Genomic DNA, 1153433 nt, shown 5'->3' on the forward strand with positions numbered 1-1153433 from the left:
TGCATAAAAATATCAAACAGGCAAACCTTATGTTAAGTAGAGTTTTGCTATCAACCTGAGTCCATGGACCAACAGCAATGGCATCACCTTGGAGACTGGTAGAGATGCAGAATCTCAGGTCCCACCCAGACCTACTAAATGGGAATCTGCAGTTTCAATAAGATCCCCAGGTGATTACATTACACAGAAAGTTTGAGAAGCACTGATTTAGGATACTTTGTTGATTGATCTAATTTTCTATAAATTAACCATATCTAAACAAGGAGTATACAAGTATTCCACATGTATTCTTTATTTCAGCAATAATCAAGATTAGTGTGTAACAAAATCACCAAGGGAACTTATTAAAAAGTGCAGATTTTCAAGTTTTTCCTCAAAGTTTAGAATGCAGTAGGTCTAGGATCTGGCCTGGTTTCCCCAAACCACTACTCCTTTGAACAGAACTAAAGTTAATGATAATATCAATTCTTGTTAACAGTTCCAAACCATAGCAAAATACCTAACACATAAATAAGACAGTCAGAAGTCACAGTCATGCAAACTGTTTTCGTTAAATTTTGAAACATTTCAAACTTTTTCTGAAACTGTTAAATGTAGAATCAAAAGTTTGGCCTTAAATGGGCCTGATTACATCCATGAAACATAATGAAATCATTCTTCCTTTTTTCCTCCCCCCTCCAAAAGGAATACCATTATTTCAGCCAAAGGATAGCAAGGTAATTTACTGGAGACCTTAAAAAGTTGATCCTGCCCCCATTGGAATCGACTACTTCTTGTGCTAGAAAATAAGAATAATGTATTCTGCAAAGTACTTATTCTGCAAAGTATTCTCCAGAGGTTTCAAATGCAAATGCATCCAGAAGTCATCGGGCATCCAACGGGAGAAACAAGGAAGGTGATACCCCAATTACACACATTTGAGTTCAAAACGTAAAACCCCCCACACAGAACAAACAAGAACACCTCTGTGGGCAGCATTCAGTCCGTGATCTGCCAGTTTCCAATATCTGTATTAGTGTGGTTTTTCTAGTTAATTCTCTGGTGACATACCAAAGGGTATATTTTCATTATTAATTTGCTCATATGGCTTATTTTGGGACTTTTGGGAACTTTGCTGTAGTCTGGATTTTACTTGCAGCAGCAAAACACGGTGATATTCCAGGCTTGCAATCTACATCAAGTTTATGAAGACAAGTGGATTTTTAAAGACACAGTAAACAATTTATTATAGCTATAATCTATGGGTTTGCATAGCCCTATCTTCTTTCTAACAAGTTTTGTCATGGAGCCATACATAAGATGTTCAGTCTGTATTCTTTTTTCTACACTATTCGTCATTTTTAGAGAAATAACAATTATAATTTTTGCGGAATACACAAAATTCTTCACCTCACTTGAGATTTGTCTTCTTCTCGCTTGCTGTTGCTTGTTATATATGTGTATAATGCTAATTCACTTTGGTGTTTTGATTCTGCATGATTATGAAAGATTTGAGATGCTTAGAAACATCACTGTTTCCAAATTTTACCTGGAGATATCTTATACTACAACTTCTAAAATGAAAAACAGAGGTGTTTACATGTTCCATATGTATTTTTATTTTAAATACCAGCACAACAAACACAACGACGTGACAAGACTATTACCTCAATAAATACTGATAACATTCCTTGACAAGTTGGCTTATAATTAACGTACACTGTTTTTATCTGGAGCTATTTTAAATACTATCTTAAGATATACTGTAAAACACAAATCTTAAATATATACCAGTTGCAAACATAATGTGCTTAGTTACTATTTTCCTTGTTGTTCAAATGAAATGACTTAAAGTTCCTCAAAATCATGTCCACTTGTGTTCATTGTTTCAGGATGCATGACTCGTCCCATGAACAGGATTGTACCTACATTGGGTTGGAAGTGAACAAAAGAAGAGGTGAACAAAAGAACAGGATATTTATTTTCCTTCTTGCTTACAATTAGCAATGTTCTAAAAATGAAGATACAAATAAATTATTTTCATTTAAAAATCAATCGAACATTAGAAATTATCTGATAAATAATGTGGAAACAAACGTTCTCAACTTTAAAAAATTGTTGCTTTTTGGCCTATTAAATAAAAGATTCTGTTCTCATAACAGACTTACCTATTCTCCTGTTCCTGATAAGAAAGAAAAATGGATGGTCCACAATAACTTGAGGATACAGCACAGCCATCCTACTAATTGCAATCATTCCTACAGTGCAGAGAGAAAGTAATTACATGTCTGTGAATGTTCAGGGACTAATGAGCAATTTCTCCAAAGCATCTATGCTTAACGCAAAGGCAACGGTTTACAGGAAACGAGATTTTAAAGACTTAAAGAGAGAAAAACCCTAAAGGTGTTAACATTTCTACTTGATCTTTAGAAAAACAAGCATGCGCGCACACACACACAATCACACACACACACACACACACACACAAACACACAGCTTCCTCCCTCCACCCCAACAAAGGGAACAGGACAATTTATTCTGCCTGTTACAAAATTTTTATTCCCAGTCTCAGATCAATACTTATGGCTTTAGTAAAACGACCTTTGAGTTAAGTGAAGGGGGAGGAGAAAAAAATCCCATATGAAAAACTAAGAGAGTTTCTTTATATTCTCAAATCATTATTTCTCTTGTCTGAAATGAGGATTTTTACATAGCAAGTCACCAGGCTCCTAGTAAGTGGTCAGAACAGCAGTGAATAAAGGGCAGACACAGCAGTGAGAGCTGCAATGGTGTTTCCCACTGCTGGGAAACTGAGATTCTCATTAAGGGATCATGGTTTCATACTTGCTGCAGGGTGATTCATTGTCAGGAAAAGGTCAAGATTAAATTAAGTAAGATTTTAAGCTTCCTCGATGCCTGAGACCACTGCGTTTTCTATTTCCTCCTGAAAACAGTTTTAACTGTTGATATGTTTTTAATGGACAAATGTTTGCATAAGTTAAAAATAATGTGTGCAAATATGATATGTTACATTTTACCAGAGGAGCGAAAAAATCCAACTAAAATTTGATGATAGCTGTTGAACATGACATGGGAACAAATCAATGGAAAAAAAGGCAATGGGAAAATTATTCTCACTTAAGGAGGGAAGTCAGAAAGTTCAAAATAATCAAGGACATTTACCATTTTGCTTTGGACACGTGATTTAAGTCAAAATTTTAAAATTATTTATTTAAAATTTTTATTTTATTAATATTATTATGTAGCCAAAATTGTTTATTACCTGCTATCATATACTCTTGTTTATGTATGTGCTTTTAAAAAATCAAAACTTTTCACTGACAAAATTAAGAACTAACTTAGACAATTAATTAGGTAGGAAGAAAAATGTTTAAACGGGCAGCAGGGAAATATTTAAAATATTTAAACAGGCAGCACAGCAGGAAAATCTATTCCACAGAGCTGTCAACGTCCTCCTGCCTCTCATTAGAGATGGGAGTTACTCTGCATAGGTGCACTGGAGCGAGCGGATACTTCATGTCCTATTTAGAAAATTCTAGCTGGTTCAGGATTAGCTTGACTTCTAAGTTAGAGCAGAGGCAGTCTTTTTGGCTTGGTTCTAAAAATGACCCTCACCCCTCACCCAAGATTGCTTCAAAAATACAAATCTAGAAAAGGTTAGAATATTCTAGAAAACAATAACTTGGCACCTGAGGTGGCAGCAGCTTCTGAGCCTTCTTCATTAACCTCTATGAAGGACTTGTGAATTGCTTTGGAAAGGAAAATCTCTTTGTTATCTGCAAAAAAGAGATAACAGAAGCATTTTTTCAGTATTAGAGATACGGAAGCATTTTACCCTTTAAACAGATTTGAGAAATATAAGTGACATAAGATACTGATATCAAAGGAAGAGAGAACACATTGTAAGATTACATTTATGATTTGAGAGAACTGTTGAAGATGTGCTTTCTGATTCTCTTATTTTATATTCTCTTGTTAATTTTGCTTTTCATTTTTATTGGTAATTTTCCCATTGTTTATTTCTTATATTGTCAGAAAAAAAGCAGAAACATGGCTCTGTTTTTAATAGCAACTTCAAATTAGTTCATAACTCAAGACAAAAACATCTTACATGTTGTGCTCTAATTTGAAATTTAAAAACACAAAATGAAAACAAGTAGAAATTCAGATATAACTAGAGTAAGAAATTTTTAGAAATCTAATCTCTAATTACCGTGATAATATAAATATCCTTGGCAAAGAAAAACAAAATTGACTTCTAGGTTGTATAAATGTGAATATATATAAAAAAGTTACTTCTCATTCTAGTTAACTGGTTTTTCTGAGGATTCACAAACATGGTTTACCCTAAGGTCAGAAGAAATCACACATTTTCAGTACAGGAGGACTGTTTCCCTTTGAATTGTCTTTCTATTTCTGCTTACTTTTAAATTAATGTGTGCTACGGGCTGAACTGTGTTCTCTCAAATGTCATATGTTCAAGTCTTAACCCCCAAGACCTCAGAATGTGACTGTATTTGGCCCTGATCCATTATGCTTGGTGTCCTTATAAGAGGAAATTTGCACACAAACAGGTATGGAGGGAAGACCACACATGATGGTTAATTTTATGTGTCAATTTGGCTGGGCCATGGTGCCGAGATATTTGATCAAACATCATTCTGGATATTTCTGCAAAGATGATCTTTGGATGAGATTAACATTGAGATTTATGGACTTCGAGTAAGGCAGATCACCCTCATGGTGTGAGTGGGCCTCAGCCAATCAGCTGAAGGCCTTAATAGAACAAAGACTGACCTCCGAGAGAGAAGGAATTCCGCCAGGAGACTGCCTTTGGACTCTTCCCTGAGTCTCCAGCCTGCGCCTACCCAGCAGATTCTAGATTTCCAAAGTCTCCATAAATGTGCAAGCCAATTCCTTAAAATAAATCTCTCAATCTCTCTCTCAGTGGTTCAGTTTATCTGGAGAACCCTGACTAATACAACACAGGAAGACAAAGGGAGAAGATGACCATCTATAAGGCAGAGAGAGAGGCCTCGGAAGAAATAACCATGAAGGCATCTTGCTCTTGGACTTCCAGCCTCCAGAACTGAGAAAATAAACGCCTGTTGTTTAAGTCACTCAGTGTGTGGGACTTTGTTATGGCAGTTTTGGCAAACTATACAATAGCTTTCAGTCTTGGGTTTCTAAATTTTCCCCAAGATTAAAACAAAACACACCTCAAACACACAAAAAAGAAAAATAGCACAAAGAAGCAAGATAAAGGATTACTCAAGTTTGCACCTTTTTTTCTTTTTCAATTCCAGGGGGTCTAATTCAAATTTAAGATAAATAATTGTTGCTGATGCCCTGCACTGTCCAGTAAAAACACAACTGATTTCCCATCAGGCTATTTAGTAAGACTGTAAGTAACCAAGTCCTACCCGCAAGGTAAGTTTTCCTCTCAAGTTTTCAAAAACACAGAACTATCTTATACGGATACAGAATGATATTCGACGACACTTTCGGTACAGCTGTCGCACGGCACCTGATTATTTTGAATAAGCCCCTAGACAACTGAGTAGCATCTCTGAATATACTTTTAATAGGGATATTACTTCCTCAGCTCATATTTAGTATTAAGATATAAGCACTGCATTATAAAATAGTCCATTTCAGATATTATATTTTCTTCTAGAATGCACTTGATGACTAGAAGAAAAATCAAAAGCAATAAAGTTTTTACATTAAACAATTATGTATAATTAGCTCCCTCAGATCCAGAAAACTACTTTTTTTAACAAATAAAAAGAAAAATTAAAATTGCATTAAGTAACTAGTCAAATATATTTAGTTGGCAAAACAAATATATGAATTCCAAGATAGTAAAATATATGAACTATTTTAGTAGTTAACGGAAACTATATTATTTTCAGATTCTGCTGTCCATTTTCATCAGTCTGCCAGTTCGGCAAGGGTCATGAATCAAGAGCCAATATATGACCCTGAATACAAAAGTGACAGAACCTAGTTCCTAAAGGGTGGTGAGTGTCCACATTGGCAGCTAAGCCCTCTTCACATTCTCTGAGGGGAGTTCTCAAAGACACCAAATGATATTTCGGCCACATCAATTCACACAGAGGAAACTGCCTCCACAGCCCCTGAGGCTGATCTGCTGGCACCTTCAAAGAAGAAATCTCATCCTGTCAACTCTGACTTCTGCCCCCGGTGTCCCCTCCTCTGGTCACCTAACCTCTCAGATGCTCTCACTTACCCACACAAAACGGCGGGGTATATGTGGGGTGACACTGCACAGCCCTGTGGCAGAACAATCAAGAAAGCAAGGATGCTGAGGGTTCTTCCCAGAGAGCTCATTATTTAAAAGATAAGGAAATGGACAAACTTTTAACAAGATTCATGAAGAAGAAAGAGAGATTACCCAAATAAACAATATTAAAGACAAAAAAGGGAGAAAATATCTAAAGATACAGCAGAGAATTTTTAAAGATCACAAAAAAACACCATGTATAATTTTCTGCAGATAAATGTTAATCAACTTTATGAGGTATAATTTATTTACTATGAACTGTGTTGGTTTACAATACACAATCTGGTAAATTTTGAGGCATGTGTAATCTGTCTATCCCCCTCTACAAATAAGATACAGAATATTTCTATCTCCCCCAAAAGATTCTTGCTCTTCTTTATGCAGGCAACTTTGAATATGAACAAGGTTGCTATTAACTGGACAATTTTACAAAAATGCATAAATTATAAAATTATATCAAGGAAAAGATAGAATACTGGAATAATCCAGTATCCATTAAAGTAGTAGAATTAGTAGACAAAAACTTTCCCCATCCTCAAAATTAAAGACTCTGAGCCTCGATGGTTTTCTAAGTGAGTTTAACCAAACCTTCAAGGAACAGACAGAATTTTCTGCTACACAACCGTCCTAGACTCTAGAAAGAGAATAAAATCAATCTAAGTCATCGACAGGTAGTCTTACCTTGCTATTAAAACTGAACAAGAGCAATCTAAGAAAAGAAAATCATAGACCAAACTCAGCTATTAACATGGACGTAAAAGTTCTTTTAAAACCAGGAAATTAAACCCAGCAACATATGCAAATTATCTTTTAAAATGAGTTTCAAGGGATGTCACAATGTGTTATGACACAGCAGATGACAGCTGCTCTAATGGCCTCCAGTTCACAGAAACGCTTCCTGTGGGATGATCTGATCAAATACAAATCAATTTATGCCAACACCCTACTTAAAACCCTTCACCCTCTTTCCTGCTTGCTCGGCTTCCCGCCTTGCCTTCAGTATATCAGATACCTGCATAGCTGCTCAGGATGCAATATGAGGACCTCCATGAGGCTGCCTCCGCTTCAATCATTGAGCATCCTTCACTCCATACACTGTGCTCCAGATTATTTGAACTGCAATAGCCTGAACATACCACACTTTATCACTTCTGTGTCTCTGCTTCCCCAGAAACTCCCTTAACCCTTGGACAGTCAGACACCTAATCTACTTTTCAGGCTCAGCTTTGAGCCCTATCAGGCCTTTTCTGCTCTCCTTTGATTCCTACCCCTCACTAAAATAGAACTGACCATTCTTTCTCATTGAATTCAGGATCTGCATCTATTAAAGCCTTTATAATATATCATACTTGCATTGAGATATCTCCCTTCCTGGACTGTGAACTTCCTTAAGGCAAGGATTGTGTCCTTCCCCTTAGCATCCCTGGCTTCTGGCATTTAGTAGGCCTAATGAATGAACTCACCTAAGTAGAGGGAGTTTCCTGGTAATGTGTAATTTTCCAGTATTTAACCCAGAATAAACAGGAATTCAGTAATTTTTGAATGAAAAGGGATAGCTGCTTCATATTGCAAGACTTTGGGTACTGTTAATCTATGGACACCATGACCACAATTCTGTTCACAATTATGGCTATAAAGTTTATTCTTGTAATAAATAAAACATGTGACACTAATCCAGAGTAGATGCTCTAGGAAAATTGATGGAGAATAGCATGAGAGAGGGAAAGAATACAGAAGACCACACACACTAAAAAACTTAAAAAATCTAATCAAGCAGAAAAGCAAAGGGAGTGGAATAAGACAGACCAGTGTCATCACTTATATTTCAAAGATAGCAAAATAAAGATCGAATCCAGTGTTCCGACTCCCAGGGGTGGTTAACTGCTACACGATGGAGAGTGAATGTGTGCAGATGTGAACAAGACCTCAGGATAGTGAACATTCAGAAAAACACCATCCCTTTGGATATACAAGTAGGAGAAAATGTAACAAATAAGAAATTGCATCACAGATACCGAGGGGAAAAAAGAAAATGAAACTTTTTTCTCTTGGGACAAACTTCAAGCAGTCACCTTAAAATAAAATGAAAGCTGAGAGTGGTTTAAGCAAGAACGTGTCTGCGGACACCAAAACTGAGAAGGAGAGCAGGTCATTCAGGAATGCAGGCAAGTTCATAGCTTCCTACACTTGCCCTCCAACATTGCTCATCCCTGTGTATCTATGTGGCAATCAAGGCCATCTTTCCTGCTAGGCCATACACTTACTCCTCGAGGGCCTGGATCTTGCCTGTCCTATTCATCTCTTTCACGCAATTCCTTGCACACAGCCAGGCACCAAGTACGCATTAGGATAGCTGATGAATCAGAGTGTGAGGGGAATTAAGGAAATTTACACTGATGAGCTCCTCTTACTGGCTAGAGAAAAGTTAACTAATTTCTGAAAAAGAAAATAAATAAATCAAAGGCAAACAGAGCTACAAAAAAAAAAAAAAAAATCTATACTCTGGCGCCAACTACCCTTCTCCTTCTGGCTACAGCAGACATTGCTGCCAAATGACTGGTCCTACTTTCCTCCGGGCAGCGTGAAGCCAGGCTTTTCACAATGGATAGGATGGGAACAGGGCCAACAAACCCTAGGGTCCCCAGAGAAGAGCTGGGCAAGAATTCAAGCTCTTCTGAAGAAAGCAGGGAAAAATACTAAGGCATTCATTCAGTCACTGAGCAAATATTTATGAAGGAACCTGTTCATACGAGCTATTGTGCAGAGCACCAAAGGCTCTAAGTATCTGTGATTAACACAGTGCTGGCAGGATGGCCTTCACGCAAGTAGATGCTATTACTTCCTTTGTGGCACTGTTCCTAAACACAGCCAATTTAAATAGATTTCTGCGTCACCAAAGACATGTTTAAAATAACTAAATGAAGAGAGTTCCATAACAGGCCTCTAGAATACCAGAAGCATCTCTGTATGTTAGTTGCTAAAATATTTTCAGCTTCAGCCCCACCTATGAACTTTAGAAAGGTTTTTTGAATCTGAATGCCTTCAAGGTAGGAATAGTGTTTGTTTATTTGTTTTTCTGGATAGATTTTGTTATAGATCAGGAAATATTCATTCATTCATTCATTCATTCATTCATTCATGTACTAAGCACTTCCTATGTGCCAGACATTGCTGATGCACTGGGTATACTGTGGTGAACTGAACAGTTCCTTCCTAAGAGGGAGAAAGTAGACATTAAATAACAAGGACAATAAAAAAGGAAATCAATACATGACCACAATTTCAGGGTGTGGTAAGTGTAACTAAGACATAAGATAAGGTGACGTGTTGGTGGGTGACACGAGCAGGGGAGAGGAGGAGCTGCTTGGCACAGGGCATTAGGAAAGGCATGTCTGAGAAGGTCAACTTGAGCTGAGACCTAAAGAACACCAAGGAGCCAGCCACGGAAGACCTGAAGGTAGAGTTTTGGGTGGAGGGAAAAGCTAGTGCAGAGGCAGGAAGCCAGGTGTGTTCAAGGACCCAAAAGAAGGCCTGTGTGGCGGAAGCATGGCCGGCGAGGAGGGCCAGAGGTCTGAGAGAAGCCCCCATGCTTGAATCGAGGTGGGGCCCAGCACCATTTCCTCAAGGCATACACCCACCCAGCATCCATCCCATTCCCCACACCATGCTTGGCTCTGAGGACAGACAGACGGCTATGACACAGTCTCTGCTTCTCCGGAGCTCCATGCTCAGAGACAGGTATGTGAACACACAATCTAAGGGAAAGATAAGGTGAGACAGCACTGTGCACTATGAGAGTCCAGATGAGGACTCTCATGTTTACCATGGTTATTTTTCATCTCAGTTTGACGTCCATTGCTTTTGATGCTAAATTTGAGGAAGGGAGAGATATCAGGGGAAGCTGCTCAGAGGCAGTGACATCAGGGCTGGTTCTTGAAGAATAAACAGAAGAGTGAAAGTCAGAAAAGGGGGCAAGGGCATTCCAAGCAGAGGATTTTATTTGCAAAGTGAGAGAAGCAGCGGCGATGACCTGAAGGTCCATTTGGAGCCTGGGCTTCAAGGAGGTGGAGAGTGGCAGGGGATGCGCCTGATTTTAAGAACCTGGACCAGGATTCTAGAGAGCCTGAGCTTTGTCCAGAGATAACGAGGGCATGGCTGCTTTGATTTTAGAAGATACCTGTGGCAGCAACTGCAAAAGGTGAATCGGATGAACAACCAGCTAGGGGCAGGAAGATCAAATTTGCTAGCTGTTAGAATAGTCCAGGCAAGAACGAAGGCGGAGAACTGGAATTAAGGCTCTGGAAGAGAAATACAGCCCTTTGGCTTACAGGTGCAAGGAGAAAGAGAACAAACAAGAGCAGGATGTAAGAGTCAGTCCAGCGGAAATCTAAGCACTTGAGTCTGACCTGAATATGGCTTTTGCTGTATCGTCTTAATTCCTTTATTTTATTGGCTCCTTTATTAAAGCTCAGACTTTGTGCTGAAGGATTTAGTACTCTCTTTCTCCTTCCCCTTCCACTTTCCAAGAGGATTATCTATTAATCCGAATGGGGACGGTCATTCATTTCCATTACAAAAATAGCCTTACTCTATAACAGGATCCTCATTGCAGCTAGATGAGCATTTTAAAGCGAGCCTGAGAAGAGAATGATTCTCAGCACTCTCTAGATTCCATGTTTATCGTAAGAGTTTATGTTAATGGAATTTAGCATCAAAAGCAATGGACATCAAATTGAGATGAAAAATAATCATGATAAACACAGAGCATCTCATCTTATTCATTCCTTCATCTGGTGAGTACTAAGCAGACAGCACAATTCTGGGTGCTTCCTAAATACACATAAGGATCAATCTTTGGGAGGTTTAAATCCTGGCAGGGGATACCCAATGCATAAATAATGACAATATGAGATCAAACGTGATGTGTGGCATAAGGAAAAGTACAGAATATTGTATAATTTGAGGAGGAGTGATCACTTCTGGTTGGTGTAATCTGGTTGGTGGCTTGATGAAGTTGGGGATATCTGAGCTGAGGCTCAGTCAAGAGGTATTTTGGGTGGGAGAGATTTCACAAAGATGGGGAGCTGGGGGGATGTGAGATGCAGAGCGAGTGTTCAGTTTGGCTGGAGCACAAGCTGTGTGTGAGGAATCAGGAAGAGTTAAGGCTGGACGGAGCTGAGGTCTCAATGCCCTGCCGAGCAGTAGATGGTGCACAGCAGACTGTAGGGGGCTTTGAACAGGAACTGGAATGACCGAGAGTGAGTTTTAAGGCAATTAATCTTGGCAGTGGTAGATAAGACAGATTCGATGGAAGAGATATTGGAAACCGCTTAGGAGGCTGTTGAAATAGTCTAGGACAGCAGTAATGAGAGTCTGAAATGAAGGTGGATGCCATGGAATAGACAACGAAAGAGTGGATTCAAGAGATCTTAGCAAAGGACTCTCAATGCACTCAGTTTTTCTAGAAGCGAGAGAACATGAAGCAGAGTTTTTTGTACACTGTTAAATCATATTTGCCAGTTTTGAAGAAAGATAAAAATTTGATTACATAATTTAATAAAGCAGGAGTGCCGCAATAGTACTGAATTATTTCTGGGAGCTTTTGAATTTGTGAATTCTAATAATGTTATTTTTAGCAGTTTTTCCCAGTTTATTTTTTCTGTGAAGAAGATTGGCCCTGAACTAACATCTGTTTTCAATCTTCCCTTTTTTTTTTTCTTGAGGAAGATTGTCCCTGAGCTGACATCTGTGCCAACCTTCCTCTATTTTTTGTATGTGGGACGCCACCACAGCATGGCTTGATAGGCAGTGTGTAGGTCCACACCTGGGATCCAAACCTGCGAACCCCAGGCTGCCAAAGCAGAACACGTGAACTTTAGCCACTACACTACCAGGCCAGCCCTGAAAGTTTCTCCCAGTTTTTAAGTAAGAATTTTAATTGGAGAAGTAATACATACAGAAGGTAAAATTCCAAACAGTACACAGTGGTATATGAAACACAAACTCCTCTCTTATCTAAGAGCCTCTGTCCCATATTCCAGAGGCAACTGCTGCTATCATTTTCAAAGATGTTATTCAAAACATTCTATGCATTTAAAAGCTTAAATACGTACCTATCTTCTCCTCCATCTTTTGACCCAATATGCTCCCAATCTGCCCATTGACATTTTTCCCCTCTCTGCTTCCATGATGCTTTCTCTAGTATAGGGTTTCTCAACTCATCACTGTTGACATTCTGGACTGGATAATTCTTTGTTGCAGGGGGGCTGTCCTGTGCAGTGTAGCTCACAGGGATGTAGGAGCATCCTGACCTCTACCCACTAGATGCCAGTGGCATTCCCCAGTTGGGACAGTCAAAAAGGTCTCCAGCTGTGGCCAAATGTCCCCTGGAGGGCAAAATTGTCCTCGTTGAGAACCACTGCTCCAATCAAACATTTCTATCACTCTTCCTTTTATTAAATCCAGCTGTTTATGTCTTTCTCTCTACAAGTTTGTACGCTTCGTTAGAGCAGGTATGATATCTTAATCATTTCTTCGTTTTTATGACAGTACTTTGCTCACACTATCTGCCTCACAAAGAGTTGTTAAATAAAAGGAACAGATACGATACCGAATATAATTAATGTTGCATATCTTAAACATCATGAACGTCTCATTAAAGTAGGACGTAATAACCAAATGCATGCTAATAATTTTCCTGGGTACTTGCGGGAGTTACTAAGTGTTACGGACACTTCAATCATCAAGGTTTCCACGTATTTGGACAGGCAAAAATCTAGACATGAGAAAAGGATCCCAACCACACAAGGCAGAGCATATGGTGCCCAAATAAATGACGCAGGGAATAAATGCTATGAAATTTAGAGGAAGCAGGGAGGCAAGTTTCATACTCTTGTCGCTAGATAGTTTTGGAATAAATGATTCATATATTAATGTGTATGCTTTGTGTGTGAGAGAGAGAGAGAACGAAGGATGTATTTGCTGGGGTGGCTGGCATGCTGGGGCCACCAAGACTGGCAACACTAGGAATTTAAGAATCAATCACTGAAAGCTTGAGAAGTTAGATCTTTCTAATCTCTTTCTTTTGGCCTTAGATCCTTTATCAATTTATCCCAAAGACTTGAGTTGGGTGCTGTTTGAGGATGGCCAAGCCTGGATTTCTTACTGATGTTTTAAGAAGTTAAATGTTTCAAGAAATGTAATATATAAGGTGACCTTGAGGAAACCTCTTCTCTACCTTCCCTCTCTTGTTTTATTCTTTAGTGACATCTATTGTATGCCAACTACGTGTCAGCCCTGTGCCAGACACTGCGAATGCAGCTGTGAGCAGGATGCTGAGGATTCGCTTCTGATGGAGGTTTGATCAAATGCACTGAGATTTCGCATATAGACTATGTGAACTCCGAAAGAACCTAGTGTTATTTCAAGTATTCAAACCATCTGCATTCATTATGTATATTTATGCTCTATTGTCTCTGTACATAGTAAAGGCAATTAAATATTACCTTATAAACCTTCCAGATATGTCAAAAATTTGAAGCTACACTGACCACAATAATTGATTTGCCACTGCAGTGCTGCTCCCGCAGGACTAAAAAGCAGCCAACGCTGTGTGTGTGACATAACTGCCTAGATGTTTGGGTGAGACAGGGGGGAATCGCAAATCAAACTGAAAATAGAGCCATGGTAAGAAAGCAGAATGTAATTATCCAGTTGGAATTTGGCCAGTGTGGGAGAGAGATTCGCTCAATTCCTAAGGAAAGGAGTATAAGAACTTTAAATTACCTTATGCATGAACCACGAATATATTTCTGACTCAAGTACAAAGGTCCCCATTACCTTTTGAATCTCCACCAGTCCTACCTTCTTGACAATCCCACTGAAGAGTTCAGAGCCCTAGGAGCTTGGATGCGAGCCAAGAAAACCCTCACTCGGGGAAATTCATTTCTCTTGCTTGGACAGGAACATTTATACAGTAGATGTTTAGAAAAGCTCTATTAGTGTTTTTGGATGTAAGCTCTCTAAATGAGGGATAGAGGTCGTGGTAGCAAATACATTAGTATCATCTCATTGCTAGAAGCTGAGTGCTGCTTAGAAAACAGCCTGCCCACTCCTAAATCCGAGAGAGCAAGGCCTCTTTTGATTATAGACTCCTTGAGAACCTCCTGAAATCTATGAACCTGCTATTCCACCCCGTCTCTCTCTCTCTCTTTCTCCTGTGCATGAGAGTGCACACGCAAGCACACACACACACACACACACTCACATCGCTCTATGCAATTTCGGGAATGGAGGCATCCACCTCTCTGAATTCAGCCCATGGGCCCTTACACTCCAGGTTCAGAAGCTATTATTCAGTCAGCTTGATTTTCCATAAGCTGCTACATCGGGAGAGGGAAACTAAATTCTCTCCTGTGACACATGACCTGCTAAGGAAACTTCTATCACCTCTTCTCGCTAGCTGGAGTACTGGGTTCAATAATTGCATAGAAAGAGGCCTTACACATGGAGTTTCTTTTATGTTGATATATATTTGTATGTATCTTATCAGAAAATGAATTGTTTTATTTTTTTGTGTTCTATAGAAATAATAGAAAATAATGATTATATAAGCTGTCTTAAACTCACAGGTACTTTATTTCAATGATAAATGTCTTGGGATTAGCTGCTAAAAAATATTTCCAAAAGGTTTTACAAGTCCTAAGTACTTTAATGTTACTGATATGTTATGATGTTTACCCTGAACAAATTAGGGCATCTGAATCAAATAATTCAACTGTATTTCTTTTCTTGGGTTATTTAAAACAAATTACTCAACACTCAACATGCCAGGTATATTTTAAAGCTACTTCCTCAAAACCAATTTTTCTTATTGGACACTTAGGATAATATTTACCTCGTCTCTCTAGGTATCCTCTGAAAAAGTGTCTAGTTCTCACAGCAGGCACTCATTTATCCTCTCGTCCTTCTCTGTTTCCTATATGACATTATAACTGGACATATTGAGATATTCAATCAACACATTTATTGATGATCTACTCTACAAGGCACTGTGTCAGATGAGATGGGGAATTCAAAGATGCATAAGACATTCTTCAGGGGAATATAATGTACTATCAAAGATAAGACATGGACCAGAATAACATAAACTTAATGTTATTATTGTACTTATAGTTTTGCTTGTAGAAGTTAAATATATTTGTTATATTTATCTGGCAAGTGCTATAACTATATTTTACCTCAGAACTCCATGGCAAATAAAGGATTCAACATCATCATTTTAAAAAACTTTTATGGAATAACATTTTTTAAATTGGTGTTTATTTCCTACCAGACAAGGCTGTTAAATTTGCATTTTTGACGAAAACTTCAGTTATTCCAAGAGCCTTCAAAACATCTTTTAAATCAATTTCCTGTTCCACTGTGAACCTAGAGAGCACAGAGCGGGAAAAGTATTTAGTTACAGCATCTTGTTACCCAGGACAAGAATAAAATGTTAGATATGTTGATTTTAAAAGTCTGTTTTATAGAGGGTAAATTACACTAAAACTGGCTTTTAACAGCAAGTAGTATTTGGTTGCGCTTGTAAAAAGAAGGAGCATCAAAGAGAATAACATATCAGAATAGTATTAAATTATTAAGTAGGAAAAATGTACGTTATGGACACAAAACTGTAATATATGGTGGAATAAATGAGTTTTGAGATCAAGAATCATTACCGTCGATTACATAAAACTTGTAAATGAGAAGCTTACAAAATCATTTGAACTAGTAGGTAATACTTTGATTTTTTAAGCTGATAATGACATATCATATATTTATCCAATGTATTTTATTCTCTTCTTAGTATCCTGGTCAACTTCCCAGCATGTGGAAATGGTTACATAAGAGCCAAGTTTTTCTGTATAACACTTCAACTCCATACAACTCAGAGAAAGAAAATATAAAAGTTATCACATTATAAAATATATATCTTCATGGTTATATTAATCTCTAGGACAAAAGCCCGTTTGCATGGTAGCATCACAGAAAAAGTGTTAATCAGTGAAAGGGAGTTAAATATTACATCTTAAAAATTATGCACTTTTAAAATTATAGTACAGATTTTTTAAACAAAGAATAATAAATCTTTATTTTTTGTCCTAATATGAAATTTATCCCAAACAAATGAATTGCATCACCCATCTTTCTAGTGAAAGATATGGACCAAACATGGCTGCACTAACAAACAAATGCATTTTTTTTTAAGGCAAAGGCTTTCATTACTTTTTTATACAAAGTGCAAATGATTGGTTAGAACTAAATGTTTCCTTTTTTCCCAAGATTTTGCCTCCTGATCAATACAGATCATAAATATAAGTTTTTAGGCAATGGGCTGTGTCCTTAAAAGAGGTGTCTGTGATAGTCACTACATGTTAATTAGCATCCTTTCTGGTGTCTGGTTTTAGAAAGAATGATAAGGGAGTGATTACTATCAACAAGACTCAAAACCAAGAGAAATGATGAGAGGAAAATAGTTTTAGCAGGTCCGTGTTTATGGAAAAATATGACCAATAGATGGGTACATGTATGGCAAACATATTAAACTGAGTACTGAATTTTATCTACATCCAACACTTGAACTGGGACTCACAATTGTTTATTTTGTTTTCTACAAAAAACAGATATTGATTATGAAAGTAGAAAAGGGAGATGAATAGGAAAATATGGAATGTCTTGGAGAATACATTCGATGGCTAGATTAAGGTGTTTTGTGTGTGTTCTTTATTATTATTATTTGCTTTTTGATCACTTATCTGGAGCTTACTGTAGACCAGGAACTGTTCCAAGAGTATAAAGAAAACAGATTAATTTAAATATCACCACTGCCCTTTGAGGTAGGTATTATTATTATCCCCAGTTCATAAGAGAAGAAACTAGGGGCAGAAAGACGAAATAACTTGACCCAGGTCACACAGCTAAGTGGCAGAGCAGGGATGCGGATCCAGGCGGTACTGTGTATGTCCCGATCCACCTAACACAGGAGAGTGAAGGACGACAGCAGTAGGGGATTCTTTTTGCTTCTTAAGAGCAGCTTGGTTTGTTTCCCGGTTCTGAGGCTGACTGTTCAAGTGAAGATGGTAATTCAGCCAGTTTGAACTGGGGCAAGTTGCTTAATTTCTGAGCCTCAGTTCTGGGATGTGAAAAATGGCAATAATAATATTTACTTCATAGTATTGTTGAAGGGATTTAATAAGTTTTCTAAAAGTCTTAGATGGTGCTGGCATGTAGGAGGAATGCAAGAAAAGGGCAGATCCCGATAATAGCACTTATTATATTGCAGTTATGTATAACATTCACATTATTATAGACGGTAAGGCACTGGATATTTGCATTTTAGTAGTGGTGGAGTAATTTGATTAAATAGTTGTATTAATCTCTGCTACTTTAACTGTAAATTAGTCAAATCTAGTGTCTCTTTCATTTTAATATTAGTAGTATCTGGCATAGGACAAAATACATAAGATGAAGGCAAATAACATCCAGCTGTCAGTGACTGTTCAAAGTTGAAGACAGGATGTAAACAGTTTCCACTTATCCATTTCTTACCTTTTTTCTATATCAAATTATTGAAAAATAGCTATTATCCACTTACTATCTCTTTCCTCTTAATACAGGCTAATACTAATATAAATATTTATTACTATCTCCCATATACTGAGTGCCTACTATGTCCCAGGCACTATGCAAATCCTTTTATGTATAGTATCTCATTTAATCATCCCTCCAATAATCTCATATGATCCCCTGAGGTAAGTGTTGTTATCTCTATTCCACAGAAGAACAAACTGAAGTTCAAAAAAGCTCAGCAACTTGCCCTAATCACACAGCTAGTGAAGTGAGGGTATGAACTAAGTTCTTTTTGACTGCAAACCCTCCCACCACTAATCACTTTAATTCCTGCAATGGCATATTTAAAAAAGAAACTACAGGCAGACTTTACATTTCACCTGCTGAATTTAAAAATAAAAAGCCACAACGTTGCTTTTTTAAAACCTAAGGCATGCCTGTTTTAATAAAGGCATACAACGTAATTGCGCATTTGCAGTTTTCTATCTGAATAAGGTGAAGAGGGATGGAGAGGGCGGAAGCATTGGGGACTGAGCAGCTGGGCCGAGCGAGTGTTAGAAAAGGACAAATAGATGTTTCATATAAGGAGGTTCATAAAATTTATAAGCAATTAAACGAATCAAACCCTCGGTAGAAAAACCTAATAAAAAGCACTCATATTAAAGAACAAAATCAGATGGCTTCTGTGTTGGTTTTCTTTTACGACATGAAAGTGAAGTGCTTTATTAGGAGACAATCATTTTTAAATAATAGGATGGCTTCTGGTTACAAAATAGAGAATCACTTTATATCCTTTGATTTCTAGCACTCTGATCACAAATGACAAATCTGAGACTACAAAAGTCAGAGTGGCAAGGTACTACCATCAGGTACATCTGCATTCCAAGTATTAAGAAATTTGATTTTGATTTTAGAAAAATCTTTTTATACCTAAGCTATATCAGTAAAGATTGAAAATCAAGGCTATACAATGAACAGGGTAATGCTCATTAGAACCAAGTTTAATAAAAAATCCTACTTACAGAAAACTACATAGAAAGCTATCCATACATTGACATAAGATAAATACTGGGACTCAAAAGGTACACTGAAAATTAAACAATAACAGTAATAATAAATAAAAAATAATCATATGATGCTTACTCTCTGCCAGGCATTATTCTAAAGTGCTTTTAATATATATATTTTATATATTAGCCAAGCTACTTTTGCTGCCATGGATAAGCTGGAAGAACATCTGGCAACCTCACGTAAATCTTAGAGATGTAAGGCTGTGCATAAACCTTGTGGTATTTCACTGGATTTGGTGATAACACACAGGTACAGCAATCTTACCATCTCCTGAACAGATTCTTGTATTTTGGATAAAAATACAATTTTAAATTCATGGGATTTATTGTTCAGGGGAGAAAATAACAAAAATACAAAGGTAATTGTCCTTTCTCCCTATCCAAAATACCCTATACCTCTTAAGGAAGCATTTTAAAGCTATTTGTATAAAATCTAGTATAATAGAAAGTAAAAGTACCTGCCAAGCAGGACAAGAATGGGGTCAAATTACAGAAATGCAAAGTTGCATCTTCAGAGTAATATCTCCATATGAATAAAACTACACAAACCATTGAAGATAGACACTTGAGTAAACCTAGAACACACCTATTAGAAAACTTTCCCTTTGCTAAAATTGGGTCACATAAATCATTACCCTCATTGAGCACTTATTGGGTCCTAATGCTGTAAAATGAGGGGAGTGGATACTTATCCACTGATTACTACCGACACATAAGTATTTGAAAAGAGTCAATCTCTTAAAAAGGGAAACTCAATTTTTCTTATCTAGCTATTACTCTCCCTCTCTAAGCACTAGCCATGGAGAGGGAGCATTCATAGAACTATGAGAAATGGATACATGGTAATTAACTGTGCCTAGTTTAGTAACAGGCATTAATATGAGCAAGCAAGCTAAACTATTTCATAATTGAAGAGTATCTCTTAGGAAATGAAAATTTAATTTTCTTCTGCTGCCACATTCAACTTCTCAGTGGACAGGACCTGGAGGCCACATTTTCCAGTTAATCAGAATATGTGATGCTTATTAAGAATTCATTTACAATTCTGTTAAAATACTCCTAAATAACTTTGCATCCTCACAGAATTGAAGCAGTTGGAGATGCTGAGCTTAATTCATGAAATTTTAATAAGGGAAGCTTTAATGCTGTACTCAATTTCTCATATGATCAAAAGGAATTCCTTATAAAATGCAAAAAAAATACAAAATCAATGATAAAAGGTCACTAGACGAGATTTTAGATCTGATTTAGATAGTTATTTAAACTTAATTATTAATGCTTAAAAGTAAATTGTTCTTTTAGAGTTAAGATACATTGTTTATAAATTAAGTATGTAGATGGCAACTATCATATACAAAAAGACTTTCGCTTTATTTGTCAGACATTCATCAGCTACCTCTCCTTGAGAAAAGACAATCTTTCTACATAAATGTATTGTCATGGGAAATTATGCAAGCTAAATATCTTAGCCAAAAAGAATAAAAGTAAACCATTTGGGTTATGGCTACCTTAATTTTTACATGTAGACTAAGAAATGTATGGCTATATATTATGTATGGTTCCATATTATGAATATATAACACTAACATAATGTGTATATAGACTTCTAGCCAAATGTCTACAGTTCCAAATAGATCTCCTTCATTAACATAACTAAACATCAGCTAAGTTTTTGGAAAAATGACAATTTATGTAAGATGTAACTTTTAAATGACAATTCCTAAAATTAGAATGAATATGAATGAGTTAATGAGTTTTTAGTAATTCAGTTTTAATACTAACATCTTATCACCTTTCAATGTTCATATTAATTAATCATATTTGTATAATTTTCCTAATACGGAATTAGTGTTAGAAGTATACATCCACATACACACATATATGTGTCTATCTGTTGTTTATTTGCGTCTTCTTTTCTAGCCTAGAATTTACACATTATGTTTATAAACTTGTTGTTTGTGTTTACTGGCCTAACTCCCCTACTAAATTTTAAGGTACTGAGCGACACAATAAACACCTTCAGTTCGGTTTGGTTTTGCACTTATTGTGTCTCTGTTATGGAGGAGAGAACTGACTCTACCTTAGAAGAAGGTACAGAAGGAAAGCAAGACCTCCAAGAAGGTAATTTCCTTGTGGGGTGGTAACATAAATGTACTGTCATAGTGGGGAGGTGCACAAGTGAGCTGAAAGTGAGGGTCACGTGCTCCATCAGGTGGTTCATGGAAGGCTTCCTAGGAGGTCTGGCGCCAGAGCTGTACCCTGCAGGCTAAGTCAACAATATCTGGCAAAGAAATGTGAGGAGGGCATTTAGGCGAATGCAAAAACATACACAGAGACCTGGAGGCATGAAAAATGCATGTCTGTGGCATAACCACAAGCACATGGGGAGTACATGTTACAAAATGTTTCATGTGGTGAGTGGCAGAGGTAGGGTTGAGGAAGTGGATGGAAGTCAGAACATCAAGAACCCACATGGATTTTATTCTTTCAGCCACAGGGTGAATTTTAAGCTTCTTCCTGCTTATTTATGATTGCATCTTGGCACCTAGCACAGTGACTTGCTTGCATTCTTCCAATAATGTTGAAGATTATTTTCTCTCCAGCTATAATCAACTTTAAATATTGTTGAAATACAGAAGACTGTCAATGCAAATGATATTCAGAGACAATCTACAAAAAATCTTCTAAAATGAAGCTAAGAATATTGACTGATATCTGAAACTAGGTCCTGGTACACAGTACTGAATGAAACAAAAAGTGAGGCTGTGTCTCTGGACAGGACTGCATTAGCATGGAAGAATACTTTTAAAAAAAGAAGGAGAGAAGGAGAGGAGGAGGAGAGTAGCGCAAGACTTAAAATTCAAAAGCAGTGACAAGAGTTTTCCTGAGTCAGGACCTTCATTGACATCCCTCCCTCTGTGCTATCAGAGGGAGTCACACAGCAGCCTCTCACCTGGGCAGGTACACTTCCACTTTTTGCTTTTTCACGGAGTTTGCCCATTCTTCAATCAGCTGTGCTTTGACCAATGGCTCCAGAGTGGCCAGTGGAACTTCCTGTCTGGACAATACCAGCATCATACTTATCTCATCTCCCTCATATGGTATTTCTAGGACTTGGTAGATACCACCAGCTTCATTGGAGCCATCACTAAATTCTCCTAAAAAAACAAAAGAAGGGTGATAAAAGGCCTAGCCCAAAGCTTAAATAAAAGGGTATAAATTTGTTATAATTTTCTTCCAAAATAATGTATAGAATATAAGAAATTCAGGCATCTGAGAAAAAGACGGTTTATTTAAAAATAGGCCCTGAAATTGAAGTAAATCCTCAGCCCTGCAAAATTTGTTTTATTTTAGAATCCCCAGAATTATTTCACACTTGTCATAACACGTTCTCTAGACTTACTTTTTATTTTTAAATGAGATACTTCAAATGAATATATATTTAAAGGATATCTATAAAAACAATGAAAAGTACTGGCTGGAAAAATACAGCCCTGGATCCAAGTTGGATGTAAGTCACATTTACCAATATGCACCTGATTTCTATGAAGGGACAAGTTGACCCATAACACCTGGTACTCCATTATTACCACAGTGAAAAGTTTTGAGGCCAAGGCAGCAGAGCCAAAAGGAAATCTATTGCATTCTACAATACTTACCTAGTGTATTTGTGGTGATTAAGACCTCCAAATTAGGTAACTAGGTAAATTAGGTAATTGGCTTTGTGTTCTATGAACTTAGCCAAATTGACTAGGCTTTCTTAAAAAAATAAGGAAGTCTTTAAAACAAATGGTCCTGCCACTACTTTAAAATTTTCCCCATTTTCAAAAAAAAGGTAATGCTTGTGTTACGAAACTTTTCCTGTAACTGATATAGGTCCCTTAGACATCACATTAAAGATTTTGGTTTTGAAATAAATGCATATTTTTCCTTTCTTATTTTGACTGTTAATTTGATTAACTGTGATTATAATATTTTAATTTTACAGTGTACTTTTAAATAGAATAAACTATTAGTTCTAACATATACTTACAATTACATTTCTGCTTACAACAACAAATTATCGTAGTTTGATGTAGTGTATAGGAAGGAGTAACACCCTAAATTTCTAAAAAGTCCGACAAAACATCTTTGAAAATAATGCCAAGGATATTGAGTTCTATCACAAATTATAGGCTCTCAGTAAATGAATTTATGAATGAGTAATTATGTCTGATCATACACACACAAGTCTGAAAGCAAAATTTTAAAGGAAAGCTTGTAATTCAAAAAGTGGTGAGGAGTCCAAATCAAGAGCTGAGTGGAATATATGGTTCACTAAAAACTACCCCAAAGCCAGTGACTTTTGGAGTAACTCAGAATGTTCTTGAATAAGGTCAGATATTTTCATGTGAATAAAGCTACTCTGAAGGTGTGGTCAATTTTATAAATTAAATAAACATACTGGAAAACTGTCAAGGCATATAATATTCACTCAAGATCCAGGAGCCAAGGAAATTGAATTATAGCCCAAACTAGATCAACAAGAAATTTGAGTAATGAATATTTTATGTTCCTTCTTAGAAATTTGTTGATATACTGCAAGAAGAAAGAAATAAAAGCCAAAATGTGTTACCATAATAAAATTCTCCTTGTTGATACATCATTGGAATCTGGACTTCACTTTCATCATCTTTAGTGAAGGAAAAGGTTCTAGTATTTTCGGGTCTAAACTGTGACTTCCAGTTCCCTTTGAAATAGACAGCATTGATGAGGGCCAGATGAGTGAGAGCATCAAAATCCCTTGGGGATACCAAATCTTTCAACAGACCTAATCATGAAAAAATGAACAGATGAAAATTCACATTAAATTGGAAGGTGAAAGGGGACCAACAGATTATCAAGTGTACCATCTGATAGAATGATCCAGAAAAACTATATACATTATTAAATTTACAATAAAAATTAAAAGCATTTTACTTTCAAAGGAAAAATGTTACATACACACATACATTTGTAGATTAAGGGCATGTAAAACACCCACACTCTCTAAAATAACACCAGGAGCAACTTACACTTGTACAAACTACAGAATCATGTACAAAAGAATCTCAGGCTTCACCACTTTCCAGTTGCAATGATGCATGTAAAACTCTTAACACAGAGCAAGCACCCAATAAATGTTTCTAAGTTTATCCTTGAACAATGTACATGATTAAAATGTCATCCAGTTGAAATTTTCCTGTGTCTATTAGATATCTTTCTACCAAGTATAAAAATTGCTTTTGACTAGGGGAAAACAGATGAATGAAAGTCAATTACACTCATGATGTCTTATTTTCCATCATTTGAAATGTTCCTTTCTAAATCCGTTTTGAAAGACCTTGGCTCTTTGTTGACTGCTAAAAGTGTTTAAAAAGAGTTTGGAAACAAACAGCTTTTAAAAATTAAATCTATTCCAGGTGGACTATTATTCTTTGAATATTAAAAAAAACAAACATAGGTTTCTTTTATTCTGCATTTTAATCTCATAGTTGAAAAAGATAGGACCAAAATTTGCTCTGTATTCTCTTGTTTTACTAATCATAGTACCCCTTTAGGTGCATAAGAAGGTGCTTCAGCATTTTTGGGATTATAGGATATGTGATCAAGATTTTTGTTGTTGTTCCAAAATAAAATTTATTAGATTAACATTATTTTGCAAGTTTTGACAATACAAATTAATTTAATGAACAGCTGTAGTAATCTTTCAATTTTGTGTCATTTTTTAGATTCTAATTTCAATTATTTTGACAGTAAAATTGGAGAATAAAATGGTAAAATATAAAACATTTGGACAGCTTAAATACATTTTAAAAACTATAAATTAGAAATAAAATTTAAAATAAATGCATCTCTTTCTAAATCCTCTCCATTTATTTGGGCTTTAAAGAATCCTATGCAAATTTTTTGATTACTAATCAAGTTCCATGGTTTAAAAGCCAACAAACATCTTTAAACTCTAATTTTTAAGTGTCTCTTATTCTATTTTAATTATATTGCTAAGAGAGCCACCAATTGCCATTCTAGGTAGCATCTAAATTATTAAATGGTCAGCTCAAGCAAAATTCCATGCAATAGTCAAGATTACGATACAGAGGAAACCCATCAATCGGAGAGCACAGATTTCAGATTAATTTATCAGTGCCAAAATTCTATACACGCCAAAAGATTTAACTTCTTTCTTAAACATGTATTCATAAACAAAGCTTCTAAAAAGACTGTAATCTATATGAAATAATTATTAGATACTCAACTAAATGCTATCTATCATTCAAAATGCAAAAGGAATGAGAGGACAATTTCAGCAGTAAAGGAGAGTTAAAGCTAAACTGTCAAAAGGAAAGAAAGGAACCAAATGACATACTATTTGTGTTATTCTCCACCCACTTATTGATATAGTTGGCCACAGCTACATTTTGACTGAAGTCCACACGATTTACTTCTGCATTAAAGTATTTTTTCATCATTTTCAGAAACTCATCATTGATATGAAGTTCATTTTGCACAAAGAGGGAATTGGCAATTTTCATCACATACTGGCTCTCTTCAGCAGTTGCCATGTTAGAAAAATCCTTCAAGAAAGAAAATTCTTCACCTGCAAAATGACAAAGGATAAGTTTATTAGTGGAACAAAGACAGTGAAAGATCAAGGAGAGTGAGGAACACCCAACACGGTGAGGGCTTGAAGAAAGAGCACTGGTTTGTTCCCTATGTTGACATGGTAAGGAGGGTCCACATTTGTGCTATTGCTAGATGGTCAAATTAACTTTTTGCAGCTTAGTATTATCAACGGATATTATTTTTTGTTTTAATTGATATATCAGTAGAATTTATAAAATCAAGATTTTCTTTTGCTTGTTTTCTTTCAAAGTACCTAAGTTGCTTTCAGTAAATTAGTCTTATAATTATCAAGAATAAGAATTAAGTTTAATTATCTAATCAAAAAATCAAAATATTCCTTTAAATTTTACTTTCACTGAACTTTTTCTAAACTTATAACCAGAAAAATTCATTAGAAATTGTTGAGTTCTTAACTTTTCAGTGAGTTAATTCACATGTATATTAGAAACATTAAAAAAGAAATCATACATCATGTCAAAGTGATTACAAAATGCCTTTTGGCTAGAAATTTTCTCCAGTACATATAATTTTCATAATAATACATTTCAAAAAAATTCTTGGATGCTATTTAAACAATGAAGATACAGTTGATTTTAAGCAAAAATTTCTGATAGTCTTAGCAAATCACATTGTTTTTCATTATTGTACTCATCACAGTTGCAATTTTTAATTCATTTATGTGATAATGGGTTAATATGTGTCTTTCTCTCTGGACTGGAAACTCTATCAGAGCAAGAACCAGGTTTGCTTTTGTTTATCACACTGAGGTTTATTTAAGTAACAATAATAATAAAAGATATAATTTCCTTAGATTAATTTAGCCAGGGATGGAGCCAGAAATTCACACCTTTCTTGGGTTTCCTAACGCTTCTCCTAGCCATACCACCTCAATGAGATCACTTTCTTCCCTTGTGTAAATACTGCCGCCTGTGGCACAAGAAAACAGAACTGAGTTGAAAGTTAAAGACAAACTCTTGAGAAATCAAACCTAAGCCCGCTTACCATTTTTCAGGCTGTCATATCCCATTGCATGACGGATTTCTTTCAGTGTAGACCCTTGGGCCCCAAGTTCCATCATTCCCATTGCAAGGGTAACACTCAATGGAGAGAAAAGAATATTTTCATCTTCCCCAGTGGCTCGAAGATGGTTGTACATATTCACTGACAACTCAGCAATGGTTGCATCAGGGAACGTGGCCCCTAAAGCCAAACTTTGTAGAACAACCAAAGAGAAGAGCCCAAGGAAAGTCATGTTGGAATAGTTTCAAGCCTGGAAAACAATAATTTACATATTAATTATTAATTATCTCAGAGAAATGGAGTGAAAGGTAGAAAAGAATAATAAGAATTCTTTCTTGGCAAGAAAGTAAACCAAAAGTTGTTAAACACATCCAGTGTTAATGTCTCTATAACAAAAGCCCCATTAAAGGATATCTTGGAAGCTCCTAGTTTTAAAAAGTCAATTAATAGTCAAATGAACAAATAGCATTGTTAAACTCTGAGGATACTCCCAGGAACAAGATATCCCTGGTCCCCGCCTTCATCGTGTTAAGAGGATGTATATAGGTACATACAGAAGTAATTATGGGACATGTTTGTTGAGGCTAATTTATCAATTTTTCATAGCCTCACCATATATATTTTGGTCATGATTTTGAAACAATTTACTCTAGCTTACACTAAACTACTTAGGTCCAGGACAATCATAAGGAAAATCAAAAGATATTTATAGGGTTTTAAGATGAACTAGTGAAGTTAGGCATTTGAAAATGCTGCCTTACCCACTTACTACAATTTATAAAATTAATGCACCATGCAGCTCGGTTACCAAATGGTGGGAGGAGATCAGAAACACACCTGCCACCAGCCCCAGTTTTTCCAGCCCCGGCTGCAGAACCCACAGGAAGTGGTAACCCAGAGAAAAAGCAGATTCAGCACATCCTTGCGTGGTTTTCCCTTACACATTGCTTCCCTGTGAGGTGGCTGTTCCAGTGACAATTTCTGGGCAGGGAGGAGCATCCCACGACACCATCATTTTATGCTCAGGCTTAGGTTACCATTTCAGATTATACCAACAAACTGGTGACTCTACTTAAATGAATATTTCTCCAAATCGGGCCCATCTGGTTCTGAACAAGTTTTCTTGTGAAAATAAAGCAGTGTCAGTGCCCAGACATCTCTGAATAATGTTTCCGCCTGTCGGCACACCCGTGTGCCAGAAGCCCTGTCTCCCCACAGACAGCACACACTGGGCACAGGATTCCCTTTCCTTGTATTCTCATACCTTGTCTGTCACAGCAGCCATCTGAAAGCTAAACTGTCTAAGTAGCTTACTACTTCTTGATCTTTTTAAAAAAATCATTAAAACAACATGTAAAGTGATATTGAGCAAACACAGTTGGAAAGTTGCATTTTAATTAGTGTAGAGCATTAACAGTCCCCATTGCTCAGTTTACAGAGTGCGTACACATTTAATGTAAGAGCAGTGTGTTTCTGACAGGCTGTTGAGTCAGACAGTGCTAATCAGTCCTTTAATATTTCTAATCCCAATTTCAGAGAACTGCCTGGTCACTCTGTAAGTCCTTCACATTTTAGCGTTCAGTCTGAAGTATCAATTTTTCGTCTGAGAAGTCCCAAGCTCTCCCCACCTCCTGCTTTTGTATTAATGGTTAAAAACTTCCCCCTTGTCTAAGAAGGGATGTTCTCAGCCAGTATGTAAATTTGGTTTCTCACATCTCGTGCTGTGAGGGGCAAAGGACAGCTGCTGGTGGGGACCAAGTGCACTGCTGCAGAACAGCGTCCGTCATGCATGCAGCTTCGAGACAGAAGCCAGGTGCCCAGGCCACAGCGGCCCTCCCAGGTTGCTGTCTTCAGCCATCGATGGAGGCTGCCACGGCATTCTCTCTTCCTTTTCACTCTAGAGAACTCCAGGAAAGGTGGAAGCAGAACAGATGAGATTTCTCTCTCTCTAGATGCAGACGGAAATTTAGCAGGTTCTCTTATAAGTTGAAAGAGAACTTAAGACATAGCCGACATTTAATGTTTAAGATGTAATACTATTTGGTAGAACTTTGAAATTTAAGTCAGATTCAAAAGCCCATACTCTTAATCATAACACTATTCTGCTGTCTGACATGCCATCTTAACTTTTACCGTGCAAAGACCCAAACCTGGGCCTTCTTACTTTCATTTAATGTTATCTAGTATAATACCAAGAAATTAAAGTCACTGTATGATTGTAGTAGCTGTCATTCAACAACACAACTATGTGAAAACCATTGCATTTAACGTATCAAATTTTAGGTTAATAAAAAGATTTCATTCATATAAAACAAAAACCAACCTATTGCCAACCAATAAGCATTCCAGAAAACAAGGCCAAGTCTATTATGTCCAAGAGGCATTTTTATTTACAAATGAATGTACTCTGAGATAATAATAGCTAACATACGATGTATGACCTTTGGTAAGTCACATGCATTCTCTCTGTCTTTGCCTCTTCATTCATGAAATGAAGATACTAATCCCTACTCTGCACAATTATTAAAGAAACAAATGAGATAGCATAGGTGTTTGAAGCACTCATTTTAAGCTACAAGTTATGCTAATAAAAGACATTATCATTAGAAAATGTGTTTCCTAGGTTTGTGTATTTGCTAAGTCAAGCAAGAGGCTATAGAGCCCAAATGAGCGGTTTACCATTTCAGTTGGCCCATCTAATGTAGCACCATTAGCTATTCATTCAGCCAAGATTGATAGAGGTACCATGAAGATACCAAAATGTATAAGGACAGGTTCTTGTCCTCAAGGAACTCACATCATTGTGCAAGAGTGCTCTATTACAGTGGTTCTTATCTTTTTAAGAAAAGAGATTCTTTTTAAGAATCAGGAGAAGGACAAATCATCTCTTCAGAAATGCATGCATATGGATAACGGAACATTACATTCGCTGGCCAGGATATTTAGCAGCCTCAGGTTAGGAACCCCTGGTCTACAGCAGATGGTCCAGATGCAGAAAGAAGCGGTGTTTGATGGGCTCGGAGCTCTGCAGCACTCTCTTACTAGAGGAAAGAGATGTCAAAACCACTAATGTACCTTCAGGCTTCTAGAGGACTCCTGGAAAGAATACCCGTATATTTGTAAGAGAGGGCTCTTCCTAGGGAAGTGAGCAGCAGGCCGCTGATTTACATATTCTGCTAGGAAATTAGGAGCTGTACTGTGGCGGTGAATGGTGGGAGCTGGTCATATCAGGAAACTCTTCAGTAAAGATTTAAAGAACTCTGCCCTGGAAACACATTTTTATCCATAATTAAGTGATCTTTCCGGCTTTCCAGTGTGCAAGCCAAATGACCTCTGCTAGACTGGTCCAGGCTTTCTGATCTCATGGACCCGACCCCTTACCTCTGCTGCTTCTGACTACTCCTTCTGAGGGTTTCTTGGGTCGGTGGGGGGGAGAGGAGATGATTTCCTTCTCCCCTTCTCCCTTCTCAGTGTAGGTGTTCTCCATAGACCTGTTCCTGGCCCTCTTCTCTTCTGCATAATGCTCTTCTCACTCCTGCTGGTGAACTTCTCTTAAAACAAAGATCCTTCAACTTTTATCCTTATTCATATTATTCCCAAATAAGTAAAATTCTAGTTCTGGCTTTATTTTTATCTTAATTTCTGATGTGCATTGTAAATTGTTCTTGGGATGTCTAGTCCTTGACTCTTGCCAGTACTTCAAATTCAACGTGGCTCAGACAGGACTCTGTCTTATCAATCAAATCTACTTTTTTTTTTCTTAAAACATCAAAGTCTTCGACTCTTCTCCATCTCTTTTTCCCTTATGTTGAGTGAACTGTCAACACGTATTCCATACTGCATCCCTGACACTTCTGTCCATCACGCCATGGCCATTTCCATGGCCCTAATGGCAGTTCTTCCTCTTAATGCATTCTCAAGGACGCCACCAATGGCTTTCAGCTATTCTCTGAACCACAGGTTACTGCCCTCTTCAATCCAACATTTGCATAGCCTCCAGATGAATTGTCTTGATGTATTGTTATGAACAGATATCCCTGTATTTACAAAACCTCAGGATTTCTCTCATGACTGTAGACTAAAGCTGAAAATCCTTAGTCTTGACCATAACCCACTGCACTGTGATCCAGCATAACTTTCTACCTACTACTCTCCTTCATGAACCCTGCAATTCTAGTCAGACTCCCTTTTGCAATACATATCCCAGAATTTCCCTTTCCTGTTGCTGGCTTGTGTAGTTCTTTTTCTGGAACTACTTCAACCTGGTTCCATATGTTCAAATCCTAACCATTCCTCAAGGTTCTGCTCCACTTTCATTTCCTTTATGAATATCCTCCTGTTTCTTCAGTTAAAACAGCAATTTGCCCCTCCTCTGAAATCCTGGCACATTTTATCTCTACCTGTCCAATAGTACATACCAGTGCTTCCTTCTATTACAGATAATTCCCTACATACATCATCTCGTTTCCCAGGCCTTTTGAAGCCACAAATGGAAGTGCATTCATCTTTGTATATCTTAGGATAATCAGAATAAGCATCTAATGCATTACACATAGTAGGTGCCAAATATGCGTTGAATTAATACAGCATGAGATGTAAAGGCCCACAATGCTTCATTAGAAAGAACAGCAAGAGTAGCTACTGCTTCCAAATTCTTGAGGCTAATTTAATCTAAACCCACAGGTAGTAGCTCATTTCCATTTTTTATTCTCTTTGATAAAGTGTTTCCTTATTGAGTCTGAAACCATCTTTCCAGGCTGACAAAGTGGCACTGTCACCAATGCTGGCATAATGCAATGGCTGGACATGGGATGCATTAACAAACAAGTACACCACCTCGAAAAATCACAAAAGGTGCTACCCAATGTTACTGTATTAACATTAGTCTACAGTATGCCAGGGCCCCACCATTAATCATCATAATCAATACATTCCAAAATGAGTTACTCTCACATGGAGCATTACTTTGTAGATTCATTATTTTCAAGTTCTTGAATAAAATATCTTTTCATGAAAACAAGGGGCTGCTGTACCAGAATAGTAGTTGATAGTGCTGTTATGCTAGAAAAGACAGAAGCATTTGAGCTCTGAATAAACTACCAGTAACTTCTGCATTTCTCCTCCTTGTTGCCAGAGGTAGGGAAGGTTGTGGGTGTGTGTATGTGTGTAGATTGCTTTAGGAAGCACTTCATCAAAACAGGTCAGGAACTAAAATCTTCTCATAATTGAGCAATGAGGGATCACAGAACTAAAAGCCAGCACAATAAAAAAGAGTTTTTTTTTAACTTCATTAGTAGTTAATCTTATTTATAGAAAGATTGATTATTCATAAATGCAATTTGTTGCTTTTTTTGATAACCTAATTATTTGAAATTAAATAAAAAATGGTTCCATAATTGTGAGTTGAGAAAACAAGGAAGGTACTCTTTAGAAGGTAAGAAAAATGGCTGAAGAAGATCCTTACTCCAGCAAAAAAGAGCCATAGGAAATTACTAAGGAGAAACGTCTAATCGAAAGAAAACTGTCTTGAAGTCTTCTGGCCTTTTAGTTCTCAGATTCTTGCACGTAAAGGACTAGTAATTTTTTTAATTGAGGGAACCAATATAGAGTTGTTAAATTTTTATTTTACCAAGTAAATACATTGGGATAAGGGCAAAAAAAAAAAAAAATTAACAAAATAATGCCTCTTACAATCACATAAAAGAATGAACACATCGACCACATAAAAGAATGAACATTTCAACATGGAAATAAGACAGTCCTTTAAAATATATATTTGAATTCAGGAAGTCTCACTCCTCATTTTTTTTCATGGGTTAGCACTGCATGTTTGGAAACCATTGCTCTAACTTTGGTTAGTACTAGCTCACTTGGTGAAATTTGGAACAGGTGGAAGTCTCCAGGCTTTTGTTTCCTGCTTTACTAAGAGAAAGGGTTAACCTAGATCAGCAGCAATGAAGCTGGGAAAATTGTCAAAGAATCTGTTGCACACAAAAAAAGAGTCATTATCTTGTGAAACAATCTGTATTTTAACAATCTGTAATTTAGCAACTTTCCTCAATTGTAACATGCGTGGTGTCCCTCCCTGCCGCTAACTTTAACTTTTCTGAAATTGGAATAAATCTTATAATCAATGTCCAAAGAAAGCAACTAGTCCTCAGAGAGGCAAGTTGTTACCCTGTTGTCATTTCTAGTGTAAGGTGTCATAGCCTGGACAAGTGTGAACTTTCAGCTACTTCTTTATCCTAGCTGCCTCAGTTGACTTATTTCCATTGATGCTGCTTCCCAGAGTTGAGTTTTTTGCTTAAACTTGGATCCAGAATTGTCCTCAATAGGACTGTACTATGATGGCAGCACTGAAAAGAACGAAGACCATGTATGCAGAAGAGAAGAGAAAAGAGGACGTAAATTTACTGTGAGTGATGCAAGAATTCATCACTGGAAAAATGAACTGATTTTCTTGTACAAAAAACAACCAAATGTTTTACAAAGGATCTGAGACTAGAAGATACATGCAAGTAGATAAATTTGTGCAAGTAGGTAAATCTCTTGTCCTTGGGATATGTAGATAAGAACTGCCTGTTGGATGCCAATTAGCACAATTAAAAGCAGAAGAATTTGCCAAATCTCTCAAAATAAGTCACGGTGTTCTCAAAGTGAGGAGAGGTGAATGACCCGGCTTTGTGAAGGACTACCACTCAGGTGCTAAGTTTCAAAAGCTTCCTGATAACTTCCGAAATTAGCTGTATAAATGTGTGGAGAGTAGAGTGTGGAGGTAGATTAGTCAAATAATCAAATGGAAGTGTAGAGAATACACTAGTATTCTTTGAAATGCCTTAAGATTTTCATTCACAAAGGTGTCAAAAAGTTTCAATTGGAAAATGCATTATGAAAAGTATCATGTCATATGCAGGATAAATGATGGCCAAAAGTGACTCAGAAGAATGACAAGAAGGCTTAGAGTTAAACTTTGGCTATTAAGGGCATAAAAATGCTGGGGACTGAGTAAATATACTCCATTGTGCTATTTTTTAAAAGAACTGTACACTTTTTCCTTTTAAAATTTTCTTTCTCCCCAAAAAGGTGTTATTAAATTGAGATGTGTCTTAAAACCAAGGGGTCAGAACCAAGGAAATAAGGGAACATAGAAGGTTTAATTCTGTAATTGCAACAACTATGAAATTATGATATAAATGGTTTAATCCTTTCATCTCTTTCTCTTTTTTTGCTTCGCCTCCCAGCTATCTAGCCCACTGTGATCTTTTCCATTCTCTCTTACACTTTGGAATAAGATACATCTTTATCTTCTTTTTCCTGTTATATTGAATCAAGACAAAAGGAAACCTCATCAGGTTTCTCTCAAACAAGGAGAAAATGGCCAGGTATTTCAAAGGGCAGAACTATAAAGAGAGTTACCTTTAAATTAAATATTTAATTTACCAGAAAAAATTATGAAAGACTTGCAAATGGACCAAGATGATTACTGAATGTCTTCGATGAAAAACTATACATTATCTAGAACATACCTTTCCAGGTTACCTGACTCTATGGGTTTTGGGCCCTTCATTGTCTTGGAACAATTTTACAACTCTCTAAATTGCAGATGATTGATAGTGACGCAAATGATTTTTGTCCGTGGAAATGCATAGTATAATGTATGGTTGGATGCAATTGATTTTTGCCCTGTGGATGTTGACCAGTTTTGCATCTATTAAGCACATGTATTTCAGTGTTCCTGATGGGTTTTTATATTCATCTGCTTTTTGGATTCTCTCATGAATTGGTTTTAACATCTTACTGTTCTTTCATTAACTAATGAGCTAAATAAAATCTTTGACATCCATTCATTTTATTTTGCAAGAGAGTCAAGATTATGACCTTTTAAATAACAATTATCCTTTAACTAATTTTTTAAATTCTTAAAGTTAGAAATTTTTCTTTCAAAAAATATTTATCTTCATGGGATATGCCAATAATCAGAGTAAGAAGGAATTGAAATATTATTCTTTTCTTAATTACTGAATATTCCTTAATTATTGGTTAAATTAGTACTGTACCAGTGGTACCCAAAAATGATTTAGTTTGGAATTACTGATCACATAGCAGCTAGCACTCAGCTGGCTGTGCCACAGGTCTAAAGTTCTTGGGTATTTTGCATGCATCCAAGAGAGGAAGGTTAGGCCTGGAAGAGTCTATGGTGGCCTGCTCATTTAGGGACTAACCAGTCCTGGAAATGCTGAGAAAAGAACAAGAAAAGATATGGCACTAAGACTCCTCAGAATTTCTAAAATGTTTTAGTATGTATGAATATATTAAGTGTGAATTCCCCAGCATCAAGACAAGGCTAACTGGAATGAAGATGAACTGTGACTTACAAGATTCCCTTTCTTTGGCAGTACCCAAGGCTTCTAAGGAGCTTTTGAGTATTCCTAGTAACCCCCCGGGGCCACAACATCCTCTGTCTATTGGAGGTAGAGGCTATAAACCATCAAGAACATTTCACAATGAAGATAACCTCTTAGGAATTATTTGGACTCAATAAATAGATGCTGAATAAATCAATGTCTGGTCATACCCTTTCCCATCTTAGGCCTTAAAGACTTTCTAAAATTAAAAGCCAAAATACTCGATTACTCTATGTCTTTCAAAAAGTTAGAAAAATGTGGTCCAACAGAACTCTGGTGAGAGAAATATTACATATGTGTGCTTGCCCAACCAGGCAGCCATTTGCCACTGGTGGCTATTGGGTACTTGTAATCTGGCTAGTGCAACTGAGGAACAAGAATTTTAATTTTAAATAATTTTAATTAATTTAAATAGCCACATGTGGCTCGTAGCTACCATATTGAAAAGTGCAGAGCTAGAAGCAGGGTAAACAGATGTACTCTTCATAACATTGGTTCTTAACCAAATAGCCCATAATACATGTGTAAAACAAAAACAGAAAAATTAGTACAATGAACTCCGCAAAACATGTCTCCTTGCGTAAGATGTTTTATTTAAAAACATACTCCCTTTCTTCAGGAGATCTCAACTGGTAACGAGGCAGCATTTAGAGTTCCAAAGGCTTTTGGTTAAAGCAGATGACTACTGGGGAAAATAAAGTCAATGCCAACAAGAACCAGCAAGCTGGCAGTCCCCAGCCCTCCTGAAAATGTGATTTGGGCTTTCCATAAAATGGTAATGAATAATTTTGTTTGGCACAGCTGGGGAGACTTTGTACTTGCCAATGAATAACTTCCCGTGGAATACTGTCAGGATTGCCAAACAAGTGACACACAAGCCCTAAGGCAAAATGCAGTGAGTAGTTTCAGAGAGGTGGTTAAAAAGTCATTATCAATCAAGGTCATGTGTGGCCCAAGGCCATTTTGGAACTAAGCCAGGCATTAATGGTCTTAGTTTACCCATTAATGTTTTAAGAAATCCCTACGGATTGCTCTCTTCCCCAGCCTGTGGTTTTAGCTGTTTACAAGACTGTAGAATGTTCTGGATGGAAACACCTTGGCCAGCCCTTCATTTTATAGGTGAGGAAACTGAGTCATTTGTACTGAACAACTGCTTATACACAAACGATGTTTAATGAGTTACTACAGAGGCTAAAAAAATAAACTTTAAATGTGAATGCAATACCTAGAATTTCATTCAGTCACTCACCCATTCATTCATTCGATAAAGGCTTGTCCTTGACAACTACATGCCAGGCCCTGTGCTAGGTGCTAAGAATACAGAGGGAACAATATGACACAAGGGATACACGTTTGTGGGGTTTTCCTTTCATGTATTAGGTCTACGTTGTTCAAAGAAGTATCCAGTTTTTTATTTAGAACTTAAAAATATTGGATTTTCTATTTTTTCAATATTAAAATGTTGCTTGTGGAATAAAGTTTTTAAAAGTTGGCTGTGTCCCTGAAAATTGTAAAAATACCCCGAGGTAAGGGTGCTTCTCAATTATTTGACTGATGGAGGGAGCAGTAGCCCCACTCACCCGCCAGTCACTCACTAACTCTTGAGTATTTCCCGAAGGGCTGGGAAATGAGGTAAAATCTTCAGTGAAGTTATTTAGGGCACAAACCTAAAGAAAAAATTCTCACAGGAAGACTCTCAGAGCACTCACAGCCAGTTTGAAACTTGTCCTGATAAGCACAGTGAGACCTGTAAATACACTACTGTAATGTGATGATGTCCTACTAGAGTTCAGTCGGTGGTAGGGCTGTTGGCCATACCCACCAAGCTATCCCAGACGCCTGGATTTACAGTAAGTTCTAATCGGGTCATATTTGCAGGGTTTCTGTCTTGTCTTTCTTTCTTCTTTGGATTCTCTGTCTCTCCCACGCCACTGCAGCCCTCACAGCTGCTGTTATTTTTCTCCTTTGGCTTGACCCTCTTGCCTTATTCTGTAAGATCATGTGTGAGGACCTGAGGACTCCCTGAAGTCTCCTGAGCGACGCGCACAGGTTCACTCGGCCGCAGTGTCTGTGGAGCCCACACAAAGCTATTTCCTTATCTTGGCTAATAACCATAATAGTCCTGAGATCCGAGTGCTCTTTTAGTGAGATGGCTTAGGTCCATGAGATTCTGACACCAAGGTGAATAAGGAAGGATATTAATATTAGATTGAATCTTGTGAAACTGTCATTTCTGTAAGTCAAGTGGTCAAATAGTGGCAACTTTGTATGCTTCGACCTACCACTCACTGAGCATTTACTGGGTGCCAGGCTGGAGATTAGAACTTTCATATGCTGTTTTGCTACTTTATATTTAATGTACTTGTTTCAATGTTTTGAAAAGTCATAATATATCATATTTTAAAAATGCATAGTAGTTTATAAATCTGGAAAAGAATTCCTCTTAGAATTCTTTCTCTCTTCACCTTGTGCTAGAAATGCTAGAAACTAACAAAAGGAACTTTCTAATTGACAGAAAACACCAATCTAAATTAGGTGGCTCTTTCTTTAAAATAAAAAACATGAAATCCTCATGGCTCACACATACTGTACCCTGGGGAAACTGTTATATACAGTAATTTTTAAAGAGCCTTTTGCAGGACCACAGACTGTGGGGAAAGTGAAAGTGAGAAGGAAGGCATCAAAAAATAATTTTACTGCTTTGTTTTTTAACACTCCCATAAACTTAAATACACTATTTCCCCGATATTGACTAACGTTATATTAACACCATCTGAAAATACCCATCTGTGAACTCTGTTTATACACCTGCCACACATATTGTAATGGGGGATTTCTAGAAGAAACTTTGAGTTCCTCTTCCTGTTCATCATTGTGATTGACTGAAAAGGCAACTTGTAATTTTTATTGCAGAGTGTGGGCAAACAAGTAAAACATACGTAGATATAAAAAGGCTCTGGGAAAGTATTCTGGCTACATTTCCCTGTAATTTTCAGAACCACATTTACAATATAGTAACCACTTTAGAAAGTATATAGAAAGATGAGTCAAGGAAATCAGTCAATGTTCACGTTGGAGAGGGGAAAAAAGTTAGGGGAGACAGTGTACTTCTTCCCCACAAGGCAGAGTTAAACCAACCAAATAGTAATCAACCACTCTTATTTTCAGAGATCTGGAGAGAAATGAAGTTAATTATTTTCTCCTGAAACTCCTCTGAGTTTAACAGTCCTCAGTGACAGGAAATTGTCCCTTATCAAGCTCCTTGCATAGCACCACAAGGCTGTTTTCACTGCTGGACAGGTCAAACGGGAGGGATACTTTATAGATCTTGTATCGTGAACACCAGTCTCACTGTCCCGCACACCATCGCTCTCCCTCCTGCTTAGTTACCCACTGCAGAGGCTCAGAGGAGCCCTGGTGAAACGCAGGCAAAGATGTCGGCTGCTCCTTCTGTTAACTTGTGGGCTGCTGCTTCTTCCACGTCTCAAGCATTATCGAAAGTTGAAGCTAGCTGGGTCAGAGAAATTTCAGAGAATATTCTTACGACTCCAAGACGTGTCCGAGCCTATCATGCAGATGAGACTCGTCTAAAAGCAAATTAGAATAAAACGAAACAGTGCTCTCAACTTGACTTTTGAAAAAATACAGATAATGGGCCCTGCAAAGAATGCCTCAATGATGGGCAACAGCTAGCCCTGAGCCTCACAGATTTTACACTGTAGCAGATCTATAGATCTACATTTTAAACATACAGTTTCATGGTCCCAATAAGAAAAACAATGAGAGTCAGAGCTCAACTGGAGACAAGTGCAAGAGAGGCTCCCAAACAGGCTGGGCTATGCTGCCGTGTTTTCTCATTGCTAGTGTTGTTTGAAGTTTACCTGTGAGTGGCTGGGACTTGAAGACCAGGGAATTGTTAATAAAATTCAAGAATATGATACGAATATCTAAGTCTCAAAATGAAAAGAGAAATTCGTCCCACACTGTACATCCTTTGACCTCAATTTTCTCCCCAAGGACTAATTAATTCATGGACTTCTAGAGCTGAAATAATAATATAATAGACCAGACGTCTCGATATAATTCAAATTATTGCTAATCCTCATAATGAGTCAGAAGGTTTGTAAAGGTAACCCCGTTTTGTAGATTAAGGAACTGAAACTTAATAGGTTTAAGATCTTTTTATTATGTTCAGTTTACTAAGGAGTGGAAAGGGGATCTGAACTTTGGTCTGAAGGCTTCAAATCCCATACTATTTTTACTATGTCATGTCGCCTCCCGTTGGATGTGACTCAGAGGTCACATGGTCCAATTCTCACATTGATTGCAGGAATTGCCTCTACAAGACTGACTCTGCTTAAATTTGTGTGTGTGTGTGTGTGTGTGTGTGTTTGAATAGGTGAAATGCTCAGAGTACAAAATTCAAAAGGTATGAAAACGTATATAGTGAAGATTCTCTATATTTTATTCCCTAGTCAGTCAAGTTTTTCTTGGTGGAACCAACCAATGATATCTTCTAGAGATATCTTATGTATACACAATATCTGCATTACCCCTTTTCTTACAGAAATAATAACATAATATACATCTTATACACTGTTTTGCAACCTCAATTTTTCAGTTAGCAATATATCTTGGAAACTATTTCCTATCATTATGTAAAGAGCTTCTTCATTTCTTTTTTTTTTAATCAGCTTCACAGCATTTCACTCTATGGATATACTATAATTTACCTAATTAGTCTCCTACCAATGGGAATTTAGATTATTGCAATCTTTTGCTATTACAAATAATGAGGCAATGGATAATTTCAGAAATACATTATTTCACAGGTGTGCAATTATCTCTGCAGGATAAATTCCTAGAAGTTAAATTGTTAGGTCAAAAGACACTTGTAATTTTGATAAATGTTGCCAAACTGCCCTCCACAGAGGTTATATCATTATAAACCCTAGTGTTACTGCCCAAGGCGGGTCCTCTGCTTGCCGCAAGACGTGCCAATAGTCAGGAGGCAAGGTGGAGGAGAGAAAGGGTTTCTTCATTACAGCTTGCTAGCAAGAGGGGAGATGGCCGACTAATGTCCAAAAGAACCATCTTACAGAACAAAGACTACAGGTCAGTTATATACGGGGCTGGTCTCCAGGTCGGGGAGGTGGCTGGTCTCTGGGTGGGGCAGACATCTGGTCCCAGTTCCTGATAGTCCTTTGTTTTACTGGACATGCATCAGAGAATGGAGCAATGCCCTATACCATGATCTTTCAGTTGTCATTGATGATGGCTGTCAGCACAGGCTCTCTGCCCAGTGGGCCTTAACATTCCTAGAGAACTCAAAAGAACAAAGTTATCATCTTATTGCAGCTGGGAGGGGCTGTAATATGTACAGAGCTTGTCTAGGCTAGTTAATCAGAGGACATTTAAAGTTACAATATGGTCTCTTTTCTATAATATGGCTTCCCTTACGTCAACCTTGTCTTGAGCCAGTATCACTAGGAATACGCTTAGAAAGAAATAAGAAAGATCTACGTGAAAGAAACATTGAAGTGCTGCTGAGGAATAGACACCAAAAAGACTAGACTACTTCATCTCCTAGGTAGTAAGTAGTCTTCTTAAAATAAGGACAGATGAACATGTTAAACAACACCATGGGGGTACAATCAGCAAGATCCAGATGGTGGGGAACTCCACAGGGCAACTAATTCAGTTATAACAAGTAAATTGCAGGAATAAAGGGCAGTGAGAGTCAGGGAGCAGGGAGACAGATGGTTTAAAAGAGCTATGAGAGACATATCAACAAATTGCAATGTCTGGACTTTATTTGGATGCTGGTTGAAAGAAACAAACTAAAAATCCCTGATCGTATTATGAGACAACTGGGGAAAAAGACTAGGATAATGGAAATTGATACTTTATTCTTAGGAATATTCAATATCACAAAGATGTCAGTTTTTCCTATATTACTCTACATATTTAATGCAATTTCAATAAAAATAGCAACCTTTAAATATTAAACAAGCTAATTCTAAAGTTCATGTAAAAAAATTAAGCAAAAATAGCAAGGAAAATTCTGAGGAAAAAAGAACAGTCATGAGATATTAAAATGCATTAAAAAGCTATAATAATTAGATTAGGGTGATGTGAAATTAATTTAATTATTTGATAAAATTTGGCACGTCAAATCAGTGGGGTAAGAGAGATTATTAAGTAAGTCAAAACTGGCATTGGGAGAACAGAATACCCATGTATTAAGAAATAAAGAAGATGGATACTTTGTACTTTAAATCAAAATAAATTCCAGATGAAGCAAACTTTTAAAGTGAAAAATGAAACTTTAAAATTCCAGGGAGAAATCACGGGAATTTAAAAACATATTCATATGTAAATATACATATATACATATTTCCATATATTTTTCATACATACAAACATATATGTGGTGTATATATGTATACACATATGTACATATACACCACATATATGTACACGTAGTATATATATATTTTTATACGTGTTATTTTTATATATACACAAACACACATGCACATATAGCGTTGAATTGGAGAAGGCCTAAGTATGACAAAGACCCAAAAGCCATTAAAGAATAGATTAATAAATGTGACCACACAAAACATAAAACATCTACACAGCAAAAACCTTATAAGTAAAGTCAAAGACAAGCGACAAGCTGAAAAATCTTAAATTACAGATAAAAGGATAATTTCCCTACTCTACACAGGACCTCTATAAAGCAATAAAACCAACAAAATCCTATTGGAAAATAGGCAGAGGATATGAATAGACTTTTCACCAAAAAGGAATTAAAATAGCTCTTAAACACATAAAAATATGGTCAAATTTTTTGATAATTATTAATAAAAATAAACCTGCTCTGAGGTACTATTAGTCACTTATCAGATGATGAAAGTAATATTAAGGCCTTAACTCTTATTATTAGAGAATGACCCTAAGGCCCTTTGACTTGTGGAAAAAAATGGATGAGGGCAAAAAGCAGTAACCTCTTAGAAGTTAGAGAGGACACCTTTAATCTCTGGGACAGGTGCTATGCTTCTGTCTCGCTTACGCAAAGCTCACAATATAAGATGATTCTCTTACTCAGAATGCAAGTGAAAAACCAGAACAAGCAAAATCTTTCAGGTTTTTAAATAGTCAAAAATAAAAATCCATAAGGATATGCATTTTATATTGAAGCTTGTATCCTTAACTCAGAGGGCCTCCTTGGTCCCCACTCCAGAGTGTTCACCTTTATTTTAGGTATGATCCTAGCATAGATGCTTGTTCCATTTTGGTTTCCCATCTTTAGCATTTAAAGGCAACAACAACAAAAAAATTAGGGAAAGGGGTTCCTGGAGATGACCACACTGACTTTAGGAAGATGCCACAAAAAAACGTTGGTTTACAGCAAATGGAAAACTGTGCAGATCTGACATACGGCCTTAAAGTCTAGGACCATTACCAGGGGCACATTTCCCGTGAGGATCAGAGGATCACTGCAGCGCCCAGTGTTGGATATTCATGATGATGCCCTTGAGCCACTTAAAAAATATTACTTTACTCTGCTCAGTAGATTCGGGAGCGATGCATGTAATATATGTTAGATAAACTACCATAAGCCATCTGAAACAAAACACTGGGATATCTACCACAATACATTTCAATCGTCTAGAAAACTCAAACCTACAGAAAAACAAATTGCTCCTTGGACACAGCTAACTATCACATCACTGTAGTTTAAAAGACAAAGAATAAATTGTGATTGGTGTACTTTTATTTTCAACCCATGTCAGATTTTCAGCCTTCATTAATTCTGAATTGAAGTAATATCTAACTTACCTTATGATCACTTACTAAGGAACAGTTTTGTGGGTTTATGACCTTATTGCAGAACATGGCCACATGTCATAATTTAAAATGACTTGCCTTAGTGTAGTTATGTAAACGGAGTGAAATTAGTTCACATTTGAAAGTGCGTGGCTTAATAATGGCAGCGGTCAGCACCATCTGTTGATGGCTCTCCCCAGTGCCTGCGGCAGGACGGCTCTCTGTGGTCAATTTTCTCTTTGGTTGTGGCTCGCTTTGCTGTTCCTCACTTTTTAGCCTTGGAAGTGGATGGCGTTTTAAAACTCTTCAAATGTTTTTTTGCAATAAAGCTACTAGGCAACAAAAGGTGTCCTCAGGGGGGTGAGTTATTTTAAGACTGAGATTCTAGTATGATTAGATAGTGCTTCTGTAGCCTCTAAGGATCATTAATACCATTGATATGAGGCAAAAGTCCTAGCTAAATGGCTTCTGGGAGAGCATAATTTATTCAGAATGACGTGATGTTTAAAATGTTTTCATAATCTATTAATAAAAAGGGAGACAATAAAACTATTTCTCTAAATCAGCACTTCTCAGTGTGTGGTCTGGAGACTTCTGCATCAGAACTTTCTAGGAGGTGGTGAAAATGTTGGGGGCGGGGAGGGCCATAACACCAACCACTTGAATCAGAAATTCTAGACATGGGCCTCAGCTGCCTGTATTTTTAAGGGATATTTCAGGTAATGGTCAGATGCAATCAAGTGTGAAAACCAAGTTAGTACAATACCAACTAGGATACGCCTGTCAGTAAAAGGAAGGTGAAAACAAGGCAGTGGTGGTGTGAGAGGAAATGGGGAGGGAGTGCTGATTTCCAACAAGGCACTTTACAAGCTCATTTATTCCTTTACAATATGTGGCTGTGATGTTTATATTTGTTTCTAGGACTATTGTTGGATAGCTTCCTCCTCCCTAGACTACAAGCTCCATGAGGGCAGAAATCACATGAGTCTCACTAAGGCCCATCTGGGCCTTGCCCACTGGCCCTAAGACTGCCCTCATATCGGCTGAGTGAATGATTTAGGGACATTATCTCCACTTACAGAGGAGCAGACTGAGACTGGGAGAGGGTGGACAGCCTAAGACCACACAGTGTGTATAGTGAGCAGACAGTCAGATTTGGCTCCAAAGCCCAGGTCGCTTCCTCCACAGCCCCACCCTATCATGGGCCATTGAATTTGTTTGTGGAGGAGACTATACCAACCCTGCCTGTAAAACACTCAAATCCTCAAAAAACCCTGTGATGGAGTTCATTTAGAAAATAAAATACATTACACAGTATTTTAGAATGTGATAAATACCCTGGAAAAAAAAAACCTCAGCGAAAGGGGGTAAGAGAGTGAAGGGGTGAGAGGAGGATTGCAATTTTGAATAAAATGATTAGGAGGCCTTTACTGAATAGATGATTTTCGAACAAAGGCTTCAAGGAAGAAGCCAGCCACTGAGAACTGGGGTCAGAGGCCAGGGATCAGCTGGAGCAAACACCTGAGGAAGGAGTGTTTCTGTTTGGTCCAAAGATCAGCAAGAAGCCCCTGCAAACAGAATGGAGAGGGTGAGGAGGAGAGTGGGGGAGCCTGATCAGAGTAAGTTAGGGAAGAATGGGAAGAGGGGATTTAGAGACCGAGCAAAGACAGTTCTTTGGAAGAAGAGAAATCGAGCAGTAGCTGGATGGAGAAGCGGGCAGTTAAGAGTGTTTTCTTTGTTTGCTTGTTCGTTTAAGGTAGGAGAAAAAACAGGATGTTTGTTTCCTAGCAATGATGTGCCAGCAGAGTGGGGGAACTGAGGATTCAGGAGTGGTGTTGTGAGGAGGGTAGATGAGAACCTATGCATGGGTCGGAGGTGGCCTAAGATAGAATCACAGACAATTCATCCACAGAAACAGGAGAAACAGCAAAGTATATGGGGACAGATGATCTTAGGTGGGGACCTGTGGAATGGAAGGCTGTGGAAGTTTTTTGATGGATTCCCTTTTCTCCATGAAATAGGATGCAAGGTCACTAGCTGAGAACAAGGCTGGGAGCAGGTACTAGAGAACCTGCCTTAAGAACATTTTTCACTGCATTCTACTTGCATACAAGCACTCTACTTGGTATTGCTGCTTAAACATATGGGAATATCTCATGCACATATTCTTGCCAAAGCAGTGTTACTCATCTTTGGTTAGAATTAGCTTGGAAAGTAAACTGTACAAATAATGAATTTTGAAAACTAAATTAATAACGATTGAAGACTTTCTCCTCTGCTCCCATTTGTATTGCAAATTTATTCTCTCAAAATTATTTCAGGATCTGAATGTCACTGAGAAATTTAGGAGATTGCTGAGCTGCACCCCAGAAATGGGTTTCCAAGTGTAATTTAATTGGAAGGGTCGTAACTAAGTTTCACCATATGGGGCTGCCAGATGTAATCAATGCAATATAAGTTGGAAGAAGACATTATTGAGTGCGTTGAAGCACATTTTATAAGCAATGAGAGCTATCATCTATGCAACAGAAATCACTCTAATGTCTTATGAAATTAGGACATCAGTAGAATATACAAGTGTTAGAGGGTTAATGTTGAATGAGTAATTTTGGTTGAAAGACCGCACAATTTTTTAAAATTATTATTATTAGTTTTTTTGAAGAAGATTCGCTCTGAGCTAATATCCACCACCCATCCTCCTCTGTTTGCTGAGGAAGATTGGCCCTGAGGTAATATCTGTGCCCATCTTCCTCTATTTTATGTGTGGGACGCCTGCCCCAGATCCAAGCTGGTGAACCCCAGGTCGCTGAAGCCGAACGCATGAACTTAAGCACTGGGCCGCCACGCCAGCCCCCACTAGCACACTATTTAAAGACATAACATAAGTCAGATAACAAAGCTATTGCTCACCACTCCTCCATCCTACCACATCAATCAAGTCTGTAAGGCTAACATGGCTTAAAGTTTTTACACTAATACAATAGATGATACAATTGGAAACTAATACTATTGGGAATGTCATTTTATTAATGAGAGAATCTGTGCAAATTCCTCATCCACAAAGTAGAGGCCCATGAAGATTTTAACCTGGGGCCAATGAATGGGTTAACAAACTAAAATTGCCGTCACTGAACTTTTAGCTTGTCATTTGGACTCTCCAGGTCTCAAAGCTGTTGCAACTCAGTGGCTAGTCTTGCAATGGATAAACTTGTAACAAAACCTATGATCCCAAAAGTCTGTTATTTGAGTGTCTGAAGGCAGGCTCAGAACATAAGATCACACTGAGTAAACTATATAAAAGACATTATTTTCTGCCCCTCCAGGTCAGGTTGAAGAGGGCTCTTGTACAAGCAAAGAGTTCATTTGCCCTAATTGTGCATCAGGAGCAGCTTAGTACTAGTATTAAATCTTGCTCAAATATGGATTTATATATTCCATTTGCCACCAAAACAATGGTACTCCGAAGCGAAAGATCCAAGACTACTCACCCTGCAAAGAATGATCATCTGGTCGTACTCTCCCTGAGCTTGGCTACACTGTTATTTGCAGAGTTAGGATGAATGAATCTTAAACGTTAATGCCTTCAATCCCCTAATGTTGAGTTTATCCCCCTCACAGGCTAACCTGAACATATGCGTGAAACCAGTGAAGGAAAGGCAAACTCAGATAATTTGACCCATGTAATCTTTGGCCACATTCGATAAACTCAGAAGAGATGTTTCATTTAAATAATCCATAGGGTTTAAGCAGGTTAAGGGTTGTAAAGCAGTCAAGACCATACATACACACATGCGTGCATGTGATTTGGAGCCAGGCTACCAGCTCATGAATTTAAGCTGAGGCAGTATGTTCAACCCAGGGACATAGTGTGAGAATATTGGAGGCCACACTTATTCTCTGGTCTGTTGCCTTCTGCCACCCTGTTGCCAGAACTGTGTGTGATGCTCAGAGTTCCAAAGCCAAGCAGGCACATGTTCTCGTGACATTAGTTATCCAGCTGACAGCTGATCCTTCTCCTACCAGAACCATTTTAACTTTGGTAAGATCTGATGGACGGCACCACACACAGGAATTGATTAGGCCAGGCAGCTGGACCAGAGATACAAGGGCAACAAGACTAATTTAAGTTTCCCAGTGAAGCAGAATGTAAGTAGATTCTAAAACAATCCCCAAAGCAAAGTTAATGTGAAGAAAATAAAGTTTACTTTTAAACAGTTTGTAGGTCGCCTTTCACTGAAGATGATACTAAATGTTTACAGAAAAGTAATAAAAGGGATGGGGAGGATGCTGGGCTTCAAAGCCAATTCTGATGTACTCTTGCTGCCATGCACAGAGGCTGAGCTACCACCATCCCTGCTTAGAATGATATTCCTCGCCCTTTTCACCTGGCTAACTTCTATTTCTCTTTCAAAACTTACGTGTTGAAAGTCCCCAAAAAAGTCATTTTCATTTTTGTATGCATAGTGCTCAACACAGTGTCTTGACCAGAAGATTCTAAACAAATCATGATCAAATGAAAAGGAGAAATAGCTACACTTATGGAATGTGAATGAAAAGGAAACTGGATGAAGAGTGAGAAGACTTGAACTTGAGTTCTAACTCCCCTACTCACTAAATGGCACATCTTTTACTCTTGGTGGAATTCTGTGTCCAAGTCTATAAAATGGGAATAGTTAATGCTTCTCCATCTTCTTTGTAAGATAGTTATGAGAATGAAGAGACTGTAGTGAGGAAATGGGATCTAACAGAACACATGGCTCCATAAAGGTGGTCTTGGGCAAATCACTGAAATGCCTGGCATCTATTTCCTGTGCCAAGCGTGCATCCCAAAAACTTCCCTATCTCTTAGGCTTCTTTTATAAAGGGCCATTCAAATATCAGAAAGGGTTATGGGCTTTTTATTTACTTTAAAAATATTTTAATTTTTTAAATTTTAATTTTGAAATAATTTTAGATTTACAAAGAAGTTGAAAGAAGTACAGACTTCCCATATATCCTTCACGGAGCTTCCCCAAAGGTTGACATCTTACTTATACTGATGCACAATTATCAAAAGCAGGAAACTAACATTAATATAATACTATTAACTGATCTGTAGAAAAGAATCAATGGATGTTAAAATTAGTGACCAAAAGTATGATGAGAAATAGGATATTTGCATCATCTTAATGTATCCACCACAAGATACTTTTGTAAAGATTGGAGGAGACTAAGGAAATGACAACTAAATGCAATGTGGGACACTGGATAGAATCCAGTACCAGAAAAAGGACATTAGTGGAATAATTAGAAAATTTTGAATGAATTTTCTCTTGGGTTGTGGCTCGCTTTGCTGTTCCTCACTTTTTAGCCTTGGAAGTGGATGGCGTTTCAAAACTCTTCAAATGTCTTTTTGCAACAAAGCTACTAGGCAACAAAAAGCCCCCCTGGTACATAGTTGTATATCTTTTAGTTGTGGGTCCCTCTAGTTGTGGCATGAGGGACGCCGCCCCAGCATGGCCTGATGAGCCGTGCCATGTCTGCGCCCAGGATCCAAACCGGTGAAACCCTGGGCCGCCGAAGCAGAGTGCAGGAACTTAACCACTCAACACGGGGCTGGCCCCAACATCCATTGATTATACTTATTTGCAGCAATTAACGTGGTGTTTGCCAAATGATTTTTCTACTGCCACCATTTTTTCTACATCCATCAATTGGAATTCTACTGTAAGGAAGAGTTATCCTTTCTTCTCATTTATGTATTGAAATTACTTATTTGTATGAGTATGGCCTCATAGGTATTTATTTTATTCTATGGGTTATAGTCCATTGCTATCATTATTTTATTTCTCAAATTGTCCTCGATTTGCTAGGCCTTTTTAGATGGTTCAACTCACACAGATCAATGCCTTGCTAAAAATCAATCCACCCCAAGAAAGGCCTGTTTGGAGATGTGGCATATGAGAAAAAATTAAAATGTATAGCTAGAGAAGAAAAAATGTCTGGGGTATCAAGGACACAGGGTACTAGATCCAGACACTGGGAGCTCCAAGAATGTAGACAAAAGATCTATAAGGATGCAGAAGCTCAGGGTACTGAATATGCCAGACATTTGTACTGTGGCTGCAGATTTGGCCATCTGGCAATCGGCAAGAAGGGTGTTCAGGGACACTGACATCCCCGGCTCATCTAAATATACAGAGGCTGGTAAGAAGTATAATTAAAAGTTCAATGACTATATCTCAAGGTGTGTGTGTGTGTGTGTGTGTGTGTGTGTGTCTGTTAGGGAGAGAGAGATTAAGACATCACCAGCTTAGGCTATTTTAATGAGAGAGAACTTTTTGAAAAGAGATAAAATAAACCTTGCATATGATTTGTATAACACAAATCCCTGTGCAACAGACAGGTGATCATGTTTGTTCATAAAATCACTTATTAATTCATCACACAGCCTCATACTTTGAATGTTTAATATGTCCCCAGCACTGTGCAAACACCATGGATATAAGCAACAAGTAAACACTGTCTTCAGTGACCTTGCAGTTCAGTGGAACTGAGGGCCTTTCAAAAAGCTGGGATGTTCCAGGTGGCCTAGAAAAAGCTCTGGGCTTCATCAGTAAAATGGGAGGGTTGGTCTTTGATCTTTATATTCTTTCCAGCACTAAAGTCATTTGATACTGTGATTCACTAATGTGATTATTTAAAAATTGCTGTTTAATGTGCCTTTCTTTCAAAATATCCTACTCAGTAAGAGAAGCATTTTTCTCTTTAATAAATCCTTCATAGCTGTTTAAATACTCACTGAATCTCGGAGAGTTGATTCCCTCCGGGTGGAGAACTTCATTTACATATAGTCACCAACTCTATTTTTCACACAGCAGCTTAGACTTGTGACATAATGAAGAGTCAGCTGAGACTCAGAATACATTATTTTTAAAGTCAAAGGCAGATAGTTGGTTGCATATTGTAGTTGCTTAATTTCTTGTCTTCTTTTGATTAATGGAAATCAAATAATCTAAATAATTGTAGAGGTGGACTAGAAATTGCTTTCAGGCCTATGACTGCCATATTAATTACAAGGGTCATATGCTTATCTACGTCTTCCAAAATAAGAAAGATGTCTTATCTTATGACCGATGGCCAGATACACTTACTTGAAAGTTTAAGAAAAAATTTTAGAAAATGAGCAACACTTACTTGTTTTAATAGCTAATAATACAGGCTTTAGGTTTATTAACCAAACCTAGACTATTTCATTAGCAGTAAAATCTCAGAGATGACAGAGGAAAATAGTGAAAAACAAATGAAAACTAATATATTTTAAAAAGACTATTTATGCCATAATATTAAAGTCACATTTTACATTTACGGCAATTTTAAGTATGAACAGTCAGTGATATTGGTCTGCATTGGACAAGGTTCCAGTACTAACCACAGGCTTCTTATCATTCTCTCTCTCCCAACCTCTCAACATAAAATAGATCTTTTCAGAAAGCATAGCTATACCGCAATGGGTTCTTTTGAAGGAGTCTAAGACTGTTATTTAGGTTTTTTTTTTTTAGGAAGATTAGCCCTGAGCTAACATCTGCTGCCAATCCTCCTCTTTTCGCTGAGGAAGACTGGCCCTGAGCTAACATCCGTGCCCATCTTCCTCTACTTTATATGTGGGCTGCCTACCATAGCATGGCTTGCAAAGTGGTGTCATGTCCGCAACCAGGATCCGAACCAGCAAACCCGGGACCACCAAGCGGAATGTGCAAACTTTGCTGTGCAACCGGGCCGGCCCCTGTCATTTAGTTTTTTTAACACAAGAATTGATTTTCACTTGTAAATTGATTTTAATATTGAATCTACCAGTATGCTTGGTTACTTGCCTACTCCAAATCAAAGGTGAGGGTGTGCTGCAGGTAAAAAAATCTGAACTTACTCTAAAAGGTCAGGTCAGAGTCATCACAATACCATCCATTTTCTCTCAGTTTCTTAATTAGGCAGTGCTTCCAAACTATCATCTTCCAATATATCATGGATTAAAGTGTATCATTTTTCCCCCCTACAGACAAACTTATGAAATGTAGAGGTGGAGTTATATGTGTAATGCTTATAGTGACAGATATGACCCAGTAACCTGCTAGGAGAGTTGAAAGACTAAAGTAAAAGTGAAGAAGGAATTGAATTTGTTGAAGGAATGCTTTAGAAATATCAGTTCAGACCACAGAATGGCTCATTGAGCTGCCTGAGGCTGCATGAAAGAGTTATCGAAGATGTTTGTGAACAGCAGGAAGGAGAAGTAACTCAGAAAGGGCAACTAGGTGGTCAGTAATAGGGAAAGAAAAGTGCAGGTGGGAATCCAGGAAGCAAGCAGCTACTGTGGCTGTGGAGGACATGGACAAGGCCATTTAGTCCTGAACGCCATGGGGGGCAAGCAGACCAGCAATGAAAGACTGAGGAATCCTGAGGTAGAAGGAAACTAAAGGATTTAGCTGATCAAATCTGGGAACACTAGAGAACAGCAGCTTGAATGTGAGTTATGCTGTAACTAAACAAATAATGAGGGTGTGTTCAATTAACTTCCCTTCTTGAATACAGCTCTACCAGTAGTTTCGCTTCCGAGGGGTCACTCTGATTCGTGACTCTACCAGTGTGTCCCAGACATGTAAATTCAGATTTTGCACTGTGGATTTCCTTCTAGCCAGGTCATAAACCTTAATGTTATTCTATGTTGACATTTATATTCAAATTTGAACAGCCTCCATACACTATAGAAAGCACAGCTTCAGGCTAGAAACCGCAACTTTTGAAAATAAATGCTCCATAGAAGCAGGGCATTTAGAATTGCTTAAATATTTCAATTGTATTAAGATTCCAAATGCTTGTAAACGTTTTACGATTATGGACCAGTAGAGGGCTTTAAGAGGCACGTTCATGTATTCCAACTGCTTAAGCTGCATCTTCATAGCCCCGGTGTGGCTGGAATGTGTGGTTCTATTGGTTGATGAATTCTCACTTCTCCCCTTTCTGCGACTTGTGGACATCCTGTGGTGATGCTAACCCTCATCCCTTTCTCCCGCCTGGATTTCATGCCTAATTAACTGCTATAAAAATGACTGCAGAGCTCACAAAGTCTTAACCTGAGATAAAACGAAGGTAAATGTGGCATAACTGAGTCTCTTCCAACCACAGTCATTGGGAGTATAAATATTTCACTTGAAAAAGGAGCCTGAAGTAAGGTTAATACATGATGTTAGAGAGTAAGGAAGCTATTCTCCTCCTCACCTTTATAAAGAAAAATTATGGGCTAGCAACCGTCTTTAGAATTAAATCCAAAGTAGTATACCCAGAGGAACACTCTTTCAAGCATACGTTCTGATATTGCTTACCAACAGAAAGACAGTAGCATCACTATATAATCATTGCAGTGTCATTTCTTATATACATATTTTTGCCTAACAACCTTAGTAGGCTTCTGATATACAGCCCTAATTTATCAGCTCTTATTCCAATGACATTGGGTCTAGGTAGGTTTTTCTGAACCTTTGCTTCAGGTGCATTCAAAAACAGTCACTGCGTAGCAGGCCGTGGAGGTGAGGGTATAAGTTCAGGTAGTTTGAAAAAAGCCATAGAGGTTATTCTAATGCACCCACCTCACCACTCCCCATTTCCAGTCCTCATGGGGATCCAGGGCTTTTGAGAATGACTGGTGTAAAAAAACAAAAAACACAAAACTACATTTTGAAAAAGGCGTTATGGTTTCCAGCATTATTGAATACCTGCTGTGTACTAGGCACTTTCTATCGTTTCTTTTATAAAACCCTTCACAGTGTCATGAGAAAGGAACTTTACAAAGGAGGAAACAAAATTTATCAACAAATATTTATTAAGCATCTCTTATTTACCAGGTACTTTCTAGGCTTTGGGGATACAATGGTGAACAAAAGAGAACAAGTATCTGCTTTCAGAAGCTTACAATCTCAGGGCTCAGAAAAGCTAACTCACCCATAATGAAGATGGGATTTCAGACCAGCGTGTTACATGTACTATATAACACTCTTCCACAGGCCCCTCATGATTACCTCCTCTTCTGAACAATCTGGTTTTCTTTTTTCTTTCTTTTTTTCCGGTAACTATTCTCTCTGACTTCCTTATTAGGTTTTTATCAATATTTATATACTTGTAAGACATATTCAATGGAAAAAGTTTTAAAAATACAAAAAAATCAAGAGAAAAAAATTTAAGATCTCATTACTCAGATGTACTTAAATGACATTTTCTATACCTACATCAGCACAGGCATGAATACATACAGACACATACAAAAGGCAAAATTAGGATCATAAAATAATACTACATTTTTATGCAACTTGATTTGTAAATTATTAATACATATTCATTTTTAAATTATTTTATTACTGTTTTTTATTGCGGTAACATTGGTTTATAACGTGATATACATTTCAGGTGCATATCATTATATATCAATTTCTGTGTACATTACATCATGTTCACCACCCAAAAACTAATTACAGTCCATCACCATACACATATGTCTAATCACCCCTTTCCTGCTCCTCCCTCCCCCCCTTCACCTCTGGTAACCATCAATCCAATCTCTGCCTCTGTGATTGTTGTTGCTGTTTTTACCTTCTAAGTGAGATCATATGGTATTTGACTTTCTCCCTCTGACATCTTTTGCTTAGCATAATACCCTCGAGATCCATCCATCACAAATGGCCAGACTTCATTGTTTTTTATGGCTGAGTAGTATTCCATTGTGTATATACACCACATCTTCTTTATCCATTCGTCCCTTGATAGGCACCTAGGTTCCTACCAAGTCTTGGCTGTTGTGAATAATGCTGCAGTGAACATAGTGGTGCATGTATCTTTACGCATTTGCATTTTCATGTTCTTTGGATAATTACCCAGCAGTGGAATAGCTGGATCATATGGTAGTTCTATTCTTAACATTTGAGGAATCTCCATACTGTTTTCCATAGTGGCTGCATTAGTTTGCATTCCCACCAGCAGTGTATGAGTTTCCTTTTCTCCACATCTTTTCCAACACTTGTTATTTCCTGGCTTGTTAATTATAGCCATTCTGATGGAGTGAGGTGATACCTCATTGTAGTTTTTATTTATATTTCCCTGACAGTTAGTGATGTCGAACATCTTTTCATGTGCCTATTGGCCATCTGTATATCTTCTTTGGAGAAATCTCTATTCAGATCTTTTGCCCATTTTTTAACTGAGTTGTTAATTTTTTTTGTTGTTGAGATGTATGAGTTCTTTATATATTTTGGATATTAACCCCTTATCAGATATATGGTTTGCAAATATCTGCTTCCAGTTGTTAGGCTTTTTTGTTCTGTTGATGGTTTCCTTTACTGTGCAGAAGCTTTTTAGTTTGATGTAGTCCCATTTGTTCACTTTTTCTATTGCTTCCCTTGCCCAGACAGAAATGGTACTTGAAAATATGCTGCTAAGACTGACATCAAACAGTGTACTGCCTACGTTTTCTTCTAGAATTTTTATGGCTTCAGGTCTTACATTCAAGTCTTTAATCCATTTTGAGTTAATTTTTGTGTACAGTGTAAGATAATGATCTACTTTCATTCTTTTGCATGCGGCTGTCCAGTTTTCCCCACACCAGTTATTGAAGTGACTTTCCTTTCTCCATTGTATATTCTTGGCTCCTTTGTCCAAAATTAGCTGTCCATTGATGTATGGCTTTATTTCTGGGTTCTTGATTCTGTTCCATTGATCTGTGTGTCTGTTTTTGTGCCAGTTCCATGCTGTTTTGGTTACTATAGCTTTGTAGTATATTTTGAAATAAGGGAGTGTGATACCTCAAGCTTTGTTCTTTTTACTCAGGATTCCTTTAGCTTTCAGTGTCTTTTGTTATTACATATAAATTTTAGGATTTTTTGTCCTATTTCTGTGAAAAATGTCATTGGAACTTTGATAGAGATTGCATTGAATCTGTAGATTGCTTTAGGAAGTATGGACATTTAAACTATGTTAATTCTTCCAATCCAAGAGCATAGAATATCTTTCCATTTCTTTGTATCTTCTTCAATTTCTGTCAACAATGTTTTATAGTTTTCAGTTTACAGATCTTTCAGCTCTTTGGTTAAGTTTATTCCTAGATATTTTATTCTTTTTTTCATAATTGTAAAAGGGATTGTATTCTTAATTTCTCTTTCTGCTACTTCGTTGTTAATGTATAGAAACACAACTGATTATTTTAAGTTGATTTTGCATCCTGCAACTTTACCATGTTCATTTATTGCTTCTAAAAGATTTTTTGTGGATTCTTTAGGGTTTTCTATATAGAAAATCATGTCATCCGTGAATAGTGACAGTTTCACTTCTTCCAATTTGGATCCCGTTTATTTCTTTTTGTTGCTAGGACTTCCAATACTATGCTAAATAAGAGTTGTGAAAGTGGGCATCCTTGTCTGGTTCCTGTTCTTAGAGGGATAGCTTTCAGTTTTTCTCCATTGAAAATGATATTAGCTGTGGGTTTGTCGTATACGGCCTTTATTATGTTGTGGTACCTTCCTTCTATACCCATTATATTCAGAGGTTTTATCATAAATGGATGCTGTATCTTGTCAAATGGTTTCTCTGCATCTGTTGAGATGATCGTGTGATTTTTATTCTTCATTTTGTTAATGTGGTGTATCATGTTGATTGACTTGTGGATGTTGAACCATCCCTGAATCCCTGGCATAAATCCTGTTTGATCGTAGTGTATGATCTTTTTAATGTATTGTTGTATTCAATTTTCTAGTATTTTGTTGAGGATTTTTGCATCAATGTTTATCAGCGATATTGCCCTGTAATCGTCTTTTCTGTGTTACCCTTGTCTGGTTTTGGTGTCAGGGTAATGTTGGCTTTGTAGAATGAGTTAGGAAGCTTCTCCACCTCTTCAATTTTTTGGAAGAGTTTGAGAAGGACAGGTATTAAGTCTTCTTTGAATGTTTTGTAGAATTCACTAGGGAAGCTGTCTGGTCCTGCAGTTTTAATTTTGGGGTTTTTTGATTACAGTTTTGATCTCTTTAATGTTGACTGGTTTATTCAAATATTCTATTTCTTCTTGATTCAGTTTTGGAAGGTTGTACGACTCTAAGAATTTATCCATTTCTTCTAGATTATCCAATTTGTTGGCATATAGCTTTTTGTATTACTCTCTTATAATATTTTATATCTCTGAGGTGTCCACTGTAATTTCTCTTCTTTCCTTTCTGATTTTATTTATTTGAGCCTTCTCTCTTTTTCTTGATAAGGTTACCTAAAGGTTTATCAATTTTGTTTATCTTTTCTGGTTTCTCTGATTTTTCCTATTTTTTTTTTTTTAGTCTCTATTTCATTTATTTCTGTTCTGATTTTTATTACTTCCTTCCTTCTACTGATTTTGAGCTTTGTTTGTTCTTCTGTTTCCAGTTCCTTTAGGTGCACTGTTAGGTTGTTTAGTTGAGATTTTTCTTGTTTGTTGAGGTAGGCCTGTATTGCTATAAACATCCCTCTTAGAACTGCTTTTTGCTGTAGCCTGTAAATTTTGTCATATCGTATTTTCATTTTTCTCCAGGCATTTCTTGAATTCTCCTTTGATTTCTTCATTGACTCAATCATTGTTCAGTAGCATTTTCTTTAATCTTCACATATTGTGGTTTTTCTGATTTTCTTTCTGCAGTTGATATCTAGTTTCATGCTGTTATGGTCAGAAAAAATGTTTGGTATTATTTTGATCTTCTTAAATTTATTGAGACCGTTTTGTCGCCTAATATGTGATCTAGACTAGACAATGTTCCATGTGCATTTGAAAAGAACATGTATTCTGTGGTTTTTGGATGGAATGTTCTGCTTATATGTACTAAGTCCTTCTGGTCTAATGTGTCATTTAAAGCCCAAGTTTCCTTGTTGATCTTCTGTTGGGATGATCTATCCATTACTATAAGTGGAGGGTTAAAGTCCCCTACTATTATTGTGTTACTGTCTAGTTCTCCTTTTATGTCAGTTAATAATTGCTTCATATATTCAGGTCCTCCTATATTGGGTGCATAGATACTTACAAGTGTTATATCCTCTTGTTGGATTATTCTCTCTATCATTAAGTAGTGCCCTTCTTTGTGCCTTGTTACAGTTTTTATTCTAAAGTCTATTTTGTCTGATATAAGTATTGCTACTGCAGCTATCTTTTCATTGCCATTTGTATGGAGTATCTTTCTCCATCCCTTCATTTTCAGTTTATGAGTGTCTTTAGGTTTGAAGTGTGTCTCTTGTATGCAGCATATATATGAGTCTTGTTTTGTTATCCAATCTAACACCCTATGCTTTTTTTTTTTTGAGGAAGATTAGCCCTGAGCTACCATCCACCACCAATCCTCCTCTTTTTTGCTGAGGAAGACTGGCCCTGAGCTAACATCTCTGTCCATCTTCCTCTATTTTATGTGGGACACCTGCCACAGCGTGGCATGATGAGTGGTGCACAGTTTTGCACTTGGGATTCAAACTGGCGAACCCTGGGCCACCAAAGTGGAAGGTGCAAACTTAAGTGCTGCACCACTAGGCCAGCCACAGTCCTCATTCTTTTAAATGTTTTCTTTTATCTGTTCTGCCTGGGTGATTTCCTCTAGTCTTTCATCCAGTCTTTGATCCATTCTTCTGTATCACTTACTCTGCTATTGATTCCCTCTAGTCATTTTTTTATATCCAGTATTGCATTCTTCATTTCTGACTCATTCTTTTTTACATTTTCCAATGCTTTGTTGAAGTTCTGAGTTCATCCATTCTTCTCCCAAGATCAGTGAGCATCATTATTACTTTTTGTTTGAACTCTGTCATGTAGATTGCTTATTTCTGTTTTGTTTAGTTCTTCTTCTGGGATTTTCTCCTGGTCCCTTGCTTGGAATGTATTCCTTTGCCTCCTCAGTTTTCCCCTTTCTCTGTGCTTATATCTATGTATTAGGTAGGTCAGCTACATCTCCCAATCTTGAAGAGGTGGCCTTATGTAAGAGATGGCTTATGAGGCCCAGCAGTGTGCTCCCCTCTTGTCACCAGTTCCAAATGTTCTAGGAGTGTCCCCTGTGTGGGCTACATATGTCCTTCTGTTATGACAGGGTTGCTCTTGCTGCAGTGCTCAGGGAGAATAGGCTGTCCCCCAGGCCTGCTGGGTGTAATGCTCAGCTGTGTGTGGCTGCTATGGACCCTTCAGTCACTTTATTGGGTGTGGGGAGCCCCAGCATAGGTGCCTCCAAGGTCCTATAGCACATTCCTGCTGCAGCTTTTCTGTTAAGTGAGTAGGCCCCCAGCATCACTGGTTGCTAAGCTCAGGGGCTCACAATTTCTGTAGGCCTCTGGCCTGCAAGGCTGTTGTCAGCTCTCTCAGGATTGCAAAAGAATGAGGCTGGCCCTGGCATGGGAGCACCTAATTGTTTCAAGCTTTGGAAGGTGGGGCTGAATCCCTATGTGGCTCTTTGAGAAGACAAGTCTGCTGCAGCTGACAAGCCCCACTGCCCACAGGGCCACACACCACATCAACACAGTCCTGCCCTATGCACATGCCCCAACCCACTGAAGTGGACGCAGTCACCCCACTGCAGATGCCCCACAGACTCCACCAATGCCCGACACTCCACCTGTTCCTTGTGCACTCTCTGCCCTGCAGAGGTGGACCCATTTGTCCAGCTGCAGAGGTTCCAGGCACCCTGCCTATGCAGGCCCACAAGTTGCGTCAGGGCTTGCGCTTGGATGGGTCCAGTCCCCAGGGTGGGCTACCTTCCCTGGCTGAGCTGGATTAAGTTGGTGCTTTAGTGGCTGGGGCAGACCCCTGGGCTAACAGGCCAGGATAAGAACCCCAAAGGCCTCTGTCATTGTATGTGTTAGCACACCAGTACTAGGTCACAATAATGGCTGCTGGCAATGTCTCAGTCCCTGGAGAGGTCTCACCTTTCACTGAGATGTGCCCAGAGCCTATTAGGTGAGTGTCTTTTCACCAAAGGACATGAACCGTTCTGGTGACTTTAAGAGGCTTTCCAAAGTGGGCGAATTTGTGCATAGGCCCTTTATGAGCGGGCTTGTTTTCCCTTATGTTTGATAGCTTTTCTGGGGGCACTCCTCATTGTAGTTAATACCCAGTAAAGCCAGGTGTTACAACATTTGTCACAGTTGTGCTGAGTCCACAAGCTACTTATAGTGGTAATGCTCCCCGAGTCAGCTCTTCTGCTACTCCAGGGAAGGTTGCATGCCTTAGGATTGCTCCCAGCCAGCTGTCAAGCACTGTGGCTCGTGAAGATGGCTTTTTTCTCTCCAAAAAGGAATTTCTGCCTCTTCCACCTCAGTCAGCACTGTTCCTTGTTGCACAGGTTCTTTTTCTCAAGTTTTCAGTTCTCTCTCAGGGGTAATTGATCTGAGAGCAGTTGTAAATTTGTTGTGTCCATGGAAGGAGGTGAGTTCAGAGTCTGCCTAGGCCACCATCTTGACCAACCTCCCTAATCTGGCTTTCTTCAAGCACGAACATCCAAGATATCCAGTTTTTCACTTTAAGCAAATATCATTTACTATGTCCTGAGCCCTGGACACAGTAGTGAGCACAGCAGACAAGAACCTTGCCTCATGGAGACATCAACCAAATAAACGCATATACGAATATATCTAATTGCAAACTGTGTTAAGTGCAATGAAGAAAAAAAATAATATGCTCTATGAAAGAATCACTCGGGCCTATTTCAGACTGGGCAGGGGATCAGGGAAGGCTCCCCTGAGCAAGTGTCATTTAAGCTGAAGTTGAAGGATAAATGAGAGTTCAGGAAGGAAGACAGAGGGAATAATGTGAAGGCCTGAAGACAGAAGGGACCATGAGGAACTCAAAGAAGTCAGTGATGGAAAGGGGAAAGAGAAGCCTGGCTGAAGAAGTTTGGGGCAAGATCATAGTGTGCCTTGTAGGCAGCAAGGATGTTACTTCTTCTCCTAACTGTGGAACAATGTAAGAAGCTCTTATATACAGAATAGACTGTAGGGAGTCTAGAAGTAGAAGCCTAAGGATAAATTAAGTGAGTATTGCAACCATCTAGGTGAAAGGACATAGTGGCTGGATTAAGGTGGCTGCAATAGAGATAGAGAAGGAGTAGACAGATTCTGGATGTTCTTCTTTAAGAGCCAGACTGGATAGGACATAGGTAATGGAAAGGAAAGGTGAGTCAGGATGATTCCCAGGTTTCTCCTGGACCAACTTGTGGGGTCGAGGTGCCCTTCACTGAGATGGAAAAGGTTAGGCTAAGAATGGAAAGGGTTGAGAGAAGGGACTCAGAAACTTTGTTTTGGATAGGTAGGTCTGAGATGCCTACAAGAAATCTACTTGGAAAGTTAAATCAGTAGCAATTCAATAAACAAGGTTAGAGTTCAGAGTATAGGTCTGGGATATAGCACATTTAAGATTATCAGGATGGATGAGACTTCCTGGAGAGTGTGGATAAGAGATGTGGCGACCTCTTGGGAAATTGAAATACATGCAAGACGTAGGAGGATGAAGACAGAAAATGATCGTCGAGGTGGACAGAAGGCCTGGCAGAAAGCAGGGACACAAGGCATGTTTAGACTAACCTAGAAATGAAACCGCATTTTAGTGTCTGTGGAAAAACACTTTCCTAGTTTGGAACAATACTATCTGAGTTGGAATAGCTGACGTATTAGGTTGAACCATGTGAACTGAGTTTTTTTGAGAGCAAAAAGAGTTAAATTTTGGCAATTTCATAAAGTTCAACCTAATACTAACACAATTTGGAACAAAATCCATTTATGTCATGGGACAGCACACAGTTCTAAAATGTTGCCCTTTTGCACATGAAGAGTAATCTTTTGCTAACATTAAAGGTTTCTTTATTACCTCAGACATTGAAAAAGATACTAAAAGGTAATACTGCATACTACTTACCAATTAGTTTTACCCTGGTGATCAAGCTGACTGCCTGAAAACGACATTGACAACCTATCACCACATTCTGACTGTTGATAACCCTAATAATATTCCATGGTAAATCTATGCAGTCATAAGCACTTGCAATTTCACACATCTCAAATTTTCTGTCTGGCTTAAGAAAAATCTCCAATTTCCTACTCCTTCTGCGGGGAGAAAAACGTTTAAAGGAAATTAATAGACATGGTTGACCATAATCTTAGCTTATAGAAATAAAGCTTTGAAAAACTATTCTGATATAATTTGAGTTCTTTCGTATAGTCACAGATATCCTCATTTTGTGAAAAAGACTATTTGAAAAAATCATGTTAATAATTCAATAGTGGATTTTAAATTTATCAAGGGCTCATGATTTAAAGCTGGGATTACAAACTCAGATGTCAGAATTGGGCCAGTGTAATAGACGGTTAGATCTGTGGCAACTGAAGAGTGTATCCCTCACATAAAAGATTTCCTTCTAAACCATGAATTCTGCAAAACAATTCTGTTCAGATGAAGTGAGGTGGGAGGATTTCAGCCTGCCAAGCTGATAGTTTGAGACACCTGATTTAAAGTGAACTTGCAGGGCCCGGCCCCATGGCCAAGTGATTAAGTTCCCACACTCAGCTTCGGCAGCCTGGGGTTTCACCAGTTCAGATCCTGGGCACGGACATGGCACGGCTCCTCAGGCCATGCTGAGGCAGCGTCCCACACAGCACAACTAGAAGGACCACAACTACAGTATACAACTATTTATTGGGGGACTTTGAGGAGAAAAAGAAGAAAAAAAAGATTGGCAACAGACATTAGTTCAGGTGACAATCTTAAAAAAATAAATAAAGTAAACTTGAAGTGGATGTTTTTATATTATCACTGGACATAATCTAGTTGTGTCTGAAGTTGGAATTTTTATATACTGATATTATTATTATTATTATTATTATTTTTAAAGCTTTCTTTTTTTTTTAAAGATTTTATTTTTTTCCTTTCTCTCCCCAAAGCCCCCCGGTACATAATTGTATATTCTTCGTTGTGGATCCCTCTAGCTGTGGCACATGGGACGCTGCTTCACCGTGGTTTGATGAGCAGTGCCATGTCCGCACCCAGGATCCGAACCAATGAAACACTGGGCCGCCTGTAGCGGAGCGCGTGAACTTAACCACTCGGCCACGGGGCCAGCCTCTGATGTTATTATTTTTAAAGTAGTCAGACCTGTAATTGTAAACATCCTAACTTTTTAAATGCAAGAGACTTCATAGTTGCAGAATGCAAGGTACAATACGCAAAGGCTGTGTAGTAACTATGGACCACTCCATAGAAATATAGAGGATTTTGTTCACTTCTGAAGTTATAAACACAAGCCAAGTTTAGGAGAGAAATACAAGCACATTTGATACCACATACTGATACCTGAGGGAACGTACATAACTTTCTATGCTTCACCTTCCCCATCTATGAAATGGGGATTAAAACAGTACTTTTCTCATAGAACTATAAAAATTAAGGGGGATAATGTATGTATATGAAGATGCTAGCACAGTGCTTAGGTCATCTAAGTCCAGTGTCAAAAAACAGTGAACTCCTCTGGATTCCCCTCTGCACAGCACCCTCTGCCTCCTTAAAACCTTTCACTTTCTCTTCACATACTAAAGATAGTCTCCACATGGCATGCAAACAAGAATCAGGAACACATGATTGTAAACCCATTGGTCAATGTTGTCTTTTCGATTTCATTAATTTCTCTGTGCAGTCATCTTGTTATTTTCCCACGCTAAACTGTGCTGCTGAAATAACACTTCTCAGTGCTTTCTAAATTCAACCAGAAATGAGAAAGGCTACATAATGTACATTTCTAAAATAAACAGACCAACATTAACAACCATTACTTTAGATATTTGGATAAATACATGTATGTCATTAAGCACAAAAAAAAGCAAAACTTTGGTTTTCTCAATTTCTCTGAAAATAAGTCATCCTGATTGGGTGTTTTGCCAATAGCTGTAAATTTACTACCTAAGCATCAAAATTTCTTTTACCATTGGCAGGAAGCTTTAAGAAAATGTGTAATCTACTTTTCTTTTTAGAAAGCTGGAAATGTAACTATCGTCTTTGTCATATCTAAGAATCATCATTCTGACTTATTGTTCTTCATTCACCCAACTAATAGCTACTGCGCGCCTCCCATTGTCCTGGGGCACACATGTCACCGGACTCCACTGAGGTGTCAGACACACACCCTTCAGGCAACTATGCTTTTTTAGTTTCATACTTTTTTCCCCTCTCATTTATATTGAGTGTTTATATCACTGAATCATTGTTAATTTGTCTAAACATACCAATTAAAGTGTTAATCAATAAATTAAACAGTTTATAAAAAGTACACAGATTCTGAATAAAGGCTTAAGCTGCTAACATAAAGTGAATTTTGCAGCAAGAAATCTGGCTACATCGGGACACTTACTTCCTGGGTTCTAAGGTGTGTTTTGGTGGGAATTGTGGATCGATTTGATAAATGAGATCTTCCTGTTAAAGGTTTTCATTTACATTTAATTTATTCTAAAGGGGAAAAAGAAGAAAACATTTCTTAAAATATCAGCTGGCACACTGTTATATTTAAAATGAAACTGCGTTTATGGTTTTAAGTTGTCAGCCTTATAATCAAGCGATTGTCTTTACTTCTATAAAGATAGTATAAGCACACTTTGGAGATATTGCATGTTCTCTTCCAGACCACTGCAATAAAGCAGGCCACGCAAATTTTTTGCTCTCCCAGGGCATATAAAATTTATGTTTACGGTACACTGTAGTCCATTAAGTGTGCAATAGCATTATGTCTAAGAAAATGTACACACCTTAATTAAAAAATACTTTACTGCTAAAAAATGCTAACATCATCTGAGGCTTCAGTGAGTTGTAATCTTTTTGCTGGTGGAGGGTCTTGTAAATGAGGCAATATTTGTCAAGCGAAGGGCAATAAAACGAAATATGCCTGTAATTACTATAGTTTTTCATATATTGTCAATGATTCCCAGTGATGGATTATTCATAGTAGTTAGCTAGCTTAACATTATGTTTCTACAAGAGTAAAAAGCATAATTAATATGTCTTGTGGCAGTTAAAAAGCAGGTGCCAAAACGAAAACTAAAATTTTCCAATTAGGGTAATATAAAAGGAAGGTGCTATGAGAGTAAACTAGAGCAACAACAAAAATTTTTTTGAGACTGAAGGGAGAGGAAATGAGACAATATTTTAATTAAGCTTGACTTCCATATCCCAAATCTTCCTTGAATCTATATCATCAGCTACCACCTCTGGGCCACTGGCATCACCTCTGCTTCTTCCCAAGTCCATTTGTGTCCTTCCTTCATTCTTCACTTTGTATGGCTATTTACTTGTTTCCTTTGAATCCAGATCTGACACCAAGGGCCATGCTTTCTCTTCCAGATTGTTTTACATATTTTAATTCTATATGACCAGTAGAAATAGGGTCATGGCTAATAAATTTTCACTGGGGATTACATCTTTACTAATATAAATTACCCTTTTTGACCAAATTGAAGATTTTTGCCTTGAATTCTATCTTGTGTTACAAATACGGCCACCCTATATTTTTAAATTTATTTTTGTCTATTATTGCTTTGCCATCCTTTTACTTTAAATTGATATTATTTTGCTTAGCTTTGTCTCTTTTAAAAACTAAATACAGTCACGTGTCACTTAAAGACAAGGATACATTCTGAGAAATGCGTTGTTAGGCAATTTCGTCATTGTGTGAACATCACAGAGTGCACTTACACAAACCTAGATGGCATAGCCTACTACACACCTGGGCTCTATGATGTAGCCCATTGCTCCTAGGTCATGAACCTGTACAGCATGTACTGTCCTGAATACTGTAGGCAATTAGAAGACAACAGCAATTATTTGTGTATCTAAACATAGAAAAGGGACGGCAAAAATATAGTATGAAAGAGAAAAAATGACACATCTGTATAGGGCACTTACCTTTGAATGGAACTTGCAGGCCTGGAAGTTGCTCTGGGTGAGTCAGTGAGTGAGTGGTGAGTGAATGCAAAGGCCTAGGACGCTACTGTACACTATGTAAACTTTATAAACACTGGTCACTTAGGCTACACTAAATTTATAAGAAGATATTTTTCTTTCTTTAATAATAAATTAACTTTAACTTACTGTAACATTTTAACTTTACAAACTTTTAAATTTTGTTCAACTATTCGACTCTTTTGTAATAACACTTCACTTAAAACACTCACTGTACAGCCATACAAAAATATTTTCTTTCTTTATATCCTTACTCTATAAGCTTTTTTGTATCTTTAAAATTTTTAATTCTTTTTACTTTTTAAACTATTTTGTTAAAAACTAAGACAAACACATTAGCCTAGGTTTACATAGGGTCAGGTTCATCAATATCATTGCCTTCCAGCTCCACGTCTTGTCCTACTGGAAGGTCTTCAGGGGCAATGAGACGCATGGTGCTGTCATCTCCTATAACAATGCTTTCTGGAATACCCCCTGAAGGACCTACCTGAGGCTCTTCCTCAGAGGAAGTGTCACTCTTTTCAGAAATATGTCCATGGTGGTTTGCTTGGTTTGTTTCTTTCTTTCATCATAGATTTGCCTGTAAGCAGATAATGCACCATGAACATTCCTCTATTAATGAAAATCTTTCAGTTGGGGTTCATGTTTTCAAACTTTTTAAGGAGCTTGTTGAGGTGTGCAGAAGCTTCTGCTAAACCTTTCACTGGATTTTCTTGAGAGTTCTTCTTTTTCTCCTCCTGTAGTTTCCTTTTCTCTTGACTCTTCTTCAGCTAAGCATTCCTGTTCCAGTTCCAACAATTTCTCATTAGTCAGTTCCTCAGGAACCACCTCTGGGAACTCCCCAATGTCATCCTCATCCACACCCAGATTAAAGTTGCCATCTCAAACAGCCTTGTTGGCTTTTGCAACCTCCTCCTCCTTGGCAAATCATCATCCTTTGAAGTCATGGATGAACTTCTTGAGAGTCTTCTTCCAGAGCCATTTATACACTTTTTGGTGACATCACCCCAAGTCAAAGAAAGGTCTTGATGTAGTCATAGATGTCATAACCATTCCAGAATTGCATCAGTGTCTTCTTCACTTGCAGCAATAGCCTGGGCAAAGGTCCTCCTCAGGTAGTAGGCTTTAAAAGCTGCTGTAACTCCTTGATTCATTGGTTGGATCAAAGAGGTGGTGTTTGGAGGAAGAACACCGCTTAGATTTTGGGATAAAGATGAACAAAAGGAGGATGTCCAGGAGCATCACCAACAATAAGCAAAAATCTTGAAAGATCTGTCATTCTCCAAACTGTACTTCTCCATTTTGCTGGCATAGCAATTCAGGAGGCTATCTTGGAAGAGGAGCTGGGTCGTCCATGACTTCTTATTGCTCTTGCAGTACACTGACAGTGTGGGCTTATTGATATGCTAAAAGGCCCTGAGATTTTCACTGCACCAGATCACAAATGGTTTCAATTTGTAGCCTGCAACATTGCCCCCAAGCAAGACTATTATCCTATCCTTAAAACCCTTGAAACCTGGTATTGAGTTCATCTCTGGATGGATGAACATCCTTTCAGGCATTTGTTTCCAGGACAGGGAGGTTTCATCCATATTGAATATTTGTTCTAGCAAGTAATTTTCCCCAAGGATCACCTTATCCAGAATTTCCAAAACTTCTTCAGCTGCCTTCACATCAGCACTTGCAGGCTCACTGCTCACTCTCATATTACATAACGATTAATGAATTTTTTAATCATTTAAACCACCCACAGCTAGCAGTAAATTCAACATTGTAGTCAAGTCCAGGTTTTCTTTCAAAATCACAAACGAACTTTTTACGTTGGCCACAATCGTCCTGGTGCTGAGAGCGATACACTTCTAGGTTTGGTTTTCAATCCCGGTCATCAGAAGTTTTTCCATGTCTGATATAAGCCCTTCCCAACCTTCTGTTAGTCTCATTGCCTTCAATGAAGCACATCCTTTGACAGCTTCCATCACTTTGTTCTTGTTCTTCAAGATCATAGCTATGGTGGAATGGGACACGTCTGAGTGGTGAGCAATAAGCATCACTGATTTTCACCTTCATAGTCCTTCCTTAATCACTTTTAATTTTGTTTCCAGATCAGTCACTCAAAGTGGCCTTTTACTGGCAACACTAGCAGTGGATTTGGTACACTTAGGGGCTGTGATGAACAAAACAACATGAGATTAAATCAAGCACAAGAGAAAATAATGCAATCAAAAGATGAGGTAAACATGAGATGTATGAGGCTGCTGTTGGCATAACATGGCCTACTGTTACATAAGTAGAAACAGTACATTCTAAAATAATGACAAATAGTACAGTAAACACATAAACCAGTACCAGTTGTTTATTATCTAGTATTATGCACTGTACATAATTGTATGTGCTATACTTTTCTATGACTGGCAGTGTAGTACATTTCTTTATAACAGCATAATCACAAACATATGAGTAATGCATTGTTCTATGACATTATGACAGCTCCAACATCACCAGGTGAAGTTTTCAGCTCTATTACAATATTATGGTTCCACCATCATATATGCAGTCCTCCGTTGACAGAAACGTCATTATGTGACCCATGAGTGTAGTTTGATTTTGCTTTTCACCCAGAATGGCAGTTTCTACCTTTCATTAAGAGGCTAAATCTATTATTAATTGTAATGCATTTGTTTAGCATTTTGTCATGCTTCTTGTTTATTCTTTTCCTCTTTGCTTTGATCATATTTCTTTTGTTATGTATTATATTTTCTATGAATGTGAAGAATAAAATGACACCTAGTGACTTCACCATTTGTAAAATAAGGCATTTAACATGATTTTTATACATCCTCTTCTGTATTTTTCAAATGATCTGCGTATTTGATGCAGAACATTTTTATTAATTTTTTCTAACATAAGGCATCTTATTTTATAACATTTTTAATATCTGAATTGTTTTAAAATAGCAGCAACTATTTAAATGTCACTTTAATCTTCTTAATCTTGGGTCCTCGATTCTCAGGATTCGGTCAGCAAAGTATGCAGTTGTTGTTTTCGGTGGTGGTGGTGGCGGCGGTGTGTGTGTTTGCCGTTTGATAACTGAGAAGATTGTTCTTTTGTTCTTATGCACAAGGAGTCACAGCTCAGCTGGGTAAGAAGTTTTTAATTTTAAACTTATTCCATTCTGTACACATTGTTTCAGCGCCTTCTATCATTAAGTGCTAAAGGAGAGAAGCCCAATGACAAGGTGATTTTTCTACTCCCTTTGTTTTCATCTGTTCTTTAGTGTTCTCCCCCCCGTTTCATTTTAAGATTCTAAAAATAACCTTAACAAAGTGTGGCCAGATTTGGATCTCACTTCACCAATTTTGCCTAATGTGCTGAAGCCAAATGCTATAAAATGAGAATATTTCCTTCTACTTTACTTTTATCTGCTAGTCTTGGTCCCTTATAATTCAATCTTCTATAAATCTTCCCAATTTTTAAAAATCAGTTTATATTATATTTATTTACACTTTTACCACGTACACGTTTAAAATGTATAACAGTGGTTTTTTACTATGTTCATAAAGCTGTGCAACCATCACAACTATCTAATTTTAGAACATTTCATCACCCTATGAAGAAACCTCATAACTATTAGCAGTCATCCCCCATTCCCCTCGTCCCTTAGTACTAATCTACTTTCTGTCACTAAGGATTTGCCTATTCTGCATATTTTATATAAAATGTGGCGTGTTGTGTCTGGCTTTTTTTGTTTAGCATGTTTTCCACGGTCATCCATGTTGTAGCATCTATCAATATTTCATTCCTTTTATGGTCATAATACTCTATTGCATAGCTATACAACATTTTGTTTATCCATTCGTCCACTGAGAGACACTGGGCTGTTTCCACATTTTGACTATTATTCATAATGCTGCCATGAACATTCATGTACAAATTTTTGTGTGGACATATTTTCTCAATTCTTTTAGGCATACATCTAGAGTGGAACTGCTAGGTCATATGCTAACTCTTTGGTTAATTTTTTGAGGAATAGCCAAACCGGTTTTCAGTGTGGCTGCACCATTTTGCAATCCTACAAATAACTTACGAGGATTCAATTTTCTCCACATCCTCATTGATACTTGTTATTATCTTTTTTAATTTCAGCCATCTAGTGGGAGTGAGGTATTTCATTGTAGTTTTGATTTGCATTTCCCTAGTGACTAATGATGCTGTGTATTTTTTCATGTGCTTATCAGGCATTTGTATATCTTGTTTGGAGAGAGAAATATCTATTCAAGTCCTTTGCCTATTTTTAATTGTGTTGTCTTCTTATTTTTGAGTTCTAAGAGTTCTATATGTACTTTGGACAGAAGTCTCTTCGCAAATATTTGCTTTGCAAATATTTTCTGCCATGTTGTGGTCTTTTCACTTTCTTGATTACGTCCTTTGAAACATGAAAGTTCTAAATTTGATGAAGCTAGATTTATTTTTCTTTTGTCCCTTGTGATTTTGGTGTCATATCTAAGAAACCATTGACTAATACAAGGTGGTGAAAATTTACTCTCATGCTTTCTTATGAGAGTTTTACAGTTTCAGCTCTTACATTTAGGCCTGTTATCCATTTTGAGTTATGTTTTTATATATGGTGTGATGTAGGGTTCAATTTCATTCTTTACAAAACGTGGCTATCCAGTTGTCTCAGTATCTTTTGTTGAAGACTTATCCTGTCTCTTGTTGAAAATCAATTGACTATAAATATAAGGGTTTGTTTCTGGACTCTCAATTGTATTCCACAGATACATGTCTCTGGGTTCTTTGCATTTTCACCTATGTTTTAAGATCAGCTTGTCAATTGTTGCAAAAAAGGCAGCTGCTATTTTGATGCATTGACTTTGTAGATTCATTGGGAGAATACTGGCATCTTTATAATACTAAGTCTTCCAATCAATGAACATGAGAGAGTTTTCAAATTATTTAGGTTTTCTTTAATCTCCTTAACTGTTGTTTTCTACATCATTTGCTGGTTTTGGTGTACAAGTCTTGTATTTCTTTTGTTAAATTTATTCCTAGCTATTTAATTTTTTTATGCTATTGCAAATGGATTATTTTTAATTTCATTTTTTGACACTCACTGCTTGTGTATAAAAATGCAATTGATTTCTTTATACTGATCTTATATTCTGCAACTTTGCAGAACTTGTTTATTAGTTCTAATAATTTTTTTGTGGATTCCTTAGGATTTTCTAAATACAAGATCATTTCATTAGTGAATAGAGATAGATTGCCTTCTTCCTTTCCAATCTGAATGCTTTTTATTATTTTTTTCTTGCTTAATGGCCCAGGCTAGAATCTCCAGTAAAATGTGAACAGAAGGTGAGAGCAGACATCCTTCTTTTATTCCTGATCTTAAGGGAAAATATTCAGTCTTTTACCATTATGAATGAGCTAGCTGTGGTTTTTTGTAGATGCCCTTTATCAGGTTGAGGAAGCTCCTTTCTGTTCCTGGTTTGTTGAGTGTTTTCATCATGAAAATATGTTGGATTTTGTCAAATGTTTTTCTGCATCTATTGCAATGATCATGTCTTTTATTATATTGATATGATGTATTACACTGATTGACTTTCATATCAAACCAACCTTGCATTCCTAGAATAAATCCCACTTGATCATGGTATATAATATTTTATTTGTTGCCAGATTTGGTTTGCTAGTATTTTGTTGAGGATTTTTGAGTCTATATTCAGATTTTCTATTCTTGTTTTCGTAGTTTGTATCTTTTTAGCAATGTGCCCATTTTATCTAGGTTATCTAATTTGTTGCCATGTAATTGTTCATAGTATTCCCTAATAATCTTTCCTATTTCTGTAAGATTGGTAGTGATGTCCCCTCTTTATTATATTCACTTTTAAATATCATTTGCCTCTAAGCTTCAATAAAGTATCTTAACTTCTTTTTTAATTGACTACCATAGCTTTCTACAATATTTAATATGCTATTCAGTCTCAATTAACTGTATTTTAAAGTATGGGCTTTATTTTTCTATACCCTTAGGTTGTTTGGCTCTTACACCAATCTCATCGTCCCTATACAATATTTAGTGCAACTCTTGAAAATTTCTAATAATTAGATGATACCCATCCCAGTTTCCTGAACATCTATTTTAGAGATAGGGAGTACTTAAACTTAGAGTTTTAAATCCCCATTTGAATTAAAAGTTATAGTTCACTTAAAGCAATCATAATAAAATATAACACTTAATAAAATAACCTTTAATGAACATCTACTACATGCCAGGTATTATACAATGCACCTTATGTGAAATCCCATTATATCAACATAAACAGCCTTTGAGTCAAGTTACAGATTAGAAAACCAAATTTGAACCCACTTTTGTCTGACTTTAGAGCCAATACTCTTAAACCCTGTGGTTAACAAATTTTTTTAAAAGGGCCAGACAGAAAATATTTTAGGCTTTTGGGCCATATGGTCTTTGCTGCAGTGGCTCAACTCAGCTGGTGTAGCAAGAAAGTAGTATTAACAACACAAAAATGAACGGGCATAGCTGTGTTTCAAAAAACAAAAATAATTTACAAAAAAAAGTGGTGTGCCTGTAGGCGGTAGCTTGCCATCCTCTGCTCTTAACCAACACACCACGTTGCCCTACTTCTTCAGAGCCTACCCTGATTACCACACAGATCAATTTCTTCTGCTTCTGGGCTTCTAATTCTAATATTCAATTGTTCTTTCATTTTCATTCTACCCATATTCTTCAATGCAGTCCAAATGGAGACTTTTTGATACTTTTAGGTTGAAAACAGATTTATAATAGAATCATCCTTTCAAGTGTTATTGAATATATCTGTAATGAAAAGTACAGATTAAATGCATTTTAAATACACAAGTATTAAAGATGGAATGGGCTAGATGGCCTTTTAACCAGAGATACCATCAGTCTCCGAGGAATGCCTTTGTCCAGAGACTTGAAATTTGGTAGGCACAGAAGTAAATACTTGGTATAAGAAGGTTAGAGTTTTCTAACCTGGGGAAACAAACAAATAGGAGGCACTGAGTCAGAATCAGAAAGACTACAATTTAAAGTTAATATGGTTTAATTATCAGACTTGTGTTGAAACTATGGACTGGTTAACCCCAAACCATTCTCAAACCACTCTTCCCCTGCTTCATCCACTACAAAGGCCAAAGTCCTTCATATCTCAACATCCCTTAAAGCTAGCAGCAGCCACATGCCATAGGCCAGTTAAGTCCACGGTGGACATTTGCTGGAGGTCACTGGGAAAGCTCTACTTCCTGATTAAAAGAGAAAGACTCAATAAGGCACAGCTGTTCCTCATTCTTTCTGCCCCGAGCTAGAATGTCATACCTGGACCAGCAGAAGCACCCATCTTGCAGCCAGCATGAGAAAAAGCATGAGGACAAAACCCAGACAACGTTGAGCCTCTTAAACAAAAAGTAAATAACTACTTTCCTCTAGATTTCTTGTTCTGGAAAAATAAATCCCTGTTGTTTTACATTATTGTGCATAAAACTTGCAGCTAAAAGCATTTCTAATTGATATATACTTTACAACTATTTTTTAAATTGTCAATTACTTTTGGGCCATGTAAGGTGAGTAAAAAATTGCTTTTATGATAAGCTTGTGGGGCCAGCCTTGTGGCTGAGTGGTTAAGTTCAGCTACTCCTCTTGGGCGGCCCAGGGCTTCCCCAGTTCGGATCCTGGGCAAGGACCTACACACTGGTCATCAGGCCATGCTGAGGTAGCGTCCCACACAGCACAACCAGAAGGTACTACAACTAGAATATACAACTATGTACTGGGAGGCTTTGGGGAGAAGAAGAAGAAAAAAAAAGGAAGATTGGCAACAGATGCTAGCTCAGGCGCAAATCTTTTAAAAAAAGAAAAAACAAGCTTGCATAATAAGCTTTCTTTCTCTTTCAAAATGTTTAATTTTAATTACTAATTACTAGCTAAAGCTGATGTTATATTAAAAAGACATGAATAGTTATTATTAGACCTTTATAACTGAGTTATTGACATTTTATTTTTTAAAAAATCAGAAACTTTGAAATACAGAAAAAATTACTTTTTTGACTTAGATTTGTTAATGCACCTTGTGCTCAAGAACACATATAATTTTTAAAAAGTTTGCTGATTTAGCAAAAACAAAAATTATACCATTATTATGTAGCTGTGAGAATAATGGTATTGTAGAAATTTCATTCAGTATTATATGTCAAATGACATGATATGAAATACAATTTAATCTGCTTTAGTGACTTGCTATCTACAAGCAATTTAGGATACTGTGTAGAGGTTTCTTAACTGGCAGTCTGAACATATTGAAAAAACATTAATTGCTTCGATGATTTTAAATTGCTTTGTGAAGTACACAACAATTAAATGCTCCAATAACCGAGTTAATTCAAGTGAATGGCAAAAATATACATCATCATACGGTATTTATAACGTATTAGTCAAAGATGGAAAAGTAATAAAATCAACTAACTGTTCAAGTTACACAGGGTTAAAAGACCTCAAATAAAACTAGTTTTTTTAAAACAAAATTTAGGTTATCAAGAAAACGACAGAAGAAATTCAATGTGGGTAAAACATCAAAAGTATTCCAGTTAGCTCTTCGGGTCCATTCAAAAGAAGCCAAGAGCCAGCCCTGATGGCCTAGGGCCTAGCGGTTAAATTTCAGCGCGTTCTGCTTTGGCCCCCTGGGTTTGGTTCCTGGGCACGAAACCACACCACTTGTCTGTCATGTTGTGGCGGTGGCTCACATAGTACCACAAGAACCTACAACTATACACAACTACATACTGGGGCTTTGGGGGGAAAAATCAAGGAAAAAAGGAGGAAGATTGGAAACAGATGTTAGCTTAGGGCAACCCTTCCCCTGCAAAGAAAAAAAAAGCCAAGAAATGGACTACAAGTTGACAGGTACTCACTGAATTGCTAGACTGTGCTATGAAACCACTTTGGGAAACCTGAGTTACTGTTACTGGTAATTCTAATATGAGATCTATCTGGGAAAAACAATATACTTAGGAAAATGAGGTTATTAAATCAAAGTAAATTCCATCTGACGTCCTCCCCATAAATTAGGAGCTGTGAGGAGCTCAGAAGGCTCCTTTTCTAGGCCAAACCAGAAGGGGGCCTCAAAGCAGTGGGTGGAGCTGGAGGTATGTGCACACTTCAGAAGGCCAGTACTGAGCACTCTTAATGCCAAATCTCAGAACTCATCCCTTCCTGATGCTGCCTCACAGAAGACAACCACCTGTATAATTTAGGTTTAAGAAGCCTGAAGAAGGCCTCCCAAAGCAACCATTTCACTGAAAACTGAATATTGAAGACCAAGTAAATTTTAGTTACGATAAAGTCTCATACTACACTTATTTATTTTTCTCTAAGTCTCTATTGCTATGTGTCAAGAAAAAAAAGTCACAGAATGTGTCTATATGTGTGGACAATGTTACTTAAAAGTACATCTTTAGGTCAGCCAAGTTCAAAGCAAGGACAGACCACACAAATTCCAAACGGCACCCAATTAAGAAATCTACATCTGAAGTACACATATGCAAGATTGCAGGTAATAGCAATGTTTGCTCTATTCATTCAGAAATCCAACAAAAGACAGTGATATTTATATTTAGCTCTACTATAAGCAACTCCTGTGGGCAGAGGGCTGACTTTGGTGCGAAACCAGATGTCTAAGAAAAATTCATTTTTCTAGTTGTACTTGTTTGTGAAAAACGTGAAATGATGCTTCATTATAGGTTGTCAAATATTTAAACAAATTGTTACCAAGTATAGACTATGTATAAAGCTCTCAAAACAAATACAAAGGTGAATGAAACTCAGTTTTAGTGCTAAAGATACTAAGCATCTGGTGTGGAGGACAGTTACGAACTCAGATAACTCTACACAAGGCAAAGGGCTAAGCATTGAGAGTAATGCCTAAGGAACACGAACAAGGAAGATTAATCAATCATCACTTCTAGGCCAATTTGTAATTATCAGCATAATAGTCAAAGTATGTGAAAAAGCAAACAAAAGACAGTTAAATATCTGCTACTATTAAACTTACTACTAAAGAACTATTTACAATTAACTGGAATTCTACAGGTCTTACAATAATGAAAAAAATCACATTTGAATGCTTAATTTTAACCTTAACCAGATTAATTTGTTTCTGGAAGGTCAAATGCAGAAAACAATAAATGCCCAACTCCACATGTGCTTAAAACACAATCAGTCTGACTTCTTTTCTTCTTCTTCTTCTTCTTTTTTCTTTTGGAAAGAATGATTAGAAAAATGTAAGAGCAAATTCAGTTTTTATAAAATGAAATATGCTTTTTATAGATAAGCTTCAACAAAGGTATTTTACTTGAGGTACAATGCTGGTGAGCTGCAGTCTCCCCGGCTGTAAAACGCAGACCTTGGGTGCCACAGTGGGAGAGCCCTTTCCCCCACCCACATTCCCTCTTTCTGGGATGAATTTAGAAACACTGGCCCACAAAGTTGTAGATAAGTCTTTGCAGCCCGCACAATCTGAGTCAAACTGGGCTCAATGGACACTTTTGCAAAGGCTAAGCAGAACAAAGACATTCTCAGAGGGCCTAATGTATAGTGATTATTCCACAAGGTCAACTGACTCTTGTCTATCAAAGTGCAAGATGTCTCAACGTGTACATTACAGAAGTGCTGGCCGATAGTTCTAGTTCAGTAAGTGGTTACAAGGCTACTTCTTTATGCTGAGCATGATATAAGGCGCTCAGAACGAGAAGGAGATAGGAAAGAAGTAAGGACATAATCTCCAAGAGCTAATAATCTAGTTGCTGAAAAAACACTTACCAAACTTTAAGACATAAATTCTGAAAACATTAGAGGTAAGATGGAAAACAAAATGAAAACAAATGCTTGCCTTTGTATAATAATTAATCCTGATCCCCAAAGCAGTGTTTAACCTTAGGAGTCTGCTTTAAAAGTGGGGGAAGAGGGGTCTTATTCATCTTTAGCGTCTGGTTCAAGTACCTCTGTTATTAAGGGGGGAAACATCATTTTAGGTTTTTGTTTCTTTTTAATACTATGTCCAAATAATAATGCTTCACTTAGAAGTGAATATATACATGCAGAATCTTTTCTGCTTTGCTTTAATAACCCATGATGATTAAAAAATCTAATGAATTAACGTCAGTCTGACTCCAGTTAAAATGACAATGTAGGAAAGTACTGTCTTCTACCATGGATACAGGGCTCCAGAAATTAACGATGGGGGAAAAAAAGGCCATGGAATCAGTTACAGGCATTTAACAAAAAAAGATCCAATCTCTGTTCTCTCTTGCTAAGGGTATGTTTCTCAGTTTTCCTCACATCTATCCCCCACCGCACCAAAACCATTTGATCTTGAACCTTTAAGTCCTGTTCTTTTGTGCTACATGCATCAGTGAATCCTCCTGTTCGACAGAGAAATCCATGCTACTCAATTATTTTTACTCAATAGGTTTAGAGTCAGAGTTTTAAATTTAAAAAAATCCAAAGTATATTGTAATTTGAAACTAACCAAGTCTTTTGGCTAAAGAACATTAATCCTCAGAGCATCTTCCATTCAAGAAGGTCATTCTGCACTCCATTGGTTTTTCTTTTTTATCATATATATACTCACTGATAGCCATACACAAACAGTAAAACTTAAGAGCAGAATAAATAATATGCTTTTAACCTAGGTAGTACTTTACATAAAATTATAAACTGTCATATAGTGAATCTTCTCAACACCAGTAACATACAATCAAGATGTCTTCAGATTATCTGATTTAACGTGAACACCAATTTAAAACGTGCCAAAGAGTTCAACGTAACAAATACCCAGGTACCATTACTGTCAATTATTTTCTCCCTTATCATTGGAGATGATAAAAACATGGTCTTCTTACTCCCAAATGATATAGGAACCCAATCTCTTTCACTGACACAATAAAAAGGATCCAAATGTTGGAAACAGGCGAAAAATCCAGTACTCTAATACCACAAACTCATTTATTCCTAATGAGATGCTATCATTTATGAAACCTCAGAGCAAAAGACCTATAAATACTTGGGATTCAAAGTACATGTGAATTTCAACTGTTTTGATATTTATTCTCTATCCCATTTACTTGGTTATTAACTGATAAAAATCAACCAAATCCTTTCAAAAAGATTTTTTAATAAAGGCTCTGAAAGAACTTCATTCAATATTATTATTAATTATTATTACATGGAGGAAATAGCCCAGTGACAGCAGGTATTCAATTTCACAAAATGAACCAGTAGCAGAGTCTGAGAGAGAATCTAAGACTGATTCAGGACAATCCACTTAGTCACAAACAACAAGGGCAAACACAATCTTTTCCAAGCTTCACTACACTGCAGTACCCATTTTTTTCCCCTAAAATCATTTTCACAGGGTCATATCAGCTATGTGAATTAATAGACTCTCCCATGATGTAGCAAACATAAAATCGGATCCTTACCATGGCTGCTAAGTTTAGTGGTTACTGTTGCTTTTTCTTTCTTCTAAGATCTTTGCTGCTTCTAATACTTAACCTGATCTGCTTGGGGACAATCTAATAGCAGCTGTTTTTCTAAGATTTGTCAGTCTATATATTTCTTTGGCGTGTGGGAGGGGGTGCTGGAGGGGAGGAGCGTATACATTGATAAATCACTCAGGTTTATCAGTATCAGCACGCAGTAGGACTGAACTTTAAGCTATGAAGACAATTCCTTCCAGCCATTTCTTTTCAAACAGGAATTTTGCATGCATTACAGAAATAAAATCCAAAAATCATAAATAAATCAGGAAAGCATGAGAACAAGAAAATAGAAAGTAATTCCTCCATTTTATTGACCCTAGTTCAAAAAAATCCAGATTATTCAGGTAGACTCTGAAATATACAATTGTCATAACGAAAGCATTTTAGAGCAAAATGTGCTGCAATATGCTACTATGATTAAAAGCCATATAATCTGGGGAACCTCTTAACAAAAAGAAAAGAGAAATGAACTAGGCAAATAGCTTTTTACATACTTTTCTACAACGAAAAGGCTGTAATTTTGTCACAGTTACACAAAGGTAGGTGCAACTTTCACCTTTACTTAGTATCAAAACATATTTTCATCCATACGTATTTAATCACATTCAAAGAAATCACACATGGTTTAATACCAAGAACAAACTATTATTTTATGATACTATCATGTGTTTTAAGTCTGAACCCATCATTACCCATACTAAGGGTAACCATTTAGCACATACTCCCCAAACAGAAAAGGTCCTCGCACAGCTCTTGTAGTTTTTTAAAATGTACAAATATTATCGGACACAAATGAGAGAATAAGGAGCAGCAATGAGGTACACCATACGTTCCCACTGTAGGCTGAGTCCTGGTCTTTGTTCCAATATTTTAGAGCCACTGAAAGGAAAGCTAAGTATCCATCCATTAAAACACATTTTTACATTATTTCTGACAAAAGTTATACTTCTGGTAGGTTCAGTCATCTCGATTATTCCTGCCTGCATTTGCTTCTTTAATACAGATCTCTTTCAATTCTAGGAACCTGCAGTACAACCACCTTGGAAAACAGGTCGGTAGCAGGACAATCTGATAAAACGTTAACTGGTAGGCATTGAAGAAGAATGCAAAGTTATTTTCCTAGGGAAAGAGTTCTGAAGTAATTCTGTATCAATGACAAAATTTTTGGTTTTTACCAGCTACGCATCTATCCAGATATCCACCTTGTCCTCAATCAGCAGGGTTTCCCTCAATCTTAAAATCTCCCAGAACAGTTTTAACCGTACAACTCAAACCAAAAACACTAACCACGCCCTTTAAATCCAGAGTCAAGACACCTTTTGCTTTTTCCCCCCCTTAAAGTCCAAAAATGTACACCTTTCATCTAAAAGGGCTTGCACCAGTTCCTTAACCCGAGGCAAAGACTCTTTTTAGCCATGCCTTGATATAATTCCTATTGGAAGACGCTTTCTCCAGGGCACTGTGCAGATGCCCACAGGAGGCAGCCACGCTTACCTCCCACACACCTGCAACCCCTGGCGGGATGCTGGAGCAGCTGCTCGCAGGACTGCACTCGCTCCGCTCTCGTCTCTCCCGGGAAACTACAGTCCAGGCTGCGCCTTCCGGCTGCTACAGGGACCCAAGCTCCGCCTCCCCCTCCTCTAGTTGGCGAATTCGGCAGCTGTTGCTCCTCCCCCTGCTGTTCCTGCTGCTGCCCCGGCTGGAGGCGGCGGGAAGCTGCTGCCCCGGTACCTTCCCGTGTCCTGCACTTCTGCAGCTGTTTTGTCGCTTCCCTTGCCCTGGGGATCCCTCTCCCTTCACTCCGTAACCTCACACCTGGAGCTGCCTCCCGCCCCGTCCGGGCGCCTCCACGAGGAGCCCAGGCTCAACGGATCCCTCCCCGACCCGCAGGTCTGGCCGCCCGGTGTGCCTGGGGCTCGGCGGCTTTCGGGGAAGCTACTCCTCTGTCCGGGGCGCATCCCCACACCGCGCCCTCACTCCACCCCGACGATTCCCGCGATGCTTCCTCTCCGCCGCCGCGGCGTCCACAACTCAGCCACCCCACGTTCTCCACTTTGAGTTCTCCCCCCACCCCCCTTCCTTCCTCTACTCTGCCAGCCCGCCCCCACAATGGGTGAGTCGCCCGCGGGGCCGACCCTGCACCCTGATTGGCGCAGGTGAGAGCTGACCCCTCCCTTCCTCTTCTTTCCGTGCACCCTCTGTCTTCATCTCACCTCCTCCCGCAAAGGCAGGGAACTCTCCTACTATTGGCTAGAAGTGTCCCCACCCATCGCCTTAGGCTTCACAGCACGGCCTGCTGGGAATTGTAGTCTTGCCTGTGCAGGACTTGCCGAGGACGCCGGCGAACGGGACTACGAGTCCCCATAGGTCCCTGCGCGACTCCGGCTGGGCAGGATTCCGGACAACGCCTGGTTCCTCTCGGGTCCTTCCGGCGTCGCCGGAGTGAATTGATCCGGGAGTTGAAGAGGGCTCCAAAGGTGGGAAGTGAAGTCAGTGCCTCAGTTGTTGGTAAGGTGTGGCTCTTCTGTCCCAGTCCCTGTAGCCCCGCGCGGAGCAGAAGAGGTCTGGGGTCATACAGGGGCCGTGGCTGAGGCACTCGGGCTCGGCTCCGGCAGGCGGAGCGGACGGGGCTGGGAACGGGGCCCTATGGGCGTAAGCGAGGTTACCCTACGCGAGTGGCGTAAAGCGGGTTTGTAAATGCCGCTTGCCCTGCTCAGGCCTGAACGCCTCCAGGAAGTCTCCTCTAGGTGGAGGCGGGAGGGGAAGGGCGAGGTTGGCCTCTGGGGCCACCGGAGACGGGAAAGAGCGGATGTGCCTGGGGTGGGGGCCTGTGAAGGTGTGGCTTGGGGCGGGGAGATGGGGCTGCTGTTTTCCCCCTGCTGTAGAAGTAGGATAGAGAAGGAGTGGAGGAAGGAAGGGGCGCTTGGAAGTCTGCTCTTGGGGTGACTCGGGTTATGCCCTTTGAGGAAAGAGGAGAACTGTAGAAGGAAGAGTCAATGTTGACAGAGATCTACGGATTCAGTTTCAGTTTCGTGCTATGACTCCTCCAAGTAGGTAATTTTTCCCTGAGCAGAAAAGCTTAACCATTTTAGATATGATTCCTAATCTGACTTTGCATCTTTATTGTTTTCAAAGAGCATTCACGTTGGGATGCTGATGAGGAAACTGAGGAGATAAATGACGTGCCCAAGGTCACACACGTAGGGCTAGATCTCTAATCCAGTTGTAGTCCAGCTTCTGAATCAGAGCTGCCACACCAGAAAGAAACAGTAAGGAGATTGGTTGTGTTTTTTGAAAAGAGTGAAGAAGTTGCAAAGTAATGCATTTTATTATATTTCTAAGACGCCATTTGTGAGGTGAAGAGGTGTTTTTTGACCCAGGGAGAGATTCCTCAGTAGAAGAAGGACGCACGCTAACGGAAGAGAAGAAGAAAGCTTCAGTTTCAATTTACATATTTTTCCTTGTAATAGGGCTGGATTAAGTGATGGACTGTACTACCATCTTAAAGGGTAGATAATGAGATAGGAGGACGTCAGTTAAACGATATATCCCATTCTTGCAGTTGAAAGATACTCCTTTCTCTTCCTACTTTAGGACTGTTTTTATCTTCATTTTGTAAAACTGAGAGCAGTGGGATTGGAATTATTTCCCAAGACGTATTTTATGCTTTTTTCAAATAACACGGCATCACAAGAGAGTTTAGTTTGCTCCTTACTAGAAAAGAAGATACGTTGCATTTCTTGGAGGTAACATCACATTTATGTTGACTTTTCCCTCATTTTCTTGACTCTGTGTGTGAGTGTACATAAAAACATCAGGCTCTTGCATGTTTTATTTTTTTTTAGCATCATCTGTGACTTTTAGTATCCTTATTTTACATGTAGAATGGGAAAACAGGACATTTATAATTTATGTTGAGCAGAAAGCAGTGTGGTTTTTCCAGTATTATCCTTTATACTTTGTGTTATGACCAGTTATAGCTCAGGAATATTATTAATGGATAGTTTTTTAATAGAATTTTTAGACTTGTTCATTGACATCAGGATTTCGTCATGATAAGTTTGTACGTAAGAATCAGATGTCTACTGATAGCAGGTCATCATTCGTGGTTTACTGTTGTAGAAGTTGACCACTGAAATATGCTGCATTTTGAATGAACTCTTCAGTTGTTAGTGTTATCAACAAGGTGTTTAGCTTTTGAATGCAGAAATACTTTCTAGAATTACAGGTATTACATTCCCCTGTGATTGAAGTTAGGATGGCCTGGAGATTAAAATGACCTATAAAATAGAAGAGAGGTAGGATACTGTAGAATGAAATAAAATCAGGAATAATGGAGCACCATGAGTAAAGCAGTACACAAGGAAGGAAGACCAACTAAACAAATGGAAAGTTATGTAAGGATGACTGGCTCTGTGCTGTAGTAGAAGGGTGCGGTAGTTTAAGTAGACCATAAACTGAACATAAGTGATCGTAATGTATTTTCTAGATGGCACTGTAGGCATTGGCTTTTTCTGGGGCAAAGTGTGAAATGAGTTCTGACTTTTGACACACAGCTATGAGGTGGTGGAATGAGCTTTCGAACTAAAAGGTAAATTTGGAAATAAGTCAAATTAATGTTCTGCATTTGTTCAGCATGTGTTAGTTTTTGTTCTTACTTCACTTCCCCCACGAACTTCTCTTCATCTCTGAGGTCCGTTCTAGTTTTGCTATTTCACCTATGTTGGAATGGTGGAGTGATGTTTCTACTGTATTTATCTTAAGTCACATACTGGAGTACTGTGGTCGTTTTGGATCTCTGCGTATTAATTTAGCGTTCAGAGTGATGTGTACACTTGTATTTTTATAGTAGTTTCCAATTTACCAATGTCCACAATTGTTCTTATTTTGGGTTTTGTAGGAGCCTTGTGTCGGCTTTTGGACATCATCTCTTACAGGACTTAGGATGTCTTCCATATACATCTGTCTCTTTTTCTTTAAGGATAAAAGGCCTGTAAGAACAGAACTGCGTATTAGCGTTGTATTTCCAGTAGGTAAAATCATTGAGTACCTGTTTACAAAGAGAATGATGAGATTCAGATTGGTTAAGTGTAAGGTCATGCAACTAGTAACTGGTGGGACCAAGGCATAATCCAGGTCTTCTGACTGCGCATCTTTGATATTGTGGAGTAAAGACTCAGTTCTCTTAGACTATTTTACATGAGAAAAATATTTAAAATGACTTAAATATTCAAATACTATTACCCTCTTAACTGTATTTAATGCTGACAGTTTATCTTTTGTCTGCTGTCCAGCTCTCCATCCTCATCCCCAGCCTTTGTCATTTGTTGGACCTTTCAGTTACTACATACATAAGCTCCTGCTTGACTTGGAGGCTTTTGTACAAGTTCCATCCCCTTTCCTGGACTGCTCCCCGTCCCCTTCCTAAATCTGGCCAACTCCTAGCTATTTTCAAGGCTCAGTTTATATGTGATTCCTCAGGTACACCTTCCCAGACCTTCTTTGATCCCTCCTTCCTAAAAGTAGAGTAAGTTCCTACTATATATTCACCACAATCTGTACTTCTTTTTTGTAGCATCATCCCAATAGGAACTTAATTATTTCTGTATTTATTTCATAAATGTCTGTCTCTCACACTAGACTATACGCTACCTAGGGGGGCCCTCTCCTTTGTCATGTGCTTCACCTCACTGCTTATAGGGTATCTGGTACAAAGTTAGTGCTCAGCAAATATTTGCTGAATGAATGAACAAATGATTGAATGAAGGAATGCATTTTTGCACAGTGCCTCCAGCACTCTGCTAGGGACAGAAGTACAAAAATGAAGAAAACAGACATGCTTCCCACCCTTAGATAAAAAAGAGTTATTAACAAAAGTTTAATAGAAATTGTAGAAAGACGTTTGTTCTTTCTTGGAGGACTCTAATATCAGGATAGTTTTCCATGGGGAAGAGACAAAGAAGTCATTTTCTATTTCAGCAAAATTTCTGTATGACAGAACTTTTTGGAGACCTTATCACTGTCCTGCATTGATTATAACAAAATATAGACATGAAAGAAACTAACTTTTAATGGATTCTCTTCTTCCCTAATGTTACCTTATTTTGTCCTCATTTTCCTTTTTCTCTTTGTTGTTTGTTTTTTTCCCCCTAGATTGGCAGCTGAGCTAACATCTGTTGCCAATCTTCTTTTTTTCTTTTTCTTCTACTTCTCCCCAAATCCCCCCAGTACATAGTTGTCTATTCTAGCTGTAGGTCCTTCTGCTTGTGCTATGTGAGATGCCGCCTCAGAATGACTTGATGAGTGGTACTAGGTCCACGCCCAGGATCTGAACTGGTGAAACCCTGGGCCACCGAAGCGGAGCGCACGAACTTAACCACTTGGCCACAGGGCCAGCCCCCAGTTTACAATCATGGTATCTTCCTTTAATTTTACCTTTAATATCACCTACTTTAGAAAAGGTGACTTTATGAAATTGAGTAGTGCTTATTTCAAAGGAGCTTATATTTTGGGCTTGAAAATATTTCATAATATTGGGTCTTAAGATAATCTTATTTGCTTTAAATCTAGATACTTATGAGAGTAAAAGATGATTATTTTTAAAACACACAAAACTAAGTTTCAGGGATGAATAATTGTGTTAGGTTTCTGCTCTGAAAAACAGGTTCGCTAGTCCTTCACAGTACTATAGTAATGGCATAGAATAAATTCAACAGCTCTGATTTGCTGTAGCCTTACATGCCTACATGAATTCACCACTTCACTCTCCCACAAAATATTGTCAAAAAGGGATTGCTGATATTTGGCTTTAAAATTTGATAATACTCTCAGTTTTTATTATTAAATATGTCTCTGATAAGTCCCAAAGTTATTTTTTCTTAAGTCAGTCCTGATGTTATTTGAATCTTGAATAAAATATTCACATTTACCGGGGGCTGGCCCCGTGGCCTGGCCCTGTGGCCCGGCCCTGTGGCCCAGCCCCATGGCCAAGTGGTTAAGATCGTATGCTCCACTTGGGCAGCCCAGGGTTTTGCTGGTTCAAATCCTGGGCGTAGACATGGCACCACTCATCAAGCCATGCTGGGGCACCATCCCTCATGCTACAACTGGAAGGACCCACAACTAACAGTACACAACTACGTACCAGGGGGCTTTGGGGAGAAAAAGGAAAAGTAAAATCTTAAAAAAAAAAATTCACGTTTACCTATCATAACCCATATTTAGAGGATAAAATTGAAGTACTGCTTATATGTTGTTGGATTATTAAGGTCAGTATGCTAGGTAATGTTACAAGAATTTTAAGCTAATTACACGATAAATAATTTTTTCTCCATAATATAAACTGTAGAAGTGATTTAGAAGTTAAATAGCGTGATTGATTGCGTATATTCGTGTATTTGAACTGTTATAGAAAGTTGCAGTCTTCTGTTTTAGGAATATGCGTGTGCATGTGCACACACACACACAGTGCAAAAAATGAAAGCACCTTTATTGCAACAATTAGAAATAAGGTATTTGCAGGGGCTGGCCCAGTGCTGTAGTAGTTAAGATTACATGCTCCAATTCAGCAGGCCAGGGTTCACGAGTTTGGACCTGGGCGTGGACCTACACTCCACTCATCAAGCCATGCTGTGGTGGCATCCCACATGCAAAATAGAGAAAGCTTGGCACAGATGTCAGCTCAGAGCAAATCTTCCTTGAGCACAAAAAGGAAGATTGGCAACAGATGTTAGCTCAGGGCCAGTCTTCCTCACCAAAAAAAAGAAATAAGGTATTCACAGAGAGTTAAACAGTGTAGTTTGGTGGTCCATTTTTGTGTATATGAAGATGAAAATTTCAGTTTTCTCGTTTTAGCTACAAAATTAATCGCATCTTAATGTAGTGTAATATTACAATCTTGTTTTTCAAGGTCACCCTTATATTTTTGGTTTGGGTGATCTTTTTTCCAACCACCCAAGAAGTGATTTGAATTTATTCAGTCTCAATCTCACTCTTCTACAGTTGCCCAGAATCCAGTGTTGCTATATGGTTTAAAAAAAGAGAGAGAGGATTTTACCAGCAAATTTATGAATTATAGGGTAACAGCAGTGGAACTTATTAAATGGTAGTCACTACTGTTTACTCATGCCAGTCCTTTGGAAATAAGTTTACCAGAAGTAAGTCTAGATTGTATAATAATGATATTTCAGTTCATTCATTTATCAAATATTGATTGAGCATATATTATGTATGAAATTGCCTTAAATGAGCCAGGATATAATATGATAGCCAGCATTTATTGAGCAGTAACTAAGCACAAGGCATCATGCAGGCGTTTCACACCTTCCTGTATAATCTTACAGCAACCCTGTGAGGTGGAGGCACTATTATCCCTAATTTCAACGAGGAAACTTAAGTGCAGAGATGTTAAGCAACTTGCCCAAGGTCGCACGACCAGTAATTGCTTGGAATTAGGGTTTGACTTCATGCTGGCTGACTCAAGAGATCCTATTTTTAATCATCAGTAAAAACGATGTTAGTGGTCGAGCTCTAGTGAAGAGAAGTTAGCTTTAGAGTTGCACTTGCAGAGATGTTATATCTTAGGCGCTAAGGTCAATGTGGCAGGTGAAAATTACTTATATTCAAACTTACTCTAAAAAATCCCTTGGGAAGTTACCACTTTGGAGACTAACATAACTTCAACACAGCCAGGTTTTCCTCTGGCGTTGGAATAGAATTGCTTTTCCTTTGAGTATTAGGTGAAATCTTTGACTTGTTATTCAGAGACCATGTTGGAAAAGAAATGTGTGTTATAATATAAGAATCACAGTGTGGCGAGCTGCTTATTGTGAGAGGCACTGTGGCTCTAAGTCTGGTGGAGGAGTAGCTTATCCATGTCTCTTATCTCTTTCACTCTGGGGCTTATGTGCATGAAATGGAATTATGATCACCTATGTATTTCAATAGTTATTCTTCTTTCTTTCTTTTTTTTTTTTTTTAAAGATTTTATTTTTTCCATTTTCTCCCCACAGCCCCCCGGTACATAGTTGTGTATTCTTCGTTGTGGGTTCTTCTAGTTGTGGCATGTGGGACACCGTCTCAACGTGGCCTGATGAGCAGTGCCATGTCCGCGCCCAGGATTCGAACTAACAAAACACTGGGCCGCCTGCAGTGGAGCGCGCGAACTTAACCACTCGGCCACGGGGCCAGCCCCAACTTCTTTCTTTTTTTTTGAGGAAGATTAGCCCTGATCTAACATCTGCTGCCAATCCTCCTCTTTTTGCTGAGGAAGACTGGCCCTGAGCTAACATCTGCTGCCAATCCTCCTCTTTTTGCTGAGGAAGACTGGCCCTGAGCTAACATCCGTTCCCATCTTCCTCTACTTTATATGTGGGATGCCTAGCACAGCATGGCTTGCCAAGTTATGCCGTCTCCGCACCCGGGATCCGAACCGGTGAATCCCAGGCCACCGAAGCACTTAACCGCTGCGCCACTGGACTGGCCCCAATAGTTATTTTTCTTTTAAAGAAATGTTAAGTATGTCAGTTGAACTTGCGTAGGGTAAATGTATGTATAACGTGATGCAGGTATGCTTGCTGGATTTATGCATAGTGGCAGCTTGACATGTATTTCTTTATTGTCTCTCTTCCCTGCAAGACCGAATGCCCTCAAGGGCATGGACAGTATCTGGCTTTTCATCACCACATCTCCAGCTAACACTGTCACTGACTTACTTTGACCCTACAGAGTACTGTGCTAGGGACTAGGAAATAGAGAAAGGAGTAAAACTTCTCTTTAGGGCGGATAAATTTAGTGGATAGAAAGGGATGCATTTAGCCTTTCTGATGTATTAAGTACTTTTACATACATCAATTCATTTGATAATTTTGCATCAGAGCTGATGGGAAGGGGAAAAAATTGATAGTTTCTCTAATTTACCCTCTGCTCCCTGGCACTGAACCGTGCCTTCCTGTGTTCCTCAACCATCCTGTCTTCAGGATGAACTGGAACTCCAGTGGAGATTGGAGTTAAGGAATGACCAAACCCTAAGATTTACACCCCTGCTGCCTCCTTAGACTTACGTAAGGTTGCTACAACAAAAGCCAGTTGGGAATGGTAAATGAGTCAGCCCTGGCCTCGGCTGCAACTGCTTCCTATACCAGTTCAGACTGTCGAGAGGCTTTCTTAATTTAATTCCACAGGATTTTGAATAGTGCTGTGGCCTTTTATTGAGAAATACAGATACTTTGTGAATGCCTTTATCTGTAATAAAATTGGCATTTTGGCAGTGTTGTCAAAACTTGAGCGATTTCTGAGGTGCTACCTTAATTTTGGTGCTCTTCCTGAAAAAAAGAATTACAGTTTTGCAAGTCAAGGTTACAGAGGAACTGTATATACAATATAAGCAGATGCCATTCTCTCGGCCTAATTTCTTGTGACTAACAGTATTTGTATTTAAGATTAGTTGGGAGCTAAAGATGAAGTTAAATGTCATCAAGATAGAACCTAGTCTTTATTAGTACCTACTGTTAAATGAACCAGAGTCAATTTGTTATCTGGGGCTAATAATTTTATCAATTTTTGAGTGCCTTGTCGCAGTGTTTTAGTGCAAAGAAATTTTGTAAGGTAAAGAAAATACACATTGCATACCGGAAAGGACATTTAGGCAGTTAGAAGTCATTGGGTTAAAAGGTTAAATAGCTTTCTAAGATTCTAAGTGATACAGAGGAGGTAGGCCTGACCCATGTGGGACAGTCTCCTTAATGGTAGTTTGAAGAATAGAGAACATAGAAACAGTATGAGGGCTTGAGTTTAGTTGATTTTCTAAGGGATTTTAAAGGAAAGCTTTAGTATTATATTGGAGAAATTAAAATAGGAGATGACAAATACTAACAAAAAAGAAAATAGAAAGATGTACCTCAATTAAACACTAAATGACTATTCAGTTAGGCATTATTTCATTCCTGAGCCACTAGATTGAGAACTTTATGGGCAAAAAATGAACATATTCAGGGGCCAAATTTGTTTCCTGCCCACCAACAAATGTTTTCGTTTGAATTATGTTCAGACCAGGATTCAGGCATTGGCGTAGGAAAAAAATTGAGGATTGTCACAACTAAAGAGATATATAATTTTTTCTGCTGAACAAGTTGTTCAGAAATATCTTAGAAGCCAGTTGTTGCTATTTTTGTTATTGTTGTTCCCATTTCCCATCAACTAATTCAGAGTAATGAGCCCTTTGAATCTGTGGTCAACTTTTAATAATCCTATGAAGATTATCCTGTTTTTTGAATTATCTTGAGATGGTTTTTGATCGCATCTTGATTTCACTCTGCTACCCAGTCTTCTTCTGGGCCACTGCTTTCTTTATTAAGTTGATCCATGTACATTAAGAGAATAAAAAGTAATTTTTAACATAAGCTTGGGAAATAGTTTTAAAATGCCTATAATGGCTTAATTCTGTTAAGTATTCCGAAACTATGTAATTTGCTGTGGATGATATATGTAACTTTTGTCTAGTGGCCCAGGTGATTTATTTATACCTCCATTGTGGCAAATGAGGGAGAAAGGTTTTAAAAATCTGCTATGTAAGTGGCCTTTCTGATGTTGTGCTGTCAGTATTAGGCTATCGTTGTGTGTGTTGTGTGTGCTGTTTGGGGACAGGACTAGGATGAGGCAAGCCAGGGGCCTAGGGTGCAAAATTTAAGGAGGCACTCACTCTGTGTCATGCAAGTCAGGGCTAAATTTTGTTTTCTAGCTGTCTAGATGCCTCCTCCTGGTTCCGGTCCTGATGCCATGTCAGGTTCATAGAATTTTGGATAAAATAGTTAACAGTATTAACTAATAATAACTAAAGCAATATCAAGAAATAACAGTATTAACTGTGACTAAAGCACTGTATTAAGTGCTTTGTCTATGCATTTAGTTCTCTTAATGACCCTGTGAGGATGAATGCTTCAATCACTATTCTCATTAACTTCTCACTGAGTTTAGAAAGAGAGATTAAATAACTTCTATCACCCACCTGAGTTTGAGATTTCAAACTCGGGTCTTTGTTTCAAATCTGAGTGCTTATCTACTGCTCTGTGGTGTCCATCTGTGTGTATAAAAACTTAATTACTTCATCCATTTTATGGATTTCTGTATTAGGAGACAGTACTCCCCCAGATATGCAGGGGCATAGCCTGACATGATGCAGTTAAGTTTTAAGGTGAGTGAGTCAGAGGGCTCAGCAGCAGCAAAGTGAAGATCCTCAAGCTTGTGCTGCTGAGTATCCTAGAGCGACCTTGAATCAGAGCCACATTCCGCTGACTTCAGTCTCAAAACAGTCTGCAAGGAGTCTGGGGGTCTTGACCGTAACCTGATTGAGTGGTCGTTCGGTTTGGCAGACTAACTTGGACAATAGGCTGTAGTCGTTCAGTAGCGTATTTGTTTAAAATATGTGTCACCATTCTGTTGTGTTTCTTAATGTGAATTTCTGTGGACTTTTATATCTAAATTGTGAAATTTGGAGATTGGACTAGATAATATGACTCTTTTCATTTTAAAATTTTAGGGTCTTAACACTTAAGTTTCTTAAATGTCTAAGCATGTGACAAGACTAAGGGTAAATTTACTGGTGAAAGATTGAGATCTGGAACTGTCCGAGTTATGGAAAAATCTGGGTCCAGCTGTCTTTTGCCAGCCCTTACCCTTACTTTTGGGACCACTCACCCTTGTTCTTCATAATGCTTTGTTCATAACGCTTGCATAGTGGTTGTCCTAGAGCTGTGCTTTTCAAATTCTGGAGAGAGAGGTATTTAAAGAGTTCCTGTGAGAGGGAGGGGCTGGTAAACTGTTACTTAATACATTTATTGGATGAATGAAGAGTTTAGTGTGTTTTGTCTCTCATTTATAGGGTTTGATAAAAGATTTTATTTGAAAAACGGAAGAGAATTGTGCTGTCTTAAAGAGGTGTAAAATCACGTATCTTCCTCTATTTATCCAGCTTTCAGGAGTCTGATTTCTTTGGCTGGGTGATTGTGCAGACCTGATTTCTGGAAAGAGATCTGATCTTATCATCGTAGATTAAAGTGTACTTAATCGTCATAGCTAATATTGAATAATTACTGTGTGCCATACACTGCTCTAAACGCTTTATCTGTAATAACTTGTTTAATCTTCACAACCACCTTCAGAGGTAGATACTATTGTTATTCCGAGTTAGTAGATGAGAAAACTGTGGCACAGAGAAGTTAGACAAAACTTGCCTTGGGTCCCACAGCTAGTAAGTGCTAGATCCAGCATGGAATCCAGGCAAGTCTGGTTCTAGAATCACTATGCTTGTTGCCTCTGTGGTACGAGTGCTATTAATGTTGGCTAAGTATAATTGAAACACTCCTAGTCCTGTTTTTCTTTAGGTAAATTCTGGATATTGAAGTCTTTCTTAGAACCTTAATTCTCACTTAACCCTCTGTAGGAAAATAAATTGTGTTTTAAATGGTTGATTTATAAGCATATGTTTAGAACCGAGTCTGCTTCTTACTTAGGGAACACGTATCTGTGACAGATAGACAGAAATTAACAGAATGATGAAGGGAATGGAGTGAAATGTAGCACACCGCTACATTTAGGCATTTTTCCTTCATGGGTCATTGTACTCTAATTTGCTGTAAGCTGTTTTCGAAGACATTGTAACTTTCAGATGATGTTTTAGTTAGATCCTTTGTTACTTCTTAATTAACAGCTCAACAAAAGCTTCCTTGATCAGTCATGTTTAAGAGATATTGAAAATTATATCTTTTTGATCTTGTTTTTTAAAAAACCATAGCTGTAGTCGTTCAACCAGTTAGTGGTGTCAGATACACAGAATTTGTGGTTTAGCAGAGAGTGCCCTTAAAATTTGTTTGAGTAGGTTAGACCTCCCAGTAAAGTGATAAATCATTGTGTAATGTGTACTTTCTTTGAATGGTTATTTAAAAGTGCAAAAATACAGTGCTTAGTAACTTAGTAAATTAAAATCATTTAATATAGAGGCTTTATGGTTGATTTAGAAATTACCTCATCTTTTATTCTAACTACATCTCTTTCAAGTATACAGCTCAGTTTTCGTCCATTTTAAGAAACTGAAGCACAGAGGGATGAAGTGACTTGCCCAGAGACGAGGTGCTCTATAATGGCTTTAGCAGGATTTGAGCCCATCTTTTCAGACCTTATTTCTTATGCTCTTTTCACGTATCTCTGCACAAATAGTTCATTTAATATGAAGAAGCCTAGAAAAAAAATTGACAGATATAAACAAATACAGTGGCAAAGTGTAATATTAATGTATTACACTTACCATTAAGAAGAGATTGTTCCTAGATGTCCCTAAATGCAAAACTCTGTAAGTACTAAACTGACAGCAGTGCATCCTCAGGGAGGTTGAGTTCCACATTACCTAGTTAAAATAGGAAACTGTATAATGGAAGACCTGGGATTATAGAAAATATAATTTGCAGAGGAAGGAGAGAGTTGTAGGTATGTCTTGAAGGCTTCAAGCTCCTTTTGTTCTAAGTAGGATCTCCTGCTTACCCTGTTCCTCTGCCTCCCTTTTTCCTAGCTTCCTCCTCTAAACCTTTGGTCTCTTGTTTGGAAGTGGCTACAACATTTTGACATGAGAAGGCTCTAAAAGGTAGGTTGTGATATCAAATGCCCACCTTTCCAGCTGTGTGAAATGACCAGACTGGTCTACACAGCCTTGGAATAACTCGATTTCTCTAGGAGCTTGATGGGCATGATGGGTGATTTCAGGTGCTTCAGAGAAAGCAAGGGGTTGTCAGTTATTTAAAACCCTGGATCAACTAACTATTGGGGAGGATCTCCTTACTAGAATTCGTAAATCGTTTTTATGATCTGATGAGATTTTTTCCTTTTTTTTTTTTTTTTTAACTTTCTATGAGATGGACTACTTTGGAATCTATGGTAGATATCAATAATAAAATTTTATCATCATTGAATCTTACAGTACCGAGGCCTTTAAGATAGTATAATTTTATGCACTTTCTGTTTCTGATGGGGAAATAAGGTCATGATTAAGTGAAGCTTTCGCAAAATCTGGACAAAAACCCCTGTCACAGAAGCTTAGTCAAACTTCATTTTACCTCTGTCCCTGAGACTGGCTTTAGCAGCTAGTTCCTCTGACTCTAGCCACTGTTCTTTCCGTATCAGTGATTTCCAACCTGTCTTGTTTACAAGAATCATCTGGGCCGTCTGCTAAAAATACAGCTTCATGTACCCTTTCTTGGAGATTCTGATTGAGTAATCTTGGGAATATGTGTTTTTTATGGGCACTGAAGTGACTGTGATGGCTCAGGTCATCCAACATTTGGGAACTGCAGCCCTCTGCACCCTTTCCCATAGAGAAAATTTTGCTTTCTACTAAAAGCTGCATGACTTTTTGAATCTTGCTTATATGTAAAGCAAGGTTAACGTAGGTTGGAAACTCTTGTACTTTCAAAATTTTGTGAACTGTTAAATTATACACTAGTTGTGTCCCGAGGATCTAAAAGACATCCTAGCAGCCCTAATAAAAATGAGACATTAGAATTTATAATCTTTGCTGTTTTATTTTTCTGTAGTTTTATTTGGTTTTCATGTAAATTTCTGCTGGAATTCTGATTTTATTTGCAATCATCTGATGCTCATATTCTCTTAGCTTACTATAGTAGGAAGAGCTTGAGATAGCAAAAAGAAGTAAAAACTGGTAAATGTGGCTCCAGACTTCGTTAGTAGAATTAGATTTATGTGTTTGTTTTTGTTTTGCTAGACTTGACATTTGAAAAGTATTAGTAAGACTGATTCAGCTTATATATTGCCCATCTCTTATCTCATTAATTTATCATCTGAGAAACATTTATTAAGTGCCTACTATGTACATGATATAGTGACTCCAGTGTCTCTCATGGGAAAAAGAAACTTAGTAATGTAAACACATGGATTCTACTTACTGCTAAAATGAATAAACTTCTTTTAGCTAAATGTTCATGGACAGATTGGAGATCCAACATACATACATCTATATGTATATATATCCATCCATGGAACAACAACAACAAACTAACTTCCCCTCTTTAGGGTGGGAAATTAAAGAAATTATAAGAATTTAGGATCGAGTAAGGGAGCTAAGTACTAGATTTGACTATAGAGGAAAACAAGACAAATAGACATGCCTGTGAATGTTTTAAGTATAGAATTTACTTTACACAGGAAGCTTCTTTTTCTCCCAAAAACTGCATATATCAGTTCCAAGACTTCCGTTTGTCCACTCATTTTATTTGTGAGTAAATTGCTTTGGCTCTAGAGTTATCTCGTGCCCCAGATGGAGTAGAGTGAGGCTGTTTCAGGAAATGCTGATTCTGAGCCTTGAGATATGCTGCCTGACTCTTTGAACGAACAGACTCCTGTTGGTTGGTTGTGCAGGACGGAGCAGAAACTCCTATGACAAAGAGTTGGCAGTAGAATGACCAAGAACCTATTTTTGTTGCCGCCTCTTTCTAAACAAATAATAATCGTCTTAAGCCCAGGAAGATATTTGAAGCTAATTCATCTTGTGTTAGAAATTAGCAGTGCTATTTTGAACTTTCAAGGAAATAAGGGGAAAAGTATAAATAACAAGGTTGTTTATATTCTGTTTGTTTTGGTATCCCCATATCTCAGTGGGTATTCTGAAGAAAAATTTGTTTAAATAAGAGTATACCTTTTTCTAAGTTATTAGGATCTGTAGTTCTGGTTCTTGTTTTTTTAAAATTCTGTGGATGCTAACTGCTCAAGAAACAAGGCTTACTTTGAAATGAAAACTTTTCCTCAAAGCAGCACGTTTGAAATGGGAAGCAAAGTAGTTCTTGCTATGTTACCGCCATACCCACATTAAATTTTTATTATTTATGATTAGCTAGCAGTTGTAATCATGGGCAAGTCCTTTTTAAGACTTTGGCTTCTATTGTACTAGATGGTGGATGAGGTGACTTTTTAAGGCCTTTTCAGATTTGGGATTTGGAGTCAGTAATCTTCAGTTGGCTACGCATGCATGATCAGCACTCACCCCAGAAACCAGTATTGCTTAGAGGGCTGAAACTTTGTTAATATGCTGCCTGGCTGCTCAGGGCCTGGCCACACCCATCCTGAAAGGAAGGAACCTTCTTCAAGGGGCAGGGCCTCAGCCCTTGCTCAGCTCAACTGACCCTTGCTCTTTAGGTAGCAGAGTAATTGCAGGTTGTCCTTTGACATTCATAGGCCATTTGGTAATCTACTTTTCCACTTAGAAATAAGTTGTGAATACCTTTTTATAATAAGCTTGGAACAGAGAAGAGCTGAAATGCAATGATACTAGTCAAAATAAAAATGATGGACAGTGGATGCACAGTATAGAGAGTAATAGCATTGGTATCAATGGAAAAAGCAAGTGAGAAATAGAAGAAAACGGGCCAACAGCGGAACTTAAAGACTATTTCATTGGGTGACAGAAAAAAAAATCATTTGTTTATTTCATAAATGTTTATTCATTACCTATACAGTATTAGGCCTGGTACTAAATACAGAGCAGTGAACAAGACAATCTCTGACCTCATGGAGCTGTGGAAGGAAAGGAATGAACAGTTGTGATTATCACACAAGGGAGAAGTCAGGATGCTGTACTGCTGTGGCAGAACTGGAGCAGAGAGCAAGCATCACAAAAACCAGGTGTTTCAAAGAGAGAAGGTGGTTTTAAATGCTCCCAAGCATGGACAACAACTTAAAAAAAAGCTATTTGATTTCCTGACAAGGTCAAGACTTGACGCTCAACGAGTATGCTGAAAAAGGAGCAGCAGGGCCACAATTGATATTTACCTACTTCCTCTTGCTCACTATTCAGGTCCTGTTGATCTCATATAGATATACTAGGTCTTTTAAGTTTTCTCTGCCTTTAACTTCTGTTCCTGCATTCTATCCTTAAGCTAGGACCAAAGCCATCTACTTAAATCAATGGTCTGAATGGGTAGTGGTCCTATAGGGTAAAATTGAGGAATTGGCCTTTTTGTTGTTGTTTATGAAGTCCAGGAGCAGATTGCAGCTCAGAAACGGAAAACTTTCCGTTTTTAGAACTGCCAGAAATGGGACTAAATGATTTCAGTAGGTGTTGAGTTCCCTTCACTGGTTATCATATGGAAGGGATTGTAAGCATTTCTCAAATGGGACAGGTTATTGGAGCTTTGTGAAGCTGTAAGTACTCCAGACCTTTGATTGTATCTTTCAGACTGCTTAGATCTTCCACAATTGGGCCCAGATACATTTTTTTTTCTTTTTTGAGGAAGATTAGCCCTGGGCTAACATCTGCCACCAATCCTCCCTTTTTTGCTGAGGAAGACTGGCCCTGAGCTAACATCCATTCCCATCTTCCTCTCCTTTATATGTGGGACATCTGCCATGGCATGGCATCACAAGCCATGTGTAGGTTTGTACCCGGGATCTGAACTGGTGAACCCTGGGCTGCCAAAGTGGAACATGTGAACTTAACCGCTGTGCCACCAGGCTGGCCCCAGGCCCAGATACATTTTTAATGATTAGGACTACATGTTATTCAAGCTCCACTGCATCTTGCATGTAATAAGTGCTTAGCATGCATTTATTCGGTGAAGGAATACCTTCTGGGGATTTTCTTGGGTAGATAAGCTGGGTTCTTTGCTTCTACTTCATTTGGTTTTCAATGTGTAAGTGTCATCTGGATTCAGAGGACTGGGATCAAATCTTGGGCCTCTGCACGTGTGATCTTGGGCAAGTTATTTATCATCTCCGAGCCTACATTTTCATCTGTAAAATTAAAATGACAGTCTAAATTAAGTTAATCATGAGGACTAAATGCATGTGAAAAATGTTTTATAATCTGAAAATGCTTCACAAATGGTAGAAATTATTCAAAAATTGATGGCGTTTTTACATTTATTAATACATATTGTTTAATATATAGCTATGGCACTACTGTTATTCCTTCACTTTATAATTAGGTTCATTTTTTAGCCTAGCAGAGGAAATAAATGCAGTTGATTTCTGTAAAAACCAACACATTTCCTCAACTCCTCAAGGCAAAATTTCTCTACTTAATTTTTGTGTCAGATTTGGACAAAGATTCAAAAAGTACCACTGTTAAAATTAAGTAACATAATTTTTTCCCAAGTAGACCACACTTGGTAGAATTTTCCTGGTTTTAAGATTTGTCTTAAAACTTTGGTGCTTGCTATGTTTTTGTTGTTATTTTTAGGTAACAAAAGTCAATGAACAATTAGCAAAAAGATTTTAATGAAAATGTTAAACATCTTAATTCTTTAATTTGGTTTTCTCTATACTTATTTATAATACATTTCATAGTTTTCATTTTATATTACATATAAATGCTTTAAGTATGCTTCTTGATACTTTTTCTTAGGTTGTATATGATGGAATTAGATACATCATTAATCTGTGGTGCTCCATGAGACCACTGTGTTCAGGCTGGGTGGGTTCGTGAGTCACTGCTTTGTGAAGTAGTACCTAATGAGGGAGATTAGCTGTAAGAAAGGGCAATTCTTGAGTCTGAAGAGGAAAAGAGAGATGTCTCGCTGACCAGGGTTACCTTCACAAGTAAGATATATTAACAAATTAGCTTGTTGTAAGATAGGGACCCTACTTTGGAAAAGAAAATTATTTGCATTTGTAGTTTCCCTTTAATAATGGTAAATCTCTGATTTCTTCCCCTTTAACCAGGTCAGTATATGTTTTGTGCCCTATTCTTTTATCACAAAAAAGCGAGGAAATACTGCGGTGAATGAAGATTCCTCTGCATTTTAGCACTGCTTTTTCTTCTGTAGTTGGCTTTTGAATGAGGATGACAATGGAAGAGATGAAGAATGAAGCTGAGACCACTTCCATGGTTTCTATGCCCCTCTATGCAGTCATGTATCCTGTGTTTAATGAGGTAAGTGGGTAAACATTTTCTCATGATCTCTGCAATTCTTAATGCCTGCCTCATTGATTCATGTTTGTTCCTTCATATAACAAATATTTATAAATGAACTTCATCTCGTATTAGGCATTGTGCCAGGCCTGGACATAAAACAGTGGGAAGAAAACCCAGATACATTGCTCTCCCTCTGGAGGTTTCACTATAGAGGAAGAGAGAGACATTGAACACAAGAATACAAGTAATTATATAGATGAAAAATTGTGATAAGTGCAATGAAGATAAAAAATTACTGTGTTAAATAAAATAGCAAGTGGGGCCTAGTTTATGAGTCAGGACAGCCCTTACTGAAGATAAGACATATATACTAAGATCTGAAAGAGATAAATAAAAGCTAGACAGTTGAAGAGCTGGTGATAAGCACATTTTAGGTGGCCAGAAGAATAGGATAAAAATATTGTGAGTAAGAGTCAGTAGCAACAAAACATATTTTGACTGATAAATGGAAGATAGCATTGCTTTAGTATCTGGAGAAGATATAGTTGCTTTTTAATTTGAGGAATTTTCTAGGACTTAGTTCTATCAATACATTTTTGTTTTTTCTTATAATATTAATATGCTAAGGTGTGTAGAGAATTCTAGAGCTGGGATTTCCTTAGAGATAATTTAATCACTTCCCTCCTTTTAATGGTGAATTGAGGTCCTGATACATGAAATCATTTTTCTGAAATTACTTAGGATGAAAATCTAGGACTCCAAATTCAGTGGCTTTAGCCTTTTTGTCTATTTAATTAGGTTTTTTTCTTTTTTGCCATTTTATTAATCTAACTAATTATAAAGCTATCAACACCATTAACCTTATTGTTACTGTAGCCTGAAAGCCCTCACCATTTCCAATGATTTTTTCTCCCTTTTATAAAATATTTATATTAGAGCAATATTCTGGGTTTCAAAACCATTTCGTTGTTAGGTTTAATAATATTGTATTTGATGTATTTTATGGTCCTAAGTCTTGGAGACAGTAGAGGGTGATGCATTTTCTTCAACTTGAAAACCACAGACTTAGTTGCCATTTCAAGCATGCATTTTGGAATGTCAGACACTATCAAATAGCGTTAGATTCAGTGACCATAAAAGAAAACTCAAAACAGTGACTTGGGTAAAAGTTTATTTCTCTTACATAAAAAATTCTGAAGGTAAGTGGTCCAGGGCTGGTAGTAGTATGGCTCAATATCATCAGAACTCAGGGTCCTATCTGCTGCATTATCAGGGTCACTTCATGTGGCATGGTTGCTGAAGCTCCATCCATTGTGTCCTAAATTGTTGTCTGGAAGGGACAAAAAAATGGAGCTGGGGTGGAGTGTCACTTCCAGCTGCTTCAGCTTCCTTACGTTAACCTTTTTGAAAGTCTACAGAAGACTTCCGTTTACATCTCATTGGCAAGAACGTAGAGTTATGACTGCACCTAGCTGCAGAGAAGCTTGGGAAATTTAGAATTTTTGTTACTAAAGTGGAAGCAGGTGGGTGGCATCTTTTGAAAAACCTTCCCTATTATAGTGCTACCATGCTAGCATTGGAGGCACTCTATTAGCAATGGTTATACCCATCTCTGGCAGCTGTAGCCAGCACTCCAGTAATTAATTCCACCATTTTGTTCTAATACTTTACGTAATCATTGCAAGACTACAGTTATTGTTGGAAGCAAGTGCTTCAGTTTTTTTTGGTCAATATATACAAAATGCCAGCCATTTTTTTGCTGAGTGCTCTGCTAGTGTCTGGAGATGCAGAGAAGAAACAGGCAAGATACTTCTTCTCAAGAAGCTTAGGGAACACACACGTTTAAGCAGATAAAATTATCCTTGTACCAGCTGTGAGGTAAGGAGACAGTTACTGAAAACTAGAGGAACCCATCTTGATGATTGGTGTCAGCACTTCTCAGGTCCCTCAGGAACCATGGTGACAGTTGCACCCAGAGGTGCTCCCTCTTTTCATGTCTATAGCTAACTCTCTAGGCTATTGGGCCAAGTTGTTTGGGGGCATATTCCATCTTTCTCTGGTATTTTCAGTGTTTCCCTGAAGGGAGGGCAGTTTATATTGCAGAGCTTCAGTTTGGTCCTTCAGTTAAGGAAGAGGAATGAGAGCAGCTTCTTGTCAGCAGTTTGAGTGACCTTTTTCTGTGTATGGAAAACAGATTTTATTTGAATCTTGACTTTGGAAAACAGTTATATAAGATGTGGGATTCTGATCAAGTGAACTGTGGGGATTAATACTGATAGACCTTTCCTAATTTATTCACATGTAAGAAAAATTAACCTGAAAGAAAAAGAAATGGCTGTGAACGGACTAGTAAATTTCTTCTAGAAATAAAGGCAGTGATTCTCTCCAGATGAGATCTGAAAACATAGGTAGGTTAATGAGCCCAGAATTAGAACATGTTGCCAAATGATTCATAGTTGGTTCAAGAACTAATTGTTAGAAGTGAAATTTGAAAATAAAATAGCTGGATGTGGCAGACTGAGAGGTGCTATGTCAAATTGTCAGTCTGATTCTCAAATTGAATTTACTGATCTGACATCATGGTATCAAGCTTTTGTTGAACCATTTCTGTCACGTCTTTAAAAATGAGTGTTCAAAGATAACAAGCCTTTAGGAATAGTAGTGGTAGTAGGTCTCCTCTTTGATAGAGACGAAATCTGGGAACCTGATTTAGGCATGGAGTAAAATAATTATTGTGCCTTCAAATGCGGTGTTTGGTTAAAAAGAATAACATACTAGCATTATTCTCTGACATTCCAGTGTATTAATGTAACGTCTTAAATAAGATACGTAACCAGTTAAACATTAATATTTAAGTATAGTTCAAACATGGATTCTTCTATAAATCTACTAATGGGGAAATTAGAGCTTAGTTTGGCTCTGTTTTTCTGTGCTATGCAGATTTAAAGATAAAATGGTTGTCAAATTAATCTTACAGAAAATAGCGCCACAGGATGGTTGACCATTGTACTCTGAAGCTAAATGATTTACTAAATTTTGTCCATAATATATTGTAAGAGTTAAAAAGCTTATGCATTCTCACCTTAATATTACGTCTGTAATAGTAACAGTGGTAGTCTAGAAGTCATCTAGTCGAACAGATTTTTAGGTAGTAGGACATCTTTACACCTGGGGAAATTTTAGTACTGTTACTCTAGCTCACACGGCAAAGTTATTTATGGCATTCTGGGAGCTTGATGCTTGCTAAACTTAATGAAGCTATGCCAAGACAGCTGAGAAGGAGTAGGATTCTTGTTTAATCAGCTGCGCAGAGTTCAGAGTCCAAGTATATTGCATGTGTTGTAAATGTACTGTGAAATAGGTCTCCTGGTTGCACTGTGGAATGAGTTTATAGAAACCTCATGTCAAGTCTTAGATCAGCTTCTCATGTACTGTATTATTTTTTACTGATTCTTTGTATATGGAGGAGTAGAGCCGTATGGTTCACTTCTTTATTCCAGGAAAAGATATACCATGTATCTTCTATTCCTATGACTTTTTAGAGGAGTTGTTTTAAAGTGAAATATAATTTCTAAAGAAACTTGTATTTTGAGACAGAAATAAACAGTTCTGCAACCGAGTATGAGTTTTACATCACTGGAGGTTTATATGCTTGTTTGTTAGTAAATCACACAAAAACGGTACTTCTGAAGAAGTAATTAGTATCATTCTATTCAGAAGCATCCGAAGCAGCTGTTTCTGCCAACTCTCAGCAGAATATGCAACTCTTAATTTTTCCCAGGAAGCAAATGAAACCTGGGAATACTTCTTCAACTTTACCTACCCACCTATACTTTTCAGTCCTATTGAAAAAAAAATCAAACTCCAAATTTTGAGCATAATAAACATACTTCCCACAATGAAGGCATGGGTTTCACCTGCAATCCCACCATCCAGAGGCTATCATAGTTAATATTTTGCGTTTAAATTGCTGCTCTGCCACTTACTAGGCTATGTAATCTTAGTTGCCTTATCTGTGAAATGAGGATAACAATAATATACTTAATTGTCACAACTCTGTGAAATAGAGTTAATACATTGTAGTGCTATACAATAGTATAGTAGTATATGTGTATGTATAATATATATATATAATGTCTATCTATAATACGTATAATAGTATCTGTAGTGTAGAATAGTACCAGGCATGTAGTAAGTGTTAGCTGTTATTGTTAAGGAGTCTCTCACTTAGTTTTCTGACAAAATTATAATCATATCCTAGAGTTTTGCATACTTTTAGGCAGTGTTTTAATGCAAAGTGTTTATACTAGGTAGGTGGTTCTGCTTAACCTTTTTTGCAAGGCAGCTGGCAACCCCAGGAACTGATTCTTTTAGAAACATTTATTGAACTTAATATGTACAAAACACAGATGATCGCATTTGCCTTCTCTGCAGCAGCACAAAAGCTAAGAGATGGCCTCTCGATTCCGTCTACTTCTGGCATTTTCTGTTTTTTGACCTGACTCACCTCATTCTCATTTGAATTATTAGAGGTGTATATGGAGTTTTTATTCTCGTGACTTGGCCCAATTTAATTCCTTTTAAAGAATAGTATCAGTAACTTTTGTGGGGGTGGTGAGGGATGTCAGCATGGGGACCTCGTGCCTGACTTGAGGAAGCAAGATTCGTAGACATTCAGAACCAACTAACCTAATTATTTTGACCTTAAAAAAAAAACTGTCAAAAGATTTTATGCAGGACTCTTAGCAACCAAAGGGTTAAATGGATTTCTTTTTTAGATTATTGGTTAAAGAAACTCTTGATACTAGAAAATAACGTATAGTAATGAATTGATACTTCTGGAGGGAACAGTATAAAAAGGAGCTCTCTATGGAATCAAAATTATCTGTAAGCTCTTAAAATATTTTATAAATGATTCAGAGAATTAAATTGGACACATTTGCGGTTAATAGTAAGTGCTCTCAAAAGCTATCAAGCAGTTGTAGGAAGGGTCACAAAACTGCGAGCAGGCAGAACGTGAGGCTGGGGCGAGACCTAATGTTAGGCTCACCCAGCTTATCATTTCCCGCCAAATGTGCTTCAGCCTGCACTTTTCCTTCTCTTTTAGGTGAGATGAGATGTTAGTACCCTTTCCTCTCACTCTGATCTCTTCTTTTCCCTTCTCTTACTGGTGACGTGGGAGTCCTTTACGGTGGAGGCCCAAGGAGTGCCTCTCCTTGTCCCGATATCCGTTAATGCAAAGTGTAATCTTATGTTCCCTCCTCCTTTTCTGGACTCAAAATATGGTGTCTACACTATCAAGTACTACTAAAAACTGATTGTGCTGGCTCTTTAAAGATACCATAGCCAAAGACTGTTATCACAAAAGCTAGAATAATGCCAGACTCTAAAAGTATTGGAAACAAAATAGAAATTCTTTTCTCTTCTAAAATTACATAAGATCATTATGCCCCCATGTGTTACCAACCCTAAAGAAACCCTAGGGGGGTGAACTGCCAAGGACAAGGATTTTACGAGGCCACACTCTTTAAGGACTAGTTCAAATCTCATCTTCATCGAGACTTTGCTTTCTCCCTCAGCTGACAGTAATCCCATCAGTTTCCGTTTGACTGCTTACTTAAATTGAGCCGCTGGGGTTCCAGGACTGCAGTCTATTTCTTTGTATCTCTCACACTGATTTCCTTACACGTGGTAGAAACTCAAGAATTTGTTAGTTCTTAGGTAGTTGAAGGGATTCAGTTCTGGGGTAGACTCGGATCTGGAAATGGTGAGTACAGGGAGGCAGGGTGGCGTTGGTGGCTTGGGCATGGGTGTTGGAGCCAGCAGATCTGGTATGAATACTGGGTCTGTACCTACTAACTGTTTAACCTTGGGTAAATTTATGCAAACTCAGTTTCTTCCTCTGTAAAATGGAGATGATAGCTAGTTACAGATTGATTGTGAACGTTAGAGATACTATGTAAAAATACTCTATATAATAAAAAAGAGGTGCTTACTAAATGGTATCTGTTATTAGGATATTACCAGAACCTGATTTTGTCATGAAAGGTACTAGTAAGATGAACATGATTTTATTATTAAATCATATCACAAGTGAGAGGCCTAAAATAGAAGCACTTTTTAATAGGGAAGATAAAACATGTCTTGCTACCTGAGTATTACAGGCTGAAGTTATAAATAGATTCCAGAACAATTTAGATAAATTTTTGGATGAGAGATTAAGTTCAATTCAGAAAATATGTATGTGCCTATATGCCTGGTAGTTGCTGGGCAAGGTGGATGCCTTAAGAGTACTAAAGCCCAGTGGCTTTATTGCAAGATGTGTGGGCATGTAACGTATCCCCAAATGACTCCCAGCAGAGTTCTGGTGAGGTGCTTCACACCTCAAAGTTTTGATTTATATTAACGTCTGACCTATCTTTCTAACATAGATGTTTGTAAACTTAATCTAGAATTCTAGACGTATTGGTGTCCATCTTGGCTAATTTTATTAGTTCCTCCCTGCCTTTTCTGGGCTTCTCTTACTTGCCTTGACCCTTTCGCATACCAGTCCACGGTACCGAGTGGCTTAATAATGCTGATACTCAAAGGAAGGCACACATGGGACTCAGACCTTTGACTTGTTGAAAGAGGTCGGAGTGTGGGCTACGCCCAAATAAGGAAATGGTTCCTATCAGGGTGGGAACATTGATCCTGTCTGTCTGCGTCTGCCTCCCTTGCACAGCAAGAACTTAGATCAGAAGAACTGTATTGTTATTTTAGTCTTCAGTAGTAGTCATAAAATTAAACAAATTTCCTGGAAGAAGAGAATTTTTCATTTTTGGAAACAAACCTTCATTAAGTTTATAAACTTATGTAGTTGCTTTTTTGCTGTGTTTGTCTACCTGCTCCCCTGGTGTCTCCCATTTTACCTACTAAGACAATGTTAAATTTTACAAGATTTGTAGATGCCAACTTAAATACTAAATTAAATGGTCCATTGTTTATTTTTGGAGATAAATTATTTATCTCGGCAGATTTTGTTCCTTTTGCCTTATACTTAAGGTGAATAACTCGTAGGGAGATAAAGTTCTTGACATTTCTGTCTTGTTTTGAAAATAAGTTGATTTAAAGTGTTGGAGGTTCCATAGATATGTATATGTGTATATATGTCATTTATAAAGGAGAACTTACATTTTCATTGCCTCAAGAGATTGAAAGGAATATTGATTGCATAATGTGATAGATGTTCATAAGCTTTTTGTAGAAATAGTCTACTTGCATAAAAATTAAGAATGGTTACATTGTTTGTGAGCATTTAAAGTTGTCCCAAATAAAAAATATATGCATTGAATTTTATTGAGTTAACTGGCCCAATCCTTAGGGACTAAAGATACCTAAATTTAACTGAAGCTAAGTTATTTGAAGCCTAGCAGTTAATTCTTCAATAAATAGGGTTATTTTTATGAACTTGTTTCCTTTGGCTCATTGAAAAATGAATTTTATAAAGTATCTAATAAGGACGCTTGTCTTTCAAAATTGTAAATCTGACATATTTGATATAAAAATTAAAATCATTTGGGTTGAACTTTTGATTCAGTATTCTAGGTAACCATTTTTTAATCCTGATAAAATAGAGAACAGATATAAGCATCTCTGAAAGCCAGATGACACACAGTCTTCAACTGAGTATCGAACAGATCTTTACTTAATAAGTCCTATTTGCTAATTAATAAAATAGATTAATCTCGGCTTCATCCCTGGCTGAGCGATTGAAAAAGAATTAAAAAGGAATAAGATAGTAAATACAAAGAATTTTAAATAATGAATGTTTTCTTTATGTTGGCCACTTTATATTCAATACACACACACACAATTTGCTATGTATTTGCAACAGAGCATTGAGAGTTAATCTTGAACCTTCCCTGTTTTCAATAATTCAAGTAAATATGTTTATTTTTTTCTATAGGGACTTATATTATTTTGTATTCTGTGCTTATCTTAAATCTACCTTTAAGGTAGAGTGTGTCTTATTTTTTTAAAAAATAAATAACTGATATGCTCACCTTAATTTTTCATGGTTTCTAATGAAAATTTTATATAGCTTGTCTGTTTGAAGAATTATGGTGATTTAGAATCATTAGCGAGTATTTTTGTTAATTGAGTGATGGATTGGTCAGTGTGATTACTACAGAATGGAATATCAGAAATGTGCTTTTTCCCAGAAAATTGATATTAATAATGATTTAAAATTTTTATTGCAGCTAGAACGAGTAAATCTGTCTGCAGCTCAGACGCTGAGAGCAGCTTTCATTAAGGTGAGGCACAAATAATTTATTTTGATGATTAAAATGTATGTTGTATATAAATCTAAATACCATGTGATAATTACCAGTTTATTTCCTTTTAGTGGAAACCTTTTCAGCCATCTTGTGCCTGTTTTAGCCTACTCTGTGAAGCTTACAACACTTCCAAAAAGTGAGCTGGAACAACTGCAGTTCCTTAGTATTCATCTTTTTGTCACTTTGTGCTTTTGAAACTGATTTCTTCAGCGTATTGTCTCTTTAGTTTTAAAGTATCTTTTTGCATTCTTTTTTATTTGACTTGTTAAAACTTGTGAGGTTATAGCTTGAAAAGACGCTCTTCATATTGTTTAACTGTAGAACATAAGTGTAAAACAGTGTTTTTGAGTGGGAAACTTAAGACCTCTTTACGTCAGATTAAGGCTACTTTGAGAATATACAGCGAAGTCATTTAGAATGAATTTTTTCGTTGTCTAGACCTGAGGTATTCAGTCGATAATCATTAGCCACATGTTGCTGTTGAGCACTTAAAATATGGCTAGTTTGAGTTGAGTTGTACTCCAAGTATAAAGTACACACCAAATTTGGAAGACTTAGTACAAGCAAAAGTATGCACAGTAAGTCAGTAATAGGTATTTTATATTGGTTACATGTTAAAGATAATATTTTGGATGTGCTCATAAAATAATTTGTGTTTTTTTTTTTTTTTTTTTACTTTTTGAATGTGGCTACTAGAAAATTTGAAATTACATAGGCTGATATTTTGTATAAAACTTTATCCATCCCGTGTCATCCCATCCCCTGTTCCCCCAAAATACATATCAGGATGCCTAAAACTTTAATTTTCGTTTTGTTTGTTTGCTCCCATCAATAGCTAAAACAATTTGTATTTCAGGTAAAGTATTTTAATGTTTAAATGTAGAATAAATTTATGGTTGAGTTTCATTGGAGTTGAAGCTATAAATCTATCCAGCTTGATTTCTTTTTATGGCAAAGATTAGTTTACTGATACCACTCTTAACTGGTAGCATAGATAACGTCACTAGACAGTTCTCTTATCTCACCACACGAAATTATATTCTATATGTCAGATTAGAGCTATTTTGATGTGTTTGATACTCTAAAACACAGTGCCTGTATATCCATACATGCTACCTTCATTAAAATACATCCTTCCAAATCACTGGGTTCATGAAGAGAATCAACAAAGCAACACCATAATCAGATTTTTTTTCTTTCCTTCTTTGAGCATCAGTGTGGTGTGGGGTCATGAGAGGCATGATAGGAACTATTTTAAGCATCTTTGTGGCCAAAGAAGGAAAAGTGACCTGTTGCACAATGTACTATCAGTAAGACAAAAGTCAGTTTTTTAGCTTTCCTGATACCCAGAAGAGAGAGAAATAACTTCTGGGTGTCCTCATAAAGGGGACCCTATCTGAAGCAGTAGATGGTATAGTCAGTGATATTCATAAAAGAGAGAAAATAATGAATTTTGTGAAGCTTTTTCTTGGAATATCTTCATATGTAAGCTGATGTTTTAACACTAGAGTACAATTAAAAAGAAAACTGTGTGTTTAAAGTATGTGGCCAGGAGACCTGGTTTGATATGTAGATAAATTTTATTATCCATGGCACTGATTGTTAATTGGGGATACTGAAAGTTATTTTTGAGGAAGGCATATTAGTCAATTTTGCATTGATTTATTCTTATCATATTTAATTGGTTAAATTTCAAGTGAAATTAAAGGAGGGAATGCAATAAAAAGATGAAGATTTTTGTATGGTTTAAATTTTAACATATTTGGAATAGATTGAAAAACCTCACCCAGCCATATATCCATATATATTCATACATATCCATATTTCTAGTTCTTGCTCCACAAGAACAGTGATATTTATCAAGCTTTAATATCTCTTTTGGTTATTTAGAGAAAAAGGATTAAAATACTCTTTTTCCAAGATAAAATAATACTAATGAATATTATCTTTCTGGGTATCTGGTCTGCTGTCGATTCCTTCCCCCCGGGAGGTTCTGATAGGTTGTGTTGTGGGGAGTCACTGATCCACAGACTGGATGTTACCATCCTCGGGGAGAGTTTTCTCTCACAGCTGGATTCTTCGTAAACATTGGACACCCAAAGAGTTCAAGGTTTTGTTCTAGGGAAAACCTGGAGGTACAGATAGTTAAGGCTCTGATTTAAGGGCAGATCTATTTATTTTGTCCATCAGAGTTACTGGGTAAATTTAAGGCATTTACAATAAAAAGTAGCTTAACTAGGACCTCAGCCAGAAGATACTAAGAATAGTGTTCCCAAATGTGTGCACACTGTGGCCCCACAGCAAACTCAGAGGGGTGTCATGAGATATTTTAAAATTTTGATGGAACACTCTGATACTCAACATCTGGTTGAGAACTACCAGCTTGAGGTAGTTTGCAGTTTCAACATATTAGATTGGGCTGTATTCCTCTCAATGATGTCATATTTTTGTGAAACTGAACTTTTGGCTGTCACTGTGATAAAAAGCAAGTACCACAAGAAAATCAATGTACAATAGGAAATGAGGGTGGAAGGGTCCAGTCTAATTCCAACATTTGAGAAATTGTGCAGTGTTCAACAGGTACGTACATCTCATTAATATAAGTAATCATGGCTATTTAATAATGAAATAAAATATTTTTCTTTCAATTTATGTATTTTTTAAAGACTACTAGGTTGTTCAGACATAAGTACTTATTAAGTTGTTTGAACCTAACTACTTAATACATAGCACTGTTAGGTATTTCCTTTGGCAATGAGAACACTGTGAACTGAGAAAGGTAGGGACCTCTGTGAGATGTCTGGAATGCTCCAGCTTTGACGTTTTGGGGCACCAGACCAACTTGGTATTAAAATCTTTGTTCTCAGGCTTTCAGCACTTTATTTTAACTTAATCAGAGAGATAGTATTTCTCTGCTGGCATTCTCTGGAAGCACATAGAGAATGTTCCCCTGCTTCCTAAGATGATGTGTTGTGTAGGTAGATTTAATGCTACTTAGGGAAGATAAACCACTGTTACCAAATACTGGCTTATTTAAATAGTGTATTATATGTAATTTTGTGGCAGTTCACCAAATTGATAATGTTGACAGCATCTTAAGCGGTACTTGTACAACTGTTCTTTTAAAGGGAACTCTTATTGTTGTAAAATTAGATTCTATCTTAAATATATTCATCGAAGGAAAAATCAAAACAGGTTACAAAAGAAATGGAATTCAGTAGGACACACTTTATTGTTATTAATCATCTATCAAGATGAGTTCCCTTGATAGCATTTGACAGCAGTTAAAATGATCCCAGAATTGAGATAAATGTGTATATTTTCTTTTCCCATTTCATTTGACAACCTTTGAGTTTTTGATATTTGAAATCTAATGAGAAACAAGATGTTAGAATGCAAAGAGCAATAGGAACAGAAAAGAGCTGGATCTGCAGTGATGCCAGAATGGAATTGAAAAGGCAGAGGTTAAATGTGCTTGACACAGAAGGAAGCAAAAGGATTGCCATCTGATTAAGATCATAAATTGTACTTCTGTTTGCTCTTTAATATCAGGGCAAAGAACATAGGAAATCATCAGCATAATGATTGAAATTGGCAGGCTTCCTAAAAGAAGCAAACCTAGAATGTGTTTACAAACTTTAAGAAAATAAGAAAGTGAGAAAGAATTACTGGGGAAAATCGAAACCTGAAAATTAACTTTGGTAAACTCAAAACTCGATATGTTCAGTCTTGAAATGACTAGAAGATTTTAGTGCCCTAGGGAGTGTAAGTAACAGAACCAATGGAAACTCATTAGTGAAACAAGCTCAGGAGGTAGTAAAAGGATTAATGATGTTCTGAAAACTAGTGAAGGAAATATTCTTGCTACAGAAATAAAATAGGAAATGAGAATCGTTGTGTGGGAAAATAGTTAAGAGATTATATAGCTTCATTAAAACCTGCAAAGAAATCCTGTTTTTTGGTTTTGTTTTTGTTTCTCCTGATGTTCTGTTAATATAAATGCAAAGAATCTGCAAAATACTGGTGAGATGAGTTATTGCTTGATCCTCAAATTGAAATATTAGCTAATAAAAAACAGCTAAAAATCCTCAGTGTATTTAAACTACTGAACAGCGTAATTGATGGATTACCAAAAGTACATATAATCTTTATTTCTATCTTTGTTATTAGTTTGATTGCAAGAGAGTGTAGAGGAGAATTAGGAAACGTTAAGTACTTTATATTCAAATGGAAAATGAGACCATGGCTGTAATAAGAAGTTACTGATGCACAGGCTCTAACAGAACATAAGTGAGTGCCGTCACGACACCTGTACAAAGACCTCTGCTGTTAGAAATTGAAGAGATTAAGACATTCTTAACAGGTTCTGAACAAAGAAGTTTTGGCTTTAAAATGCTGATTTAGTTTCCGTATTTCAAAACTAGCTTTCTCTTTCTTATAGGCTGAAAAAGAAAATCCAGGACTCACACAAGACATCATTATGAAAATTTTAGAGAAAAAAAGTGTAGAAGTTAACTTCACAGAGTCACTTCTTCGAATGGCAGCTGATGATGTAGAAGGTAATCAGAGAGAGTCTCATTTATTTTCTTGTTGTTGAAAAGCACTTCCTCCAAATCTTTATTGTTTGACCAAAGAGCTTTCCTCCTTCCCCTCCTTCCCTCTCCTGCTTCTCGTCCTCTCCTTCCTTCTTATTGTTATGATAGTGGGGAAGAAAATCTATATAAAATAGAAGAGTAGTTCTTGCTATTTTATGTTGACTTTATGCAAATAGCAGTTTGAAAGTAATGAGTTTTTTTTTTTAACTTTAGTATAGCATATTTTTTTTGAAGCACAGATTTGAGAGAACAATGCAATAACCATCCATTTGGCTCCTTTTCCCATTTTTTGCTTTTTTAAATAATCAGAACTGGTTCACTTAAATTTGGTGGCTACTTTCCCTCTAATCAGGAAGACATGGAAATATAATTTCCTATGTTGATTGAAGGAGAACAAAAGTAGGTCTTTTAACTGATTCCATAACTTATAAGAAAGTCTGCCTCATTATTCTAGACCTGAGCATTTGCAGCCTGTTAGGCCGCATTATATGGATGAATTGGTGGTTGTAATGTTTACAGGCCTACAGTGAATCTGGTAGGAAACTTTTTGCCTCTGCCAGGTCTGATGAACGTCCTTTTCAAAGTTGCTCTTCTGTGGTCCCCACCTTTGTGTTGGATTTATAGTGGTGTTTTTGTTTTTAAGTTAGATTTCAAGAATATGTTGAAGATTTTATTAGGTTGTTTGGGGTTTTGATGTAATGAGCCATTGTATATTCAATCCAGAGGTTTTATTAAACTCATCTTCCCCATTGGCAGCTACATCTTGCCATTGTATTTCTTACAAATGTCATTGCTTACTTTAAGGTTTCCTTGCAAAATTTAGCTTCAGAGGCCTGATAAACCTCCCTTTTTAATTTTACTTATTTATATTTTTTAAGATTTCATGGGATTTCCATTTACCGCAAATTGAAAATGTTTACTCTTTCATCTTCTAATATTTTACTTGGAGAGAGCCTTAACATTCTTACTGGACTAGGGTGAGCTCATGAATTCTGCTTTGCAACCTTGTCTTTCCTAATTATCTGGCCTGTCTCCCTACCACCCTCTTCACTAACATTGGGAATTTGTAGACCTGAATTTGGTAGGGAATTGCCTGATGCTTTTTATATGTATTTATTTTATCAGAGTATATGATTGAACGACCAGAGCCAGAATTCCAGGACCTGAACGAGAAGGCACGAGCACTTAAACAAATTCTCAGTAAGATCCCCGATGAGATCAATGACAGAGTGAGGTTTCTGCAGACAATCAAGTAAGCAACTTTGTGTCTTGGTTCTTTTCTTAAAGGTACTTCAAAGGAACCGCTCATTCTAGATGTAGTTTTTGGTATGACGTTAGTATTAAATTGAAATATTTAATACTAATTTGAAAATTTTCAATGCTACATTTTTATTATTCTAAGCTGTGGCATTTGCCTTCAGAATACAGTAACATTTTTTAGAATGTTTAGTTTAAAAATAGTGAATTAAGTGTACATAAGCTGGAATATAGTTTGAACTATATAAAAAATGGAAAAATGTAAACATCAGATTAAACTGGGTAGAGAAGTTGGATAAATTAGAGATTGATAACAAAGGCTACCAGTTTTGTTTTTATTTCAGAAATTGCATAAGTCATTAGGATAATAAGGTACTCTTGGGCATAAATAGCATTTTCCAATATTGACCATGTTGTGAGCCTCCAAATCCTTGCCTTTGGGATACAGGTTAAAAAAGACTGGGAATGTGCAGGGGCCAGGGGCCTGGCTGGTGAGCAGCATCAAGAAGGGTCATCCTAGAGCCGTTCTCAGACCAGGGGCACTCTCCTCAGGGGTGGGAGGGTGAAGGAAAGAGGGGGACACTCCAAACATAATTTCTAGATGAGTATTTTTATACTAAAGAGGCTGATAATTTTATTCAGACTCAATGGATAGAAAACCCAGAAAGCTGGGAGTAGTTGTAGTGGCACTATCAGTGTACCTTTTGGTGAAACCACAAGTAGAAATTGCTAGAAAGGAAAGATTGATTTAGCACAGGTCTTTCTGGAAGAGGCTGCATCATGCATCGTCTCTTTGAAGAACTTAAGGTGGCTCACTTGAAATAAATTTTAACATTCATCTCTCAGAAATAATATTTTTTGTAATTCACATTGCAAAATGATTTTTCAGCTAGTTGGGGCACCTATTTTGGTATAGAGGGAGGAGTATGTCCCAATTTAGAAAACAATGATTCACGATGGGTACTGAATCCAGCTATCAAGGAGTGATCCTCCTCTTTTTGGTCATCTAATTGAGGACCATAAAGTACGAAAAAGACTTTTCATTGACTATCTAAAATCCATGTCACGGGGGACCAACGCTAAGGTAAACATTTACCTTTATTGGAAAGCCTCAGCTTCCTTGAAACTATTTTTAATATGTGAAGAAGGAAGACAGTCAACTGTGGATTTTTATTTTTAGTTTGGTGTAAAGTAAACATGTTTGGCCCGTAAAAGGATAAATTGTCAGTGATCTCAAACACAGCTGTTTAAACAACTTATTTCTAAAGTTTTCAGATAATTTAATTGTTTTGATTTGTTTTAATAATCATATATTTTTTGATGATTTATGCTATATTTCTATGAAGATTTGACCTTTTAAAAATATTTTCAGCAAATTTTGCTTCTGGTCATTGAAATAGTAGAGGGTTATAGAATGTGTCACCTTAATAATAATAGCAATCACTTATATAGAACTTATGTGCTAAGCGCTTTTTAAAGCACTTTACATATATTAATTTATTACAACGCCCTGTAACAGATGAGGAAATTCAGGCATAAGAAATTAAGTAACTTTCACAAGGTCACAGAGCTAGCAAATTGGTAGAACTTGCTTTGATCCCAAGCAGACTGACTCCAGGGCCTTCTCTGCTGCTTCCCAATCATAGATTCATAGTATTGATCTAATCTAGTGCTTGAAAAAAACATTTCTGCTGTTTGGAAGAAGTGTGATAAAGGACATCTTGTATAGAATCCAGTAGGTAAGAGGGAGAACAGTGTTGTGGTTGAAGCTAGGGTAGAAATGATAGGCCCAGGGCCCTCATCTTGCTGCCCTGACACCCTCTTTTTCCCCTGGGGAGTCCCTGAGGCATCTCTGCTGAACCATTTTGGTTCTGGAGAGATAACAGTTTGAAATTATTAACAGCCACATTTTAATCATAAGGAAGTTGAGGTCAAGAGCTTGAGTCTTGTCCATAGTCATAGACAGAGGCTGATTTAGCCTCTCGTCTCTCATTTATGGTGCAGTAGTAATATTTCAGTTCTGTTTTGTGGAGTGTACTCAGCAAAACTGAACTAAGATAATTGGCCATTAAAATTTATTTCTTAACCATTTTAGGAGGGATAATTTGCCATGGAAAGTTTGTTGATAATATGTATTATTTCTGAGACTAAAATTCAACCGCGTCTGAATTAATGTAGTTGGCTAAGGTGTAATTATTTGTGTCACTGATATATATTGATACATTTCAGTACATATTGTTACCACTGTTAATTGTTTAACAAATTAGTGGATAAAATTGCACTAAAAGAAAAAATGGCTTATTCTTCAGACACAACATACAGTGCAGTTACTATTTTTCCTTAAAATTTTACTTTCTCATATTTAAGGTAGTTAAGGTATATCTCATTTAAGGTATCCTCTTCATTCATTTATTTCAGCAGTATTTTTCAGTAAGCATGTATCAGATGCCTACTACACCAAGTACTGCACCTGATGTTATAGGTTATATTAAAGTAGAACAAAGATTCCTGTAGCTAACAAATATCGAGGTATTTCTGTCTCTGTTAGCAGACCTGGGTTTGAATCTTATTCCGACGTTAGCCCTGTGATCTTGGATAAGTTGCTTAGCTGCTGTGATCTCATTTCTACCTGTGAAGATGAGGGTAATAGTTATGAGAATTGAAAGAAATGGTGCACATGAGTGTCTAGCATACACTCATAGCACATGCTAGCATTGTGAAATAAGGTTTTTTTCCTCTTCTCCATAGAGTTGATTAGGAAGAATGATCCAGCAAACAAATCTTTTAAAAGTACTTTTGATTAATGAATGTTTCTGGCTTATGCAAATACTTTCTAAAATTAATTAATAGCACTTTTCTTTTGGTCTGATACATCCCAGTTAATGGGTTTCTAGTGGAAACTCATGATTTAATAGACCAGGAAGCTATGCATTTATCTGTTTACTCTTTGTAATCTGTATTTGCATATTCATAGGCAAAAATTCACTAGGGTTTGGTTTTCATGATGGCTTCAAAACAGCTTTTCCAGAGGTGTCCAGTCTAGACCAAACTAAACATACAGCATAGGAATTTCTTTCTTTTTAGAGTGTTGGCATAAGCTCATTATATTAATTGGGGTGACACGATTAGAAGCTGTACTATTCCATGCAATTTTTTAATAAGATATATGTTTACATTTCATCTGATACCTGTTGTCCTCTCTTTCAGTGTATACATCTCCCTAAAGTTGCCCCACTATATAGCTGCAGATTTCTAAAATTTCTTCCTGCTATACCCATACTCTATGTCCCTTATCACAGAACTCATTAACACCAGACTCTGCTGCTAATTACACTATGGTTATTTTTCCCTCAAGTTCTCCCCAGTTCCTTATCTGCTTAGTTGTCTGAAATGTTTTTTAGTGCTTGTATCGTCTCTTGTAGGAAACAAACCCTCAGATAGTTACTAATAGAACGTAGCTCCTGTGGTGCAAACCTTGGTGGCATTAGTGAAAACTCTGTTCTGGGTGCATACAGGTGACATAATATTTGACATAAATTGCTGCAGGTTGTTTTAGAGGAGTCCAGGCCTAGGAATAAACAGCCTTCTTCTCTATAAAGCTGTCTGGCAAATAATGGATCAAACCTTAGCTCTAGGCTCTGGGTTTCCAAACAGTGATTTCCAAACTTGGTTCATCAGCAGAATCACCTGGAGAGTTCTTTCCTTTCCTTTTAAAGTAGAGACAGATTCCCAGTATTCATTAGCAGGCCTGGAGTCCTGTCCACTAAACCCTCCCTCTTCTCCCCTGCCCCCCCCTTTTGTTTGTGCTCCCAGGTGAGAGAGTGAGCGACCAGTTTCAGAACTGCTCTTTTGCCCTGTGGAATCCAGCCATTATCACTGCATATAGAACATATGTTCATCTTGTTCATTAGCCCTGAAAGCACATTTTTGTAATCCCCTTTTAGCAGAGTATTAAAGCATACCACTAAGTACAGTTGTATGTAAACAGCTAAGGGATCACTGTGTAATTTGCTCCATTATGTTCTGTTTTAAATAGGCTCATTGTGGATTTGAAGACTTTCATATTCAGAGATTTGACATTGTTTATTTTTTACTTGTTGAAATTGTAATTTTCCTCACATCATAGGATGGTCATAGGATCCTGTTTTATTAAGCTGTGGTGGATCTATGCCCATCATGTCAGTACAGAAGGATTTGACGTGCTGATACCATAAATGAAAGGAACAGTTATATAACTTTAAACTGCTATTCCAGAGGCCAAAAAAGTGAGGGGACAGATGTTATTTCTTTGTAAAATGGATGTCCTGTTTGAACATCTAATGTTTTAATGTTTCAGCCAATGTTTGACATACAGGAGGTAATAAGTGAATGTTTATTGAAATATTTAATTAAAATGTCATTCCTACTTCAGAATAAACTAAAATACTTTTTTATACCAAAATCCTGTATATTTGTTGTTTTTAGAATTTCTAGATGCTTATTTACTAGAAACATGCTGTGAAACAACACACAGAAATCTAGACACTGAGTTTTTTGTTTTTTTCTTTAAATAGTAAAGCTGTAATGTTTTTGGTATGAATTAACTGAAATCTGACATCTGTGGTTAAAATGTCAGTAATAAAAGATTATGTACGGGATGGTCTAGATTTATGTCTTACTAATTCATATCTTCACACTTGCCTTGCATTTGAACAGCAAAAAGTTTTTGTAGCAATTTACAGCTAAGGGAATGGATGTGAAAAAGAGAAGCTTGCCTTAGAGAATGTGAGGCTATTCGAGAATGCAGAATTACCTTAAGTTCACTTTGACAAGAAAAATTGCTATGAAGTTACACATGGAAATTGAAAAGGGCATAGATATAAAAGACAAGAGTTCAGAAAAAGTGGTGCATAGTTAGGAAGAATAGTTAAATGAGAATTATTGATTTCTTCTCTTTTTCCCTTTAGAAAGGGAAGAAGGTGTTGATGCATATATAGTCACAAGATGATTGGTGGAAAGGTTAATGTAGAGGAGGAGTATTTTTTTTTTTTTGAGAAAGATTAGCCCTGAGCTAACTACTGCCAGTCCTCCTCTTTTGCTGAGGAAGCCTGGCCCTGAGCTAACATCCGTGCCCATCTTCCTCTACTTTATATGTGGGACGCCTACCACAGCATGGTGTGCCAAGGGGTGCCATGTCTGCACCGGGGATCTGAACCAGCGAACCCTGGGCCGCCGAGAAACCGAATGTGCGCACTTAACCGCAGCGCCACCGGGCTGGCCCCCTAGAGGAGTATTCTGATACTGTCTCTCTTAGAAATTTAAAATTGTTTTCCAAAGGAAATAGTGACAACAAAGGTTTGGAAGGGGAGGATAGGTGATTGGTTAGAGAGAAAAGCTACATCCAAGGAGGAAACATTTTAAACATCAAAACCTTAGGTATTTAACTTGAAGTGTTGGCAAATACAGAAGTGAGTTAAATATGAATGGTAAAACTTCATATAATTGTTCATGAGATAAAAGTGGAGAATGTGGTAGCTTGAATTCAGCTACGTTAGCCAGAGAAAGGAAAAAATCAAAACTGGAGAAGAGAGGCAGCAAGTAGTTACTTGAGTAAGTAATACTGAATGAAATGTTACTGATTTGGGAAGGTTGATGTTAGTTGTGAAATGTTTGGTCAGCCGTGCAGGAGAAGCCGGGATCCCGGAAGGTCCTGGCTAACACCCCCACTCACGCAGCTAGTCACGTGTCTGTGCTTGACACAGTCTTCGTGTGGTAATTAACAGTGTGATCAGTAACTCCTAAAACTATGTATACAAACTTCTTTCAAGGGTAACTGATTTTAAGAAGATTCTTTTTTTCTTACCCAACAGGGATATAGCTAGTGCAATAAAAGAACTTCTTGATACAGTGAATAATGTCTTCAAGAAATATCAATACCAGAACCGCAGGGTAAGTTTAATAGAAGCCTTACAAGCTGCCGCCCTAGATACTGGTTTACACCGAGTTGTTTTATCGAATTAAATACTCGGACTGTTTCATCATTCGAAATAGTTTTATATCATTTACCACTGAGTTTGTCCTTGAATTTAAATATTCTGTTACATGTGTTTAAGTAAATACTCCTAAAAATGCTTATCTGTGATATAAACGCCATCCTATATTCTGTGTAGTCTCTTGTCTTTGGCTTTTGTGTTATTTCTCTTATCTGGCATTTTTTTCTTATTAATTTGATGTCTGTAGGCACTTGAACACCAAAAGAAAGAATTTGTAAAGTACTCCAAAAGTTTCAGTGATACTCTGAAAACCTATTTTAAAGATGGCAAGTAAGTATTGTCATTTATTATCCTTTTCTTTTCATATTAAATAAATTATGTGGTTTTGTATTATACTAAAACTGTATAAATTAAACCCTTTTACTCTATTGTTAATACTCAAACCAACTAATAACTAAGGTAAACTCTTAAAAATAGAAATTAAATGGTTGATAATTCAGCCGTAACTCTAGTCTAGAGCAGGAGTGGGCAGACTTTCTGAAACGCCAGATGGCAAGTATTTTTACTTGGTGGGCTTGTTGCAACTCCCCACGTCCCCTCTGCTAGTGTAGTGCAAAAGCAGCCAGAGGCAGTGTAGAAAAAAGTGGGTATGATGGCTGTGTTTTAATAAAACTTTATTCATAGATGCTGAAATTTGAATTTTGTATAATTTTCACCTGTCACGTAATATTATGTCTTTTTTTTATTATTATTTTTACCATTTAACGATGTAAAAGTGTTCTTAGCTTGCAGGCCATACAGAAACACACGGTGAGTGAGAGAGAGATTTGGCTTATCGGCCTGCTTTACCAACCCCTGAGGCAGTGGTTCTCAAACGTTAGTAGCATCAGTGTCACCTGGAGGGCTTGCTTTTGGGCCCCACCCCCAGAGTTTCTGATTCTGTAGGTCTGGGGTCAGCCCAAGAATTTACATTTCTGGGAAGTTTCCAGATGATACTGATGCTGCAGGTTTGTTGAAAATTGCTGCACTAAAGTTAGAGCAGTGGTTCTTGGGCCTGTTTACACATTACAATCACATGGGTTCAGGTTTTAACAATCCCATTGCCTTGGCCTCAGCTTCAGAGATTCTGATTCACTTGGCTTCGAGTGGGGCCAGGGTTTAGGTGTTTTTAAAAGTGCTCCAGGTGATTTTAAAGTGCTGCAAACGTTGTGGTCTACTGCCCTGGAAGGAGGGAGGCTGTCACAGGGTCATTCTGTAAGACAGGAAGGGTACTACAAAGGTAGATTGGACATTATTTTCATATTTACATGCAATTGACTATAGAACACTTCAGAAAACCTATAAATTTCATAGGTCTTTTTACACGTATACACGTACATATAATGTATAAGCTGATGCAGAAGCCATATCTTCTGCAGCATTGTGCCTTATAGAGAGTTTTTTGGATCTCAAGTAGAATGCTAGGAATTTTATGGACAAGACCATTTTCTAACAGTGCTTGAAGTCAAAAAAATAATCTAAATGGTGATTATTCCAGCTACAATTGCAGGGGACCTCTAACATCCTATCCTACCATTGAAGTTTTAAGATCCCTATATCCAGGGCAAACTATTACAGTGTTACTGTGATAATATTAAAAAAAAAAAGAATACATCAGAGTGGTCTGTTGATTTTCAGAATTATTTTTAACAGTTCAAACAGGTTGAACTATTTACGTTTATATTATGAATTAAAGATATTGAGCTCAATTTTATTAACGACTTATCTTGTTCTTCCATACTACTATTCGGGTTCTCTAGGGGAAATTCTCCTTGACTTAGTTTAATAAGCCAGCAGGTGTGTTCTGAAAATAAACTTAACATCTGTTTTTCCTTGGAATCCTCTGCTAAGCCCACATAACAAAAACACATTAAAATTATAATTTACATGATGGGATCATTGTTTCTGATTCTAATTAATTAAGAACTATCGTGGAATAAACACATCTAAAGGTAGAAATTCATTCACAGCCTAATTTTCATTAATCTGAAATTATTTACTCTCAATGCTATTTGCACGTTAGAATCACTGGGTTCAATTTTTAAAAGTCCCAGTGCCTTGGCCCCAAAGTTTTAACGGTTCAAAGAGGCATATGGATTATTCAGGTTAACTTCTACTACTTTTTCTCCATTCAGCAACTTCTTTAAATTATAATTATTTGTGTATGAATAATGTGCCACACGTTTTGTACCTATTTCTCAAAACTGAAAATTATTAATAAAGCCTAATCTTTGAGCCATCTTTCTTTTTTTTTTTTTTTTGAGGAAGATTAGCTCTGAGCTAACTGCTACCAATCCTCTTTTTGCTGAAGAAGGCTGGCCCGTGCCCATCTTCCTCTACTTTATATGTGGGACACCTACCACAGCATGGCTTGCCAAGTGGTGCCATGTCCACACCCAGGATCCGAACCGGCGAACCCTGGGCCGCTGAGCAGAACATGCGCACTTAACCGCTGTGCCACCTGGCCAGCTCCTGAGCCATCTTTCAATAGGGGGATGAATTTCTATTGATTCAACTAGTTCTTCCTGGTCCCTCTTTTTTGAAAAGTGTCTAGGATGAAGATACAAGCTTTAGCTATCCTGCTAAGGAACTGATAAGGCCACTCAGTGGGACTAAGGCATCCCTCCCTGCTCCCGTCACATGAAGGTGGGCTGACAGGAGAATGTGGTGCCGCACAAAGTAGCTTTTAAGAACGTATTTTTATATATTGTCAGCTCCCAAATATTGAAACCATGTGATTATGTTGTTTTAAAAGTAGATTAATTCTAAAAGTAGTTTAGAATTCTCAGATACTTTTTTGAAAGAAGGTAAGAAATTGAGATGAATCAGCTTCAAAGTAATTAGCTTTTTCTTAAGTATCTGTCATGCCCATTAACATACAGATTTTGAGACTGAGTATGATACTTTAGCAGTTTTATTTTGATAACTTGGATGAAACCACAATTGGAGACTACATTTGAATCCTCTTCCTTGGCCAGGTATTTGTCTGACCTATAAATGAACTCTGTCATTGAGGCGCCACCTGGCATTAGGAGCCCACCAACACCTTATTGCCAGCCAGAACCACTAGGGGGCAGTAATTCCTAGACAGTTTCAAATGATGCAGGACTGTTCAATTTCAAGCTGGAATAAATTATGACACTCAGTACTAACTTACCTTTTTTCCTAAATTGTTGTCCTTGCTAGTGTTAGTAGATGGCGTTAAGTATAAATGTTTTCAAAGGATGAATTTTTTAGATAAAGTTAAAGCCTGTTCTTTCTTTTTTTTTTTAACAGGGCAATAAATGTGTTCATAAGTGCCAACCGACTAATTCATCAAACCAACTTGATACTTCAGACCTTCAAAACTGTGGCCTGAAAGTTGTATATGTTAAGAAATGTACTCTCAGTGGCAGTATTGAACTGCCTTATCTGTAAATTTTAAAGTTTGACTGTATAAATTATCCGTCCCTCCTGAAGGGATCCAATCCAGGATGTTGAATGGGATTATTGCCATCTTACACCATATTTTTGTAAAATGTAGCTTAATCATAATCTCACACTGAAGATTTTGCATCACTTTTGCTATTATCATTCTTTTAAGAATTATAAGCCAAAAGAATTTACGCCTTAATGTGTCATTATATAACATTCCTTAAAAGAATTGTAAATATTGGTGTTTGTTTCTGACATTTTAACTTGAAAGCGATATGCTGCAAGATAATGTATTTAACAATATTTGGTGGCAAATATTCAATAAATAGTTTACATCTGTTAAACATTTCTTTACTTGAAAAAATGCATATATATATGTGAATATATATATATGATCAGAAGACCAAGACGACTTGGTGTAATGTCTGAAGAACTTCTAACAGGAGCTTCTTAGCAGTTATCGGATAATAAAGCAACAAGAATTCCTATTTTTTTTGTCCTTAATCACTCTGGGCAAAAAGTACTCAATGGAAATGTTTTTGTTGGTTATTATATATGAGGTACTGAATAGTTTTCCAGCCTGTTTTAAGAGACTTACAAGAAAGAAATGACAACTTACAGTGTCTTCAAACTATAATGCCACTTTTTGAACTCTATGACACTGTAAAATTAAGGCTTGCTGGTATGCTGGGCCCTAATAAGCGTTGCAACTTTTTTTTCAAAAATAGCCACAACTAATAAGAATTTGAAGCTATACCAATGCTAATTGTTTTGAGGTTGTCATGAATATTGATGATATTATATACACTCTTTAAAAATATGCACAGTTTTGTTTCACCATAGAAAAATTTTAAGGAAATTATGTGTTAAATATTTGTGTTAAGTGATTTCATTTTTCAGTTATGATAAAGGAAAAATCAGAATTTGTTTATCTTATAAAGATTTTAGATGTCAAACTAAATTTCTGTTGGCAATATAAATTTTTTTGCTATAATGCAATTTAGTTATTTTTAAGCCTTTTTCTCCATTTTTAAAAAGAGATTTTTAAAGAATTACTATCATTGGCAACTTGAAATTATCCTGGTAGATTTAAACAGAGAATATGTGCAAAGAAGCAAAAAACCAATAGAGAATTGGATGAAATCTCACAACTCATGGACATTTTACTGAGTTTTTTTTTCTTCAAAGATACATAGCTGGTAAAACAAATAGAATTGGTGATTTAATAATATTTATTTTTGACAAACTATTATTCACTCTTGGAAATAGATGGATAGTCATTTGCAAAATAGATTTGTGCTGTTATTTGCGGTTTTTTTTTTTTTTTTTAAGATTTTATTTTTCCTTTTTCTCCCCAAAGCCCCCCATACATAGTTGTATATTCTTCGTTGTGGATCCTTCTAGTTGTGGTATGTGAGACGCTGCCTCAGCGTGGTCTGATGAGCAGTGCCATGTCCGCGCCCAGGATTCGAACCAACGAAACACTGGGCCGCCTGCAGCGGAGCTCGCGAACCTAACCACTCGGCCACGGGGCCAGCCCCTTATTTGCGGTTTTTTAATAACGTAGGCTTTTTTTTTTTTTAAGATTTTATTTTTCCTTTTTCTCTCGAACCCCCCTGGTACATAGTTGTGAGTTTTTAGTTATAGGTCCTTCTAGTTGTGGCATGTGGGATGCCGCCTCAGCATGGCTTGACGAACGGTGCCATGTCTGCGCCCAGGATTCGAACTGGTGGAACCCTGGGCCGCCAAAGCCAAGCATGCTAACTTAACCACTCAGCTGCAAAGCCGGCCCCTGAACATACTGTTTTAGTGTCTTTTAAGCAGCAGACTTTTCTAACATAAACCGATACCGTCTTCCCTCCTACTGTCTTTACCTCCTTAACAGAACTCATCGGTTACTAGTGATGCTCCGACTCATCTGTCTTTATAAGCCTTCTGTCTTTTCATTTTACTGTTCAATATCCCTGGCTTCTGTTTTCAGGAAGTTTACCTCCAGAAAAGAAGTTTATTCTCAGGATAATTCCGTTTCTTACATAATCCCAGTGGGGCTGAGTTGGGTCAATGAGGAAAGGGCCAACATGGCCCCCAGTCAGATGCATCTCCAGAGAACAGTAAGGTGGCTCCCAAGGAAAGGAAAAGAAGGAGATATTTGTTGAGCGTTCTCAGTGTTCAACCAAGTTCTAGATACATAATAATTTAATTCTGTTCTGTTAACAGTCCTATGATTTAGCTATCTGCCTTGCATTTGAGGAAACTGGGTAAGAGAGCTTAGGTTGTAAAGCTGCTAACCGCTGCAGCCAGGATTTGGATTCAGCATTTGGCTCCAGATTCCATGCGTTTTCTATTGTACTATTCTTCAGCCATCGCTGAAAACACACCCTGTTTAGAATACTAATTCTCTAACTCCAAGCTGACAAAGCTCTCCCTGGTCCACAGGGAAATGAGAAAAATTAGGACAGTGTGATTTTTTTTCATAAATCTAAATTTATTCATTTTGAAGGACCCTTCTTTTATTTAGAGATCTTGCTATGTTTTGGATGTTTAAAATACCCCCTCCTAACACTTTTTTTAAAGAAAATTGTATAACAGTAGGTGATAGTTTTGTTTTTTTAATCATTGCGTTTTAATAACCTTGTTAGGCCAAACATGACGTTGGCAACCCAGTATCAGTGTCTCCTAATTGTTTAACTTTTCATATGGAAACGATTTCAAATTGACCAAAAATTGGCAAGAATCAGAATAGTACAAAGAAGGTTAATACGTCTTTTACCCACATTCACCTGCTGTTATGATCTGACAATTTTTGCTTTCTGATTTGGTTCACTTGGCCTGCCTTAAGTCTCCTACACTCCGGATCATTTCCGTGGCTGCCTTCATCTTTTGTGGCATTGACATGGCGTGGTTTTGAAGAATACAGTCTTCTGTCTCCTGTCCCCTGTGTTTTTAATAGAATGTTCCTCATTTTGGGTTTCCTCGATTAGATTACGCATCTTGGCCAGAGTAGTACATTGTTGAGACTGTACCATCAGAATATCACATCTGGAGGCACAGCGTGTCCGTCCTGCTCCTCACTGGTGATGTTAATTTTGGTCGCCTGGGCAAGGTATTGTCCAGTTAGTGCAATGTATACTTACTGTTTTTAACCTTGCATCTAATAAGCAATCTGTGGGAGACTTTAGGTCCATGCTGGCGTCGACATTTCCCCCCAGGGTTTAGCATCCCTTGATGATTCTTGCTTATTCAGTCTTTACTTTGATAGTTGCGAAATGGTGGTTTTCCAACTCTAGCATTCCTTCCTCATGTACCAGTTGGCACTCAGCATTCTACTGTAAGCAGGAACCCTCCTTTCTCTCCCATTCATCCATATCTATTGGCATGAATTTTTATATTTCCTATTGTTTTGGCTTCCTGGTTTTCTGTTTTTTCAGTAGTTTATACTTCATTACTTACTTTGTGCCTAAATTGTCTTAGCTTTGGCCCATGGGAGCTCCTTCAATCTGTGGCATCCCCTATCATTTGTTGTTTTTTTAGCAGTTATCTTAAATAAAAGATGTTCCATCATCTGGAATCAGCAATTTCTCCAAGGAACCCTGGGGAATGATATTAGATACATAAGATGTGGCTGCTGGGTATGCGCATTGCTACTGGGTGTCATCTGCTAGGCCTGTTCAGCAGACAGAACTAGGAAATGTGCCTGTAATACATATATACAAAATGTGCATGGACACCTACATTTACATGTGCTCATATATGCGTTTGATTTCAGACATGAGTTCACACTAATACATCCAATTCCAATCCATCCTCATAGAGTTCTTTCTTACCTTCCCCATTCAGTGTTTCAATGGTTCTTCTTCCTCAGAATCCTGGCTCCCCCCAAAATTAGCCATTTTATTCACTTGTTCAATCCTATAAAACATCTAGAAAAGTTTTAGAATTGCTTTTGCCCATATCACTGTAAAATCAAGACTGCAAGATTGTACTTCTTCTCCTATCTGTACCCTGCCCAGGCTAAGGATATATAATCACATTGTTTTCATAAATTACTTGGATTAATTGTTTTTCTCCTTCACTATGATTGTTATTTATTGGATATAAATTGAGTTTATTATATAGAACATCAACATGCTGCTAAAAGAACTATACCAAAAGATGTACTGAGAGAGTGTCACTCTCATATCCCTCTGCCCCATTCCCCAACCCTCCTCCTAGGTATCCAACTTCACTGTTTCTCCCCCCGTGTTTATTTATAAAGAAAAGTAATATGTGTTTTCTTATGGCCCCTTCTTTCTTACACAGAAAGTGTCCATGTAGGGAGACCAACTTCCCCCCGCCAATTTGCCTAGGCCTGAGAAGGTTCCTGGGACATAGAATTCTTAGTGCTAAAACTGGCCAGATGGGAAGGTTGGTCCCTCTATATGCATGCTCTTTTTAAAAAAAATTTTATTGGGCCTGGCCCCGTGGCGTAGTGGTTAAGTTTGGCATGCTCCGCTTTGGTGGTCTGGTTCATGGGTTCAGATCCCAGGCACAGACCTACACCACTTATCAGCCATGCTGCAGCAGCAACCCACATATAAAGTGGAGAAAGATTGGCAACAGATGTCAGCTCAGGGTAAATCTTCCTCAGCAAAAACAAGCAAAACTTTATTGATGTGTAATTTATGTAGCATAAAATTCATAGGTATGTTTTTTTTAACATTTTTGAGATATAATTTAATGCCAAAATTCACCCATTTTTTTAACGTTGGTTTATAACATTATGTAAATTTCGGGTGTACATTATGTTTTGATTTCTGTGTAGATTACATCATGTTCACCACCCAAAGACTACAATCCATCACCACGCACGTGTACCTAATCACCCTTTTTGCCCTGTTCACTCCCCACTTCCCCTATGGTAAACACTAATCCAATCTCTCTGTATGTGTTTGTTGTTTATATCTTCCGTTTATGAGTGAGATCATATGGTATTTGCCCTTCTCCCTCTGACTTATTTCACTTAGCATAATACCCTCACAGTCCATCCATGTTGCCTCAAATGGCCAGATTTCATCGTTTTTTATGGCTGAGTAGTATTCCATTGTGTATAAATACCACATCTTTATCCATTTGTCCCTTGATGGGCACCTAGGTTGCTTCCTAGTCTTGGCTGTTGTGAATGATGCTGTGATGAACATAGAGGTGCATATATCTCTATGCATTCGTGTTTTCATGTTCTTTGGATAAATACCTAGCAATGGAATAGCTGGATCATGTGGTAGCTCTATTCTTAATTTTTTGAGAAATCTCCACACTGTTTTCCTTAGTGGTTGCACCAGTTTGCACTCCCACCAGCAGTGTATGAGTTTCCTTTTCTCCACATCCTCTCCAACACTTGTTATTTCCTGTCTTGTTAATTATAGCCATTCTAATAGGCGTGAAGTAATATCTCATTGTAGTTTTTATTTGCATTTCCCTGATAGTTAATGATTTTTGAACATATTTTCATATGCCTGTTAGCCATCTGTATATCTGCTTTGAAGTAATCTCTGTTCTGATCTTTTGCCCATTTGTTAATTGGATTGTTAATTTTTTAGTTGTTGAGATGTATGAGTTCTTTATATATTTTGGATATTAAGCCCTTATCAGATATAGGGCTTGCAAATATCTTTTCTCAATTGTTAGGTTGTCTTTTCGTTTTGTTGATGATGTCCTTTGCTGTGCAGAAGCTTTTTAGTTTGATGTAGTTCCCTTTGTTCATTTTTTTCCCTTGCCTGGTCAGATAGGGTACTTGAAAATGTTCTGCTAAGACTGATGTCAAAGACCATACTGCTGATGTTTTCTTCTAGAATTTTTATGGTTTCATGTCTTACCTTCAAGTCTTTAATCCATTTTGAGTTGATTTTTGTGTATGGTGTAAGATAATGGTCTACTTTCATTCTTTTGCATGTGGCTGTCCAGTTTTCCCAACACCATTCATTGAAGAGACATTCCTTTCTTCATTGTATATTCTTGGCTCCCGTGTTGAAAATTAGCTGTCTGTAGATGTTTGACTATTTCTTGGCTCTTGATTCTGTTCCATTGATCTGTGTGTCTGTTTTTGTGCCAGTGCCATGCTGTTTTGATTACTATAGCTTTGTAGTATATTGAAATCAGAGAGTGTGATACCTCCAGCTTTACTCTTTTTTCTCAGGATTCCTTTGGCTAGTCAGGGTCTTTTGGGGTTCCTTATAAGTTTTAGGATTCTTTGTCCTATTTCTGTGGAAATGTCATTGGAACTTTGATTGGAATTGTATTGAATCTGTAGATTGCATTAGGGAGTATGGACATTTTAACTATCTTAATTCTTCCAATCCAAGATCATGGAATATCTTTCCATTACTTTGTTTCTTCTTCAACTTCTTTCAACAATGTTTTATAGCTTTCAGTGTACACGTCTTTCACCTCTTTGGTTAACTTTATTCCTAGGTATTTTATTCTTTTTGTTGCAGTTGTAAATAGGTTTGTATTCTTTATTTCTCTTTCTGGTAGTTTGTTGTTAGTGTACAGAAACACAACTGATTTTTGTATATTGATTTTTGTATCCTGCAACTTTACCATATTGATTTATTATTTCTAAAAGTTTTTTGGTAGATTCTTTAGGGTTTTCTGTATGTAAAATCATATTATCTGTGAACAGTGGCAGTTTCACTTCTTCTTTTCCAGTTTGGATCGCTTTTACTTCTTTTTCTTGCCAGATTGCTCTGGCTAGGACTTGCAGTACTATGTTAAATAAGAGTGGTGAAAGTGGGCATGCTTGTCTGGTTCCTCTTAGAGAAATAGCTTTCAGTTTTTCTTTATTGAGAATGATATTAGTTGTGGGTTTGTCATATATGGCCTTTAGTATGTTGAGGTACTTTCCTTATGTACTTGTTTTATTCAGAGTTTTTATCATAAATGCATGCTGTAGCTTGTCAAATGCTTTCTCTGCATCTATTGAGATGATCATGTGATTTTTATTCATTTTGTTATGTGGTGTATCACATTGATTGATTTGCAGATGTTGAACCATCCCTGCATCCCTGGAATAAATCCCACTTGATCATGGTGTATTGTTGTATTCGATTTGCTAGTATTTTATGGAGGATTTTTGCATCAATGTTCATCAGTGATATTGGCCTGTAATTTTCTTTTTTTGTGTTGTCCTTGTGTGGTTTTGATATCAGGGTAATGTTGGCTTCATAGAATGAGTTATGAAGTTTCCTCTCCTCTTCAATTTTTTGGAAGAGTTTGAGAAGGATAGGTATTGAGTCTTCTTTGAATGTTTGGTAGAATTCACCAGGGAAGCTGTCTGGTCCTGGCCTCATCTTTTGGTAGGTTTTTGATTACTGTTTCTATCTCTTTACTGGTGATTGGTCTATTCAAATTCTCTGTTTCTTCTTGATTCAGTTTTGGAAGGTTGTATGATTCTAAGAATTTTTCCATTTCTTACAGATTATCCAATTTGTTGGTATATAACATTTTGTAGTATTCTATTGTAATCTTTTGTATTTCTGAGGTGTCTGTTGTAGTTTCTCCTCTTTCATTTCTGATTTTATTTATTTGAACCTTCTGTCTTTTTTTCTTGGTGAGTCTAGCTAAAGATTTGTCAATTTTGTTTACCTTTTTTTTCTCCATTTGACTTATTTCTTCTCTGATTTTTATTATTTCCTTCCTTCTACTGATTTTTGGCTGTGTTTGTTCTTCTTTATCCCATTCTTTTAGGTGCACTGTTGGATTGTTTGAGATTTTTCTTGTTTGTTGAGGTAGGCCTTTATTGCTATAAATTCTCTCCTAGTACTGCTTTTTCTGTATTTCCATATGTTTTGGCATCTCATATTTTCATTTTCTTTTGTCTCCAGGTCTTCTTTGACTTCTTCATTGATTTCTTTGTTGATCAATTCGTTTTTCGTAGCATTTTGTTTAATCTCTACATATTTGTGGCTTTTCAGATTTTCTTTCAGTACTTGATTTCTAGTTTCATATAGTTGTGATCAGAAAAGATGCTTGGTATTATTTCAGTCTTCTTAAATTTATTGAGACTCGTTTTGTGGCCTACTATGTGATCTGTCCTGGAGAATGTTCCATGTGCATTTGAAAAGAATGTGTATTCTGTGGTTTTGGGGTGGAATGTTCTGTATATATCTACTAAGTCCATCTAGTCTAATGTGTCATTTAAGGCCAATGTTTCCTTATTGATCTTTTGTTGGGATGACCTATCCATTGGTGTAAGTGGGTTGGTAAAGTCCCCTACTATTATTGTGTTATTATTTCTCCTTTTATGTCTATTAATAATTGCTTTATATATTTAGGTACTTCTATGGTGGGTGCATAGTTATTTACAAGTGTTATATCCTCTTGTTGGATTGTTCCCTTATCATTATGTATTGCTTTTCTTTGTCTCTTGTTATAGTTTTTGTTTTAAAGTCTATTTTATCTAAGGATTGCTACTCCAGCTTTCTTTTCTTTGCCATTTGCATGAAGTATCTTTTTTCCATCCCTTGGCTTTCAGTTCATGAGTATCTTTAGGTCTGAAGTCTGTCTCCTGTTGCAGCATATATGTGGATCTTGTTTTTTATCCAATTGGCCACTCTTTGTCTTTTGATTGGAGCATTTAGACCATTGACATTTAGTAGCTATTGATAAGAATGTACTTATTGACATTTTATTACTTTTTTCTGGGTGTTTCAGTAGTTTTCTCTGTTCCTGTCTTCTCCTCTTGCTCTCTTCCCTTGTTGTTTGATGGCTTTCTTTAGTATTATATTTGGGTTCTGTTCTCTTATTTGTGTATTTATTAAATGTTTCTGATTTATGATTACCGTGAGTTTCATATATAATAACCAACATATATAGCAATCTATATTAAGTTGTTGGATCCTTTAGTTTGACCTCTTGCTAAAAGCTCTATTCTTTTACTCCTCCTCTCTGACATTTTATGTTTTTGATATTATATCTAACCTCTTTAGTGTGTGTGTGTGTATCCATTACCCTCTTATCATGGAAATAGATAATTTTAGTACTTTTGTCATTTGACGTTCATTTTAGTTTCATAAGTGGTTGATCTGCTACCTTCACTGTATATTTGCCTTTACCATTGATTTTATTGCTTTTTTTTTTGATAATTTTCTTATTCCTATTTGTGGTCTTCTCTTTTCCACTTAAGTCAGTCCCTTTAGCATTTCTTATGAGGTTGGTTTTTTGGTGATGAACTCCTTTAGTTTTTTTCTTGTCTGGGAAACTCTATCTCTCCTTCCATTCTGAATGATAACCTTGCTGGGTAGAGTATTCTTGGCTGTAGCTATTTTCATTTCAGCACTTTATATATATCATGCCCCCCTTTCTAGCCTGTAAGGTTTCTGCCGAGAAGGCAGCTGATAGCCTTATGGGGTTTCCTTTGTATGTAACTTGTTGCCTTTCTCTTGCAGTTTTTAAGATTCTCTCTTTATCTTTAATTCTTGGCATTTTAATTATAATGTCTCCTGGTGTGGGCCTCTTTGGGTTTTTCTTGTTCTGTGCTCTCTGTGCTTCCTTTATCTGGATGTCTGTTTCCTTCCTTAGGTTTGGAAAGTTTTCAGCCATTATTTCTTTGAATGGATTCTCTGCTCTTTGTCTCTTCTCCTTGGACACCTATAATCCAGATGTTAGTGCACTTGATGTTGTCCCAGATGTCCCTTAGACTGTCATTATTATTATTATTATTATTACTACTACTACTACTTTTTGAGGAAGATTAGCCCTGAGCTGACATCTGCCAATCCTCCTCTTTTTTACTGAGGAAGACTGGCCCTGAGCTAACATCCATACCCATCTTCCTCCACTTTATATGTGGGATGCCTGCCACACTATGGCTTGCCAAGGCTCTGCACCCGGGATCCAAACCAGTGAACCCCTGGCCGCTGAAGCAGAACGTGTGAACTTAACAGCTGCATCACCAGGCCGGCCCCTATAATTGTTTTTTAAAAGTTAACAACTCCCCCTTCAACAATTAACAACACAATCTTTTTTTCTTAAAGATTGGCACCTGAGGTAATAAACTGTTACCAATCTTCCTTTTTCTTCTTTCTGCTTTTTCTCCCCAAATTCCCCCAATACATAGTTGTATATTTTAGTTGTGGGTCCTTCTAGTTGTGGCATTTAGGATGCTGACTCAGCATGGCCTGATGAGTGGAACCATGACTGCACCCAGGATCCAAACCAGCGAAATCCTAAGCCACCAAAACGGGAGTGGGCAAACTTAACCACTCGGCCACAGGGCCAGCCCCTGTCCTTATTTTTAATTCTTTCTTATCTGTTCAGCTTGGATGATTTCCTCCAGTTTTTGATCCAACTCCCTGAGCTATTCTTCTGTATCATCTACTCTGCTTTTGAGTCCCTTTAGTGAATTTTTCATTTGTAGTATTGTATTCTTCATTTCTGATTGGTTCTTTTTTATATTTTCGAATTCTTTATTGACATTCTCACTGAGTTCATCAATTCTTCTCCCGAGATCAGTGAGAATCGCTATGACTCTTAGTTTGTACTCTTTGTCAGGTAGATTACTTATTTCTGTTTTGTTTAGATTTTTTTCTGGGGGTTTTGTCCTGTTCCCTTACTTGGAACACATTCCTTTGTCTCCTCAGTTTGCCTCTTTCTCTGTGCTTATATCCATGTATTAGGCAGGTCAGTTACATCTCCTGATCTTGGAAGGGTGGCCTTATGTATGAGATAGCTTACAAGACCCAGCAGTGTGCTTCCCTCTTGTTACAAGTTCCAAATGTTCCAGGAGTGTCCTTGGGCTATGTGTGTCCTTCTGTTATGGCAGTGTTGCTCTTGCTTTAGGTGCCTGGGAATGCTGGGCTGTTCCCCAGGCTGGCTGGTTGTAATGCTCAGCTGCATGTAATGCTTAGTGGCTGCTATGGATCCTTCAGTCACTTTGTCAGGTATGGGGAGCCCTAGCACAATTGGCTACAAAGTCTAATAACACATTCCTGTTGCCGTTTTTCTGTTAAGTGAGCAGAACCCCAGCATGGCTGGTTGCTAAGCTCAGGGGCTTACAATTGCTGTAGGCCTCTGGCCTACAAGGCTGTTGTCAGCTCTCTCAGGATTGCAGCTGAGCGGGACCTGTCCCAGTCATGAGAGCACCCAATTGTTTCTGGCTTTGGAACGTGGGACCGATCCCTTATGTGGCTGTTTGAGAAGCATGTCTGCTGCAGCTGACGAGCCCTACCAACCACAGAGCCACACACCCCATCAACACAGTCCTGCACTATGCGTGCACCATGGCCCACTGAAGCAAACCCAGTCACCCCATTGCAGAGGCCCCACACACTCCACCTACACTACCCTCACGCATGCCCCACCCCACAGAGGTGGACCCATTCACCCAGCTGCAGGGTTCCAGGCACCCCACCTATAGGGGCTCACAAGTTGCCTGAAGGCTTGCTATTGGGTGGGGCCAGCCCCTAGGGTGGGCTGCCTGTCCTGGCTGAGCTGGATTAAATTGGTGCTCTAGTGGGTGGGGCATACTCCTGGGCTAACAGACTAGGGGAAGTACTCCAGTGGTGTCTGCCAGCGTCTGTTTCAGCATGGCTGTACTAGGTCACAATAATGGCTGCCACCAATGTGTCAGTCCCTGGAAACGTCTCAACTCTCACTGAGATGCACCCAGAGCCTATCAGGTGAGTCTCTTCTCACCAAAGGACTGTGCACCTTTCTGTTGATTTTAGTTTGCTTTTGAAAACAGGTGAATTTGTGTGTGAGCCCTTTAAGAGTAGGCTGTTTTATTCCCTTATGTCCAATAGCTTCTGGGGTTATTCCCCATTGTTGTTAGTAGCTTGCCTAGCCAGATATTATGACCCTTGTCTTCATTGTGTTGAGTCCAAAAGCTGCTTATTGTGATAACACTCCCTTGCTTAGATCCCCCACTCCTCCAAGGAAGGCTGCATACCTTAAGGTTGCTCCAGGCTGGCCGTGAAGCACTGCAGCTCAAAGGTGGCTTTTTTCTCTCCAGAAAGGAATTTCTGCCTCTTTCCCCTCAGTCAGCATTCTCCCTTGTTGTGGAGGTTCTTTTTATCCAGTTTTCAGTTCTCTCTCAGGGGTAATTGTTCCAAGAGTAGTTGTAAATTTGTTGTGTCTGTGGGAGGAGGTGAATTCAGAGTCCACCTGCACTGCCATCTTGACATTTTGTCCCAAATTCACCCACTTTAAGAGTTGTGCAACCTGACCACAATCCAGTTTTAGAACATTTTCATCGTTCTGATAAAACCCCTCATGCCTGGGTACAGTTAATTCTTGTTCCTACTCCAGGCTGTCTCCTCCCCAGTTCCAGGCAACCACTAGCTACTTTCTGTCTCAAAAAGTAGATTTTCCTCTTCTGGCCATTTCATATAAATAGACTCATACAATGTTATCTTTTGAGCCTGGCTTCTTTCACTCAGCACAATTTTTTTGAGGTCCATCCGTGTCATTGCATTTATCAGCATTTCTATCAGTATTCTTATTGCTGAATAGTATTACATTGTATGAACTTCCCATATTTTATTTATCCATTTAATAGTTGATGGACATTTGAGTTGCTTTCTTTTTGACTATGATGTATAATGCTGCTATGAACATTCACCAGAAAGTCTACTTGTGGACATGGGTTTTCATGTCTTTTGGGTAGATATCTAAGAGTGGAATTGTTGGCTTGTATGATAAATTTATATTTAACTTTTTAAGAGACTGTCTTACTGTTATCCAAGTGGCTGAACCATTTTAGATTCCCACCCTCAAAGTATGAGAGTTCCTGTTGCTACACATCCTCAACAAAATTTAATGACTATTTTTTATTGTAGACATTCTTGTAGATACAAAGTGGTATCTTGTGATTTAATTATGCATTTCCGTAATGAGGAAGTTGAGCATCTTTTCATGTGCTTATTAACTATTTCACATACGTGCTCTTTTGGATTTTGCTTTTTTCACTTAACATCTCCAGAAATCACTCCATGTCAGTTCATAGAGATCTTCCTCATTCTTTTCACTTTCTTTTTGTAGCAGCCTAGCATTTTATAGTGTGTAGGTACCACAGTTTATCCAATCCATCTCCTATGCCTGGGCATTTAGGTAGTTTGAATATTTTGCAAAATTACAAATAATGTTACAATGAATGACTTTACAAGTGTATTTCTGTTTTGTTTGGGGTATACCTATGCAGATTCCTAGAAGTGGGATTACTGAGTCAAAGGGCATATGCATATGTAGTTTTATTAGATATTACCAAATTCTTTTCCATAAAGGTTTTTGCATTTCACATTCCAACAGGAATGTATGAAATTATATGTTTCCCCAAAGCTTCGCTAACAATATATTGTCAAGCTTTTGAATTTTTGCCAATCTGATGGGTGAGAAATGCTATCTCATTGTAGCTTTCATTTGTGTTTCTCCCACTGAGGGAAGTTAAACATCTTTCATGTTTAAGGACCATTTTTGTATCTTTTTTGTGATTTTGAATTTACTTATTTTTTTTTTTATCATGCAAACCCTATTTATTTTTATGTAGACAAATTTATCGATTCCTCTGTGGGGTTGGTGCTTTTTTTGTGGAGTAATTCCTTGATAACTTTATTTCTTCTGTGCAAATTGGTTTTTTAAGGCTTCTATTTCTATATCTATCCATTTTCTCTAGGTTTTCAGATTTATTTCCATTTCCAAGTGAGTGAAATCTCTTATGTTTTAAAAAACTTTTCTCTGTTTCAATAGCTATTGCTCCATTGTTATTCTGTATTTTTGCACTTTCTCCCCGCCTCCCTTTTTTATTCAACTAGCAAGTCCTTTGTCTATGTTATTTTTGTTTTTCCAGGATTTCATTCGTTAATTTGATGTACGGTTTTTCTGTTCTCTGCCTCTTTTAGCGTTAATTTTTCAGTTTTAATTTCCGCTCTTACATTATTTTCTTCTGTTTTACTTAGTTGTTCTTCTAACTCTTTCAGTTGAGAATGTCACTAATCCTCACTTTTTGTTGATATAGGTATTTAGTGCTATGAGATCTTCTCTGATCACTACTTAGAATGTATCCCGTAGATGTATTTATTATCATTATTTTTCAGAAATTCTGTAATTCTTATTCATATTTCCTATTTTGCCCAAGAGTTAAGTTTATTAGAATATCTTTAATTTCCAAATGGAAGAGCCTTTTTGATTGTATTTTTCATTTATCTTTTATTGCATTGTGATCAAATATTTTTTGTAATAACTTTATGATACTTGCTGATGTTTTCTTTGTGCCCTAATATATGATCAAAGTTTTTGCATATCCACTTGAATGTTTCATGTATACTTGAGAAGATTGCATATTCTCTGTCAGTAGGATGTAGTATTCAATATATATCCAAAAAATTTACCTTATGTCATTTCGTTCTTGTGTATCCTTGCTTTTTTTTGTTCACTTGACCTGTCCTGTACTGTGTGTTAATGTCTCCATTAGTAGTGAGTATCTCTGTTTCTCCTTTCATCTTCTGTAGTATTTGTTTTATAACAGGTGCTTGCTGTGTTATTTGTTGTATAGGTATTCATACCTCTTACATCCTAAATGTGAAATGTGGATTTCAACATCATAAAGTGCCCTTTTTTCCCTTTGTAATACTTTTTTAAATTTGTCTTTTGACTTTGAGTTAAACTCACTCATATTTATTGATCTAACTTATGTTTGAGCTAATTCTGTATTTGTTATAATTTCTGTATATAAGTACTTGGTGCCTTTTTCTATTTGGTGTATCCTCTTTGCTTTTTAAAAAATTCATTTTGGGATTTAGGAAGGTTTATATTTTTATCCTAGGTGTGATTTTGCATTAATATTTTATAGGATTTTTAATCTCCTTTTTTCTTAAACCTTTGCTATCTGGATGCTAATTTTAAATTGTTTTCTTTAACTCTTACCTATTACATCAATGAGAGTCAGCTTTCTTTTTCTACATTTCCCTTTTTTTCTTCTTTCTCTCATTTTTAATTGCATTTTTCTACTTTATCAAAACGTAGAATATTTATAAATTATTCTTTTACTCATGTTCCCACCATAGTTTCAGTCTAAATTCTACAATTAAATATATTAAATGTTCATGATTAGTCCATTTGCCTAAGTTTTCTCAATCATTGTAGCTTTTACACTATGTTTGTATAGTATGCTCAGAGTTCTTGCCATTCAACATTATTTTCCTATAGTCTTGATACTTAAAGGATATATTGGTTGTATATAACATCCTTAGTTCACATTTTCTTTCTTTAAATTTCTTGAAAATGTGGCTTCACTGTTGCCTTGCTTTGTATGTTGTTTTTGAGAAGTCTGATGTCAGTCTAATTCTCTTGTTTTACATTATCTTGTCTTTTTTCTGGAAACCCTGAGAATTTTTTATTTATTTTCATAGGCTCATGGTTTTATTGGGATATGTATCTGTTGACTATTCCAGGTCAATTTCCCCAGTACCTGATGGGCCCTTTCTGTGTGTAGATTGAGGTCTTCCTTTCTTCTGGGAAGTTTTCTTGGATTACAGTTTTAAATATTGATTCTATTCCATTGTTTTTGTCCTTCTGGGATATCAGTTAACATATATTGAACCCTCCTTGCCTGTCTTCCATTTCAACTGCTTTCTCTATGACTTTATTTTATTTCTTGCTTTATTTCATTTTTATTTTCTTGGTTTTTTTTTTTTCCTCCTTTTCTTCAAGACCCTTTATTAAATTTTTATCCAACTCTACTCTCTCAGTCACCTTGTAATTTAACCTTTATTTCTGGTATAATTTTGATTGTTCTATTTCTTTCCTGCATTCAGTCAAATCTCATTTCTCCTTATCATTGTGCATTTCTGTTCTTAGTACTTGTTCTTCTGATTTAGACTAGTTTTTCGTATACCATATGCTTGTTTGAGGATATTTTATTTATTTGGGGTGTGCTGGTCCAGTTTTCTTTAACTCCTTGGTTTTTTTTTTTCTAGAGAGGGGGATTCTCAGCAGCAGAAATGAATTGTGTTGATGTTGGGGAAAGGGAAAGTTCAGTGTGCCTTGTTTCTTTTCTGTTACCACCAGATACTTAATTTCTCCTTCTGTTCTTCTTTCCTTCTACTGCCTCATTTTTATCTGTGTGCAAAGCTTCATCAGAGCTGCCACTTCTGGTCTTGCCTCTTCCCTGTAACCAGTGCTGTGATCTCTCTGTCAAGTACCCACCTGTGTTCAGGATTTTAGCCTTTACTCTTGCACTGTCTCTTTCTAGGGATGATTTACCTTTGCCTTTTCTAGGTCCTCTGTTCCTTTCTACTCCTGTTCACAGATTCTCTGAAACTTCCCCTTACTTGCTCTCCTCACTCACAGGCTGGCCAGCAGCAGGAGAGAAGCGGGAGCTCTGTGGAATTTTTCTCCTCTGCTCACAGGTGACTTGGAGACGGCAGTGCTTGCTGTCTCCTAGTAATGCTGAAGGCACCAGTGATCTAAAGTTGAATTTACTCTCCTTACTGAATTTATCATTTTATGTAGGAGGACGTGGGTATTAAGAATCAGATAGCCACCCTTGTTCTACAAACCTGGAATTTCCAATTTTTAAAATAATTTTTCTGGTGTGTAAAGTCCAAAATTCCAGACACTTATGGATTAAAAGACTGGACCTTAGAGATGAATCCTCAGCCTGTGCTTTCCCTTGAGAGGACAGATTCAGGAGCAAGCCATTGGCTCCTCTCAGTTCTTCCTGTCCCCTTCTCCCAGAGGCAGCACTAGTAGGAAATAAACTCCATTTCTCCTTTCCCTGGTCTTGATACTCTTGCTGCTAACTTGCAGGTTAACTTGGGCTCCAATCTTCTGTTCTGAGAAAGTTCTAAATGGCACACTCATGTTGGCTAAAATGGAATACTCATGGCCTTTGAATTAAGAAATAATGTATCAATTAAGTCAAATGATTATTTACAGTTATCCAATGAACTATGCAAACCAACTGTGATAAATGATGTAAAACCTAGCATTATTAATGTTGGCTAAACCAACTTGTATTAGTCTACTCTTGCTGCCATAACAAAATATCATAGACCGCATGGCTGAAACAACAAAAATTTATTTTCTCACACATTTGGAGGCTGGAAGTTCAGGATCAGGGTGCCAGCACTGTAGGGTTCTGGTGAGGGCTCTCTTCCTGGCTTGTAGATGGCTGCCTTCTCACTGTGTCCTCCTATGGTAGAGAGAGAGGCAGCAAGCTCTCTGGTGTCTCTTCTAAGGGCACTAATCCCATCATGAAGGCCCCTCCCTCATGACCTCATGTAAACCTAGTACCTCTGAAACGTTACATCTCCAAGTACCATCATACTGGGTGTTGAGGCTTCAACGTATGTATCTGGGGGTACACAAGTCAGTCTATAGCACCATTCAAGACACTGCTTAGAGTATGGAATTCAGGATTTATGGGGTAAGTAAAATCTAGTACCAGTGGATGAAATGAATAGTGTTCTTGAAAACAGCAAAAGTAAGCTATATTGTTGATATTATCATGTGATAAAATGGATGAGTCCCACAGAGAATTGAGAAAGAGAGAACAGGAGATACCAGCCAAAAGAAATGGCGAGTGCTTATTAATGAACTGCTCAAGAGTAGGGGTAACACTACAAAAAAGACCACGTGCTAGTTGTTCCTGAGAAGGTCCCAGAAGAGAAATAGAGCACCAATTCAGATATAAGGATATAGTGAGTGGAAATTACACTGTAAACTTTATTTCCCTAAAACACATCTTTGGGTGGGATAGCTATTCCACCTCTTACTAGCTATGTGACCTTATACAAATCATAATTTCCTGAACTTCAGTTTCCTCATCTATAAAATTGTGGGGCACATAAGAGCCCCCCCCCAAATATGAATCCGCTCATCCCTTTTACTCTCTTTTAAAGAGACCACCTTCATTGTGTTTTGCCCATAGTTTCCTCTCTGCTTTCTCCCCTCTGGGAAATGACGGGGTGGAGGATGGGCAGTAGGACTTTGTATTAGCCAGGGTTCTCCAGAGAAACAGAACCATAGAGAGAGAGAGAGAGGGATATTTAATATAAGGAATTGGCTCATGTGATTGTGGAGGCTGGCAAGCCCCAAGATCTGCAAGGTGAGTTGGCAAGCTGAAGACCCAAGAGAGTCAATGGTTTAGTTCTAGTCTGAGTTGAAAGGCCTGAGAACCAGTAGAGCTGATGGTGCAGTTCCAGTCGGAGGGCAGTAAAAAACCCGATATCCAAGTTCAAAGGCCATGAAGCAGGAAAGAATTCTCTCTTATTCAGGGGAGGGTCAGCCTTTTTGTCCTAGTCAGGCCTTCAACTGATTGGATGAGGCCCACCCACACCATGAAGGCAAGCTGCTTTACCCAGTCTACTGATTTAAATGCTAACCTCGTCCAAAAATACCCACGCAGAAGCACCGAGAATAATGTTTGATCAATTATCTGGGCGCCCCTTGGCTCAGTGAAGCTAACACATAAAATTAACCATCATAGACTGCAAGGAGGGAGTCTTGGATGTGTTGATAGACAACCTGGAACTGACAAGTTAATATGTGAAATATTCCATTGTCTTTCCAATGTGCTTGTGACATCACTAATGAGGTCAGCTCTTACAGTAATCTGGGTTCTGAATATAAAACGACCTTAATTTGTGAATTTGGCAAATCAATGGTGTATTTTGGATCCCCTTCCCTCCCCCATAAAAACCAAACTCTGGAGCTTACCAACACGTAGGCCTAAAGAAAGATGAAATACAGCTCACTTTAGGTGGAAAATAAGTAGGACTAGTAAATGCTATCTGTGAAATTTTTTCTTGACATTGCAATGTTACGGAATGCCACCCTCTCTTCCTAGAACATACACAGGAATCATTCAGAGACCAAAGAGGAAAGGCAGCGTATTATCCAGCACAGGGCTTAACATGTAGTAGGCACTTCATAAACATTGAAGGAATGACCCACCAGACTTCTTTTGCTTCAATAATATCAAACGTGTACTAAGTGTTGAAAATCTGAAGAGAAGATTAAGGAATATATAATTAAAGACGTTAAATGAAGACAGAGATTTTTCTTGCAGACCAACAAGGAAAAGAATCAGGGAAGAGAATGCTAGGAAAAACTATTGAAGTTTCAGGTGTCTTAAGGAAGACCTACGATAGATGGTCTCACTCACTAAAATTAATACTAAAGAAAGGAGGGAGGAAGCCCACGAAAAAACCCCACAAGAATGTAAAAATGAATTTGTATACCGTGCCTTTCAGATACAAGACATATATATGAAAAAAACAAAAATAGAGGAAGAGGGAGAATGTCCTGGATAATTCTAAATAACGATCCCTTAAATATGTACTTATACGTTTCACTCAGCGTGAAATAATTAAGATATTTGTTATTGTTTTGTAAAGATGCTAAATAAGAGAGCAAACCGTGCTTCAGAAAAGATGTCTCTTCATGTGGGCACATTGCCTGAAAAGCTGCAAATTATCAGCGGGACATTATTCTAAATGGAATTTGAAAAGGGAAGACATTACATAGATTAAATTCCAAATGGAATTAAGATTTCTCTGGGGGTGAAATGGCCGAATGCTGTCTATTTCACCTACTTTCTTGATCAGCATTTGTATTTGGCCTCTTTATAGTGTTTCATGCTTTTCTTTTTCCTATTAAGCTTTTTCTGAAAATCATTTTAGAGAGTTTTTATGATTTTGACAGTTTGACATTTATATTCCATGCAAAAATGCTAAGCTTTTTCAAGCATGTGTTACTAAGGTCTTTGAGAAAATAAACCCAATCATTTGATGCCACTGCAAGGAAATAGCAGTCATCTTTCTAAATCAAATCAGCTATTCACAGACGTATTCAATATCTCATTTTATTCTATAATTATCCTGCAGTGTCTGGTTTTGTGAGTACGGATAGGAAGTTATTCTCTGCATACCGGTACACTCCCTAACAGATTTCTTTTTTATATTAGTATTATTTTTAAAGGTACGCTTTTTGGTGAGGAAGATTGGCCCTGGGCTAACATCTGTTGCCAATCTTCCTCTTTTTTTTTCTCCTCGAAGTCCCAGTACATAGTCAAATATGCTAGTTGTAAGTCCTTCCAATTCTGCTATAAGGGACCCTGCCACAGCAACATGATAGGCAGTGTGGAGGTCCATGCCTAGGATCCAAACCCTGGAACCCTGGGCCACCCAAGCAGAGCATGCGAATGTAACCTCTACCTGCCTGGTGGGCCCCCTAAAAGATTTCTTGTCTGTCCCTTTTTTTGATGGTATCACAAGTGCCAGATGATACACTTGGGATACCCCACATCTGAAGGACACTACCCCACTCATCTTGGCTATTTCTGTATGACCCTTCCAAGCCACACTGATTGGAACAGAGGCGGAAACCTCATCCAAGGGCAAACAGTGCTAGCGGATGGCCTTTGAGATGGCTAATCTGTAGTCTGGCTCTGCTCCACCATGATGAGCTGGGCCACTTCAGATTCTTACTCTAAATTCTAAACTTGGTACTTCCAAAAATTGGTTGGTAGTGGGAGAGAAACCTGAAAGAATGCAATGAGTCTATAAAGTGGAAGGGGCACCCAGGGGCCAATGTTAGGAGGAAGCAGAAACCATGAGTAAGGACAAGGGGAGGAAAGTTGATCAGAGGGTAAGCTAATGACCCTATCTATCAAACAAATCTCCGTTGCTTGGCTACCTGAGCAAGCTTGTTTTTTATAATCAAAATAGCCTGACCTACATTGCCCAATGGCCGTGTTTGGGTGGCTCTATTTGTGGAGTACTGATATTCAGGTACTCATATTTATTTTCTTAATGCCAAAATGCTACACTTATTCCCTTAATTTCTCCATTTCCTCCAATATATGTCCCTCCTCCTTCCTTTGTTTTCCTGATAACTTACAACTAAAATGAAGGAGAGGGGAGAAAAAGTAGGTTGTCTTGCCTGGTGTCGGGCACAGTGTTCTGTAGAAAAGGGGCATTCTGTTAGCAAGGAAGGGGTGGGGAAGAGACGTTGGGTGGGAAACCCAAACTACTTGTAAGATGGCTAGAAGGAGAATGCGACGGCTGGTTCAGTAACCTTTTTGAGCCTCAGAAATGCCTGAACATTTGACCTCTTGTAGAATCGCCCTTGCCACATTAACTCTAGGAATTGTAAAGAGTGTTTATGTATCTTGCACCAAAGGAAAATGAGAATCCGACCAAGGACTGTAGAGGTTCAAGCACCTGTACTTCACTGTCACAAATGTTTAGGGAGAAGTGAATAACAGTATTAACGAGATGCAGGCTGCATTGGAGAATGGGTACAACAGTCACGGGCACCTGGGTGGGAGGAGGCGTGCTATGTGACTCCCCAGTGTGAAAGCTGAAGTGACCCCAAAGCCAGTGGCTTCCCTGAATGAGGCTGTCCTCACACGCTCAGCTGGATCTCAGTGGGTGTTTCACCTGCTCCAGCTCAAATCTTGCACTCTTCTCTTAACTTTTAGCTTGAAAAAAATTTAAAGCTACAGAGCTGAAAGAATAGTACAATAATATATGTCTATGTACGTGTGTGTATGTGTAGTTGTTACATAATATATATGACATTATTGTTGAGCCTGTTGCTAGCACTGCAGATATCACGACCTTTACCCTAAATACTTTGCAATGTGTCCCTTAAGAACAAATACATTCTCTTACGTAACACGGGGCAGTTATCAAATTCAGAAAACTTAATGTTGGTTCAGTATTAGATAGTATTATACACAGTCATGTTCAAATTTTGCCTATCCTCCCAATGCTGTTCCCTTCCTCCCCTCAACCCCAGTTAAAGAGCTAATCTGGGATCATGAATAGTAAGTAGTTGCCATGTATCTTCAGCTTTAACTCTTCGTTTCTTTTCATGAAATTGACATTTTTTTAAGGAGGAGAGCTGGCTGTTTTGTAGAATTCCATCAATTTGTTTGTCTAATTGTATATTCATGATTGGATCAGTTGAGCACTTTGGCAGGGATATTGCAGAAGTGATGTTGGGTCTTTCTTGGTGCATCAGCTCAAGATACCCATGATGTCAGACTGTACCATTACTGGTGATGTTCACTTCAATAACTTACTCCACTGCAAAATGTCCTTTTCCTTCTGGAAATGCAAGTAATCTGTGAGGAAGATAATTTGAAATTATATAAATATTTTATTTATTTACTTTTTTGGTGAGGAAGATTGGCCCTGATCTAACATCTGTGGCAATCTTCCTCTCTTTTGTATGTGGAACGCTGCCACAGCGTGCCTTGATGAGCACTGTGTAGGTTGTGCCCAGGATCTGAACCCTGGGCTGCTGAAGTGGAGTGTGCAAGCTTAACGATTACGCCAGCGGGCCAGCCCCTGAATATTTCTTTTTCAAAACTTTCATCAATTGATGATCTTTTTCTGAATCAATTATTACTAAAGTTTGTTGTAAAACAGTGATTTTCTAACACTATCAAGATTATCTCCTTTTATTCCCTCCCTTCCCTCCTTTCTTTCCTTTCTTCCTTCCTTCCACTTTCTTCCCATATATATTTTTTTTTGTATCACTGCAGACTCGTGGGCCCTTTTTCAAAGTTCTCTGTTACCCACTCCTGTCATTATTCATTTTGATGCTCAAATTGACCCCAATTAGCAGTGGAGAGTCCCTTTATGCTTTCTCCTATTTCTTTTTGATGTCTCCCATTTTTAAAGTATTTTCTTACTAGCACAATATTTCCAGGCTTCATCTTTTACTACTCCTGCTCTAGCCCAGAAATCATCCTATTCTCCAAGGAGAATGGTACTTATTTAGAAATGAAGATCTGGGCTCTAGGTGTGCTCACTGCAAGTGAGGTGTCTCAGCAGTCAGAGCTAGGAAATAAATGTGTGCATGTGTGTCTGTGTGTCTGTGTGTCTGTGTGTGTGTGTGATAAATTTCTACTGATACCTTCTAATTCCGAGGCAACAGCACAGCATTCTTCTTTGCCTTCCCCCGTTCCATATTTATATCTCCCTTCTGCTACAATCAAAATCCTGATTCCTAACAAAATCAATGGTTCATTTATTTGTGCAATATGCACAAAATAGTTTCAAAATAACTACACTCATGCCACCACAATCAAGAAATCTGTTACAGTTGACGATTCTTTGTAGTTCTTTTTGTCCTTAAATTGAGGTTATACAGTCAAGGTATTGTGCTCCAGCGTTTCTTGGATTTGCTTTGTTTTTTTTTTTTTTTTTTTTTTTGCTTGTGTGATGTTATACATTTGGTTAGGTTCACCTGCTTCTGTTCATGTTCAATTTAATTTTTTCCTCCTCATCTTAATTGAACTACTTTTATTTTTAGTATTTAAAATATTAACATGGTTTCTGAAGTCAAAACCGTATAATAAAAGATTTCAGAGTTGTGCTGATGCTCATTCTGGGTTTTTCTCTCCTCCACACTCATCAGATACTCTCTGTGATGCCTCTGATACTTCTCTGGGGTACATATAAGCCACAATCACCTACAACTTTCTTACGTCAATTGTTTCCTTCCTGGTTCTGCCTCCTTTCCATCCAGTAGTTCTGAATCTTGGCTGCACAATGGAATCATCTGAAGAGCTTCAAAACTTCCACTTCCAGAGATTTTAAATAACTATTCTGAAGTGGGGCTGGGAATTGGATTTTTAAAACCTGCCTAGATGACTTAGAAAGCTACCTAGATGAGGACCAGTGGGCATCAGTGATATGTCTGCTTAAAAATATCCGTAGCTCCAGGGCCCTCTACATGAACAGCTGGCTCCTCAACATGACTGTCATAATCTAGGCCAGCTTACTTCTCCCACTGACTCCTACCCCTTCTCCCCAGTCCACCTTCCCTAGATTGTATGCTGCAGAATTTCTTTTTCCAGACTAAGATACTTTCATCCCCAGGAATCCACCAGGAACTTGGTCACCTCCAGACCTTTGCACATAGTGTTTCCTCTGCTTAAACCTCTTCTGCCTACTCTTTATCTGGCTAATACCTAATCGTCATTTGGGTACCATCCTAGCTCTGACTTCTTTCAATCATGTCTTCCTTTCCTGATCTTCCAGCTCTGGGTTAGGAGCCCCTGTATGTTCTTCCTTGAATCCGCCTCATCACTGCTCTTGTAGCACTGTGTGGTAATCCTCTGCTTATTTGTTTGTCTCACCCTCCATGATTGTAAACCTTATAAGAGTAGAGACCAGTCTGTCTTTATCACTTCATATCTCCAGTGCCTAACACAATGCTTGGCTCATAGTATCAATTGGTGTAGGGAGAAATGAATGACTGGGGAAGTAGACGAATACATTTAAATTGAATTCTTTTGAGAGAATCCATTTGCCATCATCAAGTACTAAAATCTCCACTGGTGATCCAGCAAGAAAGCAGGTAGTGTAGGCTCAGCATGTGGCAGGTGTACAGATGCTTGATTGACAGATCCATTAGTTGATCTATATGATGATTTCATTCATCATCATTAAAGAAACTATCTACAGCGTCCACATTCATGTTCTGGGTACTGCAAGTATGAATGCAATCATATTACCTGGGACATGACATCTTTTCTTTTTCTGCAGAACTCACAGCATTCTTATACTTTCCCCTCTCCCTTTTCTAAAATTAAGTACTGGGAGGGACTTTCAAGATCATGTGATTTAATCTTTAAATTTTACAGATGAAGATTCTGAAACCAGAGAAGTTGAGTAACTTCCCCAAGGTCATGCAGCTGGTTATTTTCATAGATTTGTATCATTTTCCCCTTAGTTGAAAATGTGACTCACTTCCCTAAATTTAGCATCCCACTTGGTAAATTTGTGAGCCAGACCATCACTACCGCTATATTTTCCCAACAGGTGGATGAGCTCTGTTTCCTGAGCTAACTGCCCACACCCCCTCATCTACAGGGGACATGAACACAATAATCAGCACTCCTACCAGATGCTCTGAACACGCATACCTCCCTAACCCATCCGAGAGTGCACTTTACAGCTTGCTTTTAGAGGACCTCATGTTTTTTCAGACATGGCAAGAATTAATCTTGAAAATTACAAAACCAAAATACGTTGAGTAAATTAAGATCCATTTTCTCTGACAGCGTTTATTTTAGGCAATGATTGCAAAGCTCCATCTGCATTTTGTAAGATGCCTTCTCTACCAGGGCACTTGCAACAACTTGATTTAGGAGCGCACTTCTGACATTAATTCCACTATGGCTGCTCCTGCCACGGAGAAAGCCAGGCCCTCAGTCTCCAGGGCTTTTCCTCAGAGCACCATGTTTGGGAGCACTGTGTTTTCTGAGAAATATTTATTGTGGCAGCGTTCTCTCCTGGGATCACAGCTTTCAATCTTTTAAAGTGCAGTGTGTCTCAGAACTTTGATTTTTACAAGCTTTGAATTCCATTTTATTGCCTTTTTTTAAAATTTCTTTGCTTTCCTAGATAGAATTTCTTAGAGTAAACAAAGGTAAAGTGGCAGCATTTTTCACTGAAGTGTGGATTTTTCTGATTTTTTTTTTTTGTGTGTGATAAGTAAAGGATTTTCAGAGGGAAAAAAGTATAAAACAGATAAAAATATATAGTCGATGCCAATTCAGTCCTCTTTCTGTGATCTTTTTATTTATTAAGACATTCACTCAATTGTTTGGTGCCTATTACATGCCAAGCACTGTGCTAGCTGTTTAATATTATAATAAGTGTATTACTGTACTATGATTTTATTTATTTATATTTTGTATTAGTTTAATAATAATAATAAACATTAATAACATACATTTCTATACATAAACAGTCTTTTTTGTACTTTCATATAACCAACTGTATCAATTTTCAAGGGCTACTTTAGCAAAGTACCACAAACTGAGTGGCTTAAACAATACACATTTCTTCTCTCACAGTTCTGGAGGCCAGAAGTCCAAGATCAAGATGGCGGCAGGCAGGTTCCCTCTGAAGATACTAAGGAAGGATCTGTTCCAGGCCTCACTCCTAGCTTCTGGTAGTTGGTTTGCTTGAGGCAGCATAACTCCAATCTTCACATGGCATTCTGTGTGTCTGTCTATTGATGTACAAATTTCCTGTTTTTATAAGGACACCTGTCACATTGGATTAGGGGCCCACCCTACTCCAGTGTGACCTTGTCTTAACTGAACTAATTATATCTTCAGTGACCCTATTCCAAATAAGTTCACATTCTGAGGTATCAACATATGAATTTCGGGGGCACGTAATTCAAGTTATAATGCCAACTCAAATGCCACCTCTTCCAAAGCCAGCTTTGCTCCATCCACCATGCCCCTCGAATATATTTAAGCAATCTCTTCCTTAACTGAACCCCCATAGTACTTCACCTATGCCACTTTTTACCTACATTCTTCCTTTTCTAGACTCTGCCTCGTACTGCTAAGACCTATGACTGATAACCATTGGGTGGTGGGTGATGCTCTACCCATGTGAAGTCACATAAAAATGTTATAAAATGAAACAATGCACCAACCAACAAATAGATATTTACCTAGCCCTTTCTGGATAGCAGATGTTTTCACATGCATGATCTCATTTGAGCCTCAAAGCAAGTATTTAAAGTGGGCATGTAGAAATTATCTCCGCTTATGACTGTGGAAACTGAAGCCCGAAGAAGATAAATGTCCAGAGTTGCATGGACGTGGTGAGACTACATTAAAATCCAAGTTTCCTGACTCTGAACTTAGAGCCCTTGTTGCATTGTATTTTATCCCTTTTGGAGATATTTTTATCTCCAAATTATACCTCTGCCACCCCAGTTAGTGATCAGTGCCCACCCAAAGCACCGTGGCTGCCTATGATTCTCCCTTGCTCATAGGCAACTTGTCTGAGAAGCTTCCAGTCTTACACATCTCCTCGTCCATATCTGTATCTATACCCATATCCATGTCTGTATCTATGATTACATTGATGACTATGTCCATATCCATATCTATATCTATGTCTATGTCATCCATCTCTGTCCCTCTCTCTGCCTTCTTCTCTGTCTCTCTCTCCCTATATGCATACAGATATCTGTATATGTATCTTCCCTTGAGGCTAAGCTATTCAGAGTCGATATTGAATTAAAATCCACTCACCTTCTAGAATAGAAAAAACTCTTTTTTAATGCTTTACTAATGCTTTATAAACAAAATTTCTGATTGTGGGATTGGGCTGTTGAACAGCCTAAGAGAGGGTCATGTTATGACAGACAGTAGTTACACTGCTTTGGTTATGGGAAAGAGTCATTTCTGTTGTTATTAAAAATAGATTCAGAGAGTACCAAACAGACCGGGTCTTCTTGGGGAAGACTTCTGTAGCTGCCATTAGCTCTGAGTAATTCTAAGGCAGAAAATTTTTTTCAAAGTGGTAAAAAAAACCACACACACACAATAATCGTTGCATTCAATAACTAACCTTGAAAATATTGATACGGCATTGCTCTCTCTGGGATGGGTTTAAACTTAAGACTTTTCTAGAAGAATGGAAATGACTATAGCACCTCAGTTTCAATATGAAATGTTGTGACGTGGATATTTTTGCTTCTTTCTCTTTTACAGTTACAATATTCTAATCCTTCTGTGAGCTCCTACCCGATCTCCGCGAGTTTGCAGGGAGTTCGCTTTCCTCTGACTATGTACTAATATTAATGCTAATTCATGTGCATAATGTTTTTGCAATTTACAGATAGCTTTCACCATATTATCTCATTTTAACATTAAAAACATCCTGTGAGATAAATGATATTACTATCTTCATTTTGAGAAATGACTCAGCTTGCCCAAAATTATAGGGTTGAAAGTGAGAGAACCAAGACTTGATTCCAGTTCTGACTCCAAATTCTAAGCTCCTTTTACCTTATTATCCAGTATATGCTTTCTGGTTTCCTCACTTTCCACACATCTCAGCTCCCAAACTGCATTAGAATTTACTATGGTGTTTGGCAGGTTCCTCTGCACAGGGTTTTATGCTGTGGAGTACATAGAAGGATCTGAGTTTTGAATTCCAGCTTTGTTACCTCTCTGCTGAGTGTCCTTAGACAAGTTATTTCAACCGTGTAAGCCTGAGTTTCTTCATCTATAAAATGGTGACCATAGTAGTATCCACATCGTAGGATTTCAAAGAGAATTAAATGAAAAAAATCAGTATAAAGCCTTAACAGAGTTATATTATATAATCTATAAGTTGTATGAAGTTGGGTAAGATACTTAATCTTATTTAGTTCCATCATCAGTAAAAACTATTGGGAAAATTTTAAGTATCTTGCAAGGATATCATGAGATTTAAATCAAATAGTATTTGTGAAAGTGCCTAACAGTGTTTGGCATACACTAGGAACTCAAGAATTGTTAATGTCCAACCTACCTACTCGCTTTCTTTCTTCAAGGAGAAAATCAATGGATGTTTACTGGATTTTCAGTGACTGCTTTTATGCAATGATTTTATGACTATTTTCTAATGGTTGTATACCTGGATGCAAATGTTCAGTATCAAGGTGACTTTGACAAACAGTGCAAAAACTCCAAGTAGGCTAAAACGCAGTGTTCTCTCAGAGAGGCAACATAAAGGAATGTGGTAGCCTGGTTCAGAGTAATTGACCAGTAAGTGGCTTCCTAGTGGGAGTCGTGGAGACAAACAATGGACCCACAATTGACTTTGAACATGGACATTGGATTTCAAAGAGAAAGATTTGTCAAAGAAGAGAGAGGCTCAAAAGTGATTAACTGCTAGGAAGACTCATCAGAATTTGCATTAAAAAATTGAACTTGAGAATATTTTAAGCACTGATGCTCAACGTTCAGTTCAGTGGATCCTGTGTCTGTTGATAAAATAAAACCACAGTGGCCTTTTTCAAATGGGTAGGAATGCTTAAGTCAATAATTAGGATTTTCTCAATTTTACATCCCACTTCCACATATTTTTAAATTTGGCTACCACTGTGTGCTTAGACTAGAACTTAATGTGTGATGATATGCAATTTATTGCAAAATTATATATTTAGTTATTTTAAGATATCATTATTTTGTGAGTTCTCAGTGTTCAAATGCATGGAAAGTTTGAGAAATTCTGTTAAAAAAATACAGTTTTGGGGCCGGCCCAATGGCACAGCGGTTAAGTGCACACGGTCTGCTTCGGTGGCCCGGGGTTCGCTGGTTCGGATCCCAGGTGCAGACATGGCACCACATGGTAAGCCATGCTGTGGTAGGTGTCCCACGTATAAAGTAGAGGAAGATGGTCATGGATGTTAGCTCAAGGCTAGTCTTCCTCAGCAAAAAGAGGAGGACTGGCAGTAGTTAGCTCAGGGCTAATCTTCCTCAGAAAAAAAAAGAAAATACAGTTTTGTTACTTTGGACATTGTTCAATAGATCAGAAAAAGGCAAACTTGTTGCCTAGGAGTTAACAGGGAACCTCCTTTCTCAAAAAATAGGATTAATTTAAAACCAGCATTTACTGTTATAGTTGTCTCCGAGCAAGAGTGGGCACAGAACTGTGTCTCATTCATCTTTGCTTTTTCGTTGCCTGGAACCTCAACACATGTTTGCATCTTACATAGGAATTGTATGTATTTAAAAAATGTTTTGTTTCACAAGTGCTTGAATAGTTTATTCTAAATGCCTTGAAGATGCAAATCTCCAATTTTGTTCCCTTCATTAATTTTTTTTTTTCCCACGAAATTCTGCCTCTGTTTCTGACTCAGCGTCACCTATTCCCAGGACCCTGGCCTGAAAATCCAAAGCTCAAGGTGAATTTCGCTTTCTGCCCATTCTATTTCACAACAGAACACATGTTATGCTACTGTTGTGTGGTTTATGCAAAGCTCTGTTTCGGGCAATGTAAGGCTATGGGTATTAGTGAGCAATCTTCCTTGTTCTCAGGGAGTTAATGCAGTGGGAGAGAGAGATACACAGGCGAGTAATTATATTGCAAGGCAGAAAGAAAAAGTGCTGTAGTTAAAGTATAAACAAAATGCTGTGGTTGCAGAATGGAAGGAGTAATTAATTCAAACTAGGAGCATCAGGAACAAGGAAGGAAAGAAACTAACATTTATTGAGGGTTTCAATGTGCCAAAGGCAGGGCTGGTGCTTTCCCTCAGGCTCTCGGAGGAGGTTGTATTTAAACTGAGCTGTGGAGTGTTTGGCCGCTGGCGCCATGTTGGGTTCAAGAAGCAAGGAGACCACGGGAAGACACCCTTCTACTGGCCCCAAGGGACTGGGACAGGGACAGGAAGGAGCTTCAACTTGAGATGGTTTGGTGGGAAATGGGGTTGGTAAGGGGAAGCTGGTTCCAGGTAAAGTGAGGAGGTAGAGGGATAATTCTAGGCAAAGATGAATAATGTTAGTAAGAACAGGCTTCAGTGTGAGCGGAGGGCAAGCAAAAGGAAGGGCCTTAGAGGAAAGGTGAGGCCTGCATTTATGATGGTGAGGATAGATTATGTGGGAGGAAGAGAGCAGGGATGTGAAGGTGGACTGGGGAGTGGTGATAAGGACACATGTGGGAGTGTCTGTGCAATGGGGAGAATGATTCCAAGATTCCAAGGGAAGTAAAGGCCAGATGGATCAGCCTGCTTGGTCCTCTTGGGTGCTCAGGGCTCCAGTATGCTAGTGAGTGTTGGCTGGTCCCTACAGGAGAAGGAACCAAGAGTTAGTTTGTTAGCCTTCTCTCCTGACGAACCCATCCACTCCCTGAGAGCCCGGACTACCTTCATCACTGCATCATTCCCTATAGAGCCTGGTCCCGGACTGGGCATGAGGTAGATTTTCACAAAATCGTCAATGATTCACGGCAAGAAAGAAGGTAAATTTCAGCAGAGTCAAGAGGCTAGTTACGGATTTTACAGTGCTGGGGAAGTTTAACCTGAAAATTAACCACACAGTTACAAAGAAGGGTAAAGCCATTTAAGACTTTACGACCAAGAATTATTTCTTATGCCATAATTTTACAGAAAGAAAACCGTGTCAATTGATTAACTTCTACAGTAATTTGTTAGCTGCTCATTATACTTTCCTGTTTTAACTAATGAAAATGTTTAGAGCTGCATCTTTATGAAAGCTAAGTAGGCCAGGCAGTTTGCCTGTCTTAGAATAATTAGAGAATTTTGCATCGTCAGCCAGTGGGATACCTGCCTCTCCTGGAGCAGCTTCACAGAAGGCTTTTTCTCTTACTTCCCTCATTAGTGTCTGTTATTGAACTATGCTTCGTTCTCCAGAATATCACTATAAAACACCTTGCAAACACTTACGGGGCTGATCTGGATGATCTAAACTATGATTAATTTACTAATTAGGATGGTAAGAAGACAAATTTTGTTACTATGTGAGATAATTTAGGGGAATTTATAATATTAAGTCCTAAAAATGTTTTCCTCACTTACATGAAGGGCTAAACCAGGAAAGTCAAATTTGTGGTAAACATTTCTCCCTCGGCCCTTCTGTGCCCATAGTACACATTTATAATCTATAATGCCACTCTTGTTTTCTCTGAGCCTAGATATGACTTCAGAATCTTTCTCGGTGCAGCGCTGCAAACAGGAAGAGGTTGGGAGTGGCATGAAAGATGAAGTAGCCAGGAAATTGCCCCTGGAAGACTGTAAAGCCCTCAGCGGTAGGCACCAGCTCCAACTCGGGGCTTGACATACAGTAGGTTCTTAATAAACGGTTTTTGGAATGGATGAGGGACAGAGAGATGGATGAATTAATAATGGATGCTTAACGGAAATTTCATTGTTTTCTGAAACTGGTACATGAATGCCCGTAGGATGCATCCTTCTCTGTGTCATGGGCAGTGCACCACGTATCACCATGTGCCTTGTGAACAACAGCTCACAGAATGATAGAGCTGGAGGAGACTTTAGAGAATATCTAGTGACAACTTTTCAGTTTTACAGAGATGAAAATAAGCTGCAGAGAAGGCACGCATCTCTGGCGCAGGCTCCAACACTCAGGAGCCACTCTGCCATATTCCACACCTTACTGACTGTGTGACCTGCGGCATTTACTTTGTCTCTTCATCTGGAAAGTGGGGGTAGTGATCTTGTCTGCCTTACGGGGCTCTTGTGAAGGTTAAACAAGATAAGGAGTGCAAAATGCTTAGTGTGCCTGGCACACGGTAAATACTAAAAAGAAATGTTAATTCTTTTCCTTGTTCCTTCCTGTTCATTAATATTAGTTCAACCAGTGGTGGTACTGTATATAGTTTTATCATAAGGTTTATCGTATTATGTTATGCTGTGTTTTTCCCCATAAATCATCCTTTTTTTTATTATCCCCATTTTATATCCATAGAAACTAAGAGGAAGAAAATATAAGGAATGGATTCTTATTAAATAAGAATAAAACATTTCCTATGTGGAAAACATAAAATTCCTACATGCCATGCTCTTTTCTTTGGCTAATCATTGTTTCATAATACATAACATGCTTCATAGAAAATATATTTATAAAAGTTGTCTTTAAATAACATAGCGATGAAGTTTAATAAAAAAAGAGTGGGCTGAATTGTCCTTTGAAAAAAACCTCAACGTTTACATTATATATTCAAACCTTCAGGTCAGTCATTAGCTGCGGGGTGGAGGGAGGAGGAAAAGGAAAAGTTTTCCTTGGCTTTTTGTTGGTTGCCAGGAAACATCAAAGGCAGCAGGAACAGATGAAAAAAACAAACAGTTCCACATTGCTGGGCTGGTGGCCTTCCGAGGCAATCACTTCCTTGGGACGGAAACCTATAGGTGTGCCATCTAATGCCTCCAGACAAGAAAATGGGGTTTAAAACCACATCTTACCAGAAGGAAGGTTAGCCAAAGAGATTTCGAGAAGTTGCATTTCTAGTGCATTTAAAATGGGGATTAGAAGCTGCATTCTGTGTCAGTTGCTATAAACATGGGGGAAACTTCATACATTTATAATCAAGCCAGGTTAAACAGACTATAAGAAGGGGGTGTTTTAAAATGATTTGACTGTGAATTTTGAAAATAAACTGTGGAATTAAGGATGTGTGGTGGTTGAGAGCCTTCGGTCCCTACCTCTCGGCCTCAACATTTTGCCTCCCAACTGTGTGCCTTGAAATGCACTTTCACTTTGGAATTCTATTGCTAAGGTGGGTTTCTTCTCAAAGGTACCTGTTGAAGGAAAAAAGAAAAAAAAAAAAACCATATAGAAATAGTTGAAGGCTGCTGAAAAGAGATGAAGCCATGATGAGTTACCAGAACGCTGCGCTTGAGTTGAACAAGGGGTCTCAGCCTGGGCCAAAGGGCCTTGAGAGGACAGAAGGAGTTACTGAAGGTGAAGATCACGGCCCAGCTCTGCTCGAAAACCAGCTCGGGGTGGATGACTTTGTCAAGATACAGAGGGCCTTTGAGGTAAGCGCTCATCATATTTACGGGAGAGTTGGAGCTGTTCATGAAGGAGACTAGGATGAAGCAGAGAGGGCCTTTCCTCTTAAAATTGTTTCTGTGTTTAATGGTTAAAACAGGGCCTTGAAAAGAATTAGGCTCGGATTTAACAACAGAGTCATTTTAGCCCTCAGTTCTTTGGGCCAAATAATATTTACTTTGAAATTGCTGCCATTGAATAATCATTACCATCAAGGAAGGGAAATTCTGGGACAAAACTTTCCTTAGAGATCAATATATTTTTGGAAACCCAAAAGTTATGGCTGTGGATCGGGACAGCCAGATCTCTAAGGTGACTCCCAGTAACAACATGGAAGTAGAATTCTGGAAAGGCAGATGCGCACCTCCAGTTTGCAAAACTTCTCACTGCCTCACCCCAAGTGACACAGCTCCATCTCAAAGCTGATTTTGGCCCTTCATTGTCCCAAGATCCCATGCGAGGGACCAGTCTCCCTCTCTTTTTATAAATATTGGAGCGATGCCAATCAAAACAAAACCTAGTTTTCACTTTAATTTTAGATATAAAATAAACCTTAGGAATTTTAACTATAAATGAAAAATTTCCTTATCTCTATCTTCATTAATTAATTTGAAATTCTGTAGCTATGCATAATGAACAGCATACATCAAAATGATTTTTAGTTTCTCATGAGACTAGGAAGAAGTGCTCTTCCGTGCTGTGGAATTTGGGTAGACGTGAGCCTTCATCCTTTCTACTTCATTATGTTTGCTAAAATATGATCTCGGGGCTTCAGAAGGTCCTCTGGGGGTGCTTGGGAGTATCTGTATTAATTTGAAACAGATGTACAATATTTTAGAATAACACCTTGAAATTAATAAAGGCTGATGAAATCTAATTGGCACAAATTTTAATCTTTAGTGATCCAAAAAAAAGAGTCAGTAACCACTGAAAAACTCTGCTATGCCTTGTTTTATATAACAAGTTAGTAGTATAACAAGTGTACGTTAGTTATATAACAAGCTAGTTGTATAATAAGTTATGAACAAGTTAGATTCTACCAGTATTCTTAAGTTAATGTCTCAATAGTATCAATTATTTTCTTTATAATAGAATCTATCATATTTAGTAACAAAGATATGCTCTGCCCTGCACTTTTCTCATTTTAATCTTCATATATTTGCTATTCATCCAACGCCATTTGTCTGAAAGATTTCATTGCTCTCATGTCCAATGCCCCAAATGAATTTGGCATATTTTGATAGACATAGCAAACATTTTGACAGCTTGAGGACGTTCAAAAAACCATAACAGCAGATTATGACAGCTTTGACTCTGGAATGAAATGAACAGGAACGTGGCAGTTTTGTTCTGGTGCTCAGAACTCAAAGAATTTGAATGGTAGGGTCTGTTAGGAGAGTCAACATTATAGAGTTGATGTGATGGAGAGTGAAACTGCTACAGAAGTTTGGGGGTGGATATTCTTTTCAAACTACTGATTAGTCTGCAGTGAACCCAAGTGAAACGGGACAATTCAACCTCAGGATTTTTGTTTTTTGACTTTAAACATTTCAAAGGCTGGATCACTTATTTTGAAATTACCGGTTGGAAAAGCAGGGACTACTGATGGACAAAGGGAAGAAGAGATTGTAATTCAGAGCTTATATGAACATAGAGAATCTAACGACAATTTTTTTAAAAAAAAATTCAGCTTTGACATATGTTTTCAAGAAAAAATGAAGTCCATCCATTTTTAACAGACACAAAATGGAACAGTCCAATGGCAAATGTGCAAGCAGGACTAAAAGTGAGGCCCTTGAGAAAACATGATTTCCAAACACAGTCTGGACACCTAGAGAAGAATGACACTAGACAATTTCGATGGAGTCCAACCCATCTGTTATGAGCATTAGGCTCGCAGGCCACAGGCCGAGATTGCTGTAAAAGGAAACATTGCATGCAGAGGCTGTCCTGCAACACAGAACTCCAATGGCAGTGATTTGTGGTCCGATCACTAAAGGCATGCTCTTGGAAATGCCAAGATTCTGGCACTAGATCCCTTTCTCCCTTATTTGTTTTTTGTACACAGATTGCTTATTTGGGGCTGAAGAGTTGTCAGATATTAGGGAAAGTCCATCTCCTTAAATAGCAATTGCAATGCTTAACTGGAAGATGAGAAGTTGGATCTTTGAATTGTGTAGCAAGTGTTTCACATATATTTCCAAATGAAGTATTCCATACCATATAAATCTTAGTAGTAACACTTAGGAATAAAGCAAGTAATACTTACATTTATTGTACGATGGTATAAATGGGTCAGAATCATTAGGGTTTAAGAACTAGGAGTTGGACTTCCTGGATTTGAATCCCAGTTTTGCCACTTACAATGTGACTTTGTGCAAATCTCTTAATCTCTGTGGGCCTCAGTTTCTTTTATTTCTCACATGAGGATAAAAGGGGGGTAGTGAAGATTAAATGAGATATTATCCGGAAAGCACTTGGAGGAGTGCTTGACACAGAGTAAGTACTCAGTTAACATTGGTGTTAAATATTTAGTGAGTAGAGATTGACCCACATGGCCTCCAACGTTCTCTTGATTCTAACTCAGTCATTTCCTGAAGAAAATTAAATTTTGAATAACACTCACAACTATGCTTCTACATTCCTTTTGGTTGTGGTGTGAAGTAGAAACAATAAGAATTTATGTAAAGACATAAATTCACAAAGAAGAGTACAAAAGTGTCATCTTTCCATTTCTTATTTTGTATTTTATTAGCATGTGAAAGATTCTAATTTATGTCTTAATCCTCTTCTTTAGAACAAAGAAATTACCTGGATAGAAGTACTAGAAAAGTAACTTGCAGATTTCATTTTCTTTCAAGTGATGGTGTCCAAAAAGCCATATATCAGCCTGAAGGGGCTGAAACTTGTATTATTCATAGAATGTAACATGGTGTTACTCACACTTTCCTGTAGCATTTGCAATGCTTAGAGAAATGACACGGACTCTGGATATTCATATTATTTTGATGTCAACCATATTTTACATTTTCTTAGATACTTCAAAAGCCAGCTATTGTGTGAGGAAGGATGGCTGTGGTTTGCTGATTTTACAGGAATGCTGAGGAGGAGAGATTAAGGTCCAAGGGAAACGGAATTTTAGAAAAACTCCCTTGAGACCCGATGTATATTGACTTTCTTTGGAGAATCTGGCTATGTAGGTGTCTGAGTATTTCTTTCCTTGAATTCTCTATTGCTGACCTCTGCATGCCAGGACATTCTGCTCCTTGATCCTGGATGCCTTGTGGCCTCTTTTGACCTGAGACTATAGTTTGCCTACACTGCTGGACTCACTGGGTTGTGTTCCGACCTGCCTCTGTCATCAACTGTGTCTGTATCACCTCCTGGCACATCTCTTCTGGCCCAGGGTGTGGGCCCAGAGCCAGGGGCAGACCCTACCCTGTCTACTCCATGCTGCCATTTGCCCAAGCCCTGCTAAACCTTTAGCTTAAATAGCTAGAAAGGAAACCTCCTAAACCACGTGTAAAAGGTAAGCTGTTTATGCTCAGAGTAGGAAGGGACAAAACAGTTCAGTGTGAGAAAGGCACAGTAAAAATCCCAGCAGGAAGTCCCCAAGACGTTCAGGGGATTCCCAGAACAGACCTGTTTTGAACAGTACCTAAATGCAATGTGCTTGTGCTAACCTGTTCCCAGGAGATCAGAGAAGTTCAGGAGGCAATTCTGCAGGACCAAAAATTGTGCTTGAGGTGCAATAAAATGATTACATCCTCAGAATTTATGATATACTCATACTTGATTGTTTTATAAAATTCCCAAGATACCTGTAGACAGATTCTCCAGCAGGGCCTGTGAACAATGCTTCTTTGCTCCAACAGGAGAATCAGGAGTATTCTGATACGCTACCAGGCAGGCTAGGCTCTGAGGAGAGCACACAAAGTCTCATTTAGTCTTTTCCTACCATTAGCTTTTGCTCATCTCTGACAAAATGTGAGATAGTCTATGAAGATCATTAAAATGTTTTTTTAGTCAAAACTGATAAAACTGTTAAAAACTCTGTATATCATGTTACCCATTGAAGTTTTAAGCTAGAAAATCTTTATTGTTTTAGGGTATACAATCTGTATAAAATATATACAGTAGCTTATACATGATAGAGGTTTATTTCTTGCTCATATGAGGTAGAAAGCAGATATTTCTCATGATCGGGCAGCTCCAGGTAGGAATTCAGGTACCCAGGCCCCTTCCCTCCATCTTCCACCTTCCATGCTTGCCAAGCATCAAGCTAGTTAGCAGGGGGAAGAGATGAAGGAGCACGTGGGAAAGGTCTGTGTAGATGAGGCTCACATCCCTACTGCAAGGGCAGCTGGAAAGTGTAGACAGTGTGTGCCCAGAAAACAAGTGTGTGCAGACAGGTGTGTGCCCGGAAAATAGTCTCACCTACGATCCTTAGAGTTTAATGGTAGGAAAATTTCTGTCTTCCCTAACAAACCAACCTGCTTTATGTCATAAATTAAGGAGAGTCATGTGCCTGATGGTGTTTGGTATTTTGCTTTCGCTGCCAGGAAGTTCAAAGCTAAATTTAGTGTTCAATGGACACAACTATTTTAACACAGATTTTTCTGGAACAATTATCTGCTATTTTGATTATGTGACTCTTGTTCTTTTATCTTTGCTTTAATGGTCCAACCGCCTATGTACCGTGTGTTGTAACTGCACTACAACTCTTTCTGGAAATCAGTGGAGGTAAAAATGATGAATAAAAAATTAATATCTGTCAAGTATGGCAAGATTTTATAAAGCCCTTCTGTAGGTGTTATGTTATTTGATCCTCTCACCAACCTGGAATATAGTCGGGGCAGACACTTTTATTTCCCATTTACGCATAAGGAGAATGAAGCTGAAAAATATTTAATTGAATTACCCCGTGGGACAGAATCAAGGCTCAGGGATAGATTGTCGACTTTCCTGCCCATTGTCTGGCATGGGCGCCACTTGCCACAAGGCAACCCCCATTTGTGCTGTTGCTCGAAGGAACAGGAATCGAATGGGGTAAAGACTTCATTGACAGAATGAACATGTTAAGTCAATAGCACACAGGTGCTGTGCCCTGTAATTTGGGATTAATGCATAAGCAGCAAATAATCAACAACTCCTACAATAAAATCAATGCAGGGAAAGAGGGAAGAAAAAAGGGAAAAGATAAGAATAAACTATTGCTTTTTTATTATTTTTTCCTTTCTAAAGGCATCTCAGTAGAGGTTTGTAAGAAGGTAAACAGGTAAAACTTAATCTCAGACTCTATTGTATAGTGCAGATTGCAGTCAATTCATCACCTGCTGAACAAAGGCAGCAGGTCAGAGCATTTCTCACCCCACCTCTCTTAGTAGAGTCAGAAAACCTATTTTTGATGGCAGTAGCAAACCAGTGCAGCTCTGCAGGGCCCCCTCCTCAGTGTGAAGGTAATAGCATGGAGACAAACCCAATCCCACTGCAGCTGGCAAGATTGGAAGTGACAGAGGAATGCTCTGGTGGTTTTGTCGGACTTGCTAGAATTCATGGGTGAGGTTAGCAAACGATGTCATCGCCAAAGCACAAGCAAGGAAGTTGTGTGTCAACACACGTGAAAAATTGGTCTTCCTGAACACTTCTGCCTTTGTGTTGAATTTTGTGACAAATTCTAACAGCTTCATACCTTTTCCAATTTCTCTGTGTCGTTTGTGACAAGTGCTTATAAAAATTGATCTGGATCAGAGGGGTGATGAAGAGTGCTTTTGGTGAACAAATGCTTCAACCTTGAGCTAGGGCCAGGACTGGGGCAGAGAGGGCAAACCAAAGGCTTGTTATACAGGAGGGAGAAAGAAGCAAAGACGCATGCCTATTGCTATTCATTTGTAGTGCATCAACTTAGCCACACCTGTGGACCAAAGCATAGCCTACTTTTTCAAATTTTCTGAGAATTAAAAGGAAAAATGAAAAAAACAGACAATGAAAGAACTGTAACTTGTGCCATTTTGACATCATGTTTGTCACGTTTTACCGAGTATGTAGCATACCCAATGATGACACAAGACCCACCAACTCAGTTGCTAAAAATAGGAAGCTTCTGAATTTAAAATAAAATAAAGATAAGAATTTAATAAAATAAAAAATTCAGTTCCTCACAAGCACCAACCACATTTCAAGTCCTCAGTAGCTCCATGTGGCTAGTAGCTGCCATACTGGACTGCACAGATTGCAGAACATTTTCATCATTGCCGAAAGTTCTATTGGACAATGCTGTTTGGGATCCTTCTCATGGCATCCTGCTAACTTGTTCCATTTCCTCTCTCTGGCCACATTTATACGGCCAAGGGGCTATTCTCAGTGGCTTAATCCCCCTAGAAGCATATCAGACCGCTCATCATACCTCACGGCCTGGAGGCCGAACTGATTCTTGGCCTCAGAGATACCAGAAAATATTGGAAAATTATTCCCTAGAAAATTTTCTCTCTAGTCTATGACCTCTGTTTCCACATTCCTTCCCTAGGACTGTAAAGAATGGGGACATCCATTCCTTTCAGGGGAATCTTTCCCTTCCCCTCCAAGCCGCTTTCCCCTCCTCACAGTTATTTCGTCTGGATTTACGGTTCCAACAAGTCAGTCACAAAATTATCTAACACTGGAACATGACCCAAATTGTTTCAGTCATGCTGGTGGTGTTTTAGTTACTTGAATGCTTTAATGGTGTTCTTGTTTCAGGGCCTATCAAATGCTGTGTCTCCTGGCACTCCTCACACCCCAATTTCCCAGCTAACTCCTACTCGTACTTCATGTTTAAATATCACTCTCTTGGGAAAGTCTTCACTCACCACCCAGACTGGATTAGCAACTTACCGGGACCCTGTTTCTCTTTTCATTGCTTCTTGTATGTTCTTTTTGTTGCTCTAATGATGGTGCTCTGATTACTACAAAGCCAGTATTTATTTAAAGCCAAGTAGAAGGGTGAGGCAGGTAGAGAGGTCAGTGTGAGATCCATAGATCCTGGAGGGCAGAGACCACGGCACAAATGAGGGATCTGGTGGGGAGAGAGAGTGTCTAAGATGAGATCTTAGGGGAAACCTCCAGGGGATAGAGAAACAGCTGGAGCAGATACAATAAATAAAGAAGCAGGTTTATTTCCTGGAATTAGACGTACGAGAAGCAAACACAGAACAGGAGGATATAGCCAGTCAGATACAATTTTGTTCATTTTTATGATTCCTGTTTACTTAACAGTCCCTTTATGATTAAAAAAAAGAAAGAATACATTTTCTCATTGTAAAAAATCAAAATTACACATGAAATTCCCCTCTTTCTACGGCCCATTCTCAGCCACTGCACCGCCCTGGGTAACTGCTCGTCATGTTGCATCTTTCCAGTGTATTTTTAATACATTTCTATCCATATATGCTCATATACATATTGCATATAGTTTTATTTTACATATAATATATTTATATATATTATTGTATTTTATGCATTCAGGGAAGAATGCCACATAAATCGATGCTAATCACATGAAAAGATACTCATCTCATTAGGAATTTGATTTGAAACTCTAACTGAAAAGAAGACATTCTTTTTCATTCATCAGTTTGCCAAATATTAAAAAGATCAATAACATTTATTGTTGGCAAATAATCAGGGAAATGGACACACTTACTAAGATTGTAAATTGTCAAAGCTTTTTTGGTAGGCAATTTTCCAGAATATATCAAATGTAAAAATGTATCAAATGTATGCTTTTTGAACCAGAAAGTCCAGTTCTACAAGCTACTCTAAATGAATTATAACATGTGCATAAAAAATATATGTGCAAGGACATTCATTGTAATGTTGTCTATAAAATGGAATATTTAAGAAACCCAAATATTCATCAATAAATGAATGGATAAATAAATTATGGTATACTCTTACTACTCAGCTATTAAAAGAATAAGAAAGGTGTATAAAATTGCCAAGATTTACTGTTCAGTGAAAATAATACAATTGCAGAAAAATGCATAATCATATTCTAAATGAAAAATGTGTGTGCATTTGTGTGTATGTAGAGGTATCGACTAGGGAAAAATAGAACTTGTTTGTAACTGGATAAGCTATAGCAAATGGTTTTGTGGGCACCTCATCTATACATAATTCAATATTAACTGTTATTAAAATGTCAGCATTTCTTAATAACCTAAAGAATCTGTGGTACTATTCTAAATGTCTGTCTAACGATGCTGAATTTAAAAGCAGTACCTTTTATAGACACTTGGTCCTCCTAGTAAGTAGCGTTTCTCCATCAGCTTCCTTTCACTGAATTTTAGCACTGAGAGGGGATGGAGAAGTGCGTCATTGCCCTCATTTTACAGGCGAGGAAACAAAACTCTAAACAAAGGGATTTGTCCAAGTCCCTTCGAGTTGTTGGCAGAGCCAGAACATCGCCCCAAGTGGGCTCATATCCATTTTTGTGTCCCTTAACAAACAACCCTAAACTTAACTCTACTCAAACTTATTTCTAATTTTCCAATGTTATTTTACACAGTGTTACTCTATAACCTGGCCATTGTTCACTCCTCTGACCCCCTCCCCAAACTAGCTATATTATTGGTAGAACGGATGAGCAGCTCTTCTACAATATGGAAGAGCATGTTAACAATATATTCGTTCATTTACTCATTCTTCCAACAGATATTTATTAAATGTCTGCCCTCTGGAATTTGGAAACCACTTAGAGCCAGACCTTCCCTCACCAAGGGGTATACCAACAAGCAAACCCACAGTAACTCGGTAATCGCTCAGTGCCCTGAGGAGAGAACAGTGTCGGGGAGCACATGGCTCACACTGGGGAGGGGACTCCAGGAAGGCTTCCTGGAGGAAGTAACATCCCAGCTGCCATCTGCTGCAAGGGCATCACACGGGCAGGTGAATGGGGGTTGGGGAAGTCGTTTTCTGGAAAAAGGATACCAAGGGCAGAGTTCTCTTGGGCAGAGCAGCGTGGTGCTTTCAGGGATCCATTTGCAGGAGTCAGATAACTCATCCATAAAGGGGAAAAGAACAGAAGATGAGGCTGGACCACCAAGCTGGAACCATCAGCAGGCCCTTAGGGAGCTGTGTTAGAAACTGACATTTATTTTAGGGGCTGTAGAGAGACACTGTTTTCATCATGGAAGTGACATGATGGGATTGGTATTTTGGAAATGATAACTAAGGCCGTGTTTTTTTGAGAATGGTTTAGGGTGGGAGCAGGACAGAGAGGAGGCAGAAAGGGCACTTAGAAGGCTGGGACAGGGGCCTGCAGGGGCAGAAGAGATGAGTGGAGAGATTCAAGTGATATTCAGGAGCTACAGTGCACAGGACTTGTTGACCAATTGAGTGTGCTGAGTAAGGTAGTAACATGTATTGAGTTAGGGAACATAGGCGGAGAAGCGAGTACTTTTTCCCCTTGAACTTTTTATTTTGAAAAATGTCAAACCTACAGAAGTGTTGAAAGTGGAAAGATGAGTACAGTGAATACTCATATACCCTCCATCAGGATTCAACACTTGTTAACATTTTTCTGTATTTGTTTTATCTTTCTCTCTCTCTGTGTATATACATACATGGTATCTTACTTCATTCAGGTTTCTGTAACAAAATACCACAGACTGGGTAGCTTATGAACAATGGAAATGTATTTCTCACAGTTCTGGAAGCTTGAAGTCAGAGATGAGGGTGCCAGCATGGTAGGGTGAGAGCCCTCTTCCAGGTTGCAGACTTCTCATTGTGTCCTCACATGGTGGAAAGGGTTAGAGAGCTCAGTGGGGTCTCTTACAAGAGCACTAATCCCGTTCATGAGGGCTCCACAACCCAATCACTTCCCAAAGGCCCCACCTCCTAAGGCCATGGCATTGAATGTTAGGATTCCAACCCGTGGATTTGGGGGAACATAAACATACAAACATAGCACATGGTTTTACCTCAATCATTTAAAAGTAAGTTCAGATATCATGAAAGTTTACTACTAATTAGTTCAAAATCTATCGCCTAGGAACAAGGGCATTCTTCCAAATAACCATAAGAAAATGATCATACCAAGGAAATGTAACTTCATACATTACCTAATAAAAATGTCTATGTTAAAATATTCTCATCTCTCCTAGTAATGTCTGTTATAGTTTTTTTCTTTTTAATTACAGATTTAATCCAGGATCACACATTTACTTTCGTTGACGTGTCTCTTTGGTTTCCTTCTAGAAGAGTTCCTCTACATTTTCTCATCTATCATGACATGGACATTTTTGAAGAGTCGTTTCAGATGTCTAAAGCATCTCACAATCTGGATTCTTTAATTTATTATTCGCTATTAGATGCAAGTTTAACATATTTGGCAAGGATATTGTATAAGAGATGTTATGTCCACCTCTTACACAACAATCGGGGACACATCATGTCAATTTGTCCTTTTATTGGTGATGCTATAAGTTGGATCCCTTGACTGAAGTGGTTCTGCTAGAGTTCTGCTTTGTAAAGGTACCTGTAGGGTGATACTTTGATACTGTGTTGTAGGATTTTTCAACAAGTTTCCATTGGTTTGAGCATTGCTTGATGGTTTTTGCTTGAAACTATGACTACATTGGTGGTTGGGAAATGGTGACAAATTCTATTGATTGTTATTTATTTTCAATACAGTGTTTCTGTGTAAGAGAGAGCCTTCTTCTTTTTCACTCCCTTCTCTTTCTCCTTCTCATTCTCTTTCTCTGTATATCTTGAGTGTTACTACAGACTCTGGATTCATTTATTCTATTCAATGCACTATCATCTATTACCATCATTATTATTTCTGATACTAAATTTGCTCCAAAGTTGGCCTTGTGAGCCCCTTCAGGTCGGCTCCTCTGTCCTTTTTAACATGTTTCCATCCATCTTTTATCACCTCCTTGCTTTCTAGCACAAGATTATGTTTCTGCCCTAGACCTGGAGTCAGCTCTTTCTCCAGGAATCCTCAGCACCTTTAATTGGAGAATGGTATTTAAAAAAGCAAGATCTGGGTAGTTCTGTGCTGATTGCTATTGGGGTGTCATTGCTTTGAGCCCTTTCCAATTGCAGAGCTAGAATATATATCTATCTGCACATATATATATATATATTTTAAATAATGAATTAATACTAATATCTCCAACTCAATTCCACCATCATAGAGTTCTTTCCCATCCTCTGCCATTCCATATTTGTATCATTTGTATTCTGTTCTCTCACATTTTGAACCTTTGTTCCAGCAGCTTCAATATATTTACTCATATGATCTACTCCATTATACATACAAGATAGTTTCAGAATTACTACATCATGTGTGATATTGAGTATCCACTGAAATTGGTTTGTTCACCATTTACATTAATGAGCATTTAAATGCAAAAGATATCATTTCAAGTGACTTAATGTGAATGAATAAAAGTCAACCGTATTGGATTAAAAAAATTTGGAGGAAGAGGAAGTCAGAGAGATTTGAAACAGAAGAATTCGATGCGTGGTTGCTGGCTTGAAGATGCAGGGGTCATGTGGGAAGCATGAGAAGGAAATTTATTCTACCAACACTCTGAATGAGCTGAGAAGCAGATTCTTCAGTAAGGAAAGCCACTCTGCCAACACCTTCACTTTTGCCTTGTGAGACCCACAGCAGAGAACCCAATTGACTCTGCTTAGGCTTCTGACCCAGGCAAACTGTGTGGTAATAAAATGGGCATTTTAACCATGGCTCCTTCCTGCAAAAAGTCAATTCTCTAAAGAAAAAAATAGTCAAATTCAGGATTTTTTGCAGTTTATTTTTTTCCTTACATTATATTTCACTATGGGTACATGGTCAGAGAACTGGGCTTAAGGGTTACTAAAATTAATTTCTCTTATCATTTGGTTATGTTATTGGTTTGTTGCACAGTTAGGTCAGTAGGTATGAAATTTCAGGTTTTAAGAAAATTCTTGTTTTAATTTCATTTTGTTGATTATGTAAAACATTTTATTAGCATAAATTTCGTCCTGTTCAAAATGTCCAAAGGACATTTGGTCCACACCACAAGGTCCTTAATATCTGGTCCTGTCAAAAGCCATTTGGTGTGGACCAAAGGATCCACTTTGCCAAATATCAGCCACATTACTTTGGGAAAGTTGGTATGAGGCATTACCACTTAAAGAGGAACCAGAGCTGCTGCGAAACACAAGACTGGAGCTGCTCCCATCATTGATGTTGTGCAATCAGACTACTATAAAGTACCGGGGAAGGGAAGCCTCCCAAAGCAACCTGTCAAGGTGAAGGCCAAATTCATCAGTGGAATACCTGAGGAGGAGATTAAGGGTGTGTGTGTATGTGGGGGCTGTGTCCTGGTGGCTTGAAGCCACATGGTGGGAAGTTCATCAAATGCTAACAAGTGTTTAAAATATACATAATTTTAGCTATATTGTTTGTGGAATTTTCTCAATGGCCCCTTATTGCCATGCCACCCTCTGCCATCTTGCTGTCTCCCATTCTATCCCCCTCCTCTTTGTGCCATTATTCTCTTCTCTCCCCATCAGTCTAATCAAACAACACAACCAAATCAATAAAAATGAATATCAAATTCTTCTCCTTTCCTTTAGAGCAGCTTGAACCTTTTTCTTTCTTGATTGATGTCTTACACATATCTCAGGTTTTGCTCTCCAACTAAACGGGAATCTCAAGAAATTTTCTTAAGCAAAGATATTTTGGCACCAAATATTAACTTGATAGATTTTTTGCCTTATAAGAACTGGAACAAATCCACTGAAAGATTTAGTTCTAGCTTTTTAGTCTTCTTGGTAAGAGCAGCTTCAGTGGAGGAGAAAGGAAAGAAGCTGGATTGCAATAGGTTGAGAAAGTTGGAGGAGAGGAAATTGAGAAAATGTGTGAACGTGATTCCTTCAAGATGGCTGTTTGAAAAGAGAAGGATAGGGTAGTAGCTAAAGGCAGATGGTAAGATATTTAACGATTTAAGTGACTTGATTACTTTTAAACGCTGATGCCACGCTCCAGAGTGCTAGTGTCTCCTGGAGGGGAGCTTTACACATGTCTAGTGCCTGGTTTTTGTGGCTGATGCCCAGGGGATGCCCCTTGATTGCCTCACTCTGATGGCTGGTGGGACTTATGTTCCTGGTCCCACAGGACTGCAGCAACTGGAGCGACAGTTCTTGGCAGGCCACCACCCCCATGGCACTGCACAGACTGCAGACTGAGGCCCACCCCCCAGTCTTTCTGTGAAGGAGGATACTTTCCTTGTCTTGGAGCTTCAGACTGAGGGGCATGCTTCAGGTTTGGCATATATTTAGTGGCCTACAGAGCTATTTTTGAGGAACGTAGGCTGGTGGACACCATCTCGGCACTCTCCTTCTGCTTTATTCTGGCTTGTTGATATCTCTCAGAAAGAAGCTTATGCACTCATTTAGAGCCTTGATTTTTACAATTGCCGCCAAGGGGACACCTCTAGATTTCTTGGCTCTGGTGGCCAGGGGGGCTTATGCTTACAGCCCCTCAAGACTGTATATATTTGCATATTTTTATAAGGTGCTGCCTGAGGGTCTGGCTTCCAGTCAGCTTGAATCTAGGTGTTGAGATCCTCCTCCTCGGGGCCTTGATAGGTCTTAGCACATCCTCAGCTACTGGTCACTATTAAAAATTTAATAGGCTACTTGGACAGGAACAGAGGCTTGAGAGATGACCAAGAGCTGGGAAAGGGTTGAACAACAAGTTTCAACTCCTACATGAGGCCACTCCTTCAAGACTGAGAGAGGTGGTTGTTTCATTTACTGTATAGAAATCAACACAGAGAGCCAAGGAAAATGAAAAAAAGGACATGTTCCAAATGAAACAACAAGATAAAACCTCAGAAGAAAACTTAATAAAATGAAGATAAGTAATTTATCTGATAAAAAGTTCAAAGTAATGGTCATAAAGATTCTCACCAAACTGGGCGAAAGAATGGGTGAACATAGTGAGAACTTCAACAAAGAAATGGAAAATATAATAAAGTACCAAATAGACGTCACAGAGCTGAAGAATACAATAACTGAACTGAAAAACACATTAGAGAGGTTCAACAGCAGATTAGATGAAGAAGAAGAAATAATCAGTCAACTCAGTGACAAGGCCGTGGAACTTACTCAATCAGAGCACCAAAAAGAGAAAAGAATGAAAAAATGGGAAGATAGCTTAAGGGACTTGTGAGACAATGTCAAATGGACTAACATTCACATTATAAGGCACCTGGAAGGAGAAGAGAGAAAGAAAGGGGCAGAAATCTTACTTGAGGAAATAACGGCTGAAAAATTCCCTACCTTGGGGAAAGAAACAGACATCCAGATCCAGGAAGTCCAGAGTGTTCCAAAGCAAATGAACCCAAAGAGACCCACACCAAGATACATTATAATTAAAATCTCAAAAGTTAAAGACAAAGAGAGAATATTAAAAGCATCAAGAATAAAACAACTTGTTACATACAAGGGAACCCCCATAAGACTTCCAGTAGATTTTTCAGCACAAACTTTGCAGGCTGGAAGGGAGTGCCATAATATATTCAGTGCTGAAAGAAAAAAACTACCAACCAAGAATTACTCTGCCCAGCAAAGTTATCATTCAGAATTGAAAAAGAGATATAAGTTTTCCAGACAAGCAAAAGCTCAAGGAGTACATCACCACTAAACCAGCCTTATAAAAAATGTTAAACAGACTTCTTTAAGCTGAAAAGAAAAGGGTGTTAATTAGTAAGAAGAACACATATGAAAGAATAAATCTCACTGGAGAAGTAAATATATAGTAAAGGTAGTGGATTAATTACTTATTAAGCTAGTATGAAGAATAAAAGACAAAGTAGTAAAAATAACTATGATTACATTAATTACTTAAGGGATACACAAGATAAAAAATGTAAAATGTGACATCTAAAACATAAAATGTTGGGGGAGGATAGTAAAAATATTGAGCTTTACACTGGGGTCAAACTTAAATTGTTATCAACTTAAAATAGACTGTTATAGATAAAGTTGTTATATGTAAACTTCATGGTAACCACAAAGCAAAAACATATAGTAAATACGCAAAAGATAAAGAGAAAGAAATATAAGCATACCACTAACAGAAGTCAAACCACAAAGGAAGAGAGCAAGAGAAGAAGAAAGGAACAGAGAGGAACTATAAAAAGAGCTAGAAAACAATTAACAAAATGGCAAGAAGTACATACCTATCAATAATTACTTTCTATGTAAATGGACTAAATACTCCACTGAAAAGACATAGAGTGACTGAATGGATAAGAAAGCAAGACCTATGTCTATGTGCTGCCTACAAGAAAAACACCTTAGATGTAAGGACACACACAGACTAAAAGTGAAGGCATGGAAAAAGGTATTCTATGAAAACCAAAAGAAAGCTGGAGTAGCTATCCTTATATCTGACAAAATAGACTTTAAAACAAAGACTTTAATAGGACACAAAGAAGGACATTAAATAACAATAAAGGGGTTAATCCAACAAGAGGATATAACATTTGTAAATATTTATGCACCCAACATAGGAGCACCTAAATATATAAAGCAAATATTAACAGACATAAAGGGAGAAATAGACAGCAATACAATAATATTAGGGGACTTTAATACCCCACTGACATCAATTGATAGATTATCCAGACAGAAAATCAATCAGGAAACATCAGCCTTAAATGACATGTTAGACGAGATGGACTTAACAATTACTTACAGAATATTCCATCCAAAAGTAACAGAATACACATTCTTCTCAAGTGCAGTGGAACATTTTCCAAGGTAGATCATATGTTAGGCTATAAAACAAATCTTCATAAAATTAAGAGGATTGGAATCATCTCAAGTGTCTTTTTACAATCACAACAGTAAAAAACTAGAAATTAATTACATGAAGAAAACTGGAAAATTTAAAAATATGTGGAGATTAAACAAGATACTGCTGAATAACCAATGAGTCACAGAAGAAATCAAAAGAGAAATAAAAAATACCTTGAGACAAATAAAAATAGAAGTGTAACATATGCCTAAATTTATGGAATGCAGCAAAAGCAGTTTTAAGAGGGAAGTTCATAACAATAAATGCCTACCTCAAGAAACATGAAAAGTCTCAAGTAAACAACCTAACTTTACACTTCAAGGAGCTATAAAAAGAACAAATGAAGCCCAACATTAGTAGAAGAAAGGAAATAGCAAAGATTAGAGCAAACTTAAATGAAATAGAGACTAAAAAGACAATAGACAAGATCAATGAAACTAAGAGCTGGTTCTTTGAAAAGACAAACAAAATTGACAAAACTTTAGCTAGACTCACCAAGAAAAAAGAGAGAGGACTCAAATAAATAAAGTCAGAAATGAAAGAGGAGATGTTACAACTGATACCACAGAAATACAAAAGGATCATAAGAGACTACTATGAACAATTATATGCCAACATATTGGAAAACGTACAAGAAATGCATAAATTCCTAGGATTCAGCCTATTCAGACTGAATCATGACGAAATATAAATTATGAACAGACCAATTACTAACGAGGAGATTGAATCAGTAATCAAAACCTCCCAAAAAACCAAAGCCCAGGACCAGATGTCTTCACTGGTGAATTCTACCAAACATTCAAAGAAAAAGCAATACCAATCCTTCTCAAACTCTTTAAAAAATAAAAGAGGGGGAAACTCTTGCAAACACGTTTTACAAGGCCAACATTATCCCGATACCAAAACCAGACAAGCCAGACAAGGATACCACAACAAAATAAAATTACAGGCTAATATCCCCGATGAACGTAGATGCAAAAATCCTCAACAAAATGCTAGTAAAGTGAATTCAACAATACATTGAGAAGATCATACACCATGATCAAGTGAGATTTATTCCAGGGATGCAAGACTGGTTCAGCATCTGCAAATCAATCAATGTGATGCACCACATTAACAAAATGAAGGATAAAAATCATATAATCATTTCAATAGATGCAGGAAAAGCATTTAACAAAATTCACCATCTATCTACGATAAAAAACTTCAACAAAGTGGGTATAGAGGGAACATACTTCAACATAATAAAGGCCATATATGGCAAGTCCACAGTTAACATCATACTCACAGGTGAAAAACTGAAAGCTTTACCTCTAAGATCAGGGACAAGAAAAGGATAACCACTCTCACCACTTTTATTCAACACAGTATTGGAAGTCCTAGCCAGAGCAATTAAGCAAGAAAAAAGAAAAGCCATCCAAATTGGAAAGGAAGAAGTAAAACTGTCACTATTTGCAAATGACATGATATTATATGGAGAAAACCCTAGAGACTCCATCAAAAAACTGTTAGAACTAATAAAAAAATTCAGTAAAGATGCAGAATACAAAATCAATACACAAAAATCTGTGGTGTTCCTTTACGCTAATAATGAACTATCAGAAAGAGAAATTAAGAAAACAATTCCATTTACAATTCCATCAAAAAAGAAAAGAATAAAATACCTAGCAATAAATTTAACCATGGAGGTAAAAGACCTGAATATTGAAAACTACAAGACATTAATGAAAGAAATTAAGGACGAAACAAATAAATGGAAAGAGATTCTGTGCTCACGGATCAGAAGAATTAATATTATTGAAATGTCCATGGTACCAAGGCAATATACAGATTCAATGCAATCCCTATCAAAATTCCAATTATATTTTTCACAGAAATAGAACAAACGATCCTAAAATTTGTATGGAACCACAAAAATCCCTAATAGACAAACCAATCTTGAGGCAGAAGAACAAAGCTGGAGGCATCATACTCCCTGATTTGAAACTATGTTACAAAACTGGGGCAATTAAAATAGTATGATATTGGCATAAAAACAGACACATAGATCAATGAAACAGAGAGCCCAGAAATAAACCCATGCATATATGCAATCTACCTAAACCACACAATTAATTTATGACAAAGAAGCCAAGAATATACATTGGGGAAAGGACAGTCTCTTCAATAAATGGTTTTGGGAAAACTGGACAGCCATATGCAAAAGAATAAAACTGGACCATTATCTTATACTATACAAAAAACTTAACGCAAAACGGATTAAAGACTTGAATGCAAGACCTGAAGCCATAAAACTCTTAGAAGAAAACATAGGCAGTAAGCTCCTTGACATAGGTCTTGGTGATCTTTTGAATCTGACACTAAAAACAAAAGCAACAGAAGCAAAAATAAACAAGTGGGACTACATCAAACTAAAAAGTTTCTCCTTAGCAAAGAAAACCACCAACAAAATGAAAAGATAGCTTACTATATGGGAGAAAATAATTGCAAATTATATATCTGGTAAGTGGCTAATATCCAAAATATACAAAGAACTCATATAACTCAAAAACAAAACAAAAAAACCCCAAAAATGTGATTAAAAATGAGAAGATCTGAACATACATTTTTTCTAAAGAAGACATACACATGGCCAACAGGGACATGAAAAGATGCTCAACATCATTAATCATCAGGCAAATTAAAATCAAAACCAAATTAAAAACAAAGGAATATCACCTCACACCTACTAGAATAGTTATTATCAAAAAGACAAGAAGTAACAAGTGTTGACAAGGATGTGGAGATAAGGGGACTCTCGTGCACTGTTGATGGGAATGTAAATTGGTGCAGCCATTATGGAAAACAGTGTGGAGTTTCCTCAAAAAATTAAAAATAGAACTACCATACAATCAAGCAATTCTGCTTCTGGATATTTATCCAAAGAAAATGAAAACACTAATTCAAAAAGATATATACACTCCCATGTTTATTGCAGCATTATTTGCAATAGCCAAGATATGGAAACAATCTACATGACCGTGAATGGGTGAATGGGTAAGGAAATTGTGGTATACCATCGGAGAATATTCAGCCATAAAAAAGACTGAAAACTTACCATTTGCCACAACATAAATGGACCTCAAGGGTGTTGTGCTAAATGAAGTAAGTCAGACAAACAAGGACAAATACCATTTGCTCTCTCTTATATGAGGAAAAAATAAAAACAAAACACCAAGCTTATAAATACGGAAAATGGATTGGCGGTTGCAAGAGATGGGGGGTGCGGGGTAGGAAAAAGGGGTGAACTGTTTTCTTTTTTTTTTTTTAAGTTTAAATAAGTTGAAGAAAAATAAATGCTGATGAAAAGGAGTCAGAGAGCAAGAGGACGATGAAAGATTCTCTGAGGTAGTGGGAGAAGGACATATCCATGAGACAGGAGAATTTCTGTTGTCATAGGAAGGAAGGCAATGACTACAGATGCAATTCAATCTCTACAAGTGTGCAGAAAATTGAGGAAGTTCCTGTATGATTAATGTTTGCTCTCCTCTTCTTCATTCTTCTTCATTTCTGTGAATTAGGAGTCAAACTTCTCCATTAGCAATGGACAGGGAGATGATGAAGCCGGAGTTTGAAGAAAGTGGAGAATAAGAGAGACCTGTTGAGGCTGGAGATCATGTATTTTATTACAGCAGCACCATTCTGCCCACTTGTGTCATCTTTGTCCATCAGCGTTCAGTAGCCTGGGTGTAGGCATGGAGGAGATGCTTTCCAGGGCTAGTGTTTTGCTATGTTCTGGGATGAAAGAATGAGAGATTAAAGCAATGAAAATAATGGCCAGAGACTGGTTGCGTTGTTAGATCTTTGGTTTGAGAAGGATGTAAGAGCAGGAAGGAACTGATAATTTATTTGAAAGGATTTCCCCCTAGAACCTGGATTGAAATCTTTCTGACATTTTAGTCATTTCATGTTTACTTTATTGATTCAGAGTTCATATGTAAACGTTAAGTATATCACCATAAAGCTTTAAAGGTTCTAAATAAATCAAAACTGCATGAATTCATTGGGGTCCACACATTTCATTTGTTGACGAACGTGTTATCCTAGAGAGAATCCGCTTTTGCTGAAGTCAACATGTTTGTAGTGTGGTGGAAGTGGTTAGGAATTGGAAATCCTCGGTTCTAGGCCTATTTCTGCCAACAGTGAGCTATGTGACTTCAAAGAAGCCCTTCCAATTCTCTGGGCCTCAATTTCTTCCTAAAATGAAGGTGTAGATTTTCTAAACTTCCTTCCATCTTTAATATGCATGAAATTCATGGATGCATGAAATTCTATGACTCAATCTTTGTTTCTAATGAGGAATAGCAATTGGTTTTAAAAATGTCTTAAAAAATTAAAATTGTCTTTAAAAACAGTATATGTTTATCCCACTGTAGTGATATTTCCAAATAAAGATCAACAAAGCTCAATTGTCTCTTGGCTCATGCCCCCAAGTTTCTAGCTTAAACAAAACAGATGGTAGGGATAAACATGATTTAGGTCTAAGGCAGAGAATTGAAAACTTCCATAGACTTAGAGAAAAATCACATGGACAGCTAAATTTCTCAGGGATTTTGATCATCTTTATTTAAAAGGAAAAGATAGATTTATTTGGTTTTTTAAATTCACAGCTGCAATTCACTTTGAATTCAACAGTTGCTTAGGAAATCTAACTTGAATTTTTGGGTCAGGAGAGTTTAGTTCCAAACCTTAAATTCAGTACAGGGATTTCAAGGCCTGTGTCTTTGATAGTCACAAAATTTTAACTCCGTTCAGATTGATGAGCTCTTGAATTATTGATATCATAGTGTAAATGAAAGTCAAAACCAACTAAAATCCATTGAAGCAAGAAAAAAAAAAACAATGTGAACCTTGGCTGGTAGGCTAGTCTCTCCTGTTCTGTTGTTTAATTTCTCATGAACGTTCATTGGTAGGTGAAAATTGCAGGGCATGACATACACTGATGTGTCTGTTTTGAAATAACCTATCTAATCTTCTGCTCCAGAGGATGTGTGCAGAGTTTGACAGCAACCCCTAATACATATGCATAACCAATATGCTTTGTAATCAAGGGACATTGAGGCAAGCGCAACAGAATGGAGCATGAGAAAGCAGCATGTTAATTTTAAATTTAATTATAGAGATAGGGGGAAAGGATGCATTTTGATAGTGTATACTCATTCAACTGTCACAGAACATTACCCAAAAATCATGCTCAATATTTGACAGAAGAAATATTATTTTTAGTGAAGTGCTTGATAAAACTAGCAGGTTCTGTGGAAAACAAGATTCTGAGATCCTATTAGAAACTATTTTTCATGTAGAGGAAAAGCAGCCTTGCAGAATTCTAATGACTGAAGTGAAAACAAAGATAAAAAGCTGTCAAACTCAAGAAGATTTCTGGTTCATACGAGATTTTTGTTTGTGGAATGTTTTTGACATGCTTAAATGCTAACGTCAGTTTAAAATTAGGTAAAAAATGATTAGTATGAGTCTTGTGATTTTGTTACTTTTGGTAACCTAAAACCCTGTGTCATTCATTGTGACCAGCACACCAAGGCTCCCCACAGAAGTGTAAGTATTTGAAGAGCATAGACCTTGTCTCTCTGGCTCAAAGCTGGTGCTGAGTGCTTAGAATAGTGTTTAGCATGGAGCAGACACTTAGTAAATGTTTGTTGAATGTTTGTTGAATAGATAAACCTACCCCATGCTACCTTGTGTGGTGTACATGCTCAATATACATTTATTAATGAATAGACCAGTGGAAGGATGGAAGGATGGAAGTATTTATCTGAGTGACTTGCAACTCACCATTTGACATTAATTTTCAGGATCTGGAGGTAAATACTCACCAAAAGATGAGGGCGTTGAACCTTGGGTCAGTACATGTGAACCCACTGCCAGCTTTGACAGAGGAGAAAATATCCAGATTTCTGACCAAATTGGGTTGTCCTCTCTCCATAGTTTCTAAGTGAGATTTGTATTCTTCTCTTGGGCAAGTCCTTTTTTAGAGAGTAGGAGAAAAGTTCTCTTTTCTCATTTCGTTATAAACTATTGCTTTAGGAAAAAGTTAAGAAAAAACAAACGTAACGTTTCTAAGAGCTGGCAGATTTTGAAAGAATTGTGTCTGCTTTGGGAATGTATTACTCTGTTTTGCCAGAAAGTATGTAAGTGTTTAGGCTTGCCAGAACTATTTTTTAGCAACCAGTGGTGAGTTTTATGAAGCGTGAGAATACTCCAGCTTGGTGAGGGTCTTGAGTATAGGCAATCTCTTACTTTGTGGATGGAAATGTAAATTTGTTTAACCTTTTGGAGGAGGATTTGGCAAGATAACCAAAAACTTTAAGAACGTGCAAATTCCTTGACTCATCGATTCCCTTTCTAGGGAATTTACTTCAGGAAATAATTGGACAACTAAGCAAAGATGTATGTGCAGGGATGTTTGTTGCCAGGTTGTTTATGTAAAACAGCAAAGCATTGGGAACAATTGAAATTTTATTAGTAGGGGGCTGTAAATTGTATGTCTTCTCCGTAGAATATTGTGCAGCCATTAAAATGATGATAAAGACCAACATATATTGTACAAGGCATAGCTTGATGGCATGATGTAAAGTGTAAAAAGCACCATAAAAGATGTATATCGTAACACCTTTTGGTAAATGATGCACAGGTATTTCTATTTCTGCCTAGAAAAAAAATCTGAAAGGCTGATGATATTATGGAGGAATTTAATTTTTGGCTTATCTATGCTTTGTATTTTCTACAGTAAAAACATGGATTATTTTGTGCAAAAAATAAATGATTTTTAAAATGTGTTTGCATACTCATACATTGCTAATTGAAAACACATGATCTTTTCTTAATGCATAAAAGGCTGTCAAGTTTCTTACAAAGGGTACATTTTTAAACGTTTTCGCTTAGGTTTAATGTTCAGTTTTCATATAGGTTACAATGAAATCTGAATCTTACAACATTCAGAGGTTGAAGGGAATTTTACAGAATTCGTGCTTTTTTTAAAGGACAGCCAGCTCACCAGAACTGACTGGAGCTGCAGAAAATGCTTTCTAGGCAAAAGGAAGTGATTCAGAACATTTTTTGAAAGGGATTCCGGAAGACAGGAAGATTTTCTAAAGGTCTAAAGCTGTACCTGGGACAATCAACCAGACTTTCTGAGAATATTAGCTTTCTTGCAAAAACAATTGGAAGCAATAACTAGTTATTTTCTTCCTCAGTAGTTAAATAGACATAGCAAAATAAGTTCACAAACGTTACCTTAAGAAGGGCTGAATGAGGCTATGTTTTCTACTGGATCATACAATTTTCACTTTTATAAGGAGTTCTAAGAGCGGCGAGGGTACTAACTTTTCCTTTGAAATGGCCAGACAGAGAATCTTGACTAATAGGAATAAAAGGGCGTACCTTAAAACACCGTTAAGTAGTTTTTATTTGGAAGGTCTACATTTAAATTGCAAGAAATTGTCTATGGGAAAAAGGTTTTATGAAAGCCATACTAATTACATTTTCAATCCAAGGGACTGACAATTAATTATTTTATCCTCTATGTTTTATAATGAAATCAATTTCCCTAGCTGTATTAAATAGATGCCTGTGAATTTAGCTCAATATGGATGTGTCTTCAACAATAATAACTACTGTCTGAATAGAAGTGTTTAATGTAAGATGGCCTTATATACATCTGGACTGTCATATACATCCTGAGAGAGGTTATGACTGGCCTATGGTCACACAAATATTATGCAGCAAATTCAGGCATAAAACCCAGATGTGAATTGTTACTAACTAACTAAATTAGTACTTTAGTACTAAAACTAGTAACTAAATCTAAACTTAGTAACTAAATTTAGTTAGTACTAGTTTAAACTTATTGGGGCCAGCCGGGTGACACAGCAGTTAAGTGTGCACTTTCTGCTTCGGCGGCCCAGGGTTCGCTGGCTGGGATGCCAGATGCAGACATGGCACCGCTTGGCAAGCCATGCTGTGGTAGGCATCCCACATATAAAGTAGAGGAAGATGGCCACAGATGTTAGCTCAGGGCCAGTCTTCCTCAGCAAAAAGAGGAGGATTGGCAGATGTCAGCTCAGGGCTAATCTTCTTCGGGAAAAAAAATTATATAAAAAATTTAAATTTATATATGCATACATATATATTTAAATATATATATACCTCCAAAGATGGCTCAAAGATAAATTATTTTGCTGCTCAGCACTGAATCTAATACAAATTGAGAGTTTGTAATACTGAAATTATAGTATATACAAGCTCATTTTTAGTTTAAGGATTGTTTTATCTTCCTTTCTGTGGAGTTACCTTCGGCCAAGTAGTCTAGGATACAGATCCCCGGCCCCCCTGAAATTCATAGAGTAGCAGTACAAGCGGCCCAAGACGAGATGGAGGCCACAGTGACTCCCAATGACACGACGTCTGTCTTGTATGTATGAAATAATCTTGGTTTCTGGGAATAGGTAAACTTTACTTTCATAGGCTCACTTAGGACAGTATCATATTGTGCCTCTGAGGAAGAGCAGCCGAAACAGTGTGTACAGTTGCTGTTTCATGTTAAACCAAAAGCTAGCATCTGCTACCGTGATGGTAATGAAACTGAGGGCTTCAGATAATCCCGTTAGTGGAGTCTCCTACGCATATTCTTGACCCGCTGAGAAGTCTCTTAGAACCATCGACTTAGCAACTATCCACCCCGGATAGATAGGATTAATTTACTAAAATTGCTAATTATGTACATCTCGAAAGCCTTACATACACTTGTATACACATACACACACATATCAACAAATGAATTTAGCTAAATCCTCAGAGAAGAGTCATTGCTGGTATGATAATACATTAAACTATCTACTAAGCCTGACAACAGCCCTAAGAGTTATCATTTTTATCCCTAGTTAGAGGTGCCATGTCCGAGGCTGAGGCTTAGAGCTCCTAATATATAACCACACAATCTCCCTGCCACAGCGTGCGGTGTGTATAATACAGTGCAATGAATGAATGAATTCTAGTCCCAGAACGTAAGTAGGAGCCACTGATAAAATGAGAATTAATTGCGTGGGACAAGTTAATGCATTTGTTCTTTTAAGCTTGTATTAAAAGATCACATACTTTAATTGCACATTCAACTAATTTATTAAAGCTGGCATATAATAGAATTAATAACATAAACCACATACTGATCGAGGCATAAGGTTTCTTGAATAATTTAGGATTTTTTCCAAAAGGCAGATTCCTAAATTTTAACCAAAGCTATAGCAAAAACATAATTTTATTTTCAAACTTAGAAAAAGCTAACACGTGAAGAATCAGTAACAGAACTGTCAGGTACATCATACAATTGCACTTTTCTGTCAAATTTCATAAATTGAGAATATTCCTCTAGTCTTCCCCCAGTGCGTATTGGCATTATCAATGTGCAGAAAATTATCAGATTGATTGTTTGTCACTTTTGGGAAGAAAATTTGTTTTCTACTTGCAATTCCATATTCCAGAATATGGAAAAGAAATTGTTCTGGTATCTGTCAAAGGGAACGGTTTCTTGTTCTTAGAAATAAAAATAAATTACTAGCTCATAGGAAGAAAATACTCTGAGATTCTGCTTTAAAATGTTTTTTATTAATGGGATAACATAGATATAAGAGGTTGGTTGATGTCATTATGTAATGGTAAAATGAAAGATCAACATTGACTTAGCTTTCAGAAACAGTTTGCAGTTTTGGCTCAGATGGAGTGTTTTTAGGATCAGATTTCTTTCTGTACACTTAAAATCTGGGTCACTGAAAAATTTCCATCTATCGAAACTTTTTAGACTAAAAATAATTTAACCAAGATACTAATGATGGACTTCTGAGTAGTTCAAAGGGCTAGATACCAATTATTTCTCAGAAATTTAATTTAGTTAATTAAAAGCCTACACTAACTTCTATTAAACCCTTCATTACTTAGTTCTTGCACACATGATATCTCAGTTAATTTTTCTTTATTAAGAGTTTACAATTTTTGAGTAGTTTTAGGTTCACCACAAAATTAAAGGGAAGGTATGGTGATTACCCATGTTTCCTACCCTGAAACATGCATAGCCTCCGTTACCAACATCCTCCACCAGAGTGGTGCATTTGTTACAACTGATGAATCTACATCATAATCACCCAAAGTCCACGGTTTACCTTAGGGTTCACTTTTGGTTTTGTACTTTCTGTGGGTTTGGACAAAGGTATAATGACATGCACCCATTACAATGGTATACAGAGTAATTTCACCACCCTGAAAATCCTCCATGCTCTGCCTGTTCATCCCTCCCTCTCCTCTAACCCCTGGCAACCACTGATCTTTTTACTGTCTCCATAGTTTTACCTTTTCCAGAATGTCATGTAGTTGGAATCATACAGTACGTAACCCTTTCAGATTGGCTTCTTTTACTTAGTAATATGCATTAAGATTCCTCCACGTCTTTTCATGGCTTGATAGCTCATTTCTTTTTAGCAATGAATAATATTTTATTCTCTGGATGCACCACAGTTTATCCATTCACCTACTGAAGGACATCTTGGTTGCTTCCAAGTATTGGCAATTATGAATATGAATTATGAATAAAGCTGCTATAAACATATGTGTGGGACATAAGTTTTCAGCTCCTTTGTGTAAATACCAAAGAGTGTGATTGCTGGATCTACATATGGTAAGAGTATGTTTAGTTTTGTAAGAAACTGCCAAACTATCTTCCAAAGTGGCTATATGATTTTACATTCCTATCAGCGATGTATGAGAGTTTCTGTTGCTCTACATCCTTGTCAGCATTTGCTGTTGTCAGTGTTCCAAATTTTGGCCATTCTAATAGGTGCGTAGGGATATCTCATTGTTGTTTTAATTTGTGTTCCCCCGATGACATATGATGTGGAGCATCTTTGCATATGCTTATTTGCCATATCTTCTTTGGTGAGGTATCTCTTAAGATCTTTGGCCCATTTTTCCATTGGATTGTTTGTTTACTTATTGTTGAATTTTAAGAATTCTTTGTAAATTTTGAATTTTTTTATCAGATGTATCTTTTGAAAATATTTTCTCCCAGTCTATGACTTATCTTCTCATTCTCTTGGTGTTGTATTTCACAGAACAGAAGTTTTTGAATCTATAAATTATCTTGGGAAGAACTGAGGTCTTGACAATATTGACTCTTCCTATCCGTGAACATGGAATATCTCTCTATTTATTCAGTTATTCTTCATTTCGTTGATTGAAGTTTTGTAGTTTTCCTCATACAGATCTTATACATATTTTGTTAGATTTATCTGTTTTTCATTTTTGTGGATGCCAATGTAAATGATATTGTAGTTTTAATTTCAAATTCCACATGTTCCTCTCTGGTGTATAGGAAAATGATTGACCTTTGTATATTAACCTTATATCTTGCAATCTTGCTGTAAACACTAGGTTCCAGGAATTTTTTTGATGATTCTTTCGGATTTTCTATGTAGAGGATCATCATCTGCTAACAAAGACAGTTTTATTTCTTTCTTCTCAATCTGTATGCCTTCTGTTTTCTTTACTTGTCTTATTGCATTGGGTAGATCTTCCAAAATGCTGTTGAAAAGCAATGGTGAGAGGGACATCCTTGCCTTGTACCTGATCTTAGTAGGAAAGCTTCAAGTTTCTCACTATTAAATACGATGTTAGCTATATGGTTTTTTGTACATATTCTTTATCAAGTTGAAGAAGTTCCCTCCTATTCTTAGCTTACTGAGAGTCTTTATCAGGAATGGGTGTTGAATTTGGTCAAATTCTTTTTCTGCATCTCTTGATATGTCAGCTAATCTTTGTAACATTTCTTGAGACTGATATTGCTATATCCACTTTACAGGTGGAGAAATTAAGGATCAGCAGTGGAGTAACTTGCCAGTAGTTCCCACAATTACTGGTGGAACCAGGATTAAACCTACAATAGTTTGACTTCTTCTACAGTATGTTGCCTCCCAGTGCTTGCTATCAATCCCAGCTCTTTGGCTCTGAGACAGTAGGAAATGTAGATTCTCTAATTTTAATCTCACCAAACTAAACAGCCTATCAATGTCATACTTATTTGAAATACAGATGATTCTCATTTTCGTGGATTCTTTATTTGTGAATTTGCTTACTTGCTAAAATTTATTTGTAGCCCCAAAATCAACATTCAAGGCACTTTCTTGGTCTTTTACGGCCATGTATAGAGTGGCCAAGAATTTCAGTCTTCAGATGTATGTATTCCAGGCTGAGGTCAAACAAGGTGACACTCTGCCTTATTCCAGCTCTCACACTGTAAAAAAGTGTCCTTTTTGTGGTCTACTTAATGCCAAGTTTTTTATGCTTTGTGGTTTTTGTTGGTGATTTCACTGTTTGAAATGGTCCCAAGTATAGTGATCAAGTTCTGTCTAGTGTCCTAAGTGCAAGAGACTGTGATGTGCCTTATGGAGAAAATATATTGTTGGATAAGCTTTGTTCAGGCATGAATTATAGGGCTGTTGGCCATGTACTTAATGTTAATGAATTAACAATATATATATTCAATAAAGTGTCTTTCAACAGAAACATACATGAAACAAAATTATGAATTCATCAGTTGATGAAAACACTGTGACCGCAGGTTCACCATAACCTAACCCTGTATTTCCTCTGGGAGCAATGGTTCAGCATCTGCTAATTTAGGATTTGCAGAGGCTTTAAAGAACATAACTACTGTGAATAACTAAATAAAGTGTATATGGTTTCACTATTTTTTATAATGATGTATTTACAGAAGTGGACTTCTTGCCCTTGGATTAAAGTTTCACTGTGGTATGATAGAATTACTGGCTGTGCTAAACTGTCTTCGAGGATTCACTTATTTTTTGTAAACCACTGTATCACTGTATTTGTGCTATAACAAATTGCCACAAACTTAGTAGCTTAAAATACACTAGCTAATTATCTTGCAGCTCTAGAGGTTAAAAGTCTAAAATGGGTTTTACAGGGCTAACAAGATATTGTCAGGATTACCCTCTTTCTGCAGGCTCCAGTGGAGAATCTGTTTCCTTGCCTTTTTTAGTTTCTAGAAGCCACCTGCCGCTCCTTTGCTAATAGCCCTGCATCATTCCAACCTCTGCTTCCATCATCATATCAAATCTCTGACTCTCCTGCCCCCCCCCTTCCAGTTATAGGGACATTGGTGGTTGAGGATGTTGGCTTGGAGTCCTGACCATTATTTGTTCCCTAGCCTAAATTCACTTAAGTATAATACTATTATAAAGTAAAAGACATTTTCTTTTCATCTTGGAATAATTGCTGATTAGATCAACCTTTTGAGGGTAGCACAATGTTCTGGTGTTTATGATGCTGTCATTGTTGTCTTGTTTTTTATTCCTGTTTCCAGCCCTCAGAGTCAAGGCAAACCACTTGTATGTCCAGAGAAGAGTTTGTGCAGAAGATGACAGAGATTGTTGGTTGGGGCACAAAGGAAGAATATGCGGCCCTCTTTGACAAAGTGGATGTGGCCCAAGATGGCTTCATTAATTGGGACAAGCTGACTTCATTTATGCTGTTAGGACTTTACGAGAAAGATGAATGAGCAAAGGCAACTGTGGTTCCCCAGTGGAAAGACCTTGAATTCCTCCCAGTGAAACACAAGGACACCATTCAAAAAGCAATTTTCTTAAAAACCTCAAGTCGTTACCTGACCATCAGTAAGGAATGTTTATTAGGAATCTGGGGAGAGAATTTAAAGCTGCAAGAAACGCTTCCCATCACTTCAGATGCCCTCAAGCTTAAACATCTGTGGGTGACTAGTCTGGTTTCTCTGGAAAATGTAAACAAGGTACAAAGTCTTTATAAATAAGTTCAATGCTTGTAAAGGGGAAAACATGGCGGGTGAGGGCTCCTGATCAATGTCAAGTATAACGCCATCAGCAACAGAGAGCTGCATCACTCTTCTGTGCCTCTCATCTGACCTGGAGGGAATGCCAGTAGAGCCAAGTGAGCTACTCGATTTCCCAAGCTGTTCCCTTGAATGCCTTTAAATGACACTGCTGATAATGACTCAGATTCTCGGCCCAGTCCCAAATGTGGTCTTTTTGCATTACTAGCTGATAAGACCTTTATGACTCTATAATTTACAGCAGGATAGTGGATCTCTATGCAGAGCTGAAAGGCTATAAGACTGCATGGCACAGCTCAGTGTGATTACAGGGGATTGCTTATCTGATTTTCACCACTGTACTAGTCAGTTTCTTAATTCTAATAGGTAGCGCCAACTCAGTCCAAATATTTTCATCTAACTATAGATATCATATAACTATATAACTATAACTCATACTTATATGAGCAAGATAATATATTGAAAGAAAAATAAGTTTGTGAGGGAAGGATGCAGCTTAAAGAATCCATGTTCTTAGTATTTCATGTTAAGCAGATAGTAAATTTTACTATGAAAAATTTTAAACACAGAGATAATCGCATTAAGAACCAACATCCACCCTTAACTATCTCCAGTACACAGCCAATCTTGTTTTTTCTATACCTCTCCTCTATTGAAATCCAAAACATCCAATTTAGTCTGTAAATACTTCAGTATTTCTAAAAAATGTCTTTTTTAGCACAATCATGATACTACTATCACATTTAATATCAATAGCAATAATCCTTAATATCATCAAATATCCAATCATGTACATATTTCCTTGTCTTATAATTTTTTAGTAGTCTGTTAATTGATTGTTTGATAGTTTGTTTGAATCAAGATGTGAATAAGGTCCAAACGTTGTGATATGTCTCTTTTGATCTATCAGTTTTCCTCCATCTCTTCTTTATTCTTGCATTTTGTTGTTGTTGTTGCTGTTGATGTCTTTGTTAAAGAGGTTAGGTGCTTTTTCTTTAGAGCTTGCCACAGTCTGGATTTTGCAGCTTGTATTTACATTGGGTTGCTTAACATGTCCACTTGTTCCCTGTATTTCCAGTAAATCAGTAATCAAGTCTAAAGCCTTGATCAGTTTCAGGACAGTTTGTTTTGGAATAGGTGTTACTCAATCAGGAGGCACCAAATGCCTGGATCTCTGTTTTTTGGGGATGTTAACCATTATAGCTGATTATTCCCAGATCCATCAATTTATTAGAGGTGGCAAGACGGTGACATCCTAATTTCATCATTTCCTCTTCCTTTATAAGCTGGAATATTTCTATAAAAAGGAATGTCTCTTGTCAATTATTTAGCTATCATGTAGTAAAAACTGTATAACAAAGGCAGGATAAATGCCCAATTCTTTACTTTTATTTCCCAGTATTCAAAATAATGAGCTGGTTTTCTAATATCCTCTAAGAATGAAAAATGAGTACTACTATCTTTATTCTTATCAATATCATTACAAACTCATGAATTTAAAAAAATTTGCTTTGTTTCAATCCACTGACTTATTATCCCATCCCAAAAGTTATACCATTTTTGGAGAGTAGAACCAATACAAGTCAGCTTCTGAGTCTTTTTTGATATAATCCTAACAGTCTTTGAGAGCTTCTTTGCTTTCTGGTATGACAAGACGTTCCAGGATCACTTCGTATATTTATTATGCCAGACCCAGAATCAACCATTTCTCCAAAGATCCAGGTTCTTTTTAGTGCAAAATAGTATGCTGTACTGCCTGGAACCATAAAGAATTATCATCATCATCACTAGCTTCCTATGTGACACTCTCTATTAATCCTCTCTAGATCACCATGAAGTGGATATCACTCCCACTTTAAGAATGAGAGACTGGTCAATGAGAGGTTGTGAAATTTGCCCCAGGTCACACAGGATGTAATCAGTGTTGCAAGAATTGTAAACCCAGGCAGCCCTGACATCAGAACCTGTGTTTCAGAGTCTTTGTTTCTTGTAGAGTGGCAGCTGACATCATATATCCAGTCTCTTCTTGCTAAGGATCTGATGTTAATGCTTAACTGGTATGGATTAAAAGGTAGTGCTAGTCCAGATTTTTTTGGTATCTGTGTGCAGCATTCCGTTATTATCTTGTAACGTTTGTGTTACTGTATTATGTAATGATTATTTTGCCCTGCTTCTTCCTTCCAGGACTGATAACTAAATCTTAGCTTTTCCTTTGTATTTCCTCAACATAGAAGCTTAAAATGTCTTTCGTTTTTCTTCTGTTTTAAAAAACAGCTTTATTGAGGTATAATTACAAAAATACACTGCACTTATTAAAAGTATCGAAGTTCATAGATTTCAATACATTTATATAGCTGTGAAAAATCAACAGTAGAAGATAATGAACATATTTACCACTCTCAAGAATTTCCTTGGACCCTTTTGGAATCGTCCCTCAACTCCTCCTACCTCTCCTTGTCAAATAACCACGCATGTGCTTTCTTCACTGTAGATTAGTCTGCATCTTCTAGACTTTTATATAATTGGCATCATACAGTGTGTACTCCTTTTTTGTCTGACTTCTTTAACTTGGCATAATTATTTTGAGATTCATCCACGTTGTTGGATATATCAGTAGTTTGTAATTTTACCCATTTTAATAGGTTTGTATTTTCTCTTGTAGTTTTAATTCACATTTCCCTAATGACTAATAATATTGAGTACATTTTCATGTCCTAATTTGCTTCCAGTATATCCTCTTTGTTAAAATATCCTAATATTTTGCATATTTTTTATTGGTTTTATTTTGTTATTATTAGGGTTTTCTTTGCTTGTTTGTTTTGTTTTTTTGAGGAAGATTAGCCCTGAGCTAACATCTGCCACGAATCTTCTTTTTTTTTTTCGCTGAGGATGATGGGCCCTGAGCTAACATCCATGCCCATCTTCCTCTATATGTGGGACGTCTGCCACAGCGTGGCTTGGTAAGTGGTGTGTAGGTCCACACCCGGGATCAGAACTGGCAAACGCTGGGCCACCAAAGCAGAGCATATGAACTTAACTGCTGCACCACTGGGCTGGCCCTCCTTGTTATTATTGAGTTTTGAAAGTTTTTTGTATATTCTGGGTACATACATTTCTCAGATGGATACTTTACAAATATTGTATCCCAGTCTGTGTTTTGCCTTGTCATTCTCCTAACACTGCCTTTGGTAATTTCACTTTCAGAATTTTAATTGCTAGTGCATAAAAATACAATAGATTTTAAAACAACAATTTTATATCCTGAAACTTTGTTGAACTTGTTTGTTAGTTTTAATCGCTTTTTTGTTGTTGATTTTTTCCCCCCAAAGATTGGCACCTGAGCTAACAACTGTTGCCAATCTTTTTTTTCTTTTCTGCTTTATCTCCCCAAACCCCCCAGCACATTGTTGTGTATCTTAGTTGCAGGTCCTTCTAGTTGTGGGATGTGGGACACCGCCTCAACGTGACCTGATGAGCGGTGCCATGTCCGCGCCCAGGATCCGAACCCTGGGCCACCGCAGTGGAGCAGGGGAACTTAACCACTCGGCCACGGAGCTGGCCCTGTTGCTGTTGATTTTTTAGCATTTCCTATGTATAAGATCATGTCATCTACTAAAAGAGATAGTTTACATTCTTCCTCTCCAATCCGAATGCTTTTATTTCTTTTTCTTGACTAATTTATCTGGCTGGAAACTTTAGTATGGTTTTGAGTAGAAGTCATGAGAGTGAACATCCTCATCTTGCTCTTGATCTTGGGGAGAATACATTCAGTTTTTCACTATTAAATATGGCATAAGCTGTGGGTTTTTTGTACATGCTCTATATCAGTTTGAAGAAGTTCCCTTCTATTCCTGGTTTGTTGAGTATTTTTATCATGAAAATGTGTTGGATTTTCTTAAATGCTTTTTTCATATCTATTGAAATGATCATATAGTTTTTGTCCTTTATGGTAGTAATATAGTGTATTACACTGATTGATATTTGTATGTTAAACTAACCTTGCCTTCTTGGTATAGATATTACTTGGTCATAGTGTGTAATCTTTTTTATATATTGCTGAATTCTCTTGGCTAGCATTTAGTTGAAGATTTTTACGGCTATATTCACTAGGAATATTGATCTGCAGTTTTCTTTTCTTGTGATGTCTTTGTGTGATTTTGATATTAGGATAGTATTGGCTTCATAAAATATTTGAGAAATGTTCCCTGTACTTATATTCTTTGGAAGAGTTTGAGAAAGATTGGTGCTAATTCTTTAAATGTTTGGTCAAATTTATTAGTGAAGTTATCAGGGCCTGGGATTTTCTTTGTGGGAAATATTTTTGATTACTAATTCAATCTTTTTACTTGTTATATGTCTGCTGATATTTGCTATTTGTTCTTTAGTTAGTTTAGGTAATTTTTGTGTTTATAGGAATTTGTTCATTTCATCTAGGTTATCTAATTTGTTGGCATACAACTCTTCATGGTATTCTCCTGTAATCCTTTCTTATTTTTATAATGTTGACTGTAATGTCTACTCTTTTGTTTGTGATTTTAGTAATGTGTATCTTCTCTGTTTTTTCTTGGGTTAGTCTAGCTAAAGTTTTGTCAATTTTATTGACAAATTTATTTACCCTGTTTAAAATAGCTTTTGGGATTTTATCTGATTTAGCAAGGCTACTTACAGAGTTTTTATCAATTGATTTCTGTGAACGCTTAACCTTACTTCATAAAGCATGGTGTATAAAGTTTCTGCTATGACTATGATGCTATAGCTCTCTGTGTCTTTGTTTTTCCTATGAGATTAGCCATCTAGTCTGGAAGAAATTGGTGAGTGTGTGACGTGGGGATAAGGAAGAAAGTATGTTCAGATACCTCAATGGGAAGTATTTTTTCTCTGCTAGAGTCCAAAGCTGGAATAAAGCACATTTGTGCCGCCATACTATATTTCTGTAATACTATTAAGGACCCTCAGGAAATGATGTCTCATTTGGTACTAAGATTTGCATGTCTGCCTTACATATTGGTTTCATTAAATTCATCAGAAATGTTTTCTGATTTTCTACTTTGCTACTTTAGATAGTAGTGGCTTTTACAACTAAAGAGATTTGTTTCTATGATCTACTGTCCAAAGACGAGTTTTCTTGTGAATACAAACTCCAAGGCCTGAAAGGAGCACCAGTTTGCATGGATTATTGGTATGACCCTCTTGATGCCAATGAATCCATTCTTTCTTTTGGGGACGTAACTGGAAAGGTAAGTGAAGAAATGAAAGCTTGAACACTATGGATTTAATCATCAATCTGTAGCTCAATATAGAAATAGAACGCAATGAGTGTGATGAGGCCACGCATGTTGGACATACAAAAGATGGATTAGGTCACAATTCCTCTTCTTGTTTATGGAAACCAATGTTCACTGTGATTTTCTTACTTATGTATAGTCTTGTTTTCCTTATTTGGAAAAAAAATTGCTAACTAACCTTTTTTGCCATAGGATGCTTAATCTATTAGATCCCAATATTAATAAACGTTAAATATTAAATGTCAAAAGTTATCTCTCATAACAATTTCAAATTAATTATTCTGCTTTTCCTCGGTAAGGTTTTGGGCTTCTCTGTACCAGCCTCTTGGAAAGTGCTTATTTCCTATATCATGTAACAAATGGACAGATGCATTAGAGAGGGCAGTACTGACACCTAGACATTGGATACAATGATTTCTGTCTTCCCATCAAGTTCCACCCGACCTCTGAAAAATTGTTACTTACTGCATGACCCTAGAATATGCCTGTGAACTCTGAAGTTGCCTAATTTGAACAATTTCCTTTCATAGTATGAAAGCTTTTCTTTCTCACTGCTTTTAATGACAAGTGGATCTTAAAAGCAAATAATGAACTGCCCTTGGTAATTGCTTTACTAACTTGTAGTTGTTTTGTCTTTAATATAACTGTCCATCTTTTAAATAATATTGAAGGTATTTCTGGTAATTCATTACCCATTCTTTATTAATCTTAAAGAACACAGAATCTTTTGAAACAATTACGCTGCCTGTGTTTGTTCTCTTTTCAACGTCTCTCTCAAGGTTCAAGCAATTGCTTTCACAACGGCCTAGATTTCCCTGTTCGAGCGTCCTGCTAGTGCTTGTGAAGATGAAGAAGCCACGGTGACCATTCACTGGGCAGAGCTGCTCTCTGGGTATCACAAATGTTGCTATACATTACAGCACAAACTTCATCATGGAGATTGGGTCAGGCAAGGTACTGAATTTGAACAGTAATGAAAGAAACTGTCACCTTCGACTTTTACATTTATATTCTTTGATGAAAATGTTTCACAAAATGTTCAAGTCTAGAAACCAATAATTGGTTCTCTGGAGGTTTTGGCCTGGTCTGTTTGCTATCCCCTGCACACCAGCAGGAATTATTCTTCCTTTTCTTTCCATCTAAAATTTATGCCTCTTACTATTAATTCAGGTGAACTGTGCACTCAAGAAATCTCAAGAGAAGGGAGAAAATTGTCACAGAATCCATTTAACTTCAACCCAACTCTGATTTTAACTAATCTCATCTAGTCACATTCAGCGCTACTTAATAAAAGAATTTAACAATTTCCCTCAAAACCACTCCTTTGTTTCCTTTATGTTCTCATGGGAAGTACATTAGTTTGACTGCTTTTGAATGGAAACTTCTTGGTTTTCTTTTCTTGTGTTTTCTCTTTTTTGGTGTACTGACTGAGTTCCTCTGATCTGGAGTACATGAGCGGCAGTTCTCTGTGTGATATGATTATGTTATAAAATTGCATAAAGCCAGAACTTTCTTAAAACCTAGTCACCAATGAGTTTATTAGTTTCACAATAGGCCTAATTTTTGCAAAATTTGCATCTGAAGGTTCAAGATCCAAAAGTGAAAAATCTGCTCTGATATCTACTTTGGTCCAGACGCTAAGAACTATGCTAATTTTCTCAGTTTAAATTTCTACATTAAATAATGCCTACTGAAAGGAATGGAAACTCCCCATCTCATTGACTGTTATAGCATAGATCTGCTCCTAATATACTTGTAAGAAGAGACAGTCAGAGTGGTTCCAACCATTGGCTTTTATGGTAGTTTTACCCTCTTTGGGTTTTAGGAGGTTGAAATTAATTCTTTAATGCATGACCCACAATAATATCCGACATAATGAACTACAGGGTCTGCATTTTTTTTTTCTTCAATATAAATTATACTATGCCTTTGGTACCTTCTAACCATCCTTTAGTTCTGGCATGATATTAATTGTGGGAGAAACAAAAGAAGATATCTTTTGGTCATCCACTAGATGTGACAGGTGCAAAATTATGTTATGTTTTTATAACATGGAAACAAGAATCACAGTCCTAGAAACTGAAGGGAGCTATTGCAACTGCTTCCAAGGAAGCATGATATTTTAATACATAATCCAAACTCTATATAGATTATAGTAATAAAGTAATAGTTTTTGAAATCTACTTCTTGTAGGTTCCGTGAAGTTTAGTGTATTATTTGAATTCTATGACCTTAAATTAATATGGATAAATACAGAGAAGTATCTAATAGAATGTTGTTTTTGAAAAGGCTAGGGATATAACAAGTAAGGTTTTAAAAGTGAGATTGATTTTCCAAATATGAGTAATGTCTGAATACTCTCTTCACTACTCAGGGAGAGAATGAAATCTTCTGACTCCAGGTCCTGTCACAATTTCATTTAAATCTTTCAAAAACCAACCCTACTCGTGAAGTAACCTGCTGATGAGCACTTGCCTTAAGTTGCAGGATAAGGATTTTCCTCTAGGCCATTGTGAATTCATTGCTCATCATATTTCCAACATACGTGTTCCCTCATCTACTGACAAAAGAGCATGGGAGCTTAGTATCTTAGTTTAATGTTAGCAGCAGAGATTCGTGTTTGTGACCTAAGGAATCCAACTTTGGAGTCTGGCCTCTAATTCACTGCAATTAGGAATTGGTCACCGAAAGGTTTTATGTATAAAAAATGTTAAGTATTTTTGCTATCTAACATGGATTATATATTGCTTAGCTCTTTGAATCAAAACTCGTTGTAATCAAGTGGATAATCTTTGGAAGAATAGTTAAAAAATATATTTACTTTAGCCAGTTTATTTAAATTGTGGACTTAATAAGTCAATCAATCAACAATTATTTATTTATCTTTTATGTTTTAAAACTGTCTTAAGCATTGGAGACTATAGAAGAAAGACTAATTATAGGCTTAACCCTCAAGAAACAATATATGAGCAAAAATTAAAGATTAATATAAAAAAAATTTATTAGAACATTGTACAGTGGTACTGAAAATTAACTACTAGACTATACAAACAAGATTTTGACTCCTATATTAATTCTTAAGCGGGAGAAGCCGTGAGAAGCTTCAAGGGTGGGTTGTCATACTTGAAGGATGGCTAGGTGGTGGGAAAAAGAGAGAGCATGGTAAACATGAGTAAAGGCAGACAAGCAGGCATAATAATGATGGAGAAAGAGATGGACATGAATAGATCAGAGACTGAGTATTGAGGAAATAAAAGTGAATAGGTCTAATAGAGACATATGTTGGAAGATCTCAGCAACGAGGCCAAGTTCACATGTGATGGGAAATGAAACAGTGAAGCATTGAAGGTTTTTGAGGACACTTGGACAGATCTGATGTAGACAGCATTTAGAAAACGTTTATTGGTAGTTCTGTCTAGCATAGGTTGGAAGACAAAAAAAGAAACTGAAACCAGACTGGCCAGTTAGAAGACTTTTGGTCACGAGAAAATGGAGATGATAAAGCAAGGAGAGAAACAAGCAACCTTCTGAGACAAGGAATCTTCAGGACTTGAGGTCTGAAATGCGGAAGGATGCGCCGTTTTAGAACGTCCCACAAAGACTTCAGTTTCCAAGTAGAGAATGTTCTATTTGCAGCTCACAGTTGCCCTCCTGGGCCCAGTGCTGAAACTCTTCCCAGCTTCTCTTTTCAATACTGACTACCTCTGAAGGATTCTTTATTCTGAGACACTCCAGAACTGCCACCAAAGGAGAGTCTTCCTTGCCAGTATTGTTCTTGAAATTTCCCTTAACTTTCCCATCCATCTAGTTCAGATGGATCTTCTTTGCATGATTTGTAAGATTCTCAATTTTGGCTTTGCTCCTGGGTTCCTCTTTAAAACCTTGATTTCAGATGCTGTTCAATCTGTGAACCAATCCTACAGATTTCTGAACCCACTTCAGAGTTTTGGTCCAGTCTGTCAGAACCCTCCCAATCTCAGAAGGAAATTTGGATGCCTCATATGCAAATCACATTTATATATAAATTGAAAATTGAAACAATCTTCTCAGGGCAGCAATATGTCCTTTAATCTCCCTAGTGTCCTCTATAATATACAGTACAATGTTTTATACGATTTTTCCTTTCTTACTGATTTTAAGCAACTTGATTGTGATGTGTCTTAGTTTTCTTGGTGTGTGTGTGAGCGTGAATTTATGCTGTTTGGAATTCATTGAGATTCGTGGATATGTGAGCTACAGTTTTCATTAAATTTGAAAATCTTTCTAATGCTATTTTTTTCCGAAGTTTTCTGTTCCCCTCTTTTTCCTTTTTTTTCTGGGATTCTCATTATGTGTATGTTAGATGCTTGATATTGTCCTACAAGTTTTTCATTTTTATTCAGCTTTTTTTTTTTTTTAAAGATTGGCACCTAAGCTAACAACTGTCGCCAATCTATTTTTTTTTTCTTTCTGCTTTTTCTCCCCAAAGCCCCCCAGTACATAGTTGTATATTTTAGTTGTGGGTCCTTCTAGTTGTGGCATGTGGGACACCGTCTCAACGTGGCCTGATGAGCAGTGCCATGTCCACACCCAGGATCTGAACCAGTGAAACCCTGGGCCGCCGAAGCCGAGCACGCAAAATTAACCACTCAGCCACGGGGCCTGCCCCTGGCCTTTTTCCTTTCAAATTACTATGTTTTAGTTTAGTTAGATTCTATTTTTATCTTCAAGTTCATAGATCTTCTGAGATATTGCAGAGGGGTTTCAAAGGGTGGGGTTGTCTCTTGTTCAGGTGGGCCAGGATGCTCTGACCTAGTGCCTTAGTGCGGGGGCCTGCAGAGACCTGTGGTGTGGGCTGCACCCAGTGGAGCCATGACATGAGCGGGGCCACTTCAGAGAGCTACAGCGTGGATGGGGCCATTGCCACAGCCTGGACAGCCCAGGGTGGTAACATTGCTATCCCAGTGGGTCTGGAAGGCAGAGCATCAAGCCAGAGAGGATTTATTCTTGAGCCTTAATGTTTAATGGAGTGTTCCTTGTTAGGTTTTACTTGGGATCTATTACCCATTTCTTCTTTCCTGTTTCTCCCTTTTGGAATGGGAATGCCTATCAAATGCCTGTTCTACCATTGAATTTTGGAAGCACATAACTTGTTTGGATTTATAAATTCACAGCTTGGAGAGGAATTTGCCTCAGGCTGAATTGTTTCCTGAGTCTTACCCATATCTGATTTAGACGATATTTTAACTTAGACTTTAAAGTTGATGCTGGAATGAGTTAAGACTTTTGGGACTGTATTTTGCATGCAAGAGGACATAATTTGTGGGGGCAGTGGCAGAATGTTATGGACTGAATTTTTCTGTCCCCCTCTAAATTTGTATGTTGAAATCCTAACCCCCCAATATGATGGTATTAGGAGGCAGTGCCTTTGGGACGTAGTAAGGTCATGAGGATGTAGCTCTCATTAATAGGATTAGTGCTCCTATATAAGATACCCCAGAGAGAGCTCTCTCACTTCTTCAGCGTGTAAGGACACAGTGATAAGAAGGTCATCCATAAACCAGGAAGTGGGCCCTGACCAGACACCGAATCTGTCATCTTGTTTATCTCATACTTCCTAGTTTCTAGACCTGTGAGAAATGAGTGTTTGTTGTTTAAGCCACTCATTCTGTGTATTTTGTTATAGTAACCCAAATGGACTAAGACATTGGGTAAATGTTATTGAAAAATATTTCAAAAGAAAGGAGAGAAACCAAAACAAATCTTGCTAAATATTTGTGGAATTCTTTTCTTTTTTTTTAACTTTTTTTTTTTTTTAAAGATTTTATTTTTTCCTTTTTCTCCCCAAAGCCCCCCGGTACATAGTTGTGTATTCTTCGTTGTGGGTTCTTCTAGTTGTGGCATGTGGGACGCTGCCTCAGCGTGGTCTGATGAGCAGTGCCATGTCCGCACCCAGGATTCGAACTAACGAAACACTGGGCCGCCTGCAGCAGAGTGCGCGAACTTAACCACTCGGCCACGGGGCCAGCCCCACTTTTTTTTCTTTTTTGAGGAAGATTAGTCCTGAGCTAACATCTGCTGCCAATCCTCCTCTTTTTGCTGAGGAAGTCTGGCCCTAAGCTAACATCCATGCCCGTCTTCCTCTACTTTATATATGGGACGCCTACCACAGCGTGGCATACTAAGTGGTGCCATGTCTGCACACGGGATCTGAAGGCTACTGAAGCGGAATGTGTGAACTTGACTGCTGTGCCACTGGGCTGGCCGCCTTTTCTTTTTTTTAAATAGGAAGTTATTTATGGTTGAAAGAAAGTGGCTGGGGTGAGAAAAATTTCTTTGTAAATAATATGCAGTTTAATACTGTATGAACGGATGTTGAGGAAAAGGCAGTAGAAGAGAAAATAACTCAAAAAAGAGAAAGTAAAGAGTATAGAAAGCTGAAGGAGCTATGTCAGATTTTCTCTTCTTTCAAGTTTTAGATTTGAAGCTCAAGTACCTCTGAAACGGGGACCTACTTCAGTCCTAACCAATGAATGAATGTCTTTTCCCAGATTTAGCAACAGAGATTACAAGCTTAAACACAATGTTTTCTTTCTTTGCTTGAAGCTCAGTTATTTCCATATGAGGAGAAGGAAGGAAGGCTGAAATGAGGAGGCAAGAGGAGGAAGGTAGGCTGGAGTCAAGGATAGGACAGTTGGCTTAGCAGCCATTACGCTCCTTGGTCTGCAAGAGGTACTCTATGGGGGGTGAGCAACCAACGGCTGCTTTCATTTGATACTCTTTTTACCCCAGCAACATGAATTGATATTCTTAGAACTCCTCAAGAAATATTTTTACTGATTTTCTTCTCAGTGTGAGGAAGGAATATACAATTGTGGAAAGGGAGAAATACATGAGCAAGTATGGTAATAATGTTTCATTGAAGACAAGGATAAAATATCTATAAAACTGAAATGTCAAAGGAAAAGCTCCATTTCAGACATAAGAATATTCGCTCATTGCTGTAAGATAAGGTTCAGACTTCTTATATAAAACTTTGAAGGAGAATATGTTTTCATCTTGTCTGAGTGGTTCTGTGCCATGTTTTAATGGAAAAATAATTACCTTCTGAAATGCTTGTAAAGTAAGTACAGAAATTTTGGGCAATAGTGGCAAGACATAAATGTCTTGAAGCTCAGCGTATTTTCCCCTTTTTTGTACCAAATAATTGCCTTTTTCATATAGATCATATCACTGGAAACCTTGGAAACTATAGGCTGGAAGTGCAGCTCATTGAAAGAATGAGCACTAAATTGCCAATAATAGAAACCATTGATTTTTTATTCCATCGAAAGGCGTTTTTCCTCCTGTTTGACAATGGCTAGCAGAAGGTACAAAACAGTTTGAACTGATAACAGAATCACTAATTGCTACGCTAATTAATAGAGCTGTGCCAGAGAATTCAGAATACAGACACCAGGCTGTTTCCTTAGGGGGCCTTCATAATTGATAGGGACTAAGTTGGGAAGAGAAGCCAGATCTAGGGTCTTGCTTCTGTCTGGTTCCACTTCCCTGCATCTAAATCCTCCAGACGGTGCACCACTGAGTTAGCTAAAAGGCGTTGCTTTCCTGCTACTTCCCTTGCTGTGTTTAAAGCAGCTGAAATCAGCTGGGAGCTGGTGGCCTGGGTTTGAAGTCAGAGATCTCTTCCTGCAGATTGTTCCATAGTATGGTGGGAGGGTGAGATCCGTTTGTGTTATGAACATAAGTGTAATCAGTATTTTGAAAAGTCATTAAATTAATTACATTATTATTTTTTAAAGCACCTAGCAGTACTGAATTCTATGTATTATGATGTTAAAAAGTGGAATAGATATAGTTAGTCTTTCTTATCTTTCCTTCTTGAAACAGTAGTTGCTCAGAATATAGGAAGCCCTGTGGTACCCTCAGAGAATGGGACTCCAACTTTGAAATAAGAAATGCAACTGAAAATAAACTCCCTCAAACAGGAGAACATCAAAGAAAGTTCGAGGTAGGGTGTTTTCCTAAGTCAGATGACTCAAAGTAAAAGCTTGAAAAATGATAATAAGAATTCCTAGTTAGAAATGGCCCAATTTTCTACCCTGCTATAGCTTCTACCGTTGGCAAATGATATACAGTGTGGCCTTGTTCTGGCTTCCTCTAAGTGCACTTAATAGCATTACTTACTTAGTTTTTAGGTATCTCTTTTCATTTTCAAATCACTTTTCCATATTAACTAGTTGCTATTACACAGGGTCATTTTGACAGCACACTCGAGGACAAGAATCGATGGCAGTTTCCCTTAATGCCTTTTTTTATGACTAAAGTGGCAAGACAGCTGAAGAGCTGAAAATTAGTATATTAATAGACAGACATGATCAAATTGTTTTTTTCCCCCTCAAAATGTTATCTAAAAGTAATTTTTAAAATAATTTCCTCTGCCAACCCCTAGACTCACTGAGAATATTAAGAACAAATTATTTATTTCATCAGCTCTTCCCATTTCCTAGCTGGATATTTTAAAAACTTATTCACCATAACCTATCATTTCCTTTCCTCTGTTCAAGAAGTGAGGAAAACATTTTTATTTACCGGTTAATTTGGTTTTAAGGAAATGGCTTTACTCTCACCTTTTCCTCAGGCATTCTCAAGAGCTCTGGCATTCTACAATCTAATCAGAAACAAGTTATATCTCGGTTTAGAAATAAAGTGTGAATTGTTGAGCCTCCAAACTGCAACACTACAGGCCCATAAATGTCACTTGGTAACCTGCAGACTCAAATCTTAGAGCAGTACTTTGAATACCAGGGCAGAATGTACTTCTTTAGGTGTCTGTCTTTATATCCTCAAAACTAAAGATGATACTCGGATAGAATACGGAAACACATGACAAAGCAATTTTCTGGGTAGAAATACTTTACTTTGATTGTTCTATAATGATATTATAGAATTTCCATGGATTTGAACATATAATTATAGTGTTATGTTGTATACTTTAGATCTTATATCACTTCATTGAGTCAAGTGATAATAATCCTTAGCATTTTCTGTGAACAAAGGGAATGTTTTCAATGAGGTTGCTTCCTGAATGAGAACATTTGCCATCAGCTTTTATACTGTTGATACTTCTAGTGAAGTCACAGTAGTGGTATGGCGAGTGATCAGGGACGTTTATGCCCCTGAAATTAATTGCTCCCCAATGAGACTGAAAGGACTTACGTTTGTAGGAGCTGATTACCTCTTGGGTCCTTCCTTCCTTTCTTTCTTCCTCTCTCTTTTTTTTTTAGAAGGAAAGGGAGTAGTTGAGAGAAAAGGATGGAGAGAGAGCAAGGGGGTCACAGCTGTACTGTTCCTAGGGAGATAAATGGCAATAAAAGAGTGAAATGATCAGGAAAAGGAAGACTCAAGATGAAGTGGGGGTTTTATCTGGGATTGAGAGTATGGGGGACAGAAATGTAGTTGGTAATAGAAAGACCCTCAGATCTGGACCTGGCATACATGTGGCAGTGTGGCTTAGTGGAGAAGAAGGATACAGGAGTATAAAAAAGAGAGCTCATAGCCAATCAAGACTGGGCTCAATTTCATCTCCATCTCCAGTTAGCCACATGCTCTTGGGCAAGTCAGCTTTTGGAGCGCCTGTTTTTTTCATCAGCAAATTTGGGATAACCTACCTACCGAAGATGATTATAGAGTGAGAGCACTGGGCACTGTGCCTGGTACATGGTAGGGATTCAACAAATTATCCTAATAGTTATTACAAGTAATCCATAGGTTGAGGAAGGTTTATGTAATGGAGGATGAGCAAGAAACATACCATCCAGGCAAACTCTAGGCAGAGTGGAGAAATAGACCATTTTGGCCTTTAGCGGTACTTCTGTATTTCACAATGAACTTCACAGAGAATTGTTCCGTATGCCTGGTGCTCTGTGATGCAGTTTGGCTTTGGTCTCCTTTTTGAAACTCTCCTTTGCTTCCCAGACCCCCCTTTTCCCTTAGACATTGTATTCTGGCATTGATCAGGAGAACTCCTGCATCAAAGGCCTGTCAAACTCATTTACGTTAAAGAAGTAGAAACTAAAAAGAGGAGCCAAAGTGGGCATTGATGAGCACAAAGGCTGACATCATTGGTAATAGAAATTTTAAGAATCCCTTGAGAAAGCAGGTGAAGGGTTTCACAACCTAAAATTACCTGTAACTGGAGGTTCGTCACCTGAGTTCGTAGATCTATCATGGTTGGGCTTCATGAGTGGAGTTGGGGAGGATCCTATAATCCTGATACTTTATACAAACTTTTGTGTGCATATACATCTTTCTGGTGGGGAAGCTCTATAGCTTTTATCAGATTCCCAAAGCAGGACTTAGTCTTCCTAATTTTAAGAACTATGGATTAATTCTCTAGAGTCTAAAATCATGGCAATACTCTGTAGAATGTGTTCTAGCACCTTGCTACCTAAAGTGTGGTGCTAAGCGAGTGTCAGCAGCAATAACTTGGGGATTGTTAGAAATGCAAAATGCTAGGTTTACTGAATGAGAAACTCCATTTTAACACTGATATCCAGATGACTCATGTGCATATTAAAATTTGAGAAGCCCTGTTCCAGTGGTCAAGGGATTGGGCCCTACATTCCAAATTTGTACTCTGGCTCTGTCTAATGCTAGTGTCCTGAGCTTGGATTTTTAATATTGCACGTTATGTAACATTAAACTATACTAAACTCAGAGTCAGAATGCCTTGACCCCAGTCCTGAGTTTGACGACAATTAGTTGCTGGCTTTGGTGAAATCATTAAACCTGCATGGGTCTCTATTTCTTCACCTGTAAGGTAAAGGAGTAGATTAGTCTTCTTACAGCTCTGAATTCTGGAGTTTACCTTTTATTTTCCACACATGAGTTTTGTCACTTCTCATCTATTGAAATGCTCTGTTTTTGTCAAAGCTCACCAAATGTCTTCTAACCCACAAAGCTCACACCAGTTTCTTTCTTATTTGAAATTCTATGTTACTTTCTGTACTTTTTATCACTTTATTGTGTGCTAAATTTTCTCTAATTGTTTGATTTACTTATCGTTGCTTCCAAGCTTGGGACCATCCAGGATTCTCTATTTCTTATCTTTATTACATTATCATAGCACAAGGCACAGAGTAAATGCCCAATAGATCTTTGAAGAACGGGTGCCATGTTTTGAATGTTTTGAGAGAGGATATCTATAGATGCCACACTAGATAGTTTCAAACTCATTAATTTAGTTTTAAATTGGTCATGTTAAGCCATATATTTCATAGTGAGATAGATATGAAATATGTTAAATTAAGGTAGTCACATAATATCAATATCAGCTATCAAGTTAATAAATCCTAGTTGCTTTTAGAAGCAATTAACCCAATAGAATAATCAACTCAATAGAATAGGTCAGAGGAAAAGGAATGTATTGAGCTATCCTTCTGCTTCTGAGAATTTCCTTGCCTTAAAAAATTATTTGGAAACTTATGTATTCATATACATGTATACACACACATATATGCATGTATACATACAGGTATACATATACACACACACATATATATAAAGCCAATTAAGTTCTTTCACCCAAACAGTAAAACTCGATGCTGTATTTAATCTTTTACTGAGGGATGTTTTTTTAAAAAGAAGTTAAAAGTACTTTGGCACAAAGGTACCTGTTAAGATCTGTGAAGAGTCTGAGATTTTATGCTATCGGCAAGTTATCTACTAATAAATTAGCTTGCCATTTCCACTGCTGACAACCAACAATAAAAATATTGTGGTACTCACTTGGAAAAAGAAATTTTTTAAAAACCTTAAAAGGACAGAGGACATAAGACCTCTGTGTCAGAGAAAAAGGCCTGTATTAGTCACAGCACAGCAAGCAGCATGAGTATCAGCATATTTGTGTCAGTTCTCCTTGCCTCCAAGTCCCACGGTGGCAACGCAGATGGTCCCAGATGAATGCCTGTATGTGCAGTGGGTTGCATTACAGAAGAGGAACCCCAAGCTTAGAGAATCTGAATCTCTTACAGTAGCCAGGATGCATGCTTGCCTTTTGCTCTAGAGGAAGACATTATCTTTTTATTCTGGGTATAAATAAAGTATGTCTGCCATTTACTCCAAAGGGAGACACTATCTCTACATTCCAAGATAGTTGGGAACACAAGGCAGTCAGTGATTAGTTTCATAAGAAGTGCAGGAGTGCTAGGAACAAGTTCAGAATCATCTTCCAAGTGTATCACTCTTGATTCTATATAATAAGCAGATCAGAAATATTTCCAAGACCCTTGCTGTTACAGCAACTTCCCTTAAGCTTTATAAAGTTACAACATCCCTCTTTGTCTGAGGCAGAAATTTGATCTTGAGGTCAAACCAGAAATCATCCAACTTTGGGGCACAAATTATTTATTTATTTATTTTTCTTATTCTCCCCAAAGCCCCCCAGTACATATTTGTATACTCTACTAGCAGCCCTTCCGGTTGTGCTCTGCAGGATGCCACCTCAGCATGGCTTGATGAGCAGTACTAGGTCCACACCCAGGATCCGAACCAGCAAAACACCGGGATCCTGAAGGGGAGTGTGTGAACTTTACCACTCGGCCAAGGGGCTGGCCCCTGGGGCACAAATTATTGTCTGAGCAAAATGCAGAAGGGAATTTCCACTTAACCACGGAAGGCATGGTGGTTGGAAATTGGTGAAAGAGCAGCCATGGCTATTTGCCTTTTGGAGCATGTCAGTCTGACAGGAATGAAAGATCTTCCTGACAAAGGCAACAGGGTCATTTTCCTTGCTTGGGGAGTGGGATTTTGCTCCACGACATCTGGTCATCGGGAATGCAGGGACAGCCAATTGTCCTGAGCCTCTAGCTGTGTTTGTGAATCTTGGCACGGCACTGAGTTCTGACCATTCCACTCTCAAACACTCTAGACCAGTCAACACCTAAACAAACCATGTTTTAGACAGGAGCTTGTTCTGGGAGAGCAGCAGATGGCTGCTAAGCTCCTGTGTGCCTGCTTCAGGCCCAGGAGGAAAAACCTAGCAATTTGGCCAATTATTCATTTTACTTCTCTGGAATCCCATATGATTATTATGATTAATATTGTTTCCTGCCATCTATTTAAAACAAATTTCAGGGTATCCTTAGAGTGGAAGAAAAGTCCAAATGCAGACTTTGCTGTAACTTCTCGCTGTAAGTTCTTTGGTGGCAGAAGGGGTTAGTGGGGTGTTTTCTAGGTATCAACTTGTGTCATCATAATCTAAGTTTAATTTTTAACTTTACATATTAAAACAGTTCTATTTTGCTAATTTCTTGTGAGAAATCAACTGATAATTTTCTTTTTTTTAATCAGTTACTTACAATGCATCTTTAGACACCTTCATTTCCAGTACAACCAGCAAGACAAACACTGTGGTGCTGGCTTGGAGAGAGAAATCAAAAAAGCAACTTAAAATGACATCCTTCAACATTGCCCAGGGCATTCACGCTTTTGATTACCACTATTGGCTCAATTTAATTGGTATGTAAAATAAATCATGGTAACTATGAGGGCCTCAGAAATAGTCTGGGCTGCATATCTGTATGCACGGAGCCTCTCCACCTTGTTGCTTTACTGCCAGAGAGACCAACTTGAACAGCTCATGTTTTATTGCCTGAGAAAGCCTGATAATGATGCATTATGATGTGCAGTGTATATGAACTACATTGGGGTGAAAAATGAGAAAGTGCCCCAATGCTTTAATTAGTGTTTTTATTAGAGTTGGTAGGAATGTAAAATGATATAGAGAAAGAAGACAGTTTGCAAAGCGGCTGCCATTCGGCCATCTCTCTAGCCACCAAGTGTTCAACCCAAACAAATACATCATTTTCCTTGCTACTACACACACATACACACACACACACACACACACACACGCAGAATAGTGAACTGTGAAATGCAGGACATTTTTCAAGCATTTTTCAGAATACAAACTCTAATGCTTTTTGAAAATTTTCAGATTCTCCTAGCTTTAGTTTACTAAAGGAGAGTTGTTATTTTTATGTAAAAGAGTATATTTTAGCTGAGGAAATAAGCTATAAATGTTTTCAGGTATTAACTATTTAAATAAAATATTTGAACATTTTAAAAGCTGATAATTTGACATATTAGTTCAAAATTGTAAAAAAGTGAAGTAGTATTGAAAAATTAACAGGGTAGTTACAGAGACCCTACAGAGGCCCATCTGTAGGGCCTATAGAATGGGTCATATTAATCCTCATTCAATAATTATCATTGACATAAAGACTATGATATCAGCCAGGGGGCTGAGTCTCTAAAATCCCTAACAATAATAGCTGACTGTCATGGTAAAAGATACCTTGAATATGAACTTGGGAATATGCCAACAGCAACTTTTCAAAGAGTATTGTAGATTTGCCAGGGAAGACTGGTGGGATTGGTGAATTGAGTTTGGAAGGACTCAAATGTCAACCATTTCATAGATTCATAGATTCATCATTTCAGCCCCCTTGTGCTAATCTCTACTTTGTACCTGGAATAATGCTGGAAAAATAAGCTCCACAGTCAGCCCTAAACCAGGGAACAAGAAAGAGTGCTTTACTGGGTCTTCACAGGCCTGAGGAAGCTCTGTGCTCCTGCTCTGGACAGGCTCCCTGAATGTAGCCAATTCGTGTTCCATTCTCTCAATAAAGCAGGTCGAAAGCACATGGATGCTGCTTCGTTGCTTGTAAATACTTGATTATTTACATGACAGTGAACATAATTTGTTTCCTTATACTTTTTCATCAATTTGGAAACCTTAAATATTATTTTAGTTCTTTCTTACTTACATTCCCAGACTGAGCTGACTGGAGAGGAGAAACATTGGGACAAGGAAGCAGAATTTTGTCCCCTCCTGGTTGGCCTGCTGGTTGCCTCCTAAATAGGACTGTCGTGTCCTTTCACCTCATGCGTACCCCTTCCTCCTACTCCCTCCTTTTCAATTATTTTGAATGATAGAACTCATGCCCTGTTAGCCTGGGCCGTTGGGCAATGACAAGATTTTCCTTCCTTCGAGATAGGGTACCTTAGCGCCCAGAAGGCATTTATCAACCTACGGATATGTGATAAACTCATTTCTACAAAAAGATGCCATGTTATTAAAAAGATCTTTTTCTTTTGAATTCTGATTAGCAACTGCTGGCACTAACAATAAAGTTGGCCTTTGGAACCCCTACGTTGTCTCTAAGCCAGTCGGTGTTCTCTGGGGCCACTCAGCCAGTGTAATAGCTGTCCAATTCTTTGCTGCAAGAAAACAACTTTTCAGCTTCTCCAAAGATAAAGTAAGTAACATTGTGCATTTAATTTATTTAGTTCTGCCTCCTCAGTTCCTACCCAAATCTATCCTGGGTTCTGAATTCCTCTGAGAGATGGTATAGATTTTTAAAATATACTGGCTAGCTACTATGTCTTTGAAAGTCTCTATTTGGAAAAGATATTGATGGTCACCTAACAATATCTCTGGGCACCTAGACAACGTATTTCATTAAAAAATTTTTTTGAGCCATGGATTCATGAATTTAATCCATGAAGAGAAGGGTGAATAATAGACATTGGTGACAGCTTCTGAGACTCTTCAGGTGAACCTGACTTTTTATTTTATTCTAAAGTGGTACATGATATGTAAAACTTATATAGAAATTCATCTTCAACTCCTTAGCCTCACCCCACCCGTAAGTCCTGCCAAACTTGCATATTTTACTGTAGACTTATCACAAAAATCTCCCTTTCTCTTAAACTTCATCAATCAACTGCCACTTCCCCTTGATTCTACCATCAAAATATGTTCATCAGCCTCACCTCTCCCTCTCAGCTGCCACTGCTCTAATTCAAAATCTCATTTTCCTTTCCCCAAAGCACTACAAATGTTTCCTAGCTTGTCTCCCTTCTCTCAGGTTGGTCTGACCTCCATCTGCCCTCTATTCTGCTAATTAAGTCGTTTGTAAGACAAGTTCTTCAATCTCCCATCCTTGCCCTCCATCTCCATATCAACTCTAAAATTCTTAACCTCTGATACAGAGGCTCCCCTGGTCTCCCAGTCCCCTTCACTTCCTGGTTTTCTCTTCCACCCGTTTAAGGCTCCAGCCATATCAAACCGTTGGCTGTGTTCACCACGTGATCTCATGACTTTGCAACACGCTCTTCCTTTTGCCTTCAGTTCTCTCTCTGCCATGATCAATTGACAAATGCCTATTTTTCCTGGTAGTTTCAGACATTCTGGAGTCTTTCTTGCAGACTTAGGTGTTTCTTTCTCTGTACTCCATTGTACCTATGTCCCCCTCATTAGAGCATGTGTCATCTTGTACTGAAATGATTAGTTTGCTTTTTTAAGCAGCAGGGTCAGTGTCTTTTCAGCTTGTATACTTGGTATCTATCACAATGCTTAGTACCTTGTAGTGTTTATTGAGTGATTATTTGTTGACCGCTTGAAGTGAAGACACCTTACTGAGAATCTAAGGTTCCAATGAAACTTAGAGAAGACTTTTTTTGATGCCCTGGTCAGATTTAGTTGTTTCAATTTTCGAGACGTTTAGCACTTTGTCTTAACCTCCATTATGGAATTTAACACAATGTGACTTGCATACTGGAGGGTTGTATATGCACATTGTATCTTTCACTAGACTTTGAATGCTTAAAGGCAAAAATTATTTGTTAAATTCATTTCTCTGTTTCCCAGGACCTATCACATATTAATGTACATTGAACACATGTTGAATATGATATGTAAAATAGTCTAACTGTCAACTAACTGACAGAATTTGTGAAGTTAGCGACTATGTCTTTTTTGGATTGTGCCATACACGTAGTAGGCCCTCAACAAATCTTAAATGAATGAATCTCTGTTAAACATAAATTGAAAGAAATACCAGGTATTTATCATTACAGAATTCTCTGGAAGGCTTTATTTAAAAGCAAGTGAAAAAATATCCTTAGAGTCAGAATTGATTGTGTACAACTACCAGCAGTGTTACGACTCCCTGACTTCCTCCCAAGCAGTTTTATCATTCTATTTTTGCTTTGACTTCTAAACCATTACATTATAATAAAGCTTGTCATGCTGTCTTTCACATTAGTCTAAATCCACTCACTTTGATAAACGCATGATAATCTGGGCCTTTGTGTCTTCACAACACACAACAGGGCTTTCTGCTACCAGGTTAAGCCTTGGCTTTATTGTCATAAAGTTATTTTGGGTATTTTATGCGACTAGAGTTAAGTCAGGGAACAGGGAAAATGAAAGAAAGCATCCTTTTTTCAAAGAGCCTTTGATTGAGCCATGTTTTGGTCAATGAGTTGCTAAATCAGAGGATTTTCAGACCAAAGCAATTTAGATCTAAATAATTTGCTCTGAAAATTATCTGAGATTCCAGTTCTTTTTTGGAAGACTGCTCAGTTGCCAATTTCTAGCGGTGATTAAACAATAAGTTTATCCCTATAGAATTTGATGTCATGCTAAATAATTGCCCAACTGCAGTTTGCTTTGGACTCCAAAACTGCCTCAGAAGATGGCAGTCACGGATGGCAAGGCCCTGCTGGAAGCCAGCAATTTGGTCATTTGGAGGACAAATCACCACGGGGACTAAAAGGACTGTCAAAGCCTAGGGGAAGTCTCTCTGTTGGGGGTTGACATTCCCACCAGTGAGCCTGATTAGGCTTTTCTATTGCTTCTAACTCTTCTCTCCTGGGCTGCTAATCCTGATTTGGCCACCAGAATCAGGTCAGTTTGTAACTTAATCCTTTGTTTGAGCTTCTGATTTTTTGCTAGAGCCTGGTTTTTGTATTGTAGACCCAAGGGTGAGAAGAAAAATGCCAAGTCAGACTTTTGTGCTGGTGACTGCATCTTATCTGGTTGTCTTGCTTTCCCTTCTGCATCCCCTTCCCCCTCAACTTCCCTCTATCCATCCACAAACAAAGGCATTTTTATTTTGTTTAAATTACACAAATGGGTTTATACCCTCCTATAAAAATTACAAATAAGGAAGCAAAAAGTGAATAGTCCTTTTGCTTACTTCCTCTTCAAATCAATTCCTCTCCCAAGAAATAGCTATTTTTAACACTTGGTGTGTATCTTTTCATATTGTTTTACTATATACCTAATGTGTTATATATTATAATATTGTGTTGCAACAATATATGGTATTTTTATACTATATTATTATATATAACATCCTATGTGTGTGTACAAATACAAGGTAGAATTTAATATTACTTTTCATGTAAATGATATCACAGGAGTCATATTTTTCTGCAACTTGCTTTTCCCTAAACAATCTCTCCTGGAGGTTTCTCTGTGTGAGTATACATAGATCTGACTTTTTACCTGCTACATAGTAACTTATAGCATGGATGGCCACAACTTAATTATTCAATCACCTGTTGATTAAAAGAGATATTGATTGTAACTTTTTATCTTTATAAACCAATGATCTCACACACACACACACACACACACACACACACACACATTATTAAGACTCGTAAGTAAATTTCTTTGCGATAAGTTCCTAGAGGTGATGCTGTTGGGTCAACAGGGATGTACTTCTCGGGGCATTTTCATAAATATTGCTGATTTCAATTCAGAAATGTGGTACTAATTGCAATACTCATCAGAGATGTGTGTGGCTATTTCCCCACTCTCTTGTCGAGAAGTGGATACCATTCATTTGTTCACTTTTTTGTGAATCTAATGGACAAAACATTAAGATGAATTTCTATTTCAAATGTTTATTGACCATTTATATTTCTTGCTTTTTGTGCATTATCTGATCATGCCCTTTATCTTATTAACTAGACTCTGTCTTTTTCTTATTGATTTGTAGTTTGAAAAATATTTTGATTATCCTTTGGTTATTACATGTGATGTAAATATCGTACCTCTTTCAAGCATGTATCTTTTAACTTAGGTTGTTTTTTTGGTCCAAAAGTTTTCCATTTTTATAAAATTGAAATTTTATAAATAAAATAAAATAAGGGGATCTCGTCAAGATGGTGGCCTGAGTAGACGTTGAACTCATCTCCTCCCATGAACACAACCAGGTTACAACTATTTTTGGAAAAATTGCCCCGGATTGAAAACTGAAAACTGGATGAAAAGAACTCCCACAAGGGACAGTTCTGACTAAGGCAGAAGGGGCAGAAATTCCTGCTGGAGAGGAAAAAATCCACCTTTGGGAGCAGCAGAGCTTCTCAGCTGGCCAGGCAGGAGCCACCCTAAGGTACGCAGCCCTCCCTGGATGAGTGAGGTCTGGAGCAAGGGCTGATACTGCTACAAGCATCCTTCAGACTCAGCCCAAATGAGATGGGGGTCTTACTGTCTGGCTTTGCTGGCTATTAACTGCAGTGAGGATACCCCCAGAAAACCTATCGGTCAAAAGCTGAAAAGACCCAGGTCTTAAAGGGCCCACACACAAACTGTCTCATTGCAGCAACCTAAAATCACCAGAGAGAAGGCTGACAGTCCTTTGGTGAAATGAGACTCACCTTGTGGGCTCTGGGGGCATCTTGGTGAGAGGAGGGACCTCTCTGGAGACTGAGACATTGGTGGGGGCCATTGTTCTGAGCTGGTCCAGGTGTGCTGACACTGACCCTGGTGGGTGCCATTGAGGTTCATCCTTTGGCCTGTTAGCCCAGGGATCTGCCGTGCCCACTAGAGCACAGATTTAATTCAGTTCAGCCAGGGCAGGCAACCCACCCTAGAGATCGACCCCACCTAACAGCAAGCCCTGAGGCTACTTTTCAGCCTGCATTGACTGGGTACCTTGATCCTCTACAGGCAAGCGAGTGTGTCTGCCTCTGTGGGGCAGGGCCTGTGTGAGGACCAGGTGAACTGTGGGGGGCACTGGTGGAGAGGTGCGGGCCTCTGCAGTGTGGTGTCAGAGTATGCTTCGGGGGGTTAAGTGTGCATGGACCAGGACTGTGTTGATGTGTCCGTCGTCCTGTGGGGGGTGAGGCTTATCAGTGGCAGAAGACCTGTGCTTCACAAATAGCCATAAAAAGGATCAGCTCCACCTTCCAAAGCCTGAAACAATTGAGTGCCACCTGCCAAGGGCCAGCCCCACTCAGCTGCACTCCTAAGAGAACTGACAACAGCCTTGCCTACCACAACTGTAAGCCCCTGAGCCCAGGAACCAGCTACACTGGGTAACAACCCAGTTAAGAGGAAAACTGCAATAGAGGTAGGCTGATGGACTTTGTAGCCAACAGTGCTGAGGCTCCCCAAGCCAGATTTACAAACAGCTGGCCAGGGAAGGAAAGACTAGACTCCTTGGGTACCTGCAGTGGGAGCAACCCTGCCACAGCAGAAGGACACAAGTAGCCCACAAAGGGGTCACTCCTGGATCATTTGGACTGGTGATGAGAGGGAAGCACACTGCTGGGCCTCATAAGGCATCTGATACATAAGGCCACTTCTCCAAGATCAGGAGACATAGCTGACTCACCTAATACATAGAAACAAGCACAGAGAAAGAGGCATAATGAGGAGACAAAGGAATACTTTCCAAGCAAGGGAACAGTACAAAATCCCAGAAAAAGGACTAAATGAAATAGAAACAAGTGACCTACTTGACAAAGAGTTCAAAAAAAAAATCATGAGGATGCTCACAGAAATGGGGAGAAGATTGAATGAACACAGTGAGCACATTAGCAAAGAACTGGAAGATATAAAAAACAAACCAATCAGAAATGAAGAACACAATACTGGAAATGAGAAATTCACTAGAGGGACTCCAGAGTAGAGGAGGCAGAAGAATGGATCAGCAAGCTAGCGGAAAGAATAGGGGAAATCACCCAAGCAGAACAGAAAAGAGGAAAAAGAATTAGACAGAATGAAAACAGTTTGAGGGAACTCTGGGACAATATCGAGTGTGCTAACATTAAGATTATAGGTGTCCCAGAAGGAGAAGAGAGAGACAAAGGGGAAGAAAATTTTTTTGTAGAAATAATGGAGGAAAATTTTCCTAACCTGAGGAATGAAACAGACATCCAAGTTCAGGAAGCACAGAGAGCTCCAAACAAGATAAGCCCAAAGAGGCCCACACCAAGACATATTCTAATTAAAATGTCCAAAATTAAAGACAAACAGAAAATCCTAAAAGCAGCAAGAGAAAGGCCACAAGTGACATATAAAGGGAAGCCCATCAGGCTATGAGCGGACTTCTCAGCCGAGACCCTACAGGTGAGAAGAGAATGGCACGACATATTTAAAGTACTAAAAGGAGAAAACCTACAACCAAGAATACTCTATCCATCAAGGTTGTCATTCAGAATGGAAAGAGAGATAAAGAGCTTCCCAGACAAGCAGAAATTAAAGGAGTTTATCACCAAGAAACAAGTTCTGCGAGAAATGTTGACGGGACTTATTTAAGTGGGAAAGTGATGGCCACAAATAGAGATTAAAAAAAAAATTGTCAAAAAAACAAAACGAGAACAACAAAATCACTTGTAAGGTAAAAATATAGTAAAGGTAGCAGATCGACTACCTGTAAAGATAATATGAAGGTTAAAAGACAAATGTACTAAAATCACCTATTTCAATGATAAGAGGGTAATGGATAGACACACACTAAAGACGAGACAATATATGATTTGAAAAACACATAATGTGGGAAGAGGGGAGTGAAAAAGTAGAGCTTTTAGAAAGAGGTCAAGCTAAAGAGTCTATCAACTCAATATAGACTTTTATATGCATAGAATATTAAATAGGATCCTCATGGTAAGCACAAATCAGAAACCTATAACAAGCAAGAAAAAAGTAATACAAAAAAAAAATCAAACATATTACTAAAGACAGCCACCAAACCACAAGGGAAGAGAGCAAGAGAAAAAGAAAGGAACAGAGAAGAACTACTAAAACACCCAGAAAAAACAAAAAGGGACAAAATGGCAATAAATGCATATTTATCAATAGCTACTTTAAATGTCAATGGACTAAATGGTCCAATCAAATGCCATAGGGTGGCCAATTGGATAAAAAAACAAGACCCATGTATATGCTGCATACAAGAGACACACTTCAGTCCTAAAGACACTCACAAACTGAAAGTGAAAGGATGGAAAAAGATTTTCCAAGCAAATGGCAAAGAAAAGAAAGTGGGGGTAGCAATACTTAGACAAAATGGACTTTAAAACAAAAACTGTAACAAGAGACAAAGATGGGCACTACATAATGATAAAGGGAACAATCCAACAAGAAAATATAACACTTGTAAATATCTATGCACCCAACATAGGAGCACCTAAATATATAAAGCAATTATTGACAGACATGAAAGAAGAAATGAAAAGTAACACAATAATAGCAGGGGACTTTAACACTCTACTTACTTCAATGGATAGATCATCCAAACAGAAGATCAGTAAGGAAACACTGGCTTAGTGTTTCCTTAGACCAGATGGACTTAGTAGATATATACAGAACATTCCATCCAAAAACCACACAGAATACACATGCTTTTCAAATGCACTTGGAACATTCTACAGGATTGATCACATATTAGGCCACAAAACAAGTCTCAATAAATTTAAGAAGATTGAAATAATACCATGCATCTTTTCTGACCACAAAGGTATGAAACTAGAAATCAATTACAGGAAGAGAACCAGAAAAGCCACAAAAATGTGGAGATTAAACAAAATGCTACTGAACAATGATTGGGTCAATGAAGAAATCAAAGAAGAAATCAAAAAATTCCTAGAGACAAATGAAAATGAAAACACGGCATGCCAAAATCTGTGGGCTACAGCAAAAGCGGTTCTAAGAGGGAAGTTTATAGCAATTCAGGCCTACCTCAACAAAGGAGAAAAATCCACACAGACAATCTAAAAGCACATCTAAAGGTGCTGGAAAAAGAACAACAAACAAAGCCCAAAATCAGCAGAAGGAAGGAAATAATAAAAATCAGAGCAGAAATAAATGAAATAGAGACTAAAAAACAATACAAAAAATTAAGGAAACCAAGAGCTGATTCTTCAAAAAGATAAACAAAATTGAGAAACCCTTAGCTAGACTCACCAAGAAAAAGAGAGAGAAGCCTCAAATAAATAAAATCGGAAAGGAAAGAGGAGAGATTATAACGGACACCTCAGAATACAAAAGATAATAAGAGAATACTATGAAAAGCTACATGCCAACAAATTGGATAATCTGGAAGAAATGGATAAATTCTTAGAGACATGCAACCTTCCAAAACTGGACCAAGAAGAAGTAGAAAATTTGAATAGACTGATCACCAGTAAGGAGATCGAAACAGCAATCAAAAACCTCCCCCAAAATAAAAGCCCAGGACCAGATGGCTTCCCTGGTCAATTCTACCAAAAGTTCAGAGAAGACTTAATACCTATCCTTGTCAAACTCTTCCACAAAATTGAAGAGGAGGGGAAGCTTCCTAGCTCATTCTACGAAGCCAACATTATCCTGATACCGAAACCAGACAAGGACAACACAAAAAAAGAAAATTACAGGCCAATATCACTGATGAACATTGATGCAAAAATCCTCATCAAAATACTAGCAAATTGAATGCAACAATACATTAAAAAGATCATACATCATGATCGAGTGGGTTTCATTCCAGGGATGCAGGGATGGTTCAACATCTGCAAATCTATCAACATGATACACCACGTTAACAAAATGAACAATAAAAATCACATGATCATCTCAATAGATGCAGAGAAAGCATTTGACAAGATACAGCATCCATTTATGAGAAAAACTCTAAATAAATTGGGTATAGAAGGAAAATACCTTAACATAATAAAGGCCATATATGACAAACTCACAGCAAATATCATTCTCAATGGAGAAAAACTGAAAGCTATCCGTTTAAGAACAGGAACCAGACAAGGATGCCCACTGTCACCACTCTTATTTAACATAGTGTTGGAAGTCCTAGCCAGAACAATCAGGCAAGAAAAAGAAATAAAAGGGATCCACATTGGAAAAGAAGAAGTGAAACTGTCACTCTTTGCAGACGACATGATTTTATATCTAGAAAACCCTAAAGAGTCCACTAAAAAACTTTTAGAAACAATAAAGGAATACAGTCAAGTTGCGGGATACAAAATCAACATACAAAAATTGATTGTGTTTCTATACACTAACAGCGAAGTAGCAGAAAGAGAAATTAAGAATACAATCCCAATTACAATTATGACAAATTCCTAGGAATAAACTTAACCAAAGAGGTGAAAGATCTGTACACTGAAAACTATAAAACATTGCTGAAAGAAATTGAAAAAGACACAAATAAATGGAAAGATATTCTGTGCTCTTGGACTGGAAGAATTAACATTGTTAAAATGTCCATATTTCCTAAAGCAATCTATAGATTCAACTCAATCCCTATCAAAGTTCCAACAACATTTTTTTACAGAAGTAGAACAAAGAATCCTAAAATTTATACGGAACAACTAAAGACCTTGGATAGCCAAAGGATTCCTCAGAAAAAAGAACAAAGCTGGAAGCATCACACTCCCTGATTTCAAAATATACTACAAAGCCATAGGAACCCAAACAGCATGGTACTGGCACAAAAACAGACACACAGATCAATGGAACAGAAGGAAGAGCCCAGAAGTAAACCCACACATTTATGGGCAGCTAATATTCGACAAGGGAGCCAAGAGCATATGATGGAGAAAGGAGAGTCTCTTCAATAAATGGTGTTGGGAAAACTGGACAGCCACATGCAAAAGAATGAAAGTAAACCATTCCCTTACACCATGCACAAAAATCAACTCAAAATGGATTAAAGACTTGAAGGTAAGACCCGAACCATGAAGCTTCTGGAAGATAACATAGGCAATACGCTCTTTGACATCGGTCTGAGCAGCATATTTTCACGTCCCATGTCTGAGCGGGCAAGGGAAACAAAAGAAAAAATGCACAAATGGGACTACATCAAACTAAAAAGCTTCTGCACAGCAAAGGAAACCATCAACAAAATGAAAAGACAACCTAACAATTGGGAGAAGATATTTGCAAACCATATATTAGATAAGGGGTTAATATCCAAAATATACAAAGAACTCATACAGCTCAACAACAAAAAACCCAAGAATCCAACTGAAAAATGGGCAAAAGATCTGAACAGAGATTTCTCCGAAGAAGATATACAGATGGCCAACAGGCATATGAAAAGATGCTCAAAATCATTAGCTATCAGGGAAATGCAAATCAAAACTACAATGAGGTATCACCTCACTCTGGTCAGAATGGCTGTAATTAACAAGACAGGAAACAGCAAATGTTGGAGAGGGTTTGGAGAGAAGGGAGCCCTTGTTCACTGCTGGTGGGAATGCAAACTGGTGCAGCCACTATGGAAAGCAGTATGGAGTATCCTCAGAAAATTAAGGATAGATCTACCATATGATCCAGCTATCCCACTGCTGGGTATTTATCCAAAGAACTTGAAAACACAAAGGCATAAAGATACTTGCACCTCTATGTGTTCATTGCAGCATTATACACAATAGCCAAGACTTGGAAGCAACCTAGGTGCCCATCAAGGGAGAAATAGATACAGAAGATGTGGTATTTATGCACGATGGACTACTACTCAGCCATAAGAAATGATGAAATCTGGCCATTTTGTGACAACATGGATGGACCTTGAGGGTGTTTTGCTGAGTGAAATAAGTCAGAAGGAGAAAGTGAAATACCATATGATCTCACTCATAACTAGAAGATAAAAACAACAACAAACACATAGTATTGGAGATTGGATTGGTGGTTACTGTAGGAGAAGGGGGGAGAGGGGAGGGCAAAAGGGGTGATTAGGCTCACATGTGAGGGGATGGACTATAATTAGTTTTTGGGTGGTGAACATGATGTAATCTACACAGAATTCGAAATATATTATGATGTACATCCAAAAATAAATAAATTAATTAATTACAAAAAAGAAACAAAAAAATTTAAAAAATAAAATTTTTATAAAATTTTATAAAATATTCTTTATTTTCTGCTAATGCTTTTTCTCTTGTTGAATTATTTTTGCATAAAGTTTTTATTTTCTACAAATGGATAGCCAAGATTATTTTTCGAACAATTTGTCTCTCTCACTGGTTTGAAATGCCATTATTTTCATCATTTGCATGACTGTCTATACTGTGTTTAGACAAATGACTTTGTTTCTGCATGCTTCATTCTTGCCATTAGTCTACTTGCCTTCTCCTAGATTAATACACCGCTACTTACCCACCATGGTTTTATTGTATATTTTGATACTTATTATGGCAATTCTTGCTTGTTTTTCTTTTTCAATTTTAACTATCCTTTGCCATTTTATCCTTCCAAGTAAATTTTAGGATCACTATTCATGTTTCATGAAAACTATATTAGTGTTTAGATTGGAGTCTAACTAAATATGATGGTATTTGACATCTTTAAAATATTGAAAAAGCGCTCCCTGTATCTCCCCATTTACCCATTCTTTTAACTGTCTTTCAGAAAAATTTTACACACAAATTTCTTTCCCATTCCTTGTTCAGGTTTTTCCTCCATGTTTCAGGAGGCACGCTTATCATATTCTTGACTTTAAAAGACGTATTTCTAATGGGGGTGTTTCCACTCTCTTTATAACCCATATGTTGAGTTTTTAATTTTAACGTAGTTTTTTTTTTTTTTTTCCAAAACATTTTTTTAACTGCCTGGTAATTTTGGATAGTCTTTTGTTGCTTGCTTATCTTGGGAACTTTGACTTTTAGCTCTTTAATTTCACATTAATCATTTTATATTCTTATCTAATAATTCCAATATATGGAGTCGTTGGTGGCCCAAAGCTGATATTTGTTATTTTGGTGATTCTCTCTCATGGTGACTTGTTTCTTATTATGTTTGGTTATCTGTTATGGTTACTTCATTTCTTGCTGTTGCTAAACTGTAGGCATTTTGAGGAACTCAGTTGAAGGTGCTTTCCTCCAGAGAAGATTTGTATTTGTTTCTGCGAGGTGGAGATGAGGAAAACTACTGTCTGGAGTCTACTGCAGTCTCCTTTTCTGTCGTTGAGTTTGATTGAACAGCCTCTGGCCAGGGCCTCCACCTTGCTGCTGGTGCAAGGTTAGGCTCCTGGCTGTAGTCTCTGCATTTATGCCTACTCTTCACTGTCTCCACCTTAAATCTGTTTCGTTTTTCCTCTTTCTTCTTTCGGACCAGTGGAGATTGTCCCCATTCTCTGAAAGCCCAGCAAGGCAACAGAAATTATGCTTTCTTCAGAGTTGTGTTTCTGTGAAGCAGGAGAACCCCCTATGCAAACCTAGCCTGCGATGATTCCCCTGGTCTAGCTGCTTTACACCTATTTCCTTCAAAGCTGTTGTTAGTTTAAATATTAAGTGAGTAAAAAAAGAAAAGAAATTTAAAGTGTTTAAGTTTACTTTAAAGTAAAAGAGGACGAGTGATCTTTGAAAGGCAAATTTAGAAAACATTTTTTTAAAGACTGGGAAAAATTCTATTATGTTTTTCAGTGTTATGTGAGTAATGATAATGGCAAAAATCAATTTAATTGAAATGTAAAAATTCCCCAAATGAGCTTTTGCTCTGAAAAAAGAAAATACCTGAAATAAAATGTTGGTATTAGTTAACTTGAACTGGGAAATCAATGAGGTTTTTGCAGAAAAATTCATAGTGTTAGAAAATGTGTTGACTTTTTCAAGGTCAATGATAGAATGCACAGAGGCACATAATAGAAATCTCTGTGTTAGAGTTGCATGTGTTCTCTCATTGTTGTTGAAAAGAATTTAAAAAGGGGCTGGCCCCATGGCCAAGTGGTGCAAGTTCCACATGCTCTGCTTCAGTGGCCTAGGTTCGCGGGTTTGGATCCCGGACGTGGACCTACTCCACTCATCAGCCATTCTGTGGAGGCATCCCACATACAAAATAGAGGAAGATTGGCAAAGATGTTAGCTCAGGGCTAATGTTCCTCAAGCAAAAAAAAAAAAAAAAAAAAGGAAAGCATGAAAAAAGAGAAGATAATGGTTATGGTAACAATTCAAAGATGAATAGCACAAGAGAAGACTTCAATTTCTGACTAATATTTTAAGTTGACTTCAGTCCTGGGAAAAAAATGGTAAAATATTCTTAAAAGAAGATCTGTTATATGACCTTAAGATAAAAACATCAGGTATTCAGTAAAATACATTTGTTAGCATATATCATGTCAAACAAAATTGCTTTCAAGCAATCACTGACAATGTTTTTGTGGATTATCCAAAGGCTTAAATTCTAAATAAATAGACTTGTTAATACATAAAGGTGTATTCAGGAGGACCAATGCCCTCAGTTCCTGTTATCCTCTTATCTGCAAATAGGCTATCCATTTTTGTGGATTACCCCTGGAGAGCGGAGATGCTGCACCGCTATCCTCAGAATCCCCTAGCAGTATGTTCTCTCTCTCTTTTTTCTTATTCTCCTTTTATATCTATCCCCTACAGAATGGCAGGAGTTAGTAGTAAATGTTTGATGAAACCAAACAAGTCTCATTTTGATAGAGTCATTTGAGTCTATTTTCTACTTTTCCCTCACTTTTGTATCATCATTAGGAAATTAAGAATCTTTTTGTTTTCTTCTAACTACTTTGAATTAAATTTGGACATGTTACCAATATGTAAATAGTGCTGTTTTGGTTTTAAAAAGGACACTGAAAACAGATCCTCTGCCCAGCCATACATCTATTCATGCACCTGCTTATCCACGAGGTTACCCATTTATAAATGTAATATGTATAGGACGAAAGAAAAGTTTTATTTGTTTATTTACTAATTAATTAACTATTAGAGTTTTATTATGCCTGTGTGAAATGATTCTGTCCATTGCTGGGAAGGAGCAGGGAGAAAGTCTTCAGTAAAATTAAACTGAAATCATAGTGATGTCCTGTATTTCTTTAGTTCAATCTTCACAATACAGCTCTTAAATTGGTTTGAATTGCTGTTATTTTGAAATCTACAGATAATAGATTGAGCCATTTCACTATATTCTAGGCAGAATTGGCAGAATTTCAGAGCTGGCAGGGGCCTCTTTGTAGGAAGGTGAAGAAATAGAGAGGTAAAACCACACACCTAAGCTACAAACTCGAGTCATCTTAAAACCCGGATCCTGGTGTCTAGAGTCTTTAATCCACTGGTTTCCAGTTCTAGTGTATATGAGTAATACAGTATTTGCTTTTGTAATCCTGCATTACTAAACAGTGAACAATTGAAACAAGATAAAGATTAAGCAGAATGTTATGTCATCTTCATAATTTGAAAAGCTAAATTTTGCCTTGAGAGAAAATCAATAGCTTAGAAACTTTTTCCTCCTGATATAAAAATGAAGATGAAATAGGAAGCCCCCATATATGCCATTTCAAGAACTTGACTCAGTAAGTGTGTTTGGACAGACACCATGAGTTCTGGTACATCATCATGTAAATAGAAAGTACAGTTTAGATGAAAATTTGTGGAAAACATAAATTAACAAGCGTTAATTATTCAATTGCAATTTTTAACCTTAGGTGTTTGTCAATTATTTATTTTTCCTACTAAGAATAAGCAAAACTCCTCTAAGATATCTGGAATGAAAATAGATATTAAATATATTCCTTTTCAGCTGTGGTATAATTCTATTCCAAAAGCCAGCTTCAACGTAAAAGAAGAGGAGAATCCAGGAATCTCAAATAAGAACTAGGTATTTAAGTAACATTTTTCGGAGGACTTAATTAATAAAACTGAAATAATGTGGGGTATTTTCCATGACTAAAAGGATATAGACTGATTAAGAGAGAAGGGGAGCACAGTTATCTGGTTTAAGGCCAAGCCACGTGAAATTACTGAGTGAAATTACTGATTAAGCTGAGAGAAGATTTTTTTTTTTCAGAAGATTTTCTTTTTTTTTAAGATTGGCACCTGAGCTAACAACTTTTGCCAATCTTTTTTGTTTCTTTTTATTGCTTTTTCTCCCCAAATCCCCCCAGTACATAGTTGTATATTTTAGTTATGGGTCCTTCTAGTTGTGGCATGTGGAACGTCGCCTCAGCATGGCCTGAATGAGCAGTGCCATGTCCGCGCCCAGTATTCGAACCGGTGAGAAACCCTGGGCCAGAGAAGCAGAGCATGCCAACGCAACCACTCGGCCACAGGCCAGCCCAGAGAGAAGATTTCTTGTTCAAGGAGATCAGCGTTGACCTTAAAACCAAGCAGAGACATTCAGGAACAGTACAAAGGAAATACTTGGTGAATTAAAAAACAATACTGTTGCCTGAGTCCCATCCTCAGAGATTCTGATTTAATTGGCCTGGGGAAAGAGCCCAAGCATAGGTGATTTCTAAAGCACCATGGATGTTTCTAATGTCAAGGTTAAGAACCACTGGTATAGAATGTGGTGGTGCAGGGAAAACTGAAAATCTTATGGAGGTCACATACTGTGACATGATTTCTAGGGGAAGGGTGGAACACCGTTGTATGCATTGATGGCTGTGTATCAATGTTGTATCAATGTGTATCTTGTTGTCGTGTGTCAATGTTGTCGCTTTGATTCTCAGCAGACAGAAAAATGAGAGAATTAAAGAGGGAAGGTGGACTTAATGGGATCATTAATTGAGAGTGTTAAGAGTTCTCCATAGGAAGAAAAGAACAATAAAAATTAATTTTAAGAAAAATTAATGAATAGCCACATTCTGATAGAATATTTCTAGTTTTAATTGCTGATAGCAAGAAGTAACCTGTCATAAACTAGAAAGGTTATCACTCGTCTATTTTTAATTTTTCATTTAATTTGTGTGACTAAATGTCAATGAAATATTAAAGCCAATATGAATTACTTGAACAACAGTAGAAAATGATTCCAGGGAAATTATGGTCCATTAATACTGTTGAATTCTTGTTAATCTGTGCTCAACTATGCCCCAGATTATTATTCTGACATGCAGTTTCTATTTTTTAGAAGGAGGTCCATACTGAACAAGACAGGATTTTGAATAATGAGGGTATGACTATCATTACTAATATGAGTGTTTGAGAATGATCTGGATGTCTCTAATCTTATGGCTTTAACATTTAAAATAACAGTTTATCAATTCTATTTTTATTTAAACTCATTGAAATACATCTGAAAGTCTTACTTCTTGTAGAATTTGTATTTTTGAGGATAAGCATTTTCTGGAAAGTTTACAGAATGCTTTAAAGAAAAATAAGTTAGTAATGATTAAGAACCAGAATGAGTTCCTTAGTAAGATAATCTTGCCAAGACAACACAATTTATTTTATAAATATATATTCTTGGTGTTAGAAGGATTGGTAATGCTGTTTATCTGGTAAGGATTGATTAGGTTATTTTAAATTTGTCGTAAGTGTTGGTAGATGGAGAGGTTACCCTATACTATGCATGAAGCATAATTATTTCAGCCGTGCCGAGGGGGAGTATTCGGTAGCATAGACTGGCATTTGGTCAGTTCTTGTTTGAGGAGGACCCCAGATCAGAGGCACCCTTGATTGTAGCTCTGACCACATCACACCCACGGTGGAGGACTGGCGGCCACTTTTCTGCTGAGCTCAAGCCTATGCAGTCCTGAATTGAATCTGTCACTGGAACATTGGGAAACTGAGGCCCCTAGAGGGGTAGGGAATGGCCCACGACAGGGTGAGTCCAATGGGTAAGTGTGTGTTCTGACCTTCTAGGGCAAGACTGGAACCCCACCCGGAGGCTTGGCTTCTGAAACTAGGAACCATGAGATCTTGAGAAGCTCTTGCCAATCCCTCCCTTTTGTGGGAGCTGTTTTCTTCTTGGCCTCCACAACCTAAGCACACAACACGCGGACGCACACAAACACACACACACACGCACACACGCGCATGCACACACACACAAACACACACACACACACACACACACACACACATTGACCTTGGATGCAAGGATGGACTCTAGGGTGGGATCCGAAGAGAAGCAGACACAGGGCAAGTGGCAAGAGGAAGAAACACGAGGTGGGAGGCATTGCCTGCAAGTGACACACGCCTCCAGTCTGAGAGGTATTGTCCTCTAAGGTAGGACACACGCCAGAGGACATGTCTAGCAAGTCCACGCTCCAGTCCTCCCCAGTGTGCAGACAGGAGGCCGACAGGCCCTGAGAGACACAACGGCTTATGCAGGATCCAGAAGAGGTAAGGAAGAGGACTTGTTTCTGCGTCAGTCTCAAAGCTGGGACCTCGGCCGCACCCAGACCCTCTAGGGAGCCTGTGAGACGGGTGTGTTGGTGTTCCTGGGTACGCGTACGACGTCGCATGGAGAAGGGGGGTGAGCAAGGCCATGGCCAGAGGACTGTTTGCATGGGTGGTATCTGAGGGGGGCACTCAGGTAAGGGCACTGCAGGAAATGAGGTCACTTCCTTGACAACAGACCCCAACAGACTTGGAACCCCCGCAACTAGGCAGCCACGTGCGCAAAGCCAGCTCACTTGGCTGGAGACTCTTGATAGAGAACCATGTTCTCCTGCTTTCTCCCGCCTGACCAGGGCTCTGGTTCCCAGAAAGCCCGGAGGGAGAACCTTTTGAGACGTTGTGGACGCTGGCTCAGCTCCCACGCCCCCCACCGCTGGACCTTTGGCAGGAGGTCCTCTCAGGTAACATGAGGAAGCCTAGAGCAGCCCAATCGAGGCCAGACCAGCTCCCCGAGCCCTCCCAGGGCAGCCCTCATCCCGTCTCCTCGTGAGTGTGGGGGCCAGAGGGACATGTGGGCAGGATCTGCCCTTGGCCGCAGAAGGTTGGTGGGCTGGCAGTAACCTGCTTTTCCCGTCACGTTCCCAAGCCAGGACAGGGCTGGCGGGACTGAAAGGGGACCCCTAAGCTGCCTCCTCATTCCAGGCCCTCAGGCTGCCGTGTGTTTCCCTCCTCGCTGGAGGTCTGTGTGGACCGTGGGGCGGGGTATGTGTGTCCAGAGTGGAGAGAGTCACAGAGGTGTGAGAGCCAGCCAAGACAGCCAGTCGGGTCTCTGAGGCTTGCCGCCTGGCTGCCGGGCACTGTCTTTCCAGAGCGTCACTCAGGAGATGGGCCAGCAGCTGAGCAACGACGCCCTCGACTCCACCACCCTGCAGGAAGGGAAGGTGCCCCACGCTGCCAAGCGAGGCCAGGGCCGGCTCAGGGTGAGTGCGGGTGCTGGGGAGACCCAAGCCCCAGGGCCCCAAGACAGCACTGAGGACCCCAGGTCTTCGAAGGCCCTGAGACAGCCCCGGGGCTCCTGCCTGGAGCCCTGCTCCCCAAGGAATCTGAATCCCCATCTCTTCCCCCGACCTTCCCCTGCGGGCCCAGCCCCCGTCTTGGCCAGAGGAGACGGCCCTGTCCACAGAGGTGCAGCAGAGCAGAGACATTTCTAGCCCATCAGCTCACGGGCGTTCAAGAGTCCTTTTGCGTTCTGTAGAGATTTTCCTGTTTGAACTCCCATCCTCACGTGTCCATGTGGCCTGGCAATCCTTCCCCACCTTCTCCCAGTCGGACGCAGCATCCTGATGGATAGGCATGCTTTTTGCCCAAAAGGACATGGGGCTCACAGTGTTCTTTCTGGTCCTCTGCCTTTGCCGTCCAGAGGAACACGTCCACGTGGCCTCTCGAGGTCAGGGCATCGGGCCTCAGCAGGCCGCCCAACTTTCCAGAAGGGAGACCCATTAGCCCAGTGACTCAGCCCTTCACTGAACCCGCACCTTCTGTTGCCATTTCCACAGCACCGCCCTGATCACCCTGCCTGTCCTCCCGTCCTCATCCCTCCCAGCCCACGAAAAGCCTCTGTGTTCTCCTGTCTAGAATGGGCAGTTGGTCAGCCACCCCAGGGTTGATGCTCTTCATCCAGGGAAGGGCTGTCACTCCTCTGCCAGCACCAAAGACCTAGGAGACCAAGAGGTTTAATCCTTCTGCACCTCACATCCTACTTGGAATCCCGAGAATTCTTCCCTGCCCTGGGCAATGATGCCCACTTCTGGCCACAAGTCACCGCGGGCTTGGGCATTCGGTCCGACCTCCAGTCCCCGGCACTCCTGGGGCCCGCGGTGCGGCCTCTGATGGCAAGCGGCCCCTCTGTCTGACCCCAGGCTGAAAATCCATCCCGAGCGAAGAGCAAAGCGTCCCGCCTGGTGTGGACCGTCCAGGCTGGAACGCGGCAGAAGCGAGTGGAGCACCTGGTGCCCGCCTTCCTGGAGGGCGACACCGCCTACGTCCACAGCTTCCTGTGCACTTATAGAGGTTTTGCCACCACACGACAGGTGCTGGAGCTGCTGTTTCAAAGGTGAGTGCCGTGCCCCTCCGCAGCACTGTGGGCATTCAGCCACCTACTAGCTGTGAGGCTGGGGATGTCACGGCACCTCCCCGAGCCTCGGTTTGCTCCTTGCAAGGCGGGCTGAAGAGAGGATCAGCCTCCAGGGGAGATTGTAGGGACTCAAGCAGGTGCTGCCTGCAAAGGCTTCTCGAGAAGCCTAACCCTCTGGGAGGGTCGACTGGAGCGGAGGGGCTGTGGTTGTGCTCATTGAGGATATTCCTCTTGCCTATGGCGAAGCCTCCGCCTCGTCCCTCAGCGTGCCCGTGGCCTTCACTGAGCTGTTGTCTTCCCTTTGGAAAAGGAGATGGGAGAGCTCTTCTAGGTCTCTGACCTGGGTGAAGCCAGAGCAGCGATCCCTGGGCTGAGCCGAGGCCCCCGACCCACTCAAGCAGGAGGGAGGGGCCGGTTGGAGCTCCTTCCTTCATCACGCACACACAGAGGGCCCCACTAGGTGCAGAAAGTTTTCTAGGCACTGACCAGAATCCCGTGCACAGAGCAGGCGACAGCCATGCCCTCCAGGGCTCCATTCTCCTTGGGAGTCAGACAGCGCCGCTAGGCTTCTCACGCAGGCCTGATCCACAGTCCAGTGCATGCGACGTCCTCCTGTGTCTTCTAGATACGGTTGTGTCCTTGCCTATGGCGATGAGGACGGCGGACCCTTAGACCAACTCAAAAAGTGAGTGGGCTTTGGAATCCCTAGGAGGGCGCCCAGCGTCCACACTTGGAGGGCAGTTGCCTGCAGCGTCCCGCTCACTCATCTGCTAGAACCTCCCCAGCGGGTGCTCAGCTCCTGCTCAGGGGGCTCAGGGAGTGCTCCGGGGCCACATAAGCCCCTCCCTGGTCGAGATACGGGGCAGGGGAGCATGACCCTCATGGGACACCTGGCGAATCAGGCAGCACGTAGGCCCAGGAGGGAAAGTTGGAGGCAAGAGGAGGGCCCTGGGAAGCATGGGCGGGAGACAATGTCCGTTGTTCCCTCACTGGTCAGATGTTCTGGGAGCACCTCCTGTGTGCCAGGGAGGGCAATGCAAAGAGGAGACTGCACCGCTCGCTGCCCTCACGCAGCTGACGTTCCAGTGGGCAGTGGGCAGAGAGATGCTCCAAGCAGTGTGTCAGGCTTCCCTGAGGCCTAGGAGAGGTGACGCCACCACGGCACAGGGCTCCCCCTTCCAAAGGCGTTTTCCTAGCCCCTCCTTGGTGCCCTGGCCTACCTCTGCCAAGACTGCCAGATTGGAGGTGGCCGCCAAGTAGGACTGGCCCCTGGACAGCCAGGAGCGGGAGGCCCAGGAGCCCAGGCCCGCACAGGGATGCCCGGGAGGCCAGCGTGCAAGGAAAGGACCCTTCTCTGACTCTGCTGCCCACCTGTCCGTCCTCAGGGCCATCTCCTTCATTCTGGGCGCCTGGCTCCGATGGTACCCTGAGGATTTTATCCAGCCCCCAGATGTTCCCAGCCTGGAACTGCTCTTGGCCTACATTGGTCTCAATATGCCCGGCTCGGAGCTGGAGCACCGCGCCCGCGTTCTTCTTTCCCAGCTGGAGCACCCTGAGCACACTGAGGCCAAGACTGAGGGTGAGGAGGACTCGGGTGTGTGACGTGGGCGTGTGCAGAGGGGATGGCGCTGCGCCCCCCGGAGCAGAGTGTCCAGAGGCTGGGGTTCGGCTGGGAGCAAGGGGCGGCGGGCTCAGATCACTCTTGCCAGGGACTCGAGTCTGGGAAGACTTTCGGGGGCGTGGTGCTTGGACTGAGACTGCTTGATTGGCGGCAGAGGGTCCCTTTCTTTGGAATGACTTGGGCGGGCAGTCATGTTGGTGGCGTTTTCTCTTCTTCCATCTCCAGCTGCAGCTCCACCGAAAGATGCGGAAGCCCCTGAAGATCCGGCACCATCTCTCCCTCTCGTGCCCAGCCCAGCTCAGAGCCGCACAGGCATCTTCCGAGCCACAGCCGGCTCAAGACCTTCAGCAAGCACTTGCAGCATCCCAGCCACTACCCTCAGCTCCTGAGCTGCAGCCCCAGAGAATCCTCGCCTTCCCCTAGCCATGGCGTGGGTTTTAAAGTTTTGTTTTCGGCTTTTCTTTACTTAACCTTTCCCTGTATTTTATCTCGTCAGTTCAATAAAGTTTAGTTCTTGGGTTCTTTTCAATTGTTCGCTGAAGTGGCGTGAAGCAGACTCACAATGTCACACCAACGTCATCCGCATCTAGTACCCGCCCATTTTTGTCCAAGAGAAACCCTGTCCCTGGGAAGCAGTCAGTCTCCCTTCCTCCCACCGCAAGTCCCCGGTAGCCACTGAGTTTCCTTCTGTCGGACTCCATGCATTTCCCTCCTCCGGAGTTTGCATGGAAGTGCCAGCCTTCCAGAGGTGGCCTCCTGTGCCTGGCTGGGTCTGGTCTGAGGTGAGCGACTCCGGATGTTTGAAATTGAGATAGCGGTTTTCATTAAGAAGAAAAATCCCCCGGAGATCAAAGATTCTGTCTCAAAGAGGATGCCCCGCTATTCCCTCTTTTCACTTCCTGGGGATGGGGACCCATTGGAGGTGTGACACCAGAGCTGGAAACAGCGAGGGAAATGTCGGGGCCAGGGAGACCCCTTTCAAATCTTTCGCTTTCCTGGATGGGCCACGGTAACGTTTTCAAAATGGGCAAATTTTAAAAATATTCTCATCGCGTATGAAACACTGGCGTTTACAAGAAGCGTATCGTGGAGTAAAATATATTCCCCAAAGTTTTAACGTTTGAGATAGATAACTAATGTTACTTTGGTAAAAGAATGACTTAAAGATGAGTCATAAGAAACGATGCCCTCGTTCTACCAAGAAACAACTGCCCAGAACAAGGGGTGGCCAGCTTTGCAGAGCTCTTCATTGAGCTCCGGTGCGGGGGCGCGGGTGTGTGTCTGTGTGTGTGTGTGAGTGTGTGTGTGTGTGTGTGTGTGTGTGTGTGTGAGGGCGGTGTGGGTGTGTGGGTGTGTGAGGGTGTGGTGCGGGAAGGAGCCTGGGGCTGTTCCTTCCTGGTACCTGATGCCCCAGAGTGGGCTGTGAGTAGTCACACCTATCCCCTTGCGCGTTCTCAGGGACCACTGACCACATCCAAATCTCAGTAGTGACACGGCATCGCTTTGCCGTCCTCTGTGGAATCGCTCAAGTCAGTCCACACTCAAGAGGAGGGGATTACAGCAGGCGGTCTAGACCAGGAAGTCCTGATCCCAGGTGGCCAGTGACGGGAGAAGGAGAAGACCCCAGCACTTCAATGCCTTGCCCAGAATCCCAGATGAGGAAGAAGGCGGCGCCAGGGAGGAAGCCAGCTCTGCGTCCTCAAGGCTGGGGCTCTGGCTGCACACAGGCATTCCCAGGGGCCTCTGGAGAAGGCTGTGTTGGTGGAAGTGCCTACAGATCTGGAGATGGCATGGGGGTGAGGGGGAGTATTCGGCAGTGTACACGGGCATTTGGTCAGTTCTTGTTTGAGGAGGAGCCCAGGTCCGGGGCACCCTTGATTGTAGCCCTGCCCACATCACACCCACGGTGGAGGCAGTGGCGGCCACTTTTCTGCTGAGCTCAGGCCTATGCAGTCCTGAATTGAATCTCTCACTGGAACATTGGGAAACTGAGGCCCCTAGAGGGGTATGGAATGGCCCTCGACAGGGTGAGTCCCGTGGGTAAGTGTGTGTTCTGACCTTCTAGGGCAAGACTGGGACCCCACGCGGAGGCTTGGCTTCTGAAACTAGGAACCATGAGATCTTGAGAAGCTCTTGCCAATCCCTCCCTTTTGTGGGAGCTGTTTTCTTCTTGGCCTCCACAACCTGAGCACACAACACGCGGACGCACACAAACACACACACACACGCACACACGCGCATGCACACACACACACACACACACACACACACACACACATTGACCTTGGATGCAAGGATGGACTCTAGGGTGGGATCCGAAGAGAAGCAGACACAGGGCAAGTGGCAAGAGGAAGAAACACGAGGTGGGAGGCATTGCCTGCAAGTGACACACGCCTCCAGTCTGAGAGGTATTGTCCTCTAAGGTAGGACACACGCCAGAGGACATGTCTAGCAAGTCCACGCTCCAGTCCTCCCCAGTGTGCAGACAGGAGGCCGACAGGCCCTGAGAGACACAACGGCTTATGCAGGATCCAGAAGAGGTAAGGAAGAGGACTTGTTTCTGCGTCAGTCTCAAAGCTGGGACCTCGGCCGCACCCAGACCCTCTAGGGAGCCTGTGAGACGGGTGTGTTGGTGTTCCTGGGTACGCGTACGACGTCGCATGGAGAAGGGGGGTGAGCAAGGCCATGGCCAGAGGACTGTTTGCATGGGTGGTATCTGAGGGGGGCACTCAGGTAAGGGCACTGCAGGAAATGAGGTCACTTCCTTGACAACAGACCCCAACAGACTTGGAACCCCCGCAACTAGGCAGCCACGTGCGCAAAGCCAGCTCACTTGGCTGGAGACTCTTGATAGAGAACCATGTTCTCCTGCTTTCTCCCGCCTGACCAGGGCTCTGGTTCCCAGAAAGCCCAGAGGGAGAACCTTTTGAGACGTTGTGGACGCTGGCTCAGCTCCCACGCCCCCCACCGCTGGACCTTTGGCAGGAGGTCCTCTCAGGTAACATGAGGAAGCCTAGAGCAGCCCAATCGAGGCCAGACCAGCTCCCCGAGCCCTCCCAGGGCAGCCCTCATCCCGTCTCCTCGTGAGTGTGGGGGCCAGAGGGACATGTGGGCAGGATCTGCCCTTGGCCGCAGAAGGTTGGTGGGCTGGCAGTAACCTGCTTTTCCCGTCACGTTCCCAAGCCAGGACAGGGCTGGCGGGACTGAAAGGGGACCCCTAAGCTGCCTCCTCATTCCAGGCCCTCAGGCTGCCGTGTGTTTCCCTCCTCGCTGGAGGTCTGTGTGGACCGTGGGGCGGGGTATGTGTGTCCAGAGTGGAGAGAGTCACAGAGGTGTGAGAGCCAGCCAAGACAGCCAGTCGGGTCTCTGAGGCTTGCCGCCTGGCTGCCGGGCACTGTCTTTCCAGAGCGTCACTCAGGAGATGGGCCAGCAGCTGAGCAACGACGCCCTCGACTCCACCACCCTGCAGGAAGGGAAGGTGCCCCACGCTGCCAAGCGAGGCCAGGGCCGGCTCAGGGTGAGTGCGGGTGCTGGGGAGACCCAAGCCCCAGGGCCCCAAGACAGCACTGAGGACCCCAGGTCTTCGAAGGCCCTGAGACAGCCCCGGGGCTCCTGCCTGGAGCCCTGCTCCCCAAGGAATCTGAATCCCCATCTCTTCCCCCGACCTTCCCCTGCGGGCCCAGCCCCCGTCTTGGCCAGAGGAGACGGCCCTGTCCACAGAGGTGCAGCAGAGCAGAGACATTTCTAGCCCATCAGCTCACGGGCGTTCAAGAGTCCTTTTGCGTTCTGTAGAGATTTTCCTGTTTGAACTCCCATCCTCACGTGTCCATGTGGCCTGGCAATCCTTCCCCACCTTCTCCCAGTCGGACGCAGCATCCTGATGGATAGGCATGCTTTTTGCCCAAAAGGACATGGGGCTCACAGTGTTCTTTCTGGTCCTCTGCCTTTGCCGTCCAGAGGAACACGTCCACGTGGCCTCTCGAGGTCAGGGCATCGGGCCTCAGCAGGCCGCCCAACTTTCCAGAAGGGAGACCCATTAGCCCAGTGACTCAGCCCTTCACTGAACCCGCACCTTCTGTTGCCATTTCCACAGCACCGCCCTGATCACCCTGCCTGTCCTCCCGTCCTCATCCCTCCCAGCCCACGAAAAGCCTCTGTGTTCTCCTGTCTAGAATGGGCAGTTGGTCAGCCACCCCAGGGTTGATGCTCTTCATCCAGGGAAGGGCTGTCACTCCTCTGCCAGCACCAAAGACCTAGGAGACCAAGAGGTTTAATCCTTCTGCACCTCACATCCTACTTGGAATCCCGAGAATTCTTCCCTGCCCTGGGCAATGATGCCCACTTCTGGCCACAAGTCACCGCGGGCTTGGGCATTCGGTCCGACCTCCAGTCCCCGGCACTCCTGGGGCCCGCGGTGCGGCCTCTGATGGCAAGCGGCCCCTCTGTCTGACCCCAGGCTGAAAATCCATCCCGAGCGAAGAGCAAAGCGTCCCGCCTGGTGTGGACCGTCCAGGCTGGAACGCGGCAGAAGCGAGTGGAGCACCTGGTGCCCGCCTTCCTGGAGGGCGACACCGCCTACGTCCACAGCTTCCTGTGCACTTATAGAGGTTTTGCCACCACACGACAGGTGCTGGAGCTGCTGTTTCAAAGGTGAGTGCCGTGCCCCTCCGCAGCACTGTGGGCATTCAGCCACCTACTAGCTGTGAGGCTGGGGATGTCACGGCATCTCCCCGAGCCTCGGTTTGCTCCTTGCAAGGCGGGCTGAAGAGAGGATCAGCCTCCAGGGGAGATTGTAGGGACTCAAGCAGGTGCTGCCTGCAAAGGCTTCTCGAGAAGCCTAACCCTCTGGGAGGGTCGACTGGAGCGGAGGGGCTGTGGTTGTGCTCATTGAGGATATTCCTCTTGCCTATGGCGAAGCCTCCGCCTCGTCCCTCAGCGTGCCCGTGGCCTTCACTGAGCTGTTGTCTTCCCTTTGGAAAAGGAGATGGGAGAGCTCTTCTAGGTCTCTGACCTGGGTGAAGCCAGAGCAGCGATCCCTGGGCTGAGCCGAGGCCCCCGACCCACTCAAGCAGGAGGGAGGGGCCGGTTGGAGCTCCTTCCTTCATCACGCACACACAGAGGGCCCCACTAGGTGCAGAAAGTTTTCTAGGCACTGACCAGAATCCCGTGCACAGAGCAGGCGACAGCCATGCCCTCCAGGGCTCCATTCTCCTTGGGAGTCAGACAGCGCCGCTAGGCTTCTCACGCAGGCCTGATCCACAGTCCAGTGCATGCCACGTCCTCCTGTGTCTTCTAGATACGGTTGTGTCCTTGCCTATGGCGATGAGGACGGCGGACCCTTAGACCAACTCAAAAAGTGAGTGGGCTTTGGAATCCCTAGGAGGGCGCCCAGCGTCCACACTTGGAGGGCAGTTGCCTGCAGCGTCCCGCTCACTCATCTGCTAGAACCTCCCCAGCGGGTGCTCAGCTCCTGCTCAGGGGGCTCAGGGAGTGCTCCGGGGCCACATAAGCCCCTCCCTGGTCGAGATACGGGGCAGGGGAGCATGACCCTCATGGGACACCTGGCGAATCAGGCAGCACGTAGGCCCAGGAGGGAAAGTTGGAGGCAAGAGGAGGGCCCTGGGAAGCATGGGCGGGAGACAATGTCCGTTGTTCCCTCACTGGTCAGATGTTCTGGGAGCACCTCCTGTGTGCCAGGGAGGGCAATGCAAAGAGGAGACTGCACCGCTCGCTGCCCTCACGCAGCTGACGTTCCAGTGGGCAGTGGGCAGAGAGATGCTCCAAGCAGTGTGTCAGGCTTCCCTGAGGCCTAGGAGAGGTGACGCCACCACGGCACAGGGCTCCCCCTTCCAAAGGCGTTTTCCTAGCCCCTCCTTGGTGCCCTGGCCTACCTCTGCCAAGACTGCCAGATTGGAGGTGGCCGCCAAGTAGGACTGGCCCCTGGACAGCCAGGAGCGGGAGGCCCAGGAGCCCAGGCCCGCACAGGGATGCCCGGGAGGCCAGCGTGCAAGGAAAGGACCCTTCTCTGACTCTGCTGCCCACCTGTCCGTCCTCAGGGCCATCTCCTTCATTCTGGGCGCCTGGCTCCGATGGTACCCTGAGGATTTTATCCAGCCCCCAGATGTTCCCAGCCTGGAACTGCTCTTGGCCTACATTGGTCTCAATATGCCCGGCTCGGAGCTGGAGCACCGCGCCCGCGTTCTTCTTTCCCAGCTGGAGCACCCTGAGCACACTGAGGCCAAGACTGAGGGTGAGGAGGACTCGGGTGTGTGACGTGGGCGTGTGCAGAGGGGATGGCGCTGCGCCCCCCGGAGCAGAGTGTCCAGAGGCTGGGGTTCGGCTGGGAGCAAGGGGCGGCGGGCTCAGATCACTCTTGCCAGGGACTCGAGTCTGGGAAGACTTTCGGGGGCGTGGTGCTTGGACTGAGACTGCTTGATTGGCGGCAGAGGGTCCCTTTCTTTGGAATGACTTGGGCGGGCAGTCATGTTGGTGGCGTTTTCTCTTCTTCCATCTCCAGCTGCAGCTCCACCGAAAGATGCGGAAGCCCCTGAAGATCCGGCACCATCTCTCCCTCTCGTGCCCAGCCCAGCTCAGAGCCGCACAGGCATCTTCCGAGCCACAGCCGGCTCAAGACCTTCAGCAAGCACTTGCAGCATCCCAGCCACTACCCTCAGCTCCTGAGCTGCAGCCCCAGAGAATCCTCGCCTTCCCCTAGCCATGGCGTGGGTTTTAAAGTTTTGTTTTCGGCTTTTCTTTACTTAACCTTTCCCTGTATTTTATCTCGTCAGTTCAATAAAGTTTAGTTCTTGGGTTCTTTTCAATTGTTCGCTGAAGTGGCGTGAAGCAGACTCACAATGTCACACCAACGTCATCCGCATCTAGTACCCGCCCATTTTTGTCCAAGAGAAACCCTGTCCCTGGGAAGCAGTCAGTCTCCCTTCCTCCCACCGCAAGTCCCCGGTAGCCACTGAGTTTCCTTCTGTCGGACTCCATGCATTTCCCTCCTCCGGAGTTTGCATGGAAGTGCCAGCCTTCCAGAGGTGGCCTCCTGTGCCTGGCTGGGTCTGGTCTGAGGTGAGCGACTCCGGATGTTTGAAATTGAGATAGCGGTTTTCATTAAGAAGAAAAATCCCCCGGAGATCAAAGATTCTGTCTCAAAGAGGATGCCCCGCTATTCCCTCTTTTCACTTCCTGGGGATGGGGACCCATTGGAGGTGTGACACCAGAGCTGGAAACAGCGAGGGAAATGTCGGGGCCAGGGAGACCCCTTTCAAATCTTTCGCTTTCCTGGATGGGCCACGGTAACGTTTTCAAAATGGGCAAATTTTAAAAATATTCTCATCGCGTATGAAACACTGGCGTTTACAAGAAGCGTATCGTGGAGTAAAATATATTCCCCAAAGTTTTAACCTTTGAGATAGATAACTAATGTTACTTTGGTAAAAGAATGACTTAAAGATGAGTCATAAGAAACGATGCCCTCGTTCTACCAAGAAACAACTGCCCAGAACAAGGGGTGGCCAGCTTTGCAGAGCTCTTCATTGAGCTCCGGTGCGGGGGCGCGGGTGTGTGTCTGTGTGTGTGTGTGTGTGTGTGTGTGTGTGTGTGTGTGTGTGTGTGTGAGGGCGGTGTGGGTGTGTGGGTGTGTGAGGGTGTGGTGCGGGAAGGAGCCTGGGGCTGTTCCTTCCTGGTACCTGATGCCCCAGAGTGGGCTGTGAGTAGTCACACCTATCCCCTTGCGCGTTCTCAGGGACCACTGACCACATCCAAATCTCAGTAGTGACACGGCATCGCTTTGCCGTCCTCTGTGGAATCGCTCAAGTCAGTCCACACTCAAGAGGAGGGGATTACAGCAGGCGGTCTAGACCAGGAAGTCCTGATCCCAGGTGGCCAGTGACGGGAGAAGGAGAAGACCCCAGCACTTCAATGCCTTGCCCAGAATCCCAGATGAGGAAGAAGGCGGCGCCAGGGAGGAAGCCAGCTCTGCGTCCTCAAGGCTGGGGCTCTGGCTGCACACAGGCATTCCCAGGGGCCTCTGGAGAAGGCTGTGTTGGTGGAAGTGCCTACAGATCTGGAGATGGCATGGGGGTGAGGGGGAGTATTCGGCAGTGTACACGGGCATTTGGTCAGTTCTTGTTTGAGGAGGAGCCCAGGTCCGGGGCACCCTTGATTGTAGCCCTGCCCACATCACACCCACGGTGGAGGCAGTGGCGGCCACTTTTCTGCTGAGCTCAGGCCTATGCAGTCCTGAATTGAATCTCTCACTGGAACATTGGGAAACTGAGGCCCCTAGAGGGGTATGGAATGGCCCTCGACAGGGTGAGTCCCGTGGGTAAGTGTGTGTTCTGACCTTCTAGGGCAAGACTGGGACCCCACGCGGAGGCTTGGCTTCTGAAACTAGGAACCATGAGATCTTGAGAAGCTCTTGCCAATCCCTCCCTTTTGTGGGAGCTGTTTTCTTCTTGGCCTCCACAACCTGAGCACACAACACGCGGACGCACACAAACACACACACACACGCACACACGCGCATGCACACACACACACACACACACACACACACACACACATTGACCTTGGATGCAAGGATGGACTCTAGGGTGGGATCCGAAGAGAAGCAGACACAGGGCAAGTGGCAAGAGGAAGAAACACGAGGTGGGAGGCATTGCCTGCAAGTGACACACGCCTCCAGTCTGAGAGGTATTGTCCTCTAAGGTAGGACACACGCCAGAGGACATGTCTAGCAAGTCCACGCTCCAGTCCTCCCCAGTGTGCAGACAGGAGGCCGACAGGCCCTGAGAGACACAACGGCTTATGCAGGATCCAGAAGAGGTAAGGAAGAGGACTTGTTTCTGCGTCAGTCTCAAAGCTGGGACCTCGGCCGCACCCAGACCCTCTAGGGAGCCTGTGAGACGGGTGTGTTGGTGTTCCTGGGTACGCGTACGACGTCGCATGGAGAAGGGGGGTGAGCAAGGCCATGGCCAGAGGACTGTTTGCATGGGTGGTATCTGAGGGGGGCACTCAGGTAAGGGCACTGCAGGAAATGAGGTCACTTCCTTGACAACAGACCCCAACAGACTTGGAACCCCCGCAACTAGGCAGCCACGTGCGCAAAGCCAGCTCACTTGGCTGGAGACTCTTGATAGAGAACCATGTTCTCCTGCTTTCTCCCGCCTGACCAGGGCTCTGGTTCCCAGAAAGCCCGGAGGGAGAACCTTTTGAGACGTTGTGGACGCTGGCTCAGCTCCCACGCCCCCCACCGCTGGACCTTTGGCAGGAGGTCCTCTCAGGTAACATGAGGAAGCCTAGAGCAGCCCAATCGAGGCCAGACCAGCTCCCCGAGCCCTCCCAGGGCAGCCCTCATCCCGTCTCCTCGTGAGTGTGGGGGCCAGAGGGACATGTGGGCAGGATCTGCCCTTGGCCGCAGAAGGTTGGTGGGCTGGCAGTAACCTGCTTTTCCCGTCACGTTCCCAAGCCAGGACAGGGCTGGCGGGACTGAAAGGGGACCCCTAAGCTGCCTCCTCATTCCAGGCCCTCAGGCTGCCGTGTGTTTCCCTCCTCGCTGGAGGTCTGTGTGGACCGTGGGGCGGGGTATGTGTGTCCAGAGTGGAGAGAGTCACAGAGGTGTGAGAGCCAGCCAAGACAGCCAGTCGGGTCTCTGAGGCTTGCCGCCTGGCTGCCGGGCACTGTCTTTCCAGAGCGTCACTCAGGAGATGGGCCAGCAGCTGAGCAACGACGCCCTCGACTCCACCACCCTGCAGGAAGGGAAGGTGCCCCACGCTGCCAAGCGAGGCCAGGGCCGGCTCAGGGTGAGTGCGGGTGCTGGGGAGACCCAAGCCCCAGGGCCCCAAGACAGCACTGAGGACCCCAGGTCTTCGAAGGCCCTGAGACAGCCCCGGGGCTCCTGCCTGGAGCCCTGCTCCCCAAGGAATCTGAATCCCCATCTCTTCCCCCGACCTTCCCCTGCGGGCCCAGCCCCCGTCTTGGCCAGAGGAGACGGCCCTGTCCACAGAGGTGCAGCAGAGCAGAGACATTTCTAGCCCATCAGCTCACGGGCGTTCAAGAGTCCTTTTGCGTTCTGTAGAGATTTTCCTGTTTGAACTCCCATCCTCACGTGTCCATGTGGCCTGGCAATCCTTCCCCACCTTCTCCCAGTCGGACGCAGCATCCTGATGGATAGGCATGCTTTTTGCCCAAAAGGACATGGGGCTCACAGTGTTCTTTCTGGTCCTCTGCCTTTGCCGTCCAGAGGAACACGTCCACGTGGCCTCTCGAGGTCAGGGCATCGGGCCTCAGCAGGCCGCCCAACTTTCCAGGAGGGAGACCCATTAGCCCAGTGACTCAGCCCTTCACTGAACCCGCACCTTCTGTTGCCATTTCCACAGCACCGCCCTGATCACCCTGCCTGTCCTCCCGTCCTCATCCCTCCCAGCCCACGAAAAGCCTCTGTGTTCTCCTGTCTAGAATGGGCAGTTGGTCAGCCACCCCAGGGTTGATGCTCTTCATCCAGGGAAGGGCTGTCACTCCTCTGCCAGCACCAAAGACCTAGGAGACCAAGAGGTTTAATCCTTCTGCACCTCACATCCTACTTGGAATCCCGAGAATTCTTCCCTGCCCTGGGCAATGATGCCCACTTCTGGCCACAAGTCACCGCGGGCTTGGGCATTCGGTCCGACCTCCAGTCCCCGGCACTCCTGGGGCCCGCGGTGCGGCCTCTGATGGCAAGCGGCCCCTCTGTCTGACCCCAGGCTGAAAATCCATCCCGAGCGAAGAGCAAAGCGTCCCGCCTGGTGTGGACCGTCCAGGCTGGAACGCGGCAGAAGCGAGTGGAGCACCTGGTGCCCGCCTTCCTGGAGGGCGACACCGCCTACGTCCACAGCTTCCTGTGCACTTATAGAGGTTTTGCCACCACACGACAGGTGCTGGAGCTGCTGTTTCAAAGGTGAGTGCCGTGCCCCTCCGCAGCACTGTGGGCATTCAGCCACCTACTAGCTGTGAGGCTGGGGATGTCACGGCACCTCCCCGAGCCTCGGTTTGCTCCTTGCAAGGCGGGCTGAAGAGAGGATCAGCCTCCAGGGGAGATTGTAGGGACTCAAGCAGGTGCTGCCTGCAAAGGCTTCTCGAGAAGCCTAACCCTCTGGGAGGGTCGACTGGAGCGGAGGGGCTGTGGTTGTGCTCATTGAGGATATTCCTCTTGCCTATGGCGAAGCCTCCGCCTCGTCCCTCAGCGTGCCCGTGGCCTTCACTGAGCTGTTGTCTTCCCTTTGGAAAAGGAGATGGGAGAGCTCTTCTAGGTCTCTGACCTGGGTGAAGCCAGAGCAGCGATCCCTGGGCTGAGCCGAGGCCCCCGACCCACTCAAGCAGGAGGGAGGGGCCGGTTGGAGCTCCTTCCTTCATCACGCACACACAGAGGGCCCCACTAGGTGCAGAAAGTTTTCTAGGCACTGACCAGAATCCCGTGCACAGAGCAGGCGACAGCCATGCCCTCCAGGGCTCCATTCTCCTTGGGAGTCAGACAGCGCCGCTAGGCTTCTCACGCAGGCCTGATCCACAGTCCAGTGCATGCGACGTCCTCCTGTGTCTTCTAGATACGGTTGTGTCCTTGCCTATGGCGATGAGGACGGCGGACCCCTAGACCAACTCAAAAAGTGAGTGGGCTTTGGAATCCCTAGGAGGGCGCCCAGCGTCCACACTTGGAGGGCAGTTGCCTGCAGCGTCCCGCTCACTCATCTGCTAGAACCTCCCCAGCGGGTGCTCAGCTCCTGCTCAGGGGGCTCAGGGAGTGCTCCGGGGCCACATAAGCCCCTCCCTGGTCGAGATACGGGGCAGGGGAGCATGACCCTCATGGGACACCTGGCGAATCAGGCAGCACGTAGGCCCAGGAGGGAAAGTTGGAGGCAAGAGGAGGGCCCTGGGAAGCATGGGCGGGAGACAATGTCCGTTGTTCCCTCACTGGTCAGATGTTCTGGGAGCACCTCCTGTGTGCCAGGGAGGGCAATGCAAAGAGGAGACTGCACCGCTCGCTGCCCTCACGCAGCTGACGTTCCAGTGGGCAGTGGGCAGAGAGATGCTCCAAGCAGTGTGTCAGGCTTCCCTGAGGCCTAGGAGAGGTGACGCCACCACGGCACAGGGCTCCCCCTTCCAAAGGCGTTTTCCTAGCCCCTCCTTGGTGCCCTGGCCTACCTCTGCCAAGACTGCCAGATTGGAGGTGGCCGCCAAGTAGGACTGGCCCCTGGACAGCCAGGAGCGGGAGGCCCAGGAGCCCAGGCCCGCACAGGGATGCCCGGGAGGCCAGCGTGCAAGGAAAGGACCCTTCTCTGACTCTGCTGCCCACCTGTCCGTCCTCAGGGCCATCTCCTTCATTCTGGGCGCCTGGCTCCGATGGTACCCTGAGGATTTTATCCAGCCCCCAGATGTTCCCAGCCTGGAACTGCTCTTGGCCTACATTGGTCTCAATATGCCCGGCTCGGAGCTGGAGCACCGCGCCCGCGTTCTTCTTTCCCAGCTGGAGCACCCTGAGCACACTGAGGCCAAGACTGAGGGTGAGGAGGACTCGGGTGTGTGACGTGGGCGTGTGCAGAGGGGATGGCGCTGCGCCCCCCGGAGCAGAGTGTCCAGAGGCTGGGGTTCGGCTGGGAGCAAGGGGCGGCGGGCTCAGATCACTCTTGCCAGGGACTCGAGTCTGGGAAGACTTTCGGGGGCGTGGTGCTTGGACTGAGACTGCTTGATTGGCGGCAGAGGGTCCCTTTCTTTGGAATGACTTGGGCGGGCAGTCATGTTGGTGGCGTTTTCTCTTCTTCCATCTCCAGCTGCAGCTCCACCGAAAGATGCGGAAGCCCCTGAAGATCCGGCACCATCTCTCCCTCTCGTGCCCAGCCCAGCTCAGAGCCGCACAGGCATCTTCCGAGCCACAGCCGGCTCAAGACCTTCAGCAAGCACTTGCAGCATCCCAGCCACTACCCTCAGCTCCTGAGCTGCAGCTCCAGAGAATCCTCGCCTTCCCCTAGCCATGGCGTGGGTTTTAAAGTTTTGTTTTCGGCTTTTCTTTACTTAACCTTTCCCTGTATTTTATCTCGTCAGTTCAATAAAGTTTAGTTCTTGGGTTCTTTTCAATTGTTCGCTGAAGTGGCGTGAAGCAGACTCACAATGTCACACCAACGTCATCCGCATCTAGTACCCGCCCATTTTTGTCCAAGAGAAACCCTGTCCCTGGGAAGCAGTCAGTCTCCCTTCCTCCCACCGCAAGTCCCCGGTAGCCACTGAGTTTCCTTCTGTCGGACTCCGTGCGTTTCCCTCCTCCGGAGTTTGCATGGAAGTGCCAGCCTTCCAGAGGTGGCCTCCTGTGCCTGGCTGGGTCTGGTCTGAGGTGAGCGACTCCGGATGTTTGAAATTGAGATAGCAGTTTTCATTAAGAAGAAAAATCCCCCGGAGATCAAAGATTCTGTCTCAAAGAGGATGCCCCGCTATTCCCTCTTTTCACTTCCTGGGGATGGGGACCCATTGGAGGTGTGACACCAGAGCTGGAAACAGCGAGGGAAATGTCGGGGCCAGGGAGACCCCTTTCAAATCTTTCGCTTTCCTGGATGGGCCACGGTAACGTTTTCAAAATGGGCAAATTTTAAAAATATTCTCATCGCGTATGAAACACTGGCGTTTACAAGAAGCGTATCGTGGAGTAAAATATATTCCCCAAAGTTTTAACGTTTGAGATAGATAACTAATGTTACTTTGGTAAAAGAATGACTTAAAGATGAGTCATAAGAAACGATGCCCTCGTTCTACCAAGAAACAACTGCCCAGAACAAGGGGTGGCCAGCTTTGCAGAGCTCTTCATTGAGCTCCAGTGCGGGGGCATGTGTGTGTGTGTGTGTGTGTGTGTGAGTGTGTGTGTGTGTGTGTGAGGGCGGTGTGGGTGTGTGGGTGTGTGAGGGTGTGGTGCGGGAAGGAGCCTGGGGCTGTTCCTTCCTGGTACCTGATGCCCCAGAGTGGGCTGTGAGTAGTCACACCTATCCCCTTGCGCGTTCTCAGGGACCACTGACCACATCCAAATCTCAGTAGTGACACGGCATCGCTTTGCCGTCCTCTGTGGAATCGCTCAAGTCAGTCCACACTCAAGAGGAGGGGATTACAGCAGGCGGTCTAGACCAGGAAGTCCTGATCCCAGGTGGCCAGTGACGGGAGAAGGAGAAGACCCCAGCACTTCAATGCCTTGCCCAGAATCCCAGATGAGGAAGAAGGCGGCGCCAGGGAGGAAGCCAGCTCTGCGTCCTCAAGGCTGGGGCTCTGGCTGCACACAGGCATTCCCAGGGGCCTCTGGAGAAGGCTGTGTTGGTGGAAGTGCCTACAGATCTGGAGATGGCATGGGGGTGAGGGGGAGTATTCGGCAGTGTACACGGGCATTTGGTCAGTTCTTGTTTGAGGAGGAGCCCAGGTCCGGGGCACCCTTGATTGTAGCCCTGCCCACATCACACCCACGGTGGAGGCAGTGGCGGCCACTTTTCTGCTGAGCTCAGGCCTATGCAGTCCTGAATTGAATCTCTCACTGGAACATTGGGAAACTGAGGCCCCTAGAGGGGTATGGAATGGCCCTCGACAGGGTGAGTCCCGTGGGTAAGTGTGTGTTCTGACCTTCTAGGGCAAGACTGGGACCCCACGCGGAGGCTTGGCTTCTGAAACTAGGAACCATGAGATCTTGAGAAGCTCTTGCCAATCCCTCCCTTTTGTGGGAGCTGTTTTCTTCTTGGCCTCCACAACCTGAGCACACAACACGCGGACGCACACAAACACACACACACACGCACACACGCGCATGCACACACACACACACACACACACACACACACACATTGACCTTGGATGCAAGGATGGACTCTAGGGTGGGATCCGAAGAGAAGCAGACACAGGGCAAGTGGCAAGAGGAAGAAACACGAGGTGGGAGGCATTGCCTGCAAGTGACACACGCCTCCAGTCTGAGAGGTATTGTCCTCTAAGGTAGGACACACGCCAGAGGACATGTCTAGCAAGTCCACGCTCCAGTCCTCCCCAGTGTGCAGACAGGAGGCCGACAGGCCCTGAGAGACACAACGGCTTATGCAGGATCCAGAAGAGGTAAGGAAGAGGACTTGTTTCTGCGTCAGTCTCAAAGCTGGGACCTCGGCCGCACCCAGACCCTCTAGGGAGCCTGTGAGACGGGTGTGTTGGTGTTCCTGGGTACGCGTACGACGTCGCATGGAGAAGGGGGGTGAGCAAGGCCATGGCCAGAGGACTGTTTGCATGGGTGGTATCTGAGGGGGGCACTCAGGTAAGGGCACTGCAGGAAATGAGGTCACTTCCTTGACAACAGACCCCAACAGACTTGGAACCCCCGCAACTAGGCAGCCACGTGCGCAAAGCCAGCTCACTTGGCTGGAGACTCTTGATAGAGAACCATGTTCTCCTGCTTTCTCCCGCCTGACCAGGGCTCTGGTTCCCAGAAAGCCCGGAGGGAGAACCTTTTGAGACGTTGTGGACGCTGGCTCAGCTCCCACGCCCCCCACCGCTGGACCTTTGGCAGGAGGTCCTCTCAGGTAACATGAGGAAGCCTAGAGCAGCCCAATCGAGGCCAGACCAGCTCCCCGAGCCCTCCCAGGGCAGCCCTCATCCCGTCTCCTCGTGAGTGTGGGGGCCAGAGGGACATGTGGGCAGGATCTGCCCTTGGCCGCAGAAGGTTGGTGGGCTGGCAGTAACCTGCTTTTCCCGTCACGTTCCCAAGCCAGGACAGGGCTGGCGGGACTGAAAGGGGACCCCTAAGCTGCCTCCTCATTCCAGGCCCTCAGGCTGCCGTGTGTTTCCCTCCTCGCTGGAGGTCTGTGTGGACCGTGGGGCGGGGTATGTGTGTCCAGAGTGGAGAGAGTCACAGAGGTGTGAGAGCCAGCCAAGACAGCCAGTCGGGTCTCTGAGGCTTGCCGCCTGGCTGCCGGGCACTGTCTTTCCAGAGCGTCACTCAGGAGATGGGCCAGCAGCTGAGCAACGACGCCCTCGACTCCACCACCCTGCAGGAAGGGAAGGTGCCCCACGCTGCCAAGCGAGGCCAGGGCCGGCTCAGGGTGAGTGCGGGTGCTGGGGAGACCCAAGCCCCAGGGCCCCAAGACAGCACTGAGGACCCCAGGTCTTCGAAGGCCCTGAGACAGCCCCGGGGCTCCTGCCTGGAGCCCTGCTCCCCAAGGAATCTGAATCCCCATCTCTTCCCCCGACCTTCCCCTGCGGGCCCAGCCCCCGTCTTGGCCAGAGGAGACGGCCCTGTCCACAGAGGTGCAGCAGAGCAGAGACATTTCTAGCCCATCAGCTCACGGGCGTTCAAGAGTCCTTTTGCGTTCTGTAGAGATTTTCCTGTTTGAACTCCCATCCTCACGTGTCCATGTGGCCTGGCAATCCTTCCCCACCTTCTCCCAGTCGGACGCAGCATCCTGATGGATAGGCATGCTTTTTGCCCAAAAGGACATGGGGCTCACAGTGTTCTTTCTGGTCCTCTGCCTTTGCCGTCCAGAGGAACACGTCCACGTGGCCTCTCGAGGTCAGGGCATCGGGCCTCAGCAGGCCGCCCAACTTTCCAGGAGGGAGACCCATTAGCCCAGTGACTCAGCCCTTCACTGAACCCGCACCTTCTGTTGCCATTTCCACAGCACCGCCCTGATCACCCTGCCTGTCCTCCCGTCCTCATCCCTCCCAGCCCACGAAAAGCCTCTGTGTTCTCCTGTCTAGAATGGGCAGTTGGTCAGCCACCCCAGGGTTGATGCTCTTCATCCAGGGAAGGGCTGTCACTCCTCTGCCAGCACCAAAGACCTAGGAGACCAAGAGGTTTAATCCTTCTGCACCTCACATCCTACTTGGAATCCCGAGAATTCTTCCCTGCCCTGGGCAATGATGCCCACTTCTGGCCACAAGTCACCGCGGGCTTGGGCATTCGGTCCGACCTCCAGTCCCCGGCACTCCTGGGGCCCGCGGTGCGGCCTCTGATGGCAAGCGGCCCCTCTGTCTGACCCCAGGCTGAAAATCCATCCCGAGCGAAGAGCAAAGCGTCCCGCCTGGTGTGGACCGTCCAGGCTGGAACGCGGCAGAAGCGAGTGGAGCACCTGGTGCCCGCCTTCCTGGAGGGCGACACCGCCTACGTCCACAGCTTCCTGTGCACTTATAGAGGTTTTGCCACCACACGACAGGTGCTGGAGCTGCTGTTTCAAAGGTGAGTGCCGTGCCCCTCCGCAGCACTGTGGGCATTCAGCCACCTACTAGCTGTGAGGCTGGGGATGTCACGGCACCTCCCCGAGCCTCGGTTTGCTCCTTGCAAGGCGGGCTGAAGAGAGGATCAGCCTCCAGGGGAGATTGTAGGCACTCAAGCAGGTGCTGCCTGCAAAGGCTTCTCGAGAAGCCTAACCCTCTGGGAGGGTCGACTGGAGCGGAGGGGCTGTGGTTGTGCTCATTGAGGATATTCCTCTTGCCTATGGCGAAGCCTCCGCCTCGTCCCTCAGCGTGCCCGTGGCCTTCACTGAGCTGTTGTCTTCCCTTTGGAAAAGGAGATGGGAGAGCTCTTCTAGGTCTCTGACCTGGGTGAAGCCAGAGCAGCGATCCCTGGGCTGAGCCGAGGCCCCCGACCCACTCAAGCAGGAGGGAGGGGCCGGTTGGAGCTCCTTCCTTCATCACGCACACACAGAGGGCCCCACTAGGTGCAGAAAGTTTTCTAGGCACTGACCAGAATCCCGTGCACAGAGCAGGCGACAGCCATGCCCTCCAGGGCTCCATTCTCCTTGGGAGTCAGACAGCGCCGCTAGGCTTCTCACGCAGGCCTGATCCACAGTCCAGTGCATGCGACGTCCTCCTGTGTCTTCTAGATACGGTTGTGTCCTTGCCTATGGCGATGAGGACGGCGGACCCCTAGACCAACTCAAAAAGTGAGTGGGCTTTGGAATCCCTAGGAGGGCGCCCAGCGTCCACACTTGGAGGGCAGTTGCCTGCAGCGTCCCGCTCACTCATCTGCTAGAACCTCCCCAGCGGGTGCTCAGCTCCTGCTCAGGGGGCTCAGGGAGTGCTCCGGGGCCACATAAGCCCCTCCCTGGTCGAGATACGGGGCAGGGGAGCATGACCCTCATGGGACACCTGGCGAATCAGGCAGCACGTAGGCCCAGGAGGGAAAGTTGGAGGCAAGAGGAGGGCCCTGGGAAGCATGGGCGGGAGACAATGTCCGTTGTTCCCTCACTGGTCAGATGTTCTGGGAGCACCTCCTGTGTGCCAGGGAGGGCAATGCAAAGAGGAGACTGCACCGCTCGCTGCCCTCACGCAGCTGACGTTCCAGTGGGCAGTGGGCAGAGAGATGCTCCAAGCAGTGTGTCAGGCTTCCCTGAGGCCTAGGAGAGGTGACGCCACCACGGCACAGGGCTCCCCCTTCCAAAGGCGTTTTCCTAGCCCCTCCTTGGTGCCCTGGCCTACCTCTGCCAAGACTGCCAGATTGGAGGTGGCCGCCAAGTAGGACTGGCCCCTGGACAGCCAGGAGCGGGAGGCCCAGGAGCCCAGGCCCGCACAGGGATGCCCGGGAGGCCAGCGTGCAAGGAAAGGACCCTTCTCTGACTCTGCTGCCCACCTGTCCGTCCTCAGGGCCATCTCCTTCATTCTGGGCGCCTGGCTCCGATGGTACCCTGAGGATTTTATCCAGCCCCCAGATGTTCCCAGCCTGGAACTGCTCTTGGCCTACATTGGTCTCAATATGCCCGGCTCGGAGCTGGAGCACCGCGCCCGCGTTCTTCTTTCCCAGCTGGAGCACCCTGAGCACACTGAGGCCAAGACTGAGGGTGAGGAGGACTCGGGTGTGTGACGTGGGCGTGTGCAGAGGGGATGGCGCTGCGCCCCCCGGAGCAGAGTGTCCAGAGGCTGGGGTTCGGCTGGGAGCAAGGGGCGGCGGGCTCAGATCACTCTTGCCAGGGACTCGAGTCTGGGAAGACTTTCGGGGGCGTGGTGCTTGGACTGAGACTGCTTGATTGGCGGCAGAGGGTCCCTTTCTTTGGAATGACTTGGGCGGGCAGTCATGTTGGTGGCGTTTTCTCTTCTTCCATCTCCAGCTGCAGCTCCACCGAAAGATGCGGAAGCCCCTGAAGATCCGGCACCATCTCTCCCTCTCGTGCCCAGCCCAGCTCAGAGCCGCACAGGCATCTTCCGAGCCACAGCCGGCTCAAGACCTTCAGCAAGCACTTGCAGCATCCCAGCCACTACCCTCAGCTCCTGAGCTGCAGCCCCAGAGAATCCTCGCCTTCCCCTAGCCATGGCGTGGGTTTTAAAGTTTTGTTTTCGGCTTTTCTTTACTTAACCTTTCCCTGTATTTTATCTCGTCAGTTCAATAAAGTTTAGTTCTTGGGTTCTTTTCAATTGTTCGCTGAAGTGGCGTGAAGCAGACTCACAATGTCACACCAACGTCATCCGCATCTAGTACCCGCCCATTTTTGTCCAAGAGAAACCCTGTCCCTGGGAAGCAGTCAGTCTCCCTTCCTCCCACCGCAAGTCCCCGGTAGCCACTGAGTTTCCTTCTGTCGGACTCCGTGCGTTTCCCTCCTCCGGAGTTTGCATGGAAGTGCCAGCCTTTCAGAGGTGGCCTCCTGTGCCTGGCTGGGTCTGGTCTGAGGTGAGCGACTCCGGATGTTTGAAATTGAGATAGCGGTTTTCATTAAGAAGAAAAATCCCCCGGAGATCAAAGATTCTGTCTCAAAGAGGATGCCCCGCTATTCCCTCTTTTCACGTCCTGGGGATGGGGACCCATTGGAGGTGTGACACCAGAGCTGGAAACAGCGAGGGAAATGTCGGGGCCAGGGAGACCCCTTTCAAATCTTTCGCTTTCCTGGATGGGCCACGGTAACGTTTTCAAAATGGGCAAATTTTAAAAATATTCTCATCGCGTATGAAACACTGGCGTTTACAAGAAGCGTATCGTGGAGTAAAATATATTCCCCAAAGTTTTAACGTTTGAGATAGATAACTAATGTTACTTTGGTAAAAGAATGACTTAAAGATGAGTCATAAGAAACGATGCCCTCGTTCTACCAAGAAACAACTGCCCAGAACAAGGGGTGGCCAGCTTTGCAGAGCTCTTCATTGAGCTCCGGTGCGGGGGTGCGGGTGTGTGTCTGTGTGTGTGTGTGAGTGTGTGTGTGTGTGTGTGTGTGTGTGTGTGAGGGCGGTGTGGGTGTGTGGGTGTGTGAGGGTGTGGTGCGGGAAGGAGCCTGGGGCTGTTCCTTCCTGGTACCTGATGCCCCAGAGTGGGCTGTGAGTAGTCACACCTATCCCCTTGCGCGTTCTCAGGGACCACTGACCACATCCAAATCTCAGTAGTGACACGGCATCGCTTTGCCGTCCTCTGTGGAATCGCTCAAGTCAGTCCACACTCAAGAGGAGGGGATTACAGCAGGCGGTCTAGACCAGGAAGTCCTGATCCCAGGTGGCCAGTGACGGGAGAAGGAGAAGACCCCAGCACTTCAATGCCTTGCCCAGAATCCCAGATGAGGAAGAAGGCGGCGCCAGGGAGGAAGCCAGCTCTGCGTCCTCAAGGCTGGGGCTCTGGCTGCACACAGGCATTCCCAGGGGCCTCTGGAGAAGGCTGTGTTGGTGGAAGTGCCTACAGATCTGGAGATGGCATGGGGGTGAGGGGGAGTATTCGGCAGTGTACACGGGCATTTGGTCAGTTCTTGTTTGAGGAGGAGCCCAGGTCCGGGGCACCCTTGATTGTAGCCCTGCCCACATCACACCCACGGTGGAGGCAGTGGCGGCCACTTTTCTGCTGAGCTCAGGCCTATGCAGTCCTGAATTGAATCTCTCACTGGAACATTGGGAAACTGAGGCCCCTAGAGGGGTATGGAATGGCCCTCGACAGGGTGAGTCCCGTGGGTAAGTGTGTGTTCTGACCTTCTAGGGCAAGACTGGGACCCCACGCGGAGGCTTGGCTTCTGAAACTAGGAACCATGAGATCTTGAGAAGCTCTTGCCAATCCCTCCCTTTTGTGGGAGCTGTTTTCTTCTTGGCCTCCACAACCTGAGCACACAACACGCGGACGCACACAAACACACACACACGCACACACGCGCATGCACACACACACACACACACACACACATTGACCTTGGATGCAAGGATGGACTCTAGGGTGGGATCCGAAGAGAAGCAGACACAGGGCAAGTGGCAAGAGGAAGAAACACGAGGTGGGAGGCATTGCCTGCAGGTGACACACGCCTCCAGTTTGAGAGGTATTGTCCTCTAAGGTAGGACACACGCCAGAGGACATGTCTAGCAAGTCCACGCTCCAGTCCTCCCCAGTGTGCAGACAGGAGGCCGACAGGCCCTGAGAGACACAACGGCTTATGCAGGATCCAGAAGAGGTAAGGAAGAGGACTTGTTTCTGCGTCAGTCTCAAAGCTGGGACCTCGGCCGCACCCAGACCCTCTAGGGAGCCTGTGAGACGGGTGTGTTGGTGTTCCTGGGTACGCGTACGACATCGCATGGAGAAGGGGGGTGAGCAAGGCCATGGCCAGAGGACTGTTTGCATGGGTGGTATCTGAGGGGGGCACTCAGGTAAGGGCACTGCAGGAAATGAGGTCACTTCCTTGACAACAGACCCCAACAGACTTGGAACCCCCGCAACTAGGCAGCCACGTGCGCAAAGCCAGCTCACTTGGCTGGAGACTCTTGATAGAGAACCATGTTCTCCTGCTTTCTCCCGCCTGACCAGGGCTCTGGTTCCCAGAAAGCCCGGAGGGAGAACCTTTTGAGACGTTGTGGACGCTGGCTCAGCTCCCACGCCCCCCACCGCTGGACCTTTGGCAGGAGGTCCTCTCAGGTAACATGAGGAAGCCTAGAGCAGCCCAATCGAGGCCAGACCAGCTCCCCGAGCCCTCCCAGGGCAGCCCTCATCCCGTCTCCTCGTGAGTGTGGGGGCCAGAGGGACATGTGGGCAGGATCTGCCCTTGGCCGCAGAAGGTTGGTGGGCTGGCAGTAACCTGCTTTTCCCATCACGTTCCCAAGCCAGGACAGGGCTGGCGGGACTGAAAGGGGACCCCTAAGCTGCCTCCTCATTCCAGGCCCTCAGGCTGCCGTGTGTTTCCCTCCTCGCTGGAGGTCTGTGTGGACCGTGGGGCGGGGTATGTGTGTCCAGAGTGGAGAGAGTCACAGAGGTGTGAGAGCCAGCCAAGACAGCCAGTCGGGTCTCTGAGGCTTGCCGCCTGGCTGCCGGGCACTGTCTTTCCAGAGCGTCACTCAGGAGATGGGCCAGCAGCTGAGCAACGACGCCCTCGACTCCACCACCCTGCAGGAAGGGAAGGTGCCCCACGCTGCCAAGCGAGGCCAGGGCCGGCTCAGGGTGAGTGCGGGTGCTGGGGAGACCCGAGCCCCAGGGCCCCAAGACAGCACTGAGGACCCCAGGTCTTCGAAGGCCCTGAGACAGCCCCGGGGCTCCTGCCTGGAGCCCTGCTCCCCAAGGAATCTGAATCCCCATCTCTTCCCCCGACCTTCCCCTGCGGGCCCAGCCCCCGTCTTGGCCAGAGGAGACGGCCCTGTCCACAGAGGTGCAGCAGAGCAGAGACATTTCTAGCCCATCAGCTCACGGGCGTTCAAGAGTCCTTTTGCGTTCTGTAGAGATTTTCCTGTTTGAACTCCCATCCTCACGTGTCCATGTGGCCTGGCAATCCTTCCCCACCTTCTCCCAGTCGGACGCAGCATCCTGATGGATAGGCATGCTTTTTGCCCAAAAGGACATGGGGCTCACAGTGTTCTTTCTGGTCCTCTGCCTTTGCCGTCCAGAGGAACACGTCCACGTGGCCTCTCGAGGTCAGGGCATCGGGCCTCAGCAGGCCGCCCAACTTTCCAGAAGGGAGACCCATTAGCCCAGTGACTCAGCCCTTCACTGAACCCGCACCTTCTGTTGCCATTTCCACAGCACCGCCCTGATCACCCTGCCTGTCCTCCCGTCCTCATCCCTCCCAGCCCACGAAAAGCCTCTGTGTTCTCCTGTCTAGAATGGGCAGTTGGTCAGCCACCCCAGGGTTGATGCTCTTCATCCAGGGAAGGGCTGTCACTCCTCTGCCAGCACCAAAGACCTAGGAGACCAAGAGGTTTAATCCTTCTGCACCTCACATCCTACTTGGAATCCCGAGAATTCTTCCCTGCCCTGGGCAATGATGCCCACTTCTGGCCACAAGTCACCGCGGGCTTGGGCATTCGGTCCGACCTCCAGTCCCCGGCACTCCTGGGGCCCGCGGTGCGGCCTCTGATGGCAAGCGGCCCCTCTGTCTGACCCCAGGCTGAAAATCCATCCCGAGCGAAGAGCAAAGCGTCCCGCCTGGTGTGGACCGTCCAGGCTGGAACGCGGCAGAAGCGAGTGGAGCACCTGGTGCCCGCCTTCCTGGAGGGCGACACCGCCTACGTCCACAGCTTCCTGTGCACTTATAGAGGTTTTGCCACCACACGACAGGTGCTGGAGCTGCTGTTTCAAAGGTGAGTGCCGTGCCCCTCCGCAGCACTGTGGGCATTCAGCCACCTACTAGCTGTGAGGCTGGGGATGTCACGGCACCTCCCCGAGCCTCGGTTTGCTCCTTGCAAGGCGGGCTGAAGAGAGGATCAGCCTCCAGGGGAGATTGTAGGGACTCAAGCAGGTGCTGCCTGCAAAGGCTTCTCGAGAAGCCTAACCCTCTGGGAGGGTCGACTGGAGCGGAGGGGCTGTGGTTGTGCTCATTGAGGATATTCCTCTTGCCTATGGCGAAGCCTCCGCCTCGTCCCTCAGCGTGCCCGTGGCCTTCACTGAGCTGTTGTCTTCCCTTTGGAAAAGGAGATGGGAGAGCTCTTCTAGGTCTCTGACCTGGGTGAAGCCAGAGCAGCGATCCCTGGGCTGAGCCGAGGCCCCCGACCCACTCAAGCAGGAGGGAGGGGCCGGTTGGAGCTCCTTCCTTCATCACGCACACACAGAGGGCCCCACTAGGTGCAGAAAGTTTTCTAGGCACTGACCAGAATCCCGTGCACAGAGCAGGCGACAGCCATGCCCTCCAGGGCTCCATTCTCCTTGGGAGTCAGACAGCGCCGCTAGGCTTCTCACGCAGGCCTGATCCACAGTCCAGTGCATGCGACGTCCTCCTGTGTCTTCTAGATACGGTTGTGTCCTTGCCTATGGCGATGAGGACGGCGGACCCCTAGACCAACTCAAAAAGTGAGTGGGCTTTGGAATCCCTAGGAGGGCGCCCAGCGTCCACACTTGGAGGGCAGTTGCCTGCAGCGTCCCGCTCACTCATCTGCTAGAACCTCCCCAGCGGGTGCTCAGCTCCTGCTCAGGGGGCTCAGGGAGTGCTCCGGGGCCACATAAGCCCCTCCCTGGTCGAGATACGGGGCAGGGGAGCATGACCCTCATGGGACACCTGGCGAATCAGGCAGCACGTAGGCCCAGGAGGGAAAGTTGGAGGCAAGAGGAGGGCCCTGGGAAGCATGGGCGGGAGACAATGTCCGTTGTTCCCTCACTGGTCAGATGTTCTGGGAGCACCTCCTGTGTGCCAGGGAGGGCAATGCAAAGAGGAGACTGCACCGCTCGCTGCCCTCACGCAGCTGACGTTCCAGTGGGCAGTGGGCAGAGAGATGCTCCAAGCAGTGTGTCAGGCTTCCCTGAGGCCTAGGAGAGGTGACGCCACCACGGCACAGGGCTCCCCCTTCCAAAGGCGTTTTCCTAGCCCCTCCTTGGTGCCCTGGCCTACCTCTGCCAAGACTGCCAGATTGGAGGTGGCCGCCAAGTAGGACTGGCCCCTGGACAGCCAGGAGCGGGAGGCCCAGGAGCCCAGGCCCGCACAGGGATGCCCGGGAGGCCAGCGTGCAAGGAAAGGACCCTTCTCTGACTCTGCTGCCCACCTGTCCGTCCTCAGGGCCATCTCCTTCATTCTGGGCGCCTGGCTCCGATGGTACCCTGAGGATTTTATCCAGCCCCCAGATGTTCCCAGCCTGGAACTGCTCTTGGCCTACATTGGTCTCAATATGCCCGGCTCGGAGCTGGAGCACCGCGCCCGCGTTCTTCTTTCCCAGCTGGAGCACCCTGAGCACACTGAGGCCAAGACTGAGGGTGAGGAGGACTCGGGTGTGTGACGTGGGCGTGTGCAGAGGGGATGGCGCTGCGCCCCCCGGAGCAGAGTGTCCAGAGGCTGGGGTTCGGCTGGGAGCAAGGGGCGGCGGGCTCAGATCACTCTTGCCAGGGACTCGAGTCTGGGAAGACTTTCGGGGGCGTGGTGCTTGGACTGAGACTGCTTGATTGGCGGCAGAGGGTCCCTTTCTTTGGAATGACTTGGGCGGGCAGTCATGTTGGTGGCGTTTTCTCTTCTTCCATCTCCAGCTGCAGCTCCACCGAAAGATGCGGAAGCCCCTGAAGATCCGGCACCATCTCTCCCTCTCGTGCCCAGCCCAGCTCAGAGCCGCACAGGCATCTTCCTAGCCACAGCCGGCTCAAGACCTTCAGCAAGCACTTGCAGCATCCCAGCCACTACCCTCAGCTCCTGAGCTGCAGCCCCAGAGAATCCTCGCCTTCCCCTAGCCATGGCGTGGGTTTTAAAGTTTTGTTTTCGGCTTTTCTTTACTTAACCTTTCCCTGTATTTTATCTCGTCAGTTCAATAAAGTTTAGTTCTTGGGTTCTTTTCAATTGTTCGCTGAAGTGGCGTGAAGCAGACTCACAATGTCACACCAACGTCATCCGCATCTAGTACCCGCCCATTTTTGTCCAAGAGAAACCCTGTCCCTGGGAAGCAGTCAGTCTCCCTTCCTCCCACCGCAAGTCCCCGGTAGCCACTGAGTTTCCTTCTGTCGGACTCCATGCATTTCCCTCCTCCGGAGTTTGCATGGAAGTGCCAGCCTTCCAGAGGTGGCCTCCTGTGCCTGGCTGGGTCTGGTCTGAGGTGAGCGACTCCGGATGTTTGAAATTGAGATAGCGGTTTTCATTAAGAAGAAAAATCCCCCGGAGATCAAAGATTCTGTCTCAAAGAGGATGCCCCGCTATTCCCTCTTTTCACTTCCTGGGGATGGGGACCCATTGGAGGTGTGACACCAGAGCTGGAAACAGCGAGGGAAATGTCGGGGCCAGGGAGACCCCTTTCAAATCTTTCGCTTTCCTGGATGGGCCACGGTAACGTTTTCAAAATGGGCAAATTTTAAAAATATTCTCATCGCGTATGAAACACTGGCGTTTACAAGAAGCGTATCGTGGAGTAAAATATATTCCCCAAAGTTTTAACCTTTGAGATAGATAACTAATGTTACTTTGGTAAAAGAATGACTTAAAGATGAGTCATAAGAAACGATGCCCTCGTTCTACCAAGAAACAACTGCCCAGAACAAGGGGTGGCCAGCTTTGCAGAGCTCTTCATTGAGCTCCGGTGCGGGGGCGCGGGTGTGTGTCTGTGTGTGTGTGTGTGTGTGTGTGTGTGTGTGTGTGTGTGTGTGTGTGAGGGCGGTGTGGGTGTGTGGGTGTGTGAGGGTGTGGTGCGGGAAGGAGCCTGGGGCTGTTCCTTCCTGGTACCTGATGCCCCAGAGTGGGCTGTGAGTAGTCACACCTATCCCCTTGCGCGTTCTCAGGGACCACTGACCACATCCAAATCTCAGTAGTGACACGGCATCGCTTTGCCGTCCTCTGTGGAATCGCTCAAGTCAGTCCACACTCAAGAGGAGGGGATTACAGCAGGCGGTCTAGACCAGGAAGTCCTGATCCCAGGTGGCCAGTGACGGGAGAAGGAGAAGACCCCAGCACTTCAATGCCTTGCCCAGAATCCCAGATGAGGAAGAAGGCGGCGCCAGGGAGGAAGCCAGCTCTGCGTCCTCAAGGCTGGGGCTCTGGCTGCACACAGGCATTCCCAGGGGCCTCTGGAGAAGGCTGTGTTGGTGGAAGTGCCTACAGATCTGGAGATGGCATGGGGGTGAGGGGGAGTATTCGGCAGTGTACACGGGCATTTGGTCAGTTCTTGTTTGAGGAGGAGCCCAGGTCCGGGGCACCCTTGATTGTAGCCCTGCCCACATCACACCCACGGTGGAGGCAGTGGCGGCCACTTTTCTGCTGAGCTCAGGCCTATGCAGTCCTGAATTGAATCTCTCACTGGAACATTGGGAAACTGAGGCCCCTAGAGGGGTATGGAATGGCCCTCGACAGGGTGAGTCCCGTGGGTAAGTGTGTGTTCTGACCTTCTAGGGCAAGACTGGGACCCCACGCGGAGGCTTGGCTTCTGAAACTAGGAACCATGAGATCTTGAGAAGCTCTTGCCAATCCCTCCCTTTTGTGGGAGCTGTTTTCTTCTTGGCCTCCACAACCTGAGCACACAACACGCGGACGCACACAAACACACACACACACGCACACACGCGCATGCACACACACACACACACACACACACACACACACATTGACCTTGGATGCAAGGATGGACTCTAGGGTGGGATCCGAAGAGAAGCAGACACAGGGCAAGTGGCAAGAGGAAGAAACACGAGGTGGGAGGCATTGCCTGCAAGTGACACACGCCTCCAGTCTGAGAGGTATTGTCCTCTAAGGTAGGACACACGCCAGAGGACATGTCTAGCAAGTCCACGCTCCAGTCCTCCCCAGTGTGCAGACAGGAGGCCGACAGGCCCTGAGAGACACAACGGCTTATGCAGGATCCAGAAGAGGTAAGGAAGAGGACTTGTTTCTGCGTCAGTCTCAAAGCTGGGACCTCGGCCGCACCCAGACCCTCTAGGGAGCCTGTGAGACGGGTGTGTTGGTGTTCCTGGGTACGCGTACGACGTCGCATGGAGAAGGGGGGTGAGCAAGGCCATGGCCAGAGGACTGTTTGCATGGGTGGTATCTGAGGGGGGCACTCAGGTAAGGGCACTGCAGGAAATGAGGTCACTTCCTTGACAACAGACCCCAACAGACTTGGAACCCCCGCAACTAGGCAGCCACGTGCGCAAAGCCAGCTCACTTGGCTGGAGACTCTTGATAGAGAACCATGTTCTCCTGCTTTCTCCCGCCTGACCAGGGCTCTGGTTCCCAGAAAGCCCGGAGGGAGAACCTTTTGAGACGTTGTGGACGCTGGCTCAGCTCCCACGCCCCCCACCGCTGGACCTTTGGCAGGAGGTCCTCTCAGGTAACATGAGGAAGCCTAGAGCAGCCCAATCGAGGCCAGACCAGCTCCCCGAGCCCTCCCAGGGCAGCCCTCATCCCGTCTCCTCGTGAGTGTGGGGGCCAGAGGGACATGTGGGCAGGATCTGCCCTTGGCCGCAGAAGGTTGGTGGGCTGGCAGTAACCTGCTTTTCCCGTCACGTTCCCAAGCCAGGACAGGGCTGGCGGGACTGAAAGGGGACCCCTAAGCTGCCTCCTCATTCCAGGCCCTCAGGCTGCCGTGTGTTTCCCTCCTCGCTGGAGGTCTGTGTGGACCGTGGGGCGGGGTATGTGTGTCCAGAGTGGAGAGAGTCACAGAGGTGTGAGAGCCAGCCAAGACAGCCAGTCGGGTCTCTGAGGCTTGCCGCCTGGCTGCCGGGCACTGTCTTTCCAGAGCGTCACTCAGGAGATGGGCCAGCAGCTGAGCAACGACGCCCTCGACTCCACCACCCTGCAGGAAGGGAAGGTGCCCCACGCTGCCAAGCGAGGCCAGGGCCGGCTCAGGGTGAGTGCGGGTGCTGGGGAGACCCAAGCCCCAGGGCCCCAAGACAGCACTGAGGACCCCAGGTCTTCGAAGGCCCTGAGACAGCCCCGGGGCTCCTGCCTGGAGCCCTGCTCCCCAAGGAATCTGAATCCCCATCTCTTCCCCCGACCTTCCCCTGCGGGCCCAGCCCCCGTCTTGGCCAGAGGAGACGGCCCTGTCCACAGAGGTGCAGCAGAGCAGAGACATTTCTAGCCCATCAGCTCACGGGCGTTCAAGAGTCCTTTTGCGTTCTGTAGAGATTTTCCTGTTTGAACTCCCATCCTCACGTGTCCATGTGGCCTGGCAATCCTTCCCCACCTTCTCCCAGTCGGACGCAGCATCCTGATGGATAGGCATGCTTTTTGCCCAAAAGGACATGGGGCTCACAGTGTTCTTTCTGGTCCTCTGCCTTTGCCGTCCAGAGGAACACGTCCACGTGGCCTCTCGAGGTCAGGGCATCGGGCCTCAGCAGGCCGCCCAACTTTCCAGGAGGGAGACCCATTAGCCCAGTGACTCAGCCCTTCACTGAACCCGCACCTTCTGTTGCCATTTCCACAGCACCGCCCTGATCACCCTGCCTGTCCTCCCGTCCTCATCCCTCCCAGCCCACGAAAAGCCTCTGTGTTCTCCTGTCTAGAATGGGCAGTTGGTCAGCCACCCCAGGGTTGATGCTCTTCATCCAGGGAAGGGCTGTCACTCCTCTGCCAGCACCAAAGACCTAGGAGACCAAGAGGTTTAATCCTTCTGCACCTCACATCCTACTTGGAATCCCGAGAATTCTTCCCTGCCCTGGGCAATGATGCCCACTTCTGGCCACAAGTCACCGCGGGCTTGGGCATTCGGTCCGACCTCCAGTCCCCGGCACTCCTGGGGCCCGCGGTGCGGCCTCTGATGGCAAGCGGCCCCTCTGTCTGACCCCAGGCTGAAAATCCATCCCGAGCGAAGAGCAAAGCGTCCCGCCTGGTGTGGACCGTCCAGGCTGGAACGCGGCAGAAGCGAGTGGAGCACCTGGTGCCCGCCTTCCTGGAGGGCGACACCGCCTACGTCCACAGCTTCCTGTGCACTTATAGAGGTTTTGCCACCACACGACAGGTGCTGGAGCTGCTGTTTCAAAGGTGAGTGCCGTGCCCCTCCGCAGCACTGTGGGCATTCAGCCACCTACTAGCTGTGAGGCTGGGGATGTCACGGCACCTCCCCGAGCCTCGGTTTGCTCCTTGCAAGGCGGGCTGAAGAGAGGATCAGCCTCCAGGGGAGATTGTAGGGACTCAAGCAGGTGCTGCCTGCAAAGGCTTCTCGAGAAGCCTAACCCTCTGGGAGGGTCGACTGGAGCGGAGGGGCTGTGGTTGTGCTCATTGAGGATATTCCTCTTGCCTATGGCGAAGCCTCCGCCTCGTCCCTCAGCGTGCCCGTGGCCTTCACTGAGCTGTTGTCTTCCCTTTGGAAAAGGAGATGGGAGAGCTCTTCTAGGTCTCTGACCTGGGTGAAGCCAGAGCAGCGATCCCTGGGCTGAGCCGAGGCCCCCGACCCACTCAAGCAGGAGGGAGGGGCCGGTTGGAGCTCCTTCCTTCATCACGCACACACAGAGGGCCCCACTAGGTGCAGAAAGTTTTCTAGGCACTGACCAGAATCCCGTGCACAGAGCAGGCGACAGCCATGCCCTCCAGGGCTCCATTCTCCTTGGGAGTCAGACAGCGCCGCTAGGCTTCTCACGCAGGCCTGATCCACAGTCCAGTGCATGCGACGTCCTCCTGTGTCTTCTAGATACGGTTGTGTCCTTGCCTATGGCGATGAGGACGGCGGACCCCTAGACCAACTCAAAAAGTGAGTGGGCTTTGGAATCCCTAGGAGGGCGCCCAGCGTCCACACTTGGAGGGCAGTTGCCTGCAGCGTCCCGCTCACTCATCTGCTAGAACCTCCCCAGCGGGTGCTCAGCTCCTGCTCAGGGGGCTCAGGGAGTGCTCCGGGGCCACATAAGCCCCTCCCTGGTCGAGATACGGGGCAGGGGAGCATGACCCTCATGGGACACCTGGCGAATCAGGCAGCACGTAGGCCCAGGAGGGAAAGTTGGAGGCAAGAGGAGGGCCCTGGGAAGCATGGGCGGGAGACAATGTCCGTTGTTCCCTCACTGGTCAGATGTTCTGGGAGCACCTCCTGTGTGCCAGGGAGGGCAATGCAAAGAGGAGACTGCACCGCTCGCTGCCCTCACGCAGCTGACGTTCCAGTGGGCAGTGGGCAGAGAGATGCTCCAAGCAGTGTGTCAGGCTTCCCTGAGGCCTAGGAGAGGTGACGCCACCACGGCACAGGGCTCCCCCTTCCAAAGGCGTTTTCCTAGCCCCTCCTTGGTGCCCTGGCCTACCTCTGCCAAGACTGCCAGATTGGAGGTGGCCGCCAAGTAGGACTGGCCCCTGGACAGCCAGGAGCGGGAGGCCCAGGAGCCCAGGCCCGCACAGGGATGCCCGGGAGGCCAGCGTGCAAGGAAAGGACCCTTCTCTGACTCTGCTGCCCACCTGTCCGTCCTCAGGGCCATCTCCTTCATTCTGGGCGCCTGGCTCCGATGGTACCCTGAGGATTTTATCCAGCCCCCAGATGTTCCCAGCCTGGAACTGCTCTTGGCCTACATTGGTCTCAATATGCCCGGCTCGGAGCTGGAGCACCGCGCCCGCGTTCTTCTTTCCCAGCTGGAGCACCCTGAGCACACTGAGGCCAAGACTGAGGGTGAGGAGGACTCGGGTGTGTGACGTGGGCGTGTGCAGAGGGGATGGCGCTGCGCCCCCCGGAGCAGAGTGTCCAGAGGCTGGGGTTCGGCTGGGAGCAAGGGGCGGCGGGCTCAGATCACTCTTGCCAGGGACTCGAGTCTGGGAAGACTTTCGGGGGCGTGGTGCTTGGACTGAGACTGCTTGATTGGCGGCAGAGGGTCCCTTTCTTTGGAATGACTTGGGCGGGCAGTCATGTTGGTGGCGTTTTCTCTTCTTCCATCTCCAGCTGCAGCTCCACCGAAAGATGCGGAAGCCCCTGAAGATCCGGCACCATCTCTCCCTCTCGTGCCCAGCCCAGCTCAGAGCCGCACAGGCATCTTCCTAGCCACAGCCGGCTCAAGACCTTCAGCAAGCACTTGCAGCATCCCAGCCACTACCCTCAGCTCCTGAGCTGCAGCCCCAGAGAATCCTCGCCTTCCCCTAGCCATGGCGTGGGTTTTAAAGTTTTGTTTTCGGCTTTTCTTTACTTAACCTTTCCCTGTATTTTATCTCGTCAGTTCAATAAAGTTTAGTTCTTGGGTTCTTTTCAATTGTTCGCTGAAGTGGCGTGAAGCAGACTCACAATGTCACACCAACGTCATCCGCATCTAGTACCCGCCCATTTTTGTCCAAGAGAAACCCTGTCCCTGGGAAGCAGTCAGTCTCCCTTCCTCCCACCGCAAGTCCCCGGTAGCCACTGAGTTTCCTTCTGTCGGACTCCATGCATTTCCCTCCTCCGGAGTTTGCATGGAAGTGCCAGCCTTCCAGAGGTGGCCTCCTGTGCCTGGCTGGGTCTGGTCTGAGGTGAGCGACTCCGGATGTTTGAAATTGAGATAGCGGTTTTCATTAAGAAGAAAAATCCCCCGGAGATCAAAGATTCTGTCTCAAAGAGGATGCCCCGCTATTCCCTCTTTTCACTTCCTGGGGATGGGGACCCATTGGAGGTGTGACACCAGAGCTGGAAACAGCGAGGGAAATGTCGGGGCCAGGGAGACCCCTTTCAAATCTTTCGCTTTCCTGGATGGGCCACGGTAACGTTTTCAAAATGGGCAAATTTTAAAAATATTCTCATCGCGTATGAAACACTGGCGTTTACAAGAAGCGTATCGTGGAGTAAAATATATTCCCCAAAGTTTTAACCTTTGAGATAGATAACTAATGTTACTTTGGTAAAAGAATGACTTAAAGATGAGTCATAAGAAACGATGCCCTCGTTCTACCAAGAAACAACTGCCCAGAACAAGGGGTGGCCAGCTTTGCAGAGCTCTTCATTGAGCTCCGGTGCGGGGGCGCGGGTGTGTGTCTGTGTGTGTGTGTGTGTGTGTGTGTGTGTGTGTGTGTGTGTGTGTGTGAGGGCGGTGTGGGTGTGTGGGTGTGTGAGGGTGTGGTGCGGGAAGGAGCCTGGGGCTGTTCCTTCCTGGTACCTGATGCCCCAGAGTGGGCTGTGAGTAGTCACACCTATCCCCTTGCGCGTTCTCAGGGACCACTGACCACATCCAAATCTCAGTAGTGACACGGCATCGCTTTGCCGTCCTCTGTGGAATCGCTCAAGTCAGTCCACACTCAAGAGGAGGGGATTACAGCAGGCGGTCTAGACCAGGAAGTCCTGATCCCAGGTGGCCAGTGACGGGAGAAGGAGAAGACCCCAGCACTTCAATGCCTTGCCCAGAATCCCAGATGAGGAAGAAGGCGGCGCCAGGGAGGAAGCCAGCTCTGCGTCCTCAAGGCTGGGGCTCTGGCTGCACACAGGCATTCCCAGGGGCCTCTGGAGAAGGCTGTGTTGGTGGAAGTGCCTACAGATCTGGAGATGGCATGGGGGTGAGGGGGAGTATTCGGCAGTGTACACGGGCATTTGGTCAGTTCTTGTTTGAGGAGGAGCCCAGGTCCGGGGCACCCTTGATTGTAGCCCTGCCCACATCACACCCACGGTGGAGGCAGTGGCGGCCACTTTTCTGCTGAGCTCAGGCCTATGCAGTCCTGAATTGAATCTCTCACTGGAACATTGGGAAACTGAGGCCCCTAGAGGGGTATGGAATGGCCCTCGACAGGGTGAGTCCCGTGGGTAAGTGTGTGTTCTGACCTTCTAGGGCAAGACTGGGACCCCACGCGGAGGCTTGGCTTCTGAAACTAGGAACCATGAGATCTTGAGAAGCTCTTGCCAATCCCTCCCTTTTGTGGGAGCTGTTTTCTTCTTGGCCTCCACAACCTGAGCACACAACACGCGGACGCACACAAACACACACACACACGCACACACGCGCATGCACACACACACACACACACACACACACACACACATTGACCTTGGATGCAAGGATGGACTCTAGGGTGGGATCCGAAGAGAAGCAGACACAGGGCAAGTGGCAAGAGGAAGAAACACGAGGTGGGAGGCATTGCCTGCAAGTGACACACGCCTCCAGTCTGAGAGGTATTGTCCTCTAAGGTAGGACACACGCCAGAGGACATGTCTAGCAAGTCCACGCTCCAGTCCTCCCCAGTGTGCAGACAGGAGGCCGACAGGCCCTGAGAGACACAACGGCTTATGCAGGATCCAGAAGAGGTAAGGAAGAGGACTTGTTTCTGCGTCAGTCTCAAAGCTGGGACCTCGGCCGCACCCAGACCCTCTAGGGAGCCTGTGAGACGGGTGTGTTGGTGTTCCTGGGTACGCGTACGACGTCGCATGGAGAAGGGGGGTGAGCAAGGCCATGGCCAGAGGACTGTTTGCATGGGTGGTATCTGAGGGGGGCACTCAGGTAAGGGCACTGCAGGAAATGAGGTCACTTCCTTGACAACAGACCCCAACAGACTTGGAACCCCCGCAACTAGGCAGCCACGTGCGCAAAGCCAGCTCACTTGGCTGGAGACTCTTGATAGAGAACCATGTTCTCCTGCTTTCTCCCGCCTGACCAGGGCTCTGGTTCCCAGAAAGCCCGGAGGGAGAACCTTTTGAGACGTTGTGGACGCTGGCTCAGCTCCCACGCCCCCCACCGCTGGACCTTTGGCAGGAGGTCCTCTCAGGTAACATGAGGAAGCCTAGAGCAGCCCAATCGAGGCCAGACCAGCTCCCCGAGCCCTCCCAGGGCAGCCCTCATCCCGTCTCCTCGTGAGTGTGGGGGCCAGAGGGACATGTGGGCAGGATCTGCCCTTGGCCGCAGAAGGTTGGTGGGCTGGCAGTAACCTGCTTTTCCCGTCACGTTCCCAAGCCAGGACAGGGCTGGCGGGACTGAAAGGGGACCCCTAAGCTGCCTCCTCATTCCAGGCCCTCAGGCTGCCGTGTGTTTCCCTCCTCGCTGGAGGTCTGTGTGGACCGTGGGGCGGGGTATGTGTGTCCAGAGTGGAGAGAGTCACAGAGGTGTGAGAGCCAGCCAAGACAGCCAGTCGGGTCTCTGAGGCTTGCCGCCTGGCTGCCGGGCACTGTCTTTCCAGAGCGTCACTCAGGAGATGGGCCAGCAGCTGAGCAACGACGCCCTCGACTCCACCACCCTGCAGGAAGGGAAGGTGCCCCACGCTGCCAAGCGAGGCCAGGGCCGGCTCAGGGTGAGTGCGGGTGCTGGGGAGACCCAAGCCCCAGGGCCCCAAGACAGCACTGAGGACCCCAGGTCTTCGAAGGCCCTGAGACAGCCCCGGGGCTCCTGCCTGGAGCCCTGCTCCCCAAGGAATCTGAATCCCCATCTCTTCCCCCGACCTTCCCCTGCGGGCCCAGCCCCCGTCTTGGCCAGAGGAGACGGCCCTGTCCACAGAGGTGCAGCAGAGCAGAGACATTTCTAGCCCATCAGCTCACGGGCGTTCAAGAGTCCTTTTGCGTTCTGTAGAGATTTTCCTGTTTGAACTCCCATCCTCACGTGTCCATGTGGCCTGGCAATCCTTCCCCACCTTCTCCCAGTCGGACGCAGCATCCTGATGGATAGGCATGCTTTTTGCCCAAAAGGACATGGGGCTCACAGTGTTCTTTCTGGTCCTCTGCCTTTGCCGTCCAGAGGAACACGTCCACGTGGCCTCTCGAGGTCAGGGCATCGGGCCTCAGCAGGCCGCCCAACTTTCCAGGAGGGAGACCCATTAGCCCAGTGACTCAGCCCTTCACTGAACCCGCACCTTCTGTTGCCATTTCCACAGCACCGCCCTGATCACCCTGCCTGTCCTCCCGTCCTCATCCCTCCCAGCCCACGAAAAGCCTCTGTGTTCTCCTGTCTAGAATGGGCAGTTGGTCAGCCACCCCAGGGTTGATGCTCTTCATCCAGGGAAGGGCTGTCACTCCTCTGCCAGCACCAAAGACCTAGGAGACCAAGAGGTTTAATCCTTCTGCACCTCACATCCTACTTGGAATCCCGAGAATTCTTCCCTGCCCTGGGCAATGATGCCCACTTCTGGCCACAAGTCACCGCGGGCTTGGGCATTCGGTCCGACCTCCAGTCCCCGGCACTCCTGGGGCCCGCGGTGCGGCCTCTGATGGCAAGCGGCCCCTCTGTCTGACCCCAGGCTGAAAATCCATCCCGAGCGAAGAGCAAAGCGTCCCGCCTGGTGTGGACCGTCCAGGCTGGAACGCGGCAGAAGCGAGTGGAGCACCTGGTGCCCGCCTTCCTGGAGGGCGACACCGCCTACGTCCACAGCTTCCTGTGCACTTATAGAGGTTTTGCCACCACACGACAGGTGCTGGAGCTGCTGTTTCAAAGGTGAGTGCCGTGCCCCTCCGCAGCACTGTGGGCATTCAGCCACCTACTAGCTGTGAGGCTGGGGATGTCACGGCACCTCCCCGAGCCTCGGTTTGCTCCTTGCAAGGCGGGCTGAAGAGAGGATCAGCCTCCAGGGGAGATTGTAGGCACTCAAGCAGGTGCTGCCTGCAAAGGCTTCTCGAGAAGCCTAACCCTCTGGGAGGGTCGACTGGAGCGGAGGGGCTGTGGTTGTGCTCATTGAGGATATTCCTCTTGCCTATGGCGAAGCCTCCGCCTCGTCCCTCAGCGTGCCCGTGGCCTTCACTGAGCTGTTGTCTTCCCTTTGGAAAAGGAGATGGGAGAGCTCTTCTAGGTCTCTGACCTGGGTGAAGCCAGAGCAGCGATCCCTGGGCTGAGCCGAGGCCCCCGACCCACTCAAGCAGGAGGGAGGGGCCGGTTGGAGCTCCTTCCTTCATCACGCACACACAGAGGGCCCCACTAGGTGCAGAAAGTTTTCTAGGCACTGACCAGAATCCCGTGCACAGAGCAGGCGACAGCCATGCCCTCCAGGGCTCCATTCTCCTTGGGAGTCAGACAGCGCCGCTAGGCTTCTCACGCAGGCCTGATCCACAGTCCAGTGCATGCGACGTCCTCCTGTGTCTTCTAGATACGGTTGTGTCCTTGCCTATGGCGATGAGGACGGCGGACCCCTAGACCAACTCAAAAAGTGAGTGGGCTTTGGAATCCCTAGGAGGGCGCCCAGCGTCCACACTTGGAGGGCAGTTGCCTGCAGCGTCCCGCTCACTCATCTGCTAGAACCTCCCCAGCGGGTGCTCAGCTCCTGCTCAGGGGGCTCAGGGAGTGCTCCGGGGCCACATAAGCCCCTCCCTGGTCGAGATACGGGGCAGGGGAGCATGACCCTCATGGGACACCTGGCGAATCAGGCAGCACGTAGGCCCAGGAGGGAAAGTTGGAGGCAAGAGGAGGGCCCTGGGAAGCATGGGCGGGAGACAATGTCCGTTGTTCCCTCACTGGTCAGATGTTCTGGGAGCACCTCCTGTGTGCCAGGGAGGGCAATGCAAAGAGGAGACTGCACCGCTCGCTGCCCTCACGCAGCTGACGTTCCAGTGGGCAGTGGGCAGAGAGATGCTCCAAGCAGTGTGTCAGGCTTCCCTGAGGCCTAGGAGAGGTGACGCCACCACGGCACAGGGCTCCCCCTTCCAAAGGCGTTTTCCTAGCCCCTCCTTGGTGCCCTGGCCTACCTCTGCCAAGACTGCCAGATTGGAGGTGGCCGCCAAGTAGGACTGGCCCCTGGACAGCCAGGAGCGGGAGGCCCAGGAGCCCAGGCCCGCACAGGGATGCCCGGGAGGCCAGCGTGCAAGGAAAGGACCCTTCTCTGACTCTGCTGCCCACCTGTCCGTCCTCAGGGCCATCTCCTTCATTCTGGGCGCCTGGCTCCGATGGTACCCTGAGGATTTTATCCAGCCCCCAGATGTTCCCAGCCTGGAACTGCTCTTGGCCTACATTGGTCTCAATATGCCCGGCTCGGAGCTGGAGCACCGCGCCCGCGTTCTTCTTTCCCAGCTGGAGCACCCTGAGCACACTGAGGCCAAGACTGAGGGTGAGGAGGACTCGGGTGTGTGACGTGGGCGTGTGCAGAGGGGATGGCGCTGCGCCCCCCGGAGCAGAGTGTCCAGAGGCTGGGGTTCGGCTGGGAGCAAGGGGCGGCGGGCTCAGATCACTCTTGCCAGGGACTCGAGTCTGGGAAGACTTTCGGGGGCGTGGTGCTTGGACTGAGACTGCTTGATTGGCGGCAGAGGGTCCCTTTCTTTGGAATGACTTGGGCGGGCAGTCATGTTGGTGGCGTTTTCTCTTCTTCCATCTCCAGCTGCAGCTCCACCGAAAGATGCGGAAGCCCCTGAAGATCCGGCACCATCTCTCCCTCTCGTGCCCAGCCCAGCTCAGAGCCGCACAGGCATCTTCCGAGCCACAGCCGGCTCAAGACCTTCAGCAAGCACTTGCAGCATCCCAGCCACTACCCTCAGCTCCTGAGCTGCAGCCCCAGAGAATCCTCGCCTTCCCCTAGCCATGGCGTGGGTTTTAAAGTTTTGTTTTCGGCTTTTCTTTACTTAACCTTTCCCTGTATTTTATCTCGTCAGTTCAATAAAGTTTAGTTCTTGGGTTCTTTTCAATTGTTCGCTGAAGTGGCGTGAAGCAGACTCACAATGTCACACCAACGTCATCCGCATCTAGTACCCGCCCATTTTTGTCCAAGAGAAACCCTGTCCCTGGGAAGCAGTCAGTCTCCCTTCCTCCCACCGCAAGTCCCCGGTAGCCACTGAGTTTCCTTCTGTCGGACTCCGTGCGTTTCCCTCCTCCGGAGTTTGCATGGAAGTGCCAGCCTTTCAGAGGTGGCCTCCTGTGCCTGGCTGGGTCTGGTCTGAGGTGAGCGACTCCGGATGTTTGAAATTGAGATAGCGGTTTTCATTAAGAAGAAAAATCCCCCGGAGATCAAAGATTCTGTCTCAAAGAGGATGCCCCGCTATTCCCTCTTTTCACGTCCTGGGGATGGGGACCCATTGGAGGTGTGACACCAGAGCTGGAAACAGCGAGGGAAATGTCGGGGCCAGGGAGACCCCTTTCAAATCTTTCGCTTTCCTGGATGGGCCACGGTAACGTTTTCAAAATGGGCAAATTTTAAAAATATTCTCATCGCGTATGAAACACTGGCGTTTACAAGAAGCGTATCGTGGAGTAAAATATATTCCCCAAAGTTTTAACGTTTGAGATAGATAACTAATGTTACTTTGGTAAAAGAATGACTTAAAGATGAGTCATAAGAAACGATGCCCTCGTTCTACCAAGAAACAACTGCCCAGAACAAGGGGTGGCCAGCTTTGCAGAGCTCTTCATTGAGCTCCGGTGCGGGGGTGCGGGTGTGTGTCTGTGTGTGTGTGTGAGTGTGTGTGTGTGTGTGTGTGTGTGTGTGAGGGCGGTGTGGGTGTGTGGGTGTGTGAGGGTGTGGTGCGGGAAGGAGCCTGGGGCTGTTCCTTCCTGGTACCTGATGCCCCAGAGTGGGCTGTGAGTAGTCACACCTATCCCCTTGCGCGTTCTCAGGGACCACTGACCACATCCAAATCTCAGTAGTGACACGGCATCGCTTTGCCGTCCTCTGTGGAATCGCTCAAGTCAGTCCACACTCAAGAGGAGGGGATTACAGCAGGCGGTCTAGACCAGGAAGTCCTGATCCCAGGTGGCCAGTGACGGGAGAAGGAGAAGACCCCAGCACTTCAATGCCTTGCCCAGAATCCCAGATGAGGAAGAAGGCGGCGCCAGGGAGGAAGCCAGCTCTGCGTCCTCAAGGCTGGGGCTCTGGCTGCACACAGGCATTCCCAGGGGCCTCTGGAGAAGGCTGTGTTGGTGGAAGTGCCTACAGATCTGGAGATGGCATGGGGGTGAGGGGGAGTATTCGGCAGTGTACACGGGCATTTGGTCAGTTCTTGTTTGAGGAGGAGCCCAGGTCCGGGGCACCCTTGATTGTAGCCCTGCCCACATCACACCCACGGTGGAGGCAGTGGCGGCCACTTTTCTGCTGAGCTCAGGCCTATGCAGTCCTGAATTGAATCTCTCACTGGAACATTGGGAAACTGAGGCCCCTAGAGGGGTATGGAATGGCCCTCGACAGGGTGAGTCCCGTGGGTAAGTGTGTGTTCTGACCTTCTAGGGCAAGACTGGGACCCCACGCGGAGGCTTGGCTTCTGAAACTAGGAACCATGAGATCTTGAGAAGCTCTTGCCAATCCCTCCCTTTTGTGGGAGCTGTTTTCTTCTTGGCCTCCACAACCTGAGCACACAACACGCGGACGCACACAAACACACACACACGCACACACGCGCATGCACACACACACACACACACACACACATTGACCTTGGATGCAAGGATGGACTCTAGGGTGGGATCCGAAGAGAAGCAGACACAGGGCAAGTGGCAAGAGGAAGAAACACGAGGTGGGAGGCATTGCCTGCAGGTGACACACGCCTCCAGTTTGAGAGGTATTGTCCTCTAAGGTAGGACACACGCCAGAGGACATGTCTAGCAAGTCCACGCTCCAGTCCTCCCCAGTGTGCAGACAGGAGGCCGACAGGCCCTGAGAGACACAACGGCTTATGCAGGATCCAGAAGAGGTAAGGAAGAGGACTTGTTTCTGCGTCAGTCTCAAAGCTGGGACCTCGGCCGCACCCAGACCCTCTAGGGAGCCTGTGAGACGGGTGTGTTGGTGTTCCTGGGTACGCGTACGACATCGCATGGAGAAGGGGGGTGAGCAAGGCCATGGCCAGAGGACTGTTTGCATGGGTGGTATCTGAGGGGGGCACTCAGGTAAGGGCACTGCAGGAAATGAGGTCACTTCCTTGACAACAGACCCCAACAGACTTGGAACCCCCGCAACTAGGCAGCCACGTGCGCAAAGCCAGCTCACTTGGCTGGAGACTCTTGATAGAGAACCATGTTCTCCTGCTTTCTCCCGCCTGACCAGGGCTCTGGTTCCCAGAAAGCCCGGAGGGAGAACCTTTTGAGACGTTGTGGACGCTGGCTCAGCTCCCACGCCCCCCACCGCTGGACCTTTGGCAGGAGGTCCTCTCAGGTAACATGAGGAAGCCTAGAGCAGCCCAATCGAGGCCAGACCAGCTCCCCGAGCCCTCCCAGGGCAGCCCTCATCCCGTCTCCTCGTGAGTGTGGGGGCCAGAGGGACATGTGGGCAGGATCTGCCCTTGGCCGCAGAAGGTTGGTGGGCTGGCAGTAACCTGCTTTTCCCATCACGTTCCCAAGCCAGGACAGGGCTGGCGGGACTGAAAGGGGACCCCTAAGCTGCCTCCTCATTCCAGGCCCTCAGGCTGCCGTGTGTTTCCCTCCTCGCTGGAGGTCTGTGTGGACCGTGGGGCGGGGTATGTGTGTCCAGAGTGGAGAGAGTCACAGAGGTGTGAGAGCCAGCCAAGACAGCCAGTCGGGTCTCTGAGGCTTGCCGCCTGGCTGCCGGGCACTGTCTTTCCAGAGCGTCACTCAGGAGATGGGCCAGCAGCTGAGCAACGACGCCCTCGACTCCACCACCCTGCAGGAAGGGAAGGTGCCCCACGCTGCCAAGCGAGGCCAGGGCCGGCTCAGGGTGAGTGCGGGTGCTGGGGAGACCCGAGCCCCAGGGCCCCAAGACAGCACTGAGGACCCCAGGTCTTCGAAGGCCCTGAGACAGCCCCGGGGCTCCTGCCTGGAGCCCTGCTCCCCAAGGAATCTGAATCCCCATCTCTTCCCCCGACCTTCCCCTGCGGGCCCAGCCCCCGTCTTGGCCAGAGGAGACGGCCCTGTCCACAGAGGTGCAGCAGAGCAGAGACATTTCTAGCCCATCAGCTCACGGGCGTTCAAGAGTCCTTTTGCGTTCTGTAGAGATTTTCCTGTTTGAACTCCCATCCTCACGTGTCCATGTGGCCTGGCAATCCTTCCCCACCTTCTCCCAGTCGGACGCAGCATCCTGATGGATAGGCATGCTTTTTGCCCAAAAGGACATGGGGCTCACAGTGTTCTTTCTGGTCCTCTGCCTTTGCCGTCCAGAGGAACACGTCCACGTGGCCTCTCGAGGTCAGGGCATCGGGCCTCAGCAGGCCGCCCAACTTTCCAGGAGGGAGACCCATTAGCCCAGTGACTCAGCCCTTCACTGAACCCGCACCTTCTGTTGCCATTTCCACAGCACCGCCCTGATCACCCTGCCTGTCCTCCCGTCCTCATCCCTCCCAGCCCACGAAAAGCCTCTGTGTTCTCCTGTCTAGAATGGGCAGTTGGTCAGCCACCCCAGGGTTGATGCTCTTCATCCAGGGAAGGGCTGTCACTCCTCTGCCAGCACCAAAGACCTAGGAGACCAAGAGGTTTAATCCTTCTGCACCTCACATCCTACTTGGAATCCCGAGAATTCTTCCCTGCCCTGGGCAATGATGCCCACTTCTGGCCACAAGTCACCGCGGGCTTGGGCATTCGGTCCGACCTCCAGTCCCCGGCACTCCTGGGGCCCGCGGTGCGGCCTCTGATGGCAAGCGGCCCCTCTGTCTGACCCCAGGCTGAAAATCCATCCCGAGCGAAGAGCAAAGCGTCCCGCCTGGTGTGGACCGTCCAGGCTGGAACGCGGCAGAAGCGAGTGGAGCACCTGGTGCCCGCCTTCCTGGAGGGCGACACCGCCTACGTCCACAGCTTCCTGTGCACTTATAGAGGTTTTGCCACCACACGACAGGTGCTGGAGCTGCTGTTTCAAAGGTGAGTGCCGTGCCCCTCCGCAGCACTGTGGGCATTCAGCCACCTACTAGCTGTGAGGCTGGGGATGTCACGGCACCTCCCCGAGCCTCGGTTTGCTCCTTGCAAGGCGGGCTGAAGAGAGGATCAGCCTCCAGGGGAGATTGTAGGGACTCAAGCAGGTGCTGCCTGCAAAGGCTTCTCGAGAAGCCTAACCCTCTGGGAGGGTCGACTGGAGCGGAGGGGCTGTGGTTGTGCTCATTGAGGATATTCCTCTTGCCTATGGCGAAGCCTCCGCCTCGTCCCTCAGCGTGCCCGTGGCCTTCACTGAGCTGTTGTCTTCCCTTTGGAAAAGGAGATGGGAGAGCTCTTCTAGGTCTCTGACCTGGGTGAAGCCAGAGCAGCGATCCCTGGGCTGAGCCGAGGCCCCCGACCCACTCAAGCAGGAGGGAGGGGCCGGTTGGAGCTCCTTCCTTCATCACGCACACACAGAGGGCCCCACTAGGTGCAGAAAGTTTTCTAGGCACTGACCAGAATCCCGTGCACAGAGCAGGCGACAGCCATGCCCTCCAGGGCTCCATTCTCCTTGGGAGTCAGACAGCGCCGCTAGGCTTCTCACGCAGGCCTGATCCACAGTCCAGTGCATGCGACGTCCTCCTGTGTCTTCTAGATACGGTTGTGTCCTTGCCTATGGCGATGAGGACGGCGGACCCCTAGACCAACTCAAAAAGTGAGTGGGCTTTGGAATCCCTAGGAGGGCGCCCAGCGTCCACACTTGGAGGGCAGTTGCCTGCAGCGTCCCGCTCACTCATCTGCTAGAACCTCCCCAGCGGGTGCTCAGCTCCTGCTCAGGGGGCTCAGGGAGTGCTCCGGGGCCACATAAGCCCCTCCCTGGTCGAGATACGGGGCAGGGGAGCATGACCCTCATGGGACACCTGGCGAATCAGGCAGCACGTAGGCCCAGGAGGGAAAGTTGGAGGCAAGAGGAGGGCCCTGGGAAGCATGGGCGGGAGACAATGTCCGTTGTTCCCTCACTGGTCAGATGTTCTGGGAGCACCTCCTGTGTGCCAGGGAGGGCAATGCAAAGAGGAGACTGCACCGCTCGCTGCCCTCACGCAGCTGACGTTCCAGTGGGCAGTGGGCAGAGAGATGCTCCAAGCAGTGTGTCAGGCTTCCCTGAGGCCTAGGAGAGGTGACGCCACCACGGCACAGGGCTCCCCCTTCCAAAGGCGTTTTCCTAGCCCCTCCTTGGTGCCCTGGCCTACCTCTGCCAAGACTGCCAGATTGGAGGTGGCCGCCAAGTAGGACTGGCCCCTGGACAGCCAGGAGCGGGAGGCCCAGGAGCCCAGGCCCGCACAGGGATGCCCGGGAGGCCAGCGTGCAAGGAAAGGACCCTTCTCTGACTCTGCTGCCCACCTGTCCGTCCTCAGGGCCATCTCCTTCATTCTGGGCGCCTGGCTCCGATGGTACCCTGAGGATTTTATCCAGCCCCCAGATGTTCCCAGCCTGGAACTGCTCTTGGCCTACATTGGTCTCAATATGCCCGGCTCGGAGCTGGAGCACCGCGCCCGCGTTCTTCTTTCCCAGCTGGAGCACCCTGAGCACACTGAGGCCAAGACTGAGGGTGAGGAGGACTCGGGTGTGTGACGTGGGCGTGTGCAGAGGGGATGGCGCTGCGCCCCCCGGAGCAGAGTGTCCAGAGGCTGGGGTTCGGCTGGGAGCAAGGGGCGGCGGGCTCAGATCACTCTTGCCAGGGACTCGAGTCTGGGAAGACTTTCGGGGGCGTGGTGCTTGGACTGAGACTGCTTGATTGGCGGCAGAGGGTCCCTTTCTTTGGAATGACTTGGGCGGGCAGTCATGTTGGTGGCGTTTTCTCTTCTTCCATCTCCAGCTGCAGCTCCACCGAAAGATGCGGAAGCCCCTGAAGATCCGGCACCATCTCTCCCTCTCGTGCCCAGCCCAGCTCAGAGCCGCACAGGCATCTTCCTAGCCACAGCCGGCTCAAGACCTTCAGCAAGCACTTGCAGCATCCCAGCCACTACCCTCAGCTCCTGAGCTGCAGCCCCAGAGAATCCTCGCCTTCCCCTAGCCATGGCGTGGGTTTTAAAGTTTTGTTTTCGGCTTTTCTTTACTTAACCTTTCCCTGTATTTTATCTCGTCAGTTCAATAAAGTTTAGTTCTTGGGTTCTTTTCAATTGTTCGCTGAAGTGGCGTGAAGCAGACTCACAATGTCACACCAACGTCATCCGCATCTAGTACCCGCCCATTTTTGTCCAAGAGAAACCCTGTCCCTGGGAAGCAGTCAGTCTCCCTTCCTCCCACCGCAAGTCCCCGGTAGCCACTGAGTTTCCTTCTGTCGGACTCCGTGCGTTTCCCTCCTCCGGAGTTTGCATGGAAGTGCCAGCCTTTCAGAGGTGGCCTCCTGTGCCTGGCTGGGTCTGGTCTGAGGTGAGCGACTCCGGATGTTTGAAATTGAGATAGCGGTTTTCATTAAGAAGAAAAATCCCCCGGAGATCAAAGATTCTGTCTCAAAGAGGATGCCCCGCTATTCCCTCTTTTCACTTCCTGGGGATGGGGACCCATTGGAGGTGTGACACCAGAGCTGGAAACAGCGAGGGAAATGTCGGGGCCAGGGAGACCCCTTTCAAATCTTTCGCTTTCCTGGATGGGCCACGGTAACGTTTTCAAAATGGGCAAATTTTAAAAATATTCTCATCGCGTATGAAACACTGGCGTTTACAAGAAGCGTATCGTGGAGTAAAATATATTCCCCAAAGTTTTAACGTTTGAGATAGATAACTAATGTTACTTTGGTAAAAGAATGACTTAAAGATGAGTCATAAGAAACGATGCCCTCGTTCTACCAAGAAACAACTGCCCAGAACAAGGGGTGGCCAGCTTTGCAGAGCTCTTCATTGAGCTCCGGTGCGGGGTCGTGTGTGTGTGTGAGTGTGTGTGTGTGAGTGTGTGTGTGTGTGTGTGAGGGCGGTGTGGGTGTGTGGGTGTGTGAGGGTGTGGTGCGGGAAGGAGCCTGGGGCTGTTCCTTCCTGGTACCTGATGCCCCAGAGTGGGCTGTGAGTAGTCACACCTATCCCCTTGCGCGTTCTCAGGGACCACTGACCACATCCAAATCTCAGTAGTGACACGGCATCGCTTTGCCGTCCTCTGTGGAATCGCTCAAGTCAGTCCACACTCAAGAGGAGGGGATTACAGCAGGCGGTCTAGACCAGGAAGTCCTGATCCCAGGTGGCCAGTGACGGGAGAAGGAGAAGACCCCAGCACTTCAATGCCTTGCCCAGAATCCCAGATGAGGAAGAAGGCGGCGCCAGGGAGGAAGCCAGCTCTGCGTCCTCAAGGCTGGGGCTCTGGCTGCACACAGGCATTCCCAGGGGCCTCTGGAGAAGGCTGTGTTGGTGGAAGTGCCTACAGATCTGGAGATGGCATGGGGGTGAGGGGGAGTATTCGGCAGTGTACACGGGCATTTGGTCAGTTCTTGTTTGAGGAGGAGCCCAGGTCCGGGGCACCCTTGATTGTAGCCCTGCCCACATCACACCCACGGTGGAGGCAGTGGCGGCCACTTTTCTGCTGAGCTCAGGCCTATGCAGTCCTGAATTGAATCTCTCACTGGAACATTGGGAAACTGAGGCCCCTAGAGGGGTATGGAATGGCCCTCGACAGGGTGAGTCCCGTGGGTAAGTGTGTGTTCTGACCTTCTAGGGCAAGACTGGGACCCCACGCGGAGGCTTGGCTTCTGAAACTAGGAACCATGAGATCTTGAGAAGCTCTTGCCAATCCCTCCCTTTTGTGGGAGCTGTTTTCTTCTTGGCCTCCACAACCTGAGCACACAACACGCGGACGCACACAAACACACACACACACGCACACACGCGCATGCACACACACACACACACACACACACACACACACACATTGACCTTGGATGCAAGGATGGACTCTAGGGTGGGATCCGAAGAGAAGCAGACACAGGGCAAGTGGCAAGAGGAAGAAACACGAGGTGGGAGGCATTGCCTGCAAGTGACACACGCCTCCAGTCTGAGAGGTATTGTCCTCTAAGGTAGGACACACGCCAGAGGACATGTCTAGCAAGTCCACGCTCCAGTCCTCCCCAGTGTGCAGACAGGAGGCCGACAGGCCCTGAGAGACACAACGGCTTATGCAGGATCCAGAAGAGGTAAGGAAGAGGACTTGTTTCTGCGTCAGTCTCAAAGCTGGGACCTCGGCCGCACCCAGACCCTCTAGGGAGCCTGTGAGACGGGTGTGTTGGTGTTCCTGGGTACGCGTACGACGTCGCATGGAGAAGGGGGGTGAGCAAGGCCATGGCCAGAGGACTGTTTGCATGGGTGGTATCTGAGGGGGGCACTCAGGTAAGGGCACTGCAGGAAATGAGGTCACTTCCTTGACAACAGACCCCAACAGACTTGGAACCCCCGCAACTAGGCAGCCACGTGCGCAAAGCCAGCTCACTTGGCTGGAGACTCTTGATAGAGAACCATGTTCTCCTGCTTTCTCCCGCCTGACCAGGGCTCTGGTTCCCAGAAAGCCCGGAGGGAGAACCTTTTGAGACGTTGTGGACGCTGGCTCAGCTCCCACGCCCCCCACCGCTGGACCTTTGGCAGGAGGTCCTCTCAGGTAACATGAGGAAGCCTAGAGCAGCCCAATCGAGGCCAGACCAGCTCCCCGAGCCCTCCCAGGGCAGCCCTCATCCCGTCTCCTCGTGAGTGTGGGGGCCAGAGGGACATGTGGGCAGGATCTGCCCTTGGCCGCAGAAGGTTGGTGGGCTGGCAGTAACCTGCTTTTCCCGTCACGTTCCCAAGCCAGGACAGGGCTGGCGGGACTGAAAGGGGACCCCTAAGCTGCCTCCTCATTCCAGGCCCTCAGGCTGCCGTGTGTTTCCCTCCTCGCTGGAGGTCTGTGTGGACCGTGGGGCGGGGTATGTGTGTCCAGAGTGGAGAGAGTCACAGAGGTGTGAGAGCCAGCCAAGACAGCCAGTCGGGTCTCTGAGGCTTGCCGCCTGGCTGCCGGGCACTGTCTTTCCAGAGCGTCACTCAGGAGATGGGCCAGCAGCTGAGCAACGACGCCCTCGACTCCACCACCCTGCAGGAAGGGAAGGTGCCCCACGCTGCCAAGCGAGGCCAGGGCCGGCTCAGGGTGAGTGCGGGTGCTGGGGAGACCCAAGCCCCAGGGCCCCAAGACAGCACTGAGGACCCCAGGTCTTCGAAGGCCCTGAGACAGCCCCGGGGCTCCTGCCTGGAGCCCTGCTCCCCAAGGAATCTGAATCCCCATCTCTTCCCCCGACCTTCCCCTGCGGGCCCAGCCCCCGTCTTGGCCAGAGGAGACGGCCCTGTCCACAGAGGTGCAGCAGAGCAGAGACATTTCTAGCCCATCAGCTCACGGGCGTTCAAGAGTCCTTTTGCGTTCTGTAGAGATTTTCCTGTTTGAACTCCCATCCTCACGTGTCCATGTGGCCTGGCAATCCTTCCCCACCTTCTCCCAGTCGGACGCAGCATCCTGATGGATAGGCATGCTTTTTGCCCAAAAGGACATGGGGCTCACAGTGTTCTTTCTGGTCCTCTGCCTTTGCCGTCCAGAGGAACACGTCCACGTGGCCTCTCGAGGTCAGGGCATCGGGCCTCAGCAGGCCGCCCAACTTTCCAGGAGGGAGACCCATTAGCCCAGTGACTCAGCCCTTCACTGAACCCGCACCTTCTGTTGCCATTTCCACAGCACCGCCCTGATCACCCTGCCTGTCCTCCCGTCCTCATCCCTCCCAGCCCACGAAAAGCCTCTGTGTTCTCCTGTCTAGAATGGGCAGTTGGTCAGCCACCCCAGGGTTGATGCTCTTCATCCAGGGAAGGGCTGTCACTCCTCTGCCAGCACCAAAGACCTAGGAGACCAAGAGGTTTAATCCTTCTGCACCTCACATCCTACTTGGAATCCCGAGAATTCTTCCCTGCCCTGGGCAATGATGCCCACTTCTGGCCACAAGTCACCGCGGGCTTGGGCATTCGGTCCGACCTCCAGTCCCCGGCACTCCTGGGGCCCGCGGTGCGGCCTCTGATGGCAAGCGGCCCCTCTGTCTGACCCCAGGCTGAAAATCCATCCCGAGCGAAGAGCAAAGCGTCCCGCCTGGTGTGGACCGTCCAGGCTGGAACGCGGCAGAAGCGAGTGGAGCACCTGGTGCCCGCCTTCCTGGAGGGCGACACCGCCTACGTCCACAGCTTCCTGTGCACTTATAGAGGTTTTGCCACCACACGACAGGTGCTGGAGCTGCTGTTTCAAAGGTGAGTGCCGTGCCCCTCCGCAGCACTGTGGGCATTCAGCCACCTACTAGCTGTGAGGCTGGGGATGTCACGGCACCTCCCCGAGCCTCGGTTTGCTCCTTGCAAGGCGGGCTGAAGAGAGGATCAGCCTCCAGGGGAGATTGTAGGGACTCAAGCAGGTGCTGCCTGCAAAGGCTTCTCGAGAAGCCTAACCCTCTGGGAGGGTCGACTGGAGCGGAGGGGCTGTGGTTGTGCTCATTGAGGATATTCCTCTTGCCTATGGCGAAGCCTCCGCCTCGTCCCTCAGCGTGCCCGTGGCCTTCACTGAGCTGTTGTCTTCCCTTTGGAAAAGGAGATGGGAGAGCTCTTCTAGGTCTCTGACCTGGGTGAAGCCAGAGCAGCGATCCCTGGGCTGAGCCGAGGCCCCCGACCCACTCAAGCAGGAGGGAGGGGCCGGTTGGAGCTCCTTCCTTCATCACGCACACACAGAGGGCCCCACTAGGTGCAGAAAGTTTTCTAGGCACTGACCAGAATCCCGTGCACAGAGCAGGCGACAGCCATGCCCTCCAGGGCTCCATTCTCCTTGGGAGTCAGACAGCGCCGCTAGGCTTCTCACGCAGGCCTGATCCACAGTCCAGTGCATGCGACGTCCTCCTGTGTCTTCTAGATACGGTTGTGTCCTTGCCTATGGCGATGAGGACGGCGGACCCCTAGACCAACTCAAAAAGTGAGTGGGCTTTGGAATCCCTAGGAGGGCGCCCAGCGTCCACACTTGGAGGGCAGTTGCCTGCAGCGTCCCGCTCACTCATCTGCTAGAACCTCCCCAGCGGGTGCTCAGCTCCTGCTCAGGGGGCTCAGGGAGTGCTCCGGGGCCACATAAGCCCCTCCCTGGTCGAGATACGGGGCAGGGGAGCATGACCCTCATGGGACACCTGGCGAATCAGGCAGCACGTAGGCCCAGGAGGGAAAGTTGGAGGCAAGAGGAGGGCCCTGGGAAGCATGGGCGGGAGACAATGTCCGTTGTTCCCTCACTGGTCAGATGTTCTGGGAGCACCTCCTGTGTGCCAGGGAGGGCAATGCAAAGAGGAGACTGCACCGCTCGCTGCCCTCACGCAGCTGACGTTCCAGTGGGCAGTGGGCAGAGAGATGCTCCAAGCAGTGTGTCAGGCTTCCCTGAGGCCTAGGAGAGGTGACGCCACCACGGCACAGGGCTCCCCCTTCCAAAGGCGTTTTCCTAGCCCCTCCTTGGTGCCCTGGCCTACCTCTGCCAAGACTGCCAGATTGGAGGTGGCCGCCAAGTAGGACTGGCCCCTGGACAGCCAGGAGCGGGAGGCCCAGGAGCCCAGGCCCGCACAGGGATGCCCGGGAGGCCAGCGTGCAAGGAAAGGACCCTTCTCTGACTCTGCTGCCCACCTGTCCGTCCTCAGGGCCATCTCCTTCATTCTGGGCGCCTGGCTCCGATGGTACCCTGAGGATTTTATCCAGCCCCCAGATGTTCCCAGCCTGGAACTGCTCTTGGCCTACATTGGTCTCAATATGCCCGGCTCGGAGCTGGAGCACCGCGCCCGCGTTCTTCTTTCCCAGCTGGAGCACCCTGAGCACACTGAGGCCAAGACTGAGGGTGAGGAGGACTCGGGTGTGTGACGTGGGCGTGTGCAGAGGGGATGGCGCTGCGCCCCCCGGAGCAGAGTGTCCAGAGGCTGGGGTTCGGCTGGGAGCAAGGGGCGGCGGGCTCAGATCACTCTTGCCAGGGACTCGAGTCTGGGAAGACTTTCGGGGGCGTGGTGCTTGGACTGAGACTGCTTGATTGGCGGCAGAGGGTCCCTTTCTTTGGAATGACTTGGGCGGGCAGTCATGTTGGTGGCGTTTTCTCTTCTTCCATCTCCAGCTGCAGCTCCACCGAAAGATGCGGAAGCCCCTGAAGATCCGGCACCATCTCTCCCTCTCGTGCCCAGCCCAGCTCAGAGCCGCACAGGCATCTTCCTAGCCACAGCCGGCTCAAGACCTTCAGCAAGCACTTGCAGCATCCCAGCCACTACCCTCAGCTCCTGAGCTGCAGCCCCAGAGAATCCTCGCCTTCCCCTAGCCATGGCGTGGGTTTTAAAGTTTTGTTTTCGGCTTTTCTTTACTTAACCTTTCCCTGTATTTTATCTCGTCAGTTCAATAAAGTTTAGTTCTTGGGTTCTTTTCAATTGTTCGCTGAAGTGGCGTGAAGCAGACTCACAATGTCACACCAACGTCATCCGCATCTAGTACCCGCCCATTTTTGTCCAAGAGAAACCCTGTCCCTGGGAAGCAGTCAGTCTCCCTTCCTCCCACCGCAAGTCCCCGGTAGCCACTGAGTTTCCTTCTGTCGGACTCCGTGCGTTTCCCTCCTCCGGAGTTTGCATGGAAGTGCCAGCCTTTCAGAGGTGGCCTCCTGTGCCTGGCTGGGTCTGGTCTGAGGTGAGCGACTCCGGATGTTTGAAATTGAGATAGCGGTTTTCATTAAGAAGAAAAATCCCCCGGAGATCAAAGATTCTGTCTCAAAGAGGATGCCCCGCTATTCCCTCTTTTCACTTCCTGGGGATGGGGACCCATTGGAGGTGTGACACCAGAGCTGGAAACAGCGAGGGAAATGTCGGGGCCAGGGAGACCCCTTTCAAATCTTTCGCTTTCCTGGATGGGCCACGGTAACGTTTTCAAAATGGGCAAATTTTAAAAATATTCTCATCGCGTATGAAACACTGGCGTTTACAAGAAGCGTATCGTGGAGTAAAATATATTCCCCAAAGTTTTAACGTTTGAGATAGATAACTAATGTTACTTTGGTAAAAGAATGACTTAAAGATGAGTCATAAGAAACGATGCCCTCGTTCTACCAAGAAACAACTGCCCAGAACAAGGGGTGGCCAGCTTTGCAGAGCTCTTCATTGAGCTCCGGTGCGGGGTCGTGTGTGTGTGTGAGTGTGTGTGTGAGTGTGTGTGTGTGTGTGTGAGGGCGGTGTGGGTGTGTGGGTGTGTGAGGGTGTGGTGCGGGAAGGAGCCTGGGGCTGTTCCTTCCTGGTACCTGATGCCCCAGAGTGGGCTGTGAGTAGTCACACCTATCCCCTTGCGCGTTCTCAGGGACCACTGACCACATCCAAATCTCAGTAGTGACACGGCATCGCTTTGCCGTCCTCTGTGGAATCGCTCAAGTCAGTCCACACTCAAGAGGAGGGGATTACAGCAGGCGGTCTAGACCAGGAAGTCCTGATCCCAGGTGGCCAGTGACGGGAGAAGGAGAAGACCCCAGCACTTCAATGCCTTGCCCAGAATCCCAGATGAGGAAGAAGGCGGCGCCAGGGAGGAAGCCAGCTCTGCGTCCTCAAGGCTGGGGCTCTGGCTGCACACAGGCATTCCCAGGGGCCTCTGGAGAAGGCTGTGTTGGTGGAAGTGCCTACAGATCTGGAGATGGCATGGGGGTGAGGGGGAGTATTCGGCAGTGTACACGGGCATTTGGTCAGTTCTTGTTTGAGGAGGAGCCCAGGTCCGGGGCACCCTTGATTGTAGCCCTGCCCACATCACACCCACGGTGGAGGCAGTGGCGGCCACTTTTCTGCTGAGCTCAGGCCTATGCAGTCCTGAATTGAATCTCTCACTGGAACATTGGGAAACTGAGGCCCCTAGAGGGGTATGGAATGGCCCTCGACAGGGTGAGTCCCGTGGGTAAGTGTGTGTTCTGACCTTCTAGGGCAAGACTGGGACCCCACGCGGAGGCTTGGCTTCTGAAACTAGGAACCATGAGATCTTGAGAAGCTCTTGCCAATCCCTCCCTTTTGTGGGAGCTGTTTTCTTCTTGGCCTCCACAACCTGAACACACAACACGCGGACGCACACAAACACACACACACACGCACACACGCGCATGCACACACACACACACACACACACACACACACACACATTGACCTTGGATGCAAGGATGGACTCTAGGGTGGGATCCGAAGAGAAGCAGACACAGGGCAAGTGGCAAGAGGAAGAAACACGAGGTGGGAGGCATTGCCTGCAAGTGACACACGCCTCCAGTCTGAGAGGTATTGTCCTCTAAGGTAGGACACACGCCAGAGGACATGTCTAGCAAGTCCACGCTCCAGTCCTCCCCAGTGTGCAGACAGGAGGCCGACAGGCCCTGAGAGACACAACGGCTTATGCAGGATCCAGAAGAGGTAAGGAAGAGGACTTGTTTCTGCGTCAGTCTCAAAGCTGGGACCTCGGCCGCACCCAGACCCTCTAGGGAGCCTGTGAGACGGGTGTGTTGGTGTTCCTGGGTACGCGTACGACGTCGCATGGAGAAGGGGGGTGAGCAAGGCCATGGCCAGAGGACTGTTTGCATGGGTGGTATCTGAGGGGGGCACTCAGGTAAGGGCACTGCAGGAAATGAGGTCACTTCCTTGACAACAGACCCCAACAGACTTGGAACCCCCGCAACTAGGCAGCCACGTGCGCAAAGCCAGCTCACTTGGCTGGAGACTCTTGATAGAGAACCATGTTCTCCTGCTTTCTCCCGCCTGACCAGGGCTCTGGTTCCCAGAAAGCCCGGAGGGAGAACCTTTTGAGACGTTGTGGACGCTGGCTCAGCTCCCACGCCCCCCACCGCTGGACCTTTGGCAGGAGGTCCTCTCAGGTAACATGAGGAAGCCTAGAGCAGCCCAATCGAGGCCAGACCAGCTCCCCGAGCCCTCCCAGGGCAGCCCTCATCCCGTCTCCTCGTGAGTGTGGGGGCCAGAGGGACATGTGGGCAGGATCTGCCCTTGGCCGCAGAAGGTTGGTGGGCTGGCAGTAACCTGCTTTTCCCGTCACGTTCCCAAGCCAGGACAGGGCTGGCGGGACTGAAAGGGGACCCCTAAGCTGCCTCCTCATTCCAGGCCCTCAGGCTGCCGTGTGTTTCCCTCCTCGCTGGAGGTCTGTGTGGACCGTGGGGCGGGGTATGTGTGTCCAGAGTGGAGAGAGTCACAGAGGTGTGAGAGCCAGCCAAGACAGCCAGTCGGGTCTCTGAGGCTTGCCGCCTGGCTGCCGGGCACTGTCTTTCCAGAGCGTCACTCAGGAGATGGGCCAGCAGCTGAGCAACGACGCCCTCGACTCCACCACCCTGCAGGAAGGGAAGGTGCCCCACGCTGCCAAGCGAGGCCAGGGCCGGCTCAGGGTGAGTGCGGGTGCTGGGGAGACCCAAGCCCCAGGGCCCCAAGACAGCACTGAGGACCCCAGGTCTTCGAAGGCCCTGAGACAGCCCCGGGGCTCCTGCCTGGAGCCCTGCTCCCCAAGGAATCTGAATCCCCATCTCTTCCCCCGACCTTCCCCTGCGGGCCCAGCCCCCGTCTTGGCCAGAGGAGACGGCCCTGTCCACAGAGGTGCAGCAGAGCAGAGACATTTCTAGCCCATCAGCTCACGGGCGTTCAAGAGTCCTTTTGCGTTCTGTAGAGATTTTCCTGTTTGAACTCCCATCCTCACGTGTCCATGTGGCCTGGCAATCCTTCCCCACCTTCTCCCAGTCGGACGCAGCATCCTGATGGATAGGCATGCTTTTTGCCCAAAAGGACATGGGGCTCACAGTGTTCTTTCTGGTCCTCTGCCTTTGCCGTCCAGAGGAACACGTCCACGTGGCCTCTCGAGGTCAGGGCATCGGGCCTCAGCAGGCCGCCCAACTTTCCAGGAGGGAGACCCATTAGCCCAGTGACTCAGCCCTTCACTGAACCCGCACCTTCTGTTGCCATTTCCACAGCACCGCCCTGATCACCCTGCCTGTCCTCCCGTCCTCATCCCTCCCAGCCCACGAAAAGCCTCTGTGTTCTCCTGTCTAGAATGGGCAGTTGGTCAGCCACCCCAGGGTTGATGCTCTTCATCCAGGGAAGGGCTGTCACTCCTCTGCCAGCACCAAAGACCTAGGAGACCAAGAGGTTTAATCCTTCTGCACCTCACATCCTACTTGGAATCCCGAGAATTCTTCCCTGCCCTGGGCAATGATGCCCACTTCTGGCCACAAGTCACCGCGGGCTTGGGCATTCGGTCCGACCTCCAGTCCCCGGCACTCCTGGGGCCCGCGGTGCGGCCTCTGATGGCAAGCGGCCCCTCTGTCTGACCCCAGGCTGAAAATCCATCCCGAGCGAAGAGCAAAGCGTCCCGCCTGGTGTGGACCGTCCAGGCTGGAACGCGGCAGAAGCGAGTGGAGCACCTGGTGCCCGCCTTCCTGGAGGGCGACACCGCCTACGTCCACAGCTTCCTGTGCACTTATAGAGGTTTTGCCACCACACGACAGGTGCTGGAGCTGCTGTTTCAAAGGTGAGTGCCGTGCCCCTCCGCAGCACTGTGGGCATTCAGCCACCTACTAGCTGTGAGGCTGGGGATGTCACGGCACCTCCCCGAGCCTCGGTTTGCTCCTTGCAAGGCGGGCTGAAGAGAGGATCAGCCTCCAGGGGAGATTGTAGGCACTCAAGCAGGTGCTGCCTGCAAAGGCTTCTCGAGAAGCCTAACCCTCTGGGAGGGTCGACTGGAGCGGAGGGGCTGTGGTTGTGCTCATTGAGGATATTCCTCTTGCCTATGGCGAAGCCTCCGCCTCGTCCCTCAGCGTGCCCGTGGCCTTCACTGAGCTGTTGTCTTCCCTTTGGAAAAGGAGATGGGAGAGCTCTTCTAGGTCTCTGACCTGGGTGAAGCCAGAGCAGCGATCCCTGGGCTGAGCCGAGGCCCCCGACCCACTCAAGCAGGAGGGAGGGGCCGGTTGGAGCTCCTTCCTTCATCACGCACACACAGAGGGCCCCACTAGGTGCAGAAAGTTTTCTAGGCACTGACCAGAATCCCGTGCACAGAGCAGGCGACAGCCATGCCCTCCAGGGCTCCATTCTCCTTGGGAGTCAGACAGCGCCGCTAGGCTTCTCACGCAGGCCTGATCCACAGTCCAGTGCATGCGACGTCCTCCTGTGTCTTCTAGATACGGTTGTGTCCTTGCCTATGGCGATGAGGACGGCGGACCCCTAGACCAACTCAAAAAGTGAGTGGGCTTTGGAATCCCTAGGAGGGCGCCCAGCGTCCACACTTGGAGGGCAGTTGCCTGCAGCGTCCCGCTCACTCATCTGCTAGAACCTCCCCAGCGGGTGCTCAGCTCCTGCTCAGGGGGCTCAGGGAGTGCTCCGGGGCCACATAAGCCCCTCCCTGGTCGAGATACGGGGCAGGGGAGCATGACCCTCATGGGACACCTGGCGAATCAGGCAGCACGTAGGCCCAGGAGGGAAAGTTGGAGGCAAGAGGAGGGCCCTGGGAAGCATGGGCGGGAGACAATGTCCGTTGTTCCCTCACTGGTCAGATGTTCTGGGAGCACCTCCTGTGTGCCAGGGAGGGCAATGCAAAGAGGAGACTGCACCGCTCGCTGCCCTCACGCAGCTGACGTTCCAGTGGGCAGTGGGCAGAGAGATGCTCCAAGCAGTGTGTCAGGCTTCCCTGAGGCCTAGGAGAGGTGACGCCACCACGGCACAGGGCTCCCCCTTCCAAAGGCGTTTTCCTAGCCCCTCCTTGGTGCCCTGGCCTACCTCTGCCAAGACTGCCAGATTGGAGGTGGCCGCCAAGTAGGACTGGCCCCTGGACAGCCAGGAGCGGGAGGCCCAGGAGCCCAGGCCCGCACAGGGATGCCCGGGAGGCCAGCGTGCAAGGAAAGGACCCTTCTCTGACTCTGCTGCCCACCTGTCCGTCCTCAGGGCCATCTCCTTCATTCTGGGCGCCTGGCTCCGATGGTACCCTGAGGATTTTATCCAGCCCCCAGATGTTCCCAGCCTGGAACTGCTCTTGGCCTACATTGGTCTCAATATGCCCGGCTCGGAGCTGGAGCACCGCGCCCGCGTTCTTCTTTCCCAGCTGGAGCACCCTGAGCACACTGAGGCCAAGACTGAGGGTGAGGAGGACTCGGGTGTGTGACGTGGGCGTGTGCAGAGGGGATGGCGCTGCGCCCCCCGGAGCAGAGTGTCCAGAGGCTGGGGTTCGGCTGGGAGCAAGGGGCGGCGGGCTCAGATCACTCTTGCCAGGGACTCGAGTCTGGGAAGACTTTCGGGGGCGTGGTGCTTGGACTGAGACTGCTTGATTGGCGGCAGAGGGTCCCTTTCTTTGGAATGACTTGGGCGGGCAGTCATGTTGGTGGCGTTTTCTCTTCTTCCATCTCCAGCTGCAGCTCCACCGAAAGATGCGGAAGCCCCTGAAGATCCGGCACCATCTCTCCCTCTCGTGCCCAGCCCAGCTCAGAGCCGCACAGGCATCTTCCTAGCCACAGCCGGCTCAAGACCTTCAGCAAGCACTTGCAGCATCCCAGCCACTACCCTCAGCTCCTGAGCTGCAGCCCCAGAGAATCCTCGCCTTCCCCTAGCCATGGCGTGGGTTTTAAAGTTTTGTTTTCGGCTTTTCTTTACTTAACCTTTCCCTGTATTTTATCTCGTCAGTTCAATAAAGTTTAGTTCTTGGGTTCTTTTCAATTGTTCGCTGAAGTGGCGTGAAGCAGACTCACAATGTCACACCAACGTCATCCGCATCTAGTACCCGCCCATTTTTGTCCAAGAGAAACCCTGTCCCTGGGAAGCAGTCAGTCTCCCTTCCTCCCACCGCAAGTCCCCGGTAGCCACTGAGTTTCCTTCTGTCGGACTCCGTGCGTTTCCCTCCTCCGGAGTTTGCATGGAAGTGCCAGCCTTTCAGAGGTGGCCTCCTGTGCCTGGCTGGGTCTGGTCTGAGGTGAGCGACTCCGGATGTTTGAAATTGAGATAGCGGTTTTCATTAAGAAGAAAAATCCCCCGGAGATCAAAGATTCTGTCTCAAAGAGGATGCCCCGCTATTCCCTCTTTTCACTTCCTGGGGATGGGGACCCATTGGAGGTGTGACACCAGAGCTGGAAACAGCGAGGGAAATGTCGGGGCCAGGGAGACCCCTTTCAAATCTTTCGCTTTCCTGGATGGGCCACGGTAACGTTTTCAAAATGGGCAAATTTTAAAAATATTCTCATCGCGTATGAAACACTGGCGTTTACAAGAAGCGTATCGTGGAGTAAAATATATTCCCCAAAGTTTTAACGTTTGAGATAGATAACTAATGTTACTTTGGTAAAAGAATGACTTAAAGATGAGTCATAAGAAACGATGCCCTCGTTCTACCAAGAAACAACTGCCCAGAACAAGGGGTGGCCAGCTTTGCAGAGCTCTTCATTGAGCTCCGGTGCGGGGTCGTGTGTGTGTGTGAGTGTGTGTGTGTGAGTGTGTGTGTGTGTGTGTGAGGGCGGTGTGGGTGTGTGGGTGTGTGAGGGTGTGGTGCGGGAAGGAGCCTGGGGCTGTTCCTTCCTGGTACCTGATGCCCCAGAGTGGGCTGTGAGTAGTCACACCTATCCCCTTGCGCGTTCTCAGGGACCACTGACCACATCCAAATCTCAGTAGTGACACGGCATCGCTTTGCCGTCCTCTGTGGAATCGCTCAAGTCAGTCCACACTCAAGAGGAGGGGATTACAGCAGGCGGTCTAGACCAGGAAGTCCTGATCCCAGGTGGCCAGTGACGGGAGAAGGAGAAGACCCCAGCACTTCAATGCCTTGCCCAGAATCCCAGATGAGGAAGAAGGCGGCGCCAGGGAGGAAGCCAGCTCTGCGTCCTCAAGGCTGGGGCTCTGGCTGCACACAGGCATTCCCAGGGGCCTCTGGAGAAGGCTGTGTTGGTGGAAGTGCCTACAGATCTGGAGATGGCATGGGGGTGAGGGGGAGTATTCGGCAGTGTACACGGGCATTTGGTCAGTTCTTGTTTGAGGAGGAGCCCAGGTCCGGGGCACCCTTGATTGTAGCCCTGCCCACATCACACCCACGGTGGAGGCAGTGGCGGCCACTTTTCTGCTGAGCTCAGGCCTATGCAGTCCTGAATTGAATCTCTCACTGGAACATTGGGAAACTGAGGCCCCTAGAGGGGTATGGAATGGCCCTCGACAGGGTGAGTCCCGTGGGTAAGTGTGTGTTCTGACCTTCTAGGGCAAGACTGGGACCCCACGCGGAGGCTTGGCTTCTGAAACTAGGAACCATGAGATCTTGAGAAGCTCTTGCCAATCCCTCCCTTTTGTGGGAGCTGTTTTCTTCTTGGCCTCCACAACCTGAACACACAACACGCGGACGCACACAAACACACACACACACACGCACACACGCGCATGCACACACACACACACACACACACATTGACCTTGGATGCAAGGATGGACTCTAGGGTGGGATCCGAAGAGAAGCAGACACAGGGCAAGTGGCAAGAGGAAGAAACACGAGGTGGGAGGCATTGCCTGCAAGTGACACACGCCTCCAGTTTGAGAGGTATTGTCGTCTAAGGTAGGACACACGCCAGAGGACATGTCTAGCAAGTCCACGCTCCAGTCCTCCCCAGTGTGCAGACAGGAGGCCGACAGGCCCTGAGAGACACAACGGCTTATGCAGGATCCAGAAGAGGTAAGGAAGAGGACTTGTTTCTGCGTCAGTCTCAAAGCTGGGACCTCGGCCGCACCCAGACCCTCTAGGGAGCCTGTGAGACGGGTGTGTTGGTGTTCCTGGGTACGCGTACGACGTCGCATGGAGAAGGGGGGTGAGCAAGGCCATGGCCAGAGGACTGTTTGCATGGGTGGTATCTGAGGGGGGCACTCAGGTAAGGGCACTGCAGGAAATGAGGTCACTTCCTTGACAACAGACCCCAACAGACTTGGAACCCCCGCAACTAGGCAGCCACGTGCGCAAAGCCAGCTCACTTGGCTGGAGACTCTTGATAGAGAACCATGTTCTCCTGCTTTCTCCCGCCTGACCAGGGCTCTGGTTCCCAGAAAGCCCGGAGGGAGAACCTTTTGAGACGTTGTGGACGCTGGCTCAGCTCCCACGCCCCCCACCGCTGGACCTTTGGCAGGAGGTCCTCTCAGGTAACATGAGGAAGCCTAGAGCAGCCCAATCGAGGCCAGACCAGCTCCCCGAGCCCTCCCAGGGCAGCCCTCATCCCGTCTCCTCGTGAGTGTGGGGGCCAGAGGGACATGTGGGCAGGATCTGCCCTTGGCCGCAGAAGGTTGGTGGGCTGGCAGTAACCTGCTTTTCCCGTCACGTTCCCAAGCCAGGACAGGGCTGGCGGGACTGAAAGGGGACCCCTAAGCTGCCTCCTCATTCCAGGCCCTCAGGCTGCCGTGTGTTTCCCTCCTCGCTGGAGGTCTGTGTGGACCGTGGGGCGGGGTATGTGTGTCCAGAGTGGAGAGAGTCACAGAGGTGTGAGAGCCAGCCAAGACAGCCAGTCGGGTCTCTGAGGCTTGCCGCCTGGCTGCCGGGCACTGTCTTTCCAGAGCGTCACTCAGGAGATGGGCCAGCAGCTGAGCAACGACGCCCTCGACTCCACCACCCTGCAGGAAGGGAAGGTGCCCCACGCTGCCAAGCGAGGCCAGGGCCGGCTCAGGGTGAGTGCGGGTGCTGGGGAGACCCAAGCCCCAGGGCCCCAAGACAGCACTGAGGACCCCAGGTCTTCGAAGGCCCTGAGACAGCCCCGGGGCTCCTGCCTGGAGCCCTGCTCCCCAAGGAATCTGAATCCCCATCTCTTCCCCCGACCTTCCCCTGCGGGCCCAGCCCCCGTCTTGGCCAGAGGAGACGGCCCTGTCCACAGAGGTGCAGCAGAGCAGAGACATTTCTAGCCCATCAGCTCACGGGCGTTCAAGAGTCCTTTTGCGTTCTGTAGAGATTTTCCTGTTTGAACTCCCATCCTCACGTGTCCATGTGGCCTGGCAATCCTTCCCCACCTTCTCCCAGTCGGACGCAGCATCCTGATGGATAGGCATGCTTTTTGCCCAAAAGGACATGGGGCTCACAGTGTTCTTTCTGGTCCTCTGCCTTTGCCGTCCAGAGGAACACGTCCACGTGGCCTCTCGAGGTCAGGGCATCGGGCCTCAGCAGGCCGCCCAACTTTCCAGAAGGGAGACCCATTAGCCCAGTGACTCAGCCCTTCACTGAACCCGCACCTTCTGTTGCCATTTCCACAGCACCGCCCTGATCACCCTGCCTGTCCTCCCGTCCTCATCCCTCCCAGCCCACGAAAAGCCTCTGTGTTCTCCTGTCTAGAATGGGCAGTTGGTCAGCCACCCCAGGGTTGATGCTCTTCATCCAGGGAAGGGCTGTCACTCCTCTGCCAGCACCAAAGACCTAGGAGACCAAGAGGTTTAATCCTTCTGCACCTCACATCCTACTTGGAATCCCGAGAATTCTTCCCTGCCCTGGGCAATGATGCCCACTTCTGGCCACAAGTCACCGCGGGCTTGGGCATTCGGTCCGACCTCCAGTCCCCGGCACTCCTGGGGCCCGCGGTGCGGCCTCTGATGGCAAGCGGCCCCTCTGTCTGACCCCAGGCTGAAAATCCATCCCGAGCGAAGAGCAAAGCGTCCCGCCTGGTGTGGACCGTCCAGGCTGGAACGCGGCAGAAGCGAGTGGAGCACCTGGTGCCCGCCTTCCTGGAGGGCGACACCGCCTACGTCCACAGCTTCCTGTGCACTTATAGAGGTTTTGCCACCACACGACAGGTGCTGGAGCTGCTGTTTCAAAGGTGAGTGCCGTGCCCCTCCGCAGCACTGTGGGCATTCAGCCACCTACTAGCTGTGAGGCTGGGGATGTCACGGCACCTCCCCGAGCCTCGGTTTGCTCCTTGCAAGGCGGGCTGAAGAGAGGATCAGCCTCCAGGGGAGATTGTAGGGACTCAAGCAGGTGCTGCCTGCAAAGGCTTCTCGAGAAGCCTAACCCTCTGGGAGGGTCGACTGGAGCGGAGGGGCTGTGGTTGTGCTCATTGAGGATATTCCTCTTGCCTATGGCGAAGCCTCCGCCTCGTCCCTCAGCGTGCCCGTGGCCTTCACTGAGCTGTTGTCTTCCCTTTGGAAAAGGAGATGGGAGAGCTCTTCTAGGTCTCTGACCTGGGTGAAGCCAGAGCAGCGATCCCTGGGCTGAGCCGAGGCCCCCGACCCACTCAAGCAGGAGGGAGGGGCCGGTTGGAGCTCCTTCCTTCATCACGCACACACAGAGGGCCCCACTAGGTGCAGAAAGTTTTCTAGGCACTGACCAGAATCCCGTGCACAGAGCAGGCGACAGCCATGCCCTCCAGGGCTCCATTCTCCTTGGGAGTCAGACAGCGCCGCTAGGCTTCTCACGCAGGCCTGATCCACAGTCCAGTGCATGCGACGTCCTCCTGTGTCTTCTAGATACGGTTGTGTCCTTGCCTATGGCGATGAGGACGGCGGACCCCTAGACCAACTCAAAAAGTGAGTGGGCTTTGGAATCCCTAGGAGGGCGCCCAGCGTCCACACTTGGAGGGCAGTTGCCTGCAGCGTCCCGCTCACTCATCTGCTAGAACCTCCCCAGCGGGTGCTCAGCTCCTGCTCAGGGGGCTCAGGGAGTGCTCCGGGGCCACATAAGCCCCTCGCTGGTCGAGATACGGGGCAGGGGAGCATGACCCTCATGGGACACCTGGCGAATCAGGCAGCACGTAGGCCCAGGAGGGAAAGTTGGAGGCAAGAGGAGGGCCCTGGGAAGCATGGGCGGGAGACAATGTCCGTTGTTCCCTCACTGGTCAGATGTTCTGGGAGCACCTCCTGTGTGCCAGGGAGGGCAATGCAAAGAGGAGACTGCACCGCTCGCTGCCCTCACGCAGCTGACGTTCCAGTGGGCAGTGGGCAGAGAGATGCTCCAAGCAGTGTGTCAGGCTTCCCTGAGGCCTAGGAGAGGTGACGCCACCACGGCACAGGGCTCCCCCTTCCAAAGGCGTTTTCCTAGCCCCTCCTTGGTGCCCTGGCCTACCTCTGCCAAGACTGCCAGATTGGAGGTGGCCGCCAAGTAGGACTGGCCCCTGGACAGCCAGGAGCGGGAGGCCCAGGAGCCCAGGCCCGCACAGGGATGCCCGGGAGGCCAGCGTGCAAGGAAAGGACCCTTCTCTGACTCTGCTGCCCACCTGTCCGTCCTCAGGGCCATCTCCTTCATTCTGGGCGCCTGGCTCCGATGGTACCCTGAGGATTTTATCCAGCCCCCAGATGTTCCCAGCCTGGAACTGCTCTTGGCCTACATTGGTCTCAATATGCCCGGCTCGGAGCTGGAGCACCGCGCCCGCGTTCTTCTTTCCCAGCTGGAGCACCCTGAGCACACTGAGGCCAAGACTGAGGGTGAGGAGGACTCGGGTGTGTGACGTGGGCGTGTGCAGAGGGGATGGCGCTGCGCCCCCCGGAGCAGAGTGTCCAGAGGCTGGGGTTCGGCTGGGAGCAAGGGGCGGCGGGCTCAGATCACTCTTGCCAGGGACTCGAGTCTGGGAAGACTTTCGGGGGCGTGGTGCTTGGACTGAGACTGCTTGATTGGCGGCAGAGGGTCCCTTTCTTTGGAATGACTTGGGCGGGCAGTCATGTTGGTGGCGTTTTCTCTTCTTCCATCTCCAGCTGCAGCTCCACCGAAAGATGCGGAAGCCCCTGAAGATCCGGCACCATCTCTCCCTCTCGTGCCCAGCCCAGCTCAGAGCCGCACAGGCATCTTCCGAGCCACAGCCGGCTCAAGACCTTCAGCAAGCACTTGCAGCATCCCAGCCACTACCCTCAGCTCCTGAGCTGCAGCCCCAGAGAATCCTCGCCTTCCCCTAGCCATGGCGTGGGTTTTAAAGTTTTGTTTTCGGCTTTTCTTTACTTAACCTTTCCCTGTATTTTATCTCGTCAGTTCAATAAAGTTTAGTTCTTGGGTTCTTTTCAATTGTTCGCTGAAGTGGCGTGAAGCAGACTCACAATGTCACACCAACGTCATCCGCATCTAGTACCCGCCCATTTTTGTCCAAGAGAAACCCTGTCCCTGGGAAGCAGTCAGTCTCCCTTCCTCCCACCGCAAGTCCCCGGTAGCCACTGAGTTTCCTTCTGTCGGACTCCGTGCGTTTCCCTCCTCCGGAGTTTGCATGGAAGTGCCAGCCTTCCAGAGGTGGCCTCCTGTGCCTGGCTGGGTCTGGTCTGAGGTGAGCGACTCCGGATGTTTGAAATTGAGATAGCGGTTTTCATTAAGAAGAAAAATCCCCCGGAGATCAAAGATTCTGTCTCAAAGAGGATGCCCCGCTATTCCCTCTTTTCACTTCCTGGGGATGGGGACCCATTGGAGGTGTGACACCAGAGCTGGAAACAGCGAGGGAAATGTTGGGGCCAGGGAGACCCCTTTCAAATCTTTCGCTTTCCTGGATGGGCCACGGTAACGTTTTCAAAATGGGCAAATTTTAAAAATATTCTCATCGCATATGAAACACTGGCGTTTACAAGAAGCGTATCGTGGAGTAAAATATATTCCCCAAAGTTTTAACGTTTGAGATAGATAACTAATGTTACTTTGGTAAAAGAATGACTTAAAGATGAGTCATAAGAAACGATGCCCTCGTTCTACCAAGAAACAACTGCCCAGAACAAGGGGTGGCCAGCTTTGCAGAGCTCTTCATTGAGCTCCGGTGCGGGGGCGCGGGTGTGTGTCTGTGTGTGTGTGTGAGTGTGTGTGTGTGTGTGTGTGTGTGTGTGTGTGTGAGGGCGGTGTGGGTGTGTGGGTGTGTGAGGGTGTGGTGCGGGAAGGAGCCTGGGGCTGTTCCTTCCTGGTACCTGATGCCCCAGAGTGGGCTGTGAGTAGTCACACCTATCCCCTTGCGCGTTCTCAGGGACCACTGACCACATCCAAATCTCAGTAGTGACACGGCATCGCTTTGCCGTCCTCTGTGGAATCGCTCAAGTCAGTCCACACTCAAGAGGAGGGGATTACAGCAGGCGGTCTAGACCAGGAAGTCCTGATCCCAGGTGGCCAGTGACGGGAGAAGGAGAAGACCCCAGCACTTCAATGCCTTGCCCAGAATCCCAGATGAGGAAGAAGGCGGCGCCAGGGAGGAAGCCAGCTCTGCGTCCTCAAGGCTGGGGCTCTGGCTGCACACAGGCATTCCCAGGGGCCTCTGGAGAAGGCTGTGTTGGTGGAAGTGCCTACAGATCTGGAGATGGCATGGGGGTGAGGGGGAGTATTCGGCAGTGTACACGGGCATTTGGTCAGTTCTTGTTTGAGGAGGAGCCCAGGTCCGGGGCACCCTTGATTGTAGCCCTGCCCACATCACACCCACGGTGGAGGCAGTGGCGGCCACTTTTCTGCTGAGCTCAGGCCTATGCAGTCCTGAATTGAATCTCTCACTGGAACATTGGGAAACTGAGGCCCCTAGAGGGGTATGGAATGGCCCTCGACAGGGTGAGTCCCGTGGGTAAGTGTGTGTTCTGACCTTCTAGGGCAAGACTGGGACCCCACGCGGAGGCTTGGCTTCTGAAACTAGGAACCATGAGATCTTGAGAAGCTCTTGCCAATCCCTCCCTTTTGTGGGAGCTGTTTTCTTCTTGGCCTCCACAACCTGAGCACACAACACGCGGACGCACACAAACACACACACACACACGCACACACGCGCAGGCACACACACACACACACACACACACATTGACCTTGGATGCAAGGATGGACTCTAGGGTGGGATCCGAAGAGAAGCAGACACAGGGCAAGTGGCACGAGGAAGAAACACGAGGTGGGAGGCATTGCCTGCAGGTGACACACGCCTCCAGTTTGAGAGGTATTGTCCTCTAAGGTAGGACACACGCCAGAGGACATGTCTAGCAAGTCCACGCTCCAGTCCTCCCCAGTGTGCAGACAGGAGGCCGACAGGCCCTGAGAGACACAACGGCTTATGCAGGATCCAGAAGAGGTAAGGAAGAGGACTTGTTTCTGCGTCAGTCTCAAAGCTGGGACCTCGGCCGCACCCAGACCCTCTAGGGAGCCTGTGAGACGGGTGTGTTGGTGTTCCTGGGTACGCGTACGACGTCGCATGGAGAAGGGGGGTGAGCAAGGCCATGGCCAGAGGACTGTTTGCATGGGTGGTATCTGAGGGGGGCACTCAGGTAAGGGCACTGCAGGAAATGAGGTCACTTCCTTGACAACAGACCCCAACAGACTTGGAACCCCCGCAACTAGGCAGCCACGTGCGCAAAGCCAGCTCACTTGGCTGGAGACTCTTGATAGAGAACCATGTTCTCCTGCTTTCTCCCGCCTGACCAGGGCTCTGGTTCCCAGAAAGCCCGGAGGGAGAACCTTTTGAGACGTTGTGGACGCTGGCTCAGCTCCCACGCCCCCCACCGCTGGACCTTTGGCAGGAGGTCCTCTCAGGTAACATGAGGAAGCCTAGAGCAGCCCAATCGAGGCCAGACCAGCTCCCCGAGCCCTCCCAGGGCAGCCCTCATCCCGTCTCCTCGTGAGTGTGGGGGCCAGAGGGACATGTGGGCAGGATCTGCCCTTGGCCGCAGAAGGTTGGTGGGCTGGCAGTAACCTGCTTTTCCCGTCACGTTCCCAAGCCAGGACAGGGCTGGCGGGACTGAAAGGGGACCCCTAAGCTGCCTCCTCATTCCAGGCCCTCAGGCTGCCGTGTGTTTCCCTCCTCGCTGGAGGTCTGTGTGGACCGTGGGGCGGGGTATGTGTGTCCAGAGTGGAGAGAGTCACAGAGGTGTGAGAGCCAGCCAAGACAGCCAGTCGGGTCTCTGAGGCTTGCCGCCTGGCTGCCGGGCACTGTCTTTCCAGAGCGTCACTCAGGAGATGGGCCAGCAGCTGAGCAACGACGCCCTCGACTCCACCACCCTGCAGGAAGGGAAGGTGCCCCACGCTGCCAAGCGAGGCCAGGGCCGGCTCAGGGTGAGTGCGGGTGCTGGGGAGACCCAAGCCCCAGGGCCCCAAGACAGCACTGAGGACCCCAGGTCTTCGAAGGCCCTGAGACAGCCCCGGGGCTCCTGCCTGGAGCCCTGCTCCCCAAGGAATCTGAATCCCCATCTCTTCCCCCGACCTTCCCCTGCGGGCCCAGCCCCCGTCTTGGCCAGAGGAGACGGCCCTGTCCACAGAGGTGCAGCAGAGCAGAGACATTTCTAGCCCATCAGCTCACGGGCGTTCAAGAGTCCTTTTGCGTTCTGTAGAGATTTTCCTGTTTGAACTCCCATCCTCACGTGTCCATGTGGCCTGGCAATCCTTCCCCACCTTCTCCCAGTCGGACGCAGCATCCTGATGGATAGGCATGCTTTTTGCCCAAAAGGACATGGGGCTCACAGTGTTCTTTCTGGTCCTCTGCCTTTGCCGTCCAGAGGAACACGTCCACGTGGCCTCTCGAGGTCAGGGCATCGGGCCTCAGCAGGCCGCCCAACTTTCCAGGAGGGAGACCCATTAGCCCAGTGACTCAGCCCTTCACTGAACCCGCACCTTCTGTTGCCATTTCCACAGCACCGCCCTGATCACCCTGCCTGTCCTCCCGTCCTCATCCCTCCCAGCCCACGAAAAGCCTCTGTGTTCTCCTGTCTAGAATGGGCAGTTGGTCAGCCACCCCAGGGTTGATGCTCTTCATCCAGGGAAGGGCTGTCACTCCTCTGCCAGCACCAAAGACCTAGGAGACCAAGAGGTTTAATCCTTCTGCACCTCACATCCTACTTGGAATCCCGAGAATTCTTCCCTGCCCTGGGCAATGATGCCCACTTCTGGCCACAAGTCACCGCGGGCTTGGGCATTCGGTCCGACCTCCAGTCCCCGGCACTCCTGGGGCCCGCGGTGCGGCCTCTGATGGCAAGCGGCCCCTCTGTCTGACCCCAGGCTGAAAATCCATCCCGAGCGAAGAGCAAAGCGTCCCGCCTGGTGTGGACCGTCCAGGCTGGAACGCGGCAGAAGCGAGTGGAGCACCTGGTGCCCGCCTTCCTGGAGGGCGACACCGCCTACGTCCACAGCTTCCTGTGCACTTATAGAGGTTTTGCCACCACACGACAGGTGCTGGAGCTGCTGTTTCAAAGGTGAGTGCCGTGCCCCTCCGCAGCACTGTGGGCATTCAGCCACCTACTAGCTGTGAGGCTGGGGATGTCACGGCACCTCCCCGAGCCTCGGTTTGCTCCTTGCAAGGCGGGCTGAAGAGAGGATCAGCCTCCAGGGGAGATTGTAGGCACTCAAGCAGGTGCTGCCTGCAAAGGCTTCTCGAGAAGCCTAACCCTCTGGGAGGGTCGACTGGAGCGGAGGGGCTGTGGTTGTGCTCATTGAGGATATTCCTCTTGCCTATGGCGAAGCCTCCGCCTCGTCCCTCAGCGTGCCCGTGGCCTTCACTGAGCTGTTGTCTTCCCTTTGGAAAAGGAGATGGGAGAGCTCTTCTAGGTCTCTGACCTGGGTGAAGCCAGAGCAGCGATCCCTGGGCTGAGCCGAGGCCCCCGACCCACTCAAGCAGGAGGGAGGGGCCGGTTGGAGCTCCTTCCTTCATCACGCACACACAGAGGGCCCCACTAGGTGCAGAAAGTTTTCTAGGCACTGACCAGAATCCCGTGCACAGAGCAGGCGACAGCCATGCCCTCCAGGGCTCCATTCTCCTTGGGAGTCAGACAGCGCCGCTAGGCTTCTCACGCAGGCCTGATCCACAGTCCAGTGCATGCGACGTCCTCCTGTGTCTTCTAGATACGGTTGTGTCCTTGCCTATGGCGATGAGGACGGCGGACCCCTAGACCAACTCAAAAAGTGAGTGGGCTTTGGAATCCCTAGGAGGGCGCCCAGCGTCCACACTTGGAGGGCAGTTGCCTGCAGCGTCCCGCTCACTCATCTGCTAGAACCTCCCCAGCGGGTGCTCAGCTCCTGCTCAGGGGGCTCAGGGAGTGCTCCGGGGCCACATAAGCCCCTCGCTGGTCGAGATACGGGGCAGGGGAGCATGACCCTCATGGGACACCTGGCGAATCAGGCAGCACGTAGGCCCAGGAGGGAAAGTTGGAGGCAAGAGGAGGGCCCTGGGAAGCATGGGCGGGAGACAATGTCCGTTGTTCCCTCACTGGTCAGATGTTCTGGGAGCACCTCCTGTGTGCCAGGGAGGGCAATGCAAAGAGGAGACTGCACCGCTCGCTGCCCTCACGCAGCTGACGTTCCAGTGGGCAGTGGGCAGAGAGATGCTCCAAGCAGTGTGTCAGGCTTCCCTGAGGCCTAGGAGAGGTGACGCCACCACGGCACAGGGCTCCCCCTTCCAAAGGCGTTTTCCTAGCCCCTCCTTGGTGCCCTGGCCTACCTCTGCCAAGACTGCCAGATTGGAGGTGGCCGCCAAGTAGGACTGGCCCCTGGACAGCCAGGAGCGGGAGGCCCAGGAGCCCAGGCCCGCACAGGGATGCCCGGGAGGCCAGCGTGCAAGGAAAGGACCCTTCTCTGACTCTGCTGCCCACCTGTCCGTCCTCAGGGCCATCTCCTTCATTCTGGGCGCCTGGCTCCGATGGTACCCTGAGGATTTTATCCAGCCCCCAGATGTTCCCAGCCTGGAACTGCTCTTGGCCTACATTGGTCTCAATATGCCCGGCTCGGAGCTGGAGCACCGCGCCCGCGTTCTTCTTTCCCAGCTGGAGCACCCTGAGCACACTGAGGCCAAGACTGAGGGTGAGGAGGACTCGGGTGTGTGACGTGGGCGTGTGCAGAGGGGATGGCGCTGCGCCCCCCGGAGCAGAGTGTCCAGAGGCTGGGGTTCGGCTGGGAGCAAGGGGCGGCGGGCTCAGATCACTCTTGCCAGGGACTCGAGTCTGGGAAGACTTTCGGGGGCGTGGTGCTTGGACTGAGACTGCTTGATTGGCGGCAGAGGGTCCCTTTCTTTGGAATGACTTGGGCGGGCAGTCATGTTGGTGGCGTTTTCTCTTCTTCCATCTCCAGCTGCAGCTCCACCGAAAGATGCGGAAGCCCCTGAAGATCCGGCACCATCTCTCCCTCTCGTGCCCAGCCCAGCTCAGAGCCGCACAGGCATCTTCCGAGCCACAGCCGGCTCAAGACCTTCAGCAAGCACTTGCAGCATCCCAGCCACTACCCTCAGCTCCTGAGCTGCAGCTCCAGAGAATCCTCGCCTTCCCCTAGCCATGGCGTGGGTTTTAAAGTTTTGTTTTCGGCTTTTCTTTACTTAACCTTTCCCTGTATTTTATCTCGTCAGTTCAATAAAGTTTAGTTCTTGGGTTCTTTTCAATTGTTCGCTGAAGTGGCGTGAAGCAGACTCACAATGTCACACCAACGTCATCCGCATCTAGTACCCGCCCATTTTTGTCCAAGAGAAACCCTGTCCCTGGGAAGCAGTCAGTCTCCCTTCCTCCCACCGCAAGTCCCCGGTAGCCACTGAGTTTCCTTCTGTCGGACTCCGTGCGTTTCCCTCCTCCGGAGTTTGCATGGAAGTGCCAGCCTTCCAGAGGTGGCCTCCTGTGCCTGGCTGGGTCTGGTCTGAGGTGAGCGACTCCGGATGTTTGAAATTGAGATAGCGGTTTTCATTAAGAAGAAAAATCCCCCGGAGATCAAAGATTCTGTCTCAAAGAGGATGCCCCGCTATTCCCTCTTTTCACTTCCTGGGGATGGGGACCCATTGGAGGTGTGACACCAGAGCTGGAAACAGCGAGGGAAATGTCGGGGCCAGGGAGACCCCTTTCAAATCTTTCGCTTTCCTGGATGGGCCACGGTAACGTTTTCAAAATGGGCAAATTTTAAAAATATTCTCATCGCATATGAAACACTGGCGTTTACAAGAAGCGTATCGTGGAGTAAAATATATTCCCCAAAGTTTTAACGTTTGAGATAGATAACTAATGTTACTTTGGTAAAAGAATGACTTAAAGATGAGTCATAAGAAACGATGCCCTCGTTCTACCAAGAAACAACTGCCCAGAACAAGGGGTGGCCAGCTTTGCAGAGCTCTTCATTGAGCTCCGGTGCGGGGGCGCGGGTGTGTGTCTGTGTGTGTGTGTGAGTGTGTGTGTGTGTGTGTGTGTGTGTGTGTGTGTGTGTGAGGGCGGTGTGGGTGTGTGGGTGTGTGAGGGTGTGGTGCGGGAAGGAGCCTGGGGCTGTTCCTTCCTGGTACCTGATGCCCCAGAGTGGGCTGTGAGTAGTCACACCTATCCCCTTGCGCGTTCTCAGGGACCACTGACCACATCCAAATCTCAGTAGTGACACGGCATCGCTTTGCCGTCCTCTGTGGAATCGCTCAAGTCAGTCCACACTCAAGAGGAGGGGATTACAGCAGGCGGTCTAGACCAGGAAGTCCTGATCCCAGGTGGCCAGTGACGGGAGAAGGAGAAGACCCCAGCACTTCAATGCCTTGCCCAGAATCCCAGATGAGGAAGAAGGCGGCGCCAGGGAGGAAGCCAGCTCTGCGTCCTCAAGGCTGGGGCTCTGGCTGCACACAGGCATTCCCAGGGGCCTCTGGAGAAGGCTGTGTTGGTGGAAGTGCCTACAGATCTGGAGATGGCATGGGGGTGAGGGGGAGTATTCGGCAGTGTACACGGGCATTTGGTCAGTTCTTGTTTGAGGAGGAGCCCAGGTCCGGGGCACCCTTGATTGTAGCCCTGCCCACATCACACCCACGGTGGAGGCAGTGGCGGCCACTTTTCTGCTGAGCTCAGGCCTATGCAGTCCTGAATTGAATCTCTCACTGGAACATTGGGAAACTGAGGCCCCTAGAGGGGTATGGAATGGCCCTCGACAGGGTGAGTCCCGTGGGTAAGTGTGTGTTCTGACCTTCTAGGGCAAGACTGGGACCCCACGCGGAGGCTTGGCTTCTGAAACTAGGAACCATGAGATCTTGAGAAGCTCTTGCCAATCCCTCCCTTTTGTGGGAGCTGTTTTCTTCTTGGCCTCCACAACCTGAACACACAACACGCGGACGCACACAAACACACACACACACACGCACACACGCGCATGCACACACACACACACACACACACACATTGACCTTGGATGCAAGGATGGACTCTAGGGTGGGATCCGAAGAGAAGCAGACACAGGGCAAGTGGCAAGAGGAAGAAACACGAGGTGGGAGGCATTGCCTGCAGGTGACACATGCCTCCAGTTTGAGAGGTATTGTCCTCTAAGGTAGGACACACGCCAGAGGACATGTCTAGCAAGTCCACGCTCCAGTCCTCCCCAGTGTGCAGACAGGAGGCCGACAGGCCCTGAGAGACACAACGGCTTATGCAGGATCCAGAAGAGGTAAGGAAGAGGACTTGTTTCTGCGTCAGTCTCAAAGCTGGGACCTCGGCCGCACCCAGACCCTCTAGGGAGCCTGTGAGACGGGTGTGTTGGTGTTCCTGGGTACGCGTACGACGTCGCATGGAGAAGGGGGGTGAGCAAGGCCATGGCCAGAGGACTGTTTGCATGGGTGGTATCTGAGGGGGGCACTCAGGTAAGGGCACTGCAGGAAATGAGGTCACTTCCTTGACAACAGACCCCAACAGACTTGGAACCCCCGCAACTAGGCAGCCACGTGCGCAAAGCCAGCTCACTTGGCTGGAGACTCTTGATAGAGAACCATGTTCTCCTGCTTTCTCCCGCCTGACCAGGGCTCTGGTTCCCAGAAAGCCCGGAGGGAGAACCTTTTGAGACGTTGTGGACGCTGGCTCAGCTCCCACGCCCCCCACCGCTGGACCTTTGGCAGGAGGTCCTCTCAGGTAACATGAGGAAGCCTAGAGCAGCCCAATCGAGGCCAGACCAGCTCCCCGAGCCCTCCCAGGGCAGCCCTCATCCCGTCTCCTCGTGAGTGTGGGGGCCAGAGGGACATGTGGGCAGGATCTGCCCTTGGCCGCAGAAGGTTGGTGGGCTGGCAGTAACCTGCTTTTCCCGTCACGTTCCCAAGCCAGGACAGGGCTGGCGGGACTGAAAGGGGACCCCTAAGCTGCCTCCTCATTCCAGGCCCTCAGGCTGCCGTGTGTTTCCCTCCTCGCTGGAGGTCTGTGTGGACCGTGGGGCGGGGTATGTGTGTCCAGAGTGGAGAGAGTCACAGAGGTGTGAGAGCCAGCCAAGACAGCCAGTCGGGTCTCTGAGGCTTGCCGCCTGGCTGCCGGGCACTGTCTTTCCAGAGCGTCACTCAGGAGATGGGCCAGCAGCTGAGCAACGACGCCCTCGACTCCACCACCCTGCAGGAAGGGAAGGTGCCCCACGCTGCCAAGCGAGGCCAGGGCCGGCTCAGGGTGAGTGCGGGTGCTGGGGAGACCCAAGCCCCAGGGCCCCAAGACAGCACTGAGGACCCCAGGTCTTCGAAGGCCCTGAGACAGCCCCGGGGCTCCTGCCTGGAGCCCTGCTCCCCAAGGAATCTGAATCCCCATCTCTTCCCCCGACCTTCCCCTGCGGGCCCAGCCCCCGTCTTGGCCAGAGGAGACGGCCCTGTCCACAGAGGTGCAGCAGAGCAGAGACATTTCTAGCCCATCAGCTCACGGGCGTTCAAGAGTCCTTTTGCGTTCTGTAGAGATTTTCCTGTTTGAACTCCCATCCTCACGTGTCCATGTGGCCTGGCAATCCTTCCCCACCTTCTCCCAGTCGGACGCAGCATCCTGATGGATAGGCATGCTTTTTGCCCAAAAGGACATGGGGCTCACAGTGTTCTTTCTGGTCCTCTGCCTTTGCCGTCCAGAGGAACACGTCCACGTGGCCTCTCGAGGTCAGGGCATCGGGCCTCAGCAGGCCGCCCAACTTTCCAGAAGGGAGACCCATTAGCCCAGTGACTCAGCCCTTCACTGAACCCGCACCTTCTGTTGCCATTTCCACAGCACCGCCCTGATCACCCTGCCTGTCCTCCCGTCCTCATCCCTCCCAGCCCACGAAAAGCCTCTGTGTTCTCCTGTCTAGAATGGGCAGTTGGTCAGCCACCCCAGGGTTGATGCTCTTCATCCAGGGAAGGGCTGTCACTCCTCTGCCAGCACCAAAGACCTAGGAGACCAAGAGGTTTAATCCTTCTGCACCTCACATCCTACTTGGAATCCCGAGAATTCTTCCCTGCCCTGGGCAATGATGCCCACTTCTGGCCACAAGTCACCGCGGGCTTGGGCATTCGGTCCGACCTCCAGTCCCCGGCACTCCTGGGGCCCGCGGTGCGGCCTCTGATGGCAAGCGGCCCCTCTGTCTGACCCCAGGCTGAAAATCCATCCCGAGCGAAGAGCAAAGCGTCCCGCCTGGTGTGGACCGTCCAGGCTGGAACGCGGCAGAAGCGAGTGGAGCACCTGGTGCCCGCCTTCCTGGAGGGCGACACCGCCTACGTCCACAGCTTCCTGTGCACTTATAGAGGTTTTGCCACCACACGACAGGTGCTGGAGCTGCTGTTTCAAAGGTGAGTGCCGTGCCCCTCCGCAGCACTGTGGGCATTCAGCCACCTACTAGCTGTGAGGCTGGGGATGTCACGGCACCTCCCCGAGCCTCGGTTTGCTCCTTGCAAGGCGGGCTGAAGAGAGGATCAGCCTCCAGGGGAGATTGTAGGCACTCAAGCAGGTGCTGCCTGCAAAGGCTTCTCGAGAAGCCTAACCCTCTGGGAGGGTCGACTGGAGCGGAGGGGCTGTGGTTGTGCTCATTGAGGATATTCCTCTTGCCTATGGCGAAGCCTCCGCCTCGTCCCTCAGCGTGCCCGTGGCCTTCACTGAGCTGTTGTCTTCCCTTTGGAAAAGGAGATGGGAGAGCTCTTCTAGGTCTCTGACCTGGGTGAAGCCAGAGCAGCGATCCCTGGGCTGAGCCGAGGCCCCCGACCCACTCAAGCAGGAGGGAGGGGCCGGTTGGAGCTCCTTCCTTCATCACGCACACACAGAGGGCCCCACTAGGTGCAGAAAGTTTTCTAGGCACTGACCAGAATCCCGTGCACAGAGCAGGCGACAGCCATGCCCTCCAGGGCTCCATTCTCCTTGGGAGTCAGACAGCGCCGCTAGGCTTCTCACGCAGGCCTGATCCACAGTCCAGTGCATGCGACGTCCTCCTGTGTCTTCTAGATACGGTTGTGTCCTTGCCTATGGCGATGAGGACGGCGGACCCTTAGACCAACTCAAAAAGTGAGTGGGCTTTGGAATCCCTAGGAGGGCGCCCAGCGTCCACACTTGGAGGGCAGTTGCCTGCAGCGTCCCGCTCACTCATCTGCTAGAACCTCCCCAGCGGGTGCTCAGCTCCTGCTCAGGGGGCTCAGGGAGTGCTCCGGGGCCACATAAGCCCCTCGCTGGTCGAGATACGGGGCAGGGGAGCATGACCCTCATGGGACACCTGGCGAATCAGGCAGCACGTAGGCCCAGGAGGGAAAGTTGGAGGCAAGAGGAGGGCCCTGGGAAGCATGGGCGGGAGACAATGTCCGTTGTTCCCTCACTGGTCAGATGTTCTGGGAGCACCTCCTGTGTGCCAGGGAGGGCAATGCAAAGAGGAGACTGCACCGCTCGCTGCCCTCACGCAGCTGACGTTCCAGTGGGCAGTGGGCAGAGAGATGCTCCAAGCAGTGTGTCAGGCTTCCCTGAGGCCTAGGAGAGGTGACGCCACCACGGCACAGGGCTCCCCCTTCCAAAGGCGTTTTCCTAGCCCCTCCTTGGTGCCCTGGCCTACCTCTGCCAAGACTGCCAGATTGGAGGTGGCCGCCAAGTAGGACTGGCCCCTGGACAGCCAGGAGCGGGAGGCCCAGGAGCCCAGGCCCGCACAGGGATGCCCGGGAGGCCAGCGTGCAAGGAAAGGACCCTTCTCTGACTCTGCTGCCCACCTGTCCGTCCTCAGGGCCATCTCCTTCATTCTGGGCGCCTGGCTCCGATGGTACCCTGAGGATTTTATCCAGCCCCCAGATGTTCCCAGCCTGGAACTGCTCTTGGCCTACATTGGTCTCAATATGCCCGGCTCGGAGCTGGAGCACCGCGCCCGCGTTCTTCTTTCCCAGCTGGAGCACCCTGAGCACACTGAGGCCAAGACTGAGGGTGAGGAGGACTCGGGTGTGTGACGTGGGCGTGTGCAGAGGGGATGGCGCTGCGCCCCCCGGAGCAGAGTGTCCAGAGGCTGGGGTTCGGCTGGGAGCAAGGGGCGGCGGGCTCAGATCACTCTTGCCAGGGACTCGAGTCTGGGAAGACTTTCGGGGGCGTGGTGCTTGGACTGAGACTGCTTGATTGGCGGCAGAGGGTCCCTTTCTTTGGAATGACTTGGGCGGGCAGTCATGTTGGTGGCGTTTTCTCTTCTTCCATCTCCAGCTGCAGCTCCACCGAAAGATGCGGAAGCCCCTGAAGATCCGGCACCATCTCTCCCTCTCGTGCCCAGCCCAGCTCAGAGCCGCACAGGCATCTTCCGAGCCACAGCCGGCTCAAGACCTTCAGCAAGCACTTGCAGCATCCCAGCCACTACCCTCAGCTCCTGAGCTGCAGCCCCAGAGAATCCTCGCCTTCCCCTAGCCATGGCGTGGGTTTTAAAGTTTTGTTTTCGGCTTTTCTTTACTTAACCTTTCCCTGTATTTTATCTCGTCAGTTCAATAAAGTTTAGTTCTTGGGTTCTTTTCAATTGTTCGCTGAAGTGGCGTGAAGCAGACTCACAATGTCACACCAACGTCATCCGCATCTAGTACCCGCCCATTTTTGTCCAAGAGAAACCCTGTCCCTGGGAAGCAGTCAGTCTCCCTTCCTCCCACCGCAAGTCCCCGGTAGCCACTGAGTTTCCTTCTGTCGGACTCCGTGCGTTTCCCTCCTCCGGAGTTTGCATGGAAGTGCCAGCCTTCCAGAGGTGGCCTCCTGTGCCTGGCTGGGTCTGGTCTGAGGTGAGCGACTCCGGATGTTTGAAATTGAGATAGCGGTTTTCATTAAGAAGAAAAATCCCCCGGAGATCAAAGATTCTGTCTCAAAGAGGATGCCCCGCTATTCCCTCTTTTCACTTCCTGGGGATGGGGACCCATTGGAGGTGTGACACCAGAGCTGGAAACAGCGAGGGAAATGTCGGGGCCAGGGAGACCCCTTTCAAATCTTTCGCTTTCCTGGATGGGCCACGGTAACGTTTTCAAAATGGGCAAATTTTAAAAATATTCTCATCGCATATGAAACACTGGCGTTTACAAGAAGCGTATCGTGGAGTAAAATATATTCCCCAAAGTTTTAACGTTTGAGATAGATAACTAATGTTACTTTGGTAAAAGAATGACTTAAAGATGAGTCATAAGAAACGATGCCCTCGTTCTACCAAGAAACAACTGCCCAGAACAAGGGGTGGTCAGCTTTGCAGAGCTCTTCATTGAGCTCCGGTGCGGGGGCGTGTGTGTGTGTGTGTGTGTGTGTGTGTGAGTGTGTGTGTGTGTGTGTGTGTGTGTGTGTGAGGGCGGTGTGGGTGTGTGGGTGTGTGAGGGTGTGGTGCGGGAAGGAGCCTGGGGCTGTTCCTTCCTGGTACCTGATGCCCCAGAGTGGGCTGTGAGTAGTCACACCTATCCCCTTGCGCGTTCTCAGGGACCACTGACCACATCCAAATCTCAGTAGTGACACGGCATCGCTTTGCCGTCCTCTGTGGAATCGCTCAAGTCAGTCCACACTCAAGAGGAGGGGATTACAGCAGGCGGTCTAGACCAGGAAGTCCTGATCCCAGGTGGCCAGTGACGGGAGAAGGAGAAGACCCCAGCACTTCAATGCCTTGCCCAGAATCCCAGATGAGGAAGAAGGCGGCGCCAGGGAGGAAGCCAGCTCTGTGTCCTCAAGGCTGGGGCTCTGGCTGCACACAGGCATTCCCAGGGGCCTCTGGAGAAGGCTGTGTTGGTGGAAGTGCCTACAGATCTGGAGATGGCATGGGGGTGAGGGGGAGTATTCGGCAGTGTACACGGGCATTTGGTCAGTTCTTGTTTGAGGAGGAGCCCAGGTCCGGGGCACCCTTGATTGTAGCCCTGCCCACATCACACCCACGGTGGAGGCAGTGGCGGCCACTTTTCTGCTGAGCTCAGGCCTATGCAGTCCTGAATTGAATCTCTCACTGGAACATTGGGAAACTGAGGCCCCTAGAGGGGTATGGAATGGCCCTCGACAGGGTGAGTCCCGTGGGTAAGTGTGTGTTCTGACCTTCTAGGGCAAGACTGGGACCCCACGCGGAGGCTTGGCTTCTGAAACTAGGAACCATGAGATCTTGAGAAGCTCTTGCCAATCCCTCCCTTTTGTGGGAGCTGTTTTCTTCTTGGCCTCCACAACCTGAACACACAACACGCGGACGCACACAAACACACACACACACGCACACACGCGCATGCACACACACACACACACACACACACATTGACCTTGGATGCAAGGATGGACTCTAGGGTGGGATCCGAAGAGAAGCAGACACAGGGCAAGTGGCAAGAGGAAGAAACACGAGGTGGGAGGCATTGCCTGCAGGTGACACATGCCTCCAGTTTGAGAGGTATTGTCCTCTAAGGTAGGACACACGCCAGAGGACATGTCTAGCAAGTCCACGCTCCAGTCCTCCCCAGTGTGCAGACAGGAGGCCGACAGGCCCTGAGAGACACAACGGCTTATGCAGGATCCAGAAGAGGTAAGGAAGAGGACTTGTTTCTGCGTCAGTCTCAAAGCTGGGACCTCGGCCGCACCCAGACCCTCTAGGGAGCCTGTGAGACGGGTGTGTTGGTGTTCCTGGGTACGCGTACGACGTCGCATGGAGAAGGGGGGTGAGCAAGGCCATGGCCAGAGGACTGTTTGCATGGGTGGTATCTGAGGGGGGCACTCAGGTAAGGGCACTGCAGGAAATGAGGTCACTTCCTTGACAACAGACCCCAACAGACTTGGAACCCCCGCAACTAGGCAGCCACGTGCGCAAAGCCAGCTCACTTGGCTGGAGACTCTTGATAGAGAACCATGTTCTCCTGCTTTCTCCCGCCTGACCAGGGCTCTGGTTCCCAGAAAGCCCGGAGGGAGAACCTTTTGAGACGTTGTGGACGCTGGCTCAGCTCCCACGCCCCCCACCGCTGGACCTTTGGCAGGAGGTCCTCTCAGGTAACATGAGGAAGCCTAGAGCAGCCCAATCGAGGCCAGACCAGCTCCCCGAGCCCTCCCAGGGCAGCCCTCATCCCGTCTCCTCGTGAGTGTGGGGGCCAGAGGGACATGTGGGCAGGATCTGCCCTTGGCCGCAGAAGGTTGGTGGGCTGGCAGTAACCTGCTTTTCCCGTCACGTTCCCAAGCCAGGACAGGGCTGGCGGGACTGAAAGGGGACCCCTAAGCTGCCTCCTCATTCCAGGCCCTCAGGCTGCCGTGTGTTTCCCTCCTCGCTGGAGGTCTGTGTGGACCGTGGGGCGGGGTATGTGTGTCCAGAGTGGAGAGAGTCACAGAGGTGTGAGAGCCAGCCAAGACAGCCAGTCGGGTCTCTGAGGCTTGCCGCCTGGCTGCCGGGCACTGTCTTTCCAGAGCGTCACTCAGGAGATGGGCCAGCAGCTGAGCAACGACGCCCTCGACTCCACCACCCTGCAGGAAGGGAAGGTGCCCCACGCTGCCAAGCGAGGCCAGGGCCGGCTCAGGGTGAGTGCGGGTGCTGGGGAGACCCAAGCCCCAGGGCCCCAAGACAGCACTGAGGACCCCAGGTCTTCGAAGGCCCTGAGACAGCCCCGGGGCTCCTGCCTGGAGCCCTGCTCCCCAAGGAATCTGAATCCCCATCTCTTCCCCCGACCTTCCCCTGCGGGCCCAGCCCCCGTCTTGGCCAGAGGAGACGGCCCTGTCCACAGAGGTGCAGCAGAGCAGAGACATTTCTAGCCCATCAGCTCACGGGCGTTCAAGAGTCCTTTTGCGTTCTGTAGAGATTTTCCTGTTTGAACTCCCATCCTCACGTGTCCATGTGGCCTGGCAATCCTTCCCCACCTTCTCCCAGTCGGACGCAGCATCCTGATGGATAGGCATGCTTTTTGCCCAAAAGGACATGGGGCTCACAGTGTTCTTTCTGGTCCTCTGCCTTTGCCGTCCAGAGGAACACGTCCACGTGGCCTCTCGAGGTCAGGGCATCGGGCCTCAGCAGGCCGCCCAACTTTCCAGAAGGGAGACCCATTAGCCCAGTGACTCAGCCCTTCACTGAACCCGCACCTTCTGTTGCCATTTCCACAGCACCGCCCTGATCACCCTGCCTGTCCTCCCGTCCTCATCCCTCCCAGCCCACGAAAAGCCTCTGTGTTCTCCTGTCTAGAATGGGCAGTTGGTCAGCCACCCCAGGGTTGATGCTCTTCATCCAGGGAAGGGCTGTCACTCCTCTGCCAGCACCAAAGACCTAGGAGACCAAGAGGTTTAATCCTTCTGCACCTCACATCCTACTTGGAATCCCGAGAATTCTTCCCTGCCCTGGGCAATGATGCCCACTTCTGGCCACAAGTCACCGCGGGCTTGGGCATTCGGTCCGACCTCCAGTCCCCGGCACTCCTGGGGCCCGCGGTGCGGCCTCTGATGGCAAGCGGCCCCTCTGTCTGACCCCAGGCTGAAAATCCATCCCGAGCGAAGAGCAAAGCGTCCCGCCTGGTGTGGACCGTCCAGGCTGGAACGCGGCAGAAGCGAGTGGAGCACCTGGTGCCCGCCTTCCTGGAGGGCGACACCGCCTACGTCCACAGCTTCCTGTGCACTTATAGAGGTTTTGCCACCACACGACAGGTGCTGGAGCTGCTGTTTCAAAGGTGAGTGCCGTGCCCCTCCGCAGCACTGTGGGCATTCAGCCACCTACTAGCTGTGAGGCTGGGGATGTCACGGCACCTCCCCGAGCCTCGGTTTGCTCCTTGCAAGGCGGGCTGAAGAGAGGATCAGCCTCCAGGGGAGATTGTAGGGACTCAAGCAGGTGCTGCCTGCAAAGGCTTCTCGAGAAGCCTAACCCTCTGGGAGGGTCGACTGGAGCGGAGGGGCTGTGGTTGTGCTCATTGAGGATATTCCTCTTGCCTATGGCGAAGCCTCCGCCTCGTCCCTCAGCGTGCCCGTGGCCTTCACTGAGCTGTTGTCTTCCCTTTGGAAAAGGAGATGGGAGAGCTCTTCTAGGTCTCTGACCTGGGTGAAGCCAGAGCAGCGATCCCTGGGCTGAGCCGAGGCCCCCGACCCACTCAAGCAGGAGGGAGGGGCCGGTTGGAGCTCCTTCCTTCATCACGCACACACAGAGGGCCCCACTAGGTGCAGAAAGTTTTCTAGGCACTGACCAGAATCCCGTGCACAGAGCAGGCGACAGCCATGCCCTCCAGGGCTCCATTCTCCTTGGGAGTCAGACAGCGCCGCTAGTCCACAGTCCAGTGCATGCGACGTCCTCCTGTGTCTTCTAGATACGGTTGTGTCCTTGCCTATGGCGATGAGGACGGCGGACCCTTAGACCAACTCAAAAAGTGAGTGGGCTTTGGAATCCCTAGGAGGGCGCCCAGCGTCCACACTTGGAGGGCAGTTGCCTGCAGCGTCCCGCTCACTCATCTGCTAGAACCTCCCCAGCGGGTGCTCAGCTCCTGCTCAGGGGGCTCAGGGAGTGCTCCGGGGCCACATAAGCCCCTCCCTGGTCGAGATACGGGGCAGGGGAGCATGACCCTCATGGGACACCTGGCGAATCAGGCAGCACGTAGGCCCAGGAGGGAAAGTTGGAGGCAAGAGGAGGGCCCTGGGAAGCATGGGCGGGAGACAATGTCCGTTGTTCCCTCACTGGTCAGATGTTCTGGGAGCACCTCCTGTGTGCCAGGGAGGGCAATGCAAAGAGGAGACTGCACCGCTCGCTGCCCTCACGCAGCTGACGTTCCAGTGGGCAGTGGGCAGAGAGATGCTCCAAGCAGTGTGTCAGGCTTCCCTGAGGCCTAGGAGAGGTGACGCCACCACGGCACAGGGCTCCCCCTTCCAAAGGCGTTTTCCTAGCCCCTCCTTGGTGCCCTGGCCTACCTCTGCCAAGACTGCCAGATTGGAGGTGGCCGCCAAGTAGGACTGGCCCCTGGACAGCCAGGAGCGGGAGGCCCAGGAGCCCAGGCCCGCACAGGGATGCCCGGGAGGCCAGCGTGCAAGGAAAGGACCCTTCTCTGACTCTGCTGCCCACCTGTCCGTCCTCAGGGCCATCTCCTTCATTCTGGGCGCCTGGCTCCGATGGTACCCTGAGGATTTTATCCAGCCCCCAGATGTTCCCAGCCTGGAACTGCTCTTGGCCTACATTGGTCTCAATATGCCCGGCTCGGAGCTGGAGCACCGCGCCCGCGTTCTTCTTTCCCAGCTGGAGCACCCTGAGCACACTGAGGCCAAGACTGAGGGTGAGGAGGACTCGGGTGTGTGACGTGGGCGTGTGCAGAGGGGATGGCGCTGCGCCCCCCGGAGCAGAGTGTCCAGAGGCTGGGGTTCGGCTGGGAGCAAGGGGCGGCGGGCTCAGATCACTCTTGCCAGGGACTCGAGTCTGGGAAGACTTTCGGGGGCGTGGTGCTTGGACTGAGACTGCTTGATTGGCGGCAGAGGGTCCCTTTCTTTGGAATGACTTGGGCGGGCAGTCATGTTGGTGGCGTTTTCTCTTCTTCCATCTCCAGCTGCAGCTCCACCGAAAGATGCGGAAGCCCCTGAAGATCCGGCACCATCTCTCCCTCTCGTGCCCAGCCCAGCTCAGAGCCGCACAGGCATCTTCCGAGCCACAGCCGGCTCAAGACCTTCAGCAAGCACTTGCAGCATCCCAGCCACTACCCTCAGCTCCTGAGCTGCAGCCCCAGAGAATCCTTGCCTTCCCCTAGCCATGGCGTGGGTTTTAAAGTTTTGTTTTCGGCTTTTCTTTACTTAACCTTTCCCTGTATTTTATCTCGTCAGTTCAATAAAGTTTAGTTCTTGGGTTCTTTTCAATTGTTCGCTGAAGTGGCGTGAAGCAGACTCACAATGTCACACCAACGTCATCCGCATCTAGTACCCGCCCATTTTTGTCCAAGAGAAACCCTGTCCCTGGGAAGCAGTCAGTCTCCCTTCCTCCCACCGCAAGTCCCCGGTAGCCACTGAGTTTCCTTCTGTCGGACTCCATGCGTTTCCCTCCTCCGGAGTTTGCATGGAAGTGCCAGCCTTCCAGAGGTGGCCTCCTGTGCCTGGCTGGGTCTGGTCTGAGGTGAGCGACTCCGGATGTTTGAAATTGAGATAGCGGTTTTCATTAAGAAGAAAAATCCCCCGGAGATCAAAGATTCTGTCTCAAAGAGGATGCCCCGCTATTCCCTCTTTTCACTTCCTGGGGATGGGGACCCATTGGAGGTGTGACACCAGAGCTGGAAACAGCGAGGGAAATGTCGGGGCCAGGGAGACCCCTTTCAAATCTTTCGCTTCCCTGGATGGGCCACGGTAATGTTTTCAAAATGGGCAAATTTTAAAAATATTCTCATCACGTATGAAACACTGGCGTTTACAAGAAGCGTATCGTGGAGTAAAATATATTCCCCAAAGTTTTAACGTTTGAGATAGATAACTAATGTTACTTTGGTAAAAGAATGACTTAAAGATGAGTCATAAGAAACGATGCCCTCGTTCTACCAAGAAACAACTGCCCAGAACAAGGGGTGGCCAGCTTTGCAGAGCTCTTCATTGAGCTCCGGTGCGGGGGCGTGTGTGTGTGTGTGTGTGTGTGTGTGAGTGTGTGTGTGTGTGTGTGTGAGGGCGGTGTGGGTGTGTGGGTGTGTGAGGGTGTGGTGCGGGAAGGAGCCTGGGGCTGTTCCTTCCTGGTACCTGATGCCCCAGAGTGGGCTGTGAGTAGTCACACCTATCCCCTTGCGCGTTCTCAGGGACCACTGACCACATCCAAATCTCAGTAGTGACACGGCATCGCTTTGCCGTCCTCTGTGGAATCGCTCAAGTCAGTCCACACTCAAGAGGAGGGGATTACAGCAGGCGGTCTAGACCAGGAAGTCCTGATCCCAGGTGGCCAGTGACGGGAGAAGGAGAAGACCCCAGCACTTCAATGCCTTGCCCAGAATCCCAGATGAGGAAGAAGGCGGCGCCAGGGAGGAAGCCAGCTCTGCGTCCTCAAGGCTGGGGCTCTGGCTGCACACAGGCATTCCCAGGGGCCTCTGGAGAAGGCTGTGTTGGTGGAAGTGCCTACAGATCTGGAGATGGCATGGGGGTGAGGGGGAGTATTCGGCAGTGTACACGGGCATTTGGTCAGTTCTTGTTTGAGGAGGAGCCCAGGTCCGGGGCACCCTTGATTGTAGCCCTGCCCACATCACACCCACGGTGGAGGCAGTGGCGGCCACTTTTCTGCTGAGCTCAGGCCTATGCAGTCCTGAATTGAATCTCTCACTGGAACATTGGGAAACTGAGGCCCCTAGAGGGGTATGGAATGGCCCTCGACAGGGTGAGTCCCGTGGGTAAGTGTGTGTTCTGACCTTCTAGGGCAAGACTGGGACCCCACGCGGAGGCTTGGCTTCTGAAACTAGGAACCATGAGATCTTGAGAAGCTCTTGCCAATCCCTCCCTTTTGTGGGAGCTGTTTTCTTCTTGGCCTCCACAACCTGAGCACACAACGCGCGGACGCACACAAACACACACACACGCACACACGCGCATGCACACACACACACACACACACACACACACACATTGACCTTGGATGCAAGGATGGACTCTAGGGTGGGATCCGAAGAGAAGCAGACACAGGGCAAGTGGCAAGAGGAAGAAACACGAGGTGGGAGGCATTGCCTGCAGGTGACACACGCCTCCAGTTTGAGAGGTATTGTCCTCTAAGGTAGGACACACGCCAGAGGACATGTCTAGCAAGTCCACGCTCCAGTCCTCCCCAGTGTGCAGACAGGAGGCCGACAGGCCCTGAGAGACACAACGGCTTATGCAGGATCCAGAAGAGGTAAGGAAGAGGACTTGTTTCTGCGTCAGTCTCAAAGCTGGGACCTCGGCCGCACCCAGACCCTCTAGGGAGCCTGTGAGACGGGTGTGTTGGTGTTCCTGGGTACGCGTACGACGTCGCATGGAGAAGGGGGGTGAGCAAGGCCATGGCCAGAGGACTGTTTGCATGGGTGGTATCTGAGGGGGGCACTCAGGTAAGGGCACTGCAGGAAATGAGGTCACTTCCTTGACAACAGACCCCAACAGACTTGGAACCCCCGCAACTAGGCAGCCACGTGCGCAAAGCCAGCTCACTTGGCTGGAGACTCTTGATAGAGAACCATGTTCTCCTGCTTTCTCCCGCCTGACCAGGGCTCTGGTTCCCAGAAAGCCCGGAGGGAGAACCTTTTGAGACGTTGTGGACGCTGGCTCAGCTCCCACGCCCCCCACCGCTGGACCTTTGGCAGGAGGTCCTCTCAGGTAACATGAGGAAGCCTAGAGCAGCCCAATCGAGGCCAGACCAGCTCCCCGAGCCCTCCCAGGGCAGCCCTCATCCCGTCTCCTCGTGAGTGTGGGGGCCAGAGGGACATGTGGGCAGGATCTGCCCTTGGCCGCAGAAGGTTGGTGGGCTGGCAGTAACCTGCTTTTCCCGTCACGTTCCCAAGCCAGGACAGGGCTGGCGGGACTGAAAGGGGACCCCTAAGCTGCCTCCTCATTCCAGGCCCTCAGGCTGCCGTGTGTTTCCCTCCTCGCTGGAGGTCTGTGTGGACCGTGGGGCGGGGTATGTGTGTCCAGAGTGGAGAGAGTCACAGAGGTGTGAGAGCCAGCCAAGACAGCCAGTCGGGTCTCTGAGGCTTGCCGCCTGGCTGCCGGGCACTGTCTTTCCAGAGCGTCACTCAGGAGATGGGCCAGCAGCTGAGCAACGACGCCCTCGACTCCACCACCCTGCAGGAAGGGAAGGTGCCCCACGCTGCCAAGCGAGGCCAGGGCCGGCTCAGGGTGAGTGCGGGTGCTGGGGAGACCCAAGCCCCAGGGCCCCAAGACAGCACTGAGGACCCCAGGTCTTCGAAGGCCCTGAGACAGCCCCGGGGCTCCTGCCTGGAGCCCTGCTCCCCAAGGAATCTGAATCCCCATCTCTTCCCCCGACCTTCCCCTGCGGGCCCAGCCCCCGTCTTGGCCAGAGGAGACGGCCCTGTCCACAGAGGTGCAGCAGAGCAGAGACATTTCTAGCCCATCAGCTCACGGGCGTTCAAGAGTCCTTTTGCGTTCTGTAGAGATTTTCCTGTTTGAACTCCCATCCTCACGTGTCCATGTGGCCTGGCAATCCTTCCCCACCTTCTCCCAGTCGGACGCAGCATCCTGATGGATAGGCATGCTTTTTGCCCAAAAGGACATGGGGCTCACAGTGTTCTTTCTGGTCCTCTGCCTTTGCCGTCCAGAGGAACACGTCCACGTGGCCTCTCGAGGTCAGGGCATCGGGCCTCAGCAGGCCGCCCAACTTTCCAGAAGGGAGACCCATTAGCCCAGTGACTCAGCCCTTCACTGAACCCGCACCTTCTGTTGCCATTTCCACAGCACCGCCCTGATCACCCTGCCTGTCCTCCCGTCCTCATCCCTCCCAGCCCACGAAAAGCCTCTGTGTTCTCCTGTCTAGAATGGGCAGTTGGTCAGCCACCCCAGGGTTGATGCTCTTCATCCAGGGAAGGGCTGTCACTCCTCTGCCAGCACCAAAGACCTAGGAGACCAAGAGGTTTAATCCTTCTGCACCTCACATCCTACTTGGAATCCCGAGAATTCTTCCCTGCCCTGGGCAATGATGCCCACTTCTGGCCACAAGTCACCGCGGGCTTGGGCATTCGGTCCGACCTCCAGTCCCCGGCACTCCTGGGGCCCGCGGTGCGGCCTCTGATGGCAAGCGGCCCCTCTGTCTGACCCCAGGCTGAAAATCCATCCCGAGCGAAGAGCAAAGCGTCCCGCCTGGTGTGGACCGTCCAGGCTGGAACGCGGCAGAAGCGAGTGGAGCACCTGGTGCCCGCCTTCCTGGAGGGCGACACCGCCTACGTCCACAGCTTCCTGTGCACTTATAGAGGTTTTGCCACCACACGACAGGTGCTGGAGCTGCTGTTTCAAAGGTGAGTGCCGTGCCCCTCCGCAGCACTGTGGGCATTCAGCCACCTACTAGCTGTGAGGCTGGGGATGTCACGGCACCTCCCCGAGCCTCGGTTTGCTCCTTGCAAGGCGGGCTGAAGAGAGGATCAGCCTCCAGGGGAGATTGTAGGCACTCAAGCAGGTGCTGCCTGCAAAGGCTTCTCGAGAAGCCTAACCCTCTGGGAGGGTCGACTGGAGCGGAGGGGCTGTGGTTGTGCTCATTGAGGATATTCCTCTTGCCTATGGCGAAGCCTCCGCCTCGTCCCTCAGCGTGCCCGTGGCCTTCACTGAGCTGTTGTCTTCCCTTTGGAAAAGGAGATGGGAGAGCTCTTCTAGGTCTCTGACCTGGGTGAAGCCAGAGCAGCGATCCCTGGGCTGAGCCGAGGCCCCCGACCCACTCAAGCAGGAGGGAGGGGCCGGTTGGAGCTCCTTCCTTCATCACGCACACACAGAGGGCCCCACTAGGTGCAGAAAGTTTTCTAGGCACTGACCAGAATCCCGTGCACAGAGCAGGCGACAGCCATGCCCTCCAGGGCTCCATTCTCCTTGGGAGTCAGACAGCGCCGCTAGTCCACAGTCCAGTGCATGCGACGTCCTCCTGTGTCTTCTAGATACGGTTGTGTCCTTGCCTATGGCGATGAGGACGGCGGACCCTTAGACCAACTCAAAAAGTGAGTGGGCTTTGGAATCCCTAGGAGGGCGCCCAGCGTCCACACTTGGAGGGCAGTTGCCTGCAGCGTCCCGCTCACTCATCTGCTAGAACCTCCCCAGCGGGTGCTCAGCTCCTGCTCAGGGGGCTCAGGGAGTGCTCCGGGGCCACATAAGCCCCTCCCTGGTCGAGATACGGGGCAGGGGAGCATGACCCTCATGGGACACCTGGCGAATCAGGCAGCACGTAGGCCCAGGAGGGAAAGTTGGAGGCAAGAGGAGGGCCCTGGGAAGCATGGGCGGGAGACAATGTCCGTTGTTCCCTCACTGGTCAGATGTTCTGGGAGCACCTCCTGTGTGCCAGGGAGGGCAATGCAAAGAGGAGACTGCACCGCTCGCTGCCCTCACGCAGCTGACGTTCCAGTGGGCAGTGGGCAGAGAGATGCTCCAAGCAGTGTGTCAGGCTTCCCTGAGGCCTAGGAGAGGTGACGCCACCACGGCACAGGGCTCCCCCTTCCAAAGGCGTTTTCCTAGCCCCTCCTTGGTGCCCTGGCCTACCTCTGCCAAGACTGCCAGATTGGAGGTGGCCGCCAAGTAGGACTGGCCCCTGGACAGCCAGGAGCGGGAGGCCCAGGAGCCCAGGCCCGCACAGGGATGCCCGGGAGGCCAGCGTGCAAGGAAAGGACCCTTCTCTGACTCTGCTGCCCACCTGTCCGTCCTCAGGGCCATCTCCTTCATTCTGGGCGCCTGGCTCCGATGGTACCCTGAGGATTTTATCCAGCCCCCAGATGTTCCCAGCCTGGAACTGCTCTTGGCCTACATTGGTCTCAATATGCCCGGCTCGGAGCTGGAGCACCGCGCCCGCGTTCTTCTTTCCCAGCTGGAGCACCCTGAGCACACTGAGGCCAAGACTGAGGGTGAGGAGGACTCGGGTGTGTGACGTGGGCGTGTGCAGAGGGGATGGCGCTGCGCCCCCCGGAGCAGAGTGTCCAGAGGCTGGGGTTCGGCTGGGAGCAAGGGGCGGCGGGCTCAGATCACTCTTGCCAGGGACTCGAGTCTGGGAAGACTTTCGGGGGCGTGGTGCTTGGACTGAGACTGCTTGATTGGCGGCAGAGGGTCCCTTTCTTTGGAATGACTTGGGCGGGCAGTCATGTTGGTGGCGTTTTCTCTTCTTCCATCTCCAGCTGCAGCTCCACCGAAAGATGCGGAAGCCCCTGAAGATCCGGCACCATCTCTCCCTCTCGTGCCCAGCCCAGCTCAGAGCCGCACAGGCATCTTCCGAGCCACAGCCGGCTCAAGACCTTCAGCAAGCACTTGCAGCATCCCAGCCACTACCCTCAGCTCCTGAGCTGCAGCCCCAGAGAATCCTTGCCTTCCCCTAGCCATGGCGTGGGTTTTAAAGTTTTGTTTTCGGCTTTTCTTTACTTAACCTTTCCCTGTATTTTATCTCGTCAGTTCAATAAAGTTTAGTTCTTGGGTTCTTTTCAATTGTTCGCTGAAGTGGCGTGAAGCAGACTCACAATGTCACACCAACGTCATCCGCATCTAGTACCCGCCCATTTTTGTCCAAGAGAAACCCTGTCCCTGGGAAGCAGTCAGTCTCCCTTCCTCCCACCGCAAGTCCCCGGTAGCCACTGAGTTTCCTTCTGTCGGACTCCATGCGTTTCCCTCCTCCGGAGTTTGCATGGAAGTGCCAGCCTTCCAGAGGTGGCCTCCTGTGCCTGGCTGGGTCTGGTCTGAGGTGAGCGACTCCGGATGTTTGAAATTGAGATAGCGGTTTTCATTAAGAAGAAAAATCCCCCGGAGATCAAAGATTCTGTCTCAAAGAGGATGCCCCGCTATTCCCTCTTTTCACTTCCTGGGGATGGGGACCCATTGGAGGTGTGACACCAGAGCTGGAAACAGCGAGGGAAATGTCGGGGCCAGGGAGACCCCTTTCAAATCTTTCGCTTCCCTGGATGGGCCACGGTAATGTTTTCAAAATGGGCAAATTTTAAAAATATTCTCATCACGTATGAAACACTGGCGTTTACAAGAAGCGTATCGTGGAGTAAAATATATTCCCCAAAGTTTTAACGTTTGAGATAGATAACTAATGTTACTTTGGTAAAAGAATGACTTAAAGATGAGTCATAAGAAACGATGCCCTCGTTCTACCAAGAAACAACTGCCCAGAACAAGGGGTGGCCAGCTTTGCAGAGCTCTTCATTGAGCTCCGGTGCGGGGGCGTGTGTGTGTGTGTGTGTGTGTGTGTGAGTGTGTGTGTGTGTGTGTGTGAGGGCGGTGTGGGTGTGTGGGTGTGTGAGGGTGTGGTGCGGGAAGGAGCCTGGGGCTGTTCCTTCCTGGTACCTGATGCCCCAGAGTGGGCTGTGAGTAGTCACACCTATCCCCTTGCGCGTTCTCAGGGACCACTGACCACATCCAAATCTCAGTAGTGACACGGCATCGCTTTGCCGTCCTCTGTGGAATCGCTCAAGTCAGTCCACACTCAAGAGGAGGGGATTACAGCAGGCGGTCTAGACCAGGAAGTCCTGATCCCAGGTGGCCAGTGACGGGAGAAGGAGAAGACCCCAGCACTTCAATGCCTTGCCCAGAATCCCAGATGAGGAAGAAGGCGGCGCCAGGGAGGAAGCCAGCTCTGCGTCCTCAAGGCTGGGGCTCTGGCTGCACACAGGCATTCCCAGGGGCCTCTGGAGAAGGCTGTGTTGGTGGAAGTGCCTACAGATCTGGAGATGGCATGGGGGTGAGGGGGAGTATTCGGCAGTGTACACGGGCATTTGGTCAGTTCTTGTTTGAGGAGGAGCCCAGGTCCGGGGCACCCTTGATTGTAGCCCTGCCCACATCACACCCACGGTGGAGGCAGTGGCGGCCACTTTTCTGCTGAGCTCAGGCCTATGCAGTCCTGAATTGAATCTCTCACTGGAACATTGGGAAACTGAGGCCCCTAGAGGGGTATGGAATGGCCCTCGACAGGGTGAGTCCCGTGGGTAAGTGTGTGTTCTGACCTTCTAGGGCAAGACTGGGACCCCACGCGGAGGCTTGGCTTCTGAAACTAGGAACCATGAGATCTTGAGAAGCTCTTGCCAATCCCTCCCTTTTGTGGGAGCTGTTTTCTTCTTGGCCTCCACAACCTGAGCACACAACGCGCGGACGCACACAAACACACACACACGCACACACGCGCATGCACACACACACACACACACACACACACACACATTGACCTTGGATGCAAGGATGGACTCTAGGGTGGGATCCGAAGAGAAGCAGACACAGGGCAAGTGGCAAGAGGAAGAAACACGAGGTGGGAGGCATTGCCTGCAGGTGACACACGCCTCCAGTTTGAGAGGTATTGTCCTCTAAGGTAGGACACACGCCAGAGGACATGTCTAGCAAGTCCACGCTCCAGTCCTCCCCAGTGTGCAGACAGGAGGCCGACAGGCCCTGAGAGACACAACGGCTTATGCAGGATCCAGAAGAGGTAAGGAAGAGGACTTGTTTCTGCGTCAGTCTCAAAGCTGGGACCTCGGCCGCACCCAGACCCTCTAGGGAGCCTGTGAGACGGGTGTGTTGGTGTTCCTGGGTACGCGTACGACGTCGCATGGAGAAGGGGGGTGAGCAAGGCCATGGCCAGAGGACTGTTTGCATGGGTGGTATCTGAGGGGGGCACTCAGGTAAGGGCACTGCAGGAAATGAGGTCACTTCCTTGACAACAGACCCCAACAGACTTGGAACCCCCGCAACTAGGCAGCCACGTGCGCAAAGCCAGCTCACTTGGCTGGAGACTCTTGATAGAGAACCATGTTCTCCTGCTTTCTCCCGCCTGACCAGGGCTCTGGTTCCCAGAAAGCCCGGAGGGAGAACCTTTTGAGACGTTGTGGACGCTGGCTCAGCTCCCACGCCCCCCACCGCTGGACCTTTGGCAGGAGGTCCTCTCAGGTAACATGAGGAAGCCTAGAGCAGCCCAATCGAGGCCAGACCAGCTCCCCGAGCCCTCCCAGGGCAGCCCTCATCCCGTCTCCTCGTGAGTGTGGGGGCCAGAGGGACATGTGGGCAGGATCTGCCCTTGGCCGCAGAAGGTTGGTGGGCTGGCAGTAACCTGCTTTTCCCGTCACGTTCCCAAGCCAGGACAGGGCTGGCGGGACTGAAAGGGGACCCCTAAGCTGCCTCCTCATTCCAGGCCCTCAGGCTGCCGTGTGTTTCCCTCCTCGCTGGAGGTCTGTGTGGACCGTGGGGCGGGGTATGTGTGTCCAGAGTGGAGAGAGTCACAGAGGTGTGAGAGCCAGCCAAGACAGCCAGTCGGGTCTCTGAGGCTTGCCGCCTGGCTGCCGGGCACTGTCTTTCCAGAGCGTCACTCAGGAGATGGGCCAGCAGCTGAGCAACGACGCCCTCGACTCCACCACCCTGCAGGAAGGGAAGGTGCCCCACGCTGCCAAGCGAGGCCAGGGCCGGCTCAGGGTGAGTGCGGGTGCTGGGGAGACCCAAGCCCCAGGGCCCCAAGACAGCACTGAGGACCCCAGGTCTTCGAAGGCCCTGAGACAGCCCCGGGGCTCCTGCCTGGAGCCCTGCTCCCCAAGGAATCTGAATCCCCATCTCTTCCCCCGACCTTCCCCTGCGGGCCCAGCCCCCGTCTTGGCCAGAGGAGACGGCCCTGTCCACAGAGGTGCAGCAGAGCAGAGACATTTCTAGCCCATCAGCTCACGGGCGTTCAAGAGTCCTTTTGCGTTCTGTAGAGATTTTCCTGTTTGAACTCCCATCCTCACGTGTCCATGTGGCCTGGCAATCCTTCCCCACCTTCTCCCAGTCGGACGCAGCATCCTGATGGATAGGCATGCTTTTTGCCCAAAAGGACATGGGGCTCACAGTGTTCTTTCTGGTCCTCTGCCTTTGCCGTCCAGAGGAACACGTCCACGTGGCCTCTCGAGGTCAGGGCATCGGGCCTCAGCAGGCCGCCCAACTTTCCAGAAGGGAGACCCATTAGCCCAGTGACTCAGCCCTTCACTGAACCCGCACCTTCTGTTGCCATTTCCACAGCACCGCCCTGATCACCCTGCCTGTCCTCCCGTCCTCATCCCTCCCAGCCCACGAAAAGCCTCTGTGTTCTCCTGTCTAGAATGGGCAGTTGGTCAGCCACCCCAGGGTTGATGCTCTTCATCCAGGGAAGGGCTGTCACTCCTCTGCCAGCACCAAAGACCTAGGAGACCAAGAGGTTTAATCCTTCTGCACCTCACATCCTACTTGGAATCCCGAGAATTCTTCCCTGCCCTGGGCAATGATGCCCACTTCTGGCCACAAGTCACCGCGGGCTTGGGCATTCGGTCCGACCTCCAGTCCCCGGCACTCCTGGGGCCCGCGGTGCGGCCTCTGATGGCAAGCGGCCCCTCTGTCTGACCCCAGGCTGAAAATCCATCCCGAGCGAAGAGCAAAGCGTCCCGCCTGGTGTGGACCGTCCAGGCTGGAACGCGGCAGAAGCGAGTGGAGCACCTGGTGCCCGCCTTCCTGGAGGGCGACACCGCCTACGTCCACAGCTTCCTGTGCACTTATAGAGGTTTTGCCACCACACGACAGGTGCTGGAGCTGCTGTTTCAAAGGTGAGTGCCGTGCCCCTCCGCAGCACTGTGGGCATTCAGCCACCTACTAGCTGTGAGGCTGGGGATGTCACGGCACCTCCCCGAGCCTCGGTTTGCTCCTTGCAAGGCGGGCTGAAGAGAGGATCAGCCTCCAGGGGAGATTGTAGGCACTCAAGCAGGTGCTGCCTGCAAAGGCTTCTCGAGAAGCCTAACCCTCTGGGAGGGTCGACTGGAGCGGAGGGGCTGTGGTTGTGCTCATTGAGGATATTCCTCTTGCCTATGGCGAAGCCTCCGCCTCGTCCCTCAGCGTGCCCGTGGCCTTCACTGAGCTGTTGTCTTCCCTTTGGAAAAGGAGATGGGAGAGCTCTTCTAGGTCTCTGACCTGGGTGAAGCCAGAGCAGCGATCCCTGGGCTGAGCCGAGGCCCCCGACCCACTCAAGCAGGAGGGAGGGGCCGGTTGGAGCTCCTTCCTTCATCACGCACACACAGAGGGCCCCACTAGGTGCAGAAAGTTTTCTAGGCACTGACCAGAATCCCGTGCACAGAGCAGGCGACAGCCATGCCCTCCAGGGCTCCATTCTCCTTGGGAGTCAGACAGCGCCGCTAGGCTTCTCACGCAGGCCTGATCCACAGTCCAGTGCATGCGACGTCCTCCTGTGTCTTCTAGATACGGTTGTGTCCTTGCCTATGGCGATGAGGACGGCGGACCCCTAGACCAACTCAAAAAGTGAGTGGGCTTTGGAATCCCTAGGAGGGCGCCCAGCGTCCACACTTGGAGGGCAGTTGCCTGCAGCGTCCCGCTCACTCATCTGCTAGAACCTCCCCAGCGGGTGCTCAGCTCCTGCTCAGGGGGCTCAGGGAGTGCTCCGGGGCCACATAAGCCCCTCCCTGGTCGAGATACGGGGCAGGGGAGCATGACCCTCATGGGACACCTGGCGAATCAGGCAGCACGTAGGCCCAGGAGGGAAAGTTGGAGGCAAGAGGAGGGCCCTGGGAAGCATGGGCGGGAGACAATGTCCGTTGTTCCCTCACTGGTCAGATGTTCTGGGAGCACCTCCTGTGTGCCAGGGAGGGCAATGCAAAGAGGAGACTGCACCGCTCGCTGCCCTCACGCAGCTGACGTTCCAGTGGGCAGTGGGCAGAGAGATGCTCCAAGCAGTGTGTCAGGCTTCCCTGAGGCCTAGGAGAGGTGACGCCACCACGGCACAGGGCTCCCCCTTCCAAAGGCGTTTTCCTAGCCCCTCCTTGGTGCCCTGGCCTACCTCTGCCAAGACTGCCAGATTGGAGGTGGCCGCCAAGTAGGACTGGCCCCTGGACAGCCAGGAGCGGGAGGCCCAGGAGCCCAGGCCCGCACAGGGATGCCCGGGAGGCCAGCGTGCAAGGAAAGGACCCTTCTCTGACTCTGCTGCCCACCTGTCCGTCCTCAGGGCCATCTCCTTCATTCTGGGCGCCTGGCTCCGATGGTACCCTGAGGATTTTATCCAGCCCCCAGATGTTCCCAGCCTGGAACTGCTCTTGGCCTACATTGGTCTCAATATGCCCGGCTCGGAGCTGGAGCACCGCGCCCGCGTTCTTCTTTCCCAGCTGGAGCACCCTGAGCACACTGAGGCCAAGACTGAGGGTGAGGAGGACTCGGGTGTGTGACGTGGGCGTGTGCAGAGGGGATGGCGCTGCGCCCCCCGGAGCAGAGTGTCCAGAGGCTGGGGTTCGGCTGGGAGCAAGGGGCGGCGGGCTCAGATCACTCTTGCCAGGGACTCGAGTCTGGGAAGACTTTCGGGGGCGTGGTGCTTGGACTGAGACTGCTTGATTGGCGGCAGAGGGTCCCTTTCTTTGGAATGACTTGGGCGGGCAGTCATGTTGGTGGCGTTTTCTCTTCTTCCATCTCCAGCTGCAGCTCCACCGAAAGATGCGGAAGCCCCTGAAGATCCGGCACCATCTCTCCCTCTCGTGCCCAGCCCAGCTCAGAGCCGCACAGGCATCTTCCGAGCCACAGCCGGCTCAAGACCTTCAGCAAGCACTTGCAGCATCCCAGCCACTACCCTCAGCTCCTGAGCTGCAGCCCCAGAGAATCCTCGCCTTCCCCTAGCCATGGCGTGGGTTTTAAAGTTTTGTTTTCGGCTTTTCTTTACTTAACCTTTCCCTGTATTTTATCTCGTCAGTTCAATAAAGTTTAGTTCTTGGGTTCTTTTCAATTGTTCGCTGAAGTGGCGTGAAGCAGACTCACAATGTCACACCAACGTCATCCGCATCTAGTACCCGCCCATTTTTGTCCAAGAGAAACCCTGTCCCTGGGAAGCAGTCAGTCTCCCTTCCTCCCACCGCAAGTCCCCGGTAGCCACTGAGTTTCCTTCTGTCGGACTCCGTGCGTTTCCCTCCTCCGGAGTTTGCATGGAAGTGCCAGCCTTCCAGAGGTGGCCTCCTGTGCCTGGCTGGGTCTGGTCTGAGGTGAGCGACTCCGGATGTTTGAAATTGAGATAGCGGTTTTCATTAAGAAGAAAAATCCCCCGGAGATCAAAGATTCTGTCTCAAAGAGGATGCCCCGCTATTCCCTCTTTTCACTTCCTGGGGATGGGGACCCATTGGAGGTGTGACACCAGAGCTGGAAACAGCGAGGGAAATGTCGGGGCCAGGGAGACCCCTTTCAAATCTTTCGCTTCCCTGGATGGGCCACGGTAATGTTTTCAAAATGGGCAAATTTTAAAAATATTCTCATCACGTATGAAACACTGGCGTTTACAAGAAGCGTATCGTGGAGTAAAATATATTCCCCAAAGTTTTAACGTTTGAGATAGATAACTAATGTTACTTTGGTAAAAGAATGACTTAAAGATGAGTCATAAGAAACGATGCCCTCGTTCTACCAAGAAACAACTGCCCAGAACAAGGGGTGGCCAGCTTTGCAGAGCTCTTCATTGAGCTCCGGTGCGGGGGCGTGTGTGTGTGTGTGTGTGTGTGTGTGAGTGTGTGTGTGTGTGTGTGTGAGGGCGGTGTGGGTGTGTGGGTGTGTGAGGGTGTGGTGCGGGAAGGAGCCTGGGGCTGTTCCTTCCTGGTACCTGATGCCCCAGAGTGGGCTGTGAGTAGTCACACCTATCCCCTTGCGCGTTCTCAGGGACCACTGACCACATCCAAATCTCAGTAGTGACACGGCATCGCTTTGCCGTCCTCTGTGGAATCGCTCAAGTCAGTCCACACTCAAGAGGAGGGGATTACAGCAGGCGGTCTAGACCAGGAAGTCCTGATCCCAGGTGGCCAGTGACGGGAGAAGGAGAAGACCCCAGCACTTCAATGCCTTGCCCAGAATCCCAGATGAGGAAGAAGGCGGCGCCAGGGAGGAAGCCAGCTCTGCGTCCTCAAGGCTGGGGCTCTGGCTGCACACAGGCATTCCCAGGGGCCTCTGGAGAAGGCTGTGTTGGTGGAAGTGCCTACAGATCTGGAGATGGCATGGGGGTGAGGGGGAGTATTCGGCAGTGTACACGGGCATTTGGTCAGTTCTTGTTTGAGGAGGAGCCCAGGTCCGGGGCACCCTTGATTGTAGCCCTGCCCACATCACACCCACGGTGGAGGCAGTGGCGGCCACTTTTCTGCTGAGCTCAGGCCTATGCAGTCCTGAATTGAATCTCTCACTGGAACATTGGGAAACTGAGGCCCCTAGAGGGGTATGGAATGGCCCTCGACAGGGTGAGTCCCGTGGGTAAGTGTGTGTTCTGACCTTCTAGGGCAAGACTGGGACCCCACGCGGAGGCTTGGCTTCTGAAACTAGGAACCATGAGATCTTGAGAAGCTCTTGCCAATCCCTCCCTTTTGTGGGAGCTGTTTTCTTCTTGGCCTCCACAACCTGAGCACACAACACGCGGACGCACACAAACACACACACACACGCACACACGCGCATGCACACACACACACACACACACACATTGACCTTGGATGCAAGGATGGACTCTAGGGTGGGATCCGAAGAGAAGCAGACACAGGGCAAGTGGCAAGAGGAAGAAACACGAGGTGGGAGGCATTGCCTGCAGGTGACACATGCCTCCAGTTTGAGAGGTATTGTCCTCTAAGGTAGGACACACGCCAGAGGACATGTCTAGCAAGTCCACGCTCCAGTCCTCCCCAGTGTGCAGACAGGAGGCCGACAGGCCCTGAGAGACACAACGGCTTATGCAGGATCCAGAAGAGGTAAGGAAGAGGACTTGTTTCTGCGTCAGTCTCAAAGCTGGGACCTCGGCCGCACCCAGACCCTCTAGGGAGCCTGTGAGACGGGTGTGTTGGTGTTCCTGGGTACGCGTACGACGTCGCATGGAGAAGGGGGGTGAGCAAGGCCATGGCCAGAGGACTGTTTGCATGGGTGGTATCTGAGGGGGGCACTCAGGTAAGGGCACTGCAGGAAATGAGGTCACTTCCTTGACAACAGACCCCAACAGACTTGGAACCCCCGCAACTAGGCAGCCACGTGCGCAAAGCCAGCTCACTTGGCTGGAGACTCTTGATAGAGAACCATGTTCTCCTGCTTTCTCCCGCCTGACCAGGGCTCTGGTTCCCAGAAAGCCCGGAGGGAGAACCTTTTGAGACGTTGTGGACGCTGGCTCAGCTCCCACGCCCCCCACCGCTGGACCTTTGGCAGGAGGTCCTCTCAGGTAACATGAGGAAGCCTAGAGCAGCCCAATCGAGGCCAGACCAGCTCCCCGAGCCCTCCCAGGGCAGCCCTCATCCCGTCTCCTCGTGAGTGTGGGGGCCAGAGGGACATGTGGGCAGGATCTGCCCTTGGCCGCAGAAGGTTGGTGGGCTGGCAGTAACCTGCTTTTCCCGTCACGTTCCCAAGCCAGGACAGGGCTGGCGGGACTGAAAGGGGACCCCTAAGCTGCCTCCTCATTCCAGGCCCTCAGGCTGCCGTGTGTTTCCCTCCTCGCTGGAGGTCTGTGTGGACCGTGGGGCGGGGTATGTGTGTCCAGAGTGGAGAGAGTCACAGAGGTGTGAGAGCCAGCCAAGACAGCCAGTCGGGTCTCTGAGGCTTGCCGCCTGGCTGCCGGGCACTGTCTTTCCAGAGCGTCACTCAGGAGATGGGCCAGCAGCTGAGCAACGACGCCCTCGACTCCACCACCCTGCAGGAAGGGAAGGTGCCCCACGCTGCCAAGCGAGGCCAGGGCCGGCTCAGGGTGAGTGCGGGTGCTGGGGAGACCCAAGCCCCAGGGCCCCAAGACAGCACTGAGGACCCCAGGTCTTCGAAGGCCCTGAGACAGCCCCGGGGCTCCTGCCTGGAGCCCTGCTCCCCAAGGAATCTGAATCCCCATCTCTTCCCCCGACCTTCCCCTGCGGGCCCAGCCCCCGTCTTGGCCAGAGGAGACGGCCCTGTCCACAGAGGTGCAGCAGAGCAGAGACATTTCTAGCCCATCAGCTCACGGGCGTTCAAGAGTCCTTTTGCGTTCTGTAGAGATTTTCCTGTTTGAACTCCCATCCTCACGTGTCCATGTGGCCTGGCAATCCTTCCCCACCTTCTCCCAGTCGGACGCAGCATCCTGATGGATAGGCATGCTTTTTGCCCAAAAGGACATGGGGCTCACAGTGTTCTTTCTGGTCCTCTGCCTTTGCCGTCCAGAGGAACACGTCCACGTGGCCTCTCGAGGTCAGGGCATCGGGCCTCAGCAGGCCGCCCAACTTTCCAGAAGGGAGACCCATTAGCCCAGTGACTCAGCCCTTCACTGAACCCGCACCTTCTGTTGCCATTTCCACAGCACCGCCCTGATCACCCTGCCTGTCCTCCCGTCCTCATCCCTCCCAGCCCACGAAAAGCCTCTGTGTTCTCCTGTCTAGAATGGGCAGTTGGTCAGCCACCCCAGGGTTGATGCTCTTCATCCAGGGAAGGGCTGTCACTCCTCTGCCAGCACCAAAGACCTAGGAGACCAAGAGGTTTAATCCTTCTGCACCTCACATCCTACTTGGAATCCCGAGAATTCTTCCCTGCCCTGGGCAATGATGCCCACTTCTGGCCACAAGTCACCGCGGGCTTGGGCATTCGGTCCGACCTCCAGTCCCCGGCACTCCTGGGGCCCGCGGTGCGGCCTCTGATGGCAAGCGGCCCCTCTGTCTGACCCCAGGCTGAAAATCCATCCCGAGCGAAGAGCAAAGCGTCCCGCCTGGTGTGGACCGTCCAGGCTGGAACGCGGCAGAAGCGAGTGGAGCACCTGGTGCCCGCCTTCCTGGAGGGCGACACCGCCTACGTCCACAGCTTCCTGTGCACTTATAGAGGTTTTGCCACCACACGACAGGTGCTGGAGCTGCTGTTTCAAAGGTGAGTGCCGTGCCCCTCCGCAGCACTGTGGGCATTCAGCCACCTACTAGCTGTGAGGCTGGGGATGTCACGGCACCTCCCCGAGCCTCGGTTTGCTCCTTGCAAGGCGGGCTGAAGAGAGGATCAGCCTCCAGGGGAGATTGTAGGCACTCAAGCAGGTGCTGCCTGCAAAGGCTTCTCGAGAAGCCTAACCCTCTGGGAGGGTCGACTGGAGCGGAGGGGCTGTGGTTGTGCTCATTGAGGATATTCCTCTTGCCTATGGCGAAGCCTCCGCCTCGTCCCTCAGCGTGCCCGTGGCCTTCACTGAGCTGTTGTCTTCCCTTTGGAAAAGGAGATGGGAGAGCTCTTCTAGGTCTCTGACCTGGGTGAAGCCAGAGCAGCGATCCCTGGGCTGAGCCGAGGCCCCCGACCCACTCAAGCAGGAGGGAGGGGCCGGTTGGAGCTCCTTCCTTCATCACGCACACACAGAGGGCCCCACTAGGTGCAGAAAGTTTTCTAGGCACTGACCAGAATCCCGTGCACAGAGCAGGCGACAGCCATGCCCTCCAGGGCTCCATTCTCCTTGGGAGTCAGCCAGCGCCGCTAGGCTTCTCACGCAGGCCTGATCCACAGTCCAGTGCATGCGACGTCCTCCTGTGTCTTCTAGATACGGTTGTGTCCTTGCCTATGGCGATGAGGACGGCGGACCCCTAGACCAACTCAAAAAGTGAGTGGGCTTTGGAATCCCTAGGAGGGCGCCCAGCGTCCACACTTGGAGGGCAGTTGCCTGCAGCGTCCCGCTCACTCATCTGCTAGAACCTCCCCAGCGGGTGCTCAGCTCCTGCTCAGGGGGCTCAGGGAGTGCTCCGGGGCCACATAAGCCCCTCGCTGGTCGAGATACGGGGCAGGGGAGCATGACCCTCATGGGACACCTGGTGAATCAGGCAGCACGTAGGCCCAGGAGGGAAAGTTGGAGGCAAGAGGAGGGCCCTGGGAAGCATGGGCGGGAGACAATGTCCGTTGTTCCCTCACTGGTCAGATGTTCTGGGAGCACCTCCTGTGTGCCAGGGAGGGCAATGCAAAGAGGAGACTGCACCGCTCGCTGCCCTCACGCAGCTGACGTTCCAGTGGGCAGTGGGCAGAGAGATGCTCCAAGCAGTGTGTCAGGCTTCCCTGAGGCCTAGGAGAGGTGACGCCACCACGGCACAGGGCTCCCCCTTCCAAAGGCGTTTTCCTAGCCCCTCCTTGGTGCCCTGGCCTACCTCTGCCAAGACTGCCAGATTGGAGGTGGCCGCCAAGTAGGACTGGCCCCTGGACAGCCAGGAGCGGGAGGCCCAGGAGCCCAGGCCCGCACAGGGATGCCCGGGAGGCCAGCGTGCAAGGAAAGGACCCTTCTCTGACTCTGCTGCCCACCTGTCCGTCCTCAGGGCCATCTCCTTCATTCTGGGCGCCTGGCTCCGATGGTACCCTGAGGATTTTATCCAGCCCCCAGATGTTCCCAGCCTGGAACTGCTCTTGGCCTACATTGGTCTCAATATGCCCGGCTCGGAGCTGGAGCACCGCGCCCGCGTTCTTCTTTCCCAGCTGGAGCACCCTGAGCACACTGAGGCCAAGACTGAGGGTGAGGAGGACTCGGGTGTGTGACGTGGGCGTGTGCAGAGGGGATGGCGCTGCGCCCCCCGGAGCAGAGTGTCCAGAGGCTGGGGTTCGGCTGGGAGCAAGGGGCGGCGGGCTCAGATCACTCTTGCCAGGGACTCGAGTCTGGGAAGACTTTCGGGGGCGTGGTGCTTGGACTGAGACTGCTTGATTGGCGGCAGAGGGTCCCTTTCTTTGGAATGACTTGGGCGGGCAGTCATGTTGGTGGCGTTTTCTCTTCTTCCATCTCCAGCTGCAGCTCCACCGAAAGATGCGGAAGCCCCTGAAGATCCGGCACCATCTCTCCCTCTCGTGCCCAGCCCAGCTCAGAGCCGCACAGGCATCTTCCGAGCCACAGCCGGCTCAAGACCTTCAGCAAGCACTTGCAGCATCCCAGCCACTACCCTCAGCTCCTGAGCTGCAGCCCCAGAGAATCCTCGCCTTCCCCTAGCCATGGCGTGGGTTTTAAAGTTTTGTTTTCGGCTTTTCTTTACTTAACCTTTCCCTGTATTTTATCTCGTCAGTTCAATAAAGTTTAGTTCTTGGGTTCTTTTCAATTGTTCGCTGAAGTGGCGTGAAGCAGACTCACAATGTCACACCAACGTCATCCGCATCTAGTACCCGCCCATTTTTGTCCAAGAGAAACCCTGTCCCTGGGAAGCAGTCAGTCTCCCTTCCTCCCACCGCAAGTCCCCGGTAGCCACTGAGTTTCCTTCTGTCGGACTCCGTGCGTTTCCCTCCTCCGGAGTTTGCATGGAAGTGCCAGCCTTCCAGAGGTGGCCTCCTGTGCCTGGCTGGGTCTGGTCTGAGGTGAGCGACTCCGGATGTTTGAAATTGAGATAGCGGTTTTCATTAAGAAGAAAAATCCCCCGGAGATCAAAGATTCTGTCTCAAAGAGGATGCCCCGCTATTCCCTCTTTTCACTTCCTGGGGATGGGGACCCATTGGAGGTGTGACACCAGAGCTGGAAACAGCGAGGGAAATGTCGGGGCCAGGGAGACCCCTTTCAAATCTTTCGCTTTCCTGGATGGGCCACGGTAACGTTTTCAAAATGGGCAAATTTTAAAAATATTCTCATCGCATATGAAACACTGGCGTTTACAAGAAGCGTATCGTGGAGTAAAATATATTCCCCAAAGTTTTAACGTTTGAGATAGATAACTAATGTTACTTTGGTAAAAGAATGACTTAAAGATGAGTCATAAGAAACGATGCCCTCGTTCTACCAAGAAACAACTGCCCAGAACAAGGGGTGGTCAGCTTTGCAGAGCTCTTCATTGAGCTCCGGTGCGGGGGCGTGTGTGTGTGTGTGTGTGTGTGTGTGTGAGTGTGTGTGTGTGTGTGTGTGTGTGTGTGTGTGAGGGCGGTGTGGGTGTGTGGGTGTTTGAGGGTGTGGTGCGGGAAGGAGCCTGGGGCTGTTCCTTCCTGGTACCTGATGCCCCAGAGTGGGCTGTGAGTAGTCACACCTATCCCCTTGCGCGTTCTCAGGGACCACTGACCACATCCAAATCTCAGTAGTGACACGGCATCGCTTTGCCGTCCTCTGTGGAATCGCTCAAGTCAGTCCACACTCAAGAGGAGGGGATTACAGCAGGCGGTCTAGACCAGGAAGTCCTGATCCCAGGTGGCCAGTGACGGGAGAAGGAGAAGACCCCAGCACTTCAATGCCTTGCCCAGAATCCCAGATGAGGAAGAAGGCGGCGCCAGGGAGGAAGCCAGCTCTGTGTCCTCAAGGCTGGGGCTCTGGCTGCACACAGGCATTCCCAGGGGCCTCTGGAGAAGGCTGTGTTGGTGGAAGTGCCTACAGATCTGGAGATGGCATGGGGGTGAGGGGGAGTATTCGGCAGTGTACACGGGCATTTGGTCAGTTCTTGTTTGAGGAGGAGCCCAGGTCCGGGGCACCCTTGATTGTAGCCCTGCCCACATCACACCCACGGTGGAGGCAGTGGCGGCCACTTTTCTGCTGAGCTCAGGCCTATGCAGTCCTGAATTGAATCTCTCACTGGAACATTGGGAAACTGAGGCCCCTAGAGGGGTATGGAATGGCCCTCGACAGGGTGAGTCCCGTGGGTAAGTGTGTGTTCTGACCTTCTAGGGCAAGACTGGGACCCCACGCGGAGGCTTGGCTTCTGAAACTAGGAACCATGAGATCTTGAGAAGCTCTTGCCAATCCCTCCCTTTTGTGGGAGCTGTTTTCTTCTTGGCCTCCACAACCTGAACACACAACACGCGGACGCACACAAACACACACACACACGCACACACGCGCATGCACACACACACACACACACACACACATTGACCTTGGATGCAAGGATGGACTCTAGGGTGGGATCCGAAGAGAAGCAGACACAGGGCAAGTGGCAAGAGGAAGAAACACGAGGTGGGAGGCATTGCCTGCAGGTGACACATGCCTCCAGTTTGAGAGGTATTGTCCTCTAAGGTAGGACACACGCCAGAGGACATGTCTAGCAAGTCCACGCTCCAGTCCTCCCCAGTGTGCAGACAGGAGGCCGACAGGCCCTGAGAGACACAACGGCTTATGCAGGATCCAGAAGAGGTAAGGAAGAGGACTTGTTTCTGCGTCAGTCTCAAAGCTGGGACCTCGGCCGCACCCAGACCCTCTAGGGAGCCTGTGAGACGGGTGTGTTGGTGTTCCTGGGTACGCGTACGACGTCGCATGGAGAAGGGGGGTGAGCAAGGCCATGGCCAGAGGACTGTTTGCATGGGTGGTATCTGAGGGGGGCACTCAGGTAAGGGCACTGCAGGAAATGAGGTCACTTCCTTGACAACAGACCCCAACAGACTTGGAACCCCCGCAACTAGGCAGCCACGTGCGCAAAGCCAGCTCACTTGGCTGGAGACTCTTGATAGAGAACCATGTTCTCCTGCTTTCTCCCGCCTGACCAGGGCTCTGGTTCCCAGAAAGCCCGGAGGGAGAACCTTTTGAGACGTTGTGGACGCTGGCTCAGCTCCCACGCCCCCCACCGCTGGACCTTTGGCAGGAGGTCCTCTCAGGTAACATGAGGAAGCCTAGAGCAGCCCAATCGAGGCCAGACCAGCTCCCCGAGCCCTCCCAGGGCAGCCCTCATCCCGTCTCCTCGTGAGTGTGGGGGCCAGAGGGACATGTGGGCAGGATCTGCCCTTGGCCGCAGAAGGTTGGTGGGCTGGCAGTAACCTGCTTTTCCCGTCACGTTCCCAAGCCAGGACAGGGCTGGCGGGACTGAAAGGGGACCCCTAAGCTGCCTCCTCATTCCAGGCCCTCAGGCTGCCGTGTGTTTCCCTCCTCGCTGGAGGTCTGTGTGGACCGTGGGGCGGGGTATGTGTGTCCAGAGTGGAGAGAGTCACAGAGGTGTGAGAGCCAGCCAAGACAGCCAGTCGGGTCTCTGAGGCTTGCCGCCTGGCTGCCGGGCACTGTCTTTCCAGAGCGTCACTCAGGAGATGGGCCAGCAGCTGAGCAACGACGCCCTCGACTCCACCACCCTGCAGGAAGGGAAGGTGCCCCACGCTGCCAAGCGAGGCCAGGGCCGGCTCAGGGTGAGTGCGGGTGCTGGGGAGACCCAAGCCCCAGGGCCCCAAGACAGCACTGAGGACCCCAGGTCTTCGAAGGCCCTGAGACAGCCCCGGGGCTCCTGCCTGGAGCCCTGCTCCCCAAGGAATCTGAATCCCCATCTCTTCCCCCGACCTTCCCCTGCGGGCCCAGCCCCCGTCTTGGCCAGAGGAGACGGCCCTGTCCACAGAGGTGCAGCAGAGCAGAGACATTTCTAGCCCATCAGCTCACGGGCGTTCAAGAGTCCTTTTGCGTTCTGTAGAGATTTTCCTGTTTGAACTCCCATCCTCACGTGTCCATGTGGCCTGGCAATCCTTCCCCACCTTCTCCCAGTCGGACGCAGCATCCTGATGGATAGGCATGCTTTTTGCCCAAAAGGACATGGGGCTCACAGTGTTCTTTCTGGTCCTCTGCCTTTGCCGTCCAGAGGAACACGTCCACGTGGCCTCTCGAGGTCAGGGCATCGGGCCTCAGCAGGCCGCCCAACTTTCCAGAAGGGAGACCCATTAGCCCAGTGACTCAGCCCTTCACTGAACCCGCACCTTCTGTTGCCATTTCCACAGCACCGCCCTGATCACCCTGCCTGTCCTCCCGTCCTCATCCCTCCCAGCCCACGAAAAGCCTCTGTGTTCTCCTGTCTAGAATGGGCAGTTGGTCAGCCACCCCAGGGTTGATGCTCTTCATCCAGGGAAGGGCTGTCACTCCTCTGCCAGCACCAAAGACCTAGGAGACCAAGAGGTTTAATCCTTCTGCACCTCACATCCTACTTGGAATCCCGAGAATTCTTCCCTGCCCTGGGCAATGATGCCCACTTCTGGCCACAAGTCACCGCGGGCTTGGGCATTCGGTCCGACCTCCAGTCCCCGGCACTCCTGGGGCCCGCGGTGCGGCCTCTGATGGCAAGCGGCCCCTCTGTCTGACCCCAGGCTGAAAATCCATCCCGAGCGAAGAGCAAAGCGTCCCGCCTGGTGTGGACCGTCCAGGCTGGAACGCGGCAGAAGCGAGTGGAGCACCTGGTGCCCGCCTTCCTGGAGGGCGACACCGCCTACGTCCACAGCTTCCTGTGCACTTATAGAGGTTTTGCCACCACACGACAGGTGCTGGAGCTGCTGTTTCAAAGGTGAGTGCCGTGCCCCTCCGCAGCACTGTGGGCATTCAGCCACCTACTAGCTGTGAGGCTGGGGATGTCACGGCACCTCCCCGAGCCTCGGTTTGCTCCTTGCAAGGCGGGCTGAAGAGAGGATCAGCCTCCAGGGGAGATTGTAGGCACTCAAGCAGGTGCTGCCTGCAAAGGCTTCTCGAGAAGCCTAACCCTCTGGGAGGGTCGACTGGAGCGGAGGGGCTGTGGTTGTGCTCATTGAGGATATTCCTCTTGCCTATGGCGAAGCCTCCGCCTCGTCCCTCAGCGTGCCCGTGGCCTTCACTGAGCTGTTGTCTTCCCTTTGGAAAAGGAGATGGGAGAGCTCTTCTAGGTCTCTGACCTGGGTGAAGCCAGAGCAGCGATCCCTGGGCTGAGCCGAGGCCCCCGACCCACTCAAGCAGGAGGGAGGGGCCGGTTGGAGCTCCTTCCTTCATCACGCACACACAGAGGGCCCCACTAGGTGCAGAAAGTTTTCTAGGCACTGACCAGAATCCCGTGCACAGAGCAGGCGACAGCCATGCCCTCCAGGGCTCCATTCTCCTTGGGAGTCAGCCAGCGCCGCTAGGCTTCTCACGCAGGCCTGATCCACAGTCCAGTGCATGCGACGTCCTCCTGTGTCTTCTAGATACGGTTGTGTCCTTGCCTATGGCGATGAGGACGGCGGACCCCTAGACCAACTCAAAAAGTGAGTGGGCTTTGGAATCCCTAGGAGGGCGCCCAGCGTCCACACTTGGAGGGCAGTTGCCTGCAGCGTCCCGCTCACTCATCTGCTAGAACCTCCCCAGCGGGTGCTCAGCTCCTGCTCAGGGGGCTCAGGGAGTGCTCCGGGGCCACATAAGCCCCTCGCTGGTCGAGATACGGGGCAGGGGAGCATGACCCTCATGGGACACCTGGTGAATCAGGCAGCACGTAGGCCCAGGAGGGAAAGTTGGAGGCAAGAGGAGGGCCCTGGGAAGCATGGGCGGGAGACAATGTCCGTTGTTCCCTCACTGGTCAGATGTTCTGGGAGCACCTCCTGTGTGCCAGGGAGGGCAATGCAAAGAGGAGACTGCACCGCTCGCTGCCCTCACGCAGCTGACGTTCCAGTGGGCAGTGGGCAGAGAGATGCTCCAAGCAGTGTGTCAGGCTTCCCTGAGGCCTAGGAGAGGTGACGCCACCACGGCACAGGGCTCCCCCTTCCAAAGGCGTTTTCCTAGCCCCTCCTTGGTGCCCTGGCCTACCTCTGCCAAGACTGCCAGATTGGAGGTGGCCGCCAAGTAGGACTGGCCCCTGGACAGCCAGGAGCGGGAGGCCCAGGAGCCCAGGCCCGCACAGGGATGCCCGGGAGGCCAGCGTGCAAGGAAAGGACCCTTCTCTGACTCTGCTGCCCACCTGTCCGTCCTCAGGGCCATCTCCTTCATTCTGGGCGCCTGGCTCCGATGGTACCCTGAGGATTTTATCCAGCCCCCAGATGTTCCCAGCCTGGAACTGCTCTTGGCCTACATTGGTCTCAATATGCCCGGCTCGGAGCTGGAGCACCGCGCCCGCGTTCTTCTTTCCCAGCTGGAGCACCCTGAGCACACTGAGGCCAAGACTGAGGGTGAGGAGGACTCGGGTGTGTGACGTGGGCGTGTGCAGAGGGGATGGCGCTGCGCCCCCCGGAGCAGAGTGTCCAGAGGCTGGGGTTCGGCTGGGAGCAAGGGGCGGCGGGCTCAGATCACTCTTGCCAGGGACTCGAGTCTGGGAAGACTTTCGGGGGCGTGGTGCTTGGACTGAGACTGCTTGATTGGCGGCAGAGGGTCCCTTTCTTTGGAATGACTTGGGCGGGCAGTCATGTTGGTGGCGTTTTCTCTTCTTCCATCTCCAGCTGCAGCTCCACCGAAAGATGCGGAAGCCCCTGAAGATCCGGCACCATCTCTCCCTCTCGTGCCCAGCCCAGCTCAGAGCCGCACAGGCATCTTCCGAGCCACAGCCGGCTCAAGACCTTCAGCAAGCACTTGCAGCATCCCAGCCACTACCCTCAGCTCCTGAGCTGCAGCCCCAGAGAATCCTCGCCTTCCCCTAGCCATGGCGTGGGTTTTAAAGTTTTGTTTTCGGCTTTTCTTTACTTAACCTTTCCCTGTATTTTATCTCGTCAGTTCAATAAAGTTTAGTTCTTGGGTTCTTTTCAATTGTTCGCTGAAGTGGCGTGAAGCAGACTCACAATGTCACACCAACGTCATCCGCATCTAGTACCCGCCCATTTTTGTCCAAGAGAAACCCTGTCCCTGGGAAGCAGTCAGTCTCCCTTCCTCCCACCGCAAGTCCCCGGTAGCCACTGAGTTTCCTTCTGTCGGACTCCATGCGTTTCCCTCCTCCGGAGTTTGCATGGAAGTGCCAGCCTTCCAGAGGTGGCCTCCTGTGCCTGGCTGGGTCTGGTCTGAGGTGAGCGACTCCGGATGTTTGAAATTGAGATAGCGGTTTTCATTAAGAAGAAAAATCCCCCGGAGATCAAAGATTCTGTCTCAAAGAGGATGCCCCGCTATTCCCTCTTTTCACTTCCTGGGGATGGGGACCCATTGGAGGTGTGACACCAGAGCTGGAAACAGCGAGGGAAATGTCGGGGCCAGGGAGACCCCTTTCAAATCTTTCGCTTTCCTGGATGGGCCACGGTAACGTTTTCAAAATGGGCAAATTTTAAAAATATTCTCATCGCATATGAAACACTGGCGTTTACAAGAAGCGTATCGTGGAGTAAAATATATTCCCCAAAGTTTTAACGTTTGAGATAGATAACTAATGTTACTTTGGTAAAAGAATGACTTAAAGATGAGTCATAAGAAACGATGCCCTCGTTCTACCAAGAAACAACTGCCCAGAACAAGGGGTGGTCAGCTTTGCAGAGCTCTTCATTGAGCTCCGGTGCGGGGGCGTGTGTGTGTGTGTGTGTGTGTGTGTGAGTGTGTGTGTGTGTGTGTGTGTGTGTGTGTGTGAGGGCGGTGTGGGTGTGTGGGTGTTTGAGGGTGTGGTGCGGGAAGGAGCCTGGGGCTGTTCCTTCCTGGTACCTGATGCCCCAGAGTGGGCTGTGAGTAGTCACACCTATCCCCTTGCGCGTTCTCAGGGACCACTGACCACATCCAAATCTCAGTAGTGACACGGCATCGCTTTGCCGTCCTCTGTGGAATCGCTCAAGTCAGTCCACACTCAAGAGGAGGGGATTACAGCAGGCGGTCTAGACCAGGAAGTCCTGATCCCAGGTGGCCAGTGACGGGAGAAGGAGAAGACCCCAGCACTTCAATGCCTTGCCCAGAATCCCAGATGAGGAAGAAGGCGGCGCCAGGGAGGAAGCCAGCTCTGCGTCCTCAAGGCTGGGGCTCTGGCTGCACACAGGCATTCCCAGGGGCCTCTGGAGAAGGCTGTGTTGGTGGAAGTGCCTACAGATCTGGAGATGGCATGGGGGTGAGGGGGAGTATTCGGCAGTGTACACGGGCATTTGGTCAGTTCTTGTTTGAGGAGGAGCCCAGGTCCGGGGCACCCTTGATTGTAGCCCTGCCCACATCACACCCACGGTGGAGGCAGTGGCGGCCACTTTTCTGCTGAGCTCAGGCCTATGCAGTCCTGAATTGAATCTCTCACTGGAACATTGGGAAACTGAGGCCCCTAGAGGGGTATGGAATGGCCCTCGACAGGGTGAGTCCCGTGGGTAAGTGTGTGTTCTGACCTTCTAGGGCAAGACTGGGACCCCACGCGGAGGCTTGGCTTCTGAAACTAGGAACCATGAGATCTTGAGAAGCTCTTGCCAATCCCTCCCTTTTGTGGGAGCTGTTTTCTTCTTGGCCTCCACAACCTGAGCACACAACACGCGGACGCACACAAACACACACACACACGCACACACGCGCATGCACACACACACACACACACACACATTGACCTTGGATGCAAGGATGGACTCTAGGGTGGGATCCGAAGAGAAGCAGACACAGGGCAAGTGGCAAGAGGAAGAAACACGAGGTGGGAGGCATTGCCTGCAGGTGACACATGCCTCCAGTTTGAGAGGTATTGTCCTCTAAGGTAGGACACACGCCAGAGGACATGTCTAGCAAGTCCACGCTCCAGTCCTCCCCAGTGTGCAGACAGGAGGCCGACAGGCCCTGAGAGACACAACGGCTTATGCAGGATCCAGAAGAGGTAAGGAAGAGGACTTGTTTCTGCGTCAGTCTCAAAGCTGGGACCTCGGCCGCACCCAGACCCTCTAGGGAGCCTGTGAGACGGGTGTGTTGGTGTTCCTGGGTATGCGTACGACGTCGCATGGAGAAGGGGGGTGAGCAAGGCCATGGCCAGAGGACTGTTTGCATGGGTGGTATCTGAGGGGGGCACTCAGGTAAGGGCACTGCAGGAAATGAGGTCACTTCCTTGACAACAGACCCCAACAGACTTGGAACCCCCGCAACTAGGCAGCCACGTGCGCAAAGCCAGCTCACTTGGCTGGAGACTCTTGATAGAGAACCATGTTCTCCTGCTTTCTCCCGCCTGACCAGGGCTCTGGTTCCCAGAAAGCCCGGAGGGAGAACCTTTTGAGACGTTGTGGACGCTGGCTCAGCTCCCACGCCCCCCACCGCTGGACCTTTGGCAGGAGGTCCTCTCAGGTAACATGAGGAAGCCTAGAGCAGCCCAATCGAGGCCAGACCAGCTCCCCGAGCCCTCCCAGGGCAGCCCTCATCCCGTCTCCTCGTGAGTGTGGGGGCCAGAGGGACATGTGGGCAGGATCTGCCCTTGGCCGCAGAAGGTTGGTGGGCTGGCAGTAACCTGCTTTTCCCGTCACGTTCCCAAGCCAGGACAGGGCTGGCGGGACTGAAAGGGGACCCCTAAGCTGCCTCCTCATTCCAGGCCCTCAGGCTGCCGTGTGTTTCCCTCCTCGCTGGAGGTCTGTGTGGACCGTGGGGCGGGGTATGTGTGTCCAGAGTGGAGAGAGTCACAGAGGTGTGAGAGCCAGCCAAGACAGCCAGTCGGGTCTCTGAGGCTTGCCGCCTGGCTGCCGGGCACTGTCTTTCCAGAGCGTCACTCAGGAGATGGGCCAGCAGCTGAGCAACGACGCCCTCGACTCCACCACCCTGCAGGAAGGGAAGGTGCCCCACGCTGCCAAGCGAGGCCAGGGCCGGCTCAGGGTGAGTGCGGGTGCTGGGGAGACCCAAGCCCCAGGGCCCCAAGACAGCACTGAGGACCCCAGGTCTTCGAAGGCCCTGAGACAGCCCCGGGGCTCCTGCCTGGAGCCCTGCTCCCCAAGGAATCTGAATCCCCATCTCTTCCCCCGACCTTCCCCTGCGGGCCCAGCCCCCGTCTTGGCCAGAGGAGACGGCCCTGTCCACAGAGGTGCAGCAGAGCAGAGACATTTCTAGCCCATCAGCTCACGGGCGTTCAAGAGTCCTTTTGCGTTCTGTAGAGATTTTCCTGTTTGAACTCCCATCCTCACGTGTCCATGTGGCCTGGCAATCCTTCCCCACCTTCTCCCAGTCGGACGCAGCATCCTGATGGATAGGCATGCTTTTTGCCCAAAAGGACATGGGGCTCACAGTGTTCTTTCTGGTCCTCTGCCTTTGCCGTCCAGAGGAACACGTCCACGTGGCCTCTCGAGGTCAGGGCATCGGGCCTCAGCAGGCCGCCCAACTTTCCAGAAGGGAGACCCATTAGCCCAGTGACTCAGCCCTTCACTGAACCCGCACCTTCTGTTGCCATTTCCACAGCACCGCCCTGATCACCCTGCCTGTCCTCCCGTCCTCATCCCTCCCAGCCCACGAAAAGCCTCTGTGTTCTCCTGTCTAGAATGGGCAGTTGGTCAGCCACCCCAGGGTTGATGCTCTTCATCCAGGGAAGGGCTGTCACTCCTCTGCCAGCACCAAAGACCTAGGAGACCAAGAGGTTTAATCCTTCTGCACCTCACATCCTACTTGGAATCCCGAGAATTCTTCCCTGCCCTGGGCAATGATGCCCACTTCTGGCCACAAGTCACCGCGGGCTTGGGCATTCGGTCCGACCTCCAGTCCCCGGCACTCCTGGGGCCCGCGGTGCGGCCTCTGATGGCAAGCGGCCCCTCTGTCTGACCCCAGGCTGAAAATCCATCCCGAGCGAAGAGCAAAGCGTCCCGCCTGGTGTGGACCGTCCAGGCTGGAACGCGGCAGAAGCGAGTGGAGCACCTGGTGCCCGCCTTCCTGGAGGGCGACACCGCCTACGTCCACAGCTTCCTGTGCACTTATAGAGGTTTTGCCACCACACGACAGGTGCTGGAGCTGCTGTTTCAAAGGTGAGTGCCGTGCCCCTCCGCAGCACTGTGGGCATTCAGCCACCTACTAGCTGTGAGGCTGGGGATGTCACGGCACCTCCCCGAGCCTCGGTTTGCTCCTTGCAAGGCGGGCTGAAGAGAGGATCAGCCTCCAGGGGAGATTGTAGGCACTCAAGCAGGTGCTGCCTGCAAAGGCTTCTCGAGAAGCCTAACCCTCTGGGAGGGTCGACTGGAGCGGAGGGGCTGTGGTTGTGCTCATTGAGGATATTCCTCTTGCCTATGGCGAAGCCTCCGCCTCGTCCCTCAGCGTGCCCGTGGCCTTCACTGAGCTGTTGTCTTCCCTTTGGAAAAGGAGATGGGAGAGCTCTTCTAGGTCTCTGACCTGGGTGAAGCCAGAGCAGCGATCCCTGGGCTGAGCCGAGGCCCCCGACCCACTCAAGCAGGAGGGAGGGGCCGGTTGGAGCTCCTTCCTTCATCACGCACACACAGAGGGCCCCACTAGGTGCAGAAAGTTTTCTAGGCACTGACCAGAATCCCGTGCACAGAGCAGGCGACAGCCATGCCCTCCAGGGCTCCATTCTCCTTGGGAGTCAGCCAGCGCCGCTAGGCTTCTCACGCAGGCCTGATCCACAGTCCAGTGCATGCGACGTCCTCCTGTGTCTTCTAGATACGGTTGTGTCCTTGCCTATGGCGATGAGGACGGCGGACCCCTAGACCAACTCAAAAAGTGAGTGGGCTTTGGAATCCCTAGGAGGGCGCCCAGCGTCCACACTTGGAGGGCAGTTGCCTGCAGCGTCCCGCTCACTCATCTGCTAGAACCTCCCCAGCGGGTGCTCAGCTCCTGCTCAGGGGGCTCAGGGAGTGCTCCGGGGCCACATAAGCCCCTCGCTGGTCGAGATACGGGGCAGGGGAGCATGACCCTCATGGGACACCTGGTGAATCAGGCAGCACGTAGGCCCAGGAGGGAAAGTTGGAGGCAAGAGGAGGGCCCTGGGAAGCATGGGCGGGAGACAATGTCCGTTGTTCCCTCACTGGTCAGATGTTCTGGGAGCACCTCCTGTGTGCCAGGGAGGGCAATGCAAAGAGGAGACTGCACCGCTCGCTGCCCTCACGCAGCTGACGTTCCAGTGGGCAGTGGGCAGAGAGATGCTCCAAGCAGTGTGTCAGGCTTCCCTGAGGCCTAGGAGAGGTGACGCCACCACGGCACAGGGCTCCCCCTTCCAAAGGCGTTTTCCTAGCCCCTCCTTGGTGCCCTGGCCTACCTCTGCCAAGACTGCCAGATTGGAGGTGGCCGCCAAGTAGGACTGGCCCCTGGACAGCCAGGAGCGGGAGGCCCAGGAGCCCAGGCCCGCACAGGGATGCCCGGGAGGCCAGCGTGCAAGGAAAGGACCCTTCTCTGACTCTGCTGCCCACCTGTCCGTCCTCAGGGCCATCTCCTTCATTCTGGGCGCCTGGCTCCGATGGTACCCTGAGGATTTTATCCAGCCCCCAGATGTTCCCAGCCTGGAACTGCTCTTGGCCTACATTGGTCTCAATATGCCCGGCTCGGAGCTGGAGCACCGCGCCCGCGTTCTTCTTTCCCAGCTGGAGCACCCTGAGCACACTGAGGCCAAGACTGAGGGTGAGGAGGACTCGGGTGTGTGACGTGGGCGTGTGCAGAGGGGATGGCGCTGCGCCCCCCGGAGCAGAGTGTCCAGAGGCTGGGGTTCGGCTGGGAGCAAGGGGCGGCGGGCTCAGATCACTCTTGCCAGGGACTCGAGTCTGGGAAGACTTTCGGGGGCGTGGTGCTTGGACTGAGACTGCTTGATTGGCGGCAGAGGGTCCCTTTCTTTGGAATGACTTGGGCGGGCAGTCATGTTGGTGGCGTTTTCTCTTCTTCCATCTCCAGCTGCAGCTCCACCGAAAGATGCGGAAGCCCCTGAAGATCCGGCACCATCTCTCCCTCTCGTGCCCAGCCCAGCTCAGAGCCGCACAGGCATCTTCCGAGCCACAGCCGGCTCAAGACCTTCAGCAAGCACTTGCAGCATCCCAGCCACTACCCTCAGCTCCTGAGCTGCAGCCCCAGAGAATCCTCGCCTTCCCCTAGCCATGGCGTGGGTTTTAAAGTTTTGTTTTCGGCTTTTCTTTACTTAACCTTTCCCTGTATTTTATCTCGTCAGTTCAATAAAGTTTAGTTCTTGGGTTCTTTTCAATTGTTCGCTGAAGTGGCGTGAAGCAGACTCACAATGTCACACCAACGTCATCCGCATCTAGTACCCGCCCATTTTTGTCCAAGAGAAACCCTGTCCCTGGGAAGCAGTCAGTCTCCCTTCCTCCCACCGCAAGTCCCCGGTAGCCACTGAGTTTCCTTCTGTCGGACTCCATGCGTTTCCCTCCTCCGGAGTTTGCATGGAAGTGCCAGCCTTCCAGAGGTGGCCTCCTGTGCCTGGCTGGGTCTGGTCTGAGGTGAGCGACTCCGGATGTTTGAAATTGAGATAGCGGTTTTCATTAAGAAGAAAAATCCCCCGGAGATCAAAGATTCTGTCTCAAAGAGGATGCCCCGCTATTCCCTCTTTTCACTTCCTGGGGATGGGGACCCATTGGAGGTGTGACACCAGAGCTGGAAACAGCGAGGGAAATGTCGGGGCCAGGGAGACCCCTTTCAAATCTTTCGCTTTCCTGGATGGGCCACGGTAACGTTTTCAAAATGGGCAAATTTTAAAAATATTCTCATCGCATATGAAACACTGGCGTTTACAAGAAGCGTATCGTGGAGTAAAATATATTCCCCAAAGTTTTAACGTTTGAGATAGATAACTAATGTTACTTTGGTAAAAGAATGACTTAAAGATGAGTCATAAGAAACGATGCCCTCGTTCTACCAAGAAACAACTGCCCAGAACAAGGGGTGGTCAGCTTTGCAGAGCTCTTCATTGAGCTCCGGTGCGGGGGCGTGTGTGTGTGTGTGTGTGTGTGTGTGAGTGTGTGTGTGTGTGTGTGTGTGTGTGTGTGTGTGAGGGCGGTGTGGGTGTGTGGGTGTTTGAGGGTGTGGTGCGGGAAGGAGCCTGGGGCTGTTCCTTCCTGGTACCTGATGCCCCAGAGTGGGCTGTGAGTAGTCACACCTATCCCCTTGCGCGTTCTCAGGGACCACTGACCACATCCAAATCTCAGTAGTGACACGGCATCGCTTTGCCGTCCTCTGTGGAATCGCTCAAGTCAGTCCACACTCAAGAGGAGGGGATTACAGCAGGCGGTCTAGACCAGGAAGTCCTGATCCCAGGTGGCCAGTGACGGGAGAAGGAGAAGACCCCAGCACTTCAATGCCTTGCCCAGAATCCCAGATGAGGAAGAAGGCGGCGCCAGGGAGGAAGCCAGCTCTGCGTCCTCAAGGCTGGGGCTCTGGCTGCACACAGGCATTCCCAGGGGCCTCTGGAGAAGGCTGTGTTGGTGGAAGTGCCTACAGATCTGGAGATGGCATGGGGGTGAGGGGGAGTATTCGGCAGTGTACACGGGCATTTGGTCAGTTCTTGTTTGAGGAGGAGCCCAGGTCCGGGGCACCCTTGATTGTAGCCCTGCCCACATCACACCCACGGTGGAGGCAGTGGCGGCCACTTTTCTGCTGAGCTCAGGCCTATGCAGTCCTGAATTGAATCTCTCACTGGAACATTGGGAAACTGAGGCCCCTAGAGGGGTATGGAATGGCCCTCGACAGGGTGAGTCCCGTGGGTAAGTGTGTGTTCTGACCTTCTAGGGCAAGACTGGGACCCCACGCGGAGGCTTGGCTTCTGAAACTAGGAACCATGAGATCTTGAGAAGCTCTTGCCAATCCCTCCCTTTTGTGGGAGCTGTTTTCTTCTTGGCCTCCACAACCTGAGCACACAACACGCGGACGCACACAAACACACACACACACGCACACACGCGCATGCACACACACACACACACACACACATTGACCTTGGATGCAAGGATGGACTCTAGGGTGGGATCCGAAGAGAAGCAGACACAGGGCAAGTGGCAAGAGGAAGAAACACGAGGTGGGAGGCATTGCCTGCAGGTGACACACGCCTCCAGTTTGAGAGGTATTGTCCTCTAAGGTAGGACACACGCCAGAGGACATGTCTAGCAAGTCCACGCTCCAGTCCTCCCCAGTGTGCAGACAGGAGGCCGACAGGCCCTGAGAGACACAACGGCTTATGCAGGATCCAGAAGAGGTAAGGAAGAGGACTTGTTTCTGCGTCAGTCTCAAAGCTGGGACCTCGGCCGCACCCAGACCCTCTAGGGAGCCTGTGAGACGGGTGTGTTGGTGTTCCTGGGTACGCGTACGACGTCGCATGGAGAAGGGGGGTGAGCAAGGCCATGGCCAGAGGACTGTTTGCATGGGTGGTATCTGAGGGGGGCACTCAGGTAAGGGCACTGCAGGAAATGAGGTCACTTCCTTGACAACAGACCCCAACAGACTTGGAACCCCCGCAACTAGGCAGCCACGTGCGCAAAGCCAGCTCACTTGGCTGGAGACTCTTGATAGAGAACCATGTTCTCCTGCTTTCTCCCGCCTGACCAGGGCTCTGGTTCCCAGAAAGCCCGGAGGGAGAACCTTTTGAGACGTTGTGGATGCTGGCTCAGCTCCCACGCCCCCCACCGCTGGACCTTTGGCAGGAGGTCCTCTCAGGTAACATGAGGAAGCCTAGAGCAGCCCAATCGAGGCCAGACCAGCTCCCCGAGCCCTCCCAGGGCAGCCCTCATCCCGTCTCCTCGTGAGTGTGGGGGCCAGAGGGACATGTGGGCAGGATCTGCCCTTGGCCGCAGAAGGTTGGTGGGCTGGCAGTAACCTGCTTTTCCCGTCACGTTCCCAAGCCAGGACAGGGCTGGCGGGACTGAAAGGGGACCCCTAAGCTGCCTCCTCATTCCAGGCCCTCAGGCTGCCGTGTGTTTCCCTCCTCGCTGGAGGTCTGTGTGGACCGTGGGGCGGGGTATGTGTGTCCAGAGTGGAGAGAGTCACAGAGGTGTGAGAGCCAGCCAAGACAGCCAGTCGGGTCTCTGAGGCTTGCCGCCTGGCTGCCGGGCACTGTCTTTCCAGAGCGTCACTCAGGAGATGGGCCAGCAGCTGAGCAACGACGCCCTCGACTCCACCACCCTGCAGGAAGGGAAGGTGCCCCACGCTGCCAAGCGAGGCCAGGGCCGGCTCAGGGTGAGTGCGGGTGCTGGGGAGACCCAAGCCCCAGGGCCCCAAGACAGCACTGAGGACCCCAGGTCTTCGAAGGCCCTGAGACAGCCCCGGGGCTCCTGCCTGGAGCCCTGCTCCCCAAGGAATCTGAATCCCCATCTCTTCCCCCGACCTTCCCCTGCGGGCCCAGCCCCCGTCTTGGCCAGAGGAGACGGCCCTGTCCACAGAGGTGCAGCAGAGCAGAGACATTTCTAGCCCATCAGCTCACGGGCGTTCAAGAGTCCTTTTGCGTTCTGTAGAGATTTTCCTGTTTGAACTCCCATCCTCACGTGTCCATGTGGCCTGGCAATCCTTCCCCACCTTCTCCCAGTCGGACGCAGCATCCTGATGGATAGGCATGCTTTTTGCCCAAAAGGACATGGGGCTCACAGTGTTCTTTCTGGTCCTCTGCCTTTGCCGTCCAGAGGAACACGTCCACGTGGCCTCTCGAGGTCAGGGCATCGGGCCTCAGCAGGCCGCCCAACTTTCCAGAAGGGAGACCCATTAGCCCAGTGACTCAGCCCTTCACTGAACCCGCACCTTCTGTTGCCATTTCCACAGCACCGCCCTGATCACCCTGCCTGTCCTCCCGTCCTCATCCCTCCCAGCCCACGAAAAGCCTCTGTGTTCTCCTGTCTAGAATGGGCAGTTGGTCAGCCACCCCAGGGTTGATGCTCTTCATCCAGGGAAGGGCTGTCACTCCTCTGCCAGCACCAAAGACCTAGGAGACCAAGAGGTTTAATCCTTCTGCACCTCACATCCTACTTGGAATCCCGAGAATTCTTCCCTGCCCTGGGCAATGATGCCCACTTCTGGCCACAAGTCACCGCGGGCTTGGGCATTCGGTCCGACCTCCAGTCCCCGGCACTCCTGGGGCCCGCGGTGCGGCCTCTGATGGCAAGCGGCCCCTCTGTCTGACCCCAGGCTGAAAATCCATCCCGAGCGAAGAGCAAAGCGTCCCGCCTGGTGTGGACCGTCCAGGCTGGAACGCGGCAGAAGCGAGTGGAGCACCTGGTGCCCGCCTTCCTGGAGGGCGACACCGCCTACGTCCACAGCTTCCTGTGCACTTATAGAGGTTTTGCCACCACACGACAGGTGCTGGAGCTGCTGTTTCAAAGGTGAGTGCCGTGCCCCTCCGCAGCACTGTGGGCATTCAGCCACCTACTAGCTGTGAGGCTGGGGATGTCACGGCACCTCCCCGAGCCTCGGTTTGCTCCTTGCAAGGCGGGCTGAAGAGAGGATCAGCCTCCAGGGGAGATTGTAGGCACTCAAGCAGGTGCTGCCTGCAAAGGCTTCTCGAGAAGCCTAACCCTCTGGGAGGGTCGACTGGAGCGGAGGGGCTGTGGTTGTGCTCATTGAGGATATTCCTCTTGCCTATGGCGAAGCCTCCGCCTCGTCCCTCAGCGTGCCCGTGGCCTTCACTGAGCTGTTGTCTTCCCTTTGGAAAAGGAGATGGGAGAGCTCTTCTAGGTCTCTGACCTGGGTGAAGCCAGAGCAGCGATCCCTGGGCTGAGCCGAGGCCCCCGACCCACTCAAGCAGGAGGGAGGGGCCGGTTGGAGCTCCTTCCTTCATCACGCACACACAGAGGGCCCCACTAGGTGCAGAAAGTTTTCTAGGCACTGACCAGAATCCCGTGCACAGAGCAGGCGACAGCCATGCCCTCCAGGGCTCCATTCTCCTTGGGAGTCAGCCAGCGCCGCTAGGCTTCTCACGCAGGCCTGATCCACAGTCCAGTGCATGCGACGTCCTCCTGTGTCTTCTAGATACGGTTGTGTCCTTGCCTATGGCGATGAGGACGGCGGACCCCTAGACCAACTCAAAAAGTGAGTGGGCTTTGGAATCCCTAGGAGGGCGCCCAGCGTCCACACTTGGAGGGCAGTTGCCTGCAGCGTCCCGCTCACTCATCTGCTAGAACCTCCCCAGCGGGTGCTCAGCTCCTGCTCAGGGGGCTCAGGGAGTGCTCCGGGGCCACATAAGCCCCTCGCTGGTCGAGATACGGGGCAGGGGAGCATGACCCTCATGGGACACCTGGCGAATCAGGCAGCACGTAGGCCCAGGAGGGAAAGTTGGAGGCAAGAGGAGGGCCCTGGGAAGCATGGGCGGGAGACAATGTCCGTTGTTCCCTCACTGGTCAGATGTTCTGGGAGCACCTCCTGTGTGCCAGGGAGGGCAATGCAAAGAGGAGACTGCACCGCTCGCTGCCCTCACGCAGCTGACGTTCCAGTGGGCAGTGGGCAGAGAGATGCTCCAAGCAGTGTGTCAGGCTTCCCTGAGGCCTAGGAGAGGTGACGCCACCACGGCACAGGGCTCCCCCTTCCAAAGGCGTTTTCCTAGCCCCTCCTTGGTGCCCTGGCCTACCTCTGCCAAGACTGCCAGATTGGAGGTGGCCGCCAAGTAGGACTGGCCCCTGGACAGCCAGGAGCGGGAGGCCCAGGAGCCCAGGCCCGCACAGGGATGCCCGGGAGGCCAGCGTGCAAGGAAAGGACCCTTCTCTGACTCTGCTGCCCACCTGTCCGTCCTCAGGGCCATCTCCTTCATTCTGGGCGCCTGGCTCCGATGGTACCCTGAGGATTTTATCCAGCCCCCAGATGTTCCCAGCCTGGAACTGCTCTTGGCCTACATTGGTCTCAATATGCCCGGCTCGGAGCTGGAGCACCGCGCCCGCGTTCTTCTTTCCCAGCTGGAGCACCCTGAGCACACTGAGGCCAAGACTGAGGGTGAGGAGGACTCGGGTGTGTGACGTGGGCGTGTGCAGAGGGGATGGCGCTGCGCCCCCCGGAGCAGAGTGTCCAGAGGCTGGGGTTCGGCTGGGAGCAAGGGGCGGCGGGCTCAGATCACTCTTGCCAGGGACTCGAGTCTGGGAAGACTTTCGGGGGCGTGGTGCTTGGACTGAGACTGCTTGATTGGCGGCAGAGGGTCCCTTTCTTTGGAATGACTTGGGCGGGCAGTCATGTTGGTGGCGTTTTCTCTTCTTCCATCTCCAGCTGCAGCTCCACCGAAAGATGCGGAAGCCCCTGAAGATCCGGCACCATCTCTCCCTCTCGTGCCCAGCCCAGCTCAGAGCCGCACAGGCATCTTCCGAGCCACAGCCGGCTCAAGACCTTCAGCAAGCACTTGCAGCATCCCAGCCACTACCCTCAGCTCCTGAGCTGCAGCCCCAGAGAATCCTCGCCTTCCCCTAGCCATGGCGTGGGTTTTAAAGTTTTGTTTTCGGCTTTTCTTTACTTAACCTTTCCCTGTATTTTATCTCGTCAGTTCAATAAAGTTTAGTTCTTGGGTTCTTTTCAATTGTTCGCTGAAGTGGCGTGAAGCAGACTCACAATGTCACACCAACGTCATCCGCATCTAGTACCCGCCCATTTTTGTCCAAGAGAAACCCTGTCCCTGGGAAGCAGTCAGTCTCCCTTCCTCCCACCGCAAGTCCCCGGTAGCCACTGAGTTTCCTTCTGTCGGACTCCGTGCGTTTCCCTCCTCCGGAGTTTGCATGGAAGTGCCAGCCTTCCAGAGGTGGCCTCCTGTGCCTGGCTGGGTCTGGTCTGAGGTGAGCGACTCCGGATGTTTGAAATTGAGATAGCGGTTTTCATTAAGAAGAAAAATCCCCCGGAGATCAAAGATTCTGTCTCAAAGAGGATGCCCCGCTATTCCCTCTTTTCACTTCCTGGGGATGGGGACCCATTGGAGGTGTGACACCAGAGCTGGAAACAGCGAGGGAAATGTCGGGGCCAGGGAGACCCCTTTCAAATCTTTCGCTTTCCTGGATGGGCCACGGTAACGTTTTCAAAATGGGCAAATTTTAAAAATATTCTCATCGCATATGAAACACTGGCGTTTACAAGAAGCGTATCGTGGAGTAAAATATATTCCCCAAAGTTTTAACGTTTGAGATAGATAACTAATGTTACTTTGGTAAAAGAATGACTTAAAGATGAGTCATAAGAAACGATGCCCTCGTTCTACCAAGAAACAACTGCCCAGAACAAGGGGTGGTCAGCTTTGCAGAGCTCTTCATTGAGCTCCGGTGCGGGGGCGTGTGTGTGTGTGTGTGTGTGTGTGTGTGAGTGTGTGTGTGTGTGTGTGTGTGTGTGTGTGTGAGGGCGGTGTGGGTGTGTGGGTGTTTGAGGGTGTGGTGCGGGAAGGAGCCTGGGGCTGTTCCTTCCTGGTACCTGATGCCCCAGAGTGGGCTGTGAGTAGTCACACCTATCCCCTTGCGCGTTCTCAGGGACCACTGACCACATCCAAATCTCAGTAGTGACACGGCATCGCTTTGCCGTCCTCTGTGGAATCGCTCAAGTCAGTCCACACTCAAGAGGAGGGGATTACAGCAGGCGGTCTAGACCAGGAAGTCCTGATCCCAGGTGGCCAGTGACGGGAGAAGGAGAAGACCCCAGCACTTCAATGCCTTGCCCAGAATCCCAGATGAGGAAGAAGGCGGCGCCAGGGAGGAAGCCAGCTCTGCGTCCTCAAGGCTGGGGCTCTGGCTGCACACAGGCATTCCCAGGGGCCTCTGGAGAAGGCTGTGTTGGTGGAAGTGCCTACAGATCTGGAGATGGCATGGGGGTGAGGGGGAGTATTCGGCAGTGTACACGGGCATTTGGTCAGTTCTTGTTTGAGGAGGAGCCCAGGTCCGGGGCACCCTTGATTGTAGCCCTGCCCACATCACACCCACGGTGGAGGCAGTGGCGGCCACTTTTCTGCTGAGCTCAGGCCTATGCAGTCCTGAATTGAATCTCTCACTGGAACATTGGGAAACTGAGGCCCCTAGAGGGGTATGGAATGGCCCTCGACAGGGTGAGTCCCGTGGGTAAGTGTGTGTTCTGACCTTCTAGGGCAAGACTGGGACCCCACGCGGAGGCTTGGCTTCTGAAACTAGGAACCATGAGATCTTGAGAAGCTCTTGCCAATCCCTCCCTTTTGTGGGAGCTGTTTTCTTCTTGGCCTCCACAACCTGAGCACACAACACGCGGACGCACACAAACACACACACACACGCACACACGCGCATGCACACACACACACACACACACACATTGACCTTGGATGCAAGGATGGACTCTAGGGTGGGATCCGAAGAGAAGCAGACACAGGGCAAGTGGCAAGAGGAAGAAACACGAGGTGGGAGGCATTGCCTGCAGGTGACACACGCCTCCAGTTTGAGAGGTATTGTCCTCTAAGGTAGGACACACGCCAGAGGACATGTCTAGCAAGTCCACGCTCCAGTCCTCCCCAGTGTGCAGACAGGAGGCCGACAGGCCCTGAGAGACACAACGGCTTATGCAGGATCCAGAAGAGGTAAGGAAGAGGACTTGTTTCTGCGTCAGTCTCAAAGCTGGGACCTCGGCCGCACCCAGACCCTCTAGGGAGCCTGTGAGACGGGTGTGTTGGTGTTCCTGGGTACGCGTACGACGTCGCATGGAGAAGGGGGGTGAGCAAGGCCATGGCCAGAGGACTGTTTGCATGGGTGGTATCTGAGGGGGGCACTCAGGTAAGGGCACTGCAGGAAATGAGGTCACTTCCTTGACAACAGACCCCAACAGACTTGGAACCCCCGCAACTAGGCAGCCACGTGCGCAAAGCCAGCTCACTTGGCTGGAGACTCTTGATAGAGAACCATGTTCTCCTGCTTTCTCCCGCCTGACCAGGGCTCTGGTTCCCAGAAAGCCCGGAGGGAGAACCTTTTGAGACGTTGTGGACGCTGGCTCAGCTCCCACGCCCCCCACCGCTGGACCTTTGGCAGGAGGTCCTCTCAGGTAACATGAGGAAGCCTAGAGCAGCCCAATCGAGGCCAGACCAGCTCCCCGAGCCCTCCCAGGGCAGCCCTCATCCCGTCTCCTCGTGAGTGTGGGGGCCAGAGGGACATGTGGGCAGGATCTGCCCTTGGCCGCAGAAGGTTGGTGGGCTGGCAGTAACCTGCTTTTCCCGTCACGTTCCCAAGCCAGGACAGGGCTGGCGGGACTGAAAGGGGACCCCTAAGCTGCCTCCTCATTCCAGGCCCTCAGGCTGCCGTGTGTTTCCCTCCTCGCTGGAGGTCTGTGTGGACCGTGGGGCGGGGTATGTGTGTCCAGAGTGGAGAGAGTCACAGAGGTGTGAGAGCCAGCCAAGACAGCCAGTCGGGTCTCTGAGGCTTGCCGCCTGGCTGCCGGGCACTGTCTTTCCAGAGCGTCACTCAGGAGATGGGCCAGCAGCTGAGCAACGACGCCCTCGACTCCACCACCCTGCAGGAAGGGAAGGTGCCCCACGCTGCCAAGCGAGGCCAGGGCCGGCTCAGGGTGAGTGCGGGTGCTGGGGAGACCCAAGCCCCAGGGCCCCAAGACAGCACTGAGGACCCCAGGTCTTCGAAGGCCCTGAGACAGCCCCGGGGCTCCTGCCTGGAGCCCTGCTCCCCAAGGAATCTGAATCCCCATCTCTTCCCCCGACCTTCCCCTGCGGGCCCAGCCCCCGTCTTGGCCAGAGGAGACGGCCCTGTCCACAGAGGTGCAGCAGAGCAGAGACATTTCTAGCCCATCAGCTCACGGGCGTTCAAGAGTCCTTTTGCGTTCTGTAGAGATTTTCCTGTTTGAACTCCCATCCTCACGTGTCCATGTGGCCTGGCAATCCTTCCCCACCTTCTCCCAGTCGGACGCAGCATCCTGATGGATAGGCATGCTTTTTGCCCAAAAGGACATGGGGCTCACAGTGTTCTTTCTGGTCCTCTGCCTTTGCCGTCCAGAGGAACACGTCCACGTGGCCTCTCGAGGTCAGGGCATCGGGCCTCAGCAGGCCGCCCAACTTTCCAGAAGGGAGACCCATTAGCCCAGTGACTCAGCCCTTCACTGAACCCGCACCTTCTGTTGCCATTTCCACAGCACCGCCCTGATCACCCTGCCTGTCCTCCCGTCCTCATCCCTCCCAGCCCACGAAAAGCCTCTGTGTTCTCCTGTCTAGAATGGGCAGTTGGTCAGCCACCCCAGGGTTGATGCTCTTCATCCAGGGAAGGGCTGTCACTCCTCTGCCAGCACCAAAGACCTAGGAGACCAAGAGGTTTAATCCTTCTGCACCTCACATCCTACTTGGAATCCCGAGAATTCTTCCCTGCCCTGGGCAATGATGCCCACTTCTGGCCACAAGTCACCGCGGGCTTGGGCATTCGGTCCGACCTCCAGTCCCCGGCACTCCTGGGGCCCGCGGTGCGGCCTCTGATGGCAAGCGGCCCCTCTGTCTGACCCCAGGCTGAAAATCCATCCCGAGCGAAGAGCAAAGCGTCCCGCCTGGTGTGGACCGTCCAGGCTGGAACGCGGCAGAAGCGAGTGGAGCACCTGGTGCCCGCCTTCCTGGAGGGCGACACCGCCTACGTCCACAGCTTCCTGTGCACTTATAGAGGTTTTGCCACCACACGACAGGTGCTGGAGCTGCTGTTTCAAAGGTGAGTGCCGTGCCCCTCCGCAGCACTGTGGGCATTCAGCCACCTACTAGCTGTGAGGCTGGGGATGTCACGGCACCTCCCCGAGCCTCGGTTTGCTCCTTGCAAGGCGGGCTGAAGAGAGGATCAGCCTCCAGGGGAGATTGTAGGCACTCAAGCAGGTGCTGCCTGCAAAGGCTTCTCGAGAAGCCTAACCCTCTGGGAGGGTCGACTGGAGCGGAGGGGCTGTGGTTGTGCTCATTGAGGATATTCCTCTTGCCTATGGCGAAGCCTCCGCCTCGTCCCTCAGCGTGCCCGTGGCCTTCACTGAGCTGTTGTCTTCCCTTTGGAAAAGGAGATGGGAGAGCTCTTCTAGGTCTCTGACCTGGGTGAAGCCAGAGCAGCGATCCCTGGGCTGAGCCGAGGCCCCCGACCCACTCAAGCAGGAGGGAGGGGCCGGTTGGAGCTCCTTCCTTCATCACGCACACACAGAGGGCCCCACTAGGTGCAGAAAGTTTTCTAGGCACTGACCAGAATCCCGTGCACAGAGCAGGCGACAGCCATGCCCTCCAGGGCTCCATTCTCCTTGGGAGTCAGCCAGCGCCGCTAGGCTTCTCACGCAGGCCTGATCCACAGTCCAGTGCATGCGACGTCCTCCTGTGTCTTCTAGATACGGTTGTGTCCTTGCCTATGGCGATGAGGACGGCGGACCCCTAGACCAACTCAAAAAGTGAGTGGGCTTTGGAATCCCTAGGAGGGCGCCCAGCGTCCACACTTGGAGGGCAGTTGCCTGCAGCGTCCCGCTCACTCATCTGCTAGAACCTCCCCAGCGGGTGCTCAGCTCCTGCTCAGGGGGCTCAGGGAGTGCTCCGGGGCCACATAAGCCCCTCGCTGGTCGAGATACGGGGCAGGGGAGCATGACCCTCATGGGACACCTGGCGAATCAGGCAGCACGTAGGCCCAGGAGGGAAAGTTGGAGGCAAGAGGAGGGCCCTGGGAAGCATGGGCGGGAGACAATGTCCGTTGTTCCCTCACTGGTCAGATGTTCTGGGAGCACCTCCTGTGTGCCAGGGAGGGCAATGCAAAGAGGAGACTGCACCGCTCGCTGCCCTCACGCAGCTGACGTTCCAGTGGGCAGTGGGCAGAGAGATGCTCCAAGCAGTGTGTCAGGCTTCCCTGAGGCCTAGGAGAGGTGACGCCACCACGGCACAGGGCTCCCCCTTCCAAAGGCGTTTTCCTAGCCCCTCCTTGGTGCCCTGGCCTACCTCTGCCAAGACTGCCAGATTGGAGGTGGCCGCCAAGTAGGACTGGCCCCTGGACAGCCAGGAGCGGGAGGCCCAGGAGCCCAGGCCCGCACAGGGATGCCCGGGAGGCCAGCGTGCAAGGAAAGGACCCTTCTCTGACTCTGCTGCCCACCTGTCCGTCCTCAGGGCCATCTCCTTCATTCTGGGCGCCTGGCTCCGATGGTACCCTGAGGATTTTATCCAGCCCCCAGATGTTCCCAGCCTGGAACTGCTCTTGGCCTACATTGGTCTCAATATGCCCGGCTCGGAGCTGGAGCACCGCGCCCGCGTTCTTCTTTCCCAGCTGGAGCACCCTGAGCACACTGAGGCCAAGACTGAGGGTGAGGAGGACTCGGGTGTGTGACGTGGGCGTGTGCAGAGGGGATGGCGCTGCGCCCCCCGGAGCAGAGTGTCCAGAGGCTGGGGTTCGGCTGGGAGCAAGGGGCGGCGGGCTCAGATCACTCTTGCCAGGGACTCGAGTCTGGGAAGACTTTCGGGGGCGTGGTGCTTGGACTGAGACTGCTTGATTGGCGGCAGAGGGTCCCTTTCTTTGGAATGACTTGGGCGGGCAGTCATGTTGGTGGCGTTTTCTCTTCTTCCATCTCCAGCTGCAGCTCCACCGAAAGATGCGGAAGCCCCTGAAGATCCGGCACCATCTCTCCCTCTCGTGCCCAGCCCAGCTCAGAGCCGCACAGGCATCTTCCGAGCCACAGCCGGCTCAAGACCTTCAGCAAGCACTTGCAGCATCCCAGCCACTACCCTCAGCTCCTGAGCTGCAGCCCCAGAGAATCCTCGCCTTCCCCTAGCCATGGCGTGGGTTTTAAAGTTTTGTTTTCGGCTTTTCTTTACTTAACCTTTCCCTGTATTTTATCTCGTCAGTTCAATAAAGTTTAGTTCTTGGGTTCTTTTCAATTGTTCGCTGAAGTGGCGTGAAGCAGACTCACAATGTCACACCAACGTCATCCGCATCTAGTACCCGCCCATTTTTGTCCAAGAGAAACCCTGTCCCTGGGAAGCAGTCAGTCTCCCTTCCTCCCACCGCAAGTCCCCGGTAGCCACTGAGTTTCCTTCTGTCGGACTCCGTGCGTTTCCCTCCTCCGGAGTTTGCATGGAAGTGCCAGCCTTCCAGAGGTGGCCTCCTGTGCCTGGCTGGGTCTGGTCTGAGGTGAGCGACTCCGGATGTTTGAAATTGAGATAGCGGTTTTCATTAAGAAGAAAAATCCCCCGGAGATCAAAGATTCTGTCTCAAAGAGGATGCCCCGCTATTCCCTCTTTTCACTTCCTGGGGATGGGGACCCATTGGAGGTGTGACACCAGAGCTGGAAACAGCGAGGGAAATGTCGGGGCCAGGGAGACCCCTTTCAAATCTTTCGCTTTCCTGGATGGGCCACGGTAACGTTTTCAAAATGGGCAAATTTTAAAAATATTCTCATCGCATATGAAACACTGGCGTTTACAAGAAGCGTATCGTGGAGTAAAATATATTCCCCAAAGTTTTAACGTTTGAGATAGATAACTAATGTTACTTTGGTAAAAGAATGACTTAAAGATGAGTCATAAGAAACGATGCCCTCGTTCTACCAAGAAACAACTGCCCAGAACAAGGGGTGGTCAGCTTTGCAGAGCTCTTCATTGAGCTCCGGTGCGGGGGCGTGTGTGTGTGTGTGTGTGTGTGTGTGAGTGTGTGTGTGTGTGTGTGTGTGTGTGTGTGTGAGGGCGGTGTGGGTGTGTGGGTGTTTGAGGGTGTGGTGCGGGAAGGAGCCTGGGGCTGTTCCTTCCTGGTACCTGATGCCCCAGAGTGGGCTGTGAGTAGTCACACCTATCCCCTTGCGCGTTCTCAGGGACCACTGACCACATCCAAATCTCAGTAGTGACACGGCATCGCTTTGCCGTCCTCTGTGGAATCGCTCAAGTCAGTCCACACTCAAGAGGAGGGGATTACAGCAGGCGGTCTAGACCAGGAAGTCCTGATCCCAGGTGGCCAGTGACGGGAGAAGGAGAAGACCCCAGCACTTCAATGCCTTGCCCAGAATCCCAGATGAGGAAGAAGGCGGCGCCAGGGAGGAAGCCAGCTCTGCGTCCTCAAGGCTGGGGCTCTGGCTGCACACAGGCATTCCCAGGGGCCTCTGGAGAAGGCTGTGTTGGTGGAAGTGCCTACAGATCTGGAGATGGCATGGGGGTGAGGGGGAGTATTCGGCAGTGTACACGGGCATTTGGTCAGTTCTTGTTTGAGGAGGAGCCCAGGTCCGGGGCACCCTTGATTGTAGCCCTGCCCACATCACACCCACGGTGGAGGCAGTGGCGGCCACTTTTCTGCTGAGCTCAGGCCTATGCAGTCCTGAATTGAATCTCTCACTGGAACATTGGGAAACTGAGGCCCCTAGAGGGGTATGGAATGGCCCTCGACAGGGTGAGTCCCGTGGGTAAGTGTGTGTTCTGACCTTCTAGGGCAAGACTGGGACCCCACGCGGAGGCTTGGCTTCTGAAACTAGGAACCATGAGATCTTGAGAAGCTCTTGCCAATCCCTCCCTTTTGTGGGAGCTGTTTTCTTCTTGGCCTCCACAACCTGAGCACACAACACGCGGACGCACACAAACACACACACACGCACACACGCGCATGCACACACACACACACACACACACATTGACCTTGGATGCAAGGATGGACTCTAGGGTGGGATCCGAAGAGAAGCAGACACAGGGCAAGTGGCAAGAGGAAGAAACACGAGGTGGGAGGCATTGCCTGCAGGTGACACACGCCTCCAGTTTGAGAGGTATTGTCCTCTAAGGTAGGACACACGCCAGAGGACATGTCTAGCAAGTCCACGCTCCAGTCCTCCCCAGTGTGCAGACAGGAGGCCGACAGGCCCTGAGAGACACAACGGCTTATGCAGGATCCAGAAGAGGTAAGGAAGAGGACTTGTTTCTGCGTCAGTCTCAAAGCTGGGACCTCGGCCGCACCCAGACCCTCTAGGGAGCCTGTGAGACGGGTGTGTTGGTGTTCCTGGGTACGCGTACGACGTCGCATGGAGAAGGGGGGTGAGCAAGGCCATGGCCAGAGGACTGTTTGCATGGGTGGTATCTGAGGGGGGCACTCAGGTAAGGGCACTGCAGGAAATGAGGTCACTTCCTTGACAACAGACCCCAACAGACTTGGAACCCCCGCAACTAGGCAGCCACGTGCGCAAAGCCAGCTCACTTGGCTGGAGACTCTTGATAGAGAACCATGTTCTCCTGCTTTCTCCCGCCTGACCAGGGCTCTGGTTCCCAGAAAGCCCGGAGGGAGAACCTTTTGAGACGTTGTGGACGCTGGCTCAGCTCCCACGCCCCCCACCGCTGGACCTTTGGCAGGAGGTCCTCTCAGGTAACATGAGGAAGCCTAGAGCAGCCCAATCGAGGCCAGACCAGCTCCCCGAGCCCTCCCAGGGCAGCCCTCATCCCGTCTCCTCGTGAGTGTGGGGGCCAGAGGGACATGTGGGCAGGATCTGCCCTTGGCCGCAGAAGGTTGGTGGGCTGGCAGTAACCTGCTTTTCCCGTCACGTTCCCAAGCCAGGACAGGGCTGGCGGGACTGAAAGGGGACCCCTAAGCTGCCTCCTCATTCCAGGCCCTCAGGCTGCCGTGTGTTTCCCTCCTCGCTGGAGGTCTGTGTGGACCGTGGGGCGGGGTATGTGTGTCCAGAGTGGAGAGAGTCACAGAGGTGTGAGAGCCAGCCAAGACAGCCAGTCGGGTCTCTGAGGCTTGCCGCCTGGCTGCCGGGCACTGTCTTTCCAGAGCGTCACTCAGGAGATGGGCCAGCAGCTGAGCAACGACGCCCTCGACTCCACCACCCTGCAGGAAGGGAAGGTGCCCCACGCTGCCAAGCGAGGCCAGGGCCGGCTCAGGGTGAGTGCGGGTGCTGGGGAGACCCAAGCCCCAGGGCCCCAAGACAGCACTGAGGACCCCAGGTCTTCGAAGGCCCTGAGACAGCCCCGGGGCTCCTGCCTGGAGCCCTGCTCCCCAAGGAATCTGAATCCCCATCTCTTCCCCCGACCTTCCCCTGCGGGCCCAGCCCCCGTCTTGGCCAGAGGAGACGGCCCTGTCCACAGAGGTGCAGCAGAGCAGAGACATTTCTAGCCCATCAGCTCACGGGCGTTCAAGAGTCCTTTTGCGTTCTGTAGAGATTTTCCTGTTTGAACTCCCATCCTCACGTGTCCATGTGGCCTGGCAATCCTTCCCCACCTTCTCCCAGTCGGACGCAGCATCCTGATGGATAGGCATGCTTTTTGCCCAAAAGGACATGGGGCTCACAGTGTTCTTTCTGGTCCTCTGCCTTTGCCGTCCAGAGGAACACGTCCACGTGGCCTCTCGAGGTCAGGGCATCGGGCCTCAGCAGGCCGCCCAACTTTCCAGAAGGGAGACCCATTAGCCCAGTGACTCAGCCCTTCACTGAACCCGCACCTTCTGTTGCCATTTCCACAGCACCGCCCTGATCACCCTGCCTGTCCTCCCGTCCTCATCCCTCCCAGCCCACGAAAAGCCTCTGTGTTCTCCTGTCTAGAATGGGCAGTTGGTCAGCCACCCCAGGGTTGATGCTCTTCATCCAGGGAAGGGCTGTCACTCCTCTGCCAGCACCAAAGACCTAGGAGACCAAGAGGTTTAATCCTTCTGCACCTCACATCCTACTTGGAATCCCGAGAATTCTTCCCTGCCCTGGGCAATGATGCCCACTTCTGGCCACAAGTCACCGCGGGCTTGGGCATTCGGTCCGACCTCCAGTCCCCGGCACTCCTGGGGCCCGCGGTGCGGCCTCTGATGGCAAGCGGCCCCTCTGTCTGACCCCAGGCTGAAAATCCATCCCGAGCGAAGAGCAAAGCGTCCCGCCTGGTGTGGACCGTCCAGGCTGGAACGCGGCAGAAGCGAGTGGAGCACCTGGTGCCCGCCTTCCTGGAGGGCGACACCGCCTACGTCCACAGCTTCCTGTGCACTTATAGAGGTTTTGCCACCACACGACAGGTGCTGGAGCTGCTGTTTCAAAGGTGAGTGCCGTGCCCCTCCGCAGCACTGTGGGCATTCAGCCACCTACTAGCTGTGAGGCTGGGGATGTCACGGCACCTCCCCGAGCCTCGGTTTGCTCCTTGCAAGGCGGGCTGAAGAGAGGATCAGCCTCCAGGGGAGATTGTAGGGACTCAAGCAGGTGCTGCCTGCAAAGGCTTCTCGAGAAGCCTAACCCTCTGGGAGGGTCGACTGGAGCGGAGGGGCTGTGGTTGTGCTCATTGAGGATATTCCTCTTGCCTATGGCGAAGCCTCCGCCTCGTCCCTCAGCGTGCCCGTGGCCTTCACTGAGCTGTTGTCTTCCCTTTGGAAAAGGAGATGGGAGAGCTCTTCTAGGTCTCTGACCTGGGTGAAGCCAGAGCAGCGATCCCTGGGCTGAGCCGAGGCCCCCGACCCACTCAAGCAGGAGGGAGGGGCCGGTTGGAGCTCCTTCCTTCATCACGCACACACAGAGGGCCCCACTAGGTGCAGAAAGTTTTCTAGGCACTGACCAGAATCCCGTGCACAGAGCAGGCGACAGCCATGCCCTCCAGGGCTCCATTCTCCTTGGGAGTCAGACAGCGCCGCTAGGCTTCTCACGCAGGCCTGATCCACAGTCCAGTGCATGCGACGTCCTCCTGTGTCTTCTAGATACGGTTGTGTCCTTGCCTATGGCGATGAGGACGGCGGACCCCTAGACCAACTCAAAAAGTGAGTGGGCTTTGGAATCCCTAGGAGGGCGCCCAGCGTCCACACTTGGAGGGCAGTTGCCTGCAGCGTCCCGCTCACTCATCTGCTAGAACCTCCCCAGCGGGTGCTCAGCTCCTGCTCAGGGGGCTCAGGGAGTGCTCCGGGGCCACATAAGCCCCTCCCTGGTCGAGATACGGGGCAGGGGAGCATGACCCTCATGGGACACCTGGCGAATCAGGCAGCACGTAGGCCCAGGAGGGAAAGTTGGAGGCAAGAGGAGGGCCCTGGGAAGCATGGGCGGGAGACAATGTCCGTTGTTCCCTCACTGGTCAGATGTTCTGGGAGCACCTCCTGTGTGCCAGGGAGGGCAATGCAAAGAGGAGACTGCACCGCTCGCTGCCCTCACGCAGCTGACGTTCCAGTGGGCAGTGGGCAGAGAGATGCTCCAAGCAGTGTGTCAGGCTTCCCTGAGGCCTAGGAGAGGTGACGCCACCACGGCACAGGGCTCCCCCTTCCAAAGGCGTTTTCCTAGCCCCTCCTTGGTGCCCTGGCCTACCTCTGCCAAGACTGCCAGATTGGAGGTGGCCGCCAAGTAGGACTGGCCCCTGGACAGCCAGGAGCGGGAGGCCCAGGAGCCCAGGCCCGCACAGGGATGCCCGGGAGGCCAGCGTGCAAGGAAAGGACCCTTCTCTGACTCTGCTGCCCACCTGTCCGTCCTCAGGGCCATCTCCTTCATTCTGGGCGCCTGGCTCCGATGGTACCCTGAGGATTTTATCCAGCCCCCAGATGTTCCCAGCCTGGAACTGCTCTTGGCCTACATTGGTCTCAATATGCCCGGCTCGGAGCTGGAGCACCGCGCCCGCGTTCTTCTTTCCCAGCTGGAGCACCCTGAGCACACTGAGGCCAAGACTGAGGGTGAGGAGGACTCGGGTGTGTGACGTGGGCGTGTGCAGAGGGGATGGCGCTGCGCCCCCCGGAGCAGAGTGTCCAGAGGCTGGGGTTCGGCTGGGAGCAAGGGGCGGCGGGCTCAGATCACTCTTGCCAGGGACTCGAGTCTGGGAAGACTTTCGGGGGCGTGGTGCTTGGACTGAGACTGCTTGATTGGCGGCAGAGGGTCCCTTTCTTTGGAATGACTTGGGCGGGCAGTCATGTTGGTGGCGTTTTCTCTTCTTCCATCTCCAGCTGCAGCTCCACCGAAAGATGCGGAAGCCCCTGAAGATCCGGCACCATCTCTCCCTCTCGTGCCCAGCCCAGCTCAGAGCCGCACAGGCATCTTCCGAGCCACAGCCGGCTCAAGACCTTCAGCAAGCACTTGCAGCATCCCAGCCACTACCCTCAGCTCCTGAGCTGCAGCTCCAGAGAATCCTCGCCTTCCCCTAGCCATGGCGTGGGTTTTAAAGTTTTGTTTTCGGCTTTTCTTTACTTAACCTTTCCCTGTATTTTATCTCGTCAGTTCAATAAAGTTTAGTTCTTGGGTTCTTTTCAATTGTTCGCTGAAGTGGCGTGAAGCAGACTCACAATGTCACACCAACGTCATCCGCATCTAGTACCCGCCCATTTTTGTCCAAGAGAAACCCTGTCCCTGGGAAGCAGTCAGTCTCCCTTCCTCCCACCGCAAGTCCCCGGTAGCCACTGAGTTTCCTTCTGTCGGACTCCGTGCGTTTCCCTCCTCCGGAGTTTGCATGGAAGTGCCAGCCTTCCAGAGGTGGCCTCCTGTGCCTGGCTGGGTCTGGTCTGAGGTGAGCGACTCCGGATGTTTGAAATTGAGATAGCGGTTTTCATTAAGAAGAAAAATCCCCCGGAGATCAAAGATTCTGTCTCAAAGAGGATGCCCCGCTATTCCCTCTTTTCACTTCCTGGGGATGGGGACCCATTGGAGGTGTGACACCAGAGCTGGAAACAGCGAGGGAAATGTCGGGGCCAGGGAGACCCCTTTCAAATCTTTCGCTTTCCTGGATGGGCCACGGTAACGTTTTCAAAATGGGCAAATTTTAAAAATATTCTCATCGCATATGAAACACTGGCGTTTACAAGAAGCGTATCGTGGAGTAAAATATATTCCCCAAAGTTTTAACGTTTGAGATAGATAACTAATGTTACTTTGGTAAAAGAATGACTTAAAGATGAGTCATAAGAAACGATGCCCTCGTTCTACCAAGAAACAACTGCCCAGAACAAGGGGTGGCCAGCTTTGCAGAGCTCTTCATTGAGCTCCGGTGCGGGGGCGCGGGTGTGTGTCTGTGTGTGTGTGTGAGTGTGTGTGTGTGTGTGTGTGTGTGTGAGGGCGGTGTGGGTGTGTGGGTGTGTGAGGGTGTGGTGCGGGAAGGAGCCTGGGGCTGTTCCTTCCTGGTACCTGATGCCCCAGAGTGGGCTGTGAGTAGTCACACCTATCCCCTTGCGCGTTCTCAGGGACCACTGACCACATCCAAATCTCAGTAGTGACACGGCATCGCTTTGCCGTCCTCTGTGGAATCGCTCAAGTCAGTCCACACTCAAGAGGAGGGGATTACAGCAGGCGGTCTAGACCAGGAAGTCCTGATCCCAGGTGGCCAGTGACGGGAGAAGGAGAAGACCCCAGCACTTCAATGCCTTGCCCAGAATCCCAGATGAGGAAGAAGGCGGCGCCAGGGAGGAAGCCAGCTCTGCGTCCTCAAGGCTGGGGCTCTGGCTGCACACAGGCATTCCCAGGGGCCTCTGGAGAAGGCTGTGTTGGTGGAAGTGCCTACAGATCTGGAGATGGCATGGGGGTGAGGGGGAGTATTCGGCAGTGTACACGGGCATTTGGTCAGTTCTTGTTTGAGGAGGAGCCCAGGTCCGGGGCACCCTTGATTGTAGCCCTGCCCACATCACACCCACGGTGGAGGCAGTGGCGGCCACTTTTCTGCTGAGCTCAGGCCTATGCAGTCCTGAATTGAATCTCTCACTGGAACATTGGGAAACTGAGGCCCCTAGAGGGGTATGGAATGGCCCTCGACAGGGTGAGTCCCGTGGGTAAGTGTGTGTTCTGACCTTCTAGGGCAAGACTGGGACCCCACGCGGAGGCTTGGCTTCTGAAACTAGGAACCATGAGATCTTGAGAAGCTCTTGCCAATCCCTCCCTTTTGTGGGAGCTGTTTTCTTCTTGGCCTCCACAACCTGAGCACACAACACGCGGACGCACACAAACACACACACACGCACACACGCGCATGCACACACACACACACACACACACATTGACCTTGGATGCAAGGATGGACTCTAGGGTGGGATCCGAAGAGAAGCAGACACAGGGCAAGTGGCAAGAGGAAGAAACACGAGGTGGGAGGCATTGCCTGCAGGTGACACACGCCTCCAGTTTGAGAGGTATTGTCCTCTAAGGTAGGACACACGCCAGAGGACATGTCTAGCAAGTCCACGCTCCAGTCCTCCCCAGTGTGCAGACAGGAGGCCGACAGGCCCTGAGAGACACAACGGCTTATGCAGGATCCAGAAGAGGTAAGGAAGAGGACTTGTTTCTGCGTCAGTCTCAAAGCTGGGACCTCGGCCGCACCCAGACCCTCTAGGGAGCCTGTGAGACGGGTGTGTTGGTGTTCCTGGGTACGCGTACGACGTCGCATGGAGAAGGGGGGTGAGCAAGGCCATGGCCAGAGGACTGTTTGCATGGGTGGTATCTGAGGGGGGCACTCAGGTAAGGGCACTGCAGGAAATGAGGTCACTTCCTTGACAACAGACCCCAACAGACTTGGAACCCCCGCAACTAGGCAGCCACGTGCGCAAAGCCAGCTCACTTGGCTGGAGACTCTTGATAGAGAACCATGTTCTCCTGCTTTCTCCCGCCTGACCAGGGCTCTGGTTCCCAGAAAGCCCGGAGGGAGAACCTTTTGAGACGTTGTGGACGCTGGCTCAGCTCCCACGCCCCCCACCGCTGGACCTTTGGCAGGAGGTCCTCTCAGGTAACATGAGGAAGCCTAGAGCAGCCCAATCGAGGCCAGACCAGCTCCCCGAGCCCTCCCAGGGCAGCCCTCATCCCGTCTCCTCGTGAGTGTGGGGGCCAGAGGGACATGTGGGCAGGATCTGCCCTTGGCCGCAGAAGGTTGGTGGGCTGGCAGTAACCTGCTTTTCCCGTCACGTTCCCAAGCCAGGACAGGGCTGGCGGGACTGAAAGGGGACCCCTAAGCTGCCTCCTCATTCCAGGCCCTCAGGCTGCCGTGTGTTTCCCTCCTCGCTGGAGGTCTGTGTGGACCGTGGGGCGGGGTATGTGTGTCCAGAGTGGAGAGAGTCACAGAGGTGTGAGAGCCAGCCAAGACAGCCAGTCGGGTCTCTGAGGCTTGCCGCCTGGCTGCCGGGCACTGTCTTTCCAGAGCGTCACTCAGGAGATGGGCCAGCAGCTGAGCAACGACGCCCTCGACTCCACCACCCTGCAGGAAGGGAAGGTGCCCCACGCTGCCAAGCGAGGCCAGGGCCGGCTCAGGGTGAGTGCGGGTGCTGGGGAGACCCAAGCCCCAGGGCCCCAAGACAGCACTGAGGACCCCAGGTCTTCGAAGGCCCTGAGACAGCCCCGGGGCTCCTGCCTGGAGCCCTGCTCCCCAAGGAATCTGAATCCCCATCTCTTCCCCCGACCTTCCCCTGCGGGCCCAGCCCCCGTCTTGGCCAGAGGAGACGGCCCTGTCCACAGAGGTGCAGCAGAGCAGAGACATTTCTAGCCCATCAGCTCACGGGCGTTCAAGAGTCCTTTTGCGTTCTGTAGAGATTTTCCTGTTTGAACTCCCATCCTCACGTGTCCATGTGGCCTGGCAATCCTTCCCCACCTTCTCCCAGTCGGACGCAGCATCCTGATGGATAGGCATGCTTTTTGCCCAAAAGGACATGGGGCTCACAGTGTTCTTTCTGGTCCTCTGCCTTTGCCGTCCAGAGGAACACGTCCACGTGGCCTCTCGAGGTCAGGGCATCGGGCCTCAGCAGGCCGCCCAACTTTCCAGAAGGGAGACCCATTAGCCCAGTGACTCAGCCCTTCACTGAACCCGCACCTTCTGTTGCCATTTCCACAGCACCGCCCTGATCACCCTGCCTGTCCTCCCGTCCTCATCCCTCCCAGCCCACGAAAAGCCTCTGTGTTCTCCTGTCTAGAATGGGCAGTTGGTCAGCCACCCCAGGGTTGATGCTCTTCATCCAGGGAAGGGCTGTCACTCCTCTGCCAGCACCAAAGACCTAGGAGACCAAGAGGTTTAATCCTTCTGCACCTCACATCCTACTTGGAATCCCGAGAATTCTTCCCTGCCCTGGGCAATGATGCCCACTTCTGGCCACAAGTCACCGCGGGCTTGGGCATTCGGTCCGACCTCCAGTCCCCGGCACTCCTGGGGCCCGCGGTGCGGCCTCTGATGGCAAGCGGCCCCTCTGTCTGACCCCAGGCTGAAAATCCATCCCGAGCGAAGAGCAAAGCGTCCCGCCTGGTGTGGACCGTCCAGGCTGGAACGCGGCAGAAGCGAGTGGAGCACCTGGTGCCCGCCTTCCTGGAGGGCGACACCGCCTACGTCCACAGCTTCCTGTGCACTTATAGAGGTTTTGCCACCACACGACAGGTGCTGGAGCTGCTGTTTCAAAGGTGAGTGCCGTGCCCCTCCGCAGCACTGTGGGCATTCAGCCACCTACTAGCTGTGAGGCTGGGGATGTCACGGCACCTCCCCGAGCCTCGGTTTGCTCCTTGCAAGGCGGGCTGAAGAGAGGATCAGCCTCCAGGGGAGATTGTAGGGACTCAAGCAGGTGCTGCCTGCAAAGGCTTCTCGAGAAGCCTAACCCTCTGGGAGGGTCGACTGGAGCGGAGGGGCTGTGGTTGTGCTCATTGAGGATATTCCTCTTGCCTATGGCGAAGCCTCCGCCTCGTCCCTCAGCGTGCCCGTGGCCTTCACTGAGCTGTTGTCTTCCCTTTGGAAAAGGAGATGGGAGAGCTCTTCTAGGTCTCTGACCTGGGTGAAGCCAGAGCAGCGATCCCTGGGCTGAGCCGAGGCCCCCGACCCACTCAAGCAGGAGGGAGGGGCCGGTTGGAGCTCCTTCCTTCATCACGCACACACAGAGGGCCCCACTAGGTGCAGAAAGTTTTCTAGGCACTGACCAGAATCCCGTGCACAGAGCAGGCGACAGCCATGCCCTCCAGGGCTCCATTCTCCTTGGGAGTCAGACAGCGCCGCTAGGCTTCTCACGCAGGCCTGATCCACAGTCCAGTGCATGCGACGTCCTCCTGTGTCTTCTAGATACGGTTGTGTCCTTGCCTATGGCGATGAGGACGGCGGACCCCTAGACCAACTCAAAAAGTGAGTGGGCTTTGGAATCCCTAGGAGGGCGCCCAGCGTCCACACTTGGAGGGCAGTTGCCTGCAGCGTCCCGCTCACTCATCTGCTAGAACCTCCCCAGCGGGTGCTCAGCTCCTGCTCAGGGGGCTCAGGGAGTGCTCCGGGGCCACATAAGCCCCTCGCTGGTCGAGATACGGGGCAGGGGAGCATGACCCTCATGGGACACCTGGTGAATCAGGCAGCACGTAGGCCCAGGAGGGAAAGTTGGAGGCAAGAGGAGGGCCCTGGGAAGCATGGGCGGGAGACAATGTCCGTTGTTCCCTCACTGGTCAGATGTTCTGGGAGCACCTCCTGTGTGCCAGGGAGGGCAATGCAAAGAGGAGACTGCACCGCTCGCTGCCCTCACGCAGCTGACGTTCCAGTGGGCAGTGGGCAGAGAGATGCTCCAAGCAGTGTGTCAGGCTTCCCTGAGGCCTAGGAGAGGTGACGCCACCACGGCACAGGGCTCCCCCTTCCAAAGGCGTTTTCCTAGCCCCTCCTTGGTGCCCTGGCCTACCTCTGCCAAGACTGCCAGATTGGAGGTGGCCGCCAAGTAGGACTGGCCCCTGGACAGCCAGGAGCGGGAGGCCCAGGAGCCCAGGCCCGCACAGGGATGCCCGGGAGGCCAGCGTGCAAGGAAAGGACCCTTCTCTGACTCTGCTGCCCACCTGTCCGTCCTCAGGGCCATCTCCTTCATTCTGGGCGCCTGGCTCCGATGGTACCCTGAGGATTTTATCCAGCCCCCAGATGTTCCCAGCCTGGAACTGCTCTTGGCCTACATTGGTCTCAATATGCCCGGCTCGGAGCTGGAGCACCGCGCCCGCGTTCTTCTTTCCCAGCTGGAGCACCCTGAGCACACTGAGGCCAAGACTGAGGGTGAGGAGGACTCGGGTGTGTGACGTGGGCGTGTGCAGAGGGGATGGCGCTGCGCCCCCCGGAGCAGAGTGTCCAGAGGCTGGGGTTCGGCTGGGAGCAAGGGGCGGCGGGCTCAGATCACTCTTGCCAGGGACTCGAGTCTGGGAAGACTTTCGGGGGCGTGGTGCTTGGACTGAGACTGCTTGATTGGCGGCAGAGGGTCCCTTTCTTTGGAATGACTTGGGCGGGCAGTCATGTTGGTGGCGTTTTCTCTTCTTCCATCTCCAGCTGCAGCTCCACCGAAAGATGCGGAAGCCCCTGAAGATCCGGCACCATCTCTCCCTCTCGTGCCCAGCCCAGCTCAGAGCCGCACAGGCATCTTCCGAGCCACAGCCGGCTCAAGACCTTCAGCAAGCACTTGCAGCATCCCAGCCACTACCCTCAGCTCCTGAGCTGCAGCCCCAGAGAATCCTCGCCTTCCCCTAGCCATGGCGTGGGTTTTAAAGTTTTGTTTTCGGCTTTTCTTTACTTAACCTTTCCCTGTATTTTATCTCGTCAGTTCAATAAAGTTTAGTTCTTGGGTTCTTTTCAATTGTTCGCTGAAGTGGCGTGAAGCAGACTCACAATGTCACACCAACGTCATCCGCATCTAGTACCCGCCCATTTTTGTCCAAGAGAAACCCTGTCCCTGGGAAGCAGTCAGTCTCCCTTCCTCCCACCGCAAGTCCCCGGTAGCCACTGAGTTTCCTTCTGTCGGACTCCGTGCGTTTCCCTCCTCCGGAGTTTGCATGGAAGTGCCAGCCTTCCAGAGGTGGCCTCCTGTGCCTGGCTGGGTCTGGTCTGAGGTGAGCGACTCCGGATGTTTGAAATTGAGATAGCGGTTTTCATTAAGAAGAAAAATCCCCCGGAGATCAAAGATTCTGTCTCAAAGAGGATGCCCCGCTATTCCCTCTTTTCACTTCCTGGGGATGGGGACCCATTGGAGGTGTGACACCAGAGCTGGAAACAGCGAGGGAAATGTCGGGGCCAGGGAGACCCCTTTCAAATCTTTCGCTTTCCTGGATGGGCCACGGTAACGTTTTCAAAATGGGCAAATTTTAAAAATATTCTCATCGCATATGAAACACTGGCGTTTACAAGAAGCGTATCGTGGAGTAAAATATATTCCCCAAAGTTTTAACGTTTGAGATAGATAACTAATGTTACTTTGGTAAAAGAATGACTTAAAGATGAGTCATAAGAAACGATGCCCTCGTTCTACCAAGAAACAACTGCCCAGAACAAGGGGTGGTCAGCTTTGCAGAGCTCTTCATTGAGCTCCGGTGCGGGGGCGTGTGTGTGTGTGTGTGTGTGTGTGAGTGTGTGTGTGTGTGTGTGTGTGTGTGTGTGTGAGGGCGGTGTGGGTGTGTGGGTGTTTGAGGGTGTGGTGCGGGAAGGAGCCTGGGGCTGTTCCTTCCTGGTACCTGATGCCCCAGAGTGGGCTGTGAGTAGTCACACCTATCCCCTTGCGCGTTCTCAGGGACCACTGACCACATCCAAATCTCAGTAGTGACACGGCATCGCTTTGCCGTCCTCTGTGGAATCGCTCAAGTCAGTCCACACTCAAGAGGAGGGGATTACAGCAGGCGGTCTAGACCAGGAAGTCCTGATCCCAGGTGGCCAGTGACGGGAGAAGGAGAAGACCCCAGCACTTCAATGCCTTGCCCAGAATCCCAGATGAGGAAGAAGGCGGCGCCAGGGAGGAAGCCAGCTCTGCGTCCTCAAGGCTGGGGCTCTGGCTGCACACAGGCATTCCCAGGGGCCTCTGGAGAAGGCTGTGTTGGTGGAAGTGCCTACAGATCTGGAGATGGCATGGGGGTGAGGGGGAGTATTCGGCAGTGTACACGGGCATTTGGTCAGTTCTTGTTTGAGGAGGAGCCCAGGTCCGGGGCACCCTTGATTGTAGCCCTGCCCACATCACACCCACGGTGGAGGCAGTGGCGGCCACTTTTCTGCTGAGCTCAGGCCTATGCAGTCCTGAATTGAATCTCTCACTGGAACATTGGGAAACTGAGGCCCCTAGAGGGGTATGGAATGGCCCTCGACAGGGTGAGTCCCGTGGGTAAGTGTGTGTTCTGACCTTCTAGGGCAAGACTGGGACCCCACGCGGAGGCTTGGCTTCTGAAACTAGGAACCATGAGATCTTGAGAAGCTCTTGCCAATCCCTCCCTTTTGTGGGAGCTGTTTTCTTCTTGGCCTCCACAACCTGAGCACACAACACGCGGACGCACACAAACACACACACACACGCACACACGCGCATGCACACACACACACACACACACACATTGACCTTGGATGCAAGGATGGACTCTAGGGTGGGATCCGAAGAGAAGCAGACACAGGGCAAGTGGCAAGAGGAAGAAACACGAGGTGGGAGGCATTGCCTGCAGGTGACACACGCCTCCAGTTTGAGAGGTATTGTCCTCTAAGGTAGGACACACGCCAGAGGACATGTCTAGCAAGTCCACGCTCCAGTCCTCCCCAGTGTGCAGACAGGAGGCCGACAGGCCCTGAGAGACACAACGGCTTATGCAGGATCCAGAAGAGGTAAGGAAGAGGACTTGTTTCTGCGTCAGTCTCAAAGCTGGGACCTCGGCCGCACCCAGACCCTCTAGGGAGCCTGTGAGACGGGTGTGTTGGTGTTCCTGGGTACGCGTACGACGTCGCATGGAGAAGGGGGGTGAGCAAGGCCATGGCCAGAGGACTGTTTGCATGGGTGGTATCTGAGGGGGGCACTCAGGTAAGGGCACTGCAGGAAATGAGGTCACTTCCTTGACAACAGACCCCAACAGACTTGGAACCCCCGCAACTAGGCAGCCACGTGCGCAAAGCCAGCTCACTTGGCTGGAGACTCTTGATAGAGAACCATGTTCTCCTGCTTTCTCCCGCCTGACCAGGGCTCTGGTTCCCAGAAAGCCCGGAGGGAGAACCTTTTGAGACGTTGTGGACGCTGGCTCAGCTCCCACGCCCCCCACCGCTGGACCTTTGGCAGGAGGTCCTCTCAGGTAACATGAGGAAGCCTAGAGCAGCCCAATCGAGGCCAGACCAGCTCCCCGAGCCCTCCCAGGGCAGCCCTCATCCCGTCTCCTCGTGAGTGTGGGGGCCAGAGGGACATGTGGGCAGGATCTGCCCTTGGCCGCAGAAGGTTGGTGGGCTGGCAGTAACCTGCTTTTCCCGTCACGTTCCCAAGCCAGGACAGGGCTGGCGGGACTGAAAGGGGACCCCTAAGCTGCCTCCTCATTCCAGGCCCTCAGGCTGCCGTGTGTTTCCCTCCTCGCTGGAGGTCTGTGTGGACCGTGGGGCGGGGTATGTGTGTCCAGAGTGGAGAGAGTCACAGAGGTGTGAGAGCCAGCCAAGACAGCCAGTCGGGTCTCTGAGGCTTGCCGCCTGGCTGCCGGGCACTGTCTTTCCAGAGCGTCACTCAGGAGATGGGCCAGCAGCTGAGCAACGACGCCCTCGACTCCACCACCCTGCAGGAAGGGAAGGTGCCCCACGCTGCCAAGCGAGGCCAGGGCCGGCTCAGGGTGAGTGCGGGTGCTGGGGAGACCCAAGCCCCAGGGCCCCAAGACAGCACTGAGGACCCCAGGTCTTCGAAGGCCCTGAGACAGCCCCGGGGCTCCTGCCTGGAGCCCTGCTCCCCAAGGAATCTGAATCCCCATCTCTTCCCCCGACCTTCCCCTGCGGGCCCAGCCCCCGTCTTGGCCAGAGGAGACGGCCCTGTCCACAGAGGTGCAGCAGAGCAGAGACATTTCTAGCCCATCAGCTCACGGGCGTTCAAGAGTCCTTTTGCGTTCTGTAGAGATTTTCCTGTTTGAACTCCCATCCTCACGTGTCCATGTGGCCTGGCAATCCTTCCCCACCTTCTCCCAGTCGGACGCAGCATCCTGATGGATAGGCATGCTTTTTGCCCAAAAGGACATGGGGCTCACAGTGTTCTTTCTGGTCCTCTGCCTTTGCCGTCCAGAGGAACACGTCCACGTGGCCTCTCGAGGTCAGGGCATCGGGCCTCAGCAGGCCGCCCAACTTTCCAGAAGGGAGACCCATTAGCCCAGTGACTCAGCCCTTCACTGAACCCGCACCTTCTGTTGCCATTTCCACAGCACCGCCCTGATCACCCTGCCTGTCCTCCCGTCCTCATCCCTCCCAGCCCACGAAAAGCCTCTGTGTTCTCCTGTCTAGAATGGGCAGTTGGTCAGCCACCCCAGGGTTGATGCTCTTCATCCAGGGAAGGGCTGTCACTCCTCTGCCAGCACCAAAGACCTAGGAGACCAAGAGGTTTAATCCTTCTGCACCTCACATCCTACTTGGAATCCCGAGAATTCTTCCCTGCCCTGGGCAATGATGCCCACTTCTGGCCACAAGTCACCGCGGGCTTGGGCATTCGGTCCGACCTCCAGTCCCCGGCACTCCTGGGGCCCGCGGTGCGGCCTCTGATGGCAAGCGGCCCCTCTGTCTGACCCCAGGCTGAAAATCCATCCCGAGCGAAGAGCAAAGCGTCCCGCCTGGTGTGGACCGTCCAGGCTGGAACGCGGCAGAAGCGAGTGGAGCACCTGGTGCCCGCCTTCCTGGAGGGCGACACCGCCTACGTCCACAGCTTCCTGTGCACTTATAGAGGTTTTGCCACCACACGACAGGTGCTGGAGCTGCTGTTTCAAAGGTGAGTGCCGTGCCCCTCCGCAGCACTGTGGGCATTCAGCCACCTACTAGCTGTGAGGCTGGGGATGTCACGGCACCTCCCCGAGCCTCGGTTTGCTCCTTGCAAGGCGGGCTGAAGAGAGGATCAGCCTCCAGGGGAGATTGTAGGCACTCAAGCAGGTGCTGCCTGCAAAGGCTTCTCGAGAAGCCTAACCCTCTGGGAGGGTCGACTGGAGCGGAGGGGCTGTGGTTGTGCTCATTGAGGATATTCCTCTTGCCTATGGCGAAGCCTCCGCCTCGTCCCTCAGCGTGCCCGTGGCCTTCACTGAGCTGTTGTCTTCCCTTTGGAAAAGGAGATGGGAGAGCTCTTCTAGGTCTCTGACCTGGGTGAAGCCAGAGCAGCGATCCCTGGGCTGAGCCGAGGCCCCCGACCCACTCAAGCAGGAGGGAGGGGCCGGTTGGAGCTCCTTCCTTCATCACGCACACACAGAGGGCCCCACTAGGTGCAGAAAGTTTTCTAGGCACTGACCAGAATCCCGTGCACAGAGCAGGCGACAGCCATGCCCTCCAGGGCTCCATTCTCCTTGGGAGTCAGACAGCGCCGCTAGGCTTCTCACGCAGGCCTGATCCACAGTCCAGTGCATGCGACGTCCTCCTGTGTCTTCTAGATACGGTTGTGTCCTTGCCTATGGCGATGAGGACGGCGGACCCCTAGACCAACTCAAAAAGTGAGTGGGCTTTGGAATCCCTAGGAGGGCGCCCAGCGTCCACACTTGGAGGGCAGTTGCCTGCAGCGTCCCGCTCACTCATCTGCTAGAACCTCCCCAGCGGGTGCTCAGCTCCTGCTCAGGGGGCTCAGGGAGTGCTCCGGGGCCACATAAGCCCCTCCCTGGTCGAGATACGGGGCAGGGGAGCATGACCCTCATGGGACACCTGGCGAATCAGGCAGCACGTAGGCCCAGGAGGGAAAGTTGGAGGCAAGAGGAGGGCCCTGGGAAGCATGGGCGGGAGACAATGTCCGTTGTTCCCTCACTGGTCAGATGTTCTGGGAGCACCTCCTGTGTGCCAGGGAGGGCAATGCAAAGAGGAGACTGCACCGCTCGCTGCCCTCACGCAGCTGACGTTCCAGTGGGCAGTGGGCAGAGAGATGCTCCAAGCAGTGTGTCAGGCTTCCCTGAGGCCTAGGAGAGGTGACGCCACCACGGCACAGGGCTCCCCCTTCCAAAGGCGTTTTCCTAGCCCCTCCTTGGTGCCCTGGCCTACCTCTGCCAAGACTGCCAGATTGGAGGTGGCCGCCAAGTAGGACTGGCCCCTGGACAGCCAGGAGCGGGAGGCCCAGGAGCCCAGGCCCGCACAGGGATGCCCGGGAGGCCAGCGTGCAAGGAAAGGACCCTTCTCTGACTCTGCTGCCCACCTGTCCGTCCTCAGGGCCATCTCCTTCATTCTGGGCGCCTGGCTCCGATGGTACCCTGAGGATTTTATCCAGCCCCCAGATGTTCCCAGCCTGGAACTGCTCTTGGCCTACATTGGTCTCAATATGCCCGGCTCGGAGCTGGAGCACCGCGCCCGCGTTCTTCTTTCCCAGCTGGAGCACCCTGAGCACACTGAGGCCAAGACTGAGGGTGAGGAGGACTCGGGTGTGTGACGTGGGCGTGTGCAGAGGGGATGGCGCTGCGCCCCCCGGAGCAGAGTGTCCAGAGGCTGGGGTTCGGCTGGGAGCAAGGGGCGGCGGGCTCAGATCACTCTTGCCAGGGACTCGAGTCTGGGAAGACTTTCGGGGGCGTGGTGCTTGGACTGAGACTGCTTGATTGGCGGCAGAGGGTCCCTTTCTTTGGAATGACTTGGGCGGGCAGTCATGTTGGTGGCGTTTTCTCTTCTTCCATCTCCAGCTGCAGCTCCACCGAAAGATGCGGAAGCCCCTGAAGATCCGGCACCATCTCTCCCTCTCGTGCCCAGCCCAGCTCAGAGCCGCACAGGCATCTTCCTAGCCACAGCCGGCTCAAGACCTTCAGCAAGCACTTGCAGCATCCCAGCCACTACCCTCAGCTCCTGAGCTGCAGCCCCAGAGAATCCTCGCCTTCCCCTAGCCATGGCGTGGGTTTTAAAGTTTTGTTTTCGGCTTTTCTTTACTTAACCTTTCCCTGTATTTTATCTCGTCAGTTCAATAAAGTTTAGTTCTTGGGTTCTTTTCAATTGTTCGCTGAAGTGGCGTGAAGCAGACTCACAATGTCACACCAACGTCATCCGCATCTAGTACCCGCCCATTTTTGTCCAAGAGAAACCCTGTCCCTGGGAAGCAGTCAGTCTCCCTTCCTCCCACCGCAAGTCCCCGGTAGCCACTGAGTTTCCTTCTGTCGGACTCCGTGCGTTTCCCTCCTCCGGAGTTTGCATGGAAGTGCCAGCCTTTCAGAGGTGGCCTCCTGTGCCTGGCTGGGTCTGGTCTGAGGTGAGCGACTCCGGATGTTTGAAATTGAGATAGCGGTTTTCATTAAGAAGAAAAATCCCCCGGAGATCAAAGATTCTGTCTCAAAGAGGATGCCCCGCTATTCCCTCTTTTCACTTCCTGGGGATGGGGACCCATTGGAGGTGTGACACCAGAGCTGGAAACAGCGAGGGAAATGTCGGGGCCAGGGAGACCCCTTTCAAATCTTTCGCTTTCCTGGATGGGCCACGGTAACGTTTTCAAAATGGGCAAATTTTAAAAATATTCTCATCGCGTATGAAACACTGGCGTTTACAAGAAGCGTATCGTGGAGTAAAATATATTCCCCAAAGTTTTAACGTTTGAGATAGATAACTAATGTTACTTTGGTAAAAGAATGACTTAAAGATGAGTCATAAGAAACGATGCCCTCGTTCTACCAAGAAACAACTGCCCAGAACAAGGGGTGGCCAGCTTTGCAGAGCTCTTCATTGAGCTCCGGTGCGGGGGCGTGTGTGTGTGTGAGTGTGTGTGTGTGAGTGTGTGTGTGTGTGTGTGAGGGCGGTGTGGGTGTGTGGGTGTGTGAGGGTGTGGTGCGGGAAGGAGCCTGGGGCTGTTCCTTCCTGGTACCTGATGCCCCAGAGTGGGCTGTGAGTAGTCACACCTATCCCCTTGCGCGTTCTCAGGGACCACTGACCACATCCAAATCTCAGTAGTGACACGGCATCGCTTTGCCGTCCTCTGTGGAATCGCTCAAGTCAGTCCACACTCAAGAGGAGGGGATTACAGCAGGCGGTCTAGACCAGGAAGTCCTGATCCCAGGTGGCCAGTGACGGGAGAAGGAGAAGACCCCAGCACTTCAATGCCTTGCCCAGAATCCCAGATGAGGAAGAAGGCGGCGCCAGGGAGGAAGCCAGCTCTGTGTCCTCAAGGCTGGGGCTCTGGCTGCACACAGGCATTCCCAGGGGCCTCTGGAGAAGGCTGTGTTGGTGGAAGTGCCTACAGATCTGGAGATGGCATGGGGGTGAGGGGGAGTATTCGGCAGTGTACACGGGCATTTGGTCAGTTCTTGTTTGAGGAGGAGCCCAGGTCCGGGGCACCCTTGATTGTAGCCCTGCCCACATCACACCCACGGTGGAGGCAGTGGCGGCCACTTTTCTGCTGAGCTCAGGCCTATGCAGTCCTGAATTGAATCTCTCACTGGAACATTGGGAAACTGAGGCCCCTAGAGGGGTATGGAATGGCCCTCGACAGGGTGAGTCCCGTGGGTAAGTGTGTGTTCTGACCTTCTAGGGCAAGACTGGGACCCCACGCGGAGGCTTGGCTTCTGAAACTAGGAACCATGAGATCTTGAGAAGCTCTTGCCAATCCCTCCCTTTTGTGGGAGCTGTTTTCTTCTTGGCCTCCACAACCTGAACACACAACACGCGGACGCACACAAACACACACACACACGCACACACGCGCATGCACACACACACACACACACACACATTGACCTTGGATGCAAGGATGGACTCTAGGGTGGGATCCGAAGAGAAGCAGACACAGGGCAAGTGGCAAGAGGAAGAAACACGAGGTGGGAGGCATTGCCTGCAAGTGACACACGCCTCCAGTTTGAGAGGTATTGTCGTCTAAGGTAGGACACACGCCAGAGGACATGTCTAGCAAGTCCACGCTCCAGTCCTCCCCAGTGTGCAGACAGGAGGCCGACAGGCCCTGAGAGACACAACGGCTTATGCAGGATCCAGAAGAGGTAAGGAAGAGGACTTGTTTCTGCGTCAGTCTCAAAGCTGGGACCTCGGCCGCACCCAGACCCTCTAGGGAGCCTGTGAGACGGGTGTGTTGGTGTTCCTGGGTACGCGTACGACGTCGCATGGAGAAGGGGGGTGAGCAAGGCCATGGCCAGAGGACTGTTTGCATTGGTGGTATCTGAGGGGGGCACTCAGGTAAGGGCACTGCAGGAAATGAGGTCACTTCCTTGACAACAGACCCCAACAGACTTGGAACCCCCGCAACTAGGCAGCCACGTGCGCAAAGCCAGCTCACTTGGCTGGAGACTCTTGATAGAGAACCATGTTCTCCTGCTTTCTCCCGCCTGACCAGGGCTCTGGTTCCCAGAAAGCCCAGAGGGAGAACCTTTTGAGACGTTGTGGACGCTGGCTCAGCTCCCACGCCCCCCACCGCTGGACCTTTGGCAGGAGGTCCTCTCAGGTAACATGAGGAAGCCTAGAGCAGCCCAATCGAGGCCAGACCAGCTCCCCGAGCCCTCCCAGGGCAGCCCTCATCCCGTCTCCTCGTGAGTGTGGGGGCCAGAGGGACATGTGGGCAGGATCTGCCCTTGGCCGCAGAAGGTTGGTGGGCTGGCAGTAACCTGCTTTTCCCGTCACGTTCCCAAGCCAGGACAGGGCTGGCGGGACTGAAAGGGGACCCCTAAGCTGCCTCCTCATTCCAGGCCCTCAGGCTGCCGTGTGTTTCCCTCCTCGCTGGAGGTCTGTGTGGACCGTGGGGCGGGGTATGTGTGTCCAGAGTGGAGAGAGTCACAGAGGTGTGAGAGCCAGCCAAGACAGCCAGTCGGGTCTCTGAGGCTTGCCGCCTGGCTGCCGGGCACTGTCTTTCCAGAGCGTCACTCAGGAGATGGGCCAGCAGCTGAGCAACGACGCCCTCGACTCCACCACCCTGCAGGAAGGGAAGGTGCCCCACGCTGCCAAGCGAGGCCAGGGCCGGCTCAGGGTGAGTGCGGGTGCTGGGGAGACCCAAGCCCCAGGGCCCCAAGACAGCACTGAGGACCCCAGGTCTTCGAAGGCCCTGAGACAGCCCCGGGGCTCCTGCCTGGAGCCCTGCTCCCCAAGGAATCTGAATCCCCATCTCTTCCCCCGACCTTCCCCTGCGGGCCCAGCCCCCGTCTTGGCCAGAGGAGACGGCCCTGTCCACAGAGGTGCAGCAGAGCAGAGACATTTCTAGCCCATCAGCTCACGGGCGTTCAAGAGTCCTTTTGCGTTCTGTAGAGATTTTCCTGTTTGAACTCCCATCCTCACGTGTCCATGTGGCCTGGCAATCCTTCCCCACCTTCTCCCAGTCGGACGCAGCATCCTGATGGATAGGCATGCTTTTTGCCCAAAAGGACATGGGGCTCACAGTGTTCTTTCTGGTCCTCTGCCTTTGCCGTCCAGAGGAACACGTCCACGTGGCCTCTCGAGGTCAGGGCATCGGGCCTCAGCAGGCCGCCCAACTTTCCAGAAGGGAGACCCATTAGCCCAGTGACTCAGCCCTTCACTGAACCCGCACCTTCTGTTGCCATTTCCACAGCACCGCCCTGATCACCCTGCCTGTCCTCCCGTCCTCATCCCTCCCAGCCCACGAAAAGCCTCTGTGTTCTCCTGTCTAGAATGGGCAGTTGGTCAGCCACCCCAGGGTTGATGCTCTTCATCCAGGGAAGGGCTGTCACTCCTCTGCCAGCACCAAAGACCTAGGAGACCAAGAGGTTTAATCCTTCTGCACCTCACATCCTACTTGGAATCCCGAGAATTCTTCCCTGCCCTGGGCAATGATGCCCACTTCTGGCCACAAGTCACCGCGGGCTTGGGCATTCGGTCCGACCTCCAGTCCCCGGCACTCCTGGGGCCCGCGGTGCGGCCTCTGATGGCAAGCGGCCCCTCTGTCTGACCCCAGGCTGAAAATCCATCCCGAGCGAAGAGCAAAGCGTCCCGCCTGGTGTGGACCGTCCAGGCTGGAACGCGGCAGAAGCGAGTGGAGCACCTGGTGCCCGCCTTCCTGGAGGGCGACACCGCCTACGTCCACAGCTTCCTGTGCACTTATAGAGGTTTTGCCACCACACGACAGGTGCTGGAGCTGCTGTTTCAAAGGTGAGTGCCGTGCCCCTCCGCAGCACTGTGGGCATTCAGCCACCTACTAGCTGTGAGGCTGGGGATGTCACGGCACCTCCCCGAGCCTCGGTTTGCTCCTTGCAAGGCGGGCTGAAGAGAGGATCAGCCTCCAGGGGAGATTGTAGGGACTCAAGCAGGTGCTGCCTGCAAAGGCTTCTCGAGAAGCCTAACCCTCTGGGAGGGTCGACTGGAGCGGAGGGGCTGTGGTTGTGCTCATTGAGGATATTCCTCTTGCCTATGGCGAAGCCTCCGCCTCGTCCCTCAGCGTGCCCGTGGCCTTCACTGAGCTGTTGTCTTCCCTTTGGAAAAGGAGATGGGAGAGCTCTTCTAGGTCTCTGACCTGGGTGAAGCCAGAGCAGCGATCCCTGGGCTGAGCCGAGGCCCCCGACCCACTCAAGCAGGAGGGAGGGGCCGGTTGGAGCTCCTTCCTTCATCACGCACACACAGAGGGCCCCACTAGGTGCAGAAAGTTTTCTAGGCACTGACCAGAATCCCGTGCACAGAGCAGGCGACAGCCATGCCCTCCAGGGCTCCATTCTCCTTGGGAGTCAGACAGCGCCGCTAGGCTTCTCACGCAGGCCTGATCCACAGTCCAGTGCATGCGACGTCCTCCTGTGTCTTCTAGATACGGTTGTGTCCTTGCCTATGGCGATGAGGACGGCGGACCCCTAGACCAACTCAAAAAGTGAGTGGGCTTTGGAATCCCTAGGAGGGCGCCCAGCGTCCACACTTGGAGGGCAGTTGCCTGCAGCGTCCCGCTCACTCATCTGCTAGAACCTCCCCAGCGGGTGCTCAGCTCCTGCTCAGGGGGCTCAGGGAGTGCTCCGGGGCCACATAAGCCCCTCGCTGGTCGAGATACGGGGCAGGGGAGCATGACCCTCATGGGACACCTGGCGAATCAGGCAGCACGTAGGCCCAGGAGGGAAAGTTGGAGGCAAGAGGAGGGCCCTGGGAAGCATGGGCGGGAGACAATGTCCGTTGTTCCCTCACTGGTCAGATGTTCTGGGAGCACCTCCTGTGTGCCAGGGAGGGCAATGCAAAGAGGAGACTGCACCGCTCGCTGCCCTCACGCAGCTGACGTTCCAGTGGGCAGTGGGCAGAGAGATGCTCCAAGCAGTGTGTCAGGCTTCCCTGAGGCCTAGGAGAGGTGACGCCACCACGGCACAGGGCTCCCCCTTCCAAAGGCGTTTTCCTAGCCCCTCCTTGGTGCCCTGGCCTACCTCTGCCAAGACTGCCAGATTGGAGGTGGCCGCCAAGTAGGACTGGCCCCTGGACAGCCAGGAGCGGGAGGCCCAGGAGCCCAGGCCCGCACAGGGATGCCCGGGAGGCCAGCGTGCAAGGAAAGGACCCTTCTCTGACTCTGCTGCCCACCTGTCCGTCCTCAGGGCCATCTCCTTCATTCTGGGCGCCTGGCTCCGATGGTACCCTGAGGATTTTATCCAGCCCCCAGATGTTCCCAGCCTGGAACTGCTCTTGGCCTACATTGGTCTCAATATGCCCGGCTCGGAGCTGGAGCACCGCGCCCGCGTTCTTCTTTCCCAGCTGGAGCACCCTGAGCACACTGAGGCCAAGACTGAGGGTGAGGAGGACTCGGGTGTGTGACGTGGGCGTGTGCAGAGGGGATGGCGCTGCGCCCCCCGGAGCAGAGTGTCCAGAGGCTGGGGTTCGGCTGGGAGCAAGGGGCGGCGGGCTCAGATCACTCTTGCCAGGGACTCGAGTCTGGGAAGACTTTCGGGGGCGTGGTGCTTGGACTGAGACTGCTTGATTGGCGGCAGAGGGTCCCTTTCTTTGGAATGACTTGGGCGGGCAGTCATGTTGGTGGCGTTTTCTCTTCTTCCATCTCCAGCTGCAGCTCCACCGAAAGATGCGGAAGCCCCTGAAGATCCGGCACCATCTCTCCCTCTCGTGCCCAGCCCAGCTCAGAGCCGCACAGGCATCTTCCGAGCCACAGCCGGCTCAAGACCTTCAGCAAGCACTTGCAGCATCCCAGCCACTACCCTCAGCTCCTGAGCTGCAGCCCCAGAGAATCCTCGCCTTCCCCTAGCCATGGCGTGGGTTTTAAAGTTTTGTTTTCGGCTTTTCTTTACTTAACCTTTCCCTGTATTTTATCTCGTCAGTTCAATAAAGTTTAGTTCTTGGGTTCTTTTCAATTGTTCGCTGAAGTGGCGTGAAGCAGACTCACAATGTCACACCAACGTCATCCGCATCTAGTACCCGCCCATTTTTGTCCAAGAGAAACCCTGTCCCTGGGAAGCAGTCAGTCTCCCTTCCTCCCACCGCAAGTCCCCGGTAGCCACTGAGTTTCCTTCTGTCGGACTCCGTGCGTTTCCCTCCTCCGGAGTTTGCATGGAAGTGCCAGCCTTCCAGAGGTGGCCTCCTGTGCCTGGCTGGGTCTGGTCTGAGGTGAGCGACTCCGGATGTTTGAAATTGAGATAGCGGTTTTCATTAAGAAGAAAAATCCCCCGGAGATCAAAGATTCTGTCTCAAAGAGGATGCCCCGCTATTCCCTCTTTTCACTTCCTGGGGATGGGGACCCATTGGAGGTGTGACACCAGAGCTGGAAACAGCGAGGGAAATGTTGGGGCCAGGGAGACCCCTTTCAAATCTTTCGCTTTCCTGGATGGGCCACGGTAACGTTTTCAAAATGGGCAAATTTTAAAAATATTCTCATCGCATATGAAACACTGGCGTTTACAAGAAGCGTATCGTGGAGTAAAATATATTCCCCAAAGTTTTAACGTTTGAGATAGATAACTAATGTTACTTTGGTAAAAGAATGACTTAAAGATGAGTCATAAGAAACGATGCCCTCGTTCTACCAAGAAACAACTGCCCAGAACAAGGGGTGGCCAGCTTTGCAGAGCTCTTCATTGAGCTCCGGTGCGGGGGCGCGGGTGTGTGTCTGTGTGTGTGTGTGAGTGTGTGTGTGTGTGTGTGTGTGTGTGTGTGTGTGTGAGGGCGGTGTGGGTGTGTGGGTGTGTGAGGGTGTGGTGCGGGAAGGAGCCTGGGGCTGTTCCTTCCTGGTACCTGATGCCCCAGAGTGGGCTGTGAGTAGTCACACCTATCCCCTTGCGCGTTCTCAGGGACCACTGACCACATCCAAATCTCAGTAGTGACACGGCATCGCTTTGCCGTCCTCTGTGGAATCGCTCAAGTCAGTCCACACTCAAGAGGAGGGGATTACAGCAGGCGGTCTAGACCAGGAAGTCCTGATCCCAGGTGGCCAGTGACGGGAGAAGGAGAAGACCCCAGCACTTCAATGCCTTGCCCAGAATCCCAGATGAGGAAGAAGGCGGCGCCAGGGAGGAAGCCAGCTCTGCGTCCTCAAGGCTGGGGCTCTGGCTGCACACAGGCATTCCCAGGGGCCTCTGGAGAAGGCTGTGTTGGTGGAAGTGCCTACAGATCTGGAGATGGCATGGGGGTGAGGGGGAGTATTCGGCAGTGTACACGGGCATTTGGTCAGTTCTTGTTTGAGGAGGAGCCCAGGTCCGGGGCACCCTTGATTGTAGCCCTGCCCACATCACACCCACGGTGGAGGCAGTGGCGGCCACTTTTCTGCTGAGCTCAGGCCTATGCAGTCCTGAATTGAATCTCTCACTGGAACATTGGGAAACTGAGGCCCCTAGAGGGGTATGGAATGGCCCTCGACAGGGTGAGTCCCGTGGGTAAGTGTGTGTTCTGACCTTCTAGGGCAAGACTGGGACCCCACGCGGAGGCTTGGCTTCTGAAACTAGGAACCATGAGATCTTGAGAAGCTCTTGCCAATCCCTCCCTTTTGTGGGAGCTGTTTTCTTCTTGGCCTCCACAACCTGAACACACAACACGCGGACGCACACAAACACACACACACACACGCACACACGCGCATGCACACACACACACACACACACACATTGACCTTGGATGCAAGGATGGACTCTAGGGTGGGATCCGAAGAGAAGCAGACACAGGGCAAGTGGCAAGAGGAAGAAACACGAGGTGGGAGGCATTGCCTGCAGGTGACACATGCCTCCAGTTTGAGAGGTATTGTCCTCTAAGGTAGGACACACGCCAGAGGACATGTCTAGCAAGTCCACGCTCCAGTCCTCCCCAGTGTGCAGACAGGAGGCCGACAGGCCCTGAGAGACACAACGGCTTATGCAGGATCCAGAAGAGGTAAGGAAGAGGACTTGTTTCTGCGTCAGTCTCAAAGCTGGGACCTCGGCCGCACCCAGACCCTCTAGGGAGCCTGTGAGACGGGTGTGTTGGTGTTCCTGGGTACGCGTACGACGTCGCATGGAGAAGGGGGGTGAGCAAGGCCATGGCCAGAGGACTGTTTGCATGGGTGGTATCTGAGGGGGGCACTCAGGTAAGGGCACTGCAGGAAATGAGGTCACTTCCTTGACAACAGACCCCAACAGACTTGGAACCCCCGCAACTAGGCAGCCACGTGCGCAAAGCCAGCTCACTTGGCTGGAGACTCTTGATAGAGAACCATGTTCTCCTGCTTTCTCCCGCCTGACCAGGGCTCTGGTTCCCAGAAAGCCCGGAGGGAGAACCTTTTGAGACGTTGTGGACGCTGGCTCAGCTCCCACGCCCCCCACCGCTGGACCTTTGGCAGGAGGTCCTCTCAGGTAACATGAGGAAGCCTAGAGCAGCCCAATCGAGGCCAGACCAGCTCCCCGAGCCCTCCCAGGGCAGCCCTCATCCCGTCTCCTCGTGAGTGTGGGGGCCAGAGGGACATGTGGGCAGGATCTGCCCTTGGCCGCAGAAGGTTGGTGGGCTGGCAGTAACCTGCTTTTCCCGTCACGTTCCCAAGCCAGGACAGGGCTGGCGGGACTGAAAGGGGACCCCTAAGCTGCCTCCTCATTCCAGGCCCTCAGGCTGCCGTGTGTTTCCCTCCTCGCTGGAGGTCTGTGTGGACCGTGGGGCGGGGTATGTGTGTCCAGAGTGGAGAGAGTCACAGAGGTGTGAGAGCCAGCCAAGACAGCCAGTCGGGTCTCTGAGGCTTGCCGCCTGGCTGCCGGGCACTGTCTTTCCAGAGCGTCACTCAGGAGATGGGCCAGCAGCTGAGCAACGACGCCCTCGACTCCACCACCCTGCAGGAAGGGAAGGTGCCCCACGCTGCCAAGCGAGGCCAGGGCCGGCTCAGGGTGAGTGCGGGTGCTGGGGAGACCCAAGCCCCAGGGCCCCAAGACAGCACTGAGGACCCCAGGTCTTCGAAGGCCCTGAGACAGCCCCGGGGCTCCTGCCTGGAGCCCTGCTCCCCAAGGAATCTGAATCCCCATCTCTTCCCCCGACCTTCCCCTGCGGGCCCAGCCCCCGTCTTGGCCAGAGGAGACGGCCCTGTCCACAGAGGTGCAGCAGAGCAGAGACATTTCTAGCCCATCAGCTCACGGGCGTTCAAGAGTCCTTTTGCGTTCTGTAGAGATTTTCCTGTTTGAACTCCCATCCTCACGTGTCCATGTGGCCTGGCAATCCTTCCCCACCTTCTCCCAGTCGGACGCAGCATCCTGATGGATAGGCATGCTTTTTGCCCAAAAGGACATGGGGCTCACAGTGTTCTTTCTGGTCCTCTGCCTTTGCCGTCCAGAGGAACACGTCCACGTGGCCTCTCGAGGTCAGGGCATCGGGCCTCAGCAGGCCGCCCAACTTTCCAGAAGGGAGACCCATTAGCCCAGTGACTCAGCCCTTCACTGAACCCGCACCTTCTGTTGCCATTTCCACAGCACCGCCCTGATCACCCTGCCTGTCCTCCCGTCCTCATCCCTCCCAGCCCACGAAAAGCCTCTGTGTTCTCCTGTCTAGAATGGGCAGTTGGTCAGCCACCCCAGGGTTGATGCTCTTCATCCAGGGAAGGGCTGTCACTCCTCTGCCAGCACCAAAGACCTAGGAGACCAAGAGGTTTAATCCTTCTGCACCTCACATCCTACTTGGAATCCCGAGAATTCTTCCCTGCCCTGGGCAATGATGCCCACTTCTGGCCACAAGTCACCGCGGGCTTGGGCATTCGGTCCGACCTCCAGTCCCCGGCACTCCTGGGGCCCGCGGTGCGGCCTCTGATGGCAAGCGGCCCCTCTGTCTGACCCCAGGCTGAAAATCCATCCCGAGCGAAGAGCAAAGCGTCCCGCCTGGTGTGGACCGTCCAGGCTGGAACGCGGCAGAAGCGAGTGGAGCACCTGGTGCCCGCCTTCCTGGAGGGCGACACCGCCTACGTCCACAGCTTCCTGTGCACTTATAGAGGTTTTGCCACCACACGACAGGTGCTGGAGCTGCTGTTTCAAAGGTGAGTGCCGTGCCCCTCCGCAGCACTGTGGGCATTCAGCCACCTACTAGCTGTGAGGCTGGGGATGTCACGGCACCTCCCCGAGCCTCGGTTTGCTCCTTGCAAGGCGGGCTGAAGAGAGGATCAGCCTCCAGGGGAGATTGTAGGGACTCAAGCAGGTGCTGCCTGCAAAGGCTTCTCGAGAAGCCTAACCCTCTGGGAGGGTCGACTGGAGCGGAGGGGCTGTGGTTGTGCTCATTGAGGATATTCCTCTTGCCTATGGCGAAGCCTCCGCCTCGTCCCTCAGCGTGCCCGTGGCCTTCACTGAGCTGTTGTCTTCCCTTTGGAAAAGGAGATGGGAGAGCTCTTCTAGGTCTCTGACCTGGGTGAAGCCAGAGCAGCGATCCCTGGGCTGAGCCGAGGCCCCCGACCCACTCAAGCAGGAGGGAGGGGCCGGTTGGAGCTCCTTCCTTCATCACGCACACACAGAGGGCCCCACTAGGTGCAGAAAGTTTTCTAGGCACTGACCAGAATCCCGTGCACAGAGCAGGCGACAGCCATGCCCTCCAGGGCTCCATTCTCCTTGGGAGTCAGACAGCGCCGCTAGGCTTCTCACGCAGGCCTGATCCACAGTCCAGTGCATGCGACGTCCTCCTGTGTCTTCTAGATACGGTTGTGTCCTTGCCTATGGCGATGAGGACGGCGGACCCCTAGACCAACTCAAAAAGTGAGTGGGCTTTGGAATCCCTAGGAGGGCGCCCAGCGTCCACACTTGGAGGGCAGTTGCCTGCAGCGTCCCGCTCACTCATCTGCTAGAACCTCCCCAGCGGGTGCTCAGCTCCTGCTCAGGGGGCTCAGGGAGTGCTCCGGGGCCACATAAGCCCCTCCCTGGTCGAGATACGGGGCAGGGGAGCATGACCCTCATGGGACACCTGGCGAATCAGGCAGCACGTAGGCCCAGGAGGGAAAGTTGGAGGCAAGAGGAGGGCCCTGGGAAGCATGGGCGGGAGACAATGTCCGTTGTTCCCTCACTGGTCAGATGTTCTGGGAGCACCTCCTGTGTGCCAGGGAGGGCAATGCAAAGAGGAGACTGCACCGCTCGCTGCCCTCACGCAGCTGACGTTCCAGTGGGCAGTGGGCAGAGAGATGCTCCAAGCAGTGTGTCAGGCTTCCCTGAGGCCTAGGAGAGGTGACGCCACCACGGCACAGGGCTCCCCCTTCCAAAGGCGTTTTCCTAGCCCCTCCTTGGTGCCCTGGCCTACCTCTGCCAAGACTGCCAGATTGGAGGTGGCCGCCAAGTAGGACTGGCCCCTGGACAGCCAGGAGCGGGAGGCCCAGGAGCCCAGGCCCGCACAGGGATGCCCGGGAGGCCAGCGTGCAAGGAAAGGACCCTTCTCTGACTCTGCTGCCCACCTGTCCGTCCTCAGGGCCATCTCCTTCATTCTGGGCGCCTGGCTCCGATGGTACCCTGAGGATTTTATCCAGCCCCCAGATGTTCCCAGCCTGGAACTGCTCTTGGCCTACATTGGTCTCAATATGCCCGGCTCGGAGCTGGAGCACCGCGCCCGCGTTCTTCTTTCCCAGCTGGAGCACCCTGAGCACACTGAGGCCAAGACTGAGGGTGAGGAGGACTCGGGTGTGTGACGTGGGCGTGTGCAGAGGGGATGGCGCTGCGCCCCCCGGAGCAGAGTGTCCAGAGGCTGGGGTTCGGCTGGGAGCAAGGGGCGGCGGGCTCAGATCACTCTTGCCAGGGACTCGAGTCTGGGAAGACTTTCGGGGGCGTGGTGCTTGGACTGAGACTGCTTGATTGGCGGCAGAGGGTCCCTTTCTTTGGAATGACTTGGGCGGGCAGTCATGTTGGTGGCGTTTTCTCTTCTTCCATCTCCAGCTGCAGCTCCACCGAAAGATGCGGAAGCCCCTGAAGATCCGGCACCATCTCTCCCTCTCGTGCCCAGCCCAGCTCAGAGCCGCACAGGCATCTTCCGAGCCACAGCCGGCTCAAGACCTTCAGCAAGCACTTGCAGCATCCCAGCCACTACCCTCAGCTCCTGAGCTGCAGCTCCAGAGAATCCTCGCCTTCCCCTAGCCATGGCGTGGGTTTTAAAGTTTTGTTTTCGGCTTTTCTTTACTTAACCTTTCCCTGTATTTTATCTCGTCAGTTCAATAAAGTTTAGTTCTTGGGTTCTTTTCAATTGTTCGCTGAAGTGGCGTGAAGCAGACTCACAATGTCACACCAACGTCATCCGCATCTAGTACCCGCCCATTTTTGTCCAAGAGAAACCCTGTCCCTGGGAAGCAGTCAGTCTCCCTTCCTCCCACCGCAAGTCCCCGGTAGCCACTGAGTTTCCTTCTGTCGGACTCCGTGCGTTTCCCTCCTCCGGAGTTTGCATGGAAGTGCCAGCCTTCCAGAGGTGGCCTCCTGTGCCTGGCTGGGTCTGGTCTGAGGTGAGCGACTCCGGATGTTTGAAATTGAGATAGCGGTTTTCATTAAGAAGAAAAATCCCCCGGAGATCAAAGATTCTGTCTCAAAGAGGATGCCCCGCTATTCCCTCTTTTCACTTCCTGGGGATGGGGACCCATTGGAGGTGTGACACCAGAGCTGGAAACAGCGAGGGAAATGTCGGGGCCAGGGAGACCCCTTTCAAATCTTTCGCTTTCCTGGATGGGCCACGGTAACGTTTTCAAAATGGGCAAATTTTAAAAATATTCTCATCGCATATGAAACACTGGCGTTTACAAGAAGCGTATCGTGGAGTAAAATATATTCCCCAAAGTTTTAACGTTTGAGATAGATAACTAATGTTACTTTGGTAAAAGAATGACTTAAAGATGAGTCATAAGAAACGATGCCCTCGTTCTACCAAGAAACAACTGCCCAGAACAAGGGGTGGCCAGCTTTGCAGAGCTCTTCATTGAGCTCCGGTGCGGGGGCGCGGGTGTGTGTCTGTGTGTGTGTGTGAGTGTGTGTGTGTGTGTGTGTGTGTGTGTGTGTGTGTGTGAGGGCGGTGTGGGTGTGTGGGTGTGTGAGGGTGTGGTGCGGGAAGGAGCCTGGGGCTGTTCCTTCCTGGTACCTGATGCCCCAGAGTGGGCTGTGAGTAGTCACACCTATCCCCTTGCGCGTTCTCAGGGACCACTGACCATATCCAAATCTCAGTAGTGACACGGCATCGCTTTGCCGTCCTCTGTGGAATCGCTCAAGTCAGTCCACACTCAAGAGGAGGGGATTACAGCAGGCGGTCTAGACCAGGAAGTCCTGATCCCAGGTGGCCAGTGACGGGAGAAGGAGAAGACCCCAGCACTTCAATGCCTTGCCCAGAATCCCAGATGAGGAAGAAGGCGGCGCCAGGGAGGAAGCCAGCTCTGCGTCCTCAAGGCTGGGGCTCTGGCTGCACACAGGCATTCCCAGGGGCCTCTGGAGAAGGCTGTGTTGGTGGAAGTGCCTACAGATCTGGAGATGGCATGGGGGTGAGGGGGAGTATTCGGCAGTGTACACGGGCATTTGGTCAGTTCTTGTTTGAGGAGGAGCCCAGGTCCGGGGCACCCTTGATTGTAGCCCTGCCCACATCACACCCACGGTGGAGGCAGTGGCGGCCACTTTTCTGCTGAGCTCAGGCCTATGCAGTCCTGAATTGAATCTCTCACTGGAACATTGGGAAACTGAGGCCCCTAGAGGGGTATGGAATGGCCCTCGACAGGGTGAGTCCCGTGGGTAAGTGTGTGTTCTGACCTTCTAGGGCAAGACTGGGACCCCACGCGGAGGCTTGGCTTCTGAAACTAGGAACCATGAGATCTTGAGAAGCTCTTGCCAATCCCTCCCTTTTGTGGGAGCTGTTTTCTTCTTGGCCTCCACAACCTGAACACACAACACGCGGACGCACACAAACACACACACACACACGCACACACGCGCATGCACACACACACACACACACACACACATTGACCTTGGATGCAAGGATGGACTCTAGGGTGGGATCCGAAGAGAAGCAGACACAGGGCAAGTGGCAAGAGGAAGAAACACGAGGTGGGAGGCATTGCCTGCAGGTGACACATGCCTCCAGTTTGAGAGGTATTGTCCTCTAAGGTAGGACACACGCCAGAGGACATGTCTAGCAAGTCCACGCTCCAGTCCTCCCCAGTGTGCAGACAGGAGGCCGACAGGCCCTGAGAGACACAACGGCTTATGCAGGATCCAGAAGAGGTAAGGAAGAGGACTTGTTTCTGCGTCAGTCTCAAAGCTGGGACCTCGGCCGCACCCAGACCCTCTAGGGAGCCTGTGAGACGGGTGTGTTGGTGTTCCTGGGTACGCGTACGACGTCGCATGGAGAAGGGGGGTGAGCAAGGCCATGGCCAGAGGACTGTTTGCATGGGTGGTATCTGAGGGGGGCACTCAGGTAAGGGCACTGCAGGAAATGAGGTCACTTCCTTGACAACAGACCCCAACAGACTTGGAACCCCCGCAACTAGGCAGCCACGTGCGCAAAGCCAGCTCACTTGGCTGGAGACTCTTGATAGAGAACCATGTTCTCCTGCTTTCTCCCGCCTGACCAGGGCTCTGGTTCCCAGAAAGCCCGGAGGGAGAACCTTTTGAGACGTTGTGGACGCTGGCTCAGCTCCCACGCCCCCCACCGCTGGACCTTTGGCAGGAGGTCCTCTCAGGTAACATGAGGAAGCCTAGAGCAGCCCAATCGAGGCCAGACCAGCTCCCCGAGCCCTCCCAGGGCAGCCCTCATCCCGTCTCCTCGTGAGTGTGGGGGCCAGAGGGACATGTGGGCAGGATCTGCCCTTGGCCGCAGAAGGTTGGTGGGCTGGCAGTAACCTGCTTTTCCCGTCACGTTCCCAAGCCAGGACAGGGCTGGCGGGACTGAAAGGGGACCCCTAAGCTGCCTCCTCATTCCAGGCCCTCAGGCTGCCGTGTGTTTCCCTCCTCGCTGGAGGTCTGTGTGGACCGTGGGGCGGGGTATGTGTGTCCAGAGTGGAGAGAGTCACAGAGGTGTGAGAGCCAGCCAAGACAGCCAGTCGGGTCTCTGAGGCTTGCCGCCTGGCTGCCGGGCACTGTCTTTCCAGAGCGTCACTCAGGAGATGGGCCAGCAGCTGAGCAACGACGCCCTCGACTCCACCACCCTGCAGGAAGGGAAGGTGCCCCACGCTGCCAAGCGAGGCCAGGGCCGGCTCAGGGTGAGTGCGGGTGCTGGGGAGACCCAAGCCCCAGGGCCCCAAGACAGCACTGAGGACCCCAGGTCTTCGAAGGCCCTGAGACAGCCCCGGGGCTCCTGCCTGGAGCCCTGCTCCCCAAGGAATCTGAATCCCCATCTCTTCCCCCGACCTTCCCCTGCGGGCCCAGCCCCCGTCTTGGCCAGAGGAGACGGCCCTGTCCACAGAGGTGCAGCAGAGCAGAGACATTTCTAGCCCATCAGCTCACGGGCGTTCAAGAGTCCTTTTGCGTTCTGTAGAGATTTTCCTGTTTGAACTCCCATCCTCACGTGTCCATGTGGCCTGGCAATCCTTCCCCACCTTCTCCCAGTCGGACGCAGCATCCTGATGGATAGGCATGCTTTTTGCCCAAAAGGACATGGGGCTCACAGTGTTCTTTCTGGTCCTCTGCCTTTGCCGTCCAGAGGAACACGTCCACGTGGCCTCTCGAGGTCAGGGCATCGGGCCTCAGCAGGCCGCCCAACTTTCCAGAAGGGAGACCCATTAGCCCAGTGACTCAGCCCTTCACTGAACCCGCACCTTCTGTTGCCATTTCCACAGCACCGCCCTGATCACCCTGCCTGTCCTCCCGTCCTCATCCCTCCCAGCCCACGAAAAGCCTCTGTGTTCTCCTGTCTAGAATGGGCAGTTGGTCAGCCACCCCAGGGTTGATGCTCTTCATCCAGGGAAGGGCTGTCACTCCTCTGCCAGCACCAAAGACCTAGGAGACCAAGAGGTTTAATCCTTCTGCACCTCACATCCTACTTGGAATCCCGAGAATTCTTCCCTGCCCTGGGCAATGATGCCCACTTCTGGCCACAAGTCACCGCGGGCTTGGGCATTCGGTCCGACCTCCAGTCCCCGGCACTCCTGGGGCCCGCGGTGCGGCCTCTGATGGCAAGCGGCCCCTCTGTCTGACCCCAGGCTGAAAATCCATCCCGAGCGAAGAGCAAAGCGTCCCGCCTGGTGTGGACCGTCCAGGCTGGAACGCGGCAGAAGCGAGTGGAGCACCTGGTGCCCGCCTTCCTGGAGGGCGACACCGCCTACGTCCACAGCTTCCTGTGCACTTATAGAGGTTTTGCCACCACACGACAGGTGCTGGAGCTGCTGTTTCAAAGGTGAGTGCCGTGCCCCTCCGCAGCACTGTGGGCATTCAGCCACCTACTAGCTGTGAGGCTGGGGATGTCACGGCACCTCCCCGAGCCTCGGTTTGCTCCTTGCAAGGCGGGCTGAAGAGAGGATCAGCCTCCAGGGGAGATTGTAGGGACTCAAGCAGGTGCTGCCTGCAAAGGCTTCTCGAGAAGCCTAACCCTCTGGGAGGGTCGACTGGAGCGGAGGGGCTGTGGTTGTGCTCATTGAGGATATTCCTCTTGCCTATGGCGAAGCCTCCGCCTCGTCCCTCAGCGTGCCCGTGGCCTTCACTGAGCTGTTGTCTTCCCTTTGGAAAAGGAGATGGGAGAGCTCTTCTAGGTCTCTGACCTGGGTGAAGCCAGAGCAGCGATCCCTGGGCTGAGCCGAGGCCCCCGACCCACTCAAGCAGGAGGGAGGGGCCGGTTGGAGCTCCTTCCTTCATCACGCACACACAGAGGGCCCCACTAGGTGCAGAAAGTTTTCTAGGCACTGACCAGAATCCCGTGCACAGAGCAGGCGACAGCCATGCCCTCCAGGGCTCCATTCTCCTTGGGAGTCAGACAGCGCCGCTAGGCTTCTCACGCAGGCCTGATCCACAGTCCAGTGCATGCGACGTCCTCCTGTGTCTTCTAGATACGGTTGTGTCCTTGCCTATGGCGATGAGGACGGCGGACCCCTAGACCAACTCAAAAAGTGAGTGGGCTTTGGAATCCCTAGGAGGGCGCCCAGCGTCCACACTTGGAGGGCAGTTGCCTGCAGCGTCCCGCTCACTCATCTGCTAGAACCTCCCCAGCGGGTGCTCAGCTCCTGCTCAGGGGGCTCAGGGAGTGCTCCGGGGCCACATAAGCCCCTCCCTGGTCGAGATACGGGGCAGGGGAGCATGACCCTCATGGGACACCTGGCGAATCAGGCAGCACGTAGGCCCAGGAGGGAAAGTTGGAGGCAAGAGGAGGGCCCTGGGAAGCATGGGCGGGAGACAATGTCCGTTGTTCCCTCACTGGTCAGATGTTCTGGGAGCACCTCCTGTGTGCCAGGGAGGGCAATGCAAAGAGGAGACTGCACCGCTCGCTGCCCTCACGCAGCTGACGTTCCAGTGGGCAGTGGGCAGAGAGATGCTCCAAGCAGTGTGTCAGGCTTCCCTGAGGCCTAGGAGAGGTGACGCCACCACGGCACAGGGCTCCCCCTTCCAAAGGCGTTTTCCTAGCCCCTCCTTGGTGCCCTGGCCTACCTCTGCCAAGACTGCCAGATTGGAGGTGGCCGCCAAGTAGGACTGGCCCCTGGACAGCCAGGAGCGGGAGGCCCAGGAGCCCAGGCCCGCACAGGGATGCCCGGGAGGCCAGCGTGCAAGGAAAGGACCCTTCTCTGACTCTGCTGCCCACCTGTCCGTCCTCAGGGCCATCTCCTTCATTCTGGGCGCCTGGCTCCGATGGTACCCTGAGGATTTTATCCAGCCCCCAGATGTTCCCAGCCTGGAACTGCTCTTGGCCTACATTGGTCTCAATATGCCCGGCTCGGAGCTGGAGCACCGCGCCCGCGTTCTTCTTTCCCAGCTGGAGCACCCTGAGCACACTGAGGCCAAGACTGAGGGTGAGGAGGACTCGGGTGTGTGACGTGGGCGTGTGCAGAGGGGATGGCGCTGCGCCCCCCGGAGCAGAGTGTCCAGAGGCTGGGGTTCGGCTGGGAGCAAGGGGCGGCGGGCTCAGATCACTCTTGCCAGGGACTCGAGTCTGGGAAGACTTTCGGGGGCGTGGTGCTTGGACTGAGACTGCTTGATTGGCGGCAGAGGGTCCCTTTCTTTGGAATGACTTGGGCGGGCAGTCATGTTGGTGGCGTTTTCTCTTCTTCCATCTCCAGCTGCAGCTCCACCGAAAGATGCGGAAGCCCCTGAAGATCCGGCACCATCTCTCCCTCTCGTGCCCAGCCCAGCTCAGAGCCGCACAGGCATCTTCCGAGCCACAGCCGGCTCAAGACCTTCAGCAAGCACTTGCAGCATCCCAGCCACTACCCTCAGCTCCTGAGCTGCAGCTCCAGAGAATCCTCGCCTTCCCCTAGCCATGGCGTGGGTTTTAAAGTTTTGTTTTCGGCTTTTCTTTACTTAACCTTTCCCTGTATTTTATCTCGTCAGTTCAATAAAGTTTAGTTCTTGGGTTCTTTTCAATTGTTCGCTGAAGTGGCGTGAAGCAGACTCACAATGTCACACCAACGTCATCCGCATCTAGTACCCGCCCATTTTTGTCCAAGAGAAACCCTGTCCCTGGGAAGCAGTCAGTCTCCCTTCCTCCCACCGCAAGTCCCCGGTAGCCACTGAGTTTCCTTCTGTCGGACTCCGTGCGTTTCCCTCCTCCGGAGTTTGCATGGAAGTGCCAGCCTTCCAGAGGTGGCCTCCTGTGCCTGGCTGGGTCTGGTCTGAGGTGAGCGACTCCGGATGTTTGAAATTGAGATAGCGGTTTTCATTAAGAAGAAAAATCCCCCGGAGATCAAAGATTCTGTCTCAAAGAGGATGCCCCGCTATTCCCTCTTTTCACTTCCTGGGGATGGGGACCCATTGGAGGTGTGACACCAGAGCTGGAAACAGCGAGGGAAATGTCGGGGCCAGGGAGACCCCTTTCAAATCTTTCGCTTTCCTGGATGGGCCACGGTAACGTTTTCAAAATGGGCAAATTTTAAAAATATTCTCATCGCATATGAAACACTGGCGTTTACAAGAAGCGTATCGTGGAGTAAAATATATTCCCCAAAGTTTTAACGTTTGAGATAGATAACTAATGTTACTTTGGTAAAAGAATGACTTAAAGATGAGTCATAAGAAACGATGCCCTCGTTCTACCAAGAAACAACTGCCCAGAACAAGGGGTGGCCAGCTTTGCAGAGCTCTTCATTGAGCTCCGGTGCGGGGGCGCGGGTGTGTGTCTGTGTGTGTGTGTGAGTGTGTGTGTGTGTGTGTGTGTGTGTGTGTGTGTGTGTGAGGGCGGTGTGGGTGTGTGGGTGTGTGAGGGTGTGGTGCGGGAAGGAGCCTGGGGCTGTTCCTTCCTGGTACCTGATGCCCCAGAGTGGGCTGTGAGTAGTCACACCTATCCCCTTGCGCGTTCTCAGGGACCACTGACCATATCCAAATCTCAGTAGTGACACGGCATCGCTTTGCCGTCCTCTGTGGAATCGCTCAAGTCAGTCCACACTCAAGAGGAGGGGATTACAGCAGGCGGTCTAGACCAGGAAGTCCTGATCCCAGGTGGCCAGTGACGGGAGAAGGAGAAGACCCCAGCACTTCAATGCCTTGCCCAGAATCCCAGATGAGGAAGAAGGCGGCGCCAGGGAGGAAGCCAGCTCTGCGTCCTCAAGGCTGGGGCTCTGGCTGCACACAGGCATTCCCAGGGGCCTCTGGAGAAGGCTGTGTTGGTGGAAGTGCCTACAGATCTGGAGATGGCATGGGGGTGAGGGGGAGTATTCGGCAGTGTACACGGGCATTTGGTCAGTTCTTGTTTGAGGAGGAGCCCAGGTCCGGGGCACCCTTGATTGTAGCCCTGCCCACATCACACCCACGGTGGAGGCAGTGGCGGCCACTTTTCTGCTGAGCTCAGGCCTATGCAGTCCTGAATTGAATCTCTCACTGGAACATTGGGAAACTGAGGCCCCTAGAGGGGTATGGAATGGCCCTCGACAGGGTGAGTCCCGTGGGTAAGTGTGTGTTCTGACCTTCTAGGGCAAGACTGGGACCCCACGCGGAGGCTTGGCTTCTGAAACTAGGAACCATGAGATCTTGAGAAGCTCTTGCCAATCCCTCCCTTTTGTGGGAGCTGTTTTCTTCTTGGCCTCCACAACCTGAACACACAACACGCGGACGCACACAAACACACACACACACACGCACACACGCGCATGCACACACACACACACACACACACACATTGACCTTGGATGCAAGGATGGACTCTAGGGTGGGATCCGAAGAGAAGCAGACACAGGGCAAGTGGCAAGAGGAAGAAACACGAGGTGGGAGGCATTGCCTGCAGGTGACACATGCCTCCAGTTTGAGAGGTATTGTCCTCTAAGGTAGGACACACGCCAGAGGACATGTCTAGCAAGTCCACGCTCCAGTCCTCCCCAGTGTGCAGACAGGAGGCCGACAGGCCCTGAGAGACACAACGGCTTATGCAGGATCCAGAAGAGGTAAGGAAGAGGACTTGTTTCTGCGTCAGTCTCAAAGCTGGGACCTCGGCCGCACCCAGACCCTCTAGGGAGCCTGTGAGACGGGTGTGTTGGTGTTCCTGGGTACGCGTACGACGTCGCATGGAGAAGGGGGGTGAGCAAGGCCATGGCCAGAGGACTGTTTGCATGGGTGGTATCTGAGGGGGGCACTCAGGTAAGGGCACTGCAGGAAATGAGGTCACTTCCTTGACAACAGACCCCAACAGACTTGGAACCCCCGCAACTAGGCAGCCACGTGCGCAAAGCCAGCTCACTTGGCTGGAGACTCTTGATAGAGAACCATGTTCTCCTGCTTTCTCCCGCCTGACCAGGGCTCTGGTTCCCAGAAAGCCCGGAGGGAGAACCTTTTGAGACGTTGTGGACGCTGGCTCAGCTCCCACGCCCCCCACCGCTGGACCTTTGGCAGGAGGTCCTCTCAGGTAACATGAGGAAGCCTAGAGCAGCCCAATCGAGGCCAGACCAGCTCCCCGAGCCCTCCCAGGGCAGCCCTCATCCCGTCTCCTCGTGAGTGTGGGGGCCAGAGGGACATGTGGGCAGGATCTGCCCTTGGCCGCAGAAGGTTGGTGGGCTGGCAGTAACCTGCTTTTCCCGTCACGTTCCCAAGCCAGGACAGGGCTGGCGGGACTGAAAGGGGACCCCTAAGCTGCCTCCTCATTCCAGGCCCTCAGGCTGCCGTGTGTTTCCCTCCTCGCTGGAGGTCTGTGTGGACCGTGGGGCGGGGTATGTGTGTCCAGAGTGGAGAGAGTCACAGAGGTGTGAGAGCCAGCCAAGACAGCCAGTCGGGTCTCTGAGGCTTGCCGCCTGGCTGCCGGGCACTGTCTTTCCAGAGCGTCACTCAGGAGATGGGCCAGCAGCTGAGCAACGACGCCCTCGACTCCACCACCCTGCAGGAAGGGAAGGTGCCCCACGCTGCCAAGCGAGGCCAGGGCCGGCTCAGGGTGAGTGCGGGTGCTGGGGAGACCCAAGCCCCAGGGCCCCAAGACAGCACTGAGGACCCCAGGTCTTCGAAGGCCCTGAGACAGCCCCGGGGCTCCTGCCTGGAGCCCTGCTCCCCAAGGAATCTGAATCCCCATCTCTTCCCCCGACCTTCCCCTGCGGGCCCAGCCCCCGTCTTGGCCAGAGGAGACGGCCCTGTCCACAGAGGTGCAGCAGAGCAGAGACATTTCTAGCCCATCAGCTCACGGGCGTTCAAGAGTCCTTTTGCGTTCTGTAGAGATTTTCCTGTTTGAACTCCCATCCTCACGTGTCCATGTGGCCTGGCAATCCTTCCCCACCTTCTCCCAGTCGGACGCAGCATCCTGATGGATAGGCATGCTTTTTGCCCAAAAGGACATGGGGCTCACAGTGTTCTTTCTGGTCCTCTGCCTTTGCCGTCCAGAGGAACACGTCCACGTGGCCTCTCGAGGTCAGGGCATCGGGCCTCAGCAGGCCGCCCAACTTTCCAGAAGGGAGACCCATTAGCCCAGTGACTCAGCCCTTCACTGAACCCGCACCTTCTGTTGCCATTTCCACAGCACCGCCCTGATCACCCTGCCTGTCCTCCCGTCCTCATCCCTCCCAGCCCACGAAAAGCCTCTGTGTTCTCCTGTCTAGAATGGGCAGTTGGTCAGCCACCCCAGGGTTGATGCTCTTCATCCAGGGAAGGGCTGTCACTCCTCTGCCAGCACCAAAGACCTAGGAGACCAAGAGGTTTAATCCTTCTGCACCTCACATCCTACTTGGAATCCCGAGAATTCTTCCCTGCCCTGGGCAATGATGCCCACTTCTGGCCACAAGTCACCGCGGGCTTGGGCATTCGGTCCGACCTCCAGTCCCCGGCACTCCTGGGGCCCGCGGTGCGGCCTCTGATGGCAAGCGGCCCCTCTGTCTGACCCCAGGCTGAAAATCCATCCCGAGCGAAGAGCAAAGCGTCCCGCCTGGTGTGGACCGTCCAGGCTGGAACGCGGCAGAAGCGAGTGGAGCACCTGGTGCCCGCCTTCCTGGAGGGCGACACCGCCTACGTCCACAGCTTCCTGTGCACTTATAGAGGTTTTGCCACCACACGACAGGTGCTGGAGCTGCTGTTTCAAAGGTGAGTGCCGTGCCCCTCCGCAGCACTGTGGGCATTCAGCCACCTACTAGCTGTGAGGCTGGGGATGTCACGGCACCTCCCCGAGCCTCGGTTTGCTCCTTGCAAGGCGGGCTGAAGAGAGGATCAGCCTCCAGGGGAGATTGTAGGGACTCAAGCAGGTGCTGCCTGCAAAGGCTTCTCGAGAAGCCTAACCCTCTGGGAGGGTCGACTGGAGCGGAGGGGCTGTGGTTGTGCTCATTGAGGATATTCCTCTTGCCTATGGCGAAGCCTCCGCCTCGTCCCTCAGCGTGCCCGTGGCCTTCACTGAGCTGTTGTCTTCCCTTTGGAAAAGGAGATGGGAGAGCTCTTCTAGGTCTCTGACCTGGGTGAAGCCAGAGCAGCGATCCCTGGGCTGAGCCGAGGCCCCCGACCCACTCAAGCAGGAGGGAGGGGCCGGTTGGAGCTCCTTCCTTCATCACGCACACACAGAGGGCCCCACTAGGTGCAGAAAGTTTTCTAGGCACTGACCAGAATCCCGTGCACAGAGCAGGCGACAGCCATGCCCTCCAGGGCTCCATTCTCCTTGGGAGTCAGACAGCGCCGCTAGGCTTCTCACGCAGGCCTGATCCACAGTCCAGTGCATGCGACGTCCTCCTGTGTCTTCTAGATACGGTTGTGTCCTTGCCTATGGCGATGAGGACGGCGGACCCCTAGACCAACTCAAAAAGTGAGTGGGCTTTGGAATCCCTAGGAGGGCGCCCAGCGTCCACACTTGGAGGGCAGTTGCCTGCAGCGTCCCGCTCACTCATCTGCTAGAACCTCCCCAGCGGGTGCTCAGCTCCTGCTCAGGGGGCTCAGGGAGTGCTCCGGGGCCACATAAGCCCCTCCCTGGTCGAGATACGGGGCAGGGGAGCATGACCCTCATGGGACACCTGGCGAATCAGGCAGCACGTAGGCCCAGGAGGGAAAGTTGGAGGCAAGAGGAGGGCCCTGGGAAGCATGGGCGGGAGACAATGTCCGTTGTTCCCTCACTGGTCAGATGTTCTGGGAGCACCTCCTGTGTGCCAGGGAGGGCAATGCAAAGAGGAGACTGCACCGCTCGCTGCCCTCACGCAGCTGACGTTCCAGTGGGCAGTGGGCAGAGAGATGCTCCAAGCAGTGTGTCAGGCTTCCCTGAGGCCTAGGAGAGGTGACGCCACCACGGCACAGGGCTCCCCCTTCCAAAGGCGTTTTCCTAGCCCCTCCTTGGTGCCCTGGCCTACCTCTGCCAAGACTGCCAGATTGGAGGTGGCCGCCAAGTAGGACTGGCCCCTGGACAGCCAGGAGCGGGAGGCCCAGGAGCCCAGGCCCGCACAGGGATGCCCGGGAGGCCAGCGTGCAAGGAAAGGACCCTTCTCTGACTCTGCTGCCCACCTGTCCGTCCTCAGGGCCATCTCCTTCATTCTGGGCGCCTGGCTCCGATGGTACCCTGAGGATTTTATCCAGCCCCCAGATGTTCCCAGCCTGGAACTGCTCTTGGCCTACATTGGTCTCAATATGCCCGGCTCGGAGCTGGAGCACCGCGCCCGCGTTCTTCTTTCCCAGCTGGAGCACCCTGAGCACACTGAGGCCAAGACTGAGGGTGAGGAGGACTCGGGTGTGTGACGTGGGCGTGTGCAGAGGGGATGGCGCTGCGCCCCCCGGAGCAGAGTGTCCAGAGGCTGGGGTTCGGCTGGGAGCAAGGGGCGGCGGGCTCAGATCACTCTTGCCAGGGACTCGAGTCTGGGAAGACTTTCGGGGGCGTGGTGCTTGGACTGAGACTGCTTGATTGGCGGCAGAGGGTCCCTTTCTTTGGAATGACTTGGGCGGGCAGTCATGTTGGTGGCGTTTTCTCTTCTTCCATCTCCAGCTGCAGCTCCAGCGAAAGGTGCGGAAGCCCCTGAAGATCCGGCACCATCTCTCCCTCTCGTGCCCAGCCCAGCTCAGAGCCGCACAGGCATCTTCCGAGCCACAGCCGGCTCAAGACCTTCAGCAAGCACTTGCAGCATCCCAGCCACTACCCTCAGCTCCTGAGCTGCAGCCCCAGAGAATCCTCGCCTTCCCCTAGCCATGGCGTGGGTTTTAAAGTTTTGTTTTCGGCTTTTCTTTACTTAACCTTTCCCTGTATTTTATCTCGTCAGTTCAATAAAGTTTAGTTCTTGGGTTCTTTTCAATTGTTCGCTGAAGTGGCGTGAAGCAGACTCACAATGTCACACCAACGTCATCCGCATCTAGTACCCGCCCATTTTTGTCCAAGAGAAACCCTGTCCCTGGGAAGCAGTCAGTCTCCCTTCCTCCCACCGCAAGTCCCCGGTAGCCACTGAGTTTCCTTCTGTCGGACTCCGTGCGTTTCCCTCCTCCGGAGTTTGCATGGAAGTGCCAGCCTTCCAGAGGTGGCCTCCTGTGCCTGGCTGGGTCTGGTCTGAGGTGAGCGACTCCGGATGTTTGAAATTGAGATAGCGGTTTTCATTAAGAAGAAAAATCCCCCGGAGATCAAAGATTCTGTCTCAAAGAGGATGCCCCGCTATTCCCTCTTTTCACTTCCTGGGGATGGGGACCCATTGGAGGTGTGACACCAGAGCTGGAAACAGCGAGGGAAATGTCGGGGCCAGGGAGACCCCTTTCAAATCTTTCGCTTTCCTGGATGGGCCACGGTAACGTTTTCAAAATGGGCAAATTTTAAAAATATTCTCATCGCATATGAAACACTGGCGTTTACAAGAAGCGTATCGTGGAGTAAAATATATTCCCCAAAGTTTTAACGTTTGAGATAGATAACTAATGTTACTTTGGTAAAAGAATGACTTAAAGATGAGTCATAAGAAACGATGCCCTCGTTCTACCAAGAAACAACTGCCCAGAACAAGGGGTGGTCAGCTTTGCAGAGCTCTTCATTGAGCTCCGGTGCGGGGGCGTGTGTGTGTGTGTGTGTGTGTGTGTGTGAGTGTGTGTGTGTGTGTGTGTGTGTGTGTGTGTGAGGGCGGTGTGGGTGTGTGGGTGTGTGAGGGTGTGGTGCGGGAAGGAGCCTGGGGCTGTTCCTTCCTGGTACCTGATGCCCCAGAGTGGGCTGTGAGTAGTCACACCTATCCCCTTGCGCGTTCTCAGGGACCACTGACCACATCCAAATCTCAGTAGTGACACGGCATCGCTTTGCCGTCCTCTGTGGAATCGCTCAAGTCAGTCCACACTCAAGAGGAGGGGATTACAGCAGGCGGTCTAGACCAGGAAGTCCTGATCCCAGGTGGCCAGTGACGGGAGAAGGAGAAGACCCCAGCACTTCAATGCCTTGCCCAGAATCCCAGATGAGGAAGAAGGCGGCGCCAGGGAGGAAGCCAGCTCTGTGTCCTCAAGGCTGGGGCTCTGGCTGCACACAGGCATTCCCAGGGGCCTCTGGAGAAGGCTGTGTTGGTGGAAGTGCCTACAGATCTGGAGATGGCATGGGGGTGAGGGGGAGTATTCGGCAGTGTACACGGGCATTTGGTCAGTTCTTGTTTGAGGAGGAGCCCAGGTCCGGGGCACCCTTGATTGTAGCCCTGCCCACATCACACCCACGGTGGAGGCAGTGGCGGCCACTTTTCTGCTGAGCTCAGGCCTATGCAGTCCTGAATTGAATCTCTCACTGGAACATTGGGAAACTGAGGCCCCTAGAGGGGTATGGAATGGCCCTCGACAGGGTGAGTCCCGTGGGTAAGTGTGTGTTCTGACCTTCTAGGGCAAGACTGGGACCCCACGCGGAGGCTTGGCTTCTGAAACTAGGAACCATGAGATCTTGAGAAGCTCTTGCCAATCCCTCCCTTTTGTGGGAGCTGTTTTCTTCTTGGCCTCCACAACCTGAACACACAACACGCGGACGCACACAAACACACACACACACGCACACACGCGCATGCACACACACACACACACACACACACACATTGACCTTGGATGCAAGGATGGACTCTAGGGTGGGATCCGAAGAGAAGCAGACACAGGGCAAGTGGCAAGAGGAAGAAACACGAGGTGGGAGGCATTGCCTGCAGGTGACACATGCCTCCAGTTTGAGAGGTATTGTCCTCTAAGGTAGGACACACGCCAGAGGACATGTCTAGCAAGTCCACGCTCCAGTCCTCCCCAGTGTGCAGACAGGAGGCCGACAGGCCCTGAGAGACACAACGGCTTATGCAGGATCCAGAAGAGGTAAGGAAGAGGACTTGTTTCTGCGTCAGTCTCAAAGCTGGGACCTCGGCCGCACCCAGACCCTCTAGGGAGCCTGTGAGACGGGTGTGTTGGTGTTCCTGGGTACGCGTACGACGTCGCATGGAGAAGGGGGGTGAGCAAGGCCATGGCCAGAGGACTGTTTGCATGGGTGGTATCTGAGGGGGGCACTCAGGTAAGGGCACTGCAGGAAATGAGGTCACTTCCTTGACAACAGACCCCAACAGACTTGGAACCCCCGCAACTAGGCAGCCACGTGCGCAAAGCCAGCTCACTTGGCTGGAGACTCTTGATAGAGAACCATGTTCTCCTGCTTTCTCCCGCCTGACCAGGGCTCTGGTTCCCAGAAAGCCCGGAGGGAGAACCTTTTGAGACGTTGTGGACGCTGGCTCAGCTCCCACGCCCCCCACCGCTGGACCTTTGGCAGGAGGTCCTCTCAGGTAACATGAGGAAGCCTAGAGCAGCCCAATCGAGGCCAGACCAGCTCCCCGAGCCCTCCCAGGGCAGCCCTCATCCCGTCTCCTCGTGAGTGTGGGGGCCAGAGGGACATGTGGGCAGGATCTGCCCTTGGCCGCAGAAGGTTGGTGGGCTGGCAGTAACCTGCTTTTCCCGTCACGTTCCCAAGCCAGGACAGGGCTGGCGGGACTGAAAGGGGACCCCTAAGCTGCCTCCTCATTCCAGGCCCTCAGGCTGCCGTGTGTTTCCCTCCTCGCTGGAGGTCTGTGTGGACCGTGGGGCGGGGTATGTGTGTCCAGAGTGGAGAGAGTCACAGAGGTGTGAGAGCCAGCCAAGACAGCCAGTCGGGTCTCTGAGGCTTGCCGCCTGGCTGCCGGGCACTGTCTTTCCAGAGCGTCACTCAGGAGATGGGCCAGCAGCTGAGCAACGACGCCCTCGACTCCACCACCCTGCAGGAAGGGAAGGTGCCCCACGCTGCCAAGCGAGGCCAGGGCCGGCTCAGGGTGAGTGCGGGTGCTGGGGAGACCCAAGCCCCAGGGCCCCAAGACAGCACTGAGGACCCCAGGTCTTCGAAGGCCCTGAGACAGCCCCGGGGCTCCTGCCTGGAGCCCTGCTCCCCAAGGAATCTGAATCCCCATCTCTTCCCCCGACCTTCCCCTGCGGGCCCAGCCCCCGTCTTGGCCAGAGGAGACGGCCCTGTCCACAGAGGTGCAGCAGAGCAGAGACATTTCTAGCCCATCAGCTCACGGGCGTTCAAGAGTCCTTTTGCGTTCTGTAGAGATTTTCCTGTTTGAACTCCCATCCTCACGTGTCCATGTGGCCTGGCAATCCTTCCCCACCTTCTCCCAGTCGGACGCAGCATCCTGATGGATAGGCATGCTTTTTGCCCAAAAGGACATGGGGCTCACAGTGTTCTTTCTGGTCCTCTGCCTTTGCCGTCCAGAGGAACACGTCCACGTGGCCTCTCGAGGTCAGGGCATCGGGCCTCAGCAGGCCGCCCAACTTTCCAGAAGGGAGACCCATTAGCCCAGTGACTCAGCCCTTCACTGAACCCGCACCTTCTGTTGCCATTTCCACAGCACCGCCCTGATCACCCTGCCTGTCCTCCCGTCCTCATCCCTCCCAGCCCACGAAAAGCCTCTGTGTTCTCCTGTCTAGAATGGGCAGTTGGTCAGCCACCCCAGGGTTGATGCTCTTCATCCAGGGAAGGGCTGTCACTCCTCTGCCAGCACCAAAGACCTAGGAGACCAAGAGGTTTAATCCTTCTGCACCTCACATCCTACTTGGAATCCCGAGAATTCTTCCCTGCCCTGGGCAATGATGCCCACTTCTGGCCACAAGTCACCGCGGGCTTGGGCATTCGGTCCGACCTCCAGTCCCCGGCACTCCTGGGGCCCGCGGTGCGGCCTCTGATGGCAAGCGGCCCCTCTGTCTGACCCCAGGCTGAAAATCCATCCCGAGCGAAGAGCAAAGCGTCCCGCCTGGTGTGGACCGTCCAGGCTGGAACGCGGCAGAAGCGAGTGGAGCACCTGGTGCCCGCCTTCCTGGAGGGCGACACCGCCTACGTCCACAGCTTCCTGTGCACTTATAGAGGTTTTGCCACCACACGACAGGTGCTGGAGCTGCTGTTTCAAAGGTGAGTGCCGTGCCCCTCCGCAGCACTGTGGGCATTCAGCCACCTACTAGCTGTGAGGCTGGGGATGTCACGGCACCTCCCCGAGCCTCGGTTTGCTCCTTGCAAGGCGGGCTGAAGAGAGGATCAGCCTCCAGGGGAGATTGTAGGGACTCAAGCAGGTGCTGCCTGCAAAGGCTTCTCGAGAAGCCTAACCCTCTGGGAGGGTCGACTGGAGCGGAGGGGCTGTGGTTGTGCTCATTGAGGATATTCCTCTTGCCTATGGCGAAGCCTCCGCCTCGTCCCTCAGCGTGCCCGTGGCCTTCACTGAGCTGTTGTCTTCCCTTTGGAAAAGGAGATGGGAGAGCTCTTCTAGGTCTCTGACCTGGGTGAAGCCAGAGCAGCGATCCCTGGGCTGAGCCGAGGCCCCCGACCCACTCAAGCAGGAGGGAGGGGCCGGTTGGAGCTCCTTCCTTCATCACGCACACACAGAGGGCCCCACTAGGTGCAGAAAGTTTTCTAGGCACTGACCAGAATCCCGTGCACAGAGCAGGCGACAGCCATGCCCTCCAGGGCTCCATTCTCCTTGGGAGTCAGACAGCGCCGCTAGGCTTCTCACGCAGGCCTGATCCACAGTCCAGTGCATGCGACGTCCTCCTGTGTCTTCTAGATACGGTTGTGTCCTTGCCTATGGCGATGAGGACGGCGGACCCCTAGACCAACTCAAAAAGTGAGTGGGCTTTGGAATCCCTAGGAGGGCGCCCAGCGTCCACACTTGGAGGGCAGTTGCCTGCAGCGTCCCGCTCACTCATCTGCTAGAACCTCCCCAGCGGGTGCTCAGCTCCTGCTCAGGGGGCTCAGGGAGTGCTCCGGGGCCACATAAGCCCCTCCCTGGTCGAGATACGGGGCAGGGGAGCATGACCCTCATGGGACACCTGGCGAATCAGGCAGCACGTAGGCCCAGGAGGGAAAGTTGGAGGCAAGAGGAGGGCCCTGGGAAGCATGGGCGGGAGACAATGTCCGTTGTTCCCTCACTGGTCAGATGTTCTGGGAGCACCTCCTGTGTGCCAGGGAGGGCAATGCAAAGAGGAGACTGCACCGCTCGCTGCCCTCACGCAGCTGACGTTCCAGTGGGCAGTGGGCAGAGAGATGCTCCAAGCAGTGTGTCAGGCTTCCCTGAGGCCTAGGAGAGGTGACGCCACCACGGCACAGGGCTCCCCCTTCCAAAGGCGTTTTCCTAGCCCCTCCTTGGTGCCCTGGCCTACCTCTGCCAAGACTGCCAGATTGGAGGTGGCCGCCAAGTAGGACTGGCCCCTGGACAGCCAGGAGCGGGAGGCCCAGGAGCCCAGGCCCGCACAGGGATGCCCGGGAGGCCAGCGTGCAAGGAAAGGACCCTTCTCTGACTCTGCTGCCCACCTGTCCGTCCTCAGGGCCATCTCCTTCATTCTGGGCGCCTGGCTCCGATGGTACCCTGAGGATTTTATCCAGCCCCCAGATGTTCCCAGCCTGGAACTGCTCTTGGCCTACATTGGTCTCAATATGCCCGGCTCGGAGCTGGAGCACCGCGCCCGCGTTCTTCTTTCCCAGCTGGAGCACCCTGAGCACACTGAGGCCAAGACTGAGGGTGAGGAGGACTCGGGTGTGTGACGTGGGCGTGTGCAGAGGGGATGGCGCTGCGCCCCCCGGAGCAGAGTGTCCAGAGGCTGGGGTTCGGCTGGGAGCAAGGGGCGGCGGGCTCAGATCACTCTTGCCAGGGACTCGAGTCTGGGAAGACTTTCGGGGGCGTGGTGCTTGGACTGAGACTGCTTGATTGGCGGCAGAGGGTCCCTTTCTTTGGAATGACTTGGGCGGGCAGTCATGTTGGTGGCGTTTTCTCTTCTTCCATCTCCAGCTGCAGCTCCACCGAAAGATGCGGAAGCCCCTGAAGATCCGGCACCATCTCTCCCTCTCGTGCCCAGCCCAGCTCAGAGCCGCACAGGCATCTTCCGAGCCACAGCCGGCTCAAGACCTTCAGCAAGCACTTGCAGCATCCCAGCCACTACCCTCAGCTCCTGAGCTGCAGCTCCAGAGAATCCTCGCCTTCCCCTAGCCATGGCGTGGGTTTTAAAGTTTTGTTTTCGGCTTTTCTTTACTTAACCTTTCCCTGTATTTTATCTCGTCAGTTCAATAAAGTTTAGTTCTTGGGTTCTTTTCAATTGTTCGCTGAAGTGGCGTGAAGCAGACTCACAATGTCACACCAACGTCATCCGCATCTAGTACCCGCCCATTTTTGTCCAAGAGAAACCCTGTCCCTGGGAAGCAGTCAGTCTCCCTTCCTCCCACCGCAAGTCCCCGGTAGCCACTGAGTTTCCTTCTGTCGGACTCCGTGCGTTTCCCTCCTCCGGAGTTTGCATGGAAGTGCCAGCCTTCCAGAGGTGGCCTCCTGTGCCTGGCTGGGTCTGGTCTGAGGTGAGCGACTCCGGATGTTTGAAATTGAGATAGCGGTTTTCATTAAGAAGAAAAATCCCCCGGAGATCAAAGATTCTGTCTCAAAGAGGATGCCCCGCTATTCCCTCTTTTCACTTCCTGGGGATGGGGACCCATTGGAGGTGTGACACCAGAGCTGGAAACAGCGAGGGAAATGTCGGGGCCAGGGAGACCCCTTTCAAATCTTTCGCTTTCCTGGATGGGCCACGGTAACGTTTTCAAAATGGGCAAATTTTAAAAATATTCTCATCGCATATGAAACACTGGCGTTTACAAGAAGCGTATCGTGGAGTAAAATATATTCCCCAAAGTTTTAACGTTTGAGATAGATAACTAATGTTACTTTGGTAAAAGAATGACTTAAAGATGAGTCATAAGAAACGATGCCCTCGTTCTACCAAGAAACAACTGCCCAGAACAAGGGGTGGCCAGCTTTGCAGAGCTCTTCATTGAGCTCCGGTGCGGGGGCGCGGGTGTGTGTCTGTGTGTGTGTGTGAGTGTGTGTGTGTGTGTGTGTGTGTGTGTGTGAGGGCGGTGTGGGTGTGTGGGTGTGTGAGGGTGTGGTGCGGGAAGGAGCCTGGGGCTGTTCCTTCCTGGTACCTGATGCCCCAGAGTGGGCTGTGAGTAGTCACACCTATCCCCTTGCGCGTTCTCAGGGACCACTGACCACATCCAAATCTCAGTAGTGACACGGCATCGCTTTGCCGTCCTCTGTGGAATCGCTCAAGTCAGTCCACACTCAAGAGGAGGGGATTACAGCAGGCGGTCTAGACCAGGAAGTCCTGATCCCAGGTGGCCAGTGACGGGAGAAGGAGAAGACCCCAGCACTTCAATGCCTTGCCCAGAATCCCAGATGAGGAAGAAGGCGGCGCCAGGGAGGAAGCCAGCTCTGCGTCCTCAAGGCTGGGGCTCTGGCTGCACACAGGCATTCCCAGGGGCCTCTGGAGAAGGCTGTGTTGGTGGAAGTGCCTACAGATCTGGAGATGGCATGGGGGTGAGGGGGAGTATTCGGCAGTGTACACGGGCATTTGGTCAGTTCTTGTTTGAGGAGGAGCCCAGGTCCGGGGCACCCTTGATTGTAGCCCTGCCCACATCACACCCACGGTGGAGGCAGTGGCGGCCACTTTTCTGCTGAGCTCAGGCCTATGCAGTCCTGAATTGAATCTCTCACTGGAACATTGGGAAACTGAGGCCCCTAGAGGGGTATGGAATGGCCCTCGACAGGGTGAGTCCCGTGGGTAAGTGTGTGTTCTGACCTTCTAGGGCAAGACTGGGACCCCACGCGGAGGCTTGGCTTCTGAAACTAGGAACCATGAGATCTTGAGAAGCTCTTGCCAATCCCTCCCTTTTGTGGGAGCTGTTTTCTTCTTGGCCTCCACAACCTGAACACACAACACGCGGACGCACACAAACACACACACACACACGCACACACGCGCATGCACACACACACACACACACACACACATTGACCTTGGATGCAAGGATGGACTCTAGGGTGGGATCCGAAGAGAAGCAGACACAGGGCAAGTGGCAAGAGGAAGAAACACGAGGTGGGAGGCATTGCCTGCAGGTGACACATGCCTCCAGTTTGAGAGGTATTGTCCTCTAAGGTAGGACACACGCCAGAGGACATGTCTAGCAAGTCCACGCTCCAGTCCTCCCCAGTGTGCAGACAGGAGGCCGACAGGCCCTGAGAGACACAACGGCTTATGCAGGATCCAGAAGAGGTAAGGAAGAGGACTTGTTTCTGCGTCAGTCTCAAAGCTGGGACCTCGGCCGCACCCAGACCCTCTAGGGAGCCTGTGAGACGGGTGTGTTGGTGTTCCTGGGTACGCGTACGACGTCGCATGGAGAAGGGGGGTGAGCAAGGCCATGGCCAGAGGACTGTTTGCATGGGTGGTATCTGAGGGGGGCACTCAGGTAAGGGCACTGCAGGAAATGAGGTCACTTCCTTGACAACAGACCCCAACAGACTTGGAACCCCCGCAACTAGGCAGCCACGTGCGCAAAGCCAGCTCACTTGGCTGGAGACTCTTGATAGAGAACCATGTTCTCCTGCTTTCTCCCGCCTGACCAGGGCTCTGGTTCCCAGAAAGCCCGGAGGGAGAACCTTTTGAGACGTTGTGGACGCTGGCTCAGCTCCCACGCCCCCCACCGCTGGACCTTTGGCAGGAGGTCCTCTCAGGTAACATGAGGAAGCCTAGAGCAGCCCAATCGAGGCCAGACCAGCTCCCCGAGCCCTCCCAGGGCAGCCCTCATCCCGTCTCCTCGTGAGTGTGGGGGCCAGAGGGACATGTGGGCAGGATCTGCCCTTGGCCGCAGAAGGTTGGTGGGCTGGCAGTAACCTGCTTTTCCCGTCACGTTCCCAAGCCAGGACAGGGCTGGCGGGACTGAAAGGGGACCCCTAAGCTGCCTCCTCATTCCAGGCCCTCAGGCTGCCGTGTGTTTCCCTCCTCGCTGGAGGTCTGTGTGGACCGTGGGGCGGGGTATGTGTGTCCAGAGTGGAGAGAGTCACAGAGGTGTGAGAGCCAGCCAAGACAGCCAGTCGGGTCTCTGAGGCTTGCCGCCTGGCTGCCGGGCACTGTCTTTCCAGAGCGTCACTCAGGAGATGGGCCAGCAGCTGAGCAACGACGCCCTCGACTCCACCACCCTGCAGGAAGGGAAGGTGCCCCACGCTGCCAAGCGAGGCCAGGGCCGGCTCAGGGTGAGTGCGGGTGCTGGGGAGACCCAAGCCCCAGGGCCCCAAGACAGCACTGAGGACCCCAGGTCTTCGAAGGCCCTGAGACAGCCCCGGGGCTCCTGCCTGGAGCCCTGCTCCCCAAGGAATCTGAATCCCCATCTCTTCCCCCGACCTTCCCCTGCGGGCCCAGCCCCCGTCTTGGCCAGAGGAGACGGCCCTGTCCACAGAGGTGCAGCAGAGCAGAGACATTTCTAGCCCATCAGCTCACGGGCGTTCAAGAGTCCTTTTGCGTTCTGTAGAGATTTTCCTGTTTGAACTCCCATCCTCACGTGTCCATGTGGCCTGGCAATCCTTCCCCACCTTCTCCCAGTCGGACGCAGCATCCTGATGGATAGGCATGCTTTTTGCCCAAAAGGACATGGGGCTCACAGTGTTCTTTCTGGTCCTCTGCCTTTGCCGTCCAGAGGAACACGTCCACGTGGCCTCTCGAGGTCAGGGCATCGGGCCTCAGCAGGCCGCCCAACTTTCCAGAAGGGAGACCCATTAGCCCAGTGACTCAGCCCTTCACTGAACCCGCACCTTCTGTTGCCATTTCCACAGCACCGCCCTGATCACCCTGCCTGTCCTCCCGTCCTCATCCCTCCCAGCCCACGAAAAGCCTCTGTGTTCTCCTGTCTAGAATGGGCAGTTGGTCAGCCACCCCAGGGTTGATGCTCTTCATCCAGGGAAGGGCTGTCACTCCTCTGCCAGCACCAAAGACCTAGGAGACCAAGAGGTTTAATCCTTCTGCACCTCACATCCTACTTGGAATCCCGAGAATTCTTCCCTGCCCTGGGCAATGATGCCCACTTCTGGCCACAAGTCACCGCGGGCTTGGGCATTCGGTCCGACCTCCAGTCCCCGGCACTCCTGGGGCCCGCGGTGCGGCCTCTGATGGCAAGCGGCCCCTCTGTCTGACCCCAGGCTGAAAATCCATCCCGAGCGAAGAGCAAAGCGTCCCGCCTGGTGTGGACCGTCCAGGCTGGAACGCGGCAGAAGCGAGTGGAGCACCTGGTGCCCGCCTTCCTGGAGGGCGACACCGCCTACGTCCACAGCTTCCTGTGCACTTATAGAGGTTTTGCCACCACACGACAGGTGCTGGAGCTGCTGTTTCAAAGGTGAGTGCCGTGCCCCTCCGCAGCACTGTGGGCATTCAGCCACCTACTAGCTGTGAGGCTGGGGATGTCACGGCACCTCCCCGAGCCTCGGTTTGCTCCTTGCAAGGCGGGCTGAAGAGAGGATCAGCCTCCAGGGGAGATTGTAGGGACTCAAGCAGGTGCTGCCTGCAAAGGCTTCTCGAGAAGCCTAACCCTCTGGGAGGGTCGACTGGAGCGGAGGGGCTGTGGTTGTGCTCATTGAGGATATTCCTCTTGCCTATGGCGAAGCCTCCGCCTCGTCCCTCAGCGTGCCCGTGGCCTTCACTGAGCTGTTGTCTTCCCTTTGGAAAAGGAGATGGGAGAGCTCTTCTAGGTCTCTGACCTGGGTGAAGCCAGAGCAGCGATCCCTGGGCTGAGCCGAGGCCCCCGACCCACTCAAGCAGGAGGGAGGGGCCGGTTGGAGCTCCTTCCTTCATCACGCACACACAGAGGGCCCCACTAGGTGCAGAAAGTTTTCTAGGCACTGACCAGAATCCCGTGCACAGAGCAGGTGACAGCCATGCCCTCCAGGGCTCCATTCTCCTTGGGAGTCAGACAGCGCCGCTAGGCTTCTCACGCAGGCCTGATCCACAGTCCAGTGCATGCGACGTCCTCCTGTGTCTTCTAGATACGGTTGTGTCCTTGCCTATGGCGATGAGGACGGCGGACCCCTAGACCAACTCAAAAAGTGAGTGGGCTTTGGAATCCCTAGGAGGGCGCCCAGCGTCCACACTTGGAGGGCAGTTGCCTGCAGCGTCCCGCTCACTCATCTGCTAGAACCTCCCCAGCGGGTGCTCAGCTCCTGCTCAGGGGGCTCAGGGAGTGCTCCGGGGCCACATAAGCCCCTCCCTGGTCGAGATACGGGGCAGGGGAGCATGACCCTCATGGGACACCTGGCGAATCAGGCAGCACGTAGGCCCAGGAGGGAAAGTTGGAGGCAAGAGGAGGGCCCTGGGAAGCATGGGCGGGAGACAATGTCCGTTGTTCCCTCACTGGTCAGATGTTCTGGGAGCACCTCCTGTGTGCCAGGGAGGGCAATGCAAAGAGGAGACTGCACCGCTCGCTGCCCTCACGCAGCTGACGTTCCAGTGGGCAGTGGGCAGAGAGATGCTCCAAGCAGTGTGTCAGGCTTCCCTGAGGCCTAGGAGAGGTGACGCCACCACGGCACAGGGCTCCCCCTTCCAAAGGCGTTTTCCTAGCCCCTCCTTGGTGCCCTGGCCTACCTCTGCCAAGACTGCCAGATTGGAGGTGGCCGCCAAGTAGGACTGGCCCCTGGACAGCCAGGAGCGGGAGGCCCAGGAGCCCAGGCCCGCACAGGGATGCCCGGGAGGCCAGCGTGCAAGGAAAGGACCCTTCTCTGACTCTGCTGCCCACCTGTCCGTCCTCAGGGCCATCTCCTTCATTCTGGGCGCCTGGCTCCGATGGTACCCTGAGGATTTTATCCAGCCCCCAGATGTTCCCAGCCTGGAACTGCTCTTGGCCTACATTGGTCTCAATATGCCCGGCTCGGAGCTGGAGCACCGCGCCCGCGTTCTTCTTTCCCAGCTGGAGCACCCTGAGCACACTGAGGCCAAGACTGAGGGTGAGGAGGACTCGGGTGTGTGACGTGGGCGTGTGCAGAGGGGATGGCGCTGCGCCCCCCGGAGCAGAGTGTCCAGAGGCTGGGGTTCGGCTGGGAGCAAGGGGCGGCGGGCTCAGATCACTCTTGCCAGGGACTCGAGTCTGGGAAGACTTTCGGGGGCGTGGTGCTTGGACTGAGACTGCTTGATTGGCGGCAGAGGGTCCCTTTCTTTGGAATGACTTGGGCGGGCAGTCATGTTGGTGGCGTTTTCTCTTCTTCCATCTCCAGCTGCAGCTCCACCGAAAGATGCGGAAGCCCCTGAAGATCCGGCACCATCTCTCCCTCTCGTGCCCAGCCCAGCTCAGAGCCGCACAGGCATCTTCCGAGCCACAGCCGGCTCAAGACCTTCAGCAAGCACTTGCAGCATCCCAGCCACTACCCTCAGCTCCTGAGCTGCAGCTCCAGAGAATCCTCGCCTTCCCCTAGCCATGGCGTGGGTTTTAAAGTTTTGTTTTCGGCTTTTCTTTACTTAACCTTTCCCTGTATTTTATCTCGTCAGTTCAATAAAGTTTAGTTCTTGGGTTCTTTTCAATTGTTCGCTGAAGTGGCGTGAAGCAGACTCACAATGTCACACCAACGTCATCCGCATCTAGTACCCGCCCATTTTTGTCCAAGAGAAACCCTGTCCCTGGGAAGCAGTCAGTCTCCCTTCCTCCCACCGCAAGTCCCCGGTAGCCACTGAGTTTCCTTCTGTCGGACTCCGTGCGTTTCCCTCCTCCGGAGTTTGCATGGAAGTGCCAGCCTTCCAGAGGTGGCCTCCTGTGCCTGGCTGGGTCTGGTCTGAGGTGAGCGACTCCGGATGTTTGAAATTGAGATAGCGGTTTTCATTAAGAAGAAAAATCCCCCGGAGATCAAAGATTCTGTCTCAAAGAGGATGCCCCGCTATTCCCTCTTTTCACTTCCTGGGGATGGGGACCCATTGGAGGTGTGACACCAGAGCTGGAAACAGCGAGGGAAATGTCGGGGCCAGGGAGACCCCTTTCAAATCTTTCGCTTTCCTGGATGGGCCACGGTAACGTTTTCAAAATGGGCAAATTTTAAAAATATTCTCATCGCATATGAAACACTGGCGTTTACAAGAAGCGTATCGTGGAGTAAAATATATTCCCCAAAGTTTTAACGTTTGAGATAGATAACTAATGTTACTTTGGTAAAAGAATGACTTAAAGATGAGTCATAAGAAACGATGCCCTCGTTCTACCAAGAAACAACTGCCCAGAACAAGGGGTGGCCAGCTTTGCAGAGCTCTTCATTGAGCTCCGGTGCGGGGGCGCGGGTGTGTGTCTGTGTGTGTGTGTGAGTGTGTGTGTGTGTGTGTGTGTGTGTGTGTGTGAGGGCGGTGTGGGTGTGTGGGTGTGTGAGGGTGTGGTGCGGGAAGGAGCCTGGGGCTGTTCCTTCCTGGTACCTGATGCCCCAGAGTGGGCTGTGAGTAGTCACACCTATCCCCTTGCGCGTTCTCAGGGACCACTGACCACATCCAAATCTCAGTAGTGACACGGCATCGCTTTGCCGTCCTCTGTGGAATCGCTCAAGTCAGTCCACACTCAAGAGGAGGGGATTACAGCAGGCGGTCTAGACCAGGAAGTCCTGATCCCAGGTGGCCAGTGACGGGAGAAGGAGAAGACCCCAGCACTTCAATGCCTTGCCCAGAATCCCAGATGAGGAAGAAGGCGGCGCCAGGGAGGAAGCCAGCTCTGTGTCCTCAAGGCTGGGGCTCTGGCTGCACACAGGCATTCCCAGGGGCCTCTGGAGAAGGCTGTGTTGGTGGAAGTGCCTACAGATCTGGAGATGGCATGGGGGTGAGGGGGAGTATTCGGCAGTGTACACGGGCATTTGGTCAGTTCTTGTTTGAGGAGGAGCCCAGGTCCGGGGCACCCTTGATTGTAGCCCTGCCCACATCACACCCACGGTGGAGGCAGTGGCGGCCACTTTTCTGCTGAGCTCAGGCCTATGCAGTCCTGAATTGAATCTCTCACTGGAACATTGGGAAACTGAGGCCCCTAGAGGGGTATGGAATGGCCCTCGACAGGGTGAGTCCCGTGGGTAAGTGTGTGTTCTGACCTTCTAGGGCAAGACTGGGACCCCACGCGGAGGCTTGGCTTCTGAAACTAGGAACCATGAGATCTTGAGAAGCTCTTGCCAATCCCTCCCTTTTGTGGGAGCTGTTTTCTTCTTGGCCTCCACAACCTGAGCACACAACACGCGGACGCACACAAACACACACACACACGCACACACGCGCATGCACACACACACAAACACACACACACACACATTGACCTTGGATGCAAGGATGGACTCTAGGGTGGGATCCGAAGAGAAGCAGACACAGGGCAAGTGGCAAGAGGAAGAAACACGAGGTGGGAGGCATTGCCTGCAGGTGACACATGCCTCCAGTTTGAGAGGTATTGTCCTCTAAGGTAGGACACACGCCAGAGGACATGTCTAGCAAGTCCACGCTCCAGTCCTCCCCAGTGTGCAGACAGGAGGCCGACAGGCCCTGAGAGACACAACGGCTTATGCAGGATCCAGAAGAGGTAAGGAAGAGGACTTGTTTCTGCGTCAGTCTCAAAGCTGGGACCTCGGCCGCACCCAGACCCTCTAGGGAGCCTGTGAGACGGGTGTGTTGGTGTTCCTGGGTACGCGTACGACGTCGCATGGAGAAGGGGGGTGAGCAAGGCCATGGCCAGAGGACTGTTTGCATGGGTGGTATCTGAGGGGGGCACTCAGGTAAGGGCACTGCAGGAAATGAGGTCACTTCCTTGACAACAGACCCCAACAGACTTGGAACCCCCGCAACTAGGCAGCCACGTGCGCAAAGCCAGCTCACTTGGCTGGAGACTCTTGATAGAGAACCATGTTCTCCTGCTTTCTCCCGCCTGACCAGGGCTCTGGTTCCCAGAAAGCCCGGAGGGAGAACCTTTTGAGACGTTGTGGACGCTGGCTCAGCTCCCACGCCCCCCACCGCTGGACCTTTGGCAGGAGGTCCTCTCAGGTAACATGAGGAAGCCTAGAGCAGCCCAATCGAGGCCAGACCAGCTCCCCGAGCCCTCCCAGGGCAGCCCTCATCCCGTCTCCTCGTGAGTGTGGGGGCCAGAGGGACATGTGGGCAGGATCTGCCCTTGGCCGCAGAAGGTTGGTGGGCTGGCAGTAACCTGCTTTTCCCGTCACGTTCCCAAGCCAGGACAGGGCTGGCGGGACTGAAAGGGGACCCCTAAGCTGCCTCCTCATTCCAGGCCCTCAGGCTGCCGTGTGTTTCCCTCCTCGCTGGAGGTCTGTGTGGACCGTGGGGCGGGGTATGTGTGTCCAGAGTGGAGAGAGTCACAGAGGTGTGAGAGCCAGCCAAGACAGCCAGTCGGGTCTCTGAGGCTTGCCGCCTGGCTGCCGGGCACTGTCTTTCCAGAGCGTCACTCAGGAGATGGGCCAGCAGCTGAGCAACGACGCCCTCGACTCCACCACCCTGCAGGAAGGGAAGGTGCCCCACGCTGCCAAGCGAGGCCAGGGCCGGCTCAGGGTGAGTGCGGGTGCTGGGGAGACCCAAGCCCCAGGGCCCCAAGACAGCACTGAGGACCCCAGGTCTTCGAAGGCCCTGAGACAGCCCCGGGGCTCCTGCCTGGAGCCCTGCTCCCCAAGGAATCTGAATCCCCATCTCTTCCCCCGACCTTCCCCTGCGGGCCCAGCCCCCGTCTTGGCCAGAGGAGACGGCCCTGTCCACAGAGGTGCAGCAGAGCAGAGACATTTCTAGCCCATCAGCTCACGGGCGTTCAAGAGTCCTTTTGCGTTCTGTAGAGATTTTCCTGTTTGAACTCCCATCCTCACGTGTCCATGTGGCCTGGCAATCCTTCCCCACCTTCTCCCAGTCGGACGCAGCATCCTGATGGATAGGCATGCTTTTTGCCCAAAAGGACATGGGGCTCACAGTGTTCTTTCTGGTCCTCTGCCTTTGCCGTCCAGAGGAACACGTCCACGTGGCCTCTCGAGGTCAGGGCATCGGGCCTCAGCAGGCCGCCCAACTTTCCAGAAGGGAGACCCATTAGCCCAGTGACTCAGCCCTTCACTGAACCCGCACCTTCTGTTGCCATTTCCACAGCACCGCCCTGATCACCCTGCCTGTCCTCCCGTCCTCATCCCTCCCAGCCCACGAAAAGCCTCTGTGTTCTCCTGTCTAGAATGGGCAGTTGGTCAGCCACCCCAGGGTTGATGCTCTTCATCCAGGGAAGGGCTGTCACTCCTCTGCCAGCACCAAAGACCTAGGAGACCAAGAGGTTTAATCCTTCTGCACCTCACATCCTACTTGGAATCCCGAGAATTCTTCCCTGCCCTGGGCAATGATGCCCACTTCTGGCCACAAGTCACCGCGGGCTTGGGCATTCGGTCCGACCTCCAGTCCCCGGCACTCCTGGGGCCCGCGGTGCGGCCTCTGATGGCAAGCGGCCCCTCTGTCTGACCCCAGGCTGAAAATCCATCCCGAGCGAAGAGCAAAGCGTCCCGCCTGGTGTGGACCGTCCAGGCTGGAACGCGGCAGAAGCGAGTGGAGCACCTGGTGCCCGCCTTCCTGGAGGGCGACACCGCCTACGTCCACAGCTTCCTGTGCACTTATAGAGGTTTTGCCACCACACGACAGGTGCTGGAGCTGCTGTTTCAAAGGTGAGTGCCGTGCCCCTCCGCAGCACTGTGGGCATTCAGCCACCTACTAGCTGTGAGGCTGGGGATGTCACGGCACCTCCCCGAGCCTCGGTTTGCTCCTTGCAAGGCGGGCTGAAGAGAGGATCAGCCTCCAGGGGAGATTGTAGGGACTCAAGCAGGTGCTGCCTGCAAAGGCTTCTCGAGAAGCCTAACCCTCTGGGAGGGTCGACTGGAGCGGAGGGGCTGTGGTTGTGCTCATTGAGGATATTCCTCTTGCCTATGGCGAAGCCTCCGCCTCGTCCCTCAGCGTGCCCGTGGCCTTCACTGAGCTGTTGTCTTCCCTTTGGAAAAGGAGATGGGAGAGCTCTTCTAGGTCTCTGACCTGGGTGAAGCCAGAGCAGCGATCCCTGGGCTGAGCCGAGGCCCCCGACCCACTCAAGCAGGAGGGAGGGGCCGGTTGGAGCTCCTTCCTTCATCACGCACACACAGAGGGCCCCACTAGGTGCAGAAAGTTTTCTAGGCACTGACCAGAATCCCGTGCACAGAGCAGGCGACAGCCATGCCCTCCAGGGCTCCATTCTCCTTGGGAGTCAGACAGCGCCGCTAGGCTTCTCACGCAGGCCTGATCCACAGTCCAGTGCATGCGACGTCCTCCTGTGTCTTCTAGATACGGTTGTGTCCTTGCCTATGGCGATGAGGACGGCGGACCCCTAGACCAACTCAAAAAGTGAGTGGGCTTTGGAATCCCTAGGAGGGCGCCCAGCGTCCACACTTGGAGGGCAGTTGCCTGCAGCGTCCCGCTCACTCATCTGCTAGAACCTCCCCAGCGGGTGCTCAGCTCCTGCTCAGGGGGCTCAGGGAGTGCTCCGGGGCCACATAAGCCCCTCGCTGGTCGAGATACGGGGCAGGGGAGCATGACCCTCATGGGACACCTGGTGAATCAGGCAGCACGTAGGCCCAGGAGGGAAAGTTGGAGGCAAGAGGAGGGCCCTGGGAAGCATGGGCGGGAGACAATGTCCGTTGTTCCCTCACTGGTCAGATGTTCTGGGAGCACCTCCTGTGTGCCAGGGAGGGCAATGCAAAGAGGAGACTGCACCGCTCGCTGCCCTCACGCAGCTGACGTTCCAGTGGGCAGTGGGCAGAGAGATGCTCCAAGCAGTGTGTCAGGCTTCCCTGAGGCCTAGGAGAGGTGACGCCACCACGGCACAGGGCTCCCCCTTCCAAAGGCGTTTTCCTAGCCCCTCCTTGGTGCCCTGGCCTACCTCTGCCAAGACTGCCAGATTGGAGGTGGCCGCCAAGTAGGACTGGCCCCTGGACAGCCAGGAGCGGGAGGCCCAGGAGCCCAGGCCCGCACAGGGATGCCCGGGAGGCCAGCGTGCAAGGAAAGGACCCTTCTCTGACTCTGCTGCCCACCTGTCCGTCCTCAGGGCCATCTCCTTCATTCTGGGCGCCTGGCTCCGATGGTACCCTGAGGATTTTATCCAGCCCCCAGATGTTCCCAGCCTGGAACTGCTCTTGGCCTACATTGGTCTCAATATGCCCGGCTCGGAGCTGGAGCACCGCGCCCGCGTTCTTCTTTCCCAGCTGGAGCACCCTGAGCACACTGAGGCCAAGACTGAGGGTGAGGAGGACTCGGGTGTGTGACGTGGGCGTGTGCAGAGGGGATGGCGCTGCGCCCCCCGGAGCAGAGTGTCCAGAGGCTGGGGTTCGGCTGGGAGCAAGGGGCGGCGGGCTCAGATCACTCTTGCCAGGGACTCGAGTCTGGGAAGACTTTCGGGGGCGTGGTGCTTGGACTGAGACTGCTTGATTGGCGGCAGAGGGTCCCTTTCTTTGGAATGACTTGGGCGGGCAGTCATGTTGGTGGCGTTTTCTCTTCTTCCATCTCCAGCTGCAGCTCCACCGAAAGATGCGGAAGCCCCTGAAGATCCGGCACCATCTCTCCCTCTCGTGCCCAGCCCAGCTCAGAGCCGCACAGGCATCTTCCGAGCCACAGCCGGCTCAAGACCTTCAGCAAGCACTTGCAGCATCCCAGCCACTACCCTCAGCTCCTGAGCTGCAGCCCCAGAGAATCCTCGCCTTCCCCTAGCCATGGCGTGGGTTTTAAAGTTTTGTTTTCGGCTTTTCTTTACTTAACCTTTCCCTGTATTTTATCTCGTCAGTTCAATAAAGTTTAGTTCTTGGGTTCTTTTCAATTGTTCGCTGAAGTGGCGTGAAGCAGACTCACAATGTCACACCAACGTCATCCGCATCTAGTACCTGCCCATTTTTGTCCAAGAGAAACCCTGTCCCTGGGAAGCAGTCAGTCTCCCTTCCTCCCACCGCAAGTCCCCGGTAGCCACTGAGTTTCCTTCTGTCGGACTCCGTGCGTTTCCCTCCTCCGGAGTTTGCATGGAAGTGCCAGCCTTCCAGAGGTGGCCTCCTGTGCCTGGCTGGGTCTGGTCTGAGGTGAGCGACTCCGGATGTTTGAAATTGAGATAGCGGTTTTCATTAAGAAGAAAAATCCCCCGGAGATCAAAGATTCTGTCTCAAAGAGGATGCCCCGCTATTCCCTCTTTTCACTTCCTGGGGATGGGGACCCATTGGAGGTGTGACACCAGAGCTGGAAACAGCGAGGGAAATGTCGGGGCCAGGGAGACCCCTTTCAAATCTTTCGCTTTCCTGGATGGGCCACGGTAACGTTTTCAAAATGGGCAAATTTTAAAAATATTCTCATCGCATATGAAACACTGGCGTTTACAAGAAGCGTATCGTGGAGTAAAATATATTCCCCAAAGTTTTAACGTTTGAGATAGATAACTAATGTTACTTTGGTAAAAGAATGACTTAAAGATGAGTCATAAGAAACGATGCCCTCGTTCTACCAAGAAACAACTGCCCAGAACAAGGGGTGGTCAGCTTTGCAGAGCTCTTCATTGAGCTCCGGTGCGGGGGCGTGTGTGTGTGTGTGTGTGTGTGTGTGTGAGTGTGTGTGTGTGTGTGTGTGTGTGTGTGTGTGTGTGAGGGCGGTGTGGGTGTGTGGGTGTTTGAGGGTGTGGTGCGGGAAGGAGCCTGGGGCTGTTCCTTCCTGGTACCTGATGCCCCAGAGTGGGCTGTGAGTAGTCACACCTATCCCCTTGCGCGTTCTCAGGGACCACTGACCACATCCAAATCTCAGTAGTGACACGGCATCGCTTTGCCGTCCTCTGTGGAATCGCTCAAGTCAGTCCACACTCAAGAGGAGGGGATTACAGCAGGCGGTCTAGACCAGGAAGTCCTGATCCCAGGTGGCCAGTGACGGGAGAAGGAGAAGACCCCAGCACTTCAATGCCTTGCCCAGAATCCCAGATGAGGAAGAAGGCGGCGCCAGGGAGGAAGCCAGCTCTGTGTCCTCAAGGCTGGGGCTCTGGCTGCACACAGGCATTCCCAGGGGCCTCTGGAGAAGGCTGTGTTGGTGGAAGTGCCTACAGATCTGGAGATGGCATGGGGGTGAGGGGGAGTATTCGGCAGTGTACACGGGCATTTGGTCAGTTCTTGTTTGAGGAGGAGCCCAGGTCCGGGGCACCCTTGATTGTAGCCCTGCCCACATCACACCCACGGTGGAGGCAGTGGCGGCCACTTTTCTGCTGAGCTCAGGCCTATGCAGTCCTGAATTGAATCTCTCACTGGAACATTGGGAAACTGAGGCCCCTAGAGGGGTATGGAATGGCCCTCGACAGGGTGAGTCCCGTGGGTAAGTGTGTGTTCTGACCTTCTAGGGCAAGACTGGGACCCCACGCGGAGGCTTGGCTTCTGAAACTAGGAACCATGAGATCTTGAGAAGCTCTTGCCAATCCCTCCCTTTTGTGGGAGCTGTTTTCTTCTTGGCCTCCACAACCTGAACACACAACACGCGGACGCACACAAACACACACACACACGCACACACGCGCATGCACACACACACACACACACACACATTGACCTTGGATGCAAGGATGGACTCTAGGGTGGGATCCGAAGAGAAGCAGACACAGGGCAAGTGGCAAGAGGAAGAAACACGAGGTGGGAGGCATTGCCTGCAGGTGACACATGCCTCCAGTTTGAGAGGTATTGTCCTCTAAGGTAGGACACACGCCAGAGGACATGTCTAGCAAGTCCACGCTCCAGTCCTCCCCAGTGTGCAGACAGGAGGCCGACAGGCCCTGAGAGACACAACGGCTTATGCAGGATCCAGAAGAGGTAAGGAAGAGGACTTGTTTCTGCGTCAGTCTCAAAGCTGGGACCTCGGCTGCACCCAGACCCTCTAGGGAGCCTGTGAGACGGGTGTGTTGGTGTTCCTGGGTACGCGTACGACGTCGCATGGAGAAGGGGGGTGAGCAAGGCCATGGCCAGAGGACTGTTTGCATGGGTGGTATCTGAGGGGGGCACTCAGGTAAGGGCACTGCAGGAAATGAGGTCACTTCCTTGACAACAGACCCCAACAGACTTGGAACCCCCGCAACTAGGCAGCCACGTGCGCAAAGCCAGCTCACTTGGCTGGAGACTCTTGATAGAGAACCATGTTCTCCTGCTTTCTCCCGCCTGACCAGGGCTCTGGTTCCCAGAAAGCCCGGAGGGAGAACCTTTTGAGACGTTGTGGACGCTGGCTCAGCTCCCACGCCCCCCACCGCTGGACCTTTGGCAGGAGGTCCTCTCAGGTAACATGAGGAAGCCTAGAGCAGCCCAATCGAGGCCAGACCAGCTCCCCGAGCCCTCCCAGGGCAGCCCTCATCCCGTCTCCTCGTGAGTGTGGGGGCCAGAGGGACATGTGGGCAGGATCTGCCCTTGGCCGCAGAAGGTTGGTGGGCTGGCAGTAACCTGCTTTTCCCGTCACGTTCCCAAGCCAGGACAGGGCTGGCGGGACTGAAAGGGGACCCCTAAGCTGCCTCCTCATTCCAGGCCCTCAGGCTGCCGTGTGTTTCCCTCCTCGCTGGAGGTCTGTGTGGACCGTGGGGCGGGGTATGTGTGTCCAGAGTGGAGAGAGTCACAGAGGTGTGAGAGCCAGCCAAGACAGCCAGTCGGGTCTCTGAGGCTTGCCGCCTGGCTGCCGGGCACTGTCTTTCCAGAGCGTCACTCAGGAGATGGGCCAGCAGCTGAGCAACGACGCCCTCGACTCCACCACCCTGCAGGAAGGGAAGGTGCCCCACGCTGCCAAGCGAGGCCAGGGCCGGCTCAGGGTGAGTGCGGGTGCTGGGGAGACCCAAGCCCCAGGGCCCCAAGACAGCACTGAGGACCCCAGGTCTTCGAAGGCCCTGAGACAGCCCCGGGGCTCCTGCCTGGAGCCCTGCTCCCCAAGGAATCTGAATCCCCATCTCTTCCCCCGACCTTCCCCTGCGGGCCCAGCCCCCGTCTTGGCCAGAGGAGACGGCCCTGTCCACAGAGGTGCAGCAGAGCAGAGACATTTCTAGCCCATCAGCTCACGGGCGTTCAAGAGTCCTTTTGCGTTCTGTAGAGATTTTCCTGTTTGAACTCCCATCCTCACGTGTCCATGTGGCCTGGCAATCCTTCCCCACCTTCTCCCAGTCGGACGCAGCATCCTGATGGATAGGCATGCTTTTTGCCCAAAAGGACATGGGGCTCACAGTGTTCTTTCTGGTCCTCTGCCTTTGCCGTCCAGAGGAACACGTCCACGTGGCCTCTCGAGGTCAGGGCATCGGGCCTCAGCAGGCCGCCCAACTTTCCAGAAGGGAGACCCATTAGCCCAGTGACTCAGCCCTTCACTGAACCCGCACCTTCTGTTGCCATTTCCACAGCACCGCCCTGATCACCCTGCCTGTCCTCCCGTCCTCATCCCTCCCAGCCCACGAAAAGCCTCTGTGTTCTCCTGTCTAGAATGGGCAGTTGGTCAGCCACCCCAGGGTTGATGCTCTTCATCCAGGGAAGGGCTGTCACTCCTCTGCCAGCACCAAAGACCTAGGAGACCAAGAGGTTTAATCCTTCTGCACCTCACATCCTACTTGGAATCCCGAGAATTCTTCCCTGCCCTGGGCAATGATGCCCACTTCTGGCCACAAGTCACCGCGGGCTTGGGCATTCGGTCCGACCTCCAGTCCCCGGCACTCCTGGGGCCCGCGGTGCGGCCTCTGATGGCAAGCGGCCCCTCTGTCTGACCCCAGGCTGAAAATCCATCCCGAGCGAAGAGCAAAGCGTCCCGCCTGGTGTGGACCGTCCAGGCTGGAACGCGGCAGAAGCGAGTGGAGCACCTGGTGCCCGCCTTCCTGGAGGGCGACACCGCCTACGTCCACAGCTTCCTGTGCACTTATAGAGGTTTTGCCACCACACGACAGGTGCTGGAGCTGCTGTTTCAAAGGTGAGTGCCGTGCCCCTCCGCAGCACTGTGGGCATTCAGCCACCTACTAGCTGTGAGGCTGGGGATGTCACGGCACCTCCCCGAGCCTCGGTTTGCTCCTTGCAAGGCGGGCTGAAGAGAGGATCAGCCTCCAGGGGAGATTGTAGGGACTCAAGCAGGTGCTGCCTGCAAAGGCTTCTCGAGAAGCCTAACCCTCTGGGAGGGTCGACTGGAGCGGAGGGGCTGTGGTTGTGCTCATTGAGGATATTCCTCTTGCCTATGGCGAAGCCTCCGCCTCGTCCCTCAGCGTGCCCGTGGCCTTCACTGAGCTGTTGTCTTCCCTTTGGAAAAGGAGATGGGAGAGCTCTTCTAGGTCTCTGACCTGGGTGAAGCCAGAGCAGCGATCCCTGGGCTGAGCCGAGGCCCCCGACCCACTCAAGCAGGAGGGAGGGGCCGGTTGGAGCTCCTTCCTTCATCACGCACACACAGAGGGCCCCACTAGGTGCAGAAAGTTTTCTAGGCACTGACCAGAATCCCGTGCACAGAGCAGGCGACAGCCATGCCCTCCAGGGCTCCATTCTCCTTGGGAGTCAGACAGCGCCGCTAGGCTTCTCACGCAGGCCTGATCCACAGTCCAGTGCATGCGACGTCCTCCTGTGTCTTCTAGATACGGTTGTGTCCTTGCCTATGGCGATGAGGACGGCGGACCCTTAGACCAACTCAAAAAGTGAGTGGGCTTTGGAATCCCTAGGAGGGCGCCCAGCGTCCACACTTGGAGGGCAGTTGCCTGCAGCGTCCCGCTCACTCATCTGCTAGAACCTCCCCAGCGGGTGCTCAGCTCCTGCTCAGGGGGCTCAGGGAGTGCTCCGGGGCCACATAAGCCCCTCGCTGGTCGAGATACGGGGCAGGGGAGCATGACCCTCATGGGACACCTGGTGAATCAGGCAGCACGTAGGCCCAGGAGGGAAAGTTGGAGGCAAGAGGAGGGCCCTGGGAAGCATGGGCGGGAGACAATGTCCGTTGTTCCCTCACTGGTCAGATGTTCTGGGAGCACCTCCTGTGTGCCAGGGAGGGCAATGCAAAGAGGAGACTGCACCGCTCGCTGCCCTCACGCAGCTGACGTTCCAGTGGGCAGTGGGCAGAGAGATGCTCCAAGCAGTGTGTCAGGCTTCCCTGAGGCCTAGGAGAGGTGACGCCACCACGGCACAGGGCTCCCCCTTCCAAAGGCGTTTTCCTAGCCCCTCCTTGGTGCCCTGGCCTACCTCTGCCAAGACTGCCAGATTGGAGGTGGCCGCCAAGTAGGACTGGCCCCTGGACAGCCAGGAGCGGGAGGCCCAGGAGCCCAGGCCCGCACAGGGATGCCCGGGAGGCCAGCGTGCAAGGAAAGGACCCTTCTCTGACTCTGCTGCCCACCTGTCCGTCCTCAGGGCCATCTCCTTCATTCTGGGCGCCTGGCTCCGATGGTACCCTGAGGATTTTATCCAGCCCCCAGATGTTCCCAGCCTGGAACTGCTCTTGGCCTACATTGGTCTCAATATGCCCGGCTCGGAGCTGGAGCACCGCGCCCGCGTTCTTCTTTCCCAGCTGGAGCACCCTGAGCACACTGAGGCCAAGACTGAGGGTGAGGAGGACTCGGGTGTGTGACGTGGGCGTGTGCAGAGGGGATGGCGCTGCGCCCCCCGGAGCAGAGTGTCCAGAGGCTGGGGTTCGGCTGGGAGCAAGGGGCGGCGGGCTCAGATCACTCTTGCCAGGGACTCGAGTCTGGGAAGACTTTCGGGGGCGTGGTGCTTGGACTGAGACTGCTTGATTGGCGGCAGAGGGTCCCTTTCTTTGGAATGACTTGGGCGGGCAGTCATGTTGGTGGCGTTTTCTCTTCTTCCATCTCCAGCTGCAGCTCCACCGAAAGATGCGGAAGCCCCTGAAGATCCGGCACCATCTCTCCCTCTCGTGCCCAGCCCAGCTCAGAGCCGCACAGGCATCTTCCGAGCCACAGCCGGCTCAAGACCTTCAGCAAGCACTTGCAGCATCCCAGCCACTACCCTCAGCTCCTGAGCTGCAGCCCCAGAGAATCCTCGCCTTCCCCTAGCCATGGCGTGGGTTTTAAAGTTTTGTTTTCGGCTTTTCTTTACTTAACCTTTCCCTGTATTTTATCTCGTCAGTTCAATAAAGTTTAGTTCTTGGGTTCTTTTCAATTGTTCGCTGAAGTGGCGTGAAGCAGACTCACAATGTCACACCAACGTCATCCGCATCTAGTACCCGCCCATTTTTGTCCAAGAGAAACCCTGTCCCTGGGAAGCAGTCAGTCTCCCTTCCTCCCACCGCAAGTCCCCGGTAGCCACTGAGTTTCCTTCTGTCGGACTCCGTGCGTTTCCCTCCTCCGGAGTTTGCATGGAAGTGCCAGCCTTCCAGAGGTGGCCTCCTGTGCCTGGCTGGGTCTGGTCTGAGGTGAGCGACTCCGGATGTTTGAAATTGAAATAGCGGTTTTCATTAAGAAGAAAAATCCCCCGGAGATCAAAGATTCTGTCTCAAAGAGGATGCCCCGCTATTCCCTCTTTTCACTTCCTGGGGATGGGGACCCATTGGAGGTGTGACACCAGAGCTGGAAACAGCGAGGGAAATGTCGGGGCCAGGGAGACCCCTTTCAAATCTTTCGCTTTCCTGGATGGGCCACGGTAACGTTTTCAAAATGGGCAAATTTTAAAAATATTCTCATCGCATATGAAACACTGGCGTTTACAAGAAGCGTATCGTGGAGTAAAATATATTCCCCAAAGTTTTAACGTTTGAGATAGATAACTAATGTTACTTTGGTAAAAGAATGACTTAAAGATGAGTCATAAGAAACGATGCCCTCGTTCTACCAAGAAACAACTGCCCAGAACAAGGGGTGGTCAGCTTTGCAGAGCTCTTCATTGAGCTCCGGTGCGGGGGCGTGTGTGTGTGTGTGTGTGTGTGTGTGTGAGTGTGTGTGTGTGTGTGTGTGTGTGTGTGTGAGGGCGGTGTGGGTGTGTGGGTGTGTGAGGGTGTGGTGCGGGAAGGAGCCTGGGGCTGTTCCTTCCTGGTACCTGATGCCCCAGAGTGGGCTGTGAGTAGTCACACCTATCCCCTTGCGCGTTCTCAGGGACCACTGACCACATCCAAATCTCAGTAGTGACACGGCATCGCTTTGCCGTCCTCTGTGGAATCGCTCAAGTCAGTCCACACTCAAGAGGAGGGGATTACAGCAGGCGGTCTAGACCAGGAAGTCCTGATCCCAGGTGGCCAGTGACGGGAGAAGGAGAAGACCCCAGCACTTCAATGCCTTGCCCAGAATCCCAGATGAGGAAGAAGGCGGCGCCAGGGAGGAAGCCAGCTCTGTGTCCTCAAGGCTGGGGCTCTGGCTGCACACAGGCATTCCCAGGGGCCTCTGGAGAAGGCTGTGTTGGTGGAAGTGCCTACAGATCTGGAGATGGCATGGGGGTGAGGGGGAGTATTCGGCAGTGTACACGGGCATTTGGTCAGTTCTTGTTTGAGGAGGAGCCCAGGTCCGGGGCACCCTTGATTGTAGCCCTGCCCACATCACACCCACGGTGGAGGCAGTGGCGGCCACTTTTCTGCTGAGCTCAGGCCTATGCAGTCCTGAATTGAATCTCTCACTGGAACATTGGGAAACTGAGGCCCCTAGAGGGGTATGGAATGGCCCTCGACAGGGTGAGTCCCGTGGGTAAGTGTGTGTTCTGACCTTCTAGGGCAAGACTGGGACCCCACGCGGAGGCTTGGCTTCTGAAACTAGGAACCATGAGATCTTGAGAAGCTCTTGCCAATCCCTCCCTTTTGTGGGAGCTGTTTTCTTCTTGGCCTCCACAACCTGAACACACAACACGCGGACGCACACAAACACACACACACACGCACACACGCGCATGCACACACACACACACACACACACACATTGACCTTGGATGCAAGGATGGACTCTAGGGTGGGATCCGAAGAGAAGCAGACACAGGGCAAGTGGCAAGAGGAAGAAACACGAGGTGGGAGGCATTGCCTGCAGGTGACACATGCCTCCAGTTTGAGAGGTATTGTCCTCTAAGGTAGGACACACGCCAGAGGACATGTCTAGCAAGTCCACGCTCCAGTCCTCCCCAGTGTGCAGACAGGAGGCCGACAGGCCCTGAGAGACACAACGGCTTATGCAGGATCCAGAAGAGGTAAGGAAGAGGACTTGTTTCTGCGTCAGTCTCAAAGCTGGGACCTCGGCCGCACCCAGACCCTCTAGGGAGCCTGTGAGACGGGTGTGTTGGTGTTCCTGGGTACGCGTACGACGTCGCATGGAGAAGGGGGGTGAGCAAGGCCATGGCCAGAGGACTGTTTGCATGGGTGGTATCTGAGGGGGGCACTCAGGTAAGGGCACTGCAGGAAATGAGGTCACTTCCTTGACAACAGACCCCAACAGACTTGGAACCCCCGCAACTAGGCAGCCACGTGCGCAAAGCCAGCTCACTTGGCTGGAGACTCTTGATAGAGAACCATGTTCTCCTGCTTTCTCCCGCCTGACCAGGGCTCTGGTTCCCAGAAAGCCCGGAGGGAGAACCTTTTGAGACGTTGTGGACGCTGGCTCAGCTCCCACGCCCCCCACCGCTGGACCTTTGGCAGGAGGTCCTCTCAGGTAACATGAGGAAGCCTAGAGCAGCCCAATCGAGGCCAGACCAGCTCCCCGAGCCCTCCCAGGGCAGCCCTCATCCCGTCTCCTCGTGAGTGTGGGGGCCAGAGGGACATGTGGGCAGGATCTGCCCTTGGCCGCAGAAGGTTGGTGGGCTGGCAGTAACCTGCTTTTCCCGTCACGTTCCCAAGCCAGGACAGGGCTGGCGGGACTGAAAGGGGACCCCTAAGCTGCCTCCTCATTCCAGGCCCTCAGGCTGCCGTGTGTTTCCCTCCTCGCTGGAGGTCTGTGTGGACCGTGGGGCGGGGTATGTGTGTCCAGAGTGGAGAGAGTCACAGAGGTGTGAGAGCCAGCCAAGACAGCCAGTCGGGTCTCTGAGGCTTGCCGCCTGGCTGCCGGGCACTGTCTTTCCAGAGCGTCACTCAGGAGATGGGCCAGCAGCTGAGCAACGACGCCCTCGACTCCACCACCCTGCAGGAAGGGAAGGTGCCCCACGCTGCCAAGCGAGGCCAGGGCCGGCTCAGGGTGAGTGCGGGTGCTGGGGAGACCCAAGCCCCAGGGCCCCAAGACAGCACTGAGGACCCCAGGTCTTCGAAGGCCCTGAGACAGCCCCGGGGCTCCTGCCTGGAGCCCTGCTCCCCAAGGAATCTGAATCCCCATCTCTTCCCCCGACCTTCCCCTGCGGGCCCAGCCCCCGTCTTGGCCAGAGGAGACGGCCCTGTCCACAGAGGTGCAGCAGAGCAGAGACATTTCTAGCCCATCAGCTCACGGGCGTTCAAGAGTCCTTTTGCGTTCTGTAGAGATTTTCCTGTTTGAACTCCCATCCTCACGTGTCCATGTGGCCTGGCAATCCTTCCCCACCTTCTCCCAGTCGGACGCAGCATCCTGATGGATAGGCATGCTTTTTGCCCAAAAGGACATGGGGCTCACAGTGTTCTTTCTGGTCCTCTGCCTTTGCCGTCCAGAGGAACACGTCCACGTGGCCTCTCGAGGTCAGGGCATCGGGCCTCAGCAGGCCGCCCAACTTTCCAGAAGGGAGACCCATTAGCCCAGTGACTCAGCCCTTCACTGAACCCGCACCTTCTGTTGCCATTTCCACAGCACCGCCCTGATCACCCTGCCTGTCCTCCCGTCCTCATCCCTCCCAGCCCACGAAAAGCCTCTGTGTTCTCCTGTCTAGAATGGGCAGTTGGTCAGCCACCCCAGGGTTGATGCTCTTCATCCAGGGAAGGGCTGTCACTCCTCTGCCAGCACCAAAGACCTAGGAGACCAAGAGGTTTAATCCTTCTGCACCTCACATCCTACTTGGAATCCCGAGAATTCTTCCCTGCCCTGGGCAATGATGCCCACTTCTGGCCACAAGTCACCGCGGGCTTGGGCATTCGGTCCGACCTCCAGTCCCCGGCACTCCTGGGGCCCGCGGTGCGGCCTCTGATGGCAAGCGGCCCCTCTGTCTGACCCCAGGCTGAAAATCCATCCCGAGCGAAGAGCAAAGCGTCCCGCCTGGTGTGGACCGTCCAGGCTGGAACGCGGCAGAAGCGAGTGGAGCACCTGGTGCCCGCCTTCCTGGAGGGCGACACCGCCTACGTCCACAGCTTCCTGTGCACTTATAGAGGTTTTGCCACCACACGACAGGTGCTGGAGCTGCTGTTTCAAAGGTGAGTGCCGTGCCCCTCCGCAGCACTGTGGGCATTCAGCCACCTACTAGCTGTGAGGCTGGGGATGTCACGGCACCTCCCCGAGCCTCGGTTTGCTCCTTGCAAGGCGGGCTGAAGAGAGGATCAGCCTCCAGGGGAGATTGTAGGGACTCAAGCAGGTGCTGCCTGCAAAGGCTTCTCGAGAAGCCTAACCCTCTGGGAGGGTCGACTGGAGCGGAGGGGCTGTGGTTGTGCTCATTGAGGATATTCCTCTTGCCTATGGCGAAGCCTCCGCCTCGTCCCTCAGCGTGCCCGTGGCCTTCACTGAGCTGTTGTCTTCCCTTTGGAAAAGGAGATGGGAGAGCTCTTCTAGGTCTCTGACCTGGGTGAAGCCAGAGCAGCGATCCCTGGGCTGAGCCGAGGCCCCCGACCCACTCAAGCAGGAGGGAGGGGCCGGTTGGAGCTCCTTCCTTCATCACGCACACACAGAGGGCCCCACTAGGTGCAGAAAGTTTTCTAGGCACTGACCAGAATCCCGTGCACAGAGCAGGCGACAGCCATGCCCTCCAGGGCTCCATTCTCCTTGGGAGTCAGACAGCGCCGCTAGGCTTCTCACGCAGGCCTGATCCACAGTCCAGTGCATGCGACGTCCTCCTGTGTCTTCTAGATACGGTTGTGTCCTTGCCTATGGCGATGAGGACGGCGGACCCTTAGACCAACTCAAAAAGTGAGTGGGCTTTGGAATCCCTAGGAGGGCGCCCAGCGTCCACACTTGGAGGGCAGTTGCCTGCAGCGTCCCGCTCACTCATCTGCTAGAACCTCCCCAGCGGGTGCTCAGCTCCTGCTCAGGGGGCTCAGGGAGTGCTCCGGGGCCACATAAGCCCCTCCCTGGTCGAGATACGGGGCAGGGGAGCATGACCCTCATGGGACACCTGGCGAATCAGGCAGCACGTAGGCCCAGGAGGGAAAGTTGGAGGCAAGAGGAGGGCCCTGGGAAGCATGGGCGGGAGACAATGTCCGTTGTTCCCTCACTGGTCAGATGTTCTGGGAGCACCTCCTGTGTGCCAGGGAGGGCAATGCAAAGAGGAGACTGCACCGCTCGCTGCCCTCACGCAGCTGACGTTCCAGTGGGCAGTGGGCAGAGAGATGCTCCAAGCAGTGTGTCAGGCTTCCCTGAGGCCTAGGAGAGGTGACGCCACCACGGCACAGGGCTCCCCCTTCCAAAGGCGTTTTCCTAGCCCCTCCTTGGTGCCCTGGCCTACCTCTGCCAAGACTGCCAGATTGGAGGTGGCCGCCAAGTAGGACTGGCCCCTGGACAGCCAGGAGCGGGAGGCCCAGGAGCCCAGGCCCGCACAGGGATGCCCGGGAGGCCAGCGTGCAAGGAAAGGACCCTTCTCTGACTCTGCTGCCCACCTGTCCGTCCTCAGGGCCATCTCCTTCATTCTGGGCGCCTGGCTCCGATGGTACCCTGAGGATTTTATCCAGCCCCCAGATGTTCCCAGCCTGGAACTGCTCTTGGCCTACATTGGTCTCAATATGCCCGGCTCGGAGCTGGAGCACCGCGCCCGCGTTCTTCTTTCCCAGCTGGAGCACCCTGAGCACACTGAGGCCAAGACTGAGGGTGAGGAGGACTCGGGTGTGTGACGTGGGCGTGTGCAGAGGGGATGGCGCTGCGCCCCCCGGAGCAGAGTGTCCAGAGGCTGGGGTTCGGCTGGGAGCAAGGGGCGGCGGGCTCAGATCACTCTTGCCAGGGACTCGAGTCTGGGAAGACTTTCGGGGGCGTGGTGCTTGGACTGAGACTGCTTGATTGGCGGCAGAGGGTCCCTTTCTTTGGAATGACTTGGGCGGGCAGTCATGTTGGTGGCGTTTTCTCTTCTTCCATCTCCAGCTGCAGCTCCACCGAAAGATGCGGAAGCCCCTGAAGATCCGGCACCATCTCTCCCTCTCGTGCCCAGCCCAGCTCAGAGCCGCACAGGCATCTTCCGAGCCACAGCCGGCTCAAGACCTTCAGCAAGCACTTGCAGCATCCCAGCCACTACCCTCAGCTCCTGAGCTGCAGCCCCAGAGAATCCTCGCCTTCCCCTAGCCATGGCGTGGGTTTTAAAGTTTTGTTTTCGGCTTTTCTTTACTTAACCTTTCCCTGTATTTTATCTCGTCAGTTCAATAAAGTTTAGTTCTTGGGTTCTTTTCAATTGTTCGCTGAAGTGGCGTGAAGCAGACTCACAATGTCACACCAACGTCATCCGCATCTAGTACCCGCCCATTTTTGTCCAAGAGAAACCCTGTCCCTGGGAAGCAGTCAGTCTCCCTTCCTCCCACCGCAAGTCCCCGGTAGCCACTGAGTTTCCTTCTGTCGGACTCCGTGCGTTTCCCTCCTCCGGAGTTTGCATGGAAGTGCCAGCCTTCCAGAGGTGGCCTCCTGTGCCTGGCTGGGTCTGGTCTGAGGTGAGCGACTCCGGATGTTTGAAATTGAGATAGCGGTTTTCATTAAGAAGAAAAATCCCCCGGAGATCAAAGATTCTGTCTCAAAGAGGATGCCCCGCTATTCCCTCTTTTCACTTCCTGGGGATGGGGACCCATTGGAGGTGTGACACCAGAGCTGGAAACAGCGAGGGAAATGTCGGGGCCAGGGAGACCCCTTTCAAATCTTTCGCTTTCCTGGATGGGCCACGGTAACGTTTTCAAAATGGGCAAATTTTAAAAATATTCTCATCGCGTATGAAACACTGGCGTTTACAAGAAGCGTATCGTGGAGTAAAATATATTCCCCAAAGTTTTAACGTTTGAGATAGATAACTAATGTTAATTTGGTAAAAGAATGACTTAAAGATGAGTCATAAGAAACGATGCCCTCGTTCTACCAAGAAACAACTGCCCAGAACAAGGGGTGGCCAGCTTTGCAGAGCTCTTCATTGAGCTCCGGTGCGGGGGCGTGTGTGTGTGTGTGTGTGTGTGTGTGTGAGTGTGTGTGTGTGTGTGTGTGAGGGCGGTGTGGGTGTGTGGGTGTGTGAGGGTGTGGTGCGGGAAGGAGCCTGGGGCTGTTCCTTCCTGGTACCTGATGCCCCAGAGTGGGCTGTGAGTAGTCACACCTATCCCCTTGCGCGTTCTCAGGGACCACTGACCACATCCAAATCTCAGTAGTGACACGGCATCGCTTTGCCGTCCTCTGTGGAATCGCTCAAGTCAGTCCACACTCAAGAGGAGGGGATTACAGCAGGAGGTCTAGACCAGGAAGTCCTGATCCCAGGTGGCCAGTGACGGGAGAAGGAGAAGACCCCAGCACTTCAATGCCTTGCCCAGAATCCCAGATGAGGAAGAAGGCGGCGCCAGGGAGGAAGCCAGCTCTGCGTCCTCAAGGCTGGGGCTCTGGCTGCACACAGGCATTCCCAGGGGCCTCTGGAGAAGGCTGTGTTGGTGGAAGTGCCTACAGATCTGGAGATGGCATGGGGGTGAGGGGGAGTATTCGGCAGTGTACACGGGCATTTGGTCAGTTCTTGTTTGAGGAGGAGCCCAGGTCCGGGGCACCCTTGATTGTAGCCCTGCCCACATCACACCCACGGTGGAGGCAGTGGCGGCCACTTTTCTGCTGAGCTCAGGCCTATGCAGTCCTGAATTGAATCTCTCACTGGAACATTGGGAAACTGAGGCCCCTAGAGGGGTATGGAATGGCCCTCGACAGGGTGAGTCCCGTGGGTAAGTGTGTGTTCTGACCTTCTAGGGCAAGACTGGGACCCCACGCGGAGGCTTGGCTTCTGAAACTAGGAACCATGAGATCTTGAGAAGCTCTTGCCAATCCCTCCCTTTTGTGGGAGCTGTTTTCTTCTTGGCCTCCACAACCTGAGCACACAACGCGCGGACGCACACAAACACACACACACGCACACACGCGCATGAACACACACACACACACACATTGACCTTGGATGCAAGGATGGACTCTAGGGTGGGATCCGAAGAGAAGCAGACACAGGGCAAGTGGCAAGAGGAAGAAACACGAGGTGGGAGGCATTGCCTGCAGGTGACACACGCCTCCAGTTTGAGAGGTATTGTCCTCTAAGGTAGGACACACGCCAGAGGACATGTCTAGCAAGTCCACGCTCCAGTCCTCCCCAGTGTGCAGACAGGAGGCCGACAGGCCCTGAGAGACACAACGGCTTATGCAGGATCCAGAAGAGGTAAGGAAGAGGACTTGTTTCTGCGTCAGTCTCAAAGCTGGGACCTCGGCCGCACCCAGACCCTCTAGGGAGCCTGTGAGACGGGTGTGTTGGTGTTCCTGGGTACGCGTACGACGTCGCATGGAGAAGGGGGGTGAGCAAGGCCATGGCCAGAGGACTGTTTGCATGGGTGGTATCTGAGGGGGGCACTCAGGTAAGGGCACTGCAGGAAATGAGGTCACTTCCTTGACAACAGACCCCAACAGACTTGGAACCCCCGCAACTAGGCAGCCACGTGCGCAAAGCCAGCTCACTTGGCTGGAGACTCTTGATAGAGAACCATGTTCTCCTGCTTTCTCCCGCCTGACCAGGGCTCTGGTTCCCAGAAAGCCCGGAGGGAGAACCTTTTGAGACGTTGTGGACGCTGGCTCAGCTCCCACGCCCCCCACCGCTGGACCTTTGGCAGGAGGTCCTCTCAGGTAACATGAGGAAGCCTAGAGCAGCCCAATCGAGGCCAGACCAGCTCCCCGAGCCCTCCCAGGGCAGCCCTCATCCCGTCTCCTCGTGAGTGTGGGGGCCAGAGGGACATGTGGGCAGGATCTGCCCTTGGCCGCAGAAGGTTGGTGGGCTGGCAGTAACCTGCTTTTCCCATCACGTTCCCAAGCCAGGACAGGGCTGGCGGGACTGAAAGGGGACCCCTAAGCTGCCTCCTCATTCCAGGCCCTCAGGCTGCCGTGTGTTTCCCTCCTCGCTGGAGGTCTGTGTGGACCGTGGGGCGGGGTATGTGTGTCCAGAGTGGAGAGAGTCACAGAGGTGTGAGAGCCAGCCAAGACAGCCAGTCGGGTCTCTGAGGCTTGCCGCCTGGCTGCCGGGCACTGTCTTTCCAGAGCGTCACTCAGGAGATGGGCCAGCAGCTGAGCAACGACGCCCTCGACTCCACCACCCTGCAGGAAGGGAAGGTGCCCCACGCTGCCAAGCGAGGCCAGGGCCGGCTCAGGGTGAGTGCGGGTGCTGGGGAGACCCAAGCCCCAGGGCCCCAAGACAGCACTGAGGACCCCAGGTCTTCGAAGGCCCTGAGACAGCCCCGGGGCTCCTGCCTGGAGCCCTGCTCCCCAAGGAATCTGAATCCCCATCTCTTCCCCCGACCTTCCCCTGCGGGCCCAGCCCCCGTCTTGGCCAGAGGAGACGGCCCTGTCCACAGAGGTGCAGCAGAGCAGAGACATTTCTAGCCCATCAGCTCACGGGCGTTCAAGAGTCCTTTTGCGTTCTGTAGAGATTTTCCTGTTTGAACTCCCATCCTCACGTGTCCATGTGGCCTGGCAATCCTTCCCCACCTTCTCCCAGTCGGACGCAGCATCCTGATGGATAGGCATGCTTTTTGCCCAAAAGGACATGGGGCTCACAGTGTTCTTTCTGGTCCTCTGCCTTTGCCGTCCAGAGGAACACGTCCACGTGGCCTCTCGAGGTCAGGGCATCGGGCCTCAGCAGGCCGCCCAACTTTCCAGGAGGGAGACCCATTAGCCCAGTGACTCAGCCCTTCACTGAACCCGCACCTTCTGTTGCCATTTCCACAGCACCGCCCTGATCACCCTGCCTGTCCTCCCGTCCTCATCCCTCCCAGCCCACGAAAAGCCTCTGTGTTCTCCTGTCTAGAATGGGCAGTTGGTCAGCCACCCCAGGGTTGATGCTCTTCATCCAGGGAAGGGCTGTCACTCCTCTGCCAGCACCAAAGACCTAGGAGACCAAGAGGTTTAATCCTTCTGCACCTCACATCCTACTTGGAATCCCGAGAATTCTTCCCTGCCCTGGGCAATGATGCCCACTTCTGGCCACAAGTCACCGCGGGCTTGGGCATTCGGTCCGACCTCCAGTCCCCGGCACTCCTGGGGCCCGCGGTGCGGCCTCTGATGGCAAGCGGCCCCTCTGTCTGACCCCAGGCTGAAAATCCATCCCGAGCGAAGAGCAAAGCGTCCCGCCTGGTGTGGACCGTCCAGGCTGGAACGCGGCAGAAGCGAGTGGAGCACCTGGTGCCCGCCTTCCTGGAGGGCGACACCGCCTACGTCCACAGCTTCCTGTGCACTTATAGAGGTTTTGCCACCACACGACAGGTGCTGGAGCTGCTGTTTCAAAGGTGAGTGCCGTGCCCCTCCGCAGCACTGTGGGCATTCAGCCACCTACTAGCTGTGAGGCTGGGGATGTCACGGCACCTCCCCGAGCCTCGGTTTGCTCCTTGCAAGGCGGGCTGAAGAGAGGATCAGCCTCCAGGGGAGATTGTAGGCACTCAAGCAGGTGCTGCCTGCAAAGGCTTCTCGAGAAGCCTAACCCTCTGGGAGGGTCGACTGGAGCGGAGGGGCTGTGGTTGTGCTCATTGAGGATATTCCTCTTGCCTATGGCGAAGCCTCCGCCTCGTCCCTCAGCGTGCCCGTGGCCTTCACTGAGCTGTTGTCTTCCCTTTGGAAAAGGAGATGGGAGAGCTCTTCTAGGTCTCTGACCTGGGTGAAGCCAGAGCAGCGATCCCTGGGCTGAGCCGAGGCCCCCGACCCACTCAAGCAGGAGGGAGGGGCCGGTTGGAGCTCCTTCCTTCATCACGCACACACAGAGGGCCCCACTAGGTGCAGAAAGTTTTCTAGGCACTGACCAGAATCCCGTGCACAGAGCAGGCGACAGCCATGCCCTCCAGGGCTCCATTCTCCTTGGGAGTCAGACAGCGCCGCTAGGCTTCTCACGCAGGCCTGATCCACAGTCCAGTGCATGCGACGTCCTCCTGTGTCTTCTAGATACGGTTGTGTCCTTGCCTATGGCGATGAGGACGGCGGACCCCTAGACCAACTCAAAAAGTGAGTGGGCTTTGGAATCCCTAGGAGGGCGCCCAGCGTCCACACTTGGAGGGCAGTTGCCTGCAGCGTCCCGCTCACTCATCTGCTAGAACCTCCCCAGCGGGTGCTCAGCTCCTGCTCAGGGGGCTCAGGGAGTGCTCCGGGGCCACATAAGCCCCTCCCTGGTCGAGATACGGGGCAGGGGAGCATGACCCTCATGGGACACCTGGTGAATCAGGCAGCACGTAGGCCCAGGAGGGAAAGTTGGAGGCAAGAGGAGGGCCCTGGGAAGCATGGGCGGGAGACAATGTCCGTTGTTCCCTCACTGGTCAGATGTTCTGGGAGCACCTCCTGTGTGCCAGGGAGGGCAATGCAAAGAGGAGACTGCACCGCTCGCTGCCCTCACGCAGCTGACGTTCCAGTGGGCAGTGGGCAGAGAGATGCTCCAAGCAGTGTGTCAGGCTTCCCTGAGGCCTAGGAGAGGTGACGCCACCACGGCACAGGGCTCCCCCTTCCAAAGGCGTTTTCCTAGCCCCTCCTTGGTGCCCTGGCCTACCTCTGCCAAGACTGCCAGATTGGAGGTGGCCGCCAAGTAGGACTGGCCCCTGGACAGCCAGGAGCGGGAGGCCCAGGAGCCCAGGCCCGCACAGGGATGCCCGGGAGGCCAGCGTGCAAGGAAAGGACCCTTCTCTGACTCTGCTGCCCACCTGTCCGTCCTCAGGGCCATCTCCTTCATTCTGGGCGCCTGGCTCCGATGGTACCCTGAGGATTTTATCCAGCCCCCAGATGTTCCCAGCCTGGAACTGCTCTTGGCCTACATTGGTCTCAATATGCCCGGCTCGGAGCTGGAGCACCGCGCCCGCGTTCTTCTTTCCCAGCTGGAGCACCCTGAGCACACTGAGGCCAAGACTGAGGGTGAGGAGGACTCGGGTGTGTGACGTGGGCGTGTGCAGAGGGGATGGCGCTGCGCCCCCCGGAGCAGAGTGTCCAGAGGCTGGGGTTCGGCTGGGAGCAAGGGGCGGCGGGCTCAGATCACTCTTGCCAGGGACTCGAGTCTGGGAAGACTTTCGGGGGCGTGGTGCTTGGACTGAGACTGCTTGATTGGCGGCAGAGGGTCCCTTTCTTTGGAATGACTTGGGCGGGCAGTCATGTTGGTGGCGTTTTCTCTTCTTCCATCTCCAGCTGCAGCTCCACCGAAAGATGCGGAAGCCCCTGAAGATCCGGCACCATCTCTCCCTCTCGTGCCCAGCCCAGCTCAGAGCCGCACAGGCATCTTCCTAGCCACAGCCGGCTCAAGACCTTCAGCAAGCACTTGCAGCATCCCAGCCACTACCCTCAGCTCCTGAGCTGCAGCCCCAGAGAATCCTCGCCTTCCCCTAGCCATGGCGTGGGTTTTAAAGTTTTGTTTTCGGCTTTTCTTTACTTAACCTTTCCCTGTATTTTATCTCGTCAGTTCAATAAAGTTTAGTTCTTGGGTTCTTTTCAATTGTTCGCTGAAGTGGCGTGAAGCAGACTCACAATGTCACACCAACGTCATCCGCATCTAGTACCCGCCCATTTTTGTCCAAGAGAAACCCTGTCCCTGGGAAGCAGTCAGTCTCCCTTCCTCCCACCGCAAGTCCCCGGTAGCCACTGAGTTTCCTTCTGTCGGACTCCGTGCGTTTCCCTCCTCCGGAGTTTGCATGGAAGTGCCAGCCTTTCAGAGGTGGCCTCCTGTGCCTGGCTGGGTCTGGTCTGAGGTGAGCGACTCCGGATGTTTGAAATTGAGATAGCGGTTTTCATTAAGAAGAAAAATCCCCCGGAGATCAAAGATTCTGTCTCAAAGAGGATGCCCCGCTATTCCCTCTTTTCACTTCCTGGGGATGGGGACCCATTGGAGGTGTGACACCAGAGCTGGAAACAGCGAGGGAAATGTCGGGGCCAGGGAGACCCCTTTCAAATCTTTCGCTTTCCTGGATGGGCCACGGTAACGTTTTCAAAATGGGCAAATTTTAAAAATATTCTCATCGCGTATGAAACACTGGCGTTTACAAGAAGCGTATCGTGGAGTAAAATATATTCCCCAAAGTTTTAACGTTTGAGATAGATAACTAATGTTACTTTGGTAAAAGAATGACTTAAAGATGAGTCATAAGAAACGATGCCCTCGTTCTACCAAGAAACAACTGCCCAGAACAAGGGGTGGCCAGCTTTGCAGAGCTCTTCATTGAGCTCCGGTGCGGGGTCGTGTGTGTGTGTGAGTGTGTGTGTGTGAGTGTGTGTGTGTGTGTGTGAGGGCGGTGTGGGTGTGTGGGTGTGTGAGGGTGTGGTGCGGGAAGGAGCCTGGGGCTGTTCCTTCCTGGTACCTGATGCCCCAGAGTGGGCTGTGAGTAGTCACACCTATCCCCTTGCGCGTTCTCAGGGACCACTGACCACATCCAAATCTCAGTAGTGACACGGCATCGCTTTGCCGTCCTCTGTGGAATCGCTCAAGTCAGTCCACACTCAAGAGGAGGGGATTACAGCAGGCGGTCTAGACCAGGAAGTCCTGATCCCAGGTGGCCAGTGACGGGAGAAGGAGAAGACCCCAGCACTTCAATGCCTTGCCCAGAATCCCAGATGAGGAAGAAGGCGGCGCCAGGGAGGAAGCCAGCTCTGTGTCCTCAAGGCTGGGGCTCTGGCTGCACACAGGCATTCCCAGGGGCCTCTGGAGAAGGCTGTGTTGGTGGAAGTGCCTACAGATCTGGAGATGGCATGGGGGTGAGGGGGAGTATTCGGCAGTGTACACGGGCATTTGGTCAGTTCTTGTTTGAGGAGGAGCCCAGGTCCGGGGCACCCTTGATTGTAGCCCTGCCCACATCACACCCACGGTGGAGGCAGTGGCGGCCACTTTTCTGCTGAGCTCAGGCCTATGCAGTCCTGAATTGAATCTCTCACTGGAACATTGGGAAACTGAGGCCCCTAGAGGGGTATGGAATGGCCCTCGACAGGGTGAGTCCCGTGGGTAAGTGTGTGTTCTGACCTTCTAGGGCAAGACTGGGACCCCACGCGGAGGCTTGGCTTCTGAAACTAGGAACCATGAGATCTTGAGAAGCTCTTGCCAATCCCTCCCTTTTGTGGGAGCTGTTTTCTTCTTGGCCTCCACAACCTGAACACACAACACGCGGACGCACACAAACACACACACACAGGCACACACGCGCATGCACACACACACACACACACACACATTGACCTTGGATGCAAGGATGGACTCTAGGGTGGGATCCGAAGAGAAGCAGACACAGGGCAAGTGGCAAGAGGAAGAAACACGAGGTGGGAGGCATTGCCTGCAAGTGACACACGCCTCCAGTTTGAGAGGTATTGTCGTCTAAGGTAGGACACACGCCAGAGGACATGTCTAGCAAGTCCACGCTCCAGTCCTCCCCAGTGTGCAGACAGGAGGCCGACAGGCCCTGAGAGACACAACGGCTTATGCAGGATCCAGAAGAGGTAAGGAAGAGGACTTGTTTCTGCGTCAGTCTCAAAGCTGGGACCTCGGCCGCACCCAGACCCTCTAGGGAGCCTGTGAGACGGGTGTGTTGGTGTTCCTGGGTACGCGTACGACGTCGCATGGAGAAGGGGGGTGAGCAAGGCCATGGCCAGAGGACTGTTTGCATTGGTGGTATCTGAGGGGGGCACTCAGGTAAGGGCACTGCAGGAAATGAGGTCACTTCCTTGACAACAGACCCCAACAGACTTGGAACCCCCGCAACTAGGCAGCCACGTGCGCAAAGCCAGCTCACTTGGCTGGAGACTCTTGATAGAGAACCATGTTCTCCTGCTTTCTCCCGCCTGACCAGGGCTCTGGTTCCCAGAAAGCCCAGAGGGAGAACCTTTTGAGACGTTGTGGACGCTGGCTCAGCTCCCACGCCCCCCACCGCTGGACCTTTGGCAGGAGGTCCTCTCAGGTAACATGAGGAAGCCTAGAGCAGCCCAATCGAGGCCAGACCAGCTCCCCGAGCCCTCCCAGGGCAGCCCTCATCCCGTCTCCTCGTGAGTGTGGGGGCCAGAGGGACATGTGGGCAGGATCTGCCCTTGGCCGCAGAAGGTTGGTGGGCTGGCAGTAACCTGCTTTTCCCGTCACGTTCCCAAGCCAGGACAGGGCTGGCGGGACTGAAAGGGGACCCCTAAGCTGCCTCCTCATTCCAGGCCCTCAGGCTGCCGTGTGTTTCCCTCCTCGCTGGAGGTCTGTGTGGACCGTGGGGCGGGGTATGTGTGTCCAGAGTGGAGAGAGTCACAGAGGTGTGAGAGCCAGCCAAGACAGCCAGTCGGGTCTCTGAGGCTTGCCGCCTGGCTGCCGGGCACTGTCTTTCCAGAGCGTCACTCAGGAGATGGGCCAGCAGCTGAGCAACGACGCCCTCGACTCCACCACCCTGCAGGAAGGGAAGGTGCCCCACGCTGCCAAGCGAGGCCAGGGCCGGCTCAGGGTGAGTGCGGGTGCTGGGGAGACCCAAGCCCCAGGGCCCCAAGACAGCACTGAGGACCCCAGGTCTTCGAAGGCCCTGAGACAGCCCCGGGGCTCCTGCCTGGAGCCCTGCTCCCCAAGGAATCTGAATCCCCATCTCTTCCCCCGACCTTCCCCTGCGGGCCCAGCCCCCGTCTTGGCCAGAGGAGACGGCCCTGTCCACAGAGGTGCAGCAGAGCAGAGACATTTCTAGCCCATCAGCTCACGGGCGTTCAAGAGTCCTTTTGCGTTCTGTAGAGATTTTCCTGTTTGAACTCCCATCCTCACGTGTCCATGTGGCCTGGCAATCCTTCCCCACCTTCTCCCAGTCGGACGCAGCATCCTGATGGATAGGCATGCTTTTTGCCCAAAAGGACATGGGGCTCACAGTGTTCTTTCTGGTCCTCTGCCTTTGCCGTCCAGAGGAACACGTCCACGTGGCCTCTCGAGGTCAGGGCATCGGGCCTCAGCAGGCCGCCCAACTTTCCAGAAGGGAGACCCATTAGCCCAGTGACTCAGCCCTTCACTGAACCCGCACCTTCTGTTGCCATTTCCACAGCACCGCCCTGATCACCCTGCCTGTCCTCCCGTCCTCATCCCTCCCAGCCCACGAAAAGCCTCTGTGTTCTCCTGTCTAGAATGGGCAGTTGGTCAGCCACCCCAGGGTTGATGCTCTTCATCCAGGGAAGGGCTGTCACTCCTCTGCCAGCACCAAAGACCTAGGAGACCAAGAGGTTTAATCCTTCTGCACCTCACATCCTACTTGGAATCCCGAGAATTCTTCCCTGCCCTGGGCAATGATGCCCACTTCTGGCCACAAGTCACCGCGGGCTTGGGCATTCGGTCCGACCTCCAGTCCCCGGCACTCCTGGGGCCCGCGGTGCGGCCTCTGATGGCAAGCGGCCCCTCTGTCTGACCCCAGGCTGAAAATCCATCCCGAGCGAAGAGCAAAGCGTCCCGCCTGGTGTGGACCGTCCAGGCTGGAACGCGGCAGAAGCGAGTGGAGCACCTGGTGCCCGCCTTCCTGGAGGGCGACACCGCCTACGTCCACAGCTTCCTGTGCACTTATAGAGGTTTTGCCACCACACGACAGGTGCTGGAGCTGCTGTTTCAAAGGTGAGTGCCGTGCCCCTCCGCAGCACTGTGGGCATTCAGCCACCTACTAGCTGTGAGGCTGGGGATGTCACGGCACCTCCCCGAGCCTCGGTTTGCTCCTTGCAAGGCGGGCTGAAGAGAGGATCAGCCTCCAGGGGAGATTGTAGGGACTCAAGCAGGTGCTGCCTGCAAAGGCTTCTCGAGAAGCCTAACCCTCTGGGAGGGTCGACTGGAGCGGAGGGGCTGTGGTTGTGCTCATTGAGGATATTCCTCTTGCCTATGGCGAAGCCTCCGCCTCGTCCCTCAGCGTGCCCGTGGCCTTCACTGAGCTGTTGTCTTCCCTTTGGAAAAGGAGATGGGAGAGCTCTTCTAGGTCTCTGACCTGGGTGAAGCCAGAGCAGCGATCCCTGGGCTGAGCCGAGGCCCCCGACCCACTCAAGCAGGAGGGAGGGGCCGGTTGGAGCTCCTTCCTTCATCACGCACACACAGAGGGCCCCACTAGGTGCAGAAAGTTTTCTAGGCACTGACCAGAATCCCGTGCACAGAGCAGGCGACAGCCATGCCCTCCAGGGCTCCATTCTCCTTGGGAGTCAGACAGCGCCGCTAGGCTTCTCACGCAGGCCTGATCCACAGTCCAGTGCATGCGACGTCCTCCTGTGTCTTCTAGATACGGTTGTGTCCTTGCCTATGGCGATGAGGACGGCGGACCCCTAGACCAACTCAAAAAGTGAGTGGGCTTTGGAATCCCTAGGAGGGCGCCCAGCGTCCACACTTGGAGGGCAGTTGCCTGCAGCGTCCCGCTCACTCATCTGCTAGAACCTCCCCAGCGGGTGCTCAGCTCCTGCTCAGGGGGCTCAGGGAGTGCTCCGGGGCCACATAAGCCCCTCGCTGGTCGAGATACGGGGCAGGGGAGCATGACCCTCATGGGACACCTGGCGAATCAGGCAGCACGTAGGCCCAGGAGGGAAAGTTGGAGGCAAGAGGAGGGCCCTGGGAAGCATGGGCGGGAGACAATGTCCGTTGTTCCCTCACTGGTCAGATGTTCTGGGAGCACCTCCTGTGTGCCAGGGAGGGCAATGCAAAGAGGAGACTGCACCGCTCGCTGCCCTCACGCAGCTGACGTTCCAGTGGGCAGTGGGCAGAGAGATGCTCCAAGCAGTGTGTCAGGCTTCCCTGAGGCCTAGGAGAGGTGACGCCACCACGGCACAGGGCTCCCCCTTCCAAAGGCGTTTTCCTAGCCCCTCCTTGGTGCCCTGGCCTACCTCTGCCAAGACTGCCAGATTGGAGGTGGCCGCCAAGTAGGACTGGCCCCTGGACAGCCAGGAGCGGGAGGCCCAGGAGCCCAGGCCCGCACAGGGATGCCCGGGAGGCCAGCGTGCAAGGAAAGGACCCTTCTCTGACTCTGCTGCCCACCTGTCCGTCCTCAGGGCCATCTCCTTCATTCTGGGCGCCTGGCTCCGATGGTACCCTGAGGATTTTATCCAGCCCCCAGATGTTCCCAGCCTGGAACTGCTCTTGGCCTACATTGGTCTCAATATGCCCGGCTCGGAGCTGGAGCACCGCGCCCGCGTTCTTCTTTCCCAGCTGGAGCACCCTGAGCACACTGAGGCCAAGACTGAGGGTGAGGAGGACTCGGGTGTGTGACGTGGGCGTGTGCAGAGGGGATGGCGCTGCGCCCCCCGGAGCAGAGTGTCCAGAGGCTGGGGTTCGGCTGGGAGCAAGGGGCGGCGGGCTCAGATCACTCTTGCCAGGGACTCGAGTCTGGGAAGACTTTCGGGGGCGTGGTGCTTGGACTGAGACTGCTTGATTGGCGGCAGAGGGTCCCTTTCTTTGGAATGACTTGGGCGGGCAGTCATGTTGGTGGCGTTTTCTCTTCTTCCATCTCCAGCTGCAGCTCCACCGAAAGATGCGGAAGCCCCTGAAGATCCGGCACCATCTCTCCCTCTCGTGCCCAGCCCAGCTCAGAGCCGCACAGGCATCTTCCGAGCCACAGCCGGCTCAAGACCTTCAGCAAGCACTTGCAGCATCCCAGCCACTACCCTCAGCTCCTGAGCTGCAGCCCCAGAGAATCCTCGCCTTCCCCTAGCCATGGCGTGGGTTTTAAAGTTTTGTTTTCGGCTTTTCTTTACTTAACCTTTCCCTGTATTTTATCTCGTCAGTTCAATAAAGTTTAGTTCTTGGGTTCTTTTCAATTGTTCGCTGAAGTGGCGTGAAGCAGACTCACAATGTCACACCAACGTCATCCGCATCTAGTACCCGCCCATTTTTGTCCAAGAGAAACCCTGTCCCTGGGAAGCAGTCAGTCTCCCTTCCTCCCACCGCAAGTCCCCGGTAGCCACTGAGTTTCCTTCTGTCGGACTCCGTGCGTTTCCCTCCTCCGGAGTTTGCATGGAAGTGCCAGCCTTCCAGAGGTGGCCTCCTGTGCCTGGCTGGGTCTGGTCTGAGGTGAGCGACTCCGGATGTTTGAAATTGAGATAGCGGTTTTCATTAAGAAGAAAAATCCCCCGGAGATCAAAGATTCTGTCTCAAAGAGGATGCCCCGCTATTCCCTCTTTTCACTTCCTGGGGATGGGGACCCATTGGAGGTGTGACACCAGAGCTGGAAACAGCGAGGGAAATGTTGGGGCCAGGGAGACCCCTTTCAAATCTTTCGCTTTCCTGGATGGGCCACGGTAACGTTTTCAAAATGGGCAAATTTTAAAAATATTCTCATCGCATATGAAACACTGGCGTTTACAAGAAGCGTATCGTGGAGTAAAATATATTCCCCAAAGTTTTAACGTTTGAGATAGATAACTAATGTTACTTTGGTAAAAGAATGACTTAAAGATGAGTCATAAGAAACGATGCCCTCGTTCTACCAAGAAACAACTGCCCAGAACAAGGGGTGGCCAGCTTTGCAGAGCTCTTCATTGAGCTCCGGTGCGGGGGCGCGGGTGTGTGTCTGTGTGTGTGTGTGAGTGTGTGTGTGTGTGTGTGTGTGTGTGAGGGCGGTGTGGGTGTGTGGGTGTGTGAGGGTGTGGTGCGGGAAGGAGCCTGGGGCTGTTCCTTCCTGGTACCTGATGCCCCAGAGTGGGCTGTGAGTAGTCACACCTATCCCCTTGCGCGTTCTCAGGGACCACTGACCACATCCAAATCTCAGTAGTGACACGGCATCGCTTTGCCGTCCTCTGTGGAATCGCTCAAGTCAGTCCACACTCAAGAGGAGGGGATTACAGCAGGCGGTCTAGACCAGGAAGTCCTGATCCCAGGTGGCCAGTGACGGGAGAAGGAGAAGACCCCAGCACTTCAATGCCTTGCCCAGAATCCCAGATGAGGAAGAAGGCGGCGCCAGGGAGGAAGCCAGCTCTGCGTCCTCAAGGCTGGGGCTCTGGCTGCACACAGGCATTCCCAGGGGCCTCTGGAGAAGGCTGTGTTGGTGGAAGTGCCTACAGATCTGGAGATGGCATGGGGGTGAGGGGGAGTATTCGGCAGTGTACACGGGCATTTGGTCAGTTCTTGTTTGAGGAGGAGCCCAGGTCCGGGGCACCCTTGATTGTAGCCCTGCCCACATCACACCCACGGTGGAGGCAGTGGCGGCCACTTTTCTGCTGAGCTCAGGCCTATGCAGTCCTGAATTGAATCTCTCACTGGAACATTGGGAAACTGAGGCCCCTAGAGGGGTATGGAATGGCCCTCGACAGGGTGAGTCCCGTGGGTAAGTGTGTGTTCTGACCTTCTAGGGCAAGACTGGGACCCCACGCGGAGGCTTGGCTTCTGAAACTAGGAACCATGAGATCTTGAGAAGCTCTTGCCAATCCCTCCCTTTTGTGGGAGCTGTTTTCTTCTTGGCCTCCACAACCTGAACACACAACACGCGGACGCACACAAACACACACACACACACGCACACACGCGCATGCACACACACACACACACACACACACATTGACCTTGGATGCAAGGATGGACTCTAGGGTGGGATCCGAAGAGAAGCAGACACAGGGCAAGTGGCAAGAGGAAGAAACACGAGGTGGGAGGCATTGCCTGCAGGTGACACATGCCTCCAGTTTGAGAGGTATTGTCCTCTAAGGTAGGACACACGCCAGAGGACATGTCTAGCAAGTCCACGCTCCAGTCCTCCCCAGTGTGCAGACAGGAGGCCGACAGGCCCTGAGAGACACAACGGCTTATGCAGGATCCAGAAGAGGTAAGGAAGAGGACTTGTTTCTGCGTCAGTCTCAAAGCTGGGACCTCGGCCGCACCCAGACCCTCTAGGGAGCCTGTGAGACGGGTGTGTTGGTGTTCCTGGGTACGCGTACGACGTCGCATGGAGAAGGGGGGTGAGCAAGGCCATGGCCAGAGGACTGTTTGCATGGGTGGTATCTGAGGGGGGCACTCAGGTAAGGGCACTGCAGGAAATGAGGTCACTTCCTTGACAACAGACCCCAACAGACTTGGAACCCCCGCAACTAGGCAGCCACGTGCGCAAAGCCAGCTCACTTGGCTGGAGACTCTTGATAGAGAACCATGTTCTCCTGCTTTCTCCCGCCTGACCAGGGCTCTGGTTCCCAGAAAGCCCGGAGGGAGAACCTTTTGAGACGTTGTGGACGCTGGCTCAGCTCCCACGCCCCCCACCGCTGGACCTTTGGCAGGAGGTCCTCTCAGGTAACATGAGGAAGCCTAGAGCAGCCCAATCGAGGCCAGACCAGCTCCCCGAGCCCTCCCAGGGCAGCCCTCATCCCGTCTCCTCGTGAGTGTGGGGGCCAGAGGGACATGTGGGCAGGATCTGCCCTTGGCCGCAGAAGGTTGGTGGGCTGGCAGTAACCTGCTTTTCCCGTCACGTTCCCAAGCCAGGACAGGGCTGGCGGGACTGAAAGGGGACCCCTAAGCTGCCTCCTCATTCCAGGCCCTCAGGCTGCCGTGTGTTTCCCTCCTCGCTGGAGGTCTGTGTGGACCGTGGGGCGGGGTATGTGTGTCCAGAGTGGAGAGAGTCACAGAGGTGTGAGAGCCAGCCAAGACAGCCAGTCGGGTCTCTGAGGCTTGCCGCCTGGCTGCCGGGCACTGTCTTTCCAGAGCGTCACTCAGGAGATGGGCCAGCAGCTGAGCAACGACGCCCTCGACTCCACCACCCTGCAGGAAGGGAAGGTGCCCCACGCTGCCAAGCGAGGCCAGGGCCGGCTCAGGGTGAGTGCGGGTGCTGGGGAGACCCAAGCCCCAGGGCCCCAAGACAGCACTGAGGACCCCAGGTCTTCGAAGGCCCTGAGACAGCCCCGGGGCTCCTGCCTGGAGCCCTGCTCCCCAAGGAATCTGAATCCCCATCTCTTCCCCCGACCTTCCCCTGCGGGCCCAGCCCCCGTCTTGGCCAGAGGAGACGGCCCTGTCCACAGAGGTGCAGCAGAGCAGAGACATTTCTAGCCCATCAGCTCACGGGCGTTCAAGAGTCCTTTTGCGTTCTGTAGAGATTTTCCTGTTTGAACTCCCATCCTCACGTGTCCATGTGGCCTGGCAATCCTTCCCCACCTTCTCCCAGTCGGACGCAGCATCCTGATGGATAGGCATGCTTTTTGCCCAAAAGGACATGGGGCTCACAGTGTTCTTTCTGGTCCTCTGCCTTTGCCGTCCAGAGGAACACGTCCACGTGGCCTCTCGAGGTCAGGGCATCGGGCCTCAGCAGGCCGCCCAACTTTCCAGAAGGGAGACCCATTAGCCCAGTGACTCAGCCCTTCACTGAACCCGCACCTTCTGTTGCCATTTCCACAGCACCGCCCTGATCACCCTGCCTGTCCTCCCGTCCTCATCCCTCCCAGCCCACGAAAAGCCTCTGTGTTCTCCTGTCTAGAATGGGCAGTTGGTCAGCCACCCCAGGGTTGATGCTCTTCATCCAGGGAAGGGCTGTCACTCCTCTGCCAGCACCAAAGACCTAGGAGACCAAGAGGTTTAATCCTTCTGCACCTCACATCCTACTTGGAATCCCGAGAATTCTTCCCTGCCCTGGGCAATGATGCCCACTTCTGGCCACAAGTCACCGCGGGCTTGGGCATTCGGTCCGACCTCCAGTCCCCGGCACTCCTGGGGCCCGCGGTGCGGCCTCTGATGGCAAGCGGCCCCTCTGTCTGACCCCAGGCTGAAAATCCATCCCGAGCGAAGAGCAAAGCGTCCCGCCTGGTGTGGACCGTCCAGGCTGGAACGCGGCAGAAGCGAGTGGAGCACCTGGTGCCCGCCTTCCTGGAGGGCGACACCGCCTACGTCCACAGCTTCCTGTGCACTTATAGAGGTTTTGCCACCACACGACAGGTGCTGGAGCTGCTGTTTCAAAGGTGAGTGCCGTGCCCCTCCGCAGCACTGTGGGCATTCAGCCACCTACTAGCTGTGAGGCTGGGGATGTCACGGCACCTCCCCGAGCCTCGGTTTGCTCCTTGCAAGGCGGGCTGAAGAGAGGATCAGCCTCCAGGGGAGATTGTAGGCACTCAAGCAGGTGCTGCCTGCAAAGGCTTCTCGAGAAGCCTAACCCTCTGGGAGGGTCGACTGGAGCGGAGGGGCTGTGGTTGTGCTCATTGAGGATATTCCTCTTGCCTATGGCGAAGCCTCCGCCTCGTCCCTCAGCGTGCCCGTGGCCTTCACTGAGCTGTTGTCTTCCCTTTGGAAAAGGAGATGGGAGAGCTCTTCTAGGTCTCTGACCTGGGTGAAGCCAGAGCAGCGATCCCTGGGCTGAGCCGAGGCCCCCGACCCACTCAAGCAGGAGGGAGGGGCCGGTTGGAGCTCCTTCCTTCATCACGCACACACAGAGGGCCCCACTAGGTGCAGAAAGTTTTCTAGGCACTGACCAGAATCCCGTGCACAGAGCAGGCGACAGCCATGCCCTCCAGGGCTCCATTCTCCTTGGGAGTCAGACAGCGCCGCTAGGCTTCTCACGCAGGCCTGATCCACAGTCCAGTGCATGCGACGTCCTCCTGTGTCTTCTAGATACGGTTGTGTCCTTGCCTATGGCGATGAGGACGGCGGACCCCTAGACCAACTCAAAAAGTGAGTGGGCTTTGGAATCCCTAGGAGGGCGCCCAGCGTCCACACTTGGAGGGCAGTTGCCTGCAGCGTCCCGCTCACTCATCTGCTAGAACCTCCCCAGCGGGTGCTCAGCTCCTGCTCAGGGGGCTCAGGGAGTGCTCCGGGGCCACATAAGCCCCTCGCTGGTCGAGATACGGGGCAGGGGAGCATGACCCTCATGGGACACCTGGTGAATGAGGCAGCACGTAGGCCCAGGAGGGAAAGTTGGAGGCAAGAGGAGGGCCCTGGGAAGCATGGGCGGGAGACAATGTCCGTTGTTCCCTCACTGGTCAGATGTTCTGGGAGCACCTCCTGTGTGCCAGGGAGGGCAATGCAAAGAGGAGACTGCACCGCTCGCTGCCCTCACGCAGCTGACGTTCCAGTGGGCAGTGGGCAGAGAGATGCTCCAAGCAGTGTGTCAGGCTTCCCTGAGGCCTAGGAGAGGTGACGCCACCACGGCACAGGGCTCCCCCTTCCAAAGGCGTTTTCCTAGCCCCTCCTTGGTGCCCTGGCCTACCTCTGCCAAGACTGCCAGATTGGAGGTGGCCGCCAAGTAGGACTGGCCCCTGGACAGCCAGGAGCGGGAGGCCCAGGAGCCCAGGCCCGCACAGGGATGCCCGGGAGGCCAGCGTGCAAGGAAAGGACCCTTCTCTGACTCTGCTGCCCACCTGTCCGTCCTCAGGGCCATCTCCTTCATTCTGGGCGCCTGGCTCCGATGGTACCCTGAGGATTTTATCCAGCCCCCAGATGTTCCCAGCCTGGAACTGCTCTTGGCCTACATTGGTCTCAATATGCCCGGCTCGGAGCTGGAGCACCGCGCCCGCGTTCTTCTTTCTCAGCTGGAGCACCCTGAGCACACTGAGGCCAAGACTGAGGGTGAGGAGGACTCGGGTGTGTGACGTGGGCGTGTGCAGAGGGGATGGCGCTGCGCCCCCCGGAGCAGAGTGTCCAGAGGCTGGGGTTCGGCTGGGAGCAAGGGGCGGCGGGCTCAGATCACTCTTGCCAGGGACTCGAGTCTGGGAAGACTTTCGGGGGCGTGGTGCTTGGACTGAGACTGCTTGATTGGCGGCAGAGGGTCCCTTTCTTTGGAATGACTTGGGCGGGCAGTCATGTTGGTGGCGTTTTCTCTTCTTCCATCTCCAGCTGCAGCTCCACCGAAAGATGCGGAAGCCCCTGAAGATCCGGCACCATCTCTCCCTCTCGTGCCCAGCCCAGCTCAGAGCCGCACAGGCATCTTCCGAGCCACAGCCGGCTCAAGACCTTCAGCAAGCACTTGCAGCATCCCAGCCACTACCCTCAGCTCCTGAGCTGCAGCCCCAGAGAATCCTCGCCTTCCCCTAGCCATGGCGTGGGTTTTAAAGTTTTGTTTTCGGCTTTTCTTTACTTAACCTTTCCCTGTATTTTATCTCGTCAGTTCAATAAAGTTTAGTTCTTGGGTTCTTTTCAATTGTTCGCTGAAGTGGCGTGAAGCAGACTCACAATGTCACACCAACGTCATCCGCATCTAGTACCCGCCCATTTTTGTCCAAGAGAAACCCTGTCCCTGGGAAGCAGTCAGTCTCCCTTCCTCCCACCGCAAGTCCCCGGTAGCCACTGAGTTTCCTTCTGTCGGACTCCGTGCGTTTCCCTCCTCCGGAGTTTGCATGGAAGTGCCAGCCTTCCAGAGGTGGCCTCCTGTGCCTGGCTGGGTCTGGTCTGAGGTGAGCGACTCCGGATGTTTGAAATTGAGATAGCGGTTTTCATTAAGAAGAAAAATCCCCCGGAGATCAAAGATTCTGTCTCAAAGAGGATGCCCCGCTATTCCCTCTTTTCACTTCCTGGGGATGGGGACCCATTGGAGGTGTGACACCAGAGCTGGAAACAGCGAGGGAAATGTCGGGGCCAGGGAGACCCCTTTCAAATCTTTCGCTTTCCTGGATGGGCCACGGTAACGTTTTCAAAATGGGCAAATTTTAAAAATATTCTCATCGCATATGAAACACTGGCGTTTACAAGAAGCGTATCGTGGAGTAAAATATATTCCCCAAAGTTTTAACGTTTGAGATAGATAACTAATGTTACTTTGGTAAAAGAATGACTTAAAGATGAGTCATAAGAAACGATGCCCTCGTTCTACCAAGAAACAACTGCCCAGAACAAGGGGTGGTCAGCTTTGCAGAGCTCTTCATTGAGCTCCGGTGCGGGGGCGTGTGTGTGTGTGTGTGTGTGTGTGTGTGTGAGTGTGTGTGTGTGTGTGTGTGTGTGTGTGTGTGTGAGGGCGGTGTGGGTGTGTGGGTGTTTGAGGGTGTGGTGCGGGAAGGAGCCTGGGGCTGTTCCTTCCTGGTACCTGATGCCCCAGAGTGGGCTGTGAGTAGTCACACCTATCCCCTTGCGCGTTCTCAGGGACCACTGACCACATCCAAATCTCAGTAGTGACACGGCATCGCTTTGCCGTCCTCTGTGGAATCGCTCAAGTCAGTCCACACTCAAGAGGAGGGGATTACAGCAGGCGGTCTAGACCAGGAAGTCCTGATCCCAGGTGGCCAGTGACGGGAGAAGGAGAAGACCCCAGCACTTCAATGCCTTGCCCAGAATCCCAGATGAGGAAGAAGGCGGCGCCAGGGAGGAAGCCAGCTCTGTGTCCTCAAGGCTGGGGCTCTGGCTGCACACAGGCATTCCCAGGGGCCTCTGGAGAAGGCTGTGTTGGTGGAAGTGCCTACAGATCTGGAGATGGCATGGGGGTGAGGGGGAGTATTCGGCAGTGTACACGGGCATTTGGTCAGTTCTTGTTTGAGGAGGAGCCCAGGTCCGGGGCACCCTTGATTGTAGCCCTGCCCACATCACACCCACGGTGGAGGCAGTGGCGGCCACTTTTCTGCTGAGCTCAGGCCTATGCAGTCCTGAATTGAATCTCTCACTGGAACATTGGGAAACTGAGGCCCCTAGAGGGGTATGGAATGGCCCTCGACAGGGTGAGTCCCGTGGGTAAGTGTGTGTTCTGACCTTCTAGGGCAAGACTGGGACCCCACGCGGAGGCTTGGCTTCTGAAACTAGGAACCATGAGATCTTGAGAAGCTCTTGCCAATCCCTCCCTTTTGTGGGAGCTGTTTTCTTCTTGGCCTCCACAACCTGAACACACAACACGCGGACGCACACAAACACACACACACACGCACACACGCGCATGCACACACACACACACACACACACACATTGACCTTGGATGCAAGGATGGACTCTAGGGTGGGATCCGAAGAGAAGCAGACACAGGGCAAGTGGCAAGAGGAAGAAACACGAGGTGGGAGGCATTGCCTGCAGGTGACACATGCCTCCAGTTTGAGAGGTATTGTCCTCTAAGGTAGGACACACGCCAGAGGACATGTCTAGCAAGTCCACGCTCCAGTCCTCCCCAGTGTGCAGACAGGAGGCCGACAGGCCCTGAGAGACACAACGGCTTATGCAGGATCCAGAAGAGGTAAGGAAGAGGACTTGTTTCTGCGTCAGTCTCAAAGCTGGGACCTCGGCCGCACCCAGACCCTCTAGGGAGCCTGTGAGACGGGTGTGTTGGTGTTCCTGGGTACGCGTACGACGTCGCATGGAGAAGGGGGGTGAGCAAGGCCATGGCCAGAGGACTGTTTGCATGGGTGGTATCTGAGGGGGGCACTCAGGTAAGGGCACTGCAGGAAATGAGGTCACTTCCTTGACAACAGACCCCAACAGACTTGGAACCCCCGCAACTAGGCAGCCACGTGCGCAAAGCCAGCTCACTTGGCTGGAGACTCTTGATAGAGAACCATGTTCTCCTGCTTTCTCCCGCCTGACCAGGGCTCTGGTTCCCAGAAAGCCCGGAGGGAGAACCTTTTGAGACGTTGTGGACGCTGGCTCAGCTCCCACGCCCCCCACCGCTGGACCTTTGGCAGGAGGTCCTCTCAGGTAACATGAGGAAGCCTAGAGCAGCCCAATCGAGGCCAGACCAGCTCCCCGAGCCCTCCCAGGGCAGCCCTCATCCCGTCTCCTCGTGAGTGTGGGGGCCAGAGGGACATGTGGGCAGGATCTGCCCTTGGCCGCAGAAGGTTGGTGGGCTGGCAGTAACCTGCTTTTCCCGTCACGTTCCCAAGCCAGGACAGGGCTGGCGGGACTGAAAGGGGACCCCTAAGCTGCCTCCTCATTCCAGGCCCTCAGGCTGCCGTGTGTTTCCCTCCTCGCTGGAGGTCTGTGTGGACCGTGGGGCGGGGTATGTGTGTCCAGAGTGGAGAGAGTCACAGAGGTGTGAGAGCCAGCCAAGACAGCCAGTCGGGTCTCTGAGGCTTGCCGCCTGGCTGCCGGGCACTGTCTTTCCAGAGCGTCACTCAGGAGATGGGCCAGCAGCTGAGCAACGACGCCCTCGACTCCACCACCCTGCAGGAAGGGAAGGTGCCCCACGCTGCCAAGCGAGGCCAGGGCCGGCTCAGGGTGAGTGCGGGTGCTGGGGAGACCCAAGCCCCAGGGCCCCAAGACAGCACTGAGGACCCCAGGTCTTCGAAGGCCCTGAGACAGCCCCGGGGCTCCTGCCTGGAGCCCTGCTCCCCAAGGAATCTGAATCCCCATCTCTTCCCCCGACCTTCCCCTGCGGGCCCAGCCCCCGTCTTGGCCAGAGGAGACGGCCCTGTCCACAGAGGTGCAGCAGAGCAGAGACATTTCTAGCCCATCAGCTCACGGGCGTTCAAGAGTCCTTTTGCGTTCTGTAGAGATTTTCCTGTTTGAACTCCCATCCTCACGTGTCCATGTGGCCTGGCAATCCTTCCCCACCTTCTCCCAGTCGGACGCAGCATCCTGATGGATAGGCATGCTTTTTGCCCAAAAGGACATGGGGCTCACAGTGTTCTTTCTGGTCCTCTGCCTTTGCCGTCCAGAGGAACACGTCCACGTGGCCTCTCGAGGTCAGGGCATCGGGCCTCAGCAGGCCGCCCAACTTTCCAGAAGGGAGACCCATTAGCCCAGTGACTCAGCCCTTCACTGAACCCGCACCTTCTGTTGCCATTTCCACAGCACCGCCCTGATCACCCTGCCTGTCCTCCCGTCCTCATCCCTCCCAGCCCACGAAAAGCCTCTGTGTTCTCCTGTCTAGAATGGGCAGTTGGTCAGCCACCCCAGGGTTGATGCTCTTCATCCAGGGAAGGGCTGTCACTCCTCTGCCAGCACCAAAGACCTAGGAGACCAAGAGGTTTAATCCTTCTGCACCTCACATCCTACTTGGAATCCCGAGAATTCTTCCCTGCCCTGGGCAATGATGCCCACTTCTGGCCACAAGTCACCGCGGGCTTGGGCATTCGGTCCGACCTCCAGTCCCCGGCACTCCTGGGGCCCGCGGTGCGGCCTCTGATGGCAAGCGGCCCCTCTGTCTGACCCCAGGCTGAAAATCCATCCCGAGCGAAGAGCAAAGCGTCCCGCCTGGTGTGGACCGTCCAGGCTGGAACGCGGCAGAAGCGAGTGGAGCACCTGGTGCCCGCCTTCCTGGAGGGCGACACCGCCTACGTCCACAGCTTCCTGTGCACTTATAGAGGTTTTGCCACCACACGACAGGTGCTGGAGCTGCTGTTTCAAAGGTGAGTGCCGTGCCCCTCCGCAGCACTGTGGGCATTCAGCCACCTACTAGCTGTGAGGCTGGGGATGTCACGGCACCTCCCCGAGCCTCGGTTTGCTCCTTGCAAGGCGGGCTGAAGAGAGGATCAGCCTCCAGGGGAGATTGTAGGCACTCAAGCAGGTGCTGCCTGCAAAGGCTTCTCGAGAAGCCTAACCCTCTGGGAGGGTCGACTGGAGCGGAGGGGCTGTGGTTGTGCTCATTGAGGATATTCCTCTTGCCTATGGCGAAGCCTCCGCCTCGTCCCTCAGCGTGCCCGTGGCCTTCACTGAGCTGTTGTCTTCCCTTTGGAAAAGGAGATGGGAGAGCTCTTCTAGGTCTCTGACCTGGGTGAAGCCAGAGCAGCGATCCCTGGGCTGAGCCGAGGCCCCCGACCCACTCAAGCAGGAGGGAGGGGCCGGTTGGAGCTCCTTCCTTCATCACGCACACACAGAGGGCCCCACTAGGTGCAGAAAGTTTTCTAGGCACTGACCAGAATCCCGTGCACAGAGCAGGCGACAGCCATGCCCTCCAGGGCTCCATTCTCCTTGGGAGTCAGCCAGCGCCGCTAGGCTTCTCACGCAGGCCTGATCCACAGTCCAGTGCATGCGACGTCCTCCTGTGTCTTCTAGATACGGTTGTGTCCTTGCCTATGGCGATGAGGACGGCGGACCCCTAGACCAACTCAAAAAGTGAGTGGGCTTTGGAATCCCTAGGAGGGCGCCCAGCGTCCACACTTGGAGGGCAGTTGCCTGCAGCGTCCCGCTCACTCATCTGCTAGAACCTCCCCAGCGGGTGCTCAGCTCCTGCTCAGGGGGCTCAGGGAGTGCTCCGGGGCCACATAAGCCCCTCGCTGGTCGAGATACGGGGCAGGGGAGCATGACCCTCATGGGACACCTGGTGAATCAGGCAGCACGTAGGCCCAGGAGGGAAAGTTGGAGGCAAGAGGAGGGCCCTGGGAAGCATGGGCGGGAGACAATGTCCGTTGTTCCCTCACTGGTCAGATGTTCTGGGAGCACCTCCTGTGTGCCAGGGAGGGCAATGCAAAGAGGAGACTGCACCGCTCGCTGCCCTCACGCAGCTGACGTTCCAGTGGGCAGTGGGCAGAGAGATGCTCCAAGCAGTGTGTCAGGCTTCCCTGAGGCCTAGGAGAGGTGACGCCACCACGGCACAGGGCTCCCCCTTCCAAAGGCGTTTTCCTAGCCCCTCCTTGGTGCCCTGGCCTACCTCTGCCAAGACTGCCAGATTGGAGGTGGCCGCCAAGTAGGACTGGCCCCTGGACAGCCAGGAGCGGGAGGCCCAGGAGCCCAGGCCCGCACAGGGATGCCCGGGAGGCCAGCGTGCAAGGAAAGGACCCTTCTCTGACTCTGCTGCCCACCTGTCCGTCCTCAGGGCCATCTCCTTCATTCTGGGCGCCTGGCTCCGATGGTACCCTGAGGATTTTATCCAGCCCCCAGATGTTCCCAGCCTGGAACTGCTCTTGGCCTACATTGGTCTCAATATGCCCGGCTCGGAGCTGGAGCACCGCGCCCGCGTTCTTCTTTCCCAGCTGGAGCACCCTGAGCACACTGAGGCCAAGACTGAGGGTGAGGAGGACTCGGGTGTGTGACGTGGGCGTGTGCAGAGGGGATGGCGCTGCGCCCCCCGGAGCAGAGTGTCCAGAGGCTGGGGTTCGGCTGGGAGCAAGGGGCGGCGGGCTCAGATCACTCTTGCCAGGGACTCGAGTCTGGGAAGACTTTCGGGGGCGTGGTGCTTGGACTGAGACTGCTTGATTGGCGGCAGAGGGTCCCTTTCTTTGGAATGACTTGGGCGGGCAGTCATGTTGGTGGCGTTTTCTCTTCTTCCATCTCCAGCTGCAGCTCCACCGAAAGATGCGGAAGCCCCTGAAGATCCGGCACCATCTCTCCCTCTCGTGCCCAGCCCAGCTCAGAGCCGCACAGGCATCTTCCGAGCCACAGCCGGCTCAAGACCTTCAGCAAGCACTTGCAGCATCCCAGCCACTACCCTCAGCTCCTGAGCTGCAGCCCCAGAGAATCCTCGCCTTCCCCTAGCCATGGCGTGGGTTTTAAAGTTTTGTTTTCGGCTTTTCTTTACTTAACCTTTCCCTGTATTTTATCTCGTCAGTTCAATAAAGTTTAGTTCTTGGGTTCTTTTCAATTGTTCGCTGAAGTGGCGTGAAGCAGACTCACAATGTCACACCAACGTCATCCGCATCTAGTACCCGCCCATTTTTGTCCAAGAGAAACCCTGTCCCTGGGAAGCAGTCAGTCTCCCTTCCTCCCACCGCAAGTCCCCGGTAGCCACTGAGTTTCCTTCTGTCGGACTCCGTGCGTTTCCCTCCTCCGGAGTTTGCATGGAAGTGCCAGCCTTCCAGAGGTGGCCTCCTGTGCCTGGCTGGGTCTGGTCTGAGGTGAGCGACTCCGGATGTTTGAAATTGAGATAGCGGTTTTCATTAAGAAGAAAAATCCCCCGGAGATCAAAGATTCTGTCTCAAAGAGGATGCCCCGCTATTCCCTCTTTTCACTTCCTGGGGATGGGGACCCATTGGAGGTGTGACACCAGAGCTGGAAACAGCGAGGGAAATGTCGGGGCCAGGGAGACCCCTTTCAAATCTTTCGCTTTCCTGGATGGGCCACGGTAACGTTTTCAAAATGGGCAAATTTTAAAAATATTCTCATCGCATATGAAACACTGGCGTTTACAAGAAGCGTATCGTGGAGTAAAATATATTCCCCAAAGTTTTAACGTTTGAGATAGATAACTAATGTTACTTTGGTAAAAGAATGACTTAAAGATGAGTCATAAGAAACGATGCCCTCGTTCTACCAAGAAACAACTGCCCAGAACAAGGGGTGGTCAGCTTTGCAGAGCTCTTCATTGAGCTCCGGTGCGGGGGCGTGTGTGTGTGTGTGTGTGTGTGTGTGAGTGTGTGTGTGTGTGTGTGTGTGTGTGTGTGTGAGGGCGGTGTGGGTGTGTGGGTGTTTGAGGGTGTGGTGCGGGAAGGAGCCTGGGGCTGTTCCTTCCTGGTACCTGATGCCCCAGAGTGGGCTGTGAGTAGTCACACCTATCCCCTTGCGCGTTCTCAGGGACCACTGACCACATCCAAATCTCAGTAGTGACACGGCATCGCTTTGCCGTCCTCTGTGGAATCGCTCAAGTCAGTCCACACTCAAGAGGAGGGGATTACAGCAGGCGGTCTAGACCAGGAAGTCCTGATCCCAGGTGGCCAGTGACGGGAGAAGGAGAAGACCCCAGCACTTCAATGCCTTGCCCAGAATCCCAGATGAGGAAGAAGGCGGCGCCAGGGAGGAAGCCAGCTCTGCGTCCTCAAGGCTGGGGCTCTGGCTGCACACAGGCATTCCCAGGGGCCTCTGGAGAAGGCTGTGTTGGTGGAAGTGCCTACAGATCTGGAGATGGCATGGGGGTGAGGGGGAGTATTCGGCAGTGTACACGGGCATTTGGTCAGTTCTTGTTTGAGGAGGAGCCCAGGTCCGGGGCACCCTTGATTGTAGCCCTGCCCACATCACACCCACGGTGGAGGCAGTGGCGGCCACTTTTCTGCTGAGCTCAGGCCTATGCAGTCCTGAATTGAATCTCTCACTGGAACATTGGGAAACTGAGGCCCCTAGAGGGGTATGGAATGGCCCTCGACAGGGTGAGTCCCGTGGGTAAGTGTGTGTTCTGACCTTCTAGGGCAAGACTGGGACCCCACGCGGAGGCTTGGCTTCTGAAACTAGGAACCATGAGATCTTGAGAAGCTCTTGCCAATCCCTCCCTTTTGTGGGAGCTGTTTTCTTCTTGGCCTCCACAACCTGAGCACACAACACGCGGACGCACACAAACACACACACACGCACACACGCGCATGCACACACACACACACACACACACATTGACCTTGGATGCAAGGATGGACTCTAGGGTGGGATCCGAAGAGAAGCAGACACAGGGCAAGTGGCAAGAGGAAGAAACACGAGGTGGGAGGCATTGCCTGCAGGTGACACACGCCTCCAGTTTGAGAGGTATTGTCCTCTAAGGTAGGACACACGCCAGAGGACATGTCTAGCAAGTCCACGCTCCAGTCCTCCCCAGTGTGCAGACAGGAGGCCGACAGGCCCTGAGAGACACAACGGCTTATGCAGGATCCAGAAGAGGTAAGGAAGAGGACTTGTTTCTGCGTCAGTCTCAAAGCTGGGACCTCGGCCGCACCCAGACCCTCTAGGGAGCCTGTGAGACGGGTGTGTTGGTGTTCCTGGGTACGCGTACGACGTCGCATGGAGAAGGGGGGTGAGCAAGGCCATGGCCAGAGGACTGTTTGCATGGGTGGTATCTGAGGGGGGCACTCAGGTAAGGGCACTGCAGGAAATGAGGTCACTTCCTTGACAACAGACCCCAACAGACTTGGAACCCCCGCAACTAGGCAGCCACGTGCGCAAAGCCAGCTCACTTGGCTGGAGACTCTTGATAGAGAACCATGTTCTCCTGCTTTCTCCCGCCTGACCAGGGCTCTGGTTCCCAGAAAGCCCGGAGGGAGAACCTTTTGAGACGTTGTGGACGCTGGCTCAGCTCCCACGCCCCCCACCGCTGGACCTTTGGCAGGAGGTCCTCTCAGGTAACATGAGGAAGCCTAGAGCAGCCCAATCGAGGCCAGACCAGCTCCCCGAGCCCTCCCAGGGCAGCCCTCATCCCGTCTCCTCGTGAGTGTGGGGGCCAGAGGGACATGTGGGCAGGATCTGCCCTTGGCCGCAGAAGGTTGGTGGGCTGGCAGTAACCTGCTTTTCCCGTCACGTTCCCAAGCCAGGACAGGGCTGGCGGGACTGAAAGGGGACCCCTAAGCTGCCTCCTCATTCCAGGCCCTCAGGCTGCCGTGTGTTTCCCTCCTCGCTGGAGGTCTGTGTGGACCGTGGGGCGGGGTATGTGTGTCCAGAGTGGAGAGAGTCACAGAGGTGTGAGAGCCAGCCAAGACAGCCAGTTGGGTCTCTGAGGCTTGCCGCCTGGCTGCCGGGCACTGTCTTTCCAGAGCGTCACTCAGGAGATGGGCCAGCAGCTGAGCAACGACGCCCTCGACTCCACCACCCTGCAGGAAGGGAAGGTGCCCCACGCTGCCAAGCGAGGCCAGGGCCGGCTCAGGGTGAGTGCGGGTGCTGGGGAGACCCAAGCCCCAGGGCCCCAAGACAGCACTGAGGACCCCAGGTCTTCGAAGGCCCTGAGACAGCTCCGGGGCTCCTGCCTGGAGCCCTGCTCCCCAAGGAATCTGAATCCCCATCTCTTCCCCCGACCTTCCCCTGCGGGCCCAGCCCCCGTCTTGGCCAGAGGAGACGGCCCTGTCCACAGAGGTGCAGCAGAGCAGAGACATTTCTAGCCCATCAGCTCACGGGCGTTCAAGAGTCCTTTTGCGTTCTGTAGAGATTTTCCTGTTTGAACTCCCATCCTCACGTGTCCATGTGGCCTGGCAATCCTTCCCCACCTTCTCCCAGTCGGACGCAGCATCCTGATGGATAGGCATGCTTTTTGCCCAAAAGGACATGGGGCTCACAGTGTTCTTTCTGGTCCTCTGCCTTTGCCGTCCAGAGGAACACGTCCACGTGGCCTCTCGAGGTCAGGGCATCGGGCCTCAGCAGGCCGCCCAACTTTCCAGAAGGGAGACCCATTAGCCCAGTGACTCAGCCCTTCACTGAACCCGCACCTTCTGTTGCCATTTCCACAGCACCGCCCTGATCACCCTGCCTGTCCTCCCGTCCTCATCCCTCCCAGCCCACGAAAAGCCTCTGTGTTCTCCTGTCTAGAATGGGCAGTTGGTCAGCCACCCCAGGGTTGATGCTCTTCATCCAGGGAAGGGCTGTCACTCCTCTGCCAGCACCAAAGACCTAGGAGACCAAGAGGTTTAATCCTTCTGCACCTCACATCCTACTTGGAATCCCGAGAATTCTTCCCTGCCCTGGGCAATGATGCCCACTTCTGGCCACAAGTCACCGCGGGCTTGGGCATTCGGTCCGACCTCCAGTCCCCGGCACTCCTGGGGCCCGCGGTGCGGCCTCTGATGGCAAGCGGCCCCTCTGTCTGACCCCAGGCTGAAAATCCATCCCGAGCGAAGAGCAAAGCGTCCCGCCTGGTGTGGACCGTCCAGGCTGGAACGCGGCAGAAGCGAGTGGAGCACCTGGTGCCCGCCTTCCTGGAGGGCGACACCGCCTACGTCCACAGCTTCCTGTGCACTTATAGAGGTTTTGCCACCACACGACAGGTGCTGGAGCTGCTGTTTCAAAGGTGAGTGCCGTGCCCCTCCGCAGCACTGTGGGCATTCAGCCACCTACTAGCTGTGAGGCTGGGGATGTCACGGCACCTCCCCGAGCCTCGGTTTGCTCCTTGCAAGGCGGGCTGAAGAGAGGATCAGCCTCCAGGGGAGATTGTAGGGACTCAAGCAGGTGCTGCCTGCAAAGGCTTCTCGAGAAGCCTAACCCTCTGGGAGGGTCGACTGGAGCGGAGGGGCTGTGGTTGTGCTCATTGAGGATATTCCTCTTGCCTATGGCGAAGCCTCCGCCTCGTCCCTCAGCGTGCCCGTGGCCTTCACTGAGCTGTTGTCTTCCCTTTGGAAAAGGAGATGGGAGAGCTCTTCTAGGTCTCTGACCTGGGTGAAGCCAGAGCAGCGATCCCTGGGCTGAGCCGAGGCCCCCGACCCACTCAAGCAGGAGGGAGGGGCCGGTTGGAGCTCCTTCCTTCATCACGCACACACAGAGGGCCCCACTAGGTGCAGAAAGTTTTCTAGGCACTGACCAGAATCCCGTGCACAGAGCAGGCGACAGCCATGCCCTCCAGGGCTCCATTCTCCTTGGGAGTCAGACAGCGCCGCTAGGCTTCTCACGCAGGCCTGATCCACAGTCCAGTGCATGCGACGTCCTCCTGTGTCTTCTAGATACGGTTGTGTCCTTGCCTATGGCGATGAGGACGGCGGACCCCTAGACCAACTCAAAAAGTGAGTGGGCTTTGGAATCCCTAGGAGGGCGCCCAGCGTCCACACTTGGAGGGCAGTTGCCTGCAGCGTCCCGCTCACTCATCTGCTAGAACCTCCCCAGCGGGTGCTCAGCTCCTGCTCAGGGGGCTCAGGGAGTGCTCCGGGGCCACATAAGCCCCTCGCTGGTCGAGATACGGGGCAGGGGAGCATGACCCTCATGGGACACCTGGTGAATCAGGCAGCACGTAGGCCCAGGAGGGAAAGTTGGAGGCAAGAGGAGGGCCCTGGGAAGCATGGGCGGGAGACAATGTCCGTTGTTCCCTCACTGGTCAGATGTTCTGGGAGCACCTCCTGTGTGCCAGGGAGGGCAATGCAAAGAGGAGACTGCACCGCTCGCTGCCCTCACGCAGCTGACGTTCCAGTGGGCAGTGGGCAGAGAGATGCTCCAAGCAGTGTGTCAGGCTTCCCTGAGGCCTAGGAGAGGTGACGCCACCACGGCACAGGGCTCCCCCTTCCAAAGGCGTTTTCCTAGCCCCTCCTTGGTGCCCTGGCCTACCTCTGCCAAGACTGCCAGATTGGAGGTGGCCGCCAAGTAGGACTGGCCCCTGGACAGCCAGGAGCGGGAGGCCCAGGAGCCCAGGCCCGCACAGGGATGCCCGGGAGGCCAGCGTGCAAGGAAAGGACCCTTCTCTGACTCTGCTGCCCACCTGTCCGTCCTCAGGGCCATCTCCTTCATTCTGGGCGCCTGGCTCCGATGGTACCCTGAGGATTTTATCCAGCCCCCAGATGTTCCCAGCCTGGAACTGCTCTTGGCCTACATTGGTCTCAATATGCCCGGCTCGGAGCTGGAGCACCGCGCCCGCGTTCTTCTTTCCCAGCTGGAGCACCCTGAGCACACTGAGGCCAAGACTGAGGGTGAGGAGGACTCGGGTGTGTGACGTGGGCGTGTGCAGAGGGGATGGCGCTGCGCCCCCCGGAGCAGAGTGTCCAGAGGCTGGGGTTCGGCTGGGAGCAAGGGGCGGCGGGCTCAGATCACTCTTGCCAGGGACTCGAGTCTGGGAAGACTTTCGGGGGCGTGGTGCTTGGACTGAGACTGCTTGATTGGCGGCAGAGGGTCCCTTTCTTTGGAATGACTTGGGCGGGCAGTCATGTTGGTGGCGTTTTCTCTTCTTCCATCTCCAGCTGCAGCTCCACCGAAAGATGCGGAAGCCCCTGAAGATCCGGCACCATCTCTCCCTCTCGTGCCCAGCCCAGCTCAGAGCCACACAGGCATCTTCCGAGCCACAGCCGGCTCAAGACCTTCAGCAAGCACTTGCAGCATCCCAGCCACTACCCTCAGCTCCTGAGCTGCAGCCCCAGAGAATCCTCGCCTTCCCCTAGCCATGGCGTGGGTTTTAAAGTTTTGTTTTCGGCTTTTCTTTACTTAACCTTTCCCTGTATTTTATCTCGTCAGTTCAATAAAGTTTAGTTCTTGGGTTCTTTTCAATTGTTCGCTGAAGTGGCATGAAGCAGACTCACAATGTCACACCAACGTCATCCGCATCTAGTACCCGCCCATTTTTGTCCAAGAGAAACCCTGTCCCTGGGAAGCAGTCAGTCTCCCTTCCTCCCACCGCAAGTCCCCGGTAGCCACTGAGTTTCCTTCTGTCGGACTCCGTGCGTTTCCCTCCTCCGGAGTTTGCATGGAAGTGCCAGCCTTCCAGAGGTGGCCTCCTGTGCCTGGCTGGGTCTGGTCTGAGGTGAGCGACTCCGGATGTTTGAAATTGAGATAGCGGTTTTCATTAAGAAGAAAAATCCCCCGGAGATCAAAGATTCTGTCTCAAAGAGGATGCCCCGCTATTCCCTCTTTTCACTTCCTGGGGATGGGGACCCATTGGAGGTGTGACACCAGAGCTGGAAACAGCGAGGGAAATGTCGGGGCCAGGGAGACCCCTTTCAAATCTTTCGCTTTCCTGGATGGGCCACGGTAACGTTTTCAAAATGGGCAAATTTTAAAAATATTCTCATCGCATATGAAACACTGGCGTTTACAAGAAGCGTATCGTGGAGTAAAATATATTCCCCAAAGTTTTAACGTTTGAGATAGATAACTAATGTTACTTTGGTAAAAGAATGACTTAAAGATGAGTCATAAGAAACGATGCCCTCGTTCTACCAAGAAACAACTGCCCAGAACAAGGGGTGGCCAGCTTTGCAGAGCTCTTCATTGAGCTCCGGTGCGGGGGCGCGGGTGTGTGTCTGTGTGTGTGTGTGAGTGTGTGTGTGTGTGTGTGTGTGTGTGAGGGCGGTGTGGGTGTGTGGGTGTGTGAGGGTGTGGTGCGGGAAGGAGCCTGGGGCTGTTCCTTCCTGGTACCTGATGCCCCAGAGTGGGCTGTGAGTAGTCACACCTATCCCCTTGCGCGTTCTCAGGGACCACTGACCACATCCAAATCTCAGTAGTGACACGGCATCGCTTTGCCGTCCTCTGTGGAATCGCTCAAGTCAGTCCACACTCAAGAGGAGGGGATTACAGCAGGCGGTCTAGACCAGGAAGTCCTGATCCCAGGTGGCCAGTGACGGGAGAAGGAGAAGACCCCAGCACTTCAATGCCTTGCCCAGAATCCCAGATGAGGAAGAAGGCGGCGCCAGGGAGGAAGCCAGCTCTGCGTCCTCAAGGCTGGGGCTCTGGCTGCACACAGGCATTCCCAGGGGCCTCTGGAGAAGGCTGTGTTGGTGGAAGTGCCTACAGATCTGGAGATGGCATGGGGGTGAGGGGGAGTATTCGGCAGTGTACACGGGCATTTGGTCAGTTCTTGTTTGAGGAGGAGCCCAGGTCCGGGGCACCCTTGATTGTAGCCCTGCCCACATCACACCCACGGTGGAGGCAGTGGCGGCCACTTTTCTGCTGAGCTCAGGCCTATGCAGTCCTGAATTGAATCTCTCACTGGAACATTGGGAAACTGAGGCCCCTAGAGGGGTATGGAATGGCCCTCGACAGGGTGAGTCCCGTGGGTAAGTGTGTGCTCTGACCTTCTAGGGCAAGACTGGGACCCCACGCGGAGGCTTGGCTTCTGAAACTAGGAACCATGAGATCTTGAGAAGCTCTTGCCAATCCCTCCCTTTTGTGGGAGCTGTTTTCTTCTTGGCCTCCACAACCTGAGCACACAACACGCGGACGCACACAAACACACACACACGCACACACGCGCATGCACACACACACACACACACACACACACATTGACCTTGGATGCAAGGATGGACTCTAGGGTGGGATCCGAAGAGAAGCAGACACAGGGCAAGTGGCAAGAGGAAGAAACACGAGGTGGGAGGCATTGCCTGCAGGTGACACACGCCTCCAGTTTGAGAGGTATTGTCCTCTAAGGTAGGACACACGCCAGAGGACATGTGTAGCAAGTCCACGCTCCAGTCCTCCCCAGTGTGCAGACAGGAGGCCGACAGGCCCTGAGAGACACAACGGCTTATGCAGGATCCAGAAGAGGTAAGGAAGAGGACTTGTTTCTGCGTCAGTCTCAAAGCTGGGACCTCGGCCGCACCCAGACCCTCTAGGGAGCCTGTGAGACGGGTGTGTTGGTGTTCCTGGGTACGCGTACGACGTCGCATGGAGAAGGGGGGTGAGCAAGGCCATGGCCAGAGGACTGTTTGCATGGGTGGTATCTGAGGGGGGCACTCAGGTAAGGGCACTGCAGGAAATGAGGTCACTTCCTTGACAACAGACCCCAACAGACTTGGAACCCCCGCAACTAGGCAGCCACGTGCGCAAAGCCAGCTCACTTGGCTGGAGACTCTTGATAGAGAACCATGTTCTCCTGCTTTCTCCCGCCTGACCAGGGCTCTGGTTCCCAGAAAGCCCGGAGGGAGAACCTTTTGAGACGTTGTGGACGCTGGCTCAGCTCCCACGCCCCCCACCGCTGGACCTTTGGCAGGAGGTCCTCTCAGGTAACATGAGGAAGCCTAGAGCAGCCCAATCGAGGCCAGACCAGCTCCCCGAGCCCTCCCAGGGCAGCCCTCATCCCGTCTCCTCGTGAGTGTGGGGGCCAGAGGGACATGTGGGCAGGATCTGCCCTTGGCCGCAGAAGGTTGGTGGGCTGGCAGTAACCTGCTTTTCCCGTCACGTTCCCAAGCCAGGACAGGGCTGGCGGGACTGAAAGGGGACCCCTAAGCTGCCTCCTCATTCCAGGCCCTCAGGCTGCCGTGTGTTTCCCTCCTCGCTGGAGGTCTGTGTGGACCGTGGGGCGGGGTATGTGTGTCCAGAGTGGAGAGAGTCACAGAGGTGTGAGAGCCAGCCAAGACAGCCAGTTGGGTCTCTGAGGCTTGCCGCCTGGCTGCCGGGCACTGTCTTTCCAGAGCGTCACTCAGGAGATGGGCCAGCAGCTGAGCAACGACGCCCTCGACTCCACCACCCTGCAGGAAGGGAAGGTGCCCCACGCTGCCAAGCGAGGCCAGGGCCGGCTCAGGGTGAGTGCGGGTGCTGGGGAGACCCAAGCCCCAGGGCCCCAAGACAGCACTGAGGACCCCAGGTCTTCGAAGGCCCTGAGACAGCTCCGGGGCTCCTGCCTGGAGCCCTGCTCCCCAAGGAATCTGAATCCCCATCTCTTCCCCCGACCTTCCCCTGCGGGCCCAGCCCCCGTCTTGGCCAGAGGAGACGGCCCTGTCCACAGAGGTGCAGCAGAGCAGAGACATTTCTAGCCCATCAGCTCACGGGCGTTCAAGAGTCCTTTTGCGTTCTGTAGAGATTTTCCTGTTTGAACTCCCATCCTCACGTGTCCATGTGGCCTGGCAATCCTTCCCCACCTTCTCCCAGTCGGACGCAGCATCCTGATGGATAGGCATGCTTTTTGCCCAAAAGGACATGGGGCTCACAGTGTTCTTTCTGGTCCTCTGCCTTTGCCGTCCAGAGGAACACGTCCACGTGGCCTCTCGAGGTCAGGGCATCGGGCCTCAGCAGGCCGCCCAACTTTCCAGAAGGGAGACCCATTAGCCCAGTGACTCAGCCCTTCACTGAACCCGCACCTTCTGTTGCCATTTCCACAGCACCGCCCTGATCACCCTGCCTGTCCTCCCGTCCTCATCCCTCCCAGCCCACGAAAAGCCTCTGTGTTCTCCTGTCTAGAATGGGCAGTTGGTCAGCCACCCCAGGGTTGATGCTCTTCATCCAGGGAAGGGCTGTCACTCCTCTGCCAGCACCAAAGACCTAGGAGACCAAGAGGTTTAATCCTTCTGCACCTCACATCCTACTTGGAATCCCGAGAATTCTTCCCTGCCCTGGGCAATGATGCCCACTTCTGGCCACAAGTCACCGCGGGCTTGGGCATTCGGTCCGACCTCCAGTCCCCGGCACTCCTGGGGCCCGCGGTGCGGCCTCTGATGGCAAGCGGCCCCTCTGTCTGACCCCAGGCTGAAAATCCATCCCGAGCGAAGAGCAAAGCGTCCCGCCTGGTGTGGACCGTCCAGGCTGGAACGCGGCAGAAGCGAGTGGAGCACCTGGTGCCCGCCTTCCTGGAGGGCGACACCGCCTACGTCCACAGCTTCCTGTGCACTTATAGAGGTTTTGCCACCACACGACAGGTGCTGGAGCTGCTGTTTCAAAGGTGAGTGCCGTGCCCCTCCGCAGCACTGTGGGCATTCAGCCACCTACTAGCTGTGAGGCTGGGGATGTCACGGCACCTCCCCGAGCCTCGGTTTGCTCCTTGCAAGGCGGGCTGAAGAGAGGATCAGCCTCCAGGGGAGATTGTAGGGACTCAAGCAGGTGCTGCCTGCAAAGGCTTCTCGAGAAGCCTAACCCTCTGGGAGGGTCGACTGGAGCGGAGGGGCTGTGGTTGTGCTCATTGAGGATATTCCTCTTGCCTATGGCGAAGCCTCCGCCTCGTCCCTCAGCGTGCCCGTGGCCTTCACTGAGCTGTTGTCTTCCCTTTGGAAAAGGAGATGGGAGAGCTCTTCTAGGTCTCTGACCTGGGTGAAGCCAGAGCAGCGATCCCTGGGCTGAGCCGAGGCCCCCGACCCACTCAAGCAGGAGGGAGGGGCCGGTTGGAGCTCCTTCCTTCATCACGCACACACAGAGGGCCCCACTAGGTGCAGAAAGTTTTCTAGGCACTGACCAGAATCCCGTGCACAGAGCAGGCGACAGCCATGCCCTCCAGGGCTCCATTCTCCTTGGGAGTCAGACAGCGCCGCTAGGCTTCTCACGCAGGCCTGATCCACAGTCCAGTGCATGCGACGTCCTCCTGTGTCTTCTAGATACGGTTGTGTCCTTGCCTATGGCGATGAGGACGGCGGACCCCTAGACCAACTCAAAAAGTGAGTGGGCTTTGGAATCCCTAGGAGGGCGCCCAGCGTCCACACTTGGAGGGCAGTTGCCTGCAGCGTCCCGCTCACTCATCTGCTAGAACCTCCCCAGCGGGTGCTCAGCTCCTGCTCAGGGGGCTCAGGGAGTGCTCCGGGGCCACATAAGCCCCTCGCTGGTCGAGATACGGGGCAGGGGAGCATGACCCTCATGGGACACCTGGTGAATCAGGCAGCACGTAGGCCCAGGAGGGAAAGTTGGAGGCAAGAGGAGGGCCCTGGGAAGCATGGGCGGGAGACAATGTCCGTTGTTCCCTCACTGGTCAGATGTTCTGGGAGCACCTCCTGTGTGCCAGGGAGGGCAATGCAAAGAGGAGACTGCACCGCTCGCTGCCCTCACGCAGCTGACGTTCCAGTGGGCAGTGGGCAGAGAGATGCTCCAAGCAGTGTGTCAGGCTTCCCTGAGGCCTAGGAGAGGTGACGCCACCACGGCACAGGGCTCCCCCTTCCAAAGGCGTTTTCCTAGCCCCTCCTTGGTGCCCTGGCCTACCTCTGCCAAGACTGCCAGATTGGAGGTGGCCGCCAAGTAGGACTGGCCCCTGGACAGCCAGGAGCGGGAGGCCCAGGAGCCCAGGCCCGCACAGGGATGCCCGGGAGGCCAGCGTGCAAGGAAAGGACCCTTCTCTGACTCTGCTGCCCACCTGTCCGTCCTCAGGGCCATCTCCTTCATTCTGGGCGCCTGGCTCCGATGGTACCCTGAGGATTTTATCCAGCCCCCAGATGTTCCCAGCCTGGAACTGCTCTTGGCCTACATTGGTCTCAATATGCCCGGCTCGGAGCTGGAGCACCGCGCCCGCGTTCTTCTTTCCCAGCTGGAGCACCCTGAGCACACTGAGGCCAAGACTGAGGGTGAGGAGGACTCGGGTGTGTGACGTGGGCGTGTGCAGAGGGGATGGCGCTGCGCCCCCCGGAGCAGAGTGTCCAGAGGCTGGGGTTCGGCTGGGAGCAAGGGGCGGCGGGCTCAGATCACTCTTGCCAGGGACTCGAGTCTGGGAAGACTTTCGGGGGCGTGGTGCTTGGACTGAGACTGCTTGATTGGCGGCAGAGGGTCCCTTTCTTTGGAATGACTTGGGCGGGCAGTCATGTTGGTGGCGTTTTCTCTTCTTCCATCTCCAGCTGCAGCTCCACCGAAAGATGCGGAAGCCCCTGAAGATCCGGCACCATCTCTCCCTCTCGTGCCCAGCCCAGCTCAGAGCCACACAGGCATCTTCCGAGCCACAGCCGGCTCAAGACCTTCAGCAAGCACTTGCAGCATCCCAGCCACTACCCTCAGCTCCTGAGCTGCAGCCCCAGAGAATCCTCGCCTTCCCCTAGCCATGGCGTGGGTTTTAAAGTTTTGTTTTCGGCTTTTCTTTACTTAACCTTTCCCTGTATTTTATCTCGTCAGTTCAATAAAGTTTAGTTCTTGGGTTCTTTTCAATTGTTCGCTGAAGTGGCATGAAGCAGACTCACAATGTCACACCAACGTCATCCGCATCTAGTACCCGCCCATTTTTGTCCAAGAGAAACCCTGTCCCTGGGAAGCAGTCAGTCTCCCTTCCTCCCACCGCAAGTCCCCGGTAGCCACTGAGTTTCCTTCTGTCGGACTCCGTGCGTTTCCCTCCTCCGGAGTTTGCATGGAAGTGCCAGCCTTCCAGAGGTGGCCTCCTGTGCCTGGCTGGGTCTGGTCTGAGGTGAGCGACTCCGGATGTTTGAAATTGAGATAGCGGTTTTCATTAAGAAGAAAAATCCCCCGGAGATCAAAGATTCTGTCTCAAAGAGGATGCCCCGCTATTCCCTCTTTTCACTTCCTGGGGATGGGGACCCATTGGAGGTGTGACACCAGAGCTGGAAACAGCGAGGGAAATGTCGGGGCCAGGGAGACCCCTTTCAAATCTTTCGCTTTCCTGGATGGGCCACGGTAACGTTTTCAAAATGGGCAAATTTTAAAAATATTCTCATCGCATATGAAACACTGGCGTTTACAAGAAGCGTATCGTGGAGTAAAATATATTCCCCAAAGTTTTAACGTTTGAGATAGATAACTAATGTTACTTTGGTAAAAGAATGACTTAAAGATGAGTCATAAGAAACGATGCCCTCGTTCTACCAAGAAACAACTGCCCAGAACAAGGGGTGGTCAGCTTTGCAGAGCTCTTCATTGAGCTCCGGTGCGGGGGCGTGTGTGTGTGTGTGTGTGTGTGTGTGAGTGTGTGTGTGTGTGTGTGTGTGTGTGTGTGTGAGGGCGGTGTGGGTGTGTGGGTGTTTGAGGGTGTGGTGCGGGAAGGAGCCTGGGGCTGTTCCTTCCTGGTACCTGATGCCCCAGAGTGGGCTGTGAGTAGTCACACCTATCCCCTTGCGCGTTCTCAGGGACCACTGACCACATCCAAATCTCAGTAGTGACACGGCATCGCTTTGCCGTCCTCTGTGGAATCGCTCAAGTCAGTCCACACTCAAGAGGAGGGGATTACAGCAGGCGGTCTAGACCAGGAAGTCCTGATCCCAGGTGGCCAGTGACGGGAGAAGGAGAAGACCCCAGCACTTCAATGCCTTGCCCAGAATCCCAGATGAGGAAGAAGGCGGCGCCAGGGAGGAAGCCAGCTCTGCGTCCTCAAGGCTGGGGCTCTGGCTGCACACAGGCATTCCCAGGGGCCTCTGGAGAAGGCTGTGTTGGTGGAAGTGCCTACAGATCTGGAGATGGCATGGGGGTGAGGGGGAGTATTCGGCAGTGTACACGGGCATTTGGTCAGTTCTTGTTTGAGGAGGAGCCCAGGTCCGGGGCACCCTTGATTGTAGCCCTGCCCACATCACACCCACGGTGGAGGCAGTGGCGGCCACTTTTCTGCTGAGCTCAGGCCTATGCAGTCCTGAATTGAATCTCTCACTGGAACATTGGGAAACTGAGGCCCCTAGAGGGGTATGGAATGGCCCTCGACAGGGTGAGTCCCGTGGGTAAGTGTGTGCTCTGACCTTCTAGGGCAAGACTGGGACCCCACGCGGAGGCTTGGCTTCTGAAACTAGGAACCATGAGATCTTGAGAAGCTCTTGCCAATCCCTCCCTTTTGTGGGAGCTGTTTTCTTCTTGGCCTCCACAACCTGAGCACACAACACGCGGACGCACACAAACACACACACACGCACACACGCGCATGCACACACACACACACACACACACACACATTGACCTTGGATGCAAGGATGGACTCTAGGGTGGGATCCGAAGAGAAGCAGACACAGGGCAAGTGGCAAGAGGAAGAAACACGAGGTGGGAGGCATTGCCTGCAGGTGACACACGCCTCCAGTTTGAGAGGTATTGTCCTCTAAGGTAGGACACACGCCAGAGGACATGTGTAGCAAGTCCACGCTCCAGTCCTCCCCAGTGTGCAGACAGGAGGCCGACAGGCCCTGAGAGACACAACGGCTTATGCAGGATCCAGAAGAGGTAAGGAAGAGGACTTGTTTCTGCGTCAGTCTCAAAGCTGGGACCTCGGCCGCACCCAGACCCTCTAGGGAGCCTGTGAGACGGGTGTGTTGGTGTTCCTGGGTACGCGTACGACGTCGCATGGAGAAGGGGGGTGAGCAAGGCCATGGCCAGAGGACTGTTTGCATGGGTGGTATCTGAGGGGGGCACTCAGGTAAGGGCACTGCAGGAAATGAGGTCACTTCCTTGACAACAGACCCCAACAGACTTGGAACCCCCGCAACTAGGCAGCCACGTGCGCAAAGCCAGCTCACTTGGCTGGAGACTCTTGATAGAGAACCATGTTCTCCTGCTTTCTCCCGCCTGACCAGGGCTCTGGTTCCCAGAAAGCCCGGAGGGAGAACCTTTTGAGACGTTGTGGACGCTGGCTCAGCTCCCACGCCCCCCACCGCTGGACCTTTGGCAGGAGGTCCTCTCAGGTAACATGAGGAAGCCTAGAGCAGCCCAATCGAGGCCAGACCAGCTCCCCGAGCCCTCCCAGGGCAGCCCTCATCCCGTCTCCTCGTGAGTGTGGGGGCCAGAGGGACATGTGGGCAGGATCTGCCCTTGGCCGCAGAAGGTTGGTGGGCTGGCAGTAACCTGCTTTTCCCGTCACGTTCCCAAGCCAGGACAGGGCTGGCGGGACTGAAAGGGGACCCCTAAGCTGCCTCCTCATTCCAGGCCCTCAGGCTGCCGTGTGTTTCCCTCCTCGCTGGAGGTCTGTGTGGACCGTGGGGCGGGGTATGTGTGTCCAGAGTGGAGAGAGTCACAGAGGTGTGAGAGCCAGCCAAGACAGCCAGTCGGGTCTCTGAGGCTTGCCGCCTGGCTGCCGGGCACTGTCTTTCCAGAGCGTCACTCAGGAGATGGGCCAGCAGCTGAGCAACGACGCCCTCGACTCCACCACCCTGCAGGAAGGGAAGGTGCCCCACGCTGCCAAGCGAGGCCAGGGCCGGCTCAGGGTGAGTGCGGGTGCTGGGGAGACCCAAGCCCCAGGGCCCCAAGACAGCACTGAGGACCCCAGGTCTTCGAAGGCCCTGAGACAGCCCCGGGGCTCCTGCCTGGAGCCCTGCTCCCCAAGGAATCTGAATCCCCATCTCTTCCCCCGACCTTCCCCTGCGGGCCCAGCCCCCGTCTTGGCCAGAGGAGACGGCCCTGTCCACAGAGGTGCAGCAGAGCAGAGACATTTCTAGCCCATCAGCTCACGGGCGTTCAAGAGTCCTTTTGCGTTCTGTAGAGATTTTTCCTGTTTGAACTCCCATCCTCACGTGTCCATGTGGCCTGGCAATCCTTCCCCACCTTCTCCCAGTCGGACGCAGCATCCTGATGGATAGGCATGCTTTTTGCCCAAAAGGACATGGGGCTCACAGTGTTCTTTCTGGTCCTCTGCCTTTGCCGTCCAGAGGAACACGTCCACGTGGCCTCTCGAGGTCAGGGCATCGGGCCTCAGCAGGCCGCCCAACTTTCCAGAAGGGAGACCCATTAGCCCAGTGACTCAGCCCTTCACTGAACCCGCACCTTCTGTTGCCATTTCCACAGCACCGCCCTGATCACCCTGCCTGTCCTCCCGTCCTCATCCCTCCCAGCCCACGAAAAGCCTCTGTGTTCTCCTGTCTAGAATGGGCAGTTGGTCAGCCACCCCAGGGTTGATGCTCTTCATCCAGGGAAGGGCTGTCACTCCTCTGCCAGCACCAAAGACCTAGGAGACCAAGAGGTTTAATCCTTCTGCACCTCACATCCTACTTGGAATCCCGAGAATTCTTCCCTGCCCTGGGCAATGATGCCCACTTCTGGCCACAAGTCACCGCGGGCTTGGGCATTCGGTCCGACCTCCAGTCCCCGGCACTCCTGGGGCCCGCGGTGCGGCCTCTGATGGCAAGCGGCCCCTCTGTCTGACCCCAGGCTGAAAATCCATCCCGAGCGAAGAGCAAAGCGTCCCGCCTGGTGTGGACCGTCCAGGCTGGAACGCGGCAGAAGCGAGTGGAGCACCTGGTGCCCGCCTTCCTGGAGGGCGACACCGCCTACGTCCACAGCTTCCTGTGCACTTATAGAGGTTTTGCCACCACACGACAGGTGCTGGAGCTGCTGTTTCAAAGGTGAGTGCCGTGCCCCTCCGCAGCACTGTGGGCATTCAGCCACCTACTAGCTGTGAGGCTGGGGATGTCACGGCACCTCCCCGAGCCTCGGTTTGCTCCTTGCAAGGCGGGCTGAAGAGAGGATCAGCCTCCAGGGGAGATTGTAGGCACTCAAGCAGGTGCTGCCTGCAAAGGCTTCTCGAGAAGCCTAACCCTCTGGGAGGGTCGACTGGAGCGGAGGGGCTGTGGTTGTGCTCATTGAGGATATTCCTCTTGCCTATGGCGAAGCCTCCGCCTCGTCCCTCAGCGTGCCCGTGGCCTTCACTGAGCTGTTGTCTTCCCTTTGGAAAAGGAGATGGGAGAGCTCTTCTAGGTCTCTGACCTGGGTGAAGCCAGAGCAGCGATCCCTGGGCTGAGCCGAGGCCCCCGACCCACTCAAGCAGGAGGGAGGGGCCGGTTGGAGCTCCTTCCTTCATCACGCACACACAGAGGTCCCCACTAGGTGCAGAAAGTTTTCTAGGCACTGACCAGAATCCCGTGCACAGAGCAGGCGACAGCCATGCCCTCCAGGGCTCCATTCTCCTTGGGAGTCAGCCAGCGCCGCTAGGCTTCTCACGCAGGCCTGATCCACAGTCCAGTGCATGCGACGTCCTCCTGTGTCTTCTAGATACGGTTGTGTCCTTGCCTATGGCGATGAGGACGGCGGACCCCTAGACCAACTCAAAAAGTGAGTGGGCTTTGGAATCCCTAGGAGGGCGCCCAGCGTCCACACTTGGAGGGCAGTTGCCTGCAGCGTCCCGCTCACTCATCTGCTAGAACCTCCCCAGCGGGTGCTCAGCTCCTGCTCAGGGGGCTCAGGGAGTGCTCCGGGGCCACATAAGCCCCTCCCTGGTCGAGATACGGGGCAGGGGAGCATGACCCTCATGGGACACCTGGCGAATCAGGCAGCACGTAGGCCCAGGAGGGAAAGTTGGAGGCAAGAGGAGGGCCCTGGGAAGCATGGGCGGGAGACAATGTCCGTTGTTCCCTCACTGGTCAGATGTTCTGGGAGCACCTCCTGTGTGCCAGGGAGGGCAATGCAAAGAGGAGACTGCACCGCTCGCTGCCCTCACGCAGCTGACGTTCCAGTGGGCAGTGGGCAGAGAGATGCTCCAAGCAGTGTGTCAGGCTTCCCTGAGGCCTAGGAGAGGTGACGCCACCACGGCACAGGGCTCCCCCTTCCAAAGGCGTTTTCCTAGCCCCTCCTTGGTGCCCTGGCCTACCTCTGCCAAGACTGCCAGATTGGAGGTGGCCGCCAAGTAGGACTGGCCCCTGGACAGCCAGGAGCGGGAGGCCCAGGAGCCCAGGCCCGCACAGGGATGCCCGGGAGGCCAGCGTGCAAGGAAAGGACCCTTCTCTGACTCTGCTGCCCACCTGTCCGTCCTCAGGGCCATCTCCTTCATTCTGGGCGCCTGGCTCCGATGGTACCCTGAGGATTTTATCCAGCCCCCAGATGTTCCCAGCCTGGAACTGCTCTTGGCCTACATTGGTCTCAATATGCCCGGCTCGGAGCTGGAGCACCGCGCCCGCGTTCTTCTTTCCCAGCTGGAGCACCCTGAGCACACTGAGGCCAAGACTGAGGGTGAGGAGGACTCGGGTGTGTGACGTGGGCGTGTGCAGAGGGGATGGCGCTGCGCCCCCCGGAGCAGAGTGTCCAGAGGCTGGGGTTCGGCTGGGAGCAAGGGGCGGCGGGCTCAGATCACTCTTGCCAGGGACTCGAGTCTGGGAAGACTTTCGGGGGCGTGGTGCTTGGACTGAGACTGCTTGATTGGCGGCAGAGGGTCCCTTTCTTTGGAATGACTTGGGCGGGCAGTCATGTTGGTGGCGTTTTCTCTTCTTCCATCTCCAGCTGCAGCTCCACCGAAAGATGCGGAAGCCCCTGAAGATCCGGCACCATCTCTCCCTCTCGTGCCCAGCCCAGCTCAGAGCCGCACAGGCATCTTCCGAGCCACAGCCGGCTCAAGACCTTCAGCAAGCACTTGCAGCATCCCAGCCACTACCCTCAGCTCCTGAGCTGCAGCCCCAGAGAATCCTCGCCTTCCCCTAGCCATGGCGTGGGTTTTAAAGTTTTGTTTTCGGCTTTTCTTTACTTAACCTTTCCCTGTATTTTATCTCGTCAGTTCAATAAAGTTTAGTTCTTGGGTTCTTTTCAATTGTTCGCTGAAGTGGCGTGAAGCAGACTCACAATGTCACACCAACGTCATCCGCATCTAGTACCCGCCCATTTTTGTCCAAGAGAAACCCTGTCCCTGGGAAGCAGTCAGTCTCCCTTCCTCCCACCGCAAGTCCCCGGTAGCCACTGAGTTTCCTTCTGTCGGACTCCGTGCGTTTCCCTCCTCCGGAGTTTGCATGGAAGTGCCAGCCTTCCAGAGGTGGCCTCCTGTGCCTGGCTGGGTCTGGTCTGAGGTGAGCGACTCCGGATGTTTGAAATTGAGATAGCGGTTTTCATTAAGAAGAAAAATCCCCCGGAGATCAAAGATTCTGTCTCAAAGAGGATGCCCCGCTATTCCCTCTTTTCACTTCCTGGGGATGGGGACCCATTGGAGGTGTGACACCAGAGCTGGAAACAGCGAGGGAAATGTCGGGGCCAGGGAGACCCCTTTCAAATCTTTCGCTTTCCTGGATGGGCCACGGTAACGTTTTCAAAATGGGCAAATTTTAAAAATATTCTCATCGCGTATGAAACACTGGCGTTTACAAGAAGCGTATCGTGGAGTAAAATATATTCCCCAAAGTTTTAACGTTTGAGATAGATGACTAATGTTAATTTGGTAAAAGAATGACTTAAAGATGAGTCATAAGAAACGATGCCCTCGTTCTACCAAGAAACAACTGCCCAGAACAAGGGGTGGCCAGCTTTGCAGAGCTCTTCATTGAGCTCCGGTGCGGGGGCGTGTGTGTGTGTGTGTGTGTGTGTGTGAGTGTGTGTGTGTGTGTGTGAGGGCGGTGTGGGTGTGTGGGTGTGTGAGGGTGTGGTGCGGGAAGGAGCCTGGGGCTGTTCCTTCCTGGTACCTGATGCCCCAGAGCGGGCTGTGAGTAGTCACACCTATCCCCTTGCGCGTTCTCAGGGACCACTGACCACATCCAAATCTCAGTAGTGACACGGCATCGCTTTGCCGTCCTCTGTGGAATCGCTCAAGTCAGTCCACACTCAAGAGGAGGGGATTACAGCAGGAGGTCTAGACCAGGAAGTCCTGATCCCAGGTGGCCAGTGACGGGAGAAGGAGAAGACCCCAGCACTTCAATGCCTTGCCCAGAATCCCAGATGAGGAAGAAGGCGGCGCCAGGGAGGAAGCCAGCTCTGCGTCCTCAAGGCTGGGGCTCTGGCTGCACACAGGCATTCCCAGGGGCCTCTGGAGAAGGCTGTGTTGGTGGAAGTGCCTACAGATCTGGAGATGGCATGGGGGTGAGGGGGAGTATTCGGCAGTGTACACGGGCATTTGGTCAGTTCTTGTTTGAGGAGGAGCCCAGGTCCGGGGCACCCTTGATTGTAGCCCTGCCCACATCACACCCACGGTGGAGGCAGTGGCGGCCACTTTTCTGCTGAGCTCAGGCCTATGCAGTCCTGAATTGAATCTCTCACTGGAACATTGGGAAACTGAGGCCCCTAGAGGGGTATGGAATGGCCCTCGACAGGGTGAGTCCCGTGGGTAAGTGTGTGTTCTGACCTTCTAGGGCAAGACTGGGACCCCACGCGGAGGCTTGGCTTCTGAAACTAGGAACCATGAGATCTTGAGAAGCTCTTGCCAATCCCTCCCTTTTGTGGGAGCTGTTTTCTTCTTGGCCTCCACAACCTGAGCACACAACACGCGGACGCACACAAACACACACACACGCACACACGCGCATGCACACACACACACACACACACACACACACACATTGACCTTGGATGCAAGGATGGACTCTAGGGTGGGATCCGAAGAGAAGCAGACACAGGGCAAGTGGCAAGAGGAAGAAACACGAGGTGGGAGGCATTGCCTGCAGGTGACACACGCCTCCAGTTTGAGAGGTATTGTCCTCTAAGGTAGGACACACGCCAGAGGACATGTCTAGCAAGTCCACGCTCCAGTCCTCCCCAGTGTGCAGACAGGAGGCCGACAGGCCCTGAGAGACACAACGGCTTATGCAGGATCCAGAAGAGGTAAGGAAGAGGACTTGTTTCTGCGTCAGTCTCAAAGCTGGGACCTCGGCCGCACCCAGACCCTCTAGGGAGCCTGTGAGACGGGTGTGTTGGTGTTCCTGGGTACGCGTACGACGTCGCATGGAGAAGGGGGGTGAGCAAGGCCATGGCCAGAGGACTGTTTGCATGGGTGGTATCTGAGGGGGGCACTCAGGTAAGGGCACTGCAGGAAATGAGGTCACTTCCTTGACAACAGACCCCAACAGACTTGGAACCCCCGCAACTAGGCAGCCACGTGCGCAAAGCCAGCTCACTTGGCTGGAGACTCTTGATAGAGAACCATGTTCTCCTGCTTTCTCCCGCCTGACCAGGGCTCTGGTTCCCAGAAAGCCCGGAGGGAGAACCTTTTGAGACGTTGTGGACGCTGGCTCAGCTCCCACGCCCCCCACCGCTGGACCTTTGGCAGGAGGTCCTCTCAGGTAACATGAGGAAGCCTAGAGCAGCCCAATCGAGGCCAGACCAGCTCCCCGAGCCCTCCCAGGGCAGCCCTCATCCCGTCTCCTCGTGAGTGTGGGGGCCAGAGGGACATGTGGGCAGGATCTGCCCTTGGCCGCAGAAGGTTGGTGGGCTGGCAGTAACCTGCTTTTCCCGTCACGTTCCCAAGCCAGGACAGGGCTGGCGGGACTGAAAGGGGACCCCTAAGCTGCCTCCTCATTCCAGGCCCTCAGGCTGCCGTGTGTTTCCCTCCTCGCTGGAGGTCTGTGTGGACCGTGGGGCGGGGTATGTGTGTCCAGAGTGGAGAGAGTCACAGAGGTGTGAGAGCCAGCCAAGACAGCCAGTCGGGTCTCTGAGGCTTGCCGCCTGGCTGCCGGGCACTGTCTTTCCAGAGCGTCACTCAGGAGATGGGCCAGCAGCTGAGCAACGACGCCCTCGACTCCACCACCCTGCAGGAAGGGAAGGTGCCCCACGCTGCCAAGCGAGGCCAGGGCCGGCTCAGGGTGAGTGCGGGTGCTGGGGAGACCCAAGCCCCAGGGCCCCAAGACAGCACTGAGGACCCCAGGTCTTCGAAGGCCCTGAGACAGCCCCGGGGCTCCTGCCTGGAGCCCTGCTCCCCAAGGAATCTGAATCCCCATCTCTTCCCCCGACCTTCCCCTGCGGGCCCAGCCCCCGTCTTGGCCAGAGGAGACGGCCCTGTCCACAGAGGTGCAGCAGAGCAGAGACATTTCTAGCCCATCAGCTCACGGGCGTTCAAGAGTCCTTTTGCGTTCTGTAGAGATTTTTCCTGTTTGAACTCCCATCCTCACGTGTCCATGTGGCCTGGCAATCCTTCCCCACCTTCTCCCAGTCGGACGCAGCATCCTGATGGATAGGCATGCTTTTTGCCCAAAAGGACATGGGGCTCACAGTGTTCTTTCTGGTCCTCTGCCTTTGCCGTCCAGAGGAACACGTCCACGTGGCCTCTCGAGGTCAGGGCATCGGGCCTCAGCAGGCCGCCCAACTTTCCAGAAGGGAGACCCATTAGCCCAGTGACTCAGCCCTTCACTGAACCCGCACCTTCTGTTGCCATTTCCACAGCACCGCCCTGATCACCCTGCCTGTCCTCCCGTCCTCATCCCTCCCAGCCCACGAAAAGCCTCTGTGTTCTCCTGTCTAGAATGGGCAGTTGGTCAGCCACCCCAGGGTTGATGCTCTTCATCCAGGGAAGGGCTGTCACTCCTCTGCCAGCACCAAAGACCTAGGAGACCAAGAGGTTTAATCCTTCTGCACCTCACATCCTACTTGGAATCCCGAGAATTCTTCCCTGCCCTGGGCAATGATGCCCACTTCTGGCCACAAGTCACCGCGGGCTTGGGCATTCGGTCCGACCTCCAGTCCCCGGCACTCCTGGGGCCCGCGGTGCGGCCTCTGATGGCAAGCGGCCCCTCTGTCTGACCCCAGGCTGAAAATCCATCCCGAGCGAAGAGCAAAGCGTCCCGCCTGGTGTGGACCGTCCAGGCTGGAACGCGGCAGAAGCGAGTGGAGCACCTGGTGCCCGCCTTCCTGGAGGGCGACACCGCCTACGTCCACAGCTTCCTGTGCACTTATAGAGGTTTTGCCACCACACGACAGGTGCTGGAGCTGCTGTTTCAAAGGTGAGTGCCGTGCCCCTCCGCAGCACTGTGGGCATTCAGCCACCTACTAGCTGTGAGGCTGGGGATGTCACGGCACCTCCCCGAGCCTCGGTTTGCTCCTTGCAAGGCGGGCTGAAGAGAGGATCAGCCTCCAGGGGAGATTGTAGGGACTCAAGCAGGTGCTGCCTGCAAAGGCTTCTCGAGAAGCCTAACCCTCTGGGAGGGTCGACTGGAGCGGAGGGGCTGTGGTTGTGCTCATTGAGGATATTCCTCTTGCCTATGGCGAAGCCTCCGCCTCGTCCCTCAGCGTGCCCGTGGCCTTCACTGAGCTGTTGTCTTCCCTTTGGAAAAGGAGATGGGAGAGCTCTTCTAGGTCTCTGACCTGGGTGAAGCCAGAGCAGCGATCCCTGGGCTGAGCCGAGGCCCCCGACCCACTCAAGCAGGAGGGAGGGGCCGGTTGGAGCTCCTTCCTTCATCACGCACACACAGAGGTCCCCACTAGGTGCAGAAAGTTTTCTAGGCACTGACCAGAATCCCGTGCACAGAGCAGGCGACAGCCATGCCCTCCAGGGCTCCATTCTCCTTGGGAGTCAGCCAGCGCCGCTAGGCTTCTCACGCAGGCCTGATCCACAGTCCAGTGCATGCGACGTCCTCCTGTGTCTTCTAGATACGGTTGTGTCCTTGCCTATGGCGATGAGGACGGCGGACCCCTAGACCAACTCAAAAAGTGAGTGGGCTTTGGAATCCCTAGGAGGGCGCCCAGCGTCCACACTTGGAGGGCAGTTGCCTGCAGCGTCCCGCTCACTCATCTGCTAGAACCTCCCCAGCGGGTGCTCAGCTCCTGCTCAGGGGGCTCAGGGAGTGCTCCGGGGCCACATAAGCCCCTCCCTGGTCGAGATACGGGGCAGGGGAGCATGACCCTCATGGGACACCTGGCGAATCAGGCAGCACGTAGGCCCAGGAGGGAAAGTTGGAGGCAAGAGGAGGGCCCTGGGAAGCATGGGCGGGAGACAATGTCCGTTGTTCCCTCACTGGTCAGATGTTCTGGGAGCACCTCCTGTGTGCCAGGGAGGGCAATGCAAAGAGGAGACTGCACCGCTCGCTGCCCTCACGCAGCTGACGTTCCAGTGGGCAGTGGGCAGAGAGATGCTCCAAGCAGTGTGTCAGGCTTCCCTGAGGCCTAGGAGAGGTGACGCCACCACGGCACAGGGCTCCCCCTTCCAAAGGCGTTTTCCTAGCCCCTCCTTGGTGCCCTGGCCTACCTCTGCCAAGACTGCCAGATTGGAGGTGGCCGCCAAGTAGGACTGGCCCCTGGACAGCCAGGAGCGGGAGGCCCAGGAGCCCAGGCCCGCACAGGGATGCCCGGGAGGCCAGCGTGCAAGGAAAGGACCCTTCTCTGACTCTGCTGCCCACCTGTCCGTCCTCAGGGCCATCTCCTTCATTCTGGGCGCCTGGCTCCGATGGTACCCTGAGGATTTTATCCAGCCCCCAGATGTTCCCAGCCTGGAACTGCTCTTGGCCTACATTGGTCTCAATATGCCCGGCTCGGAGCTGGAGCACCGCGCCCGCGTTCTTCTTTCCCAGCTGGAGCACCCTGAGCACACTGAGGCCAAGACTGAGGGTGAGGAGGACTCGGGTGTGTGACGTGGGCGTGTGCAGAGGGGATGGCGCTGCGCCCCCCGGAGCAGAGTGTCCAGAGGCTGGGGTTCGGCTGGGAGCAAGGGGCGGCGGGCTCAGATCACTCTTGCCAGGGACTCGAGTCTGGGAAGACTTTCGGGGGCGTGGTGCTTGGACTGAGACTGCTTGATTGGCGGCAGAGGGTCCCTTTCTTTGGAATGACTTGGGCGGGCAGTCATGTTGGTGGCGTTTTCTCTTCTTCCATCTCCAGCTGCAGCTCCACCGAAAGATGCGGAAGCCCCTGAAGATCCGGCACCATCTCTCCCTCTCGTGCCCAGCCCAGCTCAGAGCCGCACAGGCATCTTCCGAGCCACAGCCGGCTCAAGACCTTCAGCAAGCACTTGCAGCATCCCAGCCACTACCCTCAGCTCCTGAGCTGCAGCCCCAGAGAATCCTCGCCTTCCCCTAGCCATGGCGTGGGTTTTAAAGTTTTGTTTTCGGCTTTTCTTTACTTAACCTTTCCCTGTATTTTATCTCGTCAGTTCAATAAAGTTTAGTTCTTGGGTTCTTTTCAATTGTTCGCTGAAGTGGCGTGAAGCAGACTCACAATGTCACACCAACGTCATCCGCATCTAGTACCCGCCCATTTTTGTCCAAGAGAAACCCTGTCCCTGGGAAGCAGTCAGTCTCCCTTCCTCCCACCGCAAGTCCCCGGTAGCCACTGAGTTTCCTTCTGTCGGACTCCGTGCGTTTCCCTCCTCCGGAGTTTGCATGGAAGTGCCAGCCTTCCAGAGGTGGCCTCCTGTGCCTGGCTGGGTCTGGTCTGAGGTGAGCGACTCCGGATGTTTGAAATTGAGATAGCGGTTTTCATTAAGAAGAAAAATCCCCCGGAGATCAAAGATTCTGTCTCAAAGAGGATGCCCCGCTATTCCCTCTTTTCACTTCCTGGGGATGGGGACCCATTGGAGGTGTGACACCAGAGCTGGAAACAGCGAGGGAAATGTCGGGGCCAGGGAGACCCCTTTCAAATCTTTCGCTTTCCTGGATGGGCCACGGTAATGTTTTCAAAATGGGCAAATTTTAAAAATATTCTCATCGCGTATGAAACACTGGCGTTTACAAGAAGCGTATCGTGGAGTAAAATATATTCCCCAAAGTTTTAACGTTTGAGATAGATGACTAATGTTAATTTGGTAAAAGAATGACTTAAAGATGAGTCATAAGAAACGATGCCCTCGTTCTACCAAGAAACAACTGCCCAGAACAAGGGGTGGCCAGCTTTGCAGAGCTCTTCATTGAGCTCCGGTGCGGGGGCGTGTGTGTGTGTGTGTGTGTGTGTGTGAGTGTGTGTGTGTGTGTGTGAGGGCGGTGTGGGTGTGTGGGTGTGTGAGGGTGTGGTGCGGGAAGGAGCCTGGGGCTGTTCCTTCCTGGTACCTGATGCCCCAGAGCGGGCTGTGAGTAGTCACACCTATCCCCTTGCGCGTTCTCAGGGACCACTGACCACATCCAAATCTCAGTAGTGACACGGCATCGCTTTGCCGTCCTCTGTGGAATCGCTCAAGTCAGTCCACACTCAAGAGGAGGGGATTACAGCAGGAGGTCTAGACCAGGAAGTCCTGATCCCAGGTGGCCAGTGACGGGAGAAGGAGAAGACCCCAGCACTTCAATGCCTTGCCCAGAATCCCAGATGAGGAAGAAGGCGGCGCCAGGGAGGAAGCCAGCTCTGCGTCCTCAAGGCTGGGGCTCTGGCTGCACACAGGCATTCCCAGGGGCCTCTGGAGAAGGCTGTGTTGGTGGAAGTGCCTACAGATCTGGAGATGGCATGGGGGTGAGGGGGAGTATTCGGCAGTGTACACGGGCATTTGGTCAGTTCTTGTTTGAGGAGGAGCCCAGGTCCGGGGCACCCTTGATTGTAGCCCTGCCCACATCACACCCACGGTGGAGGCAGTGGCGGCCACTTTTCTGCTGAGCTCAGGCCTATGCAGTCCTGAATTGAATCTCTCACTGGAACATTGGGAAACTGAGGCCCCTAGAGGGGTATGGAATGGCCCTCGACAGGGTGAGTCCCGTGGGTAAGTGTGTGTTCTGACCTTCTAGGGCAAGACTGGGACCCCACGCGGAGGCTTGGCTTCTGAAACTAGGAACCATGAGATCTTGAGAAGCTCTTGCCAATCCCTCCCTTTTGTGGGAGCTGTTTTCTTCTTGGCCTCCACAACCTGAGCACACAACACGCGGACGCACACAAACACACACACACGCACACACGCGCATGCACACACACACACACACACACACACACACACATTGACCTTGGATGCAAGGATGGACTCTAGGGTGGGATCCGAAGAGAAGCAGACACAGGGCAAGTGGCAAGAGGAAGAAACACGAGGTGGGAGGCATTGCCTGCAGGTGACACACGCCTCCAGTTTGAGAGGTATTGTCCTCTAAGGTAGGACACACGCCAGAGGACATGTCTAGCAAGTCCACGCTCCAGTCCTCCCCAGTGTGCAGACAGGAGGCCGACAGGCCCTGAGAGACACAACGGCTTATGCAGGATCCAGAAGAGGTAAGGAAGAGGACTTGTTTCTGCGTCAGTCTCAAAGCTGGGACCTCGGCCGCACCCAGACCCTCTAGGGAGCCTGTGAGACGGGTGTGTTGGTGTTCCTGGGTACGCGTACGACGTCGCATGGAGAAGGGGGGTGAGCAAGGCCATGGCCAGAGGACTGTTTGCATGGGTGGTATCTGAGGGGGGCACTCAGGTAAGGGCACTGCAGGAAATGAGGTCACTTCCTTGACAACAGACCCCAACAGACTTGGAACCCCCGCAACTAGGCAGCCACGTGCGCAAAGCCAGCTCACTTGGCTGGAGACTCTTGATAGAGAACCATGTTCTCCTGCTTTCTCCCGCCTGACCAGGGCTCTGGTTCCCAGAAAGCCCGGAGGGAGAACCTTTTGAGACGTTGTGGACGCTGGCTCAGCTCCCACGCCCCCCACCGCTGGACCTTTGGCAGGAGGTCCTCTCAGGTAACATGAGGAAGCCTAGAGCAGCCCAATCGAGGCCAGACCAGCTCCCCGAGCCCTCCCAGGGCAGCCCTCATCCCGTCTCCTCGTGAGTGTGGGGGCCAGAGGGACATGTGGGCAGGATCTGCCCTTGGCCGCAGAAGGTTGGTGGGCTGGCAGTAACCTGCTTTTCCCGTCACGTTCCCAAGCCAGGACAGGGCTGGCGGGACTGAAAGGGGACCCCTAAGCTGCCTCCTCATTCCAGGCCCTCAGGCTGCCGTGTGTTTCCCTCCTCGCTGGAGGTCTGTGTGGACCGTGGGGCGGGGTATGTGTGTCCAGAGTGGAGAGAGTCACAGAGGTGTGAGAGCCAGCCAAGACAGCCAGTCGGGTCTCTGAGGCTTGCCGCCTGGCTGCCGGGCACTGTCTTTCCAGAGCGTCACTCAGGAGATGGGCCAGCAGCTGAGCAACGACGCCCTCGACTCCACCACCCTGCAGGAAGGGAAGGTGCCCCACGCTGCCAAGCGAGGCCAGGGCCGGCTCAGGGTGAGTGCGGGTGCTGGGGAGACCCAAGCCCCAGGGCCCCAAGACAGCACTGAGGACCCCAGGTCTTCGAAGGCCCTGAGACAGCCCCGGGGCTCCTGCCTGGAGCCCTGCTCCCCAAGGAATCTGAATCCCCATCTCTTCCCCCGACCTTCCCCTGCGGGCCCAGCCCCCGTCTTGGCCAGAGGAGACGGCCCTGTCCACAGAGGTGCAGCAGAGCAGAGACATTTCTAGCCCATCAGCTCACGGGCGTTCAAGAGTCCTTTTGCGTTCTGTAGAGATTTTTCCTGTTTGAACTCCCATCCTCACGTGTCCATGTGGCCTGGCAATCCTTCCCCACCTTCTCCCAGTCGGACGCAGCATCCTGATGGATAGGCATGCTTTTTGCCCAAAAGGACATGGGGCTCACAGTGTTCTTTCTGGTCCTCTGCCTTTGCCGTCCAGAGGAACACGTCCACGTGGCCTCTCGAGGTCAGGGCATCGGGCCTCAGCAGGCCGCCCAACTTTCCAGAAGGGAGACCCATTAGCCCAGTGACTCAGCCCTTCACTGAACCCGCACCTTCTGTTGCCATTTCCACAGCACCGCCCTGATCACCCTGCCTGTCCTCCCGTCCTCATCCCTCCCAGCCCACGAAAAGCCTCTGTGTTCTCCTGTCTAGAATGGGCAGTTGGTCAGCCACCCCAGGGTTGATGCTCTTCATCCAGGGAAGGGCTGTCACTCCTCTGCCAGCACCAAAGACCTAGGAGACCAAGAGGTTTAATCCTTCTGCACCTCACATCCTACTTGGAATCCCGAGAATTCTTCCCTGCCCTGGGCAATGATGCCCACTTCTGGCCACAAGTCACCGCGGGCTTGGGCATTCGGTCCGACCTCCAGTCCCCGGCACTCCTGGGGCCCGCGGTGCGGCCTCTGATGGCAAGCGGCCCCTCTGTCTGACCCCAGGCTGAAAATCCATCCCGAGCGAAGAGCAAAGCGTCCCGCCTGGTGTGGACCGTCCAGGCTGGAACGCGGCAGAAGCGAGTGGAGCACCTGGTGCCCGCCTTCCTGGAGGGCGACACCGCCTACGTCCACAGCTTCCTGTGCACTTATAGAGGTTTTGCCACCACACGACAGGTGCTGGAGCTGCTGTTTCAAAGGTGAGTGCCGTGCCCCTCCGCAGCACTGTGGGCATTCAGCCACCTACTAGCTGTGAGGCTGGGGATGTCACGGCACCTCCCCGAGCCTCGGTTTGCTCCTTGCAAGGCGGGCTGAAGAGAGGATCAGCCTCCAGGGGAGATTGTAGGCACTCAAGCAGGTGCTGCCTGCAAAGGCTTCTCGAGAAGCCTAACCCTCTGGGAGGGTCGACTGGAGCGGAGGGGCTGTGGTTGTGCTCATTGAGGATATTCCTCTTGCCTATGGCGAAGCCTCCGCCTCGTCCCTCAGCGTGCCCGTGGCCTTCACTGAGCTGTTGTCTTCCCTTTGGAAAAGGAGATGGGAGAGCTCTTCTAGGTCTCTGACCTGGGTGAAGCCAGAGCAGCGATCCCTGGGCTGAGCCGAGGCCCCCGACCCACTCAAGCAGGAGGGAGGGGCCGGTTGGAGCTCCTTCCTTCATCACGCACACACAGAGGGCCCCACTAGGTGCAGAAAGTTTTCTAGGCACTGACCAGAATCCCGTGCACAGAGCAGGCGACAGCCATGCCCTCCAGGGCTCCATTCTCCTTGGGAGTCAGCCAGCGCCGCTAGGCTTCTCACGCAGGCCTGATCCACAGTCCAGTGCATGCGACGTCCTCCTGTGTCTTCTAGATACGGTTGTGTCCTTGCCTATGGCGATGAGGACGGCGGACCCCTAGACCAACTCAAAAAGTGAGTGGGCTTTGGAATCCCTAGGAGGGCGCCCAGCGTCCACACTTGGAGGGCAGTTGCCTGCAGCGTCCCGCTCACTCATCTGCTAGAACCTCCCCAGCGGGTGCTCAGCTCCTGCTCAGGGGGCTCAGGGAGTGCTCCGGGGCCACATAAGCCCCTCCCTGGTCGAGATACGGGGCAGGGGAGCATGACCCTCATGGGACACCTGGCGAATCAGGCAGCACGTAGGCCCAGGAGGGAAAGTTGGAGGCAAGAGGAGGGCCCTGGGAAGCATGGGCGGGAGACAATGTCCGTTGTTCCCTCACTGGTCAGATGTTCTGGGAGCACCTCCTGTGTGCCAGGGAGGGCAATGCAAAGAGGAGACTGCACCGCTCGCTGCCCTCACGCAGCTGACGTTCCAGTGGGCAGTGGGCAGAGAGATGCTCCAAGCAGTGTGTCAGGCTTCCCTGAGGCCTAGGAGAGGTGACGCCACCACGGCACAGGGCTCCCCCTTCCAAAGGCGTTTTCCTAGCCCCTCCTTGGTGCCCTGGCCTACCTCTGCCAAGACTGCCAGATTGGAGGTGGCCGCCAAGTAGGACTGGCCCCTGGACAGCCAGGAGCGGGAGGCCCAGGAGCCCAGGCCCGCACAGGGATGCCCGGGAGGCCAGCGTGCAAGGAAAGGACCCTTCTCTGACTCTGCTGCCCACCTGTCCGTCCTCAGGGCCATCTCCTTCATTCTGGGCGCCTGGCTCCGATGGTACCCTGAGGATTTTATCCAGCCCCCAGATGTTCCCAGCCTGGAACTGCTCTTGGCCTACATTGGTCTCAATATGCCCGGCTCGGAGCTGGAGCACCGCGCCCGCGTTCTTCTTTCCCAGCTGGAGCACCCTGAGCACACTGAGGCCAAGACTGAGGGTGAGGAGGACTCGGGTGTGTGACGTGGGCGTGTGCAGAGGGGATGGCGCTGCGCCCCCCGGAGCAGAGTGTCCAGAGGCTGGGGTTCGGCTGGGAGCAAGGGGCGGCGGGCTCAGATCACTCTTGCCAGGGACTCGAGTCTGGGAAGACTTTCGGGGGCGTGGTGCTTGGACTGAGACTGCTTGATTGGCGGCAGAGGGTCCCTTTCTTTGGAATGACTTGGGCGGGCAGTCATGTTGGTGGCGTTTTCTCTTCTTCCATCTCCAGCTGCAGCTCCACCGAAAGATGCGGAAGCCCCTGAAGATCCGGCACCATCTCTCCCTCTCGTGCCCAGCCCAGCTCAGAGCCGCACAGGCATCTTCCGAGCCACAGCCGGCTCAAGACCTTCAGCAAGCACTTGCAGCATCCCAGCCACTACCCTCAGCTCCTGAGCTGCAGCCCCAGAGAATCCTCGCCTTCCCCTAGCCATGGCGTGGGTTTTAAAGTTTTGTTTTCGGCTTTTCTTTACTTAACCTTTCCCTGTATTTTATCTCGTCAGTTCAATAAAGTTTAGTTCTTGGGTTCTTTTCAATTGTTCGCTGAAGTGGCGTGAAGCAGACTCACAATGTCACACCAACGTCATCCGCATCTAGTACCCGCCCATTTTTGTCCAAGAGAAACCCTGTCCCTGGGAAGCAGTCAGTCTCCCTTCCTCCCACCGCAAGTCCCCGGTAGCCACTGAGTTTCCTTCTGTCGGACTCCGTGCGTTTCCCTCCTCCGGAGTTTGCATGGAAGTGCCAGCCTTCCAGAGGTGGCCTCCTGTGCCTGGCTGGGTCTGGTCTGAGGTGAGCGACTCCGGATGTTTGAAATTGAGATAGCGGTTTTCATTAAGAAGAAAAATCCCCCGGAGATCAAAGATTCTGTCTCAAAGAGGATGCCCCGCTATTCCCTCTTTTCACTTCCTGGGGATGGGGACCCATTGGAGGTGTGACACCAGAGCTGGAAACAGCGAGGGAAATGTCGGGGCCAGGGAGACCCCTTTCAAATCTTTCGCTTTCCTGGATGGGCCACGGTAATGTTTTCAAAATGGGCAAATTTTAAAAATATTCTCATCGCGTATGAAACACTGGCGTTTACAAGAAGCGTATCGTGGAGTAAAATATATTCCCCAAAGTTTTAACGTTTGAGATAGATGACTAATGTTAATTTGGTAAAAGAATGACTTAAAGATGAGTCATAAGAAACGATGCCCTCGTTCTACCAAGAAACAACTGCCCAGAACAAGGGGTGGCCAGCTTTGCAGAGCTCTTCATTGAGCTCCGGTGCGGGGGCGTGTGTGTGTGTGTGTGTGTGTGTGTGAGTGTGTGTGTGTGTGTGTGAGGGCGGTGTGGGTGTGTGGGTGTGTGAGGGTGTGGTGCGGGAAGGAGCCTGGGGCTGTTCCTTCCTGGTACCTGATGCCCCAGAGCGGGCTGTGAGTAGTCACACCTATCCCCTTGCGCGTTCTCAGGGACCACTGACCACATCCAAATCTCAGTAGTGACACGGCATCGCTTTGCCGTCCTCTGTGGAATCGCTCAAGTCAGTCCACACTCAAGAGGAGGGGATTACAGCAGGAGGTCTAGACCAGGAAGTCCTGATCCCAGGTGGCCAGTGACGGGAGAAGGAGAAGACCCCAGCACTTCAATGCCTTGCCCAGAATCCCAGATGAGGAAGAAGGCGGCGCCAGGGAGGAAGCCAGCTCTGCGTCCTCAAGGCTGGGGCTCTGGCTGCACACAGGCATTCCCAGGGGCCTCTGGAGAAGGCTGTGTTGGTGGAAGTGCCTACAGATCTGGAGATGGCATGGGGGTGAGGGGGAGTATTCGGCAGTGTACACGGGCATTTGGTCAGTTCTTGTTTGAGGAGGAGCCCAGGTCCGGGGCACCCTTGATTGTAGCCCTGCCCACATCACACCCACGGTGGAGGCAGTGGCGGCCACTTTTCTGCTGAGCTCAGGCCTATGCAGTCCTGAATTGAATCTCTCACTGGAACATTGGGAAACTGAGGCCCCTAGAGGGGTATGGAATGGCCCTCGACAGGGTGAGTCCCGTGGGTAAGTGTGTGTTCTGACCTTCTAGGGCAAGACTGGGACCCCACGCGGAGGCTTGGCTTCTGAAACTAGGAACCATGAGATCTTGAGAAGCTCTTGCCAATCCCTCCCTTTTGTGGGAGCTGTTTTCTTCTTGGCCTCCACAACCTGAGCACACAACACGCGGACGCACACAAACACACACACACGCACACACGCGCATGCACACACACACAAACACACACACACACACACATTGACCTTGGATGCAAGGATGGACTCTAGGGTGGGATCCGAAGAGAAGCAGACACAGGGCAAGTGGCAAGAGGAAGAAACACGAGGTGGGAGGCATTGCCTGCAGGTGACACACGCCTCCAGTTTGAGAGGTATTGTCCTCTAAGGTAGGACACACGCCAGAGGACATGTCTAGCAAGTCCACGCTCCAGTCCTCCCCAGTGTGCAGACAGGAGGCCGACAGGCCCTGAGAGACACAACGGCTTATGCAGGATCCAGAAGAGGTAAGGAAGAGGACTTGTTTCTGCGTCAGTCTCAAAGCTGGGACCTCGGCCGCACCCAGACCCTCTAGGGAGCCTGTGAGACGGGTGTGTTGGTGTTCCTGGGTACGCGTACGACGTCGCATGGAGAAGGGGGGTGAGCAAGGCCATGGCCAGAGGACTGTTTGCATGGGTGGTATCTGAGGGGGGCACTCAGGTAAGGGCACTGCAGGAAATGAGGTCACTTCCTTGACAACAGACCCCAACAGACTTGGAACCCCCGCAACTAGGCAGCCACGTGCGCAAAGCCAGCTCACGTGGCTGGAGACTCTTGATAGAGAACCATGTTCTCCTGCTTTCTCCCGCCTGACCAGGGCTCTGGTTCCCAGAAAGCCCGGAGGGAGAACCTTTTGAGACGTTGTGGACGCTGGCTCAGCTCCCACGCCCCCCACCGCTGGACCTTTGGCAGGAGGTCCTCTCAGGTAACATGAGGAAGCCTAGAGCAGCCCAATCGAGGCCAGACCAGCTCCCCGAGCCCTCCCAGGGCAGCCCTCATCCCGTCTCCTCGTGAGTGTGGGGGCCAGAGGGACATGTGGGCAGGATCTGCCCTTGGCCGCAGAAGGTTGGTGGGCTGACAGTAACCTGCTTTTCCCGTCACGTTCCCAAGCCAGGACAGGGCTGGCGGGACTGAAAGGGGACCCCTAAGCTGCCTCCTCATTCCAGGCCCTCAGGCTGCCGTGTGTTTCCCTCCTCGCTGGAGGTCTGTGTGGACCGTGGGGCGGGGTATGTGTGTCCAGAGTGGAGAGAGTCACAGAGGTGTGAGAGCCAGCCAAGACAGCCAGTCGGGTCTCTGAGGCTTGCCGCCTGGCTGCCGGGCACTGTCTTTCCAGAGCGTCACTCAGGAGATGGGCCAGCAGCTGAGCAACGACGCCCTCGACTCCACCACCCTGCAGGAAGGGAAGGTGCCCCACGCTGCCAAGCGAGGCCAGGGCCGGCTCAGGGTGAGTGCGGGTGCTGGGGAGACCCAAGCCCCAGGGCCCCAAGACAGCACTGAGGACCCCAGGTCTTCGAAGGCCCTGAGACAGCCCCGGGGCTCCTGCCTGGAGCCCTGCTCCCCAAGGAATCTGAATCCCCATCTCTTCCCCCGACCTTCCCCTGCGGGCCCAGCCCCCGTCTTGGCCAGAGGAGACGGCCCTGTCCACAGAGGTGCAGCAGAGCAGAGACATTTCTAGCCCATCAGCTCACGGGCGTTCAAGAGTCCTTTTGCGTTCTGTAGAGATTTTCCTGTTTGAACTCCCATCCTCACGTGTCCATGTGGCCTGGCAATCCTTCCCCACCTTCTCCCAGTCGGACGCAGCATCCTGATGGATAGGCATGCTTTTTGCCCAAAAGGACATGGGGCTCACAGTGTTCTTTCTGGTCCTCTGCCTTTGCCGTCCAGAGGAACACGTCCACGTGGCCTCTCGAGGTCAGGGCATCGGGCCTCAGCAGGCCGCCCAACTTTCCAGAAGGGAGACCCATTAGCCCAGTGACTCAGCCCTTCACTGAACCCGCACCTTCTGTTGCCATTTCCACAGCACCGCCCTGATCACCCTGCCTGTCCTCCCGTCCTCATCCCTCCCAGCCCACGAAAAGCCTCTGTGTTCTCCTGTCTAGAATGGGCAGTTGGTCAGCCACCCCAGGGTTGATGCTCTTCATCCAGGGAAGGGCTGTCACTCCTCTGCCAGCACCAAAGACCTAGGAGACCAAGAGGTTTAATCCTTCTGCACCTCACATCCTACTTGGAATCCCGAGAATTCTTCCCTGCCCTGGGCAATGATGCCCACTTCTGGCCACAAGTCACCGCGGGCTTGGGCATTCGGTCCGACCTCCAGTCCCCGGCACTCCTGGGGCCCGCGGTGCGGCCTCTGATGGCAAGCGGCCCCTCTGTCTGACCCCAGGCTGAAAATCCATCCCCAGCGAAGAGCAAAGCGTCCCGCCTGGTGTGGACCGTCCAGGCTGGAACGCGGCAGAAGCGAGTGGAGCACCTGGTGCCCGCCTTCCTGGAGGGCGACACCGCCTACGTCCACAGCTTCCTGTGCACTTATAGAGGTTTTGCCACCACACGACAGGTGCTGGAGCTGCTGTTTCAAAGGTGAGTGCCGTGCCCCTCCGCAGCACTGTGGGCATTCAGCCACCTACTAGCTGTGAGGCTGGGGATGTCACGGCACCTCCCCGAGCCTCGGTTTGCTCCTTGCAAGGCGGGCTGAAGAGAGGATCAGCCTCCAGGGGAGATTGTAGGCACTCAAGCAGGTGCTGCCTGCAAAGGCTTCTCGAGAAGCCTAACCCTCTGGGAGGGTCGACTGGAGCGGAGGGGCTGTGGTTGTGCTCATTGAGGATATTCCTCTTGCCTATGGCGAAGCCTCCGCCTCGTCCCTCAGCGTGCCCGTGGCCTTCACTGAGCTGTTGTCTTCCCTTTGGAAAAGGAGATGGGAGAGCTCTTCTAGGTCTCTGACCTGGGTGAAGCCAGAGCAGCGATCCCTGGGCTGAGCCGAGGCCCCCGACCCACTCAAGCAGGAGGGAGGGGCCGGTTGGAGCTCCTTCCTTCATCACGCACACACAGAGGGCCCCACTAGGTGCAGAAAGTTTTCTAGGCACTGACCAGAATCCCGTGCACAGAGCAGGCGACAGCCATGCCCTCCAGGGCTCCATTCTCCTTGGGAGTCAGACAGCGCCGCTAGGCTTCTCACGCAGGCCTGATCCACAGTCCAGTGCATGCGACGTCCTCCTGTGTCTTCTAGATACGGTTGTGTCCTTGCCTATGGCGATGAGGACGGCGGACCCCTAGACCAACTCAAAAAGTGAGTGGGCTTTGGAATCCCTAGGAGGGCGCCCAGCGTCCACACTTGGAGGGCAGTTGCCTGCAGCGTCCCGCTCACTCATCTGCTAGAACCTCCCCAGCGGGTGCTCAGCTCCTGCTCAGGGGGCTCAGGGAGTGCTCCGGGGCCACATAAGCCCCTCCCTGGTCGAGATACGGGGCAGGGGAGCATGACCCTCATGGGACACCTGGTGAATCAGGCAGCACGTAGGCCCAGGAGGGAAAGTTGGAGGCAAGAGGAGGGCCCTGGGAAGCATGGGCGGGAGACAATGTCCGTTGTTCCCTCACTGGTCAGATGTTCTGGGAGCACCTCCTGTGTGCCAGGGAGGGCAATGCAAAGAGGAGACTGCACCGCTCGCTGCCCTCACGCAGCTGACGTTCCAGTGGGCAGTGGGCAGAGAGATGCTCCAAGCAGTGTGTCAGGCTTCCCTGAGGCCTAGGAGAGGTGACGCCACCACGGCACAGGGCTCCCCCTTCCAAAGGCGTTTTCCTAGCCCCTCCTTGGTGCCCTGGCCTACCTCTGCCAAGACTGCCAGATTGGAGGTGGCCGCCAAGTAGGACTGGCCCCTGGACAGCCAGGAGCGGGAGGCCCAGGAGCCCAGGCCCGCACAGGGATGCCCGGGAGGCCAGCGTGCAAGGAAAGGACCCTTCTCTGACTCTGCTGCCCACCTGTCCGTCCTCAGGGCCATCTCCTTCATTCTGGGCGCCTGGCTCCGATGGTACCCTGAGGATTTTATCCAGCCCCCAGATGTTCCCAGCCTGGAACTGCTCTTGGCCTACATTGGTCTCAATATGCCCGGCTCGGAGCTGGAGCACCGCGCCCGCGTTCTTCTTTCCCAGCTGGAGCACCCTGAGCACACTGAGGCCAAGACTGAGGGTGAGGAGGACTCGGGTGTGTGACGTGGGCGTGTGCAGAGGGGATGGCGCTGCGCCCCCCGGAGCAGAGTGTCCAGAGGCTGGGGTTCGGCTGGGAGCAAGGGGCGGCGGGCTCAGATCACTCTTGCCAGGGACTCGAGTCTGGGAAGACTTTCGGGGGCGTGGTGCTTGGACTGAGACTGCTTGATTGGCGGCAGAGGGTCCCTTTCTTTGGAATGACTTGGGCGGGCAGTCATGTTGGTGGCGTTTTCTCTTCTTCCATCTCCAGCTGCAGCTCCACCGAAAGATGCGGAAGCCCCTGAAGATCCGGCACCATCTCTCCCTCTCGTGCCCAGCCCAGCTCAGAGCCGCACAGGCATCTTCCGAGCCACAGCCGGCTCAAGACCTTCAGCAAGCACTTGCAGCATCCCAGCCACTACCCTCAGCTCCTGAGCTGCAGCCCCAGAGAATCCTCGCCTTCCCCTAGCCATGGCGTGGGTTTTAAAGTTTTGTTTTCGGCTTTTCTTTACTTAACCTTTCCCTGTATTTTATCTCGTCAGTTCAATAAAGTTTAGTTCTTGGGTTCTTTTCAATTGTTCGCTGAAGTGGCGTGAAGCAGACTCACAATGTCACACCAACGTCATCCGCATCTAGTACCCGCCCATTTTTGTCCAAGAGAAACCCTGTCCCTGGGAAGCAGTCAGTCTCCCTTCCTCCCACCGCAAGTCCCCGGTAGCCACTGAGTTTCCTTCTGTCGGACTCCGTGCGTTTCCCTCCTCCGGAGTTTGCATGGAAGTGCCAGCCTTCCAGAGGTGGCCTCCTGTGCCTGGCTGGGTCTGGTCTGAGGTGAGCGACTCCGGATGTTTGAAATTGAGATAGCGGTTTTCATTAAGAAGAAAAATCCCCCGGAGATCAAAGATTCTGTCTCAAAGAGGATGCCCCGCTATTCCCTCTTTTCACTTCCTGGGGATGGGGACCCATTGGAGGTGTGACACCAGAGCTGGAAACAGCGAGGGAAATGTCGGGGCCAGGGAGACCCCTTTCAAATCTTTCGCTTTCCTGGATGGGCCACGGTAACGTTTTCAAAATGGGCAAATTTTAAAAATATTCTCATCGCGTATGAAACACTGGCGTTTACAAGAAGCGTATCGTGGAGTAAAATATATTCCCCAAAGTTTTAACGTTTGAGATAGATGACTAATGTTACTTTGGTAAAAGAATGACTTAAAGATGAGTCATAAGAAACGATGCCCTCGTTCTACCAAGAAACAACTGCCCAGAACAAGGGGTGGCCAGCTTTGCAGAGCTCTTCATTGAGCTCCGGTGCGGGGGCGTGTGTGTGTGTGTGTGTGTGTGTGTGTGAGTGTGTGTGTGTGTGTGTGAGGGCGGTGTGGGTGTGTGGGTGTGTGAGGGTGTGGTGCGGGAAGGAGCCTGGGGCTGTTCCTTCCTGGTACCTGATGCCCCAGAGTGGGCTGTGAGTAGTCACACCTATCCCCTTGCGCGTTCTCAGGGACCACTGACCACATCCAAATCTCAGTAGTGACACGGCATCGCTTTGCCGTCCTCTGTGGAATCGCTCAAGTCAGTCCACACTCAAGAGGAGGGGATTACAGCAGGAGGTCTAGACCAGGAAGTCCTGATCCCAGGTGGCCAGTGACGGGAGAAGGAGAAGACCCCAGCACTTCAATGCCTTGCCCAGAATCCCAGATGAGGAAGAAGGCGGCGCCAGGGAGGAAGCCAGCTCTGCGTCCTCAAGGCTGGGGCTCTGGCTGCACACAGGCATTCCCAGGGGCCTCTGGAGAAGGCTGTGTTGGTGGAAGTGCCTACAGATCTGGAGATGGCATGGGGGTGAGGGGGAGTATTCGGCAGTGTACACGGGCATTTGGTCAGTTCTTGTTTGAGGAGGAGCCCAGGTCCGGGGCACCCTTGATTGTAGCCCTGCCCACATCACACCCACGGTGGAGGCAGTGGCGGCCACTTTTCTGCTGAGCTCAGGCCTATGCAGTCCTGAATTGAATCTCTCACTGGAACATTGGGAAACTGAGGCCCCTAGAGGGGTATGGAATGGCCCTCGACAGGGTGAGTCCCGTGGGTAAGTGTGTGTTCTGACCTTCTAGGGCAAGACTGGGACCCCACGCGGAGGCTTGGCTTCTGAAACTAGGAACCATGAGATCTTGAGAAGCTCTTGCCAATCCCTCCCTTTTGTGGGAGCTGTTTTCTTCTTGGCCTCCACAACCTGAGCACACAACACGCGGACGCACACAAACACACACACACACGCACACACGCGCATGCACACACACACACATACACACACACACACACACACACACACATTGACCTTGGATGCAAGGATGGACTCTAGGGTGGGATCCGAAGAGAAGCAGACACAGGGCAAGTGGCAAGAGGAAGAAACACGAGGTGGGAGGCATTGCCTGCAGGTGACACACGCCTCCAGTTTGAGAGGTATTGTCCTCTAAGGTAGGACACACGCCAGAGGACATGTCTAGCAAGTCCACGCTCCAGTCCTCCCCAGTGTGCAGACAGGAGGCCGACAGGCCCTGAGAGACACAACGGCTTATGCAGGATCCAGAAGAGGTAAGGAAGAGGACTTGTTTCTGCGTCAGTCTCAAAGCTGGGACCTCGGCCGCACCCAGACCCTCTAGGGAGCCTGTGAGACGGTTGTGTTGGTGTTCCTGGGTACGCGTACGACGTCGCATGGAGAAGGGGGGTGAGCAAGGCCATGGCCAGAGGACTGTTTGCATGGGTGGTATCTGAGGGGGGCACTCAGGTAAGGGCACTGCAGGAAATGAGGTCACTTCCTTGACAACAGACCCCAACAGACTTGGAACCCCCGCAACTAGGCAGCCACGTGCGCAAAGCCAGCTCACGTGGCTGGAGACTCTTGATAGAGAACCATGTTCTCCTGCTTTCTCCCGCCTGACCAGGGCTCTGGTTCCCAGAAAGCCCGGAGGGAGAACCTTTTGAGACGTTGTGGACGCTGGCTCAGCTCCCACGCCCCCCACCGCTGGACCTTTGGCAGGAGGTCCTCTCAGGTAACATGAGGAAGCCTAGAGCAGCCCAATCGAGGCCAGACCAGCTCCCCGAGCCCTCCCAGGGCAGCCCTCATCCCGTCTCCTCGTGAGTGTGGGGGCCAGAGGGACATGTGGGCAGGATCTGCCCTTGGCCGCAGAAGGTTGGTGGGCTGGCAGTAACCTGCTTTTCCCGTCACGTTCCCAAGCCAGGACAGGGCTGGCGGGACTGAAAGGGGACCCCTAAGCTGCCTCCTCATTCCAGGCCCTCAGGCTGCCGTGTGTTTCCCTCCTCGCTGGAGGTCTGTGTGGACCGTGGGGCGGGGTATGTGTGTCCAGAGTGGAGAGAGTCACAGAGGTGTGAGAGCCAGCCAAGACAGCCAGTCGGGTCTCTGAGGCTTGCCGCCTGGCTGCCGGGCACTGTCTTTCCAGAGCGTCACTCAGGAGATGGGCCAGCAGCTGAGCAACGACGCCCTCGACTCCACCACCCTGCAGGAAGGGAAGGTGCCCCACGCTGCCAAGCGAGGCCAGGGCCGGCTCAGGGTGAGTGCGGGTGCTGGGGAGACCCAAGCCCCAGGGCCCCAAGACAGCACTGAGGACCCCAGGTCTTCGAAGGCCCTGAGACAGCCCCGGGGCTCCTGCCTGGAGCCCTGCTCCCCAAGGAATCTGAATCCCCATCTCTTCCCCCGACCTTCCCCTGCGGGCCCAGCCCCCGTCTTGGCCAGAGGAGACGGCCCTGTCCACAGAGGTGCAGCAGAGCAGAGACATTTCTAGCCCATCAGCTCACGGGCGTTCAAGAGTCCTTTTGCGTTCTGTAGAGATTTTCCTGTTTGAACTCCCATCCTCACGTGTCCATGTGGCCTGGCAATCCTTCCCCACCTTCTCCCAGTCGGACGCAGCATCCTGATGGATAGGCATGCTTTTTGCCCAAAAGGACATGGGGCTCACAGTGTTCTTTCTGGTCCTCTGCCTTTGCCGTCCAGAGGAACACGTCCACGTGGCCTCTCGAGGTCAGGGCATCGGGCCTCAGCAGGCCGCCCAACTTTCCAGAAGGGAGACCCATTAGCCCAGTGACTCAGCCCTTCACTGAACCCGCACCTTCTGTTGCCATTTCCACAGCACCGCCCTGATCACCCTGCCTGTCCTCCCGTCCTCATCCCTCCCAGCCCACGAAAAGCCTCTGTGTTCTCCTGTCTAGAATGGGCAGTTGGTCAGCCACCCCAGGGTTGATGCTCTTCATCCAGGGAAGGGCTGTCACTCCTCTGCCAGCACCAAAGACCTAGGAGACCAAGAGGTTTAATCCTTCTGCACCTCACATCCTACTTGGAATCCCGAGAATTCTTCCCTGCCCTGGGCAATGATGCCCACTTCTGGCCACAAGTCACCGCGGGCTTGGGCATTCGGTCCGACCTCCAGTCCCCGGCACTCCTGGGGCCCGCGGTGCGGCCTCTGATGGCAAGCGGCCCCTCTGTCTGACCCCAGGCTGAAAATCCATCCCGAGCGAAGAGCAAAGCGTCCCGCCTGGTGTGGACCGTCCAGGCTGGAACGCGGCAGAAGCGAGTGGAGCACCTGGTGCCCGCCTTCCTGGAGGGCGACACCGCCTACGTCCACAGCTTCCTGTGCACTTATAGAGGCTTTGCCACCACACGACAGGTGCTGGAGCTGCTGTTTCAAAGGTGAGTGCCGTGCCCCTCCGCAGCACTGTGGGCATTCAGCCACCTACTAGCTGTGAGGCTGGGGATGTCACGGCACCTCCCCGAGCCTCGGTTTGCTCCTTGCAAGGCGGGCTGAAGAGAGGATCAGCCTCCAGGAGAGATTGTAGGCACTCAAGCAGGTGCTGCCTGCAAAGGCTTCTCGAGAAGCCTAACCCTCTGGGAGGGTCGACTGGAGCGGAGGGGCTGTGGTTGTGCTCATTGAGGATATTCCTCTTGCCTATGGCGAAGCCTCCGCCTCATCCCTCAGCGTGCCCGTGGCCTTCACTGAGCTGTTGTCTTCCCTTTGGAAAAGGAGATGGGAGAGCTCTTCTAGGTCTCTGACCTGGGTGAAGCCAGAGCAGCGATCCCTGGGCTGAGCCGAGGCCCCCGACCCACTCAAGCAGGAGGGAGGGGCCGGTTGGAGCTCCTTCCTTCATCACGCACACACAGAGGGCCCCACTAGGTGCAGAAAGTTTTCTAGGCACTGACCAGAATCCCGTGCACAGAGCAGGCGACAGCCATGCCCTCCAGGGCTCCATTCTCCTTGGGAGTCAGACAGCGCCGCTAGGCTTCTCACGCAGGCCTGATCCACAGTCCAGTGCATGCGACGTCCTCCTGTGTCTTCTAGATACGGTTGCGTCCTTGCCTATGGCGATGAGGACGGCGGACCCCTAGACCAACTCAAAAAGTGAGTGGGCTTTGGAATCCCTAGGAGGGCGCCCAGCGTCCACACTTGGAGGGCAGTTGCCTGCAGCGTCCCGCTCACTCATCTGCTAGAACCTCCCCAGCGGGTGCTCAGCTCCTGCTCAGGGGGCTCAGGGAGTGCTCCGGGGCCACATAAGCCCCTCCCTGGTCGAGATACGGGGCAGGGGAGCATGACCCTCATGGGACACCTGGTGAATCAGGCAGCACGTAGGCCCAGGAGGGAAAGTTGGAGGCAAGAGGAGGGCCCTGGGAAGCATGGGCGGGAGACAATGTCCGTTGTTCCCTCACTGGTCAGATGTTCTGGGAGCACCTCCTGTGTGCCAGGGAGGGCAATGCAAAGAGGAGACTGCACCGCTCGCTGCCCTCACGCAGCTGACGTTCCAGTGGGCAGTGGGCAGAGAGATGCTCCAAGCAGTGTGTCAGGCTTCCCTGAGGCCTAGGAGAGGTGACGCCACCACGGCACAGGGCTCCCCCTTCCAAAGGCGTTTTCCTAGCCCCTCCTTGGTGCCCTGGCCTACCTCTGCCAAGACTGCCAGATTGGAGTTGGCCGCCAAGTAGGACTGGCCCCTGGACAGCCAGGAGCGGGAGGCCCAGGAGCCCAGGCCCGCACAGGGATGCCCGGGAGGCCAGCGTGCAAGGAAAGGACCCTTCTCTGACTCTGCTGCCCACCTGTCCGTCCTCAGGGCCATCTCCTTCATTCTGGGCGCCTGGCTCCGATGGTACCCTGAGGATTTTATCCAGCCCCCAGATGTTCCCAGCCTGGAACTGCTCTTGGCCTACATTGGTCTCAATATGCCCGGCTCGGAGCTGGAGCACCGCGCCCGCGTTCTTCTTTCCCAGCTGGAGCACCCTGAGCACACTGAGGCCAAGACTGAGGGTGAGGAGGACTCGGGTGTGTGACGTGGGCGTGTGCAGAGGGGATGGCGCTGCGGCCCCCGGAGCAGAGTGTCCAGAGGCTGGGGTTCGGCTGGGAGCAAGGGGCGGCGGGCTCAGATCACTCTTGCCAGGGACTCGAGTCTGGGAAGACTTTCGGGGGCGTGGTGCTTGGACTGAGACTGCTTGATTGGCGGCAGAGGGTCCCTTTCTTTGGAATGACTTGGGCGGGCAGTCATGTTGGTGGCGTTTTCTCTTCTTCCATCTCCAGCTGCAGCTCCACCGAAAGATGCGGAAGCCCCTGAAGATCCGGCACCATCTCTCCCTCTCGTGCCCAGCCCAGCTCAGAGCCGCACAGGCATCTTCCGAGCCACAGCCGGCTCAAGACCTTCAGCAAGCACTTGCAGCATCCCAGCCACTACCCTCAGCTCCTGAGCTGCAGCCCCAGAGAATCCTCGCCTTCCCCTAGCCATGGCGTGGGTTTTAAAGTTTTGTTTTCGGCTTTTCTTTACTTAACCTTTCCCTGTATTTTATCTCGTCAGTTCAATAAAGTTTAGTTCTTGGGTTCTTTTCAATTGTTCGCTGAAGTGGCGTGAAGCAGACTCACAATGTCACACCAACGTCATCCGCATCTAGTACCCGCCCATTTTTGTCCAAGAGAAACCCTGTCCCTGGGAAGCAGTCAGTCTCCCTTCCTCCCACCGCAAGTCCCCGGTAGCCACTGAGTTTCCTTCTGTCGGACTCCGTGCGTTTCCCTCCTCCGGAGTTTGCATGGAAGTGCCAGCCTTCCAGAGGTGGCCTCCTGTGCCTGGCTGGGTCTGGTCTGAGGTGAGCGACTCCGGATGTTTGAAATTGAGATAGCGGTTTTCATTAAGAAGAAAAATCCCCCGGAGATCAAAGATTCTGTCTCAAAGAGGATGCCCCGCTATTCCCTCTTTTCACTTCCTGGGGATGGGGACCCATTGGAGGTGTGACACCAGAGCTGGAAACAGCGAGGGAAATGTCGGGGCCAGGGAGACCCCTTTCAAATCTTTCGCTTTCCTGGATGGGCCACGGTAATGTTTTCAAAATGGGCAAATTTTAAAAATATTCTCATCGCGTATGAAACACTGGCGTTTACAAGAAGCGTATCGTGGAGTAAAATATATTCCCCAAAGTTTTAACGTTTGAGATAGATAACTAATGTTAATTTGGTAAAAGAATGACTTAAAGATGAGTCATAAGAAACGATGCCCTCGTTCTACCAAGAAACAACTGCCCAGAACAAGGGGTGGCCAGCTTTGCAGAGCTCTTCATTGAGCTCCGGTGCGGGGGCGTGTGTGTGAGTGTGTGTGTGTGAGTGTGTGTGTGTGGGTGTGTGAGGGCGGTGTGGGTGTGTGGGTGTGTGAGGGTGTGGTGCGGGACGGAGCCTGGGGCTGTTCCTTCCTGGCACCTGATGCCCCAGAGTGGGCTGTGAGTAGTCACACCTATCCCCTTGCGCGTTCTCAGGGACCACTGACCACATCCAAATCTCAGTAGTGACACGGCATCGCTTTGCCGTCCTCTGTGGAATCGCTCAAGTCAGTCCACACTCAAGAGGAGGGGATTACAGCAGGAGGTCTAGACCAGGAAGTCCTGATCCCAGGTGGCCAGTGACGGGAGAAGGAGAAGACCCCAGCACTTCAATGCCTTGCCCAGAATCCCAGATGAGGAAGAAGGCGGCGCCAGGGAGGAAGCCAGCTCTGCGTCCTCAAGGCTGGGGCTCTGGCTGCACACAGGCATTCCCAGGGGCCTCTGGAGAAGGCTGTGTTGGTGGAAGTGCCTACAGATCTGGAGATGGCATGGGGGTGAGGGGGAGTATTCGGCAGTGTACACGGGCATTTGGTCAGTTCTTGTTTGAGGAGGAGCCCAGGTCCGGGGCACCCTTGATCGTAGCCCTGCCCACATCACACCCACGGTGGAGGCAGTGGCGGCCACTTTTCTGCTGAGCTCAGGCCTATGCAGTCCTGAATTGAATCTCTCACTGGAACATTGGGAAACTGAGGCCCCTAGAGGGGTATGGAATGGCCCTCGACAGGGTGAGTCCCGTGGGTAAGTGTGTGTTCTGACCTTCTAGGGCAAGACTGGGACCCCACGCGGAGGCTTGGCTTCTGAAACTAGGAACCATGAGATCTTGAGAAGCTCTTGCCAATCCCTCCCTTTTGTGGGAGCTGTTTTCTTCTTGGCCTCCACAACCTGAGCACACAACACGCGGACGCACACAAACACACACACACACGCACACACGCGCATGCACACACACACAAACACACACACACACACACACACACATTGACCTTGGATGCAAGGATGGACTCTAGGGTGGGATCCGAAGAGAAGCAGACACAGGGCAAGTGGCAAGAGGAAGAAACACGAGGTGGGAGGCATTGCCTGCAGGTGACACACGCCTCCAGTTTGAGAGGTATTGTCCTCTAAGGTAGGACACACGCCAGAGGACATGTCTAGCAAGTCCACGCTCCAGTCCTCCCCAGTGTGCAGACAGGAGGCCGACAGGCCCTGAGAGACACAACGGCTTATGCAGGATCCAGAAGAGGTAAGGAAGAGGACTTGTTTCTGCGTCAGTCTCAAAGCTGGGACCTCGGCCGCACCCAGACCCTCTAGGGAGCCTGTGAGACGGGTGTGTTGGTGTTCCTGGGTACGCGTACGACGTCGCATGGAGAAGGGGGGTGAGCAAGGCCATGGCCAGAGGACTGTTTGCATGGGTGGTATCTGAGGGGGGCACTCAGGTAAGGGCACTGCAGGAAATGAGGTCACTTCCTTGACAACAGACCCCAACAGACTTGGAACCCCCGCAACTAGGCAGCCACGTGCGCAAAGCCAGCTCACGTGGCTGGAGACTCTTGATAGAGAACCATGTTCTCCTGCTTTCTCCCGCCTGACCAGGGCTCTGGTTCCCAGAAAGCCCGGAGGGAGAACCTTTTGAGACGTTGTGGACGCTGGCTCAGCTCCCACGCCCCCCACCGCTGGACCTTTGGCAGGAGGTCCTCTCAGGTAACATGAGGAAGCCTAGAGCAGCCCAATCGAGGCCAGACCAGCTCCCCGAGCCCTCCCAGGGCAGCCCTCATCCCGTCTCCTCGTGAGTGTGGGGGCCAGAGGGACATGTGGGCAGGATCTGCCCTTGGCCGCAGAAGGTTGGTGGGCTGGCAGTAACCTGCTTTTCCCGTCACGTTCCCAAGCCAGGACAGGGCTGGCGGGACTGAAAGGGGACCCCTAAGCTGCCTCCTCATTCCAGGCCCTCAGGCTGCCGTGTGTTTCCCTCCTCGCTGGAGGTCTGTGTGGACCGTGGGGCGGGGTATGTGTGTCCAGAGTGGAGAGAGTCACAGAGGTGTGAGAGCCAGCCAAGACAGCCAGTCGGGTCTCTGAGGCTTGCCGCCTGGCTGCCGGGCACTGTCTTTCCAGAGCGTCACTCAGGAGATGGGCCAGCAGCTGAGCAACGACGCCCTCGACTCCACCACCCTGCAGGAAGGGAAGGTGCCCCACGCTGCCAAGCGAGGCCAGGGCCGGCTCAGGGTGAGTGCGGGTGCTGGGGAGACCCAAGCCCCAGGGCCCCAAGACAGCACTGAGGACCCCAGGTCTTCGAAGGCCCTGAGACAGCCCCGGGGCTCCTGCCTGGAGCCCTGCTCCCCAAGGAATCTGAATCCCCATCTCTTCCCCCGACCTTCCCCTGCGGGCCCAGCCCCCGTCTTGGCCAGAGGAGACGGCCCTGTCCACAGAGGTGCAGCAGAGCAGAGACATTTCTAGCCCATCAGCTCACGGGCGTTCAAGAGTCCTTTTGCGTTCTGTAGAGATTTTCCTGTTTGAACTCCCATCCTCACGTGTCCATGTGGCCTGGCAATCCTTCCCCACCTTCTCCCAGTCGGACGCAGCATCCTGATGGATAGGCATGCTTTTTGCCCAAAAGGACATGGGGCTCACAGTGTTCTTTCTGGTCCTCTGCCTTTGCCGTCCAGAGGAACACGTCCACGTGGCCTCTCGAGGTCAGGGCATCGGGCCTCAGCAGGCCGCCCAACTTTCCAGAAGGGAGACCCATTAGCCCAGTGACTCAGCCCTTCACTGAACCCGCACCTTCTGTTGCCATTTCCACAGCACCGCCCTGATCACCCTGCCTGTCCTCCCGTCCTCATCCCTCCCAGCCCACGAAAAGCCTCTGTGTTCTCCTGTCTAGAATGGGCAGTTGGTCAGCCACCCCAGGGTTGATGCTCTTCATCCAGGGAAGGGCTGTCACTCCTCTGCCAGCACCAAAGACCTAGGAGACCAAGAGGTTTAATCCTTCTGCACCTCACATCCTACTTGGAATCCCGAGAATTCTTCCCTGCCCTGGGCAATGATGCCCACTTCTGGCCACAAGTCACCGCGGGCTTGGGCATTCGGTCCGACCTCCAGTCCCCGGCACTCCTGGGGCCCGCGGTGCGGCCTCTGATGGCAAGCGGCCCCTCTGTCTGACCCCAGGCTGAAAATCCATCCCGAGCGAAGAGCAAAGCGTCCCGCCTGGTGTGGACCGTCCAGGCTGGAACGCGGCAGAAGCGAGTGGAGCACCTGGTGCCCGCCTTCCTGGAGGGCGACACCGCCTACGTCCACAGCTTCCTGTGCACTTATAGAGGCTTTGCCACCACACGACAGGTGCTGGAGCTGCTGTTTCAAAGGTGAGTGCCGTGCCCCTCCGCAGCACTGTGGGCATTCAGCCACCTACTAGCTGTGAGGCTGGGGATGTCACGGCACCTCCCCGAGCCTCGGTTTGCTCCTTGCAAGGTGGGCTGAAGAGAGGATCAGCCTCCAGGAGAGATTGTAGGCACTCAAGCAGGTGCTGCCTGCAAAGGCTTCTCGAGAAGCCTAACCCTCTGGGAGGGTCGACTGGAGCGGAGGGGCTGTGGTTGTGCTCATTGAGGATATTCCTCTTGCCTATGGCGAAGCCTCCGCCTCATCCCTCAGCGTGCCCGTGGCCTTCACTGAGCTGTTGTCTTCCCTTTGGAAAAGGAGATGGGAGAGCTCTTCTAGGTCTCTGACCTGGGTGAAGCCAGAGCAGCGATCCCTGGGCTGAGCCGAGGCCCCCGACCCACTCAAGCAGGAGGGAGGGGCCGGTTGGAGCTCCTTCCTTCATCACGCACACACAGAGGGCCCCACTAGGTGCAGAAAGTTTTCTAGGCACTGACCAGAATCCCGTGCACAGAGCAGGCGACAGCCATGCCCTCCAGGGCTCCATTCTCCTTGGGAGTCAGACAGCGCCGCTAGGCTTCTCACGCAGGCCTGATCCACAGTCCAGTGCATGCGACGTCCTCCTGTGTCTTCTAGATACGGTTGCGTCCTTGCCTATGGCGATGAGGACGGCGGACCCCTAGACCAACTCAAAAAGTGAGTGGGCTTTGGAATCCCTAGGAGGGCGCCCAGCGTCCACACTTGGAGGGCAGTTGCCTGCAGCGTCCCGCTCACTCATCTGCTAGAACCTCCCCAGCGGGTGCTCAGCTCCTGCTCAGGGGGCTCAGGGAGTGCTCCGGGGCCACATAAGCCCCTCCCTGGTCGAGATACGGGGCAGGGGAGCATGACCCTCATGGGACACCTGGTGAATCAGGCAGCACGTAGGCCCAGGAGGGAAAGTTGGAGGCAAGAGGAGGGCCCTGGGAAGCATGGGCGGGAGACAATGTCCGTTGTTCCCTCACTGGTCAGATGTTCTGGGAGCACCTCCTGTGTGCCAGGGAGGGCAATGCAAAGAGGAGACTGCACCGCTCGCTGCCCTCACGCAGCTGACGTTCCAGTGGGCAGTGGGCAGAGAGATGCTCCAAGCAGTGTGTCAGGCTTCCCTGAGGCCTAGGAGAGGTGACGCCACCACGGCACAGGGCTCCCCCTTCCAAAGGCGTTTTCCTAGCCCCTCCTTGGTGCCCTGGCCTACCTCTGCCAAGACTGCCAGATTGGAGTTGGCCGCCAAGTAGGACTGGCCCCTGGACAGCCAGGAGCGGGAGGCCCAGGAGCCCAGGCCCGCACAGGGATGCCCGGGAGGCCAGCGTGCAAGGAAAGGACCCTTCTCTGACTCTGCTGCCCACCTGTCCGTCCTCAGGGCCATCTCCTTCATTCTGGGCGCCTGGCTCCGATGGTACCCTGAGGATTTTATCCAGCCCCCAGATGTTCCCAGCCTGGAACTGCTCTTGGCCTACATTGGTCTCAATATGCCCGGCTCGGAGCTGGAGCACCGCGCCCGCGTTCTTCTTTCCCAGCTGGAGCACCCTGAGCACACTGAGGCCAAGACTGAGGGTGAGGAGGACTCGGGTGTGTGACGTGGGCGTGTGCAGAGGGGATGGCGCTGCGGCCCCCGGAGCAGAGTGTCCAGAGGCTGGGGTTCGGCTGGGAGCAAGGGGCGGCGGGCTCAGATCACTCTTGCCAGGGACTCGAGTCTGGGAAGACTTTCGGGGGCGTGGTGCTTGGACTGAGACTGCTTGATTGGCGGCAGAGGGTCCCTTTCTTTGGAATGACTTGGGCGGGCAGTCATGTTGGTGGCGTTTTCTCTTCTTCCATCTCCAGCTGCAGCTCCACCGAAAGATGCGGAAGCCCCTGAAGATCCGGCACCATCTCTCCCTCTCGTGCCCAGCCCAGCTCAGAGCCGCACAGGCATCTTCCGAGCCACAGCCGGCTCAAGACCTTCAGCAAGCACTTGCAGCATCCCAGCCACTACCCTCAGCTCCTGAGCTGCAGCCCCAGAGAATCCTCGCCTTCCCCTAGCCATGGCGTGGGTTTTAAAGTTTTGTTTTCGGCTTTTCTTTACTTAACCTTTCCCTGTATTTTATCTCGTCAGTTCAATAAAGTTTAGTTCTTGGGTTCTTTTCAATTGTTCGCTGAAGTGGCGTGAAGCAGACTCACAATGTCACACCAACGTCATCCGCATCTAGTACCCGCCCATTTTTGTCCAAGAGAAACCCTGTCCCTGGGAAGCAGTCAGTCTCCCTTCCTCCCACCGCAAGTCCCCGGTAGCCACTGAGTTTCCTTCTGTCGGACTCCGTGCGTTTCCCTCCTCCGGAGTTTGCATGGAAGTGCCAGCCTTCCAGAGGTGGCCTCCTGTGCCTGGCTGGGTCTGGTCTGAGGTGAGCGACTCCGGATGTTTGAAATTGAGATAGCGGTTTTCATTAAGAAGAAAAATCCCCCGGAGATCAAAGATTCTGTCTCAAAGAGGATGCCCCGCTATTCCCTCTTTTCACTTCCTGGGGATGGGGACCCATTGGAGGTGTGACACCAGAGCTGGAAACAGCGAGGGAAATGTCGGGGCCAGGGAGACCCCTTTCAAATCTTTCGCTTTCCTGGATGGGCCACGGTAATGTTTTCAAAATGGGCAAATTTTAAAAATATTCTCATCGCGTATGAAACACTGGCGTTTACAAGAAGCGTATCGTGGAGTAAAATATATTCCCCAAAGTTTTAACGTTTGAGATAGATAACTAATGTTAATTTGGTAAAAGAATGACTTAAAGATGAGTCATAAGAAACGATGCCCTCGTTCTACCAAGAAACAACTGCCCAGAACAAGGGGTGGCCAGCTTTGCAGAGCTCTTCATTGAGCTCCGGTGCGGGGGCGTGTGTGTGAGTGTGTGTGTGTGAGTGTGTGTGTGTGGGTGTGTGAGGGCGGTGTGGGTGTGTGGGTGTGTGAGGGTGTGGTGCGGGACGGAGCCTGGGGCTGTTCCTTCCTGGCACCTGATGCCCCAGAGTGGGCTGTGAGTAGTCACACCTATCCCCTTGCGCGTTCTCAGGGACCACTGACCACATCCAAATCTCAGTAGTGACACGGCATCGCTTTGCCGTCCTCTGTGGAATCGCTCAAGTCAGTCCACACTCAAGAGGAGGGGATTACAGCAGGAGGTCTAGACCAGGAAGTCCTGATCCCAGGTGGCCAGTGACGGGAGAAGGAGAAGACCCCAGCACTTCAATGCCTTGCCCAGAATCCCAGATGAGGAAGAAGGCGGCGCCAGGGAGGAAGCCAGCTCTGCGTCCTCAAGCCTGGGGCTCTGGCTGCACACAGGCATTCCCAGGGGCCTCTGGAGAAGGCTGTGTTGGTGGAAGTGCCTACAGATCTGGAGATGGCATGGGGGTGAGGGGGAGTATTCGGCAGTGTACACGGGCATTTGGTCAGTTCTTGTTTGAGGAGGAGCCCAGGTCCGGGGCACCCTTGATCGTAGCCCTGCCCACATCACACCCACGGTGGAGGCAGTGGCGGCCACTTTTCTGCTGAGCTCAGGCCTATGCAGTCCTGAATTGAATCTCTCACTGGAACATTGGGAAACTGAGGCCCCTAGAGGGGTATGGAATGGCCCTCGACAGGGTGAGTCCCATGGGTAAGTGTGTGTTCTGACCTTCTAGGGCAAGACTGGGACCCCACGCGGAGGCTTGGCTTCTGAAACTAGGAACCATGAGATCTTGAGAAGCTCTTGCCAATCCCTCCCTTTTGTGGGAGCTGTTTTCTTCTTGGCCTCCACAACCTGAGCACACAACACGCGGACGCACACAAACACACACACACACGCACACACGCGCATGCACACACACACAAACACACACACACACACACACACACATTGACCTTGGATGCAAGGATGGACTCTAGGGTGGGATCCGAAGAGAAGCAGACACAGGGCAAGTGGCAAGAGGAAGAAACACGAGGTGGGAGGCATTGCCTGCAGGTGACACACGCCTCCAGTTTGAGAGGTATTGTCCTCTAAGGTAGGACACACGCCAGAGGACATGTCTAGCAAGTCCACGCTCCAGTCCTCCCCAGTGTGCAGACAGGAGGCCGACAGGCCCTGAGAGACACAACGGCTTATGCAGGATCCAGAAGAGGTAAGGAAGAGGACTTGTTTCTGCGTCAGTCTCAAAGCTGGGACCTCGGCCGCACCCAGACCCTCTAGGGAGCCTGTGAGACGGGTGTGTTGGTGTTCCTGGGTACGCGTACGACGTCGCATGGAGAAGGGGGGTGAGCAAGGCCATGGCCAGAGGACTGTTTGCATGGGTGGTATCTGAGGGGGGCACTCAGGTAAGGGCACTGCAGGAAATGAGGTCACTTCCTTGACAACAGACCCCAACAGACTTGGAACCCCCGCAACTAGGCAGCCACGTGCGCAAAGCCAGCTCACTTGGCTGGAGACTCTTGATAGAGAACCATGTTCTCCTGCTTTCTCCCGCCTGACCAGGGCTCTGGTTCCCAGAAAGCCCGGAGGGAGAACCTTTTGAGACGTTGTGGACGCTGGCTCAGCTCCCACGCCCCCCACCGCTGGACCTTTGGCAGGAGGTCCTCTCAGGTAACATGAGGAAGCCTAGAGCAGCCCAATCGAGGCCAGACCAGCTCCCCGAGCCCTCCCAGGGCAGCCCTCATCCCGTCTCCTCGTGAGTGTGGGGGCCAGAGGGACATGTGGGCAGGATCTGCCCTTGGCCGCAGAAGGTTGGTGGGCTGGCAGTAACCTGCTTTTCCCGTCACGTTCCCAAGCCAGGACAGGGCTGGCGGGACTGAAAGGGGACCCCTAAGCTGCCTCCTCATTCCAGGCCCTCAGGCTGCCGTGTGTTTCCCTCCTCGCTGGAGGTCTGTGTGGACCGTGGGGCGGGGTATGTGTGTCCAGAGTGGAGAGAGTCACAGAGGTGTGAGAGCCAGCCAAGACAGCCAGTCGGGTCTCTGAGGCTTGCCGCCTGGCTGCCGGGCACTGTCTTTCCAGAGCGTCACTCAGGAGATGGGCCAGCAGCTGAGCAACGACGCCCTCGACTCCACCACCCTGCAGGAAGGGAAGGTGCCCCACGCTGCCAAGCGAGGCCAGGGCCGGCTCAGGGTGAGTGCGGGTGCTGGGGAGACCCAAGCCCCAGGGCCCCAAGACAGCACCGAGGACCCCAGGTCTTCGAAGGCCCTGAGACAGCCCCGGGGCTCCTGCCTGGAGCCCTGCTCCCCAAGGAATCTGAATCCCCATCTCTTCCCCCGACCTTCCCCTGCGGGCCCAGCCCCCGTCTTGGCCAGAGGAGACGGCCCTGTCCACAGAGGTGCAGCAGAGCAGAGACATTTCTAGCCCATCAGCTCACGGGCGTTCAAGAGTCCTTTTGCGTTCTGTAGAGATTTTCCTGTTTGAACTCCCATCCTCACGTGTCCATGTGGCCTGGCAATCCTTCCCCACCTTCTCCCAGTCGGACGCAGCATCCTGATGGATAGGCATGCTTTTTGCCCAAAAGGACATGGGGCTCACAGTGTTCTTTCTGGTCCTCTGCCTTTGCCGTCCAGAGGAACACGTCCACGTGGCCTCTCGAGGTCAGGGCATCGGGCCTCAGCAGGCCGCCCAACTTTCCAGAAGGGAGACCCATTAGCCCAGTGACTCAGCCCTTCACTGAACCCGCACCTTCTGTTGCCATTTCCACAGCACCGCCCTGATCACCCTGCCTGTCCTCCCGTCCTCATCCCTCCCAGCCCACGAAAAGCCTCTGTGTTCTCCTGTCTAGAATGGGCAGTTGGTCAGCCACCCCAGGGTTGATGCTCTTCATCCAGGGAAGGGCTGTCACTCCTCTGCCAGCACCAAAGACCTAGGAGACCAAGAGGTTTAATCCTTCTGCACCTCACATCCTACTTGGAATCCCGAGAATTCTTCCCTGCCCTGGGCAATGATGCCCACTTCTGGCCACAAGTCACCGCGGGCTTGGGCATTCGGTCCGACCTCCAGTCCCCGGCACTCCTGGGGCCCGCGGTGCGGCCTCTGATGGCAAGCGGCCCCTCTGTCTGACCCCAGGCTGAAAATCCATCCCCAGCGAAGAGCAAAGCGTCCCGCCTGGTGTGGACCGTCCAGGCTGGAACGCGGCAGAAGCGAGTGGAGCACCTGGTGCCCGCCTTCCTGGAGGGCGACACCGCCTACGTCCACAGCTTCCTGTGCACTTATAGAGGTTTTGCCACCACACGACAGGTGCTGGAGCTGCTGTTTCAAAGGTGAGTGCCGTGCCCCTCCGCAGCACTGTGGGCATTCAGCCACCTACTAGCTGTGAGGCTGGGGATGTCACGGCACCTCCCCGAGCCTCGGTTTGCTCCTTGCAAGGCGGGCTGAAGAGAGGATCAGCCTCCAGGGGAGATTGTAGGCACTCAAGCAGGTGCTGCCTGCAAAGGCTTCTCGAGAAGCCTAACCCTCTGGGAGGGTCGACTGGAGCGGAGGGGCTGTGGTTGTGCTCATTGAGGATATTCCTCTTGCCTATGGCGAAGCCTCTGCCTCGTCCCTCAGCGTGCCCGTGGCCTTCACTGAGCTGTTGTCTTCCCTTTGGAAAAGGAGATGGGAGAGCTCTTCTAGGTCTCTGACCTGGGTGAAGCCAGAGCAGCGATCCCTGGGCTGAGCCGAGGCCCCCGACCCACTCAAGCAGGAGGGAGGGGCCGGTTGGAGCTCCTTCCTTCATCACGCACACACAGAGGTCCCCACTAGGTGCAGAAAGTTTTCTAGGCACTGACCAGAATCCCGTGCACAGAGCAGGCGACAGCCATGCCCTCCAGGGCTCCATTCTCCTTGGGAGTCAGACAGCGCCGCTAGGCTTCTCACGCAGGCCTGATCCACAGTCCAGTGCATGCGACGTCCTCCTGTGTCTTCTAGATACGGTTGTGTCCTTGCCTATGGCGATGAGGACGGCGGACCCCTAGACCAACTCAAAAAGTGAGTGGGCTTTGGAATCCCTAGGAGGGCGCCCAGCGTCCACACTTGGAGGGCAGTTGCCTGCAGCGTCCCGCTCACTCATCTGCTAGAACCTCCCCAGCGGGTGCTCAGCTCCTGCTCAGGGGGCTCAGGGAGTGCTCCGGGGCCACATAAGCCCCTCGCTGGTCGAGATACGGGGCAGGGGAGCATGACCCTCATGGGACACCTGGTGAATCAGGCAGCACGTAGGCCCAGGAGGGAAAGTTGGAGGCAAGAGGAGGGCCCTGGGAAGCATGGGCGGGAGACAATGTCCGTTGTTCCCTCACTGGTCAGATGTTCTGGGAGCACCTCCTGTGTGCCAGGGAGGGCAATGCAAAGAGGAGACTGCACCGCTCGCTGCCCTCACGCAGCTGACGTTCCAGTGGGCAGTGGGCAGAGAGATGCTCCAAGCAGTGTGTCAGGCTTCCCTGAGGCCTAGGAGAGGTGACGCCACCACGGCACAGGGCTCCCCCTTCCAAAGGCGTTTTCCTAGCCCCTCCTTGGTGCCCTGGCCTACCTCTGCCAAGACTGCCAGATTGGAGGTGGCCGCCAAGTAGGACTGGCCCCTGGACAGCCAGGAGCGGGAGGCCCAGGAGCCCAGGCCCGCACAGGGATGCCCGGGAGGCCAGCGTGCAAGGAAAGGACCCTTCTCTGACTCTGCTGCCCACCTGTCCGTCCTCAGGGCCATCTCCTTCATTCTGGGCGCCTGGCTCCGATGGTACCCTGAGGATTTTATCCAGCCCCCAGATGTTCCCAGCCTGGAACTGCTCTTGGCCTACATTGGTCTCAATATGCCCGGCTCGGAGCTGGAGCACCGCGCCCGCGTTCTTCTTTCCCAGCTGGAGCACCCTGAGCACACTGAGGCCAAGACTGAGGGTGAGGAGGACTCGGGTGTGTGACGTGGGCGTGTGCAGAGGGGATGGCGCTGCGCCCCCCGGAGCAGAGTGTCCAGAGGCTGGGGTTCGGCTGGGAGCAAGGGGCGGCGGGCTCAGATCACTCTTGCCAGGGACTCGAGTCTGGGAAGACTTTCGGGGGCGTGGTGCTTGGACTGAGACTGCTTGATTGGCGGCAGAGGGTCCCTTTCTTTGGAATGACTTGGGCGGGCAGTCATGTTGGTGGCGTTTTCTCTTCTTCCATCTCCAGCTGCAGCTCCACCGAAAGATGCGGAAGCCCCTGAAGATCCGGCACCATCTCTCCCTCTCGTGCCCAGCCCAGCTCAGAGCCGCACAGGCATCTTCCGAGCCACAGCCGGCTCAAGACCTTCAGCAAGCACTTGCAGCATCCCAGCCACTACCCTCAGCTCCTGAGCTGCAGCCCCAGAGAATCCTCGCCTTCCCCTAGCCATGGCGTGGGTTTTAAAGTTTTGTTTTCGGCTTTTCTTTACTTAACCTTTCCCTGTATTTTATCTCGTCAGTTCAATAAAGTTTAGTTCTTGGGTTCTTTTCAATTGTTCGCTGAAGTGGCGTGAAGCAGACTCACAATGTCACACCAACGTCATCCGCATCTAGTACCCGCCCATTTTTGTCCAAGAGAAACCCTGTCCCTGGGAAGCAGTCAGTCTCCCTTCCTCCCACCGCAAGTCCCCGGTAGCCACTGAGTTTCCTTCTGTCGGACTCCGTGCGTTTCCCTCCTCCGGAGTTTGCATGGAAGTGCCAGCCTTCCAGAGGTGGCCTCCTGTGCCTGGCTGGGTCTGGTCTGAGGTGAGCGACTCCGGATGTTTGAAATTGAGATAGCGGTTTTCATTAAGAAGAAAAATCCCCCGGAGATCAAAGATTCTGTCTCAAAGAGGATGCCCCGCTATTCCCTCTTTTCACTTCCTGGGGATGGGGACCCATTGGAGGTGTGACACCAGAGCTGGAAACAGCGAGGGAAATGTCGGGGCCAGGGAGACCCCTTTCAAATCTTTCGCTTTCCTGGATGGGCCACGGTAACGTTTTCAAAATGGGCAAATTTTAAAAATATTCTCATCGCGTATGAAACACTGGCGTTTACAAGAAGCGTATCGTGGAGTAAAATATATTCCCCAAAGTTTTAACGTTTGAGATAGATGACTAATGTTACTTTGGTAAAAGAATGACTTAAAGATGAGTCATAAGAAACGATGCCCTCGTTCTACCAAGAAACAACTGCCCAGAACAAGGGGTGGCCAGCTTTGCAGAGCTCTTCATTGAGCTCCGGTGCGGGGGCGTGTGTGTGTGTGTGTGTGTGTGTGTGTGAGTGTGTGTGTGTGTGTGTGAGGGCGGTGTGGGTGTGTGGGTGTGTGAGGGTGTGGTGCGGGAAGGAGCCTGGGGCTGTTCCTTCCTGGTACCTGATGCCCCAGAGTGGGCTGTGAGTAGTCACACCTATCCCCTTGCGCGTTCTCAGGGACCACTGACCACATCCAAATCTCAGTAGTGACACGGCATCGCTTTGCCGTCCTCTGTGGAATCGCTCAAGTCAGTCCACACTCAAGAGGAGGGGATTACAGCAGGAGGTCTAGACCAGGAAGTCCTGATCCCAGGTGGCCAGTGACGGGAGAAGGAGAAGACCCCAGCACTTCAATGCCTTGCCCAGAATCCCAGATGAGGAAGAAGGCGGCGCCAGGGAGGAAGCCAGCTCTGCGTCCTCAAGGCTGGGGCTCTGGCTGCACACAGGCATTCCCAGGGGCCTCTGGAGAAGGCTGTGTTGGTGGAAGTGCCTACAGATCTGGAGATGGCATGGGGGTGAGGGGGAGTATTCGGCAGTGTACACGGGCATTTGGTCAGTTCTTGTTTGAGGAGGAGCCCAGGTCCGGGGCACCCTTGATCGTAGCCCTGCCCACATCACACCCACGGTGGAGGCAGTGGCGGCCACTTTTCTGCTGAGCTCAGGCCTATGCAGTCCTGAATTGAATCTCTCACTGGAACATTGGGAAACTGAGGCCCCTAGAGGGGTATGGAATGGCCCTCGACAGGGTGAGTCCCGTGGGTAAGTGTGTGTTCTGACCTTCTAGGGCAAGACTGGGACCCCACGCGGAGGCTTGGCTTCTGAAACTAGGAACCATGAGATCTTGAGAAGCTCTTGCCAATCCCTCCCTTTTGTGGGAGCTGTTTTCTTCTTGGCCTCCACAACCTGAGCACACAACACGCGGACGCACACAAACACACACACACACGCACACACGCGCATGCACACACACACAAACACACACACACACACACACACACATTGACCTTGGATGCAAGGATGGACTCTAGGGTGGGATCCGAAGAGAAGCAGACACAGGGCAAGTGGCAAGAGGAAGAAACACGAGGTGGGAGGCATTGCCTGCAGGTGACACACGCCTCCAGTTTGAGAGGTATTGTCCTCTAAGGTAGGACACACGCCAGAGGACATGTCTAGCAAGTCCACGCTCCAGTCCTCCCCAGTGTGCAGACAGGAGGCCGACAGGCCCTGAGAGACACAACGGCTTATGCAGGATCCAGAAGAGGTAAGGAAGAGGACTTGTTTCTGCGTCAGTCTCAAAGCTGGGACCTCGGCCGCACCCAGACCCTCTAGGGAGCCTGTGAGACGGGTGTGTTGGTGTTCCTGGGTACGCGTACGACGTCGCATGGAGAAGGGGGGTGAGCAAGGCCATGGCCAGAGGACTGTTTGCATGGGTGGTATCTGAGGGGGGCACTCAGGTAAGGGCACTGCAGGAAATGAGGTCACTTCCTTGACAACAGACCCCAACAGACTTGGAACCCCCGCAACTAGGCAGCCACGTGCGCAAAGCCAGCTCACTTGGCTGGAGACTCTTGATAGAGAACCATGTTCTCCTGCTTTCTCCCGCCTGACCAGGGCTCTGGTTCCCAGAAAGCCCGGAGGGAGAACCTTTTGAGACGTTGTGGACGCTGGCTCAGCTCCCACGCCCCCCACCGCTGGACCTTTGGCAGGAGGTCCTCTCAGGTAACATGAGGAAGCCTAGAGCAGCCCAATCGAGGCCAGACCAGCTCCCCGAGCCCTCCCAGGGCAGCCCTCATCCCGTCTCCTCGTGAGTGTGGGGGCCAGAGGGACATGTGGGCAGGATCTGCCCTTGGCCGCAGAAGGTTGGTGGGCTGGCAGTAACCTGCTTTTCCCGTCACGTTCCCAAGCCAGGACAGGGCTGGCGGGACTGAAAGGGGACCCCTAAGCTGCCTCCTCATTCCAGGCCCTCAGGCTGCCGTGTGTTTCCCTCCTCGCTGGAGGTCTGTGTGGACCGTGGGGCGGGGTATGTGTGTCCAGAGTGGAGAGAGTCACAGAGGTGTGAGAGCCAGCCAAGACAGCCAGTCGGGTCTCTGAGGCTTGCCGCCTGGCTGCCGGGCACTGTCTTTCCAGAGCGTCACTCAGGAGATGGGCCAGCAGCTGAGCAACGACGCCCTCGACTCCACCACCCTGCAGGAAGGGAAGGTGCCCCACGCTGCCAAGCGAGGCCAGGGCCGGCTCAGGGTGAGTGCGGGTGCTGGGGAGACCCAAGCCCCAGGGCCCCAAGACAGCACCGAGGACCCCAGGTCTTCGAAGGCCCTGAGACAGCCCCGGGGCTCCTGCCTGGAGCCCTGCTCCCCAAGGAATCTGAATCCCCATCTCTTCCCCCGACCTTCCCCTGCGGGCCCAGCCCCCGTCTTGGCCAGAGGAGACGGCCCTGTCCACAGAGGTGCAGCAGAGCAGAGACATTTCTAGCCCATCAGCTCACGGGCGTTCAAGAGTCCTTTTGCGTTCTGTAGAGATTTTCCTGTTTGAACTCCCATCCTCACGTGTCCATGTGGCCTGGCAATCCTTCCCCACCTTCTCCCAGTCGGACGCAGCATCCTGATGGATAGGCATGCTTTTTGCCCAAAAGGACATGGGGCTCACAGTGTTCTTTCTGGTCCTCTGCCTTTGCCGTCCAGAGGAACACGTCCACGTGGCCTCTCGAGGTCAGGGCATCGGGCCTCAGCAGGCCGCCCAACTTTCCAGAAGGGAGACCCATTAGCCCAGTGACTCAGCCCTTCACTGAACCCGCACCTTCTGTTGCCATTTCCACAGCACCGCCCTGATCACCCTGCCTGTCCTCCCGTCCTCATCCCTCCCAGCCCACGAAAAGCCTCTGTGTTCTCCTGTCTAGAATGGGCAGTTGGTCAGCCACCCCAGGGTTGATGCTCTTCATCCAGGGAAGGGCTGTCACTCCTGTGCCAGCACCAAAGACCTAGGAGACCAAGAGGTTTAATCCTTCTGCACCTCACATCCTACTTGGAATCCCGAGAATTCTTCCCTGCCCTGGGCAATGATGCCCACTTCTGGCCACAAGTCACCGCGGGCTTGGGCATTCGGTCCGACCTCCAGTCCCCGGCACTCCTGGGGCCCGCGGTGCGGCCTCTGATGGCAAGCGGCCCCTCTGTCTGACCCCAGGCTGAAAATCCATCCCCAGCGAAGAGCAAAGCGTCCCGCCTGGTGTGGACCGTCCAGGCTGGAACGCGGCAGAAGCGAGTGGAGCACCTGGTGCCCGCCTTCCTGGAGGGCGACACCGCCTACGTCCACAGCTTCCTGTGCACTTATAGAGGTTTTGCCACCACACGACAGGTGCTGGAGCTGCTGTTTCAAAGGTGAGTGCCGTGCCCCTCCGCAGCACTGTGGGCATTCAGCCACCTACTAGCTGTGAGGCTGGGGATGTCACGGCACCTCCCCGAGCCTCGGTTTGCTCCTTGCAAGGCGGGCTGAAGAGAGGATCAGCCTCCAGGGGAGATTGTAGGGACTCAAGCAGGTGCTGCCTGCAAAGGCTTCTCGAGAAGCCTAACCCTCTGGGAGGGTCGACTGGAGCGGAGGGGCTGTGGTTGTGCTCATTGAGGATATTCCTCTTGCCTATGGCGAAGCCTCCGCCTCGTCCCTCAGCGTGCCCGTGGCCTTCACTGAGCTGTTGTCTTCCCTTTGGAAAAGGAGATGGGAGAGCTCTTCTAGGTCTCTGACCTGGGTGAAGCCAGAGCAGCGATCCCTGGGCTGAGCCGAGGCCCCCGACCCACTCAAGCAGGAGGGAGGGGCCGGTTGGAGCTCCTTCCTTCATCACGCACACACAGAGGGCCCCACTAGGTGCAGAAAGTTTTCTAGGCACTGACCAGAATCCCGTGCACAGAGCAGGCGACAGCCATGCCCTCCAGGGCTCCATTCTCCTTGGGAGTCAGACAGCGCCGCTAGGCTTCTCACGCAGGCCTGATCCACAGTCCAGTGCATGCGACGTCCTCCTGTGTCTTCTAGATACGGTTGCGTCCTTGCCTATGGCGATGAGGACGGCGGACCCCTAGACCAACTCAAAAAGTGAGTGGGCTTTGGAATCCCTAGGAGGGCGCCCAGCGTCCACACTTGGAGGGCAGTTGCCTGCAGCGTCCCGCTCACTCATCTGCTAGAACCTCCCCAGCGGGTGCTCAGCTCCTGCTCAGGGGGCTCAGGGAGTGCTCCGGGGCCACATAAGCCCCTCCCTGGTCGAGATACGGGGCAGGGGAGCATGACCCTCATGGGACACCTGGTGAATCAGGCAGCACGTAGGCCCAGGAGGGAAAGTTGGAGGCAAGAGGAGGGCCCTGGGAAGCATGGGCGGGAGACAATGTCCGTTGTTCCCTCACTGGTCAGATGTTCTGGGAGCACCTCCTGTGTGCCAGGGAGGGCAATGCAAAGAGGAGACTGCACCGCTCGCTGCCCTCACGCAGCTGACGTTCCAGTGGGCAGTGGGCAGAGAGATGCTCCAAGCAGTGTGTCAGGCTTCCCTGAGGCCTAGGAGAGGTGACGCCACCACGGCACAGGGCTCCCCCTTCCAAAGGCGTTTTCCTAGCCCCTCCTTGGTGCCCTGGCCTACCTCTGCCAAGACTGCCAGATTGGAGGTGGCCGCCAAGTAGGACTGGCCCCTGGACAGCCAGGAGCGGGAGGCCCAGGAGCCCAGGCCCGCACAGGGATGCCCGGGAGGCCAGCGTGCAAGGAAAGGACCCTTCTCTGACTCTGCTGCCCACCTGTCCGTCCTCAGGGCCATCTCCTTCATTCTGGGCGCCTGGCTCCGATGGTACCCTGAGGATTTTATCCAGCCCCCAGATGTTCCCAGCCTGGAACTGCTCTTGGCCTACATTGGTCTCAATATGCCCGGCTCGGAGCTGGAGCACCGCGCCCGCGTTCTTCTTTCCCAGCTGGAGCACCCTGAGCACACTGAGGCCAAGACTGAGGGTGAGGAGGACTCGGGTGTGTGACGTGGGCGTGTGCAGAGGGGATGGCGCTGCGGCCCCCGGAGCAGAGTGTCCAGAGGCTGGGGTTCGGCTGGGAGCAAGGGGCGGCGGGCTCAGATCACTCTTGCCAGGGACTCGAGTCTGGGAAGACTTTCGGGGGCGTGGTGCTTGGACTGAGACTGCTTGATTGGCGGCAGAGGGTCCCTTTCTTTGGAATGACTTGGGCGGGCAGTCATGTTGGTGGCGTTTTCTCTTCTTCCATCTCCAGCTGCAGCTCCACCGAAAGATGCGGAAGCCCCTGAAGATCCGGCACCATCTCTCCCTCTCGTGCCCAGCCCAGCTCAGAGCCGCACAGGCATCTTCCGAGCCACAGCCGGCTCAAGACCTTCAGCAAGCACTTGCAGCATCCCAGCCACTACCCTCAGCTCCTGAGCTGCAGCCCCAGAGAATCCTCGCCTTCCCCTAGCCATGGCGTGGGTTTTAAAGTTTTGTTTTCGGCTTTTCTTTACTTAACCTTTCCCTGTATTTTATCTCGTCAGTTCAATAAAGTTTAGTTCTTGGGTTCTTTTCAATTGTTCGCTGAAGTGGCGTGAAGCAGACTCACAATGTCACACCAACGTCATCCGCATCTAGTACCCGCCCATTTTTGTCCAAGAGAAACCCTGTCCCTGGGAAGCAGTCAGTCTCCCTTCCTCCCACCGCAAGTCCCCGGTAGCCACTGAGTTTCCTTCTGTCGGACTCCGTGCGTTTCCCTCCTCCGGAGTTTGCATGGAAGTGCCAGCCTTCCAGAGGTGGCCTCCTGTGCCTGGCTGGGTCTGGTCTGAGGTGAGCGACTCCGGATGTTTGAAATTGAGATAGCGGTTTTCATTAAGAAGAAAAATCCCCCGGAGATCAAAGATTCTGTCTCAAAGAGGATGCCCCGCTATTCCCTCTTTTCACTTCCTGGGGATGGGGACCCATTGGAGGTGTGACACCAGAGCTGGAAACAGCGAGGGAAATGTCGGGGCCAGGGAGACCCCTTTCAAATCTTTCGCTTTCCTGGATGGGCCACGGTAACGTTTTCAAAATGGGCAAATTTTAAAAATATTCTCATCGCGTATGAAACACTGGCGTTTACAAGAAGCGTATCGTGGAGTAAAATATATTCCCCAAAGTTTTAACGTTTGAGATAGATGACTAATGTTACTTTGGTAAAAGAATGACTTAAAGATGAGTCATAAGAAACGATGCCCTCGTTCTACCAAGAAACAACTGCCCAGAACAAGGGGTGGCCAGCTTTGCAGAGCTCTTCATTGAGCTCCGGTGCGGGGGCGTGTGTGTGTGTGTGTGTGTGTGTGTGTGAGTGTGTGTGTGTGTGTGTGAGGGCGGTGTGGGTGTGTGGGTGTGTGAGGGTGTGGTGCGGGAAGGAGCCTGGGGCTGTTCCTTCCTGGTACCTGATGCCCCAGAGTGGGCTGTGAGTAGTCACACCTATCCCCTTGCGCGTTCTCAGGGACCACTGACCACATCCAAATCTCAGTAGTGACACGGCATCGCTTTGCCGTCCTCTGTGGAATCGCTCAAGTCAGTCCACACTCAAGAGGAGGGGATTACAGCAGGAGGTCTAGACCAGGAAGTCCTGATCCCAGGTGGCCAGTGACGGGAGAAGGAGAAGACCCCAGCACTTCAATGCCTTGCCCAGAATCCCAGATGAGGAAGAAGGCGGCGCCAGGGAGGAAGCCAGCTCTGCGTCCTCAAGCCTGGGGCTCTGGCTGCACACAGGCATTCCCAGGGGCCTCTGGAGAAGGCTGTGTTGGTGGAAGTGCCTACAGATCTGGAGATGGCATGGGGGTGAGGGGGAGTATTCGGCAGTGTACACGGGCATTTGGTCAGTTCTTGTTTGAGGAGGAGCCCAGGTCCGGGGCACCCTTGATCGTAGCCCTGCCCACATCACACCCACGGTGGAGGCAGTGGCGGCCACTTTTCTGCTGAGCTCAGGCCTATGCAGTCCTGAATTGAATCTCTCACTGGAACATTGGGAAACTGAGGCCCCTAGAGGGGTATGGAATGGCCCTCGACAGGGTGAGTCCCGTGGGTAAGTGTGTGTTCTGACCTTCTAGGGCAAGACTGGGACCCCACGCGGAGGCTTGGCTTCTGAAACTAGGAACCATGAGATCTTGAGAAGCTCTTGCCAATCCCTCCCTTTTGTGGGAGCTGTTTTCTTCTTGGCCTCCACAACCTGAGCACACAACACGCGGACGCACACAAACACACACACACACGCACACACGCGCATGCACACACACACAAACACACACACACACACACACACACATTGACCTTGGATGCAAGGATGGACTCTAGGGTGGGATCCGAAGAGAAGCAGACACAGGGCAAGTGGCAAGAGGAAGAAACACGAGGTGGGAGGCATTGCCTGCAGGTGACACACGCCTCCAGTTTGAGAGGTATTGTCCTCTAAGGTAGGACACACGCCAGAGGACATGTCTAGCAAGTCCACGCTCCAGTCCTCCCCAGTGTGCAGACAGGAGGCCGACAGGCCCTGAGAGACACAACGGCTTATGCAGGATCCAGAAGAGGTAAGGAAGAGGACTTGTTTCTGCGTCAGTCTCAAAGCTGGGACCTCGGCCGCACCCAGACCCTCTAGGGAGCCTGTGAGACGGGTGTGTTGGTGTTCCTGGGTACGCGTACGACGTCGCATGGAGAAGGGGGGTGAGCAAGGCCATGGCCAGAGGACTGTTTGCATGGGTGGTATCTGAGGGGGGCACTCAGGTAAGGGCACTGCAGGAAATGAGGTCACTTCCTTGACAACAGACCCCAACAGACTTGGAACCCCCGCAACTAGGCAGCCACGTGCGCAAAGCCAGCTCACTTGGCTGGAGACTCTTGATAGAGAACCATGTTCTCCTGCTTTCTCCCGCCTGACCAGGGCTCTGGTTCCCAGAAAGCCCGGAGGGAGAACCTTTTGAGACGTTGTGGACGCTGGCTCAGCTCCCACGCCCCCCACCGCTGGACCTTTGGCAGGAGGTCCTCTCAGGTAACATGAGGAAGCCTAGAGCAGCCCAATCGAGGCCAGACCAGCTCCCCGAGCCCTCCCAGGGCAGCCCTCATCCCGTCTCCTCGTGAGTGTGGGGGCCAGAGGGACATGTGGGCAGGATCTGCCCTTGGCCGCAGAAGGTTGGTGGGCTGGCAGTAACCTGCTTTTCCCGTCACGTTCCCAAGCCAGGACAGGGCTGGCGGGACTGAAAGGGGACCCCTAAGCTGCCTCCTCATTCCAGGCCCTCAGGCTGCCGTGTGTTTCCCTCCTCGCTGGAGGTCTGTGTGGACCGTGGGGCGGGGTATGTGTGTCCAGAGTGGAGAGAGTCACAGAGGTGTGAGAGCCAGCCAAGACAGCCAGTCGGGTCTCTGAGGCTTGCCGCCTGGCTGCCGGGCACTGTCTTTCCAGAGCGTCACTCAGGAGATGGGCCAGCAGCTGAGCAACGACGCCCTCGACTCCACCACCCTGCAGGAAGGGAAGGTGCCCCACGCTGCCAAGCGAGGCCAGGGCCGGCTCAGGGTGAGTGCGGGTGCTGGGGAGACCCAAGCCCCAGGGCCCCAAGACAGCACCGAGGACCCCAGGTCTTCGAAGGCCCTGAGACAGCCCCGGGGCTCCTGCCTGGAGCCCTGCTCCCCAAGGAATCTGAATCCCCATCTCTTCCCCCGACCTTCCCCTGCGGGCCCAGCCCCCGTCTTGGCCAGAGGAGACGGCCCTGTCCACAGAGGTGCAGCAGAGCAGAGACATTTCTAGCCCATCAGCTCACGGGCGTTCAAGAGTCCTTTTGCGTTCTGTAGAGATTTTCCTGTTTGAACTCCCATCCTCACGTGTCCATGTGGCCTGGCAATCCTTCCCCACCTTCTCCCAGTCGGACGCAGCATCCTGATGGATAGGCATGCTTTTTGCCCAAAAGGACATGGGGCTCACAGTGTTCTTTCTGGTCCTCTGCCTTTGCCGTCCAGAGGAACACGTCCACGTGGCCTCTCGAGGTCAGGGCATCGGGCCTCAGCAGGCCGCCCAACTTTCCAGAAGGGAGACCCATTAGCCCAGTGACTCAGCCCTTCACTGAACCCGCACCTTCTGTTGCCATTTCCACAGCACCGCCCTGATCACCCTGCCTGTCCTCCCGTCCTCATCCCTCCCAGCCCACGAAAAGCCTCTGTGTTCTCCTGTCTAGAATGGGCAGTTGGTCAGCCACCCCAGGGTTGATGCTCTTCATCCAGGGAAGGGCTGTCACTCCTGTGCCAGCACCAAAGACCTAGGAGACCAAGAGGTTTAATCCTTCTGCACCTCACATCCTACTTGGAATCCCGAGAATTCTTCCCTGCCCTGGGCAATGATGCCCACTTCTGGCCACAAGTCACCGCGGGCTTGGGCATTCGGTCCGACCTCCAGTCCCCGGCACTCCTGGGGCCCGCGGTGCGGCCTCTGATGGCAAGCGGCCCCTCTGTCTGACCCCAGGCTGAAAATCCATCCCCAGCGAAGAGCAAAGCGTCCCGCCTGGTGTGGACCGTCCAGGCTGGAACGCGGCAGAAGCGAGTGGAGCACCTGGTGCCCGCCTTCCTGGAGGGCGACACCGCCTACGTCCACAGCTTCCTGTGCACTTATAGAGGTTTTGCCACCACACGACAGGTGCTGGAGCTGCTGTTTCAAAGGTGAGTGCCGTGCCCCTCCGCAGCACTGTGGGCATTCAGCCACCTACTAGCTGTGAGGCTGGGGATGTCACGGCACCTCCCCGAGCCTCGGTTTGCTCCTTGCAAGGCGGGCTGAAGAGAGGATCAGCCTCCAGGGGAGATTGTAGGGACTCAAGCAGGTGCTGCCTGCAAAGGCTTCTCGAGAAGCCTAACCCTCTGGGAGGGTCGACTGGAGCGGAGGGGCTGTGGTTGTGCTCATTGAGGATATTCCTCTTGCCTATGGCGAAGCCTCCGCCTCGTCCCTCAGCGTGCCCGTGGCCTTCACTGAGCTGTTGTCTTCCCTTTGGAAAAGGAGATGGGAGAGCTCTTCTAGGTCTCTGACCTGGGTGAAGCCAGAGCAGCGATCCCTGGGCTGAGCCGAGGCCCCCGACCCACTCAAGCAGGAGGGAGGGGCCGGTTGGAGCTCCTTCCTTCATCACGCACACACAGAGGGCCCCACTAGGTGCAGAAAGTTTTCTAGGCACTGACCAGAATCCCGTGCACAGAGCAGGCGACAGCCATGCCCTCCAGGGCTCCATTCTCCTTGGGAGTCAGACAGCGCCGCTAGGCTTCTCACGCAGGCCTGATCCACAGTCCAGTGCATGCGACGTCCTCCTGTGTCTTCTAGATACGGTTGCGTCCTTGCCTATGGCGATGAGGACGGCGGACCCCTAGACCAACTCAAAAAGTGAGTGGGCTTTGGAATCCCTAGGAGGGCGCCCAGCGTCCACACTTGGAGGGCAGTTGCCTGCAGCGTCCCGCTCACTCATCTGCTAGAACCTCCCCAGCGGGTGCTCAGCTCCTGCTCAGGGGGCTCAGGGAGTGCTCCGGGGCCACATAAGCCCCTCCCTGGTCGAGATACGGGGCAGGGGAGCATGACCCTCATGGGACACCTGGTGAATCAGGCAGCACGTAGGCCCAGGAGGGAAAGTTGGAGGCAAGAGGAGGGCCCTGGGAAGCATGGGCGGGAGACAATGTCCGTTGTTCCCTCACTGGTCAGATGTTCTGGGAGCACCTCCTGTGTGCCAGGGAGGGCAATGCAAAGAGGAGACTGCACCGCTCGCTGCCCTCACGCAGCTGACGTTCCAGTGGGCAGTGGGCAGAGAGATGCTCCAAGCAGTGTGTCAGGCTTCCCTGAGGCCTAGGAGAGGTGACGCCACCACGGCACAGGGCTCCCCCTTCCAAAGGCGTTTTCCTAGCCCCTCCTTGGTGCCCTGGCCTACCTCTGCCAAGACTGCCAGATTGGAGGTGGCCGCCAAGTAGGACTGGCCCCTGGACAGCCAGGAGCGGGAGGCCCAGGAGCCCAGGCCCGCACAGGGATGCCCGGGAGGCCAGCGTGCAAGGAAAGGACCCTTCTCTGACTCTGCTGCCCACCTGTCCGTCCTCAGGGCCATCTCCTTCATTCTGGGCGCCTGGCTCCGATGGTACCCTGAGGATTTTATCCAGCCCCCAGATGTTCCCAGCCTGGAACTGCTCTTGGCCTACATTGGTCTCAATATGCCCGGCTCGGAGCTGGAGCACCGCGCCCGCGTTCTTCTTTCCCAGCTGGAGCACCCTGAGCACACTGAGGCCAAGACTGAGGGTGAGGAGGACTCGGGTGTGTGACGTGGGCGTGTGCAGAGGGGATGGCGCTGCGGCCCCCGGAGCAGAGTGTCCAGAGGCTGGGGTTCGGCTGGGAGCAAGGGGCGGCGGGCTCAGATCACTCTTGCCAGGGACTCGAGTCTGGGAAGACTTTCGGGGGCGTGGTGCTTGGACTGAGACTGCTTGATTGGCGGCAGAGGGTCCCTTTCTTTGGAATGACTTGGGCGGGCAGTCATGTTGGTGGCGTTTTCTCTTCTTCCATCTCCAGCTGCAGCTCCACCGAAAGATGCGGAAGCCCCTGAAGATCCGGCACCATCTCTCCCTCTCGTGCCCAGCCCAGCTCAGAGCCGCACAGGCATCTTCCGAGCCACAGCCGGCTCAAGACCTTCAGCAAGCACTTGCAGCATCCCAGCCACTACCCTCAGCTCCTGAGCTGCAGCCCCAGAGAATCCTCGCCTTCCCCTAGCCATGGCGTGGGTTTTAAAGTTTTGTTTTCGGCTTTTCTTTACTTAACCTTTCCCTGTATTTTATCTCGTCAGTTCAATAAAGTTTAGTTCTTGGGTTCTTTTCAATTGTTCGCTGAAGTGGCGTGAAGCAGACTCACAATGTCACACCAACGTCATCCGCATCTAGTACCCGCCCATTTTTGTCCAAGAGAAACCCTGTCCCTGGGAAGCAGTCAGTCTCCCTTCCTCCCACCGCAAGTCCCCGGTAGCCACTGAGTTTCCTTCTGTCGGACTCCGTGCGTTTCCCTCCTCCGGAGTTTGCATGGAAGTGCCAGCCTTCCAGAGGTGGCCTCCTGTGCCTGGCTGGGTCTGGTCTGAGGTGAGCGACTCCGGATGTTTGAAATTGAGATAGCGGTTTTCATTAAGAAGAAAAATCCCCCGGAGATCAAAGATTCTGTCTCAAAGAGGATGCCCCGCTATTCCCTCTTTTCACTCCCTGGGGATGGGGACCCATTGGAGGTGTGACACCAGAGCTGGAAACAGCGAGGGAAATGTCGGGGCCAGGGAGACCCCTTTCAAATCTTTCGCTTTCCTGGATGGGCCACGGTAACGTTTTCAAAATGGGCAAATTTTAAAAATATTCTCATCGCGTATGAAACACTGGCGTTTACAAGAAGCGTATCGTGGAGTAAAATATATTCCCCAAAGTTTTAACGTTTGAGATAGATAACTAATGTTAATTTGGTAAAAGAATGACTTAAAGATGAGTCATAAGAAACGATGCCCTCGTTCTACCAAGAAACAACTGCCCAGAACAAGGGGTGGCCAGCTTTGCAGAGCTCTTCATTGAGCTCCGGTGCGGGGGCGTGTGTGTGAGTGTGTGTGTGTGAGTGTGTGTGTGTGGGTGTGTGAGGGCGGTGTGGGTGTGTGGGTGTGTGAGGGTGTGGTGCGGGACGGAGCCTGGGGCTGTTCCTTCCTGGCACCTGATGCCCCAGAGTGGGCTGTGAGTAGTCACACCTATCCCCTTGCGCGTTCTCAGGGACCACTGACCACATCCAAATCTCAGTAGTGACACGGCATCGCTTTGCCGTCCTCTGTGGAATCGCTCAAGTCAGTCCACACTCAAGAGGAGGGGATTACAGCAGGAGGTCTAGACCAGGAAGTCCTGATCCCAGGTGGCCAGTGACGGGAGAAGGAGAAGACCCCAGCACTTCAATGCCTTGCCCAGAATCCCAGATGAGGAAGAAGGCGGCGCCAGGGAGGAAGCCAGCTCTGCGTCCTCAAGCCTGGGGCTCTGGCTGCACACAGGCATTCCCAGGGGCCTCTGGAGAAGGCTGTGTTGGTGGAAGTGCCTACAGATCTGGAGATGGCATGGGGGTGAGGGGGAGTATTCGGCAGTGTACACGGGCATTTGGTCAGTTCTTGTTTGAGGAGGAGCCCAGGTCCGGGGCACCCTTGATCGTAGCCCTGCCCACATCACACCCACGGTGGAGGCAGTGGCGGCCACTTTTCTGCTGAGCTCAGGCCTATGCAGTCCTGAATTGAATCTCTCACTGGAACATTGGGAAACTGAGGCCCCTAGAGGGGTATGGAATGGCCCTCGACAGGGTGAGTCCCGTGGGTAAGTGTGTGTTCTGACCTTCTAGGGCAAGACTGGGACCCCACGCGGAGGCTTGGCTTCTGAAACTAGGAACCATGAGATCTTGAGAAGCTCTTGCCAATCCCTCCCTTTTGTGGGAGCTGTTTTCTTCTTGGCCTCCACAACCTGAGCACACAACACGCGGACGCACACAAACACACACACACACGCACACACGCGCATGCACACACACACAAACACACACACACACACACATTGACCTTGGATGCAAGGATGGACTCTAGGGTGGGATCCGAAGAGAAGCAGACACAGGGCAAGTGGCAAGAGGAAGAAACACGAGGTGGGAGGCATTGCCTGCAAGTGACACACGCCTCCAGTCTGAGAGGTATTGTCGTCTAAGGTAGGACACACGCCAGAGGACATGTCTAGCAAGTCCACGCTCCAGTCCTCCCCAGTGTGCAGACAGGAGGCCGACAGGCCCTGAGAGACACAACGGCTTATGCAGGATCCAGAAGAGGTAAGGAAGAGGACTTGTTTCTGCGTCAGTCTCAAAGCTGGGACCTCGGCCGCACCCAGACCCTCTAGGGAGCCTGTGAGACGGGTGTGTTGGTGTTCCTGGGTACGCGTACGACGTCGCATGGAGAAGGGGGGTGAGCAAGGCCATGGCCAGAGGACTGTTTGCATGGGTGGTATCTGAGGGGGGCACTCAGGTAAGGGCACTGCAGGAAATGAGGTCACTTCCTTGACAACAGACCCCAACAGACTTGGAACCCCCGCAACTAGGCAGCCACGTGCGCAAAGCCAGCTCACTTGGCTGGAGACTCTTGATAGAGAACCATGTTCTCCTGCTTTCTCCCGCCTGACCAGGGCTCTGGTTCCCAGAAAGCCCGGAGGGAGAACCTTTTGAGACGTTGTGGACGCTGGCTCAGCTCCCACGCCCCCCACCGCTGGACCTTTGGCAGGAGGTCCTCTCAGGTAACATGAGGAAGCCTAGAGCAGCCCAATCGAGGCCAGACCAGCTCCCCGAGCCCTCCCAGGGCAGCCCTCATCCCGTCTCCTCGTGAGTGTGGGGGCCAGAGGGACATGTGGGCAGGATCTGCCCTTGGCCGCAGAAGGTTGGTGGGCTGGCAGTAACCTGCTTTTCCCGTCACGTTCCCAAGCCAGGACAGGGCTGGCGGGACTGAAAGGGGACCCCTAAGCTGCCTCCTCATTCCAGGCCCTCAGGCTGCCGTGTGTTTCCCTCCTCGCTGGAGGTCTGTGTGGACCGTGGGGCGGGGTATGTGTGTCCAGAGTGGAGAGAGTCACAGAGGTGTGAGAGCCAGCCAAGACAGCCAGTCGGGTCTCTGAGGCTTGCCGCCTGGCTGCCGGGCACTGTCTTTCCAGAGCGTCACTCAGGAGATGGGCCAGCAGCTGAGCAACGACGCCCTCGACTCCACCACCCTGCAGGAAGGGAAGGTGCCCCACGCTGCCAAGCGAGGCCAGGGCCGGCTCAGGGTGAGTGCGGGTGCTGGGGAGACCCAAGCCCCAGGGCCCCAAGACAGCACCGAGGACCCCAGGTCTTCGAAGGCCCTGAGACAGCCCCGGGGCTCCTGCCTGGAGCCCTGCTCCCCAAGGAATCTGAATCCCCATCTCTTCCCCCGACCTTCCCCTGCGGGCCCAGCCCCCGTCTTGGCCAGAGGAGACGGCCCTGTCCACAGAGGTGCAGCAGAGCAGAGACATTTCTAGCCCATCAGCTCACGGGCGTTCAAGAGTCCTTTTGCGTTCTGTAGAGATTTTCCTGTTTGAACTCCCATCCTCACGTGTCCATGTGGCCTGGCAATCCTTCCCCACCTTCTCCCAGTCGGACGCAGCATCCTGATGGATAGGCATGCTTTTTGCCCAAAAGGACATGGGGCTCACAGTGTTCTTTCTGGTCCTCTGCCTTTGCCGTCCAGAGGAACACGTCCACGTGGCCTCTCGAGGTCAGGGCATCGGGCCTCAGCAGGCCGCCCAACTTTCCAGAAGGGAGACCCATTAGCCCAGTGACTCAGCCCTTCACTGAACCCGCACCTTCTGTTGCCATTTCCACAGCACCGCCCTGATCACCCTGCCTGTCCTCCCGTCCTCATCCCTCCCAGCCCACGAAAAGCCTCTGTGTTCTCCTGTCTAGAATGGGCAGTTGGTCAGCCACCCCAGGGTTGATGCTCTTCATCCAGGGAAGGGCTGTCACTCCTGTGCCAGCACCAAAGACCTAGGAGACCAAGAGGTTTAATCCTTCTGCACCTCACATCCTACTTGGAATCCCGAGAATTCTTCCCTGCCCTGGGCAATGATGCCCACTTCTGGCCACAAGTCACCGCGGGCTTGGGCATTCGGTCCGACCTCCAGTCCCCGGCACTCCTGGGGCCCGCGGTGCGGCCTCTGATGGCAAGCGGCCCCTCTGTCTGACCCCAGGCTGAAAATCCATCCCGAGCGAAGAGCAAAGCGTCCCGCCTGGTGTGGACCGTCCAGGCTGGAACGCGGCAGAAGCGAGTGGAGCACCTGGTGCCCGCCTTCCTGGAGGGCGACACCGCCTACGTCCACAGCTTCCTGTGCACTTATAGAGGTTTTGCCACCACACGACAGGTGCTGGAGCTGCTGTTTCAAAGGTGAGTGCCGTGCCCCTCCGCAGCACTGTGGGCATTCAGCCACCTACTAGCTGTGAGGCTGGGGATGTCACGGCACCTCCCCGAGCCTCGGTTTGCTCCTTGCAAGGCGGGCTGAAGAGAGGATCAGCCTCCAGGGGAGATTGTAGGGACTCAAGCAGGTGCTGCCTGCAAAGGCTTCTCGAGAAGCCTAACCCTCTGGGAGGGTCGACTGGAGCGGAGGGGCTGTGGTTGTGCTCATTGAGGATATTCCTCTTGCCTATGGCGAAGCCTCCGCCTCGTCCCTCAGCGTGCCCGTGGCCTTCACTGAGCTGTTGTCTTCCCTTTGGAAAAGGAGATGGGAGAGCTCTTCTAGGTCTCTGACCTGGGTGAAGCCAGAGCAGCGATCCCTGGGCTGAGCCGAGGCCCCCGACCCACTCAAGCAGGAGGGAGGGGCCGGTTGGAGCTCCTTCCTTCATCACGCACACACAGAGGGCCCCACTAGGTGCAGAAAGTTTTCTAGGCACTGACCAGAATCCCGTGCACAGAGCAGGCGACAGCCATGCCCTCCAGGGCTCCATTCTCCTTGGGAGTCAGACAGCGCCGCTAGGCTTCTCACGCAGGCCTGATCCACAGTCCAGTGCATGCGACGTCCTCCTGTGTCTTCTAGATACGGTTGCGTCCTTGCCTATGGCGATGAGGACGGCGGACCCCTAGACCAACTCAAAAAGTGAGTGGGCTTTGGAATCCCTAGGAGGGCGCCCAGCGTCCACACTTGGAGGGCAGTTGCCTGCAGCGTCCCGCTCACTCATCTGCTAGAACCTCCCCAGCGGGTGCTCAGCTCCTGCTCAGGGGGCTCAGGGAGTGCTCCGGGGCCACATAAGCCCCTCCCTGGTCGAGATACGGGGCAGGGGAGCATGACCCTCATGGGACACCTGGTGAATCAGGCAGCACGTAGGCCCAGGAGGGAAAGTTGGAGGCAAGAGGAGGGCCCTGGGAAGCATGGGCGGGAGACAATGTCCGTTGTTCCCTCACTGGTCAGATGTTCTGGGAGCACCTCCTGTGTGCCAGGGAGGGCAATGCAAAGAGGAGACTGCACCGCTCGCTGCCCTCACGCAGCTGACGTTCCAGTGGGCAGTGGGCAGAGAGATGCTCCAAGCAGTGTGTCAGGCTTCCCTGAGGCCTAGGAGAGGTGACGCCACCACGGCACAGGGCTCCCCCTTCCAAAGGCGTTTTCCTAGCCCCTCCTTGGTGCCCTGGCCTACCTCTGCCAAGACTGCCAGATTGGAGGTGGCCGCCAAGTAGGACTGGCCCCTGGACAGCCAGGAGCGGGAGGCCCAGGAGCCCAGGCCCGCACAGGGATGCCCGGGAGGCCAGCGTGCAAGGAAAGGACCCTTCTCTGACTCTGCTGCCCACCTGTCCGTCCTCAGGGCCATCTCCTTCATTCTGGGCGCCTGGCTCCGATGGTACCCTGAGGATTTTATCCAGCCCCCAGATGTTCCCAGCCTGGAACTGCTCTTGGCCTACATTGGTCTCAATATGCCCGGCTCGGAGCTGGAGCACCGCGCCCGCGTTCTTCTTTCCCAGCTGGAGCACCCTGAGCACACTGAGGCCAAGACTGAGGGTGAGGAGGACTCGGGTGTGTGACGTGGGCGTGTGCAGAGGGGATGGCGCTGCGCCCCCCGGAGCAGAGTGTCCAGAGGCTGGGGTTCGGCTGGGAGCAAGGGGCGGCGGGCTCAGATCACTCTTGCCAGGGACTCGAGTCTGGGAAGACTTTCGGGGGCGTGGTGCTTGGACTGAGACTGCTTGATTGGCGGCAGAGGGTCCCTTTCTTTGGAATGACTTGGGCGGGCAGTCATGTTGGTGGCGTTTTCTCTTCTTCCATCTCCAGCTGCAGCTCCACCGAAAGATGCGGAAGCCCCTGAAGATCCGGCACCATCTCTCCCTCTCGTGCCCAGCCCAGCTCAGAGCCGCACAGGCATCTTCCGAGCCACAGCCGGCTCAAGACCTTCAGCAAGCACTTGCAGCATCCCAGCCACTACCCTCAGCTCCTGAGCTGCAGCCCCAGAGAATCCTCGCCTTCCCCTAGCCATGGCGTGGGTTTTAAAGTTTTGTTTTCGGCTTTTCTTTACTTAACCTTTCCCTGTATTTTATCTCGTCAGTTCAATAAAGTTTAGTTCTTGGGTTCTTTTCAATTGTTCGCTGAAGTGGCGTGAAGCAGACTCACAATGTCACACCAACGTCATCCGCATCTAGTACCCGCCCATTTTTGTCCAAGAGAAACCCTGTCCCTGGGAAGCAGTCAGTCTCCCTTCCTCCCACCGCAAGTCCCCGGTAGCCACTGAGTTTCCTTCTGTCGGACTCCGTGCGTTTCCCTCCTCCGGAGTTTGCATGGAAGTGCCAGCCTTCCAGAGGTGGCCTCCTGTGCCTGGCTGGGTCTGGTCTGAGGTGAGCGACTCCGGATGTTTGAAATTGAGATAGCGGTTTTCATTAAGAAGAAAAATCCCCCGGAGATCAAAGATTCTGTCTCAAAGAGGATGCCCCGCTATTCCCTCTTTTCACTCCCTGGGGATGGGGACCCATTGGAGGTGTGACACCAGAGCTGGAAACAGCGAGGGAAATGTCGGGGCCAGGGAGACCCCTTTCAAATCTTTCGCTTTCCTGGATGGGCCACGGTAACGTTTTCAAAATGGGCAAATTTTAAAAATATTCTCATCGCGTATGAAACACTGGCGTTTACAAGAAGCGTATCGTGGAGTAAAATATATTCCCCAAAGTTTTAACGTTTGAGATAGATAACTAATGTTAATTTGGTAAAAGAATGACTTAAAGATGAGTCATAAGAAACCATGCCCTCGTTCTACCAAGAAACAACTGCCCAGAAGAAGGGGTGGTCAGCTTTGCAGAGCTCTTCATTGAGCTCCGGTGCGGGGGCGTGTGTGTGTGTGTGTGTGTGTGTGTGTGTGTGAGTGTGTGTGTGTGTGTGTGAGGGCGGTGTGGGTGTGTGGGTGTGTGAGGGTGTGGTGCGGGAAGGAGCCTGGGGCTGTTCCTTCCTGGTACCTGATGCCCCAGAGTGGGCTGTGAGTAGTCACACCTATCCCCTTGCGCGTTCTCAGGGACCACTGACCACATCCAAATCTCAGTAGTGACACGGCATCGCTTTGCCGTCCTCTGTGGAATCGCTCAAGTCAGTCCACACTCAAGAGGAGGGGATTACAGCAGGAGGTCTAGACCAGGAAGTCCTGATCCCAGGTGGCCAGTGACGGGAGAAGGAGAAGACCCCAGCACTTCAATGCCTTGCCCAGAATCCCAGATGAGGAAGAAGGCGGCGCCAGGGAGGAAGCCAGCTCTGCGTCCTCAAGGCTGGGGCTCTGGCTGCACACAGGCATTCCCAGGGGCCTCTGGAGAAGGCTGTGTTGGTGGAAGTGCCTACAGATCTGGAGATGGCATGGGGGTGAGGGGGAGTATTCGGCAGTGTACACGGGCATTTGGTCAGTTCTTGTTTGAGGAGGAGCCCAGGTCCGGGGCACCCTTGATCGTAGCCCTGCCCACATCACACCCACGGTGGAGGCAGTGGCGGCCACTTTTCTGCTGAGCTCAGGCCTATGCAGTCCTGAATTGAATCTCTCACTGGAACATTGGGAAACTGAGGCCCCTAGAGGGGTATGGAATGGCCCTCGACAGGGTGAGTCCCATGGGTAAGTGTGTGTTCTGACCTTCTAGGGCAAGACTGGGACCCCACGCGGAGGCTTGGCTTCTGAAACTAGGAACCATGAGATCTTGAGAAGCTCTTGCCAATCCCTCCCTTTTGTGGGAGCTGTTTTCTTCTTGGCCTCCACAACCTGAGCACACAACACGCGGACGCACACAAACACACACACACACGCACACACGCGCATGCACACACACACAAACACACACACACACACACATTGACCTTGGATGCAAGGATGGACTCTAGGGTGGGATCCGAAGAGAAGCAGACACAGGGCAAGTGGCAAGAGGAAGAAACACGAGGTGGGAGGCATTGCCTGCAAGTGACACACGCCTCCAGTCTGAGAGGTATTGTCGTCTAAGGTAGGACACACGCCAGAGGACATGTCTAGCAAGTCCACGCTCCAGTCCTCCCCAGTGTGCAGACAGGAGGCCGACAGGCCCTGAGAGACACAACGGCTTATGCAGGATCCAGAAGAGGTAAGGAAGAGGACTTGTTTCTGCGTCAGTCTCAAAGCTGGGACCTCGGCCGCACCCAGACCCTCTAGGGAGCCTGTGAGACGGGTGTGTTGGTGTTCCTGGGTACGCGTACGACGTCGCATGGAGAAGGGGGGTGAGCAAGGCCATGGCCAGAGGACTGTTTGCATGGGTGGTATCTGAGGGGGGCACTCAGGTAAGGGCACTGCAGGAAATGAGGTCACTTCCTTGACAACAGACCCCAACAGACTTGGAACCCCCGCAACTAGGCAGCCACGTGCGCAAAGCCAGCTCACTTGGCTGGAGACTCTTGATAGAGAACCATGTTCTCCTGCTTTCTCCCGCCTGACCAGGGCTCTGGTTCCCAGAAAGCCCGGAGGGAGAACCTTTTGAGACGTTGTGGACGCTGGCTCAGCTCCCACGCCCCCCACCGCTGGACCTTTGGCAGGAGGTCCTCTCAGGTAACATGAGGAAGCCTAGAGCAGCCCAATCGAGGCCAGACCAGCTCCCCGAGCCCTCCCAGGGCAGCCCTCATCCCGTCTCCTCGTGAGTGTGGGGGCCAGAGGGACATGTGGGCAGGATCTGCCCTTGGCCGCAGAAGGTTGGTGGGCTGGCAGTAACCTGCTTTTCCCGTCACGTTCCCAAGCCAGGACAGGGCTGGCGGGACTGAAAGGGGACCCCTAAGCTGCCTCCTCATTCCAGGCCCTCAGGCTGCCGTGTGTTTCCCTCCTCGCTGGAGGTCTGTGTGGACCGTGGGGCGGGGTATGTGTGTCCAGAGTGGAGAGAGTCACAGAGGTGTGAGAGCCAGCCAAGACAGCCAGTCGGGTCTCTGAGGCTTGCCGCCTGGCTGCCGGGCACTGTCTTTCCAGAGCGTCACTCAGGAGATGGGCCAGCAGCTGAGCAACGACGCCCTCGACTCCACCACCCTGCAGGAAGGGAAGGTGCCCCACGCTGCCAAGCGAGGCCAGGGCCGGCTCAGGGTGAGTGCGGGTGCTGGGGAGACCCAAGCCCCAGGGCCCCAAGACAGCACCGAGGACCCCAGGTCTTCGAAGGCCCTGAGACAGCCCCGGGGCTCCTGCCTGGAGCCCTGCTCCCCAAGGAATCTGAATCCCCATCTCTTCCCCCGACCTTCCCCTGCGGGCCCAGCCCCCGTCTTGGCCAGAGGAGACGGCCCTGTCCACAGAGGTGCAGCAGAGCAGAGACATTTCTAGCCCATCAGCTCACGGGCGTTCAAGAGTCCTTTTGCGTTCTGTAGAGATTTTTCCTGTTTGAACTCCCATCCTCACGTGTCCATGTGGCCTGGCAATCCTTCCCCACCTTCTCCCAGTCGGACGCAGCATCCTGATGGATAGGCATGCTTTTTGCCCAAAAGGACATGGGGCTCACAGTGTTCTTTCTGGTCCTCTGCCTTTGCCGTCCAGAGGAACACGTCCACGTGGCCTCTCGAGGTCAGGGCATCGGGCCTCAGCAGGCCGCCCAACTTTCCAGAAGGGAGACCCATTAGCCCAGTGACTCAGCCCTTCACTGAACCCGCACCTTCTGTTGCCATTTCCACAGCACCGCCCTGATCACCCTGCCTGTCCTCCCGTCCTCATCCCTCCCAGCCCACGAAAAGCCTCTGTGTTCTCCTGTCTAGAATGGGCAGTTGGTCAGCCACCCCAGGGTTGATGCTCTTCATCCAGGGAAGGGCTGTCACTCCTGTGCCAGCACCAAAGACCTAGGAGACCAAGAGGTTTAATCCTTCTGCACCTCACATCCTACTTGGAATCCCGAGAATTCTTCCCTGCCCTGGGCAATGATGCCCACTTCTGGCCACAAGTCACCGCGGGCTTGGGCATTCGGTCCGACCTCCAGTCCCCGGCACTCCTGGGGCCCGCGGTGCGGCCTCTGATGGCAAGCGGCCCCTCTGTCTGACCCCAGGCTGAAAATCCATCCCCAGCGAAGAGCAAAGCGTCCCGCCTGGTGTGGACCGTCCAGGCTGGAACGCGGCAGAAGCGAGTGGAGCACCTGGTGCCCGCCTTCCTGGAGGGCGACACCGCCTACGTCCACAGCTTCCTGTGCACTTATAGAGGTTTTGCCACCACACGACAGGTGCTGGAGCTGCTGTTTCAAAGGTGAGTGCCGTGCCCCTCCGCAGCACTGTGGGCATTCAGCCACCTACTAGCTGTGAGGCTGGGGATGTCACGGCACCTCCCCGAGCCTCGGTTTGCTCCTTGCAAGGCGGGCTGAAGAGAGGATCAGCCTCCAGGGGAGATTGTAGGCACTCAAGCAGGTGCTGCCTGCAAAGGCTTCTCGAGAAGCCTAACCCTCTGGGAGGGTCGACTGGAGCGGAGGGGCTGTGGTTGTGCTCATTGAGGATATTCCTCTTGCCTATGGCGAAGCCTCCGCCTCGTCCCTCAGCGTGCCCGTGGCCTTCACTGAGCTGTTGTCTTCCCTTTGGAAAAGGAGATGGGAGAGCTCTTCTAGGTCTCTGACCTGGGTGAAGCCAGAGCAGCGATCCCTGGGCTGAGCCGAGGCCCCCGACCCACTCAAGCAGGAGGGAGGGGCCGGTTGGAGCTCCTTCCTTCATCACGCACACACAGAGGTCCCCACTAGGTGCAGAAAGTTTTCTAGGCACTGACCAGAATCCCGTGCACAGAGCAGGCGACAGCCATGCCCTCCAGGGCTCCATTCTCCTTGGGAGTCAGCCAGCGCCGCTAGGCTTCTCACGCAGGCCTGATCCACAGTCCAGTGCATGCGACGTCCTCCTGTGTCTTCTAGATACGGTTGTGTCCTTGCCTATGGCGATGAGGACGGCGGACCCCTAGACCAACTCAAAAAGTGAGTGGGCTTTGGAATCCCTAGGAGGGCGCCCAGCGTCCACACTTGGAGGGCAGTTGCCTGCAGCGTCCCGCTCACTCATCTGCTAGAACCTCCCCAGCGGGTGCTCAGCTCCTGCTCAGGGGGCTCAGGGAGTGCTCCGGGGCCACATAAGCCCCTCCCTGGTCGAGATACGGGGCAGGGGAGCATGACCCTCATGGGACACCTGGTGAATCAGGCAGCACGTAGGCCCAGGAGGGAAAGTTGGAGGCAAGAGGAGGGCCCTGGGAAGCATGGGCGGGAGACAATGTCCGTTGTTCCCTCACTGGTCAGATGTTCTGGGAGCACCTCCTGTGTGCCAGGGAGGGCAATGCAAAGAGGAGACTGCACCGCTCGCTGCCCTCACGCAGCTGACGTTCCAGTGGGCAGTGGGCAGAGAGATGCTCCAAGCAGTGTGTCAGGCTTCCCTGAGGCCTAGGAGAGGTGACGCCACCACGGCACAGGGCTCCCCCTTCCAAAGGCGTTTTCCTAGCCCCTCCTTGGTGCCCTGGCCTACCTCTGCCAAGACTGCCAGATTGGAGGTGGCCGCCAAGTAGGACTGGCCCCTGGACAGCCAGGAGCGGGAGGCCCAGGAGCCCAGGCCCGCACAGGGATGCCCGGGAGGCCAGCGTGCAAGGAAAGGACCCTTCTCTGACTCTGCTGCCCACCTGTCCGTCCTCAGGGCCATCTCCTTCATTCTGGGCGCCTGGCTCCGATGGTACCCTGAGGATTTTATCCAGCCCCCAGATGTTCCCAGCCTGGAACTGCTCTTGGCCTACATTGGTCTCAATATGCCCGGCTCGGAGCTGGAGCACCGCGCCCGCGTTCTTCTTTCCCAGCTGGAGCACCCTGAGCACACTGAGGCCAAGACTGAGGGTGAGGAGGACTCGGGTGTGTGATGTGGGCGTGTGCAGAGGGGATGGCGCTGCGCCCCCCGGAGCAGAGTGTCCAGAGGCTGGGGTTCGGCTGGGAGCAAGGGGCGGCGGGCTCAGATCACTCTTGCCAGGGACTCGAGTCTGGGAAGACTTTCGGGGGCGTGGTGCTTGGACTGAGACTGCTTGATTGGCGGCAGAGGGTCCCTTTCTTTGGAATGACTTGGGCGGGCAGTCATGTTGGTGGCGTTTTCTCTTCTTCCATCTCCAGCTGCAGCTCCACCGAAAGATGCGGAAGCCCCTGAAGATCCGGCACCATCTCTCCCTCTCGTGCCCAGCCCAGCTCAGAGCCGCACAGGCATCTTCCGAGCCACAGCCGGCTCAAGACCTTCAGCAAGCACTTGCAGCATCCCAGCCACTACCCTCAGCTCCTGAGCTGCAGCCCCAGAGAATCCTCGCCTTCCCCTAGCCATGGCGTGGGTTTTAAAGTTTTGTTTTCGGCTTTTCTTTACTTAACCTTTCCCTGTATTTTATCTCGTCAGTTCAATAAAGTTTAGTTCTTGGGTTCTTTTCAATTGTTCGCTGAAGTGGCGTGAAGCAGACTCACAATGTCACACCAACGTCATCCGCATCTAGTACCCGCCCATTTTTGTCCAAGAGAAACCCTGTCCCTGGGAAGCAGTCAGTCTCCCTTCCTCCCACCGCAAGTCCCCGGTAGCCACTGAGTTTCCTTCTGTCGGACTCCGTGCGTTTCCCTCCTCCGGAGTTTGCATGGAAGTGCCAGCCTTCCAGAGGTGGCCTCCTGTGCCTGGCTGGGTCTGGTCTGAGGTGAGCGACTCCGGATGTTTGAAATTGAGATAGCGGTTTTCATTAAGAAGAAAAATCCCCCGGAGATCAAAGATTCTGTCTCAAAGAGGATGCCCCGCTATTCCCTCTTTTCACTCCCTGGGGATGGGGACCCATTGGAGGTGTGACACCAGAGCTGGAAACAGCGAGGGAAATGTCGGGGCCAGGGAGACCCCTTTCAAATCTTTCGCTTTCCTGGATGGGCCACGGTAATGTTTTCAAAATGGGCAAATTTTAAAAATATTCTCATCGCGTATGAAACACTGGCGTTTACAAGAAGCGTATCGTGGAGTAAAATATATTCCCCAAAGTTTTAACGTTTGAGATAGATAACTAATGTTAATTTGGTAAAAGAATGACTTAAAGATGAGTCATAAGAAACGATGCCCTCGTTCTACCAAGAAACAACTGCCCAGAAGAAGGGGTGGTCAGCTTTGCAGAGCTCTTCATTGAGCTCCGGTGCGGGGGCGTGTGTGTGTGTGTGTGTGTGTGTGTGTGTGTGTGAGTGTGTGTGTGTGTGTGTGAGGGCGGTGTGGGTGTGTGGGTGTGTGAGGGTGTGGTGCGGGAAGGAGCCTGGGGCTGTTCCTTCCTGGTACCTGATGCCCCACAGTGGGCTGTGAGTAGTCACACCTATCCCCTTGCGCGTTCTCAGGGACCACTGACCACATCCAAATCTCAGTAGTGACACGGCATCGCTTTGCCGTCCTCTGTGGAATCGCTCAAGTCAGTCCACACTCAAGAGGAGGGGATTACAGCAGGAGGTCTAGACCAGGAAGTCCTGATCCCAGGTGGCCAGTGACGGGAGAAGGAGAAGACCCCAGCACTTCAATGCCTTGCCCAGAATCCCAGATGAGGAAGAAGGCGGCGCCAGGGAGGAAGCCAGCTCTGCGTCCTCAAGGCTGGGGCTCTGGCTGCACACAGGCATTCCCAGGGGCCTCTGGAGAAGGTTGTGTTGGTGGAAGTGCCTACAGATCTGGAGATGGCATGGGGGTGAGGGGGAGTATTCGGCAGTGTACACGGGCATTTGGTCAGTTCTTGTTTGAGGAGGAGCCCAGGTCCGGGGCACCCTTGATTGTAGCCCTGCCCACATCACACCCACGGTGGAGGCAGTGGCGGCCACTTTTCTGCTGAGCTCAGGCCTATGCAGTCCTGAATTGAATCTCTCACTGGAACATTGGGAAACTGAGGCCCCTAGAGGGGTATGGAATGGCCCTCGACAGGGTGAGTCCCATGGGTAAGTGTGTGTTCTGACCTTCTAGGGCAAGACTGGGACCCCACGCGGAGGCTTGGCTTCTGAAACTAGGAACCATGAGATCTTGAGAAGCTCTTGCCAATCCCTCCCTTTTGTGGGAGCTGTTTTCTTCTTGGCCTCCACAACCTGAGCACACAACACGCGGACGCACACAAACACACACACACACGCACACACGCGCATGCACACACACACAAACACACACACACACACACACACACACATTGACCTTGGATGCAAGGATGGACTCTAGGGTGGGATCCGAAGAGAAGCAGACACAGGGCAAGTGGCAAGAGGAAGAAACACGAGGTGGGAGGCATTGCCTGCAGGTGACACACGCCTCCAGTTTGAGAGGTATTGTCCTCTAAGGTAGGACACACGCCAGAGGACATGTCTAGCAAGTCCACGCTCCAGTCCTCCCCAGTGTGCAGACAGGAGGCCGACAGGCCCTGAGAGACACAACGGCTTATGCAGGATCCAGAAGAGGTAAGGAAGAGGACTTGTTTCTGCGTCAGTCTCAAAGCTGGGACCTCGGCCGCACCCAGACCCTCTAGGGAGCCTGTGAGACGGGTGTGTTGGTGTTCCTGGGTACGCGTACGACGTCGCATGGAGAAGGGGGGTGAGCAAGGCCATGGCCAGAGGACTGTTTGCATGGGTGGTATCTGAGGGGGGCACTCAGGTAAGGGCACTGCAGGAAATGAGGTCACTTCCTTGACAACAGACCCCAACAGACTTGGAACCCCCGCAACTAGGCAGCCACGTGCGCAAAGCCAGCTCACTTGGCTGGAGACTCTTGATAGAGAACCATGTTCTCCTGCTTTCTCCCGCCTGACCAGGGCTCTGGTTCCCAGAAAGCCCGGAGGGAGAACCTTTTGAGACGTTGTGGACGCTGGCTCAGCTCCCACGCCCCCCACCGCTGGACCTTTGGCAGGAGGTCCTCTCAGGTAACATGAGGAAGCCTAGAGCAGCCCAATCGAGGCCAGACCAGCTCCCCGAGCCCTCCCAGGGCAGCCCTCATCCCGTCTCCTCGTGAGTGTGGGGGCCAGAGGGACATGTGGGCAGGATCTGCCCTTGGCCGCAGAAGGTTGGTGGGCTGGCAGTAACCTGCTTTTCCCGTCACGTTCCCAAGCCAGGACAGGGCTGGCGGGACTGAAAGGGGACCCCTAAGCTGCCTCCTCATTCCAGGCCCTCAGGCTGCCGTGTGTTTCCCTCCTCGCTGGAGGTCTGTGTGGACCGTGGGGCGGGGTATGTGTGTCCAGAGTGGAGAGAGTCACAGAGGTGTGAGAGCCAGCCAAGACAGCCAGTCGGGTCTCTGAGGCTTGCCGCCTGGCTGCCGGGCACTGTCTTTCCAGAGCGTCACTCAGGAGATGGGCCAGCAGCTGAGCAACGACGCCCTCGACTCCACCACCCTGCAGGAAGGGAAGGTGCCCCACGCTGCCAAGCGAGGCCAGGGCCGGCTCAGGGTGAGTGCGGGTGCTGGGGAGACCCAAGCCCCAGGGCCCCAAGACAGCACCGAGGACCCCAGGTCTTCGAAGGCCCTGAGACAGCCCCGGGGCTCCTGCCTGGAGCCCTGCTCCCCAAGGAATCTGAATCCCCATCTCTTCCCCCGACCTTCCCCTGCGGGCCCAGCCCCCGTCTTGGCCAGAGGAGACGGCCCTGTCCACAGAGGTGCAGCAGAGCAGAGACATTTCTAGCCCATCAGCTCACGGGCGTTCAAGAGTCCTTTTGCGTTCTGTAGAGATTTTTCCTGTTTGAACTCCCATCCTCACGTGTCCATGTGGCCTGGCAATCCTTCCCCACCTTCTCCCAGTCGGACGCAGCATCCTGATGGATAGGCATGCTTTTTGCCCAAAAGGACATGGGGCTCACAGTGTTCTTTCTGGTCCTCTGCCTTTGCCGTCCAGAGGAACACGTCCACGTGGCCTCTCGAGGTCAGGGCATCGGGCCTCAGCAGGCCGCCCAACTTTCCAGAAGGGAGACCCATTAGCCCAGTGACTCAGCCCTTCACTGAACCCGCACCTTCTGTTGCCATTTCCACAGCACCGCCCTGATCACCCTGCCTGTCCTCCCGTCCTCATCCCTCCCAGCCCACGAAAAGCCTCTGTGTTCTCCTGTCTAGAATGGGCAGTTGGTCAGCCACCCCAGGGTTGATGCTCTTCATCCAGGGAAGGGCTGTCACTCCTGTGCCAGCACCAAAGACCTAGGAGACCAAGAGGTTTAATCCTTCTGCACCTCACATCCTACTTGGAATCCCGAGAATTCTTCCCTGCCCTGGGCAATGATGCCCACTTCTGGCCACAAGTCACCGCGGGCTTGGGCATTCGGTCCGACCTCCAGTCCCCGGCACTCCTGGGGCCCGCGGTGCGGCCTCTGATGGCAAGCGGCCCCTCTGTCTGACCCCAGGCTGAAAATCCATCCCCAGCGAAGAGCAAAGCGTCCCGCCTGGTGTGGACCGTCCAGGCTGGAACGCGGCAGAAGCGAGTGGAGCACCTGGTGCCCGCCTTCCTGGAGGGCGACACCGCCTACGTCCACAGCTTCCTGTGCACTTATAGAGGTTTTGCCACCACACGACAGGTGCTGGAGCTGCTGTTTCAAAGGTGAGTGCCGTGCCCCTCCGCAGCACTGTGGGCATTCAGCCACCTACTAGCTGTGAGGCTGGGGATGTCACGGCACCTCCCCGAGCCTCGGTTTGCTCCTTGCAAGGCGGGCTGAAGAGAGGATCAGCCTCCAGGGGAGATTGTAGGCACTCAAGCAGGTGCTGCCTGCAAAGGCTTCTCGAGAAGCCTAACCCTCTGGGAGGGTCGACTGGAGCGGAGGGGCTGTGGTTGTGCTCATTGAGGATATTCCTCTTGCCTATGGCGAAGCCTCCGCCTCGTCCCTCAGCGTGCCCGTGGCCTTCACTGAGCTGTTGTCTTCCCTTTGGAAAAGGAGATGGGAGAGCTCTTCTAGGTCTCTGACCTGGGTGAAGCCAGAGCAGCGATCCCTGGGCTGAGCCGAGGCCCCCGACCCACTCAAGCAGGAGGGAGGGGCCGGTTGGAGCTCCTTCCTTCATCACGCACACACAGAGGTCCCCACTAGGTGCAGAAAGTTTTCTAGGCACTGACCAGAATCCCGTGCACAGAGCAGGCGACAGCCATGCCCTCCAGGGCTCCATTCTCCTTGGGAGTCAGACAGCGCCGCTAGGCTTCTCACGCAGGCCTGATCCACAGTCCAGTGCATGCGACGTCCTCCTGTGTCTTCTAGATACGGTTGTGTCCTTGCCTATGGCGATGAGGACGGCGGACCCCTAGACCAACTCAAAAAGTGAGTGGGCTTTGGAATCCCTAGGAGGGCGCCCAGCGTCCACACTTGGAGGGCAGTTGCCTGCAGCGTCCCGCTCACTCATCTGCTAGAACCTCCCCAGCGGGTGCTCAGCTCCTGCTCAGGGGGCTCAGGGAGTGCTCCGGGGCCACATAAGCCCCTCGCTGGTCGAGATACGGGGCAGGGGAGCATGACCCTCATGGGACACCTGGTGAATCAGGCAGCACGTAGGCCCAGGAGGGAAAGTTGGAGGCAAGAGGAGGGCCCTGGGAAGCATGGGCGGGAGACAATGTCCGTTGTTCCCTCACTGGTCAGATGTTCTGGGAGCACCTCCTGTGTGCCAGGGAGGGCAATGCAAAGAGGAGACTGCACCGCTCGCTGCCCTCACGCAGCTGACGTTCCAGTGGGCAGTGGGCAGAGAGATGCTCCAAGCAGTGTGTCAGGCTTCCCTGAGGCCTAGGAGAGGTGACGCCACCACGGCACAGGGCTCCCCCTTCCAAAGGCGTTTTCCTAGCCCCTCCTTGGTGCCCTGGCCTACCTCTGCCAAGACTGCCAGATTGGAGGTGGCCGCCAAGTAGGACTGGCCCCTGGACAGCCAGGAGCGGGAGGCCCAGGAGCCCAGGCCCGCACAGGGATGCCCGGGAGGCCAGCGTGCAAGGAAAGGACCCTTCTCTGACTCTGCTGCCCACCTGTCCGTCCTCAGGGCCATCTCCTTCATTCTGGGCGCCTGGCTCCGATGGTACCCTGAGGATTTTATCCAGCCCCCAGATGTTCCCAGCCTGGAACTGCTCTTGGCCTACATTGGTCTCAATATGCCCGGCTCGGAGCTGGAGCACCGCGCCCGCGTTCTTCTTTCCCAGCTGGAGCACCCTGAGCACACTGAGGCCAAGACTGAGGGTGAGGAGGACTCGGGTGTGTGACGTGGGCGTGTGCAGAGGGGATGGCGCTGCGCCCCCCGGAGCAGAGTGTCCAGAGGCTGGGGTTCGGCTGGGAGCAAGGGGCGGCGGGCTCAGATCACTCTTGCCAGGGACTCGAGTCTGGGAAGACTTTCGGGGGCGTGGTGCTTGGACTGAGACTGCTTGATTGGCGGCAGAGGGTCCCTTTCTTTGGAATGACTTGGGCGGGCAGTCATGTTGGTGGCGTTTTCTCTTCTTCCATCTCCAGCTGCAGCTCCACCGAAAGATGCGGAAGCCCCTGAAGATCCGGCACCATCTCTCCCTCTCGTGCCCAGCCCAGCTCAGAGCCGCACAGGCATCTTCCGAGCCACAGCCGGCTCAAGACCTTCAGCAAGCACTTGCAGCATCCCAGCCACTACCCTCAGCTCCTGAGCTGCAGCCCCAGAGAATCCTCGCCTTCCCCTAGCCATGGCGTGGGTTTTAAAGTTTTGTTTTCGGCTTTTCTTTACTTAACCTTTCCCTGTATTTTATCTCGTCAGTTCAATAAAGTTTAGTTCTTGGGTTCTTTTCAATTGTTCGCTGAAGTGGCGTGAAGCAGACTCACAATGTCACACCAACGTCATCCGCATCTAGTACCCGCCCATTTTTGTCCAAGAGAAACCCTGTCCCTGGGAAGCAGTCAGTCTCCCTTCCTCCCACCGCAAGTCCCCGGTAGCCACTGAGTTTCCTTCTGTCGGACTCCGTGCGTTTCCCTCCTCCGGAGTTTGCATGGAAGTGCCAGCCTTCCAGAGGTGGCCTCCTGTGCCTGGCTGGGTCTGGTCTGAGGTGAGCGACTCCGGATGTTTGAAATTGAGATAGCGGTTTTCATTAAGAAGAAAAATCCCCCGGAGATCAAAGATTCTGTCTCAAAGAGGATGCCCCGCTATTCCCTCTTTTCACTTCCTGGGGATGGGGACCCATTGGAGGTGTGACACCAGAGCTGGAAACAGCGAGGGAAATGTCGGGGCCAGGGAGACCCCTTTCAAATCTTTCGCTTTCCTGGATGGGCCACGGTAACGTTTTCAAAATGGGCAAATTTTAAAAATATTCTCATCGCGTATGAAACACTGGCGTTTACAAGAAGCGTATCGTGGAGTAAAATATATTCCCCAAAGTTTTAACGTTTGAGATAGATAACTAATGTTAATTTGGTAAAAGAATGACTTAAAGATGAGTCATAAGAAACGATGCCCTCGTTCTACCAAGAAACAACTGCCCAGAAGAAGGGGTGGTCAGCTTTGCAGAGCTCTTCATTGAGCTCCGGTGCGGGGGCGTGTGTGTGTGTGTGTGTGTGTGTGTGTGTGTGTGAGTGTGTGTGTGTGTGTGTGAGGGCGGTGTGGGTGTGTGGGTGTGTGAGGGTGTGGTGCGGGAAGGAGCCTGGGGCTGTTCCTTCCTGGTACCTGATGCCCCAGAGTGGGCTGTGAGTAGTCACACCTATCCCCTTGCGCGTTCTCAGGGACCACTGACCACATCCAAATCTCAGTAGTGACACGGCATCGCTTTGCCGTCCTCTGTGGAATCGCTCAAGTCAGTCCACACTCAAGAGGAGGGGATTACAGCAGGAGGTCTAGACCAGGAAGTCCTGATCCCAGGTGGCCAGTGACGGGAGAAGGAGAAGACCCCAGCACTTCAATGCCTTGCCCAGAATCCCAGATGAGGAAGAAGGCGGCGCCAGGGAGGAAGCCAGCTCTGCGTCCTCAAGGCTGGGGCTCTGGCTGCACACAGGCATTCCCAGGGGCCTCTGGAGAAGGTTGTGTTGGTGGAAGTGCCTACAGATCTGGAGATGGCATGGGGGTGAGGGGGAGTATTCGGCAGTGTACACGGGCATTTGGTCAGTTCTTGTTTGAGGAGGAGCCCAGGTCCGGGGCACCCTTGATTGTAGCCCTGCCCACATCACACCCACGGTGGAGGCAGTGGCGGCCACTTTTCTGCTGAGCTCAGGCCTATGCAGTCCTGAATTGAATCTCTCACTGGAACATTGGGAAACTGAGGCCCCTAGAGGGGTATGGAATGGCCCTCGACAGGGTGAGTCCCATGGGTAAGTGTGTGTTCTGACCTTCTAGGGCAAGACTGGGACCCCACGCGGAGGCTTGGCTTCTGAAACTAGGAACCATGAGATCTTGAGAAGCTCTTGCCAATCCCTCCCTTTTGTGGGAGCTGTTTTCTTCTTGGCCTCCACAACCTGAGCACACAACACGCGGACGCACACAAACACACACACACACGCACACACGAGCATGCACACACACACAAACACACACACACACACACACACACACATTGACCTTGGATGCAAGGATGGACTCTAGGGTGGGATCCGAAGAGAAGCAGACACAGGGCAAGTGGCAAGAGGAAGAAACACGAGGTGGGAGGCATTGCCTGCAGGTGACACACGCCTCCAGTTTGAGAGGTATTGTCCTCTAAGGTAGGACACACGCCAGAGGACATGTCTAGCAAGTCCACGCTCCAGTCCTCCCCAGTGTGCAGACAGGAGGCCGACAGGCCCTGAGAGACACAACGGCTTATGCAGGATCCAGAAGAGGTAAGGAAGAGGACTTGTTTCTGCGTCAGTCTCAAAGCTGGGACCTCGGCCGCACCCAGACCCTCTAGGGAGCCTGTGAGACGGGTGTGTTGGTGTTCCTGGGTACGCGTACGACGTCGCATGGAGAAGGGGGGTGAGCAAGGCCATGGCCAGAGGACTGTTTGCATGGGTGGTATCTGAGGGGGGCACTCAGGTAAGGGCACTGCAGGAAATGAGGTCACTTCCTTGACAACAGACCCCAACAGACTTGGAACCCCCGCAACTAGGCAGCCACGTGCGCAAAGCCAGCTCACTTGGCTGGAGACTCTTGATAGAGAACCATGTTCTCCTGCTTTCTCCCGCCTGACCAGGGCTCTGGTTCCCAGAAAGCCCGGAGGGAGAACCTTTTGAGACGTTGTGGACGCTGGCTCAGCTCCCACGCCCCCCACCGCTGGACCTTTGGCAGGAGGTCCTCTCAGGTAACATGAGGAAGCCTAGAGCAGCCCAATCGAGGCCAGACCAGCTCCCCGAGCCCTCCCAGGGCAGCCCTCATCCCGTCTCCTCGTGAGTGTGGGGGCCAGAGGGACATGTGGGCAGGATCTGCCCTTGGCCGCAGAAGGTTGGTGGGCTGGCAGTAACCTGCTTTTCCCGTCACGTTCCCAAGCCAGGACAGGGCTGGCGGGACTGAAAGGGGACCCCTAAGCTGCCTCCTCATTCCAGGCCCTCAGGCTGCCGTGTGTTTCCCTCCTCGCTGGAGGTCTGTGTGGACCGTGGGGCGGGGTATGTGTGTCCAGAGTGGAGAGAGTCACAGAGGTGTGAGAGCCAGCCAAGACAGCCAGTCGGGTCTCTGAGGCTTGCCGCCTGGCTGCCGGGCACTGTCTTTCCAGAGCGTCACTCAGGAGATGGGCCAGCAGCTGAGCAACGACGCCCTCGACTCCACCACCCTGCAGGAAGGGAAGGTGCCCCACGCTGCCAAGCGAGGCCAGGGCCGGCTCAGGGTGAGTGCGGGTGCTGGGGAGACCCAAGCCCCAGGGCCCCAAGACAGCACCGAGGACCCCAGGTCTTCGAAGGCCCTGAGACAGCCCCGGGGCTCCTGCCTGGAGCCCTGCTCCCCAAGGAATCTGAATCCCCATCTCTTCCCCCGACCTTCCCCTGCGGGCCCAGCCCCCGTCTTGGCCAGAGGAGACGGCCCTGTCCACAGAGGTGCAGCAGAGCAGAGACATTTCTAGCCCATCAGCTCACGGGCGTTCAAGAGTCCTTTTGCGTTCTGTAGAGATTTTTCCTGTTTGAACTCCCATCCTCACGTGTCCATGTGGCCTGGCAATCCTTCCCCACCTTCTCCCAGTCGGACGCAGCATCCTGATGGATAGGCATGCTTTTTGCCCAAAAGGACATGGGGCTCACAGTGTTCTTTCTGGTCCTCTGCCTTTGCCGTCCAGAGGAACACGTCCACGTGGCCTCTCGAGGTCAGGGCATCGGGCCTCAGCAGGCCGCCCAACTTTCCAGAAGGGAGACCCATTAGCCCAGTGACTCAGCCCTTCACTGAACCCGCACCTTCTGTTGCCATTTCCACAGCACCGCCCTGATCACCCTGCCTGTCCTCCCGTCCTCATCCCTCCCAGCCCACGAAAAGCCTCTGTGTTCTCCTGTCTAGAATGGGCAGTTGGTCAGCCACCCCAGGGTTGATGCTCTTCATCCAGGGAAGGGCTGTCACTCCTCTGCCAGCACCAAAGACCTAGGAGACCAAGAGGTTTAATCCTTCTGCACCTCACATCCTACTTGGAATCCCGAGAATTCTTCCCTGCCCTGGGCAATGATGCCCACTTCTGGCCACAAGTCACCGCGGGCTTGGGCATTCGGTCCGACCTCCAGTCCCCGGCACTCCTGGGGCCCGCGGTGCGGCCTCTGATGGCAAGCGGCCCCTCTGTCTGACCCCAGGCTGAAAATCCATCCCCAGCGAAGAGCAAAGCGTCCCGCCTGGTGTGGACCGTCCAGGCTGGAACGCGGCAGAAGCGAGTGGAGCACCTGGTGCCCGCCTTCCTGGAGGGCGACACCGCCTACGTCCACAGCTTCCTGTGCACTTATAGAGGTTTTGCCACCACACGACAGGTGCTGGAGCTGCTGTTTCAAAGGTGAGTGCCGTGCCCCTCCGCAGCACTGTGGGCATTCAGCCACCTACTAGCTGTGAGGCTGGGGATGTCACGGCACCTCCCCGAGCCTCGGTTTGCTCCTTGCAAGGCGGGCTGAAGAGAGGATCAGCCTCCAGGGGAGATTGTAGGCACTCAAGCAGGTGCTGCCTGCAAAGGCTTCTCGAGAAGCCTAACCCTCTGGGAGGGTCGACTGGAGCGGAGGGGCTGTGGTTGTGCTCATTGAGGATATTCCTCTTGCCTATGGCGAAGCCTCCGCCTCGTCCCTCAGCGTGCCCGTGGCCTTCACTGAGCTGTTGTCTTCCCTTTGGAAAAGGAGATGGGAGAGCTCTTCTAGGTCTCTGACCTGGGTGAAACCAGAGCAGCGATCCCTGGGCTGAGCCGAGGCCCCCGACCCACTCAAGCAGGAGGGAGGGGCCGGTTGGAGCTCCTTCCTTCATCACGCACACACAGAGGGCCCCACTAGGTGCAGAAAGTTTTCTGGGCACTGACCAGAATCCCGTGCACAGAGCAGGCGACAGCCATGCCCTCCAGGGCTCCATTCTCCTTGGGAGTCAGACAGCGCCGCTAGGCTTCTCACGCAGGCCTGATCCACAGTCCAGTGCATGCGACGTCCTCCTGTGTCTTCTAGATACGGTTGTGTCCTTGCCTATGGCGATGAGGACGGCGGACCCCTAGACCAACTCAAAAAGTGAGTGGGCTTTGGAATCCCTAGGAGGGCGCCCAGCGTCCACACTTGGAGGGCAGTTGCCTGCAGCGTCCCGCTCACTCATCTGCTAGAACCTCCCCAGCGGGTGCTCAGCTCCTGCTCAGGGGGCTCAGGGAGTGCTCCGGGGCCACATAAGCCCCTCGCTGGTCGAGATACGGGGCAGGGGAGCATGACCCTCATGGGACACCTGGTGAATCAGGCAGCACGTAGGCCCAGGAGGGAAAGTTGGAGGCAAGAGGAGGGCCCTGGGAAGCATGGGCGGGAGACAATGTCCGTTGTTCCCTCACTGGTCAGATGTTCTGGGAGCACCTCCTGTGTGCCAGGGAGGGCAATGCAAAGAGGAGACTGCACCGCTCGCTGCCCTCACGCAGCTGACGTTCCAGTGGGCAGTGGGCAGAGAGATGCTCCAAGCAGTGTGTCAGGCTTCCCTGAGGCCTAGGAGAGGTGACGCCACCACGGCACAGGGCTCCCCCTTCCAAAGGCGTTTTCCTAGCCCCTCCTTGGTGCCCTGGCCTACCTCTGCCAAGACTGCCAGATTGGAGGTGGCCGCCAAGTAGGACTGGCCCCTGGACAGCCAGGAGCGGGAGGCCCAGGAGCCCAGGCCCGCACAGGGATGCCCGGGAGGCCAGCGTGCAAGGAAAGGACCCTTCTCTGACTCTGCTGCCCACCTGTCCGTCCTCAGGGCCATCTCCTTCATTCTGGGCGCCTGGCTCCGATGGTACCCTGAGGATTTTATCCAGCCCCCAGATGTTCCCAGCCTGGAACTGCTCTTGGCCTACATTGGTCTCAATATGCCCGGCTCGGAGCTGGAGCACCGCGCCCGCGTTCTTCTTTCCCAGCTGGAGCACCCTGAGCACACTGAGGCCAAGACTGAGGGTGAGGAGGACTCGGGTGTGTGACGTGGGCGTGTGCAGAGGGGATGGCGCTGCGCCCCCCGGAGCAGAGTGTCCAGAGGCTGGGGTTCGGCTGGGAGCAAGGGGCGGCGGGCTCAGATCACTCTTGCCAGGGACTCGAGTCTGGGAAGACTTTCGGGGGCGTGGTGCTTGGACTGAGACTGCTTGATTGGCGGCAGAGGGTCCCTTTCTTTGGAATGACTTGGGCGGGCAGTCATGTTGGTGGCGTTTTCTCTTCTTCCATCTCCAGCTGCAGCTCCAGCGAAAGATGCGGAAGCCCCTGAAGATCCGGCACCATCTCTCCCTCTCGTGCCCAGCCCAGCTCAGAGCCGCACAGGCATCTTCCGAGCCACAGCCGGCTCAAGACCTTCAGCAAGCACTTGCAGCATCCCAGCCACTACCCTCAGCTCCTGAGCTGCAGCCCCAGAGAATCCTCGCCTTCCCCTAGCCATGGCGTGGGTTTTAAAGTTTTGTTTTCGGCTTTTCTTTACTTAACCTTTCCCTGTATTTTATCTCGTCAGTTCAATAAAGTTTAGTTCTTGGGTTCTTTTCAATTGTTCGCTGAAGTGGCGTGAAGCAGACTCACAATGTCACACCAACGTCATCCGCATCTAGTACCCGCCCATTTTTGTCCAAGAGAAACCCTGTCCCTGGGAAGCAGTCAGTCTCCCTTCCTCCCACCGCAAGTCCCCGGTAGCCACTGAGTTTCCTTCTGTCGGACTCCGTGCGTTTCCCTCCTCCGGAGTTTGCATGGAAGTGCCAGCCTTCCAGAGGTGGCCTCCTGTGCCTGGCTGGGTCTGGTCTGAGGTGAGCGACTCCGGATGTTTGAAATTGAGATAGCGGTTTTCATTAAGAAGAAAAATCCCCCGGAGATCAAAGATTCTGTCTCAAAGAGGATGCCCCGCTATTCCCTCTTTTCACTCCCTGGGGATGGGGACCCATTGGAGGTGTGACACCAGAGCTGGAAACAGCGAGGGAAATGTCGGGGCCAGGGAGACCCCTTTCAAATCTTTCGCTTTCCTGGATGGGCCACGGTAACGTTTTCAAAATGGGCAAATTTTAAAAATATTCTCATCGCGTATGAAACACTGGCGTTTACAAGAAGCGTATCGTGGAGTAAAATATATTCCCCAAAGTTTTAACGTTTGAGATAGATAACTAATGTTAATTTGGTAAAAGAATGACTTAAAGATGAGTCATAAGAAACGATGCCCTCGTTCTACCAAGAAACAACTGCCCAGAAGAAGGGGTGGTCAGCTTTGCAGAGCTCTTCATTGAGCTCCGGTGCGGGGGCGTGTGTGTGTGTGTGTGTGTGTGTGTGTGTGTGTGAGTGTGTGTGTGTGTGTGTGAGGGCGGTGTGGGTGTGTGGGTGTGTGAGGGTGTGGTGCGGGAAGGAGCCTGGGGCTGTTCCTTCCTGGTACCTGATGCCCCAGAGTGGGCTGTGAGTAGTCACACCTATCCCCTTGCGCGTTCTCAGGGACCACTGACCACATCCAAATCTCAGTAGTGACACGGCATCGCTTTGCCGTCCTCTGTGGAATCGCTCAAGTCAGTCCACACTCAAGAGGAGGGGATTACAGCAGGAGGTCTAGACCAGGAAGTCCTGATCCCAGGTGGCCAGTGACGGGAGAAGGAGAAGACCCCAGCACTTCAATGCCTTGCCCAGAATCCCAGATGAGGAAGAAGGCGGCGCCAGGGAGGAAGCCAGCTCTGCGTCCTCAAGGCTGGGGCTCTGGCTGCACACAGGCATTCCCAGGGGCCTCTGGAGAAGGCTGTGTTGGTGGAAGTGCCTACAGATCTGGAGATGGCATGGGGGTGAGGGGGAGTATTCGGCAGTGTACACGGGCATTTGGTCAGTTCTTGTTTGAGGAGGAGCCCAGGTCCGGGGCACCCTTGATTGTAGCCCTGCCCACATCACACCCACGGTGGAGGCAGTGGCGGCCACTTTTCTGCTGAGCTCAGGCCTATGCAGTCCTGAATTGAATCTCTCACTGGAACATTGGGAAACTGAGGCCCCTAGAGGGGTATGGAATGGCCCTCGACAGGGTGAGTCCCATGGGTAAGTGTGTGTTCTGACCTTCTAGGGCAAGACTGGGACCCCACGCGGAGGCTTGGCTTCTGAAACTAGGAACCATGAGATCTTGAGAAGCTCTTGCCAATCCCTCCCTTTTGTGGGAGCTGTTTTCTTCTTGGCCTCCACAACCTGAGCACACAACACGCGGACGCACACAAACACACACACACACGCACACACGAGCATGCACACACACACAAACACACACACACACACACACACACACATTGACCTTGGATGCAAGGATGGACTCTAGGGTGGGATCCGAAGAGAAGCAGACACAGGGCAAGTGGCAAGAGGAAGAAACACGAGGTGGGAGGCATTGCCTGCAGGTGACACACGCCTCCAGTTTGAGAGGTATTGTCCTCTAAGGTAGGACACACGCCAGAGGACATGTCTAGCAAGTCCACGCTCCAGTCCTCCCCAGTGTGCAGACAGGAGGCCGACAGGCCCTGAGAGACACAACGGCTTATGCAGGATCCAGAAGAGGTAAGGAAGAGGACTTGTTTCTGCGTCAGTCTCAAAGCTGGGACCTCGGCCGCACCCAGACCCTCTAGGGAGCCTGTGAGACGGGTGTGTTGGTGTTCCTGGGTACGCGTACGACGTCGCATGGAGAAGGGGGGTGAGCAAGGCCATGGCCAGAGGACTGTTTGCATGGGTGGTATCTGAGGGGGGCACTCAGGTAAGGGCACTGCAGGAAATGAGGTCACTTCCTTGACAACAGACCCCAACAGACTTGGAACCCCCGCAACTAGGCAGCCACGTGCGCAAAGCCAGCTCACTTGGCTGGAGACTCTTGATAGAGAACCATGTTCTCCTGCTTTCTCCCGCCTGACCAGGGCTCTGGTTCCCAGAAAGCCCGGAGGGAGAACCTTTTGAGACGTTGTGGACGCTGGCTCAGCTCCCACGCCCCCCACCGCTGGACCTTTGGCAGGAGGTCCTCTCAGGTAACATGAGGAAGCCTAGAGCAGCCCAATCGAGGCCAGACCAGCTCCCCGAGCCCTCCCAGGGCAGCCCTCATCCCGTCTCCTCGTGAGTGTGGGGGCCAGAGGGACATGTGGGCAGGATCTGCCCTTGGCCGCAGAAGGTTGGTGGGCTGGCAGTAACCTGCTTTTCCCGTCACGTTCCCAAGCCAGGACAGGGCTGGCGGGACTGAAAGGGGACCCCTAAGCTGCCTCCTCATTCCAGGCCCTCAGGCTGCCGTGTGTTTCCCTCCTCGCTGGAGGTCTGTGTGGACCGTGGGGCGGGGTATGTGTGTCCAGAGTGGAGAGAGTCACAGAGGTGTGAGAGCCAGCCAAGACAGCCAGTCGGGTCTCTGAGGCTTGCCGCCTGGCTGCCGGGCACTGTCTTTCCAGAGCGTCACTCAGGAGATGGGCCAGCAGCTGAGCAACGACGCCCTCGACTCCACCACCCTGCAGGAAGGGAAGGTGCCCCACGCTGCCAAGCGAGGCCAGGGCCGGCTCAGGGTGAGTGCGGGTGCTGGGGAGACCCAAGCCCCAGGGCCCCAAGACAGCACCGAGGACCCCAGGTCTTCGAAGGCCCTGAGACAGCCCCGGGGCTCCTGCCTGGAGCCCTGCTCCCCAAGGAATCTGAATCCCCATCTCTTCCCCCGACCTTCCCCTGCGGGCCCAGCCCCCGTCTTGGCCAGAGGAGACGGCCCTGTCCACAGAGGTGCAGCAGAGCAGAGACATTTCTAGCCCATCAGCTCACGGGCGTTCAAGAGTCCTTTTGCGTTCTGTAGAGATTTTTCCTGTTTGAACTCCCATCCTCACGTGTCCATGTGGCCTGGCAATCCTTCCCCACCTTCTCCCAGTCGGACGCAGCATCCTGATGGATAGGCATGCTTTTTGCCCAAAAGGACATGGGGCTCACAGTGTTCTTTCTGGTCCTCTGCCTTTGCCGTCCAGAGGAACACGTCCACGTGGCCTCTCGAGGTCAGGGCATCGGGCCTCAGCAGGCCGCCCAACTTTCCAGAAGGGAGACCCATTAGCCCAGTGACTCAGCCCTTCACTGAACCCGCACCTTCTGTTGCCATTTCCACAGCACCGCCCTGATCACCCTGCCTGTCCTCCCGTCCTCATCCCTCCCAGCCCACGAAAAGCCTCTGTGTTCTCCTGTCTAGAATGGGCAGTTGGTCAGCCACCCCAGGGTTGATGCTCTTCATCCAGGGAAGGGCTGTCACTCCTGTGCCAGCACCAAAGACCTAGGAGACCAAGAGGTTTAATCCTTCTGCACCTCACATCCTACTTGGAATCCCGAGAATTCTTCCCTGCCCTGGGCAATGATGCCCACTTCTGGCCACAAGTCACCGCGGGCTTGGGCATTCGGTCCGACCTCCAGTCCCCGGCACTCCTGGGGCCCGCGGTGCGGCCTCTGATGGCAAGCGGCCCCTCTGTCTGACCCCAGGCTGAAAATCCATCCCCAGCGAAGAGCAAAGCGTCCCGCCTGGTGTGGACCGTCCAGGCTGGAACGCGGCAGAAGCGAGTGGAGCACCTGGTGCCCGCCTTCCTGGAGGGCGACACCGCCTACGTCCACAGCTTCCTGTGCACTTATAGAGGCTTTGCCACCACACGACAGGTGCTGGAGCTGCTGTTTCAAAGGTGAGTGCCGTGCCCCTCCGCAGCACTGTGGGCATTCAGCCACCTACTAGCTGTGAGGCTGGGGATGTCACGGCACCTCCCCGAGCCTCGGTTTGCTCCTTGCAAGGCGGGCTGAAGAGAGGATCAGCCTCCAGGGGAGATTGTAGGCACTCAAGCAGGTGCTGCCTGCAAAGGCTTCTCGAGAAGCCTAACCCTCTGGGAGGGTCGACTGGAGCGGAGGGGCTGTGGTTGTGCTCATTGAGGATATTCCTCTTGCCTATGGCGAAGCCTCCGCCTCGTCCCTCAGCGTGCCCGTGGCCTTCACTGAGCTGTTGTCTTCCCTTTGGAAAAGGAGATGGGAGAGCTCTTCTAGGTCTCTGACCTGGGTGAAGCCAGAGCAGCGATCCCTGGGCTGAGCCGAGGCCCCCGACCCACTCAAGCAGGAGGGAGGGGCCGGTTGGAGCTCCTTCCTTCATCACGCACACACAGAGGTCCCCACTAGGTGCAGAAAGTTTTCTGGGCACTGACCAGAATCCCGTGCACAGAGCAGGCGACAGCCATGCCCTCCAGGGCTCCATTCTCCTTGGGAGTCAGACAGCGCCGCTAGGCTTCTCACGCAGGCCTGATCCACAGTCCAGTGCATGCGACGTCCTCCTGTGTCTTCTAGATACGGTTGTGTCCTTGCCTATGGCGATGAGGACGGCGGACCCCTAGACCAACTCAAAAAGTGAGTGGGCTTTGGAATCCCTAGGAGGGCGCCCAGCGTCCACACTTGGAGGGCAGTTGCCTGCAGCGTCCCGCTCACTCATCTGCTAGAACCTCCCCAGCGGGTGCTCAGCTCCTGCTCAGGGGGCTCAGGGAGTGCTCCGGGGCCACATAAGCCCCTCGCTGGTCGAGATACGGGGCAGGGGAGCATGACCCTCATGGGACACCTGGTGAATCAGGCAGCACGTAGGCCCAGGAGGGAAAGTTGGAGGCAAGAGGAGGGCCCTGGGAAGCATGGGCGGGAGACAATGTCCGTTGTTCCCTCACTGGTCAGATGTTCTGGGAGCACCTCCTGTGTGCCAGGGAGGGCAATGCAAAGAGGAGACTGCACCGCTCGCTGCCCTCACGCAGCTGACGTTCCAGTGGGCAGTGGGCAGAGAGATGCTCCAAGCAGTGTGTCAGGCTTCCCTGAGGCCTAGGAGAGGTGACGCCACCACGGCACAGGGCTCCCCCTTCCAAAGGCGTTTTCCTAGCCCCTCCTTGGTGCCCTGGCCTACCTCTGCCAAGACTGCCAGATTGGAGGTGGCCGCCAAGTAGGACTGGCCCCTGGACAGCCAGGAGCGGGAGGCCCAGGAGCCCAGGCCCGCACAGGGATGCCCGGGAGGCCAGCGTGCAAGGAAAGGACCCTTCTCTGACTCTGCTGCCCACCTGTCCGTCCTCAGGGCCATCTCCTTCATTCTGGGCGCCTGGCTCCGATGGTACCCTGAGGATTTTATCCAGCCCCCAGATGTTCCCAGCCTGGAACTGCTCTTGGCCTACATTGGTCTCAATATGCCCGGCTCGGAGCTGGAGCACCGCGCCCGCGTTCTTCTTTCCCAGCTGGAGCACCCTGAGCACACTGAGGCCAAGACTGAGGGTGAGGAGGACTCGGGTGTGTGACGTGGGCGTGTGCAGAGGGGATGGCGCTGCGCCCCCCGGAGCAGAGTGTCCAGAGGCTGGGGTTCGGCTGGGAGCAAGGGGCGGCGGGCTCAGATCACTCTTGCCAGGGACTCGAGTCTGGGAAGACTTTCGGGGGCGTGGTGCTTGGACTGAGACTGCTTGATTGGCGGCAGAGGGTCCCTTTCTTTGGAATGACTTGGGCGGGCAGTCATGTTGGTGGCGTTTTCTCTTCTTCCATCTCCAGCTGCAGCTCCACCGAAAGATGCGGAAGCCCCTGAAGATCCGGCACCATCTCTCCCTCTCGTGCCCAGCCCAGCTCAGAGCCGCACAGGCATCTTCCGAGCCACAGCCGGCTCAAGACCTTCAGCAAGCACTTGCAGCATCCCAGCCACTACCCTCAGCTCCTGAGCTGCAGCCCCAGAGAATCCTCGCCTTCCCCTAGCCATGGCGTGGGTTTTAAAGTTTTGTTTTCGGCTTTTCTTTACTTAACCTTTCCCTGTATTTTATCTCGTCAGTTCAATAAAGTTTAGTTCTTGGGTTCTTTTCAATTGTTCGCTGAAGTGGCGTGAAGCAGACTCACAATGTCACACCAACGTCATCCGCATCTAGTACCCGCCCATTTTTGTCCAAGAGAAACCCTGTCCCTGGGAAGCAGTCAGTCTCCCTTCCTCCCACCGCAAGTCCCCGGTAGCCACTGAGTTTCCTTCTGTCGGACTCCGTGCGTTTCCCTCCTCCGGAGTTTGCATGGAAGTGCCAGCCTTCCAGAGGTGGCCTCCTGTGCCTGGCTGGGTCTGGTCTGAGGTGAGCGACTCCGGATGTTTGAAATTGAGATAGCGGTTTTCATTAAGAAGAAAAATCCCCCGGAGATCAAAGATTCTGTCTCAAAGAGGATGCCCCGCTATTCCCTCTTTTCACTTCCTGGGGATGGGGACCCATTGGAGGTGTGACACCAGAGCTGGAAACAGCGAGGGAAATGTCGGGGCCAGGGAGACCCCTTTCAAATCTTTCGCTTTCCTGGATGGGCCACGGTAACGTTTTCAAAATGGGCAAATTTTAAAAATATTCTCATCGCGTATGAAACACTGGCGTTTACAAGAAGCGTATCGTGGAGTAAAATATATTCCCCAAAGTTTTAACGTTTGAGATAGATAACTAATGTTAATTTGGTAAAAGAATGACTTAAAGATGAGTCATAAGAAACGATGCCCTCGTTCTACCAAGAAACAACTGCCCAGAAGAAGGGGTGGTCAGCTTTGCAGAGCTCTTCATTGAGCTCCGGTGCGGGGGCGTGTGTGTGTGTGTGTGTGTGTGTGTGTGTGTGTGAGTGTGTGTGTGTGTGTGTGAGGGCGGTGTGGGTGTGTGGGTGTGTGAGGGTGTGGTGCGGGAAGGAGCCTGGGGCTGTTCCTTCCTGGTACCTGATGCCCCAGAGTGGGCTGTGAGTAGTCACACCTATCCCCTTGCGCGTTCTCAGGGACCACTGACCACATCCAAATCTCAGTAGTGACACGGCATCGCTTTGCCGTCCTCTGTGGAATCGCTCAAGTCAGTCCACACTCAAGAGGAGGGGATTACAGCAGGCGGTCTAGACCAGGAAGTCCTGATCCCAGGTGGCCAGTGACGGGAGAAGGAGAAGACCCCAGCACTTCAATGCCTTGCCCAGAATCCCAGATGAGGAAGAAGGCGGCGCCAGGGAGGAAGCCAGCTCTGCGTCCTCAAGGCTGGGGCTCTGGCTGCACACAGGCATTCCCAGGGGCCTCTGGAGAAGGCTGTGTTGGTGGAAGTGCCTACAGATCTGGAGATGGCATGGGGGTGAGGGGGAGTATTCGGCAGTGTACACGGGCATTTGGTCAGTTCTTGTTTGAGGAGGAGCCCAGGTCCGGGGCACCCTTGATTGTAGCCCTGCCCACATCACACCCACGGTGGAGGCAGTGGCGGCCACTTTTCTGCTGAGCTCAGGCCTATGCAGTCCTGAATTGAATCTCTCACTGGAACATTGGGAAACTGAGGCCCCTAGAGGGGTATGGAATGGCCCTCGACAGGGTGAGTCCCGTGGGTAAGTGTGTGTTCTGACCTTCTAGGGCAAGACTGGGACCCCACGCGGAGGCTTGGCTTCTGAAACTAGGAACCATGAGATCTTGAGAAGCTCTTGCCAATCCCTCCCTTTTGTGGGAGCTGTTTTCTTCTTGGCCTCCACAACCTGAGCACACAACACGCGGACGCACACAAACACACACACACACGCACACACGAGCATGCACACACACACAAACACACACACACACACACACACACACATTGACCTTGGATGCAAGGATGGACTCTAGGGTGGGATCCGAAGAGAAGCAGACACAGGGCAAGTGGCAAGAGGAAGAAACACGAGGTGGGAGGCATTGCCTGCAGGTGACACACGCCTCCAGTTTGAGAGGTATTGTCCTCTAAGGTAGGACACACGCCAGAGGACATGTCTAGCAAGTCCACGCTCCAGTCCTCCCCAGTGTGCAGACAGGAGGCCGACAGGCCCTGAGAGACACAACGGCTTATGCAGGATCCAGAAGAGGTAAGGAAGAGGACTTGTTTCTGCGTCAGTCTCAAAGCTGGGACCTCGGCCGCACCCAGACCCTCTAGGGAGCCTGTGAGACGGGTGTGTTGGTGTTCCTGGGTACGCGTACGACGTCGCATGGAGAAGGGGGGTGAGCAAGGCCATGGCCAGAGGACTGTTTGCATGGGTGGTATCTGAGGGGGGCACTCAGGTAAGGGCACTGCAGGAAATGAGGTCACTTCCTTGACAACAGACCCCAACAGACTTGGAACCCCCGCAACTAGGCAGCCACGTGCGCAAAGCCAGCTCACTTGGCTGGAGACTCTTGATAGAGAACCATGTTCTCCTGCTTTCTCCCGCCTGACCAGGGCTCTGGTTCCCAGAAAGCCCGGAGGGAGAACCTTTTGAGACGTTGTGGACGCTGGCTCAGCTCCCACGCCCCCCACCGCTGGACCTTTGGCAGGAGGTCCTCTCAGGTAACATGAGGAAGCCTAGAGCAGCCCAATCGAGGCCAGACCAGCTCCCCGAGCCCTCCCAGGGCAGCCCTCATCCCGTCTCCTCGTGAGTGTGGGGGCCAGAGGGACATGTGGGCAGGATCTGCCCTTGGCCGCAGAAGGTTGGTGGGCTGGCAGTAACCTGCTTTTCCCGTCACGTTCCCAAGCCAGGACAGGGCTGGCGGGACTGAAAGGGGACCCCTAAGCTGCCTCCTCATTCCAGGCCCTCAGGCTGCCGTGTGTTTCCCTCCTCGCTGGAGGTCTGTGTGGACCGTGGGGCGGGGTATGTGTGTCCAGAGTGGAGAGAGTCACAGAGGTGTGAGAGCCAGCCAAGACAGCCAGTCGGGTCTCTGAGGCTTGCCGCCTGGCTGCCGGGCACTGTCTTTCCAGAGCGTCACTCAGGAGATGGGCCAGCAGCTGAGCAACGACGCCCTCGACTCCACCACCCTGCAGGAAGGGAAGGTGCCCCACGCTGCCAAGCGAGGCCAGGGCCGGCTCAGGGTGAGTGCGGGTGCTGGGGAGACCCAAGCCCCAGGGCCCCAAGACAGCACCGAGGACCCCAGGTCTTCGAAGGCCCTGAGACAGCCCCGGGGCTCCTGCCTGGAGCCCTGCTCCCCAAGGAATCTGAATCCCCATCTCTTCCCCCGACCTTCCCCTGCGGGCCCAGCCCCCGTCTTGGCCAGAGGAGACGGCCCTGTCCACAGAGGTGCAGCAGAGCAGAGACATTTCTAGCCCATCAGCTCACGGGCGTTCAAGAGTCCTTTTGCGTTCTGTAGAGATTTTTCCTGTTTGAACTCCCATCCTCACGTGTCCATGTGGCCTGGCAATCCTTCCCCACCTTCTCCCAGTCGGACGCAGCATCCTGATGGATAGGCATGCTTTTTGCCCAAAAGGACATGGGGCTCACAGTGTTCTTTCTGGTCCTCTGCCTTTGCCGTCCAGAGGAACACGTCCACGTGGCCTCTCGAGGTCAGGGCATCGGGCCTCAGCAGGCCGCCCGACTTTCCAGAAGGGAGACCCATTAGCCCAGTGACTCAGCCCTTCACTGAAGCCGCACCTTCTGTTGCCATTTCCACAGCACCGCCCTGATCACCCTGCCTGTCCTCCCGTCCTCATCCCTCCCAGCCCACGAAAAGCCTCTGTGTTCTCCTGTCTAGAATGGGCAGTTGGTCAGCCACCCCAGGGTTGATGCTCTTCATCCAGGGAAGGGCTGTCACTCCTCTGCCAGCACCAAAGACCTAGGAGACCAAGAGGTTTAACCCTTCTGCACCTCACATCCTACTTGGAATCCCGAGAATTCTTCCCTGCCCTGGGCAATGATGCCCACTTCTGGCCACAAGTCACCGCGGGCTTGGGCATTCGGTCCGACCTCCAGTCCCCGGCACTCCTGGGGCCCGCGGTGCGGCCTCTGATGGCAAGCGGCCCCTCTGTCTGACCCCAGGCTGAAAATCCATCCCGAGCGAAGAGCAAAGCGTCCCGCCTGGTGTGGACCGTCCAGGCTGGAACGCGGCAGAAGCGAGTGGAGCACCTGGTGCCCGCCTTCCTGGAGGGCGACACCGCCTACGTCCACAGCTTCCTGTGCACTTATAGAGGCTTTGCCACCACACGACAGGTGCTGGAGCTGCTGTTTCAAAGGTGAGTGCCGTGCCCCTCCGCAGCACTGTGGGCATTCAGCCACCTACTAGCTGTGAGGCTGGGGATGTCACGGCACCTCCCCGAGCCTCGGTTTGCTCCTTGCAAGGCGGGCTGAAGAGAGGATCAGCCTCCAGGGGAGATTGTAGGCACTCAAGCAGGTGCTGCCTGCAAAGGCTTCTCGAGAAGCCTAACCCTCTGGGAGGGTCGACTGGAGCGGAGGGGCTGTGGTTGTGCTCATTGAGGATATTCCTCTTGCCTATGGCGAAGCCTCCGCCTCGTCCCTCAGCGTGCCCGTGGCCTTCACTGAGCTGTTGTCTTCCCTTTGGAAAAGGAGATGGGAGAGCTCTTCTAGGTCTCTGACCTGGGTGAAGCCAGAGCAGCGATCCCTGGGCTGAGCCGAGGCCCCCGACCCACTCAAGCAGGAGGGAGGGGCCGGTTGGAGCTCCTTCCTTCATCACGCACACACAGAGGGCCCCACTAGGTGCAGAAAGTTTTCTAGGCACTGACCAGAATCCCGTGCACAGAGCAGGCGACAGCCATGCCCTCCAGGGCTCCATTCTCCTTGGGAGTCAGACAGCGCCGCTAGGCTTCTCACGCAGGCCTGATCCACAGTCCAGTGCATGCGACGTCCTCCTGTGTCTTCTAGATACGGTTGTGTCCTTGCCTATGGCGATGAGGACGGCGGACCCCTAGACCAACTCAAAAAGTGAGTGGGCTTTGGAATCCCTAGGAGGGCGCCCAGCGTCCACACTTGGAGGGCAGTTGCCTGCAGCGTCCCGCTCACTCATCTGCTAGAACCTCCCCAGCGGGTGCTCAGCTCCTGCTCAGGGGGCTCAGGGAGTGCTCCGGGGCCACATAAGCCCCTCGCTGGTCGAGATACGGGGCAGGGGAGCATGACCCTCATGGGACACCTGGTGAATCAGGCAGCACGTAGGCCCAGGAGGGAAAGTTGGAGGCAAGAGGAGGGCCCTGGGAAGCATGGGCGGGAGACAATGTCCGTTGTTCCCTCACTGGTCAGATGTTCTGGGAGCACCTCCTGTGTGCCAGGGAGGGCAATGCAAAGAGGAGACTGCACCGCTCGCTGCCCTCACGCAGCTGACGTTCCAGTGGGCAGTGGGCAGAGAGATGCTCCAAGCAGTGTGTCAGGCTTCCCTGAGGCCTAGGAGAGGTGACGCCACCACGGCACAGGGCTCCCCCTTCCAAAGGCGTTTTCCTAGCCCCTCCTTGGTGCCCTGGCCTACCTCTGCCAAGACTGCCAGATTGGAGGTGGCCGCCAAGTAGGACTGGCCCCTGGACAGCCAGGAGCGGGAGGCCCAGGAGCCCAGGCCCGCACAGGGATGCCCGGGAGGCCAGCGTGCAAGGAAAGGACCCTTCTCTGACTCTGCTGCCCACCTGTCCGTCCTCAGGGCCATCTCCTTCATTCTGGGCGCCTGGCTCCGATGGTACCCTGAGGATTTTATCCAGCCCCCAGATGTTCCCAGCCTGGAACTGCTCTTGGCCTACATTGGTCTCAATATGCCCGGCTCGGAGCTGGAGCACCGCGCCCGCGTTCTTCTTTCCCAGCTGGAGCACCCTGAGCACACTGAGGCCAAGACTGAGGGTGAGGAGGACTCGGGTGTGTGACGTGGGCGTGTGCAGAGGGGATGGCGCTGCGCCCCCCGGAGCAGAGTGTCCAGAGGCTGGGGTTCGGCTGGGAGCAAGGGGCGGCGGGCTCAGATCACTCTTGCCAGGGACTCGAGTCTGGGAAGACTTTCGGGGGCGTGGTGCTTGGACTGAGACTGCTTGATTGGCGGCAGAGGGTCCCTTTCTTTGGAATGACTTGGGCGGGCAGTCATGTTGGTGGCGTTTTCTCTTCTTCCATCTCCAGCTGCAGCTCCACCGAAAGATGCGGAAGCCCCTGAAGATCCGGCACCATCTCTCCCTCTCGTGCCCAGCCCAGCTCAGAGCCGCACAGGCATCTTCCGAGCCACAGCCGGCTCAAGACCTTCAGCAAGCACTTGCAGCATCCCAGCCACTACCCTCAGCTCCTGAGCTGCAGCCCCAGAGAATCCTCGCCTTCCCCTAGCCATGGCGTGGGTTTTAAAGTTTTGTTTTCGGCTTTTCTTTACTTAACCTTTCCCTGTATTTTATCTCGTCAGTTCAATAAAGTTTAGTTCTTGGGTTCTTTTCAATTGTTCGCTGAAGTGGCGTGAAGCAGACTCACAATGTCACACCAACGTCATCCGCATCTAGTACCCGCCCATTTTTGTCCAAGAGAAACCCTGTCCCTGGGAAGCAGTCAGTCTCCCTTCCTCCCACCGCAAGTCCCCGGTAGCCACTGAGTTTCCTTCTGTCGGACTCCGTGCGTTTCCCTCCTCCGGAGTTTGCATGGAAGTGCCAGCCTTCCAGAGGTGGCCTCCTGTGCCTGGCTGGGTCTGGTCTGAGGTGAGCGACTCCGGATGTTTGAAATTGAGATAGCGGTTTTCATTAAGAAGAAAAATCCCCCGGAGATCAAAGATTCTGTCTCAAAGAGGATGCCCCGCTATTCCCTCTTTTCACTCCCTGGGGATGGGGACCCATTGGAGGTGTGACACCAGAGCTGGAAACAGCGAGGGAAATGTCGGGGCCAGGGAGACCCCTTTCAAATCTTTCGCTTTCCTGGATGGGCCACGGTAACGTTTTCAAAATGGGCAAATTTTAAAAATATTCTCATCGCGTATGAAACACTGGCGTTTACAAGAAGCGTATCGTGGAGTAAAATATATTCCCCAAAGTTTTAACGTTTGAGATAGATAACTAATGTTAATTTGGTAAAAGAATGACTTAAAGATGAGTCATAAGAAACGATGCCCTCGTTCTACCAAGAAACAACTGCCCAGAAGAAGGGGTGGTCAGCTTTGCAGAGCTCTTCATTGAGCTCCGGTGCGGGGGCGTGTGTGTGTGTGTGTGTGTGTGTGTGTGTGTGTGAGTGTGTGTGTGTGTGTGTGAGGGCGGTGTGGGTGTGTGGGTGTGTGAGGGTGTGGTGCGGGAAGGAGCCTGGGGCTGTTCCTTCCTGGTACCTGATGCCCCAGAGTGGGCTGTGAGTAGTCACACCTATCCCCTTGCGCGTTCTCAGGGACCACTGACCACATCCAAATCTCAGTAGTGACACGGCATCGCTTTGCCGTCCTCTGTGGAATCGCTCAAGTCAGTCCACACTCAAGAGGAGGGGATTACAGCAGGAGGTCTAGACCAGGAAGTCCTGATCCCAGGTGGCCAGTGACGGGAGAAGGAGAAGACCCCAGCACTTCAATGCCTTGCCCAGAATCCCAGATGAGGAATAAGGCGGCGCCAGGGAGGAAGCCAGCTCTGCGTCCTCAAGGCTGGGGCTCTGGCTGCACACAGGCATTCCCAGGGGCCTCTGGAGAAGGCTGTGTTGGTGGAAGTGCCTACAGATCTGGAGATGGCATGGGGGTGAGGGGGAGTATTCGGCAGTGTACACGGGCATTTGGTCAGTTCTTGTTTGAGGAGGAGCCCAGGTCCGGGGCACCCTTGATTGTAGCCCTGCCCACATCACACCCACGGTGGAGGCAGTGGCGGCCACTTTTCTGCTGAGCTCAGGCCTATGCAGTCCTGAATTGAATCTCTCACTGGAACATTGGGAAACTGAGGCCCCTAGAGGGGTATGGAATGGCCCTCGACAGGGTGAGTCCCATGGGTAAGTGTGTGTTCTGACCTTCTAGGGCAAGACTGGGACCCCACGCGGAGGCTTGGCTTCTGAAACTAGGAACCATGAGATCTTGAGAAGCTCTTGCCAATCCCTCCCTTTTGTGGGAGCTGTTTTCTTCTTGGCCTCCACAACCTGAGCACACAACACGCGGACGCACACAAACACACACACACACGCACACACGAGCATGCACACACACACAAACACACACACACACACACACACACACATTGACCTTGGATGCAAGGATGGACTCTAGGGTGGGATCCGAAGAGAAGCAGACACAGGGCAAGTGGCAAGAGGAAGAAACACGAGGTGGGAGGCATTGCCTGCAGGTGACACACGCCTCCAGTTTGAGAGGTATTGTCCTCTAAGGTAGGACACACGCCAGAGGACATGTGTAGCAAGTCCACGCTCCAGTCCTCCCCAGTGTGCAGACAGGAGGCCGACAGGCCCTGAGAGACACAACGGCTTATGCAGGATCCAGAAGAGGTAAGGAAGAGGACTTGTTTCTGCGTCAGTCTCAAAGCTGGGACCTCGGCCGCACCCAGACCCTCTAGGGAGCCTGTGAGACGGGTGTGTTGGTGTTCCTGGGTACGCGTACGACGTCGCATGGAGAAGGGGGGTGAGCAAGGCCATGGCCAGAGGACTGTTTGCATGGGTGGTATCTGAGGGGGGCACTCAGGTAAGGGCACTGCAGGAAATGAGGTCACTTCCTTGACAACAGACCCCAACAGACTTGGAACCCCCGCAACTAGGCAGCCACGTGCGCAAAGCCAGCTCACTTGGCTGGAGACTCTTGATAGAGAACCATGTTCTCCTGCTTTCTCCCGCCTGACCAGGGCTCTGGTTCCCAGAAAGCCCGGAGGGAGAACCTTTTGAGACGTTGTGGACGCTGGCTCAGCTCCCACGCCCCCCACCGCTGGACCTTTGGCAGGAGGTCCTCTCAGGTAACATGAGGAAGCCTAGAGCAGCCCAATCGAGGCCAGACCAGCTCCCCGAGCCCTCCCAGGGCAGCCCTCATCCCGTCTCCTCGTGAGTGTGGGGGCCAGAGGGACATGTGGGCAGGATCTGCCCTTGGCCGCAGAAGGTTGGTGGGCTGGCAGTAACCTGCTTTTCCCGTCACGTTCCCAAGCCAGGACAGGGCTGGCGGGACTGAAAGGGGACCCCTAAGCTGCCTCCTCATTCCAGGCCCTCAGGCTGCCGTGTGTTTCCCTCCTCGCTGGAGGTCTGTGTGGACCGTGGGGCGGGGTATGTGTGTCCAGAGTGGAGAGAGTCACAGAGGTGTGAGAGCCAGCCAAGACAGCCAGTCGGGTCTCTGAGGCTTGCCGCCTGGCTGCCGGGCACTGTCTTTCCAGAGCGTCACTCAGGAGATGGGCCAGCAGCTGAGCAACGACGCCCTCGACTCCACCACCCTGCAGGAAGGGAAGGTGCCCCACGCTGCCAAGCGAGGCCAGGGCCGGCTCAGGGTGAGTGCGGGTGCTGGGGAGACCCAAGCCCCAGGGCCCCAAGACAGCACCGAGGACCCCAGGTCTTCGAAGGCCCTGAGACAGCCCCGGGGCTCCTGCCTGGAGCCCTGCTCCCCAAGGAATCTGAATCCCCATCTCTTCCCCCGACCTTCCCCTGCGGGCCCAGCCCCCGTCTTGGCCAGAGGAGACGGCCCTGTCCACAGAGGTGCAGCAGAGCAGAGACATTTCTAGCCCATCAGCTCACGGGCGTTCAAGAGTCCTTTTGCGTTCTGTAGAGATTTTTCCTGTTTGAACTCCCATCCTCACGTGTCCATGTGGCCTGGCAATCCTTCCCCACCTTCTCCCAGTCGGACGCAGCATCCTGATGGATAGGCATGCTTTTTGCCCAAAAGGACATGGGGCTCACAGTGTTCTTTCTGGTCCTCTGCCTTTGCCGTCCAGAGGAACACGTCCACGTGGCCTCTCGAGGTCAGGGCATCGGGCCTCAGCAGGCCGCCCAACTTTCCAGAAGGGAGACCCATTAGCCCAGTGACTCAGCCCTTCACTGAACCCGCACCTTCTGTTGCCATTTCCACAGCACCGCCCTGATCACCCTGCCTGTCCTCCCGTCCTCATCCCTCCCAGCCCACGAAAAGCCTCTGTGTTCTCCTGTCTAGAATGGGCAGTTGGTCAGCCACCCCAGGGTTGATGCTCTTCATCCAGGGAAGGGCTGTCACTCCTCTGCCAGCACCAAAGACCTAGGAGACCAAGAGGTTTAATCCTTCTGCACCTCACATCCTACTTGGAATCCCGAGAATTCTTCCCTGCCCTGGGCAATGATGCCCACTTCTGGCCACAAGTCACCGCGGGCTTGGGCATTCGGTCCGACCTCCAGTCCCCGGCACTCCTGGGGCCCGCGGTGCGGCCTCTGATGGCAAGCGGCCCCTCTGTCTGACCCCAGGCTGAAAATCCATCCCGAGCGAAGAGCAAAGCGTCCCGCCTGGTGTGGACCGTCCAGGCTGGAACGCGGCAGAAGCGAGTGGAGCACCTGGTGCCCGCCTTCCTGGAGGGCGACACCGCCTACGTCCACAGCTTCCTGTGCACTTATAGAGGCTTTGCCACCACACGACAGGTGCTGGAGCTGCTGTTTCAAAGGTGAGTGCCGTGCCCCTCCGCAGCACTGTGGGCATTCAGCCACCTACTAGCTGTGAGGCTGGGGATGTCACGGCACCTCCCCGAGCCTCGGTTTGCTCCTTGCAAGGCGGGCTGAAGAGAGGATCAGCCTCCAGGGGAGATTGTAGGCACTCAAGCAGGTGCTGCCTGCAAAGGCTTCTCGAGAAGCCTAACCCTCTGGGAGGGTCGACTGGAGCGGAGGGGCTGTGGTTGTGCTCATTGAGGATATTCCTCTTGCCTATGGCGAAGCCTCCGCCTCGTCCCTCAGCGTGCCCGTGGCCTTCACTGAGCTGTTGTCTTCCCTTTGGAAAAGGAGATGGGAGAGCTCTTCTAGGTCTCTGACCTGGGTGAAGCCAGAGCAGCGATCCCTGGGCTGAGCCGAGGCCCCCGACCCACTCAAGCAGGAGGGAGGGGCCGGTTGGAGCTCCTTCCTTCATCACGCACACACAGAGGGCCCCACTAGGTGCAGAAAGTTTTCTAGGCACTGACCAGAATCCCGTGCACAGAGCAGGCGACAGCCATGCCCTCCAGGGCTCCATTCTCCTTGGGAGTCAGACAGCGCCGCTAGGCTTCTCACGCAGGCCTGATCCACAGTCCAGTGCATGCGACGTCCTCCTGTGTCTTCTAGATACGGTTGTGTCCTTGCCTATGGCGATGAGGACGGCGGACCCCTAGACCAACTCAAAAAGTGAGTGGGCTTTGGAATCCCTAGGAGGGCGCCCAGCGTCCACACTTGGAGGGCAGTTGCCTGCAGCGTCCCGCTCACTCATCTGCTAGAACCTCCCCAGCGGGTGCTCAGCTCCTGCTCAGGGGGCTCAGGGAGTGCTCCGGGGCCACATAAGCCCCTCCCTGGTCGAGATACGGGGCAGGGGAGCATGACCCTCATGGGACACCTGGTGAATCAGGCAGCACGTAGGCCCAGGAGGGAAAGTTGGAGGCAAGAGGAGGGCCCTGGGAAGCATGGGCGGGAGACAATGTCCGTTGTTCCCTCACTGGTCAGATGTTCTGGGAGCACCTCCTGTGTGCCAGGGAGGGCAATGCAAAGAGGAGACTGCACCGCTCGCTGCCCTCACGCAGCTGACGTTCCAGTGGGCAGTGGGCAGAGAGATGCTCCAAGCAGTGTGTCAGGCTTCCCTGAGGCCTAGGAGAGGTGACGCCACCACGGCACAGGGCTCCCCCTTCCAAAGGCGTTTTCCTAGCCCCTCCTTGGTGCCCTGGCCTACCTCTGCCAAGACTGCCAGATTGGAGGTGGCCGCCAAGTAGGACTGGCCCCTGGACAGCCAGGAGCGGGAGGCCCAGGAGCCCAGGCCCGCACAGGGATGCCCGGGAGGCCAGCGTGCAAGGAAAGGACCCTTCTCTGACTCTGCTGCCCACCTGTCCGTCCTCAGGGCCATCTCCTTCATTCTGGGCGCCTGGCTCCGATGGTACCCTGAGGATTTTATCCAGCCCCCAGATGTTCCCAGCCTGGAACTGCTCTTGGCCTACATTGGTCTCAATATGCCCGGCTCGGAGCTGGAGCACCGCGCCCGCGTTCTTCTTTCCCAGCTGGAGCACCCTGAGCACACTGAGGCCAAGACTGAGGGTGAGGAGGACTCGGGTGTGTGACGTGGGCGTGTGCAGAGGGGATGGCGCTGCGCCCCCCGGAGCAGAGTGTCCAGAGGCTGGGGTTCGGCTGGGAGCAAGGGGCGGCGGGCTCAGATCACTCTTGCCAGGGACTCGAGTCTGGGAAGACTTTCGGGGGCGTGGTGCTTGGACTGAGACTGCTTGATTGGCGGCAGAGGGTCCCTTTCTTTGGAATGACTTGGGCGGGCAGTCATGTTGGTGGCGTTTTCTCTTCTTCCATCTCCAGCTGCAGCTCCAGCGAAAGGTGCGGAAGCCCCTGAAGATCCGGCACCATCTCTCCCTCTCGTGCCCAGCCCAGCTCAGAGCCGCACAGGCATCTTCCGAGCCACAGCCGGCTCAAGACCTTCAGCAAGCACTTGCAGCATCCCAGCCACTACCCTCAGCTCCTGAGCTGCAGCCCCAGAGAATCCTCGCCTTCCCCTAGCCATGGCATGGGTTTTAAAGTTTTGTTTTCGGCTTTTCTTTACTTAACCTTTCCCTGTATTTTATCTCGTCAGTTCAATAAAGTTTAGTTCTTGGGTTCTTTTCAATTGTTCGCTGAAGTGGCGTGAAGCAGACTCACAATGTCACACCAACGTCATCCGCATCTAGTACCCGCCCATTTTTGTCCAAGAGAAACCCTGTCCCTGGGAAGCAGTCAGTCTCCCTTCCTCCCACCGCAAGTCCCCGGTAGCCACTGAGTTTCCTTCTGTCGGACTCCGTGCGTTTCCCTCCTCCGGAGTTTGCATGGAAGTGCCAGCCTTCCAGAGGTGGCCTCCTGTGCCTGGCTGGGTCTGGTCTGAGGTGAGCGACTCCGGATGTTTGAAATTGAGATAGCGGTTTTCATTAAGAAGAAAAATCCCCCGGAGATCAAAGATTCTGTCTCAAAGAGGATGCCCCGCTATTCCCTCTTTTCACTCCCTGGGGATGGGGACCCATTGGAGGTGTGACACCAGAGCTGGAAACAGCGAGGGAAATGTCGGGGCCAGGGAGACCCCTTTCAAATCTTTCGCTTTCCTGGATGGGCCACGGTAATGTTTTCAAAATGGGCAAATTTTAAAAATATTCTCATCGCGTATGAAACACTGGCGTTTACAAGAAGCGTATCGTGGAGTAAAATATATTCCCCAAAGTTTTAACGTTTGAGATAGATAACTAATGTTAATTTGGTAAAAGAATGACTTAAAGATGAGTCATAAGAAACGATGCCCTCGTTCTACCAAGAAACAACTGCCCAGAAGAAGGGGTGGTCAGCTTTGCAGAGCTCTTCATTGAGCTCCGGTGCGGGGGTGTGTGTGTGTGTGTGTGTGTGTGTGTGTGTGTGTGAGTGTGTGTGTGTGTGTGTGAGGGCGGTGTGGGTGTGTGGGTGTGTGAGGGTGTGGTGCGGGAAGGAGCCTGGGGCTGTTCCTTCCTGGTACCTGATGCCCCAGAGTGGGCTGTGAGTAGTCACACCTATCCCCTTGCGCGTTCTCAGGGACCACTGACCACATCCAAATCTCAGTAGTGACACGGCATCGCTTTGCCGTCCTCTGTGGAATCGCTCAAGTCAGTCCACACTCAAGAGGAGGGGATTACAGCAGGAGGTCTAGACCAGGAAGTCCTGATCCCAGGTGGCCAGTGACGGGAGAAGGAGAAGACCCCAGCACTTCAATGCCTTGCCCAGAATCCCAGATGAGGAAGAAGGCGGCGCCAGGGAGGAAGCCAGCTCTGCGTCCTCAAGGCTGGGGCTCTGGCTGCACACAGGCATTCCCAGGGGCCTCTGGAGAAGGCTGTGTTGGTGGAAGTGCCTACAGATCTGGAGATGGCATGGGGGTGAGGGGGAGTATTCGGCAGTGTACACGGGCATTTGGTCAGTTCTTGTTTGAGGAGGAGCCCAGGTCCGGGGCACCCTTGATTGTAGCCCTGCCCACATCACACCCACGGTGGAGGCAGTGGCGGCCACTTTTCTGCTGAGCTCAGGCCTATGCAGTCCTGAATTGAATCTCTCACTGGAACATTGGGAAACTGAGGCCCCTAGAGGGGTATGGAATGGCCCTCGACAGGGTGAGTCCCGTGGGTAAGTGTGTGTTCTGACCTTCTAGGGCAAGACTGGGACCCCACGCGGAGGCTTGGCTTCTGAAACTAGGAACCATGAGATCTTGAGAAGCTCTTGCCAATCCCTCCCTTTTGTGGGAGCTGTTTTCTTCTTGGCCTCCACAACCTGAGCACACAACACGCGGACGCACACAAACACACACACACACGCACACACGAGCATGCACACACACACAAACACACACACACACACACACACACACATTGACCTTGGATGCAAGGATGGACTCTAGGGTGGGATCCGAAGAGAAGCAGACACAGGGCAAGTGGCAAGAGGAAGAAACACGAGGTGGGAGGCATTGCCTGCAGGTGACACACGCCTCCAGTTTGAGAGGTATTGTCCTCTAAGGTAGGACACACGCCAGAGGACATGTGTAGCAAGTCCACGCTCCAGTCCTCCCCAGTGTGCAGACAGGAGGCCGACAGGCCCTGAGAGACACAACGGCTTATGCAGGATCCAGAAGAGGTAAGGAAGAGGACTTGTTTCTGCGTCAGTCTCAAAGCTGGGACCTCGGCCGCACCCAGACCCTCTAGGGAGCCTGTGAGACGGGTGTGTTGGTGTTCCTGGGTACGCGTACGACGTCGCATGGAGAAGGGGGGTGAGCAAGGCCATGGCCAGAGGACTGTTTGCATGGGTGGTATCTGAGGGGGGCACTCAGGTAAGGGCACTGCAGGAAATGAGGTCACTTCCTTGACAACAGACCCCAACAGACTTGGAACCCCCGCAACTAGGCAGCCACGTGCGCAAAGCCAGCTCACTTGGCTGGAGACTCTTGATAGAGAACCATGTTCTCCTGCTTTCTCCCGCCTGACCAGGGCTCTGGTTCCCAGAAAGCCCGGAGGGAGAACCTTTTGAGACGTTGTGGACGCTGGCTCAGCTCCCACGCCCCCCACCGCTGGACCTTTGGCAGGAGGTCCTCTCAGGTAACATGAGGAAGCCTAGAGCAGCCCAATCGAGGCCAGACCAGCTCCCCGAGCCCTCCCAGGGCAGCCCTCATCCCGTCTCCTCGTGAGTGTGGGGGCCAGAGGGACATGTGGGCAGGATCTGCCCTTGGCCGCAGAAGGTTGGTGGGCTGGCAGTAACCTGCTTTTCCCGTCACGTTCCCAAGCCAGGACAGGGCTGGCGGGACTGAAAGGGGACCCCTAAGCTGCCTCCTCATTCCAGGCCCTCAGGCTGCCGTGTGTTTCCCTCCTCGCTGGAGGTCTGTGTGGACCGTGGGGCGGGGTATGTGTGTCCAGAGTGGAGAGAGTCACAGAGGTGTGAGAGCCAGCCAAGACAGCCAGTCGGGTCTCTGAGGCTTGCCGCCTGGCTGCCGGGCACTGTCTTTCCAGAGCGTCACTCAGGAGATGGGCCAGCAGCTGAGCAACGACGCCCTCGACTCCACCACCCTGCAGGAAGGGAAGGTGCCCCACGCTGCCAAGCGAGGCCAGGGCCGGCTCAGGGTGAGTGCGGGTGCTGGGGAGACCCAAGCCCCAGGGCCCCAAGACAGCACCGAGGACCCCAGGTCTTCGAAGGCCCTGAGACAGCCCCGGGGCTCCTGCCTGGAGCCCTGCTCCCCAAGGAATCTGAATCCCCATCTCTTCCCCCGACCTTCCCCTGCGGGCCCAGCCCCCGTCTTGGCCAGAGGAGACGGCCCTGTCCACAGAGGTGCAGCAGAGCAGAGACATTTCTAGCCCATCAGCTCACGGGCGTTCAAGAGTCCTTTTGCGTTCTGTAGAGATTTTTCCTGTTTGAACTCCCATCCTCACGTGTCCATGTGGCCTGGCAATCCTTCCCCACCTTCTCCCAGTCGGACGCAGCATCCTGATGGATAGGCATGCTTTTTGCCCAAAAGGACATGGGGCTCACAGTGTTCTTTCTGGTCCTCTGCCTTTGCCGTCCAGAGGAACACGTCCACGTGGCCTCTCGAGGTCGGGGCATCGGGCCTCAGCAGGCCGCCCAACTTTCCAGAAGGGAGACCCATTAGCCCAGTGACTCAGCCCTTCACTGAACCCGCACCTTCTGTTGCCATTTCCACAGCACCGCCCTGATCACCCTGCCTGTCCTCCCGTCCTCATCCCTCCCAGCCCACGAAAAGCCTCTGTGTTCTCCTGTCTAGAATGGGCAGTTGGTCAGCCACCCCAGGGTTGATGCTCTTCATCCAGGGAAGGGCTGTCACTCCTCTGCCAGCACCAAAGACCTAGGAGACCAAGAGGTTTAATCCTTCTGCACCTCACATCCTACTTGGAATCCCGAGAATTCTTCCCTGCCCTGGGCAATGATGCCCACTTCTGGCCACAAGTCACCGCGGGCTTGGGCATTCGGTCCGACCTCCAGTCCCCGGCACTCCTGGGGCCCGCGGTGCGGCCTCTGATGGCAAGCGGCCCCTCTGTCTGACCCCAGGCTGAAAATCCATCCCGAGCGAAGAGCAAAGCGTCCCGCCTGGTGTGGACCGTCCAGGCTGGAACGCGGCAGAAGCGAGTGGAGCACCTGGTGCCCGCCTTCCTGGAGGGCGACACCGCCTACGTCCACAGCTTCCTGTGCACTTATAGAGGCTTTGCCACCACACGACAGGTGCTGGAGCTGCTGTTTCAAAGGTGAGTGCCGTGCCCCTCCGCAGCACTGTGGGCATTCAGCCACCTACTAGCTGTGAGGCTGGGGATGTCACGGCACCTCCCCGAGCCTCGGTTTGCTCCTTGCAAGGCGGGCTGAAGAGAGGATCAGCCTCCAGGGGAGATTGTAGGCACTCAAGCAGGTGCTGCCTGCAAAGGCTTCTCGAGAAGCCTAACCCTCTGGGAGGGTCGACTGGAGCGGAGGGGCTGTGGTTGTGCTCATTGAGGATATTCCTCTTGCCTATGGCGAAGCCTCCGCCTCGTCCCTCAGCGTGCCCGTGGCCTTCACTGAGCTGTTGTCTTCCCTTTGGAAAAGGAGATGGGAGAGCTCTTCTAGGTCTCTGACCTGGGTGAAGCCAGAGCAGCGATCCCTGGGCTGAGCCGAGGCCCCCGACCCACTCAAGCAGGAGGGAGGGGCCGGTTGGAGCTCCTTCCTTCATCACGCACACACAGAGGTCCCCACTAGGTGCAGAAAGTTTTCTAGGCACTGACCAGAATCCCGTGCACAGAGCAGGCGACAGCCATGCCCTCCAGGGCTCCATTCTCCTTGGGAGTCAGACAGCGCCGCTAGGCTTCTCACGCAGGCCTGATCCACAGTCCAGTGCATGCGACGTCCTCCTGTGTCTTCTAGATACGGTTGTGTCCTTGCCTATGGCGATGAGGACGGCGGACCCCTAGACCAACTCAAAAAGTGAGTGGGCTTTGGAATCCCTAGGAGGGCGCCCAGCGTCCACACTTGGAGGGCAGTTGCCTGCAGCGTCCCGCTCACTCATCTGCTAGAACCTCCCCAGCGGGTGCTCAGCTCCTGCTCAGGGGGCTCAGGGAGTGCTCCGGGGCCACATAAGCCCCTCCCTGGTCGAGATACGGGGCAGGGGAGCATGACCCTCATGGGACACCTGGTGAATCAGGCAGCACGTAGGCCCAGGAGGGAAAGTTGGAGGCAAGAGGAGGGCCCTGGGAAGCATGGGCGGGAGACAATGTCCGTTGTTCCCTCACTGGTCAGATGTTCTGGGAGCACCTCCTGTGTGCCAGGGAGGGCAATGCAAAGAGGAGACTGCACCGCTCGCTGCCCTCACGCAGCTGACGTTCCAGTGGGCAGTGGGCAGAGAGATGCTCCAAGCAGTGTGTCAGGCTTCCCTGAGGCCTAGGAGAGGTGACGCCACCACGGCACAGGGCTCCCCCTTCCAAAGGCGTTTTCCTAGCCCCTCCTTGGTGCCCTGGCCTACCTCTGCCAAGACTGCCAGATTGGAGGTGGCCGCCAAGTAGGACTGGCCCCTGGACAGCCAGGAGCGGGAGGCCCAGGAGCCCAGGCCCGCACAGGGATGCCCGGGAGGCCAGCGTGCAAGGAAAGGACCCTTCTCTGACTCTGCTGCCCACCTGTCCGTCCTCAGGGCCATCTCCTTCATTCTGGGCGCCTGGCTCCGATGGTACCCTGAGGATTTTATCCAGCCCCCAGATGTTCCCAGCCTGGAACTGCTCTTGGCCTACATTGGTCTCAATATGCCCGGCTCGGAGCTGGAGCACCGCGCCCGCGTTCTTCTTTCCCAGCTGGAGCACCCTGAGCACACTGAGGCCAAGACTGAGGGTGAGGAGGACTCGGGTGTGTGACGTGGGCGTGTGCAGAGGGGATGGCGCTGCGCCCCCCGGAGCAGAGTGTCCAGAGGCTGGGGTTCGGCTGGGAGCAAGGGGCGGCGGGCTCAGATCACTCTTGCCAGGGACTCGAGTCTGGGAAGACTTTCGGGGGCGTGGTGCTTGGACTGAGACTGCTTGATTGGCGGCAGAGGGTCCCTTTCTTTGGAATGACTTGGGCGGGCAGTCATGTTGGTGGCGTTTTCTCTTCTTCCATCTCCAGCTGCAGCTCCAGCGAAAGGTGCGGAAGCCCCTGAAGATCCGGCACCATCTCTCCCTCTCGTGCCCAGCCCAGCTCAGAGCCGCACAGGCATCTTCCGAGCCACAGCCGGCTCAAGACCTTCAGCAAGCACTTGCAGCATCCCAGCCACTACCCTCAGCTCCTGAGCTGCAGCCCCAGAGAATCCTCGCCTTCCCCTAGCCATGGCGTGGGTTTTAAAGTTTTGTTTTCGGCTTTTCTTTACTTAACCTTTCCCTGTATTTTATCTCGTCAGTTCAATAAAGTTTAGTTCTTGGGTTCTTTTCAATTGTTCGCTGAAGTGGCGTGAAGCAGACTCACAATGTCACACCAACGTCATCCGCATCTAGTACCCGCCCATTTTTGTCCAAGAGAAACCCTGTCCCTGGGAAGCAGTCAGTCTCCCTTCCTCCCACCGCAAGTCCCCGGTAGCCACTGAGTTTCCTTCTGTCGGACTCCGTGCGTTTCCCTCCTCCGGAGTTTGCATGGAAGTGCCAGCCTTCCAGAGGTGGCCTCCTGTGCCTGGCTGGGTCTGGTCTGAGGTGAGCGACTCCGGATGTTTGAAATTGAGATAGCGGTTTTCATTAAGAAGAAAAATCCCCCGGAGATCAAAGATTCTGTCTCAAAGAGGATGCCCCGCTATTCCCTCTTTTCACTCCCTGGGGATGGGGACCCATTGGAGGTGTGACACCAGAGCTGGAAACAGCGAGGGAAATGTCGGGGCCAGGGAGACCCCTTTCAAATCTTTCGCTTTCCTGGATGGGCCACGGTAATGTTTTCAAAATGGGCAAATTTTAAAAATATTCTCATCGCGTATGAAACACTGGCGTTTACAAGAAGCGTATCGTGGAGTAAAATATATTCCCCAAAGTTTTAACGTTTGAGATAGATAACTAATGTTAATTTGGTAAAAGAATGACTTAAAGATGAGTCATAAGAAACGATGCCCTCGTTCTACCAAGAAACAACTGCCCAGAACAAGGGGTGGTCAGCTTTGCAGAGCTCTTCATTGAGCTCCGGTGCGGGGGTGTGTGTGTGTGTGTGTGTGTGTGTGTGTGAGTGTGTGTGTGTGTGTGTGAGGGCGGTGTGGGTGTGTGGGTGTGTGAGGGTGTGGTGCGGGAAGGAGCCTGGGGCTGTTCCTTCCTGGTACCTGATGCCCCAGAGTGGGCTGTGAGTAGTCACACCTATCCCCTTGCGCGTTCTCAGGGACCACTGACCACATCCAAATCTCAGTAGTGACACGGCATCGCTTTGCCGTCCTCTGTGGAATCGCTCAAGTCAGTCCACACTCAAGAGGAGGGGATTACAGCAGGAGGTCTAGACCAGGAAGTCCTGATCCCAGGTGGCCAGTGACGGGAGAAGGGGAAGACCCCAGCACTTCAATGCCTTGCCCAGAATCCCAGATGAGGAAGAAGGCGGCGCCAGGGAGGAAGCCAGCTCTGCGTCCTCAAGGCTGGGGCTCTGGCTGCACACAGGCATTCCCAGGGGCCTCTGGAGAAGGCTGTGTTGGTGGAAGTGCCTACAGATCTGGAGATGGCATGGGGGTGAGGGGGAGTATTCGGCAGTGTACACGGGCATTTGGTCAGTTCTTGTTTGAGGAGGAGCCCAGGTCCGGGGCACCCTTGATTGTAGCCCTGCCCACATCACACCCACGGTGGAGGCAGTGGCGGCCACTTTTCTGCTGAGCTCAGGCCTATGCAGTCCTGAATTGAATCTCTCACTGGAACATTGGGAAACTGAGGCCCCTAGAGGGGTATGGAATGGCCCTCGACAGGGTGAGTCCCGTGGGTAAGTGTGTGTTCTGACCTTCTAGGGCAAGACTGGGACCCCACGCGGAGGCTTGGCTTCTGAAACTAGGAACCATGAGATCTTGAGAAGCTCTTGCCAATCCCTCCCTTTTGTGGGAGCTGTTTTCTTCTTGGCCTCCACAACCTGAGCACACAACACGCGGACGCACACAAACACACACACACACGCACACACGAGCATGCACACACACACAAACACACACACACACACACACACACACATTGACCTTGGATGCAAGGATGGACTCTAGGGTGGGATCCGAAGAGAAGCAGACACAGGGCAAGTGGCAAGAGGAAGAAACACGAGGTGGGAGGCATTGCCTGCAGGTGACACACGCCTCCAGTTTGAGAGGTATTGTCCTCTAAGGTAGGACACACGCCAGAGGACATGTGTAGCAAGTCCACGCTCCAGTCCTCCCCAGTGTGCAGACAGGAGGCCGACAGGCCCTGAGAGACACAACGGCTTATGCAGGATCCAGAAGAGGTAAGGAAGAGGACTTGTTTCTGCGTCAGTCTCAAAGCTGGGACCTCGGCCGCACCCAGACCCTCTAGGGAGCCTGTGAGACGGGTGTGTTGGTGTTCCTGGGTACGCGTACGACGTCGCATGGAGAAGGGGGGTGAGCAAGGCCATGGCCAGAGGACTGTTTGCATGGGTGGTATCTGAGGGGGGCACTCAGGTAAGGGCACTGCAGGAAATGAGGTCACTTCCTTGACAACAGACCCCAACAGACTTGGAACCCCCGCAACTAGGCAGCCACGTGCGCAAAGCCAGCTCACTTGGCTGGAGACTCTTGATAGAGAACCATGTTCTCCTGCTTTCTCCCGCCTGACCAGGGCTCTGGTTCCCAGAAAGCCCGGAGGGAGAACCTTTTGAGACGTTGTGGACGCTGGCTCAGCTCCCACGCCCCCCACCGCTGGACCTTTGGCAGGAGGTCCTCTCAGGTAACATGAGGAAGCCTAGAGCAGCCCAATCGAGGCCAGACCAGCTCCCCGAGCCCTCCCAGGGCAGCCCTCATCCCGTCTCCTCGTGAGTGTGGGGGCCAGAGGGACATGTGGGCAGGATCTGCCCTTGGCCGCAGAAGGTTGGTGGGCTGGCAGTAACCTGCTTTTCCCGTCACGTTCCCAAGCCAGGACAGGGCTGGCGGGACTGAAAGGGGACCCCTAAGCTGCCTCCTCATTCCAGGCCCTCAGGCTGCCGTGTGTTTCCCTCCTCGCTGGAGGTCTGTGTGGACCGTGGGGCGGGGTATGTGTGTCCAGAGTGGAGAGAGTCACAGAGGTGTGAGAGCCAGCCAAGACAGCCAGTCGGGTCTCTGAGGCTTGCCGCCTGGCTGCCGGGCACTGTCTTTCCAGAGCGTCACTCAGGAGATGGGCCAGCAGCTGAGCAACGACGCCCTCGACTCCACCACCCTGCAGGAAGGGAAGGTGCCCCACGCTGCCAAGCGAGGCCAGGGCCGGCTCAGGGTGAGTGCGGGTGCTGGGGAGACCCAAGCCCCAGGGCCCCAAGACAGCACCGAGGACCCCAGGTCTTCGAAGGCCCTGAGACAGCCCCGGGGCTCCTGCCTGGAGCCCTGCTCCCCAAGGAATCTGAATCCCCATCTCTTCCCCCGACCTTCCCCTGCGGGCCCAGCCCCCGTCTTGGCCAGAGGAGACGGCCCTGTCCACAGAGGTGCAGCAGAGCAGAGACATTTCTAGCCCATCAGCTCACGGGCGTTCAAGAGTCCTTTTGCGTTCTGTAGAGATTTTTCCTGTTTGAACTCCCATCCTCACGTGTCCATGTGGCCTGGCAATCCTTCCCCACCTTCTCCCAGTCGGACGCAGCATCCTGATGGATAGGCATGCTTTTTGCCCAAAAGGACATGGGGCTCACAGTGTTCTTTCTGGTCCTCTGCCTTTGCCGTCCAGAGGAACACGTCCACGTGGCCTCTCGAGGTCGGGGCATCGGGCCTCAGCAGGCCGCCCAACTTTCCAGAAGGGAGACCCATTAGCCCAGTGACTCAGCCCTTCACTGAACCCGCACCTTCTGTTGCCATTTCCACAGCACCGCCCTGATCACCCTGCCTGTCCTCCCGTCCTCATCCCTCCCAGCCCACGAAAAGCCTCTGTGTTCTCCTGTCTAGAATGGGCAGTTGGTCAGCCACCCCAGGGTTGATGCTCTTCATCCAGGGAAGGGCTGTCACTCCTCTGCCAGCACCAAAGACCTAGGAGACCAAGAGGTTTAATCCTTCTGCACCTCACATCCTACTTGGAATCCCGAGAATTCTTCCCTGCCCTGGGCAATGATGCCCACTTCTGGCCACAAGTCACCGCGGGCTTGGGCATTCGGTCCGACCTCCAGTCCCCGGCACTCCTGGGGCCCGCGGTGCGGCCTCTGATGGCAAGCGGCCCCTCTGTCTGACCCCAGGCTGAAAATCCATCCCCAGCGAAGAGCAAAGCGTCCCGCCTGGTGTGGACCGTCCAGGCTGGAACGCGGCAGAAGCGAGTGGAGCACCTGGTGCCCGCCTTCCTGGAGGGCGACACCGCCTACGTCCACAGCTTCCTGTGCACTTATAGAGGCTTTGCCACCACACGACAGGTGCTGGAGCTGCTGTTTCAAAGGTGAGTGCCGTGCCCCTCCGCAGCACTGTGGGCATTCAGCCACCTACTAGCTGTGAGGCTGGGGATGTCACGGCACCTCCCCGAGCCTCGGTTTGCTCCTTGCAAGGCGGGCTGAAGAGAGGATCAGCCTCCAGGGGAGATTGTAGGCACTCAAGCAGGTGCTGCCTGCAAAGGCTTCTCGAGAAGCCTAACCCTCTGGGAGGGTCGACTGGAGCGGAGGGGCTGTGGTTGTGCTCATTGAGGATATTCCTCTTGCCTATGGCGAAGCCTCCGCCTCGTCCCTCAGCGTGCCCGTGGCCTTCACTGAGCTGTTGTCTTCCCTTTGGAAAAGGAGATGGGAGAGCTCTTCTAGGTCTCTGACCTGGGTGAAGCCAGAGCAGCGATCCCTGGGCTGAGCCGAGGCCCCCGACCCACTCAAGCAGGAGGGAGGGGCCGGTTGGAGCTCCTTCCTTCATCACGCACACACAGAGGTCCCCACTAGGTGCAGAAAGTTTTCTAGGCACTGACCAGAATCCCGTGCACAGAGCAGGCGACAGCCATGCCCTCCAGGGCTCCATTCTCCTTGGGAGTCAGACAGCGCCGCTAGGCTTCTCACGCAGGCCTGATCCACAGTCCAGTGCATGCGACGTCCTCCTGTGTCTTCTAGATACGGTTGTGTCCTTGCCTATGGCGATGAGGACGGCGGACCCCTAGACCAACTCAAAAAGTGAGTGGGCTTTGGAATCCCTAGGAGGGCGCCCAGCGTCCACACTTGGAGGGCAGTTGCCTGCAGCGTCCCGCTCACTCATCTGCTAGAACCTCCCCAGCGGGTGCTCAGCTCCTGCTCAGGGGGCTCAGGGAGTGCTCCGGGGCCACATAAGCCCCTCGCTGGTCGAGATACGGGGCAGGGGAGCATGACCCTCATGGGACACCTGGTGAATCAGGCAGCACGTAGGCCCAGGAGGGAAAGTTGGAGGCAAGAGGAGGGCCCTGGGAAGCATGGGCGGGAGACAATGTCCGTTGTTCCCTCACTGGTCAGATGTTCTGGGAGCACCTCCTGTGTGCCAGGGAGGGCAATGCAAAGAGGAGACTGCACCGCTCGCTGCCCTCACGCAGCTGACGTTCCAGTGGGCAGTGGGCAGAGAGATGCTCCAAGCAGTGTGTCAGGCTTCCCTGAGGCCTAGGAGAGGTGACGCCACCACGGCACAGGGCTCCCCCTTCCAAAGGCGTTTTCCTAGCCCCTCCTTGGTGCCCTGGCCTACCTCTGCCAAGACTGCCAGATTGGAGGTGGCCGCCAAGTAGGACTGGCCCCTGGACAGCCAGGAGCGGGAGGCCCAGGAGCCCAGGCCCGCACAGGGATGCCCGGGAGGCCAGCGTGCAAGGAAAGGACCCTTCTCTGACTCTGCTGCCCACCTGTCCGTCCTCAGGGCCATCTCCTTCATTCTGGGCGCCTGGCTCCGATGGTACCCTGAGGATTTTATCCAGCCCCCAGATGTTCCCAGCCTGGAACTGCTCTTGGCCTACATTGGTCTCAATATGCCCGGCTCGGAGCTGGAGCACCGCGCCCGCGTTCTTCTTTCCCAGCTGGAGCACCCTGAGCACACTGAGGCCAAGACTGAGGGTGAGGAGGACTCGGGTGTGTGACGTGGGCGTGTGCAGAGGGGATGGCGCTGCGCCCCCCGGAGCAGAGTGTCCAGAGGCTGGGGTTCGGCTGGGAGCAAGGGGCGGCGGGCTCAGATCACTCTTGCCAGGGACTCGAGTCTGGGAAGACTTTCGGGGGCGTGGTGCTTGGACTGAGACTGCTTGATTGGCGGCAGAGGGTCCCTGTCTTTGGAATGACTTGGGCGGGCAGTCATGTTGGTGGCGTTTTCTCTTCTTCCATCTCCAGCTGCAGCTCCACCGAAAGATGCGGAAGCCCCTGAAGATCCGGCACCATCTCTCCCTCTCGTGCCCAGCCCAGCTCAGAGCCGCACAGGCATCTTCCGAGCCACAGCCGGCTCAAGACCTTCAGCAAGCACTTGCAGCATCCCAGCCACTACCCTCAGCTCCTGAGCTGCAGCCCCAGAGAATCCTCGCCTTCCCCTAGCCATGGCGTGGGTTTTAAAGTTTTGTTTTCGGCTTTTCTTTACTTAACCTTTCCCTGTATTTTATCTCGTCAGTTCAATAAAGTTTAGTTCTTGGGTTCTTTTCAATTGTTCGCTGAAGTGGCGTGAAGCAGACTCACAATGTCACACCAACGTCATCCGCATCTAGTACCCGCCCATTTTTGTCCAAGAGAAACCCTGTCCCTGGGAAGCAGTCAGTCTCCCTTCCTCCCACCGCAAGTCCCCGGTAGCCACTGAGTTTCCTTCTGTCGGACTCCGTGCGTTTCCCTCCTCCGGAGTTTGCATGGAAGTGCCAGCCTTCCAGAGGTGGCCTCCTGTGCCTGGCTGGGTCTGGTCTGAGGTGAGCGACTCCGGATGTTTGAAATTGAGATAGCGGTTTTCATTAAGAAGAAAAATCCCCCGGAGATCAAAGATTCTGTCTCAAAGAGGATGCCCCGCTATTCCCTCTTTTCACTCCCTGGGGATGGGGACCCATTGGAGGTGTGACACCAGAGCTGGAAACAGCGAGGGAAATGTCGGGGCCAGGGAGACCCCTTTCAAATCTTTCGCTTTCCTGGATGGGCCACGGTAATGTTTTCAAAATGGGCAAATTTTAAAAATATTCTCATCGCGTATGAAACACTGGCGTTTACAAGAAGCGTATCGTGGAGTAAAATATATTCCCCAAAGTTTTAACGTTTGAGATAGATAACTAATGTTAATTTGGTAAAAGAATGACTTAAAGATGAGTCATAAGAAACGATGCCCTCGTTCTACCAAGAAACAACTGCCCAGAACAAGGGGTGGTCAGCTTTGCAGAGCTCTTCATTGAGCTCCGGTGCGGGGGTGTGTGTGTGTGTGTGTGTGTGTGTGTGTGTGAGTGTGTGTGTGTGTGTGTGAGGGCGGTGTGGGTGTGTGGGTGTGTGAGGGTGTGGTGCGGGAAGGAGCCTGGGGCTGTTCCTTCCTGGTACCTGATGCCCCAGAGTGGGCTGTGAGTAGTCACACCTATCCCCTTGCGCGTTCTCAGGGACCACTGACCACATCCAAATCTCAGTAGTGACACGGCATCGCTTTGCCGTCCTCTGTGGAATCGCTCAAGTCAGTCCACACTCAAGAGGAGGGGATTACAGCAGGAGGTCTAGACCAGGAAGTCCTGATCCCAGGTGGCCAGTGACGGGAGAAGGGGAAGACCCCAGCACTTCAATGCCTTGCCCAGAATCCCAGATGAGGAAGAAGGCGGCGCCAGGGAGGAAGCCAGCTCTGCGTCCTCAAGGCTGGGGCTCTGGCTGCACACAGGCATTCCCAGGGGCCTCTGGAGAAGGCTGTGTTGGTGGAAGTGCCTACAGATCTGGAGATGGCATGGGGGTGAGGGGGAGTATTCGGCAGTGTACACGGGCATTTGGTCAGTTCTTGTTTGAGGAGGAGCCCAGGTCCGGGGCACCCTTGATTGTAGCCCTGCCCACATCACACCCACGGTGGAGGCAGTGGCGGCCACTTTTCTGCTGAGCTCAGGCCTATGCAGTCCTGAATTGAATCTCTCACTGGAACATTGGGAAACTGAGGCCCCTAGAGGGGTATGGAATGGCCCTCGACAGGGTGAGTCCCGTGGGTAAGTGTGTGTTCTGACCTTCTAGGGCAAGACTGGGACCCCACGCGGAGGCTTGGCTTCTGAAACTAGGAACCATGAGATCTTGAGAAGCTCTTGCCAATCCCTCCCTTTTGTGGGAGCTGTTTTCTTCTTGGCCTCCACAACCTGAGCACACAACACGCGGACGCACACAAACACACACACACACGCACACACGCGCATGCACACACACACAAACACACACACACACACACACACACACACATTGACCTTGGATGCAAGGATGGACTCTAGGGTGGGATCCGAAGAGAAGCAGACACAGGGCAAGTGGCAAGAGGAAGAAACACGAGGTGGGAGGCATTGCCTGCAGGTGACACACGCCTCCAGTTTGAGAGGTATTGTCCTCTAAGGTAGGACACACGCCAGAGGACATGTCTAGCAAGTCCACGCTCCAGTCCTCCCCAGTGTGCAGACAGGAGGCCGACAGGCCCTGAGAGACACAACGGCTTATGCAGGATCCAGAAGAGGTAAGGAAGAGGACTTGTTTCTGCGTCAGTCTCAAAGCTGGGACCTCGGCCGCACCCAGACCCTCTAGGGAGCCTGTGAGACGGGTGTGTTGGTGTTCCTGGGTACGCGTACGACGTCGCATGGAGAAGGGGGGTGAGCAAGGCCATGGCCAGAGGACTGTTTGCATGGGTGGTATCTGAGGGGGGCACTCAGGTAAGGGCACTGCAGGAAATGAGGTCACTTCCTTGACAACAGACCCCAACAGACTTGGAACCCCCGCAACTAGGCAGCCACGTGCGCAAAGCCAGCTCACTTGGCTGGAGACTCTTGATAGAGAACCATGTTCTCCTGCTTTCTCCCGCCTGACCAGGGCTCTGGTTCCCAGAAAGCCCGGAGGGAGAACCTTTTGAGACGTTGTGGACGCTGGCTCAGCTCCCACGCCCCCCACCGCTGGACCTTTGGCAGGAGGTCCTCTCAGGTAACATGAGGAAGCCTAGAGCAGCCCAATCGAGGCCAGACCAGCTCCCCGAGCCCTCCCAGGGCAGCCCTCATCCCGTCTCCTCGTGAGTGTGGGGGCCAGAGGGACATGTGGGCAGGATCTGCCCTTGGCCGCAGAAGGTTGGTGGGCTGGCAGTAACCTGCTTTTCCCGTCACGTTCCCAAGCCAGGACAGGGCTGGCGGGACTGAAAGGGGACCCCTAAGCTGCCTCCTCATTCCAGGCCCTCAGGCTGCCGTGTGTTTCCCTCCTCGCTGGAGGTCTGTGTGGACCGTGGGGCGGGGTATGTGTGTCCAGAGTGGAGAGAGTCACAGAGGTGTGAGAGCCAGCCAAGACAGCCAGTCGGGTCTCTGAGGCTTGCCGCCTGGCTGCCGGGCACTGTCTTTCCAGAGCGTCACTCAGGAGATGGGCCAGCAGCTGAGCAACGACGCCCTCGACTCCACCACCCTGCAGGAAGGGAAGGTGCCCCACGCTGCCAAGCGAGGCCAGGGCCGGCTCAGGGTGAGTGCGGGTGCTGGGGAGACCCAAGCCCCAGGGCCCCAAGACAGCACCGAGGACCCCAGGTCTTCGAAGGCCCTGAGACAGCCCCGGGGCTCCTGCCTGGAGCCCTGCTCCCCAAGGAATCTGAATCCCCATCTCTTCCCCCGACCTTCCCCTGCGGGCCCAGCCCCCGTCTTGGCCAGAGGAGACGGCCCTGTCCACAGAGGTGCAGCAGAGCAGAGACATTTCTAGCCCATCAGCTCACGGGCGTTCAAGAGTCCTTTTGCGTTCTGTAGAGATTTTTCCTGTTTGAACTCCCATCCTCACGTGTCCATGTGGCCTGGCAATCCTTCCCCACCTTCTCCCAGTCGGACGCAGCATCCTGATGGATAGGCATGCTTTTTGCCCAAAAGGACATGGGGCTCACAGTGTTCTTTCTGGTCCTCTGCCTTTGCCGTCCAGAGGAACACGTCCACGTGGCCTCTCGAGGTCGGGGCATCGGGCCTCAGCAGGCCGCCCAACTTTCCAGAAGGGAGACCCATTAGCCCAGTGACTCAGCCCTTCACTGAACCCGCACCTTCTGTTGCCATTTCCACAGCACCGCCCTGATCACCCTGCCTGTCCTCCCGTCCTCATCCCTCCCAGCCCACGAAAAGCCTCTGTGTTCTCCTGTCTAGAATGGGCAGTTGGTCAGCCACCCCAGGGTTGATGCTCTTCATCCAGGGAAGGGCTGTCACTCCTCTGCCAGCACCAAAGACCTAGGAGACCAAGAGGTTTAATCCTTCTGCACCTCACATCCTACTTGGAATCCCGAGAATTCTTCCCTGCCCTGGGCAATGATGCCCACTTCTGGCCACAAGTCACCGCGGGCTTGGGCATTCGGTCCGACCTCCAGTCCCCGGCACTCCTGGGGCCCGCGGTGCGGCCTCTGATGGCAAGCGGCCCCTCTGTCTGACCCCAGGCTGAAAATCCATCCCCAGCGAAGAGCAAAGCGTCCCGCCTGGTGTGGACCGTCCAGGCTGGAACGCGGCAGAAGCGAGTGGAGCACCTGGTGCCCGCCTTCCTGGAGGGCGACACCGCCTACGTCCACAGCTTCCTGTGCACTTATAGAGGCTTTGCCACCACACGACAGGTGCTGGAGCTGCTGTTTCAAAGGTGAGTGCCGTGCCCCTCCGCAGCACTGTGGGCATTCAGCCACCTACTAGCTGTGAGGCTGGGGATGTCACGGCACCTCCCCGAGCCTCGGTTTGCTCCTTGCAAGGCGGGCTGAAGAGAGGATCAGCCTCCAGGGGAGATTGTAGGCACTCAAGCAGGTGCTGCCTGCAAAGGCTTCTCGAGAAGCCTAACCCTCTGGGAGGGTCGACTGGAGCGGAGGGGCTGTGGTTGTGCTCATTGAGGATATTCCTCTTGCCTATGGCGAAGCCTCCGCCTCGTCCCTCAGCGTGCCCGTGGCCTTCACTGAGCTGTTGTCTTCCCTTTGGAAAAGGAGATGGGAGAGCTCTTCTAGGTCTCTGACCTGGGTGAAGCCAGAGCAGCGATCCCTGGGCTGAGCCGAGGCCCCCGACCCACTCAAGCAGGAGGGAGGGGCCGGTTGGAGCTCCTTCCTTCATCACGCACACACAGAGGTCCCCACTAGGTGCAGAAAGTTTTCTAGGCACTGACCAGAATCCCGTGCACAGAGCAGGCGACAGCCATGCCCTCCAGGGCTCCATTCTCCTTGGGAGTCAGACAGCGCCGCTAGGCTTCTCACGCAGGCCTGATCCACAGTCCAGTGCATGCGACGTCCTCCTGTGTCTTCTAGATACGGTTGTGTCCTTGCCTATGGCGATGAGGACGGCGGACCCCTAGACCAACTCAAAAAGTGAGTGGGCTTTGGAATCCCTAGGAGGGCGCCCAGCGTCCACACTTGGAGGGCAGTTGCCTGCAGCGTCCCGCTCACTCATCTGCTAGAACCTCCCCAGCGGGTGCTCAGCTCCTGCTCAGGGGGCTCAGGGAGTGCTCCGGGGCCACATAAGCCCCTCCCTGGTCGAGATACGGGGCAGGGGAGCATGACCCTCATGGGACACCTGGCGAATCAGGCAGCACGTAGGCCCAGGAGGGAAAGTTGGAGGCAAGAGGAGGGCCCTGGGAAGCATGGGCGGGAGACAATGTCCGTTGTTCCCTCACTGGTCAGATGTTCTGGGAGCACCTCCTGTGTGCCAGGGAGGGCAATGCAAAGAGGAGACTGCACCGCTCGCTGCCCTCACGCAGCTGACGTTCCAGTGGGCAGTGGGCAGAGAGATGCTCCAAGCAGTGTGTCAGGCTTCCCTGAGGCCTAGGAGAGGTGACGCCACCACGGCACAGGGCTCCCCCTTCCAAAGGCGTTTTCCTAGCCCCTCCTTGGTGCCCTGGCCTACCTCTGCCAAGACTGCCAGATTGGAGGTGGCCGCCAAGTAGGACTGGCCCCTGGACAGCCAGGAGCGGGAGGCCCAGGAGCCCAGGCCCGCACAGGGATGCCCGGGAGGCCAGCGTGCAAGGAAAGGACCCTTCTCTGACTCTGCTGCCCACCTGTCCGTCCTCAGGGCCATCTCCTTCATTCTGGGCGCCTGGCTCCGATGGTACCCTGAGGATTTTATCCAGCCCCCAGATGTTCCCAGCCTGGAACTGCTCTTGGCCTACATTGGTCTCAATATGCCCGGCTCGGAGCTGGAGCACCGCGCCCGCGTTCTTCTTTCCCAGCTGGAGCACCCTGAGCACACTGAGGCCAAGACTGAGGGTGAGGAGGACTCGGGTGTGTGACGTGGGCGTGTGCAGAGGGGATGGCGCTGCGCCCCCCGGAGCAGAGTGTCCAGAGGCTGGGGTTCGGCTGGGAGCAAGGGGCGGCGGGCTCAGATCACTCTTGCCAGGGACTCGAGTCTGGGAAGACTTTCGGGGGCGTGGTGCTTGGACTGAGACTGCTTGATTGGCGGCAGAGGGTCCCTGTCTTTGGAATGACTTGGGCGGGCAGTCATGTTGGTGGCGTTTTCTCTTCTTCCATCTCCAGCTGCAGCTCCACCGAAAGATGCGGAAGCCCCTGAAGATCCGGCACCATCTCTCCCTCTCGTGCCCAGCCCAGCTCAGAGCCGCACAGGCATCTTCCGAGCCACAGCCGGCTCAAGACCTTCAGCAAGCACTTGCAGCATCCCAGCCACTACCCTCAGCTCCTGAGCTGCAGCCCCAGAGAATCCTCGCCTTCCCCTAGCCATGGCGTGGGTTTTAAAGTTTTGTTTTCGGCTTTTCTTTACTTAACCTTTCCCTGTATTTTATCTCGTCAGTTCAATAAAGTTTAGTTCTTGGGTTCTTTTCAATTGTTCGCTGAAGTGGCGTGAAGCAGACTCACAATGTCACACCAACGTCATCCGCATCTAGTACCCGCCCATTTTTGTCCAAGAGAAACCCTGTCCCTGGGAAGCAGTCAGTCTCCCTTCCTCCCACCGCAAGTCCCCGGTAGCCACTGAGTTTCCTTCTGTCGGACTCCGTGCGTTTCCCTCCTCCGGAGTTTGCATGGAAGTGCCAGCCTTCCAGAGGTGGCCTCCTGTGCCTGGCTGGGTCTGGTCTGAGGTGAGCGACTCCGGATGTTTGAAATTGAGATAGCGGTTTTCATTAAGAAGAAAAATCCCCCGGAGATCAAAGATTCTGTCTCAAAGAGGATGCCCCGCTATTCCCTCTTTTCACTCCCTGGGGATGGGGACCCATTGGAGGTGTGACACCAGAGCTGGAAACAGCGAGGGAAATGTCGGGGCCAGGGAGACCCCTTTCAAATCTTTCGCTTTCCTGGATGGGCCACGGTAATGTTTTCAAAATGGGCAAATTTTAAAAATATTCTCATCGCGTATGAAACACTGGCGTTTACAAGAAGCGTATCGTGGAGTAAAATATATTCCCCAAAGTTTTAACATTTGAGATAGATAACTAATGTTACTTTGGTAAAAGAATGACTTAAAGATGAGTCATAAGAAACGATGCCCTCGTTCTACCAAGAAACAACTGCCCAGAACAAGGGGTGGCCAGCTTTGCAGAGCTCTTCATTGAGCTCCGGTGCGGGGGCGTGTGTGTGTGTGTGTGTGTGTGTGTGTGAGTGTGTGTGTGTGTGTGTGAGGGCGGTGTGGGTGTGTGGGTGTGTGAGGGTGTGGTGCGGGAAGGAGCCTGGGGCTGTTCCTTCCTGGTACCTGATGCCCCAGAGTGGGCTGTGAGTAGTCACACCTATCCCCTTGCGCGTTCTCAGGGACCACTGACCACATCCAAATCTCAGTAGTGACACGGCATCGCTTTGCCGTCCTCTGTGGAATCGCTCAAGTCAGTCCACACTCAAGAGGAGGGGATTACAGCAGGCGGTCTAGACCAGGAAGTCCTGATCCCAGGTGGCCAGTGACGGGAGAAGGAGAAGACCCCAGCACTTCAATGCCTTGCCCAGAATCCCAGATGAGGAAGAAGGCGGCGCCAGGGAGGAAGCCAGCTCTGCGTCCTCAAGGCTGGGGCTCTGGCTGCACACAGGCATTCCCAGGGGCCTCTGGAGAAGGCTGTGTTGGTGGAAGTGCCTACAGATCTGGAGATGGCATGGGGGTGAGGGGGAGTATTCGGCAGTGTACACGGGCATTTGGTCAGTTCTTGTTTGAGGAGGAGCCCAGGTCCGGGGCACCCTTGATTGTAGCCCTGCCCACATCACACCCACGGTGGAGGCAGTGGCGGCCACTTTTCTGCTGAGCTCAGGCCTATGCAGTCCTGAATTGAATCTCTCACTGGAACATTGGGAAACTGAGGCCCCTAGAGGGGTATGGAATGGCCCTCGACAGGGTGAGTCCCGTGGGTAAGTGTGTGTTCTGACCTTCTAGGGCAAGACTGGGACCCCACGCGGAGGCTTGGCTTCTGAAACTAGGAACCATGAGATCTTGAGAAGCTCTTGCCAATCCCTCCCTTTTGTGGGAGCTGTTTTCTTCTTGGCCTCCACAACCTGAGCACACAACACGCGGACGCACACAAACACACACACACACGCACACACGAGCATGCACACACACACAAACACACACACACACACACACATTGACCTTGGATGCAAGGATGGACTCTAGGGTGGGATCCGAAGAGAAGCAGACACAGGGCAAGTGGCAAGAGGAAGAAACACGAGGTGGGAGGCATTGCCTGCAGGTGACACACGCCTCCAGTTTGAGAGGTATTGTCCTCTAAGGTAGGACACACGCCAGAGGACATGTCTAGCAAGTCCACGCTCCAGTCCTCCCCAGTGTGCAGACAGGAGGCCGACAGGCCCTGAGAGACACAACGGCTTATGCAGGATCCAGAAGAGGTAAGGAAGAGGACTTGTTTCTGCGTCAGTCTCAAAGCTGGGACCTCGGCCGCACCCAGACCCTCTAGGGAGCCTGTGAGACGGGTGTGTTGGTGTTCCTGGGTACGCGTACGACGTCGCATGGAGAAGGGGGGTGAGCAAGGCCATGGCCAGAGGACTGTTTGCATGGGTGGTATCTGAGGGGGGCACTCAGGTAAGGGCACTGCAGGAAATGAGGTCACTTCCTTGACAACAGACCCCAACAGACTTGGAACCCCCGCAACTAGGCAGCCACGTGCGCAAAGCCAGCTCACTTGGCTGGAGACTCTTGATAGAGAACCATGTTCTCCTGCTTTCTCCCGCCTGACCAGGGCTCTGGTTCCCAGAAAGCCCGGAGGGAGAACCTTTTGAGACGTTGTGGACGCTGGCTCAGCTCCCACGCCCCCCACCGCTGGACCTTTGGCAGGAGGTCCTCTCAGGTAACATGAGGAAGCCTAGAGCAGCCCAATCGAGGCCAGACCAGCTCCCCGAGCCCTCCCAGGGCAGCCCTCATCCCGTCTCCTCGTGAGTGTGGGGGCCAGAGGGACATGTGGGCAGGATCTGCCCTTGGCCGCAGAAGGTTGGTGGGCTGGCAGTAACCTGCTTTTCCCGTCACGTTCCCAAGCCAGGACAGGGCTGGCGGGACTGAAAGGGGACCCCTAAGCTGCCTCCTCATTCCAGGCCCTCAGGCTGCCGTGTGTTTCCCTCCTCGCTGGAGGTCTGTGTGGACCGTGGGGCGGGGTATGTGTGTCCAGAGTGGAGAGAGTCACAGAGGTGTGAGAGCCAGCCAAGACAGCCAGTCGGGTCTCTGAGGCTTGCCGCCTGGCTGCCGGGCACTGTCTTTCCAGAGCGTCACTCAGGAGATGGGCCAGCAGCTGAGCAACGACGCCCTCGACTCCACCACCCTGCAGGAAGGGAAGGTGCCCCACGCTGCCAAGCGAGGCCAGGGCCGGCTCAGGGTGAGTGCGGGTGCTGGGGAGACCCAAGCCCCAGGGCCCCAAGACAGCACCGAGGACCCCAGGTCTTCGAAGGCCCTGAGACAGCCCCGGGGCTCCTGCCTGGAGCCCTGCTCCCCAAGGAATCTGAATCCCCATCTCTTCCCCCGACCTTCCCCTGCGGGCCCAGCCCCCGTCTTGGCCAGAGGAGACGGCCCTGTCCACAGAGGTGCAGCAGAGCAGAGACATTTCTAGCCCATCAGCTCACGGGCGTTCAAGAGTCCTTTTGCGTTCTGTAGAGATTTTTCCTGTTTGAACTCCCATCCTCACGTGTCCATGTGGCCTGGCAATCCTTCCCCACCTTCTCCCAGTCGGACGCAGCATCCTGATGGATAGGCATGCTTTTTGCCCAAAAGGACATGGGGCTCACAGTGTTCTTTCTGGTCCTCTGCCTTTGCCGTCCAGAGGAACACGTCCACGTGGCCTCTCGAGGTCGGGGCATCGGGCCTCAGCAGGCCGCCCAACTTTCCAGAAGGGAGACCCATTAGCCCAGTGACTCAGCCCTTCACTGAACCCGCACCTTCTGTTGCCATTTCCACAGCACCGCCCTGATCACCCTGCCTGTCCTCCCGTCCTCATCCCTCCCAGCCCACGAAAAGCCTCTGTGTTCTCCTGTCTAGAATGGGCAGTTGGTCAGCCACCCCAGGGTTGATGCTCTTCATCCAGGGAAGGGCTGTCACTCCTCTGCCAGCACCAAAGACCTAGGAGACCAAGAGGTTTAATCCTTCTGCACCTCACATCCTACTTGGAATCCCGAGAATTCTTCCCTGCCCTGGGCAATGATGCCCACTTCTGGCCACAAGTCACCGCGGGCTTGGGCATTCGGTCCGACCTCCAGTCCCCGGCACTCCTGGGGCCCGCGGTGCGGCCTCTGATGGCAAGCGGCCCCTCTGTCTGACCCCAGGCTGAAAATCCATCCCGAGCGAAGAGCAAAGCGTCCCGCCTGGTGTGGACCGTCCAGGCTGGAACGCGGCAGAAGCGAGTGGAGCACCTGGTGCCCGCCTTCCTGGAGGGCGACACCGCCTACGTCCACAGCTTCCTGTGCACTTATAGAGGCTTTGCCACCACACGACAGGTGCTGGAGCTGCTGTTTCAAAGGTGAGTGCCGTGCCCCTCCGCAGCACTGTGGGCATTCAGCCACCTACTAGCTGTGAGGCTGGGGATGTCACGGCACCTCCCCGAGCCTCGGTTTGCTCCTTGCAAGGCGGGCTGAAGAGAGGATCAGCCTCCAGGGGAGATTGTAGGGACTCAAGCAGGTGCTGCCTGCAAAGGCTTCTCGAGAAGCCTAACCCTCTGGGAGGGTCGACTGGAGCGGAGGGGCTGTGGCTGTGCTCATTGAGGATATTCCTCTTGCCTATGGCGAAGCCTCCGCCTCGTCCCTCAGCGTGCCCGTGGCCTTCACTGAGCTGTTGTCTTCCCTTTGGAAAAGGAGATGGGAGAGCTCTTCTAGGTCTCTGACCTGGGTGAAGCCAGAGCAGCGATCCCTGGGCTGAGCCGAGGCCCCCGACCCACTCAAGCAGGAGGGAGGGGCCGGTTGGAGCTCCTTCCTTCATCACGCACACACAGAGGGCCCCACTAGGTGCAGAAAGTTTTCTAGGCACTGACCAGAATCCCGTGCACAGAGCAGGCGACAGCCATGCCCTCCAGGGCTCCATTCTCCTTGGGAGTCAGACAGCGCCGCTAGGCTTCTCACGCAGGCCTGATCCACAGTCCAGTGCATGCGACGTCCTCCTGTGTCTTCTAGATACGGTTGTGTCCTTGCCTATGGCCATGAGGACGGCGGACCCCTAGACCAACTCAAAAAGTGAGTGGGCTTTGGAATCCCTAGGAGGGCGCCCAGCGTCCACACTTGGAGGGCAGTTGCCTGCAGCGTCCCGCTCACTCATCTGCTAGAACCTCCCCAGCGGGTGCTCAGCTCCTGCTCAGGGGGCTCAGGGAGTGCTCCGGGGCCACATAAGCCCCTCCCTGGTCGAGATACGGGGCAGGGGAGCATGACCCTCATGGGACACCTGGTGAATCAGGCAGCACGTAGGCCCAGGAGGGAAAGTTGGAGGCAAGAGGAGGGCCCTGGGAAGCATGGGCGGGAGACAATGTCCGTTGTTCCCTCACTGGTCAGATGTTCTGGGAGCACCTCCTGTGTGCCAGGGAGGGCAATGCAAAGAGGAGACTGCACCGCTCGCTGCCCTCACGCAGCTGACGTTCCAGTGGGCAGTGGGCAGAGAGATGCTCCAAGCAGTGTGTCAGGCTTCCCTGAGGCCTAGGAGAGGTGACGCCACCACGGCACAGGGCTCCCCCTTCCAAAGGCGTTTTCCTAGCCCCTCCTTGGTGCCCTGGCCTACCTCTGCCAAGACTGCCAGATTGGAGGTGGCCGCCAAGTAGGACTGGCCCCTGGACAGCCAGGAGCGGGAGGCCCAGGAGCCCAGGCCCGCACAGGGATGCCCGGGAGGCCAGCGTGCAAGGAAAGGACCCTTCTCTGACGCTGCTGCCCACCTGTCCGTCCTCAGGGCCATCTCCTTCATTCTGGGCGCCTGGCTCCGATGGTACCCTGAGGATTTTATCCAGCCCCCAGATGTTCCCAGCCTGGAACTGCTCTTGGCCTACATTGGTCTCAATATGCCCGGCTCGGAGCTGGAGCACCGCGCCCGCGTTCTTCTTTCCCAGCTGGAGCACCCTGAGCACACTGAGGCCAAGACTGAGGGTGAGGAGGACTCGGGTGTGTGACGTGGGCGTGTGCAGAGGGGATGGCGCTGCGCCCCCCGGAGCAGAGTGTCCAGAGGCTGGGGTTCGGCTGGGAGCAAGGGGCGGCAGGCTCAGATCACTCTTGCCAGGGACTCGAGTCTGGGAAGACTTTCGGGGGCGTGGTGCTTGGACTGAGACTGCTTGATTGGCGGCAGAGGGTCCCTTTCTTTGGAATGACTTGGGCGGGCAGTCATGTTGGTGGCGTTTTCTCTTCTTCCATCTCCAGCTGCAGCTCCAGCGAAAGGTGCGGAAGCCCCTGAAGATCCGGCACCATCTCTCCCTCTCGTGCCCAGCCCAGCTCAGAGCCGCACAGGCATCTTCCGAGCCACAGCCGGCTCAAGACCTTCAGCAAGCACTTGCAGCATCCCAGCCACTACCCTCAGCTCCTGAGCTGCAGCCCCAGAGAATCCTCGCCTTCCCCTAGCCATGGCGTGGGTTTTAAAGTTTTGTTTTCGGCTTTTCTTTACTTAACCTTTCCCTGTATATTATCTCGTCAGTTCAATAAAGTTTAGTTCTTGGGTTCTTTTCAATTGTTCGCTGAAGTGGCGTGAAGCAGACTCACAATGTCACACCAACGTCATCCGCATCTAGTACCCGCCCATTTTTGTCCAAGAGAAACCCTGTCCCTGGGAAGCAGTCAGTCTCCCTTCCTCCCACCGCAAGTCCCCGGTAGCCACTGAGTTTCCTTCTGTCGGACTCCGTGCGTTTCCCTCCTCTGGAGTTTGCATGGAAGTGCCAGCCTTCCAGAGGTGGCCTCCTGTGCCTGGCTGGGTCTGGTCTGAGGTGAGCGACTCCGGATGTTTGAAATTGAGATAGCGGTTTTCATTAAGAAGAAAAATCCCCCGGAGATCAAAGATTCTGTCTCAAAGAGGATGCCCCGCTATTCCCTCTTTTCACTTCCTGGGGATGGGGACCCATTGGAGGTGTGACACCAGAGCTGGAAACAGCGAGGGAAATGTCGGGGCCAGGGAGACCCCTTTCAAATCTTTCGCTTTCCTGGATGGGCCACGGTAATGTTTTCAAAATGGGCAAATTTTAAAAATATTCTCATCGCGTATGAAACACTGGCGTTTACAAGAAGCGTATCGTGGAGTAAAATATATTCCCCAAAGTTTTAACATTTGAGATAGATAACTAATGTTACTTTGGTAAAAGAATGACTTAAAGATGAGTCATAAGAAACGATGCCCTCGTTCTACCAAGAAAGAACTGCCCAGAACAAGGGGTGGCCAGCTTTGCAGAGCTCTTCATTGAGCTCCGGTGCGGGGGCGTGTGTGTGTGTGTGTGTGTGTGTGAGTGTGTGTGTGTGTGTGTGAGGGCGGTGTGTGTGTGTGGGTGTGTGAGGGTGTGGTGCGGGAAGGAGCCTGGGGCTGTTCCTTCCTGGTACCTGATGCCCCAGAGTGGGCTGTGAGTAGTCACACCTATCCCCTTGCGCGTTCTCAGGGACCACTGACCACATCCAAATCTCAGTAGTGACACGGCATCGCTTTGCCGTCCTCTGTGGAATCGCTCAAGTCAGTCCACACTCAAGAGGAGGGGATTACAGCAGGCGGTCTAGACCAGGAAGTCCTGATCCCAGGTGGCCAGTGACGGGAGAAGGAGAAGACCCCAGCACTTCAATGCCTTGCCCAGAATCCCAGATGAGGAAGAAGGCGGCGCCAGGGAGGAAGCCAGCTCTGCGTCCTCAAGGCTGGGGCTCTGGCTGCACACAGGCATTCCCAGGGGCCTCTGGAGAAGGCTGTGTTGGTGGAAGTGCCTACAGATCTGGAGATGGCATGGGGGTGAGGGGGAGTATTCGGCAGTGTACACGGGCATTTGGTCAGTTCTTGTTTGAGGAGGAGCCCAGGTCCGGGGCACCCTTGATTGTAGCCCTGCCCACATCACACCCACGGTGGAGGCAGTGGCGGCCACTTTTCTGCTGAGCTCAGGCCTATGCAGTCCTGAATTGAATCTCTCACTGGAACATTGGGAAACTGAGGCCCCTAGAGGGGTATGGAATGGCCCTCGACAGGGTGAGTCCCGTGGGTAAGTGTGTGTTCTGACCTTCTAGGGCAAGACTGGGACCCCACGCGGAGGCTTGGCTTCTGAAACTAGGAACCATGAGATCTTGAGAAGCTCTTGCCAATCCCTCCCTTTTGTGGGAGCTGTTTTCTTCTTGGCCTCCACAACCTGAGCACACAACACGCGGACGCACACAAACACACACACACACGCACACACGAGCATGCACACACACACAAACACACACACACACACACACATTGACCTTGGATGCAAGGATGGACTCTAGGGTGGGATCCGAAGAGAAGCAGACACAGGGCAAGTGGCAAGAGGAAGAAACACGAGGTGGGAGGCATTGCCTGCAGGTGACACACGCCTCCAGTTTGAGAGGTATTGTCCTCTAAGGTAGGACACACGCCAGAGGACATGTCTAGCAAGTCCACGCTCCAGTCCTCCCCAGTGTGCAGACAGGAGGCCGACAGGCCCTGAGAGACACAACGGCTTATGCAGGATCCAGAAGAGGTAAGGAAGAGGACTTGTTTCTGCGTCAGTCTCAAAGCTGGGACCTCGGCCGCACCCAGACCCTCTAGGGAGCCTGTGAGACGGGTGTGTTGGTGTTCCTGGGTACGCGTACGACGTCGCATGGAGAAGGGGGGTGAGCAAGGCCATGGCCAGAGGACTGTTTGCATGGGTGGTATCTGAGGGGGGCACTCAGGTAAGGGCACTGCAGGAAATGAGGTCACTTCCTTGACAACAGACCCCAACAGACTTGGAACCCCCGCAACTAGGCAGCCACGTGCGCAAAGCCAGCTCACTTGGCTGGAGACTCTTGATAGAGAACCATGTTCTCCTGCTTTCTCCCGCCTGACCAGGGCTCTGGTTCCCAGAAAGCCCGGAGGGAGAACCTTTTGAGACGTTGTGGACGCTGGCTCAGCTCCCACGCCCCCCACCGCTGGACCTTTGGCAGGAGGTCCTCTCAGGTAACATGAGGAAGCCTAGAGCAGCCCAATCGAGGCCAGACCAGCTCCCCGAGCCCTCCCAGGGCAGCCCTCATCCCGTCTCCTCGTGAGTGTGGGGGCCAGAGGGACATGTGGGCAGGATCTGCCCTTGGCCGCAGAAGGTTGGTGGGCTGGCAGTAACCTGCTTTTCCCGTCACGTTCCCAAGCCAGGACAGGGCTGGCGGGACTGAAAGGGGACCCCTAAGCTGCCTCCTCATTCCAGGCCCTCAGGCTGCCGTGTGTTTCCCTCCTCGCTGGAGGTCTGTGTGGACCGTGGGGCGGGGTATGTGTGTCCAGAGTGGAGAGAGTCACAGAGGTGTGAGAGCCAGCCAAGACAGCCAGTCGGGTCTCTGAGGCTTGCCGCCTGGCTGCCGGGCACTGTCTTTCCAGAGCGTCACTCAGGAGATGGGCCAGCAGCTGAGCAACGACGCCCTCGACTCCACCACCCTGCAGGAAGGGAAGGTGCCCCACGCTGCCAAGCGAGGCCAGGGCCGGCTCAGGGTGAGTGCGGGTGCTGGGGAGACCCAAGCCCCAGGGCCCCAAGACAGCACCGAGGACCCCAGGTCTTCGAAGGCCCTGAGACAGCCCCGGGGCTCCTGCCTGGAGCCCTGCTCCCCAAGGAATCTGAATCCCCATCTCTTCCCCCGACCTTCCCCTGCGGGCCCAGCCCCCGTCTTGGCCAGAGGAGACGGCCCTGTCCACAGAGGTGCAGCAGAGCAGAGACATTTCTAGCCCATCAGCTCACGGGCGTTCAAGAGTCCTTTTGCGTTCTGTAGAGATTTTTCCTGTTTGAACTCCCATCCTCACGTGTCCATGTGGCCTGGCAATCCTTCCCCACCTTCTCCCAGTCGGACGCAGCATCCTGATGGATAGGCATGCTTTTTGCCCAAAAGGACATGGGGCTCACAGTGTTCTTTCTGGTCCTCTGCCTTTGCCGTCCAGAGGAACACGTCCACGTGGCCTCTCGAGGTCAGGGCATCGGGCCTCAGCAGGCCGCCCAACTTTCCAGAAGGGAGACCCATTAGCCCAGTGACTCAGCCCTTCACTGAACCCGCACCTTCTGTTGCCATTTCCACAGCACCGCCCTGATCACCCTGCCTGTCCTCCCGTCCTCATCCCTCCCAGCCCACGAAAAGCCTCTGTGTTCTCCTGTCTAGAATGGGCAGTTGGTCAGCCACCCCAGGGTTGATGCTCTTCATCCAGGGAAGGGCTGTCACTCCTCTGCCAGCACCAAAGACCTAGGAGACCAAGAGGTTTAATCCATCTGCACCTCACATCCTACTTGGAATCCCGAGAATTCTTCCCTGCCCTGGGCAATGATGCCCACTTCTGGCCACAAGTCACCGCGGGCTTGGGCATTCGGTCCGACCTCCAGTCCCCGGCACTCCTGGGGCCCGCGGTGCGGCCTCTGATGGCAAGCGGCCCCTCTGTCTGACCCCAGGCTGAAAATCCATCCCGAGCGAAGAGCAAAGCGTCCCGCCTGGTGTGGACCGTCCAGGCTGGAACGCGGCAGAAGCGAGTGGAGCACCTGGTGCCCGCCTTCCTGGAGGGCGACACCGCCTACGTCCACAGCTTCCTGTGCACTTATAGAGGCTTTGCCACCACACGACAGGTGCTGGAGCTGCTGTTTCAAAGGTGAGTGCCGTGCCCCTCCGCAGCACTGTGGGCATTCAGCCACCTACTAGCTGTGAGGCTGGGGATGTCACGGCACCTCCCCGAGCCTCGGTTTGCTCCTTGCAAGGCGGGCTGAAGAGAGGATCAGCCTCCAGGGGAGATTGTAGGGACTCAAGCAGGTGCTGCCTGCAAAGGCTTCTCGAGAAGCCTAACCCTCTGGGAGGGTCGACTGGAGCGGAGGGGCTGTGGCTGTGCTCATTGAGGATATTCCTCTTGCCTATGGCGAAGCCTCCGCCTCGTCCCTCAGCGTGCCCGTGGCCTTCACTGAGCTGTTGTCTTCCCTTTGGAAAAGGAGATGGGAGAGCTCTTCTAGGTCTCTGACCTGGGTGAAGCCAGAGCAGCGATCCCTGGGCTGAGCCGAGGCCCCCGACCCACTCAAGCAGGAGGGAGGGGCCGGTTGGAGCTCCTTCCTTCATCACGCACACACAGAGGTCCCCACTAGGTGCAGAAAGTTTTCTAGGCACTGACCAGAATCCCGTGCACAGAGCAGGCGACAGCCATGCCCTCCAGGGCTCCATTCTCCTTGGGAGTCAGACAGCGCCGCTAGGCTTCTCACGCAGGCCTGATCCACAGTCCAGTGCATGCGACGTCCTCCTGTGTCTTCTAGATACGGTTGTGTCCTTGCCTATGGCGATGAGGACGGCGGACCCCTAGACCAACTCAAAAAGTGAGTGGGCTTTGGAATCCCTAGGAGGGCGCCCAGCGTCCACACTTGGAGGGCAGTTGCCTGCAGCGTCCCGCTCACTCATCTGCTAGAACCTCCCCAGCGGGTGCTCAGCTCCTGCTCAGGGGGCTCAGGGAGTGCTCCGGGGCCACATAAGCCCCTCCCTGGTCGAGATACGGGGCAGGGGAGCATGACCCTCATGGGACACCTGGTGAATCAGGCAGCACGTAGGCCCAGGAGGGAAAGTTGGAGGCAAGAGGAGGGCCCTGGGAAGCATGGGCGGGAGACAATGTCCGTTGTTCCCTCACTGGTCAGATGTTCTGGGAGCACCTCCTGTGTGCCAGGGAGGGCAATGCAAAGAGGAGACTGCACCGCTCGCTGCCCTCACGCAGCTGACGTTCCAGTGGGCAGTGGGCAGAGAGATGCTCCAAGCAGTGTGTCAGGCTTCCCTGAGGCCTAGGAGAGGTGACGCCACCACGGCACAGGGCTCCCCCTTCCAAAGGCGTTTTCCTAGCCCCTCCTTGGTGCCCTGGCCTACCTCTGCCAAGACTGCCAGATTGGAGGTGGCCGCCAAGTAGGACTGGGCCCTGGACAGCCAGGAGCGGGAGGCCCAGGAGCCCAGGCCCGCACAGGGATGCCCGGGAGGCCAGCGTGCAAGGAAAGGACCCTTCTCTGACTCTGCTGCCCACCTGTCCGTCCTCAGGGCCATCTCCTTCATTCTGGGCGCCTGGCTCCGATGGTACCCTGAGGATTTTATCCAGCCCCCAGATGTTCCCAGCCTGGAACTGCTCTTGGCCTACATTGGTCTCAATATGCCCGGCTCGGAGCTGGAGCACCGCGCCCGCGTTCTTCTTTCCCAGCTGGAGCACCCTGAGCACACTGAGGCCAAGACTGAGGGTGAGGAGGACTCGGGTGTGTGACGTGGGCGTGTGCAGAGGGGATGGCGCTGCGCCCCCCGGAGCAGAGTGTCCAGAGGCTGGGGTTCGGCTGGGAGCAAGGGGCGGCGGGCTCAGATCACTCTTGCCAGGGACTCGAGTCTGGGAAGACTTTCGGGGGCGTGGTGCTTGGACTGAGACTGCTTGATTGGCGGCAGAGGGTCCCTTTCTTTGGAATGACTTGGGCGGGCAGTCATGTTGGTGGCGTTTTCTCTTCTTCCATCTCCAGCTGCAGCTCCAGCGAAAGGTGCGGAAGCCCCTGAAGATCCGGCACCATCTCTCCCTCTCGTGCCCAGCCCAGCTCAGAGCCGCACAGGCATCTTCCGAGCCACAGCCGGCTCAAGACCTTCAGCAAGCACTTGCAGCATCCCAGCCACTACCCTCAGCTCCTGAGCTGCAGCCCCAGAGAATCCTCGCCTTCCCCTAGCCATGGCGTGGGTTTCAAAGTTTTGTTTTCGGCTTTTCTTTACTTAACCTTTCCCTGTATTTTATCTCGTCAGTTCAATAAAGTTTAGTTCTTGGGTTCTTTTCAATTGTTCGCTGAAGTGGCGTGAAGCAGACTCACAATGTCACACCAACGTCATCCGCATCTAGTACCCGCCCATTTTTGTCCAAGAGAAACCCTGTCCCTGGGAAGCAGTCAGTCTCCCTTCCTCCCACCGCAAGTCCCCGGTAGCCACTGAGTTTCCTTCTGTCGGACTCCGTGCGTTTCCCTCCTCCGGAGTTTGCATGGAAGTGCCAGCCTTCCAGAGGTGGCCTCCTGTGCCTGGCTGGGTCTGGTCTGAGGTGAGCGACTCCGGATGTTTGAAATTGAGATAGCGGTTTTCATTAAGAAGAAAAATCCCCCGGAGATCAAAGATTCTGTCTCAAAGAGGATGCCCCGCTATTCCCTCTTTTCACTTCCTGGGGATGGGGACCCATTGGAGGTGTGACACCAGAGCTGGAAACAGCGAGGGAAATGTCGGGGCCAGGGAGACCCCTTTCAAATCTTTCGCTTTCCTGGATGGGCCACGGTAACGTTTTCAAAATGGGCAAATTTTAAAAATATTCTCATCGCGTATGAAACACTGGCGTTTACAAGAAGCGTATCGTGGAGTAAAATATATTCCCCAAAGTTTTAACGTTTGAGATAGATAACTAATGTTAATTTGGTAAAAGAATGACTTAAAGATGAGTCATAAGAAACGATGCCCTCGTTCTACCAAGAAACAACTGCCCAGAACAAGGGGTGGCCAGCTTTGCAGAGCTCTTCATTGAGCTCCGGTGCGGGGGCGTGTGTGTGTGTGTGTGTGTGTGTGTGTGTGTGTGAGTGTGTGTGTGTGTGTGTGTGTGAGGGCGGTGTGGGTGTGTGGGTGTGTGAGGGTGTGGTGCGGGAAGGAGCCTGGGGCTGTTCCTTCCTGGTACCTGATGCCCCACAGTGGGCTGTGAGTAGTCACACCTATCCCCTTGCGCGTTCTCAGGGACCACTGACCACATCCAAATCTCAGTAGTGACACGGCATCGCTTTGCCGTCCTCTGTGGAATCGCTCAAGTCAGTCCACACTCAAGAGGAGGGGATTACAGCAGGAGGTCTAGACCAGGAAGTCCTGATCCCAGGTGGCCAGTGACGGGAGAAGGAGAAGACCCCAGCACTTCAATGCCTTGCCCAGAATCCCAGATGAGGAAGAAGGCGGAGCCAGGGAGGAAGCCAGCTCTGCGTCCTCAAGGCTGGGGCTCTGGCTGCACACAGGCATTCCCAGGGGCCTCTGGAGAAGGCTGTGTTGGTGGAAGTGCCTACAGATCTGGAGATGGCATGGGGGTGAGGGGGAGTATTCGGCAGTGTACACGGGCATTTGGTCAGTTCTTGTTTGAGGAGGAGCCCAGGTCCGGGGCACCCTTGATTGTAGCCCTGCCCACATCACACCCACGGTGGAGGCAGTGGCGGCCACTTTTCTGCTGAGCTCAGGCCTATGCAGTCCTGAATTGAATCTCTCACTGGAACATTGGGAAACTGAGGCCCCTAGAGGGGTATGGAATGGCCCTCGACAGGGTGAGTCCCGTGGGTAAGTGTGTGTTCTGACCTTCTAGGGCAAGACTGGGACCCCACGCGGAGGCTTGGCTTCTGAAACTAGGAACCACGAGATCTTGAGAAGCTCTTGCCAATCCCTCCCTTTTGTGGGAGCTGTTTTCTTCTTGGCCTCCACAACCTGAGCACACAACACGCGGACGCACACAAACACACACACACACGCACACACGCGCATGCACACACACACAAACACACACACACACACACACACATTGACCTTGGATGCAAGGATGGACTCTAGGGTGGGATCCGAAGAGAAGCAGACACAGGGCAAGTGGCAAGAGGAAGAAACACGAGGTGGGAGGCATTGCCTGCAGGTGACACACGCCTCCAGTTTGAGAGGTATTGTCCTCTAAGGTAGGACACACGCCAGAGGACATGTCTAGCAAGTCCACGCTCCAGTCCTCCCCAGTGTGCAGACAGGAGGCCGACAGGCCCTGAGAGACACAACGGCTTATGCAGGATCCAGAAGAGGTAAGGAAGAGGACTTGTTTCTGCGTCAGTCTCAAAGCTGGGACCTCGGCCGCACCCAGACCCTCTAGGGAGCCTGTGAGACGGGTGTGTTGGTGTTCCTGGGTACGCGTACGACGTCGCATGGAGAAGGGGGGTGAGCAAGGCCATGGCCAGAGGACTGTTTGCATGGGTGGTATCTGAGGGGGGCACTCAGGTAAGGGCACTGCAGGAAATGAGGTCACTTCCTTGACAACAGACCCCAACAGACTTGGAACCCCCGCAACTAGGCAGCCACGTGCGCAAAGCCAGCTCACTTGGCTGGAGACTCTTGATAGAGAACCATGTTCTCCTGCTTTCTCCCGCCTGACCAGGGCTCTGGTTCCCAGAAAGCCCGGAGGGAGAACCTTTTGAGACGTTGTGGACGCTGGCTCAGCTCCCACGCCCCCCACCGCTGGACCTCTGGCAGGAGGTCCTCTCAGGTAACATGAGGAAGCCTAGAGCAGCCCAATCGAGGCCAGACCAGCTCCCCGAGCCCTCCCAGGGCAGCCCTCATCCCGTCTCCTCGTGAGTGTGGGGGCCAGAGGGACATGTGGGCAGGATCTGCCCTTGGCCGCAGAAGGTTGGTGGGCTGGCAGTAACCTGCTTTTCCCGTCACGTTCCCAAGCCAGGACAGGGCTGGCGGGACTGAAAGGGGACCCCTAAGCTGCCTCCTCATTCCAGGCCCTCAGGCTGCCGTGTGTTTCCCTCCTCGCTGGAGGTCTGTGTGGACCGTGGGGCGGGGTATGTGTGTCCAGAGTGGAGAGAGTCACAGAGGTGTGAGAGCCAGCCAAGACAGCCAGTCGGGTCTCTGAGGCTTGCCGCCTGGCTGCCGGGCACTGTCTTTCCAGAGCGTCACTCAGGAGATGGGCCAGCAGCTGAGCAACGACGCCCTCGACTCCACCACCCTGCAGGAAGGGAAGGTGCCCCACGCTGCCAAGCGAGGCCAGGGCCGGCTCAGGGTGAGTGCGGGTGCTGGGGAGACCCAAGCCCCAGGGCCCCAAGACAGCACTGAGGACCCCAGGTCTTCGAAGGCCCTGAGACAGCCCCGGGGCTCCTGCCTGGAGCCCTGCTCCCCAAGGAATCTGAATCCCCATCTCTTCCCCCGACCTTCCCCTGCGGGCCCAGCCCCCGTCTTGGCCAGAGGAGACGGCCCTGTCCACAGAGGTGCAGCAGAGCAGAGACATTTCTAGCCCATCAGCTCACGGGCGTTCAAGAGTCCTTTTGCGTTCTGTAGAGATTTTTCCTGTTTGAACTCCCATCCTCACGTGTCCATGTGGCCTGGCAATCCTTCCCCACCTTCTCCCAGTCGGACGCAGCATCCTGATGGATAGGCATGCTTTTTGCCCAAAAGGACATGGGGCTCACAGTGTTCTTTCTGGTCCTCTGCCTTTGCCGTCCAGAGGAACACGTCCACGTGGCCTCTCGAGGTCAGGGCATCGGGCCTCAGCAGGCCGCCCAACTTTCCAGAAGGGAGACCCATTAGCCCAGTGACTCAGCCCTTCACTGAACCCGCACCTTCTGTTGCCATTTCCACAGCACCGCCCTGATCACCCTGCCTGTCCTCCCGTCCTCATCCCTCCCAGCCCACGAAAAGCCTCTGTGTTCTCCTGTCTAGAATGGGCAGTTGGTCAGCCACCCCAGGGTTGATGCTCTTCATCCAGGGAAGGGCTGTCACTCCTCTGCCAGCACCAAAGACCTAGGAGACCAAGAGGTTTAATCCTTCTGCACCTCACATCCTACTTGGAATCCCGAGAATTCTTCCCTGCCCTGGGCAATGATGCCCACTTCTGGCCACAAGTCACCGCGGGCTTGGGCATTCGGTCCGACCTCCAGTCCCCGGCACTCCTGGGGCCCGCGGTGCGGCCTCTGATGGCAAGCGGCCCCTCTGTCTGACCCCAGGCTGAAAATCCATCCCCAGCGAAGAGCAAAGCGTCCCGCCTGGTGTGGACCGTCCAGGCTGGAACGCGGCAGAAGCGAGTGGAGCACCTGGTGCCCGCCTTCCTGGAGGGCGACACCGCCTACGTCCACAGCTTCCTGTGCACTTATAGAGGCTTTGCCACCACACGACAGGTGCTGGAGCTGCTGTTTCAAAGGTGAGTGCCGTGCCCCTCCGCAGCACTGTGGGCATTCAGCCACCTACTAGCTGTGAGGCTGGGGATGTCACGGCACCTCCCCGAGCCTCGGTTTGCTCCTTGCAAGGCGGGCTGAAGAGAGGATCAGCCTCCAGGGGAGATTGTAGGGACTCAAGCAGGTGCTGCCTGCAAAGGCTTCTCGAGAAGCCTAACCCTCTGGGAGGGTCGACTGGAGCGGAGGGGCTGTGGTTGTGCTCATTGAGGATATTCCTCTTGCCTATGGCGAAGCCTCCGCCTCGTCCCTCAGCGTGCCCGTGGCCTTCACTGAGCTGTTGTCTTCCCTTTGGAAAAGGAGATGGGAGAGATCTTCTAGGTCTCTGACCTGGGTGAAGCCAGAGCAGCGATCCCTGGGCTGAGCCGAGGCCCCCGACCCACTCAAGCAGGAGGGAGGGGCCGGTTGGAGCTCCTTCCTTCATCACGCACACACAGAGGGCCCCACTAGGTGCAGAAAGTTTTCTAGGCACTGACCAGAATCCCGTGCACAGAGCAGGCGACAGCCATGCCCTCCAGGGCTCCATTCTCCTTGGGAGTCAGACAGCGCCGCTAGGCTTCTCACGCGGGCCTGATCCACAGTCCAGTGCATGCGACGTCCTCCTGTGTCTTCTAGATACGGTTGTGTCCTTGCCTATGGCCATGAGGACGGCGGACCCCTAGACCAACTCAAAAAGTGAGTGGGCTTTGGAATCCCTAGGAGGGCGCCCAGCGTCCACACTTGGAGGGCAGTTGCCTGCAGCGTCCCGCTCACTCATCTGCTAGAACCTCCCCAGCGGGTGCTCAGCTCCTGCTCAGGGGGCTCAGGGAGTGCTCCGGGGCCACATAAGCCCCTCCCTGGTCGAGATACGGGGCAGGGGAGCATGACCCTCATGGGACACCTGGTGAATCAGGCAGCACGTAGGCCCAGGAGGGAAAGTTGGAGGCAAGAGGAGGGCCCTGGGAAGCATGGGCGGGAGACAATGTCCGTTGTTCCCTCACTGGTCAGATGTTCTGGGAGCACCTCCTGTGTGCCAGGGAGGGCAATGCAAAGAGGAGACTGCACCGCTCGCTGCCCTCACGCAGCTGACGTTCCAGTGGGCAGTGGGCAGAGAGATGCTCCAAGCAGTGTGTCAGGCTTCCCTGAGGCCTAGGAGAGGTGACGCCACCACGGCACAGGGCTCCCCCTTCCAAAGGCGTTTTCCTAGCCCCTCCTTGGTGCCCTGGCCTACCTCTGCCAAGACTGCCAGATTGGAGGTGGCCGCCAAGTAGGACTGGCCCCTGGACAGCCAGGAGCGGGAGGCCCAGGAGCCCAGGCCCGCACAGGGATGCCCGGGAGGCCAGCGTGCAAGGAAAGGACACTTCTCTGACTCTGCTGCCCACCTGTCCGTCCTCAGGGCCATCTCCTTCATTCTGGGCGCCTGGCTCCGATGGTACCCTGAGGATTTTATCCAGCCCCCAGATGTTCCCAGCCTGGAACTGCTCTTGGCCTACATTGGTCTCAATATGCCCGGCTCGGAGCTGGAGCACCGCGCCCGCGTTCTTCTTTCCCAGCTGGAGCACCCTGAGCACACTGAGGCCAAGACTGAGGGTGAGGAGGACTCGGGTGTGTGACGTGGGCGTGTGCAGAGGGGATGGCGCTGCGCCCCCCGGAGCAGAGTGTCCAGAGGCTGGGGTTCGGCTGGGAGCAAGGGGCGGCGGGCTCAGATCACTCTTGCCAGGGACTCGAGTCTGGGAAGACTTTCGGGGGCGTGGTGCTTGGACTGAGACTGCTTGATTGGCGGCAGAGGGTCCCTTTCTTTGGAATGACTTGGGCGGGCAGTCATGTTGGTGGCGTTTTCTCTTCTTCCATCTCCAGCTGCAGCTCCACCGAAAGATGCGGAAGCCCCTGAAGATCCGGCACCATCTCTCCCTCTCGTGCCCAGCCCAGCTCAGAGCCGCACAGGCATCTTCCGAGCCACAGCCGGCTCAAGACCTTCAGCAAGCACTTGCAGCATCCCAGCCACTACCCTCAGCTCCTGAGCTGCAGCCCCAGAGAATCCTCGCCTTCCCCTAGCCATGGCGTGGGTTTCAAAGTTTTGTTTTCGGCTTTTCTTTACTTAACCTTTCCCTGTATTTTATCTCGTCAGTTCAATAAAGTTTAGTTCTTGGGTTCTTTTCAATTGTTCGCTGAAGTGGCGTGAAGCAGACTCACAATGTCACACCAACGTCATCCGCATCTAGTACCCGCCCATTTTTGTCCAAGAGAAACCCTGTCCCTGGGAAGCAGTCAGTCTCCCTTCCTCCCACCGCAAGTCCCCGGTAGCCACTGAGTTTCCTTCTGTCGGACTCCGTGCGTTTCCCTCCTCCGGAGTTTGCATGGAAGTGCCAGCCTTCCAGAGGTGGCCTCCTGTGCCTGGCTGGGTCTGGTCTGAGGTGAGCGACTCCGGATGTTTGAAATTGAGATAGCGGTTTTCATTAAGAAGAAAAATCCCCCGGAGATCAAAGATTCTGTCTCAAAGAGGATGCCCCGCTATTCCCTCTTTTCACTTCCTGGGGATGGGGACCCATTGGAGGTGTGACACCAGAGCTGGAAACAGCGAGGGAAATGTCGGGGCCAGGGAGACCCCTTTCAAATCTTTCGCTTTCCTGGATGGGCCACGGTAACGTTTTCAAAATGGGCAAATTTTAAAAATATTCTCATCGCGTATGAAACACTGGCGTTTACAAGAAGCGTATCGTGGAGTAAAATATATTCCCCAAAGTTTTAACGTTTGAGATAGATAACTAATGTTAATTTGGTAAAAGAATGACTTAAAGATGAGTCATAAGAAACGATGCCCTCGTTCTACCAAGAAACAACTGCCCAGAACAAGGGGTGGCCAGCTTTGCAGAGCTCTTCATTGAGCTCCGGTGCGGGGGCGTGTGTGTGTGTGTGTGTGTGTGTGTGTGTGTGTGTGTGAGTGTGTGTGTGTGTGTGTGTGTGTGAGGGCGGTGTGGGTGTGTGGGTGTGTGAGGGTGTGGTGCGGGAAGGAGCCTGGGGCTGTTCCTTCCTGGTACCTGATGCCCCACAGTGGGCTGTGAGTAGTCACACCTATCCCCTTGCGCGTTCTCAGGGACCACTGACCACATCCAAATCTCAGTAGTGACACGGCATCGCTTTGCCGTCCTCTGTGGAATCGCTCAAGTCAGTCCACACTCAAGAGGAGGGGATTACAGCAGGAGGTCTAGACCAGGAAGTCCTGATCCCAGGTGGCCAGTGACGGGAGAAGGAGAAGACCCCAGCACTTCAATGCCTTGCCCAGAATCCCAGATGAGGAAGAAGGCGGAGCCAGGGAGGAAGCCAGCTCTGCGTCCTCAAGGCTGGGGCTCTGGCTGCACACAGGCATTCCCAGGGGCCTCTGGAGAAGGCTGTGTTGGTGGAAGTGCCTACAGATCTGGAGATGGCATGGGGGTGAGGGGGAGTATTCGGCAGTGTACACGGGCATTTGGTCAGTTCTTGTTTGAGGAGGAGCCCAGGTCCGGGGCACCCTTGATTGTAGCCCTGCCCACATCACACCCACGGTGGAGGCAGTGGCGGCCACTTTTCTGCTGAGCTCAGGCCTATGCAGTCCTGAATTGAATCTCTCACTGGAACATTGGGAAACTGAGGCCCCTAGAGGGGTATGGAATGGCCCTCGACAGGGTGAGTCCCGTGGGTAAGTGTGTGTTCTGACCTTCTAGGGCAAGACTGGGACCCCACGCGGAGGCTTGGCTTCTGAAACTAGGAACCACGAGATCTTGAGAAGCTCTTGCCAATCCCTCCCTTTTGTGGGAGCTGTTTTCTTCTTGGCCTCCACAACCTGAGCACACAACACGCGGACGCACACAAACACACACACACACGCACACACGCGCATGCACACACACACAAACACACACACACACACACACACATTGACCTTGGATGCAAGGATGGACTCTAGGGTGGGATCCGAAGAGAAGCAGACACAGGGCAAGTGGCAAGAGGAAGAAACACGAGGTGGGAGGCATTGCCTGCAGGTGACACACGCCTCCAGTTTGAGAGGTATTGTCCTCTAAGGTAGGACACACGCCAGAGGACATGTCTAGCAAGTCCACGCTCCAGTCCTCCCCAGTGTGCAGACAGGAGGCCGACAGGCCCTGAGAGACACAACGGCTTATGCAGGATCCAGAAGAGGTAAGGAAGAGGACTTGTTTCTGCGTCAGTCTCAAAGCTGGGACCTCGGCCGCACCCAGACCCTCTAGGGAGCCTGTGAGACGGGTGTGTTGGTGTTCCTGGGTACGCGTACGACGTCGCATGGAGAAGGGGGGTGAGCAAGGCCATGGCCAGAGGACTGTTTGCATGGGTGGTATCTGAGGGGGGCACTCAGGTAAGGGCACTGCAGGAAATGAGGTCACTTCCTTGACAACAGACCCCAACAGACTTGGAACCCCCGCAACTAGGCAGCCACGTGCGCAAAGCCAGCTCACTTGGCTGGAGACTCTTGATAGAGAACCATGTTCTCCTGCTTTCTCCCGCCTGACCAGGGCTCTGGTTCCCAGAAAGCCCGGAGGGAGAACCTTTTGAGACGTTGTGGACGCTGGCTCAGCTCCCACGCCCCCCACCGCTGGACCTCTGGCAGGAGGTCCTCTCAGGTAACATGAGGAAGCCTAGAGCAGCCCAATCGAGGCCAGACCAGCTCCCCGAGCCCTCCCAGGGCAGCCCTCATCCCGTCTCCTCGTGAGTGTGGGGGCCAGAGGGACATGTGGGCAGGATCTGCCCTTGGCCGCAGAAGGTTGGTGGGCTGGCAGTAACCTGCTTTTCCCGTCACGTTCCCAAGCCAGGACAGGGCTGGCGGGACTGAAAGGGGACCCCTAAGCTGCCTCCTCATTCCAGGCCCTCAGGCTGCCGTGTGTTTCCCTCCTCGCTGGAGGTCTGTGTGGACCGTGGGGCGGGGTATGTGTGTCCAGAGTGGAGAGAGTCACAGAGGTGTGAGAGCCAGCCAAGACAGCCAGTCGGGTCTCTGAGGCTTGCCGCCTGGCTGCCGGGCACTGTCTTTCCAGAGCGTCACTCAGGAGATGGGCCAGCAGCTGAGCAACGACGCCCTCGACTCCACCACCCTGCAGGAAGGGAAGGTGCCCCACGCTGCCAAGCGAGGCCAGGGCCGGCTCAGGGTGAGTGCGGGTGCTGGGGAGACCCAAGCCCCAGGGCCCCAAGACAGCACTGAGGACCCCAGGTCTTCGAAGGCCCTGAGACAGCCCCGGGGCTCCTGCCTGGAGCCCTGCTCCCCAAGGAATCTGAATCCCCATCTCTTCCCCCGACCTTCCCCTGCGGGCCCAGCCCCCGTCTTGGCCAGAGGAGACGGCCCTGTCCACAGAGGTGCAGCAGAGCAGAGACATTTCTAGCCCATCAGCTCACGGGCGTTCAAGAGTCCTTTTGCGTTCTGTAGAGATTTTTCCTGTTTGAACTCCCATCCTCACGTGTCCATGTGGCCTGGCAATCCTTCCCCACCTTCTCCCAGTCGGACGCAGCATCCTGATGGATAGGCATGCTTTTTGCCCAAAAGGACATGGGGCTCACAGTGTTCTTTCTGGTCCTCTGCCTTTGCCGTCCAGAGGAACACGTCCACGTGGCCTCTCGAGGTCAGGGCATCGGGCCTCAGCAGGCCGCCCAACTTTCCAGAAGGGAGACCCATTAGCCCAGTGACTCAGCCCTTCACTGAACCCGCACCTTCTGTTGCCATTTCCACAGCACCGCCCTGATCACCCTGCCTGTCCTCCCGTCCTCATCCCTCCCAGCCCACGAAAAGCCTCTGTGTTCTCCTGTCTAGAATGGGCAGTTGGTCAGCCACCCCAGGGTTGATGCTCTTCATCCAGGGAAGGGCTGTCACTCCTCTGCCAGCACCAAAGACCTAGGAGACCAAGAGGTTTAATCCTTCTGCACCTCACATCCTACTTGGAATCCCGAGAATTCTTCCCTGCCCTGGGCAATGATGCCCACTTCTGGCCACAAGTCACCGCGGGCTTGGGCATTCGGTCCGACCTCCAGTCCCCGGCACTCCTGGGGCCCGCGGTGCGGCCTCTGATGGCAAGCGGCCCCTCTGTCTGACCCCAGGCTGAAAATCCATCCCCAGCGAAGAGCAAAGCGTCCCGCCTGGTGTGGACCGTCCAGGCTGGAACGCGGCAGAAGCGAGTGGAGCACCTGGTGCCCGCCTTCCTGGAGGGCGACACCGCCTACGTCCACAGCTTCCTGTGCACTTATAGAGGCTTTGCCACCACACGACAGGTGCTGGAGCTGCTGTTTCAAAGGTGAGTGCCGTGCCCCTCCGCAGCACTGTGGGCATTCAGCCACCTACTAGCTGTGAGGCTGGGGATGTCACGGCACCTCCCCGAGCCTCGGTTTGCTCCTTGCAAGGCGGGCTGAAGAGAGGATCAGCCTCCAGGGGAGATTGTAGGGACTCAAGCAGGTGCTGCCTGCAAAGGCTTCTCGAGAAGCCTAACCCTCTGGGAGGGTCGACTGGAGCGGAGGGGCTGTGGTTGTGCTCATTGAGGATATTCCTCTTGCCTATGGCGAAGCCTCCGCCTCGTCCCTCAGCGTGCCCGTGGCCTTCACTGAGCTGTTGTCTTCCCTTTGGAAAAGGAGATGGGAGAGCTCTTCTAGGTCTCTGACCTGGGTGAAGCCAGAGCAGCGATCCCTGGGCTGAGCCGAGGCCCCCGACCCACTCAAGCAGGAGGGAGGGGCCGGTTGGAGCTCCTTCCTTCATCACGCACACACAGAGGGCCCCACTAGGTGCAGAAAGTTTTCTAGGCACTGACCAGAATCCCGTGCACAGAGCAGGCGACAGCCATGCCCTCCAGGGCTCCATTCTCCTTGGGAGTCAGACAGCGCCGCTAGGCTTCTCACGCAGGCCTGATCCACAGTCCAGTGCATGCGACGTCCTCCTGTGTCTTCTAGATACGGTTGTGTCCTTGCCTATGGCCATGAGGACGGCGGACCCCTAGACCAACTCAAAAAGTGAGTGGGCTTTGGAATCCCTAGGAGGGCGCCCAGCGTCCACACTTGGAGGGCAGTTGCCTGCAGCGTCCCGCTCACTCATCTGCTAGAACCTCCCCAGCGGGTGCTCAGCTCCTGCTCAGGGGGCTCAGGGAGTGCTCCGGGGCCACATAAGCCCCTCCCTGGTCGAGATACGGGGCAGGGGAGCATGACCCTCATGGGACACCTGGTGAATCAGGCAGCACGTAGGCCCAGGAGGGAAAGTTGGAGGCAAGAGGAGGGCCCTGGGAAGCATGGGCGGGAGACAATGTCCGTTGTTCCCTCACTGGTCAGATGTTCTGGGAGCACCTCCTGTGTGCCAGGGAGGGCAATGCAAAGAGGAGACTGCACCGCTCGCTGCCCTCACGCAGCTGACGTTCCAGTGGGCAGTGGGCAGAGAGATGCTCCAAGCAGTGTGTCAGGCTTCCCTGAGGCCTAGGAGAGGTGACGCCACCACGGCACAGGGCTCCCCCTTCCAAAGGCGTTTTCCTAGCCCCTCCTTGGTGCCCTGGCCTACCTCTGCCAAGACTGCCAGATTGGAGGTGGCCGCCAAGTAGGACTGGCCCCTGGACAGCCAGGAGCGGGAGGCCCAGGAGCCCAGGCCCGCACAGGGATGCCCGGGAGGCCAGCGTGCAAGGAAAGGACCCTTCTCTGACTCTGCTGCCCACCTGTCCGTCCTCAGGGCCATCTCCTTCATTCTGGGCGCCTGGCTCCGATGGTACCCTGAGGATTTTATCCAGCCCCCAGATGTTCCCAGCCTGGAACTGCTCTTGGCCTACATTGGTCTCAATATGCCCGGCTCGGAGCTGGAGCACCGCGCCCGCGTTCTTCTTTCCCAGCTGGAGCACCCTGAGCACACTGAGGCCAAGACTGAGGGTGAGGAGGACTCGGGTGTGTGACGTGGGCGTGTGCAGAGGGGATGGCGCTGCACCCCCCGGAGCAGAGTGTCCAGAGGCTGGGGTTCGGCTGGGAGCAAGGGGCGGCGGGCTCAGATCACTCTTGCCAGGGACTCGAGTCTGGGAAGACTTTCGGGGGCGTGGTGCTTGGACTGAGACTGCTTGATTGGCGGCAGAGGGTCCCTTTCTTTGGAATGACTTGGGCGGGCAGTCATGTTGGTGGCGTTTTCTCTTCTTCCATCTCCAGCTGCAGCTCCAGCGAAAGGTGCGGAAGCCCCTGAAGATCCGGCACCATCTCTCCCTCTCGTGCCCAGCCCAGCTCAGAGCCGCACAGGCATCTTCCGAGCCACAGCCGGCTCAAGACCTTCAGCAAGCACTTGCAGCATCCCAGCCACTACCCTCAGCTCCTGAGCTGCAGCCCCAGAGAATCCTCGCCTTCCCCTAGCCATGGCGTGGGTTTCAAAGTTTTGTTTTCGGCTTTTCTTTACTTAACCTTTCCCTGTATTTTATCTCGTCAGTTCAATAAAGTTTAGTTCTTGGGTTCTTTTCAATTGTTCGCTGAAGTGGCGTGAAGCAGACTCACAATGTCACACCAACGTCATCCGCATCTAGTACCCGCCCATTTTTGTCCAAGAGAAACCCTGTCCCTGGGAAGCAGTCAGTCTCCCTTCCTCCCACCGCAAGTCCCCGGTAGCCACTGAGTTTCCTTCTGTCGGACTCCGTGCGTTTCCCTCCTCCGGAGTTTGCATGGAAGTGCCAGCCTTCCAGAGGTGGCCTCCTGTGCCTGGCTGGGTCTGGTCTGAGGTGAGCGACTCCGGATGTTTGAAATTGAGATAGCGGTTTTCATTAAGAAGAAAAATTCCCCGGAGTTCAAAGATTCTGTGTCAAAAGGATGCCCAGCTATTCCTAGAATGATCTAGATGTCTCTAATCTTATGGCTTTATCATTCAAAATAACAGTTTATCAATTCTATTTTTATTTAGAACTAATCAAAATACATTTGAAAGTCTTACTTCTTGTAGAATTTATATTTTTGAGGATAAGCATATTCTGGAATGTTTCCTGAATGTTTTCAAGAAAAATAATTTAGTAATGATTAAGAACCAGAATGAGTTGCTTAGTAAGATAATCTTTCCAAGGAACCCCAGTTTATTTTATTAATATATATTCTTGGTGTTAGAAGGATTAGTAATGCTGTGTATCTGGTAAGGACTGATTAGGTTATTTTAAATTTGTCAAAGTGTTTGTAGATGAAGAGGTTACCCTATACTATGCATGAAGCATAAGTATTTCTGCAAGATGTTTGAAAAAGTCTCAGAATATTTGTTTGTCGATTATATGAGATCTGCAATTGGGTGAATAATCATGAAGACTTGAGGCAAGTTTTTCCTGGGAGTGCTGACTTCTTGGACTTCTTCTAGCTAACCTCTTCATCAATGACTGAATAAAGACATAGTTATTAAGTGAGCCACCACCTCTAAGAAATTCAAAAACTGTTTATTGAACATCTACTATGTCCCACGTGATGCGTGGACAAATGAGTGAGGAATTGTTAATATAATTGAATTAGGATTCAAAAGGATATTGTCATCCTGAAACTTTGGCTCAAAATAGGAAAAATCCTAGTCTTAGCTTAAGGCATCAGATTTTTGAAGGTAGGACAGTAGATATCTGGCTTGATTATTCATGGGAATAAGATTCAGAGTTTTGCTTGATCAGGACCTCAGGATAAGTGAAATGCATGATGGAGTGGCTTAATCAGCTGACGCAAAAATAGCCCGCTTAAGGAAGTCACAGCAATGGTAACAGTGGTTTGAACACACCTGGAATATTGACTCAATTCTGAGAACCTTGCTTAAATCAAGTCCTTGAGGATCCTAAGGTGTTCATCTTATATCTTGATAAGTTGAGAGATACTGGCTTAAGTTGAACGTGCAGTAATTGATGTGTAAATATATTGTCTTAAATTATCATAACCAGTAGGACTGAAAAAATAAAATGTTTATGTTGAGAGGAGTGAAAAGAGAAAGGGAGAAAAGGAGTGTAAGTGATTGCTTTTCTTTCAGAGGAGAGTGTCATTGGTTAGTATGTGCTATGTACGCACACACACAGCTATTATTTGGTGTTATGGAGAAAACCATAACCTAGGAAGAGTTAAAGGAAGCTGTCTCTGAGGAATGGGACTTAGGGTTCAGAGGGATGGGTTGGGAATAAAGCCCTTCAATGCTATTGGATTTTATACCATGGACAGATCCTGCTATGGGTTTTAAAAGTAAACAAGGTCTGGATGACCATTCTCCTCTGGAGAGAAAGTAGAAACAAAGGCAGAGTGAGAGAATCAAGAGGCTGCCCTGGAGTGGGATCTGAAAACTGATATTACGGTGAGTGAGGGAACTGGGATTATTACTCTGGAGAAAAGTGTAAGAAGAGGCTTATGCAGATGTAGGAGAAGAGGGTGGAATGGAATCAACAGGTAGGAGAGCATGTCTTTGCCTGCACATGTTTAATAATTACTGTGGGAATTCCTGTTCTGCGGATTCCCGGGATCTGGACATATGTATGGGAGGTGTGTGTGTCCATGTGCCCAACAAAATTATGTGGAAAATTTTGTACTTATATGGGTATTGCATGGAGGGGGAGGGGATAGACCATCATTTTCAATAGTATTTTTTTTTTTGAAATAGCATATCCTTTAAAATGAGTTAAGAATGAAAGGTTTGCCTGCCTTATGGAGTAATAAATGCTCATTGAAATTAAACAGATACCATTTTTTAATAGATAATTTAGAAATAGTTCTTGAATTGGATAAGATAGACTAGTTTATTTGAAATAAACTTTTCTGCTCTTAGGTTCTAATATTTACACGATGTAAAAATTATAAGATAAATTTAATAATAAAAGGGTGATTCTTGAACAAATTACATGTTGGTCATCATGTTAAATGCTTGACGTGGGCTCTCATTCAATCCTCACAGCATCGGACGAGGAAGGTACTACATCAAAAACTCAGAGAGACAAAGAAACTTGCTAGAGGTCACCCTCCAGTAAGAGACAGGGCCAAGATGAGAACCCAAGATGTCTGGCCCTAGAGTTTGCCTGGTAGACCCTTTCAGAGGGGTTTTTCACTGTCTTCGTTTTGCCTCTTTCCCTTTCACTGGTCTTTGTTAAGTGTCTACTATGGCTGATAGTAGCAATACTTGGACCTGCAAAGCTGCTCTTTCTGTTTTCTTCTGTGTTTGTCTCATTCCCTCTGCATGTTATTTTTGTGTCTTGATTGTCTGTGCTTTCATAAGATTCTAATATCTGTGATTTATTTGAACTTGATTTCATTTACCATCAAATCTTTTATTTCACATACATATATATCTATATAATGCATATATACATACATATAATACATCTATATATAGAAAGAGAGAGAGAGAGAGAGATTGAAAGAGAAATGCTGTTAGTTTTCTATTGCTACTGTGACAGAAATCCGCAAACTTAGTAGCTTGAAACAGCACAAATATGTTTTGTTTGCTGTAGGTTAGAATTCCGGCACACGGCTTCATGGGCTAAAATCAAGGTGCTGGCAGGTCTGTCTTACTTTCTGGAAGCTCTGGAGGAGAATCTGGTTCCTTACCTTTCCAGTTTCCTTGGCTTGGGGGCCCCTTCCTCCACCTTCAAAGCCAGCAACGCTGGGCAGAGTTCTTACATCCTGTCACTCTGATCTCCCTCGTGATGACACTGGACTCACTCAAGTCATCCAGGATAATCTCTCCCTCTCAAAGTCTTTAATTTATCACGTTTGCAAAATTCCTGTTGCCATGCAAGATAACATATTCACACACTCCAGGGATAGGACATGGATGTCTTTGGGGACCGTTATTCTGCCTACCACAAGCACCTACTAAATGCCAAGCACTTTGCCTGGAATTGAGACAAATCATGATCCCTTCCCTAGGAGCCATTACAGTGAGGAGATATTTGAATGGATAAGGGAAGTTAAAAAAGAGAAATCTGTGTTTTGATAGAAGTGTGAACAGTTATAGTAGCACTATGGAGGAAACAACTGCCTGGGGTCAAGGATGAGCTAGAAAGAAATTTGGCTAAAAAATTAGAGTTATTCTTGACATATTCATGTGACTTTTTCCCTTTTCACCCAGGTTTTGAGACTTTGGGATATCCAGCACCAGCTGTCCATCCAGAGGATAGCTTGTTCTTTCCCCAAAAGTCAGGACGTGAGATGCCTCTTCCACTTTGATGAAGCCTGCGGACGACTTTTCATCTCATTTAATAACCAGCTGGCATTGTTAGCAATGAAAAGTGAAGCAAGCAAGAGGGTGAAAAGCCACCAGAAAGAAGTCACTTGTGTTCTTTACAATTCAGTCTTGAAGCAGGTAATGATGCTTTTCTGTCACTCTCCTAACGCGTCCCCACGTCCAGAGGCTCATTTCCTTAATTCACTCCAAGGTAACTGAGGACAAATATGGAAAAAGAAATGTGGAAAAGCAATGACTTAATATCCATGTGCTTTTTTGCAATAATGTGTGTTCAGGTGGATTTGAAGAGTGATTTTATTTGCAGCCAGCCACCACAGCAGTGCCGACAGCATTAGAAGGAATTACAATATCCCAGCTAAAACAAACACAACATGTAATGTAATTGAACTTATCTTTGTTGCCCACTCGTTTGGGTCTAGATGCCAAATGCAAGTGAACCTGGTTGTAAAATTCCCTTTTATGAACACCATCCTCCTGGATCCCTCTGGAAAGCTCTGAAATATGCATGAAATGTAATTAGCAGAGATCCATTTTGCCAGCATATTTTACACCAGTGGCTCACAGTGGCAGCCTGGAATGTATTCATAATAAAATGATTCAGCTAAATGTGGTGCCACTTGGTATGCAGCGCCAGTGTTGTTTGTCTCCCCGCCACTCTAATGATGCTCTGCAGCCTTTGCTTATGGGAGCGCTACCTGCATGGCAATGAAGAAGCATGACTCCTCTGGAGCTGAGACGCCACACAGACCACAGGCCATCTGAGAGGACAGGGTGGGTCAGCCTGTGGGTATCATGGAGGGAGCGGGCATCGGGGGGGGTTAGTCTGCTGCAATGATCACCTCCAGCTTGATGGTAACAGCACAGTGGGAGCTGAGCAGACAGCCAGTATCCAGCTTGTGGGCAATTAAACAGTAACTCCAACCCATTCTTTCTTTCCCTTCTGCAGAAGCTTCTGCATTCACGCAGAAATGAGTGGCTCAGATTTTATGCAAGGGGTAGAAACCCTTTGTTAGTAATGAGCAGTGTGTCATGTCACTACTTCAAATACTCTGTTTTCTGGTTATTCTAGGAGATAAAAATCCTTTACAAAACAGTCCATTTTGAATTCCATATGTGGGAAACACTCCCCCGTAAATGTTTTACTGAACTTTATGGAGGCAGCCAGTTAATTCGGCTCCCTGGTGGCTACTGAGAGATGTATTTGTTTCCGGGAGAACATTTTGCTAATTGAGATCTGCAAGTTAAAAAGCTGGGTTTGTGCGTGTATGTTAAGATCCTATGTTGCCTGGCCATAAGATGAGCAATATTCCATGAGGAATTCAAGAAATGGGACACAAAGAAGATCTGGTATTTTCCACTTGGGACATGAAGATAAAGCCAAGATAACACAAATATATGCAAATTATAGGCAACAATAGAGTATGTACATATGGTACATGATATAGGGAGAATCACCATACAACCGAGTTGAGTATTCACAGCTCTACTTATTTTTGCTGTTAATAGTATAAATAATTAAAAGCATTAATATGTATATAAAGCACATGGAGATTGTATCGCATACATGTTTCCTAACAATTGGCTGCTAAGCTACAGAGAAGCACTTTAACATTGTGTTACATTTATAATTACAAAAATGTATTGCAGTCAAGTACAAAGAAAACAATATCACCCATAGTCCCATCAGCTGGTGATAATTTGTCATTTCAGAGTAATTAGAAAAAGCAAATGGAACAGTTTTGAACAAGTACCAGGTGCCAGGAATGAGGAATCAAAGATTCATACACTGTACTTTCTTCATCCCAGTAGCTCAGGAAGACTCGCGTCTCTAAGGTCAGGTCCAGGGTGTCTTCCTGACGCTCATTGCTAGGCAGGTGCTCAGTGCAGGACTGCGGGATGAAAGAAGGGGAGGCAGACACATCACAACTCAGAAGGAAACATTGGAATACAGTAGAATGAAGTAGAGGTGAGAGCAAAGGGCTGTCTATGGAAAGTGATCAACTGTGTCGGGGTTGGGGTGGGGGACATTTCAGCAAGGCCCTGAAAGCTAGAGTGAGTCTCTAAAAGGAGAAGGGAGCGGTTCTAGACAGAAGAGACAGCAAAGAGGCTGGAGCACTCACAGGGCATTTACGCGGAGTGGGTTTATGCTGGGGGGCTAGTTTGGGAGTTCTTCGCAAAGGATGTGGGAATTGAGGGCGTACAGGGAGCTTAGAGCCAGACTGTGAAGGTCATTCACTGAATGCAACAGTCTGGTCTTGGAAAAACAGAACACAGACTTGAGGTTAAAGCAGTAATTCCCACAGCATGGTCTCAGACCCCTGGGGGACTCAGATCCTTTCAGGGAATCTGTGAGATCAAAACTATTTTCATCATAATATTAATTTGTTGTTTGCTTTTTTCTCTCTCATTGTCTCATGAGTGTACAATGGAGTTTTCCAGAGGCTACATGATGAGCCATGATGACGTTGCTCTGATGGCTAAAGAAATGTGTGCTTTTGTATTTTAACAATTTCTCAGTTTCATTTCTAATATGGCAAATACCTATGTGTGTCTGTCTATCCATCTTTCTATCTCTACATTTTTCTCCCACATAAAATGAAAGCTTTTCGAATTCTTCAATAATTTTTAAGAGTGCAAAGGGATGCCTAGATGCTGGGTTATAGACAAGAATTCAAATGTTGGGCAGATTACCTAATGTGTCTAAGCTTCAGTTTTTTGCCTTTCAAAATGTCTGTGTCTGTGGGCGAGACATAATCATGGTAACAGCACATACCTCTCCAGCGTTACCTGGCCACGGCCTGCCTCTTGGAAGCAGTCCGTCCTCCCCAGTTGCCAGCCCTCGCGAGGGTCCCCCAGCCTCCCCAGCTCTCAAGTCAAATGGTGATGCTTTATGACACCTCTTTCTTGCTAACTTCTTGGTATTCCTTAATCTTTATTTTAACCAGGGGTTATGTGAACGCAGATGTTAGGAAGAGTTAGACAGGAGGGCGTCCTGAACCGGACTTTGTCCCTAGCCCCGCTCTTCCTCAGGAACGCCCCTTGAGATGAGGAAGCTGTTTATTCTGCCCCTTCTCTTCTCAGACATTGCAGTTCCTGCTCACAAACGTGCAGGCCTCCTCTTTGGTCTTCTCAGCTCCCTGAAGTCCACAGGCACATCTCCAGGCACACTTACCTCTCTTCTCTCTGACTATGGGTCACATTTCTAGCTTTTTTTCAGTTAAACGCCTAACTAAACTCTCGTTTTTTCTCTCCTCCTATGTTTTTGGTGTAAGAGAAAGATCCTTGTCTTCCACTTCTGTATTTTCCCACAACTCCTAACACTTTTCTGAACGCCAAATGGGTTTTCATTGCTAAATGTGGTCAATTATTGCCATTTCTTACTCCAAGTTCGAAAGGAACCCAGGCTTTCCCGGTCCACTGGCACTTGCTCTTTGGTTACCTGGTTTGGTGTCTTTTTTTAAGACTTTCTCTTTGTTTGAATTTAATGAAAGTGTTCCCATCTATTGTTGTCATTTCAACATGTTGCCAACACTTTATTATTATTTCACTCTATTTGGACACCAGTGGGGACCTAACATAATTCCTATATGACAACAACTTGGCACATTTCTCTGACTTTTCTTTGCCTTCCTGTCTTTTGGTACCTTGCATCCTAATCTAAGAAAGTGATAGTAAGCCATGTAAAGCCTTTTAAAAGGAACCATATGCTTTATTTCTCCCAGCAGAGCTTGCCTCACAGCTAGCTAGCGACAGAACAAGTTGGAACAGGATGAAGGAGTCCCTGGAATGCGTAATTTTGAACGAATCAAAGTAGCTCGATATCTTGGAGGCAGTTCTAATGAACTGTCTTTGCATTGAATTCTTAAATGAAACTTTTCCTAAAAACCCATGAATGTTACGAGATTTTTAAAACAGTATTTGTAGGTATCATATAAACTGGAATAGATAAAATTTCTGAGTTATCACTATGGCTCTCATCCTAATGCTGTGAGTTTATGCGTTTGTGTAAAATAGTTAATGTTTCAGTTTGTTTTGACTCTAGGACACATTTAAAGTCAGGCTAGATATTTAAGCATCATCAAATTTTGACAGAGAATGATATTGACTATTTCTGTTATTGAACTAACAATTTTTTGTAAAATATTGCATGATTATAAGAAGTTAATGCAGTAAAGATCAAATAAGGAGCTCAATATTGCTGAAATATCCACATGTTCTAAATATCTCTCTGTGTATAGACTATTTTATATAAATACGCTTCTGTGAACTACTTTTTTACTCTATAATGTATTGGAATATGTTTCCTTGTACCTAAATGTAGGCCTACTTCATCATTTTTAAAAGGGAGCACGGTATCCCATTGTATGTATGCATCATGATTTACTGACCCATTTGCCTTGATGAGAATTTTGCCATTATGAATTTTTTGTGCATAAACATATTCACGCTCATGACTTTTATTTCTCTAGAGTAAAATCTTAGGAATGAATTTCTACAATTTCTAAAATAGATGCATATTAGATAATTTAATACACAAATTGCCTCCCAGAATTGTACCATTTCCCTGATCTCTGGGAGTAAACATATGAATCCCATATATGGTTACGTGTAGAGACGTGCCAGACAGTAGTAGCTACCTGGCTGCCTCCTGCAGGACTCCTGAGATCCTTGGTGGGGACCCCATAAACCAGCATGAGATGTTGGCTTTGAAAATTTGAAGGCTATACCTTCTTCAGTTTATTCAGAGTGATGCTGCTTCTTGAGGAACAATTCTCCCACTATCACAGGAAATACAATGCCAAATCATTCATTAAAAATGAGGCTTGGGTATAATTTTATAGTGACAGTGCATCTCTTATCATCTTCTCTGAACACCATTTTTTGGGAATTGAGATATTTGAGAATCTAACCAATTCAATTAGAAGTTTCCTTGGTGATTGTAAAGTCTGAGCAAAGGGGAGTGGACAAGCTTGAGAGAAATGTTATCTCCACCTTACAAGACATTCAGCCTCTTTAGTGCTTGTATTTAGGGCAAAATCAATGAGTTTCTCTTTTGAACAGAACTGGATAAGCACTAATGAAACCTTTCTCTTTGCCTGACTTATTGCTGTGCTCCAAGTGACCTCCCTCTGTTAACATAGCTTTTCTTCACTGGCCGGCTTAAGGTTTTACTTGTTTACATGTCAGTCCTGAGTCTGTGAGCTGTGGTAACTTGATGGAGACATGGGAAACACCCTAATCTTAAGGTTACACCAAAACATGTACACACACACGCACATACATGCATGCACACGCACAAACATACACACGTGTTTGTTTAAATGTGATTAGCTTGAAAGGAATAACACATTTACAAGTTATAAAGCTCAAAAGGACAAAAGTGCATACAGTGAAAATTTCCTCCTATCCCTGTCTCTGTCTATTCAATTTCCTTGCCTGGAGGCAACTGGTTTCCTGAGTTCCACGAACACCCTTTAAGGGCTTTTCTATTCATACATAAGTAAATATGTATACTCATTTTTAAATAGATACATAATAATTCTTAATATTTAAGAATATGTATCATTTTAAACGCTTTTTACACAAATGGTAGCACATTGTATGCATGGAGACGCTGCTCTTTTTTACAGGCCCGGCCCCAAGAGATTATTGTTTTTTTAAGAGCACTTTCAGGCTGACAACAAAATTGAAAAGAAGATACAGAAATATTTCATATCCCCCATCCCCCTGCATACATAACCTTCCTCGTTAGCCACATCCCCCACCAGAGTGGTACATTTGTTACAATTGATGAACCTATATTGACACGTTCTTATCACCCAAAGTCCACATTAGGGTTCACTTTTAGTTTTGTATGTTCTGTGAATTTGGACAAACCTATAATGACATGTATCCACCATTATAGCATCATATAGAGTAATCTCACTGCCCTAAAAATCCTCTGTGTTTCACTTTTTCATCCTACTCTCCTCCCCTAACCCTTGGCAACCATGAATATTTTTACCATCTACGTAGTTTTGCCTTTTCAAGACTGTTATATACCACAACTAAATATACACAACTATGTGCTGGGGGAAATAAAAAAAAAAGAATGTTATAAAGTTGGAATCATTTCAGATTGGCTTCTATTGCTCTGTAATATGCATTTACATTTCCTCTGTGTATTTTAGCGGCTTGATAGCCTTTTTTTCAGCACTGAATAATATTTCGTTGTATAGATGCACTACAATTTATTTATCCATCACCTACTGAAGGACATCTTGGTTGCTCCCAAGTTTTGACAATTATGAATAAAGCTGCTATAAACGTCTGTGTGCAAGCTTTTGTGTGGACATCAGTTTTCAGATCCTTTGGTAAATATCAAGCAGTGTGGTTGCTGGATTGTATGGTAAAAGTATGTTTAGTTTTGTAAGGAATTGTCAGTTGCCTTCTAAAGTGGCTGTACCATTTTGTTTTCCCACCAGCAATAAATGAGTGTTCCTGTTGCTCCACATCCTTCTCAGCATTCGGTATGTTAGTGTTCCAGAATTAGGCTGTTCTCATAGATGTGTAGTGATATCTCATTATTGTTTTACTTTGCATTTCCTTGATGATATTATGTGGAGCATCTTTTCAGATGCTTATTTGCCATTTATTTATCTTCTTTGTTGAGATGTCTGTTAAGATCTTTGGCTAATTTTTCAGTTGGATTGTTTGTCTCAAAGGCATGCTTCATTTCTCTTGCATTTCTGTTTTTGATCTCTAGCATTTCTTTTTGGTTCTTTGTAAGGATTTCCATCTCTCTGCTTATGCTACCTATCTGTTCTCACATGCTGTCTACTTTACCCATTAAACACTTTAACGGATTAATCATAGATGTTTTAAATTCCCTATCTGATAATTCCAACATCCCTGCTGTGTCTGAGTCTGATGCTTGCTCTATTTCTTCAAACTGTGTTTTTTGCCTTTTAGTATGTCTTGTTATTTTGTCTTGATAGTCGGACATGCTGTACTGGGTTAAAGGAACCGCTGTAGATGGCCTTTAGTAATCTGGTTGTGAGGTTTGGGAGGAGGGAAAGCATTGTAGAGTTCCAGATTAGGTCTCAGTCTTTAGTGAATCTGTGCCTCTGGACTGTGAACTTCACATATGCTTTTCAGTTGTCCCTTACCCTTAGGTGGAACAGGAAGGCTAGATCCAACTAGAATTTGGTATTTCCCTTCCCCAGGTCAGTTAGGCTCTGATAAAACCCCAGGAGGTTAGGTTCTGGTTAAATAGTTTCTTGTGAGGGCAGACCTTTTTAAAAACAGAGTACTCTGATGAATTTCAAAATAGTTTCTTTTTCTCTGCCTCTGCCAGAAGCATGAGGGGATTTTTCTCCAATGTCTACAGTGAGGACTGGGTTGATATCCTCAAAATAAAACTCATAAAGTTATGGGAGGCCCCCATGACTGATTCCCTTGGGGTTTTTAACTCTCAGACTTAGCCACTTTGAGCCTCCAGCAACGTGTCAATTACAGTTCTGGTTTTCCTATCTTGGCTCTGTTTCCTGTGGAGTGTTCAGATCATGAGTTTCTGCTCTGGTAACTGTGATTTCTTCTATTTGCCTGTTCATCTCTCCAATTTTGGGGGCAGCAATTTGCCCTGTGACCTCCTTTCTCTTACTGAAGTGCTGTTGAATTTTCAGTTTGTTCAGCTTTTTACTTATTCTTAGGATGGGGTACCAATTTCTAAGCATGCAGAACCAGGAACTGGAAGTCCAATGCAGTCTCAAATATTTTTTGAAGTAGTTTTTTCTTGGCTATTTTTTTAGAATGAGGGAGGTGGTGAGGTTATAGAGTCAGAGTTCCCAACGTTTTGCATTGAGAAAGTGATTTAATTTTTATAAGCAATAGTTTTCTTATCTGTACAATAGAATTTATAATACCTCCCTTGTATATTTTCTGTAAAGCACAAAGGATATTGTATATGAAGACACACAGAACAAAGCAAGAGTAAAAGCTAAATAAATATTAGCCAAAAAAGAGGAAGTGATATTTTTGTGACTTTGTCTCTTAGTTTTTGTGAGTGCCTGATGATATTTGGAATGTTTTACATCCCTGTACCATGACCACAGGTGGTCACAGCTTGGAGCCCCTTGCCTCTCTCACACTGCCTAAGCCTTGCTGGCCTCCTTGTTTTTGTTCTTGAACATGCTAAGGACACTCTGCCTCAGGGCTTTTGCATTGCTGTTTCCTTTGCTTGGAAATCTCTCCACCCGCGTATCTGCATGGCTCCCTCCTTCATTTCAGTCATGTTTTTCCTCAAGTCAGTTCTCAGGGAGGACCCACTCTCAATGATCCCTACCTTCTTCTCAGTTACCATTTTTCTCCATAATGCTTATCACCACTAAACATTTTTTTTTGTGTGTGTATATATAACTCATAAAATTTTTTCTCATCTGGTTGCATCTCTTCCCCAACTAAATATAAGGGCAGGAAGTTTTCACTGCTGTATCCCCACTGCCAAGATCCTGTACCTTGCATATTGTAGGTGTTCAATAAATTCAAGGCATGAATTTGAAAGAGTGAATCACAAATTAATCTAAGAAGAGGTAATATCCTATAAACAAGATTTATAAATGGAGATGGCTGCTTCAACATATTTGAATCCTTTGTCCGGACTAGTGCTCTGAGATATTGTCATTCTCCTCACCTCCCTACTTGCTGAGATGTAACTTCTAGAGATTTGATACAAAATGGAACAAAAAGAAGTAATCTGCTTTATATTATGGGACCATAAACAGCACAGACTAAAAATATAAAATATAAACAGCAATTAAATCAAATGTCCCAATCCTTTGATAGCCAGTGACATCCGCTGCTATAATTTTTGATTCCTCTTCTTGCCTGGACCAAAGACTTGGGATGCATACAAAAGACAAGTAAAATGTCTACTGTTGTTAGAACAGCAAGAACACAATTAGAGGACATAGGTACAGCCTCCCATCTCTTAGAACTGTCTGATTGGCTGTGACAGCTTCAGATGAGAGAGACAAAAAGACCCATATATTCCTAAACAGCTATTAACTTAGGTACATAAGGTGGAGTGTGCTCCTGTCTGAACAACGATCTGCGCGTGAGGCCCATTTGCACCGGAGTGTAGTCATGAGGAGAGTGTCATTTCTGCTCTGCAGACTGTTGGGACCCTGTCCTCAGCTAAAGTCTCATCTGCTAAGAGGCAGCTAGGAATGAACTTAAAATTTAAAGGGATCTGTTATCAAAATGTGACACATAAATATGATGCCAATATGTGTTCCTGCACTTTGTTATCAATAAAAACAACTTGCTAAAAATAAAGTCCCACCGTCAGGTAGTCAACTCACTTCCTCTGCCAATTGATGTTAAATGCACCCCTCCTTCACTAAATGCTGCAGTCTTCTCGCCTGCCTTGTTATCCTTGTATTCTCATATTGTCATAGTGACAGCAGATTCTGGTTAATACTTCCTGTATGTTTGTGACATAGTCAGTCCTTGTTTCTCAACACATTGTTTTCCCGAAGACTGTGCCTTAAGGCGGATTGCCATAAAATGAAATCCGACTGGCTATACACTGTTGTCATTATTGATTCAGATTTCATGAGAAATTGTTAAATGAGCAGAGAAAGGTGCTGAAAACTGATGAATAGTATGTTGGCGCTCAGCCAGGCGGGCAGAGAAGGGAGAGTGCAGAGCAGCAAAAAGTGAAGGTTACCGATTCCTGGTTGAATGTCTACATCAGACGCAAGTGGCAGGTGATTAGATGCTGTATCCTGTGGGTTATGCCAGTCTTGAACAAGTAAGCAAACCTTGCCTGTGAACATGGCCTTATTTTATTTTTTTGGTTTCTATCAGGAAATGCCCATCTTTCACTACTGAAATGCCTGGCATATAATAGGTACTTGATAAATGTTTTTTGAATAGAAATCATTAAAATCTTTCACAACCTTTAACCTTTTCTTAAAAGACCATTATCAAAATTTTCACCCTTGCTTGGAAAATTATATGTTTTCATGGCTTTGACATTAATGAATACAATCCAAGTTCCTCAGCAATTATGTAACAAATTCATGAGTATGATATAATTTGAAATTTCAATGTGCATCTAAAAATCTGGTTTCTAAAACTGTAATTGTCTACATTCACGGTCATAGTTGGGAGAGAGCAAGATGTTGAATATTTTTCTTTAATTGATTTGGATATAAGTGATGTGAGCCCAAATAAGATGTCAGATAAATAAAGCTTAAATAGACTAGTAATACTGGCTGTTTCGGCTTATTTATTGTATGCCATGCACCGAACTAAGTGCTTTACAAATACTAGCTTAATTAAACCTCTTAAGAATGGTATGAGGTAGTTACTATGATTCTCTCTGGTTTAGGAAATTGAAGCTTAGAGAGTTTAAGCAATGAGCTCAAGGTAGGATGACTGACATTCAAACTCAGGCGTCCTGGCTCCGACCCAGTGCTCTTCACCACCATGCATAGCGCACAAACCACAGCAAATAGAAACACAGGCTGTTACATGGAATGATAATTAAAGTCTTAGGTCACACTATGGCAAAGATTCAGGTCATTTGTCCTAGAGATTACACTATCACTTAACAACAATAAATGTTTAAGCTACTTTTTATTTCACTGAGAGAAAATGTGTAGCATAAATATAGTTTTACATCATTTAGGAAATCGTCTGATTCAGAGTGGGAGTATAAGCGAAAAAAGACCTATAGAGCTCACACGCTCATGATCCAGTCTTCGCTGAGAAAAAAAATGTTGCTAAATGGTGGCCCCTTTTGCCAATCCCTCCTCTCTTTTTTCCCTCCAGAACTGCTGTCTTAGGTGAGCGTCTCTTACCTGGACTATTACAGCAGCCTCCAAATGGTCTTTCTACAACCCGTTTGTTCTCCACACTGCTGTCAGAGATCTCTTCACAAACCAACCAACACAAAGCACTACATCACTCTCCTCCTTATCAAGAACAGTGAGATTGCTCTTAATTTTACTTTGAGTCATATGCTCCACTGACAATCCACTGAAAGCTATGGATGCTTTCCCAGTAAAAAGAAGTTTATACACATTACTCCTTATTCTCTGACATTGCTCACTAGGGATTTGAAATATCTGTTGTCATCTTGCTTCCTCACCTGATGGCCCAGCATTTTCCCCATCATCTGCACTCTGGCTTGATCAAACTTCTTATTGCTCCTCATAAGGAACGTTGGCATATTCTTCCATTCTCTCTTTTAGGCACGCTCTTAATTATCTGGGATGCTATGCTGGAATAGAGGAAGACATCTTGATGTATCTGTAATAGACAGCCCAGCATTCAAACCTTGTCATATAAGCTTGGGAATGGTATTTAGCTGATTAGAATCTCAGTTTCATCCCTGGTAAAATGAGGGTGGTAACATTACTTATTTTACAGCGTTTTTATACAGGTCAAATGAGGTAGAGAGTACAGAGGGCTTGGCACTCAATAAATACACGTTCGTATCGTCGATTCAGATTGACCCTCCTCACCTGCTATCCCCATCCCCCACCCCAGGGAGTGGATTTGGGGTTTCCCTCTCTGCGCCCCACAGCACCCAGGAGCCATATGTCTAAACTTGTAGCATTTATCTCTTTCTTGTCTGTTTCTCCATCTAGACCAGTAGTTCTTAACCCAGGCTGCACACAAATAACCTGGGGAGCTCTTTAAAAAATGTCCTTGCTTGGTCCATTTAAGTCAAAGTCTCTGGCGTGGTATGCAGTCATGATTTTTAAAGTCCCCCCAGGTGATTTTAATGTACAAGCCTAGACTATAGACTTCTTGAGGGCAGGGACTGACCAGTAAAGTCCCACTGCCATCAGGGAGCTGGGCACAGAGTGGGTGTTCGGTGAATGCCTGTAGAGTGAATGAATGCATGCATGCGTGCTGGCCAGCTCTGACTGCCTTCTGAATATATCTTTGATAAACTTCAACCCATTTAGTTATGAAAATGTGATACTCGAATTTAACATATTCCTAATAAATTTACATTTATACAATGCTAATCAATACCTAAGCAGATAAATATATGCTTTAAGTTTTTTAAAAATTTAGATATTGCTTCAGGCAACTATCTACACATTTGTATGTTTAGTCTTTTTTTCTTTCATTTTTTGGGTCCCAAAGTCATATTGGCAAGTTTATTTTAATCTATAAATCTCTTAAAGGGTGCCTAAATACCTAGAGCTGAAATTAGCTAAAATGTTTACCTGCCACTGTAAAATTTCTCTCTGTCGGACTGCTGTATGTAACGCTATCCTTTCCAGCATTGTTCAGTTGCCTTCCTCTTGGAATGGCTGTGCAGATTTATATTTAACCTTCCTGTGCTCTTTGTTTTTAGTGACCCATCAATAATTGTATTTAGTTGTAAGAATACACACAATACCTTGAGAAAGGAGGAAGAAAGGGACTAATGGCATTAAAAGCAGTGGCTTTAGCAATTTGTTGAAATTAACTTTTTCCCGTAATGGCTGCTAGGGCTCTCTTTTCTGAATGCTAAATGGAAGCTGATATACAATAAAATGTTTCTTTTCATACAGAAAATAGTGTCAGAGCACCATGACTAATAAAATCAGCTTTCTCATCTAAATGTGAAAGATTTATGAGTTTATTTTCAGTAGGATTCGGTTTTAGGATGGTCTCTGGACACTAAGCTCAATGGTGGGTAAAAGGATAAGATTCCTATCTTTTCTGAGAAAAAGAATCATGACTTCATTACTTCAGCTCTGGCCTAGAAATTGAAATGTTATCAGCTTAACAAAAAGAATGAACATACATTACAAAAAAGTCTCGAGCTGTTGGGGGGTCTCAAGAGTGGAAATGCATAGTTAGATATTTTTATTGAAATAAAAATGGTGGATTCTGGGACTACATTGAATTTCTTTGCAATGTTATTTTCTCTTAGGTAATCAGCTCTGATGTGGGGTCGACTGTTTCCTTCTGGATGATAGACACTGGGCAGAAAATCAAACAATTTGCTGGTTGCCATGGCAACGCAGAAATCAGCACCATGGCCCTGGATGCAAATGAGACATGGCTTTTGACTGGCAGCACAGATGGGACCGTAAAGGTGCGAACACAGTGATGGTTTTCCATCCACAGATGCGGGGGCTGAAATATCGTGCGAAGAGACACAGCCATAGCTAATTCGTTTTTGCCTTTTTGGCCTTGGACGAAGAGAGATGAGACCAGAAAAGAAGAGCCAAATAACCCAAACAATCTAATAACAAAGCCGTTAGGAAAATAAACTTATGTGGAAAAATGAATAAATGATATTTCTGAATAAATTATTCAGAATAGAAACACAGTTTGGCTTGCTTATTTCAGCAAGCCTTTTCCAGTGTTCTGGAGAGAGGACTACTTTGGGGAATAAGAGGCCTGAATAATTTTCATGTGCTTCAGCTAATGTTTCTAGTTTGCTTTTTTGTCAGTTTATAAAATGAGAAATCAGGGCAAAAAAGTAAACTTTTAAAAATGGCATTGATGCAAATTTTTCATAAAATGAATATTTTAAAACTAACCCATTTTGTAACTTGCACTTTTGTGTGAGGGAAACCGACACAGTGAGGAAGGAGAGTAGGAAGAACAGTCATAATCTTATTTATTATCCATCCTAAACTAACACTATTTTATGCTCCTAGTTTTCTTACTTTGTAACTATTATTAATTTCTTCTGGAAGGAAGGTGCTATTTCACTTTGCAAAAATGATCAAATTTCCATGCAAAGCTGGATACTTGCAATCTGAAATCATGCCCACCAGTAAATCTTTTCTGCTCCTCTCAGCTCCAAGAATACTGACAGCCTTTGACTGGAGATGGCTTGTAACACTCTGAGGCAACAGAAGGCAGTTTCCTGAATAAGCTTTGAATGGTTCTCAGACTTCTGTCATAACTGGAGTCAGAAGGGTATTAATTAGATGTACCTTCCTTGGTGGGATGTATGATGCATTTAGGTAGGCTGCAGGGGAAAGTAATGGAAAACTATCTGGCTATGTGGGTAGCACATCTTGCAAGTTGGTGGCAAGTTTCAGGGGGATGCCAGGTTGGCAACAGTCAGTGTGAAGGAGGTGCTACGGCAGGTTGCAGTGCGAATCTCTGGAAATCAGCAAAACTTGGCTTCTGGGAAGGTTGATGGCATGAGTTATGGCCTGGGAGCTTGGGTTTAAGTAAAGTAATCAAGTTCAAGGGAGAACTGGAAAGATGCATGAAGGTTATGGGATAATCCCCATCCCGATAGTCAAGGTGGAATAAAACAGGAATAACTGGAACTGGAGTACAAGTTAGACAGTGGCTGAGGCATAAGGAACAAGTAAGTGTCCCACTTACCTATCCTGGGGTATGAGATTGAAATGGAAAATTAAGCCAGTGGGTTATGTTCCCTTCACTTCTATCTTGGAAAGTAACTGTTATAGAGTCAGGGTAGGGCAGGATTTGTAGATGGTTGCTAAAACGAGCCCAACTAAGGGACTTAGTAAGATCTGGGGACAGTCAGATCTTTAAAATACCCATTTGTGGGTATTATCTTAGGTGGGTTTGGTAAGAGCCATGTTTAGAGGAAAAGAAAGTGGCATGGATAAAGAAATGTGTACCCCTCAAAGTCTCAGCTCAAGCTTTGTCATCTTAGAAGTTAATGTGAATTTAGTAGTATAATCACAGCTTTTGAAGGTACATTTATCTTTATCATAATAGCACAACAGAATTCTGAAATTTGGCATCCTCTGTGTAGGATGCATAATCAGAGTTGAGCTACTCTGGTCATATTCTTTGAAGAAACAAGAATGAACGACATCTTCCAATCTCATTTATAATTTAGAATCCAAAACCAGTACCTATCTAATCAAAGATTTAAAAGTATCATCTTATTTATCACGGTTTTGAAGTGTCTGTTTTCAAATGAACTAATGTTTTGAATAATTAATGTTTTCACACAATAAAATTTAAAATATAGAAGATATACAGTGAAAAGAAGGTCTCCTTCTCACCCCTGTTCCTGAATCCTCCCTTATGGCTACCACTGTTACCGGTTTCTTGTGCACCCTTCTAGCCTGTGAGCACCATTTGTTTCTCAATGGCAGCCCACTATCCATGCTTTTCTGCATTTTGTATTTTTCTGTCTTGGACATTGATTCATATAAATGCATATAATAATAATAATGTTAGCTAACTTTTATTGCATGCTTATTGTGAACCAGTCACTGTCCTAAGCACTTTATATACAAACACACACACACACATCCATCTATATCGTTGTCACTATTATTATCCCAGTTTTACAGATGCGGAAACTGAAGTCCAGGGAGCTAAAGCAACTTGCTTAAGTTTCCATAGCTGGTTGAGTTTTAACAGAAGTTAGGAACATGGAGATGATTCATTCTTCTTAATGGCTACATGTATGCTACTATAGAGATATTTCATGTTCCGATTGTTCAGTCTTTTGTTAATGAGCAATTTGGTTGATTCAGATCTTTAGCTTTCATAAACAATGTTTTAAGGCTAGCCTTCAAAATACGTCATTTCATACATGAGTGTCTCTGTGAGATGATTTTCTAGAGGTTGAATTTTTGAGTCAAAGGGTATATTCATTTTAATTTTGAATGCCAACTTGCCCTCTGGGCATGATGTCCCAACAGTGTTTTGAAGCAGGGCTTAGTTTTAACTGCTTGTGACCTAATGATGTTCTCTCCTAAAGTGCATCCATCAGATCTGTGTCCTCCCCCACTGCCCGAGGTTAACTAGAACTGCCTGTGCCTTTGTAGGATTCAGTCTGGCACCCACAATCAACAAGAGGTTTTATTGGCTGACAATGGGAAACCTAGTACATGATGAATGTTTCAGGCTCTGTAGTAAATGTTTAAAATTTCAAGCATCCCTGAGGAGTAAGGTATCTGTCATAAACAAGGAAACTGAAATTCAGAGACACACTTAGAGAAAGAACCAGGATTTTGACAGACTCCAAATATGGCTCTTCATGATTTTACATTGCCTCCTTCTTAAAAATATGCACTAGTTTACAGCCTTTGATTCAACTATTATTAGAACAGACTGATAGGATTACAAGTATATTAATAAATATAATGGCTAAATTTAAATGGTGAGAGGATTTTCTTTAGCTATTACATATCCCAAGTGAATCAACCCTAGTCTAGAATATAAACACAAAATTTTAATCCTATTACATCATGTTGTTTTACTCCTTGAAGAAGACACTTTCTTTTCTTGTCTCAAAAATGAGTTTGATTTTTTTCTTCAAGGTATGAGACTTCAATGGATGCTGTCACCACACACTCAATGTTGGGCAGGAGGGAGCTGTGGATATTTCACAGATCCTGGTTCTTAAGAAGACAATACTGGTTATAGGCTGGGAGAGGTATGATATCCTTCATGCAAAACTGTAGCAAGGTAAAAGGAGAAGGTTTTTATTTGGATCAAAATCTAAAAGAAAAGAGAACATAGAGATCTAGACTGATTCTGAGTCAATTTGCTGGTGACCTAGGTGGGTGAAACTCTAGTTGGAACTGACTGAATGCTTAGTGAATAAAATATTATAAGATCATGTAGCTTGAGTGGCTTTGGGAAGCGTTCTAAGGCTTTCTCTGGCTTTGGGAATCTGTCTTTTTATTTAACCATTCCAGACAGGAACATAATACCACTTTTTGAGTGTTAACTCCAAAAGTTTCCCAAATTTTATAGTCAATAAATTCTTAACATGAAAATTACATTCCTTCAACTGTAAAGGAAGCTCATTCCTTCTTCTCTTGTTACTTATATTAAATTGCAGCACAAAAGGGAAATAGCCTACTGAATTCTGTGTTGGCACTTCCTTCATATCAGTGCAGAAGAGGGCCTTTCACAGCCCACTTACGGCTCTTGAGGAGCAATTCTTCCATTTCATTACAAGGAAAATTACTTTTCTTTCCTTTTTTCCTGAGAGAACTAAGGGATCATAAACAGGGCCTTTTCCACAGTATTGTATAGGCACTAAGAAAATTAACTTGTGGTATGTTTTGAAAATATATTGTCCATAAATTCAACAATTCACAAAATATTGCTCTAATAGGTAATTTGCCAAACATCATTCACTATAGAATTATGATCTTAGTGGTTTGAAGCTAGGATTAAATCCAATTTTATACCTAGAAAACTAGCAGTATATATTTGGGGACTTGTATGAATTATAGGAAAGGCTTTTCTTCTAATGCAAATGTGCATATAGAGACTAGAAAACACAGTGCCACACACAGCTTAGTTTTCAGGGGTGCTTTGACTCTAAGGAAAGAAAGTATAGACCAGATTACTCTACTTGATATTAAGAACGAATTCAATCATCCTCACCTTTGAAAGACAAGGCTTCTTCACATCCCTGGGATTGATCGTGACCTGTTAACAACTCCTAACCACTCCAGTAGACATGGCCTAATGATCTCCATACTTAGGCCATGGCAACAAATAGGTTTAATTCTCTAATATCATGGCAGGGTAGATGTGTGGTATATAGCTGATCTAATTTAAATTTTAAACATAACAAAAAAGAATTTTAAAAATTAATCAGTGTAGGTCAAAACTTTGGAGATATCATTTTCTTAATTACATGTTTTAGATATCCATAGTTATCCATAGTTTCTACTAGCATCACATACATGGTTTTTTAAAATTACTTATGGTGGAAAATTGTTAAATATTAGATATCTAGAGTCATCTAAAAGTAGTTTAAAGGAATACTAGATGTTCTGATCTATATTGGTGGGCGGTCACTTTCTATAAACTTGTTGGGGGAAGCTTTGGGAAGACTAAAATGAGAGGAGGAAGAGATATCATTCTTCCCATCTTCCTCCATGTTTTCCATCTTCCACAAGGTTGTCAGGACTTGGATCCCTTAGTTGGAAGTGAAAGTTGAATGAATACATTCTCAATTATATTATTTCACTTTTATTTTGGTGGATTTAAAGCTTATCATTCCTAAGTTAGAGGCCTTATGTAAGGATGGATGTGTCAGGATTGTTCCAGGGCCTTTTTTACCAGGAGGCATTTAACGAGAGGCAACAGAACAGGGCAACTGTTAAGTTATAGCTGGGGAAAGATGGCCTGTTCAGCCAACTCCTTAATAGATCAGTGATTAGAGAAGAAATAACTGGAAGATTGACAGTCAGCTCATTAAGCTTTCTTTAAAACCCAGAGTGAGGCTGTTTAAGTCACCCTGTATCTCTAACTCCAGGCTCTATCTAAATAAAGAGATTAGCTTGATAATTTTGCCTTGGATGGAATAGAAATTACATTTATTGAGTGAGGTACCTAAATATGCCATCCAATTTATTTTATTTATGGTGCTTTGTAGCATTAGGCACTTTACATACGTTATCTAACTTAATTCTTAGCTGCATCTTGGAAGGTAAGCATTATTTTGTAGATATTGCAAATCTTCAGCTGTTATCTCTCTAAGCTCACTTATCCATTTGTTTGCTGGACCCTTCTGACTGCAATCTCAAATTCAACATATTCTAAACTGAATTTATTATTTATTCCCCTCACGAAAAACTCCTTCTTCTCGTAGAATTGAGGCTTCAGTTAACAGCTAGAGACCCAGACATCCACCTCGGTTTTTCTTTCTCACTCAAGTTCACAACCAAGTAGTCACTACGTCTTGTCTGTTTTATATTCTAAATATTTCTCAAACCTCTCCCCCTTCCTACTATAACTGTGTAATTCAGAGCATCATTTCTATCTGGCGTAATACCACAGCCTTTTAATTTGTCCTTTCCTCTAGTAATGCCCCTCCTTTGCCTCTTACATAGATTCCGCACATTTTAGTTACATGATTTCTTTCTACAATGCATTCTATCATGTTACTTCCTTGTTTAACACCTTTCGGAGTGTCTACAAAATAAATCTAAGCTCCTTCTGGCCTGGGCCTATTCTTAGTTTCTCCATTCTCACCCATTCTTGTGTACATTCTAAACTCAAGTAGCAACCTGCTGTCGGGGTGTTCTCATGCAAACATGCTGTTTCACACTCCCATTCCTTTATTTCCTCCCCTTGTCTAGAAATCGCTCAGCAAACATTTTTTATGTGGCTAATGTTTATTCCTATTTCAAGTCTCATTCATGCATCTTCTCCACCAGGACATCTCTTTATACTCTTTACTCTCTTTACTCCTCAAATGGAATATGTGTGTATACACACACACACACACACATATATATATTTACACTAAACAAATATCGCTGAGCACCTGATAAGAATATGTATATATAGTACATATATACATATAGAGTCTGGTGCTTTTTAGATGCTCAATGATATTTCTTGAATGACTTCAGTAATGTTTATTGAATACACAGGAAATCTAAGGATTAGAGAGATTTATTACCCATGGTCGCACTGCAAATAAGAGGCAAGCAGCACAGATATTCAAATTTATTCTAGCTTCACAGTAAACCAGACAGCTAAGCATTATCAATCCTTTTTTACAAGGGAGGAAACAAAGCTTGTAGAGGTTGGGTAGCTTGGCAAAGGTTGCAAAGCTAGTGGGCAGCTGAGCTAGAATTCCATGCCAAAGTCCATGCTCTTTCCACCGTTTCTGAGTCATTAAATTATGGCAGAACAACTGTATCCTTTTAAACAAATAATTTGACTGAGGAGGTTGATTATGTCACTCAAAGCCAGTGAATCATTTTTGTGCATTTGAAGAAACACATAAAAAATGTGTTATCAACCTAACAATACCTCAAAGTTTTAGCTTACCCTTATTTTTTCCCTTTCCTTCCCACAAATATTTTTAAACTGCACCTAGATGGAAACCACCAAGTTAGGAACTATGACAGACTGAGTGTGAAGAAGGCTGATGGCTGCTCTCAAGGGCGTCACATTCTAACTGGGGAGTCCATACATTCCAGGCAGGATATGGTCAATGCCACCATGAAGTGGGCCTCGGCCAAACCTGAATTAGAAAGCCCATGTTGGATATTTAGAAATACGATCATTCATATCTAGAGAATATTTCTGTCAGAAAAAAGAAGAACTTCTAGCAACATGTTTCTTAATTGGAGCAAAATATACTTAGAGACAAAGTGGTGAACTGACATAGGGTCAGTTAAACAACACTTGGTTAAATGCCTTGTTTACACTGGTAAAATTAAATGAATAAATGATCATTATCTTTGCATTTGTTTAAAGTAGTCATGTAATATGTATAGTTCTAGTAAAACCAAATAAATGATCATAACAGTTTAAGATTTTATCCTGCCCTAAAATTCTATGATTCTATACTTACAACTCTCTGTAAAAATAGACTCAAACTCTTAGTTTCCCTCACTTTATTTCTCTCCTTTCCATTAAAGGGGAAACCTCTGTTTGTGAAAGTTTTATCTCTGTAAATTATCTAGACTTATACAAATACTAAAAAAGAGAATCACATAATTTCAAATAATTCTGAAACTATTATTGATAGTAGCATCCTTCACAGAGCTCTGTAAAAAGTACGTGCTCAAAATAGCTGCTGATTTAATTTGATTTCTCAAAGTATTTTTAAGTGAAATGAGATTAGGGATTTGAAGTTCCTCAACAATAAAACTTCCCTATCACAAGATATTAAATTCTTAATAATTGCCTTACTAAGGAACTGTAATCCTATATGACTCAGTTGGTTTCTGTTATTAGGATAAGAATCAAAGCGAAAACTTCTAAAGTTGTAACTTATTCTAAATAACCATGTTGGAGGTCAGGAACGGGTGGGTATGATTGAAATTCACAAATTACCCTCAAACCTAATTTTTTGATGGTTTCAGTGTCCAAATTTGACTCCAAAGTTTTAGGAAAAAGAATAAAATGATTTATATTGAGCTCATTCTCTGCCTTTGAGGTACCCCTTTAAGCCTAAAAGGCAATGAATCAAACAAGGATAGGTTCTTATGATAATTGGACTAACCACACATGAACATTTAACCTCTGAGGGAACAAATAGTTGTGTTCTTTTGTTCTCTCCATGGTGTTTTCTACATGATAAGTTTTGGTGAATGTTATTTTCCTATCTCATTCATCCTAAAAGAGGTTCTCTAAAAAAAAAATTTTTTTGTATTTTTTGGCACTTGACAGGTAAACTAATTTTGTTCTTACAGAATTGGTCATCATATCTAAATTCTGAATTAGAGACAGGATCATCTTCACAAGATGACACGATGACTCAGTAGCAGCTCTTTTAGGATTTCAAATGTGAGATGTGGAATGGAACTAGTAAACTCCTTCAATGTCAGAAAGAGAAATCTCTCAGATTCCTAAAAGGGCCTTAAAATTGGCTCATTCTGCACTTTAATTTTACTCTTGGCAAAAGTGCAAACTTAGAAAAAGTTATCTTTGAAATGGACAAAATAAAAAATACAGTGTGGATTCTGAAGGCATTTTAAGGATAACTGTCATCTCAAATGAAAATTTCAGGTTAGGTTTTAAGGGAAAGCTGTCAGCTAATTAGTTTCTCAACATTTTGACACACAAGGTCAAATATCAGAAGGGCTATTTTTCACACCACCTTATGAAAGGCATTTTGCGCCTTTGGGTGGTACTCTCTACGTATGTCTAGTTAATATGGGCATCTTGGTGAAAAGACATTTAACATTGAACTTTGGCTGAGAGATAATAGAAAAGATATAGGATTAATCTCTTACTTCTCACTCCCACCCCACAAAGGGCAGTCTCGTCAAGCAAACTTACCATTAGGTAAAGAGAAAATTTAAAATATACACATGTAAAGCTATTATGAGATTAACTACAATTTCAGAATTGCAAATTACTTTATATTATCTTTCTAAGCCTGATATTAATATTATTAAAAGAACACTAATATTAAAATTATTGATATTTTAAAAAACAGAATAATTCACACTTTGATTCAGCAAATATTTATTTAATAGCTATTATGTGCTAGATACTATTCTAGACACTACTGATGAAGAAGGGATAAAACAAAGTCCTTGCTCTCCTAGAGTTTATTATGATAGAAGAGATAGGAAATAGACAAACAAATATAGATCACAATATCACATGATGAAAATGTAAGAAAGAAAAACTATGTAGAGTGAGAGATGAGAGACTCAAGGGAGAGTCTTCAGCTAAGGTGACAGGAAGGCTTACTTGAGGAGGTGACATTTGAGTGGAGAACTTTTTACTCATTCATTTGACAAATATTTATTGAATATTTGATATGTGAAGGTCACTATGCTTGCTACTGTGGGGTTGCAGAATAAGACAAGATATCTGTTTTCTGAGAATTTACAATCTAACAGAAGAGCAGAGACTAAATAATGTTTACTAAGCATTATAAGTAAAATTTGAATGATGTAAAAGGTCAGAAGAGGAAATATTTCTTTCAACTCTAGTTGAAGGAAACCTACCAGACTCAGACGGGCCTTAGAGAATGGGTGCGTGGATAGCTAGATGTGAGTATGTCTGTGAAAGAAACTGCACAGAGGGATGGAAGAGCATGCCATGAATGAAAACAAAGCAGCTGGAAACGTGAAGGGTGCTCAGACACCAGTAAGACTATTGTTTGTGTTGAACAAGAAGGTGTGCTTTAAAAACGTAGCCCCTGAATACCCCTAACAGTTGCAAAAAGCTCCTGCAACAAAGAAATTTGTTTGAAACCTCGTATCCTATCTTTAAAATCAGATGAATTTTGCATTCTATTGCATTAATTCATCTATCCTTATGTTAATATAAAATATTTTTGCTCAAACTCTTTGAGTAAAATTAACACTCAGAAAGGTGCACCATATTTACCCTGTGGCTTCCCATAGTCCTGTCAAATATTTAGTTGAACATTCACATTTTACTTTGAAAAGCAAGGATAGAAGAATAGAGAGCAATAATTCTAAAAAAGTAGATTGGACTCAAGTATTGTTAAGCCTTGAAGAATAGGCCCACACATTTGAATTTTGTCATGTGGATATGGAAAATTAGGAAATGCTTTTGAATATGGCATTAGCTTCTCTCTGATCATGCTGTTTTCTCTGCCTAGAGTACCTTCTTCTTCCAAATCCTGCACATCTCGTATGGTCCAGCTTAAATCTGACCCCTGAACTCAGCCTTCTGTGATTTCTACACTTGGACTTCCACAGCAGTTGATCAGTACTTCCTTGGCACTTACCACATTTCATTTTGCATTTTAGTCATTTTGTGCTCATGGTTTTACCCCCTGCAGCACCAAGAATGGGGACGTCCATGTAGAAAACAGAAATGCTCATCTAATGAATGCATATTAAGAGACCCAGAATGGAATGATTAATCTAATAGCAGGATGAAGACTGTACAAGAAGTGGGTGGACTAGAAACAGTGAAATTGGTTAAGAGATTGTTACAATTGTTCAACTGTGAGATAATGAGCGCGGAACTAGGAAGATGTCATTGGCCGTCAAAAATATAAAGGACGGAATGAATATGTAACATATCATAGAAGTAGAATCTAAGTATTGGATTTGACTAGGGGAGGGAAAGACATGTAGGAGGCTGGAATGCTGGTCTATCAACCAAATTAGGGAATTTAAGGAGGTCTGGTGTGGAGGGAAGGTGGCAAATTTGGATTTTTGATATGTTGCTGATGGGAGCCTTAAATGGAACTGTTAACTGTCAAGAGAGAAGTATTCAGCACTGGAAAAAGTTATGAATGAAGATAAATTTAAGATCCCTTTGTGTAGGAGTGAGATTGGAACCTCCAGGGGTATACCAAATCTTTGAACAAGCCCTTTTGAGGAAAGAGGATGGAGTGGAAGAATGACAGTAAGAAATATCCATATTCATATGCAGGAGAGAAGGAAGGGAAGAGAAAAAGGCGGACAGAGAATGAAAGAGCAGGGAGGCAGGAAAGAAGTAGGACCTACTGGAAACAAAAGTTTCCAGGAGGAGAAAGCCACATTCATCAGAGTGAGGAGTTACGTTGATGGGGCAATTTAGAGACGTTCAGAGTGGTGGGAATAGAAGAAAAACTTCAGTGAGGTGAAGAAAGAATGAGGGTGAAGACACCACACATGTGGTTACAAATGCTCGTTTGAGATTTTTTTGGCCCTAGAAAGAGGGACAGGCTTAGCATAGGCTGGTAGCCAGAGCTCAGGTCACAATTTAATTTTTACACTCCTCCCTTCCCCACCAGGCCCCAGGCATTTCATTCTCTGCCCATCCTGGCCTACCCTCAATTCGCCAGAGCAGTGCCTTAAGATTCTGACATTTTAAAATTATTATTTCTGTTCAAAATGTATCTGTCCTGTGTACCATTTCTATGGAGCAACATTTTCCAAGTGTGTTCCACAAATGGTAGTCTTCAAGACGCTTACTGAGAAGGGACTCTGTGGTCAAGTAAGTCTGAGAAATGCCACAGGGAATGGTAACATTTTAAATGTCCTGGATGCTTTGATGATAAGAAGCCTTATTACTTTTGTTCAAACTACCAAATATTTTGTGTTCACAGACCCATCTCCTTTTTTATTGCTACTGTCACAAAGCAATTAGTGGTTCCATGTTATCCATATGGGGAAACTTTGCTTTAGGGTCTTGGTGATGGATAATTAATCTGATAAATGCATACATGTTTGGTGTTAATGATTGTGAAAGGATAATTAACCTTCTAATACTTCATAATTTGCCAGCGAATTCAATGAGAGAATCCAAAACAAAGTTCAATGTGGGAAGTTCAGTATTATGGATGACAAGTGGGCATAAAATTTGGGGTAGCCCAGTCTTTTAGACCTCTCAAATTACATCCCCAAGTGGATGATGGCTACTCGATATCTATATCACTTTTAGATTCACAGCTAAATTCTATGTCTTTTTTACCAGGGCTATTACTGTATTTCGACTTCAGAGCTTCAATCAGTTTTTGATCCAGCCTGAAGAATGGAAAGGAGGAATACAACACCGAGATGATATTTCGTGTCCTGCATTTCTACCTCCACAAACTCTTGCTACAGGTTAATTGAATATTCATTTGACAATCAGTGCTGAGAGTTTGGTTTCTTTTGCCTCACTCACTTTTAAGAAGCATTTTCTCTACTGCAAAGTGAACATATTTCTTGAAGCAATCCTTGCACTGAAAGCTACTCTTGGTTCTTCTTTCTAGGCCAATACACTAGTGGTTATGCCCATCGGCTCCTGAGCCTGTCTACCTGGCTTGAGATCCTGGTTCCACCACTTGCCACTGCATGATACTGATCAAGTTATTTAACATCTAAATCATAATTTTTTTCTGACTAATAATAGTATAAGAATATCTTGGTTTACAGCTAAGATTGAATAAGATAATCCGTGTAAGGGCTTAACACAGCGCTCGGCACACAGTAAGCTCATTGGTTAAATGTTAGCTTTTATTTTTAGTGTCCTTTTTCCAGGAGTAGCTTCAGAATTGTTGGGTACAAATCAACTTCTGTGGCACTCAGATGTGTCCTCATGGGAACATATTAACTCTTTGGCACAATTTAGTCTAACTAATGTTGGTTAAAGACTGGCCTCACAAAATGTCTACAAATCCAAGCTCTTAAAAGAGGCCATGGGTATGCTTTGATGTGACATATTAAAGAGGATCAGAAATTGTTGTCTCATTTCCAGCCAAAGAAAACAATTTATAAAGACAGATTGCACCATGAAATTATCAAGTCCATGTTTTGACAGGCTACATTTTTTTATAGAACCAAAAATGTCATCAATTAAGAGGAATGAAAACTCATAGGAAAAGAACCAAGACATCTATGAAGTGTTACAATGTGAGGTTTACTGCTCTGTCTACACTTAAAGTTCCATTGTTTTTAGAACTGACATGATTACTTTCCGGTAGGGCAACTCTGCAATTGAATTTGCTATAAGCTGCTGGAAGTCTATCCCTGCAGGGGGTATCACATACTGAAGTGTGATGGAGACAAGTAAACTATCAGGCTGTATAGTTGTTATTGTGCGTGTCATAAAATACCATTGTAATTGGTGAATAGATCATCTCTTCATTCATTCTCATCCCATTGGTCCTATGGGAAAATGTTTGATCAAGTACTTTGCAAGGAAAGCATTTCAAAATCGTAGGAAAAGATGAATACGCCCATGGACAGCTAATCCATGGAAATCCATCATCCTCGGCCAATGTGTGAGTTACATGGGTTCCTCTCTCCAGGACAATACAGAGTTTAGCATGTGTTATTCTCTTCTTTCTTTAAATCCCAAGAAAGACACCATGTGTACATCCCACTCAGACTCAGCTCTTCTCTTCTGCTCTCCACTTCACACTGACGCTCTGCTCAGCAGGAAGCTGTTCTCACTGAGCTGCTGAGGGCAGAGGTCTGGGCACGCATTGCTCCTCCCCAGGACAGGCTTGGCCAGACTTAGCCTCCCTATTTTGGCTTTTCTATGTTCTCTGAGAGCAATTAGGAAGAACTTTCTCTAGGGAGAATTTTAGGATTGGAGAAAGCAGCATTCAGTAAAGAATACAGGAGGGAGGAAATGAAAAGGACACACACACACACACGTAAAAGAGGAGATGTGGGAAACAGAAACCTAGAATTTGATCGACTTGCCTTCTCTCAACAATAAAAAAGTATGATAATTATTATTAACACTTTTTCGTGCTTATAATATGCTAGGTACTATTCTAAGTACTTTTCATTCTTCATAACAATCCTCTGAAACAAACACAATTCTTAATTCAGGTTTATAGGTGCAGAAATGGTGGCGTCCTGTACAGTTAAATAACTTGCCCAAGGTCACATAGCTAGGAGGTGGTGGGACCAAGATTCAGACTCAAGTTGTTTAATTGCAAAGCCCTTATTCTGAGTGCTTTATTACTATAAAAGGAAAAGATATGACAGCAAATTTCTATCACACTATGCACAGGTATGTTGCGAGGATTGTAAGTTCTAAAGCTTAATAAAAATACTAGTTATTATTATTCATTCATGTCTCCAAAAATGTATACAGTGCCTACTATGTGCCAGATTCCATGTAAGATATCATGATAATGCTATTTTCTCATATTTTTGCTTGCATTGCTCATATTTTGTAACTTTTTGCTCTTTGCTGTTGCTCACATTTTCAAACTTTTTGGCAATTTGTGTTCTCCATCTTGGCTCATCTAGGCAGTTATGGTGGAGAAATTGTTCTGTGGAACAATAGCACAGAAAGTGCTTCCTAGGTCCTTCATCCTGATTACCAGAGGCTGCTAGACTCAAAATCGGGTGAGTGCAAGTTTGAAAGTAAAATAATGTGGCTGAGTCAAAGCACAGTAGGCTGGTTGTGACTGCATATACCTGATGCTGCTTGCTCCTAAATTATAGATCATTGGCTATAAGCGCAAGGGACTAGTGATAACAGTGTCTTATCAAAGTGACTAAAAAGAACCCTGAGATTCACTTGGCTTAGCAGATTTTCCGTGGCCTACCATTTCTTCTCTTTGTGCTACATTGGCGTTTCTGAATTACTGACAAGAGGGAGCAGCCCTTTCCTCTTTATCCTGTTTAGTTTTTGCCAATAAAACTCGCCAAATTGCCTTTGAGTGAACCTTGGGTACCCCCAGGTAGGAAAATGGGAACACGTGTTCACTTGATAGGCTGTTCAGGCTCAATCTAGGACTTGTATTAAATATTACACCACCCGGAAATCTCAAATTATTTCTTGCCTTAGAAACCTGTGAGGAGCATTAGATGGGAGTGTATTGTATTTTATGAGAGTTTAGCAGAGCATATGAATATTTTATACTTAAGCAAAATGTCCTGACACTTGCCTTTCACAGTTTTATGTTAGTTCCCTTAGATGCTAAAGGTTTTTCCTTAGACTAATTTATTTGGGTAATGAATATGTCATTCTTCATGGCCCAGCAAGATTCTGTTGTCTCAATTGGATAAACTCACAGAGTCTGACTTGGATCTTAGGAGAGGACTGGTCATCAGATAAAGCTTTCTTGTGAAAAGCTGAAGGAGTAATTTGTGAAGAGTAAGAAAGCCAACTTAAGAGATTTTGGGCTTACCTGGTTGTAGGCACAACGCTCTGACCTGCTGTATGTATAAAGAGCTAACCATCATGCTTCATCGGAACCCTCCAGGGAGAGGGTGGAATTCTGCCTCCTCTTCTACACTGGCCTTCGGGACAGCGCCATCTTGTTCTTATAGCAAACCTAACAGTGGCAACAATTAAATACACAGAGGGTTAGATAAGAAGGAAAAGCAGACACTGGCAAATTTCTGAAGATGTAAGAGGCATTGCTATAAATTTCTTGCTTTGAAATTTTGAAGGTACCTGTGTATAGATTTTTCATAACTATGTGCAGACTATTCATAAATTTTGAGGTGAACATCTCCAGTTTTTATTAGTGTGGTCTGGAGATGGTATCATTAGATAATCGAAGTGTCGTTAGGAATATCCTTTCCAGGGTAGCTCACTGACAAATAATATTGCTAAAAAATGATCGTTAGGGGCTGGCCCAGTGGCGTAGTGGCCTGAAGCATGTTGCCATCCTGGGTGCAGATCTACACACCTCTTGTCAAGCCATGCTGCAGCAGCGTCCCACATACAAAATAGAGGAAGATTGGTACAGATATTAGTTCAGGGATAATCTTCCTCAAGCAAAAAGAAGATTGGCAACAGATGTTGGCTCAGGGCCAATCTTCCTCACCAAAATTAAAAAAAAGACCATTAAATATATTTAAATAGTCATTATATCTAGTGTTCATTAAATTATTTGCAAGATTAATATTAATGATTAATAAGCTGAAAATGCTGTGATATTAGAATCACATTTGTCTTGAACATAACAGGATCTGTAAGATGTTGGCAGTGACTAGGAAATGAAGTCCCTGTTAATACATATCAAGGGAAAACACAGTGAGCGTGTACGGAATATGCCAAAACAAACATGGAATCAAACAATCCTTCAAGTTGGGGTTGAGGAAGTGAATAGCAGAAAGCTCAATGGATGTAAACTGTAAACCTATTGTGAGACTTGATGGAGTCATCCAAGGCCATGATGGAGGCAGGCCTGTTGTTTTTTGTAAGCATTCGTTTGAAAAGCAGATGTTTCTTTTCATTAAGACGCCTGTTTCCATCACAGAATCAGAGGCTCCAAAGCTTCTGGGGGCCGGGAGAAGCCACCCCACCCACCCCACAGCAGACCAGGCTTTGAGACTGACATCAACCGCAATAATGCCGTCATGAGGCTTTGCTTCCTTGAAGCAAGAAAAAACATTGCAGAGACAGGTAAAATACTTATTTATATTTTGACTCTAGATTGCTTTGATACATTGTAAAATGTTGCAAAAGGGAGCAATGAAGAGAGTTCAGTCTAATCCTATCTAGGTCTTGTAGAGTTTGACTGCATCTAGCTAGCAGTCAGGACTGGATCATGGGAGGCCATGGGCCAGGGCAAATGAGCTTAGGGCTTAGGAGGCTGGGTCTAGAAGCAGGAGCCAGGCTAGATCAACAATTTATATAGTGCTGCCTATGTCCGGACCAGAGTGAGAAAAACTTGGGCAAACTCTTGGCCATGGGCAACAATTGGAGTTGGTGTTCCAGCCATGGCATAAAGAGGTTTGATAGGGCAGAGGGCACAGCAAGAAATATGCTCCAAATACATGAGCCAAAGCTTAGGTCTACATGTGGCAGAAGGGGACACTCTGAGACTGACTGCACTGGCTGCTGTATCAAATGAAGTAGGAAAAAATAGCGAGAAACTTGGAGATGGGGCGCAATGGCAAAATTTGAAATAACTGCTGATCCCAGGTCAAGAGAGCTGCCTACTCTGTCTTAATTGTTTTTTGGGGTTGGGGGGGGAGTGTGGGAAGTAATGCTTTGGGTTCCTTACCAGATGCACATACTTTCCAGAATGAGCCAAAGTCCTGGTTAGAGCTTCTGCTGAGATGTATGTTAACACTGGTGCTACCATATGAATTACTGTAGATGTTTGATATTATATATGACATAACCATTTAATTAATTTTCCCTCTGTTTTTAATGACTATGTTAACATGGCGTCAATGAAGCCTGCGTCTTCTCAAATTAAAAATCTGCTTTTGAGAATAATGCATATTTTTGAACTTTCATCTAAAAAAAGAATTGTAGTTTAGAAGTGATTTTTCTTAATATTGGGAATCTAGACATATATGTGTTAAATGTCTGAAAAAAGATACAGACATATCTGATCCATGCTTTCCATATTCACTTTCCCATATTCAATTTGCAGGTGGAAAATCTTCCTGATTTTCGTATAAAAATATTCAACATTAAAAATCGATAAAGGTATACTCTTATAGAGTTATAGAAACATTGTGGAATATTTAGAGTAGACTTTGGAAGGGTTAGTTTCTAAAACTTTCTATTTTCTAGAACTTACTTATCCTCACAATATGAACTATTATCCTGAAATTACTCTTATTTCCTCAACACTAATTCTTCTTAATGTTATCAGGATTCCCAAATTGCTCCCACTGAAGCAGCTCCATGCCATTATTTCTGCCTTAAACAGATATGATTGTTAATCAGCAGTCCATTTGTGAAGCAAATTGGAAGTCATCTACAGATTTATCAAATAATAATAGGAACTTTACCACAGAAGAATAATTTAGGTAAAGTGCTTCCACAAAGCTGGTAAAAACGCAAAATGAAAAGGTTAGTTCTAGGCCTATGAACCAAAAAGTGTTCCATAAGGGATAAAATGAATTCCTGATGAAAATTTTTAAAATGAGCTCATAAATAGAATTGGAAGCATGCTGTTGGATAGAGAAATCAATAGTTATGCTGTGCTAACTATATATGTGCATCCACATCTGTGCATAAGGAGTCTTACTTCTTGGGTATATATGTTCAATGAATCATTAAGAAAAATGGGTTTTATGTGTAATAAGAATATCATCATAATGTTGCAATTAATAGTTTATAATTTCATTTAAAGGAACAAATTAATTCTATCTAACTTTAAAAACCCAAATAATAACAAAATAGTGAATGAAGGAAAGAGAACTAAATTTAATAGAACATTTTACGTATCCTATTTGATAATCCACATAAACCAGTGAGGTTATCATAGGGTTACCTCCATTTTTCTTTTTTTTTTTTTGAGGAAGATCAGCTCTGAGTTTACATCTGCTGCCAATCCTCCTCTTTTTGTTGAGGAAGACTGGCCCTGAGCTAACATCCATGCCCATCTTCCTCTACTTTATACATGGGATTCCTACCACAGCATGGCTTGCCAAGTGGTACCATGTCTGCACCTGGGATCCAAACCAGTGAACCCCAGGCCCCCGAAGCGGAACATGCGCACTTAACCGCTGAGCCACCAGGCCGGCCCCTATCTCCATTTTATATTTGAGAGAATTAAAGTGTTGGAATTGATCTCAAGGCTACCCATCTTTCCACCATCCATATGCTTTCCACCGGGAAGACCACTGAGCTTGTTTCTCACGTTTTTGTCACCGTTTCCTAATTAAGTGTTCCTTTACATGTTAGGAGGAGCTAACTTGGTATCATGTGGAGGATCTGGGTATGTCAGATTCTGGGATACATTGAAGAAGCAACTTCTGGCTGAATTTTTAGCTCATAGTGGAGTTGGACCCATTATCGTGTCTATTGATAAGTTGAATCAATACCTCGCCACAGGAGATCTTGATGGATGGTTGAAAATCTGGAATATAGAGGTAAATTGAAGAAATCCTCACATGACCTTTATTACTTATGATGACCTTTTGTTGCAGATAACTATGAATCCAGTCTTGTCTGTTTCCTAGATAGAGGAAGAAATATTTAGTCTGAATATTTTAAAGGAAACATTTACATGTGCAGTGACACTTCTTTTAAATAATTTATGGGAAACAGATTTTCTCAATATTAAAAATCTTCTGTTAACATATAGTCAAATCAATCACCCAATTTAGGAATGTAATGTTGTCAGTAAGTTACTGCAACATTGTTTGAGCATAGATAATTAGGATATACCTTATTTGAAATGCGACTGTAAACGTAATTTAAATAGAGTACTAGCCTTTCATCTAACATTACTGTCATCATGAGTTACTTTGGAATTTTTGTGTCACTGGTTACCTGCTCAATTTTCTACTAGTGTTGTAAAATTGTATGATGCGTGACTGCCCATACATGATAAAGTTCATCTCTATCAAATAACTGACTTTATTGTTCGTCCTTCTGCTTTCCATCCATCTCTCTCTCCTTCCTTTCCACTTCTCAAGTTAGTCACATCTGTTAGAAACCCTTTTTTGAACATTAATACCATTCTTCTAACCTCTGTTCTCATGAACTATTCTTTTGCATTCGGATCACAGATTATTGCTCCCAAATTTACCTTTTTTCATTTCTGTATCTGACTTTTTAAAAAAAGTGTTATATTACTGCAATAATTTAGTATCTGCACTTTTTAGAATTCTTGCATTTCTTTTCATTCAGGAGTACTGTCTTAATTCCAGTAAGCACAAAATCACACAGGCCCCAGCTCTGATAAGATAGTTCCAACCTCATGAAGACCAGATCAGCTCCTTGGAGCTGTGTGAGCTGGGCGGCCAGTCACTGATTATCTGCTCCTCTGTAGACTGCAGCGTCTGCGTGACCTATGTCTGCGGTGCTCCCGTCTGGATCTTTGGTCAGGTAGAAATATTGCTTCTTTATTATTCTAGTATTTACTTGACATTTAGTATGAACTTGGACTGATTTCCATTTGAATCTCATCAGCTGTTAATGCTCATTAGTCATGAAAGAACTGACTTCCATTTCTGGAGATGTCGCTCCAGGCATCTTTTGTCCTGTTTACCATGAAGCATGGCAGTTCCATCAAGCGGAGGACACCAGAGACATGGAAAGACAGTGGCTCTGTGCAGCTCAACACAGTCCAGGATTTCTGAGAACAATTTCTCCTCTAAAATAAGTGTATTCCTTCAATGTAAAAATTTAGTAAAAATACAATGTGGATAAAATAGCCATGGTATTATTAAACAGGTAGATGACTATGGCTGTCAAGTAATAATCGAAGAGAAAATTTTAGAAAAAACAAACTTCCTTGTTCATCGTCTGGTTTCCTCCTGCCAAAACAGTAATAGCTGACATTCGCTGAGGGTTTTTTGTGTGCTTGGGGCACTGTTCTGAGGTGTCTCCATCAATTATCACCTGTAATCTTCACGATTGCCCATTCCATGAGGGAGGAACTTTCATTATTTCCATTTTACAGAGATGAGGAAACAGAGGCACAGAGAGTTTGAATAAATTGCTTGAGCTCACAGAAACTAAGAAATAGTAGTTTGGCTTTTAACTCAACCTAGCTCATTTCAGAGCTCATGCTTTTAACCCCTTCCTGCCATGAAACTTAGCTCTGATTTATTTCTGCCTATGAAAAAAAGATGGGAGCAGGGATATGGAAGAAAGAAACTGTTTATTGTCTCACATTTCTGTTGTTTCATCTGTTTGTTTTCATGGGAACTCTGCTTCCATTCCCTTTGTGCTTTTGGCTACAAAATATTGGTTTGATCTGTTACGACCAGTATTGTTCAGACATGGTGGTGTGAAGTTCCACGGACACCTCAATTTCTATCAGTCCACTTGATTCTATGCAGCAACCGCAAGTGTCTCTCTAGTGCCGTGAGAACAAGGTACCTCTCTTCATGTTGCAAGACAAAGTCTGCTGTTGCTCTCTTTGTGAAATCTGTTTGATGATGTCAGCCTGTGCTGAAAGAATTTTGTACAACCCTTTGGGATGTGAAGGGTGATGGTAAATCAGGAAATAATCTGAGGAGGTGGACGCACGTTTGGCCGGGTGATGTGGGAGTCTCAGTGTAACACTCAGATCTGTGTACTCTCTTCTGCTCTGTAAATAAGGCAAGCGCTAGACTTTTCTCAGGAAAAACAACCTCTGAGTGGGAACTCTAACGATTGTGTGGGTAGGTGTGTGGTGAGTGAGACAGAGTGGGGCACAGCTGGCATTCTGAGTACAAAAGGATTTGGAAAGCTTTTTCTGGCAGTTGGAGAAGTGAATGCAATGTCGACATTGCTACATGGCCACATCTCCTGTGCTCTACTGAGATGAGGCGGAGGTTAGAGTGACAAGTAAAGAAATAAGGTGTCATCAAGCGGATGATTCCTGGAGTATAAAAAGTCCCGTAGCCAAATAAGGAGAGTTGAAGCAAAAATAAGACTGTTCTAGGTGTGGGTACCGTATAAACTGTGCCCACCAAACACAATCCGTATGTAAATTTTATTTGAATTAAGTACATGCTAGTGAAACTGTTCATTTTTATGCCTTTGATATTTTTCTTTAGTTGTTTTGTAAAATCCTTTGTATTTTGAAGGACTTCTGCCCCAAAAGCCTGCATGAAAACGGTTTGGTTTTTGTCCTTCGGTCCAAGACAGGGAAAGAGCCACCAGAGCTAGAGCAGTGATAGAGAAGAAAGGCTCCAAAGCTGGGCAGCTGGGTTTTCTAGTCCCTTCTGCTTGAGATTTTCAATTTTTTTAAGGACTCACTGCTATCAAGCTGTCTTGAATATGGATGTGATAGTCCCAAGGGGTACAGGCAACTAAGGTAGAGGAGGAAAGGGGGAAGTGGAGGAGGAAGGGTGGGAAGAGAAAAATGAGCAGACACTAGAAAATAGCAACAGTGAATGTCCTCAGAATGTGTACGAAGAGACAGCCTTTCAAAGCACAATAGGGAGGCAGATGGAAATACTTAGATAAGAAGGAGAAGAGACCCAATTAGCAAATTTAACTAGGATCAGAGCAATCTTTACTGAACAAGCTTGATTTGTACAGCATAGTGACTTTTGCCCTGCATTTGAATGAGACATTTGTCTTTTAGTTGAATTAATTCTGGTCTACCAGTTATAAAAACAGGAGGAAAGCAATAATGTATTTTAATTTCTTATGTTAAGACAATTTTCTAATCACATGCTGTCTGATTAAAGTATTTAAAATTTAATTCAATGTGATTCGATATATTTTATGAAATAATTTTTTTTAAATAACTGTGAATCATTTTTCAACATAGCTATTGTTGTGAGGTTGGTTTTCAAGTTAGATTTTTAAAAATGTGGTGTTGTATGTCTGTCTCTAGAGTTGGAGAAATAGGGGTGGAGATGATTTATCCCAGGAAACTGTCAGATGATTGTGGTATGAAAAGAAATTAGATGACACACGCACTTCTTCAGTGCCCCTGTCAAGCCACTGACCGCAGTTGTTCTGGGCAGAGTTTGTGTATTCACACCTGTCCTCCTCCTCATCTGGGGGCCAGTGACTTGGTGCCTACTCACCTAGTGTCAGACATTAAGAGATTCCGTAGAAGATCCTGATTTCTTGCTTGTCTTGAAAAAGAACATATGTCATACCCTGAGAGTAACTGTAACATGAGTTCTCTCTAACTCATTGTGGGCCCCACTTTCCTTACTGCCCCTGACCACTGAGGCTGAATTCCATTTGCTGGTTATCATCTTATACAAGGTTCCATTCACTCATTGACACTATCTTCCTGGCCCCTGCAGCCCTTGCCATTTTACTTTACAAACCCTTCTGACGAGGCTATCAGTTTGTAGGCCAGTCAGCTATCCTGGGGATACCTAACGTCCCCCTCATACCACATGACACATCCCCTCATATCCACTGTGTTCCCTGGTGCACTCCTGTGTATACCATGTGACTTCACATAACATCAGGAAATTGGTTGTATATTTGAAATATAAAATACATTGTCAATAGGAGCTTTTGATAGATGCATACATATTAAGAATTGTAGCCGAGATCTGTGAAAACTGTTATATAACATATATTATCTGGGAAAAAGTGCCCAATAATTTGTCTGGCTTTTGAGAATTTTTGGGGGAAATAAGATGCAAAGAAAGTAGTATAAAAAATTAACTCTGATAATTCTTCAACAAAAGATTTGTTTTTCTTTTTGGTAAATATACATATTGTTATTCCGGATTTTGAATTGGGAATGTCAATTTTTTTGTAGTTCATTATCATCTTTTCAAAGAATTTTTGTTTGTTTCTTATGACACATCACTGTCTACCTTTATTAAAGTTACGGGTATATGTCTCATGTCCTTTATAAGACTGTAAGTTCCTCGAGGACAGGAGCTGTATCTTATTCTTTTTTTTTTGTGTCCCCAGGACTTCAGTTAGTAATATAGCATAGAAATTTTCAAAGAAAATAAATTTCATAAAAATAAAACAAATCTCTGTTTTTTCAGGCAAAGCATTGGCAAACTGAAAACTGTTTTTCCCTTCCTAAAAGAGATCCTAATTCAATGGAGAGTGAGACTCAAGAAGAAAGCATAAGGGAAACTCCTTTCCTTTCTAAGGAGGAATCATGTGTAGACCCAACAGAACATTCTCCACTTGATAAGAAAAATGAAGATGACTCAGCATACAAGTAAGCAATTTTAAGCGTTACCCACATGTCAACTGGAGTCCAGACAAAACCTAGGTAAGATTGTCCCAAACTTTCTTTTGTGCTCTGTGGAATGTCCAATGACTATCTTGAGATTTCTCTAAAATTTTGGAAATTGGTAGGCGTGTGTGTGGCAGGGGGAGAATTTGTGTCCTCAGCGTTATACCTGGTTCTTATTTCTTGCCTCCACTGAATTCTTGATTTCTATTCAGTGTCTTCTAGTCTTTTATTTCTGCTCTGTCATCAACCCAATTATGGAAATTAGCTCCTTTCCTCAAAAACAATGTCAGCGTGTATGCGTGTATGTATGTATCTAGCTGTCTCAGAATGTATGTCAGATTTTACTCCTGGTTTTGGTAAGGTGCACAGGGGTTTATATGATGGAGGTTCAATGAGCTCAACTTTGACTATTAGACAGGACTCTCCTTTTAACGCTTCTAGCTTTCCCTTCACGTTGTTCATGCGTTTCTTCTCTTCCCACCACTCAGCTAGATTCCATTCTTACATTCCTCTTATTCTCTAATGCCAGGCAGTTTTAGTTATTTCTTTTGTTTCCTGTGCTCTCTCTAACCCTTGCTTTCACAATTTCATCTTCTATATTAAACAACTTTTTTTTTGAGAGGATAATTTTATTCGTTGTATTTTCTTCAATACAAATGGATTTCTTTTTACCATGTGTATATATTACGTTTTTAGTTTATAGAAAAATTGTAGAGAAAGTAGAGAGATCATACATGCCCCACCCCCACGACACACAGGGTCTTTCTTTAGTGGGGCACATTTGTTACATCTCATGAAACAATATCGATAATTTATTATTAACTTAAGTCCATAGTTTGCATTAAGGGGGTCCAGTTGAGCGTTCTTTGATGACCCAGTCAGGGACCTCCGCAGTGCATGTTTCCAAATTAATGCACTCTTTGGCCAATCTCTTGTGGCTGAACCCAAGCAGCTGGTGACTTTGGTAATACACATCACTGTGTTTTCCTGTTATAGTCCCCTCACACTGGCAGCCTCCCCTCTTGCACAATTCCTCTTGGGTTAACTTCTGCTTGGCCAATAGGAAGCTCACACATCCTAGCCACACCAACTCCTCCCTGGTGACCTCCTCTGCCCCTGCTCACTCGGGGAGCTCCAGCCACACCTTTCTGCCTGTAGGCTTTCTCAGGTGCTGAGTCACTGGTCTACTGCATTCCTTTAATGGTTATCCCAGAGAGGATGCGTTGAACTCTTTGACCGGTGTTTGTGAATGGAGGCTAGACCTGCAGGGGAAGTGTCCCTCCTCTCCCGTGGGAGTGGGACTCTAGGCATACCAACAGCTCTCTCCTCTGCTATCTTGTCACGTCTTAGGTCTGTTCATATTCATATCCTAGAGTGGTGGTTGGCCTGGACGCTCCCAGGCCAGTTTGGGAGCTATCTCCCTGGCTTGCAGAAGGAATCTGGCACCTCACTTTGGAGTGTGGGGATGCTTTTTACCTCTTAATGAATTAACTGTTTTGCTTTCAGATGTTTTGGACCTCTGACAGGGAGACAGAAGAAAATCTTCCCCACTAAACCTCCTGTTAGACTAAGTTATACTTTGGTATTTGCTCTTCCATGCCCTCGAATTATGGCTTGCTGAAATGTCAGGTGGTGTTTTACTTTCAGGCAGAAGGATCTTTTCAGTTGGGAAATGCAGCGTGACCAATCCTGTGCAATAATAGAATGCTGGGAATGGAAAGACTTTAGATACGACAGAATGCCCCCACCCCGCCACCCAACTCAATTTTACAAATCAGCAAATAAGGGTACCCCAGGGTAATGCAGATAGATCATTGTTTCTCTTCCTGTTACATCTAGAAGAGTGAAGGCAAGTGTTACAGATTCCTGTTTAAGAGTATTTCAGCCAATATACTAATTTGCCATTCCTTATGACAAACTCACTTATTTTTTTTTATCAGCCCTTCCTTAGATTTAAAAATTGGCAATTTGAACTGCTTACTTCTTTGCTGACTTCTCTTTCACCTTATTTCATGGCCTGTTGTCCCTTGACTCTTTATTTGTATTATGAAAATTAGTGCTGATATGTAGGTTCTTAAATTCACAGGTTTCTCTTAAAGTGAGAGCTTTGTATTCTGCCAGATTAATAAGAGTGCAGCAGAGTGATCTTCTCACCTTGACTATAAGTTTCTGTAGGCCTTGGGAGAAATTTCCAGCAGTAAGAAGCAAAGTTGTCTCTATCGTACTGCGCCTTCTCACATGACAATACATCAAAAGTACCCATGATCTTTAAAATTTCTGTCTTTATCTAGTTCAGACACTGAATTGAAATAATTTTAAGACTTTACAGTAATGAGATAGTACAGAATACTGTCACTTTGGAATTACTGAACTAATTGAAAGAAAAAGGTTAAAAACACATCGTCAGATTTGAGTTGGCGGGTAGGTACATCCCACACTTCTCCCAGGATCATGACCAGGAATCCTGTGTGGAAAACATCCAAGGGCACTATCATTGTCAGCTGTAAAATGTCCTTCATGGCCTCCATCCAGTACTGAAGAGATTACAGATCATTTTCTTCCTGGAAGAATATTCCTCTGAAGAACGTGCCCTATTCCTGATCAGATTAGATAATCCAAGGAGGGAATCGTGCCAGTTCTTGTCCATATGCAAAAATATAAAAGAAGAATAAATATCTGAAAGAATTTAGAGAGACAACAGAGGAGAAGCACTTTTGGTGAGTGTGTATGCAGGTGGGTATATGTTTAGATGGAGGAGGAAAAACGGTGAGAAAGATGGAGAAGCAAAAAGAAAAAGTCAATAGAAAAGGGAAGAAGCAGGAAAAAGGAAGGAAAATCTTAAATGATTTAAAGCTATGGTCTCATTCTCTTTCCAGGATAAAAACCTTGGCATATGTTATCTTCTGGCTTATACATAAATACCAGGTTTCCATAATACTTAAGGTCTTTTATAATATTATGTGTGAGAAGTCAGTAAGTGGTAAAATGTCATCTTTATTTCAGTCCTGGGGAGATAAAGATGAATATAGAATTTAAAAGAGTAACAGGAAGTCCTAATACTAAGTTAACCATTCATACAGAGAAATAGATTTTTCCCTTCCTTAGGTTCTAGAAAACTCAAATTACCATTAGAAAATGAAAAAAACAAGAGGTAAATGAACGGATAAAATAGGGAACAAAAACCACGCGGACTTGCGTTTTCTTAATTTATAGCAATATCTGGTTTCTGGACTCAACCAAATATTCTAATCTAAAAAAACTATATATATGAATAATTTAGACAACATAACCTTAGAATATTTCTTTATTTCAAAAATAATGCATGTTTATTAGGGGAAAATTTGGAAGTTACAAATAAGCAAGGAGAAAACGATGAAAAATCACCTGTAGCAAAACTATTAACAACATGTAGGCATTTCATTTCCAGGCTTGTTCCAGGTGTACTTAGACAAATAAACAAATGTCGACTCTATAAAATTAAGGACTTGGTATACATAGTTTAGAACCTATTTTATGACTCCTAGGAATCTATTATGTAGCTTTTTAACCATTCTCTTCTTTTTTTTTTGCTGAGGAAGATTTGCCCTGAGCTAATATCCACTGCCAATCTTCCTCTTTTTGTATGTGAGCTGCCACCAGACCATGGCCTCTGACAGATGAGTGGTGTAGGTCTGAGCCTGAGAACCAAACCTGGTCTGCCGAAGAGGAGCATGCCAAACTTAACCACTAGACCACCAGAGCTGGCCCAACTATTCTCTTCTTTTCAAGCATTTAGACTGTTTACAGATTTTAACTGGGAAAATATTTCTTTAAATACTTCCATGCACACGTGTTAGAGTACCCAGCTGAATTCTTTGTTAGAATAAATTCTTTGAAATGGAGTTGCTGAGTCAAAAAGTTTAAAGGTCTTTGGGTCTGCTTTCTAAATTGCTATCCCAACACGTGGGTCCCCCCACCGGCAGTGTATGGAAATGGCTGCCTCTGAACCAACAGAGGATGTTGTCATTGTCTTAAAACTGTTGCCATGTTACCTCATCATTGTTTGAAATTGGATTCTTTTATTTGTGAGAGTGAACATTTTTTCCCCGTGTTTATTAACCTTTAATAATTCAATAATGAACTTGAAAGAGGCATTGGAAGTCTACCAGGCTAATTCCTAACTCATCCTTAAGAGAAGCACATCCCAGCCTCTTCTTGAATAATTCCTGTGGGATGCACTCGCCATCTTACACATAGCCTTCTCTCTTATTGAACCACTGTTCATTACAGAATGACTCTAATGTTAAGTCAAATATATCCATTTGTAGAACTCTCATCGATCTTCATTCTTATTCTGGGGCAACAAAGGGCAAGTCTACTCCACTTTCTATTATCTGACACATTTCCCTTTGGCTATATTTAAAAAATTGCTTACGGGGAAATTGTTAATTATTAGAAACCAGGATAAAAGAATCAGATGGGAAATGAAACAGAAATTTCTATTAGTTTCTCAGTAAGTTTATACAAGGCAGAAGGCACACTTAAAATTAATGTTTCCTTCTCTAGACCTGAGAAATTATTATGATGTTCTAAATTCTATATTATTGTTGGGAGAGAACTGATATTTAGTATTATTTATATGCTGTTGATTACCTAATTATTCTGGCAGGAGATCTTATGTGAGAAACTCAATTAGAAAATTTAAAGACAGCCATAAGGAAAAATATACAAAACATTAAAATCTCATTTTAGATCAGGCCTTATCTGACATAAAATGCTTGAAGGACTGACACTCTACTTTTGCCACCAATCTGTGGCAATAGCTATCCTATGCCTGTGTATGACAAATGAAAACAAATGAAAGGCTACCCAATTGTTGAAATTTAAGTCTTAAAAATACTAGTACAGCAAATTATTATTTTTGGAAGTGCCACATCTCCTTACGTTCTGTCTGATCATTCTGGTAGTTCCCAGGGTGTTAGAGCTGACTGTAGAGGGTTTGGAGCTCCCTACTTTGAGAGGAAAATATGATATCATCCTTGCTTCAAGGGATAGTAGCCAGTTCTTATTGAGCTCTCACCATTTCCCAGGCACTATTCTAAGGACTTCATGTGTTTGACTCATTTAATTGTCACCATAATGCTTGGAGAGAGCTACAGTTATGATCCCCATTTCATGACTAGGAAAGCAAGGTAGAAAAGAGTTAGGTGATTTGCCTGATGTCAACTCTCCAGCAGGAGGTGAACCAGGAATACCAGCGCATGCGCTCTGGCTCCAGAGTTAGTGCACTCTGCGCTCCTCTATACTGTCTGCCCAACAAGCACCAGGTGACGATATTGAAAAGTTATCGGTCTCTGAGGCAAGCGACCAGATATTTTGTTAAGTACCTACTATGTGTAAGCCACTACTCTAGGCACTTTCACTTTCCTTTAGTGCCTACTAGGGTCTTTGGGGATGTGTCATACGTCATTCCTCCCTTCTACATCCAGAACCAAGAGAGGGGAGATCAGTTAGAGCCTGTCCTCATAGAACTGAGGCAGGGCTGCCAGAGCCCATAGTAGGCCCCCCTTCCTATTCGACCATATAAGACATTTTTGTAAAAAGTTTTAAACTCTGTCTATGCCCTGTATTACATTCTTCTTCTTCATCTCCATCATTAGGAATATTGGAATTTTAGGAATTTTCACCTCTTTCCAGTTCCCTGTACATTTTCACAGTAACCACTTCCCCAGATGCCAAATGTCTATGAAAAGGAAGCAATAGGCCAGCCTCTGAAGATGAAGATGATTCCACAGGCTAGTTGATCATAGAACTGCCCTTTGTCTTGGAGCTTTACCAGTATAGCTCTACTTGTTGTCGTCCAAGGAGTGCAACTTGTGGGGATTCCCAGGAGATTCTCTCCTACCCTCTGCCTACCTTTTTCCCTCTATGGATTACACTCTTGAGTGGAGATAGGCAAAGTCTTTTGTTTTATACAAAAGATATTCAATTTAAATACCACTGGATGAGAGAGCCAGAAGGCAAATGGTCTACAAGCAAGAAAGAGTTCAGGGTGTTTGGGGAAATATCAAGGTCTGGTGTTAACTAGTCCAAAGACAGACTTCCCTTCTTACAGGCCTGCCTCAGCCTTTTGCACTTCAGTTTATATCAATAATACTTTCCTGGGAAAGAAAATGTACTCTACCGTACTAACTATAAGGCCTAACTGTACCATGCTCTACCTTTCCTGTATCTGGCACCAACTTCTTGTTACCGATTCTTTTACTGTCTTAAAATGACTCCCTCAGGATACCATCATTCTTGTCTTCAAAGCCCAGATAGTGGCTAAATACTATGTTTTTTTTCATAGGAAATGACATATTGTGAGGGAGGCCATTCCAGTGTGATTTGGGGAAAAGCTGCCATGTGCCCTCAGTCTTTTCAATGGCAAAGACTTTCTAGAACAAGAAAAATCTATAATTCCAAATAATTTATGTAGATTCTCCCTCCAATCAAGGAAGTAGAGCTTAACTGCAAGGAGGTAGAGGAGTTAAGTGTGGGCTGTGCTTGGAAACTTGCTTCCAGAGAGCAGTGCATAGAAAGGAGGGAGAAAGTAACTTTTCAATGCAGAAACTTGGCAGCACAACCTCGGCCAGATGATAAGGTGAACATCGGCAGCGACAAGTCAGGTCGATAGCACGTACCCTTGATAAGCTGTAATGAGAACAGCACTTCATCTCAGTTGTCTTCTTCTCAACGATCCATAACCCCCGTCTAACCAGAAGAAAATGTCAGACAAACCCACATTGAGGGACATTCTGCAAAAAATCTGACAAGTGTTCCTCAAAGCTGTCAAGGTCATGAAAAACAAAGAAAGGCTGAGAAACTGTCATAGACCAGAGGAAACTAAGGAGTCAAAAAACTAAATGTAATGTAGTATCGTGGGACAGAAAAAGGACAATAGGTAAAAACTAGGAAAATCCTAATAAAATACTGAGTTTAATTAATAGTAATATTGATTACCAATATTGATTTCTTAATTGTGACAAATGGTAATATAAGATGATAACAATAGGGAAAATAGGGTCAGGGATATACCGGAACTCTGTACTACCTTCACAACTTTTCTGTAGATCCGAAACTATTCTAAAATGAAAAGTTTATGTATAAAAAAGCAATCAATAAATTTCTACTTAAAGCTATATAAATAGAATCCAATATTAACTTTGAGCTACATAGACAATTTTACTTGCATTGATATCTTAAGCTTTTTTGAGTTTGGGAGATACAGTCAAAATAGATCAGAGGAAAAGGAAGCAGAGAAATTAACATGTATTGAATGCTATTATTTATTAGATGCATCACTGAAAGTTCGTCTGTCTTATCTCCTTTAAAACCGCAGTAAGAATCTCACTATGTAGAGAGAGCAGGAAATTGAGGCTGAATGTATAGGAAACCCCTCAAGGTTCTACAGCTACTCAGTATGTAGCAGACTTGGGAATAAAAATTAGACCCTGGAGAGCTGTAATCGTAAGGGCAAAGAAAAGAGGCAGAAGGGAGGAGAGGGCAGGCCCCACGGCTCTCAGTGATTTCGTGAAAATGACCTGATGCTCCCAAGAGAATAGTAACATTCTTTTGGCAACACAACATGTAGGTGGGTATTAAAGTTGAAGTCTATGACAGTGAATGTTAAGTATATTTGAGACCATTTCCTGACTGGAATTATATACAGCTATATAATGGTTTCATTCCCTATGTCATATTGATAAAGACTTTTTCCGTGGATTCAAGCTACTCTACTGTTTCCTTACACATTCATCTGACAAGCGTCAGAAATACTGAACTTTTTTGCCTTTTGGATCCAGGCCTAACATTGGATAACAGAGTTTTTGATACATGCCACTGATTGGCCCATTTAATTTACAGACTGGGCAAGGATAGTGTTTGTTTTTGTGACGTTTTCTTTGGCTTTGTTTTTTCTCTGAACTTCCGATTATTGTGGGGATAGGATCTTTGCTTAATTAGGCTCCTGATCTCTCTGGCTTCATTCTTTTTTACCATCACCTGGCCAGCAGGCATTATATTCAAAGAGATGGCTTGATTCTGTAAACAGTCGCTACTTAGGTCCATAGGTTACAGACTTCCTTGTCAAAATAAGATATGTATTTATAGCCAGAAAGTGTCTGTTCATCCTTTGTGGTTAATATTTTATTTCATCATGAATTATTTTCTTCTAGTGTCCAACCATCTGAAGTCATAAATTTAGGTATGAAATATAAGAAAAGAAATATCTACAAGAAAAAAACATATAATTTTTACAATGGTGAAGTTATGCAAAAATCCTCCAGTAAGTGATCACTGTTAATATGTTTTTTTAGTGTTATTATTTTGGTATTATTTTGGATTGGTATGAATAGGACAAATAGCTACTCTGTGTGCCAGGAACATTGGTATTCCGTAATAAACGTGAGGGTAAGATCCTGTGCTCTCCATTTAACAAAGGAGGAAACTGAGGCTCAGAGACTTTATATGACTTGTCCAAGGCTGCACAGCATACGACTGGCGGAACTGTAAGGTCTAAGCCAGAAAACACATGTAAGGTGCTCCCTGTAGTTCCCAAAATACAGTTGGCCCGGGATGTTAATTCTTTCCCCTAAGTGTTTAAGAGATGAAATCAAATAAAATCTATTTTTACTCTCAGGAAACCTGAAGCCACACAGAACAATGTATTAATTTAGTTTTTGACCGACCAGAAAAGGAACTATTAAAAAAGTAATTGAAACGAAAGAATCGTTATCATACTGAAGTGTGTTATTTAGAAGTGAGGTGAGAATCATTTCCGAAGCTCTATCATATAATGACCATTTTTCACTCACTACAAATCTTTTTTCCACTTATGTCCAAGGGGAAGCTGAAGTTTTGTAAAGTAGATATGTTAATTTTAGAGTTTCTATTGAAATTTTGATGTCAAAAGGTATATTATTATTTATTAACATTAAAAGCACATTTACAAACTAATTGACTCCATTAAGGTTTTTGTCTGGATTACATGAGATATTATATGCAAAGCACTTAGAATAGTGTCTGGCATATTATAGAAACTCAATACAATTTTATTAGTAATGTTATTATTATTATATGTTGGAGCATGACCTTGGGAGTGACACAAACTTGAACTAAAATCCAAGGTCTGCCACTTACCAGCTATGTAAACTAAGGCAAGTTATTAAAGCATCCTGGGCCTCGGTTTCCTCATCTGTCAAAAGGGCACTTTACAAATCATGAAGATTTCTCCTTTGATTTGACGTAACACATTGGTTCTCAAAGTGTGTTCCCTGGCCCAGCAGCATCAGCATCACCTGGAACTTATTAGAAATGTAAATTCTGGGGCCCCATCCTGACCCTACTAAACCAGTAAGAGGGGTGGTGCATAGCCCTTTATGCTTTAACAAGACTTCCAGGCGATTCTGAGGCCTGCTGAAGTTTGAGAACCACTGACAGAGCACGTGACTTCTGCCACAGAAGCTACTGAATATGTTTTAGTTTATTTTTCCTGGATACTGAGCCATCATGAAGACAAAAGCACAGTTCCTACCTTCACAGAGCTAACAATCAAACAAACATAAAATCACATCTTAATTAAGCTTTTGTAGATTTCTAGTCCATTTTCCACTTGCCCCATGAAGCAAAAGAAAACTTTTTTATTTTGCCCAAGGATTTGCTTTTAAGGGCATGATTACAAGAGCTTTCCTTTCCCTCATCTGCCGTGTGCCTAATAAATACAACAACACAGCTCTGGTTTACATTGTAGCAAAATGAAAAAGTACCTACAAATTCAAAATTTTAGAGATATGGTTAAATCCTAAAAAAATAGATTCCATCTCACAAAGGAGACAATTTTCTTGCAGATAAAAGAGAAAGTGGAGCTTTTCCAAAACTGCAGAATACTCATTTTCAAGGGAAAATAGCAAAAGAATGCAAAATAAAAAATAAATGAACAGGGAGTCTTGAGTTCCTTTTGGTCCCTTTGATAAAAGGACCACGGATTTATCTTGAGCAGCTGTGTTTATAGGGTTTGCTGATCACGGCAGCTGTAACAGCCGAGTAACAGGAAGGTTACATTTTAAAAAGTTAACTTGGAAATGTGCTAGCTCCTTCTGAGGAATTAATGATATTGTACTTTTTTCCTCTCCTCTCTTAAAACCTGCTGTTGGGAAGGCACATTTAGGTCATTAAGCATCGGAGCCCTGAAAGAGCTGCCTGAAGCGAATAAACCACCTTTTCTTCTAGACCCTGAGACATACTTTAGGGGAGAGCCAGAGGAGGGGTGTCCGCCAATGCCAGAGCCTCCATCACTTTCTGGAAGTAAGTCCTTGGCCATCATACACTTCCATCATCTCTCCCCATGAAACTCAACCAATTAATAACATGAAGTAGAAAAGCATGAAAGGAACACACGTTTCCTTGTAGGTTGCAGTGAAATGAAGTGTGGTTTGACTGTTAAGATTTATAGCTCAGCTGCTGATCTCTGCTCTCAGAGAGGAGAGCCAACAGGCTGGAACACATAAAAAGGGTATTTTTATTGTCACTTTTCTGAGATCAGAATGCCATGAATATGTATTATGAGTCTGCCATAGATGAGACCCCCTCCCCCCAAATAATCGTAATTTTCAAAACTGATGCCAAAGAAAGAGACATCATAAGACTGCCTTAGAACAGAGTCTCTGACAATCTGGTTTTGTTCTTTCATGTGAAACACTATAAATAGAGGCTACTTAAAGGGTATTGTCTTAGAGACTTCCAGCTGCAGCGCTGGGAGAATATGATGAGAGGACGAGAGAGCTTAACTTAGAGAATATACGTGAACGATCTCTGAAGGTTTGGAAATAAGATGTGCAAAAGAATGCCCTATTTTTCAGACTTTTATAGGCTTCTGAGTTTTTAAGAATTTGAAGAATAATTTCTGTACAAAATTCCCGCAAAGTCGGGCCCTGTGGGAGCTGGGCGGCACAGCCCGGTTGTCAGTGAGGCACTCAGAGAGCATATGGGCCCTGCAGGGAACTCATTTAAAATAATTAATGAAAAGTGCAAGTGCTCAGCTTGTAGCAATCAAAAGATCAGAACTGCACCCGAACTGTTCGAGGTCTGTGGTTCCTCAGCTTTTCAAATCCGCTGAGACAGGGGTTCAAGATCATCCTTGAGAAACAGTAGCCCTTGCAGTAGGGAGGCCTTTCTTCCTGTCCACTCTTGAGGATGTTTAAGTCTCTCGTCTTTGCTGGGTTCCTTATGGAATGGGAGAACAGCTGGTCAACCTTTCTTTTTGAAATTTCACTTGTGAGCAAGGTGCAGCTGTCATTTCCCATCACAATAGTTTTCAGTCTAATTATTATCAGCTTCCTTTGCCATTTCTCAGAATTTCTTTTTTCTAACTTTATAATCATTTTATTTGCTTTCATAAGGGTCATCTATGGGTTCTGCTCATTTCTTTTAAAAACACAAATCCATAAACTTTAGCACCATAAACAACCATTAGTGCACCTGAGAAGGCTTTCGGTCTATCATCCTATTGTTTCTTTCCCAGGACGATTCATCTTTAATAATAAATATGGGGAGTAATTATCTTGTCCTCTAGAGTCACAGACGGAAGAGAATCTGGCAAACAGACAGCAAGAAAAGATCCAGAGAGCCAGGACAAAGTGTAAAGACAGTCCAGACTCAGAACATGCCCACAGGAAGAAACCGAGATGGAGCAAGGAGTCAGAATGGAGGCAGGAGGAATAGGTGGCAGGGAGTATGCAGGAAGCAGAAGAGTCAACACTGAGGGCAGCAGACACCTCTCCTCAGCTGTGTGAGCCCCTGCTTGTACATTCTGCAGCAGGAGAATTCTCCTTCATCCACAGATGAATTCTCCTTATGGACAGAGAGGATGTGTGTGGGGAGGTGGGGGTGGATGGCTGGATGGAAAAACCTAAAATACCTAAAAGACTCATACATTTTCAAAGAGAATTTTTTCTCCTAAAGTTCTTCACATAAAATCTTCCTGTAATTTCCATACAGTTCTTAAAAGATCTTCTCTCTTTTGCTTTTTTATTTTCTTCTTCAGCTTTTCTTCTTTTGCTCCCTTTTAAATATTTCCACTCACTTGCCTTCTCTGCAAATGAAAATAGTTCTTTCTTTTAAAAGTTTCACCAACTTATGAGAGAGACAGATGTAAACTATTGAGGACAACAGAATGCATGACACATGACACCCCAGATGAGGTTCTATGGAAGCACCAAAGAAGAAGTCAGATTAATTCTGCCTGGAGCATAGGAAGGAATGCAGAGTGGAGGTCACTTCTGAACTGAAATTTAGGATGAGGAGGAATTCAAAGGGTGAGGGAGAAGAAAAGTAAGTCAAGATCAAGGAAATAATGTGAGGAAAGATACATCAGGGATGAAGTAGGGCAGAAGTCCAAGTGATTCCAGTTGGCTGCCATGGGTGACTTCAGATGGTGAGGTGTTCATTGAGTTTGACCCACACGAGTAGAGGTGAACCAGAGTGAATTGAGTTTGGAGTGTGGTGAGTTTGCTATTTAGAAATAAAGATCTGGGGGATGGGAGAGGATTGTAACCTGCTCTGCATAATATCCTAGAATCTTCAGCTAGCAGATACTGAAATAATGTTTGCTCATTGAAGTATTTAAATGCTTACCCTGTGCTAGCCCCTGTGCAGGATGCTGAAGACACAGAGTTAACATGTAGGAGCCCAGCCATCAAGGATCTTGAAGTCTAGTTGGGGAGAGAGACAGATAAGCAAGCAAATAATTATGTTTTAAAACAAGGGGTATGATAGAGATAAGCACTGGGTACTGTGGGACCACAAGGCTATTCATAGGTGTTTTTTCAGGAAAACCGGATTATGCCTGAGTTGGATATTAAAAGTTGAGTTTATATTATCAGGTAAGAAAAAAAAGAGGATGCTGTTTCTGGCAAAGGAGTAGGATATGCAAATATAAGGTGGTAGGAGTAACATAGTATGCTAAGGGAGCTATGTGTAGTTCCAAATGGCTGGGCTCTAGAACGGGCAAGATGAGAATTAAGGCTGAATACATAAATGGGGGCCAGATCATGGAGCACCCAGTATACTACACAAATGATCTTGGCATTTATTGTACCACATGGGGAGCCAGTGGAATGTTTTAATCAAGTATTCTGAATTATCCCACTTTATCTCCTCCATTAATTCTTCCATCTCTTTGTATTATTCTTTTAGTGATTACTCTAGAGGTTACAGTACTCTTTCTTGTGCTCTTTATTCCTTCTTATAATATTGGGCTTCCCTCTGCTATCATTTTCCTTCAGTCTGAAGAACTTCCTGCAGTATTTCTTATTATGTAGGTCTGTTGGTGAATAATTTTTCCCACTTTTATGTGTCTGGAAAATGCATTTTGACCTTGGAAGAATATTTTCGCTGGGTTTAAAACTCTAGATGGTAGATTTTTTTTCGTTTCTTTCAATTCTTTAAAGATAACTTCCCATTGTTTCTTTGCTTCCATAGTTTCTGTTTAAAATTCAGCTCTTAATATTATTGTTGCTTTGGCTACTTTAGAGATTGTTCTCTCTATCCTTGGTATTTAGCAGTTTTATCATCAGGAGTATAAATATGCTTTTCTCTGTATTTATCCTGCTTGGGGCTGAATTCTTGAATCTATCGTCTTTCTTCAGTTTTTGACAATTCTCAGCCATTATCATTTCAAATTTTGTTTCTTTCCAATTGCCACTCTCCTGTCCTCCTGGGACTGCGTTACACATATGTTAGACTTTCATTATACAGCAAATGTTTCTTATGTTCTTCTCTTTTTTCCATTTTATTTTCCTCTCTGGGCTTCATTTTGGATGTTTTATGTTGACTTGTCTTCGCATTCATGAATCCTGCCTTTTGCCAGTCTGCATTTAAACCCATGTAATCAGTTCCCAACATCAGATTTGATATATATTTCTCAGTTCTGTAACGCCATTTGCATCTCTTTTATGTAGATTCTAATTCTCAGTTGAAATTACTCATGTTTTCATCCATTTTGTCCAAATATTCTCTCTGTTCTCTTTAACATATTTATAACGGTAATGTTAAAGTCCTGGTCTGCTAACATCACTATCCAGATGATCCTTGGGTCTGCTTCTAGTGCTTATTTTTTCCTCTTGGTTATTGATCACACTTTTCTTCTTCTTTGCAAATCCTGTAATTTTTGTACAATTTTTTGTCATGTGACAGAAATTATGTATAAAAGATCTATAGATAGTGAAATAATGTTATTTTCTCCCAGAGATAATTTTCCCTTTTCTTAGTTCAGCAGACAGCATGAGAGGCTGATCATGTTAATTCGATTAGGAATCAAGCTTGGTCAGTGCTGGGTTACAGCTTTAGTTAGACTTCGTCTACTTCTGATTTCAAACGTCTGTTTGTTTCAGGTCTCTCTCTCTAGTGGGATATTGTCCCCTAGGTACTGAAAGACTGCAGGAAACATTACTCTGACTCTTCAGTCCAATCCCGTCTCCACGGCAGCCAGCACACAGAATATGTCCTGTGAGGAACACTGGTCATATTTATGGGATGTCTCTAGGTTCCAATACATCATACTAACCCACCCAGTCATCAAAAACTCTTCTGTTTTTATTTTCCCTTAGAAGAGTCTCTCTCTTTCTATGGCAAGCCCATTTCTTAGCAATGTCCAAACATGATAAATCCCCAGAGAGAAGAAAATCTTTGGCAGTCTCAGTTCATCTAAGAAGGGCTCTACCATCCCTGGAATTTTAATTTGATGATTGTCGCTTCCACAGCCCTCTGATGGCTTTATTATTTCTGTAATTTACCTGTTTTTCCTTCCCCAATCTGGTGCAGTGGGAAGGCTGACCAGCCATTACCTATTAAATCTTACCCAGAAACAAAATTCCTGTTGAAATGTTTAAAACAGGAAAGTGACATGACCGTATTTACATTTTAGAAAGCTTTCTAGACGCTGTGTGTGGATGCATTATAATGGGGCTGGACTGCAGGTGGCGTGTCACAGTAGTGGGGAGATGTTTGCAGCCAGCTACCTGCTTTTGAGTCCTCACTTTGCCTTCTACTAGTTGTTTATATCTGGATAATCTACATAAGCTACAAGTTTCAGTTTTCTCATCTTTAAAATGGGGCTAATGATTCCTGTTTCATGGAGATCGGTGGGTTAATTTTAGCACAATGACTAGCACATGCTAAGCATTCATTAAATGGTGTCTATTATTATTTTGAAGATAAGGAGATCCTAAAAAGGAAGTAACTCATTTGAGAAATGCTAAGGAGATAGAATTTAAAGGATTATCTACCCTGATAAGAGGTGAAGACATGTGTGACTATCAGGTTTCAAGCCTGGATAACTATGTCAAAGAAAGAGATTATCATTGAGAGAGGAAAAACGGGAGAAGATGTTCAGAATTAGTTTTCAGGATGTGTTGAGATGGAGGTGCCTGTGCATCTACTAAGAAAAGCTAACACTTTTCCAAGATTGTAGTAGGAAGAAAGACAAGAGTGGTAACTGTAGAGTAACTATAGTCAAGACAGGCATGCTTAGGATTAATCTTATTTTTAAACCCACTTTTTTTCTTCTGACTGTAGATGTAATATATGGGAATTATAGAAAATTTGCTAGTAAGAAGAGAACTCCAAAGATTATAGAAATACCAGATCTAAAGTGCAGCCACTACTCCCAGGCCTGAGATGGAGAGACAAAGGAAGATGCCCACCCTAGTTAGGGCTGAGACATGACTGTGTTGGAGAGGGCTTCCCCATGTCTCACTGGATGGCAAGGTGGCAGAGCTGCTGCGGGTGGAATTTGCTGGAAATCTGCCTTCAGGTGTACCAGGAGAAGTCATCTACAGGGAGGCGCTGTGTCTCAGAACTCACTGGAAAGCCATCAGGGGAGTACAAGGGAGTCTGTTCACAGGGAGGAGTCACGCTGGTGGTCCTCTGCTTGCCTCTTGGGCTGTTATAGAAAGCCATTGATGATTTTCTATATGATGATGCTGGCCTGGTGGCATTCTGCTGCAAAGTTGCCTGAGAGGGTGACAAGGGAACTGCTGGCTCTGGGCTCTGAAGAAGCCATAACTGTACCGCAGGAGCCTGGAGCTGGAGAAGCCACTGTAGGAGCTTGGTACTGGAGAGGTCAAGCTGTAGGAGCCTCCTGCTGGAGAATCTGAGCTGCGGCAGACCTTGAGAGGAGCACCGCCAACCTGGAAGAGAAATCCTTCCTTCTCCAGTGTCCCTCTAGTGCCCTCTAGTGACAGAGCTGAACATCACACCAGCTGGCAAAGGAGACATACTTGCAGGGCTCCAGTCCATTACCACAGAGCAGGGAGTGAGGAGTGGATTTGGAGCTGAGGGGTAATTATTGATAACAGGCATATTATCATCTTGGCTGGCTCTTCATGCTTATTTCTCCACTCCTGGTCCTTTACACTATTTCGTAACCTTTGAAATCACAGTCATTATTCCTACTAAGTTTTAAGGTATTAATGGTTATGCTTGTCTTTTGAGAGAATTGCCATTTATTGAGGGAATAAAACTTGGAAGACTCAAAGCAATAATGGTATAAAAGTGACATTTTAAGCATAAACCTGGCTTCAAACCAAGGCTCTACCACTTTCTAGCTGTATGACCTTGAGCAGGTCAATTACACTCTCTGTGTTTAAAATGGGGCTTCACCCACGAAAACTGGGCTTCCTATTAGTTACCATGCTCATAATGTCGCTGTGAAAATCGAATGAAATAACCCATGGGAAGCCTTTAGCACAGGCCCTGACACATGCTAAGAGTTGGATATATTTTCTTTATTGATAATATTTTGTTTTTATTCCACTAAGCAGCTCTATGATAGAGAAATAATTATTACCCCTATTTTTTTGTACAAAGAATCTGTGGCATAGACCCTGTGGCATAGACAAAAAGAGTTTGAACAATTTGTCTAGTCTCACATAGTAAAAGGTGGACCCTAGATGAGAAGTGTCCATGTCATTAATATTTCTCGGCACAGCCTTCCTTGTTCAAAGAGTGTTCAAATCATATTCCCTAGGCAGCCTATTCTTACGCTGATTTCTAAAACCAGCCATTTTACTATAATATTACCTATTTTTATCACTTTCATTTGATATTGTTCATCTCCTTTTCAGGAGGATGCCACTGAATTTAAAAATTGTTATTATAAAAGACCACTTTAAAAAATCTCAATTACCAATATATCCCCCCTCCACGCTATCATTACAGAGTCTGCCTTTAGTTTGCCTTGCATTTTACACCTCTCCCTGCAATCTCAATAATTACAATGTGTGGAAGCTTATTTGGCAATTGTGTGATGAGAGGCAGTTTGCCAACTTGCTTTCAATGTTCTAAACTATAACTTTGGACCTTGGGACAGTTTTCAAACACTTCATAATCCCCGGTGACTTTTTAGTCTTGCCTACTGGGTTTTTAATGTCCTTTTGTATTTTCTTTCTTTCCCTTTCAAGTTGAAACATCTTTCACACTCTCTCTTTAGCCCCCAGGTTTTTCCCCAAGGGTTCACAAACAGCTTGAAACCCCTCTTTGATATGTCTTATTCAAAAACCTGGGAACCACTTGGAAATGTCTCTGGGTCCGGTTTTGCCAATCAATTCCCTAGAAGCCATTCACATTATAGCTGTAAAATCTTTAAAACTCCCAGTGTAGAGAAAATCATGCATGAGGGTTACCTCACGTGATTGTTTCATTGTTGTTCTGTCAAAGACAAAATGCACGGGACAATTAAAGAGAGGTTTTTATTTAGGCGATTGCAATAGGCAGAATATTCATTAAAGAGGAATATCTCAAAGAAAAGGAGGGAGGCCTGACCTGTTATGGAGGCAGGTCAATCAATTTCTAAGTCGTCTTAGACTCCTGAGGAAGGGTAGAGAGGGTCTTACCTCAGAACAGGAGAGAGCAGAGTGGCCTCTTGCTGTTACCTGTTTCTGGAACACGAAAGGGTGGGGGAATTTCTTCCCTGTCTCTGCTTTCCTGGAGCACAGGGCTCAGGTAAAGTTCAACACTGTAAGTGCCCCCACTTTTCCTCAAAACAAATGACTATTGCTCATCACTGAACAACACAGAGGTGATCAGAAACCTCCGAGTGGGACAAAGCAGGGTCTGAGAAGCAGTCTCTCAGGGATTCTTGTTGGCATTGCTCCTGCAAAACCAGTTGAGCCACATGTTGTGAAGTGGTGGCAAAGGTTAGTCATTTTGGAATCCTGAAGATCCTGAGAGAAAAAGACGGCAGCGAGCCAGCAGCGTCTGGAGTGTGATCGGGGCTGTCAGGTTTTAGTCAATGTGAGAAGAACTGGAAAAGTCATCTTGGAGGATTATAGTCAGATATTGAAGGAAACCAAAAGAATTGAAAATTTGATGAGTTGACAATTTGTGCAAAGTAACATCTCCATTTTAATTTGCAGGTAGGTACCAAAAAACTGGTGTTTCCAAAGAAGGGGAGGAAGTCAGTTAAAAGTTAAAACTCTACCAGATGAGACAGGGTTTGCATATCCATTGGTAACCTGCAATTTACAAAGAGGGGCAAAAGAGTTCAAAAATGGTGAACTCAGCCAGAATCTGATTGCCGGGAAGGGTACACTAGAGACAATGCCTGGTTTTCCATTGAAACAGAAAGTTTCTCGCTATAATTCTTAAACTACAGGTGAAAAATATACACCTAGTTTTTAGTAAAATCTAGTTTAGTTTAAATCTTTGCTTTAGAATATATTCTTTTTTTTTTTCATAAAGATTGGCACCTGAGCTAACAATTGTTGCCAATCTTCTTTTTTTTTTTCCTTCTTCTTCTCCCCAAAGCCCCCGAGTACATAGTTGTATATTCTAGTTTTGAGTGCCTCTGGTTGTGCTGTGTGGGATGCCACCTCAGCATGGCCTGATGAGCGGTGCCGTATCCGCACCCAGGATCTGAACTGGTGAAACCCTGGGCCGCCGAAGCAGAGTGTACGAACTTAACCACTCAGCCATGGGGACGGCCCCTAGAGTATATTCTTAAATCTGGTACCAGTAAAGAAAAAGAGTCACTGATGTTATGGAAACCTTCTTACTTGAACAAATAATTAAAACACAAAAATAAAGCATTTATAGATATATTCATTTCAAGTAAGAAATGAGAGATTGCTATAAATAATTCACTTCAGGAAACTTTAGATAACTACAGATCCAGAATGAGCACAAAACTAGAGACTTCTTAAAGTCGAAATCCTTCCTATTATTTTGTGTCTTTGATTACATGATACCACCAAATCATCTTAGTGAAAGTCACACACACATCCACCAAAATTTAAGTTCTATAAAACAGAAGTCATTAATAGGAAAAAACCCCAATTTTTAAAAGGTCTGACTGATGTTCCACATCACATGTCATCAGGGAAATGCAGGGTAAAACAATGAGATGTCACTACACATTTATTAGAATGACCAAAATCCAGACCACTGACAACACCAAGCGCTGGTGAGGATGTGGAGCAACAGGCACGCTCTCATTCATTGCTGGTGGGAATGCAAATCATACAGCCACTTTGGAAGCCAGGTGGGCGATTTCTTACAAAACTAAAGGTACTCTTGCTATACAGTCCAGCAATCACACTCCTTGGTAGTTACCCAAAGGAATTGAAAACTTATGTCCCCACAAATGCTTGCACACACATGTTGATAGCAGCTTGATTCATAATTACCAAAACTTGGAAGCAACCACAACGTCCTTCAGTAGGTGAATGGATAAACTCTCGTACATCCAGAGAATAAAATATTATTCACTACTAAAATGAAATGAGCTATCAAGCCATGAAAAGATGTGGAGGAAGCTTAAATACATATTGCTAAGTGAAAGAAGACAATTTGAAAAGATACACATTGTATGATTCCCACCATATGACATTCTAGAAAAGGCAAAACTATGGAGAGAGTAAAAAGATCAGTGGTTGCCAGGAAAGAGGGTGAAGAGATGACTAGGAGGAGCACAGAGGCTTTTTTAGGGCAGTGAAAATTCTGTATCATATTATAATGAGGGATATACGACATTATCCTTTTGTCCAAACCCATGAAATGTACAACACCAAGACTGTACAGTTTAGGTAAAATATGAATGGAATGAAATGATACATGACTTTGGATGATTATGATGTATTGATGTAGGTTCATCCTTGGTAAAAAAAAATGTACCATTCTAGTGAGTGATGTTAATAATGGGATAGGATATGCATGTGTGGGGTCAGGAGATATATGAAATCTCTGTATCTTTCTTTCAATTTTGTCATAAACTTAAAACTGCTTTAAAAAAAGTCTATATAAAAAAGGATCAATGGTTCCCGAACCACGATCATTTGGAGTCATTTGAAGACTATTAAAGCATTTCAATCAATCCTTGCCACTCTGCCAATGACCTATTGCTTTCTTACCTGATTGTTACTTGATGATGGCTGAAACTGAATGACAGCTTGGCAATATTGATCTAGAGTCTAGATTTAGGAGTTAGAACTTTGATGTGAAAACTTTGGCAGTGGATAATAGCATGGGCATCACTTGGGAGTATGTTAGAAATGCAGCATCACCCAACCCAACTCAGATCTATTGAATTAGAATCTGCATTTTTAACAAGATTTCTCCGTGACTCTTAGGCACATTAAAGTTTGAGAAGCACTCATCTAGAGGACTTAGAATAAGATGGAGGATGTGAATTTGAGAGAAGTTTTCAGAATACTGTGCTCTCTGACACACTGGTGTCAGACTGACAGCAGCTGGTCCTTGTAGTGCTGTATTTAAATAGTCACCAATTCCAATCTTTCCAGGATGGCTATGTGAGGTTTGCCACTGTAGTTCAGCTGATGGACAGTTAGTCACCTATCGGGGGTGAGGGAAGGATCAGAGCAACGTTATTAAAATCACTGAATCATTTTATCATAGGTTCATGACCATCACATCTTTCATTTTCATCACTTTAAAACACCTTTTGATTATCATTATAACAAACCTTGTCAGGCAGCCAGCCATAAAATGAAATAATGAATGTATAAATGTCATATTTTCCCAGGCAGAAAGTAGTGAATGTAAATAGTTACCATTAACACTAAAGGTTGATTTTTAAGAGGATGGGTTGTGTTAGGTTGATGGATATACAGATATATGACATGGAGAACCATGCTTCTAGCACCGCTCCAGAGCCATCAGTTCTCTGGAATGAGGAATTCAAGTGTGATGAATGAGGCCACCCCTTTGCATGCCCGGAGGTATATTCATTCATTTGTTCATTTACTCAACAAATATATTTTTAGGCATCTTCCATGTACTAGATATAATCCTGGGTGTTGGGAATATATGGGATATAGAGGCAGATGAAGGCAGTCTTTGCTCTCATTGAACTTATCACCTAGGGGAGAGAGAGATAATCAACAAGTAACTAAATATTGGAAGATAAGTTTGGATAGTGATATTAATAAGAAGTATGAAGAAAATTACCAGCCCCAGTGGTCTAGTGGATAAGACTCAGTGCTCTCACCTCCACTCCCCAGGTTTGTTTCCCAGTCAGGGAACCATAACACCCATCAGTTATCACACTGTGCAACTGCCTGTTGCTGTGATAGTGAAAGCTATGCCACTAGTATTTCAAATACCAGCAGGGTCACCCATGGAGGACAGGTTTCAGTAGAGCTTCCAGACTAAGACAGACTGGGAAGAAGAACCTGGCCAGCCACTTCCAAAAAGACTGGCCCTATGAATAGCAGTGGAGCATTGTCTGATGTAGGGCCTGAAGGTGAGAAGATGGCAGGGTCACCAGGAGTCAGAATTGACTGGATGGCACTGACAACAAATGAAGAAAATAAAGCAAGATAGTGGGATAGGGTGTGACTAGGGGGAGCATCAGTGAAAGTCTTTCTGATTCTTCAGCTGAATCCTGAAAGAAGAGAGGAAACAGTTCCACAAAGAATTGGGGGCAGAATATTCCAAGGACAGAGGACAGAAGGGTAAAGCTACTGAGGTGGGAGCAAGGTTGACATGTTCCAAGGACAGAAAGGTCAGTGTTACTGGAGTGAGAGAGGTGGACACTGGTACCAGATGAGGTTGGAAGGAGGTTGGGAATCAGGTTATGTGGGGACATGTAGCCTGGGCAAGGAATGTGGGTTTATTTTAAGTGTGAAGGGAAGCCTTTAGAGGATTTAAAAAAGGGATGTGACCTGATGAATCCATATACATTGGCTGTTACTAACCCTTCTAAGTGAACTACTCTCCATGATTCTATGTAAATTGTTGGGCCTGGAAGGCAAGAAGTTTGAGGCTTGAGGTCCCACATAACACCTATGCGGGAACTTGAGGGTGCCTTAAGATAAGCTGTGCATTTGAATAACAATGAATTTTCTTACAAGGAGCATCCAACAGATCCCAGTAACAAACCACAGGAACCTTCACAAACTAGCCTGTTTATCTCAATAAGAACACTTCACCCTTCACGATTGTTCTGTGGTAAGCAATGTCTTTATGGCCAGTGTATCAGTCAGGATTCAGGGAAGCAGAACCAACAGGATCATATATTGAAATTTATGACAAGGAATTGGCTTATGGGATTGAGGGAGCCAGCTGAGCAAGTCCAAAAGTGAGTAGGGCTGAGTCAGGAAGGAAACATCAGGGCAGGCTGGGCAGAGGATAGAGCTGTTGTCCACAGGCAGTCAGCAGAGGAAGAGAATGGAACTCCATGGGCACAGGCAGAAACTCATCCAGTGATGGAACCTAGTTCCTCTCTTAGGGAAGCCTCAGCCTTGCCTTGAAGGCCTTCTAACTGATGAAGTCTGCTTCACCCAGATTATCCAGAATAATCTCCCTTAAAGTTTGTTGATTAGGGACTTTAATTGCATCTGCAAAATTCCGTCAAAGCAACACAAATTAGTGTTTGATTGAATAACTGGGGACTTTAGCCTCGCCAAGTTAATATGTCAAGAAAACAAGTCATCACAGCAAGGTTAAAGACATTCTTTTATAATCTTAAACAAGTTAAATAAATGGTTAATGGTTTCTTATACACATCAAAACCTATTGCAGACTCACTCACATCGTCATATGAAAACATTATGCCATTAACCTAGCAGATGCTGTTACTCTGAATAGTGAGAGGAATTGATTACCATCATCCATTTAGAAGGTATTAGGTTAATGACATCGTTTTTGCCACATAAAAGAGATTGCCAATAAAGCCAATGAAGGTTAAGTTTTATGGGGCTCAACTACAAAGACCCTTGTGAGTATGAGGAGTTGCTGGGAGTTTTAGAGTGTTCTAGGTGAAGAGCGGAAGCCAGCTTGTAAGGATGAGTCATTTCTGGGTAGATATTTCAGGTACTTTTCCTGAAAGGATCTCAGAAGAAAAGAACCCAACTCTACAAAGCTCCAGTAATTTGTTGAGAGTTATTTTCTTATTCTAAATAAATAGCCATTTTTATGAATAATTTTGTATTCGTAATTTTATATTCTTTTTCTTAAAGACAGCTCCCCAAACTGAAAGTTTCAGGCCCAGGAAACAGGGATCTACTCCTGCCTATGAATTTTTTATCATCTGATTTTTAACTCAAAAAAAAAATTATCCCAGTAAGATTGTCTCTCTCAAGATCTACAAGGGTCTATCAGTTAGTTACTGGTTTAATTGTCCTGAAACCCAGCCAATTGTGATGAAGATGCCTCGTTTAGTTGAGAGACAAATCTCAGTAAATCAGCAAGAGTTCATTTCAGAGGCATTCTGGCTTTCACAGCGGACTCAGGAGAGCTCTAAGGCATTCCGAATGCCTTGTGATTCTGAAGTGATAATCTGCAGGCGTATGGGACAGGATCAACTGCTGATGGACAGAAACCCACATTTTCTTGTACTTAGGGTGTTAGACAAATGGAAAGTGGTTTCATTTGTAGCTTTGCTTATGAGATAGTTCCAGGTTTATTCATTTTTGTCTTCTTGCTGAAAAAAATAGAGTCTATTCACACTGGTCAAATATTAGAACATATAAAAAATTATTCAGTGAGAAGTCTCTTTCCCTTCCATGACACTGATCTGTCCAGTTCCCACTATCATCTAGGTCTAGGAACCACTATTAGGAGTTTCTGTCTATCCTTTGAGGGGTTTGGTGGGCATTTATGATTTTAGATTTCAACCTCTCCTTTCTTTTGGTTTCGGTTTGTATGGTACACTTTTCCAATCCATCTATTTCAAATTTTCAGAATCATTTCAGTTCAGATGTGTGTTGGATTTTGCTTTTGATCCAACTAAAAAATCCTTTTTTTGAATCATGAAAATTTATTGATATGTTAGATATTTTGGTTTTGTATTTCTCACACTCTTATGCTATCTATTGTTTATATACTTTTTAAAGTTTTCACTGGATCTATAATTATTTGTTTTTATTTGAGGGGTGTAATATATTTGTTCTAGTGGTATATTTATAGTTATAGGTTCATATACTTCTTGTAGCCCTTTATTTTTCCAGGATGGTGACTATTAGATCTATGCTGAATGATGGTAAAATGACCATTTCTTCATTCCCCTCCCCCTCTTCCACCACACAGTTTTGTTCAATAATATAGTCTTTGTGTTTACTCTTATTTTCTTAAATTGACTTACACTACTGTTACTTGACTTGTCGGTTTAAGTCCCTTTTCTCTTCACTGTTACTGATTTGTTGTGAGATGAAGATTCTTCTCCCAGTATACTCTCCCAATTTTTCGGAATGTCTCATTTCTACATGGTCAGGCATGTGGCATTTACCTTCTATTTTGTCATCCTAAACTTCACATTGTTTTAATCTCACTTCTACATTTAAATATATTCAGTGCTCACCCCCAAATCTTTTCCAAATTTTCCTCAGTCATTTCTCAGTTTATTTTGTAGTCATTTCCTCCAAAAGGACTCTTGGGAACAATAGACCTTAAAGTTCCCTGCATGTTGAAACTGTCTGTAATTTTTAGATTTGAGGCACAGTGTGAATGTTCTTTCCTTGATTATTTTGTTGGTATTGCTCTGCTGTCTTCTGGCATGGATCATCGCTATGAAGATATCTAATGCCAGATCTATGATTGTCTCCTTCTTCTAAGTGACTTGATTGATTTGTCTGGCTGCCAAAAGTTTCTCTTTATCTTTAAAGTCTAATAACTTTGCCAGGGTATGCTTTGGTTATTCTGTTATTCCTGGCACATAGTATGTCTGTCTGTATATATCAGATTGTCTCTTATTTGAGGAAAGCTTTTACATGGTACCTTTAAGTATTTGTTCTGCTTTTGTTTTCTTTCTTAAGGACTCACCATTTATATGTTTGTTGGATCTACTTTTTTTGATATCTATCATTTTCCCAGCTAATTTGTTCTTTTTTAAATTTTCACCTTATTCTATTTAGTTTTCTCACCTGTATACTCTGCTTTTTATGTTACCACACAGTCTGTTCTCACTTGTGATATTTTTCCTGAGTTCTGCCAGTTCAGTTTCATTGCTTCCTGTTGTGTCTTCATCTCTTTCCTAAATTCTTTTACTTCTGCCCTGTGACCTTCCTTTATAGGGGCAAATGCTCTTTCAAGTTTTAAAATTTAATTTGTGGTAAAATGCTTGGTAACAATATTTATCTGGCCAATGGCAACATTTCTCAGATGACAGTCTACATATTGATTAGTTTTGAAGCTCTCTTTAAAATTTTTGTCTTTAATTTTGTTTGTAATACCTTTGTGTCCATGCTATGCCAGTTTTTAAAATTTCCTCTTTTAATTACCTAGTTTTAATAAGTTGGGTTTTCTTAGATTAGAAACTTGTAGCAGCTTCCTGGGTGAGAGCTTGTGATGTGGATTCAGGATGGCGTTCAACTTTTACGACCAACAGGCACAGTCTGCTGTTAGCGAAAAATGGCTCAGGTATGTGATTCTGCCTCATCTGTTTCTCAGAACCAAAGGAGGCTGGGGAGAGCTTCTGCTTCCAGCCTTGTTCACCTCTGTTGACGTCCACAGATATAAATGAAAGATAAAACGTTTGTACTCTAGGGTGAGCCCTACACCTTCAGTGTCTTTTTTTCGAGCACTTTCTGAGATGCTGCTGCCGGCCTCCTCCCACTCTCCAACTCATCACTTTATCTTGTGTAACTTCAGCCCAGTCTCAGCTGTTCGGCTGCCCTTCATATTTTGTAGGCTGCAGGTTACATCTGTCTTTGGGTTTTGGTGGAAGTAGAATTTGTTTACGAAATTATTTCCCCTCATTTTCCTGGTTCTTCTTGTATAGCACCCAAGAGAAAAGGGGGAGAGATATTGATTTATATAGTCATGTTTGTATGGGACGTGGAGAGTTTTTGTTTTTGTTTTCAAATCCAGATATATAAAGAGGCCACTATAATGTGTGGTTGTTCAATGTTGACTTAGTTTCTTTATTTCATCTACCTGGGCTTGGCATTTGAAGTGCTCCTCAGTCCAGCTCCAACCTCATTCTACTTTCCTCTCCTTCATATATTTTACACTTCTGTTAAATTCTACTGAATTATTCAGAGTATCTGAATGGTAGCTCTTGTTTCTCCATATTTTTATTCACTTTGTTGTCTCAAGTTGATGTTTCCTTTCTCCCTTGCCAACTCTCTCTCACCTCCATCATCCTTATTTTCAGCTAAAATCCTATCTGGACTTCAAGATCCACCTCAAATAGCATCTAATTCTTAAAGTTGTTCCTCTGATCTCTTCCTATTGTTATAATCTTTTATACATTTAACCACAGTTTACATTATTCATATTCTCTTAGAACTGTCTCTTATTGTATACGATATTTTTATTTGAACACTGCTCCTACTTTCTACCAGTTGGAAGAAAGCCCGTGACTTAGTCATATTTATGCCCCATTTTTGCCTGAGCACAGAACATCGTGCATAATATACATTCAATAAACATTTGTTGAAATGATAAAATTAAGCAAAAGGCCAAAATTATTTTCTTGAATTCATGGTGCAGTTTCATCCCACTTCTCACTGATGCACAACATAACCACTCATGGTGATAATTTGGCTCTTTTTTTCTGAAGCCACAGGTCCCTGCAGATCAAAGCATCTTATGAAGCTGTGATGGCAGGAGCACTTGTTTAGTCGTGCAGACACTCAGGCTGTGTTTTGATTATTTTAATGGTCTTATTTCAATACAGAATAATTTGTTCTTGGCTTTTTATGAGTCCTTGATAGCTGTAAGTAGATTAAAAAACAAAAATGGAAAACACCAGCTTCTTTCATCTTCTATTGTTAAATGGTGGATCTCTGTTATTATATAAATACATTAATAGAACAAACTGTTAAAATTTAACTTTTACATTTAAATTGAAGTAAAAGGAATAGCAGAAGCTTAGTCTCCAAATATATTATTTTTAGAAACATATAAAGTTTTAGATGAAGTGAAACTTGAGAATTTTCTCCCCATTATTTCATTTAATTGGGTCTCTCACCAAGTATAATTTACATGTCATTTTCTTTATAATTTTGTAGCTTTGAAAGCTGTATTTGATGAGAAAAACCTGTTCCCAAAAGAAGTTTTGGATCTTGAATGAAGAGCCAAGCAATTATGTCAAGAAAGAAGCAGTGAAGTAAAGATAAAAAGAAATAAGAAGCAATTATAATTGAAAGAAAAATAAATATTCCATTGTCACATAAAGTATGTATATAAAATGCAGAGAAGGAATCAAGAATTCTTCCCCTTTCTTTTACTTTATATTTGAACTTCAGGAAGTTTTGTTTGTAGATAATATTTTAATGCTGCTTTTATCCATCACCATTCACTTTCTCCACGTTCTTCTTTTATTTATTTTTTCTTTGAGGAAGATTAGCCCTGAGCTAACATCTGCTGCCAATCCTCCTCTTTTTGCTGAGGAAGATTGGCCCTGAGCGAACATCCATGCCTGCCTTCCTCTACTTTATATGTGGGACGACTACCACAGCATGGCTTGCCAAGTAGTGCCATGTCCACACCTGGGATCTGAATCGGCGAACCCTGGGCTGCCGAAATGGAACGTGTGAACTTAACCACTGGGCCACCGGGCAGGCCCCTCTCCGTATTCTTAATAAAAGGAAGATTGGACTAGAAAAGGAGCAATATCAATTGGTATTATCTATTCTCAAGCATTTTTATATAAAAAAATGTACAATTCCACAACAAAATATTCTAATCAGTTACACTTCTTGTTGCTTCCATAGATAAATATTTTGGTTAATTTTTATTGTAAAACTTGCATTGAGATTAAACATGAAAAGTACTGACAGTGAATATCTACAAACTTCACTAATAAAACTGTTGCTACTTATTTAAACTTTCTAGTTTTTTCTGAAAAATGATTTTGATAATGCAATTAGACCATGTCAATTGTAGCTGTTGCTATGACTGCTTATTGACTTCTAGCCATTCTTCTATGCACTTATTGAGATATTAGTGCATATATTCTACTTCTACACTTTGCCGTCCTGTACCCTAAAATCGAGTGGCATAGCACAACCGAAGAGGTAATAGCTTTGAAAAAAATCAAAGGGCCTGGGATTGTATAAGACACTCACTCAATGTGGAAGGTCAAGTGGGAAACGTCTGGTTCTGAAACACACTGCCTTGCTTTTGTGATCCACTTTTCTTTACAAAATATCATCATCCACCAGGCAACCAGTATTCTCATGTTGCTTTAGCTATTGTGTTCTGCATGAATAATTAATAAATTCATTCACGTAACTTTAGTTATTTACTATACATTTGTATTTTAAAGAATCCTTTCAAAAATATTTGTATTTTACAAAGAATTTTGCACTAAAACATGCAAGTAAAGGAAATAATTAACAATATATAGGGGCCTACTCTGTCCAGTAACTGCAAATGTCTATTGTGTTTAAATCTCACAATAATTGTACGTCTATTTTAGGGTTAAAATCTGAGATTTGGCTTCATTAGAAGAGGGCTCAATTATTGATGGCAGTGATGGGATTGGAGCCTGCGTCTGTTTTACTCCAAAGACTATGGTTTTTGCCTTTCATCATTCTGTTCAGTCAGTTCTTATTAGTATAAAGTCAATGGAATGAATTCTAACATTCAAATTTCCAGCATCAGTGGAGCAAATGTCTTAGTTTGGTGGAGAGCGTGGCAGAGGAAAGGTTTTTAGAAGACACTTGCCTATTCCATCCACGTTTAAGTGCATCCTGAGTCAGGCATTTTGGCTTCTACATATATGCTTTTCCTTCTCATTGAATGACAATCACATATAAGAAAGATGTGGGAGAAAAATATATTTGAAAAAATCAATCAACATATGTTGGAGAATGTCGTCAGAGTGGTAAAGGCCCTGGGAACCACGTTCAAGAGGAACAAGTAGAGAAATGGGGAGGTTTGGCTTAAGAAAGAGAGTTCATGGGAGATACAACATATTCTCAAATAGTTCAAAGCTGCAATGAGGAAAAAGAGAAGAAGTAGAGTTGATGAGCACAGTTTTAAGAAGACAGTTTTAGGATTGCTCCCTAATACCTGGTATGACATGACAAGGTTTCTCATGTTCCTTTTCCTTCCCATCTTCACTTATCCTGGTGCAGAGATGTTGGCAGCAGTCCTGCTGCACGGCTATGAAGAGAAGAAGGAGGAGCTGAGAGAAGACCCACCAGAGAGATGCTTACTGGACCTAAACTTATGGGAGGGGTTAGTGGGAGGAGGAATTAGAGGGGAATTCTGGGAAGGCAGAGGGGCTGAGGTGGGAAGATGACCAGCATAGGTGGGAGATTGGTTATGTTAAGAAAATAAGTATTGAATAAACAAATGACTAAATCAGTAAATATATTGAGGATAATGAGAGCCAGGTATCTCACTGGTGAAGAAGGTACTTATAAAATTTGCAAAGGGGAAAACTAGAAAGAACCCTGAGATTTTGGATTGCAGTTAGGGATATCAGTGTGAACTCATGGTTGTGAATAGATAGATAGGTAGATAGATAGATAGACTGGAATGTTTAGAGTAATAGAAAATTATGTTTGCAGCTTTCTCTCAAATGATTCAGAAAATACTATTTATATTGTATGTGTATATATATATGCACACACACACAAATATACCATATATATATCTACACACACATACATAATATACATTATATGTTTGTGTGTGTATATACATATGCATATAGATAGAGAGAAAGGAGAAGAGAAGGGGGAAAAGAGAGATTAGGTAAATAGAGCACATATATGTGGTGAAATGTTAACAATTGGGGAAAATGAGAGAGAAGGAGAGAGGGATATGGTGGTTCTTTGTATTATATCAGCAACTTTTCTGTAAATTTTAAAGTATTTCAAAGTAAATTATTTTTAAAAATTGAAAAAGATTGCCTTGGGACAAAGGATTCCTTGAGACGTTCAAGCAGAGGCTGAGTAACTCTCTCACAGGGTTACTGCTGAGAATTCCTGTACTGGTTGGGAGGTTTGATTGGACAATCCATCATTTCAAACTTACAGCATATGATTTATGAATCATAGATTGGTGACAGTACAATGGAGTGAAACTTGAACCACATTTCCAGAAGTTTAAAGAAATATTAAGATGTTAAAGGATGTAATATGAGTACCAAATATTTTGTGAAGGCTCTTTCTCCCATCCATCCATCCATCCATCCAATTATTGAAAGCATATGCAAGAGACTATTTCAGACACCAGGTAGACACACATAAATGGAATATACTTCCTCTGCTATCTGCTTTCTGGAGTGAAGGCACACAAAATGCAGTGGTTTATTAAGCAAAGACTGAATGAACCCACTAGTTTTTCTGGTATAATTTGGAAATTGTTTTACTAGACATATTTTACTTTTTTTTACCCCTGGAGATGACTTCATTTAAAGTGTTTAGTCTGAAATAGTCTGGTTCATATAGACAGACTTTCTCTCTATAGTGTAGTAAGTGTGTGTGTGACCCTAATCCCATCCTTAATCAACTTCAGGGCCTCTTCTGTGAAAGGGATTAAGAGGGGCTGCCTCACAAGTATTTTTAATGAGAATAGAGTTTTTAAAGGTTTGAAAGTCTCTTTTAATGTTACTGTTTCTAATAATTTGGAACAGGAACACACATAAAAGGAAAAAAAATAAAAAGATGTTTAGTTGTCATGTCTTACTCATATTTTACAGCATCCAATTGTGCTAGGCAGGTGGCAGGGTCTCACCTATCAAACGTTAATAGAACTGAAGACTTTATAAGCTGGTCCTGAAATTAACATTTAAGTTCAATTATTTAAAGCTCATTTTTCTACAGTGAAAGGAAATTGTCAGATTAAAATAAGATGTGCCATACTTTTCAATAGGCTATTTTATTTGCAATATGTGGATTTACACTAAATATAATTTAACCAGTTCTCTTTTCATGACATTTTCCTTTTATCACTCTAAATATATGGAGCAAACTGACAGAGGAAAAAATGCCTGAAGTTAATCTATGCTCAAATGGAAGAATTAACTTTTAAGTTCTTTATTAATAAGAGCATTTGCTTGTATGTTTTAAAGTTTGGAATTGAATACATTTTTACTTTAAAAAAACTGTAAAATGCTAAGAAAGATAATGAGATTGAACCTGTAACCCCTTGCTATTATTTTTGTACGTATTCCCAGGTTTATTTTTTACAGTGAGGGTAGTGATGGTGCTCAAGTTTATACAAAGACACTTTGGCTCTTGCTAATGACTAATTCTTTTCCTGATGCTCTAGGGGCAAAATAGAGGTTTAGAAGGAACAGATTTGTGAAAATATTTAAGAGGTTTGCAGTAATATTTCATGGACAATTGTGGTATCTTTATTGTCTATTAAAAGAGCTTAAATCAGGGAGGAGAAATTCATGGCCATTGCTTTTTACTCCCCAAGAGACTGGAAAATGTACATTCTGCTTGACCTGCTCTAACATAAGGTCCTTACAGAACAACTTCATTAAATGATCTTACTAAGACAGAGTGTCTGTCTCTGTCATTGGAAAGAAAAGTAATGGCTTCTTCCTGGGTAAATCACATTATGATCTGAGTAATGTACAGACATAATAATTTGGTAGCCAAGGGAACTTGTGATGGATGTTTGCTGGTCTCACTACATGGGTAGGAAAACAGTGATTGAGTGATAGTCTTGGACGTTCAGATTTATTATTTATGAATTGCAGAGTACAACAAGAATGATAGTGTTCTTGTGTTACGGAACTTTATTTTTGGAAAATTATCTCTCACAATGTTAAGTTAAAAGCTGGAATACAGATTGCTTATGTTAGAGTAAGTAACATTAGAATATAATCCAAGATTTAGAAAACATTTAGAAATGATTACTTAGATGGGCAATTAAGAATTTTAGTAAATTAAATTATGACCTATACAGTCATTAGGCTTCTCCGGTCTGTCATTAAGCTATAGTCCTATTAGGACACTGAAAGAGGTCCTTGAAAAAGTTTTTTGTAAATGAATTCCTTTTAAAGGTATCTACATTCACTTTATTTCTTTTTCATGAATTTAGCAGAAATAATATTACACTTAGTGATCATTAGCGAATATTTGTTTAATTGCAACTGGACTAAATTTTCCATTTATCTTCTGACAGACCACTGATGAAAATACAGCGTGTTTAATATCTGATTGACATTGAGGTGATTGATTTGAACTAGAAGAATGATATCAAAACCCATTCAGTTGTGCATCCATCTTTTTATTAATGAGCTGCTTGTAGAGCAAACTCACGTAGAATTTTAAAAGCACTTAAAAGTAACACCGTTTATTATTAAATTACCTATGTTTAATAGTAGTATGTTGATATAATTTGGTAATAATCTTAATCTCATCTTTTTGTTCAACATAAAGAATATATTTCTTCTATACCACTCTTTTTCCTAAGGATTCAAATGGGCCTTGTAACCACAGGAAACTCCTCTGACGATTGTATAATTTGATGAATTGTTGAGAACTCTGTAAACTCATCAGTAATTTGTCTCCGCGTTCTTGAATTGATTTAGCTTTATTCTCTTTCTCACAGGCATTCTGAAATACTTGTGATGGAGGACACTAGTAATCTGTGGGAGTCCTGTGAGGAAAAAAAAGATAATTATTAGCAAATTTACATGTGCTGGCACATTCTTCCAAATTCTGTTTCTACTTGTTATGAAAGAAGTGGAGTAATGGATGAAATAATAGTATAAACTTAATGATTTTTAAAAATGCTATTATTGTTTTCTCTCTCAATTCTTGCATATTTCATCACTGATCATTAGCCTGCTCATGTCAGTCCTTTTATACAAACACAGTGAACACCTGCTTTGGTTTTAGAGGAATTAACTGAGCAATGTTCAAGATAAATAGTGTTGGCCTTGACCGATCAGGTGTTCCATGGACAAGTGTTTCCCAGGAGGCACATTTTAGTTATAACATTACAGTGAATAGTCAGAAGTCAATTTTGGGTAAGTACCTTAAAATTAAATAGCTTATGAATGAAGTATGTATGCAATAACATTGACTGCGAATGTGTAATAGAGTAGAGGGATGGCATTTCAATTCACTTTGGTACAGATATTACTTAAATTTATCAAATTAGCACATTGCTTTTATTCTCCTTAAAAGATTTCACTATAAATTTGAAGGTCAAATTCTTATAGGACTATTCATCAGGTTGTTTAGTTCACCAGTACTTTGTGCTTTTTGATGAGAGACGATCCAAAACTTAATGAGGTAAGTGAACTTTTAAAACCAATTTTTTGTGTGACCGTGTAATTTATTAAGTGCCTAGAAATTTTCTTGGAGAAATGAACGCTCAAAGAATGTAAATTTTAATTGTTAAGATTGTCAGTAATAATGAGAGGATAACTCCAGGATTCTATTTATAAGGGAAAAATTACATCTTTCGTAATATTGTTTATTATTCTAGTATAAACTAAGTACATAAAGATATGCCTAATGAATTGCCACTGGCTGACTTAAAAGGTACTAATAACATTTTGACTATTTCTATATCTACAAACTGATATTTTGGCCAGAAATCTTTTGAGATATTGACGATATTAGAAAAATGATACACAGAAATTTATTTTGCATGTAAAACTTCTCTTACTCACTGCCTTTTCCTGTTGTTGCCCTGCCACTCACAACTTCAAGTACTAATTTATTCCTTGACAAAACACTTGCTTGACAGCATACATCTATATTTGCAGCTTACCAAAACATTGTTTTCTAAAATTGTTTTTGGATTGCATTTTAAGGTCTTTTTCCTTTGTAAATTGTATGTCTAAACAAAGAAAGTTTAACTACATATGTTAGAAAGCAACTGGAAATATCTAAACAATGACTCCGCAGCTTAGTTTTGGAGAAAACTTGATTAGCAATCTTTGTATATAATAGTGACTCTGAAGCCATTATGGGTCATGGTGACCCTCCTAATGGTCTGCAAAACTCTCTAGAAATAGACTTAATTTCTTTAAGGCTAACAACACATTATTCTGGAGGTTCTTTCATCTTTACCCGCAATAAAGGGTTACTTCCTTGTAACCTATTAAACTAGGAATTATTAAGGGTTACTAAAATTTATTATTTGTAAGGTAAAATTAGTGTTACTAAAATTTATGAGGCCTTCAGAGTCAGTGTTCTATCAAATCTGTGGTAATGTTGCAAAACTCATTCTGCTCAAGATGTAATCACATGGTCAAATTGTCTGCAATTTTAGTGGAGAGCACTTTAACAAGGTGTCATTAGTGTTGTGTGAATTGGTTATAGTTTTCAGCTGCAGCTTTCTTGTATTTGTTAATTTATTTGCCAAATTATTCTTCGATTTTTTAAAAAATTGCTTTCTTCTTTTGTTATTATTGTACCATTTATGTTTGATTGCAATTTTGTTTCTTTACTATTTTTCCTGAGTTTTTTTTTTCTCCTTTCTTTGGAAAAGTACAAGGTGTGTTTTGGGGCTTTTCACCCTACAGACGTGGGATTCCATTAAGTGTGAGGGTCCCAGCTGTAAAAGTTAGCCAAATTACTCAATTGATACAATATGTTAACTTCCTAATATTATAGGTCCAGAATCACCCTGGAGTGTGTCCATTTTGTATCCCATTTCTCCTTTTGATCTATAAACCATTCTCGAGTAGTTTGGACAGAGGATTCCCTTGATATCAAAGTTACAAGTATCCATTTTAAAATCGTGGGAAAAGATAGGAAAAACTATCATAAAGCTATTTAGAGATAGTATTCCGATGGATAATGTTCTAGACTTATAATCTCTCTTTTGATTTTAAGAAACTGCCATATATTTTGGACTGATTCTTGAAGGAATATAAAAAATACCATTAGCACATGGCCTATTTCTCCTAAGAGGTGATGCTTAATCTGAAAACTGGCATTAGAATCTTCTTGCAGTAGTTTGTTCCAACAAGGCAGAAGGTTCTAGTAGGTAGAAAGTTTTCTGTTGAGCTTAATATGGTAAACTGGTTATTTTGAAAACTAATAAATTTTGACTTAAACAATGCACAGAGGTCAAAATGGATAAGATCTTGTTGTGGAGTCTTCTCTTGACTTTTTCTGGAAGTGAAGCCTCAAGACCCTTGGCTCAAAGAAATGCCGAATTTGCAGTGGATCTTTATCAAGCTATTTGTTTCTCTCATAAGAACAACGTTATATTTTCCCCCCTTGGAGCAAATTTGGTTCTTGGAATGATACAACTGGGAGCAAAAGGAAAAGCACGACAACAGATAAGACAAACTTTAAAATTCCAGGAAACCTCATCTGGTGAGATTCTTACATGTGGCTTTTTATACTACATAAGATCTGGTCAAATTTGTTTTTAAAATATTAGATTCTCAGGATCATAGAACATTAATGAATGAAAAATATTATGGCAAGTATACAATTATAATAAAATTGAGAATTATAAGTGTAAATAATATTCATTCATATTTATAATTGTTTCCTAATGAAAATGTTACCAAAATAATTTATAAGGAATTAATTATATACAGATATAAAATTTTGAGTATGTCTGTATATTTTCTTCTGGTCTATTTTAGCCAGTTTTAATTAATTGTGATTATGTTGTGTGTGTATGCATGTATATATATATATATTCATATATATACACACACACATAAATATTCTCCCACTGTCATTTACTATGTTGTGATCATTTTCTCATATCATGCAACCACTTCAGAATATAATTTTTAACTGTTTCATTTTATTGCCTGTTATAGAAATACCATTACTTACTTAATTAACCCTTCTTCATTAGGTTGTTTCCGACACTTCTCATAAAAATACTTCAGTAAGCACCCTCACCCAGAAATCTTTGTGTGCATCTCTCATTATTTTGTTAGTCCTTTAAAATTAGTTTTCTAATTAAAATTTAAATTTTTCACTTAAATGAGACCAAGAAAAAGCATTAATTTATACATTTTAAAAGCTTATTTGGTTAATAATTTTTAAAGAAAATTTGGGGGAAGAAACAACTTTTATAGAACCCATCAGAAGGCTTTTTGTGTGTGAGTCATATTGTTGTTTTCGAGTCTTCCGAAGGCCTGAGACACCGTGCAGAAGCGTCAGTGCTGACACCTCATTTGAAGGAATGGTCGTTCATCTACCTGGCTGTCTTGGTCTTCCATTTCCACAATGATTTTAATTTCAAACTTTTATACTACTGTCAGATAATGGGTCCTAAACATCAGAGGAGACATCCAGATTTTTGATTTAGGAATTTAGTCCCTATAACTGTAACTAATTTCGGTATGTTTACTTTAGCGTAGACTAGTTATATTTAGGAAAATCTTTTTCTGAAAAAACTATTTACAAGATTTCATTTGTTTCATTTTAAATAAAGGTAATTTTACATAGAATAGAAGTTGGTGATAGTGAGGTTAATTGTAAGGGTTTTCCTTTGCAAATAATGTAAGATGAAGCCACTGTGTTCCAGATTTCGTCTTGTCTATATCAGTTTCAGCAAATCCCACTACACAATCCCCAAGTCATTTAAATCACATGCTACTTCTTTGAAAAGTAATAGAACATTTGTGAATATATGTAAAGTTGATTCCATGATACACTAGCAAAATGAGAGCTGTCAAAATCTAAATTATTTTAAATGGACATATCTTATAGAGAAACACAGAAGTCTTAACAACTCTGGATATGAATCTAATCATAATAAGGATGACACTATCAAACGTATATATAGTGTGTCAGTCACTGTTTTATGTTGCTATACATTCTCTCATTTAATTTCACAATGATTTTGTGAGGCAGATATAACCCTGCTGTACAGACGAGGACTCCACAACAAAGAACGTAACTTGTCCAGAACTAATTCCAAAAATGATTTGGTGAGGATTATACATCGTAAGAGCAAGGATGAAAATTTTTATATTTTCTTTGGAAGAGTATATATGGACAATTAAAGATTAACATTTTAACAGATATAACAAGATCTGCTAACTTAATTTCTACTATACTTTGTTAAAGGAGAGAGAGAGGGGCACAAATGTTGGATAACTGCAAAAATAAAAATAGAAGGACCAGCGAGAAAGAGAGAAAATATGAAAAATGAACTCTGGAAAATAAAAAACAAGAGGAAAATTAGGGAATAAAGAAAAAGGAGACATAGAGTTTAGGAGGAGAATAGAGTGAAAGGGTGAGAGAAGATGGAGAAAAGGCCCAGTGGTCTGGAGAGGGCAGACCAACGTGGCAGTAAGCATCGAACAAAGGGTGTGATTGGTCAGGAGGGAGTGCCTGGCGGAGCCGTACTGGGACCCAAGACAAAAAAGAAAAATCATTTCTAATGATCCTGTCTTTACTTAAAGTTTTTATATTTTGTTCATCATGAATTTCTTTGTGCTGATATTGATTTTTTAAAAAAATATATTGCAGTAAAATATTATTTGATTACTGAATTTGTTGGCATCTCCTTAAATTTTATGCCCAAAGAGAGTGTCTCATTGACTCATCTTAGTCCTGGTCCTGCCTTCAATTCCTACTGATTATCAAAAGGCACTATTCGTTGAATCAGTCTGTAGTTTACTTTTCCTGCTACCAATCTGTTTCACGTTGACACCTGGCTTGTTCTACAGATGTGCACACAGTTCCTGGCATCTTACCCTCACTGGGACTCTCAGGGTCCTCAATCTCCTTTTGCCCGTTGTCAAGACATCTACTCAAAATTTACCTTCTCCAGTTTACTGAGCATCTGATAACGCTCCATTTATTTTGCCTCTAATAATGCTGCTTACTAATCAAAGACTAACTTGACAGTGCTCCTTTTTCCAGTTGGGTTATGGAAAGAGAATCAAGTATGAATTCCTGTCTCAGTTCTGCAACCAAATGACCTTGTAATTAGTACCTCTCAAGTTCCTGCATCTCTCTGGATTTCAGATTTCTCACTTTGAAAAAAATGACTTTGGGTTAGATGATTCATATGGACCTTTTAGCCAAAATAATCTATAACCCCATGACTGCCTTTGTTTTCTTCTTTGGATCTCTCACATTGCACACACAGTTGGCCTATGTACTCTTAATAGCAGGAGAAGTAAACAAGTACTGAATTCTAGAACATTTTCTGCAGGTCTGATACGATCAAACTGAAAGTCACATTCACCCCATGACCTGTAGTTTTCTACGGCTCTGTTTTAGGACATGAAGTAAACATTCTCATTGTGCTTATTAGAAGACATGTATATTTGTTCTTTTTGATGTGTGCTAAAAGAGGTTATTAATCTTTAAATTAAATCAAATTTATAAAGCAGATAACTATATTCTCCTCCAAAATTTTGCTCCTTGGTGATATTTCCTCACTGACTTCTGAGTCCAGTGATTTATCAAAGGGCAGCTGACTGTTTGTCACCCAGGCTTAAACCTTAAGTACGTGACATAAATCTATTTGCTCTGACAAATGAGTTGGAATTATTTTTTTCTCCCTCTGTCTTTCTTCCCCCCATGTCTTTAAAGATGTTCATAAATTACAAACTTCTGAAAATTGGTTTCAAATTCTGCCACTTCGTTTCCAACCTTACCTAATTCTTTTGGAGAAGTTCTCATGCCTTCACTCAGAAAGTCTTCTCTGTAGCCTCCCAGCTAATGAAATATTTCTCTCAGCTTCAAATAGCAAGAAAGTATTGCATCTGAAATCATTGCATAAACAAGTAGATTAACTTTCTTCCCTTCCTCATGGAAGGAATTCCAGGACTATAAAGAATTACTGAAATTCTTCAGATCCAATCATATCTTCCATATGTTTTTGCACCTAGAGTTTATGTGTATGTTTAAACCTCATGAATGAAGAATCATGGAGTTTGAAATAGAATGCAATCTATTTTACAGAGTATCTCTATGGTTGTGTAGGTTGCACCTGCACAAGAACACTAGGATAAGGAGGCAAGTGTGGACTGAAGTGTAGCCTCCACTCAGCTGGACAAGACATGAGGCCATGAGACTGCAGCCCTTCCAGTGAGGGCACCTGTTCTTATTTGCACAGAGATGCCCTATGGACCACTAGCTCTCTGATAAAGTGTTTACACACACACGTCCACACACACATACCCCTTATTTCCAATAGATACCTCCTAGCAAGTTCCTCTCAGCAATCTTTTTTTCTCTTTATTCAGTGGACATTTCCCAATAATGAAACACTTAATGATTGAGTTCCAGGGTTAAGCCAAGAGGAAATGACAAATACTGATACCCTTTGGTAACGAGTAGGTTGCCACTGAGCAAAGATCAGAGCTGAATTCTCTCATAGGCACGTACACTTTCCTCACAACTCTGTGGTCAGAATGATCCAATGATAAATAAATAATAGGCCAATGGTGATTCTTAGCTGGCTCTCACAGACTCATTTGGTTAGTGGTTATAGTAGGAATGGTTAAAGGTTTTTATTGTCCATGTAGGCAGCCAAAGTAGATAGCTTTATGAACCTGAAGAAAAAAGGCAATTCTGAATCTTACACATCTCTAAAGACGATTATAAGGGTCACCTCGTAAATTTCAAACTTGGACAGCTGCAGTTGCTCAAAAGAGAGCAATTCTTTCTTAAGCTGAAATAAAAGTAATATTGAAAAGGATTGCTCATCTCTGTCTTACCCTCCGTCCACATTCATTAGCATTTTCTTTTCATAAATAGCTCAGGTTATGCAAAGAATGAGATTCTAAAGATAAATTTCCAACAACTAAGAGTGAACTAAATTTGATTACAAAGAGGGAGTTTCCTTCAGCCTGTTTAATTGCATAGCCTTGTTTTTGACAAATTTCAAATTTACGTGTACATTCTTTTCACCTATTTAAGAGCAGATTTCTCTACAAAATGCATATTCTACAAGAGATAAATGCTTAAAATATTTATACTAACTTAGAAAGGATCGTTAGTTATACCTAAGGGTACAAAAAATGGTGATATGAATCAGAGCGCTTAGAAGCAAAGCTGAAAAGCTGTTGTTTTTATGTTGTTCAATATGTCAGTATATATTATAATTTTTTTTAGGAGAAGAATTTTCTGAGCTGAAGTCGTTTTTCTCTGCCATCTCAGAGAAAAAGCAAGAATTTACATTTAATCTTGCCAATGCCCTCTACCTTCAAGAAGGATTCACTGTGAAAGAACAGTATCTCCATGGCAACGAGGAATTTTTTCAGAGTGCCATAAAACTGGTGGATTTTCAGGATGCAAAGGCTTGTGCAGAGACAATAAGTACCTGGGTAGAAAGCAAAACAGATGGTAAAGTTTCCCATTTTCATAAAATCATTATTTGCCATTGTATTCATGGTTTTTAATATCCTAGAGTAAAGAATGGTTGAATATTTTCCTACTAAACTGCGTCTCAGAGGGATCAAATCTCCTATTTTGCTTCCTTGTTATTCAAATTCACACTAAATTGTAAAACTGAGAGGAATTGTAAGCTACTTTGAAAAGTACACAGATTCATTTTATTTTTGAGAGATACCTATTCGTAGAATTCTTAATGGAAGAATTTTAATAACAATTTTTATTTAAGCATAGGCTTTTTAAGTATGGCAGCAGGAATCATATTTTTGGCCAGGTAAAAATTAGATCTGTCAGTCCCAAATGCCTTCTTTCCCACATTTCCTGTGAATTATTAACACATCTTAGTTGGATGTGTTAATGTTTAATAACTAATGTTGATAGTCCTATCATAGACATGGTAATCTGAGCTTTAATTTAAAAGGAGTCTAGCAAAAGTTCCAAAGGGACTAGAGAGTGACAGTAAAAAGAACACAAGCTTAAAAAGTCATCCAGATCTGAGTTCAACTTCTAACAAGTTCTAAGCTATATCCGCATTTAAAATGAAGGTACTATTGAAACGTTTCTGGAGTACTGAAGATTTCGTAATAATGTACGTAAATGACAAGCATATATTGGGTCTTCAATTAACAGTAGTTTGTTTCTTTGTTCATTCAGCCTTCTACAAAAAATTGTGATGGCGTAAGACACGACTATATTCTTTATGGGAAGCCTCATATTGGGAAGCATAAGTTGAAAATGTGAGATGGGTGCTATGAGCAGCGTTCACAGGACAGTCCTGTAAACAAAAGGAGAACATCCCTAGGCAGCTCCAGGGCATTCAATTATGCTTTTATCTCATAACTTTGAAATACCCATTGGACATAGAAATAGGAGCCTGGTTGTTTAGAAGAGGAACATCATACCAGAAATTTCGTTCTCGTCCCTTCCCAATGGTCAGTGGCTGCAGCCTCAAGAGTAGCAAGTTTAAATGTACCATTCACTTAATTCTGATTGAGCTGCTAGAGAACACTGAAATAAAATTTGAAAAATACCAATATATATACGAGAGGAGATAGTTTTTGTTCTTTCTGTCTGAAAAACGATTTACACAAAAAATCTCACTAAAGAGAGTTCATTACTAGTTCTGTCCAGATTTGCCTAAGACAATCTTGTATCTCCTGTTTTCTAGTGAAATCCTGTTTGTACCCATTTCTAAGTGAAATATTTAATAGGGCTCCCCTTTACTCTCAAAACTGCCGTGTCTGATGATAAAGCACCCTGTTTATAACTGATCTGCAGAAGAAATTTTTGTTTTAATTCTATTTAAAGCAGTTCCACTGAACCATTATTGTATAATTTTTTCTGCCTCCTCCTCTACCACCTTCGCAGGAAAAATTAAAGACATGTTTTCAGGAGAAGAATTTGGCCCTCTGACTCGGCTTGTCTTGGTGAATGCTGTTTATTTCAAGGGGGATTGGAAACAGAAATTCAGAAAAGAGGACACACAACTGATGAATTTCACTAAGAAAGATGGAACAGCCATCAAAATTCCAATGATGAAGGCTCTTCTGAGAACAAAATATGGTAATATGAGAAATCACACTCTAAAGCATGACTTTGGGAATTGCCAAGTATATTTAATGTTTTATTTTCTCTGTCGCAGGTTATTTTTCTGAATCCTCCATAAACTACCAGGTTTTGGAGTTACCTTATAAAGGCGACGAGTTTAGTTTAATCATCATACTTCCTGCAGAAGACGTGAACATAGAAGAAATGGAAAAGCTAATTACTGCCCGTCACATCCTGAAATTGTTCTCTGAGATGCAAGAAGAGGAAGTGGAAATAAGCCTTCCTAGGTTGGTAATGTCATTTTATTATTCTGGTTCTTATGTTTTCACTTATGGAGGACTTTAAATAGCTGGCTGGAAGATAACAAATGCTTGAACAGGCTATTGACAAAAATGAAAAGAAAAGTGCATTTGGAAGCATTACTCCACTTGATAGATACGTAAGACAGGTCTGAACTGTGCTGCAATGGTTTGCTATGAGGAGGACTGAATTTAAGTACTCAATATTCTCTAAAAGAGATGAAGAAATGTAAGTCTTCACACTAAAATTCTGGGACTGAAAGGAATTATCATTGTTTATATTACACAAACTTATCTTTCTCTAATTTTTTTCTCATTGACATTTAAAACATTTATATGTTTAAAGAAAATAAAACCCCCAAACAACTTATAATTCTGTACAATTAAAAATATGTTAAAAAACCTTTGAAAGATGGTGCTTTAACAGTCATGGAATCATAAACAGAATCCTATGGTCAGTTTTAGATAGTTAATACAAAATGAAATTGCAAAGGCCTTTCTCGGGAAACATAATTATGAAGACTAATTCCTTAATATCGTGCTTCCGGGAGGCGAGAAACTTCAGAGCGTAAGCTGTGCCCAACAACTCAATGCATACTCTAGTTGAACTTTTAAAAAGAGACAGATATCTAATAGATTGTCTTCTGTCCTTTCATTTCTAAATTTCTGTTCAAACTCGTCAAGGCCTGAATGGTCTGTGCCCCCATCTTCTGGTCCCTTGGTCTCTTGAAGCTCTTGACTTTTCCTCTCTTTTCCACTTAGCCCAGATCCAGGCAGTCATTTCAATCATACTCTCACCAAACATTTCTGATGTTTTTGTCAGCTTGTCTAAATTCTCTCCCCAACTGTCTTCAATCCTGAGTCTACTCAAAAAGCTACTCCTGCTCCTCAGCTGCTGGCTTTCTTAAGCAAAAACTCATACAGCAGTCACTTCTGGCCTCATGGAGGCTGGAGCTTGAGACTCTTCGTTTATCTTCAAGAAATTTCTTTTCTAATACCCACATCACACCAAAACTTTACCTCTATTCTTCAGACACTACTTTATGTTGATTTCTCTTACTCTCAACATATGCCTCAACTTCCTCTTCCTTGAAAACGTCATCAAGCAAACTCACCTCTCTACCCTTCACCTCAAAATTTGCATAAATCCTTTGCTAATATTCTCTTCCTCTTCCTTCCTTGACATCCTGGAGAAAGAAGTATTCTATGTTTTCTCACCCTAATGCTGGCTCTTGATCTGAATATAATTAACCATCCTCTTCTTCTCAAAAATCCTTCTTTCTTTAATCGCTGTGGCACTACTCACTTCTATTTCTTTTTCTCTCTCTCTGTAAAATTTTCCTGCTCCCTGACTTACACTTTTTTTCTTTCTGTTCCCAAATAATGGTTACCAGAATTTCATCTTCAGAATTTTCCTCTTCTTACTCTCCTTTGTTTGTCCCTTATTATTCATGTCTCTAAAATCTGAACCTCTCCCCTAACTTCTTTTCCAATTCCCTACTATCTGTATAGCTCTACTTGTATGTTACTCAGTCTTTCAATCAGTATTTTTTTTAGCTCCTACTGTGTGCCAAACATTGGGGATATAGTAGTGTATGTGACAGATAGTTTACTTTCTAATAAGAGAAATAATAATTTTTGGAATTAACTTGTTTATTTTCAAATTTACTTCTCTCTCTTTTTCTTTTTTTGCTTTGAAAAGATCACTGTTTGGGACCAAAGAAGCCTGAGTTTGAAAACTATCTGTGCCATGTACTAGCAGTGGCGTCTTAGGAGAGTCACTTGACTGTCCTGCGTTGTGGTTTTATTAGTGTAAAGTGGGGATAGTGATACCTGTAACCATGGTGGCCCCAGCTTCATTAGCCTCAATAAAAAATGCCCAGGTAACAATGCATAAGTCCCCAAACTCAACTACAACAGGAAATACAGTCTTTTGCTAGAATTCCCTTCTCCAACATTTTAGGAATCCCTGCAGGAATGTTTCACAGTCCACAAATCCATTCAGGCTCCTGCAGTCTGGACGGCTTTTCGAAACTGTTTGGCCTTATCATTAGCTTCTTCAAACTGTGGCCACACTCTCATACAACTTCTCCCCTAGTGTGGACACGGAATTCTCTTCGAATTCTTCTGAGAACAACTGTTATGAGTTCAATTATGTCTCCCTCAAATTCATATGTTGAAGTCCTAACCCTCACTACTTCAACATGTGCCTTATTTGGAGATAGTCCTTACAGAGGTAACCAAGTTAAAGACAAGTCATTAGGGTAGGCCTTAATCCAATATGGCTGCAGTCTTTACAAAAAGGAGAAATTTGGATACAGTGATACACATAGAGGGAAGACTATGTGAAGAGACATAGGGAGAAGATGGCCATCAACAAGGCAAGGAGAGAGGCCTGGAGCAGATCTTTCCCTCACAGCCCTCAGAAGGAACCAATGCTACTCATACCTTGATTTTGGACTTCTAGCCTCTACAACTGCAAAATAATAAATTTCTGTTATTTAGGCCACCCAGTTTATGGTAATTTGTTAAGGTAGCCCTTGGCAAACTAATATAAGCAAAAACAACTTCAGGGTTTAACCAAATCTTTCTGAAAGCTTGGTGTTAATAAAAGGGGCCTATAAGGTGGAAAGTAACTTAAAACCAGGTGCCAGGGATGAGCATTCCTGGAGTAGGAGCCATTTCCTGTGCCAGAGAGTCTTCTGTCCACTGCTGTCCTTAGCCGGACATTGTCATGGTGCCTGGCCCACTCTCACCCCAAGAGGGTATCTTTCCGTCTCCCTCCTACCCAGCATCCAGAGTCCTCCAACTTTTCTCAGCATAGAAAGAAGGTGACACAGGTATCCCCCAGCCCTTCTAAGGCCAGATTCCCAGTTATGATAAGAATCTATAGCAGTAGATTTTAACCTTCAGTGAAAACATTTTCATATCATGTAGAATAGATTATACTCTCATCATCTCAAACTTCTCCATTTCCATCCCACAGGTTCTATTTGCATAACCAAAAGTTCATTACACTGCTTTCCCCAAACAAATGAACAATTTGCCTTAAAAGGTGAATTTGAATCTTAAGTTATATGGAAACAGAAACATCAGTTGGCAGTTGTACCCCCCTTTCCAAGCAAATTCTAACCACCAAAGATTTTTTTAAAATTTGGTGGCGGTTTCAATTACAATACATTATTACATCCTTCTCTTCATAGCACAAAGTCTGGCAAATAGAAGATGTTAAATAAGTGATGATTATTTTTCTTTCTTTGTTAAGAAGATGATTGCCCAGCTGGTACCAAACTACAAAGGCTTCTCTGACTTCTCAATCTCCCCCACTCCTACCCCTCTCTCTTGCAGACTCTTCTCCATGGTATCTAACCAGTCCCTTCAAAATTAGCTCTTCGATGTAGATTTCCCCAACATGCTCAGTTAAAATCAAGCATTCCTTATTTCTAGAACACTTTAGGTGAGTTTACAGTATAGCACTTATTATATCGCGTTCTCATTTCTTGCTTACATTCTTGTCTATCCTAGTAAGACGTGAGCTCTGGGACAGGCAGCTATGTCTCCTTCATTTTGGTTTCCACAGTCCCTAGCACATTTCATGGTACATAGTATGTGCTAAATAAATATTGTTGAGTTAAATTACATAAATATTTCAAAGAAAGAGATAGTGTATTCTCTTTTTCTAGTTTTAAATATCTCAAAAAGCAGGATTCAACTTTCCAGTCAGTCTATAATTCATTCTCTGTAAGGATCGTGATGAAGCCATCTCTCCTTCCCAGACATGCAGCATAATAAAAGATAGGACATCAGCTATTTTTTGGAAACTTCTCTCCAGAGAATTAAAAATGAGACTTTTTTCAATTCACATGACTAAAAATTTTTTATCAATTGTTCAATTACATTTAAAATTTATTCACTTTTCACTAAAGGGATGAGTCTTTTGATTTCTTAAAGGAATGATTTGCTTAATGTGTTAAGTTCAGGAACAATTTCAGTCCATCAGGACATTTATTGAATTAAGTTTCCTGAGTACTAAGATCATGGGTCAAAAGTTCTGAAATACATTTTCCCAAAAATGAACAATTTCCTTACAACAGAAAAATACCCATTTAAAATCTGTGTTCAGTACAGAAGAAGAAAAGCAATATAGGTTCAATAAAAATTTTTTGTGGACTGACAATTTTATATTTTATTACTCAGCACTGTGGTTCTTTTAATCTGAATGAATGCGTTTTGGTTTCAAACTGATAACTGAAGATTTTGGCAAAACTGGAGCCATTTAATCAGCTGTATTAGTTTCATATGACTGTTGTAACACATCACCACAAACTAAGAAGCTTAAAACAACAAAAATTCATTCTCTCACAGTTCTGAAGGCTGGAAGTCCAAAGTCAAGGGGTCTTCAGGGTTACACTCTCTCTGAGACTCTGTGTAGACTCCTTCCTTACCTCTCCCTAGTTTCTGGTGGTGTGGTCCATAATCCCTGGTGTTCCTTTGCTAGTGGACGCATCACTGCAATCTTTGCCTCTGTTGTCATGTGGCCAGCTCTCTTCACATGGCATTCTTCTTTCTTATAAAAACACCAGTCGTATTGGATTAAGGGCCCACTCTATTCTTGTGTGACCTCAACATAAATAATTATAGTTGCAATTACCCTATTTCTAAATAATGTCATATTATAAGATGCTGGGGGTGTTAGGGCTTCAACATACGAATTTTGAGGGGACGTAATTCAACCCATAACACCAACTATACTAAATTCTGTTATTGTGAAAAAGACAAAAAAGCTTCTTTGGTAGCAAACTTTAGTAAATGCCAAAGAGAGAAAAATTAATCGTAAGAATGCTTGTATATAAGCAACAGTAGGAAGGAGCATGTGAGCGACTGTTTACATTATAGTTGCTATTTAAGAAGCACTCCTCTTTTCCCTCTTTGATGTATGACTAGTTTATAATCAAGGCCAATAAGATAGAGTCTAAAAGTACTAGGATGCTTTCTACTGTTTATTGTCAGTAACATACCGGATATCTCATTTTGGACATTATCCTGCAGTTGGATATCAGCTAAAATAATCACGTTACTTTGTGTAAATGTAATATGGGATCCTATAAACATCTTAGTGGTCAAACATCCTCAGGTTGAAGAATCTAACACACACTTGCTATATATCAGATTCTTTTCTGTATAAGAAATGTTCTGAGAATATGTTTCTATGATTATGTGTATGGGCAAAATGACCGTTTAATACATGAAAATAAGGTAAATAAATAACTTTTATCATATAGCACTTTAACTTTGCAAAGCATTTAGCATTTACATTTTAATACTGAATGTTGTGGGTCCTTAGTCTGACATTTGTATATTGCATTTCACAGATAAGAAAACTGAGTCACTCAAAAAGTAAATTGATTGACATTCAACTAAGTGCTGGGAGCCTGGATTAGCTCTTGTGTATTGGCTCACAGCCTTACAGTCTTATTAGTTGGCTACTTATTAGAAACTTTATCTCCTGTTCAAAAGCACAGATTGACTGGGACCCTGCTGTGGACAAGGGACTGAGATGGATACAAAGAGATATTGATGAGATGGTTATCACTTAGATGAAGCGGTGCAAGATTTGCACAAGAAACTTACTAACAATATACAGCAGTGTACAGTAAATACTAAAAGGATGGTACAACCAGAAAGCACTAGGAGGTTCATGAAAAAAGAGAGGGAAGAAGGGAGAGGGAGCACCAGAAACCAGAATTGTTAACAAAAGCATCATGGAAGAGGAGGGACTTAAACGGGGCTTTAAAAGAATCAAGAGGGTGAGCCCCATATGCAGCGGGGAACTACTAAAAATTCCTAAGTAGGAGAGTGGCATGAGGAAGGCAACGTTTCAGAGACATCTATTTGGTAGCGGCAACACCTTTGTTCATGCTTGATAACTTGTCTGAATTCTTGACGTACTCTCCCCTCCATCCCTGTTTTTCTGGATAACTTCTGTTGGTCCTTAAAAGCAAATTTGGATTTTAGAAAGCTTCTCTGATCTCTCCATGCAAATTCACACAACAGCTTCCCTTCTCCCTGCTGGGAAGTTTTTCTTTTGTGTTTGTTTCTGAATAGCAGTTATATTAACATTATTTTTTCGTCTTCTCCACTGGACTGTAAACTTCCTAGCTCAGGAGCTATGCATACACTTGTCCCTTGGTATCTGCTGGGAATTGATTCCAGGGCCCCCCTCGGATACCCAAATCCATGGATGCTTAAGTCTCTTTTATAAAATAGCATAGTATCTGCATATAACCTATGCACATCCTTCCGTATACTTTAAATCATCTCTAGATCACTTCTAATACCTAATACAATGTACATGCTATGTAAATAGTTGTATTGTTTGGGGGATAATAACAAGAAAAATAAGTCTGTACATGTTCAGCACAGACACAGCCATCATAGGCCTTTCAATTTGCGGTTGGTTGAATCCAGGTATGTAGAACCCGCAGATACAGAAGACTGACTGTAATTCCTTTCCGTGACCCCAGCAAAAGCATGCACCTGAAAACTAGTAGCTGTTCAATGAACATTTGTTGCTTTAATCTGAATAATAGTGATGTTCAGGATGTGTTAAAGAGAGAAAGACTGAAGCTCAAAAGATCAGTTAAGAAATCATTGCAATGATTTGGGCACTAGGTAATGAGTATTTAAAGGGAGCAACCTCATTGGGAATAGTAAGGAACCGGTGAAAGAGAAAGACATTTATTGAAGTGTGTGACTAACTAGATATGGGTTAAGAAGGAATAGATTGTTTTGAGGTTCTAAGCTTGATTTACTAGGAAAATGAGAGGACTGTGCTTTCTTGTTCTTTTATAGCAGTCCTTAACTAGGCACCATGGACTTCTGGAGAGTTTGGGGGAGATTTCAGAGAGTCCTTGAAGCCCTTGAAGTTATTAGCAAGTTTATGCAAGTAGGGTCATATATGTGTTTTTCTTGGGAGAGGCTTCATAGTTGTCATTGAATTTCAGCGGTCCATGTCCTTAAGGTTGTTAAATACTACAGTCCTAGTCAACAGTACAGTAAAAAGTAAACAATAACCAAAGTCTTTCTGCCAGATATCGTTCTTTAAAGATATTGACTTATGTGGCATCACACAGTATCTTTTATCAACTGTTGAAACCAGATAGTGGAAAATAGAACATAATGTTGAAGACCAAGGGCTTTGCCACTATCTCACTGTATAACTTTCATTACCTTACCTAAGAATCTTTTATTGTTAAACAGAATAATGATAATCCATGCCCCTTAGGATTGTTGTGAGGATTATATGAGATAAGGTGTATAAGATTTTTAGTCCTCAATATTATCTCTTATTATGATTTTTATTATTATTCTTATTCAATTTTAGCATTTACTGAGCATCCATTATAGTGCCAACACGGTCCTAGAAACTTCCCCTCTTTACTGATCTCATTTAATCCCCACAATAAATTTGACAGAGATCTATTTTCATATTCAAGTTACAGATGAAGTGCAGACAGATAAATACCCTTCCTGTGGTCATACAACTAAGATATGTCAGAGCCAAAATTGCAGGAGTCAGAAAACAGGTGTAATGTGGGGCAAGCATGAGGGAGAGCACAGAACAGAGCAAATGGTCAGTGATAGAATGAGCAGGAAGATAAGAGGTGTGGAACAGCAGTGCCAAGGAGACTCTTGAAAAGAGATAACACCTTCCATAGGACGTGAAGTATCATATCCTTGCTTGGCTAGAAATCAACTCCAGGCTTGGCCAGCTTTGGATCTCTAAGTGGGTGGGTGTGAACTGTATATGGGCAAGAGAAAGTGAACTCAGGCAAAATGCAGCTAGATATGAGAACTGATGTGTCATGACCAGCTGCAGAAGGGACTACAAGGTGTTCCTTTACCTTAACCTGTTGGACACTGATACAAATTGGAATCCCAAGTTTTCATTAAACATTATCGAGACACGTTTCATAAGTGACAGAAAGCATTTTTAATTCAGCCCTTGAGGCTAATAGAGTATTTCACACACACACACACACAGACACACATACACACACACACATACACACACATGTTCTATGAGGTAATTGGTTAGAAAGTGACCAGAAACTACCATGGATTCACATAATAGTCTAGGTCCACCACTGTCAAGGATTGTGTTATATTTTTATTCTTGTGGGCAGTCCTAAGATTTGGTTTGGTTGGTTCTAAGCTTGAACATTCCACGGACACTTAAGCCCACTGATCAAAAGTGGGATTACAAATAATAAGGATAGGGACTCTAAAGGGAGACCCATCTAAGACCTTTTGTCATTAACCAAGAATCCTGGGTGTAAAGGAGAAGGAAGGAACACTACCAATCCACAGTAGGACCTGCAGACCAGGAGTAGATCCATCTCAAAACAAAAATTCTGAACTTTTCTTTCATTTTCTGCAGCATTTCCCCGTGTAAGACCCCTTTAAGCACAATGGTTGCATATGGCAGTAAATTGCTGTTGTTTAAGCAAATAGATAATGTTTACATGTGCTAAAACATTCATTTCATGATTATTTAGTTGTTAATTGTCTAGGTAGTCTTTTCGCTGCTCATTTTTTCACCTTTAGCTGTATTCTTTTGACAATTTTAGAGGAGGGTCAAGGAAAAGGGGAAATGAACCACATCTAGAATAAATATTAAAACATAAACTTTGGAAGAGGTACATAGTTAACACTATATGTATGTAATGACCAAGCTTATGATTTTGAATTATGTTTTGATTAGAAGGCAATGTGAGTTTAGCATATTAGCTTTAACTTGGAATGGACCTGAGTTTGAATCCCAGCTGTGTCCTTTCTTGACCTTAAGCCTGGAAATCAACCTCCTCAAGCTTCCACTTTCTTATATGTTAGCAGAAATAATAGTGCTAACTTCCTAGGGTAACACATGGAAGCGCTGCTTCACATGTGGCTATTCATGGCTCCAATAATTATGGATAATTAGAAATTGGCTGTAGATTACACTTTCATTAAAAGGTTGAATGGGTTTCTATTGCCGTAGTTTTCACCGGACGGACTATATTATGCGCAGGACTGTTATTTAAATGACTCTCCGGTGATAATTAGGCATTATTAGAAGTTGTAATAAGTCTTGCAGTATTCTTGTCATTATCCTAAAATCATTGGACTATTATACTAAAAATAGCCAATTTATAGGTGGACTAGAACATTCATCCTCCACTTTTTAGAAGCCCTCACTCCATTCCGTTTAAAAAAAGTGTGGTAATGAAACAGAAAAAAAAAGGAAGAAAACCTCTAAATCATCTTTCTTAGCAGGAAGTTCAAAGGAAGAAGTTTAAAACAGTTGGCATAAAATAAGCTCTTTTCATTTTCAGTAGATTTTAATGTGCATGTTGTGCCCATTCCCAAATAGCTAGGGTTCTGAATGAGTTAGCATCTTCCAAAAGTGCATAATATTTTACCAAGAAATAATTTAGGCCCAGTAAATTTCTGTCATGGCATGTTCATTGTTTTGAAGAATTATAATTAAGAAGCTTGTACAGTATTTGGCAATTAAAACAATGATCTAATTAGACTCATTGCCCAAGGTAATTTCTAGCTCCAGATGTGGCCCTACCTGTTAGCTAAGTGGGATCCTGTGCTTGAGCAGTTGTGTCTGTCTCCAAACCAGAGAGCACACAGGCAATGCCCATCGGGACAGACAGAGCTCCTTGAGCAGGAGTCGCCCAGGAATTAGGCTGATGTAGAAAATATACATGGCTCCTTGTCTAAGGATTTACACTCTTTTTTCCCTTCATAAACAAAGTTTCCAACCTGGTTTTAAAATGCAAATTGTGCTTTAAGCATCTGTGAAGTCAGTAAATATTAGCTGCTGCTTCTTCTTATTGAAATGGAAAAGTGAGGTTCAGTGATTGCTGTTGACTTGGAATCACAGAAGATCGGTGTCACCCGATAAGCTCTCTCTTCCCCTCCTGCAAATTGAGGCCTGGAGGGGTGAGGCGAATCTGGAGTCCTAACTTAGGGCCCTGCATTGGAAGTACTGGCCTCTTTTTTTTTTCCTCCTGTAATTTTTACCTTTTTTTCATTTGAAAGAAATCTAGCTCCCTTCCAATCTTTTACTTCTTTACAGAGTCTATTGGGAAGATATTAGGTGTGTTCAAAAACTGAAGGAAGTCACATCAACCGTGAAAAGAGGTGGGAAGCATAAGAGGTTATTAATGCCTCTCTGTACCTCAGTAGTTGGCTCCTGTCCTCTCTCATAGCATCTTAGACGTCTGCCAGGAAATGTCTTTGATGGTGTGAAAAAACTGAGTGTGCAGAGTTGATGGAGGGAAACTTTCACGTCTAGGGAAGGAATGAAGCAATTGAAAACTTAGAACTCTTATCCTGTTTTGTTGGGTAATTGTTACCCAAAAATAGAGTATTCTTTTCCCGTACCAAGCAACCATTTATCTGGGAAGCAAGTTATTAGCAACCCACAACTGCTCATGGGAGTTGGGGGAAAATGGTGTGAAATGTAATTGGGATAATGAAAACAAAAGATTTCCCAATATAATGTCTTCCAAGTCAGCCACTTTATAAAAAGCATTTTGGTAGCAAATGTGTACCGTGTTTCAAGATTTTTCTTCATCTGTTTTTAAAACAGATTTAAGGTAGAAGAAAAATCAAACTTCAAGGAAGCTTTGTATTCTTTGAACATTACTGAGATATTTAATGGTGGCTGTGACCTTTCTGGAATAACAGGTAGTATGATACATAATTCTTATATTATCATGTTGATACGTTTTCTTAGTAACATATATCTTGTTGATATGTTTTCCTAGTAACTATGTTAATGGACTGATATTAAAACTGAAAGAGCCTTTGGTCCCAGAAAATATGTACACAGGGCATAGATGTCATAGACATGTTGAGCTATCTGTAAACAAGCAATCTACTTTGCATTTAAGTAGTTTTCCTTAATGAAAGTCAGAAAACCTTTTAGACTGTTAGATAAGCCTTGTAAGCATGCCTGTAATGAAACTATGTAGGTAAAGTATTATATGGGCTTTTATTTCAGTTCTGTTTGGATTTCTTTATCTGAATAGTGGGAATTACAACTTTGAGTCTCTCACCTAAGCAGAGCTAATAAAACTCTTATAAACCAATTTGCAAATGTTAATTCGGTAATATTAGAGCCCCTGAAACAGAAATCCACAAGCTGCTGGATGATGAACACTATCTAAAAATTGTAATGCTACAGCTTGTAGATTTAGCTTGGGACCGATAACAAATCTGAGAAGACAGAGTTTTGTGCTAACGTGCACCTGGGAAGTTTTCCCTGGCTAAGACGCTCGTTCGCACATTCAAGCCCAAGACAGTCTTTTAATTTCTCTCATCTTAGAAGTACCCATTAGTTCAAAAATAACTAAAGAGAAAAAGTGGATGAAGAAACCTAATTTACCCTCTTTTAAATTCAGTCTTCTGTTTTATAAAAAGGAGCAAAAGGATACAAGCTTGTCTGTCTGATGGATTTTTGTATCATAACATGGAAATATCGTGTATTCCTATATAAATACCTGGGCTTTGGAGAAGTACTCATTAATTTATTCACTCATCAATTATGTGGGTGAATGGGTAGAATGGATGAGCTTTCCTGGTGGAGGAGGTGGGTGGGGTACACAGGTGACAGAGATGTTCATTACCACCTTCACACATGATTTAGCTACTTGTTCTCACTCTGACAGATAGATCTGACTTTAACAATTTCATTGGCATCAGGAATGAGACAGTCAGCATTAAATACTGCAACAGGATGCTATCTGAGTGTGCCCTGGAACACAGCCACCTTGCCAGCCTGAAATAAACCAAGCCGTTTTTCAAGCACCTCTTTCTCTTAAAGTTCTTTCTGGCTTTCAGAAGCTTAACTCGCTATACTTTAGACTGTAAATTCCCAGCAATTTGTGACATTTATGAAATCTCCTTTTATAGGTAGATTTATCAAGAAAATACTTCCAAAATGCTTCATAAAAGAATTTGTGCAAGAGAATAACCCTGAGCAGGGAAGAATAAATGTCCAACATTTTCTGTTCTTTCGTTACCTATTTGTGTTGTTTCACTACTTTGGTTCTCACTGCCTGAAACAGAACAAGCACAGCCAACGCTGGCACTGCATCTGGTCATTAGGAGAACAGTGAATTCCCCACTGTCCTGTGCATAATTTGTGCAATAACATTCACTAAAGGCTGCTGTGAACCAGTCCAATGCCAATGCTATGGGATATTTACACAAAAGAGACACCACCTCATATTCATTAGTTCACAAGTTTTGAATGAAATGTTTTTAAAGAATTACTTTGAAAAACTTGGGATGAATATTTGGCTTCTAACTGTTAGAACTTCTTGTGTTACCTTTAGTAAAATATTCAACCTTTCTGATCCTCAACTTTCTAATCTGTTAAATGAGGTAATATATCCTAGTGGCAGAAATAAAAGAATGTATGTAGACCACCTTGTTCAACATCTGGCACATAGTAGATACTCAGTATATGTTAAATACAAAAAAAAAAAAAAAAATCCAAGTGGGGCGAATGGCACTTGTACATCTTCTAGTAAAGCTGTAGAAGGTTTCTTGTCCTCTGAATTTGACAAAGACATATTTAGAATTTTCATAGAGAACTGAGGGGAAGAATTATTACCAAGGTGTAGAAACCAGTGAGTCTATGGAGTCCAGATTCCTTGTTCTGGTCTAGTACCTCTCAGGTCCTGTTCTCTTCCCAACACTGAGTCCTCTCTGTGGTAAGATGGAGCACAGCAGACCAAATGCTCTGTATGACAGTCAGGGAGTCATTTGGTCTGGTGCTATTGCTAAACTGCGTGAAATTCTCCACTCCTCCCCAACCTGATGTTTTGTCTTTGCTCTTGGCATGGGCCCCTAGGTCATCTACTCTGGGCTCTATATGGGAATCCTGTCTTATTCCAGGCAATCCTGGAGAAAGAGGGTTCTTTTTCACTGGACTTTGAAAGACCATTTTGCATTTCAGTTAATCCGCTCAATAATGCGGATGCCCACTTTTCTCCATCTTACATCTTTCTATCACTAGACATTCATATCCATTGACTTATTAGTTTAAGTATTTGTTGTAAGCCAACTACATGCCAGGCAGTTTTCTAGGGATATAGCCATGAATAAAGGGGACAAAGTTCCTCTTCTAGTGAAGTTTCTATCTGTTAGGGAAGATGGATAATTAATTAATTAATTAAATGATAAAGCCATAGATACTGTGAATTTAAACAAACTATGGTCATTCGATAAATGGTAATTAGGTCAGACAAGAGCAGAATTAGACAGGGCGGTGAGGGAAGACTGCTATTAGGAAGCGACATTTTTGCTGAGACCTAAATAACAAGGGAGCCAATCAGAGGAAGTTCTGGGGAAGGAGTTCCAGGCAGAGGGAGTGCTGGGGCTGAGGCCTTGATGCTTCTCTTTGTAGCTGGAGCTATGGGTGAGGAGAGGAGGACGGGAGAGGAGGCTAAGTATTCAGGGCCCAGAAAGAATCATCGCAATTTGGAGTTTATTTTTATTGGGATAGAAGCCTTTTTTAATGCAAATATCGTTTTGATGACTTCTCTCTTTCTTGCCTGAGGGCATTTGCTTTACTGTAAGCTGTCAGAGCTGGTTCCCTTTTACTAAAGTATTTCTTCAAGAATCCTTTCAAATCCAGTGGTTTTGGTGGAGTCTGCCTACATCACAGCAGCTTTCTCTCTCAAGAGAAACAAAGGTCCTTTTCCTTCTTTCTCTTGGACTTTCAAGGCCCGTCTTTCTCTTCTCCACCCTCTTGCCACCATTGAACACATGACCGCATTTCTGTTGACTCTCTGAGGAACATTGTCAGATCCATCTGGTCTTGACACAGCAGGGATGGCTGATGGTTTCTGAACTCGTGGTTTTACTTCCCTTCTCAAGGAGACTGTCCTCACAGGTCACTGTGTCAGAAACACTTCACACAGATGGCAGTTCCACCAGGGGAGAAGGGGGGCCTTCCCTCTCAGCTTGGATCCACACCAGAGCAAAACATTGTGGGACACTATCCTACACTGAGAAATTTGACAGGTTTTAAAGCATAGCTCTGAAGTGATTTTGTAACAGATGCCACAAAAGCTCTTCAGACTTTTATAGCCTCACCATTCTTGAAGGAAAGTAAATTTTGTTTTAAACTCGGATCAAAACTGAATACAGAATTGAAAAGGCAAGCCAGCTTTGAGGTTGAATACATAGGGTGGGATTAATTCAGATCTGTAAAGCCTCTTTCATCCTGTCAGTAGACCATGGCTAAGGGGGGCAAAACCCTCTGTCCATTCAAATATTTCACTGAGTGGGAGACCTGGTCTGAGGCTTCCCCTCTTCTGTCTTTATCTTTTATATCTGGGCTGACCTTGGTCTCTCTGTATCGGTCTCTATATCATCTCTGCAAGAGCTGAACCTAAACCACCTTTATCTCTAGCAAATTAACTAACTTGGAAAGAGTTTGTATTTTTCTTTTTCTTTGTTCATTTGAGAATGTAATTAACTTTGGACCTAATAAGTAATGGCTCTGAATTTTAACCCTTAAAGACACTTTCATATTTTCCGACAGACTCATCTGAGGTATACGTTTCCCAAGTCATCCAACAAGTTTCCTTTGAGATAAATGAAGACGGTGGTGAGGCTGCCACATCAACTGGTAGGACAATTGATTTCCCAACAAGCTAGGAGGAAAGACTCGGGGAGAAATGAGCATATGAGCATTAGGGTACCAGTGCTTTTGTATTACTCTGGTCTCTTTTTCCTTCCTGCTGTTCAGTACCCTATAGGAAGAAAGAAGAAATTGGTTGTATAAGTTGATTATGCATCTCTGCAGCCACAGTTTAATGCAAAAGGGAAGTGAAGGGATTTGATTAGGAGTTGAAGCCCATCTACTGATAAGTGTTTATTTGCAAATTGGATTACCTGCCAATTAACAGATTGGACCTGTGGAGAAAAGTTTAGGCTCAAACATGAAATCATCATTGCTCAGGAGTGCTCACTCTTAAGTAATTGTGTTAATTTCCTTCTTCCATTACACCAGGTTACTCTCTACTGTTCTAATTTGATTCTTGTAGTATCTCTGTGACAATGGCTCTCAAACTTTGCTGCACATTAGAATCACCTGGAAAGCTTTTAAAACTCCTACGCCCAGTCCACAGCCCCAAATAATTAAATTAACATGTCTGGAGATGAGATCCAGGCTCCTGCATTTTCTTGTTTCCCTGAATGATTCCGTTGTACATCCAGGGTTGAGAATCAGTGCTCCACAGTGGCTTGCAGCCTGTCCTCGCCACTGCAAGTGCAGTGCAAGGACCAGCAGCATCAGCCTTACTCAGGAGCTTGTTAGAAATGCAGAACCTCAGGTCCAACTCCAGACCTATGGAGTAGGATTCTGCATTTTCCAAGGTCTCTAGGTGATTTGTGTGCACATGATGGTTTGAGAACCACTCCTTTAGGATATATTTCCTTGAATGAACGGTGTTATAGTATCTATGCTGTATATAAGTGATACTTGAGAAATAATTGGGGAAAACCCTTAAATTCAATTAGAAATGGAAAAGCAACTTTAATGAATTCCTTGTAAGTCTATTTTAATTTTTTAATGAAAAGATTAAATTTTAATTGAATTTTAAACAATATGTAAAAGAAATGTATCATTTAAACTGTCTTATTAAGTTTCTATAAGTTTATATCAATGTTATTAATTTCTTGATTAATTTGAAATGTTACATAGTGCCAATGGATTTTGACATCTGAGTGAGACACACTGGGCTCTCACTACCATTTGTCATCTCCTGAAGGACCTTGCAATACTGTGTTCAAGGAGCTTAGATTGGTGGGATGTGATATTTCAGTCCTTAGAGAATCAAGATGTTGCATTGGGATTAGGTTACTGACCCATGTAGACAAATTTTCCAGGTGCTTTTACTTAGAACTGGAAGAGTCCTTATAGATCATTATCTTATCCTCTCATTTTGGTGAGAAAAACAGACCCTGCAATGTGAAGTACTTGTCTGAGGTCAGACTATTAATTGACAGCAGAGTTTGAATTAAAATCGAGTTTCCTAACTTGAAGTCCACAGCTCTTTCTCCTATTGCCCACTGCCTCTCATTTTAAGTCTAGAGTTCTCCAAGAGGATGTAACAATCGTTAAGGGAAGGCAGGATAAGTTAGCAGTGACCCTGATGGATTACACCTCTGAATAGTCAGCATGAGTATTTTGACTTTCAGGCATGTGCTCAGTGGTTGCTAAAGAACAAAAATACTCAAGTATTCACCAAAATAAGAGTGGGAGTGATAGTGATTGCTTTTCTGACTTCTTAATTCAGACATAAGCCTGTATTCATCGGTAATTTGGAAAGTGCATCTTGATATTCCAGACAGGAGGGCGCCATGCATTTTATGCTACTAAGGTTATGTTTGATTGTGGATGGGATCAGAATATGTCACCTCGAAATATGCCACTTTGGTAGAAAGGGTGATTTGAGCTAAAGGCAGTTGAGAAACAGCAGATATAAAAAGAGCTCTCTACTCTCCCCCTATCTGCCTTAAAGCAGAGCATAAATTTCCTTGTGTGAAGTGTCTCCTCTCCTCTCTCCCGGACCTGGAACAGGAGAAGGAAGTTCACACTGAAATGAGTGTGCGTAACACACCTTATTGAATAATCCTTATTTATCATAATTTCCCCCCTATATTTATCTTCCCACACTGCTTCTAGCCCAAACTCCTTTTTGTTTGTCTGCTCACTGCTCCACATTTTACCACCCTTTTTGAATATGGTATATGAGCTCTCAAGCCTAACCATTTTACGTATTCATTTTTTTCTGTGAAGCTCCTATGTGGATACAAAATAAACCATTTATTATGTTAATCTGTCTTTTGTCAGTTTAATTTGAACACCCTAGGCATCAACAAAGAGTGCAGAGGAAAAGATTTTTCCTTGTCTACAATTATTTTTTAATTCCGATTACGTTACATTTTTAGAAATCATTTTTTAATAGGTTTGAAAAAATTGTACAAAATCATGACATTATTGGTAAAGAAAATACGAATTGATTGTAGAAATATTTAGTCTATAATGAAAAAATCTAACCATTTAAATTTACCCACTATAAATATTGACAGATGACACAATGGAGCAGCATGATGTAAATTATCATAGCAAATAATTGTTAAGGCAGTAAGTCTCGCCATCTAATCTCATAATAAAAATCCCACACACATTCACAGTGTAAATCCTAAAAGCTCTGAGCTCACAAAATAATTTTGCAAAGGTAAGTTAAAAAAATAAATTTGAACTCAGACATGATTATGAGCCTGAAGAATAGAAATAAAATGCAAACATATCTGGATAAGAATTAGGAGTTGAAACATTATAAAAGTAAATCATATAATGTAAATAAAAAGTGAGCAGAAAATTACTGTTTAAAAGATGAAATTTTTCAACTGCTTTCACTAAATTGAATCTAGTATCTGGCTTTCTTCTTCACTGAGCATAAATGTGAAGTTAGAATTATTCCATGAATGATCCAATATTTATTCTTCTGTTCTCTGGTTTTTAAATTTATTCCAAACTTCTCTGTATTTAGAAAATGGTTATTTTTCTCCATGTTAACCCCTCAAACAAAATGACCTTTCCTGTCTATGAAAAGTATTAGGGATATACTTTCTTTACTGATCTGTTAAAGTGAACATCTCAATAACTGTTGTCTCTATTTCACAGGCATAAACATCCCTGCGATCATGAGTCTGGCTCAAAATCAATTTATAGCAAATCATCCATTTCTGTTTATCATGAAGAATAACCCAACAGGTACTTTTTTGAGAATTCTCTGGGGGAACTGCTTAAGTTAAACAGACCTAGTCCTTGCTTCTAATTGCAATCTACATATATGAATCATTTATTCTTTCAATGGATACGTGTTGAGTGTCTGTTTTGTACCAAGCATTGTATTTTAAGAACTGATAGGGGCCTAAAATAGGGCAGTATAGTAATAGCTGCCAACACTGCTATTATATATGTTATCTGTTTCCAATACCTATCTCTAAAGCTAACACCATCCCAGTAGGTTAGATATTGACTAATAAAGACACAGATGCTCAGAGAGAGGTTACGTCGTTTGTCGAAGTGGCTGAGTGGGGATAGCACCTGTTTGTCTCTGAAGACAACTCTCTTTCTGTGATGCCACAATGGGAGTTAGAAATTGGGAGTTGCAGCGTTGTGAAAGATTTCAGAGGTACATTCCAAAAGAATAAGTGACTAGGTATAGGCTCTGAGAGGGAGGGAGGGGTCAAATATAATTCACAATTTCCAATTTGGACAGTTGCTTGAAAGATGAAGCGGTTAAGTACAAAACGAAGTCATAGTGGATTGGATTAGCATTTGACTCGATGTCAACATGTGGGAATGCAGGTTGTCTGGTGAGATGTTTCTGTACTTTATCTTATGGAAAAGAGAGGTCAGGAATGTGGATGCAGTGGGGGAACTTTCTTTTAAGTTTATAGTTAGGACTCTTCAGGAGTCATAATGTCCGTGTGAGGGTTGTAAACCACAGGAAGGCAGAAATCATGTCTTACTAATCTTGGTATCCAGCCCAGTGTTTGGCAAGTGACTTGCACACGCTGTGAGTATCCCCCTAGAGATTGGGAGTATCGACTTGGGTGTCAGACTTGGGCTCAAGTTCCAGCTCAATTAACTAATAGTTGTAAGGCAATCATTTATACTTTCTAAGGTATATTTTCCCCATCTTTTATTTGAACATAATATTAGTAGTCATCTCATAGAGTTAAATAAAAGAATATACGAAGCCTATAAAACTGTGCCTGCACATAGTGTTCATTACAAATAAATCAATAAATATAAAAGAATAAATGACAATAAGTGAAAGGAGGAAAATGAAAAATTTCTTTGTATAAATTGGCTTACATGGAAAAGAAACACAGTTAATTTCAGAATCTGAATCTTTTAGATTTACTAGAGATACTGATGGATATACCAGTCTCTTTTTTAGGCTCCAGGAAGCTAATGCTGGGTGGCCCTTATGAAAGTTATATCTTGGAAAAATGGAACAGCTTTAGATTTGCTGAAATTGCATTAACACAACTTTAATTCCAGTAGTAGATGTGTCAGTGTTAAAAGATATTCTGACTATATCATTTGATTGATACATCTTTAACTTTTGAATAACTCTAATTTCTTACAATTAGCATGTAATTATTGAGTATGGAGAGTAGAAAGAAATGAAGCTCCATTGAGCATCAGTGCACAAGGAAATAATGGCATTTATGTTAAAGCTGTTTGACTCTACTCTTCAAGTTGATGGCTAAGGCAATCTACTAGTGATAAGTTAATCAGCAGTGAAATTCAAAACCCAAAATAATCCATTTATTTACTTATTTGTGATAATACTTAACTACCAGGCCTTAATGACAATCTCCACTGTTTTATGATCTTTATTGCAATGAGACTTTCTAAACCAGGGTTACTCCCTTAAAGTATTGTTTAAAGTGAATGGCCACTCATTTATCAAGGCCTGTAAATTGTTGCCATATAAAGTGTAGAATGGGCTATTATCTTACGACAATACACATTCAGTGATTTATTTCTTTTTCTCTCACAAATGAACTCAAGAAATCATTGAGATTAATGAACACGGTGACTTCGCATAGCATAGTAGGCTACGAAGTGGTTTAATGCTTTACATAAAATATATTCATTTGACAATTTCTGAAGTACAATGATGAATGATTTTAGATTTAGTCAATCAAGTTTTATCTAGGTTTAAAATTTTCTTCTGGTCAGTGCTCTTTGCAAAATCCATACGTTATTTGTGTTTTCCTATCCAGTTGCTTCTATATTTTAGTGTACTCATCCAAAGTTCTTAGTAAGCCAAACTTCTAGGGAAATGAAGAACGTTTTTTCTTCTTTTAGGCTGATGGTGTAGGCCAGTTTTACAGACTTGTGGAAAAAAATTGTGAAAGATGCTATATGAAACGTGCCATTTCTGAGAAAGTAGTGAATCATGGTTTTGAAACTGACAATACTCCACACATATTGTGTTTAGAACTTTTTCAGAGTCTTGGGTTGAAGGGAGAAGCAGACTGCAGGTATTCATTAAGAAATCTTTTTCTCTCCTAGGCTATTAGATTTGTCTTTTTGTTGTTAGTGCCGTCCATGGATTTCGACTCCTAGTGACCCTGTGTACAGCAGAGCAGAACCCTGCCCGGTCTTTGTTTTTTTTTTTGCACCATTCTTCAAGCTATATCAGACAATCCTCCACTGCTATTCATAGGGTTTAATCGCCAATTCTTTGGAAGTGGGTGGCCAGGTCCTTCTTCCTAGTCTGTCTTAGTCTGGACGCTCCACTGAAACCTGTCCACCATGGGTGACCCTGCTGGTACTGGAAATATCAGTGGCATAGCTTTCAGCATCACAGCATCACAGCAATGCAGCAATGTGCAGCTGACACAGTAGGACAACCAACAGACAGGTGGTATGGTTCGCTGATGGGGAAACAAACGTGGGCTGCAGTGGTGGGAGCTCAGAATCTTAACCACTAGACCACCAGGGCTGGTTAGCTCTGGTTATGCTACTGTATTTTAATATTAGGAAATAAAAGTTGCTTCCATTTGATGGAGATGTTGTATAAATACATTGACTAAATATGAGGGACACCTATTTAAGAAGGAGGCATGAAGAGAAAAATGGAACCAATAATGACTTCTGCTTCAGCCTGCCTCTAAATTCATTGCTATTATGTCAAGGGAGATTTCACTATCTGCCCAATTTAGTAGTGAGTAGATTGGTGACTGCATGAAGACTCAATTCAAAATGTGATTCTCCTTTGGCAAAGAAGTAGATTAAAAAGGCTGAGACAAATGGCTTTTATGTAATGTTCTACACTTCTGCGTGTTCAAAATTTTGAAATATTGTCTTCAATTATGAGTTTCTTTATGTTACATTAAAAACTTCCTCAACAAATAATTCTGATAAACATTTTGTTGCCATCAAATTATAAGATACAAACATCACTAATGATTCCTATTATGACTAAATGTAATATTCTTCCTAGGAATGTTATTTATGCATCTCTATCTATCTGAAAAATGCGAGTATTTGTTTTTCTTCTGTCTTTCTTTTTTTTTTTTGAGGAAGATTAGCTTTGAGCTAACATCTGCCGCCAACCCTCCTCTTTTTGCTCGGGAAAACTGGCCCTGAGCTAACATCCGTGCCCATCGTCCTCTACTTTACGTGTGGGACGCCTACCACAGCATGGCTTGCCAAGCAGTACCATGTCCAAACCGGGTATCTGAACCAGCGAACCCGGACCGCCGAAGTGGAACGTGCGCACTTAACCATTGCGCCACCTGACCAGCCTGTTTTCTTTCTTTTTCTCAGAATTATTTTGATATTTTTGAGGCAAGGCATTATTGATGATAGTTATTCATAAAAAGAAGAAAAAATCTGTTAAAGATTATGACTATTTCCATGTTATTGGCTCTTCTAAGAGTGTGTCTGTCTTTGGACTCAATAGTAAAGAGTTAATAAAAAAGGGCTTCCTTATTGTTATCCAAGTACATTTAAATATAATTTTCATCAGCTTTAAAATTACATAAAATTTGTTTTATCACTTTTGAAATTAACCTTTCTTACGTATGACTGTAAGGAATTCTAGTCAAAACAACAATTGACATGGATCCATTCAAGCCACTCTCTTTACCCTGGTTGAAAAGAAAGGTGAATGGATTTTGACACATCATTTATTTCTGTTTTGTCCTCTAGTTCTTAGTTCCTTTTCACCTGCAAACACAGAATGTCTGGAAACAGGTGTTTGTGTTTATGCCGTATACGATCTCACCTCCGTGAGGATTTCAAAGTACCCGCGATATGAAAATATCGTCTGTAGTTGTGAGCTTTGCTCCAGAGCTGAAGGAGGAGATCTGAGAAGCTGCATTTTTAACCCTCAGAGCTTATGTTACGTGCATAAAAAGATGACTGCTAATGCCTTAAATTTAAAACTCTACCAAGCTCATCACCATTTTATTATGCGATGTTTGCCTGACTGAGTCTCTATATTTAGAACACCTCTCTGTCACTTTATTTTTACTTTCCTATGTGAAAAACAGGACTAATGTATTTTCCATGACAAGCTGTTATGAATGTTAATTTACTTCATAAATTACCAGAAAATGATTAATAATGATGCAATTATGTATTTTCGACAAAGGAGAGGGTTTTGCTATTAGACATTGCCTATTTATCTAATAGAGAACAAAAACTAAGTGATTTATCAAAATATTAAGAAAGACTAATTACCATCATCTTTTTTCTCCAGAAATTCCTAATGTATGTTTTTTTTCTTTTTCCTAGAATCAATTTTATTTATGGGAAGGGTGACAAATCCTGACACCCAAAAGATGAAGGGAAGAGATTTAGATTCACTGTGAATGAAAAGCACAGCTTCAGAATATAAGATGATTCCTGGAAAATAGTTGATTGTCAAAATATCATCATCCTGCAAATATTTTCTATATAGCTTTTCCTGTTTTAAACTGTGCCTGTATTAATCTATGTTCATATAGACCTGTATTAATGAATAAATGAAATTAATAAATGAAATTATTCATTCAATGTTTGTCCTTTCTGTATGTTTTATAAAGTCTATATGAATCATAAGCAGTGAACTAACATAAAATATTACTATCAATACGTTAGAACAATTCTGTCCAAGATATTTGAGATATCAAGTTCCTGTGTTAGATGTCAAAGTCTCTATATTCCTAAAAGACTGGACTAGATGATTCCCAGGCACAGCAGCATTAACCAAACCATGGGAAAGTAAGGTCGAGAGAGTGGCTGTGGTGTTTGCCTCTGGGATGCTGCTTAAAATGCAGAGATCCAGTGTCTGTGACAGTAGACAAGCTGTGAGTTTTTCACTAATCTTAACTTGGTATTCCATGTGTTTCATTTAATATTTACCCTGTTTCAATAGTTTTGGGGACATATCAATTTTTTCTTCTGATTTATGCTTTAATCATGTGTAGAAAGTAGAAATGTTGAAAACATGTATAAAGCTTTCCTATATGTGAAAGTGGCAGCTAAATTAGCTTGATTCAGGAAGCTGACCTTCCATGATTTTACAACACTGAGCTAAGAAAGTGTTCGAGCCAAGATTGTAATCAAAAAAGATTAAATGCAGAACCCTTCCTCTGAATACTCTGAAATATCAGAACGAAATATCCAAAATAATACTACATTCCAATGACTTGATATAACATGTTTCACAGTTTCTCTGTTTTCACTTTAATGATGTGAAATGTCCTTTTGTTTGTTTGTCTCCACAATTCTTGGCAGAGAGCTTAATGATAATGGCTACCCATTGTTGAGCCTTAATTAAGTGTCAGGCACTGAAATAAACACTTTATCTACATTATGTTAAACGTACTAAAAATCCTATGAGATACTATTACCCTCTTCCTGATGAAGAAACTGAGACTCAAAGATGTTATATAAAACAGTCAAGGACATATAGCAAATAAACATGGTGGTCTTTACTGTATTTCAAAGTGTGAGCCCTAGACTATCTGAGTTAGAAGCCTGTGACCATAATCACTGAGTTATAATTCCTTCTACGTAAGTCCTTCAAAGTAATACACATCTTCCCCTGAAACAGTGCGCTGTCTAGTCTCCAAAGTCTATGTGTCCAGCATGTCTAGCAAAACCTAGAGCAATACTCAAGACAAGAAGACAACGTTAGAATTAATTGAGTGCTTAAAACCATAACATAATTGAAAGCAATGTTCATTTTCCTAGACTGTCAATTTGAGTTTACTTCTATAGAACACCATAAATGCTAATCTATGTGTTAATGATATACCACAAGTATGCTCCTCACTGTGGAACTGGTCTAAAAATGTGCTTTTTCTATTCAGGAAGAAGAAAATAGTAAGCTCAGTTAAGAGGACAGTAGTTTTATTCAGGTCTGGTCCAGATTCCTTTTTTCTTTGGATTGCCTGAGTTCTTGGGATCTTTTCCCATGTGTTACAGGTTAGTCCACTCTGGGGATTCATTCATCCTTTCTATAAATATGAATTGAGCTTCCACCATGTTCCAGGCACTGTTCTAGGCACCAGGGACGTACTAGTGAACAAAACTGAAGTGGTCTCTGCCCTCATGGGGCTGACATTTTACTGATGGCAGAGAGACGGTAAGCCGGTGAACAAATGTAAAAACAAGTTAATTTCAAATGGTGAAAAGTGAGGACAATTATAATAAAACAGCATAAGGAAATAAGAGGGGTTTTATAAAATGAGATAGTGTGATAACGTGACTGCCCAAGTTTTACTTTAAGCGCATCTTTTGGTAATGTGTCCCTAATCTTCAACAAGATCTGTTCGATGTCTGCCTTGGGTTCCCTACTATGGAAGCTGACTTTGCACTGTAGGGAAGTTTGGGCTGTTCTTCTCTGAGTTCATGCTCTGTATTTGAAGGTGTTTCCTGCCTTAAAAAAGGAGAAAGCTTAAGTTCCTTATAGAAGCAAAAGTCACCTTCTGGTGTGGGTTCAAGCTTAAAATCTCCCCCTTTACCCTGTTATAGAGACATAGTTGCCAAAGCACTTCCAAAATTAAAACCTTTAATCTTCACCTTTGCCTGCAATGAACTCAGTAGTTACTCTAGTTCCATATTTAAAGAAGTGTCTAGAATATATTTATAAAACATATATCTATTGTGAAATAAAGTAAGTATAAAATATTTTTTGCCAAGCTAAGTGAAATTTTTAGGATTCACAACAGTATGTAATCTCTGTGGAATAAAAATGTTGCCGTATTAATACCGCTTGTAAAAGTCTAATACATCACATATATATATTTTTCCCTCCTTGAGGCAAAATGGCCATTAAAGTAGTAGTATTTTTCTTTGGAAAGCTTGGAATTGGGTTTTATTGACTTCATGTAGTTGCAATTGATGGCATATTTTAGAGAAGTCTGCTGCATCAGGAGGTGGGACCCGAGAGGTGAAAAGATTAAGACAATGAACAATTTCATTTTTGGGGTGAGGTTTATTTGATTCTCCTGAATTGAATAATAAAGATTTGGAAACCTTGAAAGATGCAGAAAAAGTTTTACGCAGATTCCATCAGGAGTCAGTGCTTTGGGGCTCTGGAGAGAAGACATTTTCTCACAGTGTAGCCTCAGACCATTGAGACACCTCTGTGAGGGGCCGTCTACCTGACCTGTGGATCCCGACACTGACTCCATGCAGAGGGTGCAAGAGTGGGCTACTGTAATGTTTGCTTGAAAGAGCTCTTTTTCCTCTCCCCCTTATTTTCCTGGTTCCTTGTGTGATCATCTCTAAATTTGAAGCCTGAAATCCAAGAGGTCAAAAATCTAGTTTCTTTCTCGTTTTGATGCCTCAAGTGACCACTCTGATGGTATAATATAAAGGAAGTAAAAGAGGAGATATTTTTCACTGTCTAAAATTATATTTTTGTCTGGTCACCTCAGTTCTCTGGAGCTTCAGTGTCCTCACCTCTATAGCGAAGGGTTGGACAAATCCTATTTAAGGTCTTTATTCCAAATCCTATGTTTATAAACCTCAGACTTCTCAACAAAGACGTATCTTTGGAATAACGTCTTTTGAAACGTTATTGTCTGTAAGCAGAGTTTTTTCACAAAACAAAAAAAATTCCAGAATGTACCTCTCACTAGGATCTTGGTGTATTACATTATCTTAACTATTTGTAATTATCTCTTCACTAGTTTGAAGTTTTGCTTTTCAAAAGAGAACACCCATGAAACAATTTACTATTGTGGCAGAGACCTCTATCTAGTGAAGATTTTTGACCATGGCTTCTACACTGCAGAGCTGTTGCTAGGTAGCGGAGGCCTAGCCAGGGACTTCCTTTCACCCACAGTTGCATTTATTTAAATGGATCCTTGCAATTAGTTCTCATCAATGGAATGTGAGTATGTCACTTGTGAGCTCAAATGATTCAGAGGTGTGTCCCTCTCTAACTGCTCTCTTCCCCTGTACCAGCTAGGTGCCAATGCTCAAGGTAACCCTGAAAGCCCTCTTTAGAAGATGACAGAGTCTCTGTTAGCCTGGCTTCCTCTATCACTGTGTGTCCCAGAGCCTCTCTGCTTCCTGGGCCAAAACCAACCAGGAACAGGCATTGGACTGTGACGTGAATAAAGTTATATTTTCATTGAAATTTGAAGGCTTGTTAGTGACAATCGTGAGTGTTAATTTGGTACCTTTAATAGGATACTTCTATAACAAAGCCCAAAGTATGTGGCATAATGTTGGACAGCAAAACAAAAGCAACAGCAACAATGACACAGACATAGCAGGCTGGAAGACAGGAGAAAATGCTAAGCTGTGAAAATATTTGGTAAAATTGTTGCCTGTGATAACTTGGAAAGTAGACCATGTGCATACTGATCCAGTATCCAGCATCCAGCCAGAGATTACATTTCACGTCTCTCTTGAACTTGGTAGACTACTTAACTTAACCAGACTAGTCACCTGTGGAAAATGAGCAGATATGCTATGTGTTGCTTCTGGCCACAGTGTGTAAGAAGCAAGTTTGCCTACTTTTCTTTCTCTTTTGTCCACTCTGTTGGCTGTATATCAACATTAAAGGTGATCATGGAAGCCTTGTATGGAAGGTGGCAGAGGCTCCATCAGCCTGGGTCCCTGACTGATTGCATGGATCACATCCATCCACCACTGACCATGGATTCCCACACTGGACTCTACCAGGAGCAAGAAATACACTGTCTGGTGTTATGTCATAGGAAGTAGGGAACTAGTGTGCACCAATATAATACAACTAATTTCTTAATACATGTTTTCCATGTACTAACTTGTAGGGTATATTTTCTCATCCTGGTAGGACAAAGTTCTGGAATGCTATTTTGATTCACCTAATTCTTTGATAGAAGTTCAGGAATGATGTTCCAGTGCATTTTCCCACACAAATTGCTCAGCTTCATTGTAAAAATGTATCTTCATGAAAAGAGAAGAAATGATGTAAGACACAAAAATCCCGCTAAAGGGGTGCTTCCCTTGCTGCCACATAGCTCTCTTGATTGAGACTCGACTCTTTCCATAATAAAAAATCAGCTTTTACCTCCTGGTTACTCTGTGTATGTGTGTGTGGTGGAGGTAAGGATGGGTTAAGGATATCCTCTTTAAAGATTTGTCCTGCACAGATTTTTGACTAATGTAAAAAATTATCCCTACTTGCGAGGAATGAAGACAAGGCCTTACTAATGATATTTAAAAGGAGATGCTCAATGCTTCACAGAAAATGATAGAAGAAAAGCTGGTCTAAGTTCTGAACAGGCATTTATGGAGACTAAAACAGATTTTCTTTTGGATTATATATACAAATGAGATTTGAATTCTTTGGTTTGTTATGGCCTGTATCACATCATTCATATTCTTGTATCCATGAAAATATACAGAAAAAACTTTGTTTATTTAAGAATAAAGCTCTTATTCTGTAATTAACAATAGCTTATATTTGTAGAGATCTTACTATCTCTGAGTAATGTACATACAGTATCTTCTATAATTCTCACATCTCTGCCACACCCTTTATAAAATGAGAAAATTGCAATTAAAAGGTTAAGAAACTTTGCTCAAGGGCATACATGGAGTATAGCCGGTTGAATTGGTATTTGAACTCTGGTTCTCTGACTCCAGAGTTTCTGACTTGGTAGGTCTGGGTTGGGTCCTAAATATTTGCATTTCTAACAAGTTTCCAGGTGATGTTGCTGCTGCTGGTCTGGGAACTTTGAGAACCACTGAAATAAGGTATACTGCTTCTCTTCTACAATTGTTACTTTGCTGTATTCAGAATGATCTGATAATCGATAAAATAGAAAAGAAGCTACTAGACATAAAATTCAATGAAGAGGCCAATGAGAAAAGATTACATTAAAAGTCTAGAGGAAAGAAGGTAAATAAATTATAAAGATGATGACTCCTCATTGCATGAAGAATAAAAGCAAGACTCTTCAGGCAATACTCAAAGTAATTTAATCCTGCATTTCTAGACTAATCTTCACTCATCTGCAATTGGTCATCCAGCACGTGTCCAATCTCCCTCCTTGGGTGACTGGTAAAGCTGCTTCCTCTGCCTGGAAATGTTTTTCTCTCCCCTCCTGCAAAATTGGTGTGTCAAAGCTCTAATTTTGCTTCAAGACTTAGTTCAAATATTTCTTCCCTATAAAAAAGATATGCAAGGTGCTCTCAATTTCTACTTCTTCTCACCAACACTCTCCCCCAATATCGTAATAGTTCTTTGTTTCAATTGCCCTAGAACAATGGCCAGAGAAAGAATTGTGTATTTTTTAATTGTACCATATTGAGGTCCCTTAAATCTTTGTTTCCCATAGGACCTAGGACCCTGCTGCAACCTGGCAGTTGCTCAATGAGGGGTCATATAATTGAAGTAAATAAACATCTTTGTCAGAGTCACCAATTCAGGTATATGTTTGCCTTATCAGTCTGTATGAGGGCCCAAAAGTTGTAGATAATTGTATAAGGCGGAGTGTGTTTCAACTCTACCAGTGACTCAATAAAGAGTGGCTTAAAATGACAAAAGTTTACCTCCCTGTCAAGTACATGAAGTCTGGAGGTTGTCAATCTGTGGCTGGTGTAAGGGTTCTGCAGCTATGGAGACTCAATCTCCTTCGTAACTCTATCCCTATGGTGTGGGTGAGTAGAGTGAGCTTAGCTCAGGCTGCCACAGCAAAATATTATAGACTGAGTGGCTTAAACATCAGACATTTAATTCTCACACTTCTGGAGCCAGGGAAATCCACAGCCAAGGTGTCCTCTTTAGGTAATGTGGCCCTGTTCTCTACCTCATTTTCAGTAATGTGACTATAACGTGCTGTGGTGTTATTTTCATTGTGTTTATCTTGCTTTGGGTTGTTGTCCTTATGGATCCATGGGCTAATAGTTAGTATCAGATTTGGAAATTTGGGGCCATTATTTTTCCAAATATTTTTCATTCCTCTCCCCGCTTCTTCTGGACTTCAGTTACGTGCATGGGAGACTGCATTGCATTACTCCACAGGACACTGTAGCTTTGTTCATGTTTTTCTCTATGCATTGGATGGTATAATTTCCATCGTAATGTGTTCAGGTTCATTAATCTTTTCTTCTGTACCATCTAATCTTCATTGAATTTCATCCAGTAAAATTTTCATTTTAAGTATTATGTTTTTTAGCTCTAGAAGTTTCATTTTAAAAAATATTTTCCATTTTTCTCCAAATTTTATTTAGTTGTTTTTAATCCTTGAATATATTTGCAATAGCTATTTTAAGTCCTTGATAGCTAAATTCATAATCACTGTTATTTTGGGGTCCGTTTTTCTCTTGATTAATTTTCCTTTTATTTATGGATCACATTTTCTGCTTCTTTGCATATGTAGCATTTTATTGTTGTTATTATTGTTATTATTATGTTGCTATGATTGTGGATTTTGTCGTCTGCCTTTAAGGAGAGTTGAGTTTTATTTTAGCAGAAATAAAATTACTTGCAGATCAGCTTGATCTTTTCAAGGCCAAAGACAGAAAATTCAGCTATATACAGAAAATGACAACATATAAGGGAGGAATTTGATTTGGTTTTGGGGGTTTTTTGGCTGCAGAAGATTCACCCTGAGATAACATCCGTGTCAACCTTCTTCTATTTTTTAGCATGTGGGCTGCCAGCACAGCATGGCCGATAACAGAGTGGTATAGGTCCGTGCCTGGGAACTGAACCCAGGCAGCCATAGTGGAGCATGCTGAGCTTAACCACTAGGCCACCAGAGCTGGCCCTGGACAAATTTGATTTGTATATAAAAGGGTTAAGTCTTGAGATAACTTCTGGAAACTGCTGACCAATTGCTTCCCCTGCTGGTAGTTAAGTCAATATAAATTACTTATTTAGTTTTATATCCACATTTTCTCACCTTGTCTCTGTCTTGCTATCACTCTGTAGAAGAAAGCAACAAAAATCTAGAACTGAATAGGGAAAACATAGATACATATTCCGCCCCACCCCCCACCCCCCCCAGTGCCTTGTGCCAGGACTCACTGCAATACAGGCAGCCTCCTTCTTAAGTTGATTTCCCTACCCTTAACATCACCTTGAAGAGCTGTGCATGTCCATCATGGAGAAAATAACAAGGAGATAACCTTAGATATCTTTGTAAATATTGAATTTGTCATGGAACTAATCTTCTGAGAACAGATAGAATATGATTAAGTGAGTTCTATTCTGATGCATTTTTAAAAGATTGTAAGAGAGGAAATTTTATTTGGTCAAATTATCTAGAGACTATTGAAGAAAGATAATTTGAAAGTTGGGATTTTAAGCTTTTTCAAATCTACCAAATCACAGCATACAGCATACATTCTCCTTCTTTTAGAGATTTATACAATTCTGTAATTTGATTTTGACTGAAATGTTTATTTACTTAAACACTTATTATACCAGTAGGCTAGGATAAAAAATATAACAAAACTGAACAATGCTAGAATAGTCCATTTCTATATGTGGGTTTTCAAAGGAAAAAGTAATGTTAGTCACCTAAGACATTTAAGTAAAGTCAGTTCCTAATTTATTGATTCTATCTACAAGATGATGAAAAGTTAACAAACTGGTCCACTATATCGATTGACATATCAGCTTTTTCAGATTCAACTTACATTTTCCCAAAGTATTATATGTTAGCAAATTTAAAATAGGAATGTGATCTCCCCTTCAGAAGTTATTGGTATAGAATGCCCAAAATATGTGAATTTGGTCAGTTCAGTTAAAGACCATAAGAAAAGAGATATTTTTGTTAAAATACTTAATTTTTTGCTTTTTGATCTTCAGGTTAGTGTTGTGATTGTATTGTGTATAGCAGTACTTCTCAAAGTGCCTGAGACTCTATGAAAGTCAAACTATTTTCATAATAATAATTGGTAAGTTATTTGCCCATTTCTCCCTCAGTCTCTCGTGAATGAACAGTGGAGTTTCCATAGATTACAAGACGTGTGCTATTGCAACTGATTGAATGCAGAGATGGATATGAGATGATTGCTGTCTTCTATTAAACAAGATACAAATGAGATATGAAAAATATAAAGACACGCTACTCTCCTTTGATTTTTTAAATTTGGAAAACATAGGTTTTTAGAATAAAAATACATTATATTAACTTGTAATAAGTTTATGATTGCCATTTTAAATCAAATAAATATAAATACTTTTTAAATTGCTCAGTTTTTTTCCTAATATGACAAATATCTATCTAGATCCTTGGTGTGCTCAATGATTTTTAAGTGTGGAAAGATATCTTGAGATCAAAAGGTTTGCAAACCCCTAGAATACATTTATATAGGCCACCTTGACAAGAGACAGTTAAACATTACCAAAAGAAAATACATACATATTTATATAGCTAGATAGATCGCTAATGAGAAGGAGAAGTGGAAACACGAGTCTGGGAGGCTGGGAGTGTATGACGCTGTGACACAGGCACATCACAGTCAGAGATATCTGTACTATGTGGATAACTATTTCAAGTACTACAGAGCCTCTCCCCTCCATTTTTTTCTCACATCAGAAAAGGAAGAGAATAGCTATAAAATCCTTTACATGACTGTAGGACAGATAGACTAGAGAGCAGAATATAGCCATAGGGTGGGCCACAGGGAATCAACGCAACTGAAAAATACAATGTGTGCATGTGCATATGTGTGTGTGTGTGTGTATATATATATAACATGTATATACGTATGTATGTATGTGTGTGTGTGTGTGTGTGTGTGTATTTTCCCCCAGAGGGAATATAAAATCACAGAAACTGTTTTGTAGAGAACATGCACTAAGAGAAAAGCAAGACTCACTTTTATTTTCCCACTGTTTGCAGAGATCTTTACATGGTAAATGAGAAATTCAAGTAATATTTAGTGAAGGCTCTTTGGCTACAGAAACATGCATGCTGAAACAAGAAAGAGGATTTATTTGAGGATATAGGGATGTTTTGATTACCAAGGGAGAATCTGCAACCAAGTTTCAGGAGGGACCAGAACCTGGAAGTAACCAACAACAGTCTTCAGGAGGTTATTAAATTATCTTCTGTTTTGGAACACTATGGTTTCTCATCTTTGCTTCTCTCTGGGATCCTGATAGATTTGTCAGTCTCTGTAGATTGGTGTTTTTGCTGCTTCATTGAGGTCGTTAAATGTGACTCACGTTAAGTTCCCATGTTTACAAGCCAAGCCACCATCAGAGGATGGCTAGCATCATTGAATTCAAATTCCAAATGCTTAAATAATCTGATTGGCCCAATTTGTATTATATGTCCAGCCCTGATCAAGACAGTTAGTGCCTAGAAGTATTTAGGAGCTGATGTTCAAGATGGAATATAAGTTATTTCTCAGAGAAGTGCTTTGGGGGGGGGGACAAACACTGCCTTTCACTAGACATAGGATATGTAAGTATATCCAACAGATTTCTACTTATCTCTGGGTAACTTAGTGACCCTACCCAGTATCTCAGCCAATCGTGATTTCAGCACGTAATCACTACAGCTCTGGTAATTTGTATAAGCACTCTCTTTACATATCATTGTAGATAACTGTTCTGGTAGAAATCCCTCAGACAATTCTTTTTATGAAGCTTGAGGCTCCCCAAGCAATTGCTACATTGTGATGAAATTTCTCTCTTTGGGCACCAGACTCTCACCTAAGTTAATCAAAAGCTGTATAAAAATGGGGGCTGATGCAACCCGAAAAAATAACTGTGGATATATGTGCATCTGTAATGGAACCAAGCAGCTGACTTTTTCACTGTGATCAATTGTTAAAGTATTTATTCCACAAGGCTTTTTGTTGGAATGCCTCATCACTGTTGTAATGTTAGAATTATACCCAATTGCACTCATAAAATGGGAGGTCTAAATACCATCCCTTCCTTACAGCCTGAGTCGATGGGACATGCACTATCTCTTCTGACATGCAACAATGGCCCTTTCCTGGAAGACCCAAAAAATGGACTTGTTTTCTTAAGAATGTGATCCACTCCACTTCAATCCTGCCTAAAGAATGCTGAGACAATATGACATCTGACTTTCTTCTTTGGCCATGCACCGTGTCTTTTATTCCTCTAGTTAATGGGAGAAATTGGAAGTGGCATTTAAGCTTCCCTGTGTCTTACATGTGTCTCTATGTAAGTACCTACTTAATTAAAAGGGAAAAAATAATTTCTATAGCTCCACAGTTGGGACTTGAAAGTTATATCTTAATTAGACTAATTTAGTAACTAGGGCAATATGACATATGCTCAAGTGATAGTTCTTTTTATAAACCATTCATTTGAAATCTCCATTTTCAATGTTTATCATGGCTGTACCCAGAAATCATTTCTTCCTTGTCTTTAACAGATCCTAGGGAACTGATCTGATGTTAACAGTCTCCATGCCATCATATAACATAATGAACAGTTCATGTACCCAATAGGATACTTTCCCAGATGTTGAAATCAGGTGGCGACATTAGGAAACAGGACTAGAACCCGACTCCCAAATCTCCTGGCTGCTTATTGCTGCCCTAGATTCAGTATCATCCTTATATCCAGGCAAGAGAATTTGGGTCTCGTGTTATAAGTCTCCTCTGACCATGCCTTCTCTCCACGGAGTTAAAAGTCTGCAAAACCAAGGGGTGTATCCATTCAGAGCTGGGGGCTCTGTCTTCTAGACTATACTTTGGATACATGAAATCCTAGAAGTTACTTCCCAAACAGTCCCAGGCCTGCTTTCATGGTTTAGGTAGGGCATTCCTAGAGTCTGTTCTCTCTAGGAAATATTGCACAGCTAGAGGGCCCACGCGGAGACTCAAGAAAGGGCCAAAGGTTTAGTGTTTGCAAGGATGTAAATAGAGCTTGGATTTACCAGTTGGGATGGGCATGCAACCAGGCTCCTCCAAGAGTGGGAGAGATGCAGATTTGGAAGAGAAAGGAGTGGGTTACTTCCTTCTGGGGACTAGGAACTGGCTGTCCTTTTGCTGCCATGTTTTGTTAAAGAAATCCAACGAATTCAAGAATTCTAAATTCAAACCTGTCCTTTCAGATTATTATGAAGGTTTATTTATTGAAGTAGGAGAATAGACTGTTTTCTTTAATTTTTTTGTTGATTTATAACTTTTAAATACTTAGACATATGGTGTGTAGGCCTCCATTTGTACTCTTCCCAGGGACTCACAAATGTTAGTGGTCAGCATGCCCAAATTATTAGAAGTTTCCAGAAAGATGAAAAGGCTTTATTAATATATGATTTCTGCCCTAATTCTAAAATATTTGTTTCATAGGCTGAGCAGGAGAGAAGAGACAGAAATGAAATCCTCTGGCTTATGATAGCACAACTTAAACTGGAATCAGATCAAGCAGAGCAGCTTGTTCACGTCTCTGTCAAGCCCAAAGCTACATTTCATCCCTTCATGTTCAATCTCCAAAAGAAGGGAAGGTGAATCTGAGGAAATGCCTGACCAAAGAGAGGAGGGGAGAGAGGGTTCACTTTAAGACTCAGAGAAGAGCCGACTAAAACGTCTATTCCAGGTTCCCGTATCTGAGATCTGTCCTGGGTCCTGATAGACATTTTCTCGGTCTACGCTTGGCTATGATTTCTTAGTGAAGAGGCATTGGAAATTACCATCAAGATATTATTTGTATTTCTTGGCGTATATTAGGTTAAAAAGATACAGGTTGAGTACTTTCTTCCATGAATAATTTTGCTGTTATGATCAAGTCCAGAACAAAAATCACTTTCAAGGGTTGTTACAGACGGGTCTTTAGACTTGGCAGACCAAATATACAATTGATGCTAAGATTACTGAATGTAGGGCAGACCAAGAAATGCTCCCAAGCAGTGCCCTTTAAAAAATAGTGCTTAAATGAAGTCAGTGCCTGCTCAGGTGTGCCCTAACTTGCACAAACACAGCCTTCAATGATGCACCAGGGAGAGCCAGGATTGATTTACACAGCGTCCAAGTAGAGCATGAATGCTAAAGATTCAAATTTCTTATTACCCTTCATCTGGTAAATTAATTCTGAAGTATTTTTTTTTATTAAGGCTATAGGTCTCTCACCATTCATGCAATTTTATGACACCTAATATCTAAGCACAGTTCAGATGTCAATAAAGTTAGCAATGTTAATATTACTGCTGATCTTCTGATGAACTGCTACACTTTCTGGCAGGTCAAAATGCGGAAGCGTTAGCCATATGGTCTGTTTTCAAGGTTGATATTATATCCAGCTATGCAGCAACATTAGTGCCCATAAAGCCTAACCTTTTCAGGGCTCACCCTGTGTGTAAGCAGGTAAGGTGGCTGCCTCTGTGGCTTGATTTTAGAGGCTGCAAATCCTCCCTATTTCCAGTAGTATTAAACATCTACTCTGCACCTACCATCATACTAAAACCTGTGCTAAGTGCTAGAGCTAGAAATACATAGTCTTTGCCTTCCCAGGCATTAATGCTGTGAGAGTAGCAGACATGGTTGACTTGCCAAGGTGTGGAGAATTCTTATGATAGAGGTGCTCCTTGTCATTAGGAACTAGTTCTCTATGTTGCCTGTGTTAAAAATGCAAACATGGGAGATAAAAGGCACTATTGTATTAACATCTGTATTAGGTAACAGCTAAGCTGCTTTAAAAAAAAGAATCGGTCCCAAATACAGTGGCTTTAAAAGATCTGTCAGTTCCTGGAAAATGTTTTCATCCACATGATCAAAGCTAAATTGCAGACATGTCCGAGTCCTGGCTTAAGGCAAGGGAAACGAACAGATGTTGAGGGCAAGCAATGTCTTTTTAAACTAAAGAGGTAGAAACTACACTTATCACTTCCACTCATATTCTCTTGGTGATAACTAGGCAATATCCCAGAGATAGCTGCAAAGGAGTCTGGAAAACATGGTCTCTAGTTGGTTGGTCACACACCCAGTTTGAACTCTATCACTATGGAAGAATAGAAGTATGGATTTTGATAGACAACTAGCAGTACCCACCACAGAATCATTCAAAACTTCAGCATTTTCTGCATAGTCCATTCAATAAAGTAGCTATTTCTTTAGCAAAATCTTGAAGCTATGGGACATAGAACAGGGATTTTTTCTTTCTTTTTTGGTGATGAAGATTGGCCCTGAGCTACCGTCTGTTGCCAATCTTCTAGTTTTTGCTTGAGGAAGATTGTCTCTGACCTAACATCTAGGCCAATCTTCCTCTATTTTGTATGTGGGATGTCACCACAGTGTGGCTTTATGAGGCGTGCTAGGTCTGCGCTGGGATCCGGGCCTGTGAACCCTGGGCCACTGAAGTGCAGCAACTGAACTTAACCACTACGCCACTGGGCTAACCCCCAAAGCAGGAATATTTTTAATGGGAAAGAGTGAATAAGCACTCTGCAGGCTAGTTGGGCCTGATGGTGAGTTGGGTACGGAGATGAGACTGTAGTTGCCTAAGATAAGCTTGGAGGACAATGTGGTAGCCAAAGATGAACTTGGGGGTACTATGTAGGATCACCTTGGGGCACAGGGGAGATGTCACACTGAGCTGGTATTAGGTCAAGGTCAAGATCTTCCCAGAGCTGTCTGCGAGCACATCAGTAATTATAGTACACAAATATTCAATTTTTGCAATCCATATTGCACCATTATTGGTTCTCTTATTAGAAAAATCATAGAAGTATGGATATTACCTTTGGGCATTTCTATATATAAAAATGCTTTAGCATTAATATAGGAAAAGATCTCTTTAAATTAATGTATTTACACTTGAGAGATTCCATACTTTTTTTTTCTTTCTGGTATCTTTTGAATTTTGTTAGAGAAACTTAAAATATACAGTGGGGGTCATAGGCATATATTTATACTTATTCATTTAAGGTTTTCAAAATGCTCCATGCTTTTGGGATTCTGCAGTTATGTGATGATCTGGCGCCACCCAGCAGACCAAGCACACATTGACTTTGTGGCCACTTGTAAAACACAGGGCTGAGAGGGGAGCAAGGAGGCAGGAAGGCAATCTTAGTGGTAGACGGCGTGAAGCATCCCAGAAAACAACCTGACCTCCCCACTCTTGTGTCGGTAGGCAGTCAGACCATTCAAGAACTACTAGGAGAAAACCGATATTTTGAGTTAGAGTCTTATTTTTCAAATGCTCAGTCCTAAGTACAAAATCAAAAATTTTCCACCTTGCACAATTTCTGTTCCTTTCCTTCTTTTCATGAGTAAAGTTAGGATTTGGCTCTTTGCTGCCACTCCTCATAGGCCTTCCTACTCTCTTCACCTTCATTCCTAGAGATCCTTGTAGAGAACTGAGACAGCTCAGTAATCAGCAGAGAAATCTGAACTGCAAGACATTTTCCTAGATGTACCCATGGTGCTCAAATCGAGGATTATCCTAAGGAGAAACTTCTTATTTATGGGACTATACTGTAGATTTCCCTAACATTTACATCTTTTCCACACACCTTTTCAATCTCATTTGTTCCCTGGAGAGTGTCTCCATTGTATAAATTACTAAGAAAGCTGTGTTAAACCTTTCCACTGTTTGCAGTGAAAAATATAAGTAGGCTTTTGCCCAAATTGCATTTAAGTGTTTATTGCATATTTCTTTATAAATGTACGCCTTTCCTAGACCCTTCATACAGAGAGCGCTGCTGATAAAAACATGTTATTAAGGGCTAATTATCTCTGAAGGTGTCCCTTTGGTTGAAAATCGACATAATGTAAAAGAAGCTATGATAATCTCTCCAGTGGGAAGAGTCTATTGGTTGCTTAAGTTGAAGAAAGTGCCTACTACATCTTTCTTATGGTTCATAGTAGGCTTTTTAATTATTGGTGACACCAACTCATTAGGAATGCCTTCTCCGATTGCTAATTTCAGGTCAGGAGTTTCTATACAGTTTAAAAGTCAAGATCCCTGAAAGAATAGCCTATATTAGCTTTTCTTCACCTTCATCTCTGGTTCAGTCTTCAATTCAATCCAATGCCACCTCTGCTTGAAAGCTATTCTGTTAGTTTGGAGAAATTTTCTCTTCCCCAAATGCAATGAATGTGCTTCAGTCTTTACTCTCTTGCAGCATTTAGGTATCTTGGACACTATTCTTCTCTTAAATTCGTCTCTCTCGAGATTTTTGTGACATATTTTTTCTGGTTATCATCCCATTGTTTCCTTCTTTGTCCCCATCATAGGTTCCTCTTCCTGTATCTACCCTTTGTATGACAGAGATCAAGGGTGCTGTATTTGGCTTCTACCTGTCTCACTGGGTAAATTTAACCATTCTGATGACTTCAGTCATTGCAGCTGTCTCTAATCTGTCTTTCCTATCCTGCAGACCCACATATTCACTTGCCTACAGGATATTTTCAACAATGTCTCATAGATATCTCAAAAGCGTCAAAAGCGAACTCATTGCCTTTCTTCTTAGAAGTAATTCTCTTTCTTCACTTCTTTAGATGAAAAGCATTCATCCAGTCTTCTAGCAAAAACCCTTGAAGATTCTAGATGTCTCCCTATTGCAGCCTCCCTATCGCACCAAACATCCAATAAGGGACCAGTTTCTATTAATTTTAGAAATCAAGTAGAATTTCTCCAGTTTATTACCTTGTGGCCCCCACATACAATTTCTTCATTGATTCAGGCCATCACCATCTCTCACTCAATTACTGTAATAACTGCTAATTAATAGTCATTCTCCCTCTCTCTCTTTTTCTCTTTTACTCTCTCTCTTCTTCATTACTTCCTTGACAATTCCACCAGAGCAAAAATGCAAATTGAGCCATATTATTTTCATATTAAAAACTTGTTCTATTAATCATTGACAAAAGGATGTGGAAATCTCCTACCGTAATTGTAAATTTGTGCATTTTTCCTTGCAAGAGTGTTGAAGTCTCCTATGGATATATCTATATTTTGTTTCTGTAGAGTTTTGCTTCACTTACTTTTAAGCTCCATTATTGGAAGCATGCACATTTAGAAAAATGAGATCTCTTTGATAAATTTGCCTATTTATCTTTATGAAAATCCCTCTTTATCTCTGGTTATACTCCTTACTTTGGAGTCTACATTGTTGGGTATTAATATAGCCACACCAAGTCTCTTCGGGTTGGGGTTTGCATGGTATATCATTTTCCATCATTTTACTTTCAATCTATCCATGTTGCATTTGAAATACAGTTCTTACACAGAGCATATTATAGTATTAGCAGTTGTTTTTTTAACTATTAGTAATTGCTATCAGTAATTGTTTTTAATCCTCTCTGGCAATATCACTTTTTCTTTGGCATGTGTATTCCATTTGCATTTAATTTAACTTAGTTACATTAAGGTTTGATTGAAGCTTAGCATCTTATTTTTATTTTCCATTTGTTTCCTCTGTTTTTCCTTTCATCTTACTTTCCTGCTTTGTTTTAAATTAATCTACTACCTTTTAGTATTCTATTTTACGTAACCTGTTAGATTTTTATTTTATCGTTTTTATTTTACTTTTTAAGTAGTTGCTATAGGGACTCAAGTATGCACCTTGAACCTATCATATTCTATCTTGAATTAATTTTATTCTTCTTCACATATAATGTAGGAAGTTCATCAAATTATAGTTCCATTTATCTTCATTTCACCATTTTTGCTATTCTTATGTCTATTACTATTACATGTTATAAACTCTATAATATAAATGTTGCTTTTGCTTTAAATAGTCAAATGTCTTTCAAAGAAATTAGAGGGAGAAAATAATTAAAGGCATATTTACCTCCTTATTTACCATTTTCAACATTCTTCAATTCTTCCTGCAAATCTAAATTTCCGAAAAATATCATTTTTCTTCAGACTGAAGAACTTCTTTTAGCATTTCTTGAAGTGCAGCTCAGATGGCAACAAACTCTCTAAGCTTTCATTTATTATTTATTCATTTATCTAAAAATGTATATAATTCACCTTCATTTTTGAAGGCTACTTTTGCTGGGTATAGGATTCTCAGTTGACATTATTTTTTGGTTCCTTTTGCACCTTAAAGGTGTCAATCCATTGTGCTCTGGCTTGCATTTCTTTTAAACAGAGCGTTAGTTTTCCACATGTCATGTACTTTCTACTTTGGCTCCTTTTAAGATTTTTCTCTTTACCTTTGGATTTCAGTAGTTTGACAATGATATGCTCGGTGCATTTTCTATGAATTATTCCACTTGAGATTCTCTGAGCTTCTTGAGTTTGTAGCTTTATATATTTTTAAGTATAGAAGAAAATTTTTTTTTCTGCACCAGTCTCTCTTTCCTATCCTGCTGGGATTCCGATTACATGATATTTGACTGCTTGAAATTGTTCCCCAGGTCAACTAATGCTCTGTTTGTTATATTTTTTGTCTTTTCTCTCAATGCTTTAATTTGGATAAATTCTCTTGACCTGTCTTCAAGGTCATAAATTTAATTATTTTGTTGATTTCTCTGTAAAACCCAACTATTTTTTTCATATCTTCTGTTTTAGATATGTAATTTCTATCTGTTTTTTCTTATATTTTTCATTTCTCCACTGAAATTACCCATCTGTTCATCTATTCTTCCCTTTCTTCCTTATTTGAGATGTTTTAAATTATTTTCTAATTCTTTTTTTTTAAAGATGGGAATCTGAGCTAATATCTGTTGCCAATCTTCTCTTTTATCCTTCTTCTTCTCCCCAAAGCTCCCCAGTAGCTAGTTGTATATTCTAGTTGTAGGTCTCTCTGGCTCTGCTATGTGGGATGCCGCCTCAGCATGGCCTGATGAGCAGTGCCATGTCCATGCCCAAGACCCAAACTGGGCTGCCAAGGCGGAGTGCACAAACTGAACCACTCGGGCACAGGGCCTGGCCCCTTTTCTGTTAATTCTTGTATCTGGATCATCAGTGGTCTGCTTCAGCTGATGTTTTTCCTTGTTATGAGTCCTTCTCTTGCCTCTTAACAGGTTTTGTAATTTATTATTGCATCCTGGAAATTACATATAGAAGAAAAGTGAGAATTGAAGAATAATACTGTTTTTTTCCATGAAAAGTTTCAAGTTCTTCTCTCATCTATTGGCTCAAGTGAGGAGGTGATTATTCAGATTTCAGCAAGGGTTCATTTGACTGGGCCTGAGCTGCAGCTCCCTTCTGGTCAACCCAACTCCCAACGTCCAACTTCCTAAAGAAGGGCTAGTCCCTTTGTTCTACTTCAGATTTGATTTGGGATTCCATACAACCCTTTGGCTTTCTCAATTTCAGGCATAGGGAGAGTGTGGGGGATGGGACACACAGGATGATTTCTTTCTGCTTATCAGTCCTGGCTTCACTTTCATGTTTTTCAGAAAATTTGGAGTGGGGTGGACAGAATTGCTGTGTTGAGTAAGTTGTTATGGTACTGGATGGTCTTTCAGACTCCAATACTTCCCATCTATTTCCACCACTGCCAGTAGCTCCATTGACTTTGTCTCCACTCAGTTAAGCAGCCTTGAGCAGCTTTCTGGCTATTGAGAAGACTTCTGCTCTCCCTGTGTCCAGACCATTCAGGACTCACTGTTTCTTATGCAGGGCTTCTCTCTCTGGAAATCGGTTCATCAAAAGTTTCTTGTCTCTCTTGTTCTTTGACAGTCCCACATACAAGTATGATTTTTATATCCTTTATACTTTTTTTGGTGTTCTCATGAGAGCAAAGGTATTCCATGTCCTACTTGGAAATGGAAGTGCCTGGAGAACTTCTAAGAATTTTTTGAGATTCTGTTCAAATGTTACTTCTTAAAAGTCTTTTTATTTGACTTTTATTTGACCGAACTTCTTCTTTGAAACTAATTCTTCTGTTGCAGCTCCTGGATACAATCCTATGACATCATCTGTGATACTTTAGAGTACCTGATTGTTTGCAGGAATTATCCTTCTATAATAATAAAATGTTTGAGTCTGGGGACCACCTTTTGTTTATTAATTTAATGCCAACAAATAGCATAGATTTGGTCTCACAAGAGATACATAATTTGTTTGTTGAATATAACATATTTTCTATTGCCTCCACGACCTTGAACATGTTGGGGTTTTTCTCCCCATTGCATGAAATTCCCTTCCTTTCCTTTCTCTGGAAAACTCCAGCTTGTACTTCAACATCTAGCTCAGTTATCTCTTCTCAGTTGGACTTTCCTGATCCTCTTTCAGAGCACTTACCACATTTTATGGTAGTTTGAATTATTTCCCCACCTCCAGCACCAGAGTGAAAGCTATGGAAGATAGTAGAAGAGAAGCAGCTGAGTGTGGTTGAAAGAACATTGGCTTCAGTTCTTTTTTTTTTTTAAAGTATGCTTTTTTTCTGTTGATGAAGATTGGCCTTGAGCTAACATGTGCTGCCTATATTCCTCTTTTTTCCTCTCTCCCCAAAGCCCCAGTACATAGTTGTATACCCTAGTTGTAGGTCATTCTTGTTCTTTTCTCTGAGCCACCGCCACAGCATGGCTTAATGAGTGGTGTGCAGGTTAGTGCCAGGGTCCAAACTGGCAAACCCTAGGCTGCTGAAGTAGAGCATATGAACTTAACCACTTGGCCACAGGGCTGGCCCCTACTTCAGTTTCTGATGGACAGAGGTTTAAATGGACTGGGTTTGTACTTAGTAGTTCTGAAATCTTTAGTAAGTTTCCTAATTTTTCTGAAACTTCTTATGTTAAATGCCTGACACATAATTGGCACTCTATAAACAGCAATTATTATTGTGGTATTAACAAACTATTTGTTGCTGTGAAGTAGTAACAAAATATTTATCAAATGAGAGAGTGAATGAGTAAGTGAATGAATGAACAATAGCTGTGGTGATTCAATAAAACTTTCAAGCAGCTTTAGCTTTTGCTTGGATTATACCTATAAACTACTTTTTCTTATACCTGAGATTCGCTCACTCTCATCAGTTTCATAACTGCTCTTAGTTAGCTACTCTTGTACAAAGTCTTGAATGAAGCCACTTTGGCCTGTGGTAATACCTTGCCTATTTACATTTATTTCTGGTGTCTCACATGTCCAAAAATTTTGCTTAAAGCTTGCAAATACCAGATATTCAAAATTAATCATTCTTTAATGTGCTATTACTATTCTTTAGACAAAAGAAGAGAAGAGTTAGTGGTAAATACCAACCAGTAGTGACAATGAACACTCATTAAATCTTTATATACTTGATTTACACAGATTACATAGTAAATTAATTAGGTATAGAAAATATTTTCTAGCTAATACAACACACATGTCACAATTTATGGTTCACAATTTTAAAGTTCATAATAAGCCAGACTGAATATTTTTCCGAAGGATCAGAGATTTTGTAATTTCCATGGTAAAAGCATATTATTGACTATGTTATCCAGTCCTGCAGAGGATCTTACTCCTTTTATGTTTGTTGTAGACTGACAATAGTATATCTGACATTTCAAGACAAAATAAATTTGCATCTCACACTTATAGTCAAGTCATACCTTTTTGTGTGATAAAACATTGAAAAGGAAAAAAAGCAGTAAGACATCCCGTCATAGACACACATTTCTGAAACATAAACAAAATGAAGAATTTTAGAGCCCACAAATCAGTTTTTCATTATAGAGACTGATTAGCCATTATCTTGCTTGACTGAACAGCTCTACGACTAAACAAGAGTTAGAACTCATTCATTTTTTCCCCCTTCTTGTAGCACATTCATGAAACAAAGTACCAGGATGAAATGAGTACGCTACCAACTAGATGGATTTTTCTCTTGTACATCGGGATGCTACCAACCTAAACATGATTTGTTTCTTTTCTCTCCAACACCTCTGCTTTATTTTCCTCGTCTGCAATTTGCTGAGCTTAAACTCGTTCTCATTTTACATGCAAACATAACCTTTTTTTTTTTTGCCAGTGAGTTTGAGTTTAGTATTTTGAAAACCACATAAGATATTTTTTCCCCCCAATACTGCTGATTCAGTAGAGCATTTTTCCTTTTGAAAGGCAAAGCCATTTGGAGTGAAAGTTCTCTTAAAAATGATTTGTTTTTTCTTAGCCTTATAAGTTTTGTCATCGTCTGCATTTCTGAGCGTAAAAGCCTCCCTCCTGCCTTTCCCTTTTATTTATTGTCTGCTGTACTAACAATAGTTTTCCTGGAAGCAGGGAAATTTCTTACCCTCTGACTGCTCGCTGGTCAACACAACTCTCCACTTTGACATGTTACATTTGGGAATGAAATATTAATATGTGAGACTAGGCAGCATTTCAGGGAAGATAAAGTAAGGAAATAACACATATCTTATCATTTTTCTCATAACATGAAAAAGAAAAATTGTGCGTGTGTGTGTGTGTGTGTGTGTTGGAATGGGAAGGGGAGTAATTTATTTATTTTCAAAAGAGCATCATGGACCATCTATACAGTATTTATGAGGTGACTTGTATCTCTTTGCAAACCTAGGGTGGTGCTCTTCCTTATTCAAATGAAACTTAGCAATTCAATTGGTGGCTGAAAAAAACCTGAAAAATGCAGGAGTTGGAACCAGGGAAGACAAGTGAGATGGAGGAGAAGACGTTTGTGGAAAACAGCCAGATATTTACCACCAAGACTCTCTGTGCTTAACTAATTTCTCATTAGTTCTGCAGGTGAGTAGCTGAGTTGAATTTTTCGTGTTTATAAATGAGATACTGAGAGATTTAGTGTTTAGGAAAGGAAAAGAAAAAGGTAAGCAGTGCCATGCTCACCATGTAAGACCAGAGCACAGCGCCTTTCTCCCTGGCTTTTCCTCTCCAATAACAACAACCAGATCTGACATTGTAGTGAGATTTTATTTAAGTCCTGTGAAAAGCAGAGACAAATGGTGATAGTTCTAAATTCCCTCATGTGATTTTGCTATATCTCAGTCTTCGTCACCTTTTGCTCTTAAGGAAGAAAAAGACAAGAAAAATTGCTAATGTAATTTTTTCCAATTAAAATATTTGTTGACAAATCTTTAAAACATCAGTGTATCATCATCGTGTTTATTTTGAAAAGACTTTGTCATTTATATACTCTCATTGATAACCAGAAATATTTATAACGTGCACAGGTATTCATGACTAGTTTCAGCAAAACAAGAGGGGCTGCTACTTCTTAAAAATAGGTCAAATCTGGATATAAAAATAAAACAAAAATCTCTAGGTTTGTGAACCCCAATTTTATCCACTTATTTGAAATTATGTACAAGTCCATTTGGATGTCACTTTGACACAAAAATAAATAATTTTATGTATAAATAACATTTCTTTGCTATTCAAATAAAATACATTTCAAATATGACCGAATTAAGATTCTCGTGCAACGTCTCAACAGCGTATTTCTTCAAAATTTCGTTCATGGACTATTTGCATCAGAATTATCTAGATCAGGGCTTCTTAAAGGGTGTGCTGTGTGTGATGAAGGTCTTTTTTTCCCTCTTTCTCTGTGGAGGACTGAAATTTTCCTCTATACTCTGTACAATGAGACAGGTCTACTAATCATGGGGCTTGGATGTTGCAGCAATGTCAGATTGTTCGGAAAATTTCTAGTCCCTTACTCTCATCTGTACTTCTTTCTTCCAGGTCTGGTAACAGTTTGCAAAATTGTACTGGTCCTCAAAACACACTTTGACTGGCACTGAATGAGTAGACTGGCGAAAGTCCTAAATAATCGGGATCTCATGAGATGGGTCATAGGGATTGGCATTTTTTGTGTGTGTGTGAGGAAGATTGGCCCTAAGCTAACACCTGTTGCCAATCTTCTTCTATTTTATGTGAGATGCCAACACAGCATGGTTTGATGGGCAGTGCTGGGTCTGTGCCCTGGATCTGAACCTGTGAACCGTGGGCCATGGAAGCAGAGCATCTGAACTTAACCTCTACACCACTGGGCTGGCCCCAGGAATTTTAACAAGTCCCCAGGTGATATTTATGCACCCTAAAGTTTAAGACCCATTGTCTTGGGTAAATCTAAATATTGTCGTTGCTCTCAATCACAAATCCATGGAACTTAATAGCAATTATACTTTATAGAGCAAAAGGATTTGTAACAGGGAATTTGCTCCACAGCCAAGCAGCTGGTCTCTCCGGAACAGTCACTTTACCTCTCTCTCTAACAGTCACTGTCCAGGTACTGCATTCATCTTTCATTGTCTGAACATTCCTATTCTCTCTGCCCGTTAGAACAAATCTGGTCTTTTTTCCCTTCCTTGGCTTTCAAAGCATTGCATCAGATGATTCATCTCTCCCACTTCTGCATTTCTTTCACTTATCTTCTCCTGCCAATTCTGGCCAGTAAGCCTTGCTCTAAGTTCAACTTTATCTCTGTTATATTTTGATACATACTTCCTCCCTCTGTGATTTTGTTTATTGTGATGACCTCCCTCTATCACCTCTATATTAACGATTCCAGTTTTTCCAATTTTAATGCAGTGTTCTTTCCACTACTTCACTCTGCCTATAAGATTATCAACTTTAAAACTCTTTTCTTCCTCTCATTTCTGTCTCTGCCAGTGCTAACAGCCTTCCACCTCATTCAATGAAAATGACCACAAAAGCTACATTCTGCACAATTCCGTTACATGCTGTTCAGGTACACCTCAGAGTGAGTGTCATCCCCTGGAGATGTGCACCATGGTAGTCCTGGTTCTTTCAATCACCCTGGATTACAAACATGCAGACAGACTTCGTTTCCGTCATCAGTCATTTATACATTCAACAACAGAACCTAGTTGGGAGCAGCTGACATAGAGCCAGAGAAATGCATCCTGCAGTGTCAGTTTCACTGCAAGACAGAGGAGAGTAGAAAGTGAGAGGATCCGAGGGCAGACAGACCCAGGATCCGCACATTGGCTTGAATATATTCAGGAACTGTATTTTTGCATGGATTACTTTGGGCTCTATTAAGAAGGAATTTTGCCAGGAAAACAAGGAATTCATAAATCCTGCCATGGTAGCTATCTTCCTTCTCAAGGGATCCCTGAGAGTAAGATATGAAAAAGGAAAAGCAAAACAAAGGAACTCCTCATTTTAACTGAGGTTTGGACTCAAGGCTTATAGTAGGACTCCAGAAGGGAGGGTGAACCACGCAGAAGGCTCCTTATATACCAAATAAGCCAAACCCTCAAACCAAAGCAGGCCACATGGCTTTCTCTCTTAATTTTGTACTCTTGCGTTAGCTCTTTCAACTTTGTAACTTATGATATGTATAGACAAAAAGGCAAAATGGGCCAAAATCAAAGAGAAAGATAAAGAAAAGAAAGTATGTGCCTTCATAAGGTAAAGCTGGCTTAAGCTGCATCCTGGGTGAGCCTCAGGCCAGGCCAATATATCTCAACTTTCTAACCATGTGGGAAAGGAAAGATGAGAAGGATGACAGGGTCCTGGTAAGGGAGCAGGCCCTGGTGCTCTCCTCAGCCCAGCCTGTACTGAGTGGAAGAGAAGGGAGAAGGCAGGATCACACAAAGCAAGGTGTTGACCTTTTAGCCCTTTCAAAACCTCTTTATCATGACCCCAATCGGTGTTTTACACTCTAGAGTTGGGAAAGGAGGTGTGGATCTTTCTCTGTGCCAGAGCAGAGGGGCACAAAGGAAAAAGAGTCATGGTGTCTGCTCCAAGGAAGTTCAAGGACACAGGCAAATGGACGAAACCAGCGCGTAATCGTTCCCCTGTCTTTCCACGGTGTCTGGCATGAGTGTGGTGTGTCCTTTAAAAATGCCACGTGTAGGTTAATTGATACTGTCATAAAAATAAGAAAGTAAAAACTTACTATCTCTCAATATTTATTATGAAAGCACATTGATATGTCATGCTATGCTATCCAGACTAAATATTAACCTGGAATTGGGTAATTTTATGTATCTCTTTGTCAATGTTACTTTGAACAAAGGTATTCAGTGCGTAATATCAGGGCATATCATTACAAAGCTCACCAATTATAGTGCTTGCTGCTATTTCACGTACGCAATCTTGTCTTCCCAACTCTTTATTGACTGAAATACCAATAACAGAATATATTACCCTTTGAAAATATGAGCTTAACTAATGTTAAAGGATATTGTCTGAGTGATACTTATATTGTGTAGGAGTTTGGAAAAAGGTGGCTTAGAGACAGTTTCCCAAGTTATTTTGGATCATAACAATATCCTTGCCTCTATTATAGAACACAGATTCTCAGGCTTCTTGGAGCTTCTGATTCAGTAAATATGATGTGGGGCCAGGAAATTCAGTGTAGAACAAGTACCCTAAGTGAGTCTTATGATCAAGAAACACACTCGTAAGGTATCTTTCAACTCTAATATTCTATAATTCTATTGTAATCACCCAGACTACAAGAAACACATCTTTAATGACGCTTTCTGAATTAGCATTGCACTGAGAACAGAGAGGGTGTTCAGTATTAATTTAATTGATCATTGGTGACTATTTTGACAGATTCTCAGCCCTCAATTCATATGCACAGTTTATATAGCAAGTGATGTTTTGGATAGTGACTTGGAAGTGAGAATGTGTCATTAGAAACAAGGTTACTGTAATTTTCAAAACACTTCACAGTTTATATGGTATTTTTATTACATGCTCTTTTGCAAATCTCATCACAACCTGGTAAAGTTGTTAAGCACTTTTATTGATATTTTACAAATGTGAAACTCATGGATGTTAAGAACCTGCCACTTCTGTACTCACCTACTACACATGGAATTAAGATTCAAATTCATATCTCAGGATTCTTTACTCATTGATCTTTCCATGGTATCAGGCTACTTTTCTAACACTGGCATTCCTGCCTGTTCTTAGTGTACACAGAGCAAAAGCAAATTTACTACATCATTCCCGCATAAAAAGACCAGTATTGCAGGTGAAATCAGCTAGTACCAAAATTCATAACTATTATATACAAAACGTGAGACAAGAAGTAGAATATTCAAGAACATTATCTCCACCTAAGAAAGAATTTTAGTAATTCCTAATGAGCCAAAGAAAATACCCATCTAGTTCAATCTGTAAATCCCTGTGTCTCATTATTTTTCTACCACAAACTTGGCCTTCATTCTTCTAAATGGTGCGAGTAACTGGTGCCTTTTTGAGAGGGTTGGGGAATGAGCCTGAGGGAGCAAGAAAACAAAATTTTAGGCCCCCCCTTCAAAGGATGAATTAATTGGAATTAGAGGAATAATTGAACCAGAGGCTAGTTTTAAGGTGCCTCTCTTTCCTTCTGTGGCCCAAGACAGAACCAGCTGATGGCAGAGTCCCCACCTTCTTTGTCCTTCTCTCAGGGTGGTGCTGCCACATATGATCCTTGGACCATTGCAAGTGCTTGTAAAATGTACAGATTCTTGAGGTCCACTCAAATTCACTAGATCAGAACTTTGAGGATTAAGTCCTTGATATTTATGTTTACTGAAGTCAGAAAATCTGCCAGAGAGAGAGTAACCTGATTGTATATGAAGGTAAAAACTAGTTTTGAGGAGCTAGTTCCCCAAGTATATGTCAAATTTTTGGCAGCTTTCTGTAATGCCTATTAGAATGGATCGACGTTAATGAAGAATTGCTTATTTGGGGCACACAGCATTTTGGTTTAGAGGAGTTGGATTATCAGATCTTTATCTTTCTTTTTCCTTTTTTTTTTATGAGGATGATTGGCCCTAAGCTAACATCTGTGCCAATCTTTCCTCTAGTGTGTATGTGTGTTGTCACAACAGCATGGCTTGATGTGTTATATAGGTTCACACCCGGGATCCAAACCTGCAAACCCAAGTCGCCGAAGCAGAGCTTGCCAAACTTAACCAGTATGGCAGCAGGCCAACCTCTACCTTCCTTCTTGCTGACAGAAAAAACAGGAGTTTGAGAGACAGAAGGACAGAGCAGCATTTTTTTACCAAGTCAATAGCTATTTTCTATTTAATCTTGTTAACTGGCATATTTTGGGGAAAATAAGCAACTATATCCTTTGTCGGTTTTATTAAATCCTAATAGTGTCCATGTGCATGTGGCTTGTATTTGATGCAATCAGAAAAGCAAATAACGCCCAAGTCAACAATCTCCAAACAATTTCCAGGGGAAATAAAATTTTTTAAAGTCTTCAAATAGCAAATGTTGCTTAGCCATAAGCTATATAAAGGCTGAGGACAAAGATAAAAAGAGAAAGTTGAGAAACACTCTAAAATATTAAGTTATAGTATAACTCCACCCGATGGATTTCTGTTGAATTTCACTTGTGTTGAGAAACAATATGAATACTAGGTGTCATCTGAATTTATATTTAATCACAAATATTTGATCAAAAGTTTGTGAAAAATAAACAATTAATGATATGGATAGAGAAAGGATTGGAAGAAAATACATCCAGATATAAACAGCTTTCGATATGTGTGGAAAATTTGCAGTGAATACATTTCCTACTTTTAAAATACTTTCACATTTTCATTTATCTATCTGTCAATCTCTCTATATCTCTATATATGTAAACTTAATAGCAAAAATGACTGATAATATGTTTTTAAAAATAAACATCATTTTTGAAAAATAAGGAACACTTGATGAAGAGCCAATGGGTACTTTTCTGGGGCCATCAACGTGATGAAAAGGTTATGCTGTTTAGCTCTTGTATCATGTTTTTAATTGGTTGTGACTTGTAATCCAATAGTTCAATAAAAACAGAAGTGAGATAATTGCATTTTACTTCCACCTTTTTCCATTAACTTAGTTTGCTATTATGAGCAAATAATTTAATATCTCTACTTCAGTTTCTTCTTCAGAGAAATAAGGACAATCACATTAGGTTTTTTTTAAACTTTAGCATCAAGAATTAATTGAAGCAATGACTGGAAAGAATTACAAGCACACGAAGAAAATATTCATTAATATTCTTCAAGATAATGTAATTCTTTCTTGGAGCAGTTTAGAAATACTGGCAACCTAACACTTCTTGAAAACTAAAACCAAATAAGTAATGCAAAAAAAAATGATTGTGATAAAATCAATAAAAATGAATAAAATAATTGGAGATTATCGGCAATGGATATTTGTTTAGTTGAGCATAAGAAGTAATTGGATATGCTTTATAAATCAGTTAAATTTAGGCTTAAGCTGCTTAAAAAATTCAAATATAGTGGCTTAAATAAGATGGAAGTTAATTTTTCCTCTTATGTAAGAGTCTGTCTGAAGATGGGCAACCAGACTGGCAGGGGGACTGTGTCACTCACATTCCATTGGTAAAAATTTAGCCATATAGTCACATCTAGCTTTAAAAGAGGCTGGAAAATGTAATTCTTAAGTGGTACTTAATTACTAAGAAAGAAGGGTAAAAGTGTTTTTTTGTTTTGTTTTGTTTTAGGCTAACTAACATTCTGCTAGCTATACGTATACTTAGCTTGGTTTCTGAAAACAGTTTGTGAAATCATTTCATCATCCGATGGAAACCATAGCTTACATTTACTCCTTAGTTTGTCTCATCCCATCCCATTGCTTTAAATTCCATCCATATGCTGATGATTCTCAAATTTGTATTTCCAGCTTTGATCCCTGCTGGAAATATACCAGCATGGGTATAGAGAACAGTTTATTCATCCATCCACTTGGATCTCTAACATCTCAAATTTAACATGTCAAAGCAGTTAGTGGCACCAACGTCCACTCAAAATCCAGAAGCCAGCTTTGATTTTTCCCCTTCTCATGAAGTCAGTCCTCAACATTTTCACTTTGTCTTTATTTCTGTAATAAAAATTCTGAGTTTTAGATGGGCCCCTGGCATCCCAGCTATACACTATACTTCCAGCCCTCCATGTAGTCAGGGGTGGTCACGTGACTCAGTCCTGTTTAATGGGATATGGACTGAAGCCATATTTGCAGCTTTCAGGTCATTCTCATGAAAGAAGTGGAGTGGCAACTGGGACTTTCATACATTTGCTGGTGGAAATATTTTGGAAAACAGTCTGGCAATTCCTTATGAAGTTAAATATAAGCTTACCACGTGACCTAGCAATTCAACTCTAGATATTTACTTAAGGTAAAGGAAAATATTTGACTGAAGGGAAATGAAAACACATGTCTGTACAAAGACTTGCACACAAATATTTATAGCAACTTTATTCATAAGAATGAAAATTAGACACAATCAAATGTCCATTAAAAGATGAATATAAAAACAAATTATGGTGTATCTACCCAAATGGAATGGTTCTCAGCAACAAAAGGGAACAAACTACTGATACACACGTCAGGACAGAAAAATTTCAGAAACATTATGCCGAGTGAAAGAAGCCTTGCACAAAACTGTACAAACTGCATGCTTACATTTATAATGAATCCTAGAACAGGAAAAAGTATTCCACAGTGCAGAAAGCAGACCAGTGGTGTCTGGGGGTATTGACTGAAAATAGGCAAACGGGAAATGTTGGGGATGACATGTATTTTCTATATCTTTATTTTAGTGGTAGTTGCAAGGTTTATACATATGTCAAAACCTACTGACTGTAAGCTTAAATTGTGAGTAGTTTATTGCATGTGCATTGTATATACCTCAATAAAGTTGGGTAGAAGAAAAGATAGCCTGACTTATAGTAGAGACTAAATGATAATAATTAAAAATCAATCATGTTGAAAAGAAGCAATTCTCAGAAATACAAAAGGCCATTAGAAAATGTTCAAACTCACTATGAAGTAAATGCAAATCTAAGATATGATTTTCATATATGAATTATTTAAAAAACAGAGGATTCTGGCTTCTAGTCTGGCGTGTAAGAAGCTTGGAAGTCACCATTCAGTCCTAACAACAAGTAAAAAGCTGAACGAATTGAAAAATCAACAATCTATGAGAAAAGCGAGGTCACAGGGCAAACTACTGCCCCAAAGTATAGGCAAATACAGAAAATCACTACTTAATGGAACAGAAACCTCCCTGGGAACCAGGGCCAGGATAGAGAAACCTGAACTGTATTTGAAGAATTGCTGGAAGTGCAGTGTGGACAATTTAGAGAGGTAAAAACTCTAGGGAGACATAGTCATTGGACGGACTCCACACTTAGTGAGTTTTGCCTCCTGAAGTTCCACCAGGTTCTCACAGTGAATACTGGAGGAAAATCCCCTCATGCTTCCAGCAGTCAGAAGAGAAAGGAACCATCTTGAAATATACCAGAGCATTCTATTCTTCTCAACGAGGTCTATCCTTAGTAGAAATTATTTAACCAGAGCCTAACCTGCTGGGGTTTTATCAGAGCCTAACTGATCTGGGGAGGGGAAATACCCAACTCCAGCTGGCTTCAGCTTTCCACAGGGTGAAAGGGAAATACTCAGCTCCAGCTGGCTCTAGACGTCTTATCCCGCCTAAAGAGGAAAGGAAACAACTGAGAAGCAGGTGGGAAGTTCACAGACCAGGGACACAGGCTCACTAAAGGACCGAGACCTAATCATAAGACTTCAATATTTCCCCTCCTCCCATATCTCACAACCACCTTACTAAAGGCCTATTTATAGCAGTTCCTTTTATACAGTATACGACGTCTAGCCATCAAGAAAAAAATGACAAGACATACTAAAAGGCAAAATTATAGTTTGAAGAGACAAAGCAAGCATCAGAGCCAGACTCAGAAATGGCAGGCATGCAGGAATTATCAGATTGGGAATTTATGACAACTATGGTTAATTTGCTAAGGGCTTTAATGGATAAAGCAAACATCATGTGAGAACAGATGGCCAATACAAGCACAGAGATGGACATTCTAGGAAAGGACAAAAAAGAAATTCTAGAAATAAAAACACTGTAACAGAAATGAATAATGTCTTTGATGAGCTTATTAGTAGATTGCACTTGGCTGAGGAAAGAATCTCTGAGCATGAAGCTATCTCAATACAAACCTCCAAAACCGAAACGCAAATGGAAAAAAGACTAGAAATACAGAAAAGACTATCTAAGAGCTTTGGGACACCTATAGAAGGTGTAACATACGTGTAATGAGAATTCCAGAAAGAGAAAAAAAGAAAAAAAGGAACAAAAGAAATATTTGAACAATAATGTCTAAGAATTTCCCCCAAATTAATGTCAGACACAAAACTACAGACCTAGGAATCTCAGACAACACCAAGAAGAATACATGCTAAAACTATACCTAGGTTTATCATTTTAAAATTATAGAAAATCAAGATAAAGAAAAAAATCTTTAAAAAATCCGGAGAGAGAAACACCCTACTTATAGAGGAGCAAAGATAAGAATTATATTGATTTCTCCTTAGAAACCATGAAAGCTAGAAGAGAGTAGGGTGAAACATTTAAAGTATTGAGAAAAAACTCCACCAACCTAGAATTCTGTACCTTCAAGAGTTAACCTAGAATTATCCTTCAAGAGGAAAGGAGAAATAAAGACTTTCTCAGACAAACAAAAATTGAGAAATTTGTTTCTAGTAGACTTGCCATGAAAGAAATGTTAAAAGAAGTTCCTTAGAGAGAAGGAAAATGATATAGGTCAGAAACAGATTTACATAAAGAAGAAGAGCATCAGAGTAAAATAAGTGAAGGTAAAAGAAAAACTTTCATTTTTCTTATTCCTAATTGATTGAACAGATAACAGTTTGTTCAAAATGAAAATGGCAACAATGTATTCAATTATGTAAACATATGTATATTAAATAAGCAATATATGTTTATATAATAATATATATATTTACTTATGTATGCTTACGTATAAACTAAATGATGGCAGCAATGATACAATGAAAGTAAGGGAGAAATTTGGATTATTTTGTTGTTATAAGGTACTCACAGTGCCCGTGAAGCAGCATGTGTTGTTTGAAAGTAGACTTGGGTTAGTTGTAAAAGCATATTTCGAACTTTACGACAATTACTAAACAACATAAAACAAGGTATAACTGATATACTGAGAGGAGAGAAAATGGAATCATATAAAATGTTCAATTAAAACCACAAAAAGCAGAAAGAGTGAAAGACAAAAATAAGAACAAAGAGCAAGAGCAACAGATAGAAAAAAATAACATGGATCAGTTTAAAAAGTAATTCACAAGACATCATCCCCCAAAGAAGTGAGCATACCAGTTTTACTGCAATCTCACCAGTATTTACTACTACTTTTTTCCACAGTAAAATAAAACAGCTTATTATTTTAATTTTCATCAATAGATGCATAAAAAGAATTTGACCAAATCCAATAGTCATTCATGATAAAAACTCTCAGTAATCTAGGAATAGAGGGGAACTTCCTCAACTTAATAAAGATATCTATAAAAAACCTACAGTTAACATTATACGTGATGATGAGAAATTTGAAGCTTTCCCACTAAAAGCAGGAAAAGCAAGGATGTTCTCTCTCACTATGGCTTTTCAACATTGTACTGGAAATCTTAGCTAATCAAGAAAAGGAAATAAAAGGTTTACAGATTGGTAAGGAAGAAATGAAACTGTCTTTGTTCGCATATGACTTGATTGTCTATGCAGAAAATCTAAAAGAATCAACAAAAAAAGAAAAGATCTCTTGTAACAAAAAAGTAATTATAGCAAATTTGCAGGATACAAGGTTAATATACAAAACTCAATAGCTTTCCTATATAGCAGCAGTGAACAAGTAGAATTTGAAATTAAAAACACAATACCATTTACATTAGCACTCCAAAAGTGAAATACTTAGGTGTGAATCAAAGAAAATATGTAAAAGATCTACATGAGGACAAGTACAAAACTCTGATTAATGAAGTCAAAGAAGATCTAAATAAATGGAGTGATATTCCATGTTCACGAATAGAAAGACTTATTCTCAACATCTCAGGTCTTCTCAACATAATCTATAGATTCAAGGCAATCCCAATCAAACTTCCAGCAAGTTTTTTTTTTTTACAGATATCAACAACTGATTCTGAAGTTTTTTAGAGAGGTAAAAGACCCATAATGGTCAACTCTATATTGAAGAAGAATAAAGTTGGAGGACTGACACCCAACTTCAAGACTGCTATAAAACTATAGCAATCAAGACACTGTAGTCTTGGTGAAAGAATAAACAAATAGATCAGTGAACCAGAACAGAACCCAGAAATAGCCCCACATAAATATAATCAACTAATCTTTGACAAAGCAGCAAAGACAATATAATGGAGAAAAGATTCCTCATACGGTGCTGGAACAACTAGACATCCACATGCAAGAAAAATGACGCTAGACAAAGACCTTATACCTTTCATAAAAATTAACTCAAGAAAGATCACAGACCTAACTGTAAAATGCAAAACTATAAAACCTCTAGAAGATAGCATAGGAGAAAATCTAGATGACCTTGTGTTTAGTGATGAATTTTTAGATACAGCACCAAAGGCACTATCCACGAAAGGAAGAACTGATAAGCTCAAGTTCATTAAAATTAAAAACTTCTGCTCTGAAGAACATGTTGTAAAGAGAATGAGATGACAAGCCACAAACTGGGAGGAAATATTTGCAAAACACGCATCTAATAAAGAATTGTTATCTAAAACATACAAAGAACTCTTAAAACTCAACAATTAGAAAACAAACAATCCAACTAAAAAGTGGGCCAAAGACCTTAACAGACACCTCACCAAAAAAGATGTCAGATGGCAAATAAGTGTATAAAAAGATGCTCCACATCATATGTCATCAGGGAAATGCGAATCAAAACAGCAATAAGATACCACTTCACTCCTATTAGAGTGGCCAAAATCCAGAACACTGACAACATCAAATGCTGGCAAGGACGTAAAGCAACAGGAATTCTCATTATTGCTCATGGGAATGCAAAATGGTATGGCTACTTTGGAAGACAGTTTGGCAGTTTCTTACAAAACAAAACATACTTTTACCATACATCCAGTAATCATGCTTCTTGGTATTTATTGAAAGGAGTTGAAAACTTACAACCACACAAAAACCTGCACACAGTTGTTTATAGCAGCTTTACTCATTGTTGCTGAAACTTAGAAGTAACTGAGATGTGGGGTGACTGGATAGATAAACTGTGGTACATCCAGCCAATGAAATCTTATTCAGAACTCAAAAGAAATTATGCCATGAAAAGATGTGGAGTTATTTTAAATGCATATTACTAAGTGAAAGAAGCCAATCTGAAAAGGCTACATACTGTATGATTCCAACTATATGGCATTCTGGAAAAGGCAAAACTATGGGGACAATAAAATTATCAGTGGTTGCCAGGGGTTAAGGAAGAGGGAAGGATGCAAGGGAGAGCATAGGAGATTTTTGGAGAAGTGAAACTACTCTGTATAATATTGTAATGGTGGATACATGCCATTATACATTTATTCAAACTTATACAACGTACAACACCAAGAGTGAACCCTCCTGAAAACTATGGACTTTGGATGATAATGACGTGTCAATGTAGGTTCATCAGTTGTAACAAATGTACCATTCTGCTATGAGATGTAGATAATGAGGGAGTGTGTGCATGCCTGGGGGCAGAGAGTATATAAAAATCTTTGTACCTTATGCTCAACTTTCTTGTGAACCTCAAACTGATCTAAAAATAAAATTTGTTAAAAACAAAACAAAACAAAACAAAAAGCAGCCGAACAAACGGTGTACCTTCACTTTCCCATTTCTCCTTTCTTGTAGGAATCTCAGTGGCTTGAATGCTAACATGATGGCAGAAGCTGGGTCGATCATCTTAGACCATTAAGTGAAAGTCAAGAATGAGGAAGGCAGAACAACATAATAGAAGGATCCTAGATCCCTTTTACTATGGAGACCCCATCACATTCTGGATTGCCTGCACTTAATTGCTGAGTGAGAGAGCAGTCAATGTTTATCTCATTTAATCTCCTGTTGTGTTGGATCTTGTCAAAGCAGCCATCCTATATCTTAATACAATGATTACGTCCTTAATACAATCACTTAGTGATTGTCTTCCTTGGACTATTGCATTAGCCTTCTCACTTGTCTCTCTGTTTATATTTTAGATTCATATGTCCAATCTTCTCTGGTCACCAATGTCATCTTTTAAAAATATAAATCATTTATCACTTCTCTGCTTAAAAACTCAATCATCACTTTTTGTATTAATTGGAATAGGATCCAAATCTCTTATTTTGGCCTTCATCTCCTGTCTTCCTGTCTACCTTTCCATGTAGTCTTATCTCTTCTTTCCCCTTATTTACCACACCCTCATTCTCTCCACTCCAGAACATTGATATTCTTCTTGCAGACACATTTCAGATCTGCCCATGGCTCCTTATCCAGATGGGCTCATTGCAAATGTCACTTCCTCAGAAAGGTTTTCTGTGATTATTCTACCTACAACGGAGTCTCAACCTAGGAAAATATCCTTTCTGTTGGTTTGTTTTACTCCCATCATGGAGTAAACCAAAACTGGTTTATGCGCATATCATTTTTTTTCCAGTAAAATACAAAGTCAATTAAGACAAAGAGCTTGTCTGTGTTGTTCAATGTTCTGCTCCCAAAACAATACCCGGTATAAGCTAGGTACTTAATAATATGTGTTAAATGAATAAATGAATGTTCCCTAATTCACTGTAGTTTGCATCATTTTTTATTCTATCTATCTTCAGTCCCGTAAATATTGAAGATCATCCTTCAGTCCTCAGCCTCTCATCTAATCAATTCCAAGTCCACAGATGAATTTCTCAATGTAAATACTGGATTCTCTCACTTTCCTTTAATCTTACTTCCTCTGTCTTGGCCTAGGCCACTAGTATCTATCAGACTGTAGCAATGGCCTCTTAATTAGTCTCTCCTTTGCCAGAGTCCTATGACTCTCCTTTCTTTTCTTCCCTCTTCTAAGGCCCTTTCATATTTCAGTAATGCTGGAAACTTACAGATTCTCTAAACTTACCATATTCTAACTCGCAGAGGGGGAGTTTGCACATGCTTTTTTTTTGACCCAGAAAACTCCCTAATTTCACTCATCCCCCTAAACCAGTCTGGAGCTCCTACTTAACCTAGATAGGGCATCACTTATGCTGAGAAGCGTTTCTTCAGCCCCAACTGTTGGGTTAGTATCCTTCCTCTCTGCTCTCACAGTATCATGTTCTCACACAGTTTTAGCAGTTATTATTCTGAATTTCTGTCTATATCTCCTATATAGACAATTTTTCCACAAGAATAGAACACAAATCTGTCTTGTTCATGGTTGCAGCCATTATCTACCAAAGTACCTGGGACATAGTAGGTCATCAATAAGTATTTGGTAAATTTCTGAATGAGCATCACAAAAGCTAGTTACATTAGACGCATATGGTTTTCTGGGTTAGCGTGAAGATGGGTACATAGGTCATGTTCATTCACAGTGGGCATAAGAATGTGAAATCTAGTTTGTTCTATGGTGGAGAGAGTTGTGACAGCTCCTTTGGAATGTTTTGGGAGCAACTTCTGCAAAAGTAAGGCTGCTATTATAAAGTGTTTCACAAAATCTGATGAAAAATCTGCCCTTGGGGATCACAACTATAGAAGAATAAAGTTGATGAAAGAAAATTGTTGTTACATCTCATGTCAAACAAACCTGTAACTCTTGTTTTGTGCCTCCCAGCTTGAGTGCAGAAGAGAAAAATGCAAATTTTCCAAATGAAGTACAGCTAACAGTGCATAAATCTCAAGAAGACAGTAGGATATACTTATTAAAACTTGGCAAGGATCAGAAATGAATGACTTTTTCTCTGAAATGCCAGCTTTTTTCTTTTTAAGATTAGCTTTTCCCTAAAGCTACATCAATTATAAATAATTGTCTGCTAACAAAATTGGCACAGCTAAAGTTAAAGCCAATAAACTAAGAAATTAAACTGATCAAAAAATAAACAAGAGGTTTTAGCTCATTTTGAGAGAGTGGCTTCAAAAGAATGCCAGATGACTCTCCTATCTTTGTCTATGTAGGAATATTAATTCAAGATGATGAGAGACATAGATTCATGTTTTACTGTTGGTTAAAAGAATTCTTTAGGAATATACACTTTGGACTTACCTTATCAAAAAAGTTACTCTATATTTCAATTCTTCTGGCAGTCATCTTAGTCAAGATCCTTCTGCCCAACTGAAACCAAGCCATGTTAGTTTGAGAAACAAAGGGAAATTTATTTTAAGGATATAGGGGTGTATCATGGAACTCAAGAACTAGGATGTAGCTAGTCCTCAGGAAAGGGAAAGCTTCCAGAAAATTCCCCCGCTCCCTCCTTCTTTTTTTCCCTTCCTTTCACCCTTTTTCTCTTCCTGTGGTCCAAATGGCAAACTATCGCTACCCAAAAATCTCTCCCTCAGTCTCAACTCCACATTCTCACAAGAAAGAATCTGACTGGTCCAATTTGGACTCCTGTCCAAGAAATAATTACAAGATGGGCTGGATCCTGCAAGAAAACATGACTGCCATGGCTCACAGATTGCTGCTAGGCAAACATAGGGGGAGGAAGGGCAGATTACTGACGTCCACTATAGCTGTTTATCAATCCTTGGATGGAACCAAGAATACTAATCTCGTGTTAAATTACAGGATATGGTAAAAAACGAAAGAAAATTACATTATGTTTGAACAAAGTATTCTCTTTTCCCAATGTCTTTCCAGAGATCTCATCAGGTGAGGTCTATCTTCACCTTCTCTGGACCTATTTACATGAATTGTACGTAGGTGTAATGATACTCGCAACATAAGTTTCAGGGACCAATGCCAGTTCATTTGTTTTTTCTTACCACTGGGTATAGTATATGCTTGTCTGCAGTAAATGTATGAATAACACTGAGAATAATTGAGGATCACATTAATAAATTCATTCAGGTCATTGGGCTCATTTGTGAGGACCCTGCAATAAACATTGCTGGATAAAAAAGGCTAAGTATGGATTTCACCCCCACTCTCTTTTAGGAATGCTGGATGAATGTTTCTCTCAACATCACCTCTTCCACAGTTTTTTGAATGTTCTCAGGACAATTTCTGCTCTTCCTTTACCTTTGGTTACTATCTATATGCTGATGACACCCTGATATATATGGCCAGCCTCCATCGCTTTCCCAGTAACTAGACCTATATTTTAATTTTTATTACTTCTTATTGCTTTCTCAAAAGTAAAACCTTAAAAACTGAACTCACTTCTGCAGCACCTCCTCTGTCCCCATTCTTTGTGAACAGCTCCTTGTTCCTAACCAATCGCACTTCTTGCCTTGAATTCTGTTGGAGTTTATAAAATCCATTTGAATTCATTTCACTTGGCCTGTGTCCTCTGTATTGATTTACCCAGATTTATCTCTTAATCTTGGACTAATATAACCATATTTTAAACTTGTCTCTTTGTCTCCATCTTCTCCTTTTGCTCTATCTTCACATTGCCACCAGAATTACCTTTGAAAGATGTTGCTATAAGCGTACTGAGATGATTATTTTTGTTTTAAGAACTGTTTGGGAGCTTCTATTGTGGACAGGGTAATGTCTGAGGGGCTTTTAAATTTGACCACAGCACAGTTTTTCATCTTCATTTCCCTTCCACATAGAATATGCTTGAACCACCCAGAAAGTCTGACCGTGCCACAAAGATGTCATGCTCCGGTACTTGGTGTACACAGCACTGGATCCATTACATATCAATTATTTGCAAACTCTCACTCCCCTCAATAGAGAGTGCATTCCTCAGGGGCAGACGTGTGGTCTTTGTTCCCTTTTGTATCCATCTTAGGGCAGTGCCTGTGATAGAGCAGGTGGTGAATAAATGCTGGTTAAATGAAGTGTTGCCCATCCAGCAAGCCTATACATTTATTTTTCAACTGAGAAAGAACCACACATTGCAAGGAGCAGAAATTTATCATAAGCCCTGATGATTTTCCTCCACTTGTGAAACATCAGTAATAATTGCCTTGTGTTATGGAAATTTATTTGCTGAAGAATTCTGTGTCATGGGTGACAGCCGGAAATTACAATGCTGAGAAAAATCATAAAGGACAATGTCACCTTCTAATTATAATTTTCTTCTTTTTCCTTCATTAGGTTTAACCCTGAAGATGCATTTAAATATATTTATATCATACTAATTTAGGTTTTTGAGAAATCTTTTTGTAATTTTCTGTTGCCTTTAAAGCTCAGCTATCCTTGAAAATTTGAAAAATCCCATACATATATAATAGATGTTATATTCAGTGTCTGCCAAGGCATGAAGAAAGTAGGTGCCCCATTTCAAACTGGGGCTACATTGCAGGACTTGTAAAAAGAAAATGGTAGAAAATTCATTTTGCCATCTCGAACTGACCACCAACCTCTGCCTATAAAACAGTTTGAGGGGCCAATAGTAGTGACTGAAAGAGAACTTTTAGAAAGCTACTGGTATACTACGTGTCCCATCTTCCCTCCAAAGAGGAAGGCTTGGTACTATCAAAATATAATTTCAATAGTTAAGTATATGATGTCTTATAAATACAGAATGTACATGTTCCACAGTTTACTAATTAAGGAAGGAACCACAAGAATGGTAGAGCCGGTTCAAAAAAATGGGATAGCTGGGGCTGGCCCAGTGGCATGGTGGTTAAGTTTGCACACTCCACTTCAGCGGCCTGGGGTTTGCTGGTTCAGATCCCGGATGTGGACCTATGCACTGCTTATCAAGCTGTGCTGTGGCAGGCATCCCACATATAAAATAGAGGAAGATGGGTATGTATGTTAGCTCAGGACCAATCGTCCTCAGCAAAAAGAGGAGGATTGGCAGCAGATGTTAACTCAGGGCTAATCTTTATTAAAAAAAAAACAATTGGATAGGCTGACTATATACAGATGTTGACAAAAAACATTGGTACAAGATTTCTAGGTTAGATGTAAAACTGGTTAATGTACTACAGGGTAATAAAACTATAACTTTTGGAATTATTTCATGTGAAGGACAGAAATTATTTACATACCTCGATGCAAATGAAAAAGATGTAGATGAAAAAACCCCACACATTAACATGTAACTTTACAAAATCAGAGTCTTACGAATAGTAAATGATAATCACACAAAGGTACATTTTCCTTGAGAATAAAATGAGCTTCGAGTGGGATCTTACACAGTGTTCTAGTACGCCTTTGAAAAGACGTGGACTTATTCCTTTGCCTTATTTCCAAGTTTTAGATCATGTTTGTCAACAGTCCCTGGCTGCCATTTCAAGCCTGGTAAGATGTACATCAAAGGGTCCCTGCAGTTGTGGGTACAGTGGGCTGGTTTTTGACTCCCATCTGAGGAGTAAGAAAATGCAACTGTTAGGTTGGCGGTTGCTGGTACATGAGCCAAAGAGAGGTGAGTGTGTTGACTGTCTTGCACACCCACAGCATGGTAGGGCAAAGAGTGCAAGAGATTTTCTGTAGGTCAGACATGGACATGAAAAAATGTAAGAGAAAGTGAGTCATTGAAAATTATGTCCAGGAGGACCACTGAGACCTTGCAGACTGAAATGAGAGTAATCACTTGATGCCTAGGGACTCAGGCAGCGGAGGTCTGAAGAGAACGCATCACCGGCATCTAGACGAACGCAGGGAAGAGCTCCCCAGTACATGGGGGCAGGGTGGCCTCTGGAAAATGGCCTGCTCTAAACGCCTGGCAGACTCAGCACCAATAAAGTTAGGACTTTTCTGCTTTAGTCCTTATCCTTTCTTGTCATTCCAATGTAGGCAATTAATAAGACTGAAGTAAGAATGGATGATGAAGAATAGAAACACAAGCCTGTTCTTGATGGGTCTTTGACTTCAGGCTTCTCTGCATCCAGCAGGCCCAACCACTGCGAAATGGGAAAACTTTAAGGCCAAATCACATGCAAGGTTTTGACAATTATGTGGGACTGAGCATTTTTATTACTCATCCAGAACTTTTATTATCTGTGAGTGACCAGAAAGTCCTGAGGCCTGCCACAATTTCCCTCCAGGCAGACTACCAAGTTCAAGATAATGTTACTTAATGAGTAGGGCTTGCTTAATGGAAGTGTGTGTGTGTGTGTGTGTGTGAGAGAGAGAGAGAGAGAGAGAGAAAGAGTGAGAGAGAGAATGTGTCTTTGTAAGCATGACCTTGCACTATCCTTTGAATTCAGTAAGTCTGTGCTCTCAATTTTTTCGTTGTGGGTAATTTTTACCTCTTTAAAATGAATATCCCTAGCGCAGAAAACTTGCGTTCAAATCTTGTCTTCACTCTGGCACAATGAAGCATGAATTTGCAAAAACCCTCAGGAATACTGTGCTTCTGATGCAGACGTGGTGAACTATTCACAGAATTGCTAGTATGTCAGTTCAATGCGCGCTGCTTCAGCGGAGAGGATGTTGTACTCTAGAGGTGTCGTTGTTTTTACGTTTCATTTCATTTTGGCACTAATCATGGTTCTGAAAGACAAGCTCTTCATATTTTTCATTTTACTATGGAACTTGGCTCTACTTTGTTTTGGATAATTTCACATAAGCTAAGATATTTTCCTAAATATAAGTAAGACAATGTCCTTTCAATGCTTTTGAAAAGTGCCAGAATATTTCGTACATTCTTTTTATGAGTTCTATTTTACTATTGCATGAGTAAACGCATTGTAAGAACCTTTTTTTGAAGTCAAACAGTGCTGTACAGAAGTGACGAGAGGTTTTATACAAATACTACTCTTGATTGGGTCAGAACTGAAATTTGTTTACTGTTCTCTCTGTCTGGAATGTTCCTTGCCCCAACTGCCCCATATCTTCCTCTCTCCCTGCATTCAGAGGCTTCCCTGAAAATCCAACCTAAATTTGAACTCTAATTTTTTATTTCTTTATTCTGCTTTATTTTCTTCAAAGCACCTGACATATTTATGTTTGTTACCTTTCTGCCTCCATTAAAACATAAGTTTGACAATAGGAGGGGCTATGTTTTCTCCATTCCAGTAATTTTGGGACCTAGAACAGTGAACTTTCAATAAATATTTGTTGAATAAATGGATGCATGCTGAAAATATCTTTCCTGGTAATTCCAAGAGCATACCTGTCTGGGAAACACAGTTCTGCACAAGAAAATTCTAGTAGTATTACATGTCTATTTGAAACTTGTCATTGTGTTAAATTTAAAGGAAGGATTTTGTGAATTTGTACCACAAGCACTAAGATAACAACCAACAGGGGGCTGGCCCCGTGGCCGAGTGGTTAAGTTCATGCACTCCGCTGCAAGCGGCCCAGTGTTTCGTTGGTTCGAATTCTGGGTGCGGACAAGGCACTGCTCATCAGACCACGCTGAGGTGGCGTCCCACATGCCACAACTAGAAGGACCCACAAGTAAGAATATACAACTATGTACAGGGGGGCTTTGGGGAGAAAAAGGAAAAACAATAAAATCTTTAAAAAAAAAAGATAACCAACATAGCTGCACCACCACCACATGTTTTACCGTTTATTAAGTGCCTACTATGGGTCTGGCTTAGTGCTAAAGACTTAACAGACATTGCTATTTACTTTTCCATACTACACTATGTATGGACTAAGTGTACTGTTATCTCATTTAACCAATCAAACTAGGTTTTATAACTCGCTCAAGATCACACAGCAGGTGAGTTGTGGCAGAACCAGGACTCAGACTAGATCTGCCTCAATTTGAAAGCTCGGAGTCATGGCCACGAGACTATCCTTGTTGTTTCTTATCTATGCTAGTTAAAATCTTATATAACTGAATCTGCCAAGGGGCAACATTAAGTATGTTCTTAGATGAGTATTGTCAGGCACATTAATATGGAAAGCATTGGTGCATAGGTTAGTATCTTAACTGTAATCGTTGAGATTATTAGTCCAGTAACAAGATAGATACAATGTGGACAACCATAGAAGGTTTTTAGACCACCGGCTGCAGAACCAACCACACATCCTAGTTGCAGCATATAAAAACAGAAATTGAAAAACGACAGCATATTTAGGAAACCAAAAATAAGTTCACCACAAGTGACTCCCTTTGGAACAGAAAAGTCTGGGAAGTGTAGGTTGCTTACATATCTGTCTTTCTCTGCCTCTTTTTCTGTATATTACACTCACACACCCCTGTGGGTCATACATCTGGAATAAATAAAAGAGAGTTCTGGGTTGTCAAGAGACTCAGATTCTAGTCTTGGCTTTGCCTCCTGTAACCTTTGACAGGCGACTGAACAGAGCACATATGTGGGAGTTCTGAACTCCCTTTCCTTCCTGAGAAGGCCCTTTTCCCTCCCTCCTTTCTGTCTCTTTCTCTGTCTCTGTCGGGCTCCCAGGCTCTCTGGCTCCCTCTGCTGGCCGGCAGAAGCAGGACCAAGCATTCTGGTTGCTATGGGTACCCAGATAACGCGGTAACCATGGAGACCAAGGCGGAAGCTCTGGGCAGCTGCTGAGGCCGGCGGCGGTGGCACCCACGGCTGGGGTCTGCAGGTGGGTCGGCCGGTGGCCGAGGGCGGCGGCGGGCGGCGGTGCCCGGAGGCGGCGGGCGGGAAGGGAGACTGGGCTCAGGGTGGAGCTGGGGGGCCGCCCCAGCAGGTGTTTGCCCAGCCGCTGCCCTGTGCCCGACACAGTGCCAGGCTCGCGCGGGCTGCAGGCTGCGGCCTTGACCTCAGGAGTTGAAAGTCTTCTTTTGTATAAACAAAAGACTTCCCAGCCCGTAGATGCTAATTGAGATATGAAGAGGGTGAACCCCAGACAGGAAACCGGGGCTTCGGTCAGTTGTACCCCTCCTACAACCCGCCCTTTTCAGATGCTAGCTTCTTGTATCTTTCGAAGTCATTTGCGCCTTATGAAAAATTTGGTGCCCTGACAAACCCTCATCACATCCCCTTTTGTAACCTTCCTTCTGTCTGGGCGGCCACATGCACCCACTTCATTCCAAAAGTCCACGCTGCCCAGATAAAGGTCATGGTGAGGGATGCCACTTTCCTGAAAAATCTGAAGCTGTGGAAGTTTTTTCTTCTTCCCCAAATCAGAATTAGAGGTGCTCAGATATATAGGTTCAGTTATATATATTTTTTATAGCCTGACTTTTTAAATCCAGAGTTAGCAAGACTCATTAAAAAAACAAATCGCATACAGTTGAAGCTACCCAGGATTGAAACTATGCAAACTGTATGCTTATGGAAAACAAAAACAAAAACCCCTCCACCTTCCTCTAGCATCCTATAGACTACAGAAAGTCTTGCCCTGACCTCTTATATTATTGCCAGCTGTATTACTGTTACCACTTACAAACATAGGTTCTTTACCAGCCACACAAGAGGGGCCAAATAAAAACCGGAATGCCAGGCTTGTGGCAAGGAAAGGGTTTTTATTTTGGGTGATATCTGCTGGGAGATGAGAGAGAGCCCTCAAATTTGCCTTGTTTCATCTTGCCTCCCGGAAAGATGGGAGGCCAGGGGTTTTAAACGTTTGTGAGGAATGTAGCTGCTTGTAGAGAGGCGCAGGGGTGGGCAGTCAGTGCCCTTGCTGGTTGGAGCTTTCCCACCAGCCTGCATTGGGCCTTGGGAGGCTGCTTACAGGAAGGAGGGTGATAAGGGAATTTGCAGGTGGGCACCCTTGGCTGTTCGTGTCTGTGGTGTACAGCGGATTCTGGAGCCGGGGAGTAAGCAGGGAAAGAGTGCTTTGGTTTTAATCCCGTGTATGCTGGGTTTGATGTAGAGCAACTGATATCAGAGCCAGCCTCATTACAAATTAATTATTTGAAAGTACATTGGTCCTTTGTTTGTTTCCTTCAAAACACTTAATACGTCCTCCAATTTTTTATTTGCTTTTTACTTTTTTCCTACTTCTTTCTCCAGAGTGTAAGTTGAGTGAAGATTGGTACCATACCTGTCTGGCTCACCTTGTTCCTCAGTGCTTAGCCTCATACCTGGCATAGAAAATGTACATTTGTTGGATGCTCATTAAACTTTGGTAAGATGGATGGAAAAAGGTAAACAAAAAAATCTGTTGAAGTGGGAAAGAGGTGTGTTTGTTTAGAGAGATTTTTTTTCATAAGGTTCATTGTGCAATAAATTCAAAGCAGTAGAAAAAATTAAATGCTTGAAACTTAGTACATTATCATTGGCAGTACCTTATGTGTAGACACTCTACTAATTGCTGGGGATTCAAAGACCAGTGGTAGGACGGTCCTCAAATATTTGGGGTGCTATGGGAAACATCGCCTATATAAGCAAAGCAGCAAAAAATAACAAAAGGCAGCATATAATAGCAAATGAGTGTAATGCACATGGTCCTCAAATATTTGGGGTGCTATGGGAAACATCGCCTATATAAGCAAAGCAGCAAAAAATAACAAAAGGCAGCATATAATAGCAAATGAGTGTAATGCACATGGTGTTCTTACAGATGGAGAAGCTCACTTTTGTTGGAAGCTCTCTTCATGATAGAAGTGGCCTGACAACTGGGCATCGAAGAGGGTAAAACTTGGTGAGCAGAGAAGCGGAAAGTAAAGCATAAGGCTTGGGAAGATTAGGATGCATAATGGAAGATCCTAAGTACCAAACAGAACAGCTGGGTTTTTTGTTTTTTGGGTTTTTTTTCCCTATAGGTCTGGGGAACTATTTAGAGACAAAAATTTGTGAGCTCCTATTACATGGGAGCAATTTGACACCCAAAAGGTTTTCAATGGTGTTTAAATATATTGCTGCAAAATTTAAAAAATATTTGATGTCAAACAGTTCTTTCTCTAAATTTCCTTTTTATGACAAGTTAAGAGTATGAAAGGAAGAAAATCTGAATGATATGAATTAATCATTTTAAGTGTGCAGAACAATACTTATATTTCAAGGCTTAAGAGGAGCTAACAGGACTGGGAATGAAACTGTAATTTCTGGTTGTGTCATCAATCTTGGACGGATGCCTTAATTTTCCATCCCTAAGATATTCACAAGGGAGCACCTAAGGTAATAGTGGATTGTATGGTAATGGGTGGGATAGATCAACTATAAAAATATAAAAGGGCTTAGGTTTCTGAAAGGTATAATTTATAAATTTAATACTTTCATTGCTATTTGTAATCATATAAAGTTTTTAGTTGATACAGAACTAATAATAATTGTATATTGCTTTACTGTGCCTTTCAAACTGTTTTTTTTTTTTTTTTAAGCTGAAGAAGAGTTTCTTTATCTTAAGTCTGACCCAGAGGCTAACTGTGTAAAGTAGATGAAATCAGAGAGGCTGTAGGTCATGATGCTCCCCTCATTGCCTTCTCGAGGCTATCTTTAAGGCTGCCCACTTCCCTGAACCCGAGCTCTCTCCAGGCCCTTTCAAACCCACTGCTTTAGAGGCCACAAATCAGAGACCTTTTGTGTGATATCCTGCAAATTAGGGGGGGATCCTCACCGTTTTATACGTGGATAAACTGAAGCTCAGAGATCAACTGACGCAAAGGTCTTCTGAACTTAAGCCCAGTGTCTTTTAGTATTATTTATCATTTTTAGTTGGAAGATATTTTGAAAGGAAAACTTACCCCTTAATGTCTAAAGGCAAACTTTCTCAGTTATTCTCAAGGGAATCTGCACCATAGAGGGTAAAAAGTGATGACTTGGGTACCATTTAGCATCCTGAAGCAGTGTTTAATTATCAGATAAGTTGGTTGGCTGAACGACTGAGTGCAGCTTGGAAGTCAATACCTGATTTACCTTTAGGGCTTGTGCTAGGAGAAAATGGCATATATTTGTTTAGTTGCCCACACAAGCCCAAAATATTATGTTAGGGATCATGAATTATCTGTCTTTTCCTTGGTTTTTCTTTTAAGATTTTAAAATATATTTATTTAGAATATTATATTTAGAATAAGGATAATGTCAGAGAAAATATTAAAAGTATAATTCTTTTAAGAGTTTAAAACTACTATTTTTATTTAAATTCATTTTCATTTAATGTTTCTCGCTTGGGTCTCTGATTTCTAAGTACTGTGGTAAACATGTTAATACATCCAAAAGAGCTTGCTTATTAAACCCTTTGATAATATGTGCAAAAGTAAGGAAAAATCCTTATTTATTGGTTTTTAAGTTTTCAGGTCTAAGATGATCTGAGTTATTAGAAGAATCAACTAACCTTAGATAAGTTTTAAGTTACAAAAAGTGGCTCATCTTGAAAACATTGGTTTCCAAACCTCCCATTCTGCCAATGGTGTGATGATAAATTTTCTGGGAGACTAGGGCAGCTCTTGATGAATGCTCTGACTTTCTAGATTAATTTCTAGATTAATAGATCATCGTAATTTCCTTGTTTCCATTTTGTAGTAGCAGGCCTTGATGCTTGGGTCGCATTCCCAGAATGAGAACTTGTGTAGAAGGATCATTAAACAGTTATGGCCAATTTTGGGTCATTTTGTGTATATATTGTGGGGAGGAATAAGGTTGGGGAGAGAAAAATGATGCAGTCTAATAAATTAGGCAACTATAAAATTTTCCAAATAACTACTAAACTTTCGATATTTCATTATAAGAAGAAAGCTGAGTGGCCAAGGACAGGTGGAATGATGAGGTTTTCATAACAGGGAGTTATCTGTATCCCCTGGTTCCTTTAGGCAGCTAAAGTTTTGTGCTTTGCTATTCTTCCTGCTGACATTGTTATATCCTGGCTGTCCCAAGAGAGGTGAGTAGTTCTCTCTTGGTTTTACCCAAGGAAAGAGGCAGAACAGCATGACTCACAATTATAGTCTTCCTTTTTTCTTCATACAAGAAAATTGGCTTATGGGTGACTTTATAAAACCTTTGAGAAGAAGCCTTACTAATTGCATTTAGTGAAGTGAAATGTCCCCTGAATAAGACCATTTATTGGTTAAATCACATTATCAGGAGAGCTATAAATCTGAATCATCCATCCTAATGAAATTTATAGACTTTTCTTTCATTCATTTCAGCTTTTGTGTATCAGTTCAGCTTTGTGCAAATGCACATACACATATAAAGTTGTATATTTCAGTGCATAAATGAAATTATGGCAATTAAATTATTTTAATTAATCACATTAACTTTGGGGATTCTGTTTTTTTTTTAATGATAATGGTAATGATAACATCATGGAACTTTTCGTGAAAAACTTATTGGCAGTAGAGTAGGGTCCAGCAGTTGGATTTTCTGGTTATGATCAAAAAGGGATATAGACTCTGTGTTATATGAGCAAGATCATTCCTGGAGGTTTTTTAAAGGTAGCTTTTGCAGGCTCTGTTTGATAAAAGTGAGACAAAGATTTTACTTAATAAGAAGGAGCAGAAGATTCATCCTCTCTCCTCAAAAGCAAACCGAATCTTAGTTTTCCGTTCCTGTGGCACCTTTAGTTCTCTTTGACGCTGATTTTAGCTTTGAGAGACAGGACTTGGTGGTTGAGAAATGAGTCTGAGTTTGATGTCCCTCCTAAGTACTTCCTCTGTCAAAATGTCCCATGGTATTGTCATTGTTTGTGTGGCTTTCCCTTTGTGTGTTCTTTGAGAAAGGTGCCTTGCCTTATTTGCCGTTGTGACTTCAGTACCCTTCATAGGAGTCACAAGTGAGCAGCTAAATAAATGTTAGTTGATCGAAGGCACACATATACTTAGTCCTATGATGCAACCACTAAATTGCTTAAATTTATTTTGTATAACTCCATTTTAGAATTATCCTCAGAAAATAAATTCCTTCAGAATTTCCTCTAAGGTAGTGAAAATCTACCACTTCAGGCTAGATTTGATTTTGGGAGGTAACGTAGTTTGAAACTAGACTTAAGTGAATAAAATAGTTTCTCCTGCTGGACAATATCATTTTTAGCTTTAAATGAGGCACAGCAAAGTATATTTGTGTGTTTGTTGGGTGTATGATGGACTCTGCAGGCAATTTCAAAAGAGGCATTCCAAAAATGCTCAAATCAGTGGTTGCATCATTGAAATTATGAGATAGTCTCCCAAAAGGAGTCATACTGAAGAACTACTCATTCAGTTGTGTAGACTTTGGTGTCACAATAGCCTTCCACTTGTTTACTGGTATACTGATGCCTTCTCTCTTTAAGTCTTTGAGCAAAGCTTCTAGACTTATTTTCTGTTCTTCTTTCTAAAACTTTCAGTGACTCAGTAACTGCAGAATAAATTCAAAATGCTTTAACTTGACATTTAAAGCCACACATTATTGGGCCACAGCCTACATTTCCAAACTTACCCATATTTTACCCCCTCAATGTAACCTGAGCATCAACCAAATGGCATCATTCATGAGTCTTCATTCAAGAGCTGTTCTTTCTCACAGTGTCCTCATCCAATCCATCTCTTCACATATCATCCCCCCTTCTCCTTAAAGCCCCACTTTACGGGCTAGCCAGTTGGAATTCTGTCCTTTCTCTCATTTCTTATATTATTACATCTATAAGTCTTATGGCATTTATAATTTCTACCTTGTTTTACGGCCTTTATATACATGTCTTACATGCCCTATTTGACTCTATGCCATTTGAGCCCAGAAAACAAATCTCCTTGGGCCTTGAGTCCTTCATGCCTCTCAGTGCAGTACTTTGCATATAGCAGGGCCTTAATAAATAGTTATGGGGGTTATGAGCACGTAGGAACACACATATAAATCTACAGGATCAAATGGTTTGGGCATTTAAGACTATGGACTCTGTGATATTGCCTCTTATATTTCTTTAAGAGCATTTGGAATTTGGAAATTTTGTTCATACAAAAGTCTGATAGTTGTGTGTGTGATTCAGTAATTCAACATTACAGAGTAAATTATTACAGAACCATGAATAATGGTGATACTCAGGAAATAGGGTGTTCTGAATAATTTAATTTTCTGGTTAACTTGGAGTTAGGCAGAAAATCTTTTTTGTTTCATTTCTTGTTGAAAAATTCTGTCTAAATATGCTAATTTTCCATCTTAGGCAAAGAGCATCATTAAAATTTTCTTTGATAAATTAGGATATTACAATGCCTTTGGATAATTATTACGTACCTCACTTCTCATTTTACATTACCGTATATGTAAAAAAAAGTTTTTGAGTTGGATTGTATCTCTAAGGTTCTTCTCTTTTCACTATATTTAGCCTTGAATATTATTTCTGGATGGGAACAAATACCTGATATTTATTTTTATGACCTTAACTGGAAGAAAGAACCAGAACATGTTCTCTATTTGTCTTAATGAATGCATTCTTCACTTTCAGTTGAATATTTCTCCAGTCTTTTGCTATATAATTATCGGTAAAATTTTAGTTCCATCAGATATGTTATATTTATAACTTTATTGATATATAAATATTTATGTAATTTATAATACATTTCGTATATATAATGATTTTTGTTGTTTAGCCTTTCGTTCAACCTCTTCCCTCATGATGATTTCTGTTTGTAAAATTTTCCTGAATTATATGTATTTTCAACTTTGTAACTTAATTGCTTTACCTCTGGCATAATTCTTTTGTCTGTTACTTTTTCAGAAGTTTTCACGAATCACAATAATTTTTAGATGATATTAAGAAGGTAATCATGAACACCAAAGATTTTGTAGTTCTTCCATGGGGAAAACCTGGAAATTCTGTAAAGCTAAAATATAAGTAAGTGCATTTATATTTATTACTTAAATAGAAATAATTGCTAAAGTTTCTGTATATTGTAATTTAAAATATTCTTTTTACATGAGGCTGTTTAGAGTTGAACTCAAATTTTGCAAATTCTTATCTCCATTTTCTTCACATTGCTGTATTTTTGTCTATAAGAGAATATCTTATATTCTCTATAAGAGAATAGGTTTGCAACATTATAAATCTGTAACAGTTTAAAAAATGAGGACTAAAAATATTTATGCCGCAAGAATTGAAGTGAAAAGTTATAAATGAAGGCTGGACTCATTAACTTTTGAAGCAATATAACAGAAAGTTACAAGTATTTTTATAATACTTATTCAAAATTAAAAAAGAATCACCCTAAAGAAACTGAAATTTAGGGAGTGTTTTAGGGTAAGAGAACTTTAAACAGGGAATAGAAAGCACTAACTACCTTAGCACTTTGCATAATTAAAGGACATTAAGTTGAATTTACCTTTCTTAGGAAGGGTCCCTTCTGTCCTAGATTGCCTGGTAGATGCAGTCAGCCAGAGCCAAGCACTTCTGGGCATCCTGGGAATTTCATCACATGGCAGGGGTACTGAAGCTTCAATATACTGTTTCCCTTTGAGATCATCTAGAGTCACTGGAAATTCCCAAGGCCTTCCTCTCGGATATCTCTAAGAGCCAGCCAGCCTGGGATGGGGACAGACTGTCGATTTTTAATTTTAGTTTCTGAATTCCCTGATCCAGATCAATAATCCTGTGGTTATTCAATGACTTCAGAGCTTTCTTAATTCTCTCTTCACTTTTGAGATACTGTGTGTAAAAGCATTGTGTTAAACTGGAAAATGTTGTACAAATATATGGCATTATCATTGTTAGGTTTACCATTTTTGGTGGAGAGGGCAGCTATCCAGTTCCTAGTATTACCAATTTTCCCTTTTTTATGCCCAAAGAGAAGAGGACATGCATTATATGATTTTGGTGATGTTTCCAGTCTCTGTGCATATACCTATAAACATTAGCGTTCATCCAACAAACATTTATTAAGTCCACATATTCTACACACTGTGCTGGGAAATTGTGGGTTACAGAAGTAGGAAGTCACCATTGTTGCTGTCAGGTAGCTTGTAGAGGGTGTGAATAAGAAAAATTACATTTACAATATGGTATGAAACACGGTGTGATGTGAAAGCACCGCGGCTATAAGAACATGGCCCAAACTGCTGGGGCAGGGGTGAGGAGGTCTCCAAGCCTTGCCTGAAAGATGTAGTTAGCTGGGTAGTTACCGGGTGAAGCTTGTGCAAAGGCATAGGGGCCACATAGTTTGGGGACTTTCAGACATATCCAGTTGGCTAAGATTTATACAGCAAAGTTGGAGAGAAGGGCAGGGTTGCATAGATAGTAAATTAACTTGTATGTCACACTAGAAAGTTTGGAATTTATCTTGGAGATGAGGAGGAATCACCATTCCCTGACCTCTATGTCTCCCTGATCCACCCATGACCCACAACCCATAAAAACTAGAATGGGAACACCCCTTTACAGTAATTATCCTGGAATTCCCTTTCTCACCCTTTCCTTGATCTAACCTATTTTCATTTGACATTGTCTTAACAATTGTCTGACGTTTTGGTGTTCTCCAGCTCCTCTCTACTCTTTGCCAGCCCCCAACCCATTTCAATAGGTCGTTTCTAACCCTTGGATTTGTTGTGCTGATAAGGCCTCTACAAGATCAGCCTTAGTTTTCCTCAGGGCCTTGCTGGTCTGTCCGGCTCTCTGTCCAAGGCTGTCTCCAGGAAAATCCTTTGTCCTCTTCCAGACCCAAAGCATCCCACCATAACTTGGCCACTTGGTCATGCATCTTCTTGGACTTCTCCACTGAGAGCACCATCAGACTATGTTTCAATTACCTTTGTGCTTGTCTGTGTTCCTCTCTTTACTGGAAGTTCCACTGGGTCTCATATCCTATCACCTACTACAGTGCTTTTGTGTAGCATGGGTTGAATTACTTCTTGTGGAGCAGATATAATGAGAATAATTCCTCTGCCTCAGTATCTTTGCCAGCTTCTCTGAACCTTCTGGACAGACTTTGCCTCCTATCACTTTCTATGCATCTCCCTGGATTATGTCCACTTAGGGACATATCTTTGGCCCACTTGCTCTCTGGTGTCTCCTCATCACCTCTATAAATGAGTTTTCCCTTTTCTGATTTTCACTTTTCTTCTTTTGGTCCCTTGCCGCGGCATTCATGGTGCCACACTACTTGATTATTGTAAAACACTAATGTGAAAGTGAAGGGAGACATTTAAGCTCATGATAGATAATAAAAGCCAGAGAACTAGGTTGGCTTAAACCTGTGAAAGAGAGAGTCATTGACTAATGCTGACAAGGCAGCAGACTTATAAAGAGAAGAAAATGGCTTGTGTCAAATGCTTGACGAGCTTCAGATATTATTATCAAAATCTCTTGCACAAGAATCTATTAGGGGGTTCTGCTCTGTCCTCAGAAAGTTCTCTTATTGCTTTCCTTCAGAGGAAACAATAGGTGGTGCTTGGCTCAGGTCCCATTTAATTCGTTTGATGGCCCTGTACCAAAACTTTAATAGATGCATTGTTCCTAATAGGCCCCAAAAAGGCTCTTAATTCTTTTTTTATTATACACACATTACATAAATGTAGACATTTATTGAAGCTTTTCAAGCTGGTTAGTTCAGCAGAATACGTATTCTGTCTATACACAAAAAAATTGTTATTTTAAATACTATGCTTCAAACAACTTGAATTCTTTATAGGAAAGACAGTACGAAAATTATAAAATAATTTTTCTTTTGTTTTCTATTTGTGTCATGGATATTTGTGCATATATAAAAACATAGCTCATATAGAAAGTGAACTGTGATTTGAAACCTCTAGCAAGGTAATAGGAAATCCAAGTGTCTGAGATTTGAAGAGATACCTTACTTAAGGAGAATATTAATAAAAGGCAAATCTAACTTTAAAAACCATATTTCAAACAAGTACAAAGGAAGTAGTTAAAATACTTCATCACTTATTTATTATTCATAATTGTTTTTATTTATTTATTTGTTTGTTTGTTTTTGAGGAAGATTAGCCCTGAACTCACATCTGCCACCAAGCCTCATCTTTGCTGAGGAAGACTGGCCCTGAGCTAACATCCGTGCCCATCTTCCTCTACTTTATATATGGTACACCTACCACAGCATGGCCTGACAAGCCATGCTTAGGTCCGCGCCCGGGCACCGAACTGGTGAACCCTGGGCTGCCAAAGCAGAACATGAGAACTTAACCACTGCGCCACCAGCCTGACCCCTATTCATAATTTTAATTAAGGTTGAAAAACGATGTAAAATTATTTTGTCTTGTTTTTTGTTTGTTTGTTTACTCCAAATGAACCTTCTGTATTTAAATCTTATTCAGAGATGCTCAAGAACTGAGGATGGAGAAAGTACGGTTAGAGTTGGAGAACCAAGAGATGGAAAAGAAACTACAGGAGTTCCAATCAACAAGGAGCAAAGAAAAGGAAGAAAGAGAGTGGGTGACATTTTTAGAGACTTTTAGAGAAATAAACTGAATTACATAAAAAACTATTTCAAATATTCTTTTCATTTCAGTAAAGATCTGTCCTGAAAGAATAATTTTTGGCTTTTCTGGATGAACAGGCAATATTAAATTTTCCCTACTTTTTCTACTCATGTCCCTTATATAATGCATGTTGCTTTTAAAAATTGCCATTACTTTGGTTTCCTCTAAACCTTATTTAGCCTCACGCTTTCTTATTTCTCTTCTTATATTACTCCTCTGAACCATTTATAATCTGGAATGCTTAGGGCAGCAATGCAGAATTTGCGTGTTGCTCTCGTAAAACTGCCATCAACAGGAGATTGCCAGTTTATGGTTAGGGTCATTTTTATTTATTAAAAGATTTTTGGTGGCAGGAGTTTACATGTCCATATATAAGAATCATTTGAACCCTCAAGTATGTTTGAAATATTTTTAGCAAATGAACTTTAGCTGAAATTTTATTAACAAGAACTCTCTACTGTTATGTTTGCATATCTGTGCTAATTTTAGTGAGAATTTTGCTTTTTTATAAAAATAATAAATATGATAAAAGTCAAATAGACCTGATAATTGTAAAATGGAAATTAGCTCTTCTTAGCTCTAGGCTGACTCCCAGCCCATTTTCCAGCACCACTTTTAACAATTAAAATTTTTTTTCCCTACAAATGTCTTATCTTTCTACACTCCTCTGTATGTATATATATATATATATATATATATATGTATGAATATGTGTGTATCTGATGTGCCTTTTACACTTTTACAAATGAGGTCATCTGTAAAAATAAGTGAATTGATTCACTCTCTCCTTTTCTTAATCTGTCTTAGTGCTCTTGCCACATCAGCACACATTGATCTCATTCTTTTAATGTCTACATAGTATTTCTTTGTGTGGATGTAATAGCATTCTTTACAGAGCTTTATTAATTTTTCAGTATTTTGTGATTATACATGGTGTATGAATTTGCTTCTACATGTATTTTTGCTTACATATGCAAGAGTGTCTATGGGATAAATTCTTACTTGTGTAATTTCAGGTCAAAGTATTTGCGCAGTTTACATTTTGGGAGACATTGGAGAAATTGTCTTCCAAATAGGCTTCAAAAGTGTATAACTTTCTGCTACAGAGAATGAGATTGCATCTTTCATGTGCTTTTACTGGTAGTAAATATTACCAGACTCTTTGTATATTAAATTTGCTTTTTTATTTGGTGCTCAAAGTGATGACCATCAAATTTCTCTGAAGCACCTTCTGAGCCATTAAAGAAAATTCAAGTGTTTATTATAGTTTCAGTAGTATTTATCTTTAGAGTCTAACTCTTTGAAAACTATGCATGACACATACACACACTCTCTCTAGTAACCAGAGCATTGGTTTAATCATTGCATCTCAATGTTGTACGTCATCCCAGGTGACAAAGTTTGTTGTGTGTCTTGCTGCTCTTCTATTAATGATACAACTGCCAGTTTTTTTTTTATTTTTAACCTCCACTGCTTTGGACTTAGTTTGTATTTTTTGGTAGATGATGAATACATCTGGGAATCAGAGTTTTTGAAATCAGCTCCCAAGAGTGAGTTTTCCTCAACTGATGAATTTATAGATGTTTTTAAAAAATGGTCTAAAGCTTGACTGAGTTTTCAGAATAGTTAAATGCTTTTCTAAGGTCATACAGATAGTAAATGTCATAGCCAGAATGAGAACCTGCCACTCACTGGTCAGAAGATGGAAGTCCAGTGTTCTAATCTTGGCTTTATTATTTATTCTCTGTGTGACCTTGGGCAAGTTTTTGTCACATTATTTTTTAAATGGGAATTGGAGTCACTGCCCTGTTGACTTCAAAAAATTTTGTGAGGCTCTAATAAAAATGCTTTGAAAACTGTAAAACTAAACAGTCTACCTTCTTTGAAATCTCTCTTACCTTTCAACGTGGGAACTAATTTAAAGTCTTGATAATGAATTCGTTACTTAATAGATATGCTGAACATTTTTGCATATTGGTTTGCTTCCCTATCCTCTTTACATTTGTGGACCCTAAAACTGCACGACAATCTGTAAAGTTTTCTGTAAATCAGCAAAGCTATCTTTGGTCATTGTAAATGTCTAAAAAATGGAATTCTTCCTCTGTGTTTGAACATTTCGCTGTTATTCGTTCCTCCTCGAAAGTTCCAAATATGGTAGAGCTATATTTTAGGATTACTGAGGATATTGTGGCATTATTGATGTTTCATTTTCATTTTGTGGTGGTCTGTTACATGTTAACAACTGAATTTCCATTTTCTGAAATAGGGAAAACATATTTGTTTTCATTAAAAGGAGAAATATGTTTGTAATCACATTTTGTCTTCTGTTTATATATATTGAAGGTCAAGTGGATATCACTGGAAATCTGGACAAGTGGGCAAATTGGGTAATCAATCACACATGATGTCGCAAATTAAAGGAAATATTATTAAGGTAAGAAAATACCATTTGATTCTCAGGCAATTTGCTAAGTAAGAAGATACAAATTATTTTTTCAGATCTTGCATTTCCTTTCATACTTAAGAAACTGCTGTTCTTGTTTTAACAGCTTCGTGTATTATCAGATCTTGATTAATTTCTTATGAGTTAATATGCAGCTTTCACTATTTAGATATGTTTTTGTTTTTCATCTGCAAGTTGATTTTTAAAAATTCACCTTGAGTTGAATTTTCTAAACCGAATTTTTCCGTTCAGTTCAGTTCTGGTTTCAAGTATGTGAAACAGAACAATGTAGACCTGTATTGAGGTGAAAGCCAAGTTATTTGATATAACAAAGGACAGACTATTTTCTGTTTTTTTTTATTATATCATATTTGTTTAATGTTTTTATGTTCTGCTTGAATAATAATTGTTATTCATAAATTGTTGATTCCATATGTGAAGATACCCAAGGAAAACATGGTTTCAGATTTCTGAGCTATGGAATTGCTTTGTCTTTATTGTGTATTGTAAAATATAACATTACGTTATGTTTAAGATTAAAACCAGATGAGTGGCTTTATGTAAAGAAAATGGTTTTGCTTCTGGACTCTTTAGTACAAGATCCATGACTTTGTAAGTTTTAACTTACATAGCTTTTTCTTTTTTATATACCTATATTAAACTTTCATTGGGCCAGTTGGCACCTACAAACATCTTACTTGGCACTTCTAACCTTTTTGGCTCCAAAAAAGCATTTTATTCTTTAGTGTCATTCTGTTAGTGAGATATGTTTCCTTAATTTTTGGATTAAAAGTTTTATAATCCACTTTCCATTTTTCATTCTGAGATAGTGTTACATGTTTCAGATGTTATCGCAAATATAATATATTAACAATGCAGACTCTGTGATTATTGACTTATTTATTCAATAGCATTTATTAAGTGCCTTTGTCTTATTACAGTGAGTTATCCTTGTTCTCAAGAAGAGACTCATCTAATGCGAAAGACGATGCACATATGAAAATATTTATGGGAAAAATCAGTGTGGAACTTTTGCCATGACCATTTAGTGCATGAGCCATCTGTACTTGGGAAATAATAGTTTAGTTCTACAAATATTTAGAGTCTGTTAAATGTATTTGTAAGGAAAAAGTGATGAATGAATCAGAATTCCAGCCCCCACAAACCTCATAATTGAGGAGGGGGGTGAAGGCATGGGGCTGGGGAGCTGTAGCAGGTGGGTGTAGAAAGTGAGATTGGGCAGGAGCAGAGAGGGCCTTGAATACTAGACTTGGAGACTCGGCTTTTTCCCTGGGTGAAGGGAATCCCCGATAGCTTTTGAGCAGGAGGGAGGCAAGATTAAGGTAATGATTTATGATGGCTGATCTTGTTCAAATTCTCAGTGCATTTGGAGTTTATAACTAGCGTGTAGAGCACATGCTATCCAAACTCTTTTGATCACGCATCACATCAATTAAGAATATATTTTAGGCATGGACTATCTATTCATGAACTTTTTGTTTTATTCATAAATAGAATTTATTTATATACATACTAGTTTATTAATATGTGCATTGTGAAACAAAATATGGAAATTAGTCAAGGATGATATAAACATAAATAGATGCTTCTTTTCTACTCTTTGGTCTTTTCCTGAGCTCCCTCAGGCATGCATGCTTCTTTGGAGGCTACTGGCATAGAGGCAGAGAGACTATTTAGAAGACTGTTGAAAGAATCCAGAAGTCAGATGAGAAGAGTCTGAATTAGAACATAGCAGAAAAAGTATAAAGGAAAATACGGAACCAAAAAACAGTGAGAAAAGAAGAGAGGAAGTCAAATATATAACTGATATTCCAGACTGGATTGCCTAGGAGATAGAATAAAGAAGGGAGTTGGGAAAAAATTCTAGGGTATAGATTTAGAGCTAGCTAGCTTCCTTTCTTTCTTTCTCCCTTTCTTACTCTCTCCCTCCTTCCCTCTCTCTCTCTCTCTTTCTTTTCCCAGCTTTATTTAGGTATAAATGATAAACAAAATTGTAACGTATTTAAAGAGTCCAACATGAGGACTTGATAAATGTATACATTGTGAAAAGACTCCCCCCATCGAGTTAACACAGTCATCACCTCACATATTTACCCTTTTTATTGACTTTATTTTTAGTGAGAACATTTAAGTTCTAGTCTCTTAGCAAATTTCAAAGATTTAGAGGTCTTTTTGAATTTTCATGTGTTAATTGAAGCTGAGAGAGTAGATGTGCTCCGTAAGAATTTATAAAAAGGAGGAGAAAGATGTCAAGGATAAAGCTCATGGAGGGCAGGTGTGGAGGATAAGGAACAAAGAGGCAAAGAAAACTTTAATATTACTCACGGTCTGTTTGATGCCAGCCAACAGTTCAGCTGCTTTTCCTGTTTTATCTCATTAAGTGATCATATCACTCTTAAGAGCCAGTTGTTATTTTTCCAGTTCCATGGATGAAGTAATTTAACGTCAATGTAGTTTAATAACTTGCTCAAGGTCAAGTGTCGGGGCCAAGATTTGGAATGCAGGCATTCAGGCTGGTTCTAAGGTGATTTGCCAGCTCTCCAGCAAAGGGAGGCTGAGAAGGGAAAGGATGGTAGAAGTAGAATCAAAGAAATATAGTTTCATAGACGACGAAAGTAAAGGAGAGTGGTTTTAGAAAATACAGAGAAGTCAACATTGTCTGACACATTGTGTAGTGAAAAAGTGAGAGTACAGTTTTAGACCAGTGTTCCTCAACAGGGGGCAATTTTGCCTCCAGGAGACATGTGGTAACGTCTGCAGACATTTTTAGTTCTCTTTACTAAGAGAGGTTTTTGATAATGATATGTAGTGGCTATGGGCCAGGGGTGTTGTTACACATCCTACAATGCATTGGACAGCCCCCACAACAGAGAATTATTTGGCCTAAAATGTCAGTGGTACCAAGATCAAGAAACTCTGTGTTAGACCATATAGATTAAAATCCTGACTTATTTCATTAGCTCTGTGATTTTAGGCAAGTCACTTAAACTTTATGAGCTTTTGTTACCATATTTGTACACATGCTAACAATTCTTGCTAACTACTTCAGTTTTAAGCAATGTGTGAGATAATATGTGTGAAACCAATTGTAACATTAACTGAAAATCACATTAAAATGTTTATTTATGGAGAATGAGAATTTTTATAAACACTGAATTTGAGTTGATGATTGGGTCATTGTTAGATGTAAAAATGTATTTCAAGTGGTTGAGAAAGAAAGGTAGTGGCAATGAGTAGACTAATGTTGCAGTGAACATGAGAGCAGTGTGACCTCTCAAGGGTTTAACAGGATCAAGGACAGACTTTATTATGTTGTTTTTTAGAATCAGGAAGAAGATGTGGGCCAGTTTGCAGCTGAGTGGTGGATTCACTAGTGGAGGAAAGATTGAAGATGCAAATGAGAGAGGTGCCAGTTGCTAGGGCTGTAGCCTTGAAGAGATGGCTCATTAAGGAGACCTTAACCAAGGGGAGGACGGCACCTTTTCTCTGAGACAAGAAAGATGGCAGAGAAAACAGGTGGCAGTAAAGGTAAATTTTTCGAGGTTGCATTTGACAGGTCATGAGGCAGCAAGCTGTGGAAAAATCTTAGCCTCAACATTCTTGGTAAATTTGAAAGCAAGATCATCTGCTCAGATTATGGAAGGGAAGTGGGGTTGAATTTGAGTTTTTGGAATGCAGAAGGTTTGGAGTAGCCGCTGTGGGAATCATGATTAAGGTTTAGCAGCAAATGAATAAATGGATGGCTGAAGAGCCCTAAGAGCCCACTGGGGTTATTCAGCCTGGATTTGTAGGGGCTCCAGTCAGTATTATTTCATCACAATGGGAGGCAGATGTCGGAGGTCTGAGAGGAAGGAGGTACGTGACCATGGTAAGCACTGAGAAACTCTGAGTTTGGGATTTTGAAGGTGTGGCCATTCAGAGTGCTGCTTAGGTTCAAGATTTGGTCATAATGGTCAGGTGGCTGAAGAGGCTCTTAGATGTTCACAGTAATCAGCATGTTGGAGGGTTTTCAGCATCAGCATGTCAGGTGAACAGGGTCATTGAAATCCCCACGGTCATCACCCGGAATTGTGATGGAGAGAAATACTGAGCAGATTGGCGAAGGTCAGGTGGAAGAGGATCCTGGATATTGATAAAGGCAATAAGTGGATGGTGAGGACCTTCAGCAGAGACAACTTTGCTGAAGGATGAGAGTGAAGCAATATTCTGGAAGCAGTATTGAGGAGCAAACAGGGAGAAAAATTTCCTTCTCTCCTGGTGAGTGAAAGGGAGTAGAAATGGAGCTAGTTTCTCTGGAGAGTTCTGTAGAGAAGGTTTTATCTTAGGAGAGGTGGGTCCAGTTAATGTGAACGTTTGGAAGAGAGAGTTTTAGGAAAGGTTTAAGGCATAAGACAATTAAATGACTATTTAATAAGGGTTCCGTGGATGACAGGGAGCCTGGATGGAAGGAAAAGTAGAAGAGAATGGCAAAGGGTGAATAGCTAATCGAATTAAGAATGAGAATATATGAAAATGTGTCTTCTGGGAGGAATGTGGGCCTAGCATGGCAGATTAGGGCATTGGTGGGAGTTTGGAGGTGTTTGTGAATGCCAGAGAGGCTGATAATGACGGCATAGTCTGACCCCAATGGTCCAGATGTGTCTGTATGGTAGAGCCACTAAGCTGCCCTGGATCCTGGCACCTCTTCAATGTCTATTGGTGGAGGCGTAAGTGGGTTAATAAGGCATAAGCTTCAGTATATTGAATTCCTGATGTTTTGGATATACATACATATGCATATACATACAGTCATATATATGTATATATGTGTGTGTGTGTATACGGATATGTGTGTGTGTGTATCCCTGGTCCGCTTCTACTCTACTCTCAACTCTTCCCCAAACAGATAAAAATCAGACTTAGGAGGAAATTCTGTTTGCCTAAAAATAGCAGCTGGCAGCTTGTTCATTGAAATATTTTTATGCAGTTTGAATCATCTGAAGTAAATATGGCTATATTTATAGGCAGAAAGATATTATTCACAATAATAAAAACAAATTATAAAATTTCCCTAATAATGGGTTTAGTTTGCTTTGGCACATCCATTCTGCCCAGGTAACCTACAACCGCATTGATCATATTGCAATTCAGATGTATCATTAAGGTAATAATATTGGATAATTTGGTTATGAAAAATGAGATTAAATTATCTGTAACTTGTATAACATTGCCAGTTTAAAAATAAAAGTGTGATTCACATAAAAATTGATTATCTCAATCTTATTTTCTTTTCTTCTGTGTTTGGTACATAGCATCTGAGCAGCTGCTTAAAAAATGTGAACAACAAATGTCCTTTTGAAGCAAAACCACCAGATTCACTGAGAATAATTAGGCCTGAATTTTCAGAGATGACTGCAGTTGGTACAGCCACAGACATAGAGGCAACCATTGTTCTCATATTCTCATGTACAAATTGGGCAATTGAGCATGCAAATTGCAAATTGAAAACTAGACATCAATTGACAGTGTCTGTGTAAATGGGTACCATCCTCCGTGCTCGTTTCTGTACTTTGTTGATTTTATTAAGACCACGGCAAGTATGTTGGCAAGCAATTGGCATCTGTTTTTTTTCTTAAAATCTTAAGATCCAAGGATTTTAAGTGATTATTTATTTGAAATATCTAGCAGTGAATCTTACTTACTCAATTTTTTTGGCTACAATTGGGGAAAGTCAGGGATCACAAATAATATATTTGAACGTTAAGTCTATGATGCTTAAACATGTAGTTCTCTAAATTGGGCAAATAAGATAATAATATTGGCTTCCACAGTTATGTAAGCAGGGTAGCTCAGTAAGGATCCAGTTTAGATTCAGTCTACAGAAATATTAGATTGTGCGTGTTTCAGAAAGATCAGAGATAGAAAAGGCTTGCTGAGCCCTTATAATATTTGAATACTAGTGCTTTCCCCAAATCATGTCATGATGGTATATAAAGAGTTTTTGTTTAAAAAATAACTTATGACATACTTTAAAAATGGGCTTATATATATTTCCACAATTTATTTTCTTTTTATGAATTTTCTCTTAATTTAATTAAAAGGTCTATACATGTTTTCATGATAATCTCCTATTAATTTTATATTATTCTTTAAAAAAATGTTTTGTTCAAGATGCACCAAAACGTTATGTCTTTGTAATATTTTTGTTAGTAACTTAAAATTTCTTTGAATAAGAGAATGCATACCTGACAAATAATATCTATTTCATTAATACAGTTTTCTGCTGGAAAAGTGAAATTAAAATTACTGAAGGAGCAGCTTCAAGGTAAACAGTTTACTACTATATTATTAGACTCTAAAGATGTAATCTTTCTTTTACGTAGGAAATTTAAGTGCTAGAATTGTTCAGGCAGCATAAAGATTCTAAATCGCCAAATGATGACACTTTATGTTTGATATTCAAAACACATTTGATTTATGTTTTTTTGGGGGGGAGGGGCCTTATTTTATGTTAGAAAATGTCAACTTAGAATACGATTATAATAATAGAGTTTTTCCAAAGTGAGGACTTTCATAGCACTGTTTCTTAAAGTTTATCAACGCAGTCTTTTAACCAGGAAGAGAATTTATCAGTATAAATGTATAAAGTGAAATTTCACTCTAGGAGATTAAAAGGATATTGAAAAATTACTTTACATTTTAATAAATTTTTTGACAATAGCAAAAACAAAAAATCAATTTTGAATTTATAATAATTTAAGATTTTTTAAGAGGATGAACATTTAATTTGAATGGTTGAGATAATTTGGCAGAACAAGTTCTAGAAATATATATAACATTTATTATGGAAGCTGTTCTGTGTGGGCTTCAGTTTGATCCAGAGACGGGAAAGAATGCCCTGTGGGTGGATGTGTGTGGTCCTGTGGTCATGGGGCAGGAGGGGGACCATGGCTCCCCAGTCTACTGTGAACATTAGATTTGAGTACATGCCTTCTTATTGGACAACTGATATTTAAATGTTGTTTGAGAGTTTCGAAATGTGCATAATTTCATTGTTATCAATCAGAAAGCTGAACATCGTATTTTAATGTGATTGGTTTGACTTTTTTTGTTGTTTCAGAGCCGGTGAAACAACCACTTAATTGTAAAATGGCAAATTCTCCTGAAAGTGAAAAACCCAAGATAAAAGGGAAGGTTTGTGGACAGTGCGAGAACAAAGCTGCTCTGCTAGTACGTATACTGTAATAAGATACTGGAATAGAACTTGCGCGTGGTCTCACACTCCTCCCCAGCTTGACCTGCTGTGGTAGCCGTATACTTTCCCTTCCTTACTGTTAGGAAAGGTGCAGTGTGCATGCTGCCAGGTAAGGCCAACACCTACATGATGCCCTGAAGTCATCCTCTCATTCCTGTGTAAGGGCATCACATGACTCTTATTCTCTCTCCCTTGGATCATGCACATCAGCACACAAACCTGCTGCAGCATTTCCCAAACCAAAACTACAACAAAAATTCTTCTTTGACCCCCACATCTCCCTCTGTAGCCCTTTTAGTAAAATTTCTGGAGTTTTTTACATTTGCCGTCATCATATTCTCTCCTCCCGTTCTCTCTCTTCTTTTATTAAGCTATAATTTATGTACTGTGAAATGGACAGATCTTAGTTGTACAATTAGATGCCTTTTGACAAATGTATACCCCTCCATCAAGATAACAGAATACCCCTGGCAGTTCCTTGTGCCTTTTCCAATTAATCCCCACTACAAAGCCCACCGCTGCTCTGAGTTTTAGCACCATACATTTAGTGGTGCCTATTCTTGAACTTTATGTAGATGAAATGGTATGGTATACATTTTCCTGTGTAATATATATATCTTCCTTTGCTCCACATGGAGATTCATCCATGTTGTTACATTTATCAGGAGTTTGTTCATGAGTATTGCTGAGTCGTATTCCATTGTACAGATATGCCAACATCGGTTTATTTATTGACATGGTGAATGACGCTTGAATTGTTTCAGGGTTTTTCTACTATTATGTTTAAGGGTTCTGTGGACATTTATCAACAAGGTCTTTTTGTTTTTCCCTCAAGTGGTATTTATTTATTTTCCTTCAAAAGTTATGAAGTGAAATTGAAAAAAAGTGCAAAAAATAGTACTTTTTGACAGCTCTCTAACTTTTCGTTGCTGTTAATTTCATGAACTTTCTAAACAGTTATAGTAAAATATACCATAATTTAAAAGCTACCATCTTAGCGATTTTAAGAGTACAGTTCTGTGGCATTAAGTACATTCCATTGTTGTGCTACCATCACCACTGTCCAACCTCAGAACTCTTTTCACCTTGCAGAAATGAAACTCTGTACTTGTTAAAAAAAGAACTCCCCATTCCCCTCTCCCCTCGGCCCTTGACAATCACCATTCTATTTTCTTTCTTTTTTTCTGAGGAAAATTACCCCTGAGCTAACATCTGCCACCAAGCCTCCTTTTTTTTGTTTTTTTTTTTTTTTGCTGAGGAAGACTGGCCCTGAGCGAACGTCCATGCCCATCTTCCTCTACTTTATATGTGGGATGCCTACCACAGCATGGCTTGACAAGCAGTGCCATGTCTGCACCTGGGATCCAAACTGGTGAACCCCAGGCCCCCAAAGTGGAATGTGTGCACTTAATTGCTGAGCCACCGGGCTGGCCCGCACCATTCTATTTTCTGTCTCTATGTATGAATTTGACCCTTCTGGGTACATCGCCTAAGTGGAACCATACAGTATTTCTCCTTCTGTCCCCAGCTTATTTCACCTATCATAATGTCTTCAGTGTTCATCCATCTTGTAGCATATGTCAGAATTCCCTTCCTTTTTAAGGCTGAATAATATTCTATTGTATGTATTTTCCACATTTTCTTTATCCATTCATCCACCAAGGGACACATGGGTTGTTTTCACCCTTTAGCTTTTGTGAATAATGGCACTCTGAACATGAGTGTACAAATCCCTGTCCAGGTTCCTGCTTTCGGTTCTTTTGAGTATGTATCCAGAAAGGGAATTCCTAAATTCTTATTCTCTCTTGAACCCTCACCATTGAGTATTAGGTCTCCACTACTGTCCAGCAACAGTTCCTATCAAGGTCTCTAGTGACTCCCACTAGAGTACGTAGTGTAAGAGACATAGAGTAAGTATGGTGGCCAATTCTCCATTCTTATCTTAATCTATCCATAATGTTTGATACAGTATCCCTCCCCTCTGCGATGACTCTTCCCTTGACTTCCTCTGGCACACCATTCTCTCTTGGTTTCATTTTCCTTTGCTAGCTTCTCAGTCTTTTTTTTTATTGATTTTCTGTTTTCTTGACCCCTTAACATTGGAGTGCCACAGGCTCGGGCCTTAGGCTTCTTCTCTAGTCTATCCGTGCTTACTCTTTAGGTAATTTCATCCACTTTTTGGTTTTAAAGACCATCTCTACATTGATGGTTCCCAAATTTGCATCTCTAACTCATACCTCTCCCCTGAAATTTCGACTCAAACTACTTCATCCTTACCTCTACTTGAGTGTCTAACAGAAATCAAAATTGAACCCTTAATATCTCTCCAGCAAATTTTCTCCTCCCACAGTCTCCTTATCGTATCAATAAAAGTCAACTCAAATGTTACCTACCCTGATAGTCCTTTATAAAATAACAATAGCTGAATTGCACTCTGTAGTTTGGTGAAGCTGCTAAATTCATCTGCATAGCATTTATCATCCTTTGTTATATATTTGACTCTTTTCCACCCACCGACAATATAAACTTCATGAGAGTAAGGATTTAGTTTTGTTCACTGCTGTGTGCCCACCACCTAGAATTATGCCTGCAATTTAGTAGCCACTCAAAAATATTTGTCGAATGAATCATTTCTTTAAAACTTTTCTGTAATATAGACATTAGATATATCTTCCTTTCACTTAGTATTGAAGGTACTCCAATATCATTTGCAATTTAAAATATTACACACACGTAGGAAGCAGTTTTCCCCCAAAGAATTGAATGATTATAACTAATATTTGTAGATTACTATAACTAAAATTTGTTATAGTTTCAGAGAATTTGGCCATAATCACTTTTGATTTAAAACTGTGTTACTAGCCTTATTTCATGGCAGTTTTAACTGGGCTCAAAGGGGTAGAATGCTGTCAATTTAATAAAGAGCTAATAACAATATTAAATGTAAAACCCTGGTTCTTGGTATAATGTTCTATTACATCATACTATTTTCTTATATGATTTGATTTAGTGGTGGACAATAATTTAAGGACTCTTAAATTGTATTTATTCAGAAATGTTTAAAAAATATAGAGAAATGCTAATATTCATGGAGTTGGAAGTATGAAAACTAAAAGGCGCTTACTGGCTGAATTGAGTTGTTGGGGTCCACTGTGGATGATCATGTAGGATCTATGAGTCAGTATTTCTTGTGAATCCTAGCCTATGTTGAGCACTGTTTAAAGGCCGTGGAATTTGAACACTATGGTATATGGAGATAAGATCTGACCGAGAAATAAAGGATCTGTTTTTTCAGAGAGAAGGAAAAGCAAGAAAAGAACATCCCAGACAAGACAAATGTCATGTGCCTTGGCTGGAAAGCAGATGAGAGTGACGATGTGTGCAGGAATTATAAAACTGATTTACCTGAAAACTATCATATATAGAAGCCAAGATTTAGGCCCTACACGTTCTTAAAGAATTTTGCTAAGTTTTAAGAAAGGATGTTCTTTGAATTGAAATGGAAATAATGTCTCATGATACTTGTTAAAGCACAACAATAAGTTATTTAAAAGTCCAGGCGCGGCAGATCTAATGAAGTAGACAGTGGTAGTGTTAAACTCTGAGCTTTCTTGTGCTCTTAGCTTCCCTCATCCTCAATGGTAATGCTGACTCGATAATTAGAGTCAACCTTTCTATATCTTATCATAGGGAAAACTGTGTATGGGGAGTAGGGGTTAAGAGCTTGTGTTTGAGGGATTTGAATCTCAACTTTCCTTGTTATTAGCTATGTGACCTTTAGCAAATGACTTAATTCCTTTGTATTTCTGTTTTCTCATTTGTAAAATGAGATAATACAAATAACAGTAGTCTATACCTCAAAGTTATTGAGGAGAATGGTTAGTGTGTGTGAAGTATTTAACATTGTGCCCGGCACATTAAGAGGAGACAAAAAATTATATGTATTGTATTGTTGGCACATTTTCTTATGTCCTAATGCACTCACATGTATTGATGGTAAAAATAAAACCCCAAACTTCCAAATTTCTTATTTTTTAAAAAGAAATTCCAGTAGCTTTAGGCTAGTCTTACATGGTAAAAGTGAAATGGATAGTTAAAAATTATATATTAATTTGGCAAATGTGGAAATTTAATTAAACTAGGTGGATTCTGAAAGCTTAGTGTAACTGATCTAGCCTTGATCAAATTAAAAATGTATTTGCTAAAACTGCACTTGGGTATTCCACCATCAAAGAAGCACGTGTGGTGGAATGGAGTCCTTATCTAGTAGTTTGTAGTATGTTCCTGCCAGTTTTACAAACTGCCTAAAAATATTTTCCAGTTGGTGGTCATTTCAACCCCATTTAAATCCATATATGCTTGTCTAACAAAATATATAAGCTTATTCTGCATCTCCACCTTTGATCTTCCAGTCAACAACATCCATTTGGCTATTTTCATTAAAAGTCTGTTGTTAACAAATACTTGGCTTAGAATTATACACTGAAACTGGTTTTTAGCCCTCTATATTACATTGTAAAAACAATGCCAAATATTTATGAGAAATTCATTAAAATGTTAGCAGATATGTAAAATAAAAATTGAGCAGAATACATTTTGTAATCTACAGCAATACAATAATACTACCATATATGTATGTGACATTATAGCTTTTCAATTGATTTTGCACTTGAAAAATTATGGATTTAGATGATGTTATCACCATCATTTCTCTAAGAGACTGTAGCTCTTGAAACAAGGGTTGGTAGGTAGGACTAGTTCCCATAGTAGGGATGGTGTTTATTTTTTTTCTGCTTAAGTAAAAAATCCGGTGCCTTTTAGCTAATCATATTTGAAAAAACACATTCAGATTTTGACAAATACCAGACCATGTAGTCATTTGAAATGTTGGATTTTTAAATTGCAGATTTTATCAAGGTTTTTCAATAAATGATCACGGCTGCAATTAATGGTCAATGATTGATTTAATGATTTGTAATGTGGGTCATGGGTAAGAGCTTGAGCTTTCAGCCGGACTGTGGGGATGCAATCCTGGCTCTATTACCTGTCCAACTGGACAAATTTCCAATCATCATGTTCTTTTGTTACCTCATCTTCGCGATGGAGATGCTGTTGCAAGGATTAAATAAGATGGCACATGTAAAGCCCTTAGAACAGTGAGAGTAAGCCCTCACTACAAGTTGTGAATGTTGTTGTTATTATTTGATTCTAGCCTTCCTTTTTAGTTTCATTTTAGTTATATAAAATTTCGCACTCTTTTAACCTTTTTTTAGTGTTGTACTAATCATTTTATATTTAATAAACCTGGCTAAATTATTGTCATCATGGGGGCTTGTAACAATTTTTAAAAAATTATTGGGCTTCAAAGTCTCCTATTGAGTTTTGAATAAGAGTTTAGTTTCCTTTTCTACATCCTATGCATCCTAGTGTCTTGTTACTCAATGTGTGGTCTGCACACCAGCAGCTGCCTGGGCGTCACCTGGGACATTGTTAGAATGCAGGATCTCAGGTGGCAGTCCAGACTTCCTGAACCAGAGTCTGCACTGTAACAAAGTTCTAGGTGATTCATATGCACAGTGCAGTTTGAGAAGCATCACTGTATTGCACATTTCAGTCACCATTGACCAGTCCAAGCAGAAGAGCTTGGTCGACCCTTCCCAAGTCTGTGGCAACTGCTTTATGCTTATTATTCCCTGATATGAGGAGAGAGGAAGGAGGGGGAGAATGGTTGTGGGCTCCCCAAGGGGAGAGGAAATGGAAGAGGTGTCAAGGGAATGTGAGCTCCTTGACTCAGACTTTCTGACAGCATCTCTCCAAGTCCTCACAATTATTTATGCTACTGGTCGTTCTCAATCTAGGCCAAACTCAAGAAAATGAGGGATCTTAGCCGTTTCCACTACTATTGTCATATTGTAAAGAGTGCTGAAGTGGCTGTACGACTGCACGATAGTGATTTCATTTACAGTGAAAATTCCATTTTCTCTTTACTTTCAGTGTTGCTTGGTACCATCATAGATAAAGGTATATCACATTATTCAATTTGTCCCTAAATTTTAAAAAATTTACATTTTAACACCATAGAGAATTTGGAAGGTAAATATAAACTTGCCCATAATCATTTCACCAGTCATAAACATTGCTGACATTTCGATGCATTTCCGTCATGTTGTTTTGTTTTTTTTTTTTTTACTTTCTTTCCTTAGGAATCTTCTAAGAACAATTTTAAAACCATGTTTTAAGAATCATCATTGAAGAAATCCCATTCAAGGAATTGTATGGGTACTTTTAGAGGCAAATAGTATACGTATAATTTTTATAGTTGTACCATGTAAATCCATAAAGAATGGTAAAAGAATTCGTAAAAATATAGTTGTGACCCAGAGATAATGCTGTTGAGCTTTTACTAGGTGACCTGAGGCTGCCGATTCTTATATGACCTATTCAGAAATTATACACACATACATACGTCTAACACATATATCTGAAACCTACATTGTTGCTATTATATGTATTTTGATACAAGAGTAATTAGTTTACAAGTTTTTCTCAGAGTTAAATCTTAACTGGGACAAGTTTCCTCGGGCTTCTCAATTCTGATGACATCTAGGTATGTAATTAAAGAAATAAAGATGAGAACAATGACATATTTACACAAATATGTTCTCAAAGCCATATTCTAAGATTGTATGATTTTTATTATCTTTCAAGGTATGCCTTGAATGTGGGGAAGATTATTGTTCAGGATGCTTCGCTAAAATTCACCAGAAGGGGGCACTGAAGCTCCACAGAACAACTCTTTTGCAGGTAATGTCTTCAAAATGCTTTACTTGCAGTGTATTTATAAAATGTTTCAACACAAAGACATTTAAAACATATTTAATTATCTAGAGTTTAGGATGATTTATGTTAATTTCTAAAATTATATTATGTATAGACAGTCTTTACATATATCTTAAAATTATTTTACTGAACACTAATTTGGATTCTATTTTGCTATTTAAACTGTTTTAATATAGTTCCTGAAACACTTAGCTTGATTAGAGTTTTTAGATTATGCATCCTGTCTGTGAACTTTACATTTAAAAATTAGACAACAGTTTTTTCTATTGTTTTTTAAAATAAACACATGGCTTATTTTTATTTCTATCAAGTTTATAAATAGAAATCTCTTACATTTTCTTTTCATGTTTATTTTAAAAAATTAGTCTTTTATTTGTCTTCTCTTGTTATTATTCAAATAAGCTTATCTCTCAGCTTTCTACTTTTCCTCCTATGTATCAGAAGATTTTATTTATCCTCATATAGTCATTGTTTTTCGAAATACCTAAACTCAAACTTGTCAGATGGCTTTGTTGTTCTAACGCTTAAGCAATAAATATGGCTAAATATGCATAAGACATTATACCAATAACATTTAATAATGCATTGATTTATCATAGATTTCATTCATTTTACAGTAATTTATTCAACAAATATTTATTGAATACTTTTCAGAAAGCCAGGTCTGTGCTAGGCAGTGACCTTACACAGATGAATGTCACTAAAATCCTGCTTTTAAGGACCTGAAGGTAAAAGTGAGAACCAAGGACCTGGTGTGATGGGTTAAAGACTTTAATATTATCTTGTAGGTAAAGAGAGGGAGAAGATCAGATCTGTATGTACAAAGATCACTGGTAGATTTTAATCTTAACATGTTGCTTCAAGATAAATATTGGTAGCTCTCAAGGATGCTGGTGACCAAAGTCATGATAACCACAAAACATAAAATAGACCTTCCTCATGTCAGTGTTTACCACTCAGTTACTTTCCACTGGCTACTTAATGTTTGGAGGGTCCGGGCAGAAATGATGGAGAGAAAACAAAAAACCACCACCTCTTACACCTCTCCCTCAGGATTGCACAATGGGACAGTCATAGAAATGAAAATGAATTTATAAAAAAGTGAGTGTGATTGTTAATATAGGAATAATATAAAATTTAAATAAAAGCAGTCCATTTTAAGGGTAAAATGTGTAATTACCCCACTGTGAGTTCATATTACGAATTTTCCATTCCATGATTTATTCAGCACATTTTCTGATTATCACTGAATTTAGGCGCTGTGCTGGTTGGTGTGAGATACAAAGGAGAATGAGACGTGGCTCCTTCCCTCACCTCAGTATTTGACCTTCCAGATTTATCCAAGTCTGATTCTCTTCTCTCTCGCCTTCCCTTTGTTTGTTACTCTTTTTATATAATGTCATTTCATCTACCCACATTGCTAAGTAAGGATATACTTTGAAGGATATCATTTTTTCTACATAATTCAAGGAAATTTGTTTACTTATTCACTCAGCAAAAAATTTAAAAGTTTTTTTAAAGGAAACTATTTCAAAATGTATGACATACGCCCTCCCATCTTTGTAGAGTACGGTGAACACAGTCTCACTGTGTACTGATGACTCCTGCCCATTATTTTGACTCTTAGCTATTATAACAGTTAGTAAGAGAAAGGTCTCAACCAGCTAATGTACTATGCTTAGCTACACGTTCCTCCTAAGAGATTTGCTCTTCTGCTTGGTATTTCATTTTTCTCCTATATCATGGCCTTACCTATTCTCTGTCATCACTTCTTGACTTTAATCAATTGTCCCTTTAGCCATCTGCCATTTTTGTCCTATTTCTGTCCTCTGTTTAACCCTTTAATTCTTTCCCCTTTGCTTTTGTTCTCCTTGTTTTCGTCGTTCTCCCTCCTTTCACCCTGTGCCCTAAAGTTCTGGTTGCTGCTGTGTCTTGGTCTGGTGACCGTTTGTCGGCTCTGTGTGGATCTCTCTTTCCGTTTCGCCATTATCACCCAGTCATTCAGTGTTTTCACAAATATTTTGTAGCTGTTACAGTCATGAAACATTTTTGTTGACTGTTGAACTCATATCTAATCTGAGAAGTTAGGGTAGACATTTGGTATTTGAATATTAAGCATTACTACATGAAAAGCTAGCATTCTAGGCTAATGGTTGCCATACTTTATATTCTTTAACCTATGCTGGCATTTCTGGTTATTATAAAGTATAGCCAAATTTGATGTTTGTAAACCATTTCAGCCTCATCTTATTGCCCATGTGTTCTTGCAAATTTCGCAGTCAAGAGGGACCATTTATTATTAGCATATCTTGTTTTACTTAAGAGAGAAATCCCTGAAAAATTGAAGGCAAACTACTACCATTTCCATATTGACTAAGATTATAATTTCAGAGGACCTTTCTTTTGATTTATGAATGATTTATACTTGGCAGTGATTCTAACACAAGTTTTTTTGCCTTCTCCAACCTCTGTTAAGCAGTTAATTATGTGCAAAAGAAAGTGTAAATGCATGAGGGGAGTTACTAAGAATGGAAATTCTACTACATTTAGAATAATTTTCGACACTGAGAGTTGCAACAAAAGTTTTTTTCAGTGGAGGAGCCTCACATTGATGAAAAATAACGTCTTAATATACTGGACATTCCTATTTCCTTTTAACAACATATGATCAAGCAGAAAAGATGAGGTTAATCAGAGAGAATAAACAATGGGAGGGGGGAAACAAGCAAAAGGTATTCTATTGTGAAGTCTGACACGCACAAAGGGAGGCCGGATTAAGTAAATCATTAACAGATTTTGATAAGTATATTTTCTTAATTGGAAGGAGATTTTCTTAACTGGAAGGAGAGACCTTGGGAAGGGGGGAGGTTAGTAAAGAAAGAAGGGATAATTGAGGTAGGATTTCCCTGTTTTCTGGTATGAGGCATTTATCTGCAGCCTCTTTACTTTCTTATCTCCAGAGAAAGATGTGCCTATATAAATATGGATGCCAGTGGGAATATATATTTACTTGAACATGCCTACAGGAAAATAATTGCCAGGCAGAACTCAGTTATCATCAGAATACGATTCATGCTTACTGACTTTATGGTAGACTTTTTCTTTTAGTTGACAATGACCAATATCAGCTTTGAGGCTCACACTATCATCATTCTGTTACTGGTCAGAATAAGACAGTATTTTTAGGTCATAGCTAGCCATTTTTGATAATATCATGGTTACTCACTTGGGTGATCTTAATGTGCTCCATTTTAAATGTTGCACATACACATATGGTAGATCCTGTGCCACCCAGATCCTCCTCTTTAGGACAGAGACACTCACTGCCTCAGCTACCTGGAGTGTCACCTGCAGATGGATCATAGTTGAGTCTCTCCCCAGGAATTGCGTTTGCTCAAAGGGACCTGTCACTTCCTAGATTATACTCCATCCCTGGAGGCAGCCCACTTTCTGGTCCAATTTCTGGCCTATGTGAGAGTACAAATTCCTAGCAGATCCCTTGCCTCATTTGGGGATGACTCTGATGGCCATTACAACTTCTCCCTTGGGACTGACAATTGCATTGAATCCAGCTTTCCTCTTTGCCCAATTCTCCTGCTTTCACTTGCCCACAGGGGTTCTTCTCAGGACACTCCCCAGTAAAAGTCATGCAGGCAAATTCAGAATTTGTTTCCTGAGGAACCTCACCCATAACAATATGTAATTCAGAGTGAAATTACAGATAATTGTTGGCCTAATTTTAGAGTCTGCTGCTATTTTTGAAGGGCAGTATATAACACCTCTTTCTTCATTTTCCAAATTCTGAATCAAGTGAGAAATAGATATTAGAGTCAAAAAGTAGAAATCAAAATGTCAGTTTTATTATTGATAAATCAGAATTGGTGGTTGTGGCATGGGTGTTCAGACAAATTCAGCTTCCTGATTCTTTCTTGAGTTGAACTTTATTTGCTGTTCCCCCGGTCTCACACCCCCAAAAAAGTATAGACATTTCCCTTTGTCAGGGCAAGGCTGACCCAGTAAAATTCCTTAATGGATGTCTAGGCCAGAATCCATCCTTCTCTGGGCCGGCAGCTCTTAGAGTACCCAGAAGGGGAGGAGGTGCACATTCTCACTTTCTTCTCCCAAAGTCTCACCAATAAGATGGAAATACAAGGATGGGGAGTAAATGTTCCCTCAAAAAGGAATTATCACAATTCACATGATTTTAGAGTCCAGGTGATGTAAATATTCTTAAAAAAAGTATAAATTTGCTACTTATTAGTATTAGTTAATATTGCAGTTAAGGAAATAAAATATTTAAAATATTTATAGACAACTGAGTGTTGGCATGTTTTTCTCCTATTTCTTTAAGGGGAATACTGTTAATTTCCTGTGTTACAAGTCTGTGTTCATTGCCCTTCAATATGATTGTCATTTTGCACTTCTTCTGTCAAGGGGTTTTTAAAACCTTATTGTTATTGACTATTCTCTCTCTTATATTTTCTGATAAGTTTCAAATCCTGTGAGGAGAGGGGCTGTTTCTATCGTGTTCATTATTGTAGTTTCAGTACTTGACGTTGTGCCTGGCACATACAAATCAATTTTTGAATGAAGGAAAATGTGAGTGAATCCCTAATGATATGATCAAGCTGCTGAAATAATTTAAAACTATTTTAAGTAGCGAAGTTAATTTTTTTCTGAATTTTAAAACCAGAGATTGGGTAATAAGAAGAGCTTATGGTATGCTAATGTGTTATGTTGGTGAAATGTTAACAAAAGCTTTTCCTCTTCTGTATGAGAATTCGAACTTTAGTTAACTTTCTAGTTCTTTCCCTGGGAAACAGATAAAGGTAGGGATGTCAATTGTGTTCCTAGACAGCATACTTATGGAAGCATGACTCCTGATTGGCAATTGCGTCTAAACGAGAGAACCGTATATCCTTGGAGAAAGCCAGAGCTCCCTGAGTGTGGTAAGCTTTGTAGCTGGCACGTCTGCTGTGGGGCTCTGGAAGCCATGCAGGTGGGGACTGACTCTGGTGGAAAATAGGGCTTCTAAGCCAGGTATGTCCTTCATCTGTGTGAGCTGTTCTTCTGTGTGAACTGCTGCAAGACTCCCACCAAAAAAGAACAGTTCATGCTGTGCTGTTGGCAAACTGTTGTTCCTGTTCTTCTTCTGAGTAGACCAGTGCCAAGAGCGGTTTGATGACGGCCTCGAGAGTCTGCAAGTTTAGTTAGCCCAGACAGACTCTGGTGGGCATTCCAGTAAAATGTCTGATTAACCAGAATTTCAAAAAATAGAATAGTGGGATACTCAAAAGATAAATGAAGAACACTTGTACAGACATCATTGACAAGAGTTTTTAAAAAACAGCTTTTTTGAGATATAATTCACATGCCATACAATTTATCCATTTAAAGTGTACAAGTCAATGAATTTTAGAATATCCACAGATATGTGTAACTGTCAGTACAATTCATTGTAGAACATTTCCATCACTTCAAAAAGAAACAGACCCTTTTGCTACTACATCCATCCCTCTATACCCTCCCCCGCCAATCCCCTGGCAACCACTGATCTGCTTTCCATCTCTATAGATTAGCCTATTCTAGACACTTAATATAAATTGAATCATATAACATGTGGTCTTTTATGTCTGGCTTTTACTTAGTATAATGTTTTCAAGGTTCATCCATGTTGTGGCACGTATTAGTACTTCAGTTATTTTTATAGCTGAAGAACATTCCATTATATGGATATACCACATTTTTTATCCATTCATCATTTGATGGACATTTGGTTGTTTCTACCTTTTGACTATTTATAAACAATGCTGCTATGAACATTTTTGAACAGGTTTTTTGTGAACATATGTTTTTATGTCTCTTAGATATATCTCTAATAGTGGAATTGCTGGGTCATGTGATAATGCTATCTTTAATTGTCTGAGGAACTGCCAGATTGTTTTCCAAAGTGGCTACTCCATTTTATACTGCCATCAGCAGAGTATGAGAATTCTGATATTTCTGTGTCCTGCCCAACTTTTCTAGCATTCTAGTGGGCATGTGTTATCTCATTGTGGTTTTGATTTGCATTTCCCTGATTACTCATGATATTGAACATCTTTTCATGTACTTATTGGCCATTTGTATGTCTTCCTTGGAGAAATATTGACAAGAATTTTTGAGAAGACCTAGATATGGGACAGTTTAATAGCCTGTACTTCAGTGAAACCACATCTGTGAGGATGACTTTTTAGATGCCAGTACCAAAAAATGCTAGGGCAATGGAAAAGATGACGTTTGAAAGGGGTACGGAAAAGGGAGATTAGGGCTTTTGTTACCATCAGTGAAGAGCTGGAGAACATAAGTGTTTTGGGGAGTATATTATACAGGCAAGAGACAGATAAATGGACACAGTGGAGAGGGTAGATGCAGTGCAAGGGTTTATTGCAGAGATGGCCCGAATCCCTCTCAAAGGGAAAGGAGGGTGTTTCTGTAATATATTTATGTTAAAGGGATCTTTAAGATAAAACTCATTTATACAAGTTCGGAAACTTGCAGGATTGTTGTGATCAGATTAAATAACAACAAATATAAAAGAATTCTGCTCATTATAGGTGCTCCATTCATTAGGTTTTACTAGTCAGGATATAGCATTTGTAGAAATTCAACACAATTCCTACACATCTAAATTTAGAACCTAGAAAACAAAATATATTAATGATAACAAGTCTAAATAATTCATGAAATTGTTACTTTAGTTTTAGGGCTGTTTTCAGAAGTATTATAGTAATATACACTTTGGAAATCTTTTGTGACAAAAACAGTAAATTTTTAGGGAAATACAGACTTCCTCTTTGTCCAGATTGGGAATGATAGAGTCTCAGTATTGGAAGGGACCATAAAGATCTCAGTTTAGCCACTTGTCTCAACCTTTGATCAATCACATTGATGCTAGATGTTTGAGGAGCCTTTATCATTTGCAGGGGCTACTTCTGTTACCTTACAGTTTTTCATGGAGTCTGACAAATTTTATGGTAGTTTATTATATTTCGTGTTCATTGGTCTTCACGGGATAAAAATCAGCCAATTGTGTGGACAGCCCGGTGGTGTAGTGGTTAAGTTCATGCGCTCTGCTTTGGGGGCCTGGAGTTCATGTGTTCGGATCCCAGCAGGGACCTAGCACCTCTTGTCAAGCCACTCTGTGGTGGCATCCCACATAAAGCGGAGGAAGACTGGGGTAGATGTTAGCTCAGCAACAATCTTCCTCAAGCATAAAGAGGTAGATTGGCAGCAGATGTTAGTTCAGGGCCAATCTTCCTCACAAAGAGGAGAAAAAAAATCACGCAATTATGATGTAACAGTATTATTATATATAAATGCCAAATATGACAAATTACTGACTGTTATTTGTTACTGAATTTTTTCTTTTATGCCTAAAAATCTGTTATTCAAAGCATTGCATATAAAATCATTTGTTCCTCGTGTAGCTCAAATATGAGTAATTGGTGAAAGCAGTGAACTCGTCTGGATTCATTATACATGTAATATTAGTTGGAAACAACAGTAAAGACTTGCTAAGATAATTAGTATAGTTCCTAGTTATATGGTGTCCAAACTGCAGATAGAAAGCGGATTCAGATGTGAATTTCCCGCGTTATGTTCTTGTTGTTATTCTGACTCACTTTTAAGATTGCTCTCTAAATAGAATTTTGTAACACCGTAATAAAATTTGAAAGGTGCAATTATTTAGACTGAGATGACTTTTTGTTGTTTTTCTTAAAACCAAGGATTTAAAAATTTTTGATAATGTTACCTTTTGAACCAGTACATTTATATGCTATATTGTCTTATTTTAAAATACTTTAACTGTATTAAGGGCATTTGATTTCATTACTTCATGTTACTTTATTTATTTATTTTTTCCTAGGAAGATTAGTCCTGAGCTAACTACTTCCAATCCTCCTCAATTTGCTGAGGAAGACTGGCCCTGAGCTAACATCCATGCCCATCTTCCTCTACTTTATACGTGGGATGCCTACCACAGCATGGCTTGCCAAGTGGTGCCATGTCTGCACCCGGGATCTGAACCAGTGAACCCCGGGCCACCAAAGTGGAAAGTGTGCACTTAACCACTGCGCCACTGGGCCAGCCCCTCATGTTACTTTATGATAGTACTAAATATTGAGTCCAGAGGAGTTTAATTCAAAATTTACTATCTATTGAATAGTAAACTGCATTTATAATCAGGGGCATGTGTCCAGTGCCTTGCTTATTTTTATTATCTCTTTATGTGTCAAGAGGGAATAATAATACATAAATATTTCATTAAAACCTGTGGTTTTCTTTAGACCTTTCGAGGAAAGATAAATCTAAGGGTCCTTTAAGTTCCACTTAAAGTTACACTTAAATGCTGCTGAGATAAGCAATAAACTTCAGCCATATGAATTTCACACTTCCAGGATTTGATTCCTATCTAGCTTGAATAAGTAGTTTTTTATACCAAATTCCGTATCTGTTTTTAGACCATGATGAGCAGAACACTCTGTTGTGAGTTCCCCTGTTGCATTTTCTTTTACGCTGTAAATATTTAGTTTTCTCCTGTTTCTTCATGTATCTATATGGGGACTTTTACTCAAACTGTGTTTTTCTTTTCCAGTTGTCCATTATATGGAAATTCCTGACTTTTGCTTCTCTACCTTTCCAACTGGACTGAAGTTAACTTTTTTCTCTCTTTCTTTTGATACTAAGAGTAGATGAAACCTTTGGCCAAATGATTTATGGATATCTTTTTCTTCAACTTGCATAGAAAATTCAGAGTTAACTCTAGGGTAAAGCTCATTTTTAGAGAACAAACTTGTACTAAGATTATCTGTAAAGATGGATTCATCAGAAAAGCAAGATGACAACTTTCTCTAACAATAAAAGACATATTTTAATAGTGTGGAAAAATTTGGGGGTAAAGCTCATCTTTTTCATTCTTGTTTAATGGATTAAGATGCCCAAATTATATATTTTTGTAAGTAAATTTCCTTTCCTTTGCAAAGGTATTTTTACTAAGCAGAAATTTAATGGTTTATTGCATCTTGTCATAGATCCATGATAATCTGAGGAATTTTTATATCTGGTGTAGTTAGGGAGGATGGAACACTTCCTAACACATTCTATGAGGCCAACAGCACGCTGATACCAAAGCCTGAGAAGGACACCATGAAAAAAGAGAACTACAGGACAATATCGCTGATGAACGTAGATGCAAAAATTCTAAACAAAATTTTGGCAACCAGAATTCAGCAATTCATCAAAAGGATCATACATCATGATCAAGTGGGATTCATACCAGGGACACAGGGATGGTTCAACATCTGCAAATCAATCAACGTGATACACCACATCAACAAACTGAGGAATAAAAACCACATGATCATCTCAATAGATGCAGAGAAAGCATTTGACAAGATTCAACAGCCATTTATGATAAAAACTCTGAACAAAACGGGCATTGAAGGGAACTACCTCAACATAATAATAACCAGTCAGACTAAATCTCTCTGAGTTGGGAGTTATGTAGAAAAGGAATAATAACTACCTAATTTTTTGGAATAGCTTGAAAAGGATAGGTATTAAATCCTCTCTGAAAGTTTGGTAGAATTCCCCAGGAAAGCCATCCGGTCCTGGGGTTTTATTCTTTGGTATGTTTTGATTGCTGTTTCAATCTCTTTCCTTGTGATTGGTCTGTTCAAATTGTCTGCTTCTTCTTGAGTGAGCTTTGGGAGATTGTAGGAGTCCAAGAATTTATCCATTTCCTCTAGGTTATCCATTTTGTTGGCATATAATTTTTCATAGTATTCTCTTATGATCCGTTGTATTTCTGCAGAGTCTGTTGTTATTCCTCCTCTTTCATTTCTGATTTTGTTTATTTGAACTTTCTCACTTTTTTTCTTTGTAAGTCTGGCTAGGGGTTTGTCAATTTTATTTATCTTCTCAAAGAACCAGCTCTTTGTTTCATTGATCCTTTCTACTGCCTTTTTCGTTTCAATAGAATTTATTTCTGCTCTGATTTTTATTATTTCTCTCCTTCTGCTGACTTTGGGCTTTGTTTGTTCTTCTTTCTCTAATTCGGTTAGGTGTAGTTTAAGATTGCTTATTTTGGGATTTTTCTTGTTTGTTAAGATGTGTCTGTATTGTGATGAATTTTCCTCTTAATACAGTTTTTGCTGTATCCCATATGAATTGGTATGGCATGCTATCATTTTCATTTGTCTCCAGGTATTTTTTGATTTCTTCTTTAATTTCTTCAATGATCCATTGTTTGTTCAGTAGTGTATTGTTTAGTCTCCACATCCTTGTGCCTTTCTCAGCTTTTTTCTTGTAATTAATTTCTAGCCTTATAGCATTATGATTGGAGAAGGTGCTTGTTATTATTTCAATTTTTTTTTTAAATTTGTAGAGGCTTGCCTTGTTTCCCAACATATGGTCTATAAATTTGTAGAGGCTTGCCTTGTTTCCCAGCATATGGTCTATCCTTGAGGATGTTCCATGTGCACTTGAGAAGAATGTGTATTCTGCTGTTTTTGGATGAAGTGTTCTATATACGTCTATTAAGTCCAATTGTTTTAGTTTTTCGTTTAGCTCCACTATTTCCTTGTTGATTTTCTGTCTGGATGATCTGTCCATTGATGGGAGTGGGGTGTTGAGGTCCCCTACTATTATTGTGTTGTTTTTAACATCTTCCTTTAGGTCTGTTAATAGTTGCTTTATGAACTTTGGTGCTCTTGTGTTGGGTGCATAGATATTTATAAGCATTATTTCTTCTTGATGAAGTGTCCCTTTGATCATTATATATTGTCCCTCTGTGTCTCTCTTTACCTGCCTTATTTTGAAATCCGTTTTGTCTGATGTAAGTACCTCAACACCTGCTTTCTTTTTCTTGCTATTAGCTTGAAGTATTGTCTTCCACCCCTGCACTCTGAACCTGTGTTTGTCCTTGGGGCTGAGGTGTGTTTCCTGGAGGCAACAAATTGTTGGATCTTGTTCTTTAATCCATTTTGCAACTCTGTGTCTTTTTATTGGAGAGTTCAATCCGTTTACATTGAGGGTGATTATTGATGCCTGTGGGCTTAATGCTGTCATTCTGTCACTCATTATCTGGTTTTCCTGTGTTACCTTTGTTTCTCATCCTGTGTGTTTTAGCCTACGCATTGACTTCTGCAGTTTCTTATGCTGGGTTTCTTAGATTTTTCCTTATTTATATTTTGTAGGTCTGTTCTGTCTTTTAGTTGAGTGGCTACCCTGAAGTTTTTATAATATAGTCTATTCTCTGGTGGTCTCTTACATGCTTGGCCTAGACTGATTTAGTCCCTTTGCTTTTCCCTTCCTAAATTATTATTTTCATCTCTTATTCCAACTAGTGTTATGAGTTTGTAGTTAGAGTGATAAGATCGTTTTTACTTTGGTGGTTTTCTTACCTTTATCCTAATGCTATAGTTGAATATTTGCTATTCTATTCTGGTTCTATCTGTCTCCCTACTCTGTGGTTTGTGACCCCTTTCTCCCTTTATTTCTTTTGTCAGGTATGAGAGCCTTCTTGAGGATTTCTTGTAGTGGAGGACTTTTGGTTACAAATTCCCTTAACTTTTTTTTTTTTTAAAGATTTTATTTTTTCCTTTTTCTCCCCAAAGCCCCCCCGGTACATAGTTGTGTATTCTTCATTGTGGGTTCTTCTAGTTGTGGCATGTGGGACGCTGCCCCAGCGCGGTCCGATGAGCAGTGCCACGTCCGCGCCCAGGATTCGAACCAACGATACACTGGGCCGCCTGCAGCGGAGCGCACGAACTCAACCACTCGGCCACGGGGCCAGCCCCACAAATTCCCTTAACTTTTGTTTGTCTGGAAAAGATCTAATTTCTCCCTCATATCTGAAGGATATTTTTGCTGGATACAGTATTCTTGGCTGCAGATTTTTGTATTTTAAAGTTTTGAATATGTCACTCCATTCTCTCCTGGCTTGTAAGGTTTCTGTAAAGAAATCCGCTGAAAGTCTGATAGGAGTTCCTTTATAGGTTATTTTCTTCTGTCTTGCTGCCCTGAGCATTCTTTCTTTGTCTTTCATTTTTGCCATTTTTACTACTATATGCCTTGCAGTAGGTCTTTTCACATTGACAAATCTAGGAGATCTGAAAACTTCCTCCACACACATTTCTCCCTCAATCCCTAGATTTGGGAAGTTCTCTTCTATAATTTCATTAAGGACACTTTCTGCTCCATTTTCCTCTTCCACGTTCTCAGGAATTCCAATGATTCTTAAATTCATTCTCCTCATTGAATTCGATATTTCTCTGATATTTTCCTCATGCTTTTTAATCCTTAGTTCTCTTTCGTCCTCTGTCTGGAGCCATTCAGCCTGTCTATCTTCGATTATGCTCATTTGCTCCTCTATGGTGTCTACACAGGCATTCAGGGAATCCATATTCTGTTTTATCCGGTCCATTGTATTTTTCATCTCTAGTATTTCTGATTGATTCTTCTTTATAGTTTCAATCTCTTTTGCGAAGTAACTCCAGAACTTGTTGACTTGTTTCTTTATCTTTCCCTCTACCTCATTGAGTTTTTTGATGATAGCTACTCTGAACTCATTTTCACTTAGTTTACCTATTTCCAAGTCCTCAGGACTTAATTCTGTGCTTTTATTGTTCTCCTTCTGGTCTGGAGCTTTCATAAGTTTCTGGATGGTAGAGGAGTGTTTTTTGCACATGATGGTAGCATTCGGTTGCAGTTACAGCCTGTCGCCACTAGATGGGGGTTAAGAGTTGTGCATTCTGAGCTCTCCACCTTCAGGCAAGATGGCGGTGCCCAGCAGGGGTTGGGGGAGGAGGGGCACTTTCTCTGCGTGCCAATCTGGATTCCGATCAGCTCTCATTCTCTGGTCTCCCGGGGCCCTGGCTTGATGGGGTCCCGGCACATGGAAGCTTTCCCCCGTCAGCGGGTTTCCACTGCACTGGTGGTGGGAATCCTGGATGATCCCCCGGTCACGTGGCCCCTCCCCCACTCCTTCCCTCACCTGCGCCAGTGGTCCCAGTCTCTAGGGGAGGGAGCAATGTTCTCTCTTACCCTGTTCCAGCTCCTCTGAGGCTGGCTGCAGCCTCTCTGTCCTCGTTCGTCTTGTTTCTGTAGTTTTCTGACCGTCTGGCCTTAGGGTCACTGGCTGAAATTCAGTTTTTCCAATCCTTTGTTGTAGTTTGGAGGGGAGAGAGTCCCCAAAAAGGAGATTTTATGTGGATATAACTTAAAAATTCCATTAGTGCATACTTTGATCTTCTTGAAATGATTTTAAAGTTAAAGGCTATCCAAGTCCCAACTATATTCAACAATCACAGCAACCAATGAATTCAGAATGTTTCTTGAGTTTTGCTGTAACATGCTTCTTCCTCTGTGTGTGTGTCTCTCTATCTATTAACAAAGTAACACAACTCATCTGCAGAAATTAGAATTTTTAGTTTTTAATGTAAGGCTGTGGTTACAATAAATACCTTCTAAAATTTTGCACCTGGAAAATCAACAAAAGTTAACACCATGAAAAGAGAGATTCCAGTGTTCTTTCTTTTTTTTTCAAATTTAGGAAGTAACGTAGGTCTGAACTATGTGCGAACTTCTTCCAGCTAGAACTTCTGGATCACATAAGGGAGAGCTGGCTATGTCACCGTGATCATTAATATTTATTGATGGATAGCCAGGATTGGGGATGATGATGGTAGTTAGAGTTTTGAAGCACTGACACTACCACAAAGTATATCATTTTTCTAACTAAACTAAAACTTTTACTCTTGGACCTTAACTTGTACAAGGTGCCATCCATTCCAAAATGCTATAAAATATCAACCCTCTTTACTTTGATTAATGATACATTGTCAGAGTGATGAATTCTTCTAGAGTGTAATTTGAAAGATAATATCATTCTAGGGAGAAAAAAAAGTTCAGGTGAGAATTTAGAACAGTTACCAGATGAAATCCTACCATCACACAGTGCAGTGAAGGATGTGGGGGAATCTGGAAATGCCGGCAGTAAATCACATTCTTTGGCTTTAGTTGAAGCTTCTATCCTACAGTGAGATATATGATGTACTATGTGCCCTGAAGGTTGTTTTGGTTTGATTTTTAAACATTTTTAGCAGGTAGAGCAGTTCCACAGGTAATTTTATTTATTTCCACTCTCCTCCTCCTCCTGTTGCTACCTATTAGTATTGCTATGTTTAAATTTTCATATTTAGAAGATGGAAAGTGAATGATCTTTAGGTTGAGCTTTAAAATTTGAAAACATCATTTATACATGGTATAGTGTTATGATACTTGATATGAATGGTTATCTTTTAAATATTTTATAACAATAACCTTCACAGTCTTGTTAATTGATTTATTACTTGAAACAATAGTTTTTATATTATTAAGTGAAATATAATGTGTTTTGTGTTGCAAATCTATATGTATCCTTTTAAGCAGACACAAAAGGCTGCAGGAAATATACCAAACTGTTAATAGTGGTTACCCCTGGGAATTACCATTCATGGATGAGAAGGAAACTCTATTCCTTACTTTTTAATATGGTAGGATTATGATTTATTTTTACTGGTGTTAAAAAACAAAATTTGGGGCCAGCCCAGTGGCATAGTGGTTAAGTTTGCACGCTCTGCTTCAGTGGCCCAGGGTTTGCAGGTTTGGATCCCTGGCATGGACATGGCACTGCTCATCAGGCCATGTTGTGGTGGCATCCCACATACAAAATAGAAGAAGATCGGGGCCAGCCCAGAGGCACAGCAGTTAAGTTTGCACATTCTGCTTCAGCAGCTCCTGGTTTGAAGGTTCGGATCCCCATGAGGACCTATGCACTGCTTGTCAAGCCAGGCTGTGGTGGGTGTCCCATATATAAAGTAGAAGAAGATGGGCATGGATGTTAGCTCAGGGCCATTCTTTCTCAGCAAAATAGAGGAGGATTGGCAGCAGATTTTAAGTCAGGGTTAATCTTCCTCTAAAACAAAAAAAAAAAACCCAAAACACCAAAAAAACCCACAAAACAAAACACAAAATAAAGGAAGATTAGCACACATGTTGCTCAAGGACAATCTTCCTCAAGCAAAAAGAGGAAGACTGGCAACAGATGTTAGCTCAGGGCCAATCTTTCTCACCAAAAAACAAAATTCAACCGAATAATTTTGAAGATCTAATTGGCTTTATTAAGCAGTTCATGAATAGGACAGCATCCCCTCTAGCAACTAGAAGGGTGCTATGAGAGATTGGATCAAATGGAAGGTTTTTTCTAGGCAGGAGGGTGGGACAGAGGAGTTATTGGCAAAAGAAAAGAAAGGACTATTTTTAGGCCAGGCCATCTTCTTCTGGGGGAAGGGAATGGCAAAGGTTTTGTCGTGCAGATTACCTGGTCTCCCTCTGAAGGATGGAGAGGCCTATGAGACAGATTACCTCATTGGTCATGACCGGAAAGTTTCAGACTGGCTGCTTAAAGTTAGTTTTCTGGGAGAGGTTGAAATGCAGTTAGATCAGGTATTAAATGTAGGTTTGGTATCATGGGCATTAGCACAAGTGACACTATTTTGGGTCTGTGGTTTTATTTTTAACACTGGATTTCTGTAATTTTAAAAAATACTGCTAATTTAAGGTTAGGTCTTTGTTACGATTTCTCAGTGGGAATGCTCTTGAGTATTTTGGGCAGTAACTTTTCTTCTCGAGGTGTGTCTTTCCTCACATTTCGGAATATTCATAAGCCTAGTTATCACCCATTCAATGTCAGTAGTGCTCTCCGACAAATGGGAAAACCCAAAACACCTCCCCACATTTTCAAACTTGCACCAGTTGGGAAGCACCGATCTTTGTATTAGTTAGGTCTCTTTATACTAGCTTGAACAAAAAAGAATTTTTCCTTGTTGCTAAAGGCCTCACAGCTGTCTCATTGTATGGGAGTGGGGATGACATGGCTGAGTCACAGTAAGAACCAGGACCGGAAACTGGAAAGCTGCTGAGAGTCCAGGCTGACTTCTTTTTCCACTTTCACCTTTATTTTTCTGCCTCTCTGTATAACTACTTAATTCTTTCTTTTTATAATTAACAAATTATGAAGTTGCATACTTAGAGGATCACTGAGAGAGAGACCAAATGTCTCTTTCTTGATTCCAAATCTAAATTCTCATAAACTCAGCCTGGTGCTCACTTCTTGTCCAGTGAACATAACTCAGAGGGCAGAGATATGTGGAGTAATTATGTCGTCCATGGTGGGGCTAGTGAAGATGAGCACTGCTGTGGGTCAGGGAGGAATTACCATAGACGGGGACATTCCTGGGAACTGAGCCTTCACCCTAGGACAAGCCTCTGCTGCAGTCAGCCATAGTGATGCAGGATGCGACTTGTTTATTAATTTATTTTTCAGTTCACACTCCTTTTATCAAGGTTTAATTTACATACTATGAAATTCACATTGTAACTGTACAATTCAATGATTTTTAAAGTACATTTACAAACCTGTGTGTCACTGTTACCAAAACCAAAGTGGGTTCTCCTCCTGGCAAGTTAAATCAGACTCTCCACCAGAAGTAGTCGTCACACAAAGTAAAGTATATTTGCGGCAAATAGGAGGCCATGTGGAATCATTTCCAAAGTCATAGCTTCCGGAACAAAAGGAAGCAGGGACCTTTTATTTCGGATGGGGAGTGAATATTTAAAAGGGAGAGGTGGGTATTTGCTTGTGCAGGCTCAGTTGGAAAACATGCTTCCCCATACACTGCAGATTATGGTAATAAGGCCTAAATTCCTCCTGGAGAGATCTTAGCATTAAAAATAAGGCAAAGATCATAGGGTAGCTCTTGTGCTGAGGCTTGGTCTGGCTCAGGGAGTTTGGTGATTGCATCTCCTTTACATAACAAAAGGAAAAAAAACAATTTGGAGAAACAGTTAAATGCTTCCAAACCCATCCTTGAATTTCTCAGGGCAATTAGTCAGTGACATCACCGCAATTGAGTTTTAGAAGATTTCCATCACACCACAAAGTTTTCTGGTGGTTTTTTGTGATCAACCATTGCTCCCACTTTCAGCCCTGGGCAACCACTGATCTACTTTCTGTCTCTATAGATTTGTCTTTTCTAGAAATTTCCTATAAATGGAATCATTCCTATGTAATCTTTTGTGTCTGACTTCTTTCACTCAGCAAAATGTTTCTGAGGTACTTCAGTATTGTTTCATGTTCATCATAGTAGTTCATTCCTTTTTAATGTCGAATAATATTCTGTTCTATGGCTATATCATATTTTGTCTATTCAGTCATCAATTGATGGACATATGGATTGTTTAGACTTTTTGTCTATTAGAATAATGCTGCTATGAATATTCGTGTACAAATCTTTGTGTAGACTCATATTTTCATTGTTTTTGGGTGGGTACCTAGGAATGGAATTGTTGAGTCTGTTAACTTTTTAAGAAACTACAGAACTATTTTCCAAAGTCTCTCTGCCATTTTACATTCCCACCAGCAACATGTGTTTCCTTTTCTCTACATCTTTGCCAAAACTCGATTGTCAGTCTTTTGCATTGTAGCTATTCTAGTATGTGTGTAATGATATCTTATTGTGGTTTTAATTTGCATTTCTCTAATGACTAATTGAACATTTTTTCATGTGCTTATTAGCCCTCTGTATATCTTTGGAGAAATGTTTGGCCACTTTAAAATTAGGTTATTTGTCTTTGTGTTATGGAGATTTAAGATTTCTTTATACATTCTGGATGTATGTCTCTATCAGATATATGACTTTCAAATATTTTCTCATAGTCTATGACTTTATTTTATCTTATTTATTTATTTTGAGGAAGATTAGCCCTGAGCTAACATTTGCCACCAATCCTCCTCTTTTAGCTGAGGAAGATTGATCCTGAGCTAACATCTGCACCCATCTTCCTCTACTTTATATGTGGAATGCCTGCCACAGCAGGGCTTGATAAGCAGTGCATAGGTCCGCCCCCAGGATCAGAACCAGTGAATCCTGGGCTGCCGAAGCAGAGTGCGCGAACATAACCCCTATGCCATGTGGCCAGCCCTTGACTTTATTTTTTTAATGAAAATTTTAAATTGCAAATTCCAGGTCCACTAAATTTATGATAGTATACTTGGTGCTGTCCATAGGTCTCTGAGGCTGTGTTCATTGTCTTCAATCTTTTACCTTTTACTTGTCAAACTGGATAATTTATCTTGATCTATCTTCAAGTTCACTGAATCTTCCTTCTTCCATTTCAAATCTCTTGTTAGCCTATTTAGGTCATACTCAAGAATTGTCATTTTGTTCTTTTTTATGATTTCCATTTCTTAATCAGCTCTTCTATAGCTCTCTCATTTTCAGGATGATTCCATTATGTGTTTGGTTGGTCCACTGCTTACCCCTACTGAGGTCAAAATCTCAGGCTATCAGAGCTGTAGGTTTTCCCCATTCATTTATAACCAAATTTGCTAGTTTATTGATAATGCAACTGCAGCTGCAAGATTCTTCCCTCTGCTTGGAATCAGGCACACTCCTTGTGCAGTAAGGACAGTCTTGCCCTTGTGGTATTGACAAACTTGGGAAGGGAGATGGAAGATAGGAGCAGCCCCACGCAAGGAAACCATAGACTCTTGCTGTTCTTCACTAATGTCCTAGCAGTTTCTCTTGAGTAAACACTTCTCAATTTGTTTGCTTTCTGTGGTTTCCAGAACCCCGAAATAGTTTTTATCAAATTTATTCAGTTTAACATTTGTTTCATGGGGACAGAATTATTTACTGACCTCTTCGTTATATGCATAGTTAGAAGTCTCACCTCTGTCTATTGAATTTGGTAAGAATTCTATTTACTGCATATTTGAACTATTTCTCTTAGAGAGAAGTAGTATATTGCTATCCAGATAAAATGGTAGCAATCATTTAAATTCACTACTTCATGTCATTACTCTGCTAGGTGTTTTTCATACAGGATGTATATTCTTCAGAATAGCTCTGAAAGGTAGATAGTGGCTTCATTTTACAGGTGCAAACACTCAGGATTAGAGAGGTAAATTATTTGGCTTTTCATGCTATTATTAATAGTGCCATTGGTTTGCCTGTGTTGACACTGACTTAGATAGCTTGGGTATCAGGAAGGAATGTTCAAATAGAATTGTTAGTCATTTTTATCTCAGTAAGCCAGTTAAATTTGACTCAGCCAACATTTCTCAAGTACTTAACCAGAATCAAGTAATATTCTAGCTGCGAAGTGTGAAGGACAGTGCTGCAGGGAGAAGAACTGAAAGACGGTGACATAGAATGTGGGATATAAGACAGAACAAGACATGGTCCCCTCTCTCAAGGAATTTGTAATCACACAAGAGAAGACATATTCAACCAGTTGTAATATGACTGACTGATAAGTGTTCTGACACACTGATACTCAAACCTTAACGTGCTTTCAAGTTACATTTTAGACTGCAGGTTCTGATTCAGTGAGTCTGAATGGGACCTGAGATTTCATATTTTTAGCAAGTTTCCAGGTGATAGAGATGCTGCTGATTTATGGATCACACATTGAGGAGCAAAGCTCTGGTATTGGTGTAAGCAAGGAGTTATAAGAGCATACAGAAGACGTTAATTTTGCTGTGGTTAGTTGAGGAAGAAAACTTCGTCTCAGAGAGATTAAACAATTTGCTGTTTTGAATTTGTGTTTATAATGCCATTGGACATACATTGGAATTGGATAACATTTGATCTGAGCCTAAAATGATAAGAATTGTAGTAGAAAAGCTAGCCTTTCCAAGTAGAGAGGAAAACTTTGGCAAGACATGGAAATAATATATTTATGTATGTTATTAATGGGAAACACCTTTTTAAGACTTTTTTTTTTTTTTTTTTGCTAGCTGAAACAGAATACCCAATTAGGGGAAGTTTCCAAAACTGAGCCAATATGTTAGGGTAATGATCGCTGCTGTAAAGAAGAACTCCAAATCTCAGTGGCTTAAAACAGTAAACGTTTATTTCTTACTCACCTAGGAATTCAATATGGGTGTTCCTAAGATATCTCCCTCTTAAGCAACGATTTGGGGACTGTTATCTGTAACACCACCATCTTCGATATGTTACTTTCAAGGTCACTGTACATCTTTTTATCCAGATTGCTCAACAGTAAAAAGCGTAGAGAAGGCACACCTGTTTCTTACTACCTTGCCAATGAAAGTGAAACTCATTATTACTCTCACATTCTATTAAACTATCACAGAGCTCCCTCCAGGTTCAAGGGGCAACCTGCCTAGGTGGAGAGACGTGAGTGTCTTGCAATTAGTTGTTCACTCTTCTCTGGAGTGAGTGTGTGAGATGGGTCTGGAGAACAGGAAGTTGCAAACCATTAACATATTGGTAATATATTATTCACTTATCAAAGAACATTTAAGTACTTATTGTAAAATAGCATGTTATAGTACTGTGGTAAATTTCTAATGTTAATGATTCTGTTAAATTTTCTAATGTTAATGATTCTATTAAATTTTATACCTCTTAATTAAGAGAGAGATGGTTTAAGTTTGTTCTATAATTCTACTCTTATAGAATATGTTTAACTTTGTTGTTCAAAAGTTCTGCTTTTTTCAACATTCATCTTGCATTCCAACCACCCCACTCCCCAGTAGGAGGTGACAGAGGAGATGAGTGAAAGGAGAATCTCTGTTCCTCCCTTCAATTTGCTAGTTTTTGGTCAAAGATGAAAATAAAGAAGCAAAATAAATTGAAACCAAAACTAAACAACCTAATCCCTGCATAAACATTTGTATAGAATTAGAGTTTTGTTTTTCTTTAAAGGAAGGAACAATGTTTATATCTATTAGAGATCAATGTAATATATTTTAAGTTTCAGGAAATCAAAAGTAAAACACATTTTATGAATTAACATAATCCAGCAGGGAAAAGAGATTAGGCTAGAAGAAGACAGAGCCTGTTTCTAATTCAAGCCCCAACATTTTGTATCCATTTGGCTTTGACCTAAGCTTTATAAGCTTGCGTTTCCCCGTCTGTGCAATGGGGTCGTAATATCTGTTCCCTCTCCTTGCATGATTATTTTAAGAACAAGAAAAGTAAAATAAGCATATACACTCTTACAACTGAGGAAAGTAATACTTAAATTTAAGATGTTCTAGGAAAGAAAATTTCCATTTATTGGCAGTTTATTTATACTTAATTAACAGAGCTTTAAGATATTTAGATATAGCTTTCCATTTTATCAATTATCCATGATGTTTATCTTATTTTTTAACAGTAAGTTTAACTTAAGGATAAAATCAACTTCTTTTGGCCATTTCAGAATCTCTTAATATGCTACCTAAAAATGTCATAAAAGTTAGTGGAACATTGATAGCAAGATTCATTCTAGGACAGAAATAACCTTTGCTTTGTGTTATTTAAATAAACATATATCTTTCAATGATATTTCTATCTTTATCATTTCACATAAAATCAATACTATTGTTTTTGAGATTTTTAAAAATGTAAAATGAAAACTAGACATTTTAACCACCTTTGAAATCAACAGATCTTTATTCTGGGGAATTTAAGATCAGACCTAGATTAAATTATTCTGTTTAAAAGACATTTTTTAAACTACAAGTATTTCTGGAAGGATGAAGCATTACCGTTAGCTTGAATTTCTTTTAAAAATAAGGATTACGTAGGTCTATATAGGCTGTTTGATGATCATTGGGAAAAGTTGGAGCAGATACCATAGGTTTGTATACAGACAGCAATATATGTGCATAGGTCATGTTAGTCATTTTTCATAGATAATTTGTTAATTCAGTATGATGTATTAGTTAATTTGATGTTCACTGATTTATTTCTAGAATCAGATTGTGGTGAATCTTAACAGATTTACAAAAGGTCAGAACTGCAAAATTTCAATGTAATCTTAGCTATTTAATTAGGTAGCTAGATGACAATTTGAAAATAGGAATATTTTCATGGGAGAGTACAAAATAATTATTTCTGATTCTTGCTGAAGTGTTTCTCTATCTTGAGGCCATTTGGTAAGAAGTGAGACCTATTGCTGTGTTCCCAGTGCCAGGTCCTCAGAGAGCCTCTGAAGGGTCTGCATCTTCCCCCTGGAGTTTGGTGCAAGCTCCAATGGGATCCAGAATTCTGCAGGGGCCTTGGCGGACCAGGGTAGTTGCTGATAGACACCCCTCAGAGAACAGGGCCTCCCTGAGATTTGCCTCTTCCTTTGCAGCCACTCTGAAGGCACACGAAAATGTTTTTTGAATTCTTTTTCTCAATTATTTATTCTAATTCTGCAGTTCTTCCTCTTCCTCCCCCAACACCTCATTTTCACCAAATGTTATCAGCCAGGCACTGTGGTAGCCACACAAAGATTTAAGAAGATGTGATTTTTCCTTCTGTGAGATTTTATAGTATGATGGGATAGATAGACGCCAAAAGGTGGTGTAAAATCAATATTATATGAGCTGGTAGAGGTTACAGAGGATGGGCACCTCCCAGCTGAGGGAGGAGGGAGGGGATAGTTTCCTGGACCTGCGGGAGTAACTCAGGATGAGTCCAGAAGGAGAAGTAGAAGTCTACAGGCAACGAAAGGAGTAGGGGAGGGAGGGCTTTCCTGCTACGTGAAAGTTATGAGCAAAGACACAACACAAGAGACCAGGGATGCCTTGGAGTTTACTAGGGAGCCATGTGCGGAGACACTTCCTGATGTGCACTTTTGAATAGTTAATACTTTCTAAAGACATTTCATCACCAAGGAATATTCATTACTGCTCATTCAAGCTCCTACTAGATTAGCTATATTCAGTTCTTTAGCCATGGTATGCACAAAATAACACATATACCTTTTGGGGGTTGACCTTGTGGAAAGGCTATGAGTCATCAGAATTATACACACCTGGGTCACTTCTCAGCTCTGCCACCCATTCACCAGGTGACCAGGGGCAAGTTATTTAAACTCTCAAAGCTTTAGTTTCTTTATCCCTAAAACAGAGATAAAAATGGTTATGCCTTAGAGTTGCTTTGAGAATTAAATATAGTTTGTTTTTAAGATACTTAGGATAGTATGAACCCAAACTAGCCCCTCAATAGATGGCAGCTGTCACTGTTATATTGGTTGATATAAACGTCAATTTGTCATTTTAAATATTAAATAAAATTTATTAGATTTTAGGAGGCATAGAATAATGAAGATATGATCTGATGTATCTAATTTACTTAGGTTGACATATTAGGCTTTTTAATCATATTTTATTTATTTGTTAATAGGCAAAATCTCAAATGTTATCTAATGTATTGGATGTTGCCCATCGGTTTATAAAGGAAGTTAATCCAGATGAACCCAAGGGAGAGAATCATTCAACAAAAAAGATTAGTAAAAGTCAGCATAAACCCAAATCTCTTTTGCAGGGGAGCAGCTCTGAGGTAAGCTGAGGAAACTATTGTAGACATTTTCTGTCATATATAATCATGGAGACCATCATTCATATACTTCACTGGAGCTGTAGAGTTTTAAAGATTTTTTATCACATTATTGTTTAATATGAATTTGTTCTTTAATGAATCAAACAGATCTTGGCTGTAAAAATCTTTTTAAGCAGATTACTTTGATTCCACTGAATGCTGATTTTTTTGATGAATGATTCTTTGATGAATGAATGTGGCTTTCTGGGCATTTCCAACACATCAGGAAATGAATGAGTGTTGAGAAGAAACATAAAAAATATAGCACAATGCAATATAACAAATTCGTATTAATCAGGACTCTGAGGAAGCTAAATCTACCAAACCTTGCCAAGTGTTTTAGGTGACAGGCAATTTCACAGTTGTTTTAAATTGGATTTATAACACATTCTGGTAGTTATTCGGATTGACTACTGATGCTGTGGTGTGCTAGATAAGCTTTTGTCAGCTCATGTCTATATTTTTATTATAGACTTGTATTGATTCTTTAGCAAGAAACAAACTTTCTCAAATTTTGATCTGTGTAAGAGTCTTCCTGTTTTTAGTTGCCACTTACCTTTTCACTACAGTTCAGAAATAGTGGATAAGTTGGCCAAAGTCACACCGCTTGTTACTTGGTGACAGAGTCGGGCTTAAATTCCAGTCTGTTGAGTTCCAAACCTATGGTCATAGAACTTTTATAAAAGAACAGGTGCTCTATGCTTGCAGGACCTCTTTCCAGCAGAGAAATTATGCTTGAATTGTCCAGGAACGTCAACATAGTTGCATGGATTTTGCTTTCTAGAAGCCCTGCCAAGGGTGTTTGTGAAGAATCACTGAATGGGTTACATCCTTATCATTATAATAACAATGTTGAGGACTGACTATGTGCCAGAGACTCTCCTAAATATTTTACATGTATTATGTCTTTTTTTATTTCTTAATTATTCCTTTTATTTTAAGATGAGAAAATAGTGGCGAAGAACAGTTTTTTTTGAATTGCCCAAGGTATCATTGACAGTGGAACTTAGATTTGAACCTGGAACTTATGACTCCAAAGTACTTGCTTTTAATCACTACACACAGGCTGTGGTTTCAAGGCTTACTCCTTCATGCCTGCCATTTTATCTAATTTATCCTATCAATAAAAATAGTGATAATTCAACAGTTAACATTTATTAAACACCTTATGCTAGGAATTGTGCTTAATCCTTTATTCACCTTATCCAATAATCACATAAGTTTTGCATCATTATTACCCCATTTAACAGATGAGAAAGGCAGAAAGGAGTTAAGTAACTAGCCCCACCAGACAGCTATAGGGCTTACTCCTTTGCCTGTGCTAATTTTAATCCCTACAATAAATGCTGCCTCTTGTCCCCAAAGGTAACTGTGTATGCTATATGGGCCTGCCATCTCTTGTCTTAACTTAAAAACCATTAATTCAGTGGTTTCTTCCAGGAGTATATGTTGGAATCAAGTTGAAGAAATGTTAAAGAAACATAACTGAGTTCAGTGTCTCTGTGGTTGGGTCCAGGTGTGTGTGGTTTTAACAGCTGCTCAGTGATTCTGGTGAACACTCCTGGTTGGGCTCACTGCTATCGACCCCCAGGGGTGCACCCATACACAGTACGCATACTGAAGAGATGCCCTCCTCGGATGCTTGGTCCTCCTCTGTGCTGAAGAGCAGTGGTTTAAGTATCACAAGCACTGAGTGAGTTTGTTAAAAATGTTCATTCCTGGTCTGCCACTCAAATTTTGATTTTTGTACAGCTGGGTTAGGGTCCAGGAATCTGGTATCAAGCAATTCGAATGCCTGGAAGAGTTAAAATAGTGTTAAAGTGTTAAAGTGTCTTCGAGCTTTTCCTATGAATTCAAGCCAATGGATATCCTTGGAAAAGGATGCAGTTCATGAAAGAGTTTCCATTTTAGACATGGAAACCTGGGTTTGACCCTGGTTTTCTTACAGTCCTGAAATATAGGGCCATTTACTTAGCCTTTTTGATCCTCCATTTCCTCTTCTGGAAAGTGAGGATATGAAAACATATCTTGCAAGGATGTCATGTGGCCTGGAGGGGTAATGAATGTACTACACTGGATCCCATGTGCTCCTTCAAATTTCCTAGTCCCTTTGGAATTGGGCAGGCTCTGAGTGGAAGTGACATATAACAGTTGTGGGCTGAAACATTTAAAAGCCAGTGTACAATCCTCTGACTTTTCCCTCTCCTACCACCGCTATGTAGAAGGCAAGTATTCCAAAGGCATAGCTATAAAACACAAACGTCTTATATCTCTGATTCATTGCTTGGAAGGGAGAGTCCCTGGAGAGCTTCTGGAATCACTGCACGCTTTAAACATTTTGTATGAAGCACTGGGTTTTCAGTACTCCTTCATGAGTGTAGCATACATACATAAACATAGTCATATATCACTTACTAGATACCTGCAAATACCTTCACACATAATTCTAAAACTCAGTATTTTCAAGCTAAATTCATCACCTCTCCCCCAAAACCTATAGATGCTATTGGTGGCAGCCAATATCCTAGCAGGAGCAGTTATTTTCTATAGTCCTTTCTCCTCCTCTGCACATCCGTTCAGTTACCGTGTCCCATTCAGTCTACAATCTAAAAGCTATCTTGAATATTTGATCTCTTCTATCCTTATTGCTATTCCAAGTACTGAAACTAACTTTTTCTTAAAGTGCAAAAGGTTTATAAAGAGGAAAGTGCATTTCATTCCCTCCCCTTCTAGAAGTTAATAATAATTCCAGTTTTGTATGTATGTATTTCTTTACACAAATATTAATATGTTACATACTGCTATGCAAACATGCTTTTTACACTTAATAATATGGTTTTAATATCTATATAAGCACATTCTACAGTCTTCTCATTCTATATAGTGGTTGTAAAATACTCCATTTATTAGATATGAAATGACTTCTTAAAATCTACTTTTCAGTGATCCACATTCACACTGTTTCAATCTTTTGCTAGTACAAACTATGGTATAAATAATGAATAATTTTGAAAAGTGTTGTTTTGCCTTTATGTAGGTGTATCCATATGATAAAATCCTGAAATTCCTAGATAAAGAGGGTTTTGCATTTGTAATGTTGATAGATATTGCCAAATGGTTATTCTGTTTTACTTAGTTTCTTTGCATCCAAACTCACTATTCCCCGATTTCTCTCTCTCCCACACTACTGTGTGGGACTCTTCAATGGCTTTGTGTTTCCAACATGTTTAAACCTAAGTTCCTCTATATGGCAGGCAAGATCCTTATGATCTGCCCCTGCTTGTCTTTCCACCCTTTTTATTTTCTCATAACTCACTTTTTGCTGGAGCAACACAACTACTTACAGTTCCATGCCACTGTGCTGTTTGACTCCATGTCTTAGCATATGTACCATTCCCTGTCTCTGAAATACTGCCCCTGCCACTTTCTGCCCGTAGAATTCTTGTTTATCTGAGTTAAATAGCTGCTCCTTGCATCTGTCTCTGCTGTGGACTTATTAACCTGTGTTTCTGTGGCCAACAGTTAGCACAGTCTCTGGCCACCTTCCCAGATGCTTTTCATTTTATTATTTAAATTTTTTTGTACACATGTTTAGCAATCTTCTCTCAACTGTACTTTAACAATCTGCCTGTTTATTTTGCAATTAAGGGCTTAACACAGAGGATTCCACTCTTATATCTAGAAGAGACAATGGAGATTTAGTAATTTGATCAGTGTAGGTAATCCACATTTGATAATTCAGCATTGGTGTGGAATTTATTTTGCTTTGGTTTCCTAACTTGGCTGTTTTCTCTGATTCACTGGATAACTGCCAAATCCTACCTTTATTTTCTTCTCTGTTTCCACAGTGGATCTCTATTTTGTACTGAGTTCATCCTTTCCCCCATCATTAAGCTGAGAAGCATGCAGTGTTTCATATGTGCTAATTAATTTGTTCATTCATTCAACTAACTTTGAATGACCACCTCCTTTATGCCAGGCTCTACTCTTGGCACTGAGGAAAAAGACAAAATCCCTGACCTCATTAAATTCTAGTGGAGAGAGACAGGCAATAAACAAATGAACATTAGTAAATTTGCGTGGAGATACATTACAGGGAGAAAAATAAAGCAGATAAGGGATTAGAAAGTGGGGGACAAAGGGGTTAATTTTTTTTAGAGTCATCAGCAAAGACCTCTTTGATTGACATTTAAGCAGAGACCAAATGAAATGAGTGGAATGGGTATGTGAGGATATGGAGAAGGACCATTCCAGGCATTGCGTATAGCTAGTGCAAGGACCTCAGTGGGAATGTGCTTGATGGGTTCCCAGAACTGCAGGAATATGTTTGGCTGGAGCAGGGTGAGTGAAGGAGAGAGCTGAAGGAGGTGAAGTAGAAGGCAGAGGAGTACGCAGTTGTGTAAGGCCTCGTAGGTCCTAGTAGGAACTGGGGGTTTCGTAGAGTATCCTTGGAGGGTTTTGAGCAGGGGAGTGACATGATCATATTACGTGTTCAGAAACTGCTCTTTCTGCTGTGGGAGGTTGCAGGGAGCAGGCGGTTGGAGAAGCAGGATTAGATACAAGGCTGTTGCAGCTTTCCAGGGAGAACACTGATGAATAACTAGTGGTAAATCTTCAGTCCTGTAGGCTCTAGTTTTAATAATTTCTGAAGAGACCGTTTATAATTGTCAATGGAGTTTTAAAGAAGTCAATAAAGCAAACAAATAAGTACAACTTAAAAACACTCAAGTTACAGAATAATGTGTGATTCATAATACCTGATAATTAACGCTACCTGTCTTTTAAGATACAGAAAATTTAGTAAAGCATACTTAGATAGATTTTTAATTAATTTAGGTAGAAATTTCAACAACAAGAAGAGCAGAATGTACAAATCCAAGAGATAGGCTCTTGTGTGGAGGATCATTTGATGAAGAAGCATCTGCCCAGTCCTTTCAGGAAGTTTTAAATCAACATGGAACTGGACATCATGATGACAATGAGAAACAGAACTTACAAGCAGCAAAAGCAGGTACACCTATCTTTATAAAATGAATGTTGTAAGGTAAAGCTGAGTTTATTTTATTTATCTCCATTCTCTGTGAATATAGATGGAATGTTCAAAAACTAGTAACATCGGGATAGCAGTTTGATAAAACTCCCCAAGGGAGTACTCGCTGTGTGACTATTGGTTAGTGGTTTAATATGTATGAATACTGGCCACTGGGGGTCTTTGTGTTTGTTTCTGACAAATACAGGCTGTTGAATGAATGGCAAACTAGATTCTTTCAGCTCCCCCTCTCCTACCAGGAAATTTTTACGAGGACAACTATTCCTTTTTGAGATGTAATTACAAAACATAAAATGGGACCATCTGTGAGATAGAGAGGTAAAGTGTTTTTTTATATGAATGTCTTAAAATATATTTCAAGGGCTACTGTGGACTTTAGAGGGAGAATTGATTTGTGTTTTGTTTTTCTTTCTTTTGGAAGAAATATTTCTTGTTTTTATTTCTGTGTGATGATTTCGCACCCATGTTCTAGACATTGAAGATCTGGATGACTGGAGTGTACCGTATCTTTGCTTTAAGTTTCCTGGTATCTCTTGAGAATTTTCATGTGCTTTTAAAGTGTGTGATTTATTAATTTTATTACTCAGAATCTTTTAGAGACTTCCAGTTGCTTTTCATTGAAAATATAATGATAGATGATAAATTTTAATCATGTATCTTGGTTGACAGCATCCAATTTTATTATTTCATTTCATTCTTTTCCAGTGAAGGAACTCTCCTGATTATTCCTCCTGTATAACGTAGAGTAATTCTTAATATCAAGGTATCACACACCATCTTCCCAACTAGAATTGGAGTTTTTACTAAATAATGTTCTCTCTTTCAAATATTTTTTTCTATATTTGCTCACGATGCGTCAATTTCATTAACATTTCCAAGACTTCATTTGTATACTCTCTTTTTAGTATGTACCTAAATATACCTCCCTTTGGCAGTGTTATTTTATGTGCTTTTTATTTGTATTTTCATATTTTGATTTTTTTTCTTTTTTACTCTGAAATGAATTGACTTCCATGGAAATACCTTTTTAATTGTCCTTTTTGAAATACGTAGTATTTAAAATAATACTGGGACTGATTTGATAAATTAAATCAGATTAGATTAGAGAAATCCAAAACCATTTAAAATTTTTGTTTTTCATAGTGGAAATGACTATATTATGAAAGTAATATGATTATTTTAACAGATTTTGTTATATAAAAAGTTACCGAGAAGAACATGAAAATATCCTAATCCTCCCATCTAGAGATAATAAATGTTAACATTTTGGTCCAAATTTTTAATACACATCATTACACACACATACACACACACACACGCACACACACACAAGCATAAATGGGGTAATACTGTATATGCTATTTGTTAACTTGCATTTTCCCTTAGATTCTGTCATGGACAACTTTTCATATAAATATAGATACATGTCATCATTTGTAACTTGAATAGTGTTCTCTATGCCATAATTTACTTAATTAGACCTTTATTGATGGCTATTTCATTTCTAATTCTCACTATTGTAAAGAAGTTATGATGATCATCTTAGCTATTGGTGCACTTGTATGATTGCCTTAAAATGAATTTCTAAATCTAGAAATGTTGTGTTAGAGGTGACTTATTTTATAAAATTTTGATGAATATTGTCAAATTGTCCACTAAAATGATGACTGTGTCAGTCATGCTCCCACTGACAATGCGTGAGATGGCTATTTACCCATATATATAGTTCTTTAACTTTAGACAATTTGATAGACAGTAAATGACTTTCATCTTTAACTGGCTTTTCACTAACACTTGTGAAATGTTGTTGGCTATTTTTATTTTTTGCCAATAAATTTTGTTCTTCATTATTTGCCAATATTTAGGTATAAGTAATGTTTTAAATGTTAAGGGAAGAAAACATTCCTCTGTTATTATCATTCCATCAACAAATAATGAGTACATATTATGTGCTGTGGGGGAAAGTGATGTGCAAAAGCAATGACAATCTCTTCTGGCACTCACAGTCCAAGTGGAGGTCAGAGATTCAATCGAATGATCAGCATACCCTGGATGGAGAAGTGCAATACCTACACCCATGAAAATTACCACGCACTGAGGAAGTTGCAGTATTTTGTCAACTTGTATCACATGAATCTGGGAAGCAATTAGAGGAAGAGATTTGAAGAATGTTGGATTAAGGAAGCTAAATATCAGATTAGATGAGGTTGAATTTATCAGTATAGATGTACTCGCATAGGATTTGAGTCTTAATCTGTTGGCTCAAGCTCTTCGGCAATGACATTAACAATCCACCTACTAAACTGGTTAATTGAAGCCTGGACTTGATTTTTCAGTTTATGAGATTGAGATACTGGAACTTCCCTGACGTTTTGTAGGGGAAGAAATTTGAAGGCTCTGGAAGATAGAAATGTTGGAATTGATAATGTACAACCTGCTCATGCAGGTTTAACTCTACCATCTATGAGGGCCCAGAGGACTCTCTCATTGCTGAGATATTAAGCACCAGTATCCTGAAAAAGGTTTGTTGTGGGCTTTCCTCTATAGGCTGAAGATAGTTGTGGAAGGAGATGCTTTAAGTGAATTGAGCTGCCTATTTTCAAAGGAATAATGAAAACCTGGATTGGTAGAGTCCAGGTGTTGGCACATAATCATCAAAGTTGTGGTGGAAAAATTACCAAAATAAGGGGCAGGGAAGAGTAGTAATCAGAATATTTCAATTCACAGAGATCTGTGATGCTAATTGGGATACCTAGGAATGAAAAAGTTGTACAGTTTCTTGTTTTACTTTTATGAGTAGAACATTTCTGTCTCTGGGCAGAGACTCAACTTGAGCCACCATTTTGGGGATTCAGAGTTTTTATAAAGTTCCTAGACCTAAGCCAGTCCACAGATCTCGAGCCTCTTAATTGAGATAGAGGCTGAATCTTTTTAAGGATTTTGTAGTATGGCCACAGGGGCACACTATATATCTTCCTCCAAGCCTTTACCACAGAACTTATGGCTATTTACCAGAATAAACATGCAGCGAGGAAAGGCAATGTCCAGACCTTCAAAGGAGTTATTAGATTCTAGCTCTGAGCTGACACTTATCCCTGGAGACTCTAAATACCACCATAGTCCACCAGTCAGTCTTAGGGGTTTGTGGAAGTGAAGTGATCGATGAAGTCTTGTCTTAATTCTGTCTAATGGTAATGCATTGGGACTGTGGGACCATTATGTGGTTATTTGTCCAGTCTTAAATGTATAGTAGGAATGGATATACTTACTAACAGACAGAATCTCTATATGGGTAGTCTGATCTGTGGCATAAAGATTGCTATGGTAACACATAAGTAGAAGACCCTAGAATTGTCCCCTGCCACCAACTACTATGCTAAAATTGCATGCCAGAAGGCAATACTACATTTCTGGGAATAGCAGAGATTAATGCCACCATCAAAGACTGAAAGATGCAGGAATACTTCTTTTTATTATATTTCCATTTAATTTGCCTTTTTGGTGCAAAAGCCAGTGGTCTCGCAGAATGACTACTGGTTATAGTGAACTTGATCAGATGATGATGATGCCAATCGCATTTGCTTTTCTGGATATAGTGTCTTTACTGGAGAAAACCAACACATTCTGTGTGACTGCATGGGCAGCTATGGACCTAGTACATGGCTTGGTAAAGTTTTCTGTAAAGGGCCAGATAAATAGTTTAGGTTTTGAGAGTCATTCAGAACTACTCAACTACTCAACTCTGCAATTATAGTGTGAAAGCAGTCATAGACGATACATAAACAAATGAACGTGGCTATATTCCAAAAAGACTTTATTTATGGACACTGAAATTTGAATTTCCTGTTGTTACTACATGTCATAGTATATTATTCTTCTTTTGACTTTTTAAATCACTTAAAATCACTCTTAGCTCGAAAGCCGTGCAAAAACAGTTAGTGGGCCAGATTTGACCTGTGGGCTGTAGCTTCTGATCCCTCACCTATCAAATATATCCTCTTCTATTTCTATTAGTAACGTTAATCAGAAATAGTTTGATTTCATATGTCAGGGATAACAGTCTACCTTCACAACCTTCCTCCAGACCTACATTAACTCTCCTGCTTTCCAACATTATATAGTCTGAAAAGACGTTGATTGTCTTGATATTGCCCACTGATTTTGCAGTCTGTGTTCTCTACCTATGTTATTAACGCCACTCAGATGATCTCTCCCACAGCCACTGCTTTCAATGACTTTATAACAGTTCTCTTATTTTGTCCTTTCAAACCTAGGGTTGGTAACAGCTTTCCACTGTTTTCAGTCTCTGGATACTTCAACATCACTCGTTTCCTTAACCCTATCAAATGGTGATTAGTCCCTTCATTTGACCTTCTTTGAATTACCCCCTTGAGTATTCTTTTTCCTGTCAGGATCTCAACTGATACAGGTGGTCAGAAAAAGGATTTATAAGAAACAAAGATTTGAATTGAGGTCTAGAAAATGAGTTGAAGAATAAGGACAGAAAATAGTATGTGCAAAGGGTCTGTGGTGGAGGGAACATATTGTGTTAACGGAACTGAAGATAATTGTGGATGACTGAACCTTAAAGAGCAAGAAAGGAGTGTTATAGCCCAACAGACTAGAGAGGAATTACATTTAGTGGCCTGGAAAGATAAGCCTGTAAAGAAGACAGAATGTCATAGATATAGGAGGAAAGTTGGTAAAGCATATTATTGTAAAAGCCAATGGAAGATAGTGTTTTTAAATAAAGAAGTGAGGTTAACAGCGTGGCTGCTGTGGAGGATCATTAAGACGAGGATGTTTGTTGATATAATATGTGAGTTTTTTGTCCCAGAGTATTATATAAATGATGTTTTTGTGTATGTATTATGTGTATATGTTTGTAAATGTTTTCCTTTTCCTAAGGTATTAAGTAGATATAAAATAACATTTGTAAAATTTATATAGCTTATGGAGAAAAATGAAACAGTAAGCACCTGTTCTCTCCCCTCTAAGAGATTATCACTAACCTGAGTTTTGTGTTTTTTCATTCTCTTGATTTCTTTGCAGCTTACTGCATGTGCGTATCTCTAAACAATCTATTGTTAATTTTGCATGTATTAGATGTTATGTAAATAGAAAGATAGTATATGTATTATTTTGCAACTTGTTTATTTCACTCAATATTATTTTACTGAGACTTACCCAAGAAGATGTGCATAGTTGTATTTCATTCATTTTCACTGCTTAATAGTCTTCTGTTATATGAATATACAACTATTTACCTGTTTAAATGTTGATAGTTGTTTGGGTTGTTTCCCACTTTTGCCGTTACGAACAATGCTATTATGAATATTCTTGTATGGGTCTCTGGTACACACAAACATGCATTTCTAGGATGTCTATTCCTGGGAGTGGAATAGCTGGGTCACAGGGTGTGCGTGTCTTCAATGATACTAGATAAAGCTGAATTATTTACCATAGTATTTGTATCAGTTTGCATTCCTACCTGCATAAGAGGTTTGGTTGCTCTCCATAATCACCAGCACTTACATTGTCAGATCAAAAAATTTTTGCTGGCCTGATGGAGATGAAATGGTATATTTAATTTGTGTACCTCATTAAAAATAACAATGAGCATCTTTGATATGTTTCTTGGCCTTTTAGCTTTGTAATGTTCTTTCAGTTTCCAAGTGTTCTAGTTATTTCTGTTACTGATTTCTAACTTGATTTTATTTTACTGTCCTCTAAAGGTTGTTTTCCTTCTATGTGAAAGGCAAGTAAGTACTTACAATGGCCTAGAAGTTTCCATGTGATCGGAAGTCCATTATCTCTGTAATCTCATCTCCTGTTATTCTCCTCCTGGCTTGCTCTGTTTCAGCCACACGGGCCTCCTGTCTGTTCTTCAAACATGTCAGGCATATTTTCCCGTTAACACTTTTGCACTATCTATTAAGGAAAATACCCACCATCCCATCAATATGAACAAAGGGACATCTCACACAAATTCTCACAAAAAGTAGCCAGTGACCCATGAGACAGGGGAGCAAATGAAAACCCCAGTTACATAGCTTCTGTGGCATTTTTCAGGGAGATGTACCTTACAAGTCCGTGTGTTCTAGCTTTGTTTTCTATAAGCAATCCTGCACAAGGGCTGTCGTGCTAAATGTATTGCGTAGCTAAAGATTCTCCTTCTAGCAAATAGCATTAATCTATTTGCCAGAAGGTCAACAGTTATTAACATATTTACAAGCAAATTAACCCAGGTCATCTGCTATCCTGCTTTCCTGGGACTGTGTCATTGGTAATGGGAGAAGAGTGAATCACAGGCCAGCTGCTTTTCTTCCTTCCTCCTCATCATCCTAGATTTGGGGGTTATCTCTCAAGCCCAGTGGCTCTTCTCTATGACATACGCAGTAAAAAACAGTGAGTATTCAGTTTTTCTTTCAGCTTCACTGTCAAGAAATATTTTGTTTTGCAGTGGAAACGGGGACTCATAGTGGAGGGATCTCCTTTTCCCCATGACTTACTTGCTCACGTCCTTGACTCCTGCTCTTTCACTTTAATGCATTCTGGTGGTTTTTCTCAGGACTTTCTCCAATTGCTTTCTTCAGTGCTGCTCTAGTCTTTGGGAAGAAGAAGAGTTACATTCTTTTAGTTTATTTCTGTTGCTGACATTTGGCTGTTTCTGGAAGCTAATCATTGAAGTCTGTAGTGAGATTGTGACTGTTCTGTAGTTTTGAAGTCTATAAAAATAATGTTTTCTATCTTTATCACTCTCCTTTCTTCTCCTCCAACATTTCTCCCCCTATGATGGTCAGTTTTGAGAGAGGGGTGATATCTGGGAGAGTGGAGAGACTAGTAATCCCTGATTTACACTACTTTCTTTCCCAGAAATCTCCATCAGTTTTAGAACTCTCTCAATAGTCATTTTAATTTAGTAGTACTTCAGAAACATCTGGAAGTAAACTGCCGTGTAGATATAAATTCTTGAGGACAGTTGTCTCCTGCAGGTGCTGTTCTGAGTTATTTATTTTCTGTTTCCCATAATGTGTAAATATTATTGTCAGTGGCTATAATCCATACCTTTATGTGTGTGTGCATTTATAGAATATATAATGAATCTATTTGTATTTGTTTTTATTATTTAAAAGAATTAGTTGCTTTAAAAAACTTTGTGAATCATAGCATCCTTTCATTTCAAGGGATTATTGAAGAAAACTATATGGTCATTTAATAAATCACCAAGTTCAATATTTTTCATTATTTTAACCTAGAATTATTGATTATATAGATAAATATCAAAGCATATTTGCCTCAAAAATGGTAGGTTTTGTATCTTGAGAGAAGATGTAGTAATTTCTAGATGAGGTTACATTACTTATGCACATTATGTTTATTTTTATAGACTCACTGGAAGAATGTGAAGTACAAACTAATCTAAAAATTTGGAGAGAGCCACTTAAGATTGAATTTAAAGAAGACAGTTTATCCTATATGGAAAAATTATGGCTTAAAAAACACAGGAGGTATTTTCTGAATTTTTGCATTATTAACAAGAAGGATAAAAGCTATTTATGCTCCTTGCTGTGTGACATGCTTTCTGTAACAATTTTGTATGTGTGCTTCATATTTGCATAAATAATTTTAAAGCAATATTAAATCCCTAGGACGTTTCCACTGTTCTAATAAGAATTTTAATTCTATTTATGTATATGCTAAGTCATTAATTTAGAGTTTGCCTTGAGAAATGGAAATGTATGTGTGGGGAAAAGGCACAAATATGGCATAGCATTTAAGAATAGCAAAAATAATGTGATAAATGAAAGATTACTTTGAAGGAATATTGCTGTCAGTTCTTTTACATTAGCATAAACTTTCAAGGCTCTACTATTCCGAATCTACTTTTAAGTTAATTAGACCTTTAATTTTGTAGTTTTAATAATAATATTCAAATATATTTTATTCAAAGACTACAGCATTAGATGCATCATTTCACATGTTGTTTAAAAACTAAACTGTTAAAATAGTAAACCACAATGATGACTGAGTACATTAGAGTCATTCATCGTTTTACCATCATATGAACTAATTGAGAGGTGCTTTTAAAGGCCATCAGCTCAGTTGTCCAGCAACAGTGCTGTCCCCACTTCGTTGTGCCTATGAATCACCTAGAGACTCTGGTAAAATACAGATTCTCCTTCAGTAGGTCTGGGCGGGGCCTGAGATTTTGAATTTCTAACAGCTCCCAGGTGATACTGGTGTGGATGACTCTGGTCTCTGAACCACATTTTGAGGAGTGAGGTGTTGGAGGACCTGTCTAGAATGTACCTGAGGAATGGTCATCAAGCCCTTGCTTCACCTTCAGTCATACAAAACCACCCAGGAGGTGGCCCATTCCATCTTTGGAACATTCTGCCTGCTATAAAATCTCCTAATGAGCTATGATCTGTCTCTGGCTCGTTTCTAAACTTGGTCATAATTCTACCAATTAAGCCAATATAGAGCAAACTGAATTTATCCTCTCCATGGCATTCACTTCAGATTTTTGAAATCAGCCCTCATGTCTCCCTTGAAGCTTGTGTGTGACAGGTTACTATCTACCCCATGCCTCTTCACCTGTTTTTCATATGGCAGATTTTTGCCTTTTAAATTTTTCATTTTGCAGTAAGACATACAGAAGAACTGCAAAATAGTATAAGGGATTCCCATATATCATTCATTCAGCTTTCCCTAATGGTAACATCTTGCATAACCACAGAAACCAAGAAATCAAAACCAATAATGTTATTAACTGAACTACAGACTTTATTTGAATTTCATCAGTTTTTTCACTAACATCCTTATTCTGCTGTAGGATCCAATCCAGGATGCCACGTTGCGTTTTTGTCGTATCTCCTTATTTATTACAATTCCTCTGTCTTTCCTTTTATTTCATGCACTTGACATTTTTGAAGAGCACCTGCCAGGTGTTTCATAGATTGTACTCAATTTGGGTCTATTTGATATTTTTTCATAATTAGATTAAGGTTGCATTTTGAGGAAGAATACCTCAGAGAGGATATGCCCTTCTCAGGGCATGATATCACAGGATCATGTTGTCAGTATATCTCATTACCAGCATGTTAACCTTGAACACATAGTTAACGTGGTGCTTGCTAAGTTTCTCCTCTGTAAAATCACTCTTTTCCCTTTATAATTAATGTCTTGGTCCTTTTGGGCTACTGTAACAGAATACCATAGACTGGGTGACTTATAAACAACAAATATTTATTTCTCAGAGTTCTGGAGGTTGGGGGGGGTCCAGATTAAGGTACCAACAGATTCAAAATCTGGTGACAACCTGTGTCCTGACTCACAGATGGCCCTCTTTTCTCTGTGTCCTCACATGACTCTTTCTGGGCTCTTTTATAAGAGTGCTAATCCCATCTGGGAATCTGCCTTCCTGATCTAATCGACCCTATAGGCCCTCCCTATTAATACCATCACATTGGGCGATAGGATTTCAACATATGAGTTTGAGGGAGAGCACAAACATTCACATCATAGTAATTAACAAATATTTTTGGGGAGATATTTTGAGATGATGTAAAATCTCATTTTCTCCTAAACTTTCACCCACTAATTTTAGTATTTATCAGTGGATTTTGCCTGCAACAATTATTACTCTCCTGTTCTATTGGTGATTTTCTATTTCCCTATTTCTATTTCCTGCTCCAATTAATCATCTAATTTACTAGATTGATAAATTAATATAGTTTATTAATTATTAATTCTTCCAGGAAGAATACCCCTTTTCCTACTTTCATTCATTTCTTCAATTGTTTATTTATGTGGACTCATGACTTTTTTTATTTTTAAGATTAGTATGCAATACTATTTTTGTTTATTTTCTGGCTCAAATACTTCCTCCTTTGATCATTTAGTGCTCTTTCAGGTTGACTTCTCTGTCCTTTCAACCTTTCCTTATCCTTTTTTTGTTGGTTGGTTGGTTTGCGTTGAACATCTTTTTATTTTTCTGGCACTCAAGATGCACTTCCCTGCCCCGGGAATCATTTCTCCAAAGAATCCTGATTCCTTTTATTGGAGAATGGTGTTCAGAAACCAAGATCTGCAGTCGAGGTGTGCTCATTGCTACTCAGGTGTCAGAGTCTAGGCCTTCTCAGAGAACAGGTAGATATGTATGTACACTACCCCAGTATGCACATGCATCTAAATTTATTTCTGTGCCTATCTAACAGAACATCCATTAAAGTGAACACTTTACGTGAGTGTTTATCTATGAGTTGAGCTCACATCATCTATGAGTTCACACTCATACCTCTGACTGCAAACCAGCATCGCACGGTTCATTTACATTCTCTCTCTGCTTATTTGTAGTTTTGTTCACCTACAGTGAGAATCCTGGCCCTCATCATCTGTGATATATTAATTAATTTATCAACCCTAGTGTATATGTATATCCAGTAGTTTCAAAACTGCTAACTAACTTCACTGTGAGAAGCAAATTTGCCAATGATAGAGTAACTTGTTTGTGTACAGTGCTTTATATCGTTAGTCTACAGTATCCGGCCTTTTGTGTCCTTCATTTAGCAAAATGCCTTTAAGATTCATCCATGTTCTTGAGTTAATCAAAATATATTCGTTTCTACTGTGGAGTAGTATTTCATCATGGTGATATACAGTTTATTCACTCATATGTTGAAGGAAACCTTGCTGATTTATAGTTTTTGGCAGTTGTGACTGAATCTGTTATAAACATCTGTATATAGGTTTTTGTTTGAATAGAAATTTTTAATTCCCTGGGTAAACGCCCGGGACTGGGACGACTGGCTTGTGTGGTAAGTGCATGTGTGTCTTTACGGGAAACTGCCAAACTATTCTCCAAGCAACTGCACAATTTTGCATTCCTTCCTGCAACGCGGGAGAGTTCGAGTTGCTCTCCGTCTTTCCCAGTGCCTGTTTACTTTTGAATATTTTTCTGTTGGTGTTCATTTTAATAGGTACATATTCATATCCCATTGTGGTTTATGTGGCAGGGTTTTGAGTTCATTCATATACTGTTCTGGTTATTCCTGTGTAACTACCTTCGAAGTTGTCTCTATCTCTTTTAAAGTATGACACCCGTAACAGTCCTTCAGGTGTGAAACTCAGTAGTGGATACTTGTCAGTTGCCACTTTCTAGCTTAGGAATTAGTACATAAAAGTAATCCCAAGGTCACATCTTTTTTGGTGGCTGCCTTTCACATTGAGTTTTTTATACAGTAAAAGAAGCACAATTTTGGTATTAAATGACCACCATCATTTGTACTTGGACAATATAAGAAGTTGTAATCACAGGCACATGAAGTCCGGAGCTATGCTGAATACTGACCATTGGCAAATTTCTTTAGCAGAAAAGAAGAGTTAGTGAACACAATTACTAGGGTCTTATTTACTCAGTTTTTCTTTTTTAATTTTCTTTTTCTTTTTTGAGGAAGATTAGCCCTGAGCTAACATCCTTTGCCAATCCTCCTCTTTTTGCTGAGGAAGACTGGCCCTGAGCTAACATCTGGGCCCATCTTCCCCAACTTTATATGTGGGACGCCTGCCACAGCATGGCTTGCCAAGCGGTGCCATGTCCGCACCCAGGATCCCCAACCGGCAAACCCCAGGCCGCCAAAGCAGAACATGTGTACTTAACTGCTGCACCACTGGGCTGGCCCTACACAGTTATTTTTTAACAGTAATCATTTTTTGAGTTAATTCTTTATGTCTTAATTACAGATGCTAGTGTAGGGCTATCCCTTTACAATTCACAAATTTCTGATGCTCTGCTTTGGAAAAGTTTCCCATGTTGATAACCATGAACACAGTATACACTTTATTTTTGCCTCTCATTACGATGTTTTATAATAGGCTTATAAATATATGATCTATTGTACATTGTTTTTGAATTTCTTTTCTGATTTGGACAGTAGCATTTTTGTATTTTACCTGCAACCAATACATGAGTGTTGATAGATCTTAATAATGGTCTTAATATATCCAGTGGATCTTTTAAATGCGTGGAAAGTTTCTTGAAAGAGAGCATAAGATGTGGATTTAGAGTATTTTAAGAATGGATATTAGCAATGAACTGGTACCCCTACTCTAATTCCCCTACTCTTCATTACATGTACTCCTCAATTCTAGCTGATCATCAGAAGGGCCAGGGGCAAGTTTTTAGAATACCAATTCCTCAACCCAACCCCAGACAGACCTAAAAATCAGTGTTTTTAAGGATCTGTATGATGCTCTGCATTTAAAGAAGATCTTTTATAGTGATTCTGATGCAAACAGCCTAACACTGATTCACAGAATAAATTTAGAACCACTCATCAAAAGTTTTCTGAAATGAGCTGGTCAATGCTTGATAAATTTGTTTAAATTTTAAAAGCAAAAAATCTGGTGAGATAATCCTATTCTAAAAGATATTTCATCCTTTATTAATGTGGCATGATCTTTTAATAAAGCATTGGTGCGAGGGTCCCAGCATCCAGAAGGCAAATTTAATTCATTGACTGACTAGTTGTTCATGGAAGAATCACTTAAGGTCTCTTGGTTCATGTTTTCTTGTCTGCAAAGTATTGAGTTTAGAATGAACAATCTGTAGGGCCCCTTCAGCTCTAACACTTTGTTATTTAGACTCTATAAGTCTTTGATTCAGGGCTTTACTTATGAAAAATTAGATAAGTTTTCATTTCATGAAGAAGGAGCATCTGGATAATAGTACATTTACGTGTATATATGATTGAATTTTTAGTGCAGTGTATCCAGGTGCCAGTTTGTCTTTGAGTTTCACTCTAATATTTTCTATCATTTAATTAAATTGTGTATGTACGATGGCATGCTCATCAAATTTGTTGAGACACAAAGCTGAATGATATATAAATAGTTTGGAGTTTTCTCATATATACATTACGTATATCGGGAAAATGCACATAACCATAGATTGCAGGAGATTATTAAATATTTAGTGCCTTTGCAAATTGTAAAAGAGGCAATCTAGAGTAATTATTAAGAACATGGGCTCGGGGAGGCAGACTACTTGGGTTCAAATTTCTTTTCTGCATTTACTACCTGAATGACTTTGAACAAATTGGTTTACTTCTTTGTGCCTCAGTTTCCTCTTCTGTAAAATTAAGATAATACTAGTGCCTATTTAATATTTAATATTTATAATATAGTGCCTATTTAATTATTTATTAAGATTTAATAACCCAAATTGTTTAGAACAGAGCCGGGTGCATTTTAAATTTTGTGTGGATGTTACCTACTAATATCGTTAAGAAGGTCCTGCTTTTATGTGGGGACTCTGAGTTTGCATGGTCTAGGAGGGCTGTGCACTACTTATATTCTTGATTTAAAAGTGAGCCCCTCCCCAATAATTTGGAAATATCCTCTGGAACCAAATGCACACTCTTGATCTCTGAGAATTCCTGTGCTTCGTTGCCCCCAACATGAGACATCATATCAAACCTCATGGTAAATTGGTTGATACATGCCAAAGCCAGAACACCTCAGATTCATCTCATGGGAGCCTATTTTATCATCCTATTTTGCATGGTGGAAATTTAGAAAAGTGTCTTTAGATTCTCTTAGAGCTTATCAATATAATGCCAAGGCTGTGAGACACAACACACATGCATAAATTAGCTTTTTAAATAGCGTGGTATGTTTCATGGACTCCATGTGGCTTTTGCAAGAACGCTGACTTCTCTCATAACTTTGATTTTCATCCTAAATGAAAAACAGTAGTATACGCAATTAAAAAATCTTTGATGTTAATTTGATTTACTAAATTATTTTAGTGGATTAAGATACTGTTATATAAATATACTTTTCTTCCCTGAATTAGAGGTACAGCTACGGTTTCATCATTAATTTTGTAGACTCACTTGTTTGTGAAATAAATCAAGATCTTGTCTGGGCAAGTTTCAGATAATGTATGTTAGTCTTTTAATTGCTTTTTTCTTGTTTTGTAGAACTCCACAGGAGCAACTTCGAAACATGCTGCTGGAGACATTCATACCTCAGTGTAAAACCGCCAGTGAGGCACAGTGTTCTCAGAATGAAAATGATGAAGATAGTGATGGTTAGCTCAGCCCTGATTAGATATTTTCAAATTTATTATTTCAAATTATATACAGTAAGCATTGATCAGCATCTGCTTTTGGTTTTCTTTGCTGTATCATTCTCAATTGGACAATGTAGCCTTTGTCTCCAGATCAAAATCACCCACACTCTTCTTCCCATTCTCTAGATTTACTTTGCCTTAATTTAAATAGTTTCACTTAAAAGTTGAATGTTAAGAAGATGTATATTTAACTTGAGCCAGGGAAATTGACGGCATTTAAATCTTTGTGTGGATGTACAGGAGAACACTAATTTTTTATTGTTGGCTATATTATTTGAAGATAGGAAATTATGAGGTAAGGTATGTTCTTTGATGATATTATTTTCTAATCTTATTTCCTAGTTGAGGAGACCAAAGTACAACAGCCAGCTCTTTTTCTGCCAGTAGAAGAAATAAACGTAGAGAGGCCTGAACCATCTTTAAAAATAGTCGAACTAGATGATGTAAGTGCATAATGACCATTCATATTACTTAACAAACAGGAAACTCATATAGTTACAACTATATGCTATTTTCAACAAAATTTCTTTCATAATTCAACATAGCTTAATAGGAAATTTACAACTGTTTAAATTGAAACACTCTAATAGGAAAAAATAGAGTATTATTTTTAATGTAGACAGTAAATTTGTGAGCTGAATTGATTACTGTGTCATCTTTTAGGAAGCATGTGGTATGGGAGATGAAAAGACATTTCACTCTTTTATAGAAAAGTAGTTTAGTGTTTGTTTTATTTAGTTCTTTATGTTATCAGGCTTTTAAACGAGATTAGTCTCATTATATGGCATCTCTTTAACAAAATTTGTATACATTTAGTTTCTTGAATGTCAATTAATATTATTTTCTATTTAAAGGAAAAACAGTATTAAGATTTAAGGGATTTAGTCTAACAATGACTTGAATACAAATTTCTAGTAGATGCTAGGTAGAACCAGCTAGAGCTGGAGCTGCTCAGTGCTACAGCTCCAGGTAAAAGGTTTAAATTGTTGCAAACTCAGTACATCTCTGTCTAGTTATCCAGTAGCTGAATGGCCCACTTCTCTTCAATATTGCTGTTACTGTTATTGTCACAGAAAAAGACCAGCTTGGAGGAAGTGCCTTTTTAATACTACTTTCTTCATGTTAGTAGCTTCCGCTTTGTGTGTGTGTGTCTCTGTGTGTGTACCTAGCAACATTTTTATTTCTCCTCTGGATAAATTCAAGATATTGAACAAATAAATACATCTGCACATGCATATATATGTGTATGTGCTTGTCATTAAAGTGTTGATGCCGAGAGTAAACTTACAACATGCTGGCCAGAGAAGTAGCAACATCTTAGTCACTAATCTCCTCGGCACTTAGTAGTTACATAATGAGACATAAGTTGTTATTGTTGGTTCTAGATATGACAGTAATGATAAAGTGACTGACTGCAAATGCCCTCAACAAATATCTGATGAATATATTTAGTTCTCTTAGAACTCGTGTTCTATGGCATATGGTCAGAGAGCTCATGACAATATTTATAGCAGGAAAATTCTCTAAATGTTACCCACAAGTTAGCTGGTTAATGTATAGTAAATTTATTGAACATACTAACATTATATAACATGCACTTAATAAGACTTGCGAAGAGGACATTGAAGATCCAGGGAACTTCGTGCCTTACAAAGTTGAGTTAGCTGATGCAGACAGCCAGCAAAGGTAAGACATTTCTAACGCGCTTTGATGTGTATTAAAAACCAAGAAAAAAATCAGCTGTCTCTTTAAATGAGAAATTCATACATAAAAAACATGTGACTTTAAAGTATGTTTAGAATATGTTTTACTTAAGCCATGTTTCAATTTGTGTACAATAGTGCCAATATTTGTTGGCATTCAATAGTTGGAATATTTTCTATAATAGATTTATACTCAATATCTGGATTATTTAATTGATGCTTCTGAATTTAGGGATTATTATTTGAAATGGCTGAGCATGTCTTATTTCGTAGGAGCTTTCTTTTCTCCAAAGATACTCCGTGGATTTTCCTTACTTCGCTTTGTTATGAACCCTAAATAAAAACAGGTATAATTAGGTTGAGAGACAAAAAGAGCTACGAAACTATAGATTACTTCCTATTATGTTCACTGTGTGATAAAGCAAATACATGAAGAATAATAGTTCACTTTGTAGCTTTTTTGTAGAATTTTGTCATTTCCAAATAAAAAATAGTATCTGGTTGTGTCTGTTAGTAAGGTTAAAAATTATTCCAAGTCCCCTTTGATGTTGAAACTTTAGCTAGGATTTCAAGTGTTTTGACTACAGAGCATTAAATTGGGTAAACACCAAAATGAGGTTCCTGTTAAGCAGCCCCTAGACCGATTCTTTGTTTATATATTCACATCAACGTAGGCCCCTGTCAGCATTTTGTAAGAGCAACAGGCGTAAGTGATGCCCTTGGACTCGAAAAGCCCCATGTTTGGACAAATAGACCCAGACATCTAGCAGCAAAGTGCTTTTGGCAGGAGACAACATTCTAGTCAGTAGATTAGAGGTTTATATCTACTACTGTATCCCAAAGGAAATGAACAGCATTCCTGTTCTCTAGTTTCATACTTTTATATATCTTATCTGAAGTCTTTGCTTTGACCGCCTCACCATGTATGGTGTTAGAGAAGGCAGAAAAAGCTACTGATCATGGTGTGGCAATAGTTTTGCAGCTCAGGTTTGGAGGTGCCCATAGAGCTTCTTTTCTAAGAAGAGTCTTAAAGGATCATAAGTGACACAAGGAGACCTTCTGGTTAAGCAAAATCCATGAGTTTTTGTGATAGTACTATATAGAGCTTACGTAACTATTAGGTATTTTTAAATATATTATTCAATTCATAGAAAATATTATTTAAATTATAACTATGCTAGTATATAGTAATCATCATGAAAAATTTAAACATAAATACCATATACGGCTTTTTAGCTCTTTTAGTTCATTCATGAACAAATAAAAAGTTTATGTAAGTAACACAACCTGGATTTTAATAAGCTTGAAAGATAACTCCATTTTTAGAAGAAAGAATACAAGGAGCAAAAAGTATTTCAGAATGATTTAAAAAAGAAACTTTCAATTGAAATTTTGCAGTTAATCAGATTTAGCCCAGTTGCTTATTTCTTTTACATCCATCACACTGTTTAGTTACTTGTAGTTTAGAATGTGTCCGCAGTAAGGTTAAAATAAATATTGTTAATATGAATAACTCTATTCCATGAAGGTTTTACTATATTTGCTTTAATAAGCTTGTACTTTTTCTTTCTTTTTTAATATGATTTCTTTAAATTCTGTTATTTTGCCTGTCCCTAAACATGAAAGTTGCTCATTTCATGATTATCAGAATACTTTTCTGTATGAAAACGACATCCATCAACATCATGTTTTCACCAAGGGAAAAACAGACCTCTTACGTCTTCATTTGAGCAATAGCTCTTCTTATGGTAAAGATAACTCAAAAGGTAACTTTTTTTCTTTTGCTTAATATTGTTAACAATGAACGTTGGTAATTTAATAAAACCAATTGAGTATTGCAGTATACAAAAGATTTGCCTATAATGCTGTTCATTGTAAACCCAGAAAATTTACTACTCAGAAGAAAATTTATTGAAAATATATAGTTTTCTAGAAAATACTCTTTTCAGTCAATAGACAACAGTGTTTGTATTTGGAAGAAAAAGCACCAATATAGGTCTCTCTAAAAGTTATTATGGATGGAGCTAGCATTTAAAAGGTTATATGGATGAATTTTTAGTGACAAAAGTCTGATTGGCCCCCTGTTGTTCTCCCTTGTGTTAAATCTTTTCCCAAGATATTCAGATTTGATGTGGAGTTTCACATAAGTGATAAAACCAGAATAAAACAAATCATCTTGTTTGTTTACCTACATTGCTATTACTGGTCATTCTCTTGGGATCTATAGATTAGAATGCTGTGTGCGACTGTCTGTTTTCAATCTCCAGATGGTAAGATCATCGTTTAAAGACAGTCACAGCAAAGTATCCTGGGAGTCAGATGTTGTTTCCATTTCTGTCTTAAATCACTGTGTGACCTTGGATATGTCACTTCCTTTCTTAGACCTCATTTTCCTAAATTAAAATATAGGAACTAGATTACTTTCAATTTGCCTTTCAAATATTATGCTTGATCTACTTAGGATTTTCAGAAAAAACAATAAATATATCTTATGTGAAGGATGTGAGAGATACTAAGACTGTTGTTTAAAATACTTGTAAAATTGGTGATTACCTTCTGATTGGGTAGCAGATGGTAGAGAACAGTGATTTGTGGTAATCCTGCTGGTTTTGACATCTTCAAATACTAAGGCTGTAAATAATTATGACTGACTATGAATGATACCCACATGGGAACTTCGGACTTTACAGGGCTCTGTATTTCTAATCCAGAAGGTATTTTTTTCGCCCACCTGGTGTATGGTGTCCCAGTTGCCTTTGAGAAAATGGCGAACATAAATACCTATATGTGTTACTTTAAAAATACTTAATTTTTTCGAATAGACTTTATTTTTTAGAGAAGTTTTAGGTTTACAGCAAAATTGAGCAGGAAGTACAGAGTTCCCATATGCCTTCTGCCCCAACAAAGCCATAGTTTCTCCTCCTCAATCAACATCCCAAAACCAGAGTAGTATATTTGTTGCAATCAACAAATGTACATGACACATCATTATCACCCAAAGTCCATAGTTTACATTAGGGTTCACTTTTGAGTTATACATTCTATGGGTTTGGACAATGTATAATGACGTGTATCCACCATTACAGTACAAAACAAAATTGTTTCACTGCCCTAAAAACCCTAGATTACCTTCACAGAGCACAGGCTCTGCTTTTTATAGTTCTGTCCCCTCTCACCCCTAGCAACTACTGATCTTTTTACTGTCTCTATAGTTTTCCCTTTTCCAGAATGTTATATAGTTGGACGCATATAGTATGGAGCCGTCTCAGATTTTCCTTTTTCACTTAGTAATATGCATTTAAAGTGCCTCCATGTCTTTTCATGCCTTGATAGCTCATTTTCTTTTAGTGCTGAATAATATTCTATTGTTTGGATGTACCCTAACTTATACATTCACTTACGTAAGGACATCTAGTTGCTTCCAAGTTTTGGAAATTATGAATAAAGCTGCTATACACATCTGCGTGTAGGTTTTTGTTTGGACATAAGTTTTCAATTTGGGTAAATACTAAGGAGCATGATTATTGGATCGTGTGGTAATAGTGTGTTTAGTTTTATAAGAAACCACCAAACTGTCTTCCAAAGTAGCTGTATGATTTTGCATTCCCACCAGCAATTAATGAGAGTTTCTGTTCTCCACATCCTCTCCAGCATTTGGTGTTGTCAATATTTTGGACTTTTGCTGTTCTAATTATTGTGTAGTGATATCTCTTTGTTGTTTTCATTTGCAATTCCCTAATGACATATGAGTTTAAGTATATTTTCATGTGCTTGTTTACTGTGTAATATCTTCTTTGATAAGGTATCTGTTAAGATCTGTGGCCCATTTTTTAATTGGGTTGTGTTTTTTACTATTGATATTTAAGAATTCTTTTGTATATTTTGGGTAACAGTACTTTATCAGATATGTGTTTTGCAAATATTTTCTCCCAGTCTGTGGCTTGTCTTCTCATTCTCTTGGCAGTGTCTTTCATAGAACAGAAGTTTTTAATTTTAATAAAATCCAACTTACCAGTTATTTCTTTCATGGATCGTGCCTTTTGGGCTGTAACTGAAAAAGTCATCACCGTACCTGAGATCATCTAGATTTTCTCCTGTGTTCTAGGGATTTTAGTTTTGCATTTTACATTTAGATCTATGATCCATTTTAAGTTAATTTTTGTGAAGGATAAAGGGTCTATGTCCAGATTCATTTTTTTGCATGTGGACGTCTGGTTGTTCCAGCACTGCTTGTTGAAAAGACTATCTTTTCTCCATTGTATTGCCTTTGCTCTTCTGTGAAAGATTAGTTGACTACATTTATGTGGGTCTATTTATGGATTCTCCATTTTGTTCCATTGATCTATTTTTCTGTACTTTTGCTAATACCACACTGTCTTGATTACAATAGTTGTATGGTAATTCTTGAAGTAGTATAGTGTCAGTCCTCTGACTTCAGTTTACTCCTTCAATATTTCGTTGGCTACTCTGAGTCTTTTGCCTCTCCATATAAACTTTCCATATGACTTGCTGGGATTTTGATTGAGATTGCATTGAATCTTCTGATCAAGTTGGGAAGAACTGACATCTTGACAATATTGAGTCTTCCTATCCATGAACATGGACTATCTCTCCAGTTATTTGGTTCTTGTTGGATTTATTTCATCACAGTTTTGTAGTTTTCCTCATATAGGTCTTGTATGTATTTTGTTAGATTTATACCTAAGTATCTCATTTTTCAATGCTAATGTAAGGGTATTGCGTATTTAATTTCAAATTCCACTTGTTCATTGTTGGCATATAGGAAAGTGATTGATTTTTGTATGTTGACCTTGTATCCTAAAAACTTGCTAAAATTGTTTATTAGTTCCAGGAGTTTTGTTTTGCTTTTGTAGATTCTTCGGATTTTCTACATAGACAATCATGTCATCAAAATCAGATTTATTTCTCCCTTCCCAATCTGTATACTTTTCATTTCCTCTTATTGTCTTATTGCATTAGCTAAGACTCCCAGTAGGATGTTGAAAAAGAGTGGTAAGAGGGGACATCCTTACCTCATTCCTTATCTTAGGGGTGAAGCGTCTAGCTTCTCACCATTAAGTATGATGTTACTATAGGTTCTTTGTAGGTAGTCTTTATTGAGTTGAGGAAGTTCCCCTCTATTGCTAGTTTTCTGAGAGATTTTTTTTTATCATGAGTAAGTGTTAGATTTTGTCAAATTCTTTTTCTGCATCTATTGATACAATCTTGTAATTTCTCTTCTTTAGCCTGTTGATGTGACGTTAGATTAATTGATTTTTGATGTTGAGCCAAGATATCTAATTTTTATGACTTAACAGGGCTTCCAATGACTAGACTAAATTAAATCATACCTATACTTTCTGCATTGCATTTTAAACATTATTAACAGGCTGTTTCGTCACTTTCAGCAGCAATAGATCCTAATAGTGGAAGTTTGCAATCTTGCAAAAATATTATGATGGTTAGTTTTAGACATTTAAATATAGGAAACAGCATCCATTTCTACCAAAAAAATCAGATAATTTCTATTCAAGTTTAGAAGGGAAGTACATCATTATTATGGAAGTTTCATTAAGTACCCTTTATAAAGTTTTTATAAGTTATTGCATTTCTCACAGAATTTAAGAGGTGATAGTTGTTAGAAGTGAAAGTTCTAAATACTATGTATAATTGCAGAATTTTATAAACCTTTGATTGCAACAGGTCTTTTAGGCTGCAAGGCAGAATTTACATCACTAGAGACTATTTTAGTCATAGCCTCTACTATTTTAGATGGTCTATTTATAGAGATGAGATATTTATATTGGAAAGAGAATAGTTATAATCAGATGAAGCAGTATTCAATCTTGATAATGGTATACACATTTTTATTTTGATTGAAAGCAATATGGTGCAAGCTTTTTAAAGACTTTTCCTTCTTCAGAAAATTTAGCCCAATGTTTCACAACCCTGGCTGCATATTATCATCACCTGGAGAATTTGCTGGAGGGGGGAGAACACCAAAACAATGCTTCAGTCCCACTGCCAGAGTCTGATTTAATTGGTTTGGGGTCAGGCTCATACCCTGACACTTTTAAACAGTACCTTCAGATGATTCCATTGTGCCGCCAGGTTGAAAACCAGTGATCTAAACTGAGTGATTTATTTAAAGCAGACTTAATGAGGTAGGTGACTAATATAATCGTGCTCATTTTGTGGCTTTCCAGAGGCAGGTGTCCCAGCTTAATCATTTTCTGTGCCCCTAACTGCTGCTGCTCTTTCATCTGGCAGATTTCCCTCTGCCCTCTGCTCAGCACTAGGCATGCTAAGGAAAAGAAGTAAAACGTGGAAATAAGGTTCCCTCTGCATTTTGTCTCATAAATTGCTATTGTAAAACTTGAGTGGGTGAGAGGCTAGGAAAGTGGGAATTGAACTACCGGCTGAAATAAAAGTTTGCCTCAATTTCAAGATTTCATTACAAAACAAAATCTTAGCTCCCTTCATTGGTCTCACTCAGGTTCGAATGTATATATAAGTAAACTATGATTATCATTTATGAACATAAACAGAGTAAAAGTATTTTAACACTGAGAACTCAATAAAGAAATGTTGAGGGGCCGGCTCCGTGGCTGAGTGGTTAAGTTCCCGCGCTCCGCTGCGGCGGCCCAGGGTTCAGATCCTGGGCGCGGACATGGCACCGCTGGTCAGGCCACGTTGAGGCGGCGTCCCACATCCCACAACTAGAAGGACCTGCAACTAAGATATACAACTATGTACGGGGGGCGGGCGGGGGGGTGTTTGGGAAATAAAGCAGAAAAAAAAAAAAAAAGAAATGTTGATAAAAGTGTTTACTGGTAAAAGCTGACACCACAGAACTTTTTGTTTATGAACAGTTTAATCAGTTTATTTGCTTAAATTTATTTAACTTCTGTAAATGTGTGTTTTCAATAGCAGGAACTTCAAATACAGATTGTGACATCATTGTGGATCCTGATGTTTATTCTCCTGCGGTTGAAAAATTAGGAGAAAGCAGCTTTTTGGAAAGAACTTTCAGAGAGCAAAGTATAGATACAGAAAGTAATAAAAAATCTGTTGACTCCTGCATATCACTTAGGGGCAAGGATTCTTTGCCAAATATAGATTTAGAAAATCCTTCCAGTAAGGAGAAATTATCTCAAGACATCAAAGAATCCTTGGAATTTAGCAATCTGCATGAGAGGCCAAACTTTGAAGATTCTAAACCTACAGAGTCACCACTGGTAAATCTCTATTATGTTATTATATTGAAAATTTTATAGGAAACATCATAAGAAAATTTCATACTGACACAATGTATTCTTAAATGCTACTTCCTGTTGAAATTAAAATATCTTACCTTGTATTATCACAAGATAATAGAAGAGTGACTCATATGGGAAAGAATGTTAATGACTATGAAACAAATTCTAATAAAGTAAATGTCGTTATAACATATAGTTTTCTATGACAAATAATACTTTAAGACCCATCTCATGCACCATGCCAAGAGTGCTTTTACTTTCTAAATGAAATTCATTATTATGATTAACTTAGTATAAGAAATTCCATCTAGCTTTTTACTGTATATTCACTGGTTAAACTGAAATAAATACAGATATGTAGATAGAATCAGTTTTTGTGGCTTAACGTCAATTTAAGGTTTAAAAGATAATTCTTTCAAGAATATTGCTAATAAAGAAACGGGTGTAGTTTTTGTTTCTTCTTAGAGGAAAAAAAGGGTAAATTAACTCATTATTGCACTATTGCCAAATTTTAAAATTATATTTGAATCTCTGTTCTATATACTAAAAATCTTAGGTAATCATGATTATGAATAATAAATGATTTGGAAATTGGGTAATTCAAATGTTAAATTTTTTGGAAATTGGGCCAGTCAAATATTTTAACAATGCTTTAAAGTTATTTGAAATGAATCTCTCTGATGACTGAACTGAAAGTGGGACCAAAAAAGTAAGAGAATGAATACTTGAGCTGCTGCTGCTTTTGTCTGGGGCATTGGATTTCTGAGCCCACTTCATGACAGGTATTCTCCGTTTTTGAAGTGGGAAATTGGAACTGAGATCTCTGCAAAAACCTTAGATCCCTAAAGTCTGCTCAGTCATTGGAGGAATACACTAGGAAACATTCTCACAGGTGCAGCAAGATGAAAGGAAAAGGATGTCTGCAGGGGATCTGGGCCAAGTCAATAAACATCTTACCCGAAAAATGGATACCTTGGGCCTTGCTTTAGCATAGGTATAGAATTTGAATGTACATTTCTTGCTCAGAATCTCCAAGCCAGGAAATTCACAATGTTCATCCATGCCTTTTGATATTCTGATGTGTCTGGCAAAAGTAAATCCCAATCCCTCCTAGAAAGACATTCCCACAATTTAGCCGATATTAGATCCCCCAAAATAAAGCCCCACTGCACATGGGCTTTTCTACCCCCTCCTCTAATGGAGAAAACAATTGATCCTAGAAGGACTTTCTGCAAACAGAACAACAGGGACTCTAATTTCTCAGGTTCCACAGGGCATCATGAAGAGGGTGAGGTGCCATCTGCACAAGCAGGGTGCTGGCTTATAGGAGGAAGAATCCTGAGCACGGTGAACCCACTTCTTCTATACTGGACGTCAGCCTTCCTGACCTTTGCCCCAGGGCGAGAATTTATCTTCTATAATCTAATAAAAGGCATTTAGAAAAAACTCACAGATACATAATCTATGGTAATTCATATAATGGAAAGCAATGTAGCAGTTAAAATGAATGAAATAGAGCTACTTTTATGAACATGGATAGATCTTAAAAACATGTTAAAATTTAAATGTAAAAGAACACATGGAGTATGAGTCTGGTAGCATTTTTGGAAACATTTAAGACAATCGTAACTTTTTATGGATACACTCAGGTATAACAAAAGTCTAAAACCTGTACTGGAATAGAATATGTAGACTTCAATGCAATAATACAATTAGCTCATAAAGTCTAATATATAGATATCTGAAGCAAGTCTTTTAAATTACTGACATTAAATTGTGTGGTCAAGTTATGTGTTGTACATATCTACATATTGCATAATCAACATTGAAATGTTAAAAAACTGCTAATCATATTTTGATCCCTTCTACCATTAATGTAAAAAGTAAGTGTAAATGATTACATCATGGAGCCCGGTGCTTTATATATAGTGGTAGAATCTACTTTCTTTTCATCCCTAATGACTAGACAAGAACTGTTTTTATTCTCCTCCTTTCCTAGTCAAAGTCATTCCCTGAGCAGAAACTCCTTAGAAATCTGTTGTGCTCCAGTAAAAAATTCAAGAGTGAGCAGTAGGGGCAATTTTCAGCAATGACGTTTCTTGACTTCCAAATGGAGTGTAAGAAAGTTCATTTTGCGCTTCACTTTTCAGAAATTGAGTCCTACATAAAGGTGGCACTGCCTGTGGAATTAAGTACTAACTTGTCGAGCAGCAGCAGTGAGGTAGGGTCGCGTGCCAGGAAGAACATGGACAAGTCAGGGGCACTTGGTTCTGGTTGTGAAACTACTAATAGTTAACTTTGTGAGTTTGGAAAAAACAAACACACCCACTCTCGTTGTTCTTATCTGTCAACCAAGGCTTTAAAACACCTTTTCAGATTTGCAATTGTCTAGACCAAATATGGGCTCCACTGGAGCTGAAAGGGTTCTGTGAATTGGTAATCAGCGTCTAGAAGAGCCAGTGAAGATGTCAAGAGTAGAGAGGACTTAGATTTGTCTTTGAAAGAAATGCTTTATTGATCACCAGCTTGGTTTTGTAATTTATCTATTATATGACTTATAAATTTGGATAGAGTTATAGTAATTTTCTTTGTTTTGGTTACCCCCTTGAAACACTGCATTTGGGCACTAATTAGATCCATTAGGGAACTGTTAAATGCTTATAGCCACTCTGGTTATATTTTAAGTCCATCTAAAGCTCTCATGACTGAGTCTCTAATCTGTTTCCTACTAGACTCATGTGCTTTTAATCCCATTTAAATTCTTCCCTAAAATGAAAGCACATCAAAACATGAATTCATAGGGTGGTGGAATCAGCCTAGACTCCAAATCAGACAGATCTATATTCAAAACCTAGGTCTGCTAGCTTCTAGCTATATAAACTTTACAAATTACTTAGCTCGCTCTTGTCTGTTTTCTACTTGCATATTTGCTTCACGATGAGTATTTTGTTAACTTGGATTTATGACCATGGTCAGATCAGATTTATTCCCATCAGTATTTTACTTTCATCTTTGAGATTATTTTATGTATAGACAAAGACACTAGTTCAAAAGCACAGCATATGAGAGAGACTCTATTTTTCAGAGTAATTTATATGCAAAGACACTGAGGGAAGAAAATAAAGGAAAGAAAGGAAAAAGAAAAACTTTGTTTCATGAACTTCTGTCCTCCTTAGATTGATGGCAGCTTTTAGATAATTACCGTAATAATTGAGTTTTACACATTTTTCAGAACCTACTCTATATAAATGTTGTGTTATTTATGTCTCCACTACTAGAACCTAAACCTGATGAGGGCAGAATCCATGTCAAGAACACAGTAGGTGTCAATGAACGAATGTGCTGCTTCGCCTTGATGAGATAAAAAACGTAATTCTGTTGAATATTTTGTTTCCTAGTTGTTACAAGAAATAGCCCTCAGAAGTAAGCCTATAAGTGAACAATATCAAGGACTTGAAAGATTCTTTGTTTTTGATAAAAGTGAAAGACTCAACTTACTTCCTTCTCCTAGCTTAGAACGCAGCTATTCCAGTGCTAGGATTACAATTGCAGGTAAATTCAGACATGAAATCAGATCGCCCATGGACCAACTTAATAGTTTTCCCACACATTTTTTTAAAACAGTTCGTCCTCATCTTAGGAAATACTGGGCAATTCTGTTCAACAAATAAAATCATGTTCTACTTCCCTAGCTGAAATTATTAGCCCTGTATGAGTTGCCACATATTTATGTCTAAGGCTACTATCAGAATGTGAGAGAACATAACTATAATGAGACTGGGGAGAAATTACTTTTAGAAATGTAGCCCTTACTAAATTGTGTAATAGAAATTCTTTGAATGACTTTATTAACTTTTAAGTAGTGTATGATAACTCCTAAATGCCATCTTAAAAGCAAATCTCAAAATTTCAGGGTCTGTGAGCTTTCTGAGACATACCTATAAATTCCTTTTGAAAGCTAGGTCTTGGGGTCACCTATATTCTTAGATTTCCTGTGTATTCAAATGTGTCTATTCATGTACTAACTAGTATACTTTATGTTATACTGTTATATACTTTTAAAATGATTTGTTTCCATCTAAATGTGTGTGTGTAATATCTTTGCAGAGTTTATTTTTCTTTTTATTAAGCTAGGTGAATCTAATGGTTTTTATTGGATAATTATGAGATTTTGTATTTTATAATATATACCTCACTGTTGTAAATGTTGCTTTTAGCTGAATATTATCCAGTAAGACAATAAACATAATAAAGCAACAGCAGGGAGTTTTCTCCTTTTTCAAATGTATATTATTTTGCCATTTTTCCGTCTTAGGGGACAGAGAATGGGTCCCAGAGTGTAGCATAAGCGCGTATGCTGATGACAGAGTTGCCCTGGGTGTTCTGCAGAGAGCCCAGACCCCGTCATCAATCAGAACTCAGCAGAAGACGGGTAAGAGTCGCCAGAGGCCGCAGTGCTCATTGATGGCTTACTTTGTTTATTAGTTTGTAGCTTAGCAGTTTATTAGGCACCTGAAAATGAGCTTTCACACTTTCATAATTTAAACTTACTCATGTTAACTAACTGTCCTGGACTTTTCTTCCTAAACCAAAAAAACAACAGCTCTCATTACTGTGTTCTTCTCAAAAACATGAGTTACAGTCTTAGTTATTTTCTGTAACAATGTTATAGGAAATAATATTTTTAAAATGTAGCTCAAGATAATGGTGTATATTTTGAACAACCTTTATAAAATACATACTCGGTTTCATTACACTTTCAAGAAACAGTGTATTTATCCTAGAGTTTGCATACTCTTCCACTTGGTTCATATTACGATCAGACGTAGCCATTTGTGAAATGCATGGCTTAGGTTAAAATTGGGACTTGTAGCCGTGGTTAAGACACCTCTGTTCTAAAACTAATGCTGAGTGTGTTAACCCTGGAATCTTGATTTCAGTTAACTCCATTCTCTAACCAAAATAATTGCAAGATTGTCTATAGGATAACTATTTGACATGTTGAATGCTCGTTGTAATATTTTTCTAGTGAGTGTATGCAGACAATTTTGACATCATTAAAATCAGCAGTATTATTAGGTCATTATTGTTATCTGATAATATCTACTAAAGTAGATTTACTTTTTGCTGAATTTTGTATGAAGTTGCCGTAGATGACTAATGAATTGAGGCAATTCAACACACATGTGTTGAGTATGTTGCCACTGTGCTGGGCCCTGGGGGAAAAGGGAAGCATAAGTCATGTTCCCTGAACTTAGGAGCTCACGGTTTAGCAGGAACACTTGATAAAGGAAGCTATTTGTCTGCATTTGAAGGCCATCTTCAAGCCAGAAATTTAACTACATACGATTTTTCCAAATATGTAAGATTTATATTTCTCTCTTGCCCTGAACCCTATGATTAAAACTCCTTGGCTAGCTTAGATCCTTTCCGTATGCATTTATGTTGAGACACTGTCAGATTTAAAAGGTTGTTTTTTAGTAAAAAAACCATCCATTTATGATGAATGTTTTTTGGCGCTATAATTAGGTACCTATTCTCACATCAGTGTTTAGAGCAGCTTCAGAAATTCTGGATGCTTCTTCTGAGGCAGTCAAAGGAACTGTTTTAAGTCACTGTATATTGATGAAAACAAGTTCACATTTATGCTATGAGAAATTTGTTACTACGGCAGATCTTTATAAATAAGTAGCCAAATGCCTTTAAGTATCAGTTTGGAGTGATCAGTTGAAATCAACAGTTTACTATAAAAGACATTTGCAGGAGCACCTATCTTAGGCCAGGCATGGCCAGACACTGATGATACAAAATGAGGCCCCATCCCCGTAGCCCAGGAGCTTAGAGTCCAGTGCAGGGGTTCTCAAAGGCCAGTGTGAGCATCATCACTGGGGAAGGCTGTTGTAATGTGGATCTCTCCCCCTCGCTATTAGAGATTCTGATTCATTCAGGCTGAGATAAGGTCCAGGAATTTGCATTCATTTTATCAACAACTTCATGTTGTGCTGATGTAGACAGTCCAAAGATCATATTTGAGATAACCGTTATATATATATAAACACTTAAATTACGCTTATATAAGTTGTATAAAAGGACTAGGAGTAATGTAGATTACTTATCAATTTTGGAGATTGATAGGTAATTAATGATAGTACATGAGATAGTTACTTCTTCAGTCTTTTAGGAATGGAGATGGTAGAATAATTGCTTTGCCATTGAAAAGCGTAGATATGCAAATATTAGAGACTATGTGACATTTCAGCTGAATCTTAAAGAATTAATAAGATTTACCAGTTAGGAGCAGAGGAAATGACTTTCTGGACAGAGGTAGTGGCCTGAAATGAAAATAAAACTTTCCTGGTTATGCCACAAGTTATAGAAATCTTATATTCTGAACTGATGCCAGTTTATAAAGGAATTCCTATCTCTGTAAGATTTTTAAGTTTGTGAATGTAAAAACATGACAGCTATGAAGACGTGTGTTTAGCAGCATCCATGGGTTCTCCCTGCCCCCTGCCAAAACCTACTCCTCCCCTGCTCCATTTTCCTGTCTCTGTATAACACAGTCATGCAAACGTTGATGAGTCTGAAACCTGGAGTCATCTTGACTCTTTCTTACCCACCACATCCTATTCACTCCTAAATCCTGCTGATTTCAGTTCTGAAACTGATCCCAAATCTAACCACTTCTATCTTTATTGCTCAAGATGAGCCCAAGCCAGTTGTCCATCATCTCTCATTAGTCTCTCAGTTTCTCTTATGCCTCTCTCCAAAATATGTTGCTATGATTAATTTCCGTCTTATTCTACTGCTTTTAGTTAGTGAGTGAATTGTTTATATTTATAGTCATAAATTTGTTTATAGTTTATAAGGAGTGAATCACATTTTCTGCAAACTTAAACCATAAATTGTGTCTTGTCAATCTCCTGCTTAAAAGCATTCCATAGCTTCTTATATAAGATAGAAAAAAATTATGTTCCTTATCATGCATCACACAGCAGTACCTGAGTTGGCCCTGCCCTCTCTCCTAACCGCATCTTCTCGCACATTACAGCCACACTGGCTTTCTTTCTGTTCTTAGGCTTTACCCTTACTCACTTCATAGCTTTAGAATTTGCTCTTCCCTCTGGTCCAGAATGCTCTGCAGCTTCTCTCTCCATCTTCACACCCTTTTTCGTATGATTGATTCTTTCTCATTATTCCATCTCAGCTTGAATGCTGCCTCCTTAGAGAGGCCTTCTGAAACCACGGTATCCAATGCTCACCTCTTGAGTACCTGGATCATGTTTACGTTCTTGTATCTTTCTCATAGAACCTATCCTTAGATGAAATTATTTTACTTGTTTATTTTCTGCTCACCCTGCCCTTGGTAAGAAAGAAAGCAAGGACCTAACCTGTCCTGTTCATTGGTGTATTCTCAGTGATGGAAAACAGCCTGGTACATTGTCAGCGCTTAGGAAGTGTTTGTGAATGAGTGAAGCAGGATGGCAGGGCTGTGTGGTGTTTGGAGTGCAACTTGAAGGGAGGAGCACAGTCTCATTCACTTTTGTTTTTGTTTTTGTTTTTTTTGTTTTAATTTTAATTTTTGTTTTTATAGCAGTGACATTGGATTATAACATTATATAATTGTCAGATGTATATCGTAATATATTTTGAATTCTGTGTAGCTTACATCATATTCACCACCCAAAGACCAATTATAATCCATCACCACACACGTGTGCCTAATTAACCCTTTCCCCCCTCCTCCCTCCCCTCTTCTCCTCTGGTAACCATCAATCCAATCTCTGTTTCTATGTGTTTGTTTGTCGTTGCTTTTACGTTCTACTTATGAGTGAGATCATATGGTATTTGACATTCTCCCTCTGACTTATTTCACTCAGCATAATTCCCTCAAGGTCTATTCATGTTGTCACAAATGGCTGGATTTCATCCTTTCTTATGGCTGAGTAGTAGTCCATTGTGTACATATACCACATCTTCCTTATCCATTCATCCCTTGATGGGTACCCAGGTTGCTTCCAAGTCTTGGCTATTGTGAATAATGCTGGGATGAACATAGGGGTGCATTACACATTTGTGTTTTCAAGTTCTTTGGATAAATACCCAGCAGTGGAATAGCTGGATCATATGGTAGATCTAGTCTTAATTTTCTGTGGAAACTCCATACTGTTTTCCATAGTGGCTGCACCAGTTTGCACTCCCACCAGCAGTGCACAAGCGTTCGCTTCCCCTCCAAAACTTGTTGTTTCCTGTCTTGTTAGTTATAGCCATTCTGACCAGAATGAGGTGGTATCTCATTGAAGTTTTGATTTGCATTTCCCTGATAGTTAATGATGTTGAACATATTTTCATGTATCTGTTGGCCATCTGTATATCTTCTTTAGAGAAATCTCTGTTCAGATCTTTTGCCCATTTTTTAATTGGGTTGTTGGCTTTTTTGTTGTTGAGACATATGACTTCTTTGTATATTTTGGATATTAACCCCTTATCTGATATATGGTTTGCAAATATCTTTTTCCAATTGTTAGGTTATCTTTTCGTTTTGTTGATGGTTTCCTTTGCCGTGCAGAAACTTTTTAGTTTGATGTAGTCCCATTTGTTTATTTTTTCTTTTGTTTCACTTTCCCAGTCAGACATGGTACTTGAAAATGTGCTGCTAAGACCGATGTCAAAGAGCAAGCTGACTATGATTTCTTCCAGAAGTTTCATGTGTTACATTCAAGTCTTTAATCCATTTTGAGTTGATTTTTGTGCATGGTGTAAGGGAATGGTCTACTTTCATTCTTTTGCATGTGGCTGTCCAGTTTTCCCAACACCATTTATTGAAGAGATTCTCCTTTCTCCATTGTATGCTCTTGGCTCCCTTGTCTAAAATTAGCTGTCCGTTGATGTGTGGGCTTATTTCTGGGCTCTTGGTTGTGTTCCATTGATCTATGTGTCTATTTTTGTGCCAGCACCATGCTGTTTTGGTTGCTAGAGGTTGGTAGTATATTTTGAAATCAGGGAGTGTGATACCTCCAGCTTTGTTTTTTTTCCTCAGGATTCCTTTGGCTATTCGGGGTCTTTTGTTGTTCCAGATAAATTTTAGGATTCTTTGTTCTGTTTCTGTGAAAAATGTTATTGGAACTTTGATAGGGATTGCATGGAATCTATAGGTTGCTTTAAGAGGTATAGACATTTTAAGGATGTTAATTCTTCCAATCCAAGAGCACAGAATATCTTTCCATTTCTGTGTCTTCTTCAATTTCTTTCAGCATTGGTTTATAGTTCTTGGTGTACAGATCTTTCAGCTCTTTGGTTAAGTTTATTCCTAGGTATTCTATTCTTTATGTTGTAATTGTAGTTGAGATTGTATTCTTAATTTCTCTTTCTGCTACTTCATTGTTAGTGTATAGAAAGGCAACTGAGTTTTGTATGTTGATTTTGTATCCTGTGACTTGACTGTATTCATTTATTATTTCTAAATTTTTTTCGTGGATTCTTTAGGGTTTTCTATATATAAAATCATATCATCCACAAATAGTGACAGTTTCACTTCTTCCTGTCTAACGTGGATCCCTTTTATTTATTTTTGTTGCCTGATTGCTCTGGCTAGGATTTCCAGTACTACGTTAGATAAGAGTGGTGACAATGGGCATCCTTGTCTGGTTCCTGTTCCTAGAGGGATAGTGTTCAGTTTTTCTCCATTGAGAATATTAGCTGTGGGTTTGTCATATATGGCCTTTATTATATTGAGGTATTTTCCTTCTATATCCAGTTTATTTAGAGTTTTTTTCGTAAATGGATGCTGTATCTTGTCAAATGCTTTATCTGCATCTATTGAGATGATCACGTGATTTTTACTCTTCATTTTGTTAATGTGGTGTATCACATTGTTTGATTTGCAGATTTTGAACCATCCCTGCATCCCTGGAATAAAACCCACTTGATTATGATGTATGATCTTTTTAATGTATTGTTGTATTCGATTTGCTAGTATTTTGTTGAGGATTTTTGCATCGATGTTCGTCAGCGATATTGGCCTGTAATTTTCTTTTTTTGTTTTGTCCTTGTCTTGTTTTGGTATCAGGATAATGTTGGCTTTGTAGAATAAGTTAGGAAACCTCCTCTCCTCATCAGTTTTTTGGAGGAGTTTGAGAAGGATAGGCATTAAGTCCTCTTTGAAAGTTTGGTAGAATTCACCAGGGAAGCCATCTGGTCCTGGACTTTTATTTTTTGGGAGGTTTTTGATTACTGTTTCAATCTCTTTACTGGTGATTGGTTTATTCAAATTCTCTACTTCTTCTTGATCTAGTTTTGGAAGTCTGTATGATTCTAAGAATTTATCCATTTCTTCATGATTATCCAATTTGTTGGAGTATAGCTTTTCATAGTATTCTCTTGTAATCTTTTGTATTTCTGCAGGGTCCATTGTAATTTCTCCTCTTTCATTTCTGATTTTATTTATTTGAGCCTTCTCTCTCTTTTTCTTGATGAGTCTAGCTAAAGGTTTGTCAAATTTTTTTATCTTTTCAAATAACCAGATCTTGGTTTCATTAATTTTTGTTATTGTTTTTTTATTCTCTATTTCATTTATTTCTGCTTTGATTTTTATTATTTCCTTCCTTCTGCTATATTTGGGCTTTGTTTGTACTTCTGTTTCCAGTTCCTTTAGGTGCACTGTTAGATCATTTATTTGGAATTTTTCTTGTTTGTTGAGATAGGCCTGAATTGCTATAAAGTTTCCTCTTAGAACCACTATTGTTGTATCCCATAGATTTTGGCATGTCATATTTTCATTTTCATTTGTCTCTAGGTATTTTTTTGATTTCTCCTTTGATTTCTTCATTGACCCAATCGTTGTTCAGTAGCATTTTGTTTAATCTCTACATTTTTGTGGCTTTTCTGATTTTCTTCCTGTAGTTGATTTTTAGTTTCATACCTTGGTGGTCAGAAAAATGGTTGGTATTATTTCACTCTTCTTAAATTTTCTTAAATTCAAGAAAATTTCTTAAATCTTCTTAAATTGAGACTTGTTTTGTGGTCTAATATATGATCAATCCTGGAGAATGTTCCATGTACATTTGAAAAGAATGTGTATTTTGTGGTTTTTGGATGGAATGTTCTATATGTATCTACTAAGTCTATCTGGTCTGAGGTGTCGTTTACGGCCGGTGTTTCCTTATTGATCTTCTATTTGGATGATCTATCCGTCAGTGTAAGTGGAGTGTTAAAGTCCCCTACTATTACTGTGTTACTGTCTATTTCTCCTTTTATGTCTGTTAATAGTTGCTTTATATATTTAGGTGCTCCTATGTTGGGTGCATGCATATTTACAAGTGTTATATCACCTTGTTTGATTATTCCCTTTATCATTATGTAGTGTCCTTCTTTGTCTCTTGTTATGGTTTTGTTTTAAAGTCTATTTTGTCTGATATACGTATTGCTACCCTCTCATTCTTTTCTGTGCCATTTGCATGGAGTATCTTTTTCCTCCTTTCACCTTCAGTTTGTGAGTGTTTTTAGTGCTGAAGTGTGTCTCTTGTATGCCGTATAAATATGGATCTTGTTTTTTCATCCAGTCGGTCACCCTATGTCTTTTGATTCAGTAATTAGTCTGTTGACATTTAAAGTAGCTATTGATAAATATGTATTTATTGCCATTTTGTTACTTTCTTTTTTCTGGGTGTTTTAGTAGTTCTTCTCTCTTCCTTTCTTCTCTTGCTCTCTTCCCTTGTGGTTTGATGACTTTCTTTAGTAATATGCTTGATTTATTTCCTCTTACTTATTTGTTTACTTATTATAGGTTTCTAGTTTGTGATGACCATGAGGTTTCTGTATAATATTCTATGTATATAGCAGTCTAGATTGAGTTGATATTCTTTTTAGCTTGAGCTCTTTCTAAAAGCTCTACTCTTTTAATCCCCACCTCCCACATTTTATGTTTTTGAAATCAAATCTAATCTCTTGTTTTGTGTGTGTCTATCCATTACCTTCTTAACATTGAAATAGGTAACTTTAGTACTTTTGTCTTTTAACCTATATATCATCTTCACAGGTGGTTGATCTGCTACCTTTACTGTATTTTTGCCTTTGCCAGTGATAGTGATTTTATTGCCTGTTTTTTTTTTTTTAATTTTCTTATCTCTATTTGTGGTCTTCTCTTTCCCACTTAAATAAGTCCCTTCAGCATTTCTTGTAGAACTGGTGTCTTGGTGATAAACTCTTAATTTTTGCTCATCTGGGAAGCTCTTTCTCTCTCCTTCCATTCTGACAGATAACTTTGATGGATAGAGTATTCTTGGCTGTAGGTTTTTTCCTTTCACACTTTAAATATGTCATGCCACTCCCTTCTACCCTGTAGGGTTTTGGCTGAGAAGTCCACCGATAGCCTTATGTACTTTCTTTTGTATGTCACTTGTTGTCTTTCTCTTGCCACTTTTATGTTTCTCTCTTTATCTTTACTTTTGTACATTTTAATTATAATGTGTCTTGGTGTGTGCCTCTGTGGGTTTATCTTGTTTGGTGCTTTTTGAGCTCCTGTACTTGGATGTCTGTTTCTTTCCTTAGGTTAGGAAGGTTTTCAGCTAGTATTTCTTCAAATAGCTTGTCTACACCTTTGTCTCTCTCTTGTCCTTCTGGGACACCTATAATACAAGTGTTAGTGCACTTGATATTGTCCCAGAGTTCCACTAGGCTGTTCTCATTCTGTCTAATTCTTTTTTCTTTGATCTGTTCAGCTTAGGTGATTTCCTCTAGTCTTGTGTCCAGCTCGATGATCCATTCTTCTGTATCATCTACTCTGCTATTGAGTCCCTCTAGTCAATTTTTCATTTTCAGTATTGTATTCTTCATTTCTGATTGTTTCTTTTTTGTATTTTCCAATTCTTTGTTGATGTTCTCACTGTGTTCATCCAGTCTTCTTCCCATATCAGCTAGCATCCTTAAGAGTTTTTGTTTGAACTCTTTGTCAGGTAAATTGCTTCTTTCTCTTTCATTTAGTTCTTTTTCTGGGTTTTTGTCCTGTTCCCTGGCTTGGAATGTATTCCTTTGCCTCCTCATTATGACTCTTTCTCTGTGCTTATAGCTATGTATTAGGTGAGTCAGATAATTCTTCCGATCTTGGAGAAGTGTCCTTATGTAAGAGAAGCTTTTTGAGGCTCAGCAGTGTGCTTCCCTCTCATCACTGGTCCAAATGATCCAGGAGTGACTCTCCTGTTTGGGCTACTTGTGTCCTTCTGCTGTGGCAGGGTTGTGCTTACTCCAGGCACCCAGGGAGTCTCGTCTTTCCCTCCCTGACCAGCTGTTTGTGACTTGGGCTTGGGGAGCCTCAGAACCGTTGGATGAAAGGTCTAATAGCACACTCCTGTTTCAGTTTTCCTGTTAATTGAGTATTTACCCAGTCTACCTGGTTGCTAAGCTCAGGGGCTTACAGTTGCTGTAGGCCTCAGGCCTGCAAGGCTATTGTCAGCTCTCTTAGGATTGCAGCTGAGTGGGGCTGGCCCTAGGCATGGGAGCTCCCAATTGTTTCAGGCTTTGGAAGGTAGAGTCAATCCTTTTTGTGGCTGATTGTGAAGCACAGGTCTTCTGCTACTGATAAGCCCCACCCTGCCACAGGTCCACACACAGTGTCAATACAGCCCTGGTCTGTGCACACTTCCTGACCTCCTGGAGCATACCCAGTTGTCGAACTGCAGAGGCCCTCCACCTCACCACCAATGGCCCCCACAGTTCACCTAGTACTCACACAGGCCCTGCCCCACAGAGGTGGACACACTTACCTGCCTGTAGAGGATCAAGGCTCCCAGTCTATGCAGGCCAACAAGCAGACTGAGGACTTGCTGTTGGGTAGGGCTGGTCTCTAGGCTGGGTTTCCTGCCCTGGCTAAATTGGATTAAATCTGCACTCTAGTGGGTGTGGCAGACCCCTGGGCTATCATGCCAGGGGAAGAACTTCAATGGCATCTGCCAGCCTCTGTGTCAGCACGCCTGTATTAGGTCTCAACAAATGGCTGCCACCAAAGTCTCAGTCTCTGGAGAGATCTCTCTTCTCACCGAGATCCACCCAGAGCCTACCAGGTGAGTTCTTTTCATCAATGGACCGTGCAGCTGCCTTTTTGGCGATTTTAGGTTGCTCTCTGAGATGAGTGAGTTTGTTCACGGGCCCTTTAAGAGCCAGGTTTTTTCTAGCTTTCCTCTGATAGCTTTTCTAGGGGTATCCCCAGTTGCAGTTAAGAGGCAGGAAGCCAGATAGTAGGACACTCGTCTCAGTTGTGCTGAGTCTGAAGGATGCTTATAGCAGTAATGTACCCCCATTAAGGTCCCCACTTCTCCATACTTAGGGCAGCTCCCGCCCAGCCAGCTGTGAAGGTCCACGGTTCACAAAGGTGGCTTTGTTCTCTCCAGAAGGAAGTTCTGCCTCTTCCACCTCAGTCATGACTGTACCTTGTTGTGGGGGTTCTTTTTATTCAATTTTCAGTTTTCTCTCCAGGGTAATTTTTCCAAGAATAGTTGTAACCTCGCTGTGTTTGTGTGACGAGGTCAGTTCAGAGTCTGCCTACGCCATCATCTTGATGAGATCTCTCGTTAGTCACTTTTGAATACGCTGATCGCAACACAGTGCCTGGCAGTTTTAGGATTTCAAAATGATTTGAAAATTAAATTGGATTGGGTATTAATTCATAGGTTCTTAGAGTTGAGGGGATTTGAGACATCATTCTAACTCCTTAATTTTATAGGTGAAATATGAATTTTTATATCTCAGGTCACAGGCTGGTTTCTAATTCAGTAAGACTAGACAATAAGTTTCTACTAAACCATGCTGCTAAATAAAATTTCCATGAATGTTTCAAGAACTCTTAGAAAGTACATTTTTCTTTTTCATGTATAACTTCTCAGTAAATCACACAGTGGAGCAAGAATATCAAAAGAGAAAAATGTTTTGCAACTTTTATTCAGGAATAAAATATTGAGTCCTTTGATCAGAACGTTGTTATTGAAACACTATGTAAAAAGCATGTTGCTCTGCTTATGTTTCATCCACTTCTAATGTTTATACTTAGAATTGCAATAACAATTATTGTTGTATTAAATACTGTTCAGTGAGTGATTCATATTTTTCATGTCCTTATCAGCATTCTTATGTCCATTGGCACCCTTTTATTCTATTTTCCCAATATTTGGCTTGGTCTCATAATCATAGAGCACATATATTCTTTAGCTAATACCAAGGACAATTTCTTTTGTTATATTTAGAGTGTAACTGTGATCAATGTTAACCTATAATTTCCTAAGATTACGTTGCCAGTGATGGCACAAGTTACTCCAAAATGAATTTATGTTTTTAATCTACAAACTGGACTTTTAAAAAATTACAGAATGATCCCTTCAATCCTGGAATTTTTCATTAGTGCCAGCCTTCACTGTGTTTCAAATCTTAACCCTAGCAATGACATTAATAAGCTTATACAGGAAACATTAGAGGGAATGACATACTCTCCTGAATGAACTAAATAAATAAATCAGATCAAGGACCAAACTGAAGGCTCTTCTGTCTCTTTCTATGTTTTAGGTACTTTCAATTACACTTTGAACTTCTTTCCAGTAAGAAAGATGGTCTGTCTCTTTGCTGTGTGCTAAGCATAAGTCCAACCCATCCCCAGTGTACATTTTTTTGTCAGTTGGGATCAATTAACCTCTAACACTATGGCAACCAGATGTTGTTAGACGAGTTCAGCAAGTGTTTGTACTCTCCTGAATTTTCCGAAGGGCATCTGCATTATGTCAAATTTTTCTCACCTCATATTTGCCTGTGTTGGCAGAAGTCCAGCGCTTTCATCTTCCATGTGTTTGTTTTATTTTAATAGGAGTTCTAAGTTTCTTTTATTTTTACTTGACTGAGACAAAGCACAATACAGGTAGAAGGGTATGATTTTCTCCATAGATCTGAAAGTTTCAATTTATATAGTTGAACCACTGTTATACTCACTGACCTGTGTTTTGACTATTGCTGTTCTGACCACTGCTTCAGGATGCAGAAATGGAAAGTTGCTTTTTTTGATGGCTGTGAATAAAATATTGATTATTTACATACTACAAGAGGGAAATCATTCCAAATTTTAGCATTAAAATAATTCCTAGGGGGGCCGGCCCCGTGGCCGAGTGTTTAAGTTCGTGTGCTCCACTGCAGCAGCCCAGGGTTTCACTGGTTCGGATCCTGGATGTGGACATGGCACCACTTGTCAGGCCACATTGAGGTGGCCTCCCACATACCACAACTAGAAGGACCCACAACTAAGATACACAACTGTGTACCGGGGGGATTTGGGGAGATAAAGCATAAAACAAACAAAAAAAAAGATTGGCAACAGTTGTTAGCTCAGGTGCCAATCTTAAAAAAAATAATAATAATTCTTAGGGATATTTACATTTATTTTTCTTAAAGCATAGGCACATTTTTATCAGTTATTTTTCTTCAAAATTGTCTCTGAATGCAAATAGACACAAAAAGGTCAGAGTCTTATTTTAATTTATTCATAATTTCATTCCAACAAAAATTGTTTTCAAAATTGATTTCTGAAATGTTCATTAAAATTGGTGCCCTTTGGGACTTACCTTAGTCAGTTTTAATTGCTTAAATAATTACATACTGCATTAAGATTCTTCTTTGGGTACTGGCTACATTCAAAGGAGATCTTTTACATTAAAAAAAAAAGACAAACTCAGTAGTTATTAAATATTGAGACATGACAGCTGTCTGTAGCTACTTTTCTGAGTTTTACATTTTCCTCTGAGTCAATAGAGTGGGCATAATATTATATGGCGTATGTTCAGTCAAATGATGATTTTTATGTTAATGACAATGCATTTCTTTAAAGAATCCAATATTTTATACAAAGTAAATTTGTGTTAAGGGAATGCAAGGTTATCTTATAAATTATTTATATTTAATATATATATACTTAGCTAAATCAGAACAATGATTCAGTACATTTAAAAATATATCTGCACTATGAATTTCTAAATTTGTACCTTAAATATTCCCTTGGCCTTTATTAAAGGATCTTGTGAGCAATACCAAATGATGTATATATACATATATATATAGTTATGTTGTGTTAGAGTAAGATTTGAAGGGATTTCTTTTTCCTACTATGAAAGAAACATACATGCTGAAGAAACCAACTAAATCAACCTTTGAAATAGGTCAAGACAAAATGATGACTGCCTTAGTGAAACAAAGTAATAACCTGGCTTAGATGTGTGCTTCTGGAACTTTTCCAGTAAAGTACCCTATAAAGCAGCAGAGAGTCAACTCAGGAAAATGAGAGATGTGATCTCAGTTCCTTTAAAGCTTGTGTTTTTCTAAAAGATTTTGCATACTAGCCTATTTTTTCTCCATATTTGTTTTAATAGAAAAATATTACATATCATCAAGTAAATTGGTTCACTAAGAAGTGGTACCATGTTTATCCTAAAGGTTTTTTCTCTAACAAGGCACAGTGTGGTATCGTCCTAGAATTTAAGAAACTTGGCACAGTGGTTGGCTATGGGATAGATTATAAGATTGGGTGTTGAATTGTTCTGGAATTGACTTGGTTTACAGATGATTTTGCTCTAGTTAATATTAAAATTAGTTTGTCTTTTTCTGAATGTAGAGAAATTAGGGGAAAATAACCCAGAACCGGTCTTTATGACATAGCAAAAGTGACTTGAGATTAACAAATTGTGGTAAACCAGAATGGATGATAATGTAAAGTTCACTTTCTCATAAACTCTGTTGCATGAATTTTACTGATCTAAGTTCACAGACTGGTATTTTGTATCTTTAAGCACTCGTTCAGAGTTTTAAAAACAGTTGATTTCAATTTTTTCATTTTTCATTTTAGGTCAGACATCACAGAGACCTTCAATGGCAAATTTACCACTTTCCAACTCTGTTAAAAGAAGCTCCAGCTGCCTTTCCTCCCCTCGTCCTCGATCAAGAAGTGCAGCTGCTCCATCATTGTCTATAGCTGCTTCTGAAATTTCGGAAATTGAATACATTGATATTACTGACCACAATGAGCCTTTCTTAGATGGCACTGCTGATCAACAAACCTTAGACAGTTTGGAAAAAGAATTAAATGTGATGAGAAATCTTGCAGGTAATACTATTTTTTTTTTCAGTGTACACAATGTTAACTCAGTCTTCTGCCTGATTCTTCATATTGTGCTCCAAAAAAACAAGCCTTTCTCTTTCTCTCTTCATACCATCAACTTTTTTTGTCTGTTTTCTTGGATATCCTGTGATATCACCCTGAAAATGTCATAAAATATGTGAATGCCCAGCCACACCAGAGGTAGTCCCCTTAGCCCACATGGTACACAGTTAAATTGCGGCATAAGGACCTTTGTGTGGACAGATAAAATTTTTTTTCTCCTTTCTACAAACCGACTGAGTAGCTAATCCCTGTAGCTTTATGAAAGCTACTGCTCAAGACCCTTGTTGGGAGATTGAGCTGTCAGATCTTTTAAAGAAATATTTCTCAAGCTGCCGTGTGTACACAGATCCCCGGAGGATCTTCTTAAAATGGAGATTCTGATTCACTATGCATGGGTGGGGCCTGAGATTCTGCACATCTAACAAGTACCCAGTTGATGCCAGTGCTGCTGGCTGGCAGACCTGTTTGAAGAGCAATTATATTCATGCGTTCTATTTCCTAAACCTCAAAGGATGAAGTCTAGCAAATCACAGCCCTATTCTTGAACATGTAAAGATCTGGTTCAGTAACAGAACGTCAGGGGAAATAGTCCTCTTAATTTTCATCAGAAAGTTGTTCATGCAATTTGATAGAAGCCAGCTGCAGATCCAAGAGGCAGGCCAGAAACCTCTAGGCCTGTGTATTCCACACATGCTCCTCCCTTGTTTTTTTTTGCTTTTGTTCTTTTTTAGTAATATCCTCCCTTTTTCACCTTAGAATAGTGACTTTGCTATTTTCCTGAAAAGAATACATCTTGGTTTTGAAAAATTCAAGCAACACAAAAAAACACAAAAAAGGAAGCCAAAATCCCCACAAAGTCTTACCACTCCGAAAACAACCATTAACATTTGATAAGCAGCATTTCAAACATCTGTTTATATCTTAAGTATACATATAAGACTATATAGTTAGAAGGATGAATAGATTGAAGGAAAAATAGTAATAATTTTATAAAAAATAGACATGCTCTCTATTTTTTAAAAATTATATATATATTTATCCAACTTAAAAGTTGAAATGAAACTACAGGAAATTGGACATTTTAGATAAGTATTTTTTCACTGCAAAATTGTTAAGTTAAACTATATGAAATTGCCCTTTTGTAGACAAAAGACAGTGGAATATTGTTAATTTTATATGGTCTAACCTGTAATTTTTGCAAATATCCCTTTAAAAACTAAGAAAAAAGATGAAAAGAAACAGTAAGCAATTGAGGCCATTTTTAACTACATGACTTAGTTTTAGACAGTAATGATTAAATCCCTATGGTAAAAGACGAGGACTTATTTCTTACTGTTTTTAACCACATGTGATTGTAGATAGTATTAAATACATTCCTGTTATAGTTATGTTATAATTTTTCATTTTTTCAAGGTTTCATTTTATTTTCTTTTTCCTAGTGAAAATGCATATGGATTAAGTAATCAGCACCAGCATTTTTACTATGACTTCGCAATTAGGGAATTTTTTTATTTAGATTGATCTCTAGAAGGTTTGATTGTGGCATTCTTGAGAACATCTGTCTTTTATCTTTGTGGTTGATTAAGTTAGCTAGATTAATTTAGTGGATCTCATTTTTTTTCCTCTGCACATAGTAGACTTTTCTCTATTGTCTTTGGTCCATGAATATGCTGCTATTAGTCCTTTAGTTTTTATTTTTATTTTTTTGAGGAAGATCAGCCTTGAGCTAACTGCTGCCAATCCTCCTCTTTTCACTGAGGAAGACTATCCCTGAGCTAACATCTGTGCCCATCTTCCTCTACTTTATATGCGGGATGCCTGCCACAGCATGGCTTGATGAGCAGTGCCATGTCTGCACCCGGGATCTGAACTGGTGGACCCCAGGCCAAAGTTTTTCCATTTAACTTTTGTTTGATTGAATTTAATTGTCAGTGTTTTCCCCCCAGTAGGGCTCATGGGTGCTCCATTCCTTGAGTGCTTTGCTGTTTGGGAAGGCAGGAATGACAAAGGGGCTGAGGGTAATTTCTTTGTGTCACTTTTCTCTTCAACCTTGTATGTCCCGATTTGTTGTTTTCTCGATCTGCATTCTACTGTGAATAGTTTGAGATCGCCTTGATTTTTGACTCCTCCTCTCTCTTGTATGTGACAGGCTTCTTTCCTGATGGGATATTTGAAATTTTTTTTCTGAATCTTTGAAATTTGATAAATGGACCCAGGATTGTGTTTCCATGTCAATAATTAAGCATTTCTTAAAACATAGGGTTCTCTTTCTGTCTGCAAAATAAGTTCTTTATTTTCAGAGAAATTTTCTATCGCATATTTGAATTGCTTTTCTGTTCCATTTGGCTTTCTCCTGCTGAGAAACCTATTTTGTCTATGTTGGATCCTCTTTGTACAATGTATTTAGTTATATTTTCTGCAACTGTTTTAACCAGTTTTTATTTTCTTTTGCATTTACTATGATTATCTCAAGCTTGACTATTATATCAGAATTTCAATTTTCAGCTGGTTATAGTTCATTCTTTATTGATCGACAATAAATTAGCTCTCTACAGGTATTGCTTTGACATGTTTTTTGGTAATTTTTTACTTTGATATAATTTCAAAGTTACAGAAAATTTGCAAGAACGGAAGAATAGTACAAAAAATGCCAATGCACACTATACCAGTTCACTACCTGTTTGTCTTTTGGCCTATTTACATATATGCATGCACGCGCATGGGCGTGTGCACACACACACACACACACACACACTGCTCTTTTTTTCTGAACTATTGGAAAGGAAGTTATAAACATCATGACCCTTCCCCAAAATATATTTCAGTGTGTATTTCCCATGAGCAAGGACATTCTCCTACATAATCATAGTACGATGATCAAAATCAGGAAATTTAACATTGATACAATATAATCTATAGTGCATATCAAAATTTTTTAAATTGTCTCAATGAAGTCCATTATAGCTTGTTTTTTTCTGGTACAGGAGCCAATCCAGGAACAGGTGACCATTTACTATTTTCCTTTGTGATGTCTGATGTATTGTTGGTTGATCTTTGAGATTAGTTTTACTCTTTTTAAAAATGTTGCTTTTGTTATTCCTTTTGTAACCGAGAGACTTCTGGGAAATTTTCTTATGGTCTTGATCTGTTTTCTACCAGATTGGTCTTTTGTTCAATCAGGTTTTGCGTGCTATGGATTCCTGGATTCTAGTCTGTTTGTTTGCATGGCTAGTTACCTTCCTTTCTTTGTATCTTACGTGCTCAGCCTTACTGTGAGTGGCTCTGCTCTTATCCTCCGTCTTTTCTGGGATAGTGAGCCTGCATTCTCCCTGAAATGCTCTCCGCCTGTCCTGAGATCTGTCAGTCTTCTCTTTGGAGCCACCTTTGCGGGTTGGGTAATGTGCTCTTTTTTGTATCCTGCTGGCTCGAAGGCATGGGGAGGATAGACGAAGGACTAGGAGCTCAGCCTCCTTTGTTGGAGGATCTGAGCTCTCTTGTCTTTTTCTAGATTTTATTAAATGCCAAACTTCACTGGACCTGGTTTCCAGTGTGTTCTGTCCCTGTAGGGACACCTACGAGTTTGCAATTTTCTTGCCTCCGCTAAGGTCTTATGGTGGGTATTTAGGGGCTTTAAAAAATATTTCAAATATTTTCTCCTTACTTCCCCTTCACCTGCTTTTCTCCAAATTAATGTGTTTCTGGTGAGACTTGTCAGAACTTTAGATGACTCGCCTTTTGCTATTACTAGTTTGGTGTGTGTATTGGGTGGGGTGGGGGCGTTGGACAGCAGTACACCTCAGTGAATCTTCTGTTTATTTCTTTGGTTGCCCTTTGTCAAAGTTCATTATGTGAACTTGTATCCTTTTTTCGTTTGGTTCCTTTTATGATTTTATTTTATTTGACTTTTTATTTTTCTGCTTTTTCTATTTATTTCATTAGAGGTTGAAGGAGGAGAGTATATGACCCATCTTTACCCACCCATCATTCCTTTGCTTTACTCTAAATTACTAAATGTAAATCTCCTTGGAGGTAATTCTCACATTAAAGATCAATTCTAAAATGAAGCCTGAACTGGATCTAAAAGGATAAGCATACAGTTTTTAATCAGAAAATGAGCACTTCTTATTCTGATAAATTGATGAGTTCCATTATTTACAAATGAAATACAGTACTTTACAAACAGTAGTCTTTTTTTTGTTTCCAACCACTCAGCTTTCCCATTTCCTTTATCACTTTTGATCTAACATGCTTCATTGTTTCCCTATGTCACCCATTTTCTCATACACCAACACCAGTATTTTCACTAGAATACATCACTTTTTGTTTCTGAAAGTGGGCACACACTGCGGATTCTGTGAATGGCTTTTCTGATGGTCCAGGAATAGAACGCAATCACTTCCACACACTTGACTGGGGATGGCTCTCTTTCTGTTTGGAAAGAGTGGCTTTGGATGAGGGCACAGCTTTGAGACACTCACCTGGAGCTGAGGAAGAAAGAGGACGGCACATCAACTGAATCAACCCAACAGTCAGTGAGGCGACAGATGCTGTGTTGAAATCAGGCCCTATTCTAGAAAATTCACTGAATCTGCACAAGGCTTTTGTATTCTGTTTAGCATCAATGGGCAGAAAAATTGCACCACATTTCACTACTTAACGGTGCCGTTTGGAAAATCGCTTCATGAAGTTTGGTCTCACACAGGCACAGCTACGCAATTCGACTCTTATACAAATGTAAATGTGTTTATATCGCTGTGAAAGCTGCATTTTTGTTAGCAGCAACCTTTCTGACTTGTTTTCTGTTAGCTCTAGGATACGTCCACTTCCTCTAAGTTCTGTGGAAAACAGCCGTGCCAAGGAGCGGGGAGAAGACAAGACAGGAAATAACTACATGAAGTGTCTCTCCTTTGATTCAGATTGCTGTGGCTGATATTGCAGCCATGTCAGAAGCAGGCGGGGTGGGCAGGGCAGGGGACCTGTGTGTGCAGGTTGCAGACACAACTTCCTGCTGCGTCAGGAGATGGGTCAACAAAACAGGTGGTTGAGAGCCAGGCTCTGGGGCAGGAGTCCGGTTTTGGAACTTGAAACCAACCCTTACTAGCTTCGTGATGTTGGATGACTTACTTTCTTAACCTCACTTTGCATCAGTTTCTATATATGAAAGATGGGGATAATAATAGGCTGTATCATAAAATTGGTGACTGAACTCAGTTATGTACTAAATATTGTATTTATGAAAATTTATTTCTCTTTCTCTCCACACACATACACACACACACTCTTAACAGTGCCTAGCATAATAAGTCCTGAAAAATCTGTTAAATTATATAAGGAACCAGTGGGTGGAGCTTTCTACATACAGTAAGGTAATGTGCTCATGGTAAGTCCAGTTTTTAGTCAGAAACATCTAAAAGCTGTTTCCATTCTAAAACTATGTCTTATTCTAGACCACTTTGAGGATGACAGTTAGCTATAGTTCTTGCCATATTCTTATTCCTTCCAGAAATATCTTTGTAAATAACACTACAGTCACTTCCTTAAAAAGCTCAACATACCAGGTATAACTTAATTACTAAGGCACTTTGTCGGTTCTCAGATATTGTTCTAACCTGAAGAAATTTGGAAAATATCAGAAGATATGCATTATGAGAAAGTATCAGTAATGATGCACTTTAAAGCATTCAGCTTTTCAGTAGTTAAAAATGACTCATTTGTTTCCAACTTGTTCTGATTTGTGGTTTAAGAGTCTTTGTGGTCCTGAAATTCCCACAGCAATCCTGTGTTTGTGTGGGTCCATAGGTAGTTAACTGAGCCAGGTAATTAAAGAGAGGAAAGTACTTTTTCTTAAACAAAAAAGAAAAAAAATCTCCCCGGTCCTAGCAGACGTAGCCATGCTGTCTGTGAAGTGGAATAGTGAGGCAGTGGCTTCCTGAGTGGTTAGAGCCTCTGTTCAGAGGTTGACCATCAAGTAAGATATTCAACTGTGAAACTGCAATTCAGGATTTGTAGTTAGCAAATTAACTAAATAACTCTTGTAAAGACAGTCAGGTTAAAATGGGCTAGAATGGCAATCTTTTGTGCCTTTGAATTTCAGGAAAAAGTTGAGTGCTACATACAAGTGAAAGTCAACATATTAAAAAAAAATTCTGATATAAGGAATATGAAACCACTCAATGAGTAATAATAGTCACTGTTTGTTTTTAGATATGAGGTTGCTCCATTTGCTCTTCATAGCTACCCTGGGAGGTGGTAGGGGCAGGTGCTACTCTTAATCTCCCCTTTGTGGATACAGTAACTGAGGCTCTGGGTGGCGCAGAAACTGCCCCCGTCTCCCCCGGGTGCAAAGAAGAGCCAGGCACAAGTCCAGGCAGGTTGGCCCCACTCCTTTGTCTCACTGCCAAATCCTTACTTCAAATCACTATTGTGACTACTTGAAAGGGCGAAGATGTGGGCAGAATGAAGGTAAAAGGAAGATAGAGGGAAGGAAAGGAAAACAAGAGGCTGAGGGCTGGGGTGGGGCTCACAGGTTACAGGGTGAGTGTCCTGGTTGTCACACTTCCTAAATATCAGTACATCATTTGTCCGTTGCTACGCTAGATAGTCCTTTAGAAATTTTTGTTGTCGTCGTTTTTCCTTTTGGTTCCTTATTGGGAAATCACCTATCTGCTTTGTTTCCATTCTTTGAAATCTTTAACCTGTTTCTCTGGTTCTTCCTTTCATTTTTCCTTCATTTTCTTTATTTATATGAGTGTTCTTTCCCTGTGGGATAAAGTTTTATGTATGTGTTTTAAATGACTTGAGTTTTAGAAATATACCTTAGAACTTTGCATTTTAGTCAACTTTCCCCCTTTGTCTAATTCATTATTATTGTATTTAAGAGATTCATCAATGATCCAAGAACATACAGTCTTACTCTAGGGATGGAAAACTGACTCGACAGTTATAAAGTAAAATTTCCAGTATAAACGTCAATCCAGTCTTCCCTAGTCCTGTGTGAAAAAAATCAGGAGACTTAAGTTTTTGGACAATTGGCCTTTTAGGTTTAACACTAACCTGCAATAAGGTTTTTGTAAGCAATTTTATTTTTCTGTGCCTTGAAAATCAAGTGATGTCACCTTTGCTCCTGTTAACTTCCCAAGGTATTCTGAAATATAACTTTGAGAATTAACAGTTATACAAAAATAGCCCCATTCTGTTTGTACAATCTGAATTAACTCTGTGCTCATTCAGTGAGGACTCAAAGGCTAACAGAGGTTGGATACCTCTCCTGGTGGTATTCTTTAGGTCTAAGCACTGCTATTGGGTTTCATTACTGTAGTTCTACTCTAGATTTTCCAAAGCCTGAACTGACTACTTTCCAACAGGTAACGTTCCCTGTCATTGGGGCATGTTAAGGTACTTTGCATAACTATCTTCTTTTACCTTGTGGAAAAATAGCAGAGAAGATAGTAGCCTAAAGCTAAAGAATTAGATCCTGGAGCATAGTTATTGGTGATATCGGTGAACTAAAAGAGCTCTGGTCTAATTCCAGTTCTTCTACTATGTGGTTGTGTGAATTTCAACAAATTACCGATCTCCTGTGGGCCTTCAGTTTCCTAATCTCCCACAAGTGGGAACTGAACAAAAATGCTGGCTGAGGAATCTGGTTTTTCCCAAAATTAATCTTCTATAGAGCTCCCAAAGTTAAATGAGACCAAGTTAAGCTGTCTTGATTGCTTTGGGGTGGTGGGAGCAGCAGCCTCATCTCTGAGTACCGAATTTATCGGTGTATCGTAATTTGAAAGTCACTGGGATAAATAATTTAAAGGGCACTTCCGGTTGTAAATGTATCGAAGCCTTCTTGCAGCAGGAGTAATAATCTAAATTACTTTGAGAAGAGAAATCTGCTTGCTCAAAGACTTCAAGTTAACACTAAGCACTAAAAAAAACCCCAACTCTTCAGTAAAGTGTAGAATGCATGTAGTTTGGTGTTTGGTCCTTCTAATCAGGAGGCTATTTACTTGGCACTTTCATAAGAGTGAAGGAAAGAGTAGCACCCAGTAATTTTAACAGTTGTAAAGTCATCATGGCATAATCTTATGTATAAGTTCGATGGCTGTTGCAACTTTGTCAATGACAAAAAGAAGGCATTAATACAGTAATCATATTTATTATTATACTTGACGTATTGGTAGTTTATATAAAGATATGTTTGCTTATACAGATCTTCATCAACTTATGATGGGATTACGTAGTAATAAATCCATCATAAGTTGAAAATATTCTAAGTTGAAAATGCATTTAATATACCTAGCCTACCAAAGATCATAGCTTAGCCTAGCCTCCCTTAAATGTGCTCAGAACAATTACGTTAGCCTACAGTTGGGCATAATCTTATAACGCAAAGCCTATTTTATAGTAGAGTGTTGAATATCACATGTAGTTTATTAAACAATGTGCTGAACGTGAACAACAGAATGGCTGTCTGGGAACAGAATGGTTGGAAGCATATGAGTTGTTTACCCTCGTAAACACATGGCTAACTGGGAGCTGCGGCTCACGGCCGCTGCCCAGCATCACAAGAGAGGATCCTTAGCCTGGGAAAAGATCAAAATTCAAAATTCAAAGTGTAGTTTCTACTGAGTATGTACTGCTTTCACACCATGGTAAAGTCAAACAATCATTAAGTCATCTGTGCATTTGCTTCCTTAACTTGCACTCTTTGTCCTGACCTAGGCTGACTCATAGGCCAGCTCCAGGAGAAGGGAGAGGATCAAGGCTTCCCCCTTTCACATACAAATGGCTATTTTCTGCCCAAACAAAGCAAGGAGGCAGAAAAAGAAAGGGCAGCTTTGTCAGGACTAACCTTTGCCTCAGACTGTGTTGGGGTAAAGCTTTTATTTCTTAGAAGACAAAAGAGATAATAAAGTGGTTAACACTCAGACAAGTTGAGTTGTGCACTATTCTAACTTTAAAGAAGATCAATTGATTTTCTTTGGAATTTTGTGAATTCTCAGGACATTTGACATATTTCTTAAGTATAATGTATACCATGTAGTATCACTTATGTGTGGAATCTAAAAAAAGCTGAACTCACTCATAGAAACAGACACTGGAATGGTGGTTGCTGGGGCCTGGGGGGTCGGGGAGAAGGGGAGATGTTCAAAGAGAACGAACATCCGGTTATAAGGTGAATGAGTCCTGGGAATCTAATATACAGCATAATGATTATAGTTAATAATATTCTATTGCATACTTGAAAGTTGCTAAGAGAGTAGATCTTAAATGTTCTCACCACAAAAAAGAAATGGTAATTGTGTGATGTGATAGAGATGTTAGCTAATGCTGTGGTGGTAATCATTTTGCCATATTTGAGTGTATCAAATCAACACATTTTACACTTTAAATTTACACAATGTTGCATGTCAATTATATCTCTATTAAACTGAAAAAAATAATTGGGGAATTCACCAAAAAAAATCCACATGATTAAAGTGACTTGATATCCATACTCTAATTTGGAATCTCAGATCAAATTTACCTTACACTCTGCCCACCCCACAAACATTAGAAAATTGAGTGATGATTAAAAATCTGTGCTCACTTTCTTCATGCTGCTTGTAGTTTCCTCTGGATAAACTTTCAGCACCATGTACTGTGCATTTGTTTCTTGAATTTATGTGCTGACAATGCATGAAATAAAATGTTTCAGATCCTTCAGAAAAACTTCACAGCCTAACCTCAGAAGAGTTAGCAGCCTTCAACAACAATTCGCTGAATATAAGTCAGACTACCCTGGATTTCCTTAAGACATCACGTGCGAGGGGTCCCTGTGGAGCTGAGGACCTGAGGTAGGTTAGGCCTGCAGCTTATATGTAAAGATAGTAGACAGTAAAAATTTTGACAAGCCCCAACTAGTTATCTTTACTATATGAAGAAAAATTGTCCTCATGTGTGTACTTTATATGGCCATTCTTTGTAAAATGTTTGGGTCCTTTGCTGACCTATTATCAGGATTTAGTAAAAGGCTTATGAGGGTGTTACTTTAATGTAAAGAGATAATTCTCTGCTGCACAATGTGTGACAGAAAAATGAAAAGACATTTGGAATTTAATAATCCTTCAGCATTTCTTCTTATATTGAAAAACAATTGCCTTATTTGCATTAATTAAGCTAATAAGTCCCATAAATATGCATTAATGAAATCGTAAAGTGAATAAAGTTTTCAGAATAGAATATTGAGAAGTTTCTTTCTTGAAATCGAGTCTAGATTGTTAATGATAGGGTATTTTAATCTGTATCATTTCATTCTTTCCTCACAAAAGATGAGAACATTTAGGGATGCTGATTGGTTTATAAGGAACATAGGTTATACTAATAAATGCTTCAGAAAAGTAGTCTACCATGTCAGACTACTATTGACATACTGGCATTTCTTGAAAAAGGAGGAGAAGGGTCCCTTCTAGAAGGACTAACATAAATGTAAAATAAAAATCCATTGGATTGTAAATTCCTTTCATTTCTAGTCTAATATTGCAGTAAAAGGGAATCAAGAGTCTCTTAGTCTGCCTTTCTGAAAGAGGAAACCATTTAGCTGTGGTTCTTGGATTTTTGCATTTCTAACTGCACTTACATTTTTAAAAAAGAGGGATCAATATAAAGTTGCTATCTTTTCCTTTAAAATGTCATTAAAAACAAAGTAACTAAACCTTCCACATCCTCCCACCATTGTTTCATTAAAGAAAGGACATTTAATATTAAAAGTATAAGGGGAACATTCTAACAGATCTTTAAAATTAAAAATATCATGAAAAAGTCCTTATTTTCTCTTCTCTTCTTAGACCAGGGAAAATGTTCTATCACGGATATACACTGGTCCACAGACCAGAGTTTAAAGAACTGCTGGTTTAGCCTGTGTTGGGGATAAAAAAGGACTCAAACAGCAGTTATATCCATCACGGGGTGAAGTATTTTATATTATTTAGTGGCGTACATGGGCTGAAAATCTAGATAACTTGTACCAAAGAATCTGAAATTATGCAGGCTCCTCTCTGTTCTCCCATGCTGCCTCTTCCCAAACTCCAGACACCTGTGTGCTAGAGGTTCCAACGCTCCTCTCCACAATGAAACACAACAAAATAAAACAAATAATTGCTGTCATTAATTTTGGTTTCGACCTATCTTCACTGGCTATCCACAACGTCCTAATTTACTGTACACAAAAGAGGTGATTTATCTGGCAGTCTGTTCATTGGGATTGTATTAAACAGTGAAGGTAATGATGAATGTTCTTAATGATGACCCTGAGGCTCTGCAAGTTTCTGAAGTGCCTTCTGAATCATTAATGAAAGACACAACCAGAGACCATAAAATCTTCTCTCCTTGATTCCACTGTGGCTTCATTTCTTGGGAGAGGGAGAATGATGATAATTTTTCATTAAAAGGAGGCTTGGCATATTGGACACATTGAAAATGATGGCCCCGGTCTGAGATGGCCTGCACATATCTGCCTGTCTCCAATGACTTCAATGTATGGAGTATTGATCAGAAGATAAATGAAGAGTTGAAATTTGGTTCTGTATATTGTGTATTGATCTTTCAATGTATTTCCAGCTCTTCTGAAAAAGATACCGAAATTCAGTCTTCGCTGACACTTTCTGAGAGCAGCACAGATGAGGAGGAAGAAGATTTTCTTGACAAGCAACATGTCATCACACTTCCATGGTCAAAGAGTACCTAAGGATATTTGCTCACTACTGTTTCCATTTTATACCCAGAGTAAAACAAACAACTGAAAATGCAACCAAGTGATTACCTGTCCAAGAGATCTTGATTATTAATGTCTCTGATATTTCCAGGTTTACAGACTAATAAAAGTTACTGAAATTATAAGTTTAAGGGATTTTTCTTCCAAATGATATATTATATGTCAAACACTAATCTATATTGCAGATCATATTAGTAAAATTTGGTGAATTTTAAAAAATAACAGTTATAGCTGTGTCTCTAGAATCTACCATAGGATAGAACATGATTACATTTGAAGTGATATTTAATTGTTAAATTATATTTTAAATAATTATGTCATCAATAAGAGGGTACATTTGATGGCCAAGTCATATTTGGCAGTAGCATTAATTGTGCTTGGCATCCATTTTTTACTTTGGTAATTACAGTTTTCTTTTCTGTTAGTGTTTTTGACATTTATAGAAGTTCTGGTAGCTTCAAAAGTTGCTGCTAGAAGAGAAAAAGAGGAGCCCAAATAAAGTGGCTGTAATACTTGTAATTCTCTGCTCTAGTAAAACATGGAAAAGGCCCCAAAAGAGTTTTATTTTGGGTGAGTCAGTACGATGGTTAATTTTGTGTGTCAACTTGACTAGGGTATGGTACCCAGATATTTGGCCAAACATTATTCTAGATGTTTCTACAAAGATAGTTTTTAGATGAGATTAACATTTAAATCAATAGACTTTGAGTAAAGCAGATTGCCCTCCACAATGTGGGTAGGGTCTCATCCCATCAGTTTGAAGGCCTTAATAGAAAAAAGACTGAAGGACTCCAAGGAAGAAGGAATTCTGCTTTCAGACTGCCTTGGGACTCAAACAGCAACATCAGCTCTTCCCTGGGCCTCCAGCCTGCTGGGCTGCCCATAGATTTTGGATTTGCTAGCCTGCACAATTGGCTCTGTTTCTCTGGAGAACCATGACTACTACAGTCAGTTTGAAGGACCATTGTGACAGCCAAAGAAAATAACACACTTGGAAGTGTTTTGCTAGTCTTGGGTAGTAATAGATCCTGGGGTCGGTGGTGGTCAAGGTTTTACATGATCTTGTAATTCAAGGGCTTAAAAAAGAGCAGAAGAAGACATGGGGGGGATACTTTTATAGATGTCACTTTGTGACATTTTAGGACAATTACCTCTTAAGGAATTTGTTGACTTAGAAAAACATCCCTGCGGGTTGGTTATGCCATCACCACAGCATAGTCATATCTTAGGTTCAAACTCTTTCGTCGTCTCCATAATTCTGGGTAGTAATCCCTTTTACAAGACTGATGGTAGTTTAGTGTAAATTTATCTTTGATATTTTGTCCATTGCATCAGTAAATTGTATTGGCATCATACCCACGTCCTCTACTGATGCTAGAAAATGATGAAGAGACCTATGGCCATTTCTATATCTTTTAATATAAAAATGCTCTTTGTTAAAAATGATTAACATAAGTGAACAATAAGCAGTCAGAAAAGCCAATCATATTATCAGAATTTTCAAAAGAAATAAATACCTTAAAATTAAGAGTGTGACTCCTCAATTATTTTTACCATCCTCTTAGCACTTCCTCTGTCACAATCCCACAGAGAAGAGGGTGAGTCACCCTTGAAGCTTCATCATTTGTGTCAAAAGCCCTCTGGCATCCCATCCTGAGGCTGCTAGCTTTCTGAATTTTAGTATCTGTAGTTAAAATGGGGCTTGCTGTTCACCTCTTAGGATAGGAAAAGATCTTATTTTCCTTTCCAGCATGTCTGCTCAAGTTTAAAGTTTCTTGACTCTCCCTACCCTCTTTTGCTCTAAGGCATCTTTCTTTTCCCTTCTGATGAAGAGGAAAATTGTTTCTCTGGGTACAATTTATAAAACTCCAGTGTGTTTCTTAAACAAAGTGGAAGGGAGTGTTGCCCTATTCTTGTTAGGGAAGTAGGACCACTATTATTTCTTCAGAGTATTCAGTCATAGCTTGAGTCTTTTATGAGCTAGCTCAGAAAGAGATTTCAGAAGATGCCATTACCTTTTACAATGTAAGAATTTTTAAACAAAAGTTAAGCTGATAATTAGTGTCATCAGTGCATTTCTGGCAAGACTTTGAGATAAGGAGTGTACTATTGACATTGTCATTTGACTTCCAATATGACTTCAGAATTAAATATGAGGGTCCCCTGTGGCAGAGCAAAGTAGACCCCCTTTTGCCTTTATTTGCTTCCCGTAACCACACATTTAGAAAATTTCCTTAATTCCTTTGCCATTAGTCTAACGAGGAGATAAGAACTAAATAGGATTAGAGCCTTTGCCTGAAGCAGCTTCAATGTGTTCTCTCATTTTGAAGCTCAAGCTTAAAATCTCAAAGGCATGCACCTAGTTCTGACTGTGGAGTTGAGAGAATTTCAGACAGTCCAGAGGAATCACCGCCATATTCCTAGTACTAGAGTTAGCAGTGTGTCTCTAGCAACTATCGGACAAAAGATCACATGACTTTCCATGCATGTTGAGATTTAGTAGTTTGGTGGTGTAACAGCCATATGAAATTCTATAATTTTATGGCTCTGGACATACACATGATGAAAACAAATTGACATTATAGTTTATACTTTTAATATGTTGTTTGACGTTCATTGAAGTCGTTGACATCTTGCACACTCTGAGTATGTCACACAACACAACAATGAATGTCACAAAATGGCTCCCTCTCTGTAATAGGGCACTGGGATATTTTAAATAATACCTTGATGCAGAAGGTTCAGAAAAAACATTTCTCTTTGTCCCTATGATTCATTTGTTGGAAAGATCTTGAGTAAAGCTTATCTCATCTTGATTTTGGCCACATGCTATTTCTCATTTCTAAGGTCTCAGACTGTACCTTCTCAATGAGATTCCTCTAAGTTTTATCTAAATTAACTCCCCTTGCCCCATTTCCTATCTTCTTTCTCATGTCATCCTACTTTTTACTTCATAGCACTTATAGTTATTAACTTATTTGTGTGTTTTTTGAAGGTGTGTCTCTCAACCATACTGTGAATTTCGGTATAGCATGGATTATGTCTATTTGTTCAGCACTGTACGCTTGGCCCCTAGCATATGCTGAGCTCAGACTGGCTGGTCATTAGTAATGAATGAATAAATGAATGAATGAATGTTCAGGATGCAACTGATAAGCTGTCTCTTCCCAAGGGGAGACAGTATGACACATGTAGTGAGAGAAGCACAGAATATCAGTTTACACTATTTACTAACTGGCAGATCACTTATTTGAATGTGTTTCCTCATCATGAAATGACAAAAACAATATTGACTTTACTTAGCTCAAAGGAATGTTGGGAGAATCAAATGCAGTAGTGAACGCAAAAGTACATTTGGAACTGGAATGTGCTGTGCCATGCTTATCATCATGACTTTTATAACTTTAAGCTACAATCATTGAACATACAGACAAATTAATGGATGGATCCATTAATGAATTTAGGATCAAGTTGACATAAATGGTCCACAAAAATCACTCAATATTAAAAGTGGAGAATACTTTTAGTGAGTTGGACAATTAGATTGAAAGATGTATAAAGCTAGTATTTATGTTGCAACCTAAATATGTAAATTTATTTTATTAAAAATCTTTCTGAAACATTCTTCCCTATTTTTATAGGTTTCTTCTATCATGTGCAAATTCAGAGTTTTTAAATATTAAAATTGCTCTGGTACTTTATAAACACGCTGTGCATCATACTTCCAGAGAGGAGACATTTTAAAAACATACTGTTTATACCTCCCCAAATCTGTTTTTATAGGATATTCTATTTCATCATAATTTTCATCCCTGGTTATTTATTACTAGCCACATTTGCATGAAAGCAATCTTTATTTCCTCAGAGTTCATCTGTGCCTGTAGTTTATCCCCCACCTAAAGTCATAATTCTTTGTTAGTGACACCCTGATTGTTTGCTGGGTAAATGATTATGATGTTGCAAACAGGATTATGACTTGAGCTGAGGAATAACCAGGAGGCATAGATTAACTCTAAGGAAATAAAAATTCTCCTCTTTTAATGCAAATGTCTTCCATAGTTAAGGGAAAGGAGAGGATATTCCTAATGTTCTCCATGAAGTGACAGTTATGTTTAAAATGAAAAGAATTAATTGATTGATGGAGTTATCTTCTGTATCTTTTTTCAAATACTTATAGACACTAACAGTTATGGAAACATAGTTCTGAAAGGGCTGTCTATGTGCTCTTACTTCTAGAAGGAAACTATATGTACTGCTTTCTATCCAGAAAACAAGTATACATTATTCTAAATGCAAATGCTTAGAAAGATTTCCAAGAGGGGAAATGTACTTCCTCCCTATTTTACAATTAACCAAACCTTATATATTCAACATAAATATGAAAGTGATGTTTTAGGGTAAATTTTGATATAATTTCACATTTTTTTAGGTAATTGTCATATTTTTATAGGATAACAGTTTTGTTATTGTTTATTTAAACAATGTCACTGTTCTAAAACAGCTTCTGGACTTATTAAATGAGACCTGCAGGTGCAGGTGGGAGATGAACAGATGCCCATTTTGCTTTTCAAAAGTACTCATCACATTTACTTTCTCTTCTGATCACCTATGCCATAGCCCTGGAAGAATACCTTGTAAGTGAGTCTACTGAATCAATTAACACCAAATAACCATGGAATAACATAGAAATTTATTTCTCTTGTATGTAAAGTCTGGGAGTAGGCAGTCAAGAGTTAGTATGGTAACTACCTCTTACTATGTTGTTTCCATCCTCTGGGTCACCTCATCATCCAAGATGGTTGTAGATCTCCAGCCATCACAATCTGGGTTCAAGTCATCAAGAAGGGGAAAAGTGGGGAGAGCGAAATAGGTACCTCCCAGCTGAGGCAGCTTCCTGTAAACCAGTCTTCCTGGAAGTCTCACACATCACTTCCGCTGACATCTTATTGGCCAGAACTTAGCCAAGTCTAGATGCAAAGGAATTTGGAAATGTAGTTGCTTAAGGGGGCACATTGCTGCTCAGAATAAAATTGGGGTTGTGTTGCCGGGGAATATGGGGAGAGTGGATACTGAAGGCAACTGGTGTCTCTATCCTAGCCTGTCACGTTATCCTCAGTACTGATCCACAGCTGCTTGCTTTCAGAATATATGCATTTTGAAGTTAATGTGGTTGGAAATATGTGGTAGAAACCAACATTTTGAGATTTAAATAAGTCAAATTTAAGAGACACCTTTAGACTTAAATCACTCAATTTCTTACATGGACCATTCCTCTTTTTTAGTCTTTCAGTCTTTTAGTTACGCAAACATAGACCTCATCATTATTCAGCTTCAAGTTTTCACCTTAGGACTTCTCTTTAAAGTTCAGTCTCTGGGCTGATGTCCAAACTCAATCTGCTTTGGCAAAGACTTTCAATACACTCTGTTAAAAATACTATGATATGAAATATTTACATCAAATGAATGTTCCAATATTAGGGTATTTTGAAACCTGTGATGTTGCAAATTTTCACAAGAATACATAGAGAACAAATATAAAATAGTTTCTTCTTATAGGAAAATTGATTAGGACAGTAGAGCCAGAGATGACAGATGGTCTCAGAGATAAAACCCCATGGTTACAGTCTCATATAGCAGTGCTTAAACCCTTTACAGTCCATGTATAAGATGGGACATTAATTGCTTTCAAACTGAGTTCTGGGAACTCTTAGGGTTTCTTGATTTGGGGGAGGAATATGATCGGGGGCTGAATTGCTGAACAAAAGCTTTTATGCTTGAATTTTTTTATATCAGGTTATTTGTAAGGTTGAAGAAAATTCTGCCACAAAAGTTGGAGATCTATGGCCTAGAGTCCTAGAAGAACTCTGGGCCTCCTCTCAGGCCCATGTTCTTAGCTTTATGTTCTCACAGAATGTTATGTTGTTAAGATAAGTGACTAGATTTACATCTCTTTGCTGTAAGACCAGACTCCAGAGAACCATGGAAAGAGAAGATAGTTTCTCCTCTTCAATTCACTGAAAGTTATCCAAAAATTATCCAACGTTAGGCAGCTGTCTATATTCCTGACTTCTAGTAAGATATTTTTTTCTTCAAGTACGGAAACCCACTCAAGATACTGAAAGTAAAGTGCGTTTATTTTAGTGATAAGTAGAGTTGTGTAAAAATCCAAGAACAGGAACTATAGAAGAGTTGACTTCACAGGAATTGAGGCTTCCTGGACCTGAGGCAGCTCTCCTTCAGGGTGGCTGTGGATGCTCATAGGTTCTTGCTTTTTGGGGAGCATTAGCTCTATTTTTTCGCCTACTGACTGGTGTCTTGTGTTCACCCATAATTTCCACTTATGCCCAAGGATTTCATTTATTATGGTTCATTCAGGCCTCTCACTGCCTCATAGCCTTCCTCTCAGTTCTACTCAGACAACTACCTGTTTCAGTCCCTTGAATTGGTTTTTCAATTCTAAATCCAGAGAGAGAAGTTTTTGTCCAGTTTATATTTTTCAAGCCACACAACATGATAACCTAAGGAGGACCCAGGGCTGGGTTGGGACCCAAGCAATTGTTGCCAGCCAACGGCGAGGGAGGAAGTGGAGAGAGGGAAGAACAATTTCTTGTAAAACATGGCCTCTGTATCTCAGCAGGCCCAGGGCTATGATTTAAGGTAGTCTTTAAAAAGTGAAGTGGATCTGATATGCCACAGACTTCTCTGAAAGACGCTCAGGGAAGAAACTCAGTGTCAAGGGAGAAGGTTTGTAGGACAGAGTTCTAAATGTTGGGATGGGTGTGAGGAGGGGGACAGTACAGGAAAGGGTATTAAGGGCTGGTGGCACATCAGGACCAGCGTGACTGTATGGGAACAGTTCAGGTAGTACCTCCAGGCTCACACAGCATTAACCTGAAACGCAGGTCCTCTCACTAGACCTCCTCAAGGCGGTCCTCTCACATGTGGCTCGAGTGTAAATATCACTTCATTCTCAAAGAGCCATTGCTGGAAATGAGTAACCTGGAGCTTCGTCCTAATTTTGTTCTCTAATGTCCTCATCATAGCCACTTTTTCATTTCCAGGACTGATCTACTTGACAGCTGTGAAGGGAAATTTCACACCGAATTACCCTCAGGGCAAGTTTCTCTGGAGGTCCCAGCAGACTTTCAAAAGTAGTATTACAAACGTGGCAGGTGACTTGCCTTGGCTTGTCCAGCATCCAGGGCGAGATGATTCTGATGGGAGCTCAAGCCTGTCTCACACAGATTCCCCTTGATTCGTTCTTGAAATGGCCACATTTTCTTCTTTATAGAAGAGAAACTAAACCTCAACCAGATGCTTGTGATTAAAATAGGGATAATGATAATGGAACTTTACAAGGATATCTCTCCTTCCGCTATCAGATAAATGCCAAGGTGAAAATGAGCCATTTATCTGCAAATAAACATTGTGCTGGGGGTACATGGTTTATTCTGCAAGTTTGAAACAATTATACTTTGACAGCATCACTCTCCTCTCAAGATTTTAGGTTTATTATAACATCATTAAAAACACATTTAGTTGGTATTAGTGAAACACATCATTGCACTATTATGTAAAAGACAATTTTGACATAAAGCTAGTCAAAAACAGTCTCGACTTAATTTTCCATATTTCTAAAAATTACTTTCTGTCTTTTCATGAATTAAAGTTTCTGATTCACTGAGACTTCTTTGAATAGATGAAATTTTATTTTTCTATAAACAAAAATGATAAACTATAACCATACCAAATGGCCAATTCTTTATTGCATGGTATTTCCTGTTCTAGAATGTAAAACTAGAAATGCTTCAGTTCTTCAATTAGATTTAGAGAAATTATTCTCCTTGATTCCACAATACCAGTCAACATAACCGTTACCTCAGAAGAGGAAATGTGTTTTTTCATTTTCTTTAAGGAATCTCAACTGTGCAAAGTTTACATCCAGCTTAACTATCTAATTTCTTGGAACAAATAACCACCCCAGATTTGGTGGGAGACTCGTTTATAAAGGAGATAGAATTCCCATCTCTTGTTCAATCCAAAAGTTCCTCTTAGAGTGGGGACAGCGTACTGTTATATCTTCCATTCAAAAATAGATATCTTTGAACCCATATCCTCTTTAGCCATTCCCCTCGCAATCATTTTTGCTCCTTCCATAGTAAATTCCTCAAAAGGGATGTCTATACACCACTTCCATTTCCTCACCTCCTGTGTTCTCTTTGCCTATGAAATTAGGCTCTTGTTCTCACCACTTGATTGTGATATTCTTCTCAGTAGCGACCTCCATATTTCTCAGAGCTCATCTTAGCCTCGCAGCATCGTTTGAGGTGGTTGACTACTCCATGGTCCTTAAAACTCTTCTTCACATATCCTTGGGGACACCACACTCTCCTGATATCCTTTTATCTTGCTGAGTGCTCCTTCACAGTGTTGTCTGAAATTCCTTCTCCTTTTCCCAGCTTTTGAATGTCAATGTGCTCAGGGCACAATCTTGTGACCTCCTTTATATCTACACTCTGAGTGCTCGTCTCCAAGCTGAAATACATAATTTCACCTTTAAAATCACCCCTTACCTCCAAAGTAAGATACTGACATGCACAAAACACAACTGTGAATTTTTCTTCACAAACTGGCTCCTCTTTGGTGTTCCCCATTTTTTAGGTGACAGGGCTGTTTACTTAATTGCTTGGGCCAAAGACACTAGGAGTCACCTTTGAACCTTCCTTTCCCTTGCATGTCCATTCTGCAGTAAGTCCTGTTAACTTCATCTTAAAATATACCCTGAAAATTGCCCCATCTAACTGCCTCCACCACTCCCACCTAACCCACTTCACTCCTCTCAAACTTGACCCAAGATCTCTACTTCATGAAACAGCTGAAGTTGTCTTTTAAAAATGAAGATCAGGGGCGGACCCCGTGGCGTGGCAGTTAAGTTTGCTTGCTCCAATTTGGCGGCCTAGGCTACATGCCTCCACAGTGCAAACTCCCCCACTGGCCTCATGTTCCAGTTAGAACTAAAGCCAGAGTTTCCTAATGGCCACAAAGGCCTCGTGTGATCAGGCCCCTACCTAGCTCTAGGGCCTCAATGCCTGCCCGTCTTCCTTGAGCTCACCCTGCTCTGAGCCCACTGGCCTGCTTGCTGCTGTTTGGACTCAAGAAGATTCTAGCTTTAAGAGCTGTTTGAACTCAAGGAGGTTCTAGCTTTAGGACCTTCGCACTCACTCTCCCTCTGTAACACTTTCCCCCTAGATCCTTGCATGGCTCCCCCTCTTCAATTTCAGACATCACTTCAAATATCTCTCAGAGAAGTTCCATTGGCCACTATATCGAAAGAAGCCATACACCTCTTCACTCTATCCCCTTCTACATTAACTTTTCCCTCAATACTCTACAGTAAGCATTTGTTCACCTTTGTACTAGGATCCTCCATTAGAATGTAAGCTTTCTGAACGCACAGGCTCTCTCACTCGTAACCATGGTACCAGAGTGTGTCTGACACAGAGAACAGTCATTAGTGAATATCATTATTCATTAGTGAATATTGATTGAATGAAGGAATGTTTTCTTTGCAAAAGTCTGTAGACAGAGCAGTTGATAGGGAAAACTGTCAGCAGTAACTTCATAATATATATTGAGCACCTAGAATGTATTGTAAGCATCTTTCATCGCTTCACAACAACCCCCCACATGGTAAGTACTATTCGTAGCCCCCATTTTATGTGTGAGGAAACAGAGGCAAAATGACTAAATAATGTGCCCAAAGTTCCCAGGCTAGTAAGTGAGGATGGTGGATTACAAATATAGGCCTTCATGGTGCCGGCCCCGTGGCGCAGCTGTTAAGTTCGCATATTCAGCTTCTCAGCAGCCTGGGGTTTGCCGGTTGGGATCCTGGGTGCAGACATAGCACCACTTGGTAAAAAGCCATGCTGTGGTAGGCGTCCCATATATAAAGTAGAGGAAGATGGGCATGGATGTTAGCTCAGGGCCAGTCTTCCTCAGAAAAAAGAGGAGGATTGGCAGTAGTTAGCTCAGGGCTAATCTTCCTCAAAAAAAAAAAAAAAAAGGCCTTCTAATTCAAGAGCCTGTTGGTCAACATGTTATTACAATACACCCTTCTACTTCTTCCCACTTCAGTGAACTTTTAAAAGGTAGTTTACCATTGATTTATGAGCCAGATCTTAACTTTAGGTGCTAGGGTTGGATCTAGGGGTTTTGAGGTAAAATATCTGAATATAGCATTATTATAGGTAAGTCATTGTTTAATTCTTAAAAACGTGTTTCCTGGAGGAAAATTTTTTTAGTCTCCTACATTTTCTTGAACCTATTAGATATTCAATAGTTTGTGGTTAAATAGAATATCAAAAGCAAAATCTAGATATGCGATAATATTTTCACTCCTAGCATTACAGGGCCATTTTTCTTCAAAGATGGAATATATGGTTTTGTTAGTGCGTGGGAGGTGGCAGGTGGGGATGCTAACTCTAGCCTGTGCCCTTTTTGTCCTTGGCTGTAGGCTTAGCTACCACTTGGATCATCAGGTCATCATCATCACCTGCCCACAAAACAATTCTGTGAGGCACCTCATTTATATCAATAGTATTATCCATTTTTGACAATCCATTATGCGCTATGCCCTCAGGTGGGCTTTGGGACATAAATGAATAAAGTATGAATCCCGCCTCAAGGAATTTATGGTCTGATAGAGAGGACTGACAGACAAATAATTGCACTGTGAATGCAGATTGACCTCACCTCTGTGAGATTTGTGTTAAGGAAGTCTTCACAGAAGAAGTGATGTTCCATTTGGGTCTTGGGAGAGAGTTAGATTTTAGTCATTTAACTAAGAGAGTTGGGTGAAGGGTGAAAAGCATTCCTGGCAAAACTTATGTGGCAGAAATAACCCATAAACAGAGGGCAAAAATTGTCTTTGGGGGTTTCTTATTAATAAGTGCATTAATTATCATTCAGTTCTGTATTCAGGCAACTTACAGCCTGAAGATGGAAGAATCTAAATTTCCACGTGCTTAGGTTATCTCAAGATTTTTTTTTTAACTTTTTTATTTTTGAGGAAGATTAGCCATGAGCTAACATCTGCTGCCAATCCTCCTCTTTTTGCTGAGGAAGACTGGCCATGACCTAACATCGTGCCCATCTCCCCCTGCTTTATATGAGGGATACCTACCACAGCATGGCTTGCCAAGCAGTGCCATGTCCACACCAGGGATCTGAACCGGCGAAACCCCAGGGCCACCGAAGCGGAACATTCACACTTAACTGCTGCACCACCAGGCAGGCCTACGTCTTAAGGTTTGACATCAGGGATCAGTACATTTTTCTAGGCTCTAGGGACTTGACAGTGTATCCCAGAGGAACAGAAAGCTATAGAGTCTGTTTGTCAAGTTATACATTAAGTAGTGATGACAGGATGGAAAAAGAACAAGGGATATCCCTCTAGGATAGAAGAGCTGAAGCCAGCCATACATGGCCAGGGGTATGTCATTCAGCATAACAACAATGTGATTATTTAGCTTCTCAAATTGCTGGGAAAACAGTCATCACCAGAGACCTCTAGCAAAATGAGTGATAAGGTCATGGGTTGTCTTCTTTTTTGATTTTGTGGAAGATAGGAAGCATTATCTGCACTGTTTGTGGAGATATTTATCTCCTGTGTCACCGTATGCAGCTTACATTCAACAGAGAGAAAAATATTTTACTTTAATTTGCTTCAAACTCTGCTCCATGAAGCACTGGTGGTTCCAAGAAGACCTGTCAGGGTGGAGGGCATCAGAGAGTAGGTTTGCAATCCCAACCCAAGTTTCGTTCACAGAAACTCTCCTTCTATCTTCCTTATACTCTTTTGTATATGATTTTTCTCACCAAAGTTTTCTCATCTAAAATGTTTAAATAGCGCTATTCCAATTATGAGTGTGCTATAACGAGAAATGAGTCCTTATGACTATTATTTTAATTGAGTGGAATAGCACTGTGTACATGCTTAGTGCAGCATAATGCACAAGTGCACAAGATGGACTGCGGAGTACCTTGTTTTGGAAAAACTCAGCTCGACTCAGAAGCTGAGTCATTGTTCTGATAGTGCACTTTCATTTTATCAATATAAGAAGCACTTTAAGTCTGTAGCCTCTAGTTCTGCTGAAAAGAGTTTAAGAGGTAACCTCTTAATGTGTGAAGTGACTCTAAAACCTATTTTCATTCACTCATTGTAAGAAGCTGAACAAATAAGAGGTTTTAAAAGTCTTTTCATTTAAGAAGTACTCAGTATCAGATGATTTTTTCACTTTTAGAGAGTTTGAAGATGTTTTTGGGGTGGACTTACACAGGTCAGGAGAGTCCAGGACCTAGATTGAAGATTTATTCTCCTGGTACGACAGGCACGGGGCACAGGGAATGGGCCATCATCCAGCTATAGGCAAGGAGAGTGATCCAGCCTTACAGCAGACACACTGGAAATGAATGGGAGGAGCAGTTAGCTGAGCCCTTGCCTTCTGTCTGGTATTCAGTACAGTAAATAGAGTAACATCAAGGCAGGACCATGGCAAGACTGAACAAATCATCAAAACAGGATCAGGAAATGGGATACATTGAGGCTTGGTCAGAGAATTAGGTTGAATTCCATTTCTTAGCTTGAGGTCTTCAGAATATGCAGGAAATTTCTCCCTGAGAAACTTCAGGGAGTTTGTGAATCCTATGAAATTGTAAACTTGCATAATATTGTACTGTGGAAAGAGTCCATGGCTCTCTTTAGAGTTTTAAATGAGTCCACACATGAACAAGTTTCAAGGCTGCTGCATGGGACCCAAGGTTAGATTGGACTAAGGTCAAGGTGGACTTGATGCTGAGATATCTGAATAACAAACTGTGGCCAAAGGGAGGACAGGAAGGGACTCAGAATGTGTGTAGGATTAGCCTACCAGAAGGGTTAGCTGTCCCCTGCTTTGGTTAGAAGTAGAAGAAATTACGCAAAATGTAGTTCTGTCATTCCTGTGGGCTTCTCTCTAGCCAGAGTTAAGGCAATGAACAAAAAGTGCCACTCCTAGCCTTGTGAGTGGAGATCTGTATGCTTCCTTTCCAGTGAGCAGCATCTACAGTAATACAGGACCTGGATTCACTCCTATATTCATCAAATACTTATTTAGCATGTACATCGTATTCAATCTTGTGTAAGCACATAATAGGTTCTAGTTCTCATGAAACTTACATTCTGACAGGGTAGTCTAACTCTAAGAAAAACAACAAGTAATTATAGATTGTGATTAGAGACGTAAAAAAGTAAGCAGGATTCCAAGGTGCATTTGTTAGGACAAACTGCATTATGCTGCAACAGCAAACATGCCCTGAAAATTAGTGGATTAATACAACTCGGGCTGTATATCCATTGCTGCTTTGCTAACGCTCTGCTCCACATCACTGTCATTTGAGGATGTAGGCTGATGAAATCTCCCCCATCTGGAACACTATCAGTTACTATGGCACAGAAAAGGAGGATGAGGCAATCAGATACTTCCTCTTTAGACTTCTGACCAGAAGTGACACATGTCACTTCTATTCATATTTCTTTGGCTAAACAAAGAAAAAGAAGAGTTAGGGAGCTAATTTAGATAATCAAGAAAGTATTTTATGAAGAGGTGATATTTTAGCTGAGATCTGAAGGATGAGAAAAAGCTAGCCATGTGAATAAGGGAATGAGATGAGAGGAAGAAGGTTCTAGTCAGAGAGAACAACACACACGGACAAGAGTGAGCTTGGAATTTTCTAGGAACATACAGAAGATTGGTGTCACCTGAAAATGATGGCGAGTCGAGGAGAGTGGTTGTAAATGAGGCCAAAAATGTAGGCTGGTATTTACATTTCATTTTAAGGGCAATAGGACGCCATTGGAGGGTTTTAAGGAGTCAAGTGATATGACTGAATTTAGAGTTCAAAACCTCACTCTTGCTTCTCTGTGGAGAACTGATTATTGTGGAGCAAGATTGTAAGTGGGAGAGTGGTTTAGAGTCTATATAGCTACACTAGTCCAGGGAAGAGGTTATGGTGGGCTTTGCTGGATCTAGAGAAAAATATAGTTGGGTTACTTTATTTAAGACTTTATGGCACTTGTTTAAATCCCAGAATGGTTGCAATAATTTCTCTATACAACCACTTCTAAAGCCTGGCAGGGCTGGATTCCCAGTTCTCACACACAGCTATCTTTAATTCCACTTTTTAGGACACTGAGTACGTGGGATGAACTCATGCTTTTTTGAGTTAATTGCCAATAAAGAAAAAGTACTAGCAATAAGGGGGCTCTTCCCATGAAATCTGGAGTGGATGAGCTAAAATAATCCTATAGACTCTGTTCTTTCTTTTACTTCAAATAATATCATGGCCTTTATTAATTTATTTGTTCATTCATTTGCCCTCTATGTTCTAAAAGCCTAGGATGTCCGAGGCATTATTCTGGACACAGATAGCCCAAAGATAAAGAAAATACTTTCCTTTCCTCAATGATCTTACAGTCTAGTGTGTGTGAAAGAGAAAAACAAAGGAAAAGACAATGACAAATATTTCTAGATTAGATTTATCATTCGCAACAGATTTTCTAATAAATTGGCAAGAGATTATGTTGCTAAATGCTAACTCTTTCCCAGTGCTCTTCACTTGTTAGGTGTAACAATGGTTCCAGCCTTCCTAGGATCACATGGGTCTCAGGATTTGAGCCTTCTCAGAATACTACAGATTAGCTACCCTTTTCTTACTATTCTTGAGAGAAACATGGTGTCATCACTTGATTATTCCCAGGAGTCCAGAAAATTGCTACGATTGCATTTTATTAGCCGATAACAAGAAAAAAAAGGTATTTATGTGGAGATTAAAAAAGACCTATAATTGTGTGTGGTATGTCCAGATCTGGGCCTGGTTGTATTGTTGTTGTAGAAAGCCATCTCATATTGAAAAATCAGGAAGTCTTTAAAGACCTGGCTCTAACTGTTTCATTATTACTATTATTTTATTGTTATTACTGATAGTATATAGCAATGCTTGGCCCCTCTAATGGGCTTTTCACCAATTTCACTGGCAGCATTGTTATGTATGGTTGTGCAATCTCTGCTGGATCAAGGGGAGGAACGGGGGTTAAAATCCACCTTGTACTCTACTTGACAAGCTACAGGCCCTCATGAGGGCTCTACATCCAGCTGGATATCTTTTTGTAATTGAAAGGTGTCATTTAGGTAACTGGGATGCTGTTCACCTGAATTCAGGCAGCAAGAAGAACACCTAGTCTGAGTAATAAAGCACCTGAAAAACTCTAGTGTCCCATGACATCCCCAGTGTACTTTCTGGATCCTCAATCCTCAGAACAGGATTCCAGATGTTTAGGTACGTTAGTGACACAGAGTGACTCCATTTGGGTGGGTTTCAAGACAGCACAGAGTTCCTGATGCCTTGATGAAATTGATCTTGACTAAGGTGATATTTTGAGTAGAAAGATGCATGGTGTAGAGAGAGATGAAAGACTTTCAGAGCCACTCTGATAGTCAAGTCAGTCTAGACGACCAGTGACATGATTATTGTCCAAGCCAGATTAATTGCTCTGTTATTCATCATAGTCAGGGCTCGGTCTCTGTGTTTTTCAGCAGTTGCAAAACAAGTGAGAGCCTATCAGCAAGGGCTTCTGGGTCTGTGTTAGGGCTGGAGGGGGAATATGTTAGAGCCATCTTAGTCTTTCTTACCCTCTTTTATCCCATATGTACTATAGGAGCAGTTACGCCTACCATTTGTGAGGATGGTGAAAACAAGAGAAACTATTTTCGCAGTGTTTTGCAAAGTACTCAATATATGACAAGCATTAAAAAACTTACAAAATGATGTAGTCATAATGCAGGGGAAAAGAAGCAGTAGTGGCAGCGGCAATAATCATATCATGAAACTCGGTTTTCAGCTGGGGCCCTTTCCCTCTGATAGCTGGTTAAACTTGGTTTACATCCCAATCCCTCATCTTTATGAGAGCCTACAGTTTCTCCAGTCTCCTAGAGTTTACTGCCTCATCCTTCTCTTTGTGTTTATTCCATATCAACATATATCCTTTCAGTTCCACTTACTCAGTTGCAACTGTGGAAGAACCACACTGCTTCCACACGAAGTCTTCTTGCATCTGGACTTACTTTGAAGGCTGCCATTTTGCTAAAGATTTCTTTCAGGGGAAAAGTGGATGTAAGTTTTGTGGAGGACATCATATCTCTGGCGGTGGAAAGAATGGAATGCTAGACTAGACTGGCTACAGCTTGGATGTGATGGACGAGCGAGGGAGCAGGGGAAGATGGCTCTCTTGTTTTAAGTCAGATTGGGAGATGGTGCTGTCATTTACAGGGATGTTATAACAAGTGACAAACTTAAAAAAGAACATTTTATATAATTCTACATTTAATTTATGCCATAATATTTCCCAAGTATATTTTTTGCCAGGGTTAAAACTACCTACTCCCACTATTTCATGATGATTTTTCAGTTTTACTAACTATAAAATTAGATTAATCTGAGATTTATATTGTTTTCTTTTGTGGTTTGATATCATTCAGAAATGATATTATCATATCTATAGAACAACAAGAACTTAAAGTATGCCAGTTTATCAAAAATACATGGAATTAAGCAAACATAAATCAATTTATTTCTAAGAATTCTGGAAATAATACAGTAAAATGTCCTTAGTTGATTTGCATTGGAATGTGATGGCTGGCTAATCAAGAGGCTTATTGGGAAACCAATCTAGCCCTGATATGGAGATAATGGACTGCTAATTGCCATGCATTTGAGCCTGTTAATATCTTGTTTCCCACGGCTATGTTCCCTCCTGTTGGCATGTCTGCCAAACAGATCGACCTAAGCTATTGGATAAGGTTAAAGTGCTTAAGGCATTAAAATCTCCAGCCATTTCACTCTCATCTACTGCTAAAGTTTTTTTTAGTATTTCAAAACGAATAATTGGAACAATTAGCTGTTGTAGAGAAATCATTATCTTTTAATATTACATAGTTTATATGTGGAGCCATTAGTAATAAGGACATACATGTTGGATCATGGAGCTGGGTAGGAACACATTTAGCATGAGTAAAACAGAAGAGGAGTTATGAATTCTCAAAGACTGTGAATATTTGAACTTAAGAAAAATAAAATAATAATTTAAAGGTAGACACATTGCCTGAATTTCCAAGTTGATCAATGGGTTATAAGGGATGTTTGTTCATCAATCATACTTCTGACAGAAGAGAAAGGGTGTTAGAAAGTTAGGAGCTAGAATTGACCCGAAAGATCAATTTAACCCAAACCAATAATTTTGTAAAGGAAACTTGAGAGCCAGAAAGGTTAAGTGACTGGCCCAAAGTCATTGAGTTATTCAGAGTCAGAGATAAAACTGAATTTCAACTCCAGATTTTCACACAAAAATATCCCTTTCAGGATGTGTGACTTATGGTTTCCTAGCATGTCTCTCCCAAGAAAAATATATTTTGTTCTTTATTCAAAAAACCTTCTTATTGAGGACCAACTGTGTTCATAGCACGTTGATGGGCATTTTGGACTTAGGAACCAATAAGCTATTGGCTTCAAGGAGCTTACATACAAAGGTTGGGGGAGAGGATAGCATAGTTGTCAACTCTAGCAGAATGTCAGGGATGGCATGTGGTGAGGAGTCTGAGGGGAGGGCCAGGTGAGGGGTGGCGAGGGAGTCTCTAATCATGAGTAGATGATTGTCAGGTTAAGAAGGAGAGGTAGGAGGACCCACTGCTGGACTATAAGCACCTTTGTGTGAGACTTAAAAAGGTATCCTCATTGAGTAGCTACAGCCCAATGGACACATGGCTTGGATAATGAATATAGGACTGAATTTCACACACAATCCCTCCCTGTGTCTCAATTCCTATGTCTGACACGATCTCCATAACACAAGCAGAAGGATGTTCCAAGCTGAGGGGCCATGTTAGGGAAAACCACATGACCTTACACCTGGGAGGTCATTATTAATTCAAGAGAGGTGGAACAGGTCCTATGTACTTCTCCCACCCTTTCTCTTCCTAACTCTAACTGCTCAATCTGTCTAAAAATCAGAGAGTCATGTTTTACATTTCTTACAAGATACTTATTTATATAAATTTCTATTTTATTCTGGGTTACAGTAGTGTAGTTATTACAGGTTTTGAATCCTGGCTTCACCAATTACTTATTAGCTCTACGAATGAGGGCAAGTTACTTCTGTTCTACAAAAACAGGCAAAACATACAGTAGGAACCTCGTGACATTCTTGTGAGGGCTTAAAGAGTAAAAATATTTAGGGTGCTTCCAAAAGTGCTTGGCATATAGTAAGTCCTGTATAAATGTTCACTCTTATTATTATCTCATTTGACTCACACAGTAATTCTATCAAGTCAGCAGTGGTACATAATTATCCCATTTAACATGACCCACATTTTACTTGAGATCTCAAAAACACTTAAGATCTGACAAGATCGATCATGGATTGTGGAAGCCCAAAGCCCTTCTTAAACTTTTTCGCAAATTCTTCATGGCTTGCATCCTCATGGTGGCTTTAGCTCCTTCACCCTGCTCCTGAGAAGGACTTGCCCTTTCTCGTTGAGTCATCCCTCCTCCTTCCACAACTCCCACTATTTACCATCAACCATCAAGAAAAAACTTTTTAGTGTAATAGAAGTTCTATTGAAATTTGAGGATTTTAATGAAGGATCAAATTTCACCTTATACAGCAAACAACTTAAAATTATATATTAAACCTTTCCCCCACCCTGCCACAGAGGTTTCTAATGCCTGCAACATCTTGTGTTTTGCCCCCATACGCTTGTCGTCTTGCTGTCATCTCTCTCTCCCCTAATATTTCTTCTTTGATTATTATTTCTCTTTTCACTCTCCCTTTAATAGTAAGGACCAACTTTATCTCATTTTCTTGTGCAAAGAAACTAAGCCTTCCTTTTTGTTTTTGGTCTTGGCTCCTGCTCTCAAGATCTTATCTTCTATCCCAAGTGTCTTATCACAGACCTTTTCTAAACAAAGGCAATTCTCTCTCTGGACCTGGACCAGCTGTTAAGAAAATTGATTTTTCTCCTGCATTACAAACACATGAGGAAACCAAAGCACAGGGAAATTACGTGGATTGCTAAAAATTACCCCTGCGATATTCAGCAGAACAAGGACTTGAACCAAATTGCTTTGATTCAAATCCAGTACACTTTCTGTCTTCTTAGTTAAGGAATAGCTATGAGATACTTGAGTGTCTTGTCTTTTGACATATTTATTGAGTATGTGTCCAGTTGAAGGCACTATGCTAGGGATTAAAAGTTTCAAAGATGAATAAGAGTCTATGCCCTCAAGGTACTTAAAAATTTACTGTGTGCAACACAGAATTCTCTACAGGTTACAAAGAAAATGACCTTGTATCAACTAGAGTAGTTCTGCTTTTGCCAACGTTACATCTAGGGCTACTGTCTAAGACTTTTGTTGAAGAAATAGTTTATAGTTTAAAAAAAAGAAAACGAAAGAAAAAAAGGAAAAGATAATCATTGATATAAACAGATTAGTGTGAAAGTTCTTTGGTTGACCGTTATGGTTTAAAATCAGATGCCCTGATATTTCATGACTAGCAGTTTGATTCATTCCTGTTTAAATGAACATCCATTGCTTTAAAATTTAGAAGAACATAAGGATGAAAATAAAATTAACTTTACTTACCTCACTCATTTATTTCTGTTAACTTCTGGTCATATTTCATTTTAATTTTTGTCATAACATATACACACAGATAGCCAGAGAAAAACCATTCTGCATATAATTGGTGTTATGGACTAAATAGTGTCCCTCAAATTCATATGGTGAAGTCCTAACTCCTATTACCTCAGAATGTGACCTTATTTGGGGATAGTCTTTAGAGAGGTGATTAAGTTGAATGAGGCTGTTAATATAGGGTCCTTATCCACTATGACTGGTGTCCTTATAAGCAAAGAAAGAGACACTAGGGGTGAGCATGCACAGAGAAAAGGTCATGAGAGGACACAGAAAGAAGACCACCATCGGCAGGCCTAAGAGAGGACTCAGGAGAAACCAAACCTACCAACACCTTGATCTCGGATTTCTAGCCTCCAGAACTGTGAGAAATTTGATTTCTCTTACTTAAACCACTCAGTCTGAGGTATTTTGTTAAGGCACACTTCTCAAACTAATTCTTTGGTATAATGTTTTTTCCACAATTAATATTAGATCAAAACACGTTGCCATGTCAATAAAAGTTCTTCATGAGACAATATGCCACTATAGGGACACATCATAATTTAATTAACTGTTCCCTATTGTTAGATGTTCAACTTTTACTCCTGTTTGCTAAAGAACTCTCAAAGTTGAGAATTAATGACACCATGGGTCCCTTAAGATGGTCTGACTATGAAACTATTGGGTTGATTATCTGAGGTACAATAACACTGACAGTTTATTCCAACTAAGAGTGGTAAACAGGCATCACCCCTCCCACAGTGAACAATGCTGCTTAAGTGCAGCGGTGCCTCATTATCTCGATGACAGTTAAAGGCCTGTCATATGGACCTCCAATTTCAGGATTTTAAAACACTGCTAGCAAGACTTGATTTGAAATGAAACTCAGCAGAATCAACGTTTATGCTTTCTTCTTTAAACCCTTCATTTCTGACTTGGTTTGAATTTCATTAAAACTATAGGGAGGATTACTAGCTGGAGTTTACTAGTCTTAGATTTTATCTTTGGATTCTTTAACAGGTTTGCTTTAAAATAGAATTTCATAGATCATTACTTGATTATCTTGATTAGTGCAGCTTACTAAGTTATTTTAAAACAAAACCACAGAGATATTAAATCCTCATAAAAGTTGCATTTCTCCAACAGCTTCTCCTCAGCTATTTAACCCACATCTCAATAATACTTCTCAGAAATCGGGGGCAAAGAGAACAATTGCCCATTCTCTGGTCTGGTACATTATTTGGTACATTATTTCATAAAGATAAGCTTTTCCAGAAAAAATAGAACTTCATAGCGTGGTAGGCAGACCACTGGATTGTTAATCAGGAGAATCGGGTTTAAGCCCTGCTTCTCTTACTAAGAAGTCAAGTGACCTTGGATATCTCCAGTGACCTTCTTAATCCTCAGACTGATTACCTGTATGGTAAAGGTAATGCTAACAGTAGCCCCCATCTCTCCCCACCCACCACGTCTGTTAGGGATCAAATGTAACAGAGCAGGCACGTGTGCTTCATATTCTGCAAATGTTAGTTATCATTATCACTTGATGTGTAGATGAGAACTACATTGACGTTTTCAAACAGATAATACCTTCTTGGTCCTCTGCTTACACGAACATCACACCTGGCATGAAAATGTTGTGAGATCTTCCTAAAATAAAGAGAACAAGAAATTTCCCAGTTAAAGACCTTACTCATTTTCCATACTGTCAGGGAACGTCTCTCTAAAAGTTCACTTTCCTATGTGCAGAGTTGCATATTTTTTCTGTTATGAGGAATACGATTTTTTTCTCCTAAACATTATTTGAAATGCAGAGACACAACAAACAACAGTCTACATTTCCCGGAGTTTGACTCACACTGTTATTTTTAGTTATTTAAACTGTTATTTTTAGACTTTTTCTTTTGGTGATTTACATGGAAAGTTAGCCAGTTCCTCTATTTTAGTGAAATTTACTTCATGTGTTCCTGACTCATCTATATCAGTACCCTAAAATAAGTAACCAATTAGTATAGTTTTATTCATGTTTTAGACCTGTGAACATTAAATCTTCTTCATTTTATGTTACTAATTGGAAACCATCAGTCATGGGGCACTTACAAATTAGTTTTGAATGGGGATTATTCTTTGACTTTTTAACTGTTGAATGAAGAATACATAACAGGAAAAGTTTTTTAGTATTTGTGGAAGGAAGGAAAAAGGGAACTTGTATTAATGGAAAATTTCTTGACTATAAAATTCTCAGATCACTCAGTAGATCTAAAAATAACTTGTGTTATGGAAATACAAAATAGATTTCCCCTTTTAATTTACTCCTACCAAATCCAGCCTAGCCTACCACATTGACCTTGGACTGTTATGTGAACCAAACATAAAAATTAGATTGTGTTTAAGCCACTGCTCATCTGGGTCTATATTGTACTTTGCAATTCCCAGGGTGCTTTTCTGAAAACTGCATCCTCTTGGACCACTGAATCAACACCTTTTGGGATGAACTACAAGAATTCAGAATACAGAGAATTCTCACAGACAATGAAGTTTGGGAACCACTGTGTTAGGTGACTCATTCATCCTTAAACAGGCTAATGACTCCTACCTTTGGTCAAGTTTTTCTCCATACCTAGGATGTTCTCTCCCACCTACCTTCATATTTCCATCCTATTCATATTCTAAGGCCTAATTGCAAGGCTACGTCTCGGTAAAACTTGACCTAAAACTTCCAGAATGGGTGGGATAACAATTAGTTGAGGTTCCTTCCACTTGGCTTATACTTCTTTGGTGGCACATACTCTGCCTTGAAGCAGTTATTTAGGAGATGTCTTCCTCATCACTACAACTAACTTGTAGGTTCTCTGTAGGTGAGGCGCCTTTAACTTTTCTTTCTCTACCATCTGACTGAGTGTCTATACTCATAATTAGCATATATTCTCATATATTTTGAATAACTCAATAAATATTTATTAAGTGGAATTCATTACAACTTCAGACTCCAAGAGAAAGTGAAGCAAAGGATGAAAAGGTTGAACCATATACTTATGCAATTATTTAGAGAAGGTGGATTAGAATTCAGGCCCTGGGACAACCTGAGAATCTTTGACACGTTTCTTTAATTTCAGTTCCAGTTTCAGAAACTGAGCCTTTTCAAAAGGCATGTAGAAATGAGGTGATGTTGAAGAATCTGAATGCCTTCTAGGAATAAGCTTTCCAGATGAAAATACAGGACATCCAGGGCTGGCCCAGTGGTGTAGTGGTTAAGTTCATGTGCTCCACTTCTGCGGCCTGGGGTTTGTGGGTTCGATCCTGGGCGAGACCTACACACTGCTTGCCAAGCCATGCTGTGGCAGTGTCCACATACAAAATAGAGGAATATTGGCACAGATGTTAGCTCAGAGACAATCTTCCTCAAGCACAAAGGGGAAGATTGGAAACAGATGTCAGCTCAGCACCAACTTTCCTCACCAAATAAAACCAAAACAGGACATCCAATTAAATTTTAATTTCAAATGAGAACCAAATAATTTTAGTATAAGTGTGTCTCATGCAATATTTGAGGCAATATTCATTGTTTATTTGAAGTTCCAATTTAACTGAGTGTATTGGATTGAATTGTGATCCCCCCTGCTTCATGCGACGTGGAACCTGTGAATGTGACCTTATTTGGAAATAGAGTCTGCAGATATGATCAAGTCAAGATGAGATCATCCTGGATAGTTGTGGCTCTTAAACCCAATCATTGCTATCCTTATAAGAAGAAATACAGACACTGAGGGGAGAAGGCCATGTGAAGACAGAGGCAGAGACTGGAGTCTTTACCTTGGCTCTATAAGCCGAGGAACACCAAGGATTGCCAGCAACCACTGGAAACTAGAAGAATCAAAAAAACATTCTTTCCAAGAACCTGTGGAGAGAGCGTGGCCCTGCTGATACCTTGATTTCAAACTTTTAGTTTCCAAAACTGTGAAAAAATAAATTTCTGCTGTTTTAAACCACTCAGCTTGTGGTACTTTGTTAGCCCAGGAGACTAACACACTGGGTGTCCCGTACTTTTTTTTTTGCCAAATCTGGCAACCGTGTGGAGGATCTCTTCAGTCTCCTAAGAATAGTCCTTTGGTCATATTATCAGGCATTTCATGACAGCAGAATGTGTTGTGACTATAGCTATATATTTGTAAAGCAAATTATTTAATTGACCATAATTCCAACAGAAATTTGAATTGATTGTGGGAAGAGATGGCTTTTTGATAGAATCTAACATTAAACAAAGATCAACTTGTTTCTTACCTAACTGTGTGCATAACAAAAGCTTTTAGGAATTCTACTGCTAGCGTTCCTCTACCCACTGTGAGAGCGTGATGGAAGAATAAACTTCTACATGCAAGTCCTGGGTTAAAGAACAGAGAAGATGGCTTCAATGCCTCACCTATATCCTCTTTGCCTACCAGGAGTTCAACTGTATACAATTCTTATATGGCCTGATGGTTTCCTGTATCTCTCTGCCTGATAGTGTTCTCTGGATGCTGTAGCTAGACTATGCGGCATCACAGAGCCAGATGAACCAGAAAGTTCATGTCCTTGGAATGACCGTAAATCAACAAGACATGAGAGTTGGTGGATAAATCTGCCAGCTTCATCAGTTCTCAGTGGTACAATCATGAGGCATATTCCAGTCTCTCAGATGGTCCCCAACAGGATTGGGACCTACTTGCCCACAGAGGTAACCTACTCATTAATTCACTGTTCGTCGGCTTCGCTTGCTTCCCTCACACACTTCCCCACTTTCTAACATGCTTCCGGAAATCACCTCCCAAACAAACTATTTGTGCCTCAAACTTTATCTCATGGTTTTTCTTTTCTTTCTCTCCCACTGCTTTTGGGAAAGTGGAAACAAAAATAAAGTGAATGCATATTTTAAAAGCTTTTCATTTTAAAATAAATGTCGTTAAATTGCTTTCCAGAAAGGTTAGATCTGCATGCACTCCTGCCAAATGACCTTCGCTTTCATTTATTTTTTACTGAATTAAAGACTTGCCCAAACTTTTGAATCCTGTGTGACAAAGATAACCCCTGCCTGCCTGACAGGTAGAGATCACTTTTGAAGGTACATTATGTCATTAACAAACCCAGCAGCTGAAGTTTTAATGAATTGCTCAAAATGCCTAACTCAAGAACCAGTTATGCTTTTGCCCAGTGGTTTTTAAAGCTTTGTGTTTCCATTCAGATCTGATAAGTATTTTTATCTTTTTTATTTGCCTGGAAACCTGACATCATTTTAAATGGGACCATTTAGACAGGACCTTTTCCATTTAATCTTCCAATTCCTAAAACATAACCTCTACTATTTTATGGCTTTCATTTTTTTTAACTTTCATCTCTCGAAATAGTCCTAGGATCTATGCCAACAAATTTTTAATTGACCTTTAAAAGAGGTATACCACCTTCAGATCTAATAAGTAAGTACTGTTGATTTTCTTGTCTCTGTTACCGGCTCTTCATTAATATCAGCCCTGACATTGGCTCCCCTACAGTGAACCCAGCATGTATGGGTTAAAACTAAAAGCACACATTCCCAGTTCCCTGGGTCTTTAGTTACACGCATATGTAAATGTTTGTTTCTTTAACCTGTGACTCTCTGAATTTTATAACCAAATAGAAATTAAAGTGGTTAAAGTCCAGATGGCCTCATGCTGGGCTCCCACTAAAGTTGTAACTAATCACAGGAACTTGAAGTTCTTTTACAGAGAAACTAATGTCCAGAGAATATCAAGAAGCCAAAGCTTTCCAGGCCCCACTCCTCAGCTTCCTGATGTCAGAGTCTACCTTTCACCATGGAGATAAATAGCCAAGGACACTCATCTGAGAAATCCCTTGTCTCTTCCACTGGAAGCAGCCCAAGATACAGACCAATGCGAAAACACTGACCAAGGAGTCCATGGCCCCTGTCCCCTACCTAAAATGCCAAATAAAAACCCCTACCCGTTTCTTAAGGGGGAGCTATAAATTTTCGAGGACTAGCCCTTGCTCTGCTCACTCTCCCTGGCAAACTAAAGACTTTCCTTTTATGCTCAAAACTCTGTTATCATTATTTGGATCGGCATTGGGGTCAGAGACCAAAATTTTGGTAATATCTCCATTCCACTAAATATGTTTCAAGAATATTATAGAGATCTCATCAAGATGGCAGTGTAGGCAGACTCTGAACTCACCTCCTCCTGATGAGGATCAAGGCTGTCCCAGGGAGAAAAGCCCAAGGCATCCTGCCCTATATACTGATCTATATCATCCTTGGGAAGCATGTGACATCCTGACCTGATCAGATCTGATTCTTATCAAAAGTTATAGGACCACCCAATAACCAGACCTCACCTACACTGATACCATTTTAAAGACTTTTTCACATAATCCTCCCTTTGTCTTATAAAGAGATAACTCACACACCTATGCCTTAAATTTAGCTCTACCCTCAGCCCATGTTTGCAGCTCTTTGATGCCCATGGGTCCCACGCCCATGCTTGCAACTCTTTATTGCCCATGAGTCCTGTCCTCATGCTATTCCATGCTATTCTCTGAAATAAAAGGAACACTACTGCCAGACCTTGAGAGTCCAAGAAATTTTTCTTTCAACTCCTCGGCTCATTGATCCTGCATCACTCCCATGAATACAACCAGATTACATCTATTTTTGGAAAAATTACCCTGGAGAGAAAACTGAAATCTGAATAAAAAGAGCCCCCACAACAAGAGACTGTCCTAACTGAGGCGGAAGAGGCAGAAATTCCTTCTGGAGAGAAAAAAAGCCACCTTTGTGAGCCACAGTTTCTCAGCTGGCCAAATGGGAGCCATCCTAAGGTATGCAGCTCTTCCTTGAGGAGTGGGGTCCTGAGCAGGGGCCTGTTAGTGCAATAAGCATCCTTCAGTCTCAGCACAATGGAGATGAGTGTCCTACTATCTGGATTCTCTGGCTATTAACTGCAGTGGAGAATATCCCCAGAAAAGCTATTGGAAGAAAGCTGAAAAAACCTGGCTCTTAAAGGGCCCATGCACAAATTCACCCATGTAAGAGAGCAACCTAAAATCACCAGAAAGAAGGCTGCACAGTCCTTTGGTGAAAACAGACTCACCCAGCAGGCTCCGGGTGCATCTCAGTGAGAGGTGAGACCTCTCCAGAGACTGAGACATTGGTGGCTGCCATTGTTGTTACCTAATGCAGGCATGCTGACACAGATGCTGGCAGACATCATTGAAGTTCTTCCCCTAGCCTGTTAGCCCAAGGGTCTGCCACACTCATTAGAGCCAGATTTAATCCAGTTCAACCAGGGCAGGAAGCCCACCCTAGGGACAGGCCCCATCCAACAGAAAGCCCCCAGGCTACTTGTTGGCCTGCATAGACTGGGTGCCTTGATCCTCTACAAGCAGGTGAGTGTTTCTGTCTCTGTGTGGAAAGGTCTGTATGAGGACCAGGTGAACTGTGGGGGGCATGGTGGAGAGGTGGGGGCCTCTGCAGTGGAGCAACTGGATATGCTCCAGGGGGCCAAGAAGTGTGCATGGGCCAGGACTGTGTTGACAGTGTGTGTGGACCTGTTGGGGGGGGCATATTAGTGGCAGAAGACCTGTGCTTCACAAATAGCCACAAAGAGTATCAGCCCTACCTACCAAAGCCTGAAAAGAGTTGGGTGTGCCCATGCCTGGGGCCAGCCCCACTCAGCTGCAATCCTGATGGTGCTGACAACAGCTTTGCAAGCCTCTGAGCCTAGCAACCAGCTACACTGGGTACCTACCCAATTAATAGGAAAACTGCAACAGGAGTGTGCTATTAGACGTTGTATCCAATGGGGCTGGGGCTCCCCAAAGCTGATTACAAACAGTCGGTCAGGGAGGGAAAGACTAGACTCTTTCCCTGCAGTAAGAGAAACCTGAAGTAGGAGTACCCTGCCACAGCAGAAGGACACAAGTAGCCCACAAAGGGGTCAATCTGGATAATTTGGACTGGTGACAAGAGAGAAGCACATTGCTGGGCCTCAAAAGGCATCTCTTACATAAGGCCACTTCTCCAAGATCAGGAGACATAGCTGACTCATCTAATACATAGATATAAGCACAGAGAAAGAGACACAATGAGGAGGCAAAGGAATACATTCCAAGCAAAGGAACAGGACAAAACCCCGGAAAAAGAACTAAATGAAGCAGAAATAAGCAATCTATGTGACAAAGAGTTCAAACAAAATCTCATAAGGATGCTCACTGATATTGGGAGAAGACTGGATGAACACAGTGAGAACATCAACAAAGAATTAGAAAATATAGCAAAGAACCAATCAGAAATGAAGAATACAATACTGGAAATGAAAAATTCACTACAAGGACTCAATAGTAGAGTAGATGATACAGAAGAACAGATCAGTGAGCTGGACACAAGCCTAGAGGAAATCACCCAACCTGAACAGATAAAAGAAAAAAGAATTAAAAAGAATGAGAACAGTCTAAGAGAAGTCTGGGACAATATCAAGCACGCTAACATTTGTATTATAGATGTCCCAAAAGGACAAGAGAGAAACAAAGGGACAGAGAATCTTCTTGAAGAAATACTAGCTGAAAACTTTCCTAACCTAAGGAAGGAAACAGACATCCAAGTACAGGAAGTATAGACAGCACCAAACAAAATAAACTCAAAGGGGCCCACACTAAGACACATTATAATTAAAATGTTCAAAATTAAAGATAAAGAGAGAATCCTAAAAAAAAAAAAAAAGAGAGAGAAAGGTAACAAGTGACATATAAAGGAAAACCCATAAGGCTATTGACGGACTTCTTGGGCAAAACCCTATGGGCTGGAAGGGAAAGACATGACATATTTAAAGTGCTGAAAGAAGAAAAACCTACAGCCAAGAATACTCTATCCATCAAAGTTATCTGTCAGAATGGAAGGAGAGATAAACAGCTTCCCAGATAAGCAAAAATTAAAGAGGTTTATCACCAAGAAGACAGTTCTACAAGAAAGGCTGAAGGGATTTATTTAAGTGGAAAAGAGAAGACCACAAATAGGGATAAGAAAACTATAAAAAAAAAAACCCAGCCAGGCAATAAAATCACTGGTAAAGGCAAAAGTATCGTAAAGGTAGCAGATCAACCACCTATGAAGATAACATGAAGGTCAAAAGACAAAAGTGCTAAAATTACCTATTTCCATGATAAGACGGTAATGGATAGACAAACACACAATAAGAGGTTATATATGATATCAAAAACAAAATGTGGGAGGAGGGGAGTAAAAGAGTAGAGCTTTTATTATTATTTTTTTTTTGAGAAAGATTAGCCCTGAGCTAACATCTGCTGCCAATCCTCCTCTTTTTGCTGAGGAAGACTGGCCCTGAGCTAACATCCATGCCCATCGTCCTCTACTTTATATGTGGGATGCCTACCACAGCATGGCTTGCCAAGTGGTGCCATGTCCGCACCCAGGATCCAAACTGGCGAACCCCAGACCGCCGAAGCAGAACGTGTGCATGTAACCACTGCGCCACCGGGCCAGCCCCAAGTGTAGAGCTTTTAGAAAGAGGTCAAGCTAAAGAGACTATCAACTCAATATAGATTGCTATATGGGTAGAATGTTATATGGGAACTTCATGGTAATCACAAACCAGAAACCTATAATAAGTAAACAAAAAAGTAAGAGAAAAGGAATCAAACATATTACTAAAGAAAGCCATCAAACCACAAGGGGAGAGAGCAAGAGACGAAGAAAGGAACAGAGAGGAACAACTAAAACACTCAGAAAAAAAGTACCAAAATGTCAATAAATACATATTTATCAATAGCTACTTAAATGTTAATGGACTAAATGCTCCAATCAAAGGCATAGGGTGGCTCATTGGATAAAAAAAAAGAATATTATATATTTTTTTAATTATTGTATTATGATAGCCATGTTTCTGTGACAATAAAACAGACAAAGGAAAGGAGACCTCTTTAGGGTTAATAATGCTCTTATACCAACTCTACCCACATTCACTTAAGCATGTAAAACAATACAGCAAACCCAAAGGAGAAAGCATAAGGATGATTCTGAGAAACTGCTTCTGTAATGCTAGATATACGGTACCAGGACGCTCTTTTTCAGGTAACCGAGATGTGTGGAGAAGGGTTGCAATGTTTTCTTTCCCTTTTGGGTCTTGGCTAATTCTCAAATAATATTATAGGAAAGTCAATGTCAATCTTCTAGAAGAGATCCTTCAAATGGCCCTGTTTTCATTAAGCAATGAATCTTAGGACTAATTCCCTCATGGTTGATTAACAAAATTCTTCTACAATAGCCCATGAGTACACTGGTACTTACAGGGGACTCACAGATCAGGCTGCAAGACTGGTACCATGGACACAGACATTTACCTTGGACCAGTTTGATCAGAACTAGAAAACTAGAAAAGATGAATGCTTATTGCAAAAAGGATTATGACAAGGAGGTAAAGACAGAAATATCCAGATTATGTGTGTGTGTGCATGCACATGTGCATAGGTATTTACATATTTCTCTAAAGCCTGCTCAGTCTGGGTAAAGATGTTTGAGGCAAATATTGAGGTATAACTTAATTAGTAACTCAGTAGGACTGATGATGGTAATTAAACAAAGAATGGCATGGTGAGAGAGGGAGAAATGGTAATAATTATTATTTATTTCATCCAACAATGTGCCTTGCCTTTGTAGACTGCTTTATATAAATGAGTCCTGATGGTGATAGCTCAGGTAAGATTTCTTATATTAAAAATGTCCACACTGTAATTGTGGTAAAAGCAGCGTTATTAGAAATAATAATGTGTAGAAAACCATAAAATATTTACAAGACTCAAGAAGTTTTTCTTAAAGAGATGAGATTTGTGGTTCCCAGAGGTGGGGATGGGGGAACTGAATGAAGGTGGCCAAAAGGTAGAAACTTCCAGTTATAAGATAAATACAGCTGGGAATGTAATGTACAATATGATGACTGTAGTTAACACTGCTGTATTTCTTAGTTGCTAAGAGAGTAGATCCTAAAAGTTCTCATCACAAGGAAAAAAGTGTTTTCTTTTCTTTTTTTTTGTATCTCTATGAGGTCATGAATGTTAACTAAACTTATTGTCGTAATCATTTCACAATATATGTAAGTCAAGTCATTACACTGTCATTAAACTTATACAGTGATGTACATCATTATATCTCAATAAAAGTGAAAGAAAAAATAAAAAGATAAAAAGATAGCGAAAGTTAAATTAAAAAAAAATGGAAAACAGACTTAAGTTGGCTGGGATGATGGTCCAAGACCAAGAAAATGAAAATAGTCACTATTAAATATATTTGTCTCTATACACATTTAAAAAATTAAGCATTTTATAGGTAGGGCTAGGAGATACCTGAAAATAGCAACTCATATAAAAAATATAAAAACTCTGCCACAACTAGAAAGACCCACAATTAAAGTACACACTATGAACTGGGGGGGATTTGGGGAGAAAGAAAATAAAGATTGGCAACAGTTGTTAGCTCAGGTACCAATCTTCAAAAAAAAAACCCTCTAATGATATTACTTGACTCCCTTGTTCAAAATGTGGCTGTCAAAGAAAATAATGGCATAAAAAAGTTTTCCTTTGCTAATGGTCCTCCAAAATCAAATACAAATACATAACTGAGGCTTTTTACCTATTTCCTATGTAGAGACAAGGACTATACAACGTCGTATAAAATATCTGGACAAAACTGTAGTCCTCATATGTCAGTATTATTTCTTATAATTTTTGTGTAAACAATAGAGTGTAATATCTATAGTGTAGCAAGATTTAATGACCATTTTCTTTGATAACAATTTAATTTTTAAAATAAAATCATCTTTTCTTGGTAATATAAATCATTTGGACAGCTTGTTAACAGCAGAAAATTCTTTGGAATTTTCCCTGTTGTATATACTCTCAGACACCTGTCAATCTGGGGTTCCATGTAGTTAACTATGTAATTTAATAGATTGAAATTGATGAATTAGAACTTCTAAGGGAGTTGCATGGCATAATCTGGACATAGCCAGATGATAGAAGAATCAGGATTCAACATTAGAGACTGGTCTTCCATGCATGAGAAGAGCATGTGGACATAAATACTGGGCAGTAAATTCCAGCAGTGGATAGGTGGTGACCTAACAAAGAGATTAGAAAATAAATCACAAAGAGGTTTGCATTCCACACTGATTTTAAAGGCTGAATTGTAGACCTGACTGTGGAAATTCTTACCTCCTGTCCATGTTTGTATACTTCTATTCCGTAGATATCATTTTTCTTGAGTAGTGTGCAACTAATGCCATCGGGCAATCTTTGGCTGAATGTTCCTCTTGCACTGAAAGGAAAGGATCTCTGGAGAGAAATAGTGCATTGCATTCATTTCAATATACAAGCAGTTTCTGCTCTTACAGTTATATCAGTGCCTATTTGGTGTTTTGGCATTTTCTTTCTTTCCTTTTTTGAGGAAGATTAGCCCTGAGCTAACATCTGCCACCAATCCTCCTCTTTTTGCTGAGGAAGATTGGCCCTGAGCTAACATCTGTGCCCATCTTCCTCTATTTTATATGTGAGACGCCTACCCCAGCACGGCTTGATAAGCCGTGCATAGGTCCGCACCCCGGATCTGAAGTGGCCAACCCCGAGCCACTGAAGCGGAATGTGCAAACTTAACTGCTGCTCCATCGGGTCAGCCCCTGGCATTTTCTTATAATGTCAATAGTCAATGAAACAGCTTTGCTTTGGTTGTCTTCAAAGGAAGAAAATAATGAGAGAAATTATGTAACCTTAGGAAGGCTTGGCATGGCTACTCACTGGGGCTATTTCATCAAAGACGTTTTTCCTTGGATGATTCAATAGCATCGGTGTGTTAGCTTCAGAACGTGATACTGAAAGTTACAATTTCCCATTTTTTAAAAAAAAAACCCAAGCATAACTTATGTTTTTAAATATGTTTTAAATGTTTGCCTCCTGTTCAGTCAGTGATCAAAATATTCTAACATAACCTGGAATCCTGATACCCTAGGAGCTTCTATTGTCAATGGTGATGCTGAAATTGAATTATTATTGAATGAGAATCATTTTACTATCCTTGATATTGCCACCTTAGTCATCATCACTTGTTGGTAAGATTGGGCTGTGGATAAGGGTCCACTTGTTATGTGTTTACTTCAGAATCTCCTGCTTAATTCAAAAACATATGGGATACAAATCCCAAGCTGATTTTAGATAGAGCAAGGGTGGGATCATATCTCAGCAGTGTCTCTAATACTAGCAAACTGATGTGGTATAATGACCTACTTAGTAGTAAAAGGACTTTTTACAAGATGATTAGAGTTGTTTTAAATTTTCTGCTTGGTCCAGAAATTTACATTTATGACTTTCAGAATCAATGTAATATCTGGATCTTGGTGAACCAGAATTGAGTCCCTGTGCAGCTTCCACATTCTGGTTCCCAGTTTGTTCTAATGAGTTGTTCTCTCAGTTATACCACAGACAAAGGTGTTTTTGCAATGGCTAAAGAAACTGCCTATGGGAAGGCAACACTCCTCATGACAGGTTTCAGCAACATCACTATGTGATCGATGTCATGCAGAAGAATATATAGCAGCCGTAGTAACTTTAACAACAGTGGGATGAGGAAACATTTGGAAATGTCTTCAGTGATTTCAGACATACCACGTCTTGCAGTGTGCATGTATCATTTGATTGCTTACACCGTGGAACCCCAACACGAGTTAATCTAGAGATGGTGAAACTCCTGAACTTCAGCGTTAAGTGAAGATGGGTTTATGTGATGCCAGGTGGTATGAACTCCTGTGACAGCTCTTGATTAGTTTATATTGGAAACTGCTGCTTCAGACTCTTTGGCATGTAGAGATGGCTTGGAGCTTTCTTTAGGCTGTTATAAACATCAAATTTGATGCATTTAAAGGCTACCATTGTGGCTTCATTTTTAACAGCATATATGGTGACTTGGTAAATCTGTTTTCTAAGAAATCTCCCCAAATGTTAATGTCAGAACAGATGGTGCAACTCTGCAGTATAAGAATTACTACATCTACCAGGAAGGAAATTTATTTTATTAAATTTCATTGTGATTAAGAGTGATGCTGATTAAATGTATACTTTCAACAAAGCCACACATCTTGAATTTCTATGTAAAATGTTATTTGGAAAAGGATTAGTTTGGCATATATTTTGTTTCTAGGTTATTAAGAACATTTATATTTCTTTTTAGGATTCTTCATATTATTTTATTCTAGATAGGAAGGAAACTCTTCAGTTCACAGTTACTCAAAATCGCATTTATTAACATCAATCTCTTATTGACTGGAGTCAAGTCAATTTGAAAGATTAACCCAGGAGTTAATAATGAATTTACATTCAATGATATTGATTAACTTTACTCTTAACATTTCTTTTCTCATTAGGAAAATAATACTGTGTTAGACAGGAGAAATAGATGCTGGGAGGATAAGGAGTCATCAAATTGTCCTTTAGCACAGGGAAATCTACTCTAATTTAATCCATTCCAAGATTACACAATTTCAGGCAGAATTCAAAGACAAATATACAAAAGAGAAAAATATTCACCTAGTAGCCACTAAAATTACATAAAAACTGCTGTTGGGACTTTAATGGTAAATTTTTGGGATCTGGCTACTATATGTCCTTGCCTGGTGGATTAAAAATGGCTACAAATTCTTTGTCACTCTTTCCATTGAGATGTTGACTTTATTTACCCTTAGAATATGACAGGTCTAGGCCTAGACTTTATGAGGACTGCAAGTTTCTGCTTTCTTAATCTTAGAATGACACTCTTGGAATACTCCTTCGACTCTGGACACCACACTGCTAGAACCCGGAACATATGAAGAGACTGTGTGAAGGTGTTCTGGTCCATAGGCCAGATGGGGTGCTGGTTGATGCTGGAGCCCATGTGATGAGCCATTTCAGATGATCCAATCTAATCAAACCCTCAGATGATTATAGCCCAGCTCACATCATCTGGTACAGAAGAATCACCCAGTAGAGCACAATAAACCCGCAGAAATGGGGTGAAAGATAAAATGGACATTGTTTAAGGCACTAAGCATTGAGGTAGTTTGTTACACAGCAATAGATAATCAAAGCTCTCTTTTCATATCTGAGAAGGAAGTCTTGATATTTGTGTCTGAACAAGGTGCAGGGGATGGGACCTGAAATTAGATTTATCCCTAAAATGTGTACTGAGCAACAAACTCTGCAACAGCTGAAAACAGGTCATCGGCTGGCCAGCACCCAGCATCTGAAGCACATGCTATAACAATGCAAGAATGGCTAACGTGAGATAATAGGTGCCCGAAATAGTTGCTATTTACATTTATATTAACATAACAAGCTATCCAGAGACAATTGTATCCCAAGGCTCACAGGTGAGTATCCAAAGGTAGTTTTCAGTTTTTAATGAGGATATAGAGAAATAATAAATAATAAGAGTAGATTACTAAGCCATGGATCATCTAGCATCAGAGGTATCGTTATGCTTAGTTCTGAGCAGAGGTAGATGCAGATTTTGTGGGTATCAAAAGTTTATAAAATTTTTGAAGCCCTTCTTAAAAATGCATATTTTTCAATATAGAATTTGATTGGAAAATGAAAATTTATTAGAATGAGAAGAAATCAAAGCAAACTACAAATTTTAAAAAGCTGACAAATATCAAAACTGCCGCAAATCCAGTAAAATGGATATTTATTAACATAAAATCTTATTAACTACTTGCTATATCTCTATAATATATTTTCTACACTGTTTGGCATAATCTATGATTGCCTGTTCATACGACAATGATTTTTTAAAATATTGTTTTCATTATTGAGAAAAGAAAAAAATTTACTATAGCCTGGTTAATCAAAATGTGTTTATTGTTATTTTCACATTTCATTATTGATAATCCCACAACTGTGACTTCTGTAGTTGGTTGCTCTTGGACTCCTTGTCTAGGGCAAGTCCTTAGAGAACTCCAAGCCTTCACTCTTCCTTGGAATGACCTCTGATGTTACAGCTGGTCCAGCTCAACTAGGTCCTTGTTGTCTCTGGTAACTCTCTCAAAATCATCACCTCCTCATCTTTGGCCATTCTTTAGGGAGGAGGTTGCCATGGACCAAGCAGAATCTAATTCACATTCTTCTCCTTGGGATCAAAGTTGGAGTATGGTTGCTCAAAGAGAACTGCAGGGGCGGGTTTTGCGGGGGACTGAGTGGAGATAGTGCTAAAAGCTCGCTGACACTTCCTGCTGCCCAGGACCTGGTAAGGTAATCCCCAGGAAGGCAAGAGTGTCCCATAAGTTTTGATGCTTGGCCAGGGTCATTGCTACCTCTCACTGTTTCAAAAGGGGAATGCACTGAGCCTTGGAAAGTACCTGTGCAAGGGAAGGGCCTGGAGCTTGAGCTTCATTAGCTCCATGGTGAACCTGCCTCTAGTTCTAAGGGTTAGACTCAGGTTCCCTTAAATTTTTGCTGCCTAAGGTGATAACAAGTCCTTGTGGTTCTGTGGAGCCCAAGCCAGCAGTTGAAATAGTAAAATATGTCCACCAGAAGGAAATGAGTGCTAGAGGCTAGAGCAGAAACCAGTTAAGTCTGATGATGAAGTCATGGCTTTTCTTCCACTTCAGCCTAAATGATTTTGGTCATAGACAGCTCTCTGGCTGATCATTGCCACATCCTTTGCAGTTGTTCAGTTTCACATACCTCTCACTCACTTCCAAATTCTGAACCAGTTGAGAAATACACACAAGAGTCCAAGAGCAAAACACCACTTTTACTCTCTTCCAAATAGTTTGGGGAACCAATCTTGGACTTGAGATCAAAGTGGATCCTGCTTCCTTTTCCATGAATTGATTCACTCATGCAGTCATAGGCCGAGAAGCCAGCTAATGCAGGTCTCCCTTCCACCCCTGCACAGGCTACTTACAGTGTGGGGGAGTGAGCAGTATATGGGGCAGACTGGGTACCAAGTGGAGGCGCATGTGGACTGGGCTTTGATGGCTCTCTGCTCTGTGCACCAGTTTCACCAACCAGAAAAGCCACTGCTTCTCTTTGGAGGAGAGGTAAATGAATGCCTGTGCAATAAGATCACAAGATCTCTTCCTAATACTCCTGAGAGGGAGAAAGATGTAAGAGTGTGGTGATGGAGAGGGAAAGGTTCCCCCTTGAGTGGCAAAGCCTGTGGAGCTTCCTAATTTATGAATTTTCTGTCTCCTCTGCATTGAACAACACATGCAGCCTGAATTAATATGTGTGTGCCCTTGTCAGCAGGGGCAGCCTGTTTCTCTTGAACTTCAGAAATTGGGTGACAAAACCTGTTTGGGATTTCCCTAATCCTAACTTTTAGGAGGGATACTCCTAGATCTCCAGTTAAAATAGAAAAAGGTCATTAGGTCTCTGCAAGGCTCTTGCTCCTTCAGTTTGTCATGATGGAGCCACTCTATTCATCTTGGCAGCCATTGCTTCCAGGACAATGCTGGAGCTTTCTGCTGTCTGCTCTGATTTCAGACTGAGCCATGGCTTCATGAAGAGAAGCACAGACTCTAATGCCTGTAACTCATTTAGGAACCCCAGTAGATTGTTTGCACGAGGATGTTCTGACGTTGACTTCAAAGGCTGTCCAGCTCACTGGCATCCTCCTTTGCCAGTTGCTAGAAGTTCTGTGACTCCACTCCAACTCTTTTTGGTATGAATTTCAAGTAACGTCCCTGCTTCAGAGAAGGGGTAACCACAGACCAAGTTGATCATCTCAAATCTGCACAGAACTTCCAGTAATAAAAACATACATTATTTTCAGTTTTCAAAATAAATTTTATGTATTTTATCTTTACAATCTTGTGAAGGGATTATTTTTGACCAAGTTGCTTTAATTGCAAATGGATGTAACTGGGATTGAAAGAACTTTTTTTATGTTCCAAAACCATGATCTTTTCCCTATATACTACCTAAACTTTATGCACATGATCTCTATAACTTTATACATGAAATGCCAATATATATATATTTAAGCAAGAATATTTACTAGATCCTTGTTTGTGATAAAAAAAAACTTTACTAGAAACCTAAATGTCTATCAATAAAATATTTCTAAATAAATTAAAGTACATATGTTTGTAAGAGTTTATGACATTACCAAAAAGTAAGGTAGGTCTATACGGACCCAAACAGATGGATATTCAGTGAAAAGTGAAATTACTGATCTCTATGTAAAATAGGAAAATATCTAATAAAAGTGTATGTCTGCTATAATGATGAACACATGTCTTTATTTATATGTCCAAACTCATGGAATGTACAACACCAAGAGAGAATCCTAATGTAAACCATGACTTTTGGCGATAAGGGTGTGTTATTGTAGGGTCATCAGTGGTAACAAATGCTCCATTGTGGAGCAGGATGTTGATGGTGGAAGAGGCTGTGTAGACGCGGGGGCAGGAGGTACATGGGAACTGTCTACCTTCTGCTCAGTTTTTCTGTGAACCTAAAACTGTTCTAAAATATAAAGTCTAATTTTTAAAAAAGTGTATGCCTCTATAAAGTGGGCAATACTCTGGGAAGATTTGTACCTATTTATAGTTTTTGCGCTGGAATATGGATTTCAGGGGAACTTGAGGTGTGTGTGTGTGTGTGCATGGTCTGTGTTTGTTGTTGGCAATCACTTATTAGCATACTTCAAAATTATGGTGAAGTAATGGGTGATTTTTATTTTTTTTTTAATGTTTAATTTTGAAGACTTTGAAGAGTATGACACACTCCTCCTGGGCTGGTTGACATCCTTCAGCTTGGAAGGCACATAGTTTCCTGTTAACTGGGGTAGGCATAAGGAAGACTCTCTAGATGCCAACATAGAAAGAGAAATTTTCTCAAGTGGCTCCCTTGTGTTCACATCACAGGAGTTTGTTTTCTTCTCTAAAATGTGAGGATTTTAAATGACTTTCAGCCTTCTGGAATAAGGTCATCTGAGAATATAAGGGACAGGGACTTTGCCCTGTCAGAGTTTTTGGCAATGTAATTGAACTCACAACATGACATTTGCATATCAGATGACACCCAGACCAAATTTAATTCTGAGAAAGAGACATTCTCAGATTTCTTATAATTTCCCAAACTGCAGTAATTTTTCAAGCTCACTCTCATTTCTTTGATACATTTCTCAATCCAAAAAGTGAAATCACCTTCATAAGATTGACAGAGTAAAGTATGAAATTCACCTTTGTGTAGAAAATTCTTATTTTGTTCCTTAAAATTTTAAGGGGTTCCTCAGCAACCTCCTCTGGGGCCTTTTGCCAAAAATCAGCAGCCTTGACCTTACATGCCTGATAGCAAGAAGCACACACACTTCACCTTTCCCACCACAGCCTTCTTTACCTGGAGGCTCTACCTGAGTCCAAGGTCGAGAATCAGGCTTGTTTATTCAGGTATTCTAACTCAAACATCTGGGCAGCAAATGAGCGAAGGAAAGCCATCATGAGGATGAAAGTTGAAGCAAAGTCATCAAGTCTTCAGAGTCAGCAGAAAGAAAAGGAAATAGGTTTGTGTTCTTACCATCTCTTATAAATATTAGATGTGTGTCTGACTCTTGGTATCATAACAATGGACATTTAAAGTTACATTGTGGATTTTGTTTTTCTTATGCTGACAACACTGATCACAATTATAACATTTATAATTTATAACACTTATTCATCCTTTAGGATTTAGCTTAGGCATCAGAGCTGACCAGAAGAGTTTAGTGTCCCTCTGAAAGCCTTATTAATGTTTCCCTGTGCATAATCCCGTTACAGGACTTTCCACAGTGTTTTACACCATCTCTCTACATGTCATCTTCCCCACCGACTTGTGAGATCTTTTAAAAATGAATATGTTATAATATTTATCTTTTTATCTCAAGATATTACCAGACAGCTCAGAAGCATTAGATACTCAATAAATGTTTTGATAAATGAAACTGTGAATGAACAAATAAACTAATTTCTCCCCAATACCCTCTACTTTCTTATGTCAAGAAATTTCTTGGTCTCTTTCCCCATGTTTTCACTCCAAATAATTGCTTTTATCGTAGGTCCACTGATCTCACACAGTTTAACCACATTGTCTTTAATCTGAGTCAGATTTTTTCTCTATTATGATTTCTTTCCTTTCATCCCAAATTGTCTCTCCTTTGTCTTTGAGATAGTTTGGAAAGTATGTCATTCTGGAGATCCCTGAATTCTAGAGTGCTATTTTGCTATTTTGCACCATTCTAACTGTTAATATAACAATGAAATATATTTTCAATATTAGTTGGTTTCTCTGGTAAGTTCCGCTTATGTGATTCAATGCAGGAAATAGAAATCATAAATCAGTTGTACATTTTCATAAATATTGATAAATGAAATACTGGACAGTTTTATGCTCAACTCTAGCATTCATTTGTATCCCTTGCCACCTTCGACAGTAATATCCTTAAGTATATATTTTCCACTATTAGTCTGCTGCAGACTCGGTATTTGTTGGGCTCATTTCAATTTATTATTCAAATGCAAATCAGAGCTGCCGAAGTTTGCATGACTTATAGCTAATGTTGCAAATAATGTTTGCTTTCATTTTACTAAGCTACAGCCCAAGGGAATTTAGGGTAACAATGGAATGCAGAGCTCTACCATTCGCAGTAAAAAGAGGGATGTTGTTTGATTCTGGCCTCCCTGAAAACCTTCAGTGTCAGTTATCATTTTCCAACTTGCCAGGATTATTCCTGCTTTGCTCTGATACACATGCCATCCTCCTGCATAAGCAGAAATGGCTCTGAGCACTCCAGATGGGCCACCAATATCCCATGGGTTATTCTTTTGGGGGTGGTGTGGGGGAAGGTAAGTTCATGCAGTACACTTCTCACATGGAACCACCAATCTGTGATTTGGCTACTCCCTGTCAAAGACAGATTCCTCACTATTCCCACTATTCTACCAGAAATGTACTTGTTACATTTACCATCTCACTTGACAAACAAAAATGCCACATCTGAGTAAGATTTGTGGCATGTACGGTATAATGACAGGAGAGGGGAAGTTAAAAAACAAAACAAAACAAAACAACACTGAGCAGTTGAGTCTATAGCAGGGAACTTCCCCTGCTTTAGCACTTTTTCCTCTCTGCAAAATAAGCAATCAAAACCCCAAAAGCCAAATACATTGAGAGTTGTCACTTTTTGCTGAATAGAAATAGAGTACTCCAGTTACAGATGATACTTCATCCTCACCTTAGAAATGAAAGTACATTTTAAAGTTGAATAGGTAAAAATTTAAAAGGAGGAAAATACGGCAACATCCTAATTTCGGTAACAAAAAGACAGCTCAAATGAGAAAAATAGGACAAGCTAGAGAAAGTTTAGTGACTATGGCAACCTGTTCAATGTGACTTTACTCCTTTATCTATACCAGCAACAGATTCGAAAGTGGGTGCTTATTTTAGATTCTTCAGCTCAAAATTATCTGCTTCATTTTATTGATATTGTTGGTTGAAGAAACTGTTTAGGCTGTTAGAATACAAATTTACTGAGGTCAGTAATTTATCTTGAATCTGTGCTTCTCTTTGTAATTGTTCTTCTGAAGCAGAAGAAGGCAGCAATGTAGTTGTAGCAACATAATAGAAGTGTTATGGGATTTAAGCCACAGGGATTCAAGAGGGAATAAAGACCGCATAACTTATCAATGTTAGAGGTTATCTCAGACACAATTCTCCCAGACCTGCCTGTTAAGATTATTACTCCTTGTTTATAACTGCTTTTCCCTTGGGGAATCAGTTCCCCATCCTTCCTTCCTTCCAATAAGTATTTTTTGAGTATCTAGAGTACTAGTATATCGTAGCAATTGTGCAGGTGACTGATGAACAACACGTGGTCTCTAGCTTCATTTTACTTAGTAGAGTTTCCCAACATAATTTGTCATAAATCTAGAAAAGAACATTTAGGGAAGACTGCTTATCCATGACAAAATTGCTATGCTTATATTTTAAAAAATGTATATGGATAAAGGACGAGGAGAGATCATGCCTCAAATGGATATGAAACTTGAAATAAAAGTTTAAATAATGTAATCAGTAATACACAAGAAAAATGAAAATTAAAGTAAAATATCCCATTTCACACATATTAAGTTAAAAATATTATATATATAACATTTATTTATATTAGTGAATATGAGATTATAAAATTGTTCCACAGGGCCAGTCCCATGGCCAAGTAGTTAGGTTTGCACGCTCCACTTTGGCAGTCCAGGGTTTGCTGGTTCAGATCCTGGCCACAGACCTACATACTACTCATCAGGCCATGCTGTGGAGGCATCCCATATAGAAGAACCAGAATGACTTACAAGTAGGATATACAACTATGTACTGGGGCTTTTGGAGAAAAAGAAAAGGAAGATTAGCAATGGATGTTAGTTCAGGGCCAACCTTAAAAAAACAAAATAAAATAAAAAAATAAAATTGTTCCAATTTCCATGGCAGCTAGTAAAATAAGCAAAAATCTTTTTAGATAAAATGGACAATATTTACGAAGGAAAATTAAGTGCTCATTGCTATAATTTCATGCATTTAAATTTACCCCAAGGGAAAAAAAATCAAAAGAAAAATTGTGTCCTAGTGGTTAAGTTCAGTGTGCTCTGCTTCAGCAGCCCAGGTTCTGTTTCCAGGTGTGGACCTGTACCACTCACTAGCAGCCATGCTGTGGTGGTGACCCACAGACAAAATAGAGGAAGATTGGCACAGGTGTTAGCTCAGGCTAAATTTTCCTCAGTAAAAAAAAAAAAAAAAAAGAAAAAGAAAAATTGATTATGTGTATCAAGATATTCAGTGGAGTTTTGTGTATAATACTGAACAATTTTAATGTAGCCCAAATGTCCATTATTGAGGAAAGGTTAAGTCAACTATACTTTAGGTGGAATAATGTGCAGATGGAAAATGATGATCACAAATTATATTTCTATTTAAAATGCTTATTTCTAAATGGGAAAAAATGTGTTGAATTCAGTTGTAGAATTATATTATATATAGCTATTACATGGAAAAATGAAAAAATGTGACATCTTTGGATAGCAGGATTGTGGGTGATTTCAAAGAATGCTGTAATTGCGGTTTCAATGTTTTTTATGGGCTATATAATGGGGCTGCTTTTTATAATCACAATCAGTCTTGAGTATCCAAGGGTCAAATTGGTATGGCTTCTTCTTTTTTGTTCATTTTCTTTAAATAAGATAAAGTTTACATCTGGCAAAATCCACCCATTTAGTTTACAGTTCTGGAAATTTTGAAAAAAGTATACGGTCGTATAACCACAACCACAGTCAAGATATGAAACAAAACATAGAAAAAGTTCTAACCCCCGGAATTCCACCGGGCCCCTAGTAGTCAACCATTATGTCATCTCCAGCCTTGTTTTTTATTCCTTCGTAGTTTTTCTTCTGAAATGATGTTACGTAAGTGGAATTATAGAATATGTAGTTTTTTGAGTCTGGCTTATTTCACTCAGTGCAATGCACTTGAGATTTAAAAATGCTATTGCGTGTACCAGTAGTTCTTTCCTACTTAATGCTAATTGGTTTCCCTTTGTATAAATATACCACCATTATTTTATCCATTCCCCAGGGGAAGGACTTTTGGTTTGGTTTCAGTTTGGGACAATGACAAATAAAGTTGCTATATAAACATTTATGTATAGGTTTTCTCTTGTGTATTTTAAATGGCATAATATTAAATTCAGATGCATTTGTAAAAAAATACTACAGAGAGATGTTCAGTTTACCTTAATGGTAATGTTTTACAAAACTATAGTATAATAGCATGACCAATATATTAGCAATGATTCTGGGTCCTCTTTAAATTGTTTGTTTTATTTTTGCTGAAGAAGATTAGCCCTACCAGAAATGTATGAGAGTTCTAGTGGTGCTGCATCCTCACCAGCACTTTGTATCCATTTCAGTAGCCATTGTAATATGGGCATAGTGGTATCTCATTTTAGTTTTAATTTCTATTTCCCTTCTTACTAATGACATTGAACATCATTTAAAGGGTTTATTTCACATTCTTCTATCTCTTTTGGTGACATTTCTATTCAAGCCTTTTACTCATTTGGTTTTCTTATTGGCTTTTGAGAGTTGTTAATATATTTTGGACACAGGCTTTTTATCAGTTCAATCAGTGGCTTGCAAATATTCTCTCTAGTTTATGGCTTATCATTTTATTGTTTAACCTTGTCTTTTGAAGATGTTTTAAATTTTTCTTTTTTCTTTGTTTTTTTTTTTTTTTGCTGAAGATTTGCCTGAGATAATATCTGTGCCAATCTTCCTCTACATTTTAGTATGTGGGCCACCAGCACAGTATGGCCACTAACGGAGAGGTATAGGTCCATGCCTGGGAACCGAACCTGGGCTGCCAGAGCAGGATGTGCTAATCTTAACCTATAGGCCACTGGGGTTGGCCCCTGAAGATGTTTTAAATTTTGATGAAGTCCAATTTATCAATCTGTTCTTTAATGGATTATTTCTATGATCAATTTTTAATTTTTATAAAAGGTGAGATGCATAAATGAAAGTTCTTTATTGTTTTACCTGTGGATATGCAATTTTTCAGTATCGTTTGCATTGAATTTCCTTGCACGTTTATTGATAATCAGTTGAACATATATGTGTAGGTCTATTTCTATTTCTGCACTCTCCATTCAGTTCTGTTTGTCCATAGGTCTATCTTTTTTTCACATTGGAATTATCTTGACTGCCTCTATAGTCTAGAAATCAATTAGTGTGAACTTTGAACTTTTTGTTTTTTCAAAATTGTTTTGGCTAATTCAGTTCATTTGCTTTTACATGCAAATTTTAAAATCATCTTGTCAATTTCTGCAAAAAAAAGAAGTACCTGCTGAACTATCTAATGGTATGGTCCAAGAACACACCCCCCAAAATAGAGGGTCATTTTTCTGTTCCCTTCCCCCAGCTGCAGGGTTCTTCACCAGTACTCTAAAGGCAAGAGGTTCTTGCTGCCCTAACCCCGGATGTTTAAGTCTTTTATCCTCAGGGGGGATTGATGAGATGAGTCTGGCCAGGACTCTGTGCCTTTTCCACAGCGCTGCTGTTTTCCTCTCCAACATCTGCATGGTGTTGGAGGTCTTCCCAGGCCTTGTGTCCCTACCTAGTCTTTCCTGTGAGCATCACTTGAGGTCTTTGAAGAATCCATGAGTAGGTGTGAATTCAGCTTGTGTCTGTGGCTCCTAGGGATTCTATATTCTCACTCCTGCCCATTCTTGGCCTTTAGAAATGGGTTAAAATTTTTACCTGAATTCTTCTGACTATCTTCTTTGTTAACAGGTAGATTCTCTGCTAGGTAAAGAAACGTTCATATCTCTTTTCTTCTTGGAGGCAGCTTTCTCCTTAGATTTCAGGTCAGTTGTTTGCTCTGAGACCTGAGCTATCTGACGAGTTCAAGAAAGCTTTGAAGTTTTTGATTTTCTGGCATTTTTCGTTGTGTTTGTTGTAACAGTGGTAGCAAATCTCTTCCCAGCTTTCTGCATCTTAAGGAGGAGTCACAAGTCTCTCTAGTTTCTTCTAGAAAATGGCAAAATGTTTGAGTAGAATTTTAAGTTTCACTTGCATATGACTTTGAATTAAGCTGTCTAACCAAACTGATTTGAATCATGGACAAGCAATAGCTACAAACACCGTATCTGTAGCCGTATAACGCTAATGGTAGGAGTGAGTCATATCTAGTGTTTTCAGTTGCTTTGATCAGTTGTACATAAATATGTGGCTGAAGTCAAACTATCTATAGACAGTGTTACAGGATACTACTGACTGTTAAAGGAGTAGAAATGACTATTTCCTTAATCTCCCACATGTTAAAAATTTTGCATTTATTATCTCTAATTGTTGCAACACTACTTTCAGGTAGGGGTTATGGTCCACATTCTACAGATGAACAAACTCAATCTAAGGAAGGTTAAATTACATCCTCAGGTAACGGAGGAAGTAAGAGGCAGAGTCATAATTTGACTGTAACCTTAGCTCCAAAACAAGTCGTTTTTATCCTTTTAACTTCAAAGTTTGTGAAACCTCAGATTTCACTGTATTTTGATCATAGATTTATTGACACTTGGAAAGGCCAGTGGATTTTAATTTCTTTGGCTGGATTTAAAACAAAACAAAACAAACAACACCACCTACAAAATGAAGAAAAATTTCCATTCAATCTTCCCTAATGTCTGGATTCCAAAGGAGGGAGGTGAAGGCTAGAGTTCTATAATGATCACATTTTATCTTAATGCTCAGAATATTTTTATTCATAGCAAAGCTTTATTTTTCAAGATATTTACTTCTGGCAGCACTTGGCCCATTTTCCATATTGGAATTGGTTTTAATTCTTAATTTTCAATCTGTTGAAATATGATTGAAGATTTAATGTAGACTTGGTGATTTTACTGGTTTAAAAAGAAGTAAATCGATATGTTTTTAGTGAATAAGCAGAGTGAATTTGCCATGAACCTAATAAATACTAAAACTAGAGGGCCCCTCACTGAATCCTTCTTTGGACTAATTTTGTATTCGTAATGTATTTTTTTTAGAGCCCTCCTCCCCAAATTGTATAAATTTGAGGCTCCACAAAACTGATTCCTTCATTCTTGGCACAATTTTTATTCTTTTTATTTTATTTAGGTCACATTCTTCCTTTTTTTTTTTTTTTAGGAAGATTAGCCCTGAGCTAACATCTGCCACCAATTCTCCTCTTTTTCCGAGGAAGACTGGCCCTAGCTAACATCCATGCCCATCTTCCTCTACTTCATATGTGGGACACCTGCCACAACATGGCTTGACAAGCGGTGCATAGGTCTGTACCCGGGATCCGAACTGGCAAACCCTGGGTCACCAAAGCTGAATGTGCAAACTTAACCACTTCGCCACTGGGCTGGTTGGGAACAATTTTTAATCTTTCAGAGTTTTAGGTATTTTATTATCAGTTTGGCTGAGAAAGATTTGAGGTATAATCTTATTTTACTTCTGCTTATCATAAACTCTCACAAGACTCAGACTGCTCTTTAATTAAAAGGAAATGGTATTCCAACAGGTTATCATTTGCAACAACAAAGCACTTCTGAAAAATGACTTTTGGCAAATAAATGCAAAAATATCTTTTAGATAATTACCTATCTTTATTCAGCATTGAAAGCTTTGTCTTGCAAAAATTAAGTAAAACATCAGAAAATATTCAAGTATACTGCTTTAGAGACAATAAAAGAAATGAGGTCAAGAAAACCATCTGAATATAGAGGAATGAAAAACATAAATGAGCTATTTTTTGTAGGTTACATTTGGGTGCAATAAACTATTTTTAGGTTTAATCTTTGCTGAAGGCTTTTCTTTATGACTGATAATTTTGGGAAAAATATGCTGTACAATTGATCAAAATCTAATATAAGGTAATTGTTGCACATTGCTTTGAGTAATTCTCAAGTAGTGCATTTCTGACAATTTAAAAGACAGTTATGATGTACAAGACTTCAATATATATGTATAGCATTGTTTGCAAATGCAGTTCATTTTTGAATGCAAATTAAAATTCTCCTAACTGTGTTAGATAGAAATCACCAACTTAAAATTCATTTTCAAATGAAACGTGTCTGTTTCGAACATAAAAATCACTTTACCTACTGTGCATTTTGAATGATGAGTTTTCTTCACCTGGAAGATATTAGGTTCTATAATTTTAATAATGTTGACCATATTTATATGATTTTTGTGACTTATTAGCAACCATACTATTCTAGGTATTCGTATGTACAAATCACCATAGCATTCATTACAGTCTTGGACTTTAGGATGAAAATGCAAAAAAGTGAAATGGAGAGTCCATGAAGCACAAACATGTGGAATAAAAAATATATTATTACTTTCACTATGTACTACCAATAGGTCTGTTTGTAGTGACCTAATAAGGAGAGTAATGACCCTCAAAGGAGAGATCCAGCTTGGGATTTTATATGACTTTATTTAGAATTGACTTTATTCAAAGAATTCAGTAAACAAGATTGCATCTTGCATCTTTAAAGTGACATTGTAAGGGGTAATGACTGATGGGTCGTTGATGATGAATGTAAGATGGCAACTTAAGGAACCACGTTAACGCCTTTCCATTTGCCTGATAGAGATGTTTATGTGTGTGTGTGCGTGTGCGTGTATGAGGTGTGCCTCTCAGTCACTCAGATAAGAGTCATTGTTTGCCTGACTCTGTCAAGAGTTGGGTCTCAGTTTTTAGGGAAAAAAGCAGGCAGATTTGTGAATTATGTCCCTTAATTAAGGGACCACATTTCAATAGAAAAGTTAGTTTAACATAATTAGTTTTACTCTTGAGCCTTTTTATAGGTGGTCTAATATTGGAGTTATAAATATCTCCAAGTTCTTTGGTTGATTTTGAAATATGGATATTCAAATGAAAAAGCAAGTAAATCATTGGTTGACTTTGTGTTCTCTATCCCTGAAGTTGTAGAAAGTAACACTCCTGTTAGTTCATCCAGCTCAGCTATAAAGAGCATCTGGCTAAATAAGCTAATTTCAAGATTTTCAATATCTAGGTCTTATCTTTAGTGAAAGCTGTCTCTAAAATGTGGGATTACTTTTAGACAACAACAGACCAATGCAAAATCATAGCTCCATGGTGATTCTGAAAAAAATGTTGATAGGTATATATTCGTGAAACTATGTATTTTCTATTTGGAATATTATTTTTTCCTAGTTGTTTTGATGATGTTTCTTCAGACTATTCTGTCAGGAGAAATGGGCCATGCTGTTTAGGACAGACATGCTTCAAATGTTTACATAAAGTAGAAAGAAAATACATTAAATGAAAACCACAACCAAAAAAAAAAAAGTAGATGTTTGTTCCTTTAGAGGCTAAAAACATAGTTTATTGTCACAATAAGAAAAATCTTCATGGTCTATCAAAGTGTAAGTCCTAAGAAGAGCTGGGCTTGGCTAAGCCAGTAGAAGGAAACTTCTTCCAGGTCTGCATATGGTGAACTAATATTGTACCCTGATGGTTTATAAACTAATAAATGCATATTGGACACATGCTCCCTTAATTTAACATTCTTCCTTCCCACTAAGCCACTGGCTATGGGAGGAGAGGTGATATACGAAAAAAAAGTGATAAATGTTGAACATGAAGTCTATTCTATTGTTCTCAGTGTACTATGCTGACAGTTTTCTCTACGGACCCAAGAATTCTTGAATTACATACATTACAAAATCTCTCTCTTTGTCCATGCCCTTTGTAATAAAGAATGTGGCTAGCCTTGGTCCTTGGTTCCTGGGAACTAACCTCTAAACCCTTGGAATAAATAATTATGCTGGACTTTGTTTCCAGTTCCTGAGAGGTAGCTTCTAAATCCTTGAAATTTCCTGAGTCATAGGAGTGTCTTATTCACGGTGGGCTCCTTGGACTACACCTGACAGTTTATGCTGTTGTGGTGACTCGTGGTAGACCCCTAGATAGTTTATGCCAACAAGATGACACAGATCTGGCCATACTGGAAAGACCAACCATATGATCAGAGAGTTAAGCCTTTGAGCCATGTGCTATTAGCCTGACCTCTGGGGAGGGATGGGGGGCTGGAGATAGAGTTCAGCCAAATGCCAATGATTTAATCAGTTATGTCTATGTAATGAAACCCCAATAAAAACCCTGGACATTGAGGCTTGGGTGAGCTTCCCTGTTGGCAATATTCTGCATATTATCATACATCAGTGTGCCAGGTGGGTAATACATCTCTGGGGACAATAAGAGCTTCATTCTTAAAACATTCTCGGACCTCACGCTATGCATATTTCACTTTGGCTGTTTCTGATTTCTATTCTTTCGTAATAATAAAACCATAACACTAAGTATAGTGATTTGCTATGAGTCTTTCTAGTGAATTATCAAACCTGAGGGGGTAATGAGAACTCCGAATTTGTAGCCAGCCGGTCAGAAGTGAGGGTTCTCTCCCAGACTTGTGGCTGGTGTCTGAAGTAAGGGCAGTCTTATGGAAGATTGTGCCCTTAACCTGTGAAGTTTGGCCTGATTCTGGATAGCTGGCGTCAGAATTCACTGCATGCCCTGAATCAACTCTTGGCTTAAAAATGAAAATGCAAGAGCAAAGACACATTCAATAATATACAGTTTTGGATAAAGTTTGTAAAATTGAAGAAGATTCATTTAATTTTTAAAAATATAATTAAAATTATGCTATGAATCATACTTTGTTGGCAGGCCTTAGATATCAAAGAAATAGTTTTCATCCCTGCATATTCTCCGTATATCACTCAGAAGCTTCATTTAAGTCAAGCTTATTGTCATTGGCTAGCTGTTGATTACTGTTAATGTCTGAGGGATAGATGTGTCCTTTTATAGCAGAAAGCTGGTCAAACTTAATAAAGAATGTATTAGAAATTAAATGACAATTTACAGCTGATAGATAAAGCACATGTCAATAGAGGAGATAAGATATAAACAGAGCATTTTATATTTAAGAGGTGCAGCATAAATCTAATGCTTGGATTTAAAATTAATAAGGAAATAATGAAGAACCTACTAAATAGCTTTGGGTGTTTGGTAAAGTGAAGGAGAGTAAGTCAATGTAATGGCCATTGCTTACAGCTCAGTAAATAAACTAGATGTCGAGGTTTTATAAACACGTCCCACTGTCTATCTGCCTTTCCATCGTCATTAAGGCTGAAACCCTGTGAAGCATCTCTGCAGGTTTGGTAACAGTGGATAATGTAAAACTCAGTGGGCTGGTCATTATCACATGTAAAATGAACCAATTCTTAAAAGACCTTTATAAATTACTGTGGTATAATCACCATCTAGCTCCTAAATCCATCTTCTCAGTGGATGTGCTTTGGAAATAATGATGAGATCCACACAGTCAGGAGGCTTAGTAGATAATGGTGACAGGAAAGAACTGGCTGAGCACATGGAGAAATAAGAGAATCTGAGAATACACTACTGAATTTTAAAAATGAGAATTTAAAATAATAAGTTAAAAATGTCTGTGAAGATATGCTTTATATCTCAAGGTATAGTAATAGTACATTTAAATTGATTTATCAAAAAATTTACATGGGAAGATTTTATCACTTTTCTGATTTCTAAGTGGCATATGTAACTGTGCAAAATGACTATTTTTTCTCTACCTTGAAGATGACATCACTACAATTATAGGTGTCTTAGTAAATTGGTATGTTACTTTGATTCCATGACTGCATGTATCCTGCTTTTTGTTTTTATTTTTACTAGCTAGATAACCTAACTTCAAGTTTTGGATTTGGGTCCTTTAAAAATAAGTTTATACTCTGCTTCTCTAACAGTACTTGATGATTGCTTCTCCTGTGTGGATTAGCACGTCTGTGGAGGTACTTGGAGAGTCTGGAACCTTAGAGTTGGAATAAGTTTTAGAGGTTTTTAGTTCATATGCTGTCACCAGGTGGCCATTTGCTCTACAGGGGGCTGACATGTGGACAGGCGGAGGTTCTGCTTGACAATTCTTAACCAGTGATACAAGAAAAATGACCCTCCTCCTCTTCTTCCTGGCCTTTAAAGTTTCCATCAAAGCATATGTTTCTTGGGGTCATTTTGCAACTACGAGAGGAAAATCTAAGATAATCAGAGACAGCTGGCTGAAGTAGCCAATCCTGAATTTGCCTCCCTTGTGTTACCTTGTTATATGAGAAGTTTGTTTATGCAAGTAGTCTGCTTTCTATCTAACATCTTAAATGATATAACCCTCTTTTGTTTAGTGTAAATAGTCCCAGTGTTTAAAGATTTTAATATCACGTGGATTCTAGGTCCTGATTGTATTAGTCAGGGTTCTCTAGAGAAACAGACCAGCAGGATATATATAGATATATAGAAGAGATTTATTATGAGGCATTGACTCATACAATTATGGAGGCTCAGAAGTCCCATCATCTGCCATCAGCAAACTGGAGGGCCAAGAAAGCTGGTGTTGTAGCTCCAGTCGAAATCTGAGGCCTGAGAACCAACGGGGCTAATGGTATAAATCCCTTTATGGTGCTGGTGTGTGAAGGCAGAAGACAGGTGTCCTGGCTCAAGCGGAGAGCAGAGCAAATATGCCCTTCCTCTGTCTTTTTGTTTTATTTAGACCCTCAACAGATTGGAGGAAACTCCGCCTCATCAGTGAGGGGCATCTTCTTTACGTAGTCTACCAAATCAAATGCTAATCTCTTCTGGGAACACCCTCACCGATACACCTAGAAATAATATTTTAGCACAGATCTGGGCATCACTTAGGTCAAGTTGACATATAAAATTAACCATCACACTGATTATTCTACTATTTTACTCCAGAGTCACACTGGTTATTAATTTCCCTCATGAAATGTGGTAACCAAAATTGAAGATTATACCCTAGACAGGACTTGATCAGGGCTGCTTGAGAGGACTTTTCTATTTTTGCCAGTGCTCTGTAAAATTACATTAGCATTCTAGCCAACTCCAATAAGCTCCTTGCTCTGATGTGGTTGTAAAGTAAAAGACAAACAAACACAAAGCATAACACGTCTATCCATCTACTCTCCATTAGGCAATCCACTGTAAAGCCAGATATTTGCCATTCTTCATATAGTTTTTAAAAAGTGCATAATATTTTAATACATTCTCTTTAAAGTAATTCAAAAATACAAAGGTAAACTAAATAAAAAAGAAAGGATCCCTTTGTCTACATTATTCAAATATACATTCTTCTCAGGAAATAACAATTTATGGCAAATTCTTTCAGATGTTTTTCTTTTCTTTTAATGAGATAACATTGGTTTATTACATTATATAAATTTCAAGTGTACATCACTATATTTCGACTTCTGTATAGACTACACTGTGTTCGCCACCAAAAGTTTAGTTGCATCTGTCAGCATACAAATGTGTCCCATTACGCCTTTCACCCTCTCCCTCCCTCCTTCCCCTCAGGTAACCACCAAACTGTTCTCTGTGTCTATATTTGTTTGTTTGTTGATCTTCCACATATGAGTGAAATCATATGGTATTTGTCTTTCCAAGTCTTAGCTATTGTAAATACTGCTGCAATGCACGTAGAGGTGCATATATCTTTTTGAATAAGTATTTTTGTGTTCTTTGGATAAATATCCAGAACTGGAATAGCTGAATCATATGATAGCTCTATTTTTAATTTTTTGAGGGCTCTCCACACTGTTTGCCATAGTGGATGCACCAATTGGCATTTCCACCAGAAGTGAACAAGTGTTCCCTTTTATCCACATCCCCTCAAATACTTATTTCTTGTCATTTTAATAATAGACATTCTGATGGTCATGAGGTGATTTTTTTTTTGTGGTTTTGATTTACATTTCCCCAATAATTAAAGATGGTGAACATCTTTTCCTCTGCCTGTTGGCCATTCATATATCTTCTTTGGAGAAATATCTGTTCAGATCCTCTGACTGTATTTTAATCAGGTTGTTTGTTTTTTTGTTCTTGAGTTGTATGCCTACTTTATATATTTCAGATATTAACCCCTTATCAGATGTACGATTTAAAAATATCTTCTAATTGGAAGGTTGCCTTTTCATTTTGTTGATGGTTTCTTTTGCCATGTAGAAGCTTTTTAGTTTGATGTAGTCCCATTTGTTTATTTATTTATTAATTTATTTTGAGGAAGATTAGCCCTGAGCTAACTACTGCCAGTCCTCCTCTTTTTACTGAGGAAGCCTGGCCCTGAGCTAACATCTTGCCCATCTTCCTCTGCTTTATATGTGGGACGCCTACCACAGCATGGCATGCCAAACGGTGCCATGTCCGCACCGGGGATCCGAACTGGCGAAACCCAGGTCTCTGAGAAGCGGAACGTGTGCCCTTAAATGCAGCACCACTGGGCTGGCCCCCCAGTTCTGTTCTGTTGATCTGTGTTCCATTGATCTGATTTTCTGCTGGTACCATGCTGTTTTGATTTCTATAGCTTTGTAGTATATTTTGAAGTCAGGGAGTGTGATACCTCTGGCTTTACTCTTTTTCCTCAGGATTGTGTTGGCTAGCTAGGATCTTTTGTTGTTCCATGTAAATTTTAAAATTCTTTGTTGTATTTCCACAAAAAATGTCATTGGGATTTTGATAGGGATTGCAAGGAATCTGTAGATTGCTTTAGGTAATATGGACATTTTAACTATAGTAATTCTTCCAATCCATGGGCTCAGAATATCCTTCCATTTCTTTGTGTCTTCTTCCATTTCTTTCAACAATATCTACAGTTTTCAATGTACAGGTCTTTTACCTCCTTAGTTAAATTTACTCCTAGATACTTTATTCTTTTCATTGCAATTGTAAATGCATTGTTTTCTTGATTTCTCTTTCTGCTTTTACATTGTTAGTGTATAAATACAACTGATTTTTGCATGTTGATTTTGTACCCTGCAACTTTACTGTATTTGTTTATTATTTCTAAAAGTTTTTTGGTGGACTCTTTAGGGTTTTCTATGTATATAAAATCATGTTATCTGCAAATAGTGTAGTTTTACTTCTTCCTTTCCTGTTTGGATTCCTTTTATTTCTTTTTATTGCCTAATTGCTCTGGCTGGGACTTCTAATACTATATGGAATGTGTGGCGAAAGTGAGCATTCTTGTCTTATTCCTAATATTAGAGTCATAGCTTTCAGTTTTTTACTGTTGAATATGGTGTTAGCTGTGGGTTTGTTGTATATGGCCTTTATTATGTTAAGACATTTTCCTTTTACCCATTTTATTCAAAATTTTTATGATGAAAGGACACTGAATATTTTCAAATGCCTTTACTGAATTTATTTATATGATCATGTGATTTTTATTCTTCATTTTGTTACTGTCATGTATCACGTTGATTGATTTGTGGATGTTGAACTACCCTTGCATTCCTGCAACAAATGCCACTTGGTTGTGGTGTATGATTCTTTTAATGTTTTGTTGTATTCAATTTGCTAATATTTTGCTGAAGATTTTTGCATCTATGTTCACCAGTAATGTTGGCCTGTAGTTTTCTTTTCTTGTGTTGTCCTTGTTCAGTTTTGGTATCAGGGTAACAAATTGAATGAGTTAGGAAGTATTCCCGCCTCTTTGATTTTTTTGAAGAGTTTGAAAAGGATAGGTATTAATCTTTCTTGGAATGTTTGGCAGAATTCACCATCTGGGTCCTGGACTTTTGTTTTTGATTACTGTTTTGATCTCTTTATTTGTGATTGGTCTATTCAGATTCTCTATTTTTTCTTGATTCAGTTTTGGAAGGTTGTATGATTCTAAGAATTTATTCATTTCTTATAGGTTATTCAATTTCTTGGCATATAGGTTTTCATGGTATTCTCTTATAATCCCTTATGTTTCTCTGGTATACATTGTAATTTCCCCCTCTTTCATTTCTGATTTTATTTTTGAGCCTTTCTTTTTTCTTAGTGAGTCTAGCTAAAGGTTTGTCAATTCTGTTGATCTTTCAAAGAAGGATCTTTTAGCTTCACTGATCTTTTCTATTGTCTTTTTAATCTCTATTTCATTTATTTCCACTCTGATTTTTGTTATTTCCTTCCTTCTACTGATTTTGGGCTTTGTTCTTCTTTTCCCAGTTTCTTTAGGGGAAATGTTATATTGTTTACTTGAGATTTTTCTTGTTACTTGAGGTAGGCCTGTATAGCTATAAACTTCCTTCTTAGTACCACTTTTGTTGTATTGCATAGATTTTGGTATGTCATCTTTTCATTTTCATTTGCTTCCAGGTGTTTTTTGGTTTCTGCTTTGATTTCCCCATTGACCCACTGGTTGTCCAGTAGCATTTTGTTTAATCTCCACATATATCTCACCATTTCAGGTTTCTTCCTGTAGTTGATTTCCAGTTTAACAATATGGTGGTATCAAATAATGCTTAGTGTTATTTCAATTTTCTTAAATTTATTGAGACTTGTTCTGTGGCTAAACTTGTGATCTACACTGGAGAATATTCCATGTGCATTTGAAGAGTGTGTATTCTGCCGTTTGGGTGGAATGTTTTGTATATATGTATTCAGCTCATGTATTCTAATGTGTCATTTAAGGCCAACTTTCCTGTATTGATCTTCTGTATGGATAATCTATCCATTGATGTGAGTGGCATGTTAAAGTCCCCTACTATTATTGTGTGCTGTCCGTTTCTCCTTTTATGTCTGTTGACATTTGCTTTATGTATTTAGGTGCTCCTGTGTTCAGTGCATAGATATTTAGAAGTCTTATAGCCTCTTGTTGGATTGTTCCCTTTATCATTATGCAATGCCTTTCTTTGTCTCTTGTTTCAGTTTGTGTTTGAGTCTATTTCTGTGATGTACGTATTGTGACCTCAGCTTTCTTTGTTTCTATTTTCATGGAATATCTTTTTCCATCCCTTCACTCTCAGTATGTGAGTATCTTTAGATCTGAAGTGTGTCTCTTATATGCAGCATTTAAATGGGTCTTGTTTTTTTATCCATTCAGGCACTTTATGTCTCTTGATAGGTATGTACTTATTGCTATTGTGTTACTTTTTTGGGGATCTATTTATAGTTTTTCCCTGTTCCTTTTTTCTTCTCTTGCTCTCTTCCCTTGTGATTTGGTGACTTTGTTTAGTGCTATGTTTGGGTTCCTTTCTCTTTTCTGTGTGTGTATTTATTATTGGTTTTTGATTTCATGAGGTTCATATATATCAGCCCATGTATATAGCAATCTATATTAAGTTGATGGTCTCTTAAGCTTGATCTTGTACTGAAATCCCTGTATTTTTATTCCTTCCACTATGTTTTATGTTTTGACACCATATTTTACCTCTTTTAATTTTGTGTATCCCTTAACCTTTTATTGTAAATATAGATGATTTTAGTACTTTTATCTTTTGACTTTCATACCAGTTTTACAAGTGGTTGATCCACCACCTTTAGTATATATTTACCTTTACCAGTGATTTTTTTTTGATAATTATTTTATTTCTAATTTTGGCATTTCCTTTTCCACTTAAAGAAATCACTTTAACATTTCTTGTAAGGACAGTTAGTGGTTATGAACTCCCTTAGTTTTTGCTTGTCTGGAAAACTCTTTATCTCTCCTTCTATTCCAAATGATAAACTTGCTGGGTAGAGCACTCCTGGTTGTAGAGTTTTTTCTTTCAGCACTTTGAATATATTGTGTCACTTTCTTCTAGCTTGTAAAGTTTCTGCTGGGAAGTCAGCTGACAGCCTTATGGGGTTTCCCTTCTACGTAACTTGTTACTTTTCTCTTGCAGCTTTTAAGATTCTCTCTTTATTTTTAATTCTTGATATTTTACTTATAACGTGTTTTGGATCTGGCCTCTTTGGGTACCTCTGGTTTGGGATTCTCTGTGCTTCCTGTACCTGGATGTCTGTTTCTTTCCCCAGGTTAGAGAAATTGTGAGCTATTATTTCTTCAAATAAATTCTCTGTTGCTTTGTCTCTCTCTTCTCTTTCTTAGACACCTAAAATACCAATGTTAGTATGCTAGATGTGTCCCCTAGGCCCCTTAAACTGTCCTTATTCTTTTTTCCTTTTTCTGTTCAGCTTGAGTGATTTCCTTTCCACTGTCATTCAGATCACTGATCTGTTCTGTGTCATCTCCTCTGTTGTTGACTCACTCTAGTGAAATTTTTATTTCAATTGTTGCATTATTCAGCTCTGATTAGTTCTTTTTTGTACTTTCTAACTCTGTTGAAGTTCTCGCTATGTTTATGTATTCTTCTCCCAAGATCTGTGAAAATCCTTATGACTGTTAATTTGTACTGTTTATCAGGTGAATTATCTGTTTCATTTAGTTTGTTTGTTCTGAGCATTTGTCCTATTCTTCTATTTGGAACGTATTCCTCCATCTTCTCATTTTGCCTGCTTCTCTGTGCTTATTTCCATGTATTATGTAGACCAGCTACATCTCCCAAACTTGGAAAAGTGGCTTTATTTAATAGATGTCTTATGGGGCCCAGCAGTGTGCTCCCCTCTCATCACCCATGCCAAATGCTCCAGAGATATCCCCTGTATGGGCTGTGTGTGCCCTATGTTGGGGTGGGGTCTTAATTCTTATAGGTGCACACATAGGCAGGACTGGTTTCTGAGCTGGCTGGTTGTGACATGTGGCCCAGCCATGATGTGTGACTGCTTGGGTGGAACAGGCCCCTGATGAGGCTGGCTGTGAGGCCTGGTGGTGCACAACTGCTGTGAGTTTGCTGGTGGGTGGGACAGGCCCCAGGTGTAGCTTGCTATGCAGCTCAGGCCTGCTGCTGGCTCAGTGGTGAGCCAGCCATTTACCAAGAGGCATGCAACTACCTCAGTTGCACTGGTGGGCAGAGCAGGCCCCAGGAGCAGTAGTGTGCAACTACTTCAGGCATGTTTGTGGGTAGAGCAGATCCCCTGTGTGGCTGTTTGTGAGGTCCAGAGGCACAAGACTTCCTTGGGTGTACTAGTGGGTGGGACAGGCCTCCACGCTAACAGGCTAGAGGAAGAATTCCAAAATGGCACCTAACAGCATCTTTGTCAGCATAGTTGAACTAGGTCACAGATATAGCTGCTGCCAGTGTTTCAGTCCCTGGAAGGGGGGGCCCACCAACCTCCTGCTTCTCTGGGATGTGCTCCAAGCTTAGAAAGTGAGTCGTTTTTACCAATGGACTATGTACTTTTTATCTGGTGATTTTGTGCTAGTTTTAGTGCCCCCTGAGTGCATAGGCACTTCAAGAGCTAGTTTTCCTTTCTCTGAAGTTCTATAGTTTTCCTGGGCATATTCCCCATTGGTTTTCAATGCCAGGTGTTTGGGGGTCTCATCTATTTAGTGTTGGATCTAAGGGCTTGGGTGCCTAACGTGGAGCTTGAATCTCTCGCTCCTCTGGGAAAAGCTTGGTATTTTTGAGATCGCTCCTGACTGCAAAGTACTGCCACTAGAGTGAGTTTCTTCCTTAGCACGAGTGTATCCCTGTCTCTTCCACCCTTCTCTGTGTTGTCACTTGTGGAGGTTCTTTTCATCCAGTTTTCGATCTCTCTCAGAGGAAATTATTCCATGATAGTTGTAGGCTTGTTGTGTCCATGGAAGGAGGCAAACTAAGGATTCTCCCATGCTGCCATCTTCCAAAAAGCCTGACAGACATTTTTCAATGCGTTTATTTTTATTGTGTTGTATCACATGGTATGTATTTTTTGCAACTTGCTATTTTTCACTTCTAATATATATTTGAAAATTTTCTATATTGATGATTGCCAGTGACAGGTCTAGATCTATTTGTAATTGCTGCATAGTATTCTATAACAGGAGTGTTTCCTAACATATTTAACCACTTCATTTTTGATAGATATTTCGATGTTTTCTAATTTTTGCTATTACAGTGAAACGTTGAACAATGCTCCCATTTTCTTTTTGTACATGGATGGATATTTATTTTATTTTTTATTTTTTAAAGATTTTATTTTTTCCTTTTTCTCCCCAAAGGCCCCCAGTACATAGTTGTATATTCTTCGTTGTGGGTCCTTCTAGTTGTGGCATGTGAGATGCTGCCTCAGCGTGGTTTGATGAGCAGTGCCATGTCTGCGCCCAGGATTCGAACCAACGAAACACTGGGCCGCCTGCAACAGAGCGCGCAAACTTAACCACTCAGCTACAGGGCCAGCCCCCTGGATGGATATTTTTTATGATAGATAAATAAAAGAGAAATAATTGGGTCAAAGAATTTGTGCTTTTAAACTTTGGATATTGTATCAGTCATAATTCAGTCAGGAAAACACAGCCACCAAAAGTATTATGAGAATAAGGAGTTTATTATAACAATTATAGACTATAGGCATGAAAGTTAAAATCTTATTTGATAGCTAGTTAAAATTTGTCCTTCAGGAAAATAGATGTTAGCAGTGTGTAAGGTTAATTTGATGGAGAATATATATAGGAAATAATTTAAGATGTTTGAAAAACAGAACTAGGACTTGATATGTTAAATTAGCAAAATTATGAGAATATATTAGATATTTCATAATGGCCAGCTGTGGCTAAAACATTGATTTTGAACAATGGGTTATATATAAATACATTAGGTGGATTAATCATGAACAAAAGCACAGAGGCTGGAATGTGGTGGGCATAACCAGGAAGTAAAAAGCATTCCAGTTTGGATGGAGTATTTATCATTTAGAGGGAACCAATAGAATATAAAGCTGAAGATGATCACATATCATGAGGGATGAGGCAAAAGTCTCGTTCTGTTTTCAGGCGTAAGTAATCGGGCTGGAGAATGGGCAGTAGCAATGTAAACAAAAGGGCTAAAGCCCATTTGAGATTGCAGAGGTTAGCATGTGAAAGGAGTTAGAGTGTGAAGAAAGAGTCACATTTTGCTGTGCATCTACTGGTGTAAATTTGCCCTCACCAATAGCGGTTAGCCCGTAAATGAATATCTTGAAACCTTGTAAACCACTGTCTTCTGTTTATAAGTCCACAGGTGCTATTAAAATAGTTGAGCAGAAACCAAATGAGAAATAAGGGTTAAGAACTTTATCTGTTGTCCAGACATCTGTACCCTCAGCAAGCTGTCAAAAGAAATGCTGCCTTGGAAGCCAAAGTCACCCAGGGGGCTAATCAGCTTAAACACACGACAAAAGTCATAGACAATTCCAAAGTGCTAACAACGTTAACTGGCAGTGCCGTCTGCCAAGGAGCTGCACGTCACTGCCAAAATAAAAGGAACCGTTCCCTCTGCCGAGCTTTTGGAATGCTTTTTCCTATTTTTTTTTTTCTGTTTTTTTTGCCTTTCTCAACTATACTTGGAGAAGATAGTAGTAGAGAGGAACTTGAGAACTCTCCATCTGGTGAGAGAGCCAGGTTCACAAAGTTTGGTTGGTTTGGGTGCCAAGGAAAGGTAGTGGAAAAGCAAGTCGACAAAGGTTGGGGAAAACAATGCTGCTTCAAAAATGTTTTCCCATAGGGGGCTGGCCCCGTGGCCGAGTGGTAAAGTTCGCGCGCTCCGCTGCAGGCGGCCCAGTGTTTCGTTGGTTCGAATCCTGGGCGCGGACATGGCACTGCTCATCAAACCACGCTGAGGCAGCGTCCCACATGCCACAGCTAGGAGAACTCACAACGAAGAATATACAACTATGTACTGGGGGCTTTGGGGAGAAAAAGGAAAAAAATAAAATCTTTAAAAAAAAAAAAAAATGTTTTCCCAGCCCCCAGCTCACTTTGTTCATTTGCCTTCCTTTCTATTTATGGCAATGTGAGGAATTTATGACTGTTCAAAAGTTATTTAAGGATCATTCTTCATTCTGACTTCCAATCTCTCTGATGTTCACGTTAAAAACTCATCAGGATCTGTGTTTCACTCTTGTCTTTCTGCTTCGGGTTTTAATGTGAAACCGGTAAAGAACGGGCTTGAATTAAAGTGTGCATGAGTCATGACTGTGGAGCTATTATTCCCCTGTCTTCTTGTCACTCTGTTCACTGGTGTCGCTGGTTAAATTTTACTTCATTTCCTGCACTTCTCAATTGATGGGAACAATGAAGGCATGACACTAATCTTGATTTTCCTGAACATGACATTTTGGGTTGGTAACTTTATTAGTTGCTCTATTTGCAGCACTTCATATTCGAGGTATCTGAGTGGTTCATCTTTTATCTTTGTTCTTTTGTAAACTCTCAGTTTGTCCACTTAATAATTAAAAATGTGATTTTGAGAGGTCTTTCTGTCCTTTTTTATTTAAAATTACCTTGAGGTTAGTCTTTGTTCATTTTTGCATAGGTTTGTAGATCATATTTCCAATTTACAGTTCAAATACGTATTTTTCTCAGTTTGAAAATAGAATATAGTCAAAAGTGGTGTTATGTTGTGCATTGTGGTCTTATGAACACCACTCACTCATTTATTCTCTTTTACTCATTCAACAAGTATTTATTTATCACCTACTATGTGCTATGCACCTTTCTAGGTAGTAGGAATTCAACAGCAAATAAAACAGACAGAAAATAATCCCTTTTTTTCATAGATCTTGGTTCTTATAGCAAGAAATAGATAATAAGTGAAATCTACTATGTCCAATGGTCGTAAGTGCTATAAGAAGAGTGCAGCGAGTACCAAGAAAAGTCAGAGAGGGGTTGTGATTTTAAATAGGGGGTCAGACAACTAGAAGGACATGCAACTAAGATATACAACTATGTACCGGGGGGATTTGGGGAGATAAAGCAGAAATAAGTAAATAAATAGGGGGTCAGAGAAGGTCTCATTGAGAAAGTTATACTTGACCAAAATCCTCAAGGAGTTGAAAAACCAAGCTATGTGATCACAAGGGAAGAGCATATCAGTCAGAGTGGGAACAGCAAATTCAAAGGCCCTGAGGAGGCGGAGTGTGTTCGGGGCCAGTAGAGCTCTGTGTAGTGAAGGTGGGAAGAGGTAGAAGATGAGTTCAGAGAGTGGTAGAAGGTGAGAGCAAACTAGGTAGAACTTTTTGGACATTGTAAGCACTTTGACTTTTATTCTGAAGGAGAAGACATTGAAAGTATTTAGCCAAAGGAGTGGCATGTCCAGACTCAGGTTTACAAGGATCATTCTGGCTGCTGAGTTGACAATAACGACACATTTGCAGTGGAGGGAGAAAGCAAGGAGAGCAATTAGGAGGATCTCTGCTCTCTTTCTAACACGTGATCTCCTCTGCGCTCATAATATTAGTCTGGCTCTAATATTTTTGGAAATGACATGAAATTTGAATGTCTATTTTACTCAAAATGTGGTATAGCAGAGCAACTACTTAGGACTTAGAATCAGAAAGCCAGTGATTGAGTCATAATTTCACATAAAAGCTGTGTTTTTGACCTAGGCCAAGTTATCCAACTCTTCCCAATCTGGCAACATTTCCTATATTAAGACTACATCTTGGAGATTAAATAACACGTGTAACATCCTTTGCATGGTTCCTGCAAATCATAAGCACTCATTAAATCTTGGCTATTATTATTTCCAGTTACTTTTATTATTACATTTTCATATCATCACTTATGAAAGAATGTTATATAGGGATTATGAGGCTAATATTACATCTTTGCTAATTTTGGAAGAGAAAATCAGTCAGTTATGTAAATAGTGCACTTTCCCTTTGAAGGATATTGTAGGACACAAAGGGATCTCCTTAGCTGGAAATTCCAAGAGTGAGAAGGATTCTTATCTGTCATTTGATGGTCATTTACCATTCTGAAATCTCTGATTCTGCTTGAAAATCATCTAACCTACCAGATTAGCCCCACAAAAACATTTGACCTTATCACTGAGAGAGTAGATAAGAACCTAGTCACAAAGACCTGCCTAACTGCAAGAAAGCTAGGAAACGTAGGTAAGCCCATAGGATGTCTGGTGGGCAATGCTCTCTCTGTCACAGATAACAGGAAAGCCCCCACACACTGCATTTTTAATGAGTTTATCCTGGGTCGGATCTTAACCCCATATGTAACTGTTTAAGAGGAACTTGATACAATCACTAGCCAACGATCTTTTATCGTGTCTATTTTCAGCAACATCATAAAGTTAACCCACTGTAATGACTGCCATTATCTGCATACGATACTTAAAGTATTTCTGTATCTATTAACAAACTATAATTTTAATTTTATTCCCTTATAGCACTACTTTGAGTTGCACAGTAGTGTTTTCACCAATTTTTTAGATGTTGCATAAGCCTGGAAGCGTTAAAAACCTTGCTCAGATCACAGAGCCAGAACTGGTTCTTGGACTTGGGCCTTTTCCTCAAAATCCTGTACATTCTTCTTTATGAGGGATTCATTTGCTGTTCAATTTTTTAGTGGTGGATTAGATAGTGAGGTCTTCCAAACAGGATGTATGCTTCTCAAAGAAAGCCATGCTGCTGAATATTAAAACTGCTAACTTGGATGTGTGGTGTGACAGATGCTCTAAAATGATGGCTATTATGACTGCAATCTTCAGTCAAATGCGCAATTCTAACAGTGGCAGGGTTGTGGAAATATATACTTTAAAAATAGAATTAGTAAAACAAGATCTCTATATAAAGAAGGCTCATGGCACACTGCTTGCAATAGGAAATCTTGGGCTTTATTGCAGGACTAGACACTATCTTGCTGTGAGAACTTTGGCTCCACACTTGATTGACTTATACCTCAGTTGATCCAGATGGAAAGATGGGGAAAAAGCCAGAACTCACTGAAAACCAGATGCTGCATCTGAGCTGCGATTTCCTAAATAAATGAATTACAAAACATTGTTGAAGAGCGTACACTTTTGAAATATCCTGTCAAGACTCAGTCTTGTCCCATGTTGAGAAATTAAATTAAAATAAAAAAAATGTATATATACATATGTATATACATGAGAGAAAGAAGTTGTAAATTCTTTATAGCAATAATTTGAACATATTGGCAATTGTAACTCATAGACATGACTTTTTTCTCTTGAGCTTCTTAGTAAGATAAGTGTTGTTTAACATTGGCTTTTTTTTGAGGGGCTAAGTTTGTACTACTATAAACTTTCTTTGTGGTGGTATTTAGCACACACTAACATACATGGAAAAAATAACAGTTAAGGCACTTAAAATGAATTATGTGCTATTAATCATTAAGAAATGTACTCCCTAACAAGGGAAAAAAAGGAGCAAATAAAACAGAAAAAGAAGGAAACCTATTATTTTCAACAACACAACTTTAAGAGAATTTTGCGTTTACATATCAAAGAGATCACAAAGACAAACACAATTCCAGTGTAGAAAAGTCTGTCATCAACATATGACAAAATCCTGCTGCTCTTATCTTTCTCATACCTACACTGGGAACACTGGAATGTCTAGTGAATATAATTAGAGAAAAATCATTGACGGCATTGGAAATTCAAATCACATGTGTTCGAGGCCTAGAAGAGGCTGACAGTGAAATCCCAGACTGGACAGAAATCGTAATAGCACCTACAATTTGAATCATGTGATTCCAACCAGAGATCCTCTGAGGAAAAAAACAGGAAAGAATTTTGTCCTCAGGGCAGCCACCTCTTTGGGCTGAGAGTTCCAATGTAAGCTGATGTGGAAATGGGAAGCTGGTGGTAACTCAGGAATATTTCAAGAGTTCCTGAGAGATCATAATGTACTAGTTTCGAGTAACATGATAAAGAAATTCATAGATTCCCAAATGCAATCCTTTTCGATTTCCATTCTCTTTTCATGGGAAGAACCATTCTGGTTCAAGCCACAGTTGTTCTCCTTGCAACTACTCTGTCCCGAATACAACTTATACTCTACATGCGGATAAGTCAAATTTTGCAAATGCAAATCTGATTATGTCATTTCCTTGCTTCCCAGGAGGTAAATTGAACCTGGTTATCATAGCTTACAGAGCCCTGCCTGGCCTCCTCCTACCTTCTTCTCCATTCTCATTTGTGACTAGACTGTCCCTGCCTCTTCCTCTTCCCTTTCCAACGACTCTGACTTCTTGGTCTTTCATCGTTTTCCTTCTCTCCTCTACCAGAAACATTTTATTTTCTGCTCTTGCCCAACACAAGATGAAGCCTTCTCCTGGCCACCTAAGGTCGATCTATTTTCTCAAAATCTCTCATTTTAACAGTTGGAAATACTTCCCTTGGATGTTATTTGAAATTTATTTGCATGATTATTTAATTAATTTAATTAATATCTCTAATCCTCCTCTAGATTCTAAGCTCTTGTGAGAACTGTGTCTCTACTGCCTATTCAATGTTACTAAAAGAAAATTGGGTGGAAAATGAATGAATGAATGAATAGAGCCAAGTGTAATATGGTATGTTTGAATAAAATGCAAATAGGATCGTAGAATAGTAATTATACAAATGATACTATAAACATATGATTTGGAAGAACCTCTTTAGAAATAATTCTACTTTCCAGTTGATATATGGTTAATTAGCTGGTGCAGAAGAGGAAGCTAAATTCTTGCTTATCAAGCTAAAATCTATAGGCAGTGTTAGGGCACGTTACCTGCTTTAGAAAAAAAATCCTGTCTCCCCCTCAAATACTTCATGTAGATGTAATGAGAATATTACAGCCCATTTTCATCTTTTCTCCAGACTACATCATATAGTAGAAACAGAAAATGGTTCATGTTTGGTGTTCTGTCTTGTAGGAATTGTATGGCTGGATATATCTAAAACACACATGACAATTCAGACACCAACTGTGCAATACATATAAAATACCTTCCCTCAGTGGCAGATGTGGTTTGCTGCTTGAATAAATATACCCCTCCCTTCTTCAGCCAAGTGGAATGTGGTTTCCTTTTGTTACAGAGACAAGATGGCACTGATTTCTTTTCTATCCCTTGCCTTACCTTACAAAGCAAAGATGTCACCAGTGGTAACCAGAGTCCCGAGAGAGAGGAGTTATTTGGAGGAATCATTTACCTTGACCATATGCTCCTAAACCCTCATGGTCAACCTAGTTTGAATCATTCATTGATGCTCAAATTTACTGAATAATTATTTGGTCCTGTATGGTGATTTTTTTTCCTGACTTTTAAGAAGGAATATATTTCTTGGAGAGGCTCTTGGGATGCTGACAGCCATGGTGAAATTCAATTTTACTTTTCAGAGGATGCATTTCCTTTCTTTGTCTAGAACTTCTCTCTTCAGTGGTCCTAATCGTAGAACAGACAGCTGCCCTGCCCCAAGAAGTCTTCCTCACCAATAAGCCTGTACTTGTGGTCCTCTGCTTTATCCCTGACTTCACACGAGTGGGTCCCAAAAAATCCCTAGGTCTCCTACGTGTTCCTGCTGTAGTAAATACTAAGTGTCTATGTCACCATGGTAAATGGTGGGGAGAGGAGCATGATGTGGTAGTAGGACCACTGAATCGACCATCAGAAAACCTGGGTTCCAGGTCTAGCTGTGGGAAGTTCACTCTGATAAAACACTTATTACAGTTGCTGACACAAAGTAAGAAATGAATTATAATTATCCAATATAAGTATAATTTTACTTGTCTGCATAATTTTACTTCAATGACTAAAATGCTCTTATGTCTTGCCAATAAATCAAGGAGCCTGTTAGGGGTAAGCGAATGGTGCTGCGTATTAACAACTAGAGAACTTGTCACTTACTGACGAGTGGTCAACAGGATGAAACATTCTTCAGTCAGTTCAAGGTGATTTTGAAAATCAATCACAAAATGAACAAGAGAGAATTATTTTGCTCATAGACAAATTAAATTAGATCACATAATTTAACCTGATATATAGCTAAATGTTAGAATAGGAGAGATATTAAAAAAATCAGTAACTATTTACAGATAGTCATCGGTTGTATGCAACCAGTGCTTCTTTGGTCACTCAATCATTTTTACAGCTGTCGTGCCTGAGAATTTGTATCCCTGATGAGACATTTTCTTCACCTGTGGTGTTCCAGCCACATTTGTCTTCTCTTTTCCTCTCTTCTGTGAAAGACAGAAAGCTCTGGTAAGGCAGGGCCTCTATCTTAGATGCCTAGCACATAGGGCCTGGCAGATAACTGGCACTGAATAAGTATTTGCTGGATAGCTGTATGAATGAATTCTAGAGTCCAAACTAATTGTGACATCTGAATACCTTAATATGATGGTGTTTTGTATTCCTGCACACTGTCACACAGTACTTACGGATTGTAACCCTCAAACTGAGGAATAGCAAAGTGAATTCAGAGGCCGTAACTATTCCACAAACAGAACAGGAACTCTATAGGATTCAAGAGTGGCTTCCCACACAATGTCTACTGTTGGTAACTTGCATTTGCTTTTACGTCTTTCAAAGCTCTTCTCTCATTCTTTGAATACCTGTGAAATATTAGTAAAATAGATTTTTTGGGTCACAACTTAAGGTCTGATATTCAGAGGAATTCACTGACTTTGCCAGATAAACCAACAATCTCCAGGGCAGAGGTGAGAGAGCAACCCAGCTTCCCTGTGTTAGTTTACATTGCTGACTTATGCAACTCCCAGCAGAGCCGGACCAGTGTGGCCTGAGCCAGGGTTGGGGGCAGGGCCCAGAAAGCAGGGTCTCATTCCAGACAAATGCAAAAGGCATCTCAGAGAAGGGGGCCCCAGGCACCCCCAGAGGAAGCAAAACTCCAAGCATGAGGCAAAGATGCAAGGTCAGTCCATAAATAAGAAATGAAATAGGAGGTTCAAGAGTCAGAATAACTGATCAATTAGAGTGCCAGAAGAGACAGAATTGAGGAAATAAGGAAAGAAGGGTCTAAATACAGTCAATGGGGAAGAGGCAGGTCAGAGTCGGTTTTTGAAAGTTCTTTTTTTGTCTCCTTGGGTCCAGTGCGTTGGATTATTCTGGGTATTGACTTTTCGCACACTTGTGCCATGCACAGACTCTAAGGAGCCCAGCCAGGTGCTATAATACTGCCCAATTTCCAGGTTATGTTGGATAGTCATTGAAAAGAGAGAAGTTCAATCACATAGATAATTCCTAATTTCTGAATGATTGACCAGCTCCTCTCTCAGAGGAGTAAACCCGATGTAGAATCTCTGATTGGATTTATTATCTAGTGATGTCTGAAAAAGAAATGGTATAAATTCATTGTAAACAGGTTTTGAAATTGGTGGTGAACAGTGAGTAGATCAATTGCTGTAAAGTCAGAATCTTAGTCACTTTTGTGAAATTAATGTTCCTTTAAAAACTTTCAGTAGTAAAGTGTACACTATAGTATAACGGACCCTTCAACATCCATCCTCCAACACTTATTGACATCCCACAATTCTTGCTTCATTTAATATTTTCATTAGCATTTCTTTGGAATTGCATTGGGATCTTTGCTCTGACCAATGCTAGATGTGAGCGGAGGAGCCCTGTGAAAGGGAGACTTCTTTCTATGCTGTGCAGAATGCTCCAGAGGGGTTTACTGGAATGAGCACATTGCCGCTTAGATGAAGGCAGGATTAAGAGATTTTCTTCAAAAGAAAAAGCCTCTGACATATTGAATCGTGTCCTTTTGAAATGTGTGAAGCCAGGGGCAGAAAAGCAAGGGTTTTGCTTTTAGTGAAGCAAAACCCTCCCTAATAAATACCAATTCTGCACATTTACAATAATAAATTGCATCATACTTGTTTTTAAGAATTAAATCATACTTGTTTTTAAGAATTAAATCTGTTCTTGCAAAGCTAAATACAAAATCCAGGACAAAAATACTTTTTTCTGTGGAGGAGAAATGTTCTATTTTTCTATCTATCTATCTATCTATCTATCTACCTATCTGTCTATCATCTATCTAATCTATCTATCTATATCTAGCTATCTTTAAGACAAATCTATACGGATTCCTTTAGGGCATCACCATTCCAGGGAATCATTTCCATGTTTTGAATGTCTCATTTCCACTTTCCTTTGTATCTTTGCCAGTGAACACAGAGCCAGGTACATAGCAGGTGTTTCATAAGTGCCGGTTGAATTAATTTAATTCATTTTCTTGAACTGAAATTCTTTCCTTTCTCAGCTGATTCCTCTCACACTTGCCAGCCTCCTCACAACCCAATTCCATTTTAGAGCCATAAATCTCTACCAGAGCATGCAGTCACATTCTCTCCCATACATAACAACATAATGATAATGATGATAATGATGATGATGAGAGGACGATGTCATCACCTCCTTTCCCCTTGACTTGTTTGGTAAAGGAAATAAAGTCAATGAGAAAGTATTCCTGACACAGAATCTTTGAAAGATTCTTTTCCCTAATACAAAAGACTTTGCCATACTGCTTTGTATAACTTTGCTACCTCTTAAAAGCCCCAATGAGACCTGTCATCATGGGCTGTACTGAAGCCTTGTAGGAAAGAGAGATGTTTCATAGGTTCTGCTCAAAGTGACATTTTTCTCTTGAACATCACTGTTGTAGTAGAGACCCTGACAGAAAAAGAAGGATGATTTCTATTCGTGTTCTTTTTAACGAGGTGCAGGTGGAGTAACTTACGGACACTTGAACATAGGAATTAAGATCTTTTCCCTTTCAGATCAATCTCTGTAGTCAGAGGAGATAGATGTTTGGTGGATTAGAAATAAAACACAGTCTCATTTATAATTTATTTGATACAGAGATTGGTACACATGTTATCTCTCCTGCTTTCTTTAAGCATAAAGGTTTACTTGTTCAAACAGTTTTAAAGTGTATAGGAAAATTTTTTTTAAATCTATAGTAATAGATTGCAAAATGTATGGTAAAGCACGCTAATTGAAGCTGTGAAGATAAGTGATTATTTACACTTGACTACAAAGGCTCATCTTCTAAAATTTCAAGTATTCAGTGATCCTCATGAAGGAGATAATTACTTCTTTTTGGAATTACCATGACTAACTTTTATTTAGAAAATTGCTATGAGCTAGATTTTCAGGAAGCACAACTTATAAGCTACTATAAATTAGGCCCTCTGAGATTTTTAGCGTACTTATAAAAGATTCCATGTTGGAAACATTAGATTTACGTCTTAAAGCTGGGAGCTTTAATGTACTTTATGTTAGAGTATTTAAAAAAAAAGAAGAAAGCCAGCAAAAGAGCTCTGTCCTTTCAATTTTTCTTCATTTCTTTCTGTAGATGTCACTATAGCATAACAAAAAGGAAGAGGACTTCTTTTCTTCCGAAAATATATGACTTCTACATGCAAATGAAAGAAAGTGGTGATTTGATTTATTATGCCAGGGTTGTCATATCAACAATACGGTTTCCAAGCAACTAGCAGAATAAATTATTTTATAGATTTATTTGCTTAGCCTCATAAAATGGACCAAATGGAAGATACTTTTTTCACCCGTGATTATGTGGTAATTAAAAAAAGTCATTACACAGAAATTATGCATTAAATTCACATTACTAAGAAGAATTCAAAATGAATCATGTGACTGTAATCAATGCCAAAAGACGTAATGAAGATTTGCTGCTTACAAGGAACCATTGTTGTTCTATGTTTATATATTTTCAATAATTGGTTTCCCAGGTCTATACCATGATTTGTGTAAAGTTGTTCCAAATTTACTCCTCAAAGAGGCTATCGTATGCAGCCCACACTACTGTGCCCTTTAAACGCTCTTCAGAAGGACCTCGTCAGAGAACCCTAGTGCTCATTCTATTACACAGAGTGTGTTCGAGTGCTCTGCATATGCAAATAGCCTGTGCCAGTTCTTAAAAGACTTCCAAAAAGTTACTGAGCATATTAGAAAATGAAGCATTGACTTTTTTTTATACGATTGCCCTGGGGATGTTCAAGACTTGTTAGACATTTGCAGTCCATATTCCCAAAACATCCCTGTGTAGTTTAAACATTTTCATTGCTATTTTTGAGCTGCTTCTGTCTCTACTTTAGGAAAGTCTGATCTGAATGTCACAGAGATAGTCTTTTTTTCCTCCTCTTTTCTATTATTAGAACTTTCTCCAAGATTTTTGATTTTCTCAAATTGCTGATGATATTAAATAAAGATATACCAAACTTCTCAGCTTAGGCAAGGGAAGCAAAACCTGTCATGCCGTCCCGGGACAATATATTTTGTCTCCATCTGGCACAGACACATTTGTTGATGGAAATTACTGTCTATAGCCAGCACTCACTTTTCCTTTGCTTTGCTAAGAATTATTTTTTCTCTCACTTTGTTTGGTTTCTTCCGGAAATATTGTTTTTTTCAAAAGCCCATAGGCTGTACATAGCCAAAGAATCAAGAAAAAGCACTTATATTGAAAAATTACTAAGCAAACCACAGCATTCAACTAGATTTTCACGTTTGAAACATTTGGCAAAAATATAGCTAATTTTCTGAGGTACGTGTTGGGGGACACTTTCTGTGACCAATTCAGATGCATCTGCTCCATTGTTACCAGCATCCTTTATGCCCTCATAGATGTTTCAGAGAGTCAGCAAGTGGAAAGAAAATATTTCTCCTTTTAGACGACATCGTCCTAATGTTATTATTCTTGCGACACAGTTGCCAAGTAGCGCAGCTTCTGCATCTTAGTCCAGCCTTAGACTATGGGCTCTTTCTTCCCTTTTATTTTGTTTTACACAAGTTGCCATTGCCTCAGAAGAAAGGAAAATCTATTTTGAGATTCATAACAATGCTACATATGCTCAGGCATTAAAATAAACATCCTTCCTATACTGTGCTAGTTTGCTTATTACCTGTCCATGTTCTAGTTCATTCCTTTCGTATCTTATTTTCAACAGTATGCTCTTAGGCAAATTTTCCCTATTATCTTTCTGGAGAAGTCAATCTATTTTCATCTTCTCCTGTCACAGAAAACAAATGGGCAAATTTTCAAAGAACCTTATTCAGTCCAGCTCTTTTTCTTTTTTTCTTGACTTTTTTATATAAAATTTTTGTTTGTAAAACCATGTCTTTGATTTCTTAATTGAACTCACAAGTGGCCACATGTGCTTTCTCATAAACAGAAAATGTGAGTCTGTCATTACTTCTGTCAAATACTTGGAGGATTTGCAAATGCAGAGGTAGTTTCCTTTTTTTCCCAGTCTGATTTCCCTCAGGTCTTGGTGAAACCATCTTGATCAATGCTTGTCAAACTTGAGTGTACGTCTCAATCACCTGGGGATCTTGTTACAAGTTGTATTCTGATTTTGGATGTTTCTGGGGAGTCAGGGACCTGAATGGTCCTGTTTCTAACCGGCTCCCAGATGATGCTGGGGATGTTGATTTGCAGGCCACACATGGTGTAGCAAAGTCCTAGAACATTTCTACCTTGCAGGTGAAGAAGCTGAAGCTTAGAGTCCTGAGTGGATATACCAAATTTATTTTTACCGTTTATTACTAAATCAACCTAGAATTTCAGTGTCCCAAAGAAAGGAAGGCTATTCCTCTTTCCGTACTTGTCACATGAAGAGGTGAGTGGACGCCAATTTTCCTATGCTTGGAAACAGTTCCATTTTCCCTTTCTCTGTATATATGTAAAATTAAGATTCTTTCCTCACCATGAATGCTCTCGTGTTTATTCATCAATAAAATTGACATTGAAGAAAATTGAAATATAATACTTTTGAAGCTCAAAGCTATCATTTTCTTTTAATTGGAGAGACAGTGCTTGGGAAAAATAAGCAAATTTATCTTCAAGTATTCACAAATCACTTGATAGCAAAGGCAGGAATATTTTAATACCAAGAATTCATTGTTATGTTTTAAAATAAGCTTTTTTTTAATACAAACTTTCCAACAGTAAAATAAATGCAATAAAACAGATGGAATAAGACATTGATGGTGTAGCAATTAATTTTCTTTGATGATTCATTTTGTTGGCAGGAAAAAACCAGTAATTTAAAGGCATGAATGTTATTCTCAGTGTCACTTTGTCGACGAAAATAATCCATACCCAGTCTATAAATGAAAATTTGGGTGAGTTTATTCTGAGCTAAAATCTGAGGACCATGGCCCGAGGCATTTCTCCCCAAAGGAAGAAAGGGCACCAAAGAAGTGAGGTATACAGAGTGGTTATATACCCCCAAGCAGAATGTTTCACATATGATTGAAATGTCCCTCTCACAATAGTCACAAGATTGCCCTGTTGGCATAGTGCTTGAAGGACACAGCAAGTAGGGCGTCTGCTATCTTGGAGGGCATAGCAGGAGGCAAGTCTATTGTCTTGAGCTGGGTGGTCACAGGTGAGCGCAGCAATCAGTTCCTAGCCTAAGGAAAGATGCTTAATCCTTAAGGAAATGCCAATATTGGGAGGGGGAGGGAAGTTGCACCTTTATCTTAAGGTCCTTTGCTCTTGCCATAGGGAATGTCTAAAGCAGATATACAATGCATGCTCAACCGCCATGGGTCAGGCTCTTTTGGAAAAACAATGTCAGGCCGAATTAGGTTTACACCAAATGGCTTCCTCATATACTCCAATATATCCTATTGCTTGCCATTTCTATTTGTCAACTTAAAGAAAACTCTGCAATTTAAAAAATAAAAAAAAATTCTGAACTGAAGAGAATGTGCTGTTAACACCATTTCTTATCTCTAATATTTTCTGTTGTGATTAGGCAAATGTCCCCTTATTCTATGTTATTCAATGTAAATCCCCTTGGGAACATGGTTGGTCAATGGTGACAAAGTTTCTCAGGTGAAGTAGAAATTCCCATTCTAGCTATGCTACATGGAGTACATTAGGACTTTGCATCCAGGGAACCTTGGTAGTTGGCATATATCCATTCATCAGTCACTGACAGTCTTAGGTCTAAAAATGAAAATCAATAAGAGGTTGAAATTTCCAAGGTGAGTCATTTGTTTGACATGGTGAATAAAACTCTCATGCACTTGGGTCAAGTAGGATCATGAGCAATGATGGTAGAAAAAGAGGAATTTTGGTGAGTAGGAACCAAGGCATACAGAGAAATACTATGAGGTGCAGTGCAAAGTTGAGTTGGGAACTTTCCCGCAATGCTCAAGTAGGCTGTCCAAGTAGGAACAGGAAACCAGAGAAAAGAGAAATTTTAAAATAGGGCCTTTTCAGCTGCCAAAAGAATATGTTGAACCACCCTTATTTAACAATTACAAGTGAATGGTTAGCCTAAGGCAGAGGGGGAATCTTAAGTTGAGTGTCAAAGGGATCAGAAAATATCCTCAAATTGTATAAAAAATTGTGTGTATTCTTTGGATAAATACCAAGAAGTGGCATAGCTGGATCATATGGTAGTTCTGTTCTTAATTTACTGAAGAATCTCCATACTGTTTGCCATAGTGGCTGCACCAGTTTACATTCCCAACAGCAATGTATAAGGATTACCTTTTCTTCACATCCTCACCAACACTTATTTCCTGTCTTGTTAATTATAGCCATTCTGATAGGCATGAGATGATATCTCATTGTGGTTTTGATTTGCATTTCCCTAATAATAAGTGATGTTGAACATCTTTTCATGTACCTATTGGTCATCTGTATATGTCTCCCTTGGAAAAATGTTCAGATCCTCTGTTCATTTTTCGAATCGGGTTCTTTGATTTTGTTGTTGAGTCATATGAGTTCTTTATATATTTTAGATATTAACCCCTTATCAGCTATACGATTTGCAAATATCTTCTCCCAATCAGTAGATTGTCTTTTTGTTTTGTTGATGGTTTCCTTTGCTATACAGAAGCTTTTAGTTTGATGTAGTCTCATTTGCTTATTTTTTCTTTTGTTTCCCTCACCTGAGGAGACATATTCAAAAAGATACTGCTAAGAACAATGCCAAAGAGCATACTGCCTAAGTTTTCTTCTAGGAATTTTATGATTTCAGGTCTTACATTCAACTCTTTAATCCATTTTGAGTTAATTTTTGTGTATGATATAAGACAGTGGTCTACTTTCATTCTTTTGCATGTGACTGTCCAGTTTTCCCAACACCATTTATTGAAGAGACTTTCTTTTCTCTATTGTATGTTCTAGACTCCTTTGTCAAAAATTAGCTGTCCATAAAAAAGTGGGTTTATTTCTGGGCTCTCAATTCTGTTCCATTGATCTATTTATTTGTTTTTGTGCCAGTACCATGCTGTTTTGATTACTACAACTTTGTAGTATACTTTGAAATCAGGGAGTGTGATGCTTCCAGTTTTGTTCTTTTTTTCTCAATAGCTTTTGCTATTCAGGGTCTTTTGTTGTTCCATATGAATTTTAGAATTCTTTGTTCTATTTCTGTGAAAAATGTCGTTGGAATTTTAATAGGAATTGCACTGAATCTGTAGATTGCTTTAGGTAATATGGACATTTGAAATATGTTAATTGTTCCAATCCATAAGCATGGAATATCTTTGCATTTCTTTGTGTCGTCTTCTATTTCTTTCAACAATGTCATATAGTTTTCTGTGTACAGGTCTTTCACCTCCTTGGTTAAATTTATTCCTAGGTACTTTCTTCTTTTTGTTGCAGTTGAAAATGGGATTGTTTCTTGATTTCTCTTTCTGCTTGTTTGTTATTAGTAGATATGAAAACACTAATTTGAAAAGATATTTGCCTCCTTATGTTCTTTGCAGCATTATTCACAATAGTGAAGACATAGAAACAAGTGCTCATCAATGGATGAATAGTTAAAGAAGATGTGGTATATAAGTACAATGGAATACAACTCAGCCATACAAAAGATAAAAACTTGTCATTTGCAACAACATGGATAGATCTTGAGGGTACTATGTTAAGTGAAAGAAGTCAGATGGAGAAAGGCAGATGCTGTTACGATTTCACTCATATGTGGAAGATAAAAGAAAGAGAACAAGAAACAAACACATAGATACAGATAACAGATTGGTGCTTCCCAAAGGCAGAAGGATGCGAAGGGAGAGTGAAGTGAGTAAAGGGGGTCTTTTGTACAGTGATGGATGGAAACTAGACTTTTGGTGGTAAACCCAATATAGTATATACAGAAGTCAAATTACAATGATGTACACCTGAAACCTATTTAAGATTATAAACCATTGTTACTTCAATTAAAAAAATATTGTATGTATACATGCAGTTTGCTGTGGAGAAATCTGTAATTTTCAATGGATTCTTAAAGGAGCTCATGATACAAAAAATTAAGGCCCAATGCCTTATAGTTAAATGCATTAACTCACAGGAGGTGGTGAAGAAATTCTCATTGACCCCAGATGTATTTTAACTCGGTGTTCTAGATTATCCTTCTTCTTCTGTGCAAGGAAATGCAGACAGAAACATGTCTTATTCTTTTACAGTGATGAGTTTTACTTTGTACCTGAGGTCTTGAGCCTTATCTATTTAACTTAAGATAAGCCAGTTCAGCATTAAGAAATTTTATTTAAAAATATTTTCTATGGAAGTATAAATTTTAGAAATGTGGAGAATATAAACCATTTTACATGTTGTCCCTGTAAATTTGCTGCAGTCAAGAAGCAGAACTTTTACTTACATGGCATTAACATAGAAAAATTAAAACAGAAAGTAAAATATAGTTTTGAGTAGATATAATCTTTTCTTTCTAATTATAATTAATTACCCTGATTTAGCTGAATAATTTGACAGCAAGGAATTAAGCTCTTTCTTGTTTTTAATAGCTCTATTTATAGACAATCCACTCCATGTTTTATGTTTCTTTCTGCCTGGCTCAACCCAGTGCAGTCCTTTTATCAATTCATTTCTTCAACATTTATTTCTTGAGAGCCAACTACAAACTTAACATTGTTTTACACCCTAGCAGGTATGGAAAGTAACATCCCAATAAGTACAATGCACTCCTTCACCTCTGAAGCAGCTTGCAGTTTATTTATGGAGAACACCATATGTTAAATACAATATGTGGCAGAAAGTGTATGATTGTCATATTGGCTACAGTAAGAAAATGTAATGGGATTTCACAGCAGTGCTGGAACTCTGTGGAGTGGCTCCATGAATTAGTGAGGAGTTGTGCTAGTGTTTGGAGAATGAATAGCATTTGATCACCATGTACAATGTGTGTTCTTTATTTCTCTGTTTGATGCTTATGTTTCTCTCATAGATTACCAAATTTTCATATTTCTGTTTCTGAATCTATGAAAAGGGCACCAAGGTCATCTTTCTTCCTGAGGTTATGAGTGATGATTATGGAGTTGACTGCACAATAGATCCTCAATGGAAATGGCACCCAGAAGGCTGCCATCTTCATGGGATGAAGTGGAATTAACCAGACAAGCTTTTGTGTTCCAATTTTCTCATTCACAAAGTGAAGATGTCATTTATAAGTGGATATATATGTGTGTAAACACACATATATACATATAAATACACACATATCTATTTTAACTCCATAATAAAATGCATATTACTAAAGTGTCATCTCAGTTATGCTCAATGGATCCTTTTGTCTTTTTTGTGTATTCATCTATTCATTCAATCAACAACTAAGTTTTCAGTACCTACACTGGGGTATTGGGGATATAGATGACTAAGCTAGGTGTATGTCTACTCTCACATACCTTAGCTTTTAGTTAGAAAAGACTTGTAAGAATAACTACTGTGGAGGAAGACAAACACAATACTAGGTTAGAGAGTTGGGGATGGAGAGAGAGTTAGGAGATGGATTTAGACAATTTTTAAAAGACATGTCAGTGAAGTTGTACAGTCCAAAAATAGAGGATGCTTCCTATATTTTCAAAGGAAGATCTCTGAACTAGGTGGGCACAGAGTTTTAAGCTTTAAGGGTACCTAAAAATCATCTGATAAGCTGGTTAAAATAGAAGATTCCTGAGCATTTTCCTGGGTACGCTTCAAATCTCTGGGAAGGCGGCCTAGAGCTCTGCTTTAAAACAAAACACACACACACATCAGAGATTCTTATGCAAGTGATTCATGGACCATATTTTGAAAAAAACACATGCTTTAAAATGTCATAGATTTTGTTATTGCTAGTGAGTTTTTGTTATACCATTCTACAAATCAGTGATCCTCTAAGTAACTGAGGCAAGATATAGCAGAGCTGGTTAGCGCCTTGGTATAAATAATTTTTAACTTTCCAATGTGCCTAATTCATGAAATACAAAACTCTTTTAAATACCATTTTCATTTGCTTTTTACTTTAAAGTTTTTCTTTACCTGTCTTTGCCTCCTCTGAGCACCAGAATCTTAAATTTTTAGGTGGTATGCATTCAGTCTTGATATCTACCAATGGTGATATGTCAAAGATTTGGGAAATATACGAAACAGAAGAATTATTTGAGCATAACTGAACCCACAGTCACATAATATGGAATTTATCAAAAGTAGCTACATATACCTTGAAAATTTTAAATAAAACACGTTAAAAATGGCACGTAGTAAGGTTCTATTTCATTAAAGAACTATTGCATACTCTAGTCTTGGCTAAGAGACTAACGATATTACTAATTTATATATTTTTTTCATTTCATCCCTACCTTTTCCCCCTACTATTCTGGTATGATTGCCTCCATAGAATCTTTGATTTTCTACAAGGAGTTATTTCCACTCAGGGTGAGAGTATGCATCTTTATCTAGGTGGATGGGGGTCTTCTCTTGGGATCTGTTGTGGGTTATCACTAATTCAAAGTCCCAGTGATTGACACATGAAGAAATAGATATCTTCTTATCTGAAAGGTTCCCGTCTTCCTCCAAATGTCGGGAGGTTCTTTCTTTTTCCAAACCAATGTATCTGGCTGGGGCCACTCCTTCCCTCCTCCAAACTGCCTCTTTCTTTCCCACTCCTCAATAGGGATGTAGGCATTTGCAGATTCCTAGGAAACCAAGATTGATTTGTTTGCAAAGTAAGAGGGGAGCAGGAAAGAGATGGATGTGTTTACCAAAGACCTCATAGGTATGAAACAACAGAAGGAAGTAGAAGGGAAAATGTGGTAAAGCACGAGAAAACAAAGCCTGATAGGGAAACATGGTCCTTGGGAATAACATCACATGCATTTAACACCTGAGAATTTGTGCATCCATCTTCATAGAGATAGAGGTTTAAAAAAAACATTGGGCTAGACAAATCTGTTTATCCTTATGTGGTATATAGATACTGAAAAATAAAGAAAAGTAAAAAATCATAAATAGCTTGGCTTTTATATTAATTCAAACTGGGATAGAATATTATTAGATAGGAATAATAAACTAAGAAAAACTGGTAATAGCAGGCTGAACAACTCTTAGGAAATTTCTTTTGTACACTGGTAAAACTATGCCAATATAAAATATGTTTACTATTTCTGAAAATATTAATGCACATTATTATGTTAATTCTCTTTAGATTTGATTTTATTTTGAAATATAAGGTTTCTGTAGGCTCAGGTTATGGTTGTCATGTGGTGTATTTACCTATTAACACCACCCGGTTGTTGGTGCACACAGTTTCATTGTAGTGGACTTTATGGTGGATCACTGACAAAGCAAATTGCATCAGGCCTGACAGACCGATGATCTTCAAGGCACTCAGGAGAAAAGTATCCCCCCTTCTCGTAATATCAGAACTTTTCTTCTTGTTGAACTTGGACAGAATGAAACAGACATGGTTCCAGAAAGTCACAAATTGAGCTCTTTGTAGTACTTACACTGGCACAACACAGTGAAAAAACGCAGCATCTGCTAGACTACTCATATCTGATGGACAACAATATTTCTAAGGGATTAAGAAATGCACAACTTTTATATTTAACAATTGACCTCGCATTATGTACTGAATTTGTGCTAGACTTTTTTGGTTGAACAAAATTTAAGAGAAGTAGGGGCTCAAGGATGGGATTTTTCTCCTTTTTGAAAGCAACAGAGCAATGAATGGTTATACATGATTACTTTGTCTCTGTTCATCCCAGCATGGCATTAAATACTTACTAGTCAGGTTAGAGTTATTAATTGGAAATATAAGTATATCCTTAGACAAACTGAGCTAGCTATGAATCCTAGTATTTTATTGCACATTGATACATTTAGTGTTTGTATTAAATGCTTTTCCCAAAGGGACAGAATAAAATACTGTAATTACTAACAGCTTCCAGGAAACACATGGGATATTATTGGATACAAAGTAGAGTATTCATTTAAAAGATTATCTGCTTGTATGGGGTCGATAGGGGTGTTACCTCTCTCTCATAGATAAAAATAGATGGGCTTGCACTATTCACAGTGACAGAAGCGAAAAGATGCCTTCAGAACATACCTGCTATGTTTGGGCAGATGCCACACCAAATCATATATTTCAAATGTGAATCTGTGTTGAATGGACAAATATGGCCACAGGAACAAGTCTATTTTGATAATTTCTGTAAGACAATTTTTTATTTTAGAGACAGTAAGAATTTAACATCTTTATCTGAAAATTTCTTCAGGACAAATAGGGTTTTTCATTGCTCTATGAATTTTCTGTAGATTAGAACATCACAGCAAATTCTGCTATAGAGTGGAGGGTCTGATTTGTTGTTTAACCACTCTGGGATTCAGTCTTTTCTCTCCTTCAAATGAGGTTAAAACAGTATGATCTCTAAAGTCCTTTACTGCCCCAAAAGGCTATAAAATCTGTGAATATCAACTGAAAGTGTTTGCTAAACGTGTGTGTTTTCTGGTTAGGATGGTGAGTTTTAGAAATATTACCTAGGCAAATTTCTAAATCGATATTTTTAAAATTCATATATTTCCTATATAATTTCACTGAAAGATGCATAAAAATAAACATTAAGAGAAACTATAGGGGCCGGCCCAGTGGCGCAACGGTTAAGTGCACAAGTTCCCATTCGGCGGCCCTGGGGTTTGCTGGTTCGGATCCTGAGTGTGGACATGGCACCGCTTGGCAGGCCACACTGTGGCAGGCGTCCCACATATAAAGTAGATGAAGATGGGCACGGATGTTAGCTCAGGGCCAGGCTTCCTCAGCAAAAAGAGGAGGATTGGCAGTAGCTAGCTCAGGGCTAATCTTCCTCAAAAAATAAAAAAGAGAAACTATAGTCTTTCAAAGAAAGATATTTCCTAAATAGAAAGAATTTCCTATGGATGCTTACATAATTCTGCTATTTACTGTAAATTATTCTAAAAATCATTGTTTGCATCATCTTGACTTATTAAAAAGTCTAATTTTATATTCTGGTGATATACATAGTGTTGTGGCTGTTTGAACTGGAAGTGTCCCCACAAATCATCCGCTTTAGCAATAGTTCTGACAGGAATTAATCTCCTGATATTTCTAGTGGACGACCAAGGCTCAAAGAGGTTAAGGGGCTGTCCATAGTCACTTAATAAACGAAGCTGAGGAAATGAGGAACCTTGGCTGATTGATATAATGTGTATTCTGTTACCTCAACTGCTTGTCAGAGTGAATAACTTATTCCCACTGAGATTAGTTTGTATAGATGTTGAGAATAGAGACTGAGGGACCCAATAATAAGATTCTCAATCCATAGCGAAGTTACATATATTGCATATGAGCATAATTTGATTGAGCAGTCTCTGGTTGAAGACAAAAGTTACTTCTTACTGATTGAAGAGGAATACAAATAAGAACATTATCTTCTGCAGCTGAACATATAGTCTCAGAAGATACGGTCCCAGTGAACACGTTAACTCTCTAGAATACATATTAAGATATTACAAGGATAGAACCTAGTAAGGTACAAAGCCTTTTTAAAATTGAAATAAAATTGACATACACAAAGCTGTAGATGTGTAAGGTACACAATTTAACATATTTTGACTTATGTATACCTACAAAACTTTTTACCACAATAAACAGAGTAAACATACTGATCACGACCAGGAGTTTCCTCATGTAATCCATTCCTCCTCTTTCCTCCCCAACTGGGCGAATGCTGATCTGCTTTCCGTCATTCAAAATTAGTTTGCATTTTCTAGAATAGCATATAAATGGAATAATAGAATATACACTTTTGTCTTTTTTAGAAATCAGCATAATTTGTTGAGACTTATCTGTGTTGTAGTATGTATTGATAGCTCCTCACTTTTTATTGCTGAGTAATATTCCCCTGTATGGATGCACCACAGTTTGTTTATCTATTCACCTGTTCAGGGACATTTGGGTTGTTTCCAGTTTTAGGTTTTTACTAATAAAGCTTCTATGAACATTCATGTGTAAGTCTTTGCACAGGCACAGGATTTTATTTCTCTTGAGTAAAGAAATACCTAGGAGAGAAATGATGAGTCATGAAGTAGGGATATATTTGACTCTAAGAAAGTGCCACACTGTTTTACAAAGCAGTTGTGTCAATTTCCATTCTCATGAATAGTGTATGAGAGTTTCAGTTTCTCCTCATACTCACCAGTGTTTGTAATGTTAGTCATTCTAACATTAGAGACATGTAGTGACGTACATAATAGGTAGGTAGTAAACTCTCATTATGGTTTTAATTTGCACTTCTTTAATGACTAATGATTTTGAGCATCTTTTCACGTGCTTCTTTGTCATCAAAACATCTTCTTTGGTGAGGTATCTGTTCAAACCGTTTGGTCTTTTTAAAAATTGGATTGTCTTTTCTTAGGATTGAGTTCTTAAAGTTCTTTACATGCTCTAGAAAAAAGTCACTTTTTAGATGTATGCTTTGAAACTATTGTTTCCTTCTCTGTGGTTTGTCATTTCAGTCTCTTAAAAGTGTTTTTTTGAAGAGCAGAGATGTTTTTAATTTAGTTGTAGTACTATATAGCAATTATTTTCTTTTATGGGTTGTGCTTATAGTATCTTACCAAGTTCACAAGAATTTTGTCTTACATTTTCTTTTAGAAGTTTTTATTTTTAACTTAAGACTATAGTCGATTTTGAGTTAACTTTTTAAATATATTGTGAGGTATGGATCAAAGTTTATTTTTTTGCATATGCATGTCCAATTATTCCAGCATAAAAAAATCCACTATCCTTTCTCCACTGAATTATCTTTCATTTTTGTCAGAAATCAGTTGTCCATATATGTGTGAGTCTAGAAACTCTATTCTTTTTCCTTAACTTGTTGGATGATAAACCTCTATCTTGACACCAATACAGCACTACTTGATTCCTTGATTGGGATTATAATCAATCTATAGTCAGTTTGGGAAGAACTGACTTTAATATTGAGTATATTAATGGAATTAATATTGAAATTAATATTGTGATAAACCCCCTGAATAAGTATATCTCTCTATTTCCTTAGGTTTTTAATTTCTCTCAGCAATATTTTGTAGTTTTCAATATCCATATCTGTAAAATATTTTGTCCAATTTATTCCTAAATATTTCATATTTTTAGTGCTGTTTTAAATGGCACTACTTTTTCTTTTAACTTCAATTTCAATTGTTCAATATTAGTATATAGAATTGCAGGTTATTTTTGTATATTGATCTTGTATCTGGAAGCAGAAGGCTCAATGAACCTTGCTAAATAAATATTGCTAAAATCACTTCTTAGTTTGAGTAGCTTTTTTTGATAGTTTTAATCAGTTTTTCTAACACACGATTATGCTTGAATAAAGACATTTTTAATTCTTCCTTTATTATATAAATGGGGTCTTTTATTGCTATTTCTTGCCCTACATATTACACTGGTTAGACCTCTTAATACAATGTTGATTAGAAATGGTAATAGCAGACATCCTTACCTTGTTCCCAAGCTTAGAGGGAAAGTTGTAGGTATTTCACTGCTAAGTGTGATGTTAGCAGTGGGTTTATCATGGATGCCCTTTATTATGTCGAGGAAGTTTCCTTCTATTCCTAGTTTTCTGAGGGTTTTTAGTTGAAATGGATATGGATTTTGTCAAGTGCTTTTCCTAGTGGTGGCTTTGGGATTTCTAAAATGCATCTTTAACTTATCACAGTCTACCTTCGAGTGATATACCATTTTACATCCAGTGTAAGAACTGTATTTAGTGTCTTGGGACTGTTGTAAACAAGGTACTATAAACTTTGGGACTTAAATCATTAGAAATTTCTCCTTTTACAGTCCTGGAGGCTGGAAATCTAAATCAAGGTGTTAGCAGAGCCATACTTCCCTGAGATTCTGAGAAGAATCCTTCCTTGCCTCTTCTTGGCTACTGGTAGTGGCTGGCAACCCTTGGTGTTCCTTGCTTGTAGCTGTATCACTCCAATTTCTGACTCTGTTGCCACATGGCATCTTCCCTGCATGTCTGCCTCTGTGTCTATTCTCTTCTTATAAGGACAGAAGTCATACTGGATGGAGAGCCTACCTTACTCAAGTATGATCTCATCTCATCTTAACTAATTAAATCTGTAACAGCCTTATTTCCAAAGAAAGTCTCATTCTGAGGTTCTAGGAAGGATGTGAAATTTTGGGGAGCTCTACTCAGACTAATACAAGAAGCTTACAGCAGTATACTTCTATTTCTGCCCTGTAGAACTTTGTGCTCTTGTTTTCATACATTTACTAGTATATATGTTATAATCCACACTATATTGTTGTTTTAGTTTAAAAAATTATCTTTTTTCCAAACATAATATTTCTAATTTACACATAGTTCATGCCTTAGCTTCCTAGGAGTGCTGTAACAAATTACCATACACTGGGTTTCTTAAAACAACAGGAATTTATTCTCTCACAGTTCTGGAAGTCAGAAGTCAGTAATGAAGGCGTCAACAGTGTTGGTTCCTTCTGTAGGCTCTGAGGGCGAATCTGTTTCAAGCTTCTCGTGGCTACTGACATTCCTTGCATTCCTTGGCTTGACACAGCATAGCTCGAGTCTCCTCCTCCATCTTCCCATGACCTTCTCCCCTGTGTGTGGGAGAGTCTCAAATCTCCCTCTCTTTTTTCATATAAAGACACCTGTCATGGGATTTAGGGCCCACTCTAGATCCAGGATGATCTTATCTTGAGATCCTTAACTCAATTCCCTCTCCAAAGACCCTACTTCCAAATATAGTCACATTCACAGGTACCAGGGGTTAGGACTTGAATATATTTTGGGGGAGCCACTATCAACACACTGCACTTTGTGTACCATAAAGTTCACCCCTTTAAAGTGTGTAATTCAGTGGTTTTTAGAATAGTCACAAAGTTGAGGAAACATTGAAATCTAATTCAGAACATTTTCATCACCCTGAAAATAAACCCTGTATCCATTAGCGGTCATTCATTATTCCCCCAAACCCTAGCCCCTGGCAACCACTAGTCTACTTTCTCTTGCTATGGATTTGTCTATTCTGGATATTGTGCATAAATATAATCATACAATATGTGGCTTTTTGTGTCTGCCTTCTACTTAGCATAAAATTTTCAAGATTCATCCATTTTGTAGCATGAATCAGTATTTCATTCCTTTTTATGGCTGAATAATAGTCCATTGTACGGATATACTACATTTTGTTTAGTTATTCCTCAGTTGACTATTTGGGTTTCCACACTTAGTTAATATAGGAATATTTGTGTGCAAGTTTTGTGATATACACTTTCAATATTCCTGGTTATCAACCTTCTTTTAAAGACGTTTAGACAATAAGAAAAAAAAAACGTATTTTTATCTTTTACATTTTATTAAAAAAAGACCTTATACATTTACCCATTTAGTTACTTACCATTTCCATTGTTTATAATTCTTTTTTATAGATCCATATTTCCCTCTTGTATCATTTTCCTTCTGCATGAAGGACTTTTTTTTGACATTTCTTATAGTGTAGGTCTGCTTTTGATTAATTCTTTCAGCTTTTGTTTGCCTGAATGTCTTTATTTTGCCCTCTTTTCTGAAAGATGTTTTTGTCAGCTATATATTTCTAAGTTGAACGTTTTATCTTTTGGTTATTTAAAAATGTTGCTCCACTATCTTTTTGTTTGCATTGTTTCTGACAAGAAATATGCTGTCATTCTTATCTTTGTTCCTCTGTGTATACACTGCTTATTTTTATGACTGCTTTTAGGATAGTCTCTTTAGCACTGGTTTTGAACAATTTCAGTGTTATATGCCTTGCTGTAATTTTCTTCATATTTCTTGTGCTGGGGAGCTTCGAACTTCTTGCATCTGTGGATTTATAATTTTTATCAAATTTGGAAACACGTTATTCTTTATTTCTTTATATCTATGTTTTTCTCTGTCCCTGCCTCCTTTGACTACTCCAGTTACACATATTTTATGAGGTTTAGAATTGTCTCACAGGCTATTGGTGCTCTTTTCTTTTTTTATCAATTATTTTTCTCTCTGTTTCATGTTAGATAGTTTCTTTTTATTTTTAAGAGTGGCACCAGAGCTAACAATTGTTACCAATCTTCTTTTGTTTTTTTTCCCCTGCTTTTTCTCACTAAATGCCCCCAGTACACAGCTGTATATTCTAGTTGTGGGTCCTTCTAGTTGTGGCATGTGGGACATCACCTCAACGTGGCCTGACAAGCAGTGCCATGTCCATGCCCAGGATCTAAACTGGTGAAACTCTGGGCTGCCAAATCGGAGCACACGAACTTAACCACTGGCTGGCCCCCATTTTACATAATTTCTGTGTTTTCAAGTTCTTTAATACTTTCTTCTCTCCTCTACTCTATTTTTAATCCAAAACCATCCAGTGTATTGTAGTTTTCATCTATTAAAGTTCAATTTGTGTCTTTTCTATATCTTCCACGTTTATGCTTAACTTTTTAAACAAATAGAATGCAGTCATGACTATTTTATTGTCCTTGTCTTCTAATTATAACATCTGGGTCAGTTCTGAGTGGGTTAAATAGGTTAATTTTTCTCCCCATTATGAGTTGCATTATTGCTTCTTTGCATTTGATTGGATGTCAAACTTTTTGCTTTTTACCTGGTTTATTACTGAGTATTATAGTATTCCTACAAATTTTCTTGGGATTTGTTTTTAGATGTAGTTAAGTTACTTGGAAATAGTTTAATTCTTTTGGGTCTTACTTTTAAGGCCTTCCTGTTGTCCACAAGGTCGCTAGGACTGGAAATCCACTTGATGACACTAACAACAAAACCTGAGGCAAGACCTTTTCAATACTCTAAAACACCCAATGAATTATGACATTTTCCATTCTGAATGGTTGGAACAGGCACTATTTTTGGCCCTTTGTAAACACCAGGCACTATTGACTCTAATCTTTACAGGTGGTTCTTTTCCTGGCCTTGGGTAGTTTCCTCACAAACATTCACCAATCCATACTCTGCTGAATGTGGTCCTGTTTCTTTATAGCTCTCTCCTGTTTAGTACTCTGGATGCCAATTCTAGCCCTCTCAGGGTCCCCTTACTCTCAGCTTTGTCTCCTCTTCCTGGAAGCTCTCTTTAGTTAGTAAGCTGGGGCTATTGTAGAGCTCACTCATTTGTTTTCTATCTTTCAGGGATCACTGTCCTTCATTACCTAATGTGCAGTGACTTGAAAGTTGTTTTTTCTCATATTTGGTCTCTTTTCGTTTGTTTCAGGTGGAAGGGTAAATGCAATCCTTGTTGCTATACTTTCACCAGAGGCAGTAGTCAAAGGCTTGAGTTTTTAAAAAATTAACTTTACTGTTAAAATGTAACAGGCATTCAGAAAAGTGTAAAATAGTAAGTGTACAGCTTACTGAGTTAACATATAATCACATACACATAACTAGTATTCCAGTCAAAATAAAGAACATTATCAACACCTGACAGCTCTCCTTCCTACTCCTCCATAAGCAAAGCAAAACAAAAGAATAAATATTCTGCGTTCTAATATCATAACTTTATATAAATGACATTTATACATATATACATTCTTTTGTGTCTGCCTTCTTTCCTCAGCAGTATGGCTGTGATGTTCATCCATGTGGTTGCCTATAACAGTTCATGTATTTTTACTGTTTTATTGTATTTCATTGTATGAAAATGCTATGATTTTTTTATTTTTCAATTGAAATATATTTAGATTGTTTCCAGTTTTTGACTGTTACAAATAATGATGCTATAAACATTTGTGTTTTTGATTACACACACACACGTAATTTTGAATATTTAATTTTGATTGGAATTGCTCATCTCTAGGAATTGCATGTGTTAAATTTTAGCCAATCTTACCAAAAAATTTTATTTGGTGGTTTTAGGAACTCACCTTCCTCGTCCTCCACTCACAAGCATTGTATGATAACTCCAGCTGTTCCAATCTTGGGTACTATTGTTGATTTAAAATTTTACATTTTGGGGCACATATAATGATATATAGTTGTGACTTTAATTTTCATATCTCAGATAGGTAGTGATATCAATCACAACTTTATATTCTTATTGGTTATTTGAATATGTTCTTTTGTGAAATGCCTGTTCAAGTCTCTTACTCATTTTATTGGATTATCTACCATTTCTTATCGACTTGTAGGAGTTTGTTGTTTTCAATATATATATATATATACTATATACAAGCTCCTTGTTACTTACATGTGTTGCAAATATTTTCTTCTATTCTGTGGTTTGCATTTTCTCTTTCTTAATGGTGTTTTTGGACAAACAGATGTTCTGACTTAGCGTAATCCAATCACCAATCTTTTCTTATGGTTAGTGATAAAGAAAAAAGAAATTCTTACTTACCTCAAGTTCATGAAAATATTCTTATATGCTACCCCTGGAAGATTTCATGTTTTATACATTACATTTAGAGTGATAATCCACCCGGGATTAATTTTTGAGCATATTTGAAAGTAGTGGTCAATTTTATTTTTTCTTTTACAATTGACCCAATACTATCCTTTGAAGAAGTCATTTTTTGCCATTGTCTTTCCAATCAAATATTGTCCTTGTCATCAATGAAGTATTGATACATGTTTGAGTCTGTTTCTGGACCTTCTTTTTTGTTCCACTGGTTTATTTGTCTGTCTTTGCAACAATACCATACACATTACTTCAGCTTTTATAACAAACCTTGATATCTGGTGGAATAAGTGCTCTATTTCTTCTTAATATTGATGGCTTACAATCAAGTAATTATTTTTCAGAAAAGCATTTCATAGCACACTTCTTGAGCACTTGTTCACGTAGCACCTGTTGAAGATAAATGATAATATTTATACTCATATTGAAAAATTCTTTGTTTCTTCTTAAGACATTTTTCTAAACTTCTGAGGGTCATTCTTTGTTCCCTTTCTTGTCAAGAATATATCAATAAAAACTTTGAGCATGAAAGATTGAAAAATCGTCTATTTTAGTCCCATGTTGCTCATGGCATATTAAAAGTAATTTATCTCTTTTCAACCATTTTTAGCTTTAGCAATTGCCATTAGCATAATTTCTTATGAGAATATTCATAAGAAATAACTATTTATTCAAGTACCTTTTATGGGTTTAAAAAGCTATTATTTCAAAACTAAATGGGCTCTAAATTCTTAATCTTTGACAGCAAGTTATGTATTAGGAAGATAATTAAATCTTTTGGATGACTTTGCCAAATAATATAGGAGTAATAATAATAGTGCTCTCTAAACCCCCACACATGCATTTATATATTCACATTATTATGTGGAAGTGGCTTAGAGACAAGGTTTTTTAATCTTTTTCTCAGGCTCTGACATATTCTGGTGATTTCATAAGAAATATTAGCTATGAGGGAAAGGAGTGCCACGTTTCTGAGAAAGATAAACAGAGGTGATGCCAAACCATCAAATGCCCTTAAACCTTGCCTGACACAGTCCCTGCTCACTGTCTCATGAGTGCGTTAACTTACAGAGACACAGGAGAAGTTTAAGGAAGACGTATCTGGTAATTTCCAAAACAGAGCTGCTGAAAGACAAGAAAATCTGGAATGTGTACTAAGTAATGAATCAAGAATATTATCCACGAATGGAAAGGATATTTTGAGTATGTCCCTTTACAAATACAAAGTTGGAGCTGCCTTTTAAGACATACTTCTGAGGTAAAAATTAACCTATGGTGACTTCTTTTTCCTTCATTTGTGTATGTGTGTGTGTGTGTGTGTTCACTTTAACCCAGTTCTGCCTCCCTGTATTGAGCTAGAGCCTCACAGTGTGATCTACCTGCATCTCCAGGTGGCCCTGGCTCCATCTCTTACTTAGGGAGAGCTCTGCCAGATTCCCTAATATCATGCAGATTGTTGTTAACCATTTTTACAAATTTTTCCACTAAATTATTTACATTGTCCTCAACATTCCATAAATAAAAAGGAATTCGGTAGGAATTCAACTATATATATAGGAAGATCAATCAATGTGGACAAAACTGCATTTTTGGCTACATATAGTTATTGTTTTGAAGAGTCAAGGAGGTTATGATTTCATATTAATGCTCGTTGAATGTCTTCTCATACCTAGAAAATCTGTCTATTTTAATCTCGTATACACCAGAGTTTTAACTAAGACTATGTGACGAAGATCATTTTTCCTCAAAGAAATGCATATTTTACTTTGTATACCATCTGCTCAATAAATCCATATGTAATATGTTTAAAATGAAACATTTTATTTACCTCCTATAGAAGTAAAGGTAATTAATCATGATGTAAACTCGGTATTAATTTTTAACCATATAATCTTAAAATAGCAAAGCAAATGTCCATTTTTTAATTTCTCTATGAATAAACAAATTTTATATTTATCATCTTTAAAGGTGCTGATAACTATATTTACCTTGTGAAATCACATCAAGTATTTTTAGGCTATTCTAGATTTGGAAAATAACAGAGTAATATGAGTATATAAAGTCTTTTTAAGGAATAGCCTATATATCAGTGGTTTCTAGAACTTTTTATGTTATAAAGTAGTACAGTTTTAATTAAAAATTGGTTTACATAACAGATGACCACACTTAAAAAAATTTGTTCAGGAAAATGAAAGGAGCCTATAGGTATTATAAGGGAAAAATAGAGTATCATTTACCCCCACTATAATTTCATAAGAAAAATGATATCTTAGTACCAAAAATACAGGACAGAGATAATTTCAAGTCACAGTTCTTTAGTCCAATATTACAAATCTCACAAAACTATGAAAATATCATTTTTTTTCTTGTTTGCCAGAGATTGGTAAAAACTTATTTCTGGACCAGCACTAGTCTGTGAAATAGCATCTGGGAATCGATGAAACAGAGAAAACTTTTGCATTTTTTAGCAGAGCATGTACACATCTCTTCTCACTTTGGGTAAAATAAGACTGTCTGCTAAACCAGTGGTATATTCAGAATGCTTCAGTATTCTCAACCCGAGGAATTATAACATATTTATTCAATGTCAGTCCCATGTTAGGTGGTGGAAATAAAGAACAAGATATGGATTCTGCTCACAAGGAATGTTACAATTTAGTTGGGAGTTTGAAGCAGATTTCCACCCAGAAGTCCTTGGTACTGCCATTTCTGTGCTGACAGGCCCGACTTCCCATTGACCCCTGCCCTGTCTTGCAGGGTCGACAGGAAATGCCAAGTAGTAAATGTCCCCAACTGAATCTCCCCTCACCAGGAGCATTTAGAAAATAAATACTTCAGCTCCTTTGCCCATTGCAGAATACCCTGAGGTGTGTATTTCACATTCTTTCCTGGGTGCCCCGAGGAATTCACTCCAGTTTTCTGTGGTGGTAACTTCCTTGACAACACATCTTTTGTCTTCTTGTTTCCTTTCCCTATTTCAGCCCTGCTATCTAATACTGCTGTTTTCTGGAATATCCTCTCTAAGAAGCTACTTGTACTTGAATCTTTGTCTCAGAATCTTGTTCTGGGGCAACTCAAATAAGACAGAGTTATTACAAATTATCTTGTGATTTTATATCTAGAAAACCCTAAAGAGTCCACTAAAAAACTTTGAGAAATAATAAAGGAATACAGTCAAGTTGCGGGGTACAAAATCAATGTACAAAAATCCGTTGTGTTTCTATACACTAACAACGAAGTAGCAGAAAGAGAAATTAAGAATATAATCCCATTTACAACTGCAACAAAAAGAATAAAATACCTAGGAATAAACTTAACGAAAGAGGTGAAAGATTTGTACACCGAAAACTATAAAACATTGTTGAAAGAAATTGAAGAAGACACAAAGAAATGGAAAGATATTCCATGCTCTTGGATTGGAAGAATTAACATTGTTAAAATGTCCATACTTCCTAAAGCAATGTATAGATTCAATGCAATCCCTATCAAAGTTCCAACAACATCTTTTACAGAAATAGAACAAAGAATCCTAAAATTTATATGGAACAACAAAAGACCCCGAATAGCCAAAGGATTCCTGAGAAAAAAGAACAAAGCTGGAGGTATCACACTCCCTGATTTCAAATTATACTACAAAGCCATAGTAACCAAAACAGCATGGTACTGGCACAAAAACAGACACACAGATCAATGGAACAAAATTGAGAGCCCAGAAGTAAACCCAAACGTTTATGGACAGCTAATATTCGACAAGGGAGCCAAGAGCATACGATGGAGAAAGGAGAGTCTCTTCAATAAATTGTGTTGGGAAAACTGGACAGCTGCATGCAAAAGAATGAAAGTAGACCATTCCCTTGCACCATGCAGAAAAATCAACTCAAAGTGGTTTAAAGACTTGAATGTAAGACCCGAAACCATGAGACTTCTAGAAGAAAACATAGGCAGTACGCTCTATGACATTGGTCTGAGCAGCATATTTTCAAGTTCCATGTCTGACCAGGCAAGGGAAACAAAAAAAAAAAATGAAGAAATGGGACTACATCAAACTAAAAAGTTTCTACACAGCAAAGGAAACCATCAACAAAACGAAAAGACAACCTAACAATTGGGAGAAGATATTTGCAAACCACATATCAGATAAGGGGTTAATATCCAAAATGTACAAAGAACTCATACAGCTCAACAACAACAAAACCAACAATCCAATTAGAAAATGGGCAAAAGATCTGAACAGAGATTTCTCCAAAGAAGATATACAGATAGCCAACAGGCATATGAAAAGATGCTCAACATCATTAGCTGTCAGGGAAATGCAAATCAAAACTACAATGAGGTATCACCTCACTCAGGTCAGAATGGCTATAATTAACAAGACAGGAAACAACAAATGTTGGAGAGGGTGTGGAGAGAAGGGAAGCCTTGTTCACTGCTGGTGGCAGTGCAAACTGGTGCAGCCACTATGGAAAGCAGTTTGGAGTATCCTCAGAAAATTAAGGATAGATCTACCATATGATCCAGCTATTCCACTGCTGGGTATTTATCCAAAGAACTTGAAAACACAAAGGCATAAAGATACTTGCACCCCTATGTTCATTGCGGCATTATACACAATAGCCAAGACTTGGAAGCAACCTAGATGTCCATCAAGGGACGAATGGATAAAGAAGATGTGGTATTTATACACGATGGACTGCTACTCAGCCATAAGAAATGACGAAATCCAGCCATTTGTGACAACATGGATGGACCTTGAGGGTATTATGCTGAGTGAAATAAGTCAGAGGGAGAAAGTCAAATACCATATGATCTCACTCATAAGTAGAAGATAAAAAAGACAAAAAAACACACACATAGCATTGGAGATTGGACTGGTGGTTACCATTGGGGAAGGGGGAGGGGGGAGGGCAAAAGGGGTGATTAGGGTCACATGTGAGGGGACCCGCTATAATTAGTGTTCGGGTGGTGAACATGATGTAATGTATCCAGAATTTGAAATATGATGTACATCGAAAAAAATAAAAATTAAAAAAAAAGCACATCCACATGTGCTGTATAAAGACAAAAAAAACCCCACCAAATTATCTTGAAAATTTGAAGCAAAATGAAGCAAAACAACAAAAACTATAAGACAACTTGCTTCAATGGTACTTAGTTTGACTAAAATTAAAATTGCCCAAAAAAATGACAAGAGACCTGGGTTTGTGCTTCAGCCTTGTCATTTAATAGCTGTGTGACTTTGGGCAAGTCAATTTTTTTCCTCTAATCTTTTTTTCCCATGTCTTTACTCTTTTTTTTTTTTTTTTTTTTTTTACTGTGGTAAGGACACAACATCAATTTACCCTCTTAAATTTGTAAGTATACAGTACAGTAATACAGCAGATCTCTAGAATTTATTCATCTTGCATAACTGAAACTATATCTTTTCAAGAGCAACTCCCCATTTCCCCTCTCCTTAACCACTGGTAATCACTATTTTATTCTCTGTTCATATGAGTTTGAATGTTTACATATCTTATATAAGTGGAACCATGCAGTATTTTTTCTTCTGTATCTGACTCATTTCACTTAGCATAATGTCTTACAGAGTCATCCATATTGTTGTGTATAGAAGGTTTTCCTTCTTTTAGAGACTAAACAATATTCCATTGTACATATATACCACATCCTCTTTATCCGTCATCTGTTGATGGACACTTAGGTTGTTCCCATGCCTTGGCTATTGTGAATAATCCTGTGATGAACATGGGTGTGCATATATCTCTTTGAGATCTTGATTTCAATTCCTTTGGATATAGCGGCAGAAGTGGGATTACTGGATCATATGATAGTTCTATTTTTAATGTTTTGGCAAGCCTCCATTCTGTTTTCCATAGTCACTGCATCATTTTACATTCCCACCAGCAGTATACAAGTGTTCTAATTTTTCCATATTGTCACCAACACTTGTCATCTTTTTCTTTCAATTGTACATAAGAATAATAGAAACTTTCTGTAATATTGTGAAATATATGTATTTGGTCTTTATTTCTATTTCTGACACAGAGCTCTAAAATCCTTTGAATTTCCTGTGATGAGAGCAATAAAGATGTCTTTTGTTACATTAATGAGGTGACCAGGAAACCACCCAATGGTGGGAGCTGGCTTCCAGGAACATCAACCACGAACAGAGGGTTGAAACTTTCAACCCCACTCCCTGATTTCAGGGAAGGGAAACAGGGCTGGAGGTTGAACCAATCACCAACAGGAAATGATTTAATCAATTGTGCCTATGTGGAGAAGTCTCCATAAAAACCCAAAGAGGGTTTGGAAAGCTTCTGGGTTGGTGAACCAGAACACAGCCACTGTTCCCGGCCCCAAACTCCACAAGGACAGAAACCCCTTTGTTTGGGAACTTGTCCTATGTACCTCTTCATGTGGTGTTGATTAATATCCTTTGATATCCTTTTTATTATAAATAAGCTATTAATCTAGTGAGTAAACTGGTTTCCTGAGTCCTGTGAGCTGCTCTAGCAAATTAATTAAACCCAAGGGAGTCCTTGGAACCTCCTATCTATGGCCACACAGGTGACAACTTGGACTTGTAATTTGGGGCTGAAGTTGGGAGGGTAGTCTTGTAGGACTAAGGCCTTAACCTGAGGTATCTGATGCTATCTATGAGTAGATAGCATCAGAATTGAGTTGCATTGTAGGACACCCAGCTAGTGTTGGAGAATTTCATGGTGTTGTGGGGAAAATGCCAACACTGGAATTGGTGACCAGAGTCTTAACTTTCTTAAGAATTGTCAGATATAAATAAGACAATTTACATGAATATATTTTTATAAACTAAGTAAGTAATTCACCAATATAAGCTATTAATATTATTTAAATCATTTTAGACATTCTCCCATCCAAGGTCTTTTTGTGTTCTGAGACCCAATTTTCAACGTTGTGGGGGAGGGTTCCCCACACCAACAAACAATTCTCAGACCAGCAGAGTGTTTAAAAATTCCTCTCAATTCTGACATTTTCTACCAAGCGGTAGCATTAGATTCCACAGGTTAAGGGTTCAGTCCTGTAGGACCACCTCCCCCCCACCAAATTCAGATGCCAGTTCTAAGCCCAGGCTATTATCTGTGCTTCTGACCAACCAGCTACAGATTGGAGGTTCCAACAACCTCCTTTTTGGACTTCAGACTCCAGTCACAAGTCCAGGTTGTTACCTGTACTTCTGACCAACTGTCTATAAATCATACGTTCCCACAACATCCTCTGGTTAGATTAATTTGCTCACAGAACTCAGAGAAATATTTTACTTACTAGATCACCAGTTTACTGTAAAAGGATATAACTCAGGAACAGCCAAATGGGAGAGCTGCATAGAGCAAAGGAAGGGGCATGGTGCTGTCATGCTCTCTCTCAGTGTGCCACTCTCTCAGTGAGGTGGATCAAGACTGCCCCAGGTAAAAAAGCCCAAGGTATCCTGGCCTATATGCTGATCTATATGACCCAATGGATTTTATGGTATGGATTAGGGCTGCCCCAGGGAGAGAAGACCAGGGCATCCTGGCCTACATGCCGATTTATATGACCAGATTTATATCTAAAGTTATACAACCACACAATAACCAGACCCCATCTGCACTGAAACCATTTAATGACTTTTTACATCATCTTTTCTTTGTCTAGTAAAATAAGTCACCTACCCATGCCTTATAAATTTAGCCCCAACTCTCAACACATTGCAGCTCTTCACTGCCCATGGATCCTGTCCCCATGCTATTCCATACAATTCTATGAATAAAGGAGCACTACTGCCAGAACTTGAGAGTCCAAGAAATCTTTCTTTCGACTCCTTGACTCACTGAGCCCGCATCATCAGCACCTCCATCTGTTCACTAACTCGAAAGCTCTCCACACTCTCTCCTTTTGGATTTGAACCCAATCTTCAACCCCTCTCTGCTCTCTGGAGGTAAGACTGGAAGTTCTAACCCTCTAATTAAATGGTTGACTTCATGGAAACCAGCCCCAATCTTTAGGTGCTTTCCAAATGTCACCTCATTAACATAACAAAAGACACCTCAATCAATTTCTTTTCTCAGGAAATTCCAAGGGTTTTAGGAATTGTGAGCCAGAAATCAGGAAGAAGACCAAATGTATATTTCTCATACATCACAATATTGCATAAGTATTCCATTCAAAAATACTGTGAAATAAATTATGTTAAAGAAATATCAAATGGTATAAAAGTGTATGAATTAAAATGATCTCACTTCCCACTTTCCCACTCATAATTCCTTTTCCCCAGTGCCCAGAGACAACAAGTAAGGGTTGCTGAATTTGGTCTTTCTAGTGATTATCATTAATCAGCAATATACCCACACCTAGATTGATCAACTGTGATCGTATCTATTGACTCCTCACCTTGAAGTCCAAGAAATTTGGTATCTTTATCTTAGACCCTGTCCTCCTCTTCATTACATGTTTTTTAATAATTTTATTTTTATTTTTAGGTTTTTGGTAGTGGTTTACTTGACCTTTCTTAAATCTGTTTCATGACCTATCAAATTTAGACAGTCTTTAAGGAAATTATCATATTTACCTTTTTTTTCACCTCTTCTGCTTCCTATTCTGAATTTTGCTATATTATTATTTTTACATGGTGAAAGTTGAAGACTTGCATTCTGTTCTGTAACTCTAATTAATTATGCTGTCCTTTGCTAATGGATAGATTCTTTAAAAAAAAAACAAACCAATACGTCATCTGAAATCTTATGATTATATAAATATTCACTCTAGTAGAACAAGTAGACACACATATAAGAAAATGAATTCTTGTGCTAATTCTTTTTCTTCAAAGTAATATTCTAAGTATTGTTCTAACAATCTGTTGATCAGAAAAAAATTTCCAAAGAAATGAAACTTTCTACATTTCTGCAGTGCCTTATTGCCACTGATTCTTGTGTCTCATGTCATGCCTATTCTTGAATTTCTTGTTCTTTATTCTGGAACATCTCTTTGAACAATTTATTGTTACAGGGAATCTTAGGATTATTTTGTATGCCTGACAATGCCCTCGCATATGCTTGACAGTTTCCCTGGTATAGAATTCTAGTGACAAAATTGATTTTATTTAACAATTTGAAGGATGTTAATGGATATGCAATAAGGGTGAGTTAATTATTTAAAAAAATTGTTTTGTACTTTGAATTATGAAATTTTACCAGAATAGTTCCTGGTATAATTTTATTTTGGTTTTCTTATTTTTTCCCTCAATTATTCTGTCTGGTATTAAGTGGGCTTAATCAATCTGAACACATCTTTTTTGGCTCTAAATATTTTTCTTAAATGGTTTAATTATCATTCATTAAATATTTTTTTCCCATTATAGATTAAACTGTTGCTGCCTGCTGGGGTTGGAGACAGAAAATGAGGTAAAAAGATGTCTAGGAAAACATCCCTGGAGATTCATATCAAGTAGGCATAAGATACATTTACTAAATATTCAAAACTAGGTAGAAAAGAATTATTCTAGGGGGCAGGGAGGTGGAAGAGAGGGAGAAAATAATTCTTTCTTTTAACAAATTGCTTCTCTTATATGATATCCCCTTTTAAATTTTGTGCTTTTGTGAATAGAATATTATTTCTAATATCTTTAAGGCCAGTAAACTAAAACGTATGAACATCTCCTTCTCCTCCCTAAATTAGCATTGTTTCCTTTAGTGTCATGAACTGTGCTGTTTGTTCATCTTGGTCTTTCACTAACTAACGTGGTACGGATTTACTTCAAATGTCTAGTGAAATTTTTTTTGTCCATTCTATTTTTCATTAGTTTGACAAGTATGTGTAAGATTTTCCTGTGCATCATGGTGATTTGTTTCTCTAACGGGCCCTTCCTTTGAATGTGAGGGGTACTGTGGGCTTGGTGTGAGTGAATGGAGTGTATCTACAGGTAGATTTTCTGAAGAGTATATGGTTGAAGAGCACATTGGTAGCTGGTATTGTTTCTCAATTGTCAAAATAGCTAGAATTCTTTGGTCTTGTTTACTCCTAGACACATCTCTTCTTGTTTCATCATTTTTGAACTGCTAGTGTTTCAGTTATAAAAGAAACTTCAATTCAACCTCCTTATTTTATATGTCAGGAAACTGAGTCCTACAGAGATGACTGAATTACATAAGCCCAGAGAACAAATGGTGGTAAGGCTGAGTCTAAAAATAAAGAACCCCTGATTATAAATCCTAATATTTCCAATAATCTCAACACTTTGACCCCATTTGGGAAGTGTACGTTCTCATTTATACATAACCTTATAGGATAGCTTGACAGTAGCAGCATTATTGCTCTCATGGCATAAGGTATTATTCAAAGCCATTTAAGGAGTAAAACCCTCTGTACAGGATAGGAAGATGTTAAGATGTATTTGACTAGGGACCTAAGAAGCTGAATGTCAGTCTTGTTCTAGGCCAATTGTTTGTCAGTCTGGGAAGTCCCAGAGTGAAATATACAAAGTGTAAGTTACCCTCCGAAAATAAAATATTTACCCAGGGAGTAGCATTCTGAAAGGCATTGTAGATTAGCATGCTTAAAGCCTGAACAAAAATTTGTAACACATTCGCTATAAACTCTGAATAGACAGAAGAAGGATATTATACTCATTTGTTAAATGCATGTTCAACCTTATGCCGAGTCATACCATCTTCAGGCAGCTGGATGTAATCTTCTCCTTGAAGAACTTCAAAAAGAACAATTTAATGAACTTTCCATTGCTCAGCCTGTCGTCTTACCCACAGGTGAGACTAATTTGCTATTCAGCGTGCTGAAGTTAAAAAGAGTTTTGGGAATAAGAAAACTTCTTCTGTTTGCATTTGAAAATGAAACTAATTCAAGGCAGTTTTGCAAATTGTAAAATGATGCTCTTGGTAGACATTGTGAAGAATGTCTCTAATGCCATGAGAGAGAATAAAATCGACTATTCTTCCAGAAAATTTAATTCAGTTGTTAATTCAATTCTTTAGCTATGTTTAACTTAAAAATAAGGAAATTAATTAAATTAAAATGAACTTTTAGCACGTCTTCATAGTTAAATATGGCTAAACTGTAGTTGCTGCTAATGAGATGTTTAGAGAGAGAGTCAGAGACTTTGTGGGCCACCATGGCTCCAGAACTCCTCTCAAATTTGCAGGATCAGAAAATCTATTTTATTTAAGTATTTTAGATGGTATCAGTTTCTGAATCCACACAACAAAAACATCCTAAAATAGACGGATTTATAAACTACAATGTCAAATTATTAGATCGAAATGGGAGATCTATCTTACAAAATTATCACTATTTGACATTTCCCAAGGAAATCTCCCTTCTGTTAGAGGAGTATGCTCAGGACCCCATGAGCCCATGAGTTTAGAGTGGGCAAAGAGCAAATTGAGATTTCTTTTAAAGGGATGTTTCTATCAAACTACAGTAGTTGGAAAAAAACAACAGTACATCATAAATTTCATGCTAGAGAAATTTATGATTAATAATGAATACTGATTCTTTAGAGTCAACTCCCTTTTTCACATGGACAAAGTAACAGTAAAGCAATTTAAGCTTCTTAAATGTTTACTAATTGTACTGAAGTTAGGGAGAGAAATGAGAAACTCCAAATCTTTTCTTTCCTTTTTTTGGTCTCTAGCTTCTTTGACTGTGATTACCTAATTGTTTCTGAGTGTTAGGAGATACGCTTGAGCAGAATAAAACCCGATCTCCTTCAGTTACATTCTAATCACTGTTCTGTTGTTGTTGTTGTTGTTGTTTTGTTTTGTTGAGCCTGTAGAGACAGTCTCATCCCAGAAGCAGCATGTGGAGTTTGGAGCCAGAGTGGGTGGATTCAAATCCCCCTTGTATTTCTTGCTAATTGCCTATGCCTCATTTTTTTCTCATCTGCAAAATAGAGATAAGATAAAGGGGTTCTCTGTGAAATGGGATAACGTATGTAAAAATAACTAGCGTTACCCGGCACATAACGCGTATTCAGTGGAATGTTGACTGAATCTCAGTTCACACCTTTGCAGCATGTGGGAGACACCCTGTTTTATCTTTAATGTATTTATGAAAGCTTCTCCCCTTGATAGATTCACTATCTCAAATGCAACGTACTTTGATATCGTCTCAATTCCTTAGACAGTGCTACCTATGTAGATGTCTAAGCTCAACCAAATCTATAATGAATATTTACTTCAGTCTTACAGGGCTATATTTTCTGCCTCTGTCCCTAAAATTATGTATGTCTTCTTTTTGGAGCTTAGAGTGGTGTGCTAGATTTGGTATATCCTGGTCAAGATCTAATTCTGCTCATGTCTTCCCAAGACCTCATTCAGTCACTTCATATTAATAGCTTGAAATTGGCCATGTTGGGAATATTCACACCATGTAAATCAGCAAATACTACAAATCAGGATTCCAGGCTACCGTCTTGTACCTGCACCATGGTACCTGAGTCATGGCAGAGAAAGAGCAACTGGGAGGTTGTACATTACTCTTCTATGCATTGGCTTCCAATCATAGCTACTGCCCAGAATTAATTAAATGACTGAGCTTAGATGCAAGAGATTAAGGGAATGATGAGGGGCGGAAGCCATGTTTTGTGAGTACTATAGTTTATGCCATGGACAGTGGTTAAATATTAAATTAAATAACCCTTAATTCCTAGTTATAGATTCTACTGATTTTGAGAAAACCATTTTGCTAATAATCAGTAATTATTATCCTGATGCAGTAAAATTACTTGAGACCTAATTCATAGCTACCTTTTGGGTGAAGATGGCTGGTCATGTGCTCTGAACTGATGAGACAGGTCTGCTGGAATGATGTTTTCTGAAGGACCTGAGAGCTTCTGAGAAAGAACTTATCCTAAGGGAAAAGGGAATAAGTCTACACATTTGGTCAAATAAAGAAATCTTTGATTCCAAAGGAGGAGCTTCTTGGGGAAGAACAGGGGCTTGTTTCTCAGCTAGGACTGCCATCTCAGCCTTGCCTGAACTCATGTTTATGATTTGCAGAAAGGAGGGAGAAGTATAAATAGAAACCAATAAACACTTTTTTGTATCAACACCTTGTAAAATACTGGGCACAAGCCATGGTGCTTTGGTTCCTGCTAAGGGAGTGTACTGCAGAACAGGAGAAGAGAGTTCTACCCACTTTGCCATATAACTCTGCAGCAGTTCTTAACCTTTAAGAAAAGTAATAAACCCTATATTCAGAATAATATACATGCAGACATAATTAGACCCACATTCAACACATGAATTCCAGCAGTTCATGTAGTTCCACGTGATATGCCCCCACTAAGGTTCTAATGGAGCCAGCAGTGCCAACACAGGGCCACTGGTGCCTGGCAGAGGTGATAGTCTTAGTGGAAGTAACTGTACACAGGAGAAGTAGTACTTGCCTGGAGAGGTGGAGAGAGGGTGAGAGTGGTACCCAGAGGGATTAGCCATTAGCTAGTAGGAAATAGTACTATTGTGGCCACAGATGGAGTGATACCTTCTTAGAACTGCAGAACCATTTGAAGTTTCCATTGTAGGCATTACTTTAAGTATTCAGATCATAGAAGAAAGAGCAGACCCTGTGTTGTTGTGAGCTCTCAATTGTTTCACAAATAATGAAATTTGAGTAGAAGACTCTATAAAGATCTGTGGTACCAACTTTATACAAGCAGACGAGTTAATATGTATAAAAGGCTTATATAAATGCCTGACACATAGTAAATGCTATCTTAATGTTAGTTACTATATTCTTATTGTTACTATTGGTATTATTATTGCTGTGTTTCCAGTATCATCGTCATCTTATTTTTATATACGTTAGAATTAAGATTAGCATTCTGTTTCTAAGTAAAATAAAGGCAAAATGAATAGCCTTTGGGAGTTAGGGCATTGTGGATGGGCTTGAATGACCACTAGTAATAAGGAAATTAGTATAGAGAAGTCATTTTTCTGCATGGAATTGTAAAGTAAAAAATAAGGATAGAAATTTTATATCTCAGTTATTTAAACCCAACTTTACACATTCTCTATAAAAATTGTAAGCTATAATTAAGTTACTCATTTGAGGAGAATTTAGAAAATATAGACATTATGCTTCCCTGTGTGAATGAGGTGGGAGATAGCACAGGGCGCACACCATTAGGCGCTGGGTATGGAACAACACAGAGGAGTTCATTTCATCCTGACTAAGTGATGCTATTAAATATGGTGCATAAATTTTCTCCACAAAAGGTACTAGGACATCTTCAATGTCAAGGAATTTGAAAAGCAGTTGCACTTGAGTAAGGTATTCCTGCCTCCTTGGAATATATTTCTAATATGAAGTCATTAATGGCGTCACATAATGCAATTGTATTTTAATGCACTTTGCATTGTTGAAGGTGGTATGACCATAAAAGAAAAAGAATAATGTGCTCAAGATCTTTTTTTGCGTGGTAATAAGCATGTTACTTCATCTCTGAAAGATAAAACTGGCTTATGGCCGTACATTCTCATCTTCTACAGAATGCCATGGTTTATCAATTTTAAAAAAAAGTGTCTGATAAAGGGAACAAATTAAAAGCAGGAAGTGAGAATCAGGAATTTAAACTCAAAAGAAATAAAAAAATTAGGAGAAACTTGAACATATAATAGAAATAAAAAGTAAACAGCAAAATAACAGAAATCAGGTATGTTATTACTGGCACTGAATGTCAATTTGCTGGATGTATTCACATTATATATTTATAATTTCAGAATAAAGATTAAATGGGTAATGGAGAGGGCTGATTCTCTTGTCTTTTCTTCCCCATATTGTTCCCTGGGGTAATGTGAACATTCTCATATATGTTGTTAGAAACTAAAATGCAAAAATAATGCAAAATGGTTCTTCTTTCATATTTTAATTTGACTATAAATAAAATCACTAATGCACTGACTTTTACCGAGTAAATTTATAACATTTTATTTTGAGGTTTTGTTTAATTGTACCTCTGAATTCCTAATTCTAGAACAGCTGATCTAGTGGGAATTATTTCACTTGGAGAGGAAGACGGAGAAGAGGAGATCTTTCATGTGTGATCTAAGTTGGTTTTTTTTTGGAAAATGACTTAGTCTTTTAGTCTTTTGTACATACATAGGTAATGGCATTACAGCTGACTGTTTGTAGAAGGTCTGTGGAGGAACCCTCTTGGTGTCTGCTGAGTTCAGCTATTCTGGGTAATTGGAAAGAGTTGTGGCTCTCTCGTCCTGACCCTTTAGAATCAGTGAACCAGCATAAATACCAATTTGTTGCTTCTGCTGGGAAAGGAAGGGATGACCCTGTGATCTTTCCTTACACATGCAGGGAGTGGATAGGCCCGCAGGAGGCTGGGGTGGCTGACCTCACTGACTTCTGGTTAATTTCCTCTCATAGAGCTGGAAGCAGAGCTCTCAGGCTTTTCTCCTGAGAAATGTTGGCCCAATTCAGACTGGCACCAACCCATTTAGGGTACCCTGGTGATTTCTAGTGGGGGGAAAAGATGGAGGGGAAATTGAGAAGAAGGTGGGTTGTCTTTTGTGGCTATGGCATTTCCATTTCAAATGCCTTCACTTGCTAATTTGCAGACCTTTTCCTTAGGAATCCAGAACTCTTGTTTCCTCCCTCTAACCATCCAACAAATGTGGCTGGTTCTATACTAGAAATGTGAAAACAGTTGCATGAATGAGAAGAGGAATGCCTCTCAGCCTTTCCAAGAAGATAGTGGTTGGGTAGAAATTTGGTGGTTAAACTCCTTGGGGGGTTGTGTAGATAGGGAGTTACAGGTCAGAAGAGCAGCCTGTGCAGAGGAATAGAGACACATAGTCTGTAGTGGTTAGATCACAATAATGTACATAAAAATGCTAAAAGACAAGGCTCTATGTGACCTCCTCCCCCCATTATATGGGGTAGAATAGGCCTAACAGCAGAGCATTTAGATGTATAATAGCTATTCCAAAGGTAGGTACTAAATTATATGTAAGAGACAGTGCCCAGATTAAAAACAATAATAATAAAATCTCATGTTAGATCCAGATGTACATGGGACCAGGAGTGAGAAATTCTAACTGGATGTTCTAGATCTGGATAACATGCCTGGGGAGACTCAAAGAAGAGGAGAGGGGATGGAGAGGAGCATCCAGGATTTTGGAGCCTCTCTCCATCAGCTGAATTCTCTTTCACACCTCAGAACTGTCCACGGCTGTCTCTGCTGCCTGGAATGTTCTTTCTCCAACTCTTCTCTGCTACCTCCTACTCTTGACTCTGTTCACTACCAAGGAGAAAAATTCCCTGAAATCCTTGTCACAGTCAGATTCCTGTTTAGGATGCCGAAGGTCTGAACCATGAAAGTGGCGTAAAGAACTGATGTGTTCTTAGGTTAATTTAGGAGGTAGAATGGGCAGCAGTGGTGACTAATTTCACGTGAGGAATGAAAGGCAGAGCTGGCTAAATGATTTGTGGGGCCCAGTGAAAAAAGAAAACACAGGGCACATTGTTTATAAATTATTAAGAATTTCAAACAGTAATATTGAAGCATTTGACCAAGTGTGGGGTCCTTCTATGAATGGGACGCTGTGCAACTGCGCAGGCCACATACACATGAGGTTGGACTTAATAAAGAGGAGATGAGGGTTATTTTCAGCAAGAATAGTTAGACAGCAGTAGGTACTCATAGTGGAGAAAATTGATCTGGAAAGAGGAGCAGAGTGAAATGTTGAAAGTCACTTACGGTGGCACACTGATTGGGCACTGTCCAGTGGGCAACTGAATATCTGTTTGTGAAATGTCTGCTTTTATTTCCTTCATTACCCACCTGCTCCCTCTCAGACCCCAAATGAACAATTCTTAGTAACTTTTATCTTTTAGGATGGAACAAAATTTTAAACCAAAGGAATAATTGAGTCAGCTTAAAAGTGACAGAGAGAAGGTGTTTGTCTCCACTGAGATTATAGGATATGTTGTCTTAAACATCAGGGAAGGAAAAATCAAATTGACTATTTCAGTGCACTGAAGACAGTAACTGATTTCGCTGGCTGTATCCTGGAGACTTGAGATACTAATCTTCCAGAGGTACCTTATTTATTGACCACCTCATCTTAGGGATTTCTATTTATTTTTACTTCATACGCCTTATTGCTGACTCCCTTTTAGTAAGCCATTTATTTCCATAATAGTCTTATTGATATATATTTCTAACATTACATGAAAGCCAATTATGACTCCTATGATATAAAACCATCCTACGCAACCCAGCTTCTTGATTTTTGACATGGGCTTTTGTGGAGAAAAGGTGACTGGTGTTTAGTTATTGTGTGAGGTCTATTGAAAGATGACACGGATGATGGTGCCACCGAGTGCTCTCCCATGACTCATAGACAGTTGCCTAGTAACTAACCCAAAATAACATTGCCGAGGCACATCAAACCCGAGAGGAAGGGGCTGCTGTGTATCAGGACAAAGGTGCCCCAGTCAGCGGCTAACTTTTCTTCTCATTCATGGTTTCAATTTGGAAATTTTGTGGCCTTTGGTCAGTGATCCATAGAGTGAATAAGAACTTCTGGTATATAACATCAAATCTAATGGCTTTCTCTTTTCTCATTACTGACTGTGGTGTAGGCTTCTTTGAAAGTTTGAGTCAATCATGAAAGATGTGGGGGTCAGCTGAAACTAAATAGAGTAATAAACCAGTCCAGCCTGCAGAGAAGACCATGAGTGCATCACATTTTTCCAGGGTTTGAAATCAGTTTGGGTTGCTTTTTAAATTATAGAAGTAAAACATGCTTATGCTTCACTATTAAATTTAAAAGTCCCTTTGTTATATGTTCTTCCAAAAATACGTGTATATATTGTAACACAATTGATTTTAATTATATTAGCTTCAGTCATTTTTAACATGTATGATTAAATAAAGGCTCCAACTTTAACTAAAAAACAAACAAAAATCACCTCAAAACCAAAAATACATGTCTGCATGTGTGCAGGTGTTTGTGTGTATTTGTTTACATATTCATTCACAGTATTGAAATCAGTGGAGGGGTAAAATCAGGTGAGGATGGAGAAAAGTCCATTGCATTTGCAAGTTAGGTGGTCATTGGTAATCTTTGTCTGAAGAGTTTTAGGGAGCTTTGTCTGAGCAGGCTACAACAGGATTAGAAGCTATATATTGCTAAGAAAATATAGGTTTTATTGTGATTGTTATTCTTCAAAGAGGTTGAAAAATTTAAGAAAGTGTCTCCTTGTTCTTATTTAAAAATTTGAGAATATCCTGTTAGCTCTGATCTCAGTGCTCAAAAGAATCTACATGCTGATTCTGCTTTCCAAAATTCCCTTGCTGCAGTTTTATTGCATTCATTCTTATTAGTAGCTGTCTTTACATATAGACTCTAAGGAGTGTCTTTCTCCTATAGCGCTCTCAGTACCAGGCAACTGACTATGCTTTTCCTCTTTGTGGAGAAAGATGTGTATGTTGGGTGAGGGGCATCCTTAATTCACACTGTCTTTCACACAATCATTTAGAGACAATTCTCTGCATTCTTTGTTTGTACGTATGCTTGACTTAAGATGTGTGAGTGATAGTGAGTAATTCAACCTAAATTCTAATTGCATTTTATTCAATAGGGTGTGTAATAATTATTAATAATAAGTAATAATTAGCAACATATTTATTTGTACATTTTCAGACAATTTTCAGTGCAGAAAATAGATTCAAAATAAACTTTAAAATTTTGATTGATTTCTAGAATTTAAATGTAACATCAACTATGGCAGAAAATCTCTTGTAGAGAGCAATAATGGGGGAATGTGTTATTAATGGGATTGACCAAGATACAAGGATGTTTCAGTTTCTCAGGTACTCTTTGAAAGCCCAAGTTCTCATTCTACATTTATAGAAATCTTGGGAAAAAAGGAAATCTGAGAATTGACCTTACTAACAATCTACCTCATGAGGTCAACACAGCTGGACATGAATGGTTAGCTCAATTTTCACTCTATTTTTCTCAATATTTGTGTTGAAAATCATGATCAAGCTTTATAGGGCTTCAGGACGATTATCTGTAGCATTTATCCCCATTTTAAATTTAGAATTTTACTCTCCTTAAGGTCATGCTAGGAACAACTTTAAATCCCAATAACTGCTGAAATAAAGACGTTCTGGTTAGAGGTAGTGGCCATGGGATGCTATATCCAGCTGCTCCTTTATGACCTAGGTACGTATTCTCCCAGCTGCTGTTAGTATTGAAGGCAGATGACTCAAAGCTAAATCCTTTTCTAGGAATTTTTCCCTCACTTGAAGGAAGCTGGTTCACCCAGGTCATACTTCTCCCCAGAAGCAGCCAATATTTAATGCCCGGAACATGTGGGGTCACAAACACTTGGCTCCTCTCCTCCATTATGGAAAACTTTGAAGGCAATCCCAGCTCAAAACTTGATGCAGGATTGACCAAGGCTCTATTGCTATGCTTCACAGTTCAACTTCTCCCTCTGCCTAATTAGTCCTTCATGGGTATTGTTACTTCATTCCTGGTACTTCCTGCATGAAAATCTTAGAGTCCCAAAATATGTTTCATATGACCTATAATAAAGGGATAATATTCACATATAGTGAGTCACTTTTGTTTTTTACAGTGCTCAATTGCTAGAAAGATACGCCAATTAAGAGTGATATTTCCTCTCAAGCAAGGAGCCTGTGGGTATAGGCAGAGCCCATAAGATAATGCACAACATTTAAGACACTTGCACTTTAGGCGGAGAGTGCCCTAGTATTTCTAAATGATTTTAAACACGGAGTAACAGAATATGATTTTAGAAAAATCATTCTGGCCACCAAGGAGAGAAAAGATTGAGGAGATAGAGTTACCTGTTCAGAGGCTGCTTTTGTACAGGTGAGAAATGATAGGGGTTGAAAGGCAGTTGATGCAGTAGGGGTTAAAAGGAGAAATATAAAAGAGCCATACTGGAGCAAGAACCACTGGACCTAGTTGGTGACTAGATGTCACATATGAAGGAGAGAGAAGAGTCAGGGATTTTCAGATCTGTTGGCTGTCTGAGTCAACCGTTACATCCTTCACTAGACTGGGATAACCTGAGAGGACGTAGGCTATAAACAACGAATCAGTTTTAAACCAGCTGAATTTCATAAAAAGTATTTAGAGAGAATGGAGTGATGTTGGATGAGAGAGGACAGACTACACTGACTAGTATATTAGAAACATGAAGGTTTTCTGCTTGTTTTCCTTTTGTAGAAAATGAGTAGACTACTTAAACTTGATATAATGAAATACTTCTTCCATCATTCCCTTCCTTTGTCCCCACTCTCTGTGGTCTTTTAACGTGATCTCTTCAAATAAGACAACTTAGGTAGGAACTTTATTTGAGCGCCTGTGTCAGTTTCCAACAGCAAAAAGAATCTGGTCTAAGATGGGTCCCCAGAAAAGCATTGAGAAGACGGGAGAATCTGGTCGCTGATAGTCACATTCAATAGCATAACTAATTTCAGTTCCAAATAGGAACTGAAGCAGCAAGAAAGTCAGGGAGAAAGGAAAAAAGCCATTTTGGGATAATGACTGCACAGCCTCAGAGAAAACATCACTCAGGCATGGCTTAAATTCTCTTCGGTTTACCATGAGAAGCACCAAACAAAATTCTCTCTGTCTTTCACTCTTTCTCTCTCTCACTGTCTCTCTGTCTCTTTTTATATATATTTCCTAACTTCACATCTATCTATTTGACAAACATGGACAACGCATCATTCCTCCGTCATTTTATAACTTTATAAAATGGATTATGTGAAAAACATTTTGGAGCAAATATCACACTTTAAAGGCCTATACAAGGAAAAACCTACAGAAGATGGATTATTACAAGCAGAGACTTCCGTTTCTGCCCTACTAATGCTCTTCTCAACTTCTGAGCCTCAGAAGGACTTTTTTCCTCAATTCAAAAAAGCAAGTCATACATGCCATAATAGTGAATTGAGTCAATTACTTTGATATTTCTGAAAGAATTCTCAGCATGTGAATGCATCCACACTGGGGCAGAAGGCTGTGAAACCAGAAACTTCTCTTACCACTTTTCACACCAGAATAATCATACCAATAATCAAATGAGCTTGTTTTGGATGAGGTAACTAGTACCTCACCATTAATTTATGAAAAAACAGTTAACAACAGCAAAAAAGAATCAGTTTTGCCATATTAGAAACATTTCTTCTAAAAGGTCCTAGACCAGATCATCCAGAAGTTGTATATTTTGATCACTGCTTTAGATTTTCTGCCATTTGTGATATGTTCACTGTGTGTTTTTTCTTTTCTTTCCTTCTTTTTTTTTTTTTTTTTTTTTTTTAACACACATAGGCTCTGTGAATGCTGGAAAATAGTGAAAATCATGGAGGAACAAGAGAATTATCTTTTTTTCCTCTGAATTATATCATATATTTTAAGTGTGATTATAATATGGCCTGAATGCCCTTGCTTACAGATTGATGCCATCTGCTGACCTGTGGATTTCCGTTTCGTGGCACAACGCCCACTTGTAGATGAATCCTGCAGTTGTATAACATGACACACTCCTACCTGCACCTACTCCTCAACTGCCCTTCTGTTCCCAGAAATATTTATTTATTCAGAATTAGAAGTAACTGGGAATAGCATCAAAAGAAGAGAACTCTGTTACTTGTAATTATTCATCATCTCAGCCTCTCCAGAATTAATTTTTCTACAGAAGCATTATAAATCCCCCTCGATCATATGTCAAAAAAGAGGAAAAATTTCTACCTATGGAGCACAGAAGTTTGACTCTATTTTTAGAGAAAGAAACATGAAGTAATTTCACTCAAACTCCTTCAAAAGCTTTGTAGATGACTTCTTTCAGTTCTGACCTACTACCAGGTCAAAACCTATATCCATTTCATTAAAAGTCATGAGGTTTATTTATTTATTTTTTTGGTGTAAAGTAAAAGAAATGTCAAAGTGTAATTTACAGTGCCTTTTTCAAGAGTGGGTGCTGAATGTCATCGAAGGAACTTTTATTAGATGGAGAATCATTTCATCTTCCTGAGTCCTGGACCCTAGTGCTGGACATGTAATCAAAGGCAAAGAAGTTACTTGTTGGACATATGAAGCTTAGAAGGGGATAAGTACGGGGCTGCAAAACATATTGCTTTCTAACACATTTGGGATTTCACATCAGGTTCTAAAGTAGACAACTGGTTCTTGAATTCAACCCGTGCAAAGGGTGATCAGAGACTTACCTTCCTCCTAGGAGGCAGTAAAAAGAGGTAGAGCGTTAGATTTAGGTTAGAATGCCAGATCCCTGACTTAGTAGCTGAGAAAGGTTGTACATTTAAAAAAAATTCTTTATGTCTTATTAATTTTATATGAAGATGGGAACGATTCTGCCTACCTGGCATGGTAGGTAGTATAGAGAAGCAACATAGAGAAAGCTCCTGACACATGGTAAGTTCTACATCAATACCCATTTTTTTCTTGCATTTTTAAATCACATCTCTTATTTGGAGAAATGTACTGCTAAGGATGTATTTTCATTTGTTCTTTTTTAACTCTCTTTTTGAGCTAACATAAAGGATTGTATTTTCAAATCTGACTGACACGAATCAAAAATATTGCCTATTTTCAATCTTAAGGCAATTAAGAGGGAGTAGGGAGAAGTCGGGGACATTGAGGGCAGCTTCCTCGGTCCTTCCTTCCTACATTGGACATGTGCTCTCTGGCTGAGAGTAGACACAGTCTCCAAGTGAGAGATTATCCCCTCACACACAGGAGGATTGTAGTTCTCTCCATTTTATACCATAGTTTATGTAACACCGTCCATGAAGCCAAGCTTCATACATCTATAGATTTCGAGTTTCTGAACTATGAGCAATCCTAAGCCACCGGCATCCTGTAAAGAACATGGATAAAGAGTCCATGGATAAAGATTCTCCTTTTAGCACATATCATTATTCTATTTACATAGAGGTCTGGAAAGTTGTTAGCAAGGGCATTAGGCTTATGTCCTGCCTTCTTCTCTTTTCTGCAGGAGTGTTCCATTGGTAAAGGGAATGAGTGGATCACAGACACTTTAACTCCTTCTTCTCCATATATTCTCTCTTTTTAACAAAAGCTTCACACAGCAAATGGTACATAGACATGTCAATTTACTCCTAGTCCTCTGACTGCCCCTTCGTGTAAATTTCTAATAAGCCAATGCTTGTGAAATGATGGAAAAAGTATTAGATCAGCATGCAGCACTCCTTGTGCTTGTCCTGGCCTTGTTCGTGTTACTAAAAAGCATTGAGGCTTTTTGAGGAATATAGAAAATAAAGAAATTGAACCTATATATTTCTGAATCATTTGTTTTTTTGTTTTTTCATTCTTTTGGTGAGGAAGACTCACTCTGAGCTAACATCTGTGCCAATCTTCCTCTATTTTGTACAGATCACTGGCACAGCATGGCTCGATGGCCATGGGACCAGCCCTCCTGAGTCATTTCTTTACCTGTTAAATTGGGATTATGCTTGTTCTGTGTATTCAGAAGGATTTGGGGAGTCATATATGAGAAATATATGAAAAATAATAGGAATTATAGAAGTATTCTAGATTGTGCACATAGCTCACTTACTGTATGACTTTCAGAAAGATGTGTGCTAAATAAAAATTTACTTTTTCTGTAATGAAAAAGCATTACAAGTTTTTTTGTATATAAATTATGCTTGTTGTAAAGGATTTTAACAGTTATGAAGAGACATAAAAGAAAATACAAATATTTCTCAATTCTATCCCCAAGGAGAGCCAAAGTTATAATCTACAGCATATCTTTCTAGACTACTCCTATACAGATATGCAGACATGCACCGTTTCTCACCCTTTCTCTGTACAATTCTCTATCTGTAGAAATATGATCATATTATCATTGAAAATTTGCAATCTGCTTTTCTCCTCCTAAGCAATACTTCACAATCATCTTTTCATGTCAATATAAACCAATCTACACCATAATTTTTAATTCCCAGGGATTATAAATTTATTAATATGTTAACTTTCATAAATATAATGTCTACACTAAATCTTTGGAGTTTATATTCATACTAATTTTATAGCATGATGATAATTTGCAGTACAAACTGCATTTTTACTATAGCAGTGGTAGGAGACTTTGTCTACCATAACTTATCAATGGCGAAATTATCATGAAGCCAGATCTACAACACATTTTACATAATACATTTTATATATATGAAAATAATAGACAGTGTTGATTGAGAACAGACTATACTATGTGCCAGGCAGACAATATGTAAGAACTTTATGCACAATCTTCACAGTCATCCCATAAAATAGGCACTATTAATGTTTTCAATTTATAATGAAACAACTGAGATGTAGTAGGGTTTAACATCTGATGTAAGGTCCGACAGCCATCTACAGATCTGATTGAGTCCAAAGCCCAAACTTAAACACTATGTTAAATATCATGAAAATCAGGGTTCTTCTAAACTATCTTGTGATGGAAAGTTAAGTTTCAATTCCTCCCTTCACCAAAGTTCCCAATCATACTCGAATGGGTGCTTAGAGCCTCTGGTTCCTCTTGGGATAAGAGACTTCATCCCCACCCTTAATCATCTTCCTTCTTAAAGTAACTCACCTTAGAATAGAGGGGGAATGAGAGAGAGGAGTTCTTGCTGGTAAGCAAGGCACATTGACATGTGATTTCCAGCAGTGTTGATGCTACTTACAGCTCAACCAAACACATTGCCAATATTTTCAGTCCACTCACAGCTCTACACGGGCAGCAAGGTCATTATTACTACTTTGAGGACCCCTTGACTCAGCAGCCACGGCCAAGTTGCTCTCTGGCTGGGGCTCCAGGGCTCTGTCCTTTGTCTGTCTTGGGCTTGATTTGCACCGTGGTTACTTTTTAAAAGCAGTCCACCTTAAAAGTGAGGCATTTTCTTTCCTTGTGTCACGAGAACATCTTTGAAGTTATTGTCTAATTTTAAAATAAGGGCAAAGGAAGATTTTCAGGATGGTAGAACTGACAGCAAAAATTTATCTAGATTTCTTTGAGTCAGTTTCTCATTCTCCAGCAGGTCATCTTCATCCACAGTCAAACTCAATCTAGGACAGTAAGAGCTTGAATACTTTTCAATTCCTCATTTGAGGTTTACCACAGGGGTTTGTTTCAGGGAAATCTGAAGGCCAAAGCTTCCTTAGAACAGCCAATATTTACTGCAAAAGTCTTGAAGAACTTTTACTGTCTTCATCAAGTGGATTGAAGGTTGGCATGATAGACTGCAGGAGGGGCTGAATCCTAAGATGGCCCAGCTGTTGCCTTCTTTCTTAATAGGCATTACACATTCCACTACCACATCTCCCAAGCAAAGCAGCCAAAGTTCCAATGATTCACCTGATTTCAGCCAATAATGGTCATAGATTTCCCTCCTTGCACTCTCGGTTTAAGCGTGTTTCTCTGTAACTGTTTTCTGAAGGGTGTCAGAAACTTCTGCCAGCCTGGACAGATCTTAGTACTAGTTACAATGGGGTGGTCCTGAGGCTGACCATCATATTGGCAAGGAAATACTGCCACTTAGAGGACAGTTAGAACAATTAGGTCAGTCGTCTTTGAACACATTTACTTGTACTTGACTACAATCCCCTCTCCAATTCTTCCTCATAAACAAGCAATAAACTGGAAGATCATTTATTGTCTGGTTCCTATGGGCTTACCTCAAATCGCATTTATTGACTTGAAAGTCCCTCATTTTTCCTCTTTTGGAAAGCCATGCCTCCATCAGCATCTTATTCTTGTTGATATAACTGTCTAGAACTGGGAAGGGTCTGAGATTTTACGCTACTTGCAAGCTAACAAGTTAGCCCACTCGTGGATGCTGGCAGATGACATGAGACTCCTGTGTCAGATTCAAAAGGCCTTATTTCTCACAACAGTAACACTAATCAAAGAATTAGCATTTTCTTATTCCAGTTCCCTGGTGATTGGAAGAGGAACAGATGATACCTGCTTGTGCAGTGGTTGAGGTGTAGGAAAGGAACTCAACTTGGCGAACCCAACTCATTTACAGTGAAACCTGCCTGCCTTTTGCTCCAGCAGGAGACATTAACTTTATTATATGGCATAGTAAGCATTTCTGACTTTTTCTCCAGAGGGAACAATATCTCTCTTTCCTCAGGCTGTTCACTATACAAACATCCTTGGAAAAATAGTCGGAAACAAAGGCAGTCACTGTCTCTGTTCACAAAACACTCAGAAATGCAAGAGAATGATGGAAAATTGTCTCCCAACAGGGTGTGATTAGCTGAGTTTTCTCAGGTTAAACCTTTATTTTGTTTACCTGAAGTGCTTCTTAAGTTTTAAGGTGCATAGAAACCACATGGGAATTTTGTTAGAATGCAGATTCTGATTCAATAGATGGAATTTGGGGCCAAGCATTCTGCATTTTTCACAAGATTTCAGGTGAGGTTTATTCTACTGGTTTGCTTACAGCACTTCAAATAGAAAGACTACAGTATGCACCAAAATTCTGGCACTGTAGCGTCATAACTATAAGCCTCCATTGAATCCAGGCTTCAGTTAGCCAACATTGGAGAATTTTAATCCTCAAGCCAACACATCAAATCCTGAATCTTGGATGAGCCCACTCTTGTCAATTAAGTTGTACCAATCAAGATTTTTATTTCATCTTGCTTTGTCTACCACTCTTAGCATCTACTCCCATGCATACTCTGTGTACTTCTGCCCATACAGATTCGTGAATTACTGTAGTTCTTTCTTAATATAGGCTATCTCTTCTTGGGTCAAACTTTGTACTTCTATATCTGGGCTATTCAGGAACCTGATTCCCATCATGGATCTAGAAGCAGTGAGTCAACTGTCCCAATTACAAACACTGAAAGAGTTTTATTTCAGAAAATGCTGGTTCCATCACAAAAGGAGAGTGGTTGGTTATACCTCATCTGGCAAGGGAGTTTCAAAATGATTTATAATTTCAGTTTTCAGCCTTGTCTATGACTGCCCACATGTTTCTATCCTTGTCTCAGCATCCCATTCATTTCCTACTAGTGCTCTTAGCTGGCTGGATTGAACATTTAATTGGCACTAAATCTCTATTATAATCAGATCTTGAGCTTGAGATTGAAGACTCTTCAGAGCTCCCAAAGAAGCTTTCTAATTGTCCACTTGCATTCCTTGTTGAACAGTCATACCTCTCAATTTCTCCTTTCCTTCTTGTACACTCTCCAGGACTTCAAAAGTTAGATTATGCCACCATATTTTGTAATCGATATCTTGTTATTATTATTGAAATTGCAACCTAGTACCACAGCTATTTGATTTCTTCTTGCCTTCACTTTGCACTGCATGCTAAGTCTCATGGATTGAATGTTTGTGTCCTCCAAAAATTCACGTTTCAAAGCCCTAACCCCCAATGTGACCATATTTAGAGATAGGGCTTGTGTGGAGGTGATAAAGTTTAAATGAAGTCATAAACCCTAATCAAATGGAGATAGTGTCCTTATTAGAAGAGGAAAAGACGTTAGAGCTGTCTCTCCACATGCTCACACCAAGAAAGGCCATGTGAGCACACAGTGAGAAGGTAGCTGTCTACAAGCCAGAAAGATAGCTCTCACCAGAAACTGACTGTGCTGGCACCTCAGTCATAGACTTCTAGTATCCAGAACTGCGAGAAGATAAATTGCTGTTGTTTAAATCATCTAACCTGTGGTATTTTGTTATGGCAGCCAAGCAGAATAAGATACCAAGCCACCAGCAGTGGTAATATGATTTATTGTAATGCCACCACCTGCCATGGATTACCCATTACTCATTTCCTTTTGCCAAAGGGATTATCCCTATACTTCTCAAATATATAAGCAACTCGGTCCCAGGATTTCATTTGACATTATGTTTCCTGAGGCCAGTGCTGGTTCCAATTATTCTATCAGTCAGTACTGGAAAAGATATCAGACATCAAACTCAGATTGGGTAATTTGAAGAGAGTTTAACAAAAGGTCTATTTACTATCACCTGAGCAGGGTGTTTGGAAACCCACAAGAGATAGTGCATGTCATCACTAGGGCTGAAGAGATAAGAAGAGGGAATGGTCACTGGAACCTGGAAACTGAGTAGATAAAGCTACCTGACAGAACCTGAGCCTTGGGTCAAGGGACTGAGCCATCCCCTGCCAATCCAGTTGAGAGCATCAAGGTAACTAACTCCTCTCCTTTTCTCAGATCCCCTTACCACTTATTTTCAAGCTTTTTTTATTTTAGAAACAACTGATGGCACATTGATCATACTGGAACCCGTCCATCATTTCAGGGAGGGACACATCTTTCAGGTACCTTTTCTGTTCATGGGTTTTTTTCCAGTATAAGCATTTGTGAACTTTCAGAGTACCTCATCCTTCACACTGGATTTCAAACAACAAATCTCACATGGATAAAGTCGATGGGACTTTGTATTATCACTGTGTTGGGGACACACATTTTCACTGAGTGAAGGGCAAAAGTGGATGGAAAGGGCAAAAAAGATGAACTGCGTGGAATAACTTCCATTGATCCGCCTAGTTCTCCTTCCACTTTTCTCCATCCTGCTCTCTGCTCTGGGAGGTAGCGCCTTATGGAGGGAAGGAAGAGTGCGCTGTCAGGGTTTTGTACCCCAGCTTTCTTTCTGGCTGCCCTCCTTCACAGAAGGCCAGAGCTGCTGTGGACCAATCCTTTGCACACAGATCTCTTTGCTTCAGGGTTTTGGAGACTACACCCTCGTCTCCAGAGGAGATAATTGTGCCCTGATTTTTACTGGTCCTGCATTGCTCTGCTTTCCTTTGTGTTTTCCTATACCCTGGCCTCACTTTGGTAAATAGTTCCTTTATCAAATTATCTTCAATTACGCGCTTTGAGAGTGCCATCTCTTTCCTGTTAGAACTCCGAAGATACATCCACTGTGCTGTGTTGCGTCCCTCCTCATTTGTTTCTCTCAGCAACCCTGTAAATAGGTTATTATAACATTTTACAGGACACAGCATTTTAAAGGATACCTAGGTTATAAAAGGTAGCACATTTCTTTCCAGCTTTTACTGAATTGTTCTTTTTTAAAATTTTTTTGAGGAAGATTAGCCCTGAGCTGACATCTGCTGCCAATCCTCCTCTTTTTGCAGAGGAGACTGGCCCTGAGCTAACATCCATCCCCATCGTCCTCTACTTTATATGTGGGACGTCTGCCACAGCATGGCTTGCCAAGTGGTGCCATGTCCGCACCTGGGATCTGAACCGGTGAACCCCGGGCAGCTGAAGCGGAATGTGCGCACTTAGCCACTGCGCCACCAGGCTGGCCCCTGAATTGTTCTTTAAACAAGTTGAAATCCCGTTTGTGCCAAATTACAGTCTGCTTTTTTTTCTCTTATCATTTTCTCTTTGCTCATGTCATGAAGTTGCTTCATAAATATAATTTTAAGGACAACATGACAATCCATTTTGTTGCCTTGACAAAATTTCGCAAACTGATTCTCTTAAGTTGCACATTTGGGTCATTTTATGTTTTTCACTACTCAATAACACTGTGATAAACCCTTTTGAGAGTAGCACTATCTAATCTGATTTGCTCACTCAGATACATATATATACACATAAATAATCTATACATATATCCAATTTGAAATACTCAAAATAATTATATGTATAATAATAACTACATATATAGATAGATAAAAACGTGTATATATGTTGTACAGAGAGTTTCTTATTTTAGCTTTTATGGTCCAACTTTTTTCCCTCTCCCTGCTAAAGATACAGGGAAAATAGGACTCTTTCCAGGCAATGAGTTCACTCCTAGAATAAATTATTATTGCAGCTGACTTTTATTTATTTATTTTGAGCAGGTTAGAAACAGTGGTAATGATAATGCCTTATATTTGAACAGTACTGTAGAGATTATAAAGCAAATCTTATATGGCTAACCATACTTCGATAGATGCTAGATAGACTGGACATATAGAGGAGAAACAAAATCACAAAGTCTAAGATTTGCCACGATGCCAATTTAGTCACCTAGATATAATCACCAAGTCTGGAAAGTTCTGACAACTCCAGAGAGATTCTGAAGAACACTAGCATCCTGGACTGTATTTTCCACAATTGAGACGGAGTCAAATAGTCTAAGCTTGGAATATGCACATGCAGCCCCTGCTCTGCTATTTACCAGCTGTGCAGAAGATTTGATTTCTCCAAACTTCTTATTTGTCATCTGTAAATGGGGCTAAAAATATCTTCTTGACAGGGATGTTGTCGAAATGAGCATTCATATTTGAAAGTTATTTGCAAAACTGTTGGTGAGTGTAAATGGGTTAGAGACCTACTTACTGGATATAGCAAGGGTCTCTATCCTTGGACTATATTATTAGGTTGTTTGCTCTTTTTCACTGGTCATTATATAATCTAGATGAAAGGGAAAAACATGTCCCAGCTGCACTGCATAATTGGTCCTGAAGCAATTGTCATATAGAATATTCCTTGTGCTTGTTCTTTACGGTCTTAGATGCTACTGCTTAACCTCAACTCTGCTCTTAGCTGGAAGAGAGTGCTGCATCTTGCTGAATCTTGGAAATCCACAGTTCTAGTCACTTCTTTGTACTAAAATTGCTCTTACTCACAAGAAAGATATGACATGAGAGCTTAGAATCCTGGAAAGGATTAGAAAAATCCAGTCCGGGATCATAAATTCAAATTCCTGGGGAAGCATGAGTAAAGAATGATGAATAAAGAGTCCTGTGACCCTCCTGTCCTCAATTGTCCCATATGTGACACACGCTTGAATAAGGATTAATTTTTCTTTACTATGAGGAAAACAACAGTGGGAGAGTGTTCATAAATAGAAATGGAACTTTAGCTTCTATAACTAGGAAAAATTAATGAGTGGTGGCAGCTTGGTCAAATTGGAGATGTGCACCTTACCTTGGGTCCCTGGAAACAGACTGTGAGGAAAAGAATGACATGTAGACTTTCTGGGATGGGCTCCTAGGAGATGCATTTGTAAGAAAATGGGGAAGGCAGGATTGAGCATAGATCTCATCTGATTCCATGGAGAGCTCTAAAGCTGGGATGTTCCTTCAGAGTTGTCCTCAATTGATGGAAAGGAACCAGGCCTCAGTCAATGGCTAAGGGTCCTTACTGGGAGGGATAGAGTCTTGAGTCAGATAGTTCCTTGCAGCTGGTTAAAGGCAATTCTCAATGTGGGGCACAGGTATGTCCTGTTAGTATTGATATTCCAGTAGAGATTGGGTGCAGGGTGATGGTTTGGTTGGCTCTGAAGAGGGAATCTGAGCAGGGCATTTTCATAGCCCCTCTATAGCGGTAATCAATTTCAGCTGATTGTTGTCATGTGAAAACTGAAGCCAATAATACTATATCTTCTATTATTTCAAGAAAATCCTATAATTCAGATTATTGAGTTGAATCTATCTATTTTAAATCCTTGCTCAAATATAAAATACTACAAGTCAAAACACCCATGTGAGACACATCTACTCTCAGGGTTCCCAGTTTGCTAATTCATATTTAGTTCAATCTTCCCATTTTACAGATGAGAACACTGAATCTTTGAGAAGAAAATAAAAAGTCCACAGTCATAGAATTAAGCTGATAACTTTGATTTCCTAGTTTCCAATGCAGAGACTCTTGCTCCTTTTTCTAATTCAAGCCAATGGATATCAATGACAATGTGTTTTTTCTTAAACTATCTTAGTGCTCATCAGGTCTCCATAGGAATGTTATATATACTATCCTGTTCATTAAAATTTATTTAGAGACCACCCTAAGGGAAACACTTGGTATTAAACACTTTCTCAGAGAAGGCACTCCAAAAAACCTAGCAGCACATTGCCAGCCTCCTAATAAGCAGATTAAGACAGGTCTGTGAATCTCTCTGGGGATCCATAAGAGATTACAATTAGTTAGGAAAGTTAGATTGTAAAGCATTTTCTATAAGGAGAGTTCAAATGGAATAGCTGTCTTTTTTATGCTCCTCTACTTAATGCTAACTAGGTGCCATTAAAGTTAGAAAACATTTCTTATTGAACTTTTATTTCCTTGCATAGATGTTTCTTTAGTGTCCTCATTTTCAGGAGAGCAAAAGAGAAGTTGAAATTCAGGGAATTTACAGAAGACCTTGGATAACCAAGGCCAAGAGATTAGGTGAACCCCCCTTTCCCTCAGAATCTCCTCTTTCAATTACTGCACATGGCAAAGCCCCAGTGGAAAGAATGGTTATGAGATGATGAATAAAGATGGGAAAGAACAGTTATGATGAGGAATATTATGGGCAGTATTTTATGCATTGTGTTCATTTCTTTAATGTCTTTGCCTCCACACTTGTTTCTTCCTCTCACCTACAAATATGCTTTATGTGTTTTCTCTTCTAACAGTAAAAAAAAATCTTAAAATCCATTTCTCACTTAAATTCTGATTTTTTTCTCCATCTTGATGTTGCTACACTTCTTGAAATAATAGTATAACCCAGTGTTTCTCAGACTTTAAAGTACACTGTGATCGTCAGGACATCTTGCTACAGTGCACATCCTGATTAAAAATGTCTGAGATGAGCCTGAATTTTCACATTTCTGAGAGGCTCCCAGGTGATAGCTGGTCCATGGTACACTTTGAATAGGAAAAATTCAAATTACATTTTACAAGACTATCAGCACTTGCTGTGGACCGAATGTTTTTGTTCCCCCAAAATTCATTTTTTGAAGCCCTAATTCCCGACGTAATGATATTTGGGCAGAGGGCCTTTGGGAGATAGTTGGGGTTAGATTAGAACAGGAGGGTCCTCATGATGCGATTATGCCCTTATAAAAAGAGGAAGAGACTCTCTGTCTTCTCCATGTGAGGATAAAGCAAGAAGGTGGCCATCTGTAAGCCAGGTAGAGGGTTCACATCAGACACTGAATCTGCTAACACCTTGATCTTGGAACTCTCAGCCACTGGAACCGTGAGAAATAAATGTCGTTGTTTAAGCCACCTAGTCTAAGGTATTTTGTTGTAGCAGCCTGAATTGACTATAAGACGTATCACTTTACTAAATTACTATCTCTTTCTCATTTTCTGTTCAGTCCTCACTTCCTTGAGTCAAGCTTCTACTCCACTAGTCTACTGAACAAAGCAATGACCTTTGCATGACCAGTTTTCCATAATCCTTATCATAACTACTTGCTCACTCAGCTCATGGCAGTGATTAGCATCCTCTTGTTCTTAAAACTCTTTTCTCTCTTGCCTTCTGTGCCTCTGCATCATTCTAGTTACATCTTTCCTCTTTCTTTTTTTAGAATCCTTCCAAGTGTTTCTTCTACTGCTCCAATGAAAGCCGTCCCCAAGCTTTGTCATTCACCTTCTTTTCTTTGCTCATTAAACTCCTTTATCTTCTCACTTATCCCTAATTCTTCTCTATTCTGAATATTCCAAATTCTGTATCTCTACTTTACACATTACTCCTAATTTATTAATGTTGTCCTGGAACTCTCACTTAGATATCCTAATGATTCCTTAAAGATAACATATACCCAAATAATCTCATCTTTAGATATTCAATGAACACAACCCTCACTTACCAGTCTCTAGATCTTTTCTCATAACTAATCTGGGCTTGGGATAAACTATACATATTTTTAAAATAAATTTTTAATTTTAGAACAATTTTAGGCTTAAGGAACTATTGTAAAGATAATACAAAGAGTTCTTGGGTACCATATACCCAGTTTCCCCTATTATTAACATCTTTTATTAATGTAGTACTTTTGTCACAAGTAATGGACATATATCAACACATCGTTATTAAGTAAACTGTATACTTTAGTCAGATTTTCTCAGTTTTTCCCTACTGTCTTTTTCCTATTTGAGGAGCCTATCCAGGACATCATGTTACATTTATTAATCACGTCGCCTTGGGCTCATCTTGGTTGTGACAGTTTCTCAGATGTTCCTTGTTTTTGATGATCTTGACAGTTTTGAGGATTACTAGTCAGGAACTTTGTAGAATATCTCTCTTTGGGGATTTTCTAAGATTTCTCATAATTAGACTAGAGTATATGTTTTTTAGGAGGAAGACCACAGAGGCGAAGTGCCTTTCTCATCACATCATATCAAGGTTGCCTACTGTCAATATGACTGCTGATATTAACCTTACTCACCTGGCTGGAGAAGCATTTGCCTATTTCTTTCTGTAAGGTTAATCTTTTTTTCCCCTCCTTTTCCATATTGTACTTTTTGGAAGAAAGTCACTATGCACTTAGAATAGGGAGTTATGTTCTCCGTCTTTAAGGATAAAGTATCTATACACTTTATTTGTAATTTTTCTGCATGGGAGATTTAAAGTGCTTTTGTTGTGAATGAGAAGAGAATAAGTTTCATCTATACCTGACTTACATTAGCGGCATATCAACATTTACATATTGTTATTTATCCCATGTTACTAAATTTCTGCCACGACAAAGCAAGTGAAAATTAAGGACTTCAATATCCTGCTGTGATTGTGAAATAGATTACCGAAAAGCAATATTATTTTTCACAATGGTGGAAGGAAATTGAGATAAAGATAATCACTCAGTTTTTATGGGCACTATGTTTTACTCTCTGATGGTACCAACTTTAAACACATAAAATTTCTTGTTTTTAAGCAGTAATACTTTGGGTGTTTAGATCGAGGAAAGGACCTATTAAATAATATCTGCATAGTTTAAAATTTTTTTTATCTTCTAGCTATTGTTGAACATGTGATCTTTGGAGGAATAAATATCATGTGGATCGTAGCCTAATATCATGGGAGCGTAGCCTATTGTGCCAATCACACTTGCTGCTTTGGAAAGGAGAGTCTAACAAAACATGTGACCCTCCCGCTTGGCTCTGACTGACTTTTCTATGGATTACACCAAAATGTCATGCAGATCATTTTAGAGAAGACTCAGGAAAACTCCTCTGTGTTTAAAATATAGGCACAGCATTTATGAAAAATAGTTTGTGGGATAGTTGTGGGTCAGTGTAGGGGGTTGAAGTCACAGAAACCTTGGACTGAACTGTGTTAATTTCTCCACGAGATGGCAGAATGTGGGCCCCCTCCAATCTTTTCTTTGAAACGGTCTATTTTTAAGGGAGAATAGAGATTTCATCACCATAACAAAACACAGAATTGTAACATCTGTTTCACAACATAGATCATGTCTTTTTTGACAGTTCTAACACATTTCTGAATATAATGCTTTTTCCCCATTCTGATGCCACTTGTGACTCAAATCACTATACATAGGATTTCATGTACTTTAAGAATATGACTTCCTTCCTGCCTCCCCCCTTCCTTCCTACTTTTCTTTCTTTCTCCCTTCCTTCATGAAAAGAGTAGAGTGAAGTCCAAAAAAACAAGGATCTTACTCTCGTGATGACCTGGGAGTTGCCAACGCTCTTTTAAATAGGTTGCCATTCTTAGTCTCTCCAATATATAATTGCTTCCATAAAATATTCCAATTACTCCTCATGTTCTTCTCCAAAAATAATTATTTCAGCTGCAGTATAAAACACATATAAAAGGGTTCACAAAACAAAAATGTTGTTACAAGGCAAACACCCTTGTAACCACTATCAGTTTAAAAACTAAAAATCTATCTGCATTTCAGAAGACTCCTTCATGAAACCTTGCAATCTCTACCCCCAATTCCCACACATAAAGGTAATTACTATTTTGACTTTAGTAGTTACTATTTCTTTGATTGCATCCCTAAACATTCTGATTTAGTTTTGCCTGCTGTTTGAAAATTCAATAAATAGAATAATATAGAATGTATTCTTCTGTGACTATATTTTTCACTCAACATTGTGAGCTTCATCCATGTTCTTGAATGTTTCTGTAGTTCATTTATTTTCATTCCTATATAGTAGTCCATTTTATCACTCTATCAGAATTTGTTTCTCCATTGTACCCCGGATGCATATTACGGTGGTTTTTAGTTTGAGGCTAGTATAAATAATACTGCTATGAACATGCTTTTATATGCCTCTTTGTGTACATGTATTATGTTGTGTAGATACCAATAGCAGACTCAGGGTCATTGGGTTGCATCTATATATATATACAACTTGAGTGGATAATCTCAAACTTTTCCAAAGTAATTACAGCAATTTATATCCTCAAGCAGGAGTGTTTGAAAGTTCTTATTGTTGCACATTCTTGTCAATAATTTTGGTTTCGGCCTTTCAATTTTGGCCAAACTAGATGTCATGTAGTGGTAACTTATAGTGCTTTTCATTCTCCCATTGGCAACTTGAATAATTTCTTTTGTGATACAGCTATGCTAGTCTCTCGTCCAGGGTGTCTCTCCCCATCTTGGCAGGCTTTATACACCTTGTCCAGTTGGCTTAGTCCTATAACTATGTAAGAAGCTACTCAGCTTCTTGACCTGTCAGCTTCATCCTCCTGAATTCCCATCTGCCCTCAGGGAAAAACGAGGCTCTAATTCTCTGGCTCAGTTCCCTGGTACTCAGTTAGTACTGTCATGCCTTTAATCCGATTTTGTTTTATTTTCTTGCTTTCTTTTTTGGACATCTTTTCTAATTATCCGTAATGGGAATGTTGGTATCAATTAGATAGTCAGCCATTAGAAGTAACAGAAACTCCACATTTCTTAATTACTACAAGCTAATTTAACAAATATTTTTGAGGTGCTTATTTTGTATTTGGTATGGTGCCAACCACTAGATATTAATATGCATAATCCTTAATAGTACCAACATAAAGCTATTGACTAAAACAGGTAAAATGTAAGAATGGTGTCAGCTAGGTATTGAGCATTATTTTTTCAATGGAATTGAGCCAGAAAGGATCAAGTAAATTATAAGTTATAAATAAAAAACAAAATCAACTGTGATGCTAATGAAGTGTAGTAGTGTCCAGTGTTTTAGGAAAGATGAGTAGTGTCCCTGAGGCAAGGGTTGTATCCAGATGATAAGGAAGTATGTATAAAGAAATATGAATTAAAATTAAAGATAGAAAAATTAGTGCCAGAGTATCATGCAATTACAAGAGCTGTCTGAAATTGTAAATAAAATTTGTGGTAAAATATTTATAGTTGGCACTGAAAGAAAGCAAATCCTCCTCAGCAAACCATTACAAAACGCTGTGTTTTAGGGTAAAAATCGAGATTATTCTGCAAATAGAAATAAGAATACTGACGCAGAGAAGGAGCCTCTAGAAAGAGTACAATGTTGCCTTAAGAGAGAGGGGCACACAGAATAACGGCCAAAAAAAGAAAAACAAAAAAGGAAGGAAAAGAAGAAAACCTATCTTGGAGCAGAATAGAAACTTTCCTTAGCCACATTGAGCGGAATGTTTCCATCAATTTCTTATAATTAATATGAGAATTGCACAATAGTACAAGTGGTTCTTTACAATTATGCAGCTAGCTATACAGAATTATACAGAATTTTCATTCCATACTATCAATCTCAACTATATTTTTATTGCATGTAAAGATAAACAAATGAGTTAAAGAACAGATTAGGGTAGCATTATTGTTAACTAGACTAAGAAGAGTTTCCTAGCTAATGCAATAAATATTCTGGTATATACTGGTGGCAAACTTGGTAAAAATATCTTTCCAGGATGCTATCTGAGACAGTCTTATTTCTGTCCTGAAATACCAAAAGGAATTTGTATTTAATCCACTGGTAAATAGGAAGCCATAAAAGTCTTTAAGAATGTGAGTGACATGGAAACATTTTTCTTTTAGAAATAAAATGACTTTGGTAGTTGAAAAAAAGAAGGCTGGAGACAATTTTAAGAGTGGGAAATGGTGAAAGCACTAGAGATGTAGGGGAGTGGATAGTTTTGCAAGACATAAAATCTTAGTTCTTTAGCCTGGTAATAAAGACTCTGTCTAACTCTGCTGTAATCCTCACCTTTTACCATTCACTATTTTTCCATTCACTCATTAATTAAATAATTAATTAAAAAAGAACGTTTATTACATGCCAGATTCTGTACTAGGCACTGTGGATATGGCAGGAGAATAAAACAGGTAAAATTTGTCCATCGTAATGCTTACATTCCGACTTGGAAGAAAGAGACAAGAAATTTAATAAATAATATATATATATATCATGTCAAAGGTGATAAATTTTATGAAGAAAAGAAATGGAAGGGAAAGGGGCTAAAGAGTGCTAAGAGAGTAGAATTTCAGATAGTTTGTAAGGAAGGTCTCATTGAGGGGAAGTGGAGATATCTTCACGAGATTTTTGTGCAGATGCCTGAAGCAGGTGTGGAGGTGAGACATGTGGATATCTGGGGAAGCAGTGTTACAGGCCAAAAAAATGCAAGTCGAAGACCCTGAGGTAGAAATGGGCCTGGCGTGGGTGAAGAGCAGCAGTGAGTTCACCTTGGCTAGAAGGGAGTGGGCAGGGGGCTATTAGTTGATTAGGTCATATAAATAATAGGGAAGTCAGAAAATTCAGGGCGTATAGTCCTTTGTAAGAATTTTGGCCTTTATTCTGAGTGAAATAGGAAAAGATTGGATTTTTTTAAGCAGAGGACTAACATGATCTGGCTTAAATATCGAAAGACTCATTCTGGATACTATGTGGTCTACAGAGTGACAGAGGCAGGAGCAGGGGCACCATGTGGGAACTATTTGAATAATACCGGGGAAAGATATTGTCTCAGACGAGGATGGGAGCAATAGAGAAACACAGTTTTGGGAATATAAATAATATAGTTTGAATGTGGAATTCAATAGCTGGAATGTGGAGTGTGAAAGAAGGAGAAGAATCAAGAACAACTGCACCGTTTTCAGCCTGAGCAACTGGAAGGATGTAATTGACATCCATTGAGATAAGAAACACTGGGGGAGGAGAAGGTCTGGATAAAAAAAAACAGGAGTCTTGTTCTGGACATGTTGACTGTGGGATATCTATTAGACTTTCATGTAAACGTGTCAAGACTCTTGGATATTTGATTCTAAAGTTTGGAGTAGTATTAAAAATTGTGAGATTGGACGAAGTCACTTGGAGAGCAAGCATAGAGAGATAAGGTAGTATATATAAGGACCAAGCTCTGGGCATTCTGGCATCTAGAAGTCAAGAAGAGGATCAACGAGAAAAAACAGTGAGAAAGGTTAGGATGTGAGAAAGGAGAAAATGGGTTGATGGAAATTGAGGCTATAAAGACGTTAACTTTGCTCTTAATGACAAAGTATAGGGTATGATAATGGGAGTGAGAAGCTAAGAAAAAAGTGAAGAACCAGTTTATTAGAAGAGAAGAAATCAGTAAGCTTGGAACCCAGCATGCTGGAAATATACTCTATGTTAATATTAGAGTCACTATTAATTATAAGAACTATGTCAAATAAAGCAACTGTTATACTGGAGCTAAAAATCTTCATAGATGTGACCCAAGCTGTCTGGAGGGGATTGTAACAAGGAGAGGTTGTAGTAATATGATGGAAAGAGGGGTTCTGGGTAAGCAACATCTCCAGGGGAGAACCAGTTTGGTTAGAGCAAGAACGTGAAGAAAACGTCCAGAGAAACTGTTAAGGTTACAAGAGATTTGGCTGTGAATTCCAGAGAGTGCACCGAAAAAGATCATGAGACAGGAAGTAGAGGCAAATGGGGTCAGAAAAGAGCACATGCAGAGTTTTGTTGAGCTAGAGTCTGGGTAGTGAACACTTCGTTGGCTGACATAAACAGAGAGAGAAACACTTCACCATCTCCCATCTTCTGAAATAATTTCCACTTGAAATACATTTTCCCATTTCACATCTAGACAAATACGATCTGTGGGTCTTCTCCATGTAGTATTTTTTGGCTCCAACTTACATAGCTATCACCTTTTTTCTTTCTTCATAGAGCCCACACAATTAACCTCACTCTTTTTGTTATGTCATTTGTTTATTTACTCATTCAAAATCTTTACTGAGTGTTCACTATGTGTCAGGCACCGTGTAGAGGAGTAGTGAGCAAAATGTCATAGCTCCTGCAGCCAACGTGAGTGAGTGTGGCTGTTTGTGTCTTCTCTCCATTTATATGGTACATTCTGAAACGGCAAAGGCCATATTTTGCAATTTCTCTATATGCCAGTTAGCCTCTATGTAGTACAGTGCTATAAAACTAGTAAGTGTTCTATGATTATGTTATGAAAAGATTGAATGAACAGGTTTTAGATCACTTTTGAAATGGATATGTAACACACATTATATGTTTAGATAAAGAATATGACCATATGTTTAGATAGGAATGTCTCTGATAATTTACAAATCAGCCTTTCATCATCTGTCAGCAGTCCCAAATTATTTCAGTGCTAACAAGGGAAAGTGTTTTATACACTATGCACTTTTATTAATTTTTAAAATGGGCATTGCCATTTTGAATAAAAGTCCTAAGGAAAATGATAATAACATGGGTGCTGGGATAAATTTAAAAATCTCTTGATTCAGGAAAAGAGTTGAGTAGGAAAAAAATTGAGGCAGGAAAAAGAAGACCCATGTTAAAAGAAATATGCTCTTAGGGAACAGTAAAATTGTAACTGAAAAGATTATTTGTTTCAATGCTTATATCAATGTTTACTAATTTCTTCTTAAATAATTAACTGATGAATCTATTCTTCAGGAGAAATCTGAACAGGGATACCTTGAAAAATCTAAGATCTTAAAGTTTGAATTTGACCTCAGAGTCTGACATTTTCTCAACTATCAAGATGAGAAAAAAGAAAATTGGGAAAAGCCACATTCCTAATAAATATAACATTAACCAAATGTCATTTAACAGTGTTGGTCAATTCTCTTGAAATTACTTTTCTTTTAGACAAAAGTAGTGAGACAAATAACACATGGAATGTTTTTAGAATTTGTGGATGTCTTAACTTTTCCTTCAGGCTTGACTCAAGCACAGACCTATATCAAAAAACAATAGTGATAGAAGAGGAGCTTCTATCAACGATAGAAGAGGTGGGTAGAAAAAGACAAAAGGAGATGGTGAGTCACAGCTGGGTTGTAAATCCCTTCTCAGTTTTTAAGTATATTTGTTACTTCCTTGATAAGATGCTAGAGAACATATTCCAGGGAACAGCTCAGAGAGACCCACCCAAAGTCTCGGAACCGAAGTTTTGGGTAAAATCACTTTTTGGAGCCATCAAAGTCAAGTAACTTATCATTTCCCTGACAAGTACTATAATGACAGACTAGGAATATGTGGACAGAAGATAAATAGGATCAGATGTCATGGATGAGGAAATTCAGTTCACAGGGCAATGAGTAGAGATGAGCTTGACTGTCCTTTCTGGAAGAGTAGCATATGATTACTCTCCAGTGAGCTACAAAAATGTAGTAACAACACAGAAATAGTATTAATAACTTGCATTTTTTTCATGTGCTTGAAATGTAAAGTGCTTTGATATAAATTATCATACCTGAGACCCATACTTTTCCTGCGATGTCGGCAGGAATATATTTTCAAAGAAGGAAATTGATACTTCTAACTATGGAAAGGTTGTTCAAGGTCATTCAGCTACGAAATGGCAAAAGCCCTCATCTCCTGCCTTGTCTGTTAATTGCCATCACGACCTAGGCCGGAGTCAGGCTGCTTATCTCTTTTCAGACTTCATAACATATCAGAATCTATTCTATCATAACCATGCCCTCTCAAATTCAGTAAATTATTAAAAAGCAAATCAATCTGAAACAAATATATACATAAATTAATGATTTGTAACTTGTGATCCTGTTTCTTGGAGTTTGAAAAAAATATTACCTATGCATATTTTATGCACTTGCTTTATAGCCACTAACTGCTGAATAGACATATCAGGAAGGCATAACTGAATATTATACCATGAATAATGTATCCAAGAAAACATATTTTAAGTACAAAATAACAGGCCCCACACACTTATTTCCATAAGTAATATAAAATATTATATGATGAATAAAATTCTTATGTATTTTTTTTAAGATGACGTTCTCAATTATATCCATGACTTGGTTCTGTTTAAATGTTATCTCACAGAATGTTGTAGGGTTGAAAATGAGGAAACACTTTAAAAAGCATAAATTTGTCCTAAAAATGGCAGGTATTGCAGTTGTAATTAATATTCTCCTCAAGCTTACTTGTTGTCCTTCAAAAAATGATGAGACTATCGGCCAATCTGAAGCAGTGAATATGGGCTATTGATCTCAATGTGTAAAATAATGCTTCCCTCCTAATTGTTTAAATGCACAACAGGCAACCCAGTAGTGCACTGGGCGCGTCACATCAATACAAGTGACTTTGTGACCTACGGTTTGTGTGTGAAATAAGCAACTTAGGTAGTTATAAAAAAGTTTACTCAAAGCCTCCCAAAGCAACTGGTATGTCAACCTTTAAAATGTTAGAAGGGTTCAGGGAGCCAAAGTTGGTATTTTTATGGAATGTTTAAAGCTAGACATAAATATTTTAGTGAACTGAGCTGCTCAGTCATCTGAAGTTTATGACTTGGTTCAAACCCATTTATCTAGTCAGAAGCTAGTCCTAAACTATAGTTTAATATTTCTGTTATACAATTGCAGCAATGAAGTATTACTGATTCTCAATTTGGAGAGTACTGTATAGCTAAAATAGTTGAAGAATGTGGAAAATGTTGGAAGCGATTAATGAAACCATTATAAACCAAAAAAACCAACACAAACGTGTGTTTTACTGAAGAATAATCATTTACTTTTCAACAATCTCAGAATTATATGCTTTTAAGTTTTTTTTCCCTTGACCAAAATAAGGACCTTTGCTGAAACCTCATGAAACAAAGAAAGAAGGTAATAAATATTAATAGAGCTGTTTACATGGTTCTCTAGCTGAATTTATGCTTCCAATAATACAGGTACACTCTCCAAATTGCTAGCAAGGGGAAGAAATGGGCTTTATTAATGTCTACAATTTCAAAGTGCTGCTCCAGATTTTACTCAGGAAATTATTGCTTAAAATCAGTGGAATGTGTAAGGCTGTTTCCTTTAGTTTCTGTCTTGCATCTTATTTCTATTACTCTTTCATTTTGAAAATTTCAAGGTTAAGCAACTAGCTCCTTCATGGTATAACAGAATAAAAATGAAATTACATTAAAAAGTAAAGTTTGGCTAAGATACTGGATAATGTAAGGTATCAGTGCAATTACTATGCTTTCATAACAACGAAGAACTCTGTAAAATGAAGTTATCTTCTTTGTGTCCTAGAAGAGAGTTAAATGTGCTGATTCTTAGAATGAGCCATATTGAGGACAAGGACACTGCTGTATCCCAGGGGCCCAAATGGTGTCTAGTAAGAAGTAAGCGCTTAGAAAAGCTTTAAATGAATTAATGCATAATTATAACAAATTGACTGGAACCTAAGTGTACTCCATGCAGAAGTATGACTAGGATAACTGCTTCACATTTTCACCAAGATACTGTGCCAGCATACCAAACTCAAGGTGTCCAGCATCGCTTTCTATTTTCTTCCACAACAGCTTCATTACTCTTAATTCCCTCTTCTGAAGAATGCCATATATTGCCTGCCACTCTGGGTAAAATCTCAGGCATATATTGCTCCATATCGTCATCTTAGCCTCTTGAAAGGCTTGTGCCTGTCTATTCTACCTCTGCAATATTTTTTCATTTAGCCATGTAATCTCCAATCCCATTTGCGACTGTTCTGATTTGTGTATTTAAGATATTTTGTCATAGCAAGTATAAGAGTCTCATAGCTGATCTCCTTGTCTTCAATTTCTGCTCTTTTAAAATCACCCTGAGATTATAGGAGTTGTAAATTCTACTAGTTTGTACTAGGCTATGTTGAATGCATAGGGACAAAGAAACAAATAAAGGCATGTAAAATAAAGATAGAAATTTTTATTTCTTGCACATATAAGGAGTCCAGAATAGGGTATAGAACATCGTGATTACAGAGAACTAAATTCTTTCTGTTTTTCTGCTCTATTATCTTTCATGAGCCCCTCACAATCCAACACGGCTGCTTGAGCTATACCCAACATGATTATAATCAAGCCAGAAGGAAGTGAGAAGGAAAAGATGACTGTACCCCTTGGAAGGATAATTTCCATAAATCACACATAATATTTCTGATTAACATCATTAGCCAGAACTTAGGCATGTGGCCACAACTTACTCCACATAAAACTGGGAAATGTAGCATGCCCAGGAAAGTATGGCTGCTATGATAAGGTGCAATCGCTGCGAAACCAAATGGTTTAGAAAAATTATCATCTTTAACCCTCACAACACACCCTGTAAAGTTGATACTAATATTCTCATTTTTAGATGATGAGGCAAACATCCTTGAAGAGGTTAAATAATTCTATAACTTCATTGTCCTCAGCCCACACTTGGTGCTTTCCGCCACTTTATGCCTCCTCTTGCACTAGGACACTGCTCCTTTCTGGCAGGGACTGGCTCTTAAGCCTTTTAGATGCTCGACAGAAGCTTGCTGAGTAGATGAATCACTGGTCAAGTGTCAGGGGTGATAGTTTAATTGTATCTGAGAACCTCATAGTTCTAGCCTAACATCAGGAAATAACTAGTTTTCAGAATGAATATTTATCTCTTCACTCATACCTCATTATCATGAAAGGGACACATTAAATATTCCAAATCTTTCAACTGGCAAGTCAGAAACCGAAATATTTAAGATACAGGAGGATGAAGAAGAAGAAAGAGTTGGTAGTATAAAACTTATTTTCAGTTACAATTTCCAACAAAAGGGTTATTTACAAAACCTCTTTTCTTTGTGTTTGATCAACCTCATATTTTGAGATTTTAAGAAATGGAGAGATATTGCCAGACAGGTGAAGAGGACCAAACTATTCAAAACTGAAGAAGGATTAACTGAGTAAGCATCACTGAATAAACCTCATGGTTCAGACACATTGGTTATCTGGAGTAATCAGAAAACTAGTATTCCTGTTTGATCACTAATGACACTATCGTGGAAAACTTGAGAGAAAGAAATTCAGTTGTAGCAAAAGCAATACAAATAAACTACATTTATTTGAGTGTTTTTCAGTTTCCTGTGCTGTCTACTCCCTGCCAAAGGATACATTAGCCCATATTTTTTGGTGGTAATACATAGAAGTCATTAGTTCAAGAACCTTTTTACCCCAAATTACTTATTTCTCCGTCCATATTCTAGGTGCTGCTGAATGCCACTTTGCTCATCCAAAACAAAGCAGTTTTATCCTCTTCACTAATTAGCTGTTCACTTTCCTTGTCGAGAAGGAGTTGTGCTTTATTGACTTACAGCCATATTTTTTCATATAAAAGGGGATAGATAATTGGTAACACTTAAGGACACAGGTAATTAAACAGCATGGTTGAATACCCAAGTTGCTTAATTTACTAGAAATCATTAAGGTATAGCTCTGCTTTAATTGGCTATATTTTAAAATTAGAAAATTGAGGCATTTAGAACAATTGTTTCTGGGTTTTTGTGATTATTCATTCCTCTGTGTATTTGACTTTATATTTAATTGGCAATAGAATAGTTTGTTCTTTGTAATCAGATAACCAACTTACATTTATGTACTTAATTAATTTATTAACTCATTTTATTAATTTGTCAACAAGTACTTATTGGTGAGGGAAGAGTTCTATCTTATTTTGCTACTATCTTTCGCAAGACATTATTTTATGTAAGTTTAGAAAATGAAGAAGACATATTTGTTGTCTGTAGCTGGAATGTTGGGGGAAGGAATAGGAATAATTAAGTGTGTGCAACATGACAAGTAGAACAAAAGAGATTTTGACAAACTGCTAGGGGAAAACGGAGGAATAACAAATTTTTCCCGATAGTTCCTAGAATAGTTTCATCAAACAGAAAAAATCTGATTTGGCATTGAGGATGAGTAAATGTTGATCAGATGGAGGATTTGGTTACAGCATTCTATTCAGATAGTCCTTCAAGGTGTGTCCATGATGCACTGGATACTTAGGAGAGAGGTTACATATGGCCAGAATGCAGGGTATATGACAGTAGAATAAACTTTATCTAGACTCTAGTATAACTCCCCTTATATCATATCTTTCTATCCACATCAGCCATTGGAATAACGAAGTACTTGCACATCACAAATGCTGTCACCCAATGCTGTTACTGTTATGGAAAATGCCCTGATCCATTCTCTTTCCAATGGTTCTGCAATGGCTTTTCCATGCCATTGTTATTCTAACCAATGTCCTGGCTGGGCTTGCTCTCCTATTGTTGTCGCCACAACTAACGCCCAAATTCTGCCCCTGGTTCCAAGTCCCAGATCCCAGATTTGGAATTACATCCTCCCTTAAGTAACTGAGTTCTTTTGACTAACTACAGAGTCTGGCCTCTAAGTAATTGGAGAAGTTCCCTAGAAGTAGATTAATTCTTTCCACTTTACAATCTTTTGTAGTGGAACATGAATATATGATGTGAAGTGAATTTGCCTGAAGTAGCCATTATTAAATCAAAATTATGTATTCAAATGAACTCAAACAAGTGTCCCCAAGTAAGACATGTCCCTTTGATCTCAAGTGTGTTCCTTGCACTCTCAGACTTCCATTCTCACAGTCTCCAACTGGTACATTTCTTGCTTTCTCCAAACTTATAATATATACTTACTGTCGAAAAAGCAAACCTTTTATGGTCTGGCCTGGTGGCGCAGCCATTAAGTGTGCACCTTCTGCTTTGGTGGCCTGGGGTTCACCAGTCTGGATCCCAGGTGCAAACACGGCACCGCTTGGCAAGCCGTGCTGTGGCAGGAGTCCCACATATAAAGTAGAGGAAGATGGACACGGATGTTAGCTCAGGGCATCTTCCTCAGCAAAAAGAGGGGGATTGGCAGCAGATATTAGATCGGGGATAATCTTCCTCAAAAAAAACCAGGCAAACCTTTTAATCAATATTTCTCTTAATTCTTTCATTCCTATTTAGCTGTGTGGCACCTTTTAATAGGCGAACTCATAGCCCTTCTGTCTGTCTTTCTAATGATGCCTTCCTTTGGTGAGTGGCATCATTTGGAGTCAGATAGAACTGGGCCTCGGTTTTAACTCTGCTGCTTACATGCTTGGTGATTTTGTGCAAGTCGCTTACCTCTCTAACCCTCAGTTTGCTCACCTGTGAAGTAGAGATAGTGATCCTGCCTTGCAGTACTTTTGTGAGGATTTAATAAACATCAAGCTCTTAGCACAATGTTGACCATCAGTAGACACTCAACCGTGTAGCCCTTGTTTTTGAAATTATGATTATTACTCTATGCCTCCTGCTCTGCTTTCAAAAATCTACTACTGTCTTGATATTTTCCTTAACAATACTTTTACTACCTCAATTTAAGTAAAATCTAGCCCTTCCTTTATATCAGCCAAGGTTCTGACAGGAAACTAAAAACCACACTGGACATTTCAACAGAGGATTTTGATAAAAGGAGCTATAGGAACATAGGTCTGGTGGGCTGAAACAGCAAAAGGGAAACATTAGGGAAACAGTAGCAGGAAGCAGCTGTCACCCCCAGGGAACAGATGGATTTTCTCAGAATCTGGAATCTTGGGGAGAAGCCCAGTGAAGCTGGGACTCAGACCTTGAGGAAGGGTGCTGCCAACTGCCGCTGCTGCTGTGACAGAGGGTAAGTGATGAGGCTGGCTGTGAGAGTCCAGAGGAAGCTGGAGGATGCGGTCAAGTGCTGCTGCTGCCTTCACATTTTCCTCTAGCGCCCTCCACTGTCAGAACCTGACCGAAAGCTAGTAGTCCAAAGAAAAATATATTTGGCAGAGTCCCAGTCCTAGCCTAAAAAAGCATAATCTAGATGGGTGGATTTAGAGCTAAGAGACAATAGATTAATGGCCAGGTTGGTGAAATGATGAAATGTTTGGCTATTGAGCATCCATAAACATCCTTGTATAGATATTTGAATTTCAATGTAACTGCAATTATAATGCCAAGCTCCTGCATAACAAGATGTAACTATCCTATGGCAAATGAAGATATTCTTACCTTCTCCCTTTAAAAGAGAGACACAAAGTTTCAAAGGCCTTTGATCCCCATGAGATTTAGTAAAAAATAATAAAGCAGATCCTGAATCACCATAAAACCCTATATGCAGCCTGTATTAGAGAAGATGAAAAGTTCATAGATCAGAAAGATTTCTTTGAAGGGAATTTTCAGGGAATTTGCTCTGGGGCATGGGATGGGGCATGCTCTGTACCCAGACCCAACTGAAGGGGAGTTCGCATGGAAAATGCTTTTCTTCTGAACTTCTAATTCAGACCTGCTCTTTATTACTGTCAGTACAGGACTAGAGGTTCTTTGTGTGTACTTGTAGTTTGAGTTCCTGTATCTCAGTCTTGCAGGCTGGTTGAAACAGTCCTGTAATGGCAGCCTGAAAAGAGAGGGCAGCAGTGCGAGAAGCCCACGTTTCTCTTCACCAGGTTGTAGTGTCAAGGATAGTGAATTTTCCTAAGGACTGAGTGAAGTTATGGAGAGTCCCCGGGATTGAGCCTCCCTGAAAGACTCTACCAAATCAGTAAACACCTACATACAAATATACATACATAAATAGTTAAGGAGATAAAAATGATCTGTGTCAATTGTTCATATGCAGCAAATGAAATATACTTTTCAGTGATTAGGAAATAAATGTTGAGATTCTGTTTCAAGCAATTTGGCATATGAAATAATCTGGAAAAAACAAATAAACGAAAATGTTTTCTCTCCAAAATACCCGGGAAACCTGGAGAAAATATCATCAATGCCCTTTAATCACAGCGTTGAATTTGTAGGGAAGTAGAAGGAGTCTGGCAACTCAAAAGGTACAAGCTAAAATCCAACTGCAGCTCCCAGAAGGGTGTGCCCTGATTCCAAGAAACTTGAGATGAATGGAGTAGTATTCAGGAAATAAGAATCTCCAGACGTGGTAATCATCTGGATATCAGGAACAAGGGAATTTAAGGGAATTTAACTGAAGTTTAGAACGAGTGAGTCACCAGACATAAAGATGATGATTGAAGTTGTGTAGAGTAGATGAGATCTCTGAGGAAGAATGAAATACAAAGGGGATCTGGGACGGACGTAACATGGAGAAACACCACTACTTAACAGATGGATAGTGGAAGAGGGGCTTATTGTGGAGTTGAACAATGGATTTCTAGGGATGTAGGAAGAAAGTAATAAGGAGAAGATGTTGTCCTAGATGCCAAGACAAAAGTGCTTTTCAAGGATGAAAGGCTCATCAGCAGAGCCAAAGGTTGCATAGGGATCAGACGAGGACTAGAAACAAACACTGGATTTAGCAACAAGGAAGATTTGGCAGTCTTTATTGAGAATGGGCTTTGCAAGAAACCAGTAGAAGCAGGATTCAAAACTGAATCTCACGCTTTTTTCAAATTTCCATCTTCCTGTCAGAGAGCTCTTATCAGCCTTTTACTTTATAGATTAGAAAACTGGCACTCAAAGAGATTTAATCAATTGCCTAAAGCAGGAGCCAGCAATCTGTGACTGAGACCAAATCCAGATCTCTGTGGGCTTTTGTACCTGAATGTTTGTAAATGGCTACATTTAAATGGTTATGTCAGTACCCACACAATATCTTCAATTTTCCCTTTCCTTCCTCAAAGTCTAAAGTATTTACTACTGACACTTTACAGAAAAAGTTTGCAGACCTCTTGTTGGCCTTTCTGAGAGTAAGTAACAAAGATAGGATAAAGGTCTTCTGAGTGTCCATTCCATTCCACCTCCAAAACTAAGCAAACCAATAAAACACACCAACAATTGTTCTTTAACAATTAAACAAACAAAATAATCTCTGTGAATGAACTGCATATTGATACAAAGAAGCATTAAATATCATAAAAAGCAAAATGTGCATACAGCCTGAAAAACAGAAATTTAGAAAGCTTTTTAGAATGATTTTCTGGGTTGGTCTTTAGTGATTTTGTACAGTTTAAGAATCAATAGCATGCTTTAAATCAAATAAATTATCTAGATAATGGCATGTTTCTGGCTGAAACATTATCTCAACTGACTCAGATATGTAGGTTAGGGAAAGAAAGATTTGATCTGGTTTTGATAATTTATATGTAAAGTATCTGTTATCTTCAGGGATAGTAAAAGAAAAGTAAGTGGTTTTGATTTAATTTCATGTATGAAATACTATAGGATTTATATAAAATTGTAAAATGTATCTGATGACTCTTCTAGTTCCTTCATTTGTAATATTGATAGATTTTAAGTAGATATTAAAAGTAATTAAATTATTCACTGTGGGGAGATTATGCTGGGACAATTAATGGATAATGAACCCCATTTCTTCCCTTCTCTCACACAATAAAAGAGGGATGTGGGGAAGGGAAGATTTTATTGCAGAGAGACAGAGATTAGTCTAAAGTCCTCTTTTCGTAGCTGTACACCTATAAGCAAGCTCTTTATTCTCATTAATTCTGTGTTATTACTTGTAAAATTGGGAAATTATGGAAGGTGCTGAAAAAGTTAGCTAGTGAGGATTGATCCACTCCATTGTAGGTTTATTGTCAATATCAAATGCAATAATGCAAGTTAAATTACTTTTAAAAGTATATACCACAACGACAGGTCAACTTTCTCTAAGAGGAATATGATAATTGGTCCAAGTAAAATGATATTTTTTTAAAACAGTGACAAATCTGTCACGGTGAATGTGAAATTAAAAGATTTGATAGAAAGTTTTCATAAAAATAAAAAATATTTCCCTTTATATAAGTAGGGTATAAAAGCAATCTTTATAAGGGATTAGATTTCTCTCTCTCATTTTTCAAGCAAAATACAATTGCAGTTTCTTGAATAAAATGAAATTCAAACTGTGAAAATAAGCCCCAACCTAAACTTTAATTCTGTTCAAAAGTAAATGACAATAATAGAGATGCTTTGGTTCAGCATGAAATGTATTTGAAATTTTGGGTGGGTAAAATTATGGGGATTATAATTGAACAACATAATGTATTAGCATGTCAATATTCATATAATATGTCTGAAAAAGTAGACATTGTTTTTACAAAATAACAGAACTAAAAGTATGACAGTGAAGAAAATTGTAGCTCAGTTTAACACTGATGTCTTTTAGATAAAAATAAATGTCTGTCTCAAAGCATACTATACTTTAAAAAAATTTATTTATCTATAATTTAAATAAAGTTTTAATTTGAATATTATGTTTTAAAGAACTACAATAGGCTGTTCATACACTTGCAAGAAAATCAAGTAGTTTTAGGGTTATCATTATTAGGGATCATTCAGGTGTCAAACAGAAGAGAAAGACAGCAAACCATTCATGTCTTTATTCACATGGTGACAAAGATATAGACCCAAAGTATCACTTGGGTATTGACTTTTAGAGCACAGTGAGGCAATGTGTGGTGGGGTGGTGGCGGGGGAGACACCACCCTAAGAAAGTAGCATGTGAAGAGAAAAAGAAAAGATTGAAATATGGTTTTACTGATGTGGCTTACTTAAATCAAAAGAGTAGGGCCAGCTCAAGTTCGGTGCTTTCCACTTTGGTGGCCCAGGTTCACTTCCCAGGCACGGACCTACACCACTCCTCTGTCAATGGCCATGCTGTGGTGGTGGCTTACATGCAAAAAGAGGAAGATTGGCAACAAATGTTAACTCAGGGTGAATCTTCCTTAGCAAAAAAGAGAGTAAAGAAGATTTTAAAAACTTGTATAAGTGTGCAAATTCAATTTTGTGTATTTGAGAACTTCTGGGTTCCTATTGTTTCTCCCACTGACTACTTTGCCATTTCAGTGTAAATAAAACAGGATTTGCAATACTTTGTCTGTGGTATCACTGCAAATTGTTACTAGACAAGATTAGGAAACACATTCTTCAGAGGCACCAGGGAAGGTTGAGCACCTGGGATGGGGAAAAAATGAAAGAAAGAGTAAAACATTATTGACCAATTTCTTATATAACATCTTTGATATCACATAAATTTTGTTTGCATTTCGATTATAGCAAGTACTAACATAAAATCTTACACACAGAGGAAAACAAACAAATAGCTCCCAAATTTCACATGGCCAACTTCATCAGATGAAGAAAGACTTATGTTAAGGAACATTGGACTTTAATTCTTAGCCATGAATTTATGTTGAACAATTTTCTTTGTCTATAAACCAGTGACATCATTTTGGAAAGACTTGTCTCACTGATGTGAGTTATCTAGATCAATAAGAAAATGATCTTAAATCCATATTGTAACTTTAATTTTGTCTGAACAGAAGTAAAATTTCTTCAGCGTTTATAAGTTCTATGGATTTCCACTTGGGGAGAAATAGACATAGCATTGTCACCATACACATCAGCTACTCAGAAACTCTTTTTTTAAGCTTGGGAAAAAGTTCACATAATTGTCTGACTTCAATATCCAACACAATGGAACGCTGTGGCCAAAAACCTCATGTTTTTTTGATGTCTCTAATGGTTTTAGAAGAGACTTAATTCAACGATTTACCTCGGAATTAAGATCTTATAACAACATCTGCTAAGAAAATGAGGCTATGAATCCATTCCTCTCTGTCGAATTGTTTAGAGATTAAACTCTCCTTTTTCTCTCTTTACAATAACATTTCTGATCAAAGGTTAATGATAGTTTTATGTAACAGTGAAGAACTTCATGTTATGATTTCTTTTCTAGAAAACTATACAAGATGATTTCTGTAGGCCCTTCTTCAGATAAAGTTAAACCCTTTCTGGGCAGTTGATAAATTTCTTTCAGGAATATTGGCAGAGTCTTTGGTACCAAAGCATAAAATAGAGAGATAATGAAGTATGAATCTTCTTTCTTTACCAAAGTAGAAAAGGCAGATATGGTCACAGGGGCTTTATCTTCACAGAGTACTGGGTTTTTTTCCCAGTCAAATTTGACTGCTAAAACAAACAAAATTTAAAATTTTGAGGAACTTGACAAACTCTGAAATTTCAAAAAGGAGTGCTTAAAACAGGAAGGATTTTGTGATGCCATCAGCAGCACATAATGCATTAAAACAAGATGGGGCTGGATGGAGAGAAATCAATAGCTCCAAATTATTGCTTCTGCGGGAAAATGACAGAGTTGCCAACTTCCTTGATAATTTGCTCCAATGTTATAGAAGAAACTTCAGAGATATTTAAGTGGATGACATTCTACAGTGACATAGCTGCATCTTTTTTTCTCTGCTTAAAGCTACAAAAGAGTTCAACTTTTCCCAGGGTACACAACTTAACATTGGCTGCTATTTCTTTTGTTTAATAGTAGAATAAGCAATGTAACAGGACACTGCAGTGAGGATGTTTTTGTTTTTGGACAAATCAAGGGGTGAAATTCCAGGCTGTTTAATGCAAGCCTTCTTATCGTTCAAAGTTGCAGAATATCCGATGAATAAATGTAAAGCAGTTCTTCATTTTTTTTTTTTTTTTTTTTTTGTATTCGTGCTTCTTTGGCAAGGAACTTAACATTCAAGAACGATTTATAAAAATAAGGAAAATGGAGAAAGAGGGAACAATTGATAAAATGTAAAGTGTTTTATTACTTGAAGGAAATGGATTAATTGTTATATTAAATACAAGTGGTCTGAAATCCTCTATTGAGAGGTAGAGACTGTCAGATTGGGTTGAAAAATAAAACCTAGCTATGTATTGCACATAAGAAAGGCATTTAGACAAAACAGAAAACAAACAAAAACACTACTTAAAATAAGCAATCGTGTTTCCGTGGCCTTTTAAGTTTATTGATTAAAGAAAAGCTAATAATACACAAGCTTTGTCCTACTTTTTTTCTTCTGCAATTGTAGTTATTTTTGTTGTCATCGGTTTGATGTTTTCTAACTAAAGCTAGGTATAATGTAAAGGTATTTCTAAAACTTAATTCCTAACAAGTGGAAACTCTTTCAAGTGGTATAAATTGGTGAGAATAATGATTGCATATTATGTCACCATATATATAACCAGACATATGTATGTAGTCAAACAATAATTTTTAATAACACCATTTTATATGAATTTTAAATCCAGTTGTCTTAAAGCAACAGGAAAGAATTTTAAGAACAAAATTTTTTATGGCCACTTTTGAATGACATCCGTGGGTCCTATCAAGCTGTATTGTACTTGCTGACATTTTAAATTTGCTTTTTTATGAATATTTTCACATAGGATATTTTTTATGGTAGATGTTAGATAACTTTTGAATGAATAAACTGTAGTGGAATCTTCTTGTAAGTCAAGATGTTTTATTTCCTTTCCATGGGAAACCAGCTCTCTGTTTAGCACAAAGTAATAATTCAGTGTATAATTTTAATCGATTAATTTGGTTCAAAGAAGAAAAGCCAATTCACTGAATATTTGCTAAGGTTCTAATTTTCTATATATTTTTGGAAACATGGAGGATCACCAATAATATTTAAATTTTTTTAACAGTAAATATTTTGCTTTAATTTTAGTCTTTCAGAGGAGTTGCAAAAACTTCATGATATGAAAATTTACCATAGAAAATTTATCAAAACTAGCAAATTAACCTTAGCATAATACGATTAACTGAAGTACAGAATTTATTCAGATTTCACGAGGCTTTCCATTAAGGTCCCTTTTCTGTGCCAGGAGTCACTTCAGGATCCCACATTGCATTTAGTGGCCGTGTCTCATTAGTCTTTTCTAATCTATGACAATTCCTCAGGTTTTCTGTCTTTCATGATCTTGACACTTGTGAAGTGTACTGGTCAATTATTGTGTAGAATACTTCTCAATTTGGGCTTGTTTGATGTTTTCTCATAGTTAGACTGAGGTTCTGTGTTAGGAAGAATATCACAGAGGAGAGGTCTCAGTGCAATATATCAGAAAGCATATGATGTCAGAATGTCTTTATACTCATACTCATACGTGATATTATTCTTCATCCTTTGGCTAAGGGGATGTCTACCAGGATTCCATGCCATAAATTTAGCAATCTTCCCTTTGGAATTACTAAATATATTGCGAGAGATACTTTGGAGCTATGCAAATATCCTTTTTGCTTAAACTGTTGTCCGCTCATTTTAGCATTTATCATTGTATATTATCTGTGACAATTATAACTATGGTATTCTAATGGATATTTTCTATTTCCTTGATTCCTTATATATTTATTAATTGTAATTCTTCTATAGGAAAGGGTTGCAACTTATGTGCCATTTGCTTTTTGACTTTTTATTTATATCAGCGTGGACTCGTTCTTAAAGAATTCTTTGGGTTATATTCACTACTGTGTTATTTTGTTTCTCAGGTTCAGACTTTGAGCATTGTGGTGAATTCTTTCAGATCGGTCCTTATGCCTCTCTCTTCCTTTCTTTCTTTCATTTTAGAACTTTCTTATTTTCTGGTACTGCAGGACGTTGCAGGACCTAGAATCAACCAGTTCTTCATGAGCTCTGAATCCTTTTGTTGGAAAATGGTATTTTGAAATGTAGATCTAGTTTCAAGATCTAATTTAAACTTTTTAAATTAACTTTGTTGAGGTATAGTTTATGTACACTAAGATGGTCCCACTTTAAATATGCAGTTCAATTAATTCTAACAAGTGGTTACATACTTTTGTAACCACCACCCAAATCAATATTTAGAACGTTTCCATTATCTCCCCCCAAATACTTCCGCCCCTTTAAGGCCAACCTCCTCACTCCAAGTCCCTAGACAACCACTTATCTGCTTTCTGTCACTACAGATCAGTTTGCATTTTCCATAAGTAGAACCACATAGTATGTATGCTTTTGCACCTGGATTCTTTCACTTAGCTCAATGCTTTTAGAATTCATCATTTTAGAAGCCTGTGTCAGTAATTTGTTCTTTTTATTATTAGGTAGTATTCTACTGTACAAACAGTCCACAGTTTGCTTATTCGTTCACCTATCAATGGGCCTTTGGATTGTTGTTCATTATGGATAAAGATGTGATGAATATTAGTTCACAAGTCTTTATTTCTTTTGATAAACTTTAGGGCTGAAATTGCTGGGTCTTATGACATGTATTTGTTTAATTCTTTTAAAAAACTGTCAGAGTACTTTCCAACATGGTTGTGCCATTTTATGCTCCAAGCAAAAAATATGAGTGTTCCGAAGTGGTTTTTGTTTTTATACATGATTTAACTAATAATATTTTATTCTGAAGGTGAGATAACTTAGCATTTTATAAAGAAGAACAACAAACAAGTGTTAGGTTTTTTATTTCTTATGACGTCATTATTTGCACCATTATCTTCGGGAGATTGGTGCATGAAGAGAATGATGAGAGGGTTGTTTGTTTTTTTTTTTTGAGGAAGATTAACCCTGAGCTAACATCTGCCACCAATCCTCCTCTTTTTGCTGAGGAAGGCTGGCCCGGAGCTAACATCCGTGCCCATCTTCCTCTACTTTATATGTGGGATGCCTGCCACAGCATGGCTTGCCAAACAGTGTGTAGGTCCACACCCTGGATCCAAACCGGCGAATCCTGGGCAACTGAAGTGGAACAAGTGAACTTAACTGCTGTTCCGCCATGCTGGCCCTTAGAGAGGGTTTTTTAATTGTAGTTTTGTTTTTTTATCTCATCCACATTGATATTGAGGCTTTTCTGTCTTCACTGAAGATTAAGGTGTTGCATCCTGAGGCTGTGGGGAAAAACAGGGACAAAGCACAACAAATAGAATGACTATTTGGCCCACTTGTATCTAGTACTAACTAATATCTAGCACTAACAAAGAATATCAGATTTTCTACATTTAGGAAACCTCTCATCAATATTTTTATTTTTCTTTTATACAGTAAAATTTACAGTTTGCAGCGTACAATACTATGGGTTTGACAAATACATAGACTCATGTATGTCTTCACAGTCATGATGTGGAGCAGTCCCATTTCCCCAAAACTGCCTCATGGTGTCCTTCTGTAGTCAACTCTTCATTCCACCCCCGATTCCTGGCAATCACTGTTCTGTTTTCCATTCCTGTCGTCTTGGATGCTCTATATTTTTTATCCATGAAATTCATTCTATATCCAGATACAACTATTTAGATAAGCATTGTAAATATTTTGTTTCCTAAGCTTTTGTTTTCAAACTTTTAAAAGTCATTATTTCTTAACACTCAACTTAAATTTCTGTAGAATCTTTTAAAGTAAAAGCTTGGAGAGCTCTTTTTATTTTTCATTGTATGATGTATTGACCTTTGCCATACTGCCTGTGGCACAGACACACTTTAAAGTATTTCTTGAGTATCATGAAACACATTCACAGAAACTTAAGTCATCATATTTGTGAAGAACTGAAACATGTGCTTCCTACATCACTGAGGTCCAGAAGCTTTGATTATTTTCAGATAGGTCCAAGTAGATTTAAACTTTACTTCCCATGTGAAAAAGTAAAATAAATTAGGGAACCAGTCAAGATAAATGTACTTAGTTATTCTGATTTTTTAAAAAAAATCTCTGTGCCATTTTAAAATCTATAATTTTGATGGCAGAGGAGAATCAGGGCTATAAGAAATGGCAAATTTCTTCAGTGAGATCCTTTTAGATGAAGATACCACATGGAAACGAAACAGCAGGCAGAACTGGTTGGAAATTTTCTTGTGGAAGATGCTTTGAAAATTGTATATAGCAACAAAACAAAAACAAAAGCTGCTATCCAAATGTTAGTTACTAGTATTGAGACATCACTATGGTCACTCAATCTGACTGTATATTTTTAATTTAATACAATAGGTAGCATTTTAAAATATAAACTGATTTAAAGTTTATCAGTTCAGCATAACTGAACTGGTTTTTGAATTTAGTATGAGGCATATCCCATTATGATACTTACATATACTCAAGATTCTGTCCTAGGTAATTCTACATATTAATTTGAGCTGATAATTTACTTCTTTAAACTAATAGAAAGCAATGCATATTCAAGAGTCAATTTCTTTTTTTTTCTTTTTTCTTTCTCTTAAGCCTGTTGAGAAATCCTTAACTATACATGTATGTGCTGAGATATTATCTTATTAAAGTAAAAACACATCATTTATTTGGAAAAATAATAAAATAAATGGAGAAAAAAGAAAATTATGCCCAAATTCTTAACGTATTGTCTTTATGAGATAATTTCAACAAATTTTCTGCACTATAGGATTACAGCAGAAGTCAGTACCAGTGTATAGATTTCAATTTCCAATATTTAGTTTGAGAATTCTGGCATCCTGTGATTCAAAATACCAATTACTGGAAACTTGAGAAAATAAGTTCCCTTCTGGAAAAGCATGCTGTTCAAAGTGTCGAAGAGGAATATCCAGGGGACAATCTATCTTTGAAACATCCAGACGTGTAAAATTATAAAATCTTTTTGTTGCTCTAGTATTTTATTTCTAATGAAGTATGAATAGAAGTCAGATTGTTGAGCCCTTGCTGAACTGATAGAATTACTCATTCAACTGTACAGAAATAAGTTCCTGAGACAGCAAGGAGGAAAAATATCAGCTGAGGAGCAATTGATTCAATGCTTGTTTAGAGAGGTGGCTTGCATTTTTTTCCCATCTGTAGCCTCTGCTTCTCATGGGCAACACAATCCCACTGAGTCTGTGAGTGCTGCACGGAAAAGAAGATGTGAGCAGGAGATCTGGCTGTGAATTGTTAAAATCATTAATAACAATCAAGTCTTTTTTTCTTTCAAATTCTTCTTTTGTTAATTTTTGCTGTAAATTTCCTAATACTTCATTTACCTGGAAGAGTGACTGGTTGTTTAAAACTGTATAACCAGATATTTTCATCCCTAAATATTCTTTTTATAATTTCACTCCATTTCTACATCTGTCATGTTACATTGTTGTTTGTTGCTCAATACTTGTATATAGCAACAATTTTCTTAAATTTCTATTTTCTTGATTTCTTTGGTTCCTATGTAAATCCAATGTTGCACAAGAGTTAGTTCAAATTTAAATTCCTGATGCTCTCCTTGATGACCTTAGTCTGGAGTGATAATTCTCTTCTATGATTTCCTATGGCAATATTTATCAGTGCATTTTAAATGACATCCTTACCACAGTTGTTCTGAGTGGTTATTTAAGTATTTTGCTGTTCGACTCTTATCATATTCCATGTTGTCTTAAAGATGGATGATGTCTACATCTCAATAATCCCTGGCACATTGCCTTGGTATGGTAAATGCTCTGTATATATTGCCCAGTTTCATTTATCATTCTCTTCAGCACACTTTTCTGTGAGGTTAGTAATGATATGTTTAGCTGTCCATTTCACTATATATTTACTTTGAAAATATTATAGGTGTCTACTATTTAAAAATATCATTATCCCATTTATAGTTCTCTAAGCTACAACTTTAGTGAAGAAAAGATATTTTGTATGATAGTATTTATCTGATAGCATTTATCTTTCTCTTAAGAATAAAAATGGATGGACTCACTACTTGTCTATTTTTTTGGATGATATAATATTTCTTGTAGCATGAAAATGGCCACTTCTCCATTTTCTTATAGGAAGGACACTTTAGCTGCTTGAAACAATAAGAGGAGGGTTAACATTCAGTTTAATTGTGGGCAAGTCGTTTTTCCAAAAGAGATTATGGATACTAGGGTGATCCTGATGTATTCTTGGTTTCTAGCAGAATTAAACCCCCTGTAGAAATTATAAAAGAATATATAAAATAAGAGAGTGATTGAAATGAGGAAATTGAAGAAGGTGTGCTATTTTCAATATATTTTGGTAAGATTAAAAATAGCAAACACCATATACTTAAAACATGGAAGAAGCCATCTTTTTATTTATATTAGAGAGAAAATTATGATTAAAACTGCATGTTTGATCTTTAAGACTAATATTTACTCGCAAAATAGGCCACACCTGGGCCTGTATCTACAGAGACCAAACTCTTAGAAGAAAAACTTGGGGGAAGCAGGGAAGGCTACTCAAACCTGTTGATATAGTAAAGAAAATTAAAAAAAGTTCAGATATCTAAAAATCTGTGGCAAAATTGTACACAATCACAACTTTCATGGGCATGAAAATAAAACTATATTCCTTGAACTATCCATATAGAAAGTAACTATTTCTTCCTACATATCATGTGCAGTATCCTATGACTTTATCCAACCTTCCTTGCTACTGACTTGGAGAATTGGTCAAGAGACATGTCAGAATGAACTAGAAAGACTCTATGACTTACACAGATAATTGGCTAAACCAATTTGATGCTCTTAGTTAAGACAGGGATGATAAGAGAAGAACATGTTGTAAGAAAGATAATGAATTTTGTTTGGAATATGTAAAAGTTGATACTCAAATCAATACGTTCAACTTGCAGGTAGTTAAAAGTATATATTTGAAATTTAGTAGACAGTTCAAGCATGTGTGCATTCTGCTTTCCTTTTGGTTTGTAAATAGCATCTTTGTTAATTCAACCTTGATGGAAGTGGAGAAAAATAACATTTAAACCAAAACAATGTTTTCCCTCTTCCATGTAGGAAATCGTTTCGATATCCATAGATAGTCTAGCTTTGTTTCAAAATGGTCTTACGTCAGTCTAAAAGTTTATTTAACCATCTTCCAGCAAGAAGTATGATAAATTTTAATGATGACCACAGATCATTGAGACATTTATGAATTATATAATTTAAGTTATTTTGATTTTTATATTATAAATCATGAAAATAAAAATAACCAGGTTTAAATATAAGAGTAGTCTTCTAAAAAACCATGCATAAATTATTTTCAAGTATTATTTGTGAAATCACTCTAGGTTGCCTAAGAGTGGTATGTGTGCAAGTGTGTGTTCCATAAGTTAATTGTCTTTAATGTAATTAGAACTCAGTTTTGGATGTTCCTTAATTTCTCTGTTAACATAAGGAATACAGTTAGATTTTAGTGAAGGCATTTCTAATAGGGAGTATGTCAAGATACTATATCTTTGGTATGTAGTTTTTTCTTAATTAAGCTTGCTCCAAAGATAAAACTCCTAATACCCAAATCCGCAGATGTGCTACGTATTTTTTTCAATTCTATTGAGTATACTCTTAGAAGTAGAATTGCCAGGGCATATGACAATTGGCACTTCTACATTTAACACTGAGGAGTTGCTAAACTGTTTTTCAAAGTGGCTGAACCATTTTACAATCACACCAGTGAGATGTGAGGGTTCCCATTTTTCCACATCTTTGCCAATACTTGTTATTGTCTGTCTTTTTGATTTTAGGCATCCTAATGGATATAAAGTGGTATCTTATCATGGTTTTGATTTGTTTTGTTTTTCCCTAATAACTAATGATGTTGAACATCTTTTCATGTGCTTATTGGCCATTTATTATCTTCTTTGGAGATATGTCTATTCAAATCTGTTGAGCATTGTGCCATCTTCTCATTGCATCCTCACACAGTAGAAACAGGAAGAGAGTGCTCTCTTGGGTCCTTTTTATAAGGGCACTAATCCCATTCATGAGGGTCTACCCTCACGATTTAATTACTTCCCCAAAGCCCTACCTTGGGGGTTAGGATTTCCACATACGTATTTTGTGTAGGACACAAACATTCAGTCCATTGCACTATCCTTTCTGTTCAATAATTGAACATCTTGATCTTTGGAATTATTCTTCCCGGGAGATTTGTCTATTCTCACCCATTTATTTATTTGTTCAATCATTTACATTGGTATATACATATGGATATTTATTCTATATTTGGGTTGTAATCCAATACTACTTTCTTTATTTTGAGGCTTAAATTCCTCCAGATTTGGCCATTGGGAACTCTTTTAGTTGAGTCCTATATCCCTTTGACATAACTCCACCATTGTGGGAATCTTTTAGCACTTTTTACTTTTTGGCACTACCAAATGCTTCAGGCTCATCTTTTGTATTGTCTGCCAAGTCTTAAAATCAGCCATTTCTCTAAGAAAACCCAGTTCCTCATATTGGAAAACGATATTAGAAAGAAAGATCTGGGCACTAGGAGTGCTCATTGTTTCTGGGTTGTAATTGCTTCTAGGCTCTCTCAGCTGAAAGAGCAAAAGAAATACATACGTCTATACTAACCCAATATCTATAAATATTTCTATATTTATCTATATTAGCACAAACATGATTTCATATTGATGTGTTTAACCCATTACCACTTAGATCATTATAGCCTCTACTTCTTGCTTATCTGTAAATTCCCCCTCCAACAATGAGACCCCTTGTTCCCACCATCCGCTATCTATTTACTTAATTTAACTTCAATATAAATGTATAATGTTATCTGCATCATTAACCTGTACCCCAATGGGGGACAACTTCAGCAACTAGAGCACAATTTTTATGTACATTTCTTTTGCTCTTAGTCTTTCAGACTATTCATTTCCTAAGTCTGATATGTAAACACCTTATTCCCTATTCTGTTCAGTGAGGTTGTGTCATACGTTATTTAATACTGTTAGATTGTTTCTTCAATTTTGTCTTCCATCCCAAGATTTCTCTAATCTTTGAAATCATATTAAAAATGTGTAAACATTGAGATTCATTCTTCATTCTACAAAGTTCTTCTGGATTTGACAAATGCATAGTAGCATGTATTCACCATTACAGTATCATGCTTATCCAGTCATCTGTTGAAAGCCATCTTGATTGCTTCCAGTTTGGGGCAATTATGAATAATACTGCTATGAATTTTTATGTTTAGATTTTCGTGTGGACATGAATTTTCAAATCAATTGGGTAGCTATCTAGTAGTGTGAATGTTTGATTGCATAATAAGACTATTTTTACCTTTGTAAGAAACTGTCCAAGTATCTTCAAAAGTGGCTGTACCATTTTGCATTATCAGCAGCAGTGAAGGAGCGTTCCTGTTGCTCTGCATCCTCAGCAGCAATTGGTTTTGTCAGATATTTGTTTGTTTTTGTATTTCAGCCATTCTAACAGGTATGTAGGGTATCTCATGTTAACTTGACATTCCCTAATGACAAATGATGTTGAGCATCTTTCACATGCTTATTTGACATCTGTATACCTTCTTTGTGGGATGTCTGTTTAGATCTTTTGCTAATTTTTTAATTGAGTTGTTTATTTTATTATTGTTCATTTTAAGAATTCTTGGGGCTGGCCCAGTGGTAGTGGTTAAATTCACGCGCTCTGCTTCAGTGGCTTTGGGTTCCCAGGTTCACATCCTGGACGCAGACCTATACACAGTTCATCAAGCCATGCTGTGGTGGCATCCCATGTATAAAGTAGAGGAAGACTGCATGGATGTCAGCTCAGGGATCATCTTCCTCAAGCAAAAAGAGGAAGATCGGCAACAAATGTTAACTCAAAGCCAGTCCTCATCTCCTCTCCCCCCAAAAAATAATTCTTTTTCAGATAATCTGTTTTGCAAATATTTTCTTCTACTTTGTGGCTTGTGTTTTGCATATCATAACAGTGTCTGTCACAGTGCGGAAGTGTTTAATTTTAATAAAATATAATTTATCAACATTTTCTTTCATGGGTCATGTTTTTGGTGTATCATCAAAACCACAAGTCACCTAGATTTTCTTGGATATTTATTCTTGATATTTTACAGTTTTGCATTCTACACTTAGCTATAGGATTAATTAATTAATTAATTAATTTTTATGAAAATTGTAAGATTTCTGTCTAGGTTCATTTTTTAGTAACTAAATGTCCAATTGTTTGTTTCAGAACCATTTGTTGAAAAAAATCTTTATCCATTGAATTGTTTTTGATCCTTTGTCAAAAATCAGTGACTATATTTGTCTGAGTCCATTTCTGGGTTTTCCATTCTTCTTCATTGATCTATATGTTTATTCTTTCACCAATATCATGCTCTTCTGATTAGTATAGCTTTATAATAAGACTTTAAATGAGGTAGTATGGCTTTATTCTCCAACTTTGTTCTCCTTCTTAATATTGTATTGGATATTCTAAGTCTCTTGATTTTCCATATAAATTTTAGAATTCGTTTGTTGTTATCTACACAATACCTTGATGTAGTTTAGATTGGATTGCACTGAAACTATAGATGAATTTGGTAAAAATTCATAATACATCAACAATATTGAGTTTTCCAATTCATAAACACAGATTATCTCTGCTTATTTAAATATATTTTTAATTTCTCTCATCAAAATTTTGTAGTGTGTCACATATACATATACGGCATTTTTTTTTATACATAAACATTTCCTTTGGAGGAGTACTATTTTGAATGGTGTTTTTAAAATTTCAAATGTCAGTTGTTCATTTCTGACATATAGGAAAACAACTGAGTTTTTAAATGTTCGTCTGGTGTTCTGGGCCCTTGTTATATTTGCTTATTAGTTGCCAGAGGGTTTTTTTTTATACTCTGGGATTTTCTACCTAGACAATGATGTCAGCTATGAACAAAAACAGGTTTTCTTCAATATGCATACCTTAATATTCTTTTATTATCATTTTGCACTAGGTAGGACTAGCTAGACTGAGTAAAGAAGATTGGCTCTCGCTAATGTCTGTGAGCATCATTGAATTCCTTGAGGGCCGGAATAGGGCAAAAAAAAGAAGAAAGGATGAACTCTCACTTTCTCTCTTCTTGCACTGAGATGGTCACATTCTCCTGCCCTTGGACATCAAAGCTGCTGGTTCTTGGGTCATTGGGCTCCAGGACTTATGCCAGCAGCTCCCTGGTTCTCAGACCTTCTGACTCATACTGAATTATCTCTCCAGATTTTCTGGTTCTCCAACTTGCCTATGGCATATTGTGACATATCTCGACCTCCGTAATCATAATTCTCATGTTAAATCTCCTCTTATATATATATCTATATGTATCCTCTTGATTATGTTTCTCTGGCAAATCCTAACACACATAGTGTTTGTGGTCAGAAGACTGAGACCTGCCAGCTCTTCTATTTAATATTTACACAACTAGGGAATTCATCTCTGGAACTATCTGGAAAGGTTTCCTTAGAGAATGGAGATAAATAACTAAACAATATAGATATTTTCATAAATATATGAAAAATCTTTTTAAATAGTTAGCTGTAAACATTTAAGACAGTAAACCCTGATGACAAACACCAGATTATTATTGTTCTTTCTTTCACCATGGCCTCTTTTGGTGAAGGTGTTGGCTGTGACTTCATGCTCATAAATGCACACGGGAATGGTTACTGTGGTTATTTGGTGAAGGGAGATTGATTTATGCATTAGATGCTTTGGAATTTTTTCCTGGTGAACACTAAATTGAGATACAATCTCAGTGAAAAGCCTACATTTCTTCACTTGGCACGTCCTTTCACAGTGGAGGTAAGTACCTCTGTTCTGAGATCTTTCCTCATTTGGCTTGGGAGATGTGGCCCTGAGGTTCACCTCCACAGAAAGGAAATTAAGAGACTTGATTCAGCAAAGGTGTACTTTGATTCTGTTTCAAAAGAGAAAAATGTATATGTATACATTTCAAACTATCTGCAACCAAAGGACTTGCTGAGTCTTTTCTTGTCAGGCTCTACATGAACCAATCACCCAGGATGTGGCGCCCGTGGTATCTCCGACGCAATAGTTGAAGACTGTGTGACAGGAGCAATTTTTATTGACCGCCCTAAGGCATTCGCTTTAGCTGGCTGTAAATTACTCGTACGAAACTTCAGGGATTTGGGGCCGTGTAGTTACTCATAAAGTGGTTTGCATTACCTTGAGATATTGTACAGGAAAGAAAGCCATGTGAGCATAGATTCAAGGGAATTACAAATGGGACACCTGAGGGTGTATTTTATTTTCTCTGCTTGACGATTATCTTAGAGTCTAATGTGTTTTCTCCTCAGTGCACATATATGCAGATGATATAGTGTGATTTTACAGAACAACGCCAATGCCCTGGGGTTGCCCCAGCAGACTGCAGTCAAACTTACTGAGCTGTTTTTTCTCCAGAAAGTTGATTCAAATGAAGCTTGATGCCAAAATCTTAGTCTTCTGCTTTACTTCAAGGTTTCATAAATTTAGAGTCTCATTAATGATTAACAACTAGGTAACATTTCAGAACAGGCTGAGTAAGCTTCATTTCTGGATTCTGACCTAGCCTCACTTCAGATTTTTAAAAAGCACACTTTTCTGTCTTTTCAGTGCCCATAAAAATTCCTGATTGGTAAGGGTCTGTTACTTAAATGTGATCACATTAGCCTTTTTGGTTTTTTTTTTAAGGTGGAGAAGGAGTTGGCTCCATGCCACCTAGATATTTCTTAGGCAATTGCTGTCCCAGTGCACCCGGTTTGACAGGTGTCTAAGTGCCTCTTAGAGCCTCTTAGGAGCTTGCATTATCCAGCAGCTGTGGAAGCTGATAAAACCATTGTGAATGAAAATCTAGGATTCTTACAGGCAGAACACATCCTAAACTCAGTGGCTGGCGTGAGCGTGCTGGTGCATCCTCCCAGGTCAGAGCGTGAGGACTGAGAAATGTATTCACACCAAAATGTGCGCTTGCAAATCTAGTCTTGGTCATCACTTTAATTATCATGATGGATAAATGGTACAATCTGCCACTCAAAGGAGCAACAAAAGATTGTCATTTTTCATAGAAGTAAGTTAAAATGTAGAAATTCAGAATCATGGAATGATACATGGAATGCTCATATAAATAGTGTTACATTTTTTTCTTAATAGGAAAACTGAGGCTCAGAAGTCTTATATGACTACCGAAGGTCATAGAGCTGTTTTCTTTTCTTTTTTTTTAAGAAGATTAGCCCTGAGCTAATATTCGCCACTAATCTTCCTCTTTTTGCTGAGGAAGACTGGCCCTGAGCCAACATCCATGCCCATCTTCCTCTACTTTATATGTGGGATGCCTGTCACAGCATGGCTTGATAAACGATGTATAGGTTGGCTCCTGGGATCTGAACCCGTGAACCCCAGGCCACTGAAGTGGAGCACAGAACTTAACTGCTATGCCACCGGGCAGGCCCCATAGAGCTATTTTTAAGTAACTAATTTGATATCAGAGAGACAGTATTGTAGTATTAGAAATATAAGACATCTAGTAGAAATGGTATCTATTAAGAATACAAGATGAGGAAATGAGACAGAATTTAAACATTTTGGGAAAAAAACAGTGCTTAGTCAGTTACCAATTATGTTTTCTGTTCTCTTTTGAAAATATTGAGTTAACTGTTAGTATAAAGACAACCTATTTCATCATTCTGACTTAAATGCAGTATAGCAGATAAATGTAAATTTTGGTTCTTCATTGGAACTCAGAGTTGCCTGCTGATTTGTGTTGACTATATCAAGACTTACTCAATTTATGGCTAAAATTAACGGTAATGGAGCTATTGTGTGTGTGAAAGCATAATTGATTAATCTGCTGAAAACCCGAATTTTGAGTCCAGAAGTTTGGACATAAGAATTTCCTCTAAAACCTGGACTAATAAAAGGGAGGAGTTCTTTTAATTTGTGTTATTTCTATAATTATGTCTTATTTCTAATCCAGATAAAACTCCCATTTCCAAAAAAAAATGACCTGTAAACTCACTTTTACCATACGTAAAATGTTCTTTTGTTATAAAGTGTTTTCATCACAGAGAAAAGGAATTAGAAATTGTGAAATTTCAGAAATCTCTATGCTGCTGAGGAACATACCTAATGGAGAAGTTTTGTATGTGTGCACGTGAATGCTCTATCTTTCAAAAACAGACGGTGTAAATAACTGTCGACAGTACTTCTTGCAAGCAAACCCACCCCGACTTCAAAGTCAAGGGACAAAACGTCAAATTACAGAGTGAAGGCTCCTTGTGGGAGATGCATTTTTGCCTTCCTTTGCTTCAGCCGTCCCTTGCTCTTTTGCCATCTCTCTCCTTTTCCTATTTTGTGATTTTGGCGCTCCTAATTTTCAGCCTCCTTCTCTTCCAGTCTAACTATAATTCTGGTTGTTTCTCAAATACTTCTTGTCCTTTGCTCCTCCTATGAATTGGCTGAAAATACTCCATTTGTCAGAAGTTCCATCTTATTCACGAGCTTCTATGTAAATCCTTCCCATCCTTTAAGACCTTGCACTTTCTGTGTGAAGGTTTTCACAATCACACTGCACAGAAAAATGTTCTCCATCATTTAAACCTTATAATTATTTATTTGCATCAATTATGAAGCAGTGACATTGTTTGGTAACATAATTTTCCTATCCCTTATTGCTTCTATTAGATTGTGATTGTTTTCAAGAATGGAGAGGGCTGTATCTTTTTAACTTGTGCAGAATGTTTAACAATGCTTTACACAGAGTAGCCACTCAAATCTTCATTGAAAAGTAAATGACATTGATTCAATATGAAGATGTCATCCAACTTCAGGCTCCAAAGAATTAGCATTTCCTGACTTTATAAATATTGAAACCCTATATAGGAGGTACATCAACTTCCATATTGTCACATTGTAATGGAGGATATGATATTTGAAAAAAAATAAATGTAACAAGCAAATGCGGCCTTCTCTAATGGCAAACAAACAAATGACATTGTGAGGATATGATTTAATAGATGATATCTCCAACTATAATTGTTGCTTTATATTATGAGTGTCAGTTTGAAGTAAACTGTTGTTAATGTCAACTAAAATATATGATAGTATATAGAAAATCATAATCGTGAGCAATTAAGCCCTTAGAAGAGTCTAACTTTATATTTATAGTTTTCATCTATATTTTTGTTGTTCTTAAGCTAACAAGCAGTGCAAAGACTATATTCATTCTGGAAGTGGATGGTATTTCTATAAGATTTTGGCAGCTCCAATTTGTCTTGTGAAATTTCAGTGACAGCTAAGTGTTTTGATTTTGATGGGTGACATGTTCCTGTAACTTCTTTTGAAATGTATCCAAAATGTTTGTTAGTGATCTTGGCATTTGTTGAAACTTTATATGTTTGGTAGCTGTGTGCGTATGTGTGTGTGTGTGTGTGTTTAATTCTTCCTAGGAATTACATCGGTTAGCTGATCAAGTAGCTTATGTTCTTGGACCGTGTTGTTTGTTTCCTGTAAGATATCACATAGTCAAATGGAGAGGTGTGGATTGAGTCTGTACAAATGGAATAGAGCAAAGCTTAATTAGTTTCCTAACAATTCAGCCTCCAATTTGAATATATTCACAGGTTGCTCCACTCAAAAACCCATGAACAAATATATCCTATCTTGTGTTGTGTAGACTGTGAAGATGTTCCTTAGAATGTGTTGGATGCAATTGGTTTGGGATTCTGGAAGTTGGACTGGGTAGTTGTGTGGTGTAGTTGTGTATCTAGAGCTGGAATCGTGGATCAGCATAGTGGGGAGAGAAGTTGTGTAGAAGAGGATAAAGTTTGAGAGTTGGCATCATTATTAAGGGTGTAAAAATCTTTTAGAGAAATCTTTTACTCCAATGAATTACCAATCTAGCTACAAAATGATTCATCCTACGTGATAGTCTTTTCTTACGAATCATATGTTATTTCCTCATATTCCTCACCAAGACTTTTCTGTTATAATTAGTTGATATCCTATTATTGGGATTTTCTTTAGCCTTTTATTTAGAGCATCGTTAAACTCTGTATTTTCATAACATTTTTTCTTATTATAAAACTGATTGAATAACCTTCGCGAGTCATGAAAATACATAAAGAATAAAAGATATTCCATTGTATCGTTAAACTATCATATGGATTAAATTATGTCCCCCCTGCGCCCTAATTCATATGTTGAAGTTCTAACCTAGTTCCTCAGAATGTGACCTTATTTGGAGATAAGGTCTTTACAGATTTAGTCAAGGTAAAGTGAGGTCATTAGAGTGGGCCCTAATCCAATATGACTGGTGTCCTTATAAAAGGGAAAATTTAGAGACAGACCTGCATACAGAGAGAATGCTCCGTACATCCTACCTGTGTGTCCTCTGAGTCTCCTGATCTCCTTATGCCATGGGAATATGAAGACAGCCATCTGTAAGCCAAGTTGAGAGGCCCGAGCACATCCTTCCATCACAGCTCTCAGAAGAAACCAACTTTGCCAATATCTTGATTTCAGACTTCTAGCCTCCAGAACTGTGAGACAATGGATTTGTGTTTTTTAAGCCTCTTAGTTAGTGATACTTTCTTAAGGTAGCTTAGTAACCTAATACACATACATAACAACGTAACATAACATAACACATTTTGATAGACTTCATTTAAGTCTATATATAAACTCCAAAAATATAGATACATGTAATTTTACATCAAGCTGTCTAAATTAACCTTATACATCAAATATTTCCTCATTATTTAAATTACATTTTATATTCTGATTTTTTCATCTAAAATGCGAAAGAGTCTACGGTAAGGTTAGCTCTAGAACTGTTTATGCACCACTGCCCCTCTAGATTCCTTGCTCTGGAGTGGAAATAAACTCTAGCTAAAAAAGTTTTTCTGGTGCTCACTCCCATTTTGTACCAATAACCTCATTACCATGTCTTCCCCACCTCAACCCCTTTATATGGACTGGAAAGAGTCATATTTCTTAGGTATATTCCGCTTCCAGACTGGCTGCATGGATGTGCAACCCATGAAGTTGCTGAGGGTCATACTCTTTCTAAGGATCCTTCTAGGACTCCGTGCTTGGTTTAGTGCTTCTGCTGTCTCTGTCTTGAAAGTCTTATCAATTCCTGAACAAAGGGGCCCTGCATTTTTACTTTCCATGGGGAGCCACAGAAATAATGTAGTCAGTCCTGCCCAGTTCCCCATGCCAGTGTTAGAGCACCCAAATTCCACCTTGCTATTCCTTGTTACTGGCTTCTCTGAGCCCTCCAGGGTTTCTTTAGCAATGGCTCCAGACATTTCTGTACTGGGTGACTTATTTTCTGCCCTGGTATTGGCATCTTCCTTAGTGACTTATTCTAGTTTTAATACTCTGATTTTACAAAATTCTATCATAGATAAGATGTTTTTTTTTTTATTTAGCTGTCATAATAGGAGAGGAGACATAGATATAATGTTCACTTCATAAAATTTAGAGAAGTAGGTGATTGCTCATCCTTATTCCCATCACAGTGAGAATGGTTGAACTTTGAAATTTTGATAATAGCAGAAGAAAAAATATAGTAAACTGGATATGCAGGCTATGCTTGCTAAAATGTTTTTAGCTACAAGTACTAGAAAATCCAACTAAAAGTGGCAAATTTACCCACTTTTTATCACTCACAAAAAGTAGGACATTTATATGCTTACCTGATAAGAACACCAGAGGTAAGCAGTATCTGTGGTTGGTTAATTCAGCTGTTCAAGGACCTCATCAGGGCTGCTGGTGCTGGCACTATCCATGCTCCTAATCTGACTTGTTCAGCATGTGAGTAAGCTTCCCCTCATAGTTACGTGATAGCTCTAGTATTTCCAGGCATCTCTTGCAGACTTGATGACTTATACTTAAGAAGAGAAGATTTTCATCCTTTACATCTCATTTTCTTAACCAGTAGCCCTTTCCTAAAAACCCCAGAGAATTTTACTCTGTGTCCATTGACCAGAATTGGGTTCCATGTCCATGACTCAACTGTTCACAAGTAAGGTAAATGAAATGACCATGATTGGCATGCTCCAGTCAAATTCTTGTCCTCTGTCTTGAAAGTGCATGAACTCTAATAAGTTCACGGATTCTTGATAATAGAAGAGAATCTGGGACTTTTAGGGAAAGAATTGGGAATAGTTGTTGATTAGGCAACTATATATATATCGCCAATGAGATTTTTTTCCCCCGTTAAAATGACTAAACTATTTTCGAATTGGCATGGTGGATTAGAGCACACAGTGTTGTAGTCATGTAGTGAATAAACAGCTGGCAGTGTGTGGATGTCCATACTTATTTCTGGATGTTATTCTTGTCCTGAGGCACTTTGAAAGCACTGGGTAATGGTTGCTGAATGACTATTCATCCAAAGGAACAAATAATATGTGTGTCTGCCTGGGGACACAACCAGCTAAAATTGGTTGGAGTCATGCAATATGCATTGAGCTTGGTCAAGAGAAGAAGTTGTTCATAAGTTCAGGCAGAGTGTAATTGGCTCAGGACAAAAGAACGGATGAGACTGGGTCGAGGTAGAGGATATAGATAATATCCCCAACTCAGCTGATGCTTTTTTCTTTCTTAGCCAGTGTGCATTATCTGATAGATAGTTCCTTTGTTGCCACAATGTAGCAGTCCCATTGGTGGTATAAAAAGATGATTCTACAATAAAAATCACAAAGGAAAAAAAAAAACCAGGAATAGTGAGAGCGGGAGGGAAAACTCCAGGTGACAGGAATTTCATTTTCTCAGAATGCATTTTAATGTGAGCACTGGGATGCATTATGACCCCCTAGTGGCAGAGAGCTAGGATGTCCATGCTAGCTGACAAAATGTGAGAACTACAAGACACCTTAATTAAAGTCAGAAGCAAAATTTGCAGTAAGGAATTTATGAAAATCGGGATGACAAGAAGCCTCTCTATTTCGCTCTTTATGTCTGGCTCTCTTTTTTCAAAACCACAGGGTAGGAACAGAAAGTATTAGTAAAAATAAAAATGTCTAATTGCAATACATTCATGACATACTGAGATGAATAAATTCCTGCAGTAGGTTATGAATACTTTATAGGGGAGTATTCCTAATCAGTAGTCAGTGAAATAGGTTTAAATATTAGGGCTTTGAGCAAGCTGTCTAGAAAACGTCCCTTTTCCTTTTGTGAGTATAACTACAATACAGAGGGGCCCTCTTTCAGATGGTGGTGGGAGGCAGAAGCTTGAGTAGAAGTTTTACCTTCTGACTTGCCTCTAATTCCTGTACAATGTTTTTGGATCAACTAGTTGATTGAGCAAGCGTCATTAAACGCCCTTGAAATACAGGACATATAGCACAAGGAACAGAAGTATTTGAACTTTGGCATAAGATTTGCTAAGACGGTAGAGTGGTGTATGTGGACCAAGGAAGAAAAAGTGGCATTCATCTCTGAAGCGAGCGTTTTCTAGGATCCTCACTGAGACTTTATGATAAGTCACCTACAAGACACCAACTCTCTCCACTTATGGGTCTCTGAAAGATAATATGCCTAGGATATTGATATTATTAAATGTTATTATTATGTGTATTAGAGATTATTGTCAACTCTGGTTTGTGGATGAACTGTTTCCAGCGGCTAATAATTTGTTACCTGTATCAGATAAGCCATCTGTAAGAATTTACTTTTAGCTTTCTGTCTGATTATATTCTTTTCATTGTTTATCTTCTTGCTATGAGCACAATGATCATATCATAATCCTGTATTCATTTTTTTATATCTTAGTTCTGTATTAATTTATTTCTTTGGTATACTCTACTTCACTTCAGAAAATATTTAAGAAAGCTAAAGTAATAAATTTACATACTCCAATCACTATAACTTCTCTCTTATAACAATATTTGTGATTTTTTAAAAAAATGTACAATATGTCAGATCACTTTCTAGAAATTTTCCAGGATCTATCTTATTTTCACTTAGATTGTACATCATCTAATTCTTGAATTTGGACTTTTCTATAGAAATGACATATCAAATATTAGTGTTTACAAAGGATGAATCAAAATTCAGAAGAGCTGTAGGTCAGAACTGCTCACACATTTTTAAGGAAGAGTTTCCCTTAAATTAGGAGAAAAGATCTGAAATTTTCAAAAATGAAGAATGTACATCTTCCACATGGTTGGAAAGCCAAGAAGGGCTGCAGCGGTGGGAACTCTTTGTACATGTTTCTGTTGATGCTCTTATTACACCGTATTGCAACTGTCTATTTATGTAGCTCCTTTTTTAGTGGCCTGTGAGCTGAGGGAGAGTCCATATGATACTAATTTTATATGACAGAAGTTGAAATCACAGAATCACATTGCCTGTCATAGAGTGGTTGTTTAATAAGCTCATACTGAATGAATGAAGAAGAGAAGGGATACCATTTGTCCTTTTGGTCCCCAGGAGGAGGGGCATTTTGCTTTAAAGAAGCCATCTCCTTCAATGTAGACCCACAGCCTGAATCTACAGGCTGCTATGATGATAGAGAAGTCTTTGGCTAGCGTATTTCCCACTGCAATGAAGTCAAGCTCTCAGGGGTGGCAGTGGGGGTGGGGGGGGAGCCTCCTTATCATACTCCATAACCCAGAAGACCTGAGTAGTTACCCCGTTGACTTTCTGTCAAAAGAAATCGGGAGTGAAACTGAAACTTGGTTCGACTTCATCCACTTGCCATCCAGGACTTCTAAGTGTGTTGTAACAACTGTCACAGACAGCAGCTTTTTTGTTAAACTCTTTGCTTTGAATGCTTCCATAGCATTTACGTTGCTACCTAAAGTTATAGTCTCACACACTGTTCTCATAACAAAAATCCCTCAGGTAAAGAGCCTAATTAAATATACATGATTTTTTCTTTTGCCAAAGGACAGCCAAATACCACTTCCTTCACATTTGCTTAAGGACGAGAGTATTTCAGTTTCAAAAGAAAAGCATTTTGTTCTAAAATAAAATATGGCACCTATGAAATCATGTAAGATGTAATTTAAGGAAAACCAGCTTAGTATTATAACAGGATTTTCTTATCAAACTCTCTCCAGATGCTGCAGCTGTCACTTAGGCCATGCCAATGTCTGGTGTCATGCCAGTTTGATGCAAGTTGGTTCCACTTGTCACTCTTTCAATTTCCCAGCCAGCCTCAATTTTAAAGGGCATATTAGCATTATCATAGCAATCTTAAAGATGTGTCTTGGCTTGACTTTAAGCCCGTTTTGTTTCTAAGTCACAAAGTATAATGAAATACCACTGAGATAAAAAGGATTTTATTGTCTATATGTGACATCAAATACTCTAATCTCTGACAAAAGAAACTGAAGGTTTTTAAAAAGGGTGTTCTATGAGACACACTGCAGTGTACCATCAAAGAGAATGGGAGGTGCTTAAGAACACACTGGCTTAAATAACAGGTAGGGGGTGCTGTCTCTTACACATTCCGAAAAACCCCATGCCTACCTCATAAACAGAAATAATTTTAATGGAAGTCTTTAAAAAAAGTACAGAACTACATAACAAAGTAGAAAAATCTGAAAACATAAATGTACTCTAAATTAAATTCGTAACAATAAAATTACTTGCTTTGTCAATTATTAATGGCAAATCTCAAGCTCGCCTAAAGTACAGATGTTTACTCACTATCTTCAGATAATTTGTTTGGGTGTTGTATTGCTGCCTTAAAATTATATTAAACTTAAATTTTGCAATAGAGGTGTTTGCTTTAAGATGAATGAAAGTCTCAGAGAGACTATTAGTTGCTAATAACTTATTATCTGGCATTTTAAGTCATCACTAAAGAATCTATGTATAATTTAAAGACTGTCAAGTTATTTTAATCCTTTGGCAAGTCCCATTTTTGTATTCTTTCTGTTATCTCATATATTCAGAGCTTTATTTTTTTCACTCACGAAATGGGGATATTGATACCTATTTCATCACGTTACTGTGAAGGCACAGAACAGGTAAATCCTTAGCAGGGCACTAGGAATAAAACAAGCACTCCATAGTTACAAGACTCTCTCTCAAACACAAACACGCATGTGCACACACATTCACATGCACACACACACATACACACACGTGTGCAGAGACACACATACCCTTTGTGGAAATCTGCCACAGGAAAACTTATCTGTAATGGGTTGCATGGGTCTGGTTAATTTCAAGAATCTGAATTTATTTAAACATCATTAGGGACTGAACTGCATTTTGAAGGAACAACAGCCCTTTGCCCTAGTGGAGGAAATAGGAGAGCTGTGTGTTTTCCCTTGTAACATAATCAAAGTGAAGTTTCAGAGCTGGGATATCTTCAGATCTATAACTCCCCAGCCCAGCACTGGAACAAAATAGATCCTCCATCCACTGGGCCCATTATTGTCTACTGCCCTCATGTGTTCTTGGAACAGCAAATAGCACCACATCGCAAAGAGATGGAGCAAGGCAGAGGGAGAAGTGGGATAGGTTGCAAGAAGAATTTTTTACGTTTTAAAGAGTTAGTGAGGAGCCATCGGATTACTTTTGTACAATAAAATTATGTGTTCAGACCTGTGTTTTAGAAAGATGAGTCCCTGAGCTGCACCATAGAAGAGCTGAAGTAAGGAGAAATTAATGCAAAAAAAGAAGTACACAAAGCAGCTAGAAGACTACTTCGTTAATATGTGTTTATCACACTCTATGCAGAAAATTAGTAAAAGGTAGTGGTAAAGGCTTTGTTCCTAAAAGCTGGGTCTGAATCCTGGTTCTACCATCACTAGCTGTGGGAACCTGAGCAAATTACTTAATTTCTCTGTCATTGTGACTCAGTTTTTTGATGTAGAAATCATTAGTAAGCTACACCATAGGATTATTATACTGACTAAGTAAATTCATAGAGACAAATTTCTTGGAATTGTGCCTGGCATATTGTACACACTCTGTTTACTATTAGAAATTGCATAAGGGCATACACTAGAAACTTCAAATGCTTGACAGTGCAACAGTTGTCTCTGTGGGGAGATGGGTAGTTTATGTGTTAAATTGGTGTAACACAAATCTAGGTTGCTTGAGCTTCTTAACACACTATACTCATCCCTTTTCCATTTGCAGTTTGAGATCCATGTATCAATTGCATGACATTACAGATTAATAAACTTTCAGATTATGAACCACAGCAACTCCCATGACATGAGTTTATTGGAAACGTAAATGGAAGGTCACTTAAATCCTCCCTGTCTCTACTTGATAACAGTGGTCCCATGGAACTCTTCAGGGGACTAACTGGGATCCTATCTGTGAAAGTGCCTAAGAAGTAAGAAATGCTTAATTCACATTAATGGGATTTGAATTTGACTTTCATTGTAACGGAAGAAAAGGCAAAATGCTCAGATTAAAACTTCATAGCAAATTTGAGACAAATGCACTTTTCAAATATTCCAAACCACTGCTCTGTCTGGACAAGCTGTGCTTGGTCTGGTAGGCCCTCTCAGCTTCCTCATTTAGAAGTTGTAGATAATGATGCCTTTGTTATTACATTTCTAAGCTTCTTGTGAGGACAAAATGTTACTTTGTAAAGCTCTACAAATACATAGGGTTTTATTCCTGCTGTCGGTAGCTCACCACCACAGGCACCAGTCACAGGGCAGGGGTCTTCCTGCCTCATGGCAAGAGAACTGCTTGCTTCAGAGTGAAAGCAGGGACTCCCTACCAGACCTCAGTTGGACTTCTTGAATCTCTTCTTTCCAAGCTGTGGCACTTTATGCAAATCAGTTCATCTCTTCAGCCTCACCTGGACCCTCTGGAAAACTAAGATAATAATACCTGTATTCTGAGGAGGATATGGTGAATTGCCCTCATTTAAGTGTGAGGTTATGAAAATGATGACTCAGAGGACTGATTTCTCTGCCACGTCTAATTTCTGATGCTTTCTTTTATACAGGTTCTCCACAATCACAGATGCTGATGGTCCAAACAGATAACTCCGTTTGGGATGTTGTTGGCAGGTTAGTGGGGGTGTTGATAGCATTAGAATGTGTGCACCATAGGGGCTGGCCCCGTGGCCGAGTGGTTAAGTTCGCGTGCTCCACTGCAGGCGGCTCAGTGTTTCGTCGGTTCGAATCCTGGGCACGGACATGGCACTGCTCATCAAACCACGCTGGGGCAGCGTCCCACATGCCACAGCTAGAAGGACCCACAACTAAGAATATGCAACTATGTACCTGAGGGCTTTGGGGAGAAAAAGGAAAAAAATAAAATCTTTAAAAAAAAAAAAAAAAAAAGAATGTGTGCACCATAAACCCGTAAGGGCTGATATCCATAGATAGGAATAAGTTGAATGTGTCAATATGTCTGGTTATCTTGATAAGCTTGTTTATATTTAAATTATATCTATTTATATTTTAACTTATTCAGAGTGCTAAAAAGGAAAGAGTAGTTCATATAAAGAAAAACTGTGGTGATTCTCTCCTAGCCCAATTTCCACTGAGAACCATTTGCAACTCTTGAAGTTATTACTCCTTTATTTAAATCATTATTCTTTTTTTAAGTGAGAAAGGTTTTTTTTTTTTAAAGATTGGCACCTGAGCTAACAACTGTTGCCAATCTTTTTCTTTTTCTTCTTCTTCTTCTTCCCCCCAGAGCCCCCAGTACATAGTTGTATATTCTAGTTGTGAGTGCCTCTGGTTGTGCTATGTGGGACACCACCTCAGTATGGCCTGATAAGTGGTGCCATGTCCACATCCAGGATCTGAACTAGCCAAATACTGAGCCGCCAAAGCAGAGTGTGCAAACTTAACCACTCCGCCACAGGACTGGCCCCAACATTATTATTCTTAAAAATGACTATACTATTTCTTAATTTTTCAGTTTTAGATCTTTCCCATTTTATTCCTACTAATTAGGAATTAGAATTTAGAATTTGGAATTTAACTATCTTTTATCATCCATTACATCCAAACATTTATCCCCTCTTTCTATCCTTGAAATATAGTTGTAACTCACTTTTGGTTAATTCCATGTAGACAAGTTTTCAAGTGTTCATCATCAAAAAGGTATAGCTTTTGTTCTATTTTGTTTTTATTGCTGAACCAAACAGCATACTATGAATTTATTTCTTTCTTGAAGAGTTTTGTATTTTTTCTGAAATTAATTGTCTCTGATTTCCTTTGTTTGGCACTCTTCTTATGCTAGTTTTCCACAAAGCCAAACCTATCTAATAATCTATCAGTCTCAATTTTTCTTTTCCCCAGAACTACGCTAGAAACTCTCCTTCACCTATCTGGCCCAGCACTGTCTAGTCTGCAATGAAGCTGTCATTCTGCATCTTCCGTTTATCTTCCTAGTGATTCTTTTTGTCTCCTTTCTGTGTTCTGGGTCCTTAGTTCTTGGATCCCATGTCTTCCTCATTCCTGATTTACTCTGGCTTCTCTTGCTGAATGCACATTCAGTGTTGTGTTTCTTTATGTCTTCATCCCATCCTTAAGACCAATAAATCATTTGTTTGTAACAACTAGTGCATGCAGCAATTGGATCATTTGCGTGCAAACTGGGAAGCAGAACTAGACATGCCAATTATGGATACAATATCTTCCTTGCAATAGAGTATTAATCTGATGATGATAGTGACTTCAGATTGCACCCAAACTGCTCAGTGGAGCAGGTCCCATGTCAAAGCTCTGTAACTTAAATTTATTATAATTTCCCTTTTGACTTGATAGGCACTATGTTCCAGGTTATTTGTAATTCTTGTTGGTTATTTAAGAGGAGCTCTTGAATTTTTGTGTGATTATATATTGCAGATATAACTACAAAGAAATGTCTAATAAATAAAATCTAACAAGCAAAAATAAGATGTGAGAACCTATTTTTGTGACTGCCCCTGATGCTATAGAACTTCAAATTTAAAGTAGCAGTTCTTTTAATAGTTAGAAAAAGAGAAGTTTTGTTGAAAAGCAATAACAAACCTACTTATAATTTAAAGGATAAATTTTGGCAAAAAGTTAAAATAATGAATATTAAAGGGCTTTTATTGCATCTAGGTTATAAATTTGGGACATTTAAAAAATATGAGAAGTTCAGAAGAAGGAGTGCATAAGCAGTTAATAGTTTGGAATTATCTCTTAAATATGATAAACAAACAAAAATTTGACTCAAGAATGTTGCCTACCAAATTGCTATAGTGGATTGTAAAAGTGGTCTTATAAGAACCTACTGAATATTTACTTTGCGTAGATTTTTTCTTAGAGTCCTTTTCTTAGTTTTTCTTAGAGTACAACTCAGAAGGGACAAAGATAGGGAAAGGAATGGGTTCAGAATGTTTTATTTCAATGATAGTATTCTTTCCACTGGGCAAAAGAGCAAAGAAATTCTGCTGATATTCTCAGATAGCATTGTAATAAAAAATGGAGAGATGGTCACTTCATGCAGCCTCACAGCCTGAGGGCTTCATTAATACAGTTTTATAAGTATTTGTTGAGGATCTACTATGTATAAGGCCCTGTGCTGGACACCAAGGATCACCCAGATGATAAGGAAAAGGTGTTTACTCTCAAGATGCTTAAAACCTAATGGCGCCAACTAATGTACACAAATAGCTCTGACACAAAATAGAAGGTGAAGTTCCAGAGCAGAGAACTTAGCTAAGTTCAATGAGTGCATAAAGAGACAGTGTAGTTCTGACAGGGAGCTTCAGAAAAGCTTCAAAGAGGAGATGGATTCTGTGTTTTGAATGATAGTAAGGTCATTTACAAGGGGAAGAAATTGAAGATATATGACATCTTATAATTATACTGATTCACAGCCTACAGAATTCTTACCGAGGTCTTTATTTTATTGATGTTATTATTACTATTGTTCATTTTACAAATGAGAAATGTGAAATGCTGAAGTCTAAGTGACTTTCTTAAATTCATAATTTTTACAAGTGGTCAGGATGGTGCAGTTGAAAAATGCCTCCAAAATCCAATCTGATGATGATTTTCAATACAATCCACTCTTATGACGATATGGTTGGCAGAGACCCAGAAATGCCAGTCTCACCAAATTGTGATTTTGTGTTCACAAACAGAGTGTTTGATTCTAAATTGCCCCTGCAATGATTCTAAAAATTATTTGCTGTAGTGAATATAGATGGTCTGCAAGAATGCTTCCAAGCCTCCCACATCATCTGAATGACCCAGAAAAATATTTTAAGAACACACATGCCAGAACCCATCACTGCTAAAAATCTCTATCTATTTCATCAGAAAAACTGGGACTAGTGCTAACAGATCAGTATGTTTAATTGCTACTCAGGTAAATGGAAATATCAGTTAAAAATGGAACACAGAATTCAAAAGCAGAAAATGAGAAATGTAATTATTTTCCCCAAATCACCATCATTTTCCAACATAAAACTTTGTATTACATCATGCCTATATATAACTAATGGGTTTTTTTTTGGTGTAACAAGGGACACTGATGTGAAACCATAGATGACAAAGCTATATGATTAAAAATTGGACATATCTGATTATCCAGTCATTTCAGCTAAGAATGAACACACATTTCTCCTGAGATATCTACTGAAGAAACTCGTGGAGCCCAGAGTCTCTTTACTGAGTTGTCTCTAGGTATAACCAATATAGTTACTATTCTCATTCTCATGAAAACTCTATTTGTATACACATGACTTCTGCAACGTAAGGAGGAAAAACAATTACAATGCAGTTTATGTTATGCATATTTTTTATTGAGTTCATAATAGCTTACATCAATGTGAGATTTCAATCATACATTATTTCTTGACTGTCACCACATAAGTGCTCCCTTTCACCCCCTGTGCCCACCCCTACCTCCCTTCCCCTGGTAACCACTGAACTGATTTCTTTGTCCATATGTTTGTTCATATTCCACATATGAGTGAAATCATCTGGTGTTTGTCTTTCTCAGTCTGGCTTATTTCGCTTAGCATAATTCCCTCCAGGTCCATCTATGTTGCTGCAAATGGGATGATTTTGTCTTTTTTATGGCTGAGTACTGTTCCATTGTATATATATACCACTTCTTTATCCAATTATTGGTCAATGGGCACTTGGGTTATTTCCATGTCTTGGCTATTGTGAATAGTGCTGCAATGAACATAGGGGTACATAAGATACTTCGGATTGTTGATTTCAAGTTGTTTGGGTAGACACCCAGTAGTGGTATAGCTGGGACATATGGTAGCTCTATTTTCAGTTTTTTGAAGAATCTCCATAATGGCTGCACCAGATTGCATTCCCACCAGCAGTGTATGAGGGTTCCCTTCTCTCTACACCCTCTCCAACATTTGTTATTTTTAGTCTTAGTGATTATAGCCATTTTAACAGGCATAAGGAGGTATCTTAGTGTAGTTTTGATTTGCATTTCCCTGATGATTAGTGATGGTGAACATCTTTTCATGTGTCTATTGGCCATCTGTATATCTTCTTTGGAAAAATGTCTGTTTATATCCTCTGCCCACTTTTTGATCGGGCTGCTTGTTTTCTTATTGTTCAGTTGTGTGAGTTCCTTATATATTATGGAGATTAACTTCTTGTCAGATATATTATTTGCAAATATTTTCTCCCAGTTCGTGGATTATCTCTTTGTTTTAATCCTAGTTTCTTTGACTTGCAGAAGCTCTTTAGTCTGATGAACTCCCACTTGTGTATTTTCTTTGTTTCCTTTGTCTGAGAAGACATGGTATTAAAAAATATCCCTTTTAGTTCAATGTCAGAGTGTACTACCTATATTATCTTCCAGGAGTTTTATGGTTTCAGGAATGATCTTCAAGTCCTTGATCTGTTTTGAGTTTATTTTTGTGTGCGGTATGAGATGATGGTCTACGTTCATTCTTTTGCATGTGGCTGTCCAGTTTTCCCAACACCGTTTATTGAAGAGATTATCTCTTCTCCATTGTATGCTCTTGGCACCTTTGTCGAGGATTAGCTGTTTGTAGATGTGTGGTTTTATTTCTGGGTTTTCAGTTCTGTTCTATTGATGTGTGTACCTGTTTTTGTACCAGCACCAGGCCGTTTTTATCACTATGGCTTTGTAGTACATTTTGAAGTTAGGGATTGTGATGCCTCCAGCTTTGTTCTTTTTCCTCAAGATTGCTTTAGCAATTCAGGGTCTTTAGTTGCCCCATATGAATTTTAGGATTCTTTGTTCTGTTTTCGTGAAGAATGTCATTGGGATTCTGATTGGGATTCCATTGAATCTGTAGATTGCTTGGGTAGTATGGACATTTTAGCTATGTTTATTCTTCCAATCCATGTGCACGGAATCTCTTTCCATCCATTTGCGTTATTATCAATTTCTTTCAGTAACGTCCTATAGTTTTCATTGTATAAGTCCTTCACCTCCTTGGTTAAATTTATTCCGAGGTGACTTATTCTTTTAGTTGCTACTGTAAATGGAATTGTGTTCTTGAGTTCTCTTTCTGTAAGTTCATTATTAGAGTATAGAAAAGCAACTGGTTTTTTGAGTTGATTTTGTGCCCTGCAACTTTAGTGTAGTTGTTAATTATTTCTAATAGTTTTCCAATGGATTCTTTAGGGTTTTCTATATACAAGATCATGCTGTCTGCAAACAGCCAGAGTTTCACTTCTTTACCCCCTATTTGGATTCCTTTTATTCCTTTCTCTTGCCTAATTGCTATGGCCAAAACCTCCAGTTAAATAAGAGTGGTGATAGTGGACATCCTTGTCTTGTCCTGTTCTCAGAGGGATGGCGTTCAGTTTTTGCCCATTGAGTATGGTGTTGGCTGTGGGTTTGTCATATATAGCCTTTACCATGTTGAGGTAAATTCCTTCTATCCCATTTTGTTAAGAGTTTTTATCATAACTGGCTGTTGGATCTTGTCAAATGCTTTCTCTGCATGTGACGCATATTTTTTGAAAGCAAATACTCTTTGTTGTTTTGGAATTTGAGTATGAGTGGTTTGTTTATCTCCATAGACTGTAGAACTTGTCATCAGAAGAATCGCTGGGTTATTTGGAATAAGAGGAATATAGAAGGAAAAGTTCTAAAGTAGATTATAAGATGCAGTAGTAAACCAGTCACCAATAACCACAAGACTTCCCTCTGCCTTGAAATGTATCAGGCTTGGTGTCAGTCCTGGATTGGGAACTGGCTCTGCCAGTTATAACACTTGTGTGGTGTGACCTGAGTTGCTTTCTTTCTCTGATTCTCTGTTTCCCATCAGAGTTGTTAGGTGGTTCAAATGAAGAAATAAAGATTATATAACTTTGCAAACTGTAATGTGTGATTCAAATATGATAACAATGAGATGGTGATGATAATGATGATGATGATTCAGCCCCAAGATGATGCAGAATCCCTTAAAAAAAGACATGTACCAGAACTATACCTCTTGTATGGGCAGGCACAGAAGGGATCCATATACAGAAATAGTTTACAAAAACTTTTTATATGGATAATTGCTTTAATTATATATTTTGCTTATGATTTCTAAGACAAGCCTTATTGGTTGATATTTATTCATATTGAAGGATAAATTTATTTATTTGAAAAAATAATTTAAAAACATGTGATCATACTTTGCAGTTATTGGAGAAAATGGGCTGAAGACATGCCAGACTATGGTGGAAGATAGATATTTGTTCAAATCCCATCTTTGTCACTAACCTTTGTGATTTTTACAAATTATTTTAAATCCTGATACCTTGAGTTTATCATAACTAATTAAGGTGGCAGATTTATTAAGATTATTAACCAACAAATGAAGGAAACTAACTCCTCCTAGTGCCTGGCCCATAGTAGGTACTCAAACAGGCATTCAATCATGTCTTTCCTTCTGCTTTCTTGATTCTAAAATTTATATTTAATAAATTTCACTTGGGATATGGGTTTTTTTTGTGTGTTGGTCCACAATTCCATGAGAAGATTATCCTCCTTATTCATTGTTATGGACTGAATTATGTCCAACCCTCACCCCCCCCCCCCCCCCCGCAAAATACGCATGTTGAAATCTTAACTTCAGAATGAGACCTTATTTGAAGAAAGGATCTTTGTAGACGTAATTAAGTTAATAAGGTCATAGGGTGGGCCCTAAACCAATAAAACTGATGTCCTTGTAAAAAGGAGAAACTTGGACACAGTTAAGTACAGAAGGAAGACAATGTGAAGACACAGGGAGGAGAAGGCCACCTACAAGCCAAGGAGAAAGGCCTGAAACAGATCTTTCCCTCCCAGTCCTTAGAAGAAACCAATCCTGCTGGCACTTTGATTTTAGAGTTCTATCTTCCAAAACTGTGAGAAAAGAAATTTCTGTTGTTTAAGCCACCTAGTCTATGGTACTTTGTTATGGCAGCCCTGGCAAATGAGTACACTCACCTATGGGTACCTTTAAAGAAAATGTTGGTAACGTTAAGTTTTGCAAGGCCTAGCCTAGAGATCATCACAAGCTCTGCATTCACCCCTTCCTTTACCTTGTAATGCCACAGCCTTACTGATAAGGTCCTTAAGGATCACATACAGAAGGGTAGTGCCAGACAACTGTCACTTCCTAGGGCAAAGCGCTGTAGTGGACACAAGTGGAGGCCATCTTCTGCTCACAGAGATGCTCCAGAGAACCAGGTCTGTTGGATGCACCCTGGGAATAAGAAGGCCCAAAACTCAATTCAGGACAATCATTTTGCCTCATTCCCAAAGGGATGGGCACATCACTGAAACTGACAAGACATTTTCAAATTGGTGCTGGGTGTAAAGGGCTTTTACTTCTCTGGTTATGGAGCTGTGAGAGTTTGACATAGGCTGGAACCCCCAGTTTACCTTTCCACAGGTTCTGTCCAGTCTCAAAGAGAGGAACAACAATGAGAGACAAGAGGACAGGGCGACCTGACAGTATACATATCCCTAGTTTTGGTCTTCCACAAAATAAGCTCTAATCCTGACCTTCTTGGGTTGGTTATTTTAACCAAGACATTCTTCACTGCAACAAAGTAAGTCTTGACTGATACAGGATGTGAACAAAATTTTTGAAAAAAGAGGGGAAATACTACTAATAAGCAGGTAATTTTTCCCCCCAAAATATGGAGATGTTTGTTTATTCCTATTTGTACATAGTAGTTAACATTTACTTTTTTTTTGCATCTATTGTTATTTTCAGATCAGTAAGATACATTTGTTATAAAACAAATGTAAACAGGAATGGCATAAAGTAAATGAAGAAAAAGTGACTATCCTTTCCTCATACTTTCTCCTACCCCTTAGAATAAGCATGATTACCCATCTGTATGTAAACCGCAAGAAAATGTTAATATATGTCCATATTTGTATATATTATTGTATACATATAAGTTGTGTAATGTTTTAATTATATATATTTTACATACCATATTTTCCCCACAAAAATGGGAAATTTGGGAATCATACTATTGAAGTAGGATGCTTTCAGCTATAAGTAATAAAATATTCAATTTAAAGTGCCTTTCTTTGACATTGAGGAAAATGCTAGTTCACATAACAAAAGTCTGGATGTGGCATTTTCCAAGAATCTGGAGATTGAGTGGTACAATGATGCCCATAACACTATGCTTTCTTTACCATGTTTCAATGTCCCCCTTCATGGCTACAGGATGATTGAAGCAGTCTCAAATGTCACAAACAGAGATTGCATTATCCAGCGAGGAAGAGAGAGGCACTTCTTCTCATGTGTCCCTTTTTACTCATGAGGACAGCTTTTTCCAGAAGCCTGCAAGCCTACTTGCCTTTCCAATCACTACTAAGGGGATTGTCCATAACTGAATTATATCATTCATGACCCCCTTCTCCTTCCCTGGACTCAGGAGGAGATCACTTAACTGAGCGCTCCAGAAGGTAAAACCCAACAAATCTTTCAGTGAGGAAAGAAGACTGAAGGGTGTGAGGGTTAGTATCTGTTAGTTGGGAGGATAACCAAAAGTGTCAACATGTAAGAGAAATATATATGATATACATAGCCCTGAAACTTTTCTTCAAACTCGACAATGTATTATATGTCTATATAAATCTACCTCATTGTTTCATATAGAAATATATTTACTTTATTCTATGCACTTTTAAAAATTGAGGTTAAATTTCCTTAAAATAAAATTAACCCTTTTATAGTGAACAATTCAGTGACAACTGATATATCACAATGTTGTGCAACCACCACCTGTGGCTATTTCCAAAATAGTCCATGTACTAACAATGGCCCAATTTCCCAAAGAAAACCTCATTGATTAATTTTATAACTAGGAGAAAAGTTATCAATTTTTATATTGAAGATAAAAATGCTGCCCCTTTCTTCCTCAGAGAGTTTTTTTTTTAATTTATGAAGATAGTAAGCTCAATTAAAAGGCCTGCTCTCAGAAAATTTAACAGTTATGTCAGGAAGTCACCCTGGCATATTCCTGTCATTACAAGATCATTTGCATTCCAATTTTTCAGAATTTTACAGATAGGTTTTATTATTTAATTTGAGTGGATTTCTTATAATTCCAGTTGAAAATTGTTAGAATTTAGGTGCTAAACATCAGCAGAATTACTCTGCGTAACAAAGTTGAAAGATATGAAGACTTTTATACTTTTATTTCATTGAGCAGAACGCAATTTGGTAGTTGGGTGGAAGGCCAAGTAGAAAAAATATGCAGCATATCCTACTTTAAAAAGGCAACCAGATATACTTCATCTGGTTATTTAAGTTGACTATGCTTTCAGAATTTGATCATTATCATTTAATATCATATTGAGATGTTTTCAAATCTGCTGTGCCAGGCACGGATTGTTCTCTTTGAACTTGATGTATGTCAAAAGAACTTTGCACTTAAATATAGACTTGGGATTTCATGGCTAAAGTATGTCTTCTAGAAAAAATAAAAGTTTCAGAGACAAATCATTTTCCTTTTAGAGTTTGGAAACACTAATCTATTACTAGATGAACTTCTATCTCTTCCTTTCTCTCTGCTTTTTGTTTTTTCTATTTTATAAGACATTATCTACTTAGCTTTTTGTACTGCATAAGTTGCAATCATGCTATGGACCTGGAGAAATTAATTGACTCAGTATCTCTGAAACTTACTGTTTAAATGTATAGGGAGATTCATTTTGGGAAAGATAAAACTGAAATTATGGAAAGCAGGTATTATGATTGCCTTTGGTAAAGCACATTCCAACTTAGGGGATGCCTTCTTCTAACACTTGTCACTAAAGGATGTAAATCTTTCAATACCATTGTGGTTTATTATGAAATAGGGCAAATAACCAAAACTATTTGAGAGTTTAGAAAAATCACTTGTGGAGTCTGGAAGTAATTTGAATTCTAATTAATTGGGAGAGATTTAAAGTAAGGAGAAGAAATCAGTGAGCCTGTATTTCCATGTACTGATATAAAAGAGTTTTGAACCCTATTCTGACCACATCTTTAAGTCAAATTGATAAAGATATCCTAGGATGGGAAGCACTCTGAGGTAATTGAAAGAGGGTAAACTTTGATGTGAACTATATCTGGGTCTGAATTCTTGTTCTGATATTTACACAATGTGTAAACTTGAACAAACTATTTTAATTCTCTAAGACTCCATTTTGTCACCTGATGAAGAGGTCTTGTACTACTGTCTCCTTTCTTCTAGTGAGTATTAAATAAGGCATCTGTAAATAAGAGATGAGTAAATTACTTAATGTAATGCCAGGCTGAGAGTAGGTGCTTACACAATTCTTGTTATTTTATTATTTTTATCTTTACAATATTCTGGTAGTTAGAGTCATTTAGATGCTATTGCTTATAGATATGTATCATGCAATCTTTTAAACTAAAAGAAGTTTTGGAAGGATAATCTGGACCTATGGTTCTCAGTGCATCTTTAGCTCTGACTTGCCTGAGGAATAGATGACAGTTTACTACGGCAGTGATTCCTAAAGTTTCCAGGATACCTGTGTGTACTTGTGTGTGCTCACACAAAATCCCCAAATAACCCCACCATCCCTGTTCTCTTTCTCCATCTTCTCTACTGGTTGCAATTAATCACCACCTCCAGCATGTAAATAAGGGCATTTCAATTTTACCCTCATTTGACTCTATGTAGAATTTATTTTAAGGTTCAAGTTTTAAAAGGTGGATAAGGTATGATTTCATATTCAATTAATCTTTGAAATGCAAATTTTAGAAAGTATCTTGATGAGTCATTATCATCACCGAAATAACATCTTTAATTTAGGTTGACATCTATAAGATAGCATCCATGTTGACTGATAATCTTAATCTCTCAGAGTAACAACTCATCTGTTTTCCCATTTTCCTTTTTGAGGAACATGCAGTATATGCCTCCTAATTATTTGTTGAGGGACTTTATACATGTATGCTGTGATGCTTTTCTCACTAACTCTGATAGCTGGTTTTCCTGTGTGTTTTTTAAAAACATGTAGCACTGAACAACAAAAAAACACATGGCCCTATCAAAAAATGGGCAGAGGATATAAACAGACATTTTTCCAAAGAAGATATACAGATGGCTAATAAGCACATGAAAAGATGTTCAACATCACTAATCATCAGGGAGATACAAATCAAAACTACACTAAGATAACACCTAAAACCCATTAAAGTGGCTACAAACACTAAGATGAAAATTAACAAATGTTGGAGAGGATGTGGAGAAAAGGGAACCCTCATACACTGCTGATGGGATTGCAAACTGATACAGCCACTATGTAAAACAGTATGGAGATTCCTCAAAAGACTGAAAATAGAAATACCATATGATCCCGCTATCCCACTACTAGGTATCTACCCAAACAACTTGAAATCAACAATCCAAAGTAACATATATACCCCTATGTTCATTGCAGCTCTATTCACAATAGTCAAAGCATGGAAGCAGTCCAAGTGACCATCATCCAACGATTGGATAAAGAAGATTAAATGATGACTACTCAGTCATGAAAAAGGACAAAATCATCCCATTTGCAGCAACTTGGATGGACCTGGAGGGTATTATGCTAAGAAAGTAAGCCAGACCAAGAAAGATAAACACCATATGATTTCACTCATATGTGGAAGATAAACAAACACACCTCATCGACAAAGAGAACGGTTCAGTGGTTACCAGGGGAAGACGGGTGGGAAGTGGGCACAGGGAGTGAAGGGGAGCACTTGTATGGTGACAGAGAAGAAATAATGTACAACAGAAATTTTACAATGATGTAAACTATTATAAACTCAATAAAAAGAAAACGTGGCAAACATGAGGGAGTCAAGAGGCAAATTCATAGGAATGAGTAAGGGTGAGGTTTTATAAAGAAACTCTTGCTGTTTTTGTCTATTCTTTCTTCTTTCCCTCATCTCTAATTCCAGTCTATCAAAGCCACTGTGCCATGAGGGTGTGGGCCTGACTAAGACAGCTGATGTTCAAAGCACTTCTTTGCTCCACTTGACCCTCAATAAGGCACTTGTAGGGAGGGTCCTTTCCCAAGAATTTGTCAGGACATTCCCATTCAGTACCTTCTATGAATTTGACAAATTTTGACCAACTTGACCTAAAAGGCACAGAGAAGAAGAAACAGATTGATGTTGAAACTACCCCAGAGTTCTTGAATGCAACCTAAGGACTCTCAGAATTAAGGATCCTGCAATGTTTAAAAATTCGTCTAACAATCTTTTCATTCTCTTTATATATCCACAGTGATTAGCATTCCAAGTGCTTATATATCAGAAAAAAATGGAGAAAATATAGCTTTCGGTATAGGAAAATACAGTACCTAAGGAGCAACTGTTTATAGGGAGATTTCGTGAGTAAAACATTGTCAATGTTATAATGATTATTTCTACTTTCACTTTTTTTTTTTGAGGAAGATTAGCCCTGAGCTAACATCTGCTGCCAATCCTCCTCTTTTTGCTGAGGAAGACTGGCCATGAGCTAACATCTGTGCCCATCTTCCTCTACTTTATACGTGGGACGCCTGCCACAGCATGGCTTGCCAAGTGGTGCCATGACTACACCCGGGATCCGAACCAGCGAACTCTGGGCCACCAAGAAGCAGAACGTGCACACTTAACCACTGCGCCACTAGGCCGGCCCCCTGCTTTCACATTTTTGTTTATTAAAGGATTTTTTTGTTTGCCATAGTTAGGCATCAAGAAATACTTATTGTAGGATAACTGCATGATGAAAGCATTTTTAATAACATTCTGTACTTTTAATCTACATTTTTTCCTTTCATATTTTTTATTGTTGCTCAAAAAGTTTTAAGACGTATATATTGAAAATTTTACTAGATAATAGAATAGTCCAATCAAAGCTAAAGTTTTGTTTGGATATTTTTGTAAAATAATATCTATTCCCACATTTTATGCACCTTAGTTTAAATTATGGGATAATGTTGACACAGGTTTTATTTAAAAAGACCCACTGCAGAGAAGAATGTAGCACAGTATCTTAATGCCCAGTTCTGACATTTAGGCCTGGTGGAACTGCAGAAGGTTAGGTCCAAAAAGAACCTCACACATATTCTTGTCCAACAATTTGTAGATCAAGAAATCTTTATAGAGAAGTGGAATGACTTGCCTACTCCAGAAAAAAAGCTTAAAATTAGATGAGGATAATATTTATTGGAGAAATATTGAATACCAGGAACTGTCCTTATACTACATTTGACCCTATAGCGATTCTGTGAAGTTGGTCTTTTTATCCTTATTTTACAGATAAGGGAGATTTGAACACATAAGTTGGTTTCCTGTGTACCACTTAGTTTGCATGTGGTTAATTAAGGTTAAAACTAATTATATGTTAAGTATATACAATTGAAAGTCAATAAATACTTTTTGAGAGAATGAATGAATAAATTAATAGATTTACAAGAATGATTTCAATGTATCCCTGTCAGGCAACACACCATTGGAGCTCCAGTATATAATTATTTGTATTAGTTTATCCCATTCACAAAAGCTTAATTGACTTGTATAACCTTAGCACTTTCCATTAAGATTAATACAATTATAATGGCACATGTCTTTGCTGATAAAGAAATGACCTACGATTATTCATTATTAAATATATATGTGCAAATTCCAGACCTATCAAAAAATTATTCTTGCCCTAATTAACTTTGATTTATGACCTAAGTAGGAAATGACTACGAGTGGGCAAATATTTAAGGCATTATGTTCTTCCACATTATCCTGAAATGGAAATGTGTGTGTTTAATTGCTCACAAATGTGGCTTCTCTTCTGTTATAAAAATAAGAATATTAACTCATGATTCAAACAATTTTGAATAATTTACAACCTAAAGCACTAGTAAACAAACAAAATCAAATATATTTTTGATTACATAATTCCAAAAGTTTGACCAATCACTAAAATGAATGATTGCAGATAATTTGTGTAATACAAATTGCAGATATATAAAAAAAAATCAAAGTTTTTTAACTGTCTTAATTAGGCTGAAATTATTACCATTTCTACTTAGTAATTAAATCTCTGTACCTACAGAAATATTCAATTCTGCTTGTAGGTGTATACATGGTAGTCAAAATTTGTTAACAATTACTTTTAATTCATTTATAGAGTAGGCATAGAAATCCAATAGATCTTCCTGGTAGCTGGTATTTCTAATAGGAGAAATGGTAGCAAAATGCAGAGAGATAATAAAACACACTCACAAAGAGAGTAAATAGCTGTCAAATGGCAAATCATTTATGCCACTGAAATGTAAATCAGTTTTGTTTGTCCATTTGTTTTTTGAGAATGGCCCATAACTTTTTTTCATAACACAAGTTAAATCTTTGTTAAAATATTATCTACGACACTTGTACAAATAAAACCACAACTTTTTTTCTTTGCATTTTGTTTAAATTTTATAGGATAGAGTTCAAGGTAGAGTAGCTTGTATGGGCTTGATTCTATAGCAGTGCGGAGTCTTGTGTATATAATCCAAGAAGATGGATATTTATATAGGAGGAAAAATGTTCTGGGTTTTAGTGTCAGCATTACTATTTAATAGTTGCAGTTTTCTCTCTCTCTGAACCTTAATTTTTCTACCTATAGAGTGGGAATATAGGTAATGTTTTTATCACAGAGTTATTGTAAGAAACAAAAAGAAAACTAACACTTACTCAGCGTTTACTATATGGTTAGTAGGCATTTTCACATAAATCATCATTCTTTTAGTCCTTAAAACAACAATGTGCACTAGGAATTATAATCCATTTCAGTTTCAAGATAAAAAATAATTTTTCCACGTTGATATGGTTCAATGCGATAGAGAAGAAAAACTCCCTTGGTTCAAATTCAGGGCTACTTGGTTTAAAAGTCTGTGCTCTTTGCACTATACAAAAATCTGAACACTGCACGAAAAAATGCCTGGTGTATAATTAGCACTCATGGATAACTGAATATAAGTGGGGGCAGGCGTTTTCTTACACCTAGTGCAAAATTTACCCTTCTTTTTAATCTCTTGTGTTTCCTTTAGCTTCAACTCAAAAGTGAAAGCAGAGGGATACGTTCTGTGTGTGTGTGTATGTAAGTATTTTTTAGTTATGACCTAAACAGGATTCAAGCGAAAGCATTGAATATTTTTCTCTGGGCACAAAATGACTAAACTTCAATTTGATTCTCAAGTAACTGACCAATAGGGGGCGTGAGAGCACTACTATCTTGGTGCATGTTCGCTTTAACCACGATTCTTATCTGACATCCCAAAGACACTTCAAATATCATTATGGCTGGCCTTAGTATTTGCAATTGCTGTACTAGAACTAGTTGCTGAAATTTAGTGTATTAATAAAGTGCTGTAACTCTTAGCAATGTTAATGAATCAAGCATTTTGATTAGCAAGGCATGTGCAGGGGAAAAAGTTAAGATTGGGTATTCAAATGAAAGTAATTAAAATGAACACAGAGCTGAAAATGAAAATGTGACGCACATAAATGGACCTATTATCATGAGATAACAGTACGCTGTTCAGGCAATTTTCCTGTAACCGAGCAGACCACTAGTTAATTGTCTGTCCCTTCTTTCTCACACTTCCCACTGGAAACACTTTTGCCTCTGCTGTTATAATAGAAAAAGTTTAAAGGGGTAAGTCCAAGAAAGTTTGGGAATGACTCTTTAGAATAAATACCATTCAAAGACGTCAAATAGTATACCACTTGTTTTTATTCATATAATGTAAAATAGAGAATTATTTATCCTGTAACTTTTTATCAAATGTTGCTGATCTATGCATGTAGGTGGAGGGAGTGAGGAGGGAAGTATTACTTGGCTGGTTTCCTGCCTCCCACAAAGACATTTGAGAATCCTCAGAACCTTCCAGAAAGCTGTGGAGCTATATGAATATAACTTGTATCTTGGGGGTTTTCTCCAAAACCTGCCAGAAAGGCCTTAAGAATAGAAGGACAAGAGATGTGACTATTTTCCATCATAAGTGAAGCATGGTGAGGCAAGATGAGGAGCGAGATTTGTGGTCAAAGGAGAAACAGTGAATTGCACTGTGCCCTGTACCTGCCTTGGTTCTCAAGGAATCAGTTCCTCCCCCACAAAGGTGACTTTTTTACTAGTCATACTCCAGATTTCCTTATCAGCTGTAGCATTATGATGAGGATTTGCCAACCAAGCTAATTTAACTCCACCTCTTTCTCTCATATTTCCCTGGAAGTATCATAAAACTGAGATCCAGACACGTTGGTCTGGTATAACAGAATGACTACTGCATGTTACATATGTGTTGAGAATTACAGCACTCAGTTGTAGGATATGCTGTCCGTGGCCTTATGATCCAGGGTAAAGAGGAATTACAAGTATGTGGATGCCTTTGAAATCTTCTATAACTGGTTTAAGCCAGGCTTTGTCTGTGACTTTACCCTCACTTGACTTAAAATGGATCACAGCTCCAAGGGAGATTAGAGCCCAGTCATAAGATTGAGCGAGTCTGTCTGGACATCCCATCTGCTTCAGACTGAGCAAAGTATGTAGCAATTACCTGTACCTTCTCTGCTGTGGTTCCATTGCCAGACTTTATTATCCTTATTTCTGCTTCCCTTCCCTGCTCAGCCCTAAAGATGATTTCTCTCTCTACTGCATTTCTCTCTCATTTCTTACATTTGATCCACCTCAGCTGATATCCATGTTCCCAGATACAGTAGAACTTAGGTGTCTGAGAACTCAGTTAAACAACAACACAAACAGGGTTATCGGGAAAACTTCTGATTTGGTAAAGGACACTAATTATAGTGTTCAGAAAGTCTACATTTTTGTCTCAATTTTCATTTCTCAGAATTTGTAAACATTTTCTCAGTTTTAATTAATAAAAATGAAGTCCACACTGCAACCCTACCCTCGACAGGAGTGCTTTGAGTTTGTTTTCACAGTGGTGGTAATGAATTTTCTCTAATCCATCCTCTCTTGTCTAGTTCCTCCTGTGACCAATAGAACTCATTTGGTCGGTAGCCATGGAATTGAGTGAAGTTAACTGGCCCATATGGCCATTGGACTTGCAATCTTGACTTCATTAACACCACGCTTCAACCAGCTGAGCTAACAAGCCAAGAAAATCAAATTAGATACTACATAGAGCTCCTGGTTAATTGCATTTTCCTCTTTTGGGCTCTCCATTATAGCCACTTTCACCAATTACCAGCTCCTAAGGGGTGAGGATTGAGTCTATGTGACTCTTGTTCATTTTGTCCCTCATGTTGAAATTGTAGAGTGGAATGTACTACTTAAGTTCAGGCAGCAAAGTCATGAGCATATATCAGCAAAATTTATAGTACCTAATGTTCTTTGTCAGAGGTTGAAGTAGCACATTTCAAACATCCCAGGAGGGAAGCTGCTGCATTTGTGGACAAAAGGTGTGATGAGAAAGGTTTTGGCAGCTCTCTGATCTATTTTCTACACATCTCTTTTCCAGTCCCTGGATCTTATTTCTGCTTTCTGTTCCTACCTTACTTCATGCAAGGATGTATCTTTGTGCTTTCATGTGAAGTCTGGAATGCAGATGAAACCTGACTTTCAATCATGCTAATGACCTGGCACCCCAGCAATTATATCTTGAAGCTCAAATCTATTGTGCCTGGAAATCTGACTTTCTAAGTAGCATGTCCAAATAATAACAACAATAGGTCTGTGATTCTTGGTAATTAATCCAGTGTTCTGGTCATTAGGCAGCATGTGAACAGGACCTATTCTTTCTTTGCCCAAATTGTCCGGTATGCAAAGTAATAGTTTTGCTAAATTTAATTCATTTTAATTAATTAACATTTTGACACGTACACATTTGTAAACTCCCAAGGCATTTACAGGATTAATGTTTTATGATAAACCATTATGTCAACAAATATCATGGCTGAAATGTTTAAATAGTCTTGATCTTTGAATGTATTGTTGACATTACTTTGTGATGTATTATTTAAGATGTTGGTTTTTGAGTTTGAGAGAAGTTGATGATGATAGGCTCGTTGAGTGTTTCTTAATACAACCTTTAAGTTGTATCCCTCTGTGGGTTAAGACAATTTAGTAGATAATTTAGTAGAATACAATAAACACTGAATATTATAGCTAATCATTATAAACCATCCTAGTATTCAAGTTGTGGAAAAGGAAGTTTTTTGTTTCATTTATTAATTTAAATACTAATCATTAAATTTATTTTCTTAAAGGGACAAAATCAATTTTTTTTTTTACGAATACATAAAGATCATCCATTTCAACTTCATTTTACACATGGAAACACAAAAAGAAGAAAGAAAAAACAAGTGGTGTAGAGAGAGAAGGATCTGCCCAAGCAACTTAGAATCAAGGCCAAGGGTAGAACCGAGGTCTCCAAGTGTTATGGACTGAAATTTGTTCCCTTCAAATTCATATGTTGAAGCCCTAACCCCCAGTGTGCCTATATTTGTGCCTTTGAGAAGGCGATTGAGGTTAAATGACGTTGTAAGTGTGGGGTCCTAACCCAATAGGACTGTGTCCTTAGAAGAAGAGACACCAGAGATCTTTCTCTCTCTGCGCATGTACAGAGGAAATGCCATGTGAAGACACAGTGAGAAGGTGGTCGTTTACCAGCCAGGAAGAGAGGCTTCACCAGAAACCAACCCTGTTGGTACCTTGATATTGGACTGTTAGCCATCCCAACAGTGAGAAAATAAATTTCTGTTGTTTAAGCTACCCAGCCCAATATACTTTGTTAAAGAAGGCAGAGTGACTAATACACCAAGTGTCTGCTCAGAGTCTTCTACTACTCTATACTATTTCTGTGGTTAACACAAAGCACACATTTCAGCTACGATGCACGTTGTTCAATAGTTGTCACAAGAGCTGATGTCCTCTTAGCATAGTAAAATTCACTTTAAAATCAAATGCTGGTAGTGATGGAAATGTTTGGCAGGTGTTGGATTCCTTCTAAGTCTTTAGAGCCCAGCACAGACACTAGCACAGAGCTGGTGCTAAACTGCCTTGGGCCCCCCTCCTTTTGTCCCTTTGTTCATTCCAAAGACAGTCTCAAAAATAATTGCCACTTTATAACTTCATCTGATGAATCCCTCCATATTATATCCCTGGAAAAGGTGGAGTTGTATCACTTTCTCTTGTCTGCTTTACATGCAAAAGTTTTATCAAGTTCCAGACCAATGGCCAATAAAATCTGGAGTCCAAGACAAATGCATGATTTAAAAATGAGGAAAAAATAGAGTAATATTGATGAAACATATTATTTTGCTTAGAAGAACTAGTGGTATACATTCCTTATTTTTCTGTTCTTTGTAGATTGTGAATACCACTTAAGGCATGAGAAAGATACAGACTTGAATGATGAAATTTTAACAATATTTGCTAAATTACTTATCTCATTTGGTGAATGAAATTCCCTTCCTTTCATTACTTGTATAAAATCAACCCTTAGTTTAAGGTCTCATTTAGGAATAAAGCTGTCAAAAACTACAGCAAGAGGGGCTGGCCCAGTGGCATAGTGGTTAATTTCACACACTTTGCTTTGGTGGCCTGGGGTTCATGGGTTCAGATCCTGAGCACAGACCTACACACTGCTCATCAAGCCATGCTGTGGCAGCATCCCATATACAAAATAGAGGAAGCTTGGCACAGATGTTAGCTCAGCCACAATCTTCTTCAAGCAAAAAGGGGAAGATATTAGTTCAGGGCCAATCTTTCTCACCAAAAAAAGAGAAACACACACACATTACAGTAAGATCAGAAATCCTTATCTCACATCCCATGTTCTCCATTGCTCCCGAGGTTTGTTTTTGATACAAAACAATGGATGATGGCTTGGGTACAAAATTTCTAACCTCGGTTAGAATGTGCTTTAATTAAAACTACATTAGGAAATTCACAAAAATGTGATTAATTTTACTTGATGCTGTTGAAGTATTGAATCACAGGGACTCTATGACTTTTTCAGATTCTTTTCAGCTGTGAAGAAATAAAATATTTTTATATGAACTTTTTCTTTGATTCCACTTGAAATTTTAGTTGGGGTTATCTAAGGGTCCATTGCCTCCAGTAGGGACATTGTCACCGTCACAGTGAAGGATATTGGAACTACTGAAGCAAAACACCCGAGGGGATCTACTGACAAAGATACATGTGGTTTTTACTAGTAAGTTAGTGGTGCTTAACTAAATTACATTTTTAATCTCATAAGAACTCTCAACAAAACTAATTATTATAAGAGGGAAAATGAGTTATATAGCCTTTTATTGACACAATCAAGGAGCTCTCATTTCTACCCCTTTTCTAGCACCTGTGTATAGTATTTGAGCCTGCACCCAGAATGTAACCATAGAATGGAGTATGGAGGATTCGTTCTTTCCTTTTTATTTGGCCTAGGTCTTCATAGTGTATAGACAGCTCGCTTCTGCCAAGTGAGTCAATGGTTAAGGAATGTAAAGAAACAATCAGTCAAATTCCGTACCATGGTGTATAAGACTCTGCTTAATGGATCCTCCTTCCACCACATTTCCTCTTCTTCAGAACACTCTAATCATACTGGTCTTTTAGTTCTTGGAAGACACCAAACCTATTTCTAACCTCGGCCTTTGTGCTCTTTCTCTGCTTGAAATGCTCTTCCGTCAGAACTTGATAGGGCTGCCTCTTTATCTTTCAGGCCTCAGCTCAAATGCTACCCCTACAATAAGGCCTTTCCTCTTCACTCTGTGTCTAAAGAACCCCTCTTCTCACAATCACTGTTTATCTTCATTTTCTCATTTTTTTCAAAGCATTTATTACTATTTGTAATTATCATGTTTGTGTATTTAGAGGAGCTTTGTCACGTTATCGTACAGCGCTATCTTTATTAGACAGTTGGTCAATAAATGTTACATTAACTGAACAGTTATATGGCCACACATAGGAAAGATTACAGATGACATATTGTGCATTTCACTTATGGCATCTATATTTGTGTCACGTACCTTCACCTCCATCACCCTGACTGACCTTTACAGTAGATGCCTGTGGAAGGATTAGCTTTTTTTTCGGTATAGACATCTTCTAATACTTTTTCCCATATGATGTGAGTTCAAGTTGTGTGTCTTCACTTGTGATTGTAATTGTTGTTTAAAACAGGATTGGGCATCATCTCTGATGCTAAAGTTCTTTTCAATTCATTTTAAGAGTTGATACCATTCCTGAAAAAAAAAGACTATATGAGTGCATAAATTGAAATATTTTTAGATGAACAGTCATCATTTCTGTAGCCAAAAAATACAGCTGTCCAATGGATGGTGTTCTCTAATTTGGAGTTGGTGCTTGTGAGATTTACTTATGGTTTTATTCATTTAGTTTGTTCATTAACAAGATATTTATTGGATGCCTAATATGTACCAGATACTTAGCCTGCAACCAGAAATGTTTTGGGCAAGAAATACGTAGAGTTCCTGCTCTCAGCAAGATCACAGATAGTGGAAAAGACAGAAAATAGCAAGTAAACAAAAATATATGTATAATTACAAAGTGTCTGATTCCATCAACAATTGAACTGGCTTGAACACCATGGAGTGAAGCTGGAAACCATGTAAGGATGTCAGGAAGAGCTCTCTGATGAGGTGAATTTTAATCCAAAGTTAGAAGAATGAGAAGAAATAGGTAGAAAATGTTCAGTAATATTGTGGCATAAGACAAACACTATGTCTTACTCCAGTCCCTTACTTTCAGTGTTTACCATATTGAAAGCCACTTTGGAAACCAACCACTGGAATTGTATCAGTCTTGCCACAGTCAATGGGTTTTCTTCTTAATGCTTCTCTTCAGAATCAAATGCCAACTGAAAGGAGTATCTATTTTCCAGCGGTCTGTCAGGATAAGTTGCACTCTGGAAACTGGAATCAATTGTAAATCTGACAACATAGTGGAATGTTCAGTTAACTTTAAAATGCCATTTAGAGAACACAAGGGAGTTCTGAATAGTCTAATCACTTTTTCCAGAAGGCACCTGTGATTTCGCGTTTGCCTCTGAGGAAGTCCATGAAGAGGGAGGGAGAACATACGGCTCTCAGTAGTTGAAGTAGCGGAACTGCTGTTTTGCACTTGTTTTCCCTTTATTCATCGTTTTCCAAGTGGAGCTATAAATTGGTTAGCAAAAAGGATGCTTGAAACTTTTTGTTCTGTTTTTTTTTTTCTCCTGGGGACCTGTGGGGTCTTGGTTCATATATCTGTACGTGCAAAGATTATTTGGAGACTTAGTGATGCTCCAGAATGAAGCATCAATATTTAATATGCTAAAAGAATTTAAAGGCTAAAAAGCCTTTATGCTAAGAGTCCTTGCTGTTTCCGTAGGATTCTGTGATACTTGGCACGCTTACCAGGGGTATGCTAACGTACCCACTGGTGATAATGGTCAGAGTGCTCCTAAAGGAGAAACTAAAATTCCAGTGCAGGTAACGAGGTCAAAAAACAAAACAAACAAAGCTCAGTCATATGTACACACACACACAAATACAAATGAGTGTATAAAACAGCTTTTAAAAAGCATTTTGGTCAAATAATTTTCAATATTCATATCATTTGACTGAAGAAACTTAATTTACTTCTGGGACTATGTATTCTGAGACAGTAATTCAAAGAAAAAGTTATATTCATCAAGATATTCATTGCATCCATACCTATAATAACAAAATCTTGGAACTGTCCAAATGTCCAACAGTTAAGAAAGGTAAATTTTGTTGAATCTACTCAGTGTAATATTTTGTTAGCCATAAAATAAAATTGTGGAGAATATGAAACAAAATTGGAAAATATTTAAGGTAAAATATTAAATGATGAGAAAGAAGAGACAATTATGCAATTTTCCTTTTCCTCACAAGTCACTATTCACCAATTGTCCCGCAGAAACCTCAAAAACAACACATCTAGGGCCGAATTTCTCCCTCAAAATTACTCTCCTTTCTGTGTTCCTTGTCTTGTTGAACTTTATTGCTATAAACACCAAACCGAGAATCTAGAAACCTTGGGACTGTCTTTGAAGTTTTCCTCTCTGACAAAGTCTATCATCTCTATTCTCCATTCCACAGCCTATACCCTACTTGGTCTGCCCTTCACCATACCATGACTTACCACATAAAGTAACCACCTTGATGTGCTGTCTTCCACCTCTAGGTTCTCCCTTCTGAAATAAATATATTCCACTAAACACAGAAGTGATCATGTCAGTGCTCCACTTAGAAGTATGAATGACACTTCAGTTACATAGGGGACACTATGTCAACACATTTTCCTGTACGAAATGGTGACAAATATTAATTTGTATGTTTTCCCTCCACATGTTTAGTGAGGAATTTAAGAGTGGCAAGAGAGTTTGGGACTTTTGGTAATGAGAATAAAGGGTTTATGAAATTAGGGTTAGATGTGATATTGAAGATTTGGAGTGAACTGCCCACGTCGAAAGTTTTGACAGCCTAGTCCATGTAATCCCATTTTGTAAAAAGAAAATTACAGAATCTTATATATATGTGAATATATTTGAATAGGCATAGAGAAAGACATGAAAGGACACATACCAGGTTATTAACATAGGTTGTAGAGAAAGGTTGTTTTTTAGTTTATGTATCTATTTATTGAGTCAGTGGTTGTGGTAAACATGTGGTCATTTATGATGATGATGATGATGATTACTTTTATTTAACAGAATATTTTTAAGAAGCAGAACATAGAATGCAAGAAAAAAATGAAACACCACTGGTGACAATTTTATGTTATTAGATTAAGGGTTAGTGGCAAGAGAAAGTTTTACTTACATTCTAGATTGCCCAGTTCAGTTCTCTGGGACACGAGAGAATAAAAAGACTTAGAGGATATACATTTAGCTGTACTATAATTTCAGTTATAGCTATTTTCTCCCCCAGCATCTAGTAGATGCCTAGCAGAGTAGGAAGGTTAATAAATTTTAAAAAATTTATAATTGTTTGGAAATCATCTGTGACCCATGTTAAAAGAGACAATAATTTGATGCAAGTTGTATTTCTTTATATTTAACATAAGAGACAAAGTACTGAGAGCTTCTGCCTTCTTAGCACTGGACAGAGGGATCTGAATGTAGAAGACTGCGAGTTGAGAAAAATCACAACAACCTTCAGTCCTTGAAAGTGACAGACGAAGTAAAAGACTCTTTAGGTTGTACACAAACTCACATAAATAGAGCTCAAACATCTGCTCCTCGGGAGGCTACAAGCAAGAATTGATTGGGTGCACAGTTATCATTTGAATCTGCATAAGGATTAAAACATTTAATCAATAGATATCGAATAAGTAATTCGTCCATAGTCTGCTAAAGGAGAAATATGTTGCAGGCATCTTCCTTTAGAAAGGTTAAGTATTGTCTTTCTCAATCACTTTCAAGAACAATTAAAATTTTAATTAACAGCATCCTACTTTATTTGGCCAGAATTTTAAACACCCATTTAGGAAAACTGCTTCATTTACCAGTTATTACTGGATCTCTTTGGCAAGCATCACGGAGAAAAGAAGCTGAAAGTCAAATTGCTTTCAGAAAGATGCATCATTCAACTTTTCTTGATTCTTTGCACTATAACTTTTCTTTTGCTTCAATGATTTTTGCTCTTTTGATGGTCTAAAATATATAGTATATGGTGCTGAGTATAAAATGCATAATTAGTGTGAAATAAATTTTCATTATGATTCTCATTCCGTGGTTGATATAACTCTGTGTTTTGCACCAGTCTTGCACATTATATTATGGTTTATTTCTTCAACCTTTTGATATTTTTTAACAAGACTATTAGGAATTAACTAAAAGATAAAACTAGCAAGCAAAGAATAACTATATAGAGCTGGAAAAATGCATAGTTAAATTTCATGACTCCATAATAGATATTTCATAAATTTAAATGTTTTTCATCTAAAAGTTTCTCAATTAACATCCACCAATCATCCAATTTCTTTTGTGTTTCTCCTCTCCTCTGTATTATTTGACGCAGTTGAAATTCAGTCCAGTATCTCTTCCTCAGGGAATGCTTTCCACTGTTCCACTCTGCCAAAGAGGCTGGTAGCTCTCCTCTGTCTTCCGAGTTATCCTCTCTGGACTTTCACTCTACCTGTCATGAGATGTGTGGTGTTATTGGTTTACTTGCTATTTTTCTTGCAAAGATGAATTCACTATTTTTCCGATAGCTTTTATGCAATACTTATGAAGAGACAATTAGATAATTAAGCATACATTTTGTACCACTTATTTATCCCTCTTATTGCTCTTTACTACTTTTTGCATTTCTGGTATCATTTTCCTTCAGTCTGAAGACATCCTTTTACTGCAATGTGTCTTTAGCGTGGGTCTAGTAGGCAAATATTTTCTCAGTTTATATTTGCATTGGATTTTCTTCAATTTACTTTCATTTTTGAAGAATATTTTTTCTAGATATAAAATGTGAGGTTGGTAGTTTTGTTTTGATTTTTTGCCCTGGCACATTAAAGACACTGATTTATTATTTTCTGGCTTTCATCATTTTTCTTGCAAAGTCAATTTTCAGTCTTGTTGCTGCCCCTTTGACAGGAATATATATTGTTTCTTTGACTAATTTTAAGATTTTCTAAAGATTTGTGTCTTTCTCCTTGATCCCCTTAGTTAGTTGTACTATGATGTAGCTAAGGGACTCTTCATATGCAGACTGCTGGGGGTTCTCAAATATCCTACATGTCTATGTTGGTGTCCACCACTGAGTATAGAATTTTAGGGCCATTATCTCTTCAAAAATTATTTTTTCCTTATTCTTTGTCTCTTCTTTTTATCTCACAAAATTCGCATTTATGGTAGACTTTACAATCTTTGTGTATTGCTCATTCTTTTTTTCTCTTCATGCTTAAATTTGGATATATTCTACAAATTTATATAGTCCAACTAACTAATCTTCTTTCATCTTGAACTTATTCAATTCTTAATCTTCATTCCTATATTTTTTTAAGTTCTAGAATTTCCATTTTATTCTTTTCTATTGATTCCAGTTCTCTGGTGAAAATTTCAATCTTGTTATCCACTTTCTATATCATCTTAATTAAAGTTATTTTAAAGTTCATGACTGATAACTTTAACATCTTTGTCATCTATGTTTTTTTCTGCTTTCTTTTCTTTTAGTCCTATTCCTAGGTATATTTGTCAACTTTTGCTTATATTCAAGATATTTTGTATGAAAAAATTGGAGATATTCTGGATGATTTCATCGTCCTGCAAAGAAGATTCCTCCAGTTCTCTGGCAGGAGCAGAGGAGCTGAGCACCTCAATCTAATCAGGGACTAAATTTAGTCTGCGCTGGTTTCAGTCTTTGTAATTATTGTTTCCTCTCTGTTTCCCCCCTGCTGGTGTGTAGTCCTACAGAGTTCCAGCTGAGTGTCTGAGGGTTTCATGAGATGTCCCTCCATTGCTGGGGCCGGAAATATAATTTTGACTCTCAGGCAAAGTAGCATGACAGTCCTTCTCTGTCCCTCAGTTGCTTTATCTCAGTCTTTTTATACTCTTGTCTTGTGAATCCTATTCCCAAATGTCTTCTGGGAAAAATTAATGCTAAATGTTCGGCTTATTTCTCTACCTTCTCTCTGGGATTTTGTTGCTTCAAATCCAGGCTGCCACAACACCACAGATTTCAATTTTTGCCTTTCTGGCTCTGCGAGTTGCCTAAAAGCCTGAAATCTACTCTGCATTTTAGTGGAAATTCTCTGCCTGGCTCTTGACCTCATGCTCTCTTCCAGTAACTGACAAATGTCCTGAGTGAAAAGAGGCAGGTAGAAAAGTGAGATCATCTCAGTTAGCTTCGTTTTATGCCATTGTTGCTTTGGCAATTTCTGACACGTTCAAATAAGTTTTTAGAATTTTATATGGCTTTCTGTTTTTTTTGTTGTTATTGTTAGGAATGCGTCACACTATTCCACCATAGCCAGAGTAGAAGTCAATATTCTGTATTTTATCGATGGAGAATGTAATCGTTTCTATATTTTGGATTATTTTACCAGTCTTGTTTGTTTGTTTAAGAAATTGATCAACTGTATTCATCTTCAGTCATCTATCTCTTGTTCGATGACCTGCCAAACTGAGCAGTTGACCCTATGACGCTGTCTGACCACCTGGCCTTGGTAGATAGCTCTCTCCTGTCTAGTTATCTACAATAATTTTAGTCATCATCTCTTTCTAATGTATATTTGAATTGTTTTATTTATCAGCTATGGTTATTTTAAATAAATTTTATGATTAAGGCATTCATCCATTCTGTTTTGCTACATTTACTTTCCTTTTTATAATTTATGGTTTGATTATTTTGATATTTGATCATCCACACACCTGGAGTTTGCTTAGTGTATAGTGAGAGATCTAAATTAATTTTCTAAAAATCCAATTTGCCACCAGTTACACCACTATCATTTTTTTCCATCTGAGTTTGATTATAGTTTCATTTGTGTGTTTCTTTTTTTATTATAGTTTAAGCTTTTTTTTTAATTGCAGTAGCATTGGATTATAACATTATATAAGTTTCAGGTGTACAGGTGTAATATATTTCGAATTCTGTGTAGATTACATCATGTTCACAACTTAAAGACTAATTGCAATCCATCACCACACATGTGCATAATTACCCCTTTCACTCTTCTTACTCTCCTCTTCCCGTCTGGTAAACACCAATCCAATCTCTGTTGCTATGTGTTTGTTTGTCATTGTTTCTATCTTCTACTTATGAGTGAGATCATACAGTATTTGACTTTCTCCCTCTGATTTATTTCACTTAGCATAATACCCTCAATTTCCATCCGCGTTATCACAAATGGCTGGATCTCATCATTTCTTATGGCTGAGTAGTATTCCATTGTGTATATATACCACATCTTCTTTACCCATTTGTCCCATGTTGGGCATCTAGGTTGCTTCCACGTCTTGGCTATTGTGAATAATGCTGCGATGAACACAGTGCATGTATCTTCATGCATTTGTGTTTTCAAGTTCTTTGGATAAATACCCAGTAGTGGAATAGCTGGATCATATGGTAGATCTATTCTTAATTTTCTAAGGAAACTCTATACTGTTTCCACAGTGGCTGCACTAGTTTGCACTCCTACCAGAAGTGTACGAATGTTCCCTTCTCTCCACGTCCTCTCCAACACTTCTTGTTTCCGGTCTTGTTAATTATAGCCATTCTGACTGGAGTGAGGTGATATTTCCTGTAGTTTTGATTTGCATTTCCCTGATAATTAGTGATGCTGAACGTCTTTTCATGTACTTGTTGGCCATCTGTATATTTTTTTTTGGAGAAATTTCTGTTCATATCTTTTGCCCAATTTTCAATTGGGTAGTTGGTTTTTTTTATTGTTGAGACATATGAGTTCTTTGTATATTTTAAATATTAACCCCTTATCTGATATATGGTTTGAAAATATCTTCTCCCAGTTGTTAGGTTGTCTTTTTGTTCCATTGATGGTTTCCTTTGCTGTGCAGACGGTTTTTAGTTTGTTGCAGTCCCATCTGTCAATTTTCCTATTGTTTTCTTTGTCCAGTCAGGCAGAGCATTTGAAAAAATACTACTAAGACCAATGTCAAAGGGCATACTACCTATGTTTTATTCTAGAAGTTTCATGGTTATAGGTCTTACATTCAAGTCTTTAATCCATTTCAAGTTGGTTTTTCTGCATGGTGTAAGATAATGGTCTACTTTCATTCTTTTGCATGTGGCTGTCCAGTTTGGTCAACACCATTTATTGAAGAGAATCTCTTTTCTCCATTGCATGTTCTTGGTTCCTTTGTCGAAAATTAGCTGTCCATATTTGTCTGGGTGTATTTCTGGGGTCTTGATTGTGTTCCATTGATCTGTGTGTCTGTTTTTTGTGCCAGTACCATGCTGTTTTGGTTACTACCATAGCTTTGTAGTATATTTTGAAATCAGGGAGTGTGATACCTCCAGCTTCATTCTTTTTGCTCAGGATTCCTTTGTCTATTCAGGGTCTTTTGTTGTTCCTTATAAATTTAAGGATTCTTTGTTCTATTTCTGTGAAAAATGTTGTTGGAACTTTGATAAGGATTGCATTGAATCTATAGATTACTTTTGGAAGTATGGACATTTTAACTATGTTAATTCTTCCCATCCAAGAGCATGGAATATCTTTCTATTTCTTTGTGTCTTCTTCAATTTCTTTCAACAATGTTTTATAATTTTCAGTGTACAGCTCTTTCACCTCTTTGGTTAAGTTTATTCCTAGGTATTTTATTCTATTTGTAGCAGTTGTAAAGGAGATTGTATTCTTAATTTATTTCTGCTACTTTGTTGTTAGTTTACAGAAATACAACTGATTTTTGTATGTTGATTTTATTTCCTGCAACTGGACTGTATTCATTTATTATTTCTAAAAGTTCTTTAGTGGATTTTTTAGAGTTTTCTATATATAAAATCCTGTCTGCAAATAGTGACAGGTTCACTTCTTCTTTTCCAATTTGGACACTTTTATTTCTTTTTCTTTCCTGATTACTCTGGGTAGGACTTCCAAAACTATGTTAAATAAGAGTGGTGAAAATGGGCATCGTTGTCTTGTTCTTGTTCTTAGAGGGGTAGATTTCAGTTTTTCTCCATTGAGAATAATATTCGTTGTGGGTTTGTCATATATAGCCTTTATTATGTCAAGGTATTTTCCTTCTATACTCATTTTATTTAGAGTTTTTATCATAAGTCAGTGCTGTATCTTGTCAAATGCTTTCTTTGCAACCGTTGAAATGATCATGTGATTTTTATTCTTCATTTTGTTAATGTGGTGTATCCCATTCATTGATTTTCAGATGTTGAACCATCCCTGCATCCCTGGAAGAAATCTCACTTGATCATGGTGTATGATCTTTTCAATGTATTGTTGTATTTGATTTGCTAGGATTTTGTTGAGAATTTTTGCATTGATGTTCATCAGTGATATTAGCCTATAATTTTCTTTTTTTGTGTTGTCCTTGTCTGGTTTTAGTAGCAGGATAATGTTGGCTTCATAGAATGAGTTGGGAAGCTTTCCCTCCTCTTCAATTTTTTGGAAGAGATTGAAAAGGATAGGTATTAAGTCTTCTTTGAATGTTTGGTAGAATTCACCAGGGAAGCCATCTGGTCTGGACTTAGTTTTTGGGAGGTTTTTGATTATTGTTTAATCTCCTTACTGGTGATTGGTCTAATCAAATTCTCTACTTCTTCTTGATTCAGTTTTGGAAGGTTGTACGATTCTAAGGATTTATCCATTTCTTCTAGATTATCCAATTTGTTGGTGTACAGCTTTTCATAGTGTTCTCTTATAATCTTTTGTATTTCTGCAGTGTCCGTTGTAATTTCTCCCCTTTCATTTCTGATTTTACTTCTTTGAGCCTTCTCTCTCTTTTTCTTCGTGAGTATAACTAAAGGTTTGTCAGTTTTATTTACCTTTCAAAGAACCAGCTCTTGGTTTCATTGATTTCTTTTATTTTTTTCTAATCTCTATTTCATTTATTAGTGCTCTGATTTTGGGATTTGTTTGTTCTTCTTTTTCTAGTTCCTTTAGGTATACTGTTAGATCATTTATTTGAGATTTTTATTGTTTGTTGAGGTAGGCCTGAATTACTATAAACTTCCCTCTTAGAACTGATTTTGCTGTATCCTATAGATTTTGGAATGTCATATTTTCATTTTCATTTGTCTCGAGGTATTTTTTTATTTCTCCTTTGATTTCTTCACTGACCCAATTGTTATTCAGTATCATTTTGTCTAATCTCCACATTTTTGTGACTTTTCTGATTTTCTTCCTATAGTTGATTTCTAGTTTCATACCTTTGTGGTCGGACAAGATGCTTGGTATTATTTCGATCTTCTTTCCTGTATTGAGACTAGTTTTGTGGCCTAAAATGTGATCAATCTTAGAGAATGTTCCATGTGCATTTGAAAAGAATGTGTATTCTGCAGTTTTGGGATGGAATATTCTCTATATATCTGCTAAGTCCATCTGGTTTAACGTGTTGTTTAACGCTAGTGTTTCCTTATTGATATTCTGTTTGGATGATCTATCCATTGATACAAGCGGAATGTTAAATCCCCCTACTATTATTGTGTTACTGTCTATTTCTCCTTTTATATCTGTTAATAATTATTTGTATATTTAAGTGTTCCTATGTTGGGTGCATAGATATTCACAAATGTTATATCCTCTTGTTAGATTGTTCTCTTTATTATAATGTAGTGCTGTCTTTGTTGTAACTATTTTTAAGTCTATTTTGTCTGATATAAGGATTGCTATCCCTGCTTTCATTTCTTTGCCATTTGCATGGAGTATCTTTTTCCATCCTTCTACTTTCAGTTTGTGAGTCGTTTTTAGGTCTAGAGTGTGTCTCTTGTATGCAGCATATATATGGATTTTGTTTTTTCATCCAGTTGGCCACCCTATGTCTTTTGACTGGAGCATTTAGTCCATTGACATTTAAAGTAGCTATTGATAAATATGTATTTATCGCCATTTTGTTACTTTTTTTCTGGGTATTTTAGTAGTTCTTCTCTGTTCCTTTCTTCTTCTCTTGCTCTCTGCCCTTGGGTTTTAATGGCTTTCTTTAGAAATATGTTTGATTTCTTTTCTCTTACTTAGTTGTTTATTTACCTTTAGTTTCTCATTTGTGATTATCATGAGGTTCACATATAATATTCTATGTATATAGCAGTCTCTATTGAGTTGATAATCTCTTTACTTTGACCTCTTTCTAAAAGATCTGCTCTAATACTCCCTTCCTCCCAAATTTTATGTTTTTGAAATTATATCTAATCTCTTATTTTCTGTGTGTCTAACTATTACCCTCTTATCACTGAAATAGGTAATTTTAATACTTTTCTCTTTCAACCTTCATATTATCTTGATAGGTGGTTGATCTGCTACTTTTAGTGTATTTTTGCTTTTACCAGTGATTTTATTGCTTTTTAAAATATATATATATATGTATATACATATATATATATAATTTTATTATTCCTATTTGTGGTTTTCTCTTTCCCACCTAAATAAGTCCCTTCATCATTTCTTGTAGAACTTGTTTCTTGGTCACAAACTCGTTTAAGTTTTGCTTGTCTGGGAAACTCTATCTCTCCTTCAATTCTGAATCATAAGCTTGCTGGATAGAATATTCTTGGCTGTAGGTTTTTTCCTTTCAGCATTTTAAATAAGTCATGCCACTCTCTTCAAACTTGTGTGGTTTTGGCTGAGAAGTCCACTGATAGATTTATGGGCTTTCCTTTGTATGTTACTGCTGTCTTTCTCTTGCAGCTTTTAGGATTCTTTATCTTTCATTTTGGACATTTTAATTATTATGTGTCTTGGTGTGGCCGTCTTTGTGTTTTTCTTGTTTGGTGCTCTCTGTGCTTTCTGTACTTGGATGTCTGTTTCTTTCCTTAGATTAGGAAAGTTTTCAGCTATTATTTCTTCCAATAATGTCTCTGCGCCTTTGTCTCTCTCTTCTCCTTCTGGGACACCTATAATACAGATGTTAGTGCACTTGATATTGTCCCAGAGGGACTTGAACTGTCCCTTAGACTATTCTCATTCTTTTTAATTCTTTTTTCTTTTATCTGTTCAGCTTGGGTGATTTCCTTTAGTCTTTCCTCAAGCTTCCTGATCCATTCTTCTGTATCATCAGCTCTGCTACTGAGGCCAGTGAATTTTTCATTTCCAGCATTGTATTCTTCCTTTCTGGTTGGTTCTTTTTTTTTTTTTTAAAGATTTTATTTTATTTTCTTTTTTCTCCCCAAAGCCCCCAGTACATAGTTGTATATTCTTTGTTGTGGGTCCTTCTAGTTGTGGTATGTGGGACGCTGCCTCAGTGTGGTTTTGATGAGCAGTGCCATGTCCGCACCCAGGATTCGAACCAACGAAACACTGGGTCGCCTGCAGCGGAGCGCGTGAACTTAACCACTCGGCCACGGGGCCAGCCCCTGGTTGGTTCTCTTTTATATTTTCCAATTCTTTGTTGACGTTCTCACTGTGTTCATCCAGTCTTCTCCCAATATCAGTGAACATCCTCATGAGCTTTTATTTGAACTTTGTCAGGTAGATTGCGTATTTCTGTTTCATTTAGTCCTTTTTCTGGGGTTTTGTCCTATTCCCTTGCTTGGAATGTATTCCTTTGCCTCCTCATTATGCCTCTTTCTCTGTACTTATATCTATGTATTAGGTGAGTCAGCCATGTTTCCTAATCTTGGAGAAGTGGCCTTGTGTAAGAGACGCCTTTTGAGGCCCACCAGTATGCTTCCCTCTCATCACCAGTCCTAATGTTCCTAGAGTGACCCCGTGTGGGCTACTTGTGTCCTTAAGTTGCTCTTTTTGCTGGTACCCAAGGAGTCTAGGCATTCTCTTCCTGGCTGACTGTAAATCAGGTTTGGGGAGCCCCAGTGTCATTGACTACAAGGTCTAATAGCGCACTCCTGTTGCAGTTTTTATGTTCATTGGTAGGTACCCAGTTTGCTAGGCTCAGTGGCTTACAATTGCTGTAGGCCTCAGGCCTGCAAGGCTGTTGTCAGCTCTCTCAGGATTGCAGCTGAGTGGGACTGGCCCCGGGCATGGGAGCACCCCATTGTTTTAGGCTTTGGAAGGCAGGGCTGATCCCCTTTGTGAAACAGAGGTCTTATGCCACTAAAACGCCCCACCCTCCACAGGTCCACACACTGTCAACATGATCCTGGCCTATGCACACTTCCCAACCCCCTGGATTGTAGCCATTCACCCCACTGCAAAGACCCCCACATCTCCACCAACGCTCCCCACAGTTCAACTGGTCCTCACACAGGCGTTACCCCACAGAAGCAGACACACCTGCCTACCTGCAGAGGATCAAGGCACCCAGTCTATGCAAGCAAACAAGTAGCCTGAGGGTTTGCTGTTTGGTGGGGCTGGTCCCTAGGGTGCGCTGGCTGAACTGGATTAAATCTGTGCTCTAGTGGTTGTGGCAGACCCCTGGGCTAACAGGCCAAGGGAAGAACTCCAATGGCATCTGCCAGTGTCTGTGTCAGCCTGCTTTGTTCTAGGTCACAACAATGGTCACCACCAATGTCTCAGTCTCTGGAGAGGTCTCACCTCTCACTGAGATGGATCCAGAGCCTACTGGATGATTCTCTTTTCACCAAAGGACTGTGTACCTCTCTTTCTGGTGATTTTATGTTGGTCTATGAGATGGGTAAATTTGTGTGTGGGCCTATTAAGATCTGACTTTATTCCACTTATGTGGATAACTTTTCTGGAGGTATTCTCCATTGCAGTTAATAGTCAGTGATGTCAGACATTATGATACTTGTCTCTGTTGTGCTGAGCCTGAAGGACGCTTATAGCAGTAGCATGCCACTACTAAGATCTCCACTTCTGAAGGGAGGGCTGTGAACTTTAGGGTGGCTCCCGCCCTGCCAGGTCTGAAGCTCTGTGGCTCTCATAGGTGGCTTTTTTTCTCTCCATAAGGAATTTCTGCCTCTTCCTCCTTAGTCAAGACTGGTCCTTTTTGTGGGGGTTCTTTTTATCCAGTTCTCAGTTCTCTTTCTGGGGCAATTTTTCCAGGAATAGTTGTAACCTTGTTGTATTCATGGCAGGAGATGAGTTTAGAGTCTACCTATGCTGCCAACTTGATGAGATCTCCCCTCTATCATTAATTTAATATTTTCCTTACCTGTTCATTTCTGATGTCTCCTTTATTATTTATTAGTACATATTAGAGATTATAGTTTGGTGATATCTATTTCTTCCCATTAATCTGTCCTTTCTTCATTACAATACTGTTATATATACACATAGTATACATGTTTGGAAGAACTGATTGTTCCCTTTATTTTTCAGGAGTTTCATATTTTTAGAACTATAATTTTCTTTGCATTTTAGGATAGATTTTCATCTTTCCTAAAAAAAAAAATGAAGGATATTTTTATTAGAACTACAATGAATAAACATATACAGTTACCAGGGCCTGCCTGGTGGCAGAGTGGTTGAGTTTGCTGTGCTCCACTTTGGTGGCCCAGAGTTCAGGGGTTCTATCCCAGCCTTGGACATATACCATTCATCAAAGCCATCCTGTAGTGGTGACCTATGTACAAAAATAGGGAAAGATTGGCACAAATGTTAGCTCAGGGCCAATCTTCCTCACCAAAATAAATAAATAAATAAATAAATAAATAGAATAGAATATGCATTTACAGGGCCAGCCCCAGTGGTCAAGTGGTTAAGTTTGGTGTGTTCCACTTGGGTGATCCTGGTTCGGTTCCCAGGAAAAGACCTACATCACTTGTCTGTCAGTGGCCATGCTGTGGTGGTGGCTCACATACAAAAATGAGGAAGATTGGTAGTGGATGTTAGCTCAGGGCAAATCTTCCTCAGAAAAAATTTTTTTAAAAGCATTTAAAAATTATTAGAATTGATGTGTTTACAGTACCAAATATTTCCTTTTAGGAAGATGGTATTGATCTCACTTGTTGAAACTACTTTTAGATCTCAAAATAATCAGACATTTTATTTTCTATTAGTTTTACCTATTTCTTTTTATTCTTAGATATTTTATATGTTTTTGCTATGTTTTGTTTTATACATCTTATGGTGTTTCTCTACCATTGCATTTTATGAATTAGAATAAGATTTTCTACTGAATAGTTTAAAAATATCCATAGTTTATCAGTCATTTTACATTCTGTTTTGTTTTTAATTCTCACCATACTTTTAATTATTTTTTTTAATTGAGCTATAGAATCATGCTACTTGTGAGTAAGAGCAATTTAAGGATATTCAATCAGATTTTGAGAAAATAATAGCAATTTTACCTCCTCTTATTTAATAACTTTATTTTATATTTCTGTTTTATATCTCTTTTTTTGAGCCAAGATGTCTCCCAAATAACTTCAACTATTAAGGATAATGGTTGATCACATTTTGTCATAAATATTTTTTATACAGTTACAGGTATACTCTTCAAATTCTAATATACTATTTTTATCAGCAATAAATAGTGAATTGAGTTAAATAATCTCTTACTGTCTTTCAGGTGATCTTCTTTTTATTATTAATAACTTTATAAACCTACTTGATATCATAATCTATATTATTAAATATTCTAACATTTTCTCTAAGCTTTTATTTATCACATAAAAGCTATGTAGTGGTGACTTTTAAAATACACTATTGAACGTTCTTTTCTAATTTTTGCTTGACTTTCACATTTTGTATCTAAAAATATCTTGCTTGTATCTTACTTTTACATGCTACCATTGATAGTTCTTAGAATCTGTTATGTTTGCTGTACAGAAAGAATTAATAGCTTTTGAGCTATTCCAATATCCTTGAAAAGCTTATACAGTATCTGTAACTTGTTATTTGAGAACATTTACAGATAAAACCATCTGAATACAGAATACATTTTGTAAAATAATCCCTTGACAATTTTATCAATTTCTTTTCTGTTATTGGGTCTTATTCAAATTTTGTGCTTTTTCTTGAGGCAATTTTGGCAATTTCTAGTGGACAGAAACTATCCATTTCATTGAAAATTGTATCTTATTGACTTATGGAACAATATTTGCTAAAACTTTCCGTTACAAAGAAATCTATTTCATCTTAGTTTTCATTATTCTGTCTAATTTTGTTGTTTGTCACATTTTTCCCTTTTAAGCATTATGCCCATTAAACAAAACAAAACAAACTAAAACATAGCAAAACAAAATGTACCCTTAACCTTGCCCAAAGAACTTTGTGTGACTTGATATAAAGACAGAGAACACAGATTATCCTCAGCTCCCTCAGTCAACCCCAATGTGGATAGACACTTCTTTTCTAATATGAAGCTGGAAGTTACATTTTTGTGTTTAGCATCTCACAGTCTTCTTGATTCCCAGTAGGTACAATATTTGGAGAATAAAAAATTCATTGTGCTAAGGCCCTAAAGGGCAATATGAAGAAAGATTGATAGAACCAAGGCTGAGTCATGCAACCCTTGGAGTTTTATACCACTAGTACACAGTTGCTAAAGAACACTTCAGAGTCATTGCTCCAGATCCTCTTTCTGCCAGCAACAATGCATTCTTTGGTATTGTATATTTGTGCATCCTGGATGGGTCTCGGTCTTTTCCCTGTTGCTAATGTCTCTTATTGCTTGTCATCCAGTATGACAATTTCTACTCTACCTCACTTATTTAGACCCATCTTCATCCCCCTCTGCTCTCTGTCCATCTCTTGGTCAGTTCAGCTCTGTTTTGCTGGCTCCATGCCTTGAATTTCTCTTGGGCTCCTAGTACAGTTAACCAAGACCCCTCATTGAGACACATGATTTAGGTTGAGGGGACATCTTTAGTTTGAGCATTCATTCTTTCTTAATACTGTCTACTTAATGTGGGGGTTGTTAAAACTACGCCATATAGCTCATGTATATTATTCCTTTTGATCTATTTCTAGAAATTTTTCATGTAAAATGAGGAATAGGAAGGGTGGTAGTGTTTAGAAGTCTCATTATAGAGTTTAAATCATATCAGGAAATATTCTCTTCATCCCATCAGTATTCTAATGTACTTCCTCTCTCAATGTCAAAAGGTATAAACTCAGTGGAGACACAGAAATTGGGGACTGTTATAGTTCAATAGCAGATATTTTGGTCTACGCTTAAATGAACAGGAGGGATGGGGAAGTTTCTGAGGCTGTTTAATGCTAGAAAACAAAAAATATTTATCAAAGAATAGTGGAAAAAGAGCACTGGGGACAGAAATACTGTGATATTAACTGCATTCGTGGCCAGAGTATGGAAGGCAGGCGCTCAGATATATAAAGGGGAGTTTGAGATGATGGAAGACAAGAGGTCAGGAAGAAGAGATTGTAGAAGAGAATAACTTCAGTTTATTAGTCCCAGAAAATATGGAGTTGAGACCACAACCTCTGATAAAATGGCATCAGTTAAATCAATAAGTGAATAAATGGAAAATATATTATAGAGCATAAACATAATGCACACTTTTTATAAATGCTACTGAACCCTGCTCAATTAAATCTAACTGTAGAGATGTTGGCTATAATTAAGCAAAGGTTGGACATTATAAGTATTTCAGCACCCTCCTCATTTCCAAGAATATTATAATAAACGGTACAGAATTTTTCAAGCAATGATGTGTAAAAAGAATCCAGAGAGTCTATGAGAAATGAGGAAATTCAGAAATGGGTAGCTTGAGGCTGAGAAGAATTTATGCCAAAGATATAAAACTTTAGAAGTCATTTCAAGAGACAATAATATGTAATATAGAAAAAAATGCCTAAGTGTCTAATACGACACCTTATTTTCTCTAAATGTTGATTTAAATTATTTAAAATGTGAATTTCCTTTGTTCTCAAAAATAGTTATGTTGGATTACAAAATTAAATGTAACGTAGAATAAAAGAATTAACGATACCATTAATGATACAATTAATAGTGATGCAGAACAGAGACCAATCGAAGCTGTGATTCTTAATGTTTGGTAATGATGTATCTCTTTGAGAATCTGATGAAAGTTTTGGGTCCTATTTTGAGAATGCATACATACAATCTTAGGGATTTCACCAATTTTCTGAAGCCCAAATCATGTATAATTAGAATAATAACTTCTGTTTAAAGGTAACAAAAAGAATGTATTCGTGAGATTTTAACTTCATAAATTTGTCATTTGAGGCCATTAAAGTTGGTTCTGAGGTTCTTAACAACTGATTTAAAAAAAGAGATGCATTTAATCCAGTTTCAATGCTATTTGAGGTTCCTATTCACTATAAATAGATTAAAAATAGCTGATCTGGCTTGTGCTAAAAAAAGAAACATGATCCCCATGCCTTATGAATAGGGAACAGAGGAAGGGCTAGGAAGTCCTGTGCTCTTTTGTTCCCCACTCATTTAGATACCAGGCCTTGGTCTCCATGTGAAGGTTCAGGAATACCAGCCTAAGTGTCACCGTTGAGAGAACAAATACCAGTCGGCTTTTTGATTTAACTTGTGGCTCAGCATCTCAACTCAGTCAGGAGACTGAGCTCTGCTCCTGAACCCTGACTTCAAACAGCAAATGTTGATTTCTCTCCTTTGGGGCTTCTTGAAGTGAAAGTGTCTATTCGACTCTCTAAAAATAAGGATATGATACAATAACAAGAAGAAAAATCATATTTATAGTTAGGACTGCTTTCATCAGCCCAATGAGAGGCTATTGTCCAGATCTTGATTATTCACTCAAAGCAGAAAGAGGAATATCTGCTGAATTGACCTTGTCTATAGCCATTCTGTTTCTTAAATCATAAGTTAGCAATTGTATGCAAAGGTATTTGAAGCATAAATATAACGTACACCAAGACTTCCAGTGTGAAAACTCCAAGGATAATAGCTTCCTGGTCTAGGTTGAATAAAATCTGTAGTTGAATTTTTAAAATGTTACTATTTATACATTGGTTGAGTGGGGTGATTACTGGAGTTAATTCTCTGCTGTCATTTAAGTAGAGATTTTGCCATTGACCTCAACCATAGGCAAATGTCACAAATGAAAGTACATTTGCCATGGGCCGTAGATGAAAGCACAGAAAATGCAGAAATTTTGTTAGTAGTAGCAAGAAATAGAAACATTAATAGAGCTTCCTATTGGTGAAGAAGCTCCAGTGAGCAGAAGAGACACCAATAATTCCAGAAAGCAAGTCATAACTCAAACTCACTTAAGGCAATGTTCTCTAATGGACAATAGATTTTCTTGTTACAGCCAGCTTTCTTGGTGATGAAGAGTTCCTCACTCAGAGGGGCTGAATTGTTAGAGCAAGTGGTCACAGCAACATCAAACTATCCTTTACCAGCTCAGTATTGTGTCATAGCATTTTCATTATCTGACAAAAAAATTAAATAAATCAGTATAGAAGGGAACTAACATTTTTATAGCTTGCACTATGTAACAGGACTATATCATATATGATCCCCTTTATTACAATAGCTGTAGGCAGTATATCTCATTTTTATTTATAAAGGAAAAAGCTGCAACTCAGAAGCTAGCCTAAAGACACATATTGTGGAACTTGGAGTTGTAGAGACAAAAACTTTCCTGGATAAAAACTTAAGTTTTTATTATATAAGTCTATGCTGTAGACTTTCCAAGATAGGAGAAACTATTTACACAGGAAGACAAGCACAACTTAGGCAGAGCATGGGTCTGGCTGGACAGTGCTTAAGAACTGGGACACGATATGGGGGTATACAGCGTGTATTCATGGAACCAGTAAGAAAATATAGAAAACTACTTCTAACAGTGAATCAAAGTAGATGTTTTGAAATTTGATTGCTTATCCAAGAGAGAGAAACGAACTGTATAATTTACAGAATTGAAGCAGAATCAGTGAGGGAAACAGCAAGAGAACTACTTAATGATGTCTACTGAAGCAGATGACCAAGAAGAAAGCATGGAGGAGTTCCTAAGGTGATATTACATGACCCAGTAGTGGCTTTATGGTCCTAGACAGTTGTGCATGGGTGTGGCAGAAGCTCTTCAAGGCAGTCTGAAAAGCTGGCTGCTGAGCAGAGATTCTGAAAAGAAAAGATGGATGGATCAGTTTTAGAAATTGAGAAATTTCTGTAACCATATTATACAAACAACAGAGTGTCTTATTTTTTCTGTAGAGGACATTTAGCACAAATTTATATTTACAAAATTTATTTTTTAATTAATGCCTTTTCAAAACTATTTGCTTTAAAAACAAAACAATCATCTTTGGTTGTGACAGCTATCATAGATAACAAACATACCATGGTGAAGAGATATTCATATAAAAATGTAAATTGAAGGAGAATGGATATTTCAATATAAGGGAATATATTTTCAAGATGAAATTACATATAGAAACAATGGCTGGCAAATGTTAAAGCAATGTCCCCAGAGAAATATGTCACCTGAAAATCTGACAACTTTCAGAGCTCCTAGGTAAATACCTGACATGGTATATACTCAATGAATGTTAGTTTGATAAATAAGTGAGTTGGGGAAGAGGATGCCAATTTTCTCTAAATAGAACCTCAATAAATAAAAAGACCTAAGCAAATAAACCATCCTTAGTGAGTCAGAATAATAAACTAAACGAGTAATAAACTAAAACTTGAAACTTGCTCAATGGAATATGATCCTAAACAAAAAACAAAGCAAAAAAATAGAAACAATACAAGAGACCTAGTAGTCTATATATTGTGTAGACATACAATTGGCATGCTTCAATTTCCCAGTTTACTGGCATGAAATTAATGCCACTCAGAAGACACTGTATTTAATTTTTTAACCTGTTATGATCCAAGAGAAAGAAGCCCTTCAATGAAGTATTACTCAGATGAAGTAGAAGCTAAATTTTCTCCCTTATCTCTGCCCACTTAGGTTATTGCCATTTACTTTTCTGAATTCTATAATAGGCTTTCTAAATATCAGAATCAATAAACTATCCTTGCCTTGATTCCTTACCATAACTAACAAAGCTGACATTTTCAAAAGAAAATTTGCTAAAAACTTAATGGCGGTACACCATTTGAGAGAACATTTTGCTGTAAACCTTTGTGTGCTCTTGATTTAGAAATTGCCTCCTAAGAATTCACTCAAAGACAATCATAATGAGAACAAATATTAATTATTAGAATATTGATTATAATGCTTGATAACGGTTAAAATGGGTAAATCTTAAATGCCTCAAAAATATGTGGCCTGGTAAAAATTAAGCAGAGTACACATATAGATATGTAGATAAATGGATAGATTACTGCATATATTATACACACACACATATATATATATATTCCATGGAATATCAAGTAATCATTAAAAATTGTGTTGTACAATGAATATGTTTTATCTTGGGACTCATGAATAGATGTCGTTAGGTATGGAGTCCTCTTTAAATTATAAATTTTTTGTGCATAAATATGTATGTCCTTTTTTAAAAGAGGAGGATGGGATGCACCATATTTTTTACCAAATTACCAAAGGTTATACGATCAAATGTAGTAGACAAATTAATCACATTGAAAGATAGGTACAATATGTTGCTAAGTTAAAAAAATACAAGTTTACAAAGTTTGAAAAATAAGATAACTTGTTTGTACAAAACACCCACGCATATACACCAATACAAATACAAACATGGAAAATAATACATGCTATAGAGTGTTAACGTGGCTTTCTGTGGTTGATTTTTATCTTTTTCTTTATGATTACCTTTATTTTTCTATATTTTATAGAGCTAAACATGCATACGTGTAACAAAAACAAAGAGAATTTTTAAATATGTAAGGATTCACAAGACAGAAATTACCAAAGAAAATATGACAGTAAGTTAAAAGTAACAAAGTCAGGTTTCTGATCCTCGTGTAGTTAACTTGGAAGCCCTATTCCACTTCTCCCTATGAAACTGTTTGTCCTTCTCCAAACATGCCATATTCTCTCATGCTTTCATGATTTGGCGTTTACTAGTTCTTTCCCCTTATCATGCTTAACTACCAAGAAAAATCCTTATCCTTCAAGTCTTCTCAGTGCCTGGAATACAGTGAGTGCTAAATATCTGTTGTTTGCTTCAATGGAGAAATGAATACGTCTGTTCATGAATTGAATATGGAAAGATGGTAGATTTGAGTTGATATAGAAAAGTAGAGAGGATGTTTCAGAACAAGAGAAACTTGAATGAATCAGGATTAATTCTCTATTCAAGTCACAGTAAAGAGAAGGAAATTCCTATAGGAGATTTTGTGTTGAAAAATCATAAGAAAATATAGTTGGACAGAGATGATGGAGAGGCCTATAAAAACCCTTAAAATTCTAGAGAAATGAGAACATATCTGAAAAAAAAAACTCTCTCCCATCCGTAAAAATCACTGAAGTAAGAAAAGTGAGAGCAGCTTTCGTTTGAAGGAATTTAGTAGGATATGAATCACTTTCTCACTTTCAACCTTTATATTCCATATGTTTATTTTGTTAAGTTTCAGGATTTTAATGATTCTTTTTATATCTGGCAGTTTCTTTAATGTTTCTTATGTATTACAACCAACTGATACCCACATATGCATATAGACACTAACACCCACCCACATACACATGGCATAATCCCCTTTTCATGCGGCAGAAGGCAATTTCATTTAATGATGGCAATGATTGATAGTTAGATGTTCACAATCGATTGCTTCAATACCTGCTCATAATCCTACAATATTAAAAAGAATCCCTTAACATTTACTCTTGATGCTCTTTAGAAAGCAAATATATTTCTGTTCCTGAATAAAACACTGAGTATTAAAGATTTAGATAAATTACACTGACTGCTGCCAGTGGTGTCCCCTGCAGTGAATTAAAAAATACATTTAGCATGAAAACAAGGAGCAGATGTTATTTTTACAGTCATTGTTCAAACGGCTCCAGCGAGCTGCATTTTCCCTAGCGCTCCTTTGACTTCTCATAGAGAGGATGACTTATGGGTTTTTCATATCTATGAAAAGATAGACAGAGTGGCAATGGGGATGATAATTTAACTCATAATCATATCTTAAACTTTCTTTCTGAAGTTGGATAACAGTTCAACAAAATACAGAGCCAACTCATACTTGAGAGTCCTGAATTAGCAAAATTCTTCCTCTAACACTGTGAAACAGAGCCGCTGGAATTTACATGGTATATTAGCAAAGAGAGAATCATTCCATTACACTCCATTTAGGATAAGTGATGAGATAGAGGAGTCCTGGGGAAACCCACTCCATCTCTTCAGGATTAATCTAGGATGTGTTAAAAAGCCACTGTACTGCGTAAAGAGCATTTTTCAATAGACCAGACTTGAGGATATGATGGATGATTTTCTCATAACACCCAAAATTGCACAGACAAATATTATTGAGGCATTCTTGCTCATTTGTACGGTGGGATCTAGGGACACCTTTACTACATATGCATCCTAGTCGTTTTCAAGGGACATCAATATACAAGGAGAAAAAGTCTTTTAATGAGTTTAATGCTTAATGTGTGAAGGACTATATGTAGATATGATTACTAAGGATTTGTTTCCTGAGTAGAACTTCTTTGCTATATGTTAGCTATAATGTAAGTTCTTAAATGAAAAATAAAAAGACAAAATGATTTAATGAAAAGAACATGGAAAATTCTTTTTAGATCTGGACATACTGGGATTTGAATTATAATTTGCCATCTACGTGCTGGATGATTTCAGGATATTCCAAGCCTTATTTTTCTCATCTATAAATTTTGTGTAAAAAGACATACATTCAGGGCTGATATAAAGATAGAATTAGGGAAATTCAAATATAATTTAAACAAAATTATATATATATATCATTTATATATTGTTATAATAACTGTATATCATTATTTTATTTATTATATATAAACCATTATTTATATATAACCATAGTTTTATATATATATAAAATGTATCCATATCTATATCTATCTACCTAAACCATAGTTTGTGGAAAAAAAACAGACTTCGTAACTATTTATAAGACGAATTAATTATTCAGTAAGGAAATATCCTGGAATTTGAAAAGATTTGTTGCTTAAATGAAGTATTCTTCTTTTCTAAATTTTCTATGGAACTACTAAATTCACCAAAAGTCAGTGTTAATTGGTGTCAATATGCATCTCTCCATCCCTTTTCCAACTAATTATTGAATGTCACAGCAACAAGGCTAAAGGATGTAGGAAGTCTTTTTAAGAAGAAGGTCATTAAGGCCACATTAAGATTGCAACCTATCTCAACAAAATGTCCCAGCAGGCAATATTTAGCAGTTGTAAAACCAGTTAAGTGTAAAGGCAACACTCTTAGTAAACAAATCAGGACTTTCTCTATCAGAGGAATGTGAGCACCATGCTAGAAAGGAAGAAAGAAACAGAAGACAACAGCAGTGTTGAAAATTTATGATCCAGGATTTCACTTTATCGACTTATCTTTCATGAAGCTGTAAACCAAGCCTTCATTTTACCATGTTATCTATATGTCTATTAACTATTTTTAGCACTATTTCTTCCATAACTACCATTTACTCAGTACTAAATATATTGTGTATAGAACATCTGCTATATAATAGATCATCAATAACATATCAAACTACGAAGTATTTTCTCATGAAGGAAACTGACCTCAGAGAGCGTAGGTCCTGCAGGTTCTACTTAACAGAGTTAGCATTTGAACCCTGGTCCATGTGTCCTCAAACCCTAGAACACATCATTTGCCTTTTGAAATTATTCTCAGGCTGAAATATAAACTAAATGTAAATTTATATTTTTGTTTTAAATTCATTTAAATAATCATTAGTGCTTATCATACTTGTGGTAATTTCACTTGAAATATTAATATGATTTGAATTCTCAATTCTAAATTTCATAAAAATGTAAAGTTGTAATTTATCCCTTACATTGTTTTTAATCTAAAACAATAATCATTTAAATAAAATTCCACAGAGACTCTTTCATCTGAGATATTTTTACGAAAGTAATTGAGTACTTAAAATGAAACTTCATTTGAAAATTTCATTTACATTAATTAATTTAAAAAGAAAAGTTAATTTAAAAAGGTAGAATAGCACCATTATGTCACTCCAGTTATTGAAGGATTTAGAATATTGACAGCCTTATTTTCATAACACTTAGTCATGTAAAGTATTTGTTTTCCTGCATTACTCTTCACCACTGCAACTCTCTTTAGTGGATTTTTTAAACCTATGAAAAGTATAATTTTTTATTCTTTAATAAATTTCCATTGAAATTAGAGACTAGATGAAATTTCAAAACTAGGTAAAGTTCTATTTTAAAGTGAATGATGATAGTTAAGAATGCAAAATGCTGGAATAAGTATGGATTAATTTATCTTTGAGCTGGCATTGATGGAGACTAGTAAGGTTATAGCAAAAGTAATCACTGAGCACATAGCAGCCCTTCCCTTTCAGAATGGGTGGATCTAATTTTTCTTTTATAGAAAGTTTTATATTTTATGAATTACAAAATCAATAGATGTTTACAATGAAAAATTTAAATTATACAGAAATACATATAACCTCAAAATTCTTTCAGTTCTCACTCTATCCTGTGAATAAAACTAGTATGAGCAGTTTACTTTGATACATATATACACTCACACACCGTGTGTATATTATGTGTATATATATATATATATCGAAGTTTGTGTATATATACAAGTTATAGATAATAATTTATATATTATATATATAATTTATGTACATATATAATGATAAATATCTAATAATACGTATATACCCACATTTATTAGAGGAATGAAATAAATATAAAGCTAGGGAAGAATATTGCCTCAATTAAATTTGTACCAGGGGAAAAGAAGGCACAAAGTATAAGGAATGTCAAAAATGCAGAAGGAAGATAGATTTGGTGACTGGATAGATTTGGGTTGTGAGGGAGAGGAAGGAATCAAGAATGATCTCAAGTTTCCATTAACATTCATCGAAGTAGGAATTATAAGAACGAGTTCAGGGAAAAGATAAGGGACACTGTTTAGAGTGTGATACCTTTGGGATACCTGGCATTACAGGTGGAAATTTTTATCTACCAGAGGTAGGGAAGAAAAACAGTGGTAAATAGAACATAGAAGTTATTAACTAGGTTTGCTTTTGACTGCAAGTAACAGAAAACTCAACGTCAAACATGTATTAAACAATTTGAAACTGAATGACTTCCTTATTATGGATGTCCATAAACAATGAGTGGATGAGCCTTGATTGGTCAAGCGACTGGATGATGAAAACACCAGCTGTCATTCTTTTCACTCTGCTGTCTGTGTTGTTAGCTTTATCCTAAGCCTGGTCACTGCCAATAGCAATCAAGGCTATACTCTTCCTTTTTTTATGTTAACTAAAGAGAAATAAAACTGCTGAGCTATCATGGAAAGACCTAACTTTCACTTTATTTGAGTCAACTTAGATCATGTACCAATTCTGGAATCATAATGGGGCACTAGTGAATGCTTTGTGGTTACTTCTGGGTACAGTGGCAGAGGAGTTGCTAAGTGGTTGGCTCAGAGGTAAGGGGACCTATTCTTGGAGCTGGGGTCAGTTTCCCAACTAAGCAGTTCCTGTGTTATCAATGTGTGGGTGAAATAGGTTGTGGGGACATACAGCACAATATGAATTACAGAAGGTAGGCAAAGTATAGATTTTCAAAGATTATGTGGTCAAGAGTATTAAATAAATGATCATTAATGTATTTAGTAACTAGGAATTTGTTGGTTTTGGAGAAAGAAGTTGTAATTAGAGTGCACTAGGCTAAAGAATTAACAGAAAAGCATGTGAAGAAGTGGGTGCAGTAATTTGGGGTTGCTTTTTCAAGAACTGTGGCTTTTGAAAGAAGGAGAAAAGAAGGCAGTAGCTAGAGAGGTAGCATTATAGATTAATATGGGATAATTAATTCAAACAATGGTAGAGAAGAAAGAAAATGCCTGCTATATTTGAACTAAAAATATATTTTGTCAATCTTTAGAAGTTATTTCATGTCATGGTAAGATCTCAATTTAAGTATTACTTATATACATAAATGTGTGATTAGTTCTGATGTTAATATTCGTAAAATCTTGCTTCATTTTGACATGAATATGTGTAGTGAAACAACATGTCCTTTGTTTCTCCTATGAGAATGCGATCACATGTTTCTCTTAGGAATTGTGGGATGACTAAATATGATCATGTATATGAAGTCCATAGCAAAATCTTTGGCACGTAGTAGCACTCAATAAATATTTGCCTTTAGTCCATCTCCATTCTGTGAGTCTCACTGATAACACAAAAAAACTAAACTAGACTATCTCTAAAATCTAAAAGTCAATCAGTCTATGATTTTAATTTAAAAATATGTTTAAGAGCAATAGGAGATACATCAGATGAGAGGAGCAATTTGAAATCATCCTACTCTAGAAGCTGGAGAGTTTCCTGGCCCATCTGCTGGTTTGAGGTTTACAGCTACCTTGGTTACAAGACTGCTTATGATCTGTGTCCTGTTTCTACAAGGTCAAAGCATCTGTGAGTTAATAAAAAGAAAATAATGTTGCTTGCCTTTAAAGTGTTTTTTTGTCCATTTATAATGTAGCCTACTTTTGATCTTTGGTTATCACTATTGCATGTTTGTCAAGTGACAGATATGTTTGCATGTATTCATAAGAAATTAAAATATATGTTTCTTCAAGAAATTTACAAACAGTACTCTACATTTCTATGAGTAAAATAGCCAGTAATCTCATATTCTATGAGTATAATATCTGTGGTCCTAAATTAATACACCAATACACGATATACTCTTGTTTTTGAACCATCCTTTTCCCCATATATTATCATAAGCATCTTGCATACCAGATCAGTAATGGTCACTGTATACTATTATAAAGTTAATGCATCTTAGGATCATTCTGGTTTGTGCTGTACATCATCCTATGAAGAATTGTCAGTTTTGTGCTTGCAGCTGCTCTCAATCTGTCATCATAAATGATAAATGAGCATTAGAGTCTTATTTTCCATTGTACATTATCGTCACTACAAGAATGCAAGACCAGCATATCTTGGCTTGCTCACAAGACCCTTTTTGAAGATAAGAACTCTACTACAAAAGCAGGGAAGCTTTACATTTCTAAGCAAATAAATAAAACTGTAAATCTGCTAAAGTTTTGGCTCAATACCGTTGGAAATTAAACTAAAGCTTCATTCTTGTACATAGATCTCAACTCAATTATTTCAATTATTTTTAATTTCCACGATTCTTGGTTCCTGAAGTAGAACTGGTGCAATTTCACAAATGGATATTTTTGAACACTTGTCTGCAAATGTGAAATAAATAACATTGGATGACAATTTTCCATAGGTCTCTTACATTTCTGCCTGCCATCTGAGCAAGGCATTAATTTCTGTTTGTTCTGGACAATTTTTTCCAAGGGTATTTGTATGGTGGATAGTCTTGTAAGATAAAGATTGTATCTCCTTTGGAGCCAATGATAGGTTTGCTTACAGTTTGGGGGAAAAAAAGACACTGTCTCTTTCGAAAGCAAATGTCATAAATGCTTTCTGTCTAGTATAATAAAAACATCTCCCTCTGGAGCACTGGGCAGGTATGTTACTGCCTACTATAAAAATTTGGAGTTTCCAATGATCAGGATTCCTCTCCTGTAAGGCAACCCACTGAGTGTAGAGGCAACTCTCTACATTCATCTGTGTCTGTCCTGAGGACTTGGGTGAAAAGGATGGAAATAATTTGCAGCTCATGATATTTATTGTGCCATAGGAAATAAAATCCTTTGTTTCTGACCCTGGACTCCAATTTCTTCTGCCAGTTTCTTCTATGAACCTTTGTCAGGTCATCTCGTTAAGTTACAGGTAGAGCCGAATCAAGACTTTTCAGAATTCTTGTCAATAAGTGTAAGAAAACAAAGAAGGTTCTGAAGATTTTAATGGAGAATTTAAGAAACCAAATACAGCCAAAACAAACATGAACAAAACACGCTTATTTACATTTATTTCTAGCCCAGTCTTGAATTTTAAAAACCTATTTGCTGATAAATTTTGTGGAATATCAAATATGTTTTATTGCTCTGAGAGGAGCAGCATCAAGATCGTCATGAGGAGAATGAAATCTTTGCAATAAATATTAATATATTTCTTTAGAATTCAGAATTAATGTGTTTATGTGTATATAGAATTTACTATTCTAAGTGATGCTTATTTTAGAGAATGTAAGTACTACTTAAAATGGATATTAGTAATGGAAATGTCTTTCAGTTTATGTCAGAAAAATATATTCCAGGCCTTGTTGAAGGGATTTGGCCAGACTAGGTATTAGATTAGAGATCTATGATTTAATATCCTAATTTTATTTTAATGGGCTATTAGCACTTTCTTGGTTGAAGGTTATAATGACTTAAATTTTACTTTTATATTTGTATAACAGACTACATTTTTTGTCTACCTAATATTTATAGGTAACTTCCTTCAGTCTAACTTTTTAAAAATTTTTAGCAGAACCCTAATTTTATTCCAATAATCCACAATTCTTACATGATCATATACTTCACTAGGCCATAGGCCATGGTGATTCCATTTCCCTTGCCAATGCATTTTCTAGGAATGGGTATTTGATGCCACCTAGATTAATGAGAAGTCTGTTGGAGCACTTCCGAATATGCTTCTGTTACTCTGAAAAAGAAGTATGGAAGGAGATGGTCTTCTTTCCTTCTAAAATGATATGGCGTCTGCATAGCCATCTATGATCATGGCAACTATTAGCCTGAGGTCCTTATTTGCATGATAGTAATCTAGTGAAGAGTAGAGAGAATTTGGATTGTTAATGATGTTGAGTCACTGGATTAACCAATTCTAGGGCTAATTAATAGGGGCATAGTGTTACGTGAGATGAATTTCTTTACTGTTAAAACTACATTAATAAAATTTTAGAGATCTCTTAAGTGTAATTGTGTGTGTTCATGTTGGGAGTGTGTCTAGGAAAGAGGGAAGAGGCTGAACATCATAGATAGTTAAAATGTGACCTAGCTCCAGACAAAGCTAAAATTAATGAGGTCATTTTTGAGGTCAGTGATAGTCTTACCACATAAGGAGTTTCACTAGATCTGTATACTATTAAAGATAATTTCTTGTTAATCATCCTAATTAGCTTCTGCAAAATAGTAAATAATAATAGTATTTAAATATTGCCCTTTTTTAATCTTGTTGAGTTATTTGTTCACAGAGTCTTACCTAAATCTTAATACTTCAAAAACAATTAAAGGAAATCTGTATTGTCTTTAGCATAGGCAAAGGCAATGGAATGGAATTTTGCTTCTCAACCACTTTTCCTCATTCCATGCAGCCATACCTAGAGGTGTTCCACCAAACCCCTAGAGCTCATATGAAATCAGTGCAAGTGGGGATTTGTGCCTGGATTCCGGCTGCAGCCTTAAGACAAAATGAAATCTTACATATGGGCCAACGGTTTTATGCTAGAATTACATGCCCTGAATGTTCTCACTAAATGAGCTTAAATGATGGTGATCATTGCAGTATCATAACTAATAATTCACTTGCCAAAGTGGAAATAGAAGTTGTATCTTTTATGTTATATTTATTTTAAAGTGTGTGCTTAATGTGATGGCTTACTCATAAACCTGATCCAGCCATGGCACATTTCAAGAAAAGCAATTAATAAAACTTTTGACATTACAGTGAACTCTCAAAATAACCACCTTTGGATATAGCATAATTTCAGGTGAGAAAAAGACAAAGAGAGTAAATGGTAAACAAAAACAAAACAGACAAACAAACAAAAAACATGCTATTTTTTATTGGAGCAGATCTTCCTTTTATAAATTATCAAGAAGGAAGCTCTAGGAACTGCCTTTACCATGGGTAAGCAGACTTGCCTCTAAACAAAACATATTCTACTATACATGCAGGAGGAAATTGAAAATGCCTAGCCCTTGACATTTATTTTTGCACCCGTTAGGGTAAGCAAAGCCATATTCTATTGAACGTGAAGAGATGCTGCATAAGTAAACATGGGCGATTTAGAACCTTTCGTCTCTAGGATTTTATTCAATTTACAATCTTGAAAAAAAAATCAATAGGTCTAGTTCTCTTCTTGTCTGCCTCCTTTCTGCTAGCCTCATGCCATTAATCTGAGTTTAATGGGCACAGTAGCTTTAATGGATGTTGTCTTTCAGGTAATGTAGCAATTCATCCTTTGAATCACTGATCTCTCTACTTGGGCAATATGGTAAGATTTTCTTCCTTCGCATGCTCTGGAGACTAGCTAATGCCCTAGTTTCTTATAGCCAAAATTCTCCCTATTGTCCCCTGAAAACTTTCTGATCAACTCTGTTTTCAGCCTTGAGATGTAATAAATTTGTAGAAGTGAGGAGGGAACAGGCACAATCCACGGTACAACTGTCAGAGAGGACATAACAAGTGAAGATAAGACTATTAAGAAATAAATTGTTTTTCTATCAGCTTCTGCTTCACAGCAGTTAAATAAAATTAACAGCAATAATAGTCATCAATTACTCAGTGCTTATTCCATGCCAACATCTGGGTTAAGCAATTATACATTAACTCTTTTATTCAGCCACTGAATAATATTTTCTTTTTTTCACTGATCTCATCACTCCTGCCAGAAACTCTCCAATGGCTTCCCATTGAGCTTGGTTTTGAATGAAAGCTACTTATCACAGCTATACAGCCTTCCGTGCCTGGACCAGGCCTCTCCCTCGGATCTCAGCCACGCTCTTTCTTACTCTCTAGACCACAGCCTCACTGTCCCCGGCCCCTGCTACTTGGGGGATATTAGACTTGCTCCCTCTTCCCAGCAATCTCTTTCCCTGAATCTTTGCAAGATTGAGTTCTCATCATCCAGGTCTCGCCTCAGTTACCATCTCGTCAGGGAAGTCTTCCTGATCACTCTATTGACAAGGGCTTCTCTTCTTCTAGACGTTTCTTATGCCCCAAATAATACTTTTCCTTTGTTGATGTTTATTTTCAAAATAAAACATTATCAAAAAAATATTAGCTCCATGAGTCAAGGTATTTGTATCTTTTTTTTATTAATGTATTTCTAGTTCCTAAAACAGAGTCAGGAAAGTATCGCTCTTTAAAGAAGTACCTGTTGAATGAAAGTTTGATCAGATGCATAAATAAGGCATGCCCATATAGTGATAATATTATTATTGCCCCCATTTTACTGATGAGAAAACTTAGGGTACTTGAACTATGTTATTTTCTCAAGGTCAAAATGACTGGTAAGGGGTAAAATTAGGTATCAACTCACCTTTGGCTAGCATTCCCTTACCTGTACTACTGTTATGGTTACTTTTGTTTCTATGTTTTGCCTAATATGAAGAACGTGGCTTTGAACATTCTTATGTGTTTCTTCTGGTGAACCTGTGTGAGGGTTCTCTAAGGTTTGTGTCTAGGTTACGGATATCTGGGTCATAGCTCGCTCATGTTTTTAACGTTACTAAATAGTGCCAGTTTTCCAACACAGTGATGCCAGATTTTACACCTACCAGAAGTGCATGAACCTTCATCTTGCACTCCAGAAGTACTTTAATGCTCTTTTTTTATTATATTTATTAATAAAAATTTTATTCCATTAAACCTTTGGAATAATTTATTTCTCGTGCTGTCTGTGGTATTTTCAATATCTGAGATCCTTATTGGTTGTTGTTTGTGATCCATCTTTGTTTTCATGACTCAATTCCTTTTGCTTTTTAACGGCAGATATAATGTTCATCTGAGAATCCTTAGAGCCTAGGCTTGAGAGTATATATCCCTACAGTGAGAACTTTCTTTTGCTTTCTCGAGGCTTCTGTATAACGTAATAATGTCAATTCAAACTCTGAATCCCTGTAAGACCTGTTCTTTGGTGACAGATACTAAAGGGAGACTTCCACACCAACTTAGGTCCTAGGTCACAAACAACAATCCTCTTTCTGCATACAATTGTAGAGGGCATCTGGCCTACCGTTTTACTGAAGTTATAACTGTTTGAGCCTCCAAATTTTGCAGAATCTCAATTCTATCTCCCCACCCTCTGCAGGGCCAAGGCCTTTTCTCCTGTCAGTGCTTCTTGTTAAAATTTCTTCATTTAGATCAGAGGTTTTGCAAATTTTCTGATGGCACTTGCAGTTTCAAAGTCATCTGATGACTAGCTGACAGTTCCCTCTTATGCTTTGGTTTGAATAGCTTTTTTTCCTTTTTTTCTGAGCTCAGCTCTGCATGGCTCAGGATTATTTTTTTCTTTTAATTGGTCAGGAGGTTGGCCCTGAGCTAACATCTGTTGTCAGTCTTCCTCCTTTTGCTTGAGGAAGATGGTCCCTGAGCTAACATCTGTGCCAATCTTCCTCTACCTTTTATATGGGACACTGCCACAACGTGGTTCGATGAGTGGTGTGTGGATCCGTGCCCGGATCTGAACCTGTGAGCCCCAGGCCACTGAAGTTGAGCGGGAGAATTTAACCACTACCCCACCAGGCCGATCTCTAAGGGATTTTTTTTATTCGATATTTCTATGTATTTTTAATAGGAGGGTATCTTAAGACATATAACCTTCCATAGATCCCCATATCATATTGTGTTGGTAAACCCAGTTGGGTTTGCCATCCTTTCTTTGTTTACCTCTGAAATGTAATACCAATGAGTAAAGTTTGAACAATATATGGGAAGTATAAATATTATTAACCTGAGAAATAATTTTTGATTGAGCTCATATGAAGACATATATACATCTAATCTTATATATCTAACATGAATACATTCAAAATCTCATTCTCAATAATGACTTCTTTCCTTTCCTTCAAATATTCACAATCCCGCTTGTTAGGTTGTCTTATATTTGGACTGTGATTTCTATAGGTTTTCTTTTTTTAAAAAAATTCTTGAGTTTTTATTTAACTTTATTCTTTGTGAAGGAAGAAATAAATGTGTTCTTAACCATTTAATTAGAATAATTGAACTACTTATTTATATTTTGGATAAATAATTTTTAGGCCAACTGGGCTATGATACTCCTCAGAATTACTGCTTTTTTATTTTATATTGTGGAGTTAATTAGCCTGTCTTTGGGATCCAGTAGCTTCCTCTGGGGTTTATTCTTTGTCTCACCAAAGTGCATTCACAGAGATTTTCTCAAAAAAATGCATGGGGAGAACTTCCTGAATACTGTTATGAATAGAAATTCTTTACTTCTTTCTCTCACTTGAATCTGGTAGAATATGAATTTCTAGAGACAAATTTTTGTACTTCCATGGTGACTTCTAGTATTCAACATTACTGACAAACTTTGTAGGTGGTGATATTTTTTCCCTGAGCATTTTTGGGATTTTTCTTTATTCTTGTTTTTTTGTTTTGAGGAAGATTAGCCCTGAGGCAACATCTGCTGCCAATCCTCCTGTTTTTGCTGAGGAAGTCTGGCCCTGGGCTAACATCCATGACCATCTTCCTGTATTTTGTATGTGCGATACCTGCCACAGCATGGCTTGATAAGCAGTGTGTAGGTCCGCACCCAGCATCGGAGCTGGTGAACGCCAGTCAGCTGAAGCAGAATGTGCGAACTTAACTTCTGAGCCCACTGCTCTGGCTCCTCCTTTATTCTTGATAGTTTAAAATACAAAGTGATAGTTCTAGCTGTGTACCTCTTTGTTATCACTTGAGTCTTTTTAAAGTGAAGATTTATCCTTTCTTTCGACTTTCCAAAAATTTCTTCTAATACTTACATGTCGATTTCTTCCATTTATTTTCTGTCTTCTCATTCTAGAAGTCATTTTTGATTGATATCAGCCATTCTGAATTGATCCTCACTCTCAGCTTTTTTATCTCATTTCTCCCCTTTCATCTATTTTCTTTAGTTTCTGAGAGAGTTCCTCAATTTTGTCACAGCTCTTCTATTCGACTTTTAAAATGTTAGCTATCATGTTTCTGATTGCCTAGCATTCTTCTCCTTTGGATTTTTTTTCTTTTCTAAACCAACTGATTCTTATTTTACAGATGAATCTTGTGTTTTTAAAAACCTCTTTGAAGATACTAATTAGAAGCTTTCCAAGTGCTTCTTTTTCCCAGGATGTTTTATATCCTTCAGGTTCACATTGGTTCTTATTTTGTAAGCTTTTTTTTTGTAGGGAAAGATTCACCCTGAGCTATCAACTGTTGCCAATCTTCCTTTTTTTTTTCCTTGACAAAGCCCAGTGCATGCTTGTATATCCTAGTTGTAAGTCCTTCTAGTTCTGTCCCTCCCACCGCAACATGGCGACTGACAGACAGGTGGTGTGGTTCTGCAACTGGGAAACCTGGGCCGCCAAAGTGGAGAGCACTGAACTTTAACCACTAGACCATCAGGGCTAGCTCTTTTGTAAGCTTTTAATTTCCTATTTATAATGAATAATCACTTTGATTACCATAGGTGGCTGGGTGGTTTTTATCTGCCTTTGCTAGTCTTCCCTTTTAATGTGTGCGTGTCTCTGGGTGGACCCCCAACAGATCACCTTTCCCCTCGGGCAGGCACTCAGTTCTCTATCCTCCCAGTTGCCAAAATTAGGAGGACCCTGTGTCTGCAAATCCAGGATTTCCAGGAAAATTGCTCTAATTTGTTAGAGAGTATTTCTCTGGCTTCTGCCCAGGATGAACCATTGCCACTGAGGGTGGGGTGGACGGAAAGGGCTTCGGCAGGCTATAGGACCAATTTATTCAAGCCACTATATTTTTTTCTCTCTTTTTTTCACTTTGAATCTTCGTACTTATAGACTCTCAGGGAAACTGCACCAGTGCCAGCCTCCCTCTCTGACGACTGCCTTAGCCTTGCAGGGCTCTGAGCTACGGTTCGCCCTGTTCTGGTATTTCAGTCAATTTGATACCATCTGTATGCTATCTTCCAGAAACTTCAAAATCTTTGGTGTTCTTATGTGTGTCCTTCTCATTCTTAGCTAACTCTACTTAGTTGTATGTTACAACTGTGTTCAGAACTATACTTCCTACAAATACAATTTCATTATCAGGCATTCAGTGGAATAAGGCAGCCCAATGCCGCAACATCATATACTAACCTTCAAAGGAACTTCAGCTAACTATATTTTGAAAGCAAACATTGTACAAATATTCCACAAACAATACACAATGTAATACAATCACAAATTAATAAAAACTTTGAATCCATATCAAGAAATGAGTCTTACTCTTTATTTTTAAATATAAGGCAATTTTGTTAAAGTATTTGGACATAACTAATTTCTATGTAGCATCAAAAGCTAATTAAATTAAAATAGAAATTGTTTTCATCTCAAATGTAAAAATATAATTATAATATGTAGAGGTAGCCTATTTCAGAGACATAAATGGAAAAATAAAGTGTTTTTAAGTTACATAAAGGGTAACAGTTAGTGGAGGAAGATTTCATGTTCCTGAATTGGTATAAAAAATACTGTTAAGAAGTCAGAAGTTCACAAATTAACGTATAGATTTCATACAATGTCAAAGAAATTTACAGCGGCGTTTATGTACCTTGATAAAAAGATTTAATGCTATTCCGAGAGAATAAAGAGGTTGGGCCATAGAAGTAAATTCTGACCAAAGGTAAGTATTGAGAGAATTACTCTTTCTTATTTAAATACATTCTATGTTTATAATAGCTAAAATATGTGGTAATTTCATGGCACTGGACAAAGAATTGAAATAGCTAAGAAATAAACTTTATTTTACTCAAGATACTTTATTCATTGATGGATAAAAGCGACAATTGACTAGAAATCAGAAAACTAATGCGAATTTCTTTTAATTGCTGAATATTATTGCCATTTTATGGACATACCTCAATTTTTTTTTCTTATCCACTCACGTGTTGATAGCCATTCTGGTTATTTTGTTCACTATTTTGAGTAAACTTGCTCTGTACATTCGTGTACTCTCATTCCTCTTGAGTAGATCCCCAGGAGTGGAATTTCTGAGTTGCTCACTGATATGTGTCTCACTCTACAGGACACTGCCCAAACACATAGCAGGATTTTTTTGTTGCTTTTTATTGGTATCTGACACTTTATTATTGATTTCTAGGAGTTCTTATATCATATAGATGTAGATTCTTTGTCAGACAGATACTGTGTATTTGATTCCAGTTTATAGACTACTTTTTCTTTTATCTAAGTGTTTTTTGAGGAAAAGATGACAGTTTAAAAAGTCAAATTTATCAAGTTTTTCTTTTGTATTTAGTGCTTTTTGAGTTCTGAAAAACATATTCCTACCCAAGTTTGCAAACATGTTCTCTTTATGTTTTCTTCTAGAAGGTTTATAGTTTTAGTTTATACGTTTAGGTCTATAATCTATATTGAATGAGTTGCTGTAAATGTTATGAAGTAGGGGTTGAGATAATGTTTTGTTTTGTTTTGTTTTGTTTTTATGTGGACAAGTCTTTTCAGCACTATCATTGAAATGGCTATATTTTACAAATTCGATTACCATGGCACCTTTGTCAAAAATCAATTGACCATATCTGTGTGGATGTAGTTCTGTACTTTGTATTTGTTCTATTGATCTATTTATATATCTGTATGCCAATGCCACACTGATGTGATTAATGTAGCTTTAAGTAAATCCTGAAATCCCACATAGTATTCTTCTCTCTGAAGATTATTATGACTACTCTAAGCTTAAAAGCTAAACTTTTTAAGTTTTGAAATAGTTTCAGATCTACAGAAAAGTTGCAAAGAGTAGAAGAGAATTTCCCATATACTCTATTCACAAATTTTTAAATTGTTAACATCTTACATTAATATGGTACATTTGTCACAACTGATGAACAACATTGATATGTTATTATTAACTACAGTTCATAGTTTATTCAAATTTCCTTAGATTTACCAAATGTCCTTTTTATTTTCCAGGATAACATCCAGGATGCTACATTACATTTAACCGTTATGTCTCCTTAGGCTCCTGTAGACTGTGACAATTTTTCTGACCTCCCTCGTCCTTGTTGCAGATGATTTTCAGTGTTTAGGAGTACTGGTCAGGTATTTTGTAGAATGCCCCTCAGTTGGGTTGTCTGATGCTTTTCTCATGATTAGAATAGGGTTCTGTTTTCTTTATCTTTTTTTCTTTTTTGAGACAGACCAGAGAGGTTAAGCGCCATTCTCCTCACATTATATCAAGGGCACAAGCTGTCAATATGACTTACCATTGTTCATGCTAACTTTGATCACCTGGATGAGGTAGCGATTGTCAGATTTCTCCATTGTAAAGTTTCTCTTTCTTTGCCTTTCCATGCAGTGTTCTTCAGAAGGAAGTTACTAAGTACAGCCCACATTAAGATTTGGGGGATTTTGCTCCATCTCCTTTAAAGCTGATATTATAGGCCTTTTCTGCTTTCATATAAATGTGAGAATATAGCTGAAAATGTCTACCAAGGGACAACTACCACCACCACCACAGCACTGTGCTTTCAACTGTGATGCCATCGAATCTACAGATGCATTTGGAGAATTGATGTCTCAATCATATTCAGTCTTCCACTTAATGACATCTATATCTTTCCGTTTACTTTGTTCTTTTAAAATTCCTTTTACTGGTGTTTTATAATTTTAAGTATGGAGAACTTATGTATCTTTCTTTAAATTTACTTCTAAATATCTCTTTCTCTATGTTTCCTTTAATGTCTTTTTCTTGTCTTTTCCACTTTCTGGGATCCTCAGTTAAACCCTGGTGAGATGTGTTAAGAATGGGTGTCCCCATCTTTTTTCCTGATATTAGGGACAGTCTTTCATTATATTAAAATTTAATATATTTCCAGTAGGGAGATGTTCTTCAGCTGGTTGAGGAAGTTTCTATTCACAGAAGTTAATTTTTTTTTTTCTTCAAACGGTATAGAATTTTGACAAATGCCTTTTCTGTTACTATTGAGGTGACCATATGATTTTTCTCTTTTATTCTCTTGATATCCGACTTGCACTGATTTTTGAATGTTGAACCAAACTGTAATTCCTGGAATAAAACATACCAATACTTAACGTCTTAATCTTTTTATTTGTTTAATATATAGACATTTGATTTTCTAAGATTTTTAAGATTTTAAATTTTTGCATCTATGCTTTTGAATTATATTGGTTTCTTACCTTTTGTTGTAATATTCTTTGGAATCAGTATTTTGATGGCCTCAAAAAGTCAACTGAGGAGTATTCCCTTCCTCCATTAGACAATTGATTTTAACCCTTTCTTTTTTCTAGTACAAGCATTTAAAGCCATTATTTTTCCTTTAGTACTTTTAAAGCAGCAACTCACAAATTTTTCTACATTTTCATTGTCATTTCATTTAAATGATTTTTTTTTAAGATTTTATTTTTTCCTTTTTCCCCCTAAAGACCCCCAGTACATAGTTGTATATTCTTCCTTGTGGGTCCTTCTAGTTGTGGTATGTGGGATGCCGCCTCAGCGTGGTTTGATGAGCAGTGCCATGTCCGCGCCCAGGATTCGAACCAACGACACACTGGGATGCCTGCAGGGGAGCGCGAGAACTTGACTACTCGGCCACGGGGCCAGCCCTCTCATTTAAATGATTTTTATAATTTCCCTTGTGAGTTCTTCTTTCACTTATGAGTGTTATTTTTTGAAGACTATCATTACTTCTATAACAAATATTTAAGTGTTTGTGCTTTATTTATATTTGTTCCTTTTATTTCTAATGTAATATTTTTTGTGGTTAGAAAATATGCTGCATATGATTTCAATCCTATGAAATTTATTGTTTTATACCCCAGTATGAGATCTATCTTTGTGAACATTCTGTATGAACTTGAAAAGAATGTGTATTCTGCAGTTGTCAGATGGAGAGTTTTGTGGCTATTTAGTCAAAGATGATCCACAGTGTTATTAGAATCTTCTAAATACTGAGTTGAGGGTAGTTGTCCTATCGATTACTGAGAATGGGGTGCTAAAATTTTCAAATATGATTATGTATTTGTCTATTCTGTCACTTTTTGTTTCATATACTCTGAAGCTCTATTACTAGGAGAAGAAAAATTTAGGATGGTTGTATTCTTGATGAATTAATTGCCCTTTTTCTCATTATGAAATAATCTTCTTTAACTCTAGTAACACAGCTCATCTCGAGCTCTATCTTGCTGATGTTGATATAGTCACCTCAGCTTTCTTAGACTTGGTGTTTGTGTGGTTTCTTTCCTTCCTTTATATCTATATTTCTGTAGGATATCTTTTCCCTTCAGCCGAAACAACATCCCAGAGCATTTTTCTGTGAGCTACATGTATTCTCTGTTTTCATTTATCAGAAAATCTCTTTATGATTCCTCTATTTTTGAAAAAGACATTTTCTATAGATACAGAATTCTGGTATTTTAGTTTCTTTCTTTTTGCACTTTAAAGATGTTCCATGTGTTACAGCTCTACTTTTTATGGTTGTTTTCCCATATGTTATGGGTCCTTTTTTTTCCTAGGGCCACCTTTAACATTGTCTCTTTATCTTCCTGTTAAGCAGTTTGACTTTGCTCTTCTCCTAGGCATGGCTTCCTTGTTATTTGTCCTGCTTGCAAGATAGATCTGTGAATACTATTTGTTTATGCTTAGGAAAAACTTTGACTAATTTATTTTCTATCTTTTATTTGCCCCTTTCTCATTCTTATTTCTTTCCAGGACTCTGATCATATGGAAATAAACCTACTTGACACAGTCTGACAGGTCACTTAGGATCTCCTTATTGTTTTTCAATATTTTTTCTCTCTATACTTCCATTTTGATGATATCTATTGACTAACATTTAAGCTTGCTGATATTTTGTTTTATTGTATCCAATCTACTCTTTAGTATACCTAATGAATTTTTATTCTAATAATTGATTTTTTAAGTTCCAGAATTATTACTATTTTATAGCCACCATATCTCTCTTGAAGTTTTCAGTCTTTCTTCTCATTATACAAATGTTTCTGTTTTAAAAATACGTTTTTTCAAAGTTATTTTAAAATTTTTATTTGCCAAGCCTAACACTTGCATTATCTCTGAATCTATTTCTATTTATTGATTTCTTTATTGATGTCATATTTTCTAGTTTCTTTGCCTGTGTAGTAATTCTTTTATTGTATACCACCATTATAAATTCCGAATTTTGTTACTTTCCTCTGAAAAGTGATGAGTTTTGTTGTAACAGACAATTAATGTAACTAATCACCTTGACCTTGTGGACGCTAGGTGTTAAGCTTTGTTAGTACTGCCAGGTTATATCACTTAGTTCTGGAATGTAGTATTAATCTTTCTAGCTTTTCATGTAACTGCAAAAACCAGAGTACAAACCTTGTCTCGCTTCCAGCAGTCAGCTGTTGAAATCTCTACTAAGCTCTTTTAGGCTTCCAGCGCTTGTTTTCTTTCAGGGCTCCTTGGAGACTTGCCCAACAACGTACATCTCAGTGTCAGGATTTGAGGAGAGTTGATATGCACAAGGTGCACTTTTCTCTGTGACTTCCTCCTGACTTGGATTTGCACCCCTCATTTCTAGCTGCTCTGGCAGTTGTCAGTTCCAGGCTCTGACTCCTCAAGCCAGCAAGTTCATGGTGTCCCGCTCCACATGCTTCTAGGTAATATTCTCAGGAAAAAAATCTACAGAAATCTTGATCTCGCCTACTGCAGTTCCCTTTGCTTGAGAGACAAATTCCCTTTAGTTTTCGCCTTTTTCTGGTAGCTACCAGTGGCTTACATAGGACTCCCACTCAGCACCCCCTCAGGGGTTTAGAATTATTATTGGCAAGACAGTTAATCTGAAAGAAGCTACTCTGCCACTTCTAGGAGCTGGAATTTCCCAAGTCCTATATTTGTCAGGTGATTTTTAATTTATTATTTTCCAACCACTTACTCATTCTCTAAAAAGGATTAACATCTACTGCTGTTCTAGTAGAAATGATAATACAAATTATTATTAGTGAGTCCGTTATTAAAAGCTAGCGTTCAGATATTTTGACATAGTATTTCATTTCTGGGCATCTATTTTAAGGAAACTTCCTTCAAAATGGAAAAATAATATTCTGCTTGAAGATATATATCAGCATTATCAACAATGTAAAGCTCAGAAAAACTAGACCCCATCAATGTAAATTTATTTAAGTAAAATATTATCCACCACTCAATTAAATACCATGTGGCTATTGAAATATTTGTTTTGAAGCTAATGAAATAACATAAAAAGTCATTCTATTAAAAATTGAAAAGGATTTCTAGTTTTGTATGTGTGAGTGCATGTGTACACGTGTGTGTGTGCATTTGCACATGTGTACATGTGTGTGTGCAATGCTTCTTAATTATAAAATACCTATAAATCCTTTGGATAAAATATATAAACCTTACCACAGAAAAATATCTCCGATAAAAATGACCAAGATTCTGTCACAGACTACTATAGAGCTAATATTTAGCTTTAGGCTTTTTTCCCTTTTCCCCCTATTTTAAAATTCTTTGTATTATGATTATATTGTTCCTCTTAGCAAAATCTAAAATATCAAATAAATAACTATAGGGGAAACCTAGACTCTATGCTGATTTTTATAAATTCTCTTCTTCTGTTTATGACCAGAACATATTCAGTTCCCGTACTTGATTCTCAAAAGTCAAGGTTGTCCCTCTCCACAATTTGTCAATGACTCCATTAAGTAAACAAATGGGTTATACCTAAGTTTGATCTAGTGGAATGGGGGCCCATCAATAACGGTAATCTACTTTCACTACAGACCTTTAATTCTGAAAATTCTATCTTGGCATTTTTTATTGAATAAGGATGTATTAGTTTTCTATTACTGCGCAACAAATTACAACAAATTTACTAGCTTAAAACAACACATCATGTCACAGCTCTACTCTGGCATGGTATGACTAGTTGTCAGCTCAGGGTCTCACAAAGCTAAAATCAAGGTCAGCCAGGCCTATTCTCATCAGTAGCTTAGGGTCTTTTGCCAAGCTCACCTGGTTGTGATAATTCAGTTCCTTTGACTGTCAGCCAGACTGACTTTCAGCTCCTAGAAGCTGCCCACTTTCCTTGCCATGTGGCTCCATTTCAAACCAAGAACACAGAATTTATTTTGCATCAAATCCCTTTCACACTTTGACTTCATCTCTGACCTCTAGACTCAGATTTAAAAAGCTCCTGTGATTAAATTAACTGTGCATGTACCATAACTTAATCATGGGAACAAAATCCATCATATGGAAGGTGTATAAATCAGAGAGTGGGGACATGAGGGGCCATCTTAGAATTTTCCTTACAAATTATCAACAACAATATTTTAACCATTAAAAGATCAAAATATATATCCAAAAGGCCCAGGTTGTATCATTCTCTTGATGTTTATGGACTGTCTCTTCCAGTTTCCCTTCTTACAGCACTCCTTTCTCCATTCCTCACTGCTCTTGCAGCCTCAACTCTAGAGTTTGACTTCCTAATCTGGTCAATTTCTGGCTGCCTGCTTTAGCTCTGCCTTTTTTTCTTTTTTTTAAAGATTTTTTTATTTTTTCCTTTTTCTCCCCACAGCTCCCCAGTACATAGTTGTATATTCTTCGTTGTGGGTCCTTCTAGTTGTAGCATGTGGGATGCTACCTCAGCGTGGTTTGATGAGCAGTGCCATGTCCGTGCCCAGGATTCGAACCAACGAAACACTGGGCAGCCTGCAGCGGAGAGCACAGACTTACCCACTCGGCCACGGGGCCAGCCCCTTTAGCTCTGCCTTTTACAACCAGCTGGGGATGTACCCTCAGGGGAAAAAACCGCATACATGTTGATCTCATCCAATATGTTTTCCATCTTTCAAGGGTTAAATCTCTTTTGTTTCTGCCAGCTTTTATAGTTTCTACTATAACAGTGAATTTTTAAGAAGCAAGTAGATGAAACTATAGCTGAGATGCTTTGCACTAAATGCAAGGACCACCAAAATGATTATTGTTGGCTTTTTGTGCTATGGTTCTGATTACTGCTGAGTTGCTGTTGGCCAAATGGTCATGGGTTGCATCAAGAGATACAGAGAATGAACCCCTTTTCACATCTCTGACAAGCAGGAGACTTAATTTCTGTGTTTTAAATTTCTTCCGCAGAATCATTGATTTCCCCCCAGGTTCTTCAGGAGCTCTACATCTATTCAATCAAATTCATTTGAGAGGTATTTAACTCTTTTTAAAACAGTAATTAGTACAACACAGATATATTATATACCTAATTTTAATACATAGGACCAAAACCACATTAAATCCTTCTCATAGATAAATTTAGGTTTTTTTTGGAATTCAGAATAAAGATTATCCCATCATCACTGCTCAGTTCAACTTATGCAAGGTGAGATTTTAGCAATAATGTTACCACATAAAACTCTTCATCTAGGTGAATTGTTTTTTTCAATGCTAAGAAGCCAAAACATAGAAATAAATTCACTATCACAATTCATGTTACATAGAAACTCTTATTCATAATCTCCAATTTGTCAATTTGTCTTAATCAAAGATTTTAAATCCTTAAATGATCTTATTTTCAGCAAATATAAATACACATAAGAAACTTATACTAAGAAAATACTTGTATTATCCATTTCATTCATTAGATTTCACTTGAAAAATAGGATTCTATTAACAAAAAGTAAAAATAGAAAAATACAAATCTCTCTCAACCCATCAAGAATCTACCCTTGTTATGTTTTGGAGGAGTTTATACCCCCTCCTTTTTGGTAGGTTGAAGAACGTATGTCATCGTGTGATAATCTCTATTAAGAGCACAGAGAAATCAATGTTCTTTACCCATCTTTGATCAGTCAACAAATACTGTCCTTTCTGCTTTTGGAATGTTTCTCAAATCTGAGGTTCTTATCCAATTCCATCTGCTATTGACTTATTTTATCTTTTAATAAAAAGATTACAATAGTCCAATTACTTTTATCTGAGGTCAATCTTACCCTCTCAACCCTACAATTCTTTTTAAAGCATTTTTCAAATGATTCTCGGATAAATCTCTTACAAGTTAAAACCAATTAAGTCATTCCTCTTCTTAACTCTTAGGCCTGGGTCTCTTGCACATTTACTCTAGTAAAATTCCTAACACATAATAGGCCTTCAGTGAGCACAAGCTGCTGAAACATCTTAGCACTCAGTCATTGCATGATAGATGTCCCTTCACCAACTGCCCATCTGTGTAGCCTGACCACCACCCCATCTCCCAAACCCTTTGATCCAGGACTACTTATAATTTCCCAGACATAATATAGCAAATTTTAGGAATATTTCTGATTATTAATTTTATTCTGTGAATAATAATAATAGCATTGTTTTAGACACACTTTAGACCATTTATGTTAAAAACAATTTAAATTGGTTCATTAAATCATTTTGGTTACCTAGTTGAAAAAACACTCTGTTAAAAGAAAATAATTGCATAAAGTGATCATTAATAGTATTTTAATAAGTAGGTTAATTAAAATTTTCTGAGCTTTGAAGTTTAACTTTTTTTTCATTTTAATTAGAAAGTTAATGCTTAAGAATTTAGTTGAAAAATATACTGTATTTTGGGTAATGCACTTGCAGACCTTAATTATCTACATTCGTGTCATCTTCCCAGATTTTCTAATAGATATTCGGACATTGATATAAAGAAAACAACATATGGATTTGATTCACATTTATGTTATTGCTCAATAAAATGTATAGAACGCATATTGAATGCATTATACCAGACATCTTAAGTTCATAGAAGAGACACAAAATTTTTTTCTCTACTTTTAGAGAAGTTGAAATAAAGTTTGGGATAAGACATAGATATGTCGACACTATCTGAGAAAATATGATTAAAAAATATTTTATACTTTATTTTTCCACAAGGGAACTAGGTTTAAACATAGACCAAACAAAGGATTACTTGAGTGAGGTGAGTTTTAAATGTTTGTGATGGATGGTAGGCATCATATTGGTCAAGAAAAGAAAAATGTCAATCTATTTCTCAGGGTGTCATTTTACACTGTGAAGCTTAGCATGAGATAGATCTCATATAGGCTCAGACTGACTACCTCTCATCCCGCCCCCAAATCTACCTTAAGAAATAAGTTGAAAATAATTCTTTACAGGCAATTTACAGCAGCCCAAGCATATCCTCTCATCAGATGGGATCAAATGGAAACAGTATGAGTTCTGGGCTATGAATAGGACCCCATCTGTCTGTTTTTCAATCATGCCCCAAATCAGATTGAACTAACGGGTACTGATTGAGGTTTTCTTAGGCAATAAGCCTTTTTCTTCACACCGAGTTAAAGTCTATGGCCCCCTGAGGCAGCCTAGAAAGATTTCTCAGCTTTGATTTTTGTGAAATCACCACCATCTTCTTTCCCAAACAATACTTAAGTAACAGTTTTATTTATCTGAATTTATCCTGACACCAGCTAGTCTTTTGATCTCAGTCCATAGTGGTAACTTGTATCTCACTAAATCCTTTCTATTGCATTTCAATTTTATGACTTCATTTTATGATTTTTATTTTATGGGGTCTAAGAAGTAGAAATATAGACAGAAATATCTGGGAGAATAGCCTATACACACCTCCACTAAAATAAAGAGCTAAAGAGTTTTGCCCTTTCTTAATTCTTCAAAGACCTCCAACACCATCCCAATTTAAATGTCTACTCCAGAATTAAACACTTTTAACTTTTAGGACTACATTCTGAAGAGTGACTGAAACAGTTTTCTGCCAGAAATCATGAGAATGAGATTCAAGTCACATTTTCCTTATAAAGAAATATTAGCTAATATCTTTTTCAATATGGCTGACTAGATATCCTGAATGATCCTGCTATGAAAATAAATAAATATTGGGTAAAATGTAAGATTGCATTGCTGAGATAGTGTGGTAGGAAGGAATCTGCACAGACTCATTGGATGGGAGAGGAGGTAAGTGAGTGAAAATGAAGAAAGTGAGCTCCCAAACCTGCCTCTCTGCTGAAGCCTTCTTTCATTTTCAGAGATTGTACTTCTGTACTTAGAGATCCACTTCTGTCCCTGAGATCCACTTTGATGGCTGCATGGAGAATAGGTGATAAAGCCTAGGACCCATGCAAGGGGAAGTACATTATAAGGCCCTTGCATAAAGCTGTGGCCTTCTTCCTTTACACATTTGATGTAAGGCAGAAGGTGCTGAATAAGTGATATGTATCACTTATTTGATATATCTATCACTCATGATGATTTAAAATCACAAACTGGCCCACCTAGATATTTTTGTTCTGAATTCATACTATCTATAGAGTTTAAAACACTCCACTGAGAGAATTTCTTTATTCACTTTAGAAGTGAAGGAAGAGTGTCGAAAGTACCTCTAGGTGATCTGCAAAAGCAAGTAGAAATCTTTTCTGGAGAAATGCCCTTCTAATGCAGGCCTTCTGGATTTCCATGGCTAAAGATGCAAGGAACTATAGCCAAAAATTAAGTTACACCAAAGAGAAAAAAATGAAAGCCAGAAGAAACAATAGAAAATGGATTCAAATTTTGGAATTATTAGGTATAGGCCATATGGTAGTTTAAGGATATAACATAGACATTAAGTTTAAAGAAATATAAAGAGAAGCTTGAAGTGTGATGAAGAAACAAAAGACCATAAATGAAGATGAAGTAGATTTAAGAAACAGTTGAATAGCAATTTTAGGAATAAAAACATAATAATTAAAAATCAAAACTAAATAGAAACATTAAGTAGCAGATTATGTACAACGGAACAGAAATACTGTGATCTGGAATATCTATGCCTATATCTATATATATAAAGAATATACAAACTATTAAAGAATATTAAAGAAAAAAATTTTAAAAAGTTAGGAGAAGATCTGCCACACTTTGTAGCAGGAGAAAATAAAAAGACTTGGAAAGATTTAGGACTTGAAGAGATAATGGCCATAAATTTTCCAGAATTGGAGAAAGTCATTAATCCCTAGACTTTGGAAACTCAGTGCATTCCAAGCAGAGTAAAGAAACATAATCCACACCTAGACAGATGGCCCTGAAACCTCAAAGTATCAAAAAAAACTGTAGCCAAACACAAAGAAGTAAGGAAAGAAAAGAAAAATGTCTATGAGAGAGAGGAGGAGAGCGAGAAAAAATCTCCAACAAAGAACAATTAGATTGACAACAAACTTTTTAATAGTAAAAACTGAAGCTCCAAGACCTTGGAATAATATCATTCATGTTTTCAGAGAATATAAAACATAATTCTGTATGTGGAAACATGGCATATAAGGAAGGAAGGTGAAATGATATTTTTAGCAAGCAAAAACAGAGAGTTTACCTCCAGTGTATCCTGTCTAAAGATCTAAAATTCTTAAGGGAAATTATTCCAAATTGAAGATCAGAAACGCAAGGAGGTAAACTGTGAAAGATACTTTAAAAAATAGTTAACTGAAACCAACATTGACTGTAAAATGCAATAATATTGATTTTACATATCTGCTACTTCTGTGGCAATAGACAGGCATGCTTTTGAGCACTTTATAAATATTAGTAAAATTAAATCATCCCATCAATCTTTCAAGGAATGCACTATTATTATTCATGTTACAAATAAGAAGTACAGAAATAGAGATGTTAATGAATGGCACAATGTCCCACGGCAAATATGCAGCAGGGTCGGCGTTTGAATGTAGCCATCTGTCTTCAGCATCTGCACTCCTGAGCACTATACTTGAAGTTTCTCTAATTTGGGAAGGCAAAAAACAAATAATAATTAAACTCTTGACAACAATAGCCATGATTGAGAGAATATCCTTATATTCAGATCTCTGCAATCTCATTGGAATTCTTTAAAAAAGCAAAGACATTATTGTTTAATTTACATAATCTCTATAAATTAAAAACCATCACACCATAACCATAGCATGACTCATAATGTAATTTCTTGTCAAATATCATCAGCAGTGATTCTAGAATTTCTCTAGAAGCTTACTTAAGACGAAGAACAATAGGGCACGTTCATTTAAAATGAAAAAAAAATTACTTTTATAGCATTCGACTTAAAATCAAGCCTGGGATTGTAGGGATGCCTCAACTGATTATATATTGAGTTTCAAAAGCAATTTGCTGAGTCCCTGACTATTTACAGATATTACGCCGTTCCATAAAATTAAAACAAATGACTACTGTTCCTTTTTCACAGGCAAAGAGGTGAAACCTGCTGTAGCTGATTTATTTGGCTTGAGAGCACATGGTTTACCAGTGGGAGAGAAAAATTTGATCTCAGCTCTTTGGAAACCAAGACCAAACAGTTTTGTGAATTGGCTTTTACACCATGAGTTGAGTTGGTGTCGAGCTTATTTCATGATAAACTTCAGGGCACAAGATGCTGTGCCTGGAGGGTTATTCCACTTTTCAATTGAAAAGTTGAAACTTATTGTGACAGTTATGAAACAAAGTAGGGATCCATTAATCACAAAAAATAGAAGAAAAATATCAAAGACTAATGAAGTTGTTTTCATCTTTTGTGAAAAAGTTCCTTAATTCACTAGTGCCTAGTTGAAGAGAATTTCCTAATAACTCTTTCACTTTTCTTAAAACTAAACTGATTTCCACATGTCTGCTGCACTTTTTAACAAGCAAATGACTGACATACATGACTTACATCTTTTCTTTGTCTTTAAGATCTCACTTATTATTATTTAAATTATGTAAAGATTTTAATAGATTGTCAGTCAGGCAATTCTCTCTGATTCCACTACTACAAAAATGGAGATCACTAATCAGCTTTTTTTTTTTGATCCATGTGAGTATGTGTGTGTGTTTAGTTCCAATCTGATGGCTTTAAGGCGAACTATGGGGATCATAGGACTTCATATTTTGGAGTACTCTGCATTGACTCCTCCAGTTTACAGTTTCTTTGCTGAATGGCATGAGCTTTAGGCTTTGTAAAAGCTATCAGCTACATTGAACGGAAAGATAGTGTGAGATTTGTTTCAGAGAAGAAAGACTGTAGTTGAAGGTACAGGACCAGAGATACTGAAAAGAAGAGGAAACTTAGACTGTAGCACAGGAAAGATAAATGGTGTTAGGTCACAGTTGAGATAATTAGAGACCTCCCAGTGCCAGGTTTGAAAGGCAGGGGCACCTGTCACATGCAGAGAGGATGTAGCCATGCTAAGGGAAGGAAGATTCCAGGAAAGAGGGGCAGATTCAAATCATTATGTTCCTGAATCCCAGGTATGGGTGCTGTGGATTCTGTGCTGTCCAAGAAACCATCATAAAGGCTTTGAACTTCAGTATTCTGAGTTCTTGTTCTGGAATCTCTGGTCTTCAGGCTGTTTCTGCCTGGGGAGGGGGCAGGACTTCTCCAGGAAGAAAGATTTCCATGCATTAGGGACATGTAGTTACAAAATCAAAAGTCCCAAGTGTCAAAAAGCAGTATTTTCTTGAGTGCTGAGGATATTCTTGATCACAGGGTCGAGTAAATGTACAGGAGTGTATCAAAAAGAGGAATCAAGTGTAAAGATCTAGAAATACTGACAAATTTTCCTTTTGGAACTTGTGAGTTTGTTATTCCATGGTTACATTGTCATTAATTGACTTTAGATGCCATTTTCTGAGCATGCTTCCTCTCAAACAGAATGACTACTGAGTTATCTCCGCATGCCTAGTATTTACACTCTTACTTAATATCTACACACATTGTTTCAAAAGATATAAATACCGCACTACAAAGACTTGAAAAATTAAAGCAGAGTTTGAGGTGACCTAACATTTATCAATGGATCACTTAAAGAGGCTGATATTTGAGAGACTAGGGGAAAGGACGCACGGCCTTTTCATTTTCCTAGATTCAAATTCTATTATCATATTAAGTTGGATCATCACAAAGCAAAGCAAATGGACTGTGTTATCTCTGCCCCCCACAGATATGCCTTTGCGGAATTATGATTTAATGCTATGCCCTCAGCTTGGATAACTTGGCCGAAGCTCCCTGTGCCTGATTAGATTGTGCTCCCCCACAGATATTCAAATAGCAGGTGGGGCATGAGGTGTGTTGTCATGGAGCCGACGTGCTGAGGCTGGGTGCTTGGTGGATTTTTCTGCGTACTTAGGGATGCACCAGAAATCTGATCTGGATCTTATAAACAAGCTTGTGAATGTCAGGTTTTTTTGTGTGTATATGAGTGTGGATGTTTGAAAATAGTAAAGAAAAAATTATCTCCTACTTTGCCGTGTGATATTTAGTTATTAATACTAATGCTATTGGCAATAATAATGAAATATTATTATGCTAGTGATAGTATGACTTATTAGTGTTTACTTAATTATTTTTTAAGTGGGGCCAATCATCACAATAATAATTATGATTCTAATGGTTTTGTGATATAAAATCTATTTTAGACTAAGTCAGTGGCTAAATGAGAAAAAATCATTTGTGACCAGCACTCATTTCTGAGCAAAAGAGAGAAGGAATAGAAGTGAACATTTCAGAGATCAGCATAAATACACCGGAAGAAGAATTTCAGCTGAATTGTTTGTTCATAGACATTAAAAAGTAGAGAGAGCAGAAAAAAAGGACAATGTAAAGAAAGAAAACAGAAAAATAGACATTGCTCTCATAAAGCAAAAAATAAATAGACAAATCACCATAAAGCCAAAGCCAAAATGTTGATGACCTGATAAATTTTGTTGATATGGGATTGGAATACATCGACATAGAGACAGAGAGCCCGACCAAACTAAAGTGTCATTATGGCACACAATCTTGCTGAAGTTTGTGTAAAAGACACACGGCAATGGCACTTCTTTGAGGTCCTCTGTTCATTTACAAACAGTGTGTCAAAATTTGGCACCCATGAGAATCATCTGGAGAAACATTTTTGGAAGTTCATGCACTCCTCCACTCTCCTTCCTCACCCCACTCTCACTCGAGAAATGGGTAAATCCATTTAGTAGCTCTGGAGTAGAGCTATGGTATCTGTACTTTAAATACCACACTCAGGTCTTTCTTTTGTGGATGGCTGATGGACTTGGTTAGAGAAATGCTAATTTTCATTTTGTATTAGTCAGGAAAATAGATATATTCTAAAATTTCAAATAATGCTAAAAGAAAACACAAAGGCCATATTGTATGTGAAGAGATCAGAAACAGTTTTTGATGGTTTCTGAGGCAGCATAATGCAGTGGTTCATGGAGTAGGGGTTAGAACTGAAGGGATCTATATGTGGGCCTTGTTTCTAGAATGTTCTGGCTGCATGATGTTGAGTGCTTCACTTATACTCCCTGAGCCCTAGTTTCTTTCTCATAGAATGGGGAGACCAATGCTCAATGCACTATATAGTTGTGAGAATTAAAGGAGAAAAGAAATGGAAAACACTAAGAACAGTCCTTGGCACATTGTTAGTATCATTTTCTTCTGTATATTTACCCTAATTATTCTATTTGGCATTATCTGTAACTTGTAAATCACTTCAAATATTTTTAAGTAGGCTATGAATTATGAGAAGTATGTAAGAGAGTTGTACAATTTTTTTCATGATAATTATTCAATGAGAACCCAAGAAAATTCAATTTTAAAGATTAAAAAATCTGTGATGCAGTTGAAATTATTCACAACATAAGAGAACATAGAAAATGCTTTATATGATCTATTATAAAATCATAAAATATCCAAATTAAAATACCCTAAAATAATTAGACTTTGAAAATATTCCTGGCAGCATAAGGTTTTGAAATAGTTGAATTTTCCTGGAAGAAAATAAAATGGAATGCCAAACATGATCCTAGTGGAAATAGGCTGTTAAAAGGAAAAAAAAAACAAAATTACTGTGCATGGACAGAGATAAATATGGCCGTGAAGTTGTATCGTATTTGTAGAAATTATGCTCCAATGTCAGTATAACTACCTTTTGAAAAACTGCAAAAGGAAAAGGCAAAGATGTTGCTACATTTGAACATCATTAAGACTTCAATCCACATTGACAGGATTTCACCAAGAAATTCATGTGTATTGGAATAGATTCTAAACATTTTGCCACACAAGCTGATTGTGTTAAGGTAACAATAAGAGTTTTGTTAATTTGGCACTAAGTGTGATGTTTCATCAGAATCCTGACAACGTTTTCACTCTTTATTAGACTAATCTAGCCATGGGCATTAAAGTATTAGCAGAAAGTCAAGGGTATTGTTGCACAGAATGGAAAATTTGATTAGGGGAAAACCTTAGAATTCTGTTACTGCTTTTAGTACAAATTTAACATTAGTTTACTTTTAACATCAAGCAAAGTTTGGCTTCAACTTCTTGTGTCTTTGACAAGGATACTATGAAGAAGAGGAAGTTTGTCTTCCTCTCATCTGGCCAATTTGAAGAGACTAGGAGGGTGCTCTTCTCCATTAATGACCATCATGAGCCCATATGGTACTTTGTGAAGGTTAGAAAAGGTTGACCCTTCTTCCAACCTGAGAGCGGCTTATATGCCAGCACACAAAGTTTAGCAAGTGAGGTACTGACTAGAATTCATTCTCATGTTTTCCCTTCAGTGAGGTACTCTTGCACTGAGAACAGTCTGAACCTGTCCAGGCTGGGAGCCCCTGTGGAGAATGTCACTGACCTGCTTCTCCTGCTACAGAGTGACCTGAATGGGTCTGGGCACTGGTGTTTCCTCAGGGTTGAGGGTAACCCAGGTGCATGCTGGGCAGAGCAAGGTCACTGGTGGACCCAGCTTTCCACAAGCTTCCCACTGCACAGCTGCCAGTGCCCACAGCTGCCTTGGCTGTGCATCTGGCACATTTCTGTGTTGGGAGATCAAAGCTATGGATCCATGCCAGCTGGAGGGCTATTTTTTGAGGATAAGCATGTCAAAATCTCATCAGTATAGGCAGCTTTTAGGTAGGCAGAAGAGCACAGATTTATGACTAGAAATTTTAGGTTCAATTCCCTCCCGACTATAACCTCTGTTATTTGAAGTCATGTAACTTTTTGTGTTTGTCCACATTTAGTGTTAATTTGCTGGTTAATGCTGAAAATTTGCACAAAAATTTTAGATTATGAAGGATCTCAATGAATTCTAGATAAATGTTTCAGTATTAAGATTGAGCTACATAAAAGTTTGCCATCTGTGCAGGTCAAGGATCAAAGCGGGTGGCTTGTGCACTAAAGAGTTAACTCAGTGAGTTTGAGATATTCAAACATTCCAAAAGAAAGGGCTGGCCCTGGTCAGCTCCTGGGAGATAATCTGTAAACCTTTGTGATATTCTGCTCCATAAGAGTGTTTTTGTAATCCTGGAGTCTTTGGGCCACTTCAGAGAGCTTGTGCTAAACATGTGATTTAGGGAGGGGGCCTCTGGCCATGCTGAATCACTGTGGCCTCTGGAGGGGCAGAAGAAAGTGTAACTAAAGTCAGAAAAGTGAGTGCTTCATGCCTACATGACCAGCCCCTAGTAAAAATGGTGGAAATCAAGGCCGAGATGAGCGTCCCTGGCTAGTAAAACTCTGAAGGTGGGTTACATATCATTGCTGTCCATACGACTCCAGTAGGAGAGGACAGTTGGGAGCGTGTGCCTAGTCTCTCTTGGATTTTGCCCTATGCACCTTTTACTTTTGCTCATTTTAATCTGTATACATTTTTTGTGACAAACCACAATCATAATTATAACAACTGTCCTGAGTTCTGTGAGTCCTTTCAGTGAGTCATTGAAACTGAGATTGGCCTTGGGGATCTAAGACCCAGTAATAAGGAATTTCCTCTTTAATTTGTATTTGAATAAATACAATTTAAAACAAATAAAATGCCCATTTTTACCTGGCAAAAAATAGAAACAGTGAATGCAGTCAGTCTTGTAAATATATAGACAAATATACAATCTGATAACTCTTAGTGAGACTGCAAATATATTTTTCTTTTTTTAAGTAGACTTTATTTCTTTTTCATATTTCAAGATCTTATTTTTTTAGAGCAGTTTTAGGTTCACAGAAAAATTGAGTGGAAGGTACAGAGTTCCCATGTACCCCCTGTACCCACTCCCGCATATCTTCCCCCATTATCAACATCCCCCACCACAGTGATACATTTGGTACAATTGATGAACCTACACTGACACATAATTACCCATAGTTTATAGTTTGCATTATGATTCATTCTTGGTGTTGGACATTCTACGGTTTCGGGCAAAGGTATTATGACATGTGTCCATCCTTATACTGGCATACAGAGTATTTTTGCTGCCCTATTCGTCCTTCCCCTCTCCAAACCTCTGACAACCACTGATCTTTTTACTGCCTCAATAGTTTTGCTTTTTTCCAGAATATCATATAGTTGGAATCATGCAATATGTAACCTTTTCAGAGTGGCTTTTTTCACTTAGTAATAAGCATCAAGATTCCTCTACATCTTGATAGCTTATTTCTTTTCAGTGCTAAGATTGAATTAGAGGATCTTACATGAACTTTGTAGCTTTAATTTCCTGGGATTCTGTAATCCTTTCTACTGGATGAATACATGACTTTTGCACTGAAACTAAGTATATGTGCAACTAGCTGATCAAAGTTGGATTCCACGTTCAAGACACAACCATAACTCTCCACTAACAGAGTTGGGCCTTAAGACAGAGGCAGGGTCGTGCAGTCTCTCTGGAGGCTGAAACTGTACAAGCTGTTTGTATAAGACGTAAAACTAGCTACTCTTTGCTGTCAACTTTTCTGCATGTGAACCGTGTGACTGATCTTTGGAGAGAGAATAATAAAGCAAATGACTACAGAATAGCAAAGGTGGACGATGGCAAAATAGTCTTGTAATCGAACCTCTTGTTTGAGTGCTTCCCAAGGCTTAGTTATACTGTTGTCCTGGTGGTCTGTGAGGCACCTCATTGCTGTTATAATACATTTCACTTTGTTTTTGGTGAGGAAGATTGTCCCTGAGCTAACATCTGTGCCAATCTTCCTTCACTTTGTATGTGGGATGCCACACAGCATGGCGTGATGAATGGTGTATAGGTCCACTCCCAGGATCCACACCTGCAAACCCTGGGCCGCCAAACAGGAGTGCACAAACTTTACCACTATGTTATGGGGCTGGCCCCTCATCTCACTTTTTGCTTAAGCTACTTCTATTTTGGTTTTGGTCACATGCAATGAAAAGAATCTTATCTAATGCATATCTTCTCTTTCCTTCCCATTTCCACTTCCCTGTCTGAGCTCTGGGCAACTTGATATTGATCTAATTCACTTGTCTAAGAGAACAGAGTAATATGTTCATTTATGTCAAAATGCTAGTGACGGTATAGTACACATTGCAGGAGCATCTGTCTTTTGTAAAAGAGATGATTTTTCCTTTTTCCAAAGGAATGCATTTCTAATGGTGTAATCTTAGGTACTGTGACACCTGGGACTGGATCTTACTGGTGGGCAGAGAGGTTTAGCCTCTCACTATGCCTGGGAAGACACTTGATTTTCTGACCAAGTACAAGGCTAATTTGAGGGATTGGTCAAATGAGACTGAGGATTGCTCATGTTCCATGAGTTGTTGGGCTTGGTCTCTCTTACCGCTGCTCCAGTAATTTTGCTTTGTCTACAGGGAGAGAAGCAGGCATTCTAGAGTTGAATGTGTTTGTATTGGTAAGCACAATGAAATTTTACCAGCATTAAGAAAATGATAGCTGTTTTTCTTTAAATTGAGATCATTAAAATAAAATTACACTGCTGGCCTTGATATTCCATTTAAGAGTTTCTATAATTAAAATAATGGTCTCATTTAAAACATAGACTCATAATTCACAAGGAGACATTATTGCCTATCTAAATATTGCAAAATGTAAACAAATTTCCACTAGAATGCCCACACAATAAAAAAGAAATTGCCTTTATTATTTTGTGTACTGATAAGTAGTTAATAATATGATTTAATTAGATAATTTAAAGTTGTTAACATAATAGATGACACAAACACTCTAGATCAAATAAAAGAGTGCTTTTACATATTCTAAATTATTTCAGGTCCATTGAAAGTAATTTTAGATGTGACTATATTATAAAATTGATATCAATAGAATGTATATATTTGCACTCAAAAAATATGTCTAGGTAATGGACCTTATCTAATCTATGCATCTGGGTATAAGTCTATATGTATATCTATAACCTATATCAATATCTGATGTTTATATTATTACGAATATAAAATGACTACATTCATATATATTGCATATAATATATATTATATATCAAATAATGTGCATAAGCATCATTATTGCATACACATACAATCATACTTAGGCTCAGTAGCCGAGACTAGATTTGCTGCAAACAAAACTTACTTGGGCCTCAATTTCCTCATTTCTATTTTGTGGTAAGAGCAATTTCCTCAAACCATTTGTGATAAAGGTTAAACTGAATCAGGATTACAAAGTATCTGAGGTTGTTTTATCACTCATAGACATTATTTCTATCATTATACATTGTTAATTTCAGTGCTGCAAAGCTACTTTTTTATATTTTTTCTTTTCTTTTTCACACTGTAATTTCCTCAGGCTATCTACAATAAAGAATTCAGCTACTACTTTGGCAATCAAGGTAAGATGTGTGAATTATGTCATGAATTATGAATGTAGTCTATGCAGCTAGCATTGTCTCACGTAATCTCATGGCCACCAAACCAAGTATTCTGGATGAAGATCTTTGCTAGAGCTCCTGATGACAGAAAAGCAGAAGGAGCAACCAAAAGCAGCTCACGAGAATGTTCCTGAGGGTGAGTATGGTGGGTTGTCTAGTTCTCCTTGGTTCCTAGTGGTCAGTGGAGCCCAGAAAAAGAGTTCTTGCCTCGTTAAACTGATGTTTTGGGACTTAAACATGGATTTCATCTTCTAGCCTGACTTGATCCCAGGAAAGATCTGTTTTCAAACATTTTATACATTGTATGAATTTAGCTAAATACAAATATTTAGTTTATCTATACCTATGGGATTCACATGGGGATTTTCTTGCTAATTGTACAATAAAATAGTGTTTTTCCACTGAGTAAATTTCAAGCATCAGTGAGCTGTTGGCGAGATGTTTAAAAGAATGGTGTTTTCTTCATAGTGCTTATCAAGTCAATCCATGTTAGTTATCACTTTGCAAATTCAATATTGTTAATACTTAAAAACATATTTTTTCCTAACACTTTTTTCTGAAAGGGTAATTGCAAGAAAGATTTTCCTCAAGACATAGGTAAGGACTATTTACTTCTTTCTTATGGATGTTAAAATATTATCTCCAAAGAATGTGGAATCTATCCTTCTCAAGTTCTTCTGTCTATATTATCTTACCCTTCAGCCTAGTCTCCATCTCACGATTAAATTTGAATTTCTTGAAAAATTAATCATTTGGTTATTCAAATGTAAATATAAATATCTGGATCAAAATATAATCACAAATGGCTTACAATGAATTAACAGTAATAATATGTTTGTGACTTTCAGAACCTTCATCATCCAGAATGCATTCACAAAGTCAGAAGTGTGAAAAGCCCTTGGTAGTATTAGAGCTGGTACATTTTTCTGTGGAAAGTTTGGAAATATCCTTAGATACCCAAGTGGTGTTTGATAATTAACAGTTAAATGTAGAACAACTACTAATTAATAAGCTTACTTAAAAATTCGGAACACAAGGTAATACTGCTAAACATAGACATGCTGACACATAAAAGGAAGAGGTGGAAGAGCAACATAAGGAAGTCAGGAAAATTCTAAATGCTTTTCCTCTTGACATCTTTCAATTTACAGAATAATTTAATTTTTAATCAAAACCAATTTTTCATTGTAAAACAAATGTCCCCAGGCCTTACAATCCTGACATTATAAATGGTTCATAAACATCTAGATCTGGATTTTACTAGTTTGATACCCACTCCTCTAACACACACACATGCATAGATAGACAACACTCCTGTCACCTACTTTCATGATTTCCTTCATTTGTAATTTTTCTGGGAACTCTGTACTTGGGATGACTCATCTGGTTTGATGTTCCTCTTAGGCCACCCATCACACCACTGTTCTGCTCTCCTCCCAGTCCCCAATTGCTGCTTTCTTCAGTTCTAATAGCCTTGTTCTGCAATGGGCCAGTTCTCAGTGCTCATCTCCGTATGTTCCTCACCCTGCTGCTGCTCTTTCATTGACACCAGCTCAATACCTCATTTCAACCACTGTTCATGCCTTCATGTGCACTCTACTTACCGCCGCACTGTGGACCACTAGGTCCTTACTTCTCACTGCTTCCATTCTTCCCCAGAACTCACAAAAACACACCATCCTGTAACTGGAGCCTTATTTGCTCCCCTCCAGCACTCAGTGTTATTTTTTAGTTTGACTCATCGTGCCTGACTCCCAATTTTAATGGTTTCTTTCCTGGTCACAGAGAGTACAAACATAACACGCTTCACTTTGCAATTTTATTTCTATTTTTAACCTTATCATCACCACCCAGCTGAAGTTTACTAAGCATTCTTGTGTACTACTGAGTCCTATGCATTAATAAATGGTGAGTTATTCTCTACTCATATAGTTTCTTAACCTCCCCCAAATCAGATATTTCTTGTGTTTGGTGTTTAAGGAGAGGGAATAAATATACATAAACTAGTATTTCATATATTCAAATCCCCATTCTAGGCCTAATGAGGCATTAATTGGTCATTTCATAAAAGACGTACCTTGGAATATTAGATCCACAGAAAATTTAAAAGTGAATATAAGAAAAATTTGTTAATATAAGAAAATTAAAAAGTTGTCTATTCTGTATACATCCTTAGGGTCTTTAAGGTACCAATGTGCATTTCAATTCTTAAGAGGTGGTTGTAATATGCTATGTCTCTTGGACTTCAACATTTGAACTGTTTTTTGTTTGTTTTGCTTTTGTTGTGTTGATATTTTTACTAAATTTTAAATTTTAGAATAGTTTTAGATTTATAAAATTATTGCAAAGATAACACAGTACCCTATGGCCAGTTTCTCCTACTAATATCTTACATTATTATGGTACTTTTGTTGAGGTTAATGGACAAATATTGAAATATTGTTATTAACTAAAGGTCATACTTTATTCAGTTTTCCTCAGTTTTACCAAATATCATTTTTCTGTCCTAGGAAAGATCTCATCCGGGGCATCATATTACATTTAGTTACCATGTCTAGTTACACTTCTCTTTGTTGTAAGTTTTTTGGATTTTCCTTGTTTTTCATGATCTTGGTAATTTTGAGTATTTTTGATCAGATATTTAGTAGAATGTCCCTAAATTGGGATTTGTTCGATATTTTTCTCAAGATTAGAATGGGCCTATGGGTTTTTGGGAAGAAGACCACAGAAATAAAATGCCATTCTTATCACATATCAAGGGTACACTCTGTCACTATGATATCACTCTTGATGATAATGTTCATTACCTGGCTTGATGTGGTACCTGTGAAGTTTCTTCACTGTAAAGTTATTCTTTTTCTCCTCCCTTTCCATACTGTACTTTTTGGAAGAAGATCATTATGCACAGCCCACATTTAAGAATTGAGGCCTTATGCTCCATGTTCTTAAGAGTAGATTAAGTAAATTATTTGGTAATCTTCTGCACAGGAGATTGGATTTTTTTCTCTCCCGTTTATTTATTTATCCAATAATTTATTACTATAAAAATAAAATCGTGGATACTTGTTTTGTATTTTAAGTTATAATTCAGTATTGCTTTATTTAATTTGTTTCTTAAGTTGGTCCAGTGTTTGTCTTTGAGAGAGCTCTTTCAGTTGGCTCCTACATCTCTTTGATAACTATCTTGGTGTGTGTTTTTTCCCACACCTTCTTAGTTTCTGTCACTATAGGACACTACAGGTTCGTATATAATACTTCCTTCCCCAGTCCTAAACTCAGCCATTTTTTCAAGGAACCCTGATTCCCTTGCTGGAGATTGTTATCAAAGCCAAGCTCTGGGCACTAGGTGGGCTTGTTGCTGCTGTGGTGTGGTTGCTTCTAGGCCCACTTAGCTGACAGAGCATGAAGAGACACATATATACACACACAGACACGTTAATTTGTGTTTATCCACACACACACATGTACACACACACATATACACATATATAAAACTATCTATATCTCTATTCAGTTAAACAAGAGAGTTCACACTGAAATCTCTAACCCTAATCGATTACCACCTAGACAATTGGGCCTCTGTAACTCTCTATAAACGCCCATTCCAGCAGTGATAAACCTGGCTCCCAATCTGCCATCCATTCCCTTAATTACGGAATTCCAGTATATAAGTATAGCAGTATCAGAATTGTTAACTCATACCCCTGTGGTGAAAAATTTTGTTAATTCAAATACATTGCTTGTATACAGTTCCTGGATAAGCTTAAATACAGCTCCTGTTTTGGTCTTACAGACTCCACTCATTTCTAAAGTTACTTGGGTCAGCACCCACTCCCTTCACCCTTTTAAATGAGATTGTTTCACATATTTGTAATACTTTAGATTCTCTTATCATGTCCTGCATTCTATCCTGGGGTCTGTGGCCTCCTAAGTGATTTTTTAAAATACGTTCATACTTTAAGTTTACTCTTTGTGTTGTAAAGTTCTGTGGATTTTGGAAAATGCTTAGTATCTTGTGTTCACTACTACAGTATCGTACATAATAGTTTCATTGCCCTAAACAGCCCTCTGTGTTTCACTTATTCATTCCTCTTTCCCTTCCCCCTCCTGAGCCCTGGCTATCACGGATCTGGTTACTATCTCTAGTTTTTCCTTTTCCAGAATGTCATATATTCAGAATCATATAATATGAAGGATTTTAAGATTGACTTCTTTCCCATAGCAATATGCATTTAAGATTTATCCATGTTTTTCCATAGCTTGAGAGCTCATTTCTTTTTATTGTTGAATCACATTCCACTGAATGGATGTACCACAGTATATTCATCTAGTGAAGGAAATCGTGGTTGCTTCCAGTTTTCAGTCATTATGGAAAAAACGTTATAAACATTAACATGTAGGCTTTTATGTGGTCATATGTTTCCAATTCAGTTGGGTAAATACTTAGTAGTGTGATTGCTGGATTGTATTCTAACAGACTTTGGTTTGTTTTTTTTTTTTTTTTTGAGGAAGTTTAGCCCTGAGCTAACATCTGCTGCCAATCCTCCTCTTTTTGCTGAGGAAGACTGGCCCTGAGCTAACATCTGTGCCCATCTTCCTCTACTTTATATGTGGGATGCCTACCACCACATGGCTTGCCAAGCAGTGCCGTGTCCGCACCCGGGATCTGAACCTGTGAACCCCAAGCCACCAAAGTGGAACATGCGCACTTAACCGCTGCACCACCTGGCTGGCTCCTAAGAGTCTATTTTTATATAAAATTGGCAAACAGTCTTCCAGAGCGGCTGAGTAATTTTACATTCCCACTGGCATGAACAAGGATTCCTGTTGCTCTGCACATTTGCCAACAATTGGAATTGTCAGTTTTTTGGGTGTTAATCATTGTAATGACTGTGTAGTGGTATCTCGTTGTTGTTTTAATTTTCACTTGCCTAATGACATATGATGTCAAACACCTTTTCATGTTTATTTTTCACCTATATATCATAAACTCATTTTTGGAAAAAGAACATTTACAGATACTCGTATTTTCTGGAACACTCTTTGGAAAACGCTGCCCTAGTTCATTATGAAAATTTAGAAATAATCTTAGTATACCTTGCTACTAAAGTGGGAGATCATATAATGCTTCAAAACTAGTTGCAGAAAATATCAAAAATAAAAGTATTTCAGTGACTATTTTATATAATTTCCTTTAATTTTATTGATCATATTTTTAATATATCTTTAGAAAATAATGTATTTAGAATCAATAACTTGTAATAATGTCATATATAAGACATTGTCATGTAGATAACCTATTACGAGTATGAGTATATATTTTTATTTTTGTGGTCTTTAAATAAAACTATAATTTTTTTAGATTTTTAAAAGCTTTTGGAAATATTCTCATTTCTGATCATAGTCCTTGTATTTATACATGTTTAGAAACATAAAAATAACACACATGCCATATGAATGAATGTAAAGCAATGACTGCATATATATTAAACAGCTAAAATATTTTAATTTGTTAAAATAATTTTTTGAAAGTCTGTTAAAATATTTGTGTAGAAATGAGTTTTCACAGTCATTCAACAACAGATAATGATGCTTATGAGAAGCATTAAGGAGGGCAGAAATGTAAACAGGCATTATAATACAATGAAATAAATGTTCTAAAAACTTTTTAAAAGGCAGAGGGAGCACAGTGTGATGAATGAAACAAAGGAAAGTGGCTGAAACAGATCAAGACAGTTTCATACTATGCTTGGTTTTCATTCTACAAAAATAAAGACTGAGAAGGGTCTTCTGCTAAGAAATGTAATACCTGTGCATTTCTTCAATGTTGGTGAAATGCTGGAGCACCATCTCTTACCGACAGTCATTAATGACTCTAATAAATAGGAGACCTTAGTTCAAACAAACACATTATTCCAAATGACAGAAGTGTAAGCATGACTAATTAATGAATTTGCTAATATTTGCTCCCTATTTATGAGAACATTGCCCTGAGTTAGAACTAATTACCTGTACATATACTGCAGAAAATATACCCATCTCTCTAAAGCCAGGTATTTCATGTCATAGCTAATATAATTGTGTCTTTTCTGTTTATTTTAAAGCTCTAATATACAAATACTAGTTCAGAATAATGGAATAAATCATGGACAGAATAAAATTACTTTGAAAGGAAGGCTTTTTCTTTCAAATTTGAAGTCAGGATTTGAAGAGCTCTTCTAATTTATGTACCTGCTACAATCCTTTAGAGAATGAAGCACAATTGGAGAAACAGACGACTCGGCACATAGAATCTTTACACAAAACCCAAGCCCAGGCCCAGACATTCTGTTAGCAGGAAGCCCTAAAGGCTGGAGCTTTTTGTTACATAACACTTCACTTTTTAAATTGTTTGTAATGGAACACTAGAACATGATCAGATTATTTCAGATCACCACTTTAAATTTTTATTGGAAAATAGGATTGACATCAATAAACTCAGCAATAAAAAATACACCAAAAGTTATCAGATAGCGAAGAGGTAAATCATACTGAATTTCAGTATAATAATACAAATAAGGAATATTCAACTCCTTTTATGCCTTTTTTTAAATTCTCCTTTGCCTATGAAATCATCACCATCATCATCATCATCATCACAACTTCTTATACTGGGTGCCTACTGTGTACCAACGATAGCAGTAAGTACTCCCTCTGTTTTATCTCTATTTCTCACATCAACCTGCTAAGAATGTGATATTTTTCCCATTTAAAATGAGGAAACTCTGGCTTAGTAGAGGTCAAGTAATTTGCCCAAATTTACACAGCTAGCAAGAGAAAGAGTCAGAATTTTAACCTAGATGTTGACATCATAGCATTTACTCTATCATACTGTCAACTATCTTACCACAACACACAAATATGGCATTGAATCATACAATAATGTTATAGAAGAGTTTCCATATTCTGTAGTCAAGCCTTTTTTTATTTCATAGCCATGGAAGCTGATGTCCACAGAGGTTCAACTCTTTCCTCCATGTTCTACAGCTGATTTCTGGAGAATCTGCTTGAGAGGTACATCTTATGAGTACAAAATGGTCAGGTTACTTCCCCTTGAAAACCAACGCAGGTCAAATTATAGGGACAGGCTGTGAAGCATAAAGACTTCTCTACCAGGGTACAACATCTTTATAGCTTTCGACCTTAGCTTGTCCTTGGCTCAGCTTTCTCTTTATCTTTGGAAGGATTTGGTGAATTTTTCAAGTATCTAATTTAAGTCCATTCTCCATTTGTCTCTTTGTCTAGCCATCGGCTCACAGTTTAGTTATCCTTTTCCGCGAAAACCATTCCAAGAAACTGATGCCACTCTGATTTGTCAAAATCTACACTGAAACCTTCAGTAGTATTGCAGAACGCTGAGGGAGTTGTCTCTTAGTTTTTTCCTTTGTCTTTTATTTTACTCAGTACTATTATTTGTTATATGTAGCATTATTTTTCATTCACTTTTAGAAACGATAGAAAGACAATTTTACTTTTAACTCCCCTAATAGTTTACCATCCCTCAAAATGATAGCAAGTATGAAAGGATATTTGCTTTTTCAGTCAAATATTTTGTTATTTGTTTTAAGATACAATATAATTTTTCATCTTTAATGATATTCTTTATCTGTGCTGTGGAATTGCTTAGTGTGCTCTTGGCATATATTTATAAACACATAACATTTCTGGATCATCTCAAACTAGCCATTGAGGATTGAACAGTTTAATAAGAAAATTGACACAGCTAAAGAGAGTCGATGGGTATTTTATTCTGTCTCATGGCAAATGTAGAAAACATGGCAGCATCTTGTCATTCAAAACATGAATAGGGAGTAAAAATAAGTAATATCTCTCAAAATTCAGGCATCTAATAAAGCTTACAACAGAAGAGTTAAGCTAGAGTGTGGATCATTTTAGGAAGCCAGAAGAAGCAGCACATGGAAATGTGTAATTTTTACTAACAAAAATAATTTATTCACATTCTTTACTCTCCATCTATATCTCCTTTTCCCTGAAAACCCACCTGCAAATTGTCCTGGAAGACAATCTAGATCTGAGGTGTCCCTGAAACATGAGGAAGGTGATGGACTGCTCCAACTACCAGTGACAGTAACAAGAAGAGCAAAAATCAAAGTGAGATTGGATGGGATCAGTTAACACTGGACAGTTGCTAAGGTAGGAAATTTCTATTATGAGTTGCATTAAAATACAGAGTAGTGTCACTTTCTGAGTTCAGAATCTCTTTAAATTTTACAATGTGCTTTGATTTATTTTATTTCATATGATCTAATTTGAACCCCACAATGCTTCTGGTAGGTGTGTAATATTATTGTCCCCTTGAGTTGTGCTCCAAGATCTACAGATGAGATCTTGATCCCAGAGTTCACACTGTGGATGTTTAGGGAAAAACTTGTCCAAGGTTGCAGAGCCTGTGATGAAGTGCGGATTCATCCAACTCTGAAAGGGTAAAATCAAACACATAGTTTCACTAAGTCAAAGGTTCTCAAACCTGGTGCGTCAAAGACATGTGCAGGGACTGGCCTGGTGGCGCAGCGGTTAAGTTCGCATGTTATCCTTCTTGGCTGCCTGGGGTTCGCCGGTTCAGATCCCTGGTGTGGACATGGCACAGCTTGGCAAAGCCATGCTGTGGTAGGCGTCCCACGTATAACGTAGAGAAAGATGGGCACGGATATTAGCTCAGGGCCAGTCTTCCTCAGCAAAAAGAGGAGGATTGGCAGGAGATGTTAGCTCAGGGCTAATCTTCCTCAAAAAAAAAAAAAAAATGACATGTGCAGGGCTTGTTAAAACAGATTTCTGGGCCCCATCCCCTGGGGTTTTTGATTCAGTAGGTTTGGGGAGGGACCAGAGTATCACATTTCTAACAAGATCCCACATGATGCTGATGCACTGGTCCAGGGATCACACTTTGAGACCTCCTGAACTAAACCTTCTAGGGCTGTCATATCAATACTAGAGTGGGAGGTTCTAGATATTCTTGTTTAGATAGAGGAAGCACTCTTCTGGGTATATAATAACTGTATTCTCCTTGACACTTTCTATTACACAATGAAGTTTTATCCTTTTTTCTGTCCTTTAAAGCGAGGTTCTTATTTTTTTCCCCTTTGGGGTGAATGCAATTTGTTCAGTATTTTTGTCTTTTTTAAGAGGAGAAAGAGGATGTGACATGTTTCATTCACTGTTGGAATCCTGACCAAGATATTTTGAATGAAATAAGCTTCACTTGCTTTGCCAAGTATAATGTAAAGAATATGGACTTCTTTTTTCTTTTTGAGGAAGATTAGCCCTGAGCTAACATTTGCCACCAATACTCCTCTTTTTGCTGAGGAAGACTGGCCCTGAGCTAACATCCGTGTCCATTTTCCTCTATTTTATATGTAGGACACCTACCACAGCAGGGCTTGCCAAGCAGTGCCATATCCACACCTGGGATCCAAACTGGTGAACCGAGGCCACCAAAGTGGAACATACGAACTTAACCACTGAGCCCCCAGGCCGGCCCCAAGAATATGACTTTTTTAAAGTGTTTTTTTAATTAATAGACTTTATTCTTTAGGGAAGTTTTAGGTTTATAGAAAAACTGAGCAGAAAGTACAGAGTTCCCATAAACTCCCTTTCCTGCTCCCAACCTGGTCCTATTATTAATATCTTGCATTAGTGTGGTGCATTTGTTACAATTAATGAACCAATATTGATACACTAAGGAATGCGTATTTTCAAGTTGCATATGTAACTTACTACTTGATAAACTTTGTCCAGTCAGTTATTTATCCAATCTGAGCCTTGTTGGTAAAAATGGACGTAACACTGGACTCATAAGGCTGTTGTGAGTATAAAATACAATATATAAAATTAATTCATGCATATAATACATATACAACTATGTGTTAAGACATAATTTTATATATAAAGTCATGTCTACTTGAGGGCAACTTGTAGGATTTTTAATGATAATTTTGTTCATGCACAACATTAGAACTTGTAGAAAATTTGATTCTAAGTATTTCTTAAGCATTTTTAAGTAATTTTTAAGTTAATATTTTATCATGTTTGTAGGTTTCATGTTTTAGGATAATTTTTACCAAAATAAGTGAAAATGTCCACCTTCTTCCCAGGCAACAAAGTATTCAATAGTTAATTGTAGGTCAATAGACAAAATTTTTCTGAACATAGTATTGTTCAAGAAATACCACTTGCACTGCTTTCTAGTTCTTTGGTGCTGAAGGTTCTATCTTTGAACTATTTCAAAGGTCTTGGCAAATCCTGAGACTCCTGGCTTATAAGTGGCAGGCAAGATCGTCCACTAATCTAGCTTCATGGACAAAAACTTGTCAATGTTTCTTGCTCTTGGGTTGAGCTGCTTCCGATATTTGTACCCAAAATGGCTGTCAGTGAAGAAATCACTTTTCCTTCTCCGTCTGAGGCACTGAAAAGCGGAGCTTCTTCTATTGTCTAAAAGTACAGAACAGTGGACAAAAGAAATTCTTATAGTGTAAGATACAAACTCTGAAAAATATGTTGTATTTGTTTATTTCTTTGTAATAAATCATCTTGTGTGAATGAAACCATTTAAGCCTTGCCATTTTGCTTTCCTAATGAGAGTAACCAAGTCCATATGTTCACAGATGAAAGAAACATCAATACATGATTAATGGCCAGGAAGCTCCCTTGGCCTCCCTGAGCCGACTGTTGAAGGATGCCTGGAGGAGTACACAAGGATAATGATTGCTCAGTATCACAGGTCTAATAAATAGCAGAGAAATGATCCTGAGCTGAGCATATAAGTCCAAACCAGGGTTCTTTCACTCTGTTTTGTGTCCCTTCTACTTTATTTTTTCTAGTGACAGAATTGTAAAATAACTCATTGGCAGGAATCCTGACAGAGGCTAAATAAGAAGAAAATTATTAATCCTAAATGTGTGTGATTCTGTAGACCTATGCCAAATGTAGTTTATTTAAATATCATAGCATTTGCTTTTTAGTTTAATTTAGTAATGTAATTACTAAACATGAAGTGAAATTTATTCTAAGAATTAAGTCACTCAGTATAAAAATAATTTAAATTACCTACAAAGCAATATCTATGTAAATTTTCATGATAGAGATATTAATCATGAGGTACCCAATGATGACTTTTTAAATACTGTGCCAGGCAATGTTTAACATTCTACACATTCTGTATCACTTTCAGGAACCACAATACTCCCATGAAATAGATGTACTTGTTTCTACTTTGCATATTGGAGATTGAAGAACAGAGAGGTCAAAAATTTTGTCTAAAGTCATTTAGCAAAGAAATTTTAAGGTGAATTTCAAATTTTGATCTAGAAAACTATAAAGTCAGTGCTTTTCTTACTACAGAGTGTATTATAATATATAAAATATAAGATAAAATTAAGATATAAAATAAAATTAATATATATAATCTTAAATATTGAAGATTTTCTTACAATGAAAGGAAATGTGTCACTAGTATATTAAAAATTCAAAAATCAAGTTTCAAAACTGCTTAAAATATCAAGTATGGTCAAAACAATCAAAGCATGCAAACTTTATGCCTATATAAATGTCACCTGAGTGCATCTTTAACACGTTGCATTTTAGTTAGGACTAAGAAAAATGGCAACGTCATTTTGTACTTGACAGTTTACAAAAGAATCCCAGGTGTATTTCTGTTTGGTGATCCATGGACCTTGACACTTAAGCCATGTTCAGAATGATCATTTGTTGCCCAAGACCTATGCTCCATCCCTGCTCCCCACCCCCACCTAAGAGTTTTCCGCACTCCGCTCAGAATTTCAACTACTTAAAGAAACACAGTAGCACAATATCAGGAATTCTGGTTAAATTTAAATATTACATAAGCATCCTCCTCAAATTAGGCACGGAAAATTGTATGTGGAGGCATTTCACAAAAGCGTAAACGTATCCAGTGGATAAAACCAATGTTGTTTTCAGTAGAGTAGCAGAATTTAATCTTTCTAATATTTACCAATTAATAGTTTTCAGATATAATTAATAAAACTGTAAGTAAATTGGAAAAGTATTGCAAATATTTTCCGTTACTTCAAATAGTTGCCCTAGAACAAAGAGAAATGTGCTCCTTAAAACTAAAATTCACTGCTTTCCATCAAGGTCTGTAAACTGAAATTGCCAGTGAATTGCGACAGGTTGCTGGATTTCTTTTTTCCTTCACATCCTTGTTCCGCTTCTCCCCTGCCCAAACCTCCTTTTTCTTACTGCTCTTTTCCTTCTGAGTCCCACTGAAGAGACTGTTCAGGCTGGCGAGCTGGAGGGAGGGATCCTTGCCTTCCCATGTACTTATTCTGTTTCAGTTCCATTGCCCAGGGATGAGGAAATGTTGACATTTTCGCAAGTTTTTCCATCTGGGATGGAAACCACTAACTTCCCAGTGTGTTTGAAATAGCAAGTTCTTGAAAACCTATTCTCTATAGAATAGCCTTCTTGTCTTCATAGGACTCTCTACATTGTTTAGAAACAATGAGCTTATGTATGTGTATTTCACAGTAGACTGTGAACAACTTTCGAGGATGCACATGGTCAGATGCATATTTATATTCCCAACATTTAGCAAAGGGTTTAGTATGTGTTACTTTCTTAGAAAAACATATGGGAAACTAAATCTTGTTCCTTCCCCTGTTTCCTGAAAGAGGAATGATTGGACCTTAGCACCTACACATAAAGTCACCTGGACAGAGTAATCTATAATCACCATCTCTGAGGTGTGGCTATCCCTAAATTCCCCCCGCACAGACTAGCTGATGGATGGCGTTACTCGAAGCACCAGGTGAAGAGAACTAAAGCACTTCCTTCTACATTACAGCAGCACAGGGAGGATGAATGACTATTCAAAGACTAAATCTTCAAAGGTTGCAATAAAGGCAATGTATCCATTTCAGTGTAAATTTAAAACCTTTGCTTATTAGAGAATAAAATGGCAGTTCCTCGAGTCTTAGTGAAAATTCAATTCAACAATTCAAGTAACACATGGTGCCTTCACAAATGATAACACGTTTGGGTTGTGGTCAATATGGAACATTATAGTTTACAAATTCCTTTTCCATGTTTTGGCCTCTTTATTCTTTACAAAAACACTGAAGTATAGATATTGGGTCATTTTTTATTTTCTGATGAAGAAAATCTGAGAAGTTATGTTGCACTTCAGTGGTGCTGCTTCTCTCACACTATGACACTTAAAGGTATGTGTTTACTGTCTCTGTTCTCTAACCTCCACAAAGGCAGGGACCACTTCTGCCTGGTTCACCACTCTATCTTTACCACATTACACAATTCCCACCCCTGAGTAGGTGCAATAATAATAATAATAATTGTAATAATGATAACAACTTCAAATGAATTAGTGATTGCTATTTCCATTATTTTCAACTACCAAGACATTGCAATAGGTGCCGGAGATATATAAAATCAAGACAAATTTTTGCATCAAAAGTCTTCACAGTCTATTAGAAAGTTGTAATGGAAAAATAATACCAAAATACAGGAAGGAAGGAAGGAAGGAAGAAAGGGAAGGAGGAAGGAAAGTAGGAAGTGAGAAATTATACCCTTCTGTGGTAGGCAGAATAATAGGTCGCTAAAGATGTCCATTCCCTGGGACCTGTGAATATGTTACCTTCCATGGCCCAAGGGACTTTGCAAATGTGATCGACATCCTGAATCTTGAGGGGAGATTATTCTGGATTATTATAGTGAGCTCAATATAATCATATGAGTCCTTAAAAGCAGAGAAACTTTCCCAGTGTGGAGAGAGAGAGACATGAGAAGATGGAAGAAGGGTCAGAATCATGTGATGTGAAAACAAGTCAATCGGCAGTTGCTGTCTTTGAGGATGAAGCAAAAGAAGGGTCAAGACCGAGGAAAGGAGGGGAGACTCTAGCAGCTGGCAAAGCAGAAAAACAGATTTTCCCCTAGAGCTTCTAGAAAGCAACACAGTCCTGCTGACACCTTGATTTTAGCCCAGTGAGGTTCCTGTTGAACTTCTGATCTACAGAACCGTAAGACAAGAAATTTATGTCATTTAAGCAACTAAATCTGTGTCAATTTGTTACAGGTGCGATGGCAAACTAATGCACCTTCTTTCCACATGAACCGCACAGGAAACATAAAACAGAGAAAACTCTGTGTTAGAATTGAAAGCCAGACAAAAGTGCATCTTAATTCAGAATTCCAATTTTTCTACTACATAAACGGAGGTAGATTGAAATTAAAGAAGAACCCATAAGTCTAGATGTCAAACCTCTCCTTTGAAAGAAGAATGTGTCTTTCCCCCAAAATAAACCAGAAGAGGTTCTGTAGCCCACAAATTCTGCAAGGCTTGACAGAGAAATGGCTGAGATGAGGGCGGACTGTGAGATCCCTAAGAGCTATTTCTACTGGAGTGCCTTTTGTTGCCGTAGCTCAGCAGATGCCGTGGCAATGGGAATGCTGTGGCCCAAGAGCTCCTAACAGAAGGCCTGAAGTAGTGGCACCCGGGTCTTGCAGGGAGCAGTTTTTAAGATTCTTCTTTGTTGCAAGAGGTGTTTCATTATCAGAATTGGACCTGAAAACTCAGATGACTGTCAAGTTATACTTAACACCGGCAGCTGTTGGTAGAGGTAGTAGCAGCCCACGAGAAACAGTTTCTGTTTAGGAGTAAAGTGCTTTGTTGTTTCAGTGATTGTTTAGGTAAACAAAATGGCCTTAAGAATCAAGTCTTGCGCAGCCCCAGTGGCCTAGTGGTTATGTTTGGTGCACTCTGCTTCAGTGGCCCAGGTTTGGTTCCCGGGTGTGGACCTATACCACTGTCTGTCAGCAGCCATGCTGTGGTGGCAGCTCACGTAAAAGAAAAAAAGAGGAAGATTGAGAATGCATGTAAGCTCAGGGCAAATCTTCCTCAGCAAAAAAAAAAAAGAATCAAGTCTCTTCCTGTTCTGCAGAGACTCAGTAACACTGGGTTTAGAAGCTAATTCTGTACCTTTGCCTCAAACAGCATAGTCTATGCAAAGATGAATTTCTCCCTACTGGGTTACCCATGGTGCTAGATCATACAAACTCTCCTACAGTAATATTGATTGGTTGATTGATTTTTGTCTCTCAGCTCCTATCCTGCTATTCCATGCTTTCTTCTGTATTTCTAGTGTACTGAAAGCCTGCAAATATCTTTGTAAATTCGTGAGCACAAACTTTTAGGTCAGCGTCCCAAGAGACAGCTCCCATCACGGTAACAGTGGCAAGAGGAAGAAAAAACCATTTTCTCTACTTCTTGTCTTGTCTACATAGTGAATGTAACAGTGGCTTCAGCAGTGGAGTTGGTGATGTCAACAACATCAGTGGGAGAGAGGGCACCTGAGTTTCCAGGAAACAGCATGGCAACATAAGAGACAGTGGCAGCACCCTCAGGACGCTGAGGCACTCGTGAACTTATGGGCTCCACCACGTGAACTATAACTCACTCTGACTGCTGCTTACCACCCTTCTTCATCTTCAGTTGCTCTCTCCAGCCCCTCTTTAGCTCTCTGGTCCTTCCCATGTCTCCATCATCAATTCCTTCCTTTATATGCCTGATGTTTGATATCACTAGAGTGGTTTCTATTTCCCAAGTAGACTTTGACTCATTCAGTAGTTATAAAAGAAGTGAACTCATAAATAGACTTTCAAGGATTGGAATCTGTGTATGCTAATCTACTTGTCATCTGAAAGTTGTGACTTCATTGTCAGTGAATAATGGGCTGTTTCTATTCTATGTCAACAAATGAAAAACTGTACATAAATTGGATGAAATTAAAGGAAAGTGTATGAGGCAGAAAATGGATGTTTTGCATGACAATTGCAGTGGGAATGATCGTCACCTGGACTGTGGGGTGGATAGGCTGCTCTGGTCATGCTGGAGGGCACCATCAGCAACCAGCAGGAAAGATGAAACTGTCTGAGGCATTTCAACCTCCTGCTGTTCCGTCCAGAGGCACCACATGCCACACAAAAGGGCTTCTTCCTTACTCCCACCTTTCAGTCCTTCATTATGTGTCCCTCTGGCAGAGCCTAAATAATCAAGGTAGCAAAGGATTAATGGAAATGAAGTTTGCAGGCTTCCAACTCACTGCAGCGCAGGGCATATCACAGAAGGCTGAAAGCAAGAGCCAAGAGACAAATAACCAGCTCCGGGACCAAACTGTTAACGCGTTCTATAGTTGGTTCTACAGATGGTCAGTAAACACATCCCAGTTGAAAATGAGAGAATTCTAAAAAAACCTCCAAAAACCCAATTATCTTATTTCTGAGTAAAATAGCAGACCCAAAAAAAGACTCTCCCTCTTTAAAGATGAAAAGCAAAATATAGACGCAAAAGAATAAAAAGACTAAGAAAGTTTTTGTGGTGTGGAGTAAGGAGAAAACACACATGCAAGAGGTGAAAAATATCATATGTATAAACAATATGTTCTATAGAAGACAGAAGTAAATTCCAGATAGTATCTATAAAACTCAAAGAAACAGAAGTAAATTTCAAACAATGTTTATAAAAGTCAAGGAAACATGGCTCTGATACAAAGGCAAAATAATAAAGATGAGATGAAAGGGCAAGAAAAGGAGATCAAAAGGTAGAAGGCTAGAAGGCAGTCCAAAATAAAAGCACAACTTGGGGGCATTACTAGGAACTGTTTAGATCCAACAGGTGATAAAACAATTTTTTAATGTTTTAAAAGCAATAAAATGATGGTAAAATATACATGATAAATGTATAACAGAAGCCACCCTACTGAATGCTAAGTTAATGTTATGACGGAGAGATTTAAAAAAAAATAACAGAAAACAGAGGAAAAGCACAAAGAGATTAAAAGGATTAAAACAGAAACGATGAGCAATAAATAGTTGAAATAGCAGAATTAAGTAAAAATGATTTACAGTTATGTAAAAACTACTATGCAAAATAGTTCTCAAAGAACATGACAAATGAAAAAGGTCAGGAGATAAGGTGACTTTTCTTCTGTCTTCTTTTCATGTTAACATAAGGCAAAAACATGTATGTTGATCTTTTCTTGGTAATAGCTAAGATAAAAATTACATTACAGATACAAATATCTATTCTATATTTAAAGTGAAAGTGCCATTAAAATGTATAATGGTAAATTTCAGACAGCCTTTCAAATTTCCAAAAACAGAGCCAGCCTTGATGTCCTCGTGGTAAAGGTTCGGCACTCTCACTGCTTCAGCGGCCCAGGTTTGATTCCTGGTTGCAGAACCACGCCAGCTGTCTGCCAGTTACCATGCTGTTGTGGTGGCTCACATAGAAGAACTAGAAGGACTTACAACTGTGATGTAAAATTGCATTGGGGTTTTCGGGAGGGAAATGAAAAAGAAGAAGACCAGCAACAGATGTTAGCTCAGGGAAAATCTTTGCTTGCCAAAAAATCAAAAATTTCTAAAAAGAAAAACTTTACAATAGCTTCACTTCCTAGAGCAGGGCATGAAACAATGCAAATTTACTTGACTCTGTAATATTTATGGGGTTTTTTTTTAGGACACATATACTTCTGCAAACAAAGGATCAGAAAATACAATAACAATAGTAATATAATTTAAATGGAACTCCTTATGTGCCAATTTGTCTTCTATTATTTTACATATACTGATTTATTACATATGCTACTTATTATAATTTTCTACTATAAGAAGTTTTATTATCTTCCTTTTTACAGAGGAGGAAACTAAAATGCAGAAAGACTAAGTAACTTTACCCAAGACACAGCAAAAACTGTTGAGCTGGGATTTGATTACAGACGACCTGCATCAGGAGCCTGCATTCTCAGCTACGACTGAGTCTCGCATTCTGACCCTCATACACTGGCTATAACTTCCTAAGTTTTCTATACTGTCGATTTATTAGCGAAGATAGTCAAATTATTTCATAATGTGGTAATTTACTTCAGTTCCAAATTTAACTTTTAGAAGAAAAATGAATTCAACAAACATTTATTGGACGATTATTCTAGACTACCTACTGAATGTTTGTGATAAAAGTATAAAAGGAAAACAGCAGTTTTTAGCCCCTAGAGGTTTATAGTCTAAAAGTGGGAATCTGGCAAATGAACAAATGTTTGTTTACAGTTACAGGTGCTGAAACAGAATTATTATAGATCCGGTACAGTGGTGCAAGTATAAGAAATTAAATAGGACCTCTCTTAGTAAGGTAGTGACAGTAAGAACAGAGATGACTGGTATATGAAGGATTTTAAGAACATAAAGTATATACTAATAATAGTAACTGACATTTAGTGAATATTTTTAATGTACCAGTTACTGTCATAAGTGTTTCACATGGATTTTACTACTTAATTTTGATTGTAAAAGCTATTAACAGGCTACATTAATTTTATAGCTAAGGGGAACTAAATGTTTGAGAGGGTACGTGAGTAACCATTGGAATGTGATGGAAGTGACGTTATGTGATTTCTTAAGACAGATGGCAACTTCTGCTTCTGTCCTCTTGGAGTGTTGCAGTGAAACTGCCAATAAGGAAGTCAGGTTAGCCTCTGGAGCATGAGAGGTCATGTGAACCAAAGCCAAGGTACCTTAGCCAACAGCCAGCACCAACAGCCAGATGTTGAGTGAAGCCATCTTGAACCATCCAGTCAGTCATCTCTCCAATAGGTGATGTGCTGGTAAATATTTCACAGCCAGCTCTAGGGGAAAGAAAAGCCTGATTTGTAACATTTGGCACTTTCTGTGTAAAAACACCCACCACGTTCAATTTCAGATCATCAATATGATGGCACCTGATTCACAGAATTCCCACAACTGTTAGCTCTCATAAGCTGCTAGGAACCAGCTCCGGCACACCACTGTCTCCTGTTCCGTGCAGTGCCATGAGTGAGCCCAGCTGAAACCATCAGAGGAACTGCTGTAGAAACCCACAGAACCATGAGAAATAAGAAATCATTGTTTTAAGCTATTAAGTTTTGGGGAGGTCTGATATGTAGCAAGGACTAAGAAAAGCAACAAAGAAGAAGAAGACAGAAATATAAGTATGATATTTAAAGCAGCATAAACATTCAGAGTCTTAATCATTGGATTAATGATAATACTAAGAAAGAAGGACAATATATCTTCATGAATAATTTCTCTCAATAATAAATAAATTAAATGTTAAGGACTTATTTGTTACCTCTGTACAACTTTAACTGATTAACCAATGGCATAAAAGGAAAAACAACTGGGAGACATCTACATATTTTCCACAGGTAACAGAAAAAAGTGTGATTATATCTAAATTATAGAATGAATACAGTTTTCAGACAGAGATATTTCTGTGTGGGAAAGAAATGTCTGACACTCATATGTCCCTGGAGCTTGTATGGTCACACAAGATTAAAGAAAAATATCCATGGGAAGATCTACAAATCTGTTATCTCATTTGGTATCCACAACATTTGACATCTACCAGACGAACATTGGTATTTGGTACTCACAACATTTGGTCCCTGCCAGATAAACATTGGTGTTTCCTTTTTATAAGTGAAATAACAGGCTCAGAATGTGTATGTAATTTTCTTATGTAGGTATGTAAGTGTGGAAAACAAAATTTAAACTTTATTCTGACTCCTCATCCTATATTCTTTCTGTTCTAGCATGTTGCCTACTAATCAATCTGTTTAAAACATTTTAACCAGACACATGAATGTGGGTTTAAAACAAAATTTTTATTTTGATTTAGAACTTATTTTCATTTTAACTACTAAGGTGAGGCATCCTCTATGCTTTTGTTCACATGAAGTATTGTGAAGTCAGTCCATAGGAGCTACTGCCCAAATTTTTAATTATTATTCTATTTGTTATTAATGAGGAGAGGTATACTGCACAGTTCACTATTAGTCACAGCCTGTGGGATTTTAACAGGCAATACATCTATCAGCTATTCCTTTTGGAAAGCTCTGCATATTGATAATGACTGCCATAGGCATTTTTCAGCAGTAGGGAATAGAGCTTAGCTGATAATGATTGCTAATAGGAATATTCCCAGATAAAGAAGATGGAATACAGAGATTTTCCCTACTGGAGCTACTGTTGTGATTAAATCTCTTTGGCGACAAGAAAAGTCTGTTTGGATAGCCTTAACTCCTCCTGTGTTATGAACTTCTTTCCTTAATGAAGATGACGAGCTTTTAAAAACGATCTACAGAAAGTATCTAGTACCAGTTCAAACTTAAGTTGATAAATTCACTTGTTGGTCACATCAAATTAACTAGACTAACTAGCTAATAGTTAGAGATGTTAGTGCAGGAGCTGAGAAATAACTTGATAGGATTGTGGTAGAAACAACCCCAGCACAGTGGGTGGGCGTTTTAAATTACCTCTAAAATCTTTTCCAACCTGCATATTATTTGCTTCTTTGATTCAGTTATATGTTGTGAAGTGTGTACATCTTGCCTTGGGAAAATTATTCCTACAGTATTTTTGGTCTCCAGAGTTTGAGCTCTTATGCTAGAAGCTTGGTATGAAAGGTGAATACGACAACTCGAAGTCCTTCTGAACCTCAGAGGAAGAAAGAGCTAACTATGCAGGCAGTGTCCACAGTGGTCGGGGGCTGTGTTAGAACAGAAGTGATACTTCAATAAGATCTTGAAATACTGGTAGTTTTCTCTCAGGCAGGACTTAATGTAGAGGGGGTAGGGAAAAGGTCAGGCTTGGTAAAGAGCATGGGAAAAGGCATTGAAAAAGAAAGAACATACTGAGGTTTGAAAATGATTAGTATTCAAGAGTTTCTAGAATGTAGTAGGCATGAGTATGTGTCGGGATGATGAGTGTTAAGGTGATAATTAGAGGAGGCACTTGTGGGACAGATCCTTACTTTTGTGAATGAAACTAGAAGTTATATAGGTGAAATCTTATTCCATCTTTGTACATTTAATAAAAATATTGACTTATATAATTAAATTATATATTATCCTCAGTAATGGAGTTATATTGGAAGACAAGTGTTAATTCTGAGGGCAATATTGAATAAATTAACACGTGTTCACACACTACAATATGCACTGGTAAATGGTACTAAAAAAAAAGGTGAACATTTGCCAAGCACAAAATTCATGCTCTGAGAGACAAATATATTTAAATGCAGTTTTGATATCACATTCACTATATAATTGGAAATATGTGCTATATGACTTTATAAATATCAGAAACTTCAATGTTATTAAGGTAAAGTCCAAGTATCCGCCTGAAGGTTTCTAGTAGGAAATAGCAGAGAGATTTACTTTATTATAGAATAAAGAACATCATTTCCACAAGGCTTTGGAACTGTTATTTGTGCGAAAAGCCAACCATTTCAGTTAGATAATCTCCAAATGAGCAGATGTGGTATCAACTTCGTCCCTTCAATATTGCACAAACTTCTTGCAGGGACTTGTTGGAAATTTTGAATAATAAATGGTATTTTTTCTTAACTGTTGAAATATAGTTATTTTTTCTTATACAAGAAGGAAAAACCAAAGTTGCTGCTCTTTAATTAAAAGTAAAATAAAGTACTATACACTTTGCTGAGCTCATTTTACAATTGCCATAGCCTTGCACAAAACTATACATGGCTATATTTGTATTAGTAAAACTGTCGTGAGAAATTAGAAGGAGTAAATTGTGGCTAGATAGGGATAAAGTATAGAGAGTTGATCTTCCTGAATGCACTAGCATGCAGGCAGGGATGCTTAGAGTTTTGCTCTTCAAAATTTAATAAAATGTACATATGCATATATTATATATTATCCATATAGTAATATAAATAATAGATATAGTATAGATAACATATATAGTAAATGAAAGATAAAATTGGTAGACATTTTCTCAAGAAGATATACTAATGGTCAAAAAACCCAAAATGATTCTCAGCATCATTAGTCATCAGAGGAACGCAAAGCAAAACCACAATGACATACCACTTCATCTTCACTAGGATGGCTATAATAAAAAAAAGGAAAATACAAGTGTTGATGAGGATGTAGACAAGTTAAAATTCTCATACGTTGCTAATGGGAATACAAAATGGTTCGCTAGCTGTGCAAAACAGTTTAGTGCTTCTTCACAAAGTTAAACATAGAATTTACATATGATGCTGCAATTTCACTCCTAGGCATATACTCAAAAGGACTGCAAACAGGTACTCAAACAAGTACATGTGTGGGAATATTTATAGTACCTCTATTCACAGTTGTCAAAATGTGGAAACAGCCCCATGACCATCAAAAGACAAATGGATAAATATGTAGCGGTATATACGTACAATGGAATATTATTCAGCTATAAACGGAATATTTTTCATCCGTAAGAAGCAATGAAATTCTGATACATGCTGTTATATAATAATAAATAGTTGATCCTTTTCCCTGGCTCCTACATGGAGTTAAAATACTTGCAATTTCCCGAGTGATGGGAGCATCTTTTGTTATTCATACGAGCCCTTTTTATTCACACATGAGTTGATGCTAATAAGGTGACTAAGAGTGGGGTCCCTAGTCAGCCTCAGGATGAGGCTGGTCACCAAAAGATCAAGGAATTATAAGGTGGGGACTTTCAGTCCCGTCGATCCACCTGCAAGGAGGGGAAGTGGGGCTGGAGATTAGCTGTACAAAAACATGACTTCTTGCAGAAAGGGGCTGCTAATAACTACCTGTGTATCTCACAGGTTGTAAAATGATGGAAACTGTGGGAAAGAACATTGCAAAGTGGAAAGCAAAAACTGCTGTTAAAACAGAGAGAGAGAGTTGCCAGTTTTACAAAAAAGAAAAAGCCCAAGTAGCCCAAATATTTTCTGTAAGAAGAGGAAAACAAAGTCCTAAAAGCCATTTGGTAATTCAGATAATCTACATGGAAATTTTTTTCCTCTCTTTTAAAATTTACATACAATAAAATTCACTCCTCGTATCAAAAAGACCACCTTTCAGTAGAGAGATTTGGAGGGATTCTGGGTTGATGAGCACATTGAGGTGCTGGGAAGGTGCTGTACCCTGATAGGACATGGGATCTCTGTGCCCCCACCCCTGCGCCCTTTACCTTGCCCTATACATCTCCTCCATTTGCCTGTTCCTGAGTTGTAGCCTTTATAATAAACCGGTAAGTAAAGTGGTTCCTGAGTTCTTTGAGCCTTTTTGGCAAATTATCAACCTGAAGAGGTGGTTGTGGGATCCCTTAATTTTATAGCTGATCAGTCAGAATTATGGGTGGTCTGGGACTTGCACCTGGTGTCTGAAGTGGGGACCGTCTTGTAGTATTGAGTCCTTAACCTGAGAGATCTGTTGCTAAACTCACTTGGACGGTGTCAGAATTGAATTGAATTGTTGGACACGCTGTTGGTGTTGGGGTATTGGAGAATTGCTTGTTGGCATTGGAAATGTTGAAATAAATTTCTAGGCCCAAGATGGAGCCGCTCCTGCCCGGGATGCCATGTCAGCAAACCGAAACTTAGGTGTCCCTGTAAATGTTCTGCTTGACTGGAAATGCAGTAAATTCACTCAGTCACTCCTTAAACCCCAAGCCAACTCTTGGCCTTCCCACCCCAAACAAGGTTGACTCTGTGGCCCCAGCCAATCAAACATTTTCTGTTTGTCTCTTGTTCTATATTCCTTTTCCTACAAAAGCTTCTTGACTTCTGCCCCATTATGCAGTTCTCCAAAAGTAAAGGAGATTGTTCACTTGGAGTGTTAAAGTTTGTTTGTATTACCTAAATTGTTATCTTTAATCATTTTTTAGTAGAAAACACCCCACACAAGCCACAATGTTGGTGAATCTCAAAAACGTTATGTTAAGTGATAGAAGCCAGACACAAAAGATTGAATATTGTATACTGCCATTTTTTTGAAATGTCCAGAATAGATAAACCTGTAGAGACACAACACTGCCTGGTGATTGCCAAGGGCTGCGGAGAGAGGGGAACGGGAGAAACTGCTTAATAGGTAAGAGATTTCACTCTGCGAGTGACAGAAATAGTTTGGAACTAGACAGAGGTGTGTTTGCACAACACTGTGAATGTACTAAATGTCACTGAATTGTTCACTTTAAAATGGTTTTTGGTATGTGTATTTTACCTCAATAAATTATCTTTTAAAAAAATATGGTGGTTGTATCTGGTCATACTGCTGTAAGTGTAGCCAATTAAAATGATTTTTGAAGAAAAAAACATAGTCCTGGCATATACTTGTCATAATTTAGATACATTTTGTATATTTGAAGAAAATATGGTGTTATAAATGGATTCCTTTTGAACACAGACCCGACTTTACTGTTATCTGATAACTAGAAAATCTGTAACTACCAATACATTAAACATTACTGTTCTTAATAACCCATGGGTTAAAGTAGAAGTCATGGAAGATATCAAAAAATATTTTTAATTAAATTGTAAGAAATAAATGACATACCCAAATTTGGAGAAGCATTGAAAGTAGTGCTCAGTCAGAGGGGAAAATTATAATATTAAATTATAATATTATATAAAATTATTAAATTGCAATTATCAAATAATTAATTAATTTAATTAATAATTAATTTAATAATTAATTAATTGAATGATAAATAATAAATAATTATTAAAATATAATTATAAAATTGTAATTTTAGAAAAGAATAAAGACTAAAATATCAATGACCTAAGCCTCCATCATAGGATTGTAGGAAAAAGTCAGCAAATTAAAATCAACAATAGGAGAAAAATTAAATTACAAATATGAAAGCAGAAAAGAATATAGAAAAAAAGTTCCTCTAGAGAAAGTGTAAACGTCACCCATGCATTCCCTAAGCAGCTCAAAGGAGGTTTAAAGGTGGTTAACTCGCCCTCAAGGTTGTTTTTCAGAGCCATGTCAGGAAGACTTACTAGCATCAACTGCTCTGAACCAGATGGAGCCGCAGTGCAAGGGAAGCGCCTGCACAGATGACCTGAAGAATACCAGAAAACGCCCTTTTCCTCTTCTTAATACTATAATCTCTGCCATAGGAGGAGCCTAGGCATTGTTATAACATGTGATGCATGTAGATGACAGCATGTTTGCAGACTGCACCTGCACCAGCTAATATCCACCTTTACGTGTGATGACAAAATTTCCCTTTCAAACATTCATTCCCCACCAGAAATAAAAGGACTCATTTCCCTTAGTTCAGGGGAATGCCATGACTTTGGAAATGATTCCGTGTGGTCTCCTATTTGCTGCAAATATACTTTGCTTTGTGTGACAACTACTTCTGGCAGACAGTCTGATTTTAACTCACCAGGCAGCAAACTTGGTTTGGTTTGGTAGCAAAAACACCCAATATTGGTTTCTTCAAGTTTATTAAATTGGCAAACAATTAGTAAGACTGAAAAAGAAATAAACAGGAGAGGAAATATAAATTGCCAATATCAGAAAAGAAAAACTAGATATTACTACATATTTCACAGACAATAAAAGAAGAGGATGCCATGACCACCTTTATGCCAAAAATTTGAAAATGTAGAGGAAATGAACAAATGCCTTGGGAAAAATTATTTAGAAAATAGATAGGAAGAAATAGAACATTAAACTGTACTAAATCTAGTTAAGCAATTGAATACATTTTTTGAGGTTTTGGACAAAAACAAGCAAAATGAGAACTGACTGATTTTAAGAGTAAATTCATTAGGATAATTAAGAAAAATATAACATGAATCTATACAATCTCTTTCAGATAAAAGCAAAAGACAAAATAAACCCCAACTCATTCATGAAGCCAGAATGCAGCAGCGTTACGATAAAGTAAAATTATAAACCAAAGGTAATCAATGTATAAAATAATAGTGAATTTATTCCTGTGATATATGGAAAATGAAAATATATAGTAAATAAATGGTGTGTATTCCAGGAAGTAAAATATGTTTTAACATTTAAAACTTAAACTATTCAGAAAAATTATGAAAAAGAAGCATTGGATAAAATTCAACAAATATTCATAATAACAGCTTTTAACAAACTGGGAAGAGAAATTCTTTAATCTAGTAACTCTGTACAAGCAAAAAGCTACATAAGTTATCATACTTAATGGTTAAATTTAAAGTTTTCTCTGGAGACTAAGAATATGGAATATGTGAATTTAATAAAATTGCTGAATACAATGTAAATATACAAAAATTGATTACATTTCTTTATATCAACAATGAACAAATAGAAAATAAAATTTAAAAAATGTACCATACTCAATGTTGTCAAACAGTTTTAAGTGTCTACAAATAAATCTACTAAGAGGTATATCAGCTTTATGCTGAAAACAACAAAAAATAAAAGAAATTAAAATAAATAAATGAGGAAATATATAAAGTTTATGGACAGAAACATTCAAGATTAAATTGTTGATTGATTTACAGATGTTGAACCATCTTTTCCTCTCTGGGATAAATCCCACCTGGTTGGGGTGTATGATCCTTTTGTATTCTTTATTTGATTTACTAATACTTTGTTGAGAATTTTTGCATCCATATTTGTCAGAAATATTGGCCTGCAATTTTCTTTTCTTGTGTTGTACTTGTCTGGTTTTGGTAAATTATCATGGTAATGCTGGCCTTGTAAAACGAGTTAGGAAGTGTCCCCTCCTCTTCAACTTTTTGGAAGAGTTTGAGAAGGATAGGTATAACACCTTCTTTGAATGTTTGGTAGAATTCACTGGGGAAGTCATCTGGTCCTGGACTTTTGAATTTTGGAGGATTTTTGATTACGGTTTTGGCCCCTTTGCAAGTGATTAGTCTATTCGGATACCCTATTTCTTCTTGATTCAGTTTTGTAAGGTTGTATAATTCTAAGTGATTAATAAATGAAAAGCAATAGGATATATTGGAGTATATGAAGAAGACATTTGGTTTAAAACTAATTTGGCATGACCTTGTTTTTCCAGAAGGGCCTGATGTGGCCTGTTGAGTATGCATTGTACATGTGCTTTAAACATTTACAATGTGCCAAAGACAGGAATGATGCCCTTAAAGATAAGGATGTAGGTTTCCCCCATATTGGTGTTTCTTTAAGGATAAGCATCTCTTCCTAGAAACTAAGGATTAATCACTGACCGGTGGGCTCATCTTGTGACCACTGACCTCCTGGGCCAGCAAAGAAATCTCATGACTGTTGTCAAAGTGATATTCCTGTCATATGTGACGTATGGTCTTTGTTCCAAGATGGTATATAACCAGTCTGTACACTATACTACTTTGGTGTGCTTCCTTCCTTGAGGAAGGAAACCCCTTGGCTATAGTCCTCAGACTTAGCTCATAGTAAACTAACCCTAATTTTGATTTATAAATTGATTACAGATTATTTGTGTTGACATAAGAATTTGTCCAATTCCTCTAGGTTATCCAGTTTATTGGCATTTTCTTATAATTTTTCCTATTTCTGTGGTATTATTGTAATTTCTCCTCTTAGTTTCTGATTTTATTTGAGCTTCTAATTTTTTCATTCTGAATCTAGCCAAAGGTTTGCCAATTGCCAATTTTGCTTATCTTTTCAAAGAACCAGCACTTAGTTTTGTTGATTTTTCTTCTGTTCTTTTTAGTCTCTATTTCATTTATTTCTGCTCTGATTTTTATTATTTCTTTCCTTCTATTGATTTTGGGCTTCTTTTGTTCTTTTTCTAGTTCCTTTAGGTGTAATGTTACATTGTTTATTTGAATTTTTTCTTGATTCTTGAGGTAGGCCTGTACTGCTATAAGTTTTCCTCTTAGTACCACTTTTGCTATATCCCATAGATTTTGGTATGTAGCATTTTCATTTTCATTTGTCTCCAGGTATTTTTTTGAATTCTCCTTTGGTTTCTTCATCATCCAGTAGTTGCTCAGTAGAATTTTGTTTAATATCTACATATTTGTGACTTTTCCAATTTTCTTCTTGTAGTTGATTTCTAGTTTCATATCATTGTGGTCAGAAAAAATGTTTGGTATTATTTCAATCTTTTTAAATTCGTTGAGACTTGTTTTGTGGCCTAATATGTCAACTATCGTGGAGAATGTTTCATGTGCATTAAAAAAGAATGTGTATTCTGCAGTTTTTGTAATCTGCATCAATGTAATCTTCTGTATATATCTGTTAAGTCTGACTGGTCTAATGTGCCATTTAAGGCTAGTGTTTCCTTATTGATTTTCTGTCTGAATGATCTATCCATTGATGTAAGAGGGGTGTAAAGTCCCCTGCTATTATTGTGTTACTATCAATTTATCCTTTTATGTCTGTTAATGTTTGTTTTATGAATTTAGGTGCTCCTATGTTGGGCACATAGATGTTTACCAGTGTTATGTCCTCTTGTTGGATTGTTCCCTTCATTGTTATGTAGAGTCCTTCTTTGTCTCTTGTTACAGTTTTTTTTTTAAAGTCTATTTTGTCTGATATAAGCATTGCTACACCAGCTTTCTTTTCATTACTACTTGCATAGAATATCTTTTTCCATCCCTTTTCTTTCAGTCTGTGATTGTCTTTAGATCTGAAGTGTGTCTCTTGTATACAGCATAAATACGGATCTTGTTTTTTTTTCCAGTCAGCCACCCTATGACTTTTTATTAGAACATTTAGCCCATTTACATTAAAATAATTATTGATAGGTATATACTTAGTACCATTTTGTTACTTTTGGGGGGATGTTTTTGCAATTGTCTGTTTCCTTCTTCTTTTCTTGCTCTCTTCCATTTTGATTTCACAACTTTCTTTAATACATACCACAGTAACAAAAAACATGATCATCTCAATAAAGGCAAAGAAAATATTCCACATGATTCAGCATGCATTTATGATAAAAAAAAAATCTGAATTAAATGGGTTTAGAAGTAAAGTACCTAAACAGAATAAAGGCCATATAAAAAACTCCACAGCTAACACCCCAGTCAATGGTGAAAAACTGAAAGCTATTGCTGTAAGAATGGGAACAAGCCAAGGATGCCCATTTTTGTCATTCTTATTCAACATAACCTTGGAAGTCCTAGCTAGAGCAATTAGGCAAGAGAAAGTAATAAAAAGTATCTAAATTGGAAAGGAAGAAGTAAAACTGTCACTTTGCAGATGACATAATTTTATATATTAAAAAATCCTAAAGAATCCACCAAAAAACTGTTGGAAATAATAAACAAATACAGTGAAATTGCAAAGTGCAAAATCAATATAAAAAATCAGCTGTGTTCCTATACACTAACAACAAAATAGCAAAAAGAGAAATCAAGAATACAATCCCATTTACAATCTAGACAAGAAGAATGAAATATTTAGGGATAAATTTAACCAAAGAAGTGAAAGACCTATACACTGAAAACTGTAAAACATTGTTGAAAGAAATCAAAGAAGACACAAAAAGTGGAAAGATATTCTATGCTCCTGGGTTGAAAAAACTACCATAGTTAAAGCATCCATACTTCCTAAAGCAATCTACAGATTCAGTGCCATTTATCATGGAAATAGAAGAATTTTAAAATTTATATGGAATAAGAAACCCCGAATAGTCAAAGGAATTCTGAGAAAAAAGAACAAAGCATGATTTCAAAATATACTACAAAGCTATAGTACTCAAAACAGTGTGGTACTGGTACAAAAAAAAAGACATGTAGATCAATAGAACAGAATGAAGATCCCAGAAATAAACCCATCTATGGACATCTATAACATCTATAAACATCTTTGGACAGCTAATTTTCGACAAGGGAGCCAAGAACATACAATGGAAAATGGAAAGTCTCTTTAATAAATGGTGTTGGGAGAGCTGGACAGCCACATGTCAAAGAATGAAAATAGACCACTATCTTATACCATATACAAACATTAACTCAAAATGGAATAAAGACTTGAATATAAGATCTGAAACCATAAAACTCTCAGAGGAAAATATAGGCAGTACCTTCTTTGACATTGCTCTCAGCAGTATCTTTTGGAATACATCTCCTCAGGCAAGGGAAGCAAAATAAAAAAATGCACAAATGTGACTACATCTAACTAAAAAGCTTCTGAACAGGAAAAGAAGCCGTCAACAAAAAGAAAAGACAACCTACCAACTGAGAGAAGATATTTGCAATAATACATATAATAAGGGTTTAATATTCAAAATATATAAAGAACTAATACAACTCAACAACAAAAATACAACCAACACAATTAAAAAATGAGCAGAGAATCTGAACAGACACTTTTCCAAAGTTGATATGCCGATGGCCAACAGGTACATGAAAAGATTTTCAACATCACTAACAGGGAGATGCAAGTCAAAACCACAATGAACAATCACCTTACTCCTGTCAGAATGGCAATAATTAACAAGACAAGAAATAACAAGTGTTGGAGAGGATGTGGAGAAAAGGGAACTGTCATACACTGCTAACAGGAATGCAAACTGGTGCAGCCAGTATGGAAAAGAGTATGGAGATTAAGATTAAAAAATAGAACTACCAAATGATCCAGCTATTCCATGCTGAGTATTTAGCCAAAGAACATGAAAACATTAATTCAAAAAGATATATGCACCCTTATGTTCACTGAAGCATTAGTCACAATAGCCACGACTTTGAAACAACCTAAGTGCCCATCAATGGATGAATAAATAAAGAACCTGTAATGTGTGTGTGTGTGTGTGTGTGTGTGTGTGTATAATGTAATACTACTCATAACAGCCATAAAAATGATGAAATCTTGCCATTTGTAACAACATGGATGGACATTGAGGGTATTCTACTAAGCAAAATAAGTCATACTGAGAAAGCCAAATACTGTATGATTTCACTCATATGTGGGAGATAAAACAACAACAACAACAAACACACAGATGCAAAGATTAGATTGGTTATTACTAGAGACGGAATGGGGGAAGGATGAAAGGGATAAAGGGCACATTTTTACCGTGATGGATGTCAACTAGACTTTTGGTGGTGGACATGTTATAGTGCATAGAGAAGTCAAAGTATAATGCAGTACACCTGAAATTTATATAATGTTATAAACCAATGCCACCTCAAAAAAAGAAAGCAAAAAAACCCACGACTATAATGATATCAATTCTTCCCAAATGTTCTACAGATTCAATGCTATCTCAAACAAACTACCAGCAAGATTTCATATAGAAATTGACAAGTTTATTTACATTTTTTATGGAGATGTAAAAGGCCATTACACAGTGATCTTGAAGAACAATAAAGTTCTAGGACTTTCACAACAGTTATCTATCAAGACCTATCACTAATATATGGTAATTAAGATGGTATGTTATCAGGTCAATGAAAGCTAAGTTGACCAGTGGAACTGAGTAAAGAACTCAAAACAGATCAACACATATAAAGTAGTGGTTTTATTAAAAAGATGAACAGTAGGAAAGTGCTGGTGTTTTCAATACATGATGTAAGGAATAAAATCTATTCCCAGATGTTTTTTGAGAAATATGAAAGGTAAAATAATAAATTTTAAAAGAAAATAAATGAGATCATCTAAATGATTATAGGGTAGGCAGAGATTTCTTAAACTCAATACTAAAGACACTAGCTGTAAAGGGAATAAAAAAATAAATTAGATTATACATAATGCACTATGTTAAGAGAGGAGAAAAAAGTCATGGTGTGAGAGAAGACATTTGTAAAACATATATTCACTAAATGTCTCATATCCAGAATATCTAATGAAATCCTACTGATAAATATGAGAAGGACAGACAACTCCATAGAAATATTGATACTTCATTAAACAGGATATTCAAATGGCCAATAAACATGAAAAATTACTTAGCTTCATTAGTCATTAGGAAATTTAATTTAAATCCATAATCTGAGATGACTATACACCCACAAGAATGGCAAAAATTTTAAAAAGGCAAACATTTCAACTGTTGATGAAGTATGGAGTAGCTAGAACTCTTATGTGCTACTGATGGGAATGCAAGTTGGTATCAATGCTTTGCTAAATTATTTGTCAGTATTTAGTAAAGCTGAACATATTCATATTCCATGACCCTGCAATTCTAAGGATATATGCATCATATGCCTACGTATATGCACCATTAATCATGTACAGAAACGTTCATAGTGACACTATTCAAAATAACCCCCTCAAATGGCACAAACTAAAGGTCTATCATTCACACATGGATAAATATAATTTGTAGCGTACATTGAATGGAATGCTATATGGCAACAGGAAGTTATGAACGACTCCTAGGTTTCTGCTTTGAATTACTATGTGATTGATGGTACCATTCACTGAGATGGAACAATTAGAGAAGCAGATGTAAAGGAAAAGACTGTTTAATTTTGAACATTTGTAATTTTAAGGAGTCTGTGAGATAGCTAAGAAAAAATACAGAACTATGAGTAGCAAGAGAAAATTCTTCATACAATTGAGAACTTGGAAGAATATAGAGAAGGACATCTTAAAGGTAACGAGAAATTTGGGAAAAGTATGTGCTGGCAGAGAAAATAATTTGTGTAGTTTTAAATTTTTATATTTCAAGTGTCAGCAAGTTAGTCAAGTGGAGATATTTTAGACAATAGAAGAGAATGTAGAAAGTCAATGTTAGGGTGGTAGGTGTGGGTGTCTTTTGCTTGTGTTATGTTAAATAATTGCAGAGCTTTTTTGAAGAAGAAGATTAGCCCTGAGCTAACATCTGCCTCCAATCCTCCTCTTTTTGCTGAGGAAGATTGGCCCCGAGCTAACATCTGTGCCTATCTTCCTCTACTTTATATGTGGGCCACCTGCTGCAGCATGGCTCGATAAGTGGTGTATATGTCTGTGCCCCGGATCCAAACTAGCAAACCCTAAGCCACCAAAGTGGAGCAAGTGAAGTTAACCACTGCATCACCGGGCCAACCCCTAAATAATTGTTCTATGAGTGGTGAGAATTTACAATAGAGAAAATGGTTTGGGAGAGTAAAATTGGTCTTGGTTTTCGGTCCTTGGAGGTAACTATGATTAATGATACAGGAAAAATAAGATACAAGAGAAAAGTGATGAACCATGCGGAAAGAACAGCGTAAAGATTTCTGGGAGTAACTAATAAACATCATGATCCCATATACTACTACCTTAGTGATTAAGCATGAAAATTGTGAGAAGACTGCAGGATTTGGAAAGAAGAATCCAGTAACATTAATGTTATTATCCTTATATAAACATAGCAGAAATAAAGCAAATAACAATATACTTATTAATTAACAGTATTAATAACAATAATAAATTAAATAATTTTAAGAACCACACAAATAGTAAAATATCGAATTTAATTAAACGAGAACAGCAAATAAGGTGAGAATATTAAAAAAGAAAAGTCTATATTCATAAAAATATTCAACATAGAATTATAATACTGAATATTTGCAATAACCTAAATTATCAATAAAAATGCATGAGAAATAAGTTATAGTGTGTCCACTAGGTGGAGTATGATGCAATCATTTTAAAAAGTGGTTATGAATACATATGGAAATTGTTTATATTATAGTAATAGGTGAAAAAACATTATGTAATTTAGATTAAAAATACATATATACAAGGAATGAAATGTGCCAAAATTCCAGTGTTGGAATTACGGACAAATATTTTATGGCCCTGATTTTTTTTCTAGTTTTTTCAATGTTTTTAGTATGAAAAATTAATCTGTATTCCAAATATAATTACATATATCTAAAGCCCAATTTATTTTTTTCACAAAAAAGTCTTTGTTCACAGATAAAATGCTTCTGAAACTAGACATTAGCTGAATAAAGGCCAAAAATTGTATTAATGTTATTATTGTTGACATATTAGTTAGCTTAGACACTTCTGTAAGAAGTAATGAATAAGAACTCAAATGGTACAATGACTAAAATACACTTGAAGTTTATTTCTTGCTCAAGTAGCTGCACTTGTTGGGAGAATATGTCAGTGACCAGTCATACAGGAACCATGCTCAGAGTGGCTTTACCATCTTCAATAAATGGCTTCTAAGGTTTTGTTAGGAATTATCTCCACTCTAGCTACTGAAAAAAGGAAACAAACAAGGAATAATGCTCATAGGATGGTTTTATGTGTCAGGCCTGGAAGTGGTACAGTCACTTCTGTGAGTATTACTTTCCATTATCTGTTATCTATTTCTGTGTAAAAAATCGCCGGAAGGGGCCTGCCCCCATGGCGTAGTGATTAAGTTCCTGCACTCCGCTTAGACAGCCAGGGGTTGGCAGGTTTGGATCCTGGGCGTGGTCCTATGCACAGCTCATCATGCAACTGTAGCAATGTCCCACATACAAAGTAGAGGAAGATTGGCACAGTTTGCTCAATGACAGTCCTCCTCAAGCAAAAAGAGGAAGATTGGCAACAGATGTTAGCTGCAGGCCAACCTTCCACATCAAAAAAATAAATTTAAAAAATCACCCCAAAACTACATGTCCTAAAACAACAATTTATTTTTTTCTCACAGTTCTATGGGTTGGCTTGGCAGCTCTTCTGCTGGTGTTATTTTGGCTTACTAATGTGGCTACGTTCAGTAGACAGATCAGCTGGGAGCGGGGCTCAGCTGGGTCAGCTGGACTTCTTTCTCCAGATGGTCTTTCATTCTAGGCTTTTTCAAAACTTGGGCATGTCAAGGTAGTATTTCAAGAGGATGAAAACAAAAGTTGCAAGGTCCCTAAAACCTACCACAGAGGTCACAAGACATTACTTCTGCCACATTCTATCAGTCAAAAAGTCACGAGGCCAGCCCAAATTCAAAGAGGTCTGAAATGAACTCCACCTCTTGACTGGAAGAATAGTGGGGTCACAATGCAAAAGAATGGAGATGTAGGGAGGCATGATTCACTAGGGGCGCTGTTATAACAGTCTACCACACAATCAGTTAGAACTTAGGCACATGGCTATGCATGTGTAGAAGTGAGATTGGGAAATGAGGTTGAATCCTGTTCCCAGGAAGAGAAGAAATTATTCATCTTAACGAGCCATAGACATTCTCTGCCACTATAGGTAGCATTTTTTTTTTTTTTCCTGCTTGTGAACTGTGTTAAGACTTTATGGAAGCTAATGAATAACATTGAAGGTTACCCTTTAGTTCTGTTATTACATTCGAGTTTTTACTTGTAGCAAAGCCTCTTGATAGATTTCTGTTCAAGAGACTATAGTATGCTTGCCATTTTGTTTGCTAACCCAGTTTTGAGCTTCATAGCTTTCAGCTCGAGCTGCATCTGGTATGCCATGGTAGTGGCAGGAAACTCTAGGCAAAAACACCAAAGAAATATAGGACGCCAAAAACTGACTGATAGCAATGACACTGCCTACTGTGTGTGGGTGAAGAAATAGAAGTCAAAGAGAGTGCAGTTCGCCTGAAGTCACAGTTTGGGTTAGTACTTTAAAACTTTTTCCTTGCCATGCTAGGGGATTTGCGGCTTATCCTCTACAAAGTGTGGACTCTCGGCACATTTTTAAGGAGAGGAGAAGCGTAGGTAGAGTTATCTTTTAGAAAGGTAAATAGGGTTGAGGTAAAAAAAAATTCTTTTCTGGGGTAAGTGCTTGAGGTAAGGTGACAGATCAGATTGCAGGTCATTAACGTCTGAATGAGTGTAGCTGGAGAGAGGAAATGGATTAAAGATAATATCTGAATTAGAATCAACTTGGCCTGATAGCAGATGGTGAGCAGGAGGGTGGAGAACGTATAGACTTCACTTTATGCCATTTGTGCCATTTAAAGGCACCTGGCCACAGGGAGAGTGGGGCAGAAATGCAGCTCTTGTTCAATTTACCAGTCCTTGAGCATTGTTAGAACTGTACCTTCCTACAGAGGCTGTGTTGTCTCTTAAAATATCTGTCCAAGTAGGGCATCTATTATAATTCATTCACCCATGGACTGACTTTTTCAAGTTCCAACCTCTAGAGAGAGTGCCTTTTTTTCCAAAAGGGAGGAAAATGTTGTTTAGGCTGGAAGCAGTCCTGGGTGGAGAAGCTGAGAATAATATGTGGGTTTATCACTTGAGTCTTTCGGTCAAGTTTTAGATCTGCTTCTCAAACTGTAGTTCTCAGAACAAAAGCATGGACATTGCCAGGGAGCTTATTAGAAATGTAGAATATTCAATCTGCACACTCAATCAGAATCTGCATTTTAACAAGATCACCGGTGATTCACATGCACAGTAAAGTTTGAGAAACACTGCTGTAGAGTACAGATTGTGAATGAGCGTCTCAGAGTTTGATTATTAGAGACCATTGCTCCATGTGCCTAGCCAGAAAGTTCCCCAATTATAGGCGAAGGCTATGGACTACCTCATCCAATAGCTTCTTGATACATCTGCAGAAACAGGACTCAGAGGAAGCAGGCAAAGTAGGAGGAGGAAACAGAAGATGGGAGTAAGATCAAAGAAGAAGGTTAAAAAATCTGCATTTGTCTATTTTCATGTCGGCGTATCTCAGTAAGAAGGAGAGAAAATGAAAGACATGTAAGAAGTCCTATTAATTTCCTGGGGCTGCTGTAACAAAGTAGCAAAAACAAGGTGAGTTAAAACAACAGAAATCTATTCTCTTACATTTCTGGAAGCTAGAAGTCCAAAATCAAGTTGTTGGCAGAGCCATACTCTCTCTGAAGACTCTAGAGGAGGATCTTTCCTCAACTCTTACAGCTTTCGGTGATGACCAGCAGTCCTCGGCCCTCCTTGGCCAGTAGATGCATCACTGCAGTCACACGGGCATCTTCTCCCTGTGTGCCTTCACATTGTCTTCCCTGCGTGTGTGTTTGTCTCTGCATCCAAATTTACGCTTTCAACAAAGGCAACAGTGATTGAAGCTGAGAAACAATATCACAACGTAGTAATGCATGAAGCCAAGAAAGGGGATCAACGAAAAGAAGATACTGAAATTTGAGGTAGGAGAATGAAGAAAAAAAGTTTAAGAAATGAAGTCATCACAGAAATTAAGGCAAATTGTAAGGGATACAAAGAGAAGAAATATGCCCCAAATATCATACTGGAATGCATAATGGGTATTCACTGGAATGCGTAACGGGACAATGTGAGGAAAAAAATTCAACTGAAAAGAGAATCTATATTCCAATTTTTGGATGAGTGCCAGGTAACCCACTAATGGCTGATGATTTGGAGCAATTAGGTTTCACGAACCCTGGAAGTGAGCCAGACGATCCACGAAACAGTCTCACTCTGAGGAGAAACGGTTGGGACTCTTATCTTAATTAAGCAGGATAAGTACAAGAAGGGCAAAGAAGGAAATTCACCCAAGAGTAGGGCGAGGGAACAGAGCCAGGACAGAAAACAAGAGGCGGTATTTTGTATCACTTCACAAAAACAACAGAAGAGGGATTTCTAGAGAAGTGAAGCAGTTGAGAGGACAAATGTAACCTAGCAAGAAGCAATAGAAAATGATCATGGTGAAGAATTCTATTTAGAAATATTTTAAGGAAAAAAGTGAGTAAGAAGCAGGATGACATCCTATGGACAGTGAAAGGGTATCGGAAAGGCATGAATACAAATTAGATTAAAATTATAATCCAACAAAACTAAAAGAAAATGATAGAAGATATCAAAACAACAAAATTAGAAACATAAAGCTCAGAAAATAGACATGAGGCCGGCCAGACGGCACAGCGGTGAAGTTCCTACGTTCCACTTCTTAGCGACCTGGGTTCACCAGTTCAGATCCCGGGTGCAGATATGACGTTGCTTGGCATGCCGTGCTGTGGTAGGCGTCCCACGTAAAAAGTAAAGGAAGACAGGCATGGATGTTAGCTCAGGGCCAGTCTTCCTCAGCGAAAAGAGGAGGATTGGCAGCAGTTAGCTCAGGGCTAATCTTCCCCCCCCTCCAAAAAAGGAAAAAAAATAGACATGAGAATTCAAGAAATATTTGGAAAAAAATGTTTCAGAAATGAAGAATAAATGAAAAAGAACAAAAGATTTTTAAAAACAAAAAAATTACTTGAGGCTAAAAGTCAAAAAAATTTTAAATAAATAAAATTTAAAAAGATAAAAAATATTACAAAAAAATGTGATGAATAGAAGTTAGGCAAGGAGTACCTGTATACTAAGAGTCAGTGAATAGGAAAACAACAAACAGCTCAAATACTAAAATTTATATTTCAAAAGACAATTTCTTAATTTTTGAAAAAGAACTACAAACATTTGAAAGTTTGTATTGAAAGGGCATTCTACATATTTGGAAAGTCAATTTGGAACAAACAGCATTGAGATATATTCTACTAAGACTGCTAGAAATTAAAAAAATTTTGAGCAAGCAAACAAAAAATCTCAAGTAATTCATGAAGAAAAAAACAGTAGATTTTCATCAGTCTTTTTGATGATGCTATGCAAAGAAAATTGGATAGTATATTAAAATATGCAAGGGAACAAAATGTGAGCTAACAATTTTATATATAACACATATATAAAGAAATGTTCAATCTCACTCAGAGTAATAAAAACAGAAATCAAAACCACGCTGAGCTTCACATTATATATATTCTATTTTCAAAGTCCCCAAAGTTTGGTAACACAATGTGTGTGTGTGTGTGTGTGTGTGTGTGTGTACACGCGTGTGTGTGTGTCATGGTGTGGGATAATAGGCATTTTCCTAAATTTCTGGAGAAAGTATAAATTAATGATTGTATATAGGAGAATATTTGGCAATATTGATCAAAAACATGAATGCTAAAACTCTTTGATGCAGAAATTCCCCTTTCAGCAAAGTAGCTAATGACATACATAAAGTTATATGGTACAACAAATTTTTAGTAGCAAAACACTGGAAATAATACTTTATCATTAGAGAAGTTGCGAAATGAATTTTGATGTATTCATATTCAATTTAAAAAAATCAATGAGAAAGCTCTTTATTTACTATTGTGAAAGGCAGATATTCTATATAGTTTAATAAAAACAACATGCATAGTAGTGTATATAATGTTTTGTTGTCATTTATGAAAAAATAGAAGAAAGGACATGCATGTGTGTATTGGTGTTTACCTACTTGTACTTGCAACAAATATTCCTGGAAAGATTAAGAAATAATCATATTTTCTGCCTCTGTGTAAAGGACTTGAAGACATCATGTAAAGCAGACTTTTCATTGTACGCTGTATTAGTCTACTCGGGCTGCCATAAACAAAATATTACAGACTGGGTGGCTTAAATAGCAGATATCTATTTTCTCACAGTTCTAGAGGCTGGAGTCCAAGATTAAGATGATAGCATGGGTAGATTCCAGTGAGACCTGTCTCCTTGGCTTGCAGATGGCTGCCTTCTCACTGTGTCCTCACATGGACTTTCCTCTTTGTATGTAGAGAGGTAGAGAGATCTCTGGTATCTTTTCCCTTTCCTACAAGGACATCAGTCCTATCAGATCAGTGCTCCACAGTATGATCTCATTTAATCTTAGTAACCTTCTCAAAGGCCCAAGTACAGTCACAATGAGGGTTAGAGCTTTTGAAGTTTTGAATTTTAGGGTGACACAATTCATTCCTCAATCCTCTAGCTTCTTCTGACTTGTCTAAGAATTAAATTGACACAAGACAGAATAACAGGAGAAAATCAAACAAATTTAATAACATATATACATAGAGGAAACCCAGGAAAACTGAGTAACTGAAAATGGCTGAAGCCACCACCTAAAATACCATCTCCTGCTAAAGATGAAGTGGGATGTTGGGGGTAGCGGTTTGAGACTTCAACGAGGAGGAAGGCAATTTACATGGAGAAAGGAAAGCAAATGTTTGGCAAGTATTGCGATACCTTGCAAAGACCATGGGATATGGGGAGGACTTTGATCAAATGGGGCTTGCTATGTTCCCCCCGTCCATCACATCTAGTTCATATTACACTATAGTTATCTATAGTGATAGCTCCTTCCCGAAATAGGCTTTCTATGTTAACGTCTTTTAGACAGTTCGGGGGAGAACAGGTCAAAGTTTCTTTCTGAGACTTTTGTTCTTAAAAATAATCAAGCCAAAGAAACACATTTTGGGGTAGCAAATTCTGATCTCCCACAATTCCAATAACATGTAGCTTTTCAAATGTTTTGACTTTGAAAGAGGTGAATGATTGCTTGAATGAATGAATGAAATAAAATCAAAGCCAATAATTACTTCAGAGGGAGAAAGCAGGAGTTGATGCTGAAGCATATTTAATCGATTGTGTAATGGACTGATTTGAGTTGCCATCATTGAATAGAGACTAAAAATGATGGAGAAATGTCTTAGTTATTAAGTAGAGAGGGAAAAGATTCCAAATAAGAAAAATTGGTGTTCCTGAAAAATAGCCCAAATGAACGTAACAGGGAAATCAAGCAATTAAGATGGACTGAAAAAGCTCATGACACTCAAAGCAAACTTACATTTAAATGTCATAAGATAACTTTTATATAAAAGTAACACAAACAAACCTGTAAGAAATAATGAAAACATCAGTCAAATTACTGCAAGTTAACCAAAAATAATAGGAATCATTGATGAGAAAGGTGTAATGCATGGAGTTATTCTCATCCTACGGGTGGGATTGCATTTGTATACACCTTAATCCTACCTGTAAAGACATTTGACAATTTGTTCATGAATCTTACTGTAGTCATAACTTTAAAAATTACACTTCTAGGAAGTCTGCCCAGAAAAAATAATGCACCATACAGGCCAAATAATATAAATAATACTATAAACAATGATGCATGTATATACATAAAACATTTACAGATACCTATAGGTGTGTGTTTATATACACATTTCTGTAAATACTAAACAATGGTGTGGTTTATGTTGGTGGGACTTGGATATGAGCTAAATGATAACAAAGTGATAGAATGAATTACTATATGCTTATAAGTACTTATATGATAGTGTAATATGCACTCAATATTAATTATGGAAATTTTAACTATGAAATAATGTTATTTTATAAAACATACCTGTTACAGAATTATATATATTATATTCTCTGAAGTATGTAAATTTATGCAATTATGGAACAACCTCCATTCCACTTAACCACTCTATTGGTTGAGTGAATTTACCATCTATGAATTTACCATCATCTGAAATTTACCCACTTCAGAAATCTCTTTAAAAAGAATAATTTACTCACCCGTGAGTTACTTCAGCATTTTATTCACAATATCTTGGATTGTTTTTTTTCACTCATTCTCTTTATTTCTTGAATCCTAAATTTCCAAATTTACAATAAAAATTCCTTGCCCCACTGTCATTTTATGGTTAGGTGGTAAAATCCCACTCTTTTTAAATCAAACCGTTTTCTCTTCCTGGAGCCTAAAATAATCCCTCTCTCTCTTTCTTTCTCTGGTTCTCTCTTTCTAGTTTTCTCTCTCTCTATCTATGAAATTATGTATATGAGTTAATAAATACATCTTTGTTAAAACTTCCTTTTATTGTAGAAACTTTTAGTCCTCATTTTACGGAAAGAAAAAACAAGCCTGAATAAGATTCATTAACTTGCTCAACAGATCATGGTTACTCAGGGGTAAAGTCGAATCCAGGTCAGCCTGACCCTAAAAATCATGGTCTTTCAAATGCATTTTCTCCATGCCTAAGTTAGTTCTGCAATGTCAACTACTACTGAATGCAATTGCTAATATAAAGGAAAATACATGATGCTGTGGTGGGAATGCATTGGAAGAGAATCTAACCCAGCATCACATGGAAAGGAATGGCATTTCAGAAATGATGATGCCTGAGATAAAAGGATGACTAGGAGTTAGCCAGATGTAGAAGCTAGGAAGTGCTTTCTAGGAAGATGAAGAAAGGAGGGGAAGAGAAAACATAAACTTCTAAGGAACAGACATACTGGAGTGGCGTGTGGTCAGGGCTTCTTCCGGGGAGTAGCTGGTGATGAGCTTAGAAAATTGAACCAATAACTTATCCTAAAGCTCCTCTAGTAATATGCTAAG

At 44.4% G+C, this 1153433-nt stretch overlaps 28 protein-coding genes and 1 long non-coding RNA gene across 51 annotated transcripts; 28 read left to right on the forward strand and 1 right to left on the reverse strand.

Annotated features, from left to right (window-relative positions):
• Nucleotides 1-1582: 1582 nt before the first annotated feature.
• SERPINI1 (serpin family I member 1) lies at nucleotides 1583-79683 on the reverse strand. Of its 2 annotated transcripts, none has more exons than XM_014846441.3 (9): nucleotides 78955-79683; nucleotides 26632-26899; nucleotides 25373-25603; nucleotides 23603-23797; nucleotides 21941-22145; nucleotides 15639-15736; nucleotides 3690-3776; nucleotides 2148-2237; nucleotides 1583-1904 (listed from the first exon to the last, which is right to left on the reverse strand). In XM_014846441.3, exons 2-9 carry the CDS (start codon nucleotides 26879-26881, stop codon nucleotides 1828-1830), a joined length of 1233 nt encoding a protein of 410 aa, XP_014701927.1. In that variant the 5' UTR covers nucleotides 26882-26899; nucleotides 78955-79683; the 3' UTR covers nucleotides 1583-1827. The 2 variants fall into 2 exon arrangements, with proteins under 2 accessions (XP_014701927.1, XP_070365636.1); XM_070509535.1 differs by lacking the exon at nucleotides 78955-79683 and adding an exon at nucleotides 28363-28554.
• An 82-nt stretch (nucleotides 79684-79765) lies between these two features.
• On the forward strand, nucleotides 79766-121311 carry PDCD10 (programmed cell death 10). Of its 16 annotated transcripts, none has more exons than XM_070509539.1 (10): nucleotides 79858-79968; nucleotides 81055-81206; nucleotides 92021-92092; nucleotides 97177-97387; nucleotides 105613-105666; nucleotides 110132-110249; nucleotides 111411-111537; nucleotides 117392-117470; nucleotides 117762-117844; nucleotides 120830-121311. In XM_070509539.1, the coding sequence occupies exons 4-10, from the start codon at nucleotides 97292-97294 to the stop codon at nucleotides 120909-120911; spliced, it is 639 nt and encodes a 212-aa protein (XP_070365640.1). In that variant the 5' UTR covers nucleotides 79858-79968; nucleotides 81055-81206; nucleotides 92021-92092; nucleotides 97177-97291; the 3' UTR covers nucleotides 120912-121311. The 16 variants fall into 16 exon arrangements, with proteins under 16 accessions (XP_014701932.1, XP_014701931.1, XP_070365644.1 ...); XM_070509536.1 differs by having other exon boundaries at nucleotides 97281-97387; XM_014846444.3 differs by lacking the exon at nucleotides 92021-92092 and having other exon boundaries at nucleotides 79847-79968.
• A 32275-nt stretch (nucleotides 121312-153586) lies between these two features.
• Nucleotides 153587-676801, forward strand: WDR49 (WD repeat domain 49). The gene is given in 20 exon segments (XM_070509548.1): nucleotides 153587-154279; nucleotides 183560-184000; nucleotides 189121-189297; nucleotides 190125-190299; nucleotides 202678-202845; nucleotides 204499-204647; nucleotides 612512-612745; nucleotides 625554-625718; nucleotides 628900-629039; nucleotides 636717-636725; nucleotides 637463-637593; nucleotides 639739-639837; nucleotides 641706-641765; nucleotides 641768-641851; nucleotides 644096-644283; nucleotides 645047-645244; nucleotides 648826-649007; nucleotides 657221-657330; nucleotides 659202-659348; nucleotides 676511-676801. Coding segments are annotated over 20 exon segments (3156 nt in total). The 5' UTR covers nucleotides 153587-154111; the 3' UTR covers nucleotides 676642-676801.
• LOC139045263 (uncharacterized) lies at nucleotides 217313-221504 on the forward strand. Its single transcript, XR_011503294.1, has 3 exons — nucleotides 217313-219028; nucleotides 220283-220325; nucleotides 221017-221504. It is a non-coding gene; the product is annotated as an uncharacterized lncRNA (long non-coding RNA).
• On the forward strand, nucleotides 221959-225778 carry LOC106834659 (ral guanine nucleotide dissociation stimulator-like). Its single transcript, XM_044771037.2, has 4 exons — nucleotides 221959-222476; nucleotides 223416-223609; nucleotides 225016-225209; nucleotides 225477-225778. The coding sequence occupies exons 1-4, from the start codon at nucleotides 222381-222383 to the stop codon at nucleotides 225638-225640; spliced, it is 648 nt and encodes a 215-aa protein (XP_044626972.2). The 5' UTR covers nucleotides 221959-222380; the 3' UTR covers nucleotides 225641-225778.
• On the forward strand, nucleotides 228251-232070 carry LOC139045415 (ral guanine nucleotide dissociation stimulator-like). The gene is made up of 4 exons (XM_070511435.1): nucleotides 228251-228768; nucleotides 229708-229901; nucleotides 231308-231501; nucleotides 231769-232070. The coding sequence occupies exons 1-4, from the start codon at nucleotides 228673-228675 to the stop codon at nucleotides 231930-231932; spliced, it is 648 nt and encodes a 215-aa protein (XP_070367536.1). The 5' UTR covers nucleotides 228251-228672; the 3' UTR covers nucleotides 231933-232070.
• Nucleotides 240819-244638, forward strand: LOC139045416 (ral guanine nucleotide dissociation stimulator-like). The gene is made up of 4 exons (XM_070511436.1): nucleotides 240819-241336; nucleotides 242276-242469; nucleotides 243876-244069; nucleotides 244337-244638. The coding sequence occupies exons 1-4, from the start codon at nucleotides 241241-241243 to the stop codon at nucleotides 244498-244500; spliced, it is 648 nt and encodes a 215-aa protein (XP_070367537.1). The 5' UTR covers nucleotides 240819-241240; the 3' UTR covers nucleotides 244501-244638.
• LOC139045417 (ral guanine nucleotide dissociation stimulator-like) lies at nucleotides 259677-263496 on the forward strand. The gene is made up of 4 exons (XM_070511437.1): nucleotides 259677-260194; nucleotides 261134-261327; nucleotides 262734-262927; nucleotides 263195-263496. The coding sequence occupies exons 1-4, from the start codon at nucleotides 260099-260101 to the stop codon at nucleotides 263356-263358; spliced, it is 648 nt and encodes a 215-aa protein (XP_070367538.1). The 5' UTR covers nucleotides 259677-260098; the 3' UTR covers nucleotides 263359-263496.
• Nucleotides 284775-288594, forward strand: LOC139045418 (ral guanine nucleotide dissociation stimulator-like). Its single transcript, XM_070511438.1, has 4 exons — nucleotides 284775-285292; nucleotides 286232-286425; nucleotides 287832-288025; nucleotides 288293-288594. Exons 1-4 carry the CDS (start codon nucleotides 285197-285199, stop codon nucleotides 288454-288456), a joined length of 648 nt encoding a protein of 215 aa, XP_070367539.1. The 5' UTR covers nucleotides 284775-285196; the 3' UTR covers nucleotides 288457-288594.
• Nucleotides 297351-301170, forward strand: LOC139045419 (ral guanine nucleotide dissociation stimulator-like). Its single transcript, XM_070511439.1, has 4 exons — nucleotides 297351-297868; nucleotides 298808-299001; nucleotides 300408-300601; nucleotides 300869-301170. The coding sequence occupies exons 1-4, from the start codon at nucleotides 297773-297775 to the stop codon at nucleotides 301030-301032; spliced, it is 648 nt and encodes a 215-aa protein (XP_070367540.1). The 5' UTR covers nucleotides 297351-297772; the 3' UTR covers nucleotides 301033-301170.
• On the forward strand, nucleotides 316143-319962 carry LOC139045420 (ral guanine nucleotide dissociation stimulator-like). The gene is made up of 4 exons (XM_070511440.1): nucleotides 316143-316660; nucleotides 317600-317793; nucleotides 319200-319393; nucleotides 319661-319962. The coding sequence occupies exons 1-4, from the start codon at nucleotides 316565-316567 to the stop codon at nucleotides 319822-319824; spliced, it is 648 nt and encodes a 215-aa protein (XP_070367541.1). The 5' UTR covers nucleotides 316143-316564; the 3' UTR covers nucleotides 319825-319962.
• On the forward strand, nucleotides 322411-326230 carry LOC139045421 (ral guanine nucleotide dissociation stimulator-like). Its single transcript, XM_070511441.1, has 4 exons — nucleotides 322411-322928; nucleotides 323868-324061; nucleotides 325468-325661; nucleotides 325929-326230. The coding sequence occupies exons 1-4, from the start codon at nucleotides 322833-322835 to the stop codon at nucleotides 326090-326092; spliced, it is 648 nt and encodes a 215-aa protein (XP_070367542.1). The 5' UTR covers nucleotides 322411-322832; the 3' UTR covers nucleotides 326093-326230.
• On the forward strand, nucleotides 328695-332514 carry LOC139045422 (ral guanine nucleotide dissociation stimulator-like). Its single transcript, XM_070511442.1, has 4 exons — nucleotides 328695-329212; nucleotides 330152-330345; nucleotides 331752-331945; nucleotides 332213-332514. The coding sequence occupies exons 1-4, from the start codon at nucleotides 329117-329119 to the stop codon at nucleotides 332374-332376; spliced, it is 648 nt and encodes a 215-aa protein (XP_070367543.1). The 5' UTR covers nucleotides 328695-329116; the 3' UTR covers nucleotides 332377-332514.
• LOC139045423 (ral guanine nucleotide dissociation stimulator-like) lies at nucleotides 334975-338794 on the forward strand. The gene is made up of 4 exons (XM_070511443.1): nucleotides 334975-335492; nucleotides 336432-336625; nucleotides 338032-338225; nucleotides 338493-338794. The coding sequence occupies exons 1-4, from the start codon at nucleotides 335397-335399 to the stop codon at nucleotides 338654-338656; spliced, it is 648 nt and encodes a 215-aa protein (XP_070367544.1). The 5' UTR covers nucleotides 334975-335396; the 3' UTR covers nucleotides 338657-338794.
• On the forward strand, nucleotides 341257-345076 carry LOC139045424 (ral guanine nucleotide dissociation stimulator-like). The gene is made up of 4 exons (XM_070511444.1): nucleotides 341257-341774; nucleotides 342714-342907; nucleotides 344314-344507; nucleotides 344775-345076. Exons 1-4 carry the CDS (start codon nucleotides 341679-341681, stop codon nucleotides 344936-344938), a joined length of 648 nt encoding a protein of 215 aa, XP_070367545.1. The 5' UTR covers nucleotides 341257-341678; the 3' UTR covers nucleotides 344939-345076.
• LOC139045425 (ral guanine nucleotide dissociation stimulator-like) lies at nucleotides 347539-351358 on the forward strand. The gene is made up of 4 exons (XM_070511445.1): nucleotides 347539-348056; nucleotides 348996-349189; nucleotides 350596-350789; nucleotides 351057-351358. The coding sequence occupies exons 1-4, from the start codon at nucleotides 347961-347963 to the stop codon at nucleotides 351218-351220; spliced, it is 648 nt and encodes a 215-aa protein (XP_070367546.1). The 5' UTR covers nucleotides 347539-347960; the 3' UTR covers nucleotides 351221-351358.
• LOC139045426 (ral guanine nucleotide dissociation stimulator-like) lies at nucleotides 360089-363908 on the forward strand. The gene is made up of 4 exons (XM_070511446.1): nucleotides 360089-360606; nucleotides 361546-361739; nucleotides 363146-363339; nucleotides 363607-363908. Exons 1-4 carry the CDS (start codon nucleotides 360511-360513, stop codon nucleotides 363768-363770), a joined length of 648 nt encoding a protein of 215 aa, XP_070367547.1. The 5' UTR covers nucleotides 360089-360510; the 3' UTR covers nucleotides 363771-363908.
• LOC139045427 (ral guanine nucleotide dissociation stimulator-like) lies at nucleotides 372633-376452 on the forward strand. The gene is made up of 4 exons (XM_070511447.1): nucleotides 372633-373150; nucleotides 374090-374283; nucleotides 375690-375883; nucleotides 376151-376452. The coding sequence occupies exons 1-4, from the start codon at nucleotides 373055-373057 to the stop codon at nucleotides 376312-376314; spliced, it is 648 nt and encodes a 215-aa protein (XP_070367548.1). The 5' UTR covers nucleotides 372633-373054; the 3' UTR covers nucleotides 376315-376452.
• On the forward strand, nucleotides 410353-414172 carry LOC139045428 (ral guanine nucleotide dissociation stimulator-like). Its single transcript, XM_070511448.1, has 4 exons — nucleotides 410353-410870; nucleotides 411810-412003; nucleotides 413410-413603; nucleotides 413871-414172. The coding sequence occupies exons 1-4, from the start codon at nucleotides 410775-410777 to the stop codon at nucleotides 414032-414034; spliced, it is 648 nt and encodes a 215-aa protein (XP_070367549.1). The 5' UTR covers nucleotides 410353-410774; the 3' UTR covers nucleotides 414035-414172.
• On the forward strand, nucleotides 416639-420458 carry LOC139045429 (ral guanine nucleotide dissociation stimulator-like). The gene is made up of 4 exons (XM_070511449.1): nucleotides 416639-417156; nucleotides 418096-418289; nucleotides 419696-419889; nucleotides 420157-420458. The coding sequence occupies exons 1-4, from the start codon at nucleotides 417061-417063 to the stop codon at nucleotides 420318-420320; spliced, it is 648 nt and encodes a 215-aa protein (XP_070367550.1). The 5' UTR covers nucleotides 416639-417060; the 3' UTR covers nucleotides 420321-420458.
• On the forward strand, nucleotides 422921-426740 carry LOC139045430 (ral guanine nucleotide dissociation stimulator-like). Its single transcript, XM_070511450.1, has 4 exons — nucleotides 422921-423438; nucleotides 424378-424571; nucleotides 425978-426171; nucleotides 426439-426740. The coding sequence occupies exons 1-4, from the start codon at nucleotides 423343-423345 to the stop codon at nucleotides 426600-426602; spliced, it is 648 nt and encodes a 215-aa protein (XP_070367551.1). The 5' UTR covers nucleotides 422921-423342; the 3' UTR covers nucleotides 426603-426740.
• Nucleotides 435451-439270, forward strand: LOC139045431 (ral guanine nucleotide dissociation stimulator-like). The gene is made up of 4 exons (XM_070511451.1): nucleotides 435451-435968; nucleotides 436908-437101; nucleotides 438508-438701; nucleotides 438969-439270. The coding sequence occupies exons 1-4, from the start codon at nucleotides 435873-435875 to the stop codon at nucleotides 439130-439132; spliced, it is 648 nt and encodes a 215-aa protein (XP_070367552.1). The 5' UTR covers nucleotides 435451-435872; the 3' UTR covers nucleotides 439133-439270.
• LOC139045432 (ral guanine nucleotide dissociation stimulator-like) lies at nucleotides 448017-451836 on the forward strand. The gene is made up of 4 exons (XM_070511452.1): nucleotides 448017-448534; nucleotides 449474-449667; nucleotides 451074-451267; nucleotides 451535-451836. Exons 1-4 carry the CDS (start codon nucleotides 448439-448441, stop codon nucleotides 451696-451698), a joined length of 648 nt encoding a protein of 215 aa, XP_070367553.1. The 5' UTR covers nucleotides 448017-448438; the 3' UTR covers nucleotides 451699-451836.
• On the forward strand, nucleotides 466853-470673 carry LOC139045433 (ral guanine nucleotide dissociation stimulator-like). Its single transcript, XM_070511453.1, has 4 exons — nucleotides 466853-467370; nucleotides 468311-468504; nucleotides 469911-470104; nucleotides 470372-470673. Exons 1-4 carry the CDS (start codon nucleotides 467275-467277, stop codon nucleotides 470533-470535), a joined length of 648 nt encoding a protein of 215 aa, XP_070367554.1. The 5' UTR covers nucleotides 466853-467274; the 3' UTR covers nucleotides 470536-470673.
• LOC139045434 (ral guanine nucleotide dissociation stimulator-like) lies at nucleotides 473126-476946 on the forward strand. The gene is made up of 4 exons (XM_070511454.1): nucleotides 473126-473643; nucleotides 474584-474777; nucleotides 476184-476377; nucleotides 476645-476946. The coding sequence occupies exons 1-4, from the start codon at nucleotides 473548-473550 to the stop codon at nucleotides 476806-476808; spliced, it is 648 nt and encodes a 215-aa protein (XP_070367555.1). The 5' UTR covers nucleotides 473126-473547; the 3' UTR covers nucleotides 476809-476946.
• LOC139045435 (ral guanine nucleotide dissociation stimulator-like) lies at nucleotides 479399-483219 on the forward strand. The gene is made up of 4 exons (XM_070511455.1): nucleotides 479399-479916; nucleotides 480857-481050; nucleotides 482457-482650; nucleotides 482918-483219. The coding sequence occupies exons 1-4, from the start codon at nucleotides 479821-479823 to the stop codon at nucleotides 483079-483081; spliced, it is 648 nt and encodes a 215-aa protein (XP_070367556.1). The 5' UTR covers nucleotides 479399-479820; the 3' UTR covers nucleotides 483082-483219.
• LOC106829701 (ral guanine nucleotide dissociation stimulator-like) lies at nucleotides 523350-527169 on the forward strand. The gene is made up of 4 exons (XM_070511456.1): nucleotides 523350-523867; nucleotides 524807-525000; nucleotides 526407-526600; nucleotides 526868-527169. The coding sequence occupies exons 1-4, from the start codon at nucleotides 523772-523774 to the stop codon at nucleotides 527029-527031; spliced, it is 648 nt and encodes a 215-aa protein (XP_070367557.1). The 5' UTR covers nucleotides 523350-523771; the 3' UTR covers nucleotides 527032-527169.
• Nucleotides 676802-682422: 5621 nt separating the features above from the next.
• Nucleotides 682423-714274, forward strand: SERPINI2 (serpin family I member 2). Its single transcript, XM_014846514.3, has 9 exons — nucleotides 682423-682446; nucleotides 684503-684757; nucleotides 689486-689716; nucleotides 691133-691327; nucleotides 691407-691599; nucleotides 702257-702354; nucleotides 706226-706312; nucleotides 709379-709468; nucleotides 714026-714274. The coding sequence occupies exons 2-9, from the start codon at nucleotides 684511-684513 to the stop codon at nucleotides 714100-714102; spliced, it is 1218 nt and encodes a 405-aa protein (XP_014702000.1). The 5' UTR covers nucleotides 682423-682446; nucleotides 684503-684510; the 3' UTR covers nucleotides 714103-714274.
• A 43630-nt stretch (nucleotides 714275-757904) lies between these two features.
• On the forward strand, nucleotides 757905-867340 carry ZBBX (zinc finger B-box domain containing). 7 transcript variants are annotated; one of them, XM_044771027.2, is made up of 22 exons: nucleotides 757905-757993; nucleotides 759367-759481; nucleotides 759917-759997; nucleotides 764984-765100; nucleotides 768532-768645; nucleotides 771040-771130; nucleotides 777416-777464; nucleotides 778260-778369; nucleotides 785103-785198; nucleotides 808511-808666; nucleotides 813542-813716; nucleotides 821146-821266; nucleotides 827744-827853; nucleotides 828238-828338; nucleotides 829502-829581; nucleotides 831225-831364; nucleotides 836529-836836; nucleotides 840256-840409; nucleotides 841173-841289; nucleotides 854724-854981; nucleotides 864730-864868; nucleotides 866631-867340. In XM_044771027.2, the coding sequence occupies exons 4-22, from the start codon at nucleotides 765033-765035 to the stop codon at nucleotides 866755-866757; spliced, it is 2514 nt and encodes an 837-aa protein (XP_044626962.1). In that variant the 5' UTR covers nucleotides 757905-757993; nucleotides 759367-759481; nucleotides 759917-759997; nucleotides 764984-765032; the 3' UTR covers nucleotides 866758-867340. The 7 variants fall into 7 exon arrangements, with proteins under 7 accessions (XP_044626962.1, XP_044626961.1, XP_044626964.1 ...); XM_044771026.2 differs by lacking the exon at nucleotides 759917-759997 and having other exon boundaries at nucleotides 757916-757993; XM_044771029.2 differs by lacking the exon at nucleotides 759917-759997 and having other exon boundaries at nucleotides 757916-757993; nucleotides 836532-836836.
• The last annotated feature ends 286093 nt before the right edge of the window (nucleotides 867341-1153433 follow it).

The sequence above is a fragment of the Equus asinus genome, chromosome 5, assembly GCF_041296235.1.
Source record: "Equus asinus isolate D_3611 breed Donkey chromosome 5, EquAss-T2T_v2, whole genome shotgun sequence".
In the NCBI taxonomy this organism is placed as follows: Eukaryota; Metazoa; Chordata; class Mammalia; order Perissodactyla; family Equidae; genus Equus; species Equus asinus.

Excerpts from the sequence above, each read along its gene's own strand:
- LOC139045424 (XM_070511444.1), top strand. The coding sequence starts at position 341,679 with ATGGGCCAGCAGCTGAGCAACGACGCCCTCGACTCCACCACCCTGCAG. Across the intron at positions 342,908-344,313 it reads CTGGAGCTGCTGTTTCAAAG|GGCCATCTCCTTCATTCTGG; the intron begins GTGAGTGCCGTG and ends GTCCGTCCTCAG. Across the intron at positions 344,508-344,774 it reads CACTGAGGCCAAGACTGAGG|CTGCAGCTCCACCGAAAGAT; the intron begins GTGAGGAGGACT and ends TTCCATCTCCAG.
- LOC106829701 (XM_070511456.1), top strand. The coding sequence starts at position 523,772 with ATGGGCCAGCAGCTGAGCAACGACGCCCTCGACTCCACCACCCTGCAG. Across the intron at positions 523,868-524,806 it reads GAGGCCAGGGCCGGCTCAGG|GCTGAAAATCCATCCCGAGC; the intron begins GTGAGTGCGGGT and ends GTCTGACCCCAG. Across the intron at positions 526,601-526,867 it reads CACTGAGGCCAAGACTGAGG|CTGCAGCTCCACCGAAAGAT; the intron begins GTGAGGAGGACT and ends TTCCATCTCCAG.
- LOC139045423 (XM_070511443.1), top strand. The coding sequence starts at position 335,397 with ATGGGCCAGCAGCTGAGCAACGACGCCCTCGACTCCACCACCCTGCAG. Across the intron at positions 335,493-336,431 it reads GAGGCCAGGGCCGGCTCAGG|GCTGAAAATCCATCCCGAGC; the intron begins GTGAGTGCGGGT and ends GTCTGACCCCAG. Across the intron at positions 338,226-338,492 it reads CACTGAGGCCAAGACTGAGG|CTGCAGCTCCACCGAAAGAT; the intron begins GTGAGGAGGACT and ends TTCCATCTCCAG.
- LOC139045428 (XM_070511448.1), top strand. The coding sequence starts at position 410,775 with ATGGGCCAGCAGCTGAGCAACGACGCCCTCGACTCCACCACCCTGCAG. Across the intron at positions 410,871-411,809 it reads GAGGCCAGGGCCGGCTCAGG|GCTGAAAATCCATCCCGAGC; the intron begins GTGAGTGCGGGT and ends GTCTGACCCCAG. Across the intron at positions 412,004-413,409 it reads CTGGAGCTGCTGTTTCAAAG|GGCCATCTCCTTCATTCTGG; the intron begins GTGAGTGCCGTG and ends GTCCGTCCTCAG.
- LOC139045419 (XM_070511439.1), top strand. The coding sequence starts at position 297,773 with ATGGGCCAGCAGCTGAGCAACGACGCCCTCGACTCCACCACCCTGCAG. Across the intron at positions 299,002-300,407 it reads CTGGAGCTGCTGTTTCAAAG|GGCCATCTCCTTCATTCTGG; the intron begins GTGAGTGCCGTG and ends GTCCGTCCTCAG. Across the intron at positions 300,602-300,868 it reads CACTGAGGCCAAGACTGAGG|CTGCAGCTCCACCGAAAGAT; the intron begins GTGAGGAGGACT and ends TTCCATCTCCAG.
- LOC139045416 (XM_070511436.1), top strand. The coding sequence starts at position 241,241 with ATGGGCCAGCAGCTGAGCAACGACGCCCTCGACTCCACCACCCTGCAG. Across the intron at positions 241,337-242,275 it reads GAGGCCAGGGCCGGCTCAGG|GCTGAAAATCCATCCCGAGC; the intron begins GTGAGTGCGGGT and ends GTCTGACCCCAG. Across the intron at positions 244,070-244,336 it reads CACTGAGGCCAAGACTGAGG|CTGCAGCTCCACCGAAAGAT; the intron begins GTGAGGAGGACT and ends TTCCATCTCCAG.
- SERPINI1 (XM_014846441.3), bottom strand. The coding sequence starts at position 26,881 with ATGACTTTCCTTGGGCTCTTCTCTTTGGTTGTTCTACAAAGTTTGGCT. Across the intron at positions 23,798-25,372 it reads GGTGGAGAATAACACAAATA|GTCTGTTGAAAGATTTGGTA; the intron begins GTATGTCATTTG and ends TTTCATGATTAG. Across the intron at positions 15,737-21,940 it reads GTGGAAGTGTACCTGCCCAG|GTTCACAGTGGAACAGGAAA; the intron begins GTGAGAGGCTGC and ends TGTGCTCTCTAG.
- LOC139045417 (XM_070511437.1), top strand. The coding sequence starts at position 260,099 with ATGGGCCAGCAGCTGAGCAACGACGCCCTCGACTCCACCACCCTGCAG. Across the intron at positions 260,195-261,133 it reads GAGGCCAGGGCCGGCTCAGG|GCTGAAAATCCATCCCGAGC; the intron begins GTGAGTGCGGGT and ends GTCTGACCCCAG. Across the intron at positions 261,328-262,733 it reads CTGGAGCTGCTGTTTCAAAG|GGCCATCTCCTTCATTCTGG; the intron begins GTGAGTGCCGTG and ends GTCCGTCCTCAG.
- LOC139045433 (XM_070511453.1), top strand. The coding sequence starts at position 467,275 with ATGGGCCAGCAGCTGAGCAACGACGCCCTCGACTCCACCACCCTGCAG. Across the intron at positions 467,371-468,310 it reads GAGGCCAGGGCCGGCTCAGG|GCTGAAAATCCATCCCGAGC; the intron begins GTGAGTGCGGGT and ends GTCTGACCCCAG. Across the intron at positions 468,505-469,910 it reads CTGGAGCTGCTGTTTCAAAG|GGCCATCTCCTTCATTCTGG; the intron begins GTGAGTGCCGTG and ends GTCCGTCCTCAG.
- ZBBX (XM_044771027.2), top strand. The coding sequence starts at position 765,033 with ATGAACACCAAAGATTTTGTAGTTCTTCCATGGGGAAAACCTGGAAAT. Across the intron at positions 777,465-778,259 it reads ACTGAAGGAGCAGCTTCAAG|AGCCGGTGAAACAACCACTT; the intron begins GTAAACAGTTTA and ends TTGTTGTTTCAG. Across the intron at positions 854,982-864,729 it reads TGTGATGAGAAATCTTGCAG|ATCCTTCAGAAAAACTTCAC; the intron begins GTAATACTATTT and ends AAAATGTTTCAG.
- LOC139045422 (XM_070511442.1), top strand. The coding sequence starts at position 329,117 with ATGGGCCAGCAGCTGAGCAACGACGCCCTCGACTCCACCACCCTGCAG. Across the intron at positions 329,213-330,151 it reads GAGGCCAGGGCCGGCTCAGG|GCTGAAAATCCATCCCGAGC; the intron begins GTGAGTGCGGGT and ends GTCTGACCCCAG. Across the intron at positions 330,346-331,751 it reads CTGGAGCTGCTGTTTCAAAG|GGCCATCTCCTTCATTCTGG; the intron begins GTGAGTGCCGTG and ends GTCCGTCCTCAG.
- LOC139045435 (XM_070511455.1), top strand. The coding sequence starts at position 479,821 with ATGGGCCAGCAGCTGAGCAACGACGCCCTCGACTCCACCACCCTGCAG. Across the intron at positions 479,917-480,856 it reads GAGGCCAGGGCCGGCTCAGG|GCTGAAAATCCATCCCGAGC; the intron begins GTGAGTGCGGGT and ends GTCTGACCCCAG. Across the intron at positions 481,051-482,456 it reads CTGGAGCTGCTGTTTCAAAG|GGCCATCTCCTTCATTCTGG; the intron begins GTGAGTGCCGTG and ends GTCCGTCCTCAG.
- LOC139045432 (XM_070511452.1), top strand. The coding sequence starts at position 448,439 with ATGGGCCAGCAGCTGAGCAACGACGCCCTCGACTCCACCACCCTGCAG. Across the intron at positions 448,535-449,473 it reads GAGGCCAGGGCCGGCTCAGG|GCTGAAAATCCATCCCGAGC; the intron begins GTGAGTGCGGGT and ends GTCTGACCCCAG. Across the intron at positions 449,668-451,073 it reads CTGGAGCTGCTGTTTCAAAG|GGCCATCTCCTTCATTCTGG; the intron begins GTGAGTGCCGTG and ends GTCCGTCCTCAG.
- LOC139045434 (XM_070511454.1), top strand. The coding sequence starts at position 473,548 with ATGGGCCAGCAGCTGAGCAACGACGCCCTCGACTCCACCACCCTGCAG. Across the intron at positions 474,778-476,183 it reads CTGGAGCTGCTGTTTCAAAG|GGCCATCTCCTTCATTCTGG; the intron begins GTGAGTGCCGTG and ends GTCCGTCCTCAG. Across the intron at positions 476,378-476,644 it reads CACTGAGGCCAAGACTGAGG|CTGCAGCTCCACCGAAAGAT; the intron begins GTGAGGAGGACT and ends TTCCATCTCCAG.
- LOC139045431 (XM_070511451.1), top strand. The coding sequence starts at position 435,873 with ATGGGCCAGCAGCTGAGCAACGACGCCCTCGACTCCACCACCCTGCAG. Across the intron at positions 437,102-438,507 it reads CTGGAGCTGCTGTTTCAAAG|GGCCATCTCCTTCATTCTGG; the intron begins GTGAGTGCCGTG and ends GTCCGTCCTCAG. Across the intron at positions 438,702-438,968 it reads CACTGAGGCCAAGACTGAGG|CTGCAGCTCCACCGAAAGAT; the intron begins GTGAGGAGGACT and ends TTCCATCTCCAG.
- LOC139045418 (XM_070511438.1), top strand. The coding sequence starts at position 285,197 with ATGGGCCAGCAGCTGAGCAACGACGCCCTCGACTCCACCACCCTGCAG. Across the intron at positions 285,293-286,231 it reads GAGGCCAGGGCCGGCTCAGG|GCTGAAAATCCATCCCGAGC; the intron begins GTGAGTGCGGGT and ends GTCTGACCCCAG. Across the intron at positions 288,026-288,292 it reads CACTGAGGCCAAGACTGAGG|CTGCAGCTCCACCGAAAGAT; the intron begins GTGAGGAGGACT and ends TTCCATCTCCAG.
- SERPINI2 (XM_014846514.3), top strand. The coding sequence starts at position 684,511 with ATGGATAAGATCTTGTTGTGGAGTCTTCTCTTGACTTTTTCTGGAAGT. Across the intron at positions 689,717-691,132 it reads GGTAGAAAGCAAAACAGATG|GAAAAATTAAAGACATGTTT; the intron begins GTAAAGTTTCCC and ends CCACCTTCGCAG. Across the intron at positions 691,328-691,406 it reads TCTTCTGAGAACAAAATATG|GTTATTTTTCTGAATCCTCC; the intron begins GTAATATGAGAA and ends TCTCTGTCGCAG.
- LOC106834659 (XM_044771037.2), top strand. The coding sequence starts at position 222,381 with ATGGGCCAGCAGCTGAGCAACGACGCCCTCGACTCCACCACCCTGCAG. Across the intron at positions 223,610-225,015 it reads CTGGAGCTGCTGTTTCAAAG|GGCCATCTCCTTCATTCTGG; the intron begins GTGAGTGCCGTG and ends GTCCGTCCTCAG. Across the intron at positions 225,210-225,476 it reads CACTGAGGCCAAGACTGAGG|CTGCAGCTCCACCGAAAGAT; the intron begins GTGAGGAGGACT and ends TTCCATCTCCAG.
- PDCD10 (XM_014846446.3), top strand. The coding sequence starts at position 97,292 with ATGAGGATGACAATGGAAGAGATGAAGAATGAAGCTGAGACCACTTCC. Across the intron at positions 110,250-111,410 it reads GGCAGCTGATGATGTAGAAG|AGTATATGATTGAACGACCA; the intron begins GTAATCAGAGAG and ends TTATTTTATCAG. Across the intron at positions 117,845-120,829 it reads ACCTATTTTAAAGATGGCAA|GGCAATAAATGTGTTCATAA; the intron begins GTAAGTATTGTC and ends TTTTTTTAACAG.
- LOC139045420 (XM_070511440.1), top strand. The coding sequence starts at position 316,565 with ATGGGCCAGCAGCTGAGCAACGACGCCCTCGACTCCACCACCCTGCAG. Across the intron at positions 316,661-317,599 it reads GAGGCCAGGGCCGGCTCAGG|GCTGAAAATCCATCCCGAGC; the intron begins GTGAGTGCGGGT and ends GTCTGACCCCAG. Across the intron at positions 319,394-319,660 it reads CACTGAGGCCAAGACTGAGG|CTGCAGCTCCACCGAAAGAT; the intron begins GTGAGGAGGACT and ends TTCCATCTCCAG.
- LOC139045430 (XM_070511450.1), top strand. The coding sequence starts at position 423,343 with ATGGGCCAGCAGCTGAGCAACGACGCCCTCGACTCCACCACCCTGCAG. Across the intron at positions 423,439-424,377 it reads GAGGCCAGGGCCGGCTCAGG|GCTGAAAATCCATCCCGAGC; the intron begins GTGAGTGCGGGT and ends GTCTGACCCCAG. Across the intron at positions 426,172-426,438 it reads CACTGAGGCCAAGACTGAGG|CTGCAGCTCCACCGAAAGAT; the intron begins GTGAGGAGGACT and ends TTCCATCTCCAG.
- LOC139045415 (XM_070511435.1), top strand. The coding sequence starts at position 228,673 with ATGGGCCAGCAGCTGAGCAACGACGCCCTCGACTCCACCACCCTGCAG. Across the intron at positions 229,902-231,307 it reads CTGGAGCTGCTGTTTCAAAG|GGCCATCTCCTTCATTCTGG; the intron begins GTGAGTGCCGTG and ends GTCCGTCCTCAG. Across the intron at positions 231,502-231,768 it reads CACTGAGGCCAAGACTGAGG|CTGCAGCTCCACCGAAAGAT; the intron begins GTGAGGAGGACT and ends TTCCATCTCCAG.
- LOC139045429 (XM_070511449.1), top strand. The coding sequence starts at position 417,061 with ATGGGCCAGCAGCTGAGCAACGACGCCCTCGACTCCACCACCCTGCAG. Across the intron at positions 417,157-418,095 it reads GAGGCCAGGGCCGGCTCAGG|GCTGAAAATCCATCCCGAGC; the intron begins GTGAGTGCGGGT and ends GTCTGACCCCAG. Across the intron at positions 418,290-419,695 it reads CTGGAGCTGCTGTTTCAAAG|GGCCATCTCCTTCATTCTGG; the intron begins GTGAGTGCCGTG and ends GTCCGTCCTCAG.
- LOC139045426 (XM_070511446.1), top strand. The coding sequence starts at position 360,511 with ATGGGCCAGCAGCTGAGCAACGACGCCCTCGACTCCACCACCCTGCAG. Across the intron at positions 360,607-361,545 it reads GAGGCCAGGGCCGGCTCAGG|GCTGAAAATCCATCCCGAGC; the intron begins GTGAGTGCGGGT and ends GTCTGACCCCAG. Across the intron at positions 361,740-363,145 it reads CTGGAGCTGCTGTTTCAAAG|GGCCATCTCCTTCATTCTGG; the intron begins GTGAGTGCCGTG and ends GTCCGTCCTCAG.
- LOC139045421 (XM_070511441.1), top strand. The coding sequence starts at position 322,833 with ATGGGCCAGCAGCTGAGCAACGACGCCCTCGACTCCACCACCCTGCAG. Across the intron at positions 322,929-323,867 it reads GAGGCCAGGGCCGGCTCAGG|GCTGAAAATCCATCCCGAGC; the intron begins GTGAGTGCGGGT and ends GTCTGACCCCAG. Across the intron at positions 325,662-325,928 it reads CACTGAGGCCAAGACTGAGG|CTGCAGCTCCACCGAAAGAT; the intron begins GTGAGGAGGACT and ends TTCCATCTCCAG.
- LOC139045427 (XM_070511447.1), top strand. The coding sequence starts at position 373,055 with ATGGGCCAGCAGCTGAGCAACGACGCCCTCGACTCCACCACCCTGCAG. Across the intron at positions 374,284-375,689 it reads CTGGAGCTGCTGTTTCAAAG|GGCCATCTCCTTCATTCTGG; the intron begins GTGAGTGCCGTG and ends GTCCGTCCTCAG. Across the intron at positions 375,884-376,150 it reads CACTGAGGCCAAGACTGAGG|CTGCAGCTCCACCGAAAGAT; the intron begins GTGAGGAGGACT and ends TTCCATCTCCAG.
- LOC139045425 (XM_070511445.1), top strand. The coding sequence starts at position 347,961 with ATGGGCCAGCAGCTGAGCAACGACGCCCTCGACTCCACCACCCTGCAG. Across the intron at positions 349,190-350,595 it reads CTGGAGCTGCTGTTTCAAAG|GGCCATCTCCTTCATTCTGG; the intron begins GTGAGTGCCGTG and ends GTCCGTCCTCAG. Across the intron at positions 350,790-351,056 it reads CACTGAGGCCAAGACTGAGG|CTGCAGCTCCACCGAAAGAT; the intron begins GTGAGGAGGACT and ends TTCCATCTCCAG.